Source organism: Venturia canescens, chromosome 2 (assembly GCF_019457755.1).
Source record: "Venturia canescens isolate UGA chromosome 2, ASM1945775v1, whole genome shotgun sequence".
NCBI classification, from domain to species: Eukaryota; Metazoa; Arthropoda; class Insecta; order Hymenoptera; family Ichneumonidae; genus Venturia; species Venturia canescens.
In genome coordinates this window covers 6,044,709-7,130,723 of record NC_057422.1, presented here as the reverse complement: position 1 = coordinate 7,130,723, position 1,086,015 = coordinate 6,044,709, and the positions used below count along the sequence as shown (strand labels likewise).

General features: G+C 41.7%; 63 protein-coding genes, 7 long non-coding RNA genes and 1 other non-coding gene across 158 annotated transcripts; 34 read left to right on the top strand and 37 right to left on the bottom strand.

The window, feature by feature from the left end:
- Positions 1-81,654: 81,654 nt before the first annotated feature.
- On the top strand, positions 81,655-85,328 carry jhamt (juvenile hormone acid methyltransferase). Its single transcript, XM_043410597.1, has 5 exons — positions 81,655-82,072; positions 82,167-82,338; positions 82,449-82,581; positions 84,735-84,882; positions 84,974-85,328. The coding sequence occupies exons 1-5, from the start codon at positions 81,886-81,888 to the stop codon at positions 85,183-85,185; spliced, it is 852 nt and encodes a 283-aa protein (XP_043266532.1). The 5' UTR covers positions 81,655-81,885; the 3' UTR covers positions 85,186-85,328.
- A 32-nt stretch (positions 85,329-85,360) lies between these two features.
- Positions 85,361-108,114, bottom strand: Plc21C (Phospholipase C at 21C). Of its 3 annotated transcripts, XM_043410593.1 has the most exons (19): positions 107,235-108,114; positions 104,872-105,018; positions 103,206-103,477; positions 103,030-103,114; positions 101,382-101,799; positions 101,085-101,205; positions 100,729-100,924; positions 99,395-99,743; positions 98,650-98,841; positions 98,356-98,565; positions 97,736-98,055; positions 97,260-97,580; positions 97,044-97,091; positions 96,749-96,947; positions 96,552-96,667; positions 96,344-96,432; positions 95,979-96,249; positions 95,670-95,861; positions 85,361-95,308 (listed from the first exon to the last, which is right to left on the bottom strand). In XM_043410593.1, exons 1-19 carry the CDS (start codon positions 107,331-107,333, stop codon positions 95,171-95,173), a joined length of 3,783 nt encoding a protein of 1,260 aa, XP_043266528.1. In that variant the 5' UTR covers positions 107,334-108,114; the 3' UTR covers positions 85,361-95,170. The 3 variants fall into 3 exon arrangements, with proteins under 3 accessions (XP_043266528.1, XP_043266529.1, XP_043266531.1); XM_043410594.1 differs by lacking the exon at positions 97,044-97,091 and having other exon boundaries at positions 107,235-108,112; XM_043410596.1 differs by lacking the exons at positions 103,030-103,114; positions 103,206-103,477; positions 104,872-105,018; positions 107,235-108,114 and adding an exon at positions 102,775-102,926.
- Positions 108,115-109,592: 1,478 nt separating this feature from the next.
- On the bottom strand, positions 109,593-117,623 carry Sap-r (Saposin-related). 2 transcript variants are annotated; one of them, XR_006259865.1, is made up of 14 exons: positions 117,337-117,623; positions 114,996-115,098; positions 114,390-114,753; positions 113,584-113,886; positions 113,322-113,510; positions 112,842-112,961; positions 112,392-112,667; positions 112,187-112,321; positions 111,786-111,953; positions 111,460-111,679; positions 111,069-111,374; positions 110,781-110,920; positions 110,472-110,698; positions 109,593-110,152 (listed from the first exon to the last, which is right to left on the bottom strand). XR_006259865.1 is itself a non-coding variant. In XM_043411170.1 (13 exons), the coding sequence occupies exons 1-13, from the start codon at positions 117,374-117,376 to the stop codon at positions 110,522-110,524; spliced, it is 2,541 nt and encodes an 846-aa protein (XP_043267105.1). In that variant the 5' UTR covers positions 117,377-117,623; the 3' UTR covers positions 109,593-110,521. The 2 variants fall into 2 exon arrangements, 1 of the variants encoding a protein (XP_043267105.1); XM_043411170.1 differs by having other exon boundaries at positions 109,593-110,698.
- A 905-nt stretch (positions 117,624-118,528) lies between these two features.
- Cyp4c3 (Cytochrome P450 4c3) lies at positions 118,529-123,409 on the bottom strand. 3 transcript variants are annotated; one of them, XM_043411171.1, is made up of 11 exons: positions 122,570-123,404; positions 121,691-121,897; positions 121,374-121,559; positions 121,214-121,283; positions 120,411-120,537; positions 120,265-120,325; positions 120,052-120,182; positions 119,901-119,969; positions 119,637-119,808; positions 119,290-119,469; positions 118,529-119,079 (listed from the first exon to the last, which is right to left on the bottom strand). In XM_043411171.1, the coding sequence occupies exons 1-11, from the start codon at positions 122,781-122,783 to the stop codon at positions 118,919-118,921; spliced, it is 1,578 nt and encodes a 525-aa protein (XP_043267106.1). In that variant the 5' UTR covers positions 122,784-123,404; the 3' UTR covers positions 118,529-118,918. The 3 variants fall into 3 exon arrangements, 2 of the variants coding, with proteins under 2 accessions (XP_043267106.1, XP_043267107.1); XM_043411172.1 differs by having other exon boundaries at positions 118,955-119,091; positions 122,570-123,407; XR_006259867.1 differs by lacking the exon at positions 118,529-119,079 and having other exon boundaries at positions 119,334-119,469; positions 119,549-119,808; positions 122,570-123,409.
- TRNAV-AAC (transfer RNA valine (anticodon AAC)) lies at positions 122,360-122,432 on the top strand. Its single transcript has one exon. It is a non-coding gene; the product is annotated as a tRNA-Val (tRNA).
- LOC122406021 (uncharacterized) lies at positions 123,300-141,499 on the top strand. Its single transcript, XM_043411173.1, has 5 exons — positions 123,300-123,416; positions 123,699-123,830; positions 139,600-139,868; positions 139,960-140,100; positions 140,741-141,499. Exons 3-5 carry the CDS (start codon positions 139,665-139,667, stop codon positions 141,260-141,262), a joined length of 867 nt encoding a protein of 288 aa, XP_043267108.1. The 5' UTR covers positions 123,300-123,416; positions 123,699-123,830; positions 139,600-139,664; the 3' UTR covers positions 141,263-141,499.
- Positions 141,500-147,684: 6,185 nt separating this feature from the next.
- On the top strand, positions 147,685-148,281 carry LOC122407244 (coiled-coil domain-containing protein 1-like). Its single transcript, XM_043413319.1, has one exon. It carries the CDS (start codon positions 147,685-147,687, stop codon positions 148,279-148,281), a length of 597 nt encoding a protein of 198 aa, XP_043269254.1.
- A 12,789-nt stretch (positions 148,282-161,070) lies between these two features.
- On the top strand, positions 161,071-196,863 carry Ptx1 (pituitary homeobox homolog Ptx1). The gene is made up of 4 exons (XM_043412006.1): positions 161,071-164,713; positions 179,721-179,918; positions 183,233-183,489; positions 195,859-196,863. Exons 1-4 carry the CDS (start codon positions 164,419-164,421, stop codon positions 196,648-196,650), a joined length of 1,542 nt encoding a protein of 513 aa, XP_043267941.1. The 5' UTR covers positions 161,071-164,418; the 3' UTR covers positions 196,651-196,863.
- A 17,859-nt stretch (positions 196,864-214,722) lies between these two features.
- Positions 214,723-225,307, bottom strand: LOC122405830 (progestin and adipoQ receptor family member 3). 2 transcript variants are annotated; one of them, XM_043410838.1, is made up of 8 exons: positions 224,894-225,307; positions 222,883-223,070; positions 217,679-217,863; positions 216,971-217,127; positions 216,723-216,875; positions 216,014-216,293; positions 215,460-215,624; positions 214,723-215,121 (listed from the first exon to the last, which is right to left on the bottom strand). In XM_043410838.1, the coding sequence occupies exons 2-7, from the start codon at positions 223,039-223,041 to the stop codon at positions 215,485-215,487; spliced, it is 1,074 nt and encodes a 357-aa protein (XP_043266773.1). In that variant the 5' UTR covers positions 223,042-223,070; positions 224,894-225,307; the 3' UTR covers positions 214,723-215,121; positions 215,460-215,484. The 2 variants fall into 2 exon arrangements, with proteins under 2 accessions (XP_043266773.1, XP_043266774.1); XM_043410839.1 differs by lacking the exon at positions 224,894-225,307 and adding an exon at positions 224,090-224,292.
- A 1,650-nt stretch (positions 225,308-226,957) lies between these two features.
- eff (ubiquitin-conjugating enzyme E2 eff) lies at positions 226,958-233,441 on the bottom strand. The gene is made up of 6 exons (XM_043410841.1): positions 233,027-233,441; positions 232,013-232,076; positions 230,827-230,858; positions 230,614-230,691; positions 230,361-230,466; positions 226,958-229,769 (listed from the first exon to the last, which is right to left on the bottom strand). The coding sequence occupies exons 1-6, from the start codon at positions 233,048-233,050 to the stop codon at positions 229,630-229,632; spliced, it is 444 nt and encodes a 147-aa protein (XP_043266776.1). The 5' UTR covers positions 233,051-233,441; the 3' UTR covers positions 226,958-229,629.
- Positions 232,594-235,043, top strand: LOC122405831 (uncharacterized). The gene is made up of 2 exons (XM_043410840.1): positions 232,594-232,761; positions 233,699-235,043. Exon 2 carries the CDS (start codon positions 234,246-234,248, stop codon positions 234,948-234,950), a length of 705 nt encoding a protein of 234 aa, XP_043266775.1. The 5' UTR covers positions 232,594-232,761; positions 233,699-234,245; the 3' UTR covers positions 234,951-235,043.
- Positions 235,044-235,675: 632 nt separating this feature from the next.
- On the top strand, positions 235,676-321,661 carry jvl (javelin-like). 5 transcript variants are annotated; one of them, XR_006259891.1, is made up of 5 exons: positions 235,676-236,789; positions 311,107-312,531; positions 312,786-312,884; positions 313,486-315,671; positions 317,674-317,811. XR_006259891.1 is itself a non-coding variant. In XM_043411280.1 (5 exons), exons 1-5 carry the CDS (start codon positions 236,745-236,747, stop codon positions 317,989-317,991), a joined length of 2,661 nt encoding a protein of 886 aa, XP_043267215.1. In that variant the 5' UTR covers positions 235,676-236,744; the 3' UTR covers positions 317,992-321,661. The 5 variants fall into 5 exon arrangements, 4 of the variants coding, with proteins under 4 accessions (XP_043267215.1, XP_043267217.1, XP_043267213.1 ...); XM_043411280.1 differs by having other exon boundaries at positions 311,110-312,531; positions 313,486-314,262; positions 317,674-321,661; XM_043411282.1 differs by having other exon boundaries at positions 313,486-313,959; positions 317,674-321,661.
- Positions 321,662-328,075: 6,414 nt separating this feature from the next.
- On the top strand, positions 328,076-330,093 carry LOC122407243 (proton-coupled amino acid transporter-like protein pathetic). The gene is made up of 4 exons (XM_043413318.1): positions 328,076-328,251; positions 328,719-328,882; positions 328,970-329,166; positions 329,848-330,093. The coding sequence occupies exons 1-4, from the start codon at positions 328,076-328,078 to the stop codon at positions 329,926-329,928; spliced, it is 618 nt and encodes a 205-aa protein (XP_043269253.1). The 3' UTR covers positions 329,929-330,093.
- A 2,567-nt stretch (positions 330,094-332,660) lies between these two features.
- On the top strand, positions 332,661-340,044 carry LOC122406143 (proton-coupled amino acid transporter-like protein pathetic). 4 transcript variants are annotated; one of them, XM_043411399.1, is made up of 8 exons: positions 332,661-333,426; positions 336,079-336,153; positions 337,526-337,618; positions 337,789-338,146; positions 338,576-338,851; positions 338,942-339,120; positions 339,517-339,686; positions 339,783-340,044. In XM_043411399.1, the coding sequence occupies exons 2-8, from the start codon at positions 336,086-336,088 to the stop codon at positions 340,028-340,030; spliced, it is 1,392 nt and encodes a 463-aa protein (XP_043267334.1). In that variant the 5' UTR covers positions 332,661-333,426; positions 336,079-336,085; the 3' UTR covers positions 340,031-340,044. The 4 variants fall into 4 exon arrangements, with proteins under 4 accessions (XP_043267334.1, XP_043267336.1, XP_043267337.1 ...); XM_043411401.1 differs by lacking the exon at positions 332,661-333,426 and adding an exon at positions 334,525-334,580; XM_043411402.1 differs by lacking the exon at positions 332,661-333,426 and adding an exon at positions 334,566-334,597.
- LOC122406140 (sensory neuron membrane protein 2-like) lies at positions 340,038-346,032 on the bottom strand. Of its 4 annotated transcripts, none has more exons than XM_043411393.1 (9): positions 345,521-346,032; positions 343,399-343,996; positions 343,154-343,308; positions 342,481-342,640; positions 342,134-342,382; positions 341,715-341,926; positions 341,463-341,634; positions 341,062-341,307; positions 340,038-340,982 (listed from the first exon to the last, which is right to left on the bottom strand). In XM_043411393.1, exons 2-9 carry the CDS (start codon positions 343,522-343,524, stop codon positions 340,713-340,715), a joined length of 1,590 nt encoding a protein of 529 aa, XP_043267328.1. In that variant the 5' UTR covers positions 343,525-343,996; positions 345,521-346,032; the 3' UTR covers positions 340,038-340,712. The 4 variants fall into 4 exon arrangements, with proteins under 4 accessions (XP_043267328.1, XP_043267327.1, XP_043267329.1 ...); XM_043411392.1 differs by lacking the exon at positions 345,521-346,032 and having other exon boundaries at positions 343,399-343,654; positions 343,858-344,115; XM_043411394.1 differs by lacking the exon at positions 345,521-346,032 and having other exon boundaries at positions 343,399-343,434; positions 343,858-344,115.
- Positions 344,388-356,290, top strand: LOC122406141 (zinc finger protein 467). 3 transcript variants are annotated; one of them, XM_043411396.1, is made up of 6 exons: positions 344,388-344,528; positions 345,329-345,487; positions 352,073-352,314; positions 352,548-352,843; positions 353,124-353,457; positions 353,638-356,290. In XM_043411396.1, exons 1-6 carry the CDS (start codon positions 344,388-344,390, stop codon positions 353,915-353,917), a joined length of 1,452 nt encoding a protein of 483 aa, XP_043267331.1. In that variant the 3' UTR covers positions 353,918-356,290. The 3 variants fall into 3 exon arrangements, with proteins under 3 accessions (XP_043267331.1, XP_043267332.1, XP_043267333.1); XM_043411397.1 differs by lacking the exons at positions 344,388-344,528; positions 345,329-345,487 and adding an exon at positions 346,169-346,605; XM_043411398.1 differs by lacking the exons at positions 344,388-344,528; positions 345,329-345,487 and adding an exon at positions 351,382-351,777.
- Positions 356,291-358,158: 1,868 nt separating this feature from the next.
- Positions 358,159-359,738, bottom strand: LOC122405993 (Cuticular protein 100A). 2 transcript variants are annotated; one of them, XM_043411121.1, is made up of 3 exons: positions 359,662-359,738; positions 359,139-359,411; positions 358,159-358,859 (listed from the first exon to the last, which is right to left on the bottom strand). In XM_043411121.1, exons 1-3 carry the CDS (start codon positions 359,674-359,676, stop codon positions 358,332-358,334), a joined length of 816 nt encoding a protein of 271 aa, XP_043267056.1. In that variant the 5' UTR covers positions 359,677-359,738; the 3' UTR covers positions 358,159-358,331. The 2 variants fall into 2 exon arrangements, with proteins under 2 accessions (XP_043267056.1, XP_043267057.1); XM_043411122.1 differs by having other exon boundaries at positions 359,157-359,411.
- Positions 359,739-363,106: 3,368 nt separating this feature from the next.
- LOC122405915 (uncharacterized) lies at positions 363,107-366,596 on the top strand. Its single transcript, XM_043410991.1, has 3 exons — positions 363,107-363,187; positions 364,012-364,120; positions 365,174-366,596. The coding sequence occupies exons 1-3, from the start codon at positions 363,173-363,175 to the stop codon at positions 366,241-366,243; spliced, it is 1,194 nt and encodes a 397-aa protein (XP_043266926.1). The 5' UTR covers positions 363,107-363,172; the 3' UTR covers positions 366,244-366,596.
- Positions 366,597-369,497: 2,901 nt separating this feature from the next.
- LOC122407236 (mediator of RNA polymerase II transcription subunit 15-like) lies at positions 369,498-376,037 on the top strand. Its single transcript, XM_043413311.1, has 8 exons — positions 369,498-369,503; positions 369,889-369,975; positions 372,861-372,990; positions 373,460-373,798; positions 373,880-374,168; positions 374,319-374,633; positions 374,723-375,052; positions 375,170-376,037. Exons 1-8 carry the CDS (start codon positions 369,498-369,500, stop codon positions 375,654-375,656), a joined length of 1,983 nt encoding a protein of 660 aa, XP_043269246.1. The 3' UTR covers positions 375,657-376,037.
- A 747-nt stretch (positions 376,038-376,784) lies between these two features.
- Positions 376,785-377,820, top strand: LOC122406400 (ATP-dependent RNA helicase DHH1-like). The gene is made up of 3 exons (XM_043411825.1): positions 376,785-376,847; positions 376,963-377,044; positions 377,223-377,820. The coding sequence occupies exons 1-3, from the start codon at positions 376,836-376,838 to the stop codon at positions 377,612-377,614; spliced, it is 486 nt and encodes a 161-aa protein (XP_043267760.1). The 5' UTR covers positions 376,785-376,835; the 3' UTR covers positions 377,615-377,820.
- Positions 377,821-392,392: 14,572 nt separating this feature from the next.
- tll (nuclear receptor subfamily 2 group E member tailless) lies at positions 392,393-401,448 on the bottom strand. The gene is made up of 4 exons (XM_043411261.1): positions 401,388-401,448; positions 395,085-395,321; positions 394,651-394,874; positions 392,393-394,080 (listed from the first exon to the last, which is right to left on the bottom strand). The coding sequence occupies exons 1-4, from the start codon at positions 401,446-401,448 to the stop codon at positions 393,406-393,408; spliced, it is 1,197 nt and encodes a 398-aa protein (XP_043267196.1). The 3' UTR covers positions 392,393-393,405.
- A 31,073-nt stretch (positions 401,449-432,521) lies between these two features.
- Positions 432,522-485,128, bottom strand: LOC122406508 (uncharacterized). Its single transcript, XM_043412002.1, has 2 exons — positions 484,136-485,128; positions 432,522-436,684 (listed from the first exon to the last, which is right to left on the bottom strand). Exons 1-2 carry the CDS (start codon positions 484,190-484,192, stop codon positions 434,723-434,725), a joined length of 2,019 nt encoding a protein of 672 aa, XP_043267937.1. The 5' UTR covers positions 484,193-485,128; the 3' UTR covers positions 432,522-434,722.
- A 4,619-nt stretch (positions 485,129-489,747) lies between these two features.
- LOC122406254 (uncharacterized) lies at positions 489,748-491,689 on the bottom strand. The gene is made up of 4 exons (XM_043411610.1): positions 491,468-491,689; positions 491,211-491,258; positions 490,997-491,134; positions 489,748-490,482 (listed from the first exon to the last, which is right to left on the bottom strand). The coding sequence occupies exons 1-4, from the start codon at positions 491,514-491,516 to the stop codon at positions 490,247-490,249; spliced, it is 471 nt and encodes a 156-aa protein (XP_043267545.1). The 5' UTR covers positions 491,517-491,689; the 3' UTR covers positions 489,748-490,246.
- A 1,526-nt stretch (positions 491,690-493,215) lies between these two features.
- l(2)dtl (lethal-(2)-denticleless) lies at positions 493,216-497,874 on the bottom strand. Its single transcript, XM_043412094.1, has 8 exons — positions 497,736-497,874; positions 497,007-497,251; positions 496,554-496,734; positions 496,241-496,469; positions 495,921-496,126; positions 495,589-495,791; positions 495,259-495,469; positions 493,216-494,836 (listed from the first exon to the last, which is right to left on the bottom strand). The coding sequence occupies exons 1-8, from the start codon at positions 497,776-497,778 to the stop codon at positions 494,124-494,126; spliced, it is 2,031 nt and encodes a 676-aa protein (XP_043268029.1). The 5' UTR covers positions 497,779-497,874; the 3' UTR covers positions 493,216-494,123.
- A 529-nt stretch (positions 497,875-498,403) lies between these two features.
- LOC122406036 (protein CASC3) lies at positions 498,404-505,353 on the top strand. Of its 2 annotated transcripts, XM_043411189.1 has the most exons (9): positions 498,404-498,667; positions 499,851-500,281; positions 500,512-500,656; positions 500,787-500,941; positions 501,028-501,470; positions 501,679-501,972; positions 502,427-502,459; positions 502,726-502,982; positions 503,053-505,353. In XM_043411189.1, the coding sequence occupies exons 1-9, from the start codon at positions 498,578-498,580 to the stop codon at positions 503,947-503,949; spliced, it is 2,745 nt and encodes a 914-aa protein (XP_043267124.1). In that variant the 5' UTR covers positions 498,404-498,577; the 3' UTR covers positions 503,950-505,353. The 2 variants fall into 2 exon arrangements, with proteins under 2 accessions (XP_043267124.1, XP_043267125.1); XM_043411190.1 differs by lacking the exon at positions 502,427-502,459.
- LOC122406037 (orexin receptor type 2-like) lies at positions 505,145-539,841 on the bottom strand. Of its 2 annotated transcripts, none has more exons than XM_043411191.1 (7): positions 539,275-539,841; positions 528,813-530,673; positions 512,946-513,093; positions 509,879-510,100; positions 508,966-509,125; positions 508,733-508,845; positions 505,145-506,680 (listed from the first exon to the last, which is right to left on the bottom strand). In XM_043411191.1, the coding sequence occupies exons 2-7, from the start codon at positions 529,305-529,307 to the stop codon at positions 506,454-506,456; spliced, it is 1,365 nt and encodes a 454-aa protein (XP_043267126.1). In that variant the 5' UTR covers positions 529,308-530,673; positions 539,275-539,841; the 3' UTR covers positions 505,145-506,453. The 2 variants fall into 2 exon arrangements, with proteins under 2 accessions (XP_043267126.1, XP_043267127.1); XM_043411192.1 differs by having other exon boundaries at positions 539,286-539,841.
- A 3,239-nt stretch (positions 539,842-543,080) lies between these two features.
- LOC122407284 (uncharacterized) lies at positions 543,081-544,448 on the top strand. Its single transcript, XR_006260177.1, has 2 exons — positions 543,081-543,546; positions 543,993-544,448. It is a non-coding gene; the product is annotated as an uncharacterized lncRNA (long non-coding RNA).
- On the bottom strand, positions 544,445-546,588 carry IFT43 (intraflagellar transport 43). Of its 6 annotated transcripts, none has more exons than XM_043413405.1 (6): positions 546,358-546,588; positions 545,879-546,060; positions 545,728-545,754; positions 545,616-545,668; positions 545,082-545,154; positions 544,445-544,798 (listed from the first exon to the last, which is right to left on the bottom strand). In XM_043413405.1, the coding sequence occupies exons 1-6, from the start codon at positions 546,445-546,447 to the stop codon at positions 544,576-544,578; spliced, it is 648 nt and encodes a 215-aa protein (XP_043269340.1). In that variant the 5' UTR covers positions 546,448-546,588; the 3' UTR covers positions 544,445-544,575. The 6 variants fall into 6 exon arrangements, with proteins under 6 accessions (XP_043269340.1, XP_043269342.1, XP_043269341.1 ...); XM_043413407.1 differs by having other exon boundaries at positions 546,351-546,474; XM_043413406.1 differs by lacking the exon at positions 546,358-546,588 and adding an exon at positions 546,210-546,351.
- A 417-nt stretch (positions 546,589-547,005) lies between these two features.
- On the bottom strand, positions 547,006-557,847 carry LOC122407280 (bone morphogenetic protein 2-like). Of its 2 annotated transcripts, XM_043413394.1 has the most exons (7): positions 557,495-557,847; positions 555,966-556,568; positions 555,656-555,818; positions 555,318-555,463; positions 554,527-554,637; positions 551,096-554,269; positions 547,006-548,192 (listed from the first exon to the last, which is right to left on the bottom strand). In XM_043413394.1, exons 2-6 carry the CDS (start codon positions 556,197-556,199, stop codon positions 553,076-553,078), a joined length of 1,848 nt encoding a protein of 615 aa, XP_043269329.1. In that variant the 5' UTR covers positions 556,200-556,568; positions 557,495-557,847; the 3' UTR covers positions 547,006-548,192; positions 551,096-553,075. The 2 variants fall into 2 exon arrangements, with proteins under 2 accessions (XP_043269329.1, XP_043269328.1); XM_043413393.1 differs by having other exon boundaries at positions 555,966-557,847.
- On the top strand, positions 554,152-561,436 carry LOC122407285 (uncharacterized). The gene is made up of 2 exons (XR_006260178.1): positions 554,152-554,289; positions 561,249-561,436. It is a non-coding gene; the product is annotated as an uncharacterized lncRNA (long non-coding RNA).
- LOC122407282 (uncharacterized) lies at positions 558,098-564,804 on the bottom strand. Of its 2 annotated transcripts, none has more exons than XM_043413399.1 (8): positions 564,329-564,804; positions 564,048-564,170; positions 562,844-562,947; positions 560,760-560,979; positions 560,076-560,132; positions 559,034-559,182; positions 558,614-558,768; positions 558,098-558,541 (listed from the first exon to the last, which is right to left on the bottom strand). In XM_043413399.1, the coding sequence occupies exons 1-8, from the start codon at positions 564,414-564,416 to the stop codon at positions 558,484-558,486; spliced, it is 954 nt and encodes a 317-aa protein (XP_043269334.1). In that variant the 5' UTR covers positions 564,417-564,804; the 3' UTR covers positions 558,098-558,483. The 2 variants fall into 2 exon arrangements, with proteins under 2 accessions (XP_043269334.1, XP_043269335.1); XM_043413400.1 differs by having other exon boundaries at positions 559,040-559,182; positions 564,329-564,784.
- A 1,793-nt stretch (positions 564,805-566,597) lies between these two features.
- Sra-1 (Cytoplasmic FMR1-interacting protein Sra-1) lies at positions 566,598-575,361 on the top strand. Of its 2 annotated transcripts, XM_043413391.1 has the most exons (18): positions 566,598-566,846; positions 567,589-567,820; positions 568,098-568,277; positions 568,372-568,553; positions 568,643-569,372; positions 569,460-569,674; positions 569,746-569,876; positions 569,967-570,137; positions 570,265-570,347; positions 570,536-570,604; positions 571,391-571,464; positions 571,577-571,982; positions 572,070-572,269; positions 572,486-573,015; positions 573,398-573,492; positions 573,580-573,818; positions 574,085-574,232; positions 574,318-575,361. In XM_043413391.1, exons 2-18 carry the CDS (start codon positions 567,611-567,613, stop codon positions 574,531-574,533), a joined length of 3,879 nt encoding a protein of 1,292 aa, XP_043269326.1. In that variant the 5' UTR covers positions 566,598-566,846; positions 567,589-567,610; the 3' UTR covers positions 574,534-575,361. The 2 variants fall into 2 exon arrangements, with proteins under 2 accessions (XP_043269326.1, XP_043269327.1); XM_043413392.1 differs by lacking the exon at positions 570,536-570,604.
- A 414-nt stretch (positions 575,362-575,775) lies between these two features.
- LOC122407281 (WD repeat-containing protein 55 homolog) lies at positions 575,776-578,085 on the bottom strand. 3 transcript variants are annotated; one of them, XM_043413396.1, is made up of 7 exons: positions 577,934-578,085; positions 577,576-577,717; positions 577,277-577,472; positions 576,872-577,054; positions 576,720-576,793; positions 576,237-576,621; positions 575,776-576,098 (listed from the first exon to the last, which is right to left on the bottom strand). In XM_043413396.1, exons 2-7 carry the CDS (start codon positions 577,691-577,693, stop codon positions 575,840-575,842), a joined length of 1,215 nt encoding a protein of 404 aa, XP_043269331.1. In that variant the 5' UTR covers positions 577,694-577,717; positions 577,934-578,085; the 3' UTR covers positions 575,776-575,839. The 3 variants fall into 3 exon arrangements, with proteins under 3 accessions (XP_043269331.1, XP_043269332.1, XP_043269333.1); XM_043413397.1 differs by lacking the exon at positions 577,934-578,085 and adding an exon at positions 577,794-577,931; XM_043413398.1 differs by lacking the exon at positions 577,934-578,085 and having other exon boundaries at positions 577,277-577,503; positions 577,576-577,692.
- A 223-nt stretch (positions 578,086-578,308) lies between these two features.
- LOC122405957 (structural maintenance of chromosomes protein 1A-like) lies at positions 578,309-584,833 on the bottom strand. Its single transcript, XM_043411055.1, has 19 exons — positions 584,526-584,833; positions 584,282-584,402; positions 584,042-584,147; positions 583,775-583,953; positions 583,545-583,683; positions 583,016-583,480; positions 582,293-582,721; positions 581,833-582,207; positions 581,539-581,661; positions 581,325-581,456; positions 581,182-581,247; positions 580,943-581,100; positions 580,772-580,869; positions 580,382-580,686; positions 580,081-580,263; positions 579,815-579,994; positions 579,426-579,604; positions 579,160-579,337; positions 578,309-578,998 (listed from the first exon to the last, which is right to left on the bottom strand). Exons 1-19 carry the CDS (start codon positions 584,635-584,637, stop codon positions 578,939-578,941), a joined length of 3,588 nt encoding a protein of 1,195 aa, XP_043266990.1. The 5' UTR covers positions 584,638-584,833; the 3' UTR covers positions 578,309-578,938.
- Positions 584,834-585,212: 379 nt separating this feature from the next.
- Positions 585,213-592,668, top strand: LOC122406407 (structural maintenance of chromosomes protein 1A-like). Its single transcript, XM_043411835.1, has 19 exons — positions 585,213-585,422; positions 585,808-585,919; positions 585,989-586,103; positions 586,177-586,355; positions 586,610-586,748; positions 586,844-587,299; positions 587,516-587,938; positions 588,142-588,353; positions 588,439-588,598; positions 588,686-588,808; positions 588,890-589,021; positions 589,242-589,307; positions 589,405-589,559; positions 589,635-589,723; positions 589,807-590,111; positions 590,315-590,743; positions 590,834-591,012; positions 591,080-591,260; positions 591,375-592,668. Exons 1-19 carry the CDS (start codon positions 585,314-585,316, stop codon positions 591,456-591,458), a joined length of 3,648 nt encoding a protein of 1,215 aa, XP_043267770.1. The 5' UTR covers positions 585,213-585,313; the 3' UTR covers positions 591,459-592,668.
- Positions 592,115-595,098, bottom strand: LOC122406408 (lipid droplet-regulating VLDL assembly factor AUP1-like). Its single transcript, XM_043411836.1, has 3 exons — positions 594,841-595,098; positions 593,104-594,011; positions 592,115-592,884 (listed from the first exon to the last, which is right to left on the bottom strand). Exons 1-3 carry the CDS (start codon positions 594,879-594,881, stop codon positions 592,655-592,657), a joined length of 1,179 nt encoding a protein of 392 aa, XP_043267771.1. The 5' UTR covers positions 594,882-595,098; the 3' UTR covers positions 592,115-592,654.
- Positions 595,099-595,945: 847 nt separating this feature from the next.
- On the bottom strand, positions 595,946-598,513 carry LOC122405862 (uncharacterized). 2 transcript variants are annotated; one of them, XM_043410905.1, is made up of 6 exons: positions 598,332-598,513; positions 597,924-598,172; positions 597,443-597,598; positions 597,103-597,364; positions 596,362-596,823; positions 595,946-596,265 (listed from the first exon to the last, which is right to left on the bottom strand). In XM_043410905.1, exons 2-6 carry the CDS (start codon positions 598,101-598,103, stop codon positions 596,027-596,029), a joined length of 1,299 nt encoding a protein of 432 aa, XP_043266840.1. In that variant the 5' UTR covers positions 598,104-598,172; positions 598,332-598,513; the 3' UTR covers positions 595,946-596,026. The 2 variants fall into 2 exon arrangements, with proteins under 2 accessions (XP_043266840.1, XP_043266838.1); XM_043410903.1 differs by having other exon boundaries at positions 598,281-598,512.
- A 490-nt stretch (positions 598,514-599,003) lies between these two features.
- Positions 599,004-599,973, bottom strand: LOC122405864 (60S ribosomal protein L21-like). 2 transcript variants are annotated; one of them, XM_043410908.1, is made up of 2 exons: positions 599,835-599,973; positions 599,004-599,526 (listed from the first exon to the last, which is right to left on the bottom strand). In XM_043410908.1, the coding sequence occupies exon 2, from the start codon at positions 599,510-599,512 to the stop codon at positions 599,033-599,035; it is 480 nt and encodes a 159-aa protein (XP_043266843.1). In that variant the 5' UTR covers positions 599,513-599,526; positions 599,835-599,973; the 3' UTR covers positions 599,004-599,032. The 2 variants fall into 2 exon arrangements, with proteins under 2 accessions (XP_043266843.1, XP_043266844.1); XM_043410909.1 differs by lacking the exon at positions 599,835-599,973 and adding an exon at positions 599,725-599,748.
- Positions 599,974-600,219: 246 nt separating this feature from the next.
- cN-IIIB (cytosolic 5'-nucleotidase IIIB) lies at positions 600,220-602,467 on the top strand. Of its 2 annotated transcripts, XM_043410906.1 has the most exons (5): positions 600,220-600,450; positions 600,730-600,828; positions 600,908-600,977; positions 601,102-601,685; positions 602,078-602,467. In XM_043410906.1, the coding sequence occupies exons 1-5, from the start codon at positions 600,424-600,426 to the stop codon at positions 602,177-602,179; spliced, it is 882 nt and encodes a 293-aa protein (XP_043266841.1). In that variant the 5' UTR covers positions 600,220-600,423; the 3' UTR covers positions 602,180-602,467. The 2 variants fall into 2 exon arrangements, with proteins under 2 accessions (XP_043266841.1, XP_043266842.1); XM_043410907.1 differs by lacking the exon at positions 600,220-600,450 and having other exon boundaries at positions 600,607-600,828.
- On the bottom strand, positions 602,177-607,681 carry LOC122405865 (uncharacterized). The gene is made up of 2 exons (XR_006259841.1): positions 606,205-607,681; positions 602,177-606,053 (listed from the first exon to the last, which is right to left on the bottom strand). It is a non-coding gene; the product is annotated as an uncharacterized lncRNA (long non-coding RNA).
- On the top strand, positions 604,045-625,675 carry LOC122405861 (uncharacterized). 10 transcript variants are annotated; one of them, XM_043410895.1, is made up of 25 exons: positions 604,047-604,181; positions 604,533-604,677; positions 604,927-605,091; positions 606,962-607,077; positions 607,491-607,548; positions 607,898-608,110; positions 608,535-608,700; positions 608,804-608,998; positions 609,137-609,220; positions 609,341-609,445; positions 609,530-609,627; positions 609,727-609,856; positions 610,310-610,440; positions 614,832-615,152; positions 615,443-616,713; positions 617,179-617,636; positions 621,418-621,614; positions 622,130-622,157; positions 622,490-622,630; positions 622,850-623,079; positions 623,510-623,618; positions 624,110-624,178; positions 624,592-624,698; positions 624,853-625,077; positions 625,170-625,675. In XM_043410895.1, exons 1-25 carry the CDS (start codon positions 604,136-604,138, stop codon positions 625,366-625,368), a joined length of 5,007 nt encoding a protein of 1,668 aa, XP_043266830.1. In that variant the 5' UTR covers positions 604,047-604,135; the 3' UTR covers positions 625,369-625,675. The 10 variants fall into 10 exon arrangements, 9 of the variants coding, with proteins under 9 accessions (XP_043266835.1, XP_043266830.1, XP_043266828.1 ...); XM_043410893.1 differs by having other exon boundaries at positions 624,850-625,077; XM_043410899.1 differs by lacking the exon at positions 604,927-605,091 and having other exon boundaries at positions 624,850-625,077.
- Positions 625,676-626,631: 956 nt separating this feature from the next.
- RpS2 (ribosomal protein S2) lies at positions 626,632-628,279 on the top strand. The gene is made up of 3 exons (XM_043413111.1): positions 626,632-626,775; positions 627,009-627,363; positions 627,744-628,279. The coding sequence occupies exons 2-3, from the start codon at positions 627,010-627,012 to the stop codon at positions 628,236-628,238; spliced, it is 849 nt and encodes a 282-aa protein (XP_043269046.1). The 5' UTR covers positions 626,632-626,775; position 627,009; the 3' UTR covers positions 628,239-628,279.
- On the bottom strand, positions 628,269-629,490 carry l(2)37Cg (RNA polymerases I and III subunit AC2 l(2)37Cg). Its single transcript, XM_043413112.1, has 3 exons — positions 629,356-629,490; positions 628,804-628,904; positions 628,269-628,598 (listed from the first exon to the last, which is right to left on the bottom strand). The coding sequence occupies exons 1-3, from the start codon at positions 629,371-629,373 to the stop codon at positions 628,391-628,393; spliced, it is 327 nt and encodes a 108-aa protein (XP_043269047.1). The 5' UTR covers positions 629,374-629,490; the 3' UTR covers positions 628,269-628,390.
- Nagk (N-acetylglucosamine kinase) lies at positions 629,420-633,763 on the top strand. Its single transcript, XM_043413104.1, has 7 exons — positions 629,420-629,506; positions 630,299-630,526; positions 631,905-631,989; positions 632,074-632,172; positions 632,329-632,581; positions 632,711-633,009; positions 633,147-633,763. Exons 2-7 carry the CDS (start codon positions 630,324-630,326, stop codon positions 633,399-633,401), a joined length of 1,194 nt encoding a protein of 397 aa, XP_043269039.1. The 5' UTR covers positions 629,420-629,506; positions 630,299-630,323; the 3' UTR covers positions 633,402-633,763.
- Positions 633,764-634,022: 259 nt separating this feature from the next.
- Hr96 (Nuclear hormone receptor HR96) lies at positions 634,023-639,008 on the bottom strand. The gene is made up of 4 exons (XM_043413102.1): positions 638,212-639,008; positions 636,522-638,006; positions 635,968-636,387; positions 634,023-635,658 (listed from the first exon to the last, which is right to left on the bottom strand). The coding sequence occupies exons 1-4, from the start codon at positions 638,356-638,358 to the stop codon at positions 635,461-635,463; spliced, it is 2,250 nt and encodes a 749-aa protein (XP_043269037.1). The 5' UTR covers positions 638,359-639,008; the 3' UTR covers positions 634,023-635,460.
- Positions 638,992-641,795, top strand: LOC122407113 (uncharacterized). The gene is made up of 2 exons (XR_006260146.1): positions 638,992-639,260; positions 641,360-641,795. It is a non-coding gene; the product is annotated as an uncharacterized lncRNA (long non-coding RNA).
- Positions 639,898-647,843, bottom strand: LOC122407108 (lymphocyte cytosolic protein 2-like). The gene is made up of 8 exons (XM_043413103.1): positions 647,619-647,843; positions 646,376-646,438; positions 645,764-645,822; positions 644,429-645,482; positions 644,053-644,191; positions 641,783-641,959; positions 641,488-641,623; positions 639,898-641,132 (listed from the first exon to the last, which is right to left on the bottom strand). The coding sequence occupies exons 1-8, from the start codon at positions 647,700-647,702 to the stop codon at positions 640,985-640,987; spliced, it is 1,860 nt and encodes a 619-aa protein (XP_043269038.1). The 5' UTR covers positions 647,703-647,843; the 3' UTR covers positions 639,898-640,984.
- Grx3 (Glutaredoxin 3) lies at positions 647,174-651,133 on the top strand. 5 transcript variants are annotated; one of them, XM_043413106.1, is made up of 4 exons: positions 647,282-647,331; positions 648,805-648,897; positions 649,401-650,027; positions 650,341-651,133. In XM_043413106.1, the coding sequence occupies exons 1-4, from the start codon at positions 647,297-647,299 to the stop codon at positions 650,345-650,347; spliced, it is 762 nt and encodes a 253-aa protein (XP_043269041.1). In that variant the 5' UTR covers positions 647,282-647,296; the 3' UTR covers positions 650,348-651,133. The 5 variants fall into 5 exon arrangements, with proteins under 5 accessions (XP_043269042.1, XP_043269041.1, XP_043269044.1 ...); XM_043413109.1 differs by lacking the exon at positions 647,282-647,331 and adding an exon at positions 647,815-647,833; XM_043413105.1 differs by lacking the exon at positions 647,282-647,331 and adding an exon at positions 647,861-648,108.
- On the bottom strand, positions 650,875-656,626 carry LOC122407106 (RRP12-like protein). 2 transcript variants are annotated; one of them, XM_043413099.1, is made up of 12 exons: positions 656,427-656,626; positions 656,037-656,173; positions 655,657-655,828; positions 655,328-655,454; positions 654,928-655,110; positions 654,683-654,842; positions 654,200-654,614; positions 651,907-654,062; positions 651,650-651,835; positions 651,361-651,471; positions 651,122-651,281; positions 650,875-651,039 (listed from the first exon to the last, which is right to left on the bottom strand). In XM_043413099.1, exons 2-12 carry the CDS (start codon positions 656,170-656,172, stop codon positions 650,943-650,945), a joined length of 3,903 nt encoding a protein of 1,300 aa, XP_043269034.1. In that variant the 5' UTR covers position 656,173; positions 656,427-656,626; the 3' UTR covers positions 650,875-650,942. The 2 variants fall into 2 exon arrangements, with proteins under 2 accessions (XP_043269034.1, XP_043269035.1); XM_043413100.1 differs by having other exon boundaries at positions 656,449-656,626.
- A 976-nt stretch (positions 656,627-657,602) lies between these two features.
- AP-2mu (adaptor protein complex 2, mu subunit) lies at positions 657,603-662,614 on the top strand. Its single transcript, XM_043413528.1, has 5 exons — positions 657,603-657,758; positions 658,505-658,886; positions 659,097-659,347; positions 659,461-659,720; positions 660,195-662,614. Exons 2-5 carry the CDS (start codon positions 658,547-658,549, stop codon positions 660,673-660,675), a joined length of 1,332 nt encoding a protein of 443 aa, XP_043269463.1. The 5' UTR covers positions 657,603-657,758; positions 658,505-658,546; the 3' UTR covers positions 660,676-662,614.
- Positions 662,100-755,200, bottom strand: LOC122407363 (uncharacterized). 3 transcript variants are annotated; one of them, XM_043413526.1, is made up of 16 exons: positions 755,021-755,200; positions 753,428-754,134; positions 751,717-751,940; positions 694,000-694,164; positions 683,026-683,162; positions 679,366-679,654; positions 678,727-678,995; positions 678,022-678,174; positions 677,448-677,642; positions 676,501-676,892; positions 675,792-676,028; positions 674,414-674,593; positions 673,831-673,978; positions 672,137-672,406; positions 671,733-672,067; positions 662,100-670,728 (listed from the first exon to the last, which is right to left on the bottom strand). In XM_043413526.1, exons 3-16 carry the CDS (start codon positions 751,721-751,723, stop codon positions 670,386-670,388), a joined length of 3,120 nt encoding a protein of 1,039 aa, XP_043269461.1. In that variant the 5' UTR covers positions 751,724-751,940; positions 753,428-754,134; positions 755,021-755,200; the 3' UTR covers positions 662,100-670,385. The 3 variants fall into 3 exon arrangements, with proteins under 3 accessions (XP_043269461.1, XP_043269460.1, XP_043269462.1); XM_043413525.1 differs by having other exon boundaries at positions 755,029-755,200; XM_043413527.1 differs by lacking the exons at positions 751,717-751,940; positions 753,428-754,134; positions 755,021-755,200 and adding an exon at positions 737,548-737,586.
- Positions 755,201-755,396: 196 nt separating this feature from the next.
- On the top strand, positions 755,397-760,177 carry LOC122407335 (uncharacterized). The gene is made up of 2 exons (XR_006260185.1): positions 755,397-756,195; positions 759,796-760,177. It is a non-coding gene; the product is annotated as an uncharacterized lncRNA (long non-coding RNA).
- Positions 760,178-760,931: 754 nt separating this feature from the next.
- fng (Fringe glycosyltransferase) lies at positions 760,932-817,178 on the bottom strand. 2 transcript variants are annotated; one of them, XM_043413479.1, is made up of 9 exons: positions 816,143-817,178; positions 811,941-812,180; positions 810,051-810,099; positions 808,674-808,776; positions 790,771-790,930; positions 771,961-772,046; positions 764,176-764,341; positions 763,809-763,894; positions 760,932-763,370 (listed from the first exon to the last, which is right to left on the bottom strand). In XM_043413479.1, the coding sequence occupies exons 1-9, from the start codon at positions 816,452-816,454 to the stop codon at positions 763,313-763,315; spliced, it is 1,260 nt and encodes a 419-aa protein (XP_043269414.1). In that variant the 5' UTR covers positions 816,455-817,178; the 3' UTR covers positions 760,932-763,312. The 2 variants fall into 2 exon arrangements, with proteins under 2 accessions (XP_043269414.1, XP_043269415.1); XM_043413480.1 differs by having other exon boundaries at positions 771,961-772,043.
- A 1,504-nt stretch (positions 817,179-818,682) lies between these two features.
- Positions 818,683-832,982, bottom strand: l(3)mbt (lethal (3) malignant brain tumor). 7 transcript variants are annotated; one of them, XM_043413461.1, is made up of 18 exons: positions 832,577-832,969; positions 827,928-828,135; positions 827,153-827,447; positions 826,756-826,992; positions 825,635-826,323; positions 824,673-824,826; positions 824,413-824,584; positions 823,954-824,137; positions 823,103-823,301; positions 822,800-823,017; positions 822,373-822,601; positions 821,881-822,070; positions 821,466-821,587; positions 820,751-821,138; positions 820,491-820,565; positions 819,798-820,110; positions 819,352-819,526; positions 818,683-818,924 (listed from the first exon to the last, which is right to left on the bottom strand). In XM_043413461.1, exons 1-17 carry the CDS (start codon positions 832,600-832,602, stop codon positions 819,401-819,403), a joined length of 3,825 nt encoding a protein of 1,274 aa, XP_043269396.1. In that variant the 5' UTR covers positions 832,603-832,969; the 3' UTR covers positions 818,683-818,924; positions 819,352-819,400. The 7 variants fall into 7 exon arrangements, with proteins under 7 accessions (XP_043269396.1, XP_043269394.1, XP_043269400.1 ...); XM_043413459.1 differs by having other exon boundaries at positions 818,683-819,526; XM_043413465.1 differs by having other exon boundaries at positions 818,683-819,526; positions 824,673-824,718.
- Positions 832,983-834,280: 1,298 nt separating this feature from the next.
- Positions 834,281-841,752, top strand: LOC122407328 (uncharacterized). 3 transcript variants are annotated; one of them, XM_043413469.1, is made up of 7 exons: positions 834,281-834,332; positions 834,670-834,732; positions 836,646-836,986; positions 837,351-837,485; positions 837,646-837,900; positions 838,035-838,226; positions 839,058-841,752. In XM_043413469.1, exons 3-7 carry the CDS (start codon positions 836,680-836,682, stop codon positions 840,362-840,364), a joined length of 2,196 nt encoding a protein of 731 aa, XP_043269404.1. In that variant the 5' UTR covers positions 834,281-834,332; positions 834,670-834,732; positions 836,646-836,679; the 3' UTR covers positions 840,365-841,752. The 3 variants fall into 3 exon arrangements, with proteins under 3 accessions (XP_043269404.1, XP_043269403.1, XP_043269406.1); XM_043413468.1 differs by lacking the exons at positions 834,281-834,332; positions 834,670-834,732 and adding an exon at positions 835,163-835,648; XM_043413471.1 differs by lacking the exons at positions 834,281-834,332; positions 834,670-834,732 and adding an exon at positions 836,223-836,390.
- Positions 841,753-842,564: 812 nt separating this feature from the next.
- Positions 842,565-869,821, top strand: LOC122407325 (uncharacterized). The gene is made up of 21 exons (XM_043413458.1): positions 842,565-844,307; positions 846,440-847,034; positions 848,061-848,171; positions 848,405-848,496; positions 848,753-848,845; positions 849,246-849,349; positions 863,553-863,617; positions 863,846-864,005; positions 864,098-864,240; positions 864,486-864,690; positions 864,996-865,157; positions 865,266-865,547; positions 865,684-865,935; positions 866,167-866,342; positions 866,428-866,574; positions 866,758-867,037; positions 867,114-867,323; positions 867,403-867,553; positions 867,629-867,851; positions 867,957-868,204; positions 868,400-869,821. Exons 2-21 carry the CDS (start codon positions 846,472-846,474, stop codon positions 869,158-869,160), a joined length of 4,428 nt encoding a protein of 1,475 aa, XP_043269393.1. The 5' UTR covers positions 842,565-844,307; positions 846,440-846,471; the 3' UTR covers positions 869,161-869,821.
- Positions 848,987-860,367, bottom strand: LOC122407333 (electron transfer flavoprotein beta subunit lysine methyltransferase-like). 10 transcript variants are annotated; one of them, XM_043413483.1, is made up of 4 exons: positions 860,253-860,367; positions 853,813-853,955; positions 853,188-853,724; positions 848,987-850,166 (listed from the first exon to the last, which is right to left on the bottom strand). In XM_043413483.1, exons 3-4 carry the CDS (start codon positions 853,711-853,713, stop codon positions 849,814-849,816), a joined length of 879 nt encoding a protein of 292 aa, XP_043269418.1. In that variant the 5' UTR covers positions 853,714-853,724; positions 853,813-853,955; positions 860,253-860,367; the 3' UTR covers positions 848,987-849,813. The 10 variants fall into 10 exon arrangements, with proteins under 10 accessions (XP_043269418.1, XP_043269423.1, XP_043269417.1 ...); XM_043413488.1 differs by lacking the exon at positions 860,253-860,367 and adding an exon at positions 858,797-859,388; XM_043413482.1 differs by lacking the exon at positions 860,253-860,367 and adding an exon at positions 857,351-857,552 and having other exon boundaries at positions 853,813-854,325.
- On the top strand, positions 860,556-862,891 carry Gadd45 (Growth arrest and DNA damage-inducible 45). Its single transcript, XM_043413492.1, has 2 exons — positions 860,556-861,019; positions 861,702-862,891. The coding sequence occupies exons 1-2, from the start codon at positions 860,973-860,975 to the stop codon at positions 862,036-862,038; spliced, it is 384 nt and encodes a 127-aa protein (XP_043269427.1). The 5' UTR covers positions 860,556-860,972; the 3' UTR covers positions 862,039-862,891.
- Positions 869,822-870,240: 419 nt separating the features above from the next.
- Madm (MLF1-adaptor molecule) lies at positions 870,241-880,006 on the bottom strand. The gene is made up of 10 exons (XM_043413472.1): positions 879,432-880,006; positions 877,721-877,810; positions 876,085-876,309; positions 875,618-875,748; positions 875,189-875,283; positions 873,650-873,949; positions 873,404-873,563; positions 873,074-873,260; positions 872,861-872,980; positions 870,241-872,537 (listed from the first exon to the last, which is right to left on the bottom strand). The coding sequence occupies exons 1-10, from the start codon at positions 879,558-879,560 to the stop codon at positions 872,223-872,225; spliced, it is 1,752 nt and encodes a 583-aa protein (XP_043269407.1). The 5' UTR covers positions 879,561-880,006; the 3' UTR covers positions 870,241-872,222.
- Positions 880,007-881,545: 1,539 nt separating this feature from the next.
- Positions 881,546-899,714, bottom strand: Vps13D (vacuolar protein sorting 13D). Of its 3 annotated transcripts, none has more exons than XM_043413457.1 (17): positions 899,366-899,714; positions 898,282-898,472; positions 897,835-898,066; positions 889,077-897,598; positions 888,739-888,927; positions 888,298-888,621; positions 887,900-888,092; positions 887,544-887,726; positions 887,108-887,338; positions 886,668-886,694; positions 886,045-886,205; positions 885,325-885,939; positions 884,832-885,014; positions 884,235-884,606; positions 884,038-884,150; positions 883,502-883,931; positions 881,546-883,418 (listed from the first exon to the last, which is right to left on the bottom strand). In XM_043413457.1, the coding sequence occupies exons 1-17, from the start codon at positions 899,460-899,462 to the stop codon at positions 883,380-883,382; spliced, it is 12,102 nt and encodes a 4,033-aa protein (XP_043269392.1). In that variant the 5' UTR covers positions 899,463-899,714; the 3' UTR covers positions 881,546-883,379. The 3 variants fall into 3 exon arrangements, with proteins under 3 accessions (XP_043269392.1, XP_043269390.1, XP_043269391.1); XM_043413455.1 differs by having other exon boundaries at positions 881,546-883,395; positions 899,366-899,711; XM_043413456.1 differs by lacking the exon at positions 886,668-886,694 and having other exon boundaries at positions 881,546-883,395; positions 899,366-899,711.
- Positions 899,379-903,902, top strand: LOC122407330 (C1GALT1-specific chaperone 1-like protein). Of its 5 annotated transcripts, none has more exons than XM_043413478.1 (4): positions 899,379-899,394; positions 900,729-901,684; positions 901,978-902,279; positions 902,457-903,902. In XM_043413478.1, the coding sequence occupies exons 2-4, from the start codon at positions 900,793-900,795 to the stop codon at positions 902,649-902,651; spliced, it is 1,389 nt and encodes a 462-aa protein (XP_043269413.1). In that variant the 5' UTR covers positions 899,379-899,394; positions 900,729-900,792; the 3' UTR covers positions 902,652-903,902. The 5 variants fall into 5 exon arrangements, with proteins under 5 accessions (XP_043269413.1, XP_043269412.1, XP_043269408.1 ...); XM_043413477.1 differs by lacking the exon at positions 899,379-899,394 and adding an exon at positions 899,650-899,752; XM_043413473.1 differs by lacking the exon at positions 899,379-899,394 and adding an exon at positions 899,831-900,029.
- Positions 903,903-904,258: 356 nt separating this feature from the next.
- Positions 904,259-909,438, bottom strand: SREBP (Sterol regulatory element binding protein). The gene is made up of 8 exons (XM_043413467.1): positions 909,155-909,438; positions 908,403-908,945; positions 907,728-907,959; positions 907,210-907,610; positions 906,058-906,990; positions 905,604-905,908; positions 905,079-905,234; positions 904,259-904,908 (listed from the first exon to the last, which is right to left on the bottom strand). The coding sequence occupies exons 1-8, from the start codon at positions 909,252-909,254 to the stop codon at positions 904,555-904,557; spliced, it is 3,024 nt and encodes a 1,007-aa protein (XP_043269402.1). The 5' UTR covers positions 909,255-909,438; the 3' UTR covers positions 904,259-904,554.
- Positions 909,439-910,331: 893 nt separating this feature from the next.
- On the top strand, positions 910,332-912,143 carry Dhod (dihydroorotate dehydrogenase 2). 3 transcript variants are annotated; one of them, XM_043411211.1, is made up of 4 exons: positions 910,332-910,435; positions 910,536-910,643; positions 910,780-911,018; positions 911,144-912,143. In XM_043411211.1, the coding sequence occupies exons 3-4, from the start codon at positions 910,790-910,792 to the stop codon at positions 911,959-911,961; spliced, it is 1,047 nt and encodes a 348-aa protein (XP_043267146.1). In that variant the 5' UTR covers positions 910,332-910,435; positions 910,536-910,643; positions 910,780-910,789; the 3' UTR covers positions 911,962-912,143. The 3 variants fall into 3 exon arrangements, with proteins under 3 accessions (XP_043267146.1, XP_043267144.1, XP_043267145.1); XM_043411209.1 differs by having other exon boundaries at positions 910,536-911,018; XM_043411210.1 differs by having other exon boundaries at positions 910,370-911,018.
- A 151-nt stretch (positions 912,144-912,294) lies between these two features.
- Positions 912,295-918,430, top strand: LOC122406046 (uncharacterized). Of its 7 annotated transcripts, XR_006259884.1 has the most exons (4): positions 912,295-913,095; positions 913,303-913,414; positions 913,839-917,461; positions 917,581-918,430. XR_006259884.1 is itself a non-coding variant. In XM_043411203.1 (3 exons), exons 1-3 carry the CDS (start codon positions 913,022-913,024, stop codon positions 917,334-917,336), a joined length of 3,684 nt encoding a protein of 1,227 aa, XP_043267138.1. In that variant the 5' UTR covers positions 912,295-913,021; the 3' UTR covers positions 917,337-918,430. The 7 variants fall into 7 exon arrangements, 6 of the variants coding, with proteins under 6 accessions (XP_043267138.1, XP_043267139.1, XP_043267140.1 ...); XM_043411203.1 differs by having other exon boundaries at positions 913,839-918,430; XM_043411204.1 differs by having other exon boundaries at positions 913,179-913,414; positions 913,839-918,430.
- LOC122406049 (methyltransferase-like protein 7A) lies at positions 917,531-919,783 on the bottom strand. The gene is made up of 3 exons (XM_043411213.1): positions 919,350-919,783; positions 918,871-919,130; positions 917,531-918,624 (listed from the first exon to the last, which is right to left on the bottom strand). Exons 1-3 carry the CDS (start codon positions 919,624-919,626, stop codon positions 918,364-918,366), a joined length of 798 nt encoding a protein of 265 aa, XP_043267148.1. The 5' UTR covers positions 919,627-919,783; the 3' UTR covers positions 917,531-918,363.
- Positions 919,784-1,026,766: 106,983 nt separating this feature from the next.
- LOC122406565 (fork head domain transcription factor slp2-like) lies at positions 1,026,767-1,029,459 on the bottom strand. The gene has a single exon (XM_043412093.1). It carries the CDS (start codon positions 1,029,111-1,029,113, stop codon positions 1,027,815-1,027,817), a length of 1,299 nt encoding a protein of 432 aa, XP_043268028.1. The 5' UTR covers positions 1,029,114-1,029,459; the 3' UTR covers positions 1,026,767-1,027,814.
- Positions 1,029,460-1,049,914: 20,455 nt separating this feature from the next.
- LOC122406640 (uncharacterized) lies at positions 1,049,915-1,055,054 on the bottom strand. Its single transcript, XR_006260031.1, has 3 exons — positions 1,054,194-1,055,054; positions 1,052,839-1,053,588; positions 1,049,915-1,050,494 (listed from the first exon to the last, which is right to left on the bottom strand). It is a non-coding gene; the product is annotated as an uncharacterized lncRNA (long non-coding RNA).
- A 3,814-nt stretch (positions 1,055,055-1,058,868) lies between these two features.
- On the bottom strand, positions 1,058,869-1,061,710 carry LOC122406515 (uncharacterized). 2 transcript variants are annotated; one of them, XM_043412014.1, is made up of 4 exons: positions 1,061,545-1,061,710; positions 1,059,920-1,060,593; positions 1,059,476-1,059,778; positions 1,058,869-1,059,380 (listed from the first exon to the last, which is right to left on the bottom strand). In XM_043412014.1, the coding sequence occupies exons 2-4, from the start codon at positions 1,060,484-1,060,486 to the stop codon at positions 1,058,988-1,058,990; spliced, it is 1,263 nt and encodes a 420-aa protein (XP_043267949.1). In that variant the 5' UTR covers positions 1,060,487-1,060,593; positions 1,061,545-1,061,710; the 3' UTR covers positions 1,058,869-1,058,987. The 2 variants fall into 2 exon arrangements, with proteins under 2 accessions (XP_043267949.1, XP_043267948.1); XM_043412013.1 differs by lacking the exon at positions 1,061,545-1,061,710 and adding an exon at positions 1,061,164-1,061,419.
- Positions 1,061,711-1,072,369: 10,659 nt separating this feature from the next.
- On the top strand, positions 1,072,370-1,074,730 carry Prx5 (Peroxiredoxin 5). Of its 2 annotated transcripts, XM_043410683.1 has the most exons (5): positions 1,072,370-1,072,385; positions 1,072,721-1,072,886; positions 1,072,992-1,073,126; positions 1,073,877-1,074,008; positions 1,074,219-1,074,730. In XM_043410683.1, the coding sequence occupies exons 2-5, from the start codon at positions 1,072,764-1,072,766 to the stop codon at positions 1,074,408-1,074,410; spliced, it is 582 nt and encodes a 193-aa protein (XP_043266618.1). In that variant the 5' UTR covers positions 1,072,370-1,072,385; positions 1,072,721-1,072,763; the 3' UTR covers positions 1,074,411-1,074,730. The 2 variants fall into 2 exon arrangements, with proteins under 2 accessions (XP_043266618.1, XP_043266619.1); XM_043410684.1 differs by lacking the exon at positions 1,072,370-1,072,385 and having other exon boundaries at positions 1,072,435-1,072,886.
- An 86-nt stretch (positions 1,074,731-1,074,816) lies between these two features.
- LOC122405741 (kynurenine/alpha-aminoadipate aminotransferase, mitochondrial-like) lies at positions 1,074,817-1,078,085 on the bottom strand. 2 transcript variants are annotated; one of them, XM_043410678.1, is made up of 8 exons: positions 1,077,862-1,078,085; positions 1,077,457-1,077,622; positions 1,077,056-1,077,242; positions 1,076,578-1,076,694; positions 1,076,172-1,076,495; positions 1,075,795-1,075,921; positions 1,075,309-1,075,517; positions 1,074,817-1,075,222 (listed from the first exon to the last, which is right to left on the bottom strand). In XM_043410678.1, the coding sequence occupies exons 1-8, from the start codon at positions 1,077,926-1,077,928 to the stop codon at positions 1,075,169-1,075,171; spliced, it is 1,251 nt and encodes a 416-aa protein (XP_043266613.1). In that variant the 5' UTR covers positions 1,077,929-1,078,085; the 3' UTR covers positions 1,074,817-1,075,168. The 2 variants fall into 2 exon arrangements, with proteins under 2 accessions (XP_043266613.1, XP_043266614.1); XM_043410679.1 differs by having other exon boundaries at positions 1,077,457-1,077,659; positions 1,077,862-1,077,916.
- On the top strand, positions 1,076,278-1,078,399 carry LOC122405745 (uncharacterized). Of its 3 annotated transcripts, XR_006259815.1 has the most exons (4): positions 1,076,278-1,076,416; positions 1,077,046-1,077,186; positions 1,077,532-1,077,643; positions 1,078,079-1,078,399. It is a non-coding gene; the product is annotated as an uncharacterized lncRNA (long non-coding RNA). The 3 variants fall into 3 exon arrangements; XR_006259814.1 differs by lacking the exon at positions 1,076,278-1,076,416 and having other exon boundaries at positions 1,077,151-1,077,246; XR_006259813.1 differs by lacking the exon at positions 1,076,278-1,076,416 and having other exon boundaries at positions 1,077,151-1,077,319.
- The last annotated feature ends 7,616 nt before the right edge of the window (positions 1,078,400-1,086,015 follow it).

The following is a 1,086,015-nucleotide window of genomic DNA, read 5'->3' as shown; positions in this document are numbered from 1 at the left end:
ATAGTTGGTGGATGAGATCACAAAGCCGATATTGTGACAGCTGTGGCTTCTCGCACGTTGATTATAACGGAAATTCGCCAAGGGACAATCCCCCACACCGATAATTCTGTATATCTCATCACAGTAATAAATGACAAAAGCCACTAACTTACAAGGCAAAATGTTTCGAACTTTCTGAACTATTTTCGTTATGGAGACCCGAATCGTCCTGGGCGCCATTTCTGTTTCGTTGGGGAAGAAATCGGCGGAACAAAAACCATCTTCTTTACGTCTCTACTCCAAAACAATTCTGCTTCTAAAATCTTTACTCCGAAATTCATAACAACTCTACGTCTACTCACGAATAATCCACGATCTTCGATATCTCTACTCAAGATGAGATATTATTCCGAAATTATCACGAGTAGAGATATTAGGGTTTAACCAACACACCGGAGTAGATTTGTTAAGGAGGATCTACAGAGCGGAGTTGTCATCGAGAATGGCTGTGTGTACGAAGAGAAACAGATTCGTTTTGTATAGTGAGGAATTCATTATTTTTTAAGAATTTTCAAAGTATTTCAGCACCGATTACAATGAGCATAATATTTTTGAATTTTTACATTTTTCGTCACAGTAATTCTAAACAGCTTTATATGGATAGCTGTTTAGTCATGCACGTGAGAACTATATTTCGTTTTGTTTTCGAGTTTCATTCATTATGTCAGTCTAGCGCTTACTGATGAGTGGAAATATATTGTAAATCACATTTTGACCGTCAGCATAGTTAATTCTATGATAAGTACACGAACACGTGTGACATTTTACCATAAATATGTTTTTTTTTTTCAGGAGCATCCTTTATTGATCACAGTGACTAAAAACATTTTTTACTATGCTTATAGAGAAAAAGTGTAAGTACGTCCCCGAGATACTATATTCCTAGTACTTTCCTCTAGAATTTTCGGCCTCGTTTTCTCAGTTTATCGATAGAGTTGTTAATTAGGAGCTATGTACAACTATACTCGCCACAGCTCTGCACGATAACAACTCTGCTCTTTAAACATGTGTTTAGAGGAGAACTATTGTTGAATACATTTACTGAAAGTAAAATTGTTGACTTGCTGCAACATAATTCGAGTCTTATGAATGTACTCGATAACGTGTCGACTCTAAAGATTTTTATTTTATGCATGAATAGCGTCTTTACTCTTTAACATGTTTAGGCGGATAATACAGATTATTAATAACAAAAGAGGAGACATGTTGGGTTGTATTGATTTTGCAAATTTGAGTTGATGTTTGGAGCAGCGTTGTTTTTGAGTAGAGCCGTAAAAAGGACGGTTGTTATTCTGCCAAGGAAATCCAAAGGTTCTTTTTCGAGTACTTTTTGAAAACTCATTTCGTAGGAGTCGTGAACGACTCCTACGATGTTGCTCGTAACTTAAATATTCTGGTTTCCAAGTATTTTTATTTGAGGAAATTTAGTTTTTGTGACTCGGTCTGTGATAGCGAGGTTGGAGCTGACGAAATGCAGTTCGTAAGTCGTAAAAATGGACTTTTTTCGTTAAAGTTGTTACAGCGACGAAAGTTCTTTCGGTACGGTAAATCATTTTGAAGTCGAAAGTCCTATATATTTCATGTGTTTTTTTGTTTCTCCTGAAGAATTTTCTTGTCCTTCTAATATTTACACCGTCTCCTGTGAATATTCTTGGGAAGATGGGACGGAGAAAAAGATAGAGGATTCTCAGGATCGGCGAATGCAATTACACGACGTCATTGAAAAGTTAATTGATGCAAATGAGTTTCCAATACTGGAGGGCAAAAGCGAGACGAGTCGATGCGAGATTCTCTGGCTTGACGCGACGCAACACGTGTCGACTTGGCGAAAGAGAATGAGAGAGAGAAAGAGAAGCGTCGAGACGGAGACGGAGATGGAGAACAAAGTTGTCCACGTTGCAAAATTTTTCCCACAGGAGCCCAGTCCCACGTTTCTCTTTCTCTGTCTCTCCTTCATTACTGGGACCACAATATGTTTTTCTTCCTTTTCCATCCCAGGGGAAGAAAGTTTCTCTTGTTCTTCATCGTCGATTTATTTTGTTGTGGCCTCTCGTCCGTTCGTCAAGATGTCACCGTAATGAGAACGGTTGGGGGTTGTTCCAACCCCTCGACGCTGCATCGACTGAAGAACCGGAGAGAAAATACTCTCGTTGCGGGGCAAAACAACAGACGATTATGCTAAACGATTTTCCAAACTCAGCGAGTTCGAAAAAGCTCACGAACTCTTTCTCTTTCTCGTTTTTCTCCCTCTTGGGCCAGCATTGTGGAGCATTCAACCCTCGACGGACAACTTTTACGTCTCAACGAACACGAGAGATTTCTTTTTTTTCCAATGGAGAAATTTACATAGGAGAATATCATGCTTCGACTCCACAGAATGGACAAGCAAAATATCCATTAGCAAATGACCGTTGCTTTTTACAACTTTTCATATACTTTTATTAAATGTATGAGTTTTTTTTATCTTTCAAGCTATTTGTAACTCTTCGAACGATTATGTTTGCTTCCAATTACGTCCAACAGTAATTATATCGACTCAAGCCCACCACCGTGCTGTCCTCTTGAATAATCGGTGCGCAGAATAAAAAAAAAATTGGTTTCTCAAAATAAAAGGTTCGGCCGGCGAAAATATTGCGGACCATTTGACGCAGCGTTTGATAACTCTCCAACGGAATATTCCAACTTCGTTACTCTGTTTCTCAGACCGAATTGCCCCACAACACTAAATAGAATAATCCGAATATTTCTCAACAGAAAGACACACTTTGACTGCCTGTCGCAGAGACAAGCTCGGGTCTCCCTGCGGCGCTCCAGCTTGTGCGACGAAGATGCTTCTCCAGGGATGGGACCTGGACGATTTCCTCGTGCCCTGGCATCAAACCGGTAATCAAAGTGTCCAACCGAACGAGATAAATCGCAGCGCGTATGCAAGACGCGTCTCTATATTTCTCGTCACAGTGCGCGCACACACACTCACACGCACAATCACAAAAAGGATCGCTCCTTGGCCATGCGCGATCTTTACTACCTTTGGCCCTCGATTTTCGCTTTTTGCATCTCTCTCTCTCTCTCTCTCTCTCACTCTCTCACCACCGACCACCGCATAACGCGAATTACAAGAAAGAGAGAGAATAGGCAGGAGGATCATCAACAGCGAGTCCTTTTGATGGGAATCGTCGATCCCTCCGGGGTATCTACGTAACCTCTCGACGTAAATGTGTGTATGAATATATACACATCAGTGGATCAGGGGAGTCATTCTCATTCGCATGCCAGTTACGCGTCCACAGGTTTTTTCATGTTGAATCGATATGGACACGCGAGTCTGAATTACTAAACAACAAACTGTTCCGTTTCTAGCTGCGATTTTCACGTTAAAAAAGTCGTGCGGCCTCCAATTTTCATTTTCGAAGCTGAAAGAAAGGGTTTAGTTACGCTAATGCATTCGATTGAAATTTTCATCTTCTCGGGACGACTCGACGAGAGCGAGGAAACGATATATTTTGAGTGAAGAAAAGCAGTTTTTTTTTCAAGTTAGACCGAAGGAGGATTCGAAAAGGATTTTTGTCTTTTTGAACGAAAAACAGCATATAGGATGTGTGTTTGCATTTAGTTTATAGTTGAAATTACGTTCTTATCCTTTGCGAGAGCAGCAGGCGCCTTTACGAGAATGTTCTTTCGTTCTCGCGTGTTTCCCTTGATTGACGTTGAATTCCGCGCGTCTTGGGAGCAAAACGTTCCTGAATCCTCGCGGTGGCAAGAGACGCGCTTCGAGGACCGAGGACGATTACGCGAGCAAAGGCCTTTCTGATACCTTTTCATTTATAATAGTCAGCACTACATGTATATTCCGTGCGCACGCGGACGCTTTGTGCCACCAGCGAGTCTGAATGACAGGTGATTTTAAATCCCGGCATCAATCGATTTTCATCGAAAGTTGTACGAGCGTTTCGAAGGGCTCGAAGAATTATTTCGAAATGTTGAATTCTCAGACTCTGAAAGACTCGAAAATTTCTTAACATCCGAAGCAATTTTTTCGCCCCACTTGCCATCACGATATTCCGTATGAGCCAAACGTTTTTCGCAACTTTCAATTCTCATGATTTTCAAGAAAAATGCGCTCGGCCAATTTCTTCCCCGAATTTCCATGAGGCAGTAAAAAGTGCAGGGGAATAGCCAAAAAATGCTTTTCGTTTTTCCTCGTAAGCACGAAAACCATACCCGCGCGGTCACAGTAAGAAATATTGTAGAGGGATACGGGAGAGCACCGGAAAGATGTGCGTATATAGAGCGAGATGCCCGAGGCCGGGTCTCTCTCGTTTCGGTCCAATAATTACACACCTCGCGAATCTCTGGGCTAAGAAAGTGAACCGCACGTGTATAAATACATATGTATATAGGAATACACGTAGACGGGGGTTCACATACGCACCGAGGCGCGCACTCTGGTCATCTCTAGACCGACGGCAGACGAACAGAAATTTCGGAGTTTGATTTACAGCTGTCTTTTATCTCGCTCTCCTTCTCTTTCCTTCTCTTTCCCTCGTATTAAATAGTGTGTGGCGTTATACGATCATCCCGACGGCGCTTGACTGCCGAGAAAGCGCCATCGAGCGAGCCCGTTTTTTATTGTGTTTCTCCCCGGTCTAATGGAGGGTAAACGCCAGAGCGTTCATGAATTTGTATTAGAGGAATTGGCTCTCAGAAACGATTCGCCTCTCTCGTTTCTCGCGGTTTTGATGCTTTCGTTGTCTCGTATAACCGCACACGTATGGTATATATAGCATGTGTATTTATACAGACGGCTGAGAGTGGAAAGGGCGCCGGTGCGCAAGCGTGTAAATCTTCGGAGCTGTAACATTCGCCCTACCTCTAAAATCAGCAGCGATTACATCCTCGCTCTTAACAATGTTTAAATTCGTGGCGGCGCGATTGGGGGCGAGAACAGCGTTCGCCGAAAGTTCCTGAAAATCTTCAAAGCCAGGTCACGGAATCCTTTCTCCGCGCGGAGACGATACGAGTCAGCGCGGAAGAAGTATTATGAAGAATGAAGCAAAAAATCAGAGGAGCTAAAAAAACTGTACGAGTCACGGTGTGCTCGAGAATGGCCAATCTCCCAGGATTTTCTGACAGGTGCATAAATATTTAACAAATATTACAGTAATCGGGGAAGGCGGTATGGAAACCGGCTTATTAAATCAGCCACAATACAGGCCTTTTGCTCGTCGTTATATTTATATGTATTTATAAGTTTTTATATTTTTTTAAAGGCTTTTGCAATTATTATGTTTTCTTCCGCTTCGCCTGGAGGCATTTTTTTCCCTTCTTCACTCTCCTGCGGCTAGTTCTATATTTTTCAAGGATGAAATCCATCCCTTTTCACCTTCCGATACGCCGTTGAAACTTAATCGATACATCCTTTCCTCGCACACGTCAATTCCACACCAGAACGTCCGATGAAATCCGCAATTTTTATCGTTCTTCTCAGCGTTTCTACCCCCTCGACGTTGCGGAGCAATCCGAGGCAACTTCGAGATTAATTTTCGTGAGAAAACAACGCACATGGAGCGAGAGAAACGAAAATGTTAAGTGTACCCATCGGAAACACATAAGATTCCCCTCCGGCTCGAAGAATCGCTAATCTGTTTAAACAACGAAACATCCCTCACCGAGCCCTGCATACACAAGTATAAGAATGAACCCTCCTCACCGGAAGGGCGAAACAAGAGCGAGTCCCAGGGTGAATTTGGGTAAGCGAAAATCAATGAATTCTACACACTTCACTGACTACTGTGGCCAAAATAAACGCCAATGTCTGCTACATATTCTTCCAAGTTGAGGATACGATAGCTTCGAAACGATGCGCTTATGCCAGTGGAAATTTTGAAAAATTCGCTCAGTTTATCGTTCGAAAAAGTATAACAATTTGATTTGTCTCTATAAAAACTCATCGGCAGAGGTTTCGCTGCCAGAGACTTTCCAGGTCCTTCTCACATCGGCGCTGATTTATTTACTGAGCGAAAAAAGCCAGCTCACACTTTTGGAGTTTCGTGACAACGATTTGTAATCAAAATTCGAGTGAAATTTTCTATTTCGAATGCACTAGGATTGTGTGAAGTTTCCGTCTCAGTGTTCGCACTTCATCTAGTCAAAAAGTGAGCAAAAAGCCATTGAAAAATAGTTTTCTGTCCTAAGGAGCAGAGTGAACGAAACAATGGAAAAGAACTTTCCGATTTTTTCGCGTCAAGAAGCAGAACAATTTGGTTGTATCGTATATGCCATTTCACCTCTGCTGGTACACGTAACAAGTTTTCAACAGCATCGACCATACGAAGCAAGCGAAATTTGTCATGATCTTTCGCACTATAATGTACACAAATTTATTCATACTCCCTGCGGACGCCGAGCAGAGATTAACAGTTTCATTTCGTAAAAAATCGTGTAGAAAAGAAGTTAAAAATTCGTAAGATTTGCGACGACGACGGTGCGTCAAACCTACATTTGTGATTTCGCGTGGCGAGTTTGTCACGCTCGTGCCCTTCTCTTTTCACACTGAAATCACCGTGACGCGTGAATTATAAGTACTCTCGTGGTACACGAATATACGCATGGTGCGCACAGGTGACGAGTCCCACCGAGGGAGATTTATCCGCAGACGAATTCGTCATACTCGGAGACATTTAGCCACAAACTGGCGTTTAGCCACAAACCAAAAAATCTGCCATCAAATCGATTTTTTTCGTGGTATTCACAACTTCGAGTCTCGAGGAAAAAGTTACTGTTTTGTGATCCTCAAAAGTACGCTACAGACTTGAAAAATTATCGCGAAGCTACAATCTGATGGACAATGCGCTGCTTTCAGTCAAAATTTCAAAGCAACGAAATGGATTCGAAACGTAGAAAAACGCTGCACTAAAAACGAATTTTTTAATCGCTATCAATAAAGTTTCGTTTCGATACGAAAAACTTCGTTATACAGTCTTCGAAAATTTTGCTACGAGAAACAAAAAATTTTGTTCTCCAAAAGAATATTAAAGCATTTCAACAGAAAGTCGTTTTCGGTGTAAAACTATAATAGAAAGAAAATAGTTTGTACGCAGTCGAGATATAACCCGGGCGTATTTAATTTCGTTATTTTCGAAAATTTATTATACTCATGAGCGTAAAATAAATTGTATGTAATATTGACGTGTGTTGAGTATTCAACGCTAATTGAATAGCCGCGTGCAGACAGAAGAATTTATCCTGAAAAGAAAAATTTATGTATTTGGTAGAAAGGAGAGAAAGAATGGGAGAGAGAGAGAAAGAGAGAAAGAGAGAGAGAGAGAGAGAGAGAAACTGCATGGAGTAAGGAAGGCGACTTTATCGCCTTGAAATATCGAAAATCTTTGGCGGTCTCAAAGGAAAAGAGCGTATATGTACGGAAGGAGAAAGAAAAGAGATAAAGAAAGGGACAGAGAAAGCCCTGGGGCTCGCCTACTGCAATTTTTGCGGTATGTGAAATGCAAAGTGCACTGCCGCCGAGTGTATTGCACATATACACGGACATTGAGTTGTAAAATGGTGTGTACTCACACAGATGCGCGCAGCACCGAACTAAATATAGGTATGTATACATAATCCGAGAACATGTTTCTATGAGACGATTGCTGACGAACAGAAAGTCAAAAGTGCGACGAATGCCGTTCGCTTGGGCCGATCACTTACGTCCTTTTATTTGCAAGCTCATAATATTCATATAAGCCAGAGAACTGCGTGAGGGATTGAGGGAAGTGGAATTGGGAGGGTCTGGGGGCAGAACTCTCGGCCGTAAGAACGGAAAGAAAGAGAGAAAGAACGAGCAAAGGAAAAGAATATGGCGAAGCAAGACATGGTAGGATTGAAATGTACCTCGTGGAAATTTCGTAGAAACTTCCAGCAATTTCTTCCTCAAAATCCAGCAATTTCTTCCTCAATGTAATCTTCATAGTTTTTTTTCAAAATACTCTTCCCAAAAGACATTGGCGAGATTGCAGTTTCGTGAAAATGAATAAAAAATTTACGAAAAAAACAGTATTTTTGACGGATTTTATTGGCGAACGATAGAATTTCAAAAATGATTTTCACTTCGTACAAAAACAGTAATAAAGAGAAACATTTTCACATGGTAAACCATCGTCACAAGAGTCAGAATCGATTCGAAAAACCGAACCGCTGAAATGATTTGCTACGAATTTTTTTCGCTTCTCCATATCTCGAAGTATCTTTCCTCAACGACTGAACAGTCGTGAGAATTTCGAACATAGAAGCACAGGCGCCATATGGCAAAAGAATTTTCAAAGTTTTCACGGTGCGCTTCGAGTGTTTCATTGATAATTAGACAAAGCAAGCTGTTCATAATAAGCCTGAGGGCTGCGCTGGAATTCGAAGGGAAGAAGCAGCTCCCATTATACGCTCCATGAGTGGAAATACATTGATAATATCCGTGTCGACGATGGCATAAGGTCAACGCGATCGGAGCTCTGTCTTCTCTCGTCTATACTCGAGCGATGGTAGATTATCGATTTCTTGAGCTGCTGCTGGGAAAATCTGGAAGCTAATTCAATCTGTGTAATATATATGCTTTGATAATGGAAATAATGAGAGTAACAAAAAGCTTGAAAGATGTTGTAGTGCAGACAGGAACAAAGCCATTATGTGTGCGTGCATGTGAAAGTTCCTCGTCTGGTCCTGCTCCTCTCTCTACACAGAAACATGTACGGTAAGCCCGTGTAGTCATACGGAGGATATACATATTATAAATAGCGTGATACACATGCACCATCGATACTTGAATGTGTTTCGCGTAAGTCCGCGAAGTATGTTTGGTTCTCACGGAAGAAATTTTTCCGTAAAGTTCCCGATTAAACGTTTGACCACATCCGTTCGATCGCTACACATAAAAGCCGAGTACATATATGTGTAACGCGCTTGCTCACTCCCCACAACTACCGATGTTAATGCATTCTTGCGTGTAACTCGGTCCCCTTATCCTTCTTACTCTCTTTTTCCTCCTTTCCGTCTCGTTACACGATCCTGACGATCCACTGGCCAGAATAAGTCAGAAAATCAAGAAAAAAAAGACGAATCAGAGCGACCTGAGGGAAGGAGATGGGAGTACGGGGGGGGGGGGGGGATCATTCGATTTGCGGAGGCGCCCACATTCATGGCCACCGGTTCACAGCATCCGCGCGTACGTTGCGCGTATAGCTCTGACGTGGATTCTCATTCAGGCGCCATCGTGTGTACACTGCAAGTGAAAAATTTTCGTCTCTGAGCGCGGGAGAGGGAAATCGATAGTTCTGGGTTTAGGCTCTTGGTTTTGAGATAAATATTTCATTTTGTTTTGACTCATCCTACGCAGGCAAGGAATGATTTTTCCGAAAAAAAACACTGTCTTTGGTTTTTTTTATTCAACTTCCGTTTTCGACGAGAAGGGAGTTTGATAAATCACTCGAAAGACGATGAACGGTGGGACACATGTGAGCTCTTTAAATGCGGTTGAAGTTTCTTTCGAATTCAAAATGGCTGATTGAATATGGCGGCCTGCAACCGGAAATAAACCTGCTGTGGAAACTAGTTTTGACGCTAGTAGCTCGCAAAATTCTTACCCAACATGTGGAAAATTTGAATCGAAATTAATTTTGATACTCAATTCATAACGCGATACCGTCACACCACCAGCCGTGCGACATTTACGCTGTTCGTGCGATCCATCGGGTCCATGCGTCCGGCTTTAGGAGGAGGAACTTCTGAACTAACGGAAATTGAGACAAAATTCAGTAGAAAAAGGTTTGCACGTGAATCTCGAATCAAAATACTCGTCGAACTAAAAACATTTCTGTTGCTAGTACGGATCAATCATCGTAATATTTTTCGCGTTCACACTGGCTTTTGAAAACGGAATAAAGGCGATTCGTAGAACGCGAATTTAGTAGAAAAAAATCTGGTTGGCATCAGTTTCAAGCTGATTGCACCGTCGTCGAAAAAGTGCATCAGGTACGAAAAATCTATTGGACATACGTATACGTACCGTGAGGCAAAACGAGAATAACTTTGTTAGTCTTCTAGCAATGAGAAGAGTGTTTTTTGAAAGCTCACTTATTGGCTGTATTTGCCTCTCGAAACACAGTATATTATTCAATTACAGTATATTTTCAGCGTACCTCCGTGTCCGGGTGAAAATCGTTCTCCCCGTCACGTCCAGTGAAATTCAGGTCTTGATATAACCAGCACACCCGAGGATGAATGTAACACTCGCTTTTTTCCGGTACCTGAATTTTCCTGTTTCATGATAAATATCGGCACTGTGTAGGCGAGTTCGGAGCCGATAAAAGCTCGAGGAGCATGTGACGAGGGAGGGCTCTCAGTTCGCATTTTTTTACAAACGCGTAAATTTTCACAAATTGATAGGTCAAGTCAAGAGTCACGGAGAAAAAGGGAAGGAAAAATGTTGATACAAGGATCAGGTGCGTTTCGAAGGGCACTGGAATAATTGAGAAATTCCTGTGGCTTGTGAATTCGCACTTGACACAGTTAAAGACAAAAGAGGAAGCGTTCGATGAAATACTTTCTCAATATATTTAATCGCACGAATTGCTGGCAGCTAGTTAAAAAAATTGAGGATAGCAGAAGCACGTTTTACTTAGAATTCGCGATGGGCATATTGCGGCCAGAAAAAATTCTTGGATACAAATACAAAAATGCCTCTTAATGTTTCAATTTCGAGTAAGATTCGAAAGGATGATTACAGAATGGTGAAAGATTACAGGAATTATTGTTTTCAATGTTGCCAATGTGCCCGGAGGATCGCGGGTGGTCGCCGGGTTGGCAATTTTTTTCCATCAGCACCTGCCATTTATATATATCGTACGTACAACATGAAAATACGAAGGTTTAAGTACCGAGTTTCATCATATTTTTAGTGGAGCTTGGCCAATAATCAGAGATCATGCACTCGGGTATTGTTATAGAGAAAACTATCACGCTCGATCCCGATTGACCCTTGGCGAGTCGCTCCCCCTCCCTGCAACGAGGTCTCGCGCCGAACATATCGCCGGACAAGCTCTCCTCAGAACGATTCGAGTTGAGAAATAAATAAAAGGATAAAAATGAGAATGATCCCGTTCCGGGGCATGAGTCCTCGTTGGTCTTACCCTCTGTCCCCCGAGGGCGAAGCCACAGAATCGATCCTTCTAGTTCCTTCGTGATAGATCGACCACGACGAATTGTGGAATTCGAAAAAACTCTCATCTGCCAAAGCGAAGAAAACGACAGAGAGGGAGGAAAAGGGAGGGGAGGAGAGAAGAAAAGAGCGATGACCATTATATACACGGTAATGGAATAACCACAGGAACGACCGCGGTAATTGTAAGAATTAACTAATAACACATCAGCGAAGTAGGGGTCGTGCGAACCCGGCATCTAACTCTACAACCTGTCATTCTTCGATCCTTCCTATCTCGCTCTATCCCACAACAATATTCTCCTATTTGTACCTGTGGTCGTGTTTCTAGCATGAGTGTGTTCGTGTCTCTCTTCCTATCTGCATCTGTCTCTCGATTTATATCTATATACTGAGAAAAGAACTGAGAGGAGGATCTATCAATTACTCCTTCGCCTGTAAGTGGATCCCCGAGAGATTTCTCTCACGGGACAATAGAATTGAGTGCTCTACGCTCTCGAGAATTCTCATGTACGTGTACATATACTCAAATTAGTAACACTCTATCAATATCAGAGCAACAATATCGTTCGCACACGAGTGCCAATAAAGTCAACGAATTTGCATGTCCAATTAGTCCAATTAAACAAATTACACACCTCCTGTACACCGGGGCAGAATCGACGGAGGTGAAACACCGCGGATTAAGCAGCCACGCGTCGCTTCCTTCCTTTCCATTCTTCAAATTGAATGAGCGAAGAGAAGTGATTAGTTTGCAAAATTTTGGTATTTATTGCCGAATCAAATGTTTTTCGAGGTGCTCCACGCTGTTCGGATTTCATTTTCGAGCAGGATGAGTCGTGGATTTTTGAACGAGATTTTTACAACAAAACGCCTTCGAAAGAATATGGTTGACGCGCAAAAGTCGTTTACGAGAGTCGTCGCGTTGCGCTATTTTTTTTTTGCAATTTCTTTCTCTCTCGAGCCTTGCTCACGAGTATTTTTCACCCCTCCAAACCTATTTCACGGATATGTCATTTAATTTCTACAATAACGTTTTTGTTTGGGTCGAAAAAAGGGATGAAACATTTTGCGCTGTCGCGTTCCGTGTGCTCCGTGTGTAAATAGCATCCGTACTATCTGTCTTTATAGAGCGAAGTCCTCCTGATGGTATTGTACGTCGAACGGTACGGGCGAGCAGGGCGACACCGAGGGATGGACAATGCAAGAGCGTACTGCGGGGGCAGTTCGGAGGACAGACTAACCGGGAGATGGATTGACCAACAGAGAAAGATAAAGGGTGAGAGGGAGAAAGAGGGAGCGAGAGGGGGAGGGAGAGAAAGAGAGATTCAGAACGGTCAGAGCCCTGGTTGGCGGATGGCATTGTTCCGCTCGTTCGGGTGGACCGAGTCCTGTCGCGGCTAAATGCCGTGAAATTGTCATCCTACAGTCACAAAGGGAATTCACTCTCGCAGCCGGTGAAATATAAACGTGTTTTTCCACAGCCATTTTCCAGCCCGATTGTTATTTGGGCCGAATATAGTTTCGGCAAAACATTCCACTGCACTCTCCCCTTAATTAAAGTCTCTATACATATGCATGCATCCATATATGGAATTAAAACACATCCCTGGAATAGGCTGAAACGTTTTCCCACCTACCCCCGAACATGCTATTCCCGATGGCATACGACACATTCTGCTCTGCTTAAGGAAGTTCATCCGGTACTAAAAACAAGTCGAAACAAAAAACACTGACATAATCGATACGGTAAGATTTCAATGCTCAATCTCCGAAGTTTTACCTCCTACTCTAAAACAAATTGATTTTTCCTAAGCCTCGTAAGTATTTAGGTACTTTTCCAGCAATTACGAAAGTTTTTGTTCGTGAACTTTGTGGCTTTGAACCTCTCTGCCATTGCTTATAAATTCCATAAAAATTGACGTAGAAACCACACAAATATGCACAAGGAATCATGTCGAAATCGGAAATCAGTTTTTATCAGATTCCCCTGAACGAGGGGTAAAGTTTTGACAGATTTTGTTGATATCGATAATTGAACTTAAATTCTTTTATCAACATCCCTTTATTTTATTACCAAAGCGGTTGCAAAGTTTTTCGAATGATTCAACGAAAATATTGTGACGATTCGATCTGGTTGAACATTCACGCGGATTTGTAATAACAGAAGAATGCAGATCCGTTTCCGTTTCATTGATATTGATTGAGCGATATTTTCCTTGCACGATGCTTTTTTTGTCTTCCCCCGTTACCTCATCGGTTAGGGATTCGAGAGGCTCCGCTAAGAGTTCCCCAAGGTCCGTTCAGGCCACTCAACTCCCCGAGGGGTTATCCTCGACGACTCATCGCGGAAAATCTGGCGCACGGGTTTCCAACCCCCTGGATTTTTCCAAGTAGTATATTTTCCGTGACCTCGATATCGCGGCCCGTACGCACAATATTTTCTCGTGTTATACATCGACGAGCCCTTCGTATTCGAAAATAATGCACTTGTGTGGATAACTGCACGGTTCTCAAGCGAGATTATCTCCGGGGAGCTCGAGTGGGACGAGAGGAAAAAAGTGCTGGCGTTGCGAATAAAATGGTGGGATATGGAACCGAAATATGCCTATAAACAAAAGCATAAAACTCACGTTTTTGCCTCCGAAAAATCGGAGCGTTCCAGAGTCCTTGAATCTTGTAAAATTCTCAGAGAATAAGTAAAAGAAAAATTGATCGTAAAGAAGTGCAAATGCGAAATCTAACAGGCTAAATCGTCCAAGCGAATTTCTCCGTTTCACTATTCCCAAAATGAGTATTTTCTTTGATGAAAAGTTCTCCGACGACTATATGTAGCGTTGGTGATTCGGAGTGAAAAATGATGAAGAAAGAGAGGCGTCGACGATATCGGTCTTGTATCCAAGTCAGGGCCGATGAAAAGTCGAGGGGCAATTAAACGAGGAGTTAACAAGCCACGAGTAGCTCTATCGTTTCCTCTCGATCTATACCGCAAAAGTGAGTAACTGCCAACAGCGTAATAAGCCAGACAAATATACACACGGAATATACGGTGAGGTCGACGTCGTAGAATATAAGTACACGCATAGGTAACGAGAATTCGCATTCGCAACGCGTAAGTGCGCTCGCCGATACGCAATGTTGCATCGAAACGAGACTCGAGGCTCGCCATCTTTTTCTCTTCTTCTCATTGCCCAAGAAAATGTGCGGTTTATATACGTGCGCGAAATACACTCATAAATAATTAAACCGACAATTAGATCTCGCTTTCGATTCGCATTAATTAATTGAGGAGTGTCTCAAGGCCACCGGAAGGGTAAGGTCTCGGGAGGCTCTCGAGCGAGGCTGAAGAACAAAAGAAAGGAGAGCCGAGTAATGCTTTTTTCTTCTTTCCCTTTGTCGAAAAAGAGGATCCTCGCCTCTCTCTCTCTCTCCCTCTCTCCCCCAATATGCAACGCAAAAGGTCAAAGCTTCTTCCGTCGAAATTCGGCAAAACGCTGTGCTGCGCAACTAAAGGGAAGAAAAAATATCAGACAAAAGCGTTATACGCAACGACCGATCGTCAGTCTGCGCCGAGAAGTGAAAATCGACGTGAAACGATCACCGTGTATTGGTACCAAAAGAAGCAAAAGACTGAAACGAGGAAGACGCCGAGCAGCTGTCGAAAGATTAAGATAACCCTGAAGTTGAGGTGAGCACGTCGGGGTGTGGGTAGCCTGTGGATTTAAGGTGATTAAAGGCACCTGATATCGAGGAATTATTATACAATATATTTTCTATGTGGCGAAACCTTACGCAGACGAATTGAATGAATTTCAATGCTATTTTTAATATTAATACGATTTCGATGTCTTCGGTTAAATTTGCGAGCTTTTGGGACAAAATCGTGCTTCGGCCTGCTCCCGCGTCCGGGGCAATCGAATCAGAAGGTTCGAAATTACGATTCACACAACAAATCCCACATTCGTGAAGCTCAACCGAAAAAAACAACCAGAATTCGTCGCGAGCAACATTTCTACTTCGCATGATTCAAAATCCACCATAAATCTTCGCACCACTCCCATTTCCCCAGCTCTTTCTCCAGTTGAACGACAATTTGTTCGAATAAGAAAAATAAACTTGACTAAAAAGTCTAATGAGAGCCGGAGTGAGAAAAAAGGAGAAAGTGGTACGAGGAGGAGGCCCGGGAGAGTAGAAAATTAATCGCGGACCCCCGCGACGCGAGGGAGATCCGTAAGAGAAAACACGATCACCAGATGACTCTGTCACGAGTCGATATGCCTTTCGTTTCCACCAGGATTTACCTCCAAACATATCTTTCTGCTTTTAACGTTGCTCGCCGTGAATATGTGCTTGTAAGGACATGTAGACACTCTCACGGGATCTTGGTCGAGTCGAGAGGTCAGTTTGCCTCGCGAGAGAGTTCCTCATACCCCGATCTTCACCTAGGCCAGATCAGGGGGGAAAAATGGTGGTTGGTATATGTTTTGCCCGTGTGTATACGGAGCCCTGGGATGAGCGCATCTCTTACTGCGTCGTATCGAGCTGTACGAAGGTAAAAGTGAGCTCGAGTGAACTCTTGGCTATGGAAGAGAAAGAGAGAGAGAGCGAGGGAGGGAGGGAAGCTGAAGAAGAGAAAAGACAGAGAGGGATTCGAGAGAAGCAGCGGGAATTGGTAAACTCCGAGCGCGGCGAGAGAACGCCCGATCAGATGATCCCCTGCATCTCCTCTCTCGCGAACTTCGTGACTTTAGTATTTGCTCAGTGCGATCTCCACGCTTTCGAGAAACTCCATCATATTTTTGTACTTTAATATCTATGTGTGGAGACCCAATGGCATGCGAGGAGGCGCAATCCGTCTGTATGACCGAGCAGAGCGAGCCTGATTGTGGCATTCCGAGGACCAGGAAGACACGAATGTATGAGAACTCACGAATTTTCCGCTCAGATCTCATGTCGATGTACTTTCTTCCCTGGCACTTGACCTGATTGTATTAGAATATGCGGTAACGAAATACAGCCCACAATCGAAATTCTTTTTACAATCGGTCTTAAATATGCGCCTGTTAATGGACAAATTTATAAGACATATAAGAAAGTACTAAATGAAAAAAATTGGATTTTTACTCGTATTGTTATTACTCATAATTATTGTAACTGATGTTCGTAACCACTCGTAATTATTGTGCCATAAAAATACGCTGAATTATCTCCTATAACCTGCAAATTTTTTCACTATGATGATAATCATCGTGACGATATTGGCAATAATAATAACACTGGAAAAAAATTTGAAAGCAGCGCATATAGAAAAGGATAATGGAAGTGTCGTAATCCTTGCTCGGGTGACGGCCAAGAGATAATCGTGGAATTCGAATTTTCCCGAGTCTCTCGACGGCTTTATTATTTTCACATGAGTAAGAACTAATTCTGCCGAAGAATTGCTTCGCGACCACTGTCTTTCTTCCGTTCTTCGTCTTTCTTGTAGTACAACCAGAAAAAATAAACGAGCAAAGTGCTTACGGGAGAGAGACAGAGGGAGCGAGAGTCTAATAAGCGGTTTGCCAGGTCGAAGAGGTGCCGCGGCGTTATCTCGTAATGTTTGCTCGAAGACGAACCAAGAGAAGAAGAAGAAGTTGTGGGAGAAGGAGGGGACGATGAGAGAGGACATAAGATGCTGCAAGCTTTGGATGCATCGGAGGAAAAGACTCAAACCTCTCACCCCCCTCCCCCCCCCCCCCCCCCCCTCGCCCCTCTATCTGTCTTTCGCTTTGAGAGAGAAATAAACACACTGCAAATATCGCAGGCGCAAGGAACGCGGACGTATTGCCAGTGCCCAGAATCTTCGAGTGTCTGTACACACTCGATAGCATCTACATAATAACAAAGTCAGTCTCTGTAAAATCATAAAAAATAGGACAAACACATTTCCACTTGCGAGTACTCTCTCGAAACTCTAGCCGACTGGGGACGAATCGAAAGCCCACGAGAGAGACACTTCGATCTTGGCAAGACTGTTAAGAGCACTCCAAAACTGGATTTTGAGAAATGACAAGAAAAGCATTGTTTTCAGACCCGAGGAAACATCTCGTTCGAGAATGTTTGAAGATCCTGCGAGTAGAGAAACAATAAAAAAAATCGAATGCGACGAGCTCAAAAAGTGATGGAGTTTTGAGCAATTTTCGGATACCGAAATTCGAGTCCTGGAAATAGTTTCAAGGCTTTTTGAAACTGAATTCATCAATCGTCGGCGGGATCCAATTGACGAGACTGTACTAGAGATTTTCTTACGTTTAACACACACACACACACGAATACATGTGAGATATAACTTGTGGATATTGGCGTCCGCGTAAATGGGAATGTATCGAAGGAATAGCCTGAGGGATTCCTGTGCCAATCACTTCTCAGCAGGTCGGAGAGTTATATACCCCGTATATATGGAATCCCGTGTATCGTCTGCACCTCCGATATACACGAGAGACTCGAACTCTGTTTATAACTGCTCTCGGTCTTCGGCTTGCCTCAAAGTTTTCATACGATCTTCATCATCCCAACGATTTTTATTGTCTCGCTCGTACACACACACACACACACACACGAGAGAATGAAAACGCTGGCATTTTTGTTGTACGAAGAAAAGAGCAACGAGATGGATAATAACGAAATGATTGTTGGCGGATTTCGTATCCAGCTTGTGGATGAGAAACGGAAAATACACCGAATCCATGTGGCGCCGAATGACTTGACTCGGCAGGTGAAACTGGCGGAAATCTGAAGACGTCTTTGTGACCTCGCAACGTTCGCCCTTTCGCGAAAACGTTGCGAGGACTCCGCGAGGGGTTGAAATTTCGATTCGACAGAACTGTCGAGAGGATCTAATGAGCTGAGAAGAGTCCTCGTTGACAAAACGGATTAGTTTAAGATGCTCAGGACTCGGAGAGCAGCGAGATGAAGGACGAGCACGAAGAAAGGATAAGACGATGTCGAGCGGGGGATGAAGACGGAGTTGTGCGAAACGACGACCGAGAATTAATGCGGCCAAAGGATGAACGCGAGTCGCCGGACGTCCAATTTAATGTGCTTGGCTTTGTCGAACACGAGAAATAAAAGGGGATTCGAATTTCAGAGAATTACCTTTCACTGCATCTTAATTATTCGAGTGATTTTATAAACCGCGGTCTTTCGCTTCCGAAAAAGGAACGCAACCGCCGAGTTTTCGTGGCATGGAATCCCTGACTTTGCATGTTGTTTCAAACGTCGAATTCAGCTGGAAAAGTTGTACCAGTTTTTTTCCGATTGAAAATATTATTCCTCAAAAGAAATAACAGATTTTTCAGTCGTTCGTAAACAGTGAAAAAAGGATAATGCGAAACTGATCGATTCGTGAAACGAACGACGAAAATTCTACAACGTTTCATTGCTAACTTTGGAAGCGGCTATTCTACGGGGAAAATAATGCCACGTGGAACGGAAGGATACCCTTAATATCTCACAGTTAAAAACATCTGGAAGTGAAGGAACTTTACGATACGGTTAGGTCTCGTAAAAAGCGTTCTCCTCGCTTTTATTTTGAGCTTTATCTTTGATATTTTTCTTATAGATTCTCCGGTCCTGGGATGCCTACACGCGAAAGAACAGGAGAGAGAGTGAGACAGTGGTGGGTTCGATTCGCGGGGACGCGAGCAGTCCGATCATCTTTTGGCTTTTTCCTCTCAGTCTCCCGAGAATCGGGAGAGAAAGAGAAAGAGAGAAGGAAAGTTGACGAGTTCGGTGAACGCGAGGCGACGGTCCGACGTCAAGTTCGATTAATTTTCCGGCCATTATTTTTTACGACTCCTTATCGCGAGCATCCTCGCGCGTTTCTCGATGCTCCGAGTTCCGTCCCTTCGCCCCTAGAAATCTCGTGCCTACTTCGAATTTGACTTAAGGCTTGTCGAAGCGAAAGAAAATATGATGTCTCCATGGGGCATTTTGCACGACCCCAAATGATTTTTGACCCACGTCGATTTTTCGGTGTCATTAATTCTGAAAAACCGGCCAAATTTGTTAGCACCGCAGCCTGTAAACTGTAATTTTATGGGCCCATTTTACCGTTTTCCTTTCCATCCTTTTCCCAGAGCCTCCGACCATTTCCAGGGGCCTCGGTGGATTCTATTTCACGCAGAACGTCCCATATCACACGAATAAACTTTTGACTCGAAAATTTTCGATGTGACGCACCTTCCGAAGTTCTGCCTCGCGATTATCGCCCATCGTACCTCTTCGACCTTTGGCGGCGACCGCTTTACATAAATGTCGCTACGGATGCCTCGAGGTCCTAAAGATGTCCTGGAGATAAGCCAGCCAAATCCACAACCCCGAAAGCTTTTTCTTCCTTCTTTATCACCGAGAACCGAGAGAAACGCCTTTGCCGGAGAACATCCTTAAGAGACTCCGAACCTAAGGGATGAATCGTAGGAACATTTGGAGCTCAGCACTTTCGGATCCGACGAAATTTATATCGAACTGCCAAATGGAAGTACCTTAACTTCTCGCTTTCCTTTATCCTTCATAGAAAAAGGAACCTCGACATTGTTCGTTGAACAATGCTGAGTTCGAATAACTTCGAACGATCGTTATTTATCGTTCAATCACTCAAGTTTTAACAAAACATGCCTCCTTCCGAGATTAATTCGAAATTTTCGTTCGCTGCTTTATTTCACACTTGTGGCTCTTTAAAAACAAATTCCATTATTTTCCATCGACCTTTCAGAGGACCAGCTGTCATTGTGACACTCAGAATCAGCCAAACAAGTCGTCTCATAATTAAAACTTGACTGAACTCTTCCACGAGACGCCAATTGAGTGCAGCGTTATAGCAATAAACGTATCAGAACTGTGGAAAAGCGGTAGCAAAAGTGAAATTTTACGATATGGATCGAAGCCCCCGTATCAACGAACTTAATATGGAAGGAGCTTATTTGAACCACGAAAAGATCGTCAATGAACTATTTTTTCCACGTTATATCCAACCCTCGAAACTGCCCTTGCTGCCGCGGAAATTCGCGAACTCTCTCCCTCTCTCTTTAGCAATGTTTCACCAAGTGCTCACAGGGAGGAGCTCACAGCCGGCCTTCTCGCTGGGCGGAGCCTCGGGGAACCACAAAACACTAGCTGCGAGACAGAGAAAGCAACCGCGGTTCCCCTCACACAGAAAACTAGCTACTATTAATTATTTATATTGCGAGCGTTGCACGCAGTGGTTCAATCGACGAGCCACGATATCTCAACGCCCAAACCCACTCTTATAAATATACAAACGTTCTATATACTCGCCTTGTGTATTAGTTTTCTTAAATAAAAGTTCAGACCGTTTGCTCACCGATTTGAAACCTTCCGGAGAGAGCAAAACTGAAAGTGTTGCAAGCCATGTCTGAGAACGGTTCTTATGACGTTGGCTATTGGACAACTGGGACAAAATATCAGCCGTGAAATGTGCCTGTAAAACGAGCTTTGAAGACTCGTGAACGATTGATATCGTCGAATTTGAGTAAAAAAATATTGTCATTTCGAATTCATCAATTTTTTTAAATTTTGTGGCGGTTCACCTTCGAAAAATTAGACGGAAAAATTGGATTTTTGTACTGATTGGACGTTTATTATCATTGGATAAGTTTTGAGTCAGTAGAAATTTCGTAAATCGAACGATGCGATTTACGTGCGATTCTTTTAGTAAAAGATCGACGCGAATAAACGAGTACGCACGTAAAGCTGCAGGGGCACATGCGAAAAAGTATAAAAGAGGTGAAATCGGTGAGATCGGTGTGCCGTTCGATCGGACCAATCCCATTGAGAGCCGCAATCGATTCAGCCGGATTATTATGATTGGATTTCTTGGGCAAGTCGAGAGGCACGCCTTCCGGGCTCTCGTGATTTTTTGTTCGCTCTCTCTCTCTCTCTCTCTGTCTCGCGCGAAGAACGCACTAAAAGATGAAGAAAAGGAGAATATCGAGTAAGAAAAAGATGAGGCGGAATGCGAAGAAGCAAAGGAAAAAGGGAACAAAAGTGGTGAGGATGATGACGAGGAATACGAAAAGATCGAAACACAAAGGGGGGCGGGGGGGGGGGGGGGGGGGGGGTTGAACGTGAGGTATTAAAATGACTAAAAAAGGCATGGAAAGTCCGAAATTGGACGTTCCTGGAGAAAATGTAGCTCGCAAACTTACGTATTCCCTGAGTGCGATAGAACATAATTTGTCCTTTTGCTCGGTATTTCTCCTCGTATTTAAGGATGCAGTGCATGGAATTGTGCGAGAAGATCGTCCACTCGCCCATCAGAAAGCCCGAAGATCGAAGGAGTGACCGAAGGGATAAATGAGAGAAAAAAGAAAATAGTTGCAAGGATCGAAAGAATAAGCGCGAGAGAGCGATCGGAGCAGACTCAGCAGACAGAACTGCAACATATTTTTCTCTGCGGAGCCGTGTGTGGTTCCAGCCACCGTGTGATTACCCAGGACGATCGAGGGGCATATATGAGTAATTTGTATTCAGCCTGATCATCCGTATCGAAATTCGAATCTACTTAGTTCTGAGAAGCACCAGAAAGACCCACCCTTCTACACATCCATATGTACGATAAATATGTATATATATATTTATAAATATACATATATGTGTGTCTGAAACTGTGCCGATGCTCTCTCAGCATCCCCCGGTCCTCGCGTCGTCCTGTGCTCTTCTCTCATTCCCGAAGTTTTCGATCGAGCAAGCAAGAGAGACCGCGAGCTTCCTCTCACTTCAATTTTATCCTCTCGCCCTCTTGCCCCTTCCCCCTGTTTTCGCTTGCTCTTCCTTTCTCTTTTTCCTCTTTCAACGATACAAAATCACCCTCTCCCTTCCTCACTCTCTTTCTCTTTCTCATCCCTCGTCCTTCTCAGCCGCACTCGATAAACTCGATATAATATTATTCCCGGTTTAGTTTAATGGTTCAGGGCGATTATTACGATGGACCCGAACGCGTCCACATCACGAGGAAAGAGAGAGAGAGAGAGAGAGAGAGATAAAAAGATAGAGAGGGAGAGAAAGGGAGAGATCGGAGAGGGTCCGGCAAATTCGCTCCAGACCGACTCTCCTCCGGGCCCCAGCATCGATGTACATTTTGTATATCCATATATTTACAAAACTATATCCAAATATATGTATATATCGGAGGGGTGTTATAGTTTTCGTATCCATAGTCATATGTGCGATCGAATTTTCGGAGGATCGATTTGAAAAAAAAGTTGATAACATACTCGAAAATTCGGCAAGCCAGAAAGACGTAAGAGAGAAAAGCAAGTAGAATAAAAACAATAAATTATGAAAATTTGACTGCGAACTTTGAGATCTTTGCTGCTCGAGAATGAATTGAGTTTTGAAAAAAAATGCATGATTTCGAGGATGCCAATCGAAAATCCTGCGCCTGTGTCTTTTCCCTTGGCAGCCTCGTGACTGGACACGTCTCTTTGCTGTGTTTTTTTTTTAAATCAACCCGATTTTCTCTGCTCACTCGAATCTCTTCTGTTCTCCAATGCCTCTCATTCAATTCTCATTCTCTCCTCTTCAATTCCCTCGATCTCGAGGCATCCCCCTTCAAACCGCAAGAAATTCTACCGTGAAATACAGTTCAAGGAGCCCTCTCCCTCCCGGTCAAAGTCCATGATCACGAGTAAATGTTCAATAACATCGCGTGAACGACGGGAGAGGAGAGAGCGAGAGGGAACGAGACTGAGAGGGTGGGAGATTCGATCGAGGGAGAAAATCGAGAAATCGTGCGCGAAACACAACACTGTAACAGAAAAACCTCAAATGCTGCGTCTTTTCATCACTGCAACACAATTTTCCTACTAAGATTGAGCGTAAAATGTTGTAAAAATTTGTTACACCATACTTTTTCAAATTTCATTTATTTTTTAGTATTTAAACTCTAAAATAAAACAAAAATCGTTGCTACACGAATTATATCGTGCGGGGGAATAACATTGACGCCAAAAGCAATAGTCAAAAATGGACGTCATCAAAGTCATCGAAATTAGAGGAATTACATCAATTCAATGCTAATAATAATTCCCATTATTGAGCATTAAAGAAAATGCATATAAACTCGCGTACATGGATAAAATATTCAGAGGCACCGAGGCGAAGCTCGAGAACCTGATCTGTCATTAGCATCGCTCGGTGCAAACCATAGAGCTTTTCTCTCTCTCCCTCTGCTCTCTCTTTATCTTTGGGGAGCGGGTGGTGCTTAATTCACTTGTTTCTTCAGTTTTCACTCGGATGAAATTAGAGTAGCACAACGACGGTGGTAGCGGCGGTCCGCGACAGAAGATGGAAAGGACTCTCTTTTCCTCTCCTTTTCTCTCTCACTTTTTTCTCTCTTGTTGCCGTGGATGTCATTAAGAGCCTTTTAAATCGCCCTTAAGACCCACAGGACCATTAGAGAAGCTCTCGCGAGAAAAGGGCAACCCTTGTACGTATCTTTTTTACTCCCACCCCCCACCCTGTTTTTCCTCATTCCTTTGCGCCGCGAACGACCCCGACACCGCGAACCTCTTCCTCCCCATCGCTGAGGCATCTTGCCGTGCTCTGATAACCTGCAACCGCTGTTTTCATTGGAACCCAAAATATTTAACTGTTCCAATTCACACGAAAGATATCCTTGACATTTTTTTTCTTTCCATCGAAATAATTCACTCAAACTCGTCAAGAATAATCGTTCACTGCGCCATCGATTGATCCATAAACTTCAATACCATTGTGAACTAACGATACGAAGAAACTGAAACCGATTTCATGCATGTGTGACCAGAAATTTCACCAAATTTCAGTGTAACGGGAAAAATTGCAATGGAGCTTCGAGGTTGCAACAAGAAAGACAAATTCAATTAATTTTTAAACGTTTTAGAATCTCTTGAAATTTGCAACCCGATGGGCTTCTGAAATAGTTGCTGCAATAACGAAATTCTAAACGAATGAGCGACGATACTCAGATTATGAGCTCTCCATCTCGTTTCTTCTCATTCGACCTTCGCCATTTTCGAATTTTTTCCTTAATTTTCTTTTCAGCTCACTCCTTCCACGGAGGCATATCCACTTTGTGCTTCATCCAGTTAGTTGTCCTAATGACGTTATTTCCTCGTCTTCGGGGGCCCCGCTTTTCGCACTCTTCTGCAAGAGCTAACCAGAAGAAGACGTTGCTTTTTCGGAGTCTCGCTCGAACAACACGCCAGATTCTCAACACTTATGGACCTTTTATCGTATTTTTCCATCGGTGCAGCCACGTGTTTAGAAGTACTTGAGAAAATTACTGAAGCTTCTTCAAGGAAATTTTCACGAGGCCTTTGACACGAAATTTCAAAGGGGTCAATAAGAACCCTTGAAGAAATGTTTTTCAACGTTTCGACTTCTCACCTGCAGTCGAATCCAGCGAATAATTTTGTTGATCAAAAAATTCAATCAGCACCATACAATCGATCGTCTCATGCAAAGAAATTAATGGAAGAATTGGTGAATGGAGATTTTAAATCACTCAGGAATAGCATTAGGATCGAATAGGGCAAGAATATATTTTTGCAAGTCACAAACGGTAGCTAATGTGTAGCCACAACATGCCATATGCTTTGCTCGCAGACCCTCACTCAAGATCTTTGTGGAATTTAATTGGTAGATATATATTCTATACGTGCAGTTGATCATCGTGGTCATCCTGTATTTTTATATGCCACAGTGGAAGAGGTTGGCTGCGAGCCTCGGAGCCTCAGCACCGAAATATCTTTTTGTCCAAAGTCAGGGCTTTCCGATCAATTCGATTCGATACTTCGATTGGATTATGTGTTGGACCATGGAGCGTTGAACGCTCGGGTACAATGACTCAAAGTTTGTCAAGTCACTCTCTTTTGATGAAAATATACCTGACGATGGAAAAAAGTGTAGAGCCCTTTTACCAAAATGTTTAGAGGCACTTTTTACAAGAATCGTGTCTCCTGGTCCCTCGATAAAAGTGCATCGAAACTCGATCCGGACTTTAAGGAATTCCGAGAAAATTCAGCGAATTGCAAAAAATTTGGAGCACAAAAAGTTTCAGCGTTTTATCAATTCGCCCCGACGAAAGTACGTCGCGCTTCGGGAGTACGTGAGCTCACGTCAATCACGCATACGCGGTACAGTTGTTCGGGTCCCCGCGTCACCGGGGCCGAGATACGCTAACGGGTAATTATCACGTGAGTAAATACGTGCGATTCGCGATAGGTCGAAGGAGGGGTAAGAAGCTTGAGAATAGGCGTTCGTGTGGTAACGTAGAGGCAAAGCGGAGCTGAAGATTCGTCCGATAACCCCCCGTATCTCAAAGCCTCGTGGTAAATCATATTTCACGAGCCTCTCTATGGATACGTCTTACGTATAGGTTACACTTTCATAGATTGCGATACATGGACGCACTCCTCGAGGCATTCATTAACTACCCAATTCCCATGGGAATGCCTGTTTACAATCATTCTCTCGTACTTATTCAACGTTTTAACGGTCTTTCCATGAAAAAACCGGTTATTTCTGTCCTTATCATTGAAAATGTTAATTAAATGTTAAACTCTGTGGAGCCAGATTCCATTGAATTTCCTTTCGTTCTTTGTCCTCAGTATTCGGAGCATGACGAGAAAACTAGACGTTCGAATTTCTATCGGTTTAATTGTAATCGTTCAACACTGAAATCTATCGAAAGTATTCGAAATCGATCTGAAAAAAAACTTCTGACTTTGAAATCTCAGGAAAAGTAACGACAGTTTTGTCTTGCCACTGAAATCTGTCAAACGTAGTGAAGAATTTGATGGATAAATGTCGATTTGCGATTTGAAAAAAGAAAAATGAGACTGTACACTTGCAATATAAATGGGAATCGGGGATGAGAGCACAAATGAGAAAAGCTGCAGAGGAGAGTTCGAAATGGTGCACGAAGACAAAGGGACCGCCGCTGAAAATCAACACAGCCAAAGTTATAACAGCAACGAAGAATACGCAGCGGGATACGTTAGGACAAAGAAAAAAACGCGAGCGAGAGAGAAAGACATGGACGAAGAGCTGTGCTCTCCGTATACATCTCTCTTTTGTTTTCAGGCTTTTCGAAGCCCTCGGGCAAACACTCGTTCGCCTATTGTCAGCGATTTACACGCCGACGTCATTAAGCAATCGGGGGATTCTTTCGCGAGCGGGAAATCGCTGGAAATGGTTTCTCCGCGGAAGAACATCGCGGAAGGACAACAGAACCAGCTCCAAAGAGATCAATCATTCGAAGCTTTGCTTTCGAAATTAGCTCGTCCGCAAATTTTCTGTTATTAGATCTACGAGAAACTGAATAAGAATGAGATTCAAGGGGAGAGAATCTTGGAACGTATCAGATTCGTTGCTCGGCGTGAGATAATTGATGGAAAAAAAAAATCGTTTTGCATCAAAAGTCTGATAACTTCATCGACAAATGACGCTTTAATACTGTTTTTAACCAAAGTCCATAAAAACCGAGAATAAATAATGGTGATTGAAGGAAAACCTCGGAAAATTTGGCATTCGGTTAAAAATAAAAACGTCTAAAGAAACTTACGTTGTTTTATCGCCCGGATTTATTACAACGTGTAATTACACCGGAACTGAGAGAATCGGATCGGGCTGGAGAGTCGAATAAAATGTACGGAAAAAGCCCGAATCGCGCGGTATCTCGCGATTGCCCCGGTAAAAAGGAAGCGGCGTACTTAATCGCACCCACTCTATATGCTAAGAAGGGTTGCAGTTGTGGGCGCGTGTGCGATATCTCGGAAAGTCTGTGTCTCGGAACCGCGAGTTATGACTCGGTTGCCGCCTTCGTCATGCGAACTTGCGGCTCAACTCCCTTTCATATATACGCTCATATATATGTATGCATGCCTATTATACACCTACGCTCCGGCGAAAGGTTTTATTTGTGATCTGAATAAGGAACTAATAAAAAAGCCTCAATTATTAAAGCAATTTTCCAAAATGAATTTCTTCGTTACACAAAATGTTTGCTCAACCTCGATTACTATTTATTCACGTCGATTCTCAGTACAATATTTCAACTTTGATTCACTCTGTTGTTAGGAAAGTCCAGCTGGTATCGGAGCAAGTCAAAATCTTTCCTTTTTCTTCTTCGAGAAACTGAATTTTTCAGAACCTCACGAGTATAGAATCAATTTTACGAAGGCATGCAAACGTTTTTTGGATATTTTGTTTATAGCAATGATCGGTGTTTCGTTCGAAAGCGTTTGTCAACGCTTGCGAATTCCGTACAGACGAGAAAAGCAATGAAATGGGTGAGGGTCAGTGTTATGATCGAAAGTCTGCTTTGATTGATTTCTCTCGATCGAGATTCTTCCAACTTTCTTCGATTCGATTCGTTTCGACGATTGGATTATAATTCGAGAGGAAATTATGAGGATTCAAAATTCTGAAAGGTGCTTTTGTTGATATATTTTTTTGAAATCAAGTCATGAAGTAGTAAATGAAAAAAGGTAAAAAGTATGGAAGTGAATGAAATCCAAATTGGATCTTATTGCTTCCAGTAGAGGCTCATCGAGACTGGATATCTTGAAATTTTCGTTCGATCGCACAATTAAAGGTGAGATGCGGGCTTCGCAGGTGGCCCACTGCGAGCAAAAGTGCCAGCAGTCCCTCGCGAAGCTTCCCCATGCGGATACGTCGACGACAAAAGTTTCTGCTCTCGCTTTTGTTCGTTTTTGCACATATAAGGGTAGTATCGAGTGACTCAGTTGTATTCTGTTTCATTGAAATGAGGGAGATCGAGAGAGCGTCACGACCACCTGAGAGAAATTTTATTGAACGATTGCTGCATGGGATATGAAATTAATGTGAGTGAAAAGGGATGAGTTTGTCGAATGTGAAAATAAACAAGCCAGATTTTCCTTCTTTCTTCCCGCAACATCCAAGCATTATATTTCGACTTGAAAATTCGTGTATTCCGACCTCCGATCATCGATTCCAACTGAGGGAATAAGTTTTTTCATTGCCCGAAGAAATTCTTTTGGCTCTCGTAGTTTCTTCAAGGCTAAATAACTGTTCGCACCTGGGTGAATATCAAATACCTTCAATTACTCGCTCCTTCGAGCTTACATTTGCTCCGGGCAACGAAAAAGATCGGAAGATTTTGTTGTGTCCAGTAACAAAAAAAAAACGCTTCGTGTCGAATGTGTCCTGAAATCTCGAAGGATCGTGCGAGACCATCGAATCGAGAAGAAAATAAAGAGAGAAAAACACGAGGATTCGTCGAGTCTCTTTATTTCTGGGGCAAGAGAGGCACGAGACAGGGCAGGAGGGGATAACTATAATGATCGTTTTAATATTTAAAGGGTCGAAATCGCCAGAGCTCTCTTCAAGCCCTGTCTGCCTCGCGTTTGTATACCTGCCAATGCAAAAAGCCCTTTCGATCAAACGGTATTATATTTTTATGTGTATAGACATACACTCGTGTTTGTAGATCCCCACCGTAGCAAAGTTTCGATAAATTTTTTTTTTTCGATGCAAACAATCAAATTATAGCATCCTTAACCGTTCGAAATTCCATAGACCGAGAAAAAAAGCGATTCCGATCCGCCTTAAACTCATTATAAAATCTTCTATGTATTTATACGTAAAACGTTCTCGTTTTTCGTCAGCCTCGATCTTGTTTTGTTAGGGGGTCAATTGTTGCTCGATTTTCTAGCCCCGCGTAGAATGCAATGCGACTGTAAAAACGATTCTAACTCAGTCGAATAAATATTTCAACGATAATTCACAACGAATTCGTTTTCCCTTTTTCGGGTCAGTAGAATTATCAAGTTTCGTTATTTCGCTCATCTCTTTGCTCGATCGAAATTCAGGTGAAAAAATGCGAGCGGGAAAGTAGGAAAGAGTACGCCACTGGCCATCTGTTCCGAATCCTCGTTCTCACTCTTTCTGGCAGCTTGTCTCTCGTTTGGTCGGATCGAAGAACGATTAGAGTTAAAATGAAACGGCAAAAGCGCGTGCTGCTGTCGCCGCGATGTACCTCGGGAGCGAGGCAAGAGGAAAGAAACGAGCGTGACGAGTAACTCGATACAGAATATTGAAAAAAAGAAGATCAACCTCGAGGATCCGCTTCATATTAGCAACGGTATCGAGAGAATTTCCAGGTAGAATAAAAGAAAAAATCTCTCGATATAGTTTTACTCCCGGCCCTACTGTTCCCCAAATGATCGATTTTTTACATTTTTGTTCTGCTCAACAATAACATGAAAACAAGAAAAAATATGAAAACCTCAACCAAGAAAATGCAACGATATTTTTTGTGAATCCCTTTTTTTCAATGCTTCGACTCACTGCTGGATTTCTTTATACATTGGATAAAAATCTTCATAAGCTTTTCTTTTTCCGCCTCGGATCATCGTAGAATTGTCTTTGTGCAGAAATATTATGAGCGACCGCACGAGAAGAAGGTCGCTCCGAAGAATCGACGTCGTTTTGGCAAACAATGAATCGAACTGGCACGCCCGTACCCTTAAAAGTAACGCGATAGTTTATAGTTCCTTCCACTTAGCGATCGTGAGCAAAGTGGCACGAGCTTAGTCCACGTTGAACGAATTAATATTTTTCGATCGCAAATATACATTATAAGTGCGTAAGCTGTCGTATCATTTTACTCCAAAATATAATGCACGTGAGAGTGGCATGAGTGTAACTAGTTATCAGCCGATTTTGAAGACTCGGAAGAGAGCAGATCAATGGAAATTTTCTTTTGCCACGATCTGCATTATTCGATAGGAAAAAAAAGATTTCGATCTCCCCTGAAAGTGCGAAATGGAATATCGCGGTTCGGTTTCTCCGATAAAACGCCGCATGCTGGAATCGAGCGAATAAATTTTCGCGATTTCGCGATTGCAATGCTCACTAAGTAAACGCTAACGCTCGAGTTGCTTTCTTCTCCTTTCGATTCCTCATCATGTACGATGATAATGAATATTTAACTGTTATCCCACTCCCTCAGGAGGTTCGTTCGACAGCGAAAAGGGGGCGCGCGATCCAATCGTAAGCGGCAATAAAAGCCAAATTGCCCTTAAGTATAGCTGTTACGTAATTCCGACATTTCGTAGGTCATTTCATCAAATTTACTCTCCTTTCTTTCCACACCTTCTACCCTCATGGGTCAGCACATATAGCCATAAATATTCATCATCCGCACGCGTATTCGTAGGAATATAACTCATTTGGCTCGCTCTCGAGAGGTGATACCGATCGTATACCAATCCCGAGGCAATATGATTGGAATAAAAGCGAAAATAAATCGTACGACGCAGTGGCTACAGAAAAGTGGATCGACTCTCGTGCGACGTTGAATTTCATTCCGAACTAAGATTTCCCTTAAAATCCATTTGCATAGATTTCACATGAGTTTTTTCATCTCCCAAATCGAGGCGATCGATTGTCAGTCCCTCGGATACTTTGCGCCACCAAAAATGGTTTGGCTGCAACGTAAAGTTGTCAAGTCATCGATAATTCATTGGAGAACAACAAAACGAATTTCTATGGACAAGAACGTCGGTGTCGAACTACCCATATATGTATAATATAAACTTGCATATCAGTGCGGATAGAGAGGCCAATCGGCCGATAATGAACGTCAATATCAGGACGCCCGGTCGGGCGTCATCAATGGCCCAACGAGCTTAACGCATAGAGAGCGCATATGTACGAGAGCGCGCAAGAGCAACGAAACAGAGGACGATGTGCACAAGAGAGAATAGAAGCCCGGCTTTTGATTCGCTCTCTATATCTCACGGGGAAAGGAAATCCCTGTGAACGAGATCACCGCATAAGGGATGATGCGATGACGTGTGGCTGCCATTCTGCATGCTTTACTTGCTCTATAAATTTATATGGGCTAGTCCGCATCAAGTGTGATGTTCTTCGCTCCCAGCGATATTTATGATCCTTTCGAGTGCCCCGTAAATCTCGCAATTCAAACATAAGATAAAGGACTTGGATTTTTATGCCTGGAAACATTTTTTTCCTTGTTTATTCGACGATTTTAAAAAAACATTGAAAATTGATCCAATGTCAAGAAAGTGGAGGTACGGGAAATTACTGTTTCCCTCAAAATTCTAAAAGCACTGTGAATGACAGCGAGAAAATCTTCATTATCCAACCCACAGCTCAACAAATTTCGACTTTAAAGGCGAGCAGTGATTCGTAAAAAGTGGCCTGTTGGCAGGTACATTTACAGCGAACGTATGACAGAATCCATCAGCAATTCGGCTGGCAAATATAAGACAATGGCTCTCGTGAGATATAACGACACGATATAGGAAAGGTTTGAACGTGACGTTGCGATGGAGAGAAGAAGAGCGAGAGAGGCAGAGACGAGAGGGTCCCCTGGTACGCACCTGACGAGTGGTCGAGGCGAGAAGATAATAGAATATATAGATGAAGAAGATAATAGACATGGAAGAGCAACAGAGAATTCTGTAGTGTGTTTATAGGAAGGTGGGGGCTGCCCTCAGTGAAAATGAACGTGTGATAGGCTGCCAGTGTTTTGTGTTTGGTCTCTGCATAGGAAATCCTAATGTAACTATGCATCGTGAAGTCGACTGATCGGCCACGTAAGCCCTGAGCGTTGGAGGTACTTAAACGCACGTATGCATAGGAGACACCGCGCGCGACGTAAACGTCATGCGGTGACGCGCATAAGGGCGCGATTCGGAGGAGCGAATGAGTCGAATCCTCCGGGTTACGACTTTCTGTAAATCAGTCCAAGATACACATGTAAACATTGGTGAGCGAGAGAGAATAAGAGCCGCATTATGTTTTGTCGGAGTGAGGGAGAAACGGGAAAAGCTCGAGAGGAGCCACACCGCCATTGTAATCAATATTAATTACTCAAGACAATGGAATCTCATTGGACTCGATCGTTCGAACGGACCTTACGCTCGCTCCGGGTGGGGTACGCGTCGAGAACCGTCGAGCATGTTCGAAGGGCCGCGGGGGAGGCTGAAACCCCGTAGGACTCGACGGGCTTTACCTCCATACTCGCTCAACTCGCGCAACGAGTGTGCGGCTGCTTTTCCGGGGCGCCCTTCCTCTCCAGCGAAACTACACGAGCGACGAGCACACCGGAATACAACGCGATACGTTCATCCTTGCAATTACCTCGGCGTCATCATCATCATCATCGTCATAGGACAACGAGAGATGTTTCCCGTTCAATAGACTCGAAATTTCGTTACTCAAATGACTCTTCCAATCATCCCACTCGGTGTCACAGCCTCGATCGTTGCTTCCATTCTTCCAAAAATTCTCCAAGTCCTCGCGTGGATCCACGCGGACGCCTTAAGCACTCGTCAGACTAGTCACGTTGAGCTGACGACAAAACGACTGGAAAAATAAGCCCTCAAGCTTTTGCTTTCGCGTGATGAAGTCTCATCAAACTCCCGCGAAATATCGCCTCCATATGCGTGCTGAAAACTTATGTGCACACGAATCCAGAGCTCGTACAATGTTTCGTGTATGCGAGTGCACACATATTCGAGGAAACGGCGAGCTGAGACGCCGTGACATCGAATCTGTGTGTTGAGAATTCGTACAAGAGTTTAAACTCCGTTGCACCTTCGTACACTCACACATGCGTGACTCTCAAACCCCTTTAGGCTTTCCTCCGAGAGATCTTAGAACAGCGAGCCCTTACAACCCAACTATATTAACCCCAGAGTCGAGAACAACACGAAACCAAACAATAAGTAACTCGTTGTACATGTATATATAGATGGGAATGCATATTATCCCATGTATATATACGAAATATAAATTTCATGGTGAGAATGGCAGGAAAGGCCTTTCCTTGTAGTCGGACACCTTCCGGCGTCCTATCGTTTCCGTTTTTAGAGTGAACCTCGGCACTTATTGCACCGTCCCTTGCCCCATCGACCCTTTGACCAGCTCCGAGGCCAGACGGCTCTCGTCACCATCAGGCCCGCACCGCATACCTAGTATATCGGCTGGACAGCATGAGAGCCTCAACCCTCCTCAATCCTTAAGATTCTTCGAGCAATTATAATCATTTCCTTCCAATTATTCAACGCTCGCTCTCCATTCGCCAATGTTATTTATTCATCGCTCGAGGTAACGGGGCCAGAATTTTCTGAGGCATTTCATTTTTTTATGGGTATCGAAGATTTTTCATGGGGCACTGTAGGATTTTTGGGAGGAGAGGGATTTCAAGTCTGCTCTGAAATTCGTCTCGTGATGTTAATTCGATTTCTATTATGGAATAGCCGATTCTTCAGCATCGTGTTTAAAGTGAATGGAAATTTTGCATGTTTTGAAAAAAAAATAGCGCATCAGGAATTCGAGTGAATCCGTAGAGAATGAAAAAGACGGCTCAATTATGAAGCTTCGTATAATTTACAACACAGGAGGTTTTCTCATATTTATGAAATGGGCTCATAAGTTTGAAGGCGCTTGAGATAGTTATGCCAGATTGTTCGACTCGAGAGGCAACTTTGTAGAGGATTTTATGTCTGTTTTAGAGTGTATTTTTTCTGCAATTCATTGTTATGATTTCTCGTGCGGTATACATGAATAGTAACTGCACTGAAAGAGTGTTCAGCTGATTTTCTCGACATTTAAAATATGCTCGAGGAAACGCTCGTTGCGGTGGGTAGCCACTGTTTTCATAATTGGATTTGAATCACTTCGCATAGTTTCTCTGTATTTAGTTTTCCACGTTTTTTCTTCTGCTTTTTGTCCCGTCCTTCGCTCATTCCTTTTCCTTCGCGTTCCAACTTTTTTAACCTTTTTTTCACTCCCCGCCTTTCCTGATAACATTTTTCTCTCCGTTGCCCATTTTTCCTTCGTCTTTTCCTTCCCTTCTGCCTCTCTCCATAATGCTCTTCGTACAGGACGCGTCTACTTACACGATACCTGCGTCCCCTCCCTCCCAACACCACCGCAGCGCACGCTATTCATTCCCAAACTCACGAATGACGTACAAAAGTCCCCTAATTCTTGTTTCTACTCTCAACAACAGGGCAAAATGAAACACTGTGGAAGCTCATCGCCAAGTTGTTAAATATTCCGATCAACTCGGGCAATATCCAGCCTCGATACGAGTTACGTAAATTCGGTGAAAAAATTTCACCCTCTCAAATGCCCTTCAACCGAGAATATATCGACGAAGCAGGTAAACTCCATTTTTCATAATTATTCATTTATTTCAGAACTGCCGATTCAATCTTTTTTCAATCATTTTTGTTTCATTTTTTATCGCAAATTCTAGGCCTCATTTTGTAAGATTAATTTTGAAAAAATTTACGAATTTTTCGTCACTCTCCTCTTATACTAGGCGTGGAAACAAAAGTTGTTACTTTTTTATATCCGAAAATTAAAGAAACTCCTGCTGACAGGTCAACTTGCACATCATACGTATAGAACAGCAGAAACAGACTCGTACAAGAGCCACCCACTTCTTCTTAATTGGCAAACTGCCGGATCAGGTTTCTCCCCCTAATTGCATTAGCCACTGACATGCCATCATTGAAACGCTCGTATATATAACAACTCGCGTGTAATTTACGTATATACGCATCTTATAGCTTTCTCGGCAAAATGCGCGAGCGTGTGAGCATCCGAGTTATCATCGCCCTTTAATATCACATAATAATCATGATAATCTTGATAATTAGAATAATATACCGATAAACTGCAAATGAAGAATTAATGGAAATGAGGAGGGATATTTCAATTGTACTGTGGGGATAATTCACTTCGGAGGCACTTTTATTTTCCATCTTGTTGAGCAAAGTACTTGGTAAACGAGGAGTTATTAGTGGATGGATTTAATGTCAACGATTCTTCGAAAGGTTGTAGACTGTTTCAGAAATGTTTATAATTAATAAAAAATTGAAAGTCATCAAGTTTTGATAAAAAGATTTTGTAACATTCCGGTCGTCGCGACCGGAAGAGTCAAACTGGAAAATGTGTGACCAAGCGACTGATGGAAAACCGGCGGAACCCATTCGAAGTGTCCAGGCCGACAGCTCGTTCGATTAGGAGAACATGCAACCGAGCTTCAGAGAGAGAGAGAGAGAGAGAGCAACTCTCATCGAAACAAACCCAAACACACGAAATAACGGCGTCGTCGCCATTGCCGTGTGTGAAAATCGAGAGGCCGAAACGGCGTTGATGGCCTCAAACCCGGGGGCGAAATATTATCTCGAATAATCGGATCCCGATGGGATTCCATCCGTTTATATAATTATATCCCATCTCCATTAGCTCGCAGCTAAACAGGGAGCGAGGTATGGAATGATCGTAAAAATGAGGCGAATGAAAAAACAGAAACAACCATTTTTATCATTCGTTTCGCTATTTCGTCATTCATTTTTCTCGTACAATGCTGGATAAGAAGAAATAAAAACACTCGATGGACCACACCGTTAATTTGCTGGGTCTCGTTCTCGTTCCTTGAAAATTAATGAAAATTTGTAAAATCTGTCGATACGAGCCACAAAAGTTGCCATTGAGGTCAAATGCTCCGGAACTTCTCAGCCACTTGATCGATAGTATGAAAAGGAGCGAAACGAAAGCAGCACCGCCAGCCACCATCGTTGGAAGCCTCCGCCCCTGCGATTGACAATCCCAAGTGCCAGTACCGAAATTCTGGCAAATTTCGAGCTCTAAACACAGATACAAATGGCACACGCGTGTGTTCGTGCTTTCGTTAGAACGTGACATCGACCTGGAGTGTGAAAGGGGCGGGGAAGGGGAAGGGAGTTCAGGGAATGAAGAGAGGATTGCAACGCGCCCCGAGTCCCTGATTTTGCTCCGTTGGGTAATGAGGTTCGGTTTTGATTAGCACGGAGACTGTTTAACGGTTTGATACCTCGTCCGTAATCGAATCCGGACCTAATCTCTCAAGTTATAACCAGATTATTGCCTCCTCCATGCATTCCCTCTCTATCGCTCTGTGAACTCAAATCCGTCAGCTATGCATACTCTCAACATCTTTCTCTGTCCGAACCCTTTTCTCTTCAATCCACGTCCTTTCTCTTGCTTTCTCTCTCCCACTCCGTTAAAGACGGTCCATACTTTGTCGATGAAGCAAGAAAGAAAGGAACATTTCTCGGGAATTCGCCGGTGGAGGAATCTTCATTTCGTGACTCCCAAAAGCTCTTATTACTCCGGAATGCTTTGAATCCATTCCAAGGACACTTGGTTATCAATCAATGGGAGCGAGGACGCGAGACGAGAAAATGATTGGACGATAAATGTCGAAATTATGCACCAAGGGACGAGGAACTTTAACGTTCTGTGAGGAAAATCGTTCAGCAGTCATCGTTTGGTGAGTTTTTCATTGGTAGGACTTGAAAAGTGCAGAAAAGGATGCGAACGAGTGGGGGTGGAATCGTAAGAAAGATTTTGTGGATATTCTAAATACGTTGTGATGTGTACAATTTGACGTTGATGGTTTTTTAATTGCAGGCTTTAATTGGGCAGCGTCCGACAGGTACTTTTTAATTTGGCAGTCGTTGAAGGGCGGCTTGCGATGCTCGGAAATAATAAAAAGAATATAAAGAAATGTTGTTGAGGACTCGGCGTTGTGTGTAGGACCGCGAGAGACAGGAGGCGAAAGCACTGATTTTAGAGTAGTATTAACGACGAGGCAGTAAAAATGTCGGCAAAAAATTCAAGCGAGAGGAAAAAAGTAGAAAAATTAAGAAGAAAAACGTTAGAGGGGGTCTCTCGTTCAAAAAAGGAGATGGAGAATAGATGGGGGTTTTAAGTCCCGCAGTAATTTTCTGTCGCACTCGAGGCGTCTCTTTTCTTGTACGTATAGCTAGCCTCTCTCTCATTCTCTTTATTTCTCGAGTCGACGTCGTTACTTCGAAAATCGTCGTTGCATTCCTGTCTCAGACTCACTCCCCGTCTCCTCTTCACTCATTCCTCCGTCACTAATTTATATTGCTGCCATGTTGAATCGATAGTTGTCGTAAGAATGTCGAGATACAGAGAAAGAGCGAAGAGAGTCTGCAGTGCGAGGTGAATGTGGTAGTATAGTCGTGTTAGGTTACAGTTTTAAACGTGGCCAAATTATACGTTCTCCCGAGTGAAGCACGTTTAAAATATTCCGACATCGAGCAAAGAGCTCTGTACGTATGTATGTGAGCTATACGAGAATGAGAGAGCGAGAGAGACAAAAAGAGCAAGAGAAATATGTAAAGAGAGAAAGAAAGAAAGATAAGAAAAAGGAAGAGATAAAAAAATCTATATACAGAGAGAGAGAGAGAGAGAGAGAGAGAGGGAATGAGAAAAATATATAGAAAAAGAAAAGAAAAGTAAGAAAGAGAGAGAGAGAGAGAGAAAACTAATGCAGAAGCATGAGAAAGGGAAAAATAAATGTTACGGCATTACGATCGCCAGTGCTCGAGCTCTGTGAGCCCAAGCTACTTCACTTGCTCTTGTATATATTCGTGTACGAGTCGACACGTGCGTGTGAGTACTACTGTATGTTGTAATGCCGTTTAAAGAGGGCTGGAGGTACAAAAACAGAGTCTTCGCGTACACCGCCCCTCGATTGGTCGATCTGTATTCAAAATGGCCGATCGTCCACGGTAAAATGGCGTCGCGAGACTTTAATGCCTGGTTATTATGATAAATTTGACGTTTCTATTCGTATCTTGCCCGCTCCCACGTGTATCACGTTCCTTATTTATCCACTATGATTCACTTCCTGATCACTGATGCAATCAGATCGAAAATTCATCTGCGACCCCCGCTCCAAAGTTCTTTGACATTCTGGCTCGGTCCAAGCAATCGCAATTCAGAGATTCCCTTGCCCCGAAGCCGATGGACTCGAATTAATGGCGAGTTAACGAGAGAGCTAAATTTATTTTGTCAAAGTAACTTACAATTTATTATGACTCGAAATTCACGATAAGTTTCAACATCAAAGACATCACTGAAATCAGAATAATTTCACGATTGCTATTTAATAAATAAAAAAATAACAATTATAACGTAAAATATTAATGTAATCACAGAAAACGTTGAAATTAGCTTAATCGCTCGTTCCAATACTTCAGCTCAACACCAACGTCCACATTTTTAGTGCTACCTATTAAGATTTAGTAAATCCCCTTTGAGCTTCGTGTGGTAGTCAACGTAAAAGTTATTACAAAGTCTCCCTCGCCGTCATCAGTCCCTCAATTGTAACAATCTGAGCGATTTAGTTGTCGAGGATAAGAGGTCTCGCTTGTCGAGTGCACCGGCCTCACGTGCTCGAAGCCTTTTACTTACGTACACACATGCAGACGCGCACAAAGACTTGACGAATGTATAAACAAGTACGCAGAAAGGGTTCGGAGTAAAAATTAAAAAAGGGAAGAAAAAAAAGTAGTATCGCAAGAAATGAAGAGACTCGAGTAGCCCGAGGCCGGGAGTTCGGTTTTCTTCTCCTCTCTCTCTCTCCCTCTCCCCGTCCTTCCTCCCTCTTCCTCTCTTTTCTCTTCTGCCTTATGCACGAAAGAACGGATTCTTAATCGGACCCATTATCTCAGCGCGATCATCATCCCAAAAATTATTTCGTATTTTTTTACTACGAAAACGAAAAGTCATAAATCAAATTTCCGCACCCAAGTGCTTGTCTCTACCTCTCACTTTCTTCTTCCTTTTTCCTCTCTATTTATATATGTATGCGTGGCTTTCTATCTCCTCTCTTCCTAAGCCGTGAGATGGACTCGTCCGAGACAATGCCGCGCGCGCGGTCCATTTAAGGATTCGAATGGACGCAATTTTCTATGGAACTTTGTAATTATGGGTAGTTTGCTCGGTGCAACGCAAACTAAAGATCTTCCGCTCTTTTCTCCCTCTCTCAATAGCTTTTCACGTAGATCCGTCCTTACTCGGGTCCTTTTCTTATTCTTGCCTGACGTCGCCCCTTTTCTCTGCCTCCGAGTTTTTATCTTTTTCTCTATATAATCCTGTATGGGAAGGAAAATTATCTTCTGAGGCTCTTGATCAATCAAAAGTGCATCGAATCAACACCATCTGGGATTTAATGATTAAGCGGACTCTGGTAAATCGAGCATTTGTCAAGTGAAAAGCATCCATGAAGAAATCGATATTTTGAATTGCTAGGAAATTAAAATTCAGGCGAGTGGACTGGTTCACCGAGTTGATGAAATTTTGAAGTTCCCTCGAAGTTGAGCAGTTTTAAAATCACTTGACGAGCCAAATACCAGGAAGTTCGAAGAGAATTTTACTTTCGAAAAAGATGGTTTGGAACGATAAGTTTCTTCAGACAGCGAGGCCGAGGAGTACGACCCTTTTTTCGTTCATCAGTTGAGCGGTGCAGATAAAAAAGCGGAAGGTTTCTCGAAAGAGCTTTAATTTATTTATTTATTTATATATACATTGCTCGTATCTCGCTCTCCCGCGGTTGCTTCCCCAATATTTTATATCCCGAGGCATCGTTGCCAGTTGGGCTTGCTCTCTTTTTGTTTTCCTCTTGACAAGAAGCGCGCAGGGCTCGAAAATATTCGTTCTCACTGAGTTGGTGGACCTCGCGAATTGGCCTCGGTGTGTGCCTCGAGATTTATAACTTGTAATGAGAAATCATTAGCCGCGAGGTGTATTAGGTACGATTTTGGTAATTGCCCCGAAAAATTGGCCTCAAAAATCCTCCTCGCGAGGAGCTAGAACGTCTTAAAACGAACTCCCCCTCCGACCATTCCTCCCTCTCGAAAATATATGCCAGAAGTTTTCTGACCTCGACGAGACCGCAATCACGAATGCAACTTACCTGCTCCTGGCTCCTGGCTCACCGAAAAAGAGTCATAAATCAAAAAAATGTATCTTTCTTTTTCCCAACAAACTTCCAACTGAACCGAGGAAACTTTTTTTACGAGAATTTCTACAAACTCGATGAAAAAAATAATTGCTCCGGTTTCAACGTTTTTGCAAAGCCTTTCCTTCCATTCCCATTTCCATTTTCTCAATTCTTATTTCTAACGAGTAAGCAAAAGCCACGTACAAAAATCGCTCTCGGCTTCGCAAAAAAATGCTCACAATCATTGACGAAGTGAACATTTAAAAAATGTCATCGAATCAACTGAAAAAATGGAATGAACCTTTTTTAAATGACATCCCAATGTGATATCTTTTTTAGAAGAATGAATAGTCTCGTACCATATGTACGATCGCCTGTCGAAAGCTTGCTATAAAGCAACAGTAGCGGTGTGCAAGAGTGTAGAATAAAAATCAATCACGCTACCGTTGACGTCCGGAACTCTCCCGCACTGAGACTCGCCAGAACCACCGTACTTTTTTGATACAACCCTCCAATGTCGATAAAGAAATGAAGCTAAATCCGTTTCACCAAATGATCGATGCTCCCCTCGATCCGTGAGTTTTTTTGTTCTCTTCTACAGAAATATCTCGAGTCGTTTTTCAGAGGGAGCATTTTTTTAGCGTATTTCAAAGAGAACCTTGATATGCTTTTCGATATTTCTTTTTTCATACGATACCACCGAACGGAGTATGAAAAGTGATATTTTCTTAATCGATTTTCCTCGGGAAATGACTCAATTTCTTTTTCCATCGTCGGTATTTTGGTCCAGTGCTCTCCACTGGATTCTTTATCTCATTTTCAAACTTTTTCACAAACGCTTTATTCGCGTCGTCGCAGTCAAACGTTTGAGCTCATCGATCCAAAATGACAAAAGTAAAATTGGCCTGATTTTGACGAAATTAGGATCGGTTCTGCATCCGGGAGCAAGAACTTCAGAAAATTGACTTAAATAAAGCCTGATGAGTAGCAAAGCGAAAGAGAATGGGACGAGGCCATGGGTCAACCGGAAATTGGTGGCACCGAAAAGGCCGGCCATCCTCAAAGTCGAATCCTCCTACGAAAATATTCTCCGAGCTGTTAACACAGTTATACAACTGTATAGAAATACATTCACACGAATACAGGATTGGTACGAGCCGAAAGGGTTGGCCAATCTGATACAGAGCAAGCTCCGTCAGCTTGTATATTTCCGAGTGCTATCCGACGATGATTAATGGCCGAGTTGCTCGCTTTTTTGTTAATTACTCGATCCGAGGGAACCGCCCACTGTGATATGCAGATTTTCCATTCTGATACACACATTCACACACGGTTAAATTCATCCCTGTATTCGCCTTTATCCTCTTTCATTTTCGACGCTTCCCACTTTGACGTCATCGAACTTTACTGATGCGAACACAAAACCCTTTTCAATTCGTTCGCATTATGATTTGAGTGGCTCTCGACTACCGGAAACATCGAAGCGACTTACCCTCATTTACATCGCTATTCTTCATACCAATTTTACAGCACGCTTCTCCCACGAGACTCTCAATATTATTTATTGGTGATCTAATTATATATGGTTACACGCTGAACAGTGTGATTCTCTGAAATAAATCTCAAACCCTTTTTATCCCATTCAATGAGAATTATTATCATGAACCTTTCTCTTTGAATCTGACGAAAATACTGGAATTTCAATTCTGCAAATTCTTTAGATGTTTGGCTACATTTTTAAGTTACGCAATCATACGAACACACAAGTGAATCGTAACGAATGATCTTCCCTTTCAAGACCACTGGAGACACGTCACTGCATCCGTTTGTTGAGATCCAGTTAACGAAAACAGTAATTTGAGCCACAGCTGTGTATTCGCATTTCGCTCATTCGTTTTTGTTTTCATTTGACCACTCGTCACGAATCACTGAAAAGTTCATTTTTCGACTGTTTTTTTTATGCTGTTTTATATTTATTGAGTCTTGTACAATTTTTGTTTATTTTTTTCGTCACGCTCCCTGCTCCCACCGGCTCGTGTGTACGCAGGAACTAAAAATTCACAGTCTAGAATCGATCTTCAGTCTATTTTTTTTCAACGAGCAATCTCTATGGACGATTCGATAACTTGGTGAAAAAAGGGAAAAGGAGGAGAGAGAAAAGGTTTCTCTTTTATATTCTACCCACATATTCATAGCGAAGGTACACACACTTGTGCCTCGCACCCTTAGGATTTCTCCGTTTGTAATAAAGCTGCTCGGAGCCGAAGAGAAGGTAAGCTCGTGTGTGCTGTATCAGCACGTGGTACGCAGAAATTATTGCACTGCATCCTCCAATTATTCCATTGGAAGAGAGCGGAGAAGTGGAGAAAAATAGAGAGGGAAGAGATAAAGAGAGAGAAAGCGAGAGGGCAAGTTCAAAGGGGTTAATTCCGTGGGTTTAATATATTCACCCCTTTTTACTTGAAACCCGGGAGATTTCGTATGTATTGCCAATTTTGCATTTATACCCCCGACTTCGCGCTCGCGTTCACGCCACCCACTTTCACCCACTTCATACTCCCTTCGAGCTCCCACCTCGAATCGCCATACTAGCCGAGCCCCATGAATAAATTCATTTCGAATTCGTCGTTTGCGACACCGTCGTCGTCGTCGTCGTCGTCGTCGCGTCATCGTCGATCGCACCTTGGCATTTCGCACCTTTTTATACGCTTCTAACCCTGAGTTATCCCTCGTGTTACCTCCGGCTCATCACGCGGCTGGTCGAGTATGCTCCGGATCCGGATCAATGTATGTTTCTACCGACGAAATTTGTTCGCTTTCTTGATAAAACAAAAACAACGATTATATTCGTAAGAAATGAAAATGAGAAAGTGTCCAGCTCGTTGGTGATCGCAGACCTTCGAATGTGAATCGATAAATATGATGGAGGCAATTAAAATAAATGGAAAATCCGAAAAATATAATGAAAACAAGATCGTAAGTATAGCAAAAGGTCGAGACCTAGAATAATTTTACGTCTTGAAATAAACGCGGAAAAGAAAGCAAAAGAAGCATCGCTCGAGAGTCGATGGTCCACCGACGAAACGACCCTCTCACGCGGCGTATGTCAACCACGTCGAGAGAAACACGCGCTGATACGTTGACAATCCCCATGGCAGGAGAGCTCTTGAAGCCTGTCGACGATTCCTGCATGACCACGGAATACGACAGAGCCATTTATCAACGAGTGTCGTAAGAGCAGGGGAGGCGAACGATGGGGATAAAAAGTGCTCGTCATCGCGATCGGATTTTGCCACGAGTATTTCGTGCTAAAATTCGAATGACTTTACTCGTACCCGCACTTCTATTCGTCGACTCGCGAATGTTTCTCATTCCTCCCACGTCTTATTGTTTATCTTCATTCGTGCGAAAGCTATCCAATTCGAATGCGTATGGAGCTAATTCCAGAAAACAGATTCACAGTGTTCCATGCAGTCGCAATTTTTGGTGGACCTCCAGGATCCGGATGTGCACGATAAAAAATCATCCGGAAATCCACTTTATTGGAACGACAAAAAGTCTCCGACGCCTGAGCCCAATAAAATTTCCATTGAAATCACTTTTCACGATCATAAATCAAAGTTATCCAATTGCAAGTCTGACAATAATCGGTGATCCATTGAAACGAGGTACGAAGTTGAAGGAAAAAGAACAACCGACAAGATGTGAATGGAGGAAAAAGAGCTGCATCAGAATCTTGAAAGGCAAACACGGATTGAGCTTCTTCCTGGTCGTCGTTCTTCGCGAAAATGCCTGACGGCGACTCAAAGACATTCTCATCTTGTGTGGCAACTATGAAGTTTCAACTATCCGCATCCTCCGAGACGATGCTCTTAAACACGGGAGAGTTAGCTCTCGGTGATGCGGCAGGTTGTGGAATTCTCTGACCATGCTTCCCGTGCCCCGGGGCTGTGTCGCGTTTGCGAATTTCAAACGAAGCCTTTTCCACTCCGCTGTTCCCCTCCCCGGCTCGGTGCTCTTACCAAAACTCCAAAATCCCGCGGATTTTCCGGTCAAGATTCATAGCCGCAAAGGTCCCACGGATGAGTCTATTTATTGAAATAATACTCGCCGTCGTATCGATCAATCGATGTCCGAAGTCCCGAAGCAGATTATCGAAGCTGGCAGCTTTCCAGCCAGAAAACAGATCCGAATCGCTTGGAATTTTTCTCGGCATTGTTGTACAGAGCTGCGCGAGGAGGAGCGGCATCGAAGCAGGCTCATTAAATCAAATGACGATAATTGCGGGTCTCTGAGAAGAAACGCGGGGGAGAGAAAGAGAATAGAGAAGTCGTAAAGTCAAAGTTATGGGCTTTGAGAGAGAGAATCGGACAGAAAGATAAAGCCCGAGAGCCTTAATCCTCCCGCACCTTCTTATCCGTTGTTTCACTCGCGGGTGGATGCTTTCCGAGAGTTCTATAGACGGAGGGGCGGCAAGAGAGGCAAAAATGGGGGAGGCCCGAGCTTGTATCGAGGCCACCCCTAATAATGGATAAAACGATCATAAATTCGACGGGAAGGCTTTTCAGGCTCTTAGGAAATATTAATTAAAATGTAATTGTTCCGTACGGAGTTACAGGACGAAGAAGGGTTATCGTATTCCGTCTATGCCTTGTGCACTAACAATTTATACATCTATAGCTATGCCAAGATAAAGAGATGAGCGCCGCGATGTAGCTCTTGGATCTCCGGAACATCCCCGACCACCTTGAGAAGCGGGAAGAGTTCTCTCTGCCTCATTGCTTTTCACCGGTCTACTCTCACTCTGTTATGACTTATTTCTCGCGGCCCCGAGCCCAACGACCTCGCCATCAGTTTTCCGGAAGACTCATCCATCCTTCCCCGACGAACGGGAGGGTGCGGATCGCGTCATTGTGCGTCCTTCACATTCCCGCTCAAATCATTTTCGTTCCCGGCTATGCCTCCGCCACATTTCTAAATGTAAATATACCCAAAAGCTTATTCAGGGAGTCTCATTTTCACCTTTCGCTATGACTCGCCAATCGCCAATGAGAAACTTCAAATTCTTCCAACGAAAGGTATCATCGACCTGGAGTCGAACAAGAAAAAGCTGGAAAACGCGGTCCACAAAATGTTTGTTACTTCAGCAACGAATCGATCCTTTTATGTCGATCTGCTTCATATTTCCTCGAAGTTAGACACACGATGGGACGAATCGCCGAACGACGACGAACCAGCAATCATTCAGAAACTACAGCAACGTTCGATGACGCCTGCAGGCCTTCAACGAGCTGCTTCCAAGTAAGTTTTTCGAAAGAATCATTCTCGGATGAGTAGCGCCCTTAAAAGACCAGCGTCCTTCCCTTCCACGTAAAACTGTCAATTTTTCCGGATGGTAAATACGAAGCGTAAAGACACGGATGTTTTTGTGACTGCGGAGACTGCTGCTCGCCTGTTATCTCACTCCAAAGTTCAAGTATGAGGCTCGACGAGGACATCAAAGAGAGGCCAAACGAACGGCAGTAAGGCTTTAACCACATATAGACGCTAGCGTACAACGCGCTGCAATTCGGACATGGAACACAAGCTGATGACGTCACGAAAACCGGCTAGAAGCTCACATGCCAAGTCCACATGTATGTGGAGCCGGTGGCGAGAGTGACCGATCCGGAAGAGCCGCCGTTTGCCGTTTGTATGTTCAGCCACTGGTTTACAAGTTCATTGCCCGACACTCTACGAATACACTTCGTGCGCATATCTGTAGATTGTGTACGAACGTATATCGGGGCTTTCAGAAAGCGACAAGGATTCTGCAGAGCGTTGTCCGCATCCGTACGTGTATCTTTTGTCGCGGCTTACTCTTGCGATCCTCTCGATGCCCCCGAATCTCTCTTGCGCTCAAGTTACTGCGAACATCGAATCGAGCCTCGCTCTCCGTGCGAGGTTCATTTCATAAAAAGTATTTTTTAACAACGAGGGGATGCCAAAGGAATTTTGTGCTTTACTCCTTCTGAAAAAACTGAATTTTCTAGTTGCAAAAAATTAATGAAATCTCTTGGTACTTCGTACGCGGAAATGCTGGGCACAAAGGTTCATTTTTAATTAGCGACTTCAGAGAAGTCTAGTGAGTTGACAGAATGGAAAATAATGAACGATTTTACAAATACACCCAGTGCAATACTTACACGTTACACAAAACGCGTCTCGGACCTAATAAAGAACGTGGCGAGTTACCGCGTGGACGCGAGCTGCATATCGCATACAAAATGGCGAGTTGGCACGTTCGCGTTGCGATCGTCTGCTGGATAACTCGTCGACGTCGTCAGGTTCGCGTACTCTATGTACGGTGCGAATTTTTTCTGCTGTTCTTTTCCCTCTCGCTCCTTCCCGTATTCTCTTTTCTCCATTACTCCTCGCCATTTTTCGTTCCCTTTTTTCACTTTTTGTTTAAATATTTTTCCTCCCACTTTTTTCTCTCGCAGTTTTATTCCTTTTTTTCCTCTCCGTATTTCCCTCCGTCTCTCTTTTCACTCACGATTATCGAACCTTTTTTCTCTCTTGCATTGCACCTGCACACATCGGCCCTTCCCTCCTCGCGAGCGGCACACACGACACACAGAATGTCGAGCTGCGTCCGTTATAATATTGCACAATGTATAAGGTAACAAGGATATTACAGTCGCGAAAACCACGAGACTCGTTAAAAAAAAAAAAAAAAAAAAAAAAAAACACGTCGAAGGGCTGTCTTTAAGGGGTACAATGGCTCTCCCAGTTTTCTCATTATTATTTGACAAAATGGCGACTCGCGTTATACCGAGCAGCTTTCGTGTGCAAATGGAAATAAAAATGAGGAAACAAACGCTTTCCTGTTTCTATACATTTTTTAGCATCCTCCATCGCAATGATGCAGAAACTTGCCTCCAAAAAAATTTCGCCACCGTTTTCCTGGGGTGGGACTAGCCTTCTTTGCGTTTTTCACTGATTTGGAAAAATAAGAAAAATAAGCAAAAATAAATTGGACTATTACTAAAAAAACGCAATTCCTACCTATTTTTTTCGCTCGACGAGACAGCAAAGACGAAATTCCATGTGATTGGGGAGTGGATAGAGCTCCGGATAGCTGTTTATATGCACAGTGTCTACGTAGTTGACGTTGGGTCAATTCCGATATTGCGAAATCCGTCGAGCACGTCAGTAGCCATTGAGCGAATATATAGGTGCGCTTACGCACATTGCGAATGGGTGGAGCTCCGCAGAGGGTGGTAAACTGCACGGGAAAGAGAAAGAGCGAGAGAGAGAGAGAGAGAAAGAGGAGAACATTGCTACGAGCAAAAGACAGACAGAGAAACAGTGTAACGCGTGCACGTATAGCGGGACGATACAACGCGATTTCTCCATACATACATGTACACGGAAGAGCTGGGATTGGATAGAGAGCATGGAAGGTTTATGCAGCGAACAACGGACCAACAGAGATAGAAACTGCATATGTGGACTTTGATAGAGGGATGCGCGAGAGAGACGAGGAGAGATTGAAGCGGTACCACCCAATTACACTGCAGTTCAAACACATGCAAATCCGTAGAATAAGCTTTATTTGTTGTGCAAATTAGCCGCATATTGGAACAGGCCGATCGTACCAGAATCGGGGTTTTGTTGGCTCGATGCCGATCCGCAACGACGCGATGCGCATCATCACACATATCTGTCTATAGTTATACCGAATAATATAGAAATACGAATGTGTGTGTGTGTGTGTTTATAACACACGTTCGTATGCACGTATCGGATCACAGGAAGCATATGTGCGTGTATGATTTTCTCGTGGACATTGCACACCAACAGGCCTACACATATCGATGGGTCAATTGCTTATTTTGAGTGGAGAGCATCGGCAACTCTAGTTTTCATCGTCGCTTCCTTTCATCCAAATCATATTCGGTGGAGGAATTTTCGAACCGAGCGAGAGCTTGTTGGAGGCTTCATTTTTTCAGACTCTCGAAATCTGGCAACCGGAAGACGTTTCGAAGAGTTTTCGATGGTTTACCGAACCTGTGGCGACTGTCATTTGGAGAATCACCTCTTCGTGGTCGAGCACTGACTTGGAATTGTTGATGGGAATAAATAAATGGATTGGGAATATTTATCGGGGAATTGGGATTCAAGATTCTTTCGATCTTGCAACTACAGTAAAGAAAAATTGATGATGATTGATTCATAGAAAGAAAAAAAAGACGAAACAGCTCACTCGTGAGGTTATTTATGACGCAGATTTCACGTGTATGGCCTCGTGATTTACGCTCGTATCTTGACCTTTTTGTATACCGATTTTATCAAATATATCTGCGCGATATATCGTCGGTTATATACAGACTGAAATCGGTGCGTCAACCTCCGACGAATTACTGTGTGGGAGGAAAAAATGGCTTTTTGAATCACCGACGAACGGTAGCCCCAACATCTTTCGCTGCCTCTCTTTTTATCCAAGCAAAAAACCTTTTCATCGATCGTTTCATCCCGCAAGGATTATTCATATTTATATGATGGAAAATTCGAGAATTTAAAAATTTTAACGAGACCAAAATAATGATCGAATAGCCTAGCAAATAAATTTTTCGAACAATCCCCCCATTTTTTACGCACCCTCACTATTTCCTTTCGAAGCAAGCAACTTTTCCAATCCTCTTGCTTCGCAGCTGCGAAATATTTCGAAGCATAAATGTTATAAGAAACTGTCCGCTTGATGCAGTCTCTATCCAGAGAGAAAACTGAAACTGCGGACGCCCCAGACAAGGAGGAAAAGAGCGTTTCTCATAAGAGATGGACGAGAGGAAATCTCCCGGAGTTTTAGATAGCCCTCTGACCCCAAGCTATCCTTCAACGGCATCCCACTCTGAGACCTATCCCTTGGGATCTCTTAGCCACAAGATATAGCAGTTTCTGTTAGACAGGTGCCCAACAGAGTGGTGTACAGTAGTTCATTCCTCATGTACCAAGTGCTGGACGAATAACGAGTATTTTTTGAAAGTCACTGATCCTTACACTTCTTTCTATTTTTATAAATCGTTACATTTTTTAATGGGATTCTGTTAAATATGGAGATAGATTCGAATAGTCATTTGTCTTGATTGATGAAAACTGTTTATGATTCCTTCATTTGAAAATATTTATTCAAGTTAATTGTATGTTAAGGGTAAAACCAGAACTCACAATGAATAGTTTTTTTATTTCAAAGAAATCATAGATTCATGACAACGAGTACATCGGAATTATAAATCCAACAGGATCTCACAAAATCGACAAATAAGCTCCAAGTAGAATTTCGTGAAACGACTAACATGAGCAAATGTAATAATCGTCGTTTGATCTTTTCGCATGGGTATATCGCTAAGTAATGACTAAGTAATTAAATCAGACACAATTACCTTATATCTGATCAAACTTGATAAGTGAAATGATTTCAAGGTTAAATCTCCATTTACAGTCAAATCAATGATAAACTAATTGATCTTAAAACCAACGGTTGAATAGGTTGATGTCGTGATCTTGTTTCGTCAAGATTTGTCGACAGAATAATCGTCGTGCAACCAAACAAAAATCGCATCAAAACTATTTTTCACTTATTTCTAGTTTCTTATGTTTTAGTAAATTTTATTAAATTGAAGTTCATTATTGTTCGACTGAAAGGAGGATTTGATGATCCGAGTTTAATGTGTTTTGATATTGAACACGAAATTCGGGTGCCATCGAAATATTTCAGTGTCTTTTGTCATACGAATGAAAAAAAGTCTTTTGTGCTTTGTTGCAGCGGTCTCGTTCCGACCCTCGACATCGGAAGGAAGTATCGAGAACGAGAATCAAAATGAAGGATTCACGTTTTCGAGGCTACACATGCGAACATGCGTTTGTGGAGGAAAAGTAAAACGAGTGGCTACGAATTTGGCTGTGAATTTATTTGACGTCCACTCTCGTGGCTTTTGATCGTTCATCTAAAAAACGGTGCAATATCCAATCGTCTCTGTTGTCCCTTTCAAAAAGTATCGCGAGATTTCCCGCGCCGTCTGTATACCGTTGAGCTTTATTTCATCCCTTAACCCCACAAAATGTATTCACACGCGATTATACAGCTGACTCTGTGTGCGTGCGTGTGTGTGTGTGTGTGTGTGTGTGTGTCTAGTTGTCGTTCGAAAATCAAAATAGCCGCGAGAGGTCGGAGCGTTTTAACAATTCCCGGTCGTTTACCTAGTGACTTGCACTCTATTGTTGTATACAATTTTCTTTTTCTCCCTCTCTCATTTCTTGCTTTCTTTCTCTTTCGCTCTCTCTCTCTCTCTCTCTCTCTCTCTCTCTCTCTCTCTCTCTGTCACCCTCGATATTACGGAAACCACCCTCTACGAGCCAAAAACGTTAATTCCCCGTCTCTCGTCCCTCAACTATCGTTTTTTGCCGTTTTTTATTCTCCTTTTCTCTTTAAATCCGCACCGATTTCAGCCGTCCTGCGTTGAATTTGAATTGAGGAAGAAGAGAGGGCCCCGAGCGCGATTTATCCGCGAAACTGCAAAGTCACCGAACGCTCATATGTTAGCCGTTGGCACGCGCGAGCCCGCGTCTTTCTCTGTCTCTATCTCCCTCCGCGTTTTTCTTTCTCCGTCCATCCACTGACGAGAGAACGAGAACGGAAGGGTGTAGTGGTTTCGACGCGAGCGGGCACCCCCTTCCCGACCGAGTAGCTTCGAGCATTTAAAAGGAGTGTAAAAATTTTTAAAAATCTCAATATTTCAACCGAATAAACAGACCCAGAGGAATTTGTAAGTGACAACCGATCAGAAACGTTTCAATTGAAGCCCACAATTCCTTGAATGACTGCACGATTCTCCTAGCGCGAGGTGAGAGAATAAAAAATTCAAATTTAACGAATTTTTCATGCGAATTTCGAAACTCATTTCTCAAATTCGCTTTCCATTAGAAGTAAATGAGTTTTATCGATTGAAATACCGGCGCGGATGACTCACGCGAAATCACCGTTGCTGGTCATCATTAGTCCCCTTTTTGAATGGATTTCTCCAAGGACTCTCGCGTTGTTTATATTTCATTGGTGTGTCACTTTTAACGATAGTACGCGCGTTCATATATCGGACGATTTACGATCAGCTTACGACTTCAACCTCCACCCGCAGTTATTATATCGCGAAGATATAATTCAAAGTGTCCTACATATTTGCACGAGGCTGCGAGCGCGCGGATCTCGTGCCGAATGATTTCTGATTGAAAACTACTGCGAATTGCATAATAACGTGAGGTTGATGCCGATTGTACGGAAACTGTCGTCACCGTTTAATCACATCTGCAATCTGCCAAGACCTCAATACATGTACTTTGAGTATGTAAAACGAGTGAATAAAAATGCGATAAAATAAAAGGATCGTTGGAGGCTTCGGAACATCCGATTACTCACTTCTCAATATTCTTATTAACACGATTAAATTTTCAATTATTTTTCTACGTACTTTTTTTAAACTTTCGATTGGAGTTTCCTCTCGAATTTGATGATATCTCGCGAGGATTGTTGATATTATCAAGTGGAAAGAGCGAGTGTACGAGAGCGCAGGCGAGTTTCCATGCGTTTGCAAGGATATGCAAGAGATTTTGATCTGATGATGCGCGGCGAGAGCAGTTGTGTATGTCGCGAGGGAGAAGCTTGCTGTGGAAAAAAAAGAGAGCAGCGTGGAGTCGAGTAGTAGCTCCAACCATATATACAGCTGAGAGCTTCTCTCGCTCTGCTACGAGTCGACACGTTCTCTTCAATCAATATGCAAATATGTCTGACACTAATTACACGGAAGCCTCGTGCCCACTTTGATGTCTCGTCGCTCGCGAGAACGACTGCTTCTCTTGCTATCAGTCATACCTCAAAATACTTCACGAATAATGCGTCCTTCGTGCCTCCGAGTTTCCAATTCGAATTGAGCTAAAATATTCAAAAATTCTTCTGTACTTGGATGTTAAATAACTTTGCGGTTTATCGCGATGGAATAACGAAATGGTGGGCGGTTGGAGTTACGTTGAATTATTTGAGAACATTCAAGGTAAATCATGCTCCGTAGGATCATACGGGTGCCTAAATTGAGACGATTTTTACCTCCTAATTAAAGATATTATCACTCTAAATTAATGTCAGAGTTATTTATTCAAAATTGTAAATACATTTTTCCAACTTATTTTTTGGCGAATGAAATTACAAGCCATTAATTGAACAGGGGTCCATCACTGACTGAACCCGAAATTTCATTCGTCCTTGGCTGAAATTCTATAGTTTTTTGTGTAAAACAATCGCTTTAGAGAGCGCAAAGGGAAATGGGCCAAAAAAAAAGTGTTTAAAAAGACAGAAGGCTACGACAGAAATGGGCCAAGTAAAGAAGAAACAAAATGCCGAAATGAACAAATGTGAAGTTACAGAGAACAGAATTTTCTCTGGATTCTTCATTTTTGCAAAATTTTTATTCCACCGACGTTCTTTCGTCATGCAAATGTTCGCTCATTCGTCATTTTTTAAGTGACGCTCTTAAAACAATGGATTCATCACACACACCAGCTTACAAATTGAATAAGACAAGACGAAACGTCTCTCGGATGTAATCCATGCGTACATATGTATGCGGTGTTTTATGGAGAGAAAAAGTGATCCTCGAGGTCTTGTAACCTCAAGGCTTCTATTCGAATACCAAGGGCCTGTTAAATTCCTTATAACCCCGGAAGACCCCGAAGGCATTTACAGGCGAAACGAGAGAGAGACAAAGCATTTCCTTACTACTCTCGATCTTGGGGCGAAGTAAAGGGAAAGAGAGAGAGAATATGGACTCGCGCTCTCTCAGCATGAACTACCCTTACGTTACTTCGGCAGAGTGAATATATTTAAGTGTGCCTGAAAATTATGTGCACTTCCTACATGCATAGCTGCGTGCATAAAAAAAATGGTAAAAACGAACGTGAGCAAAAGGAAGAAATTTTTAGTCCCTTAAAACCTTCAATATTTTATCTGCAAAGATACAAAACTCTGTAAAAAAATTACTGGCTTTCATTATTGTCTGTGATTTTTCATGAACACAGTAATTGAACCGTTGCCAGCGGGTTTGTTCGTCCACAGAAGTCACGGAGCGATAAAATACTTAATCGATGTTCCGTTGAGTCTCATTCAAGGATCAATGATTACAAAACTGGCCGAGCTGATGGAAAATTCTCTCTGGAATCCCCCGTACGTGAGTGTAGAACCATCATCGAAGTAATTGGTGGTATAGTTGCATGAAGGCTGCCACCCTGAGGGCAAACTGTGCCAGGATGCATTTTCATCTCTGTATGTTCCAGCGGTCTATGCATGCTTGTCAGAAGCATGGAAGAAAAAAGTACGTGCACACGTAATTCCCGGTGGTCTTGAAATTCAAGTTATTAAGAAAAATTCTCGTATTTTAAAGACATTGCAAGAAGCTCGAGAAAAACATTTGGGTAATCTAAACATAGGTTGAGAAAAACTCGGCAGAAAAATCTCCTCTCAGTATGAAAAGTTGGGAAAATATGGGCGATAATCGGAACGACCAATATGTGTGCGAACACATAGAAAGTAACAGTGAAAATCAGAGGAAGATTACGAGGCGATGTGTACCTTAATAGTCACGAGAATTCTCGAAAGTTCAGAGGGGTTGAACTTCCCTTGATACATTAACGTACCACCGATACATAGTAGAGACCCCCGCCCTCCTCCGAGCATCGAACCGGGCCAACTCCTTATCTCGGCCGGCCGAGTTTTCTCGGACAGTTTGCCAGCGCTAATGAGCTGGTAAGATAATTAGCATTATGTTAATGTGTGACGTGCTCACCGGGGTTCGGAGCGACGAGAACGACCGTGTATAACCCGAAGCAAGCCAGCTTCCTGGTCAGAGTCTTTCCTGGCTTTTGGGTTCCGACTACGCCTTCTCATCTCTCCTCTTCTTCTCTCCCCCCTCCTCGCTCTCTCTCTTCCATCTCCTTCTCTTCACTTACTTCTCCGAACTTCCGGAACGATCTCTCACCTCATTCAGCCAGCATCAACAGCCAAGCGGAGGTTGTCGTGTTTGTTCCTGATGTTTGGACTATCTTACGCAAGTTCTATAGCCGAGACGTTGGTCCCGGGGAGAAGGGCACCGGCGGAGGTCGAACCGTTCAGCTCCTTCCAGCCCCAACAATCCCAAAACCACCCTCCGAAATCCCAGCATGCATTGAACCGCGCGCCATCCCACACACGTGTATCGCGTAGAAAGCCCCAACTATTACTGCCGAAGCCCCTTTTCTGCGTCCCATCCTCCCTTGAATTAACTCGGGTTACCACCTGAATATCCGCGTGTTTCGCAAAATACTTCCTCCCACGTATAACTATATTCCCATGTACATATACATATGAGCGTATTATACGACTAGTTTTTGGCAGTACGTCATAAGACGTGAATAGTTCCGGCAAGATTTCCGTGAAACCCGCAACGGACAACCAATCTCCCGGTAAGACGCGCCATGTCATAATCCAGACGTGCACATAACGGATGCATGATCGAGGAATGTCTACAGGTATAACTTAGCTTTCGAGGGGGCTATGAATATATCTGTAGTTGCGACAATTTCCTGCTGGATCAGAATTCCTCAACGGTTCTTGGAATTCTACCATCAGAATTCTGCTTTCCAAATTTTTTTTATTTGTTTTACAGTGCTCACGAGAGCTACACAAATTGATGCCGATACCGATGCTGGTCGGATTTGATGAAGGCATTTATTGATAAAACAAGTTTTTTAATCTCGAGCTATGAAAAATTATTTTTAACGTTGTAATCGAATCGACCGTGTAATCGCTGCTCCCTGAATTTTTTATTTTTTTCATTCTCATACGATTCTCATTGAGCCCCTCGTGGGAGTTGCACCGTGAAGGGTGCGAATGAAAGGGGACGATTACAAAGTGCCGATTCCACGTATTCATTCGAAAGCCTTTGTCGTGATTTATCATTAAAGAAAAGACGAAAAAAAGGGAACGGAATACGACTCGCCGGACAGTCCGGCGCATGGTATCTTGTGTAAACGTCCGGGGATCTCGAATTCAAGTGCGCTCCGGAGATAACGCTCATCGAGAATAAGTTTCACATCCAGCTCCCTCGCGCTCCTGCTGATGGTCATTCAGAAACCATATTTGCATTGCGATAGAATCGAACAGATAGGATTGAGACCGAGGCCAAGTCATCTCTTATACTTATCACAATATCTATTCGTACATGTGTAAGGTTACAGGGCAATCCAAAAATTTGATGTCGACGTAGAATCTCGATTATCATTTGAAGCTTGAACGTTATTTCGTCCACTCAGAAATTCGCTGAAATCCCTGGGTCCTTGTTGAAAATAACTGAATGCAAAATCCCTGCGATCGTTGATGGCTTTTCTGAGAAAATAATTCAGCATCCTCACAGGGATGCTGGAGGAAGCATTTATTTTGAAGGATCCTGTACATCCGTAGATCCATGTCCAGCATCCCTGCCACGGTTGTCCAGTTTAATCCTTGATCGTTGTGCAACAGTGACCACTTGACGAGAAGAGAAGCGATTACGTCTGTATGCACAACATCTCATTCTATGTTTGTAACCGACAACATATATCGTTTTCTCTCGACTTCCCATCTCCTTAAATTTTCAAGCTGTGGTCACTTACACTTGAGAAGATCTCCAGTTCCAAGAGTACGAGAGCCACGTACCCTTGTTTTGTATTTTTTCTCTTTGGGATACACGAAATATCTGTTTACAAATACAGACGATCTGAGGCCGAGCAAACAAACAGACAAAACACACAATGCTCACCGTTTTCGATCCAAACGTTTCGCTTAAAAATTCATTCCATTCTCGTCTTTTTCTTCCTCCAATCTCTTCCATCATTCCACGTTTCGAAGAGTTGCCACTGCAGGGAGAAGAAACTTTTTGTTTATCGAAGAAAATCGAAAACAAGACGAAACTCTAGTGAATTAAATGAGATTTTTTTTTTTAATGATTCAGTTTATTCGACAGAAGAAAAATTGAATCCAACGAAATTGACTACGTACGACGCTGGAGTTTTTTTCTCAGTCCGTCGAACAAAATTTGCCTTTGTTTATCAAATTTTCATCAATATTCGTTTTGTTCAAACGCCCCCACGCGTCTCTATGATCAATTTTTCAGCGGACTAAAACTGTGACAGGCTTCATTGGCAAGGCTCGTGTGTGCTGAATAAGGTGGCACAGGTACGTCTAGACGACATACCCACGAGCAACAATCCCTCCCAAGACTCGTCTCGTCAGTTCTGGCATATACGTAGAGCGTCTTTTACAGGCATGTGAGCAGACATCGAGCCGTACAACTAAACTAGCCCCTGCTGCTAATTAATTAATCATACGCCTCGTTCGAGTTTGGCTGCTTATCCGAAAAGCTTTCTCCGTCTACCTCGCTGTCCTCGGTCTCTCGCTTTCGCAGAGGCCCAACCTCGCTGCTGAAGTCGCGTATCTTCGGTATTGTCGGGCGACGGTTCGACCAAGGTGTCGGGTGTCTCGCACAGACGGTGCTCACCGTCCCCTTCATATTACGTATTAAACTCACACGCAGGTACGCGCGCGTGTCCGTGTGTGCTGCGTTCCTCGAGAGCAGGACGCACGTTTGGCGTTGAGTTCGAGTCGCCATTTCCACTGTAACATCACCAGGTGGAAAAGTTTTCTATCACTTTTAAATGAACGACGTTGTCAGGCAGATTTTTGGTTTGCTGAGAGCGAAGCTCACGGGCTGCTGAGCTCTGTGGATCGCTAACATCCGCTTTTCTCTGCCGCGCCCCGCGCAGCAGCCTTTTCCCAACCGATTCGCACTCCCGCTTCATCTTGCTCCTCATTATCTTGATTAATTGACCGATAGCCTCACGCTTTGTCTTTCCTGCTGTATCGCGTCGTTTCTCTTCGCCCTCGGCTATCCGTGCTTTCATTCTTCGATGAACTTTCCGACGAGGCTCTCTCGTCTGCACACTTCCGGGATGAGCGCAGACTCCGCAGACGCTCAAGTTTGTATTCCGCTTTATTTTCTTCCGAATGATACGCTCCGTGTAAATAATCGACTATTCGTTATTGAACGTGAATTTATGAATTCAAGAGAGTCTTACGAGTTGGCCGGGGCTCGCTGAATGACGGTGACACAACATTCCATTCAGGATATGAAAAACAGTCCGATGAACTCCGAGCAGAGTGCAAGTCAACTTCTTAATTATTCAGACTCGATTCTCTCTCCTTTTGCTTCCCTCTTTTCGAAAATATATCAAAGAAAAAGTGGAGGACGAACATTAACGCGCGATGGAGCAGCCGAGAGGGCTCGTTCCTGGTTTCCTGCAGGCTCGTGGTCTGTCGACCTAAAAAAGGGCCGAACGCTCTACTCTTTGCATCATTATCGCGATTTAATTATATCGAGTCTCTTTGAGACTTTTAATTTGGACAACACCCCCGACAGACACTCTGCATCTTCTCAACCTTTTTCCAATCATCTACTAGCTCAACCGGTGGAAGCAAACGGATAAAGGCTTTGGACGGGTAACGAAGACGGCGCTGGGTCGTTAAGAGAAAGGCCAATTTGTTCAATCACATTCTTGTCACAATATTTGGCTTCATTTTCCAGCAGTTTCAACACTGATTTTCAAAGATTTCAATCGATACGAGCACTCCAAATGAGATTCGATCATTTTGATTCCGAACCTGCTCACAGCCTCCTCAAGAAGTCCGTCAATCAGCGCAGCCCAAATCGAGTCGCACAAGAGCGACCTCGACGACACGTGGGCTTCGATATTTACTTTTTTTTACAGTAAAATGTGGCGATTCGAGATTAAGCTGAATGGATTAATGGGAAGAGAGAGAGTCTGAGAGAGACGGTGGTCTTCGATAAATGGGCAAGTTGAGTGAAATCGATAGCGATAGAATGAGAGAGGAAGGGAAAGCAGGGAGAACGAGGGCCTCAGTGATCGACTCGGAAAACTATCGACTAGCTCGCGCAATATGGAAAAGCGATGCAGCGAAGAGCGCGCGACTCACAGCAGGGAGACAGGCTCCGAGAGATGAGAGAGCGAGAGAGCGCCCAACTGTGTTGCCAATCGCAAAACGCTTCGACTCCGAGCCCCTGCCGACGGGCCCCTTCGCTTTTCCCTATTTCCGTATACCTATACAAAGAGCACGGGTAGAAATTAATTTTAACTTTAAATTAAGACTCGGCCGATACCTGGATGGCTCACGCTTTGTTGTCCCGGGACCACTATCACCCCTTCGGCCATCGGGGAAGGAGAGACGGGGCCAAAGTTTTCCTTCTCTTTTGTCTACTGATAAACGAGAGAACACGTTGTTAATATACATACTCTAAGCTCCGACTAGAGCAATGTATCTCTCCGACTCGTACACACTCGCCTCACAATATGCGTGTGCCTCCATCTACAGTGATACACTTTTTTCCGCGAAGCTTATCATGGATTCTAAAACTCGTTCATATTATGCCGAAGCGACGAATGCATTAAATAACTAAACGATGAAAAAAGCTTTGGGAGCACTCCAACTATTCGGAGCTTTTGGGGCGGTGCTGCAAAATAAATTCATACATTTACTTATTGCAGATTGTAGCTTTGACTCAGATCGAGGGTATAAAGTGACTTTGGAAATGATGCAAATAATTCTCCTAGAGCCTTGTTCCCTCAGTAAAAATCCAAATAATATTTCACTCGAAAGTTCGAAAATAGATTTTTAATTACGACTACGAATCCACTGAGAAAATCTTCCCAAGCTCTCGTCCCCGACGCGCATGGTGGATTTCTGTGTCGAGAGAGCATTGCACGAGGACTGCAGATAGTCAACGTGTATGCACACAGTACACATGCACGTTCTTCGACGGCGGCGTACATCTCACAGGGAACAAAAAAAGTCCGATTCCCCGAGATACGACTAAACGACGTAACAAGCTTCCCTCCCTCCCTCCACCTTTCTATGTGCCTATATCGTGTACGAATACGTCGAGTACCGAGCACACAGAAGGCCCTTTCAAATATATAGTCGAAGACCTTTCCAACGAATGAAAAAATCTCGGAGTAATAAGACTGCTCTCACAGGTAGATTAAAACAAAACTTAAGATCCATTCGACCGAACGGAATTGAATTAAATTATGGGGAGCTCAATCAAATCGCACTTAAATTCCATTGCGAATCTTTTCTTACTCGGTCATTGAGACAAAAAAAATGTGGAGCTGCTTCAAAAGATGTTGGCAATCGTATGAAAACATCTCGACGGAATCAGCGATGAATAACAAATACGTCGAGTGACTGAAAAAGTGGAACGAAAATCGGAAAATTCTTCGATAGAACGTGAGGAATGAAATAGACGCAAGAATCGTAGATTTTTCAAAAAAGAAGAAAAAAAGGGGTGCACCGGGATCTGAAAAATGCTCGGAGCCCATAAAATTGAGATTGAAATGCCCCATGTACAGAGTGCATTTACCATCAGTAGTTACATGTATCTGCATAATGCAAATGGTTCGAATCCTAAGCGAAGTCTACATAATCGATCTATAAATCTGTTTATGATCGGGGACAGAGGAGAAAGGGGAATTTAGCGAAAGGGCGTGTATGGGGGGCGCTCTTTGGAGGAGTGAGGGAAGCAGTGGAATGGGTTTTGTCTTCTTGCCTCTTTCTCGCATCGGGAACAAGAACAGGGGGGAGGAGAATAAGCAGAGAGACTCCGAGTGAGCGTGAGTACAGATACGCGATCGAGGCACCAACTCTACTTTACCATAGACAAATGTATCTTGTTAGCATACCATTTGTATGCATGGGGTTTTGCACACCCTGGCATCACTTACTCCACTTTGATATTTCTACGTGTACACACAGAGCCAGACGAACGTAACGTTCGTCTCTCTCTCTCTCTCACTTACGCTCTCTTGGAGTATTGGTAACGCGTATATACGAAACGTTTAACGTTCAACTTCTTCGAGAGCAAATCGAATGGAAATCGTTTCGGTCGGTCCTACGACCGCTCCCGGTTTAATCGTTCGACGAGAGCGGGCTCCAATTTCTCCTCTTCTCTCTCACTCTCCTTTCTTCCTTCCATGCTCGCAGCTTCCTGCAGAGCTCTGCTCCTCTGCATATGTGTGTACAGTCCGAGCGAAACTACCCTTTACGGGCGGGGACCATCGGCACACGTACACCCTCGTCTAACCGTATTCATCGACTATACCTTCGACTTTACACCCTTCGCTCGATCCTCATACATATATGATTTATCTCGATTTGTTTTTTCCTTTGGAAACCCGGAAACTTCGGGAGTCGTCGATGAGCTGTGGGGAACGATTCGTATTTTTGGGTCCCTCCAGGATTTTGGATCCTTGCCATTATTTTCTTACGTTTTTGTCAGTTCCGGAGGATTCCGGAAACCCGTCGGGAGGAAATTCAGTTTGGTGACGAATCGAGGAGCCAGATTTTCGTCAGAACTTCGTTATCTTTTCAAAGTACGATATTTCTCACGGAATTTTTAATTCAAGAAATGAAAGTTGATGAAAAATTTAACTGGAAAATGAAAAACAAGCTGGGATTCGAAACAATTGTTTTCAGAGTTGCTTGAAAAATGGCTCGGACATTTTTACCTTTTTCTCGTAGCTTCTGGTCGATTGTCTCACATTAAATCGCCTACTTTCAAATGAATGGAGTGTAAGAAGCGGATGAGGGTGGTCGCGAAGTCGTCCTTTTTCTTCCCGTCCGCAGGATAAGACGTAGCGCAGCACTTTCTTTCAGGGAAGAAACCGAAAGCAAGTGTATGTAAAAGAAAAAACGGAAAGAGAGCGAGGGAGAAGAGAAAGCTCGTTGCCATCTCGGTATATCCCGTGATTGATTAACTTTTTTCTTCATCTTCTTCTTGACGATGAGGAACGTAATTATAATTTTTATTCATTACCGAGAGCTTGACTGAGAGATTTTTTATCTATACACTCGTGCATACATATATTTCTCATAATATACTTTTGGGTCGCGAATATAGCGAAGGGAAGATCGTCGATTTGATTTTCCATTTGAAGCCGGTCGCTTGTTGCCAAGAGATACGATTCTTTTTCAGCCGCAATGAACTTTACGGGTAATCAATATTCATTTACTGCCACGCGGCTCATCGGAGGGCGAACAAGCATTTCCCCTTCACCCCTTCCCACTTGCTTTTCTTTCGTCGCTTCTCCTTCTTGCTTCGTCTTCCCTCACGTTCAGATTACTCAGTCCAGTTACTTTCGGATTTGAGATTATATTCTCGTGTTTCATATTTATGTCGATGCTCCAAGCCAACCATCGCGTGCTGCTACGTTTACGCAAAATTACGCGAACGAAAGAAATTCGTTGGCTTTCATCCCCTGGCGACAGCTTTTTTTTCGTTTAGTTGAAATAAAAAATGTTTCGATTTTTTTTCAGTTTTAATTTCAACGATATTTTTCTAATATTTTGTATTCCATCGTATTCCAACTCGAGTTAACCTCCGGATTTCTAGGTGATGACAATCCGGACAGATGAACATTCGCGTCGTCAATTATGTGGGAAAATGGCGGGAAAAAGCGTTTTGCGATCGGACCCACGTGTCGCTCGTCAAATCGTCGGCGACGAAGATTCCACTCGACGTTGAGCAATAACTTTGAGACGAATCGAACCCCCGAGATATATCCGGGAGTGGCTTATTTGCATACCGACCTGAAAATCCCGTCGAACCCTCTTCTTTCTGGGTCTTTCGTCTCTCTCGCTCTCGGGACTTTGATGGAGCTTGTCATACGAAGTCACCCACTCGACATAAGGTGGCCTCAACGCGACCCTCTGTCTTCGCTGCTGCTCTCTCTCTCTTCCATTCTCTTCGCAGGCCTTGATTCTCCATCCCCTTGCGAGAAGCAGTTTTTCCCCTCGCACTCTCGTCTCGTCGCGATCGTTTAGCACTTTGCTGTAATTTTTTTTCTACCACCAAACCACCCCCTGATCCAACCACCTCGCTATATTTGCATAGCGACGACGAGCCCCCTTTGCTTATTTTTTTTCTCACGTACAAAAATAGGAAGAAAAGTTGGCGGAAATTTGGACCCCTTAATATCGTGGATCTTGCGTTTAACTCAAATGAAATGGACGAAATTTGGCTCTTTCTCGAATCGAAAGAAGCGGGACGAGTTTCCGTGACTTTTTCGTTCCTTTCGTGCAAAGAATATCGTTGACGGTGTCTATAGACACAAAAAAGGCCTTCGGATGCGAAAAAATAGCCAGCAAAATCTGTGATCACGAAAAAAGTCGCCATCAGCTTCAATTTTTTTAGCACGAGAGGAGATTTTCGAGCGCATAAGTCTCCGTAATGCAGCATCTACTTTAGCCACATTCTATACATTTTTTCGAGCTTCGAAAAGAGAACAATAAAGCTACCGGAAAATATATCCCTCGTCCAAGTAGCTCAGAGTCCTATCGACGAAGGAGAAAAAAAATCACGACACTCCACCGCATAGATCCCATGGGCGTCTGTCTCGATGCTTTACTGCCAACATTACTTTGAGGATAACGCCTAAAGTATAAAGACTTTTACGATCTTACTTCACTTTCCATCCATTTTTATTCTCCTCATCGCGCGCGCATACACAACGTCCACCTTTTGCCTCGTTATTTATTGACATACCCGCTCGTTCCTCATTGCGCCGAGCTGAGAGGATCGTATAACGTTTCTTCGGCCGATATTAATCGAAAATCCAGATTCTTACGACTCTTTTAACTTCGCTGTAATTGCATTTTTTATATCGTTCGCTCCGACGACGGCTTACGATTGGAAATGCACCATGGAGCTCGATACTTCGAGCTCGAATCATCGCGGACATTAGTAAAAAGAGTTGTCGGACGTCAACGAAGGATTGAATATTCTTTCAATATATTTTTTATATTCAAACATAAAGAGAAAACAAATAAATTATTGTAGCAGCTACTCACTGAGAAATTTCCACGTCTCTTCTGTCTCGATGTCTCGTGGTAGCCAAACGGGTCGATCGCGTAGTACGTGGAGACATCTAGGAAGAAACTGCTCAACACGGAATCCAGTAAGCAGCAAGAGGGAACGATACCAACGGAAGAACGGGGGCGATCTTCATTCAGGGGCCAAAGACCTCGATTGGGGCTCCACCCACCTTCGAACTTGTATTTTCTCTTTTTTTATTTCAATGAATAGAATAACGACTCGACGACCAATGGACATAAAATGGATAGGCCGAAAGCGTTCGATTTGAATCTCATTTAAATTAGCCTCCAAAAATGTACAGCGCATCGATCCTCATCCCTTGGTTCAAATAATGATGGAGCGATATTAAACCTAAGAAATTTCAAAGGCGATAGTCGCTACCGAGAGCATCGTCTACGTGACTTTTAAAACGGACAGGCTCAGAACGTATCTCGGATGTTTGAACCAGAAATGCCTCGTACGCGTCGCTTCGCCTGGTAAAACTTGGAAATGGCGAGACATTGCGGGAAGAAAGAAGATTTTAAATGAGGAATTAAAACAGTTCATTCGATCGCGATATTATTAATGACTAATGTTACTTTTTTCGATATTTTTTTCCCCCATTTTCACAATGATCCAAGTTTTGACTCAAGTCGAAAATAACTATTTCCAGTGCTATTGAAAGTTCTTTGTACAAACTCCAAGTCAGTGGGATGGAAAGAATTTTAGAAACATTGGAATTTTGTCCACTATCGATTTTTCGACTTTCTTGTTTCAGTCAGAGCAGAGCGTGGCTCACCCATGATAAAAATGTGTGGACCCATGAAAATGAATATTGCTGAGAATAAAGTACAAAAATTTTCGAAAAAACGAAATAAATTTATATCCATTTTTCTTCAGATTTTTATGTATGATGCAACCAGGATTAGGCATTTCTTGAGCTGCCGAATTTTTCACGAGCCCTTTAATCCTCGATGTTTTAAGAGAAAACGAAACTTTTTTATTCGTATGTGCAGGTAGCCACTGATAAAAAGTTCTTTTCAAGCTTCTTTTTCATCGATCTTGGTAAATTGAACGTAAAATGTGTTATTCTCTTGCAAAATCGGCCGAAGCCGACTCATTGGTGTAAGAAAACTTCAGGCAGATTTCGAGATATGAAACGACTGGATGTCGCCACGTAAAGCTTGTTTGAATCGCGCTCAAGTTTTATTGCAGTAGTCGCCCATGTCTGCGAGGTGTCGCTCAGTTCTGTGTTGAGCTGATGATGATGCGAGCCTGATGCGGCTACATGAAGTGGTTGTCTATATGTATAAACTCGTACCCACACAATTGGGAGGTTACACGAGGCTTGGTTGCCGGTTGGTGCAAAGGCAGACGCCTTTACCACCAGGGGTTTCATTAACCCCACGCATTCATAATCTCGAGTGTGTTGGACGTGCGAATATAGATTGAGATGGGAATGAGATGGGTTTTGTCCTGGGCTATTTGAGGTGTGAGCCGAGCGAGCGTTGCATGGTTAGATTCGCACTGACGCGACTTCGCGCCTTCCCCTTCCTATCTGCCCTCTCGTTCTTTCTTCTCTTTCATGCTTTTTTCTCTCTCGCTTGCTCGTATTTGAAGCTGGTCGAGAGCGCCCGCGGATGTCTCGGGCTGCCCCATGCGACTTTTCTCCTTTTCACTTTCCTTTCTTTTGAGAAGTATTCCGGTGAGAGATTTTCATTAAAGAGGGTTGTCACGCCGCTCATGAGGATGTTTGGTGGCTACTGTACGACAGTCGATTGGACATTCATCCGTGATGTGAATGAGCCAACTCTTGTGACAGGCCTCATTCTTCCTCTCTTCATTTCTCCACTGACTCTCTGGTAACGTCGTCTCGACTGAACCGTATCCAGACCATCTAATTTCAGTTAAACCTATCGGAGGATCTCTCGCCTAATCGTTCTCTCCGTAAGTACGAATGTCGTATCTCAACGCTCGATTGTACCCAATGGTTTGCCATTCTCCTTTTCCGGAGGGTCCTCAATCGTCCCAACCCGATTTCAGAGTGGATATTAATGACGGACTTCTTAAAAAGCTCGATTACTAGCAGACCCTTTATATAGTCTGACAAGTGTCGCGATACTATCATTCTGGAAGAGCTTCTTTGAGCAGCCTTTTGGATTAGCTCAATTAAAGGCCTTCCTGGGAACGCGATGCCCATTGAGATGAAAGAGCCGTGATTTCATTTTCTGTTTTTACCGATGAGACTCGGGCCGCTGGAGCCGAACCGAATTTTCCTCTTTTCGGGCTCTGCAATACCGCAATGTTCCAAGAAAAATAACGTGAATGAATAAAAACGAAGAAACAAGTTAGGCAGGGAGCCTGGAGCTCTGACTCCAGGACGGACGTCTCGGCTCCGTGCAGAAAACCGAAAAACAGAGAGAACAAAAGTTGAAAAAACGTGGAGACTCTCTGCTAGCAGAACATGTAGTTGGGAGTTGCCGCCACGAGAAAATACCGAGGACCCGAGTCGCGTTAGGCAAAAGAAGGAAGTACAGACAAGCTCTAAAGCTCGTACAGCACCACGAGAGAGGCATAGATGTAAAGCCTAGAGAGGAGTAAGAGTAGAAGCAGAATGAGAATTCGAAAGGGAAAGAGAGATAATGTGGAAATTTGAGGGGGGAGGAAGAGAGGGGAAGGAGAAAGGAGGAAATACGAAGAGCAGACGGAAGAGAGGAAGGAAAGAGAAGAGGACACTGTGCGAGAGGAAACAAGCGGAGGGAGCTGGACGCGAAAGAGACGAGACGGAGATAGTAAAGCTACAGAGAGGAGATGGGCTTGGGGGTTGTGCTGTGGCCCGGTCGATTCAGCCCCGGGCACTCGACTCCAAGCCACCTCTATCTGCCATATTCCCTCTATTCGCTCCATCTCTTTCTCTGCTCCTACAGCATTACTACCGGGGGCCACGTTCCTGTGCTGATGTTCTCGTCTCACTAGGGGTTTTCGGCATTGGTGTGCGATTTCGTATCTACACGCTCTCCGTAAGCCTCCATGTACATTCCACCAACAGCAGCAATGAGAGACACACAGTAGTGAGGCTCGCGTGTTCCACTGCAGGAGGGAACCACTTTCAACCACCCTCCAACTGCCACCTCACTCGGATTATCGTGCCTGGTAGCCGTTCGTTCGTCTAACCCCCTCCGGTTTTCGATTATCTACACGTGAGATTGGAGAATGTGCGAGGAGAGCCGCGGGTACATGCGGAACGACGAGAGACGAGTGTGAGAAACAACGTGCACGGAAATGATCGGATTTGTAGGGAAGTAGACGACGAAAGATTCGGAACGATCGGGAGGATGAAAAATTTCTTGCAGTCTCAACCCTGGACGAATTTCGATTCGTTGCAATCGTCTTCAAACATCGTCGATCTGTGGCAACTGTCGAGCCAAATTTGCAAAGTACGGTCGAACGACACTCGGGAACGAGCCTCGAGCTCCGGGCCGGTCGGCTGCCAGTCGTCTCGCTAGTCGCGTCGCCATCTTGAGCAATTCCACTTATTTTCTCAAGCTCGCCCACCCACTCTTTTTCTCAGACTCTTTGCAAAATGCTCCCTCGCCGCGCAGCTCCCTCTCCTCGCCGCGGTTGTTTTTCTTCTCTTGTTCCGTCTTTCTCCCTCTCGCTGTCTTTCCCTTTCGCGTTTGTATCCGCAGTCGCCTCGGGGTCTCCACCCTCGGGTCCGCTACGACTTCCGCTCTCGCCTTGGCGCATTTCCTAGATGGCGGAAATGCTAGTGGCGATGGTTCCCGACGACGGCGTACCCCCGCTCCGTCGGTGGGGCGAAAACAGGGAGGACCACGTGGAAGCCTGGTGAGCCCCTCTCCGGCACGGAGCACTTTGGTGAGTGCGAGCAGTCGAAGAAAGAGACGAAGAGAAAACAGAAGGACCCCGTGGCGGGATGGAAATGGCAAGTGAACTCGAGAGAAAGCGAGCAATGTTAACGGAACAGGGCGTTTCTACGATCTCTCTTTCCCTTGGACTCTCTGTGCTCGCGTTTGCGAGTGTTCTACGCAGACGTCGATTCGCGGGGTTGGTCGTGCCACCTGCTCGCTCCCGTTTCGCATTGGTTTCTACGTCTGGCCCGTTTATGTATCTGTACGTCTGATGACGTAAGCTCCGAGGCTCCACCCAAGGTATATAGCAAGAGCGGCGTCGCCTCGCGTCGCCAGAGAATTCTCCTCAGCGAAAGGTGGAAAGTACCGGAAGACGAAGGTGGCGTATGTAAACGGGAGTTGGCCCGTCTCTCGCTATATACACGCCAAAATACCTCTTTCTCTTTCCAGTATATATGTGCCAAGAGCCTCTTCCAGATAGACGGAGAATGGAAGAGGCGCTTGCGCACCAGACTCCCGGATCGTTTATTTGTATCTGTCATTGCAGCAGCCAGTAGTGCTAAGAGGCTGTGGAAGGAGAAAGGCGAAAGAGGAGAGCCGCGAAAGGCGGTCGCAAGCTCACTCTTTCTCTCCCTTGTACGTGCGCATACACAGTTGAAGAGTAACACACACACACACACGAGCCATGTTCACCTTCGTGCTGCAGTACGTATACTTCGTCTATTTTCTTCTTTCACGTTGCCTCTCTTCTCAGCCAGCAGGCTGCGCTCCTTCTTTCCTTTCCCATACTTTTACCTCCCGCATTACCTTCACCACCTCTTCCGTTTTCTCCCATAAGCCAGCTTGAACCGTCTGCTAGAGCCTTCTCTCTCTCTCTCTCTCTCTCACTCTCTCTCTCTCGTTCTTTCTTTTCCACTCATTCTTTTACTCCTCTTATTTCCGCGCGGCTCTGGCTCTCAACCCTCCCTCACCGGGTACCTCTTTCGCCCGCTGCGACCGAACCGTACTCCAACACCTTCTTTCCCATACCCTCCGAACATTCTTAACTCCCCAGCGCATGCATCCGTATACATATACGAGTGGGACTAGGCACTCGGTTTTCCTTTCTTTTTGTTTTATTTTCGGTCTTAGCGCTCGGAGCAGCTTCCCGTGCCACCGCGGCCGAAAGGCCACCGTCAAATTTATTCTCGCGGTAAAGCGGTGTGCGCGAGCCAACGTTAGGGCGAGTCCGACACAACGAGCGATCCTTCACACCCCGCTAGCCCCCTGAAATAGAAAAGTCTCAGTACGACACGGCTCCACGGTGCCGGACGACGCAATGCTCCCGCGGTCCAGACTAAAGGGTTTTAACGCGGACCCTCTTCACCTCACCCACCTCGAACCCCCGTCACTCCTGCTACCTTTGTGAAGCCACTGTGAGGAACCTCTCCGACCGCGGGGCCACGTCTTTTCCAAACAATCTCTCTTCGCAACGCCCAACTCTCGTTACTTCTTTCAACTCCTTCGCTTTCCCTGTGTGCCACGCCTCGGGAAAAATTGTCATCAAGTTTATTGAAGAATCTCACATTTTTCATAAAAAGGCTGCGCGAATACTCGAAGTATTTGAAGAAAATGCAGCTCTACGCTCACATCGTTTCATTTTTATTGAATCAATTTACAGATTTCAAGTTGCCGAAACGCTTCCCGACCAGCAATCCAAATTCTATTTTACAAAACTCCTTTATGGCTTTTCCTTCCATGAAACGTTCGAGCTAAACGACAGAAAAAACTTCTTGTTTATTAACGTTAAAGAGTCAACAGATTTCCTGTATCGAAGGAATTGGTTTAAGCACTTCCATTTTCTGAATTTCCACGAGCCACTGCACACCGTGTACATAGATATAATAAATATTCGTCTCGTTTCTGTACTACCGGAAGAGTCACCAGTAAAGCGTGTGGACCACGTATACAAAACGGTGTACGCTTTGATGAACCAATTAGCTCGTTTTTAACGACACGTCGTATAGCCTTGCCAGCTGTGCCGAGTTAAATATCAACCCCAAACTGCGCTTAATCCTTTCACCCACGGGCTTTCGCAACGAGCGTGCCCTCGGTATCGCACCCTGCAACCCAACCCTTAAAACGTATATGCACATCCGTGTCGTACATGTTGCTTTGGTCGAGCGATTCTCGATGAAAAACAATTTTGATGGACTGTTTCTTGTTACTTTTTTAGATAGGAAATGAAAAAAAAAATTCAAATGTTGAATTCTATTGAGTTTTCGCATCTTCCGTTGGAACATTTTTCCCTCTCACGGCTCGAGCCTCTCGGAAAATCAAGCTGTCCGATTTGATTTTTGAGAATGTTCAATCAGCACTGGTTACTCAAACTTTTTTTCTGACCAATCAGTCTAATGGCGACGAAAATTGTCGGATGTTTCGTCCACGTTTTCGTTCTGTCTCCATTCTCCATGCCCAAAATAATGAATTTTCACAGAAATAAGCTGGCTTTTGTGCGACTAAAAATACGAAACTTCGAGTCCAAGATACTCGAAGAAAATGCAGCACTTTTTGGTAGCTCCTCAATACCCACCGTATACACGATATATCTATGCAATTCCTCAGACTCGACGTCGTCGTATATCCTTTCGGAATAACATATAGAATCCCGATCAAAACGTATTCCGCATCTCCCCTCTTTGGTTTTCTTCCTCTCGCGAAGTTCAGCATCTGCCTCGTTTTATGAGAGGAGAAAAGGATAAACGGGAAGCAGCGAGTACGAGGGAGGGAAAGAGGAAAACGGAGAGCGAGAGAGAAGAAGGAGGAGGGCGGGGGGAGGATCGAGGAGGAACAAAAAGTCGTCTCGTATTCCCGCAAACCGAGAGAGGGCGAGTGCCCCACCGCCCTTCTTTATGTGCGCGCTATTCGCGGGGTTGCCGGCCTGAGAATGGTGCTGCCATTGCTGCTACTGATGGCCGAGATAGAGAAAGAGAGAGTGCCGAGGGAAGGAGAGAAATATGAAGAAGCGAGGAAAAGAGGGAGGAAAGGGAACTCGGCAGTTCTGCAGATAGAGAGAGAAAGAGCAATATGAAGAGTACAGCGAGAGTATATGCGAGTGGGAGAAAGTCGTAGCAAGGAGACGAAAGAGTACGCGAGAGCAAGCAATAAGACGTAATTCAGCAGTGCGCAGAGCGAGATAACGCCCTTCTGTATTCCCCGCACCGTCCATTCGGATCCGCTTGCTCCAATGGGGGAAAAAAGGCGTAAAAGAGCTTCGGATCTTTGGGGAATGCTTGAGATTACGCCGTTTTGGAGATGAGAATCGTAGATACGATGTCCGTATGCATATGTGTATATATTAATGTACACAGAGGAAAGCAAGTGCTGCAGATGTCGGATGCTGGAGAAGGAAGGAAAAAAGAGTGTTCGAAAAACGGAGTTCGAGGCTCCGTGTGGTGTTGCTCTCAAGAGAGGCCACAGAGAGGAACGGGGGAGAAAGAGAGGAAGAAGCTAGGAGGAGGAGGGCCAAAAAGGGCGCTTGAAAGAGGGACTTGGGAGGGGAAGGAGCAGGGCTTACGTGGAAAGAGGGCTGCCGTGCGCCTCTTGCTCGCTTCGATCCGAGAAAGAGACACGCGATATAACCTCGTCTCTTTTGCCCACTCTGGTAAATAAAGACGGAATGCGAATAAAGCGAGTGGAAGAGAAGCAGAGAGGGAGAGAGCGCAAGGGAGAGGGACGAGAAAGACTTGTAGGTGGAGGAGCAGAGTCCGCACCGGGCTTCGATCCCACAAGGAGCCAGACACTTGGCAGCGAAGCACTTAAACCCTCCTCCCGACACACACACACACACACACACACACACACACACATTAATATACGGGCCGATCTGAAGCAAAAGGACGTATAAACTACAGTTGCTCGGATATAATAAACAGACTTTGGCCCTTCTTGAAGAAAATCTACGTATAATCGAATGGTTATATAAATATACATTCGCGGAGGCAGCGCGACGACTCGCTTTTCCACCTCAGCTCTCGACGTCCCTACTCTCTCCTTCGTCTTTCCATCCACTTCTCCTCTTCTATTCTTCACACACATACAAAGAGTTTCTATCTTTCGCACCCTCCTTCCCGCCGCGCGCTTCCCACCGTCAACTGTATGTATCCGCATTTGTGTGTATCTTCTGTTATCTGTATGTGCAATGTTGTACATACTAATGTATGTACAATGGATATACAGAGCGAGAGAAGAGTGTTATACGCCAGAGTATATTCGACTCTGCATGTATGTACGTTTCTCGCGGGGCGTAACCACCCTCTCTCTCTCTCTCTCTTCCTCTTTCCCTGGAATCGCACAACCCCCGCGAGATCTCACCCGCACATTCGACATCGACTATTTCCATTGGCCCCAGCGACATTCACAGACCAATGAAACGCGCAAATACGCGAAATACCACACTCCGACACAAATCCCTGGGAAATGATTCCACCTCCAGCCCCCCTCGCTACCAACCTAATCCAGTGCTGCTGCTGCTGCTGCTGCTGCTGCTGCTGCTGGTGCTGCTGCTGCTGCTGCTCTCCTCAATTTCCACGAAACGGAAACGAATCCGAGAGCGCAGGACATTCACCCAGGGGCTGGTTCTCCTCCTTAATGTGCTGGAATTATATTTGTATATGCGAACTTTCATATACTCCGTATCCACCCCCCACTTTTCTCTAGTTCTCTCTGCCTAGCATCGATCTGCGACTGTCTTTCTTCTCCGGACCCTTCACCACCACCCCCTTCGTCTTACTCAAATTTATCCTCCGAGTTACACCTGCTCGGCTTATGTACTACGGACAACCCCGCAGCAGCACCAACAGTCACATCGAAATACTGGAAACTCTCCGATTGGTGGCTCCCCGCGCGAACATTTCTCATTGGTTCTCGTCGCCCCGAGTACCACCTTATATAACAAGGGGCTCGATTCTTCGGTTCGGTTTCAAAGAAAATTACTCCTACGAAGAGTCAGAGCAACCTTCCCGTAGTGGAAGGTCGTCCAGGAGCTTGCTGAACGGTCACTTGGCCACTTCCTTAGACCATGAAATTTTTTCATTCGTCCCAAAGTACTCAAGATTTTTTAGTGAATTTTCGCATCGTTTAAATCCGCTTTTCTTCCAATGTATCACGCGCAGTGTCCGTTATTTTCTCGAGCAGCTCCAGCCCGATTAATCGACATTCCACTCGCCCGAGACGGCGTTTCGCAAGTCTGACCAAAACCGTTCTTTACTACTCGGCGTTATACTGCTCGGAGTAGGTTGAATGCTAAATGAAAGTACGAGCGATGGGAAATAGACGGAATACTCGCTTCTCCTTTAAATTCCTTTTTCATCTCGTTCTTTTCAGGCCAGATAAGAGCCGCGAATCCTAAAGGACTACACAGCAACGATCCCCCATTAATTCCAAGTTATATCGGGAATAAAGCTCGAGTTACGAGCGAGTCTCACCGACACGAGACACACCGGAACATTCATGCCCCGGCGAGAGGAATCGACCCGCCGGATCCCTCTCAACCATTATATTATTATTATATATTATGTATCTTACGTGTTTCAGTACAGAAAGAAAAAGAATGAGGCTAAAAGATATTGGGGAACGAAAAAATCGGTGAGAAATGGACGAAATAAAAGTTTTATGAGCTCAGCAATCCTTTTTTTTTCTCTACATTAATAAACTTTGTGTTGCAAGCCGAGAATTCTGACCGTCCATCTAACATCGACTCAGAAGATCGGAATGTCACGGAATGGCTTTTTCTCATTTCGACGAACGCGTGAAACGACACACGACAAAATGTTTTGGTGTTCTATTCGTTCGAGGCTCCGGATTCGATGGCTTTTTATGAAGCCGCAACAAAATGCTTCACTGTCCCGAGTTTATCGGGAATAATGAAAAATACTCCGGTTCACGCGTATTGAGACTCTTTTTATACGTGACCCGTTGAAAAAAAGTGAGTGCGTATGACGAAATCGAAGGAAAATGGATTGAAAATAAATTGATCTAATTACAGGGCGTGTGTACACCGAGTCCGGGGAGCATGCTAAAGACCACAGGATGGAAAGTGGCAGCGAATCCAACGAACCGTACACGAGTGACGTTGGACCTCGTTTTTTTGCTGTCGTAAAATAATAACGGACTTTTTAGTTGCACGGTTTGGGCTCCAGTCTCGATGAGGGCCTGGCCGCGTCGGTGCTGACGAGAAAAGGCAGATCGAAGTGTTGTGAACGGGCTTTCCAAATGCAACACATATGTCTATGTTTTGACGCGGTTGAGCCACGTAGACGAGGTCGACTAGAGAGAAAACCCGTCGACAGAGGGAGCGCGAGGGAGAAAGGAATAAAGAGAACAAAGGAGAACGAAAAAGGGGGCAAAAAGGGGCTATGAAAATAGAAAGAAAGAGAAAAGAGCTGGAACCATCCATTTAAAATGTCTACCTTAAACCCCCGACACCAGGCCAACCGTTAACATCGCGAAAAAGCTGAGCACAGGCCGTCCATGCGGACCACCTCGATTGCTGACGACTCGCTTCTTCTAGTTTCACATCGTTCATTTTCGAAAAATACAAAATGTGTTGAGTTACCGACGTTAGATTATCTAATCGGTGCTCCCGATCGTAGGATTTTCGGTTGTTAGTTCGATGCTACAAAACTTGAGGGAGCTTTTTCGCAGCGTCCTCACCATTGTTCCATACTTTTCTGCTTACTTTTTCAGCGGAAAAACTAGTTAGGTGGAAAATTCGCAAAATTGTTTCGCTCCATGTCAAATTCCACGTAGACCCGAAGTATATTTCGAAGCCTGATATGAAAACCACCGCCCTCGCACCCCCGTCCGTCCGCCCGATGCCTTCTCTCCGACCTTCCAACCAACGTCTCTCAGCATTTTCCCACTCTGACGTTTTTCCCGTCTTTTCTAAAGGTACAACCACGTTAGCCTGTAACTCCCCTCGCACACTTTTATATCCACCTAAATCCATCCATTTTAAATGACGTATATTTTCTCCGACGAGTCGGCGAGTGTGTATAGATTTTTTTTCTTGCCCTTTTTTTTTATCGCGACGCAAAAGGATCGGAATGAAAACAGGAGGAAAGAAATCTTGGCTGGTACAAGACGAAAGAGAGTGCAGGTGAAGAATCAACGTTTCTGGTCACTCGAATCGTTTCGTTTCATTCATTTGGCCCAAAAGATGCAAAAGTCCTGATTCGTGAATTATTTTTCATCAAATTATTTACCAATTATTGATTTTTCGTCTATTTTTCTCATCTCAGTAATGAGACTCTGTCGTCTGGATTTCGAGCAACAATAACACCGCTCGGTTTATAATGCAGAAGAGTTTGATAGGGAAAAAACGTCGTAGAAGATAAAGAGCGAAGAAAAAGAAAGAGAAAAGTGCAAAGTTTGCCTGCTCGTGTGCCAATCGGAGTGATAAACGAGCGGTCGTCCGCAAGCCACGGGGTGGAAAAATTATAGACGCCGGATTATCGAATTCCACCCTTACCCCCGTAGATTTTTCGAAGGCCGACTGGCCACGAATATATTTCGTCAGAAGATTTTAACCAATTCCGTCGTAACATGCGAGCCGCTTAATCCCTATTTTTATCTTCCTTTACATCCGTTCGGGTATGCGGCTAAAAATAAGTTAACGAGACTTCAAATGCTCAAATCGAATGTAACTGAATAATCTATAAAGTGGGAGCAATTTTTCATTGAGGATTGCACGTGAATCACGTGAAAAGCCATATTCCATAAACTCTCTTGCGAATCAACTGACGTAACAGCTCAACAACTTCTGTATAATCAGCTAAATTTAAAGTGTAGCAAATATACATTTGCTGAACTTGAACCGTGCCTTTTATCTGCTCGGTGCAAGGAATGCAAGGTTAAAACCTCGATTCGCCACCAAGTGTTCGATTCTAGTGTTATAATTCGGTCGGCCGTTATTCCGCGTCCACTTCTTTCTTGGCGGGTTCTCTTACCAAGGAAAAGAGATGCCGAGTGAGATGGATTATAATAGAAAAAGGAGTAGGAAAAGTGGGAGAAAAAGGGTCACGTCTCTCGACAAAAGAGTTCTCTCCTGGGCGACAATATAATGCGAGGAACGATACGAAACTCGGTCGGTGGATAGATCAGGGAGGTCACCTACGTCAGAGCCAGTTATAACTTTAAGATGCGATGGAGATATGCCGAGGTGGTGGCTGGGTTCTCTTGATGGAAGCAGCACTCGTGGTGGTGGAAAATGAAGGTGGGGGAAGGTGGAGCAGACGACATGTATTATTGATGTGCCTGTGTCGCCATTCCCTCGGTCTCTTTCCCTCCCCCCCGCCCTCTCGCTCTTCCTCTTCTCCTTCTTCTCTCATTTTCCATTCCGCGTGGCTCTCGCTCTCTTTCTATTTAACCCACCCCTTAAGCTCTATCTCTATGTTTCCGTCTCCTGCTGAAGCCTCGCGCGCGAGCTTTTCTCGCTCCCTCGCATCGCCTTCAACCTCATCCGTCCCTTTTCCGTTCTCACGTTCCATTCCTCCCCGCCTTCTCGGCCCTCCCCCTCTTCCGCTTTCCTCCCTTCCGCCGAACTGCGTCTTCCAGTTTCCGATACATTCCACCACGAATCCCAGTCGACCGCCTATACTTCAGCTCTTATAGAGAGCGGCACACCGTCCTCTCTATAGACGCTCACCTCCACACGGATATTTACCTACGCGAGAGCAGGAGAACTGAAGAAGAGAATCCGACGTTGCCGCGTTGCGATGTCGTCTCTCTCTCTCTCTCTCTCTCTTTCTCTCTCTTCCATTGTACGTGTCGCTGTACTTACATCTCATGACGAAATCGCCCGACGATACATATATTGAGAATATAAAACAAAATGATTATGCTCTGAGAGATGCGCTTGAGCAGAATAGACATTCGAAGGGAATAGCGAATGGGACGAATATTTTTTTAGCTCCTGCCGCGCTCAATAATGCTTCGACGTGAGAATTCCCACGTCAATTGCCGATGCTCTCAACGTCCAAGTGTTTTTTTATAGTACGATTGTGAGAGCAGCACTCAAAGGCGTCTCGCTGATTTTTACGATGTTTTAAATGGATTTTCAAACGGGCCAACTCTCCTCGCGCTCCGTCGCGAAATTTATGTACGAGGGTAATAATGACGGGGCGTAATTGATGCGACTTTGCGCGGTGTAACCAAACGCACAAGCCTGTCGCCCGATTCACAAGCACTTTTATCATTAACGATCAATCAAACCGGCATGATTACACTGAAAATTTTTCCACGAGACCACCTACAACTCATTATGGAGTTTGCTATGTTTTCAGAGGAAATCGACTTGGAATCTTCGGAGAGCAAAGTCGTTTGCATTTATGCACGCTTCGGCAGCTTCTCTCGAACTAGACCGTCACCTTTTCCGCAGCACGATCGGTGCGGGCCTCTCCTCCTGCGGGCGAGAGAACGACAGAGCGACGCGAAGAGAAACGAGAGGACGAGACTCGAGAAAGCAGAATTTTCGATGAATAAAAGGAACAGAGATAGCGAGAGAAAACTCGTCGTCGCGAACGAGACGATGCCTTCTTCCATTAATCTCCGGGCAATCGAATTTAGCATAATTGACGGAGCGTAGAATAGCTCCGTCTCTGAAACGCCATCTCGCATAATCTCATCATACATCTCACTCAGTGTTTTCCAATAGAGCACACACCCGTACACCTTAAAAGTACGAAGTTCCACCGCAAGCCCCGAGGAACGATGATCTACCAATTCTTGAAAAAACCCCAGTATTTTCGAGCCTATTGAACGAAACAGCTTGAAATTCCATGTTTTCTCATTTTCCTCGTCATTCATCAGTGTTTCCAGCCCAACGAGGATCTCTCGAACATCTTTCAACCCCAAATTGCTCACTTTCGGGACCGACAGCTTCTTCCGGAGTTTCAATCGACTACCACGATTTTATTGATCAAAAATATGACCCAAAAGTTAGAGCTTCGTACCGGGAAGATTATAATCTTCATGTAAATTGAAGCATAAATTGAACAGTCGTCACGCTTGCTCTGACTCTGATAAAACATAATTATCATTAGAGTATAATCGAGCAGACCCGCAGCCTGTCAACTGAACAAGGACAAATTTGAGGGTTCACGAATAAATTTATTTTCGTCGTCGTATCCCCGCAGTGACGAATTCTTCAAGCAAACAGGGTCGAGATGAGGAAGAAGCTCTTTCTTCGGGCCTCTGCAAACGTCAAGTCTGACCAAAACAGACTTATCACGTTAAATCGATTAAAAAGATGTTAGCATATACCTCGAGATGTACGACTAAACGTCCTTAATATATATATAATGTATAAAGAGCCAAATTCGTTAACTTATGTGTCTCTATAGATATATTTACGATGGCGGAAGTAGCGGAAGCTCTCTCGCGTATTCGTCATCTATATTCATGACGGGGTGGGGAGAAACTTTAGATTGAAGCGATTAAAGTCGAAATTCCCAAACGACTGAGCCCACCCGCAACATCGTCGAGTGTCCTCACTTCCCTCGGTCTCTCTCTTTTTTTCATTTTCCTCTTTTCTCTCGTGTCCGAAGGGGACAACAGCAACAGCTCATCAGCAGTACATTAACGTTTGAAAAAACCTCACGTCGACGCCTTCGGTCCAATTACCTCGGAAGAGAAAAAATAATTCATTACCCCGAGCAAATTGCAAAATAATCATCCTTAATCCAATTTCACAAGATTTCGTTATACTTTTAACAAAACGCAAATCAATTTTCTACCGCGTTGTGCAAATATGAAAATACGTACACGCAATGTACGAAAATACGACCGCACGTACGAGGAATAGGAAGACGTGAAATTGGTGAAATTCTAAAAAGTTATTATTTATAGAAAATTACGGAAAATCGATTTGAAATTAATGCTGCGGCTCGGAAACCCGACGTTCAATGAATATCGTCGGTAATAAGACGAACGGAATAAAAAATTTTCAGAAGCACATCGAACAGAAGAAAGCTCGAGTGTGCCAATAAACGATATGCGATCGAGCATTTTTGCAAAAGTGCCAATCATCGCCGGCGGCCTGCCCTTTCGGTCGTCTCTTTTCATTCGTTTATTCCGCCTCTCTTTCTCTTTTCTTTTGCGAAGCTTTCTTTACTCGTATTATAAACTACAGCCGAATACATAAACGCGAGGGGAGTTTCGCTTCCATTCCCTTCCAGGCCGTAGCTCTGATCGAGTATCCCATGCTTGCGGTTTTCGCGCGAACGAACGGGCTACCTAAATCCCTCCGGCTCTTCCCTCCCCCTTTTTATCCGGCTCTCTCGCTCTCTACTCTTTCCTCAGGATCGTTTTTCACCCCCTTCACGACTTCGACACTCAACCTCCTTTTTTTAACTCCAGAGAATCATCCCTCGGCTACGAAAAAGATGCCGCGAGCCTCTTCTGAAGGATGAAACGGAGAGAAAGCAGCTCGCGCAAGAGCTTTCTAGTCTCCTGTATACTCTTCATTCTCACGACCATGGGCTTTTGGGCCCGCGGCTCTTTCGCCTCGCTCTTCCCTGCTTTTTTCTTTGTTGCTTTCCTGAAAAGGTAGCTGTCCGGTATGCGCGGTGGGCGATGAGAAGACGAAGAAAGGAAAGCTGCGAGGGAAAAAGATTTTGTTTCGCGGAGAAAAAAGCTACGGAAAATGAAGGGAGGAGCGGAGACCGAGGAAACGAGTTTATTCCGTGTGTAAAAAATGAGTGAAAAAATTCGTTAATTGACCTTTTATTCGGCAAGCATTCATCCGATAATTGCACTCGGGAGACAACATTTTTCACCATTTCTCACGATCTATTTATTAAAGACTGAATTTCATCGGAACTTTTATGATCATTCGTTTCAAATGTGACATTCGAAACCAATCGAAACTCGAGTCAAACTAACGTGGGCTCGAACATCTCGCGCGAGGCTTACAGAAAAAAATGGAAAAAAGGGTTTCCAAGCATCGCGAAGTCTGTTTCGAGCCTGAAATACGTTTATTTAGTTAGGAAAGGGCCGAGAGCAACGGTACGTTATCCGAAGAGACGTGTATGGAGTGTGCCGGCGCATACGTAAATAGGCTGCTGTCCAAAATGCAAATACGTGGGAGCACGAGATAAGGACAAGCGTATAACCTGCCATAAGTATAACTATATGCTCAGGAAGAATTGAAAATCGTACATAGAATCCCACGAACCAAGGATGGATAAGAGTCGAGAAGCTTTCTCTCGCGTTCGTCATCTTCGTGACTTTTTGTGAGGATCAACCAAGTTCGTCAGTCTTCTGGACGTCCGTTGTCGTCCAATAGACGAGGAACTCGTCAAATCATTCGTCGAAAGTAATCAACGAAAATGCTCAATTCCCAGAATTTTTTTAAGCGGCTCAGCCCGTGTGGTAGCCGGATTTTTTCGCGATTTTTTTGAGATCAAAAAACATGGACTTTTGAAATTCGAAGGGTTTTTTTATTGCTATCTCAACCCTATGATAGAATTTTTCAACTCTGATATCTCGTGTCAATTCGTATGTTTCTCCATGGTCTCGACAATTCCGGAGGATCGGTTTATCTGACTGAGATGAAAAAACTGAAGAGTGTGTTTTGATTTGTAAAGCTGAACTAAAATCGAAAATTGTAATGAGCTATTCAAAAGCGTGAAAATCCTTCAATCTTTATCTCGATCCGCTATTTTTCATTATATCGTTATCCAAAGATAAAACCGCCGACGAAAGTTATTCGAAAAATGCTGTGCATCGGGCGAACCCATTATGGACTTATCAAAGTTACTTGTCACACGCATATATGTAATCCGGAACTTTGGTACCACAATTTGTAATGAGATGCTTGGGATCCCTCACAAAATTAGCTTCACAGAGCATCAGAACTTTTTGGTAAAGTTGTGGGATGTGATTGGTAATATGCGTCGAAGGTGTTGCAGATAGGATGCTGTTAGAGTGCAATTATTATTAATCAAGCACGCTGCAGGCAAAACTTCTGTGCTATCGTTCTCGTGCGCGCAAATACATGTGTTTACATATACGTATAGTATATGTGGAGGTGTGAATGTACACAAACTAGGAGAAAAGTTATAATGTGCTTAAGGGGTCAGAACGAGATTAACGCGTGGTCTGACTCGCCGTGCCTCGAGTGAAATACGTGTTCCGAAATAATCCTTCCCATAGGTTTCGATTTTGGTGTGATAATGATGGAGGAAGATGATTTTGCGAAGAGCTCAAAACATATTTGAACTTTGATGAGAATGTGGACGCGAGGAAAAGCTATTTTTCAAGCCCGAGAGCGTTTTTCAAGAGAGACTTTTCTGACCTTTCCATCTAACCGATTGCTCGGTCTTAGGTCAGTTTTTTCCCATCGCTATGATAGAAATAATCAGTGAAGAAGGTTTTAAAATAGCAGCGGGACGAATGGGTTTTTGGGCCCCTTGATTCCGACCTATGCTCGCGGACACTCTTAAATATCATTCGCCCCCTCGGATATCTCTCGTTCTGTAACTATGATAAAGTGCCGGTCATTGGCCTACTCGCCCGAGAATTATTTTCTATGCGTTTCAAAGCTCGGGAGAATATTCTTCCGAGTCTACGCGTCTGGTAAATTCGAGCTAGAGGATCCATGCGTCGACCCGGAGATTTTTTTATTTTCATATTGCGTTTAGGAATTCCTGAAAATTCTCACGAATTCAGTGGTAAAGGAGGATGGAGGAAAAAATCGTATTTTCATCCTTCGCGAAAGCATTCCGAGAGAATAACTGAAGTTGAATTGTTCCAAAAAATGCTCATACTTGGAGCAATTAATGAAAATCTCAAATCCGACGACTCGTACGTGATTTTCCCTGGGCTGTAAAAGCATCGTGGCTACTCCAAGCCGAAGCCTTTTCTCCCTGCTGCGAGTCTCCCCGGCCGTAGGATGCAGGGGTCAATGGCCCTTTAACGAGGCGAAATGAAAGTCCATGGCCTATCCCAAATTCTATCGAGCCTGCATTCTTATGTAACGCTTGAGATTAGTTCTTTGACTTGTATATAATGCAGATTGGTGGGCGTTGGACCGATTATACGAGATGTTTCGAAAGGGCTTTTCGTAGATAGCTTAAAAAGCCCTGAATTCTTGCGATGCCCGAGGGTGCGGGGTATTCGAAAAGAGACTTTTGAGAAAGTGCATTTATGCAGTGAATGCAAATGTATGCAGGATTTTTGGAAAAACTGTTAATCGAGGCTGCGATGGCAATTTTTAATGAAACTTATAGACTCGATGGGGAAAAAAATTCATGCAATATTCGTGTACATCGATGTAAAGAGCTGTGCTGCCGAGGAGCTTAACTTTCGACAGCTTTTCAACGTTTCGCGGTGCAGCATGCAGCTCCGAATATCGTCTCGTCATCTTCCTCGATTTTTTTTCAACAACGTTCCATCGCTCCCCCATTCGAGATCTTATCCTCGCAGTAAGAATTTTCGATAATAGTACTGACCAGAAATACAAGGAGGAAAGGAAGTACCGAAGATCGGCGGGCCACAAAGAAGCCTCGATGAAGAACGTTGGAGGTGGGACTGGCATCGGGACTCGGAGCCGGCGACGTATAAATACTCTGCGACCGTTCAAAATTTGTCTCAGTAAAAGTTTGCGTCTCGAAACGCTTCTCGATTTGACGATCCCCTGACTTCTGGTATACCAACGCGCTTCATTCGAAGAGCACGAACCAGTAGTTTGAAGGAGTGAATAAAAGTGGATCCCGATCGGTTTAAACTGTCATTCGGATACTCAAATCGAACCTCTTGAATAAATAAACAGTGATTCACCACCCTTTTCTTCTCGATACTTCAAGAGCGAATAAACTATTTGTTTTAATCTACGAAATGGAGAACGTAAACGAATACGCGGTATCGAACGATTTGCAGCGACGCGATGCCCTCGACACTATCGAAGAATTTGCCGACGAAATAGCGAGCATGCACGGCCGGTGTCTCGACATTGGTTGCGGTCCAGGAATTGCAACGAAAGACATAATTTTACCGAGACTGCCATCAGACGCTGTGCTCACAGGTAAGCTGGCAATTGAAAACAAAAAAATCTGATTTTCCATGCGTTAGAATTTTTCATTACTTGAATTTTTAAATCCAATGACCGATCGACCTAGGTGCAGACATTTCAAAAGCAATGATAAAAAGCGCGAGATCTTATTGCGCGAACGAACCCCGTTTGTCCTTCGTCGAATTGGATGTCGAGACTGACGAGTTACCGATCCACGAAATCGGCCAATACGACAACGTTCTTTCTTTCTACTGCCTCCACTGGTGTCAAGATACCAAGTAATCCAAACGAATTTATAAACAGTGACGAATAACAATTGAACGCTTCGATCTCAACGATCCGAAACGTTCACCGAAGCGGGTTATTAAAAGTGAGAATTCAATTGCAGACAAACCTATGAAAATATCTACAAACTGCTGCGTCCAGGAGGCACCGGTTTGATTATGTTTCTCTCCTTCAACGATGGATTCGACGCTTACATCAGAATGCGAGATAATTCTCGTTACACTGCTTACATGCAGGTGCGTTTCGATGAGAAATTTAAGGGGTCTACCCTCATTGGAATTTTCAAAAAATCCATTTTTCGAAAGTATACATATTTAAAAGTGTCATAGTACGGGGGGGAGGGGGGGGGGGTCAATAAGTCCTTAGAAGAAACTAGAAAAATAATTTTTTCAGAGCTTTTTTTCATTTTTCAACATAATCTCCTTTTAAGGTATTCCTTTAGCAGGGCCGTATCTTTTGGTGTCGCAAACTAGGGCATTGAAATTTGGACTGATTCCTAACCTCTGAGAAGTCGCTGTTATATGGGAAAAGCTTCTGTTTCTGCCATTTTTCCAACTTCTATCGTTGATATTTTTTTTGAAGATTCGATAACCCTTTATTTTTATCGTTGCTATGGATTCCTTACATTTTTTTCCATCCGTGAGACAGTTTGTATCAGGAAGGTTTAGAGTTATTCAGTGTACGAATTATTGAATGGAAATGTGGTGATGACGGATTCTCCATAAGCTCCCGTAAAAATTTTACGATTTTTAACATTTTAATTCTTCATTAAATGATCGATAGCCTGACCTGAAATTTCGCCAATCTATTTGGATGCAGTTGTACTTTACTGTAAATTAATCGTGAAAGGAATACCTTAATTCGATACAGTTCACCAGACGTCCCTCTAATTTTTTTAAGCCTTCAGAAAAGTATGATTGTGGAAATAAAAAGAAGTCGCTCGGAGGCAAATCTGGTGAATAGGGTGGATGGTCTGTCAATTCAAATTTCAATTCTTCAATTTGAGCCATTGAAACTGCGCATGCGTCCACTCGTGCGTTGTCTTGGAGCAAGAGGATTTTTTATTTTCTTTAAATGAGGACGTTTCTCTTTTATTTTCTCATTCAGCCGGCCAGTGATAGTTTGTCTTTTTGCTAAATAATCGATCAGAATAATTCCACGTGCATTCCAAAATACCGTAGCCATAACCTTTCCAGCTAATTTCACCGTCTTTGCCAGAAGGCTCCAAAGAATTGGAGCCTTTGACAATCCTTTGCTTTGACTGTTCTTTTGTCTCGGGAGTGCAGTGATGTATCCACGTTTCATCTACACTTACGAATCTTCGCAGGAACTCAGCCAGGTTACGACGGATGCGCTCCAAGAGAGCCTTAGAGGTGACTACGCGATTGCGTTTGTTCTCAACTGAGAGCAAGCGCGGCACCCATCATGCAGATATTTTTTTCATGGCCAATTTATCATAAAAAATTGAAACGACGTACCTTTTGACGAGCCTGTGGCCTCGACTATTTAGCGCAATTTTTTTCTTCGCTCACCCAACACCATGTCGTGGATTTTATCAACCATTTCGGGGGTACTCACTTCACCGGACGTCCCGAACGATGTTCGTCTTTTGTAAATTGTAAATCGTTGCAAGCACAGAGGCAGATGTGCCATGAACTGCATCGAATTCGGCTTTAGTTTCTTTCGGTGTTAAGCCTTTTAAATAAAACCGCTCGAAATTCACTTTTTCCATTTTTTAATAATGAAAAAAATTTTTTTTTTTTTCAATTGCCTGAGCGCGCTAATACGCGCCGCCCAATGCGGTACCTGCCAAATCTCAAAATTACGTTTTCGGTCGGCTTGTTGATGAAATCTCCGAAACTATTGAACCGATCCTTACCAAAATTTTACCACGTGGACTTTATGGCTATAGCTATAGCGCATATCATACGAATTTTTCAATTTTCCGTGGAACTGTTTTTTTACTGCAAAAAACGATGGAAAAAAATCTGCTTTTTCGTAGTTTTTGGAAAAATAGCCGGCATTTTGTTGTTTTTGAAAAAATAAAAAATCGTATGATATGCGCTACAGCCATTTACCCGTTGAATCTAAAACCATTTTTTTCGCCGATCATCCATTCCAGAGATTCTATCAACAGCGTACGCACCCACCTGTTTTTTTGGACCTATCTTCTCCCCATTTTTCTGTACGGAAACCGAGTAAAATGGATGTAAAGAAAATTGTTTTGTGTATTTTGAGAGTGTATTTTTTTACGGGTCAAAAAAATGCGTGGAAATGTTCTTTTTTTTGGTCGTTTCATTAGGGTAGACCCCTTAATGCATTGAGATCCGAAGAGTGTAAAAATCGAGTGAAGCATGAAATGTTGTTGTGACGAAGCGTTTTTTTTCAGGATGCCTCAAAGTACGTGCCCGCCTTTCACAACTGTCCGAATCCGCGAGCAAATTTGAAAAAAATATTGGAAGACGTCGGTTTCGAGGTTCTCCACTGCAGCAATCGTGAGAAAAGCTTCATCTACAAGGACATGAAAACGTTGCAAAGTAAGTGAGACTATCGTGCTTGAAAATCTCAACGAGTTTGAACGAATGCAAAGCGACCGAGTGTATTGAAAGAAAAAAATCAACGTTTCAGAGCACGCAATAGCGGTGAACCCATTCTACAATAGAATACCCGACAATCTCAAGGAGGAATACACCGAAGAAATGACGAGAGAAATAGCACGGCGGAAGATTTTGCTCGAGACGAAAAACAACCAAGTTCCAAAGGAGTACAGCGTCCTCGATCGTTATCGAATATTGATTGCGTATTTCAAAAAGCCAGAAAAAGCAGACGAGATCCGATAGCGAATCGGATCTCCACGCAGAGCCTCCTGAAAAACAATTTATTGACCATCCAAAGCAGCTCTTCGAGGCCGATTTTCATTCGCGGGAGCAGGATATATTTGTATTGAGGAATAAATAAAATAAAACGAACAAACACCCCGAAAGAGGCATTTGCTTTTTGCTTTTTACATCGTTATTATACTCGTATAACGGTAGATTTTTATTTTACGCTACTTCTTTGATTTTACATTGTGGTATAGCCATTCATAGAATATCGTTATTCACGGATCGTTCGTAGTACGTACGTATGTATATTAATATGTGTGTGTATATATATATTGTTTCTTCTGTATAATTTACGAGTCTTGTTCTATGTGGTTTTCGGAGAGCAGGTAACAATTTTCTTTCTATTCTATACGTAGTTACTAAAAAATACAGTCGATTCTACAAGTTGTTGTTGTTATTATTTCTCAAATCTCTATTTCTACAACATCGATTTTGGGATCGGCACGAAAATTTAAGCATTTTGGGTCCCTCGCCAATTTCGACACACAGACGTATTGAGTGACGTACGCGTGGCTTTCTATTTGTTCAAATATAATTTACGATTGCTGGGTGAGCATATGGAAGGAGCGAAACTGCGAGAGCCTCAGAACGCACGGGGAATAAGACGTGCGATCTACCACACAAATGGAAGCGATTTAAGCACTTTCTACGGTTGGTGTATGCGTATAATTGCTTACTTATTTAATGGCTACGTTTATACTGATTAATCTCGCCGCGGAAGGAAGTCGGATCGTCGAGACGATATCGAAGTTACCGGGAGAAAATTCGAAAAGTTTCTCGTTAACGGGAGTACAAAAGTACGAGAAAACTTCGAGCGCGATTCAGCGGCTTAGGATCGTTCCCGAGTAACGCGCTTCCGGTGATTCGTGACAGAGGAAATGAGAATACACGATCCTCGAGAAGATGCTGCTTCCGGCTCGTATCCAACGGACGCGAATGGCACGACGAGCCTGCGACAACCGCGCGCATCTTCTCAGGCTCGAGCCTCTTTCTCTGCCCTTTCGATTGTTCTCGATCGAGCCCACGAAGGGCACTTTTAAAATCTAATTTCGATACCGGGCGAGGGAGTCGTGCATGGATTCGACTTGGCGACGAGCGAATCGCGAGTTCTCCGCGCACGTTATCGCGCCACTGTTTTGTCTCCTGTGAATTTGACCTGAAAAAACTTTCGAAAAATAATTCGCTCTTCGTTCGCACCTCACGTCGCGGATTTCTCCTCATCACTGACGTCTCTCGGGACAATTCGGATCGAGTACAAAGAAAAATCGTTTTATTTTTGCCTATTTTTTTCAAACACCGAATCATCGACCGAAACGTCTTCGTAACCGCACGATTCTCGATTCTTTCCTATTTCATTTTGGAGTTCATCTCCCGCCCGAGCGCGATGCACTTTTCATGTTTCGCGCCGAGCGGTCTTCGGGGGTCTCTTTCATCGCGAGCTTCGAGTCATTTTTTTCGCTTGTTCTTTTCCGTATCGAGCTTAAAATAATACACGCTACTCGTACGTACTACTTCTGAGCGTAAAAAATAATTGTGTGTTACACGATTATCGTGATCGCCGTGATGGTTTTTTAGTCGAGCCGAATACACATCGCGGCTCTCCTTAATATCAAGTTACACATTGTGTTTCGCGAAAGAATCGCACAATTGAAGTTTCTTCTCCTTACAATAATAATCCTCGTTACTTTGTTTATCATAATTATTTTTATAAGCGACATCGAACATCGAAGAAAATTTGCCTAAAATATCGAGGGCATTAAGGGGCGGAAGAAGTAATGAAGGACGCGGACTTTCGTGTAGAGAAAACGTGAGGGATGTTCGAGGGCAAGGCACGAGTGAGTCAGAGAGGAAATAATTGGATGATAGACGTTCGTTACAGTCAAAATTCCTCGTCAGTTCTTCTAATACTCATCAATTTTTTTTCTTTCATTCTGCAAACATCGATAAATCGATTGAAACGTTCTCGATTTTCGATAAATACTTTTGGAGCTTGCAGCCAAGAATTATCTTCCAAATTCCCCTCCAATAAAAAGAGATTTCATTGACAAGTGTGGGCTGACAAAAATGCACATCAATCAATTAATGTACGTACACACTCGATCGAAAGTATTCGCCCACCAAATTCATTTTTTCACCTATAGAAACGCATCGACGTATAAAGATCATCGCGTTTTATAAAATAACGAATAGTTACAAGAAAAATACACAATTTTCTGCCAATTTTGGCAAGCAAAATCTCATTCACTAAAGGAAAAACCGCATCGACGATTTTTCCATTTTTTCAATGCTTTAAAAAATGTGTTCCAAGAGTTACAAATATTCGTACACGTGTGCAAAGAGTTGTTATGTAGGAGCAACAATGTTCTAAGCACTTGAAAAAAAATAAACCGAAGCACTTGAGCGAATTTAATGAATAACTCAAGAAATAGTCCCCCATTAAAAATGGGATTCCTAAAAACTAATTTCGTTTCTCTCAGCCGAAATATTCTCTTCGATTGAGGCAACGGAATATTTTTCAAATGAAATACAACAGCAACGAAATCACGGTTCAGTGAATTCTATATTTGAGCTTCGTTAGAGGATCATTTGGCTCCAGGAAGGAAATTAATCTGCAGGAAATTTTTCATTGAGTCGAACAAACCGAATAATGTGCAAATTCACTGTCGAGAGGCCTTCGATTGAAAAATCTCGTTCCGAGTCTCCGCTAGAAAATTTTTCAAACAAAAATTTGAAAAAATACTCCGAACATTCCCTCGAATCCAAATTTACAGCTTCGAGTTTTTCGATCTCAGATCTCTCCCCAAACGAGAACAAAAAATCAATGAACAATTAATAAAGAAAATACTGAAAATAAATGATTGGCGCGGTGTTCCGAATGACACGAACGTCAACGAATATGTTTGTTTTTCAAAACTATATGTACACCTCGACATCAGCGTCAATTGCACGTTCATCATTACCGATTATGTACTTTCATCGTGATATATAGATATATAGATATATTAATAGTATTTATTTATTTAACGAGTTTACGCGTATACGATGTACCGTATAATCATTATAAACTATACACGGTGGGTTGAAAGAGCACGTGGAAAAAGCGTCCTTCGTGTGAACGTATATAACAAACATATAAAGCAGCATCAAAGTAGAATCTCGTATTCGTAAGTGTGTGTGTGTGTAAAAGCAGTTTCATGTATAAATTCATGAGCCAATACAGAATTCCATCGACATTAGAAAATTAGCGTAAACTTATTGTCGCGAGGTTGAAAAAATAGTGGAGAGTGCGAACTTTTGAGAGCAAAATCTTAGCACATGAGAATGATGTTTGTATAGTTGGGGGAGCGAGATTGAATGGTACGTTCATTTTTTCGAATATTAAGTGCCTGCGAATAATTTCGTCTCGAAAATAACGTTTCGCGAAGATTTCTTTATGATGCACGAAAAGAAAAAAAAAGCTCGGACAATGAAAATTTTTCGAGAGTAGAATTATCGTGGACTTTGCTCAAATTCAATCAAATTTTTTCTCATCCTCGTATTCTTTCGAAAAGCAGCCTCGAATGGACAGTTGAAAATCAGTCTGTAATTTTAGAATAAAAAAAAAAACGACGAAAAGTGTGAAAAAAACTGCGGTGACTTGTCGGAAATGAAAAAAATGAGATGAACCACTGAAAATAAACACAACAAAATGGCATTTAATATACAATTGCTGAATCAAAACATACAAAAAAAGTGAAGTAAAACAATAATTTACAATCGAACAACGAGACGACGAAGCAACGACTATCTACATACGGACTCGCCACGCAATTTGCTTCTCGTTCATCGAATTAACATTAACGATAAAAATAATAATAAATAACAAAAAAAATTAAAAACATTCCTTTTGGTAAAGCTCTCTCGCTTAAACCTGTGCGATTCACTTGACGACGCGGAATTAGCTCTGAAAATGCTAATTATTCCAACAGTGATAACAATATCGAGTTACTTGTTCCTTCGGTACAACCACTGATTAACACTGAATAACGAAAATGCTATTCGTAGGAAGACAACAGTTATTTAAACATAAAACACAACGCTGCTCTCAATGGCAATAAATGAGTGAACGTCGTTAGTGTGTCGTGTGATGAGCACGCTTTTACAAGTAACAATTATTCGTATGTTTTTTCCTCTTTGTGTGTATTTATAAAATATAAAAGCTTGGAATATTCGTTGGAAGAGAATATTTTTCGAAATACCGGTTAAATCATTGTCGCAGGAATAAATGAGCAACATTTTGACGAGTAACGTTAGCGACGTGTGTTACCTTCGAACACATTTTCTCGAGAACGTTTTTTTTCATCACGGTTTCAACTAGGATTTGGAAATTTTTGTTTTTAGAAGTTTACTCGGACGAAGGGAAGGAAAACGGTTACTTTCACACGCAGAAATACGTACACGCGATCAGGCACACAATCGCGAGAGCATAGCCAGACAGTATATCGTATTTTTCATTTTGGAATTTTCACTTTTTCATCTCTCTCTCTCTCTCTCTCTCCTCCTCCTCCTTCTGCTTCTCATTTCATCAATTATTCCATTCGTTTGGGTACTCATCGCGTTCATAAAAATAACGTTTACAGTATTTTAGCGTAAATAGAGCTTAGATCACTGACTAATAAAAAAGTATTCGTAGTTTCAATACTATCATAGAGTTTCGCGAGGGTAAACCTTTTTCCATCCCCCTGCCTCTCGAACTCGAAGAGATTACACGTCCCAGAACAGTTTTATTCTCCTTTTCCTCCATCAAATATCAATAAATCCTTATTTTTTCTTCTTTCATATTTTTTTCCTTTACATTATTTTTTCTGTCATTCATTTTGGTTAGCAGAAAACGCGGAGGCTTCGGGGATGCGATACTTTGAACATTGGAACGAGTCGAGTTTTGAAAATTCGTCGTTTATCGACCAGGTATCCAGAGATCGTTGTTAGAAATTGCTTTGGAAGGAGATACAAAGTTAGAGCTTTGTTTGTTCACTTTTTTTTCTTTCATCTTTTTGTTTTTTGTTTTTTTTTTTTTTTTCAGTTCGAGGCAAGGTGAGAGATATTCACGCACATTTTCTCTTTCTCTCTCTCTCTCTCTCTCTCGTTCTCTTTCTCTCTTTTTTTCGACATCATATTTACAATCATCGGATACCAACGCAGGGCACAATTATTCTTAACTAAGATTATCATGTAGGCCGTTTCAACTACACTTATAAAATATAAATCGTGTGAATCGGTAGCTCGGAAAATAAAGATCGAAAACAACGAGAGTAAACTGAGTGTCAACAATACCCGCCGATTGTGACGGTAACTTTGAGTTTTTCATCAAGTATTCCAATACTGGTAAATAACCGTTTGAAAAGAAATGAATGAAAAAGTGTCTGAAATAACATGATAAAACCGTTTAATTGTACGAAAACGTCCTTAAATTCGGCATATTAGTTGTTTTGTACCTTAATGTTGCGAAGAAAAATGACTGAGAGGATCGTCAATCCCATTTTGAGCCATGATCGTTATTTCGATACTTAAGTTGTATCTTATTCAGATAAACTTGACTATTTTGCACAAAAACCACAAAATAAATGTCGTTTCTTATAGATATAAACCAACATTAAATCCAAACAGAACTCCATGAAAGGTCTGTTTCAATGAGTTTCTCCGAAGCATTGTAACATTGAATTACAATTTGAATTGAACTCAATCAATATTACTGGCAAGTTTGTTGCTCAATAAATAAATATTCGCTTACCGAAAATATTCGGTTTTCCTATTTTTGGGGGTACACTCGAGCTTTATTTGACAGAGTGTGCTTCCGGATTTTAATACTGTTCGGAGCTCCGAATAAGATCACCGTGGGATAAAATAATGGAAGCATGAGTGTGAGATTCGAAAAAGTAAAGAAGATCGAATAAGAAATGTTGGTAATAAAAAGGGCGTGTAGAAAAAATGTACACGCGAGCGAATAATTTATCGGAGAGTTGTGTGATGGGAAGACTAATTATTTATTGACCGATTCTTTTCCTTCGCAAATCTCAACTTTTCCTATCTTCCGTATAAGAAAAAAATGGTGATTTTAAGTTGTTGTTCTCTTTTACCTTCGATACAAAATCGGTCGCGTAAATAAGCGCTTTTATGCTAAAAACGTGACTGGAGAACGATCGTTCCCAGTAATCGTTTAATAACCCGAACATTTTAGTTCTGCGATTCCTTTTTTACGGCTATACAATTCCGGAAAATCGTCTTACAGCTAACGTGGTTTTTGTTTTCATTACTTTAGAATTAACAACATCAACAGCAACAACACATAATATATATATCAACATGAATATAATATATGCACTATTTCTTAATATTAAATCGCTTAATAATAATAAATATTATGTATACATAGGACGAATCGACACGGAGGAGCGAACGTGGAAGAAATTTGGTTGTTTTAACATTTAAACTTCGGACGTACAAGTGTGTTTGTTGCTCTTTGTCATTTTAGAAAGCACGTTTTTTGTCATTACTTTTGAACTTGAAATGGAGAAATTACTAATTTCCGGAAGCGCAACAATTGTACTCGATTGTACCAAAATTTAGAGAGAAAATAGTGAGGAAAAATATATTTTGTCAACCTCGTTTTCTTTCTGAATATCTGTTTAAAATGACTGTACGATTTTAAGCAAGTTTCTTTTAGCCACGGACTTGAATTTTCAACCACGTTTGCCACGCATCAGAGATTCTCAATCAATTTATCGTGCACTGCTATCGATCTGAGACAACACAATTTAGAATTAAACATTTTTTCCTCTCCCAAGTTTTTTTTTCTCTCCATTTTTTTCTTTTTCACATCGACGCAAACACACGAATTTGACTTTTTCTTTCAGTTTTTCCGTTACATCATGAGCTCTACGACAAAATGTCTGTTTTGTTTTTACAACGACATCGATTATTACGATACAACCATTTCGCTATTACAAACGTTCGTGAACTTTTCTTACAAATGAACAAACTAATCGAGGTCTAAACACGTTTTTCCTCTAAAAACGTCCCCCTAGTCCCAAAAAATGTTTCTCAAAAGCTCGGAGCATCGCTCAGTTCGTCTACCATCCGAGTCAACGATCGAGACCAATAATTCATAATTAAGACTCTCGATCGATCAGAAAATGACCGAGCGACAACGAAGGACATCGAGGGATTCTAAATAATCGCAATATCGTACGTCCTTTAGACTGGTAACCTCGTTTTTGGACAACACTACTACTCTCTAAATACATTGACTTAACGCAGAGACCTATAGACTACGTGAAAAAAAAACTCGCCTCCTCGTTTCCCCTATGATTTGTTATAATTATTATCGTTATTTATCGTACAATGAGTATCATGGAGAAAATTAAATAACCAAATGCAATCGTTTGCTTAAGTTTGGAAGATGCGAGAAAATCGAGTGAAGGAGATCGATACTGTTTTGACGAATAAATGAATTTGGAATGATCGAAATATTATAGAATATTCAGGATTTTACTGTTGTCCGAAACGTTCGATTTTTAATTCAATGTTTCTGAGCAAAAATGCCAGTGGCAGGATACACCTGGGAAAATGGTTCAAAGATAAAAAATTAAATTCCACAAATACGCTTTTTCGTTTAAGATTCGAAAATCCGAAAATAGAGAATTCAACTATCCATTTTATCTCGATTCGATCGTGTGACAATCCGAACGGGGCGGAGAGAGTCGCGTTTCGACTATTCTGTACGCAAGAGACAGAGATGAGAAAAAACCTTCCGGAGGTCCGTAATTGCGAGAAAAAGGCGAAGAAAACGTGTTTTTTACGCCTGTTCTACTCGATGATACATTAGAGACGCGGGGTGATAAAAATATTGAATTGCTTTTTAATATACCATGAAAGCTAATACGATTTTTCAAAATCAGCCTTAACACTCAAAAAATCGTAGCGAAGTATCGATTATGACTTTTTTCATTCAGCGTTTTGGTTTTTCATTTTGTTTCTCACTCTACCATTGCTTTGAGATTCTTTCTTATTCTTTTTCATTTTTTTCGGGTTATTCTCATCTCAACATGACTTTCAATCACTCTTTTCCAACTTTACAAACCACCGATCGATACCAACGCATTTGAATCAGTATGGAAAATAAATAACGCTTGAATCACTTAACGAGAAAAAAAAGAGATGAATTTAAACAAACATTTGCATCGAGCAACCTCTTTCAGCCCCGATTTTCCTTCTCTCCACGACGTTTTCTTGCCTTTTCTTTTTCCGTTATGACTAATGAGGATTCCATCATAAGTTACATTTAATATTTATACCGTACGATTAGAAACAACAAGGAAAATCTTCATACGCTATATATATTTGCGTCACAAAACGCAAAATTTTTGATTGTCTTCCTCAGAGAGGTGGATTTCGATTAAAAATTTGTCTTTCCATGACTTTATTTTGCCCATGTATAGAAGATATAGTTAAAATCCTTTTTCCCAATTATCCACCCAATACGATCGGGTTTTTCCCTTTTATACAATGGGTACTTTCGTCCTTTCCTTCTGTTTTTTGTCTCGAAATACAAATCCCTAAAAAGCTCGAAAATCATTGATCTTCATCCGAAATAGCAGGTGTTTCTTGTTCGACGTCCGCAGCGATAGTTCTTCAACGTTTTACTTAAACACGCTCGAAATATCTAGGCCAAAGAGATTTCAATCGAAATATCAATACAGCCGAACGCCGAGAACTATGGATGGAATTCAAGTTCTATTTCGAATGAAAATTCAACGAGTGTCGAGTTTTTTTCTTTGCTTACTCGCTTTCCGTGTTCTCTTCATCGATTCGGATATTCAAATTCGAGACGCGATTAAAATTGATCTTTTTGGGCCTTTAATTTCTCCCCTTTCTTTTGTTTTTCGAGTAAATATAACGAGACTTATGTATATAACAACAAGGTCGAAGCGCGATCATTCAAAAAGATTACACGTATTTAGAATTGCATCCTTTTTCAAAATCATCGTAATTTTCATCTGTTTTCAGCATTTAACGCCTCGTGCTTTCAATTTTTCATCAATTGTTATCGTCTTTTTACTCGATCCCTTAACACTGATCTGGTTTTCGACCTTTTTCTGTGCGTTTTTTTCCCTCTGCTAATCCTACACCGACAATCCAATGAAAAAGTTTGTGAACTTTAAATCGAGAAGGAATAATTAAAAAGAAGGCGATTAGAGTCAAAATTACACTGGGCACGTTCGAAGGAGCATTCGAAAATGTGCCGAGTAAATATCACGAATAAATAATTAATTAAGCGAGTGAAAACTCACAAAAATTCAAGGAGATAATTTTTTCAAGGCAACTTTTTTTTACCACATCTCTAAGGGAAATTCGACCCTGCCTCAGAGCTGAATTTTCCCCAGGAAAATAGTAAGAAATTGAACACACAATACGAGAAGAAAAAAAATCGTCTCGAATCGCCTCTCCATCACGTCTAGCATGCAGTTCACAATTTCCTCTTCATTATCGTTTGCTAATTGCGTAAAATACTATTGATTCTCCGATAATTCGACACAGTCGATTCGGCAAAATGCTTCGATCACAACGAACATCAAAGAGAGACGTAAAGACGCTCTCTGGAGTGACATCGTGAAAATAACGAATGCAATATTCGTCAGAGTCTTCCAGAGAAAATCATTCTCAACAAATAAATAATAATGAAAATATAAAGAAAATCGTTCGAACTATTTGACTGTCGAGTTTCATACCGAAAATGAGAATTACATGAACGAGCATCCACAGACTTCCTCTCTCGGTGCTTGGCTCACTTTTTTCGGTCATTTTCAACTTTTAACGATGTTGATCGACTCCTGAGATTCAGACGATACTTCTGGGCTCATTGAAGGCCTCCACGTTATCCGGCTTAAACTTCCGATCCTGATCAACGACGAGACGGACAATGAATCGTGCCACTTAAAGTGTCGGAAATACTCGTTCCGCCTGACGGTGATATTGGCAATTCCCCACTTTCGCACTTGTTATAACGCTTATTGTACTCTGCTTGTAAATCTGCTTTTACCTGTTATCGATAATGAAATATACGAATTAATAATAAATAAAAAAAAAAAAAAAACAACAACACCAAAATTACTGCATTAGAACTTATAATAGATCGTAATGAATCGTCTGTTTAAAAAAATCTTAGAAAAAAAGAATTAGCACAAATCCATGTCCCAAGTTCGTCGCGTTTGAAACAAAAGATAAATATAACTTTTTAAATCTATTAAAATTCCTATAATTTATAAATATCCTAAAATGGTAGGATTACTAAATATTAATAAATAGCAATAAATTGCAGAGAAACTGCATATTGGGCGATGAACTGAATCGATCCATCAACGTTTTTTTATTTTTTATTTTACCGCCTGAGGAATACTTACTTTGACTTTTTCCTCGTCCAACCTCTGTCTCACGTCCTCGTGTTGTCGTTCCAATTCCAACCTCTTCTTGTCGTATATTTGGGTTAATCTCGTGCACTCATTGACACCCTTTTCGATCGATATTTTGTCAACTTCACGTTTCATACGATCCAATTCGGCTTTATCTCTGTGCTCCTTCGATAACTGTTTGACCTGAAGGTAGAAAAAGCAATTGAAGGCAAAATTAATTGAAATATTAAATGGGAAGAAAATGAAATTCGATTCGAACGTCACTTTGATATTATTTTCAGAGGAAATATTCTAACTCACCTCGCCGTGTCTCATTGCTTGAAGTTTCCTCATAACATCAGCCTTTTGTCGTTCCAAAAGTACCCGAAGCGTTTTGAGCTGATCTGACTGCGAAGTTCTCATGACTTTCTCGAGCGTCGTGTACACGCTTTCGTGGTATTTTTCCTCCAATTCCCGTTCTTGCAAAACATGTTCTTTGCACACGGCCAACAAACGTTCGCTCTGACTCCTCGGTAAACCTCGTTGCCCTTCGGAACCTTCGACGTCAGGGCAATCGGAAGTTTCTACGCTGCTAAAAAGTTTAAATTCCAGTCGCCAGTGAATAATGTGTTAGTAATATTGATTTAGTTCGCTGCTTTCTTCCCTTTTATTTCATTGGAACTCACATATTTTTGTTGGAACGCCTCTTGACCAATTTGTTGCTGATGTTGAACTTGGATTTGGGTTTGTCTCCGTCGAGAAGCCTCAACTTCTCCTGAAAAGGAATCATACACAATTAATTATACAAATTGAAATTACAATTGAATTACCACAAATAAACGGTGAAGTTGAAAATTTGAAGAAACTTAACAATATAATCAGCAAACTCTTTACCTTCTCATGCTTTCGTTTCAATGATTCGAGCTTCTTTTCCAACTCGATTTTTTTCTCTTTGACGGCTTTATTTTCCATGAGTTTTTCCAGAGGTTCAGCAACAATGTTATCACCGACTGCAAAAATCAAAATACAAACTCGATGTATTATTCGGCACAATTAAAGGAATGATGACGAAGAATTACAAATATACCAACCACCGAGAGACGGAATTAAGCTTTTCGTTGCTGAAGAATCGAGCACGGAGGCCGTACTTGAACTAACAGTATCTTCAACGTCCGGTGTTTCTGCAGAGCTCAATCCAGTGACCGACGGTCTACCGTGCGGACTTCCTGAAGCAGGTTGAACGCTGGGCGTTTCCGTTGACTGTAATCTTTTCATCTTCGTTGTTTCGTCCTTAAAAATCAAGACAAAACGAATGAATTTACATTCCAAAATATACCGTTGCAACTTGAGAGAATTTTTAAAACATTTTTCGAAAAGCCAACTTACCGTTGGCTTCGAGGAACTTGGTCCACTAACAACGACCGTTTCCTTAATCTACGAAATGTTAGTAACGAATAAAGCGAGTTAGTTAGGAAACGGAAGAGAAAAGAAGGCCAAGGGAAAAATTGAATTATGACAAAAAGGAGCTGTCATTCAGAAATGTGACGATTCATAGTCCGACCGAGTAAACTATTTTACAAAAATATCGAAAGTCAAACTCACCTCAACTTCCCCCTCCATCGGAGCGTCCGTATCGTCACCGTAAACCGCCAATTGTTTACCTCTCTTTTCTTTCTCGCTCTGATACTTGATGGGGTTGGCAAGAGCATCGGCAAAGTCGCTCATCCCGTGCGGCACGTAATCCTTGACGACAACCTTCAAAAATAGACTCGCCATTGGAAGCGGCTGCCCGCATTCGGTCCTCAATGCTACGTGACGATATCCTGGACAAAGACCAACCACTGGCAAAACTCGATGTCCGATAAAACGTCCGGATTCCTCATAAACCGCTAGGCGAATTGAAGCAAGCTCGGGCAAAACGACCTGCATGTAAGAAAATAATACATCATTAATCTCTGAATAATTAATAGTGCGAAGCACGAGATGTTGACAAACGATTGAATCGATCTTAAAAAAAAATCTGGAAATATTAAAGTTGGAAAATTATTGAATGCAAGTACAGAAAATTAAGTTCATACCTTTTTGAATATAAAGGGTTCGTCATCGTAAATAGGATTAATGCCATTGTTAGGTACGATTTTGGTTTTGAACTTCTTTCTGACTGTATCAGCTGGCAAACCGTACATATCGACCTCAACATACGTTCCGACTCTCTTGTCAGACAAGAATTGCCCAGAAATGACATGAATGTGGACAGTCCCTGCTATAATACCGTCGACCGTAGATTCTGCGAATGGATCCAGCCGACGATCTTTGCGTCGCATGAATTCCGGCTTCAAAATATATCCGCAACGATTGTTGTACTCAAATATTCCAAGATTGAGTTGCATCGCGAGATCTGAAAAGAGAAATGTGGGCGACTCGGATTTATTGGGGCTTTGAAGCGAGAAAAGTCGTGATATTTTTTATAAAAAATCACATTACGATTGTCGATTGTCCTGAAAACGTTTCTCATTTTAATTTCATTGAGTGCTTTGGGGATTTGATGGAAGAGAAGATTCCTAGAAACACCATGACTATCAAAAGACTGTTAATCGAGCGTCTGATTGAGGCGTGGCCTAGGCGTGGCACGAATAAAATGAAAATTGTAAAAAAGGCAATCCGAGTGAGGAGCATAGAGAAAAAGAGACAAACTTACCCGGTGTTTGATAATTCAGAGCGACTAATTGACAGCCGGCGTTCCAAAATACTTGGGGCATAAAATTGCTCGAATCAAATCGCGTTCCAGCCGGATAAACTCGGGACAATTGATGCTTGTTGTAATTAACAAATTCCAGCGGTCTCTCCTTCAACAAAGTCGTTGCTTGTTTCTCATCGAACGAGGACATTTCGTAAGTACGATTTTTTTCTGTAAAATACAACAAAAACAAATGTTTTACTTTGTCCAAGTTTATCACGAAAAAGAAAAGCAGTTGCTTGAATTATTAATTACTCTCAGCGCTCTCAAAACTGTTGAAATGAACCGGCTGAACGTAATTCACTAGAGCTGAAATTTCTGCTCCGGCTTCAGTTTCCTTTGCGGTTGAGGCAACCTTGTCCGGTGCTGGTACCTTGTCACCCATTCGCAATTTCATGTCTTCGACATTCGACTCTTCTTCTTCCGTGCTCGATTCATCCTCGTCATCTGCCAAATTTATTCACTATCAATTTTTCATAGAGAAATTATGTTAAGCTTTTCAGAGCTCTATTAAACCTTTCGCATATTTTATAGCTACGAATTGTCAAAAATAATGAACATTTTTTAACACTACGAACTTCGCTATAAATTCTCAGATTTATAGAAATCTTTAGGAATAATCGATCTGAAACTTTTCACTGTTATACAGAAAGTTCTTAAATGATTCTGAGAATCTACGGTATGATCGAAAAAATGTAGCATTATTTAACAAATAATTTTCCCTTTCGAAAACCGTTTGGAATAACGTGAAAAAAATCTCAAATTTCTTTACCACAATCACTAAATTAATAAATTTTTTACTGAATTCTTCATGAAATATGAATGTTCGACTTGGACTTGAACTTGGTAAATGGCATAATTCAATTTTTTAATCACATGAAATTTGATATCAATCATCATAACGATTTTTCCAAGAGTTCAATTCATGAGAGCGACAACTTGATCGTTCAACAAATCGGAATTTGGACGAGGAAATTGACCGTATTTGGAAATTACGTACCATCGTCTTCCTGAGTACTATCTTTGCTGCCCTGACGTTGCTGGAGCAAGGGAGCGTGAGGTCCATTACCATTTCCGATTTGTTGTTCCGCTGCAGCTGTTTCACCACCTTCCGGAACTTCATTTTGTGGAATAATATCAGGAGGGGGTCCATTTTCACCGGCAGCGGTTGAATTTGAGGCTGGATCGTCTTCGACGTCTTGCGAATCTTCGGCAGCTTCGTGCAACGTCGCTTGAGGCTTTTTCTGATGTTTCTTATGATGGTGATGATGGTGATGCTTCTTTTTGTTCTTTATTATGATTTTACGTTTCAACAACGAGGGCGGTGGTAGTTCTTGACCTGCTTCGAGCTACGGAAATTTACGAATGAATCGTTTTTATATGCCACGTAGAGTAATAATTCAATTTTCAGTGTTTGAAAAAAATTTTTCATAAAAATCTGCTATCGTTCTGAAAAAAAAACTGTGTTTTCTTTGACTAAGAGAAAACAACGAAAAAGGATTACAAGGGAAACGGACACGTGCCAAAGTTTGACCTCAAAAGCTGCACACTATCAGGAACTTTTTTAAATCACTTTTTTCGCTTTCCTGGTAGTCTATTTTAAGGGGAAACATACGTCGAGCATTAAAAAAATAGTATTTTTCACAGGAATTTCATTTTCAAGCTCGGTCTAAAAAATACAACGGAATATCGACTAGCCATTATCTATGGATTCCGACGGTACGAAAAAAATCTGAATATTGGGAAAATTAATATAAACGCAATGTTTGATGTCGCTTATAAAACGATAATAAAAAATCCTGACGGTGGGTGCGATCCAGAACATAATAGGTTTAGGAAAAATTGAAAAAATCTTCGTAACAACATTTTCGTTGTTGTCTGTCGAGTAAATTTTTCAAGTTTCCATAAATCAAACAATTTTTCATACTACCAAATGGTTTTAACAATCGTTTGTATCAATAATTCCTTACGAGTAATACGATTCATAGAGTTCACAACGTTTTCGAAAAAATAGACTCCCCAATTGGTTGATTAAAAATTCTTTATATGATTTGGGAAAATGGCTTGATCAACTCTTCAGTGTACGATTTCGAAAATAAAAATAAAAGTTATGAAAAAGTGTTGAAAGCTTTTCGTGGATATTTACATAGCGTAGAATTAACAAAAGATTCTCGACATTTCAAGGAAAATTATCCTATTTTTATTCACAAGGGAAAACTTGTTAGAACAATAGTCGTGAGTCCGTTTAAAAAAAAGTACTTGAATAATATGAAAACGAGAGCTCATCTACGCAAATGAACGAGCGTATAACTCTATGAATATTCAAGCAAATACCTTATGAGATTCGAGAGGGGCATCAAGCAGCATTTCACCAAAGTACTCCCTACAATACTGAGCGATCTTAGCCTGCTGTCTTGGATTGCAGTGATTCTCGAAACTGAGCACGACTGGATAATCCGATGTTTTAAAGGCACTCTCTGCTATCGCCTCGATCACATCTCGAGCGTATATTTCAGGCACAAACGTATATCTGCTCATACAGATTCGTGTGATTTTATCTTTTTCATATGATATTATACTTTGGTAACGGAATAAACTACGAGTGAGCTAATTTATAATACGAGCATAATTGTACATCGAACTAAGCGCGCTATTTTCTATCTCCATTCATTTCTATCAGTTTCCTTTACCCGTGAACGATGACAGGCTCGTCGAGCTTCCCGTTCCAAAAATCCAACTCGACGCAACGACAACCTGCCAGCAAGCACTGCCGGTAGATCTCCACTGAACTCTTTCCGGTTAGTTGATGACCTGAACAGATATTGAAAAATTTTATTAAACAACGACAACGAAAAATCGGAAAGTTATTTTTGAAACTTGCATTGCTCGCCTTCTGCATTTATTCAATTCACTAGACGGAGGAAAAGTTTTCAGATGGAAAAAATGTCCGGTTTTTTGGTTTGATCAAACTTGATGTTCTGATTTACCTGTCAGATACGTGTTGTGACTAGAATTGATGAAATAATGCGCGAGCGGTTGATCCATGTCGTCTGACAATTCGAATTTGGTAGCAGCCATAATGGGATTGTCCTCGCTCATCAAATACCTGAGAAAACCATCGGAACTGAGCTGTCCACGGCTTGCGTTATATTTGTTAGGTTCGTACTGGTTAATCAAGTCTTTTGCACGTGCCGTGTTAGCGTACGGATACAATATCTCATTTAGACGAGGATCTCTCTGTGTCTGATTGAGAAAGTCCACAAGCTGCGGTACCGACATTAATCGACGTTTCGTATTACCAACGATTTCCTCGAATACTTTTTCAACTTCGCTCCGTTGAGTCAACGCTTTGTAGAAAGTGAAGAAATCTTCGAATTGAAATTTTTGCAATGAAACAGCATCGTTCTGTGAAAGAGGAAACAAAATAATAAAAAATGATGAAACACAAATCAATAAATAGTACTAATAAAAATGAGTAAAACCAAGGGGAAAAAAAGTCAGGAAAAATGAACGTTGGAAAGTTTCCCAAGATTTTAATTAATCACAGGGTAAATGTCATCGAGGCTTTTCCGTCGGAAATTCAACAAATCATTCATTTTTTCGTCTGTTTTTTCTTAACTGACGTTGAGTAGAAATATCGTTTCCTTTTGGCATTGTTGGCTGTAAGCCAGGAATGAAAGAATAAGAAACAGCGAATTGTGGTTAAAGTACAGTCAACCATCGCAGGGCACCTGCACCTTGGAATCTGGCAGTGCCAGTAATTCAATGAAACAACGGAGACAACTAGTGAGCGTATCCGTTTCCTCTTGTTTTTCCTATTTGGGCACAACCGTGTGAGGAAGCGACGGAAATTTATCCCGGAACCAAAGCCCCGTGAATTTATCGATTTTTTTCCACCGACAATATTTATTTTCAATCGAACGTTTTTTTCGAAAATGGAAACTGCAATGAACAAGATAATCGAACAAAATAACAAATTAATCAGTCTCCAAGAGAATTATTTCATTTCTCAATGAAAATCTCATGCAACTCTTCGTAATTTATGCGATTTTCATAAATCTCATAAACATTTTTTCCCCTTCATAAATTGGGAAAATATGAGACGAAAATCAGCGAAAAACCCTGCGAATAATTGCCTTGTTAGTCACGATGATTGTACATTTCAGAATACGTATTACGAGCTGCATTTATCATCGAGGATTCGTAGAGTCGTTTTATGTTAGACCACTAAGCGCGTAGCCACTGGTAATTGATGGCTCGAGAGTTACACAACGTTATCGATGTTTCGCGCGATATCCAATAAAAAAATATTATAAAACAAATTTTCACATATTATTTTTACGCTGCTATCTGTAAGTGCAACGTGCGTAATGTACGTACATTCATTGAGACGGAGGAAGTGGAAAAACGTAATGCATGTATTGGTTTTGCCGTGAATCTCGTGACCATGGCCGAGCAATTATCGCCAGAACGGATGCCGAACGACTTAATGGGCGTTTTGGCCGTATGCCACCGTAATACGTAACGGATGAAATAAAAATGAAAAAGGAAAAGAATAAAAAGGCAGAAGCAAACGAAGCTCTTCTTTCGACGGACACAAACGACAACGGGAGACAAACGATTTACTTTTTTTACCTTTCCCGACGGTAGTGAGGCGCTGTCGAGAGCTTTCTCGACCCGCTTGCGATCCTCCTTGTTCTGAGTGAACATCTTGATTATACTGAAATGAAAATAATTCGAAATCTCAGTCTTTTCGTGGCTCGTTCTTCGCCGACTAAAATGCTTCTTGAAAAGTAGCCTTTTCCACTCACTTCTTCGTCGAAATTTTGCCCGACTTGTCAGCCGTGAGGGTCAGTTTCGTATGTGCTTTTTGCAAGAACAACATTGTACTCGTATTCAACAAGGTCAAATTGTAAGCGAGCTGGAACAACTGATCGGTCCAGTGTCGCGCTATTTCGGCTCGTGTCGCACAAAAATTTATGAACGTCACGTTCACAAAGTCCGAACCGTAACACACCGTCACGGTTTTGTCCTCGAGGCTGTCCTGCGAGCCCAATGTTACCAGCGATTTCAATTTTGGATCCTGAAACAAAAAGAAACGTCATTTCAAGCTAAATTTCGTTTATTCTCTCCACGATCTTCAATTTTTTTCATAAAGGAGTGCAATTCGAATTTCAAAAACGATCGAACGCAATGCAATTTATAAATTTTACTGTCTTCAGAATATCGAATATCTCACAACGAAAACCGAGGAAATAATAATCCATACTCCAGAGCTCTGTTTCCAGCAAATAATTCACCCCTTCGATCGATTAGCATGGAACACTAATTTATTAATGGGAAGAAAGTATTTAATCGTAGCAAATTATACGTTCGATAAAATTGAAGAATTCATCACCCCTGAGAAACAAACAGCCGATAAAATATTCAAATTCACAACATTTTGGAATATTCATGCTGACAAAATATTCACGTCTTCGACGATGATTGCTTAGTGAAATCGAAGGGGTACTTTCCGACGTCGAGCAGCCAAGGAAAACAAATAGTTCGGAAAATTACCAAAATTTGTGAGCAAAAAAAGCGAATTTATATAAAGACAAAAATTCGAGATTGATACTTGACACTAAATTGTTTATGATCGTAAAAATGTCTTTAAACACGAAGAAACGAAGGTCCACGAGAATACGATTCAGTTGTTCGAAGCAAAGTGTTGGCCTGCTCCCATAATCCACATTTTCATTGTAGGCTGGACACGTGGTCGTAAACGTCAAGAGTTCCGTGACGTGTCGCATTGTCTCTAAAAATACGAGACTGCACCAAGGACTGTGAATGAATAGGAGAAACTTTGAGATATTTGAGAAAGTTTGGAAAATGAATAATGCTGCGGTCGGATGTTGGATGGAAAGCTCATTCGATCGATTTATCGGAGAGAATAAACAGCAGGATGAGGACGAGAAAAAATATTCTTCTGTCTTCCGTGTACAAGCGATTATTACACGTCGTGGACAAGAGGCGATCTAAGGGGAAGAAATGGGGGGGAAAAATAATGTTTAAAAAAGGCTGATAATAATGATGAGAATTAGCGGAGCCTCGTGTGCTGGAAAAGTAGGTGTTCTATTTATAATTTTATCAATAATTATTAAGCCCCCCTCCCCCTGAAGATGCGCGTCACGAGTACACAACGAAAGGTGAATGTAATTATAGAGAAATATATTTTCTTGAATAGAGCCAATGACTGCTGCTGCTGCTGCTGCTGCATCGAATAGAAATATTGAGAGCATTTGCGCCTGCCTCCTCCTTCTCCTCTCAAAGATTACAGAGAGTTAAAATAAGAAGGAAAATTTATGAATTACAGCTGAAATATCAATCTCTTCCTTTTCATGTCCTTTCAAAGGAAGCCATTGATAGATTTTTCACTTTTCGATCGTCGTTCCTCCTTCCCAATCTCAACGTTGTTCTCTTTCCTCCCCACCATACCTTTGGTATTTTTGCGTATTTCCCAGTCCGCGTGTCCCTTATTACGGCTATGTCGAGCATATCGACTTCGTTATTTTGGTCTATCCAGTGCAAATAAAAACCGTATTTGTCGACCCTCAGAGTAACCGGAGTCGCGACACCCGAATCCTGCAAAAAAGAACGTAAAAATTTTACTGACAATCGAACAATCGTTTTTTCACTTTCTTATTCAAATTGTTCTCATTTTCACTTTGGGGGTTAATAATTCCAACGTCACATGGGGCACTGAGCTAACGAAGCTCGTGGAAGACAAACGATATTCACTCAAATACAATCAGGAACGATGATCCTGTCCGTGTGCTAATTATCTGTGAATTTTCAAATTTTCATCTTTTGTTTTTTTTTTTTTATTTTTAAATACTTCGAGTTAAAAAATTGTTTATTGAAAATTTTGAAACGTTTGAGTAAATAAGTGAGTAAATTTTCCCGATTTCTCCAGATTATCGTATTTCAAATGGTATTCGTGTTTCGATTTCTTCAAATTTTCATGTTCTCTGATAAAAGAATTTGATACAATCTGCAGACACAGGTGAGCAAAAATGTAGTTCAGAAATAGTTCGTATCGAAATGCCATTTGCATGTTGGAGGTGGAAAAAACAAGAATTTTTATGGAATATATTGAATTCAGAACTGTCTGGCAAGACGCATTGAACCAGCAAATCACTGACTAAAACGAACGTCGTATCAAAGACCGATTTTGTAGGAATTACGTGCTAATGTCGAGAAAAAAGCACGTAATTTATATGCTAATGGTGTTTCGATATATTCGTATCTTGAACTCGTGCTCTGTTATCGTGATGAGCGTTCTCATAACGTTTGGTAATTCATATTTCTGCAAGAAAAAAAATGCAAATTTTGAGTGCGGTAAACAATTAGCATTCGTGTGCTGATTATGCTGGAAATAAAAATTCTTATTTTTTAGAAGAGAATTATCGCGTTATCAATATTGAAAGCATTGAAAGAACTATAATTCACTCTGAAAACGTAAAAAAACGGTGGAGAAATGTAAAAAATAATCGCAATGTTTTGTTGGTTAGAATTACTTTTTTCAACTAGACGCATAAACTAATTACAGCCTTTGTCAATATTAAAAAAAAGTTAAATCGTTTTTCGACCTACAAAGACAAAAATAAAATAGTTTCAAATTCTGGATTATTCACGAATTGAACACATTTTCTTAACAAGTCATAATTTACATGAAACCCGACGTCAAACTATTGTAAGAAATACATTCCAATTCCCATATGAGTTTGATGTTTCTGACATTAGTATAAATTGTTAAAACATAATTTAAACTGTTTTTCGTACTAAGAATTCATGAATATAATTTTCTATAAACTTCATCTTTGATGCCACAAAATTTTTCTCTCATAATTTCCCTGCCATTACACATAATATTTCATCTCAATGTTTTTTGTGCAGCTCAAACCGAATGAAAATATTTATGATCTGATTTTCAGAGTCTAATTATATTTCTGACTAACACAATTGAAAATCCAAACATGCTAAATTTGAATTGTACTCTGATGCTGAGAGCGCTTTGAGAGAATAGTTTGAAAAAAATGTTCAATTTTACGCACATAGTCATTGCAAAATAGTATAAATTTGTATAAATTTTTGACAATGGATCAAGAAAAAATATGAACAAAGAATCAATACCAAATGAAAATATTTCAATAGAATAATGAAAAAGTAAACACTCTGCTTCATTTATAATTCACCATTCATTAGTCAAGCCATGTCCATTTGATTTTATTGAATCTAATAATATAATAACGTTGAATTATTATAAGATGTTTCAACACTTAACTCACACATACATGAAACAAGACATTGGAAAAAAATCACTTTTCCAAAAGTATTATCGAACATGAAACACAAAAATCTACGTTAAGAGAAACTTTGCAAAATAGATTGCTTACTTTCTATCATTCTCGCAAATGCTTTCTCATTATTTACCAACAAGACTTAATCAATGAAGAAAAATATCTAATGAGCATTATAAACATTGCGAAATTTAGAAAAATGCTGAAAAGTTGTATTGCAAATTCAAAAGAGCGACGATGCATTCAAAAATAGATTTAAATATTCAAACTAAAAACTTACAAGTAGTCAAAGCACGTATTGGTAACCTTTAACTCTAATGATGGATATAAGAGCATGAATACGTGTGTGGGTATAGAAAAGCTCAAAGCAAATCCAAGCGATAACATTTAAATGATGAAAAAAGAAATTGTTGTGCAATGGGAGTAGATAGATAAGATCTGGTGGTACAGGAGTTAGTGATAAGATCATTAGAATTTGAACAGAAAAAAAATACTGACCTCGTCCCACTTGACAAACTTTTCGCCATCCTGAAGTTGCTGGGACACTTCAACGGCCTTGGTTTGAACGGCGTTGCTAGGAGCCTTGTTATTAGCCATACTGAACGCAAAATGTATATTATTTTGCGAGAAAAAGTTTGGAAATGAATAAAAAAAAGAAAGAAGAAAAAACAAATAATACTGGAAGAAACACAAATAGAGAAAAGCCTCGAGGTTTTTTCTGGATATCTGCGTGAATGACGTTTTCAGAGCTCGTGCATACACATTGTATTAATTCGAAGAAATTCGCATGAAAATAAAGATGAAAACGAGAAAAAAACAAATATTAACGAATCACAGAAAAATCCGCGCAGTGAACTTCACAGGAGGAATCACAGGAGAAACGAGTTTTGACGTTTCACTGGCGGAGCGCCGTGTCCCTGTGCTGCTCCAGCGATTGTTGACAGTCGAGCGTCAACGTGAACGTTAATTCTTCGTTTCTAATCACGCTTAACATTGACGTCTCGATAAAGCACAGATCGAGCAGCAACCCAGGTCGCGCGTGATTGTAATGATTTTTTTTTTCACTTATTTTTCACTTGTCCTCGCGCGATATATTGTTGGAATTTTCGGGAACGGAATTGTGCGTAATGGTGCGGTGGAAGCGGTTTTATTTCTTTTGCTGTTTCACTGTGTCCTTTTTAATGTCAGGCAAGCTTTTGATAAATCAAGCGCGTTTTTATTCCCAAGGAGAGCCCAGAGAGATGATATTTCCAGGCCACTCCACCTAGCCCGACGTCCACTCTCGCTCGTAGCAGGTAGCAGACGATACGCTTCATCAACGCGAAACGTCGCGCACTCTCCAACACCGCACTCGCTCGCGGGGCTCGATCTTCAACTTCCCCTCACCTCCCTCGTTGCCCCACTCTATTACCACCCGCCCCTCTTCGACGCTGCGCTCCTCTTAACCAATTCACGATTTTATTTACACTTCTGCGCGTCAATCGAAACGTTCACGACCAAACAATCGAATGATCTGAGATTTTTTACCTTAAATCGAATGAATATAACAAATCTTTTCTTCGAAGTTTTGGAATAGTCCATTTCTTAGTACACATGGTACTATCGAGCCACGTGGCCGTCGATAAGTAAGAAAAGTCACGTTTACGTTATCTAACAAGTCCACGCGAGTATGTTAACCTTTGTTTATCATTTGCCGGTAAATAATTTCATTTTTCGTTCGCATTTTTCATATACTTTTTCATTTAATGTAAATTCATCACTCGTCATTATCTGTATAGCAGTACATATAACCTTAATATACTCATTATAATGGTTCTTTTCTCCAAGTGTTTAACAGAATATTATTCCCCATCTTTTGATTTGTTTTCTTTCTATATTTACTTTTTGTTTTATTTTCTCTGTTATGCCGAAATTTTCGGTTGGTTTTTGTTGGTTTCCACGCGGAGCTGGCTCCGCATCCCAAATCAAGCCACTGCTCTTCTCGAAGGTTGGAGAAGAACTATATACACGCTCAATAAAATTAAACTTTTTCTTGGAAAAGTTTGTTACGAGTTCTTTGGAAAATCAATACATTACAGTAGCTGGAAAAATTCAAACCAATTGTTTTCAGAGATAAAAATACATTCTGAATGAGTGCTGGAAATAAGTGACTACATAAAATGTTCCTTTTTTCAATCTTCGAGTAATGAAACGACGTTTTTTATAAAACTACCAACATAAATTTCGAAGAAAATAATTGAATACGTTCAAAAAATATTTAGTACAACATAGAAGATTTCGAGAAAAATTCTTGTCTAACCAAGTGACGGTATAAACAAAAAGGGCATCAACTTATTGCGATAGAAAATTGTAGTTTTTTTTGTCACAAACGCATGAAAAAAGTCTCGATTTGAATTTGAATTTATAAAAAAAAGGTTGTGCCTCCCTTACAGCTCTCCCGCGTGTAAATGTCCCCTGAGAAAAAACTAAATATACAAAACCTTAGCCATTTCGTTTGCACAAATGTTGTGTACTGATCTGTCTCGTTCTTCATAGTCCGCTCTACTCTATAAAAATGTTACGACATTCGTTTATGTTTGCTTATGACGCTGTTCTATCTGAGAACGAAATCTCGGGGTTATCGTGAAAAGATTGTAGAGGAAATCTAATTTCGTGCTGCTCAAAACGCATAACCTTACTTCCTGTTTACTGTTCACAAAATAACTTGAGGTTAGAAGTTCATTAAAAAATCACAATTTCTCATAAAATCTTTTAATCATTCAATTTTGCTAAAAGATTTTGAAATTCTATTCAAATATAAAAATAGATGTAAATACGTGTGGTGTTAGGACGTTAGGAAAATTGATAGAAACGTGGTAGAATTTCAGAACTTTATTTTCCCATTATCACAGGTAACTTACAATTTCGTACAAATGAAAGAGAAAAGTAGTTTTGACCGTGAATTAATTTAAGAAATACGATTTCACGGTGCGAGTGTCGAACTACATGTGAATTCAATATTGTTGCAAAAATGATGGAGCTCGTGTGTTGGAATAGTTTGAAGCGTTCGTGAACTACTCGAGTGTTGCTCCAAATTCACATGTACTCATAAGGAAACTCATATTATTTGGTCGCAAATCATAGCTACGGAAGATATAAAGACGTTCGTCCGCACAGCATGAAACGTCGCTACAGCCGCTGAATCATTAAGTTCAAATATTATATTTATGTCATGTTATTATTATTTTTGACTCTTTTATTCTAGTGAATAATGTAAAAAACGTCAATTTAGAAAAAAAAAGAGAAAATAAAAAATTGCCATCTATTCTTGTGAAAGAATTTCTTTAGAAAAGTTTCACTGAGATTTAGTAACTTCGTGAAGAAGCGAACGATACGAAATTAACGTTTTATGCGATCTTTACGCATTCATTTTAAACCTAAAAGCAAAAAAGATATTGTAACTCAAAATCCAAATAATTTTAGCATTAAACCTTGATTGCGTTATTACGACAAGGTGAAAGATCTTTCTCCGGCTCAACACAGGAGCACTAATTTCAAGTACAACTTCAAAGAAAAAAAAGAAATCCTGCGCAAATCTACGAACGCGACATTATTTGACGCGTCATTTCCATGTTTATGCTTGCGAGCACAAATGCTCTCTAAAAACATTAATTATCGATTCGGCAAAATACTTTTTTCTTCGTTTATTATATAAAACTTTATTTGAAGAAGAATCAATGAATAAAAAAGAATTACATCGAAATGTAGAGTCCTCGTCGATGAATCAGTCGCTGAGGATCTTTTACTTAGTAACGCTTCGTTCCTTTGATCGAAGTCATGGCCATGCTCTTGTGTCGAGTCATCATGGCAAAATAATCGCCAGCAGAGCACAGAGCAAGTCGACTGCAAATCTTTGTTCTGTCACCGTGCTCGCGTAAAATATTTATGATACTTTGCTCATAAACTTCCATCATCATGACGCACTGCAAAAGGAAACATCGGTTTTTTATGTCACGCCGTTTTCTTCTGCGTTATTCCAGTTGGAAATAACGAATATCTTCTCACCTTGCCGCGCTTCGCTGGAGCTATGTATTTACAAACTCGAGATACAACCTCCTCGATTTCCTGATCGACTTTAGCGTTCGCCAGCAGACCGTCGATCGTCGAAATTACTCCTTGACAGAGAGCACACTCAGCAATGGATTCTAGAAAAAGAATAACTCGATAGTTTAGGCATATTTTTCGGTACGAATTTTTTATATTTGTTAACGAAGAAAAAATACTCGTAACTTGATCAAAAATGTTGTTATGGGAGAATGAGACTAATAACAAAACTAGAAAAAATTATATTACCGTGCAAACGTTGCATATTATCCTCGCAGATATTGAGAATAGTGCAGATTTCCCGTGGTGTAACTTCTTGTGAAAGGAGTTCGATCACAAGATCGGCATATTGATCAACGAAACCGTTGCACTCTTTCGAGACCGAATTCGGAAGATGATCGCATACTCCATGAACGATTTTTTCTATTTCATCTTTAGTAGATTTATTCCTCATTGCTTTTTCGAGATATTGCATAATAAATTCACAAATAACGCATTTTGTAGTCTCTTTGACCGGCTTTATAGCGACCGAATTATCTGGGATTTCGTTCGACACTGAAAACACAAAATCATTAATGTCATTCGCGAGACTATGAAAGAAAATCTGTTAAAATAATGAAAAGGAAAAGAAATTCCTTACGTATTTCTCCGTCCTTGCCAACTGGAGTGAGATATTGCGTTCCGGGATTTTTCTTAGGATCGCACAATTTCAAGGCAACGCAAACCTCCTGAGGTGAAAAATCGGCAACCAACATTTCAATGACTTGTTGGCTATACTGTTGAACGAGACCATTACAGTCAGTTATGAGACTCTTGGGCAGATGCATGCATAACTTCTCCAAAGCTTTCTCGATGTTCTCCTGGAACGTCAAAAAAATGGCGTTCATTCAAATTCGTCGTCCGTTCAAGAAGCATGATATGATTGGGACAGCCGAATGCAGGGAAAAAAACATTTTCGTGAATCACCTCGGTTTTTTCATTTTTTACCATCTCCTCCAATTGAGTGACGGCGAGCAGGCACAGAGGACAGCTTTGCTTCTCCTCTACTTCACTCTTAATCATCAGATCTTTTGGAATTTTTTCCCAGGCTTCCATGAATTCATTCGATGGACAAACATAAATCATGGGACAAATCTGTTGCAATAAAACATTAAAAAAATTGTCAAACAGTTTGTTCTGACTCATCCACCGTATCAATATTTTTTTCTCCTCAAACCAAGTTTCAATCGTCTTTATTGTTATTACATCAAAATTACTTTTAATCAGGTACGTTAATGATCATTTAGATTTGAAAATATTTTTTCTCAGAAATTATCATCTTAGTTTAAAACGATTGGTCGCGCGTAAAATCACGAAAATGTACTTACGACGGAAGGATCAATTTCCTGAACGAAAAGAGCAATTATCGCATCGCTGTAGGTGTTGAGGAATTCGGTACACGTGTTTTGCACGCTCTTCGGCAGTTTCTTACACACTTTACCCATCACTTGTTTCAATTCGTCCTGAAAAAAATATAAACATTTGTCAATTTAAATCTCGCAGTGAAAAGAGTTTTTTCAAACGGTTACTCACTTCGGTGACTGGGTACGAAAAAACTTGTTGCATATAATGCAAAAAGTATTCGCAAAATGCGCACTCTTTCTTTCCCTGAAGGTCCATTTGAGGTGCACCCATGATTACTGATGGTCCCATGATCCTTTCGATCGGCAATTGCATCTCGTCAGCCTCAGTCTTTTTAGCCTCCTGTCTCGTTCCAGCTCCGTGCTCGCCAACGTTTTTACGTTCGAGAGCAATTTCGGTTGCAATCTTGAGAGATTTCTCCGGAAGTAACGGCCAGATTGGTCCATCCTGAATAAATATTTGATGTAAGGTCAGAAAAATATAACCAAGTTTAAATAAATATGGAAAGATTAGAGAATTACACGATAGTGAAGTTCATATCCTTTGAGTGAACGATCGAGATTGAATGCCATTCAAACTTTTCCTATTTCGTATTTATTTTTATGGATATTTGCCACTTACGTGAGTTTTCTTGTCAGGGGATGGGCATATGCCAGCCATCATGCAAACGCCATTGTTATCCAACCCTTTCACAAGGTAATCATAAATTTGGGGATAGTACTCATCGACAATTGATTTGCACTGTAATGAACATATTTTTCAATTCATGTTACAGTAAATTAGTTACAGTTGTTTGAACAGTGATTGTCATGGCTAGATCCGTGCATGGGAATCATTTCATTTTCATTTTTACATTCGAACCAATTCCCTGACGACATCGAAAAAATGAATCGTGGGATCTTTAATTTATAACGTGCGAGACAACATTTTTTAAGAGAATTCATCAAATGCAATGTCTAATGTCACTTTTATCATTTTTTTCGTTACTGGGAAACAAACATTTTTTTTGTTCATTCGACAGGTTGGTTTATCTAGCAAAAACTGTGGACGAAATTTTGCACATAACATTTTACTATAACATGTAACAATGAATGAACGTACTTGAGGAGCGAATGATTTTGTTTGTTTGCACAGTCCCTCGAGCACGTGTTCAAATTCTTGTTCCGTTGTATTAGCGACTAACAAATCGCGAAGATGCCCAACGAGTTGTTCGCACAATTCGCAGGGTAAATCGTCGCCAACATCGACCATTCCAACGCTCGACAACGGACGTATTTCGACTTCAAGATCCTGAGAAAAAACCACCATCAAATTATACAGTTTTCAGTTTTGATTCGAACGTGTTTCGAACTCAGTTTCGTACCTTGGTGGAGTTCTCGTGTCTGTGGAACATACCGGCGCACTGACCCGATAAGTGACAGATATTCTTGGCGTGGAAATTGCTTCTGAGGTGAGTGTAAATCATCGAGAAATATTCGAGGACTATCGAGGCGCAAGCGTCACTGAATGAACTCATTTCGCCACATACTTTCAACATCGAATCAAGCACCTGATCTCGCGATGCCGAATTAAACTTCTCTTCCATGTGAGTAGCGATCGTGAAGCATTTTGAGCATTCGTCGGGCTCGAGCTCGTCGTCGCTCAACGATGATATTTTACCGGAATTCTAAATGAATAATAAAGAAAAGAACCAAATAAAAACATTAAGCTACAGATTTTTTTACATTTTTATCGATAAATTTAAAGAAACGCTATTTTTGTTCATTTGCTGCAGAAATAAGCCGAACTGAATGAAATTCGCAGCATCAACGAATTAGGCTGATTGTGAGATTCGGAATTGATGAAGAAACAACACAAACGTGTTTCGTCTCGACGAGATGAATTTTTGTAGCGTCACAGGCTTCGCACACCTGATGAAAAATTAGCTGATTTACCTGGAATCTCAGTCGGAAAGAGACAGAGAGTGGAAGAGAAGGGATTTTGAGCAACGGGCATAAAATAGTAACAGAGGAAAAGATTCAAAGAGAAAAAGAGTCACCGATGCGTGATATTTCGTCTGAAAATTAGTCATGGCACTTTCTTTTTCATTCAATTAATCCTGTTGGAATGTGAGAACCAGAAATAAGCTAAAAAGAGAAAATGACTTTCTTTTCTTTATTCGTATCGTACCTTCCGCAATAATTTGTTGTGATTCTCGATCATGCGATCGATGCGAGCCGAATTGCAAAGACCAGCTACAGAACACACGACTGAAGGATCCATTTGCGATGCCAAAGTCTCGACGAGTTGAGGAATAAATTCATCGACCAATTTATCGCACTCTCGAACGATTGGTTTGATCTGCATCAGCGCGCAACTTCCCTCGAAAACTTCCTTCAAATCTTCCTGGGTTTCGTTACTCTCCAATTGATCTCGTGCTTGACGAACCATGTCTTTACAGATGCCACACACGCTGTCCTTGTCATCCTCCACCTTCATGGACTCCCATACTTTTTTTATGCAGTGCTGAGTACTTTTGCATTTTGCTGCGTTCCTGCAAAATTTTGTATTTTTCGTATTATTTTTTGTAAGTGAACGTTCATGAAAATCAACAAACTCACTTCTTAGTTTTTAAAACTTATTGTTAAAGAAAATAGATTGAGAAATTTTAACGAATGCCCTAATATTTTTTGGTTGTAGAAATTCGAAATTGTCATTTGATCAAATTTTTGGGCTAAGCAAATATTTGATCTTTGAACCAACAATTTTACTATTGTTATTTGAAAAGATTCTTACGTTATATTCTGACACCAGTAAGACGGTCCCCACGTGCATTCTTTTGCGCCCAACAAATGGGGAGCTTGGTTTTCCGAGTTGATGACTACTCTGGCTGTCGCAACTGTAAACAGACAAGAAGTTCAGAGGTGAATGATCTGGATTGGAGTCAATGATTTTATCTTGTGAGATTTTTATGATGTTAAAATCTTAATCGTTAAAATGTGACAAAACTAATTTCTTCATTTGGCAGATTGAACAATGCATTTTCGAAGCTCAAATCTGCAGTAAAATTTGGTGATTTACAAAAATATTTATATGTAAAATGAAACACTGAGTAACCAATCGCAAAAAGAAAAGTTTCTTTTAAACCTAATGAATTTGAAGAGCTTCAGAAGACTTTCTTTCAAAATTTCTGCCCTGCTATGAGATGAAAATTCTTAAGTTTCAATGTGAGTTTGTAAAATCAATATCACATGATCCATTTTATTATTAGTATTGAAAGAATTTTGTTTTCCTTATACACAGAGTGATAACGTTATTAGCAAAGAGGGAGATTATTCGGAGCTACAATCTCGAAATACATTTCACTGGGGAGAGAAGAGTGGGAGATGTGATAACAGTTGTCTTCATTTTTTCTTAGTTTTTTTACTCTGTTCCTGGCTACCAGAGGACAAGGTCCATGCTCTTAATCAAAGAGCGTCATGGAGTATCTTATTTTCTGTTTCAGCAGACATTGTCTATTCAGGAATGTGGGACAAATCTTGTTTTCTTCTAAAGAATTTAATTTCCATCGGAGGAATTGCTAGTGAATAAAAAAGAGAAGCGATGCTGCATGTCTCGAGTGAGGAATGTTGCAGATGTTTGAAAAACTGAAATTACTACTCAATAAAATATTTCCTGCAGTAATCAAGATAAATCTTGTATTTCAAATTTTTTTGGTATTTTTCCGGCAGCATGTTAAACATCACAAAGCACTGTCATTTTGAAAGTGCTTCAAAAATAAAGTCCATTTTATTATTTAAAACTTTTAGTTCAAATTTCAATTACTATGTAAAAGAGATTGTGCTCTTGACAGCTCAAAAGGACATTCAATGTTACGAAATTCTTGAACCACCATTATTATTACTCTATTCTCGTGTTATCTAAATTTTGGAAGATTCAAAGGAAAAACAAATAGAGATTGAAAGTTTTCAATATGATCCAAGGAGCATATACATTTGACATATTCCAGATATTTATATTTTTTTTATCACAGTCAATGCGTGGTAAACTAAATGGAACAAGAACAGTTCTTCAGTACAAAAAATTATTGAAAATCTAGCTAACAACTCAGTCTTAGTATTGCATTTCTACTCATATTTTACTTCAGCAATAGAAATTTTTGAAACATGAGGCACAATTTGAAAAGAGTTTATTCGAATGAGTTCAAGCCAGGTTTGAACTAATATCGCAGTCAAAATGATGTGTGGTTTGCCTTGGGATGTAACTTTTCTTTTCCTCAAAATATCGGGCATTTCTGGAAAGAATGAAAGTTAAAAATCTTATCTTCAGTGACGTCCTATGCTCAGAGTAAGATGTAGGTAATCACAACTCAATATCATTTTATAGCTTTTAATGCATTTGTAAATTTTTTTATACACATATTTTAAAAAAACTATAGTGGCAGAGGTTTAAATGTAACAGGATATAAATGTAAAAAAAACTGAGTGGGATATATCTAGGAAAAAGTATGAGCAAGGTATTCAGCATTTGCCGGATAAATTAACTGGTCAGTTTCGAGAAATCCCCTATTCAAGGTTTGCAATGTTCAAGTATGTTTGACTCATCGCTTATGTCCAGTTTGCACCAATGGAGAGGAAAAAAAACGATAGAGGGAGAGAGAAGAGCAGGATGGATGATAGCAGTAGTGACATGACTATTAAAGAGATCTGAGAATCTCCACTAAAACGGAAACAGAATCGTTGTAATAAAAAACGAATGCGAAATGAAGGACCTCCAACGTTCGAAATTACTGAAAAAAATGAGGAAAAATTCACAAGAATGAATTCTGTAATAATTCTCAATGTTATTGAAATTAAAATGTAAAATTAGTCAAAAATTAGACGAGTCACGCGAATGTCGAGATACGGTCAAGTCGATATTAAATTTCGACGCAGTTTACATTAGTCGCATGTGTAGCTTTTTCTGACCGTCGTGTACACAAATATATACATAGCGCCCGTCGAAGAATTTATACTCCGTTGAAATATCATTGCGAAATGAAATAGTGGCTTTGGGCAAAAGATAATCCGGTATCCACTCGTGTCAATTTACGGGAACTTGCTACGATATAAAGAATAATGATAATCGAGTAACTTACCAGCAAGAATAGCGCATAGCGCGAACAATACCTCCCTCATTTTTCCTCTCCCAATGACCCTCGGACCTTTGTTGGTTTTTCCTCCTTGCAATCGATACACAGTTAGTTCCTTCACTTAGATTTAACGTTATTTTTTAATTATCTCTTGTCCGAACTTTAGCACGCCAAGAATGACGTACGAATGACGAAAAAAATGTTTGAAGTAAATAAGGATCGCGTTCACAAAGCCCAAATGATCGAGCACGTACTGATTGTCATTTCCTTTCTGGTTTCCGCTATGTATGCATCGTGACGAATGCAGCGACTCAATTCACGCTCTTCTCTCTCTTTACTCTTAAAGTAACCAATGAACGGTCTCCGATGGGTCACGTGACGCAAACTTTCTCATGACGAATTTCTCAGTCCTCGAGACGGATTACACTTTTCCCTTTCCCCTTCTCATGGCAGCGGCGATTGTTCGGCTGTTTGTTTGATTTTAAAGGACATTTTTTTATTGAGAAATTTATCTACTCAATAAACATCGGAGGATTCTTTGATACCTTCGATTTGTGATTCCTGAAAGTGAGAATGAAAATGATCTTTTCATTTCCACTAAAATGAGTGGTCAAGTGTGAAAACGCCTTCGATACGACTGCAGTGCCTTCTCGTGGATTTGTGTGCAACACCCGAGAGACGTTGAATTGAATTGCCAATGTTTTGATTTTTCGAAGTCGACCACAATAAAGCAGAAAAAATCTTCCGATACATTGCGTGACGATGATACGAGCATGAAACAAAATAAACTTTGCTATTTTAACGTTGGCGTGTGTATTGTTGTTGCTTTAAGCATTTACCACACGTACACACTTATTTTAAAACCAACATGGAATGCAATGTGCATTATTGCGCTTATCGGACATATTCCAATTTGAGTGTACACTTTCCTGGGAGATACGTTTGCGTTTCAGCTTGAAACCGAGTTTTGAAAATTGGATTTTTAAATTTCCTCCTACAAGAAGTTTTTTATTTTCGGTGATTTGGATGAATATTCTAATGCGAATTGCTCACTAGTATCGATATTTATACATAAGTCAAGAAATTATTCTATCGAATGACATAAGCAGAGATGAAAGAATATATTTCTCATTTATTCATTACGAGCAATTGATTTTTTTAACCGGAGGCGAGTGAATAAATGAACACTGTAAAAATATAATGGAGGAATAAAAATCGTGTCATTTTATTAAATTTATGGTTTTCTAATAAAACATTTTCTTTTGTAGTGATGAATTTATGAGAAAAAAAAACAAAAAAAAACAAAATTCCTTTTAAATTACAGCTTCTTCGATAATTTCGGGAAACTTCCATGCATTAATTAACTAGTATAAGTGCTCGTTTCTATTTCGCAGTTACACTGTGAGAGAGCAGTGAAAGGAAAACATGATTGCACATAAAATTCTTGCGGTGAACACGAACTAACACAGCTTAACACGATCTAAAAAGTTGTCGCGCAAAACACTCATAACAATACACTAGAGAGATAAATATGAGCTAATGTAGGGTACCAAGATTTTTTGAAAACACAATTGCTCACTAAATAACACTACTTTCGCCGAGTTAGCGTCAATTTGAGGCCATTCGTTGGTCGTATAACAAGCTCAGCTGCGATTCTCACATCTTCACGACGCTCAGCTGCCGTTATTTTGTATTTTCGTAGAACTCCCGATATCATCACTTTTTCCTCCATCATAGCGAATTTCTGACCTGTGATTCATACTTTTAGTTTTTTTTTTTTTTTCTTTTCGTTCGACGAAACGTTTTCAGGTCGCATAATATTCGAAGAGATTTCGCAAGGAATATAATAATGAATCACGAATAGATTCAGTGAAAAATGAACGAGAATGATTTAAAAAATTATATTCCAACAGTAATCGATGATTCATTGGAAATGGGAAAATCCATTATTCAATTTACCGATACAATTTCGTGGCCCAGCGCTGAAAGGAATGTAAGCATAAGGGTGGCGCCCCGTTGAGTTTTCTGGTGAAAAACGCTCGGGATCAAATTTGTCGGGATTCCGATAAACTTTGGCATCCCGATGCAAAATTGGCACGGTTATTATGGCGGTCGTTCCTTCAGGCACTACGTGTTTACCTGCAGATAGTAGTTGTGAGAATTAAATTTAAACGTCGCGTTCATCGTTTTTCTCTTATTTTATGAACTTTTAACGTACAAAGTGGCAAGCAATAATACTGCGAGGATATTTTGGAGGTTATGTCCGAGCTATTTTCGGGCATAAATCGGAGACATAAAATAATAACCTATTTTCACTCGCTCGGAGATTCTCCGCGCAATGAAAGGAACACTGGGATACAAACGCAGAGCTTCTTTGATACATTTTTCGAGATATTTCATGTTTTTCAAGTCTCTCATGGTGGGACGACGCTCACGATCGCCCTCGAAAATTTCATCGAGCTCTTCGACGATTTTTTCCTGCGGCGGAAATAGCGATAGTGAATATAAATAGAACACCAGCACAAAGACTCGCTCATTGTGTCATTACTGCGTCTCGCGAAGTGTGTTACCTGATATTCCGGGTGACATCCGAGCAGATATAGCGTCCAAGAAACTGCGGACGACGTCGTATCGTGACCCTTCGCATTATTATTATTATTATTTCGTTGATATTATTTGAGAACTGATTAATCCCATTATAACAAGTGTTTTTTGTTATACCTCGAACATGAAAGTGTCAACTTCCTCTCGTATGTCATCGTTCGACAATACCGTACCATTTTTTGACGCCTCAATTAGAAGATCCAAAAATGCAAGACGATTTTTCGTGCCCGTTGCTTCATCCACTAATTCTGTCAATTACGTTTTTCTTTTTTTTTAATTTTTTCGATAGAAACTTAAACGTTAAATTTTGCTAATCATTGCTACACTTACGACCGTCCGCGTGCAAGTTTGTTTTTTCCCTTTCTATTTCCACTCGTCTCTCAGCAATGACCTTACGTAACATAATGAATGGAAATATTAAAACCTCATTTTTAGAGCCCCGTAACGAAAATAAATCGTCGAAAATGTTTTCTTACCTTGTAGGAAAAGTTGTGCAGAACCTTAACGCACTCTTGATGTCTTTTGTAGAGGGATGTCAAACGGAACAAGCAGTCGGGACGATACAAAAATATCGCTTGTCTCGTGTGAATTATGTTTCCGATTCTGTTCAACACATTTTCGGTGAGAAAGCATTTTTTGTTCGAAACTTGGTGTGAATGGGGATATTTAAATATTTTTAGCGAGAGGAAAAAATTGGCGATGTTTTTGGAAAATGCGTTGCGTTCTTATCTAAAATATTTCATCTTTCTGTGCTACGTGACTTATAAAATGAAAGTTATAACAGAAAATAAATACACATTCTCACGATCTCACTGACTAATGTTTATAAACAAAGACAACGTTCGTGACTTATCAACTTCGGAACAAAATAATTCTGTGCGCTATTCGAGAAGTTTAATACAAACGGCGTAAAACAATTGAAATAATAAACGAGAAAAGTGTATAAAAAATTTCGAAAATAAACATTCCTCCTTATTCTCATAAACGTACAAAGCGAGTCGATTCTTTGAAATGTAGAAATTTCTTTACACTCGAACGCTCGTGGAGATTTCGAGGTCAATTTTGTTTTTATTTATTTTCTTCGCAAGGCAATCTTCCCTTTCGTAGAAACGAACTGCATCAAAAAGTCTTTGTACGAGGGAGAAAGCTTTGGACACGAAGTCGAATACGAAGAGGAATCAGAGGACTTTGAACGATGCGAATTGAGGAAAAATGGACGGATAATATTTCGTCAGAATTTAGGTTGAGACGGTGTGACAAAACACGGGACGTGACTTACTCGTAAACAGCTCGAACGTATTCGCTATCGCTGTGTTTTTGTGCGTGAATTGGTCGTCCCATTGCTGTTTCTGTAAACATCGATAGGAATTTTGATCGGACGTGTTTTCGATTAATATTCTTTCTATTTACGAACAAAGACGTTGAATTGTGATCTTTACCGCAGATTATGTCAAGTGTACACAGCGTCACGTACGGGAAAATGTTGAAAGCACCTTGATCGACCTCCGAAGACAGTCTCTCGATTAACGTCTCCGTTTGTTCGCAAAAAACATCGAGAAAATCGTCCAAAATACTGAAGTGGAAGCTCGGGGTTAGGATCTTTCGTCGATGGTACCACTTTTTTCCTGTATTTTTTTCTCATTATTGAAATTGTGCTAATACAACAGTTTCGAAGCGATTCCGCGAACAAGTGCACCAAAAACCGTTGCGACAATCAAGTGCTTCCCTCTTGCGGCCGTTTCGTTCTAATTCTTACCAGAAGATGTCAAGAGTCCTGTACCCAACCATGGATGCAAAAATTTGTAATCTGAACTTTTATCGATGTGACGACTGTTGTTCAAAACGGCTTCAACGGTTTCGGCTTTACTCAGAAATACGTAGGGAGTCCAGCCGCCCCATGCTTTGTTTATCCCTTCCCGGTACCCCCACAGCATTATCAGGCCAAAAAGTCGCTGGTAGAGCTCTAGAACGAGTCGAAATTGTACGATTTACTAAAAGAACGATGTCAAATTTAACCCATAATAATTCATTCGAAAACTGGAATATTTGCATATCGAAAATTCCCCGAAACATTGAATGAGAAAAAAGCACATTTCGCAGTGCTAATTGGAGTGTTGATAATCCTAGAGAGCCAAAAATAACGAAGTTTTCGCTCTGCGATCATTTTATTGGTACATTTTTTTTCACCGGATTGTACACGTGCCCAAAACTCGTGTAAAGTGGATTTCGAGTCAGAAATTAAGGAATGAATTTGAGGAGCTTGCGAAGAATTTATAGATTTCGACTGAAAATTCATGTAATTTAAAGTCCTGGATCGAAAGTATTGAAAAACAGCATTTTTTCGACAACAACAAATTATTTTAGAGTAAAAGGGCTGATGCTAAAGACCTTATGACGAAAATTGAATTAAATTCTGTCACGCAACGTTTCCGTGGTGTAGTGGTTATCACATCCGCCTAACACGCGGAAGGCCCCCGGTTCGATCCCGGGCGGAAACATTATTTTTTTTCCCCGAACGTTTATTAATTTTTTCTCATTAAAAAAATGTACAAATGAAAAACACAGTTTCGATTAATCGAAAACTTGATTTTGTATTATTTAAATAATCGGAAAAAAATAAATTAATCGAACTTACCGTCATGATCAACGTTCAGTTCGACGATATTACCGATCAATGGTAAGCCGAGTGGTCCAGGAATATCGTCAAAATATTTCCAATACTTTTTCTTTGTATGCCACCATCGCAGTATTGTCCACAAGACGTAACTCAAGAGCAGGAAAGCAAGAAAATTCGTCGCGTCTAATAATCTGCTCTCACCCCATTTTTTCTCTACAGCAAGGTCGATCATGACTTTTTTTATCGTCGATTTATCGATCAGGAGAGTTACCGGAGAGTTCAAAAAAGTTAAGTCGCCTGGAAAAGTCTCAACGGATTCGACCCCTGCACAATTAAAACTGAGATGTTTCGTTCCATTTTTCTCGAACTTTAACTGCCCATTAACTTGCCCCACCTTTGATTACCGAAAAAACGTAAATACGATGAACGTGCTCTTAATCTAATCATCGAAGGTGATCGTTGCATCGCGATTTTAAATTCGGAATATTGTCAAATTATTTCCCTTCCAAATTAGTATTCGAGCGGATCGCATGATAAACATTATCGCGCGTGTTGACAGAATTTTCACGAACAAGGTAGCGTTCGAATCCAGGAAGTCAAAGAAATGTGTCGCAACGTTGAGCTTCGTTTCCGTGGTTTTCAGAGCTTCTTCAAGTAGTTTTTGTCGTTTCCAGGAATGTGCGTACGTCACACGTAAGGAAACGAATGAATAAATTCGTCGCATATATTTCAAAGCAGAAAGTAAATTTATCAAATCCGAAGATTCGCGGCGATTCAATTCGATCATTTTTACGTTGAGAACGACCATCGACCGAGGAATTTTTGTCAACACTCTTTCGACTTGGACCGTTTCGTTCAAGGCCAAGTAAATAAGTAAACTAATCAATAACCGCGAAGACCGAAACAAATTCGATACACAATAATACCCAAATGCCCTTCTCCGGTTCGAGCTCGTCGTCGCTCAACCGTCAGTCGGTAACGTAGAAATCGCTCATACCGACGTACCAAGTGTCGGTAGTTAACTACGGTCGGTATACCCTCGAATGACTTTTTTTTCCGTTAAATCGTAGATGGCGCTTCCAAGTTCCAATTTCTCTCAATTATAGGGCTGTAATATTGACATAACGCGGTTTTGACCTCTGTTTAGGTACGAACGCCCGGTCTCCTCGAGTTACCAAGGAAACGAAACTTCCCTCCGAATTTCAGGGTCCCACATGTATCCGAAACAAGCAAGCGAACCCTTTCGCATTCGGAATTCAACGGTCGACACTCGAAACAGGTATTTTAGATTAATAAGTGTTTAACTCTAAGCGACAATCGATCGAAACGACACGAGGTTTTTGTGGAAATCGAACACGCACGATTACGCCGCGTTATTTCGTCGTCCCGAACAATTTTCATTCTAAGAAACAGTTTCTTCGCACCCTAATACAGATAAGAGGATCAAAGCTTCTGCAGGCACCGGAATTGCTCGTGTTTGCTGTCGATTCAGATTTCCGGGTAATACGTCAGTGCCCCGAGGTAGAAGCCGTCCCCGCGCTCGCTGCTTTGATCCTCCAGCAAATTTCATGTTCTCCTTCCCGCAACACATCGCGCCAACTTTTCCAAAAATTCTATTGCCCCTGCACGCGTAATCGCGACTGACGACGGACGTCCCGACGGACGAGGGTCGAACAAATCCCATTCCAACTTGTTTTCCACTCTCCCCGAGTGTCTCGATTACTCGCCCAAACGTTGATTATTATCAGACAACTGCCTCCACGTACGTTCCTTCAGGGATCAAGCAGCTCGCCTTTCTCGTCGAGTTCAAATAAAAAATAATAAAAATCCAACGTGGCTGCAGCGTCACGAGAATATTCGAGTCTCGAGTAGCGAATTCGACATTCCCGAATCGACGCGTCGGAAGCTTCTACAAAATCGTACAATTCACGCTGCGGCATTCCGAGTAAATATTCGGGGATGCCGATCTTTCAAAAAAATCTTCCGAGTTTGAATACTTCGGAGGAATCGTGACGAGGCACGAACGACGACCGAGACAAACTCTCGACATTGACGAGGCACACATTTTTTCGGAAAGCAGCAAAAAAAACGTCAACATTTCAATAATTCCCCGAATTCACGAGCCTGTCAAAACTCTCCGAAGCGCTTCGAAGCACCAAAAACCGTCGTAAAATAAAAAATAATAAAAACGAAATCCACAAACGCCTCTTCGAAATTGAGCACGTCGAAAAATTTTAAAAAAACCGAGAAAACCAGCGCAAATATTCCGTGCAGTGTCAAATTTTTTTCAACTCAACCAACCCTCCGAAGAAAGACTGGGGACGAAAGGCACGAGGAACGATTTGAGTGCGGTCGGATCGATCGATGTTTCACGAGCCATAGATCATTTCATTGTGCAAAAGTGGGAGTGTACAAACATAATATGATCTCGCGTGCAGGATAATACCGGCGGAGGAAATGTCCGCAGAGGTCTCCGGGTGTGTACACACTCTGGGGACAAGTCTGGGTGCGGGACGACAGACAAAATGTGCGGTGTTTGGTCTCCATTAATATCGGATCGACGGGATGGTGTTACTGCAGTAACCCGGGGGTCGTACTCTCTTGTATCTCTTTTTTATGGGGCCATATGTCTTCCGATGGGATGCATAGGACGCGCGCGCGTTATCCCTGCGGGTTGGCCGCTCATTTGTCACCGCGCAATCTGCCGGTGTTGCGATTTGATGGTTCGCAGTCAAAACACATGGACCATTCGATTGGATACCTGTGACGCCGAATGTACGTGCTTTTTATGGGGATCGAGCGTTCGATGTGAGAGAGTTGGGCGCGGGTAGCGAAGTGTTTTTCTCAGTACTCGAAGTTTTAACGAATTCGATGGATTTTCGATGATCGTTTGGTCGTTGGGCTCGAGTGAGTTTTCGAAGGGACGGCCCTCGGGTCGGCGGAGAAAAACTGAGTTATTTTCCATCCCCAGCGTTTTCGTACGCGTCAAGCGTCGCGAGTAACGAAAATGAATCGAACAAGTTTCCGGATTTTATTACAACCGCGCGGGCAGATCGTAGCGTCGTCTCGAAAACTTGAAGCGCCGCCGCGGAGAGCACGAGGAGGAGAGATAATGACTAAATTTATTGCCGCGCCTCATAAACCGGCAGCAGACTTATTTTACGCATGACTCGACTCGCAACATTTTCTTTACGACACCCAAACGTCACTTCGCGTCTCGACGCTATATAATGCGATGAAAAAAAATGAAAATAAATAAACGCGACGTTCTACGGCGTACAGAAAAGTCAAGTTTGCCCCCGTAAGCATAATGCATACATTCGAAGTACAGATAAAAAAAAGAGGAGGAAAATACGAACGACAAAAAACAGCGAAGAGCCCCTCCGGGGGCATTTAGACGGTTTGCCAACACCTACTGTGTTGACGCGAAGGGTGACTCGAGTCTCTCTCCCACTATAAACGACTCGCGACCGGACCCCCCGCATCTGTCCTGTTCCTGGTCCACATTAGGGTTGCTCTTTTCTCCTCTCTACTTTTCTACATTATCTTCCTACCTCCGTATCTTCCTCCTTGTGGGCGTCGGACGTTCTTTGTACACAAAATAAAACGACGAAGAAAGGAAAGCTTCTGCGAACAAGGGAGAGCGGCTCGTTCCTTTAAGGGCGGGGTACAACGTCTATCCGGTGGAAAAAAGGCCCAATTTTAAGAATTTCTTTAGACGCCGCAGGCAATGGCAAATTTATTTATTGGTTGTCACATAATGTTATAATATTTGAACAATATTTCCTCTATTTTTTAAAAGCGAACATCAGTAATTAAGGAGGGTCGATCGCGACGATGCAATGTTGCCACGCTAAAGCGTGTTAAAAATATTAAGAATTTCAAAATAATGAGAATTTCATAAAATTTGGTAAATGTATTGTCTAAAAATATATAAGACTAAATATATTTTTTAGATTTCTAAAGACTCGAGTAATTGAACGCACTAAAGTTCACGTGTATAAGCATAGAGTTTACATACATACAGTTATGCATCTCGTGCATAAGGAGTTCGATTTAACGCTCAATCATTCGATAACCATGTGGTAAAAAAATTTGTAAAAAATTGTATTTGTATACTTGATGCCAGAAAATGTTATTACCAAATTTAATCAAATTCTTATTATTTTTATTTCGTTATCCACCCTCTTTAACTCGATGGTAGCAAATCTTGAGAAGCACTTCGGAAATAAGTTGTCGATCGCGGTGGAACAATGTGTAATGTTTTGTTTTTTTTTTATTTTTTATTTTAGGGTTGTTACAAGAAAAAATTCAATTGTTTTAAAAGATCGAACGAAATTTATTTACATGTTTTGTTCTGGTATAGTTCGCAATAATTATCAGGAGGAAGAAGACTTATCTTTCGTTTGTCTTTTGCCTCGAATGGTCCTTTTCCCTAATATCGGACCTATTCGTTCAAGCGTTCGATTCCAACTGCCTTGATTGAAACACCTCTCTCGACACTTCAAAATCTTGAGAGGGGAAAATGTGTCGTAGAAAAACACTTTATCCGAATTACTCACTAAACTTACTCTTAGGCCAGAACTCTTGTTTCAATTTCTCGTTACAAATGTAAATCGAAATCTGCTCGACCGATCCTTACACAATGCCTTAAACAATTGACAAATGAGAGGATGTTTTTTTTCAATTTTTTGCATTATTATTTGTGACACTTGGAAGTGAAAAGACTGATTTCCGTCTTGGAAATGAACCTGTAAAATTAATAGTTATGAGAAATTGTAAAAAAGCTCTCGCGGACACCTGCCAAATTTCAAAATTTGGATTCACGCTGTTCGCGGGTGGACAACTTTTTTTCCGAAGTGCTTCTGCTACCGTCGAGTATTGATATCAGAGTTATAAAAATTCAGGAAATCTTGATCACGTATTCTATATTAACAATCAATAAAACAAATTTGTATGATCTGTAACGTCTAAAAGAATTCTTAAATTTTTTTTACCGAATCAACGTAACCCCGCCCTTAAAATGCGCGAGCTCGAATTCGATGCGGAGTCGGAATTTAAAGCTCCCTGTTAAAATTCCTTCGAAATAATCGCAAAGGTTCATTCCGCAAGGCCCGAGTCTTAAAAAAATTAGTGTGAAAAAGAAAGAATGTTGATTGCCTCAAAATTTTGAATGAAAATAGAGTTTCTGGGAATTCGATCTTCCGTCCACCTTCCATCCACGTGTCCAGCACTCACCTTGAATACTTTCGTCGCGTAACGACCTGACGAATAATCGGCGCGGAAAAGGGTCAATGTAAAATAAGTTTACCCTGGATGCGGATCGCGCAGCGAGGCAAATGTAAAATGAGCACGGAATATGAAATCTAAACCCCCTTATTTTACCACCCCATTTGGTCGTTGTATAATATCAATGGACGATGGGGTGGCGATGATCGCATCGCATTACCAGTGAAGCGTTCTATGAGCGAGTGTTTGCCACCACTGCGTGTCGCTATCCCTCGCCCTTTTCTCTACTCCGCGAAACAGAGACGGAGAAAGTATCTCGATTAAGGGGCGAGGGGAGAGAGAAAGAGGGAAAACGAGCCGGTCTCAAACGACCCGGGGCTCTGGACGAAAAGAAAGGAGGGAGAGCACGAGAGAGAGAGAGAGAGAGAGAGTCGAAAACCCCTGTGGTGAGCATTACGAGGCTGGCCGAGTCCCGCGTCACCCCTAAGCGGCTTGGGTGTAAAATAAACGATACCTAATTATACGCTTCTCTCCTCTCCGTATATTTGCGCTTGTGTGAAACTTGGAGGGCGAGAGCAAGTGCTTCGATCTCTTTCGTTCGCGAAGGTGCGATTCACGGGCCCCGAAGTTTCTTTGACTCGACAAATCGGATTACGCACAATTACGATTCGAACCCGGGAGGCATTTTTGGCATATTTTCATGCACGAGCTTAACGAAGCAAACCTCTTCCATTTGGACGATTTTTTGTCCACGGGTCGTCGAAAAATTGGGAGTTGCTCACTAATTCGGAGGTTTTCGAACAACAACGAAATGTCAAAATCTTAGAGTACTGCTCCGATCAGAAGGAACGACGAGGTCCCTCGATCCATGCTGTGGCGTTCCGGACCGACTTTGCACGGAACGGTCTCATGGCTCCTTGCTCCGGACGCTCCGGAGAGAATTTGTACATTTTTCGAGCTCGAGCTCGAGTGAGAGAAGGCTAAGAAGAGAGAGGGAGAGAGCAAGAGAGAGATTTCGTGTGCCTTGCTGCTGTTCCTGGAGGGTGGAGCGCTTCTCTACGGCTTCGCTGGCGATGATTAATTAGCGTTTGATGAATATGTATGAGGGAGAGAGAGGGCGCGCGAGAAACATTCGTTGCAAGGGGGTGGATCGCGAGGCAGCCAAAATTCGCCGTATTCTCTGACTCTCTTCGTGTGCACGGTCCTCCAGCGCGAACAAAAACACGAGCGTGTATTCCCTTTACACTCGGAATTGTACAACGCGCTCGTACTCCGAGGATTGGGAAGCAAAAGGTCGTAATTCCTCCGATTCGCATGCCCGATTTCGACGGTCCGACCTTTTTCATTGTCAGCTCAAATACGAAACGCGAATCCGAATGTGTCCGTAGGTCACCCACGTATTTGGTCTACGGGGCGCTCCACGCGAGGCGTAACCTCTTTTAATCAAGAAATAGTTCGTTTTATATTACGGGGTAAACTCAAGTTTCCTTGTCAGGAAATGCAGAAGTGCGTTTAAAAACTTTTAGGATACTCCGGTCGAGACAAACCTGCGTCACGACGCGATTCTACCGTCGTTTATCAAAGAACCCACGACGCTGAAGTTCCCAACGTTCGAGTCCAACGAAATGAAGGAAAAAAGATTTGTAGAATTGCTGGAATTCGGCAGAGAACGAAATTGGAGAATTGCTGGAATTATTTGAGGCCTTTTTTTAGATCATTTCGTTGGACTCCGACGTTGCAAACTTCGCAGCGTCACAAAGAATCCCAGGTTAGCGTATTTTTATGTTTGTGCGAGAATAAGTACTTCCGTTTGAACTGGTTCAATGAATTAAAGAAATAACGTTCCTCGGAGGAGTTGACATCGGCGTTTCTCCTCTCGATGCCTCGGGAACGCTTCTCTGATTTTCTCGTCTGCATGTACACGAAACTCCCGAACATTGACAAAAAGTTTTGAAAGGATTTGTTAGCAAAATACTGAAAGAACGTTTGTTATTTTGAGTTTCCCGACAGTCGTTCCACGAAATTTGAGAACTTTTCGAAACTTTGGTGAATTATTGTGAGGACATTGATCGAGAGACTCGCCATGTAAAAAATGACTCAACTCGATCAATTGATTTCATTTCGTTATTAAAAAAACGCGAATTCGCTATCGAAAAAATGATTTTCATCGCGGTTGATTGATAACGAAATATAAATCGACGATGAAAGTTTGACTCCACATGGAATTCACGTTGTGCGTGTAAAGTTTATGGGCGAGGGCTGCGAAAATCATTCCCTCTGTGGAATAGTACGGTTGAAAGCCCAACGGCAAACGTATTTGGTGTACGGGAGGCGAGGAGAGAAGGAGAGCGGCCACAAGCCGGCTCGCGCGGTGTTTCAACTCGACTGAACGACTCTCTCCTCAGCAGCATCGTGCAATGTTTAACAATGCGTTTCACGAACCGAAAACCAAACTCGGAGGGAAAAGCCTCTTACCCTTCGTTGAATTTCCCACCTATAATTACCCTCGCGACTTAGGGGTTTTATTCCGTAATGAATTATTGTGCTCAAGACGTTCTCTGTGGACTGGTGGAAACTCGAGAGGGCTTGTTTTTGACTCAGTCATTACTGAGCAATGAAGAAATTAATATTAATTGTTATTCGCGATGGTCGTTGCGTCAGCGACGAGGGAAAGTCTCGCCGTAGCAGCGCTCCAGGCTGCGAGTGAAAAGCTTATTCGCCCGGTTATCGCCGATCGTTTTTGGCTTTTTCAATTCCGGAGTTGCCCCCTTTCGAGAGGTTCGAAAAACTCGAAAACCCTGAAAAATTCGAGGCCTCGACGTTTCCCATGATTTTTAATAAACAATACGAATTACGGTGCGTCGCGCGGAGCTCGAAACCTCAGATTTTCGGGGCCACCGACGAGCGAGTGTGGAAATAGCTGAAACACTGGTGCCGAGAGGATTGCTCGAACTGGGCTCGGCAGCGCAGAACAATGGCGAACAATAGCGAGATCTTCTCTCTTTGGAAGGGATGGAGAGAGGATAAAAAGAGACGGAGAGATCCGGCGCCGGAGCCAAACCCGGCTTACGTGCAAATACAATTATATCTCGTGAACTCGATTACCATTTAAATGGAAACAAACGGAAAACGCTAAAATAGACCAACCGCATGCCCTTTTCGTGGGCGTGCTGACGCGGCCATTTTCGTTCTGTGAAGAATCACGCTTCTATCGCGTTTTCCTCGATCCTCTTCATTAATACTTTACCATCGATGGGCTTCGCATTTCTCATTGTATTTTACGCGCATTGGAATTAATCAAGGATGCATAGCAGTGGGAATTACACTTTCGGAATTTTCCACGCAAAATTTCGATGTTCTCCGCGCTGCACGGACCGAAAGTTACCCACTTTTGTGTCCAAAACGGCGCGGAAGCTTTTCGTTTTGCAAATCTTGGGCGACGATTACAGATTTGCCAGCGTTCGCTCTCCGAGACACGATTTATTTGCAGATTTCGACTCTTTTTCGACGAAATTTCAAAAACTTCACTTTTTTTAAAGAAAAATTAGATTTTCGTGGGTATTGCCAGCACGAGGCCGTGGGAAGGACCGAAAAATCTCGTCAACGCCGATTTTCAACACCCCAGTGGAGCAACGACAGCGCCAGTGGCTCCCATATTATTATACACTTAATTTCGTAATGAACCACATCGCTCGAGGGTCGCGCCGCCGCTCGATCAGTTACGAGAGAAAAAAAGAGAGAGAGAGAGAGAGCAAGGAAGAATCTTGCACTGATTTCACGGGCCACCTGTCGCACTACAAAAACGAGAGAATTGCCTCTGGCCAAACACGAAGACAACCCTCCACTCGTTTTGTTTCGCTTTGAAAATTGGTCACGCAGGGTGCAGGGCACGTTATTTTACATCGAGGGTCAGAAACGTCACTTTTATACGCAGACCCAGCGAGACACGATTGCCATTCGACGATTAGTTCGAATTCATTAGGCAAGATAACCAGCCAGATTTTATGGCTTTCGTTCCCTCTCGATTCAGTCTCGATCTTCGTTTTACTTACTGGCCATTGAACCTCGACGTTATTTTACTCCAAACCATTCCTGCAAATGACAAATGTATTTCGGTCTTACCATTTTCGTGAAACTTCGAGTTAAAATCGAGCTTGACACGAGCTCGAAAACATCGAATCACGACCAAAAGAATTTTTCAACTAAAAGAAAACCCTAAACTCGATGAAAATTATTCGCATTCTTGTGAAAACCGAATCAAAAGTATTTTTGCGATATGTAACAAACACCCAGTGACGAAAGTTTCCACCCAAAGATTTTCCTGCAATTTGCCATTTGCGATCAATGAGTTTCGTGTCATCCACATAAATTCGGAGTAAATTGGGTTAATCAAACTCAACGTGGAGTCACCACTGTCGATGTACAGAAAAGTTAATAAAAGTTACAAGCGAATGTTTGTTTTCGACAGTGTCGCCTCACCTGGTGATTCTTGACCTCTCTCGTCTCGTTGGGGTGAGTTGACTCCGCACCCCAATTCCGTTCGATTCTGCAGCGTGTACGAGCCGCCAAAAAATGTCGGATTCGTCACTTCGTGAGTGATCCGCTATCCACAATGATTCAAATATACACAAACATGAGTCTCCACATGGCCATTTCGTGTTTCCCTGTTTGAGCGTTTTCACGTAAAGCTGAACCAATATTTCCGTCCATTGTCAATGAACTTTCATGGCTTTATGTTCCTCGACCACAATGAAAATCGTTTCCAATAAAAGCATCGATGCCACGCGTCTAAACTCCTCTACAAAGCCCCAGACATTTCTCGTATACGAGAGATCTCATTGTTTCACATCGCAACGTCAAAATGTTGAACCAATTTTGGCCTATTTCCCAATAATGCGATCCCTCGGACGTCGCGAATCTTTCAATGGGACCGACGATCTTCGCTGACAAAAAAATCAGGCTGAGTTCGAATCTCTCCAATTTTTCTGACTGAAACTAAGTTTTTTTTATTAAAAAAAAAACCACCTTTTCCTCAGTCGAATAGAAAATTTCATCGGAACTCTAAATAATCGTAGCTTGCCACGAATTTGTCGAGCGTCGAGTACCAAAAAGCCACAAATAGTATTTGAACCGTAAAAATATTCGATTGAGTGTCCACTCATCGAGATTTTGGCGACGCTTATCCTCTCGGCGTGGTGAATCGCGTAAAATTATTCTCAAAAACAAAGCGTGGGCCTCGGCAGTTTAGAATGTTTCATCAAGCAAACGAGCGAAGTCTGTAACTAGCTTCGAGGGAGTGTACAGCGACGATGATATTTAACGAGGCCAGACGCTCTTGCGGGTCGGCTGTAGCGAGAGGGGTTTCGACGAGAGTCGAGAAGGCACGTGGTGGCGGGCGGGGAGGGGCAGGGAGAATCGTAGATTATGCGGGGAAGGTTCGTGCATTGAAATGGTAATAAGAGCGCGTCTAATATAGTGGAGCGGGAGTTTGCACGCGCGGAGGAGGAGCAGGCTGACCGGCACATGGGAAGTTTGTTATTGTGTTGAGATTTTCACGCGGCGTAGAAGTCCGCGGAAAATGGTGAATTTGGATGGCGAGGCCGGTCAGCCGGTGGAGTTTTCGGGCGAGCGAAGGGCCGCGTGATGCTTGTGGGGGGATCGGTCGCTCTCGGACGAGTTATGCTCGACGAGAACGAAGCCAAATATTGGCAATATCATCCCTCGTATTGTTCGCTTCAAGACCTGCCAGTTTTGGATCTTGTCTGCGACCCTAAATAACCGATGCTCTCTGGTTTGTACGAGAATTCCGCGTTCCAGGCTCGCTGTGTGTGTTTCGTGCTCGGCGAATTTACAGAAACGTATACGAGCCGCTGCGCTCTATTTCCTGGGTGTGAGAACGATGTCCATTTGAATGCTCTCGCCCGATTTCGGTGTCAATGCCTATACACTCCCTCCAGGATATTATGGGATTAGGTTTGAGAGGGCTTATCCCCGCGGCCGCGAGCGCCAGCCAGAGGCAAAAGCAGCATCGAAGCCCAACATGCCTTCTCTGTTCGCGATCTGCTCTTTTCCTCTTTCTCTCTCCCTCGCCTCTTACTCGAATTTGTGTTAGCTCGTCCTCTCTCTCCCTCTTGATTCTCGCTCGATTTGTGCATGTGTATTTCACTCTCTCAGCCGCGGCTTTCACCCCGGCAAATGTCTACTGTTCGAGACAGGGTCCAGCCACTGTACGCGCGGCTTACCAGGGCATCAATACTGAACTAGTGTAATCTGAATCACTCCAACTTCGTTCGAGTAATTCCAGCACTCTGCTGTTACCAACTGCGAGCAAACGAGCGACCCACGGTCCAAGGGTACCGCGAAGGCGTCTCATATTTTCGCACTCTTGCATCTTCCCCTGTCCGTATTGCTCCCCGAATCTGTGACTGAAAAATACACGGATTTGGGGACGAACTCGAGTCGAGCGTCGTCGATCGGTCGAACGACGAACGTCCAATGAATCTTCCTCCCAAACTTCGGTCCCTCTCAGCTACCGGAGCACCGAATCCCCGAGGGTTAATAATCGAATTACACAAACATCGTCTTAAGATCGTCCCGAATTCTCGATTTAGTTGTCCACTTGCCAACAGATCGAATCGCAATCATCCGTAATAAATGATCAGAGATATTATAACCGATGTAGATAGATATGGAGGCCGAGAGGAAGGGAAACAACGTCGGAGATCGTCGTACGATCGGGCTGTTGATTCAGGGCGTGCAACACCCGGGATAGCGCACATCACGTGCTCAGCCGTGTGTGCACGGAGGCCCAAAGCTCCCTCGATCGGAACTCCAGCACGCGCCACGATTACGCGATTACGCGTGTCATCTCCTGCGCTCCTCTCGCTGTTTCAACGTACACCGATATTATATAGCTCAGTGGAATGGGGCTGGCTCCTGTCATCTCGTAGGGGCACAGTCCGCGAAGGGAGCCCGCGCCAGGAACCCCGCTCTCTTGCTTCGTGATGATTCTATAGCGAGAGGGCGAGCAATGACGCAGAAGATATTCGCCCTTACGACGTTCGTATTGTGCCTACATCGGAGCTCGCGAAACCCTCGGCAAACTTCCCTTCGTCTCTGGCGCTCCCATCTGGCGGAGAAAATATTCGGGATCCTTCTCCTCCCCCTGACGTCTTTACCAGTTTCCTTCGATCTCGCATTCGCTCTCTCGATCGACCGGGAATCCAACATCGGGACGAAGCCAGGGACGATGAGCGGAAACTGGAAACCCGGAACGCATCGACTCGTGCTCGGGAACACGAAAACGCGTTGCAGACCGAAATTCCTTCGCTGATCGCGTCACATGCAATTTCTTCGAAACGTTTATTCGCAATGTTACTTCACTCTTACGATTTTCCACATTTTTTCCAGCCGTGCATTTTAGATTTTGGGAAAAAAACTCGTGTTCGTGGCATTTCCGGTCGATCCTTTTCCCCCGGACTGTCTCCTCGAGAGCTGGAAGTCCTCGACTCCGAAATTCGATTGCGGATAAACCAAATGCTCGATCCGACGAGTTCCTTTAGATAACGAAATACGTTCGAGGCCGAGTCTTCGATTTGAGCCGATGACCGTATATCCTCAAGCGACAAAAGCATTGAAAAGATCGATGAAAACGGTGCTTATTCAACTTTCTCATGACCCACTGATACCTCGAGCAGTGAATCGTCGAAAAAGGACTCATCATTTTCTCGTTACGGAGAAATCGAACGGTATTCGAGCCGGTGGGATCGAATCGCAAATGCATGAACATCGAATGGGCGAATAGAAACTGGGGCGTTTTGCCAATGAAGATCTCCCACGCATAAACCACGCTTCGCCTATATGTTTGTCCGGATAAACGCGCATAAATACATGCCCGTCGAAGGTGGCTACGAAATCGAATCGCCGTCGTCTGTCCCGTGTATATTGTCGAGGAAACGACGAGGCACACCGCAAGCTTTCGAAACGCATGTGTATCCTCCGCAGTTCAATATACACCGGTAAAGTAACAGCGCACCAGCAGTGAGAAGCGACGCTCCGAATTAAGGGCGACCGGGATACGCCACGTGCCGCCACGTGACACCGACGCTTTTGTACAAACAGCATTATGCACGACCGTGCTAACATAAATTACTGCGGGTTTAATATCGGACGTTACATCGTTGTTATTCCGTCACTCCTCGCTCCAAATCGCATTACCTTCATGTTTTCTCGTGTGTGGTCGCACCGACCCCCCGCAACTAGCCTCTGGACCCGAAGCCTCGGTCAACGGTACTTGGCTAGCAAAATCATTGATTGATGGAACGCTCCGTCAGGCCAATTTCAAGGAATTTCTTTAGAAAAAACTCAACAAATTTTGTCGTTTTGTCGATCGTTGGTTTGTTGATAAAAATATTTGAGTTCTTGGACTCCCTGAAGTTGGCTGTTTATTTAAAGTAGTTCGGCCGTCCGATAAAGTGCGGCGAAGGTCCACTTGTTTTGTGGCAAATGGTATAGTTTAAGACGACAAGCACGAATCTTGAATTGGGCAATCAGAATTCTTGTGATCTTTTGAGAAACTTGAAAATTTTTGGTAATTTACTGCTGCTGAAACAAAAGTGGGGAACAGTTTTGGGGTCGTTGCCTAAAATGTGAAACTTTCCGGCTTCCTCCATTTTGGAAGGCAAAAACTCAAAGTCCGCAATTTCTCTTGCCTAATAACTCTGGATCGGAGCAGTCAATTATTTTTCGAATTATGCAGCACGTTACTAAATTTTGTAAAAAATTTTACAAACTTTCTCGCTGAAAGACTGGATCGTTGATTGTTCGAGTATAACGATTTTTATGAGCGAGGGAGGTGCCAATAGGAACGTCATAAATTACTGCTGCTGAGTGTCAGAGTAGAAGAGCTTCATTAATCTTGAGATCCGAGGCTCAGAGGGATTTTTTAGTTCTTTTACTCATCGAGAAACCAGACATCCTTCGAGATCAATGATTCATTCATAATTTTCTATCGTCCACTTCGCATGAATGAAAGAGCAAAGAAGAGGCGATACTAAGCAGCTTTTATAGTAAAGCGTTACGGGCTTTGCGCGGCTGAGATGAAAGGCTATAACTATACGTCGACATTATAGTGTAAACGAGTGGAAACCCCGGAGCGATTGAAGCGTTCCAGCATCCGGTACACAGAGCTCTCCTTTCTGTTTTCTCTTCCTCTTCCTCTGCTCCTCGAAAGTGAATGAAAAATTTTATGAATGAAAGCCACACTGCACCGGAGTGGCTTTTCTTCGGATCAAGAAATGTCCGTTCGACCCTTTGGCCCGAGTTGAAGGGACCGTCTCGAGTTTTCTGCGAGTCCTCATCGATTTCCCGAAGCCCAGCAATGTTTTTTTTTCACTCCTTCTCACGATCACGAAGCTTCAACGAGCTCTTGAGAAAATTATAGCGAAAATGAAAATCTCTGTCGAGTCGTCGAGGATCGTTGAAAAATCACGTAACCTCTAATTCGATTCTCGAGCCAATCGAGTGTCACCGAAATGAACAAATGCATTGCGTCAATCAAGCGACAACGGTCCAGCTCCACGGGAGAATGCAAACTCCGCATTCCGCATCGGGGCAACTTAAAATATCGCTCGCGAATAAAAAATAACGATCGAAATCACTCGGGAGATTAGATCGATTCGTAAGACATTTGCATGACTCAGTTGAACGAACCGAAGCGCCGCCCTAGCCGTGCGGGGGTTTATTCGACGAGTTTTTTCAATCTCCGAGTTTTTATAATTCCCGGTTGGTCGACGCTGAACAAAGTACATACATATGCGTTTAACGCGGATACAGCCTCTTGATATACGATCGCAGGAGCGGGTTCGGTTCGCCTCATTACGGTTTACCGATTATACAGCGAGCCATTGTAGTTTCTCGGTTAACGTGTTAATTATGCCGGCTCGCGGACGCTCACACCGTTCTGTATATGGTTTACTACTGATGCTCGTAATTATGTATGCACGCACAGAGTACATCGGTGAATATATATGCGCAGTCCACGGGACGGGGGGAGAGTTAAATCGTCTCCCGGTCGGGGCTATAACTGCGGATTCGAACTGCCAGGTTTATACGCCCGCGACACAATCCCCCGGAGCTTTTCGATAATTTATATTAGCTATTTGAAAAATAAAAATATCAGTTTGTAATATGGAAACAATTACGTTCGTTTCGGGTGTGTATTAACTCGCAATTACACGGAGTTGCTCGTCGGTCCGGAATCGTGGGAGAGCTCAATTGAGCAGTGGAAAAAATCACTCGTCAAAAGTGAGCATTGATAGGGGGGATGAGAAAATTTGTTTAGGATAACGATGATCGATCAGGGGTTCGTGTTTCGTGAAGGAATTTGTAGCCCGGTTTAGGGGAATCGGTGTGAAAAAATCATTCGGTATATTTACGAAGGGTTTCGATCGTTGTAAAGTTTGTTTGATAAATTCGTAAAAATACGCGATAAATTTTCGTCACACGCGAGCGTATTTTCATTTGCGTTCTTTGCGCCGAGCTGACTTTGAAAGATTGCTTATATTCAGAGTGGAAAGAGCGAGGTCCAACCGATGCGAGGATTCGAGAACATAATTTAGAGCAAACAAACACTGTCTCGGTAAAGTCGAGCATAAAATTATAGCCATAAATCAGTGCGGCTGAGGAGGAGAAGCAAAGTATCAAATGGCGGTGCGGCCTACCCGCGAGGTGCGTATGTGCGCGAATGTATAGAGAGACTCGTATTTATGTGGCATGAGAACGTACTTTGTTACGCAATTATTTAGGGAGCCTGTTTCAAGACAATGTCGGATCTTATCGTCGAACAATTGCAGTCCAAATTTTGACATGCTCGTAGTCTTAATTCCTCGGTTTCAGTTAACGCACATTTTCAATTTTCTCTTTTCATTGGTTGGATCAAATGTCCAGAGGTTTTTCATGCACTTTTCAATTCATTACAGAATTGCTGAGGAGAATGTTCGAATAGATTTTTTGTTGCTGAAAATCATTCAACCTGGGACCTGAAATATTCGATTTTTTTCTTCCTTCGATTGATCTGTTGGTGCAATTTTTTTTTATTAAGGTAGATCATGCCGTAGGATCGTATTTTATGGGTGTCTAAATTGGCTCGATATTTACTTCCTAATTAAAGATATGATCACTCTAAATTAATGTTAGAGCCGTTAATCAATCGGAGATCCATATCACTGACTGAACCCCAAATTTCACTAGTCCCTGGCTAAAATACTGTAGTTTTTTATGTAAAAAATCGCTTCAGAAAGCGCAATGGGAAAGCACAGAGGAAAATGGATCAAGAAAAACGTTTTAATAAAAAGACAGAAGGCTATTACAGGAATGAGCCAAGCCAAGGAGAAACGAAATCCCGAGATAAGCAAATGTGGGGTTACGAGTGCTCGCATTTTACCAATTTCGATGAATCTTTAAATATATCTTTATTACTAGTAAGACAATCGTCTCGAATTTTTTTCCAGACCTTCCTTATATACTTTATTCTTATTGTGTACGTTTTTCATAAACTTCGTAAGAAGCGTTCATTCGTTATAAGGAAAGATAAGCAATTTTTAACGCATAGTCCTTGTACCCCTGTGTATTTTTCTGCCTTTATTAATTTCTTTGAACGAAGTTAACGATCGTTTTATCATTTTCGATTTCGTTGTTTTTTTCTCTATTTCAGTTGGTTTTTCGATTGTCGAAGGACTTTCGATCGCTCGATTCTCCATTTCCGGCGTGGAATTCAGCGCGTTTGATAATTGATTGATGTTTTGTGGTTATATTTATAGAACCGCCGGGATTTGAGTGGTCCGTTTGGAAGATCGAGGCGAAGTGAAAACAAGCGCGATTGCGGATGCCCGAAAAAGTACCGTTCCGTAATCCCTATCCGATACCGGATGTTTCGAGCGAGGGCGCTTGGAAGCGTGGTCCGGTGCTCGGCAAAAAGGTCACGGTCACTGACAGACGTTGGAAAACGAAAGTGGACACCCACGAGCGGCTCTTCGCTCATCACACTCTCAACAGTATTCGGAACGATCAACGTCTCGTTAGGAAAAAAGTATGAAAATTATTGAATGATTTAATAATCGAGCTTAAAATCGATTTTGCAACGAAATTTGGAGTACTTTTGATCCTTCCATTGATTAAAGGCGCCGAACGATGCTCTCGACTTCGCCCTCGCCTCCGTCTACACCCACAGCGAGGACACTTTCGTACCGAAAATGTACGTCAGCATGCAGCCCGAGACACTCCGAATGGAGACTTGGAGAGTCCTCCGCAACGAGCTCAAGGTACGATCGCGGTCGGAGGAAAGAAAATGTTGAACTTGAAATAGTTCGCCCAAATTCATTGAGATCCCGGTCAGAAAGCTTCGACTCGTTTGACTCAATATTCGCTTTTGATAGTTCATCAATTGAAGGGTTCGTGTACTCGGTCAAATATCCAGTACATTATTGTGGCTCGCACGTTAATTCAGAAATAACACGAAATACTTTCCGACAGTGATGACGTTCTCATGTACGAGCTAATTTGAATTCGCGTCTCGCTAGTTGAAGGGTGGATTAAGCTCACTCCGGAGAGGAAAGAGCGCGAGGGAATGAGGGATTTTCGTGTAAGCTAAGAGAAAAGAGAGAGAGAGGGAGATGGAGAGGGAGAGAGAAAGCCTTGCATATTGTACACAGTGATTTACATTAGGTGCGACAGCTGTTTGTATTCTCACTTGTAAAGTCCCGTTCTCGCGGACATGCCGTAAGCCATTTAAATCGTGGGTATATACATGTTCGTACAAAAGGCTTCGTCAAAATCAAAATTTCAGATTGCAAGTTGCACAATCGCGGCATGCGAGTTGCGAAGCGTTCGCCGGCTGTCTCGTGCCGATGAATTCCTTTAAATGTATAATTCAGAGCCTGAAATATTTATTTTTCTGTATAGACAGAAACCCCGGAGTTTGGGATACCGACGATTCCCGAAGACGTCGAAGACTCGTCGTCGTCGTCTCCCGAGGCCAGCAAACACGAGAAGAGCGAAAGAAAACGCGGGCATCCCAATAAGAAGGCTTTGCCGAACGTCAAGACCGCAGCTAGAGCGAAGCTCGCGGCCAGGGCGAAGGCAGCAGCATCCGGTGGAAAAACGGGGCCTGGTTCTAAGGCGCCAGGGGGCTCTCATAGAGCGGTTGGATCTAAGGGCCGAACCGGACCGAAAGGAGGAGCAGCGACGGGTCCTAAAAAGCCGACTGAGTATTCGATGTCGATGACGAGACCGACTTCCACAGCGCTACGGATGCGTCAGGGGGCTCAATTACATCAGTACGCTGGGGGAGGCCAGCACGGAATCCCGGACAGAATGGAAAGGATTCACCCGAGCACGTTGAAACTGGCGATCGACGGTCCTCACTCGGATCAAACGAAATCTGGATACAGTCGAAAAGAGAATGGAACTTTCTACGGCATTTAAGCTCAAACGTGAGCTCTGCTTCCACGATCATTGCAAAGATGGAAACTCACGAGAATTCCGTTGCGAATGTCTCCTCGTAAGCGAGCTTCAACCAAAATGTCCGCTTCCCTGACAATTCATTTTTCAACCTCTACAGTTTCTTCCATTTTTTTCCCGTCCATCTTTCGTATATCTTATAATTGTATTTTTATTTTTAACCTTTGTAGTTTGAAGAATTACAATATACACTCAAAATCATCTCGGTTTTAGAGCTTTCCTATGAATTCGTGCTCCTAAAGCACTTCAAGCTTCGGTATATGAACGAAGCCGCTCGCACGAGCTCAAATTTTCAACAATATCATCACTCCTCCAAGCTACCAATCGTTCTCATGCAAATACTATGAGCTCAAGCTTTTTTGCGACGTGCTGCAAGCTTTTTTCAAGTTTTGTTTACGCAATCTCTTCTTTACATCGAATCTGTCTCATCTCTCCGAAGGATTATGCGCATTGGCGTTTGTCTTGCTCACTTTCCTCGCTCTGTCGCTTGATCTCTCTCTCTCGAATAAACGTTATCGAGAGCTACCAATGCAACTGGCGCATTGTTGCTGCTGGCTAAACTCACATCACATATAATTCACGAGAGATGTAAATCGAGGCTAACGTATATTCGAATCCAGAATTGTCAACAAACGTGTGGCGAGAGAGAGAGAGAGAGAGAGAGAGAGAGAGAGAGAGAGGAGGGGGGGATAGAGATAGAGAGATCTATTGAATTATTGGCTGATGGGAAACCAAGTGCACCGTACAGAGAGTGTGGCGTCGAGAGATACCCGTTCGCCGGATCCGTTGATGCAGCAGCCGAGTTATATCTGATCTTGTTGACAAATTGGCACGGGCGATGTTATCTCACGATTGGGAACGAAGCCCTGCAGAGCACACACAATTCTCGGCATCAACATCCCGGCGCTGCGGATAGGCGATGATACACCACCGGGGAAGGGTCATCATCGCTCGGGAATATGTCACGAGACTCCCTTGAGATGAGATCTTTCGTGATAAAGTTCTTCTCGATGCTGCCCCACGAGAATGGAGAAAAAAAGAAAATGTTTGCGGAGTCACTGAACGACGTCGATGAGCGAAATAATAATTTGAAAAAATTCAATTAATATTCAGGCTCGTTGACGGAATCCGTTACGTCAGAGTTGCTGTTTTCATTTAGCCTTTAATTCAGCCATTTCGACAGGGAGTTCCAAGTCCATTCATTTTCACTTTTGAGTTGGACTGAATTATTTTTCGGTTTTTTCCCCGACCAAAGGTCGCTTTCACATCGGTGAAGTTTCAAACGAACCCATTAAAATGGGCTTCGATCAATTTTCCTTCCTCATAGAGGAAGCTTCGTGACGATGAAAATTTTTTTTTTCCAGTTTTCAATGTCAATGTGCTCAAAGTGTTCCAAAACATCGAAAAATCATATCTAGAAAAAATGTCCGGATGTGCGCGTGTTTGTGTGTGTGTGTATGTTATGGCACTGCAAAATTCAAACGTTTATAACTCGGAAACGGTTTGAGATATACAGGGCCACTGTTTTGCACAGATGTTAATCTATACAAGCTTTTCATTATCTGATAATTTTATAAGAATGTGAAAAAAAATACGAATATGACGACGTTTTGAAATTTTCATAAAAATGGTGTCGACGCTCTAACTTTCGAAAATTTAGAGATTTATTAATAATTTTTTTTTTACAAATAGACTATCACAATAGGAAGGTTGGTACTGAATTTGGGGAATATCGGTTGAGCGGTTTAAATTTTATGACATTTTGAATTTTACGAAAATATGAGTTTTTCAAAAAATCGTCTAACCGCTTCAATTTTTTGAAATTTTGTAAGATATTGCGCATAAGTCTGTACTTCCTCTATACTTTCCAGCAAAGTTGTCGGAATTATTTAATTTCAATGTAAATAGAAAAACGATGAAAATTGAAAGTTGAAAACTGTTTTTTCTGATGGCTCGTAATTCGGTTTTTTTTTACGGATTTAAACAAAGAGATGAATCAAAGTTCGTAAAAAAAGGTAGAGAAAATACATTATTTCCTCGTATAAAAAAAACATGCTGCAAATGAAAATTTGCAAATTGCTTCCTCAAGATGGTCAAGATGCACGATGCTCAAAGCTTACTGCATGAGTAAGCCAAAATGAAAAATGTAGCACCTCGTAGAGTAAGCTTTGAGCATCGTGCATCTTGAGCACCATGCATCTTGATCATCTTGAGGAAGCAATTTGCAAATTTTAATTTGCAGCATTTTTTTAGTCTCTCCTAACAATCTTGGAACGAAAGTTTCGTGAGTGAGGGTTTCCTCCTCGGAGACGAAGCCTTCAACTTTATACTCGCCACATAAACTCACATGCTTAATACATGGACACTTTTGTCCCAGATAGCCGACAGAAAAGGTCCCATTACCCAGTAATCCGTGTTTGTAATAAACCAGCGCCCTGCTATGTCAGAACACAAACTCTCACACACAGACACACATACGCACGGCCACGCGTACACGACTTTCGGGATGCTCCCTTCAACTACTCCGGGGCGAGGCCTATCACGGTCGCATATGTTCCTCATGGAATATCATTTATGTCTCCACACCCCACAACCTTCGGCTATATATTTTGGTCTTCAACCGAAAAGGGCGGATTTCACGAGGTTCTGGGGGCTCTTACGTTTCGCCGATTCTCAGCCTACGAAAGCCCGTACGCGTTCGTATTATACGCGTTGATGGCTATACGTATGCGTATAGAAACTCAGTTTTCTCGACTCCGTTTGACCCCCCCGTAGAAAAATATCCTCACACCCTACCTAACCACGTTCCATCCTCGTACACAGCCCTTAATCCGTCCATGATTGCGCGGGGTGCCGGAGCCCCGCTCCCCGCCCCTCGGGCAAGAATCTTCGCTCCACTTTTTCGGCCTACTCGACAACCCCTTTGGACCCTTTCCTCTGCGAGCTCACCGAATTATTTATTTATACGACCCTGTCTGCATTTTTTGACGAGCTTTCTGCGGGATCCTGCTACTCTCAAGTCCATTTGGTGGGATGAAAATTGACGTTTCGTTTCTGATTTCCATGACGGATTGGAAAATCGATGTCTCGACGAAGTTTGTCCCAGCTCGTCAGGTACTTTCATCGGAACTGAACTGACTTTCGTTTGATCCGATAAACGGAGAAATTCGAAGGTAAAATTTCACGAAATTATCTTTAATGATTTATCTTTAATGTGAAAAATTATTACCCATTTGAAGGAGAGTTATCGACAATCGTACGTTTGCCGCTCCGTCGTGAAATGTCGTTGGATAGCTCCTCGTGAAAAATATCGAGAGGGAGAGAAAAGAGGCAGAGTTTGACGAGGAGGAGGATGAAGAAAAAGGCGGAATCTCGTTCGCAGAAGGCAACAAGCTCCGAGCCAATTACTTGGCTGAACAGTTTTATTTGTATTTAATTCTTATTTAATTTACTTTTTTACGATCCCCGGCGCTTCGGAGCGGCCTAGCTCTCGGTCGCGTTAACGAAATCGAGCAAGATTTCTTCGTCTCGGCACAGATATGCACGAGATACGTTCTCTCGCGTGTACATATACATGTATCGAATAGAGAAAGCTCTGAGAGAAACATAAGCTCCCGTCACTTTAACCCGATTAAACGAGGCCGCGAGTGAGACGCGGCAAAATTGGATCCACGCGGATAACGATGGAACGAATTAGCAAATGGCTCGTGGATCGTTTGCCTTTCCAGGATTCGACCTCATCAGCATATTATCCATCCAAGGCCAGTCCAACTGCGTTTCATAAAAAGGAAAATTGACTGAGTTCATCGCAGATACGGAACGGAGCAGTGGACTTGGCCGAAGCTAAATCATTTTGGCTCCTTGATTCGCGCTTGTCTCTGACGTTCTCAAAAACGCAAAACCGACGATTTTCGTATATCAATTCTTCGGAGCGAACCAAAACTTCTCATCCCCAAATTCCGCAAATGTTTATACCTCCGCCTCGATCTTCGCTGCCACTTTTCGTCGCTTTATTCCCAACGAAATAGAGTGTAAGAAAAGGAGGTCGCAGAAACGTCAATCCCCGAGGTAGCGTCAGAGTCTCCGGAAGAGGAATTCGGCCGCGCGATAGGTTCGACGTTATTTTTCTATTACGTTCTTCATACGAGAATTTTTCCGCGTCTCTGCGTCCGGTCCCGTGGCACCGACGGCGCCGAAGAGACTCGGTGCTTCGGAGAACGGGGGAATTTCTGATTCCTCGACGTATATTTCGTCGTGTATTTCGCCGCCACAGTCGGCAAAGAGAAAAACAAGCGGGAGGGCCGGGGAAGAGAGAGGAATCGGAGAAAATACCGTTAGAAAAGGAGCGAGGGAGAGTCGAGAAGGGAACTTCCACGGGAGGAGAGAAAAGGGCGAGGTAGCTCGTAGAGAAAAGACGCGTTGATCCCTTCGGGATGAAGTTGCTATTCCACTGAACTTGTTACGTTATATTTATCAGTGCGGAGCAGCACGCCACCGAGCGTTCACCCGAAGGGCTTTCCTTTCCGGCTCCGCGGGTCTCGACGAAGAGATGCTCCGTTCTCGCACATTTCGCGTCGCTGCACGTCCTATTTACTGTATATCAAGAGGTTGTTGCGGCTCTGGAACTATACGAGGCCTCCTGAGTCCACGACTAACTAAACTGAGATGACAAATCATTCACAATTTCCTGGATTTCAAAATTTCCCTTAAAATTCGTGAAAAAATTGTATTTTCCTGTAGAAAAGTCCCTGTACGTGGACTCCCGTTGAAAAGATCGAAACATATTTTCCCTCCTTCCAATTCTATGAGCACGAACTTGCTCGCGAGCGTATCTCGTTTGCCCAGAAAAGCGAACGATCGCGGCCGACGAGAGCGGCGTCGTTGGAGCGCACATTTTCTCGTCTTCGTGTACCATTTATTAATACCAAGTTTCGATCAATTACGTTTGGCGCGAGGTCGAGCATCTGATGGGGGGAAAAAGGAACATGAAATTGACGAAGCTCTACGTTTTGTTAGCGTTCGGAGTGGAAACTCGGCGCGGTAACTTGCCAGCGCAAAATCCTAGCAATCACAATTTCGACTCAACGCCTGCGCACTTCAAGACTGTTTCGTCGAATTGAGAACGAAGCAAATTTCGGAGGACGGATATCAACTTGCGATTCGTCGTGGCTCTCACGGAAATTCAATTCAGTTTTTAAGCATCGAAATTTGGAGAAAATTCTCGTGCACCCTCGGCGGCGTCACTCGGTTCGTTGTCTGTGTGTGCAACTTCAATGACGGACGATCGAAAGAACTTTTATTTCGCACTGAAAATTCGACGCGTTCCTACCTCAAAAAACATTTTTTTCTCTCACTCCGCGACAACAAGTTTCGAGACCGTTGTCGATCGACTCGTTATCGTAATTGGTTTCGTGCTACCATCGAGACCGACGCTTCGAATGGTATTTTCAACATTGTTGATCAAGTTTCAAATCGAGGAGGCGATCAAAACGCGAACTCCGAGGGCAACGACTTCTTGCCAGACGTCGGTTCGCACGATCGAACATCAAGATATGGGCACCGTTAGAAGAATCAGAAAAAACATGATTTCTCGGGCTTCGATCGAGTTAGGAACTTGCATTTTCGAGAATTCATTGAGAAGAATTTTCCCTCGTCATTGTTTTTCCCTAATCGCAGCTCGTCGAGAGCGCATCTGAGTCGTCACAAAGACACGAAGGACCAGCTGCTCCTGTGACATTTGAGAGGAGGCAGAATAACTTCGGAGTCATAGTCCGAGTTAAGCTCCCTTGGGCTACGAGTAAAGTCACAGCGAACCGATCGGAATCTCTATACAAAGCAATGAAAATGAACAGCCAAATCGTGTGTCACGACTCTCCTTCGTAAAACGGAAAATGGGGATTAATTTCGAAAGAAAGTTTTTTGGGAATTCGACTTTTGGCAAGGCTCACTCGCGGATCGCATTTTTTATCCACTCCGGGAGAGCTTCGCTCCGAAAAATGCTGGCTCGAGTTTCGATGAAGAATGTAACATAAATTGGAGATAAAACGAAGATCAAGATAAGCTTGTGTATTGAATTTAATACGGTCGTGAGAAACGAGTTGGAAAAATTGAGAAGAATTAAGACGTTGAAGGTTACCGGAAAGGTGGGAAGCGCCGTTCTCGATGTTTGATCGAAACACGTGTGGTTAATTTATCGAGTCGCAGAGGCACATTCGTCACGCATTTCGGTGATAGATTAATTTTGAATATTTACACATTCTGTTCTTATCTGAGTTCGGGGCTGATGGAGATCGAAGAGTATATAAAGCTCGATCCCGTTCTCGAGCTTTCACAAAAATTATTTCCTTTCGCTCGTTAGAGACTGTCAAAGATAAAAGATCGTGAAAATGCGGGCCGTTTTACTGTTCGTTTCGTTGGCGATCCTCGCTTTCCTCGCCGTTCCATCGACGCGTGCACACGCGATCTTCCGCGACTCGCCAGAAGGCTTCGAACAGTACGAATATCGTCCGGAAGTCAGAGCGCGAAGAGGCATCGATCCCATAGACGAAAACATCGATCCCGTCTACGGGGACGACGACGACGATTGCGATGACGATGATTCGGACTGTTTGAGAAATAGACAGCGAAGAGGCATCGATCCCATGGAGGAAAACATCGATCCCGTCTACGGGGACGACGACGACGATTGCGATGACGATGATTCGGACTGTTTGAGAAATAGACAGCGAAGAGGCATCGATCCCATGGAGGAAAACATCGATCCCGTCTACGGGGACGACGACGATTGCGATGACGATGATTCGGACTGTTTGAGAAATAGACAGCGAAGAGGTGTCGATCCCACGGAAGAAAACTTCGATTCGCTCGACCAGGAGGAGGAGCAGGAGGAAGATCCAGATGCGGAAGCACGCGACGTATCGTCGGCTCATGTTGCGATTACACCCGGCTACAAAGTTCGTCCTTGGCAAAGGTACACCGATTGAAATGTATGGAAACTTAGAATTCTCGTTCAACAATTACTAACGACCAATTCTTCTGCGAGTGAGCACGACGCGAGGACGAGTTCAGAGATTTTGGAGTGAAAATAATATTTTGGAGTGAGACTATTTTACTCTGGCATGTAAGAAAAAATGATAATTGTAAAAATGATTGATAATAAATGAATATTAGGAATAAGTATTTTAAAAAATTCCTTACTTTACAAAATTGGTGAAGCTTTTATTTAAATTTCATTGGTCCTTCGCATCGATAAAAAACAATGCTTCGATTCGAGTATTCGGTGGGTTATTTTAACGTTTGGAGTGGAGAGAAACGATTTGGAAGAGGGAAAGTAAAAAATATCGGTCCTCGTGGAGGGAAAGGCTTCGTGGTTTTCTCACAGCTCGCGACGCCGTCGATCTTTTGTTTCGCTAACAATTTGTGAATAAGTAGAGCGCACACGCTCTCGCAATATGTTCGCACACTCCCGATTTGTCTCGAGTGTTGATGCAACATTTTGAAAAGTTATTTTAAAACAAGTCTCGAGAATTTTCAGCGTAGCGACGAAAAGTTTTGGGAGAGCCAGCGGGAATGAATTGTAAAAAATAGAGGGCGTCACCGCGCATCGGGAGGTACGCGCGGGAAGCGTCAAAAAGGGGGATGTGCCAGGGCGTGAGAGAACGAGCTAACCGAACGACGTTATTTATCTTTCGATTGTAAATCACGACTGGTGTGTATAGCGAGACTCTGCGATCGAGGGGCCATCATCGGATGAACGACTGTTGCGTGTGTTGTTTTTCTCTTTCTTCTCACCGCGCGTTCAACACTTTTCAACCGGTTCGCTATACACGACGATCGACAGCACTGCTGTTACAGTTTTTAATTTCGTGTACGACGAACACTCATTTTTATTGAAGTTTACCGATCCCACGGTCTAACGATAGAAGCGGGACTGATGCGATCGACATTCGAATTCATGGCCAAGAAAATAACTGAAAAGTCGATGGAAAATGAGGCTTTTATCGAGACCCGATGTTTGCTCGTCCTGAAAAAGCGAACTTCCGGTCCCGAAGCTAACGCTTTTTCGCTCCTCCGGACTATCGTCTCCGGTCGTTCATTAAGCTTTTCTTATTATAGAAAAATGCATGATTTCCAATGTCATCCTCTCCTCGGAGCGTGCCACGACACAAGCCCCGAGGATCAAAATGCAACCCTCGCGCTCGAGAAAGAACCGAGATTACCTTCGAGGGCTCTCGACGTCCCTACTGTGTCGCGTCGCACCCCCCGCCCGCCGTTTCCTCTTCGTTCGAACATCACTTAAAATAACATCGGCTCTTTCTCTCCTTTCTCTCTTGGCCTCGTCATAATTCTCCCGTTTTTTCCTCGCACTCGTCCTCCGATTTCTCGAATCCTCCCGGTGCCAGCGCCCAACGTTTTTCTCATCCGCATTGACAGATCCGCTCAAGTATTTTCGGCTAACACGACTCTAATCCCTGTTTGCTGCTCCAATAATCCACCTTAAATTCGTATTTCTATTTTGATTACGCGCATAGTTTATTGATGTGCGAGCACAACTGTCGCGACTCAGCTGAATAAATCCTCAGTCTCAACTCGCGTACTCGCGAGCGCGGAAAATAAAAAGCGTGACCAACTAAAAATTCAGGCCGTTTCCACTCGCTCCAAATTTTGAGGGGGTTCTTTCGAAAAATCCAAAGTCTTACTCAACCAAAAGAACAGCTGAGTTTTCACGTATTTTCCAACAATCGATTTTATAGTATTTAAAAATATCAAGAAATTTAAGAATCTTGAAAAAAAAATCGACTTGCCATTGGAATTATTATTTACAAGCGCGCGCTTTCTGTATTTCAATCTGTAACGCGTTAGAACAAGCGCGGAATAAAAGACGAAGGGCATACAGTATTCTGTTTGGTCTCGCGGCGATATGTCAGTCCCTGCACGCGTGGGAACGTTGCCACGCGGCTCATTCTTTTCCCGCATTTTCTCGTAACTTGATCATTGCTTCCGTACAGCGAGGTTTCACGAGAAAAGCCGATGAATGTGCGACTGTCTGAGCGAATTCGAGAGATTTCCAATTGGCGAGAGGAATCGTAGATTTATTGAAAACGCGTTGGACGAAAATTGCTTTTAAAAGATGCACCGGAGCTTCCGTGCCGCGAGTTTTTCGAGATTTTTTTCCACCAGGATTCTGTTTGGCGAAGCAATGAACGCGGGAGCTGGAAAACGCTGCTGCCAATCGAGCTCGTAATCACCCGTTGGTAAAAAGCATTCGCAGACACGAGGATCTCACATGAGACTTCCTTGCGCTCCGGTCAGCCGTGAAATTTCACTCGGATATATCGCGTCCCGGCCATACGTCACAATTATGAAGGGAACGTGGACGCTGTGGATTTGACGTATGTCTGACGTTCGGTGGTAGATCGGCCTGAAAAAAGCGCATGGTTGGGCGTCATTCAGCGATTGCTCGCTCCGTTGAACGGAATCATATGAGCCGAGACGATTTGAGCCTCGTTGCTACATTAAAACTTGGCGTACACGCTTCGACGATTATTTGACTGAAATGATTCTAGGGAGGAATGAAAAAAAATGCTCGAGGGGAGCATTTCGGTGGTGCTAATTGTGCAAACGGTGATAAGAAAATGCAAATTTATGAGGGCTCAGGTGGATTGTGGGCCCGCGAAAAATCGCGTTTTTCTTCAAATTCAAAAATTTCTTCAAAGAAATGCGAATAAAAATTTCATTTTTTTCCAAAATTTTGCAGCATATTATCGACGGCGCAGGATTATTGGGGAACAAAAACCTTCAAATATGCTCTGATAACTCAATGGAAAGAAGAAAAATAAATGAGACGTGTACGCAGTTAAGAAAAATGCCAATGAGAATGACGATCGTAAAGTCGAGACTGTCGGAAAGTGGCTTCAGACACACAATCATTTCTCGTATTTGCGCGGCCTATAGAGGAGCGCGGTCGTGCCGCAGCGAAAAATGAAAAAGATAGGAGCGGACCGTTTACTCGTCTCGACGTCTCAACACTCGAAATTTTTTTTTGATAACGTTTTATGGCCCGCCAATCACGGGTCGGCTTCGTCGGGTCCGCGCCATGCGCGGGAACGATCTTTGCGCCGTTCCATCGTCCTCCGTATCGTTTATTTAACGCGCAATATCAGCTAGCAGGAAACGAGTTCGATTAGAAAGAGAAAAAAAACGAAATTTGGGACGATTCGTTTCTCGTTCTTGAGTACTTGCGGCAACATTTTATTTTCGTTTTAACACTTCTCGAATCGATTGAACGCGCACCGCGTTTCCCTAAACCACAGGAAAAGCCTGATTGGCTGCATGATTCCTTCGAATTTTCTGGCCACTCACGATCTCGCATTCGGTTTCGTAGATGAGACATTTCTCATAAAAAATATTGCGTCTCATGAAATCTTGTGATTCGCATGAATTTCAGTTGAATAAAGATTAAACTGTTTTCGTTGCAGTATGCACTCGCATAATCTTCCGTAAAGACACGTGAGTGATAAAAAAAATTTTGTTTTTAAGAAATCTCATTCAGCAATCGCGTCTCTGTTTGCCAAGAAAATATCGTATATATTAAAGTGATTAGGAGTGTAATACCGCTAATTAGTTTGCTCAATGACTCAAGATTCCAAGATTTTTTTGCACTCGATACGATCGAGTAGGAAAATACGTTGGAAGATGGAGGAAATACGCGTCAAACGGCACTGCGTCGTGAAGAAATTATGGAAAACTTTGCTATCTAGAGTCAAATTCAAATTCCCTCGAGTTCCGACTCATAAAGCTGTTTGTACTGTAGCATGAGAAGGGCTTCGGGATTCAAGGGTTGGCCCTTCAGGCCTTCGAGCGGAATTAGAGCTCGTAAAGCCTCAATCATATTTTATACAAGAATGTGATAATCGGAGGATCTTTTGGACCATTCATCATTTCATTCCTAGTCGCAGAGAGAGAGAGAGAGAGAGGGAGAATATTCGAGTATTTAAAAAGATGGTCTTCGCACCTTATGCGGCTGCTCGAGTCCCGTAATATTTTAAAGCGAGAGTAAAAGCGGAGATCTTGATAAATGACGAGGAGCATGTGATTCTATTCACACTTTTTTATCGACTCGCCTATTTGAGGCCTCGCGGATTCCAGGCTCTCGAATTTTCGAGGCGATTACGAGAATGTGAAATTCTGAATATATTCGGTTTCGATCGTTCCTTTCTGACGAATGAGTGAAATTGGAAAAGTGGATTTTTCGTTTCGTCGTTGCTTCTGACTTGACGATGCGGAAGTACAATGTCAAGGGATTCTTGGTCCATTCGCATTTTGCCGATTCAAAAGCGAAGGATTTGAATAGCACGCGGAGGTGAGAGCAAGTCGAGAATTTTATTTTCCGCAAGGATCGTTAGGGCTGGAAGGTACCGTGAGGGAAAGGTCGGAGAGAAAAGTCCGAAAAGCACGCACGTCGAGGCTTCCTCCGAAGCTCGTTCTCCGCTGTCCTTCGTTAAGGAAGTTCCTGGGAAGTGATCATGAGAAGTGAGCGCGGAGTGGGAATAAAGAGATGGCGAGAAAATCTTCGAGAAAAACGAAAACGACGTCGACGGCGTTGGCGTCGCTCGGAGGGTTGCCATGTTGGACGGAGAACAGTGGGGGCGCCGCCCCGTAGCAGCGCCTCTATTGAGGATGGCGCGTCATCGCCGAGAGATCGCGGAAATTCTGAAGGTGGATTTCAGGAACTGGAATTCCGTGTCTCTTTCTCCCGGCGTCGGACCTTCCCTGTCAATTCGAGCACTCGCGTTTCAATTTTTCTCGCATATCGTCACAATAAAGTTTGAACAACTCCCTCAGAGTGGGGGAGCCAGAGATGCGTGAAAACGCGAGTTGGAACGAATCGTTGAAAAAATCTTTCGTTTCTTCTCGCGGCTGCGAAACCTCAAGAATTTTTGCAATTTCGAGCGTCGGCTTTCCTCGGGATTTATCACACGTTAAATATTTTAAACAATCGTTGAAATTCGTTAGTTTCGATTCATCAGGCGAAAGCTTATCTCCTCTTAATTCTATAACGCGCTATGATTATAACTGCGCAGTTATATTCAAATGCTGCTTCTTCGGCTATATATATTTATTAAAATTAATCTCTCAAATAGAGTCCTCTATGTACACATGCAGCATTTATCAGCCATAAAAATGCTTATCGCCTGGTGGGTTTATATCCTTAATCCGTATTATCCAGCTGCACGCACGTCGATGTTCTCTCTTTCTTTTGCCCCCTCTCTCTCGCTCTTCCGCGCGCAGTGCTGCTACGAAAGGACGAGAGGGAAAAGCTTGTAAAATCCTCATAAGACCGAGTGCAGATCCAAAGTACACCCATACCGGTTATTACATTATTCTATCGCATCCAAACGCGCACACAACCGACGAATGTGTTTTTCATTCACATAAAAAACGGTGTTCAACAATGAAATTTTAATTGGTATGAAAATAGACTGAAAATTATTGAAATGCCGACTATTTGAATAATCTTTTGACGAATTGAAGGAAAAATGTTGAATAAAAACGTGGATTGGAAGAAGCATTGCGAGGGCCGGAATCGAATCGTTAAAAAGAGTTGAAAATTCGTGAATTTGTCGAAAGATCCATTGCATAGTATTTTTAAAGGATTTTTATTTTTTCCTGCCTGCTTGAACATTTCTGTGAACGTCCCGAGTGAAATGGAAGCCCCCGGAACAGCCGTGTCAAAACACTCGTTTATTTTTATAAGCCCATAAACGTTTCAATGTGCTTCTGATCGATTCTTCCACTCTCTCAGACAATCGCACAGGTCGGAACTTCCTCATACTGCAAACTTTCGGGCACACAATTGATCTGTCAGCCCTCGAAATTGTGTATCTTTTCGTTTATATACGCGCGTGCGTCGGCGTTTGCGAGATTCCCTCCGCAAGTCAAACGGACGGGAGCTCTCGATGAAATAGAGGAATCCGCCGAAGCGAATAACAGCAAAGAAACACACACGCACAAAATCTACGCACATTGGCCTTTCCATTCCGAGTCGACGCAAAATTTGTTCGAGCGTCGAGCGACAAATCCAATCGAGGATTTCGTGGAATCATGTTTTCATGATTCACATCGAATAATCCAGAAATTTCAATTTTCAAACTATTCACTCGAGTTTTGTAATAACAACGAGTTCGTCAAAAATTCCGTTGCGTATTCCATTCGCAGAAAAGGAGGCGGGAATTCCATTTTTCTCCAAAACTCAAGCCTCTCAGAAATTATTACATCATTTTCGGAAATGTTGCAGCGAAATGTCTAATTTGACAGAGAATTCGATAACTGTTCGTGCGAATTCCAATATATTCGTATCAAGTCCACAACTATGATGTTCGTAAAAAAGCTTCGGAAGAACTGAAAGTCCGAAGGATTATCGAGTTTATAAAAATCCAGGAAATCCTACTAATTTTGCTGGAAAATACAGCTGAAGAATACAATAAATAAGAGTCGTTGAAAGCCGATCGATTCGGTATGAAAAGCTTCGTACGAGAGGAAGCACCCGCGTCCGTGTGTGTTTTTATGTATTGAGCGAAGAACGTATAAATACCTGAGAAAGAGGCGAGCTATAACGTTATAACACGAAGTAGAGACTTCTTTGTGATTGAAAATTGATGGACCGGAATCACGGAGGGGTTGTGGGGAAGCGGCAGCATCGAAGAAGGAGGAGGAGGTACGAGCCTCGCTGCTTTTCCTCCTTCGGCAGAAGGATCGGAGGCTGCGCGAGAGCAGATCTTGCCCGATGGAGTTCGGGGAGACTCATTTATCAAAAAACACGCGAAAGGGCGACCCTCGCGATTCGCATATACAGTTTTATTTTCCCTTTCGATACATAGGTTTAAAGTTCCGTAGTCTGAATGTAGTGGGGCGCTGCGCCACACGAGGGGTTTGACGGGGGGGTCGGGGATGCTGGAGCCAGAGTACGCGTAGAAAGGATTCTTCGCGACTCAACGTTTCTCACTTGCGCGTCCGCGTAAATGCACGCTTTATGGGAGTTTTCATGTTCTCCGAGAATTATCCATTATTTTCCAACTGCTCAAAGACGAGTGCGAATTAATCCTCCGAGGATCGTTGTCGCGACGGTTTTTTTCCATTCCTTTTCGATATGCAACTGAATCCTCTGATTCGGCACGAATCTCCGTTGATCGACGACTCAGGAGACCAGAATTTGTCAACCTTTCCAATCCAGGAGTATCCGCCCTTCAACGAAGCTCTTGCCTCCCCCCACCCCCCCCCCCCTCCCGCCCGCGCCGCAGCGATTTTCTATTTTTTCTTCCTGCGCGCTGTGAAAAAGTACAATAAATTAAAAATGTACAACGTTTATGGAGGTAAATGTTGGGACTTGGCTCACGTATTATATGGAGTATATATAATCGCCGGAAACACCCCGTGCGACAGGAATAAATCTCGGGCGAGTCGAAGACTCGTTGACATCGTTAACTCTAATGCCGCGCTAAGCCACCGCGATATCACCGCACGAGCCGACCGTCGAGTGCTACTATAGAGTACTACACAGGCCAAGTTTTCGTCCGTTCCTCCCTCTGCATCTCTCTCTCTCTCTCTTTCTCTCTCTCTCTTTCTTGCTCCTTCTCTCTATCTTACTTCGGTGGTCCATCTTAAATAGGATTAGCGTTAAACTGAGAATAATCTGGGATGAGGTCGAGTCGGTGTGCTCTGCTTCTCGTGAGGAGACACTATCGACTTTGTAGCGCTTCTGCGCCGATTCCACCTTCTGTGGATAAACCTGTACGACCTCGACCCTTGCCTCGTATTAGTATCAATTCCGATCATCGCGATAAGAATCTCGAAGCGGTGATCGTATTATGAATCGCGAAGCGCGATTCAAGGGGCGTCGAAGTATCGCGGTACCTTGGTGTTTGGCTGGGTGCAGAGTCGCTCACCGCGGAAGGGTGACCAAGGAAGGAGCGCGCGGATCAAGGAAAATCGTGCTTGAACGTTCGTCAAAATGACTGTGACGAAGGTGGCTGGAAATACGTTGATAAAATGGATAATCGATTTGTCATCGATGAGAAAAAAATTGAGGATGGACTCCCCGGGTAATTGGCCTGGTCGAGAGCATCCAAAAGGTGTGCGGTAGAAAATTTCACTTCCGCAACCTCGAAAGATTGGAGTATCGAGAGAAAGAAGAAATTCGATTGAAAATAACAGTAAAGCCCTCGGGATACTCGATTTTTTTCCGCTGACTACCAAATTTTTTAATCAAACCCGAGCGTTTTTTGATGGTGCGAAGAGAGGGAGACCGCTGTTATATAGCAGACAGCAGCCCCTCCGAGAGACAATGGAGTCTTCACCAACACAAGGGACCAGCATCCCCTCCAGAATGAAAGCCTCCCTCGCGCGTCCTACCGCACCTCCGGCTTTCCTTTCTCTTTCTCAGGGGCTGAAAATGTGCTCCGCCCACCCACGTGACCGGGAACCACCACTTTCGTCCCTTCAAGTTCCAGCTCTTCTCTCCGTTGCTCGTCTCGATCTTATTTTACTTCTCATCGTCTCCCTTTTTTCTCTCTGTCTCGATTCCAACAGCCAGAAACGAAGACCTCTCGCAGTCCCTCCTTTTCCTCATTCCCTTTTATTCATTTTTTCTCTCTCCTATACTCACAGGACTGTCACTTCAAAATCTTCTTCCCTCTCTCTCCCCCTTTCTGCTTGCCTCTTTGTTTTCCATTCTGCAAGACGAGGCGGAGGCGAAGGTTTTCGTGACGACTTTATGCCTCATAAAAATGATATAAAATTTGTAAAGACGTAGCCCCGTAACGACCGAGCCGTTCGCTCGTATGGAGTGTGTGTATACGAGAGACGAGAGTTTTAGGCTCTTCGCCTAAGAAAATGGAGCAAACTTTGACAACACGCGTATATACATGTATGTATGGAAATGTCGAAGGAAGTTACGAAAAACAAGGGAAGGAGCAACAAAAAGTTTGCAAAAGCCTCATGCAGCATGACGAGAGTGCGAGAGCTTGTCAAAATGAAGTATCCATGCGTGGATAGTGCGCGTAGAAAAGAAATATCGAAAAAAAGCTTTTCTTCTCTCCGTGCTCGCAGCGAAACGCTTTTTCCAACGTCCGACGGCGGGCAAGCAGCAGTCCGATGCAGAATTGTCGCACGAAAATGAAGTACGCTGAATTCTCGCAAATTTTTTCTCAAATTCAGTGCACGACTCTTCGAATTTTCCAGATTAAACAACGCGCTTCGAGCTGAATGTGTCAGATCTAAACTCTTCCTTTTCGTTCCCCAATTAATCCCCAATTTTGAGAGACGATCGTAGCTGATTGTATGTCGGAATCTGTCGATTGAACACCACGAAACAGCGTCACTGCAGTAAATTTAATGAGGAAAATGAGTTGATGATCAAAAGATTGAACATTTTTACTGCTTCTACCCGCGGTCAAGTCTTTCAGGTGGTTTTTCAAAGGTGACTCACCCTGTAGAATCATCTGTCTGGTACTGAATCTCTCGTGCTATACGATTTTGTCGCAAAGAGCTGGAAAAGGGTATTTTTATTCGAACGCGTTATGCGCTTTATCGCCGTGTCTGATCGTAAAGATCAGTCGAGGTACCTCCCTCTCTCTCTCTCTTCCTCTTTCTTTCGCACTTTCGAATTTTGAATTACGGAATAGACGTGATTTTTATGTATATTCTATGCGTTATATAGCCTCCCACTATTTTATACGAGACTGCAAAAGTTTAAAAATGATGAGATTCACGAGGAAATAGGTTTAGACAGAGCCCTGAGGGCTGCCGTCGTTTCCGCCATTCGATGATAAATCGTTGAAAGATCATTCGGAATTGACTGTTGCTGAGAATCACCTGTCAAAAATTTAGTCGCTTCCCGTCCGAAAAGCAAACAAAAAGCAGACCAATATACGAAAAATAAAGTGAAAAAAGTTTCAACGAATTCGCAAAAAGAAATTTTCCAGGTTTTTTCAAACTTGAAGTTCATCCGGAATTTTTCTTCTTCAGAAAATCCACAGAACCGTCAGAAAAAATCGTCAATAATTGAAAAAAAAAAAAAAAAAAAAAAAATTATTCGAGTACGAGTAGAAAAAAATCTGAATGTTCGTAACCGCAAAAGCAGTCAAAGCGAAGAGCAGCTTATCTCAAAATACGTGGGAGATATGAATCTTGAAAAAAATGTATGTTTGAATCGTTCTTTTCTCATCGGCATTGTACAACGTGTACTATCGCTAATAAAACACGATCGAGCAGCACCACGCGCTCGTCGGCAACAATTGATGTTCAGGTATACAACCTTCGACGAGAACGATAGAACTGATAGATATCCTTTATGACAATCGCCGCTTTTGCTTGTCTTGTTTGTCTTGACTTGACACAAAAAAAAAGAGAAGAAAAAAAAATACGGGAGAGAAGAAAAAACCTGGAAATCAACAGTGTACAATAGGACAAGTAAAAATTCGATGACATCGATAAAATAACGAGGATAATCATCGAAAAGGTTTATTATTGTATTGCGCTATACATGCACACTGAAAAAGACGTCTTTAATCAAGCTTGACGGTTTCAGTATTATGTTCGACCCGAATTTTATCGCGATTTTCGAATTTATCAAAAAAAGAACTTTTCGTTCTTCTTCAATCAACGATTTTTCTCCACCCGGCAATTGATTCTGATAATTTTATTATGTATAAAAGCACGCGTTTGTCCTTCGAAATTGAATTTGAAAGATTAAGAAATTTTCGCTCGCAAATGAACTGGGAGCGGTTAAAAATCGATGGTTCCGCGACTATTTCGTCGAGCACAATCGACGAAAAAATAAAAATGCTGATTCGCGCAGGAGAAAATGAAAAAATGGATATTAATGTCGGGGGCAGCTCGTAAGTTCGAAGATTTAAAAAAGTCGTGGATCACATCGTGGAGAGTCTTATTGCGATGGTCCATTTTATGCCGGTGTATATCTGCTCTGTCTCTATCTCTGCATTAACGCAGAATCTCGGGCTCATCGTTAAACGCGTTACCGTTCGTAGCTGATAAATGTCTATCTTATCCCTTTATAGCGGACCGGGCGAGCTGGCAATAACTTAGTTTATGGGTTGTTTCTTCTCCGATAGCTCTCTACGAGCAAATGGCATGTCATAAATAATAATTGTATATACCTGTCAGGATGTAACCAATTAGAATGCTACGAGCTCTAAAATGAACAGTTATTAACGAGTATTTCTTAGGACCTTGCTTAAAAAAAGTGGGGAAAGCAAACTTTTTCTGCATTACAAGAGCAAATGGATCGAAATAATCGAAGAGGAAGGTTGAAAACTTTTTTCCCAATCCCTCCGAAAATTGTTACAAAACGAATCGAATACGAACCTGGATCGTTCGTCCGTCGTCGATACGATGTAATCGAGAATTTCGGCAGTATTCAAATAAATTCATTCGATTGTAATGAAATGGAGTTTCTGGAGCCCCGTTGAAAGGCTTAATCGCGCCATTGATCCGTCGAATCCTGAGCGCAACGAAGGATGTGACCATTAGCTGAAAAGTAGAAATATCCGTTGGACCAATTGCGAGAAAATATTTTCGAACGGTGTCGCTTGATCCAATCGGTACGGAGGCGATCGCGCTATTACGTTTATTGAACATCAAACATTCATCGCTGGCAGAGGTCGCATTAACGATCGATCCCTGGGAATTCATGAGCCCAGAGGATAGCGTAGGACAGCAATATATGCAGTGAGCGATTATAATGGCACATGGAACGTATCCTCTCTCGGTCTCTTTCTCGGTGGAGTATAGTGGCGGCGGCAATCAAAGAGCCAATAATAATCAGTGACCGCGAAAAGCCGATGGCCATAGGTAATCCATAATCCTTCAATTATCAAATTACAATACTCGAATATACATACGCGAATAACACATCGGAACACACATTTGAGAGGAGAGCCATGCGAATATTCGCAACTCGAGCTTCCTCACAGACGATTGTACTCACACAGCTTCCAACATACTGTAACAATCCATTCTAGCTTTCTCTGTTGCCGTCTCCCTCTACGAGAACGACGGAGAGTGTTATATGTACTCTCGACGTTCATCGTTGACGAGCACGTCGCTCGTTCGCTCTCAAAAATCAACGTTTCCCCTCGATTCATCCCTGCGCGGCGTGGAGCGTGCGCCCCTCCTGACAATCACCGCGGTGTCACCCACACGAGAGTTTCTCCGACGCTGCAGCCAAGCGTCGCTTCGTTCGCCTCGCTCGGTTCACCACGCCTCCAGCTTCGCGGGCGTGGCCGCAGTGTCATTTGTCCGCTTGCTTGTGTCCGTAGAGCGGCTATCCCATATTTTCTCTCTCTTTTCGCTCTTCCCTCTTCGCTCCTGTTTTTCCCCTCCTGGATACTCTTCTCCCCGCCGGCCTCTTTCCGCCTTGTCTCTCTTCCACATTTGCTTCCATTCGATCTTCGTGTGTGGTAACTTTGTGCTTACTCTTCTCCACGTCCGGGAGCAGGCTTGACGTATGTACTGCTCGACTCTCTTCTGTGCGATCTCCAGGCCTCCCCGCATGCGAGTACTTCTCTTCGGCTCAGCACGAGATGACGGGGACGTTGCACACTTTCCTTTTCGTTTTCAAAGCTCTACGTCGTGCGCAGCTCCAACTTTGTCTCTACTTCGATCCTAGTAAATTCGAACCCTCACTTTTTAGGACGCGCAAGCCCTAATGATCCTCATCCGAGAGCCAGCGCCGTGATAAAACAGTCCTAGAATCCTCCGCTATCACTTTCGTCCCTTGCAGTCTCTCGTTCGTGTGGCGAGAACGTCAGAAGTTGAAAGCTCGAGTAACTCTGTGATGTTGTCACCCCACCAGCGGATATGGCGAGGATTTCTATCCGTGAACAGTCGAATAAGCTGTTCCTGTTGCGCATCTTTTAAGCGGGCCAGCGAGCTGATTTTTGACGAAAAATAAACAGAAGAGCGAGTCTCGGTGTACGGAGCTTTCGATAATTTAGAATAGCGACGATTCGCAGAGTAATTCGATCAATCTGGACTCCCGGCATAAATTAAAGAATCTTTGAAGAATCGGGTCCTCTTTTCTCAGAGCATGAATACGATTTAGCAGAAAAGTCGCATGAGCAGCCGCACCGTCGTGGGTGCTCCCGGAACAACGATCCTTTCGGTGCGACCATCGACAAATGAGCTTCCTAAAATGTGGTCGGCCATGCCCAAGTCCCATTCCGACCTCCAGACCCATAAAAGCGTAGGCCTGAAAGCAGCGAAGAGCTGCCGGAGCAACGTTTCTCGGAGTCTTCATTGTTCGCTCGGCGATAACGCGGAGTGATGGAAAACGGAAAGGAATAAAGTTGGCTAAGAGCGGAAACTCGGTGTCTGTTGAATAAAATGTCTACACATATATAACAGTATCGTGCCGGTTTGGCAGTAGTAACAGCTCGACGTGTCAGCATGGGCATACAGTACGGAGCAGCAGACATTGCGGGCTCGTGGGCTGTGGAGAAAGCAGTGTGTGTTAGTAGTATCAGTTGAAAGAGTCAGCCGCAAAGGGGATTGGGTGGGGATGATTGTACGAGCAGGAGTGGCGTCGTGCTCGAAGGCGGGGGTATCGGCTGGCCGGTGGGGAAACGGGCAGCTTTGAACAGGATCATTGGATGAACGTGGGAGCTCCGGTAGCCTCGTTAGTGGGAGGGGCGTTTCAAGGGGCGAAGTGGGAGCGCGCTATCTCCTCGGAAGTCGCACACATTGAATCGGTCTCCGGTGTTCCTCGTGTAGGATTTTCCATGGAGCCGGAGTGCACGTTGTCCGTCGATGCGGAGCTCGTCGCCTCGATTCGAGTGCGTGCTCGTGGGCGCTAGAAAGTGGGGTGCGAGCCGGTCCATGTGTGGGTGCAGATTCCCCCGCGTGGACTAGCGCCCTCCGCACACCAGTCGGAGGCTCGGTGCTCGGGAGAGGGGCGTGCGGAGCACGCGACTCGCCTCAGGGTGGGGTGAAAGCACAGGTTCGCCGGGGGCTGAAAAGCATGTGAACAGCAGGGGCGCAGGCCGCGGGGTGAGCGGCAGCGAAGCCAGGAGAGAGAGAGAGAGAGAGAGAGAAGAGAAAGCAGAGAAATCCGCTAGGGCCCCGGGACCGGAGAGCGGTCGCGCAGCAGTCAGACAGTCAAGGAAGCCAGGGCCGCCCGTCAAACGTAGAGCGCAAGGCACGGGACGACACATTGAACATAGCACAGCCCAGAGGGGGGCCACAAGCCACGAAAGAGCGAGCCCGCGAGAGTCTGCCACAAGCAGAGAGGAATCCGACGACGAGTAGGTGGATAGAGGCCAGTGTGTGTGGAGCGAGCAAGCAGCAGCAAGCAGCCAAGACCACTAGATCCGTGGCGGCTTACCCGACTTAGAGACTTAAGCCGGCCAGCCAGTCCGAAAGGCTCAACCGGCTAAGCCTTGGACCCACGCGCAGCACCACCCGCACCTCCGAACGCTGCACACCTATCTATACGAGAAAACATCGGAGCGTAGCATTTGTGCGAATCAGGGAAAGACGACTCTGTACGATACGTCGAACATCGAGCCCCTTTCTTCTTCTTTTATTTCCTGTCCCTTTCACCACTCTCCTCTTGTGTCTCATCTCACTTCTGCTCATCCAACGTACACCGAGATTCGAAACGAACTCTCGCCAGTCCCGGAGCCAAAGCGACATCTACGACCTCCGACTTACGATACGATCGAACAGTTACCGCCGCGTGTTTACCTTACCGGACGTAACTTAACGCGTCGGCGGTGCGTTCCTCTCTACGGAGTGAAAAAAACACTCCCTTTTTCCACGGATACTTGTGCCACGACACTTTTATCTCTTCTTTGGATTGTGTTATCCCTGCGTACTTTGTGAATGAGTTGAGCTTACGAACTTCGGGATAATTTCGTATGTCGAGATCCGAGTGAACAACCCGGGAAAAATAGTGAATAAACGAGTGTGCCGCGTTCAGTGAAGCTTCGTGTCCGAAAAAACTTCGAGCGCAGCAGTGTTGTTTTCATTCGGACTTGACGTTTACGTCCCGCGCAGCTTCCGACTATCCATATCGTCTCGTCTCTAGGGGATTCTCTCGAGTCACTGGAAACACATAAAACTCTAAATATACACGAACCGATGGTGGCACGCGGCCGAAATCTGAAATTCCACGAGACTCGATGCGGCCGCTAAGCTTAGGCAAGAATCGACGAAACTCTCCAACAGTCGCGATACTCCGGGAGCTGAAGGTGGGAAAAAACATTAACGAGGTTATAAAACTTCTTGCGCAACACGTTTCCGGCTAGATAGACTCTCCTGCGAAGCGGCGTTTGCGAGATCAGCGTTATCAGTGAGCAACCGCCTCGCAACGGGATCGGATCGTTTCCCTATAATCGACTCCGTAATCACGATGATTGAGAACCGTCGAGAGCTTCGCGCCTAAATGTTCGATGTAAAGATTCCCGAGAAGTCAAAGTGCGTAGTGAGTCAAATAAGTTTTCCGACAACCCGTAACTTCATCGAGCGAGTTGCAAGTCTCTTGATCCCGTCGTCCTGAAGCATCGCTAAATGTTCGAGAGTTGAGCGCGACGCGCGTGCCACCGACCGCGAGAAGCTTCCCGTCGGAGAACGCTCGAACCTTTGTCCAAAGGCCTGCAACTCGGGAGCCGTCCACCATCCAACCTACTGAATTTTGTTCCAAGCTTTCTGTCAAGTGAACCAAAAGGACGAGAAAAGTCGAAAAAAGCCGAAAAAAGGCCCGTCGACTGGTTCACGCCTCAACCAATCTTTGAGAGCATTTTCCACGTATATTTAAACCGCGAGCTCCCAAGCGCCCAATTCTGCCTCGAGCTTGCATAGAACCGTTGCTAAAATAGCGGAACGTGAAGAGACGAAGTTGGTACGACGTCGAAATCACTGTCAAGCGTTCGCCCGAACGCGGAGCAGTTTTTTCGATCGACGCAGCCGGACGAAGCGGAGTGAAGTGCGAGACATAAATCGTGAATCTTCGGGGGGCGAAGGTGGAGGAGGAGTTGGCGGAAGTAAGTTTCGTCGCTCCGCAGGTGTGATAAACAGTCAGCACGACGTTAACCTTCTATAGCATGGAGCGCGGCGGGGGCGGGGGAGGCCTCGAACTCGCCGGCGGCGGAGCAGGTGGAGGCGGAAACTCCGAACTTTGCTTACAAGATCTTGTGACCGGCTCGGCAACCGGCTTGTCTGTGCAACATTATCAACATGCCGCCGCCGCCGCCTCGATGGCTGGTCTACACGCCAGTGATCATTTTCAGGGCGCGATGCATCATCATGACATGCACGGAAATTCGCATCACGACACCTCGATGCTTCACAATCCGAGTCATCAGCTCCATCACGAACCGCTGGAAAAACTCAAAAGTAGTGAGTCGTTTACAATGTTTTTTCGAAATATTCTGAAAATCTGGAATTCAATGCGAATTGAGAATCGTTGCTCGATCGTTAGATTCAATTAGCTGGCTTCTTTTTCTTAACTTGAGATCGCATTGTTTGTTATTGAAGTTTGCGTGACGTCGGGGTCCAACGAAATGAAGGAAAAAAGATTCGCAACTTACCAATTATTTATTTCGCGAAGCATCGATGCAGCTTGGAAAACTACGAATTGCAAATTCGGCAGGGAACAAATTGGGAGATCGACTGGAATAATTCGAGAGCTTTTTCACGTCGTTTCGTTGGACGTTGCAAACTTCAGTGTAATTTTTACCGCCGTGCGGAGTCCTGACAGAAAAATCAATAGCGATCTTCCCCATTGGAAAAAAAAAAAATGATAGAGACACGAGCGACGCTGAAATGATGAAATATAGTGAGCGACGTAGTACGACCGCGTCTGTCCTCTTCCGAGGATTTTCTTATCGCAAAACATAAAGTTTTATTCGCGCACGAGCCACACTGCATTATCTTCTTGGGAGAGAGAAAGAGCGAGAGACAATGACGGTATTAGTGAAATCCTCTTGAGTCGAAGCTCGCTATTTATTGCACGTGGATTATCTTTTATACAGTGCACGAGTCTGGAAATAAATGCTCGCATGTGACACGAGGTTTTATTTCCAAGAGCACTTTTTTCATCGCAATCGTCAGACTTTTGAAGGTCACGCCGAAGAAATTGCTTTCGCTGATTGCCGGCGCAGAACAATTGAATAAAAAACAGCTGTAACGGGGCGCTCGCCAACAATTCACTGGAGCATTGTTTCCTCGGAGGAGAGGAAAAAATAACGGAAAACATTACAGTGTCTCGCGTCTCGTTATAAAATCCAAGAGCACCATGTTTTTGTCAGGTGCCCAGACAGGTACCGATAAAGTTTCGAGATAAGCACCACTGCGCCCATCACTTTTATTACACTGTTTCATTCGCCTCCTTCCCTCTCTTTCCCATTGCTTTCTCACAAACGAGCTACGCAGATAAAACTTTGAGTTTTACTGCTCGTCACAGATTCGAGCTTAACCCACCGCCATGTTCTTGCGTTGTTCGACAAAAACCGAGCTCGCTTCTTGATGCATGTGCATTATTTCTGGTGGCTCAAAATAAACGTTCGATCCCAACGAGAACACATTCACCGATGGATTTTGCAGTCCCTCATATTTTTCCATGCTTTTCGTCTTAATCCATTGGCAGAAAAAACAATCCACTGCATTGTCCGAATCTCGATTTACGGATTGAAACTCGTGGCTACTGAATCTCATCGACAATCGTTGAAACTCTTACAATAAAAACGAAATCACGGAATTAAAATGACAAACGGATTCACTCCACGATCACGATTTTCCACTGAATCGTTTCCTTCAAAGAAGCTTCGATCCCCGGAGCAGATCGTGCTTCCAATGCACTCCGATATCCAAAGTGAAGTACTCGAAGTCCGAATGAAATATTATCTCGCGTAAAGTTCCAACGGAAATCGCGCTCCCGCTGACGGACGCGGCCCATTGCATTTCTTTGTCCAAAGCACACTAATTATCGAGCATCTTCTGATAATGATTATTTGTTCACACGTCTGGCGATAGTCGGACAGCCGGAATGTGGTTTCGTAAAGTCCGCGAAAAAAATGTGTACGTTTCGTCTGGTAAGAGACGAAATTCGTATTTCTCTCGCTTCCTCTCTCTTTTTATTCTTGTGCGCAAGAAAAGACGTTACAGAGGAGGATGCCCTGCCACCTGTTTTGTGATTCATTAACTCACCGGCTTATCGGGATAAGGCCGGGACTTATCCGGGGCTCGAACCCGACACCGCACTGCTAAACCCGATCTTATTCCAATGCTATCCGATTCGCTCGCACTGCGCATGCAGCGGTATTATTATACCGGGCGATTCCGTCCTCGAATCGCTTCAGTTCAGTGTGCCACATTCTCCGTACGCCCAATTCGCCTCTTAACCGTTTAAACTGATACGTTCTCCAAATCCAACCGACCCTGCTGCTCTGTTCACGACTTTTTCTCGATATTAATCGCAAAAAGTTAGCTTTCTGCCAATCCAAGGAGATTCTCGTTGAACGCTGTTGCCGAAATTCCAAACTCGAGTCGTCTCGTATGGAAAATAAATACGAAGCGACAGGGACCTTGCTGATAATCAAAAAAGTGCCAACTCGTCGAGGATAAACAAACCCCGCTCAGCCTTGTTTTGGTAGCCATAAAACGTTCGTACTTTTTTACTCGTCAGATATAAACGCTGCTCGACAGTATTTTCATAACCAAAACTCATACTCTTCGTCGCTTTACATTTTGAATTTTTTTTTTTCGAGAGTTTGACGAATTCAATTACGAATTAGCGCGACAATGATTTTTCACAGTAATATTGACATAAAATTTAACAATTTTGACTAATGCAACGAAAGATGGTCGCTGATGAGTCTGCTTAAGTATTGACCGTTGAAAAAAATGACTCGTATGGACTTTTCGACCATGTTCGAACGTTCTTTCCAGAGGGAATGTTAATTATTCGAAGAGCGTGTAATTAATTGGGGCTTCGAGTGCTCTACGGTAGTGAACGATCTTTGGTTTTCTCCCCCCAGTCGCACCTTTGCCGCGTTCGCGATCAACTACGATGTCGTAAAGTAACGATAAGGACTGCGTGAAATTGAATGTCTCTGGTTCGGCAACGACGTGAACTGAATTTTCCAAGGAATTGAATTTTCCGAACGATAAAATTGTGATTAAAAGTAGGCAGAAAACACGCTTAAATCCTCCCTCGAATCGCTCTCTCTCCCTCTTTCATTCATCTTTTCTCTTCTTTACTGCAGGCAAAGATTCAGCGCATCGTACAGTCTCACCGATCCCGGTCGATCCCCACTCAAAAGAATCGCGACCGAAAATATTCATCGAAATCGTTGATCACAATCACTCTCTCCAACTGTCAAATACATTTTTTCATGCCACTGAGAATAGAAGAAACAGAAAATGATCGATTGGGAGAGCCCAAGAAAAAAATTCATTTCCCATGCACGAATTCCCCTCCAAAGAATTAACAATTTTCACCAAATTATCCACTCGATAAACTTTTGATCGTTTCATCAAATATTTTTCTGCATTTTGAGTTCAAGTCCAGTTGAGAGCTTAACTATCGAATATCCAGGACCGATGTCGACGAGGACGAGAAAATCCTGCAACGAGGAATACCCTCGAATATTTATCGAATAATTATTTGTATTTCGAGAATTGCAGGGTCCCTGTTCGATCGTAAACAAATTAGAATATAGAATGATGCATCGCCAGGGCCAGTTTTAATGATCTTCGTCCCCTTCCGAAAATCGGTTGGTCCATTCAGTCAGTGGGTATCCCAATATTTAGCCAGCAAAGTAATAGTCGTGGCATACGGTGACTCGAGCTATCTCCTCCACGTTGTATATAATCGGAGTAATACATTTTTAGTTGGAGCCCCCGAAGCAACCGAGTCATGTGGCCAACCCCTTTATTATCGGGTCTGGGAGGACGTCGCAGTGTGCGCCCCGGCAGATGCGACGTGGAAGTCAACCCTTGTGCGGATCCCGGACTCGGTCCTAACGGTGTTGACAAATAGCTCGGCTAGTCGAGTCTCTCTGGGGAAAAGTGCCACGAGTTGACGATCTTTTGTGGCTTCTTGTACGAGCAGCGAAATTATCTGTGCTCGCCACGTTCCACCAGGGCAGATATTCTCCGGCTCTGGCATTTCGCTGAATGTATTATTTATTCCTCGAGCCGTCCAGCCTCTACAAAGGAATGAGTTATTGCAGCGTTCGCTGCAAGTTTATTTCGTTCGTTTTGGGAAATTAATCGACTCTGAATCCCTTCCAATCTCGACGATCAGTTGCTACTGGTTTTAGAGGAAAATTATTTCACGTTGTCTTCGAATAAATCTCGACGCATTTTTTGCGGAATTTCCATTTTTCTCTCTTTCTTGGATCATCCCGATTCGATCGCTTCCACTTCGTGTGCGGCCGAAACGCTTCATGCGTTCAAAATCTTTGGACACACGCGCGCCCTTCCGAAATGTTTCTTCCCACACGCTCTCACTTCCTGTCACGCCTAATTACTTCTTCCCGGGTCGAGAGGAGTGGCAAACTCACCCGTGAGCCGGTCAAAACGCCAAAGCACAACCGGACGCCGAACTCGATTTTCCGGTTCGATTTTTTTCGGCACTGATCGAAGGGTGGGATCCAATCACCGGCTTATCGACGGGGAGCGACGAGCATCCCTTCGGCGCCTCTCCCTTTCTCTCTGCAGCGAGGAACCGAGCCGAGATGCGGCTCTCGGTTACTGATGGGTGCACGCGGGCTCGTCCGCAGGATCAACATAGAAATGAACTGATTTCCTTCCCATTATCTCAGCTGCTTCTGGTGTCACTGTTTGCTCCAAATAGGCAGCAGGTTCACGTCTCGGATACACACGTCCACGTGAATCTGTGTGTGCGAGAGTGCTGGAGTTTGTGGACTCTTCGCCGTCACAGGAACACACGGAGAGGCGAAACGTGACGCAGACGAAAATGCTTTTTACGCCTTTGTCGTTCCAACCGCTCCGACGAGCACGTGTGTATGTGCGAGAAAATTTCTGAGCCCGAGAAAAAGGGGCTCACAACTTTCCACCGTATCGGAAGCTCAGAAAGTTCGTGACGATCCGTGTGAACTTCGAGTAACGAGGGCCCAGATTTTTGTGAGAAGTCGCCTCTCGGATTCTTCCCTCGAAATTTTGGAGCGCTGGCGTTGTTTTCACGAATTTTTCAAAAGCGCGGACAGGCAATTAGACGAGGAATGTTTTCGTGGAGTTGAAATAAACACTCGCGATCGGAATTTCGGAAAAACAATTTCGCGAGCGGTCGTACTCGACTCAGCTTTTACTCCAATTCTTCCAATTTTCTCCAAAAAGTGTAAAAGTAGTAGGACGACGTGTATTCTCTGTATTCTGGAGATTCCCGAGTACTTTTCGGAAACGTTGCAAGGACCCTCGTCAAAATTGTGGCGTCTTCTCCGGATCCGAACCGAGAGACATTCGTGCCCTTCTCGAATTACATATCGCTGCGAAGCTTCCATTCCGTCCGGGCGCGCGTCAAGTTGAAACTAAACAAATTGCTGCTTTCGAGCTAAAGGGCGCGGGAGGAAAAGGGAAGAAAATGAAAAGAAAGCCAACCATCGAGCGGGTTTTTGGTCGCGCGAACCCCATCCGTGGGGGCTCGCATTTCACACTCATCTCAACTCATCTCTCTGCAGTCTCTCAGAGCAAATCTGAAGCTTCCCACGATCGTGGGTCGATTGGACTTGCGGTGCTAACGGTCGAATCAATTTCTCGAAAATTTCTCCCCAATATTAATGTCGAGATTTTGTTCGTACCTCTTTTGCTTCCATTTTCGTCGCGCGTTTCCTCGTCCAGAGGAAAATCGATTCTGTCTTCACTTCGTTTATGGTCCGTTAGTTCCGCAGATGCGTCGATTTCGATGAAACCGTCCGATTTTTGTTGCTTGGATAATCGTTGTCCGACGGAGCCCGGAATGCCAGACGCAACCGAAAAATCTCTGTGGATTCGAGAGCTGCGAACCGCAATGCGATAAATTGAGGCGCGTTGCATGAAACGATTAACATTTTCTCGAGGAAATATCTTCATATTTATCTTTAAAATGCACTCGCCCATTCTTTTTATCACATGCGTCACCTTTTTTATTCATCTCCCGAAATTTATCGGGGTCTGGGAGAAAAGGAATGAGAAATACGGACGGAACCACCACGTGCGATTCGCTGGGAGCTTTATTACGGTGAAACGTGGGACAAAGATTCACTGCCGAAGAACTGGGACAAGGAACGATAATAACGTAGAAAAAGCTTGCTGAAAACCGAGCAATGTCGCTTCTGATCCAGTCCGCATGAAATACACACAAGCTGAGCCTACAAACATAATCATCGGTGATTAATTTCCTCCGAAGATTAGCGGTCCGTTGTACGTTCGTCCGTGCCTCGCTTTGACAGGCTCGAAAGCCTTCCGATGCCTCATTCAAAAGCCCGGCCGAGAAAAACCTGGTTGAGCATCTCGAGAGAAAACTCGGTATTACCTCGTCTCTGAATTCGTTTGGAATCGTTGAATTTCTGAACGCAAAACAAGTGAAAAAAGGGCTCGAGCCGCTCGTAATTTTCGATCGAGTTTCACGAGAAGAATGGCTCACCGAATCTCGATGGTATCAGGACTGCTGAGTAAGCTTTCAGCGACTCGTCGACGCGATCAGCGAATACGAAGATCGCGAGCAATGTTTTCTCCGAAAAGCGCGAGGAGGTCGCCCAAAAATACCGGGTCCCAGTGACCTTTAATGAGCAAATAATCTCGAAGAATATCAAGCGTTTAATTCCGCATGCGAGTGAAATTTTCTCGACGTCGCGACTCCCCAAGTGTGTGCGTCTCATGCCAATGCGTTCGGGCTTGTCGCGGTTGGAAGGACGGACGGAGGAGCGGCGGGGTGCGATCAAGTACGTGCTTTTAATGATCGTGGTGGGAGAAGCGAAACGTTTGCGCTCGGGTTTGCGTTACGAGTTTCCCGAAGACCGGTAGGCTCTCGTCTCGAAAACGACGTTTAGCGCACACATAGCCCAAGTTCACAGTGGCAGCTCTTCAAGCTCTGACTAACAAACGACTTCCTAAGGAAGCCAAGGATTAGGAGATTAGGGAACGTCTCCGTGTAGCGAGAAGAAGAGAGAGAGAGAGAGAGAGACGCTGTGTAGCGACTTGTCTCGCTCGCTTCTTTCACTCTCTCGTGCTCAGCATCGCGCTCGAGAGCATTTGTACGTGTACGCACAGAGGATGCTTGTGTGGATGGCATATGTAGAAGAAGTTTGGGCCGCACACAGGTGCTCTGCGCCATCGTAATTTTTATCCCCAGCCCGCGTCCTTCTTTTTTTTTCGATCGTTTTTTCACCCTAACATCCCCTTGATGCATCATTCACTCGACGGGACGCTGTTTTCCGAGGGATCATCGACTGCCTCATCGACCCTAACCACCTCGTCGCGAGCTATTCTATTCTCGTACTTAAAAAGTATTTGGAAATAGGTACAAAAAATCTCTTCGCAGGCTGTAAATTTCAAAAAAATTGTCCCCGGCTAAGCGCACTTTTTTCCTGGATGTCGACAAATTTCGGTGGCAATAAATCAACGAGTTTTGAAGCGAAGGACTGGAAGGAGCTTTGTTCTGGTGTTTCAATTTGTGATCGCGTTGGTTTGGGACTCGCGCCCGATTTGATATCGTTTCGACTCAATTTCGTTATTCGACGACTTCGATCGACCAATTGCCGAAAGAAGAATATAGAAAAAGTCGATTTTTTGACAAGCTGTTTTGAAACGACGCGTGTCCGAATGACAAATTTCGAATAATTTCAGCCTTAGAAACGGTCGTCTCGTTTCGATAATTTCCTGTTTGAAAACGCAGATTGAGATTTTGTTTGGATGAATTTATTAAAAACTGATCGAGCGATATCGCATCGTACTGTTTCGGGCAGAAAAAATAAGTTTATCGCTCGTTCAGGCTCTCCGGTGTCGATTTCCGATATTCAACACACGTTTCAGCACTTTTACGGCTGACGTATCACGGTGAGACTTGCTCGTGCACGGTGCAGCTGCTCTTGCCGCTCGCAATACGCGCTCTAGTACGACGGCCGAATATGTATATGAGCATGTACGCGTATGCGTGAATCGAACCCCATGCGAACCTCCCCATCCTCGATGTACAAAGTTCGCGCTGACAACGATACGCCCCACTAACCACCCACGAGAAAAAAAAATTGCGTCACGTGTCATTTTATTCATGAATGACGGACGAGTTCTCATTGGGGCCAGTTGACTCTCTTCGCGCTCTCCGACTCACGATCCAAGAGTCTTTTTCAGCCAATCTATTACGCCTCTCACCAAAAATTTTCCAATTTACATCCTGCTGCAATACTACGAAATTAATGATCACCGGAGAGATGAACTATTACATCGAACGGAGTATAATGGGATATTTTACACCATGCGAGAAGAAATATATAAAGGCTTGTTCGTAAAAAGTAAAAGAGTTAATATTTCCGTTTTTATGAAGTAAGGTTGTGACGCGTGAATTAGCTGTTCATTTTCATCGCTATTTTCCGCGATTCCCATTGGTTCTTCAAACACGACCAAATTCATTCGGAAAAAACAACAACATTCGTCCCGTCAAAATGCTCGACTCGATTTCTCGGAAATTCTTCGAATTCGACATTCTTTCAATAGTTACTCAATAGTTATTATAATGAGTTGAATTATTAATCCCGGTAAAAATAAATGAAAAATTACGCTGTGCAAGAAGATGACGTGCGCGGAGCGCGCGTCTAAATGCAGTGTAAATTTGATGACTCGCTTTTAAAAATCGTCTTTTTTCATCTATTTTTCATGACGACGACGTGCGACCTCACTCCGATAGTAGACAATCTAGATTTTAATCGTGCGCTCTGTGTTATTTTGAAATTTTACAAGCTACCATCACGTGGACTTTTATCATTTATTTTATTAAAATCGCATCACGGAAGACGGTTTTGTGAAAGCAGAAAGTACAAATCTGCCAATTATAAATACGTTTATGGTGGCGATGAATCCACAATTTTTTTGGCGTTTTTACACTCGTATTATATTGCATTCAGGCACAAGAAATCTTTCACAAATCTTGTTACTTGGTTTTTCGCACTCGTATTGTTTACTAACGGAGTGACGTCACGTACCGAAAGAGCATGGCGGCTAGCGTTTCCTAAAATTCAAAATCATAAATAAAAAATAGTTTTTAAAACACTTTTCGATTTTATAAAATAAAAATAAAAATTCTACTGGTTGAAAATTTTAGTCGCTCTGACTTCTGATCCCCACCCAATTCAGAATTTTCTCTCAATTTCAATTAATTCTACACTTTTTGGAGGTAAAATCGTCTTTTTTTGTTAAACCGTAACTAAACTCGCAGGATCAGTCACAGATTTTTGAGTCGTTTTCAAAAAATCACGTGAAGATCTCTCAACGTTACTGATTTATCGGGTTTTTAGCTTCGCCCGTGATCGTTTGCCACCACAAATAATAATAGCAGCTCGGATTATGACTCGGCGATTAGGAGAAATATATTAAACGTTTCATTCCAATTGTAAAATTTTTCGAGTCGAGATACGAAGAGGCAGAAAATTTTTAGAAATTGTGCAAATGGCGAGGGAAAGAAAAGCCAGAGTTTTGGATCGCGCAGCGCACACATAATGTGTGGGGATGTATATCTATAGGTAATAAAGCGTCGCATGCACAGCCGCCCGTAAAATCCGTAGGGATTAGCGGCCGCTAATATATCCCGCGGGTAAAAACGCTTCGAGCAGCTGAGGTATTCGTTCGTCTACTTGACTCTCTTCTCTCATCTCCCTCCACGTTTTTCCTGCTGGTGCTGCACCAGCTCGACGTTACGATTTGTCTTTGGCATAAAATAACTTCAAGTAGCGAGAAGAAAAGTCATAAATTCGTGAGTTAGAGCCTCCGTTGTACAACGCTGCAGCTCTTTTATCCTCCTCCATTCACCACCTCGCTCTTCGGAACTCCGTCGTAAAAAAAAGTTTTTCCGAATACTGCAGTCACTCGAAAGAGCGTCTGGAATTCGAGAAATTCGATTTGATTATTCAGACTCTTCGATTTTTTCTTTCAACGATTACGAGAATTCTTTTCGTTTTTCAATATTTCAGAAGTTTGTTCTTTAAACGAGAAACGACAGACTTCGAAAAGGCTTTTGTCAAGTATTCGAAATCTTTCGATACACAAATGATAATCGAGGTTCGTGGGGAAGCTTTTTCCAAAATTGTATCTTTTTCTCACTCCAATTCTTCTGTTCATGAAATGTGAGAATAGTCAATTACGAGAACTGTCGAAATGCACAGCAATTATCGTTTGACAAATGGCTCATGAATTTCCATTTATTAGCTCGGGGATTTGCTAAACGTGTTGTCCCACTGAAAGGCATCTTCGGCAAGACTTTCGTTTCTCCAATTTTCTTCGGCGAAAGGTCGGCAAATGAAACGGGATAGCGTGAAAACACGTGTTAACGAGGAACGACAGTGTAATCGGAAACCTCTGACCTATATCGTGTCCGCACGAGCGAGCGCCGAGGGACCAAAAGTCACTTTCTTCTTTTCTTCCTTACCAACGCGAATGAAAAGTTCTCACTAATTAGCTCGACCGTAGAATTCATTTTCTCATATTCACACGTCGAGTCTCGACGGATCTCTGAAACTCGAAAATCCTCAATGACTCGGCAAAATTAATGGAGAAATTGGATTTCCAATGATGCGACAAAAACCTTCGAGTCCGTAAAACCACGCTGACGAAAACGAGGGCATTTCTTCGTGTGATTCGAAGTGAAAGTAAAAGTTCCACACGATCTTCGTTCAGTCTTTTCCCCGTAAAACTCCGAGGTCCAGCGAATCGATAGGGACGCACTCGGTCGCATCTCTTGTTCCAGGATCTCGAAGTAAAGCTTCGAATATCAGAGCAGCGGAGCCATACACATATAATGGGATCCCGAGTTGCAGGGGGTCTGTTGGAGTGTGAAATGTTTGTCAGGAAGGGTGGAGAACGTCCGACCGCATTTCGCCCCTTATACGAGTTCTACGACCTTCCGAACGTCCCAAGTTTTCTCCGTTGTCAAGTTGGCTCTTTCTCCGTTTCCTTGGAAGAAATAAACATTGTTGGAGTGCAGCAGTAACATGATTCTGTCAATCGAAATGGCTTTTTCGAGCATCGAGGTTCCTGCGTTTCAACGGATCTTTTCCTCGGAGGATTAGGGAAAAAGCGTTCCGTGTGCGGTCACGGAAGATTTGCTGATCGGGAAGCCTCGCTCTGTAATCGACGGAGATAACGAGACTGAAGTATCTCGCGAAGCGTTGAAAAATGAGAATGCTTATGGCCGCCGAATTGATCATCGAATCGCTAAAAACCAAAGAAATTTTGCTTCGACTTTCCTCTTGGTAAAATCAACTCCAAAAATATTTTTATTCCCCGTGATCGCACCGGATCCCGTGAAAAAACATTCGACGAGACCGAGTGAGAAGCGAAATGTCAGGCCAGAAAATTTCATGGCTATAGATCGAGTGTGTGAGTTTTCCGGGTGTGCGACCGCGCGCGGACAAACACGCCGCGGTCGTTCGTGTTCAAACACAAAATGTGACCCCTCGAAGTTTTATGCCTCGATACGGGCTGGCTTCGAACATGAGTTTACACGTGTTTTTCGTGTCTCTCTTGGAGCACCGAAAAATGCCTGCAAATACGAGAAACCGATCTGTTTGTTCCCAAATGATTACAAACTCGCACCGCACCTTCGAGCATTCTTTTACGATCCTCCCGATGCTTTCTGCGTCTCCACACACGTGTACCGATAAGACGAAATCGACAGGACATTTCATTAGAGTGTACAGCCATAAATTTCTGTCAATTTTTATCGCCACATTCCACCTTCGTTCCACGACGAGACTGAACAACATTTTTATCTGATAATTCGATAACAACAATAAAAAAGTCACGAAAAACCTTCGACTTTAAATCGCAGTGGGAAGTTGATGAAAGGGCTGGACCGCAGTCATTTTGCTCTCGCAATAGAATCGCGGATCGATTAAAATTTTCCTCTTCGTCGAGACTCCAGCACACGAACGGGACGTCGAATTTTCCAACGGGTCGTCGATTCGTGGCAAAGTCACAAGATAAACAAACAAACAAACAAACTTCCTAAACGAAAATATAACTCTGGAGTTAGGATATTTGGTAGGATTAGAGCAGGATTAAAATTAGGATTTGGAAAATGAATTGGGGGAGATGCGAGCACGCGATACTTTGAATAAGATCAACAAAGATGCGAGTTATTCGATGATCCTCAGTGCGTGAAAGCTGTCTCCCCCGTTAAATTTCTCTCACAACAGTTTATCAGTTCGCCAAGTGAGAATTCACAGAAACAATCGCTTTTCATCCAAATCGTCGAAATGATTTTTCAACGATTTTTTAGAGTCGCCGGCCCAACGTTCCATTCCTTTTTGCGAAAAGTCCTCGATCATTCTCACGGTATTTGGGAGACCTTCGGCCCCAAAAGGACGAATAAAGGTACAACGATTCGGTCTCCTCTCTGTGTGGCATCGGAGATGTGACACGCGCTAAGAAAGCTCTCTCGAGGCGCAGCTTATCCCGGGGCTGGTGAATGCCTCTTGGCCCTAAATCAGGGGGAGTTATGCGACGACTAATTGTGAACCACGTCGTCTCTATCCCTCTGTTCATCCCGTAAGCAGTGGAGCGCGATATAGGAATAAAAAAAGAGTGGAATGAGAAGAAGAAGTGAGAAAAACAAAACGAAGAGCTGTTAGTCCTCGCGGTCTCGTCGACCAAATATAACTAACGAAAGTAAACGACCGAGCCGATTAACTCCTCAAACCACAGCAGAGCTCAGTGTGAATCGGTGTGCGTGAAAGAAGCGGTACAGCGGCTGCTGCTGCTGCTGCTGCTGCTGCCCTATTCTTGACATCTCCGCTTCTTCCTAAAAACAAAAAAAGCTTTTTACTTCATTGTAGACGCGTACGAATATTCGAATCTAACGTTCGGGGAGACGACGAAGAGTTATTGGCCATCCTAATTCATTAAAATTGCCAGCTTACTCGAACCAAAGGAACTCCGAACTATTTATTCACGTCGGATTCATTCAACACTTTGACTCCGGCGCAAAATTCGTCATCGTTTTAGAACTTGTTACTAAAAGTTGCTAATAATCCGGCGATGCTTCTTCGAACTGTCTCAACAAAAGTTCGTTCGTTGTTTGCGTTAAACAGTTGATTGTAAAAAAACATTTGCCAGAAAATCGACTCGGTCTGTTTGCCCGATGGTTGTGCACTGTTAACCAATGATTGGCAATCTTCGATGTGACTCGATAATCCAAATTTTCCCTTACTTTTCTATGAGCTCTCAATCAAATGGTTTTTCGTTTCCTCGATTTGGTTCGCCCATGATTATATACTGTTTATTCAGTTCTTTCCCTCTCGCGAGAGAAAGAAATAAAGAAAATATGTTTTTTTGAGATTTCCATCTGCCCGACGTACTCCGCGACTAGTATTAGCAGCTTGACAAATATCCAGGAGGCAGTGGTGAACGAGCGTCGATTAATGTCTTTCTCGTATACAAAGCTACTCGAATTTCTCTTATGCCAGGCTCACAAAAAATGGAGAAATTCGCCGAAATTCGAGAAGACGGTAGACGACACAATGAATTATATTTTTGTTCTAAATTAGTGATTAAAATTAGTACTCAATCCGGTTGAGAAATGTTGAGAAAAAATGTGGATTCGCAGCGAATTCTTTTGCGGGAGAGAAACATTTTTTTAATCAAACAAACTTTTTTTTTGTTAAACCAACTCAATTAACTGGTATTTTGAAAAAAGTTTGGCTAAATCCACTAAATTCATGACCAACTAAATGGATTTTGTGCCATAAACAAAATCTTCTTTCTCACTATGCACGAAAGTTTGTGACAAACTAAAAATGAGCTCAAGAACAACTGAATTGATTCTTGACTTTGATTTTTTGATCCTTGAAATTGTCGGGCGTCACTCCAAATTAGTTCACACTGTTTAATATTTGGATAGCTTTCTTTGGTGTATGGCGAAAAGTGTGATATTTATGGGGACCAAATTTTCAATTGTCGTCATCGCTGGTTAATGATTTTTCTTATCAATTAGAAGGTATTCTTGAGTTCCTCTATTTCTGGTCCTATTATCGCACAGTAACGGAGCTCGAGGGCGGCGGCGGCGGCGGCGGGACGATTACGTTTGTTGACAGACGGAAGGTTGACACGTGTGAATTTCGGGCCCACATTACCGAGAATATATGAGAGGCGTTATCACTCTTCTTGGCTCCACTCGCTCAGGGCTGTTGCTATACGAGAGAGGAAAATACGATGACCGAAGATCGTAAAGTTGTTCTCGTGGGCGTATTTATCTTTCCCGAATAATAGGAACTGGCAGAAGACAAAAAGGCGCGCTACTCACGGTTTATCCAAACGAGCGGCGTTCACGCACTCGCGGTATTTCCGGTAAACGAATCCGAGCACCCATCCGAGTCTCTGAAAGTAATAAAAAACTGTGATTTCGGAGTGAACTTATTCGTGTTGCTACCGAAAGGGTTTTCGTTCGTGAAAACTCGATGCTAATGAACGAAGGAGCGAAGCGCCTCGCGCTTCGTCACAATCCATTCTCAATTATCACATCACTTTCCATTCCATGAACGTTCGTTTGCGTTTTCAGTCTCATCGACACATTTTCTATGGACTACTGACGTTTGCGCGTGAACGAGGCTCTCGGGGAAATGAAACACCGAAAAATATATCTCACGCAAATATATCCGAGCGTTTCCATCCCCGAATATTCCTCGCGTCAAAACCTCTTTGATGCTGCGAATTGCTTTTGACGTTTTATCGACCCGAGACCCCTAAATTTTCTTTGAGGAGCGTACGAACGAGATGTATCGGCACTCAAGTGCTTTCAATGTCTGCCCAAATGCCTAATAACTCCAATATACTCCGCATCAACTCCGTCAATGTACGTCTCGATATTAACTCTGTCGAAGAACATAATGCCGGTGACTCACTCGCGAGCAATCTCGATACGAGGAAGAGCCAATTGAAACGCGATTTTGAAGTTTGTCAGAGCGAATGAACGTCAGTCACTGGGATTCCGAACGAACTTGTCACTGTGGAAATATGACGAATAAATTCCGGAAAATAACAGCCAAGTATCGCTGAATTGATGTTAAATTATTCGAACGTATCTGCACGTGACAAAGTGCACGAATTCTCAAAGTTTCTTCACTCATTCCAGAGTTTATTGATCCCCCTGCTGATACTAAATAGAGAAATTGCAAGAAATTCAATTGCTTTGCAGTGTGGGCGCAGAGCGACTTCAGAGACGAAACGAACGGCGGCCTCGGGCGCCTCGACTCCTCCGGTCACGGGGCTCATACCCCCGGCGGAAGCACACCGAGCACACCAGGCGCCACGCCGGCTACACCATCCGGAGGATTCTCCACAGCCCAAGCGAGAAATTGCACGAACAATGGCCACAGATCGAACGTACGAAAAGGTAAAATCGCCGTAACGTTTGAAAATTTACAATTCAAAAAGGCTCGTGTTCGTCACACATTTTCAGATGAAGGTGGACAGTAAATTTTTGAATTCGTCTTTTTGCTGCGATAATTATTGCAAATCGTGAATCCGCCCTTGGCACCTTCCTCCGTCATGATTCGCGTAAAGCAATTAATTTTTCGACCCTCGTAAAGAGCACGAGCTCGCGAAACGTCAGGAACATTGGCCGAGATTGAGAAAGAGGGTGGTTCGAAGATCTCTGGCAAATTGTCTTTCGTAAGGAGAGCAACGGCAGAGAAAGAGAGAGCAAGAGAGTGTGGGCGAGACCAGCAAAGGAACTATACACAAGGCCCCTACAGTCTCTCGTTTTGCTCTGTTTACATGTTTGTTCGGCACTTAGCTCTTCGGCTTTTTCTGCTCTCTCGGTCTCTCTCGGTCTCGCTTCCTCTCGCAAAACAGTGTTAACAAAGTGTGCGAGTCGAAGAGAGAAAAGCACAGAAAAGCGTCTCGTCCCAAATCCCCGCAAATTGAAATATCCCCGGAGTCTTAGGCTCCTCTGGTTAACAACAACCAGGACAGATCTCACTTCACTCCGGTAATCCCACAACGCGGGGATGAGGGTCTCTAAGTCTTCTAGCAATTTCTTGGCCAAGTCAGAAGCACGTTTTCCTATAACGCCTCCAGACTCACTCGCTTCCTCGAGAAAGTCTGTGATAAACACTTATATAGCATTGCATATTACATTATACACGCGAACACTTGCAACCTTAAAATATACGCAAACTTCCGAAACACGCACGCGGTCCGAGCGCTGTGCAACGAGATAATGAACCGAGGCTTTTCCATTCCTGAGTATCCGCGTCCCACTGGTGATCGAAATAAAGTTTGGATATTCGTGAATTGCACTTCGATAAAAACATTAGAACTGGAATAATGATTTTAATTTTGAAATGAGGACAAAAAATGTCGAAAGTCGAAAGTGAATGAAGATCGATCGAGTGCTGATTCAAAAATACGCAAATCAATACTCATTTTCTCTGGCAAATTTTTTGCTCGCTTATCCGCACAGAAAAAGCCATAAAAATCAAACACTTTCCGGTGTACTGGAAAAATCATGGTGAAGGTAAATAAATTTGTTGGTTCCCCAAAACTTTGATCGCGGTCCAACAGCACGTGTTCGTCATGAGCAAATTTGTGCTAGCCCACCAAGGGGTTGAATCAACCGAATTTTCGTTGAGTTGACAAACGTCATTTCGTGTCGGACCAGCATCGACAAATTGCTTTCTCCCGAGTTTTTCAACTCAAAAAAATCCTCAACACGCGGAGATTCGATTAAAAAGTTATTAGACAGTTGCCAGAGCAGCGGGACGCAGATTAGGATAATTCCCGTTCCAATAGAAGCCTCGAGTTCCGGATCGGAAAGCATTTAAACAGATGGCTTCGAGCAATTCGAGGAGAAGAAACACAGCGATTTATATCGCGCGGTAGCCGATAGGTATCGATAGTAACGAGGGTTTTTCCTCAACATAAAAAATAAAGAAGAGCAACGCTATGGTGCATCGTAAGCGTCGAATAAAAATTTAAGCACACAACGTCGTTAGGAGGGCGCGCATACAGCGCTGATAGCGGCGCCCTTTGAGAGCAGCCAATCAATCAAGCGACTGTCAGAAGAAGCGAGCTCGCGCTATGCCCGCCTGTTTTTATATCTATAACTCTTCGTCACGCGTGTCTGCGTGCGTATTCATGAACGATACAACGTCAACTTTGGTGAGGACGTTCGGGATGCACGGGAACAATGCATTCGCGCGCTCCCGTCCCCGCACACATTCTCACCTGTCGCGGTCACAATCCGCTCAAATACGACATTTCTATCGATTCTTAATAACGGATATAAACACATATGCGCGCCGAGGAAATCAACAGATGGATGTGCAGCGCGTGGACAAATATGCCACTAAACGGTATAACTGTCGACCTTTTCACACAAGGATGTACAAGCGCGAGAGCTGTTCTTAGTATTTTTAAAAAATTTGCATGTCTCACAACCCAAGATTTCACTCTACGCATGCGAAATTTCAAGACCCTTTATCGACTGCTTGGTTTAAATGTTAACAGTCGGAAAGTACAGAGGGATTAACATGTCGCTTGTGGCCACGATGACTCACGGGCCCCTTCAACCATCTTCGACTCAAAATTTGATATATTTTTAAATTAGATGTCGAAGGTTAAAAGCATTTCTTGTATGAATTGAATCGCATTACGTATTCATCACGAGAAAAGAGAAAATAGCAAAACACAAATTTCACCACCTAAATTTTCGACTTTTTCGATCCATATCTCAATAACCATGAACGACAGGTCAAAAATGTATAGGACCTAAATTGTAGAGCGTGAAAAAATCAACAAGAAAGTAATCAGTCAAAATTTTCGTATCTCAACGGAGAATCGAGTTATTGTAAAAAAAAAAAAAAAAAAAAAACTGAATTTAACCCTTTTTTCAAGATGGCGGGAAAACGCATAGGAATTCTTGGCCGACAATTTGAACTTGAGCTTTTCTAAGCATCCCCCACAACATATCCAAAATTCAGCCTGACGCGTTCACATGCATTTCCAAATGTATATAATGACTGGACTCTACAAAATTTTGAAATTCTGCAGGCCCATACGTCACTTGTCATGTCAGCGCAACCTATGTCGTATCGTCAATAAAAGTGACAGCTGTACTTTTTCAGATTATGGAGATCTCTGATCTAATCTGTCAACTGACTACGTTCAACTTTGGCAAACGTTGCTCAATGTAATATTGAGTCACGTGAAAGACTCGGAATTAAATATTTTTTGCAATTAACTCAACTCAAACATTATTTACGATTAAAAGATGAAGATAACGCTCTTTTACTAACATTGTGCTATATATGAATGACCGGGCTAATTCCTTTGAAAAAATATGGAAAGACTGTCAACTGACTAGTACGACGGAGGCTCTTGTTATCGCAAAAAGGTTTTTGGGTATTCAACCAAATGGAATTTTGCCTTTCGCTGTCCTCGACCAGCAATTTCTTTTTTGCCCTCACTTTTTTACGAAGTAGAGTTTCAACGTGGAAATTAGCTGAACGTTGTCTTCGATACTCGGATTGATTCTCGAAAATCCTTCAATAGGGAATAACGATAATGAAGGAAAATTTATTTCGTAAATTTTCATTTTCCTGTTGGATATTTTCCGAAGTTTTTCTCTTTGCAGTCCCAAAGTTTCTTTTAAGTAATTGAGCTTCTTGGAGCAATCCTCACTGGATATTCGCTTTGGCGTTTCAGGCCCAAGATCGCCGACCCAATCGAAGCACGAGCTTCGAGGTGGCGGTGGTGTAGTCTCACCTAGCAATGTGATCGGTGTCAACGACGCGACGGACAAAGACGAGCCGAAGAGCAAACGGCAGAGACGTCAAAGAACGCATTTCACTTCGCACCAGCTTCAAGAATTGGAAGCAACGTTTGCGAAAAATCGTTATCCCGACATGACGATAAGAGAGGAAATAGCCATGTGGACACAGCTCACCGAACCACGCGTCAGGGTGAGTAAACACATTTTTTTACCTCTTTTCGCACGCATTATATTGTACGTAACGCATTGATAAAAAATGCGACAAGGGATTAGGAAATGTTGTTAGTTCGAAGGCAAATTCAGGAGTCGATGAAACTGTGATCGAGCTTTCGAAATATGCAAAATGCTTTTTCAATGAAACTTCGCTTACGACATTCGTCGAATCGGATGTCAAACACCGGATTCGTATGACTGTAGATATGGACAGTCGTCAGTGATAATGGCCGTTCCCCACTCGAGGAACTTATCCATATCTGAGCACGGTGCTTTGGACATTCGTATGATTCACATGGAGAAGAACGATCCGCCATTTTGGATAAGAATATATGATAACGCGTCAGGAAGTATCGAGAAGCCATTCGCTGGTTCGATCTCCCATCGAATTACCTCAAGATTTCGTGGAACGTTTTGATTCAAAAACTTAATAATTTTCATTGATTGCGGAGCCTTGAAATTCCTGGTAAATGATGATGAAGTTCGAGATTCATTCGACGTGGAGCTCGTACTAAAATAATGGACGCAGACACAGCTCATGATCGGGAGTGAGCATGAATGATCGTTGCGATGAAGATGTTCCTCGGACACTCGTACGTCAGAGCCTTGAAAACCGACGAGATTTACGGACCCTTGGGCGGCGAGAAGCCTCAAGAATAACAATCTCGCGTGGCGTCGTCTCCGTCGCACAATGACCGCATTCACGGCGTATCCGTTACAGAAGCAACATTTCTTCAAACATGCTTTCGAGTCCCTTCGACAGACACGACCAATTTCAACTTGTAAGGGGATCTGATAACGATCATCCTCATTTTTTTTCAAGTATGGTCAACAACGAGCCACTGATGATGACTTTTTGCAGTGAGGATTTCTTCCTCGAGTCTTCCATCCAAGACTGCTCGATAATTTTCTCTCAATCTCGAAACTTTCCGAGGATCCATCGATAGGGAAATCTTCGAGGTGATGACGATTCCCACGAGCCTCGTAAGCAGTCCAGGCCGCTCAAGCGAAGATGCTGGTACCCATCGCGATAGCAATGAAATTGAGGAGTCCGAGAGTCGAGCCTGTAAAGGTGAAAAAATGAATGAGAAGTGAGTAGCAACGGTGTGTCTAGGGAGGCGAAATATTGGGAGAAACGCGCGGCGGATTCGTGGCAGTTTGTTCATCCGTTAGTGAGGAGGCAGCGCGGTTGCTTTTTCGGCGAGGGTCGTGCTTGTATAGGAAAGTGGACGAGGAGGACGAGAAGGAGGAAGGAGAGGATTGGGTGCGGGAGGCTGCGCAAGGGAAGCTTTGCGCCGGTAAGCTCCCATGGATTTATAGAACCGCACACACAACGGGATCGCAGCAGAGCTATCCAACCCTCTCCGAATCTTTCTCCGTCTCCCTTTCTTTCTCGCACTCGCGATGCCAGCCGGCTCGTTTTCTCTCTCGGTTAAATTCGCGGTCGAACGTAAACTCGATGTCGCGACCACACTGTCGGCCACCACGGCGTTATATGCCATGTACCAAAACTCTAGCTGCGCTAGGCGAGAGAGAAAACAGAGCGAGCTGATGGTTCTGTGGACCGGGCGAGAGAGTTGGGTCGCCTCCAGCTCTCGGTTGCGCATCTCTCGTCGCTGAGGCGCGCGCGAATTGTAACACACCGACGGTCGAACGTTCTTCATTCTGCCAAGCTCTACCGGTGGCTTTCGTTACGAGAGCGCCACTCCGTTCAACGGATTACCCACCGCTTATACGCCGTTCGTTCGCCACGACCATCTTCTCCTCTTGTCCCTCTTCCAACTACACTCCGTGCCGAATACACACGTATGACTATAGAAGTATAGCGATCCAAACATCTCACATTCGCACTGTATTGCTCCTCGATTTATGGAACATCCGAACTCTCAACCGGACCGGCCGTATAACTATTATTTATGTCTTTTGCGCCTCTCCCTGGAGCCTGAGCCATTTGATCTTGTTTTTCGTCGCCCAAACTCGAGCTCGAAGCCTTCCAGCGGGTCTCGATCTGCAACAAAGATGGAATATGAACAGGCTACATAATTTTGTGTCCAAGAAAATAAGCACGGAGTCGAGAAAGTCTGGGTTTCGGGCAGTTCAACAGAAGTTTGAAAAACCCACGAATTGTTGGTCTCAAATCGGAGGAAGTTTGAATCTGCACGACGAAAAGTAATCGAGTTTAAAAACCGGGCAACAGAGCTCGGGAAATCGAGTATTTAAAATTGAATGAAAAGAATCGAGAGCCCGAAACAAAAGCAAAGATCGATGAGGCCCCCGGAAAAACGTATATTTTATCTTCGCAGATCGTTTTGAGAGCAAACGCGATATTCGTTGATCTCAAAACGCTTTTCGATAGGCGAGTGAGATTAAAAAAGGGAACGCAGTGCGCCGCTCGCGCGGGCTGTGTATGAGATACACGCGTTTATCTGCAAAGAGGCAGACGCGTATGCATGTTTCCGTGAGTTCGCGTGGGAGTGAAAGCAGGAGCAAGAGAGAAGAGAATTGCTCGCTCGCTCGCTGTGCGGCTGTCCGAGATAATCCGTCGGTGATTAAGACCATAAATCCATCGGCGGATTAGTATGGTCGCAGCAGCAGCGCCACCACTACTATCAACTTGAATCAGTATCGTGGTTCTCCACCAAGAGGATACACCCCTCGTATAGCCAACCTCAACCCGCTCGCACGGCAATGGCACGATGTCGAGGACGACACCGACCTCCTGCTCCTTCCTACTTTCCAGCTTATATACTCTATAACATATACTATGTATATCCTGTTACCTGAATCCAGCATACGACGGCGACACCACGAACCGACAGGCAAATGGAATAGATGGTGTTGCTGAGCTCAAAGAGAGACAGAGAGAGAGGGAGAGTAACGTAATCGAAACGGCGGAAGGGACGTTTCGAGAGAATGGGAAATAGCAGCGGAATATAGGCTGAAACACACAGTTATATATGGAAGCTCCGGTATATGAGAGTCAGGATTACCCAACGTCATTTGTATTCGGCAGGCTAGCTCTGCTGTCAACGCTCGAAATGCGTACCTCCTGCATATATTTCGATGCATAACACTCCTCTTCTTCCATGCTGTACAAAACATTCATAGTTGGACAGAAATACCTTGGGAATCGGGGCTGCTTTAATTCAGAGGATTCTGTGCTTTCTGGCCCTCACTTTTGGTGGTTGTCACAGAAGATCTTGAACTTTGATGACGCTCTCGTTACTTTGACTTCATTCGTTGCGTTTGCTGTCATTTTTTGAGATTTTAACAAGGAAAGATCGATGCCGCACTCCGCCACCGGGCGAAGAGCCTTTTCACGTTGAGACTCAACGGCCATATTTCTCGCTCGAAGGTTCAAGATCCGAGAATCACCGGAATCAGGAGTCATAAAAGGAGATACGGAGATCGTTTCACGATTCATCGGTGCTCATTTTGTATTCAGGCTCCTCTGGAGTTAGCCGGAAAATATTCCACCCCCCGCACTAAAGTCTCTCTTTAGGGCCGGATGAAAAATAGTTGTAATAGTGTGAACGCGTGACCGTCGCAGGGGCACGACAAAAGTCATGGGGTGAGAGAACCACCGATGGATTCTCCGGACCCAGACGTTGCTATCGGTATGAAAATCTCCCGCGGTGACCATCAATAGGGGAGATTCGCATTACTGCGTGAAAGAAGCTTCACACGAGCGTACGTTTCGTGTCAGACACCTATTTATGGAGGCTTCTGAACCTCGTGAGGGCGTATCCAGTGTGATTTCACGTGCGGAAGAGCACGACTCGGCTCTTGATAATTTCAATGCTGAAAACAGACACGTTAACTTTTTAGGAAGCGTGAATAATCTTTGATTATGAAGATACCAAAATTATTAGATACTTTCATCGAAGTAAGAGTATTTCGGATGGATCGACACTCAAAACTGTTTCAATTCCTTAAGAACTGTTGCGGATCACGATGAATGGAGTTGAAGGCCCAAAATGGGTTTCCACCATCCCCTGAACAGGTACTCATTGGAAATTCGTCAAAGCATCATTGAAAATCCCTCCGACGATAAGATTCCCAGGTTTATCTGGATCAGCCGGAATACCGTTGTGCTCTCGTTGCGTCGAGTTCGTGAAACATACAAAAAGCAAAAGTCATTTTAGCCAATATTCGCGAAGGAGAAACCTCGTGGTGTTTTAGCCGGGTGCTGTGATTGCGGCATGCGAATCGATGCTCCGGAGGAAAGTTCCGAGAGAATATGAAGTTTCATCGCAATTAAACAAACTCCCAAATGGCCGCAGGAGAGGAAAAAAGGAATGGAGAATGCGGGGCCAGCGCGTGGTAGGCTGCGCTCGCGGGATGGTATAAAGAGAGTACAAGAGTAAAATGGGACGAGCTTGCTCGCGAGAGAGGGAACATTAAAAATCACGTGTTTCGCTTGAGCTCATAATCTCGTATAATCTTTTGCAAAGTTGTTAATACTCGCGGGGCTTACGGGTGTTAATTTAATATCCATACAGGTACGCCAACATTGAATATCCGAATCCCACTGGCGCTGCCAGGCCACAGCACAGTCGATTTTCGTATGTGTCTGCGTCTGTGTGTCTTTCATAGAACGAATACACCGCGAACGAGGCCATATAACCGTTCTCCACCCCTCTCCCCATCGGGAAACTACCACAACGATAAAAAAAATCCATAAAACTGCACGCCCTCTCACCTTCCACAGGCTTGTTCCACCTTTCCCCACCATTTTCCCTTGCACCGTATGCATATGCATGGAAAATCGGCGACGGTATCCACGAGTTTGTATTCAGCTACTTTCGGCATCGACCTTCCTGTGTTTGCACACACTTTTACACGTGAAATGTTAACTTTTAGAGTTTACCATAATCATTCTCCTTTCGTCTGATTGGACTTTTGAACTCCGGATTCGTCCGATTGGATCGAGGAGGACTTTGACCCGTGATTTCGAAGGGTCGAGCCGGAAATCCGCATTTTCGTCGGTTCGTCCACGCGGGGAAAGTCTGAAAAGTGTTTGAAAAAATGTAGTAAAGCACGAAGAAAATGAAACTGCGTTCGCAGAAAAATTCGATCCGCAAATCGTTTCCCCCCTCCCGCCGTGAGGCGGCGGTTGCGCCATTAGAATCGCGGCTGGAAATAAAGAGTCGTGTGTGCAAGGTCGTTTATACGAGAGCCGTAAACGATTCTCACGTGCCGACGTTCACGGTCAATTACAAATAAGGGGTCGCCCGAACACGGGATGCTCTGACCAAATCCCACAGGATCATTCGGGATCAGAGGCTCCATGCTTACCGGTCACCTGACCCACTGAGAGACGCTGCAAGAGAGAACAACCTGCGTGGCGGGGTGGAAATTTATTGGAATTCCGAAGGGAGATGAGTCGCAGAAAGAATTGGCACAGAGTGGAAAAAAATGTGCTGCTAATTGAGGAGAATTCGAAGAATTTGGAGGATGCTGCGAGTACCGAGACCCCGAGAAAACGAACTTTGACGCAACGAAAATCAATCGAAAAATGTGAAAAATCCGGTTTAAATGGATCTTCGAAGGAACCTCTAGCTCCAAATCGCTCACAGAAATGTGACCAAATTTTTCGATCGAGGCGGCAAGACGCCTCGATCGAGCTTTGGAATAAAAATGCGAAAAAACAGGTTCTCATCCACTTTTTCGCAGGCGAGTTATCGTTGATCCCGCTCCGCGATGTACTTTACTCAAAACGATATCTTCAATGCTCCATCGCCTCGCGGCCACTCTCCCCATCTCGCTCTTTTCCCTCTCGCCCTGTCCTCCTTCTCCTTCGCTCCCTCAATCGTTCACGTGCGAGACGAATTTGCTGAGGAATCCACTACGAATGGGATCCCAATATGATGTCGCTTTCCAGACGATTCTACATAGCGACACAGCGACGAGAGGCAACTCAGTGGGCGAGTGTTTGCTAACGTATGATCTATGTGTATGCGCATTGCGCACATTTCGCTCTCCACGTAACTCTATTCCCTTCTTGCGGATGACACATATATAATGTATATAAAAAAAAAATTTTATGTATATAAATATAGCCCTGGAGGTCGGTGGTAAAGGGTGAAGAGTAAAGGAACGACGATGAAGAAGAAAGCAGGAGGAAAAAAAATGGAGGAAGGCTTGACGCTTCCTTGGCACACCCTCGTGAGACGTGGTCGCTTTCAGCTTGATCCATCTCGACGCTACAGTGAGATTTATGGAGACGCCGAGCGCGGTTCGCTGCCGTCTCTCTACTCACACGTTTTTTTATCCTTATTTTTATATACGTACGTACTTGTATATAAATATACTGTTTTTTTCCTCCAACTTTTTCTCCTTTCTTATTTCGTTCCATCTCTCTTCTCCTCTTTATCGCGAATGCCAGCTGGAAATTTAGAGATTATCTCCCTATATCTATACACAGAAATGCCCTTGCCAATGTATCGCACTAAATGGATAGACGGATGCAAAAAAACAACACGGTTAAACCCCCCGCAAAAAAACCTCGCGAAATCCCACCAACGAAAGCATCCTCGCAGACAAATCTCTCGTGCATTTTCGATCGCTCGCTCTCCTACCGAATATTCACGTTCTCTCATTTCTTTATCAAGTTTCAGTACTTTTCGGTGCAACTATTATTTATGAAGAGGCTCGATCAAAGCTCCGATAGATTACAATCAGATTTATCAGTGAATCGTTAACAATGAGTTCGCAAATTTAGACACTTTACGAAAAGAAACAAGAACGAATGTGAATTTGTTCTCGACTTTAGCAAATTTTATGCAAATTTGCGTTCTTTCAATTTCATCGAAGAATGAAATTTGATTCATTATTCGAAACTCTATTCGGTGGTGAGACGAGAAGTTTGATGGTTTCACGGGCGAAGATAGAAAATTTGAACTTTAAGCAGCAACTTTGAAAATTTCTAACAATTTTTTTCCGGTCTATCTTGTAGTAGATCGAGACGATGATAGAAAAATGTCGAGAATTCAGAGCTCACGGTTTCGGGTGCTTAGGGATTCGAAGGCGGTTGCTTCGGAAACTTTGAATTTCACTTTTCCCGAAATTTTATCGACGTTTTTTGCTGAAACTTCTCACATTTTTCGGGCTCCTCTGCGGTGTGGAGGTTGCACTCATCAGGTTGAATTACCAGTTATATCAAAAGTGCTAAGTTTCGACTGGAGAGTTGACCCTCGAGCGTGACCGATTCGAGTACAAAATGACGGTCGGCGCATCAATTTTCACGACGGGATTCAGCGTAGCCGTGATCTGGAATGAAAAAAGTGGCACTTTATCTCAGAGGCAATATTTCGGGAAGCGCAATAATTTTCGGGAAGAAAAGGCACGTACGAGAAGCCGTGACTGGCTTCTCGTTGTCGTCAGAAAATATTCATGCGTGTGCATAACAAGTAAGAAGGAGCGATCTGAGGGACAAATGGGAGGGAAAACAGAAAATAAATATCCGAAGGGGTTCAAGCCGAGCGCTACTCTCGTTTGCGCTCCGAAAGACCGAAACGAGTACGCTCGCAGCGGTGTGCGTTCGCTGTAGCCTGCGGGGGTTGAAGCCCAGAGTTATGGATACTGCCGCGCGAATTTTTGTCTTTCTCTCTTCCTCTCACGGTCCGTGCTCCCGGGCAAACTGAACGTGCTTCAAAATCCTCGTGAAGCCACGGCTACCCGGTGGCTCCTTCACGAAAATTTATTTTTAATGAAGTGCTTTCGGTCCTTTGTTCGATGCACTTTATATCTGGGCACGAATATGTGACGAAACACCTGTGAGCTCCTCAGCAATGTAGCCTACTCGGGACTCGTGACATTGGATTTTCTACGAGGCTCTGTATCCAGAGATCGTCCCACAATCGCTCTCTTCGCTTGAGAAAAATCTTTTTTCACATCGTCCGTAAATGTGCGCCTTCTGAAAAATGAAAATCAGACGTTCAAATATTTTATAATGGAATGGAAAATTCTTTGATATTCTATCGAAACTTCAATTTTTCATATCCCAAGAATTGATGTTTATTGAAAAGTGTGAAACTGTTGGTTGCATTTTATATTTTTTTCTCTAAAACGAAAAATACAAAATTCACAAATAAAATTGTGTTTTTTGGAAGTACCGGGATGCAATATCATCGGGGAAAAATACAAAATATTTTGAACCGATGAGACACAGAACCTAACGACGAGGTTCGAATCGATGCAGAATTAATGACAGTTTTCGTTATAGAGCCACAAAAAATTACGATCCATAACGCGGACTAAGGAAATTTCCATAATTGGGCCGTGCATTGTTTCTGAAAAAGCATGAAAATTCGGAGAGTGAATCAATTTTGCGGGGAGTTGAGCGCGCGGATAGAAAAGTTGGAAGAAGTCATCAACATTTGTGAATTTTACGAAAAACTTTTCGATGATGGAGAGAGAGAGAGAGAGAGAGAGAGAGAGAGAGAGAGAGAGAGAGATCGTCGATAGAGTGCTGCCGGTCGTTCTCGTTGGAGGAGTGAAAGAAGAGGGAGGTTGAAAGACCAAGAGAGAGACGGTTACGTGTCTACGTATATTTATAAAAGTGTGCACACAGCGATGTGTGTTAGATAGAGATTGGAAGGGGTGGTGGATAATATAATGATGGCGTCGCCAGGGAAGGAGGGGCGGGGCTACGAGGGGATCAATATTATCCTCCTCCACCTCCTGCGCGTTGCCTGCCACGAGTGTTCCGCGACCCTCTCGCATCCCTCGCGGTCCCCGTTATCATCCCTCGCTGTCTCTTGTCCGCTCAGCCCCTTTCTTTTGTCTCGGTTTTTCTCTCTCCTTACTGTGCTTTCTCTCTCGACGTGGGTTTCTGTATTTTCGTCTCTTTTCCCTCTCTCACTCTCTTTCTATCTCTCCGAAAGCCTCGCGCCCTTTTCCAATTTCTTTCTCGTTCGCTACGTGTCCTTCGTCCATTTTTTGCCGTTTCCCCGCAGCCCGAGTTCCCTGCACCACTCTTTTTTCCCTCGTGCACGTTTTTTATCTCCATTTTTCTGGGCTAGCCAGCCTTTTTCGTCGTATTCGTAAGCGTGTGCTCGCACCTAAACCGCAGAAATACTCTCCCTCGCACGCATCGATATCTCATTGCTTTGTTCAAAGATACATGCACAGACTTTTCTGCGAGTGAAAATATTTTCAGGATATCGATTCACTCCCGCGCCTTGCCCATAAACCCTCCCGGCGAGAGTGACATTCATATACATGAAAGCTAAACGATCGCGTGATCGCAATAAATCCAGTCAAGAAAAAGTACGATGAAGAATCCTTCGGCCAAAGATTCCTCTATGAAGAGATCGCGAAAATGAGAGAGAACTCGCGTCAGAGCTCGAAAGCATTCGCAAAAAAACATTTTCGGCCTCCCTCGATCAATATTTGTCGAAAATGTGGCGACGAACATTTCCTTTCCAACGAAAGAAAACATTCTTGTCTCAGATTCCGACAGAAACTTCTTCATTCACTCGATCATAATTCATGGTCATGCAGACACGAAAATATGGCGAATCAAATAGCGTTCAACGCCCGTACGATTGTCCAAGCTGTTTTAGCGACGCATACACACGGAAGGTTAAGTCCACGGATCAGGACTGATGGGCCACAGGCCTTCAAACATCCCATAACGCATCCGTACCAACTCTGCAACGTAGCAATTCACGTGCATGTGTGCGTCCACGCGTACATCGGTGTGTACGGAATAGAACAATGGGCGACGGTGTCGGTCCGCACAGGGGATGCTCCGGGCCGAGTGATCGTGCGCCCACGCGGGGGTGGAGTGATTGATGAGACACGAGGCCACGGGTCTCATTACAGTTATATAAGCTTCCGTAGATTGAGCTGTGCAGAGGCTTATGCGAGCGACCACCTCCAGGGGAAGGGGGGTCGTGATTTGATGAGGTTTTATTGCTCGCATGACGCTTTACCACACATCACATATGGAATCTCTACCTTTTGTTCGTGTCGTTATTTTTTCTTCTGTCAAAGACGCACAGGATGAGATTTATATCTGCAACAGGCGTTTTTTCGCTTCGTCTTCCCTGGTTCCTCGTGCGAGGGGTGAAGGATGAACGGAGAAAGAGAGTCGAGACTTTTTTGGGAGCTTCCATCCAGATTTGGTGGGTTCGATTAAAATGCTTGTGAAATATAATTTTTTCCGGAATTTCATCGAAAATAGATTCCGCGCCCAAAGTCTTTTGGTGTTTTACGAGCGGGAGTGAATTCCAAATTTCACGATGACGAATCACGCGGCCGGAGCTCCTCGTTGTTGTAACGGTACAATGGATGGGAGCGTGGAATATTCCGTCTTTCGAAACTACTTTTAAGGATAAATTGCGGTAAATGCAAGTACGAGTCATTCGTTTTCTCGGCGAGTCCATTTTCGACTTGTAGCTTAAGCTCTTACCGCCTAAACCGGAAGCTCCTCTCACCGGAAGACATAGAACCGAAATATCCTCTGGTTGAGGCACTCTCTCTCTCTCTCTCTCTCTTTCTCCCTCTGCCTCGTATATGTACGGACATGTAGCATCGATTCGAAAGTTCATTCATCAACTTTACGACCCACGGACGGCCATCGCTCGGAGTTCTCCTCTCCTTGTGCAGCATCCACACAGGAGCCAACGACGACGAGATTTTGCGATGCTGTTAAGGTTTATGGGCGCGGCCTTGTGTACAAGGATTCACCGCCTCCTCCGCTCTCGCTCTCCTCGCTGCTCTTCCTCGCGCTCTCGCTTTCACTCCTTGTGTGCCGAGGGTTTATTGATTCTCGAGTCTCTCGTACAATCTTCCTCCGTATCCTCGCTTTTCTCTCTCGTATAAACTTCTCCGTACGAGAAAACTTAAATTTTCTATATTTATCAATCCCCCTCGTAAAGAGTTTCGACCGTGAGTGAGCAGGTACAACATAATCAAGCCGAAAGTCCATCTGAAACATTTGAAAAGAAGAGCTTGCATGATCGGACCACTAAACTTTAATGTAACATCGCACGATGCTGCCTTTTGCTTAATCGCCCGAAATAAAAAATAACGCGAAATAAATTAACGTCGTATGAATGATTAATTTATTACATTAATCATGCGAATGGTTGATCCTGCCAACGGCTGCTGAATCCAGCCCGCGCGTATCATAACGAAACTTTGAATCTTTACTCTTCCACATGTAACATTCCTGCTCCTTTTTTCTTACTTTTAAGACTTAGAGTAGAGACGAAGGGAGGGAGGGAGGGAGAAAAAAAATTTGCCAAGTTTGCCTCGCTCGTAGGAGAAACGTGCGTTACTGCGGAAGTCGATGCGGAGCATAGAGCGTATAAAGGAGACGGTAAGAGAGAAGCAAGAGTCGCATTACTCTTCATTAGCCCCTTCTTGCTCGGCGCCCCCTGCTTTCAATGACTCGTCGCGCCTCTTAGCGTTTCTGCGACGCGAGATCGTAAGGTCCATCCATCTTGGAAGAGGCTTCCGAGTTCACGAGCTTTCTTTCCCTCGGTTTTTCCCATCAGTGAAGAAAAGCGAGGTGAGCACGAAGCTGTCCCTCTTTCCCTCGCTGCCTTCCGAGCCGTCAGACTTCCTCCGTCTCCTCCGCCCCGGTCTCCGCTCACATTCCACCCTCCGTTCGTCCCCGAGCTCTCGAAGCTTCGGGGTAGCAACCCTGCCGAGGAGAGTGAACCAAAACTCGCTCTTTATGGCTGCGTATAAATATATTTAGGCTTGCAACGTTTTCCCGCTGCTTGCCCGAACAGTTACGCCAGAGTGACGTGTATATCTGAGGCCAACCACCCGTATAATTGTCGACGGGAGGCTCGGAGCTCTACAGCTACTTGGGGGGGCTTGAGAGCTCCACGGATACGGGATGAGGTTGAACCTGGGGGATGAAACCCCTGACAAAATTGTAGAGGGACGAGAGGGGCTGGGAGAGTGAGCCAAGGAGAGAAATTCTGAGGAAATTCGCGACGGAAAACGGACGGGATCCTTAGAACAGTCGGAGAGATCAAAGGGCGGGTTGAGAAAAAAGCTGACGAGGGCCCCTTTTACTCGCAGCAGCACTTGGAAGTGGTGCAACCGCCGCTTTGAATTAACGCTGTCGTATTTCAGGAAGAAAAAGGTTGATGGTTAAATAGGAAAATACTTTATGCCTGTCGCGAGAGCTCGAGGGTTCCACGTGCAATTTGTCCCCGGAAAACAGCCCCTTCGCCGTACCTAATACACGAGAGTCCCCGTTTGACTTGTGCCTGAAATTACGGCTTTGAGACTGCGAGCTCGAATGATTGAGAAATTGAATGAAACCAATTGGTGGAAACATCATTAATGACGGGGTCCATTGAATCTTGTGTTTCAGGTTTGGTTCAAGAACCGACGGGCAAAGTTCCGAAAACGTGAGCGCAATGCAGCGAACGTGGCAGCAGCGGCAGCAGCGGAGTTCAAATCGGGTTTTGGGACAGCGGGTCTGAATAGTTTCATAACGGGACGCGCCGACGTCGATATGATGTACAGTTCGTACAGTTCGTACAACAACTGGGCAGCGAAGGTGCCTTCGCCGTTGAGCAGTAAGAATTTTGCGTGGGTGAATCCCCTGGGCTCGGTGGTACCGAGTGCCTCGCATCATCATCATCACGCGCAGGTTACATCGGTAAATTGCTTCAATCCTGGTGGAAGTTCAGTGGGTGGAGGTCACGTCGGTGGCATGTCGATGTCAGTTGGACAAGCCGCAACTTCGATGTTACCGGGCATGGGCTCGGGTCTCGGGGTCGCCGGTTCCCCGGTCACGGCTTCCGGTGCAACGTGTCCGTACGCAGCTCCGGCTGCGCCTCATCCTTACGGTCCTCCGGTTTACAGTACGCACCACCGGGCCACGGGGCCACCGGAAACTTGCGCCGTTATGAGCAGCAGCATCGCTTCTTTGCGCCTCAAGGCGAAGCAGCACAGCAGCGAATACGGTTCCGCGAGTTCTTTCAGCACGGGGGGCGCCGTTACGAGCGGTGGAGCTGGGAGCATCAGTCCTGTGAGTCCGCGCACTTCTTCCGGTGGCGGCCTCAGCGCTTGCCAATACGCTTTAACCTCTTCCTCCGGCAACCCTCACTCTCCCGGGTCCGAACAACACGCCAACGGGACCGCGAGGTCTCAAGTTTGAAGCGAGGCGGGGGCTGCTTCCAGCCCCCACCAAACGGTTACTTCGGCCAATGTCTCGGGCTCCGGGATCGGCATGACTAACCAACAGCAGCAGCAACAAAACGTTTGCTCCACCGGCCAGGCACCCAGCTGTGATAGCAATCAGAACACCGCTGACTCCTCCCAACAGCAACAACAAATCGGCCCGCAACAGCCCGAGTGACCCAGGCCAACGTCCGCCGCGTCACCGATGTTGTCCTCGACACCCTCCTCGACAACGTCACACCCGAATTATCTCGTATACGACGAGGAATCCGGCGCGGCGGATCAAAAACTAAACGACGAAGAATCAAGGTTGATCCTCGGACCTGCCGCCCCGAACAGCACCGACAGCCTCTCCGGCGTACCCACCTCTGGCTTGGGACCAACTGGCGTCGTTGGGGCTTCCACCAGTTCGAACAATGCTGTTACTGCTGCTGGCAGACTCGCCGGTTACTGGCAACGTGGACCCACCACAGCTGCTGGCTACTGGTCTTCCTTGTTCGATCCATGGACGACGAACTCCATTGCAACGAGTTCGGCACAATCACTCTCCCTTGCTGCCTGGGACGAAAATCGGGGCCAGTGATACCCGGACCTCGATCAGCCTACGGAAATCAATTCAATCATGAGAGCATCATCATCACCGAATTAATGAAAACAAATGAAATTCTATGTCTTCGCGGATCCCAAATCGACGTTTTTGCCATTCAAACCCGTTGCAAATGCTGCTTTCTCAAATTTATTTCTACTTCTATTGATTAAATGAAACACGTGCGAAGACGAGCGAAGATGAATGACATCGAACAGACAAAAGTCAATCCTGGAGCACGAGCAAAACTTCAATTTCTCATTCGACAAAAATTCCTTCGAAAAACATAAATGAAAGCTTCTATCGAAATACTTTTAACGACGTTACTATTCAAGTTAATTCATCTCTGATATCGTTGACTAAACGTTTTCTGGTACCAAATATTGTAAAAAAAATCATGTGAATTTGCCAAAGTTTCGTGCAATACTTGTGCCGAGGTACAAACTTTTTTTTTTTTCTTTTTTTTCAATTAAATCATCAGGGCGTTCGATCAGGATCTTGTATAAGCGGATAATGTACTCATTACCCTGTAGATATTTGTATAGTAGAGATTAATTTAAATGAAAGAAAAAAACAAATAAGCGCAAATCTAATCCAAATAATAAAAAGCCAAGAAAAATTATTATTACGTTTCAATGACGATAAATAATAAATAATGAATTATTCAGCAGATACCAAAAATCGGGGAAAATTATTGAAAACATTTGAAATGATTACTCAACTGCAGGCTCCTCAAACGAGTGCTCAAATTTTAACAATGTTTTTATGCCGACGTTACTGCACTAATCAAACGCTGCAATGTCTAAAGATACGAAATGAGACGTTTTGCATAAAATCGAATGAAAATGACAGGTTATCTGTGTAAAAATCACAATGAAAACTTCCCATCGGCCTACATTTCATTAATTAATTGTTGTAACAATCAAATGCATTAATCAATCAACATTTTCGAAAATCCATCACAATCGACACTTTGACGTTTATGTTCCAATACAAGACTATTTGCCCTGCGTTCAATGATTCAGTAACATTGATATAGAAACTGTAAAAATTGATCAGTTATTTGATGAGCGTACAGCTCAATTGTCACTTCAAATCGTAGGTAGGGAACATGCGAGTGGTTGAGTGGCGTGAATGCGAGTCTGGATGAGCGAGTGCCTGATCTGTACAGTGTATCGAGCACGAATATCGTTATACCGATTAGCGTATGTACGTTACAATTATAAATATTATCGATATTAGTTGATAGTTTTCAAATATTATAAATATATATATATATAAAAAAATATAAAGAAAAAACCATCGGTACAGGATACAAATGAGATGAAAAAATGGTTGAAGAGCAAGACATTAGCGTGTTATCCATCAGGAGCCTACAGAACACGAGATGAAGTGAGAAAAATTTCTGATAACGAGTAAAAAAAGAGGCTCAAAGAGTTGATCGAGAAAATATGAAAATTCTAGAATTAAGGAGCTCGATTAAAACCCTTCGATCTTAATGAAAAATCTTGCTGATCCGATCAGGCTTTCTTCCTTCCCTCCCTGATGGCAATTATCCGTTAAATTGACGAGAGGGCTAAACCGCGAATGTAGTGTACGAGAAAAGAAAATCCTAGATTTGTATAGTCACTAAGTAAAAAATAACAATTTAAGGAAACCGAACGCTATTTTATATGAATTCCGATATCGTACGAACGTACGACGTATACGTCACTCGGTTCACATATTTCGGAATAAAAAAAGAGAATGAGATAAGACAAAGCAATTCATAAAACGAGATAAATACAACGGAAAAGTCTATCGAAAACCAAAGGAAAAAAGCAAGTCGCGATTTAATCGAATAAAGGAAAAGCGCGACGAGCGAGACAGTGTGTGCTATTCGAAGGATAAAAAGAAAGAAATTTCACGTGTATGTGTGTGTGAGAGAGAAAGAGAGAGCGAGTGTTTCTCGTCGTCGCTAGCAAATCGCCACCATCTCGTCATTCACGTTTATGTGTACACGTTCCTAATCGGCGTTCTCGCGCGTCGAGAGGCACCGTTTGTAATCTAGTCACAATAAAAATCAATTCTATTCTACTCCGAAGCGTATACAGAAGATTTATTAATCCTTCTTCCTTATCGAAGCTTTCAGTCCTGAATTCAGCAGCATTGCACTTCCAGTGTGACTCGGTGATGGTCCACGAAAGTAACTCAGGTCGCTTGAGATCTTCAAAGAACTTGGCAAACGTACTGATCTGAGATCGAGTCAAATTTTTGACGAGAAGATTGAATCGCTGGAAGCGTTCGCTCACTTTGGCTACTTCGAGAAAACTCGATTCGAGCAAACAGTTGCGACAAATCATCAAGAAATTTGTATGCATATCAAGTGCGTTCTCGATGCAATCTCATTCTTCTTCATATACGTGACGAGTATCGTCGTCGCTCGCACGAATCTGGATGAGGATTTAGCCACACGGAAAAGGACAGTCGCGAATAACGATAAATTATGCACCCTGTCGTAGGCGCGAGAAGGGTCCTTTCTGCTTCGCTTCACTGGCATCCCACATTATGTACCCATGCACCACGCTCCTCCCCCTTCCTCTCTTCTCCCCTTACCGACGCGAACAACCCCTAAAACTGAACGTATACATTACAATATCAAGCCAACACTAATGTTATTACTATTACGAGTTATTACGATACGTATGTTTGCCATTACGACGAAACAGTCCAATACATACGAAAGTATGCATGATCGTTGAAGGGGGAAACGCTGCGGCCCATTCCCATCCTTGGACTCGGAGATCCCCTGGACCAGCTGAATAATTTTTCATCGAAACTCGTTTCTCTCAGTCAGGCTTGGAAAGTCATTGGTGATGTGTCTGATAATCGAATTAACAAACAGATATTAATCAAATAATTTTCATATTTTTATCAGTATTGAGGAAATTACGTTTCATTATCTCAAACCATTAGAATACTTTGCTTGGGAGAAATCAGTAAAAACGGATTTCTAAATTTAACACGATTCCTTTTGAGTTCATGTGATTTTACTATCTGTACACGTAAAATTCCCGAGTATTGACGCAACAGTTTTTTTGACTTACAACCGGATTAACTTTTTTGAGTTAAAACAAAATTTGGGTCATTGTATATATACAATAAAAAATAATGCCGGCTAGAACGTTGACACATTTAATTCTTCTCTTTTTCTTCCAAGTCTATGGGGTAAAACAAAACGCTGCTCGTTCTGGTGAATGAGTTAAACAGAAAAGTCTTTCTTCGTTCAAAACCAATAACGTTTCTCCGTCATCGAAAACTAATCAATGGCTTATTCGTGTATAATCCGATTTTGATGTGACAAAGTACTTTTCACCGACAGCTTACACATCCCCAGTCTCAACTCCATGTTGTATACATGTGCAGAGTTGCTCGTGACCGTGGAAAATCATCAAAGAGAAAAAAAGGCTCAATGTGTTCGAACACATTTGAATAAGCATTGCCGAAAATTTGCTTCGGTAAATCCAATGTTGTTCCCCAGCGAAATGACTTAGGTCACATACAGTGTAAAAATATATGAAAACACACTCGCACACACGCACATATTTATAGCTGTTTCTATGGGTAAACGTAACGAAGGGAGGGACACGAATGTCGTTTGAGCTTATGAGAATAAGACGTCGTAAGGCAAGCAGAGCTGCTTTCCTCCTCCCTCTATACTTTTCTCTTCCAGTTTTCCGTTCGTGTCTCTCCACTGTTTGTTATCCGAAACCTTCCCACTGGCATTTTCTTTCGACGTGTGTTGTCCCGACTCGAGAATGCCTCGGCAGATCACCCGGATTTATCCAACGAATAAAATCCGTCGAGGTGTCATGAATATGCCAGGCTCGCTGACTTCCAGAACAAAACTTTGCTCCTTTGCTCTCTCATCTTTTCCTTATTTCCTGCTTGGATCGAAGCTCCTCTTGTGAGTATCCAAATTTCCTAACTCAACTGGAAATCCTTTACGATCTTTGGTTGAAAAGATGCTCACAGACTGGCAGCTTGATTCTGTCGGTTCTTCATTTTCGACGAAGAACTTTTTCGTTCTTTTTAAAATGCCAACTTCGTCAGCTTCGTTCGTACAGAATTGGATGAACCTTCGAAATCTTCATAAAACGCCAAATCTTTCAGGAACTTCTCCCTCAACGAGAGCCTTCTTAAATCGCGATTGATTGGCACCAGTTTTTTTCACTTGCGTGAATTTTCTCCTCGTTGTTTTGACTGAAAGCTGATTTTTGTCAAGATGGGATTGAAAAATCGAGTCTCCCAATGTACACAAGCGAAAGAGCTATTGCTTTCGAAGTTGTTTTCCCTCGGACAAGTGATTTACAATGGGAAGCCTGTGAGGAAAACGTGATCTGCGATGGCGGAGCTAATCTGAGACTCGGAAGGGCGACTGAGCATCGCGTGAAAGAGAAAAAGACGTAGAGCATCGTGAAAGAGAAAGAGGAATAGGGGGGCGTGCGTGGCAGAATGGAAAATTGAAAAGACCACCCCGAGAGAGTGATACAAGACTCCGGGGTATAGAGCTACAAAACGAGCAAGAGGTCACGATCGGCACCTGATCACACAGAAAATTTATTATCGTTGAAATAACAAACGAATAAGTTTCGGCCGAGATATCCGGTGTACCAATTTCCGTTAGATTTTCTCAAAACAACGAAAAAGAAGACCAAAAATGCTCACACGACTTTTGACTTGGTGGAGCAGATGAAGAAAAATCAACTTACAAATTCCAAAGTTCACATTCTCAGCGTTGTTCATTCTTCAAGAGAATTTTTACGGTTGATCGAAAGTCAATGAAACGGATACAAATGAGGATCGAAGCCTGAAAAAGTTGCTCATAAAACCGATCATTCGATTCATTCAATCTCATTTCCATTCAGCGATTCTTCAAAGCGGAGTCCTGGAAACAGATTACAAGAGTTCATTAAAAATTCTACGAGAAAGCGCAAGTAAAATATGTGACGTACACTTTCAATTTGACACAAAGACCGATCCGCACGCGCTCAATAACGTGATCGTGTTAATAATTGAAACAAAAAAATCTCGCGGGAGAGCAACGTGTCATAGAAACAATGTGAGTGCGAGATAACGTTCTATTTGAAGATACAACCAGCACGTTTGAATGTGATAAAATGGCAATTAACATGAATGTGTGTCGTGGCACAGTAAGAAGATGAGCGTCCCTCTCTCCGCTCGCTTACTTTTTCTCTTTTTCTATATCTTTGACGTCTCGGTAACCACAAAAAGAGGTAATAAAGATACGCTACGAGCTAGTATGCGAGCCTCGAGACTCTCTTCTCCGCTCTCTCTGATATCAACGACAACATCTTTCCATCTTATCTCTCATTGCTCTGCCGCAGAGATAAAAAAAAAGCAACGAGAGACGTGAAAAAAGAGCTTCGACGAAATGAAACTGTCCTTTTTTTCGTTTCCTCTTTATCTTCGACTAACGAGAACAATTATTCCAAACCTTCGCAAAAATAATGAACGTGAAAAATTCATTGTTTTTACAAAAAAAACCTTCATTATTCTCACAGTCGTTTCTTTACTTTCGGACCTTTGAATATAAATCAAGAAAAGCGGTAGCAGCTCCGTGCAGAGTATTAAAAAAAAAATCAGATTCTGCTCAAAAATCTGTCATCTTACGGTGACTTGTTCTTTCCCTGCGCACAGTTACGATCTGCAAAAACGAAGTGAATCTGTCGTGAACTCATCAATGTTCGACGCTCCTATAAACACAAATCGTTTGAAATATCCCAAACAATTGATGTTTACGCCCGAAAAAAGGGCTACTAAAGTACGAAAATGTACACTTGAATCTAAAAAAAGCCCAGTCGATTCAGTCCCCTGGGCGGTCACTCAGTTTAAGAGGATTGGAAAAATCTTAACAAAAAACTATCGATACTGATTGAGACGTACGTTTCACAGGTGTGTGAAAAATGCCGAGTTTCCCTCAATTATCTGCTGGCAGAATGTTTGCCAGGGCGTCATATATCGTGCGACACAGAGCTCCTTCCATTAGCCTTGTTCCAGGGTTGGAACAGGCTGCGTATAGATATATTTTGGAGTGATAGTTGGTACTGTATGAGAAAATTCGGTGTGTAGTAAGTACAGAGAGCCTCGTGTGGTGTACCCTTCCGCGATGTACAGTGTACCATTGTATGGAGTGGATCTCTGGGCCCGGAGCGTTATTTATTGGTGGTACGAGCATTACCACTGGAGCCAGGTCGAAGCGAGAGCGAGGAGCCGAGCCAGAAACGACGAAGACGACGGTGTGGCGAGCCAGCGCCACAGGCACCACCGATACACTCCTAAACACGTATGGGTGGCCCCACGGGCTGTATCTGTATTTACAAAAAACATATACGTGCCCTATGTATGAGTCCGTCGAGAGAATACTTCACGACGCTCTACTTCTTCGCGAAAACCGACGACGAAGGCCAAGGTATTAAGGACTGCTCGGTTCGTCGTCTCCTGAAAAAAAAAGAAAACGGAAATAAAAAAGAAATTTGACGCCCATCAGGAACGAAAAACGATCCGACTGCGAGTAATATATCTCAAGAAAATATATCCTACCATAATTGGTGTTAAAGTCCGACCGTTTGTACCAGCCTTCTCTGGCTCACGCTCTTCACTTTCTTACGTGTCGATACTCATTTTTGAAAATCTTTCTCTCGATGATGGAGACGATGCTTTCGAAAATCGACGGGGGCAGGCGAACCGGAAATTCGGGCTGAAATTTAACAAATTCGTTTACTGTATTTCGATTGAGTTGACTATTTTATTGGATGTTTTCGAAATTTTATTTTTCAACAAATGAAATAAGTTGATACACTCTTTTTGGGGTTTTTGAAATTTTGTTTTTGTCATTTCGATCGTTACGTTAGCAATTTCGGGGTTAAATTATGACGAGTTCGTCTGTGTAGATTCCTTCGTTGTGAAATTTTCCATTTTGGTTTAGAGAAAAAAAGCAAATTAATTGCATAAAAAGGTGATCGAGCAAGATTAACCTCGTTAATCCCGCTCGAGTATATATCGGGGCAGAGAAATTTGATGCTCCCATCCTGGATTCTCACTATGCAAATTTTAATCAGCCAGAGTGGCGAGAGCGTTCTTCTACCGATATCCCACGCATAACCCCTAACATTGATGAGGCTTGTGAAGTGCAGCCTGCACTTTCACGTTGAATTACAAAATTGAACAAACAATTAACAAAACATTATTTGCAGTGTGGAATTCTAAAATAGGGAGAAAGTATCATTTCATCGTAACGTCAATCGCTATAATTGAGCACCGAGAATTACTCAACCGACATTTTCAGGAATCTCGGTAACATCTGACCTTCCACATTTTTAATGGAACGTACTACACTGCCAAATATTGTTGAATGTGCACGTGTTTAGCTCGAGAAAATTCGTTTGGTAATCGAATTAACCAACGAATATTGACAAAATCTCGAATAAAGTTATCAATATCAACAAAATCATGAACAATCGACAAACAATTTTGAAAGGGGTGGGGTTCAATATGTCGAATAACTGAATTGTAGAACGGTCGATATTTCGAAATTTTAAAAGTTGTGATATCAGTTTGGAGAAAAATAAGTTATTCGAAATTCTTATTCCCGATCAACTATTCAGCAGATTGCGCGTTTAATCAAAAATTCCTTCTTTGAATTCATATTTACCCGAAAATATATATTTCGATAGTTTTCATTTCGAATGCAATTTTAACAGACCATCCGAATGTCAAAAGTTCATATTTTCGAATTCAAAATGGAGAGTAATTGTTTTACAGACAGACCAGAATATAGAGTAGCAAAAAGTCGAAAGTGAATTTTTCGAGCCTATAAAACTTGGATATGCAGAATAGCGATGGCTCGAAAAGGCGAAAGTCAAAATGGCGATGTTTAAAACGGGAGATCACCGGTCTGAGTAAGTGAGTGAGTGAGACGCGTGTATTTGGAGCTCCGCTGCATTTCTTTATTTTGATCGATCGACTTTCTAACGTTTCGCTATTTTGACTGTTCGACTTTTTCGTGTTTCAGTATTTCGACCTCAGTAATATTTCGTATTTCGTTATTATATTTTCAAAATTGTGAATTTTCACAGTATCGCTGACTGTAGTAATTTATGAATCGAAAGAGTGATGTGACGAATTTTCGAAAAATCGATATTTTAATCATCGTCCCATGGGCGATTGTTACATTCTATTTTTGATGTAAACGTTCTTCGAACCTTGCAGTTTCTGCTTTATTTATTTTCGGCATTCAAAGCTCTAGTCGAATCTATCCGTCTCCATATTACCATTCGAAGTTTATAAATTCGAGATTTTAGCTGTTCGAAATTTTAGTCATTCAACATTTGATCCCCGCCCTTTTGAAAGAACCTTAAATAATTCCTAAAAATGTCCAAGCAACGTTTTTACGACTTCGTAAAATCCTTTCACCGCTTCTAAAGTTCGGAACGAATGAATTTGTCCAAAGAACTTGAATTTAGAGGCTGAACATTCTAATCATACTCGACGAACTTGGTGAGTCACGAAAATTCATTGTTTTGACTTTCCAGACATCAGATGAGCTCCCCTGAGGAATGTTTGTAATTCGAATCTGTAGAAGCACTTTGATTAATTCATTGACCAGTAAAATCATAAGCCCCATGACGTTTCATATTTATCGTATCGTAAAAGCGACAGGTAGAAAGAGCGAATGAAATATAACCGAAGACGAATGATGCCGGAAAAGTTAGTATTATATACGTAAAATGTATGACCACGTGAATCCATGCATACATGCATTACACGGATCAGGATGGTTGCTCCATAATGCATCGAGTCTCCGATTTACTTTTCCCCCATGGAGAAGGTGCTGCCTCTCATCGACGTTCAACTGTCCGTCCGGCTTGTAGAATATGCTTGTGTATAGTTATAGAAAATAGGTGAAAGTATTCGGGGTTCGGGCGCGAGAGCGCATCTCTACTAACGTCTTTCAAATGGAGTAAGACCCTTTGTGCCTATACGCGAGCGAGGCTATCCACGCTCTTTTCTACCCCGCGATTGAATATAAACGCGAGAATAAGAAGCCATTTTATCACGCTTCCGTTGAGCTTTTTTACTCTAGTGAAATTGAGGGATCAGCCACGCGGGCTTAGAGAATTGGGACGATACGAGTCCTCCTCATGCTCTGCTTTCGCTTGCTCTTACCCCGCGTGGCTCCTCTGTGCGCCAAACTAATGTCTCGTGTCACTTATACACGGAGACCTTTTGTGTCGTCACTCGAGCACCAGGCACTAATTTATTTCCTGTCACAATCATCTGGTTTTGCAGTATCGCACGAAAGTGCTGCAGATGAGACACGAGGCTCGAGCTTTTTCGGGGTGTTTTCATATTTTCTTGCTGTTCGAGAGATAATAATATGATTTTGACGAGTGCGGGCTTCCTTCTGATATTTAAATAAACGAAAAGCGATATTTTTCGAAATTCTTATCCACCGGGGAGACTCTTCGAATGTTTTATTCATCGAAATGAATATATGGTCGAGTAAACCGAGGACAAATGTACTCGAGTTTGAAAAAGTTGGAGCTGAGGAAGCAAAGAATGAAAAATGTGCCAACACACGGGGATTATTTATCACGAAACGTCGCACTCCTCATAGAGAAGGAAGAAATCTTCATGAGGATCAAAGAGAACCTCGGATTTGACCAATTGTTCGTCCCAAGCGAACTCGATGTTACCGAACTTCCCTTTTTATCGGCGCACACATTTTCACATGCTCCAGTAATACTCTGAGAATTATTCTTAAAGAATAGTTGGAGCATTGCTGACGATGAGTCTTCGTTTCTCCAATGACGCTCACTCCGAGAAGACAGAGGGTGAAAAAGATAGTTTTGGACTCAAAGCGTTAACATTAGCCGTATGGTATCATAGGCTGCACCTGCAGGGCACTTTGAAGTGAGGTACGTAATCCCTGCTCGCACGAGACGTGCGCCACTCGGCTAAGCCTTCATGATTTAGATGCTCTTGCGAGTATTTTAAGAATCCCCTTTGCTCTCGTTTGCCACTCACTTTCCTCCTTCCTCTCTCTCTCTCTCTCTTGCTCTCCCTTCCTCTTCAGCCACCCCCGAATCATCTATACGCCATGATGAAAATTCACGCATGTAACAAACGATCGTTCCCTCGCGCATAAATACACTGGAAGAATTTTCTCCGCTATTTTTACAGCAGCAATTCATAAATCATACAAAGAATTCACTTACGTTTGTGAATCTTATTTTCTTCGGAAATCAGTCTAAAAAGAAGAAAAAAACTTAATCAAGATACGAGAAATACAAGACCAGAGCGAATTGGAAGCGATAATTATTGGATCGGATTTGTGACGACGAGCATTTGAATTTTCAATTGAATAGTCGTTTTGGTGTAGCGAACGATCGTATAACGATTTGCGACCATTTTTTCCGGGGTTGAGAGATAAAACTTCATGTCGAATAATCTCATTTACCATTTTTATTGTTTCCTACGTGCGATAGCAATTTGCAAAGATACAAACTGAAAAATCGAATTCTGTTGTGCTGATTCAATTCTGAAATTCAATTTTTTCATTCCTAACAATCCACTCCGCGATCGATCTACGAAATTTCCTTTTTTCAGTCCAACCTGGTTTCACAAGAAAGAAAACGCTGATTTGTCAACTCCCGGTTGACTTTTCTCATGGAAAGCCAGCGGTTAACTGGCCCCGGATCATTATTTCCGGCCGAGTCACGAATGAAATGACAAAAGAGAGCGCTTACGCAACGAGATGGCGTCAAACATGAAAGGATATTTATGAAATTAATGAAAATCTAATAAATTTGGAGGGCGAGTCGCTGGAGATATCTCGAAATATATGCATCTTCGTTTATACGAGGATGCGAACGGACTTTGGTTGCTCTTGAGGTTGGCGCGGTATTATATGGACCTCGAGGAGAAAAGCTAAAGGATCTGTACGTATATAGAGAGAATGAGAGAGCGAGGAGTATACAGCAGAGGGAAAAGCAGCTTGGTTCCTTGAGGCGAAAGAGGGGGTGGGTGCGATCTGTGTCTCCTCTCGACCCTCGCAATAACTACGTGCCTATATCTGTAGAGATATAAATATATATAACCACGACATCGCCTATATTCCTCGAGCTTCCCTTCTCTCGCGTGGGTTCCCTCGTTGAATCTAATTACACGCCAAGACCCACCCCCGCTTGGCCAGGACGGGCAACCCCAGCGGTTGCCAAGCGACGGAAGCCATCTTGGAGGGTTGCAGCCACTAATGGCCTAATGAATTTAATGGAGGCTCCACCGAGCAGCACACCGAGTGTGTCGCCTCTCGGCGCTTTCGAATAAGACACACACTTGGAGGAGAACCAAAGAGGGAAGCAAAAAAAGGAGACAAATGAAGAGGCAGAGGCTCCAAAACGCGTACAAAATAAGTGAAAAAACGGCGAGTTACCGAGCAAGTATTCCAAATGGATTTACAAACCGAAGACTCAACTCGAGTAGGATGACGGAACGATCACTCAATGAGGCTAGAACCAATTGAGTTTGTTTCTTCCCAGGAAGATTCGATGTCCAAACCCCTCGAAGCCAAACCCTGCAAGGGAACTTCACAGATCTTCGTAAAGAAAATCTTCCCTCATTTGGTATTTTGCATTTTTCCATGATGAAATCCAACGAAATAATGATCGATACGAGTACACCGGGCTTGCGAGATCCCCAAGGGAAAAGTGCTCGGGGAAAAATCACGCTGGACGAGCTACGAAAAGGGTTGGTCCATTGCTTGCTTGACAAAACAGTCGACCACGTTTTGCCAAGATCCCAGGGATTCTGTGAGCCTGCGACGAAGAAAAAGAAGCGGAAAGTGGGAAGAGGCAATGGCAAGGGAGGAAGTAAGCTGTGATACAGACATACAGTGGCAAGCCTCGGTTCGCCTGTGGCGTGGCAGTTCTCTCGCTAACCAAACCCGCTCCCCTGCTCCCTCTATACGTATACGGTCTTACGGGATTTTCACAATTAAGTAAAGTGTAAGTGGCTGTGGTGCTGCTCGCTTCGTTCTTGCCCGATGGGATACCAGCATCTACACCAAAAGGGTGGAAAAGTCGTACTCCCTCCGTGCGGCTAACGAGATTTAGAGACGTTTACGTACACGCGTCCGAGCCTGACTACCCACACACGAGGGAGATTCTTCATCGGGTACGTCCTTCGGAGTCATGCTCGGTAAACTGCATTTCTTCGTCCCGAACGTTGACGGAGCTTTCGAAGAAAATCTGAAAATATGAAGAAAACTTTTAGTACGAAATCCCTTCATCCATTTTTGCCGCGTCAGAGCAACGCTGCGCGGCAACATTTTTTCGTTTCGTCGCTTCCAGAACGTGAGAAAACTGTCATAAGCACACGCTCCAAAAGGTTTTTCCTGCTACAACCGAGAGTTCGTGTGTTTCGACAGCATTTTAACTGATTTTATGTTGATTACTTTACGGATTATAAATATAAGTAGGGACTCGAGAGGACGAGACGAAGTTCCAAGGGCTGAAGTTCCTGATGAAAACCTCAAAATGATCGTTTCATCTTCGGCTTCATCTTCAGCTCGAGCGTTGCGACGTTCGACGAGAAAAAACTTTGATGAAATGTTACAGTTAATGAGACCCGAGCTACGAATCCTCGTGATAAATTAAGCGCGGCCTTTTTTCTGACGAGTGTGTATTTTTACGAATGGAAATAGAAAAAGACGAAAGTACGCTGAGAGAGAGAATACGAGCTTTGAAAAGAGCGCGGAAAGACGCGAGGAAAAAACGTGGGGCGGACGGTCGCTCTTGAGAGGGTTGTTTGCGCAGCGAGATAACGAGAGCGAGCACACGATACGAGATTATTGTAAAGATAGCACCGCGTGTATTTACCCTCGGGCGTAAGCTGGCAACGTTGCTGAGAAAGAGAGTACGAAATAGGAGAAAAAACGAGGGAGCGCGAAAGAAAATGAGTAGGTTTGAAAAAGAGGAGGAAAAAACCGAGCGACACATATGTAAAACGTGAAATTAGCTCGGAAAAGCAAAAGTGTGATAGGGGACATTTGTGTCTTCAATTAGAACGAGTTATTGGTGTTTGCACAGCACTCGCGGACAACTGCAACTTGAGGGAAATAAAACAAAGAAATCTGCTCTCGAACGAAAGAAAAAGCGGTGCGCGCGAGCGATGATGCAATGTTGACATGCGACAGAGCGCTGCGGAGGGAGCTCTGAAAAAAATGGAGACTCGATGTACTTACGCGATCACGAAATTGTCCGGCGACGAAAATTATTCGATTCCGATCCCGAGCGCCACGCAGACACGAGCGCGCTTCCCCCTCCTCTCTGCCTTTGTCCTCTTTCTTGGAGCTTAGCGAACGAGTTTTAATGGCGGAGGCAAAGTACCTGAAAACGAAAGTGTTAAATTGTAATGGCTGTGAGAGATAACTCACAGATCATAACGCTGTCTGAGCACACAGGCGATTTACGGTTTTATTGCATCAGTCATTATTCGTCCACGATATTCTGACATCTCTTAAACGCACTGGTTTTTTCGTTGCACCGTGCAAAACGAGCCACTCGTCCTCGTTTTTCCTGCTGCCTCGAGGCACGCTCTGTTCTCGTGCGAATCGTTCACTACGAACGACAATAAACGCGCGTGTGTGTGTGTGTGTGTTAAAGAGGAGGAGAGAAAAATCTGTGTGTGTGTGTTAGTCTGGTAAAATCGTCGTTACGTACCACCTGTAGCCTTTTTTAATTCCCGCTCGTTCTCGCCTTCGTCTTTCTAGATATACGTATACAAATAATGTTAACACTGACGTGAACGTCGAAGACTAAAATATTCCTAATGATTCCGATAAATTTCACGAAATCTTCACCAAGTCTATTGAATTTCGTTACTTTTTATGTCGCGACGATGAGGAAACGAGTCGTCGTGAGACGGCAGGAGTGAATTTTTTGCATGAAATATCTGTCGGCTGCTTGATAAAAACTTTTCGAAATTGTGAAATAAACGTAAACAAGTCTTGTTGAATAACGACGGAGACAACAGACGTGGAACGTCGATGGCTGCAAGTCACCATAAATTTACTAAAACTTGGGCCAAGTATTGGAACAAATGAAAAATAAAATAATATGAGAAAAAGGAAGAATATTTGAGGGGACAACGGGAACATCGAGTACAAAAACTGAACAAAAAACATGGACTGCATTGCGAACGACAGAGAGATAAAGTCTCGAGAAGATGAGATCTGCTCTCGGCTTCTCATATCGTCATCTCGTCTTGCTTGGGTTCTCACTTTTGTTGTGCTATTTACACACAGGTGTTTCCGAGCGAAATATTTTGAGCGGATCGTGGCAGAGAAAAGGCTTCATCATTGTGGGGAAAGCAAACTAACGTTCTTTGCTTTCCCCAATGGGTACGTTTCATCAGTAATCCGCAGATAAAATTCTTTGATGCAACTAATGTTTTGTTGTACAACGCCGAAAAAATGATTTTTCGGTTGAAATCTAGTCTTTGTGCGTGAAATAACCTCTGTACGTACTCTTTCTCTTTCTCTCGTTTCTCGCTGACGTTGCCAAGGGGGTTGAAGCGCGTGCGCGTTTCGACTCAATAAACATCTAGAGAAGCCCTCGGTAAGCCCCTCTGGGCCCAGAGGTTTCTGGATTACGGCTCGCTATACTTTTCCTCTATTTTCCGGATGTCTCTCCCTTACAATCGCGTTGCTCTCACTCTTCAACGACTCACCCACGTTCCTACTTTCTCTTCCTCTCATTTTTTCGTTCGCCATCTCGCTCCCTCTCTCTCACTCTGTAGGAACTCTGCTGGCCGCGGAGGGGCGCCACTGCCAAGAGTTTTCTCCCTCCCTAATACGGTATATGTACCGTACAAAACTACTAAAGGTTTTCCCCAACCGTCATGGACACGCCACACACGTAACACTCGGATGGAACTTTTGTCACACTTCATACGTTAGTGGGTTAGATTTGCTACTCCTCGGATGCTTATCCTACGAGAATTCCACATTTCACATAAGTTATAAATCTCGTCGAGTGTTTTAACAAAATGGTGCACTTGACAAAAATATATCGCTCGAATGTGAATTGCCGTTCGAAATTTCCAGCAAACAGGCCATTTTTTTTTAAATTTCATATTGAAATACATACCCATTTAGGAATAGATAAATGAATTTAATAATCAGAGAAATGTATTTATTATTTTATCCGTTCAATTGTATCTAAATTTTATGGACACTGAACGTGTGATTGATTGCCAATTTCGCGGAGGTCAGGCTGGCTTTCGTCGTTAGCCGAGGCAATTCCAATGGGATTTTCTGCTATCTTTATTAACTGTCGAACTGAGATCTATCAACGTGGATTTTATTTTGTTTTGATCGCAGCTTTTCAAAAATTGGATACTCCTGGCGAGGAATTTTCATGGTGATTTCAGATTTCATGATGAAATCTCCACAAAGTACATTTTCGCTACACCATTTAAAAATTTCATTCTTTTTTGTCATAATTTTTGTGATAAAACAGTCCTTGTCGACACTATTACGAAAACTAATTGGCTCGAGACAGCGTACGGCCAATGAGTCGGGCCAGCAAGATTTTCCTGTGAAGTAACCAAGTGGTTGGTGAGTGGACACGATTTTCTACTTGAGTTATTGTGGTACAAGCTTCGTACAACGTAAACGAAGGTAAAACATGCAAAAGAAGTTTTACGGTTTGTGAGATTAGATGGGGATCTTGCAAGCGCAATCGTGGCTATTATACGGGTTATAATATTTTAGTACTTGCGATTAAAGGATTGGAACGTGTTCGCCCAGTCGGCCATTTGTGTCTGTTCTAGCTGGCAAGCAGCACGCGAGAAAGACACGAAACATTTTTGCTCGTGATTCGATATTACCGCGTCTCGACGAATAATAATTAATGCTCTTGGACTACGACAAGGAATTAAGCAAATTTGAACGCGAGTTTCATAAATTACAAAATAACAAAAGAAACTCAATCGATATTTCGAAAAAAGTGACAACAGAAAAATGCAAAGGGGCCTCGTTGTGTCCGGTACTCTCGCGATAGAAATCGTCGCATTCAAACTCAATTTCTAATCGAGTTAGCAACTGTCGAAATTGAAACAAAAAAATATCAATCCTGTGAGCGATCCTAAAAATTTGAAGAGAACCAATCGTCGTTGCTTTTTTTATCAGGCAGCGTTCGGAATGCTCGCTTTTACGGTGGAATAATCATGTCAATAATAGAAAACGATTCTTTCGAGTGTTTTACAGAATAAATAAGTGCGTGTACTGGCGAATAATTTGAGTTATTGGAGAGGCAGCCGAGTCGGTGGATCTATGATGAGTGGACGCCCTTGAAAGAAACGGAATGAATGGTGAATAGAAAATAATGAGAATAAGGCGAGAGAAGGAGAAAGTGTGAAGAAAAGAAATAAGGGACGAACCGAGAGATTTTATATCCGAGAATGTAGAGGGCCAGGCCATGTGATATTGCTATGGCCTCTAAGCGGTGGGATTAAGTGCTACGTAAATTTTCTTGTGCTCGGGTCTCGCTCAGCTTCCTGGATAAATAATCGTCTACTCGGTTAAACGTATCGTTCTCGGTCGAGGGAAAACCAGGAGCCTGAGCATCACCCCCTCGTCGAGAGGGAAACTCGTGAGGGTTTTCCTTTTCCTTTCCTTTTTTTTTTATTCTTACCTCGCGAGATATTCGCCCTTGCAACGTGCCAACGATAAACCGTGAAATGAACACGGGACGGGGCTCGCCCATGATAACTCGGAGGGATACAAAAAAATGAGGCTGCCCACTAATTTCCATTAATATTTTCACCGGCTTACCTTGAAACTCGGAATCATCGGACTTCATTTTTTCGTCGACCGACCAATAAGTTTCTGTATTTTTCTTCAGCGTCATTAAATTTAAAAAAATCAATGTTCGAGGGCTTTTCGTTAACAATTTTTGACTTTTTTTTATTATAAATTCCATCTTCCCGGTGGTAAACAAAAGTATCCCGAAAAATGACATTCTTGTTTTCAGAACAAAAACGGAACGAGCTCTATCTCGTGAGAAAAGAAAAAACGACGAATCGACTCCAGCATCGCTGAAAATCGACTGACGGGCTTCCACGGCCCTCGATAAAGCGTCTCGGTCGAGTATTACAGCAATCTGCATTGACGACCGTTGTAAACGCTTTTCCGTGCGTAGGCAATGAAGAAACCGAGCAAAAAAATTCCAAAATAAGCACGCATCAGTTTATTTGCAGGAAAAATTTTGTTTTTTTACCATGAAAATACGGTTTTGAAAAATTTCGTTCTCGGAACCGGACGATGAAACATTTTGCTCGAGATTCGACGTAAATTTGTTTTTCCCCGATGAATAAAGCGGTGCGAAATAATACCAATTATTTCTTGTATAAATATATTTTTTATTAAACAACTTTCAACTGAAATACCCGAGCAGTTTGAACGCCCAGTTGGCCGAAGGTATTCGTCGGAAAAAGATAAAAGCATGAGCGCAGTTTTGGTCCAGTATTCCAAGACGAATGGAAGAGCCATGGATTCTCTCAAAATTCGAGCTCCGCGTCGCGAGTGTCGCTGCTGCTTCCTCGTTTACCGATCCGTTGGCAGACTCGACTGATCGACGAGCTGAAACATTTCTCATCACCTTTCTCGCATGTAAACCCTCAAAGGATTATTTATAACACAGAAGTGCTTGTTCGTCGTTGCATAAAACGGTATTTCCTCGTACCATTTCCCGGTACTCTGACCCATCGATTCGCAAATGCAGTCAGCAGGAGGTACTGAAAATACAGTGAAAGAAAAAATGGAAATTATTCAATTACGACGATCACCACAAATCGCATGTTATCAGTGGTGAAATTTGAAATACTCGAAAACCAAGTAAAATTGCGATTCTGCATCGAAGACCTTCGTTATTTTATCGATTATCTTTTTCCAAACTTTCAATCCAACTCGCCGTATTGAGAGATGCGAAAAATATTTTCAACGAATTAGAATAATTTTCTGTTGCTTAATGACGTTCGAATGAAAATCTAAGACGTTTTGGAAACGATTTTTTCCTCGGTTCGCTCGATCGAATTCTTCGACTGCATTTATTCTGTTTTCTCTTTTTAAATACCTATTGGGGTGTCCCCCTCCAAGTGTCACAACGTCATTTGACTCGGACAGCCGTGGTTCATTCTGTACTCGACATAGATCATGCCGGTATTGTGCCAGTAATAGAGAGCGAGTACAACCAGGGCGTGCCACCATTGATGAGAAGAACCGATGTAATCAACGGAGCCTGAAGATGAAATGTCAAAATTTCGTTTTCCCTCAAGGCACAATATTTGCGACGCTGAAGTTTCCAACGTTGAAGTTCAACGAAATGAACGAAAAAAACGTATTTAATTCACCAATTTTTTATTTCACGAATCGTTGGTGCAGTTTGAAAAACTACGAATCGCCAATTTGGCAGGAAACAAAATAGGAGAATTACTGGAATTATTTAAGAGTTTTTTTCGATCATTTCGTTGGACTGCAACGTTGGAAACTTCAGCGTCATCAATATTTCATGAGTCTCATTCTTTGCGTGATGAAAATTAATGAAAATTTCTCGATCCGCTTCCGAGAATCCTCACAAATTTTTCGAGCTTACTTTCCTTGCTAAATGGGAAAATAAATAATATTCACCTGGAAACAAACGCTCGGGAAGTTTGCTGACATAAATGGCAAATGCCAAGCCACTTATAACGTACATTCCGAGTACCCTTGGCACGAGCATGCTGACCATTGGATTGTCCATTCCTCCCATAGCTACGCCCCAGTGAAACGTCGGTAGCACACCGTAGATAGCCCAGGCAACGAAAACCATGAGTTTTATGTTGCCATCGACTTCGAGCTTTGGTATTTGGAGCACCATCGCTAATATGAATATCATCAGGACTGTTATCAAATAGAACCGTTGGAGTTCCTGGAAAAGTTCAAAAATTTACTTCGGTTCGTTATCGACGTCGTGGGATCGGAGCGAAAACGAATTAATTTCCATTATTGTTGTTTTTTTGGCTCTGCCCCATGGCAGGGGCAATTTCAAAATGTTGCTGAAGTTTTTGCTCGCTTCAAGTTGCACATTGAGCAAAAAATTTATGAAAATTCCTCGAAATTATGGGACATTTTTGAACTACGATTCTGTCACGCAATTTTCGCTTTCTGTTCAATTCCGAAAAAGAATCTGATGATTTTGTAGTTTTCAATTATTCATTATTTACTTCCTGGCTCACAAAAATTAGACGTTTCAACATTCTCTACTCGTACGAATGAATTTCTTCGAAAAAATGGCTTTACAGTCGTTTTATGAAACTGAACGTTTGAATAGCAGGTGAAAAAAAAACTCGTCGATTACTTTGTGACACCAGAAAGCGTAATAAACTCCGGACATGTAAATTGCCAGGAGACTCAACGCTATGCCGAAAAGATCGAAGGACAGGAAGCACCAATAATCCTTTTCGCTCCTGCAGGAGAACGTGTGATAGACCGACGACAGTATCATGCACGCCTGAAATCAAGTGGAAAGAACAATTTAGTTCACTCGTGAGTCTGAATTCTTGACAAAATCATGTGAAAAATAAAATTGCACTGTTTCGGGCTAACCTGAAAGCACACTAGGAGCAGTGTGACCAAAACTTTGTCGCCGAACGGAGCGTGGATGTTTAGTAAACAAATGTCATAGAGTGTCAGCCCCAGGAACAACATCCATCCGAATACGTGGCTCCATATATTAATCGTCTCGTTTGTCCACCAGAATACGCTGACGAAGAGATCGAATAAAATTGTGTGAATAAGTGAAAAAGCGAATTATTCAGTGGCCTTTGGTTCTTTTTGATCTCGTTCGACGATTCGATCTTTTAGAAACTTCTGTCACTTGGTGCTCACGAAATAACGAATTCAGATATTTTTAGAACGAATAATCAACGAATCTTTTGAGAAAAAATGATCATTTAATAATCAGACTAAATTCTTCTGGCGTTGGAAACTAGCTCGACGACTTTTTGAGGAAAACTTTCGATATTGTTACAAAAATGTGTACTAAATTCGGGATTTAAGATTTTCTGGCGAGAATTTGTGGAAAAATTTAAATTAATTTCAGATCCCCTTTGCTGACGAATGATATTTTGGTTAAACTTTTGATGTTTCGGGAATTACAATTGCTCAAAATCAGCGTTCGTAAGGCTCCGAAAAAATGGCTGAATTTTCGACGGTTTTTTTTCTGTTTAGAATAATAATTCGGCTGGAAAGCACAAGCCATTGATTTTTAATGATGGAAATAATTGAGAGACTCTTTCTCCTGCCGTAACTGACCTTTCCAGGCATAATTTCGTGGTGAGGTATCCCCGATAACCATGAAAAATGAAAGGGTTGTGCTGCAGGTATTCAGGCGCTTCCTCGTAGGGCAGCAGACGCCTCATCTTTTCTTCATCTTCGGGCGTAATGACTTTTCCCTCGAGAGGCGACGAGGCCGGTTCTCTCGGGCGTACGTAAGCTGCCTGAAAAAATAATCAGCTGGTCAAACCGCGCCGGAAATAATTTTGAGAGACAAACGACAAAGTTCAACGTCGTGAAAAGACACGTCGAATCTCAACAAAAGCATGAATGGACGAGGGAAGAAAGAGATGAAAAAGAGAAAGAGCTAAGAAAGCTCGCGAGTCCTCGCACCGGACTGATTAAATGATTTACGAGCAAAATAAACATTGATTAAACGACGAATTCACGAGTCGTTGAACCAGCACGGGTCGTTGACGAGTCTTAACACTACAAAGCATTCCAAATGGAGCATTTCGGTATTTCAACACTCGGAATCGTTCAGTGACATTTTGTCTGAACTACAATTCGATGTTGTGCACATTTGGAAAAGTTTTAGGCGCATGAAAAATTGGTGAGGAGAGTTTTTGCCAATCGAGAATTCATTCGAGCCTGAATTCGAGTGGCAACGAGTCGAATTTACTGAAAATTTATTTTTTTACTGAGAGACACTGGTCTCGAGTGGGGAAACTTGAGAAAATTCGCCACCGGGATTGCGTCAATTTTTTGGGGCGTTTAAGGAACTATTAAATGGGAAAATATTTCATATTCCTATGACGTTTGCAATTCCTCGGAGATGGAAAAATATAAAAATCTCGAATTCGGTTACCTCGAGGAAAATTCGATTGGCCTGTCGCCGTCAATCGAACCGGCGTTCTCGAAACGTGGAAAAAAATGAGGAAAAACGAGAAAATCGTGGAGCAACTCTCGAGAATTTCGTTTGAGATTGTGATTGAAAAAAGGAGATGAAAAAATCGGATAATTCTAAGAGTGCGTGTCGACCTCGAGGAAACAGAGAGTTGAAAAAAGCAATGAAAATATCAGAGCGCAGCTCGAGGCTCGACGTGCTGACATAACATCGCGATACGAACGATTTCGAGGATGCGATTCTCGGATTTTCTAAGCAAGAAAAAAGCCTGCGAGTATCGAAAGAGACTCGCCAGCGCGCGAAAGCGAAGATGAACTTTTCGAACTTTGTGAGAAGGATTCTCGAGCAGATCGGACTCCGGATCGATCGCTAATTTATCTCCTTAAGAGGGTCAAGGTAGTTAAAGAATTTCACTGCCACGAAGTAGGCCGTTCTCCCCGCATCGTCGAGTCGTAGGCGAAGAGCGCGATCTCAAGCACGCGCATATATTTCGAGACCGAGACGCGATTTCAAACGAATGTAAACACGAGCGTCTAAAGTGCTCCTGAAGTATTCAGAGTTTTTAGAAACATTGTCCGATGACGGGCGCGTGCGAGCTGCCCCTGGGAAGGCCAACGCCGCAAGTTCGCATCGATCGAACGTTACGCCGGGCGGCGTGCGAACGAAAAAGAACTCGAAATAAATAAAGAAACGATGCGCCGCGAGTAGGTCACGATCGCTGCTGTGTATACGGACTGCAGTGTTACTGCGGCGAGCCAAGTCAACCTCGAGCGGGCGAAGCGTTTGAAAATTCTGCTGAAATAGATTCGTGGCCCCAGTCGATGTATCCTTCGCTGCCGTTTCGCTGGCTCTTCGAGTCTCAAAAGGCCTTCCGTTTCCTCGTCCATCCGAAAATTCGTGGCTCACGGAACAAGTTTCGTTTTTGAATGTTCGCCAAGTGCGACTCGGTCGTACGCCGCATTATTTTCGTTACGAAAAAACGATGCGAATGAAGATTCGACGACGGCGAGATAATCGCGATCGTTTTCAGAGATTTTCGACACGAGATGAAATCTTGAGAAAATTTCATTGCCCCCCGATGCCAGCGCCTGGAACTTTTGCCCGAGTTTGTCCGGTGAGGAAAGAACGGAGAGAGAATTATCGGTTTCGTGAGCTCGCTGCACTCGCGTGCTGGAATATCGTCGGCAAATTATGCCGTTGAACGAGATTAGCGAGTGTCTCGAGTTTGCGTTACTAACGAAGTTGACATTTGTCTACGAGTGCTTGCTTTTCTAACCACACACCCGATACAGCTCCGAAATAACCATTTTTTCGTAGCACTTTTCGGCCTCGTCCTCTCTACGAAAGGGAACGTAGAGGCGCGAGCGTTCGAGAACCGGAAATCGACGCGGAACGCTGCAAAACTTGCGATAATCTGTCCTCGTACACGTGACCTTTCCCGACGCAATATCATCGATTAAAATCAGAAAAAATGCGATTTCGCATGCGAGGCTTCGCGCAGCTCACGAGTGTTCGGAAAAATTCTTCGAACGTCAATAATCGATGATTCTGTTGCAACCTCGTCGTTCCAAGTTGCCCAACGATATTATCAAAAGATAAGAAATTTCTTGTCGAGTTGAGAGCGGACGGGAGTCCAACGAGGGGGCGAGGTCGCTTCAGAAACGACGAAAAATTCTCTGTTCGATTCTCACCTCCCCAAACAATGTTTTCCAACCTGTCAAATCTTCCTGAAACCACCGTCAACAGCCCCAGTTTCATTCAAGCTCGACATTCTTCGTATCGTTGCACTTTCGATAAACTACAAATAAACTAATTAAAATAACTACTTGCAGAGTCAAGGGACGCAGCAAAGATGCTCGTTGACGTTAATGCGTTGAAATTGACGACGGAGCTGACAGCGATGCCCACGAACGCGAGGTTTTATTTATTACCTCGCGATGCAGAAATTCTATTCCAGTGAATTTCGGCTCGGATAACGCGACAAATAGCGTTGCACGAAACAATACGACGCTGAAGTTTCCAACGTTGGAGTCCAACGAAATCAACGAAAAAAACGTTTTTAATTCACCAATTTTTTATTTCACGAATCGTTGGTGCAGCTTGAAAAACTACGAATCGCAAATTTGGCAGGGAACAAAATAGGAGAATTACGTGAATTATTGGAGAGTTTTTTTCGATCATTTCGTTGGACTCCAACGTTGGAAACTTCAGCGTCATGAAACAATCCAAGGTACGAACAAATGCTTCTCGTTAATTTAGCGAATTTAAATTCAATGCGAAATTCATTTAGTTACAGTTTCTCGGGCGAGCATATACTTTTCAATTCGACTCCGAAAAAGTGAACGTTGCAAAAATTTGCATTGAAATTTGTTCCCAGTTTGACGAAAAACTGGAGAATTTTCATCCGATTTAATTTTGACGTTGAATTCAAACGTTTTTTTAATTTGAGGAATTGAAAGGATACAAACATCGTAAATCCGCATTTCCTTTTCGATTTTTCCAAATATATTATTACTCGTAGGTTAAATTCTCACTGAAAATTGAGTCCGCTCGGATGCGACACGCTCAAGGAGCGCGCCTCGCTTTCGAGGCGTCCTCTCGAACATAATTCCGTCAGAACTGGAAGAAATGAGACACTAGCGACAGAGAGAGAGAGAGAGAAAGAGACGAGGCGAGAAAAAAGGGAGGCAGAGTGATCGGAAGAGGACTGAATCTCAAACAGGTATTACGCCGGTAAGTCTAACTAAGAGATAGGAAAGCAGCGATACAAGTAGGTCGAAGCAACGGGACCTGCTTTTCATCTCAGCACACTGTGTCAAGCCCGTGCCGCAGGCTCCTCTCTTCGTCCATTAAATCGTCCTCTCTCTTTCGCTCGTTCAAACTCGACCGAGAGGAGTTTCGAAGGAGAAAAAACAGGAAATTTCGCTCATTCGAGGAAGAGTCGTTTTTCTCGGTGTTCTCTTTCGTTGTTATGGGATAAAGCGGCGCCCGTTGGGGACGCCTGTGCGCCGAGCGCTTCCGCGAAACTATCGACGCGTTGCTAGAGGAGCTCTCGCACGTTCGAGTTCGCAGTATTTAACTGACGGCGTCGAAAGCGACGCGGGATATGCACGAGTGTTACGTACCGAGTTTTTCTCCGCTTTTTCTCAACGAAAATGAATCGGAGCACACGAAATTGGGCGCTGATCTTCACGGTTTCGTCAATGCTCGTTTTTGTGCTGGCAACGAAGACGATTTTTCGAAAAATGCACTTTTACGGTTACGAAAATGAACACACAGAAATACGACGACACAATAACACTCGAGTGAACTGCGGAAAAATAAGTTCGAAAATCACAGGCATTTATAGGTAACCCAGAAAATAATGGAAGCGTGTCTACGCACATGGAACAATCGCTGAGCAAGTGTATAATAAGGTAAATAATAACTGATCCGAGGTTAACGCTGCTGGTTGTAAAATTTGATATGAAGAAAGTATGACCGAGGAAAGCGTCGCGTCCACTTGGCCTGGTCGTTGTGAAATCACTGGTTGGTGTTTCGTCGTACGAGGAATGATAAAAAACCGATAAATCGATGGCGACGATCGGAAGAAAATGCTTCGATCGTCGATCGAAGAGCCGCTGACTTTTTTATGGCGAATCCATTTTCGAAGACGAGCTTACGCTCGAGACAGCAACACAATCTGGCACTTCGGAATCTCCGGATCGTCTTTTTCGTAGGTTAGAAAAACAAGTGGACGAATTCATGATAATTGGGTTGACCGGGGGCACTCGAATTTGGGATTGAAACGAACCCGATGAAAAATTAGTGAGCCACAAAAATAGAGAAAACTTGACTGACCGGGTGCGAATATATTCGTCCGAGTTCGCGAACGGCTTCGAACTCGATCCGCCGCCGCGATCACGCACTCAACATTTCGGCAAACTAAAACGGTGTGACTATCTGTGAATTCCGAGACACGCGAACTTGAACTTCTTATCATTCACAGTTTACGATTAATGCAAAATTATTGTTCCAGCCAACATTTATTCGACAGTGCAATTGCCCACTGGCAGCTAAGACGACGATTAGACAAAGAAACTTGGAGAGATACTGCACGAATTATAGCTTAAAATTCAACGTGACAATGAACAAACTGCACTTGTCAAGCGAACGCGAAAAAAATGACACGAATACAAAAAAAAAAAACATTTTTAACCTTGAAATTCTGATATTCGATATTTCAGGAACGACGAATCAAAACGTTATAAATACTCGGAAGTACACAAACGATAACGCTATTCCGAAGAATCGTTCGAAAAGCATCGTCTTCCAATGAAGTTGACATTGAACTTGCCTTATTGTTAGAAGCTTTGTTGATTTCGGTTTTCCTAACCGACTGGACGGAGTTGAGCTTCTCGCTCGATTTGTTGTTGTTGTTGCTCGACTCATTCTTTGTTTCCTCCGTTTCGATTTTTTCGCTCTCCTCTTCGACACCTGCCAGTAATTTCATCATCGATAAACGCGCGTTACTCCGCGCTCTCACTGTAAAGTCAATTATTTATGCACATAAATAGATGAACGAAGCACCACGTGAAGTTTTTTTCTTGTCGACGAGGTTATGTTGTGTGCGGTGAGCCCTAAAATCGACGCTCCCATAAACACAGTGTTTTGAAGGAATGGAAGGTTTTCGTCCTGCTATTCTTTTGGGAACGAATCATCAAAAATCCGGAACAGTTGCGCGAATGTATAAAATGTTTTTTTTTCGTCTTTTTTGCTGGATTTCTTCACTCGAAATCTCAACAGCACAACTCTTTTTCACTTGCGGGAGAGAAAAAAAAACTTTCACGAGTCATTCCTACTAGATGAGAACTTTCTCTCGTCGAATAACCACAGTGATCGTGCTCATTCTTTGCCATTATTACGGAGAGCGCAGAGCATTTGTCCGATGTAAAGCCTCCGAAATAAATACGCGCGACCGAATAAGTATTTGACGACATTTCTAAACAAAAAGAAATCAGGTTAATCGGCGTTTTGCTCCGCTCGAAGACGAACTTTTTGTTTAAAAAAAACCTCGAAACTTTTTATTTTTATTTCAATAATACTGTTGGCTCTCTCATCCGAACGGGGAATCGCGGTATCATGACGAGGGTCTAACCCGACACCCGATGCGTGAAAGGGTGAAAGTCGAGAGGAAACGACCGAAGCGCCACTCTTTTCAAACACGCGCGGATTCGATTTTAACGGACTTTTGGAACGTTATTTCATAAGCCGAATTTTAACCGATTCAATTTTCCCATTCCGACGTAATCGAGAAAACGAGAGTATTCCTGGAGTAATGACAGACAAAGAAATTTTTCATTTTTACAACATCCAACGATCTTTTTTTATCGTTTTTACAAATTTTAATCAAAGTTTATTAACAATAAATTTGTTTTCCGAATCCCGCGAGTCGTTAACCTGTTAATCAATCTTAAAAAAAAACAACGAAAATTCTGCACCAACGTCGAATGGATGAATTTTTTTTACAAGCTTTTTATCGAGCCCAATTATCGAAAAATTACCGGTCGATCGATCGACGAACACTTTGTTCGGGTTCGGAGAGGTCTCTTTCCCATGACGTCATCACAATCGTTTCCAATTACAATTTTGAGACAATACTATTACTCGTTTGGGCATGATAATTGTATCCGCTTATCACCTCACACGAACACCTCTACCGGTCTCTTCCTCATTCTTACGTCTGTGACACCAACGACTGCATGTCTACGAAAACACTGTTTAAATTCACACGTCTGTTCGCGCATATTATACCTCCGACGAACGAGTCATTTGGCCTCACCGGGGAGCATTTTAATACATACACGGTATGTACATACATTTGTAAAAATAATACACGACAATAGTGTACATTTCCGTGAATACAAAATGTTAATCGCGTATTCATTTATTCATAATTGCAGCTCTAGATGAATAGTAATGGTCCATGGTAAAAAATCATAACTATATATTTAAAAATAAATTCTGTTCTGATATTTTCAATAGGAGTTTGACGTTTTTGAAATCCGGTGTGCCATGAAGTGAAATAAAAAGTTTACCCATTAAAAAATTGAGTTGCGGAACTCTCGTTTTTCCGCAAATAATCGGATTGAAAAATGATTTTGACAAATTCACGAATTCGGTTTTTTATCGCGATATGATTTTTGACAACGTGACTTAAATTTTTGGTCTATTTCGTTATTGCGACAGGATCTGTGGATTCTCGTTTCAAAATATTGAAGCTTTCGGCAAAATGTCTGAGTGAACAACGATCGAAAAAACGGTTTTAAAAAATCGTCGGTTAAAAAGAAAATAAATACACAACTCACCTCGAAATATGAAGTAGATTGTTATAAGAAAATACAACTTTGCACACTGAGAGCTTTTAAGGAGATTGAGAATGCCGATGAATACTAAACATTTGAGAATACAGTGCCACGAGACTTTTTCAAATCTCCGTCAAAAAGAACGCAGGGCGCGCGTTACAGTGGGAAAACGAAGGAGGGAAAAGAACGAGACAACGACGCTCGACGGGACGAGAGAGTAAATCCGACAAGTCCGATGGACGAGACGTCGTTGTACTGACCACTAGCGCGGCGAAAGACCCGAACATTCTCCTGCTGGTGTGTATGCCAGTAGTAATGCGAAGATACCCCACCAAAACAGCAGCACACATATTTCACAACGTCGATTCGCCGACTCTCTTGCCAACGATCGTTCACGTGCGTGGCCGATTCGCGAGGCAACGAGAAATACGAGATACCCGTGCACTGCACGTTTGTAACCCGCACGATAACGAGGCACACTAGTCTGATATTTTTCGTTCGCTTGCATCTTACGTCACTTGGCACTCTCTCCGTATTCGAATACCCGTAAAAAATAATGCCACATAACATTATTTCGACCGGTTTATCAGTTGAACAATTAGTTGAATAATATTGCCTGAATAAAATGCCGAATCGATTAAACCGAATTTTTGGTCGGAAACGTACATTTTTGTGAAGGCTCAATCGTGTTTGTGTTATAATGCGGAAAAATCGACCGGTCCGTCCAAGTTATATAAAAAAATTGGCTCAATTCCTTCAAAATATTGTCCATCCATTGTTTTCTTTGTGGTGTCCAGTTGCGGAGAGTCGCCGAAACGCTGATTCAAAAATCACGTGACTGACAGACCCGCTGTGAATTTTTCGGAATGCCGTACGGATTGAGAAGTTACAAAAATATCCTCGGTTCCTGTTTGTTCTGTAATTGAGCCCAATTATTTCGTTTGCTTTGTATCTTTTTGAGAGAGAGAGAGAAATAGAACGGTGATTTTAAGATTCCGAAACAAAGGACACAATCGTTTCGAAAGGGCGGCAAAAGATTAAGGTTATGTAAGAGTTTTCACGTACGAAAAAAGTTCGTTCCAGCAACTGCACAATTCACATAATATTCGGCATAATGGAAACCAACGAAATGCACCGGCGGTACAAAAAAAATGTCTTATTGGAACAAATTATATTACACTAGTTCATACAGTACGACTATGCGGTGCATACCAGCGCACATGATAAAACCTGTCACCCACGTCGTTGCTTCCAAACCTTCCAAAGTATCGTTGGCGTGTCCTCCTCAACCTAGGAAAATCAATTGTGTCCCTCTCCGTTTTTGCCGCATTGCCGAATCCAAGTACGTTACGTATGAAGTATGCAAATATGAGAGTTGCGGCATAATGAATGCAATTATGTTCACAATTTTGTAGATTTCAGTTCGAAATTAAAAATTATGTATAAACGTCAAAATAATATTGTTTCGGCTTTTTTTCATTTCTCTACATTGCACGATTCTGAACTTTTTCGTAATATCGAGCTCGGAAAACCCCAGCCACTGAATATTGATTCGAGACAAAAGAACTATGCAAAGACGATTATAAAATCATCCACAAAAATGAACCATCGGAAAGCCGGACGATTTTTTTTTTTATCGCGGATTGAATAAATTCGATTGCACACTACTTGACTTAAGTTTTGTGACTGCAATTTTTTCATTTTTTTATCTTCAAAAAATGTTCGAAAAAGTGCAACGAAATTAAATTTTTCAAATACTTGTTTCGTTCGATTGATATAAAATTGTTTTTGTACCTGCAGCGAAGAATATTTCATAAAAAACATTTCAACAATATTGGAGAATAACTGTGATAAAAAATGTAAGTTTGCTGTATATTTTGTTCGATTGCTAAGGTTCGAAATTCTAATCGTGTACGAATCATGGAGAATTATAAAAATAGAATGAAATATATTCGAAAAACACGATTGGTCAATGAGGAATTTTATCGAGAGAGTGAAACAAAAAAAGGGAACGAAAATAATTGTATGTGTGCAATAGGAAAAAGAAAAGAAAATCGAAAAAACGAGTCCGAGCTAGAGGAAACTTTATCATACAAAGTCTATTACAGTTACACAACACGCGTTGAAGCGTGGGGCGCGTTGCGTTTGCAAATAATATACAACAGTCTTTCCGGTGGATCGACCATTTCGAATAACACAAACGGTCGACGAGTTCATTGATTTTTCTTATTCGTTTGTTATTATTTACTTTTTATCCTTTTTGTCCCTTATTTACCTCCATTATTAACGGTTCGTCGTTACGTGGATTTTTATTATATAAAGGGCTAATCGCTAAAATGTACACATTGCATGACAGATTATTGAAAATGTTCGTCACTGCGTCGCTAGAAAAAAAAAACAACGATTACACATGAGTCAATTTGATACGTTTTTTCTGATGAGTTTTTTTCTTCGTTACTCGATTTTTCAGCATTGAAATTTTAAACGATGATCGATTGAATGCGTTTTTTTCCATTATTTTCATTATTTTTAAATACCGAAGCGTGCCGCGGATGCCGATCAATTTCTTACATTTTTTTCATAATTTATCATTGCTTTTCCCCATTAGGAAAATAAACCACGAGTTCCTTTCCACAATAATTTCATGCGATCCTAATAAATTCATGCAAAATATCGACTAAAAAGTTTTGAACAAATTCAACACGACGTTTTCGTACAATTTCAAATTTTCACTTACAGCACACGCTGAGATCACTTCGCAACGCGGACGCCTGTGATAAGAATTCTCAACGATCGAAAAGTTGCTCTCCTCCCGTGTGGCAAATATTTGAAATATCGTAAACGCACTCGTTCGCTAGAAAAACCGCTGTTTTGTATTTTCGACCGTTCGAGATTCGACCCTTAAAAAAACCGTCGTTCTGCTCCCTCCCGGAGAGACGTTTAGCAGCTTCGGCGTGTGAGAAGATTGATTTTTTCTTTCAATTTAAAAACGCTTAACAATATCTTTCTTTTTATCTTGCTATGTTTCTTTTCTTTTCTTTTCTTTTTCTTGACTTTACTGTTTTAACGACAAACACGTGTACGCACACTTTTCTCCGAGGCGAGAGGCGCGAGGATTGAGCTCGTTCATGATCCTTCGTACCCACAATAGTTTTATAATATTAGTCAATAATAATTATACGTAATGCATATAATTATTATCGTGAATTGACGAGCAATTACGTTCGTTCGGGTGAAACGTCAAGGGTAAAAAGTAAGGGAAATACTGTCATTCGAAACGAGAGAATGGAGTAAAAGAACAAAAAAAAAAAAACGTGTAAACATTGCTGATTCGTGAGGAATAGAACTGTCATTGATACCGCAGCTTGAGAATAATTGCAGACTAAAAGGCTGAAGAACGATGAACGGTCTTGGGCGAAGTAAAAAAATACAAGAAACGATGGTAATTTGATTCAAGCCAGTGTCAATCGAAGTGACACGAGGGGATGGAGAAATACGTAAAACGAAAATTCAGACCGAAAAGTGAAATCCCTCCCCTTCCCGAGCCGTGAAACTCCAGGCCACCGAAGATTAATGCACGAAATTTGACAAATTTACTCGAAAATAATAACGAGATGGAGGAAGAGGGGAAAAATTAAAACCACTTTGAGAGCCCGTGACACGAAAACGCGAGGTACAGATTTTACTTTCTCATTTCTTTTCGTTTAATTAATCAAACAAAACTTGACGATTACAGTTTCAATAGTCATTTATATAGAGCCCAGTCTTACAAAAAAGTTACCGCAATGTTTCAACGGACGGGCAAAAATCGCTCAATTGCATTTTCATTCGTTTTCAACTAACATTCGGTGTGCTGTCAGTTACGAGGGAACCGTCTGTTTTTTTCTTTTATTCAGCTTTTCCATCATTTGTTTTCGTTTTCGTATTCTTTTTCCGCACGTTCTTCACTGAGAAAGTAGGTATACGATATTACAGTATTATAAGCACAATTATTAAAAATTAAACTATCGAGTTCAAATACAAATCCTACTTCCCACTTTCCTATGATTTTCTTTTTTTTGTTCGCTTTTTCATTTTGATCCTGTGTGTACATGTCTGTGTCTGTGTCTGTGTCTGTGTGTGTGTGTGTGTCTGTATGTTTTCGTGTACGTGTAAATACGTGTAAGAATTTATCCACGCTCACGTTTAATCTTCTCTTTCGTATCTTTTTTATTGTTTTCTTTTTATTCATGAAAAATCAAAAGCTGACAATGACTTCTTTTTCGTTAAATATGTTATTTTTTTTTGCCTTTTTTTCTTTTCTTGTTTTCGGATATATAATTGTTTCGACCACCGTTACAATTGCCTCGGTAACCGACGCGCGCGGCTGGATTGAGAAGGAAAAAATAGAATAAAACAACCTCGCAGGCTACCTAGGACGGAGGAAATTCGTGTGAAGGAAAAAAAAATAATAATTGTTCACTGCTTGCCTGGAGAACGCACTGCTGTGGCCGGGGAGAGTTGAGAAGAGCCTGAATTGCGCGGCATATTTTGTTGGTTTGTTCTTTTTTTTTGGCTTACAAATAACAGACTTAGCCAGAGCTAGTTTTGAGATGTTTGTGTTTTTTCTTTTTTTTTTCTTTTAGATCAACGTTTGGAAATAAATCAGTGCTGAACGATAAGTGGCTTGTTTAGGCTGGGGGAGGGGGCTTCTCTCGTCGGTGGCTTTCGGATGTTTGATGTAAGCGAATATTGGCTCATCACATGGCATATTTGCGCGACCATTCGCGCGCCAATTCGTTGTATTTCTCCCTGTCGGTTTTGTATATCCTTGCTATTTCCGGTACGAGCGGATCGTCGGGATTTGGATCACACAATAGAGAGCATATTGAGAGTAACACTGCGAACAAATAATTCAAGATTCATTAACTATGAGCCGACAGAAGTGAAAATAATTAAGAGTGATTATTCTTTGATTTCGTATGAAATAATTGTTAACGTATAATATTTTCATTGTTAAGTAGAAACTTGTGTAAAAGCTGGTTTCTCATTCCTTTCGAAAGAGACGCGGTTTTTGGCCGTACGACAGTTTGCACTGTGACATTTGGACAAAATTTGTTTTTTTTTTTTCAATTTTTAAAAATGAAATTCAAAGATTTGAAAATGGAAAAAATCTTTTCTACAAGTGGTACGAGTGAAAATATCTCTTTTTATTTTTAAACTACGTTTTAGAAGTTCGAATTGCAGAAAGAAAAGTACTGTATGCAACAATTACTGAGTTCAGAATCCATGAGAATAATCTCTCTACAATCTTTCAAGGAAATGTTTGATGATAACTGTGAAAATACTCCAGGTCTGTAAAGTTTAGCGAATTTTGCTATCGCAATTGATTAAATACTTATTCAAACAGAACTTGAAAATCTTTTTACTTATAAACTTTGAAATTATATTTAGGCAAATGGAAAAAGGTGTATAATCATTCTAGACATACCCTTTGAAATAGTAAGTGCAGGAGACCATTGCGATCTCAATATATCCAAGCAGATACTTCCATTACTGTTTATGTTAGGGTGATAAATTCTGGTTGTGAAAGCAACCTGCAAAGAATAAATAAAAAAGGTATTAAATCATACGAATTTATTGATTTTCGTATTTCCACGAATGTATACATTTTTCGTAATGTTTCCATTTCTGTGTATATTTGCATCTCGATGTTAAATATGTATATCGGTTATGTAACGTACCTTGGGAGGTTTGAAAGGATAGTCTGTGGGGAAGTGAATTGTGAGGAAAAATACCCCTCCTTGATACGGACTGTCAGGCTGGAAAAGAAAATTTTTCACATTAGCTTCTCTTGATCAAAGGAACTTTTATAATTTATAACGATTTAATTTTATTTTATGTCAACCAATGATACTTTCAAACTATGCGGAAAAAGAACTTTTCTTGTTACTTACTGGTCCCATAATAGTGGCCTGCCAGTGGAATACTGAAATGAAAAAATAAAAAAACATTAAAATTTCAAGGTTTACTCTCCAATTTCATTTTGTTTGGCGACTTTCTCACATTTTTTTCTATCTGTGAGACACTTTGTATCAGGAATTTAGAACTATTTGGTATATGAATAATTGAAAAGAAATGTGGCGATGATGGAATCTCCATAAGCTTCCGTATAAATTTTACCATTGTTCAAGTTTTAATTCTTTATTAAATGTTCGATAACCTGATCTGAAATTTGGTCAATCTATTCGTATGCACTTTTACTTTACTGTTATTTAAAGTCAGTTATTTGTAGAATATTCGAGTTCGTGAAAAGAATACCTTAATGACATTGAATTTTGCATAGTAGGGAACGATTCTTTTATTTGTTAAAATTAGCTCAATGATTTTTGCAGATTCAATTAGAAGTTTCTCAAAAAAATTGTGCAATTATCATGGATGAACACGGCACTGGAATTTGGGGCAGGGAAAAAAAAATTAATTTCATCACACTTCGACAATATAAACTTCAATACCATAAATTTGGAAGATTTTCTAATTTCATGAAATCTTTTTTGAAATTTGTAGCACTGAAATGTGATGGAATGTATACGACTTTTTAAACTCAAGCTGCTGATGCGGCATTAATGTTGCACAAAAGATCTTTTCGATTATTTTGAAAACTTCAGGAGTCGAACAAAATTGCTTGTAGTTTGGATCCCAAAATGTCAAAAGGACGTAAGTATTTCAACTGCTTCCCAATTACCTAAATTCTACTGTGATTTCATTAAAATTGTGGCTTGATATGAAAATGCGATATATAGCATACCTCAATTGAAACAAAATTTGTATTTCATTATTCAACACGTTAATAAATTTATCATTGAACATATTGTCACAGAAAAATTCATAAACTCGTATTATGATTTACTTTGTTTGTAGTATGAATGTGCAAAACGAAACTAGCTGATATCGAAAAGAAGGTAAATTCAGTATCTCAAGGACACAAACTTGTCGGCATCATGAAAAAATATGTATTTAAATATCCACCTCTCCTCAATCATATCCAGCAAAAATTCTTGGCATCTTGGCAGATGTCCAGAAAAAACTTTTCAATCTAAGAGGAGAGGATTCGTTGAGGCAGAATTAAAAAAACAAACTCACAATCGTCTCCTACAGGTCCAGCGGAGCATTGTGCAGGTGGATCTCTTCCAAGGTCCTGAAGTTCCTGCAAAACAAACAGACATTTGTGAAAAAAAGGATCATAGAACCGAATTGACATTAATTAAAACACGGCAAAATTCAATGGCCCTTGGCCCAACAAAAGTGTACATACAAGAAATGTTGATCAAAGTAAATAAAAAGTTTGCAGAATAAAAAAATGTTTGTAACGTTCGTTGCTTTCTTTGCGTAGCAAAAATGAAAATTTTACCGCAGCCGATGAAACATTTGGATTGCACAGAAAGATAGAAAAATGGGATGACGGTATGGAAGAGAAATTGGAATTTCATCATTCTCGTACAATATAGAACAGAAAAAACGTAAAAAGAAAGTGTGCAGGGAGTTTTTGGAGAGTTATCTATAGAATAGTGTCCTAGCACATATGTACGCATATACATGTATGTGGCTATACGAATATAGATATAGATGTTATATATATAGATATGAACATATACGTATGCATGTATATATATACACATTGAATCAGCTTTACGTTACTTCCGGCAATTTCTTGGCCAGGCACTTGAAAAATTTTCCATATTTTCTGATTCCCACTGTCACCTCGTTCGTAGGTGAAAAAGTATAACGTCGAAACGATGTAACGACGGGTACGGGAGATGAGCTCGTTCTCGCGGCGATTCTTGTGTGAAAAACGGCGAATAACCCCGAAAAAAAGCTTATCACGGAGCGCGGTGAGGATTGTAGGAAATAAAAAAATAAGGGTTAGAAAAAAAGATGGAATAGCGACCGGAAGGAGAGACAAAATCAAAGAAAACAGCATGATTTTTACCAAATGCTACGAGATATCACACATTGCTCGTTTGGCCAAACTGCGAAAAAAAATCGTTAAGGGCGTTCGGGGACACACGTTTGACGATGCACACGAACGAAAAACACGAAATAAAACAATATCCCAATCGGTATAAGGTTCAAAGCAGCCGTTCTTGTCACACGTACCTTGTTAATTCGTTTTAAAGCCATTTTTTTTTATGAAGAACTGTGTGTTGATATTATAACTGGCCGAAGAACCCAGGGACAACGAAACCCGCTAGCCACAAGATCTTTGATTAGGGATTGCAAGATGGCTGCCCACGGTCTAAACGTCGTTCGACTACGCGAATCAAGCTCGAGCTCGCATTCTCTGTTTCGTTTTTTTTTTCTTTCTTGTTGTGTTTCCCAATGATTCTCGTCGTCTTCCAACGATACAATTTTATGTCGCCTTCCCCTTGATATTGTGACTTATTTTATCTTTTCTCACTAAACTCCTTTATTTTTTGATTAACCTTCGAACGTGTTCAATGTTACGTGCCAATTTTGGATTCTTTTGTCGAAAAACTTTCTTCGATATTGGATTATACGCGCTGACTTCTCACGGATTTCCTTTTATCGGCAACCTAGTTGGATTTTTGACGTCGTACACCAGTCTCACAGTAGATGGCGAATGTGACGTTTCACCGTAAAGCGGCGGGATCTTTGAAATGAGCTTTCGTTAAATTTCGTACCGCATAACGTTCATCGTTCAATAATTGTGTTCCGTTACACTTCAAACTATTCATATTTATTATAATTTCTTTTGTTATTTCGTATTTTCAACGATTCCTTGAAATTACAATCAATTTTACGATTTAGATATTTCCGCAGACATCTTTATTGGAGAGGAATCAAAAAAGCCGTCATGTTACCAGAGAAATAGTGTCACGTCATCGTTCGATGATTCGTGTACGAATGGACAGATGATCAACTGTACGATGTCATCGAAAACTCCGAACACACCAGAACATAACTTTTTTATTTTCTTGTATAACCTCGACCGATCTAATAAAAATTCATTAAATCGTAAATAACGGAAAAATAACTGTTTTTATTAATATAAGAATTTGTGAAAAATCATTTATTCTTTATCATCATTTATTTGTCATCATTTATTCTTGATCGTTGGAGCTGTGTTTGGTGCGCGCAATTCACTGCAATATATACAAACGAAGTAATAAAACAACTGACACACATATGTGGAACACACGTATAAGGTTTTGAGGTTAGGAACTTCTTTCAGAGCGGAATCGTGTCGCTTCAACAAACATGTATTTCGGTTTAATGAGAACAAATAAATATAAATAAGAAATTCAACATTGTACCGGGATCACCATCAAAATATGTGACATTCTGTACATTTAAAATGCAAAATTCAAAAAAATCGAAAGGTACAAGTTGTCGCATAGATTGTGTCGGTCGTAAGGCAAAATTTAGCGATGCCAATAACTCGAATAAATGTCGTGCCAAGAGAAATAAGAAATACCGAATAAAACGCCAATATCTCGTTTACGAGCCGGAAGAGGAGATATGGCACGAGCCTTACATGCAATCTTTGAAAAATCAATTTTCACCGACATCCGTACAATGTGACTCAAATATTGAATTTCCCTGGCAAGATATTGCGGTTATGGTCGTTGACGATAAGAAGACACGAGACAGTAAAAAATGCGATGAATCAGGGCTGCTCGATGGCGAAGCCTCGAAACTAAGAAAAGCAGGTTCAACAGGACTCATGAAATTACCTTGGGAGGATTTGGTGATCGGGGAGGGGATTTCGAACGTCCGAGACCGTAAAATTAATGAAATTGCTACCTGTGACTCGTCCTTGGAAATTCCCTGGAGCGATTTGATTCTGGAGGGGACTTTAAAAATCGAGTCATCGTCGGAAGTCGAATCCTGTAGGGGAAATCAGTTCGAAGTACCATGGGACGCCATTTTGGTACCGAAAAACCTTATTATCGAGCCCCTCGCCACTAAAAAACATCCGTCTTCGAAAATACCCTCGAAAAAATATAGAAAAAGAACGGAACATCGACGCTGCCCTCCGGAGTGTTCCAAAAATAAATAATTGCTTAATTTTTCAGATTTTTTCAAAATAACCAAATTTTTTGTGTACTCATTAAAAAAAAAAAACCAAACTCGATTTTGCCAAAAATTCCCTAAAACGTTACAATACGATTGAATTATTATTTATCGAATGTTCGAACGTCAATTTTTCGTGTTATTCGCGTACAGCTTTGAACTTATCGACCTCATTAAATATTCTTTGCATACGAAATATATCGACCTGCAGCTTTTGTGCTTTGTCGTTAAAATTCACATGCTCATAGAACGTGCCTCGTACATGGTTTCAAAAAAAGCCATCAACGTGTGTTACACATTTGGAGGAGTGGGGTTTTCTCCGATCGTTTATGCTGCGTAATGGCGCTTTTCCGTAGCAGTGGTGGTTGACGTGGTTATTATTTAAAACGAGTAGCGTCCTTCGATTAAAAGAGTTGCTATACTGAAGCAGGTTTTGATGATTCGATCGAATATTTTTGGACGGAATCTGTTAGGCCGGCGGAGGCGGAGTAACTCCGATTCAAAGTTGTCGAAATCGACCGTGACGAAAAGCGCTACGTGAATAAAATAATCATAAAATCCCATCTCGCATATCGGGTTTATTCGGTTTATTCTAATCGACGAGGAGCGCCACGCTATGAAAGCGACGGTGCGCTGTACTAGTTGGAAAGAACTCGTCTGCTCGCTCGCGGTGTCGTACCTTGTACGATCAGTCGGCAGTCGGCAGTCGGCACTTGCCATCGAACGGAGTCGGAGTGTGCTGTTTCTATACGGAGGAGAGAGCGTGCGCGCGGGTGTGAGTCACACGACAGGGACAGCCCGGATATCTATATATACATATATTCGTGTACAAAAAACAACATACATACAGTCACGCGCGCTGGAGTTTCACAGTGAAAATGGCGTAGCCATTCCGAGATTGAGAATGTTGCAATAAAAACACGATAGTTATTGGCGTTTTAATGATAATGAAACGTAATAACGCTTCGATATCGTGTGTGACAAGTGCCGGTTTACCTTAACGTCCAAAACATTGCGGGTTCGTCGATAAGATTTATAAGCTCGGAGTGGGGGCACCGATTGTCAAATATTGTTCGGGCGATTATTGCACAAAGTCATTGCGAGTTAAGTGCGTGTTCTCGATGCTTGATATTTGCATATACGTTTATACTATCGGGTATGAAGTGTAGTGGTTCACGAGCCTCGGAGCCTCGGGAGAATTCTATTTGTTAAATTTGAGAGTGGCTGGTTGCAGGCACTGATCTACATTGAAAATAAAGCAGCGAGATGATTGCGTCAAAAATCCATTCATTCGCTCGGTTATTATTACGTACTCTGACTGTTGAAAGTCGTGGTAATCGTTGAAAACGAGTGGGGTGACTCAACGAGTGTTTACCGTGTTGTGCCAGTGTAAATATTGGTGTCGCATGAAGGAAATACGATAAAAAAATAAAAATAAGGGAAAATACGTGAGGGAAAGAGATTAAGAAAAGCGAGACGATGCTCCGTTCGTTGAAGCGTCGAAAAATCATCCTCGTGACAGCTTAAGCACGATCAACAAACGGTCGCAAGATGGCGCCACTGGAGTTTTGACACAAACTTCCCCCTTCCTCCCCCCTCTCCTGCCCCACCGTCGTTCCTCTCGGCCACGCTATCAGCTGGAATATTTCACGGGCGTTATCGCCTCAATTCAATAACGTTGCTCGGTGCAATTTTTTTCCTTTCTTTTTTACGCTTTTATTTTCCCTTCATTATATTTTACTTCTTGTTTATCTTCTCTCTTCGACGCATACTTCGTATTATGAGCAGAGAATTCTACGTGCCCTGCGCCCAATACGCATATCCGGTGAGTACTTTTTTATTATCATTGTATATAACTCGTCCTTGTGTTTGTGTCTATATATCGATTGAAACAGTCTTTCTCATTCTCCCAATTTACGGACATTATTCAGTCTGGTTAATGCCATGAATTACGACGATTATTCGTGCGCCGATAAGCACAAGAATCACCCGGCTCAGTGTTAACGTTTTTTTTATCAAGTCCCATCGTGATTTCTCCGTGAAATATAGTTTTTTCAGTGACGAATTTATTTCAATATTAACCTTATGATACAAGAATAAATTTGAAACGCCTGAATTTTTTCTATCCCCGAGATAAAATCGTCTTCGTAAATGTCAAACGTTTTTTTTCTCAAGGTTTCGTTTTGACTGTCGCACCACACTGTTTATATTTGGTGTTAAAAAATTGACATTTCTATACTACTACAGGTAAAAGCGTTCCACGGTTAAGTGGAGCCTTATTATAGTTTGTTTTATCAGCTTTTTCACAACAATTCTTCAAATGCTTTTTTTCTTACGTCAATTGTTTTAAAGAAACGTCAATGGAAAGTTACCGGTGAAACGAAAAATTCGGTGACGTGAATACGAAAAACGAGCGCTCGCTTTGAAATTGTGATGAGCATTCCACGCGACGTTATTCCGTGTACAAAATGTGAGATAACCACGAGGAAAAAAATGTTTTTACATATGCCGAGCTTCGATATTTTTCTTCCTAACTTTTGACGCGTCGTTGACTTTTCAATTTCTTTGGGCCCTCGAGGACTCGGTGCAACAAAATAACCCGCGTCTTTACCATTGTTCGAGTCATCGTAGATTTCGTCCACGTTTTTCCCGGCCCTTCGACCCTTCGCTCCTTTGTTTTCTTCCTCGATCCTTCGCCTTTCATTGTTGTTTATAATTTGAACATTTTTCTCTCTCTTTTTTTACACCGCCGTCATTCTCGACTCGTCATTGTTGTCTCGTATCCGTGCTCACCGATCGTGGGCGAACTGGCATCGCCCTTTTTCACCCTCCACTCCGATTAATCCCACAAACGTGTGACGTACGAGGGGGTACGAGGTTTATCGACCCCTCAGGCCCGCGTTTTTTTTCTTTCTCTTTTTTTTCGTCATCAAACTTCGCCTTGAAATCGACGACTCTCGAGAGTCCCCCCAACAGTGCCTATTGAATTTTCGTGTAGCTTGGAAATGAGACTCGTCAGCGGTGCGGTCGTCGTTAAAAAATTCTTTGATTGCATTTTAATCGCGATTGAATGAACAATCGAAACTTCGGGCTCGAAGGCTCCACTGAAAATCGTAAATGCAGCGCAGCAGCTCCGCTCACGAACCCTGCAATCGAGCTTTTTTCCTCCGGTGCTTTCCAAGCTTGATTCCAAGCGCGTGGAGAGACCCCGTGCGAGCGCTAATTGCAATCGATTTTTTCTCCTCGGTTTTATTCATTCGACGCGCCCTCTCGGAAACTCGTTTTCCTACTCGCACTTTAATGTGTGAAAAGGCCCACGTGGATTACGAATTATGACAGATTAGCGCATCATTTTTCGTCAGCGCACGTAATTGCCTCGGACCGTGAATGCGCCGAAGTGTTTCGACCGAATGTGACGAGTCAATCGTTTTCGAGTTATTCTTCGTAGCTGCGCGCGTTCGAAACCGTCGCTTTGGGAATTAATTGTTTTTGGTGATTCTCCAAATGTTCGAGGCAAAAAATCAGTTGCCAAGGCATTTTTGAGCCGAAATTTTTGAGCCTGGAATCCGAGTTCACGTCGTCGTGAGAATTTCGTCGTTAAATCATTGGGAAAAATGGTTTTTTTCCGGATCGACTAAATCGTCTGGGATTTCTCGGGGTAAGAAAATCGGTTTTTCGCCATCGAACGAGCGCCGTTCCCTGCGTCGCATTCCCAACCGATCTTTATTAGCAGGAGCAGCAGCAGCCTGACAAATTTATTACATCAGCCATTTACTCATTGTCAGCTCCGCGTGTTCCCCGAAAGGAAAACAATCGCAATATTCTTCGAGTCTCCGAATTCCTCCGCTCCTCTGCGAACACGCTTCGCTCGAGTCTGCCTTCAATTTACTTCTGCGATCTCGAGCGATCGAAGGCACCGCGCGTGGAAAAGTCTTTTATTTTTTCTCGGCCCTCGGGACGAGCTCGCCCTCGGCTTCGATTAATCTTTCCTTTGCCTTACAATGTTGCATCCCGTTCCGAATCTCCGTGACAGTTACCAGCTTGACCGGTTATCTCGTGATTAATCACCTTCCAACTTCTCGAGTGCTCAAATTTATCGTCAAATTCTTGATTCTCCTGCTCGCAAACCCGGTACCAATACGCATTTCACGGGTTTAAGGTAACTCCTGTACTGCACGCTGGTCAAACGAGTGCTAAATTTTCAAAACGCTTTTAGACCAAGTTCAACGTACCGATTAAACTTATTGTTAGTAGATATGTATTCAAGCATATTTTATTTACGTGGAAAAATATTTAAAATGATAGTTTTGCAAAACTATCAACTGACAGATGCAAATTTCCATGACGACACATTTTCACAGCTATTTTTCAAATAATCATCTCTATTTTTTAACCGATTTCATTGGCGAGGCTGAAGTTTGCAACGTTGGAGTCCAACGAAATGATGTAAAAAAATTCTCGAAAAATTTCAGTAATTCTCCAATAATTTCGTTTCCTGTCTAATTTCCAATTCGTAGTTTTTCAAGCTGCACTGATATTTTGTGAAATAAAAAATTGGTGAATTAAAAATGTTTTTTCCCCCATTTCGTTGGACTCCAACGTTGCAAACTTCAGCATTGTTCTCATTGCACCAAGTCTCATTTTGTTCCTCGACTGATCCTCTACGAATTCACCACGTAGATTTTCCTTTGAACTCATTCCTCAGAGAAATTATGAATGAAAAAGTTTTTTCACTCAATGAACGATTAGCTGCAACAGTGAAACGATCAAGTTTAAAAAAACAACTACATAGTGGATTCATAGAGGACCGGTTGACGAACAAAATGAGACTTGTTGGAATAAAATCGATGAAAAAAGGCAGATAATTCTTTGAAAAATACCAGTGAAAATGTGTCAGCGTGGAAATTTGCATTTATCAGTTGATGCTTTTGCAAAACTAGCGTTTTTTATATTTTTAAATGTTAATAAGATACGCTGTAATACAAATCCACTAACAATATATTTAATCGGTACGTTAAACTTGGTCTAAATGCGTTTTGAATATTTAGCACTCATTTGACTAGCACGCGGTACAGGAGTTACTTTAAATCGTCGCTGTTTATGATTTAATACTCTGCATTTGCGTGAAAAATGATAAATCATAAGTCACGAAAAAAAGAACAAAAATTTTCGCACGCACGCTTGTGTACTTTGTTTTAATGGCCGAATTAATATTTGCATGCCTGCGTCGAAGATCGAACTCGTTTTTCAATTCATTTAAGGTAGTTCGTCCCCGAAACGATTTTCTTAAGAAAATCTTGAAGTTTACACAGAATTTTTGGCTAATTTAATTTCTTAATTTCCTAATTTAACTGTCTCCCGGAGGAATTTATTTTAGGAAGTTGAAATCGGCCCAATTTGGACACTCGTAAAATACGATCCTTCGAGCATAATCTACCTTAAGGGGTGTCTCCCCTAATTAGAATTTTCAAAAATTTCTTTCTTGTTTCATCACATTTTTCGAAAGTATACAATACTTCAAAGTATCATACTAAAATTTTCTAAAGATCCGGGCAGTCCAAGTGTACTTTTGAACGACGTTTACTCGGCTGTCCGAGCGCGCTAATACGCACCGCCCACTGCGGTACCGCGTACCAGCCTTTGTTTAAGCGCATTGTTCTCAAAATTACGGTTTTGGGGGGCTCGTTAATCTCTCCCCGAAACTATTCGACCGATCCTTACCAAAATTTTACCAGGAGCTCTATTTTTTTTGCAAAAAACGATGAAAAAAACGTGCTTTCTCGTAGTTTTTGGAAAAATGGCCGCCGTTACGTCATTTTTGAAAAAATCAAAAATCGTACGCGCTATACCAGTTTACCCATTGATCTAAAACCATTTTAAGTTTTTTCTCCGATCGTCCGATACAGCGATTTATCGACAGTGCGGATATAACCAATTTTTTTTGTGTATTTCAAAAGCGTATTTTTTAGGCCTGACACTTTTTATAACCATATTTATAATTCGTACCGGTCAAAAAAATTCGTGAAAATAGTTTTTTTGCCCGTCTTATTAGGTAAAAAGTTTGTCGATCGTTCATGATCCGAAGGATTTTCGTGGGTTTAAATAATTCCGAAATTTCGTCGGAGACGAATTTTGTTTATGGGAGGGGACACAAAAAGCACGGAAAAATGAGTTTCTCGTGGGATGGTTTCGGTGTGCGGACTTCACGACCGAGTAAAAGGCATATGCACGCGAGTCGTCGCTGCTATTGGTGCTCCAGCGGCTCCAGCACGCACACGGTTTCTATACAATTTGAATTGCAGATCCCCCAAGTGAAATGAGAGAGCCCGAAAGCGCTGCGACATTGCACAATCTTTATTACCTGCACAAATCGCGCTGCTTGTTCTCAACTTGTGCGAATACGTGCAGCTGCTGCTCCCCGAGACCCATGAAACAGATCAAATTTAACTCGACGCGGTGTCCTCTCCAAAAGAATTTTCATGCCGTTCCTTCATCGTCGTTGTTGTGTTACGAATTCCCAGAGTTTAAACGCTCTTGGAAATTCGCTTTTTTCAACGATTCAATAATTATTCTATTCGCGCCACTTTTTCCACGATTTCAAATGACGCTGAAGTTTCCAACGTTGGAGTCCAACGAAATGATCGAAAAAAACTCTTAAATAATTCCAGTAATTCTCCTATTTTGTTCCCTGCCAAATTGGCGATTCGTAATTTTTCAAACTGCACCAACGATTCGTGAAATAAAAAATTGGTGAATTAAATACGTTTTTTTCGTTCATTTCGTTGAACTCCAACGTTGGAAACTTCAGCGTCGCGATTTCAAACGGTTTTCCCTGCTCCAAAAATTCGCTCGCTTCCACTTATCAAAATGATCATTTTTCTTTTCAAATATTCTCGAAAGCCAGAAACGAGTATCGATTTTTTCGAACCAAAATCCGGAATTTTCGGTGCTGGAACTTGCTCTCCGGCTGCCTTGCTTCTGAGCTGCCAAACAATTTCTTTTTATTCTTTCTTGAGGTGAGTTAACAGAACCCTTCAAGCACCGGAGGTCCATATATCAAAAGCTCTTTTTGGGAATGTTTATCGCGCGATGAAGTTTTTTATTTGCTGCTTTACATTGAGGCAGCGGAGCAGCCTCCCCGGGCTGGGAAATGGTGGCGACCGGAGTGTCCATATAACGAGGCTCCTTCTGGGAATCTTTACGACCCATTAATCTTCTCCGCCCTTCGAATTTCCCTCGGAACTATGAAGTTAGCGTTGGACGATCCCTCATGCATGGGAGTTCGAGGATTACCGTCGTTTCTCGGTTTGTCGTCGCCATCGTCGTCATCGGTTTCGATGATCGGCGCTCATGGACGAATAAACAAAAAAGTAAGGACGAAACGCTCGTTGAGTGAACGAGGAAACGAGCATTTTCTGTTGGACCAACTGATTGTTTCGTTTCTTCAAGTTTTTCGTTTGAAAAAGGCCAAATGTTTGAGCGAAAACACGAAGTTGTCGGGACACGAAAACAAAAAGAGATCTCGAGGCTCAGTGGGCTGTGGGAATTCGGGAAAATGGTTTGGCACGATCGAAAAAAACTTGAGGAAAATGAAGGTTGAGTGGTGAGACCGAGTCGATGTGACCTCCGATCATGGCTCTGTTAATCGATCCTCAAAAGTACGAAAAATAACAAAAAATATAATAAAAATCGATGGAAATGGGCGACAAGGTTGCGGACGAATCGCCCCGGGGGGAAATGACTCCTTCGATGAACTCACAGAACTCAAAGGAGCGGCAGCAGCCCGGCTTTTTAAAAACCCCGTCCATGCGAAGCGGCGCCTTTTCCGGAAGTTTCGTCGAGAGCGAGCAGCTCGGAAAAACTTCATCGCTGTCACGATCCATCGGCGAAAAGGTCCCGACACATTTTTTCATTTTCTCTCTCCCCCCTCGATCGATGGGCTTTCAAATCAATCGATTATTCACGCGTAGCCTCAATCGACAGATAAGATCGAGTCTGCCCAACTTTGCACAGCATCTTAAACGCTTCGTCAAATTCAAACGTCGCCGAGGAATGGAAAATGAGGAAAGTCCACCGGATCTCACACTCGCTAGGTCCTCGTCCAACGACGATGATCTCACCATTGTTCGACGCGGTGATGAAGGTTCGATTTGAATCCTCTATCGAATTTACTTTTTCAGGGGAATTCTGCTCCAGAAAGACAAAAAATCCATGTTTTCGGGAATATTTTTACGATAGGAAATAACTCAGCACAGCCAACTTTTCGGTACAGTTTCAAGGATCTCTCAAAAGTACAAAAACACTTTTTTCATGTGCGAGAAATACTAATTCGTACGTGGTTTATGCTCCAAGTCTGATTGTCAGAGTTTTTTAGCTACGTACAATGTGGTGATCGTAATTATTGTTTGTAACGAAAATTCCAATTTTTTCCCCCATTTTCATATATTTTTCTTCCATATGAAATTATAAAAACCGGAAAAAATTGCGAAATTCTATATTTACAGCACGTCGAACTGACATTCTTCTTCTTTGGAAGTGTTTTCTTTTCAAACTCCCTAAAAATATACAATTTCGCTATTTTTTCGGGTTTTCATAGATTCGGATGGAAAGAAAATATATGAAAATAGAAAAAATAATGGAATTTTCGTTGCACACAACGATCCACATTGTACGGAGCTGAGAAATTGCGACAATCAGACTTCGCGCATAAACTATGTACAAATGAGTATTTCTCACATTAAAAAAATGTTTTCGTACTCTTGAAATATCCTTGAAACTATACCGAATAGTTCGCTATGCTGAGTTATTTCCTATCCTAAAAATATTCCCGAAAACAATAGATTTTTTTGACTTCCTAAAGCAGGACCCCCTTAAACTGAAATATTTGATTGAATTTTTTTTAAAATTGTTCCGGGGACCAAGTCGAGGGGAAAGTAACGTTTTTGAGCTCCTTTCTCGGTGCTTTTTGCACGCCGGAAGGTAAAATGCTGCAACGGATTTGAAAAGAGGAGCAAAAACGATTCAAATTTTTCTTGTCTTTTGATTCGGATCCAAAAACTCATGTTCGAGGAATCAGAGTCTTGGAATTTTTGTCTTCAGCTCACAATTACCGTGAGAGCATTATTCTCCCGTCTTTTTATTCTCATAGACGAGGATGAGGCTGCAAGGACGTCAGGATCATTGGACGACGATGGCCAGAAGCCTCGATCGAATTTCGACGAGCTCGCAGCCGCTCCGGGGACCCCGCCAGCTTGCGACTTCCTGTCCGATCCCCAAACGAGTAAATTCATCGAAAATCACTCCCCGAGTCAACACGAATCCGCTGTTTTCGATGAACGAAAATGCGTTATTAAACGCTCACTTAATTTCGTCTCGTTAGGCCAATTTTCCGTGGAAAACGAGGCGACGATTTCAGGCGTTTTGGACGAATCCTCTGCACCGGTGAGTCCTACGAGCATTACGAATGCTGTGGAAACTCCTCTCGATGCCTCGTTCGATCAGTTGAGCTTGGGAAGCTTTGTGAACGAAGACGGCGCCATCATAGCCGAGGATCCTCTCGCTTTCGCTGCTGCTCTCAACGCCCAGCTCGGCTACGATAGAATTCGGTCAGCCAAAATTCCACTCACCTTTGTCCTTTGCCCCAAACGTTTCATTTCGAAGCGATATTTCCTCTGTTTTTTTTTCTCGGGAATATTTTGTTTCAATTCGAAGCGAAAACGTTTCGAATTGAATCGGGTAAACTCCCCATCAAAGTTGCGCTTTCGCGAAAGAATTATTCGGATTGTTTTTTCTTCGAAATTCTGAAAATTTATTCAGAACGCTCTCATCCAACAACGTGCAAAATTTGAAAAGAATTTATGGCTCCACATTCGAGATATTCGAAATGAAAAAATTCACAATTTTACGCGCACGCTTCGACGCTCGAAATTCCAAGATTTTTTATTTTCTGTTAGAATTTCGACCGCTCAGTTTTGCATGCACACCGACAAATGAAATTCTTCCGAACACTCGAAAATTTTCTGTCCAACATCATTGCCGGAAGTGTACAGAAAGTCGTGGAATTTCGACCTGAGCCGTTAACTCTCGAACGTGATTGCACCGAGACCGTGAACTTTGATGTGGTTTTCCCAGGAAACGAAAGAAAGTCGAAATGAGCAGAAAAGTTGAGAAAAAGAGAGCCTGTTCGGGGTAACGGGCTGCTTGGAAAAGGCTCGTAAAATATGTGGGTTTTGAGAGAATTGAATTACACAGATAACGACCGCGATCGATGACTAATGCAATAACTGAGACGCGAGAGAGACTCGCGCGGAAGTGAAGAGAAGCGAAAAAATGCTCTCTGGTTTGGCGGCCCGTCCGTTTCTCGTTTACCACAAGTAAAGCTCGTGTCCCCGTTTCCCGTTGAGGGTTTACGGGCTCGATAATTTAGTGCTGGGATAGAGAAAAGCGCTGCGGCGTCACTTGAGAGAAAGACCGAGAGAAAATTGTCTCCATTTTATAATAAACCCGGCGGAGATCGGGGGTGTTTTTTCGAGGCTTCCCATTCCCGAGAGTCTCCTCCGGCGGGGCTCGCGTGAGAAAAACGTCGATAAGTCGAGCCGAGAAATGATGAGATAATCGTATCCGAGCGAGGGCTCATTTCGACTTGAATTCCGGTACGAAAATATCCGACTTTCGATGCGCGCGCGGCCCGAAACGCTCAACGAGTGTTATTAATCGTAGAACGTACGCCGAATTGGAAGCTCGAAGAGAAAACGAGCCCGGAGGTATACCTTTGCTATTTTTTCAAGAGGCGAGCAGCGACTCTTTCCTCGGGAGCTCGACTTCCGCTGTAAACGGATCTAGCGTTTCCGGGTGAGCTTTTCCTCGGATCTCGCCCCGCTCTTGCGCCCTTTCCTTTTGGCACGCCGGTTACTTTTAAACGGAAAGATACTTTGATACTCGAATTGCGACACGCCGACGCAGCGGGTCTCGGTATCGGCGACATTCGATCTCGTCGAAGCTCGCACCAGTGAATAAATCAAATGGAACACATAGAAGCGACGAAAGAAACAGTTGGAAACGCGGCCCGGGAGCGGTGACCAATGCGCGGGGTTGACCGCGCAAAAAGCCGCTCTGAAAAATGTCTCCAACGCGGTTTTGACTTCGGTATTAAGCGCGCCCGCGCGTTGACCGCGCTGAAAAAATTGGTAACGGTATCGCATTGCGGTCGGTTTACATTCACTCAACGATCCGTGCTCCGATGCGACGCTCTGCGAACGTTCGTGCCACGATGCACGCGTGCTAATGTGAAACGTCGAATCCGCGCGCCGCGGCAGCGACAAAGCGCCGTCCGAAAGCTCGCGCAGCGTCGCCGATGCGCGCGGGCTCGGAACCCGCACCGCGGCGAGAGAAAACTCGCTGTTCGCGTCTTCCAATCGCTTCTGCATCGCGTTCGATTGATTTGATTGATTTGTTCGAGGGGCACGCGTCCTGATGAAAATCGCTTTCGATTAGTCAGCTTCCTCGGGAGTTTCGGTGAAAAATCTTTTGAAAATTCCTCTCAAATTTCTACAGAATTTCCTCCCCGATCCGCCGCAGCGATGACACACATCCGTAAACGCAACGCAAGTGGCAAATTCCTGCGCGGGAGATCGTCGTTCGACTCTTTTGCCCCGGCGTCTCCGGTCCAGACTTTCTTTGTCTTTATCTCCCTGCTCGTATCGCTCGCCAACCGACGGAGCTGCAGATATCTGAGCTACATTCGTAGATCGCGGACGAAAGAGACGCCGATTGCAATTCACGACGGAATCGACCATGGAAAACATAGTTTGCTTCGAACTCGCTCGTCAAGAGTTTTCTCCAGTGACGAAACTGAGTTTCGACTGTTTTCAAATATTTTCGAAAGCACGCGGGCTTTTCTTTCGTTCTCAGGCATAAAACAGCGTTGGAATGTTGCTAATGAGACTAAATGACTGGAAAATATCGTTAATTTGTTGTAACAGCCGATAAAAGAGCCGAATTAATTTTCATTTTTTCCCAATTCGTATTTTGGTCTCTCGACTCGTCCGAACCCTGACCACGTGACTTGCTCCACCGCAGAAAGAGAAAATCCCTCGAATAATCAGTCGAAGCCTCTTGTCCTTCCACTCGACATTACCCGGCGACGTGGGATCGAGCTATCCAGCCAATTATTACTACTTTCCTGGAAGAATTCCTCTCGCAGTCCCCGAATATCAAAAATTCACATTCGACGATTCCACTTTTGTAAAAAATTCCATTTTTGTAGGCGAGTGCTCGAAAAAACGTCCTGCACAACGTCCAGGACTCGAGTGCCCTCGACTTTCGACCAATTACCGATCACAACTGATCAAGTCAATGGACCGAGTGCGATCACGAAGTCGATGTAAATATGAGCTCCCAAATCGCTTCGGAACTCGATGGGGCAGCTATTTGTGAAAAATAAAAGAAACGCAAAAGTTCCGGCGTGTGCGCCACGCCAAGAACCAGATTATTTTTCTCCTTCAATTCTGTATCGCAAATTGTACGAGAAGCTGTGACACTTGAGAGAAAAAATGTTCTACTGCGCTCAACGATTTTTGAGCTCGACTTCATTCACTCAACTTGGCTCGTTTTATCCTGCCGTTTTGTTTGGCAGTGCGACGATTACGTGAATCCATGGCTGGAGCAGTGCTCGGAAGCCCGCAAATTCGATAGATTTTATCGCGAGGAAGTTGAACTTGGAAAGTTTTCAATTCTGCTGAATTTACACATTCAAATGGCCTGCCACAATCTCGTAAATGTAAAACAAAGTAATAACCCAATTAGAGCACAAGGTTGCCATATTCTCTATATTTCGAAATACTCACTCACCGCGCTATTGTTCATGATCGTTGGTTGCGTCGGCTATTCAAACGAGTCATCTGCGTGTCTTCGTGTGCCACCGAAAATTCGTGCCACCGGATCGAATCCTGTGATCACGAGCCCATGAATCCGACTTCGCCCTCCGCCTTTCCTTCCCTCCCTGCTCTCTCTCTCTCTCTCTCTCCAGCCGCCCCAAACCAACGGAATCCATCAACAGAAGCGTGGCGATCCTCCGTGCATGTGCCTCCGCGTCTTTATTCGCGTTTGTGCCTCTATTCGCGGTGACTCTTTGCTCCTGGTACAGGATATGGATTTTTCGTTCTTGTATTCGTGCACTCGACCGTGGCGCCACTATCGTTTACCCAAACCACGCTGTTCATTACGCGGTGGATCAAAGGGCCGTGAAATTTGTTGGGAAATTTTCTTTGGCGTTGAAAACGATCGTGTTGGCTTAAAAAATCGGTTTTTGGACGGAAAGCACGTTTGTATGGTGAGTTTTCAATCGATTTTCCGGAGACAGGTCCAGGCTGGGACTCGTGACCTATTTTTGGCCTGTCGATGCACGACCGGAGGCAGAGACCAGCAAGAATTTTCTCAATGGTACGACCCTCCCTGCGTGCGGATAATAATGCTCGTTTTTTCGGAATCGTTGTTTTCAGATTGATCGAATAACGAGAATAAAATGGGAAAAACCGATTCATTTTTTCTAATCACACTTTTTCGCAGTTTTCTCTCTTGAAATAGTGAACTAAACTCGGTATCGATGAGTTAACGTCTAAAACTGAATGATCTAGTTGATCCTGAACCAGAAAAACCTCTGCCTGACCAAAAACGACTTAAAAATCTGCGTGAACTTGAAATTTAAGTGACTCACAAGTTTTCGGCGTAAGGCCTTATATGCACTTGCAGCAGGTGAAAAAACGTGATTTTCTTGATTTTTTTTTCGTCCAGGAAATAAATGTTTATTGAAAGACTGTGAACGATGTTCATTAGTACGTGTGTTCATGTGCTTGTACAATTTTTTTCATCAAAAAATTTCTCAAAATGTGCGCCACTCCAGCTGTATTCCAGTAGCACCTTTTTTGAGCATCAGTTGCGCTCGACATGGTGACTAAAAAACTATTAATCCGATCCATACGAAATTTATACCACTTATTTATTATAATAATATCTTGAGCCTGGACGAAGGATTTGTAAAGATTTTGATTAAAAAAAAATGGCGACAGTTTTAACAAAAAATTCATTTTTCGAGGTGCAAAATTTTCGGTTTTTGTTACAATTTTTTTTTCCAACCAAATACGAAATCCTTCGTCCAGGCCCTAGCTGTTGTTATAATAAATAAGTGGTATAAATTTCGTATGGATCGGATTAATAGTTTTTAGTAATCGTGGCCACCGCGAAAGTATTTTTAAAAAAAGACGAAGCATTTGACGACCGAGCGCATCGAGCGGTCGGTCGAAATACCCACAGCTACGAATCTTTATGAAATTTGGTGAGAATATTCTTCAGACATTGTACTTGAAGAATAATATTTAATTAAAAAAATATCGATTTTTCCGCCCATCACAAGTGCATATAACGCCTTAAAAACACTCCCTCAAATGCGGTTTAAATTTATGACTTTTGGCCAGCTCCATTTCCAGTAGAGTCGCACGCCCGCAGGATTTTTTTTCAAATTTCAATTCTCGTGAGCTTTCCTTATGCTCAGAATCCCATTAACGAAATTCGTTTGTACAGCGTCGTTCATTACCGTGGGCTTGGGCGAAGATTGCGAAATGCTGACGTCATGTGCCGAGTCTTGGAGTGGATATTCATAGGGTTCGAAGCGAGGAGGAATATTTTTGGTCTCTTCCGGTCACGAGAGGGGATATTCGTAGCGAAAATCATCGGTTTCGACACCGGAGGCAACTTCTTTGTTTAGAACACACACACGCGCACACAAACAGCTACTTTGGGCACAGAAACTTTCACTAATAAATATTATTAGTGTCGAAGATTATGAATACAATAAAAACAAAGGGAGATGATTGCGGTGGCCGCGGTCGGTACTTCGCATCTTTTACGAGCTCGTGCAACCTATTTCGATTGTTAGCCTTTTCTCGGCGTGACGCAAACCTCAAATTAATAGGGCGATTAACAATTTTTAATGTCTCGCTCGTTTACGGTCGTAACGCCAAAATTCCGATCGCGGATGTCGGTGAGCTCCAATGAATGCTCTCGAAGCGCACCGATGATTTTGAATAACCCAATTTTTTCAGGACCTTTGTGCAAGTTTATTATCTGGCATTGAAATTCTGATGGAAATGAAATTTAATTAAGGCGATCGTCACTTTTACTTTCGTCTCAGAGGCCTCCCGATTCGTCAGATTTTCCAGTCGGAGTTTGGTCTGCTGGACCAAGGAGGGGAGCAGGCGTGAGCTCTCTCGTGTCCCTACGCCGGCCTCTCACGTCGCAGCGACTTTTCGTCCTCACGTTCGTCTTTATTTGCCTCTCTCCAACGCGAGGTTTCGTCTAGTCGTCCTTAGGCCTCTCGTTCACCGTCGATTCGCCCGCCGCTCGCTTTCTTCACTCGATGAATCATCCCGAGCTTTCGCAACTGTTCCACGCCACAGAAGCCTCTTCACGGAGGGAAAATCAATTTTTCCTTTCGTCAATTTGCTTCCTCTCTGAAAAAAATGTTCTGTAACGCTCCTGGCAAACGATGGCACGAGTGGCTGAGTTTGCTCTCTTGCTCTTCGTGTGAAAATCTCGTTGGATCTCAACCAACGAGTGAGTCGGCGAGCGATTGCTGAACTAATGAGTTCAGTCATCTGGGCAGACACTGTACAACCGTAAAAATCAATTGCTCGGCTAATTTCGTTTGTCTCTTCGTCGATAATTCATTTCGACACTCACAAATTATTTCAGTAGATCTCAAAAAAGATTTTTATGGTCCCCGGCTCTATTATTTCTCTGATATTTCTACTGTAAGAAACGAAACTCGCTTCGGTGAAAAAAAGTTGCTTCCAGTGACAATTGAGTGCCCCGCGCAGGGAACGTCGCTCCCGAAGTCAGTCGAAGACGCGTGAACGTATACGTACGTAATAAAAATAATTGCGCGGACTGAAACCCGTGGCAGGGCACACAATGAGGGTGTTTAAAATTTCTTTTTAATTACTTGGCATCAAGAAACCGTTCTTTGCAGCGTATTTCAGCAAATAAATAACTTGAAAAAGGCATACATATACGCGAGTGCTTTTTGTCCCGGCCGCGTATTGAATTGGAGAACGTACTTGCAAAAAGTATTAACGTATGTTATAATTATACACGTGTGTTTATGATTCGTGCACATACATATAAAACATTGTACTTGAGCACGCGTCGGTTCGATGCACGCGAGTACGCTCACGCAGCCTTCGCTTATTATTTTAGAAAGCAAGAGTCTCCCGGTGTTGCTCGCTCTTCGTCGATTCTGTCTATGCACCGTGTTAAAAAGCGACCAACGTCTTCGGGACGACACACGATGGGCATGCTGTACGCAAACACTGAGACCAAGAAAGGAAATTATCCGACCGGATCCCTTCGTTGGACGATCGTCCAACGAAGGGATTCGTAGTGGTTGAAAAACTACGAATTGCAAATTCGACGGGGAACAAAATTGGGGATGGCTGGAATTATTTGAGTTTTTTTGCATCATTTCGTTGGACTCTAACGTTGCAAACTTCGGCGTCATCCAAATCATTCAGTTTGTACAATCAAATTTTGATAATTCCCTGGAGAAGAATCAACGAAATGGCTGGAGCGAAAAGTGGCTGCTGCGAAGCAACTGCGATCATGGGTTTGATCATGCAAACTTGAAGTTGTTGCTTCGATCAATATTTGTTTGAATCTCAATGATGAAAGTGATGATCATTCGTTCGGATGCACGAAGGTTCGTTTTCATCAATGACTTTGCTCCTCGAACTGAAACTTTTCACTTAGAAAAACGAAGTTTATCGACAAAATTTCTTGCTGGATGAGTTCATACGTTCGTACACCGATGGCTCCTGGTGCACTTTTTTATTTGTACGACGATCGTGGTAGCGATCGACTTTGAGCTCGGACACAAGTCCTGGGCGTTCGTACCGCTCGTCGTCATGATTTTTCCACCTTTTAGTGCGTTCGAACGTTCATCTACTTTTGCTTCGCTTTCGAAAGCCAGAATTTCCTTGGGAATTCGTGTTCCTTTGACTGTGGCTTGTGCCCGTTACTTCGCTATTCGTGAAAGGCAAGCTTATGCTTTTTCTTTTCCGACTTTGGACCACTCGAATTGGATAATGTGATCGAGCAACTTTCTTCAATAATTTGACGTTTTCAAAGGTTTCACACCTTTCGTTTCTGTCCATGGGATTCGGGCCAATTCGACGTCACGTCACAATTGCTGTTTGTATTGAAAGCCACGATTCGTCCTCGTCACAATAAATCATTGTGGCTAAGCGATGAAAAAATATCTGCACCGTTACGAGATTTCAAGGGAACGGCTGACAAATGCAAGCGTCATTCTCGTCCTTCGTCCTCCCGACCGGTTTCAATTCGAGAAATCGAAAAATAGGGAGAATCCGAGCCGGTTTATTGCTCGCTATTTCGAAAGGAAAAGGAGCTTTTTCCTCGAACGAAAGGAAAACCGGGACAAAAACAGCGCTCGCGAAACGGCTCGAGTCGCTGTTTTTCTGTTTTTGTTTTACAAGCGAGCCGGCTTAATCGTCGTTAGACGAAACCGAAGCGTCGAAGGACGCGGGTGCGAGGCGACGAGATTTCGTCTGTTTTTTCCTAATATTTGCCAGAAGGGAGGGGCGAGCGCGGCGTATTATTTATTTCTACAAAAGCGTAAAAATCGTCACGGCAAGTTTGTCTAATCGCAGGAGCGAGAACAGCAGTGTGAGCGGCGTGTCGGAGCTCGGGGAAGATGAGAACGAGGAGAGCTCGTCCGCGGGGGGACGACGTCCGGACGAACGCGACGAGGCTCGACAGTACTACGACGCCGCGCTGCGAGCAACTCTTAGGAAACAATTTCGCCATTTCGACGACGAGCCACCCATTTACTGAATTTTTATCACTTTTTTCCAGTTTTTTCTCTCAGTTTTTTCTCGCGCTCCTTTTTTCCTATGAAGATTTCCCCGGTTGGCTTCTCTCGGCCTCGACTCGAAGCTCGCTCGATCGTACGCGACCCCGGAGCCTCATCGTTCCAGAAAAAATGTAATTTTTTCGTTCGATTACTCCACAAATAAAATGGCTGCGACTATGAATTGTTTTTCATTCAAAATTTCGCCGAATTTTTTCTTTCTGTTCGCGTACGAGACACAAAAATCAATAAAAAGTTGGAGGTTCTTTTATCAATTTTTTTACAAATCAGGCACAAATTCGTTTTTCTTTTTTATTCAAAAATGGACAATAAAATTGCAGTAAAACCTTGTTCCTCGTACGAAAAACTGGCTTTTGCTCGGTATATTAATCTGTCGATTATTGCGCGTAGCTTGGAGTACTAATAGGCGAATAAAATCACAAGAGAAACGATGGAATCTCAACCCCATGGTTGTTCAACCCTCGGACCAACCCCTTTTCCAAACACCGCGACGAGGAAACACCGCCCGATGGAAACTGCTCGAAGCCACTCGAAGTTCAACGAGCCTGCTGTGACGACACGTGACTTTACACTTTCTCCGCGCGACGCGCCCCTCCGTATCTCTCCCCTCGGGATTGAATTTCCATCCCTTAAGGAGTTTCGGTACAGGCGATACAATGTTGCCATGCTAATCCGTGCTAAAAAAATTAAAAAATTCAAAAAGTTCAGAATTTTATAAAATTTGGTGAACATATTCTTTAGTGCCAAATTTGACGACACAAATTTTTTAAGATTTTTCTTCTACACAGTTATCGAATAATCGATCACTAAAGTTTACGTGTATAAGCATAGCGTTTCCATATATATAGGTATACATTCCAGGCATGAGAAATCTGCTTTAATGCGTAATTACTCGATAACTAAGTAGAAGAAAATTTTGAAAAAATTTGAGTTTTCGCACTCGATGTTGAAGAACATTATCACCAAATTTGATCAATTTCTTAATATTTTGACTTCGGTACCGAAACTCCTTAAAAACTTGGTGGCTTCTGGAAGGGAAAAAAACGGAGCAAAATGTTGGAATTACCGTTACAACGGAAATCTGAATTTCAGTGATTTTGCTCAACGAATGTTATTAAAAAAAAGTTATTAAAAATTCCGCAGCAAACGAATTTACTTCTGTTTTATCGAATCGATTGTTCACAAAGGACGAAACTTGCGTGGAACGCGGAGCAGCTTCGTTTAATTGAATTTTTCATACGAAAATTACGAATTGAATTTAATTAAATTCGATTTAATTTGAGTGAAAGAAATAATTAATAAGCTCATTTTTCTCGGTGAAATATTCCTCGAGTGGATCGCCTCCGCTCACCCGCATGGATTTTTTCGGCTGCAAGCTACGCCCGAGATCGGAGTCCGGTCTCTTGTTACGCGGGACCTAATCGCTCCTCAATTGTTCATTAATCATTCGCCTCTTGACTTTGCGATCGATTGCGAAGGCATCGTGCCGCCACTTTCATGGGAATCACAACAATTTTTAAACATTAAGGACTCGATAATCGGTCGATTTGAAAATCGCCGTTACAAGTTGATCGGAGTTTTTCAAAAATAGTGTCTCGTGCTCGAATTCGTTCCGTTCTTCGATCAATCATTTTTTTATTGAGTTGATGAGTTCTGACGAAAGCTCTCGGGCCTTTCCCTCGGAAAAGTACGTCGCAACAATGACTTTTTAATTTCTATCAATTCCGTTGGATTTCCAATGCCGAGAGTTTCTTCCAACGAGGCAAAAGTGACGGGAAGCCGCTTCTTTATTTTCATTTTTCATTTTTTTCGTACGCGCGTGCAATCTTGCCGCGCTCCACCCGAAAAATCGAATTTCACGGGATTTTATCGAATTTTCGGTCGCGAAGAGTGAATCGTACGAAGTGAGAATCGGGGACGCGGGTCTCGTGTGTGATATCGCGTTAATTGAGGCTCGGGAGATTAACGCTCGCGTTGAAACGATCTCTCTCGCCCCTGATTAAAAGACCTCAGTCTTGCGAGGCCTCTAACGAGATTTATTGCTCTTACGCGAACGGGGAAGAGAATTTTCGCATGCATCATCCGGTATAGCCGGAACCGTTCACTCCTGCAATTTTTTTTTTCTTTCACGAAGGAAGTCGTATCCGACGAGCCATTGTCGACGACGAGAGCCTCTCAGCTCACTTTCAAACTTGCATCCATACACTCTGCGTATACCGGGTGTCCGGAGTGTAAGTTCGATCGTTGCAACGGTCAAATCTCATTTTGAATTTGCAAAAAAGCCTGAGAATACTCGAGTCTCGTGCCACTCTCAAATTTGTGAACGCACGTCACTTTGAGTGGGGAAATTCGTCGATCGAATTGGTCAAAAATGCAGTTACGGAATGAGCCAAATTTTCGTTGCGTTAACAAATTTAGCTGCGCTCGTCACGATTTTTATATCGAATCAACAAATTTCTCATCCCCTTTCAAAATAAGTTCGATTGCGAGCAAATTCTTTGGTCGAAACTCAAAGAGCAAAGCTCCCGCGATTTGGACACTCGGTATTTCCTGAAGTTGGCAGACTCAGACGAATCAATTTCCCGTTCGAAGCTTCCCGCTCCTCGCCGCACGTACGGGTCGCAGCGCATGTGGTGTTCTGTGCAATTGTGCAGCGAGCATAATGCATCGGAGGTACGCGATAGACGCGCGTACACGTTTATTAGATAATCGCGAGAACTTGGAAGCGCGTATACGAAGAAGATATAAATTTGTGGCGAAAAGTTGAGCGAGTGCCGGGTAATTGTGTCGGGGCGTTCGTCAGAAAAATAACGAAGCGAGTGCTTTTCGTATCCGTATATTTCAATGGAACCTCGTTACGAGCCGTTTTCTGCAGAATTGTCGCTGTTTTATTTTATTTTTATTATTAATTTGTGTAGTTTTTCTTCCGGCGCCGATGGTGCTGCATAGGAACACGGAAGTTCCGATCAACTCTGTGATTCCGCCCGGTAAAAGATGAGCTCAAGATTCATAACGACCTGACTCTTGATTAGAACTTGATTTTCCGCTCTGAAGCGTTCTCCCTCATCGTACGTATCCACAAACACGTTTATTGCGAGCTGTAGAACGCAGCCACATTAATCAAAAGACACGGCAACGAAGCCCGGAATAGAAGCAACAACAAAATTACGACCGCCTGCCACTCTCTATTAAAAAAAAAAAACTGTTACGCGAGAATCGTTTCAATCATTTTTATTCCATTCTTCATTTGCACCTGCGGAAATAATATTGATCATCACTTTTCAACGTCAGTCTTCGGCAGTCCGCGCAGTTTATGACGAAAATTTTTTGGGATTTTCCTTGTAGCAAAACCGCCCCGAAGAAATCGGCGGTCGAGTTTTCGCGCAGGTTCGAACTTTTCGTTAACCCGTGGACACGAGGCTGGTGCAAATTTGCACCCAGGAAAATTTCAAGTGTCTAAAACTTCGGAATTCCTTTCTTCGATTTGCCCATTTTTCTATGGTAAACTTTTATTTTCCACATTTTAAAATGATTGTACTCGATTGCTGAGGAATTTTTACCCCTAAAAAGTCCCGTTGCAAGATCAGTTCCATACACTTATCGATAAAATAAAAAGTTTTGAATGCGCACGAAAAAAGAATTTAGTTTGCACCGAAAAATATGAAAACTTTGAGATTCGTTCGAGCCCAGTTCACCTCATTTCGTTGCTGATTTCCAATCGGTCTCGTCGGTGGGCACGTGCGTTGCCAGAGATATGTCGGACAGGATTTTATTTTACTGCGAGTAATAAGCGGTTTGTTGTATACGAGTAACGCGCGCAATCGGTGTGTCTATTCCTCGCCAAGTACAAACTTTTCATAATTATTGTTTGCGAGGAGAGGACGAGGGAGGGAGCGGGTGGAGAGCAGATCGGACAATCGGAGCGGATGAGTAATCTCGAGGTCCCTCGGGCACACGCGGGCAATTCCAAACCGAATGAGAATTCGTTTCTTCATTTGTTATTGACAAAGAGTTGGTGAATTCGACGACGAATGAGCGAGGAGGAGAAAAATTACCTGGAATTCTTCACAAAAAAAGGCACCGCAGGAAAAATGATTTCGAAAAAAAATGGAATAAAATTTCGTTGAAGGAAAGTCAGTTCCTTCAAACATTTACTCACAAAATCTCAAAGTCCATTAAACGGTAGTTTCGCCCACGTTTTCAGCATCGTTCTTCCGCAAATAACTCGCCGTCGACAAGCAGCGAGTGAGAAACACCGAAAGATTGTTTGCGGGGAGTTTATTGAGACCGTTTCTGCGGCGACTGTTGATACTGGGCTCATAAAGCTCGCTCCGTGCTACTCGAGTTTCTTCGCTCCTTTTCCAGCGCTTCTTTCCACGCGCACGCATGTGCTTCTGCCGTCTTTCGAGACGCACACGCGCATCGATATGCTCACGCGTGCTGCTCGGCGAATATGCTCGAGTTAATTGAGAAATCATTGCGTGTAACGCCTCGACAAATCGGCGGATTGCGAATGCCGAGCCATACGAATAAACAAATTTATTTTTTATACTCAATTAACAAAAATGTACGACTCCCTTAAAGGAGAGTGAGTCGAATCGATTTGCACACGTGATCGCATACCGAGACTAATGGGATGGCTGGAAAATACGAATTTGGAGTTAAGCAGCACCAAACGCGCACAAAGCATTTCGAGGTCAAAGTGCCTCGTGTGGAAATTCTCGTTTCTTCAAACTCGATTCTCGCCCGAATGGTCACAGGTATACGCGAGTCATTGCCTCAAATTTTATGGGCCTCCCGGCGAGCACGGCGGATCACGTTTAAGGAGGTGCACCAAGCTCGATGCCGCGAATATCGAAACGCGTCGAGAGTCGTGCTCGCTTCTCGAGGACAAGAAACTGCTTGCATCGTCAGCTTCGAAGCTGACAGTGAAAATATGATGAATCGAGAATAAACCGGAGGCGCATTAACGACGAAGGATCGTGCATTGTTGGATGCAAAAGTGAAGCGAGTGCGTGGAAGAAATAATAAGTGATTGGGCTCCTGGCCAGAAAGTCGAGGTCACAAATCTCCTCTGAAATATCACACGCTAGAAAGCGAGTTAAGCGATTATATTTCACGCGCAGAGAGAGGTCCCTTAACATCTCCTTCTCTTATTCTCTGGAACAAAGTGATTGTGCGCTCGTCGAGCGAGCGATCGTTGTGTGAAATACGCCGCCACGCTCATTACGATTAGCTCGCTCTGCATCGATGTCGATTATATTCTCCGATAATTTAGTTTCTTGTCTCACCGCGATTACTCCTCATTACGTATACACACGCGTTTGATAGACGCTCGAGGCTATTCGAGCGCGTGTAAATATGTAGACAGCTTCCATATCGAGGCTCCGACACTTTTTGAATCGTTTTGTTATTAGCTGCGCGCGAGATCTCGCTTTCGATTTGCTGCTCGCAACAACGGCTGCTGGTACTTGCGTCTTTACATCCCGGATAACAATAGTTTTCATTTCGCGCAGCGGAGAAACTTCGTGTGTGCACAAAAATATGTTTTTTCTTCTTCTCCCTTCTCTGCAAGCTCTCACTTCGTGTATTAATCGCACACTCATTTCGATCGAAATATTCCTTGCTGCGCGCTGCCGCTTTCTAATGTCTTCATGGAATTATGTACAATTCTGCAGCCAATTCATCAACGCGTTTTTCCCATCCTTTGAAACTCGACGTCCAATCGCATCGAGGCTCGACCTCGAGGGCGACGTGGCAAATCGTCAAGGGACGACTCGCCCATGCTTTGTTTACGAACAGGGCCAAATCCTTTGACCTACTTATTTTCTACGCTCCTTCGAGCTACTTGGCTGCGATGCTCTGAGCTACTTTCCGACCGCGACCTCCTGCGGGCTTGGGTCAGCAATTTGGTTGCCAATTTTTCGGAGGGTTTATAACGTTTAGAAGTTCATGCGAATCTAATGGAAATTGAAAATTCCAACTTTGAGAGTTTACATTTGGAAATATACGGCGTGCATCTACTCTCGGAATTATTGTATAGGATCTACTGTCTAGTTGTCGAGAAAACAATTTACGAAAATCTCATTTTTTGAAAGTTTAGGCTCTCATGCCAGGCACTTTTTCTGTGCGAGCATTTGGACTCAATGAAATAGGATCCTCCCAACTTCAAAGAGCCAAAAACGAGAATAAGAAAATATAATGCTTCCAGATATCAGTGATGTCTTGAGAAAGCCTCGTTACCGGTGAAAATCACTTGGAAATGGAAATAGAAAAACACCTATTTGAGGTTAACGAGTTATGAGGACGTAAACTGCGGGGGAGGTTCGACAAAACCATGAGCCAGCTGGTTTAAAATATAGACGTGCATACGCATATAAACAGAAAATGGCTGTTGTCACATTTAGCTTGACGATTTTACTACGAAAGTATTTTAACCGCTATAAATATATTAAAAAATTATCAATCTCAACAACTAAGTTACACGTAATTTCAATAATTGCGAGAATAAAATTTATCGTTTCTTTGATCATCAAAAGAGCGAAAAAGTTCAGTTGCTTTTTTGAATCACAAGTAACGCATGAATTCAATAATTTTCACGTTTTTTCACGCGAGCTCTTTGAGTATTTTGAACGGTCATTTTACAAGGGAGGTCCGAATTTTCGAGAACTTGCGGCGTTCCATTTATACTTACAAATATTTCGCCCTAGAATTCTCAGAAATCGCGTTGAAATTAAGTGGCAAAAGTTCCTACGAGAGAATAAATAGGGAAGAGTCAAAAATCCGTGAAACATTCTGCGTGGCCCCGAAACAATGAACTTTCGGACTCGAGCGTTCTACAAGCGCGTGCCCCGTAACCGCGACGAAATTCAATGCTCGGGTTCCATCCATCGTTCAATTAGCCAATTAGCCAGGAGAAAATGTGAGTATAAAAACTTGGAAAAAGGCTGCTGCCCCATCTTATGGAGGAAGAATAGCTCACGGAGGAAATAAAAATTAGAAAAATTAGAGAGCAAGGAGAAACGTTAACGAAAATGAGCGAGAGACTCCGAAGAGAAACGAAAAAGAGGATAAAACAACAGCCAATTATTTTGACACACGAATTCGTACGCGTCTCTATCCGCCTTCAAATAACGCGGCTCGTATACTTTCGCTTTTCTTCGAGAGTGTGACAAGCACATCTCGCCCTGGCGGAGAGTGCCCGCCGTAATATCTCGAGACGTCATCGAAAGAGCGGACATTACAGAAGATGCATGAAGACTCGTGTGTGTCCGCACGTACAAATACACGAGCGGAAAACTTTCTTCGGTGGTTTCAATACACCGCAACATGAGACTGGTACAACGACAATAATGACCCCTCGCGGATGACCCGGAGTTCACAGCTCGATACTTGAGCCTTTCCGCTAATGAGAAACACACATGCCGTTCCATTCGTTTTAATCGCTTCGGCCGCGTAGCCAGTGCGGAACTTAAAAAGGTACGGGAGCCAAGTGATCAACAGTCGCGCGAACTTCATACTCGCGTTCAGCGACGAAAAACGCTTTGAAAATGCGGAGTTTACGAGAATCCCGTTAACGGGATAAATGGTCTCGTAATAATGCGAATTACGAGCCTTAAAATGTTGGCGAGTCACTCGTAAGTTGTGGATTTTGAGAAATATGCACACATTTTTCCACTCAACACCATTTTTCGTTGTTATTTTTTTGTAAACTATAAATTCATGGTTCTTTTTTCAAAGCGGGGTGCGCATCTGTGCGCTTCTTTTTCTAACACTATCCAAATGGTCGTTACTATTCCGTTACTTTTGCCGATTTGACGTTTACGGAGAAATCAGATTCGTCCTACTTCCTGCGCTCGCTTCGGTCGCTCTTTTAGCATCGTGGAAACCTTCGCGCCTTGACGATTGTCCTCTTCGATAAAAACTTTGGTAAAAACTAGGGCCAGCCAACGAGGATTAGCTTGTGAAAGCTTTTCCTCCTCGATTTTCGCTCACCAAGCAAAAAACTTGCTTTGCCCGCTTCGCGTTTTCTCACTTTCGTCAATTTAAAATCGCGAGCTGCACGTGCCTCCGGGATTCCAGTCGGTAATCGCCTCGCTCAAGAATCTTCCGGCTCAAAGTCACGGCCCCGACGACGAAGCCAAGAAATCCTCCACGACGATGCTCTTGAAAAGTTAAGAGCAGTGGGGAGACGAGGGAGCAGCGGATCATGGGAAAGAGGATCCTCGCAAAGTCTCGAGTGTCCCTTGATCCGATGGAACAACGAGAATATCGGATCTCGCGTGTCCATATGGCGTTGGCGTTCTTCTCTGGCTCGGAAGAATCGTCGAGTTATTGAGTGAAATTGCAGGAGGAACGCGAAGGCGAATCCACACGGAAGTTAGGATCGATAGGAAAATCGAGAGAGAAAATCATTTTTTCGAGATTGCGGATGAATCGCAACTGCGATTATAAAATTTCTTATCCAGACTTTGAAAAAACAGTGAAAAATCGATGCCCAGAACTCGGTCTCACGTAAAAGCATCTTTTCGCGAGAACGTCAAATTCTTTCGGAAGAAGATTGATGCGTTACTTTTCTGCCCGTTCGCGCCTAGCTCTCAGCCATAAAACGATTCAGATGCATCGCGAGTGCTTGTATACACAGCGTCTCGCGGTATAAGGAAAGTCTCGCTATTTCATCGCGATTGCGAGTGTTGGTGCGCATGAGTTATAATAATCTTGACGCGCGGATACTCCTAATTAAGAAATCGCGAATAATAAAACGCTCTTTAACGAGGTACGAGAAACAAAGTGGTACGTTGAGCACAAGAATATCGGTGTTGGCGTTGGGTGACTCTGCGATGAAAAGACGCGTGCTCGCGTTTATCCTTATGGAAGTACTCGCCGGACTCGGCGCGTCTGTATATAAATATCACATAATATTATGTTGATATTTGCATTTTTTATTCTCATTATATTGAGAGCAACGGTATCTTCAAGATCACCCGCATTTAAATGTGATTCGTTTTTTTCACACTTCTCGCACCTCTTCAATTATTCATTAAGCGACTTTATGATAACGGATTTTAACACAAATAAGTAAGCCAGCGATCGATTAATTCTTCTTCATTACTATCTTTCCCTTATTTGGATACTTGGAGAATTCTGGGACTATCGCGAGCGTTCAAGATCATGCCTGAAGGATTGTATTTTATGGGTGTCCAAATTGAAACGATTTTTACCCCTTAAATTAAAGATATTATCACTTTAAATTAATGTCAGAGTTAATACAGAAAATAATACAGTTTTTTATCTTAAAAATCGCATCAGAGTGCGCAAAGGGAAAACACAATGGGAAATGGAACAGAAAAAAGTATTAACGAAACGACAGAAGGCTATGACGCAGGAACGGGCCAAGCCAAGAAGAAATAAAATGCCAAAATAAACAAATGTGGGGTTACGAGTGCTCATTACCAATTTCGTTCAATCTTTAAGGCAATATATCTTTATTTCTAGTAAGAGAATCGTCTCGAATTTTTTCTCAAACCTTCATTAAATACTTCATTTTCATTGTGCACCTTTTCACAAACCCTTTAAAATTTGACATGCGTTCCAATCGACTACTCTCCTAAACTCTGTGTAAATTTCAAGGCTTTCTTAAGAAAATCGTTTCGTGCATGAACTGCCTTAAAAACGATTTGATTTTTCCGGTGCGCGGTCACCAATTTTGTAGGGTGTCGTTCAACTGTTTTTTTTCCTTAAATGACAACGAATGGAGTGGAAGATGATTATTTTCGAATTTCGTCTCTAAAATGTTAATTTCATGAAAACTCGGTGCGTTTTTTTAAATTCGTCAGTTTTACGATCGTGGATAATTTACGAGTTTATTTCGAATGAGTATTTTATTAGAAAAAGGGACAAGTTTTATTCTCACAAAAATGTTTGGCTATAAAGTTTCTTAGTAATTAGATTTAATGATAGACGCGATCATTTGGAATTAGTACGGTTCCGACGAGTACGAATGAGTGTGTGCATACGTGGAATGTTTTTCCAGCTCCGTTGACGCGCGAGAGAACGCTCACGTACGGGCTCCCGAACTCGCATGCTCTTCTAATTACAATGATTTTTATTTTATTTTCTCGGACGAGTTTTATCGTCAGAGCGAAACTGCCAAGTCTTCTGACACGCACACGCGAGTCCGAAATAATTTAATGTTCTCGGTGATGCCACACACGGACGCGCTGCTTTTCACGCACGTGTGTACACACAGGTGATAATCTAAAATAAAACTTTCCGGGCTCTTTAACAACTCGCGCAACTCTTCGGCGCCCCTCCCGATGGACCGTTAGCTCGCGAGCGCTGGCGAAGCACTCGTTTGTCTCGGGCTCACATGCTAATGAATTCTCATCTCATTCGGATTAATGATTCGTTGGATTATGAGCAGTGCGTACTCGATATTGTGCTCGCCTCGCGATTCCTCCTCCCTCGACTCGACCCTCCGGTTTATTAATCCAATTAACTTTTTACAACTTGTTTTTATTGCTAACGACAAGCTTTCGCCTAATTTTGGACGAGTTTGTGAGAGCTACATTTACAGAATTAAGAGAAGCGATGTGAAAAAGTTTTCTCTTTTTATTAACATTTGATCCGCTCCCGCCGCCCTCTCGGAGTGAGAAAGTTTGCTTCGGTGAAACCTCGACTCCAAACGACGATGATCGAGCAACGAGCTCCCATGGAAATTCGATCCCCGTCAGCTGTCGTATTTCATTGCGAAATGAAATTGAGCCAAATTATCGAATTTATCACGTTATTGAGCGAGCAGCCTGATTAGAAATCCTGTTGAACGTACCGACAGCAAGCAAACCCGATCGCCGCAATTTCATGACCTTTGTTTCCACGTCTCTGAAACAGAGAATGCAGGATAAATCGTATCGACCAATCTAATAGCCGCATTTAACGGCGGAATCAAACTGCGAAATGAGTCATACAAGTGGCGAACGCGTTTCTAGCTGAAAAACCAGCGTTCGCAGTGTGCACGTGCGTACATTACGATGTTTGTAAAACCGCTCAGGGGTCCCGCGCGTATATCGAAAGAAAAATAAAAAACAAGCGTGCACAAATGCAAAGCCGCGTGAGAGTCGTACGCGGAGAAATACTTATAGACTTACAAGCGTATCGTGCGCTATTATAAATTCACTCGGGCACACCGATCTCGCCCGGTCCTTTTCGCTTGACTTATCTCCCCGCGCACGCGGCTTTTCAACTTGCAACTTGCCCGCGCGCGCGCGGGGACGATTTTATGAGGCACTTAACGCTGTAATACCGGCGCACAACGGGCTCACCTCTGTCCTTATGGCCCGTCCATCGTCAAATTTCCTGTACAGGGTGATTCAAAAGGAGGAAGAAACGTTCGAGGAGCTCGATCGTTCGCATCGGGATCGACCGTTTTTTTATTCGGGACGCTGAGCTTTGCAACGTTCGAGTCCGCAACGAAAGGAAGGAAAAAATTGTGATTCACCAATTTGTTATTTCACAAAGTATCGGTGGCTCGAAAATAACGAAAAATCGAAAATAACGGTGCATCGAGATATGAACCAGGAAATTCGGTGGCTCGACGATCGTCCCGACCAGCGAGAAACTTTTCTCCTCTTTCGCCACGACCCAGTTGAACATTCGGCCGAATTTCTTTCCGTTTTCTCCCTAGTTTTTTGTAAATCTGTCAAAAAGACTTGAAATCATCCGAGCTCGCTTGACCCACGCGATTTTGGATCGTCCTATATCGAAATATCGAAAGTGTACTCTTAACACATTTGCAAAGATCGTGGATGCACCGAAGGTAATACTTTAACACAGAGCCCCCGTGCACATACATTTCTGCCCTCTTTGTTTATGATTCGCGTAACATCCGTGTCTCGCGGTGCTATACACGCTGCGGAATATTCCGAAGAACGCTGCCGTAGCCGCTGCACATGCTCCACGTATTACTTCGCAGCCTTGAGAATATCTTGTGCGCTCATAGCAGCACGTTCGGAGTTCGTTGATACACAAAATATTCTCACGATCCGTGCTCAAATCCGTTTCTCAAACGCTCTCTCATATTTATCGCAGACAGAGCCTGACTTCGTTTGCTCAAACTCAGCGAAGAGCACCAACCGATGCTTTTTCTTTCCGCGATTATACAAATTGTTTGCTCACAAGTGATGCTCGAGCGGTTTGTCAGGTAGCGCGTTTTTTCCGAGGTAGTTTTTCATCTAGAAATCATTTGGGGCAATTTTAGTATCGGGAGTCGAAGCACCAGAAACATTTTTAACGAATTTTTTGCTAAAATTATGAGAGTTCTTCGGAATCGTTGACGAAGGAATGAAAAGTTGATCGATTTCTCGACGAAATTGGAGTTCTCGCTTCTTGTGGTTTCGCCCGAAAGCGCCGAGGCCATTTTATCCTAAATGGCCCGAGCCACGGATCGGTTATCGACGCTCGGAGCCCTCGTGGATCGGATTTCATTTGAATCGCATTGGTATCACCTCGAAATCAATAATTTCAGATGAAGTAATAATTCGAGTCAATTAGTATTAGGTTATAACGGTTTCGTGATTGATTAAAACGTCGGGCTTTTGTGTCCGAGCCTCTGAAATTGTCCTGAAAAGGAATTAAGCGAGTCACAGCTGAACAAAAGGTTCGAGGCTGGCATGCAGCGGCTCCATTAATTTTTTACGTCCACGAAAGCGCGATCGTGACCGAATCTAATCGATTTTTAGATCGGCATCCACGCTCAGATGACCGAGGAACCAGGTCGACACGGCCGCCGCCACACTTCGGTTCCGCCATAACTCGATGCAAACGAAGCGTCGATTAATTTCCACTCGCTTTGAACTTATCTGTGCATGCACATCCGTTTAAGGTCGAGGTTCAGACTCCCGCGATCCTCGAATCAATAAAAATCCTCGAATAATGTATTCGAACCCGCGGCGCGGGCCGAAGTACAGCGCCGCGCAGTTTTTATTAACGATTCACTGACTTTACGCTCGCGAATAATGCGAGCACCGAATTACGGAGAGTCCCATGCAAAAAGAAACAACAACGCGAAACATCATTCAAACGACGCTGAAGTTTCCAACGTTGGAGTTCAACGAAATGAACGAAAAAAACGTTTTTAATTCACCAATTTTTTATTTCACGAATCGTTGGTGCAGCTTGCAAAACCACGAATCGCAAATTTGGCAGGGAACAAAATAGGAGAATTACTGGAATTATTGGAGAGTTTTTTTCGATCATTTCGTTGGACTCCAACGTTGGAAACTTCAGGGTCATTCATTCAATAAATAAAACAAACGAATTAGGACTTGATTTATTTTCGCGAAAGACGCTGAAGCTTGCAACGTTCGAGTCCAACGAAATTACCTTAAAAAAGCCTCCAATAATTCCAGCAAACTCCAATTTCGTTCCCTGCCGAATTCGCAATTCGTAGGTTTTTCAACCTGCACCGATGCTTCGTGAAATAAAAAATTGGTCAATTACAAATGCTTTCTTCCTTCATCATTTCGTTGGACTCGAACGTTGCAAACTTCAGCGTCGTTACGAAATAATGAAACGCGAATAATCGACACGAAACCACCCACTCGAGTGATGGGCAACAACTTCGCACATTTTGTTTAGAATTTACGCACACGCTTCTTGGTTCATGCTTCAAAATCACTCGTAAACGATCGCGTCGCGAGCTGCTCGAAACTCGGGGATGAAGAGCCGGGACTCGGAGATTGTGGACGACGATAGACCCCGTTACGATGCTAATTTATGCGTCTCAGGTACACCGGAGTTCCTGTCAACGCCCTGGTATTTTTTTATTTTTTTTCTTCCGAGTATAACGACACTTGGAGAAATGTTTTCTCCTCGATAAACACAACGTGCGTTATTCAATGCAAATTTCTCGTGCTGGGCACGAAATCAACGTCGATGGTCGACGTAAAATGATTTTATATGAAATAATTGATGAAACGATGCGCGCAATATGGGAAAATGGGAATAATGAAAAAAAGGTTTTTTTTTGACGAGACTCTCAGTTAATCGGGAGAAAACACGTCCTCGGTTCGGTCAAGAACTAAAAATATTTTCTCATTTTAACAAACGCCCCTTTTTCTGGGAGCAAGTGTAAAAACAAAATAACAATTTCCCGAGTGACTCCTCGAGAACGATGGAAAAAAACGTTTGTGCTACACGGAAGTCGATCGCGAGGAAGAAGTGAGCCGCGACGTTTTCACGAGCAGTATTTCCAACCGTTTTTTCCCATCCCGCTTCTCTCTTCTTCGCGATCATTGGGCTTCTCGCTTTTATTTACGAGCTCTCGATAATATCCGTTCCTCGATTTTATACACTCGCGACGAGCAGCGATCATTTGACCCTCAACATTCGAGTCTGTGTCTAGCCTCATCGTACCAAGCCCCAAGTTAATTGATTTGGGAATGAAGAAGGCAAAAAAATGATTGTGAGAACAGTGCGAAGTCGATCCTCGCTCCAATATCCTCAGAAAAACGCATCTCCTTTGCCCATCCTCCATTCTCAGTGAGCAAGCTCTTCCAAAACGATTCCTAGAAACAGCGTCCAATCGTTAAATTCTTGCTTCAAAAGACACCGGTAACCTCTCTGCCCGTTTTTAAGGCACTTTCGGTCCTGCGATACTTGAAACCTTCAAAAAGTGCATGCAAAATGCAAACCAAAAGATTTCTATTCCTCTTTCCTGACTCGAGATTTTTTCTCTCGCAAAAAAGATAAAAAAAATTGCTCATCTCCATCACGGAAACGTTGCCTTCGAGATCCGACGATTCTCCTTCCTTCGAATAACGACATTTCGAGAATCATTATCGCCAGGTTTTCGAGAAAAGTGATTCACATTTGGGCCAGCGTTTACACCAGCGAGGAAAGCCGCGCTGGTACTTGGCACGGGGCTCTGGCACACTGGCTTGCGTAAAACCTCGCCTGAGCAACGGGCGTTTTCGTCCAGAGTTAGTATCTCATATCTCAGCATCTTATAGCTTCGGAGAAGTTGTTCCGCGGGCTCCCGATATAGTTTGACAGCTTTCGATACTTTTACATCCCGCGATAGTTCTGTTGAATCGAGCGCGCCGAAAACTGCTGTGGAAATGAGACGCTAACGACCGGAAGTTTCGGCAATGTCAGTGCGAACTTGGCGGATGATTTTTCAACGATTCAAATCCATCGGCCATTGTTTTTATGAGAAATTACACGCGGAGAGATCTTGGATGGTTTTTCACTTTTGTTTATTCAAGATTAACGGCACCGAAAGCGATAATAACAAACTCGATTTGATTGAAGGTGAAATCTCGATGCATATCGTGTCAGCCCGTTTATTTACGGCCCTCAAAACACAGTCGTCGTAATTTAAGAAAGGTCAGGCGTCGCCCTGGGTCGTGTAATCGGTTTCCTCTTGCACGCCCTGCTATATCCAACGCTGATTTACGGAGACGCGAATGAAAAGGCGTGGCGCGATTCGTACGTTTACATCACTCCGCGACGTTATCAATTGAGGTAATGGCTCGAACCGACTCGACTGGAGATTCGAAGATGAGAATGCCTTTGTTTCGTTTCTGAAAAATTGAGCTCGCTGGATTTCTCTGCACTTTTCATCTCGGGAAAGATAAACATTTTAGGAAGTTTCGAAAGTGTTAACCGAGAAAAATTCTGATGATAAATTTATTTCTTTGTGAATTCCAACTTTAAAAGTTGAAATTTGGAAATATGCTAGAAGAATAATACGCGTGCATTTATTCCCGGAATTATTTTGGATCTACGGTGTCTACTTGTCGAGAAAACAATTAACGAAAATTACATTTTTTGGATAAACTTCCCAACTTTAAAGAGCCAAAAATGAGAATAAGAAAATATAACGTTTCTGGATATCAATGATGTCTTTCGAAAGCCTTGTTACCGGTGAAAATCACTTGGGAATGAAAATAGAAAAACACTTATTTGAGATTAACGAGTAATAACGACGTAAACAGTGGAAGGTTCGACAACACGATGAGCCAGCTGGTTTAAGGAAGTTGAGGCTGTACAGTCATTTTTTTTACCCAAAAGTGATGACCTGTACCTTTCAAAAGTTAGGCCAGTTTACAGTTTGGCAATGTTGCATACACTTTAAAGAAAAGTTGGGGAAAAAAAGACGAAAAACTGGTGAAAGCTCAGTCGAAAGCACGAACGGTGACGATCCTAGCCTCAAAAAACTGCACGGGAAACAGATTATTATTAATATAATCTCAGCAAATCTCCTAATAAATCTGAAAAAAATTGACATTATTTAGCAAGCGTTGCTCATGTTGCCCAAAATATTTCATATTTTTAGCATCATTTTTAACGGAGATATCACTGAATGTGTCTTGACTTCCATAAGATTACATGTTATTTGGCCCAAATTGTTATTGATTTTTCTCAGCAACGACGCTCCTAAACTGTCTGAAAATTTAACTGATTTTTTTTTACACTTCACTTTATAAGATGCAATCGGTTTAAAAGCGGTGACATCATTTTCATTCTAATGCCTCAACTTCCTTAAAAAATAGATGTGCATGCGCATATAAACAGAAAATGGCTGTTGTCACATTTTCCTTGACGATTTCTCTACGAAAGTATTTTAACCGCTATAATTATATTAAAAATATATCAATTTCAACAAACAAGTTACACATAATTTCAATAATTGCGAGAATAAATTTTAATCGTTTCCTTCATCATCAAAAGAGCAAAAGAGTTCAGTAGCTTTTTTAAATCACAAGTAACGCGCGATCTTTCAAAATGAGCAGAAACAAATTGGAATCTAAACGATTTCGAATATCTCACGCTTCCGATCCTTTCAAGACTTTAGCCATCGTCGAAATCAACTCGATGAGGGATGAGCTCCGGTTCTCTGGTCTTGCTCATCTTCCTGATAGAATTCAAAATGATTAATCTCTTCTGTATCAGCTTCTTTTGCAGGATTGCGAGAAACCGGGGCATTTTCGTTCCACTGAAATTTCATACGAAGCTTCATGCTATGTTTTGATTGATAAATTGCCATAATCAAGCGCATACTTACGCCGGTAATAATATGGAGGGTAATCACATCGCTCGGCTCACAGTAGCTCTCGCTCAACTTCAATCTCCCACAGGCGAATTTATTTTCATTCGATTTTTCGATGCTCGATGAAACGAGCTTTGAAACTGAATTCTCTTCCTGCTCTCTCTCTCTTTTTTGTGTTTCTCTCGCTTTCCCTCCGCAGATGTATGAACCGTATCGGGAGCTGATTGACCGTAGAGCGTGTCGAAATATATCGCAGGGAGACGAAACGCTCTCCGTTTCTCTCCCGCCACGTCCCTCAATGTCTTTTTCATCGGGACGAATCGAAATTCAACGTTTTTATTTCCCGTCTATAGAGAAAATACTTGAAACATTATTTTTCACATAAAAACCATTATTTCCTGGAGGAAATCGGTCTTTTTATATTTCGGATAAGAATGCGGGTGGGAGTAGTAAAAATGTAGATTGCGCCGGTCCATTTGACGAGTCTCTGCCGTCGATTTATTCTTCGAAGTCAATTATCTTCGTTTTAAATGGAGTGACGAACTCCGCGATCGATTTCCGGGGCCCTGGCTCTCAATCGCCGCCCCAGAGTGCGGAAATTCTCGGTAGTGTCCTTCGATTGACTCCGCACGATTTGATCTTTCGGGAGACCGAGCACGGAAGGAGAGAAAAATCGGAAAAAATTGTCGGCGTCCCTGGTCCACTCGAGGTCCGAGTAGCTCTGCGATCTCGCGCAGCCTCCAAACGAATTTTGGGAACGATTGTTCAGGGCGATTCTCCAGCTCGATGCTTCACTAGCTATTAGTTTAATTGTCCTGTGTGGAGGGGAACAAAAAAGTGAAACGACGGCGACGGGGGGGGCGGGCAAATTTCCCGAGGTTATTTGCGAATTTATGGCGAGCGGGCTCGTGCACCATGGAAAATAGTTACGTAAAAAAGCAATTGAAAAAGAAGAGAGAAGGATGCGATGCGCGAGCGTATATAAAGCCGTTTCGTCATGCATTCTTATTTCACGTGAGGAATATAACGGTATCGTGCTTTATTGGCCTCTCGCGGTGTTCCAACTTGGCGAATCTTCGACGACGACACGTACTTTTCTCGCACACTGCTCTTCTTTCTGCCTCTCGAATCTCCCTCGTTTCTTTTCTCTTTCTCTGTGTGTCTTACGGGCCGAGCACCGCGCAGCCGATGATTACAACTCTCGCGGTGCTTTCACGAGAAATAACGCACCGAAATCAGCCCGGTTTTGACTCTCCAGCCGGCCGAAAACCTCGCGCTGGCTCTTGAGTCCTCTCCCTCCCCCCCAGCGCTTTTATACTCCAATATAATAGCTCGGATCTCGAATGCTTGTATCCGCAATAATATGCATGCTTATAAAAACTGCGGACTCTCTCGTGCGGGTCCGGAGACCGCGCGAGGCTCGTCTTGTTCCTTCCTCGCGCCGCGCACTGCAATCATCCCGCGCGGAGTCTCGCGGGACCACACACTCGCTCTTTCTCGCTCTCTCCCTGGACGGCGGAGGATAATAAAAAATCTCCTGCCGAGGATATTAAGTTGAAAGGAAATTTCGTCTTGTTATTTTTTCTTTTCTTTTGTTTTTCATCTCCGCGTCATTATTAAATTACGTTTAATGCGACGTATAAACGACTTTGCTCTCGAGACGCATGCGTGCACACCGAGCCCGTGTTTCGCTTGATTGAATTGTGTAATTGACACGTACACGATGAGATACGTCAAAACGTGACGGGCTAAGTGAAATTGAACGCTTTGTAGTTGCGCTCAGTTATATTTCTCGTATGAAAATACACACCGCGAATGCTCCGGTACGAATAGTGTGAATTGGAATAACGTCGAGCCGTTTTCATGCGACGCTTTCGAAAGCGAGAACTCTCTCGAGGAATATCGAAGCGGGCGCGCGGGATACTCGGGATTTTTAATCGGTTGGGAATATCTGAAGAAACTTCATAGCGCGAGTTTCACGGAAATAAGAGAGCTCGAGGCATATTTCCCTGGTGCGCAGACGCGCTGTTTGTGCTCATATTTTATTCTCGAGTCGCCTTCATTATCAGGCTCATTTATTCCCACTCTTAATAAACGCAAATTCGAATTTTCCATCGTCTCCCCGCTAGTCGCGATACATCTTCAAAAGGTTCTTCCGCATTTCGCATCGAAGCTTCCTCGATAATGATCGCATTGGCGATTCTCCCAAGAGCTGGGGAAGAAAGAGATCGATAGCGATCGTTTCCCGCGCTCATTGTTCCCCGCGGCCAGCGACTCTGCTCGGCTCCGGCTTATCTTCGTCGAAAAACATTATCGTCCATGATTTTTCCTCGGATTTATGCCTCGGGTACGAAGCCCTCGTCGTTTCGACGTCCGCTGGAAGACGCCGTTGATCATCGTCATCATCGATCGTAATTCAGATCCTCCGCCCTTCCGGTCCGTGTTCTTCCATCCGAATTCCTCGAATTCGTCAATCATTCCAAACTCCCAGGGAGCGGGGCGGACACCGAGGAAAAGTAATGAGCTGCAATTTCGTTTGTTGAGCCGCGACGAGCCACGTTTTGTGAAATCCCCAAAGTTTTTCCACTCCCCCTGCGTCATTGGCGTGCGATTACGCTCAAAATCGTCTCGGGATCCCCCGTCGCTTAAGGATCTCCCCGCGTGTTCATGCCCTTTGCTATTATACGCGCGGAGATATGCGATCTCAAGAGTCCCGTGAGCAAATGAGCAGCTGAGCTCAAAGTGCATTCATTTAGCGGAGGTATGTAGGCCCGCGGAGCGATTGAACGTTGAGAGTGCAGCGTCCGTGACGCGGCGCGTCCACGAGACGGCAGATCGTCTCGTGGCGATCTGCCGCGCATTTTCTCCGCCACATGCAGAGCCTGCTCGCGAATATGTACGCGACTTTTTGTTCGTGTGCACACGCACACCGCGGCATCGCTACCAATCACGACACCGAATAAATGCTTTTAAGGCGCGAGCAAACGCTCGCCCAAGTGGGATCTCTAGGAAGTTGTTGAACGCGCGATCGCGTGAGCCATCGACGTTCGTTACGACTTGCATACGTTTTCACACACACGCGCGCCCGCCTATTCGCGCACCCGCGTGTGCGCGCGGGTTATTAGCGAGTGTGCGGAGCCGCTCTCGCGTACGTGTGTTTATTAGTAGACGCGCGTATGTATGCGAGTGCTCCGAGCATCACTAACTTTTGCGTGTTCGAGACTGAGCCAACGTAATCGACAATACGGAACGAGATTCTTCCCCGTTCCTGCTCCGACACCCACGCATTTCTACCTCGCCATGATTTACTCTCGCGTTATAAATCCCGGCCTCGGAGAGCCCGACGCAGACTCCTCGCAGCAGACCCTTTCGCGAGCGAAACACGAGAGAAGCGAACCCTCCGCCATTCTGCTTTGCTGCTTGCTCTGCCGCGATCCTCCGAGCGGCTTTCGAACGCCGGCGCGTGGGCTTCCACCTCGGACCATCCGCGAACTCGTAGATATGAAACGTGTCAATTTTCGACCCACTCTTCCCATCGCTCCTTTATTCATTGCTTTCGCACACGCGCGTTTATCTACACTCGACCATATTGTTGTCTAATTTAACACCGAGGATCGCACGTCGTAAATTAACAAGATTTATTCCCCCTCGCGAGACACGCTCGTCTGAGAAGAAACGCGCGTGAAATATCGCCGCATCGCGGCGATGCAGTTTTTTCGCGCTCGATAACCCGCGCACGGACGTTGGAAGTTGTTGTTTTTTTTTTTTAAACATTGTCAACTCCTCGAATTCTTTCCTCGTCCGTCTTCCTCAAAGTCGCGGCTGGTCATTTGCGTCCACGACGTTTTCGTATTTGCAAAGGGATCATTCAATTTTTCCCCCTTTCGACTAATCTTTTCCTACTGAACAAAAACGATTTTTGGTTTAAATTTGATTTTTCTTTGTGTTTCAGGTAAGCAGACTTGGTCGACGTCGCTGATTCGGGTTATTGAGGTAGAACGAAATATCTTAGTGTTTTTCATCAATTCAGTATTTCCCGAAGCTTTTTTTCAGTCTCTTTACTGCATGAAGGAGAGAAAAATTGTAGCAGCTTTTTCCTCACGACTGAGTTTCAATTCCAATCACCCCGATCGCTCATTAACCTCCAAAGTGTCGTGAAATCGTAGGAAGCTTTTGGAACCCCGAAAGTCCCATGGCCAGAGGCTGCCCGCGAGTCTTCGAGTTTTCCTCTCAAAAGATCTCGTTTTCCGGCTGCTCGGACAACAAAGACGGTGAAATAGTGTCACGCTAGGAGAGGAAAAGCCAGACGAATTTTCGCTGCATTCCGCGGATGCGAGGCTTCGATAAGACTGCACTCGAGGCTCCGAAGCATCTCGAAGTTTCGAGCTGCGCGCGTGTGATGGTGATCGCTCGGAGCGGATAGCTCCTGGAACGAGTTTCGCAACTAGACGACCTCCACAAGGCGAACGAAGCCAAGAGCCTCGTTTGCATGCCGGGCTGGTGGCGCGAGCCGGTCAGCGAGCTTGTGTACAGCCTGCTAACCGAGAGCACCGGATTATCCGCGGGCTCTCCTTCGCCTTTATTGCTCCTCGCTCTCATGTGACTTTCTGTATGTACGGGCGATCGTTCCCGGGCGCTTTGCGAGGCAGCTTGCACCGAACTTCCTAATAAAGTCGAGCTGCATCGACTCGCGTCTCGAAGCTTTGGCGCTGCTGCTGCTAGAATTTCGACTGCAGTTTCTGCAGTTCCGATGCTTGATCGGTGCACCTAATTTGCCAAAGAAAGCGTCGTTCAATCCTCGTATCTCTGCATGCTCGATGAAAGAGATCATTTCGATTTTCCCGGAACGTGAACGAGCACCGAGAAAATTAGATCAGCAAAAGAATTACAACGGACGTCACAGATGTGTTGACGCAGAGGGCGATCGGGACCGCAGAAAACGAAGCTAATTTTCTACCAAGCTTTCCCGAATCGATGATTCCTCATTCGCTCAATGGCGAAAGAGCCAGAAACGGAGAAAATAGAGGAGGGAGAAAATACTATGTAATATCTCGGAGCAGCGATCACTCATTGTCGAGTCAATTGCTACTCTTTTACCAATCTCTCGTACAGTCAGTCGTACAATTCGTTTTACTTGCGATAGCTCCTCGAATATTCCAATGAATTTGTAATTTCTTACGTGTATCGTCTGTGTGTGTGTGTATGTGTGTGTGTGATCACTGGTCATGACTCTTCAATTTCCACATCGCCGCATTCTAAATGTGTATCTACATCGTAGCGAAGTGAGCAATCCATGCGCGCATTCGCTAATCAATTTCATTCGATTCTATCTCTGTATATTCCGAGCACTCGCGAGGAGAATCTGCTCGATCGTGATTTAATGAAACTTTTATCAGTCCAGCAAGCATTATTTATTGCTCGTTGTTATTCATCGTTCAAGCTTGCGTCCGGAGGCTGTATGCTGAGATAAAAAAATTGGTGATTCAATAACAATCGATGTTACTGGAAGAGTTTTCTTTAATGTTTTTGGAGAAAATCTGGAGAAACTCTTTTGTTCGTTTGAGGCCTTATATACACTTGTGATGGGCGGAAAAATCGAAAAACCGCTCGGTGCGCATGGTCGTCTAATAATACTCGAATCTTCAAACGCGATTACCTCAGAATCGTCTTTTTTTAAAAATACCTTTGCATCAGTCGACACGATTACTAAAAACTATTAATCCGAGCCATACGAAATTTATACCACTTATTTATTATAATAATATCCGGGGCCTGGACGCAGGATTTCGTATTTTGTTGGAAAAAAAATTGTAACAAAAACCGAAAATTTAGCATCTCGAAAAATGAATTATTTGTTAAAACTGGCGGCATTTTTTTAAAATCAAAATCTTTAAAAATCCTTCGTCCAGGCTCAAAATATGATTATAATAAATAAGTGGTATAAATTTGGTATGGATCGGATTAATAGTTTTTTAGTCACCATGTCGAGCGCAACTGATGCTCAAAAAAGGTGCTGCTGGACTACAGCTGGAGTTGCCCCACTTTGAGAAATTTTTTGATGAAAAAAATTGTACAAGTACACGAACATACGTACTAATGAACGTCGTTGGCAGTTTTTCAATAAACATTTATTTCCTTGTCGATAAAAAAATCAAGAAAATCACGTTTTTCCACCTGTTGCGAGTGCACATAAGGCCTTAAGCCGAAAACTTGTGCGAGTGCTGGCTTAGCGTAAAATTTCTATTTTTTGAGAGCTTCCCAAAGCGCCTGCGATTCCGAGCCCAAGATTTGGAAAAATTTCATTTTCCATCGTCGGATTCAACGCGACCCAATTTCGGACATTATCTCCAGACAAATCGTCCGTTACCGGCCAATAGTTTCGAAGAACGCACAGACAACTGCCGTCCTAGATAAACAGTCGATTAAGGCGAGAGAAAGAACCGAAGAAAAAAATGCACAAATCCCCGTTTATCTGGAGCACCTCAAAATCTTCGAGATCCACAAAGAGAATTTTCTCCAAGTGTATTAAGGGCTGAATAGCGCGATGGATTTATTAACCAATCAATTAATTCGTTCCTCATCGTTCCATTAAGTTTTTCTTTCAGCTTTGGGTCAGCTATTGTTACCAAGAAATAGTACCGTTCCGCGATCTTTTGTCCGTCAAAGAGAGTCGGGAATCGTAGCTCCGAAATGTATAGATATATACAAAATAAAATCGTCGAGTACGAAGGTGTACATTGCACTTGGCACAATTTACGAGAGTTCAGACGAACAGGAACACAATTAGCGGGCTCTCGAGGTATGCGTATGGTTTATACTGGAACTCGCTCTGTCCCAGAGACAAAGACGCCACACTTGAATCGTACTGCAGTATAAAAAGCATATATGCGTCTATAAAACGTACAGATACATCGTCTGCGAGACTCGTTTAAGCGAGAACGGTAGCGATTATTTTCAAGAATTCGGGGTCACGTACCACGTCTCGCCGGTCGTTCTCCCAGCGAGTAGTTCTTCTCCTCGTGTGTGTCTTGTTCTTTGAATGGTTTTCGCGGGTGACCGGGGCGCGAGACCGGGGGGCGATTGGTACAGTCAGTGCTTTCAGGGGTTCTTGGCGAAATTCCATTTTTTCGTTCTCGAAATTCCAGTCGATTATCGCGTCTCTGAAAATTGAAGCTGGGGATGCGATTTTATGAATCTGTTTTCGGACTTCCATAAATAAAAATCGAGAGAATGTCAAAAGTTTCAAATCTTTGCGTTTTCTTCGTGAATATTATCGATCGCGAGCTCGCGTTGCGTCACTTTTTTTTGCTTATTCATACGATGCCTCGCGCGGTTTTTTTAGGCCGCAAGAGTAATTATAGACGGCAAGTCAATAAGAGTGTATCGAAAAAAAGGATGAAGCACTCGCGTATGGAGTCGTGTGTGATCAGCGACGAGTATCAACAGCAGCGTGAAGAACACGGCGATATGAAACTGTTCGCGATTCGGTCTCCAGTTTCGTTCCGCGAGAGAACTGGTTCGTATTCTCGATCCCCCCGCTCCCGTCGAGCGCATGCTTATTCCGTGTCATTCAAACGTCGACGTCGTCGTTCTCCTGTCCACGTGGATAAGCTCTCTTTTTCTTTGCTTAAGCTGCACAAACATCGTAACCCAGAAGCCCAGTCTTGGATCGAATATCCACAAAGGTGCGCAGAAGATTCGATTCCGTGAGATTCGTCGCAGGCCGTCAATGGCCAGCAATTTTTTCATTCGGCTTTTCCGTCGAATTATTGTTCTCACCGATCGCCTCAATACTTTTTTCTGTCGGGCGAGTCCATCGAATATTTTATAATGTTCGATCGTTGCGACATTTTCTCCCTCACGATCGTGCGCGCTCGATCGAGCTGCTTTCGTCATCGAATGTTCTCTGATGGCGCCAGTGAGTAACGAATGAGAATATAAATGCAGAATCCTGCATATCGAGGCGCGAATAAAACGCGGCTCGGTAGGTTTTCGCAGGCTGCGAGCAACAGCGAAGAACGATCGTCGATTCTCTCACCTACCGGAGTCGCAGAAAGTGATAACGCAGTTGTACGCGATTGATCAGCGTCTCGAGTCGCGATCGAGATCGGAGCAGGCTTCGTACGCAGGCAAGAATTCGCCGCGAAGGGATTTTCAATCGAAAGATTCGTAATTCGCTAAAATCTAATTTCCCACCGGGAGGATGATAATGCGCGTCGATAAAAATGCAAAGCGATCGTCCCCTCGGTTCTGTGAGCACCGATCGCGACGCTGCTTGTAGCTTCACGAAAGCGAATTCGTTGTTTGGAAATTGTACCCTGCGGTACGTAACTAAAAAAACTTTGATACCGGATACGGTATAAAAAGAAAGAAAATTTTGTTACAACGCATTCATTTGTCCCGGAGCCCTCCCGAGTTCGAGGAAAAAAAAAACGAAAGAAAGAAAAATGACGAATGCACATCCTCCGGAAACGGATGTGCGCGTGCCACGCTCGGCCAAGTCAGCACTCCCCTCGTCTCTTTATGGACTTTATTCGTAGTTGGTAAAACGGTATTGCACGTGGAATGATCCGGAGCTCTGTGCAGCTAAGGTGAACCGATCGGCGGCCGTGACCGAGTTGTGGGAGAAGGCAAATCGAGCAATTTCGATATTTTCAAGCGTCAAACCTGATTTCGATATTCCCGGAATAAATAATCCTCCCGCCCCATTCGACGGTTCAGAATACCCGAAAAATGTTCACTCCCCATCGACAGGCGTATTCGAGAGTCGAACGTTTGACGAATCCGAAACACACAAATGTCGGAGATCGCGCGTGCGTGCTTTCTCGTACGCGTGCCCAACAGCGTAGGCTGCGTACGTGAGGAAGAGCCGAAAGGTCCTCCGCCGTCTTCTAGACGGCTCACATGGGCACGTGACTGGAGGGTAGAGCACGTATAAAATTGGCGTCACTTCCGGTCTACCTCGAAGCCGAAGAGTTCACCGGAGGTCACCGTAATATATAAAGTGCTCGTTAAAAGCAGCTGTTTCGGTCTCTCGGTCACGATTTCCAAAAGATCTCCGCCCCCCCATCGAATTTCGACCCAAATTTGTCGGAGATCGCAATGAAAAGTGTTGGGAGCTCGAACGAGTGTTATCGGCATTCGACATTCGCTGAAACTCCATTTCGTCTAAAAGCTTCGAAGGCTTTTGGGTTGATGAGAATTTAATCTAGGAAACTGGCCGCGCGTTCCCAGCCGCCGGTCCACGCAACCGTTCATTTCTCACGTTCCTCCGAGTTTATATGCTCGTTTATAAATGAAAGTAGAATCATGTTTATTGTAACTGAGAGGATGATTGTAGCTGCATACCAGTGCGCAAGGCTCACAAGAACGCGCATCAGCACGGAGGATTGCGGCTAGTTTTGTTGCATGTGGTCCGGACCGCCCTGCGCGAGCCCGCGGATTGAGGTTGAACGCCCTCGTAACGACGAATTACGACGACTCTTCGGCGTACGCTCTTTCTCTCTCTCTCTCTCTCTCGTATGTAGAAATGATTGAACGAACGTCGTTGAGCAGCCTCAGAGCTGCTGTTCCGCCCTCTCCTTCGCACTCTTTCCATTCTCCTCCTTCTCTTTTTATCTCTCGTAGTTCGCTCGCTGGTCAACGTTTAAACGGATTAGGAAGCCTCCACTTGGAGAAACGAGTGTCGCGGACGTTACTCCACTGCTAAATCCAACTTCACCAGATATAGATTGCAGAAAGAGTTCGCTGTTGCACTTCCAATGAATACTAAAAGGAGAATCCGCCTCATTAAAACCATTTTTACTCACACTAATTACTCTCGTTTATTTGAAGCTGCTTCTGCTAATGAGATGCGATTGGAATGGAAGTTTCACTCCGAACTTTAGTCCTGAATGTAACGTTATTTCAAAAAGTTTTTTAAGCCCAATGATTCTGCACGAGACTCCTTTAATTTCGTTCGTTTTGTAAAGATTCTCGTGAGGCTAGCAAATACTTAATCGATTCTCATGAATTTGCCAATAAATTTTGATCGAATTTCCCATTCCTTTATATCGAAGATAGTATTATTTTTTTTTTTTTAAGTTTTTTAGTTTATGTGTAATCATCGTTTTTGAATGCCCCCAGTACAATTACATTTGTCGTTATACTGAGGATGGAAAAAATTGTGTTTTTAGTATCGACGACGTCCTTGAAACAACTGTTTGAATAATGGACAATGCAGTTTGGAGGTTCAGCAGGACGGACGGTAATTATGTAGGTGTCTAAAAAACTAGTTTATAGGCTTATGTAACGTTTCGTGTCTTTAACTAGTTGAACGATGTGCCGCATGAGTTAGTTTATAGACTTTTGTTCCCCGAGAGTTCTCCGATTCCACTGCAGTTCGTAAAATCGGTTCGACATGCTTAACACGCGCTTAACTCGAAGCGAGTGCCGAATTCGAAGAAAACTCGAAAGTTTTATCTCCCGTCGCTTTTTCCGGAGTGTATTTTGAAAGCAACGACTCGTGTAGGGAACGAGGAAGTCTCTCTCGAGAGATTAAATGCAAAATACGACAATTCCATCGAAGCTCAGAAAATAAAGGGGGCCGAGAAGAGGCAGGATTTCTGGGGAGCGGCGATACGTGACAGGAACGCGGATACGAAGGTGTGGAATAAGCAGCGAACAACGAAAGGATGCGAGCCGCGTGAATTTAGGGATCGAGCGCCGTTCGATCGCGCCTTTCTGCTCCCCAGGCTCCGCTTATCTTATCCTCGTTTCTTCGCCACCAGCGTAAGCGCACGCATCTGTGTCAGAGAACACAGACGAAGTGAGCCCGTGACTTTGAATAAAGTGCTCGTGCAACGCCGACTTCCGCTTTCCGGGTCTCTGAGTCTCTGGCTCTTAGACACCACGTGCGGAGGAAATATATCCCGTAAATGCACGATTTGCTTCTTCCCCTTCGCTGCTCTTTTCAACCGCTTTACCCCGCGCCCCCTTATTTCTTTACCTCTAGAATTCCTCCTGCCCTTCTCCTCTCTCCATTTTGCGTTTTCTTCCTCACTTTTGTTCTGCTTTTTCTCTTTAGCTTAATCTCGGACTCATCATCAAAGAGATTTCATAGCGTCTCGGCGTCCATGCGCTCTCCTCTCCTCGGTCAGTCGTCTCTCGAGACCACTTGATTCATGATACGGGCGAAAAGAAAGAAGAAAAGAAACGGGGCCGCGACTACGAGCCCGCGCTGCGCGCTCCGGTGACTCGTTCCGTTGCTTCCTCAAATGAGATTCTTTTGCACCTACTTGAACATTAATTGACGCCTATTTTTTCAAATCGTTCCAAAGGAATTTCAAATTTCTCGTGATCACGATGCCAATGATCGGTGCAACTGTCAAGTTCTCATTCGGTCATCGAATCCTGCTGGAAAGTTCGGGCCCATTATCATCCGCGCACCCATATCAATTATTTTTTATTTCATTCATCCGCGAAATATTTCTCCCATTTTATTGCTTTCGTAGACACTCGTGTCACTTTCTCCACGCAAATTTCGTACCGCTGCGTTAGATCGATCGTTATAATTCCTGCTGACTTGCGGAATGAATTTTATCTGCTTGAAACGTAAGCAGCGAGCCGAAATATCAACGATAATCACATGAATTTATAACCAAAATCACTTTTAATAATCACAGTGAACTCCCATCGGCCCAAAGGATTTCGAACGATCATTTTCTTCCGCTCTTCGCCTACCACTTTTTACTAGTTCGATGCTCTCTTCCGTAAACTGCTTTGCCCTACTGCCTCTCTATCTAGAAACTTGCGATCTTCGAGGTTTTAGACCAAGAATTTCCCGTTAGTTTATAACAATTATATTACAGAGACACGAGGATACGTGTACGTAAATATGAGTACGAAAACTCTACGAATGCACACTATCGCGATCGTCGGTAGATCGCGGCGCATGCAACTTCGCTGCTCAAGGAGAACACCGAAGTTCGAATTCTGGCACGCGAACCGTGTGATCGTCTTCATTTTCAACCGTCGTTCCATTAATTTACATTTATTTTCTTGATGCTTCATGAGATTTAGCTGAACTTTCTCATCGTACGTTGGAAAAGGATGCCGAAACTGGCTGAGCCACCGCGAATGAGCTCCGGCGAGTGAATCCATCGAGGAAATGGAAGCTTTTCGCGACAATTTTCTAGCGAGATTTCCACTCACGTTCCAGTTCATCACAAAAACTGGAAATTATTTGATTCTCACTTTTGAACAACCAGAGAATTTCATGTGGTCGGAAGAAGAAGAAATTCGCGATGACGTCTCGCCATTTTTTTATGCATTCTCCCCCTTCCTCCCCGTTGCCTCCGCCGCCCCGTACATTAGCCACGTTGCTCGTACAAAAAAGGAGGCAAGTAGCATATGGAAAGAAAAAGTTTCTCTGAGAGGATCGCGAAGCAAAACGAGACTGAACCGCACAATGTGCCTCGACTTTACGTCCCCGGACAACAGAGTCTCGCTTCGCGGAAATACGTACTTCTGATAAAATGATCCATTAAGCTAAATAAATTGTCGGGAAAACGAAGTTTTGGAATCGTTTTGTATTTCTGTGAAGGAACTCGGTCAACGAGAAACATTATTATCCGGTGGATACCAGATGAAAATGATCGCATTTCTCGCGGTGATTAAGCTGTTATTTACGAGGTCGCAGAGCGATTTTGAAATTTTACATAAAGCGGATTAGCGTGGTGAAAAAGTGGCTCAGATCCATATCCAGAGTGGATGCCGTTGATCGAATTAATGCGGCGCACGGAGCATCCCGTATAAATGAACACATTTACTCAAGTCTCTGCGCGCACACTCGCTCATCGTACGTATTTGCCGTTGACCATTGAAAACAACGCTGCTACGCTCTACAAATCAACGGAGAAAATTATTGTTGCGGTCGGAGCTCGGAGTTCGCAGCTCAGCTTCAGACCGTGTCCGACTCGTCTCCTCTCTTTTTCTCCTTCGTCGTCGAGAAAATACTCTCGATTGTCGTTCAAGGGCCTCGGAGAAACGTTTGCTTTTGACCGATTTCCATCGTCACGAAAATTTTCAAGTTTCTATTCGTAAAAGATCGTCCGCAACTAGTCAAGAGACACCCCATCATTTTGAAAACTTTAAATTATAGCTGTAGATGACGGATTTATATTATTTTGTCACAGTATCACGAAAGTCCATCATTTTTCAAGCGTGTGTCGTGACGATTTATGAAACATTATTTACTATTAAGTTTTTTAACGTCATTCTTATTTTTTACTCACATCGTCCAATCAGCCGTACCCCTCATGCATACAGGGAGAGACTTTTGTAGCAAGAATTACTATGTTTTTATAGGAACGTCGGACTATATTGATGTTGTAATAATAATCGCTACAGAGTGTCAAATAATGCAAAAGTTTGGGGAACCATTACCACAGTCCGTAGTAAATAACGCGCTGCACTATATAAAAAATGAACACCGAGTTAATTTTGATTAAAAACATAGTAAATAATGAAATGATTTGATGAAAATTTAGGGATAACATAGCAATCGTTTCTCTGTGCTATACGAAAAATTTCATAGTTTCGTATTTTCCATTTTAACGGACTGAATTTTCCTCAATAACAGCAAAATTCATGCGCCCACCAATTATATGAGGCGTTGCGATTGTAAACACGAAAATTAACTAGTGGCGCACATAGTATTCGAGCAGTCGCTTCGTTCATAAGCGGACTTTGTCAAGTAAAAGTTTGTCGAAAAGAAAATTTACTTATTTTCGGACGGTGCGACTCAACAATACACAAATTTTCGACATTCCACCAATTTGTCCAGTCCAATTCAGATATCGATAGATCTCGTTCGATGTAAGAATGTCACAGACCTAAATTTTGCCTGTCGTGCATAGTAAAATTTGAGAGAACTGCTTTCGGCATCAAAATTACTATGCACTTTGGTGAAATTTAATAGAATGGTGACATCCAACAGCACTGCTACAAAACGTACCGAATTTTTCTATGTATTCATCCGAAATATTCGTATAAAAGTCTCTCCGAGTATGGCAGCGCTGTCTCGTTTGCTTATCATTTACCATCGCTTTGTGCAAGGAGGTTACGTTTGACCACGGACCGACACGATGATCGGCTTGACCAGAAACACTTTCTTCAAACAAATTTATTTTTCCTAGCATTCCGTTTCTCGAATAAGAACCTTCATTCCACTATTCAATTGAAACAGTTTGATAGTTCACATATTCGAATCCGTTCCGTGATCTTCGACTGAATCGAAGATTTTTATTGCAATTGTTCGGCAAACCTCTTTTTTATTCAAAAATGATCCTCATCATTTTTTTAACATCGGAGAAATTTTTTTTTAAATAAGCTCCATAAGCTGTCTGTTAAATTTCTAAATTTGATGGATTATTTATTGTTGTAACTAGTCGCGACGATGCGGCGCGCAAAAATTTTGCGCGCGTTATATCCTGCGCACTTTGACTATCAAATAAAAAACATATAACGTTTGCATCTAACAACTTTTGGAGCTAGTCAAACACGCTTTTTCCACATTTGTCGATCCTACGAATCCGAGATTTCATGGCGGTAAACTCGCACTAAAGATCTTAGACAAAGCCAAGGGAAAGTGGCCGAAAGTCGCGAATTTTCGGTCGACCTGAATTTTTTTACAAAATCGTATAACCGCAGCGCTAAGAACCGTTGCTCCGGAATTCAATTTTGTTTTTTACCGATTCATTATCTTGCTCACCGTGCCGCATGGATTGCTGATGATCGGCGATTCTTCGATCCGCAGTTATTCCGAACGTGACTATTCGCCCAGCGGCGCGTTCTCAATTTTCCTTCGTCCCTTTTCACTCCCTCGAGAGTCATGAGTTTCGAGGCGGCCGCGAATCTCAGGATAGCATTCGCGATTAGAGTCGCTGATAGTGCTTTCGAGCCTCCATTATAATTAGCGCTGCCACAAACGAGCTCGGGAGAGTTTCAAGAGGTTTCAGATGCGTTCAAATCTTTCGGAGTGTCTATAAATACGTGCCGAACGCATGAGCCAACGCGCGATAGTTCGCGCGAAATGATCGAGAAGCAAATCGGTGGGCGAGTCTGCTAACACGAATGAGTAATGAGCCGCGAGAATATAATTGAAGCGGAATACTATCCGGGAGTTTGTCGTTTAGAATCCAAAGTCTCGAGGCGAGGCTCTGCGAAACGACTGAGAAAGACATCGATACAGAAACAAAAGGGGGGCGAGCGATAACACGATAATTTTCTTCTTTTTCCACAGTTTCCTATAAATCTGTAGTTACGCACTCTCCGGCAGTACGCATTTGCAAGATTTAGCAATAACCTCGTGAGTCAGCCTGTTTCGCAATGCGCCGCGAGAATTTAGCGCGCAGCGCCATTCTCTTAACACCCTTGCATTACCATGATTATTCAACTATCGTTGGGTGATTAATTCTTCGAAACACTCGCCTAATCACTGCTCAGGATTGTGATCAAGCAGAATTTCGATCTGCAGTGCCCCGTGGCTGCGGCTATTCGCTATAAATGCCACGCATTTGTACGACGCTGAAGTTTGCGAGGTTCGAGTCGGACGAAATGGAGGAAAAAAACATTTGCAATTAACGAATTTTTCATTCCACGAATCGCTAATTCGGCAGGGAACGGAATTGGAATTATTGGAACTATTTCTGGAACTATTGGAGAGCTTTTTTACACGATTTCGTTGGACTGCAACGTAGCAAACTTCAGCGTCATACATTTGTAACGCTGATTCGTAATTGCCAGAAAAACTTGGAGCCTCGCGGACGCGAGCAGGCGATAAGCTCCGTCGTTTTTATTATCATGTTTGGAGGATCGAAGTGTAAGCACTCGATGATTCTGATTTGTTCGCGCATCGAGCGACCGATCGAGTGCATTAGCCCATTAAATTCGCGCGGAGCTCAACGAGCCAAGACTTTTATCGTCTCTGTTCATCAATAAAGTTTTCTCGCCTGGTGAATACGTGACTCAGAATCTCTCGTGGTTGCGAGTAAAAACGCTTTTGGACGATTTTTTCTGTGGTTTTATGGGCTCTATCGATGCCGGAAAACTTTCGTACTCGGATATAAACTTCTCTCTCGCTGCTATCGGGTTTCCATGCTTATTTTCTTATCGTGTGCAAATTCAAGTAGCAAACGTACTTTTAATGCTTATTCAGAAAATTACTGCTCAGCTCGCACGAGATAGTTGTGACGTAACGAGACTCTGCGATACTCAAACATCAATGAAACGATCCGGTCTCCGGAGATTATCCGAAGCACAATCACGCAGACGTTTGCGCGCATTAAATTCATCGCATGTGCGACTAGCGCAATTCCTCACTCGATTATTCCTTTGCAATCATTTCGCGTTCGATTGTTTGCTCTCGCCTTGAATCGAGTGTTTGAACTTTGATATTTTTCTGTATTTTTCCAGCGGCCTTGCCAGCGGGTTTTCCCGTTTTAATCCAAGACCAAATGGCGCTGGATCGATTGAAAAAAGTTACAAAACTTACATTTTTGGGTTACGGGAAAAGAACGTTTGAAACGTTCACGTAAAAAGGTTTTTCGAGATTTTTTTCACGGCTTGGAACGTTGGAGTTTCCATGGGAGCTTCGGTAATGAATACTCTCAAATAAATCTTGCGAACCTGCTTTGTTCTGAGAAAACAGATTTTGTTGGTGCCCCTTCTCCTTTGCTGCTTCCCACCACCTGCCACCTGTCATCCTTGCCATATAACTCAGCCACGAGGCTACTGAACACCTGTCTGCCGAGGAAGAAACAGCCACACGAGCGTACGAGATTCTCGTATGCGAATTTTTCAGCATCCCGCAGAAAAGTTCAATCAAGGCCTTCGATTGTCTGCTTCGTTTCAAAAATTCGGACGCACTGAATCATCGTAAAAGAATATTCGATTCGTCGCGACTCTGTGAATCGACAACCAATTATTTTTCTCAATTTTTTATCTCAAAAGCCGTATATCAGCACTGAATATTGACGCAAGAAAATAATTCAGAGTCTCGCAATCGATCGACCTGAAAAAACTCGTTTCAATGTCAACCAAAAACAAATACGCGACTCTTGCCGACACTCTTCAGCTCCGATGACGAATACCACGCTTCGCACCTCAAGTTCAAAAATAACCGGAAACCGCCCAATCTCGATCGGAATAAATGCAAAGAATTGACCAATTCTACACTCAAGCCCGCGCCAAAGTACAGTACACAAATCCCGATTTCACGCTCAGGATTTCCCTCAAAAAAGCACGACACATTAGCCGCAATTTTTCACAAATCATTTCCGTGTTTGAAGACTCTGTCTCGTCCTACTGCGCGCGCAGCGGCAATAACATGCTCGCAGAAAACGCCGCGAGGAGTAATTGTACGTGTGATAGTTACAGTAGGTCGTGAGAGAAGCAAAAAATATACAGCGCAGACCTATACTGGCAAGTGCCGCGGAGAGGATCCGGTAACGTTTTCCTCCGACGAGTGATGCATGCACGGTTTACAGTTGCTACTGGTTATATCATTTCCTACGTGGCAGCAGCACATGCACCGCGTCCCGAACCACCCGATCAATTTTTTTGGCAAAACAAACGTTGATTCGCGCGACGCGTCTGCGTTCATCGTGCGAAACCGCTACGCAAAACGTTCTTTGTAGGAGAGTTCAAATGGGGCGTTCAATCATCGAATTTTCGTTCTCCAACGAAAATTCGGCGGTCTGTACGGCTTCCTCATGCACGTCGACGCTGCTTTTCGATCGATCATAATGATGCGCGATAGTAAAAACTCGGAGCGACGATAATCACGGTTTTAATGCGCTACGTAATTTTTTTTATTGCGACTGAACTCGCAGCTCCGTGCAGAATGTTGCAGAGAATTCGTTACAGGCTCAGGCACGGTCGTTAAGTCGTCGCGCGCAGCCGTCGGTCGCGTTTCATTTTTAACAGCATTGAAAAAATAAATTTGTTGACACAACGAGGTATTCGGTAATAAACAGCGGTGAAGAAAATGAAGTTTGTTGATGCAAACGAAGTGAAATTTGTCGACTCAACTAAAAATGGAGTCGAACAAGTCGATCAACAATTCTCATTCTGCTCGCCGCAATTTTTCCGATCGACTTTGTCGAGTCGATAAATTTCTTCTCTCGCCGCACACTCGAACCGATGCTCTTTCTTCCGAGCACCGATTTCTCCGCGGAATAAAACTCCATTGATTTTTCGAAATGATTTATCGTCCACCGGAAACCAAAAAGTTGTTTTCCCCTCCCAGGAACGGGCAGTTTCATACCCCGAGAAATAGGACGGCTTAAAAATAAAATTTTCACAATTTTATAGGCGAAAGTAGGAAACGTTGGGAAGGTGTGGTCCGATGTTAGTCAGTCGGAATAAAATGGAATAATCTTTGCTGAAATTGATGAAATCGTTGGATCATTTAAACGAGCATATTCGGAGGGTCGATATACTTTCACGCGTTTCTCCTGATACGCACACATGATCATTCCAACTGTCGGTATTAAACTGTCACGGTTTCGCTGCTATCCTGATGGCCTTGAGACACCTGTTCGACATTACGTACCTGCACATACACAAGTACATAATCGTTACGTGGATATTTCGAAATGGCGCCTCACTGTCCGGCATCCTTCTCCCTCCTTTCCTCGTTCACGCAAAATTATGCAATTGTCTGTAATCCTATATCGTGCTTGAAACAAATCATTAGAGGCTACGCTGAGCACCGTCCATTGTTGAGCGATCTGCAATTGCGGGCGATTCCGTCAGTTCCCGAACGACTCTTGCGCTCTCAGTTTTTATATTTAAACTCGCGCACGATGTTTTGGACGGAGAAGTGTTGGAGAATAAACTGTCCGAAAGTCCCGGCAAGCAGAGTAGCTCTCGATTGCGCACAATTGATATCGAAGTTTTAGCGAAAAGGCATGCAGCAGAAATTGTTGGGTTTGAGATCCGGTCGTAGGATTTTGCAGAAAAATGGAGTTCAGCATTGCTCGGAGGAGAATTCGAGAATCGATTACACTCTGCGAATGTAATTCGCTCCTCTGGTTTTCTCTGTTGACTCTGTTTTCGCTGTGACCGTAAAATCGCTCGTGGAACGCGTTCGATCGAGCGCCGAATGGCACACATTTCCGTACAGGGATTTTCGCCGTTTTATATGCGACGCTCGCCGAAAGAGAGAGGGCCGAATGATCGCGAAAGAAAGTTTCGCGATCGTCTTTGATTGGGCGTGAAAAAATATGAGTAAGCTCAAAATCGTTGTTGCTTGCGGGTTCACCCAGAAATCGGTGAAGCGGGGGAGCCGATTCGCGAATTCGTTGCTCAAAATTTTTGTTAAAAAAAAATTAACAGGCCCGAAGCACTCGAGTTCGTTCCATTTTCACGTACGCCACAGACTTTTTTGCCCTCTGAATAATGGGCAGACACGAGACTCGATTATTTCTTCCAACTTTTTTGTAATGTTTCCGCATTGTATACGAAAAAGGTCGTCTACGCCTTCGTGATTGAATTAAAGTAGACAATAGCCCAGAATAGAGGAACGATCTGTCGGTGATTATGGGACTCGGAGAGATTGAGAGGCAGCCCGTATACGCGTGTTTTCATTTCTCCTCGCGCGGGTATCATTTTTTTGTCACTTTCTTCTCACTTTTCTTGGCCACACACAAACTCTTGATCTCGATTCAAGAGATGATGCTATCTCCCCGGTGGTATAATTGGAACGAGAGCTCGCAGCGTCTAGGTTGAGTTTCGTGATAAGATGCAACGCGAGGAGCGTATACGAATACGTGAATGTATGTATACGCGTGGAGCCAAGAGCTTGCGGTAGCAACGAGTATAGTGTGCACAATAAAATGGGCGAGAGTAGATTACCTTTCACTACTGTTAGAAAGTATATCTCATGCATTTGCGAGAGTTCATCATTTCATCAAAATCCCATTGATTATCGCAGAAGCAAAATCATCGATGATGGTTCGTGATTGATGGAACGATCGGTGCTTCGGTGTGGTGCGTATAGAAATTGTTTATTTTATCATTTTCCACAATATTATTCTCCAATAAATACCTTTTCGTTTATCGTTTCAATTCCCTATCAATCACGGCGCTGAAGTTTGCAAGGTTCAACGGAATGAAGGAAGAAAATATTTTTAACTCACCAATTATTTATTTCACGAATCATTGGTGCAGGTTGAAAAACTACGAATTGCAAATTCGACAGAAAACAAAATTGGAGATTTACTGGAATAAATCGGGAGATTTTTTACATCACTTCGTTGGACTCCAACGCTGCAAACTTAAGCGTACACGGAGAAAACGAGGCCTAAAATTCTAGACGAAAGGATTAGGAATATTATCTTGGGGACAGTACATACGTACTGGATTGCAGCATGAATTCAAAGAGCAGTAAAATACGAATTGTTCCATCCACCATTATGGAAAGACCAATACCAATACCTTTTATTCAAAAGATTCAAGTGTTTTTCTCTGTAAGCATAGTAAAAATGTTTTCAGTCACTTCAAATGTTTATATTGTTAAGTATGCTCGGGCAATCCTGAAAAAAACTATATGCATGCTAAAATGTCACACGTGTTCGATGTATATTCGTGTATTTATCATAAAATTTATTACGTTGACAGTGAAAATTTGTGATTTACAATACACTTCCACTTGTCAGTAAGTGCTAGTGTGACACGATGAATACCACTCGAGAACAAAACGAAATATAGTTCTCAGGTGCATCACTTTTTGCTATCCGCATAAAGCTGTTTAGAATTGAAGGAACGAAAAATTGCAAAGTTCAAAAAATACTGTTTGCAATTGGTGCTTAAAAGTTTGTTAAATTCTTGAAAAATAGTATATTCCTCACTGCAAAACGAATTCGTTTTCTCCTTGTAATTATAAATTGAGTAAATTTCATTCTCAAGATTTCGACAGGCTTCGTGTCGTCATTTTCATCTCGTTTTTGGTATTTTTGCGTACGCGGTTGGTTTGTATTTCGTTCAGAGACCAACGGTTGAGGACTTTTTTGTCTTATTTTTCAATGGAACATTGAACTGATAGGAAAAGCTGCATTGTTATCGCAACGCAGTTTGTGCGGGTGCGTTACGAATATCTCACTCTCTCTTGTCTGTTTCTCTCTTTCTCTCTCTCGACTCCACATCGTAGTAAAACTCCATCGCGAATGGCCAATCAGCCGCATCCTGCGACCTCGTTCTCGCTCCGGTCTTGTTTGTTGGCTTCTGGTGCGCGCCTTTATTCGCGCTCCAACGTCAATCGTCGTTCCCATGTACCATCAACTGTCAAGAGTAACGCGCGTGTATATAATACCCGATACTGTAAAAACTCCACCGTTTTCGATATAATTGCTTCTGAAGCGATCGTAAATATGTCGAATAGCTTTTTTTTATCATCGCGGCGTTCGCCAATTATTGACTCGCAGCAGCATTCGCGCATGATACATTTAATTAATGAGATCGAATAAAGTCGAACTTTATTTTCGTCTCGTCCATTTTTTACTTTGCTCCGCACAAACTTCCATTCCGGGCACTGTGATGATTAATCGATTATTACGGAAACGCGGACATATTTTTTTCCGGCTTCCTCATTTATACCCGCACGTATGCGATTATGAGCGTGTTGAAAAAAAATGCAAATTGGTGTCAATTAATTGAGTTGATTCGCTGCAATTCATTTGAATGGCAATCCTTGCGGGTAAAGGGGATACTGCGAGCAACGTGGACTGTGATTCCGAGGAGAAAATCTCCGAACGAGAGTTTATCGATCAGAGAAACACTCACTTTTGAATCTCGACTGTTCATTCGTTCGTTCCATCCTCGCAGCTCTTCGATTCAAAAACCGAAGTTCTCTGACTGTTTATCGTGTTATTGACGAGCAATGGATAAGCTGAGAAATAACGCGTTGCAAGCCTAATTGCGTAGTTACGTCCGAACCGTTAGTTCGCTAAACGTGCGTCGCGCTAAACGACCGGAAGCGAGTGAGGCTTCGAGCATAAATGCGGATGCAAAGAAGCATGAAAATGAAATATTCATAGACTCGAGATCCCTCATAAAACGCGGATCTTGTTTCGCCAAGGAGGAAAACGTTTGCGACAAATTATTCTGGTCTGACCCAATATCGAGGCGCATAATTCATTTTTTTCGTATCTCCCGGTACAGCCTCGCGCTCTCGTGCATGCGTGACCTCCAAGAGCACGTCACATCCATTAATCTCTCTCTCTCTCTCTCTTGCCCTCTGTCCTGAAGCTCGAGGATGTTTGGTCGATACGAAAGCTTTGGTGTAGCGAAGAGTGAACGTTGAACTGGCAGGTTCGTGGCCGATGGCATTATTCGGGTTTAGCGTTGTATCCGCCGAGCGCGAATAGGTAGCGCGACGTCATGCGCTTTGACTCGCGAGCTCTCCCAGTATCCAATTTGATCCGTGTGGGGCGTGTTAACACGTTTCTTTCGCGACGTTCATTACTCACTTGACTCGTTAATTATTTCATTCAATTCACATGCATTGATGACTACTGCACGCGCTCGCGTTGCTACAGCGTAGACTCCGCAATGTTTTTTCTCCCCCGGCTCGCGGTGGGGCGACACGTTTCGACAGTGTCCCAACATCGCTGTAATTCCAACCGAGATTTCGACGGAGAACAGTAAATCGTCTCGGAGCCGACGAGCGCAGAAAAACGTGTAACTCGATCCCAATTATTGTAAAAGCAACGATAAAGCTCCGGGAAAGTATGTTGACACCGCGACCCGGTAGACTGACTCCGAAGAACAATTTCGGGCCATCCGAGCCTCGCTTCTGTTTCATGTTTGCTAATCCTTCCTGTGTGTTCTTCGCCAGCTCGTTGACGGCGCCCCTCCATTATTTTCGCTCAGTGGAGCGCATTCTTTCGTCTTCATACGGTAACGAGAGCTCTCTGTAAACATTCTTTAAACATATCCTGTGCGGATGGGAGCAGGAATGGTGCTCGCGCATAAAACCGAGTGCACGATGCATGCACACGCGGTATGCATCCGTGGCATATCTGAGGCGGCAGAGGCGCGGTAAAAGAAATCACAGGCCTCTGGCATAAGTGCATTTGAGCATTTGAATGTGCGGGGCTGCTGTGCGTGCGTGTGCGCGCGCGGTTTTACCTCGATGCGCTTCTTCAATCTTGAAAAGCAACTTTATGAGAATTTTTAACATTTCTAAGATATATTTATAGATTCATGTAGTTGTTTGTTCGAATTAGTCAGCCGGGGACTGCCCGTTTTTGCGATCCTGTACGCCAAATCCCATTCCGCACATTTATCATGCTCTTTTCTAAATAACGACGGCCCCCTTCCATCGCGATTTCCTCAAGGGAGCATTATCGGTTTCTGTATCGAGGGGGAGCATCGAATCGTAACGAGCCTCGGCAAATAGAACGCGATCGGAATCGGTTCGGCTTTGATTCCGGCCGGTGTACTTTTACTCTTGGGTACGCGAGATATTTTCTTATCTTTTACCTTTTTCGACGATTTCGCTGGCTCCGGAGGAGAAAAAAGCGGAGGGAAAGCATTGCTAATACGCACGAGCAAACATCGTCCGAGATTCTTACCCCCCCTTTTATCCACCCTTTTCGTTTATTTAATGAATCCGAGGGGGAAAAGTTTTTACGTCTCCGTGCCTCACTTTCGCATTCCCATCGATTCTTGTGCGATTTCGTAATCGGGGCTCATCGCATGCGGACTCGATCGAGCAGCCTCGATTCGGCTCGTCCGATTTGGAGGTAAGTCTGCGTAAGAAAGTGAACTCCCAAAGCGAATTTCAGCTCCTTCGCAGCTAATTGTTCTTCCCGAAATACTATATACGGTTGCTTCAAATACTTTTTCTCTCGCGGTCAAAACCCGGCAAACACGTGATCAAAGCCACGAGCTTTATCGCCGTTAATGGATCCTCCGCGGGACGCACCGACGCCCAAAAGCGTCCGCGAAAATGTCAGAAAAGGAGGACGAGAGATCAATGGGAGAAGGTGCGGCGAAATTACAACTCACGACTCCACCCTGCTCTTTGCTATCACAATATAAATTTTTCTCCGAATGTTTAACACCGCTCGCCATCTATTTATTGCCAATCCCGCAATGTGTTACTCCCAAAGAAAAATATTCAATCACCTCGATAAGGTTTTTTCAGAGAATTTCCTTAATTGGCTAATCACTGTATCGCTCGATCCAATAACGTACGAATAACTATTAAGTGCGCCCACCTTTCGCGTACAACTTCGAACTCCGCGTCACGAAGCTCTCTCGGGTGTGCATGCACCGCGATAATTAACTCGCGCGGTTCTATGCGCCCGAGCGAATCGTCGCGATCCGCAGTGCAATTTAATTAAAAGCCAAGTCGAATTGGCGAGCGTCCCTGCGGATCTGATCCCGCAATACACGAAATCGTCGCTCGTCACTGGGACGATCAACCCCGGAGGTTTCTGTTCGAACGCCGAAGCCTCGAGCTCGAATTCCTATCTTACAAAGCGATCGGAATTCTTATGTAGAAAACTGAATGAGGAAACTCGACGTTGAACGTGCTCATAACGGATGTGCGAGTAAAACGAGCAAAACGCATGTGGCCGATGCATGGAAGGAAAAGTACGCTCAAGAGGACGCGGTCTGTCGGGCAAACAGCGGGATCGCGCCAGAGGAGAGCCTACTTGACAACTAGTTTATAAGGATCTCCTTATATCGATGCGTTTCGATCGATAATTCCATAACAGGAGGCGCGATTGACGAGGCGCGTATTATGCAAACCCGTGGGGACCGTTCGTCCACCATGAATTTACCATTTTTATATAAAAATAGCTCATTATCTTTTATGCGAAGAGCTGCGAACAAGCGCGAACGTTACGCAAAAATGTGCATCGAAGAGCACGAATAAAGCGCCACTCGCTCGGGGCCTCCGAGCCCGGAATGCACGCAGCCGTTGACGAGCATTAATCGATTTCTGTTTTCGGGATTTTCTGCCTGCAGCACATTTGCTCTTCGACTTTTACGCATATTTTCCTGCTGTTTATAGGCAGCGCGAGATGGAGCTGTGACCTTTAAATGGCAGATCAAATTGTTCAGACTTTGAACTTGAAAGATCCAAAATTGAAGTAAAAATCGTCGGACGTCCATTCGCGTCGCAAGTCTTGCCTCGACCCGTTGGAAATCCGCTTTCAAATGTTTGGTCTCAAGACGCTGCCCCGTCCCCAGACGCCTGATAGTTTAGGAAAATTGCTGCTCGTCGAAATGTCAGTGTGACGCATATTCCGGTTAAAATATTTAGGGAATTCGATCTCGAGGGTCGCGGAGCGTCCCAAACCGTTTTAAATTATCAGAGTTTTTCGAATTGAACAAATTCTTGACGGCGTGCCAACGAATTCGGAATTTCTCGAGCCGCTTCGGTGCCTCTTGTTTGTACATTTTCGTTCGCCGCGCGTTTCAAGCGCAATATTCACACGAGTATTCGTTTTGTGTAGACTCAAAGTGTTATATAAATGAGGATAAATGACTCGACTCATTAATTAAGCATGCACGCAACTTGTAACGCTGCATATACATCACATTAGCGTGAAAGTCCCGACGTAAGGGGTCATCCGATGGAATGTTTGATAGAAAATCGATCCATCGGAATGGAAAGCCTTCGAACAACGATTTCTCGTTCTCCGCGCGCGGTGCACGATCTTCACGCAACTCTTCAACGATCAATCGCAATCGTACGGATCGAAAGCAGGAGGGGGCGGTGACTGGAGAAGAAAATACCTGCGATTCGGCCCATTTCTTACGATTATTCTTCCGGTTTTACAAGCGACTATGCAAAGAGTGGAAAAATTCTTGTCAGACAAAAATATTCGAGATTCCCACGAACCTCTTGACTGATGCAGGAATAATTTTTGAGGTCCTCGAAAACAAAAGCATTTTTCCTCTTTTATTTTCATCACTCCCGAAAATGCAGCTCGGCTCAATTCCGAAAATTTCTCACGTGGACCGAAGTAGAGCGACAAATGTTGCCCACGATGAAGGTTCGCGTGCGAAAAAAACTGCTGGTTTATTTATCGCTCGCGAGTCAAGAAGGCATTACGAGGAACTCTTCAGCGCAGACATCCTGCCCGCAGGTCGTGCCTGAAATGGGGGTACGAGGAGAGGGTGCCTGTATGCCGATAATTTCTCAAGTATCATTGAGTTCTATTTGTGCACGACGAGGCACGAGTTTTCCAGCAGCACCGGACGAAGCTTATCGTCGTCGTCGCGTATTCGAGTCTCTCGAGCCCGTAAAAAAGTATCTAGACTCATCGCACTCGAGAGTTTATGAAAAGAATGGATTTAGCTTTATCAAGATTTGTCAACGATCCTTGATCTTTCCTTGGCTCTCGGTGGTCCCAGCAGCATTAACCTATCTCGGCAAGGATCTCATTGACTTCGTGAGACAGAAATAAAACGGAACGATGTTCTCGGATGGAAAAAGGTCACGTTATTGCATCGATTCGTTTCCAGTTTTGAGACTTCGTTATTTCCTTCGTCGATGCTTTCGCCTCGACGAAGGGCGCGTTCCGAGCGAATTCGTACGCAAGCTCGTATCGCGATTCCCTCTTGGAAGGAGGCCTCGCAGGTAAGCGGGATAGAAAAATCCTTCTCATTTTCCTTTTGCACCACCTCTCGCAGCCGATCTCCACCGATATACAAAGTCTCTCGTAAGTCTACGTGCAACCGGGTTTGAAAAAAGCGTTGGAGAGCGAGTGAAAGGTCGCGGAGGTCTCGTACCCGCGCGGGTCAAGGTCCAGCCTCGGGCAGGATCATCGTCCTCCTTCACGTGGGCGAGCTCCTCGCGAGATACGAATCTCGTTCCTCTCTAGCCACGACAGACGTTCTCCGTCTCTTTTTCTCTCTTTCTCTCTCTCTCTCCTTTCACGCCTCTCCAGCCATCAAATTCTTCAATTTCCTACTCGCACACATCGCCGGCGAGTACGACCGAAGTAGGGCGATCCAATTTAGGTAGCTCGCCTCGCGCCGACTAATCCTCAAACGATTCCGAACCCCCCATCGTATGGGAACGTCAAATCTGTGTCGTTTTGACACTCCACAAAAAGGCTTCTCCAAATTCCTCACTGGAAAATCCAACTCGTTACTTGAACCTTCCATTAACTGCCCAATTTGCTTTTGAACATTCACGAGCATTTTCCAATGTCGATGCTCCGCACCACCGCGGAGGGATTCGATCCAATTAGTTTTCTCTCCCAACTTCGTGTTCTTTGCCATTCAATTTCCATGGCGATGATTCACGAGGATTCTCCGGCGAGTCTTGGATTACCTTCGCACTTATTTTCACTCTGCTGCAGTCTCGATACCTTAATTCGCCGAGCACGTGCCAAACTAGCAGATTCGTAAGATTTTTCAGTCCCCATGGCATCCGATGCCAGGGATTCGAACATTGCACCGTATTTCATGACTTCTCTTCTGACTCGAGGCTTTGCTTCGATGCACGTTATCAATTATATTTGTGCACAAGTGTACGAGCCGTACATAGACGATTTGTATCGTTACGCTGGGTCGTATTAGTGAGTTCAATGCACCATTCTCTCCTGTCCCATGTCGAGTCACATGTCAGAAGTTATTACGCGGGAAGTAATGACTCTCCGGAGCGTCACGTGACCATGAATTCGCCCGGGAGCTCACGAGCCTCGCGAGGGACTCGAAAACGATTGTTTTTTGTTCGCGAAAGTGTGTTGTCGGTGCTGCGTCATTATCGTGGTGAGTGTGAATACGAGCAGAGGAGTGTGAAGCGGCATTTGGAAAGAGCCGGTTTCGTTGGAGTTTCTATTTTTGTTTTTGTTTTCAATCTTCCACTATCGGGTACGCCTCCGCAGCCTGACAACGGGGGACGAAAATGATGAACCGGAAGTCACGAAGGTCGCTGTTGGACAAAACACCTGGCGGAAGCGCCGGCAATTTGGCACACGCGATTCCGTAACGGAGAAAATTGTGTGGAAGTTTATATTTTTCATTAGACGATGCGTATCGGCGTGTCGGCGAGTTAGAGTTTGAAAGTAACCGAAAAACGAGCAGGAGTCTTTAAAAGTGGAGCATCAATGGCGCAATTAAACTTATTCTTTCCGGCGTCAAGTTTCCGCAGCGGCTCCGAAGTTGGATTAACTTCGGCCTTCCCTGTTTTTCGGGTCTGCAGATTTTCAGCGTCGAGCGAAGAAGCTCCCGACGAACGCGAGGTGAGGAGCTAATGATTTTCCCGAAATACGAGAACCGCTCGAAGTGCTGGGATTCCGCTTCCTAGCAACTACGTTTGACCTCGTAGTCACAAACCGGAATGAGGGGATCGAGGTTTCAGGAAATTGTCAATCAGTTTGAGCTCGCACGCGTGCGAGGAAAAAAGGTTTTTCTTCGGTGGGGCGCGCGAGCGAGAGAGCAAACGTAAAAAATACGTTTGACATATTCTATTTTCGCGGTTGGAATAAGCCGCGTTCGCAGATCGATTTCTTCCGATACATCGACCCACTTTTCCGTCCGGGATCGCAGATCGTATCGAGTGTTTCGTAAATATATTTTCCTCCATTGAAAATCATGCCCGAGAGATCGTATCACGCGCGAGCGTGAAGTAAACGCGGATTGTAAAACGAGTATCTCTCGACGCGCGCGTATTTTCTCGGGATCGCAGTAACAACACAATCCTCATTCCGAGGGGAGCACTCGAGGGGTTTTTTATCTTCCCATTTTTAAAATGCAATCTCGCCTTGCCCGCCTCCCCCTCGGCCGTCATGCCCGTGCCCTCATCCGTTTACGAGCTTGTAACGACGATGCATCCGGCGATGGGCGAGACTTCTTGCCACCTTGCGACGAGCTGCTGCTCTCTGTCCATCATCAACAGCGATTTTTCTCCCCTTGCACAGGTGAAAGAAAACGTAGGAGTTCTGAGTAACCTTGGCACGAGGAATCCGAGACGATTAGCATGTACTTTATGCACGTCGCGCAATGAATGGCAGTTTCCCTTCGAATATGGAACGTAATCGTGTGATTTTTTCGCCAGGGAGAAAGACGAGTAGGCAAAAGTGCTGGCAACAAGAATTAATGAAAACGCGAAAGAAAAGCTTGCGCGAAGCCACACGCCGCGGCTTATTTCTGCGTCAGTCAAACTTGTGTAAACCTTTCGTCATTCATCGGCGGAGCGATTCCATCACGCGTCATCCCGCTTACCTGACGCTCGAGGCCTCTAATCTTCGACGAAAGTGAAATATTTAATGATTCTCTTATCTTCGAACCCTCGAAACGTCATCAATCGCGATAAAAACATCCTCTGGATTAAGTTACAGGCACTTAATGATTCACGAGGCGATAACAAACTCGCTGCGTATGCGCTGCAGGAAAACTTAAAAAATATATGAACACTTCTTATCTCCCACCAACGATCGACTTTCCGTGCACATCCGTGGGCGAATACCGGACTCTCTATTCAAGGCGTACAATAATTTCTGCGTCAGACTGCATTAGCGTTGCAGCATTATTTCGCAATGCTTTTATTGCTGCCGTTTCCTAGTAAAACTCACCACAAGTATTTTTCTACTATTTTTCTTCTTCTTGCACCGCGCATTACGAACCCCGTGCTCGACACCGTAATGACCCGTGATTCCAAAAGCCAAATCCAATGGTCTTCGATCCCTCAAACGCGTGGGTTTTCTCAACAATATTGAATGCCCAATCGCCTCTTGGAATAATGTTTTTATGCAACAACGCTCCGGGATTTTGATATTTTCTCAGCGTGACAACGTTCCGTTTATATCAGGAAATTAACGTTTTTTCCTGAATTCCCACATCGAAGTGGCTGCGAGCAAAGGAGAAAGCGACGAGGATGGTTTCATCCAATTATTTGTATTTTTTTTCTCATCAGATTGAGACCCTCAACCGGAAATATGAAGACAAAAAATTATTAATTTACTCAAACTTACTTGGAACCGCGAATCTACCTCCGATTTCGCTTTCCAACAAATTCTAGCTCCGCTGGTGTGACGCAGCGATATTCCTAATCGCTGATCACCAGCCAATATGAATACGCGAAGCTCATCTTACCTTCCGGCTCCATGTCGACGGACTTGGCCTCGTGTGCACTCGGTCACCAACCCATAATCGTGTTTATACTCTCTTCGATAGTACTTTAGCCTTAAGCGCGATTCACAACGCGTGCACGACTTAATTTCGATGGAAAAGCGCCTGCGGGAGCTGCAAAGTTTCTTGAATTTATGCGACACCATTTTTATTCCATTTGCCTAAAATGAACGAATCGATTTGACCCTCGAGATGCACAGAGTTTTGTTATATTTTATGAAGATCAAAATGAATCAACGTTATCAGCCATTTTTCGTCGAAAAATCCAGCAAAGCGAGACTCACTGTGATTTTAAACACGGAATGTCAATAAATCCTCTTCGCGTGTGTAACCCACTTAACTTATTCCCTGCGCAAAGGATAATGCGAAATGACTTTGCTCTACATATGCATCAGGGAATGATACATCGAGCTTGTTCCGAGTCCTTATTCGAGAGTCCTCGTCTGCTTCTTGTCTCGCCCACTCACTGCTTTATTTTCTCTCGTATTCACTTCACTTTGAGTAACTCGATTCTCGTCTACCTTCCATACACGTGGGCTCGCATCGAGATCGGTTCGAGGAACTTGTCGACATACGCGCGCACACTGACGGCTCGATCTTCTTCGTCTGGATTATGATTATTGTTAGATCATGAACTTGGGCTTTCGCGAGAGCGATGCCCGCTTTTGTGGTGCTTTCTACTCATTTCTTCGCCGGAGTTTCATTAGATTTTTCCTGAAATTCGATCTTCCACAGACGCTTGGATCGATTGCAACGAATTGCGACTGTGAATTCGCACTTTCGCTATAAGTTTCCACACCTAAAGACTCCAACGGAATGATCTGAAAAAGCTCTCCAATAATTCCATCTATTCTCGAATTTCGTTCCCCGCCGAATTTGCAATTCGTAGTTTGTCAACCTGCACCGATGCTTCGTGAAACGAAAAATCGGTGAACTACAAGCGTTTTTCCTTCGTTTCGTTGGACTCGGACGCTGCAAACTTCAGCCTCGTACTCGGGTTGTACAACTTTCTCAACGGAAGCCGCGCCTATCCTCAAGATTTTCGCTTCCTATGATCGATTGACCCCGGCTCCGGTCTGTTTACGAATTTATATCCATAGTTATACCCCGCACGGCCGGCGGTGTCTAACTTGAAAATTTTGTAGTATCGCGCTGCTTGTTTACATATCGAGGGCGCCCGCGATTGGGAAATTTAATTAGCGAGATTGTGAAATTGCAGTGATTTTGCGGTCAGCATCCAGCTGCCTCGCCGCGATGAAAGTTTCCGGTGAGGGTGCCACGCCAGCGTTTCTATAGTAGCCCAGTAAAATCTGCATCGATCTTTACGTTTCTTTTGTTTTTAACAAAAACTTGTAAAACTGTCGTTGAACTTGCGATATTATCGCGGCGCAAATAGTCTCGAGAAACTTCTGCGCGCGTTTCCGTGGCAGAAACTTCTTCAGTGGGAAAACTCGATTCACGCGTTTTTCCACTCCCTGGGAACCGCTAACCCGAGAGTTTTTCTCCATTCGTGCGATCGATCCGGGCCAATTGACACCTCGAAACGGTAGCTTTTTGCTGAAAAATTGAGGTTGCAGGCTAGAAAGATCTCCGGAGTGAAAAACATGGAGAGAAAAACAAGCCCACGTACTGTCAACAAGAAACAAAAGAAGTGAGTGAAAAATGAGAATAAAAAAGGTTCGCGCGCGGAGGCGGACAGGATTCTCATCTCCCTCGAACATCCAATCTCTCGTGGGCAACACTCACGTGCATGTATATTAACATACAGTACGCGCGTTTGAGCTATCCTACAAACGCGCGTCGAGCATTTGCCCAATGATGAAGCCCATATAAGCTCAGCACCCTGGAGCTTCGCGAGCCAATCGCAGCGTCATTATCGTCGCGATGCATCATCGATTATTGTCAGCTCGGTAGTTACGAGGACGCGAGTAGAGAAGCGTTAGGAATCATTGCCACATATCTTTTTTCAAAGGCGCGATGACCGTGTCCCCTAAAACGGATGTGCTGTAAGAATCGCGAGTCGGGATAATCGGCGTCACTCGCGTGAATCATCTTTTCTCAGGCGGCAACCTCCAGCCCACGATGCACTTTTCTTTCGCTTCTCTTGTTTTCTCCCCGGAGATGATCCTGGCTGTGAAATCCGAGGCGGGAGAATCGGGGGGCAAAAACATCGGTGGGGTTTTTATTGCTACGATTTTCATGCAAAACGAAATGGAGTTATGCGACGAAATAACGAAAGACTTTTGTCATACGCGCGATTATTCGGAGGTTCGTCACCCCCGGAGATAACTGAAACGAAAAGATTATCAATCCCCGTAACTAACTTGTTTCTGCGCTCGTACTATAGTCGCTTCATTTATCCTCAAATGTTCAACAGTCCCCGTGAAAAATGGTTGAAAGTGAGCAGGAGCGTTGACACACAGACACTTGAGTATTCAGGGTCGAGAGCGCACGCTCTCTCGTCTAAAATCTCGTCACGATTCTTGCAACGGCTCGGCCAGCGATGCTCTCTCACTCCCTGGAAAAGTGTGCTTCTCTCGCGGGAAACGTCAAGTACGCTTGCCTGCTCCGCGTGCTCGCCCTCCACACTGGGCGAACCGCGAGAGGATTTCCTTGCCGAGGGACAGGCTTTGCGATCCAACCTCCGGTAATTATACATTCGAGTCTCTGACTGCTCGTACACTTGATTATTTATTTTTCGAGGCATATAAAAGTGAGTGAGAAAATACTGGAGTGTGTCTGCGCGCGATAAGTGTTGAGGTCATGAGAATCGATAAAAATTCTGATGCGCCGATTCGGCGCTGTGAAAATAGAACAGCGACATTTATTGGCTCAACAATTTGAAGGAGGAGCAGGAATAAATTTGAAAGTTCGCACGTCAATTCGCTTTGGGAAAATAAACACACACACGCGCGCGTTTCCGGAACTCCCTCGGAGCTCCGAAGCTCATCTCGATCCTCGTCGAGTTCATAATTCGAATAAGATTATCCAACGAATCGAGAAAACTTTATAAACGCTGAACGAGTTTTTTTTCTTTTTCGAAGTAACTTGCTCGAGCTCCACCGCAACTTTTTACAACTCGAGTCTCAATTATACGTGTGTCAGGACTTTTTCTCCGAGATTTTATACAAGTTTGAAGCGTTTTTGCCACAAGGCTCGTTGGCTTCCTCTGCCTCGATGCGTATTAGAGGGGCTCCGACGATGCGCGCTTTGGATCGTGCTCTCTTTATCAGTCGCTTTATTTCGCTTCGCCTAAGAAACTCGAGTCCCTCTCGCGGCAGCGTGTCTCTTCATTTTGTGCCTCTTTTACCTCCCTGCCAAGGCAGACCGCGCGCGAGCAAGTGAAACAATGAGAGAGCCCCGAAGCGGATTCAAGAATGTTAAACGCCTCGCAGCGGGACTGCCCTCGTCCTCGCCTTTCCGAGGATCTTCAAGGCTTACTCTCGCTTATTTCGCGCTACGAAAACGCGCTCCTCCACGAGGATCTCTGTACACTGTACGCCCTCGACCGCTCGGCGGCCGCGGGGGATTAAGAAACCAATAAAACCACGGAACAAAAGCAACAAAAATGCCAGACGAAAAATAAAAGTGAACGCGTCGGGCGTCGATACGAAAACGATGACGATCGATTGCTCGCCGTTTCAGCCCGATCGAATCAAATTTGATACTTCAACGAATGCAAACATCTCGCGAAGCAATAAAATTCAAATTCCTCCGCTCACTTTTGAACACTACGCGAGCAACGACTCAGATCTTTTTTCCCCAATACTTTCCATACCAGGAAACTCATTTCTTTGCCAACTGCATGACGTCACAATCAATGAATTATCATTCGATCGAAAAGTTTAATGTTTTCGAAAATAATAGTGTCGGATCGTCACAAAGGCAGAATAAAAACAGTCCTCTTCACGCGGCTCTCCTTAAAAACAACGCGCTGCTCCGCGAACAGCCCTACTCTCAAATTTGCAAAATCAACACAATCCCATGTCTTAGGTGCATAAAATAAAAATCTTGTTATGAATTTCCAAGATTTTAGAAGCAGAGTTGTTTTCGAGTGGGGGCGTAACGACGATGGTTCACTGAGAAAAAAAAGCAGTGGTTACTGCTACTATACACGTATGGTTATCACCTCTATGGTAAAATGTACCAAAAAATATTGTTATGACAATTTTTCCATAGTTAAATGAACTATATCTGTCATGATCATCAAAACATATGATCTCTATGGTCTGGATGACCATGTGTTATTTAAAAGTAACTAACAATCATGGTAAAAATCTTTACAATGATCAGATAATGCATGTAACTTTATAAGTAAGTCGTTTTGGATATGAAAAATATGGTATACCGTATCATATTCATGTTTGGATAAACCTTACTGAATTTTACCATCCATATTGCAATTAATATTTATGATTGAATAGGCATTATCATAATATTTCATGATAGGAACAATTTTTGTAATTTTGCGGAGACTTGTGCTTCCAGGTATTGATGATTATTTGTTATCGTTAAGTCAACCATACCGCAAGGGATATTTATACCTTTCTCCTGAGTAAAAGTACGACGCGACAAAAAAAGTCGATCAGAGGAAGGCTCGACCCCGAGACTTTCGGAATTTGAGTTTGGAACGCAATCCATTACGCTACCACACACTTTATAGCTGAAAAAAAACAAAACTTCTATATAAACCGTGATGACGACTTATATATGCGTTTGCTTGTTTCCTAGTTATAGAACGCAGTGGATAGCGCTCCAGGCTCGAACTCCAAGAGTCCCGGGATCGAGTCGCACTTAGGTCAATCAATGTTCTTCGGTTTGTTGAAATTCTTTCTTTTTGTTAAAATCCTTCCTCTCCGTGGTCTACCTTAAATCTTTGCCAAATGTGCCATGAGCATATAGTCGAGAGTACAATACCTGATTGTAAAAAGTATTACTATTATTTGGTGACATGTACACAATATATTTTTGGCAAGGCCATTGTTGCTGTTAATATATGCGCTTGATGTAAACGACATATAAAATATAGTAAATACAATCATATTTTTTTGAATGAGCGTTACCATAAAAATATTTTTATCACCTCAAGGAAACATGCAAATATGGTACTATGAACCAAAAATGTTTCTCAGTGTTGTTTTATTCTGCCGTGAAAAAATCGTCGGTTTCGCGTTCCAACGCGGGGCTGATAGAAAATAATATTGGGATCGAAGGAGCAAACTTGGAATTATGATTGCGCAGTTGTGCGATTATGCAATACTTACGAAACGGTACACGAGGAGTCACACTCGCATTTTCGTTCCTTTTCATCGTAATATATTTGTACACAAGTATACTCGCGTGAATGTGTCTATAAACACACATTCGAGTCCGGTCGTTCTCGATTCCGCGTGACGAGTGAAACGTGTATACGTGCAGGCTCCTGTATTCTCACCTTTCTTTTATTACCTGTTTCGCTTGTCCCCGCGAGACTTTTGCTGTGCTTGTCTGTACAAAGGGAATTTCAGGTCGATTGGATCGATCGGTGATCAATCATCGCCCGAAATCGTTCCAGCTCCGGATTCGAATTTCGTTGATTTCGGAATGACGAATAAGCTGCCAATAATGAATCGTCGTTTTACTCACTGTCAAATAATTTGACATTGACCAGTACAGATTTTCTGAGCGAGTAGATGCTCGATCTCCGAAAATGAAGAGGAAATAAAGGCTCTCGCGGTGACTCTAGAAATGAAAATGTTTATTTTCTTTGCTGCACCTTCTCTCCCGAACTTGAGATTCGTTAGAAAGTTATTAAAATACGCAGTGAGACGATCGACGTTTGCGTTAAAAGGCCACCATTGTTGGTGTCAAAATGCACTGGAGAAAGTTCGTCTCGTTGATGTACGAGATGAGAAAATCGGGCTACGTAATGAATTTCAATGATTTCGCAACCTCAGAATTTCCTATGATCACTCTTACCGGTATACAAGGCGAGGCTTTTTACATATGTGATCAAAAGAAAAAAGTGAATTGTATACGAGCATGTAAATTGTTGACTCTCGACCAAAAAGTGTCCTACTTCCTGCCCCCCTTAAGACACCTTATTACACGAGCTGCGTCGCTGCGTTCGCCGCGGTAGGCTCATTTATCTCCTAGTGAAACGTATAAAAAAGTACTTTTTTATCGATAATTTATGTTTTTATAAAAAACGTTTATGGAGGCGATTGTTCTTAATTTAGAAAGCTTGAACAAAAAACTCGGACTCGTCGGCAATTGCCAATAATTTACAGCCAGCAACGAAAGCTCAATCAATTCTCCGTTGCTGCAGGGGCTCTTGATTAACATCCAATTAAGATCGATCATTTGCGATCCTCTTCATTGGTTGGTGCGCTTCCGCCTTTTCGACCGTAATCTTCCTAGTTTTTTCCATCAACTTTTTCACCCAGAAAAAACGTCGATCTCATTGGTCAATTCGGCCTGAAATGCCTCGTGCATCGAATCGTCCTCGCGCCTCTGTACAATGCTCTCATTTCTCGCCCGAGCCTCGCTCCATCTCTCGTCAAGTTGTCCAGCATCCAACTGTCTCGCCTCCGGGATCGTGTGTGACTGCGCCACGAGTAGTTTCCAACGGCGAGAGCTTCAACGAGCCCTTTGATATATCTCCTCGTGATCCCCGCCGAGTTTCGGCTCAGCTTACCTTCGCAGCCTCGATGGGAGCCGACGTCTCGAGGGCACCGTTCAACCGCTCTGTCAACAATGATCTTTTCACGAGCCCACCCTTCAAAACGATTTTCGACCGATCGATCTATTCCTCAAGACTCGTATACGTACCACAAAGCGAATTCTCAATGTTTCTCGACTTCGCCACAAATTCTTTCATCGGTCACGACAAAATTCTCGTTCTCGAGTATCCCGCAGTACTTTTCAGGACTTCATTTTTGCTGGAGATAAAAAAAAATACTGTTTCCTCAATCTACCAAATAATCTTTTCGTCTCCTCGGTGAGTATCGATTCTGGAATCTGTGAGTTCCACACCTCGACTCTTACGACGCGGATGACGAGTCTGGGTCGAGAATCTCTAGAAATAACGCGCGATTAGCGATGCTGTTCAAATTCTGTACCGGAAATTAGAAAGCCTGAGCCCGAGATTGGCACAGGATATCACGTAACTTCTCGACACAAAAGTAAACCGTATCCTGTTATATGCAGTGCATAAACACCGGGTGTGTTACGGTACGGATGGCTCTGTGAGAAAATTACACTCGCGGGGACAGCTCGATGTGTGCGGAGAGTGTATTTAGATTTTGAAAAATGCAGGCTCGTCGCAATTAAAAGGCCATTGGATCCGCTCGCTTGGTTTCGCTCTTCTCAGTTTTTCGTCTATTCATTTCGCGCAACGAATGGCCACAGCGCAGCGAGTGAGCTCGCATGGAAGAAAGTTTCATCGCTGTAGCGCGATATTGTGCAGCGTTTTGATTGATGCTGCCAACGCGAAATGCTCGGAGTTGTGCAATTTCGTGAAGTGTGGAGGTGTTGCGTAAAGCGGAAATTTCTTCCCGCTGCGCGCTTTGCACTTTGAGAAATCAGCGAGGATCCTCGATGAGAGAAAAACGAAATCGAACTTCCAAATTTCGAAGAAAACATCCAGCTTTACCGAGTTCTTTTCCTCGCGAGCTGATGAAAAAAAGTCGGTCAATGCTAGGCCAGATGCACCTTTTTCCTCCGGTGGGAGAGAAACGGCGCCGGGAAGTTTGGAGGAAAAGGTGAAACGATGAATTGAGCAGGAAAAATATCGAGGACGTTGCCATTAAGCGGAAATCGGTCGAAACGCGCGTCTCGCGGCTTCGCGGAGAATCGTTTCTAAGTGACGAGGTTCGTATGCGCCACTGAACCGGTGCTTCGTCCGGGGACATTGACGAAGCTAATTATCAGACTCACTATTATTTTCATTATATTCGTAGCGAAGAACAAAGCGTTGATTTTTTTGCCAAACTCTCAATAGTTTCACGATTAATCAACGCTTTGAGTTGTTCGCCCTCGATAAATTGTCAGCCTCGTTGAAAAATGGGTCACGTTTATATATAGATTGCTCTCCGCCAGAGCAGTTTTCTTTTTTCGTAACTTGACGCAAGTTTTCTATTGTTCTCGTTCCCTCGGAGTCTCATTATTTGACGTAGAAGTCGGTTTCGCTACTCATTTTCATCGATTTTTTCACGTTCTCGACGCTCCGCGGACAATTTTCACCGCGATTCTTCGTCGAAACACGACCTTTTACTGACTTTTGATTCCCCGGCTAGAACTCGTTCGAAATTCGTCAAGCAGCTACGCCGCAATCCCCGCCGAAGCCCATTGAACTTGGCCCCCGACGTTTTATCTCGTCTCGTCGCAGAGTAAAAGTTCTTTGCCCGAGTCTTTTGAATGAAAAACGGGAGAGTTTCCCCACCGCGTGACGCGCGGAACACATAAGATTGTTACTCGCGGTGGTGCGCCGCTCGGTGAATTATCGTCGGGCTCTTTGACACGAAAGCCTCGTTTTCTCTACAACTTTCCTGTTTTGCCTTCCTCAAACTAGTCTTTGGTGATGCTTCATGCTGTCCCGCATATACCAGTTTAAATACACGGAATATCAAAGATAATTCCTGCTTATTTAACGCTCCGAAGTACGTGACTGCGTCGAGCCTTGAATATATGTGAACTGAAAAGCATCGAAAAACAAAATATTTTAATCATTGAACCGTCATTTTTAACTGCTCGTAAAATCTCAAATAAAACTTCCGGCGTTCTCGTCTCTACGATCCTTTTTCACCATAAAGAGGGAAAAACTTGACTGCCACATTTTTGAGTGTCCGAACAACTGAATTTTCGTGAAAAACGATTTTTCTGCCAAAAAATCGAGCCTCGCAGCGAAACTCATTCAACGTATCGCTCCATTGGAATTTGAGCACGGGAATGAAGAAAAGTGAGAGAATATTCGGGCTGATTTTCACTGAAAATTTCATTAATCGACGTTGAATAACAGGAGCGTTTATTCGCAAAGGAAATACTTGTTTCTAGCCGAAGGATCGTTACCAAATTGCCTCATACTTTCGTTGGTTTCTCGAGGCGCGCGATTCCCCGTTCGTATATCGCAATAGAGAAATGTTCTCTATTAAATGGTTACATATACGTAATAAGAGAGGGCAACAACAATGGGAGTCGCACAGAGTGCATCGCATTGCATAGGTTTGCCTAAATATACTTATAGGGAAAGGAGCGTGACTCTCGTTGCGACAACGCGCGGCGTGGGTAATTGCCGAGCTTTCGAATGCAATCAATTACAATATAGGCGAGCTCGCAAATTTCGCGCAACTGAAGAATTCGTTGCGAGGGCGTGTGCGTGAAACTTAGCAAGTGGCGTGCAACTGCAGCGTGCAGAAGTGTCGATGGAGCGTTGCGTGACCAGTGCCGAAAGGTCGTTTCGTTTGCGAGTCGAGAATGTTTATTTTCTTTTGATTTTTCGATCGTGCAAGAGAAGAGTCAAAAGGAATTTTGTTTCTCATTCGAAAAGCGAAAGCAACGGCCCCGATCTTTATAATTCCTCAAGTATTTGCTCACTTACAGCCTGTTTCTGTGTCAAAGAGTGTACAATTTATGCTAATTTTCACGCACTACAAACGTCCATCGTGTCTCTCTCTCTCTCTCTCTCTCTCTCTCTCTCTCTCTCTCTCTCTCTCTCTCTCTCTCTCTCTCTCTCTCTCTCCCAATCGTCACAGAGCTACAATGACACCGACCTGTGCATGGGATCGTAAATTATTTCCACGTTTGTGAGACACACTTGTCAACGATTTCACCCATGATGGAAGATGATCAGCATTCACGAGCCGACTCTCACTCGGTCTCGTCTGTGCTGGTCATTATACACGAGAACGCTTGTCCTCGTCGCATCGTCAATTCTCACTCGCCGGCCGTGGTAGTTTGCCCACCGAGTTGATCTACCGTGGATAATTGGCCTGAAAGGAAACCCCAACGGTGTTCGCTTCTATTGCTAAATGAACGTGAAATAGTGCGTTAGAGCTTCCTCCGATTGACGCGGTTTTTAATGGACTTTTCTGCTCGCGCGATTCTTCAAGAACTTCAATCATCCAGAGATAGAACGTGAAAACAAATAGCGAAGCGTTCGAGCTACAAATTTTTGCTTTTCGAACAGAGTTTTTCAATATTTAAGTCTTCTGTGGATTTTGCTACGATAATGCGAGAATTGATCGACTCGAGCGAGAATCCATAATTCCACGCAAATGTTCAACATTTTTGGCTGCGATTATCGACAAATCTCCCGGTCAATTGTCCATCCGCGTGGACGACCGTTTCTCGCGGTCATGTCTGACCTTGCGATGGAGATCGCAACCGGATGCTGGGCTGACTCGACTCACTGACCTCACGCCAACCTGTGCCCACATTTTTCTTCCTCCTTGTTCGCCATTCTCGTTCTTCTCGTCGCGCCATTATTCATCCTGCCAATCGCATTCAATTATCGCGAATATATTCAACTCCAATAAATTACTCATCGTTATGAGTTTAAAGTCGTTCTGTCAGAGTTCGGCGTGACAAATCTCTAAATAATTATTAATCATATTGAAGAAACTATTTTTAGAGTGACCATAAATTTATCTGTATTTCCAGTTCACGAACTGTGCCAAAGTGCCAAAGTTTGTTCGAACACTCTGTTCAGCCTTAAAAATACTCCAAACTCTCACTCAGCATTTGTCTCGAGTATAAATTTCTCTCGCGAACAAAATAAACGTAAAAATTCATTTTTAATGGCATTTTGATCAAAGTTTGATAAGCTCCTGTTCATCGTGCCTCGATTTTTGGAGCTTTGGCAGTTCCTTTCAACATTTCTTTGACCTCCAACGCAATATTACTTCGCATCGACGATTCGTTGAAGGCGTAATCGTAATTTTGAAGAAATGGAAAAAATTGATTTTCGATAACGCTTGAATCGGATTGTTTGTCAAACTCTAACGATAATTTGGGTTTTTTTTGTTACAGCAGTGCGGGAGTGGCTCAACGGATGGTGTGGTCGTATCGAACGAGGTAGTTGGCATGGACTGCATGCCGCTGAGGCCAGGACCGTTTCACTATCTGATAAGCGAGCAGGCCAAATCGTTGGTCGCCCTCCAGGAGCTGCAGAATGAGGTCGGTGCTCTGCTCGAATTTCGGGATCTCGTTATCGAGACATTCCCGAACCTCAGGCACAAGATGGCGACGTCGTCGTCGTCGTCGTCGTCAGCGGTTGTGTCGGTGATGTCACAGTCGCAGGGTTCGTCGCACATACCGCTGCCGCTCTCGAGTCCGTCGTCGCGTCGTATCAGCGAGTGGGAGCCCGGTAAGGTGAGGCGACGAGTTGCACAGCCGGTGAGGGAGGGCGAATCTTCGGGTTCGTCGTTGCCCCGAAGTCGCAGCAACTCCCACAGCGGCGGTAGCAAAAACAGCGCGACGGTACAAGATTCGGGCTTCAGTACGGAAACGTCATCGAAGGACAGCGCGTCGACGGCGATCGCGAGGCCGACGAGCCCGCGACCGGTGCTGGACGAGGCTGAGGATGAGCTGTGGAATTTGTTGGACGTTATTCACAGAAAAGGCATTAGATTGAGAGAAGAAGTTGAGTCGTTGCAGGGTAGATTGGAGAGCGTTGGTCCTGACGAGCTTCGCATCTCGGGCGACGTACTCGAGGCTGTGAGGAACGTGACGAGGACCGAGGAGGACCTCGGGAGGGAGGATTCGGCCGAGGAGGGCAGTAACGACCTGGTGAATGCTCGTCTCACTGACAAGGCGAAAAGACTCGGCGATGGTGCAGACTCGAGTCGAGAAGACGGATCAAAGCTGACCGTTTTGCGAAGAGAGAAGGAACAATTGCTCGATAAAGTCGCTGAGCTCGAAGCCGAGACTTTGTCGAGTCGTGCTCGAGCCCAAGAGCTACAAACCGAGCTGGCAGCTCTGTCTGCCCTCAGAAACGGCCTCGAAGATCGATTGCGCTCTGTCCTCGAGACCAGAAACGAAATAGTTACACCCGGAGCCCAAAGAAAACAAACCTCTGCCGGACAAAATTCTCCTGGCAATATTTCCTCACCGAAACATTGCGGCGTACACCTACGCGGCAACAAACAATCCGCCTTCACCACCATCCTCACCCCCTCCAACAAACCCCATAAAAATCGCTTTCGCACGAGAACCATAGACAAAAGTGTTTTGGCCAACGGAGCTGTGCTTCAACCCGTCGAGGTTGACGCCGATCCTGAAGCCGCCGCTCATGAGAGAAGAATAAGACTTGGCGCCCTTGACTCCGTACTCGTGTCACCCACTCGCGTCGCTCACGTTGCCGACGTCGACGGCGTCAAAATCGCTGCGATACTTCGCGAACGCTCACCGCTAGAACTTCAACGACACCTCATTACCACTACCGTCCATAATCAGGTATCCGAATCTTCATTTTTTCTATCAAAATCGTGCCGCTCCAGTTTCCATCTTTGGATTTTCACGAAAACCTTTTTTTCTTTCCTTCTTCTCACAAAGAAATTGAATTTTTATCGCATTAAAAACTCATTTTCAATGAGTCCTAAACCTACCCAGAAATGTTGTACAACAATAATTCGTAAACGGCACAAAAGCGGTGAGCAAATGCTACAAAATAATTGAATAAATATTAATTGTTATTTCTTTTCGTGCAGTGCCTCCAAAAAAGACTGGACGAAGTGGAAAAAAGTACGGGGACGCTTTCCGAGCGTCTGGACAAAGCCAGGGAGGAGAACGATGACCTTAGATTTCAGGTGAGGTGATTATGACCGGGCTATGAGCGAACCCGTGCACTGTTATGTCGTTCACCAAGCTCTATTCGTTGCTGTATCACTGAGTACGACAGGCAATCTGTAAACGTTGAATTAATGTCTTGCGTTTTCGAGTGCAAACAGTAATTCTGGAGCGACGAAACGGTAGCCGGGCTTGCTCACTGTCATTGGAAAATCCAATAATATTCGATCGTCGAAATTGGCAACTTTGCCCCGCGAAATAATCGACAGCTGTCAGACACAGGATCTCATATTTCTCGAGCCTGTGCGAATACTTGAATAAGATTTTGTCACGTTGTGTTCACGTGGAAACGATTCCTCAATTTCCTTTCATGGAGGAGCTAACAATTGATACGAAAATCAATATGTTGACAAAAAAGAGAAACGAGTCATTGTAATTTGCTGTCATACTTGCACTTAAGAATTTTCTAATTGGGTTTTAAAAATTAATAGAAAATTTGAGATTTTTAGCAATGCAGATTCGTCCTTTTATGGATAATTTAGCACGGCGAATCATAAAATCGAAGAGACTCGGTTGAGTATTACGAATAAATATTAAAAATTGAAATATTGTATTTGACAGTTGGAGGAGAGGAACATCGAGCTCGAAGGTACGAAGGCGAGGGTTCGAGTGCTGGAGAGGTTACAACAAAGGCCGCCAACGGAGACGGAGCCTGATCTTGAATCGGAAACGGAGCCGAGAGGAGGGGAGCTTTGTTGTCCGGAAGCTGGGAGCAGTACGGAATCAGCCCGAGACCATCACCATTCGGCGGAAGTGAAGCCATCGCCTCGGAGACGTCCACCGAGTCGAATACCGTTGTTGGGTTCGGGGACGAAGCCGGCGGCGCCGAAGCCGCCGTCATCGACGAGCAGGAACGACAGTCGTGAATCGTTGAAGTCGTTGAAGTCGTTGAACTCGAGACCGCCAAGGGACTCGAGTCGGGAGAGCAACGCGGGAACAACGAAATCGTCGTTATCTCGAGGCACAGCGAGAGATTCGAGTCGCGAGTCTCTCAACAGGCAGAGCATAACGACGAGCAAAACGTCGGGAAAAGAGGCGAGCAGAGAGTCTCTCAATCGTTCTTTGTCTCGTAACAACAATACCAATCGTGATTCAATTAACAAAATAACAACAACAACAACAACAACAAGCCCAACGATAACAACAGCAACAGCACCAACGACAACATCGTCGACAACGTCCTTGTCACGCGCTCGTGATTCTCTCGAATCAAACAATACCTGTAACAATAACAATATTTCGTTATATCCACCGGGTACACCGCCGAGAAGGCCGCCCGCACCTGCGAGACGTTCGCAGAGCTTAGCACGTCCTAGCGTCGATAACGATAGCGGCAAGGTACGATCATCGAAGCTGTCCTTTTGGATGAGCAATTGGATGAAGTAGCCGTTGTTCAAATGGTATCGTGCCGATAGTCTCGATACCCGACTTGCTCGACGATGCGATTAGCCGATTTTCTTTTCTCCCTTTCGCTCCCCCTCCGCCCCTTTAGATTCGAGCCCTTATTTTTTCCTCCGGTACATTTCAACACCAATATGGTCTCGTAGTTTTTGTTTTTTCGCTCCGGACAAAGCCATCCGTTCGACGGGTTTTTATAGCTCATTGACGACGGAACGTAGCCAAATGGTTACTTTTTTCTACGACTCGCACACAGTAATGTTCAAACGTTACTGCTGGCATTTCTACTTCTTTTTTTAGTCAAAATAATCTCTAACTCACGTTTTTCTGCTCTTAACTTTCGGTAAGACGGATTATGACGAATCGTGGCTGTACGTATTACAATTAGATGAATTTCCAACTATTTATTTTATCGTTTTACCTGGATTTCACAAATATTATGCTTCAATATTGCTATTTCGAAAAATATTTTTTGTTTTCATCTGATTTATGATCTTTCGTTAGAACATTGTGAGAATTATGACTCTGTGATGTCAAAGAGCTTTATAAAAAAGACATTTTTTCGAAAATTTCATTATCACTGCTGAAATCGTTTATTTTAGTTGACTGTAAATTTATTTTCAACTAAAATTACTACGAATCGAAACTTGCTCGTCTAGTTCGCCAGATGTCGTATTAATCTGTTTCGCCAGTACGGAAACTACACGAGTATCGGGTCTCGCATTACATGCTCTGTCTCTTTTTCACCCTCTATCTCATTCTCCCTACCGACATTATACTAGTCCAAAAGTTTTTTACATTACTACTATGATAGTATTAATCGTTCTATAGTTTCGTTCGAACGTCATCGACTGTAGCAAAGTAATACGCGTCTATACTTTGACAGCTCCACTTTCATGAACAAAAAGATGAAAAAAAAAGAAAAATAGAACACGCACGCGAGCACACACATACACACACATACAGAAAACGAAATGTCAATGAATTTTTTTCTATCGCATTGGCGCAGATTCCGTCCTTATCTGACTAATATTACGATTTATAATTCGCACTTTTTCTACTCATTCCGGCCGCTTCGTTCATGGTTATTTTTTGGACTTTAGTTCTCTCGTAATTTGACCGAAATGGCGAGTTTCTCGTTCTCCTCTAATCGTTCGACTCGGTAAATTTTCGACTCGTCTTTCCATCAATCGATCCATCAACCAATACTACTATGACTTTTATCTACTTCTACCACTACTTCTACTACTACTCCTACCGCAAAAGTCTGATCCGGAGTGAGTGCGAGGCTCGTTCCCCTCTGGCCGTCCAATACGAAAATGGCCCCTCCTCGCGTCCGCCGGTTTCTCGTAAGTTATGCTTCTTTTATTATCATTTGCTTCAACGCTTTTTCTTCATCTTTTGCCGTTGGTTTTTCTTATTGGATATTGGTTTGCTGTCAGCTGACATTGTGGCTCGATTGTAGATCGCCTCGCCTGCGCGTCCTTCAACAGCCAGTAGTGCGGTAGTACCCAATCCTGGAATTTTTATCTTCATACTCTTTCTTTCAAAGTATTTTGGTTCGCATGTTTTGCACGCCGTAGAAATTTCATAAAATGCTGGAGATTTCTTGGTTTTCTTTTGAGTTTCTAAAGATTTGTGGTTTTTCAAAGTTACGTTTCAAATTCTATTGATTTCGACCTTTTTTTAAAGGAAAAATTGAGCGTCTGAGTGTGAAAAATTATAATCTGGGATCAAAATATTCAATTCTATTATACGAATCAAAACTCTTTGAAAAGTGTGTCGCAAAAATCATAGAAACGCTATTTCTGAGGCGAGTTCCATGGGACGCTTCAATTCGAAATCAATTTATTGATCTTGAGGGATGATGTTCGAACGAAGAACATAATTGTCAAGGCGTTTATTTTTCTCTGCTGCTGTTGATTTTTTTCCGTCATTGCATCAAATCAACACAGAAAAATCGTTCAATGTGAAAAAAAAATATATATTTTCATGAGGACAGTCTGCTTTTTTTCATTCATTTCCAATATCACAGCACAGACCTTCTCACGTCACGAAGAATGGACGACGTATATTGAAGATAAACAAAAGATCGCGTGAGGAATTGACTTGTGTTTGGAAGTATCATGAATAGCAGAATGTCTTTTACATTTTTTCGCAAGGCAGCGACACGAAATCTCGTAAATCATTTACACGACCATTACGAATGGTTTGCGTTTGCCATAATTTGTTGTTCATTCGTTTTCTCGACGTAAGCTTTAAAATGTGAAACTGCCTGATTATTCGTCTCTTTGCATATTTACGAAGCTAATGTCGAGAATTTTTGATTTCACATACAAACAGCACGCACGCGAATGCTATCGCCATTTTTTTTCACGTGTTGTGTAGACGTAAGAATTCATTTTGTACTGTCAACGATCGATTTCGAGCGATCAGGAATGGGCACGATCCATAAAATTTCATTTTATTTGAACAAAATTTAATCACGTTTATGAATGACGATTTAGAGGATGCATGAATATTTCTCCTGCGTACGTAATCATTCGATCGTTTCAATTTTTCTGCAATCGTCAATTGCATTGAATATTTTATTGTGAAAAAAATTCGAGCGTGCCCATTTTTGCCACCAAGCAGAGTGCATAAGTGTCTGTACGGTTTTATTTCGTTTTCATTATCATTCGATATTTTAAATTATTTGCTCTGTATTATTTGCTGATTTTCATTTTAATTTGCCGGTCCCTTTTAGTCCGACTCATATTTGGAACTTGAAAACGGAAGTAATCGATTTATCAAATTCAATCTTACGAATAATCGAAAAGAAAATGAGCGATCTAATCGACCACACGCTTACCTGCTTGGCCTGCGGACCACCCGCCCGTACTTTCAACATCTAACAACCTTTAATATGACAACTAAACTGTATCATGAGCTCTTGAAAAACTCGAGGAAAAACTCGAGTGAGCGAACTTCGAGTTCATCCAATGATTTGATATCGCTGACACTACTTGACGGCTAATAACAATTAGAATTTATCGGGAAATCTTATCAATCTGAAGCAGGATTATGAGGCTTTGATAGATTCACTGAAGTAGAAATTAATCGAGTCTGCGTCTATTCGAGAAAACAATTCAAATTAACATTTTTTAAAAATTATTATTACAATTTTTGTTATCGTACGTCTTTGTAAAAAGTCATTATTTCAGAGGATTGACAAATATTCCGCTAATCTTCTAATCATTATTAACCGTGAGAAAAAAATTCTCGATTTGTTGGTGGGTAACGAGGAGGGGACATGAAAGTTGAAGCAAAAAGTGTTTTAAATTATTCATTATTCTTTTCCAACCATTCCAGGGCTTCACGACCGATCCACCAAGTTCGTGGTGTTCGTCGAGCAGCAGTTTTCGACACAGCGAGTCTTCGTTATATCCGGACTCGTTGAATCAGGAATCGACATCAGCGACAGGATCAACGCGTGTCGAATTTATTCTGGGCTCACCTACGCGTCACTTCAGGCCAACTTCGGCGTGGCCGTCTCGCTACTTCGACAGCATTAATTCAACAGCAATGGTTGCCGAGAGTCTGATGACCGACGAGTTTCCATTGAGACGAGGCGAGGCACTCGCGGATTGCGATTCGCTCGAGTGTCATCCCATTTCCAGCGAAGGCTAGGAAACAGGAGACATCAATCATGAGCGAAAAAAACGACGAAATTATACGATTAAGTCTCATTAGAATTTATCGCGACTCAATTATTTGTTTTCGATTCACCATTTATCTTATTGTTTTTCTCCATTCTTTTATTTCGAAATTATTATCGTCATTAATATTATAATTATTATTGTTTCTATTATCATTATTATTATTGTCATTTTTATTGTCATGTCAAATGAAACGACACTCGTGAATCCAACGAACGTCAAGAATCAGTTTGTCCCGCAAACTGCGAATTACTTGAATAATGTTATCGATCATGTGTTAAAGAAAGAAGGAATGAGAGGAACGAACGAATGAATTCATATTCGGTCATACGATAATTACCGAAGGTAACATGTCACTGCACACAGAATCGTGTCCTTGTGTTTCGTATTTTAGTTCGACACGTGTATGGTCGTTATATTTTTATTTCTTTAATCATTATTATGACGGTGTTTTTTAAATATCAATCAGGCTGTGTCCATCTGTTGGTTTAATTCAACGATGTTTTCGTCCTAGGGCTAAACGTTTCGTGCGATGACGGAAGAACCTGTCTTTCGTCGCGTTACGACTACTCCTAGACAATGTTTATCTTCAGTGTGTACGAATGCGTGATGTTTTTTTTTTTTTTTTTTTTTAATTCAATGAATTTCATTTCATTTGACTCGTCGATAATTGACGAAAAATGTTGAATGCAAAAAAAATTTAGGGAACAAAATTTAAGAACATGTGTAATCGGTAGCAAACAGATGGAACAGACGCAAATGGATTATTCATTCCATTTTGCACATTTCAGTTGTTTCTGAACCGCATTCCGAAATTAGCATTTTTCTTCTCTATCCTATAGACTCGTGTTGTGATTAAGTTAATTATTTAACTTTGAATGTTTCGTTTTTTGTAAAAATCGTCATTCTTTCGAATGTTACGCTCCTAAGATACTTTTCTTTTAAACAAATTACTTTGAGATTGATGAGACCGACACTTGCTTTCGTTATTCCCTTCAAGATAGCTTTTTTGCTTCGAGGACCAAATCACGTCAAAAAATATTTTATTCCGTTGCTATAAAAGTCGATTATACAATATTTATGCATTCTAATACGCTTTATTCTCATCAAGGGTTTGAGTGATCGAATCTCTAGCATTTGAAAAAACTTTTTTTTTCAAATTCGTGTAGCTTTATTTTTTCGAATATGGTACATATCAACCTTCGAACTGAGCATTTTTTCGCTACAACTTTTTTCTCGTATTATTGGCTGAATCAGACTTTAAAGAATTCGTTTCGAGCATTGTTACACGAATAAGAAAATAACGAAATATCGTTGAAGTCCTTTCATTATTCGGTCACTGATGCTCTCTATCATTTCATACTCAAGAGCACTGGGCTGATTGCAAAGAAAATACATAAGTTCGGCGATGTTTCCTCATTGCAATATTTCTTAAACAATATTATTTTTTTCATTTTATCTTCACGAAATCTCAATAATTGATACCATATGATTGCAATCTTAATGTTCAACTCTATTCACCTATCTGAATCCATGAGTATCGTGAAAATTGAGTTTCGCTAACTCTAACTATCATTTTTATTCATAATTCGGCTGCGAACTAATCGTCGGACGTTCAAGCTGACTCTCAAGAGTGATATACATACATATAACGATTTAAAAATACATGTTCATAATCACGAAAGCGATTCTGTAGAGGTACGAGCACTGGGTTAAAGAGAAACGAGGATAATGGAAAAACGATAATGAAATGATGATAATAGTGGATAAACAACGATATTTGTTAAATACAAAAGAGAGCTTGAGTCCGCGAGACCGAAAGGAAAGAAAAGTGAGAGCGTTGTTATCATTTTCATCATTATTTTTCGAAATTCTCCATGAAATCAAGATAAAAAATATTTTTCAGTAAAACAGTGCCCATCCCTGAATTCTGTACGATTAAAAGTGACTTGAAGAACATTGTACTAAACAGTTCCTTGCTGCAACCAATATATTGTTCATTGCGAAAGAGAATGGAAGCGAAGGGCGAGAGAAAAAGACGTTTATGGACGATTGATGAATTTTATCACAGAGAAATAAATTGTGATTTAGGTGTAAATATGTGAAATCGTGTACGGGTGCGACGTGATCTCATTTCGACGTACGAATTGCTAGTTTTTTTGGCGTTACGAAAGCCCATCTAGGCCAGATGAGAAGGAAATGTATTTGTCAGAGTACAAAAAAGAAAAAAGGTTTTTGTCGCTCATCACTTCGTACTCGAGCATGCTAACGAGTCGTAACTTCGAACTGAGATCACTTTTGCTTCACGCGCTGTCACTAATTTGTGATTAACGTAGATAAGTTAATAGGACTGATGAGACGCGACTTGAGTTAGTGCCTGGTTATTGTAATCGACGGTTTGATGAAGAAGAAAGAAACTGAAAGGAAACTAAAATAACGATTTTATTGAGAATCGAAGAAAAGAAACGAGCAGTTTTTGTGTTACATTTGTTCCCATTTTTTTCTCATCGTGGCCGTTTGTGGCGTGGAAAATTTGAGGCCGATATAGAGAAGCGAGTAAAAATTGGAGTAAGAGCGAGAGAGGCGAGATTCGTTATCGAGAAGATTTCTCCACCTTTTTAAACTAACAAAGAAAAAATTTGTATTGTCAATTCCAAACGACAGCGACGAATCCTATCGAGGAAAACAAATGCGAATGAATTTTGATCGATCAAAAACGAGAATGACCAGCGGATTCGAAGGTAGAATTTTTGCGTATACTTCCAATGAAAGGCTTACTCGAATATCATGAGAAAATCAAATTACCGAAGCAATTTGAACGATCAGAAAATGCATCCCTCGAAACGAATCATTGCTGGAGAATCTTGAGCCGTGAATTTGCAAAAAAGAAAGCACAAATTTTTGTTTGCAAACGACTGCGGACGACGAGATTCTCGTTTGGAATTGCGAAGACCATTTTTTTCAAACTGTCAATAATATAAAGAAGAAGCCTTGACTTTGAAGCGTGGAGGTCAACTCGAGGATAAAAAAAAGTGAGGAAAAACATGCTCAGATATATTATAATTATTCCATGCAGCCCGAGTGGGTTTTCGGCGACCCTGTGACGAGTCTTGCGAGACGCGAAATCGTGTACCGGAGGCTATTATTTTTATACACTGATTGTGGCTAACACAATGCGAGTGAATAAGGCGAAAAAGAGGAACACAATTCTGTATTAAAAAAAAAAAAAAAACACGAAAAAACGAAAAACCGAAGCGTAGTAGACACGAAAATGTCTTTTCCTCCGACGTTCGGACGGCCCGTCGTATTATTTACATGATAGAACGATAAATAAGAAGCATCGTATTGAAACGAAAAATAAAAAATGGTCACTGTGGCGTGACACATTTCATGAATGTATGATTATTATATCAATTTAAAAAAACAAACGTGGAGTACAAAAAGTACTCTCAACGCGGTAAAACTACACATTATATAAACGTGCGAGAATGAAACGAGACGGAAGCTCTTGTACATAGTTGAATGAACTTGTGAAAAAGGAGAAAAAATATTTAAATAGTTGGTAGTGTAAATAAATTATGTATGTTAACGCGAACGCCCGATAACGTCATAGGATTAATAAAGTGGAATTACGTACGATACTATTAGACTTGGCTCCATTCACTCACCGCTGAAAAAGCAAATGTTTCTTTTGGAGATAATCTTTCGTATGTGTTTGCGTGAACACATTAGAAACTCGAGTAAGAATTTTTGGGTGAGTTTAGCGAGGCTGTTTCGAGTCTCCATCACTAAAAAGCTGCCAGAAGCGATTGAGCGATCTTGCGTTTCAACTTTCAATTAGTTTTAATCGTCTTTCCATCGAAAATCCATTAAAATATCTCCGATAATGAACGCTTTGCTTTGAAAATGAAACGACCCGTCGAGATACTCTTTTCGACGCAATTGTTAAATGAATTTCATCATTCATCGATCAGCGACCAAAACATAACAGCTCATTATTCATCGTATTTATCTGTCAACGATTGGGTACAAGCACCTCAATTAGTAACGCGATTGATACATTTTTTTCTACCGCACCAACGTGTCGGGTGTGGTCAACCAAAAGAACGGCCGAATGAATCGACACGAATCGACGTTTTTCACACGATTGGCACTCTGTAGAAAGATCGAAGTTCGGTAATCAAAAATATCGAAATTCAAAGCTTTATCTTATCGACGATACTCTTATTTTATCGACTTGAGAAAAGATTCTTCGATCTCGAGAAGCAATTGGAAAGATCGGTATTTCAAGATCGGAGTAAGCGTGCTTTTTTCTTATCAATTTGTCGGTCGGAAATCAAGCATCGATAATGTGATTCGGCAGTTTTTTGTTGCGCTCCACATTATCGTTGACAACCGTTCATGTTACACCACTTCGAAAGCAGCATTGAAATGGGTTTATTTTGGATTTTTCAGAGCGAACTTCCTCATGAATTTGACAGATATAAATACTAAGATCCTCCATCGGCATGAAAACTGAAAGAAAAAGAAAATTTTCGAATTTTTAATCTCACATTATCCCGCTATTTTTCACAGATTGATCCACCGGATGTGAGATTACCTGGAGAAACGAATGTTCCGCAAGAACATTCGGAAGTGATTTGCATTTTTTCTCTGACTCGTGAAAGTGATCGGAGAGGATTCGATCGAATGATGCGTCAAAAAACGTGTCGAATCACAGTGAATTGCGGTTTATTTATTCGCAATCAATCTCTTTCGGTGTTTGAGCTAACGAAATCGATAAAAACTATGAGATCGAAAGCAAACATGGGAATGGGGAGAGTCCCTGAACAAATAAACGTGCAGAAAATGCGTCAACGACAGTAAAACATTTATCGGAAATTGAATTTAGTTTTTAACGAGGATTTTACAGGTTCGCTGCGTTTCAAATAAACTCCAATGTCACATTATCGAGTCTTCCTCGTCGGAAACTCTTCCGCAATTTCGTCCTTCCATGCGATGGGTCATCGTCGTGAAACATCGCGTCAATCGACGATCGAATTTTGCGACGCTCTCCGTTTTCTTTCCATGCTGCTCTCGCACGGTGATTCGCAAACGTGTCGTGGCCGTTCGTGTCATTTCGATCAAGGTCCTGAAAGCCGTCAGAGTTTCGGGTCAAGTGCGTTTTCATAATTCACGCACACTCTCAGCGGGCCGCGCCTGCTCCTGCCTTATTCGTTATTTTCATACAAAAGGATCGTTCTCGACGGAGGCTTAAAATTTATTCAGTATTTCGACCAACTCCGTTTTCATTTGATTAAAAATGATGACGCCACTCGTAGTTAAAATTATCGTTAGATCCCTTTGTGCCGAGTCACGTCCTAAATTCGTGTTTTGCTCATTTCACTTGACCGATTTTCACGCCACGACTCGGGATCTTCGTTATCCCTGTTCTGGTCGTTGGCTCTCATAATTATTCTGCCCACCGCTGCGCTCCTGCAATGACTCTCATTACGATCATTATTCCACAATTGACAGTCGACTCGTTTCGTCCGCAGTGTCATCCTGTCATCGGTCTCTAACCTTAACCAAGTTTCCAAATAACCATCAAGTTCAAAGACAATTCAAATTGAAAACATTGTCGAGAGATTGCTGGAGATAAAAGAGCCGAAAACCTTCGCTTCGGCTTCGGGCGAGAACGAGAAAAATATAATAAAAATGCATACGAACGATAGCACGCTCGTAATCGTAGCTCTCGTAATCGTGCGTCACCTCTGACACTCCGAGCGTCACAAAAGCGTGCCTAGAGAACGGAAATCGTCGGGAGATCCGGCTTTCAGATCTTCCCCGTAAGATCGAGAGAGGAGAGACCTTGCGGAGGTTTCGCTGTTTGCGATAGTCGCGGTTGCTTCCTTGCAGCGTGACATGGATGAGAAGTATTAGCAAATTATTATCCTCGTACGGTAGAACGCATAGCACGATCATTTGATAGCTCATCGTGACCTTTGCTCGCTCAATTATCATGCAGTGTCCCCTCGGGCAGAGAGAGAAAGGCGGATTTACCGGTAAACTTGAAAAGCCCGAAGGGCGAGGTCGCTACCAACGTCGAGATTGAACGTTCGAGCGACGATTACGATCCCTTTGGTGCTCGCCCACCTGGACAGCGGACCACGTAAATTTTCCCTTCATTCTGTTCATTCTTATGCACCAAAAAAAAAAAAAAAAAAAATTATGCACCAAGGTACGCTCAAACATGGCTCGAAGGTCAGCGAGTATCAAATGCATTGAAAAAAAACATTTTTCCTTCGTCGATCTACGCGATCGTAACGGACCCGAGAGCTCCGAAGTCTTTGAGAATCGAATTAATAAAAAAAACATTTCTCGCTAATCGCTAATCGATTTCCAAGAGTTTTCGTTACAAGGGAAAGCGGCCGTTCGCTCAAATCTGGGAAAATCGACTCGAAATATCGAACAAACTTTCGGGACTGTTTCTCGCTCCGTTGGGGAATACTCCGTCGATGAATTATGCACAAAAACATGTTCTCCGTTGAATTATGCGAGTCGGATAGTGAAACATTTGCCTTACTAGGAGTAACAGTCTGTAAAATATGCATATTAAACATGTAAAAATATTTTCAACATCGAGTAAAACACGAAATTGATAACTTAACGGAGAGCTTTCTAGCATTTGCATAAAGCATTACAACACGAGATTCCATAAATCATTCTCGAAAATTCGATTATTCGATATAATCGTGTACGAAGTTTTTCACCTTAGAATGTTAAATAAAGAGTGGAAACTTACGAAACTTGGTATTTAATTGCTTCGACCCAATATTTTATTTTCCGCTGTAATTCTCGATTACTTATCATTTTCATGAATAGACCTAAAAACCTCATTAAAAGGAGGAGAATTTGGGCTACGATGCAGCCTTCCGTAACAATCATATTCGAAAGGAATTGGGTACAAGCACCAAGCGAATACCAATTTCATTTTTGATCCGTTAATTGGTTCGATGCTGAGTTTGAAGCCTCGACGAATATGTCTCTTGTTTACAATTTACGTGCTCGTACAGACGCGAATAAATATTATCTTTTTTGACGATACACGAGATCGAATTTGTTCTTAAACGTTTTCTCAGAAGGCGCACCAGCAGCGCGCGAGAATGAATACTGAAAAGAGAAGTAAATAAAGTTGGCTGTCTTCGTTTCAATAAACTGAATGCGGTGTCCTTTGTTTCGACAGAGACTTTGCGGTGTTTATGCACTTACTAAAGGCCTCGATCGGTAGCGGCATACTTTTTTTACCTCACGCCTTCAGACGCACAGGATACGTATCTGCTCTTGTCTGCAGTTTCGTCATCGGCCTGATAAGTTGTCACACCGCTGTTATCACCGTAAGTCAAACCGATACGAACAACGGTACGTTATTGTTAAAAATTTACCTTTTCTCCGCCTCTTTCCTTCTCCGCGCGCGCTCCTCGTTCCCTTTCCTTTCTCGCTGCTTTTTAGGCTCGCAGGGGAAGAAGAACGATAATAAGAAGTGTCATCGATTATCTTGAAGAAATTCCAATCGCGCGTTTATCAATATTTATTCGCCTGCTGCGAGACGTTTCGCTTTTCAAATCATTATCACGCGTAGCCTCCGCGCCGTTTTTATTGTTCTGCTACTCGACGGATCTTCGATCAATAGCTCGAGTCGAGTGGACCAACGCGAATCGAGCCGTTTCCCCGGCTCAGACTATAGCTTCGCTACTTTTAACGCTTACAAATATATTTTGGTCGTTAGACGACGAATATTTGACTGCGCACATAACCACGTGTTCGCAGAGTTCGATAATTAATTCATGATGTTTTATAACTGAAAACGAGCTCGAATTTGTATTTATTGAATTCAGTGGACGTTTCGTTGAAAAACTCAACGTTTGGAGTCGAATTCGTATGGAACGGCTCGCGCACATTTACGCACGGACTCGAAGAGCTTTCCTTACTTTTTCGAATCGTTGAATAAGTTTTTTGGGGAACTCCTCGAGCCCCGGGATGACATCATACCGACTCGCTGTTTTTCTTCTCGCGCCGTGCGCCTTTTTGTTTCGTTCCTTCTCCAAACGTTTTTGTTACATTTGATCCGCTGTGTTTGCCAACCGGTCAAACCGTTTCGTAAGCTCATTTCTTCGTCTCTCTTATACCGTAATTTTGCCTCGATTCCGAATTTCACGATATAAATCTTAATCCTCGCGAGTCTGTCCGCTGCTCCCCACATTTGCGTTACGCACTCGGGACATTCATTCATTAAATTCACGTGTTTTTCCACTCCGTTTATTACTTTGCTCGGTGTATATCAATATGAAAGACGCGAACGCAGGCGTTGGGTTACGTAAGAGAGTGTGGACCAAACCGCGTCGAAGCGGGGTCAAATATTCGCGAGAGCATCGACCACGAGACTCGGCGGAGGGCTCTGCATTCCAATGATCGGGGATGCCAAATGAATAAACATTAATTACAGGATCGGTGGGCCGAAACGATCGTTTGAATAAATTAGAAGTAACAAAATCGGTCGATTCGCAGTCCATTTGCATTTGAGTACCGTTTTAGGTGAAGAAATATCTAAAAAGTCATTGAGTGATCGAGTTGAGGTTGCCTCGAGTCAAGTAATCAGTCAAAACGTCATGACGAATGAACTGACAGGGAAAAATCCGTTTTAGAGCCTGCCGAGGACTGTGCCCATGTTTACGTTCCATCGAGCCAGTCTCTGTGCCTCCGTCGCAACTTCAGTATTTAATCTCTTTCTGTGATCGAAGAAAAACGAGTTTCCCTTATACCTGTGGCAGGTGCAGTGTGCCCAGATCCTCTGCAAACGCGTACGTCGACCAATGTTGAATTTCGCCGAGACAGCCGGTGCCTCGTTTCACGTGGGACCCAAGTGGATTCGAAAGTACGCGAGCTCGTTCAACGTCACGACCAATATCTTCGTCTGCTTCGTTCAGTACGAGACTACGATAATATACGCTCTTTACGTCGCCACCTCGAGCCAGCAAGTTAGTCGCTCGCTACCAGCCTTTAATATTTCAATTTATTTTATTTTATTATTTTTTATATTCGAATCGTTTTTTTCCTTCGTCCTCCAGACTCTGGCACTCGAAACGAAGATCCAACGCGTCAGAGACTAGATTTTCGTGATTCTTGGTGGGGGGGGAAAAAAAACGAAAAAACTTTATGTTAATTGAATTAAGATTTTTTAAAAATTTCTTCATTGATTCATTTCCAGTTTATACGTCCACGATTCTTCAGCATATTTCGTTGCGTATCTCATCTCTATATCGTGGCCGCTTCGTCAATATTTTTAGAAACGATCCGATATTTCAAGTTCATAAATACTAGAATTTGCTTCCTTCGGTTGCCCGTTTTTTGCTATCGCTTAGTCCCAGAATCGTTGAATTTCATATGCGAGGAAATATTATGACGGAAAGAAAAGCCTCGCACGGCATTGAGTTTTCATCACTTGCAGGCCAATAACACCGTGACTCAAATCATATCGTTGCTTCATTCATTTTTTTCTCATTTATTATTTGTCTTGGACTCAATATGAAATGGCAATTAAAACATTCTGAGCCTCACGAAAATACTGACTAAGCAGAAATTCCGTGAAAATTATGATTTCAGTTGTTTGTTTAGACGAATCCTCGTTAAATTGAAACGCATTTTTAAACGGTGAGCGACGTTCCGAACGCCGCACACGTCACTGGATAAGAAACTCCATGAAATTCATTAAAATTGTTCTAACTTTGAACTTTAATGGGCACTTGCAGGTGATCGAACACTTTTCAGGACTGTCCCTCGACTTGCGAATCTACATAGTGATATATTTTCCGATCTACTGCGCGCTCTCGATGATTCCCGACTTCAAGCATCTCGTTCCATTTTCCATAATCGGAGCGATATTCCTCGGTTTCGGTTTTTTCGCGACTCTCTATTATTTGTTCATCGATTTTCCCGATCCCGGAAGGCTCGAGACTTATAAGGGAATCAGCGCAATACCGATTTATTGCAGTATCTTTTTATTCGCCGTGCACAACATGACGGTGCTGTTGCCTCTGGAGAATACGATGAAAAATCCAAGCCACATGCCTCTCATACTCGCAACGACTATGATTATAAACATGTTTATCTACGCTGCTTTCGGATTCTTCGGTTACAACAAATACTTGGATGCTTGTGATACAGTCATCAAGAATTTGCCACTCGAGGATGTGTAAGTTGGCCATACATTCGTTAAAACCCCGATTTCTTTCGTTGTAGAAATAAAAGAAACCATCCGGAGTCGTTTGACGACTCGAACTTTATTTCGTCTCGATCTTTACACTCTCACAACAAACCGCCATTGCTAAATTCATCCGAACAATAAAACTCGTTCTCATTCTTCTGACGATCGAATAGCACGTTGTTCTCCAAAAATATTTTTATTTTAAGCACATACGCAATAATCTCGCTTATCCTCTCGTGGCTGTGAGTGAATACTTTCTGGGGGGGAATAACGAAATTGCGCAAACGTAGACACAAAGAGCCTATTAAAAACCGCGGGTACGCAGAGATTACTGTAATCTAAATTTAAAAACGCCTATTCGTTCGATCAGACTTTACTTTTCCGTGAATTTTTTTTTATTATAGGCTCGATCGTTATCTCAATGATAAAACGTTCTTGTAAATTCCTCATTTCAGTTTGGCTCAAATCGTGAAAATCGCAATCACTGCCTCAGTCATATTCACCTACGGGCTTCAATACTACGTTCCCATCACCATTCTGTGGCCTTTCATCGCCAAGAGGATCCAACATGATCATCACTACGAGATATTTTTCAGACTCGGAGGCGTCACTGCTTCGAGTAATGACAATAGTGAAGCTGAGAACGTCGATCCACGATTTTCATTGAACACCGAACTAACTGGACTGTAACCTTCCCACTTATTAGCCCTTCTCGCTGTGGCAGTTCCGCAAATGGCTCCTCTCCTGGGTTTCCTCGCAGCTCTCAGTATAACGACCATCGTTTTATTAATTCCTGTGCTCATTGAGTTCAACACGAAATGGGACATGAGTGAAAGTCGTTTCTTCTTCTGTTGTCGATCAATCAAAAATATCATCATCACCATACTTTGGCTGCTTCTTTTGGTGAGTTACGATATTCGAGCACCAGCGTGGATCTCTCTGCGAACGCAGAGGCACGATAGTCGTTGCTCGCTTCTTCATTCAAGAGCGAAATAATTTGACACAAAAGAGAGATACAAAAACAATAAATCAACACCCAATTGACATTCTGGGAGCATACGTACCTGGAAAGAAAAAGTTTTGGACGTCATTTCCCCCTAAACTGTTGTAACCTTCGTTTCTCAAAAGTTTTCCACTAATAAGAGCATTTATTCTCACGGTTATTCCCAATTTCCCAAAACAATACAAAGATTAACCGATGACATATCAGAAGCATTTCGAAATCCACTAGCTCCATCCGCTTGATTGTTTTCGTGGTCATCAAACTCTCATCTATAGAGTATTTCATTCGATTATTTTATCTCCCTCAGTTGTCACTTTCAGTCAAAGGAATATTAGTCCAAAGACATATATCTCAAGGTTTCTCTCCGTTGATTCTGAAAAAGGAATTTCGGTAGCAACTTTACGAGCATTTTTCATCATTACCGCGACCCTCGATTATTCTCGGCCCGTATGCTCTCCGGTATTTCACCTTTTCGAGTCGTTACAAAAAATCTGTTCGACTTTTTCCTGTCGAGCGTTCAAGGCCCCGACGAGATTTTAGTTCGCCATGACAAAGGACCTGTTCTCGTGTGTTTTCAATAGGTTTTCGGAGCGTCAGAAAATCTGCGAGAAATCATCAAAACATTCGGTGGTAAGGCAGAAGCCGAAGCGGCTATATGCTGAGAGTGGTTCGTCCGAGCGATTTCATCTCTTCCAGAGTCAGCTCATCCGATAGGATCAACACAGGATCTTACGACCCGTGAGATCACCGTGAACGCACAGACAGAAACACACGTATATGGACATATTGATAAAAAGAAAAAAAAAAACGAATTCCTTAAGCTTCGAGATCGGAAAGGATTTTATTCAATGCTCAAAGAATCCTGCACACCGTCGAGACTTTCATCACAACAACTGTGCATATCTGTATACATTGCGTAATGCCTAAGTACTCGACTACGCACGTACGAGCGTTAATATACAGCGTTTCGCGTCTCCGCATGTATAAACACACAAATACGAATGTCGAGCGAACGAGAAGGGCGTAACGAGGCGGAGTTTAGAGTCTCGAGCGTTCGGAGATGCTGCTTTCTGTGAGCGAGCAATCGGGCGACGTACGTCTTACGAGTTGGCCACGTGCCGGCGCAGCTTCGCGCAAACGGTAAATAAGTGAAAGGGTTACCGCGAGTGCTACGTTGTAGCTTCGCTGTATAGCTTGCCAGCCGGTGAACAAACGAAAGAAAAAGGTACGATGAAACACAACGAAAGAAAAAGAACACAAAAACAAGCCGTGGGATTAAAAAATGGAAGAAAAAATAAAGAAAGGAGCTCGCTAGAGAGGAGGAAAGAGGGACGAGAAGAGAAAGGGCGAGACGCAATGAGATCTTTCTCGCGCATTAATGCGTAACGGCTCTCGCAGAGACAATCGTTCAGAGTCTATCGCGTTCGCTCTGTCGCGCGTTATACATCGCGGCGCAAATAGTGCCAAACCAATACCCGCGCACGCTCTTTACTCGGTCAACCGGACAAATGTATGTACTTTAACGCAACTGCACGCGTACTCAGGTATACACTCACGAGTGCGTCGTTACGTCGCGCGGAATCTCCCGGTACGAATGTGATAAATGCCCGTGGAATTTAGTGGATTACGCGCCAGCCAGCCATTCAGTAAACTCACACCGTCGCTCCAACTTTATTTCATTCGGATTTTTGTTACTTTTCATTCTTCGAATCATCATAAATCCCCGATTCGAAGTGACGCGCGCAATTTCGCTTAAGGGTTAACCGACCGTTTGCTATCTTATCGCTGCAAGACACCGTCTAATTGGGTTTTTGATAACCAACTTGCCACTTTATTGTCAGGATCCACCGCGCGAGAACATTCGCTTTCGTTATCCAGTGTTTTTAGTAACTGTTTATTGTGTCAGACATCTCGTGTACACGCGTTCGCCAACTACTCGCACTCGTGATCCAGAGCCACTTGCGGTGCTTCGCACTTGTCAAACGCTTCGTACATTTCTGTCGAGCTCGAATATCTTCACCGTTTTTATTATCTATTTTTAAGCTTTTCGCTCCGAAAACAACGCCTCGAGTATCGAGGACGCGACTGCATGGCAATCGTTGAGTCTCCGTTTTCACAGAATCTTGTGAAGAATATTCGTCAGAAAAAACGACGAAGAGCCACTCGATTTCATTGATCCTCATACGAGCCAATGACCGGGACGAGCATTTCGGGGATGCGAACCGTGTTCGTTCTGCATTTCAGAAATGCCGTTCGCCGCGGAAGTTGCCTCAACTGAGTGAGCCTAGTTGTAAATAATTCGCTGTAAATGGTTTTTCATGTCAGTAGAGCAGTCCCGACCTCCATCGCTGTCAGCTCATAGAACAAGAATTGATAGGAAAAAAGCAAAGATTTCGAAACTCGGCGTTACTTTGAGCCCGAGCGAGGAGAAGCTAGTTTCCGCGAAGTTTTGCGTCGATTGTAGTGAGAGCGATATTGTTCAAGTAGCTCGACCAAAGTATCTGGTTCACTGAGCCAAATAACACGCGTCGCAATTCGCAATGAAGAAAAGAGCGTCCTTCGAGTACAATTTCGTTTGACACGCGAGTGGGAATGAATAATTAAAAGTGCTTACTTTTTTGCACGAATCGTTGTCCCTATCGAAACAAGGGACGCGGCCGCACTCGTGTTTCAAATTCGCCAAGATAAAAGAGTTTCGGATTGCACGATTCCGGAGGAGGCTCTCGGAACTGTAATCGCCGAATAATCCCCGTACGAGTGTGTCGTCTATACGAACAAAGATATTATTGCAACAGAAAATAGACGCGGAGTGTCTGTAAAAAAATGAGGCGAAGCCTTCGTCCTTAGTGCGAATTCTCCGAAGATATCTTCCGGATTGTTCTCCGAGATAAAGAGCTCGATAAATTAATCACGACGCAGTTTTGTAACGGAATTTCACGGCAATAAAAAAAATTGTTTCCGGCATTTTGTAATAGGTGCTAATTCTCCTATTTCATTATCCGTTCGACAAGAGTCTTCCTCATATCCCCTAACTTCGCCCGCTAATCTCAGCGCCTTTGATATCCAGCTCGCCCCCTTGACGGATCATTCGTCGTAACAGCGGTGAACGCGATTATAATCATCTTCCCGAGCGTCACTCACTCCCCAAAGCGCACATTCGAGTGCGTACAAATACGAAGATTAATATCGTGAAATAATATACGCGATTGTGTGGGCACAAGCTTTACGAGGACGCGTGCGACCGATCAGCCCCACCACCGTCCGAAATTCGTCTCCCTCTTGTTTCCACACTCACGTGTGCACTCCCGTTCGTGCGTACCTTCGTATCTCCGCGTTTGTGTACGTGCACGCGTATCCACCACTACCAGCCTCAATACTTGACCAGTGTGGTCTCGTGTCGCGCGCGATCCCACAATTTCGCGCCGGTAACCACCTTCATAATATATATACACGAGGAAAACAGACCGGGGACCAGATCGGAACCAACGTTCCGACAGTCGTTACGTCGGGACGGCACGCACTTTTATTTTTATTTTCTGTCACAATTTCCATCGTTCAAATAGAGCGACCGATTAGTATTAAGCGTATTGAAAAAAATCAATTAATCGAGCTTACAATATTGAAGTAACAAGGAATTTGAAACGTCGGGAATTACGAAATATTTGATGGAATATACGAGAAATTTGTCGAATTTTACGAAACTTTAAGACAATAAAAGAGTTGTGTCACGAGACGAACGAAATACACGGAGTGTCCAAACCGTCGAGCTTCGTTGCACAAACGCACCGGATCGGGGAGTTGTGCATCGAATTACGCGATATTTTTAATAAACTAAGAGAATCGAGGGAAGGAGAGGATCGACGAAGTTTTTATTGTCGAGTCAGTGTTTGACAGGAGCTCCTTTCGTCATCGATAATATTCCATTCTTTTTACCTTTCTAAACCTCTGAGACATTATATTTTTTAACGTGACGGATTGGACTCCGAGAGGTTTGACGCGCTCCTTAAAGGCCATCGTTCTAAGGCCGTCAGTGTATAGAAACTGGGCGAGACGACGATCAAAAGAAAATTTCTTCTCTTCTGTCTGACTCTACACGTGCGATATCTACTTGGCGTTGTTGTGACGAAGTTTTAAACTGTGGTACTCGCGTACATCAGACCGTGAGTATTTGACGTTTTCACTGTTTTTTTCCTCAACTGACAACTTGCGAAACTTGGCGAGTTATCGTTGTGTCCAGTGGACAGTCCATTTCACTCTTGAATCCGCTGGCAAAACTCCTTGCATAGAGCAACATTCGTCAAAGTTTCGTTGACGAAAATAAATGCTCTCAATTAACCTACTTCGTGCTAGCTTCGTTTCTATCCGTGTATTCGAGTCTGAAACTTTTGTTAAAATTCCGAAAATCGAGTTTCCCTCACCGCGTGTTCACGTGTTACAGTGCTTATCTCTCTCCCGAAAGTGACATTATCGAGCATCTTCATTTCCATTCGTAAAGTCGAGAAAGCTTGAAGCTTCGCTCGAGGACTCTAAGTTTACGAGGAATCTAAAAGAGTAGATACCAATTGTCCGGCTCGTTTTTACGGGCTCCCATCGAATTGTCGCTCTAATCGATGTCTTTGAAGTAATGACCAACAGCCTCGATTATCGCTCGCGTATTTCGTAATCTCGAGGCTCATTTTTTCGTTTAAATTTTCGAAGAACAGGCCCATTTGGTTTGTCGCCCCGTTACGTTATTTAGCACTATTTTTCAACGCTCACTACTTTCCCCGGGTCGCGACATTCTCCCGTTCAATCCCGTTTCGATTTTCTACGAAACTGCGTGAAAATTAATGAAAATAAATAGCGTGGGAGTTTGCGCTGGGCTTCGCCGATGAGAATTGGATCGCGCTTACGTAACTTCGCTTCATTTGCATTATTTTTCATAATCCTCAAGAAAAAAGGATAAGAATCGAAGGTAGTCTACTATGTCACGAGCGAGGCGGTGCGTCATTCGAACCACATTTTTTGCTGCCTGTATCCGGGATTTTAATGGCTGAGTACTAAACCCGTTATCTTTTACGAGGAATTACATTGTTAATGAGAATATATTCTTTCGCGTATCGTGATTGGAGCTTCCCTCGTAGAAATAACTCAACCGACATTGAAGCTACCAGACGAAGCGTCGGCGTTTGCACTGTTTGTACAACTGTGACGAAGAAAAACGCGATCTATTAATTTCACTGGCAATTTCAACGTCTGCAATTCCCTGTGAAATATCATTGTTTTTGTTTTCGTTACTTCTTCTCATGGTTCGGTGGGGGGGAGGAGGATTTTGGCGAGTGTTTTATCGAGGTTCATTGAATTCGGGGCTGTAAATCGCGAGTTCCGAATGTCGTCGGATTATTTCGACTGATTAGTGGTGCGAAGCTTCGCTTCCGATCAATGATCCCTCCGGCATCGAGACGGAAAAAAACGAAACGTGTTGAGCGAATGAAACGTAACATAGAAACATTCCGTTTGTATATGTTTTTATTAGATTCGGTGACAGCGGGGACCCGATAATATTGGCAAACTCCGAAAGAATTTTATCACGCGTCGCTCCACTGATTTATTATCTCATCGCCGATACAATTGATTCTTTATTTATTTTGGGCTGGGAGAGACGCTTTCGTGGGGGCTTTTTCAGCCCCGTTCCAACTGCACGAAATGCTCGTTGCAATCGAACTCTTTTAATACAGAAAACAAAAGATCGATGGAAAGTTTCGCGATCGATTTGCTCTCTCCGATCACGAGAGCAGCAGTTCTCGCCGCCGTTTTTCTCGATTCTTTCGAAACCTCATCGCGGCCGCGTCACACCGTCGGGGTCGGTGCGATATCGCGGGGAACATTTTTTCGGGTAGTAATCCCAGCAAGGACGAATTTAGTCTCGAGGTGGTTACACTTGAAGATCGTGCGAGGTTACTTCCGTATTTGAACTGGTTTCGATCGGTTACTCATGCAACGTGTGCAACCCATCGAGGCCTTCGATCGAAGCGATTTTCTTTGAATTTAATTTCACGTCTCCCCGCAGCGTGCCCTGATTCTCGGGCTCGAAAAATTGAAGATTTTCGATTTTGAGCCACGCCAGATCGGCGTTGCTTGATAATGTTAATTAAATTGAGCGTTGTCTTTTCAATTGCACTTGTTGCGCAAAGACGCTTGGAATATATCGGAGAAAAGATCGAAGAGATGTCGAAACTGATTCGCCTCCTCGGGAGCCCAAATTAAGACTCCAGAGACCCGGTTGCAAGATTCCTAAGGAAAAAAATACCGCTCACCAGACCGAAATCACTGCTCGTGAGATCGAGCGATGATAATAAAACTCATTGACGCACGTGTTCGAAAGGAGATGCTCGAACACTATTTTTTCAGGGATTAACATGAATCGGCTGACAGTGTAACAATGTCGATTCGTTGCTTTCATTCTCGTAGCCAAAGATGTTGCTATTGAAAATATTTTAAACATTATTATTGCGTCGCACCATTAAAGTATCGTTGACCCCGCGATAGCATCAGCATTGACTCGCGATTTATGTGCCACGTTTATGATCCATCATCGAGCAGGGCTTAATCATGGAATTTCATCAAAACTCTTTTCACGCGCTTCTTTTTCATCGATCAAACGTCTCGATACGACGGTTCTGGGTTTCCCCGGAACGTTTATCGACTTATCTTCTCGCGGATGCTCATTTCACCGCCCGAACAAAACGCGATTTCTCATTAATACCGTTCACGTCTTATCACGGTGCCCGCCACCTCTTTGTACATGTCTCAATGCTAAAATTCTTGTGCAGATCAATCATGTCGATGAAGAAGAACAAGTCGCCGCCGGAAGTGGTCGGAAACCAGATGAACGAGTTCAGTAGCACGTGAGTAATTCTCAAGATATCTCTCACCGCGTCGCGTGTATGCATGCGGGCTGCTGCGGATCGAGAAAAGCGCTCGGTGCCGATTCGGACCGGCGGTTTAGTTTCCAAACACTTCGAATCGAGCGAAAAGTCCCCAATTACGAAAAAATTATGGGTGAAATCAGTCGAAGGAAAAAAGCAGCTTCCGCACGCACAAGTAGATTTAGAAAAAAGCCTCTCCGCCGTTTCCGCTTCCCCGGAGCCTGTTAAAAGTTCGTTGAATCGAGAATCTACCTAAAACCCCGAATTTCCCAGTCCCGCCTCTCCAGTTTCGCTCCAAACGTAAATTCTCACTGCAAAAAAGTTTTTCCTTCGAGCCAATTTTCGAACAACGGTCGGCTCCGTCGAGTTATTTTCTTCCCTGATAACCAAATGATCGTGCGTGGTCTAACGTATTATTAAAGTGAACCGGTAAGTCCAGTTATAAAAAAAACTCGTCAGTCATTCATTGGGCGGTCAAGATAAGATGGCCATAGATCCGGATACCGGATTATCGTCGAGCTCGCTTTTTCATCAGATTTCTCGGGAGCCTCGTGCGTACTTCACTCGTGAAAATGTTACGTACGTGTTAACCCTCGGTGTTAATCTTGACCCAATATTTTGTAATCGCTCAATGGTGATAAAGACGTTGATTAGAGACACGAGTACATGTGCGGCTGGAAAAAAAAAAAACAAAATAAACAAAACAAATAAAAACTCGAAATTGTAACAAAGAAATCTTTGATCGCGCGGTGTGGCAATCGCCAATAAACAATGCTCGTGGAACAATTTTCGTAACTGGTTTTACGCAACGACTCAATGATTTTTCACTTTCGTCAATGCGCCTCCTCCGGGGAGTTTTATTGCTCTTGTTAATGGGGGAGATCCCGATGAGGAAACATTCTTGATTTTTGGTGAGCCGCGGTGCGAGCGGTCGATCGGTTCGTTCAGCGTAGCGAATAAATTAATGATCTTCGCGGATCGTGAATGTGTTCGCTCAGTCGGAGATCGAGATCGTGATTAATTTAGCGGGGAATTTAGAGCTTAATTAAGGAGATAAACGGACTTGAAATTCGGCGCAAAAGATGCTATTTTAAATACTTTCAATCTGATTGTGCAATCAATCGCGAAATTCATTGACAAGAGTCTCTTGAACCATATTCCAATCCGAGATCACACTTTTTCAATCATCCTTGTCGTTTTCTTCAGATTCTCCGAGATAGAAGATTCACTGATTAGCCCTCAAGACTCGGGAGCCATGAATGGCTCAAGACGCACTTGATTTCTTATCGATTTTTTATTAACTCGTTCGAGTTTACCAACAAAAATGCGCTCTGTTTCATGATCGATGCAGTACAAAAATAAACCCACCCGTTATCGGAGAGTACCACGAGAAGGATGAGCTCTACAATCCTTTCGAACATCGGGACAAGAAAGACTCGAACTCGTAAGTTTTTTTCAAATTCATAAAATATTTATCTGCTCGGGAATAAGTGGGAATTTGTAAAGTTAATTTAATTTTTCGACTCGATAATCATTGCAAGTTCAAATAAAACGTTGAAATTGTTTCGACAGAAATTCTAACGGTTCTCTTTGTTTTTGTTTTCGGCATTGCAGAAACTTTGGGGCGTTCGCACATCTCATTAAATCATCACTCGGCTCAGGCATCCTTGCGATGCCAAACGCTGTCCGAAACGGTGGCTTGATGTTCGGTGGCATCGGAACCATCCTCATTGGCATCGTCTGCGCTCACTGCGTTCACATACTCGTTAAGTCTTCCCACGTTTTATGCAAACGCATAAAAACCCCGTCAATGACGTACGCCGAAACGGCCCAAGCTGCCTTCCAATGCGGTCCACCGAGCCTTCGCAAATACGCCAATTTCGCCAGATTATTCGTCAATGCGGCCCTCTGCGCAACGTACATTGGCGGAGTTTGCGTTTACGTTGTTTTCATTGCCGAATCCATCAAACAGGTGAGATTTCCATCCCAACGATTGAAGAGAAAAACATGAATTTTCAGTCGAACAGTAACATCAGATTTGAAAGACTTTTTTGAACGAGAATCGGTGTCGATCATTTCGATTTTGATTTTTTTCTTCTTGCTATATTATTGCGCATCGTTCATTGGGCTTTCAATTATTTTTTATCACTGGAAATCGAATTTATTCATCGTTACGTTTTCATTTTATTCGACTCAGGCTCGTTACCCTGAACTAAAGATTTACGAAGGCCTCGAAGTTCTTTTTATCTTCGTTCAATCGAACGAGACAAGCGCACAAAGTCCCGATCACTGAAATGAAAACGACGATGACATTTTTTTTTCCCCCTCTCGAATTTGTCACTTGCAATGCGATGATCTCAATGAAAAGTGAAAATTTATGGACAATTTTTGTCGTTCGAAGGTGACGGATTATCGCTTGGATATCGACATAGACCAGCGACTGTACATGGCCGCGCTCCTTCCGGCTGTCATAATACTATCCCAGATCCGGAATCTCAAATACCTCGTGCCGTTTTCCATGGTGGCGAACGTTTCAATTATGATTGGTCTCGCTCTAACCCTGTATTATATAATTATTGACATTCAGCCGATAAGCACCGTGAAAAATTTCTCGAGCATCCCGCAGCTGCCCTTTTTCTTCGCAACTGTGATTTTCGCCATTGAAGGCATCGGCGTGGTGAGTAATCCAGGTTTTCATTTACTCTCGCGTAAGACTTATAGGACGAACGGTAGAAAAATGGCTTTAATCATGGACGTTTTGTCACAGGTCATGCCCGTCGAAAACAGCATGCAAAAACCCCAACACTTCCTCGGCTGCCCGAGTGTCCTCAACTTGACGATGACAGTCGTCATCATGCTTTACGCCACTTTGGGAATTTGTGGTTACTTGGCGTACGGTGAAACGACGTACCCTATCGTCACCTTGAATCTCCCGTTACCAGATACGTAAGTCTCGTTCATTTTCATCGTCTCATTCCCATTTTTTATTCTCCTCCGAGCCTCGAAACAATTGAGAACGTAAATTTATCGTCGCAGCAATGGAAATGAGGGACAGATCCAATGATTCGTGACACAATCGTCAAATGGGAATTGAACGCACGTGATAATATCAAGAAATTACTTGCTTGCGCACATTTCGTTTTCCTTTGGAGAAAATTAGTAATAAACTCTCGTAATAATGCCTTCGCTGTTATCTTTCGCTTCCAACTATCCTCGTGCATTATTCGAACACTGAAAACACATTCTTGTGAAATATATCGATTAACTTTTTGCACGAATTTCCCCAAATTTTGAAGTTCAGGCAACGTCAATATATTGATTAAATTTTTTTCATTATTGCAGGCTCGCTCAAACAGCGAAGCTTCTAATCGCTTTGGCGATTCTCTTCACTTACGGCCTTCAGTTCTACGTGCCATTAGAAATAGTATGCGCGGCAACGAGGCCGTGGTTCAGTCACCGTTTCGCTGGGATTGGCGAGACCGTTATCAGGGTCCTGATGGCTTGTATGACCGGTGAGTTCGCTCGTGGCATGGCCTTTTTGTTTCCCCGGACATTGTTGTTTTGAAACGTTGCAATTAAACGGCTTGCTTATTCGTTGGATATTTCAGTCGCGATTGCCGTCGCCGTTCCAATGCTGGAGCCGTTCATAGCCCTCGTCGGTGCTGTGTTCTTGTCGATCCTCGGCATCACCATACCCGCGGTCGTCGAAACGATATCGTGCTGGGAATGTCATCTGGGCACGTTCAAATGGAGACTCTGGAAAAATTCCTTCCTCGTTTGCTTCTCGATCTTCGCACTTGTTACCGGCACTTTCGTATCGCTTAAGAGCATAGTCGAAAAGTACTCAAATACATGATTCATATAGATTAATCTTCGATTTTCATTTCTCCACAGTCAACTTCCTTCCTGTTAAAATATTTCGAGTCGAATTACTTCTTTCCAACCCCAATTTTGGAGATGCGTCGAAATTTTTTTCCCTCGTACTCGATACGACTGAAGAGCAATTTTATAAAGTGGTGAAACAAATTCCTGAAAAAAAACTGCTGTCAGTACTCCAAAAGTCGAGTTTTCACTTCAATGGCCATTTTTTTCGATCTAGTGAGGCCGCAGTCTCGCAGACATAGAAATTAATCTCTTGCTTTGTTATGATTTGACACTAAAAATTGAGATGCCTCGACGATCCACGTCTAAAAACGGCGTCGACCACTTGACGTGCTCATACAAGCCCTCGAGTGTAGGAATCGCCGATAAAGAAGATTTCTGCTATTCATGTACGCGTGAACTTTAAACTCTTGTTCCCAACATGGGAGCATGGCTGGAAAGAGGTTAACGACACGGAAGCATTTGTTTTGTGAGCTTTTTTTTTATCGAGGCTCGAAAAGAATTGGCGAAGCATAGACGCAATGGTGCTGTTGATGAAAAATTTCACATTTCGAATCTATTTCAATACTAGAAGGTCAAGATCGATCTGCGTCGAGCGAAGTGGTGCGGTTGAAAAATCGATTCTTCGAAATGCCAGGCGTCCGCTGACGAGGTCATTAAAATCGATTAACGCGAGTTCTTATTCTTTGGGATACCGAAACTCTCGGTTTATCGAGCCGTGGGTTTTGCCGGACGAGAACCGAGTCTAAATTTTCGACCGGTTCGAACTTTGGCTTGGATCCTCCGGCATAAGACTGTAAATAGAAGGCCTTGAGGATCACAAAAATTCCAATGACCAGAGGCACGTGGACCATGTATGCGAGCAGTTTGATGATCCTTTCGATTTGAAGGCGCTCACCGAGAGAAGCCAGAGTCGCGTTCTTTCCCTGCTCAACAATGCGATTCATCATCGTCACAATTATTTCGTGAATTTTAATCTTTGCGATGAAAATCGAAGGGACGAACCTCTTCGACCCAGAGAATGGGAAAGTAGCCTTCGGTGACGTTGCTCAATATCTCAACGACCGGCGACTGGATCACTTTGACGTTTAGCTGGGATTTCTTCGAGCCCGAGAGAGGAATACCGCTCAGTGGTTCAATCGTTACGAAAGTCGCATGGAGAGACGGATCCGGTCGAAGCCCTTTGGCATACTCCAGCAGCGCAGGATCCCCGTGCATGAAATGAGGCTCCGAATAAAAAATTGGAGCTTCCTGCAAAGGTTTTTCGAACCGAGTCATTTCAGGAATAACGATTTTTCCTTTTTGAAAGAACGAGTGGAAAACAAAAGTCACCAAAAATGTGCCGTTATAAGAGGACGATCATTTTTTATGGTTCGTACTCTACTTACACACATTTTTCAACGTACCAGACACGGGGTCAGATCTACCAATCCGCTGGGTGGGCAAACCGGCTGTTTTTTAACGACGGGACAGTAGCACAATGATTCTTCGGGGCTCCATGGTTTCTCGTTGAGCTCGTACCGATCTCCCATCAGATTATGTATCGTAACTTCTTCTTTGTAGTCAGTTTTGATCCACCTGAATTGTGCAAGGACGAAATTTCGCTTTCGGTTCAATCGACCACTTCGCAAAGGTGCTTTCTCGCGTCAAGTTCTCACCGACAGATCTGGGGCTCGAAAACGTGAACGTAGTCCAAAGTTTTTTCCATCGGTGGCCAGGTTACCGAGTCTGTGCCAAGCACCGCGTTGCATTCCTCACTCTTCCAAATACTCTGAACGCGTTTTCCTTTGTACGCGGTCGTGTCGCCTAGACGAGTCTTGTTCTTTACTCCCCGATTCACCGTCAGCGGACCCTGCCTAGTCCCGTTCAGCTGCAAGTCAATAAACTCAAGTTCAAACCAAAATTTGCATTTACGAGTCCACTTTTTCATATTTCAGTTCCCCTTTTGCTTATGAAAATCTCAGAGTCGTTTTCGACACCATTGCGAGCAGCTCCACGTTCCGAAGAATGCGTCGCCGGAGGTCAAGGGCTGTCGCCAGGACGCTTTGGACTTTCAGCCGATTATTCGACAACGTACCCTGCGAAAGAAGCTCCATTTGTAGACCCCGGGGACTTCGGTGTCTGTGATGACTGCCGGTTTTTTTCCTGTCAAGAAGCTGCAAATGAGCTTCAGTTCTTTGTACTTGTTCGGGTCACATTCCATTGGCAGACCGCCGAAAAGAACGTCGCTGACTTTGCCACGGGCAAAAATGTCGTACATGCCAGGATAGAGTTTCTGAATGTTGTTTCCCAGTTTTTTCAAGAAGCTCGGGAAAGCTGCAACGATCTGTGGGCAGTGAAAACACACGAGTCGTAAAAATTGTCGAAATCGTTCGGTTTTCGTTGAATTAATCGTGAAATTTAAAAAAAAAAAAAAATCGATACCGTGCCGATGGTGCCCATGTAGGCGGAGTTTATTATCGTAATTTCGTCGTCTTCGCTGCCAAACGATAATTTCTTATTGAAATAATATGTTCGTATCGTGTAAAAATCCATTTCGTCCGCTTCTTCGTCTATTTTGATGACATCTTTTTCCACCTTCATACTAAAAGTAATCAGACATCGGTGGGCGGTTAAAGGGACAAGGAAAATGCGATGGATTTGAAGGAAAAGCGTGTTTCGAGACTTTCGCTGATCGCAAAAATATCAAAAATAAATGGAAAATCGAAGCTCGTGGATTTCGCGAAAAAAAATGCATTTTTCAACGAATTCATGAGGGGAGTCGAACTAGCCACTGTTTGTGATCGAAATCCTCGAAATTCGTGTAATTTTATGCCGAAAAAATGTAATTTTCCGGGAATATATGTGGAGGAAATTGTGATTGCTTCGGAGTAAGTGTTTTGTAAAAAAAAAAAAAAATACAAAAATCATTATTTCAGATTCCATTGAGCAATTCTATTCCTCTGGTAATTTCGAATTTTCGCGTATCGAGGCCAAGGAAGAATAAAGAGAGTTAAAAAAATAAGTCAAACCGTCCTGAAATGGTTCACGTCCTTGGAGGTAATTTTCACACACGCACGCACGCACGTTGTTTATTTTCGAGAACGATGAGACTCACTCGTAAACATAAGGACCTCGCTCGATTAATTCTGGCAACGCTCCATCCATTACCGCGTCCGGATTAGACACGTCGAAGAACCACACGCGAAAGAGCATATCAAGGTCATGCCATATTTGGTCGTATCCTGCTGTGCCTTCGACGAGTTCAAACTCCTGGGTAAATTCCATTATTTCATGAATAACAAGTTACTTGTTTTGTTCTCATTGTAGATTCGAAGTAAGAGGAAAAATAATGTTGCTCACTTTGTACACCAAATCACGCATGAAGGTTGTGTGTGGCTGATTTACCATCAGATAAATCGATATTGAAATGAGAACGATCCCGAAAAAGTAAGGGGTTAAATTAACACACTTTGATTTCGCAGACATGGTTAAAACCTCAAAAAATCGTTGGAAAGAGTTTCCTTGTTTGATGAAATGTTTTCCGGTGACTGCTCGCAACACGAGCCGTGAACTCGACTGACCGAGAACGCGAGCTACAAAACTGAGGCTTTGTTTGCTGTCTCGTTATTTTTTGTAGCACATCAAAAATTAATTGAGAAGAAAATGAATTTTTTATGCATAGAAATATTGCACACGTAATTGCACTTTGTTTTGAATTATTGATGGACTTTCGAACGCTTGACGAAAACGTCAGACACGCTCGCGGGGTCGAATGCGTGAGAATATGATAATGTTTACATTTTTTATTAGCTCGTATACCTTCGTAGTGAAAATGAGCGTTCACGTGCACGTTCTGGGACTCAATTGATTCATCCGGATATTCCATGTTTTAAATATTTTTATTGTAAGCTTTATAATTGCCACAGAAAATATAAACGTTGACAAATGAAAAGAATTCCTGAAATACCGAACGATGGTTAATAATCAATATCTTGATCGTTTTTCTGTAAGATGTCGCTGAATTCGGTGTAAAGAGCGGATAGAAGATCGACGTTGAATTATTTTGTCGTGCTAGTAGAAAAAAATGAGATATGGCGGCGTCCAACAGTTCCGGCTTTCAAGTCCAATGAAACGTCAATAATACGTATAAAGTTAGTATTATGACTAACAATACGTAGTTATAAAACGTTTCGATCAATCATTATATTTCGATAAACAATTAAAGAGTGTTTTCTGTTATTAAAAGTGCAAAAAACCGACTGTACGAAGAGTGTCTCGGTGAAACATAACCTCAAACGAGCGTTCGTGTTATCTTGCCTTCAGTTCTTCACGTGCATTTTTAATATACAATGGCAATGAATGAAGCTTTCAATTTTGCTGAATTGTGCAGACTGTGTTCGTTAAAAAGTAATCATCAGTTACAAATATTCGACAAAGAGGGTGAACAGCGTCAATTACTCTTCAAGATTCGTTCCTGCATTCCTGCTGTTGTGAGTTTTACAATAAATTTATATTCATTCTCATTAATGAAATTTTTCAAACAGCAATTGTTAATAAAATTGGAATTCATAGAACCACTGTTGGAGAATGTGATCGATTGAATTTTTAGGTTGTCAAAATAGAATGATTCAGGATTTAACTTATTGATCGCCACATTAAAGACTCGAGGGGGAAATTAAATTCTCAATGTTTTTGAATATCATTACTCGACTCTGCTCCATTCATTTGAGGTCCACCCATCGTTCTCGCTTACTTTTAGATTCAAGACAATGAATGCCAATAAAATCCTTTCACTCACTGTCACCATTATTCAAAAATAAACATCTACATGCATCAAATATATATACATGTATCTTCACTGCCAACTCCTTTCCAAGTCAATTAATCCAGAGTAATGGGTCAATAAGAATTCTAACGGACAGCTCGCATTCCACTTTATCTGGTATTATACATTCATCGACGCTTTTAATAGACGGCAAGAGAAAAATCACAAGTACTTCTCCTCTGAGACAAGTCTGTTACTTTCGAAACAAATTAATCTTAACAATAAAAATGGTCTGGAACAAGTTTGTAGAGAAAAAACAGAATTTCCAATATTTCAATTTCTAACATAGTTATGGAAAATATAAGTCGGTGGTAACAGAATTTTGAATCATTTTGATTTCTGAAGTTACAAATGTGTTCTTTGAAGATACTTCCGCTACTTCAGAAGCTTTTACTTTTCAAGTAATCCAAGTTTTCTTCAGACTCAATGAAGATGATAGTAAAACAAAAATAATTACTTTTTCAGATCACTAAGGAAGATGCTCTGCCAAAAAACATTTGTCAAAAGTGTGTCTACAAGCTTGACATGTTCTACGAATTTCGAGTAAGCTGTATGACAACAGATACCGTACTGAAGAACTATGCCGATAGCATAAAAAATATTGCAGCCTCGGTGAATAATCAGGTAAGAAATCGAGTAATTCCACATAAATGTCACCTGGAAATATGCTTCGTCGCAATTGAGTTCTGCAGCTTGGAATATTTCATTATCGATAGAATTTTGCATGAAACAGAGCTCATAAAACTTACAACAAAGTGCGATGGGTTAAAAAAAAAAAATATATTTCGACCGGAAGATGAAGTATCTGAAAAAGAATTGTAACAATCGGACGAAAAGACAACTGAAAAAAAAATAGCAATAAAAAGAATTTTTGTCCCACTGCATCGAATCTCGAAAAGAATCATTGAAACTGAAATCCAAGTTCGTGTCTGTCCAGCAAAATTGTGATCGAATAGTGAGCATAACGAAATGACAAATCGTTGGTACGAAGGTCAAAATATAAAGCTTCGTATTCCAGTTAAATGCTTAAAATCCCTTGTCCAACAAAAGCCGAATTCTTTCGAAGAAAAAATAGTAGAAATAGATCCCTGCCGTTCGTCAGCATATGTTTCGAAAGTGTGAATGGTCGGAATGGATTCCGTAGCATTCCTCGAGGGGAATAAAACGACGGAGATGAAGAAAAAAGTATAAAAAGGATTGAAAACGAGTGTATATGAGTCGAGTGGAGGCCAATGGCTGGGTAACGGCCAACGATTGTTGTGTGAGACGAGATGGAGAGCGATGAGCAGGAGCCCGATCTGAATAATGGTCGAGTTGCCCCTACCTCCGAGGCGGCACGAATACTGTGGTCTGTGAATGCATCGAGCAAAGGGAGAGTGTAATCGTAATTCGCGACTGGTTGGTTGTTATTGATCGGCGCGAGTCTGGTGCCGTGGCTGCGTCGCAGACGGAAAGCGAAAGTCACCGGGAGAGTAGTGCTTTCTTCATTGGCGTATAGTTCTCGCCTTGTCTGTCTGGTAAAGGCAGCTCTTAATACGAGTTCGGGTTAGTCCGGCGTTGGGAATTCTCCCTTTCTCCTCCTCCCTGGCATGGTAGATACGCGAGGAGTATCAGCGACAGGAGGAGCGCAGTATCAACATGCAGGATCCGAAAACTACAACGTTACTACACCGAACTCGAGAGTAGCGGATGAGCGATTCGGCCGTTTGACTGGTGGTGGTCCAAGTTGCTCGTACGATAGGGTAAGTGAGACAATTGTTAGTCCCCTTTGCAGTGGGCCTCCTCGGGGGCTTTCTGTTTGGGGCAGTAGATTGGTTTGTCTCCGAGTCGTATGATGTTGAATTGGGAAGTGATTTTTGAGGGGGATTACTCCTAAGTCGTTTCGAGTTGAAAGAGATCGTTGGGTCGTGTCTTGTCCGAAAATCCTTTCGAATTTGAAGACAGTAACTAGGCAAATGAGACGGTAGAGAGGCAAAGATCTCCGAGTCGATTTCTCGCGTCGAGATTACTAGTTGTTTGTAGGCTGCAGCTTCGCGTCTCGGTGTGTCGAGTGAGCGAGTGTGTGTGTGTGTGTTTCCCCAGCAAACAGAACCCGTGCACAGGTGCGCGTCTCCGGCGCCTTAGTGCTGCGGGAAAACCTGTTTACGTCTCGTGTGCAACAGCCACCGCTGGGCCACAGAGGGCCTCGTAGCTTCGGGTCTGAGCCTCGAGAAGAACTCGAGCGACGTCGTGGCTCGAGGCTCTCCGAGAGGAGCCGACACAAAGAGGAAGAGAGCAGCGTGGACGAAGCGAGAGAAAGAGAGAAGAGGAAGGACTCGGAGCAGAAGAGAGACGGAACGACGCTTCTTTTTTCTTTTCGCTCCTCACCCGGGCTCGAGCTTCAATGTAAAACGGTGTGTGGCGGTTAAGAGGCGGAGAAACGAAACGGCCGTACGATCCTGTTGCGTGTGACGGCTGCTGCGAGCCACAACAGCTACCGAGTCCAGCTCCACTGCACGCTTCGCTCGCGTAGCCCATTTTCACCAGTCGGAACATCGCCTCCGGTAACTCCTGCGGACGACCACGTGCACCTCCAAAATGGTGCGTGGTTTTTTCCTGTCGATTTCGATCGACGTTTCGACAACGATTTCAATAAACGAAGCCGCCCCCCGTTACGGCGAATCCCTGAGGCCTCCGGCGTGTTCCATTTTCGAACGTTTTTTCTTCCACTCGCCATCGACTCGTCTCCTGGAGGCTTTCAATTCATATTTCAACCAGCAGTCAATTATGAAAAGGTTTAATAACGTAATCCCGTTGTGAGGAGCCCACTGGGTCAGCTTTTATGCTCTTTCCTCACTGCCCGTAAAGCTAAGAGCCATATTCCCTCTCTAGTCTAGCGTCTAGTCTAGTCTCTCGCCTCCTCTTCCCCCCCGCCCGCCCCCTTGTTCCTCCTCTCTTCCGCAATTCATTCCCTAGCACACTCGTTCTGCCTCCGCCCTCTTTATCGCGGCTGCCCTACCGCCGCATCCTACTCGCTGCCGCAGCAGCCCTTCCTCCTCTCAATGTCAGTGTCAAGGTCAGCGGGCCGACGCACTGCGCTCGCTGTGGCAGACGAACCGAGACAGAGAAACTCTCCGGCATAACGACTCCGGAGGAAGACGAAGATAGGAAGACAGAGCGGGAAGCTCACGCTCGACGTTTCTCTCGCCCCCGACCTTCTCTTCTCACCTTCATTTTTTCCTTCCTCCTCTTATCCTCTTCTGGCATTTGTACAGTGCTCGAGCGGTGGGGCGAACCGTGAGGAAAATACCTCGCTCGACTCACCGATCCTCCGCGTGGACATTTAAAATCCTTATTTATGGCTCGGAAAGCGAGGCTCCAGTTTCGGGCTTTTGGATCAAGTGCAGATAACGGAATCACCTTAATCTCCGAACTCCGGCTCCTCGTACTGGAGAGAATGCTCAAGAAAATTTCTAACAGCACTAAAATGGAATTTGAAGCAACGGAAATCTCTGCAAAGAGACTTTTGATCTTTCGAACATTCCTTTACCCAGCAACCAAATTATCCTTCCTTCGGCGCTGTGCTCTCGAAGCAATCCAGTTTTCGTCGGTTTTAAGGTGCCCCGGAGTCTGGAGAAACTCTGCAGTGCACTCCTCTCGATTCTCCATTATCGGGAGAAGAAAACTGTATAAAATATTCGTGATGTGCACCAACGTCATATTCTAATTAAAGGCTTCGACTTGGCTTCACCGGTATTCGGCTTACTGTTGAAAATTACAAGGGAATGAGAATACGAAGGAGAAGAGAAAGAAGAATAAGATGATGATCGGTGGCAGGACCTTCGCGACGTTCGAGCTTCTCAATCTTTGTCGCCCCCCTCTTTTTCTTCTCTCTTTCACAGCGTTTCGTCCGCCTTCCTCTTATTCTCTCGCCTTCTATCTCCGGCTCTCTCCACCTAGTCAGAGTCTTGGTTCTTTCGTCGTGTCTCTCTTGCACCCTCTCCTCGCAGCTCGCCGTCTCTCTCTCTCTCGTTTTCTCTGTCTCTGGGTTTCGGTGACTCGCTTCGTTCGTTCCAACCGCCAGTCTCTCCTCTCTCGTCGTCTGCCACGCTGCTTGCATTCCGCTCGACGCTGAAAGCCGCGTGTGTCATCCTTTTCTCTCTTTATTCTCCCTGTCACTTATATTCTAACCTCTTTTTAAAGAACGCACTCCTCGTTTCCTGACAATCATTTGGAGACTTTATAACCGACTGGGATCGTGATCGTTCGCGTATGGAATCGCCTTTTTCGACAGTTTTATGCAATTCGACTCTCGTCTCGTCCGTTCGTCCAGTTATTTCGTCATTTCCCGATTTTTTCTCCTCACATTATTCTCGTACTTGATTTTACTGGGTTCTCTCACATTCGCTGGGTGATTCTTCATTCTCCTCGTTCCCTTCGTCGTCTCGGACGAAAGTTCTTCCTTATTTTAAATTCAACGCTCGTCCTGCGCTTCGTTTGGTCAATTTCTCGAGAAGTGTCCCGAGATTCCGGCGCGTTATTTATCTTTTTATTTCTCGGTAAATCACTTGTCAGAAGGAACGACGCGGGGACGTCAACAACGGGGTATCGTCGGACGGTGACGGGTGCCGAGGACGGAAGTGCTCCCGGCGAGGTCTCCCTCGCCAGGTACTCGCATCTCTCTTCTCCTTTCGTCTCCCTCTTCCCTTCCCCTTCTCCGCTTTGCACCTTCCTCCTCTTGGGGTTTGTACCACACGTTCTCGGCCTCTCGGCTTACCGCCTACTACAGTTCAGCTCTCCCTGGAGGCAGCGACTTGCAAAGTGTTCTCATTCCCGCGTCCCTCTCTCTCCCTATTTTCATCGGCGATTATTGCCGAGTTTTCACGAGATACGCGACACTTTCACCTGCGTTTTCACCGCACCGACGATATTGCCTTTGAGTCGACATTTCGGCAAACTTCACGTTCCGTCGTGCACCTTCCGTTCCAGCTAAGCGCGAAAGGATTATTGTGCTCAGTTCCTGGTGAAACGGGGATAAAAAACGTGCAGCGGTTTCATCGATTTCCATCGGAACTCGCGAGAAAGAAAATAAACAATGTCAATCGGAAGTCAAATGACCAGCACCTAAAGCTACAAAAATCGAGTGTTGTTTATTCTTTTTCTCGAGTTCTGCAGCGACTCGAGTGTTTCGTGCTTCAACACGTAGCTCGATTCTTGTTATTGCTACGTTTTGCTTCACACAGTTCTTCCTTCGGTCTCCTCCACGGCTGCGGTGGTCTCTCGTTGCTCGTGGATCGATACACACGAGGAAGAGTAGGCATCAAGCGCATATTTGTGTGTACATGTGTGTGTGGTTAATATCTACGGGTATACAATTCGTGTGCTTTGTGCATGTGTGTGTGTGTGTGCGTGTGTGGTCCGTCGTCTAGACTTCGCAGCGTTCCTGCTTCTTTTTTCTCCGTCTCTCTCTCTCTCTCTCTCTCTCTCTCTCTCTCTCTCTCTCTCTCTCTCTCTCTCTCTCTCTCTCCGACTCGTTTACAAACTACGTTCTTTCTTTGCCTCTTTATGCCCGTTGCCCTTCGATGTAAGAGTCCAAACCTAATGCCTCAGCCCTTGAACGACTCAGAAATCTCCCCCCCTGCCTCCACAACTTTCTCATCTCTCTTTCATCTTTCACGTGACCAGGACAACGCTGGGAACTGGGAATTAATTTTGTAAAACTACGCAAGCCTCCTGTACGAATCCCCCAGTAACGACGAAACCTCGAACGCTGCTGCAGCAACCATAAATATCCAGTCGAATTTTTTTCGTCCCTTTCTCTACACGTCCGCCAACGTTTAATGCACGATAAATGTGGGAGCTCGAAGATAGGGAAAAAACCGTCGGAACGATAACGCACCAACGAACAGACTCGACTTTTAACCGACTCGGACGAAATTATCCGAGACCCTTCGCGCTTCGTCTTACCATTCGTCCGCATATTGCCTTCTCTCTTCATTATACGACAGCTTGTACTCGATGGCTCGGATTCGGTCTTTCATTCGCAACATTTTAACGGATCAATTTTCTCACTTGTTTGTCTCGGGGATTTCCTGCCATGCGTTCGACGAGTCCTTTTTACATCAGCTTTGACAAACGACGTATTGAATTTTATAAAAATCATTATATTTATGTAATTAACGGGAATTCGGTTTCAGACGGTTTTCGAGACAAACGAACGACTTTTCGAGCATGAAAGTAAACGAAAACATTGAAATAGTTGTCATCGAACTTGTGATTAAATCAGTCCGATCCTCGAAAATTTGCATAACATAAAACGATTGCCCGGTTTATCTGTTTGCTGAAAGAAATTTCGTCACCGACTCGTTATCGCGTTCGAAAGTGTTCGTGCGATGGGGATCGAGGACAGTGCGCCTACAACGTTTAAACGTCGATTCGACAATTGAAGCGCCTCTATAATCGTGCCCTCAGGCAGGGTTACGAGCGGACAAACGTCATTCCTCGAAAACGTGTATGATCTCGCGAACGTGTCTGTCGGATTGGATGACAAAAAGATCATTTCTATGCGTGTTTGCACTTTCACATTAGTGTAAACAGCTTTCAGTGCGTCTTTCGTAGCTCCGAGTTGTTGACAAGAAAATGCGTTACGTAAAAGTATCGACGTAGATAACGGAGTGAGAAAATAGACGAGCGAAATAATCGAGTGGCCACGATTTCCTTATGTTTGAAAAAAAAACCGGATTGCTAAACGACTTTATTAACTTTTTCAAGTCCACGAAACAACGATAAGCCACTGAAAAAATGTCGAATGCGAATACAAAGTTGTGTCAGAAACGGATGCACGCATCAACGTTTTCATAGCTTCGGACATGACGCTGAAGTTTCCAACGTTGAAGTCCAACGAAATGATCGAAAAAAACTCTCCAATAATTCCAGTAATTCTCCTATTTTGTTCCCTGCCAAATTTGCGATTCGTAGTTTTTCAAGCTGCACCGACGATTCGTGAAATAAAAAATTGGTGAATGACGAACGTTTTTTTCGTTCATTTCGTTGGACTCCAACGTTGGAAACTTCAGCGTCGTGCTTCGGACGTAAAACATTCGATTGTCGGGCTACACAAATCGCTCATTTTTCTAATTTTCCCATCCTGAGAAACCGAATCGAATTGTCCTTCCAAATTTAGTGCTAATAACTAACGGCACTTGTGTTTTACGCCGTTTTTTATTTTAGGATAAATACAAAATGTCGAGCACCGGTCAGCAGCAACAGCAACAACGCTCCGCATACGTCGAGGCACACGCGTTTGCCCACGCTGCTGTGCAGCAGCACATGGCACAACAAGCCGCCCAAGCAAGGCTCGCCGTCCCCGGACCGCCGTCAGCTCCACATCCGCCTAATCCCACGTTCACTCTACCCGACGATGGCCTCGGTTACGATGATGGAGTTCGCGTACTTCGTTCCATTGGAACGTGGTAAAAATTTATTGTTGTTCACTTATTTCGCCACGGTGAAGGAAAATTTGCAAAAATTTCGCCCATTCCGATTGAAATTTATCCGACAACTATTTATTAACGTTACATTTTACATTATTTTTGGTTACACTGAAACGTATATCGGGAGGGATGTTTAGGCGAAAAAATTTCTAAAACTATTGCTTCAAGGTTTAAAGCTTTTTGTAATTTGAAAATTTTTTTCGATTTTCTAGGTCACCGGACTATTCGGCAGCGATGCGTCCCGGCGGAGGTGTAATGCCCGTATTTCCAGGCGCGACGGAACAACAATTCCCAAGCGCCAGACCACCGACGATAAATCAGCCTGTACGCGCAACGAACAACGTTTCTTCGAGACCAGGCTCTGTATCCAAAGCTACAAATACCGGAGAACCAACGACGAAGGCATTCGCATGCACGGTTTGCGGCAAAGGCCTCGCTCGCAAAGACAAACTCGTTATTCATATGCGAATACACACAGGAGAAAAACCGTATTCCTGCGAAGTTTGTGGTGAGTTTTTTCTTTCGAGTTAACTCACCGTCTCGGTTGATTAGTTGTTGAACAGGCATTTTCAGTTTTTTATTTCCGATGCATTCAAGTTTACACACATTTTGAGAATACTTTTTAAATCTTTCAAATTACAAGTTTTTTTTTTTTTTTTTTTATATATATAAGAATGAAAAAAAAATCTATTGTTTCAAGATGAATTCATTTGTTGAGACTATCCATTGGAGAAATGAAGAGGAGGATGAAAAATTTGCGGACGTAACAGTTCAATTGTGTATTCCAGGGAAAGCCTTCGCACGAAGAGACAAATTGGTTATTCACATGAATAAATTGAGGCATAGACCTGGAGTTATGCCACTTTCAACGCCCACCGCCCCGACGACCGACCCACAGCAAACCCAACAGCAGCAGCAGCAGCAACAACAACAGCAGCAGCAACAACAGCAACAACAGCAGCAACAACAGCAGCAGCAGCAACAACAACAACAACAGCAGCAGCAGCAGCAGCAAGCTAGGCAAGAAGTCATTCACAAGCCAAAAGAAGAACCCGTCAGTTGGGCCTGTGAATTGTGCGGAAGGCAACTCGCAACGAGAGAAGAGTGGATGCAGCACGCACGGTAAATCTTATAATCTTGAAGCTTTTACGATTTTTTTACACTGTGTGCAACGTCAAGAACAAACCTAGCGGCTTTAGTTTTAAAAAATGTAGATTCGCTCACACGAAACGAAATTGGGGTTTTCAATGAATTTTCGAATCGTCAGTTTTATCGTTTAATTGGTGTTCACAATTCCTGCAGATCTCATCTGGAGGCCTCAGCTCCGCCACAGCACGCAGCAGCATATTTCCCAGGGTCTGCGCCACCGCCGCAACCGTACACTTCCGAGATGCTTTTTTGTCTGATGTGTCGTACCGATTTCTCGGATAAAGCCGAGTTCGCATTCCACATACGTTCCCACCTCCAGCCACAAACACAGCAAGGGCAATCCCAGCACGGAGCTGGCAAACAACCTACCGACCCAACGGCCGCGGATTTAATAGCGCGCGGGCCAGTTGATCCTTCGGGATTATGCAGCTAGAACAGCCTGTCGTTCGACCATAATCGTTATCATCGCATACACTCGATTCGTGTCTTACCATAGTGCGACGTCATGACCTCGCGTAACCCGTTGAGAACAAACAAACTGAAACATTCGCATCAAGACACAAGTTTTGCATAAACATCATCGTACGGAATGCATATTGTGATCGTAATTATAGAGTAGTTCCCTTTTTTTCGAATTATTAGATAACCGGACTCGAGTTTGTTCGGTACTCGAACTGAATCGTAAAAACCGAGCAACGAACAACTTTCGCGTATCTATATCATTGACTTTTTATCCATACTCTTTTCACTCATTTTTTAATACTTTTATTTCGTTTTCGCTTCATACGTTCTATAAATACCTTCTGAGGTTTTGTATTATAAATATATTAGAGTAGAGTAGGGAAAAAATGTTTTTTCAACGTCGGTATTTGGTTCAGCTTTTTATATATGAATTCGTGACAAAAGTGAATCTAACCGAAGACTAAATTATAATTGGGAAAAACGAATCCTCGATCTCAGGAGGATAACACAGAGAAACACGCGGACGAATCTTCGTTAAAAGTCGAATGTTTCGAAAAATCAGCGGTTTTGGTGATCAATAGGATCCTTGGAAAGTACCAAATCGTTTTCATCTATCAGAATTCTTTTTTCAACGTTTTTACTTGTTTTCATCAATATTATATATTTCGAAAAATTTACAGTCTCCCGACCCTGCTGGTCGAGGTTGAACAAAACAATCGAGCACATTCTATTCGATTGAAGATCAAAATTTTCATATTATTTGGATCAACGACTTTCGAGATCGATTCCGTATTATCGTTCAGTGAAAAATACAACCATACAATTTTCGTAAACGTTCCTAAAAACTTTGAAATGCATTTCCATCGTGTCAGCTTCACTGTCTTCTACGTTTATTCCTTCATTCGTCGTTCTCGATGTTACATTGAGAATTAACGAGTTTTTTGTCCAAAATCGAAGATGGTTCAGATTGCTCGACGCTTATTTCCTCATTGGCGAGTGAGAAAAGCGTGCTTTTCGAAGCGATTCGTGACGTAGGTTTCTCATTATTTCTCCGAAATTTGAGTCTTCATGAAAAGATCATCATCGACGAAAATGTAACGCGTTTGATTTCGCCAAAAAGTGCAGTTCCAAGCAGTGACGAAAGACAAAAACAACTATTCAAAGCCGTCATGTCTCCTGTCTCATGATATTTCATCACCGGAATAGAAACACGAGTAAACATTTAACTTCGCTTCAAATTTCCAGTGCAATCTGTGCAAGAATAATCTAGAAGAAATCGAGTCGTCGGCACCGACCGGAGCGACGACTGGAAAAGTGATTTGTAGGGCTCTTTTTATTCCTAAACGAAATTTTTACGAATGTAGATATCGCCTTATGTTTTATTTGCAAAAAACAATGTATCACAACGACGTGTACATAAAGCATAAACAAATTTTTCAAAAAGTTAAAACTCTTGGAGACTCGTATCTACGATATTTTTGTAAAAACGACCAAAAAATGAAAAAAAAAAAAAACAAACGAAAAAGCTTTTATAGTTTAGAAACCTCGCTTTCTCGTTTCCCATTCGAATAATTTTCGATCATCAAAAAACAAGCAAAATTATTGACTTCGATGCTATGGATTTCATACAAAGTTCGAGCAATCGTCGAAAAATTTGAAAAATTCCGTTTCGTCCGGGCTGAAAATGCCTCGTAGAGGTCGAGAGAAGCTCCGAAGTTAGTTTAGAATGCTCCTCGGAGTCGATCACACGATCCTTTTTAACTTCGTCTTTCCAAACAATTTCATAAAAAATTTACGATTTTAGAGAATAAGGCTGTATTATTTGTATTATTACGATCGTCGTGTATCTTCGAGCGTTGGCAATGTTGTGAGAACGAGGGAGAAAAAGGAACGAACGTTATTTCATAGATGCATAGTGCCTTCTCTTTGGGACTTATCGAATATTTCTACACTCGTGATTCTTCTTTTTCGATTATTTCCTTTGATCCTGTAACGCATTTTTAGGAGGCACGTCGGCGTGTGACGTAAGATTTCAGATAATATTATTATAAATAAGTGAATAATAAAAATCTAAAATGAAGTAGATATTTCTATATACGTTCGTTTTTCTTTTTGTTGAGTAACGAGGAAAATATGAGGAACAGAGTTAAGGTCGTTGGACTGCCTCCAAACAGCTGTTTTTAACTACTTTTTATACTGTTGATGTGACACGCAGCTAATCAGAGTCAGTATATTACTGCCATAATCATAACGTACTACGTATACCCACAATACCTTTATAAATAATGAAAACAATATATAAATATGTATATATCAATAAATATATACATTAATGACACGAAAACATGAGTTGGATCGAAAAAAACGCCTTTTTTTCACTTTTCCCTCAGAAACTCATCTCAGTCATTGATTAATGCAGTTTCAGGGACTTTGCTACGAAATGAAAGGGAGAAATTTAGTTCACAGACATTCCTACGTACATTTAGATCTGCCAGAAAAGTTTTGATTGGTCATTTATACAATTTGAAAATAATTTTCACGTTGCAGCGAAACTGCATTATTTTTGTCGAGAAACTCGATGTAAATGCTGCTTAAAAATAATGGATTCTGCATTGATTTACATTCTGATGAATCGCTGTGTAAAATATTAGCATATTTTGAAAATTCTCTTGCGCAATCTCAGAGCCTGAGGTTTATATCGAATCTGCATTTTCTGCACGTGGTGGAAATTGCATTGTTGAGACACTTCCTTGTCGCTCGTTCAGGACTGTCGCTTAGACAACAACGGGACAAGGTGGCTCACCTTGCGAACGAATGTAACACACTCCCATTCTGTTGTGCTTCTCGTCACGGATTAACGCCCACGGAAATATTTTCCTTCGTTCGTTTTTTTTCGTCGGAGAATTCCGACGGCCGAACGTCACGAAATTTCAGGTCCGATGCAGCTGCGAGCAAAGTTCAACAGCCGAGAGCTCGACCTCTCGAATCACGAGGTGCAGCTGCGGGCTGAGGCAACTACTGATCATCGCAGATTTTCGGTGACGAATCGCGAGTTCTGCCATGGGATTTTTCCCTCTTGGAAATCCTCGAGTCTACAGCACTCTGTAATTTTCGTTTTTACACCACTCGGAGGACGCTGCTTGGGTTGCATAAGACGAGAGTTGATCCTCAAAGGTTACGAGATGAAAGTGAATCGACCTGAGGCACGAGAGGGATTGGCTTACCATCGAGCACGCTTTTTCCAACGTGCAACTTCTCTCGAGATATGGGAACGGGAATCTGAGAAAATGAATTCAGTTCCTCCGTTCGCGAATCCATCGCCAATGAGCTCCACGCGAATACACTTTTCCATTTCAAAGGAAATCTGGTTTCCATACTCGACTCAAATATCTAATGTCAAAGAGCCTCAAGACGACGTCTTTTAAACCGATTTTTTTAGCTCGCATTCGTCGATCTTATTCCGAAAATTGACTCAAGGTAGGAAAAGCGTCGATGTTCAGGATCGAAGGACAACTACACGTTATAAAATAAATGAATTTTATTACATAAACGGTTGAAATACAAACGTCGATATCTCGTTCCCAATCTTCTCGCTCTCTCTCTCTTTCATTTTTTAATTAAGGAGGGTGGATCACGATGATACAATGTTGCCGTGCTAAACCATGTTAAAAATATTAAGAATTTCAAAATAATAAGAATTTAATAAAATTCGATAAATGTATTTTTTTTAAATATATTATACAATATAAATTTTTTTGGATTTTTCTACCACATAGCTCTCGTGTAATTGAACACTAAAATTCACGTGTATAAGCATAGAGTTTACACATATACAGTTGTACATCTCGTGCATAAGAACTTGGATTTAACGCTCAATTATTCGATAACTATGTGGTAAAAAAATTTGAAAAAAATTGTATTTGTATACTTGATGCCAAAGAATGTTATTACGAAATTTTATCAAATTGTGATTATTTTGATTTCGTTATCCACCCTGCTTAAAGGAATTGATGACACTGAAAAAAATTCCGTGCACCCGAACGAATTCAGTTTTTCTCAACCTATTCAGTTCGGTGGACGACAAAATATTTGCGAAATTAGATCCTCATTTGCAGACGCTCAAACAACTTATTGGTCAAGCCAATAAGACCTTTCTGCATCAAAACAAATGAGGTTAACGCAAGATAATTCCAGGCGATTAAGACACTTGAATTAATTAAGGCAATTCGAGGCTTTTTTTATTTTCGACCAACGTTTTTCTCAATACGTAAATAATAAAATGATCTTAAATCAGAGCAAGAAAATGTTGAATCGACGTTTTTCGAGATCGTCTCATAATTCAACGAATCGACGAAATCTCGAATGAGCTCAATGGCGGAAGAATCTCAGCTTTTGCTAAAAGTGTAGGAAAAGCCATCGGGAGTTCGGTTAAAGTCTAACTTCCCAGGGGGATAAAATCTGCGTGGTGCCGGAGTGGTGAGATCGTTGTAACGAGGTCGGGGAGCTGTCGGAGGTTCGAACTGAGGTCTCGTCGGTGGCGGAGGCTGGTACTGATGAGCTCGATTTTCATAATGGAACTGAGGCTGTGGCTGAGAATAACGAGGTTCCGGTTGAAAAGCTGCGAGAGGTCGATACTGAGGTCGAAAATGTTGTTCCGGTTGGGAAGGATACTGCGGCTGTGGAGGGGGCGGAGGCGGCGGGCGATGTTGAGGTCTCGGATAATAGCGAGGCACTGGTTCCGCTTGATAATACGATTGCTGAGAGTAATGCGATTGAGGTGCAGCCTGAGGCTGATACGGACGCGGAGGCTGCGCGGAAGCTCGATAGTCGGGCGGATTGTACTCGGGCAACGGTTCGTACTCCGGCTGCGGCGCTACGACGGGAGCGGCTGTGGGAATGTGATCTCCGGTTGCCTGGAAATAATGGGTTTTGAGAGTTTCATCGAAAAGACAAGAAACCAGCGTGTGAAAATCTGCTCGATCGATCGAATGGGCGAAAATGTTGCAACTTTTCCGCGGGTTCGAGGTCCGGCAATATTTTTAAAATCACTCAAATACATTGGATCATGAGCGCTGAATAGTCGATGAACTGGCGAGTGATCCGTTTTCAGAGGCACAACGGGAATCGTATCTTCGTTTGATCTAATCGCAGGCTTACTTAAAATTAGGTAATAATGAAAGTGTGATAATGACCTCGAGTTCGTCACGAACCTGGAAACCGTTTTTGCCAGCGGTATAGAAAACGGTTCGCCGATGACCGGTAGGGTCGACGTAGGAGTAAGAACCCTTGCGGTCCCCGTTCGCGTCGCTCTCTTCCTTGAACTCTACGCCGTCTTCCTGGGTGTAAGCAGCACCGAAAGTCCCATCCCCGGCGAGATAACGAGCGTCACTCAATATCGCAGCATCCTGAGACGGTCGATGGTACGATTGGCTCAGGCACGAAGCGGCTAACGACGCCACTATTATCTGATGAAAACGAAATCACGAGTTTTCAAAATCACTCCCCAAAATTGAACTTTTCCGTTAAATTTATTATTAATCAAAGATTCAAGATCGTTGTGTTGGAACGATTTAAAAAATATGATCAAAATTCCAATGATTTTTGTAACTGAAAATCGATTTTTACGACAAAAACGTTCGATCTCTAAAGTCACTCTTCGCGTCTTCACAAATTCGCCATTTCCGTTTGTTGGCAAACAAACAAAAGGTGACTTACAACTACAGCCCGCATGTCGACGAAGCCGAGCGGGATCGCGTTCGAATAATGCACCACGATCGGCCAGGGAGGGGCGTTTTATACCTCGCCTCTCGGACACACTTTTCGTTCTTTCTCAGGATCTTTCTCTGACAGAGTCTCTCCGAAGGTGTGCTCAACGTCCCAAGGATCCTTGGGATCTTGAGCCCCCGTGCAGCTCTCCACTCTCGCGAGCGAGTCGCACGCCTCCCCATTTTCCGGTTGTGACTGCGAGTGCATTTGATTCTCGAGTTGCATCAACGAATCGACGCGGCGAAGATTTCCAAACGTTCTTTCTTCGCGCTATTCTTTAAATTTCAGCCAACGAGTAACCCTCAGCAGCCGCGAGCTTTTCGCTGACGGGGTTACATGGCTGTCGGTTACAAGACATTCGCCATTCCGAGTGATGAGCTCATTGGCTCATGAACTCGTGGGAATCGGAGACGATCGCCAGTGCCATCAATCGCTTCTTCTGGGGAACGTTTCGTTCGGTTCCCGCGGCGACGGGAGACCGGCGAGAGTAAAAGTCGATCATGACGAATCGACTAAAAAGGCGGCTGTCGAATCGACGTTGGGGAGGCACAGAAAATTTTTATTTTTACTCATCCAGAAACGAGAAAAGACAAAAGTCATCGTCACAGAAATTCTTCCACATTTTCTCTGCTATATTCCACGGCAGGCTACCATGCATCGGCCTTTTGTGTGCTGGCACTTCGTGCAGGAAAGTATGAAACTACCACTCCCATCTAAAGTGAATTATTGCACCAATCCGAACAATTTACTTGGGTGCGTGTACAAACAACGAGACATTTCTCCTCATCCGGCACGGATTTTCTAATGCGTTGCAAAAATTTCGCATGTTTGCATCACCGAATGTGCGTGTGTGGGCCTTGAGCACCGATGCAATGACACACGTGCGGCGCTTGGCTGTCGCGATCGCGCGGCGGCAATCAAGTTTTCCCAGAGTTTTGATTGATGCGTTGAAATAAATCTCGATTCACGTGCGAGTTTACTCGAAATATTGGAAAATTTGAACTTTTTCAAATTAAAATAAATATAATTACCGCGGTCGGTAACTAATCTTTCATCGGCAAGACTATAATTTACTTTTTCTCGAGCAGGTAAAAGACAAATTTTATCCACTGTTGATAAATGAATAAGAAAGAAAAAAGGGGACGAAGCTTCGTTTTTACCGATCATGGATCGGTGCGTTTGAACAATTTCTTGTGTAATTAGTCAGTGATAAATCGACGATGAAAGTTGAAATGAGATTTCAACTCGTCCCTGTTCAATCGAATTTTTCAGTCACGTCGATTCACTTACAGTTATCGTTTGATCTATTTTGAAAATCTGTAATGTTCCTTCGTTCGTAAAACATTCCTGAAAACCGAATCGGAGGAATCGAATTATTTCAATTCTGGATGCTCGATGTCACATCGGTGGCTGATGATCATCTGAAAAAGTGATTATCAAACGTAGGAAAAAAAAGAAAACACAGTTTTACGTGCATCCTCGATCCCCCGGCAGAATGAAAAAGAAAAATCGCTGCTCGTGCAAAATCCACGTCGAAATTCCGAATTGACTGTATCATTAGTGCAAATAATTGCATCAAATTTAGAGGAATAAATTTATAACATTTGCCCCAAGACTTGGCGTGTGTTGCCTCATTTTTATTCACGACTAATTCGTTTGAGGACATAAAAATTATTGTTTTCTCAGAAATTATTAAGATTGCAACAATCTGTGGATGCGTTTATTATTTTTTTCTAGAATATGCTAATAATAAATATATCCATAGATATGAGAATTGCCGCAGGAACTTGCAGAACGAATTAGCTAATTTGGAAGAGATTTTCACAACGAAATAACTGCTTCGTCTTAAAAATCCATTTGATTTTTTTGCTCCTTCTTTCCAAAAGAGGCGAACTGACATTCACGAACTTTGCTACACAATAATATTACGACGATATTTCGCTACTGCCGGAGATAATTATTTAATACTCTTTAATGATCCAAAGTTGAAAATTTAATACTTTTACGATACATATCGCCTCGGGAGTACTGTTTTCTTCGAGGAACTTACTTGTTGCACAATTTTAATGTCCACTTTCTATGCTGGCTCGGTGAAAATTGAAAAAATTCTACGTCTTCCATTCACACGGAGCATGAAACAAGAAGCGGTAAAAGAGCGCCCGATGCAGTGCGAACAGCCTAGAATTGTTTGAGTAATCGATCGATCCTCGATCGTGAGAATATCGCTCGAATACGATAAATCGAAGGATCCCAAACCCTAGAAAAGTCAATACGAATATTGAATAAAAAAAAAAATCATAAAAATCCTAATTTCTGCGATATGCAACTGCCACTGCGTAATTGTTGATGGTAAATTTGCAACACTAGGAAATCATAAAGCATGCATGCCATAAATTCTTGGCCGAGTTATTAATTAATGTAGATTTTTTGTTGGAAGTTTGTCAGAACGAGCGTAGTCGAAAATAGTTCTAACTAAAAGAAATTAGAAGTGAAGCTTGGGCGATGGGGACTGGCAAAACGACGTTTTTTCTCAATATTTCGCCGTCATTGTTCACTCGACCTGGGAAAATGGAAGCCAAGGCCGTGCGCTATTCGGACCGCGACGTTCGCGATGTGCACGTAACTGTAAGAACGAAACTGAGAGTCACTAAAATCCATAGGACAAAAGCGAATTTCTACGAGTTTCGTTTGTTTCTGCTCGCAACGTATTATAAGTGAGCCAATTTTTCTTCGCTTTTATTCTTATGAATCGCGCACGATACATTCGTGGCCGTTATTCGCAAGGCGTATAATGACGATTTCACCATCGTTCATCCACAGGTTCCGCGTGTAGCGTTGGAGGGACGATAAAAAAAAGGATATCTGTACTGTGCATTAAACCGATTCGAATGAGGCTCGGACTGGAATATTTGTTCGGTGTATATATATTTTTCGAGATATGTAGGATTGGGCTATTAGGAAAATTGGCGAACTAATACACAGCCATAAATAAAGTTTACAGAGTTGCGGGCTTTTAGTGACTATTTTCGCTGATCCCCGAGGGCAGGGGAATTGCATCCACACAGCTTCCTGGCATTCTATGGAACGGGCGTTACGCCAACGAGAACACATTCCATGGAGCAGTGAGATCTCTTCGCCTGCCTCCCCCTTCGCCCCTCTCGCGCTGCTCTTTCTTCCTCCGTTTCTTCGTCTCCATCGCATTTTCTCCAATTTTCCTCCTCTTTTTGTCTCATTCCGTGTAATAATACCTGCAGGGCCGTGCCCGGTTTGCCTCGTTAGAGAAGGCGAGTGATTCTAAAAGTGGCAAACCACCGACGAGCCGTTTTGCGATACTGCCTTTGGCCAATTACATCGAGCTGACTCGGTGGGGTCTATATAGAAGTCACCGCGTCCTCCGACGGCAGATTTCAACTTAACCCACCAGCACATCCATCGCCGACGAGTACATCGACAGCGAGCTATGACGATATTGACAGTGAGCATTCGCACTTACGATTCTCCATTGTTCCAAGTGCGGTTCTGTTCGTCCTCGGGCTCAGTTTTATCAACGAATTCGTGAAATTTGACTTTTGAGAAACAGTTACCGTGATCCGAAATCCGCGATTTCATTTTCATTCTGTCAACATTTGACGCGGCAAGTTCGATCGCGATTACGCAAGAATCCTCAGATTTTTCTATCCGAAATTCGTGTGCATCGACATTTCTTTTCCATTGTTGTGCGTCGTCAAAATTTCGCTTAGATCGGAATCGAAGTTTCCTCACTTTAAAAAGAAAACTCCCCGATCGAGTGACCAATGCTCAAGACATTCACACATTTTTCGCAATAAATATTACTCAGTGGCCAAAGGAAATTTTCGCGAGATTTTCAATGGGATTTAAATAAAAATAAAAATAAAAATTCTCCATGTTTTCAATTTCATTTTCGTGGAGGAAAATTCTTCAACGATTTCGTAGGAATCTCCTTAGCTGCGATCCACGTTGAGAAGAATCGCAAAATATATTTCGATTTTTTTTTCTAAACGAATGGGAACGGTTACATGAATACCGGTATAACGAGTTCCATGCCATTTTCTCGTGACTAAAAATCCCGCAATCAATCGATAAAAATAATGATTAACTTCGTGCATTCTCGATTTACGAAGCATTCCAAGTCTCGTGCATCGAGTACCCACAATCGTTAATACATCAAATGAGAAGAAGCTCCATCCGAGGATAAACTTTCTAATGTTACATGCAAAGATGTTTGCTCGTTTCAGCATCGATGCAACCTTTACTGTACGACACTTTGTTTGATTCAAGGTTCTACTTCTCACGGTGGTGTCAACGTGCTTGGCGCAACCGGCTGACGAAGCGAAAGATCGGCCGTCACGAGCACCGCAGAGTCAGATCCAGTACAGCAACCCAGAAGGTGAGATTTTTTCGAATTAATTGGCAGACGCAATCGAATCGATGAGAAAATGAACGAATAGTTGTGAAAAAACGTCCTTGTTGCAGTTGAAAAAGGCATAAAATTCTTTCAGGATACTAACCACAAATTATCGTTTCTCATTGAGCTTCACAGAAAATAAGATTAAATCGAAGTGTTTGAGTAAATATCGATCAAATTAAGGTTGTTGCTTAACATTTTCGAGGTCAATAGATCTCTATAAAAATGTTTCTATTCGTTGATGAATATCTCCTGAATGTACCGTTTCAAGGAAAACTGACGTAACCGAACTAATTTTGGAGTAATTAAATGTCGAAGTTGAGTAAAAACGTCATTTCATTGCACCGATTGAACGGAAAGAAATCGTTACCTTCACACTTTTTTGCTCTTCAATGAAGAAATTCATTTGAAAAACGACAGTTCGTATCAGAACGATGCATAGAATGATTTTGCTGAAAAGTGTAGATAGTTTACCGACTTGAAAGACAGGAAACCACCGAAAATATGTGACTGCATCACGATCATATCGGGTTAACTGAGGCCGCGGTGTAGAAATGCGGTAACGTTGCAACTACGAGAGCAACGAGAGAAATTCTTTGACAGGCAGTCGTTGAAATAATAAACTCCAAAAACGCCGGGCGAAACAAGTAACGCGTACACAGAGGCATAGGGCTCACTGCATCCAACCCAGCAGCCGAGTACGAAGAAATTACGCAACGTTGTCAAACTTTGTCTTTATTCCACAACGCAATTTTCAATAACCGAGAATAAATGTTTTATCAAGCTTGAGTGTTTAAAATAAGCGTATTTCTGAATAATAATTCATATTATCATGCACACATTTGAAAATATTCGCATCGTTCATCCGAGTGAATAGTAATCACTCAGTATCTAAAGCTGGCATTGCTGACGTCACCAAGTGTATTAGCATAAGTGCTTCGTCTCTTATCCCCACCCTCTAAAAAGCTTTAGCGACAACCTTAAAAGAAACGAATGCATGAAAAACGCGTGTGAATAATCAATGAATCGACGAAGGTTCAAAGGTCGACTGGAAGCTGTACGCGCCCCAAAACCAGTGGAGATCTCATCTCGAGTCATCGAGGAGACTTGAACGCGCGGAAGCGGGAACGGGCCAGCCGAACTATGGACCGAAGCAGCAGCAGCAAGGCCAAGTGGTCCAAGCTCCGGTGCAAATTGAGCCGCAATATCAGCCGTACTCATCGGTCCCGAGTCACATTAAAAAGCTGATCGTCGAGTCCTACAATCACCAAGGTCCCTACGTCGATCCTGGAGCGTTTTTCTACCAGGCGGTTATTCCAACGGCCGTTTCAGCGTTGGTTCCCCAGGAGAAGAACGGCCAGTACGGGGCCGCGGCGCCGACTCATCAATTGGAACGTGAGTATTTTGCTTCCGCTGTGAACTATCGTGCCGCCGGGCACCAGCCGGACGCCGAGCAATACTACAGCGGCGGCCAGGTCGGCAGAGTCCCGCCAAAGGCTGGAATAAAATACGCGGACGAAGAGAGACTGAGCCAGAGATCGACGGCCCTGCCTTACGGGAGCGTGATCGGGGCGCAGCCTCGCGAAAAGCTCGAATATCAAGCTTACAAGCAAGTCGCACAGCACCAGCAGTTCAACCGAAAGACTTCCGAAGGTCAAGCTCACTTCGCGCAGCATCGAAACCGCGATTTCGACTCGCAATCCCAGTACTCGCAACAGAACAGTCAAAATTCCCAGATCCATTCGCCTTTCGGACAATTCAACAAACAAGCATCCCCAGGCCCTCAACATAACAAACCAATCTCACAGTCCAAGCAGTACAAAGAATTCGACTCGGTCAAACCCACTTCCGAATCCCACTCCGAGCACGACATGCCAATGGCCATCCAACAACTGCTGAGCTACCAAGCTCAGCTCCCCTACAACGTCATCGCCAATCACATTATCTACCGGCCAAAACAACTTTTCATCCCGAAACCTCTGCCGGAGAGCGCCAAACTCGCCAAGCAATACCCCAGCAAAATTTACTTCCTCAAAACCGACGGACAAATTTACGACAGCCCCGAGGTCATTAAGGACCAGAAAAATCACGAGAAAGGCTATTAGAACTCTCGTGGCGAGCGGTATAGATTTTTATAATATGTACATACACTTTTACGAACCAGAGTTCATTATTTACGGCAGTATTATTCGGGTGGTGCTGTTCCAGAGAGTACTTTCATCACAATTATTATTCGAATTCACAAAATAACGACAAATTCATGAATCTTCAGAGTGCAATATTATTTTAGAACGTTTTACTGTTCAGAACGAGTGTTTTTCAGCTCTACGCGCAGTGCTTTTTTTTATTCCAGATACGAAAACCACGATGGCAGTTACTTTGTATCGAGTTTTTTATGCTTCCTTTAAGAATTGTGTAAAATGACGTAATTCATAAACAAATAAACATGTTTCATTGATGTTCGTGTGTTTCAGCGGTTATTTTATCAACTATTAAGGTATTTATCGTTTCAGTTACGCTTCGACGGAAGTGGAAATCGAGCGGTGATTACCAGCTTCAAGAAAAAAGCCATTTCCCCCTTCGTTCTCTTTGCTCTTCTCAACTTTTTATTTTTCATCGAGTTATATTTACATGTGCATTGTGCGTGCAACGTCTCGCGCCATTATTCGATTGGTTTTCACTCCGTTCTCAACAGAATTACTTTCCTCGAGGATCAGGAAGACTTGCAACTTTTACGTTCGCCGCGCGCGGCCGATCCACTCCCGTGGCCTTCGATGAGGTGCACGCCTCGCTGCTTTGCTACGAAGTTTATTTATTCCCGGACATACGCGTGCACTTTTACCGGCATACACCGACATACTTTTATTCCTTTGAGCGCCATACTCCCAGGCGATACCGAAGAAAATCAATCTCCCGGGAGGCCAATCGAATCGGCTCACTGATTTTTAATCGAAATTTAATAAAAGCCACAAACAATTTATCGTTGCACTAATCGGATGGAAACTCCAAAAAAATTCTCATTGGAATCATTAATTCGAACATGCAATTCAACGCAATTGAAAAGAATTTAATGAATTTTCGATTATCGTCGATGAAAAAGCACGCAGAAGGCCGCCACTTCCTCGTTCCATTAATTTTCATAAAAGTCTCTCTGCGAGTACCGGAAAAGCTTCGTCAAAATCAGAGGATAAATTAATTAGCCTAGCTCATCAGGATTACGTTGATTTTTTCCAGCGAATCACGCGCTATCGCCGCTCGTATAATTGAAAAGTAGTTCTCGTTAAGTAGCGAGTTCCCAGGAAGCATTGTAACGAGGCTGACACGGGCAGTGGACTTTCGCGCATGCAGAAAGTGAGAGGACGGATGGAATACGTCTCGTATCGGATACATTCCGCTATCCCGAGAATATACGCACCCGAACACCGCGAATGTTCAACTAACAGACACTTTTTATAGCACTTTAGTCGACGCGGAGGAAAAAAGAGGACGGAAAAGGAGCAATTTTCCGGCTGGAGATAAATTGCAGGTTATGGCAATGTTACTGGTACGAAGACTCTCTCGCCTCCGTACGAATATGATGAATAAAAATAAAGTTTATTTAAGTGCTGCCTCGTTACATGATTCTGATATTCTTATTACTGACTGCGAAAATATTCGTAGGGCGCACGTGACTCTTTGAGCTGTCGAGTATGTGTGTCGATGGGTGTCAAAATGCTATAATTATCTGAGAATGTGCAGCAACGTCGAACGAAAATGAGTTTCGTTAATTTACGAAACTTTGCGAACGATCGAGCTACGATTTTCGTGCGAATTGGTCATTTATCGAAACGGAATTGTCGAATTAGGAAGCGTGCATTTTTGGGAAAAAATCGATGAAATTTTGTGTCCCCGTGCTTCCATTTATGTGGATTCGTTCCAAGGAGTGGGATGCGGGGGAAAAATGATTTCACTTTTCCGTGTCCGCTGCTATTTTATTCACTGACAAATTGTTACTTCTGTTATCTCAGATGAATGAAATTCGTAATTATTTTGCTAGAACAACAACTACCGAGCGATGATTGTTTGCTGCAACGATAAAAGTTACGACACTTTTACCGTAACAGGAATCTGATCGATCTCTCAATGGAATAGATCAGCCTCGTGCGAATCACTCAAAAGGGAACATAAAGAACGGAAAAACGAGCTGGCAGCGACGTTGCGCAATCGAGTCCGTCGAACCCAAAAACATCGGAGAAAAACTCCGTATCGCTACGAATAAGTTTTCCCGGTTTTAACTGATATACGATTACCATATAAATGCTCACCGTATACGGAGCATTTCTCGTTCGGTCAAACTCTCCGAAAACGCAGCGACAGACACCGTCTGGATCGCTCCACGTGTGCTTTAGATCCACTTTGCCAAGTAGGTTATACTCGTTTAATCTACTAACTTCTTTTTTCATCGCTCCGTTAACTGGATCCGTGAACTCAAGCGATCGAGGAAATGAACGAGGTGCGTATCCAACAATCTCATTTATCCAGTCCCGAAAGCCCATTTTTTTATGATGAGCTTTTTCCAACCGCTAGTCTGAATGGAGCTTCGAAGATTCTTTAAGGTAGATTATGCCCGAAGGATCGTATTTTATGGGTGTCTAAATTGGATCGATTTTTACTTCCTAATTGAAGATATTATCACTTTAAATTAATGTCAGAGTTGCTCATTCGAAATTGTGAATACACTTTTTTAACTTATCTTTTAGCGAATAAAATTACAAGCCATCAATTAATCGGGGATCCATCACTGATTGAACCCGAAATTTCATTCGTCCCTGGCGAAAATACTACAGTTTTTTACGTTAAAAATGGCATTAGAGAGAGCAAAGGATAAACACAAGAAGAAGAAATGAAATGCCGAAATAAGCAAATGTGAGGTTATACGAGTGCTCATTAACAATTACGTTCAATCTTTAACAAAATATATCTTTATTTCTAGTAAGAGAATCGTCTCGAATTCTTTTCTAAACCTTCATGATATGCTCGATTGTTATTGTGTACTTTTTCATAGACTTCGTAAGAAGTGTTCATTCGTTGTATGGAAAGATAGACGACTTTTTAAGCATATAGTCTCTGTAACCCTGCACATTTTTCTTCATATTTAAACACGTTTATCTCAATAGTCAATAAGACGAACCCATTAAAATTTGATACGCGTGTCAGTCGAGTACCCATTTAAACTCTGTGCAAATTTCAAGATTTTCTTAATAAAATCGTTTCGTGCATAAACTAACTTAAATGACAGTTTTACCTTGTGTTTTATCGTTGTTTTGAAAATACAACGAATTATCTATTGTATTTTTTCGTTTTTATCATTTATGATGCCATGCAGGTGAAAAGTTGGACTTTGAGTGCACTTGTAAGAAACAAAAAAGATGAAAAAATTCATTTGAAACTTTCATTTGTCCAGCTTTTCGGCAACGTTTTTATAATGCTTTCGCTGACGTAGGATTTTTTTCATAACTCTTTGAAACAGTGTGTTGGCGCGTGTTATTTCTTTCCATGAAATCTTGAAACCTTACGAGTGAGAATGTCATTGAATTCGAATGTTAAAAAGCATCGAGAAATTTCTGGTTCACACTCAACCGGGTGATTGTAAGCGACGTATATGAACATGTATGCGATGAAATAGAGGTGGTGGCTTTTTGCGCGTTGCAACGCGCGAGTTTGGCGAGTTTAATAGAGAGCTGTGAGGTTCGGACTGGCTCACTATAAAGTTGTTCCGAGAGGCGCGCGCCCGCCTCAGAAACACTCAACCCTCGAACATGACAAGGCATTGGCTCGTCGTCATGACGAGATTACAGGTAAGTGATCGAACTCGTTACGGTTCAAGCTAATTTTCACTAATTATTGCAACGTACTATTATCAGCTCAGAGTGGTGAAAAATGGCGACTGACGTACGATTTAATTTCGCATTATTTTCGTTACGAATTCCTGTGGAATTACGATCACTGCGGAAACGTTTATCTCGATACGCATCACGATTTTTCTCCAAAGCAAACACAAGTTCGAGCCTCGAATATCATTGCGTGAGTGTATGTGCGTGTGGAAATAAAAGATCTTTCATTGTCAACTCGGTAAAATTTTTTCTATAATGCAACACAAGCCACAGTTTTAGTGCCGAGTGTGCTTGGGTATTTGGAAAAATATGAATTGCGAGAAAACTGTCAGCTCACCGGTTCGTTAGATTGATTTTTAGGACGTTCATAAAGAAAGCGATTACTGTCGATATTAATTTTCAAAATTCATTTTCTGCGCTCACCATACCAATCGCTGTTCCACTTCCGCTGGGAGATTTATTCGTTTTCATTGAAACGGGCCAATGTTGATTTTTCCATCCATTCGAATCGTAATTTTTCAATTCTTTGATATAAGTAGGAACCTGTTGGATCTTTATTTTTTGGATCACGCGAGAAATAAATTTGTTTTCTATTCGATTTACGGCGTTCCGGGTATTCCGATGGATAACATTTTTTAAGGACTCGCCGGTCTCAGAGGCCAGTGTTGAATTCGTGCCTGACTTTCTATTCCCTCACGTAATTCCAGCAGTAGAGCGCTTCATACGCCGGTTTCCTGTAAACGTCGGTGTTTCGTTCTCGATGCACCGTGTACGAATCCGACATTGTTGCCTTTCCAGTAGCTTAATCTCGATCTCCGGAGCTCGCTACAAGCGCTCCCGTAGAGATGAGACGCTTCATTTTCAAATGTCAGATCCTAGTAACCACCGACATTCACCTCTCCAAGAGGTTCATTCTCAATAACGACACAACACGAACTTGCCGATGAAGAACAAGCCTGCACGGAGAAAACGAGGCCGAAAATTCTAGATTTTATTTGATTTGATTTCATATTTAATTATAATACCTCAGTAAAACTTTTGGGCAATGCGTGATATTACAGAATAAGTATAACTAAATTACTAGGAGAATATAAAAAAATAAATAATATGAAGTACGATGTGCGGTAAAGAGCAAAACAATGCAATTGGTGAGAAGAATGGCATGGAGAAAAAACTATAGCATAAGCAGAGTATCACACATCAAGCCGAATCACACAAAATAAAAAATCATACAAAGTTACGAAATCGTACAAATCATGAAATCGGGAATCATGAATCAGAAAAAAATTATAATAACTTCATACGAAATCATACAAAATAAAAAATCATACAAAATCTATTCCTAGAGGAAAGTACTAGGAATATAATGTCTCGGGGACAGTCGTACTGGATTGCAGCATTAATTCGAAGAGCAGTAATAAGAATTGTTCTATCCACCATAGTAAAAAGACGAATAGCCATACCTTTTATTCAAAATACTCAGGAGCGTTTTTCTCTATAAGCATAGTAAAAAATGTTTTCAGTCACTTGAAATCTTTATATTGTTAAGCCTTTTATTAAAAATACACAGGTTCATTTTTCTCTATAAGCATAGTAAAAAATGTTTTTCAGTCACTTGAAATGTTTATATTGTTAAGTATGTTCGGGCAACCCTAAAAAAAACTATATGCATCGTAAAATGTCACACTTATTCGGTGTATATTCGTGTATTCATCATAGAATTGACTATGCTGGCAGTCAAAATTTGTGATTTTCAATGCATTTCCACTTATCAGTAAGTGCTGGTCTGACATACGACGAATAACACTCGAAAACAAAACTTAATCAATTTCTTACGTGCATCACTTTTTGCTATCGACATAAGGCTGTTTAGAATTTAAGGGACGAAAAATTGTAAAATTCAATAAATACCATGCTGTTTGTAATCGGTGCGTAAATAGTTTGAAAATTTTTGAAAAATAATATATATTCCTCACTATACAAAACGAATTCGTTTTCTCCGTGTAAGACACCTTCATTATTACACGAAGATCGAAATGGGCTGCTACGCCATTTGCAGAAAGAATAATATTCAATCCCAAGCACGATGCACGTCGTCCGCAATCGAACAGTTCGAACATCCATAAAGTTTTGAACAGCCTCGTAAGACTCGCATCGGGCTATTAATTGATTGTAAAGTACCATGAAATTTTCACCTTTCTTGTAAATGCCATCTTGAGTTCGGGATAAGCGAACGATCGATGGATCTTTTACGTCCTACAAACTTCATCGATAAACTTCGAGTGCGCGCATGGAGTAAAAGTAGAATCCAGAAATGGGACTAGACATACATATATATCGCCCACGCTCAGTCACGAACTTGTTGTAGGGGAGTTCGTCCGAGAGCAAAAACTTTCTCTTCCATAAACTTGATCGGTGGTAAATGGTAAATCGTCTGGGAAAACTTACACGCTCGAACGATTAAGTCGTGGAAGCCTATCATAAGATAACGCGTTAATTCATGTGCCTGTCCTGCTACGAGTATCCAACTTGATTTTACAGTCGATAAGCTCATGCTGCTACGAGTTTAATTAACAATCGACCGTGCGTGGCAGAATTGTAAGAAAATTTGGTGTACTCACTGTTGGGACTTTGCTAACTTTGGCTTATCGATCGATCTTTTCCCTCTCAGAAAGTGATCGACTTTTGATTAAAAGCAGTTTCGTGAGCACCGAGCGAATCGACGGAGCTTCAAAAATTCGTTCAATTTGAATGAATGAACTTTGAAAATTCACTAGAAGCTTCAATCTTCCTCGCTCAATCCACAATTCATTTTGCAACCGTTAAATATCCGGTGCATCTATCCACAGATAATATTCTTGGTGTTACTGCCGTTGTGCTCAGCCCAGTTCTCCATCAGTGGACCAACTGACGGTAACCGACGTGCCCAGGGGCTCAAGTACAGTCAGGAGAAAGGCATCGAGTACGAGGACCAGAGAGGTATAAAAAATGTTTGAATAAAAAGGGATAAAGGACAAAATCGGTTGTATGTAGACGTGAAAAATAAAGGTCAAGAAAAACGGCATTGTAGCGACGACCACAGTGATGTTGATGTTGAAAAATAAATTTTTTCATTCGCGTATAACGAGTTTTACAATTGTTTATAGGCTCAGGCCAAAATGTGTTCGTTTGTCAATGAAAAAAGTTGTTTGAAGGGAAGTAATGTCCTTTCGGGCGGGATTTCGTTGTGGAGAGTTGAATTAATACGTTCTTGGCTCAGTGATAAGGATCGCGAGCGCCTTTGCAGGATACTCGTGCACAAAGTTTCCTTTCACGTGAAAGGAAAACGCGAGTTCCATTAAACTTTTTGTTGTATCGGCGCCAATATAATCGTTTGAACGGCGCCAGTCGACGGGACTAATTCAACATTCCGTTGGATAACGCGTGTTCGTTTTTTTCTTTACGCAAGCGTCTCTTGGAGCTGGAGATTTTTCGATCCAAGGTGCTTCGGACGGGAACAGCGACTTCAAGATCGTCGGTGCATCGGACGGGAACGCGGATTTCCAGATTCACGGTGCTTCCGACGGAAATGCCAATTTCCACATCCAGGGTGCGACTGACGGAAACGCCAATTTCCAGATTCAAGGAGCGACCGATTCCAACGCTGATTTCAGGATCCAAGGACCCACTGACGCGAATGCCCGCTATCAGGCTCAAGCGGCAGAAGCAGGACCCCAGTCCGTCATTCAGCGACCCTACGAGGCTGAACAGGGGCGAGGAAGGGCTCTGCAGTACCGTGATCCGAGCGGTGAGTGAGCGATTCGCCACGATTGCCTTATCAGCTTCGATCAGACCCTCGGAAACGCGTTGACCCGATTTATCCCCGCAGGCTTGAGCGTCAATTGGAAGTCTTATCACAGCGCGCCGCAACATCCACCCCAGCATGCCCTTCAACCCACTCACAATGCGTTCGTGCCCCACGACGCCGTCCCCCAACAAGCTCCAGCTCCGCGGCACCGGCAGGCTCAACGTCAGCATGCGCCTGCCGCCCAACCTGCGCAACAACCTCAAGTCCCGCCGAATTACAGGCCCTACGAGAACGCTCCGCCCTCGATCAAACAGTTGCTTCAATTCCAGCAGCAAATACCCTATTTGAACATCATCCCCGAGCAGTACAGGTAACATTTAGTACCGAGTCTGCATGCGGAGAAGTCGGAAAAAGGAGAATTTGCTTAATTGGGGAGGAAAAACGTATTTAGAGGCCCCCAGCTCCGAGAGAGAGTTCCAAAACACTCAGTTTCGATAAATAATGCCGTCACCATTTGCAGATACGATGCCATCAACGCTCAGCCCGCCCCGGCGCCAGCGCCCCAGCAAGAATACGAGCCCAGAGCGCAGAAGGCTCGTCACCAACCGAACGAGCAGAACCAGTACCGCAGCCAGTATCGCGGCAAGTCGAGAGGTCCATCCCGGAGCAAGCGTCAGACTCATCAGCGCCAAGCTCACCAACAGCCGCAACGCGTTGCCCAGGCCCCCGCGGAGCCGCAGCCACACTATTCGACGAGCGTTCCTTCCAGGATTCAGGAGCTTCTGAAGTTCCAGTCTCAGATTCCCTACGTCAATCACATCCCCGAGCAATGGAGGTATGACCATCGAGTTTCTGAGCCTCGAGTAGAGTCCGGCACGTTTGAGCTCATCAAGAATTTACCCAATGGGTGATTATTCCTCGCAGATACGACGCTTTGGCCGCTGGGCAAGAACAAAAGCAGGAAATCACCTACCAAATTCCAAAACAAGCAGAACCGATTCGAAGACAGCCTCATCCGAGGGAAAAAAGGCAGGCGCCACAGCAGCAGTCCCAAATCCGCCAGTACCGACAGCACCCGCAACAACAGCAAGCCCAGCAACAACCAGCCAGACAGCAGCCTCAGTACCAGAGAATCTCGCAACCACCACCGGAGCCTCAACCTCAGTACTCGACCAACCTCCCGTCGCAGTTGCAACAACTTTTGAAGTTCCAGGCTCAAATACCCTACGTCAATAGCATCCCCGAGAAATTTAGGTGAGTCCGCGAGGACGATCTCGACATCAACTGGCTATCGGACAGGAATAATTGGAAGAACATTTCGTCGCACTATCTTGCGAGATCAAGGTCCAAATAATTGTGATTTTGTCTCAGGTACGAAAATTTACTGGCAGCCCAAGGCGGCCAGCCGGGACACGCGCCCTCTAGACAAAAGCGTCAAGCTCCGTATCAGCAACATCAACAGCAACGACAACCGAGTCCACAAGCCCAGCAGCCCCAGTACCAGAGGATATCCCAACCGCCTCCGGAGCCGCAGCCACAATACTCGAGCAGCGTTCCAGCCTCGATACAGAAAATCCTGCAGTTCCAATCCCAAACTCCTTACAACATAATCGCCAATCAGATATCTTATCGTCTTGATAAACCCTACGTTCCTGAACGCGTCCAAGCGCCCCAGGCTCCGCAGTACCAACAGCCTCAAGCTCCCCAGTACCGACAGCCCCAGCAGCCAGCTCCCTATCGAGCTCAGGCTCAGCCCTCGTACCCTCAACCTCAAGGTCAGCCATCCTATGCTCAGCCTCCAGGAGGCTACGCCCAGGCCCAGAACAACGTGCGTCCAGTGACTGAGAATCAGTACTGAGAACGTTCTCAGTGATTTTACGTTGGACGTCCCTTGATGACATCCAACTTCAGCATCAAGATCCAGAGAAGGTCTGATATTTTGGTGACCAGGGAGGGGAGAGATCGGATTGAAGTACCGCGCGAAGGCCACCGGACAGCCGCTGTGACTCAGAACTTCGGAGAGCGAGGTGAACGGAAACTAAATTCAAAGATCACTGACCTCGCGCCATTTCGTGCGGACCCCTCCACCATTTTGTCCAAATCAATAATTCCCAGACCGTCATAGTGATTCGGTTGGTACAGAGGTCGATATGAGCACGCAATGTGATATGTATTGAAAGAAAGTTTATTTTTTATACCACGTAATACGTTTGTAATAAATATATTTCTAAAAAAACAACGCGTCCAGTGTCGAGAATGGTTATTTTCGTTCCTAATTTTCCTACTCGTTTGCGGAGCATGCGAACGAGCGTCGAAGGATTATAACGAGATACGTGTTACGCGGAAGAAAGTGAATCGAGCGTAACGCGTGCATGGATCGATTTCCTGCATATGCAAATGGGCGTGTCAGAAATTCGAGTATATCCCTGCGCTCGGAAGCCTTCTGTTTCTCCGCCCGATGCTTGTTACGCTCTCAACTGATCGTATCTCATTTCTAACACGGTCAGCTCAATACAAACATCGATCGAACGATTTCTATTGATATTTATTGTAACGCGAATGCTGATTGTGTTCGCCACAAGTCTCTGTGGCGAACAGATCGCCTCGGATGAAAATCGAGCATTAAACACGAGAGAAACTTCAACATTTCAAACGAAATTCAATAGCCCCCGACTCACGTGCCTTTTTTCCTAACTTACCCTGACGCAATTTTATTTATTAGCTTTTTTATGCCTTCTCTTCGCGTATCACTTCCTCGCTCGGCAGAAAACAAGGGTAGGGACCTCACGCACACACAATAAACCCCTTCCAATCAATGCTACTGACCCACAATCACGTAACTGTCTGCTTAATACGTATATCCCCATACGCGTATCAATATCCACAGAAAAGGGGTCGCGTGGGGACAAACTGCTAAAAATTTCGTAGCCAGCGAAGCATGAAAGCTGCTCGAACGCACATATAGATGTGAGTCGCGAATTGGGCGCCAGTTCGCGCACATTCATACTGCAAACTCGATCGAGCTTCTCGCATCGCCATGAAATTTTTTGTAAGTTCACTCCGTTTTATTATCGCGGCTTCTCTCTTTTTTTCTGCATATATCTTTTCTTCTCCGAACTGCGAATGTATTTGGGTATTCGATCGAACTTTTGTCCATTCCGCAGATTTTAATGTGCGTCCTTGCACCAATGTGCGCCAGTGATCTCGTCCAGGACTATGACGGATTGCTCCAAGAACATCTATCCGGTGAGCTTTTATCGCTAGTTTTTATCGAAAAATGTGGTTGAACTCTCGAACCCGCAAAGTAAAACGAAAATGTCCCTTTGCTCGATGAATCGAAGAATCGAAGCTCGCCGGCAGTTTGTTTCATCGATAAACGACATTTTCCCACCCTTTGTCGTCAAATAATGGAGAGTTTTTTCAGAACCTCTTCGTGTGAGGAGACAAACGCGCCAACAACAACAACCCCCTCAAGAGCCAGTTCCGCAGTACCGGCCCTATTCTCAAGCCCCGGCCCAGATCAAGCAACTGTTGCAGTTCCAACAGGCCCGCGATCCCGTCGTCAACATCCCAGCTCCACCGCCACCAAACTTCGGTGCAGCACCTCAGGGCAATCCCCAAGTCCAGACCCAGGCCCAGACTCAGGGTGGTGGCTATCGACCTCAAGTGCAGTTCGGGAACCCTCCTCAACAGCCGTCGTACCAAAACCAAGCCGCGGCTCAGTATCGACCTCAGGGACAGCCTCAGGGACAACCTCAGTACCAACAGCCCCAAGGGCAACAGCCTCAGTACAATCAGGGACAGTATCAAGGTTAAGATTTCGTCGTAGGGAAGAGAAAAACAGAGAAAGTTCCTGTCACGAAGCATATGCAAGGAATTTTGATCTGATGGTGAACATTAAGGTAGCTCATGCACGAAATGTTTTTGTTTAAAAAGTCTTGATATTCACACAGAGTTTCAATGGGTAGTCGACCGACGAGCACATCAAATTTTAAAGGCTTCGTCTTATTGGTTATTTAGATAAACGTGTTTGAATATGAAGAAAAATACACAGGGTTTTAGGGACTATGCGCGAAAAAAATCGTTTATCTTTCCGTATAACGAATGAACGCTTCTTACGAAGTTTATAAAAAAAGTACACAGTAACAATGGAGTATATAATGAAGGCCTGGGAAAGAAATTCGAGACGATTGTCTTACTAGTGACAAAAATATGTTGCGTTAAAGATTGAACGAAATTGGTGAAATGAGCACTCGTAACCTCGCATTTGCTCATTTCAGCATTTTGTTTCTTCTTGGCTCGGGCCATTCCTGTCATATGGCCTTCTGTTTTTTTATTGATCATTTTTTCTTGATCCATTTTCCTTTATGTTTATTCTTTGCTAAGGCGATTTTTAACATAAAAAACTGTAGTTTTTTCGCCGGGGACGAATGAAATTTGGGGTTCAGTCAGCGATGGATCCCCGATTAATTGATGGCTTGCAATTTCATTCGCCAAAAAATAAGTTGAAAAAATTTATTTCAAATTTTGAATTAATAACTCTCTGACACTAATTTAGAGTTGTAATATCGTCAATCAGGAAGTGAAATCGACCGAATTTAGACACCCATAAAACACGATCTTACGGGCATGATCTGCCTTAATAAACAAAATGTGAATGGAAAAGTCGAGTGCAAATTCAACGATAATATTCTGTGACATTTGACTTTGGAGGGAGAAAACCAATTCGTTTTTCATCGTTTCGTCTTTTCCTCCAACGTTGTATTGACGTAATAATAATTACACGAACGTGCCCACCGTGAATTCTAAAGTTGCCACTTCGTCGTCAACGATATTCCATCCCCTCACGAATAAGAAATTTTTTTACTGTCCTCGTCCTCACTCCTTTTTCAAAAAAAGTTACGAGTCAAGCTGATTGACGTTTCAACCCAATCCTGCATCAAGATCAAGAATTACCTCGCGAAAAGTCAACTGGATGTGCCTCGATCGCCCTTGACTCAGGCCTGTGCAGGTCCAGTTTTTCAAAACCATATTCCCGTCAATCGCGAATGTCTTATTTGCAATTATTTGAATAAACCATTTAAAAACAAGATTCCCCGTCTCCTGCTTCTCCCACAACGGATTTTCAGCGCTGGCAAACGAGTATTCAGAATTTTTTCGACTCTGCTTTCTCAAATGGTTTTTCTCGCAGGGATCACGATCGCTGCTTTCACGAGTGAATGCTTCTCTCGAGAGGGGAGATCTAGTATGCATTTATCGTGCATGTGCTCCTGATTATACAGCTGTAGCTTAAGGTTCATGCAGGTGGACGAGTCTGCCTTCTCGATACGTGCTTACGTTCTTACGCTTGTTCAGAAAAGCCTCCGTGCGCGTAGATTTATATCGACAAAAATTGCGATCGACTCGTAGCACAACCTGCTTTCCAGCCACTATTTCCGGTAACTCGAACAGTCAGTTTGCCCCATTCAAAGGTATAACGAGGGTCACGAAGCTTATTTATTAACTAGCAAGACTTACAATCATCGAAGAAATTGCTTCGTTACAATTCTAATTTAGATTCATAAACACACGTGATAAAATGAAGTTAAAACGCTCCAATTTTATCAAGATAAAATCGTACCGTCGTCGAGCAGCAATCGAAAGTGTTTCACTCTCCTCTCGCCTTGCTATTTACCAACAATTTGATTATTCCGACCGTTCATCATTCAAGTCCTTTTTCTGCTGGTTTGAAAAAGCACGAGAAGCCCATAAATCCTGTCATATGACACGAGAAAATTTGGAGATTGGCGGGCTGATACAATAATGAGCACACATACGAACACAGAGAAAATACGAGGGGGCGCCCCCCGTAACTCGTCACTTGAGAAATCAAGGTATCATCGCACCAGTGGTTGCACACAAGGGGCGTATCTCAGCCTCGTGCTAAGTCCTGCTCCTACCTATATAGGTATATCGATGCTACGCCCTTTCACAGATACGAATCGTACTGGCATCATCCCTTCCTTTTATGTGTATGCCGAGTCCATGCATAAACATATTTTTATAGGGGGATTTTCGGTTGAAATTCTTCCAGCAATTCAGTCTTCGAGATCTTGATTTTTCAAATTCTTCAAGTTCCGAAGTGACACTTTCTCTGGTCCAGTGCTCGTTGAGCAATATTTCGCTAGTCGAAAAACTTTATTCAGGAAATACGTGAAAATTGTGATATTTAAAAAATATTTGTTGTCATTGATTACTTATTGTTATCGATCGTTATTGATAATTATCGGGTTTCTGTCGAAAGGAAAACGCTCGGGATACTGGATTTGTAAAAAATTTGAAAAATCAGTGTTGGCAAATGAATGGAAAGTGCAGAGGGTCAAACCGAGTACGAAGGCCCCATGTAATCCGAGGATTTCACGTTGTCAGGCTTTCCTCTCTCCCTCAACGTTTCGGTCTGGCTTTCGTTCACCAGGAAACTCGGGCGTTTCATCCCCCAAACTGGCTCTTTGCCGCATAGCAGAGTGCAGTCACCTCCCCCCGTTGCCCTCATGCCAAAACGATTATTTCGTGCACATCAATGTACCTCTAGGTACGCTCCGGAGCACACATGACAGTGACCATAATAAGTATACACGTATATGAGGCTCGGTGCGTGTATGCCTGCGTGGCACATGTATTCGATGTCTTCACCAGCAAACGGGGAAGAGGATTAGCGAGTCCATTAAAGTCGCGGACTCTATTATCCACGAGGGCACGACCACGGTGACATCAACCGCCTTCCATTGGCGGAGGCAAGCAGTTTTCCTCTCGTGCCCTTTCGCGTATTCAGGAGGCATGATTTTTATTATTTTTTCCTCCATTTGGAAATTGATTTATCGGGCTCATTCTCCGCTGCGGATGAGCCTAAAAAAATTTGTCGATTCGATTGTATTGATTGGAGAAACTCGTTCGAATGGGACGTTGAGGGCTCGTTTTAAAATTGTTCGTTTCCTGATTTTTTTGGGACCGAAAAAAAGAAATTTTGGAGAAAATCGCCAAGTGCGAAGGCCAAAAGAGCTTGTTTTCCTGCTTATATTTTCTCCTTCGTTCGCTGCACCCTCAGAATACAAAATTTTTATACATTTTCGTTCATCTGTGACTTTTTCGCTCTGAAAAATGGCCGGGATCGCGCCATTGGCGCATTCGGCGCTCGTGGAAGCAAGTTACAAAGGGAGGATTACCGGCAGCTGGACGGCTACACGATGCAAGCACGCATATACGTCGACGTATTAGAGCGACAAGGAGATCTCTGCTTTCTCGTCCTCGCTCGTCGGAACACACATAGCTGTATGTACGAGTGTGGAGATTCAAGGGCTCTTTGTCCTTCGACGCATTGGTAACATAATTATCGGAGTTATAACAAGCCACCGGTGTGGCTCGGGGTACCGGGACGCCGGTGCGTCCGACCCGTGGACCACATGCGGAAAAAAGGGTGCTCGCGTTTACGCGACAAACATCGAAACCTTTTGGCAATGTTCTCGCCCCGGTCGCGGTGCTTGTCACGTTGCTGCTGTGCACCGTTTTATCGGGAATCGTTCCTTCGTCATGGCTCAAATGATTCGTGGAGTTTTGAGCCTCGATGATTGCGAAAATCTCGCTAATTTCTTATTCATTTTAAAGTAGTTCGCGGCCGTTCGACAAAGTACGGTGGAGGTCCACTTTTTTTGTGGTGAATGATAACTTAAGGTCGCCTGACAGCGATAAACACAGTTCCGGGGGGCTTCTTAGGGGGCAAAATTTTGAATTATTTTCATTACAATTTTGAGTCTTTAACACGGTACCTTGTTGGAGAACTCACAATAATATTTATTGTGAAAAAATTGTACGGTGTTCGAGCATCGGAAAAGTTTGTATCGTGAAGAAAATTTATCACAGATTCCATTTCTTTTAAAAAAAACATTACCTTACGGGGCTTTTAAGGAAGAAAACATGAAAAAACTTTAGTTTTTGACGTGTCGAAAATGGATGTCAGTCATTACGTTGGGCTGCTGCGGTAACAGCTGATTGAACTTCGGGCAAATTCGTGAATCGCGGAAATTTCATCAAATTTATTTTTGAGACTGACTCACGTACTTTCCCTCTAGTAGTTTAGCTTTTTTAAATGAATTGACCTTTTTTTCCTCGGTGCCATTATACCGATATAAACTTTCTTTCGAGCGATAAAAATGTTCCCTAGGTCACGTATATTTAAAATGTTGGACTCAATCATTGACTAGTCAAGTTGAATTTTACCTTTTATGATTTTTTTGAAGCATTTTATTACGTTCTTGCGATAGAAATATTCTCAATGTAAGGGTTTATTAATTTCATTAATAATTTAGACTTCAAATTAATCAACATAAATAGTTGCAAACTTGACTAGTCATCGAACGGCCGAACTTTTTCAAATCCAATTTCATGTTTCTCCAAATTCCTTTTTTCATGTTTAAACAATAGGATTCGAGTCGATGGGAGATGTTGAAAAACGATTCTGCAGGAAGTCATTCCGCCTTGAGGCTGCGATTCTAACGACGAGTACAAAGATTATTATTAACGTGTTTTTAACGCAGTTATACTGACTTAAATTCTGCGAGCTCGATGTACCGGTATAACGACTTTACTTACGAGCCTTTAACAAGTTCGTCTCGCTGTAATAGTTCTCGTAATTCAATTACGATTGAGTGATTAACGAAGAAAGTATGAACTGTTTGAGGAACGGATCAGACATTACGTGCTATTACGTAGCACGAACTCGCTTCTAACGAAACGAGAGGAATTTCTAATAAGCAAGTGCGTGCCTGTAGCGATAGCTCGAACGAGTTTGTACCGAGGTTTGTGTACGTCTCTCGTTACAAACGCCTATCACACGCGTTTCGCAATTGTGATATCGATTGCGACCGGGTCTCTCGTTTCTTTATAGTACGCCACTTGGAAAGACCGGATTCTCCGACGAAAGGCCTCAACGCACGATTCTACTTTATTCTCTTATATAATTTAATTGAACGGTCGTTGAACCATTCGCAGCTGACTACAAACTCTCTAACAATACCGATCGCAATAATACCATGGTTCAGTTGAAATCAGTCGAAAATTCTTGAGCCGCGATGAACATTTCATGGAATAATGCAATTCTTTCCCTTCCTTTTTTTGTTTTATCGATAAATCTCCGTTCAACTGTCTCGAATGTTGAAAAACCAAAACAAAAATGATACTTCCATAGTCAGCGGCCCTTTTTTCATTTTATTTTTTCTAATTCAACGAAATTTCGAGCGACTCCTTCAAAACGGAATTCACAAAGTAAAACTTTTCTCGTGAAAAGTATTCGAAGACCGGGAGTTCACCAAGAGAATGAAGGAAATCGAAACGAATGTTGATCCTCGCCGTTTTACGAGGTCGGAAAATCGCTGACGGATCGAAAGCGTGTGAATCTGGTTGCGGTCTATCGCTGCGATGTCTGATTCCAATAATTGTCCTTAATCCTGAGGGTGGCCCAGCGCACGCGGCGACAGCGGTGCGGTCCAAATCCCCGTAACCCTCTCGTCCCACAGTCACACCGTGCTCCACTGCTGCGTGTGTATATGTAGAGTGATTTGGGTTCGGAGCCATTTATCCCTACCACTCGTGCTGCATCAACAGCAATATACGCCAGGATTTGTTTCAATAACATCGAAAAGCGATGTATATCGTGCTTCTCGGTCGTGGGTTCTGTTTTTCCACGGGTTCTATCCAGCCCTCGTGCTTTTCTTATCGGGATCATCGTGACGAAGTCTCTCGAGAGGATCAGCAAGATTATTTGGTTGTTGGAAACACTGGCGAATGGGTGCGTCGTAAGATTATTCGAAGATCGAGGAAAACTCGGATGCGGTGAAACGGACTGGGAAATTTCGACACCGACGGGTCTTTAGTTTCACTTCCGTTCGCAACAACGAAAACGGATGCGAAGATTTTTTGTGGGGTCATTCGAATGAGTAGAATCGTGCATCCAAGTACAATAAAAAGTTTGATTTTTTTCGGAGCAGATCGAGGAATTTAATGTTAATTTTAATCGAAGCAATTCCATCGATTTATTCAGCATACGAACCGGAGCTCTTTTGTTGAAAGTTTTAAAAGAGATCAATGAAAGATATCACATGGAATATGTCCATTGTGGAAAGAAGTTAGACCGGAAAAATTCAGCATGGCCGACGAGCGTTTACGGCCAATCAGTGCTTGATCCTCGTGACAGCTGCATTGCTCATCCCTCAGGAATCACGGATCGTAAAAGGTCGGTAGCCTCCCCAACCACCCCGAAAGAGGAGCAAACCCGTGAACCCTCGAACGTTGAGCCCGCGAGCGATCTCTATAGCGCGTCCCTAACTTTATGATTTTTGCCTTACGGAGTCAGCCATTGTAAGACGAGAGGCATCGCGCGTTCTTCTTTCAACAAATTCCTGCTTCTTCCATCTACTAAACGCACGCACATGCAGTCAAGTATGCATACGAGGAGTTTGGAGCATTTATGTACTTCCTCATTTATGCTTCACCCGCAAATCGCAAAACCGGTTCAATAACGATCTGGAATTTTTTTCGCTCCGCCACTAAAATACGGCGAAAGAAATCCGAAGCAGTTCAAACCTGCGGCCTGGTTGAATTGCGGATTTTTTCAACTCCATTGTTTTTGGGTACGAAATAATTTGAGTTAAGGAAGATCGTGCGTTACTTGTGACTCAAAAAAGCAACTGGACTTTTTTATTCTTCTCATGATCAAAGAAACGATTAAAATTTATTCTCCCAATTATTAAAATTATGTGTAACTTATTTGACGAGACTGATTAATTTTGAACATAATGACAGCGGTTAAAATACTTTCGTAGTAAAATCGTCAAGCAAAATCTGACAGCAGCCATTTTCTATTTATATGCGTTTGCATATCTATATTTTAAACCAGCTGGCTCATGGTGTTGTCAAACCTCCCACCGTTTGTGCCATTATTACTCGTTAACCTCAAATAAGTGTTTTTCTATTTCCATTCCCAATTGATTTTCACCGGTAACAAGCCTTTCTCGAGACATCATTGATATTTAAAAATATTCTGTTTTCTTATTCTCGTTTTTGGCTCTTTAAGGTTGGGAGGATTCTATTTCATTAAATCCAAATGGTAGAGCACAGGAAATGTGCCTGCCATAAGAGCCTGTGTATGACCCTTAAAAAAATGTGATTTTCGTAAATTGTTTTCTCGACAACTATAGACGGTAGATCCTATAATAATTCGGGGAATTGATGCACGCTGCATGTTTCTAGCATATTTTCAAATTTCATTTCTTAAAGTTGGGATTTTCGATTTTCATTAGATTCGCGTGAACTTCCTTAAAAAATTGACCTGTCGTCGTGCAATATTTGATCTCCCGAATGCTCAAATTTTTCCGAAGAATAACAAAAATTGGATAAAATATTTGAAAGCGCGATTTAAAGTTTCTTCGAAGATGCTCGCGCGATTGTCGATTTTGAAATAAAAAATGGATTTTACAGGGTTGCGCGGCTCTTCTTGAAAAAATGGGAAAACTTCCATGAATACAGCGCTGAAGATTACGAGTCCTAACTCTGCGAAGATGTCTTCGGCATTGTCGAAATCCGATTCGTGGAATAAGAACGAGAAAATGCGAGAATTCCGGACGTCAGGATAGATGCGGACAGGTGTTGCACCTGCGGTTTCGTCCTGACGTTTTAGTATTACTAGACCGAGGATTATCAGCCCTCGTAAGCTGCTAATTAAAACAATTAAAGTCAGTATTATCGGGAAACAGATTATCGCGTGCCCTAATGATCCTCCTACTTTCCGAGCGCCTCCGATCCTATGGATACATACTTATTGACTTATTTCCGAAATGTATTCCAGGTTAAAGCCCATTTTTCGACGAAGGCCATTCGGAGGTTTGAAGTTGACAAAATTATCGTTTTGAACCTGCCAACTTTGCGTGAAAGCGTAGCCGACGTCAATCGTTTTTCAAACGTAAATGAAAAGCCAGCACATTTTCCATCGAACGAATGAAAAAGTTTTTCAAGAGATTCGATCCGAGACGATTTTTATCCGACGACGATTTTGGGCACCGCATTCATCGTTTCCTATTCGCACGCAAATAACGTTTCTCGTGTGCCTCGGCTCCCGATGGGACGGATTGAATAAAAAAAGATCGAAACGAATTGCAAAAGTAGACAATCCTTTTGGCAGTGCCTGCTGCACTCGGAGTTTGCGAATATTACTTGGCAAAAGGAGAAAGCTGATAATCCGTGAGAGATAAAATCTGTTGCTCGAGAGAATGATAATCCGAGTAGATCGGCGACTTCTCTTTCCCTCCTCTGCATCTGGCTTACGCCGCGATCGATTATTCTTTTTGCGAATTATCTTAGTTAAGACCGTGCAAGAGGATCGAGTCTAAATACAGAAAGGTTGAGCTTAAAATAGAGTCCGGTAAATGCGGAGCCGGAGAAGCAGCGTGGAAGCGTGTAAGGTGCGATATTGACGATGACAATTATTCGGCTCACTCCTTTCAACGCTTCGGTAAGTCTAGAAAATACTCGAGGAATATCCTTCGACTTTCAATACACAAATCTCCGAGCGGGCCTCGTGTTCCGGATCACGTGAACTCTCGTTCTTTCGTGTTGTAACCCAAAACCGTTATTCATACCTGATCGCGAGCGATCGATACCGTTTCTCAAGCTCATTATGTCGTTGCGAATTTCGCACAGAACGCCGACTGATTCACGTTTTCTTCTCGAAACTCACAAACTCCGATATAGCGAAAAATTCCACATTTTTGAATTAGGTGATCAATTTTTACCGCACCGGAGAATCGTCCAACGTGCTTAATTGGTGGTTTGCTCCAACACGGTGCGAGGACACTTCGAGGGTCCGCGCTTTTTCAAAGGGCACGCGCACGATGCGAACCCTCCAATCATTTATTCGGACAATGCAGTGGCTTCAATTTCCCGGCCAGTTGCCCCGTCCCGCCCTTTGCTCTCTTTCTGTCTTTCTTAAGCCCTCGCCATTTTACCTTTTACATATGCACACGTAGTTCGCAACGCATAATGGGGATGAGGCATCAGTGTCACGCCACGGAGTGATGAGCCTCTCAATGACAGCGGCCAACATAATCTGTTCCCATCAAGGCAGACGCATAATGGCTGCATCAACGGTGCCCAACAATGAAGAGAATAAAGCGAGGAGCACATTTTTACCGAAGGCATCGTACCGAGCCCAACTCGAGCTACGAAAACGTTCTGTTTTCGCCCCCTTCCCTCGTGCCGAGTGGAAAACTTCTGGCACAGATTCGCGGCGAGCTAGAAAGAGCTCCCCTCTGAATCGCCATCGCGATTCTGCCGCAGGACGGAGTGCCCATCCCCCAACGCTTTTTGACATTTATATCAAACTCATCTCTTTTTCTTTCTCGATCGCACTCCCTCGAAAAATAGCACTAGATTCAATGGAATATTAGCACAGCGAACGATCGCAACGAAACGAGGAATGTTGGGACGATTTTTCTCGCCTGTTGTTCAGGAAAAATCAAAGTAAACGGTGTTTCGAGAGCTCGAAATGGAGAGAGGCAGTCGTAGAAATTTTCGTTTCTCTGTCTTTTTGCACCAGTTTCGAGCAAGTCCCGGAAAGAAAGAATTATTCGGAAGCCTCAACGAACGACGAACGCCGAGATTTTCCCATTTATTTATTCGTTTTTCTATCGAAGCTTTCGGAGGAGAACAATATTTCTGATCCACGCTAATAGAAAGTTGAAAATATGATGAAATGGGGTCGGGATAAGCGTATTCCGAGCGAGGTTTCGCTCGAGTTTTACTTTATTAAATTCCTGACACGAGCCACGATGCAGCACGTGCAAATATTCGCACAAGAGGCAGCGGTGAAATAGCACGAGGAAGCGAGACGAAGCGAGAGCATTCTTGGGGTTACAGCAGTTTGCTACGAGTGACTTGGGGAAACGGCAGAAAAATGTTTTTTGTTTTTTTCATGAAGAATTCAACGCCCTCATTTGGATGAAAATTAGAAAAAAAACAGTGACTCGCTATCAAGTAACTTTGAATCCATAAAATAATTCGAATGATCGAGATTCGTACGAAATTCAATGGAATTTGGTCAAAAGAATTGAAGAAAGATAACGACTCCGATCAACAGATCAATGGATCATCAGCAAATCAATCCAAAAATGCAATAATTCAATGAATTCATCAATCATTCGATATTCACCTGCGGAAGCCCGATAAAAAAAGAGTGATGCAAATGTCGGAAAATTGGTTAAATCGAGCGAAAAATTGATCGCACGCGAGCACAATGGGCCTCTGGAAACGTTTGATCGAGACATGCACGACTCACCCTCCGATCGCAACCGCATGGAAGTTCACAGTAATTATAAATGCGTGTTCAATGTTTCAAAGCTTCGACATATCAGTACATTCTGTCAATAGTGGCGTAACGTTGAGGGAGCGAATGGACGAGTCTGGATCGAGGCGTGCATACGCGGAGACCCCCCCGGTGTTCCGCTAATTGACTACAATGCCAGGCTCGTATGGAGCACTTTTTCTGTTTTGTTACCTCAAAACAATGACGACAATACGCTGATTCTCGAGTGAGCACTCTCGATACCCGGTGACGCTATGAAAAACTCCGGATTTTTATATGGAGGCACATGCGCATGGACACAAGCATATCGAGACACGGATGGAGGAAGTTGAATGAGAAAATGGCGTGGCCCAGTCGAAAGCCTGAGCTAAGTTATGCCCTTTGCCGAGCTTCTCCTCTCGAATATCGATTCGTGCGTACATAGGTACCCATATAAAATGTAATAAGGGATGTGGTGGCGTCGAATCGATGTAACATAGTCGAGGGTCCTTTGTCACTGAGGTGCAATTACATCGGACCCTCCCCTCCATTGTCAGGCCCATCGATAGACCTCGCGTTTTGTTACTGTTACTCTCTCGATTCTCTCCCCTTCCTCTCTTCGACCTAATCTCGATTTGCACACAATGTTTGGCTGTGTGTACTCAGGCCAGGGGGTACGAGGAAACTCGCACTCAGATGAGGGGCTTTTCGACACAACTTTTTGCCTCCGCAGAGCACTGGGAAAAAAGTCCGGATTCCAGTCGCGAGAGCTTCTAGTCTCTTTTTCAGTTTTTTTTCGACCGAATTAACGTCGCTCCTGCTCGTCTGCTCATTGTTAGAATAAACATTTCTGGAGTTTTGCTGATAATTAAACTGATCCGGCTACGAGTGATTGGGTCAGTGAATCGAAACGTTGAATGAAACCCCCAAAACTTTCTCGGTCAAGCACGCCGTTTCCAAGCTTTTTCTCTCGAAGATTTTAGTCATTGTTTCTTTCTGCCTGGATTTAAAATGCTGCAGTTACCAACGAGAAATCCGAAAATCTTCGCCACAGCGAAATATGGCTGCTCGCAATGGGATCGTTTCCTGGCTCGTTGCTCCTCCTCGAGGACTGAACAGGGCAAGGTGCAAGTTTGTAACATCCGCAGCAGCCCCTGGTGGGAACCACTTGTGAAGGACTCGCAGGACTCCTTTGTTCTCCCACTCTCACGTGCTTTGACACACTCGATCAACGTGTACATAGAAATGTATCGAAGCAAATATGTGTACGGATACAATCAATGTGAAGTGATCAAGCAGCCGCCTCGTTTTTCGCGACTCCATTATTTTAAGCGTAGGAATTCCCTCTCATTCTCAGCACGCCCGTCTATCGAGGATCGTAAAATAATTACCGATTTTAAACAATGGACGCGACGTCGGCGACCACCGGGGGGGTGAAAGAGCACTAAAAGTTAGCACCGTGCGAGCGGAGCTTCCGAGGGAAGCAAAACCAGCAACAGGAGAGCGGCCCAGAGGCATGAAAGGCGCGCAGTTTTCGATCCGCAGGATTATTATTCACTCGTCCGGAAACGCAACAGTGTATATTGTTATTCCGCCGTCCTCGAGTGGCCAGCGAATGCGATTCCGAGAGCAGTGCAGAGTTACAAAGCCTTCGTGTCCGTCTTTCCTCAAGTCCAAAGTGCCATCGACTGGTATAAACTCCCAACTCGATTCGATATTGAGACCGAAAAATTGCAACATACGGGGGCTCCTTACGAACCTAAACTCCACTCTCGAGCACTACGAAATCCAAATCACACATTTGTCGCTGATTCGGCCCGGCATTGTTATTCGCGATTCCCAACTTTTTTAGCCGCGTACCGCGCAGACGGCGATCTCGCAGAGGGACAGGATTCGAAGCCTTTTTTTTGAAGTTTGATCAAATTCATTGACTCGCATTCGAATGTCTTTTTGATTGAAACAACACTGAAAAAAGTTGCTGAATTTATTTCGGGAGTCGATTAATTACGATGGACGAAGGAAGTTCAACTTTTCCGATCGCTGGCGAGGCCGCTTTGGCTGATGACTAAAATTCAACGAGTACAAAAAATCCGAGTCCCCAAGATCGACGCTCGGAGGATCAGAGGGTGAAAAAGATTTGGAGGCAAAAGATTCTGCGGCTGCAGTGCGTCCTTTGAGCAGAGATGGTACAGCCGCGCGTCTCTCGTCTCGACAGTGTCGAAGGACACTTTTGGGCGGAATGTTTACCTGAGTAATTTGTCAGCTCGTATAATACCTCCGAAAGCAAATCCATCCGGGAGTGTAAAGACTTACGACCGCGTGACCACATTATTGCTGAATATATTGAGGGTGATTTACCCCAAAATGTCAGAAAACTGAGTAAGCTTTGCGGTGGAAAGAAACTTTTAGAAAATTGTCTTTTCTGCGGATGATTCGATTCTCGCTCCGATCAAATTTTTACAATTAAAATTGCGACTATTCTTGAAAACGCAAACTTTCGAGGGGTCTTTTGGCAACGAATTGCATCGATACGACGAATCAACCTCGCATTAATTCATGTTTTATGTAAACACGTTTAACACGAAAATCCTGTTATTTGTATCCTTGAATACGTGTATACAAACGTGCGCAGAAACGAGGGGAGCGGATGGATCAGCGTGTGACGTCGATGCTCACACGAGTGGACGAATGAACGAGTCGAAACATTCGAAAAATCAGTCATGTGGATTACGAGAGTCACTCGAGCCATTAGAACGAAGCCTGCGCTCGAAGAGCTCTCCTTTTCTCGTTTTCCCTTTTCGTACTACGCTCATCACGTGTAAAAATGTATGTGAACGTGCGATTTTCTAGTGCCCCGCATCACTTTGAATTTCTCACTTTCTTTTTGTACAATAAACTGTTTCACCTTTGAAAGGAATGCCTTGAGAACAAGAGCCAAAAAAAAGTAACCGAAAAATCTGACGAGCTTGAAGTCTTCGAGAGCAACTTCGATCCACCGATCGATCGTTTCGCTCCGAATTTTTTGTCCCGATCTTTCGAAGTCTTCTTAGTTCTCCTTTGAGCCAGGAGGTCCTCTGGTCTCGGAAAATCCACCGATATTTTTGTGCTGTAAGCCAAATGACGTAAAGTTTGTCGATTTCGATAACGCAGTCAGGAGACCCGAGCCTCTTTCGTACACGAGCTCGACGATGGACATTTCATTCTATTTATACATTGTAGCAGGATCATCGTTTAAAATAACAGAACCGATTCGCCGGAAAAGCGAGACAAATTTCGACAAAGGATCGAGCGAGGGAGAGATCGAGATGAGAAGCGAGCGCAACCACGTTCCTTTACCGAGCAATTTCTCGATCCTTTCTTCTCTTTTTTTGTATGGAATAAATTCCCTGACCTCGGCATTTGATCGTTGAGTAGTCGGACTTCTAATGCTCCCTGTCAAATTCTTTAGTCTCGATTGAAAATCGGCTGAAAACACACAATTCAGCACGGTTTTTAGTCACAAAAAAAACATTCTTTTCAGCGTTCAAGAAACAATTGGAGGTTTTCCAATCCACGAATCCACCGTTTTTCTCGTTGCCCACCGCTTCATTTCTCAGTCGAGAAATGACAAAATTTTTATAGTAGAGACTTGAAAACTAAAAATCTCGATTTTTCTCTCATAAAAAAAAAAACATGCAAAAGCCTTTCATGCTCCAAAAGTAGACTGCTTAATCCGAGTTGCTCGTCGATTTGGAGTCTCAAGGTGGACACTTTATACGGGGCCGGAGGGTTCGGAAAGCGATTATTTACCTGCGGAAACCGGATGATTACACGGTGGTGGCCGGCGCAGTTTTTCCTCTCGTTCATTTCAAAAATGCCATTGCATTTTCAAGCTCTTCGTCGTGGCAGTGCGCACCGCGATGTAGAAAGAAGTCCATTGTACCGCGATTACTACTCAAATCACCGTGAAATGCCCGTTAAATTTTGGCCATTGTGCCCCAAGAGTCCTCTACAGCTCCAGGTCAAATCTCCAACGAAACAGCTAAATCTCAAACGATATTTTCAAACGCATAAAAAACTAGAAAAATCGTTGAACGAAGCCTAAATATCATTCGCTCTTTTTGCCATATTTTAATAAGAATAAAGTGAGCAACAAAAATCATAAATTGTGTAACATTTTTATTTAGTTATCTATACAGCTTGAAGCTCTATATTTTTTTATACATTCTACGATCTCACCAGATCTTTTTTCTGATAGTGATAATATTCGTTATAATAATGACAAAATAATAATATTAATAATAAAATAATAAAATAAAATAATAGTAATAATGATGATCTAATGACTTAAACCAAAACCTTATTTTAGTTTTAACGTTATTCACATATTTACATCGTATATCGTAGCGTATTCGATGAAACATCCAAGTGGCACAGATTTCTAGCGCTTGTGTTTTCGAATGGCGTTTTGACCTGATCGAAAAGAACATCGACGACCGTAGTTTTTATTTATTTTATGAAAGAGCTTCGAACGATCTCTTAAAATGTCTCTAATATATCGTTTATATTGCATTGGCGAGCACCTCGTGCACACTTTCGCTTAAATATCGTCCTCTTTGATTTATATATATTTTATCTTTACATATATATATGTGTGTGTATATATATATATATATATATTAATAGAAAAATATCGAATACTTTTACGAAAGGCCAACAAACACAATCTCTCGTGGCGTGTACGACCTTCTTATGCTTCGTGATATGTTAAACATCACAGTTCTCGATAACGCTTCTATTTTCGAAGGTATCAAGTTTTATTTGTCTAATTCTAACGATGCTAAATCTAGAGGTACGTGAGTGTAAATTTACGATTGCAATTATTTCTTCTCTGGCTGCGTCTCGATTTTGCTCCCTGTGAGTTGTTGCGCCAGGGGAACTGATGTGCTTTTTTTTTATCGATTGTCCACAGTTGAGAGGAATGTTGAATCTTCTCTTTTTGCATATCCGTCGACGTTCGATGGTTGAAAAAAGAAAACGAGGATCTTTTTTGAGGGCTTGAACACGAGTCGTACATTCGTAAAGAATATGGAATTGGCAATGATGCTTTTTGAAGAAATTTTGCACTTGATATTACAAAGATTTTCTCGATCCCGTCTGTTCCAAAAGTAAAAGTGAAATAAAACTATTTCTTTCGGGCCTCAATTGCCTTTCTCCGTCCCTCCAGTCGGGCTACGTCGAGGTATTTTTCACTCTTAAATCCTTAAGCAGATTTGTACATGTCGCAAATAATTCTTTCGATCGGTATGACCCCGATGGTTCTCCTGAAGAATAATTCTTCGATCGCGTGAGTCGATACGGAGCGCAGAGTTGGCAGAAGTAACAAAAGTTTGCCGAATCTCAGAGCGCCGAAGGAAGCTCCGCTGAGTCTTTGGCCGAGCGCCAACTGCGCGCCGTCACGTAATCGGGCCACGGACACCGGATCTCGGAGACGATTCGTCGGACCGCTCGGGGAAATGGAACCGCTGCTGCTGCGACTGCTCGGCACGACTTCCGAGTCGAGGCCCGCTTTGAACAAGACGATTGCTCGCAAACAAGCGAACTCGTGGGGGTCGAGATTCATCGAGTGAAAACCGGTGAGTGTCTCGCGAAAACGATTTACCTCAATCGCTAGTGGCAAACCTTGCGGACCCGGTGGCAAGAGCGCCGACGGATCCAGACTCGGCAACATCTGAGCGGCTGCCAACAAAAATAATTCTCGCCACGACGTCTCGAGCAACGTTAATTGATCCTCCATCGCTAAACCCGTACCAGCTGCCAAGTCTCGGGCCCAACGGACGTTCAAAAATAACAAACGTGCAGCCTGCTCGCACACGGACTCCGCACTTATCGTTTGCATCAACGGAATCGTCGGCATTCCTGACACGTTCGATGCAATCTGCAATCAATCAATCAATCAATATTTCAATCGTTTCAAAAAGGGACAAATATATTTCATGATCTACTGAAAAGTATGATTCTGTCAAGCGACGGATTGACAGCGTTGAAGATGGGCAGCAAGAAAAATCGATTGTTCCTCAACAAAAGTCCATTCAGTTGGACGAAAAAATCGAGGACGATCGAGCAACTTTGTGCATTTTTAACTCGTAGAGACACCACACTCCCTTTGAGGACTCACCACACTGGTGCAAATGTGCACATGGACCTTTCAAAGCGTGTTTATTTCATCCATGAATGTATGGAATTGATCTTACAACGAGACTTTTTAGGGGTAACAATTCCTTAGTGATCGATTACGGTCATTAAAAAAATTGAAAAATAAAATTTTACTATAGAAAAATGGCCAAATTGAAGGAAGGAATTTCCAAGTTTTGGACACTTGCAATTTTCGTGGGTGTTAATTTGCACCAGTGTCGTGTCTACGCGGATTAAGAATTTGAATTCGCTACATCCCGAAGGGTATTTTATTCGAATAACTACAGTGACTTTAACGGGAAACAATTCCTACCTTAGTCATGCCAATACTGTTGCAGTAAACCGGATGAGGAATGGGGTGATGAGGTGTTGGAGCAGCCACGGAGACTCTCGGCTCGCTGGGTGGTTTGGGCATCGCAAGATCAAGAACTCCGGCCGGGGGTGGTCCCATGCGCGCCATTATTTCTGGCTCTTTGAAGTAAAGTGCCATTTGCCTGCGCAGCGTGGAATTTCGTGGTCCTCGTTCGTGCTGGACAGCTAAAAATTGAAGAAAATGCACGTCGATATTGAGCTGAATGTTTTTCGACAAAAAAATCATTTGCAAAATCCTTTTTTCATACTCCCTCAAACTTCGCCTTCAACTTTTCACAATTTTCTTTAAAAAAAAACCCCTCGAACTCCAAACCTCATGATTTCGAATCGACTCCCAAGAAAATTAGTTTCCATGTATCGTTAAGCGAAACTTACCATCCTTGTTCATGCCAGCCTGAATGCACTTTGCGAGTCGGCAGGCCCTGCACTGATTGCGATGCGTTTTGTCGACCATGCAGCCACCCTCGGATTTAGCTTTGCAAACGTATTGTCGATTGCGGCGTATCGATCTCTTGAAGAAGCCGGCGCATCCATCGCACGCGAAAATCCCGTAGTGTTTGCCGGACGAATGATCGCGGCACACCTTGCACGGAATGTCGTACAAAATCCGGCCTGAAGCAGAAAAAAAAACAAAAAACCCTTTCAGAGTACGGTATAATGCGCGCGAATGCACCTGGTCGACGACACCTTATAATATAAATCTCTCGTCTCACCCTCGTGACGTTTCGACATAGCTAAACTTCTGTTAATGGCACGAATGAAGAAGAAAAAAAAACATGCTCGTTCGACACCCTCGCACCCTTCCATCTCTTCGTCTCTCCCTTTTTATGCGATTCGATCTTTCCCCTTTCTCAGGCGGGCACTCGCTTAAGAATTCGCGCTCCATTCGGCGGCAATTGCAGGGCGATGTGGAAGCGGAGATCGAGAAATGTCAAACTTTTTTTCTACCTTCGGAACGAACGTTCGCACAATCAAGTACTATCGCGATCCGAAGGATTCATTTTAAAACTGGCGTAAGGAGCGTCGAACCAGGAAATGCTTCAGAAATCTTCGGAAGCCGCACTTTCTTTGAAAATGGAGTAAATTCTTGGGCACGTCTATAATGAAACGAGCCGGGGTTTCGAGAGGTTAATAAACAAATCGGAAAGCACGAGTGGCCATTTTGGCCCACCTATACTCAATACGTAAAGTGCGTGTGCGCGCATTCGAAGCACTCACGCGCCTCTGCAAGGTTGAGCGCAGCACAGAATGGTCCTCTAAATAGAAAATAAAGGACTCTCCTGGCAACGTGGAAAAGAGAATGAGGAATTGATTGGTAGATCGCGATACGATGGAGTGTCGTGTTTCTTCGCTGCTCACTTAAACCGATGAATGCCTCCAGCAGCCACATCCGGTCCATTGAAAGCTGCCCTTTTCATTCATCGCCAGGATCGCCAAGTGTTGGTAGGAACTGTGCATAGGACATAGACGGCTCGCGATCATCCACGAGACCGTTGAGCGCTTCGTGGGCGGAGCTCCGATGAAGAATTCCAACTCACAGTTCCCATAATAACTCTACAGATGAGATGAGCTCCCTCCGCGCCGTTAAGTTTTACGCTCACGTCAACAGAGCTTCGCGGATGTATCGCTGGTCCATATTGCCCCATCGCTGTTTAACTCGCCGGTCGGCAGGTATGCCGGGAGCTCCATACAAATGTATGCGCCTCCAGGTATAGCTGTACACAACGATTCTCTTGTATATTGGATACTAACTTGGCGACAAATCGTTTTTCATTCAAAAATTTTCCTCCATTCACTACTCTTTCGTGTTTTCCCCCGGCGGAGCTCGTAAACGGCTCGTTCGGGGTGCCAAAATATACATTTATTCGTTTCATGGAATAAAAAAATGAGGCGCGCAGTGCGAGTTCTCACTGAAACTCTTTAAACGTCGCTTATTCACGGGGGATTCTTGTCGAACGACCACCCCGACAATGGCGAAGGCTCAAAGCGATTGTGCGCGTTATACTCGTGACTGGAGTGACTGGAAAACGGTCAATATGTCTCAGGCATCTGGGCGAGCACAGATATTTCCTCTTTTGTTGTTTCTTTACGGAGACTCCCCTTTGCTGCTCGGCCTGTCAACGATGCTGTCAAAGCTCTCGCGTACCACAACACCGATGGCTTCAATGCGAATCAACTTGCCCGAGGCGTCATCGATGGGAAGATCTTTGACGAACCGTGTCACGGGCGTGTGGCTCTGGCTCGAGTCACGAGGTCAGGGCCCTCCGAATCGGAAACTTACAAATTTGGCTCGGTTTAAACCGCGCGGTAAAAGTACTTCCGCTCCCCGCGACGAAGAAGCCTCGGTCGAAAAGTCTTCTTCCTCCGAAGCCGCTCAATCTTCCGGAACTCTTTATCTCCGCAATTCGCTCAGTCAATGATCGCACTCGTCTAGGTAAATGATTGTCGAGGGGTTGAAATGATCTGCGCAGGGGTTAACTAACCTCCCGCAGTTGCAATAAGCCACTAAACTTTGAGCGATGAAATTGCACCGGTTAGTTTTAAATTACAACGTGAACTGCGAAAGGGTTCGTAAGGTAGTTATGTTGTTAAACTCGAAAAGAGAATCGGCGCAAGTATTCGAAGGGAAGGGGCTATTTCACCGCGGCGCCTATCGACGTTTACCCTCGGAGAATATAACTTCCCTTCACCGCGAAGTCAAATAATTTTCCAGATTTCATATATACCGTTAGAAAAAACTTGGAGGGAGCGATCTAGAAAAGCGTCGTGTTCGAAAAGAATGTACTTTTGAAAGTTCAACGAATACGACGCGCGAAGAACCTCGGCGCGGGGCGCGAAGAAGGGGCAATTTCGTGCTGCTCTGGACAAAATAAAGTTTCGGAGACGAGATATAAAAATAAGAAGTTCCGCAAAAACTCTATTTCGAGCAGGAAAATTCGTAAATATATACATTTGCATAAATTTATTCGTAGCACACGGGGTCTGCTATTTCAAACATTCCGTATGTATTTTCCCGTGCGCGCATCAACATCGAGAAGTCTGCATGGATGTTTTACTGCACGTAAGTTCGTCAGTAAGTTTAGCGATGCACTGAGGAGATGCAACGTGCAATAGAAGTAATTCTTGAGGGCGTAGTTCAATTGAGTGCGTAGCCACGCGCACGAAAAACGAGAACGAACAAACTTGCAAATGTATACACACAAGTATACGTTTTATATTTCGCTCGAGTATGCACACCCCCGCGAAAGTCCATCGAATGACAGGTTGCATGAACAAATTCATATCGACTATTTCATTTGTCCGCGCGCGATGCAAATGTCCCACGAAATGAGAGAAAGGGAGGAGGAAAAATGACAAGTCGTGTACGGGGACACACTGGCGACGCACGGGTATAGGAAGAATCACGCGAAATAAAAAAAAAACGGAGAAAAAAAGGCATAAGAGACCACCCAAGAACTCGCGGTGAGTTCCGAGGGGTTAGACGAGAACGTTATACCAGGCGTGTCCTGCAACTTATCCCGGTTGAATGTTTTATCATCGCATACATGAAGAGCCATGTCGAAAGTCTGTATTTTAGTTATGAAAGCTCGAGCACAAGCGCTTTTCGCCCTATTTTTCCCTCGTATTTTCCCTCAAATAATGCTCGTTCTTTTTTCCCTCTCGCTTCGCTTCGTCTCCTTTTTCTTCTTCCTTTTTTCCTCTCTCGGGGGCTGTGCAGCTATACCGAGGGAGTATCGTGACATTGAAGGTTGTTCGAAAAGTGAAAGAGCGAGAGAGAGTGCGCGCGCGCTTCGGACATTCCTTTAAAAATTCATACCATTTTTAGTCGTTTTACCGCGACTACCCTTCTGCATTGACCGCGACAATTGCATGAGCTTTACCGTTCCAAATATCCGATATTCGCGTGTTGCTGCTATGCACTCCTCGCCAATGGGGTGTGGGCGCCATCGCAAGAGTGAAACTTTTCGATGATTATGCTCCAACTAAAAGTACTGACATTAGAGGGAGTTCTTTTTACTTTTTTATTTTCGCCGCCGTCGCCGCGGAAGAGACAGGGGCAATGGGTACGAAATATTAAGCAAAGTCCAAAGTGAACGTGAGCCCAAACCCGGTGAAGAGAATTGCCGCAAAACCACTCTCTCGCTCCCTCGTTACACCGACAAAAATCCGTGGGGTTGAAAAGAAAAAACGAGCCCACCGGATGTGATTCACGCCAACGTACGGAGACAAAGAGGACGCTCTCCGGATATACCGATGTTCGATAAGTCCGGACGCAAATCCTCTCTCCGCAGCTCGATTACGAAATTATCCTTAATTTAAATTTTAGCTTCAGCCGACTGAAAGTCGAAGGAACGAAGTCTCGCTGTTATTGTTAAAAATATTTCTACGTTACAGCAAATTAAATATCAACAATTTTGAGTAATTTTTTCTTTGATTTTTAGAAACTCCAAATTTGGATCAACCAGAATTTTACTCGATCAATATTAACGTGATTTTTTGTTAACCGTCAAAAGATTCCTTTTCGTCACTCTAGTGCTGTGTGTTTCATTGGATTTCACATACAGCAATAAAAACGAATCCCCCTTCGCGTCGTGGGCGATATGAAAATCGCAGAAGTTCTAATTACCACAAATTTACGGTTGTAACGAATGCTCAGGTGCGATGACTCGTCTCAACGTCCTCAATCGAGCATGGGAATTTAACGTCATCTGCTTCGAAAGCTCATGCCTCATTTTCGTACAAACGCATTTGGATGATGCGCCGTGTAGGATGTATACACGTATATAAATGTGTGTAACAAACGGAGCGTCATCTGTCCAGTCCGCCATGACACGCCTGCGGGGGGTTAAAAAGTCTCGTACGCCCTATGCACGGAACTACCACGAAGCCGAGTGAATTTTTATCCTTTCCCCACTCGCTTTCTCTCTCTCTCTCTTTTCTCAACCCTCCCGAGCGTTATTTTCGTTTTATTTTGTTATTCCAAACGATTCGTTGCGCGTAGGGGCTTAGCGAAAATTAATCAACAATACCCTTGAGCAAAATAAAACATTGGAGCCACGATAGACTAAATGAAACTTTTCCCTCCGCCGTCCGTCTCATAAATGCGATAAAATTGTTCAAAGTTCGGCTATAAACTTTATCGATCAATGCTCTGGAACTCGAAGAATCACGATCGTCGTGATTCGAAGAAAATTTTATTCACGAACAATCAAAATGGAAAGAAATTTTCATGGAAAAACGCTTTTTTTTGACGAAAAACCGAATACTTGAGAGATTTTTCATAGACGAGGAAAAAGCGAGATTCACGGAGGGGAGTGAGCCTTGATTCGATGCCAAATGACGCCCGCAAGAGCCACCGAGCCACCCCCGCTGCAACCTGTTCGTTTGACCCACGATTTGATTCTCCCCGTGCCCTCTCTCGCTCATCCTCCATTATCTTTCACATCTGGTGGAAGTTTCTCATGGTTTGTACTCGCGTTAGTGCGCGATTCCATCATTTGGAAACCGTGTCGCTACAATGTGCTCTCATTTCAGTGCCACATGCCATTTATTTCACACGATATCGAAATTAGTTTCAGATCGATATTAAAAGTCGCGAAGGGTTATTCGTGTGTGGGAATTGTGATGCGACCCTGTCGCGTGAGCATCATGCAATTTGTCACTTAATTATTAGCGGCCCGCGCGACTAAAACGAGACTGACTCGTTCCAAAAACGCGATCAGATCCGCTCGTAAATTTTTGTTTGTATTACAGAATCGTCAGACGTCGAATAAAGAAATGCTTCGATGTAAAAACCGCTGTTTTATCTTCAAAAAATTGTACGATTCGATTTGACCGTGGATCGATTACGAATTGATAAATTTTCGGCTTTTCATTTTGTCACGAAAATTTTTAGCGTCTGGGAAAATGTGAAAGGCGACCAGCGTCGTGAAAAGGTTTACCTGTACGAATTTTTACGACTGTTGTGGTTTGTAAAGCTAACGAGGGCGTTGGAATCGCAAGGGGTTCAAGTGCACCATTTTATAGAGGGCAGATATCCACGCATCGCTCTTTACGACGAAACACTTCAATTCACCCCTGTTTTCGTACCTCATAAAAATGGTCTTTTCCAGTTTACTTCGAAACGAGGGTTCCTTCTCTATTTTTCCATATTTCCGGAGCGTAATTTCGCTACTGGTGGATTCTTATTGCTTTTTACCGGGCAGACACGTTCGCCACGGGAGACGGGTCCTTTGACGCTGTCTCGCCGTTGTGCCACAAAATGGACAATAAAGAAGCTACGATTTTGGACATTTGCTTCGAAACTTGATGGCAAAAAGACACGATTTTTCTGTAGAAATTCACAAAAAACTTTCTATTTGAAAATCGGATATTCGTCCAAAAATTGTAGTAAAGTTTCCAGTAAAAATTGTGCCGGAAAGTCTAAAAATTCGTAACGCTTTTTCCTAAAAAAACATTAAAATTTTCGTCTCCGTGGGCTCGAAGTTTTTTTTGAAAGAACAACGTTTAACATGTGGATCCGAAATATTGAACGACTAAAAACTACGACTGCGATTCGATCCTCGAAGCAACGAGCTTCCCACACTTTTGGGCACAATTTCGAGGTCCGTAGATAGCGACGTTGGTACTGATAAATATGGAAAGTTTGGAGCGTAAAAACACGTGAAATAAACTTACTCGAGGAAGCTTGCATCTTGGGTTGCGATATGTGGCCCATCTGTGTTTCCTGCGTCTGCATTTTATCTCTCCGACAACCCCGTAGCTTGGCACCGTTAGCACCCTTTGTAAAAAAAGGGAGTAACTTCACCACCGTGTCCAGATTGATAACACTTTTGCACTCAAACGTAAAAGCGGCGAGAAAAGATGAAAAGCTCGGTGATAGTTAGTCGGTCAGATGAGAGACATCGAGATGGAAAAGGTTGAACACTTTATCGGTTTTCTGTCACAAGTTCATCGGAAATATTGAAACGCGAAGCGACAGAAATCGGGAAGGTTTTGGCGTGTTTGTAATTTCGCGAACCGAGAGAACTCGTCCTCTTGACCGGTAGAGCTTCTAGCTCCTCAATGAAATGTGACTGTCAGTCATCGGTAGTCGAGACTTTTTGATGGCTCGATGCCACGATCCTGTTTTCCAAGGGTCAAACACGAGGAGCTCTCATTGGTCGAGGAATTCCCTACCCCTTGGAAGGGGGCAAAAAAATGGGCGGTACCTGGATGAGAGCTCGCAGGAGACTCAATCCGACTCCCTTCGGGGCTCACACCGAGGGGTTGGCAACTGCGTGCTTTACACACGCGCGCACGAGAACGGCCACGCGGTCGTTCTCCTACTTCGTATACATACACCAAAAGTATTTGCCTCTTTTTCTCTGCTTCGACCTTTGGCGCAGGATACACGATCCCCCGGTTCATCCCCAACACCAGCAGCATCGTCAACCTTCGCCGAGAAGTAGAAGGCACTTTCATCCCCCTCCATCGGACAAACCACCCCTTCCATATTATGTACCAAGCCAGCTATTATTCCGTGCGACAAAACGTCACCACCGTCGATTAATTCGACGGCCCCTTTTTCTGTTTTGCCTCATCTCGCCTGCCCATCCGTTATCTCCGTACTTTCCGCTTTCGATAAAAACCCAAAAGAGTGTGTTATTCGCATTTTTCGAATTCAAAATTTGTCTCGCTCAGTCGCCCATTTTTATTGTCACCGAATTTCGGCTCCTTTTAGAGTTCGAAAGAAATAAAAAAATCATTTTATCAACAAAATTTCGTTGGTTTCGAATTCCAGTTTCGAATTCATTGTTCCACACTCAAAATTATCAATCAACTTATCGATGAGAATTTAATCAAGTCTGATTCCCAGAGCCGACTCGTATGTTCAGGAGCATTTATCCAGCGAGTCTGTGAATAAAAAGAAAATTGAGTGGAATATTTGAACTCCGGGTGGCTGAACATTCGGCATCGTTTCCACTGTTCACGCTACCTGAAGTTGAATAAAGATTACAAACTTCGGTGGAGTTTGAAGAAACATCGTTTCGTGGCGATTGTTTCTTGTTTGCTTGGCTCCAAACACGGATTTCATTGACGAGATCAGGTATAAAAGTTTGCATCGAGTTCGAGGTAATAAAAAAGCACTTCTCGACGATGCATTATTTTCTCCGTTGAATCGAACTGCGCCGGGGAGGAAAAAAGGATGAAGAATCCTTCTCACGATCCCAATCAGCGTCTGCTTAACACGTTTGACTCGATGTAAACGTATTGCGTGACTCCAAGACTCGATCTTGAGTTATCCGACGTTCAAACCCCCTCGAGAGCTCGCTCGGAGAGCCACCCCCTTCGTAAATACAGTCGAAGATTCCGGGTCAAGGGTCGCATCCGCTCGAGAGCGGGAGCATCAGAAGCTATATATTTGTAAAAGCTCCGAGCCGAAAGTGTCTCGACCGAAATAACGAAGTCTCACGGGTTCTTGGACAAATGCTAAGAAAGAACAAGCCCATTTTAGGCACGAATTTTCACGGACTTTCTCACTGCTTTTGTGAAATAAAAAAATCCTTAAGAGACTAGAAACTTTATATCTATCCATAGAAATGTTTCGCGTCGATGGAAAACGTCTCTCGATGTATCTCTGCATTGAGATTTGAAAAGATGAAGTTGAATAAAAAACGCGGATGAAGCAGAGAAATGATGGGTGCATGCGGTCGTTCTGGAGGCGGAGGATCGATCTCCGCTCTCTCCCTTTCTCTCCTCGTTTCTCTTTATATACTCTCTTTTTGACTGATGGGTGTACGAGAATAATAGAGATCTATCCGCGCCTCTCTTTTCTACAATAATGGATGCGTTTCCGTGGTTCTCCGAGGACCAAACTTTCGATTTTTCCATCAGGATGAAAGTGAGCGTTTAGTAAGAACGTAGGTGAGTATTTTTCCAGCTTGATATGCAGTATAATCCGGTCAGTTTGACGAGGTTTACTTGGCATGCGTGTACGCATGCAAGGGTAATAGTTACTTCAAAGTGTGTTGTACGACGCGGAGCGACAAGAGATTTCTGGCTGGTTGCAGCGGAGCGACGAATGACGGAGTCCTTAATACGAGACTTCTGGCGGATCTCGATGTCTTAAGAAGGAAAAGCATCGCTGAGCATCTTAACCGCGGTGTTTTTTGTATCGGGGAATAAAAAAGAGAGAAAAGAAGAGAAGGGAAGAAAAATCGAGGGGCGAGAGAGAGAGAGAGAGAAGAAAATGGACTTGTTTCCTGGGAGAAGGTTTGGCGTATGCGTTCGGCGAAGCGTGAGCGCCCCGTTTTTGGCTTTGGCGCAATATGTCGGCAAGATAATCCACGTAACTATCCGTGGAAATCTCTCTGGCTCGACTCTCGGGGCACAAAGGCATACTTCTTCGTCGAGCGAGAGTAGTGAAGTTGTATATAGAAATAGAGAGAGGTCAAAGAGGGGTCTCTCATGCGTTTTTCAGAGTCCCCCGTGCGCACATGGCTCGGCCTCTGCTGGGATGTTGGCTAAAGTCTGCTACCGCCGTCAAATAGACTCGGATCAAGAGAGAAAGAGAGCAAGAGAAAATGCTCGCAGTGAATTGAATTGGGGATGAAAGAGAGGGACGGAGAGAGGACGAAAAAAGAGGGAGATTTCAACGCGTCGAGTCGCTTTGTCAAGAAGGCAAACTCTGCGGCCTAAACGGCTGGTAATAGGGCCCGAATCAAAATACGATTGTCTAGGACATAGACACACGTACAGGCGATGCGAGAGTCGCAGCGAATCTCTTCTCCTCTCTTTCTACAATGCCAACATTCTCGATAATATAATGCTCCGAGGTTATTTTCTATGGAGGTTATTTTTCTGATGCTGCGCCCCGAGGGACTGAAATTCGCTCTTTACTTTCCCTCTGCCTTTCTACTCTTCAGCTCTGGTAAACAAAACTTTTCATCTTGTTGTTTTAGGGCGCGACAATTTTTTCCGGCTGCCATTTTTTTAATTGTACTCTCATGAAAAGCAACTTATTCGCCTAAATGCACTCGCTGAAATCCGATGTTTTTCACCGGTGTACCCAACTCGAATCGTGGAACTTAACAGCGGCAGGCTTGTTTATCTTTTGGTCGGTCAGTCACAAAAAAGCCGCGATGCACTCGGCAAGAGTCTTTTATTATATCACCATTAGAAGACCGGAGTGAAAACTTTTCAAAAATTTCAATCGCTTTTTTGCTAAAGTTATTAACCGATTATTTTGAATGTCAAAAGTGTCATTCTTCGTCTTCAGAGTGATCAATTACAAATTTCAGACAATTTGAGAAGATATTCGATCAATTGAATTTCCTCATTACTGAATCTTTCGATCAATAAATAAAGGGATATCCAGCAGCGGCATAATTATATAGATCTTGACCAGTGAAATGTGGTCCAAAAATCCGAATCCTTTGAACCTCGTATCTCTCGATCTCTCGTCACAAACAGAGATCTTGGCCCTCGGGTTAATTTCGTGAAAACGCGCTCGGAAAAGCGATAAAGCGGATGGCAGGCGTTCGGCGTTGAGTGGGCTGGAGTTGTCGATAATAGGGTCAGAAGTCTAAAGCAGCGTAAAGCCAGTTTGTACCAAAAGCGTCCGATAATCGGAGGCCGAATATCTCTAATTCGGATTTTCGAGAGAGAGAGCCTCTTTTTTCTCGCTTTCCCGTTCCGAAGAGCGAACTCCGCGGAGTTATGTATAACGGAGTAAGATCAACGGGTGGTCCAGTTTCCGCGATCGTCCAACCTCTTTTCACAGTGTCTTCGACGAGAGAGAGAGAAAGAAAGTTGAGAGAGGAGGCTTTTTGCAAGGTTATGGAGAGTCCTCCGCAGCGGAGCAAAGCTTTTCTTTTCGGCTGTGGCAGTTCGAAGCCGGCAACCGAGCGGAGGCTCGTGTTTAGGTCGGTGAAAAAAATTAAATCCAAAACTGGAGGAGCCGAGGCTAAGAAATAGCTCAGGTAAGTTCTGCAAGAACGGAGTGGCAACACAGAAGTATTTATGCGAAGGAAGCCTCCCGTTCTCTCTCTGCGTTTCTCCTCAGCCAGTTGTCTTCTCTCTTGCGTTGACCGCCCGGCCTTATCTTGGTCAGCATCTCCATACACCCTGAAGAGGCTACATATTTATACACGGAGCGCTACACGTTAGAAAAGACTGCGGATTTCCTGAGGCCGAGGAGAGCGAGCGAGAGGTTCGAGGCTTCTCTCGCCAGTTCCTAATCCCGCTGAGCTGCTGACCATTCACTGTTTGCGCCTTGTTTTACTGGTATTGCATTTAACGAGGTTCGACGCAAAAGCGCCTGCTCTGATCGGCCCTCGGTTTCTCCTAGCTCGCGAGCCCCGAGCCCTCGGAAAGCTACCGTCACGAGAAGCAGGAAGAGACGAAGGAATATCGAGCCACACGATTCTCCATCTTCGATGACGACCCCCTGCATTGCCCGTTTCTTTTTCCATCCCTGCCCGCTCCGCGCTGAGGGTTCTCACTAGTTTTTTCTCCCCTTTCTCTTTACCCCCTTAAACCTCCTTTATTAGACTTGCTAATACAGGTTATCCGCAATGTCGCAAAAAAAAAAAAAAAACCACCGACAATTACCGAACTTTCGTCGACCATTGTTGGCCCACGTCGAGCGAACGACGACGAAAATGGTAATGTCATACTTTCCTCGAACCTGCTTTGCAGGGAGCTCGATACATTTGCATCATTTGGCTGATACCTATTGAACTTTTAGCCCGTTCATCCTCTACGTTGCTCGCACTTATGAGGCATCGGAGAATGGGAGAAAAGGATCATCGTATGCGCACAGCTCGTTTTTTTAACTTTCTCCCCCTTTTTTATGCCCCTCTCTCCGCTCACGTCCGAAGGATGGAAATCTCCACGCTGGGAATTTCATGTCCTTCGGGTCTCGGGAAGAAAGAATTTTTGTTCTAAACGTCATTAGAGAACTGCTCGACACAAACAAAAACCTTTCGCATTGTAAGTGATTCAAAATAAATGTTTGAGGGAAGAATTAGGCAGGAAAAAATTGCTGCTCCATTGTCATTGCGGTGCGAAGATTATTTTTTCGATGATCAGCGACGAAAGTAAATCCCTTCAAACCGCAACGTTGATCGCGTTGAAGGATGCAAAAAAAATTGAATCACGAAAAAGATTTTTTTTTATTATAGTAGCGCGAAAGTAAGGGAAAGTTGGCGAGGAAAAATAGTCTAAAAAGGTAAATTTTTTAGCTGCATGGCTCGAGGTAAGAGAAGAATGATCGAAAAGGAGGATCGACGCCATCGCGGATGCTTCGCTCTTGCCGGTCTTGCCGTCCCTTTTCGGCTCGGCTTTCATCGTTCTCGCGCCCTTTGTCGCTGCACGCCAATCGCCACGAGAGATCTTGCAAAATTAGGTTGACATTTTCGTCGGGAAGCGCCTTCGTCGGAATCATTGGAGCGACCGGCGGAAAAAAAGAAAAGGGCGAACGAGGAAGAGCGAGCGAGAGAGGCGAGTCGCTCTAATCCCATGGCTATCATACGCTTGAATTGGCTCGCACTATGAGCTTTGCTCCGTCAAACCGGGGAATTGGAAAATAAGGCCCGCTCGCCTTTCCTCGACCTTTCGCTCCGTACACCCCGCCGGGTCCTCCGGCCAAGTCCCGCGTAATGGAGGATAAGCTTTCTCTCTTTTTCTCTAGTTTCTTCCTCTCCCTTCTACTATGCGGGAAATGACTTCGGCCCAATCCCTCTTCCGTATTCTCGGCTCCTTTGGCTCGCGCATACTTACCTCGGAGCCCACCTCCATCACCTGCCGGCTCGCTCCTCGCGTCCGTCCAAAAGGAGTTACGATTTTCTCGGGACGTTCTACAATACGCTTCTTCCTTCGTCTCCTCAACTCGATCTGATAAAATTAACACCCTCAGCTCTTTTCAATAACGCAGCTTCAAACTCCCCTGGAGTTTACTCATTTTCCCTAATTATTTCTCAATCACGAAATTTTTTGGCAGTCGATCCCAGCGGAAGAATCCATTCGCCAGAGAAGATTCCCAAACTCGAGAAACCTTGGACGATAAAACGAATGAATCCGACGAATCGTTAAATTAATTTATTGACAAAAAATGATCACAAAAATCGAACGAAAAATTAACGTATAAGCGGCTGTTGACAATATTGCTCAAAATAAAAAAATCGTGTATGAGGAATTTGAAAAAAATATTGTAACGAAAGAATTGCCTCGCTCATCGAAAAAAAATAAAATCGTGACAGCTGGCTACGGTTCAACACGAAGATTTGCTATCATAAATTCAGTTGCTGTCGAAAATTCTTTTCTATCGTCTACGAATAATTGGCTTTCGCGTTTGCGCGAACGATTCCCCACTCGACGATAGCAACAATCCATATTCGTGTCTCAGGACAAAGAGCAATGATGCCAAAATTCAACAACGTGCTTGAAAATCGATATTTCAAAGGGCTTTCGCACCTTCCTTCGGAATACGTCGTCGAGTCAGGAAGTTGGTAAAGTGACAGGAAATAGTAGTCGAACAGGTGTTTAACTGTACGTCGTTCATGCGCTGACCGCGCTCACCCTAAATAATCGGTGAGTTGGAGTTAGGGACTGTTGCGGCGTTGAGCAAAACGATATTAGTTATCGATACGGCTGTTTTGTGAGGGTGCTTTTCGTGCTGGTTACCCTTTCGAAATAGTATCGAAATTTGGAGTGTTTTCTATGAATTCCAACTCTCGTAAAGTACCGATATTTCGAGCTGTGCGTCGAGGGGCAATAGGCATCGAAGCACCCTCACTCCCACGTACATATATAAATGTGCTGTTGAAGCATCACCGATGAACTGTGGGAATCCGAAGACATATGGTCGGACGAGTATCATGCAAGTAGCCCCATCGACGTGATCTTCACTCATATTTTTCCATTAGTATGTCTCCGTACCTGGACGCTCGATCGATTTTTCGAGGGGGTGAAAAAACCGATGCTAAGTGAATGTGCGCGCGCTCGGACCGATTCATGATTTCATACCAGATGGGAAATTCGTACGTCATATTAAACTCATGAGAAAGCACTTATCTCACGTTCCAATTGAAATTTGACATGGGAAGTATATGCCGAGTGCCCATCTCGATTTTCGCTCGATTACTTTTTCGTAGGAACGGTTGTTTTGGAGCTCAGTCAGCTCATGGTTTTCTTCAAGATCGTTACAGCTTCCCTCGATTATCTTCATCGTCCATTTTCGATGGTTTTGATTTCGAATTGTTGGGCCAAAAGGTTTTCACTTGGAAAAAAAGCCTGAGATGGCTCTGAAGTTTGCATCGATGCAGGTTTTTTATTTCGGGAATCACTTTCGGAAACTAACAGATGATGATGATGATGATGATAAGTTTATTTGCCTTAGGGACCTGTTAGGCAATTAAGCAGAAAAATAATAATCCAGCCCAGTTACAAAAAAAATTCTGAGCGTGGATAATGCGTAATACAATGTGTAAAACTAAACTAACTTACAATTGAATAAAAAAATATGTATAGACTTATATAATTAGTAATCAATATAACGCGAATAAAAGAAGTACAGCGAGGTTTAAAATAATACAATTTTTCTCACTTATGTATACGAGGATATCTGAATGTTTAATAACGGTAATGAATTGAGAAGAGAATAATTTACCCATTAGAATCAATCGACTCATGTTCGAAAAGGTGATCACGCAGAGCGCGTTTGAAGATTGGAAGAGAGTGGAGAGTAGAAATGGAGGTAGGGAGTGAACAGAAGTATGTAGCCAAAATTTCAAAGTGGTTGAAGTTCCGGAACACACTCTTAGCGGGGGTTGGAATGTTGCAAAAATACTATAATTTTTCCTATGGATATAGGATAAAAGAAGGGTGTGTTCCAGAACTTCAACCATGCACCTCGAAATTTGGCTACATACTTATGTCAGCCTCGAAAAAAGATTCCCGGAATAAAAAACTTCGTTATAGAATCCGTAGGAAAAATTATAGTATTTTCACAACATTCCAGCCCTCCGCTAAGGGTGCGTTCCGGAACTTCAACCACCTTGAAATTTGGCTAAATACTTTTGTTAGCCTCGAAAAGAGATTTCCGGAATAAAAACCTAGTTATATCCATAGTAAAAATTATAGTATTTTTACAGCATTTCAACCCCCGCTAAGAGTGTGTTCCGGAACTTCGACCACCTTGAAATTTGGCTACATACTTTTGTTAGCCTCGAAAAGAGATTTCCGGAATAAAAACCTAGTTATATCCATAGTAAAAATTATAGTATTTTTACAGCATTTCAACCCCCGCTAAGAGTGTGTTCCGGAACTTCGACCACCTTGAAATTTGGCTACATACTTTTGTTAGCCTCGAAATGAGATTTCCGGAATAAAAAACCTCGTTATATCCATAGGGAAAATTATAATACTTTTACAAAATTCCAGCCCCCCGCTAAGAATATGTTCCGGAACTTCAACCACCTTGAAATTTGGGTAAATACTTCTGTTAGCCTCGTAAAGAGATTTCCGGAATAAAAAACCTCGTTATATAAAAAATTATAGTAGAAAAAATTATAGTATTTTTACAACATTCCAACCCCCGCTAAGAATGTGTTTCGGAACTTCAGCTACCTTGAAATTTGGCTAAATACTTCTGTTAGCCTCGAAAAGAGATTCCGGGAATAAAAAACCTAGTTATTTGAAATTTTAATTTTCGTTTTTTTCCATCGATCCAAACTTCAGGATCATAAGCCTGCTTGTGCTCCTTGTTCTGGAGGATGAGCTCAAAATTCTGGAGCGGAAGGCAAAAGTTCATTGTCGATTCGAGCCCGAGGAGAAGGTGAAGGAAAAAAGGGAATTTTCTCTTCCTCGCGGAGAGACGCTCATGAAATATTAAAATAATTGTCATCTGGCTTCGATCCGGTAACGTCTGCGAGTCGAGACGTTATAACGTTGGAAAGCGAAGGGGTTGAGGAAAAAAATCGGTTAACGCGTGTTACCGGTTAATGTCCGTTAGTCGACAGGATGTTCAGTGTTATGAAAATGAGAGAGGGCGAGATAGTCCTCGGGAGGAGAGTTCGAGACGAAGAAACGAGGAAAAGAGAGGAGCGATACTGGCTGCGAAGAATTCTTCGTATACGTACGTAACGAACTTTTGGTTATACGGAGGATAAAAAATGAAAAAAAATCTATCGGAGAAGAAGGACGAGAAGTGGGCGTGGATGCGAAGAAAACGAGTGACAAGTAGCTGCACCGGCTTGCACTTCACTCGCAAAAGGAGATCAGAAATCAGATCCTTCGATACACAGAGGATAGGGGTTGGGTGTGCTCACGTGTAAGGACGAAAACTTCTCTCATAAGGGAGTTCGCCAAGACAGAGGGAAAGAAGGTGTACCTTGCGTAGACATTCATCCTGGGCGTTAACATCCGGCCTCCGGTTACGCGCATTCACCTTTTTTACGTGCCTAAAAAAGGCTCGATATATTCTCGAGCTCCTAGCGTCAAGAAGAAAGGAGACCTTTCAGACGAATAACGGTGGGAACGTCTTCCAAGACTTTCTTACACAACCTTAGGAAAGTCCATCTTCGTTATTTTCGTAAATTGTGCTCCTCTAATATCGATCGCTCGCGAGCCCCTGCTCTTTTTTCGACAAATTCAATTCCCTTGAAGAGACTTAAACTCTAGAAATGACAATCAATAAAATTTCAGTCTCTATCATTTTTTCCACAGCAATCGGAGCTTAGGACAGTTCATGCACGAAACGATGGTCTCAAGAAAGTCTTGAAATTTACACAGAGTTTAAATGGGTAGTCGACTAACACGCATTACAAATTTTAATGGGTTCGTCTTATTGGTTATTCAGATAAATGTGTTTAAATATGGAGAAAAATACACAGGGTTATAGGAAGCATGCATAAAAAATCGTTTATCTTTCCATATAACGAATGAACGCTTCTCATGAAGTTTATGAAACAGTACACAATAACAATGAAAATGAAGGTTTGGGAAAAAATTCGAGACGATTGTCTTACAAGTAATAAAGATATATTAAGTTAGGGATTGAAGGAAATTGGTAACGAGCACTCGTGTAACCTCAGATTTACTTTTATTTCGGCATTTTGTTTCTTCTTGGCTTGGCCCATTTCTGTCACAGCCTTCTGTCTTGTTATTAATACTTTTTTCTTGATCCATTTCCCTTTGTGTGTATTCTTTGCTCTCTCTCTAAAGCGATTTTTAACATAAAAAACTGTAATTTTTTTCACCAGGGACGAATGAAATTTGGGGTTCAGTCAGTAATGAATCCCCGATAAATTAATGGCTTGTAATTTAATTCACCAGAAGATAAGTTGAAAAAATTTATTTACAATCTCAAATGAATTTATTAAAATTTCAAAAATCGAAAAGATGACCTCCAACGATGGTTTCAAAACATGTTTCACGCGATTCTAAGTCGAACGAGACAAAGTTGTAATGACCGAAAAAAAAAAAAAATTCGAAGGCAATAGACTATGAAAAAATTCCAAGGTTCGAAAATTTTGAAAATTTTCGAAAATTTCAAATATCAAAAAATGACCTCCCACGATGGGTTCGACACATGTTTCACGCGATTCTAAGTCGAACGAGACAAAGTTGTAATGACCGAAAAAAAAAAAAAAAATTCGAAGGCAATAGACTATGAAAAAATCCCAAGGTTCGAAAATTTTGAAAATTTTCGAAAATTTCAAATATCAAAAAATGACCTCCCACGATGGGTTCGAAACATGTTTCACGCGATTCTAAGTCGAACGAGACAAAGTCGTAATGACCGAAAAAAAAAAAAAATTTCGAAGGCAATAGACTATGAAAAAATTCCAAGGTTCGAAAATTTTGAAAATTTTCGAAAATTTCAAATATCAAAAAATGACCTCCCACGATGGGTTCGAAACACGTTTCACGCGATTCTAAGTCGAATGAGACTTAGAATCGTTGTAATGACCGAAAACAAAAATTTTTCGAAGGCAATAGACTATGAAAAAATTCCAAAGTTAATTTAAAGTGATTATATCTTTAATTAAGAAGTAAAAATCGATCCAATTTAGACACCTATAAAATAGGATTCTTCGGGCATGATCTACCTTAAAATATCAATGATCATAGAACTAAATTGAGAAGTAAATTGTTGAATCTACGATCTCAGGATTCAACGATGAATTTGAATCTTGAAAAGTGAGCGAATGACGACGAAAGTTTTGTTCCATCGCTAAATCATCGAAAATGGCGTCGAGCTCTCCTCAGTAGCGCGTTCGTCATCCGCAAAGAAGATGTCTCGGTGTCTTCGGGGCGGACCTCTTAGAAAATGAGCGGGCGGTGCTGAGAATGAGAGAAAGAGGATGAGGCAGAACGGGAGAAGCGAAGGATTCTCCCGTGTAGCGTTTGTGTTTGTCGAGGCCGAGCTCTTCACGTGTTCCTCCATCTTTCTCAGCATCGCTAGCCATCGGCGAAGATCCTCTGTGTTTACAAAGACGAAACAGACAAGTAGAAGGGCGTAACTGAGTGATTCCACGTATTCGTTCCTCGGGATTCTGGCTTCTCATTCGCCCTGAGTTCATATACAGATATAGACCGCGGGGAATATCCAGCTGTGTGAATGGTCCACGGCTCGTTGCGCCCTGAAAAAGCACAACAGCCAGTGACGTAACTCGAGCTCTCTCTTTCTCTCTTTCTCCCGCCGTCAGGATCCTCTGACAGGGGCCTTTTTGGCCACGCTCTTCTGCGTCAGTCCGCGCGTTCCTTTGTCGAGCGTTATCCTTCGGCCTCACCCACTACACTCTTTGGCTCGATCTCTGGTCGTCAGTAGCGTTCGACGAGGCCGCTACCGTTGCCTCGCGACGTGAGGATGAAAACAGGGGGAGGGGAATGGCTCAGATTATGCTGGCCCTTTGGTACGCGCTCGGTAAAAGGCCCTCGCGCGTTCATACGGCCACGTTTCGCTCCCATTTGCCTCCTCCGCAGTCTCAAATTTCAAGCCTCCCCTCCGCGCGAACACTCCGTCTCTGTTTCTCTCCGCGTAACCTTGTCCGAACCACCCTGGGTAGAGTTGCGTCGTACGAATTCGACGGGCGAGAGAAGGAGATCAAACGCGATCGTTTGCTCTCTCGCTCCCTCGCTGCCTCGCCAGAGCCTCCATTCATTCGCGTCTTCGCCGGATTCGCCTTTTGACGAAGTGCTTCTTCAGTTTGAAGCGCGCGAGCGTCATTCAATACTCTTCTCTTCCTTTTTTTCATTACTCCCTCTTTCCCCGTCGCTTTCTTTCTCTCTTTCAAACTTTCCCCTCCTCCGTCGCCCTTTCCCCGTCTCTTCTTTTTTCTCCGTTCCCTTTTCGCCCTCCGCTCCCTTGTTCTCTTGGAATTCTCGTGAATAAAGAGCTTCCGGAAGCACACACGAGAGACATTTTTTCATTCGTTCATCGTTTCTTTATCTAGATCGCGAGGCAGGTATACGCCACCGACTCCACTCGTGAAATCAGCTTTTTCTTTCCATTTTTAAAGCCCTCCTTTCTCTCCGTCTCTCATTGCCCTCGTACTTTTGTTTACTTCTCGAAAGGTATTATAATATCGAGTTTACGATTCTCGCGACATACCAACGTGTTTTACACTCCCGGACGAATCCTTGGCTCCTCTCCGTTGTGAATGTCAGTCAAATGCATGCGTAGCCAAACGCCAACGGGGCGCAATGGATTTTCTCGACGCGATCGACGCGTGCGTGCGTCTCGTTTTGTGTGCGCGACCCACGCTTCATCGACTTTTCTCATTCCGGCGAAAGTTCGATGGGAAAAAAAGCAATGATAAAATGAGAGAGCGGCAAAAATGGGGAAATACCGGAATAAAAATTAAACACCTCGCGATATTGATCTCTTCGTCGATTCCCTTTATTGCCTATAAACAAGTCCAGGCGAACACGACGACGATTAGCCGGCCGATCGGCCAAGACGGTCGTTGCATGTACTTTCTTCGAGCAAAGTCTATACCAAACACTCTCTAAATACATACAACTGTGTTGCTTTTTTCGTAACATTCCTAAATCGCGCTGCTGACCAATTTTTTTCCTACCAAGCCATGCTCCTTCCTTTATTACTTTACGACGTCGTCCGTCTACTTGTCGCCGCAAAGTTTTACCGCCATTGATGGATGTTTTATTGCGCGACGCTTCAAGCGCGTTTCGTCGTTGCCCTTTTTTGTGTCTCGCACAATCGATCAGCGAAACAGCAATTGACCAACGGGATACGGTTTTCCCCGTGAACCGGGATCAACGCGAGTCTGTCAACCCAGAGACACTTTCTTCGTTCATGCCGATGCGAACGTTGAATTTTCGTAAAAAGAAACGGACTCGGCACCGTTCCAACTTCTTTTTAATTTATTGACCGAGAAACTTATACCCCGACACTCGACCCTCTCTCCGCCGTACGAGACCCAAATTCTGCGAAATTTTTACGAAAACTCCACCACGAAACTCATCTCTATGGCTTTTCGTCCCGCAACGGCACGTGCCGCTGCATACTCGCAAGTTTCAAAGGCACTCGAGCCCTTTCGGTGATCATTTTCCTTTATGCACTTCCTCAACACAATCCTGACCTCGATGAACCCCCAAAGCGCCAGCATGATGAATTGCTCGTTTTGGCAGGTTCGAAAGTTTGTTTTATGAGACCAACATCGGGCGTGATGAACGGCAGGTAAATAATGGACATCGAAACACCAATAATTCATACAAGCTTCGTTCCAACGCAACAACACTTTCGTTTCTTATTTCAACGGTAAATGAAAAAATCTACGAGAGTCGATCGGGTGAGAAACGGAATGTGGAAGCCAAAGATCACAATTATTCGGATTCTTCATTTCGAATAATCCTTTTCAATTCCACTTTAATCGATGACACGAATATTTGCTATGGTAGCCGCTAATATTGTCCTGAAAGTAAGAACATCCCTCGATCGATCTTCTAAGTAATCGAAGTATCGAATCTCGGCGTTGACCAATAAAAATTGATTTTCGCTCCGTGTCGGGAAAAAAGAAAAAGAAACGACAGCATGAATATTGAGAAGTATTAATTTTGTCTCCTGAAATAAGAATAAGTTTTGGAGATTTCAAAAGCGTTTGAGAAACGTGAAACGGTCGCCAGGAGACATTTATTGTACGGCTGGCGACGTAATAATTGTGCGGAAAACCCACTTTTTCATAGTGTCTTTGGCGTTGAGGTAGGGTTTTGTTGTGCAAATAATCGGCCGAGGGAAATAATGTTTGTAGAAGACGGAAGCAAGCCCGAGTGCAGAATAATATTAACGAGTGTTTAAAAAAATGTTGGGTTTTGTCCCTGGATTTGCGTATTTCTGAGACAATGAAGCAAGGATTTTGGGAGGTTAGTCACAGCCGGTGAGAGTTAGAGGCACAGGAAAAGCGGGGAAGAGAAAAAAATCGTCGAAAGCCCGACGTCGAGAGGCATAAAAGTTGTGAACGAGTATTAAAGGTCGTCGTCGATCCAGCAGAAACTCCTGGCAAAGGTTACCAAGAGTTCAAAGATCCCACTCGCATCATTGAGTTTATTGCAGCGAACGGACACGCCAAAAGCCGTAAACAGAGGCGCCGCGGCGGATCAAAATCAAAGTAAGTACAGACGAGTGAAACGGACAAAAAACCAATCAAGACACCAAAATTTACTGCGGGATAACATAAAACAAGCGACAAATCCACAGAATTGTCGCGCAAACGCGCCCAAGATACAGGTTGGGTTTTTCCCACTTTTTCTCGCCTGTTTTCCTGATTCATTCGCCTCCGAGACAAACAACCGGAAACTCCGCAGTCATTCCACCATTGGCTTAACCCTTTTACTAATTTTTACCATTTTCACTCTCTAGAGCATTCTCAAACTTACAAAGTGCATTTCGATTTTTCCTCGAATAGCATAATTCGCTTTTTTATTCCGACATTGTTAGGTGGATTACAACGGTTTAGTAAAATCCTCATTATTCCTTAATTACAACGCTCGTTTACATTTTTATGAGCTTTTTAACAGGTTGGGTTTTTCACGAATTTTTAGCCAGAACTGTTGAGACAAATAGCCCGGAATTTCACTTGCCTTTGCCTTTCTGCTTTCGGGCCTTCAGTTTAAATCCGTTTTAATTCTCCTTCCCGACAAATCCCAACATTGAATTTTCACATGAGTCATTCGATGTTAAACTTTTTCTTCAAAGCTTTTCCTCCAGCCGTACAGAGTTTAAAAAATCTTTGTTAACCCTCAACCCGAGAACGGGGGTCGTTTTCGTCCGGCGAGTTTGGCACATTGCTCGATATTTGACGAACGAAAAATCATTAAAAATGAGAAAAAATTAAAAATTTATATTCTAGCTTCAAAAGTACAGTCTAATGATTGGTCATAAAGTTTTTCATATTTTTTCATTGATAATTAAGCGGATGTAACAGCGCAAAGCGAGCCCGTTCACGGAATTAGGGTGCTTAAAAAACGTTCACGGATTGAGGGTTAATGCTACAAAATCAGATTGTGCTTTCGTTGGATCCAAGGATCGTGGCAAGCCCCATAAAATTCGATGAGAAAAAAAATCCAGTTGATTAGTGCACTCAACATATTGGCTCCAAATCATGCGTCCCACTACCCCGAAAGCATCGTTGCAGGATCAACAAAAGATCAAAACGTTTTGTCTACTCATGAAATTCCTCTTCTGAACTTTTAACAGAGAGCAGATTGCAAGTCATCGAAATAAACCGAAAAAGAAATCATTTTTTTTCGAGTACATTTTTTTCTGAGACAACTTTTTCACGAATCTTTGATCCGTATTTCAAGAAATTGTCGTGAGAGAAGAATTCGAGCGATAGAAAAGACAATCTTACGTCGTTTGATCAAAAACGATGCTATTATTGGGATTAAATCAGCGTGGCAGAGAGTGCTAAGGGAACGAGCGATGACATACATTATGGAGGGAGCACGTGTTATTTCTATGAGGTAGTTCTCACGGGTGGAAATGCGAGTGCTCGTCACAGGTAATTCTCTCGATCCGCTTCGATCCATTTCACAAACTCGACCAGCACGTTTCAGCGTTCTCGTCCATGATTCGAGAGCGGGAACCCCCGCCGAGAATTCCATTATCGTATACGAGTAATTTCGGCGGAGCTGATAGTCTCTTCGTGTCCGTCCGGAAATGATAGAATCTCTAACTTTTCTGTAGCCTCTTAAACACCGAGATGCCACGTGACGTTCGAAATCTAACGAAAACCAATCGCGTATCGATCATTACGGGTCTCGAATCAGAGAAAACGATCATTAAAAAGAAAGTTTCAAAAACAAAATAAAAAAACAACGATCAAAAATGTTCAACGAATTATATACTAGCCGGAGACCCTTTGAAAACTCCAGAAAAAAATCCCCAACACACACGTGCGCTGCCCAAAGTAAAAGTACCCGCAACCAAAAAAAAAAGAGTTCTATAAATATCAGCGGACGCATGCGAAAGAAAAAAGTGAATCGTAACGTCCCCGCTGCCTCAATTCGAGGGTTAAAAAACAGAGTTATTCGTCATAGCTCTGCAACGCATGAAAATTCAACCTGTGCCCACGAATAACTGAAAATAAAATCGGGCTCAGTGATTGTACTTATAATTCGAGGGTTGCAAAACAATATGCGAGGCGAAAAAAATTCAGGGGATGTGTGCCTCGCGATATAGCGATTAGAGGGTGTGCATCGAGGGTTGCGTTCCAAGGAACGCCCATTTTCGAACTTGTGTACGCCTCGGGACACCCCCGCATGCGTGCCGGACACATTGACACTCTCGCGTGTGTTCGGCTCCTCTACAAATTCGATTTTAGCCCCGCTCAACTTCCTACCCTCAATCTCAATGCCCTTCTCTCTTTCTCGCTCTCTCTCTCTCTCTCGCGTTCGCTTTTTACCCTCGTTGCCTGCTGTTGCTGTCAGATGTGGTGACACGAAACGAAAACCACCACTCGCCTGGACTTTGTGTCCTTTTCGTCACTTATACGCCTGCACGTTCGCTCCTCACTGCGTGTCTACATACATACAGAAACATACTTGTAACGTAATCCTGACAGCCCACACACGTGTGATCTTCGGAGCATCCCCTGGGAAAGCGAACGATTGAAAAACTTTTCCGTGTGCTATATGCTGGTTCGCGTATAGACAGATCAATTTGCTGTCAGATGGTCATCATTAGTCAACGACCTCCGTACCTGCCTTCGTCGCACGACGGTCGTGCGAGATAAGAGAAAACCTATTTTTATCGCGGATCTTCGGGATCGTCACGAATCCTGTAATGGAAAACGAACCGTTGACGATTTGTTGCTCCCAACGCTTCTTCGTTGTCACCGCGCCGCTCTGATCGTGCGATCAAGTTTCATGAAGTAACTTCCGGGACCTTAAAGTGTCTGAGATTTTTCGAAAATTACACTACTCTCTCCGAGTTTTGCCGATCTTTTTCAGAGCGCCGAATGTGGGAAAAGGGAGATTCGAGTGCGAGGTTCTAACCTACATTCACGGATGCTGTGAATACCACGAGCCGATGACGCCACTGGAGGAACCAGCGAAGCATCAAAGTTGTTGCGATTCTCGAAACACAAATACATAAATTCGAGTATTCACGAATGTAGGATAAAGCACGAGAGAGAGAACAATGTCGCAGCGGGTGTTCCTCGGTGATATAAATATTTGTTTCTCCCCCCCTAAGAGCTTGTCTCGCTCACGCCCAAGAAAATATGTTGGCCCGCACTGCGGTGATTGCCGCGTAAGAAAGCCCGGGGGTTGTAATAATATAATGCCGGTGTCGAGAGAGGCTTGAGGAACGCGAAGGGGCGCGAGGCGACACAGAAAACACCTATACACGGCCAGGCTGCGCTCTATATCTGTACGCGTTCGGTGCAAAAGGAGTCTGCGAGTCCTCGAGAGTCGAGGGAGGTCCTCCTCGTCCACTCGAGATATTTACGAAACGGCTCACCTTCGTGCTCGCTCCACCGAGATGCCCGCATATCTCGGCGCTCTCCACCGACCAATCTCTCTCTTTTCTCTCAGCCCCTCTTTTTTCACTAGCCAACTTGTGGGAAAAATATTTCAACGAGAAAATATTTCAATATTCTCGGGATGCCAGCACTCGCAGCCTTCGTCATGCATCATCCTCCGCGAGCATCACCTACGTTATGTAGATTCCCTTCTACATTCGCCCTTTTTATTTTTATTTTTTTTTTTTTTCACTCCGGATTAATAGTCGCGTGCTGAATGAAAGTGTCGTCGGGGGAGATCGGATGGCAGCGACGAATCACTTAACGCTCCTTTCTTCCACCTCCTATTCGTGTACATATTCATCATACTTTTGTACGTGCAGTTGGATGAATTCAGGCACATTTTAACGCGCATGTCGTACAGCACTTTGCGCGAGCGGAACGAAACCTTCCGGTTACGGCACTCGACGAATCACTTAACCCGAGAAAACCGGTGACAAATTATTCCGAGAGTGCCATTTCTCGGGACGTTTCTGATTCCTCGGACGGAATTTTTGAATGAAAATCTTCGATGATTTATCTCGTTTTCTTTCTCATTCTTCGTCTCCCCTGAATACGCTGCTCGCTACATTGTTGAATTTACATTGTTCGACGCAGCATTTTCTGCGAGCCCTGCGAGGATACGAATTTGACGAACGCTGCTACGAATCTTACTTGCAATTTGTGGGAATATAAGACGCTGAAGCTCGACGCTGCTTTCCAATTATTACAAAGTTATCGAATAGTTTTGCAAGTTTTATTGAAGAATTGAAGTTCCTTGAAAAATGATGGAATGCTGCGAACGAAACAGCATCGATCTTCTTTCCACAGAATCTTTTATTTTTATTTTTTCATAGTAAAATTTAAAAGTGACTGAACGACTTGAAAACAACTTTGTTGGGATATTTCTGAAGCGCATGAGAATTTTTCGATTTTTAGGCTGCGTAGAAACTCGGCCCGAAGAGTCTAAATACAGAACGTCGAAATTCACCTTCCTCAAAAACTTCGAGGACTTGAAAGTCCAACAATGAGAGGAAGATCTCTCGCGGCGTGATGACATTTCCAGCTCGTTTCGCAGCCTCGAACTCCTGGAAGATTCAATGGTCCCGATATATTTTGTGTTGTGTTGCCCCGGTGAATGGGAAGTATTCAATGTTTTATCGAGGATCTAAAGTTGGATGAATGCCTCTGCCCTCGTCGTATTGTTCCACCGGGATCTCCCCTCTCGGAAACACGAAAAATACTCCACCAAAAAGTCCCAGATACACACAGTCTACTCGAGCCGCTTACTCGAGTGGGTAAATGAAATCCATGAGGCAGTCGCGGGGTGGGTGTCTGGGAGGGCCCCCGCCGCAATGGAAAATAATCCGTAAGAAGGCTAAAGGAGTGACGAAGGTTCAAGGTTAAAGAAGACGAAGAAATAGGAAAAGAGAATAAGAGTGTGACTGATTTTTTGCTCGGAGAGAAAACGGCTCCTGTGAATAAGGCCGCGAGGATTCGTTGTAGGGTAAAGAGTACAGTTATTGGCTAACCCTCAACAATTGCCCCGCTCCGAGTGTATAAACGTCTTTCGACAGCCAGATATTGAACACTCTTAACACCGACGCCATTCGAAAGTAGTTCGGCCGTTCGATAAAGTACGGTGAAGCTCTACTTTTTATTCTGCGGTAAATGAAAGTTTAAGGTCCTCTGATAAGTCCACAGTTCCTGGGCCTCTTACGGGGCGAAATTTTAAATTATTTTCATTACAATTTTGAGTCTTTAAGACGATACCTTACGGGGGAACTCGCAATAATATTAATTGTGAAAAAATTGTACGGTGTTCGAGTTAAAAAAAAAAAAAAAAAAAAACATTACGTTACGAGGCTTTTGAGAAAGAAAAAATGAAAAAACTTTAGTTTTTGACGTGTCGAAAACGTGGATGTCAGTCATTAAGTTTGGGCTCCTGGTAACAGCGGATTGAACTTCGGGCAAAGTCGAGATTCGCGGGAATTTCACCAAATTTATTTTTGAGGCTGACTCACGTGCTTTGATTCGTCTACTAGCTTCGCTTTTTGTAACGAATTGACTATTTTTTACACCGATGTAAACTTTCTTTCACACAATGTTTATTAATTTAATTAATAATTTAGACTTCAATCAACAACAAGTAGTTGCTTACTTGACTGGTCATAGAACGACCAAGCTACTATCGATCAATATCCACGTTCATTGCATTCTTAAACATTCGTGAACGCAAGTTTAAACGAAAAGCGAAATATGTTGTTTGGAAAATCTTCGTGCGAGAAAAAACTTTGCTGACACATTTTCGGGCATGAAAACGCCTTCTTGGAATATTTGTGCAAAGCGTGCAGTTGAGATTCGTAGACTTTCGTTCCAATCGCGTTTTGATGCATGGCTCCTACAGTCACTTTAGAAACGCGGGAGCCAATGTCGAGAATTCCCGAGAAAAGGTAACAAAAATTCATAAACGAATTTTGTGTGTCGTAAAAGATGGTAAAAAAATATTAGTAAAAAAAATCCCCATCGAAAGAATTCATTTTGACGTGACCGTCAGAAATATCCCAGAAGGGGTATGTTTATCGAAGGGGTTAGAAGGGTTGACTGAAAAAATGGTGGTTTGCCAAATCCGTCGAAAAAGATCGATTTCGTTGCGTGCTATCGTAGAAAATGTGTTTTTGCTTCGGAGGATTGTAACTTGGGAAGAGTTTAGAAGAAACAAAACGTTTTTTTTTCACGTCGAAGTGGACTCTTTACAATTCTGTTACTTTGTACACAGGACGTTGATGTTTTTTACCCAATAAACTGGAAACACGCATACGACTCTGCGACAAATTTTCGTGAAAATACAGTCATTCGTGTCACGAAGAATCGAAACAAAAAACAGTGTCTGGAACCTGAAAAATGCATCGCTGTTATGAAGCAAGCCTTTTTCGAAGCCCCGTTCTGCGATTATCCGCAAAAAACACAATCAATATTCGAACCTAAATTCCTTTGACGTTTCCGATAAGCAGAATATCTTCTCAAGACTCCACTCTTAAGGTAACTCTATGGCCAGGCTCAGCTCATAAGATTAAAAAAAAATGTTGTATGCTGTACTTTAACTTTTAATAAACGACTGTGGAAAATTTCAGGGTCGGTTATCGACCTGATTTCAGAGAAATTAATTATTAAAATTGGTTGGTCTTCGTGAAGGAACTTCAAAACGTCATATATAAAAACCTAAATATTTGCATAGAAATCCATGAAATTCTGGAAAAAAAACTGCAATTCAAATACTTAACACTTATAGTAATCTGACACTCCCAAAAAAACTTGCACTTATCAGCCTATTTTTCATGGCATATTAACTTTAATTTGAACTTCCGGTATTGGATTTCTCCACGACTCGCTACGATAAAGAGACGTGACAGCAAGACAGCAGCTGAGTGTAATCCTAACCTCAACTTGACAGATCAACGGAAAAGAGGTTAAGCACTCACGAGTGGTCGACTAGAAAAAGACGAAGAGAACCGCCCTTGCCAAATTGTGAACTTAGGGATAATACGCGAATCGTTGGACTGACGTTTTTTTTTTCATTTTTATAATTCAATTCGAATCTAAAGCATTACATATAGAAAATTTTAGTAATAAACAATAATTTTTTTCCATACGTCAATAACGTTGATTTCTACAAGGCTCAACTATTAGCGGTTATATGACTCGACTGAAGCGACACCTTAAAATGTTTTCTATCAATTTATCGAGCCGCAGATTCCTCCGAGTGGCCAACAATAACCAGATCGCACTGGAAAGAATCCACGAAGCCGGGCACAGGTGGCCTCCTTTCGTACCTTCACGCACCACTAATTTCTTCCTCATTATCCTCCACTGCCCCCCTCGTCGACTAGTTCATTGTTCACAAAGCGAGCGGCAGAATTCCTCTTGTTCCGTGTTTACCGCAGGGCATTCTTATACCTCTCAATACTCGCCGTACCAATAATACGAGCGAGGCGCGCGAGGCTTTTCCCAACTACCTGATGTTTTTGAGCCCCGGATTTGAGGAACATCCGTTCGAAATCTCGACGCCTTGTTGCGTCTTGCCCATATGGTCACGGAGCCAAGGGGAAGACTATCGATGTTTATCCAGCTCCGACATTGAAGTTGGGCGCACGTTGGAACGTTGCGCAAACTAACGTTTCACTGGTATACGAGTGGAATCTGGATGAAGAAACGGTGAAGCGGCGAGAGAGCGCTTCTCGATTGAACATTCAAAGTTTCGCAGACTCTCAAGCGCAAAGGAGCGAGATTTGGCGCAGTTGAAAAAGGCTCTTCTCATATCTTCGGTCGGATGCAAAGTCACGTGTGGCCCGCCTCGAGGGGCGGGGGTGCGCGTGGCACGCGAGTTTGTACAGCGGTGGATTTGGAGAACGCATCATTCCGGGGTAGCGCCCCCTTTAGCCTTGATAAACATGAGTACGACGAGCGTTAGAGAGGAGAAAGACGATCAAGCGCAGCCGGCTCGATCGGCCGTTTCGACACATCCGAACACGAGCATGTACGACTCATTGTCTGATTCGATTATCGGGACTGTCATTTCGCGTAGAGTTGCTGGATTAGTGTTTCAATTATTTGCACAATGCGAGCACGCCGAAGGCACCAAAAGGAATGAACGTTGAACACGGTGGTGAGCTCTTTGCCACACGGGCCAATATCGAGTGGAGTCACGTGGCGATGTTTACTCCAAATGAAAAAACGCACCTCCGCGTACTTCCCTGCCAGCGCAATCTCTCGGGTTTCGTCCTCTCCTGTTTTATTATTTTTCGTATACGCAAATCGTCCCAGCGAGATTCGTACATCGAGCACGAATTCCCCTCGCATTTAAACGAGCCAAGCCCAAGTGCTGGCAACTCGTCGTCCTGGATTACCGACCGCTTCGCACTCGAGAAGTCCAGAAATCGCTGAGTGGCAGCACCAGTAACGGGGACGAAACTCTCGATCTTCGGCCTACCGATCCTGCCTTCGAAGCTGCACTTTCGGTAATCTACTACCAGGCGTCAGATCGTTTGATCGAGCCTCTTGAATTGGGAACAAATTTACGAATTATTCGATCTTTTCGATTTCAATAAAACCTGACAATCGTGACTGTGACGAAGGACAAACTTTTCTTCAATTCTTTTTCCGAAATCCCGAGTTAAAATTCCTATAAAACTTCCTCGGCGCTTGTTCCGAAAAAATGAGGTTCCTCGGATTGGGAAGCTGCCTGAAATAAATGATTTGTCACAAGCAAAAGGTCGCTCAATCTGCTCCTCGTGAGAACAAAGTTTCTTCATTTCCCCCTGACGAAAGTCCAGTAAAAAAAGTCGCCCCGCAGCTCATAATTTTGCTGAAAAGATGAAGAAATTTTCATGTCAATGAATTCAAAATTCGAATAATTTTATTAATCGTACGCATTTGAAATGTCGAGTCGATTAAACTTCTTCTGGCATGCGAAGTCAACATAATTTCAATTATAAACTCAGGCATTTATGTTGCGTACGGTATTTATACGTACAAGAACGAGTTTGGCGAAGGGACCTTGTGCGAGAAGCAAGGTAAAATTCTTGGCTCTTTACTACCGGGTTATTTTCGATTACTTTTATAGCCGCTCTTTCCCCTCGGACTCCCGGAGCACGCACAATCGAATGCGCATGCGTGATGTCACGGTATTAATAAATTGGTAACCAATGATCGTTTGAAAGTTTAAATACGCGAGATTATTGGAAACATTTGCGCATTCTCATAGCTTCGGATGTATAAATCACGTTATCGACTATTTAACTTTGCATTTTATTACGTTATTTATACGGCCATATTTATATGTTTGTATGTGTATTGTAGAGAGAATTGTAAGGAGCCTGTTGCACGCGAAAGGATTTTCAATTAAAAAATGCATCACTCGCAATTAGCGTCAAATCGGCTTTCAAACACCATCGTGAAATAAAACTTTCCGAGTGAATTTCAAAGCATAGCAGTTACAGGATCCCACGAGGATTGCGCGAGGCGATCATTTTTACTGACTTCAATGAAACAAATTTGGAATCCTGCACGAGTCTTTTGTACTCGAATGCGAGGCAAATTATGAATTTTTTCTCCGCAGAAAAACTCGGAAAAAATGCTCGCCGTCGGTTCTCCTTTCATCGTATCGTTCCCTGAAATAATATCGAAATTAAAAGCCACTTTTGTCTAATAGTTTTTGTGCGTATGCGAGAAAAAATCAGCGCTACCAATGCTCCGGAACTTTCGGCCTGAAATTCCTCGTGCGAATACGCACAGAAGGATACAAAGAAAAAGAATACTCGCTCAATTAATTGCGTGACAAATTGGCCTTCGTTGCGCACTTCTCCCCCCCTTAAAACGTATTTATTTGAAAAAAGTGATGAACGCCTGTAATTAACGTCGACTATAATTCCGGGAGTATTATATGTTTGCACGCATCATTTTGCATATAATACGTGTGTGCTCTCGAAACTCTTTTGTGATTTATCGTCGCCTTTTGCTCGTAATATTCGTAACGCACGCACGTGATGTTACTACTCGGAAAGCTAATTACAAGTAATACGCGAGTGGTTTAAAATCGGATACGAATATCTCATTTCAATGCACGACATATACGCGTGCGGGCTCGGATTTAAAAGGAAGCACGGAAATTTCGAAAATTATTTACTTGGAGTTTTTGAGACAGTGGCTCGAATCTCATCGCGGTTATTGGGCCCATAAAGGAAGTTGCGACAATAAAAATGGTAATATAATAATCGAACAGATTTTATTCATTTATTTTTTTCATTTTGACGCGCGAACTCATCGGTTGAGTTCTATCAGATTTTCCAGCTTTTCGAATTCGATTTAAAAAAGTCAGATTTCGTTTTTTCCCCGCATTTTGACGAATACTCGAACCCTTCACTTTGCAGTTACAGTATCTCGTGTGAAAACGCTCCCGAGCTGACGTCGAGAACAAATAAATCAACTGAATTCGTCATATTTTTGGAATCGGCGATAAAAACAAACGTTTTTTTTTCCCTCGCGAGAACTCCTCGTCGGGGCTATCCAGGAAACACAAGCTCCGAGATAATCGTGCGATGCAACGTGTAGGTATAACCCGAAGAGACAAGCGCAGACTTAATGAGCAAGTATAAAACTGATTACAATCGATGAAAAAAAAGGCAGCAGGCGACTAGCAAAAGAATGCTGTATACCTGTTGTGCGTAACTTTTTTCCTCTTTTCTTTATCAAGGTCGAAGCGATATATTCTGCAGGATTCTCGTTAGACTAATGAAGTGCATTGTGATCGAACGAAAGCGATATGCTATAATTTGTGCACGAGTACGAGGCATGACCAACAGAAGAAACAAAACTCATAAATATACACCTCGAGTTCTCCAACGATCCAATCCCATTTCTGCTTAAATCTTTCTTCATTTTATCACACGTTACGAGTCTCGTGATTGAAGGATTTTTAGTTTTTTTTGTCTTTCAGACTGACCCAGAACAGCCCGAAAAGCTCTGGTGAAGTTTTTGAATTAAACTTTTTGATTGAGGATTCGATCGATTCCGAATTCTCAAAGTTCAAATATTCCTTGGGATGCTTCTAATGATTTAAGGAGTAAATCGTTTGAAGTTTCATTGAAAAAAATGCAGGGCGCATTCCAAAAATAGAATTCGGTCGATGCCGTTTTCGCACGTGAAAGCCCTCTCGCGACGTGGCTGCGACTGCAAAAAAATGTACCCGGCGAAAGATCCTTCCACTTTGCGTGAAATACTTTCCTTGTATAAAGGATCTGAAGACCCATAAGAGCGGTAGTGGTCGTGCACCGGGAATGCCCGTAGGGCTTTAAAAAGCAGATTAACGCGGCGCCGGATCCCCGTCAGGAGGAACCAAGGACGTTCAGTGCCCTCATGATCCGACTGAAACTCGTGCATACCTAACGGATGGCAGCGAGCGCGAGAGATTTTTTCACCCACTCATTTTAGTTTCTCTCTTTTATCCTTTTGCGCCGACCCCTGCGTCCGCAAGACGTCATTTCTTCGCTCGAAACACTCGAAAAAACGTACACGACTATTAAATTGCGGAGAAAAATTAAAAACACGTTCCGATTGTCGTCTTTCATAACACAACGGAGCAGGCGCCTACGGCGAATACTGATATCCTCCGATGTGTCTCTCGACAGGAGAAAAATGATTAATAAAACGAAATGAAAAGGGATCTCCCGTCGAGGATACTCGGCATCACGACATGCGGAAATTTTTTTTTTTTACCGCCATATACACACGCATACTACCTTAAGATATACATGCTCGCATATTGTAACGAATAAAAAAAAAAACGATTCGTACGTGCTGTTTATACGTGCTTTATTTCAATTTTTGCCGTATTAATTCGATGGAGCGAGGGCTATCAACCTGTCGGAAGAAATGAAGAGTTGTGATCTCGCAAAGCTGAATTTCTCCATCTCCGGCCCCTTTTTCTCTCTCTCCCTCTGCCTCCCTTTGATTCTTTTCTCGCTTTGTCTGAATTGCGGTGACTTCAGATTGCCTCTGGCGAAAGAGCCGAAATCGAACGAGAAATTTGGACGAAGAGACGAGAGAAATCACTGGTGATTCTGCGAGCCAAAATTTTTCGATTCGTTCGAAACGAACAAGAAAATCGAATGTCGGCGTCGATGAAAATCTTTCATTTCGCGTCGTTCGATCTTGATTCGAAGTTTCGTTAAACTTGCCGGCTTTTTTGAGTTTTCATTCTTGTAATTGAACATTTGCACTAGCATTAAAATGGTATTTTCTCAGAATATAAAGCTCGAGGCAATAAACCCGATGGAGTGCGACGAAGGTCCGAGGACAGCTCGTCCGGAGGCGCCTTCGAATAGGCAACCGGGGTACTCGAGAGCGTGCCAAGTAACATACACTTTGGAAGGGGTTACGAGTTTTCTACTCTTTTCACAACTATGTCATCGCTTTTTGATCATTGTCGCGAGGAAAATAAAATTTGTTGGTCCCAGCGGAAATTTGATCGGATTCGAACGTTCGACGATATTTGGCTCGAGATAAACGAATTTCGATTGTTCGCGACGATTGGTTGATCCAGAAACAAGATTCGCTGGGTGAACTTCAGTGACGTCGAGTCGATAGTTCAAAAATTTCGTCATTTCATCAAACCGCACCTGCGATTTTTGTGACGATGTGAAACGAAAAAATGATGCTTTGCCCACCAGTCGAAGTAATGGCAGCAATCGATCTTATTTTTTTAAATTTTTATTCGTCTGTTTTTCTCCTTCCATTAAGATGAATGAGCGAATTTGTCGGATCTCCTTGTCATCCGCGTCGAGCAAGCACTTATCCGCATCGGGATCAGAATGATGTCGATTCAGATTGAAAAATAAGAGCACAATAGCGAACCGGGAGAAAATCCGCGAGTGGTCCGACGAAAGGCCTTCCGCAAGGACGAGTAACTCGTAAAAGTAACCGCGATATTAAAACGTTTCGCAAAATGTTCGAAGCAAAAATGAATTGAAACGGGTGAGCGCGCGGAGATCGCCTCGTATACCGAAAAACACAGTCAAAGAGAAACGAGAAACAAAGCAAACAAAGAAAAAAGCAAATAACGAGACAATAAAAAGATATTAGTGTACTAAAAGGTCGCGTCTGAGGGAGAAGAAAAAATGAGAAATGGACCAAGGTGGATCAAGAGGCTGATGCGGGACTGTCAAAAAATGGTGGGAGGCTGGAAATTAAGGATTGCGCCAGTGCGGACGATCCACACGAGGATTTGTGGGCTCGTACGCACTTATGTGCTGGGATTAACGGCTTTGCTTTTAACGAGCTCTCGCGGTCAGACAAAGAATGAGAAAGAGACCGAGAGATTAATAAAACGATTTCTAAGATTATAAAATTGCAAAAAAACAAACAATCGGAGACTCACGCGAGCGAGTACACGCTGCGTGTGAAACACCGTACGCGGAGCAGGCGAATATCCGACTCACTCACAAATTCTGACAATAACTAAACTCCATTTCGTCTTTGTTGCTTCTGTTTTTTTTCCTCGTATTATGAGACTATATTATATTCAACCTGCACTTTACGACTCATGTGTGTCGAATGACCGAGATGTCTACCGCGTAAGAATATAGTCCAGTCGGTAGTCAAGGCCGACCGTAATGGGCGAATCTAAACCATACACCGACCCCCTTAATGCGATCTTTTTCGTGATTTTTCTAGGCTACTCTTTCTCGATTTGCAAACTCTCATAAGTTTTTTAACAAACGCGAAAGAATTGTGGGACAAGTACCTTAATTCGGTTGTTCCGAGCTTCTTATTCACGATGCGGCAAATTCTTCTTCTGTTGTCGATGATTCAACGAAAAAACTTCATTTTCTCAGCAGGAGTCGACTCCGTTCGATGACGACGGTCCACTGAACTTTTCTATAGAAATAAGTTCTCAGTGAAAATGAAAAAAAAAAATAAAATAATTGAAAAAATCAAAATGAAGCTGAAGTTAAAAAAAATATTAAAAACATGCAAACGGAATGAAATGAAAGAATAAATGACAATGAAGTACGATCGAAATAAATGCTTCGAAAAATGAATTGAAATCATTTGTAGTACGAGAGGTCCTTGAACAATGATTTACGTGTGGTTTGTCCGGTTAAAAATGCGAATAATTCTCGTTAATAAATCTGACACTGTCGTGAAAACACGTTCGTGTAAACCCGGCTAATTAAGCGCGACGTATATACAAAAGTTTGGCTGCAACAAGTGCAACGAGTCGCGGCATTATTTTTCCACGTGCGTTGAAAAGTGGTAGAAAACTGAGGGATCCGCGAGCGAGTAAAAAAGCTCCCTCGAAAAATCAAGATAATAAAGTGTACAGCCTTGCGGAAGAGGAATCGCGCGCGCGAAATTGCCACGTCTATCTCTTTTATCTTGCCTCGGCGCACGAGCGTCGCGCAGTAACCGATATTCTCGATGATCATTATAATGGTAAACGATATTCCACGGAATATTCAGATGCTCGCTTATTTCCGACGATAAGGATCGACGATGAAGTGGGTGGGTTGCGTTCCCCTTATAAATAATGGTATTATATTGCCACCCGTGAGAAAAGGTGTTCCCCTCGCGTGAGTTCATCTCCTTTTGTTTTTGCAAAGAGGCTCTCCAACGGCGCCAAGCTTAGCGGACGACAAGCAGCGAAAACCAAGTAAAATTGGGCTCCGACGAACGGACCAAAGAAAAACGACGATCGTCTCGCGTTACTCAAAATCCCATGAAAATTTCGAGCGTTCTCTTCCCAGCACGCACACGCGAAAAGCATCAAAAGAATTCGCTGGACTCGCTCCGTTGGATTTTTCGACTTGGAAACTCGAAAAAAATCTTGTTCACCGAGCTAAGCGCCGTTGTTTTTGTCTCGCAGGGTCATAAATATATGTGACGTAATGGATATACCTGTCACACGATACGTATGCAACTTGCTCGAATCCCGACCTCGCTCGTTGCTGTCGCGCCAATTACCTTCTAGATGAAATTATTATTGTCCCCGTTCCGCTCGGCTCGGTTGGGATCTCTACACATCCGTCCAATACACATAAGATCACGCCCTCGCGCCCAACCTCGCGCGGTGGGTCTATGAACGCACAGGCGGGGTTCGCCATGCGGGAAAGCCAATGCGAAAAAAATGGAGGGAACGATATAAAAAATAAAAAGGAGAAAAGAGATTACTCGGGGAGTGAGCTGCTATTGATACGTTCGACGGGGACCTCCCGTGTGGGTCGAGAGAAAAACGAGAGTTTAAAAGGAAAAAATCAATGATTAATTGCCCCCGGGTCGCATTGCTAAGGGAAAAGGACCTCGTTTAAATATAGTTATCTGCGTGCATCGCCGGCTCGCAGTGCAGTATTTACTGGAGCAGAGTTGCAGCACTTGACATTTTTTCCTCCTTGTGCTCTGCTCTCGAGCAGAGTTTATAATGACCCTCGTTGCGGATAGAGTTCTTAGCCAATTTAATTGAGTGCTCCGCGCGGTGATCGATCGCTCGATCCTGTGAGCGCACCGTTCACGACGCAATTGTTCATATTTTTTGCCCCCCCCCCCCCCCCTCCCTTTTTTTGTACCACACCGCGAAAGATTTGTTGTTCGTTAATCTTCGGCTGCGGAGTGATTCTTTTTTCTCAACGTTTCTTTAAGTGGCGGTTTTTTATTCGCGCAACGCGAATTTCAATTCAACGAGATGGCGCTGAATTTCCGCGATTTAAATTTTTGCCTCCACGCTTTATAAGAAATGCCAATTATCCGTGAAATTGCACTCACCCCCAGGATTTTCGTTCCTCCCTCCCCCGCCCCCCGCTTCCTCGTTTTTTCTTCTTCGATTCATTAAATATTGCCTGACTCATATAAGTGAACAATTCTACGAGCAGGGATTACTCGATGAAGTTGTGCAAAAGTGATCGAATGTCGGAGCCTCTGAGAATTCATCGATCATATCGAATGAACGGTCATTTTCCAGTGCTCCGCAAAATACACGTGCGCGTATGATCATTTCATTGGAGCAACACGCCCTACCTTTGATTCACGACTTCCTGGTGCGATGTATCGATTGAATCCTCTTGCAAAATCCCGCTCGTTCCATCGCCCCTTCTCGCTGTTGATGAAACTCCCGTGCACGTTCGTCGATCGATGAGAAATCGATGAAGAGGGAGCAGGGAAAAATAAGAGTGAGAGAGGAAAATTCATTCGGACGTTTTCATCGAAATCAAATGTGGAAACTCGTGCGACCGAAGGAAGAAAAAATCGAAAATTTCTATGACAATGGATTTATTAAAAAAAATGTTTTCTGACAAAAAAAATGGCGGTGGCACACGAACTCGCATCACGTTACAATCGCATATGCTTTTACAGTAAATATTACCTACATTGCATATATCTTACGTATCCAAAATACACTTACGTGACTAAGCATTGGGCATTCGATAATGTTCATCATGAGTAACGATATGAGAATTAAAAAAAGAACGCTCGATGGTTGAGGATCGTCGGAATATGAGCATAAAGATCCTCGTCTCGTGTCATATTTTCAATAGGAAATATTCCCGTTCGAGAGACCGGAAACGTCGAAAGATTTTGTAAAAATGTAAAAATTACGGCGACATACCGAAACGAGAGTTCCGCTGGCCATTTCCGGTTCCCGAGAAATGGTCACGTATTTCGATTTGCTTGAGGATCGCATCTAAAAAAACGTAAATATACGATTTAATGGAAGAAGAGAATGAGCGAGAGACGAATTTTGGGGAATGTAAGACGATTTACGTCAACGACGAATCTGGCAAGATCCTCGGTAATTAATCCAATATTGCTACGTCAAGGAGCGTGAGGAACTATCTCAATAATTGAGGTAATGAGGACAACGAACTAATTAACATCTACGTACGAATGCGAATAATATTAATAATAATCATATAAAATAATAACAAATAGAGTATTACGAAGCACTGTATATAGTGATAACCCTCCCCCATGCGGGAAAGTTTGTCTCGTCGATTGAGATACACTTTATTAACGCCGCGAGGCGTCTTAGGCACTAAAGTTCTCACCCTGAACCGTGAGTTTTCGTACGCGACGAAGGATCCGCTTCTCATCCGCACTCTAATTTTTACTTTCGTTGTTTAGCACGTAGCGTCAAGAGAGCTGCCGTGACAAGTCGTACGATCGTGGTACACACTTAAATAAAATCATAATTTCTAATTGAATGATCGCAGCAGCGGAGCCTGGGGACGAAAGATTTATTTGATAAATCGATCATCGCCCCGGAACATCGAATTTGTGGGCGTTCTCACTGCCTAACCAAAATCTTTCACTCGTCAAGTTGAGCCATTCGACGAAACTGTTTTGCTCCGCAGCGTTTCCGGTTGGCTCGGGCTGCTGCGATTCACCAAACGTACTTGTTCATCACAGAAGCTGTCACGACACACGAGTACAGGAGATTCGTTTTTTTTTTTTTTTTTTTAATTTTTTATTTTTCATCGTACTTTCATCGAAGCGAAATTATTTTACTCTGCGCTGCGAATCATCGCGATCCATCAAGACGATGGTCGTTTTGTTCCCTGTCCGCTCGTCGTCTCCGCCGATCAAACTGTACATTAAAACGTTACATTGTGTCTCTTATCTTGGGCTAAGATTGATGGGGTAAGCAGCTCGCGCGACTGACACGATTGACTCTTGCTTACTGACTTAATCTCCGGGAGGCAGGCGCTCTCTTCACAACTCGCGTTGGTATATTTGGCGTATCTTTTTTTCTCTCTATCTCTCGCAACCTCTTTTTCTTCGTATTTAATGGAGAAAAAGCACGATCCATTCGTACCATCGCTTATTGCACAAGCGACGAGCCCGTTCGTTCAACGATCTACGGTCCCTGCACCGTTGAACCAAAGACGCAGGCGCACTTCGAGGAGTCAACTCGTCCACGTCGTCGTCGGGGACCCCCCAATGGAAAATCTTTCCTTCTGACTAATCTAGGCCGGTCCCAGGATACGAGAAACAGGAAACGAGGACGAAAGAGCGCGTCGATCCTCCCTGCGACGTTCGAACGTACCCTGGGATTCGCCGCTTAAATATTACGAGTGAGGCAGTTGAGTTGGCAAGAGCAGGGGTACCGAAATTACGAAATGAGGAAAAAATTGGAGTGAGGAGGAAAGGAAAACGAAGAATTCAAGAGTTGAGATTTTGAGGAGGAAAAAGAATAATCAGTCGTTCGGTTAACCGACGTCGCACGGACACCTTCCTGTGCCTAGGCTCTCGTTTCGTTTTAAAATGAACAAACGAATGTGAAATTTGAAATAAAATTTCGTGCCGCTTGGAGCCCTCGAGTGAAAATCTCCACATTCCCATTTTTTCGTATCCGCTGATCATTTAAAAACGAAACTTTAGTACCGCGAGGTCTCTCATCACCGTTCATATGAATCTACGATTAATGAAAAAAACTCCTCCGCCGATTCGGCGATCTCAGAGAGCGAGAAACTTCATGAGGGCGTCGTAAATTAGCCGGGGATCGATAGTACCGTCGGCGGTGTAACGCACGCCTCGAAGGGAGCCGTCGTCGTGGCTGACAACGCCGTATTCCCCGACGATGAATCCATCGGGCGTTCTCTCCTCGACTCTGTACTTTCGATAGTTGCGATCCTCGACGACGTAGCCGACTTTGTGACCGTCGCTGGAGTCCTGCGAGGCGGAGGTTGGAGCTTTCGAGGACGTGATGGGCGAGGATTCGGTGACGATCTGGGGCCCGTGAACGTTGCCGTTGCTCCCGACGCTGACGGCTTCGTCGACTTCGTAGTTCTCCTCTTCCGGCTCCTCCTCGTGATGGATCCTGTGGACGACGGGTCTTCCGTCCGCACCGTAGATCTTGCTCGGTTCGCTGTAGACCTTCGCCGGCTCGCTGTAAACTTTGGCAGGCTCGCTGTAGACCCTCGCCGGTTCCGAGTAAACTTGAGCCGGTTCGCCGTAGACTCTTTCAGGCTCCCCGTAAACCTTGGCCGGCTCGCCGTAAATCTTGGACGGTTCGCTGTAAACCTTCGCCGGTTCCCCGTAAACTTTCGCTGGTTCGGAGTAAACCCTGGCTGGTTCCCCGTAGTTTACTTCCGGTTGGGAATACATGTTCCTGGTACCCTCGCCGTACGATCTCGACGACTTTTCGTACGCCTTGGCCGACTGGGGATAGACTTTGGTAGGATGGTTGTAGATAGAGGCCTCGTAGTGTCTGCCGGCTTTGCGGGCCTGGTGCACTTGCTCCGGTACCTCCGGAGGCTCCTTGTGTATCTCCAGGGGTTCGGAATTCTCCTCGGCCATTTCGTAGCTCTCTTCAACGGGCTCGAGACTGGTGCTCGTTTCTTGAGAATCCGAAGGGTGGTTATGAATTCGGGAAAGAGATGAAGTTGGGGTGAAGCTAAGAGGGGGCGAGGGGGACGCGGAAGCTGGGGAAAGTGTGCTGCTCCGTTCGATGACCGAACTTCCTGTCACCGGGGACTTGTTGCGCCAGCTCGTTTTTGGCAAGCCCTCGTCGACGGAAAATTCGCTTCTGTTCGACTCGGACACGATGTTGCTCAGTTCCTCGGTGACGAGGTGAGCCGGCTGGGGCGTGACGGTCGTCGTCGATCTCGCCGTCGTCGTCGTCCTCGTTGCGGTGCTCGTACTCGGCGTTGTTCCGTGGCTCGTTTTTTCGGATTCTGCGTCGAAGCCCGTGCTCGAGGTCGCTTCCTGGATCGGTGGGCGCGTCAAGAGGCTCGATTTGCCGTTGGAGTCGTGGTGCTCGACCCGGACTCTGTACGGCGTAGCTTCCACGGTCGACGTCACGCTGACGCCGATGACCTTTTGATTGAAATTTCTGCTGTTCGGACGGTGTCTCCCGTTCACAGTGTTGCCGAACGAACTCGAGTGATCGGTGAAGTTCGACTTCGCGATCGTTTCGCGATTGAGCAGCGTCGACGTCTTCTGGCCTTGGTGAGCCTGGTGGATTATCCGTGGCGTCTGGTGCCCTCGGTGCTGATGTTCCTGCTTCAAGTTCGTACCGATTTCCCCCGAATTTCCAGCCTCCCCTGACAGCGTCGCCGGCCCGTTGTGAGCGTCGATTTTACGCTGATGGATCGTCAACAGTCGTGGACTTTCTTCACGGTGACCCGACCTCGTCACGAACGGCCTTGGGCTCGAGGGCGCGCGTGATATTCTGTAGATCGAGGCTTCGTTCTGTCGCGACTCCGCCGCGACATTGTCACTCGTCGAATGCAGACCACCGCCTCGTCGGTAACCACGACGTCGCTGCGACGGCGGGGCCACCGGTACCGGAGCCATTGCTCCGTTTATGAAAACCGAGAGGAACTCGGTACCAGCCAATACGTCGTTGCGCTGCTGCTGCTGCTGAACTGGCGCCCCGTTCACTTGTTCCAGGACCAGTGCCGCCTCGAGCAGTACCTGCGAACAATTCCAACGGAATTATTTAATCAGCAGGTGGATATTTCGAATGATGTCATGAAATCGTGACAAATCTGAGCGGGTGACTCTTGGACGAGTGAACGGACTCTCTCATTAGCCTCTGACTACAAATTCCTCGGATTTTTCAACACAAATCTCGTTACTTCAAGTCGTTCTGCGTGGCGAGCACACTTTTTTTTATAAAAATGGGACTTTGAGGCTCTCCGGCACACATCGGAACGTCAACAAGTGCGCGTGTCGCAGTGAAAAAGCTTGAAAAACGAACGATATTTGACACGTCGGTCTCTAGAATTCTGGTGAGTGATGACGAAGCATTCGAAATAGCAAAATAAGGAGTGTCGCGAGTAACGCGATGAAATAATTAGACGCATTAGAGACAACACAAGAACAGATTTGTGTCCGGAGCGAGTCGAGCTGAAAAACAAACATTCGTATCGGTTGATCGTTGCGAAATGAATCGTGCGATAAAATACTTCTGTTATACTGCAAACGAAATAATTTACAGCATGCGATCGTTTGTGAAGGGGATACGCATTCGAGGGAAATAGCCGAGGAACAATATCGTGTAACAGGTGTTTTATTTTTATTCACTTTTTTCGTTATTCGACGAGATAAATCGAGGCGAGCGACTTGAAAAAGCACAATCCACGCTGATTCTTCGGGATAGAAAGTGAGCGTGGGTCGTTCTTCATCGAAGCGCCTCTTTCACGTCCGTAGGGTCACGAGAGCTGAACCCTTTTTCCACACTCTCTTCGCGGCAACCACTCGAGCCAATCTCTCGAACATAATTTCTCTCTCTCTCTCTCTCGCTCACTTTTAATTGAATACGTCAAAATGTCAACGTTCTCAAATACGCAAAGAATTTCCACGCGCGCGCATATATTATTATTGTTTTCCTCGTAATTGTGTGATGTTATTCGAGCCGGTATTGTGTTACATTGCAGCGAAGCTGAGTCGTGGTTATTGCACTAAAATAAATAATATTTCTTTGCCTGTTAAGGCTCTATTGATATTCTGCGGGAGGTCTTTTAACGCTCGCTCTTATATACATGGAGCATTAGCATATGTCGTTGGTAACTCAATAGTGTAATCGTGGCCACAAAAACGTGGGCTGTTTTTTCCTGCTGGAGGTCGTACGTGCGCTTGCTTTTTACACCAGTTTCACCAGCGTTCTTCGCACTTTTATTGCTACCGTGTTACTCGAACGGGCATATTTTTCACGTACGAAACGAGAGGCTCGCGGTCCCGTGGACCGCGCAAGTGTCTAAAGGTTCAGCGTTCGTAATGCGTACTTAAAAGAGAAAGAGCAGACTCGATCGTTTTATCGTCAACGTGTGCATCGTCGCTTATAAAAGCTTATGCTTTCTCGGGTGCTGGCGGGCCGGGAAAAACCGGAGCAATAAAACGCTTTATGTTTTTCGAGGCACCGCCGCCGCGCGCACCAACATCATTTCTTTTCATCCTGCAAGCTTAACCTCCGCGAGTCGTGAAAAAATTCACGGTTTTATCCGTCCGTACAAATGAATCATTGATCGACCGAACTGTAAATATTTCTCAACGATCTTTCCGTTGCCGTAAGGCCATGCAACTTCAACGCTAATAAATAAAATTTTACATTTCTTCGACTCTAGATTAATAGAACACAAATGGATTAACGAGCTTTCATTTCCGAATCGATTTCATTTCCAAATGATTCACTATCCCCGCCTCAACGCGACTATTTTCACCCGGAGAATTAGAGCGCTACGAAAATTCACTTCCCGGCGAACTCATTTCCGGCTCCGAGCCATTGAACTCTGAATAAAAACGGAATAATTTGCAGTGCGAAATTCGCTCGTCGGTTACCCCGAACGATCAGATGAAAGAGACCGAGCCCCGGACGAGTTAGTAACTCGATGCAATATTGAAAGAAATCTTGGACGTCCGCGCGCGCGTAAGTTCGAGAATTTTTCAAGGATAGTGGAAAAAACTGGGAGCGCGCACGTACGCTGGACACCCGGAGGGTTACAGGGAACTCTCGGCCCTCGTCCGAAGCTCAACGACCTTGAAATCATTGTCGTATGGGATGTCTGTCGTGTGTATACAAAGGCAAAGATAAAAAAATTGTAAAAATATACGCGGCCATGAAATACTGCGTCTTTGGGTAGGACAGAGCGTGTGCATCTCTGGATGACGTTTCTTCGCGAGGAACAACCTCGAAAAGGCGAATTGTCGGTCTTTTTGCGAAACGATGCGAGAAAGAAAGACAAGACGGTATCAAAGAAGCAGGGGGAACGTCGCCTCTCACGAGGGGGTGATCTCCTGTTGGTCTTCTCGTTTTCCTCTTGCACCAACGCACTCTCATCTTTTTAACTCGATCCCGGACATCTCTTTCTTACTCTCTCCTGCTTCGGGATGCCCCTCCCCCCCCCCCCCCCGCTCATTTCATCTCCGACGATCGCGCAAATCGTTCTGGCTTTACGATCGGATTATACTCGCTTCTTCCATCTCTGTATGGCATTACCCGCACGCTAAATCCGAACAAGAAAAACTAATAAAACTTGGGCTCTCTCAACCGAATAAAATTTAATATCTCTATCTAAGCAGCTTTTATGGCCGAAAATGTAACGAGAGAAAGTCCGCTTCGCCACTCGCCAAATTCATTTTGCATTAATCGTCGAGAAATTATTTAATTATCAGCTGAAGAAGTTCTGATTTCAGGGTTCGCTGTTCCATCGACTTCTTTCAACTTTCTGTACGATCTTCGAAACAATTAAAGCTTCAACGGAGCTGTTTTACTTGCAGTTACAAATTCACCATAAAAATGAGAAATTTATGAATTCCAGAGGCGGAAAAGTCCTCGTTGGTTCTTGGAGCGAAAAACACGGACTTTTCGCACGACTCGCTAATTTGCGACAAGAAGAGACGCGTCGTTGATCGAATAAGTTGGCGAGCCTGCTGTAGCTGCAATAAAATGTAACGAAAATCGACTTGTGAATCCTCATTATTGAGAAGCGTAAGAGTCGGAGGCTTAATTATGAGAACTGTTCGATTTTCAAGCGCTCGAAGTTCATTCGATGCATAATTTCCTTCGAAGTGAGTCGGCTTATCTCGGCTTCCTCAGCCAATCGAACGGGAGGAATGATTTTAACAATATTTCCAAGAATTTTTGCGCGCGAAGAATCGCATTCGAGGATTCGTTTTGTTCGCGATTTCGTGGAATGGCGAGACGTTATTCTCGAGAGCGTTCTAATGAGCCAGTTTAATGCCGCCCGAGTACTCGCTCGGCGAAGACGGTGGCGAGAGATTTGGAGGGAAAACGTTGCCAGAGGACGAGAGCTACGCACAAATAATTAAGCCATAGAGCCATCGGGAGTTTACCGGCGGAAAGCTTAATGTACGTGTATCGAGATCGAGCTCGAGTCGTTTCGCGGGCGCGAGGATCGGCCGAGTGTCCGCGAGTGTCGAGAGCTCCGAGTGTTAATTGCACAACGAAAAACAAAAAGACGACACAAACGAATAAGAGAACGGAGTAAAAGTCAAGCACTCCGCTGAGGGTGACTGCGAATGGGAATCGTAAAGAACCAATCAAAAACAATATAAAATAACACACAATTACGTGTACCTACCCGCGGTGTGTACGTGCATACAGCTGTTTACACCCTTTGTGAATCACCGATGTACAGGGTGTCTCGATTCGATGGGGCGGGGAACCTAGCGATTCATGAAATTTTCAGTAGTCGAAGCTCCCATCGAAGTCTCGGTGGTTTCGAGTCCCAAAAATTAAGTTTTATTTATAGTAGAGTGCAGATTCCAATTTCCACTAAAAAATTGCAGTCTTTCGCTGTTGGAGGAAGAACAAACGAATCGCAATTCTGTTGATACGTTTCGCGTGCTAAAAGTCCAGGTTTTTTGGACGTATGACTCGAGCGTCACGTTTTACGTGCTTTTTATCGCGACATGCATGTGTCACGGGATCAAAGGGGTGCGGGCGGACTCGATGTTGGACATTCGTAACGCAGTGAGTTTGAACAAAGTGTATGAGAGCACCGAGACGATAGAGCTTAAGAGAAAGAGAGAAGGAGAGGGAAAAGAAACGGGGATAAAGACGGAAAAGAGAGAGAGAGAGAGAGAGAGAGAATCGCAGTTATATATTGTCTCTGTGGGGCTATGCAAAACGCACCACTGCCTCATGGTCATACGATATGCAGAAGGGTACACGGACATGCGACGCAGGAGACTCTCTTGATGCAACAAAAATTCGCATGCAACGAGAGAAAGAAGGAGAGAATGGGAGAGAGAGAGAGAGCGAGAACGACCTTGATCCAACCGCCTTAACGCGAGTAACTCCGCACTTTTGCACTCGCCACTCTCTCTTTCTCACTTTTCAAGTTTCACTTGCTGTTTTTGCATACTGTACGCACAGAACGAGAAGTCTTTGCGTGTCTTATTGGCACACGGATGCGCGACGATGCGCACGCGAAACGTTGCCAGCCTTTTTTCGCCTCTGCAACGAGATTTTCAAGTGCTCGCTCGTGCGCGAGCCTCGCGGAGCCTTCCTGATTCACCCTTGCTTTCAATCGTGTACGAATAGACGACTTTCCGAGATGCACACGAGCCACGGAGCTTGAAAAATCGAGCGGATTCGAAATTCACTTTCTCGAGCCATCCAATAAAAATAAAATAATCGCCGACGTTGTTTTATATATTCGAAGAATCCTTTCGAATCGAACAGAACGTTAGGAAATAATCGAAGTTCCGGGTCTCAAAGTTTATTAAACAATCATCGAATTCCGTGAAAAACTGCGAAAAAAATGATCGCGCTTCGACCGCCCCTTCCCACAGTTGTTATTCGTTCAAGTGTGGGCTTTTCGTGCCTACCTACTCACGCAACGCCGCGAGAGCAAACGCGTCGAGTAATACCATAATACCGCGCTATTAGAAGTGTTTCCTGTTGAAAGGAGAACAGATTGCCACCGCGTCGACGACGCATGCACGTAAAAGCGACCACCGCCACAAAAGCCGAGCGGGGTCACGCTCCCTTTTGCCCCAATCTCTCTATATCTGTAGAGAATAATCGCGTCGAACGCGTAGGAGATTGCGAGAATATAAAGAGAAAAAGCTAGCGCAGAGTTCCTCGCGTTCACGTGTGCGTGCGCTTGCTCGAGTTCTCGACCCGGCGTTCCTTCTCAATCGCGACCGATTTAATCCCGATCAGCGTCATCGACAACGTCCGCGTGATAATCGATCGCGTGAACGCCTCAATGACGCGACTCTGACAAATTATTAAGTACCTGCCTCGCGGATTCCTCGATCTAATCGTGCACCTTCGCCAAAAATTAACGTACGAACGATCGCATAACTCGCGTTTATCAGTCATTGATAACCGTCCAATTTATTTTAGCCAAAAAACGAGTCCGGCAGGATTTTTTATGAATGAATCATTGAATGGTGATGGAAAACATTTTTTCTCTCAAAGTCCAATCAATTCAACTGGCCACGATCGACAGACTCGACGTTAGTTTTCTTTAATAAGTCCTGCTTTAGAAAGTCGAAAAAATCGATTGTTTTTCGGAATGTTTTTGGATGGACGGAAATAACTCAGCGTGGCGAACTTTTCGGTATAGCTTCAAGGATATTTCAAAAGTATAAAATTGTCAAAGTTTCTCAGCTGGAAATCGAGAAAGCTCAAAAAATCATTCGAGTGCTTTGCATTTTCGTTTTTTCGGATTCGTCAGTTTTTCATCCATCGGATTACGAGCCTCGACGCGACTCCGTCGTTTTTATCGAATAAATTGACTCGTCGAAACTTCTTTTCAAGCATATCCCAAGCCTGTTTACCTTTCATTCGAAACAGTATTCCGGGCATGGATCTCGTGGAATGAACATCAACTCGCGAGCGACAATGTTATCAGCATAGTGATATTAATCACGTATTTCTGAGATTGCCAATCTCGACGGAGTCTGCAGCTATTATTTTTCAATAAATTGAGCCGTCTCAGATCCTCCACAGACAGGCTCCGCATGCTCCATACCATTTACGAAAAAAAATCATTCCACGAATATCAAATACACAGGCTTTTTCGTCTCGAATCATTCGGCCCTGGATCCCGATCACTTCTCACTGAGCTGAGCTATTTTCAGTGAAACTTCCTTGGAAAGGCCTCCAAAAAGCGAACTCATCATTAAAACCGTTGTTTTTTTAGCTCTGTAGAAAAAAGTGCGTGCGATTCCTCTCACGGACCTTCAGGAGCCAAAATTTCAGAGTTTGCAAAATGAAAATTCCTGCTGAAAACTCAAAAATTTGAAAATTTCGGTCAAATCTATGTTTCCAAGGACGGAAAGATCACAATTTGTGAACCAAAACGAATCAGCGCCCGTCGCGCCTCGCGACTCTCCGCGGAAAGTCCCATGCACGCATCGATACGTTTCAACGTCTTATTATAATACGAGAAACGGGGAGGGACGTGTGGCGCCGATGTGGCACCCGCGGTCGCAATGCCCATCACATGCACGAGAGTTAATGACACTTGCGGTATCAGGTTTTCCGTGTGGAATCCCTGCGAGAGATGAAGCCGATGAAGGTTATCGATTGAAGGGCGTGGTCAAAACGTCCCGCGGTTTTCAGGCGTTCGTGGGCTGGAATGAAACGCGCATACCGCTGTAATCTCTCACTCGGTTGCAGGCACGTCGATCGTATATGAGTGCGAATGTGTGTATTACGGCGAGTGCGCGAGGGGCCTTTTGGAGCCCGCAATTTTCCACGATCGTACGTATATCGACAGCGGTTTGAGCGGCGGGCAATGGATACGAGTAAATCCGAACTCCCGCATGTCGGTGTCGCTCCCGCAACATGAATTTTCGAAAAAAGGCGTACTTTTTGCACAAAAGAATGAACAACTCGGCCCCTCGCTCGCGTGTTCTCGCAATCATGTTTTACACCGGAGTATATTTGTACCGAGAAAAAGGAACTTCATTTGCACCGCAATCGTGCTGGAGACGTCATTTCACGCATGTGTGCGGTCTACAAAGGCATAATTTATGCGGAGATTATGCGCGTTTAACAGATTTTTCTTCCTTTTTTCCAAAAACATAATCCAATTGTAGTCCGCGGAGGTATAGCGATTTTTGTAGAGCCTCTCGTAGCCGCGAGGGCTCTTAATTTATGCCGAACATAAATACAAACTTTGTGGCAATAGCCTCGATGTGGATTTACATTAACACTTTCAGTGTAATATGCTTACGCCTCCACTTTAAATGTACCGATTCGAAAATGTATTTATGAGTTTCGTATTTATTCGCGTGCTCATGCGCACAGATCGCGTTTTACTGCGTCTATGTACTCAAACTGGTCCGGAGACTCCCCAGGGAAAATTGCGTTCATAAATACGCGGGAATGCGTGCGCTCGTGGTAGGCAAAAATCCATGCAGGTGTGTGCGCGAGTTCTCAAAACGTTTGTCGTCCGCCAAGTGCTGCAGCTGAGTCTCACGTGTGCCCTTCCACTCTTTCCTTCGTTTCGGAACGATTTTTTAGTCCCATTGTGGACGTGGTTTGTCATGATTTTTAGGAAGTGGTTTCGAGCCTCGATCTCCGGCCTGGAAATCAGCATCGAGAATTTTTCCTCCGTCCGAGGTTCTCACGTAACTAACACGAAAGTTTCAAGAGCGTCTCTGACGCGCTTGACGTGCTCGCTGCCCGGACAACCCGGTGCGTTAAACTCAGAATTTCTCATTCTCATCGACCTCACGTGGATCCAACCAATTAAAATGATTTCGATCAGCCGGGCTCTCTTGATCAAAGTGCCCGCGCGATAAGCGAAGTTTCTTCGAGTGCTCCATCAACGAAGGTAATTAACTATCGAGAGAAAACAAAAGATTTGGAAAAGTAGTTTCACAGCTCGTGCTTTCGCGTCATTGTCGAATCGGCCCTTCGGAAAGTCACGAAATGAGGGGCCTGCAGGGAGATCGATTATCAAAACCCTTTCATCCCTTCAGGCCCTTAACAAAAGCGACTCTCTCCGGGCCTCAATTTCCTCCGATGATTCTCGACTTACGTAAAAACTCGAACGAGCGAAACGGCTCGTTACGGAGCGAGCAATGAAATGAGAGATGACTTGACTTTTAACAGCTCTTTGCGCACAGCCGATCACGAAAGAGTACACACAAAATAATTGCTGTTGAATCCTTGTCGTCCTCAAGCCGATGCTTAGTGTTAAGGTCTTGGTCAAGGAGATATCTCTCCTCCCGTGCTCCGTGGACCTGTCAGCCGAATGCCCGGTGAGAGAGCGAGTTACTCTTCGATGTAGCGTTGCTCATTCGCGCATGTTTTTCGTGCCTGCCTCCAGGCCACTGGCCGCCAGTCACGACCTTGCCCAATACATCTTTTGGGAGCACGAACACGCCATTGAGCTCCTTACTCGCGACGTCATTTTCACCCACTATTTTCTCTCTCGCTCACAGGGAGAGAATTAAATTTGAAAAATTATCGTCCAGTCACGATAGTGCGGTGACGAAGCTGCAATTCATGATATTGTGACGGGAAAAAATTGAATTTTCCTATACATTTTATAAAATTCTGTGGGAATGGAACATGAAAGAAAAGCAATGATAAAGAGAACTTGCTTAAAAAATCAACAGAAATGACAGTTTTGTTCATGAACCTCGAAGAACGAAGTCGTCTTAAAAAAAAATATTGTAAATCGTTTAAAATTGAATTTGAAAATAAAGAATTTCGAATTTATGTTATACGATCCTATAATTCATTGTTCAAAGTAGAAACTTTTACCGGAGTCGGTCTAAAAGTATGTCTAAAAGAAATGTCCGGTCAAAGGTGCCGTACTTTTGAAGATTTATTTCAATATTTATTTCGCAATATTGCATTAGCGTCACGGTGAATTTTACTGCGCTGCACTGTAAAAATTTCCGTACGAATATCTCCCCATTGTTTTTATGTGCTCAGCCCTTTGTTGAATCCGGATTTACCGTAGGGAAACGTACCGTAAATTTCAATATTCACAATATTTGCTATTACAAAACTGAAAATTCTGCAAAATATTAAAAATTTTACAGTGCGTTACAGAAATTAATGTTTCTTCGTCAACTTGTCCCCGGAGTCAAACACCATCCGGTAAATTTTACAGTGAATTTCACGCTAAATATTACCGTCTAATTCTCTCCGTGCACCACATTCAAATTCAATTTTTCACCTCCCGAACTATTACGTAAAATACGAATACCGGATCCCCATTTCGGTTATTACGTTGACCTCGAAAAATTCTTCGACGTCAAATGAAAAGCGAGAAAGAGAGAGCGTTGGGGAAAACGACCGAAAAACGTGACGAAAGAGAACGGAAAACGACGAAAGGAATTTCGTTATTGCGACCTCTGTCGCATGTTACAGTGACCATCCTCTGGCTCTTCCCCTCGCTCTCCGGATCTTTTCCCATCAATACATACGCATATAAAATGCATTGTACACCGCCTCCTGGACGACGCCGAACGCGACTGTGTCTTTTTTCAAGATTTTCAATCCTTCTTTATTCGCTTATATTCCTTCGGAGTGTACGCTTTCGACGTCCTTGTCGACACGCGATCGGAATGGAGAATCGTGTGTCCCGAGGAAAGAGCGAGAATGAAACTCTTGTAGAGACACACACCACGTAAGGAGACACTTTGGAATAAATATCGAGTAGGATCCTCGTCTTTGAACTCGAAAATGGATAGCTGGTCTCTCGAACGACAAAGCGCGCAAAGCTTGTTATTTTCTTATGGGATTGTCGTCGATCATCTTCGGTGATGATCTCTGCACTGCGATATTCCGATAAGAAATTCCCTGGAATCCAATTCTTTGTCAATTGATTCTCGATGAGTTTCAAACGCAACTGCCAATTTGTTCATTTGTGGAGATAAAAATGGTAAAGGAAGAGCGCAACGTGGTGTCTCGTGGTCGAATCTTTCAACAGCATCGAAAGCGCAGCCTATCGATTCGATCGAGTCGCACCGATATGCCAGTAAGTACGCGTGGTGTGAAATATAAAAATCGTCATCGAAGCGTTCCCGATCGCTCCGTGCACCACGTTTCGTAAGAAATCCTTTCGAAAAACGAGTATTTCGGCATAAAACTTTCGCCTTTCGATATCTTCCGCACGCCCCATTAATACGAATGTGTATTGATTTCGTTCGTCGCGAGCGCGCGCGCGATTCCTCGATCTTTTTCGTTGTTCGCGGGCCTTGTTTTACTTTTTGTTGCGCGTTTCGAGTCGGTACCGGGGGTTTTTGCACGCATGGAGCGAAGCCGTCGAAGCGTAATTGAATTCGGAGCGTGTCGCTCGGAGCATCGTGCAAAGAGTAAAATTGTTTGCACTCGTGGGGTTCGGTGGACGAAAATTGGGCCGGAAATTCGCTGAAAATCGATGCAGTTGCCTCGAAACGTTTCTCCGGGAGAGTAGCGCGGCGGTGAATTGGTCGAAAGATTAAAAAATTCCTGGCGATTGACGTGCCTCCATTTTCGTCGCTGAAAAATGAAAGGACGATATGAAATATCAAATCGCGCTTGTTCGTCAAGCGTCCACTTATAGCTTCATTTCGCAAGTCGCGTAACCAGCACGCGGGCAAAAAATTGTGTAAATTTCAGGGCAGGACTTTTCCCTAACGACAGGCTCGCACACGTTTCGTAGTACGTACAAGCACGCGAGAGACGCGAAGGTGTAGCGTGTACAATTTGTGCGAGCGCTGACATGGGAATAGTGCGGGCGGACGCGGTGACGAGAGCTCCGAAAGCAGGCGAGCTCGACGATAAATTCGCCCGTTGGCCGTACCTGCGTATTACATATTTGTAACGAATACACACAGAGAGAGGAGTACACGCGAAGGTAGATTTGTGGAACACTGATATTAATAACGTTCAAGTGCTCGAAAAACTGCGGCGTTGTTGGGGCTCGGGCAGCAACTACTTTCACGGAGAGCCCGCGGATGGACAATGCGCGAGGGCGGCGGAGAGCGATGCGGGGGCGGCGCATGTACGAGTTGAATCTCGAGTATGTAATAAAACGTTAGTCGAGTCCAGACAGACGGCAAAACAGAGTCTGAAGACCTCTCCGTCGCTGAGAACCCGATTATGCGTCTGTGACGGCACGAGAAAAAGACTAAAATATCCTTCGTAGGGGGCGATTGAGGGAAGCAGAAGTCTTGACGAGTGGAAGAAGCGACGAAACTAACGAGCTGCACGAATCGATCCCCGGGCCTCTAATCATAATGAAACGTCTCGCACTCGCTCCGGAATGCACACTCGTCATCGCGCAGCGATGACGAGTTTCCTCAGCCCTTCGCATCCCGTCCGGCTCCGCTCAGGATTGGCCAATCTCTCGCAAGAAGGTAATCGAGCAACGTGAGATAGCTCGCGCGTTTTTCTCGGGCGCATCGAAAAGCACGTATTACATATATTTATGTGTTACATGAGAGCGTTACATGTGCATACATAAAAGAGTTAGCGGTGAAAAAAAGGAGGCGGCGGAGAGGCCCGGAAAAAAAGGAAGTACGCGGAGCGAGAAGTCGGTCACCCATCGAAAACCTGCGACTTACAAAATTCTCCTTATCCCTGGATCTCCGCATATCTCTCACGCCACGCCACGCCGCGCGCTTGTCTCCCGCGACATCTCTCCACGCCGCAATGTCTGTGTGTGTACAAGTCATTTTATTTCTAGATCCCGAGATGTAGATGTCAAAAAGCGATCTTTTCAATCGGTCATGTACCAAACGTTGCTCAATCCGTGGAGTCTTTCAATGTTCCCGTTTGGATTTCGTCACTGAATTTATCAACGATTGCTACTGTACCTATGCCAACGAGGTTATTCGTAATTTCATTTATTTCAGAACTATCGACGTCGCACTTTCAACCTTTTTCCCCATTCGTTTCTTCCAATCGAAACATTCCGCTTTGGACTCATTTCCAAGAAGATTATTTTACCATCAAATAATCTGAAGAATTTTGAACTTGGGTGCGCTCCAATAACCAAAGATCCTTAGTCTAGTAATGAATTGAAAAAAAATGGCAGAGAAAAAAGCGTAATTGGAGGAATAAACTCAAGTTTTATCGCCACATTCGAAGTGCATCTCGTCAAGTCCCTCGCGAAATAAATAAACGAGAGTCGCGGTAGTAGGTGCTGCTCTCGTGTACGAATAATGCGCAAACGAATGCAACTCGTTCCTCGTCGCCACCACGAACACATGTAGGGACGAATATATATAAATACGATGGTTTCACTTTCGAGCGAGTTGGCCTCTGCCCGTGCATTCCACAGCGCCTCATCCTCCCTGATCTCTTGGCTTCGGCAGCAACCTCTGCGCCACCAGAAGCGACAGAAAAGGTTCCTTTTCTCGCTCTCTCTCCTCCTCAATCTCCCCAGCGAAGGGGCACGCAGGGAGAACTTGCTTTTTTTCATCGGAAGGAATAAAAACGTAACGCGGGCGCGTGACGACGAGGCCTCGAAGGCCGCCGCGCGGAAGAGCAAAAATCGTGCCCCCCGCGAGCCAGCGCACTCGAGAATTCCCTCCGATACATTATAAATTACACACATGCATGTATACGAACAGCATCCTCCTCGCTGCCAAAACACATGCAGCTCGCCTCGAAGGCGCCGGACCAGAATGCGCGATTTCGACACCTTCGCCCTCCACACCATTTTCTCGTCTTCGTCCTTTTCATCGTCGCAGGATTACACGCTATTTTTTTCAATGCTTCTCCTCCTCCCACTCTTTTCTCCGCTCACGTAATTTCTTCACTGCGCCCTCCCCCAACGCAATTTGAATTATTCGGTAAGACCTCCTCGTGACGATTGTAAAGCTCGCAAAATTATACGATGACAGAAATTCATTTGGTTTCACCGAACGCTCGTTTACGCGGATTGAATTATTATTTATCCGGATTTTAGCTACCCTCGTCGTTGGCCATGAAAAACTCGTGATTTTTCACGAAATCGCTCGATTCCAGTGGCATTGAAATCTCTGAATCAAAAACTTTCTGGATTTCTCCGTTCATTGCTCATTCGATCGTTATAACGAATTTTCATATTTTCATCATCGTTGTAGAAAAGTAACGTCATTGTCAGGATGGCCACTAACAGGGAAATCATTCGGATTTCATAATCGAGCAACTTCAAAGCGATTGTAAACTTCTACAAAGTGTCTGGTAGAAATCGAATCTTGTTCGAGGAAACATTCCGCAGTAGAATGTTCATTCCGTCACGAGATTTCTCGTGGAAAGCGGCGCATCGCGCGGGGAAGACTGCGGAATACGGCCAGGATAACAATCCGTCATACCTCGATTTCCTTGAGTTTTTAAGGCGTGAGATAAAGAATTAGTGAAATTGTTGGAGGCTCTCGGTAGGTCGGTGATGAAATTCAACAGAGATCGGAGCGCGGTGTTACTCCGCGATTATTCAAAGATACAAAGTACGAGACGTTGAATTTAGCAAGCAAATGATTCTTCCAGGTGCGTATGACGATACGGAATTACGGGGATTGCTCTTCTCTCGGTCGTGAATCATCGCAATAACGTCGCCTGACACAAAACTGTACATACGTACAAATACGTTGTGCTTAACAAAGCGATGGCGGCCTTGCTCTCACGACGAAAGATATGAGCATCGTAGCCGTATACACGTGCATGATGAAGTACACGAATAAATAAATCGTAAAGGAAATGTCATAACTTTCACGAAGCCTTGGGGCCCCGTTATAGGATCGCAAATTTCGTTTCAAATTTGTCTAACCGCTTCGATTGGAACGAATGAATCGAGCCACCTGCTGCCGCTACTGGCGCGGCGACCAATTACACGTTGAAATACTAAGTGCGCTCTGGAAAGAGAATGATTTTTCATTCGGGCGCACGTGTGTCGATATTTTTCCTCGACTCTTTATTCACGGCCGATTGAAAAAATAAAATGAAATAAAGAAATACCAAAGGAATGACAAGTCGGAGCGAATGATTAATTAGCTGTGTGTTACAATATTGATAAATTCACGCTTCGCGAAAGAAACGCGATCGAGAGCCATGTTCGAAGCTCTAAAATCTATATACGTTCACCTTCTCATTCCACTGCGGAATGTCGAAAGTGCTAGGAACTTTACAATCGAAATTTCAGTTATTGGCCAAAAACTACACGAGCGTGCGATTCGTTTTTTTACGATCGCGCGCCGATCAGATTTGACGTACGTCTGCGCTCGGATGAAAAGGGACGCGATGGAGGGGCGAAAGTCGAGAGGCGTTCGCGAGTTAAAATTAAAAGCAGAGTCTCGCTCTCACTCGCGCTCAACCGATCTTACCTCCTGCCCCTTAACAAGGAGAGACACAAACACCGATTTACGAGTGCTCCCAAGCAAGATACGAGGACGGCCGGGAGCCGAGGGTAAAAAAACATGAAAGATTTATTATTACCCACCCCGAGGCTTTGATGGCGCCGAAATTGAGCGATTAACACGCCAGAAATCGCTCTAATAAAGGTCTTCCCGACCCGTTAAACGCAGGCTTTTATATAGTTCGTGAGATCTTTTTCGTCCTCTGCACATCGTGGGTATGCGCGGCTCCGCGGAGCACGAGCGAATTTGCATGTTAATTTCTTTATTAAACGACTCGTACGTGTCATCGGGAGGCGTGTGACGCTGGAAATCACAGGTATTTACGAGGCTCATTTGCCTAACGAGATTCAATGCTTTTTTCTTCTTCGAATATCACAAGCGAAAACTCGGGGAAAGATGATCGAGTGGGAATCTCACGGAACGGTCGATTAACCGCGAATTAGTCTTTCCACGCACGTTCTTCCGTCGCCTCGAGCGCGATCGGTTCGCGAAAAAAAATCCCTTTTTTCCTCTTTCACTCGTTCGCGATCGTTAACGTCCCGAGAATCTCTGTTTATTGCAAGGAAGTCATCAACAGACGTCTGCTCCACACGTTTCTACTCAGGGGTCAGCAATCTTTCCGAAATCGCTTTTGACCCCGGACGGAATATCGCGATGCCTGCTGCGAGAAATATCAATTTATCTCCGATCGATGAATTCGACTCGCCGACAAATCTTTCAGCCGAAGATAAGCGGCCAGCCTGCCCATTTTTATGGCAACTCCTCTCGGAATCTAGGCGTGTTTCACGACGATTTACAACGATCGTTAAATCGGAACCGAAGATCGATATGTTTTATCGGCTTTTAGCGGTGTACGCCCGTCTTGAGAGATTTGTTTTCCAAGCTTATCCGCGATAAAGCCCCCTCCCCAGGGCACATAAAGCCTCGCGAACGAAGCTTGTGCGATAGCACGCGTAGGGGCCCTAGAAACGGCCAGAAACGGTACTTTATGTACAGCGCGGTACCGTTAAACTCCAGTCTCCCTAACGCCCTTGGGGCGTTGACATTTCAGTCACTGTAATACGTGCGAACATTCGAAATTACCGTTCCAACGATACCGCGAATTTGAGCCAATATTTTGCTGCTATTTCCGACTTCGAAGTCTATTTTTTTCGGAATCCTTTGAATTTCTTCTCGATTTCCGAGAAGTCTAGTAGGGATCGAAAACTTTTGAACGCGGCGACTCGCTAAAAAATGTTCAATGCGTTTAATTATAGGCTCGTAATACGCGGTTGTTCATGTAGGTCGTAAATATAGCAGCTCATATCACTTTCGGCTCAAGACTCTGTTGCGATACCCCGAGAATTTCATTCGCGTATTCGAGTCCAGGGCAGTTACACATTTATTCATACTTTTTGAGCTCAAATCCTTCGTCGAGTAGAAATCAATCGCGAAACTCGCCGCGCGTGCTCCGGATCCCGCTGATCACAATCGCACGAATTATTTATTCCGCCGCGCTCCCAGGGAAAACGAGAGAAATGCGGAGAACGCGAGTACCCGCGTGAGGGTGTCCTTGTGCAATCGTGACGGATAGCAAGAGCCCAGATAACGAAAAGACTTTGGTTTTTTCCTGTATTCAGTCAAATCGTGTTTCCTGACGAACGTTTTTTTCAGTAAATCTTCCAAAAAAAAAAAAAAAAACACAATTTCGAAGTGCAACTGCCAATCAAGGAATCTCGTTTCTTTATACTTTTCATTCCCTTCTCCAAAAAAACTCCCCAATTTGGAGCCCCCGTGCGGAAATTGGATCAAAGGACCGCAGAGAATCGCGAGCCCCAAATTTTCATTCATATAGAAAAGTATTTTTAATCGGTTAAACACCAATTTTATCTCACAATAATTTTCATGTTTTGCGTCGCAAATTCTCCATTAATAAGGCTGATTATCCAATATCGTGATTTGCAATAACTTCCAGTTAGATGGAAATAATGGTATCGTTGATTTCTTCGATCTGTAATTTTCCTTCGAACACTATATTCAAGTATTTCAACAATGACGTTGGCTAGTTTCTTGCCGATAGTGAGTCGAGTCCGCGATGTCGCTTTCTTACGGGAGTCCAGCAACGAGACAATACGAGAAGTATATCTGTATACAGTTGAACTAGAGGCTAAGCGAGACGTTCGGCCTTGTGCAATTACGTCAAGAAAAAGAGAGCAGGCGTGGCGAGTTGCAGAAAGTTTCCAGACAATATTTGCCGATCGTGCTCGCCCTCTTTGTTCTTCTATAATCGTTCGTGTGTTTCGTTCGAGCGATGATGAATCCGCGGAAAAAATGAAGGCGTCGATAGCCAAAATTGTAACGCTTTACGAGGCTCGCCAAAGGAGCGTTTCGCAAGCGATGCAAGTTTGGAAAAAGGCAATTTACGTTCGGACATGAAACGATATGCGATCGCGACGATCCCGTCGCGAGCTGGCCCGCGATGAGCACTTCCTCGCTGCAGCATTGCTGCGGTTTAAGCGTGATGGCACGTTCGATTAAATTGAAACCTTATGAATATGGGGCGTAAGGGGAAAAAAAATGCCAGTATGAGTACTTAGTGAATGCAAAAAATGAAATAGCGAGTCCACCTTTCTTGGTGGAAAAAATGATGGGCTCGTAAAAACTCATGAGATGAGTACTTCGATAAGATTTTATGGGCTCGAGTTTTAATGGATTTGCATTTTGGTAATGATTTCTCAGGAGCTTCGCGATCCCGGAACAAGGCTCGTTACCGCGACGCGAAGAGCCGCACATGGGCGACTTACTTTTCGCCTATTTTAGACGAAAATTCATGGATTTCGAGTGAAAATGTAAAGACTAAGTGTACAATTGATGGGCGAGGGTCAAGTGACAAGCGACGCGAGCAAAAAGCTGACTGGGAAGAAAAATATCGAAAGAGCCAATCAAAGCAGAATCCTGTTTGAAAAAAACAAATCTGATAGGCGCGCGCCTCTTCGCATCGGAATTCGATCTTTATCAGCAGTTTCGACGATCGCGCAGGCTCATTTCGACCAACGGCAAATATAAATAAAGCGAAATGAAAAAGATAAGTGTGAGATTCTATCGTCGAGCATTTCGCACTCTCCGCGGCAGCCTGCTCCTCGTGCACGGGACACTACTTTCGTACTTTATAGTACCAAGTAATTAAATAACTTCGTTACGCACGGATCCGCTCGATTATCAAGCAAATCGCTTCAATCTCACGCTCGTAACAGCCGGTTTTCGATAACTCGAAACTACCATCGAGCCCCTCACTGCGCACAGCCAACCGCGCCTTTGAATTATGTACGCATATAAACATAATGACTTCCATATCGATACGATCGCGGAATAAAAAGTGTATTATTTCATATTAAACGAGATTTTCGATAATTGCATATAAATTATGGAAATAAAGTGAATATGAGAGTTGCCATTTTCTCCATCCCAGAAAATTTGTAATTTCGCACCGAAATAACTGCTGGGGTTGTCGACCAAAATCTTTTTAGTTGGACAAAAGTTGAATGGATTCGACTCCATTTTTTAGAAGGGTTCCTCCAATTACATCGATTTTATTTATTTCGAAGGGAACAGTAGTTTTGTTCGTTTTCGAAAGCACTGATGATTGCTCACCCCAAAAATCAGTGTGAAATACGAAAAAAGAGGAGTGAAAACGGTGCTCGCGTGTCGGAGGAAAACGGCAGTCGAAACCGCTGTTTCCAGGTCGTTCAACAATTTCGGTACGATTGTCCCCAAAATGTACGCACATAACGAATGTTATACTTTTTATTCGTACTGCAACATCTTGTAAATTTTTTATTAAACCTTCTGAAATGAACGGAGCAGGATAAAAATCCTGGCAAAAGCTTTTCACACGGGGGAGCAGAGACTCATTAAAAATAATTGTCAATGTATATACTCGGCTGTACATCGACTCAATTCTCGTCGATATAGGCGAAGATTATTTCTCTCGATCGATCTTACGTAATGGGCGATTTCTTGAGCGAGGATTCGAGATCCTTTCCCTTTTTTCCAAACAACTCGATTTTTCGTGTATACTTCGATGCAAGAATAAACGAATAAGAAAGTGACAAAAAAATGGGAGTTTTGACGCCCAGAGAGCAGCAGAAATCTCCAGGAACGAGGTGAACGAGTCTTATTCATCTTCGGCTGCTCCCTCGTTGCTAGATTTCGTCGAATCGTGACAAAATCAAGGATCATTTACGTGGAAGAATTCAATAACGCGACTCGATCAACATCGTAAGGATCCAGAACTCGCGTCAACATAATGATGAAGGAACAAACGTCACTCTCCGGAGAACGATGAAAGGTGTGACTGACGCGATATAGTAAATCGATCGTTAACGCTGATTGACTGTGAAAGATTCCATTTCCCTGTCTCCACATGATTTTTCTCTCGCTCTCTTCTTTCTCCCTCGATCCGGAAAGTATTTTAATGGAAGCAAGATCACGTTTTGTTTTCCATGCAGGAGAGGAAGCGAGCACGTGAGTAGCACGTGTCAAGTATATTTCGATTCGCAGGCGATCGGAGAGGGCTCAGTGGAAAAAACGTGAATAATGATAATGCTGATAAGTGTCTTGAGGCATAAATGTCGTATGTGCTCTTTAATAAGTGCAGATCTCGAGAAGAAGGTCGAGTCTCACGCTGCGCGTTATCACATACCAGAAGCTTAATAACAAATGCCCGCTGTATTTATGTACGTACGTTGGCATAACGGTCATATTATGGATTCATTTAGCATTGTGCGCGCCGCGATTTGTACACTCGCGTGCCACAAGAATATAAGTGTGGCATAATAAAACGTGTATTACAGTTGATCGCGACGGGAGCTCGACAATCCACCGAGAGTTGCGCGCGAGCGCGCGCCTTACCCCGATAAAACGTGCTCGCATGTGTATATCAAAGGAAGAAAATGCGAGAGAGTCCCGATCAATCTGCGTCTGCGCGCCCACCGATCAAAATCCTCTCGCACCCACTGTCTTATTTATATTGTCCTTTGACCCACTGCCCACTCGAAGCTTTTCGCAATCCCGGGAGTTGGCGCGCGCGGCGGCGTCGTCGCGTATATACTTGTATACTGGGAGGAGGAGTGCAATTTTCAGGCTATTCATTTCCAGGGGACCTTGACGATATCTCACCGCGAGGAGCTTAAAACGATCCTCCTTGCCGGAGTCAAGTTTGGCTCCATTTCGCCGTTCTTCATAAATCTTCAATTCCACCGACCCTTTTTGCATTCCCTCTTATTTACTCTTTAACCTCGTACAATCCCAACAATTATACGAAATTTACAGTCTCATTTTTATTACGATACATTCACGCACGGTTCAATGCTCGTGTTTCATTGAATCATTGTTGTAAACACGCTGCTCTCAAGTATTCGTCGATACGAACGCAGATGCCATTCGATCGCATTTATTTACTTCCTTTTCATTTATTCCTCCGGAAATATCGTTTCAGTATTATGATCGAAAGTGGACACTCGAAAGAGATGATGACGACGATTTGTCTGCCTCAAAAAATTCTGTTAGGCATTTTAAAGTGCAACCCAGCACAGTTGCATGTATCTGAGCTGACATATAATTAGCAATGAACAAAAGGTACTTAAAAAACTTCCTCGAAAAGTAAAGTAAATAAGAATAAAAATAAAATAAAATAGAATGGAAGCAAGGAAAAGATAGAAAGTGAGAATTGATTCGATTCGATAATGTGCAATTGCCTCAGTATCGACTTTTAGGCAACTCAGCCATTTACAGTGACAATTTAACTGAATAAAATAAAATACCATAAATTATGACAAAATGTGATAAAATTGAAATGAAAAATAAGCCAAACAAGAATATAAGAAGCGTAATCTCATACGCTTAATACTGCAATCATGCCCCGGAACCGCTGATGATACAAAAATTTGAACAATTAAATATACCAAGAATAATAAAAAAAAAAAAAAAATTACCACAATAAATTAGCGAGTACTTGAACCCAGACAAAACGCAACTGACGCATCACGCAGAACCAAACGCCCCATGGCCAAAATAAGAAAGATGCGTGACACCGCAATTAAGTAGATTAGAAAGAGCGAGGGAGAAAGAGATTGGAAAGAGGCTCGAGAGGATCACGGTGTCCATTTGTTGAATCAAACTGACATATACATGCTGCAAAAATGAAGATGAATCGAGTATTGCGCCAGACGCGCATGACTGATCAATAAGTACTTCATGCATTTCAGAAGTTACAAAATTATTCTGCGCCCTTTAATCCCCTCGCGTCTGTGTTCAATCCGTTGAATCCTACGCGCTCTCGTGTATCCATCAAAATCTGATTAATCTCGGTTTAGGATGACGAATTCGTGGATGCGAGGATCATCGCAGCACATTGGTGAGTTCAGAACAATGGATAATAGTGTACGAAGTACGTGTAGCACACGAAATGTTGCGTAAATCAGTCGAGAGCGATGCTTTGATGCAGCGTGATCGCGACATGATCCAGGACCCATCCCTCCGGGCATTCAGATTCATCGATAATATAATTAGCCAGCAAACGTCTTCGCGTTCTCGCGCAGAGCGTCGTGGCTCATGTGCGTACATAATTACTTGGAAAATATACAGGGGAAACCGAGCTACGAAAGATGCTGGCAGTCGTCGAAAGGAATTTCGTGCGAGGAAAGAATTTGATGAAATTTACCAAAAAATCTGCTGAATTTTGAGATCAATTGGGTACAGAACAACGAAATAGTCGTTAAGGAAGAAACTGTTGAAAGAAGCTGGGATTTGAGCGATCAGGCCACGCTCCTCAGGACCCGTCAATAAGGACTCTTGTGATCCGGACACCCCGTACATGTGAGTCAGATCGAAGCGAGAACATAGTTAGGCAGACAGACAGCATCGGCGCGGCTTTATCTAGTCGCGCGTGCGTCTCTACGAGAGGTGGCCCGTGGATAGTTTGCCGGTAAAGCCAAAGCCCAGAACTCACTGTAGTTGGCTTTGGCATTTACTCTCGCAGTTATGTGAAAGGCAATATCGAGCGACCCTCGTATAATACAACTCGCAGGTACTTTTTCTATATGTATGTGAGCGAGCTGTTCGTCTGTATAATCCGGTGTAAATCTACTCCTACGTACTTTCCGGCTGGCCAACACACACCACTGTATACAAATGTACTTTGATCCTCTGTGCTCACGAATTTGTGTGTATGCGTGTGTATGTGTGCGAGTTTTTTTATTCTGATAGATATAGGTAGATAATAGCCATGTTGAACGTTCCATGCAGAAGCCACGAAAGGCTCCCTCGCACCATTTAATTTATCTCGCGGTGAGATTTCTGCTCTGCTTCTCTCTCTCTCTCTCGGGGGCCAAAAATGGAACTAATTTCATTGTCGAAAGTGCGGATTTCTAGATACGAATTTTTGTTATTTTACAATCACATTCCTCGACAAATATCCGCTGGATAATATTGAATCTCTGACACTTAAAGTTTGAGGTCCCCTGGTAACGATAAGCACAGTTCCGGGGCCTCTTACGGGGCAAAATTTTCAATTATTTCATTTAGAATTTTGAGTTTTTAACACGCTACCCTATGGGAGCGCAATAATATTAATTATGAAAAAATTGAACGGTGTTCGAGCCTCGGAAAAGTTTATATCGTGACGAAAATTTATCACAGATTCCGTTTCTTTGAAAAAAACATTACCTTACGCGGAGCTTTTGAGAAAGAAAACATGAAAAAAATTAGTTTTTGACGTGTCGAAAGCGGATGTCAGTCATCACGTTGGACTGCTGGCAACAGCTGATTGAATTTCGGCTAAATTCGGGAATCGCAGGAATTTCATCAAAATTCTTTTTGAGACTGATTCACGTGCTTTCATTCGTCTAGTAGCTTCGCTTTTTTTCATGAATTAACCAATCCTTTTTCTCAGTGCCATTACACCGATATAAACTTTCTTTCGCACAATAAAAATGTTCCTAAGATTATGTATATTTCAAGTCTCACCGGTACCGACTCAATCATTAACTAGTCAAGTTGATTTTTATCTTTTATGATATTTTTGAGACATTTTATTACAATTCTATAATAAAAATATTCTCAATCCAAGTGTTTATTAATTTTATTAATAATTTAGACTTGAAATTAATCAACATAAAGTAGTTGCAAGCTTGACTGGTCACAGAACGGTCGAACTACTTTAAAATGAAGAATGACTTGTCGATTCAATCAGAAAAATGGTTGGTTAATTGGAAGCTCATCGCATGTAGAAAAATGACGGCCGCACATGATGATTTGTCAACGAGAAATAGCCGCGATCAACGATTATTGATGAGGATATTGAATAAGAATTAACTCCATTCTTGAAAGTGATTTCTTCGGAGGTTCATTGAAACGGTGTGATGGAGGGAACGAGCAAGCAAAGATAGACCGGGGGAATAATCGGATACAATTTTAATTGCCCTGAGGGCATAAAAGCCACGCGATGTTCCATGGTCAAAGAAGCTCGCTATAATATAAAAGGTGAAACATAAAATGATTTCTCGGCGGTTGATGCGACGGCGAAAAGGGGGAGTCGCGCGCGCGATCTCTGCGACGGTCCGTAAGATTGCAGAAGTAATTGTGATTTAATGCCCGAAGCCACGGGTCAAGATCTTGAGAACATTGTACGCTGGTATCTTCTCGCTCCTTAGAAGCTTGCGAGGATCGCGCCAGTGGCTCTTCTATCACGAGATCGGCGGCTTCGGAGACCGTTCGGTATGCTCATTCCTTCGCGAGTACGATCAACACATTTTCAGCATTCTTTCTCTCTCTTTTCTATTTTCCTCTCCCATCGCCTCGCTCTCATTGATCCTCCTCTCGCGTCAGAAGGCACACCGCTTTCGTGTGTAAATCAGGCAACGTGGGAATCTCCTGAATCCTCTTTCATACATCCAAGGAAAAAAGTATCATGCGCATCGCGTGCGCGCGAGATTAAGTTCTTTCTCGTATGCCTCTCGTTGATCGTCGATACGGAATTAATCGTGGTGAAAGCTCGTTTCGCCAAATACGGAGGACTCGAGTACCGAAGATCGGCACAACAATGATCGCGAAAGCACATCAGTTACGCGGTGAGTAATGAACCGATGAAAAGGCGAATGTATTTTTCGTCCAAAGCCAACGAATTGACGGAGCGTAGCGGTTCGACATCCGAAAATTCCGAGACGAATATCTTCCCTTGCGATCGCAAGTCCCACCGTCGAGGCCCCGGAAGATTTCGAGCCTGCCGAAGCTCTCCAAACTTTAATTCGCTCCTCGCTAAGCCGCGAATGAATTTCGTTCGAATTCTGTGTCACTGGGCCAGTGCGCACCGGGAGAAGAAAGAAGCTCGAGGAGAGCCAGAGATGAGCTCACGCGGGCCGGGGCGACCAAAGGAAAGAGAAGAGAGCCGTGGGACAAGTGAAGAGGCATAGAAAACAGAGAGAAAGTTTATCAACGATAAATACGCGTTGCTCCTGACGCCGTATAAAGCAAAGCCGATGATTTAACATCTCAGAGGAATGTCGTTAATGGCACCAGCACGATATCTATGTTACCCACTCTTTTTCCCCTACAGAACTTTCGCGGTTGAAGCGCAGCGCGTTCTCCTCTTCGTATATATACTTTGAGAAATCCAAAGGATGAGATACACTGCACAATATCGTGTGATATACCGATACACATCGTCCATACATCGTCGAGTCTCCCATCTGTAAGTGCATTATTAATGAGAAAATTCGCCCATTCACTGCAAGATTTATAAAGAATGGAGATAAAAAAGCATATTCGCACAGCGCAGGAGATTATACCGTTTAGTCACAGTTTATCATCCTCTCGGAGCTTTTCAGTACGGGCCGCACTATAATGTGGATAAAAACGTATGCTGTAGGGCCGAGAGCTCGAGAGCCTCTGCAGCACCGAGGCGCGCTCGCGCCGGAGGCGAGGCACAAGCAGGTGAGCAGTTATCGTCGTTTCGCCGCTTCGTGGGTCCGTGGCTCGAAAACTCTACGATTCTTCGACTCCTTTCCCGAGGGATCTCAGCAGTCATCAAGGGCCATTTTCCCCGTGACTGGATCCAAGGACGAGGCTTTCGAGGTTCAGCAGGAGTTTCGTGGGGCCGGGCAAAAAGCCGCTGCGGCAATAGGTGCAGGTGCAGAGCCGTGCGCGCACGCGAGCTCTTTCAGAAAAAAACGACTTTTATCACGAGCTTTCTAACGCTCGTTCGCATATTTGCTACGATGTGAAAAGAGCTTCGTTAAGAATGCTCGGGAACACGTGTTTTCTTAGCGGGTGGCCAATAGCACCCTCGAGCATGACAAACAACTTTGTCTTTTGTGTAACAGAGAGGCGTGCGCGCGCGCGCGTATGAATGAGCGTTTGTACACGTGTATTTATGTCTACTTTCGAATACGTATGTGTATATCGATTTACACGTGGATGCATAACGAACGGGACGTTCAACGAGGAGACGTTTGCTCGCGCTCGCGCGCCCGACTAAAAAGACATAAATATGTGCACTCGAGGCACGAGGATACGTGTATAAATACGTGATTGAGAGTCACTCGAGCCGTAAATTCAAGAGCTCACTTGAGACGTTTACTGTTGCGAATTTTTATTCGCATCTACTTTTCGTAAATACTAGCTTTTTCCTCGTTCTTTGGGTTATCAACTGTATTGAGCACATTCGCGTGTGCCTTAACAAATGAGAGTATGGAAAAAGGATCGAGGGATCTGATCGGACGTGGGTGGATTCGTTGACGTTTTTCTGGGACGAAAACGGTCGATCGTTGTAACGAGCACTCTGCCGGGCGCGTATTCCTTGCTTTTATAAATCATTCAAGAGTGGATATTAAAGTCGAGCTCGTTCGGATCTCGCGCTTAAATTATCTGCGAATTTATGGCTAATTAAAAAGCCCCGATCCGCGAGCTGCGTTTTTTCGTTTTTTTCACGGACCCACACTGCTGGGAGACTCGAGTCCGGAGGGCGTGGAAGCTCGCGATCGATTGGAATCAATTGCCGTCAACAGGTGGAGGCGACCATAAAGAAAGCGTCGATCGATTCGTACCGTTAAATCGTACTCGCAGCGCTGTGTGCAACGGTGCTGAGAAATTTGAATTCTATCGAACCTCCCAAGAGGATTCGTCAACGAGATTCCTTTTTTGGACAATCGATCCTGGAGAATAAGAGAGTAACCGATGGAGCCTATGGGAAGAAAATATTTTTACTCCTGCCAGAATATCCGGGGATGAGGACTTTTTGTAGACTCGATTGGGTTTTTCGGATAGCACGTGGGAGCACGTGCACGCGTGTGAAGTGGATGAACGCTGTGGAGGTGGGTAAATATATGGAAACCCGCATATGCATGCCGCAATTGGTAAGATTTCGTAGTAATCTCGCTCCTCCAGTCACGGCCAGCGATTATTTATCTTTATTACCAGGAACGTTAGCAGCTCTCGAGGATTGCTCCAGCTCGGTTATTAAGAACGATCTTACAAGCGAGCCTTTCGCGATATCCGCGTCGCTTTATCGCGAATAATAGATTTTTCGAGAGGAAAAAAGCGCGTTTTTCCGCAGGATCTTTCGCCGTGACGTGTGCATGCAAAAGGGAAAGAGGGCCGCAGAGGGGGGGGGGGGGGGCGAAATACCTTTCAATGCGCTCACTTTCATCCGGGACTCGAAACACCTTCGTTTACTGGCTAATCTAACAAAGATATTGCTTTTGCACTCTCCGCACGAGCGAATCTGCACACTGAATTTTCACATACAAGCGTGCGCTGCTGCACACATTCGTACACGCTCGGAGATCGGCAGCGAGCGCGAGAAGCCTCTCGTTTAGATACGCGAGAGGCGATCCTTCCCTTTGTACAACGCAACCCACTTTGTACTGAAATATGCGCGACACCAAACGCAAATACGAGGCGCGAAAGTGAACAAGCTCCGATAATCGGATCGATCAATCGTGCCCTTTTTTCACGCCCCTCAAACGAAGGGCAGATGCTGCGACTCAACGTTTTCAATTGTTCAATTAAATCGAGGCTCTTCCGCTCGTTCAAAGCACAAAGATTAATGAGCTTTCATCAATTTCGCCGCGAACTCGAAGCGCCTCGGGAGCTTCGTATTCGCACTGACAGCACGCAATATCTCCTCGGAAAGGTTAATGAATGGTATTCAATGTCAAGAACGACGGACGTACACGAATGTATGTAACATTCCGAGGCAGCCTCGCGCCTTTATTTTTATTCTCGTAATGCGATGCGCGCGATTCTACGCAATAAAACATAAAGCGTCGAGTCCGACGACGTCGTTGACGTTGACGTTGCAATAATCCAGACTGCACGGCGCGAACGCTCATCAATTTTTTACACGCGCAGACTGCTGCTGCTGCAGACTCGGCAGCTTTCTCTCTCTCGCTCGCTTGTTCTCTCTCTGTCTTCTTCTCTTTCTACGATGAAGCCCCTAACCAGTTTTCTCGTCTTTCGATGACGATTTTTCGGCTTACTGAGGTTTTATCGTTTTTTTGGATCGTGCTAACGAAGCGCAAATTGATAATGACCATTCGGAGAGATTCAAACAAAGGCGACTGATCGAACCGACGAAAGTGGGGAGACAAAATAATTGATGGTTCACCAGAACAATTGGGAGCCGTGATGCTAAAAATGAATAATGAATTTGAATATATTATTTGAAATATCGTTTATAAATATCCTGGTCGTTTGACGTTTCGAGGAACAACCAAAGAGTATAAAACAACATGGGAAACATGCGTGAGTATATTGAAATGGTGCTGGCTAAATTCAAAGACCCCAAAGAGATCGAGTTCATCGGCCATCTGATCGACCCTCGAGCATCGTCTGTTCTGGGCAATCGAAGAACCCGAAGGAAAAGGAATAAAAATGGAAACGCGCGACGAGTCACGAACGGGCGCGGCGCGAGAGATCGGAATCCCGAAAAATCTGGCGGGCGCGAGTCCAACGTGATACAAAAAATGCTTGCGATGCAGGAATTTATGCGCATTACGTCGATACGATCGTGGCGTGTTTTTATCCCCTCGTTTACTTCGCTCCGATTTCATTCGATCGCGTATCCGAACCACCGGACTGATTGATCGTTCCTATAATATGATCTTCGTTGTTTCCACGGGCGAGGTCGAAAACGGCGTAAAACGATAGAGAAGAAGCGTCAGGAGATGCTGAAACGATTGAAATGATGAATCGCAACGTTTCCGGTGACAGGGACCGAACTGCGATCTACTCGAGTCAATCAGATTCATCACCATTGTCTTTGGGCGTCGTAAAATTCGTCCAATGAGCAACGATCGTCGATCGATCGACGATTTAATCGTTAATTATTACGCGACGAGTAATTGACGAGCAGTAAAAGTAAATCATTCGATGATGGAGTTTCCGCGAGCAACGAATGAGGTTTTGTTCCTCGCGTCCGATCCATTACACGCCCTCTGCGGTAAGGATTTATTTCGATCGGGAGATCGGAGGAGTAATAAGTTTCAAAGAGAAATAACCCAATCATCGTACCGAGTATTATCCCATTGATTTAATGGCGCTACTGACAACGAGCCGCTTGCCAGGAACGTTCTTTCGGTGCCTCTTTTCTTGTGCTCATCAATTCTCCATTTTTTACTTTCGCTCGGGCTCGCCGGATTTTGGAGGCGAGTTTCAAATTGGCCGATCGTGCGAAAAGGTTTATAAACGGCACCAGCACATTTTCAGCGGGCTAATCTAAATTGAGTCGACACTGGCAGAGCATCAGCGAATTAGTTTCAATTTGAAAAACACGAAGTAAATAAAACGATTTATATTCGCATTCGCAATGGGCAAGCAGGAACTTCGTCGAAATTCTCGTTCTCTTCCGAGTCGTAACCGAACGGCGCGAATAATCAAGCGATTTCTTCCTCGTTATAATAAACGCAGCGGCCATAATAACAATGAGATTGAAAAAAGAAAGAAAAATAATGGGAAAGAAAGAAAAAGCTGAATCAGGAAAAAAATCGGGCGAATAATAAGACCGAGCAGTTGTTAAAGTAAAACGATACCTTCTGTCACGAAAAGAAAGAAATTCCAATCCGCCGCGTTCCGCAGCTAATTTGCGATGCGATCCGCAAATATTTATGCATGCGCGCCCCAACGATCAAAAAGGAGATAGAAAAGAATGAGAATAAATAAAAGAGGGAAATAAGCGTGAGGAGGGAAAATAAATGGGGGATCGAAAATAAGGGAAAATCGCGTTTACAATGAGCGCGTCTTTTCGATGTGATCGGAGGTCGCAGAGAAAATAAAGGCAGTTAAATTTGGTGGATTCTTGCGGGATGAGTCGATCGAGGGCGCCAAGAATCGAAGAAACATACTTTTTTTTAGTTTTCATTTCTCGTCGTGGTCCGCGAGGAGAGTTTAGTCCAAAGCGTCCGGGTTTCGGTCGGTCAACTTTTACGACTTTTCTCTTCTCCTTTCTTCTCAAAACGAATACTTCCTTTTTCGTGTATTTTTTATTTTCTCACTCGCCCCCCTCGCCGTCGCGCTGCTTTCTTCTTTTTTTCCTCTTCTTTCTCCTTTCCGGCTCTCCCGGCGCATTCGTCCTTGCCGAGGCCTTCCACCAGTGGGCGTCAATGGCCATGCGAAATATATGACGCAAGCTCCAGCACGCCACGTGTGCCGTAAGATAAGCTCGAGGCATAACGACACGAGAGCAGCAGAGAGCGAGACTCTTTACTGTGGCATGTAATGGCAGCACTCGTTGCCAATTTCTTAAGTACGTCATCGAGAGTCGATGCTGCGCATTCGAGAAGGAAAAAATGCCTCGATAAAACAGAAAAGTGGATGGTACATAATCGTCCGGGCCCAGATCCCTGGTCGGCGAGTGGACCGCAGAAAAAATCCGATATTTCGGAGTAAACCAATGGAATTTTGTTTTTTATCGTTCTTTAAGCGCTCGGGAGATTCGTCAATCGAGTCACTTCACTCGAACTGGGAGAACTAATCGTCTGTGGATCGTGGAAGTCTAAAAAACACTTGCTGGACCATTATTTCAGAAGAATCATCGTAAAACATTAATCCGTAAAAGAATTTTTGGAAGCAACGAAAAATTCTCCATTGAAATCGGTTTCTTCAAGGGTTTCTTCAACAGGAGAAAAGTGATTGGCTGGTGCGATACAAAGATTAACTTGAAACACGTGAATCGTTGAATCCGAACAGGCAAAAACGTAATAGACAATGTGCCACGCTGAACACCTGTGGTCCTGTACGATAAAGGCCTGTACGCGACGGATCGACACGGCAATAAATTTACCTGCATGCGATTCTACGTCTCTTTACGTACGCGAGTCACCACACGGAGGGAAAGAGACTCGCTGAGATTTTGTCACGATATTATCAGCGCCTAAGTCTGGAGAAATCACGACGACGCAACGAGGCAGTGAGACCGTTTTTCTCTCTCTTTCTCTCGTCGAGTGCCCTCCGAGGATCTTCCCTTTGGCTTCTCGTAGCTCATGGACATGGGGATTTTTGTACGGAGAGAGTTTCGAGCTTTCCCGGATTTTTGAAAGCTCATTTTATGCTCCAGTTTTTTTCAAAGTTCGTAATATACTTTGAAAGAAAAAAATTAACGAGAAGGAGCAAGGACGTTCGGGAGATTTGGTACTTCAAACTTTTCCATGAGGAGAGCACCTTAATTCCGATCGCTAGTTCGAGGCATTTTGATGCATTTGTTTTCCACAGACATCGCTCGACGAGGGGACTGCAAACGTCGAGCGAATCTCGTAACTGTTTGGTGCTATCGAGGGAAATAAAATGCAGAGAAAGGAAAGGTAATGAGAGGTAAAAAATGGTCTTTTTCTCACGATCTACAGAATCCGTAATTAACGTCTCTTTCTGTTTATCTACATCGGTCTGGCCACCCGTGAAACGTCGTCTTCGTGCAAAAGACATCGTCCCGTCGACAGACTTGATGTGATGTTTTTCTCTTCTGTATATAGCCCTATCGTACAGATTGAAATCTCGTGTAGAACAGACGAGCGAGTCCCTCTCCCGGTGAGGTCTCCCCTGCAGTATCCCGCAGCATCCCAGAGCGAAACTCTGATTTGTTAAGATTTCTTAGGCGAGCCGAGATATTGGATTTCTCAATGCGAACAACATATTCATTTTTCTAATTAAAATATAATTTTCAACTGTGCTGGAGTGCGGGGACGGGAAGTTTTTTATGCGAGCTATGGCTGCATGTGAAACATTTTGTGTCTTTTAACGCAGCTGACTCCCCGCCGTGAATTCAATCTCAACAGTTTTATTCTCTCGTTTGTCATCTGCAACAAAATATACGACTCGAGATTTAATCTGCAATCATTTCTTTTCAATCACTTCATCCGGGGTGGAAAGAAAAAAACAAAAACAATTGAGACACCAAAATATGCAAATTCATTGAATTGCCGGGACGATATTAAAGTAGTTCAGCCGTCCTATGACTAGTCAAGCTTGCAACTATTTTATGTTGATCAATTTCAAGTCTAAATTATTAATAAAATTAATAAACACTCACATTGAGAATATTTTTATCATGGAATTGTAATAAAATGCCTCAAAAATATCATAAAAGATTAAAATCAACTTGACTAGTTAATGATTGAGTCGGTACCGGTGAGACTTGAAATATACATAATCTTAGGAACACTTTTATTGGGCGAAAGAAAATTTATATCGGTGTAATGGCACCGAGAAAAAGGATTGGTTGATTCATGAAAAAAAAGCAAAGCTACTAGACGAATGAAAGCACGTGAATCAGTCTCAAAAAGAATTTTGATGAAATTCCTGCGATTCCCGAATTTAGCCGAAATTCAATCAGCTGTTACCAGCAGTCGCACGTAATGACTAACATCCGCTTTCGACACGTTAAAAACTAAACTTTTTTTCATGTTTTCTTTCTCAAAAGTTCCGTAAGGTAATGTTTTTTTCAAAGAAACGGAATCTGTGATAAATTTTCGTCACGATATAAACTTTTCCGAGGCTCGAACGCCGTTCAATTTTTTCATAATTAATATTATTGCGCTCCCATAGGGTGTAGCGTGTTAAAAACTCAAAATTCTAAATGAAATAATTGAAAATTTTGCCCCGTAAGAGGCCCCGGAATTGTGCTTATCGTTATCAGGGGACCTTAAACTATCATTTACCGCAAAAAAAGTGGACCTTCACCGTACTTTATAGAACGGCTGAACTACTTTGAGAAAATACTTACATTAGCGTACCAAGTTTTCGGGTGAAGGAACCATTAATTTGAAAGAATTTTTCTAACGCGTGAACCAAAGTAGAGATTCGGAGACTCTCGATCCATTAGATATCCCCCAACGCATTTTATAACCGTTTTCCATTTACAAGCCCATTTTCCCTCAATTGCGATTCATCGAAATATTCAGTTAAAAAAATGTTCATTCCGTCCTCGAATAAATGAACCGCGAAGGTGCATCTTTTCCAATAATTTTTTTTCCCCCGACTCGAATCAACGTTATTTGCACTTAGCCGTCGCAAGATTTTTCAGTGTCTCCCGAAACGACCTTCCCCCTTCCACAGGCGCGAGGACGTTTTCGGTTTTTAAGGTTCAACGAATTCGGCGCCACCGAAGATTCGACAATCTCGACTTACTGGACTCAATATATACATCCATACTTGCGTATACTTACACTGGAGAATACAGGCACTCGATTCAGCCAGCATCTGGGAGGTTCGCGCTGGTCGTATATACCATCATTCCAGAAAACCGGTACGAATACCCACACTCCACGCCCAGCGCTCCTCCGATGCACTTTTTCTCCATTCTGCGTGCATCGTAAGCGCTTCACTCAGCTTTTTTCAGCACTTTTACCTTACACCCACTGCTGCTATATATAGGCCCGAGAGATTCCAGAGAACCAAATTTCTAAAAATAGCACGCCCCGTTTTCGGCATACGTATATATATACAGAGAGACAGAAAAATCCATTAGTTTTAATCGCTGCCCTTCGAAACTGAATACGATCTTAACTTTGTTGCAGTTTGATAAATCGCCTGGGGCATTCCGATCGTTTATTTCGCGAAGAGACTTTCCGCATCAGAGTCCATTTTTCTTGGGTCGAAAGATTCAAATTTTGTTGCTACTTGTTGAGCGCGTAACTGAAGCGATACGAGAGTGCTGGGGGAGGGGGTGATTTTTAGTCAGAAAATAAACTCACAGGCCAAGAAAGTCCCTAGAATGTTACCGTGTCACTGGGAATGGATTGTTCCCTGATATACGCACGCGCATGTGCCCTCCAGCTCTTCTGACTCCGCCCTACAGGCGCCAAGATTTTATCGAACGAGGATCGCCCTCGATATAAATAAAGCATTAATAATACAGCAATCAAGGGGCGCGAGAATGCAGAATCCAGACTGGATAATTACACGGCGTTGAGTTATCGTAACATCATCATCCTTCTGGCTGGTGCCACTATCCATCATCGCATAAATAGTTATCCATTAAGGTACGATGCTTTATGTCGCCATTCAAATTACCGAGTAATGATCCACCTCGTCGCGATGCTCTTTACGAAATTTCCGCAGAAGCTGCATCGCGCGATTCGCCAAGCGATTTTCAAAGTCGGGCAAATTAATTAGAAATTGAAATGAAAATCGAACGGTTTTCATTTCATTTTGAGGGCTTAAAAAACTCCAATAATTGCATCGCGTTCGAACAAATTGTTGCTCGATTGCGAGCCGAATCCTGGTTAGAGGGCTCAAGAAATCGATTTTTTTCGTTGCTTAAATCTATTTCTTATCTATCTAAGAACATGTATCTACAATTATAAAGGCTAATTCGAAATAATTGCGGGCGTAATTGCAAGAAAACTAGACAACCAATGGAAACGAACCAATGCTTGTTAGCTCCAGATTTGTATCCTCTTTTATTTTATCTAAAAATATTCATGAAAAAAATTTTTAAACAACTTTTTTAGTAAGTTGAAATGATGTTTTTTTTTAACCGCGTTTTTTGCAAACCTCGTAAAAATGTTGAATTTTGATGTTTTTTGGGGTTTTTCTTAGTTCATGTAGAAGAAAAATACATAAAAATTAAAATTATATTTGTTTTTTATAATTTCAGATGGAAATTAGGAGCTGCATCTTTGCCGCCGATTGGGCATGGTGCTGTACAAATGTACATAAAAATCGGTTGCGTTCGAATATTTTTCTCTTCGAAATTTTTTTTTACAATCTTCAAATATCTAATAAAACAATCTGAAAGGTTCGCCACACTCGCTTGTTATTTTCTGCCCTAAAAAAATTCCTCTAAAAACACCTTTTTAGGCCTCCTAAAGCAGGACCCGCCCTTAAAAGTTTCCTCGATTTTGTCATTGCGATTCGACCCTGAAAGAAATTTGTCGACGATTCTCCTACGTCTTCCGTGAACTTTTCTTTGAAATTCAATAAATCCATCGAACGTCGTTCTCTGGAGAAGGAATGTAAGTGAAACCTTACGAATCTTCATTCAGCTCTCGGTGTCCTTTTTAGCGAAGCACGGAGGGAGGGCTGGACATCGAATAGCCACTTTTTCACCTCACGGCGATTAACTCGAAGCGGATGGGGTGACGATGCGGGTAAGCAAAAGTCCTTGCCGCGAGTGGAGTGAACTTTCGTTTGTAAAAATTCTGGAAATATATACGCGCGCGCGGTTTGACTCTCGGCAAGCTCCCACTTCCATCCGGATTAACCGGAGAGAGAGAGAGAGAGAGAGAAAAAGGACGAAAAGTCTCGCGAAATCTTATAAGGTGCTTTATGACGTGCGAGTGTGGGACTCCGCCGATTTTATTTGCTCCTCACTCTCGATGCGCCGCTCTACGAATCTTTATTTGCAGTTGTTTTCGCCATTTTTTTCGACGCCGTTTTCTTCTCGCTGCTCCCGCGGAGCATCGAATGATTGCTGCGATAGAGTAAAGGCAAACGCGATGAAAACAACGCTGATAGGCAATAAAGAGAAATGCATCGGCACACACCCAATGATTCAACGTCAAGTTATTACACGACAGAGGTTTTATGAATCACGCTGTTGCAAAACCCGCGCTCGAAGCATGATCCAATCAACGTGGAATATGATTTTCCAATGGCCGGCCCGGATTAACCTTTCAATGTCTCCGTCGGTCCCCCTCTCGGTACCTTTTTTCACGAGAAATGATGTCAGAATTTTTCTAACGTAAAAAATATTCTGACCGTTACGAGGCCTCCTGAAAACCAATATTAAAAGTTTGAAGCACTGTGATCGAGCTTCGCAATGCGGATGGCTATTTTTCGCGAATTCCGTGTGACTATGTATCGCTCGCCTTTCACCCGAGTCATCCGACTCGTTCGTCATGAGGACTCGTTTTCGACCTCGAGTATATATTTTTCGTTTTCTTTTCTTTATTTTCTTTCTTTGTTCCTCTTCATTTTTTCTTCGTTCGATCGATCGCAAGGTCGTTATTTCCCAAGCCAATTACAGTCGTCGCAGACGAGAAAATCGTAGGCACGAAAGTTATACCGGGCAACTGTTATAAGGACGCTAAGTACTCGCCGAGTATCCGGAGCACTTTGCGATCCACTTGCGAGCCGCGACGGGGGAAGGAATTCATTGGAATTCACAACACGAATTTCACGACGGCGAGGGATTCGCTCGTAATTATCGGCACTCGTGTCGCGACTTCGCATCTTTGTTCCGAGGATCAAACTCCCAGGAATGGAGCTCGGTCGAATCGGCTCGAGTCTGCGGGTTCGAGAGGATGAAACGGAAATTAAAAAACGACCGAAAAGACAGTAGAAAAATATTGTTTACATCGACCAACTGACGAAAACCGAGAGGACGATTTTCGAAGAGCAAAAAACATCAGAATCGACCTCCTCGTACGTGACCAACGGCAGGAAGTTTTTTTTCATTTATGATGACCCATCTGTCCGGATGCTCGGCCATTTATCATGGGCAATGCTGATTTCCCAGCATCGACACCGTAATAAATGTGTTCCAAGTGCCACCGGAGTTGCGGGAGAGAGGAAGCTGCTCGTTGAACGAACCGGATATCTGGGTAAGGGTCCGGCCTCGTGATGATCAATTTCACTCGGACATTTGACAAAGTATTCGTACTCAGCGACCTGCATCATCACACGACCCCTCTCGTCTATCCACGCTACCAACGAAACTTAATTTACTCATTGAAATCTAGACCATTGAGGTCGCTAATGGCAAATCGCATGGAAAATATCGTCGAGGCTACGATTCCAGAGCTGCCGGATGCTGAGTCAACGGTCTGAGAATCTTCGTTAAAAATATTCGTGGTGAAAACGCTTGGGAGGGTTTTCCCAATGTTTCTTGGGTTTGAATAAAAAAATAAATAGAAAAATGGTCATTGAAAAAAGTTGATTTTCGGTCCTACGAGTGGAAGGAATTGCAACGAAACGAATTGGAGATTGAACTTTCACGAGCGTTTGAACAGGGCTTTCGAATGACAGAAATCATGTTACATCCACAACCGGGATTCTCCTGTCGGTAAATGAATGCGCGGCTGAGCAACTCCGTGATGACACGAGATTCGTAATCCCAGCGGAAATTCCAACAGGGCCTTTTGACAGAGAGGAAAGGGGGGGAGGGGAGGGACTTCTCGACAGAAATTGGCTCGTCATTCTCGAATGCTCGTTCCCGGTTTAATGTCAGACGTGTTCACCGAAGGCCTCTGCACGCGGAGAGGTTTGCTGGATCCTTTAGAGATTGGCTATGCGATAATAGAACGGTTTGCATGTCTGAGTACAAGCCAAAGAGAGAGAGAGAGACACGTAATGTTGGCAACTTCCGCTTCTCTCACTTGAAAAACATTTAACTTACAGCGTACCCTTGTAGTGGTGTTCGTACGCTTAGGATCGAGCGCCGATGTACGGGCAGATGCGAGTCGAATCGAGCGAGCCCCAGGACCAGCGTCCGTTTCCCCTCCCGGGAAGGTGGCCCAAAAGTTGAATGGCAGCGAGACTCGCCCGGTGATTTTTTCAACGAGAAGAAACTCTGGCGTTGGGAAGAGAGTTCGACGAGGGAAGTGTGGAACCGCGCGTGGGCACCGAGTGCCTCGTCATTCGTCACGGAAGGCCCCGTACCCAGACCCAACACCGATGGATCTTGGGCTACAGAAATACGGATAAAGCTGGATAAGGATCTCTCTAACTCGAGAATAGCTCAAACGCGTGTTTCCTGTATACACGCTCTCACGTGGTTGGCTTATAACGAGAGTGGTGCGGGGGTCAAGGCGATGCATGAAAGGAGGATTAAGCGCGTAGTATTGGAAAGATAAGCGGCGCGAGTGCGGAGAAACAAATGGAGATGCCTGAGGCGTGTTTTTCACATTGCGAGAAACACGAGAGCCGTGAATGCATGTTCGCTGCAACTCCGAGTTTGTTGATCTCGAACAAGCGAGAGACTCGTGCCAATTTTCTGTGACACTGGACCACGGAGCTGGACAACCGGCTTAATGATCCAACAGCTAAAATCTCGGGTTCGAAGCTTTTTCGAAGTGCGACGCTCGCGCGAAAATGTTCATCGTTTGAAGAGCCTCGCCGGCTCGGAGATGAATCACGCGAGACGCCTTATCTGCATGCAACGAATGCTCCGCTATCGTCGACGACGCGAACCGTTATGCTACACGAGACTCGGCGCGCGCGCGCACCGCTACAAGATCACTGCTGCATGTCGCCAACGGGCAAAAAGGACCGTGTACGTTTGCAGTCGCGCGGGTCAAACAATACGTTATAAATAACACGGAGCACGCGTCCCGGGGCAAACCTCGACCGGGACTTTTGTCTTTAACCGCGGCAGAGAAACCGCGCGCGGTACGCGGTCTTGCCGAGTATCGCGCGAAACTCCCGGGAATCCCACATTCTCGAAAGAGCTTTCCGGCTAACGGTTCTTTGCTCTCGTTAGCCCGAATTCTCCGGACGCGATTCTCATTCCATTTATCAAAATTTTTATTTGGCTATTATGGAACGTCGGACTGCCGCTGCACGCGCAAATAATGCAAAAGTTTGGGGAACCATTGCCACAGTCCATAGTAAATAACGCGCTGCGCTACATCAAAAATAAACACCGAGCGAATTTTTATTAAAAACATAATAAATAATGGTAAATTTAGGAGATAACAAATAGCAATCGTTTCTCTGTGCTGTGCGAAGAAATGAAATAGTTTCGTATTTTCCTTTTTACCCCACTGAATTTTGCTCAATAACATAGCAAAATTCGTGAAAAATTAACTTGTGGCACATAGTTAAATTTCAAGCAGTCGCTTCCTTCGTGAGCGACCGTTTCAAATTTTTGTATTACTGAGGTGCACCGTCCGAAAAGAAGTAAATTTTTGTCGAAAAAAAGATTTACTTATTTTCGAACGCGGTGCATCTAGACACTAAAAAAATTTTTAACATTTGACCAATTTATCCAGTCCAATTCGCCAATTTTGAACATTTCGCCAACGGCACGAGTCACATTCGGATATCGCTAAATTTAGCCTGTCCTACACGGAGAGAAAATTCCAGCAAAAACTACTGTGGTGCCATGAGTTCTATATCGTAACATTAATTAATTCCTACGAAAAAACATGGTAATTTTCTGTGAAGCGAGAAATCGATGAAACTTGATGTACAAGCGCGAATGAAATTCTGCTGTGTACCTTGGTAAATTTTCAAACATTTCGGCGGATCGGCAGTACTTGGATTCGAGCTGGAATTTTACTATGCTCAAATGTAAAATAAGCAATTGAGAAATTTTCATTTGGAAATGACACGAAAAGGCATAGTAATTCTCAATATTTTTCTCTCCGTGTACGTAGGAAAATTCGAGAAAACTGCTCTCGGCATCAAAATTACTTTGTACTTTGGTGAAATGTATTTATCCCAAATATTCATATGGGAGAGCGAGCGGGGCAAAACGTAATGGCCGAAAAATTTGGGAAATTTTGTTGACTTTTTTTTCTCAACTTCTATATTTGTCCGAAAATGAACGAAAAATATATTTTTACTTAAACATCATGTTTTTTTTTTAATTTCCACTACTGTCTATGAGAGTACTCGCAGATATAGGGGAACGTGGGGCAAAGTGGACACCATGAGCAATTAAGCTAGACGTGTCGGTTTACATATGTGCTGTCAACAACTGCTGTGTTCGAAAATTGATTTTTCACAGTAACTTTTCATATTCTGTCAAAAAAATGATGGGGCAAAGGGGACTTATTCCCCTCGAACAAAAATTGAACGAAATTTGAATTAAAAAAAAAGGAATAGCCTCTTGTGGCCACTTTGCCCCAGCTGCCTTATTTTGTCGGAGGATCATCTGTGGTCACACCTGCAAACAAATCATGTGCCCACTGCGCACAACTTTAACACTGAATCCAGCATGATTCGGTGCAATGAAGAATCCAAACTTTTATAAAATAAAAACACACCTGAGGTGCGTTGTGTGAAAATTATAAAAAAAAAAATTTCACAAATTTTTGAGGGAAATTGCTCCGGAGATTTTTCTTGTTTTTTGAAAATTGAAAAAAATTTCAGTACGTTTCTTGGTTTTTCGGAGTAAAAAACAGACGGAGACAAACTCCTGAAAAGTTCAATATTTCCTTAAGTTCAATATTCCCTTTTGCCCCGCTCTCCCCTAAAAGTCTCTCCGTGCGTACGAGCCGAATCAACAGTCGCGGAAATGATCGACGAGCCTGAGCATCCTTATCGCGCACTCGAATCCCATTGAATATATTGCTCGTGCGAGTGCGCTTGATGGATCGTCCGGGACCTCCCGCGGCATTGATGACCGATGTATAGAGAAAAGTAGCGAATATCCATCGGCGCGTATGAGTTCGTTCCGAGTCTCCATACCCGCCGCAACGGCTCGGCTCTATTCGAAGCACTTAAACTCGCGTAGAGAATAACGAGAGGATGCCCCCGCTGCGGGGATGAACTCCTCGCTTGTACGGGCGGCGCACCGAGTCTGAGCGATGCCCACCCCCGCGCCCACGCCGCAGAGATGAGTTTGCCTCGGATTTTTGTCGCCGCTGCCCCTGATGCGAGAGCGTGTAAGCGCGCGAGCACGAATGATTTACCGGTCGGTGCATGCGCCGTTCGGGTGTACAAGGAGAGCTCCGACGATGGAGACTCGCGCGTTCTCGGAGCAAAAACATTGCTGTCCGAGAGGTAAGAAGATCGGGATGCTCGGATGCTGAGATACTCACTGGACCGCATTATAAATTACCGATCGTCATTTCCCTCGCAACTTCTTTACAGTATCGCTCTCCCCCTTCAATCTTAACTCGCTTATTTATTCTCTCATTCAAATTTCAAACAAGAAACTCGTTATGCTGCGCATGTTTTAAAATATGAATTGAAAGTCGGGACATTCGCCTTGAGTAAGGTCCAGAACGCCGGCTTTCGGGTCACTGATCTTCCTCTCACTGGCAGCCTCGTTTATATTTAAATGCATCGATAAGAGCTCTCGTTCCGGACAGCCTTAATAAATGAATTATGGATCGTCCCACTCCGCTTCGGTTTTTCGATCGATTTCAGGGAAGAGGCGCTGAGCAATTTTTCTCCCAAATTTTGCCCTCTCGACTACGATCCCACGCGATTGATTCTTCTGCGGGGTTACGAGGCGCGTGACCTTTTCGTTTCGCTCGGATGAATCAATCACTGCGCGATTCATGAATAAACTCTCCGAAAATCCAGGCGAAGATTGATGCCGGGATTCACCAGGACGCCATTTTTTCGATCCTGATCTCGATGCAAAGATCGCGAATTATCGTAGGTACTTAAAAAAACTTATTTGCTCCGAGCAAGGTCGATCCACGAGTCAACGATCTCGGTCCTCGGGATTTCTAATTGTGACGACAGACTCGCTTCGCGGTCTCGTAATAATGCAATTGAATGAGCTGGCAAATTCGAATGGTTGTCAGCGAAGCGATTGAACTGTTCAAAAAAATCGGCATTCGTTTCCCGATGAATGTCATTAAAGGTCATTAACGAATTATGCGCCAATTGAATTCGCGTTGTTAGATTTCCGAGACGAGTTTGACCGGTAATTTGGGGTCGTGAAAGCATATTTTTCTAGGTCCACGAGCGGTTCGGTCAATTGGAATTTCGCAGTCGGTGTCCGAGCGACATTAAAGAGAAAAACGAGCTCCGAGTAGCCAGGAGAGCGCTGACGGAGCGTGCAAACCCCGAGGAATGACGCGTGTGTGAGCCCACGCGTGTAAGTTCGTTCCTCGGAGTTCTGACGGCCGAAAGTACTCGGCCATGTCATGAGGATACCAATTTTTAATTCTCGTCTCCGTCTCTCCTTGATCCGTTAAGAATTTCGAATTGAAAAATGCGAAAAATTGTCCGGAGGATTGACGAACATTGATCGAAGATTCGCGACGATCCTGCCGAAAATGATCGCTATTTTTTTCGGCGCCGAGTTCCTCGACTCGAAGCGTTCAGTTTCCAAGCGACTGACGGCCGGATTGATCGAGGGATGCTGCGTTATTAATATTCGTCGAAGATTTTTTCCTTACTCGGATTCCGCAACGAATATAAAAAGCAGCACGATAAATGAGTCGTTCTATTTTGCAGCTCGGCATCCATCTCGTTTTTTACTAACCAACCGGTAGCCGAGCTCTCATTATCGCAACGGGGGGGGGGGGCGGCTGAGACGCCTGCATGGCGCTGAGGATCAATTTCTCCCTCGCGTTTCTCCCCATCCCCGGCGATCAAACGCGTATCATTTAATTAAGTCACAACCGCTGCAGTTATTCGTGTCGGAGGAAGAAAAAAACTCGGTTTCTTCTGCCCCGTTGAGGAAGTTCAGCGAGCAGTTTTTTCCCTCGAATCTTTCGGGCCGAAATACTCGACGTCAGTCCGCGTTCGAGTTAGTGACAAATTAGTCGTTAATTATTAATAAGCATGACTGGAAACGAGCTTCTGTGTTTTTTCCCGAATTGATTTATGGTAAAAGGAGAACAAATTGCAGCTCAACGATGAGCTAACGTCGCTCGCCCGGATCAGTTAAATATTAAAATCGTTTAATGAACACGTCACTTGAAAAGTGGATCGTTAACGTCCGATACCGGAGTATATTTCGCCTTAATTAGTTATAAGTGGCAAGTTAATTGGGCTCTCCTCTCAACGAACATTGTCTCGGACCGTGCCAAGGGTACTCAAGGCTGCGTGTGTGGCGCTTAACGTTCCAGTCTTTATTTCCAGTGTCTCGCGATTAATCGACGAGATCCAATTACCCACCTGCATCATACGAAGTGGAGCATAATCGCGACGCACCTTTACAATGGAATGGAAACGACTTTTTAATCCGGCTCGCGCTGTACTGATACCGCGAGACACATTTACGAGATCGCTGCCGGAGATAAACGCGATTATCAAGATCGTCCGTTCGGGAATCACACGAATAAAGTTGACCGCGACGCGACGTTTACGAAGCTCGATGAACAGAGGGAACTTTGAATAATTCGAAGCTCCGCGACCAGGTGGCTCGGCTCGTTCGACTCCTTGCGATTCGAGGGCGTTCGAATGCGAGAGAAAAGATGATTTGTCAGGAGCGAGAAGAGCGAGCAGGCGTATAATGAACGCGCTGATAAGAGACGCCGATGACTCTCGCGGTGGCTTCCATGCGCGGTTGGGACCTCTTCGTCATTGCTTGGGGCCAATATCAAGGAGCAATGTTCCCGCGAAAGTGAAATGTTTCTCGACGCAATTAACCGAAGATTGCGCGTATCTCGCGCGTACACGCGGAGATACCGAAGCTTCGTCGTTCCTTTTTTCCTGCGGTTTTTTTCAGCGCGTTTTCTCTCCGAGTTCCTTTTGGAGGAGGCAAAAAGGTACTTGTGGACCGGCGGTTTGAGGCTGTCGGTTTATAACTTCATTGTCACGGTCGAGCGAGATTCCTGTCGAGTCCCTTCTGCTCTGGCACACTCTCAATAAATTTCAGTGCACCTTCGTTCCGCGACAAGATTTATCAGCTTAATTAGTTATTTATTTTCATCCGGGTTCCATCCTGCCAGCTCGTTCATAAATTGCTCTTGACATTAAAGCCCTCATCGCAGGTGTAGCGCGAGAATTATGCGGGAGTATCCTCAGGGCGGTGAGCTAAAAAGTGTTTGATCGACTGCCGCGCGGGAGTCTCTCGATTCATCAATTCCGATGACTCTCGCTTCGCTCCTCTCAACTTCCGGGAACGTTGTTTCAAACTACAGTGGAAAGGTTCGAGGTCGCAGGAATGAATTCTCTGCAAAAAGTCGACCAAACAGAAATTTTGACGCTCGCAGGGGCAGAATCTGATCGAGCGTGCTCGCGCACAGGAAAATTTCGATTATCATAATAATGGAAAGCGTCACGGATCGTTCGGGCCGTAGGATCAACAGAGCGAGTCAAAATATTGCCGCGGATACGCCGACTATTCAGCTTTCTCGCGATCCTTTAGTCTTTTTATCGGTAGATTTGGATTGACACTTCTATTGTCGAAACGTGTGAAATCGCGGTGAGCCCGATACAATTATGTGTGGACGCACAGCGAAGTTGCGCGGGGGAAAATGATCGACACGATTCTCGATTGTGCCCGATTTACGCAACGATTACAAACACAAAAATCTCGGCGATGCTGTATCACGAGAAAAAGTGAGCAAGCATTTTCAGCGGGATTTATTCACGCGGCTCGAACCCAACGCCCCAGCAAGTGCTGGGACGCCGATCGCGATCGGTTCGATCCAAAGAAACACGAATTTCTAGCCGAGCTGGAAAAATGATTATCACGCCCTGCCAAAATGATCGACGACTAAACTTCGAGCGTGATCTCTTCCTACACGCACACGTGATACTTTGCTTTTCTTCATTTGCATATCGAAGCTGCGCGCGGAGTTTATCCAGCATCGATTAAATCGATATTAGAGGCGTCTCGATCGTTCTCTCAATTTGCTCCAGTCTATCCATATGATAATGTCTCCAACGGTACTCGCCCGGCCTAAGACACTTTTTTCTCTTCCTCTTTTAACTTTTTTATTATCCTTTCTGAACGAGTTTGAGCTGTTACTGTTGCTAGCCGGAGATTTCTGCTGCCTCGCCGCACAGCTACTCTCTTAATTATCCGGGAGTGTTGGAACGACACACACGCGATATGCGCGAAATTACTGACTGCACGAGGCGCGCTCTTGCACTACGGCTCGTGATGCATTAGACTCGATCACACCTTTTACGTTGACCGGGCGGATCGATACACTTCTCGTCAATTCCACACGAGATTACTAAACTTAATAACTAACTTTATTTACGCAGTTTAGCGCCCGTGTCACTGGCTTTTGGTACCCAACAAAAGTTTTCTTCCAATTTATTAGTTGTCGTAATAAGAAATATTTGCGGCTAAAAATCGGTCTGCGTATGAACCGAGCCTTGAATTTAGGGGGGGACGGGACTGCTGGTTTGAAAAGCAACTGCGAATCGATGAAATTGGTGAAAATTGTGAGTTTTTTCAAAGTGTCGGACAGCATCGATGGGATTGCAAACCCACGTTTTGCTGCTGCCCGTGAGCTCGACGATAGTTTCGTTGGTTTTCTATTGAAATCGGTACGGTTTTGTCTCTGGTGACTCCAATCAAAAATTCACTTGATTTATAGCGAGGTTGTTGATTTTTGCAAAAAATTTTGTCACGAGCTGACTGGACTTGGAGTATTCGTTGGACTTATGAATAAACATGGACTTCGTGGTACCGAGCGCATAAATAAACAGATACACGAACGTATGAAAAAGACCGATCACTTTCGTTGGTACTGCCAACGCGTTCCGTTATAAAATGTCGATCGCGAAGGCCGGAGCTCTCCCGAAGCAAGGCCGCAAACACGAAACTACGTACGCTCATACTTATTCTTATTTCTGTGTGCTGGATTATATCAGAATCATTATTATTACCATTCAAATCTCAGTCGAATTGGAAGCTCGGTGATTGGTATTTATTTAATGAAAAACTCGTCACGGAGAATACCGGAGCGCTGAATCTGATGAGGAGATTGGAGGAGCAACTTTGACGAGTTATCAACAACGCGATTTTTCGTTTTTTTTTTAACTTCCAGTCGTGTTTCTTACGAAATGACCTTTGGACACAACGAGAGGAAAGTAAATTGAGCTGCGGTGATTTCAGGTCTTTTTACAAAGACGAATTTTCGTGTCGAAAATTCTGTGGAAGTTTCCGAAGTGGGAAATTCTCACCTTCAGGATGCCTGTTTTTGCAACCTGCTCGAGTTTTCACACATGCGCTCAACGAACGAGAAAAATTCAGTTGAAATTCCGAAAGATTTTTTAGGACTTAAAACCCACAAATTTTGTAACTCATGAACGAAGCAATTGCAAGAGATAAATTGTCACTACAGTTCACCTGCCAGCTTCGAGGGTGGTCGGCGATAACGGAGGTTAGAAAAACGTGAAATGATAACGCGAATACGTAATAATACGTGTTTGTCTCAGGGGGCCGGTGCGAGCGAGATCTGAGATCGAAAGGAAACGCACGAAATACGCACTCGCACTCGATTTCAGAAGCAAAAATTCTCATTCACACACCGACGTGTGTATGTGTGTGTGTGTGTGTGTGTGTGTGTGTGTGTGTGTGTGTGTGTGTGTGTGTGTGTGTGTGTGTGTGTGTGTGTGTGTGTGTGTGTGTGTGTGTGTGTGTGTGTGTGTGTGTGTGTGTGTGTGTGTTTATCTGCAGAGCGCATTGGCAGTGTTCCCGTTTCGCGACTTGCACGCGCGTTATCTCGCACCCGCTTGCGAACGTTTTGTAATCAAGAGTCCACTGGGCTTTCACATGAATTAAGGGGACTGTCCTAGTGTCTGGAGGGGCGTTAAATGTCGCATAAAATCGAACGTTCCTGCGGCTCGGAATGCAATCGCTCTTGCAAAGACAATGCGAGTTAATTGCCAACGAATCTGCATCAAAGTCATTCTAGTCAACTTCCAATACGGTTCAATCTGGCACGAAAAACAAAAACAACTTCAATTACAGCAGGAATGAGCTGCTGCAAAATTTCATATGCGGTCAAAATTATTGCAAGATGTCGTTCACACGACGAAATTTCCTCGGCGTTGTAACATATTTTATAAAATTAACAAACTGATTATTGCATATGACTACGATATGAAATAACAAACAATGAACGAACAATTACCAAAGAAGTCAGTTAACTGACTGTACTGAACTTTTTAACAATTTCTCTCTGTTCAGACAAAAGGTTTGCATGTTTTTCACAAAGCACTGTCAAAAAATATTCTGTTTGTCTCTGAGAATGCGACTATAAACATTTTTTTCTTATCTAAGAAAAATCACTGTGTCCAAAATGTGCTTTCGTAAGGAACGACCTTTTCGTTGTTTCAATAGGACGAATAATTTAAATCGGAATATTTGGAGGTACAAAAGCTCAGTCAGCTGATTAAATATCCTGATGAATCACTCAAATATCGATAATTATAACAACAAAATGTTTTATCGAGCCATTTTCTCATGATGCGACCAAAGATCCGTGCACCTCAGCTGCGGGCATATGAGCAACAAATAATCAATCATTGAATCAACAAAATCGATTTTGACCAAACGAATTTTGTTGGCTCAACGAAATTCCGTTTCCGGTGTAGAAATTCCCTCCATTGAGAGACTTTTCCCGTTCGCAGGTTCCAACGACCGAGCACCAGTCGCCCTGCGAGGAGAATTCGAGGCGATTGGCAGCCTCTGAAAAGTGTGGCTCGCACAATCCGCACGTAAACTACTGGGCTCAACTTGCGCCCTTTCGTCTGTCAGGCTTCGCTATAAGCACACGTTTGTGTCTACTCTTTGAAAGTTCATGCACGTAGCAGCACATGCACGCGAGTGCTACGCGTGCCGATACGAAATAATGTCCAAGGAGTCAAGGATACCCTCGCGTCGTGGCGTTATCTCGGCAGCAACGAGCTTCGCCAACTGCGCTATCACTGTGTTTATTACGCTCATGAACGTATACGTATCTCTATTCTGGCATGTACTCGCTACGATCGTAAGGTCTTGCGTATTATATTGTAAGAAAACTCGGGGCAAGATCGCGGATCGAGAGGAGAGCGTGGAGACTGGGGAGCGAGGCGGTCGAACGAGCGTTAAATAAGCGGCGTTGTGTATCGCGTTGGAATAAACCGCGCGCCAACCGTGCTCGGCGCTCGTCCCGGATCATCTTGATTGACATTTTTGGCCGAATGTCAAGAAATATTCGGCCTCGTTGTCGGGAATGCTGCGTGAAAACTTAAATTTCTCGATGTTCTGGCCAAAAATGAGGATTCCTAGGATCGCGGCTCCAAGATTTCCGAGGGTTTATGGCTCCTCAGAGAAGGGTGAGGGGCCAGCTGACTTCGACGAAGAACGAAGGATAAATGGCTGCAAAAAACTGACCAGCTCGCTGGATCGGATGAGAAAAAAGGTTCTTTTGTGCAATCTGATTGACTGAGCCAGAATGTCGAAATCGAGGTTACAGAGCACCTGACCCACTTCGCGGGGCATTAAGAATTTGGAGTATCTTTTGTTTCGATTCGAAGAAAAGACACGAGCGTCCCGGTCGTCGGTGGCCAAAGGTCCGAAGATATTCGGTTCTATCCACTGGCACACTCCCACACGGAGCTTTCGAGGACGAGACACTCTTTCGTCGACGCACTCGCGTGCCTATGATTTTCTTCTGATGCTGAAACCTCGGGGTCGGCGCGCATCGGTGGAATGCGCGAAAGAGCGAGAGCGAGGCGTCGCAATCTCGGTATCTCTCTCCACTTTTGTCTCCCTCTCTTTCATCTCGTAATATACGTTTGAGGGAGAACGCGGGGATTAAATAATCGAGAGAGAAGTTAATATTGTGCAATATGCGCACGCCGGTGCCCCGCGCGTATAATACTGCATGGAGCACGCGCGGAGACGTCACGGAGAGTTGAACGCCGCGCGCTAGAGCAGGTAAAGTCTCTTTGGTACGACACGTTGGACAAGAAAGAGTTAAACGAACATATATAAACATATAGAAGCGGGGGAGATCGCAGAGAAGTCAAAGGATAACTCACCAGCAGGACAAGTATCGTGCTCGTAGCGGTTCTCTCGTACGTTAATCTGCACGCCATCTCTCCTGGGGGGACACACTTGTGTCCTCCTGCTTTAATACGAGAACATCCTTGGCGTCAATCCCGCATGTGATATCGCGGTATATCGCGAGCCACGAGCGTCTTTTTTCTCCCCCTTTTTTCCCGATATTTATCGTTTGCTTCACGATTTTTTCGCCTCCCTCTGCGGCTGTTTCCTCCAAAAGATTAGTACCGATCACTCGCGTCTCTTTCGCACTCGCGATCTCTCCGTTTTTCGGTGTCTTCTCTTCAGTAGGTTCGACTAAATTTTGTGGCTTCCCACCCCGTGCTATCGCGCGTTACCCGGATAAATTCGACCACGGAACTGACAACGATCGCGCCTCGATCTCGACCCTTCCGGTGGCTCCGATCGAACCCTTTTCGACCCGCTTTCCCCGCTCAGACTCCACGATCCTCCGGGCAAAATCAATTTCTATTATTCTCTTTATCTCGCACGTATTTTTCTCCAGATTTGCGTATGCTCCGACGCTCCCGAGCCACGCTCAACCTTCGTCCTTCTCGCGATTCACTCGCTCCGACTAAATCCGAACAATGTGTCTGATCGTAATCAAAGCGATTTATGCCCTGACGCGATACGAAAAATCGGCGGAGACAATGCACTCGCACTTCTCCTATTTCAACGATTTCGAAACTCGCTCAAATCCCCCGATTTGCCGATCACCAATCACTGTCTTCTCGGATCCTGCCACCTCGGTTTCAATTTCTTCTATTTCGCACTGGACTAGATCCCTCACAATCTTTCGAAACAAAAGAAACATCAACAGAAACGTGTCATTATCGATAATTGTCACTCTTCGTTATCCCTCTTTCTCTTTCTCTCTCGGCCGGGAACGCGCACGCGTTTTATTGAATTACTACGTTCGCTCGTTTCCTATCGAGAGTCTGTGTGACGTGACGTGACGCGTCCTAACCGTGGCACAGGGCTCGGGCAACTGACAGCGGGTCACAGTCGCCTCGATCGGGCGCCACGCCGCTCACAGCTGATCCGGCGCTTACCCTCTCTACTTAAACGCAACGATGTTGTATATCTACATACTAACATATATAAACATACACTTGTCAGAGGGAGCACAGCGCGGCACGGCGCGGGCCCTGAGCCATTGAAACGAAAAAATGTCGCCCGCGATTCTTTTTTATTTCCATCAAATTCTTTTGCTCGATTCAATTTTTTTGTAGTTGAACAGTTTCTCATTATTTTCCGGGTTTCCGTGAACCGATTTTTTCGGGAGCTACCGGCGAATTGGACGCGAATGGCAAAAGTGAGTGGGAGCACGCGAGGGACTGGAAAATGCTCCGGAATTGCGAGCGTTTCGCGCCGTTTTCCCACGACCCCAAGGCCTTATGAGTGAAAAATATTTGGGAATTCTCGAAACGGGTGACTCGAAGTTAAGACCGAAAAGGTGCAAGATCGAAGGGCAACGGTCGAGATGAATTTCGGGGCACGAGGCGGCGAGCCGGATCGCGAGGAACAGTCGAGTTTGAAAATGCCCGGTGGCTCCAACGGCCACGAGAATCATCGAGACCGTGTCGTGCGGCGACTCATTTCTCATACCTGGCTCGCGCACGATCTCAGGAGAGACGCGAACGCGTGTGTCTAGGCCACGATCGCGGTGGCGTTTTCGAGCGGCGTTCCAGTTCAGGATACAATCGATTTTTTACTTCGCGTGTACAATTCCACGTAGGTGAATATGCGTTTGCTACGGTCGCTTCGTAGGAAACGTACTTGCACGATCGGTCGGAGACCGATCGATGCAGAGGCGAGCGAGTTGGGCAACTATCTTGGGAGCAAATTGGATTATGAAATTAGACGACATTTGTTGATTTATCGATCGATGAATCGATAGAGATAACAAACTGACAGACTCGGCGTTGCGATCTGCTATCGAGATAACTTCGTAATTATGACGAACGGCGAATCTTTGGCACGACGATAAATTCGCGCGATCAATCGTCACCGATGAATTATTCGCCCGGATCACTCCCGCAGAGCTCCATTGACTCTGAAAGCCGTGAGGGTCGAACCGAGACTCTGCTGGGAAAACGGAGAATCGCCTCGACGCTACAAAAACCTCGTCTGACCCACTGCTGGCCGCTACTACTTCTCGCCCGCGCACACTCTGTTTCCTCTTCGTAGACTCGAAAGTTTTTCTTTTTACGCACTTAATTGCACACTTTTTAAGGTCGATTAATGATTTAAGTGGGTGCTAATGACTCGCGGAAACTGATCGTTAAACGGTCGAGCGAGTGTAGCGGGAGTTTTTATTTGACGATTAGTCAACATTTGTTTCTCTCAGTTTCTTCCATTCTCGAAATGATTCGAGCGCTCGAGCGTGCATTGCGCCATGGCGAAGGTCGGTCGCGTATTTCCGCCGGATTTTATTCAAGCGTCGACTCATCGGAAACGTGTGAAAACGCAGATCCGACGAATCGTGACCTTCGCAACATATTCGGTACGGGCACGCAAGACTCCCGGGAGCTCGCAGTCGCACATCCGAATCGGTGACGAAACGTTTTTTAATCATTCGCCACGTTTCGCAATCCCAAACCGTGCCGCGTGCCACGACCGAACGAAGTTTCTCCGCTTTTACCACAATTTCTTCGTCTTCGTAAAGGACGCGGCGACGACGGGAACGCCGTGCGAATGACTAGCGACCGCGCCGAATCCCGTTGCAGGAATTTCAGTCGAGATGACGTTGCGTTACGCGCAGTGATAAAACGACGAAGAGTGACGGTCAAGAGACTCGTACTGCCTCGAAAATTGAAGGTCGCTCGCGGGATCGATCGATCAGGAACGAGCGATCGATCCTACGCAACATAACTGCCTTGGTTTTTTCCCCTTTCTTCTAAATTCGTTTCACTTTCTGTCGCAACGCTTCGAAGTTGTGGAAAATTGGGCAATTTCTAATCCACTTTTGATAACGCGGATCGAAAGATTTCAGGTGCGAAGTTTGCTCGAGGCTCGCGGGCAACACTCGCGAGCCCCCAGGAAAGAGGAAACGAATTCGCGAGGTCCGTGCGCGATTTTTCAAAGTTATTATGAAAAATGTACAAAACTGGAAGAATTATTCATGCGCGAAGCTCGTTAATGGTTTCTCGTATATCGATGTGCACTTAAGATCGCAAGAAAAAGCTCTTTCGTCGAGTGAGATAGGGAGGATACGTTTATCAGGCGGAAAAGAGTTGAGCGATATTTATTTCCCATCGCGGAGTGAGCTCCCCCGGATCTCGCATTTTATTTGTACACACATATCTCTCGTGTACGCGGCTAAATGCGAGGAGGAGGGGGAGGGGGTGCATTGAAAGCTCCGAAAGATGCGCCGACAACGAGAACACGTTGGATTTAACATTTATTTGCACATTTCTCGGATGCTCGTACAAGCCGAACGCTCCCGAGACTGCATTTGGCTGCAATGTCCAAAGGAATTCCGGACACGACGCGGCGCACCAAGTGCCAGCGGCAATCTCTTTTCACAAAAGACCGGCGAGAGAGATCATCGGCTTCGACCTGAGCGAGCCAATATCTCTGCTGTTCATTGTTTCCTGAGCTTGGGCCAACCATTGTTTCCTGTGAGACGGCGGCTCGCGAGACACCGAACAACGACGGAGGAAGCTCGGCGGACAAAAATCCTCGATCCTGGGGGCGAACGAATCGCAGAAAACTAAGGAATATCAAAAAACTTGGAGAAAATCATGTTTTCTGGATGCTCCTTCGGCGAAGCTGTCTTTAAAATCTTTTTTTTCTCCCGCGTTTTATTATTATTTTACTTTTTACTCAAATTCCTCTCTCCACGCGAGCCTCGTGTATATGATTCCGCGAGTTTTTTTCCACCCTCGCTCGTGTGGCCGTGTTCGTGAACCGCGTTGTACGGAAAACACGAATTCGATGTACGCAGCCTGCGGTTTTGCCCCAGCGGCGAATACACCGCTGCGGGACGATACTCGTCGATTTTTACGAGGAGCGGCGCCCTCGAGAAAATGAATGAACGAAGGAACTATTACGAGCTGTGGCGGAGCCTAACAAAGGGAGGGAGGGGGCGAGAAAATTATGAAAATGCATGAGCGACGAGACAAAAAAGGCATTTAAATACCCGGCGAACAAGAGCGAACGGAAGAAAACAGAGGGAGAGAGATTGAAAGAAAAAGTCCATACGAAGAGAGCGGCTTAAGGTAGAGCATGCCCGAAGGATCGTATTTTATGGACGTCTAAATTGGCCCGATTTTTACTCCCTAATTGAAGATACAATCTCTCTAAATTAATGTCAGAGTTATTAATTCGAAATAGTAAATACGTTTTTTCAACTTATCTTTTGGCGAATGAAATTACAAGCCATTCATTAATCGGGGACCCATCGTTGACTGAACCCCAAATTTCACTCGTCCCTGGCTAAAATACTAGTTTTTTTTTTGTAAAAAATCGCATTAGAGAGCGCAAAGGGAAATGGATCGGGAAAAAATTGTTAATAAAAAGACAGAAGGCTGTGACAGGAATGGGCCAAGCCAAAAAGGAAGAAAATGCCGAAATAAGTGAGATTATACGAGTGCTCGTTACCGATTTCGTTCAATCTTTAAGGTAATATATCTTTATTACTAGTAAGACAATCGTCTCGAATTTTTTCCCAGACCTCCGTTACATACTCGATCGTCACAGTGTACTTTTTCATAAACTTTGTGATAAGCGTTCATTCGTTACGTGGAAAGATGAACGATTTTTTGTGTGTTTTTATTCATTTTTAAAGACGTTCATCTAAATAACCAATAAGACGAACTCTTTAAAATTTTCTTAAGAAAATCGTCTCGTGCATGAACTACCTTAAGAGAAACTAACGTTGAGAAAAGATACGTGCGAAGTACGCGGAGCGCGAGTTGCTATAAACTCTTGAATCACCCACCGACAAACGGTGTGTAATTGCTCTCCATCGAGGCGCACGTTGTATGCGTAATTCATCGGCCCCACACGGCAAAGGAGCTGAGGTCGCCTCGGCGAGGATGAAAAAAACTGAGCAAACAGATTGACGTCGACGAGGCGAACAGTAAATGAGTTTTTGTCCTCAAAACTCGGTTTCTCTCTCGTTCATCCTTTTCCTAGTGTTGAAAGGAGCAACGAGCTGCACTTTCGAGACGGAGAAAGAAGAAAGAGGCAAGGAGTGAGAGGAAAGGAAAGAAAGGTCGGCGCGAAGAACTTTTAACACGATTCGCGAGGAGGCTACTCGACATTTTGCGAATATAAATCGAGAACGAGAGTTTACCTCCGCTCCATCTACTCCTAATAATCCTCTTATTCACCAAACTCCAGCTAGACCAGTCTCGAACCCACAAACTTATGGCTCACGAGCTTTTGATCTTTCAAAACTGTGCAATTATTCGATATTTCAATGCTCACTCCCGCAACTTCGATTGCGATCTCGTTGAGGATTATTTAGAGAAAAAAAGTTCCGGATTGAAACTTTTCTAAAACTTTTTAAAGTCCAAGGGACTCGGAGATCTTTGGAGTCTTTTGAATTTTATTCGAAAACCGAAATAATGTTGAATAACGGAATTCCGACATTGGAGAAGCTTTTAATCGCATTTTCCATTGCCGGGGATTCGACTCGACGAAATATTTTCGCCAGAATGCATTTTATTCGCATTTCTCAAAAGCAGTCAACGTTATACTGGTCAGAACGTCTCGAAACTTACAAACCTGCTTTATTGGCTCGTTTGAAACGTCGTTCGAAAACTGGGAAGCGACAGGCATTGTCACGTCTCACGTGCTCACCCAATAAAAACATAAAACGCTTGTATTTTGCTGAGACATCCGATTCGAAGAGTTATCGAGGTCCCATAAAAACTAATAATGTTCAACTGCACACTCGAACGAGACAAAATATTTAACGAGCGATCTCCGAGGGACGCAGCCGAGTTCTCAATCATAAATTCACTCCAAAACGCTTCCTCCCAGCTCCGCCCCGTTCTCATTCAACAAATTTTATATTTACCATGAACTCGACTCTTCCAAGGAGAAAAATTCCTGCTGCTCGCAATCCCGAAGTATTTTCATTGTGCAAAAATGAAGTTGTTCAAATCGCCTATAGCCAAATCGAAGGGATATTTGTCTAGGTTTTCTATGTACTGGGGCACTGCATCCTCCTTCTCTCGGACAAGGCCATCGAGAATGTCGTCCATACAATGAGAGTTCTTGGCAACGCAGCTGTCAATCAGTCCCGTCGAAGAACACTTGCACAAGTGACATTTCGTCGTGAACCTCAAGGCTGGAGTGCATTCACGGTCTTCTAAATGGATCATAAAATAGAAAATAAATGAGCGCTATGAGAGGAAATTTGAGTACTTGAAAATTTGTTTTCATCGACGTCTAAAGGGGATCCGAATTCAAACTCGCGTAGAGCTTTCTCACAGTGTTTTGTGCACGTACGAGCAGTGCGGAAAGAAACAGAAAGAAATTTATTGAAAAAGTCGTCATACGACGAAGCAACAAGTGGATTGAATAACGAAGGGGCAATACGTAACTTCACGCATGTAAATGACTTCGTTCAACGTCCGTTTTTATGTTCAATGTGCGATAAAGATCTAGACAGAGGATTACGAGCAGCGAATAATCCCGGAGAAATATCAATCGATTGATCGAAGCTTCGTGACGTTGGACGTATGACGTTTGTGGGTAAAAATCACAGAATCATTGCTTTCAAGATGATTGCTCGGTTACATCCCTCGAAAAGTGCTCCATCTTGATTCCCAAATATTCGAATAGGAAACGGTGAACTCGTGGCATGAATTCGTCGTAAATACCTTGCGGTCGTGCCTCGAATTTGTAACAGTTTCTCCGCTTTTCGCAGACGTTTCCGTAGCCATGAAGTCGACAAATGCAATCGGCGCAGCGATGAGGATGGATGAACTTCTTCAGGGGCTCGCAAACCTTCGCCTCATCTGCAAGACACAAGCAAATTCAATGAAGCTGTTAATTGCACAAAATTGTATCGTTGCTTTCGTGCTTAATACTCACATTTCATTACTTTTTGTTCTCTTTCGTACTCCTGGTCATCGATGGCAGCTTAAAAGTTTTTATGAACAGAGAGAAAAGCCGATAATTCTACAACCGACGGTGCGATTTCTCAAAAAAGCAAATTGTTCTGAAGCTAGGAAATGAGCTGACGGAAATTGATAAAAGTGACGAATTGAAACATTTCAAATGCATGGAAGATGTGAACATTTTTTCAATCTCGTCAATTTGATAACCGAAACGATGGTTTGGAAGCTCACCAGCAATAGCGACGAAAGAAAGTCCGTAAATCCAAACCGGTGAATACATGATGCGAAGCGAATGATGCGGCGAGGCTCCGCCGGATTGATTGCTCGCGATGAAGCAGCTTGGCAGAAAATTTATAATTGTTTAAGCAGCTGAACTGGACCGTGAAACGAGCTTGTCTTTGAGCAAGCGAAATTTACGACGGAGCTAAGGAGAAGACGAGAAAAAAACGGATGAAATTTTACAAGATGCAATTACAAATTATAAAATGTTTGTGTTCATGGATCGAGGCGTTGACTATTCGAAATTAATGATCGTGCCGAAGAGAAACGGGGGATTTGAAATTGTCCGGAAGGCTTGTGGAAAGAATCATCGGTCAAAACTTATTCGACAGTGCTGTGACTGCGAGGCTGGAGGATCGAGAGAAAGAGAGGGAGAGAGAAAGAGGCATCGGGCAACGCGAAGCATTGGTTATCCCAGAAGCAACAGGTTATCCTTTGCTTGTGTCTTTACGTACGTACGCGAGCTATCGAACAAGGAGCAACCTGGTGGCATTAATTAGCGTTGCTTTAGCGCAAGATCGCTACTGAAGATTTTCCAACGACTTTAATGTACACACAGTGCGCAACACGAGAAAGACATTTCTTCTTTCTTCCCCTCTCCAATTGACAAAGAAATTCCTTATACCGTGCGAGTAAGAATGATGAGCAGATATGCGATTGAAAAACAAAACGTAAACGCAGCTTCCCTTCGATTTTTTCGACCGATTCTGCGGACCGAATTTTCCGAAAAATATCAACTCACGTTCAGCCGGTTTTGTGTACTTTTTTCACTTGCAGGGAGGTACGTGGCGGGATAAATTAACGTTTGACGTCATCAGCACCGTGGCTCGGTCCACTCAGTGAAACTGGATGCCTCCTCGACGAGATTATCTCTTCTCCAAGATTTTAACTTCTGCATCTCTTCTCACTTGCGAATCTCTGATTTCGAATTTCGTAAGTGTCTTTAATTTCGAATGATTTTGTTGCTTCTCAGGTTCACAGTTTAGTGGATTTTCATTTTGTTTTTCACTTCCAAAATGTCACGTTGTTTGGGAAACACTGTCTATGGAGTGAGACTGAATGAAAAATCATTTTTCTATTCTTTGATCAGCTTCAAGGATCGATAAAGACATTTTAGAAGAGTGCCAAAGAGGAATTTTTTCAGTTTTTTTTCACGAAGAGTGGCCGCAACTGTTGTTGTCCTTTTCGCACATTTTTCCCCGTTTTCGCGAGCCTGAAAATAATAAAAACGCGGGTAAAACAAGATTTTCAAATGTTTGTTGATGAAAAATTTCATACCTTCAAACTATTAATTCCGATCACGTCAAGTTGACGATTTCCTCGTTAACGATTTTATAACGCGAACTAATAAATCAAGCAAGCAAGGTCATACACGGGAAGATTTACGACGCTACAATTTGCTTGCTCGGCTCGCAGTTGAGACAAAAGTCGAGAAGGTGAGGACGAAACACTTCTGTGATTGCTTTCCTCGATCAATTATCGTATCGCTTTATTGCGCCGTACGTCAAATTCGTTTCCCTTCGTTATCCTCTCGACGAGCGTTGACTTGTGTTCATTTTTTATTTGCAAATTTGCCTCATGATGAATCACCTCGAGCTGGAATCTCAAAAAAATTAATGAAAACAAGTAAAATATGAAATTTTTCAAGAGAGGAGAAATTGCTCAATTTTTTGCTTCAAATCAAACATCGTACGATGTCATCCCAGTTTTGTTTTTTTTTTATTAACTCCTCGTACTGTACAAAATCAGACTTTTTTTCGTTACCAGAGCATAGAAAATATTGATTATTGTATGAATCACTTCACTGGTCGTCATTCTCGGGGCGCATTTCGAAAGATGGAAAAATATAGTTGTGCTCCGAGGCAGTTTCAATGGAAAATTGTAATTAATCCTAAATATGTCGGAGTTTAACATTGTTGTCGTATAAAAAAATAATTTATTCGTGTTTGAAAGAACACACTGGTAGACTGGTTCGGTCATCACAACATTCATCAGGACAAAACAGTTTTTATACTTAGCCATGGGTAGGCTCAATATTTTCAATCATTCAACGTTTACGAATAAAAAAATTTAAAAAAAACCTGAACATTCACTCGTGTCTTCAGCAATGCTCTCACACCGCGACTTATAAAAATCTAACAATTGTTTGAGGGTGCTCCTAACTTACGCTTCAGAAATGATGATAAGAATTTCAATGAATCAACGAAAATCTGGGAAGCGAAAAGGACTTTCGATGACAATCGACTTCCCGTTGAATCCGAATGGGAACGAAGGATCATCGACACTTTCTTAGAAGATCATTGAACTTGTGCGAACTTACAGCTATCAACGGTTTTTTTTAATGGAGGGGCAGGGGAGGGCAAGGGCACGTGGACAATGGATAATACTGTGCCTGAAAGGCGATTAAAAAAGCTCGGATGAATAAATTCAATTTTTAGTGTTCTCGTCGAGACGATTTCCCTCGGAGAATATTCGAGATGCGGAAAGGAATTTTGTCTTCGAAACCTCGATTCGAAGGGAGTGGAAGGACGCTGTTGATTTTCGAACGTTTCGACGAAAAACGTACGTCGCTTAATCGATGAGACAATAAATTTTCGTGGCGTTGAAATCACTGTTTGGATTCGGTAGAAGTTTGCGTCATGCTTTCAGCCACTGAGAAATATTCTTTGTCACTATCTTTACTGGAAACACGGAAGAAATTGAGGAGAGAGACCGCTGGGTTTTTAGGCAATTTTCGCGGTTCGGTCGATCTTGATCTGCGCGTTCTTCGCGCGGGTGTGACGTGAGCGTTTGGGCTCGTTATTGATTTCTCTGTGTCAGCTCTTCCCACCCTCAATTCGTACCTCTCACGACGTATTTTGGTCAGCCAATCAATATTTTCTTTGCACTTTTGGGGCGACCGCTGCACGAGATGTGGCGCAGTCCCGTCGATCACGTAATTTGGTAAATTGAGAGTTGGCGAAAATGGCATTTGCCGAGACACTTCGGAGCCGCAGCTCGACGAACTTGGCCCGGGCTCGTCAGATTCGTAGCCACGCTGCAACGAAACTGATGCCGAAGAAGAAACCGACGATTCCTCTTTCTCCTCCCTTATTGGACTGAACAATCGACGAGCGCCACGGTTTTCCACGTGGACTCGCTTCGCTGTCGGTTCAAGATTCTCTACTATTGGCGATAAGACCGATTTAAATTTACCATCGGTCCATGGCCCTCGCGCCATCATTTGCACGTACGTTCGCTTCGATGTACTTCCTCTGCAAACTGGACCCTCCGATTCGTTACTGCGATCTCGCGCGCTACCACTTGCGTCCGGTGTTGTTGCTGTAAATAACCACCAAGAATTTCAGTATAAAACGATTGCAGAGAAAAATTATCTTTCATTTTCACAGTTACATTTCAAAAAATAGATTCTTAAACATAAAGATGTTTATAAAAATTTCATTTGCTCAAATATCAAACATTTTGGCAGAAGATTTATTTTTTTGAAAACGTTCTGACATGCATTCTCACTCGAAAATAGTAAATATTTTGAAATATAGATAAAAATGAATTGAATGTAATTAATTTGACAACGTATGGAATAAAATAATAAAAATTAACTAATTTGTTCAATGGGTTTATTGGAATTTTTCACCCGTTCAATAATTTCGATTGAATTGAATGTGCGATGGATGAACAGCGGACATCAGACGTGAATCCATTGAATGAATTGATAAAATTTGAGGAAATTGGAGAATAATTACTCGGAGTTATATCAGAGCCCGGAGTTCTCTGTTGCTGAGAGACCCATCGTCGTGAAACGGTCGGTGTCGTTTCGAGAGACGCTTGTTCCAAGGGACTGGTCGATTGAACGGTTTGAGCTTGACCACGAATTTCAATATCATCATTTTCACCTTTGTGCTCAAGACCGACCCGCCAAACTCTGTGACAACAATCGTCCGAGCAAGTGACAATCTGTAGAAACGACAATTTTTCAATTAGTTAGTCGATATAAACTTTTTATAAGAAAAATGGCAATAAAATATTCATTCCACCGAGGAATCATTGAATGAAATTAATTGTTAAATTTGTACCTTTGGTTCGCTCATATTGCACCAATCGATGCAAGTCACCTCATCTGTATGGCCCCACAGTTTTATCAAAGGAGAGCCAGGTTTTTTTGTACTCCAAATATAAGCGTACTCGTCGCTCGAGCCACTCGCAAGATATTTGCCATCAGGACTCAAACAGGTTTTTACGTAAAACGTTGAATTGCGGTGACCATAGTATTCAGCAACTGTGAACAAAATGAGATATTTCAGTTTCGGGCACTATGTTAAATTACCATTTGTTTTTATAATAAAAAGTGATAAATTTCTCCGTTTTTGTGTACGGTGCTTTCAATTTATTTTCCTTGTCACTTTACCTGGCTTCGGATTGTACGATGATATGTTATATTCATAGATAATATTGTCCATGCAACTTGCATAAAGTGAAATTCCAGCTGGACAAACGAGCAACATCGTGAAACCGTTTCTCACGCTTCCACCAGTGTAGTTCATAACATGTTTAGGCAGAGGCTCTTTTTTGTGTACCGTATAAATTTTTCTCATGTCCCAAACTTTTATGAACCTAGAAGAATAAAATAAAAATTCAAAAAAAAAGTCACCAAATAGAATTTTACTATTGAAATTTGTGTGTTAGTTTGCACTTCATACATGGGATGTAAAATAATAAATTTCTTACCCATCTCCAGCTCCGCAGGATAACAGAGAAAAATCGTCTTGGAAAGCCAGACCAGTGATGCTTTGAGCTCTTGACGCTGTTGTTACACCTCGTCGATATTTTCTGCTACTCACATTTACGTTCCCATGACCAGTCCAGATACAATTGTCAGGCTTGGCATGCGGAGTGTGCGAAGCTCTGATATCCCATAACATGATGGCACCGTCTCGAGCACCAGTTGCAAACACAGCTATAAGATATTAAAAAACCATGAATATATATGAATGTTTTTAGCTCTTGATCTATTCATTATTGTAATGGAAAAATGCCAAACCTTTATCTTGCGGCCTAAAAACTGCTGTTTTCACACCTCTCGTATGGCCACTATAAGATTCTATCATTCGAACTTCCGGTTGAGTAAGGTTCCATAATCTGGCAGTGTGATCTCCTGATGCCGTTACTAGTTTCATTTCTCCTGGCATCCATGCAATGTCAAAAATTGCGTTGCGATGTGCCTTTCGATATAAGCAAAATTCCCCATCAACATAGTTTATTTATTAAAAATAATCATTATGAATTTTGCTTCGCTTTTATTTCAGTCACGTTAAAAAGGTGTTCAATTATTTTCTTTCAACAAGTCAATTTTTTTTTGCATTATACCTAAATGACATCTGTTGATTACATCTTTACACTGACAAACAATTTTATTCTAGCCTTAATTTTCAGTCCAATCCACAGAGATTGATAAATAATATTTTATCTCATAAACAGAGGATCCTGGACATACCTGTACACCTTTCAATTGTTGATTGGCTTGTCCTTTCTTACTAGTGTCCTGTAGTGCAATCCTTCCATCTTCATTAGCCAAAGCCAAGAATTGATTATATTCAGGTACGTTACAAAAACGACATGCAAATACTGGTCGATCTGGTGCATATTCAGCTTCATTAGAATCAGGAGCGATACCACGATACACATCATCCTCATGACATTTAAGCCTTGACAAAGCTATGTCATAATCGGATATCGATTCTGAAAAATCGAATATTTTAATTTGAGTATGAATTTCTGAATACTTTTATTAATTTGTTTTTTGACTGATCAAAATGTTCCATTGATATGTAATATTTTCCTAAGATAACGATGACACGAAAGCTTTTGAATCACTTTGCAGTTTGTTAGAAAAATCTCTGAATATTGCATTCAACAAGGACGTAGCTGTCGTTCTACTCGATTGACAATCAAATATCGAATATTATAAGAAAAACGTGAAAACAGTAAACATGATGAATGTGGATGGATCGGTTTCGAATTTGGATTCAAGTTTTTAGTCAATTCAAATTTGTAATTCAATGAAAAATTCATACAATTTGTCATCATATTCAAACGATGAATTGTTAAATTGATAGAATACAAAAACCAAATGAATTCCGGAGTTATTGAACATAACCTAATTAGCAAACAAACGGGAGTAACACTCAACACAACACAACAAAAACTTGTAATTTCTCATTACCAAATCCGGCGCAACGCCGTGTCAAGGCGTCGACCACGTTCATTATCTCGAACTCATTAAAGAATTGTGAAAATTATTCTGTTTTCCAAAGATTTAACGTGTTTGTGTACCACGCGACATTATGCGGGAATTTCTGTCATTTTTCCCGCACAAACCGCGAGACGCGCGAACATAATCCTATAATGCTGAATTTCTATGAGAGCATAAAAACATACAGCATACATAATGCAAAATCAGTCGGCCAAGTTCACAAAGGTCTTCCCTGGAAATGAGTTCCCCATTTTTATAGAAAAAAAAAACAGTTCTCTGACATTTGGAAAAAAAAACCCTACTTAAGTTCGAACACTCCTCTGCAGGGGATTTATTTCTATTGTAACGTAGGATATTTTTACAAAGTTTTACTCGAAAACAGAAATCCATTTTTTTTAATTTCAACGCTAATTTCATATCCTGACACTACAGTCTAATGCAGTACCACAGATGAATAATTACAAATGACAAATGATGATGATTTTCAAATAACCGAATAACAACAAGAAATGGAGGAGAAATTTCGAGATATTTCCCCACCGATAAATACTGGAATCTGATTGGTCCTACGGTTACGTCTGAGATTGCCGTTTTTTCAGAGTGTCGCTAGTTTCCGTCTGTTGTCGATTATATGAGGTATGGAGGGGGGGTACCGAAGAACCTAAAAAGATCGCGAGGAACAACGCGCGAGAGCAAGAAAAAGTTTAAGGAAAGGGTGAAACGAAAAAGGAGGAGAAAAACGAGAAAATAAAAGTTTGATTGAATCGTGAATTGCAGTGAACCGAGTTAACCCGTGTGTCAGTTTGGAAAACATGTCCGATACAAGAAGACGTCGCAAGCAATCGGGTGGATCTGACGATCTATCGGACTCTTACGAGCTCAATGCGACAAGAGAGACACAGGTAAGTTGATTCCCGGCTTCTCATACTGTCCTCGAACTTGTACTCACGCAGAAAAATATACGTGCAAGTATTGCGGTCAAGCCGTTTTCGATAAGACATGAAAATAAAAAAACCAAATAATACGAAAGAGAACATATCGTCGGAAGTTGTTTCTGGGTCGACGATTATAGGTGAATGTACGGTATAAAATGGTCCACACTGTGCGCAAGAAACGGGGTCGAGAAAACATTTTTATGTCGCGTTTGTAGAAAATTGGATCACACGATAGAGAGAAAGACTCGAAAGCGATAAAGAATTAAGATCCAACCGCACCTACACACAATCTCTGACCTATCAAAGTATGCTATACTTCCTTTTTTTTTTATCATTTCTCGTTCTTCCCGTTTTAATCGCCTTTCTAGCCTTTTCCTTTTACCCGCGAAATCAGGGTTATGCATCGGGCTTTCTGTCGCTCGAGACGTCTCATCGAGAAATACGCGGAGTACCGCGAAGCCGGCATTGAAACATAATAGAAATCAATTTCCATTGCAACATTTACAAACAGTCAGGATTTTCCCATTGTAAATTTACGTACAATTTACGAGATTGATCATTTAATCATTCTTGGAGCGGATTGCGGATCATAAATTGGAGTGAAATAACGGATCTAATCTTAAATTTGAAAAATGTCAAAAGTAAACTGGCGTGATAACAGGAATTCCTCACCAGTGTCTCAGCTTGGAAAATTGATCGCTCTAAGAAACGCCAACTCTCCTCGCATTCTACTTGTAACATAAATATTCTCAAGTTTAAGTTTCCCTACGTACTTTCCGATATTTGTTAATTGTAATACTTTTTCTTTGCTTTCAATCTGTAACCGATTAACATTTTTTTCTCTTATTCGTGTCAATGGAACTCATACTTTCTCTGCACACTCCAAATATTTCTGAATATCGCATGAAAAAAATAAATGTAAACCAAGAAAGGCTGATCAAATAATGATACTCAAACAGAACATGGAATTTAAAATTCAACAAATAAAACTCAGTCCGTAATTCAATATAATTTCATTGCTATCCGATTGATAATCTTGCAATAAATTTTGGGAAGAACAACGGTATTCGAGTATTCTATACATAATTTACTGGTGAGTTCATTTTTTGCTTAAATTCATAACCCTTAAATTTCTTTGTTAATCTCTCAGAGCAGCGAACAAACTGACGGCCATCGTGATTCGGAATATGATACCGCAGGAAGTGAAGGAGATTCCGATAGGGATTCGCAGGATGGCGGAGAGCGAGAGAGCGGCGATGGTCAAGAGGAAGACAAACCTCAACGAAAATTGGATGATGACGAAGATAGACGAAATCCCCAGTATATACCGAAAAGAGGGACATTTTATGAACACGACGATAGAACAACCGAGGAAATGTCTGAAAGTACTGCCGAACCACCAGTGGAGAGAGAAGTTAAGGAGAAAAAAGTGTGGAAAGATAAAGAGGATAAATGGAATCACGATCGGTACAATGATGACGAACAAGCTCCCAAGAGTCACGAAGAACTCATAGCTGTTTACGGCTACGACATTAGGAATGAGGAAGGTCCACCAAGAGCACGAAGAAGAAGGCGTTATGGGTAAGAAATCCTTTTTGAATTTTTAAAACTTGAGGCCTTACTTGAATACTTTTAAGCGAGCAAGTTGTAGATTATTTCAAAATGAAAATATGGAAAAGCTTTACTCCAACACGGCTTTCATTCAATTGGAACCTTTCAATTAAATGAAATACTCATACAAACCGCATCGATTTTATTTAACCAGAGTTTTCAACTTTCTAATTTATTTTCATCGGATTTGCTTTTGTTAGCCGTGGACCAAACAAGTACACGCGAAATTGGGAGGACGAAGATGCATACGGAAAAACTGCACCAAGCATAACGACCGGTAAAAATTCTGGCAAGAGAACCAACAAGAATGGCGAAGATTTTCCAGCTCTTGGTGGCGTTAACAAGGTAAACTTTTTTTTGACTAAATTTTCATGGCACTTCGATCTTTGTGTAATTCCCCATATCAAATTTGTCATGTCAAATGTTTACTATGCGAACGAGTTGTTTCTTATATTCTTCAATACACGAATTTCAGGATGCATCAACCGAGTCCGTGGATGAGCCGGTGATATCGTCAGCTTGGTACAGTAACAAGAACAAAGCACCGATAAAACAACAAAATTTCCCGCCGCTTCAGTCACAGCAGGATAACAATCAGAAATCAAAATCTGGTAGCTCGAATACTCATACGTAAGTAAAAAGGAAGGATGACAATGAATTTCCGTCTATCGTTCGTTTGCTTCTTTAACTAAAATGTGATAACGCAAAAATTCTAGGAATGAAAACAGAGCTCCGAACGAGCCGACGAATCCTGCGTGGAGAAAGGAGCCGAAAGTCCCAACGCGAAATTTAAGTCCGAACAGAAATGTGGTCAACGTAGTTGGAAGCGCTAATGTCGAGACTGAAAAATTGATGAATGTGAAACCAGTAGCGCGAGACACGAAGGACGTTATGAAGAAACGACAGGTTCAAGAGTCTGTTAGCCTTGCAGCAAGTAAATCACGTGGTCGAGGATTCCGGGCAAATCCAAACAACAATCTGGTTGGCGGCAATAGGACCATAGATTTAAAACCGAAAGGACGAGGCTTTAGCGTCGCTGGTGTTGAATCGAAAAGAAATAATGCAGCGAGTTTACACGAGAATGAGCAACATCAGCATCTTGTCAATGACACGAAACACATGAGTCTCAATGATGGGTCGTTCCATCCAAGACAAACGAGTAAGTAAATTCCAACGGAGCGTCGAAAAATTAAAATATGTGTTGGAAATATTTAAAAATTCTCTTCTGTATCATTTGACTTTAACGTTAGAACCATAAACGGAAAATATTGAATAGTGTACAAAAGTTGTTGTTTCCATTCAAGTTGATTTGCCACGAAGGATTGAATAAAATCGGTAAACTTATCAAAATTGCAATTGTTTTGCAGAAAACTTTTACGTTCAGTCACCGGGACAACAACGACCCAGTACAGTGCCACCGCGAATGCAGCAACAACAGCAACAACAACAACATTCTCAACAGCATCATCAGCAACAACCACTGCAAACTCCGGAACCACAACCGCAACAAGTTCATGCTCAGCAACCCGACGTGGCTGGTAACAGACCAAAACGGTATTCGAGTCTTCGTCAACGACCTGCGATTCCCGAAGGACCGGGACAACAACAACCACCTACTTATTCGACGCAACATCCACAGCATGGATTTTATCCACCACAAGGTAAAGCGGTTGGACAAATTAATGCATATTCGACCGTTTGAAGTATGAAAATGAAAAGATCATACAATTTTAAATATCTTGAATCGTTTTAAAGCAAACCGTTGAATTTTATGCTGAGCTAAATGGAAAAAAGATTCATTTCCATTGTCATATGAGAATTTCCAGTAGTTTTTTTCTGTAGAAGAACCTCGGACATCATTAGTGTATTTCAGTCTCCTAATCAGCGTCTTGGGAATTAAAATTCATTGTCAGAGTATTAAATTGGTACCAAATTTTGAGTAAAAATTATTTTTGGACAACGTAAGTTGAATAGGTAAAGAATATTCTTCACCATGCTTCAAAGGGTTACACGTCGAAGCTACTTATTTCCATTTAACGCGTTTCGTTTTGTCCGTCGTTTATGAAAATATCTGATGAATATCGCCTAATTAACATTCCGATTATTATGGTCTAGCTGGAAATACCCACGGTGTTGTGGAGACGCAAGGTAAGCTCGACGAGCATTAATTTCGTTTGTGTCCCTCCCCTCGTGTCTATCGTGTGCCTCGTCCCTAGTGATATTCGTGGTGTTTGTAATGCACGAAGAATAATGGTGGCCAATGTCGGTTCGAGAGAAGAAAAAGACACGCGGAGTTTCTAGGTCCGATCATTGCCCATATTACATTTTTTATGTTGTCTTTCGTGTGTCGTTTGTTTGATTCTTCTTGGTTTAACTTGACCAAAAAAAATATTAATAAATTGACTTCCCTCCAGGTTTCCCGCAAACTCATTTTGAACAACAAACGCCCGTCGGAAATTCTCCAGCACCGATGGCAGGACAACCGGTTATGCCTTTGACTCCTGGTGGACAACCGTCTGGCTATGCTCCTCCGCCATTTTTAGTTCCACCTCCGCAATTCATACCACCGCAGGCAGCTCCACCGAACATTATCAATTACGTATCAACTCCGGCTGGTCCAGCTTTCCCACCTAATTTCCAAGGCTATCAAGGATACAATCCAACGGTTCAAGTATGATTCAAAGATTGTTGAACGTTCGTGTCAACACAACGTTTGTTATATTTTTCATTTTTTTCAATAGCCACAGGGGCCGCCGCCTCCGCCCGAGCTTTTCCAACCACAGGGCTGTACTTATTACAGCCCAGCGCAGCAACAACAACAGCAAGGTGCACCGATGAGGCGACCCAAAGCCGCAATACCGATACTTCCACCCCCGGATACGAGCGCTCAGTATCAGCATCATAATCATCAACCGACGATGGGACGTACCAAGACGTCGCATCACAGGCTTTCGGCAGGCTCGGGAAATATGTCACCAATGGCACAACCGTTGCAGCCAACGACGTGTCAATTGGCACAGCCAATGATTCCGCAACCGTCACCACCGATAACGTTGCAACCGTCGCAGCCGATAATAGCAGAGATTCCACAACCGGTGATGCCCGAAATTTTGCAATCGTCAGAACAGTCGGAACCAATAACGTCACAAACATTTACACAGCAGGAAGTTCGTGATCGCCAACCGCAGGAGTCAGATCACAAGAATTCGCGTGAAATTCTTGAAAACTTGGGACCCCACGGTGAAGCAACGGAAGACCAACTGAACGTAGAGAAAATGCAGCCTGTCGTCGAACCCGTCGTCGCAATCGAATCAGAAATTTCACAGGCAATGAACGAACCAATTGCCGAAATTAAAGCCACCGTGGAGGCCTCAAATCGGGAGCAGGAGATTAAAAACATTGCCGCCGAGCCCCCCAATGAAACTTCGTCGAATGAAATTAACGTTAAAAATCCTGAAATTGAAACGACGCAGGAAAAAACGTTGAGCGAACCACCACACATGGTCGAAAATACTGAAAAAATTGTCGTGTCTCCGATAAATATCAAAAACGAAATGGTTGTTGAACAAATGGAAGTTAAAAAAACTGAGATTGACGTTCTACCGGATCAACCGGTTATCGAAGAGGCAGCTGCCTAATTCGCGTGTTTACTATGAGTAGTTTTTCCAATTGAATACTCGATATTTTAGATGAGAGCTGAGACACAAACTCGGCTGGAGAATATTCAATTTTCATATTTCGAATGATCTAAAAGTGCACCGTGATGGACGATTGAAAAAAAAAATATTAAACCATTTAAAAACGATTATGAGAAGAAAAGAGACAGTAGGTGAAAGAGGGTTTTTCATATCCTATTAGATATACTTGGAGCTCGTTAATGCCGAGCTTTTATTTCTTTTTAACACATTGCTTACGAAAAAGAAATCGTAGCACGAATAATAGTCGTTGATACTGTTGCATCTGAGCGTGTTTGAGAATGCATTTATCAAATGAATTAATGAAACGCTCACCGCTTTGGAAACCCACAAACAATAACGAAACTATCGAGTTAGTCGCAGTCCTTTGCGAAACCATTTGATTTTTTTTTTTTTTTTTTTTTTTTTTAAATTCATTTTTGGCAAAACAATTTATTTTTTGTTCTTTAAACCAATATATATTTTTTTATTATTGTTAAAAGCTCATTAAAAAAGCGTCTCATTCGCGGAAACTGGATCACAACAAGAAAAATTCTTTAATCGTTCGATAAACGCGTTAGAGCGTTGATAAAAATTTTTAAAAATTGCATAAATTATAATGAAGCGCCTCGGAAATAATTGATAAAATAATAGGAGATGAAGTCTTGCTATTGATTTCCTGCAAATTTGCGTTTTGCAGTGTAAATCATTGTTATCGTCGGGAATAATTATCTGAAGAATTAACGATAAAAGAAAAAGTGAGAGCAAAACTTTCGAGAAAAGTGCAATCGGCACGAGTATACACTGAGGTGAAAAATGAATAAATAACAAGAATTTATTTAAAAGATTGAGGATTAAAATAAATGACGACATTCAAATTAACCGAACGACTAGGATCGGGGGAATGCGCCACGGTAAATCGATTAAATAGAAACAATCTACTCACACAGTAAAAACATATATATCTACATATACAACAAATATATGTACAATTGCTATATATATATATATATTTTTTTTAGCAGAATCAAATAAACGATTCATTGTCATAGCGATTTAATGTAAATACTGGCAATATACGTATATTTAACGAGCGTTATCTTTCGTTTAGAAATAATCGAAAGCAAAACAAATCTCAATTCATTTGAAACGCTTGATCTAAAGTTCCCATTCGGTTTTATTTATCCCTCGATTCTCTCGTACAATTAGTTCGCATCATCTCGGTGTCGAATTAAGCGATGTAGAAGAAAACCAACAGAGAGTATGGCTAATTTTACTCGAACGGAGTCTCAATGCTTTATGTACAAATACATTTGTATCGTAGATAATACTTCATTCGTGTCGACGAATAAACAAACTTAAATTCTACTCGAACAATATATTTCATCAATTGATCTATTTATTTAACAATATTTATTCATTATCGCACTCTTAACATTACTCGCGTCATCAAGATAAACCTTTGTTTCATTTATTTTTCTATTAACTTTCAATCATTTTGTTTGTTTGTTTGTTTTTTTTTTTTTTTCAAATCTATTTTGAAAGTTGTTGAAAAAAATTACGTTTTAGAAGATTCTTTTTGTCATTCTTAAAAATTCTGTTCACCACGGGGACGGAAAGTTAACCACGAAAGTGTGTTAATTAACATTATCAAATGATAAATTTATTCATTAGTTCGAGGAAAAAAATGATTTGTTTTCATTATTAAACTGTAAAAGATGAATAGATTCTTGCAAATGTTTTTTCATTGACAGAGGGAGACTAGAAAACTATAATTACATAATTATATTTCGTATTTTAAATATTCTTTACAAAATTGTTATTACTATTCACAATACACGAGTTACGTCGACCGTCATCCCTCGAAATTCAATACAAACTCACTCGAACCGTGAACTTTGAATTTTAATCAACCGTTCAAAAGTGAATTGATTTTAAATATTCATCGCTTGGGATTCATTTACACACTCAAAAGAATTATTTACATTATTAAGGAAGCCGAGTTAATGCTGAATAAAGAACACGGTGGTTCTTTGTATAAAATCAATAAACAAATTGTAAAAAAATGAAGGAAGAATGATTTTTTTTGTATCAGAGTAAGTAAAATACTCTCGTTTCTCAAATTTGTTTATACAACGTTTGAGAAGTACGTAATGATTTTAACTTTTCAGTATTCGAGCACAAATTTACATTTAGCCATTAATCGTTTTTATTTTATTGGACAAATATTATACTATTTAATTTCTCGATTAAATGTACCGAAACGCATGGGACAGTTGTTGAAAGAATCCCTTGAAAATGTGTCCACTTCGAAGACACTTCCATGAAAAGTGAATAGCTCGATTGCGAGCTTTCGGAATCTGTGTTCGTTCAACGTTTTTCCACGGACACAGCGTGACGTTGAACTCGAAGTCACAATGCGTTCAATCGTTTTTTTCATAATATTATTAACATTGATTCGGATACTTTCAATCGCGCTTGTCGATTTGCTCGACATTCATAATCGAACCCAAAGGAATGAGCTCCACACTCTGACGAAGGTTCTTATTCGTAGTCGTGTTAATCGATCTCGTGAGCATTTGCGAGCGTCGACTCGCCAAATCTGACGTTCCAGTGAATTTGTAAACTCCTCGATGGTCGTTTCGTCGGCTACTGGCACAGCAGAAAGCTCGTTTGAATTCTTTGCGAAATTTACCTGGGAACAAAATCGTTTCGCTGTATTTCAAGATTTTTCACAGAATGTACTTTTATCTCCGTCACTGAAACAATCGTTTTTGCCACAAATTTTCAACTTTGTCAATTCACTACCCCGCTTCTTCCTTTCCCCTTCGAAATTATGGCGCACATCCTCCGACGTGAATTCAATAGAAAGAAACTTTGCAGGAAAAAAGCTCCCGAACTTTTTGGCCCAACTTTTGGCACGAGAAATGAGTTATAGAAATCTCGAATGCACGGTGAATTGCTTTCATACGACTTCCGCATACATCCCTCCATTGCATAAACCGTACAAGCGTTTATTTATTGCCGTACGAAACGTGCGTCTTCATAGCAAACCGATCGCATTATGAACATTTAATGCTCAAATTCAATCGACGAACGTTTCCAATCGCGAAGCTAATGATTTACGAAAAAAACGATTTTTCAGAGCTTCTTTCACGCACAATAAAATCATCCAATTTCATTAGCCAAAATCTGTTTTTGTAAATGTACAAAAAACCAGATACAGCAAGGCAATTAATGAATGATAGTAAAAAAAACTAGCATGCGTTGTGGTCACATTTACAATAAAAGTAGAGAGCGTTTCGTGTTTTCGTAACACGTCAACATGTAGAGAACAAGCGTCGCAAAGTAAAGTTGACCTTCAATGGCAATATATGCTCCCAGAGGAGATGGCCAATAAAACATGAAGGCGTATTATATCTACACTCGTAACACGAGGATCCAGTAAAAAGGCAACGCATTGCCGTAAGGACGTAGATAAATCAAGAAAAGAGCAGTCCCTTTAGTGCTTGAAAAAGTGCATCGAAGGAAAATGCAGCTCTCGTGGCAGCACCGGGTATCGTAAACAAAGAGGAAACTAAGAAATACTTGTGCGTGTACAGCTCGAAGGAAAATCCCTTTAAAAAACATTGCGAACAATGGTAGCGAAAGGAAACATCGGTCGAAACACTTTCCAAAGATTTTAAACAAACTTTCTTGATTATCGCTCGCTGAAGACCATCTCGAATGAACGCAATCGAATAATCGTAACGGATCATGAAAAATATAAAGTTGAAGAGAAAAAATGGCAGTTTCACAGGGTGTCTAACGACCTGAAAAGTCATGAAAATTCTTAAATGTCATGAAATTACACTCGGACCTGAAAAAATCATTAAATGTCATGAAAAATTACCAAACAACCTGATTTTTTAAGATCTCTGCAACGCTCATTGTCATTGTCGATTTTTTGGTTTTCTTCAACATGATTTCAAAATTCGCGGGGTGGCGACAATGTCTGGTTCGTCAATACTCATCATCGATATAAAAACGAATATCGAATGAATAGTTTGTAAGAAAAAAAAGATTCTTTATTTCAAAATAAAATATCATTTCTTTGTTATTTTTATTGAATTTTTTTATAATTAAAAGATGAATAAAAAGTATCAGAACCATAAGAAAAGTCATGAAAAATTCCTGTTCCTTGACTTAAAAAGCCTTAAAGGTCATGAAATTTCTGTTCTGGTCAAAATTAGACACCCTGAAATTCAGGAAGTTTTCCATTCAAAATACTTGAAGCGAATAACTTGAGGTCGCTTACTCTTTATTTACTCTATTTAATAAAAAGTTACTCTGAAAATGAGGGAGGCGAAATTTCTTTTGAAATCTGTTACTCATGAAATGCATCTGGGTTGTACGAAGTTCTTTCTATTCGTCCTTCACGCTTGTTTCTGCAGAGAGAATTTTCATTTTCACATCAAATTCGTTTCTATACCTTGTCGTTTTCGTCGTATTATTTTTACACGTTTATCTTATTCAAAATTAAGTCGAAATGCTTCGATTTTGAGTCACTGAGACGAAACGAACTTTTGCAAGGGTTGCAAAAAGTGGGAATTTTTCACATTCGATTTCATCGTTGATCAAACGCTAATTAAAAAATGCGCACTCACTGGTGAAAATGAAGAGGAAAAAATCTTTTATTGCATTTGAATTATTGCAGTAAATTCAATAGAATCGTATTGAGTCGAATTACTTATTAAAATATAATTACCACTCATAAAGTTGTAGATTACTGGGTTCACTGCGCTGTTCGCATAGCAGAGCCAATGTGCCAGGAGGGAAAACGTTCTCGTCAACTGGCCCGATGGCAAATTCATCACTTGCCTGAAACGATTAATTGGCTTGTGAAAGCGATAATCGATGAAAGGAAATTGGGGAAAACGCATTTTTTTTCAACTCGTAAATTTCGCGTCTCTTTTACTTTTCCTCTCATATATTTCATACCTGAGAATCGAGAGTAGATGAACGGGTAGATAGCAAAACGCGAACATCAGAACGACTGCGCCCAACATTTTAGCAGCTTTTCTTCGTGACCTCAGCTGACCCTCGGGGTTTCCGACTGCTGTGGCCGAGACCTCGTTCGCTTGGTATATTCTTGCTGATACTGTAAATTAATGCTCGAAAAATCATCAAGCATATTCGACGTGCTAATGGAAATATTAAATTTGCAAAAGCTGCAAAAATTGAGGAATAAATTTGTGTGCTCGTGAAACGTCTCTGCGAGGCTTTCTATGCAACAACCATTTTCTGCGTGTTTATTTCCTCCAATTCGCAAAAATTGTAAACCTCTTATTCGAGTTCTCGTCGTCGAGTTGGTGAACTTGTCATTGTGCCTTTTTCCCGCGATGGGCATCGCGGGTCATAAAAAGAGTCAAGAGTGCTGAATAGAGTGACAGGCGTAGAGGTTTTTGTGGAGCGCTTGTATGAGACGGATACATAAAAATCCAGGAGTACGATACGACAGAGAAATTGGAGAAGAGAAAAAAAGGGTATGAATGCTGGTGTTCTCGTGAATGGTTCACGTGAAATGTTTGAAAGGTGCATTTCATGAATCCTCAAGCTCTCTTTTTTACGTTTCTCTACTCTATTTATTCTTGTATCTTTTATTTCTTCACGTGGAATTATGATGCTACGAATTCGTGTAAGAGTTTTGAGAGTCGCAAGATTTTCTAGCTCTTTTCGTCAAACACGATTGATTCTCGCATTTCATTTTATTTCAAGTCCATTAATGCGATGAATCTCACCGGGGACTCTTCCTTTCGGAAAATGAAAGTGAATTTTTCGATGAAGGCATGCTGAGGATAAAGTTTGCTTTGCTTTAAACTTTTCACAAAACGGTAGGGAGACTCATACTAACGGTTGTGTCCTGGTATGTTGCTTCTCCAAAGTACACGAACAATCTGATAGTAGGCGACCGTCATGAAAATCAATGGCCCAAAGTAGAGAAAGACGAGCGTTATGCACGTGAAGATTTTTTGGCTCTCCGGGCTCCAGGAATGGGCGCACTGGGTGTAGAATATTGTTTTTATACGTATTTGCTTCGAAGGGAAAGTTTGCAGGACGATGAGTTCAGGAATATCTAAATTGAGAGAAACAAAAAAAATGGATGTTGAAACGAGATTTCTTCGGGGGAAGGTTTCCCTATGTTTTCACATCGTTGACGGTTTGACGTTTTTTCTAAATTATTTTCACATTGACGGGAAAAGGGAAGAGTGGCTAAACACAATCTTTGCCATTTTGTGCACTTCGTATCTTCAAAGATTGCAAAAAGATCGTGAATTTTTAATGTCACTTTGGAGAAGCTCGAGCCAACTTTAAAGCTGCGGTTTCAGAGAGACTCGAGAGCATGTGCTTCCCGCTGGAGGTGAGCTGGTACAGGCAATTCCATGTGTTAACGAAAAATTGGCAAAAACGATGTTTCGTTGATTGAATTGAATCAGTTGAAGCCTCGGAACACGCAGCTCTCGGTGGTCGTTAATTAAATAAGAGATTTCAAAAGTGCTTCGTTAATAATCCAAGGTAAAAGAAATCGAATCCAAAGTAGGACAAAAAAGTTCAATATTAGACTTTGCTAATTAAATACCGCAGGGACAAGTTTTCAGAAGTGATTTTATCGAGGAATTAAAAGCTCGTGAACTTTCATTCCATCTTGAAACGTGCCCCCACCCCCCGACAGAAGGACGTTCGAATAATTGACAGTCCCCTTGCTCTGCGGTACGCGTAAAAATTCTTGGAGTAAGTATTAATTAAGGCCTTATATACACTTGCGATGGCCAGAAAGATCGAAAATTTTTTTATCAGATGTTCTTCAAGTACAATGTTTGAAGAATGTTCTCACGAAATTTCACAAGTATCGGAGCACTAGGTTCGTAGCTGTGGGTATTTCAACCGACCGCCCGGTGCGCGCGCGCGGTCGTCTAATACTTCAATCTTTGAACGCGATTATCTCAGAATCGTCTTTTTGAAAAATACCTTTGCGGTGGACACGATTACTGAAAAACTATTGATCCGATCCGTACGAAATTTATACCACTTATTTATTACAATAATAGCCTAGGGCCTGGACGAAGGATTTCGTATTTTATTGGGAAACAAAATTGTAACAAAAAACGGAAAATTTAGCACCTCAAAAAATGAATTTTTTGTTAAAACTGTCGCCATTTTTTGTTAAATCAAAATTTTTACAAATCCTTCGTCCAGGCCCAAGCTATTATTATAATAAACTATAAATTTGGTATGGACCGGACTAATAGTTTTTCAGTTATCATGTCCACCGCCACTGGTGCCCAAAAAAAGTTGAAACTGGAATACAGCTGGAGTTGCGCCATTTTGAGAAATTTTTTGATGAAAAAAATTGTACGAGTACACGAACATATGTACACGGAGAAAACGAGGCCAAAAATTCTAGAGAAAAGTACTAAGAATACTGGATTGCAGCATTAATTCGAAGAGCAGTAATAAGAACTGTTCTATCCACCATAGTAAAAAGACGAATACTCATACCTTTTATTCAAAAGACTTAAGAGAGTTGAGTAACGTAAGATTTCGTGCCGACGCTGTAAAAGTTATGCTATCATCCTATAGTTTGGATTATAAAAAAATCAAACAACTTAATGTACTAGCATATGAAAATTATTTGCTACAACACATTCCTTTAGCCCACAAGAGAATCATGGCTCAATGCAGGTTAGCAGGCAAACATTTCTTTTCGTTCAAATTTAAAAATTTTAGATATAGTTTTTCTGGAGAAGATATTTGTTTACTCTGTGATGAAAAGGCTAATGAATCTGTAAGACATATTCTAAATGAATGTAAACTACATAAACCACAACGGGATAAATATTTAACCAATATTTACTTCGAATACCCTGCAGGTTTAGAGATACTTCCCACAGAGTTCATAAAAAATATATACGCCTTCATAACTTGAAGCTGCAAAAATCGAGCTTTTATACTTAGTCAGTAAGATAAACCATAAAATTATATCTGTAAAACATAGCCTGTAAAACAGATAATTTGTAATAGATCTACGATCTTAAACAAATAAATATTATTATGGTTATGGACTTAAGAGAGTTTTTCTCTATAAGCATGGTAAAAAATGTTTTCAGTCACTTCAAATGTTTATATTGTAACGTATGCTCGCGCAACCTTGAAAAAAAACAATATCAATGGTAAAATGTCAGCACGTATTCGATGAATATTCGTGAATTTATCATAGAATGATGCTGATGGTCAAAATTTGTGATTTACAATACATTTCCACTTATCAGCTAGTCTGACATGATGAATAGCATTCGAAAACAAAACGAAATATAGCTCTCGTGCGTGCATCAATTTTTGCTATCCACATAAAGCTGTTTAGAATTCGAGATATGAAAAATTGGAAAATTAAAAAAATACTATGCTGTTTGTAATCGGTGGCTAAATACTTTGAAAATTCTTGAAAAATAATATATTTTTAACAATACAAAACGAATCCGTTTTCTCCGTGTGCTAATGAACGTCGTTCACAGTTTTTCAATAAACATTTATTTTCTTGTCAAAAAAAAAATCAAGAAAATCACGTTTTTTGCCCGCTGCAAGTGTACATAAGGCCTTAATGACAAGTTTCTCGAGCTCGAGTGCAGCCACGTGGGAGTCCTCGAAGCGCCTCGGTGCACCGGAATGATTAAAAGTGCCCAAGATTTACTTATTTCCGAGCATACGTTTTCAGTCGACAAGGAAAAGAGGAAAAAATGAGGAAAATTACGTCTCGAAGGAGTATCAGGAAATACGCAACTTTGTTTCTGACTGACAAAATTATGGATGTTTCGTTACGAAATAGCCTGCAGTGGTATTTCATCCTGTTAGCGTCACTGCGTAGATGAGAAAACGTGCTTTCCCATTGCACCCGACATCCTTGTATCTCGACGACTCCTTACCGTAGAGAAGCGCGAAGAACCAGATGACGAAAATTGCCTTCTTCGCTCGCGTCGTTGTCGATTTGAATCTCAGGGGAAAACATATCGCGTACCATCGATCTACCGATATGAAAGTCAAAGTCGACACGCTCACCGTCACAGAGACCGTCTGAAATCAAATCGAATGTAAATTGTTAGTCCTCGTAGACGCGTGAACTGGAGGGATTGGAGTGAGCAACAAATTTATGAATAAAATTCTTGGCAAATACTTACGATACTTATTTTTGTTAAAAAGCATGCCAAATTATTGTTCGAGCATTATCATTGATAATAAATGATACGGCGATTAATTTTAGGGAGAGGGAAGGTAAAAATTTTATTTAACCCGGTAAAATTATCAACGTACAAAATAACTCTAACATCCCAAAAACGAAAAACACACACCCACAAATATAAACAAACAAACAAACACACGAACGTACCAATGCGAAAGAAGAAAAATTGCAGGGTGGGTGCATGGTGTTCTCGAGACATCTCGAGATCTTAAATGATGTTGAACATGTTAAAAACAATAAACGATAAATTTGTAATGAAGCATTTCGGATCTAGTAATGAAAAGACCCGGATGGGGTTTCATATTTATACGAAATCAATGTTTCAAATGAATATTTCAATTATTCTCCATATATTCCATTGATTAAAAACTTAAAGATTATTTTTTATTTATAGAATGATTTATTTATTATTTTACTTATTTATTTAAATGACGATTATTATTTTCGTGATTATTCTGTTTATGGGTTTTCGGTTTTTTTGTTCATGATTATTGTACGAGGTTATTTTGAGCCTGGTTATTTAGGCCGGACACCGATTACAGTAGCTATAGAAATTGAAATTTCGTTCATAAAAACAAAATTGTGTTTTTTTAGCTTACCCATTCTTAAAATTAATCGTAAAATAATTTTTTATCAAGATTACTCGTCGTGTAAAAATGTTGGGACTACTTTTCATTGATGACAACAGCGAAGAAACTGAAATTTCATTCGGATTCTTTCAAATTTTTGTTTCTGTAGCTTCCCCCTCCCTAAAATGAACCCTCGTACCAATTTTTATTGTTAAAAAAAATGAAGCCCACTTTTAGCAAAAGTAAGTATTTTTTTTATACGACTTCGTTCTTCGAGGTTCACGAACAAAACTGTCACTTCTTTTCATATTTTCTTTTTCCTCACTTTCAATTATCTTTCAAGAGAAAATTCTTCTTTTTATCATTGCTTTTCACAATGTGAACATATCACATTTCGGATACGTCTTCTCTTTCATGTCCCATTCCCACATAAATATTAACCAAATTCCCTTTCAAGGGGATCGAAAAAAGAGGAACTTTGATTCCGCAATCAAGGCCGCGTTATCACTGCACGGAGAGAAAAAAATAGTAAGAATTACTATGCTGCCATCGTATTGGGATTTTATATCACCCATTTTGAAGCTTTTTACCAAAAACATTGTAATTTCCAAGTCAATTCTGAATGAAAATTTTTAAATTGCCTATTTTGCTGTAACAAAGGTTTAAACTGTGCTATTTTTTCCTACATGGTTCACCAAGGAAACGTTGTAAAATTTATGTTGACTCGATGATGAACTGTCAAGTAGAATTATTATACCGTTTGGCTATGCTTAGCACTGTTTTCACAATTGATTGAAATTTACAGTTGAACGTAGTAAAATTTGAGGAGCTCGAACACAAGCATCGATCATACGCCAAAGTGTTTAGAAATTTACTATCGTAAATAACAGAATTCCATGCACGATTGTACGATAACATACCGATATACATGTGTACCGATGTATTTATTTTGGCAACACACATCAATTTTCATCGAGTCGCTACACACAGATTACTGCGTATGTTCGTAATAATTAATAAATATTACAATATAGAACCCTACTCCTATGGCGCCATAGTAGTTTTTAGTGAAATTTTCTCTCCGTGTGCCAATATCAAAGTCGCACGAAGTCATGCGCTCATTACTTTAATTGCTTTTCAATGTTACATCAACACCTTTTGAACAACTGAATATTGTTTTCCATCAAAGGACGATCATCAAGTCCAAACGACATTCAATAAGCCCAGTTTATACCTTCGACGAAATACCAAATGATAACGATGTTAATGAATGAAGTGAGAGAAAAGTAATGTTTCACCATCGTCGTCTTTAATTATCGATATTTTTACGAGGAGTGAAAGCACCGAGTTTTCTTTGATCTCAAATGAATTTGCCGTGATGTTGAGTCGAATGGGGAAACAAGAACTTATTCGATACGAGTTCTCAAGAGAGGGAAGAAAGGTACGAGCTAACCGGTGTCCAATTTCCATTAGCTCCTTAAAAAGATTAATCGCAGTTTGCACTTTTACCTCTGGGCATCCTCATTCAAAATATATATGACAGATTTATCGTTCTCGAACCTCCTGTTCGTGCAGTTCTCGAGGGACCACGAGGTCACAAGCGATAGAAATGCTCGTTAACGGCCTCGTATTTTCATTGGATTATTTTCAAGATGATAATAATGAGTCCAAGCTCGAACGAAAGGTTCGAGTGTAAATTTGAAGGGGCGCCGATCGCTGAGTTCGTCCGAGTTTTTATCGCTCGTTTCCTCAGCAGAACTCATCGTATTTCTTCATCGTAAAATCAAATGCTAATTACGGCGCTTTCTGGCACGTCGCAAGTGTCGCGAGGCTTTCATTCACGGGGGAAAAGTGGAAAATCCACGTTTACGATACACACAAATTCATGGGCTCTTATACCTTGGCGAATGACGTCAGAAAATGGAGTTAACATTCGCCCATGACGGTAACGAGGGACCGCGATCTCCGTGCATTCACTCTTATCTTCGATTCTCGCTTGGCTTGGAATTGATATCGACGATGCTCACGCGCGAGGCATAAAGTCGAGATTCTCGCACCGCCACAGGCAGAAAGCGAGGGAGCAATTAGCCGCGATTTCGTAGCTATTCTACCATCGAATTCGTAAATTATTGCAAGAATTCCAGAATTTGTATCGCATTCGAGAAGCCAACGCGAGCTCTAATGGCTCGAGGGGATCCCCGAGAGAATTCGAATAATTGAAAAGCCTGCGACCGTATTCCAGGCTCCGAGAATGTTTACGTGGAACGAACAGACCGGAAGATGCGAAACTAATAGGGCGTGAAACGCCAGGTGAGCTCACCCACGACATTTCAATCTCGAAACTCGAACGCGCTCCGACGAAGCCTCGCTGCTCCGGGATGGAAATCCTGCCGAGAAAGATAAAGAGGCGAACTTTTGTTTCGACGAGTGACATCGGCACGTTTCAGGATTCCACAACACTGCCGAGCGAGCCCGCAAGACGGGGGACAACTTTGTTAAACTGCGTGTCTATCTAGAGACGCGTCTTCCTAAAAAAGAACAAACTTTCCACCGGCGAAGGCAAGTCGTCCCGCGGATTTGTGCTCGAGATCGGCCGGATCTCACTCTCCGACTTCCTGCATTCGTCGCCATTCAAAAACGCCTCACCTTGTCCAAATTCCAGTCCAATTTTCATCATCCGACCTGCTCCCGATGCGACTTTCATGTTTATCGCATCAAACGGACGCGATGGCTCATTTAAATGCGAAAGATGCTTTTGACGTTGTGGAATCAATGAAATGTTTCCACTCCCTCGTCAAATATTCATGAACAAGATCGCGTTTTCTGCATGAAAGTTTCTTCGTGCGATGCACTTTCGTCAGTACATACACACACATGAATATTTACACGCCTTCGTACATTAATCCGGCCATGTAGTTGAACAGGATCTTCATGTCGGAGAGAAGGACGTTACGATCCCGATTAATAGATCGTGAAGTCCCGTTCGATAAGTCCTTTTGTTGGCCAGGAGTTTAACGGCCTCGGAGCGCGATATAAAAGGGCGAAAGGGTTGGAGCCCCTGGGAAATGGGACAGGCGGATATCCATCGATACCTGACATAACGCAAGCTCGATAAAAAATATGAAACGCTTTTCCTCCCTGTAGCTTTTCTTCCTGGACAGCTATTCATCGATCGACCCGTTCGTGTGCGCGTGTGTGCGGCTCGTCGAACTTAAAGTGTAGTAAAAAGTCCCCTCTACTGGGGAACGTTGCAAACGGTTTATTTTCCTTCAGAACAGCTTTTCCACCTTGCCAAGCCTTTCAACGGTTGGAATGACTTTTCCGGCTAGAACAACGCGAGAACGCACCACTGTTCTCTATCCCCTGAAGAGGGTAAATTGGCCCTGTATTTGAACAGCGTTCGAGCTCGACACTCGACTCCAACGCCATCGCTGTTAGCTCTATAAATTGTGCATAGGACTATCGAAATTGTGTCAAATTTTAACATCGACGAATCTGGCCGATTATTATATTTTTGAAAGCTTTTTACGGAATAATCCTGCAAAATTTTTCGACACTTTAGAACGAGCAAGGTTAGAGATGAAGCTTCTATCGAATGGCGAATCGTTTATTCGGTCGAGGCAGCACATTTTCTTCGATGAATTGGCACCGTTTGCTCGCGCGCGCATTCTCGCTGTTTGCTCTACTAAATTTTCGGTCTTTGTTGCTGACAAACTTTTGTTCGCTGTCGCAGAACGGAGTCGAAATTGAGTTTGACAGAGAACGAAGAAAAATGTATATTTCTCTTGAAATTCGTGTCATTTGGAGAATTATTTATCTCCCTCGGACTGTTTCTTTATCTCGAACATTATTCATCGATCCAACTTCATTTCGCGACATAAAAACGCCGTTTGATCGGGAGGTTTTTCCCTGCGGGGCTCCCGGACGTGGGGACGATTTTAGTTTTTCGCTCAGCCAGCTCGGATCTCTGCAATTTTAATTTTTCAGCCGCACACAAACGAAAGCGGCGTGGCCCACCCCGCGATAGAATACCCGAGCGATTTGACAGTAAACAATAATTGGAGGACGAGATTCTCGCATTTCATTTCCCGGAAAAAACTGACCCGCACCCGGAGAGCGCAAGTGAATTAATAGCTTTTTTCATTTGTATTCAAATGTAGCTCCGATCATTCGATTCGAATATTAATAGAGGAAATCGAAGTAACTCCGACTGCCTAAGGGAAATTTATTAATAACCAATCACATCACGAAATGACAAAATAAATTTTCGACCTATTTTACTCCTTGACATCTTGTTTACGATTTCCGATGTAAATTTCAACAAATTGATGAAATAATTCAAAAACAATAGGCTAAGCCCAAGTTCGGACTGCGTTAATGTTTCTTGCATGGAATAAGGATATTAAATTAATATTTTTAATAACATTGAAACCGTTTATCCCGTAGTTTCATCAATTCAATGCATAGGCAAAAACTAGACGAAAACGTAGGAAATTTTATGATCGGTCTCACCTCGAAGAAAATGAATCGCTTCACGCCTCGAACAACGTGAGTACACTAAACATCGATAGGGCTGAAGCGCGTAAAAGTGGGGGTTTCGGAATATCAAGATACTGCGGTGTCCGTATTTACCCTGCGTCCGAGACTGCCCCACTCTCCGCTGAAGAGAAGAAAAAGTGACTCGATGAAAAAACCGCCGGCCCTGAGACGATTCCACTGGCTTTCGAAGGCAAATGGTGAAAAGCAAAATGTTCCTCTTTATAAATATAAAGTGCAATCCTTTTTTTGGGGCTCCGCACAATGGTGATCGCGACAGCGGTTACCGGGCCCTGGAAACTCGGCCGTCACGTTTTTTTCTCATTTGAACGTGAATTTAATTTAACAAAGTACATTCGGTTGAATAATCCAGGCAAAAGTGTGACTCTCCCCTCGCTGTTGCACGATACGTTCGTTCTTGACGTCGCGAGCGCCTTTTGACGAGCAGCGAATAATTTCTCGATAACAAATCGCGTGTACGTCGACGGAAGTATCGAGGACTCGAGTCGTGACGTGGACGAAGAGCTTAACGAGCGAGACTCGAGCTCAGACTGCACGGCGCACTCCGTAATATCGCGAATGCCTCAAGTTATCCGAGATCTCGATAAATTTCCCTAGCAAAGTCCCAGCAACCCTTCGTCGTAATTACGCTTAATTGGCATTCGTGACTCGTAATTTGACTCAAGCGCGTTCAGCGAACCGAGACACTGAATAAATTGCGCCGGGGAAGGAGAGCCTTCGAATTTGGCGATTGCTTTGAGGATGAAGCAAGTGACAACTGATTCGGGGGGGGATTTTTCCCCACTTTTTTAGTGAGTCGGTCTTCGCGTGGGTTTTTAACTCGTAAAAAGTATTTCGCTAGCCCACTCAAGCGGACTGCAATCTCGGCTAACAATTTCTCCATCTTCTCGCTTTCTCTTTATCGTTTTGTTAACAAGCGAACGTGACGATGTTCGCATTATCAGAATGAAATGAATCTGCATAGCCACACGCGGGTGCTAATGAGAATTAGCATGATCCCCAAGCCCAAAGGCGTTGCTTGCTGCAGGACCTCGCGTCAATCGTCGCAAGGATAATCCCCACAATCGGCCGGACAGGAGCACACATCATATGCATAATTGAATCGATCGATTGCCAGCAAACAAAGCTCGTGTAGCCTCCGAGAATTGACCAATAATATCGAAGCTGCACCCTCGATTTGTCATCGCCCCTAAAACAACAAGCTTTCCCAACGAAAACTCATAAAAACCTTTGACACATGGCTGAACTAGGTTTTAACCGATGAAGCTTGGCCTCTGGCGATTGTGTCTATTTTTCTTGGATGTTGATTCAGGAGAAAGCATGAACTATACTGCTCTTCGATGAAAAGAAATCAACTTGCAGCTTCCATTCCCAATGTCAATCGAGCCGAAGAAAAATGGCGCGATTCCGGGCGATCGACTGCTGGATCGTCTCGAAAGACTTCAACCGTAGACAGTCGGTCTCTGGTTCGGCGCTCAACGAACTTTATGAGCCGAGAGAAGAAAAAACCTGAAATTATTTAAAGCATTCCTCATTCAGGCTCAATCGCAGTGCCTGGATCCAAATATGTGGAAATTAATCGTCTCGATCCCTTTTCCAAACAGTGAAAACGGTATTCGGTTTCGAAGCTTCAAATATTTTGTAGAATACGTTACAACGAAAAGTTTAAACGGCAAAAAAACTTGTGGTAATCACAGTTTTGCCAGCTGAATCGAAGGGATTTCATCGAGCAACAAAATATTCTAATGCTTCGACGAAATTTCGTCGCCGCGGTGAACGCTGCTTGCTCTCTTCCGGTTTTGGTAGCAGCACGGTACTGCATCGATGCAGAATTATTTTCGACTATCAGCCAACATTTTCAGCTCGTCCAATCAGAGAAGCCCGAAATTAGTAAAATTCAATTAAATTTACCATTTTACAAAGCTTCCTGTGACAAACGAGTTGTGAAAAAAACAACGAAGGATCGCAGATGAATTCAAATCTCTGTATAATAGGAACAGAATAATGCAAACACGGATGTAGTCCCGCTAATTCCCTGGTTCGGCTCAATATACCTCAGCATTACGCCAAGAGTCTCTCCGGAGATCTGGCTTTAGGTTGTAACGCCAAGGCTGCATATTCGCTGCATACAATACAGATTCTGATGGTATTAAACGCGGATGAACATTGTCCAGAGCAATGGCGAGTCGCAATAACCCTGCGCGAGTATTTTAATGGACGTGAACGAAGTAGCGATGCTCATCGACTGCGAAGCACTAGCCAAATTCAGCGGAGTTTCTACGTCGCTCCAAAATCATTGAAATACGTTCCAGGAGCCGGCTATTCTGCACGTGCAGTAATTGCACCGGCTGTGAATGAATAACTGAGCATTTTATCGAGAAACGTGATCGCCCTCGAGGGGAAAACAGTCCCAGTACAGAATTTCATCTCGGCGAAGCAATTAGCCAAGATGAGCTTGAGCTTTAACAAAATATCGGCGATACTCGATCTCAAAGTTGGCCAAAATTCTGGCATTTTGTCATCAGGATCTGACCGTTCGTGACGAGCCTGGAGGCTTCGAAAATTGGCATCGTGTCAAAAGAACGAGCTGGTACTGACACTTCGCTAATGGAGCAGACTCAAAACTTCCTACAAAAATTCCTTGCTCGCGGAGAGAAATTAGGAAGATACCGGAGAGCTGTTCACTTGGAAAAAGTAAGCAGGGAAATTGCGACTGACTCGTGTCTGCTACTCGAACCCTTTGCTTGTTATAAATAATGATAAAATAATGAACTTGCAACCGAGTGGACGGGGAACTCGCGCGTCCTCGTAACTTCATTTGTCGATGTCTGCTTACGTGAATGTTGCTAATGGTAGTGCGAATATTGGTACTTGAATATTAAAATAGGCTGTGTTTGGTAGCCCGGAAACTGTACAAATAAGGTTATGTTGCAAATGCGTTATTGTAATTCGAAAGAGCAACTGAACTTTTTTGCTCTTTTCATGATCAAAGATACGAATAAAATTTATTCTCGCAATTATTAAATTTATGTGTAACTTGGTTGTTGAGATTGATCAATTTTTAATACAATGATAGCGGTTAAAATACTTTCCTAGTAAAATCGTCAAGCAAAATGTTGACAACAGTCATTTTCTATTTATGTGCGTATGCATGTCTTTAATTTAAGACTCTCTAAAGTTGGGAGGATCCTATTTCATTAAATCCAAATGGTCGCACAGGAAGTGCCACAAGAGCCTGGGTATAACCCTTCAAAAGATGAGATTTTCGTTAATTTTCTCGACAACTAGACGGTAGATCCTATAATAATTCCAGGAATAGATGGACGCTGTATATTTCAAGCGTATTTCCAAATTTCGACTCTCAAAGTTGGAATTTTCGATTCCCATTAGATTCGCGTGAACTTTTTTAGCAGTTCGGCCGTTCTACGACTTGTCAAGTAAGCAAGTACTTTATGTTGATCAAGTTGAAGTCTAAATTATTAATAAAATTAATAAATACTTACATTGAGAATATTTTTATCGCAAGAATGTAATAGAATGCTTGAAAAATATCATAAAAGATAAAATTTATACTTCAACTTGACTAGTTAATTTATGAAAAAAAACGAAGCTACTATAGAAGAATGAAAGCACGTGCGAGTCAGCCTCAAAAATAAATTTGGTGAAATTCCTGCGATTCCTGACTTTGCCCAAAGTTTGATCAGCTGTTACCAGCAGTCCAACGTAACGACTCACATCCGCTTTCGAGACGTCAAAAATTGAAGTTTTCTCATGTTTTCTTTCTTTAAAGCCCAGTAAGGTAATGTGTTTTTTAAAGAAACAGAATCTCTGATGTTTCTTCACGATATAAACTTTTCCAAAGCTCCAACACCCTACAACTTTTTTACAATAAATATTACTGTGAGCTCTCCCGTAAAGTACCGTGTTAAAAAACCCAAAATTATGATTAGAATCATTCAAAATTTCCCCCGAAAGAGACCCCGGAACTGTGTACTTATCGCTATGAGACGACCTTAAACTTTAATTTACCGCAAAAAAATGGACCTTCGCCATAATTTATCGAACGACTGAACTACTTTAAGATGAAATTGCGTTGACGCAGCGAAAAATTCACCTCGTTAACGGCAACACGAGGGACGATCTTTTCAATGGAGTACCAACCAGCATGTTCCTGCCCTCACAAGGAAGATATCGAGAGATCGTCCTTTTGGCTCTGTCCGGCATGTGCCCATATTATGGGCACACGCATGATTGGAAGAGCGAAATCTCACATACTGTCACGTCCTGTTAGCGTATCTAGCACTCTATACGTGTAGCGTGCACGAAACAGTAGCCACACTGACAAGAGATCGAATGAGCTTTATTGAGTGAACGATAATGGGTGGCCAGCAGAATATAAACAATGGAGGAACGCGCATACGAACAGAGGCTCGGAAAATACTACTTTCAAGATGCTATCTGCTTTAATTATGAAACAGTCCATAAAGCTGGGCAAAGCGAGCGGTCTAACCACTCCCGTAACCCATGCAAAATTCAAGCCTTTTTCAGTGCTCGGGAATTCGTAATCACAAACAGAAGACATTGAAATTTCTACCAAAAGGCACCGAAAGTCTCTCGAGAATCAAGGATCTCTGGTCGCTCGTTTGAATCCAATTTTTCTTGGCCTCTTGGCTGGCTTCGATGAAACTAAAAATCAATGAATTTTCTACTCAATGTTTAACAAATCTGAGCGTACGAACTTTGTAGAAAACCGCCTTTATTACAAAGGTGGAAAATTGGCTGACGCGACGTAAATCTTCTTGTCAATATTTGATTCATACACAAAATGCGATTCCCCATGGCGATCCCTTAACGCAGAGCAAACACCCATTAATCGCTGTAATTGTCAAAGTGACTCCTCGACGGAAACAAACACAAATTTATCAAGCTTCGTGTCAGCTCGATTCTTCAGCTTCCTGCGCAAAGTGGACATAAAACTTGCACTGATAAGCTTCGCGACAAAGAGACCGAGGAAGAATGCCATCTTTATCTGAGACTCAGGCACCGGTCACTTTCGGAGAGCAGAAGCGTCGAGCAATAAGAGTGACGCGGAGGGTGCGGAAAGCGAGGGTGCTGCTCGGAGGGCCGCTATTCAAGGGTCCGCCGGGTTACTGTCGATGGAGCGGCATGGGTTGGCTGCTCCAGCAAATGAAATTACCAATGTGATTGGGTTAGGTGGTATTTGCCATCAACGTTTAGCTCTCTGGCACACGTTTGCCCAAAGTTTCGATACACTATCACGCGTTACGCATGCACCGAGTCAAGCAAGTCTACGAGTGTCGTTGGGCCACGGACGGCGGATCAAACTGCAGGCAAAGCAGCTACGAACGGCCCCCAAGTTTCCTGCGCTCTGTCACGTGTGTGTACCTACGCGAAATTTGAGGCACGAACTTGCGAGCCCGCCGAGCCGTTTAACTTCGACTTGCTACCGTTCGCAAATGCGTGCCTCTCCATTTACAAATGTTCGGAGGGCCATTTCATGTGGACTCGTCGTTCAACGCAGAGTCCTGCGCTTGGAAAAACTTGGATTGATTTCTCGATTTTCTTACAGTTTCAACTCCTCGCGGTAGCGGATTCTTTTGACTCCATTTTTTCGAACGTTACACGTACTCAGGGGAAGTTTACCAGAGCAACTGCGGGGTACCAACGTTGCTGTTGGAGGGGGCCTTTCATCCTTGGGCCTGGAACTTCGCGATCTACTTTCCTAGAGTGTGCAGAAATACGCTTACATCGTGTACTATTCTCTCCACCTTTCATCATGGAAGAGTTCGGTGTGCGATGCAATCACATTTTGTAAATATTTGATGATGCAGAGTCTGCGAAACGGGGGCTTGAAAACATTCGTTTGATGAGAAAATTCAAGCTTTTTATGGGGCAAGTATAACCTGGAAGTTGTGCGAGTCGAATTGATATTTGTTCTCTCGCGTCTTTGTGGTGGAAATTAATAAAAGGATCGCTCGCTTTCAATTTTCTTCTAGTTTTTTTTACTACGTTCAAACACCGCCTGAAATATTTACCGGTTCTATCAAACCTTGTAAGCCGACAGTTCTAATTCGGAATTTGCATTTATGATGATACAGCCATTGATTAAAATGTATAAAAATCGGGCGGAAAATCGAAAATTTTTTTATTAGATATTCTTCAAGTACAATGTCTGAAGAAGGATTCTCACGAAGTTTCATAAATATCGGAGCGCTAGGTCCGTAGCTGTGGGTATTTCAACCGACCGCCCGGTGCGCGCGCGCGGTCGTCTAATACTTCAATCTTTAAACGCGATTATCTCAGAATCGGCTTTTCGAAAAATACCTTTGCGGTGGACACGATTACTGAAAAACTATTAATCCGATCCGTACGAAATTTATACCACTTATTTATTACAATAATAGCCTAGGGCCTGGACGAAGGATTTCGTATTTTATTGGGAAACAAAATTGTACCAAAAAACGAAAAATTTAGCACCTCAAAAAATGAATTTGTTGTTAAAACTGTCGCCATTTTTTGTTAAATCAAAACTTTTGCGCCATTTTGAGAAATTTTTTGATGAAAAAAATTGTACAGTACATGAACATATGTACTAATGAACGTCGTTCACAATCTTTCAATTGAAAGGAACATTTTTCGAGAGTCTTTAAAACAGCCGATGGACACGTGATGGCCAAATGACAGGGCTCTTCATTTTTTCTGTCTCGCGGAGTACGCGGGTTTCAAGGGTTTCTGGGGAAAAAATCCTTGGAATAGACCGAAGGGGTGATCTCATAAAAAACGAGGCCCTCGAGGGGACTCGGGCCTCTGGGGTCACAGGACACGAGCGAAGACGGAAAACGGGCAGTCTTGCTTCACCGGACAAACCCTCGGGACCTTCCAACTTATTTTACTGATCAGAGTCTACTATCGTTTTGCTTCAAGTCATATCTATTTTTGTATTTTCTCATTTACGAATAGAAGAGTGTACTGTTCGTTGACTACATACATTTTCTTTTACTCTGAATAAATATTCTTCCTACACAATAAACATTTATTTTCTTGTCGAAAAAAAAAATCAAGAAAACCACGTTTTTTTGGCCGCTGCAAGTGTTTATAAGGCCTCAAACTCGAGCGCCGGGTAGAAGACTCGACACGTGTTTGGGTCTGTGGATCCTTCGGTGAAGAACGCGCGGAGCCAACTTTCGATAAAAACGTGGCATTGTTTGATAATATCGAATGCACGCTACGTGAGAGCTTCGAAATAAGACAATCGGCTTTATCGCCAACAGAATTGAAACAATTTGGCTTTCCGTGACGAAAGAAAAGTTTCGCAAACTCGTAACTCGATATCCATTAATTTCATGGATATTTAATACCGTAACAGTCGCTTTATCACGGAGGATAATCTACTCGAACGAAATACTGGTACGTGACAAATTTTCGTCAATACGAAGATTACCCGGATAAACGGTGAAGATACTTTGCTATTCGCCGAAGTCGTAACCTTGCTCTGTGACAATATATTTCCAGCTGAAATTACAGAAAACGTGGCTCCTTGTTCGTGGAAAATAATTGTGAGAAACAAATACGACTGCTGCATGGATCCATCGTTTACGAAGGTCTCTGCCAAACGGATAAATAAACAGAGAAATCTCGCAAGTCAACTGCATCAAATGAGCGAAGGAAATCCCTTTTCACAAGTTTCTATATTTACTTTACGAAAATCGCTCCAAATGAAAAGAATTGTTTATCCTCTGGAAAGCTCTTTCGGCACATTATCACAGAATTATCGTGGAAAACCATTCCTGCCTGGAAGCAACACGAACATTGGCTCATGAAACGATTGTTTTTTTTTTGTTAACGTATCAAGTCGAGTCATGCAAGTTTCATTGGACAGAAAAGAAAATACTGGAAAACGTGACTCTGAGGAGAAGCAACGGTCTTATTATTTTTTCATTCTTATCGATATCGTGCAGCAATGACAAAGATTTTTTCAATTGGGGCTTCCTCCGAGGCTTCCGCAGCACCGTCAACTGCTACGGCAAATGTAATTTGGTCTGAATCACACGAGTCGAAGATACGAATTCCTGCTTTTCTGTGGGCTCTACGGCAGACGTTTTTCCATCGGAATTAAATTTTCATACGCTGCGCTTCTTTTCAGTCCCATTGTCAAAAACGTGAGCGCAAGCTCCTCTAACTGGTTTCTTAGAACCTCGTATTTCCTGGGGAAAATCGATCGCCCTGTTTTCCTGCTTCCGGTGCTTCGAGGCTCACAGTAAATTGGAAAAAAAAACGATCGTGAGATCGATTCGTGCGAGCCCCTCGGCAACGAAACCGTTTTTCAAACCACTCGGAGGTCAGTGGCCACCTCACCGGGACAGACAACCCCATCACGATGGCAGACTTTTTTAGACCGCAGAAAAAATAATGCTCGAAATATTTTCACCGCGGTGAGGACCATTCTTCAAAATTAGCATCTCTTTCGGAGAACTTTAGGCAAGAATTGCGTATTTTGATGTATTCGACTCGCTGATTACGAATTTGATAGTTGAATCACAGAAAATTAAATTTTTTAAATCAAAACTACAGAAAAAATTACGAAAAAACTGATTTCTAGAAGGTTTTTCTGCGTTATTTCAATAAATATTGATCTTAGAGAAAAATGTTTGGAACAAGAGTTGTAGATTTTGAGGAAATACACATTTTATGTTCTGCACATTTTTTGTCTAAAACCATTAGTTTTCGAGATAAATTGGATAAAATCTGAGGGAAGTCTTCTGCTTCATCAACGAAAGATTCTGCGATGCCAGACGTTTCGAAAGCCAAACAACTCGATGTTTCATCGAAGTAAATCATACCCGAAGGATCGTGTTTTATGGGTGTCTATAAATTGGACCGATTTTTACTTCCTAATTGAAGATATTATCACTTTAAATTAAAGTCAGTTAAAGTCAGAGTTATTAATTCGAAATTTTAAATAAATTTTTTCAACTCATCTTTCGTGAATGATGCCGTTAACTTATCGAGGGTCCATCGCTGACTCAACCCGAAATTTCATTCGTCCCTGGCTAAAATATTATAGTTTTTTATGTAAAAAATCGCATTAGAGAGCGCAAAGGGAAATGGATCAAGAAAAAAGTGTTAATAAAAAGACAGAAGGCTGTGACAGGAATGACCCAAGCCAGGAAGAAACAAAATGCCGAAATAAGCAAATGTGAGGTTACGAGTGCTCATTACCAATTTCGTTTAATCTTTAACTCAATACATCTTTATTACTAGTAAGACAATCGTCTCGAATTTTTTCCCAGACCTTCATCTTATACTTCATTGTTAACCCTCGACTATTCACACCTCAAGTTTCTGGCGTAATAGTCACACTGGATCCAAAGTACCCCACTCACTTTGAGGGCCGATAAATAATTGAAAAACTCGAAAAAAAAATAAAATAAAAATACTGCAATCTATTTTGAACCTTTAAGAAACGACCATAACGATTTTATCCTACTCGTGTTATTTTTAATATTTAAAAAAATGTGAAAGAAAAGAATGCAGGAAAAATGACTTTTTTCACAAAAATTCATGTAGAAATCGTAATTTTCAATGTAAAAAAAAAAAAAAATCAACTCGTTCTATAAACCTGAGAAATCACGCTTCCAGGTAGTATTAGTTAAATGTGTCACGCTGGGGTGGATCGGACGATCCCAGATCTTCGCACGGTCTGCCTTGATCGACTACCAAAACTAAACTAACGAACCCTTTCAAATAATAACAACGAGGCTCTCTTCTCAAAGGTTCGAACTATTATCGACCGAGGGCACCACAAGTCCCAATTTCTCGAAATTCCTATTTTTGGCTAGATGAGAAATACTCCTCCCAAGGCCTTCCTCTTTATTTTTTGTACTTTTTCTCAATAAAAAAAAAAAATCCTATTTGGTATCGTCGGTCGAAAAACGACTGGGGTCCAATATACCCCGTGTGACTATTAAGGGTTAATGTGTACGTTTTTCATAAACTTCGTAAGAAGCGTTCATTACGACGCTGAAGTTTCTAACGTTGGAGTTCAACGAAATGAACGAAAAAAACGTATTTAATTCACCAATTTTTTATTTCACGAATCGTTGGTGCAGTTTGACAAACTACGAATCGCAAATTTGGCAGGGAACAAAATAGGAGAATTACTAGAATTATTTAAGAGTTTTTTTCGATCATTTCGTTGGACTCCAACGTTGGAAACTTCAGCGTAATGCGTTCATTCGTAATATGAAAAGATAAACGATTATTTACGCATATATACTCGAGTGTATTTTTCTTCATATTTAAACACGTTTTTAATAAAATTGTTTCGTGCACGAACTACGTGAAAACTTCAGTTGAAATAATTCAGAGAAAATGTGCCGAAGCTGTGAACAATCGGAATGACTAACCTGAAAATAGAGAATGGCTTTGCACAGTTTGAGTCCGAGGAACCACGTGTCAGTGATGTCCCAAAGGACCGTTGACGGCAAACAGAAAAGAATAACGAGAAGATCAGCGACGGCGAGGTTGACGATGAAATAATTCGTGACCGTTCTCATAGTGTGATTTCTGTAAACCGCGATGCAAACGAGGGAATTGCCGACGAGGCCGACGGTGAAAACGACCGAGTGCATAGCAATTAGTACAAAATCCAAAAAATGCGGTGATATATGAGCGACGATGAGATTCAGGTAGTCCTCGTCGCTGACGCAGTAATCGTTCGTGCAGTTATTCTCTGCCTCGTACATATCGTTTAAAGAATCATCGTACAATACGACCTCGTGGGTCGAATTTTCCACGTTCCCATGAATCGACGATTCGAGGCTCTCGGCGTATGGTAATTTCAGCAGAAATAACGCGACGAAAAAATCCCTCAACATGTTTGTCTTCGGGTGAAATTTCATTTTCGCATCCCAACTGAGACCCGCTCTTTTTACTGGGCTTTTAGTTATCGCTGTGCAACAGTCTTATCGGTATCAACTGCGCGAACGAGTTCGGCTCGACATCGAGGATCGTCGTCGTTTCGATTTGACGGAGACGAGCTCTGAGCTTCATATTTATTGCACCAAATGGAATCGCGCGTGCTCCGAAACCATTTTCGTTGCTGGGACTAAAATATGCGATTTTTCTCTCCCCTTTTTTTTCATGGAAATTATCGATGGAGTCTTTGATCGAAACGCAAACTCGGATAAAGTCATTGATTTCCGATCCTCGTACTTCGGATCTTCGCCAGAGCCAACGACAGCGAATGATTATTCGAACGCAGAAAAATCCTCGACTCTTTTTCTATTTTTCTCTCCTACGAGGATTCGGTCTTATACGAAATCTCGAGGTTGAATTCTTCGCTGTGCTCGCTCCGCGCACGTTGAATTCGCAGGAGTTTCAACCACTTTCCAGGCCGCGTCTTTCGTTAATTCTGCATCAAAAGTTAGTTAGAGCGATATAAGAAAACTGCGTGTCCCCGATGCCCTCGACGTTCCTTTCCAGCGATTTTACAGCTCTTAATTATCCAGAGACGCGGCAGCGTCTCGACGCCGCGAGTATTAAGAAGAAAATTTGCAACGGGCGCTTCAGCATCAAGTTTGAATCCAAATGCTCGCTTTCGTTCGAGTCTCAAAAATCCTGTAAATGGAATTTCTCCCTGCTGTCTGCTTTCGCTTGATATTTTCACAAAAATGTCTGGATCGTTGTTTCCTCAACCAGCTTTTACAGTCCTGTAAATAGTAAAATGCACAATGTCTTTTAAGGACGTTTCTCGAGAATGGAGACACAGGAGCGTGTGTCAATTAAATTTCCACTCGTATTTCCATCGCTCGGCCCCAGAAGACGCAATTTTGGTTGAAATTAAATAGCACCAAAGAAGCGTTTCGTCGTAGCGATAAATTCGTCCTGTCCGTGAGCTCACGCGATGGACGCTGCTCTTTAAAATCCCTTCATAATTTAACCACCCGCGTAGAGTTTCGTTGAGTGTTCAAAGTGCTAAAAGATCGTTGTGGCGATTGTTTCCACGCGACAGTTGTAACACAACAGTAGGAATCCTTCGTGAATAAAGAATAAAAAGCATTCGAGGGATTCGTCGTTGCAATTGTGTACTCCAACGTTCGAGGTCTCTTCAAAGGCCGCTTATTTCTCGTTGTCTGGCATCGCGCTCGTTCCGGACATTATGCGGAGGCTGATTCGAACGTTCCAAGGGCTGCTCCATCCGCTCATACTTCAATGAGTTTTCACGATTTAATACAGCGCCACGATATTGCTCCGTTTTCAATGAATCTGCAAGCAAAAAGAGGAAAGAGCTTTGTACACCTTTTGCGTTCGTAACGCTTTCTCTTTTTGTGTGTAATTCCTTTATACAAACGAGTTCAATCCAAAAAACGAGTCTTCTATCTCATTCTCATCGACCCATTTCACGCTCTTTTCCCACTGTAATTTATCGCACCTGAAAAAACGTCCCCTTAGATTTTCCATTCGTTTGCCGCAAGCGTGCCTGCTTCCTCGTTCCTGCATTCGATTTCTCTCTCTCTCTCTCTCTTTCTCTCTGTTTCGCCCGCGCGTTTGAAATTTATTGCACAAAACTAATTGGGGAGCTTGCGAGCACGCGCGATTTTCCTACCTCATCGTCACTATAGCTATGCCAAAGGACGACGTGCAAACAGTGCGCGTGCTGGGAGCAATACCAATGTGGTTTATGCCCACAAACGTGTACGCGTGCATCTGTTTCTGTTTATTACATTGACAGTGAGATCAATCGAGTTAGGTTTCATTATCTTGAGTAAATTTCCATCAGAATCGAATGAAATATTAAATCGATGAGTAGAATCGTCGTTCTTGAGAGGGGCGCTGGAACTCGGGAGTTGAAACTTCGAGCACGAATTCGTAGCAAGAAATTCGAATGAGGGGCTCGACCCCGGCACGGATGTAAATGAACAAACATTTCTACGCGCGAGTACCCATTCTTCGTCGTTTTCCATTCATTAAATAATCTGATTCATCCGAGACAGACCCGGGCACAGCGGAGCGAGAATAAATTAACATTCGTCGAGGGATAAAGAAAGAGAGAGGAAGAGAGAAAGTTTTAATTTTGGAAATGATGGATCGAATCGTTAAATCAATGAAGGATTCGACGAGCCATTCGGTTCTCAATGTGTTCTCGATGGAAGGAGATTTCGTCGTAAGAGAGCAAAAACATGAAGGTGCGCGAGGAAAACGAGGCCGAAAATTGGAAAATTCTAGAGGAAAGTATATACGGACGGGATTGCAGCATCAATTGTTCTGTCCACCATAATACAAAAAGACCAATACCCATGCCTTTTATTCAAAAGACTCAAGAATGTTTTTCTCTTTAAGGAAGTCGAGGCCGTACAGTCATTTTTTAGCCTAAAGTTATGACCTGTACCTTTCAACGACACTGAAGTTTCCAACGTTGGAGTCCAACGAAATGAACGAAAAAAACGTTTGTAATTCACCAATTTTTTATTTCACGAATCGTTGGTGCAGCTTGAAAAACTACGAATCGCAAATTTGGCAGAGAACAAAATAGGAGAATTACTGGAATTATTTGAGAGCTTTTTTCGATCATTTCGTTGAACTCCAACGTTGGAAACTTCAGCGTCATTACCTTTCAAAAGTTAGGCCAGTTTACAGTTTGGCAATGTTGCATACACTTTAAAGAAGAGTTGGGAAAAAAAGACGAAAAACTGGTGAAAGCTCAGTCGAAAACACGGACGGTGACGATCCCAGCCTCGAAAAACTGCACGGGAAACAGATTATTATTAATATAATCTCAGCAAATCTCATAATAAATCTGAAAAAAATTGACATTATTCGGCAAGCCTTGCTCACGTTGCCCGAAAAATTTCATATTTTTAGCATCATTTTTAACGGAGATATCACTGAATGTGTCTTGACTTCCAAGATTACATGTTATTTGGCCCAAATTGTTATTGATTTTTTTCAGCAACGACGCTCCTAAATTGTCTGAAAATTTAACTGATTTTTTTTTACACTTCACTTTATAAGATACAATCGGCTCAAAAGCGATGACATCATCTTCACGGAGAGACTTTTATACGAATATTTCGGATGAATTTGCTAAAGAAATTTGCTGTTTTGTAGCAGCGCTGTTCTATTACATTTCACCAAAGTGCATAGTAATTTTGATGCCGAAAATAGTTCTCTCAAATTTTACTATGTACGACAGGCAAAATTTAGGTCTGCGACATTCTTACGTCGAACGATCTATCGATATCCGAATGTGACTCGTGTCTTTGGCGAAATGTTAAAAATTGGTGAATTGAAGTGGACGAATTGCTTGAAATTTTACTATGTGCCACTGGTTAATTTTCATGTTTATATTCGCAACGCCTCATACAATTGGTGGGCGCGTGAATTTTGCTATGTTATTGAGCAAAATTTAGTGCGGTGAAAGGGAAAATACGAAACTGTGCAATCTTTCGTATAGCACAGAGAAACGACTGCTATGTTATCTCCTAAATTTTCATCAAATCGTTTCATTATTTACAATGTGTTTGATCAAAATTCGCTCGGTGTTGATTTTTGATATAGTACAGCGCGTTATTTATTATGAACTGTGGTAATGGGTTCCCAAACTTTTGCATTATTTGGCACACTCTGTAGCGATTATTATTATAGTATCGATGTGGTCCGACGTTACTATAAAAACATACTAATTTTTGCCATAAAAGTATCTCCGTGTTCTCTTTCTAATGCCTCAACTTCCTTGAGCACAGTAACAAAATGTTTTCAGTCACTTCAAATCTTTATATTGTTAAGCATGCTCGAGCAATCCTCAACAAAACTATGTGTATGGTGAAATGTCACACGTATTTCGGTTCATATTCGTGTATTTATCATAGAATTTACTATGCTGACAGAGAAAATTTGGGATTTACAATAAATTTGCGCTTATCGGTAAATGCTAGTTTGACACGACGAATAACACTCGAAAACAAAACGAAATATAGTTCTCACGTGCAAAACTGTTTTGAACTGAAGGGACGAAAAACTGGAGAATTCAAAAAATGCTATACACTGTTTGTAATCGGTGCCTAAAAACTTTGAAAATTCTTGAAAAATAATGTATTCTTCAGTATACGAAACGAATCCGCAACGTTGGGGTCCAACGAAATGATTTATAAAAATCCCTCCAAGAATTCCAGCAATTCTCCAATTTCGTTCCCTGCCGAATTAGCAATTCGTAGTTTTTCAAGCTGCACCTTCGTGAAATAAGAAATTTGTGAATTACACATGTTTTTCCGTTCATTTCGTTGAACGTCGCAAACTTCGGCGTCGCGTATGCCCCAACACGAGTGGATCAGACGAACAAACGTAAATAAATAATGACACTGGATCCAATATAATAAGTTTTCACGAGTAAACTTAAGCGAGGATTATTCCGAGAGTAGAAATTTACCGCCATTAATCATTTTTAGCACGTCGTGCATGTAACACGCGTGCCATTAACAAGGCAAATAACAGAAATAAATTCCAACATCATTTCGCATGAATAATATATCGCAGCATGCGGCTCTTGCACCGTTTTTATACTCACGAGAAACGAGTTTTTGACCAGGAGAGAAAGAGAGAGGAAGTGGAAATACAAGCGTCGTAAAAGGGCGCGTATAAATAAACTGGAGTTTTCATTGCACGTGCTGTCGACTCGCTAATATTAACTTCATTCTCAACATTCTTCAGCGCATTGTTTCCAGTCCTCCATACTTTTCCATCTATGACCTAAACGCGAACCTCGCATCATTCCCTCGAAGCGTTTTTTATCACGCGAGAAGCCTGTTTCTCCAACGAGCGAACGGTCCTACCAGCTTTTTAAATGTTTTCCTCGTCTCTATTGCCCCTCGACCCATTTTCTCGTCTTTCGTTTCTTCCTTTCGCATTTTTCAATCGTACTTCCATCGCAGCACGATTCTTGCAATGAACACCGTGTCAGTTTCATTAAACAAAACGCGCTTTCAACTGACAGTGCTTCACGCTGGCAATGCCTCGCTGGCAAGCCAGCACCGTCGATTTTACGATTTCACCAAAATCTCAGTTTTCCTTTTACATTTTCATAGCCACGGCAAGGATACGTGGCGATCCATGAGCGACTACGAAAAATTGGAAAAAAAGAAAAAACGTCATGGAACATTTGCTTCGTTCGAACATTTCGCCTTCGCTTTCAATCCGATCGTTGGTCGCCTATTTTTTCGAGATGTTTCGATCAAGGATCGAAACATAGAAAATGGAGTAAAACTGCTCGAGTAAACGAATCGATCTGCTCCGGCGTTCGACGCTTTTTATCGTTTTTCCTTTTTTTGGTTACGAAAATATCCGAAAATATTTATTCGACGGAATAAAGAAATGAAGCAAAGTTCAACGATAGTCAAATTCGTGAAACTCCGTCCAACTTAAATTTCGTCCACGCCATACAAAGCCTCGTACATCGTATTCGGGGCTTTGAGCCCGAGACACCCATTGTTGGAAAAGTTTAACGGTCGAAGCCGTTAGTCTGTGCGTATCACAAGTCTGTTTTCGTGACAATTATCCACGTAACTTATGGCGTGGCTCGAGTGCCTCGAATTTCTTCATATTTATTACAAACCGATAAAGTTTGTTTTATCGTCGCCTGAGCGGTGCGAGGGCCTCCGTCCCAGCTGCTTTTCGTCTCGACCTTTTGGACGGCGATTCGAGAGGGACGAACGTCGAAAGTGGGATCGGTGAAATGAACGACTTTCGAGGGCTTTCGTCTGCCAATAACTCGCTTCGTTTAACGTGAGAAAACTCGCAGGAGGCTCGAGAAATGTTCGACAGATTTTTTCTAGTCTCCCGCCACTAGAAGCGTTGCTCAATTTCAGACCCCGAGCATGACAACCGCGATGACAGAGTGTCACGCGCACTGTCTCTCGAGTTTAGGAAAGCAGGAACCGCGAGCTTTTTATAACTCGCGGCAACGAGACGCTTCTTCGCTGCCCACCGTCCCGAGACGGCTTCGAAACTCCTCGCGTGAAATGTCGCTTTTCGTTAAACCTTCGAATTCGTGATCTCGAATCGGTTGAATCAGCGGCGGGGAAAACTTATCGACCTAGTTTCCGACTGCCCTTGGAAGCCCGGTGGGCTTAGCTTCCGAAATACGGGAGCACCGTTTCGTCCTTTCGTCGCTTTTGAGCTTGCAAATTCAGTGTTAACGATACGAACGAGGCATCCGGAATACGAGAAGCACAAACGATGCCCTGCGAACACCGAACTTAGGGAGAAATTAATCGACTGCGAGTACGAACTGATTGCGAGGAAAAAAGCGATTTTTTTCTTCGATCCTGATTCACATTTTGTTGCATGACAATTTTGCGAGCTTCTTTTCTCTTTGAAAATTTCTCGTTCTTTTCGACCTTTTCAATAATTCTTTTCAAATTTCTTACTCATCATTTATTTGCGGACTTTCAAGTCGCTCCGTTAAATATTTGGTTGAATCTCAAAACCCGAATAAACTGAACGTTGATCGTGAGCATAAAACAATTGATTCGTTCACTTTGGTAATATTTTGTCGTATTGAAACGAATTTGTTCAGCGGCAGCTTCGTTGGCTCAACTAATACAGCGAGATCGTCCAGACTTCAAATATTTCTTCAATTTCCAATACCTTTGAAAAACTCTTCAAACAACATTATTTACTCGGTGTAGTTAGCCGAGTATTTCGAACTTTTTTTCGATTTTCATCGGGATTTTTGAAATTATCTTGAACTAGCTTTTTTATTGCATTTTTCGAAAGTATCGTACTTAAATTTTACTAAGATCCGAGCACCCGCGTGTACTTTGAGCGACGTTTACTCGGCTGTCCGAGCCCGCAAATACGCTCCGGCCAGCACACGCGTTTTTCTCAAAATTACGTTTTTGGACGGCTCGTCGATCGAATCTCCGAAACCGTTCGACCGATCCTTGGCGAAATGTTATCACATGTTCTTTGTGACTGTAGCTGGAGCGCGTACCGTAAGAATTTTGAAATTTTTTTGCAGAAATCTAATTTTAAATTTTTTACTAATTTTCTAACTAATATTACTAATTTTTTGGTGATTTTTTGAAAAACTTGCCGCCATTTTGTTATTTTTGAAAAAAATCAAGATACTATGCGCTATGGCCATTCGCCTATCGAATCTAAAACCACTTTTAGTTCTTTTCTCCGATCATCCATTCCAGAAATTTTATCAGCAGGGCTCACCCATTTTTTTCGACCTGTCTTCTCGCCCATTTTTCTGTGCAAAAACTGAGTAAAAAAATATTTAAAAACAACTTTTGTGTATTTTTCAGACCCAACAACGCTTTTTATATCCACACTGTTAAAAAAAAATTCTTTTTCCAAGTAATTCAAATTATTTGAGGGAAATTCATTGGCTACTAAAATATTTTCATTTGGGTTGGATAAAAAAATATTTTACGTCCAATAAATCATTTTTTTGGCACTTATTGATTAGTCGTTATAATAAAGGTTCTTGAAACTAAATACCGTTATTTAAATTAAATACAGAATTGCTGCCAATAGCAAATAATATATTTTCGTGGTAAATAAATAATATTTTTGGTGGCAATATTTTATTTTGATGACATACATGGAAATTACTCATGAAAAATATGCAATATTTTCCATTGGAAACACGCAACGTACTTGAAACAAGTAATTGACTTTTATTCCAGCAATCACATTACTCTTCGGTATAAAAATAAAAAACTTTAATCGAAAAAATTTGTATTCCAGGAAGAAGAAAGAAATTACTTTCTAAATTAAGATTGTACATTTTTTTCATTTCGAACAAAACATACTTTGGCTGCAAAAATTCGAAAGCTCTGTCGAAATTTTTATTTAGTCAGCCGAATTAAATTGACGCATTGTTTGTAGTGAACGTGCAATCTCGTCTATTAACGGTCCATTATTTTTAAGAAATTTATATTTGTTTTCATAAAAATATTAAATTTATGTCAAAAACATATTTACATGGAAACAATAATGAATTACTAGATAATATACAAGTAATTCATTTATTTGCATTAAAAAAAAGTTAGTTGTTTGAAAAAAATTTTTTTAACAGTGCACATTTATCATTTATGCCGGCGAAAAAAAATCGTGAAAATAGTTTTTTTTCCGCCCGTTTAATTAGAGTAAACCCCTTAAAAAATCTTTCACTCGGTGTAGGTTACAAAGGTTTTTCGAACACAAGAAATTTTCTCTTATAAACGGGATCAAAGGAACAAAGCAACGCGAAAAGTCAACGTTGCTCACAGGGATTGCCGGGAAAGAGTTGCGTGTCGTGCGGCTCTAAGGATTTGACCCCTGCCTCGATGTTATTTTGAAAAGTGTGAATTCCCCGCATTCGTGTCGACTCAGCTTTGTGGACAAACACGTCAAAATATATTATTCTCCCTCGACATACGTAATTTTGCATCAGAGAAATATTTATTTGTTTTGTTGTTCTCTCGAGAGCGAATCGAATCGAGAACGCGTCATAGCTGAGGTGTTGTTGGTCTCCTCGCAGTCGAGTATGCGACGCTCGTCAGTGATTAATGAATGTGCCGGCGCTCGCGTGATACACCTCGGCGTAGAGGCTCGACACAGCAGTGTAGAAACTTACGATAATACAGTGACGAGCTCGAGAGGACGGTCAACTGTGATCGTCCTTCCCTCGTACGTAGTTGGATTCACCAATCTGTGAAATCTCTATCACTGCCTCACGATCAAACGCCACTTGGAACACACGCACGTGCCAAACGTCATTCCGATCCTTGTTTGATTCGTTTTATCCCTTAATTGAGTACTTTGTGACTTTTTTTTAATTTGGCATTGAAATTTTACGTTTCTAGAAATATTTGTTCGAATGTTCGGTAGAAATTGTTGTGAGGAAATTTGGAAAATCGTTGGAACGAAATTCTGAAATTTCCGATTATACTTTATCGTGTTTCCAAGATTTCCTCTTATTTTCGCACCTTTGACGCATTAGTGTAGAATTTCGATGAAATGTTCGTTAAATTTCGGATTAAAAGTGCCGTTCTTCTGACGGAATTTTTTTTCCCACTCTTACTGACGGTGCTTCCAAAAATTTAGTCTCTTCCTCGGAATCCTACTCGACTTTTTCACTTGAATTCCCATCTATTCCGATACACTCATGCGGCATCAAAACACAGAACGAAAGCTGGACAATCTTCGAAGTGCACTCTCCTGGCCAATCCTCTAGTTTGACTTTTTTGCTTCGGTTCGAAGCCCTCTTCAAAATTTATAAAATTCTATACTCTGATTCAAAATAGTACAATTTTTCCAAAATTTAAACCACCAAATTATAGCATTCGAGGAGTGTTTGCGGTAAATATTTTTGGGGAAAATGTTAGAAGTAAATATCTCATCAATTCGGAAAAAAATCGATCGAAATAAAAAACACCATTTGTAAGCCTTCTCGATATCGGACACGTGGGCCTCAAAGTTTTAACAGAACGATTTCAACAAGAGCAATATTTTGCAGTTATTACATCCCGTGCAGAATGATTCATGTACAAAATGTTCCGGGTAGTGTGCAACGAAAGTCAGGCCAATAAATAACCTCAAACAAAACATCTCTGAAAGGTCGTTGGCTCGTTGGCATAAAAAGAAACATCGCATTTTTACGTAAAGAAAAAAGTGACTTTTTGTTTTTCAAACTCTAAAATCACGTGTAAATGATCCATCGTTGACAGAGGAAAAGTCACAAAATTCAATGCAAATAACGACAGAGTAGAAACGTCGAATTGCTCGTCGTTGGAAAAGAATAATAACCAAATGATAAAACTATTAATTCGACATAGAAAAGCTCAAACATGAAGCTTCAAATTGACGGTTAAAAATCACCTGAAGCGTACCAGTCGTCCGAGTCGTCGAAAAAAACGTCGTGTTTTGGTAAAAGATCACACACTGCAAAGAAACCAAGGGCACGGAACGAAAATAAAAACACTCAACCACGGCGAATAAGTTTCGATCGTTCTTTTATTCCGAATATCTATTTCATTGGTATATTAAAACGAAACTTCCGAACACCGCTGTGCAGCGTTCGAATGTCATAAATGTTCACTCGCTACAACACTATTCGTCACAATCTGATTTTTGGGTCGGAGTCATTTTGTAGTTGACGAGAGACGCGTTCTCTACAGCGGACCACGCTAAACTGCCAAGAGTGCCAAGTTCCTTGTGTGTTTCGAACGCTCGCGCCACCCGCGACGTTGGGCGAACACTCTGATAAAGATACTCGCACGCATATTCCATCAAATTTTTCATATTTCTCGAATAAAAAACCGAATTTAAAAGCAGTTGAGAAACACTCGAAATGTAGACGTTTCATTAGGAATTTCAAAAGTTTTTCGAAGCGATCGAACAAAAAAGATGGTCAAGTTTTTCTTGACCACAATATCGACACCTTTCCTATAATATTTATCCGCCCGTTCGTCCTTTCCTTTGGAGACACGATCACACCTTTACGAGGTTATGCGTCCGAATTGCTCTTTCGGTACTGTTACCTCTTTCTCCCGCGCTCTCTCTTTCTCACCGCAAAATACGACAATGTCACGCTGATAAGTTCCGATACGTCACGAGCACGCAACACGCATGGCACCACACCGTACGAAGCGCTGAGCCTCCGTTCTCCACCCCTCATCTCCGTTCGTAGTCGCCACGAATTATATGGATCTTTATGTGTTTATATACAGTACGAGTAATTCACAGCTGTATCAAATGTCAGCGTACAGGCAATACCTTCGAACCTTTTACGATCGCACGATAGCAGCGAGGGAGATAAAGATTAGTCTTTCAATTGTTTTTCATATCGTTTGGATAAGAATCACCACTTTCATTCTCATTTATTCCCCAAGTGAACTGTTCTTTCGTGAGATATGACACGTGTCTCATGACACACGTTCGCTGAATCATGAGTTCATTTTAATTAACATAATTATCATCTGATTATTTTTACACGTATAATTCGAGTTGTTATTCGAAAAAGTTGAATTTCAATTTTCATAAAATTTCATGTGTTTTTTAATCTCTTTTGATTATCGTAAAACGGGAATGTTTGACTTCTGTTATATAAACTTATTTCGAAATTCCATGAAACTGCTACGTGTTTTAATTGGTTGACCTCCGAAGTACTTTTGTAACGGTCGATATTTTTGACACGGCAGCAATGCGGCCGTCATTATTCCATTAATCGACCACCCCATCGGCTAATGGACGCACAACGACACCTCCGATTATCTGGAAATTCGATGATCCCAACGGCGGGTCACCCTGTGATGTACACGATGTAAGAAACGGGAGATTGAATCGATTATAATCACATGGCTAAAACACTAGGCTCGACCCTACGGACGCTCTCGGGACCTGACATTTTTTGAATAATCGAACGAGGATACGAAAATCTCGGAAGGGTAGAGAAAAATATTATTCAACGAAAAGAAACTTCGAAATAAAAACATCGAATCAGCAGCGACCATGAGTGAAAAGCTCTGCACGCGGAAACTTTTCTTCGATACAATCATGCAGTAAACTACCGATCGAAAACGCACGTACCGTGTGAACAAAATCTTTGTTCGAACTCAATCCCATTACTCTCCGGTCTTTCGAAAGCGCTAGTCACGCCGTGGATTATTCGAGAACTATGTGCGCCCGTTGAAAAGATCGTGCGTGATTAGTAATTAGTGAAAATCAAGGGAGTGTACAAAAAACCGCGTAACTTTATCAACACCGGAACACTCAGTGAATTAGCATCGAGTCTTATTCGTAATGAAATCCCAAGACGGAAAGAAAAATCGTCGAAAGCAAAAAATTAATCAGGTTAAAACGTTTTAAAAAAAGAACATAACCTCAACCAATTAAAGACAGAGTGCAATATATATTCGAACGTGTGGCTCCACCTAAGATGTCTGCGAAAATCGACAAAAAAGTTTGCTCTCTAATCGAAAAGAATTTGTAAACGAATGTCTATAAATGTGTCAAATCAGATAATAATTGTTGGAAATAAGATCGCGGTGATAGTACAATGTTTACTTTCGTTTCATGTTTTGCGTATGCGAAGCAATCAATGCTTCCATCTATTCTCACTTGGCCATTTGTTTCGTGCTCGCCTCCGCGGTGTGCGGCGACGAGTCTACAAAACGTGACTCTTCGCCCTTTCCATCCCAACGTATCGCGTGAACAAGTTTGTTTGTTATTCCGAGTTGAAATAATATCGAGGAAAAAAACATGTTAAACTGAGGCCGTGTTTCGATATTGACTGTGAGCAGTGTAATCCCTGTACCAAAGCACGTACTCGCAGTACACACAGTCAATATCGGAACACGGCCCGGATTATTTGAGGATCCCCTCTTCGATATTGGTGCTGTTTGTTTTTTCAAATACAATATTTATTATTGGATTTTTTCCCCATTTCTCCCCCCCCCCCCCTCCACCCCAGTGTAACGTATTTTTGTAGGTCTGCACAAATGATTTCTTCAGCGCGAATTACACGGAACAGCTTTCGACCTCCTCGTTCTCCCCTTTGTGTGGAATTTAATATCGTAAGACACAATGAACGAAACCATACTTCCAGTTAGGATTTGTGTCATCTTTTTCAGATGAATATATGATCAGATCAACAGAGGATTGGGGAGGGAAGCTCGTTATTAATAATAAAAATTATGACTCGTGAATTTTTTCTCGTCAAATGTCTTACTCAACCTCATTTTCTTTCGCCGTAAAAACAATTATTGTAATCGATCCTTACCTTAACCCATCTTTAATGACTCTACTTTCCGAGAAAAAAAGTTTTATCATTAGAGACGGGAAACATCCATATTTTTATTGGACAATCGATCGATCCGTGGGCTTCATGTCTTGCGTGTGGAAGAAAGAGCGATTCGGGACGATGTGTTATCTACTTTAATGGACACCGGACACCGGACGGTCTCCATTGAAGTTTCAAAGATGTAATAATCATTTGTGACGAGACTGAGATCGTATGAGGGGGGAAACTCTACTTTATTTTTAGAATGTATTCAAATAGAATAACTCGTAGAAAAAAAACAAACATTGTGTTCGATGTTCTCTTTGTTGCCGCAGTTTTTGGACTCGTCAATCAAGTAAATATAGAATAGTTCGAAATTTGAACTCTACTTCGTAGAATTAAATTTTTGATATTTTGTCTATGATTGATAGGTTTTTAAAAATAATTTGCTGAAAATGTTTGAAATTGAAAGAATTTCACGCAACTCTGATGGTGGGAATGGAATAAAAACAATAAAAATATTTCTGTCATTAGCTCATTTTTCCAGTTCATTTCACACAATTTTTTTCATGCAAATATTGTTTGATAAAACGTAACGAATTTTCATACTGTCGCGCAATACTTGAAAGAAATGTTCTTCTGTCTTATTCACCCACCGTTTGAGCTTTTCTCATACGAAGGATTGACAAGGAGGCTAGAAACTTCGTTTTACTGACTGCAGTATGGCTCTACGAGTTGCGCTATTCGCCGGCAGTGGCGCCACTAATCGGACCGAAAATTGAAGCAGCCTCAGTCCTGAGCTTTGAGCCAAGCTCGTAACGCGTCGTGTTATCGTAAAATTTTGAATGATTCTAGTTCAATACACGCGAATTTTAATGAATTTTTTGAAACTATTTGAAAAACGAAAAATTGGGTGTGTCATTCTGTTCCCTTAAAACGAAAACAATTCGGACGAGCTCGATTATCATCCGAGCATCGATTCATCCTTGGAAGGCAGTCGAAGTTGAATTTTCTCGTGTCAGATGGCAAAAATGATGAAAACCCTGTGTAGTTTCTCGTAAACGGTAGGTTAGGGTATCAGTTCCTTTAAATAGACGCTCAACGAACATCGCCATTGGAAGTGTGTGCTAGTGATGGCACAGCTGAACATTGATCGCTAACGTAGATATATATGGCAGATCTGCTCAGTGGGTGTTGTCACGTGGTCGCTTCAAGTAGCTTGTGTGTTCGGCTCCCGATGCGCGTTTCGAACCTCCATGGTGTCTCGGCACCATGGAAATATTCGAGCGCCTGCACGGTTGAGTCCTCACGTCGCTCCTCGAACTACCGCGATTTCCAAATTGGGGGGCAAATCGAATAGGTCAGACGAGGTAATATGTCGCTTCCATATACAGGCACTGCGGAAAAGCAGTATGCCATTTTTTTTTCGTTATATATTATTATTGTTCTTCCTAATTTTGGTGAATCTTTATTTTTATAGACAACTCTTAAGATAATTCTAATATTATATAATATTTAAATACTCATAATATTTAAAACAAATTTATATTTATATTCTATTAAAATCGGGTCGTTTTTGTGAAGGAATTTCAAACTGCATACAAAAACCTAACTTTCTGACTATAAAAAGGCATATTTGCATAGAAATCAATGAAATGCTGGAAAAAACTGAAATTCCTATACTTGAAACTTGTAGTAATAAAATACTCAAAAAAAAGTTGCACTTATCGATATTTCCTAACTCGCTACGTCGCTACGACGAAGAGACGTGACAGCAAGGCAGCAGCTGAGTGTACTCCTAACTTTAATTTGACAGATCAACGGAAAAGAGGTTAAACACTCCCGAGTGGTCGAGTGGAAAAAGACGGAGAGAACCGGCGTTGCCAAATTGTAAACTTTGAGATGCTCGCGAATCGTTGGACTGACTTTTTTTTCATTTTTATACTTCAATGCGAATTTAAAGGATTGCATAAGGAAAATTTGAGTTATTGGAAATAATTTTTTCCCATGCGTCAATAATATTGGTTACAAGTCTCAAGTTTTAGCAGAATGTTTATTAATGAAATTTTTCTTCGGACTGATTAAAAAAAAAATGTTGGCATTTTAATTCCAGCATCTAAAATTCTTTTTCGCAATAATAAAAATTGTTTCTGAAAAATGTTGAATGAAAAGGATATTTTGACAGCACTGTTATCGAGGACTTGAAGAAAATGATGACACTCGGCAACACGTGTGAACTTTGTTTCGAATAAATGTTATTTCAGTAAATCGATATATTTTATTTATTGAAAACCACGATACAATATATTTGATCAAATTCATAAAAAATTTATCTGACTGATGAAAATACGGACGGAAAAATCGTTTATACGTTGATAAAACGGCTAAATAATTATTGGCTACGAATCAAGGTTGGATTGTGCCTCGCTATTCAGCTCCGAGGATATCTGTGTAAATAAGACATCCCAGCTCCACATTTCGTCCGGCTCTCTGACCAATTTTTCCGGATAAAGTCTGTCGGTCAAGAGTGACAAGTCGATGCCGTCCAGATAAGCGAAAGCTTCGTTCTTCAGTAAATCCTTGTCGAGTTCTTTGTAAGCTGCAACGCGATTGACTCCGACTCTGAAATGTTTCAGTCAAAAACGATAATTGAAATATTCATTTATCTCCATTTCAAATACAGATTTTTGAAAATATTTTGTAAAACGATTTTTCGGTCATCTGAATTTTGGATTTTTTTTCAATTCATCACAGCAATGTTTTACAATTTAATTTCGACGTTCGGTACGCGAGAGTTTGGAATTTTTGTTAAGCATTCCGAACCTCGTTTGATCCCAGAAATCATAAAAGGATGTCGCCACGAAACAAGTGGGGGAGTAAATTCGCGTCGAATTGATATACTCACGATGGAGCGTTTGCGATTTCGGGTATTCCATTGTCCGCCTGGATTTCATCCAGATCCGGTATGATAGGAATTTCTGTGAAAATTTGTATCCTCAATAGAAAATGTGAAAAATTAGCAATAAAGCTTGTTTTAAAAGAAAAAGTGAACTCAGTTCGACTACCGTGAGAATAGCAACGCCAAAAACTTTCTTAAGATGATGGATCAGTCGGTAATCACAACCGTGAGTGCGAAAGAGATAGCTGCAAATTTTGAAAAGGAAATTTTTCCATATCGTTCGTCTGATCGAAAAAATAAAAATGTCATCGGATTTTTGCGATCGTGCTGCGTACAATGACATTTTTATTATTTTAATCGGACGAACGATGTCAAAGAGTTTCAATTTCAAAAATTCGAGGTGTGATTACCGACTGATCCATCATCTTAATTACAAAGCAATTTAAATATTCACGAAATAAACTCGTTTCTCATGACACTTTCGAGTTTTCCGATCCTCATTACCCGAACGCGAATTAATTTGCCTTTTCATATCCTTACCATCGTCCGGTTCCTCGTTTTCCGTGGCCCTGAAGCGTTCTCTGAGGAACAATCTACATTAGTGATAACCGATACCTTGAACCACTTGAAGTTTTTACGTTCTTCTACTTACTGTTCAATGATATTGGAGACTTTCACTCTGAAAAAGATTGTTAAAAAAAAATATAAAATGTCAAACGTGTGTACAACGATCATTTGATAAGTTGAAAAAAAATATAAAAATGAGAAAATGTATCGAAACGACACTGCTGATTTGTACTCACTTGTTACCCTTGAATTCGTCGCCCCATCCGGTTTTTCGGGTACGAGGTGGCGCCACCGGTGCGACTGGCTTGGCCGATTTTGCAGAAGCGAAAGATCCAGGGCTGTCCAACATATCGTCGTCCGATTTGCCTTCCTCAGTTGCATTGCTTTGACCTGCCCTTCTCCCCAATCTCGGGATCAGCTGATTAAAATAAAAAAAATAATTCTCGACCGTTGATAACTGTTAGTTGCAAGGATGAATAGTAAACCAAAGTAAACCGTTGCGACCAAAATACACGCGTTCGTTGAGAAATGGAACGAGAGAATCGACGAGCGGATGCGGAACTTAACCTTCTTCGAAGCGACTTCGAGATCCGAGCCCCAATCCATGACAGCTAAGTTTTTTTTTATTCACCTCTGAATGACACTATGATTTTTCGAATGAAATAAAACTGCGAAAGAACCCGAGCGTCTGCACGATATCGCTTTTACCCTTTACCATGACTCGGTGTTTGCAAGCAGTTTCCATGGTTACTCTGATCAGGTAGTGGGGGAAGTCAGGTGAACGATCTCCGAAGATCAAGGTCATCTCAGGAGCATCGCGATGTATTTTTCGAGAAATTTTCTTAGCTCTCGGTTTTCATCGAACACGAATTGACGTTAGTTTTTTTCAATAGAAAAATAATACATCGAAAAGACGACTGAATCACAACACTGCGTTTAATGCACTCATGTATTTTTCAAAAGATCTCTTACTTACCGGTGGAATGAAGTTTCGAGGCATCACTATAACTTCAGCTTTTTACTGCACTGGCGCCACTGACTGACTAAAAATCCGCGAGCCGAAGACAACCGAAGATACCCCCACTCCGCGTAACTCCGTAATAAAAAAAATACACGAGTTTATGCCAAATTCATAAAAATGGCGGCCAAAAAATCTGGTTGTGGATATAAATAGTAGTGTGAAGAGTTTTGGTCATTGAATTTTGGACTGCGTGCTGGAGGCAAGGACATCTCGGAATTATTGCTAATTTCAAATCGACAGGTGACTCGATATCCGTAAAGTTGTGTTGCAAAAACGGTCGACTTCGCAGAAGTTTTCCTTCGAGATCTCGGGATTTGTATTCAAAAGTAATTCACCCAAACGTGAACGCCGGTGTGAGATATATTTCAACAGTTTACATTCGTTTACTGATATTTGCATCAGGAAAAGTCACACTTCCGGTTACAGAATAAAACAAAAAATAATGGGAAAGGTACACTGTCGAGTCGCAGTTGACATATATTTTGCCTGCAGACCTCGGCGTCATCATTGAACGTCTTTTTCAGTAATTCTTAATGAAAACTTGTGTCGTGTAAAACAAATGAGCATGCTCCGCATTGAACGAATGAAAACGAAAGAAAAAACCGACAGGTTATGACACCAAATGGATCGAGCGTGATTTTCCGCACTTGTTATTTGGTGTCCATACTTTTGGTCCTCGGTACACGTTTTACGACGATTGACTGTGGTTCGTAATCGATTACGTCCGAGCGGCTAGTTTCTTCGACTGAAGAGTTGCGTGGATCTTCCGAGACATTTTTTTCGCTCGAAGTTTCCGGGATGACTGTCACTATTATATCATCGTCGGTTATCTCGTGTTTGTTTTTCGTATTTTTCTCGTGTTTTTTCCCAGATTTGTCTTTGGTTCTCCTGTTTTTGTGTTTTTCGGAGAACTTCAATTTGGTGTTGGAAAAATCGTTGAATTTTTTCGAGCTCGAGTCGATCGAAGGGTCAGCGAGCGTTGAGCTTGATCTTATCGCGTCGGCAGCAGCCGCAGCTGCGAGCTGCTGTCGAAACAGTGCTAAAGGACGATTCCCCACGAGAACTTGGGTTTGGAAATTTCTGTTGGCACGGGATTGATACTGAAACCATTTACGAGGTTCCACCGGTATGATTATCCTAATATCGCCATCGTCGTTTTTCTTCTTTTTATCGCCGTGCTTCCTCTTTCTATTATTGTTGTTACGATGAGCGGGGCGCGGGCAGCCGGAACGTTTTTTGCAGCGACGGTGACGTCTGCGCTTGCCACGCTTCTTGGTCACGTGATCTGCTCGCTTCGATAATTCTCCATCCTCCGAAATCGCGTCGTAAACAGCGAATCCTGGAAGAGTACCTTCGTCGGTTGCGAGGTGCCGCTTTCTTCGTTCGCTTTTCGCGTCCTTCGGTGTAATTATTCGTGAATCGATCGCAGAATCTCTCCCCGTACTGTTTAGCGGCCTTATGAACGCCCCAACCGGCAAAGTTGCCGTCGCTTCACTTGCACCGCTTTCTGCACCCTTTTCGGAATGGAACTGCAAGCAATAAAAATGTAATTTTTAATACGAATTTAGAGTCAGCGGGGTTTGAGAATGATCCAGAATGGCGTCGGTGATTTTTTTTTTCATACGAACGGAAAATTTGCATCGTTTTTTTACCAGGCGATACAATGTTGCCATGCTAAACCATGCTAAAAACATAAAAAATTTCAAAAAGTTTAGAATTTTATAAAATTTGGTGAACATATTCTTTAGTGCCAAACTTGCCAATACAAATTTTTTAAGATTTTTCTTCTACACAGTTATCGAGTAATTGATCACTAAAGTTTACGTGTATAAGCATAGCGTTTCCATATATATAGGTATACATTCCGGGCATAAAAAATCTGCTTTAATGCGTAATTACTCGATAACTAAGTAGAAGAAAATTTTGAAAAAATTTGTGTTTTCGCACTTGATGTTGAAGAACATTATCACCAAATTTCATCAATTTCTTAATATTTTGACTTCTGTACCGAAACTCCTTAAACGGACGTGCACATGGGGTCACTTTGAGCCCAGGTCATTTTTGACATCGAATATCTCGGTAACTATGCACTTCTCGGAATAAAAGGTTTAGTCACATTTTGCAGTGAATTGATCCAACTTTAAGGCTGCAAAGTGGGATTTCCAAAAAATCTTTTTTCATTGTTAAAAAACGTGCTCAGAGTTGATAGTGCGCGTAAAAAGCACTTTTTCGGTTAAACCTCTCGTAAAAAATTAAATTTTGAGTTTTTAAAAAAATCCTTACAGAGTTTTGCAGACAAGGGTCCATGCTTTAAGGGGAAAATAGTCCGCTTTGCAACCCTTCCAAAAAGTGTATTTATTTTGGAGTATGAAGTTGGCTATGCTCCCGACTTTTAGAGAGGGGGTAACGATTTCTTAATATTGGGGGTTTTACTTACGAGATGCTCATCTGTAAATACTATTCGTGTGAGAAAAAAATTCTGGGGTCACCCTAACCTCAAATGCACACTAAGGGTTAAAAAAAAAAATTGAGGTTAGGTCTTCTTCGCGAACGTTCTCGGGGCATCTCCGGAGCGTGTACTTGAAGTTCCGAAGTTAAAGACGACAGACCATAGACAGATCTCGGAAATCTCGAGTGTTTTTGGATTTAGCTCGAAGAGAGCGGTCGCGTTGTGTCGGCGAGCGTGGCGCGGGAAGGCCGCAAGAAATAGAGCGAGCAGAGAGAGGAGAGAAAGAGAAATGAAAAAAGAATTAAAGGAAGACAGAGAAGAGAATATATGCGGCGAGATGAAGGAATTCTTCACACCGGGGATGCGACCTATATGGGTAAAACAGCGTAACGTTTGTTCCTCAAGTTGTTTTGGCCTTGGAGGGGGCTCGCTCGTACGAGCTGAGCGGCAAAACGTTCGGCATCCAATGGTCAAATGGATTTAACGCTGGGTATGCACGCAGGGGAAGATTCGTGTACGGGAGAGGGAAGATATTTTGCCGCTTCTTTTGAAGAACCGCGCATGTATCTCATAACGCACCGCGAATGTCGCCTCGTCATTTTCCATTTCATTGGCGTAGAAACATTGGACAGGCGGGATGGAACGTCGACTCAAAAAAGGGGGGAAATCGTACAGTTTCTGAATAAAATGAACGACAAAATATGGAGGGGTACAAACAAAAACCACAAAATTTCGGCACGAATCGACTATCGATTAACCTAACATTTCCGAAAATCCGATGATGTTTGAGGTTTTTTTTTATGTATTTATTATAAAAATTCAATGAGTCAGAGGGAATCGAATCATTTACAAATACCGTAAATCTGAAGAATCGATGTCAACTCGCGTGCCTGCGCCTGCGAGTCCGCCGAAAACTGACTTTTTAACGGCTGAATTTAAAATGTGGGAATCAATGTCGCTCGCGTAGGGAACACGAGAGGGGAGCCCTCTACAACTCGTACAGCGAATCACGTAGCGCGTTCGCTGGTGCGCTCGAAGAGTAGTGGAAAATTGGGCATGCATCAACGCAGTGGGAGCGAGTGGAGGGAATCCCGGCAATAAAGTGGGCAGAGGTGGTCGTAACGGAGTTTGCACTGTAGACCTTTCGTTCGGAAGCACAACGGAGGAGTCGGCATTCTACAAAGGCTTTCGAATTCATCTCTCTTTCTCCCTCCGTCCCTCGATCTTTCTCGCTCTATTCAAAGTTTGTGTACTAACAATACTGTGAACCTGCGTCGTGGAGAGCGCGGAGGACGCACAGCGCCGAGCTCTCGTTGCGAACGCCGCGTGTTAGTTGTGCGGCTAGACCACATTTATATATTTATATATACGCGTTTACACCGACACACGTGCGTTCGGTATACACAGATATGGTGAAAGAGCGGCTTTGAGAAAATGCCGCCTCGTACGGTCTCGACCCTTTCGACAATAAACTACTTGGAAACTCTCCTTCGCATGTATGGCACCGAGCCTCTGCGCTCCTACCTAACGAGTTTTCTTGGACTCTCATCTGCGGCGAGCGCTCCGAGAAAAAAGAAAACGATATAATACACGAACACACGTTTGTATACGTGAACTCGCTAAGTCTCCGGAGAATATGGATATTTCTCGATGTGTGCGGGTAATGCTCGTCCCTGTAGGGACGAGGCGACTTTTGAGGTGTTAAATTACGAGCTCTGCGCCCTTTTTCATCGCACAGCTTAGTTTGATCGGTACATTGTCTTTTCCGATGCTTCATCGGAGCTTCGAGAAACACGATCGACTAAGTTTGTGCGACTCGACGCGAATCTTCGGCGGAAGTGAACACAAGTTTTGATTACTTTTCTGTCTGAACAGTAGTGCCGCTCATAACCTCGTTTTATCGAGTGTTTCGATCGTTTCGCTGTACGATGAAAAACGCACGAACTTTTCTGGCATGTTTTCAGGGATTTTTTTTTTACTTACGTTTTCATCGATGGTGGCTGCATCACTGAATAATTCGGTGCACAGAAAAGTGCTCAGGACTATGAAAAGTCGAATCGGTCTCATTGTGTCCGCGAAAGTTTATGTCAACTCGAGTTCTAACGCTCTTCACCCAACGATCGATACACTTGTTACAACTCACGAAATCTCAATCGTCCTTTGTCTCCATTTTACAGTGCACTCGCAAATCCGTGTTTCGTCATTTTCACTCATCGACGATCGTTCTGTTCAAACTCGTGATTCCAAGTCCAAAAACACCTCGAGTTGATTTACCTTTTAAAAAATTGTCCTCGTCTCTCGAAAAAGCACAATACTACGCCCGGAAACGAGTGCTCGATCCCGCGAAAATGAGTTTGAAATCGAAGACCCCTCGAGCGACGATGTCGCTCGAAAACTACACGCGAACAAACGCTCGATAATACAGATTCAAACGGCACCGAAAAACAAAAATTTCTGGAGAACACAGTCACGTGCGCTCGAAATAGAGTGTCAAAGAAGAAGAAATCACTGTTGGGATCTTCGGCAGAGTTCCGGCACGCACTGTTCAAAGGCCAAACAGTATATGTATAGCAACTGCGTGTGATCTTGTCAAGTTCCTCCTGCCCCACTATAATTCTGATGCTATAGTCTGTGCGTAAGTATATATAGGTAAGAAAATAATACGAGGAAAGTTAGACGCCGAAAAAAGTAAGTGCTGGCGATAAAGCCATGGTTAGAATCGAAATTAATAGAAACATTCGACAAAGTATCGATGAATTTTAATCGATAAAAAACGTCGCTTCACCTCGTAAAAGCGCGGTGATTAAAATAGTGTCGCAGAAAGAGGTTTTTTTTATTTGATAATGTTTGAAATTCAGAAATAATGTTCAGAGCGTTGTTTCGTGACTTTTCGAGACGACAAACATTTTTTTTCGTAAGCACTGATTTTGAGGAACATTCGTTCGGTTGAGTTATCGACACGTTAGAATCGACGCATCAAAGTTCCTCCCAGCTGTCCATCAACTGGCCAAACAATCGCTTTTTACTCGTCGAATATTCGCAACGTTTATTTGGCACGTGACTCTCTTGCGACGAGGGAATTTTTCCAACAGAAAAAATTTAGTGAGGAAAATACAAAACGTACGGATTCGGAGAAAAACTTGACGAACTTCAGTCGGGCCGAACGCTTTCCGCAGCTGCATTTTACAATCCAAGTGACGTCACAGCTTGTCAACACTCGCGTCGCTACGATAATCTTCCACTTCCAAGCTTTTTCTCGTCTTTATGAGAGCAGAGACGACTCTCGTCACGTGTCAGAGGATTCTCAGCATTGTCACGAAAGACGCGGTTTTTGGAAGAGAGCTTTACAACGAAGATCTCAAAAAATATTTCATTTCAGGCTGTTCAGAATTTTAATATTTCAACTGTTTCGTATAATCATGTATAAATATTCATGTTAATAAAAATAATAGTTTCGCCTACGTCAAATATTTACAATCGGAGAGCCTATTTTTCTTTGCTTCAAATATAACTTGTTCTCATATTCTGTTTCAAAGGTAAGTACCGATCCAAGCCCAGCCTGAAAAAACTCGAGTGTTTGTTTCCGTTTTGTTGGGAAAGAAGCGAGATGTAAAAAATAAAGATGTAAAATTGATTTGTCAAAAACTGAGTGTACTTGAAACTTTTTGTAAATCTGCTGTCACGATATTGTAAAAGAAGTTTGAGTTTTCTCGAAATTCGCGATGTTTCGATTTGTAAAACTGACGTTAAATGGCCTATTTATGAATAAATATTTTTTCACACGATCCACCGAAATATGAAATTTTTCTCGTCCCTGTCAGCAGGAATGTTTTTACGAATATGTATAAGAGTGAAAAGCATTTAATTGTAAGTATTATCGACACATTTTTCACATTCACCACGAGAAACGAGCGTTGGAAAAAAAGGCCAAGTATTTTGACATTTCATTCGAGTAAATAAAAATCAACGGCATCCACAACGATCCGCGACCATGTCTTCGTACACTTTCAACACAACGTTTTCGTTATCATCGAAAAATAGTATCGACGTTCTCAGGAGTTTCGTAGGCACGCAACAGGGCATGTGAACGTCTGTCAAAACGCCCATTTTATGAACGAGGCCTTGGACCGTGGCATGATTCGTGGGTTGTTGATCCTGGCTCAACGGCGAATTGCACATTCCTTGACAATGGTACGCCGAATAACCTTTCGGTGCTATTATCGCGGTCGATAATCCAATTTCTTTAAAATCAACGTACAGCTCGTGCCGCGCGCATTCCGTTGTGCTTCTTTCCGTGTTCGAATAACTTTTGGATTTTTTTTTATTAGTGCTTTCCGTCATTGGGGACGAACGTTTTTCACGTCCACGCGGATTACTTTCTTCCTGCCTTCCCTCGTATTTTCGAACACTCTTCGTCATCATTCGTTCGCGTAACATTGCTCTCTCGTAAATATCCATTGAAGAAAGCATTTGCGGTGTTTTGTTTCGACGATTCGATACTATTTTTCGAGATCTCTTTTTTTCTGGCTCTTGTCGATTACGTTTCGACGCTCCGCGTCTGTGTCTCATGAAATCTTGTGAATTTTCTTCATTCTCATCACTCATGTTATTCGAAGCGGCCATTTTTTCTCCGCGCAACGACAAGTCCGGGATAAATACATCGACGTCGTCAAAATTTTCGGCCCCTTCGATCTTTTCTTCGTTCTTTTTATCCACATCTATTTTTTTCTCCCTTTGAAAATAATCGGCCTCACCGTTTTCAGACTTTTCTTTTCCCAATTGTGTACCGTAACTGTACTCTTTGTTGAGATTCAAAGGGTTAACTGAATTCAACGGTTTCGTTGATGAGTCGCGGTACTGCCGTCGTCTCTGCGAATTTTCGGCAGCACCGTCGATCTCGTCGCTTGTTACCTCGCGCTCTTCGCTGACATTGTCGTACGTGTAATAATGTGGCGTCATTTTTTCCTGTTTTCGGGTTGATTCCTTACCATCGTCGTTGAACAACACTAAAATCGGTTGTTTACTGTTGTGGTACTCGTTTCGACGCGAAAATTCGATAATAACTTTTTCGTTAAAGATATTCGAAACTGTGACCAAAAGCCCGAGATTCGGTGAGCCGGCAACCCAAGCGAGAACAGCTTGCTTCACGTTGAATACCTTTTTCGTAAAAGAAAAATGTAAGTTGATAGAAAAAGTGCATCATCCAAATATTTCAGGGGAAAAACGAATTATCGTGAAAAAAATATAAACAATGGATTATCGATAAACGTGGTGAATTTTCATTTTTTATAATTATAGTGAAGGATTAATTCCTTCTCTAATAGATCGTTAGAAATAAACAATCGAGAATCAAGCAGAGTTTCCGGAGTTTGATAATCAGAAACTTAGTTGAAAGGCAACTCGACAAAATTTACCTGCCAACCAAAAGCGTGAGCTCCGACGTAATGGATGTTGAGTAATTTGTGGAGGTCAGGTTCGGCCGGTTCGGCCAAGCTTTTACCCTCGACAACTTGGTAAACGCTTATCTGAAAAACATTCGCTTTTCAATAATACATCAAGTTTAGTTAAGTTATAATCTAGTTTCATTGCAAATAGAGTTTTAATTGAAAAAGAATGGGAAAGAAATGCATTATCCAGTGAACAGCGCTCCGCCTCAGATACTCGAACGAGCGACCTGTTTGTAAACATCGGAACAAAGTCGAGCGCGCGTTAGTTCCCCCACCACATGCTCTAAGAATGCTCTGCTGGACAGTTGAGCATCGTTTTACGAATTTCGACAAGTTCAACAGTCATAAAAGTGAGTGAGCTTTCAATTGAATTACGGAAATTTTGAGACGTTTGACAATGAAAAATTTGTATCGAGAGAATTTTGGTCTCGTTCAAAAGTGTTGAAATGCTAAATCTTGAAATATCGTCCTCCAACTGCCAACAGGAAAAAAATGAATGGCGGTTCGCAACGAAGTGAGAAAAAGCTTTCGCCTTCAAACCCAGATGCCTCGGATAAGAAACTGATTATTCTAAAGCAAAAATAGTGTTTCGGAAACTAGAAAATCAGCGTAGTGTTTCGGGAATAGATAAATATGCTTCAAAGATAAATAGGAGCGTGACAATCGTAGCTAGAATCTCGCGTTCCATTTCAGGCGGAGCCAAGGGTCGAAAAAATCAGGCGTGCTGCTCGAGAGATAAAAAATTCAATAATAAATACCAGGTATCCGGGTTTCGAGGGAATCGGCGGATGAATTCGTTGGAGGGGCGTGCGCTCGCGGTAGAGATGCAACTCGGCCTCGAGTACCGATTCGTTAATTTCGAGTCCTGACACGTTGAACATATAAACGTGCGAATACGGAGTTTCTGTGCAATTGGATTCGATTAGTGATGGTCAATATTGTCGATTTTGAACGTACATACAAGTGGGGTAGAAAAATCTTTTCGAAAATACTTTTATTTTGATTTCTTTGAAAAATCGTTGACATTTCGTAAGAGAACGAAATAATTGAAACACGATTTGAACGGAGTTCGAAAATCCATTTTTTACAATTCTACCTGCTTCAGTGAAGCTCCGAACGACTTTTGCGTTGTACGGATTTTTGCCGTGCGTAACGCCACTGGAGTCGGCGATCGTGTTGTACAGTTCCATCATAAACTGCGGGGGTATTTTTCGACGGTTCGTTGTTTTTTTATCGGTTTGGCTACGGATGCCGAAAATCTATGAACGTAAAAAAATCACAAACTCGACATTATTTCGATAAATTATATTCATTCGTCATTTTTTTTCCATACGAAAAAATGGTTGAAATTGACAGCTGATTGGCACTTTAATGAACAATACGGGAAAAGCTTGTGAACGACGGACCTTTTGCAAATCTTCGAGACTTTCTTCGAATCGTACGACCTCGTTTTCAGCTTCCTTGTCCAGAAGATCGACGATTCGCCAGGGAGGGATGTCAATCGAGTCCGTTTCGGGATCGATTTCGAGCATTTCGGACGGATAAGCGTCGACCCAATGATAAATCGAGATCGGTCGTAAAATTATCATAACAGTCACAACGACTATTGACATGAATAAATCCAACTTTTGCGATCTCATTTTGAATTTTTTTATTTCCTTATTCTTTGTGCCTGCGATGTCACTCGGTTCTTGAATCACTCAAATAAACAAATTAATCGATGCACTGAAATCGAATCATTCGGCGCGAGCTTTACTGTGACGATTTATTTACTATTTTTCACGCAATTTTATTCGTCAGTTTTCCACCCCATTGAAATCACTTCGGAAGCTGCCTTGGAACAGCTATTTTTTTTGTTACGTTCGTAAGCGTCGGTTACACCGGACGATCTCGACGCGCTGTGTTGACGCTAAGTGGCATGTGGGAGATCTTCGTCGCGGAGAGTCACCTTTATGCTATGCTGAGACGCGTTGCCTCCCCCGCGGTCTTCTCCGCGACATTAACGACGACTACGAAGAGTAAAAAGAGGAAAAGGGAGCTCCGGGGATCACTCGTGGTTGGTTCATCCCCAAACAAATCGTCGCGTTTTCTCAATCTTGTTACACTCGATCATGATCTCATAATTACCTTCGATGCTTTTTTGTTTCAGAAGCAAAATTTCATCAACATTTCTTTTATTCAGTCGAGTATTTTTGCGTTCCTCATTCAATTCTTTTTCGCATGATAATTCAAAAATCTTTTAGTTTCTATTACGAAGTTTCAGTTCAGATTTTTCTAGTCCGAAATCGAATATCTTTGAAAATCGACGCAAGATTCCTTCCATTTCTATACGAGTTCGACTTTAACGAGACAATTTTTATATTCGGCACGTTGCAGAACCTTTACCAAGTGCCATAAATTGAGAGCTCTAAGTCCGATTCGCCGTTGCCTAACCTCAAAAATTCATGATTAAATTATGTCACGACGATTGGAAAACGTGTTTCTTTACATGTTTTTTTTTTCAGTCATATTCATGTCCTCATGAAATGATCTCTTCATGGTGATGAAATCTCAGCATAAATGGTGGTGAATATTCGGTTTTACACACGCGGGGGTTGGCTATGAATTACGCGGGAGCGGAGGACGTGTTACATATATAAAGAACGAGCGGCGCTATCTGTCGTGGTATTTATTGACTGCACCCACGCGAACGCGCGAATAACCGGACGCCATTCCTGCCTCAAGCTCGGCTCCTTGCTCGATCTTTTTCTTTGCATTCCGCACATTTTCCGCGGTGATTTTTTCTCAAAGTGAATAAGAAAATGAGAGACTCGAAAGATGCGTAAAACAAAAGCGTGAAAATGTGAGCAGCGGCGTTGGCGCAATTCTACAAATTTATTCCATTATAACCTCCAAATTATAGAAAACTTCGCATTCGGGGTGGAATTCGACTTACCTTCCGGCTAAGTGACAACAAATATTGCGGATTTTAATCACTTTCCGATAAATACAAATATTTACAAATCCTCGCCAAAATAAGTACCGAAAATCCAACTTTTTATGGCGATTAGAATTTTCGTACGCACACGTGTTCACGGACGAAGTATCAGTTCGAATTACAGCTTGATTCGACATTTCGCGTTTTCCTACGCCCAACAAGAATAACCGTAACGAATGCCTCTCAATTACTTTCAATGATCTCGTTATCTCGGTCTGGAAGGGTACATCACGTCCATCTTTTTCCCCTCTCTTCTCTGCCAATGTTACATGTTTACGTATAGTTGACGATTTGCTCTCCGACCCGAGTCTAACCTATAAATATTCGACGCATTCGGCGTATGTGTGTTCAGTGAAATGAGACGGAAATTACTGACGAGTCGCGACAATCATCTTCACTGTCTGATCGAACGGCGACGAAATAATGTTCGTTGCTGGAAATACGAAGAAAATCAGCTCGCTCGTCTTCGAATTTACGATGGGAATTGCCATAATTCCATGATCACGTCTATTTTACAAAAAAAAATGATAAAACTTGAGGAAAAACTAGCTTTTTCTTTGCTTTCGATGCAAAAAGTCACAAAACTTTATTTAATGAGACTTTACACAAATATTTTCCTCTTTGGAGGTCCGAAGGGTTTTTGGCAGAAAAAGTTTCACTGCAAGTCTTAAATCTACGAAAACAAGTAGAAATTCATAAGCTCCTTATTCAAGCGTAATAAAACCGATACATCGACGTCGTCAACGTACAGTTCAAGAACTGAGATAAATCGTCAATTTACTTCTATTATCAGTGTTAACTAAATTGAAGAATTTGCGACGGTTCGTTAAATTAGTTTTCGTCTCTATCGTTGTGATAATGACAAAACTGTGTCACTTGATATTTCAATAACACGAGTTTCGTGACGGTTTGTCTCGTGCATTCTTCCGATGTCGTCGTGGGCAGTTTTAGATGCAGGCACACTCGGATATCTGTATTATTTCTCGCCTCGATCCTCTCCGTGTTCTAATGAAATAAAAAAAAAATAAAAAACATGAAAAAACATAATTTTCCATTAGAATTTTTCACTCGGCTCACCTGTACTCGTGGACTTTGAAACTCGCGGGCGTGCACGTGTGCTGCTTCGAATACAAGCCCGCCAAGCACCTACTCGGCTTTTTTTTGTCCCGCAACAGGCAAGTTTCCGTCTCGTTTCCGGGACAGGAACCAACGCATTGGCCCACGTTGATTTGCTGTTTTTAATATCGCGTAAAAATTGAAATTTATCCCATTCAATAATCGAGTTTTGTGAGTGAAAAAATAGTGGAAATTTTGAAAATTCTTTCGCGTTACAACTGTCTTGACAAGAGCAAATAGGTTGATCGTTTCCAGAGCTTTTTCAAAGACAATTCAACGCCACCGTTTGAAGCATCTCGTGTTCCAATACGATTGGTTATTCGATCGAAATCTAGGCTCTGATTGAATTTCATTGATGACGCAGGATATTTGTCTACATACACGGACCTTCACTAGTGGCTTTACGTCGGTCGTGTTTGTCCCGTCTTTGATCTCGATTTCACTGAAATCCAATACACTCTCGGTGTGATCCATCCTGTAGCAATTTCCGGCACACCTGCATTCCCCGATAACCTGATAAACTTCGTCACCTTTGCAGACCAAAGGGGACACATGATTCGTCAATTGAAATACTCGCAACGTTCATTTCATTCTCATACGCAGTTATGGGAGCCCTGCTGCCGGAAGTGCTAAAATCTTTGCGACTTTTGCTTCCTCATAGAGGAAGCTGTGCGATGATGAAAAATTTTTTTTTTACAGTTTTCAATGTCAATGTGCTCAAAATGTCCCAAAACATCGAAAAATCATATCTAGAAAAAATGTCCTAGCGTGTGTTGTGTGTGTGTTTTTGTCAGAATTTGTAAAAAATTACGAATCCTACGACGTTTTGAAATTTTCGTAAAAAGGGTGTCGACGCTCTAACTTTCGAAAATTTTAAGATTTATTAATAATTTTTTTTTTATAAATAGACTATCATAATAGGAAGGTTGGTATTGAATTTGGGGAATATCGGTTGAGCGGTTTAAATTTGATGATTTTTTGAATTTTACGAAAATATGAGTTTTTCAAAAAATCGTCTAACCGCTTCAATTTTTGGAAACTTTGTAAGATATCGCGTATAAGTCTGTACTTCCTCTATACTTTCCAGCAAAGTTGTCGGAATTATTTAATTTCAATGTAAATAGAAAAACGATGAAAATTGAAAGTTGCAAACTGTTTTTTCTGATGGCTCGTCATTCAGTTTTTTTTATGGGTTTAAACAAAAAGATAAATTAAGTTCGTAAAAGAAGGTAGAGAAAATACATTATTTCCTTGTATACAAAAAAAAATGCTGGAAATTAAAATTTGCAAATTGCTTCCTCAAGATGGTCAAGATGCACGATGCTCAAAATGAAAAAAATATAGCAGCTCATAGAGTAAGCTTTGAGCATCGTGCATCTTGAGCACACCTTGAGGAAACAATTTGCAGCATTTTTTTCCTTACCATTCGGGCCGGGAACGCTGATCGTGCGATTTCTCAGTGGTTTGCAGCTGCCGAGATCTTGAACAGGGGAAAATCATTGAATTTTCAAACTCACAAATAAAACTTATCATTTCTCAATCGTAAAAATAAACTAAATCGTTAAGGAAATTGAGGCTGTACAGTCATTTTTTTTACCCAAAAGTGATGACCTGTACCTTTCAAAAGTTAGGCCAGTTTACAGTTTGGCAATGTTGCATACACTTTAAAGAAAAGTTGGGGAAAAAAAGACGAAAAACTGGTGAAAGCTCAGTCGAAAACACGAACAGTGACGATCCTAGCCTCAAAAAACTGCACGGAAAACAGATTATTATTAATATAATCTCAGGAAATCTCCTAATAAATCTGAAAAAAATTGACATTATTCGGCAAGCCTTGCTCATGTTGCCCAAAAAATTTCATATTTTTAGCATCATTTTTAACGGAGATATCACTGAATGTGTCTTGACTTCCATAAGATTACACGTTATTTGGCCCAAATTGTTATTGATTTTTCTCAGCAACGACGCTCCTAAACTGTCTGAAAATTTAACTGATTTTTTTTTACACTTCACTTTATAAGATGCAATCGGTTTAAAAGCGGTGACATCATTTTCATTCTAATGCCTCAACTTCCTTAAGAATCCGTGAATATGCGGAAAAACGAACTTGTGCTGCAGAAGCCCATGCAAACCCCGACGTCGATGACGACCTGGTGGGGGGTGCCGGAGTGGACGAGATGCGTCAAAGATTCTCGTCTGCAGTCAATAAAGTTTATCGAGCAGTCACAAGTGTCGACCGCTTCGATGACCTTGACCCCTTGGAGGGTCGAGACTCTTTCGAGACGAGCTGCTCTCGGGTGGCAGTGTGAATTCTGTGCGCTACATGTCTGCGTCAAAAAAAAGAAACAAAAAATCTGTTAACGATCCTTATGGACTTATTTTTGAAAGAATAAAAAAGCGATGCACAAATCTTCGTATTCTTCCGAGGAAGAAAAAAAATGTTCGCAAAACCCTGTGAATCTTGATCGATTGTTATTTTCAATTGCGTTGACATTTTTTTACAGCACGTTAAATTTGTCACGTTAATTAATTTGATTTCTTTTGCACTTTGTTCTCTTTTAATGTCAACTCGCGTGCTGGGCCTATTTATCACGAGGCTGTGCGAGGGGGATCGAGAACCGAGATTCGACCTTCCAAGGACGCGGCATCCTGGTCCATAGCTACATGTAAACTGGTCCAACACGATACTGGAGTCATCCCACACTTCGTTTCTTTTATTTTTTGTTCAACTTATTCGCGTGTACAGAGAGAATAATAAATAAAATACGTTCAACGTTCTCTGCACGAACCACCTTCCTCCTTCTTCCTTTTTTCCGTTGCAATCTACAGCGAAACACACACCCTCGTCTGTTTTAAGAGAGGACATTTCCCGAAGCACCGACCGAGTTGCATCACAGGACGAAAATAACCGCAGGACAAAAATAACCCTTCGTGAGATTAAGCGGCAAAACAGGCTGCCTATCACACACAAAAACTCGTTCTCGAAGTGAAGAAAAAGTAAACAAAGATTTATACACGGTCGATATAACCGCCGCTTTCTAAATATAAACGCGGATTTATTTTTATTCCGTATCGGTGCGAATGGAACATTGAGAAATTCAATATCCTCATGGTTTCTCGATTCCATAGGAGTTTCAGAGCTTTTTATCACTTTTCAAATGCGTGTGCAATGATTTTGTGAAAATATGGACACTGTTTTGTACTACCGCGGTAAAAATGGCGCTTCGTTCGATCAATGTCGAACGTTTGCCCGTTTGACAATGAGCTGTCAAAATGGCCGAGTCTTGGAATTCGTTGTCGAACGCCAACTTTTTAAGTGAAATTTACATATTTTCGTGTTCGATAAACCGTTCCATTTTATCGGGAAACAGAAATGATGAAATCGAGAAAAATCGTGGGTGAAGAGCTGAAAATGATTTTCAGAATAGCGAGAAAAAAAGCGATCGTAGAACATTGAGCTACTAACGGAAGGAGAGAGACCCCCGAATTCGGGACCGACCGATCCGCACTCCACCGCCGCCTATTGGCCAATTCGCCTGCGTACGTTACAGAATTTTGCGGCTCCAATCATCGAACGCTACCCCCCTCCACTCTCGCTCATCACATCACTACCTCACTACCGAGAACTACCGAGTAATTCAAGCAGGTGCGTATGGGTTTTCAATGTCAAAGATCTTTATGGCTATATCGGAAATGCGTTTGATTAAATTCACTAATATTGACAAATAAAAATAAAATCATTCCGCGAACTAAATAGAATTGCAGTGGATGGAAAAATGTGGCACTACTTTTTTGTTACACTGTCATTTGCAGCTACGAAAATTTGCAACGCACGTTTCGATCGTGTTGGCGTCGAAAGTCCAACGTGTTTTCGGTGGCCCTTTTTTTATCAAAAATCTCACTGCCGCGAGTCATCGCCCTACACGGACCGACGCCCTTTTCCCTTCCTTTTTCTACTTCATCATAAATATTCCAGTGATTGTAAATTTGCATCTTATTTACGTTAAAAATAAAAAAAAAAAGAAAAATGTTTGACGCAAATCTAACTTCAATTTAATTTATATTTTGTCTTAAACTTGAGTTTTGCATTCGTCGCCAATAACCTTAAATTTTCATTCGAAACGGGCTCTACGACTTTCAGTGAATTGACAGAATTTCTCTATCCAAGAATCGAAATAAAACTATATTTACCGTAACAGCTGGTCGACTGGCGTCCCCAGGATCGTCGGACACGTGTTTCGGACATTGCATGCGACAGTGCCCAGCATCGATTCGAATTACTTCTCTGGATATGCCTAAACCGATAAGAAACGATGAAAATACGAGAATAAAATTGTGCCCCTCGTGCCATCGGTTCGAAATTCGAAAAATTTACGATTGATTTCACGTCGCTAAAATTGCGAGGATAAAGAAAGCGAAGAAAAATGCTCTGGTCGTATTAAATTAGATCGAGGTGATAACCGGAGCGGAGGGACACGTTTTATTCTCGAAAGAAAGAGTTATTAGCCGCTGTGTCGCCATAGCGGGGGGAGACGGAACTTCGTGGGGACAGAAAGCTCGAACGGCCGGTATTTTCGTCGATTTTGTGTGGGCGATTAGACGATGCGTGGGCACGCACAGATATTTTTGCAAACTTGCTTATGTATAGAAATAAAATATTTCCCAACATTCATCATCTTAATCATTCGTTTTTATAGACTTATTCGTGTAGTTCAGCAAGTTTCACGAATCTGATAAAAATTCGTTGAGTGTGACAAATTTTAGGTTAGAATTGACTTTGCACAATTCGAACGTATGGAAATAAACGGCAGTTTTTCAACACGAGCGTCCACCCTCCCGAAGAATTTTGCAACGTTCATTGTCGTCATCGGTCGACCCACTACTTGGTTCGAACGATCGCCAATTATGCGTACTCGCAAAGGGCGACGTTAGCCGGATGCACGGCAACTCGTATCCTCTATTCGTTGGTCAATTGATTTCGTTAAAAATGAAAATGATCCCATGGCCGTGAGTGAAGCTTCGTCAACGATCGCGCCAATAATTGAAATTGATTAAAACATTCGATGAGGAAACGTGAGCTTTGATCAGCTTCAATTTTCGTAAAAAATTTATAGGTTATTAACGACTTTTCGATATTTTCATAGTTCACTTTTTGTCCGTTGATTTTAAAATCCCATTTTATATCACTAAAGACCTTTTTTAGACAAATTTTACTTCAAATCGATTCATTTCGTCACTTCTTTTCAGAGTCGTTAAAAATTTTGTTCAACGAATCAGATCTCCAAGATTCAGAATTATTCCGTTAATTCATAATTTGTAACTTGCTCTCGAAACAGATTTGGACTAAACGTTTATTTTGAAATAAAATGATGCGATGTAAAAAGTATTGCCTGACCTTCGCCAACGTCAATCATTTTTTCGTGTCTCGCGCAACAGTGATGCTGTCGAACGTCATCGGGATTGTGTCCTTTCTTGGCCCCTTCTGCTGCCACTGTCGTCTCAGAATTCTGAGCATTGACTACGATCAATGAAACAAAATGATCGATTAGACTCCGATGCTAAGAATTCATGAATTGTCGAAAGGTAAGTGTCATGACTTTGAAGCTTTAAACTACAATTTCGTACTCAATTCGTCCTCCATAACGTGTTATAGTATTGTAATATATCTTCGCGTACCTAGTTGAACGTTTTCAAGATGAATAAACAGAAGGAAACTGCCGATGAAAAATTGGGAGTACCAGTTCGATTTTGGCCAGGTTTTCATATCGAATTAATAATGGCAAACGAATGTTTTGCATAAAAAAATTTTCTCGAGGATTTTCCAAAAAAGTAAAATTTAAGGGTGCGTTGTTTACTCCGCAGCCCTCTACTGACTGGCAATAGGTGGCATAATTTAGCTGAGCTATTAATATTTCTAACAAACGTGAATAACCACAGGCTTTTAATAAATTCGAATTTTTACGATGCTTGTTTGAGGTTTATTCGAAAAGAGAACGTAAATAAACGGAACAATATCGCTTTCGCGATCAGTTTAACCGGGTTAAAAATCGATCAATATTTAAGGGCACAGGTTTGCCCTCGCAGGCTGCGATCTGCGGTGAGACTGATGGGCTGGGTCTCTGTGAAACACGATTCCGTCCATCCTGACATTCACCCATCTCTATTAAAATCTGTCCCACTCACTCGCCGGTACACACTTTTTACGAGACAACCGCGTTCATCACCGTTCGTACGTGTTATGGGACGGAGTACGAAAAAATGGAAGTGGACAATCCTCCTTCTCAATCTCCCCTCACAAATCAGAATTCGTTGTAACGAAGCCGAACGAGTACATTTTCGTTCGAAAGGAACAAAGACGACCGTTACCGCGAACGAAGGGGGTACGTATTGGACGTAAACACAACGGCAACGGCGTCAACGTCAATATTTCCGATGTTTTCTTTCCCGCGTAAAATAGCACGGTCGAAATTCAACATTTTTAGATTCCGACTTCTTCGAATCTTTGTGAATCTGTCGAATCATCCGAATTTTCTGAGCTTCAACTCGAGAAGAAATATTCGAAAAAAAACATCGAACAATAAAAAGAATCGAAAAAGATCATAAATCGGCAAACCTCTAATACCAACTTCGTTGTTGTTTAGTTGAAAAAATATACGAAGACGTCGCTGACAGTAATGGGGGCGTGGTCAGTTTGTAGTTCCGGCGTTTCAAGTGGGACAAAAAAATGTCGTGATGTTTCGCTTCCACGCGCTTTCCTCTGCTGTCGTGAACGTGCGATAAAAAAAAACTAAGAAACGTGGCTCAGAGGGCAACACTCTCGGAGGGTCGTGCAGGAATATATATTGGAGGTTAGCAAAGTGGAAAAAAGTTCGGTTTAAGAGTTCAAGCGATGGAAGGATGCATCAGGTAAGAATAAAAATCTATAAATATACATAATAATGCATAGAATTAAGTCGGTGTCAGTGTTCGTAATAAAGTATGCGAAACTCTTTTGTTGATTCATCAAGTATCGGGGGAAAATACAAATGTTTCAAGAATTCGAGTATCGCAGTGTATCCGGGGGTGAAGGGTAAACAACTGAAAATTGTATTTGTTACTAAAACTATTCGAATGTCATGGTAAATTGTATTTTCCAATTGAAACAGTCGAGGAAAAATTACAATCGACTTGAAACAAATATTTGCTAATTCTGTACGAAGTATAAAAAAAAAAATGATTCCTCTGATTAATTTGGGTGGTATCAGGAAAAAATAAACCATGACCTCGCCTGAAAATGCGAAAGCAAGCAATCCGAAACCATGCATGTGCCTTTACAGTAGCACTGATCCGAACGATTCTGAATCATAAACTACAAAAAAAACACCAATGCAACGAGACACGAAGAAATTTTGTTTCTCCATATTTCAAGGTCATTGCTCCGGAGTATTTGGTTAGCGTTTCGTTTCAAGGTCATGCGATTTGGGATAGTTTGCATTGGTGCTTTCGTTCGAGGTCATGGTCATGGGGATTGCTTGGATCGGAGTTTGTGTTCAACTATATACATATGTTTCGATATTGTCTGTATCGAAGACGTTCATGGCTTGGTACTCTTGTATTATGATAAAAAAACTTGATTTTTATCAAGTATCAACATTTTTTCTTCGTTTTCATCTTCATACTTGAAAAAAAATGCAGTCGCAAGAAAATTTTTCATGTACATGACGCACATATTTGTTTGTCATCACACGAAAGTATCAAAGTCAAACATATCTAAAAACGTGCATTTTTTAATTGATAATTTAATATATTTTGTGATAAATAATTGTCGATATTTTGCGAAAGACGTAAAGTTGAAAAAAATATTGGTACGTGTAATCCGAGATGTTATGCTTGTAACTGATGCAACGACACATCGTTGCGGGTGGTCAACATCAGCGTGGGGCCATCGCTCTATCGGCAATCGTGCTTATAAAGCGAGCATGCGAGTGAGGGAGAGAAAGGGAAAATAGAAGTGAGTGAGCAAGAGAGCTCACCGTCTATCGCGCACCCATCAGCCATGTTGAAAAGAGCAAGAGAGAAAGAGAGAGGGATAATTTGACATTTCCAAAGGGTGTGGAGTTTCGGAGCTTCGTCAGCGAAGTGTTTTTCTCCGGATTTTGCGGTCTTTCGTGACCGACGGATTATTCTTATTTCGTGTCAGAAACACTGTTCCAAGGTATATGAATGATTCTTTGTGTACAATATAGTGCTACGGGATAATAAAAACGTTGTTTCGAGATACGCTTAGAGTTCTCTTCCGGTATGAGAAAAGGACTGTAAACATAACCTAAGTTTTTGCCGTCAACAACGGAATTGCCTTATAATAATACGTTTTCTGTCGATTCGGGTTATTGAAGTTATTTCAGCGATAGTTATTTCTGCGGTATATAAATATTCAAAATTCGTAGGAAAAAGAAATGGAACTGATGCATGAAACATTTGTGTGTGGTGTACAGTACATTTCTGTTTCCGTTGATATGAATCATTTTCTCTTTGCTATTTTTCCTTGCGATTAACATCATTGTTTTGCCAGTCATTTTTATCAACTTTTTGAAAATTCAAGATGCAAAGTTATGTGAAAAAAATGCTTGCAAAAGAAACTAGGATCTGGACAGTTTGGTTCTAGGAAAGAGTAGTGAAATGTAAACATTCTCATTACTCAAAATCCAGTTTTCACTTTGGTTATTTATACCATTTCAAAGTTTTCTCATTTCTACAGAATGGAAAGAATTGAATTGTCAGAATATTTGAAGCATTGTCCAAGTTTCCATATGCTGACTTGGGAATGAACTATTTTTATCGTGAGCGTGACCAGAAAACAAAGTGAAAGTAGATTCGAATTGTAGAGGGTCCTCTGATCCATGTTATTGATACGATTTGTGTTAAAAAATTGAAAAATACTATGTATTCCATTTTAGAGTATTTCAAAACGGCATAATTATGACAGCGGACAAAGTAACGTTGGGCGATGCTCTGTCCAACGTTGATGTTTTGGATGAATTTACACTTCCCGATGAACAACCCTGCATCGAAGCACAGCCTTGTTCGGTTGTCTACCAGGCAAATTTTGACACAAATTTTGAAGATAGAAATGGTTTTGTCACTGGCATTGCCAAGTACATCGAAGAAGCAACGGTTCATGCCAGCTTGGTAATTCCTCGTTAAGAAGTACTTTTTTTGTGCTTTGATACAGACAATCATAACAATGATAAATTTTTATCATTTTAATAAGAATGTGATTTTTATTTTTCCATTTTTTCTATATTACTGATTATTTTCTAAAATTTGCATTGTATATAGTATAGAAGCACAATTTTTTAGCAAACAGTATAATCCGTATTGATATCCTCTGTCGAGTATGCTCAGAATGTTATCAATTATTAATAAAAACCATTTCATCTGCATACTATTATGAACTAATTGACAGAATGAGCTACTAGAAGAAGGTTTGGAGCACGCCGTCATGTTATACACTTGGAGATGTTGTTCACGTGCAATACCACAACCAAAATCCAATGAGCAGCCTAACAGGGTGGAAATTTATGAAAAAACTGTTGAAGTATTGGCACCGGAAGTGAACAAATTACTCAACTTTATGTATTTCCAGGTAACGTTTTGGCTCAGGCATGTTTCATAAAATGAAAAATTATTCAGCCGAGATGAAATGAAGATAATTTTCATGAAATGGATTTCTTTTCCAGAGAAAAGCCATTGAACGTTTTTCCGCAGAAGTCAAGCGGCTTTGTCATCATGAGAAAAGGAAAGATTTTGTTTCAGAGGCGTATCTCCTAACACTCGGTAAATTTATAAACATGTTTGCGGTACTCGACGAACTCAAGAACATGAAATCCAGTGTCAAAAACGATTATTCCACATACAGAAGGTACTACTTTTGCAAAAGAAACTGAAAAAATGTTTGAAAGACATGTTTCAAATGAAAATTGTAATAATAAATCCTCAATTGAATTTCAGAGCTGCTCAATTTTTAAAAGTCATGTCAGATTCACAAACTCTTCAAGAGTCTCAAAATCTGTCAATGTTTTTGGCAACTCAGAACAAAATTCGTGACACAGTAAAGGAAAATTTGGAAAAAATCAATGGATACGAAGAGCTTTTGGCTGACGTGGTGAACATTTGCGTGCACATGTTCGAAACAAAAATGTATTTGACACCAAACGAGAAGCACATGCTCGTGAAAGTGATGGGTTTCGGTTTGTTCCTTATGGACAGTGAATTGTGCAATATAAACAAACTCGATCAAAAGAAAAAATTGAAATTGGACAGGATCGATAGGATTTTTAAGAATCTCGAAGTCGTGCCTCTTTTCGGTGACATGCAGATAGCACCGTTCAATTATATCAAAAGATCGAAACATTTTGATGCTTCCCGGTGGCCCTTGTCCGCCTCTTCGAACAGTATGAGCCCGCAGGCAGATCTCATGGTTCATTTGCCACAAATTCGAGAAGATCATGTCAAATATATAAGCGAATTGGCTCGGTATAGCAACGAAGTTAGCACAACTTACAAGGAGTGTGGCAGCGACACGGAAAATCGAGAAACCGCTGAATTGGCGTTGAGAGGATTACAGCTGTTATCACAGTGGACGAGTGTAGTGACGGAACTCTACAGCTGGAAACTCCTTCATCCTACTGATCATCATATGAACAAAGAATGTCCCCAAGAAGCAGAGGAATATGAAAGGGTAAATATTTATTGTCGATCAATGATTCCTCGTTATTCATTTTGTGTCTCTTGTATACTAACGAAAATTCTAACAATTTTTCTCCAGGCAACTCGTTACAATTACACAGACGAAGAGAAATTCGCTCTGATCGAAGTGATCGCCATGATAAAAGGTCTGCAGGTTCTAATGGCTCGAATAGAAACTGTTTTCATCGATGCTATTCGCCGAAATATTTATGCCGAACTTCAAGACTTCGTGCAACTTATTCTTCGTGAACCCTTGAGAAAAGCTATTAAAAACAAGAAAGACTTGATCAGAAGGTATGGAATTATGACTTCAAAATTTATCTCCTACTTGTAACAAAACATTGATTTTTCTTTTTTCTTTACAGCATCATAGTGTCTGTAAGAGAGACTTGTGCAGATTGGCATTTTGGTGTCGAGCCACTTAGCGATCCTGCGCTCAAAGGAAAAAAAGATCCAGATAATGGTTTCGGGATCAAAGTTCCGAGAAGAAACGTCGGTGAGCTTTTTCGACTTGAAAATATCTTTGGACTCAACGTAAACCTTTTGCTCGATTCTATTTTTCAAATGTAATACTGTCTTTCGGTAGGACCGTCCTCAACACAACTCTACATGGTGCGAACGATGTTGGAATCACTCATAGCCGATAAAAGCGGAGGAAAACGTACACTACGAAAAGATATTGATGGCCAATATCTCGTACAAATCGATCAATTCCACAAAACGAGCTTTTACTGGGGTTACCTTCTGAACTTTAGTGGCAAGTCTTAATTTCCATAGTTTTTAAACGAGAATTCTCTTCTTTCATGAGAACCTGAAAAACAGAGTTTCTACTTAGCTTCGATGATTTTCTAACTGATTTTCGTTCAATTTCATGTCGCAAACAGAATCGCTGCAGAATTGTTGCGACCTTTCGCAACTTTGGTACCGCGAGTTTTACCTGGAAATGACGATGGGTCGGAAAATACAGGTGAGCATTATTCCCACAATTGACATCGTCGGAAAATAAGGCTGATTAGAGATCTGTCATATCTCAAAAACTTCCCTGAAACGATTAATCCGCGAACGAAGTAACTAAACACCATTTCGAAAATAATTCATTGTTTTAACATTGGGTACAAGTCTAGCACATATTACGTAAATTGATTTCATGACTAGAAATGCCAAGTGCGCCACCAGCACAACGAGGAGTGCAGCGACTTGATCACCATGGAAAAACGCATTCAGGTACAACGACCTGGCTAATTTCATCAAAAGTATCTATTATTGGCCGTTTACCACTGTGTGTTGTGTTCTGTAGCGCTAACTCGACAATTTGTACATTTTATTTTTATTACATTAAGATTTTATTCACAGCGAATTTCGACTTGGCTTCACGAGGTGCACTCAATCAATATCTGAATCGTAAATTCAATTTTATGAATAATTCAAGTATCGAAATGCAATACAAACCGCGAAAATGATTTTATCGTTGGTCCTTTTATTCAAAATTAACGAATTGGCCATTCAACGATTCAATGTTTATTCTGACGAGTGCGAATCATGAGTTGAAAATAGTCAAATTCGAAAATCATTGCACGTTTGGGTATATTTTGGGGAAAAAATTGCAAAATAGTGTTTGATTACTGGCCAAAGTGAATCGCCTGAATTATTTGTTTTCGTTTCGCCTCCTGTAATGCTTTTGGTCGCACCTTCCGTTCATCGTTCAATGGAATTCTGTGTGTTTAAGTATAAGAGACTGTTTTTGTTTGTTTTTTTTTTTAAATTCAGTTTCGTAGAGGGAATGGGATAAAAGAGAGGATTCCATATCTCAAAAGATTTTTGTTTTGTAGCCCTTGCCGGCTTGGAAGACTATCCATACTCCGCCCTGAACCCAACGCACTTACCCAAGATGAAAAAAAGAAGCAGCAAATGTAAATCCCCACATCGTTCCTCATATTTCCTACTAACGCCTGATTGTAACGTTTTTTTCGTTCGTTTATATACCAATAATTGCTCAATCGGTTGTTCTAGTTCCCCATTGAGATGTCGATGCCCTGGATTCTCACGGATCATATCTTGCGAAGCAAAGAACCATCGATGATGGAGTAAGTAACATTTATCAATGGACATTTAATGTGCAGACTCGATCAAAATGCTCAATTTTTAGTCACTTTGGTATTCATTCTTTTTCATTCCACTGTAAATTTTATTTTTCAGGTACGTTCTCTACCCTCTCGATTTGTACAACGACAGCGCTCTCTACGCCCTCACGATATTCCGGAAACAATTCCTTTATGACGAGGTTGAGGCCGAGGTCAATCTGTGCTTCGATCAATTCGTCTATAAACTGAGCGAGCAGATATTCGCCCACTACAAACAACTAGCAGCAAGTATATTGTTGGACAAAAGATTTCGCGTCGAGTGCGTCGCCCTCGGAGCGTATTTGTTGCCGTATCCTCGCGCCAACAGATACGAGACTCTACTCAAACAGAGACACGTACAACTTTTGGGAAGGAGTATCGACCTCAACAAACTCATAACTCAACGAATAAACGCAGACATGCAAAAATCACTGGATTTAGCGATAAGCAAATTCGAATCTGGCGATATAACTGGTGTCGTGGTGAGTGCGAATTTATCCAATAAATCATAACTTTTCTGTCCTAATAGTTAACAATTTTCTGACTAAATCAATCCTTTCATCGATTAGGAACTCGATGGACTACTGCAAGTCAATCGATTAACTCACAAACTATTGAGCAAGTGGTTAGCTCTTGACGAGTACGACGCAATGTTTCGTGAAGCTAATCACAATGTTCTCGCACCCTATGGTCGCATCACGCTTCATGTATTCTGGGAGCTCAATTACGATTTCCTGCCAAATTATTGCTACAATGCTGCGACGAGCAGGTAATATTCGTTGCAATGAGTAAAAAGCAAATGGAAAAATGGATTCTTCTAGTTTTTATTCTCTAGCTCAAAAAATTGTATTGGGCATTTTTGTCGAGTAAAAAACATGAAAACTGAATCAATGTAACGAAATTTTTTGACGAAATAACCTTCTTTTTAAGTCGAGACTCGGATTTGAGGAATTTTGAGCCATTTTGTCTTTTTGATTTTCGACAGATTCGTCAAATGTCGTGGATTACAGTTCGTGCAGCCGGTACAACGAGACAAACCGCCACAAATGTCGCACCACTATCTGTGGGGAAGCAAACAATTGAATTTGTCATACAGTACGCAATACGGACAGTACACGGGTTTCGTCGGCCCATATCATTTTCGTACAATGTGCAAACTTCTCGGCTACCAAGGAATAGCTGTTGTTATGGAAGAACTTTTGAAAATTGTCAAGTCCTTGATACAAGGGAGTTTGCTGCAATTCACTAAAACTCTTATGGAAGCTATGCCCAAAGTTTGCAAATTGCCTCGTTACGATTATGGCTCGCCCGGTGTTCTGGGTTATTATCATGCTCAACTCAACGATATTGTACAATATCCTGATGCAAAGACGGAGCTGTTCCACAATTTTCGTGAATTTGGAAATACCATACTCTTCTGTTTGCTGATGGAGCAGGCACTCTCGCAAGAAGAAGTTTGCGATCTTATGCACGCGGCACCTTTCCAGAATATACTTCCAAGACCACACTGCAAGGGTATGACAGTTTGATAATCCCAATGCAACAAATTCAACTCATCAAATTTCTTTTTAACTTTTGACGTCAGCAGAATTTCATTTTGAAACTTCATTTTCTCCCCACACGTATTTTTTTGCAGAACTTTTCATGACATTTAGCAATTCCGATTGATCCTTCATCCGTTGAACCTGGTCCAAATTTTACTCAAATAATCAACAAGTTTAACAAATTCAAATTCACACTAACCCTGACTCCAGAGCCATGTCCATGACAGATTGGCCGTGAGGTTTCTTTCTGGATTGGACATTATTTTTCTATTTTCATTTTTAAATAAAATTCATCGATTCCGCGTTATAGTTTTATTGTACTGATTTGCACGTCGGACTTTCTGTCACAATAGAGGGTGAGAAACCTGAGACTAAACAGAAAAGATTAGAGGCCAAGTATGCGGCTCTTCAAATCGTACCGAACGTAGACAAGCTTGGAACAGCGAAGGTAAATCAGAGATCATGATTTTTTTTTAAATTACGAATATTATCAATTTAAGAAGTATAACGAACTCGGATTTACTTCATCTTTCAGCAAGCCATGATTGCCAGAGAAGGAGATCTGTTAACGCGTGAACGATTGTGTTGTGGATTATCGATTTTTGAAGTGGTACTCAGCAGATTACGAAGCTTCCTCGACGATCCGATCTGGGTCGGTCCACCGCCCGCGAATGGAGTAATGAACATTGACGAGTGCACAGAATTTCACCGGCTTTGGAGCGCTTTGCAATTCGTCTATTGCATTCCAGTAGGAGATACCGAGTTCACGGTCGAGTATGTATTAAAATTAATCACGTCGATTGTTGCAAAAATAATTGAAAAAAATTGTAAAATTGAAAACTCATTATTTGAAAAAATTGATAAACATTTTTTTTATTTATTATATGTTCCTAAGAATGTGCTGCAATGAAAATTCACCTTCTGTCGGTTCAATTAGTTCTGTAAACTTAGAAGAGAATTCTTGTAAATTTAGCGACGTGGCCAGGTGTAAATCTCTTTAGTTACCTCAATTAATTTGATATTTTTGTATTGTTTCGCAGAGAATTATTTGGCGAGGGTCTACATTGGGCAGGTTGTGCAATGGTCGTTCTGCTTGGTCAGCAGAGAAGGTTCGAGGCTCTCGATTTTTGTTATCATATTCTGAGAGTACAACGAGTCGATGGGAAAGATGAAAATGTCAAGGGAATCGTGAGTTTTCATTTATCTGGAAGGGTAAAGACTTTTTCGGCATGTCGGAACATAATCGAACTAAAATATTTCTTTTTTTTTCTAGCATTTGAAAAGAATGGTCGATCGAATCAGACGCTTCCAAGTTTTGAACTCACAGATTTTTGCTGTACTGAATAAATACCTAAAAAGTGGTGACAGTGACGCAACGAGTGTGGAGCATGTCCGCTGTTTTCCACCGCCAATCCATCCATCACTCGCGCATTCCCAGCCGCAGCATTATCACGCACCCGAATACCTACGCCAAATCAATCATCAATAAGATACAAGCACGCGTTTCTTTTTTCTGCCTTCACGACGTCTTCGCAATGAGATTTTTTCTGATCGAAGAGCATGAAGGGCATGAAAAAATCGCTCACCTTTTTTTGTACAACTATTTTTTTAATGCAACATTTGTTGATTCTAGACTATCTCAAACTCGTCAATTTTGTTGCGCTTTCGTAGAATTTCTCGCCCGGTATTGCACCAACGATACTTTCCATGTAAAGACAATTATCGATCAAATATGATTATAGTTCAATTACGTTTATCGACGAGCACCAGCATAAATATTTTTCTTAGTGACGCACTACGAGGCTATTTCCTCGTACTCATGGCTTGAGCAAAACTTCCGGTCGATCTGAATTTTGTCATTCCATAAATCGGGAGTTTCTGACTTCTGGTTCATACTCAATTTTTGATTCTTATCATGGAACATCTTTTATTTCATTACGTTACAAGCCACAAAGTAGTTTAAGTCGTTTAAGCTGAAGAGAAACATTGTCGATCGACGATACACAAAACAACGTGTATTTTAATTTATACAAACAAATCGTTATTGTAATAGGATATTTATGCGTAATTTTCGTATCGCTGATTCATTGATAAAAGAATAACGCCGTTCGTACGGAATCGGGCAGACGTTGAACAAAGAGGCAGTGAAAAAATATAATCAAGAACAATGACGTTACAGTATTTATTGAAGGCCAAAAGCAATGAAAGATTCGAGAATTAACGATAAACTCGCGATTCTGGCTTTTGTAAGGAAAACTGAAAAAAAACGGAAAAAAAGAAGAAGAATATAAGTCAGGTTCTTGCGATAAATTCAACAGGTTTTTTTTATCGAAGGATCTTCGGTCTCCACGATCGAACGAAATTTCAGGGTTTGATGTGACAGTCATTTCTGCAATTTTGCAAGAAATTTGAGTCGCTCTATCTTTGAAATGAAATACACGCGAATGAGTGAAGCATCTTATTTGCTTTGATGTGCGATAATGATTAATGAAATTAGTATCGTCCATTTTTTTGTAAATATTATCCAAGGCCGACTAATCAAGAGAGCGAAGGACATAAATTACACTTTTCATATTAATATAATACATCGGCATTTGTATCAGCAAGTAAATATACGTAACAAAGTACAAAAAATGTGTTTCCGTTCATTATTTTTCCTCTGCCAGCTTCCCAAAATTCTATTCTCATAAAACTAGTTCCTTGCGAGTATCAATGAGCTAAATCCAACGGCGGTACTGAACGAGACTTTATTTTAATCCAGTATTTTTAAAAAAATATTATACACATAATTTTATTTACAAATCTGCAAAGAAATCAGAAGCATTGTCCATCTTACTGCTCGGTAGATTGTGCTTCATTTGTTTCCGCTTTCCACCTTTCATGGGACCGTCCATGTTCAAAGTTTCAAAATACTTGACGTTCCAGAATTTAACGTCGTTGTTGTGAGACGAGGAAGCTATAAGAGTTCCGTCGTTTGATATATCCAGCGATTCAATCGAAAAATTGTGTTGACCAACTATTCCAAGATGTTTGTGAGGGAAAATGCTTGTCGCTCTGAAAAAACGCATTTTCAAGTCGAATGAGCGCAACTTATAAGGTTTGATACGACATTAAAAAAAATAATTTGAAGAAATCGAATTTTGCACATTTTTGAATCTCAATAGAGGTTGAATATTATAAACTCTTCTATACCTTAGTATTCCGTCTTCGCCACCAGTTACAACCACGTTTTCAGTGATCGGAACCATACAATTTGTAGCTTTTTTCGTTAAGCTTGGTGATTCGTCCGAGTGCAGTCCAAATTCACCCCAATTGAAAATATACATTTTCCCTTTGCTCGTACCAGCAAGTAACTTCGTTTCTGTCTTGAAAAGACCTAAGCACGTCAGTTCTTCCTCGTATTCTTCAGACTGCACGTGCAACTTTCTGGCTGATAAATTAATCGTTGTTAGCGAACCGTCACCACTGGCACAGACGAGATATTTTTTTTCACTGTTCGTGATCATCGTGCTGACGTAATCTTCCATTTCTTTCATTGAGAAAACTGGATCGTTGCCGGATCTCCGGATGTCCCAAACTTGATATCATTCGAAAAAAATTGAAATTAAAAATCATCTCCAAATGTCCAACTCAAAAAAGATTTATGAGACATGAGAAAAACCAAATTTTTATTACATTTCACGACTCCCTCGTCGTCGCCAGTTGCGAATGTATTTTCACTCAATATTGTCGTTGTATAAATGGGATTTCTGGAATAAATATATGTTTATGAACTTTATAATTCTCATTTAAAAATTAAAACAGCAGATGTCATGGAAGTCACTAACTCATGGGCGTCCTCGTAAACCCTCTTCATTTTCTCAGTTTCAACGTCTGTGAGTATGATACATTTGTCTTTGGATACTGAAAAAAGAGTTTCTCCATTTTCACTGAATTCTATGTCCCGGCAAGCTTTTGTGTGTAACTCCATTGTTGAAACCAGTGTCGATTCTTCATTGCTGTATTTGTACCTTTAAAAAAATACAAATTTATTGTTAAGTGATAGCTCCTACCAAGTTTTGAAGTACAAGATATTTGTAATAACAAAAAGTCAATGATTTGTATGGGGAATTGTAAATTTGCATTCATTGTAGATTTACAGCTAACAAAAACATTTGGTTTAGTTCACATGTAAAAATTTATAATTTCTTTGAATAGACATTTTGTTGTTCACATAATAAAAATATACTTACAAGAGAACGTCACCTGTGATGCTAGCAAGAGCGATAGTATCATGCGTTGGATGGAAACAAACGTCAACTACGTAATCTTCAACAGTTATGGCGGGTGGATGATCTCTGTGAAGTTCTTTAGAACTCATGATAGCTTTTACAACTGGATCATCTTCTTCCTCCATTCCTTCGCCATTTTGAGTTTCTCCACTGCCATCTTCGAAGATATGGAAGATTATGTTTTTTTTCTAATGGGTTCGAAGAGGGCTCAATACCACAAAATAAATCAATGAAAATGCTGTTTATAAAACTATACTTACTGGCTGTATTTACATCTTGTTCATCGGAATCAGAGTCAGAATCGGTACCAAATTCACTTTCATCTTCAGACTCACCACTGCTTTCACTGACGTTCATTAACCCTGTTTCTTGTCTCATTGTAGGGAAAGACTAGACCGTTATCTAGAAAAATTGTAATAAATTAACATGCAATATGAGATTTTGAAAATATGGGAGTGTAAAGGTTATTAATCATAACCTCAAAAAACTTTCAGTGTTGTTTTTACAAGTATTTTTCCTGAGCAGTTATGCCTTATAGAAAAATAACTGATTTTCTTAAATATCGCTTATTTATAATTGTTGTTAATAGTTTAGTTTTGTGATTCGTAAAACACGAACCGCTGTTGTGTTTATTGGGCTAGGAGAATTTCAGCAACGACGGCACCGCTAGATTTACGAGTGACGTCCATCGTCCACGTGTTTTCGTTTTTCGTCCAGCCTACGGTCTTACATACAGGTCTTGAAACGAAAGTAGTGGGGGTGGCTCGGTCCAGCCGCAAGTCGCAGTGCTGATCGCAAGAAGAAACTGAAAATCTGATCACGTTTGGAGATGACACATACAATAGAAAATCCCCCCCATTTCCAAAGTAATGAAAATTTATGTTCGTCGAATTTCTTCATTAAAGCTTCTGGGCAATAAAATTTAGTAGGAAAAATTACCAGAAAGAGTGGATAAACCATGGAGTTTCCTCAGATAATTGAAAAGAAAAAATATAATTGACACTAGTTCGTATATTTCTTATTAAATAAATTGAACGAATTACAGACACGAGATTTTCGATTTCCTTAAATATGCTTACATGACTAATTATAATAATAAACTTTCATAAATAAAGAAAATATAAAGTTTTTGCAAATTTTGTACTCTTGATAATACAAATGCAGAACTTCTGCTATAGCATTTCAATAGTCAGACAAACGTGTTGTGTCTGATAATTTTATAAACTTGCAATTCAATTATAAATATTTTCGTGACTTAAAAAATTCAATTTCGGTAATTCCAACAAATGAAAAGCAAAAAAAAAATTGCTTAATTAAACCTAAATACCGTCATAACAATCTTCGTAAACCATCAATAACGTGAAATAATAATTTTGAAAAAAATAATGAAAAGACAAGTACGATATTTTTGACGACTCCACACGATCATTTTTAATTTTGCATTGTTTTTGCACTCAATACCAGAAAACAAAAAAAAAATTACAAGGCTTTAAGAGTGGAATGATCAGGACCAATCATCGTAGACTTAATGAAAACGGAAATGAAAAAAAATCGTGTTTCTTAACATTCTTATCGGTCCAATCTCAGCAGCAGGGGATACTCAATACTTGGGTTTTGGAATACTCAAGCATCGCAAGTTGTGATGTCGTATGTGAAGACATTGCTTTGAAGACATTCAGCCACCTACGAAAAGATCATTTGTCGAAATTATATTCCAATCACATACGAAAATGTAAAAGAAATTGTTTGCATGTTAGATTTTAATGAAAATGGTTGAAAGAAGATGCTAATTGAATTTTTTTTTCGTCTTTACAGCAGACGAAAGATAACCAGTCGGTACTAACTTCGGAACTGATCCCAATAAGTGCATCCGCATGCGAGAAGAATTCATCCTTGAGAGAAATCATAATGGTTTGTAGTGAATTAATCTTTTCACGAATGTAGCTCGCCAGTTTTCCGATGTTAGTATTATCTAAAGATGCATCAACTTCATCCAAAACGAAAAACGGTGCCGGATGAAAACTAGAATACCGAATTGGCAATTAAACAAAAAACGAATTTCTAGTTCTTTATCATTATTTTTATTGCGGAGCAGTTTTTTCGAATTTACCTATGAATTGCAAACAAAAGAGCAAGTGCTGCAATAGCTTTTTCCCCACCGGAGAGATTATGTATCAATTGGAACCGCTTTCCTGGCGGTACGCAATTATAATTAATTCCACCAATGAAAGGTTCTTCCGGATTTTCAGGCTCCAGAAAAGCTTGCGCCGATAAATTTTTCGTTAGATCCTGTAGAGAAGCCGAAAAGGCTCAATACATTATGTAAATTGTTGAATCCTTTCTACGTTGATAAGACAAATATATAATTGTATATTCATGCACGAGTTAAAAAACACGAAAAATTGGAAACAATTGACCATCGGAATTAGGAGGAAAAATTAATGATTGTTCAGTTTTCCAGTTCGTATTACGGTTTGGATACGTAATCACAATAATTACCTTATAATCGAGATCGATTTGTGTCGAAATATGCTCGAAACACGGCATGAACAAGTCGTAACGCTTTTTCTTTATCTTCTCGAATTGCTTCCTGATTTTTTTCCCCTCGAGTCGTGCCTTTTCGAACGCTGAATTAATCAACTGAAACTTCTCTTTGACCACCATATAGGTTTCAATGGCCTACAATGAAAGTGCACATGTAATGATTAAGAAATTCTGCATAAGAAATCGATAGTAAGTTTCACAGATTCTTCTTTTTCAGTCACCTTTGCATTGGGAACGTGCGTTTTTTCCAGTGCAGCATGCAAATCGCTCTCTGCTTTTTTAAGATTGTTGAAAGCTATTTTCCAGTCTTCGCCTTCCAGTCCTTGTAGGTTTTTTGGTAGTGAATTATAAATTATAGACTCTAGATCTTCTGAATTCATCATTGGAATCGTGATACCTTCCATCTAATAACAGAATAATATCCGAAAAACTGGTAAATTTGTTTTAAAGGGGTATAAGTAACTCGCGATGGTAAATCGGCGTGATAAATGATAGGAATTTTTATAACATTAAATTACGAACCGTGCAGTGCGCCAGAATTGCTTCTTTGTCTTCTATCAGTTTCTCTATTTTCATGCCGATCGCATCAATTTCGTTCGCCAAATGAAAAGCTCGCATTGTCAAGAGCCTGATTTTGCTTCTCCAGTGCTCGATGTCTTGTTCTGTTTTAGTAATTTTCTTTTTCTTTGCGGTTTGTAACAACTCAAGTTGTTTCATCCGAGCCTCATCTTTGGATATTTCTGCAGTCAAATCGATCTCCGACCTTTCCGATAATTGCAGATCTTCTTCGGCCTTCTGCACCAATTCCTTCCATCGGGAAACATTACCTGACGTGGTTAACAATTGAATATCAAATTTTTGTTTCATGATTTTTAAATGTATTTAACTGGGAACTCCTACAATTAAACGTACTTTTCGTATCTCGTTGTTTTTCAAACTCCAATTGGGTTTGAATCCGATTGCATTGGTTCTCAAACTCCATACGCTTTTGAGCTTGTTCTTGGTGCAAGCTGTTTAAAAACTCAAGATAAAAATGGGGTTTCCACGTTCCTTTTCATGCGCTCAAATTCCATTGATACGTACTGTAATTCTCGCTCCTCGTATTGACGAATACTCGAAACGCCGATCCGCTTACAGAAATCTCCGTAAACCTCGTCCTCCACGTTATTCATCTTGTCTTTAATATCTCGAATCTCTCGTTCTCGTTCCGCAATTATCTTCTCAATGGCTTCGACACTCGGCTAAAAATATGATAAATTATTCAGTGGCTATCAAGAAATTTGATAGTGACGGTTCCCTTATTTTTTATAGTTAAAACTTGCCTGAATAGTTTCAAGTTCTTGACAAAGTTCTTGAATTTCTTTGTCCAGTGACGAAAATTCTTTTTGCTATAAAAAAAGATTCGATATTTGTTATATATATATATACGACTATTATCCAAAGCGAACGTCGAATTGGTACTTGCATTTTCAAACAAATCGGCCTTCGTGTATTTCAAGGAATTCTCACAACCACGAATTTGGGACTCTATGGTACTCAGATCCGATTCTTTGCGAGATATCGCTAGTAAATCTCTCAATTCTTCAGTCAATTTTTCCTGGAATATAATAATTAATAACGATTTGTACAAAAAATAAAACTCCATAAACATGTGTTAAGAATTACTTATTTTTTCGAACCTTTCGTAATTTTAATTGATCCATTTCTTTGTCGTCCCAGCGCTTTGCTCTCTTTGCAAGATCTGAACTTCCACCAGACATTATACCAGATTTTTGGTAGCACGTTCCGTCTAGCGCAATGCACTGTAATAAAAACTTATGCAGATTTCGGTTGCAAAACTTCTTTGATACAAGAGATAAACAAATTTGCAAGTCATATATTCATCCTGAGAAAAATTCTGTTTCATCGTTGATTCTAAATATCGATTAGAATTAAATAGTCCAAGAATTTGGCGAAAAGTTTTTTTTACTCACGTCATACCGCGTTTGTTTGTCGTACGCGAGTTTGCGTGCATCTTCGGAAGTTTCGCACACGAGTACATTTTTAGTTGCGAATAAAATGACCGGATCAATTTCTCTGGGCCAAAATTTTAGTACATCGTACAGTAATTTAACGTTCGCAGGTTCTTTGATATCTCTGAGACGTTCTTTGATAGGCCACGATTGGACGTAATCTAGTGCCAAAAATGTCTCGGGCCCGAGATATTGCTCCTTCAAATACTGAACACATTGCCCCGCCGTTTTGGCGGAATCGACGACAATCGCATCCATGTACATGCCGAGAACTTTCGTTAGAGCAACGTTGTAACGTTTGTGAATCGGTTCACACATATTGAATAGCCGAGCATACTGAAAAATTCAGAATTATTCGTTAATTACATGAAATTAAAGTGGAAACAGTGTTCTTATTATTTTCTTTTTTGAGAAATCGTACCACTCCAGAGTAAAGCCTTTTCAAGTTTTCCACGATTTCAGCCTTCCTTTTCGTTCTCGCCAATTCCTGTTGATCAATGTTAGCGTCGCCCAGTTGTCCACTAATATTCTCAAGTTCTCTCTGAACTTCCTGGATCTTCCCTTTGGCCGAATCAACGGCAGACCGCAAATTGTCCCGCAATTGCGTCTGATTAACCAGAGAATCCTCGGTCTTGTTTATTTGCTCTTCCAACTTGCTCGCTCGTCTCAGAATCTCGTTCCTCATATCACGTTTTTGTTTCAATTTATTTTCGATCTTCGTTCTTCGAGTGATCGTGGACTCGAGTCTATCTTGGTCAGATTTGATCTCGCGATTGGCAGAATCGAGGAGTTGAAAGTAGGAGGCAGATTTTTTGTTTGATTCTTCTTTCAAACGATTGTATTCGTGTATCTGGAGGAAATTTATACATTTTATTATAAAAAATGAACTCACTGGTACAACAAAATGCGAGGCTTTAAAAAATTTGCGGATAATCATAGATTTTGCAAAAAATGTTGTAAATAGGTTCAACATTATATTTATGAAGTTCCGAAGGCATTGACGAACAGTTTTCCAAATGTCACTTTGATCAAATTGGAAAGAAGCTATATCGGAAAGAATTTTGATTTTGAAATTAAAATGTTATAGAAAGGAAATGTTACGCAACGAACAAATGCAAGTCATTCGTTAAGGAATACATTTTACCTGCGTTTCTTCTAGCCTAACGTTCTCATTGGATCCCTGAGATTCATTGATGATACCAGCTTCAAAAGAGTCTTTCATTTTCTCAATTTTGTCAAGTTCTTCCTGAAGATCTCGAATGTTTTTTTGGTGCGTTTCATCAGCAAGTTGAGCCCGTTTGTACGATTTCTCTGCAGATTCTAGTTTCTTCCGAAAATGCGCAATCCCTTCGTATATTTTTATGGATTTCGGTTTATTCTTTGATATCGCGACTTCGATTTCTCTTATATCTTGTTCTATTTCCGCCAATTCACGTTGAAGCTGTGCAGATTTTGTTTCTTCTTTTGTCAAGATCTCCTCGATGACTTCTTTCTCTGAATCCATTTTTTCTACTTTGTAAGACTGACCCATTCGATCAATCTTTAGTCCGCAGATTAATGTATCTTTTTGGTGTAAACAAAAGAGCTGAAACTCTAGTCGTTTCAATGCCTGAAATCAAATTCATAAATTCATTGATGCTAGATTTGTTATATGATAAACAAAAAAATCTCACATAATTTTCCTTCAAACGTTGATATTTTTCAGCTTGCTTCATCTCCAAATTTGCTTCTCTCTTCTCAGCAACCATTTCTTTCTTCTTCGAATAAGAGCATTGGATTTCGTTTTCTACTTTTAGTATTTCAGCTTTCAGCCTTCGAACATAGTTTTGCCATTAATTACCTTTGTCTTACTGACTCTAGGAAAATATTTAAAATTACCAAGGCAAATTTTAAACTTCTCAACCTGTCATAATCCGCCTTGAAATTAATTGAGCCACTAATTTCTTCAAACAAAGATGTCAACTCCTCTGCCTTCTTAGTCGCTATAGACTCTACAGCGCCTTGAAACACGAGAAAGTTCTTGGCTCTTACGTTGATGCCCAACTTTTCCAAATCAGCCAGGTACACTGCACTTGTAACAATCTTGCAAAAAAAAACATATTAAATTCAATTGCTGTACTACTTCGAGAATAAAAAATATTGATCAAGTAATTTTATATGAGTTTCGTACATTGTCATTTATTTTGTATTCAGATGTGGATCCAGTAGCTTCAATTGATCTTAAAAAACTCTTTTCAGTTCCATCGGTCAACTGAAATATTGCTTTCACCCATGCCCTAGAAGCAATCCAATAATTATTGTCATTTCTACCGAATTTCCGTTGTCTATATATTTTCAATATTCTGTTTATATTTCCATAGTTGACTCAAAATTGGCTGTAATTGTTGAATTGAAGGGAAAATGAACAAACCTTTCAGCGATCGGTTTTTTTATTGAGGAACCGTGAATGAGTTCGTTCAAGCGTCTGACTCGAAGACTACCGCTTTTTTCACCCATTACAAAACTTATGGCATCCATGAAGTTTGATTTACCTGAAAATTTCGATATTTTCGGTTTTATTTTTTTTTTTTTTTGCGGTCTGAGCGTAATGTAATTCAATTCCAATGGTAAGATGAAAGAATTGAAAATATCGTTAGTAAAACATATTAATGCACCTGATCCATTGGGTCCGATAATGGCAGTGAAAGGTTTTAACGGACCGATTTGGAAATAACCCTTGTAAGACTTGAAGTTTTCAAGCTCAATTAGCTTCAAAAACACTGTCATTATTAATTATCTTTATCGTGACAATTAATAAAAAATTAATGTTCCTCACGGTCTTTGGACGATACAGAGCTACGAAATCGGTGTCGGACGTAATACGCACATTGAACGAGTCAAATCAAAATACGTGTCGATACATGTCAAAACAATCCTCGAAATCTAGTACTCGACCCGGGCGCTTTTTCACTGTTTCCAGCAATCAGCGATCTCCATGAATAACGCGTTGATATCGGTATTGATATGTCGTAGGTTTCCGTTCAAATCTTTTTTTACGTTAACGTCAAATAATGTAATGACAGTAAATCAAAAGTTTCCACAATGAAAATAATTCGTCTTTGTTCAAGGACTCGAATCTAGAAGCCCGCCAATATTCTGAGAAAAGGGGGGTAATTCCCGAAAAACGGTTTGTCGATGCAACTAATAAGAATGCCCGAAATGACTGGCGACAAGTGTCGAGAATTCTGATTGGCTGATACCAGCCGTCTATAATTAGTCTTGCACATTCGAGTTTTGTTGTGAATATGTACGTCATTTTTGTTCGGTTCGCTGTTTGAAAAATTTGCGAGTAGTCAGTCAGTCTAGTGGAGCGAAATTCGTAAACAGACACTGTAACACCTGGGTGTTTACTTATTAGTTCTTATATATTTCCAACGTCGTTTTGACGTTGACAAATCACATCATGGTGATTCTCGTGCAACTGGAGTTGAATTACTTCAAAACATACGTTAGAAATCATATTTTAAAGTTTAATGGAAAATTCATCGTCGTAACGGGACCAAATGGATGTGGTATCAAAATCTTTTGTTCTATACTGTTCATGAGTGTTGATATAATATTTTTCTTCTATTTCTGGTAAAAGTAGAAAGATTGAACAAAACATAAGCAATACAAATGTAAATTGAAGATAAGAACACTGCATGGAATACAACATGAATATAATCTCAGCATGTCGGGCTGCTAAATAAAAATGAAGAATTTCTGCTATCGAGAGCAAGCTGTTCATAACCAGCTGTGAGGAATTTCACATAGTTTTCTAACAGTTACAAAGAAGTTTTGTTAAATCTTCGAAATTTTATTCTTTACAGAAAAAATAGAACTTTTCTAAAAGTATTAAAAATAATATTTAATTCTATATATTTACATTCGAATACAATAGAAATGTTAACTTTATAGGAAAATCCAATCTTCAGGATGCCATTGCTTTTGTAATGGGAGCCAAATTATCAGAGCTGCGAGTATCCAGACTAGCAGAACTTCGCCATCCGTCACAACCCCAAAGTGATAAGTAAATATTTCCAATTTTTTGCCAAATTATTATTCTTTTTTCTTGTTATAACCTTAATTTCCATTTTAGAAATCCGGGAAACAGGACGTTTGTCAAAATTATCCTGCAGTCGAATGACGGAATGGAACTTTGTTTTCAGCGTTCTGTCGTTGATTCTCAAAACAAATACTCTGTGAATGATAATGTAAGAGTCTGCAAAAGTTAATGAAACTGTTTGATTTATTTAAATGATAGAATAAAGAAACAATCTTTTTCAGGAGGTAACTTATGATGATTATGAAGAAGCACTGAAAAAATTAAACATTCATACGAGAGTTAAAAATTTCTTGATACTCCAAGATTCCATCGACTCAATTCTCATGAAAAATCCTATTGAGCGAACATTGATGTTTGAAGAGCTGAGTGGCTCTATAACAGACAAACCTAACTATGATAGGTAATATATTTGTTCATAATTCTGGGATTATTTTATCATTTAGTTCTTAATAAATTTAGAATTGCATTGATTTCTCAGCCCATGAACACAATCTATTTTCCAATGCATGAAAATATAAAAACAGCAAGTAGGGAGATAAAATTTCAATAAATATAAGAATAAAATTTTCTCTTCCGGAATGAATAAAACGTATGTTTTTAAAGAATAATTATTAAATAAAAATACTATAATACTCTCGAAACAACCAATTTCAGATTGAAAAGAACAGTGACAGAACTCACGAACGAGCATCAAATGTTGATGAACACGAAAAAGTCCATTGCTAAAAAAATAAAAGATTTACAGCTTTGCAGACGAGAAACTATAAAGTTTCAACAATTACTTGAGGAGAACGTGAGTATAACATAGTTATGCGAATTGGGCCTTTAAAAATATGAACTAATTTGAGCTCCACTGTACACTCAAATCTTTTTAATTGTTTTTCACAGCGATTTTCAAAACTCCAACTTTTTTTGTTCAATTTGCATCATACTAAACGAGATTTGGACAGTTTGCATTTGGAAGAGAGAAATTTGAAAGACACGATCAAAAAATGTGAGAGGAAAAAAGATAAGGTGGAACATGAGTTGGCGAAATTGAAGGAGGATTTTGCAGAACTTTCAGAAATATGTGAAAAAAAGGATGAAGCTTGTAAGCCAAAAGAACTCGAACTTAAAAAAATGACCGAGGCTCTCGTGGAGATCAGGGCAAGAAAAGAATATTTCCAGAAACAAGTCGACTCTAGTAAAAAAATTTACGAATCAGCAAAAAAAGCAGACGAGGCTCGAAAACAAAATATACAAGAGCTTGAAACTGCGCTGAAAGAAGTTCAGCGCGCAAAAGCCGAATATATTGAACAACATGTCAATGTGTTAGGAAGTAATAAGCAGCTTTCTGAGTCTGAGGTAAGGTGGAATCCATTTTTCCGAAGATGAATCCTACCGCGAGATTGAGTAAGGTCGGATCATTTCAAACCAAAAAGTTTATGAAAAAATAAATTTTTTGATAAAAATTTGACTCACTTTTAGTTGTTTAGGCTTAACAACATAGTTAACGGATAGTAATTTATAAACTACGAAAGAAATCTAACGTCTTCTGATACTCTGGTTAACTCTGGACAGGTTCGGGAATACGAAAGATTGAAAAATGCAGTGAGTGTTGCCTGCATGACCAATAATCACGGATTGTCCGCCCGCGAACGTGAATTGAAAAATCTCGAGGACATTTATAACTATGAAAATACGAAGCTGGTCGAGACGAAAGACACGATTAAGCGTGTCAAAATTCGAAAAGAAAATATCACGGAGCGTATTTCGAAGCTACAGAATTTCGTGGCCCAAGCAGAAGCTGATTTGGATAAAAAGCGCGCAGCGTACGAGCAGTTAACTACAAAATTCACGTTCTCGGAAGGCGAAGTAGTAAGGCTGAGGGAAGAAATTGAAAAAATAAATGAACAAATTGGTGACATGAAAGAAGACGAATTCTGCTCGTTTCGAAGGACACACGAGATTGTGAAGGAATTACAAAAAGAATTTCCAGGCGTAGTAAGTTGAACGTTATTTATTTTTGATAAATCCCTTTGTTGTCATTATTAGAAATCGCTATTGCATTTTTAATGAAATTCTACTGTTGTACGGTAAGGAAACCCATTGAATATCCGTTCAAAGGCTCCAATCCGCATGAAATCGATGATTTCCAATGTAGTTCAAACTCATACTCTCTTCATCATTCATTTTCCTTCTTCTAGTACGGATCTTTAGGTGAGCTGTGCAAACCAATTCACGAACGCTACACCGTTGCCCTGACCAAAGTACTGGGAGCAAATGTGGATGCGATAATTGTAAACGATGCGAAAACTGCTAGACAATGCATCAAATATCTCCGGGATAATAAAATTAAAGTGTTTACTTTTTTGCCGTTGAATCAACTCCGCGAATGCAACCTGTTGGATCATCTCCGGTGAGCTAATTTTCTTGCGTTCAGAATAACGGTTCAAGCCAAATTAAAACTGATAGGCTGAGTGTCCGTTTTTTTTGCATTAAAGGGATATCAATGATCCTCCGAACGTGAAACTTCTCTTCGACATCATCAAATTGTCACCGGAAATTTCCAAAGCCGTTTTTTACGCAACGGGAAATACTCTCGTTTGTGAAACTCAGCAAGACGCGTCGAAAGTCGCATTCGAAATGGCCAGAGGTCATAACGTGAGTAGCGGACAAAATCTCGATAGTAATTGTCAGTTTTCATTGAGCAAATCGTTCCATATTTTCTCCATTTTTTTTTCTTTTTAGTGTGTTTCGCTTGACGGATGCTATTATAAAAAATCGGGTCTCATATCAGGCGGCAATCACGATCTTGTCAGAAGGGCTCAACGTTGGAGCGCGCAGGAGAAACAAGACCTGAAGAATAAAAAGGTTTTCATTGAATTTTCTTTACATGGAACAGTGTAAAACAAGCTCGATTCTAAAATTATATTCAAATGACTAATTCAACAGGAAAATCTCGCTGCAAGACTCAAAGAAATTTTGAAAGAAGCTCCGAAACAATTTGAAATATCTTCGGCTGCTGCAACCATCGAAGCAATAAAAAAGTACTCGCAATTTCCTCGACAAGACTTGAGCACAGCGGTAAATGCCCCTTCTATTCCTATTTTTATTAATCTCAGAGACTCGCAATGCATTCTTCGGAACGTGAACTCCAGATAACGTGTTCGGAAACGATCTCAATTTTCTCCTTAACACAAAATGTTTCTCGTATGCGACAATGACGTTTAATTTTACACCATTTGCTTTGCTGTTGAAAAACATTTATTTTATTATTAAATTTAATGTGTGTTTATACCAACAGTACAGAGAGCTAAGTGAAGTTGAAGGCGAGTTGAAGGCTCTCGAAGCGGAAAGGGCAGTCAGAGAGGTAAGAATGTGATACAGAAAAAATGTTTCATGGTTTATTTGACGAAAATTATCATTTTTCTAAGACGTGAGCTCATTTTCGTTGCAATCTTGACCAGGAAAAAGTAGCCGGGGCTAAACGAAACGTTGATCGAACACTGGAAACATTGACCGAATTGAGATCGGACAATGAAGTCAAAGAACAAAAAATATTCGCTCAATTCTGCATAGAAATGGAAATCCCAAATATTAACGTTTACGAGAACGGCAAAAGGTATGAATAAATAATCGGAAAATCTATAAATTTTATTGTTTTTGGTATTTATTTAAACTTTCCTTTTAATCGCAGGTTGTACGATGAAAAAATAAGCGAGTTTGATCAACAGATTGACCGTATCATGAACCAATTATCGTACGAGGAGGGTCAAGATACGGGCCGTGCGTATTTTTTCCGGGGGTGTTAATCGAGTTTATTCCAGTATTCTTTGAACACCGATAATCTTATTAATTTAACGAAACAGGTAACATTGAGCGATGGAAGAGAAACTTCGAACAGAAACAAAAGGAATTGGAATCTGTGGTTGAAAGTGAGATCGATAGTAAATCCTTGGTTGACAAAGCTAGAACAGAACTTGAACGCTTGAAACTCGAACATCAGGAATCAATGACCGAATCGAACATGATGAAAGAAAACATTTCGGGAGTCAGAAACCAGTTGGCGAAGATGTCGAAAGAACTCCTAGCGCTTTCTAAGGACCTGAATAAACTTCAACAAATAATAGGCAAGAAGAAAGCAAAAATTCACACTCTTCTCACGGAGGCAAAGGTTCGTTATGAGATGAACAAATTCAAAATAAAATAAAATATCAACTTAACAAAAAATGAGGTTGATTTCACTATGGAATATTTTGTTCGCTCAGGAATTGAAAAAATTGCATGGATGTCTTTGTAGAAATAAATGAAATAGGAACCTTTTCATTTTCGTTACTTTCCTCGGTGCTCATTTAAAGATGCTCGTTAACATTATAGATAGATGGCTTCTTGGTTGTGGAAAACGATCAGACAGAAAATTCCTCGCTGAGCCAACTTTCTGGTAGTAACACTACAACCTCGGACACATCTCGGCTAGAAGCGAGTATGGCAGTTGACTATTCGAAATTGCCCGAAGATTTACAAAATTTGGAAGGGGAAGAGGTTGAGGAAACGCTACATAAATTGAAAAAAAAAGTGAACGATCAGCAAAAAGAAATAGATTGCATGAGCGATATGAATATGCCACAATCACAGCAGTTGCTTTTGCTTCAAGAGAAGCTATCGGAAACGAACGAAAAGCTCATTTTTAATCGAGAAGCATTGAATAAAACAAATGCAGAATTTGATCGTATCAAAATCAATAGACTGAACAAGTTCAATCGATTTTTCGATGACGCTTCGGAAAGAATCGATGCTATATACAAAGTAAAATGACATAAAATATTAATTGAATGATAAACACGCATAGAAGAATCAGTGCAATTGACATTCTGTTTTTTTTTCTTTTTTTTTCAGCAACTTATGAGAAATTCAGCGGCTCAAGCGTTTATCTTATCAGAAAATCCGGAGGAACCCTATCTGGCGGGAATTCAATATAATTGTATCGTCCCAGGAAAATCATTTCAATTGAACGACAACCTTTCGGGTGGCGAAAAGACAATGGCAGCTTTACCTCTTCTATTTGCCATCCAGAGGTACAAATTTTGTTGAAAATTGTAATCGCAATAAAAGAAAAAATAATAATCCACGTTTCTTCCGCAGTATAAATAATGGAGAACCACCTTTCGAAATTTTCGATGAAATCGATGCCGCGCTGGATCATTCTAACGCCATGAAAGTTGTGAATTACATGAGAAACATCAAATCGAACCAAACAATCTGCATTAGCCACAAGAACGAATTCACCGCTCAAGCTGACACCCTCATCGGTATAACTAGATGGGTTCGTACACTTGACTCATTAAATTAATATTTTTATTGCTCATCACAATAACAATTTATTTGAAAAACAGAAAGAAGCTTTTCAGAGTAAAATTAAAAAGAAATTTTTTTACAGATTATCGACGCAGAAATGCAAAGCGCAATCTTTGGATTGTCTTTGAGTTGCTATCGCGGTCACATTGGAAAATCAAAACGATAGCGAACAGGGAACTTTTAAAGAGCTTCGTTTTAGCTTTAGTTTTATGTAAAAGAGTAGTTTCTTACGTTAGACGTACGAAGCCAAAATAATCGAATTTTTTTACCGTATTTGACGACTCCAATCACCATTTTTTCCGCGAAGGAAACACCGAATTAAATATGATTCGCAATAACAATTTTTAAATCTTCAACTCGGCAAAGCTGAATATCCGATATTAACGGACAAATTAAAATCATTGAATATTTTATAGTATTTTTCTTTTACTTCATTATATTTTTCTTCAACTCCAATTTTTATACGGTTGGAGCGCCGAAATTTCCATTCTTGCGTTGGATTTGAATGATTATCCCGATCACAAAACCATAGGGGATAGCAAATCAAGAGATTTGAGCTCGGCAAAGCTGAATATCCGATATTTTTAACGTACAAATCAAAATCATTGAATATTTTATTATGTAGAACATCGTTACATTTTCCTTCACTCTCCAACTTCCATACGAATTTTCCATTTTTGCGTTAGATTTTAATCGTTATCCAGATCACAAAACTAGAAAGGATAACTGATGGAGAGATTTGAGAAACAAAACGCTTCACATTCTTTGATTCTGGAAAACCCAATTTCTCAGGTTGAAGGTACTCTAAATCAAATAATTGTATGTATTTCATTTAACTTTATTTAACGCAGATTGTAAATAATAAACAGGAATTTGATTATCGAATATATATGTATCTATATATTCAAGTATATAAGTAAATTTTTTGGCTCTTATCGAGCTAGGTTTATGGGAGCGAACACGTGACACAGTGCTCGAAAAGCTAATGAGAAAAGAATACATGATTTGACTTTGTGCTACGAGAAATCCGTAAAATAAGTGATTTTCAATGAAAATTTAATTCGAGTATTTGCTATACACTTTGAGATAATAAATTGGCACTGAAAGCTACATCAGCGAAAAGGAGTAGGTAGAGCAGGGGTTGATAAGTAACTTAATAATTGGGTTCAAGGACCGAGAATACCAGACGATATTTGATCGTAAAATCACATTGATTTCAATGAACCGAACAATATATGCAAATATACATGTGTCAATTTAAATATTCACATATATATGTACGTAATATTTTTCCTTGTATTTGGGCCTTAATTTCATTTTTTCAACGTACAGTGTGCAAAATGAAAAGAAAATAAAAACGTGTCAGCAATCAGTTATTCCGTGTTTCTTCATATATTTTTCCCTCGCAGTTGCAATCATCTTTGCCTTTCTTTCCTCAAACGAAAGATTCTCCCGTATATTTTCCTCGTTCGAAGACTGCACATTTTCCAATGTACTCGATCCACCACTGCCCGAACTTCTTTGCTCGGGTGTGTACGTGACAATTCCGTCCAGTAAATTTGCAACAGTTATGTCAACGTTGCCGGTTTTCACTGTGGAACAAAAATTCATGGTCTTTTTAAATAAACGAATTTGCAAGACGCAAAAATTTGCATAAAGTAGATAATAAATTCATCGTATTATGAATCAAGGAATTCATTGCAAAATAATTTTATGGAATGAAATTCATTCTTCGATTTGTGAAAAAATGAATATTACAAATTGAAAGAAAAACTGTAATTGTTGGCTTAAGTGATAAAACTTCTACGTACACAAGTCTCGTTGAATAACGTAGCCAGGTACAAATGGAAGAACATCTCGAACTTGTCGGACCATACTTTGCATTTCAATAGTAACGGCAGCGTGATTGGTCGATCGTCTCGGGCGTAATCTGCTCTGTGTAGTTTCGATAATATAACGCTTTTCGTATTCAAATTTGTCAGTAACGGTATAGTTGCTCGTTCTGATACCAAGAACTTCTGCAATGTCACGCTCAACTTCACGAGCCAGAACTTCATGATCGTTATTGCTTTTGACTTTTAAGTATCTCAGTGTGAATATCGTGTATGGAACGAACATGAACCAAAAAATATCAGTCCACCACGTTGACGAGACAGATGTTAGATTAGCTCCCAGAATATGTGGTCTTCGAGCTTCTAAAACCACCGGTTGTACGGATGACTCAATGCTGAAGGGCCAGGAATTGAATTTTAGAAGAGCAACACGACTGTTTGTTGCGCTGAATTCGGGCTGTATGGCTATGACATTGGAGCTTGATGCCAATATGAATTGCTGTATATTTCTGATAAGAACATCTTTGCCGCTCATATCCATTTTGTGCAGTCCCAGGGAATGACTCAGAGTGACTGGCAATTCCCATAAGCTTGGTGTAAAAGCACCTGTCGCTTTGTACAAAGCAAAATGATCCAGAGCCGAAATACTGTTTGCAATTATTATACGTGATCTTTTGTCTCTTGGTTCGGGCTCTGGATTCACGTTAACCAAGATTCCAAGGCACAAGCTAAATCCATAATGAAGGAATTGTCTAGTTGACTCTCTGTCAGGTAATAGAATACCCAAGACCCAGAGATTAAATCCGATGGCCAAACGAGCAAAAAACAATGCAAGACCCAATGGAGCATACAAAATCAAACAGAGAATCCTCCATCCGCCGGATACTCTGAAAACATTTTTCACAATTATTTTTATAATATCCCAAGTTACAAAATAATGCATGGAATTGGTACAGCCCGAGTACATTGTATTACATGCTAATACTAACAGCTTTGATCTATGAGCATGTTTTATTAATTTAATTTCCGATACATTACATCTTTTTATTGTATGTTTTTGACAATTTAATAAAATCAAATACTGGATTAACTTAGTATCATTAAAATAAATAATTGAATAAATAGGTGAATCTTTAAACATAAACACATTTATTTACTTTGCAAATGTAGACCTGAAAAATTGCAAAAATTTTTTCTAGTTTTTTGCAAGAAAAAAGGGAACTTTTAAATAAAGTTATAATTGGGAAGCAGTACTGAAGAAGCAGCAGTCCCTTCAAAGTGAAAGGACGTTTTTTTCACGAGTTTCGAAGTTGAAAGAGTAACCTACATTTTTATTTGCATTAAAAACGAAAAAAACAGCTGTTTCACTGCAAAATGTAAATTCTCAAATAAACATCGATGAAATGACATTGGTTTTGTTGAAGGTTAAGATATTTTGATGAATCCGAGATAGTTTCTAATTAGAAAAAAGAATTGTATTTTTTCTTTTTCATATATTGTAGGGTTATGTTTGGAATTTGGCAGAAGGTCATTATGATGCGATTCGAGAGCACAACCTTATTGATGCTTGCGAAAATGAATTTAATTAAAGGGAAAACACAAATGAAGGTTAAAAAGTTGCAGCTCAAAATTGCGAAATGACGATTTTCATCAGGACCTATGACAAACAACAAGGCAGAGAGAGAAAATCATTATCAATGATTTGCACTTGATTACCTGTTTGTGTCGAATATATCCTTAATATCAATCTCTGACATTTCTCACTGACAAATCACATTTAATCAAAACTGAAAAAAAACCTCCCCGAGACTCCTCTTTGCAGCAAGCACTTTTGGCAATATTTTTTTTTTACGACCGTTTACTTTTCATGCTCAACATATCTCGTCACCAACTCTCCAGTCCAGCTCGAGTACATCCCCACTACCCCCTGAATAAAAAAAAAATCCTTTCGAATGTTTTTTTTCCTGCACTTGGCGCCTCATGCAAAGCTCACAAACGATTGGCTCGCCTTCTCAGCTGGTTTTATCATCACCACCCGAGCTCCTCTCTCCTCTCTGCCCTAATTCGACAAGATATAAAATAATAGTACATCACCAATTATTCATCTTTGATTACGACTTCGATACTTGAAATATCGTTTGACCATTTTTTCTGCCTGTAAAATCTTTATCGTCTTATCGTGTCACGTGATATAGATTCACCAGAGAAAAATAACATATCCTGAAATTAAATTCGAGCCATTCCATCATATTGTATTGTTCACATACTTCATTCGAAAAAATACTACGAATTCGTATCAAGGTACGGAGGGTGTGGAAATAAAAATTATAATTATTAGAACATCGTTGTGAGAGTGTGGAATTTTTGAAACTGCAACACAATCAAAACACTCTATCAGACACCTTCACCAGCCTCACCAGCAGACCAATCTTAAACAAGTAACCGACCAATCAACTCCAACATTCCTTAAGGTAATCCTGTTCGTGGTAGCTAGTCATATTAATAACTGAATTCAAAACTCTTATACCTATCTCAATTATTGACACTCAGAGCAGTTTTTCATCAACGAATTCATCTCTGTTAAAAATTGATTACAATATATTTGTACGTAAAAACTGAAACAATAATTGTTTGAATGAGACTCGTGTAATATTTACAATGAACGATCTCTACCGGAAAATTTTTCATCAAAAGTCAAACTCTATGTCTCTAGTAGAGTTATTCATTGGTGGAGATTGACCCTACATTCGGAGGGAAAAGTTTTGGAGATGAGGAATGATAGTTGATCGGTTGGTTGAGATAACTTTTTTAATCAAGACCATTTTTCTGTCGAAATATTGATATATTTATTATTTTATAATAAATCGTATTGCTAAATTTATGTGGTAAACTACTGTTCGAGTCACAGAGATTGAACTCGGATCAGTTTGTCAATGGCATCGGGGAATTCAGTCGAATATTCCTTAGCTACATCCATTAGACTTTGAATGACGGATTCCTCGCACAATTGAAGCATTTCCAAAATATCGTGTTCCTGACATTCGTGTAGGTTTACAAGCCAATATTTTTCCAAATATTTAGCAAGATCTTTTGTTTCTTCTAATTCAATGAATCCATCCATTTTTGAATCTTCCTTGATAGCTGGAAAAGACAAAAATATTAAAAAATATGTCTAGCTTGTATAAATACGAAGAAAATTGTAGAATATTACAATTTTTGCTATAATTTTATTTTTACCATGACGAAGTTGATGCATTATCGTAACAACAACAGAAGTTATTTTCGAATCCGTGTAATTTTTATTTCGTCGAAACCAAGAAGTCATAACGACGCAATCATGTATGCAAAGTGCGAGTCGCTCATCCAGGGGCAACAAATTACTCGGATTTACGTATGGTTGCAATATTTTCAAAAGGACTTGCATTATATTTACGACTTTATCATCGTCCAATTCTCTCGAGAATATTTCTATCTGCGATTGCATTATATTGGAAAATATAGTGAGCCAATTCTCGATGAATTTCAAATCGAGACGCGAATGTGTCATATCTTTTTTGGGGATAAACTGCATAAAAGATTCTATCAGAGCTGGTACGAGTTGATTTATTTTCGTGAGTTCCATGAGCAAACATCCCTTTTCAGCCGTTTCAATATTCGAAATTGCGTTGAGCAAGTCTACAGCTGCACTCAAAAGATTTTCTGGAAAATAAAGAACGTGATTAGTATTCAAAAGAATATATCATAATCCCAACCTGGTTATAATACTTCGAATCGTTTCAAGACGAATCTCTTTGAACAAGAATGACTATGATTCTGAAATGATTTTTACATTTTTACCAGCACATTTTTCAAGGTGTCTTTCTTTTTTTTCTGGAGAGCATAAAGAATATTAAAATGTTTCAAATCTGTCAAGCTCACGATTCGAATAATTTGAATATCACTCAACTAAGAACTGAATCAATTTTAAAGATGTTTCACCATTTGTTGAACTTTGGAGAATGAAGCAAAGACCATCGCCAAGAAATTGACAATCTAACAAGCGCCTGAGCCACTTTGTTTCTGGATTTTCCTGTATATTCCAAACGACGCTTTGTAGCAATCGAAGAATTTGTAATAGTGTCTCGATGTCATTGGTTGAGAGGAGACCCAACATTATCAACGTTAAATTATCAGAATTTGCCACTGTTTCGAGTATTGCTGGTTGACAACACATGTTGCCAATAATACCGATAATTATTTCCTAGCATGACGAAAAAAAAGTTATAAAATCAACAAGCTAAATCAAAGACATTACGCTACATCCATCTTTTGCCTGTACCGTCAAACGTGGTTCCTTAGATATTTCTAAGGTAAATTCAGCAATTTTCAAAAAATCGTTATCCTTGAGAAAAAATACAACATCTTTTTCAGCAGTCATGTCCCATAGTGTGCAGAGATCGCTTTCAAGACTCCCTGACCACTCATTCTCGTAAACCTGCAATAAAATATCATGGTTTTGATGATTCTACATTTAGTAAAAGATTCTGCTAAATGACTACAAAAAAAATAAAAGTTTTATATTTTTCACAGGGTAGAGTTGCAAATATTCTTCAATGATTCTAATAAGTAAAGTAGGAAACTAGAAAAAAATTAAAAAGTCAAAAAATATTTCTCATGATACTTCCAATCAATGTGTCCATGAGAGAATTATTTTTCAACTGATTAAAAATTGATGAAAAATTATTGTATCAAAGATACTTCAGGTTTACAAAGGTTCAGGAATTAAGCGCTAATTGCAATAATACAAATTGTGACAAAACCTTGGACAGTGCGATGAGAGTTTTTAAAATCCATTTTCCACTATACACTGTGTCACCGATAGTGTCACCTTTCATGGCATCGAGATCAGCCTTGTCCAAATCGATAGAATCCACATTGTTGGATTCATTTATAGTGTCGCTGTGTCCACTGTCGTCAACTTCGATGTCACCAGTATCCATTTTTATTTTTTAGAGTCAATAAAGCCTTCTTTCATGTTTCAATGACAGAGAAAAATCCTGAATTGCAAACTAGAAATAACAAAAGAGTTTTATTCATAAAATTTCTATGAATATATCAGAACTACAATAAAAAGTTATGTATTTTCAGAGATTGTTTTGTTGGAAATTTTATATTACGTTGAAATTGGTTTGTTTACGAAATTTCAACATATTCTCCGTTGCTCGCACCAATATTACATTTTCGGTGATTATTTTTCCCATGAGTTCTGAATTAACTCAAAAATTGAAGTAGAAAAAACATTCACGTATATATTTCTGTTGACAAAGACAAATAATTAACCGGTAAACATAACCTCTATGGAATCCAGTATTGGGGATTTTGGCCGTTAGAACATGTATGGTTACAAGCCTGAACTATACAAGCCCCCTATAAGCGCATTGAGCTGGATGCTTCATGGAGCTTCACAAATATTACATCAAAAACAAACTCTCCACCACCACGGCCGACCTCATTTTCGTAATTCTTTGAAAATGCTGCACCATTTTCATTTTTAATGATTATCAAGTTCTCGAATCAAACTCGAAGACTTGTATGATAAAAAAGAAAAATATAAAGCAATTTCTGTTCAAATTTTGATTAGTTTCATTTTCCAATTTTGTTCTACAAGAGTAGTCTGCACAGTTTGGTTGCAGTATTTCTGAAAATGAGCTATAATCGAGTTTTAATAAATCCTTTGTAGTTGGTAGTCCATCAGCTTTGAATCATTTAAGGAAATATCAAAAAAAAAATATTTTCAACGAGATAACACAAGCCATCCCTAATTAGATTGTAATGCTATGTTCAAATATAGGGTTCATTCGTTTTGTTTTTGTTTGAGAAATAAAAAGACAAAACAGAAATTATAGAATATAATGTTTATTGATTCCACTTAAGCGATGAATTCATAGGGGATTGGCGCAAGAAGCGTGGGTGCTTCACGTCCTGAGACAATATGAGCCTCGCTCGGTTGTGCTGGTTGCCTTTTGAGTTGGACTCTAATGTTCTTTTCCTTGGCTTCTTTTCGGAGCCTCTCATTCTCCTTCACTCGTTTGATGAAATCTTCGCGGCACTTGGAATGAGTCAAATGTTCTATTCGGATGTTGATTCGTTTTGCGATGATTCTTCCCCTGACTCGTTTATTGACAATGACTCCAAGAGCATGTGGAGTTACGTTGAAAACACGGCCAGTTTTTCCATGGTAAACCTTATAGGGCATTCCTTTTTGGACTGCCCCGTTGCCCTTGATATCGACAATATCGCCGACTTTGTACACTTTCATGTACGTCGATAATGGTATCGTGCCATGTTTTCGGAACTTCCGTGAAAACAGGTCTCTGGTTCCTCTACGGTAACCCTTTGAGTTGGTCATTTTGGTGACTCAACCTGGAATTTCATAAAAAAGATTATATTTGTGAATTTTCAATTTGCTGCTTCAAATTTAAAATAGACGATGCACCAAGGAGCAAAGGTTCATGATCGAAAGTGAGGTTATGACTTCGAAAAATGCACGTGGTGAAAGGCCTCGATGTACGGGACAATATTTCTCGTGATTATAATAACTGATAAGGAAAATTTTAGTACCGGAATAAAGCTCAAAGAATGGGTTATTTGAAGAGTTTCAAATTTACTATGTGTACAATTTTCATATGTACGTCAAAATAATTTAATTGTGGAAAAAAATATGTGAATACCTTGAGTCGAATATCGCCGTGAAAAAAGAACTAGCGTCAGCTCTGCGACTACCGACTTGCACATTTCAGTTCTACCACACCATACGACGATATATTCCCAACGAAGAATCAAAAATAACTAGCAGGGGTCTTTGAACCATACAGCGGGAAAGTTGAATTTTTGTTCGAGTACCTTTTACGGTTGATTTTTTAAGATTACACGTCCGTATGCATTTTTCATTGTAAGATTGCCAGTTATCGAAATAGGCGTTTGCATTTTTATCAAATTCATGTTATTTTCTGATTCAATGGTGATAAGGCATACGGAAAAGAACGAATGAAACATTTTTATCAGTCGATGTATCTAGGAATAATAAATGAAGTGAGTTATAAAAGTATATGCTCGAGACAACTGTCTCTTGTCCTATGTGAAAAAAAAAATAACGGGAAAAATCTTGAAGATAGTCGAAAAGTGAGAGAGGGAGAGAGAGAGAGAGAAAAAGACCAATCTGCGAGAGATCTGTCATTTTATTTGGAATTCGGGGTTGGAAGCCCAGAAGTATGCAGAATTACAAGACCGCATGAGATTTTTGTACAGTTATTTCTAGCCATGCCTCTCGAAATGACCATCGACTCTGTAAGTATGCAGTATACGTATGAATACGTACCTCTATCCGTGCATCTGCATTTGCACCCGTAATATGTACAGCAACGTCACGCTCGAGCGCAATTATCTCTGACTTATTTTTATACACAAGATGCCAGGGCTCAATGTCATTGCGGGGATGTATGCTATACTCGAATTCTTTATCGTTTTCACTCTTGTCGGAGATACGCATTGAGATGCGGAGAAATACGACGACGATGAACAATGAAAAATTTTATCATCGAACTTGTTGTTTATTGTGGTTTACAGATTCCCTCCTTGAAGGGAAAACATGTTTACATGAAAAATAAGGATGCCGTTTTGAAGACCATCGACAAAATTCGGGAAGGAGGGGCATCGAAACTACAGGTTTCTATTATTATTATTTTTGATGTTACAACAATTTCACCAAATTTTGTGATCTCTAATTTGCCCTTGATTCAAACAGGTCGTCACCGATTTTGACTTAACGCTCACAAAGCAACATGTGGATGGGAAGCATTGCTTGTCATCTTTTGGTAAGTCTCCATGCACTATCGCTTTAGAAATTCTTTCCAGAATGAAATGGAATAAAATGAAAATTGATACTAATTGATAAAGAAAAACTGTGATTACAAAATTGTCAATTAATGTTTGTCCCAGGAATGTTCACTAAAAGTAAACAACTGCCACAGAACTACAAGGAAGCGTCGGTCAGACTGTATAAAAAATACCGTCCGATAGAAATTGATCCTAATCTTTCGATAGAGAAGAAAATAGAAGCTATGGAAGAATGGATGTCTGCGACTCATGATATACTACGTGATTTTGAATTTGATCCAAAAGAGCTTGATGACATAGTGAAAATACATGGCACGAGTCTGAGAGATGGTACAAAGAGCCTTATCGAGAGGCTGAGCCGTGCCGATGTGCCGATACTGGTTTTCAGTGCTGGTTTGGGTGATGTTGTCGAGGCTGTCCTAAGGCATCACGACGTGTTGTTTGATAACGTTAAAATTATTTCCAATTTCTTGAAGTACGAAGGCAACAAAGTTTTGGGTTTCAAAGGCACAAGACTTATACATGTGTTCAACAAAAACGAACACTCCATTGATCACGATTATTTCAAGTTACTGGAAGGCCGACGAAATATAATTCTTATGGGTGATATGACAGGAGATGCGAACATGGCCGATGGTGTAAAAGATGTTGACTCAATACTCAAAATCGGCTTCCTCTACGAGCACGTAAGAAACCAAATTGTATTCACTCAAAGTTCTTTATACATTTCAAATTATCAGATAAAGTAAAATTATCATTTCCAGTATAACTCAGTATTCGCTGGTATAAAGACTTAATTTACAGCGAATATGAATTTATTCGTTTATTGGTACAGCTGGAAACAAAGATTATTTATCGAATGAATAAAGGTTTTATCTTCAATTGAGGATTCGAAATCCACTTAAGTCAACGTAGTGAAAATTTTTTTGATAGATTTAATACTGCCAGAAATTCCAGATGTTATAAATTATACTTCACAGCATGTAAAAACAATTTTTTCCAAGTCGATCACTCTGGAAGAACGTCAAAATATCTTGAAACTATTTTCAATATTTTCTTTTTGTTTTTCATGTTTCAGATAGAGGAAAATTTACCACTTTATTTGGAGGCGTTCGATATCGTGCTGGTGGACGACCAAACGATGAACGTAACGACCGAAATATTGGAAAGGATTGTATAATAATCATTATTTATTTATTTATTTATTCGTCATTCATTGATTCCTCTTACATCGAATTATCGATTCGCTATGAATTTGCACGAGAGTTTAGCGGGAGCGCTGGTTACGCTTTCACACGTTGTTGTCAAACACGCGGTTTGTACGAAATAACACGTGGTTATATATACACATTAAAATATACGGATCATCTATATATTTATATATTTACATTGCGTTATGGCAAGTAAGCTCGGTCCATTGTATATCTTTTTTTTTGTACAACAATAAATACGTTTATGCGATTTAATACATTTGATATTTTAATACACTCGTGTCTTTAATACGGAGGCTATTGTTATCGAAATAAACGATGATTTTCAAATCCCCAGAGTTGTGAACATATTTTTTCAACGACAACAAATTACATCGAATTCCTTCCATATTAGCTTCGTCGTTTTTACGACTACCAGCGGTCACGTGAAAATGAAGCGTTTCAATGAAAAAGAAGAATCGTTTTCCCGTGTGAAAAAGAAAACGTTGATGACAGACAAAATTTTAAATAAAACATTAACATACTGAAAATCAACTGTCGAGATTGAATAAATTTTTTTTTTTTTTGCGAAAAGTAATTAAATCGAAGGCACACGGATTTGTGAAAGAGCAAGAGGGACTCTGGAGCAAACGAAGGGTGGGCCAACTACCTGCTATGAAGTGACAACAAAAGCCTTTCGAAAGAATAAAACTTTGGACGGGTTTGAATTTCCAGGTAAAACAATATTATGAGTAAATCCCGGGCAAAGTGATATATTCGGTAATAATATGAGTTCTGTTCTTCGAAATACTGTCCCTTGGAAAGTCACGCAGACCCAATCTTTTGTCAATGCGGGATTTAGCCTCGTTCGAACCGCGAGGACTGAAGGGACGACTCGACTATGTGAGAGAGACAATGCGAAGAAATCGCATGATCGTTTGGCTAACAAACTTGAGCCGATTATCGACGTGTCGTAAACGTTTTAATAGTTACCCTACATAAAGGCAGAGGGCTTGAATTTTCTAAAGAAAAATTCAAAACTGATGTACAGTGCTGCTGTGCGTACACAAGAAAAGCGGGCGTAAATACATCGACGGAGCACAACCCAACGAAGCTCGATTTTCGATCACCAGTTTCGATTTGTCTCTCCGGGTTGTCGCTTGGCATTTGTCTTCATTCGTATATTCCTGCTTAATATACCAACCTAAATTCTATTTATTTATTTCATTCAATGAACATATTTGTTGTACTACTGGACAAATGTGAAAAAAAAACTAATTTATTTATAAATCGTAATCAGTATTTAAGTGATGACACGTTTTGTGCTTAAAACCCGTCGAAAAAAAAATGCTTGTGAAAACATCTGTCAAAAATCCAAAATGACCGGTAACGTCAATTATTGAAATAATCTTTTAGTATCCAGCCAAATAATTTTGGCCGCTGCCGCGTTTTTCGTTTCATGCGATTTTTTTCACCTGGATTTGACGAAGGATTACCATCGCAACGCGCGCGACTGGCATTTGCAGTGTACCTCTTTCGTCTGCCTGTCGGCTGAATAGTAAACAAACATTTTGTGTCTTCGAGTTTACACTAGTATATAATAAATAAAAATATTAGATCCAAGTGAATAACAATAAATTGGTCACGTGGCCGCCATATTCACAAACGGATTTATTATCGTACTGGATTATTACGTTAGCCGTAGACGAAAACTATTGTGGAAATTTGTTACAAGTTGGTTATCGTGAAGTTGTAGCCCGCGAAAAGTTTCGATCGGAACTCTTATACGGATATAGAAGGGGTGTTTGTGCTACGTATTTTCCGCTCGATTGTGACATAATTTCGTTAAAGTATTAGCCGGCGATGCCGGTTTTTCCCTACAGTACTTATTACGCGTTCACTATTTCTGATGTAACATAAATATTGGTTGTCAAGAAAAAGGGACGATGAGCAACGAGTTCATCGAGATCGACCAGGTCGAATGGGAAAAGGGTAAGATCGATCAAGTCGCCTATTAATTAACTTTTTCATCGATTTCATCATTTTTTTGTACCCGGAAAGATGATGCACCGTTTCAATAAGCTTTACACCATCAAAATGTCTGGAAGTCTTGTTCTTCGTACGGAGAATATTTATTTTCATTTTTACATCGCGTTATACGTGCTTCATGCTCGGAAGTGGACTATTTCACTACACACGAATTTCATTGAGTTCAAGGATACGTTTTGTAAATAAGGAAAATTCAGGTCGTTTCTAAATTTGCATGAGTTTATACGTATGATAAATATGTGTACAGATAACCGTGTGATATTATATCGACGTATCGACAAATTTCTTACACAGTTGCTCGGAGAGTATTTTACGACTGTCTCGCATCGTCGTCCTCGTCGTCGTTTTCATCGCTTTCGCCATTGTCGTCGAGGACCAGCAATGTTACGGTCAAAACCCTCGTTGATTATATTGAAAGAATCGCTACCGGCAAATATAGGTAACGAAATTACATACGGATCGGTTTTTTATAGTTATACTCACGGAGAAATATTCAGGTGAAATATCCCAAGTTGATTTCTAACAGAAAATATTCTGCGTTTAAATGAACGAATAACACAAAAAATAAATTCATTTGAAATGGAATTCAAGTTTTGCAAAATTTTGGGGGTTGCATGTCGCAAACGATTTCCGTAATACGATCCAAGAAAACACGTGCGGTGTTTACTATCGAACGATAATTCGACAGAGATAAACATCTTCTCGATGAGCTGCAAAAGTCAATCGCGGAATGCTCGGGTGACGGTTGGGTGAATTATGCTTTGTTCAAAAAAGCGTCCAAGCGTTGGGTCACAAAGATACAGCAGCGTCGCGTGCAAGATGGAAATAATAATGTGACCAAGGACGATTCAAGGTGAGAGCACGTTTTCCTCCCACCAAATAAATTCGCCGGGTATTTTTTACGAAACAGTAACTCGGGTGATGTCCTACGTAAACACTTTCGAACCAACGCTTGTCAACGAAATTCGTCGAAATAGATCTTTTTAGAGTTTCAAACTCGCTCATTCAACAAATAAACCAAATTAAGGCATTTTCCCTGAAACTCAATAGAAAACAAACGTTTTAACCTAAAATTCTCGTCAATACACATTAAAATCAATTTTTTTTTTTAATTCCAAGAATCCGAACCGCTTCTACTCAACGAATAACATACTCTACTGAGAATTTTCGGGAACGCGATAAGAAAAAATGTATTTTGCACAATAAAAAGTACTGATTCGTGGAAAATAATAAATCTTACAAAATTCAAGTGAAAAACCGCTTTTCATCGGCTGCTTATAAAGCCCCGTTATTGCACAAGTGTAATCTGAATTTATATATCGTGGGTATAGGTGCAGCCTGTGGACAATTAAACTGACGCGTAGGTATATACAGTGACCTCTAGCAACTCCGGCGCGAGTGCACGCGTTGTTTTTATCAACCGGCGTGGTTTTATTTGTTTCTACGTTTGATCGACGATCGTACACAAAACTAATCCAACTTTTTCTCCTTCGACGTGAACTATACACGGAAATAGCGAACCGAGGAGTGCATATCTCGATGAATCGAGTTTCTATTAATTTTCTTACGCTGTACGTGTCGTACTCAACTTTTAACGTACTTTTTTTTTCTTTTCCCTCTTTTTTTGTACGCATATCGTTGGACGTAGTATATTATTCTGTCGCGCCTTAAGCTATGCACGATAAGCTCACAAAACAGCTATAACTTGGAGCATTGGGGACGCGTATGCCGCCTGTTTAATTTATGTCCCTTGTCGATTCACCAAATCTTCGTTGTATTCTCAGTATTTTCATATTTCCTCACGAAATTCTCCTTCTAAAATGAAAGACGGAAAATAAATACTTTTTTCACTTCAACAAAACTGATACAATCGAAGAAAAAGTTCGCAACGAAGCCGAATTTCTTGGTCGATTTTATTACTGAAGTGGCGAATTAGTGCTTATCTAAACTCGACACAATTAATCACCTTTTTTTCTCGATGTCTCAAGTCCAAACACTTTTTTCGAGTACATTACGATCAACCGAGAACATTAAGGAGATTATTTTGAGTTGTCTTAGCCCCGTCGATTTTCATTTTTTGACACTTTTTCATGAATCGAATAAAAACAAGTTTTCCTGTCACTCGAAAACCTTTTTTTCCATAGAAAAGGTTTTCTCTCGATCTTATTCTCGTGATTTATACAAAGCGTGAACCGCCAGACACGGGGCGTTCTGAAATCGGGGAGGCAATTCGTGAAATTTCACGGTTAAGAGCGAATCATTCGGTTGTTCAAAAGGGTGCAAGACTAGCCGGGAATCGTCTCGTTATCGTGAACTAATTATTTAGTGTGATGCGAGGCTTTCGGATCGTCGATACGTGTGCGCCGAACGCTTGTGTTTTCACCTGGCATCGAAACAGCGTCGATTTAGCCACACTCTTTTATAGCCTCTTGCGGACAACGCGCGCAGCGAACATTTATTCTTTGGCGTATTTTCCGTCCCGAAAGTATTGCGCGAGGAGGTTTTTTTTTCAGTGTAAATAATGCAAACGATTTTTTTCCTGTCGCTTCTTCTCGTCGATTCTAAGACAATAAAATAAATACCCGCGTGCCACGCGCCGTTCAAATTTAACGTCGCATCATAAATTCAACATACGTACGCGCAAATGTGTGTTTTAAGCGTTATAATAGCCCGGCCATGTATCGTTACAAGTCGGTGTGGTACAGTGATGATTTTTCCGGAAGGTCCGACGACGAGAAACAACACTCTGCCGACTCGAGCGACAACGAACGAGATTTCGAGATTTTGTTTGGGGAACGCCGCAGGAAGAACAAAGCCTCACGGAAGTCAGTCACAGTCGGTGAGTTCGAGCCCTTTTTTCCCTCCGTTTAAACGAATTATTGTAGCTGAAATTAACTTTTGGGATCTCGATTCGAGCAAGCTTGGAATAAATTCTCGAAAATATTATTTAAATTTATTTTCTATGAAATTAGCCATTTTTTAATTTTCCAATCGTCCATTTTCATCCGGATCTTTATGGCAGCCTTTTCCGAACCATATTTATCGAAGCACCAGTTCGCAAATATTCCGATTTTCCAATGTAACTTTTATTGTCAATAAAAACTTCGATTCCGAGAACGTGCTAATGGGATTTTTGCAAAAAAATATGAAAGTACTTTTAAAAAGCTTTTTATCGTGCGGCGGGAACGAAAAATCGAGAAACTTGACTCTTCGTGCGCATAACTGACACTACGATTTTTTTCATTTACACAGATTTCGTCGATCTTCTAAATGTGTCGAGTTACAGTCCGAGCAGCGACACGACACACGGGTGAGCAAACAGGTGTCTCGATTCCCGAATAATAAAGAGACGCGACGACGCTGAAGTTTCCAACGTTGGAGTCCAACGAAATGAATGAAAATAAAATGATTTATCCATCAGTTTTTTATTTCACGAATCATAATTGTGTAAATTGAAAAAATACAAAGTACAAATTCACCTGGAGATAAATTGGAGAATTACTGGAATTTTTTACTGGACAGTTTTTTAGATCATTTCGTTGGACTCCAACGTTGGAAACTTCAGCATCGTAGAGACGCGAAAAGTACGGAAGCTACTAAATTCTCTCGCTAAATACATATTGCAAGTTTGGTGAATGACATTCGCTGGTGTTCGTCAGGTGCGCGATGTCCGACACAGCCCCCGAGTCTCCCGACGAGGCCGACAGCGGCTGTGGCGTCGCCGTTGGCATCGGCGATGTACCGGCGCTTGATTTACGAATGCGAATCCGGAGATTCGACGAAGAGAATTCCATGCTCAGGGAAGATCTCGTCAGAGCTGAAGAACTCTCGGCTGGGCTACAGCGACAGCTCGAAAACCTACGAAAAAAGTTGTGAGTCGATTTTTCACTCGTTTCTCCACTCTAAATCAACTCAAATCCCATCTTTTCTCGAAATTTTTTGCTTCGATTCAACAGCCTCCGGTCACAATCTCGATCGATGCAAAGAACGTTTGAGCTCGATTTTAAATTCGAATGGAAATGAATTTTTGTACAAAATTCAAAATTAGTGGAAATTGATACAGTGGGAAAACAAATTTTGTTCGTCGAACCGAATCCACTGGGTTGAACACAAATATTGTGGATTTGACTGAATTTTTTTAAATGCCAAATTGTTTAGTTCATTCGTCAGAAAAAACAGTTGAACTCACTTCATTTTCGCTCACTCAAATTTTCTTGGATGAACAAAATTGGATTTCTCTGAACGAGAGAAAAAAACTCGAAAAAAGCATTGAATTATTGATTTTCGGAATTTCAGCGATCAGACGAAAGAAAAATGTCGCCAGTTAGAACGCGAGAACGACGAGCAGCAAGAGTTACTGCACGAGGCGGAGGAAAAGGAGCGGGACTGTCGATGGGCCTTGCAGAAAATGGAAAAAGAGAAAAATTCACTCGCGAGAAAACTCGACGATGCGGAGGCAGAAGTAAGAAATTCGACACTGGAAGATTCAAGGGCGGAGCAGATTTCAAACGAGTCCTGAAAAATCATCCCCTTTTAAAACTTTCTTCATTTTCATGTTTTTACAGAAACAACAAATAGCTTTGTTGGACTCACACTTGGAGAGACTAAAAAAAGAAAAATATGACTGCATTAGAGAACTGACCTTGTGCAGACAAGAACTTGAGGATAAACAGAGAGAGTGCGAACTGTTGAGAGACCAGCTTGCCCAGATAAGCGAAGTGAACAAAAGTTTACAAGAATCTTACGAGAAAAGTATTCAGGTATGTTTTTTTGGAAAAATGTCAGCCTCGTCGCGATCGCAGGTGAAAAAATCATTGAATTTTGTTGGAAATAGATCAATGAAATGCGACGGTTCTGATTATCATTGAGGATTTATCGAGGCGTTTTTTATGTTTAAGTGCTTACGGGATAAGGTTCAAGAATTAAAAAACGAAAAATTCGTTTTTTGCACACCAGACACTGTCGGAAGTCCTTCCGATGGAGTGAGTGTGTTTTTCATTTAAGTTTCTTTCATTCCGTTCGAAATCGTTGTAAGAAAAATGAGAAATTTTGCAAAATCAATACTCGCGAGCGAGGCAAATAACGAACGAGTTTCTCCGCAGAATGGTCCGGCTACACCAATTGGATTTCTGTACTCTCGCACGCCGAGTCTTTCCTGCAACGATGACGCGCTGCACGATTCCTTGTTCGAGGAATTAAAAGCTTCTGTGAGTAAAACAGCTGATAAAAAATTCCCTGACAGCTTTTCAAGACATTTTTCTTTAATCCACTTTTTGGATTTACTGCTCCAGGGATTTTCGGCGTCTAATGAGTCCAGAGTTCGCGAGCTTGAGGACGAGTTATCTTGGTACGAGGCGAACATCGGTCAAGCCCTGACTGAAATAAACAAGTGAGTTTTCTGCTCATTTATTTTCGCTTGTTTGCTGGATTTCTTACCGCTTTTACAGAATATTTTTACGGCGTTGACTCGTACAATCGAATTTTTCAGGGTGATGCAGAAATTTTCTCATGATATACCAAAATCCCAAGATCCCGACGCCAGAGTTAACGATACGGATGAAGAACAAGGTCCCGAAGTGTCATCGCTCTTGAGGAAAATTTCGGAGTTATCGAATGCGGTAATAAGTTTGTCAAAACTATTATTGAGCGTGCTATTCGAGTTATTGCACAAAACGAGTCTGGACGGAGAGAAAAAAATCTTTTCACGTTTGACAATTCATTGAAATACGGAAAATGTACTTTTCCGGGGTCAAACTTTTGAATTGACTCATTTTTCTGAAAAACTCAAAATTCCGCGGCTAAGATGACCTCGGAGTCGATCGAAATATGAAAAAACCGGATGTTCCGTCATTTTTTTTCGAATACCAAAAGATTCCTTCAAAAAGGCGGTGCAGCCTGTATTTAATGTTTTTAAAAGTTCACGTTGACTAAACGCAAAGAGAAATCTTGAATTTTCATAACAAAAAAGGCGACTCGAGCGTCTTTATCTCATTCTTTCCGGTTGACCTTGCTTCCTCCGCGATTTTATCGTTTCTGGCTTCGTCGCTAAACAGCAATACAACTTATTTCAGGTGAACGAGATCGTACGGAAGCCCGAGGTGAAGGACGCGAGTTCACAGGCGTCTACCGATTCGAGCTACACGAATCAACGACTATCCAGTCAATTGGGAATTCGTTGCTTTCAGGACGAGTTCAATTCTATGTAAGCGGAGAAGATATTTTTTCCATTTTCACTGAAACTCCAATGGAAAGCCATTTGACGCGATGGCCGGGACGAATTTTCTTTCGAATGAATTGAAAGAATCGATTTCCCATCGATTGCCTCATATTTTCGAGTGATCGAAAATCAGTCGTCGACATTTCGTTTGTAAAAAGTTACTTCATTTCCATTGCTCCCTTTTCGCGATTTTTTCCTCAGTAGTTCTCGCGGTGAATTATCATCTAAAACTGGAATAACTCATCCAGCTGAATTCCGGGGGAGTAAATATAGAAACGTCGCTCGTGGAAGGTCTTGGAGGGGAAAAAATGGTAACGAGTGACTGAGAAAGCAGAAAATAGCGATCGACCTTCCGAAGCTTGGGACGGGGTCAATCTCTCATAAACACTCAGGAAATATCGTTTCCAAATGACCTCGCTTTTCTTTCCTAAATTTGATTTCGGTGCCAAAATCATAATTCAAATAAATATTGCTCAAAGTGAAAACGTTCGAGGGAGCCAAGATCCGAAGATTCGCTTTTGGGATTCGAACTGTAGACAGAAATCGATTTGGAAAATCAAACTCAATGAGAATTCACGTGAATTTGATAGAGCATATTTCTTTACGGTTATTTTTGAAAAAAGAGAGAAAACCTAGGACCGGAATGGCATCCGATTCGCGGAAGACCGTCCCTCGTATTATTTTGAATTAAGAAACGAGACAGAACGCACTTTTGAGTCGTTGGCAAGATTACGTGACCGTTTTTAGCGTCGTGGTTTTGCAGCGCAGAACGCAGTGTAAGATGGTCGCACGATGTTTTTGTTCTTCGGACGAGCAGCGAGGGGAACTCAGATTTTGAATTCCGTACGCGCGATTGAGAATAGAAGTCCAGTTTTGAGATTAGCATAAGCAGAAAATAGACTCGGGATTCTCATTGCGGTACGTGATTTGTTCCAACCGTTTTCAATACCCCCGCACTCAGGTAGAAAAAAATTTACCAATTTGGCCTCCGAATGCAATTTCGATTAATAACCAGCTCATAATTCAATGAATGCCTGTAAAAGATGCTTTGACATCGATTAATCATTTTCATTCTTTATCGAGGTCCAGGAAGATTGCTGCGACAACCTTGCCCTGGGGATTGTGGCAATAACCGGGTGTAATCTTTCCTCGAGATATCGTCCCGCCACAACTGGGTTAATTCGAGCTCAATGAGAACCAGATGCAAAACCTACACGATGCAAAAATCCCTCGTGCTCGCATTTTCTCTCTCGGACATTCGCTCCCCATCCCTATTCCTCTCTGCCATATTCGCGGTCCGTTCTCTCTTTATTCGTACAATGCTGCTGATTCCTTTTGCATTAGATTCCAAGTCGAACGTGTATCAAATCGTTTTTTCGCGTTAAACTTTCCACGAGATATCGAGGATTCGTTGCTCCTTTTGTCGAAAACTCGTTTCACGCTTTTTTTCATACTTCCCTCGATCCTTGACGTTCTAATTATTCTTCGGTTTTATTTTTATACTCATTAATCTTGGAAAAATGATTTTTGAAGGTGCGATATTTCGAAGTGTTTAAAATCAATGGAGTTTTTGTTGAGGAGAGAAAAAAAACGAGCAAAATAAATGGTACGCGGAATAATGACCGTGCGGCTCATTAGCCAGTGTCCCTCTTGCTCAATGGCTTCCGAAACCTTGCTTCATTTTCTGCACGCAGCATACTTAGCACTCAGTCGATATTTCCTTCAATGTGCAACTCTATTGAGATTCTGAGAATTTGAATATTCACTCTCTTTATCGATTCGAAAGTCTCAAATCTTTTGTGCCCTTAAAAGAATAAATTGGAGTATTCAATTATTTTTCTTTCATCACGTTTTCCCAAAAAACCTTGACGAACTTCCGGCAATGTTTGAAAGCAGAAATAAGGCAGGATTCTATTGAAATTTAGTCGTAACGTGCTTCTATATTTAAAGACAACACTGATATTAACCCACAACGCCTCTTCCCACCGAATGATAATCCTGTTTAGCTAAATGCTCTTATATTTATCTTGCACCCACCACTTTTGCCTCGCACCACCCCCGCCGTCTCTTCATATCGGAGAAAACTCATTGTCGTACTTACCAAGCTCAGTTCCATCCCTCTCTCTCTCACTCTTTTTCTCGTGCTCGTCCCTCTTCAGTGAGAGTTAAAACAGTTTTGCACATGCCATCAGTCAGCTCTGGGATCTCGAGCGTTTCAACCAACATTCGTTTTTTCGTGTGATTTTTACCGCGCCCCGGTACGATCTGGTTTCATTTATTCAGTGTTATTTTAAATTGCGAAACTTTAGTGAAATTTCAGGTTTTGAACAACGGGATCGGAGGACCTGAGCGTTTTTTTGGAAGATTGAAAAGTTGGTGCGTTTGACACTTGAATTCCCAGTTTTTCGGCGGTCGATCGTGGGCTCCCGGAAAATGGAAATCGCCTAAATTTCATCGCTGAAACTCGTCCATCGCGCACCCGAATTTGGCACTTTATTCCCAAACTTACGAACACGAGGAGAGAGCTTTTTGGAATTTAAATTCATCGTGCTTCGGAGAAAACGCGAATTCTCTTCTGTATAAATATTCCCCAAAGAATTGTTACTTATTCCATCACTTGTACGCCGAACTCGTAGGCAAGACTGGCAAAATATCGCGAGAATAAACCGACTCGGTTCATTTGCACTGGGAATAGTCTCGGAAAAATTCTCGAACGCTTATAAAGTCAATATCGCGAAGCGTATGTGCACCAACTCCGGCGTTCACGTAACTCTCCTCTGTGTCAACAAACATTTTTCTAATCAACAAGCTCGCAACGTTTCTGTCAGTGACGTGATTTTTTCTTATTATTTCAAGTGAACGATGCTCGAGTGATTCTCGAATCGTCGGATTATTCTCAGCGCCTTATTTTCATTCGATTTTCATGATCGTTCGCTCCAACAATTTTTTCAAGCCTCCAATTCTCTCACCCTGTCAAAATTCTCTCGTGCTTCTTCGAGTCACTCGTTGCAGAATAGCGAACACTAGAAAGTGACGATAGTAAAATTCCAATTTCGGAAATGAAAAAAGTTTTAAAGTTTTCATGGAAGCGAAAAAACTCACAAAAATGTTTTTAAAATATTATTCAATAAAAAATTCGTCTTTTCGCCTCACCTGATACCGATTTCCAGAAAACCTGGTAGCTAGCTTCATTGCAATTTTATATTTCGAATTGAATCCTTGCAACGACTCAGAAATTGTACTATCACGTAAAGCATGTAAATACCTTGAGGAATAAAAGAAGTTGGATTTTTTCCTCATTGAAAACTAGTCGAGAATGGTCGCTGCATAACGATTGAAAGAAAATATGTAAAAGTAGTATCAGTGGAGTAGAGAAATTGGGAAAATGATGAATTTATTGAAAATCAATGAAAAAAAGTGAAATTGTTAATTTGTAAACCTCACTAGTCGTGGGAATGTTTTTGCGTGGCCTGCCAAGTACATTTTTATAAACGAGGGGAACGTACGAAAGGTATATAGCAAATTATAGTGACGCTGTGATTCAAGCGACAAGGACGGTTTCATTTCGCCTCTTGATAGCTTGATGGTTTCGCTCAAATCGTGCCTCGTCAATCGCGCGCACCAGCGTTAGGATCGTCAATTACTCTAATTAATACGAGTCGCATGCGCATCTTCGGCGTTTACTTTATTTGCGAATTGGAATTTTCAAGGCCTCGAGCGCTTTTCAATTATCAGCGTTCAATTCCGTTTTAATTTATTCAAATAATCCTGGCGCTTGTGATTATTCAACAAATTAAAAATCTTTCACTCGCTATTCATACTCGTATGAAAAGTGTGAGAATGCGAATTGCTAATGAATTAAAGTCGGTGCAATCGATTCAGCATTTTTCCTTTTTATCTTTGAGAATCGTCATTGCAGAAACGAATTAAGTGCAAATGAGATACTCGGTTATTTGTCGCAATTAGAGAGTTTTCAGGATGATGCCCAGGGTTGACAAACGTTAACTGGCTCTCGTTCGGTTACGTCGCGTTGCGTAAGAATCTGATTAGCGAAGAGAGTCACACTGAGCGATAGGGTGAGGAAAAGCTCGCGCGAGTCCGAGTTCGAACTATCGACTCGAACCGTTTTAACCACTTTTCATCTCCATCGACATTTCTCGTTTATTCCTGAGCTTTATTGTCGCGATGTATTCGCATAAAAAAATGTAAATAGCGGTGAAAAAAAGGGAGAAAAAAATAGTTGCTTTTGGTCTTTCTGTTAATATTTCGAATCGAAAGTACTGAGATTAGTGAGCGTCGGATACGGGACGCGAGTGGTTTCGAAATCCGTTTGTGCAAAACATGTCGCTTGACTTTTCTCATATTTTATTTTCCAGACGTGAAAAAAGGGAGCGTCAATCAGAGAAACAAGAGAATTGGAGTTTTCAACGCGTCAAGGACACTTTTGCGGGAGCTTTCTCGATGAATACGCACTCCCTCGGCGACTGCGGGGACGTCGAAGAAGCCGAAATTGCATGTGAAGCCGTCAAATCTGATAACGATCGCTTCTCAACTTCCTGCTCCATGTCGACTGGCCTCGGGATTCAAGAGCACACCATTATCGAACCCATCGTTCAAGAACTCGAGAGAATAATTCAGTGCACGAACGAACGCGAGGAAAAAAACACGGCTCATACCTCGCCTTCTAAAAACCCCAGGTTATTCATGTTTTCAACAAAAACGACTATAGAAATCAACGTTTTGTAGAAAAAACGTGCATTTTTTATGCGAAATGCATTCCGCATCGCTAAAGACTTTATTCAATTTCCATTTGAAATAAAACAAATGCTGACAGCTATAAAATTCTAAAAAAATCTGATTGCATGATTGAAAACAAAAAATCTGATTGAATAACTCGAAGAAGGAAATCAAGTTTGTTTATCCACCAATTTGACCCATATAACAATGCAAAGTCGCTAACGAACACTTCGAATTATTGATATTACAGGTCCAGATGCATCTATACGACGGTCGACAATTCTGCAGCAGACTTGAATTTAAACCCTCCGAAGAATCTGCAGCCCGATTTTGCATCGACTTACGTTATTTCGTCGGGAGGTGGAGACGGATTGTTACGAGGAATGATAAATAATACAACGTTGAACGACGATTTTACGGTAGAGCCGATCGCTCAACTGGTCAAGACATTATCACTGTCGGAGGATTCAAGTAAATTAGGTGCTAGTTCGTTAACGGAATCAATGATAAAATCGAACACTTTGGAGAGTGAAAAAATCAGCAAGACTGAAGCGATACCCGAGGAGAGGAACGATTCAGATTTCATCGGTACGGAATCTGGCGGAGCAGCGGTCGAAAAGCCATTGGAAAAAAAAGTAGACAAACCGAATGGTAACATCGTAGATTATTGTGAGACGCCAATTAATATAAATTTGCGGAATAGACCGAAACGAAAAATTTCCGTGTTTGATCGTTCTTTCGACATAGATACGCTGAACGACGAGACCGAACCAGGAGTTTGTTCCAACACTTACAGACTGACCGAGCGTTTGATGAGTGCACCGTCCGAGCAAGAAAAGAGCTTGGACGAAGAATCGTTTGATTCAGAAAGTATGAAAAACTCTCAGAGTAGTAAAAACTTTTTATTCAGTTATCGTGAAAAAAACGATGAGAGCGATTCCTCGGATAACGTTTCACCGAGCAAGGGCCACGATTGTTTTGATTCCCTGACAGAAATCGAAACTCCGAATCGATCGAGTCAGCGGCCTGTTATCGCTCCAACTAAATTGAAGCTTCCCTCCGTCATGGAAATACCACCATACGCTCCAGTCGCAACATCAACGAAATTCAACGACGAGGCTAAGAACTCGAATAATTATGAAAAGAGACAAATTTACGAGAAAAATCATTTTCCCTCGGACGTGAGCTCCATCTCGAAGGACATGAACAGCTTTGCCAACGATTTCACACGACCGTCTAACCGAGATATTGGGAAAGGAGTGACTTATCGCAAATCACCTTCTTCCCGACAACTTAATTTTTCTAACTTTCCAGTTCTATCACGAAACGACGATACTGACTCGACCAATCAAATGGCTCAAGAAGAATCGGTCGATCTTTCGAAAAGCGTTTCTCTCCCCGATGTCGAATCAACTTGCAACGATTTCACGTCAAAAATTCCTGCTGCTCAACCCAATGCGAAACCTCCCCTCTCGTTGACATACAACAAGCCACAGACTGACGTCCAAACTACTCATGCACGTAAGGATTGTTATATTTTTCATGCACTTCATAATTGTACTTCATATCGTTCTGGCTAACATCATGCAATTCCTCTACAAGAAACCATAAAACATTACAATTTAATAGAATTTTAAAAACGTTCCGAATATCGGTGATGAATAATTTGAAGGGTGTAATATCGTGAGTTTAAAATAATTATTGCTCGATAAACAACGACACGATTCGTTTGATGATTTTGGAGTTCTCGTCTGACTTTGAATTTCCTTTTTCCCTTTTTTTTTTGTTGACTGTATTTGAGGGTTCGTTCATTGGGTTTATTCGAGGTGTCGTAAACGCGGAGATGGAACGTTCTACTGAAAAAGTATGCGAACAAAATTACTTCCGCTCGAAATTCGCCTCTCCGATTCAATAAGAATCTCACTCGCTGTAGTGCTTCGTAGCTAATTCGATATTTATTTTCTCTTTTCATTTCTGCGGTCACAGGCGATCCTTCAAAGCCCGGAGGTTTGTGGTACGGTCACGTCGAGGAAGCCGTTTGCGGATACGAAACGAGGGACGACAACGAGAGGAACGCTGCGAGTTACGGAGGCGGCGTTACTGGGTCGGCGTGTATCCGTCGCGAGGGTAAAGACGAAAAAGCAAATGTCTCACCGGCGGCAGTAGCGCTCGCGATGTCAAGCGGCGAGGATAGCTCGGACAGTGAGTGCGGTCCAATGGCGATACGAGAAAACGATAACGCACATTGTAACGTTGGGAACGAGACTCGCTCGATATCACCGACCGTTTTGAATTTTGTTGGCGGCGCGTTACTCGGTACCTCAACACCGGCTTCGATAAATAACAACAATGAAAATTGCAACAATAACAATGTGAAGAAACTCGATGACATTCCGGATCATCAGACGAAAAAGTCAATCGTCCCTAAACGAGAAAAGCGTGAGGTAAATAGATTTATTTTTTCTCACTTTTTTCTTTCATCGCTTCCTGAAAATTTCAACACAAATGCTGAATTTTCATTTTTACTATTATTTTGTGAAATTTATCCATTTTTTTCTCTCTTAGGCTTTCATATACTGCTGATTTAATTCGTGATGTAAACTAACAATTTTTGTATGAGTTGTCTTTCAAAGACTCGTAATCGCCAAGCGTGTACTGTCACCGCACGATTCGACCATTGAATTTAATCGAAGGTGCTTATAGACGAAAAACAGAAAAAAAAGGGGATCAATCGTCGTGTACTTTATATTTTCAATCCACTACCTTGACCCTGAGGGGGCCTTGAACTCGAAAACGCATTCACCGAACACACGGTCGAATGAATTTTACACTGCCTTTCGTTATCTACTGCACGATGTCAGAAAAGCTAAAGGTCATGTTTACATGCCCGATCGACATTGACGAACAAACGAATTCGATGAAAACTGTTATGAAAACTTAGCGTAAATAGTATAAAAATGAACGAATGCTGTTTTAGAGTTACCAGTCACAATTTTATTGTTCGTTATGAGAAAGGCTAGAATCTCAAATAGGTCAAATCGGATTGGATTTCTTCGTGCTCGCTCATCAGATTGAAATCGCGTTCTTTGCCAATGGAAGATTGTTTTGTTTTCGTTAATTATAACCGAACCGACTGTCACGCACTGTGCCTCTAAAAACAATCGGCGATAATTAACGACCAATTAAAACGTCGCCATCGTTCAGAGATAGAAACTAGCGACAGGCCATTTGTGCTCCAGATTCAAACGCTAGAATTCTATAAAACGATGTAGCGATGTACGACCAGAAGAGGTCGGAACGAAAATAAAACTCCACAGAAATGTTCAAGATTCCGTAATAATTCTACTGAAAAATCTCGTATCGTTGCCCGAAATAGCCCTTCCCCGGTACTTCGAAATCAAGTTGTTATTATTATTGCTAGCAATTCCAACAGTTTTGGGGAAAACGCTTGAAAAACTCTATTTAATAAAAAAAAATTGTTTTCCTACATTTTCAAGGTTCTACTCGTAGAACTTTTTTTGTTACTCAATACTTACGAAAAGCAAATCATCATCGAGGTGAATTGGAGGGATTGTCAAGTTGAACTGAAAATTTCTCGTTCCAACATTATCACAAAATTTACATTCTTCACGATGGTTTTGAAGATTTTTTCCCGACATATTTGAAAGCTTGTTGAAAAAATAGTGATTTCCTTTTCTGCAATTGATCGATTGATTTGTTCACAACTTAAATCGTGGTCGAAACAATCTCGAGTCAACCAGATATTTCGAATATAAACAAGATATACCTTCAAACGATAGTTCCAAGCGATCTATGATGCGGTATTAAAAAAATCATTGATCAAGTTACCGAGGGGGCTTAGACGTATTTCTGGAGTTGGCGCGAAATCCCTCGTATCCTTTATACATTAGCCATACCTCGTTTAACGGAGCCTCGGGGCAAGGTCGAAAAATCCATTTAGAGAGCAGTTCACTCTTGTAGACTCCATTCTGCGTGTGACAAGATCCAACTATTTATCACTTTGACAATGCAATACTGTAGAATCTCAAATTTTCGAAACAATTCCACAAAATTATCAGATTTACGTTAATTTGAGGATAGGTAAAAAAATGGGGGAAATGTTGATAAATCTTTAGGAAATTCGGGCAAAAAATTTCTGCCGAGTGCCCAGTCGTCTTTAGGGATTTTCCGAGCTTATTATAGACGGAAATTTCTTCAATTGGATTCATTCGATAAAATAATTAGCAAGCAGTATTACGATCACGTTTTAATGCACCGTGCTAATTGGCCTGAAACACGGGGGAGCCCTGGGGCAAGGTCGTCGCGGTTAGCCTTTTACACCGGACGAGAACTTATTCGAGAGTTTCTCCCGTTAAGTCTCTGCACTGTTACGGATATTCTTGTATCGTGTGAGTGCGTGATCGAGTGTGCGTCCGTACGTGATTTGCTCTTTGTTACAGACCTTCGAATTTTCTTGGATCGTTCGGGTGCAGCCTCGGAATCGAGCCGAGGTAAATCCGAGATCCCGGATGTCGGACGAAAGTGTCGAAGAGAAACTTTGCTTTTGGAGACTTACCAACAGCGTCCCCGACTCCTGCGATGATCGAATCTCTTTTGGAAAATCAAACGATCTACTTTGCTTCTCATCTCGAGATTCATTCGCTGTCAATAAATTCGCGAAATTTTGCATTGTGTAGAACGGCACTTAGGGAAAATGGACGAAAAACGACGCTAGCGATGTTAGATTAAATTTTGAAAAAAATGTCGAGTCGAGAGTAAACGGAATTCGCGAATTTAGTCGAAAAATTTCCTTCGGCCATCCGGTTCCGATGTATGAAGCTCCGTAAACTCGGAGACTCTGCGGTAGTCTTTTACAGAGTAAATATTGCATTAACCGTTTGTGGTGAGGCTTCAAACGCGGTGAGAATTTTCCGTCGCTTTAAATCCCAACGTCTGGGGAGCAAAATCGAAATTTGTCTGCCTCCAAAGCGACTCTCAGTCTTAGAAATAATATTTGCTCGCTCACGTACTAAAGACTCCACGAAATTATGGCTCAGAAATATTTAAAGTTGCAGAAATAAATGTATTTCTGCACACACGAGCTTATATTTGTATATTCAATTCATACTTCCGTGATAACTCTCGCCAACACATCCGCATCAACAAAACAGAAACGGTTATCGAGTAGATTCCTCTTTTTGCTCCCTGCAATCACGTTATAAAATGAATAATACAGTTGAAAAGTTTAAACTGTCTCAGAGAAAACTCGTACACCGAGCCTTGAATCTGAGTCGTATTTTTTCTCGATTCTTCTCCCTTCAATCCCTCGAATTCGAATTACTCCAAATTTTTTTGGAGCAATCCCGCGCAGGTTTTTCGCTGTCAAAATTTTACGATTTTTTTTCATTCATAAAAATAAAAATTAAGAATTTTTATTATCTTTGAATGATTTAAAATTGTGTAACAAATAACGAGTTCCGACTTCTTCAAAATTCTTTGGGTATGAAATTTTCGAAAGTCGTTCCTTCCAAAGCCATGGAAATCTTTCATGTCCAATGATTCTCCAACGATTTTTTGAATTTTGCATTCAGAATAAAAATTAGAAATTCTCTATGGTCAGAGGTTCTCGTTTTTTCATATTTCCGCTTGAGCAAAACATGCTGAATAAAGTGCTTAATGGCGAGGAGTCATTTGCGGCAATAACACTTAATCATTTCTGGTTCCTAGATCTTGCTTGTAAATAATGCATAGTGCAGGATTTATGTCGAACAAGTTCGTCTGTAAGCGAGTGGAACGACTCGATAGACTTGCGTCTTGAGAAATTATCAGTTTATATTTAGTTGCAGCGAACCGCGTCCAGTGCTATAAAGTGTTTAGCATTTTACTATAATGGAGGGAAAAACCGTGTTCGAATCCGAGTTATGAATCGTCAAATGACATCGATCGTCGAAAGAGTCGCGTTTTTTAATCACAGATGTAGTCTCCGTCTTTGAGTGTTATGTAGAGCAAATCAGGAACATTCATCATTTTTTTTCTTCGTTTAAACGGTTTTTTTTTAGTCAACAGCATTAGTATTCGCAGCGAATATTAGTAATTTACAAAGAATGAATCTATTACAGCGAATTCAAATGAAAACTTACCGAAGAAACTTTCGTGGCGATAATATCAAGCGAATAAATAAATTCGAGAAATCTTTAAGTTAATTTATCTCATTTATGCTTTCAGAAACCGCACACCATTCGCAGATCTTTATCGGACAGCGGATGTGGGCGTTCCGAATGTCGCTGCCGCTTGACCAACGTTGTTTCATCTCAAGAAGAATTTAATAAAGAAGAAAATCGTCCCGCTGTTTTCCCGAGTCTCACTGATGCAAGACTTCAAGAGTCTGGCATTGCCAAGCTCCCGAACAACGATGAACTTCGGTATACGAGCCTAGTCATTTTACTTTCATTTATTTCTTCAAGCCCATTGCCATGTTTTCACAATTCGAAAGAGGAGAACCTTTCCTCCTTCTTGTTTTATTTTTTTGTTTCATTCAATTTTCAACGCTGCTCCAGGCATGATCGTACTTTAAAACTTACAAATAATTTCTATTCTTGGTAATTATTGATGAGAACAAAGTTTCTCGTTAAACAAAATATGAAAAATTAAAGTGAGAAGTCGACGGGGATTTCTGAGCTTGCAAGAAAAAGCTTTTTCGAAGTTGTTCCTTCTCCGTGGAAAATGATGAATTTCATAGGAATTTTCGGGTGCGAAAAATATCGGTGACTTGCGATCGACCTGCAGCGTTGAGAAAATAAACTTAAGCTACTTGACCAAATATTCCAATGATGATCTATTATTGGCCTCTCGCGATGCAATAGTGAAATAATATTTGCTCAAGAAACTGCGACTTTCCTATGATTACTCATTACTCTTTTTTGTTGTGTATTTTCAGAGAAAATCTTCCCGAGGCTGAACTCGAGGTAATTACAACATTTTTACGATTTTCTTAAATTTTCAAGTCAAATTCATCACTTTTTATCTTGAATTTTTCATTTGCTTGTCATTTTATCGATAGATATTCTGAGAATTTTGTAGAAAAAAATTGTCAAGGTTTCTTCATCAGTGATTTTCATATTTGAGCCAAGTCAGTATTTTTGTCTTAAAAAATAATCATTCGAGTTCCGAGCTACAAAACATGTAGTTTCAGACAAAGTTCTTATGAAATCATGGCCTCGTCAGCTCGAAGTTTTTTAATATCACGTAAATCACGTCAATGAAATCCTGAAATTTGAAATGCATTTGATTTTTGCAGCGAAAATTCATCGCTCTTTCGGTGGGTCTGGTCACTGATCGGGTAACGTTACATCGACGAGTAGCACTCTCTATTCGCCAGAGGGATCAATCGGAGAGGAATCTTAGCTGTGAGATTCAGAAAATGCATCAGGATATACAGGCAAGAAAAACCAACATTATTTCTTCAAAGAATTTAAACTTTGTAGAAAAAAATTTGGCTTTGAAAAATAATATTTTTTGCAGGAGTTTATTTTAATGTTAGAAATTGTCTATTATATTTATCTCATGAAAAAATAGAAGCAGAGGACACAAAAATATGTAAATTTCAGTATAATTGGTTTATGAGAGAAAAAAAAATGAGTGAATTGAACGCGAATAGGATCTAGCGCCACTGTGCATCGATCGAGAATCTGTCGAGAGAGTCGAACGTGTCAGACATCAGCTCGAGATGATAAACCAGTGCGCTCACAGAGTTTCCTGCACAGCCGAGACTCTCGGCGCGGTACATCAGGAAAACAGAATCTCCAGGGCGGTTCTACTCGCCGATCGTTATCTCCTCGTTCTGAGATCCAGATGTGAGAAATTGGCTCATGACCTCTCTGAGACCAAGTGAGGATACTGAATCCTTTGTCAGTCTGTCTCGTGTGGCATTTGTTGTCCTTTCCGCATTTCCTTTTTTCCACATTCGTTGATCCCCAGAGATATTTTGAATAACACGTCCGATGTTTCTCGAATTATTGGGGGAAAAATGTTGACGATCGAAAATAATGTTGACAATTTATCCTAAAATTGTTGGTTCAAGTTCGTTACGAATTCCTTTTCCTATAACGCTGTGATGGCTTGAAAAACGAAAAGTGATAAAAAAAATTTCAAACGATTGATATGCTGGGGCAGTGAAAAGAGAAACGAGAAAATCGCACGTTCAAAGAAAAATCCTACGTCCAAGATCTCCAATCCTGTGAACAAATTGTCTCGAGACAAATTTCGTGCTCGAAGCACGTTATTATTGTTCTACATACGTTGCGCAACAAATTTGCAGGCGTATCCTGACGGAAAATAACATCGTTGTTGAGGATCATAGCGGGGAGCTCGGTGATGATATGCCACGAACCCGGTATCGGGGAGTCCCCATCACTAATCGTACGATGGTTCGAAAATACAGAAAAAAATCGTCCGCTGCTTTTGTTATGCTCGCATTTTCGCTTCTTTTTCGCTTTTATCTTTTCCACAAATTCCTCAAGTTTTTATTTTCCGTGCTTGGTTTTTCATTGCAGGTGCATAGTCGGTTAGCTTAAAAAGTTTTTTTTAACAGAAAATTCTCTTTGGTGCTTTAATAATTTTTGTTTACGAAGAATCTTCGATAAAAAGCTCTCTTGACTCGCTTACTCATATGTTCTCATATTTCAGCTGTCACGTTTGTCCGAAGTTCATGAAAAGACGAAGATAAATCAAGAATACCATAAACAATATTGTTTGGTGATTTTCCTTGGGTGCTAAATATCGAAATCGTTAATTTCACGCAACGCTTGAACGCTATGAGCACTCTTGTTGAAACATTTATTTTCCAGCTTTGAATAGCTTCACAATCGTCCGAACGCTCGTTCGGCTAATGAGATACGTTTTTTGATTTTTTTTCTAGATGGCTAGGAGAAGAGCTAGCATAGCAACGATATTTCGACCGTTGGGCAACTTTCAGGATGGCACAAAGGCAACGAGAATATTTTGTTTGTTTTTTACTCTGTGTTTTGTTCATTAATTCGTCTGTTTGGTTTTATTGTCCACTAATACGTACATTTATTTTGTAATTTTCATTTGCTTCTACTAATGAGCGATCTCCGCAGCATTTGAAAGCTTCAGTTATCAATCTGGGCTCGATGAGTTTTGTTTTTTATCATAAAGAATAGCACGTATCATTTCTTCAATAAGTTTTAGTGCCTGTGGTATTTCTTAAAACTTGAAGCACACGATAAAGACGTCTGGAGACAGCAGTTGGCTCTAACTCGCACGATCATGGCTTCATCGATATTGATATTTATATACAAACGTCACACTCTTGGAAAAATTCACTTTCTACCTTTATTAGAATGTCAATCGTTAACACGAGTTTATTTTCTCATGCAGGACGGCTTGAGGCAACGAAATTCCGTATCAGGAAGAGTTACCCTCAGAAGACCCTCGCTGAGTGCCGAAGTTCAAAAATGGGAGGTGGAAAAACTCGATCGCACGGAGTGAGTTTAATTCTTTATTTTGCAAACGATGAATATTTCAAAATCTATAAAAACGATTGGATGAAATTTTTTTCATAATATTTATCACTAAAATTATTGAACTTGAAACATCAAAGATAAAAAATCTAATATTTAACTTGCTTTTGCCCAGCAGCAGTTCCAGCAGTATAGGGGAATTACGTGAAATATTCGAGCAGGCTGAATCTCGTAGGAATTCACGTGAGGAAAATAACAACGTGTTGCGTTTGCATTCGAGTAATTTGAATATTCGAGCGGACTGCGAGCAAAACAGCGAGATTGAAGTTTGGACGAATGCACGAGAAGAGTCCGTGCCAGAATTACCAGTCACTCCAAACGGATTTCATGAATCGAGACACGGGTGAGAGCACGATTGTTTATTAGCCGTTAACGCCGATTCTAAGGAAGCGAAAATGGCCGAAATTTACAATCGCAATTTTTCTTCTTTTCTAGACGAAGCACCACCGCTTTTGTTCCCTGCTGGAAAACGATGATGTGGTGCATTGTAATCTCATTCTTCTTTGGCTTCTACGTCAAGCACGCTGTTTCATCGTCCAGCGAATGTTCGAGCTCGAATCTCAAATGGTGGTCCATTGAGGAACTCGTCGAACGTTATTTTTCAGCGCAAAGTAATTCACCGAGGCCAATATGAATAAGCGTATTCAGTTTGAAACGTATTTCAATGAAAAACTAAAACTACTTATAATAATGACATAATACAAGTGTGTAACTATCGTTACATGATTACCCCTGTCCCCCCTCCTGTGAATTATGAAGTGTCAATAATTATTACTGTAATACGTGCAATGACACTTCGATCTAAAAAATCGTTGTGGTATTTGAATTGTAAGAGGAATAATTCAATTTTGAATATAAAAAGCAACGATAAGAATATATAATCATTGTGAAAAGAAAAACGAAAGATATTTAAATAAACAGAATAGACTGCTGGTACAGTTCTTTGTGCAGTGTTGAGCTACCGATGTTAAATGCACGTAATTAAGTGAATCAATTTTACGATGATATTTAAGGAGGGTGGATCACGAAATTAAAATAATCGGAATTTGATAAAATTTGGTGGTAACATTCTTTGGCATCAAGTGTACAATAGTACATTATAACACTAGGACGAAAAAGTTTTTCGCACGCGTGTTATACGAAATTTTATATTACGAGGTGCGGGAATGGGGGTATTGTGTACGCGAAGCGTCCATTTACGTACCGCGTGATATAAATACAATTTTTTTCAAATTTTTTTACCACATGGTTATCGAATAATTGAGCGTTAAATCGAACTTCTTATGCACGAGATGTATAACTGTATTTATGTAAACTCTGTGCTTATACACGTGAACTTTAGTGTTCAATTACTCGAAAGCTATGTGGTAGAAAAATCTAAAAAAAATTATATTTATATATTTTTAAAGAATACATTTACCAAATTTTATTAAATTCTTATCATTTTGAATTTTTTAATGTATTTAACATGGTTTAGCAACATTGTATCGTCGCGATCCACCCTCCTTAATAGCAGATCGGATGCAATCAGAGGATCCGAAACGAGCATATTTCGGAGACATGTTTTTACGCGAGAGCATATTCTACTATGGTTTGCTCACGGATTGCTGCTTCGAGAGGAAAGCTGATAGCGACGTAACTTTTCTAACTTTGTTTATTTTTTATAACTTGGAGCATAATTTTTCTTTGAGTCTTGAGGATCCTAGATTCTTGTGGGGAAAGAAGTAAAGATTAGTTTTATTCTGGATTTTGCTTATATCGATGAACGGTGATGAATAATTTTGCTACACGATATGACAGTTGATACCGGAGATAAAATTTCTGTATTTACGAAAAAAAAAAATTTGTAAACGCAGAAAGTTATTGAGCTTCTCCTGTTATCTAATTACTGAATATTTCATATTTCATCTTGATAATTTTTGAAACCCGGAAGTAGACTAATTGAATACTGCCGCTCCCCGGTGGCGCGATCTTGAGGCGATAAAACCGGAAGACGCCATTGCTCTTTCTTTCGTGACCGTATTCACCGAAAAGAAGTAACGTAAGTCGTGTCTTCGAAATTTATAAATTACTTCAATATTTATATATCGTTCAATGCTTAGTTACTTTCTAAATGAATTCTGAAACTCATTGAGACTGAAATAAACAATAAATGCTTTGAAATATTAGTTAATTTCCGTGAATAAGCTTCAGCCACGTGCAATCTTTATTTTGAGGTTATGTCAACGGCGTTGGATTGAGTTCAGAAGAAGTAAATATTTTTTGATTCTATAGAATGGCGGACGCAGCTCCAGCCGCTCGTGGAGGTTTCCGAGGAGGTTTTGGTTCCCGTGGAGCCGGTGGTGGTGATCGCGGAGGTCCGCGAGGTCGTGGCGGTCGCGGACGCGGACGTGGTCGTGGACGCGGTCGTGGCAAGGAAGACCAAAAAGAATGGATCCCTGTCACCAAACTTGGACGTTTGGTTCGTGACGGTAAAATTCGTTCTCTCGAGGACATTTACCTTTTCTCTCTTCCCATCAAGGAGTACGAAATCATTGATCAATTCATTGGACCGTCCCTCAAGGATGAGGTACTCAAAATCATGCCGGTACAGAAGCAGACCCGTGCCGGTCAGCGTACTCGTTTCAAGGTAATGGCCTATTTTTTCTCATTAGTTGCTAAATTTTATAGTTGAAATTATTTTTCTTCATATGAGGAAAATTAATTCTCTTTGTTTATGACCAATTAATTTATTAGTAGTGAAACAAATTGATTCTCTGCTATTGAAATTTGTCAGGTACAAAACTGAATGCCTAAAAGAGTCCATATTCTAATAATGCTAACATTTTTACATATACTCCATTCGAGTCAACCAAGATATTGTGTTTATCATTTTCAACTCGTTTAGTGCTTCCTCATGACAGGTTTCTGGCAGCTGATTGATCATTTAAAAATAATTACTTGAATAAACAATTAAAAAAAAGTGAACGTTATTGAATGTGAGCTAACCAATTGTTTCTTTTTTCTTAGGCATTCGTTGCAATTGGTGACGCGAACGGCCACATTGGTCTTGGAGTCAAGTGCTCCAAGGAAGTAGCAACTGCTATTCGTGGTGCAATCATCCTTGCTAAACTCTCAGTAGTACCCGTACGTCGTGGATATTGGGGTAACAAGATCGGAAAGCCTCACACTGTACCGTGCAAAGTAACTGGCAAGTGTGGTTCAGTTCAGGTGCGTTTGATCCCAGCGCCGAGAGGTACTGGAATTGTGTCTGCCCCTGTCCCTAAAAAGCTGCTCCACATGGCTGGTATCGAGGACTGTTACACTTCGGCGCGTGGTTCAACGTGTACTCTTGGTAATTTTGCTAAGGCAACTTATGCTGCGATCGCCAAGACTTATGCGTACTTGACTCCTGATCTCTGGAAGGATCAACCACTCTCATCGGCTCCTTATCAAGAACATGCCGAATTCCTTTCCAAGAATCATCGCCCTGTGGCTGGCCAAAGAGCTGCCGAAGTAAACTAAAGGATAAAATAAACCTCATCTCCACAGAGATTGAAAAATCATTTCGTTTTATTCATTCTTATACAACCTAAAACCTTTTTCCTGGTTAGGCATTTTCATACAAAAGTTGGAGTATTATTTACAACGGTTTTTCGCACACAATATTCTTTCTGTTAATTAGATTCTTTGGAGTCTTGAGATTTATTGAATTTTTCATACGCCGATGTAAATGTTGCTCCTGTATGATCGCACACTTTCTCCAAATCTTCCAAACCTCGCTTTAGAATATCAACTGCTCTGCCATTTTTTGCCTGTATTCTGAAGTGCATCTTTGTTTCTGCTGGATGTGGTACGGTGTAACCACAAAAACTCACATCTGGGCTGAAATTCAGAAAATGTTATTGAATATTACAAAAAATTCACGATTCATTCACAATATTGAAAATAGTTGGAACATGAGATTTACACAAAAAAATGAAAGATTTCATTTTATTGGCAGATTTATGGCGGTCTATACTTTTCTCAGATCTTGCAAGAAAAACCTCCGATCTTGAAGGGAATTTTTGAGTATGTCAGTTATATTTACTATTGTGCAATTATAGAACGAAGCACATTTCCCAACGTATGACCCTCGTCGTGAAAAACGAAAGTCCTGGATTTTTCTCCTGAAGCGTCGTCACCAGCTAGCTGCAAATATTGAATTTTCACTTCATTAAACCAAAAATATTTAAAAATAATAAAAATAGGGATTAATCGGCAAGACCGATCGAAGTTGTGTATTGATTTTTCTGAGTTGTAAAGTGAGGTTATGAGATGCATTACGCGGTTTTTTCTACGACAGTCAATGCAAAGACGAACTCAATTATTAATCGTTACAAAAAAAAATCACAATAACTGTTCCCAAACACTAAAACGTTTGCTAACACTCGCGACATGTTGTTTAATTGAGTTTACATTGTGACAGTTCTCTGAAAGTTTGACGTATACATTCACAAGGTAACTTTTTTGAGTGTAAGAAAAAATTAGAACACTTTCTAGTCCGATGATTCTGTTGTTCCATTTAATTTTTTGTATGAACAAAAACTGTTAACAATCTGTCATTGTACATGGAAAAAAAACAAACAGTTGACAATTATACCTCCGCGAGCCTACCCATTCTCGAGATGTGCACGTGTTTATAACCTCAAATTCCGAAACGAATACATCACATCAGTGATCAGTGTTGAGATTGAAGATTCAGAAAAGCTGATTCTGCTGCAGCCGGAGGAGTGATGGATAGAAAGGTGAAGGTGAGTTGCGCGGTAGATCCGGTCGAACCTCTAAATTTCCATTTCTTGGAAACACGATAAAGAAAAAAAAAATCCGAGAATTTTAAAAAAATTAAGTCTCGTCTTTCCATGGTTAAACCAAAATGTTTAACAACTCTCATACAAAAAAATTCTGTACTCCTTTTTAAATCGTTTTGATTATAAAAAAAATAAATTCCATTCAAAACATCATTAGAAATTTTGAATATCCCGCTCGTCTCCGAAAATATTGAAAAAAAGACGTTTTTAGCGGCAGATAACGAATATTGCCAAATGTGCGATAATAATGTACAATCATTGATTGAGGCGCACGTGTATGTCCATATCATTAATCAAAAATGCTGTATATACTTTCTCTCTGCTCCCGGTTGAGCATCGATGCGGTGAAAGTGAGCCGTACGTCAAGCGACGCGGTACGCGGTATCTAGTATACATTTAGTAAACGTGTCCAACGTCTGCAGCCGTCAGTGCTCGAGAATATCTTGAGTAGTTAACGAACTTTTGTCTTCAATTTTTTTCAATGACGTCGCCGTGAACTCAGGAAACTGACGTTCTGCTGCATTATTCCCTATTTTTTCGTTTCTTTGTTTTTATATTGGTGTCCGAATAAACGGTAACTGTCACTTGTTACAAACGTCAAAATAAATCGACATTCCGTGGCGTGTGAATGAATATTTAAGAACACGAACTTTCACAGTGAATTAAAAAATTGTGAAATATTCGAGCGATTGAAATTCGATCTTCGTTTTTCTGCGTTTTATTATTATGCGACAGATGAAGGATTTCTAACGAGAATCTTATGCCGAAGAAAAAATCTGCGAAAGTAAAAAAACCGGTGAAAGAGGAAGTGAAGCAACCGCCCATTGACGAGAATCAATTGCGAAGAGATTTGCGAGACATCATAAAATCGAAAGCGGTTGAAAAGCCCACAGAACCGATCGCGATGGCGCTGACAGATAAACCGGAACGTGTTGAAGATCTGCTTATCGGTGGCATCGAGGGGTGAGCTCAACGACTTCTGAAATTTTGACAGCTCATTTACACTTTTTTGCCAGCAACAAAAAGTTGAAAAATTTTGTTTTTAACTGGCTAAAGTCCCGGACGGACGTCCACTTCGGATTAATTATTTTGCCCCCGGACGAAAAAATTTCGTTTTCTCTTAGACTAAAATCACTCATTTTTTTAATTACTCGAACGCCGTATAAACACGGAATCTCAAGTGATAAGAAAACTTTTGGCTTATCAGTGAACTTTTTCTCGATTAAAATTTATCTAAATATAATACAAAGTTGGCAAGTCGTTTTCTCGACAAATGAGTGTGTTGTGTGAACAATTTCATGAAATTCACGATCTAAATTTTACAAAATTTTTCTTATCGCAAACCACTTATCACGAGACAAACACACAAACAGCTTTATAAAGGCAGAATGAGAATGAAGAGTTGTAAAATTTGTGATTCTTGATGAAGTTTAATATCTCAAAACACACCTTCAAGCTCGACCCTCAAGCATTCATTTCACGATGACGATCGTCCTATTGTCGCATTTTCTTATCAAAATGACCATGAATTTGTTTTATACTTTATATTGAATGTAACCGTTCAAACAGGGAGATAACAACTGAACAATGAACTTGCTTCCATTGAGTTTAACTTCCGGGTACGATATTCACGCTACAATAAGATTCATTGACTTTTTATGTTCTTTCAAAATGCTTTTTCATTTGGAAAAAGTTTTTAAGACACGTTGCTTTAGTTACAAATAAAAAATTGTTGTTAAAATGAGATGAAATTCTAATTCTAATGAAATTACACGTCACATAAAATAGACATTTTCGAGGCATTAAAAAAAATAAAACCAGCTAACAATGACAGCTTTTCAAAAACTCAAAAACTCATTTTGAAATTAAGCAAATTTTCTATTCTCGTTTTGTGTTTATCGTTGAATGATTTCCATGATCATTCGACGATGTTTTGACATGCACGAGTTACCAAAAAATTATGAAACGTTACGATAAAGCGAGCGGATATCGTATGCGAATTACTCGATGTTCACAGTTATCGATATGTTATCAGAAAGAGAGAGTCGGGTAGGTCCCCGTTGACGCCGGGAACGTCTGAGATTTCGCTCAATTGTGTCCATTTAGATAGAGAAAAATGTGCAAACGTGCTCGAGGTCGTTGCTCACATTTACGTTTTGTTTTCAATTTTTTTTTTACACGTGGCTCTATACACGTACGATTTTCAAGATTTTTTTGTACTGTGCATTGACGAGACGAATTAGAAATCGAGAATCCGAATAAACTGACGAAATTCTACTCCTTTTTTAATCTCAATTATCGAGCGAATTTCTACATGAAATATGTTATTTAATTTTTGCAGCGGTGGCACACACTCGACCCTCATTATCATGGATGGCAGAGGCAAGCAACTTGCGCAAGTCAAAGGCCCTGGAACGAATCATTGGGTGATTAAAATGAAAAGAAATTCGTTACTTCTTGGTGACTGATAATTGCAAGATTCTCTGGGCACTATAAATTTTTGTTCACAGAGCGTGGGTATGAAGGAAACGGCAAATCGAATAAGCGAAATGATAATGAGAGGAAAAAAAGGTGCCGAGATAGCAGAGAATCGTCCACTGGATTGCGTGGTCAGTTGAGTCGACCGCAGAAAGCAAATTTTCCTTAATTTTCGTAACTCTCATAGAAAAAGGCATTTTTTCAAATATCGTCCTCAAGGCAATAATTGACACGCCCCGTAATATCATATATTTTTCTGAACGTAAACGCGAGATCCGAATTTCCAGGGTCTTTGTCTCAGCGGTTGTGAGGAAGAAGTCACCAACAAACAGCTCGCTGATACTCTCTTGAAGGAATATCCAGCAGCGGGTCGAGAATACGTGGTCGGTTCGGACACGATTGGCAGTATAAGCACTGGAGCTGCAAACGGCGGTGTTGTCCTCATAGCCGGAACGGGCAGCAATGCGCTTCTGGCAAATCCGGATGGCAAAACCCACAGCTGTGGTGGTTGGGGTTACATGATGGGGGATGAAGGCAGTGGTGAGAAAACTGAAAGAGAAAAACGCGAAATTCATCAAGTGAAAAAAGATTGGCTAAACTAGAATTCGAAACGTTTTTTTGTAAAACTACAAAAAAGCAAAAACAATGAAAATTTCTGTACCTTTTCAGCTTACTGGATAGCTCATCGCGCCTGCAAGTACGTTTTCGACGACATCGACGGTTTGGTCTCTTCGCCACATCCGACGTCTTACGTCTGGCCAGCGATGAGGGATTACTTCAAAATTTCCGATCGAATGGCAATGCTTCCTCACTTGTACAGCAATTTCGACAAAAGTGGGATCGCACTTTTTACCAAAGAATTGTTCCTCGGGTGCCAAAAAAAGGACCCACTGTGTCTCCTACTTTTTGAAGACAATGGCAGATATTTGGCAAAACATATCAATGCTGTAGCTAGGAAAGCTCATAACGTGAGTCATCTCAGAATTACTGGTCGAGCTCCATGCATACATTTTCGAATATTTACCATTCTTAGTGATGACAGTTCTACAGAATTTTAATGTTTCAAGAATTATTCACTCGACCTTCGATATTGATTTCGTTTCAGGATGTGAAGCTCTGTCCTGGCGGGCTCAAAGTCGTTTGCGTCGGTTCCGTATGGAAATCTTGGGAGTTTTTGAAAAACGGATTTGTCCAGGAGATCCAGAGTAACAACCTCATTGACGAACTGACGCTTATGAAGTTGACAGTATCATCGGCACTGGGTGCCTGTTACAGAGCTGCAGAAAAAGTCCATTGTTACAGCCTAGAAAAAAATTACGACCGAAACACCGAAAGTTTTTTTCATTACAAACGAGACTGAACACCGACGAGTGTTGCTGCGAGAGTACAAAATTTATTGGAAAAAAAAAAAACAGAAGATTGCAAACGGAATGACTCATTTCACTTGGAGTGTAAGCGAAATTAATGAATAATGAAAAATTATTATTTATTGACGCTCAAAGTGGATTGAAAATTATTTGAAAACAAAAGTGTGAACGTAGAAGAATTGGAGATTGGCTCAATCAGCGATTCAAATGAAAATTCAACTGCTCGTCAACACGAAAGCTGTTTTCAGAATGAACATTTTTTGTAAAAATTTGTATTTTTTCAGAATCGAATTTTCATATGATATTATAAATAACAATGTAATTATTAATAGTAAATAAAAAAAATAGAAGAATACGCGTCATATGTACTAATGTCGAACACCTTCATAGACATTCGGGTTTGTTTTAATTGACAAGTTGTTTTTCTAGAAATTCTGAAAAACTACCAAAAAATAGGCTAATGTGAGGGTGATTGAATAAATGTCTCTACATGACGTGTAAAAACGCTCAGTTTTGTCTTTTCTTCAACGTTGGAAAAATGTTTCATTAATCGTAAAAAGTTGTCGAAGAATTGAACCGTCACTTGATTCAAATAACCTGGGATCTCGCCTAGCGATCGAAAAACAGCAGAATTCTATATTTTCAGCTTTTAGACAGTTTACAAGTGAGAAAAGAACGATTGAGTTTCGTTGGTAACCCTCAAAATTAAAGTTTAAAACGTCAATTATCAATTAAAAAATCAAGATGGGACTGATTGGTTATTTTACGTCAATCTTCAATTGGATTATTTCGACTGGCAAGAGTGTCCTCAAATATTATTTATTTTTCGTTGCATTTTGCATATCGGCGATTTTAACGGTCGCCAGTATTTCTACAATCGCAATGATGATCGCAGCTTCCTACAGATATTATACTCGGAACAATAACCGCGAAATTTGAGGAGGGAATAGAAAATTCGAAAAAATCCCAGGTAATTCGTTGCGTTAATTAAAAATATATATATCTATATATATATATATATTCTTATTTTCGTATCACAATATTCGGGGTACACTGTTGAAGTATTTTTTCCATCGGACGAACCGACGAATCGCATTAAATCATTTGTATTTCAAATACAAGCATTTTTTAAAAACTACTCTGGATTGAAGCTATAGAGCAATCTTAACAAATAACGAAAAACAGTGAATTGTATTTTTCTATATTGCTGTACATACGATGCGACTTTTTCTTACACGAGATAACAAGTTATATATAGAGGCTGTACACGAGTTTTATACTCTTTCTGTCTTCGTCTCTCTTGTCGGACCAGAATTGTACTCATTTTTCCGTCTGTTTTTCTATCCACGCACAGCGTTATTCAAAATATTTAAGAAAGCTTTTTACACAGTTGGCCTTAGAAAATATGTCGTTAATCATACTTTTGATTCGAGTCCCAGTTCCTTAGATTAGCTTTTCCTCAAATCTCTCGTCAACTGTACAGATATAGCTACTCAATTCTACATTATTCCACATACAGCTCTAGGGTAAGCTGCTTAAATAATACCTAAAGAAGGAATTACTATTTTAAAATACTCACAAAACGTGAAAAAAGTTTGTTTTTCAATTTTGTCATCTCATACTTCATTCCACAGAAAATAAAACTTATATCTACGTTGGACATAATGAATTGATTTTATCCATCATTCAGCTCGCTTTTGGCTGGATAAATATTTGTCGTAAAAATGAAAAAAAAAAAAAGAATTTTCCACTGATACGATGATAAATTATATTTTTTCAATGAATCCGTGTCGGTTAGTTGTTTTGCAATGCCAACCGGGTAAAAAACTCACTTATTATAGACTTAGCAACGACTTGACGCCACGATATGCTTCGTACTCACAAAATAGCGTAATTTAATGAAATTTCAAGACTTTTTCCGTGATATCTTTCCCTCGGTAGGGAAGGCAGGATGCACAGAAAAAATGAAGGTTGAACTGCCATTGGCGAAGTCGCGATTAACTCGTCGTATTGGAGTGGTAAATTGCTTGGTACACGATGTAGGAAACACCGCTAATGTTTCAAATCGAAAATTTCTATGAGCAACGGTTCCACGCTGGAAGGATTGACGTTCAAGTAGACTCCAACTACTTCGTCGTTCAGTCTGTGCAGCTCTGATATTTTGTGTATCAACTTCAAAAACGTAGATTTAGCCTCGCAACCCGGATACACACTCTCCAAATATCTTCTGAGTAAGTAAAAATAGGAATTCTGAAAAATGCAATGAATTATTTTGATTTAGTGTCAAAGTCGTTTTCATGAATCTGCACGAAAATAACAAGTATATTTGTCTTTAAAAACACTTTTTATCTTTCATATTTATAGCTTTGGAAATAACAATGTTTGAGGTATATAAATTTTCAGATTCGGAATATTTTGAACCGCCAAAGTATTAATTGCCAACTTTTGTCGAGTTGGAAACTCGTATGCAACAAGGAGTTTGATCGAATTTTGGAAATGAGCAACAAGTCAGAAAAATGAGTATTTTGTGCGTGAATAAAAGAACACTGCAATACCCACTTGTTCGAGTTTGATGACGTCACTATGTACGACTCGTGGTCTATCCGGGCTGAATAATGCGATAGCACTGAGGATAAGAATGATGTTTTCATCGCGCCATCGAGGATCAAAGGTCCTGACGAATCTGGCGTGTTCACTGTACAAATTTCCTTTTGCCTCTTTTAACACATCGACTCTTATCTTCGACATACTTTCTTGACTGTGTGGTATTTGCCATATGTCCTTGTCAGGATCGTAATTCAGGGCTGATCGAAGTATCATCATTTCTGTACAGCCACCTTTCAACAATGCCAATTGATCCTCTTGACACATGTTTTTGAAAGCGTTTATCTTTTTCGACATTTTGATCAATCTTCTTATCGCAATTGCCGTCAAATTTATAACATCTAGTAACATGGGATCGGAATGTCCAACATTGCCCTGAAAAAAAAGATGATGATTAACCGATCGTACAACACTTTGATAAAATAACGAGTGTACATTTTTTCGCCAAAAGGTATTCAACGATGTAAAATTTAATGAATTAAATCATGAAACGTGCTGCTGTTACTCACTTTAAACCGACACTCTTCACCGACTAAATTTGTAATGTCGTCATCAAGAGGTGCCAAAAGAGCTTTATTAGCCACAATCAATTCGTTTAATTTGGCGCGTTCAGCGTCATTCAATTCTCGACTATTTTGATTACAAGAGAGTGACGAGTAAGCCGAAAATTCAAGTTTTATAGCCTCGCACAAAATCGACTCTATCGAATTCGCAGCCATGGGAATTCTCTCAACATCTTGTAGGACGTCTCTCGTTACATCCTCGCTAGTTTTGTTCCATTCCGGATTCGTTGTCGTTGACGTAGCGTCTATTTTATTTTCACTAAATTCACCATTCTTTTTCGATGTTATAAGATTGGTTAAGATCGGATTTTCAACTAGAGGCTGTTCGGCATCGAGCATGTTTCTGATCATATTTCCGGAAATACCGTTGTTGTCGAGTACCTCTGAGTTGGGAGTACACGAACGTTCTTCATCCTTTCTGGCGGTTTCACAATTTGCTTCGAAAAACTCTGAGACTTGTGGATCGTTGGCCAATCTTGCTACGGTATTGGGATCAGACATGATTTTCATCGCAATACTTTTGTCCTCAAATATTTTTGCGATGAAGTTTGGATTGCTGAAGAATTTCATGATCAGTTCAGGATCTTGAAATAATTTATTCACGAGCTGAGTGCCTTTGGGACAAGTTTCTTTAGTGGATTTTTGGCAAATTGTTACAGCATCTTCGTGTCTTCCTTTGAATTTTGACGACAAAACCGTGCTCGTTTCTATCGGCGATTTCGTAATAATTCCTTGTGCATTTTCCACATCCACGAACCTTTGATTATCTGCAATTTCGTGAGTGGATGTTGAGCATGGTTCGATTGAAGAATCGCACGGTGGTGTTACCAACTCGCATGAATTGGAGGCTGATGCGGCAGGTGTATATTTTCTCTTGACTGCAGGCGTTTCCCCAATCTCTAATATTCTTTTGTTTCTGTTCTCAAAATTCGATGTACTCGCAGAGTCTTTGAGCATTTCCAGGCTTTTCGAACCAACTATGTCTCTGTTCTCTGGAGGACTTGACGGACTGGGAACACTCGCCGCTGTAGCAGGACTCATAGTTTCACCACTAGTTATAACAATAGCCTCAGTTTCTGTGTACTCTGTTTCTGAAACTGAGAAGAGTTCTGCACACTCAATGAAGTAACCGTCCGAATGATTTGATCGTGTAGAAATTCCGGATGCTATAGAGACAGAAGTGTCATTGTCATAGTTACAGTCGTCTACGATTTCTTTTTTCATTTTCATGATTTTTGGACTGCCCGAAGGCAGCCTCTTTTTTGCTCTGTTTTGCTCTATTTTGTGACGCTTCAGCACTTTGTCCTCCTCTGTCATAATGTACTCCTTTCTCATGCCTATGAGGAAACATTTGTCTAGCCTGCATTTCTGACAGAAACGCCTTGTTACAGGTGTTACGTTACAGTTTTCCGTAAACGGACATTGGAAATCCTGTAAAAAAAATTCGTGATCTTTACATAAAAAACTTATGAATAGTTCTTGTGAAGAGTGTTTCAACAATTGGTGCTTCACTGAATGAGTGACAGGTCAGAAAGCATGACAATATATGAATTTAAAAAATTGAGAGAAAAAGGATTTTTGTGTATGGTACAAAAAGTTAATATTTTTGTAAACCAGAGTTGAACGATTTATTTACCTTGTTTTTAAGGGCGTTCCTTCGAAAAAATGCTTTACAACTTTCACACGAAACTGCATTGAAATTATAACCAAGGGCTCTATCGCCACAAACACCGCAAATTTTATTCGCTTCTCGCGGCGTTTGTTCATCTTCCATGTCGTCCATGTATTGTTTATTTTCTCATAATCGTTCGATAGGCTTGAATACTCCAACTATACTGTAACACATTTTACGATGTCTACGTAATCTCCTTAGAGTGCCTATAACATCGATAAACTTCCTGTCATGAGAAAATCTGTGATTTCTGACTCATGTTAATGTGCCCGCGCGAGCATGTATCTCGAGATTCGAAAGAGGAAAACAAGTTTTACGAAAAAACATATATACACATGTATCGGTTCGCAGTTTTTGACAGCGCAAGTACGAATTGCTTTTATTCGTGAAAGAACGCCCCGCGCGAATTGTCAATGCGTTTTATTCTTCATGAATGATTCTTTTAAAGTGCCAAGCCATGAATAAAACCTCCAATTGACGGACCACTTATCAACACTTAACGATCAAGTCAAGCTTTTTCACTCTTTGCGACACACTTTTTAGTGTTTAGATTTTAGTCGTATGTATATTCTCTCGAGATCTTCGTCCTTCCCTTCCACCCGATCATCGTCGGTAACTCAACTGAACTTCTCGGCGGAATAGCGCTTCAGTGCTGGCAATTGGCACTCATAGTTCCCAACACATGGACGGAGCCTTAGCCGAGGGGCGGTGAAGCCTGAAGGGTGAGGGGAATGAAAGTCTATTTTCACGGATATGAGCAACCATGATGGCGGCGACGATGTATATTCTCACGGCGAAATCGTATGGTGGGGATAAGCAGTTTTTAAAAAAGTTAACCTCCAATAAATTATGACACGCAAATATTGAGTTCTTCTACTTTTGCAACCTTTTGTATAGCAATCCGACATATAATAAAAACAGAATAAAGTTTCTAGACACGAATCTGACCAACCATGATGGCTACCGCGGCTTTTCTCCTTGCCCCTGAGGCTTCACCCCCTTCGTCTAAAAAGGTACTTAAGGCTCCGTCCTCCGTCCACGTATTTCATATACGTCCATGTCCCAACATCATACGAATGAATCTTACTATAATCCCATTCAAATTGGTTCCCCAAATTTTTTTCCATTTGTTGAGGCATTCGAGTGTCGAGCACCTTTGAGTCATCGCTTTTTTGTATTTCTCATAATTCATAACTCACAAAGAACAAACAGAATCAAGTCAGGCATCCCGACCTAGGGCTGGATCATTGATTATGAGTCGGCTGTGGGATCATTTGTGTGTGATTTTCGTTCATCGCATCGATCGATTATAAATTATAACGATCATGCAAACAAGATTTTTGCATCTACGTGATTACAAATCAGCAATATCACATAAAAATACACAGATTGGGTTGTGCTCTAACAAATTAAATTCTGTTTCTCAACAATGTACCAACAATATAAATATAAATAGATAATCCATTTGGAAGTTTTTTCAAGTCTTTAGTTCTTACCTGTAGATGACAATACTTACAAACTGTCGCTGTATTCGATAATCCCAAACTACAGTAGTTCTCTATGAAGGAATGATTTCAGAAGAAAAAAATATATTGAATCTAATCAAACGTTTTTATAGTTTTCTTCAATGAGTGAATAACGAAACTGATATAAGCGCATGGAAAAATCATTTTCTTCTATTTTTACTCATATAAAAGAGCTTTTTCCACCACAACCACATAAATTCGTGATACTCTGTTATGTTCCCTGTGTATAATAAATCATTTATATATAAAATCGACTTATTTATCAAAGTGACATTAAAAACGAGGTAGAGACGAGTCTCTAGAAAAATAAGATCATAGAAGCGTGGGTACAAAAGTGTTTCTTGATATGCACTTTGACATTAGTGCAGATAAATGCATTTTATCCCTATGAAAATATACGTATAATATTTCTGTGCCATATAATGCTAAAAATTGGGTCATAACATATAATACACGCAAAATTTTTACAAATTAATAGCCTTGGACACACGGCATTTGATATGGCTTAGATATATAAAAATCTAAGGATAATCAGATAAATGAGCGTTTCACGTATCGTTCAGGTACGTTCTAATATGCTGGTCGTAAAAAATATTTTCACCCTAGTCGTACATAGTTATGAAATTTTTTCAGTCATTCAATGGGTCCATAATTTCGGTAGTCGAGCCATCAAAATATCTCAACCTACATCGAAAGCTTCATGAAATTTAGAGAAATGCAGAAAAAAACGTGCAAATACGAAAATAATGATTTTTCTGTCTTAATGCACGAGATTTCTGTCAATAAAAACGTAAAAAAAAATTCAAATCTACTAAAATTAGCTTGTCTATCACTTCAACGCATTTTATCAGAATCCATTTTTAGACATATAGCTGCAGTGCGAAAAGTGTAATATCACACTCACATGTATATTGAATTTTCACATCTCACTCGCACGAATAAATTGAGAAAATAAAAGTTACAAAGTACAGTCATCAATCACCCTTATTACCAAAAGTACACTCAATCACGAGTGAAAAGGCACTGTGCTTAAAATCTTAGTGAACTTTCAGTCCAGAACAAACACTCTGAGCGTATGAACAACGAAAGAACATGACTCGGTCCCAGACAGCTGTGTCGTATCGCATTTTTTTCAGCGTGCAATGCTTTCACGCTAAATATGCCTCATTTGCAAGGTACTTTGGATATGCATGGTTTTTTAAAAATCTTTTTTACTTTGGTGGTGTATCGGTCAATTTGGTGCTGCCTGCTTGTACTCCACCGCTGTGCAACATCAATTCTTCTCTTGAATAAAATCTCACGATTTCTTCAACGCATGAAAACGATTGTTCGTTTATCTTTGCTGAGCCTAGAGCATATCTGTTGAAAAAACAGCGAAACGTTAGTGGAAATATTAGGCGAAGGAACTTTGGTTTCTCACCGATAAAATAATTCAAAAAATCTTTAAAAAACATGCTCAAAAGCTTGCGCTCTCTTATTCTCCAAAGATTTTGCAATTATCGACATTGCTCGGCTATGTTCTAACAAATAATCGTGCAATTACGTTTCGATGTTGAAAACAATAAATTTGTTACTTTTTTTTCTAGGAATTCCTTCGACTTGAGATATTAGAAATATGAAGTTTGTGCTCAAATACTTTTGTACGATCAACTCCATAATTCGTGAGCAATATCACGTACAAGTGAATTTGACATTGAGAAATCATAGAAATTACCTATTATCTGGCCTCTTACGTACTGGAACGTTGTAAACTCTGTCCTTGAACCAAAGCACAAGAGCCAAAGGATTATTTGGGTGTGAGGTCGATGGCCTCAGCAGGAAATATCCATTTTCAGCATTCCCGTAAGCGCCTGCGGAGTAAACAATTTTGATTGTATCCTCAATGAAATTTTGACAGTTTTCAATATTTTTAGTCAAATTGATCCCTTGAAATGTACATCAAGTTTTCCTCTCAGAACACATCAATATTTTTTTTCTCCTGGAAAACCTCTTTTGAGAAATATACTCACGATCTTTGATCAACGCCGTTGCTTGCTCCCTTGTAACATTATGAAACCAGGGTAAATCCATGTAAGATTGTTTGTCAGGAGGTGGTGGCAGCGGTCTTGTAGCTCTCAATTCAGCTGTAAGAGATGTGCTGCTTCCCGAATGGGGCAACGTGGCTGATTTCTTATCCGGTGATCGTTCTAAAATTTCAAAAGATAAAGAAAAATCGTTATCACATCGAATCTACTGAAGTGAACGAATACTAGCAATACACTATTTTTCGTTGGTACTTTTGATGATTCGAAAAATTCAAAGTTTTGAGAAAAATCCTACTTCGAAGTACTTAGGTCCATTTCTTAACGTGAGGAAAAGCTCGTTTTGAGAGTGCTTCGAAACACTTCGAATTTCGAGGTATTTTAATCGTTCTTAAAATTTTTCTTGCTTTTTAGCTTTTTTCAAATTATTTACGATTGAAACTTAGTTTTCGAAAACAGAACTTAAGCAATGAGGGTAAAATTACTAGTTTTCTTGCAAAATTTGAGGTTTACTCGAAAAAAAACCATAAAACTGGAATTGGTTGATTGGAAATAAAATCGAAAAAAGTGAACGATGCTAACTTGATAGATTCAAACGAGCTTGCGTGAGAGCTGCTTGTGTAAGACACTCTGACAAACATGCTTGTCGACGATTAGCAGTGTTCAGAGAAACCAATCTCTTCGGATCGCCAATCAACGTTGCCATGGTCGATGAACAGTTTACGATTTTAATCAATATTAATTGCAATAGTCAGGGGAATAAGAACTCGGAATTTCAGTTCAGCAGAACAGGTAATTTCGTATAAAAAACAATGTCAAAATTTCAAACTCGAAGATTGCACTGATATTTCCCGATCGCCCTCAGGCACTTGTCTCCTGACGACCCGAAGTAAAGAAACTGACTGATGGAACAAGCAATCGGCTCTAGGAATATAAGGCCTCGAATTGAGGGAGGGACGAAAAGAATAGCAACGCGGTGGCCCTTCTCAGCATGGGGCGGGAAAAGATATTCAAAGTCTTTTAAAAATAAAAATCTCTTACACGAAATATCGTAGGATATTTTTATTCTTCGACTGCATGCTTCGGAGTATGCAGTTCCAGAATTTATCTATCACGTCGCACGTCACATTGACAGCTCTGATTTTTTTCTCTCCTTTCCACGAATAAATGATTATTTGTCTATAATTTCATGGAAAATATTTTTCCTTCAGTTATTTAAAGTAATGAAAAAAAAATTCTAATTGAATCTGACAAAATTATCCACTTTCGATGACCAATTAATTCTGAAGGGAAAATGAAGCAGCTTGACTTATTTGGGATACCTGGTGGCTCTGGTGGACCGGAGTAACAACACCGAGACAACCCCCTCTTGATTTTGACAATCATATCGGAAACTTCGTCAGCAAGACGAGTACCAAGACCCCCCAAGAGTTGCGTCACGAGTCTCAGATAAAAGCAGGAACACATACCATCACTAATTTCGTATATTGCACTCTTGAGAGACGAGTAAACAAAAAAAGATAAAGAAAGTGATTCGTCTCAACGAATCGGAATGGTCACTGTTCCATAAATCATTTTTGAGTGTCACAGTCTCTCGGGGGGTATTTAATTTTCGCGGAGGCGAAAAATCATCGTTGCAACTTCCGGCTATTCAAGTCCCTGCTAATTTCAGGGCTCGACGATTTGAATAAATATCACGAATGAGAGATTATTCTGGTACGAAAACCACACGGTTCTGCGATCCTCGACTCGCTCACTGCACCGAGAAAATCAGACTGATGTTCAATGGTTAATGTTACAACTCGTGAGAATGAGAATGCAAAGTGGTATTTTCTCACTTTCTTGCTCTTTCTCTCTTTTTAATACCACCAGTTGCACACCACGTGTTTGCATCGCAAATCCCTTCGAGGCATCCCTGAAAGGGTCCCTCCTCGACCCCCCACTTTTAATTTCAGTTTGCCTCGAAGGTTTTTTACATGTTTTTTCTTTGCTTTCCAGCTTGATTGCCACATTTCTCTTTTTTCATCTCTCTCCCATGAATTTTTGTGTAACGCATTTGTTGGTGTTACGAAATGCGAGAGCATGCATTTTAGTCGTGGAAAAAGGTGTCGCAATCCAGAGAATTACACGTGCCCAATTATGCGCGTGTGGGTGTTCTTTGAAGCGGAAATTTTGTGAGGTGAATTTTGTTGGAAAAGGAGATTCGCAGTCTCTTGGCAAATGCTTTTTATTTCGTTGATTTTGCTCGGATAACTTGCCTCGCTGTTTCTTATCGGATCCTGAGTGCTGAGAATTCGGTGACAACGAAATTGCAGGCTTAGCTGGCAGAGGAGGCGGCCCGTTTCGAATCACTTTATCTCTTTCCATTGGTTGGGGATAATAACCATTCTCTTCAGGCTGAAAGTCGAATTTATTATTAGTATGGTTATAAAATGTATATTATTCGTTATAAACTTTTCAATGAAAATGCTCAGAGACTCGACAAATTTTCAGATTCCAGAGCCAGTGCGCGACCAGAATTTCTCCAAATTTATTTTTAAATCTGACAGATAAATCCATGGAAAAAATATATAAAAAAAAAGTTTTCCTGAGGTACAGTGATAAAAAACGAAAGAATGAAGGGCCAATTATTACCGTTTCCGTGATAGATTCATAAATTTCATACTCCTCGTCCTGTTTGTCCTGGCTGGTGATGCTGGGTGTTTTGTAAACGCTTTCGAGCGAGCCTTGCCTGGCGCTGCCGAGGCTGAGTTTGCTATCGACGCGTGCGAGTGACAATCGTTTGTTCTGTTCGATGATCTGTTCGTCGAAAGGTTCGTACTCGTCTTCGCTTTCCTCGGTCCGGGTCGGTAAGTTAGCGACGAGATCAAAGTTCCGTATAGTGAGGGGTGGTCGTGGCAACTCGGCTTCGCATTTATCAGCGTTAAGGTTTTTCTCGAGTTCCTCGACGTTCGTGGAGCCGACGGGGAGAATATTTTCATGAAATATTTGCTGGCTGAGGCTCGGAGCGACGTCGTGAAGGAACGATTTGACCGGTTTCTTCTCGAGGGACGATTTCTCCAAAATCGGCGGAGCTTTGATTATTTCCTTCTTCATTTCCACCCTCGTTTTTCTCGAGTTTATGAGTCTGAGCTGTTCTTTCAGCTGCTCGGCTAATGTTTTCTCTGCTTTACCGTGGAGATTCGAGACGTTTTTCGATTTCGTCGCAGCGAGGAGCTCCTCCGCTTTTACGCAATTCGCGTAAGTGCTCTCGTCCTGCTCTGCGCCGTCGTCGACCTCCGTCTCGCAGCAATTGGTGTAAGTACTCTCAGCGACTTCTTCATCCACTCTGCGTTTACCCTTGTTCAGCGAAGCCTCTTTCTCTCGTGACAGAATCGAGGTTTTCTCGTTCTCCCGAAAAATCATTAAACTGTTACGAAATTCCGAGTTCCGCGAACACGATTGAACGGTCGACGCCGAACTTTTTCCTCCGCTGTGATTGTTGGTGCTACTGCTCCCGTTCGGGCGCCAGTTTCCGGCTGAATCTTCCTCCTCGGCCTCGTCCTCGTCTACGTCGTCCTCGAAATCCGTTCCCCAAGAGCCGGTATCGCTCATCGACTCTTCGTTCTTCTCTTCTCCGCTTTCCTTCTTCTCCGTTGCATATTTTTCCGGCGTTTTTTTCAAATCCTCCACGAACCTCCATAGACTCCTTCAACAATAACAACAATGGAGATTCGATAATAAATTTTAAGACGAGAATAAGCCCCCCTCGGTAAAAGCAAAGCTTCGAGTTGCTGCACATTTAAAGCTGAGGCAAATAAATCTTCGAAAAAAATCAAAATTGTTTTTGTTCCCTTTTTATCGATTATAAAAAATTGATCATTTTATTTTCATCCAAATATCTCGAGTTTTTCAAGTTTTATGATAATTTTTTTGCTCGTTTTCGGCATAATTTTACTTACGGACGCTCATCGTGAGCAAAAAACGTACCATGTCAAGGGTCGAGTGAGATCGCTCTTCCACAGTGCCAGTTTGCCTTCAGTCAAGTGCTGCAACGATCGTAACATTAATTACACGAAATTAGCATCCATTATACAGCGAGGACGGAAACAAGGGAATGAGAGCGTTGTACCGAAAGTCTAGACGTCACGAGAGCGTAAAAAAATGAAGAAAAAAATAATATTTGTCCGATGAAAAATTCTTGAGCAATGGATTTTTTTTATGTTAATTTTTGATGGGCCAAATAATATTCTTAAATCTCTGTACAATTAAAAATTTTTATTGTACAAAAATTTTAATGCAATTTCGAGAACGAGAGATAATTCGATAAGCAACGATTGAGTCGAACGTTTCAATCGAGAGGTTTCATCTCACTGAACGAATATTTGCATCTCTCAGCCTGCGTATGCTAAATCTCATGAATCATCGAAGAGATAATATTGTTTAATTCGCTCTTTTGTTTTGGAATTATTGTACAAAGAGCAATAACAGCGTTAACGAACGATTTAAAATCACGCACGTTTCATTGTTGTCCGTAAAAGATTGTTTTAAAAACTTTTATTTCGGTATTATTATAGCGATAGCAACGATACGTCGACTCACCAAAAATTCGTCACCATCGATCTGACGTTTGTGAACAGCTTTGCAGCAGTCGCCCAAACCATTCTGAAATCAAATTATCACTTTGCTTTAATTTATCGGGGTTTAGTTTTTCCGAGCTGTCAAAATATTTTTATCGTTATTATTATTATTATTGCTGTGTTATCGTTACAGGAAATAGCGAAAACAATAGCCTTTTTCCGCAAGTTACTCAACCCGGAAGTATCTCGAAGCACATCGACATTTTCTTCAGTGTTCGATCGTTTTTTTCTTTCAAGTTCATTTGCTATATTTACAGCTTTTTCCTGGACCCTCATTTTTTTTCAACTAAAAATATCTAAGTTCGAGAATTATTCTGATTGTTATTTTCATTGAAAAATTTTCACGGAATAAAATGAATTTCGATTTTTCGTACATTTTCCGCCGTTTTTTAGTGTGAAAAAAGACGATGAATTATTTTTTATTCCATTTCGAATTACGATAGTCGAAATATTGAATACTTTCAATAGAAAAAAAATCAATTGTTTGTGATCCGACTTATGACACGATTTTCTATAACCTCGCGGCGACAAAATATCGAACGGTTGAAAGTCTGGTGAGACGTCGAATTCGAAGAATTTGAATGATGAAAAAAGTATTGGGAAGAAAATAAGATTTTTGCGCTCCCCCCCACACACACACACGTTTATGTTGTGTCTATACGTATTCTATAATTAGATGGCTGGATAAAGGGAATTAGACTCGTTTGCAAAAGGAGTGTTGAAGACGCATGGAATAACTGAAAAACCGCGGAAATGTCTAAAACAAAAAAGGAGAGCAACAATAATGGTTTCCGCACGTGTGATATGTGAAAGCAAAAAAAAAAATACGATTCCATCTCTACGTTATATTCGGCCGCATCGCAGATCATTGACCCGTGGATCGATGAATACGTCGATTCTCTCAGCGGTTCTGTTTATGTACGTACGAAGGCGACGATATGTTGTTGAAAGTAATGAAAAATCATGCTGATCGTATGCAAATTGTAAGAAACACGAATTTATGGGCGAAACGCGGGCCGTGGCATTGATTTTTTGCACTCATATATCATACACACGTACGGGAAAAACATAATACAGTTAACAGGGGATTACGAAGAATTCAAGGTGGAGACGGTCACTCAGAGCCTCCAGTAGCAGAAACACGTCACACAAAAATATTGATAAAGCACGCTGATTATTGAACGATATCGAAGTATAGCTCGTACCTTTCGTAAGAGTGACACTACGTCGTTGGTATTCCAATTAGATATTTGTTCGAGAGCGACGATGCGAGATAAAGTTTTTGACATTGTCCGTGGGTACTCCCGGTTAAAAAAAACGAGTGTCGCACGTGACGACGCGATACGCGCATCTGTGCAACCTTTTTTTGTGGGCGAGGTTGTACTTGTGTGTAATAATTTCCCTGCCTGACGGTTCGACGGTACGAACTATGTGTTTTTTTCTGTTTTTCAGTCCCCTTCTCCACACTGCCACCTCCTCTTTTCTTTCGAGTCACGCGTGTCTGTCTTATTTTGCGTTCGGTATTCGTGTGCAAGTACAAGTTGCTAGGAGTGGTTCGCGTTCGTCGCATCGTGTCACCATGGCACCAAGTGGTTTTCTACTATGGCTTCAACACATTCTTCTCTCATATCTTGAACCCCCCCACCACTCTGCTCTTCATATTTGTTTTTTGTCGCTCACAAGAAAACGCCGACAGTCAGTGTGGTAGAAAATTACGACCTTTTCACATGTGCGAATTGTGTGTATATGTAGGTGTCACTGTCCCTTCATTTCAGCTGGAGATAACTCTGGTTTACAGCTGATCGCTCGAAAATTTTACTGAAACAACAAATATACATGCATCTACGAAAATTTTGATTCCATGAGTTTTCATTATTTTTTTCTCGACTGAATTTCCTGAAGTTAATACGTTATTTTAGTCAGTCACGATGCGTGTTATATACGCAAAATTTTTATGTACTACTCCTTATCTCCTGTACGCAAGTGATGTGATATAAATTACAAATTTGAGAACATATAGCGTTATAATTTGCCGACCGATAGGTTTGATTATAATATATTGATTTTAATGGAGTTAGAGTTGGTTTTTTATTTCGAATATTCATGTTTGAATTTTGAGCCCTAAGATTTTTTATTCTTCAAATTTTCGCAGCAGTTTTAATATTGGCGCATTTTGTATTGAGGCTGCGCAAGAAAAATTTCGTTCATTCATTCACGCACAGCGCCATCGCGTTGAGCAGCAAATTTTTTACTCCATAGGCTCAGTGACCAAACTCGCGTAGGCTTGGACACTTACAATTTGAACTCATTTCAAATTTCATTATAAAAAAAGTATCAAAGCCTTTCTCGAATTCTCGATTCTTTTATATTTTATTTTCCATCGGTTTCCAGAGAGATCGATTATTGCGTATTTTCGCAGTTAAAAATTGAAAAAATGACATTGAAGAGTCTCGGTACCGTTGAAGAATTCGATGAATTCGTAAAGTGAGTGAAAAAATTTTTGAAGATACTACACACATTTGCCTTATCCTAACCTCAACATCATTGATTTTTGAAAGGGTGACTTTTCAAGTGTTGTCATTAAAATTTTACCGATCAATTCAATTTTATTTTCAGTACTAATCGGAACTACAGAATTCTGAAATATCTAAGTAAATTTTAGACAAACGTTTTTTTAAACTTTCGTGGAAATCACTAAACTTCGATACAGTAACATTTCTTTTGCATGGAAAAATGAAAAAATTAATTTTTAAATGTTAATAAAATAGTTTATAGAATGTTTCTCATTTATAAAAAAATCATTTGTGAAAAAATTACAAGCATTTTTTAACCTTCAAAATGACAAAATAGCGATTTAATTTCAGAGATATTTTGATTGGATATAATCTGAATTTTTTAATTTATCAGGGTGATATTAAAGTTTGTAATGATTTTTTAGTTTTAAGATGGTACAGAATTAAAAAAAAGAATGCTGAATCTGTTCACAGATCCAAAGATTTGTCTGTTGTGCATTTTTATGCCGAATGGGCAGCGCAGTGTGGTCAAATCAATGACGTGTTGGAAGAAGTAGCAAAATCAAATGAGTACAAGACAGCCAACTGTGCGAAGATTATTGCGGAGGATGTACCAGCAATATCTCTGAAACATGGAGTATCGGCTGTGCCCACGATTCTCTTATTGCGAAATGGAGCAGTTGTTGATAGAGTGGATGGTGCAAATCCTGAAGCATTGGTAGAAAAGATTAAGGAACAATTAGCGGATGAAAGGAGCACGTCAGCTGATAGTCTTAAGCCTCAAATGAGTTTGGAGGAAAGGCTGAAGAAGCTTATAAATCAAGCACCCTGTGTTCTCTTCATGAAAGGCGATCCAGCAAATCCACGATGTGGCTTTTCCAGAACTATTGTTTCTCTTTTGGATGGTTACAATACGGATTACAAAACATTCGACATCCTCCAGGACAACGCAGTGAGGGAGGGTCTAAAGAAATTTAGTAATTGGCCAACTTATCCACAACTATATCTTAACGGAGAATTGTTGGGTGGTTTGGACATTATCAAAGAAATGAGCGAAAGCGGAGAGTTGGATGGAATGCTACCTAAAAAAACAAAAGAGAGGTGAGTGAAAAGGATCAGTCGACTAACCTCACTTGGAATTTTCGAAATCGAAATTCTTTGACACAGTTTGATCGATTAAAAAAAGGCTCTGTCAGCCTACGCAGAACGATGGCAAAAATCGACTGACAGAGCCTTTTTATAATCGGTCAAACATTGTCAAAGGATTTCGATTTCGAAATTTGCAACTATCTCTCTCGCACTCATGGTTGCGATATACCGACTGATCCATCCTCTTAATTTATCTTAAATATATTTTTTTCCACATTGCTTCAAGGCTTAGCCTCGTTAACGATATGAATATTTCTCCTTACAGCAGTTAAAGTTTCCGAGGACCGATACTTTTTCGTCTTTCAAGCTCGTAGCTAAGATGTGTATAATTTGTACGAGAAAGAGACCATCTTCCAAGATTGCGAGGATTAAAAGGGGAAGAAGCGTAAATGTTTTCATTGCAACATACAACTCTTTTGCACATCGTTGCAGTTGAGAATGACCTCATTTTTCTCTTGGCCCATGATTTATCTAAGTCATCCGATAATTTTCCTCCAATGTTTCAAACCAGCAGAAGTTCAAAGATCATTGGAACGAAACGGATGTGCATTCGAGGCTTTGTATTTGACGATATCTAAAATGTGAATGTCGAAAATTTTCGTCGTCAAAGTTGGAACTGTTGCTGATTTTTCAACCCGACCAGCAGACTTTTGCCTATTTTTTTTCCAATACAAGATTTTAACAAATTTCGATATAACTGTAAAACGAAGGATGTTTAATAACGACGAAACGTTTTGGGTTTACTGAAACATGATTTTGTATCGTAATCAACATTCTGAGTGATAAATTATAAACGATGTAACGTGAGAAAAAAAACATTTCTTTTTTATTTTAATTTAAATTAATTGTTATAATCTTATTTAATATCTAATATAATTTTCGCTTTCCTTTGCTACCGATACGAGCTCCTTTCTTCGCTCCAGATATAATGTTTTTGAATCTACCAGCGCTCTTCATCTTTTTCCTGCAAGACAAATGTTTATTTATTGTTTTTAAACGAGTGATGATTTGTGAATGGGGATTCGAGTAATTGAATAAAATAATACCTTTTATTGAGAGCAGCTCGAGTTAAAGGCACATATGCGAACGGATCTGGTTTGCCCTTTTTCTTGACATCGCCTTTGGCCTTCCGCGATCGATAGTCGGCGCCGAAATCCTCATTGGTTTTGGGTGCTTTAACAGGTCGATGGATACCGGTGCCTCCAGCTGTAAAAAAAAAAATGAACATAAATTTCGTTCTTTCATTTTATTTACTTCAATTCATGCTGAATTCCGTCAGAATTACCTCGATATTTGGATGGGGCTTTTGTACTGGCTGCATCTGTGCTTCCGCTCAGTTTCCGCTTTCTCTGTCCCGGTTTTGCAGATACGGTCGACTTAGCATCGTCCTCGTCATCTATAAAAGTTAATTTTTGCTCATTCGATTCAACAAACATTGGAAAAAATTCCAAATAAATTTTTCAATGAAACTCTGCCCGGTTTCAGTTTAGTTTATACGATGCATTGGTAGAAAAAAAACTGAATTTCAAGAAAAAGGAATTGTGATTTGAATAAACGAAAAGATAAAAACTCACTCATGTCGTCGTCAGAATCGCTGCCGAGGAATGGCAATTTCTTTTTCTTCTTTTTGGTGTCTCCGTCACTATCGTCGTCATCGCTTTCGTCTTTGATAATAAGACGACCATCACCGGCAGTTTTGAAACCAAAATCTTTCGCCTTCGCTTGTTGTTTTTTTGCAGTTCCTTGGCCGGGCTTAGTGGCTAAATTGAAAGATAAATGAGTTGAGCTTTGAGTTGTAGAAATAATTAGGTCTCTGAAAAAATCTACGAACCTGTGATGTTTCTCGCAGCTGTGGGATCCACCAAGTCAACGATATTATCGCCAGCTTCTTGAATCCAAGTTTGTTTTTTGTTCGATTTTTTGTGCTTCTTTCCAGAATCTTGTGTTTGTTCGGTGTCCTCGAACTCTTCGTCGCTATCAGCCAAAATTTCTTCGACGCTTTTAGGTCTCCTCTTAACGCTGAATTCTTCGTCGCTCGATTCTTCGTTTTTGGATCCTCGCTCCTCCTTGGATTTTTGCTTTCTCGTTTCGATTTTACGAATATTCTTAAGCCTCTTGTGCATCGTCTCATCGGAGGCTGGTATTAATCCGGCGATCACTTCGGTGCTGTATTTTCTCACTAGCTTGACCAGTATGTCACGAACTTTTTGCCTGAAGTGCCTTTTGCAGTCGTCGGTCATACCGCAAAGGGCTTGCACTATTTGTGGCAAATTTGGACCGATGACGGTCGTTGGAAACGCGGACAAATAAACTTTGATGAAACTGAGAGCCGAGAGAGCGATTTCCCTGGTCGGTCCAGTCAAAAGGGAACACGCGTGCTGGAGAACTTGATGCACCGTTGCGACTCCGATGGCACCGTTGTACCTGTAAGTCAGAGAAGCCAAAGCGAGGAGAGTCGCGCTGCAATAACTGGGCGATCCACCGAGACCGGCAACGAGCATTTCTATGTATTCGCCAAAATCTTCCGGATTTTTCAGCAGTTTATCGGCGAGTGTGTTCAACAATTGGTAAGCATAATTTCGACATTTTTCGTTAATTTCCTTAATACATAGAATGACCTCGGGCACAATAGAGCGCAAGAACTTGGTTTTTTCTATTTGTGGATGTGTCTCGATGAGGTGATTGATGCAACGCAATCGAGCGGCCTTGCTCGAAGGGATAGCCATCGAGGCGGAGTTGGTCAATAGTTTTTGGATTGCCCGACGATTTTCGATGACAAAATCACGGCAAATTTGGCTCTGATTGGCACAAATCTCTTCCAAAAACCTGTAAGCCTTTTTCTGTTCTTTTTGATGTTTGTTGTCCATTAAAATTGGCGCAGATTTGTCATAAAGCGCTTGAATCCTTTCTGTATCTGTATATTGGGTCAAGACGCGAATCAGATCGAAAATGCTCTGTCGGGTAAAATCGTCGTTGTCCGTTTCATCCAGTCGTGCTAAAGCTCGATCGAACAATTCACCGATCAATTCTTTGCTGGTTATCGGCAAATAAACTTTTATCGTGTCGAAGGCTGCGAGACGCTGTCCCTCCTCGTCGGAACCGTTTGGTTTTGTGGTGTAAAGATTGAACAAAAGGGGAAGATAATTTTTGGCGAAACGCGCCAATTCTTCAGTGTCTGTGGTTTTGCCGGCTTCGGTCGACCGAGTTATTAATTTACGCAGCGCAGCCATGACCGATATTCTCAAATCTTTCTTCGAGCTGATCGCCACCCCCAAAATTTTAGCGATATTCTTGAAATTGTCTTGAACGTCGCTCGCGTTGTTGCAAAAGCTCGGAAGCAAAGCCCATATCTGTGAGTAGAGTAATTCGTAACTGTGAGCCCCGATTCCATCGTTCTTCGTCTTCAATTCGGCACTTTTTTTCTCGCACTTTGCCGCCATCGGGAAGAGAAACTCCAAGAAATATCCGATTGAGGCTTGGCTCGTACAATCTTTCAGCACCGGCAAGAGCCAACTGCGTTTCAAATCTATTATTTCCTCGTTTCCTTGCAGCGGTATTTTCCTCAGAACAACCTCCGGACCCATGGACTTCACTGCAGCACCAACGGCGTACTCGACCTCCGCGTTGTACGTGAATTTGTGAGAATCTCGCAGGTCAGCGAGCTCGACGAGAGTCATGGACAATTCGTCTCTGCACGTTTTACCAGCTACTTGGAAAAGTACGGCCTGCAGGTGTAAAACGTGGTGCCATGCACCGTTGTAACGATATTTCATTCCGGATTGTACGAGTTGAAATATCTTGGACAATGTTGTCTTATATTTTTTGGCTAACTCTCTCGTCGCGCAAAGCGGTGCTACGCAAACTTGCAAGAGAGTTTTCATTGTGTGGGATGCAGCGGTCAGTACTTCGCTCTTGTCTGATAGCCACAGCTCCGTTGATTTCTCGATCATCCGGGGAATATTAGCGGCACACAGATGCACGTCGTATCTACACAACAAAAAATCAATTACTTTAACAATAACTGCACGATAGCTTTCAACAACGCGTTGAATTTTAATGCTTGAAGCAGCATTGAAAGTTGACGCCCAGAGGGACGTTGATATTCAGTCGAAAATGAAACTCACGCCACGAGATTGCAGTGCGCTTCTTGCATGACAGCAAGCCAAGCTAAAGTCGGTTGAGTATCGCCCGGTGCTGGTTGATAATCGTACAACGCATTGATGATCTGTGCGTTTAATTGTGATGGAAGTACAGCTTCCAGTGGTCGAGACACGAACAAGCTGTGTAGAGTTTGTAAACAGCATGACGTGACGAGAACATTGTTGAGAGTCATTATCCGAAGAAGAGCTTCGCACACCGATTTAACGTGAGTTTTTGGTAACTGATGAGCGATGTCCTTGAGTAACGTGAGGACGTGGAGTGTCGTTGTGAGGCTGCCAGGCTGTCCGCTATTTTCCAGTTGTGCAAGACAGTGCTTAGCTATTTGGGTCGCAGCTGGATGATAAGCCGGGGCATCGTCGGCTCTCATTATATCGCTTCCTGATCGAAATGATTGAATTAAACGCCATTCTTATACTTAGGACGAAGAATTTTTGCATTGAAATTACCTTTGAGGATTGCGCACACAGCGTGTTGGGCTGCTTTACGAACTTTTGGTTTTGCGTGCACGGTAAACGTTAATATACCGTCGAGAACATGCTGAGTCGAGGCGTTCGACCACACTGCCGCTTCCTGAGCTCTGAGCAAAAAGGACAAGCATCCAATCGACTGTGGACAATAAAAGTTTTCGTTAAGCAACTTCCTGCATTTTACTTGCGATGTGAACAAACGAAACGGCTAAAAATTTACTAACGTGACGTAGAATCAGAAAATTTTCACTGGCAGCATACTTCGTAAGTACTTGAAAGAATGTCTTGCTTGCTTCACTGAACTGAAGCTTGAGGACATTTTTTGGTATGGTCTTAAGACCCATTCCCAACAGAGAAAGTATAGCTGCTACGGACTCCTCAGTTTCTGCAGTTTTTAGCGTTGTCATCTGTAAAAGAAATTCATTAAATCCATTAACATCTGTAATAAATTAAGTTATTGTTCCTAAAGGTATCATTAAAAATTAGTTTTTATTTTTAAAAATTTGATAAAGTCTAGAGATTGTGAACACTCATTAGAAAACTTCTAAGTGGCTTTTCTTGAACACTTGGCTGTTTTGAACATGAAACTTTGATAGAAGAAATATAATTATCAATTCATTTTACCAGTGCAGCATAATACTCGGTGGTAGATTCGGTTCCACCATTTTGTTTGATGACATCGGTGACTGCTGCAAGTATAGCCAACATTTCCTTGTGTATGATAGACGTAGACTGAAAGTGATTTAGAAATCTGAAAAACAAGAAAAAAATCAGAAACAAAAAAAGAGTTTTTGTCACTTACACTCTTATTGCCAAGTTTCTAAAAAACATTGAAAGGATATCTTTGGATATAAAGTTGCATGTTTTTTCCCTCGACCATTGAAAATCTTCGTTTCAATAATTTATAATTTATCTGCCTGTGAAAAAAAACAAAACCATGATTAAAAATTTACCTGCTGAACGACATATTGGAACAGTTGCTGTAGTCGCTGGCAAATGTGTCAAACGTTTTAAACGTGCTTGCTCCCACCGTTCCTTGCTCATCGTCGACTTCAATTTTTTCTGGTGCGGTACCCTGAATAGCGTCATGTTGACGCAGAGCTTGTGTGGTCAGTCCCTTGGAGCCTGGAACAAGATTGGTAAAAGAAAAATTGATTTGCTTACAGAAAATGTGTGATTATGTACTGTTCCGATTCTATCATTTGTTGTACCAAAATCGATTTCAATGAATTCGGTTTGAGGATCGGAAATATGGCTTGAGAATGTTGTGCATTCTGCATGATCGAATTAAATTTGCTATAGACTTGAATATAACTTGTATAATTCAAATTACCGATATTCTCTTGAAAAAATCTTGATCGTGCTTGATCACGATGTTTTTTCGTTTCTGGATTGGAACTCGAACTCTGTCCCTTTACCCAGCGTTTCGCTTTTTTTCGACTGTTCAAACGCGGACCCAGCTTCCCCATCCTGTATCGAAAATAACGACGATTTATTGTCTATCCAATATTATCGGAAACTAAGTTTAATAATAACAGTTGCGAAAAAAACGTTTTCACAAGTCGGTACAGGTTATGCACGATTATCATAAAGTGCGCCACGTGCACGTGGGAAAAATGCAAGCAGCGCTGCGCCAGTGCTCAGTGAAAATGTGGGGGTTTTGATGCAACAATTAACACCACACAATATATATATATAATAAAATATATAATTTTATTCGTACACTTCTATACTTTGGTTATCACCGTAAATGACTGTTTTGTTTTAACACTGATTAATCCGCCGCAGCTTTGGCTGTATTTCTTTTTGACGGGATCACGGGGCGGGATCAATCGTCGACTAAAGCTGCCTTTTCAGTCTGACGCTAGACGCTAGACCTAGACGCTAGCTTCAAGCGTCAAATCGAGTCACGTGATCAATTCGAACGCTGAATTTCTGGAGGGGGAGGTCACGTGACTCCCCCTCTAGATTCGCTGCCGCTTTTTCGTCGGAGCGGTCGGAGCGCTTTCGTCGACCTGTTGATGCTGACGCTCCGCGTCAAACTCCGGAACTTGTGGCGAGGTTGCCTCAAAAAAACGCGGTACAGAAATATTCTCGTCTGCTTGTCAATCAGCAGGCTGAGTGCGAGAGGGATAGCTAAATAGTAGATTCAATTTTTTTCGGAAATAGAGATATAATTAGAAGAAAAAAGTAGTGAATTTTGTTCTCGTTTCATCAGAGGATCTTTGCTTCTAACGAAATATCGAGCGTTCTCAACAATTATATATAAAAACGTGCGCATTATCTTTCTTGCACTCACGCGTTTTGTTTTATCGACCGATGAATATAGAGCGCGATTTGGTATGCGTTTTCATGAGAGTGCAAAAAATCTAAACAATTAATTTTGTTGTTCAAAAAAATTAGTATACAGGGAAAAAATTTGTTTGACGAAAAATATAATGGCTCTTCATTTATTCGCTGAAAATGAAAGTAATCGCGGATGGTCGAGATGTCCCATGAACCACTTTTCACTTATACATTCTTTTTTCCTCTTGAAATCACAATTTTCTGTATATCTATATATTTATATATATAATTTGTTTCTTTATGAAAACAAAAGTAACCATTCAACACATATGTGAAAAGATTGTTCTCGTAGAATTATGGGAATATCAAAAATGCACAACGTTAGAAGTTTCTTGGCGGGCAAATTCATGGAAATGCGCCTTCGCGTGAAAACGGATTAGTCAAATCAAACGCTCGCGGGGAAATATTGCATAAATAAATGGAACGAAGAGAGTTCAGATGTAAATGATAAATCTCAACTTCGACAAAAATGACTTCTAATATACTGCATGAAAAGTTTGTTTTTCAACGGTGATTTAAACTTCAATGCTACTAGCGTAGTTTGAAAAAGTGGGTGTACTTCGTTACTTGGCAGTCAGTGCTGTCGTCGGTGAGATTGAATTGCTCAGAGTTCAGTTCGCCAAGTCGGCACGCACTGCAATAGTTTATCAGTGTAGAAAAGAAAAAAATTAATATCAATTTCGATTAACGTGTGGAGGATAAGAGATGTGTGAGTATTCGAGTCAATTTATGTTGCATATGTTAATAAATGTGCTAAAGTTTAATTCTTGAATTCACACGGCAACGAATATTCCGAATATAGAAAAGATTCTTTCGATCGATACTATTAACCGTTCACAAGACGTTGTAGATGCTGAGTAGAGAAATGTCATCCATGAAAAGGGGCGTTATCGACTATTCGCGTACGCGTCATATAAACTTCAAATAATTACGTATTCATTGGATATATTGATCCTATAATGTATTGTGCAAAATTCGTATAAAATACTGAGCGGGGCAATTAAAAAAAAAAAAAGTTCGTTGGGTTGTAGCATTCTTTTATCTGGTCGAAAGGATCATTCGTGTTTTATTGATGGCGGCATTTTTTGATAACTGAAAAACTGACATTGTGATATAAAAAATTATTTTAATTTATTAATTGCCGAATATGAGAAAGAAAAAACCATTCAGATTTCTTGAATCGTTCACCAAATATTTCATGTTAGAATACAATTATATTGGTCAATTTTCACGTTCACATATATGACAGGGGCATTCGAATTTTATTTGATTCCGAATATTCCGTACACGAATAAAATGATTAGGAAATTATCAAAACAACATACAATTAGTAATTCTTTTGTTACTTATTTTTTGCATCTGATAAAAGTTGAATCTTGTTCACTTTCTGTTTGGAAGTGTTTGTAAATAACAGCATACATGAGTTACTCAAAAAAGGTTTATTTCCTTGTTTAGGCATGGATTAGTGGAGAAAAATTGTCACAATCCTCCATCGCGATGATTGGGGGTCTGTTTGTTTACAACCACAAGGGGGAGGTTCTTATATCTCGTGTCTACCGAGATGACATTGGCAGAAATGCTGTTGATGCATTTCGTGTCAATGTAATCCATGCGCGTCAGCAGGTTCGTTCACCAGTTACGAACATCGCCAGAACTTCTTTCTTCCACATCAAAAGAGCCAACATATGGCTCGCTGCTGTAACAAAACAAAATGTCAACGCCGCAATGGTCTTTGAGTTTTTGCTCAAGATCATCGATGTCATGCAATCTTATTTTGGCAAAATTTCCGAAGAGAACATCAAGAATAACTTTGTGCTCATCTACGAATTGCTGGATGGTAAGAATCTTCAATAATCATTATTCCATTTCTTATGTTTTCGTATATATATTTGCAGCTAGTTATAATTTTATCTCATTATTGGAATTTAACTTTTTCACCTCCTTTGACAACGCTCAAGTTCCTATTGGTGAATCATTTTTATTTAAAATTTCTAACCTCGTATTGACATTCAATATTTAAAATTCATTGATCTATTGTAATTTGCAGAAATCTTGGACTTTGGCTACCCTCAGAACTGCGATACCGGTGTATTGAAAACATTCATTACTCAGCAAGGAGTGAAATCTGCAACAAAGGAAGAACAAGCGCAGATAACATCGCAAGTTACTGGTCAAATTGGCTGGAGAAGAGAAGGCATAAAGTATCGTCGAAATGAACTTTTCCTCGATGTATTGGAATATGTTAATTTGTTGATGAGCCAACAAGGACAAGTTTTGAGCGCACATGTTGCTGGCAAGGTAAAATACATTCCTTTATTTCAGAGTTATCCAGAAAGATATCAAAATAACGAGTTCCACTCTGAATATTTTTTCAGTCGTATAAAAACGTTTTCCATGCATTTTTATTACAGGTGGTGATGAAGTCATATTTATCGGGTATGCCCGAATGTAAGTTTGGAATCAATGATAAAATCGTAATGGATGCTCGGGGCATGAAGGGTGGCGCTGGAACTCTTGGTGGAGTGAATGACGATCCGACAGGAGCCCGTTCAGGAAAACCTGTGGTTGTTATAGACGATTGCCAATTTCATCAATGCGTCAAACTCTCTAAATTCGAGACTGAACATTCCATTAGTTTTATACCACCTGATGGTGAATTCGAATTGATGAGGTAAGTTGCACATTTCATTTCATGATTGCAAATTTACATGGTTACGATACACACCATATAAGTGAGGTATGACCCCCGCATCGGCTTTAACCATGCACCAAATCAATTTTCTCCCCATAATTGTAAAATATGTACCCCAGGAAAATCTTGTCTTGAAAATTTAACAACTGGCGAACAGGAGAGCTATTTCGCGTTGACGTTCACGTGAAATTGAAAGACTTTGGTGGCTCAAAAAGCCCGACTTTGCGATTCAATTGTGAAAATACTAAACTATCAATCGAGCCCAAATTTTAGCAATGGGCACTTCAGTGTTCGTCTAATTTATATAAAAATTGCAAGTCAGGACCTTGGATTTGACTCGATGATCGTACTTCCTTCAATGATATTTTACAATCATATGAAGAAAAATCATTCGTTTTTTTTTTTCGATTTAGCATAGTGACAACGAAATAATTTGGGGTCAAATCTTTTTAGATACCGTACAACGAAAGATATATCACTACCATTTCGCGTAATACCACTGGTACGCGAAGTCGGGCGTACAAAGATGGAGGTGAAAGTAGTTCTAAAGTCGAATTTCAAGCCATCGTTGTTGGGTCAAAAGATCGAGGTGCGAGTACCAACGCCACTGAACACGGCAGGTGTACAATTGATATGTCTTAAGGGCAAAGCCAAATACAAGGCATCGGAGAACGCGATAGTGTGGAAAATAAAGCGTATGGCCGGAATGAAAGAAACACAACTATCAGCGGAAATAGATCTATTGGAGACGGATACGAAGAAAAAATGGACTCGACCCCCCATATCGATGAATTTCGAGGTACCGTTCGCTCCTTCGGGCTTCAAAGTCAGATATTTGAAGGTCTTTGAGTCCAAACTCAATTATTCCGATCATGACGTTATTAAGTGGGTAAGATACATCGGTCGCAGTGGTCTTTACGAGACTAGATGCTAAAATTATAAGACAGGAGTATGAATGCGTAAAAGAAAAGAGAAAAGCAAATGATATAAACCAAAAGACGCGTATAAAGGTCGTTCAACGTTAAGAAAATAATGAAATTAGATGAGAGATGATAAGAAAAAAACAACCAAGACGGCAGCACCAAATTTACCCGAATGCAAATAAAGCCAAACAAAATTAAGTCGGGAAACATTGAAATAGTTTCAAAGGAACGTAATAACGACAGTAAGTTCTGCTTCTTTCCGATCATGTAGAAAAATCATCAAATCGTTTTTATTTTGTATTATACATGGGCCAAAAACTATTGTTTATCAGGAATATGCTGAATCACCATTAGAAGTTCACGTTTTAAGGAAAAGGTGATACTATTTTAACGTTACAACTGCCAAACGGCGTGTTCCACAATGTTTTCTTCCCTACTATAAATACCGTTCACAAGACGTTGTATTTCAATCTTTGCACAATCGATGTATTCGATTGCAGAAAAGTTGAGAATAGTAAAATTCGCGCAAAATGGTTATTTTGTGTTTCACAATGATAATATTCACCATCGAAATATCAATAAAATCAAACATTTTTCATTGCGTTCTTGAGAGACGATTTTCGATATCTCAAAATATAAGAATTTCCAAAAATGGTGGTCAGCCGTTGAGCTCGAAGGGTTTCGATGAATATCTTATACGGTGCAGGTCGAATAGCGTTCAAAGGTTATTTGGTGTGTGTGTATATAGCATGAATAAAATATTAAAGCTCTCTCTTTCTCTGCCCCCCGTTCCTCTCTCAACTATTGAATGATCTATAAAAAGAGAAGCACGAAAGCACGATCGAAAATCGCTTGATTGCTGAATTATTTGGAACAGTCCATTTTGCCTTTAAACGAACGCGAGGATTTTCTTGATGTACGGTCATCTTCTCGAGGTGTGGAATATTGCCAAATTGTTTATCGGCAAATATTTTCTTCAAATGCGCAAAGTCATTGGAGAATCGTGATTTAATTGAACGGATGAAATTCGTGTGAAAATTCTATATATCCTGGCAAACTCAACGAATGAAAAATTATTTCGTTTTTGAACAAGCAGCAGAATGCTACGATTTACTTTAGTTTTAACAGTATAATTTTTCCGAGTTTCTTGAATACTCATTGTAAAAAGTTACGAGTTGACTCTGTAAAGACGACGCTGAATGCAAGATTTTCAATGAAATAATCATGGATAACCATTACCCAGAAACGTTGATTCTTGTAAAATGACGTGGAACGAAACTCGAGCTCGCATAGAGCGGATATACTAAGATTTATCAAAATAGAATAGTTATGCAGCAGAGTTATGGTTTCCACGTGAAAGTCATTGCGAGAATAGTGCATATTAAAAAAAAAAAAAAAAAAAAAAAAAAAAAAAAATCAATTCGAATATTTTTCACACTATTCAGGAGCGACGTACTGTTTTAAGTTTAATTCCAAATTTGTACAATACTCTCGATTATTATAAGGCGATAAAATGAAATGGTCTCATGGGAAAACACATGAAATTGATGAGAAAACAAATTCTCCACTTTTTGGATATGACTGGGCACCAACAGCGCGAAAACCTCGAACCTTATGGCCTCTCTTTGGTATCGAAACGGACTTACCAATAATTGAAGCGCGATTTGTCTGAAAATAATCTCAAGATGCATCGATCCAATATCGTATTTCGTTTAATATGATAAAAGAGGTCGTTTAATACGATTATCGATAAAAATAATATAATGTCGATGTTAATACTCGTTGTATCGCAGAAATATCATGCAGGCTGGAACGATAACGAGAGAGAGAAAAAAAATGTAGACGAACACAAAACACTCGGTGGTTCGACGACTTTGTTTTTAGCCCGTCATGATTTTTTCTGTATGCTTAAACAACAAAAATAAAAAACAATCTATATGAATCTCGAAATACATGTATAAATGATGCAACAAAAAAGTCACTTCTGGTTTGTTACAAAACGATGAAAAAAATGTAACTCCAACGATCGAGTATTCTCTTGTGGAAAGGACCCGCGGAGAAGAGGAAAATTATAGTTTTTACAGAGGAAAAAATCAATGAAACGAGACAACGAGAGCGAATGGTGAAATAATTTTTTGGAAACGTTGCATTTTCGAACAGGTTCATTATTAATGTTTCAATGAGTCACTGCGAGCGGTGTCCCCGGTGTCCATGCTGTTTCGTAATTTCGTCGTTTTTAATTTTTTCACAACTGATACATCGTTTTTTATGTTTGCTCAAGGTACATCGTTTTTATTGTGTGTTTTAACATTTCTTTTGTTGTTGTCTGTAGCTGGAAAACGAAGCGCGCCACAAGATTGACTTTACAAATGTTTACATCCACCCACAACGTTCTGGCTTATCGTTCGCGGGGGAGATGCTAATTCCTACGGTGGAGAACAATCTCGATTCGTTCCGTTTCGTTTTTCCTCTTCGCAGACGTATAACTGACGTTTTTGATAAGTGTTCTGTGCGCTTTCTATTCTCAATCATACACGTCGCAATCGCGTTGCTTTTTCCTCTCGTTCCGCTCATTCGTGTGCGTGGAGCTGTGGCGATTGCAATTATTCTTATTGTCAGAGTACTGGCTTCCTGACCTCACGCACGCTCGCCGAAATTCAACTTAATTTATTCCCCATTGCACTCGAGAACCAACGAGAAATTTCATTTTTTCTCATAATTTGTCAAATTCGTTGAATTCTCAATATTCACTCAAAACACGCAACGATATTACGTACGTTTCTATTTTAAAAATATTGTGGTCGTCGATGAAAACTGTGCCATTGTGGAAGGTGAACGCAGAGAGACGGCGCTATTGAAGTTTAATCGTAAAAACGAAACGAAATATTCGAATCGTGGAAAAAGAAAAGTTTTCGAATACAAAATTTGCTCGCGATCGACATCACACTTTTCGTGTTGCTTTGTATCTTGACGATACGAACTTCAACGCCGCCGTGCAAACGGAAATTCAACTTGGGCGATCGACAAAGAAATGTGGGAAGGTAGACGAGTTCATGGTCAAGCTTACTGAGCAGCTTATTCGTTAAATTATCTCGATAATCCCCGACAAAATCTCATCTCAACCCTTTCCGGGCCGCACTTCTTTCTCTTTCTCTTCGTTTCTTTCTCTCTCTCGTTGTCGCAAGAATACTGGGCGGGCTCGGCAGTATTGAGCAGATTTCCTTGTTTAGTTATTTCTTGTTTAAAGCTATTGGAAACTTGTGAAATTCACAAAAATTGAACATTCACGCTGGTGAATCAGTCAATGAGTTCGAGAACTCTCTTAAAAAGTAAATCAATGCAAAATTTCGTTTCTAAAAATTATATTGAGAAATGAAACCAACGGAGAACATTCGCCCGTCGACCGTTTGTCATCCGGTAAATCGTGCCCTGCATTTTTCGGCGTACACAGTTTAAGCGCGCTGTATCATTGCTCGGACATTCGTCGTGCATCGTTCGAGGCACAATTACGGTGCGCATGAACGAGGGGCGATAAAGAGTTTACGCTCGAAATCATACTCCGTTTGATTAACATTCGAAAGTCCATTGTAACGTTTTTTAACGTATGTACATTTAACGCGCGTTTGGAATTGTCCGATTTCTAATGTAGATTGGAAATAAATATTTGTGAGAAGTCAGACTCGAATTATAAATGAATGAAACCTCATTGAAGTCTAAAAGTACAAATGAAATTTGAAGAAAAAAAACTCGTGCAGAGATGAATGACTCTTGGCTCATCGTCGATAAAAATGCTGTCGGAGTCTCGCGACTTCGAAACCCAACAAACACGGTTTTGTCCTCGTGAATTTATTCTCATATTTTGCCCAGAGCTTAAACGAACTCGGAGAGCTCATTGTGCACATATTTATGTAAAAAATTTTCGATTTTTCTAATATCGCTTTAGCAAAAGTCGAGACAAGAAACGCGGTAGAAAAATGATAAAATTTCAGAAAATTAACGAGTTAATTTGTACGCCGGAACGCTCATAATGGTCCGATCATTTGTTCATTAATCAAATACAATTCTTTCAATCTCGAAAAAAGTAACAAAATCCTTTCGATTCGATGAATTGCTGGAAAAGGACGTAGGATTTTTATAAATTGAGAAACTTTCTTGTACGTTAACCAAATAATTATTGATGAAAAAAAATTGCAAAGTGACGCAAGAATTTTTGGTCCTCCAGCTATTCTTAGGTAGAATAAAAAATGTTGGTTTTTTTGTTCTCGGTTAAGAATAGTTCGAGATCGTTTCCGGTTGTGGACCCCCTCGAAAAAAAGTTTTCACTGGACAAATGCTGTGCAGCGGTAATCCATTGCGCTATCCCCAATAAATTGTTTTTTGGTCCATTAATAGTTCGTTGGAGGATGGTCTACGGAATTTTGATTTATTAAATAACTTCACTGAGCAAAAACGATAAAGCTTATCGATTTTTTCTCGCTCTAGAGTGACCTCGCTTCTTCATAAAATCAATTACAGTCAGCAGTTTTTCTATTCTTCTCAAAATAGTACGAACCTACAATTGGAGACAAAAAGTTTCGGGAACTTTCGATTATTGTGACTCGTGAAATGTGAAATAACGAATGGAAGTAAAAAACACTCAATCAACTCATGCGTAACATTCCTTCGGATCGAGGATGCTCACAGAAACAATGATTTTTCGTCATCCGCGAGGAGAAAACTTGGCGAGAAGCTCGTTTTTTTTTCTCTCTCGTTTATAATGAAACCTTAACGCATCGTAGATATGGTTTACTTATAATATTAACTACTGTTCATCCCACTTTGAATATATAATTTCAAGGGTTTCCTTACTTCTCGATCTACAGTTTTTTGTGGTTTTACTTTTCCTTTTTGAAACGGTAACTCCCATTTAAAATTCATACCATGAGTTTATTTACAATTCGCATTCTCTTCAGTGTCGGGACAATAAATAATCAAATGGGCGAGGCTCGATTTTGAGTTGGCGTCTAAAAAATTCATTTTCGATCAGCTGGCGAATTTATTTTCACGATTTTAAACAATTAGTATGAAAAAAATATGACCATTGTTTTCCTTTTCGCCTTTGAACGAGCAATATTGAACAAAATCAATGAATAGTTTTACGATGGTTAATCCGTAAAAGTCGGAAAATGCATTTTGTCCCGAAAGGCAATCCCGCTCGTCATTTTCAAGCTCTGCTTCGTACTCGTGTCGTACCTAAGAAGAGGGTATTTAGCGAACGCTTTTAACTCTAGATTCCCGAAGGGGGCAACTGGTTATTCCACAAAATCGTTCAATTTTTTTCCCCAATTGAATTACTGAATTTTGCCTTCCATTTGTGCAATTTTTTCTCGTCAAATATTGAAAAAAATGCGACTTTACGATGCTCCATTTTCTCGATTGGAAAAAACACGGACAATCGTGCAATGTCAAACCTCGTTGCCGCTTACGAGGAACATTGTACGCGAAAGAGAAGATTGGACTAATTTTTCACAGGCGAGTGTGAAATTTGTGATGGAAAAAATAAATTGTACGGCTCTAAAGTTGATGAGATTCTACGAGGAAGAATGATTAACGAATCTCAATAAACTGATACTAATTACAAGAATCGTGCTGGTCAGTGAGTCAGTTTGATTGACGAAAAATTAATTCCGTTGGCTTACAAATTGTACTTGGCGATTACGTAATTCTCGCGTTTATAAATCGACGAGATATTTTGGACATCTCAATTCGGGTTTATGCTGGTTTAGTGTGATTTTTGAGGGAGGAATCCAGAAAAAAATCTCGCGCAAGCCAATATGTTGAGGACTTGATATTTTGTAATTTCTCAGACAAATATTCCGTGGCATATAATTTTGCAGGGTCGTTCGCCTCATTGAGGAATTCTTATGGATTTGGTTTCACAGAAATTTGACAAAAAAATAGCAAACCGAAGCCTGTTTGTCAAAATTTTTAAAACTTGTGTCATTGAACACGACCGAGCGATTATAAAATTTGGTAGTTTTGTAATTGCGATTATCGATTGTCGTAGTTGTTCACACATTCGTGAACTCCTTGATTTTCAAAATTTATATATTTCATTTATTCGAAAAGTAAAGAAAACAATGCTGGTAAAATGTCATAATTTTTCATGGCTTTCGTTCGTTTTCTCTTCTTTCATCAACGATTTTATCGTAAATTTTCAGCCCGTCGTTATCCGAAACATCATACGTGCAAAAGAGAACCGTAACGCGGCAATTTTGGCGGTGCGTCCGGCTAGCTCTGAAGTGCAAAAGAAATTTGTATTTACGCTATTTCGAATTTCGTATATTTTTTTTTCTCTCATGACTCGTATAATAATCGCTATTCCTGTTAATATCATTATTCATTTTATCAATATTAATTTACTCGTTACGATTATTATCATTATTATTAATATTTTATTATTGTTGTTATCATCGTCATCATCGTGATCTTCGTTACCCCTCATCGGCACCTCTCCAAATCCACCAAAAAAAGCCTGCGAATAAAGTCACTCCGGACCAATCTCAACCAAGAAACATCAACCAACGAAAAAACACAACGCCCCCTAAAACTTCCGCTGACAAACTCATAGCTAAAGGTTCCTATGGAAATAGATGTTGGTAGTAAAAAATCGCGGTAGTTTTAGACTTGATAGTGATATTTTGTTGGCTCACATTTGTTTGGTACAGACGCAGTTTCCCCTTTTTTTTGGTAGATTCGTAAATCTGTCCGATCATCATCTCCATCGTCATTATCAACGTCATCATCATCATCATCATCATCATCATCGTAGTTATCATCGTCATAATTAATATTTCTTGTTTTTCATAATAACTTATTATTGTTAATATTATAATGATTATTAATATTATTATGTTATCGTTACCGTTATCGTAATTAATATAATTATTATTTTCTCATTATTTTGTGTCTTCGAACTGAAGATATATTCGACTGCCGAAGGTATTTATTTCGTTTGTGGGAATATGCGCTCTTATTTGTCATGAGCGACATGTTCATTCGTATTTTTTGACTTAACGACTAATAGTTAGCAGTATTTCGACGAGCCTTCGTTAGCACCGATGCGACAACCGATCTCGGTTTGTCATTGCGAATCGAAGACTTTTCTGAGACGAGGGTAACTCGAATGCGCGATTACACGTTCGTTCGACCATCGCGAATGAGTTAAAAATTTTTTAAGAATCCCCGGTTCCGGCGTGTCACGTAACGTTCGGATGAATCGGAGGCTGAGAAAATTGTTGGGATCGTCGACCGTCGTGCTAACGAAGGCGAACATTCGAGTCGTACGGATACATAAATTACAATAAAATTCGACTATGTACAAATATGAACAAGGTTTTACAAGCCGGGATGAAACGACGTCGGGGATCGAGTGATCGAATCGTTTCGACGTTCGTTGAACACTTTTTTTAACAGCCAAATTCACGCACGCTCGCATGCGGCAGGAGTTTGTGAAAAAATCGTGATTTTTTCGCGAGAATTCAAGTTCATTGGTTGCCTCCAACGCGTAGCTTTCAGTTTCTTAAATTTTGGTTTCGAGCTCGATTCTGGGAGTACAATTTCTCAGCAACCCTAAACCTGCTCACCGCCACAAAAGTTCATTATTTTTTGTAAATAAATCTTTGACATCCAATCAATTTTTCCACACCCAATGCCACACGGTTTCATCGTCAGCACCGAATCGTCTACTTGAAAAATACCACAGCGCTCAATGCGAATGGAAGAAAAAATAATAGAATAAGAGGAAAGTAAAAATTCGTAGCGCTCCAACGATGCGAACTTGAACAACGTTCTTTTCGGTACACGCTCTCCCGCATAGGTGTACCCCTCCATGCCCACGTATACGCAAGAATTTAGCCACTCTCTGCAGGTATCGATCGTGTATGCGCAATGTCGCTGACGTCAATCCCGGCGTAACAATTCGAAGCACAGCTCCGAGAAAAACAGCATATATCACATGATTCCCGGCACTAATATAATCTACGTCTCATTCGTTTCAATGCTTTTCTCTTGTCCCTTCGGTCGTCATTATTTTATTCATCTTTGCACAAAAAGAATCCAACAATCTCGCCCGTTTCGTTCCTCATTAACATTATCATTAACGTTTTGTTAATTTGGTCATTATCTAGTACGAATTAATGAATTATTAGTTCAATACGTGTCTCGCGTTTGAAATTAATGGATAACGAAACACGAAGAGAAGCGTTACATTCTTCCAGCCGACTTTTCGAGCCGCACACTTCAACCTTATCGTTTAATCGTTTTCAAGCACACTCTTCGATTTAAATTGAATTTTCGAATGGAACATTCGATCTAGAAACTCGCGCGTTCGCTGCGAGACCGCGCGCGCGTTCAACAATCGTACAAGTTTGTACCTTCTAATTCGAAACGAGCGTTTCGAGTTTTCTCTCCTTCTAACGCCGGAGCACGCTCGGGCGAGTTTTCCTTTCGACAGTTGCTCGATGCTTTCCTTTCTTCGAACCTTCCTTTTATTATTTTTCATCATCATTTTGCTACGTTTTTCTAAGTTTCTATAAAATTATTGTCCTCTTCCAAGCAGTTTTGTCGCGGTGTGCTTTATCGTGTTGGCATTTTCAGCGGGAGCTCCGGTCTATGCTTATATCGAGCTATCGCTATACCTACGCGCCGCGAATTCGCCAAGTTGTTTTTCACTATATTTCCTGTAGTTGGGTACTAGCTACTCGCGGTTTGCTTTGTCGATGATAAAATTCTTCCATTCGTACATAGAAACTAATCTGAAAGGAAAACTGGCCTGGTCTGTAAATTCACGCTTCTTCGTAATTCGAAATTATGAATTTCGTTCAATCATTTGACATAACTGAGTGAGAACAATGAAGCCCAAATTGCGTAAAATCATTTGGCCGAGTTCTATAGTCAATCGTTGATGATAACCGGTTCGCTCTGCAGCACGTTTTTTCCGTTTTAAGTCTCGCGGTGATATTCGATCATTTGAGCTCACTATTGCATCCCTTATCTCAAGCGAAAGTGAAATAAAAACGCTGCGACATCGCCATTAGAATCCGTACGGATATCGGAGCAAGAACAGGAGCAAAAGAGTAATAATTGGCTGCGGGAAGCACAAATGGTTGAAGGATGGAGCAAAATGAATGAGTCGGGAGCGAAAGACATCGAGCAACTGTACGGAAATTCGTGAGGTCTCCTTCACAATTAGTAACAATTCCGTTATATCATTATTTCGTTCGACACAAATCCAATGGTCGCTCGAGAAAAATAAAACGAAGGAATCAACGGCGACAACGGGTCGAGAACGTGACGGACGAATCGAACCGTCATTCAGTCTCGATGATTGAAACAAACAATCGTTGGCGTGTATTAAAAGAGGAAAAACGATGTAAAATATTGGAAAAAAGGGAAATTCGGTAATTGATCTGTGTTGCGATAGATTAGGTAAAGAGAGTTCCGCGCGTTACGAGGAAGTGGTTCGAGTTTGCCGCAATTAGCCCGAAGTTGATAAATTAAGCGTAAATGTGAGAAAGAGAAGCGCATCATGATGGCAGTGATTCGTCCAGTCGTCAATGGGTTTTTGACGGGGCAGCGGATATGTCGCTCTACGGTTAACTCGAACCTCGATCAATGGTGACAATTGTCACACGGTAGTGACACGATCGACCTCAACGTACCGCACGGAACTGTCGTTTTGTCAGCATATCACTTCTTTGCCATCGATTATCGCCGTCTCCGAAGAGATACTCTTCAAGCGATGCTGTGAAATCGAACGATTCGTACGCTGACGTAGTAACCGCCAAACGGTAAAACACATTAGGGCTATTATTGCGACGATAACCAACGCCCCTAGAGCCAAATGAAGCGGTGGCAATCTCAAAATGATCGAACAATGGGTCAGTGCCTCGTCGTAACCCGATGGACAGTGCGACACACCGTCGCACCACAGGGAAGCGTTTATACAAGCGTCCAACTCGGGACAACGTTGCTCGCAGTCGCGTGACATCAGAAGACCGGCCGCTGCTGAGCCGCTCGATGGCCTGCAACCAAAATTTTCACTTACACTCACCTCATCGCGTATCGCTTCGCAGATTATACAACCACGTTGGAAAAGCATTTTTCCTTCGAATTTTTACAGCGGACCAAATAGTTAGCAACATAAATGGCTGATGGCTCATTTTACATGGAAAATTAAATGGAGCTATCGACTCTATGCAAAACTATTTTGTAACTGAAAAGACTTGGCCACTTGCCTGCGCCCTAATTATGCAACCATTTAGAAAAAGGTCCATTAATTCGGATGAATTTGCTATGTTTTGTAGCAGTGCTGTTCTATATCGCCATTCTATTACGTTTCACCAAAGTGCATTTTCATGCCGAAAGCGGTTCTCTCAAATTTTACTATGTACGACAGGCAAAATTTAGGTCTGCGAAATTCTCACATCGAACGATTTATCGATATATGAATGTCACTCGTGTCTTTGGCGAAATGTTAAAAATTGGTCAATTGGACTGGACAAATTGCTTGAAATTTTACTATGTGCCGCTGGTTAATTTTCATGTTTATACTCGCAGCGCCTCGTATAATTGGTGGGCGCATGAATTTTGTTATGTTATTGAGTAAAATTCAGTGTGGTAAAAGAGAAAATACGAAACTATGCAATTTTTCGTATAGCACAGAGAAACGACTGCTATCTCTTAAATTTTTATCAAATCATTTCATCATTTACTATGTTTTTGATCAAAATTCGCTCGGTGTTCATTTTTTATATAGTATACAGCGCGTTATTTATTATGAAGTGTGGTAATGGTTCCCCAAACTTTTCCATTATTTGACACACTCTGTAGCGATTATTATTATAATATCGATGTGGTCCGACGTTACTATAAAAACATAGTAATTTTTGCTATAAAAGTCTCTCCGTGTAGGATAGAAAATGGTCGGAATTCGGAAACTTTTGAGAAAAGGCCACTGTAGAACTCTACAAACATGCTCACTTTCTCAAAAGTGTTTTGGTTCCGTGAAAAGTCAAGGGGAAATTACCTCCGCGTCATCTCGAGCCACGTGACCGTGTACGACTCGGGTTCGTTGATGATAAATTCAACAGCAATGGTTCTCGCTGGATCTTCCCCCGGAGCGACGACCATCATTTTGCTGCTCGCGGCCCAACCTTGGCTGAAAACTTCAACGACGTGCTCTCCCGAGTCCGCTGATGATCTTGGACAGACAGCCGCGTGTAGCACGCCGCCGGTGTGGATCACTATGCGATTGCTCGTTGAACATTTGGTCGTGTTGAGTACAATTCTACCCGGCACTTTGACGTAAAGGTACTGGCCGGGGCCCGGATCGATGAGCCACGGTTGGTTGTCACAGTTCTTCTGAAATATTCGTGGTTAAAACGAGTGATTTTGTCGATGATTTTTCCGGGTTATTTTCAATCAACGAACCTCGTTGTCGTCCACGATCGGCGAAATGTATTTTATTTCACCGCTCGGTCCCCTGACTCTCCGTTTTTGGAGACACGGAACCGCTTTCACGAAATCCCAAACGCCCTCGAAAAACAGATTATTGTAGTCGTCGAGGGAAGTCATAAAGTTCACGGTGAAATGCACCTCGACCACGTTCGACATGGATTTCATGTTTATCGGTAATGATCTGTTCGAGCATAAACAATCACGCTGTACCGGCGACGCATTCGACCATGGTACCTCCAAAACCTAGAAAAAACGAAGTTATAATCGTGGGAGTGCTGGACCATTCTCATGGGCATCAATGCTGGCTTTGTTATCATTCGTAGATTTCGGTCGAGACGTTTTTTCGTGGCGCAGCAAGAAGACTATTTTTCATAATTCCTCTGAGGTCAAATTTTCCAGCACTCCAAATGTTAATTATAAAGAATTGAGAGTTTAAACAATTAAAAAATGTTCCATCGGAGTTCTCCACGCTTATTCAATCCAGGCCAATGTACTACGTGCCCAACCAACAATGAGAGTACTTATGAAACAGGCTGTAAAAGCGTGTTCTGAGTAAGCACTGAGTATCGATTTTTCACCCTGCGCTCTCTTTCTCTCTTTCGCTCTCTCCCTTGCGTTTCATCATCAGTATATACAGATGCAGTTGTGTTCTGGCAAGCTTGAAGTTGAATCTTATACCAACAGTCCCACAAAGCACGACGGTACCGACGTTACGTAACCGTCGATGTGCCCAAATTGCAGAGCATCACGGAAATATCGGAGGAAATCGGTCTGGCTTCGTATCGTGGGACTTTTAAATTTTCAAGAAACCGAGATGAACATTTTTCGAATCCATCAACGTTTTGCTTCTCGGACTAGGTGGTTTTACTATTTTTATTGCTTGTTTGTGCCAAAGTCAGTTAAAAGAGGCTCTGGCTCGAGTGCTCTTGTATTGAATGCTTTTTCCGAACAATAATTCCTCCATTCTCTTCACAGTCGTTCACACACTCGTTATCTGCTTTTTTTTTATCGCGCCTGCTTCCGGGAAAATCTATATTTTCATTGCCATTGAAAGTAGTATTGTTTTTTTGGATAAGAGCACGTACAGGGTGTTCTATCGAGTTGAATGAAATTGCTAGCTATTTTCAACACGCAATCGTACGTTAGCTATCAATCGGTGTAGTTCAACCATGTGCCATTTGTCCGTTGGTCAAACTGAACGTCGAGAATCAAGCGGAGCGAATCTCTCTCCCTTTCGTTATTCTTTCGTGTTTTTTTCTCGAGCTTCGGCCCGATGCGATTCACATCCGCATCGAGAGGACGAGGCGATAGCAGTCGGCTAGAAAGGTAATTTTGTTCCGGAAAAAAGAAGCCACTGAGCTTATCACAAAATCGATATTTTCGTGATGTTTTAGAAAAATTTTCAGAGACGGAAAAAGCTTTTTGGATCGTCCCGAAATTAATAGGTTTTTGTAAACGTTGTGAAATTTCCGAATAAATTAACGAATATTTTGAATTTCGGAAGAAAATCCTTTCGTAGACGTAAGCGGGGAGACAAAGTTTCCTTTTTCTTCAAACGTAATACATTATTGAAATTGGACGGCGCTCAAAGGACTGCGCGTAAGACCGTGATTTACCGAGTACCACGATGAACCATGGTCTTCGGTTCGCGGCCGTGCTTGACGTACCTTGACGGAGAAAGTGCTCGAGCCAACGCAAAGTAAACGACTGAAGTCCGCACTTGATACGCTCCGACATGAGCGATTACCATTGAGTAGCTTGTTGAAACGCAGCTTCACCACTTCGTCCTGCTCGCCCTCGAAACGGTAGACGCAGCTGCCAATTATTCCATCAGTTTAACAGATACACTTTTAGTTGAATCGCACGTCTAAATATTCGCTTCGCTTTTCTAGAGATACGAACTGTTTAACAAAATATGAACAAAAAAATGCCACTGCTCTTCAACACAAAACCGCTAAACCGATCAGGATGAATCTCTCGAAATCAAAGTTCGTGATTGCGCTAATTTTTCCAGTCTTTCAAAATTTCCCACGTTTTTCCATATATTTTTAAATATAATTTTCGAACAAGCTTGAATATTTTGTTGAATTTCCGATAATCAGAATAAATAACTCATCATTTTGTGAGTATTTCGAAAAAATTGACGTTCAAATGCACACATTACGTAAAGTACGGAACTCAACTGACTCATCTCGATAGGGTTTCAATGCAAGGCAACCGACGAATCGAGAATAATGTTTTTTCAATAACCTCAGATTTTTCGAGCCACCTCGACCGAAGAGGAATATGTCTCGTGGTGCTTGGAATTGTCGATCGGTATAGTAGTCACGGTTCCGACTATAAAACACACGTGAGCATGGTCCAGTCCCGTACGGATCGCCGTCTTGGTGGAGGTCGACGAATTCGTACAGGGCTCGAAAGTTGACGGGTCTGAAAAGAATTTGGAAGAATACGTAGGTGATTTTTATTATTTTTAAAGCACAATTCGTTATTTTTCAAGGTGCGTCATCATGAATCTTCCGTAGAACAATTTCATTGTGTTCACCAATTGTTAAGGAGGGTGGCTACCGACGATACAATGTTGCCATGCTAAACCATGTTAAATACATTAAAAATTTCAAAATGATAAGAATTTAATAAAATTTGGTGAACATATTCTTTACGGCCAAATTTGACAATACAAATTTTTTAAGATTTTTCTTCTGTACAGTTATCGAGTAATTGATCACTAAAGTTCAAGTGTATAAGCATAGCGTTTCCATATAAATAGGTATACATTCCGGGCATAAGAAATCTGCTTTAATCCGTAATTACTCGATAACTAAGCAGAAGAAAATTTTGAAAAAAATTGTGTCTTCGCACTTGATGTTGAAGAACATCATCACCAAATTTGATCAATTTCTTATCAATTTGACGAACGTAGCCACCCTCCTTAAAGTCTCATGTTCGATTTGAATAGGGCCTCGATAAATTTCCGGATTTGCATCATTAGTTTTGGTGAATATCGGTGAAAAATTCAGCGCCACTTCATAACGGGGCGAAGAAACTTTCACCGTGTTTTTTTGGGTCCAACACAAAAAGGCGAGAACGTTTTTCCGACTTGTGTGTTTACTCCGGTATTGGAAAGCACCGTATTACAGGAGCAAGGTGCCTGAAACTCTCTGAGATATCGAACAGCACGCTTGCGCCGTAAAGAAGCTCGTACCACAGTACCAGATTAAATCGAGCCTTCGAAACTGAGGATATCTGACGGGGGGAGGGAAAAGAGAGAAAAGGGCTGGGGCTATAAAGACGATTACGATCCTGGATGCTCTCTTGATACAGAATCGTTGAGAGAGGGAGGAACCAAAGAAATTATTCATTCGAAGCTCTCTCTACGAACGAAGTTTTTCGCAGTGCGATTGTATCGACGAAATAGATAATTAACGAAGGCATTTTCTCGCGAAACCGCCTCGATAAAAGTAAAACTGATCTTAGGAAAGAACGATTGAAATAAAAATGCTCGTTCATCTGGCAGGCAACACAATTTTGAAAAGGAGTACAGAAAAACAAAAAACTAAACACACGAACAAAAGTGAATTTCGTGCGCGAGGATACGTCGTTCCGTCGAGTATCATAAAAACCTTGCCTCAAAGCCGTAGACTCGATCATTCGCATTTCTATAGTGAGACTGCTACCGGACGAGACGAAACTTTCGATGAGAGAGCATGGCCGGCTTGTATTTTGAAGGATCGCATGGTCACAAGTACGAGGCACTCGATCTTTGCAATATCTGGCCAAAAGCGACGTATTGCTGGCTGGCCGTGCTCCTGACGTCTGTATAGGATTCCCCGATCTTTCGGCATAGCGTTGTCTCTCCTTTTCGCTGCAAAGCAAGATAATTGTCGATTGTATAGACGAAACGTGAGCTCGAAAAAAAGAGCACAAATTGCACAAAAATCCCGATTTAATGTCTCGTTACGTTCGTCATGGGAATCCGAAGAAAAATATTCTACGTGCAAAATGAAGATACGATATTCTTTTCGCACTTTTGCAAAAAAATACAACGAGACCCCACCAGGGGAGCCTCGTTTTCACGATTACGAAAGTTTCCATTTCGTCCATTGTTTCAGGGAATCAATTTGTTTTGACCGATGCTCGGTCGGCTTGTTCTAAAATTAGGGTTCTCAGCCGTCCCCGGAGACGCGGATCCAGTCCGAATTTCTACTTTTTCGAGGGGCACGTTTTGTTCAACTACTTCCGGTACAGAGCGTAACTTTTGAACGATATTGTAGCAGGAGACGGACTCGAATTAAACGGAGTTTGACGCGGTGGCTCGGCGCACAAAACTCTCTCACCATGATATGTCGTTGCATTCGGTAAGTGGCATCATATCGCCGTCCCAAACGAGAAGAGTCGTGCCACACTCGTCGTCATTGTTCGAGGACGCGCTTGTTCCAACGTGAAACTTGAGCACAGAGAGCCACACTCGAAATTGCGGTTGGGACGGTTTGGGCGCTGGTTTACGCCAAACAGTGCCAGGACGTTGCTCTGGAAATTTGGGCAGTGGTCTCGGCGGCGTTGGACTCGGTATCGCTGGGCCAGCTCCTCGAAGGTGATACAAACACGTCGTGTTTCTCGCCAACGTGTGTCTCGGCGACGTTAATACGCCGCCGTCGTTCCCACGCAACCAGAACTCGCAGCGCTTGTTTTTCGCGTATGTCGGCGAATCCGCGTCGACGAATTTCACCTTCAATTTTAAAAGTAACGATTATTAAAATGGCTTTGAACTTGGAGGATTATTCGAATGATGCAATTTCCAATGAAACGACATTTGGCAACCGAATGAATTTTTCCGATTTCAACGACACTTCTCTGATTTTTTAGAGAACAATTTTCGATCGAACAATTCATCGGTCTCCTGTTCGACCGAACTTCTCTTCCACTGACTCGAAAGACTCTCGCGTAACGAACTTTGTCTCTACGAAAATATGTTTTCAGACCTTCTGGAAGAGCGTCGGACGCTGTATTTTAACGTTTATAAAGTTTCGAGTGGAAAAATAACCCGCAAGACACTGAGTACGCGTAAGCTGACATAGTTTTTCAATATTTTTGAAGAGATTAATGCTTCTGCGGAAATTCTGCGGAAATAAATAGTATGCGAAGGTTTGAAAAAAGTATGAGTTTTAACAAAAGGCGTTGTGAAAAAAGTTTTGATTTGTAGATTCCTCGGCCGTAATGTTTACCTCAAAAAATGCTCCTCCCATCCCAACACATCTTTGCTTAACTCGAGAGTTTTACGTACCTGAATTTCCAACTGAAATCCATGCAGGGAATGAGGCGGTGTCGGATGGAGAAAAGTTCCAAACGGCGAAGTGGTGAACTCGACTAGAAGTTCGGGCCCGCTGCTCGTAGCTTCGGGTACTGGTTCACCGCCACCGCAGAATTTAAGGATAACGGGGTCACGTGTCGTATAACCGTCGTACACAGTCACGTAGTCCTTGAAAAGAGCGCAAAAAGTTACGGGCCGCTTAATATTTTGTTCTATATTTTTTGATAGCTCTCTCGAGAGTTCGATTTTCGATTCTCAATTGACATGCAGTTCCGTGGACGGGGAGTGGTTTATTGTTTCCCAAGGATTCGACACCCCCTGATACGCCCGATTGTGAAAGAGCCTTTCATCGACGCTCACTCCACTCCTCTGTTTACCAAGAAGCCAAAATGTGCACGTCCTACATTGGATTTCAACCTGATCTCGGGCACAGATTGACCGGGAAAACCAGCGACAGGATTTTCCATTCGATTCTCAATTTCTGGATGCGATTTGGAAAATAATTCAAATCCAGGGAAGGCGTAATGGAATACGGTGTTTATTGTACCTGAACAACGTCACAATCCTTCCAGAGAAGAAGCTCTCGAGGAGGTGGCTCAGCTTGTGTGGCCGGACGAGCTCTGACCGCAATTAGCTGACCACGAGGCTGTCGGACTGTGATCAAAGCGTGTTTTCCGGGCGGCACTTCATGCTGTCTGACCTGTCGACATGGATTTTCAATTTTTAAGCTCGTCGGTGCATCGCAGCTGTTTAATATTAGCAATGCTCATTCAGAATAACGTCGATTGTGAATTTTGCAGTTTTAAATAAGCAGGCACGTCGAATCGTAACGAAAGTTCTTATTCGCGAATGCCAAAAGGCCGATAAACCGAGAATATTTTTCACCCGCACGACCAACGAATCTACAATTTTGTTCCACATATTTGAATGTTTAAGGAGGTTCGTCGTGGCATCGGTGTCACGGTGTTTCATTATTTCGTGTCAAGATCGGCGAAAGAAATATTTCTATCAAAGAAGAAGTGGAAAAGGTTTTTGCGAAGCATGAACCGAAAGTAGGGCAAAGTATATTCTCACGAAAGATATCTACGAATCGCGATAGCGACTGAAGACAAGTACATTTACATAAACTACAGCGCCGAAGACGATTCTCGATAAAAATATTTCTACGCTCGAGAAGGAGCAAGAAAATGCTTCGTACGAAACAGACGAGAAACTTTCCACACCGCTCCCACACATTCTCTGTCTAACCCACCGCATAATAACAGGTGAGATTCCGTGGATAGAGACCGGGAAAATTCGGCGACTGCAGGCGACACTTTTTCCTATCGCAATCGCTGAATATACGAGAGCAGTAAGTTCCCGAAATCAAATCCCCAAGATATTGCTGATCCGGCGCTGCTCTCGTTGGCTCAAAGTCCTCCGTCTCTTCGACCATGTGCACCGGCATTGCCATCGAGCTGTTCGAATATTCGGGTAATGTTTCCTGGGTTGCGGTCGGCACCATTGTTACTTGGTTCATTCCTGAAATCAAATTGGTCATGCGAGTGGTTTATTCGTTGGTTGAATATTGAAAAAATGAAAAAATATAAATTTTTTCAATTTTTTGAAAATGAAAATGAAAAAATATAAATTATTTCAATTTTTTCAAGTACACTCGGCTACGATTTTGACAGTAGCAATGAATCCACTGAGAATTGACAATTCGTGCATATTTGCAAGGAGCCGTGCAAGCGTGCTTTCATGAGTTTGACATTTTTTGGTTCATTTATCCATTTTAATATCACACAAAAAGCAGTTGCGCATGTTTTTTGTGTTCGATACGAAACTCAAAGCGAGTTTGCCAAACGAAGGAACAAAAGGAGCGATTCTACTAAATTTTTCTGTACTTTACCAACAAATGGATTTCCATATCGTACTACGGCGTCCGATTTCCGTATCATTTTGTACGCCATACGGAAATCAAAATTGAATCCGGTCTGATCTTGGCTCAGTCGTAGAAGCCTCAGCGATATCGTCACACTGGGTGTTTCGCTGTAATAAATCGCTGGACCCCATGATGTCCCGCACCACAGTCCACCGACGTCCGGCCTCTGCACCTCCGAAATCTGGAGTGAACCATCAGGACAACCTTCCGCGGTGAATGACACGAATTTACCGAGCGTGAAGCTATCGAAGGTCAACTGAAACGACATTCGATTGAACGACGATTAATGTTTATTCATTAAATGATTTTTCAAAAGAATACCAAAAGTTGAGGCTGCTGGAGCCAAAAAGAGGTTCCCCTTTGCCCTGTCGAGCGGATCGGATCAATTTTTTCTTTCATCTCGAAATTTTTCATTTTTTTTACCATTCTTTTCGATTTTTTCTGATTTAATTTTGTTTGATCGAATAAAAAAGATAAATCGAGCAGGAGTAGGGATGTCGGATTGTTGAAAGAAAATCGATTCATTAAATCGAATCGAATTGAGGTACAACAAATCAATTCCATAATAAATTGAGCACTCAGAGATCGATTCACCCAGAATCGATTTTGTGAATATCAATAAAAAATGAGAAATAAGTGTGATAAAACTGTAACTGTAAAGTGTGAATGGAAGGGGAGATTGAATAGCTAGCTAGTAGTTAGTAGCGCCACTTCTCTCACAGGCACGGGTCTCGTACTCTCGCGTCTCTTCAATTCACGATTCACGACTCACGGGAAAAATTTTCCGAATCATCAATAAAACAGTATTAAAAAATCGATCTCACAATTGAAAGATCAATTCGAATAATTAATTAGTCGGAGAGAATCGATCTGAAAAATCGATTAATCGTTGGTTAATAATCGATTTTGGGAAAAATCGATCCTTAGATCGGCATCCCTAAGCAGGAGAATCGGCTACATATTGAGATAGACACGAATTTCTGTTTTCTCATCGTAACCAGTTCTCGTTTATGAATTGAAATAAAAAGCAACAGTTTCGAATCAACTGAATTGATAAATCGTGACGGGGGGAGATTGCTTCTGTTTTCGTTCCGTCGACAAAACTGTTGCTGACTTTTCATTTTTTTATCCTCATACAGTGCCAATGGAACGCTCAGGAATATATTTTTTTTTAATTTTTACTTTTTCGTCGGTCAACGATCGAATGTGATGAAAATTCTAATAATTGGATGAGTGATAAAATCGTCGCTGTTATCACCCATCCCCATGGGTGATATTTCTTCATAATACATTGAATCTTGTCGTACGAATGATAAATCGTGAGGTTCTGTTTGAAATGGAACAAAATGATAAAATCGATCATTTTCAGTAATTCAATAATCAGAAAGTTGTTTCAAAAGTTTTTTTTCGTTCTGTGCACGAAACTCTGGAAATTTCCTAAGCCGAAAATAAAAGTAAATGTAACCAATTTTACTATCGATTCCAAGTTTTTCTTCGGGTGGGGAAAGAGAGCGAGCCAGAACACGGCGGAGGGGGAGTAATAAATTAGTCACTCCGAGGGCTTTTTTAGGTATCGCGAAATGCATAGCCACGGTGGAGTGTTTGTGAAAGCTCGCAAACCAAGAGGCATAAATTATGAAGGTATAAGGAAGTGTGCCAAAAATAAAAGTGAAAATTGGAGGGTGGGAATAGTTGGCGGGAGTGCAGAAAAGTTTACAACTCTCCCGAGGTTTTTCTTCGCGAATGGACGAACGTTTCTGAGTAAACTTAGAAACTCGAAAAATTTGTTGGGAATTGGACAATGCGCTATTCCAGTTATATATTCAATATACTTCGAGTTTTAAAAGTGCTTTTTTATTGCACTTTTTTAACACCGGGAAAGTGTTTTCGAGAGAAAATACAATTATATTTATTATCAGGTAGCGTTACAACTTTTTCGTCCTTCCCATAAAAACGACTCATTTTTCTCTTTTTGTCACTACAAATAAGAATTATAAAATATACGAGGCATTTTCCAGTTCGTTCGTTTTTGTAAAACAGCATCAATACGATTATTGATTTTTCGTCTTTTGTTTTTTCAGGCAGATTATGCCCGTTCAACCGTATCTCATGGGTGTCTAAATTAGGTCGATTTTTACTCCCTAATTAAAGATATCACTCTATATTAACGCCAGAGTTATTTATTCAAAATGGTAAATACATTTTTTCAACTAATGAATGAATTTACAAGACATTAATTGAACGGGGATCCATCACTGAGTGAACCCGAAATTTCATTCGTCCTTGGCTAAAATACTACAGTTTTTTATGTAAAACAATCGCTTTAGAGAGCGCAAAGGGAAATGGATTAAGAAAAAAGTATTAATGACAGGAATGGCCCAAGCGAAGAAGAAACGAAATGTCGAAATAAGCAAATGTGAGGTTACGAGTGCTCATTACCAATTTCCTTCAATCTCTAACTTAATATATTTTTATTACTGGTAAGACGATCGTTTCGAATTTTTTCCCAAACCTTCATTATATACTTCATTGTTATTGTCTACGTTTTCATGAACTTCGTAAGAAGCGTTCGTTTGTTATATGAAAAGATAAACGATTTTGTGTATATTTCTTCATATTTAAACACGTTTATTTCAATAACGAATAAGACGAACCCCTTAAAATTTGACATTTGTATCAGTCGACTACCCATTTAAACTCTGTCTAAATTTCAAGAGTTTCTTAATAAAATCGTTTCGTGCATGAACTACCTTAAATCACATTAGTTTTACGTTTTTAACCTCGAAATTTTCGAAAACATTCCAAAGCTCTCAAAGCAATAGATAAACCAACGAATGTCGTTACATTGATGAAGTTTGTAACGGTGCGCTTCCGCTGATACGCTGTAACGTCGTTATTCCCTGGGTCGAGCTTTTTTTTTTCTATTTAACCAGCTTTCATGTTGTAAACGAATAGATTTTAGTTCGAACATTTTACAACGTTGGTGCTTTCATGCTACTACAAATTAAAGCAAAATTCGAGCACTTTTGCTCGAATTTTCGCCACATTTCTGAAATATCGGCAAAGAAAACTGAATAAACGCGAATGAATTCGATTTTGTCCGAAAATTACTGACCTCGATCACACACACGAAATAGTTCGAGATATTTTATGCCTGGGAAAAAAATTTTTGTGGCTCTTTAATAAATGAAAAAATGAATAAACTTTTCTGTGATTCGTGCGACGACGAAAATTCATTTAGAGCAAGTTTATTTGCATACTGGGCATCCGGACTTTGGTTTCTGTCCAAATTGATTTCATAATTTCAATCCTCTCAATCCTCTTTTTATTCCTATTGACTCCACGATGCCATGAGTATCCGGGCGGGGACCACCGTCCGCATCAGGCATCGCAGAAAATTGTTTTCGACATGGATTTATGAACGTTTATCCCAAAGCACTCGAAATTAGCGTTGAAAACTCGAAAAAAGTTGGCGATTTTCATCAGTGGCTGATTCGAATTCGATCAGTGGCCGTCGATTGAACCAGCCACTCTGCTCGGTGGAATCTATTTTGTCGAAATGATCGAGTTTTCATATCAATGATAATATCGATGATCAAGAAATAAGTGAAACTCGCTCTCGCCTACCTGAACTATATCCCCTAAATCGCCCCCGGGTGCACTAAAGGTGAGCTTGCAGAAGTAAGGCACCTTGTCTTCCTTCGGGCGATGCAGTTCCAGATAGTAAGTTTTTCCCACGTCCCCATAATACGTCTTGTTGCAGGCTGCAACAAAAGGAATTTCAAGTGTAAATGAAAATCGTGATGAACGCTCATTCTGTGTATTGGACTCTCGCTGGTAGCGACGATATTCGAATTTGTCACAAGATTTTCGTGTGATTTTTATTCTCATGGTGGGGCACTTCTCACAGAAAGGGTGAAAAAGGTAAAATATTGGAGAACCCATTCAAAAAGAAGCGATTGGATTCATTTGTGCACACGAATGATTGATTCGTTCGATCGACAAACAAAAATTTATTAGGGAAGAAGAAAATCGATGATTTTTCGCATCGTCGACATTGTCACTTCCACGAATTATGGAAAGAAAAAGCCTCGAGTGTTTATCAATTTGCATATCGGAAATTGAATAATTAAAAAGCGAATTTCATCGTGTCTGAATTATAAATAATTCTAAGCAGATTCGAAAAGAAATTCTCCGAGGATAAAATATTCACTATTGTGTTTCGTGGAACAAATCTCGTCACTGTTTTTGTTAAAACTAAACCCTCGCATTTCTCGCTTCCTTTGTTAGCTGCTCCTTCGTTATTGGCAAGTCCCTGTCCATGGTAAAATCGTACCGTTGCAATTCTAGTATTGACAACTAAAATGGGTTTTCAGGATTCCAGTGGACTCGGAAAGGGTTGAATGGCAAGTTTGTCACTTCCGAAGGTTTTGTAAAACAAGCATCGCTGAAAAATCTACCAACGATACACAATTTCGAGATTGTATCGTCCTAAAAGAATCTCTGATTTCTTCACCATCGGAAAAACCGTCTGAAAAAAATCCTTTCGGACAGCTTATCGTTAGAAAGAATTTCAAAATATTTATTTTCATTTTCCACGAAATTTTTTCGATTTCCCAACAATTGACAGTGAATAGTACTCTAGTATTTAGCAACGCTAACGTCAAACCTAATTTCTTTGAATCGTTATGAAATAAATCAGCCAAGTGTCTCGTGTACCTTCGAAGCCGTACAATAGTACAATGAAACGAGCCCTCTTTCTCGATCATTCCCGTTCTATGGATCCGACTTAGAAGCCCACTAAAAGTTCCTCAGTTACAAATGAATTCTTCACTCGTCCGAGTGCGAGTGAAAATTTCTCTTTGATGAAGAAAAAAGAAAAAATCACTGGCACTGGGGAATGTTGAACGCTGATTGGTCAACTTGGTATCCAGGCTATGAGACATTCTGCTTGCTATGCCAACTGGCGTGTTAGCGTTCGGATCGCCGACACGGAAGGTCAGGGAATCAGTGAGGCTCGAAGAGCACTCGTATCCCTTGGAAGTTCTCCACCTCGTTGGAAAGTCACTCCCCTTGGAGGCGCCGCTGGGGGGTGAGTGAACTTTTCCCTCTGGTTTGGGTAACCCTCCACTGGCCATTGTTACATCAGGTTGGTGGAATTTGATACGATTCAGGAACCACCATCGCCCTAACGATTAGTTCGAGACCGAAACCAGCTCTGCTGTCAATGAGCGTTGTCGTATAGCATGGTCTTGGGGTTTGGCTCCACGATCGTCTCTAAAGACCGTCTCTCGCGTGTGCTTATGCAGCAGGAACAATGTCAATTGCGGTTGCTCAGATTCGCTTCATCCAGCCAAGTCATAAATGTTTTCTCGCCGCTGATTTGACCTTTCGATCCAACTCAAATTCATCGTCTAATCGCGGAGGAATTGTTCCACAAGGAAACTTCATTTTCAATGAAATTGAGGGGGTGGAGATCCGAGTTGTCGAAATACGACGATAGCATCTTTTGCTGCGAGCGATGTTTGAAAAAAAAGTGTAAAAAATTTCATCGTACATAGAAATAGCAGAAATATTTTCGCTAGTCGTTTCTAATACTTGAAAAAAGGGAAACAAAAACGAAGAAAGCAAAGTGAAGCTGAAACTGTCCGCTTCGAAAGGTTATTCGTTCAATTGACTTGCGGTTGTTTCTCGTCGAAACATTCGATTTTCCGTCCCTCGAGAAAACTCGCTGGGTGCAAAATGCTTAAGGCCGGATCTGAATATTACTGAGCAAAATTTTGGGAGGGTTGACAGCTCCACATTCGAGACGAAACGAAAAGTTCGAAAGATAAATAAAAAACGGTCCGTTCCACGTGTGTTCTCAGGGACGAGGGTGGAAAATTTCAAGCGTTACGCAATCATTCCGAAACTTTTCCACGCAATTTATCTTTCAGCTGTCATTCACAGAGACGTACGCGATCAGCGGAAAGTTCCCGGTTCCCGGGCAAAAGTTCAATATAGTTTCACAAGCGTTTCCTATGCCGTTTGCCGCTAGTCGAGGGAGCGGCTTCAATGAAGAGAATTTCGAGGCAAATTTTCATTTCACCTTTTCGCCCCCGGAATCATGAATGTCGAAGCCTCACACTTCAAACTCCATTCTTTTGAAACTTCTTCGCAATTCCGTTTTCCAAAGACTTCAAGTTTTTCGAGAAAAAGAGTCCTTAAAACTGTTGCCTGATAACTTTTGAATTTGCCCGTGGCAGCTCAGGGCTCCCTAATAATTCGAACTAATCGTTGGAAGCCTTTTCTCTCCCTCCGATCGTCCCTGACTCTCCACTTTTTGTCGACGAAAGTCCTGTTCCTCAGTTGCAATCAGTCTAGAAGTGCCCGTCACCTTTAGTCATTGGCTCGAAGCACACAATCCGTGTATTCTCCACGTGAAGTTGTTTTTATCCAGGAGAGAGGAGAAATAGACGCTCGGATAATTCTAACGGTTTCCTCCCCTCGCCGCAGATGAGTTCTGACAAGTATTCACTGCGGGTAAAATCTATAGCGTGTGTCTATGTACGGGGTAACATTTGGCGATTGTAAACCGGTGCCAAACCTGTTTATACAATTCCGCGAATATGCCGCAATGCGGGGGAGACCGAAGGATAGGGGTGCACCGTAGAATGTCTACATTATAAACGTGCATGTGCAACGTACATGGAGCAGTACAGCGAGCCGATGTTTGAACGTCGAGCGATATTTGGAACTCGGGAATGATCAACAAAGATTGAGAAACGAGCTGCCTGGTTGTCATAAATCCTACGAGTTATGACAGCACCGGAGCAAGGGATTTCACAGTTCAAGATCATTTATAACAGTACGTAGAGACCCACAGCTGTCTAAAAGTTCCCTATCGTTTGAATTTCTCGTGATAATTTGCATGAAAATTCCTTCGAGTTTAGCAAGCACTGTGACAAAGACGTAAGACATCAGTTTAGAAGGCTTTTCGGTCTTTTTACAATCTTCCATTCACTTTGTGACAAAATTATAAGCAAAATTGTTCGTTGGTATAGTTTGGAACGTTTGGAAGAAAAAATTAAAAGCAGCAGCAGTCGAAGGAGTGCAGGAATGATCGGTTTCTTCAGAAATTCAGTGAGGAGCAGTGTCGCTCTCTCATTCCAATAAATGACAGTTTTTTAAAAAACGAAGCGATTCAGTTTGTAAAAAGCTTTTGCTTGGACGGTGGCGACAGAAATAACAGGGCAGAATGTGGAAAAAAAACGTTGTGAAAGTGAGCCCGTGTGTGTAGCGCGTATAGACGTTTTCAATGGTTTCTGTACGCACTCATGGGGTTGCTATTATACAACCCTTCCAAGGTTCCTCTTTTTTTAATCTTTCATTCTCTCTCGACGACTGCACGAGCAACTTTTTTTCACTCGCCAACCCAATCTCAATGATGCTTCTACGCGCGCCTGGTCACACTCCAGCCGCACATCACTTTTTGTACTTCAGAGTCGGTGGAGTGCTATAGACTTTTAGAAAAAAAAATGTGGTTTCCCTTGAGTCTCATTTAATCTTTTCTTTCTTGCCGAGTGATACTGAGACGAGCATGCGTTACGGGAAGATGATATATAAGCTGGAGTTGAAAATTTTAAACTCACTGCGTTTTTTTCACAAATATTATTCGTGAAAAATTGCTTTCGACGTGTTCTATTGAAAAGAATATGTCCAAAGCAAAAGTAGTGGAATATCGTTTCAATGAATCAAGCATGAATGGGTACGAGGGTCGGGACGTTTCAGAGCGATCTTTGTGTATATTTGTTTTCCTACGCTATTATCCCTTATCCATGGAAATAGCGGGGTCTGTATCAGCCGAGAATCAATAAGATGCATTCTCTGATAGTGAATTATTTCACGTCATAACTTCGGATCACGCTCGTTTCAATACGAAGGTACTCGATCTCGGCTTCTCAGCTGTGCTTCGCTGATTGCATCCTGTATCAATACTTCGATAAATGAGCTGTCGGGGTGCACGACCCATTCATTTAAATTGTGTCATAGAAGGTCATTGAGAAAAATTATCGAAGCATGAAGAAAGTTTTTCGATGCTTTTCTTTACAAATATTATAAAAAAAAGGAAGAGGAGAGTTTGTGATTCGTAAATATTTAAATTTAGTTTCTGACAGAAGACTTTTGGATTTCTCGTGGTACGAAAAAAATCTGAGTTTTCAATTTTGCGACAACCTTAGTGGTCATCGGGTGATAAAACTTTGAATTTTTTTTTAATTTTCAATCCTGAAGAACTGATGTAACTTTAGCTCGTTTTTCGAACCCATTAAGGTAGATCGTTCCCATAGGATCGTATTTCATGGGTTTCCAAATTGGGTCGATTTTTACTCCCTAATTAAAGATATAATCACTTTGAATTAGTGTCAGAGTTATTAATTCCAAATAGTAAATAAACTTTTTCAACTTATCTGTTGGCGAATGAAATTACAAGCCATTAATTAAACGAGGATCCATCACTGACTATCCCTGGCAAAATTACTATAGTTTTTCATGTAAAAAATGACATTAAAGAGCGCAAAGGGAAAACACAACGGGAAACGGATAAAGAAAAAAGTATTAATAAAAAGACAGAAGGCTGTGACAGAAATGGGCCAAGCCAAGAAGAAACGAAATGCCGAAATAAGCAAATGCGTGAGGTTACGAGTGCTCATTACCAATTTCCTTCAATCTCTAACTTAATATATTTTTATTACTAGTAAGATAATCGTCTCGAATTTTTTCCCAAACCTTCTATACATACTTCATTGTTATTATCTACGTTTTCATGAACTTCGTAAGAAGCGTTCATTCGTTATTGGGATCTGACATGGAAGCGTGGCCTAAAATTAAAATGGCGCAGATGAGGGTGCAATCGCATAGGTTAAGCCCGTGTATGGTATAGGCTCACCATGTAAATATAGCATTAGTTATAATTATTTAGGATAAATAATGGTAGTTTTAACATGCAAAAAGTGATATTTATCGATGGTCCGGTTCAATTCATAGTCATTAAAACTTCTTTTTTCTTTTTTTTTCTCTTTTTTTTTCTTTTTCTATTTTATTTTTTCTTTTTTTGGATTATTCGTGAGGTGTAAACACGTCTACTCCCATTTTTGTTTAATTTTGCGCAAAAACACTAATGTTAATTGATATGTATCAATGAGCAATGCACCCCGGTTATAGTTGGAAAATTCAACACTACCAGATGTCTCACGAATTTTGTCAGATCCCAATATGGAAAACTGAACGATTTTTTACGCATAGTCCCCGCGTATTTAAGGAAGTTGAGGCATTAGAATGAAAATGATGTCACCGCTTTTAAACCGATTGCATCTTATAAAGTGAAGTGTAAAAAAAATCAGTTAAATTTTCAGACAGTTTAGGAGCGTCGTTGTTGAGAAAAATCAATAACAATTTGGGCCAAATAACAAGTAATCTTATGGAAGTCAAGACACATTCAGTGATATCTAAGTTAAAAATGATGCTAAAAATATAAAATTTTTTGGGCAACATGAGCAAGGCTTGCCGAATAATTTCAATTTTTTCAGATTTATTAGGAGATTTGCTGAGATTATATTAATAATAATCTGTTTTCCGTGCAGTTTTTTGAGGCTAGGATCGTCACTGTTCGTGTTTTCGACTGAGCTTTCACCAGTTTTTCGTCTTTTTTTCCCCAACTTTTCTTTAAAGTGTTTGCAACATTGCCAAACTGTAAACTGGCCTAACTTTTGAAAGGTACAGGTCATCACTTTTGGGTAAAAAAAATGACTGTACAGCCTCAACTTCCTTAAATTCTGTCCGAATTTCAAAACTTTCTTAAGAAAATCGTTTCGTCCATAAACTACCTTAAGTAGATTTAGCCCTTTAACGAAAGCAGTAGGTTTTCTTCTATTAATCGAGAATTCATCAGCGGCTTCTTGAGTAACGTTACAGTAAGACTGATTGCACTGCCGAGCATTGGCTCTTACAGGAGTACGACGAGGGGGCGAGGGTGGAAGGTATTTGTAACTATTATACAGCTAGATATTCCACAAAATATACAGATATATACCAGCAGAAGTATGACTGTTCAACTCCGAACAATCTACCAGACTCTTCCTCTCCTTCTTTTTCCGCTCTTCATCCATACATGTCTGCATATGTATACACGTATATGTGTATATGGATTTAGGAATGTACGTGACGTTGGTTGTACTGGGTTGACCCAAATTGTGCGGCGGGTTGGCTCAGGGCCAGTTCGCTGTGTCTATCTACACAGCTCGAAGCGAAAACCCACCACGTTACAAGAGGGATCCTTACTTATATTTTTACCCGGGCTCGACGTTTCCATTCAGCCCCTGCCCCCCCGCCCCTACTTCGTTCTACCTTTAGGCTACTATGTAACGCAAGACCGATATCAATTCCAAAAGTCGATAGATTAATCGTTCCCACCCCTTGCCATTCATTTTAGAGATACACGCAGCTACGTCGACTCTTGTCTGCCATCCTGGAACCCTCGCCACACAGCATTTTTGACTCCGTTTCGTCACTTCTTTTCTACATCGCATGTTTCGATAACTCGAGTGTGGAAATGATCACCGTTGTTGTCCTCTTTCGTGTCGAAACAGAATCAGATCTATTTATCGCAGTGTTGAGCAATGAGATTTGTGGGGAAATCTCGAGAAATAATATCGATCATCTCGATCGAAGAAAATGAAGCATTTCAGTTCGATTGTCGTCGAACTGAATGTGGAATCAAGGAAAAAAACTTTTAGCATTAGATCGCGAGTCATGGTCGATTCCCAATTGACTGCTCGAGCAACGTGGAAACGGAGCTCTAATAAAAAAAGCAAAATCAATAATTTCTTATGACTTTCGTCGTTTGAAAGACACTGAGCTATTTTGTATTTTCATAGTTCACGACAGACTCGAATATTTCGGTTCTCTGCCTACTGGAAATTGACATGAGATTTAAAAAATGAATAAAAACACCATGCAAAATTAGGTAAAGATATATGTGAAATATTCTCTATACGAAAAAAATGATTTGCGAATTCGAGTAATGCACAAGTTTAATTGGATAAATTCCTTTGTTATTTTTGTTAAAACAAATACCTCGCGTTCTTGGTTTTTTTTCATAGCTGCTCCTTATTATCAAGTTGCTCGAACACACGCGACCAGGGTGTCCGTATAATCGTAGGGCTACAATACATGCTCGTATGCCTGCCTGTGTGAGGGTGTACAGAGATTGCTTGTGGAGAACGAATGAAGCGCAGGTCTAGGGAAATGAGGTCGCCGAGCATTGTGAGCAAGAGCGAGTAGAAGAAATAGGCATTGCAGGGATATTATACGCTATGTGTATAGCTTTGTGTAAAAGTGATATGCACCCTAGGGCTGTTTGATCCGCACAAAAAGTCGAATAGTATCCCGGTGAAGAAAAAAAATAGAAAAATAATAAGCGAATTTAATAAGCGCCATTTCAGAGCAAAAAAAAATTTAACCCTATTTCGCCTTTTTGAATAATTCATGCCATTTTTTGCGTCCCCGACGTGTCTTTGAATGTGGCCATTTTTCGCGATATTTTCACTCCACGATAGAGGAGAAATCGTAGAAGCGAATGATGAAAAACGTCGGCCCCTCATTTTCGTGCAACAGATAAATAAAATATTCATTTCCACAACATCCCTTAGGCTACAGGGCTCTGATGATCGCGAAAGAAACTCAAAATTCAAGTACCGTATTAGCACCGATCCTGGCCGCACTATAAAATACAAATTTTTCTTCCAATTTTCTTTTCAACCTATTTTTCACTGGAGTTTCTAAAGAAGAATGAGTTGAGAAAAAAAAACTCCGGATTATGAAGTGGAAAACAAATGATAACGAATAAGAGAAAGAAAAATAAGAATATGAAAAAAATGTGATTGCAGAACTCAAGAATTGAATCAGCTTCGTGGACCTGTGGGCTCGTTTATTCGAGCGAATTTTAAGCAACACTTGTAGCCTCACAAAAGTGTCTCCAGACAAGTACGCTTTGTTTCTTAGATTTTTCTCACAAGTTCCCTCAACGCACTATGCCCATAGTCATCCATAGCGTCTGTTTGGTCGAATAGAACGAGCTGCTGTTTCATGGGTCTGCGCACAGTCCAGCAGAGAATGAAGGTACGAGCCTTCAGCTCAGCCAACGTAAACGGGTAAGAGTCGAATGCATGCATGAATGCTTGCACACTCTATTTAAACGTAGCTCATAACTTGGGTTAATTATACGTAGCCAGCTCGCTTACGTATTGTGCTCCATCGTCCGTATCCATAGTGAACAATCAGGCCGTTTATAGTATATCCCACTCCGTAATCGTTGTAATTACACATACATGTGTGCAAACCGTTCCGTCTGGGAGTTTGTGCTATTACATAAATTATGTAAGTTTATCGACAACACAGTATTTATTCCACTGTACATGTCGACGTGTTGACTATCGACGCTTGTTTGCTCACCGCACCTCATAAACAGTGTACTCAATTCGTACCCTGGAGGGGGATATTCAAATTTTTTGAGAAGATCGAAGCATGTTTGACTTTGTTTCACATCAATGGCGGAAATTTGATGGTTCATTAAGGAGGGTGGATCGCGATGATACAATGTTGCCATGCTAAAGCATGTTAAAAATATGAAGAATTTCAAAATGATAAGAATTTCATAAAATTTGGTAAATCTATTCTTTAAAGATACATAAGACAATGTAATTTTTTTTAGATTTTTCTACCACATAGCTCTCGAGTAATTGAACATTTAAGTTCACGTGTATAAGCACAGAGTTTACACATGTACAGTTATACATCTCGTGCATAAGAACTTCGATTTAACGCTCAATTATGCGATAACCATGTGGTAAAAAAATTTGAAAAAAATTGTATTTGTGTGCTTGATGCCAAAGAATGTTATCACGAAATTTGATCAAATTCTGATTATTTTTATTTCGTGATCCACCCTCCTTGAGTCGTACAAGATATTCTTGGAGCAAGTTTAACGAATTTATCATAATCGAGGGTCCCGGTAGCGTTTGAGAACTCTTCAGGTCGGAAAATGGATTTGGAATTATCTGGAGGAAAAAGGTACTGAAAAAACTGTTCAAGTTGTACGAGGATGAAAAATATAGATTTGGTTTGAAATAAAAAAAAAAAAAACGATGAAATTGGGTGTGGATTTTGAGTTTGTCAAACGTTTCGTTTTGTATTCTGGGGACGGTTTTGCCTGTAGCTCATGTAGCTAAAGACTCTCGTAGCCTACATTTGACTGTAGTTGCCGGGGAGCATTTTGTGGGGAAGCAAGTGGGAATTGTCGGAGCGAAAAACAAAGAGAGAGAGAGAGAGAGAGGCAGAAAAGCAAATTCAATGCTACGACGCTGCTCATGAGATCCTGTGGGATCGTCAGTAAATTGTTAGAGACCTTTGGAAAGGAGCCTCGCATTTTGGCAAATCCCCTGTTCCACTCCGGTATTCACCGAGGCGACAGAAAACCCAAGTGCTTTCTCTCGAGAATATTCTCGGTTGAGACGACGCTAAAGACATTTTCACTAAATGGATCTATTTTCACACGTAATAAGGAAAAATTACGAGTTCCTAAATGTCGGTTCCTCCCAACTTACGCTCATTACAATTAACAAGTTTTCAGGCTAATTTCGTCGACTTTTTCTCACAATCAACCGAATCGTAAATCGACTCGAGGCAATTAAATTTGTGCAAGAGAGCTCGCTCCAAGACTCTTCACCGGAAACGCCATGATTCTAACTAAAATTTAAAAAATTTCGAGTCACGTTCGCTTCGGAAAATTGAGTCCTGGACTATGCTCTATTCTCTTTGTTCTTGTTTATGCGGTCGTGTGATAAACATTATCGTTCTAATATAAACTGATTACAGCTGCTCTGATACGAGAGGAGTTTGATCGTACGTAAACGCGATAGGGTTGTTCGCTAACACCTCCACCTTTTGTCGCGGCTCAAGCCAAATTTAATTCAATTCTGACTCAAAAGGAATAATGAAAAAAGTAAACAAAAAGAAGAGAGTCAATAAATAGAATAAAATAAGAATAAAAATAAAAATTAAAAAGTTCGCTGCGAAATCAGATTTTGAAAAAGTTGACCAAACAACGCACTTGGTGGTTCGTAAGAAATCTTAAACAATCATCTGAGATGAGAAAAAAAATTCTTCCGTTCAGAAGGAAAATTTGTTTCATCAAATATTGTTCGGTAATATATTGAAAACTCTCCAAAAGTACGAAACGTAGATTCGATGTCCTTGGACCACATTGTCATTTGCACATAGTTAAACATTGGAAGTAATAAATTTATAATTCATTGAAGCACAGGAGGGTTAGCAACTGTGCAGGAATATAAGTTCTGTCTTAAAATACTGTTTCATTCATCGATGATTAGTTTTGTATCGATTATGTTATCTTTCTGCATTGGTTTCTTTACGCAGAACAAACAGACATGGAGCTTCGGTATCCTTGATCTCAAGACGCCCTTGCCTCCAGTAAAACTACTTGTGAACATTCGTTTGATCTCGGGGAGCTATTGAAAAAAAATGAAGTATCGACAAAGTACTTACGCGAGCATTGACGCTGCTCATCGCTTCCGTCGCCACAATCGTCGACGGTATTACAGACTTTGTTCAGAGTGATGCATCGACCATTTCCGCATTTGAACTCGCTCTGTTTGCAGCATAAAATACCACCGGCCATGAAAATCGATGCGCACACTATCCAACGCATGTCTGAAACATAAAACAAGAGTTTTCATCAATATTAAGGTTGAACAACTGCATATACGGTTATAAAAATAGTTCTAGAGCGTGGTGTGTAATGACGTGACGAATTGTGCTTAAAGTCACTGGTTTTGACAGTACGGAAAATGATTTTTTCATGATTCGTTAGATCCTACCAATCGTAGAGTCGAAAAATGATTCGTCTAGTTTTTGCTCATCTTTTTTCATGTCTTACTCACGATCTCTTATCAGTTAAAAACAAAAGGAAAACCAGAGTGAGGAAAACGCGAAAATCGTCGATTTTCAACGAGTCAATCCGGCGAGGCTAAAAAAGCTTGAGAATTTTCTTAATATTTTGCTGCATTGAGAAAAACATTTGGTTTAAACTCGAAAAATGTTCGATTCAACTAAAATATTTAGTCCCATACGCACGACAAAATATTTGTTACATTTCACAAAATTTTAGATAATGATTCAAATTTGAATTTTGGATTAACAAAATTAAGGGTTATGTCACGATATTTGGGTTAGTCAACGTCATATTTTGTTGCTAGAACTTTCTTTCGAGGTAGACATTTGTATAGACAATTGATTTGGTTCGTCATCGATAAGATTTTGTTATGCTACACGAAGAAAAATTCGAGCATCAAAATTATTTGTTATTTTCCACAAATCATGTTGGCTAAAGTAATAATACATTTCAACGAATTTTGAGTTATATTGAACTGCCCGTACGATTCGAATTCCAGAATATTTATCATTCTCAACAAAAACGTCCAGATACTTCAGTGCTTGATATTCAAATAAATATATCATAAAAGTGTCTGTGAATTAAGTAGAAATAAACAAATGTTTCGAGCTCTTCAAACAAAAGATTTGGTTTCACTCGTTCAGTTAATTCACACAAACAAAAATTTAGTGATTGGCATAAATGAACTTTTATTTATCGCAAGCGGATGTTAGATCAAGCAACAAAAATATCAACTAAGGAAATTTAGTTACAACGATTATTTTTTTCAGTGTGTATATCATCAGTGAAATCCGTTTAAATTACACGTTGGTTTCGTGTGTAAAAAAATCATGCCTGGAGAAGTTTCAACCACACCAGATCCATGCTGAGTTAACGGTTCAGTGTGCTCAAATGTAATTAGCAGATGGGTTGACGTCGTGAATGAAATGTTGCGTACTGTTCGTGATAGGGTGGCAACCAACGTGGTTTTCTTTCAACTAGAAAGGACGAAATTTCATTTACGTACAATCGACGAGTGAAAGGGAAGAGACTTGAGATCGAAGCATCTCACTCAGAAGAACTTTCAGTTTGATTAACGCAGCATGCAACGCCGGTAGATTTTCATCGGGGCAACGTTATCGAAAGGGTGTTCCAAGGGCCTGATTACGTGCTAATTGGCCCTTACAACTGAAACCATTTTCTACCACAGTGAGGGTGTTACTGCGAGGAGGAGAATCAACCACCACGTATGACTTCACATCAAATTAAGATTATTCTCAGCACAATGCAGGTACGTCGGCTGCCCGAAAGCACAAGTAGTTTCACAGCAACATACACACGAACAAAAATCGATATTCTGACGTACGGGAGAGCGAGAACCGGGGGAGCGGGGAGGACTAGAATAGTCTGATTGTTTTGAAACAGAAGCTCGAAAATAATTCCATGTCGAAGAAATAAGTTTTAGGATATTCCACATCAAAATTCAAATAAAAAAAAAAAAAAAAACATCGTTCGGCAACTGTTATGGGATTGCTGCTGCAGTGAAATTGAAAGCGTACTTCCAGACACACGATTATACGTGCCGTGAATTTCAGGTCGAAGATCGGTAAAGCGAAGGTGTTGAAAAAGTACAACTTGCGTTCAGAAACTGGGAATATTACATTATACATTCAGTGGAATAAATACTCGAAATCAAGAGTTCTTAACAGGCACGTTCACGGGATGTGAATAGTTTTGGTCATATTAAAGGAGACCGAGTAGAGTTCGGAAAATTTTGGATGTTTCTCCCGATTTTCATTCATTTTAAAATTTCTTTTTTTATTTCTGTATATTCATTCTTATATTATATTCATTTCACAACATCTGGAAGAATAAAATTTGCACATTGGTGTACTGGATAACTTTTTCATGTGTAACGTAATGTCAACGATAAAGTTAGGTTACATTCTCATCTAATAATGTTTCGAGGAACATACAACTTGGAGTCTTCATAATGGAAAATTCGCAAGTATGAATATTCCATCGTTATGATCTGAAATATTCTGAGCGTAAGCTGCAAGGCGATTCATTTATTTTTGGTTGTTAACGGTGGGATAGATAAATGACGTTGGAGCTGGTTTTCATTTGGTTGGGGTATACACGAATAGTTGGGAGGAAAACGAGTGAGGATGTTATCGTTACATAGAATCCCTGAGGCGTATGGGATGATATTACATTGCATATTCAACCACTCAGTACGAATTCTCTTGTTTCGGATACACAGCGATTCACAAATGGTGCTCGTGAATTTCAATGTAAGTGGATCGTCGATTACCTTAAGGAGGGTGGCTACCGACGATACAATGTTGCCATGCTAAACCATGTTAAATACATTAAAAATTTCAAAATGATAAGAATTTAATAAAATTTGGTGAACATATTCTTTAGGGCCAAATTTGACAATACAAATTTTTTAAGATTTTTCTTCTGTACAGTTATCGAGTAATTGATCACTAAAGTTCAGGTGTGTAAGCATAGCGTTTCCATATATATAGGTATACATTCCGAGCATAAGAAATCTGCTTTAATCCGTAATTACTCGATAACTAAGCAGAAGAAAATTTTGAAAAAAATTGTGTCTTCGCATTTGATGTTGAAGAACATTATCACCAAATTTGATCAATTTCTTATCATTTTGACGAGTGTAGCCACCCTCCTTAATTCATTGAGAACAGTGAAACTCGCTTAAAAGTATTGTCGTCAGAATTTCGGTTTCATGTGTTTAGGAACATCCTGTGCGACTTTTTCAACCTTTAATATTCAGCGTCAAGGACTTTTCCAAGAACTCTAAGTTCACAAACTTTTCATAAAAACCCCACTGACGTGATGGCCTTTGTATTTCTGACCTGGAAATTCTCGTGTTCCACGAAGCCTTGATAACAAACTTCAAACCTTTCAGATCCTACTCTCCTTCGGGCTTTCCTGCGTCCGGAAACACGCTGTCTGCCCGGGCCGAGAAGGAGCTCAAGCAGCTTTCGAATTATACGTCGTCAATGGGATTTTTATGAAGCTTCTCTCCGGCGCCTCAGCCGATCATACACCATCGTAATTCTAAGAGGCACCTTTGTGAGGATTTATATCTCTATTAGTGTCACCTCTTTTTCTGTCCCTTACGGTCGTATCCCCTTAAACATATATTTTGAGAATGGGCAAATATGTGCCTTTTGAAAACCTCTTTCCTAATGGGTTTTTCTTCGTGCTTATTCATTTCGTGTCCTCGAATAAATCTGCACCATTTGAAACTCAATCCGACTAAAGTCGGATTCTGCGTTCGCTTAGGTACGCTGAACCAGTTCCTGAAAATATATTGCTACGTAAAAAATGATTTCCAAAAAATCGGGTTGGGCAAAATTAGAAATTTAATGAGCAGAGGAAAAATAACTTTATCGAAGGAAGCCGACAAACTGAATGAATAGCTACGAAAGTTTCCGGCTTAAGGATGAACGCCATGAATTGTACGCTGCCAAACACGGCCGAGCTACTGCTCCAGAAAACATGAAGAAGATCTAAAGCACCAAAAACACCCGATCAACTTGAACAGAGACGGAAGTTATCAGGCTTATTCGATCTGGGATACCGTCCCCGAGTTTTTTCAGCAGATTAGTTGATCAATGATTCATTCGTACAATCAAACGTCCTTGTCTGGTGGTCTTCGTACAACGCGCTCCAATACTCGTCGGAACAAAGACGCGAGTTTACTCGCAAATCGGGATTCGCTACACGGCTGCGAGTTGCTCTTTAAGGGGTCGAACTCCAGCCCCGTGAACAAACGGTGGTCAAGTTCGAACTGAGAAACAAGACCCGCCACAGGAATGGCGCGAGTTTTAGGAACTGCCATTTCGGTGCACCAGAACCTCGTCGATCAGGCCGCAAACGATCAGCGAATCTTTGAATTTGAAGCGAGACATCTGTTTCCCGACGACCGTCTCACGGTCCCACAGCTTGACTTGTGGAATGGAATCTACAACCAGGGGAATTAAGGAGGGTAGATCGCGACGATACAATGTTGCCATGCTAAACTATGTTAAAAATATTAAGAATTTCAAAATGATAAGAATTTCATAAAATTTGGTAAATGTATTCTTTAAAAACACATAAGACAATATAAATTTTTTAAGATTTTTCTACTGCATAGCTCTCGAGTAATTGAACACCCAAAGTTCATGTGTATAAGCATAGAGTTTACATATGTACAGTTATACATCTCGTGCATAAGAACTTCGATTTAAGGTTGACCTATCGCAAACTTCATTATTAGATACAAACGTGATATTTTTTTATTTCATAGTTAAAATCCGCAGGATTTTAACGCTATGCTTTTGAAAATGCCTGCAAATTTTTTGAGCGCATTATCGACTAGATATAACAATAAATAATCGATAAAATTTCGAAATTTAACACACAGCTTATGAAGACCGCACTCCAACAGAGACTTGAGCGATGAATAACTAATTTTCCCGATTAGATATGTTTTAAAAAAAGAATTCTCAAATGTTAAAAAAATGATGAGGATCATTTTTTAATAAAAAAAAAACGAAGTTTGCCGAGCAAATGAAATAAAAATCTTCGATTTAGTCGAGTAATTACGTGGTGTGTCTTCGTCTTCTGCTACTACCGCTCTGGCTGCGTAAAGGTCCATCGCTGCATAAGCTCGAATAACACGGAACAGATTCGAATATGTGAACTGTCAAACTGTATTCATTGAATAGTCGAATTGAGGGTTCTTATCTGAGAAACAGAATGCTAGGAAAAATAAATTTGTTAGAAGACAATGTTTCTGGTCAAGCCGAACATTGTGTCGATTCATGGTTAAACATAACCTCCTTGCACAAAGGGATAGTACCATGGTAAGCAATAAAGGTGACAGCGTTGTCATATGTATTAGGAGTATGCCTGATTGGACGATGTGAGTCAAATGAGAATGACATTAAAAAACTTCATAATAAATGATGTTCCAAAAATCATCACAACACACACCTGAAAAATCATGAACTTTCGTAATACTAATAAAATAATATATAAATCCATCATCTATAGTTAATTTAAAATTTTCAAAATAATAAGGTGTCCTCTTGACTAGCTGTTGCGATAGGTCAACCTTGCTCAATTATTCAATAACCATGTGGTAAAAAAATTTGAAAAAAATTGTATTTTGTTTACTTGATGCCAAAGAACTTTATCACCAAATTTTATTAAATTCTGATTATTCTGATTTCGTGATCCACCCTCCTTAACGTCGTGGCTAGGACATTGTATTGATTGTATGGAAGTGTGATGATAATTACGAGCAGGGAACGGAAGCTCGTTTAAGGTACCGCATCAACGCACTTTTCGCATGCGTGCAGAAGTGGAAGGAATTATGAACGAGAGTAACGTTTCGTTGAACCAGAAGTGACTTTAGTCGTTTTCCCACTGTTTAAAAAAGTTGTTGGATAATAAATCAAATATACATATTCGCATTGCCCACTGTTTTTAAGTATATTTGACAAATGCACACTCAACTTGAACATCGACACGTTAATAAATAAATTTAGATATATATTATTCTTGGCTACTAAGGAAACCTGTTAAGGTAGTTCGATAGCTAAGTACCGTATAAAAACAGGGTGCAGTCCCCTTCCTGTGTGAACATTACTCGTGAAATCTGTTCCAAAAATCATTCAAATTATCATCAATGATCAGTAAAAAATATATGGTTACGATATTTTACTAAAATTTCATAAATGCTCGTGATTTTGGAATTTTTTTTTTTGCGTACACCCCTGCTAGAGTACATCTTTATACCATATCCACATATACGAGCATCCAAATGAATGCTTACATCGTGGCAACACTACACAGCCAGCTGTATCTCAACGCGAGACCCTCGTCTCGCACTCTTTCAAACTATAGTAAATCTCTCTCAATTATAGAATGAATATGACCAATCGTCATCACTTTTGGTCTGCTGCTCATTACCGTGGCAAATTTAAAAATTCGATTTTTCATTAATTAATAATACAATATTTCTTCCAGGAATTTCCAAATGCAATATTCTTAAATAAGATAAATATTGAAAACCCACCAAGATTTTACAAAATTAATAATAATTGAGTTGTCACAGACGAGAATAGGGGAGATGCAAAATTCATAGGAAGAGTAAGATTTTGTTGAATGATTTATTGTCGATGGTTTTGGATGGGATAGTTTTTTACTTCAATTGATAAAATGAGAGTGTGAAACAAATGATTTTTTTTAACGTCGAAAAAAATAGTATAAATTGCGTTTTCCAGCATACTTTATGACCCTCTGCAAAGAATCTCGAAATTAATGAAACCAGCATGGTTTTTTGAGTTTGAAGTTCGTAAACGAACGTACACGACGTTCTTATCGAATATCTTCAAATCAGAATACATCAGAATATAATAATTTACTTAGTGCAATTCAATGATACGAGTCTCGAAACAGTTCCAACAGAGAAAATTTATCACAGGTGCTTGATTCGTGGGACTGAAGGGCTAGAAAATCGAATGTACTGACTGAGTGCAGTTCAAAGCAAACGAATGTGTGTATCGGTATCAAAGGTACTCCTGATTTTTCTGATGTCTTTGTGGATGTCGTGAGTTTTTCACAGTCACGTTACTTCTCGAATATAAGGAGTAAGGAGCGAAGAGAAGGAGGAGAAAGAAAGGGGACTCAATTGCACTACTTGAAGTTCAAAGGCAAGTTGTTACGAACAGCTTCGGAAAAATATGTATTTTGTAGCGAAAAATTTGTCCACGTATTTCTTCTTTTCTTCTCCTGTTTTGTCTTCTTCCTCTGTCGATGGTCTTTTTGTGATACAGCAATACGTAACCATTTCTATTTCTATGTTTTGAAAAATCTTCGGAGTTCTTGAGTTATGACAATCGATTTGTCAAAGTTCTAATGGAAAATATGAAAATAAAATTGGGACTAAAATTCTGCCGATGACGTGACAAAACTCTTTCCGCACGATGCCTGCAGAAAACGTGCAGTATTTACGTAATATTTTCCTATGGAATTTCGGGATTCATCGTCCTTCTGGTCACGTTGAAATAATCTGAATTTTTTGTTTCGCCTTTTCCTTTCGAATTCCTGAAATTTATTCAAAGGTCAATAATATTTTCGGCTATAAAAAAAAATCGACAGAAATACGATCATAATTTGTATTCTGCAGCACTAAGATTTTTGCAAAGTGAATATTCTGTAACTGGGACCCCGCGATATTCTAAAACTTGGAATGCTTTTAACGTTTTTTAAAGTACTTCGCTATATAAAGCTGGTGAAAAGTAGCGGGAAGTAAAGTTTAAGGTACGTTTACTTTGGGATTTCCAAGTTTCAACAATGGCGGTTGAATGAATTGTCATTAAAAATCTATTCGAGAGAAGAAAACGTCGGGTGTTAAACCCCGCCCTCTTACCAAGGTGCACTTTCGTTTTTTTATATTACGGTTTTCTGAAGAATCACACTCTTACTAGAGAGGAAGAAAAGACAGCGAGGAAGGATCTGTAACAGAAGTAAGGCGACGAAGATCGAGAGAGCAGCGGAAGTGAATGGTGTAACAGGGCTTAGTTGGTTTATTTACCTGGTCGTGAGAAAGTGGGTACTTAAATTTTAAGCTTTCAACTGGCAGTGAGATTCAATTACCGTTTTACGTGCTGTAGTGAACATTAAAGTAGCACTATCAGGCTCCTCTGCCCTCAAAATGCAATATATGCTTTAAGGGGGAACTACATATAAAAAACTTGAAAAAGTGCCTTTTTACACTTACAACATTTGTAGTTTGAAAGCTCCAGAACGCGATGCCTTTCGATTTTCAAAACGAGGTTCCTTTCAAATGAAAACCATTTTTTAATGTTGGGAGACGCGAGTATTCACCGTGCAAAATAGTCCGATCCGATTCTCCCTTTGTGGGCATATTGAAATTGTGATTAGGGTTGCTCATAATTGCATGTCGTTGCATATCGACGAGCCTGATTCCAGCAGACGACAGAACTGTCAATTTACTTGTCCCGAGACTCCACCGAGTCGCTTGATGCGTATCGATCCGTTCATACACCGGATACAGTTGACAAGCGAAATTTTGAAATAATCGAATCGAATTATATAAAATATTTAACTAAATACTGAAATCATTTTACCAGGTTGTTTCGAGCGAGGTTATTTAGACAAGTGGCGTATAGGCCTGCAAAATTTCAAGATTCTGTAACCATTCGTCGTCTTCAATTCAATATTTCTAATTCAGATGACCGTTGACCCCCCTTTTTAAACGTACCATTAGAATCCGCGTGATTTAATAAATATAAGTAATGTTTTTAATCTTCGACGTCTAATTTAGAAGTACATCAAACTTTGATTCGAAGATGGTTGAAGTGAGTCATCGTGGTCATAAGCGACATAATTTCTGTACTTCTCGACTCTTAATATTTCAAGCAAACAGTCGATAAGGGGTCTTGAAATGTCACAATCATAGAAAAGAAATCTTGGATTGTAAGACACGAAAAATTAGAGTGCTATTTAAAAACAGGCCTCGGGCCTGTACATCCTTAATTTTGGAACACTTCTAGCAGGATCCTTCGACGACATTACGCCCACAGCACTGCCAGCAGCTTTTGGAGTACGGCCAATGGACACCCACACGAGTTTGCTACAAAACCAATACAAAAACTTTGTCAAGAAAATGAGATTGGCAAACAAGCCAGTCAATCAAATCTCCTGCATGGATCGAGGACGAGCCAGGCAGAAATTCGGTATCCACAACCGGAAAAGAAGAAATCTTCGCTAGGTGAAGGCATCGATGGGATGAAGGATGATCGATGGAAAAAGCTGCCTGGAAACACAGACGTATTTGAGCAAAGTCGAATGAATGGATGAAGTCGATCGGATTCGTAAAATCGATAAGACGAATTTAAAAACATTTTGAAGTTTTTTAATCATCCGTGATAAATTCAAATTGGACGACGCGGGCTGGAGAAGCGAGCGTTTCAGAGCGAGAGGTGAAAATCGATGTGCAGTCAAAGGGCGGATGCACGAGGGTATTCATGAGACATAACAAAGTTTCCTATTGTCGGTAAACTTCAAAACTATTACAATTTATCGCAGGGACACACGTATCTCAACCCAGTCGTCGGTGCGCTTCATTTTGGAATCTCCATCGCCCTCGTCTCGTCTTGCAACAATGTTCAACCGAGAAAAGCAACAGTTCTATAAGAAAATTGGTCCGAAGAGCCCTTGATATTGGAGCGAAATTGCACAAGAACGAAAAGTCAGAGCCGAGAGAGCCACATTCGAATTCAAATGACATTCGCATTGTGGGACTTGATGATCCCCATTATGCGAGAAAACTGTCACAATGGCTTGTCGTCCTCGGCATCGACGTCTCGCCCTTGTGCGTAGGCAAACTCGATGAACCAAGTTTCGACTTTGTATCTCGGGTCTCTAAGTCGCTCACGCTCTTTCAAGTATATAAAAAGCTCCCACCCAGTGACCTCTCTCTCTGCACTCTACACTTCACACTTTAGAAAACTTGGGGAGCACTCGAGACACTTGTACGGGAAAGCAAGCGCAAGAAACTTTGTTTGATTTTTTTTTCCGAGGCTGAAGAAAATATATTTTATTTTTTGCCTGTTCCTTTTTTAGCAGTGCCTGGAGTACAGATTTATAGTCTTCTCGAACTTGTTCAACCTGAAGGAAAAAAAGGAATTCATTACGTTTTCTCAGTGGGATGTAGATCGACGTGCGCTCCGATTTTATAGTACGATGGCAAAAGACCATTTTCTTCACGGTAGACGAAAACAAAAGTATCTTCTATTCGCAGTATCCCGATTCTCCAACCGCCTTTGAACGCAGCCAAGTGAGATTCGGTACGTTGGCAGACGCACGGACACACGGGCGTGCACGTGGATGCAGCATTTTCTCATGTGTACGTGGCGCCAGGCCGAAAATTTATAATGTCCGAAGAAGAATCTGCGCACAGATTCGTGTGGGTACGTGTCAGTGCTCGCCTTTTTACACCGTTTGTATACTTCCTTACTGTTGTGACGTTTGGTGCACTTTATGCTGTGATGCGGAGTTTTCTTCCCCGCAGAAGTGGAAAAATATGAAACCGTGTATAATGTTCCAAATGCATTAAATTTGTGTTGCTGTGAATCGTAAGTACACGTTTTCCTTTTAGCTACATTGAATAATTGTGATCTTCATTTTTTCGAAAGAGGAACGAAAATCAAGTGAATTTATAATCGAGTGGATTTTCGTTGCTGAAACAGTTCTAAAATCGACTTTCAAACTGATTTTTTCCTTCGAATTGTACTCAAGAATTGGAAAAACTGCGTAACAGAAATGCTCAATTAAATAAATTGGCGTTGAGTCGCTGCCAAGATTCTCGATTTGCGCTTGAATAAAATGGGAAGAAAAGCTTTGGAAGAACTCGAAAAAAACCTTCCCCGTTCGTAGGTTGAAAAGTTTTTTGAAATTGTTCGCAAGCTGGTATTATTGATCGACTTTTTAGCGCGGTGTTGGGGACAAGCTACGTTTTATATTTGTCTGGCGTTCTTCATCGACCTGGGCATGAGTTCGTGCGAGAAATGAAAGAAAAAAATTCACGTGCGTTCAGCAGCCCCACGCTTTTCAATGACAGTGGGTGAGAAAGTCTTCGACGAAATATTTGAACATTCGAATTTTCCGAGGGTTATTCACTATTTCGAAAGGTTTCCTCACCTCCGCACGAGACTGAGAAAAAACGATATTTTCTGACGTTCCTACAATGAGAAAACTTTTTCGTTCTTAAAGTGAATCCCTCGACGTAGGGTCGTCTGCGGGAAAAAACATTCAGAAATGTTTTGATTAGCGGGGCTCTCGTATTTAGAGTTGGAAAAAAGAGCGGAAAATCTATTAATCTAATTGTCGAGGGGGATCTCCACCGTTATCTTTATATTTCGTTCACGTTCCAGAAATAATTTAACCAATGTTCCATTAATGTTACATACGGTTGCTTTCGCTCCTTCGAGGATTCTGCTGAATTTATCTTTCACCGCTCCTCACTCCCTCGGGCTTTCAACTTGTGCGAGCTTCGTTCTTCAACGTCCACCAACGAAGAACAATTCTACCTGTGTTTCTACGTGTCTGGTGGGTAATTGGAAAAGTATTTTTGCGAATAAAAACCAAGAGGATGACTGAAAAAATGATCGGACGAAGGGGAGAGAAAACTTGGTTACTTCGAGTGGGGGAATCATGATTTGAAGGAGATGAGGAAAAGAAGTTTTTTTTCCCATTGGCGATCGAAAGCAGAACGAATTTACGGAACAGAAGACTAGAAGACATTAATGGCAAAGGCGTGTGTATTGGTGATAGAAAAAAAATATAAAAATCTGCCAAAATGGTGTGACAATTTTGATTAGCCTCTGAAGAATTTCTGTCGTAAGCTCCGTCGTTTATTTCATTTGATCCAGCCGCTCTTAAGGTCGTTCCTTCAATGTTTCTTCAGCAACCAGGAAGATTCTCAAATTCTTCGCTTCCGACAGTCTTCGATATCTACCGACTTTGCTTACGCTGTTGGTCCTACGTTTTCTGCTATTCCTCGCCCTGGCGAGTCTCGCTTCGAGGATGACAGGAGTCCTCTTTTTCCCGTGAATTCTTTTCGTTCCAACATCTTCGTGCCAGAACGATTCACTCGGAGGGCAGTCGGGTCAAATGGACCGTACACCTTTACCTCTTGCACGTTTCTCTTCAGACCCGTATCTTATGACATCCCTTGTACACGAGCCTCTCGGGCGATCATCCTTTTCCGACTCCCACCTCCGCCACCTCATATTTTTTGTCTCCGACTTTTCTTTCATCCTCAACAGAGTCCTTTCCCTCCAACGTCTTTTTCATTTTGCCAAATGGCGAACACCGTGCCAACCCCTTCGAGGGCAACTTATCGACTAAATCTTCAAACCCCGAATCGCGGACGGCTCTCTCGGCCGAACACAAATTCTATTTGTCGAGTGACCTGAGATCAGTGAACTGTTCACGAACATGAGTGGAGAGCAGTCCGGCTATCGGGTAAGGTCGAGTATCGGGGCGTTGCACAGACGTCGATCCGACAGTATCGACGCTGTTTCGAGAAACTTTTGACTCTCCATTTAAATATATTTTTTTTCATTTCTTGGTTTACGTTACAACTGAAAATGAATTGCTGACAATGATTACGATGATTTGTGAAATTCGTGTATGATGCTTTGGAGGGAATCAACAAACGCAAGTTTGTGAATTTTTCAAAGCTACTTTTTTGCGACATTTTTTCCTGTTGAATTGAACGGACTTCGAAAAACGGTTTCATCTCCAGATTGCTTTGAAGAGCATTTTTAAGGTAGTTCATGCACGAAACGACTTTCTTAAGAAAGTCTTGAAATTTATACAGTTTCAATGGGTGGTTGTTTGACACACATCAAATTTTGAGGGGTTCGTCTTATTGGTTATTTAGATAAATGTGTTTAAATATGAATAAAAATTCACAGGGTTATTGGGACTATGCGTAAAAAATCGTTTATCTTTCTATATAACGAATGAACGCTTCTCATGAAGTTTATGAAACAGTACACAATAACAATGAAAATGAAGGTTTGGGAAAAAATTCGAGACGATTGTCTTACAAGTAATAAAGATATATTAAGTTAGGGATTGAAGGAAATTGGTAACGAGCACTCGTGTAACCTCAGATTTGCTTATTTCGGCATTTTTTGTTTCTTCTTGGTTTGGGCCATTCCCGTCACAGCCTTCTGTCTTTTTATTATTAATTTTTTCTCGCCTCATTTCCCGTTGTGTTTTCCCTTTGGGCTCTCTAATGTCATTTTTTACATGAAAAACTGTAGTAATTTTGCCAGTGATAGTCAGTGATGGATCCTCGTTTTAATTAATGGCTTGTAATTTCATTCGCCAACAGATAAGTTGAAAAAGTTTATTTACTATTTCGAATTAATAACTCTGACATTAATTCAAAGTGATTATATCTTTAATTAGGGAGTAAAAATCGATCCAATTTGGAAACCCATGAAATACGATCCTATGGGCACGATCTACCTTAATGGCAAACCGAGACAATTGTCTATGGAAGGCCACTGAACATTTGAAGTCTAATATTGATCGCTTATGCGTTGCAATACTGAGTATGGATTATGTAAGAAGAACTTGAAACGACCAGGATCATGGTCATCATTCATTAATAATACTTCTTGACCCTGCCAAGTAAGTATGCTAACACTAAAGGGAAGAAAGTGGTTATTCTCGAGAGGTTTTTTGCTCGACCTCTTTCGCCGACCCTTCTGAGAGTAAACACTGACCATTCAATGAGTCCAGACTTGTATTCCCTCATTCACCTTCACCCTGAGGAGTCTACATCGGCCCAGAATCGTCGTGGCATGTCATGCTCGTTTGTTGACTTCCCCTAGGACTTTGCGCAAAGCACTCCGTTGCATTGGTCGTACATTATTCGTGTGATCATGGCGTTCTTTACGACAGCGTTGCAGCACGGAGGTACAAGTCGGGAAAGTTACCCCATCGTTGAGGGTGCTGCGGGTAGAGAAAACGGTGGGAGAAGTTTCCTTAAGACGACGAAACCGACGCCAAGTCGCTACGGTCATACCGCCTTCTGTTTATATTTTTAAATAGAAAAAACATTTATTCACATTATTTGCATTGCAAATGAAAAATCGCCCTCAGGAAAATCGTCGTCTCTTATGAGAAAGGGCGGGGGAAGAGCGCTCCAGACGATCCTGATAGTGGATGCGGGCGGTCCCCCTCGCCCCTTTCCTTTTAAAATTTGAATAAAAAAAACATTCATTCTCGGTAGAGCAAATTAAGGTCTGACCTCAGGAAAGTCGTCGTTTGCGAATAGAAATTTGTGTATGGAATAACATGTTTTACAAGTGCTCATCCTCGTTGTGTATTTTCTGGAGCAATCTCGTCTGTGAAATTCCTTTTTAAAAAGCTGCGATCCCCAACAAGCGAACAAACGAACGACTGAGCAGACGAACGAATCCAACAAGCAGAAACGAGAGAGAGAAAAATTACTTGGAAGCGTGGAGCCCAACGGTCGTTGTTCTTGGCTTGTGGGCTCGTTTGTTTGTTTGTTCATGCGCTCAGGTTTCGTTTATTTGTTTGTTTTGAGTTAGGATTTTTGATAAGTGAACACGTCCGAAATTACGAGTTTGCAGGTATTGGGCTTGATGCATCCAATCGCAGAAGACGACTTTCCTGAGACGAAATTGTAAATTTCCTTCCTAGATTTATTTTTAACTAGGAAACGGAAGGGGCGAGGAAGGCCGCAATTTCTCACTAGAATCTTGTTGGAGGACTTTCCTTCGCCATTTTACCTTCACTTCCCTCGGACGATAAGGTCATTTTCCCGACATTTACCGCACGATAGTTGCAGAAGCAATTTTCAAACTAATCACCCAAGGGGACTCATGAATGTGTTGATTCGAATTGAAGATTCCCACACGTCATGTACGTTCGAATGTCAAGGAACGTTAACATTCGGTATGTATACATAACATCGAAGCAAGGATCTTATTTCCTGTTCAGGAGAGAGAGAGAGAGAAAGTCACCAACTCAGATTTCATTTAAAGTTGTGAAGAAGCTATCGACAGGTTTCAGGGGAGACCTCAGCTTCAAAAAGGTCGCGTTCTCTCCTACTTACTCAGTTCTCACTCGATCTATAACTATGAAGTTTCTGATTATTCGATAATGGCAACTTGGTTAACTTCGATGGGTTCCGTCCTTGTAATAGTTCATGCGAAGAACTCACATTTTTTAAACACAATTCTGAGACTGCCACAATGACACGAATCCCTATGACGGACTCATTCACCAGATTCAAGACTGAGGAGATCCATATGGCGATCGATAAAGTGGGCCCGTGATCACGTCCATGACCAGGACCATGGGCTTTGATTTGGTTTCCATGGGATATCGAATGATTTAATGGCAAAGGGAAAAAGATTGTTGGAGATAGCACGAGATCCACTTGATCATTAGTTCCTATATTCAGCGAACGACATATGAGAATTCACATCCCGCATCGTGCCAATTCCGAGTCGATTTCATCTTTGAATGCATGTTTCTGTTGTTCAATCATCCAGGAATCTCTACGTGATAGTCCAATCACATGGAAATCAATGAGTCATAACGATGCCAGACTCGAATGGCGAGAAAAAACAAATTTCTCGATTTTTCTTTCAATTTAAATGGGATTTACGAATCGAAAGATTAAACGAAAGTGGGCAATATAAAAAATGAAGAAAAAGATGCTCGCAGCACTCTAACGATCTACCGTTGAACATAATGCTTTTAGTAAGCTTGTTGGTCCAAGGCATCCCCGACGGGTATAAGGTTACGAAAAGAATCCAGTGTCAACATCTTATGGCAGAAGATTCCAGAGGTTCGTGAAGTTGACGGACAGTGTATGGCTGAGAAAATCCACGGGGCTACGGAGCACTCGATATCGATTTCAGCTACCTCGTGCAGAGGTTCTCCGGGTCTTGGCAGGTACGCTCGTCTGGCTGACGATGAAATTGTTTTGTCAGCAAGCGTGGACTCAAAGAGAGAAAGAGAGAGGCATTGCAAAGTTCTCGCTCGTTTTCTTCCTCTCCCTTTTATTTTCTCATCCATGCTCTTCCTCTCGCTCTCAAAGTCTCGCCCTCTGCAGTTTCGCTGGCTTATTAGCTTCTCACCCGAAAGGGCTCCGCGTTTTTATAACCCCCCAAGTAAAAGACGATCGATCCCCTCTCACAGCCATCGACCCTTAATTAGTCCTGGCGTTCCTTGCTTCGCAAGATATCGATCCCTCAACGGGTCTGAAGTACTGTTTCTCCTCGGCTCTTGGCTTCCGGCTTTCGGCTCCTCCATCCGTTTTCTTGCCTCTGCCATCCTCCTCTTCCTCACCCTCCACGACTCACTTCTGAATATAACTTTCGTGGAGTTACGTCAATCATGAAATCTGCTCATCGGACATTGTAGCTCTTCAGTGTACGATTATTCAATAATATTTCTTCAAAAATTTGCTTTCCTTTTTTTTATTTCATTCCTTTTTTGAATGTTGAATTTCGTGGTGATTATGAAGTGGGCAGTTTTTCTTTCTACCTTCCGTACGATCCACTTGGCTTTAAAACAGAAGATGGAAGTTGTTTTCGAACCACTGAATCGCGTCTTTTGTAAAGAGCTCGTTCAGACTTTGCACTGCAGAGCAGTTTCGAATAATTGCCAACCAGACGTGGCCTCGCCGCTTTCGAGGATCTTCGGAAAAATTTATTTTTCTATACCGCACAGCAGGATAGATTCAGCGTATTTTTGCTCTGTGCCTTGAAGTGAAAAAATCTCGATGAAAATCTCCAAAATTCTCATAAAATTCCAATCATTAATTTTCTTTTGAAAATACGATATTAAAGAATTCTTACGCCGAATGAGAACTGGAATATCGTCGAGGAAAGAGTCTCTATTTCTGTTGGTATTAAAAGAGAGTCTAGGAAAATTTATCGACTAATCTCGGAAACAGGATCTCTAGCTTAGCGAGACTTCCGGCAAGAGACATCTCTGAAACAGTCTCGACGCGAGGCTCTCGGAAAAAGTTCGAATACACTTTAGAAATGGTCTCAGCAGGACTCTCGAGAATGCACCGGAAAATCTCGAGGAACGCCTCGAGGAGACTTTCAGAAAAAAATTCGCAATGTCCCGGAAATGTGGTCCAGCAATACTGAATCAATATTTTGACTGGATAGCGAGAGTTAATTGCGGTCCACTACGGCAGGTTCCGAACAAAATGGAGGTTCGCGCACTTCGTTTAAATTTCCCAATATATTCTAATGAATGAAAATATTTTAAGGATACAAGTTCGATCGTTGATGAACTCACAATTTAATTAACCCAACAACATTTTTCGAATACAGCCACCGCAATAAGTAACTTCATCGAAGACATTTTTTTATATATATTCGAACAAATTGTAACTCGTAAGCTCCTCAGTGGTAAACAGCTCTAATCCTTTTATAATAGTTTTGATCCACTGCTCCATATTACTCATCGTGAATTGGAAATTTGCTAAAGCATAATGTGCGAAATTGCTTACTACTCATAAGTTAATGAAATTGAACATTCGATGATGAAGAGAAAAAAAATTGTATCGTCCATGCAGTTGTGCATTTCCACTTGATATTTCCTGGATCTGACACAGCCCAATGAGCGGAGGGCTGCGTTCACGATTGTGCAAGTTCACATCGTGCACTTTTGTTCCAACACTCCACTAAATTTAAACGATTTTTCCTTCAACATCATTGCTTAAAAAATGATTTTTTGTGGAATTGAACTTATTGAATTCGAATTGTGATCTCTTCTGACGATGACGCTATTATTCTCTTGCTTTCATTATGAGATCGCCATAAATAATGTATTTTTATTGGAAAGAGTGGAAAAAAAAATTCAAGATTTAAACAATTTTTACGTGAGAGTCAAAAGTCTATAATGCAAATGCTTTCGACATCGAAATAAAATTTTTTTCCACAACGAGATTTTAACAAACGTTGAAATAAAATTTAGTTAGGCAAATTATTGGTTTGTGAAGTGAATGCTCTTCTTGACTTCCTTAAATTCCCTCCCACCGTTCTCATGCGACAAGACGTCTATTGTCAGGCAAGCCCTAGAGAAAAGATTCGATACAATTTGCTTTACATCTAATGTGTATGTGTTACATCCACGCTACATGCTTCATGGGGGGATGAAACGAAGTCTACATGGAGAGTTTGAAAAATAGAGGAATAGATTCTGGGGTCCTGGACGTGTATACCTGTGAGCGAACCGTCAGCCAAATTGGATTCTCCGCTTGGACGGTACACCGGAGAGATCGATATTTCCCGAGACTCTGATTCAATAATGCTCATAGGTGTTGAATTCAGTGATTGGTACACTCGCATTCCTTTTTACGTCCAAACAAATTATTGGCGTTTGTCAAAATTATGAATTCAGTGAAAAGTCACGTTATTGCAATCAAGATTCATAATGCTTCTATTTCAAAAATATCCGAAACAAATATTTCTTTGTCCTTAAATTTAGTTTCGTTTTTCAACCATTTTTATTCGATTCTTCCTACTTTGTTTCATCAACTATTTTTTGTATTTTTTCTTTTTTTTTTTTTTCAATGATACAGTATGACCAATTTCACGATATTTGACGCTGGCTGAATTGTGCATCTCTTTTTTTAGTATTAAAAAAACCATTTTTATCTAAAATTGCAGTTTTTCACGTGTACCGGATTGCATGAGTATAAGCTGAGTTGTAGAGTGCGATCGAATGGGTACTCTCAGTAAAAATTCCAGTTCCCAACCAGCCCAACGGTCGAGATTTGTAGAAAAAGATTTGGCCCCCAAAAAATTATAGACGTTTTTTCCAAAATTCTCTTACTTTTTTTCTCCAATGGAAATTTTCCATATTCGAGGTTGGTTGAAATTTGAAAAACCTCTTACAATTTCTACTTCGAGCAAAGGCGTATTTTCTTTCAATTACTCAAATTTATTTCCACGAATTTGAAGTTTTTTTCATTAATTTGGCTAATAAAAAAGGCGTTGCGGGTCTAATAATGTCTAGATACTCATACTAATGAGAATTTTCACTGGGTTGAAGCATGCCGATGAGCGGATTGAGGACGCCTCCCAATCCAGTTAATATTTTTATTCGAGGTGCTGAACACGGAATGGCAGAGCAGTTGTAATACAGGGGTGAAAATCGAATGAGTTTATATACCAGTGTAATACTATATTCTGGATTTTGCACGAACCAATTCTGAGTACGTACTATGGGGCTGCGTATAGATATATTTATACTTCGATGGTTGGAAATAAAAGGCCGAAATGGATGAGTTTCTACTTGTAGAAAGAATTGTTTCACTCGCTTCTATTTTTCAACAGTCGATTTGTACCAATATGCATGTTTGTTGTGGTTCGTCACACCAGAGTTTGGTTGTGTAACTACTCAATCGTCGTGTAAATTCTTACGAAAAATAAACCACTATCCATGTCGAAGTGAGTAAAGCTTATTTTTTTTTTTTTATCATGTTTGGTGCGAAGTTAGAGTTCAGGTTAAAAAAGGGGTGAAGCGTGCACAGAAATTAAATTGGTACGAACCGTTTCGACTGTGCACTCTTTTTTTTTATTTCAAGCGTTGTACAATTCGAATATGAAAGCCTTAACAATAAAAATGCTCGTGATATTTAATGTCATAGGGTTAATGGAGCAGCCGGAAAATAAAAAAAAAAAAAACGAGTGGAAAATAGTGAACTAAAATTCCTCAAAGTTTTATGGACTGGCTCACTCGGCAAAGGTTCCATTTTAAAGTTTCCGGAGTACTTAAACTTTTTGTTTCATGTAGATACGAAAATTTGAATCGTCCCTCTCGGGATTCTCATACATATAAAATGATCCTTTCACTGCTTGAAAATTTTTGTATTCTTGTCATTAAAAATCAATGTAGACATTGGGTGAGAAGTTTGAGTGATAAAACGAAACTCCAAGTTTGAAAGTTCAGTTCACACGACGGATGAATTGTGATTATCATGATGGAACTGAAAAATCGAACCATAGGAAACTGATTCGTAGAATTCACGCAATCCTAAACCCTCTTTTGCGAGGCTGCATAGCAGCGAAAAATACTGTTCCGGAACTATGCTCGAACAATCGTCATTTTGAGGTGTGACAATTCGATTTTTTGGGAATAATGAAAAACCTGCAAAGAATAGGATCAATGCTGGTAAAGAAGTTCGAGCTTTTTTCAGGCATCGGGAAATTTACTGATTTAATTTGATCAATTCAACAGAAAATGCCAACCCGAATTTGATCAACTAAACACTGAATAAATTACACGTCTTAGGTTATAATACATTTGAATTTTTTTTTCAATTATAGATTTTAATTAACTTAACATCAAGCCTCCAATTAATCAACTTGAGAGATAAAAACTCGAGGGAATCGTTCGCCAGTGTATTGTGAGTAATGCTCGTCGGTCAGTCATTATTTGCTAGCCAAAAATGATACGAAATCACCTGATCACGAACGGACGGGGGCCGAGAATATGGGGAACTGGGAAACTCGTTTTTTTCTAAAAGCATACGTTCATCTATGAGATGAAAAATCTCTTGACTATCACGAGCGATCGAATAGCGAGAATGCTTTCTATCGGAATTTCGATCAAGCGTGAAAAACGTACTGATGGTGGTAGGTTGGTTCGTTAGCTTTTTCTCGAGGTTAAACGGGCTGGCGTTTGGTATTACTCATCGACGTTTTATTTTATCTGTTATCGGGCTGACCGCACTCTCACAAATTCGTTGGATCCACTCTCTCCAGTATGGTTATTTGGCCCAATCACGCGAGTGCGGAGAGGCCTCTGTGTTTGCTAGAGAGAAATTTTCAAACGCTCGAGTCCCTTTGAGATCAATACTTGGTGGGTCATTCATATTACTATTGCACGTCCCTTGACGCTCACATCGAGGAAATTCCATCCATTAATGATTTCTTGAAACCGATGCGCTGTTTCTTGCAATATTTCTGTCCGAATTCTCATACTTTCTTATTCTTTATGATTTGCAATATTTCTTTTCATCGAACTGCAATTTGTTAAGTTATTCATTTTTATTTCTCAGTGAATGTGAAACAGCATAAAAAATGGAGTTAATTAATAAATGTACTTGTCCAAACTTTTTGACCTCCGGAGGCATTTTTACGATTGACACGGTTCATTTATTCTCGTTCATTCCGCACTATACGCGTAGATTAGAAAGAGTTCGTACTAGACGATTTTCGCTTTTCAATTTCCACTCGAATTCAAATCATACTCGTGAAAATTTAATGAGTTCCGTTGTATCAGTTTCATTACTTTCACAGAAATTTTCATACCCCCAAAGCCAGGGCAACCGAAGAGGACATTTTTAAAACGAATTTTATAATCTACAGCCGAAACCGAGAGAAATAATCGGCGATAATGTTTAAGAGTTTTCATCACAGCGAAAATGAAATTGGAGATTGAAAAGGAATTCCTCCGTTCACTTCTTCCGATATTCTCGTTTCATGCCATGGTGAAATTATCGAATTTGACGAAACCGACAGTCCCAGGAAGAGTCATGATTCAGACACAGAAAAAATGTGATAAGATTCGAGTCGAGTTACTGTTCCTCTCCTGTAGGTCCTCACGAGAAATTGGCATTGAAACAAGCAGCATTGACAGGCGAAGGAACATTACTTCTGCATGTGGTAGCATGGGGAGAGAGACAGAAAAAGAGGCAGAGAGATAGAGAACGAGTGGATGAACCCTCTGGCTGCAGACTAGCGAACCATCGCACAACCATCGTATTTCTCTCTTTTCAAATGCTGTCGACAACATGACGCTTCGTAACGAGAAACCTACGTACACGAAGCATCAATGGAACCCAAATTAGCAACAATGCCTCTCGGCTGTATGACACCATCGAATGGAAAAAAGACCGAAAAAAATCCCTGTCCGAATGAAAGTCTCTTTCGAGAATAATTTAGTGGGACTTTTTTAATCCGCGTGATCGTGACATTAATTATCGATTTCGACGGCCCCGTTAAAACGAAGACTTTTCGATTTTCTCATCGGCATGGATCCAAGTGCTTCTATTCGATGAACAGAATCTTCACCCGTAGGCACAAAGGGACTTCGAAATTCCTTTCTTCAATGTGGCTTTTTTTCTACAATAAAAATTTATTTTTCCATTTTTTTAATGCTCGTAATCGATTACTAAGGAACTGTTCCCCCCAAAAAGTCTCGTAAGAGTAATTCAATGCATTCGTCGATGAAGCAAAAAGTTTTGAAAAGTCCAAGTGCACCAGTTGCACCAGTGTGGTGAATGTGTGACCTCAAAGGGAGTGCTCTACGGGTTAAAAATCATTCCGCTGTACTGATGATTCAGCAACATTTGTGTTGGGCCTGTTCGTTGATAATCATCGATACAGTGATCATCTTCAAACGAAGTGATCACTTCAAACGAATAAATAGACAAAAAAATCGAATGAAAAGAAGAGTTTCATCTTGTTGATCATGTTGGAATCATAATATGATGAAGAAAAAAGCATGTCGTATGTCCGTATCGTTGGAGTTTTTTGAGCTGAAAGTCTTTTTCGTAAAAGCGTTTTAAAAAAACCTTCACAGTGCGATCGCCGACGAGTAAGCTCTGGGATATTGAGTTGAGTCCACACTTATGCGATTACATTTAGGATTCAATATGAATATTTGAAATTCATCCGCGTCGAGCGTATGAATGTGGTCCGGAAGGGAAAAATTTTTACATAAAAACAGTAGCCGCTTGGCGAGGGGAACAAAATACTCGACAAAGAAAACACGACACACGGCGAGTTGTAGCATCGCGTGGAAGGTAGGAGAAGGGTCAGTGTCCATAGTGTTTACACTCAAGTCGGTGAAATACATCATACGCGACTGTTCCACGAGTTTTCACATGCACATGTATATATGGATGTACATTGGGGAATCTAGCTCGAGGGAAAGAGTCGAGAGCGTCATGATGGTTGCTCTTCACCCGGCTGAAAGCAATTTCCGGGCTTTTCCCGTTGTTTGCCAATCGCACACATCCTCCTAACTTGGCTCCTCATGTTCAAAACGAATTTTACCGATTTTGCAATCCGACACTCGCCAACTACCTACCGACCAGGGCTCAGCACTGTATACATCAGTGCGTAACATCGGCGGTGTTACACGTGTCACTCGTCTATAGTCCAACTCTTTTCCCATCCGTTCGAATATTAGTAAATCATTTTTTGTACGTCTTTGCTGGGTAGATCATCAACATCAATTATTGTAATGCAGCGTACGACTGTCTAGACGAACTGAGAATCCGATCGGTTTGATTTTTTCTTGTAACGCCTTCTACTCCGAAAAAATTGAATGGTTTCAAGTGCAGTGTTAAAAACTAAATTTCCTTCACTTGACAGAGGGATTTAAATGATTTTTTTTTCCAGAAGAAAGCAATTGCTGTGGGAAAAGTTTTGTTCGATAATTTTGAGGATTCCTTAGAGTGGAGACTTTGACCTTTATTTCAAGAATATGCCAGCCGACTCGAAGGCGTCCGTTTGAAAAGCTAGGAACCCACGACAGAGAATGGAAACATTAGCTGGGCCAATGGTGGTAAGGAAAACCACAAAAAACTCAGCGTCACTCTTTTTACTGTTGAAGTATGTTTGCCGTCCATTGAACGTACTTTTCTACTTCGACTTGGTTAAGTCTGCGTTCTACTTACAGCTGCTGAGTCCAACAACAGATTTAAACCCCATGGAAGAAGCTTCGTTTCGAGTGGTTCTTTGTACTACACGGAGAAAACGGATTCGTTTCTTATAGTGAGGAATATATTATTTATCAAGAATTCTCAAATTTTCAGTCACCGATTACAAACAGTAATTTTTGAATTTTTCTTCCTTTGAATTCTAAACAGCTTTATGTCCATAGCAAAAAATGATGCACGTCAGAACTATATTTCGTTTTGTTTTCGAGTGTCTTTCATCATGTCAGACTAGCACTTACTGATAAAAGTGGAAATGTATTGTAAATCACTAATTTTCACTGTCAGCATAGTAAATTCTATGATAAATACACGAATACACCGAATACGTGTGACATTTTACCATACAAATAGTTTTTTTCAGGGTTGCCCGAGCATACTTGACAATATAAACATTTGAAGTGACAGATAACACTTTTTGCTATGCTCATAGAGAAAAAAACTCTCGAGTCTTTTGAATAAAAGGTGTGGGTATTGGTCTTTTTATTATGGTGCATAGAACAATTCATATTCGAATGCTCTTCGAATTAATGCTGCAGTCCAGACTGTCCCCGAGATACTATATTCCAAGTGCTTTCCTCTAGAATTTTCGGCCTCGTTTTCTTCGTGTAAAGCTGACAATATTGTTGTTGAACGCACTTGGTGGACGACAAAGAGAATAGAGTTCGCAGTTTTTGAAGTCAGTGATCTTTAGAGCCGTGATGAAGAAGGAAACGTCAAAAAATGTTTTTCAAAGACAATTTTATTCTTCAATAGCTCACGTATCAGGTGGGTAGCGCATTATTTCAATGCACTTGACAATACGCTCGTTTTTGCAGTGCATATAGAGTCCCTCAGGATCGCTTACATGTGAAATAGCAGCGAAAAGCTATCCATTGCCTGGTAAAGCCCTCTTTCACAGCCTCATAATGTATGAAACGTGTATTAGAAGTTAGGTTGAAACACGAGAAAAAAGGATGGATGGGTACGTGGGTTCGCGTAGCAAATTCGACGGGGCATCCATACTCCATTTATCAGGAAAGAACGTCCCGTAACGTCAAGAAGCAACGTCGATGCGAGCACTCAGCCATGACGAGAAACGACAGAGAATAAAGAAAGGAGACTTGAAAACGTATGTCTCAGCCAGTGGAGCGTGCGCACAAGTTTATCGCTTTTCCAAGCCTGAGCCCGGTAAGCTCGAGTGTTCGCACCAAACTTCCAAAACTTTTCTTCAAACTTGGAATCCAAAAAAATACAGCATGGCGCAGGAAAATGAAAAAAAAGGCCTTTTATAACGGAAAATAAGTAAACGCTTCGGTATATTTCTGCTCGACTAACTTTCTGCTGGACAGACGTCGCTTATTAACGACCCATGCCATGAGAAAATCTGCAATGATACTCTCAAAAATCGACCTTGGTCTTTGCATTTTTTCGTCCACGATTTTTTTCCCCTTTTCAGGTTGTAGAGAATAGCTTTTTTCGAAAAATTTTTCTCAACAGATTCATCGAGCAGAATTTTTTGAAAATTTATTAATTTTTTGAATTTACTCAACTACAAAAATCCTTGAAAATTCAAGCATTTTTAATGAGTTTCGCTTTTATTTCGCAATGGAATGTTGTTTCAATTTAATCGGGTTTTTCTTCCATTCTAATCATAAAGTCGTTTTTTCTACGGTCAACGTCTCATCTTCAGCTCTCAAAATAGCGATTGAAATTCTGGAAGACACTGATGGAAATTATCTTCATCAGTGACCCACCCACTACGGAATGCCTCGAGGCCGGTGTCGGTGGATTCGGCCACTACGGCCACCTTGGGATGCTCGCGAGCCGGATGACATTCTAAGTCCCGGAAGCCCGACAAAAATTTGCTATTTGAACGGCAAAAGTCCATGAACCAAGGACTTTATTACGGCGCTGCAAAGGTGGCCTCGGCGTGGTCTCTCATCCAACCCACGGTATCAACCGCGGTCTAGTTGAGATAAAATCTTTCTACCCGCCATGGAAACGGCAAAAGCCCAAAGGGTCTTGGTGAGGTTTTTTAATACACGAACGGAAAATGGTTTTCCAGTAAGCCAGTAAAACTACAGTACAACGACGACCGTTCCCATGGGCTCTCGAAAATCCATCCCGCGGATCGTGTTCTCGACGGACGGTGATCCATATTGGAACGTTGGGAGACGTCTCCCGACATCCCACAAGATCCGTATGACTTGCAATAACTATTGCTTGATCACTTCTATACCAGTTCGAACTCGGGAGTTTATTAGTGTATTTTATGTATTTTATTTTAAACAACTTTTGAGACTTTTGATTTTTCAAGAATTTCGACGATGCTGGTTTTTTGTAAAGAGGATTTTTCGAAAGAAGAGCGTGGACGGACCTGAAATTTTTACAGAATTTGGGTTTTTTACCGCTCTGATAGAGAATATTGAAAGCTTTCTTTCCGACGATTTGTCACGAAGATACTTTTACATTTTTTATTTCCTCTTTCAATCAGAACCCTTCAGTTAGCCAAGTATGGTTTAAGTGGATCAATTACAGAGTGAAAATCAAAGCAGTTATCTTCATTTCCCGAAAAAGTATTCGTTTGATATTCGGAATTTCGACGAGTTAATTAAAGTTCCTTTGTAGCAAGATACGAAAGTTTCGTTATTTGATCGTGATCCGAAGTTAGCCTTTTGTGAAATATTTTCATCTATATATATATTGAGGGGAAGGGGAAAAGTGAGAAAATCTTAATGGAAAACTTGAAAGGGTAGTTCAGAAGTATCTATCGAGAGGGAGAGATTTTAAAGTGGTGAAGCGATTACCGCGTACTACTATTTTCAGCTTAAACTGTCGAGGAGAATTGTGAAATAGACCTAAATTAAAAATTATTGATTTTTCCCATAGCAATTCAAAAAAATGGTAAATATATATACAATCCTTACTTTTGCTAAAAAGCGTGCCAAATTATTTTTCAAGTATTATCTTTAATTTTTAGAGAATTAATTTTAGAGAGAGGGAAGGTCAAAATTTTATTAAAAATTTTCTTTTTAAATCTGAAAAAAAATCACGAAGGGGGAGGTAGGAAAATGAAAATACGAGATAAGGAAGATGTTTCGGACCCACCAGCAATTAATGATTACAGTAGCTAAGAAATAGAAATTTCGTTCATAAAAACAAAATTGTTTTCTTTACCTTTCCCATTCTTGAAACTATTCTTAATATAATTTTTTATCAATATTGCACGTTGCCACAAATTTTAGGACCAAAAGTAAGTATTGTAAATATTTACCAAAAAAAATTATACCGAGCGTTAATCTAGGAAGAAAATGTAACATAAAGTTCAAGATTTTCTTGAAATGATTAATTCCCTAGAAGCTTATTGCTACCTTTCTACTCTTCCACTATATTTTCATCTTGATTGGGAAATTTCGTCATTGACAGACTCGTTGAGCATCACAAATTTTTCAGCATATGTTACGTTCTACATTCTGTTTTTGGGAAAAGTCATTGAGTGGGGACTCGAATGAATTTTATACAATTGAAGTATTGTTCTGCAATACGAGATGTTGATAAGTCTTCCAATTTCCAGTGTTTCAATCCGTTTATCGGTTTCTGTTGTACAGCCACATTGCGAGTCCATCTGTATTCTCGATACTTAAAGCTGACCGTTCGTATTTGCTGAACAAGTTCAACAGCGAGGCCATAACTCTCTTGTATATATGAGGCTTTTCGTATCGAATTGTTTCACGTTAGACCCTCCATTTTGCTCAAAATTCAATGTGCTATAAAGCCCAATTAAACAAGTCAAGAAATGGAACAAACGTTCGACGTGGTCCACTTTTTCAACATTTACTGTCATTTGAAAAGGCAGGAAATATTAACTTTGAGAAAAAAACTGTACCTCATCACAGGATGAAAAAGAAATCAAGTTTTTCTAATGACCTTAACAAACTGAAGGTTTCAAACCAAGCCAATGAATGACAAGGTATAAAGGGATCGATTGATCATGGAATGTCCCGTTTATAATTCGCTGAACGATTTGTTGACCCTCCTCGAATAAAAATCAATCTCCATTCTGATGTAGGCCGACCAAACGTCTGATTTTTCTGCTGATATTATCGTGCGTCAGAAGCTGACTAATGCGAGTTAAAAAAAGAAACGCAAAACTTAAACGAAAGGAGTAGCAGTTACGAAGTATGAGAAAGCATTAGTTTTTTATTCCACGTTAAAGAACGCTGGTAAAAACACACTCATTGATTCTTGCTGAACTCAACTTCAACAGATTTTGCACACTCCTTTTTGTGAAACGATTACCGCAGTTCCCAGGCGGAGGTGCAATGAGAACCGTGGTTAAAAAAACAGTCGGTATCACATCGAAGCGAGTAAGACGTCAAAGTGAAATAAAAGCCAACGAAAATATTATTTCAAGCTCGTTAGTTGATTTTTGTAAGCAATGATCCGCACGGTTAACCGATACAATGAGCATCGGGTTGACTGGCTGAGAAGTAGATGAAGCAAGGAGCCAGAAGAATAGTAGCAAAGTAGAAAAACGAATAATGCAGGATTTGTATAGATAGAAGGAAGAAGAGAGTCTGCAACATCCGCATCTTCTTGGTCCAGTGTACGTGGTTCAATGCTGGAGTATTGATCCACCAGGACAGTAGCAAGCTCGCCACAGTTTCGACTATCCAAGTGGACCCATACACCCCGATCTTCTCCAAGCTTTCGCGCTTAATCGGAATTCGACTCGTCCCTTTCTCTCCCTCTTTCGCCATCCCTGTTTACTCCCTTCTTCTTTTCTCTCCGTTTTACCTCGACTTGCCTAAAAGCTCTTTCAGTTCCTCCACGTTCGACCAATTCCATGTTTCACTGGTGGTACACGCTATACGGATCGACGCCAAATATTTCTGCCCTACTTCGAATCTACGACGAAATCCATAGCTCTCTTTTCGTATGGTCTCCCTCGCGTGAGAGTTCGCCATTTCAGGGTACTTATAAATCTCTCTCTATCAACTTTTCGGCCAATCGAGGTTCCCTCGATCGCTGAAAAGCCCAAGAAAGTCAGTGGGCTGCTAATATGATTTGAGAATAAAAAACAAATTCGACTTTATTCGATTCTTCTGCAAAGGTATCGCTCCCATTTGGGCACAGGAAACATTTTCTGATCAATTATATTCGATGAAATATATCTTGAAATTTTCAGTCTTTTTTCGAATTAATTATTCACACAGATATTTTCTTGGCACTGTTTTATAGCTGCAGTTTAACCGATCCGAAGTAAAATTTTTGCTCGACAGCATGAAAAATTCTGTGCGTTTATTCATTTTTTTGCAACGAACTCACGACCAAGAAATTGAATTAAAAATATGCTGGTAGAGTTCTATAATGGGAATAGAGAGGAGGAACGACAAGAATATTTATCAAAGTATAGCGTTTGCTCACATAGCAGCGAAATATATTTTGTGCAATGGTGGCTTGCAAGTCTGACAATTTGTATGCACTTCTATACTTTACTGAATTTTGAAAGGGGTCTCACGAACGATCTCTGAAAGCTCATGTACTTGGTTCTGCGGTATTCATAGAATAGATCTGAAGTTGTGATATGAGCCGATGGAAAGTGAGAAAACTTGTGAGCAACATGCGGATGAATGCAGGCAACTTATTTTGTTCGTTCACGTATTTCGAGAGAAAAAAGTTGGTGAGGCAGTAAAGGGTGGAAGCTACAATCCCGAATGCACATTTTTTTTTCGATTATTGTTGGGTTTCAGAGCACGATGGAACCGTCGAGAAATTGTGTACACTACCGCTCACGTAGAGAAACATTTTTATTTCAAACGAGCCATGCCATTTACCTTCCTCGTTAACTTTACGTCTCTCGTCCTCCAACTCATTTCTGTGTACGTTAAAACGTAATTTTAAATACAGAGTGTATCATAATCATGTGTCAATTGTATTTCAAATCTTGAAATAAATTTTCGCCGTTTACGTCATAGAAAATGTTGAAATATTGTTTTTATTAGCAAACCTTAATGAAATCCATTTCCTGCCATGCTAAAGATGATCTTTTTGCTCAAATACGACGAAATTGTATAAGCAACGCCAGAGAGACAAAAACTGTCGACTAAAAATGTAATTTACATTAGAAACCTTCTCTTGTTAATTAACGTTTTCAAACTAATTTAATTTCAAAAGTTAGATGAAGCATCGATGTAGTGAAAAACTCGAAAAAATTCCGTTCACCTCCTTGAATTTTGATTTTTTTCCCACTTTCATCGCATGAGAATCCAAAGTTTGGGTCAGTCGGCATCTGAGCAGCGTGCGAGTGCGAGAAAGAAAGCTGCGAACTGTCTAAACCCTGTTACTTCACCGGTGCACTTATGTAAAGTAATTTTTCAAATGATGCGTGGTTCTAGTTGAAATATCAATGTGCAATAATTCGTCTGAAAATAATAAATTAATCCAACGGATTCAAATCGATATATTATCGTGTATCAAAAACGATGGAGACAGCGTGTTGCATATCACGATCCCACTAATTCAAAAGGCGTTGTAAAGGTTCACTCAAATTTTCAAATTATTCAACGCGCAGGGAGCGAGCGCAGGGTCGAATTAATTAATCTACTATACACGACACTCTCTGCGGTGCAGCCTCGTTCTCTCTCTCTCTCTCTCCTCTCTCTGTCCCTCTTTCGTTCTCGCTCTTTCTGCCTAGTTAAATGAGCCTGCAGTAGAAAGATCTCTCTTCGTAACTCTAATTTTCATTAATTATAGCTGCAGGTGGTCATCCGCATTAACTGGAATTGGAGTATCGGAAAGTGATAATGAATTTAGGTTATTTCATTACTAACGTTGCCTACTTTCCATATCGGCACTAACTCCGTAATTATTTTGATACCCGTTCAGGCAACGCGATGGGAAAATCAATATTCAGCTTCAATTTTTCGAGCGTTCAACATTGGGAATTCCTGCTTGCAAAATCTGTATTTTAAAAATGAGCGAAAACAATCGATCTCTGTTCGCCAAAATCCGGTGAAACTCTCGGTGAAACTCGAATACTTTGGAAATAAAAAAACGAATAATTTCCTCAATCGAGATATTTTTTTCCCACCCCATAGTTTTCGGGGGGTACGCGGAAACGACGAAAATTTGAAGCACGAATAGTAGCAAAGGGAATTTAGATGATCATTAAAAAACCAGGGCTTTGAAAATTTTTTAAAAATCGACTAAAACGATTCAAAAGAACTGCTGCGCGATGCCACAGAAAAAGTGTGCAAAATCAACAGTATCAATGTTGTGAAAGGACCCTGCGGAGTGTCTTATATAATCGGGAGATTGGTTGCGACAGAAATTCGAGTTTTTCACGTGAACTTGAGCTTGAACATCAATTAATGAAAAACGAGTGAGTTTGGACGCTCCGATCAGAAGAATCTATTTTAGTAGAAAAATCCAATTTCCTTTGAAAATTGATTGGGGAAAACTGTGAGGTGAAGCGAAATGTAAATATTTGATTGAGTCGATTCAGAAAACTTGGTGAATAGTTTGCCATTCCCCCTGCCCACGAATTCGTTTTCGGACTCGCATTAAAGACACTTAATTTTGAGATGATAATTGGATTTAAAAAATGTTGCCTCGGAATGATACACTCTGGTGTATACTCGAAGCATGGGGATGAAAATAACCAGGGTGAACGAGTATTTTTCCGCACTATCGTTCCATGCATAAAGGATGTGAAAAAAAGTGTACATTTACATACATTTGCCTTGGGAATTTGCTCGTCTATTCACTTTTCGTCGTTATTTTACGTAGATTCAACGCTTGCGGTTTTCACCTTGATGAGCAACGTCTTCAATCAACATTAAAATTTTACCGTTTTTCCCCCGTTCTACGTGCAAGGTTCAACGTCGAAATTCGTCAATCAATACCGTCTAATTCGGTCGATAGGTTCGAATGCCTCTGTCAACTGGCTCATCGGAGGTCGCAAAGAGCTTTGTTCAGCTGACCGGCTGAGCCTCTTTGTTCGATTATGTTTAACCTGTTCGCCGCCCTCTCTTGTTTCCCCTTTGTTACCTGACTGTCGTTAATTACTGGTGATCCCGATATCATCGGATGGAGATCCAGGCAAAATCTTTAATCGAAGGTGCTGTCGAGCTGCGCGCAGTGACAAACCATTCCGTTGGCGAATGTTCATTCTAATGCAGTCGAAATACCCAAATTTCGACCGACTTGAGTCTGGAGGCAAACTCTCTCAAGGTTCGAAGCCAATTTCGTGTTTAAATGTTTGCCTTAAAACGTGGTAGCGACCAATTTTTAGGACGGAAGCACTCGGAGTATGATTTCGCGAGAAATCCTACTTACGAGAGGCAGAATATTTTCAAGCCAACTCTGTGGATTCAAAAGTTTCTTACTATTTGTACGAAGAAAACCGAGTTTTTATTTCTAAGTTTCTATTTCAGTCTTGCGCGCGGGTCAAGGGAAACTGTGGAGAACTCGGCCGATACGGTCGACCGTATTTTTAGCGAGTTGCCACATTGCACCGTTCTAAAAGGCTCAGCAACAACGTTAATCGTTATAACTCTGAAGTGAATCGACCGATAAGTTTTTTTTTCAAACATCGTCAATTGTTCCGTAATAAGCGGGGATTTTTTGATAAAAAATCTGTAGACAAGTTTCGACGTTGTTGTGAGTAACGAGATGCAAAAACGTATCTTAAATTAATATGCAATCTTGAATAAGAAATTTATGTATTCAGGAACGGTGAATCCTTCGAGAACTTTGCTCGTAATCGGCCGCAACGTCGTACCGAAAGTGTCCTCCGAACTTATAATGACTCTATGCAGGTACGCGTTACCGACTGCTACGTTAAGTCTTGTACCAATAAAAGTAGCACCTCGATACTGAAGTACACTTCGATCGGTGACAATTAGACAAAAGTTCGACACTGTATATGTAGAGTAGCAGGAAGTACTAAGCTCTTGAAAACTGCCATTAGCAACGGCTAATTAAATCGCTGTTGTTTCAGCTGTTTACTTTTTTTCCGGTGAAAAGTTTATTTTGAAACGTTTTGTAAATTCGAAGACTTTTGGGTACACTCGTAAGTGGAATCATTTGTTTAAGGGCCTATGAAAATATACTTGTTCCAATTTTTTTACGAAACTGACGAGCCGAGTGCTCCTTTTCACATTTAATTAATGTTAATTCTCAATTTGATTACTTACTGATCAAAGAAATAGTCGCATGATTTTTTCGGAAGTTTAGAGCGCCTGCTGAAGCTTAGATTTCATCAGGGTCGAATTAATAATCATTTATTCGAATGGTTCCGCCGTTGTAGTAGGTCAACATTGAAAAAATCTGAAAAGACATTTTTTCATCGATTAGATTGGTCAAAAAAATAAAAAGTTTGCTTATTCATACCGATATTGGGGTCAATCACAATTCGAGTTGTAAAAAAATGAGGCGAAACATCGCGGCTTCCAAGTTTTCAAGTCTTCGGTCCTTTCTAATCCAACAAATTTATTACAATAGAAAGAAAATATGAAGAATATTCACAGAGAGCTTTATTAATGAAAATGTGAGCAGTGCGAAACTACCGAATTTTCAGAAGGTGACAAGTTTCGTGTCACTCATTAATACCGGCCGAATGGAGTAGCTCAGTTGCCTAGGGACGTTTATTTCTCTTTGTCGCTGTAATTTAATTCTGCCACTGTTCTCGTATTGTCCGACAATTCGCTGAATCTGGAGCATTGTACTCGCTAATGGGTATAATGCAGTTTACTATCACATGGACCTTCGGGGAATCGTCGCTGACAAAGCGAAGAACAGAATGTTTCAAAGGCTCCATGCTTACCAGGATGACGTTCGAATAATTAACTTGCCATGGGCTCAAAATTCTCTGGACTATATCGTTGACGTTTGGGCTCACAATATTCAAATGCTGCACGACTTGAATCGACGAACTTCTCACGCACTCTTATTTTTTCCCATAAATTTGTATCAAGCTAATTCCATCATCATTTAAATGCAACTCGTGAAACGTAGCTTTTAAGTAGCTATTCGTTCAGGAATAAATGAAAATCGTGGAGCCTCTTGTGTCATAAGAATTAACATAATCAACTGGTTTTGTTGTAAAGTCATATTTTCAATGAAACAAGTTACACTATTCTCATAGCGAATAACTGCTGAACAATTTTTTTTCTCTCAGTCGTGTCTATTGAGAACCGCAGCTCAATGCTTGTTGGCAATTTATCTTTCGTTGTTCCGTGATATCGAAAAATTATAGCATTTTTCATATACATTTTTCCACATTTAGACGTCCATGTCCAATGAGACTAGTTGTAACTCGAAACTTATTTTTACACCTGAGTCTTCGTGTTTTGTAAAAACATACCACGTTTTTTTACTCAACGTTTTACTTTCAGAAATATCGTGAATGAGGATTGTAAGTGTAGTTGATATAATGAAAAGTTCAGAAGGTCAAGAGGGAGAGAGGGAGAGAAATTGGTCGTCTCGACCTTCACCTCGTCTCGCAAAAAGGGGAAAATGTTACCAGGTAATTATGTGTGACGTCAAAGGGGTAGACGAATGTAGAATTCTCTTGGAAAAAACGTGTGTTCAATGTGACCAAATGTACCTTTTGTCGTTCATGTATCGCAGCCGGTTAAAAGGGATAGCAGCAAATTTTAAAACTCAGGTTAATTACGAAGTTTCTTTAATTTACTTTTATTTTTTTCGCATCACGTGCAATAAACGGAAATTGAATAAATATCATGTGCTTCCTGCAAATAGAAACGAAGCTGACACTTTTAGGCGACAATGTGAGTCTTCAAGTGTCGCGTACGAATAAAACATGTAACAATGAAAACCAATAAAAAAATATAATCCTAACGTGTATCTCAATGACTATTTACACATGAAATTTTGTTTGGAAGGTGTTCAAAGGAATACATCATTCGATCACATTCAATAATCGTTCCGACACACTGAAGCCACTTTGCATCGGCGAATGGAGCAGGTGTGCTGTAAAGTGACTTAATTAAAAGATTTTTTGTTGCTGGGTTTAAACTGTCAATACTTTTAAAGTTTTTATTTGTGTAGTGTCTCGACCCCATTTCAGGTGGGTCGGAGCTAATGTTTGAGGAGTTAAGATCGAAATGGGATTTTCTGGAGGAATTTTCTGGAGTTCCAGTGCATTTCGTCTTCTTTCGCAAAAGCTTTTTCCAGCTCGGATGACTCGACTCTCGTCTTACGATAATATTGATAATAATTTCTCACTAACTTTTCCCGAGCAAGAATACTTTATTTGATCCCCCAGTGTGGCTAAGCCAATGTACACGTTCTATCAAAGTCTCGTAAAATGCAGGTTGAGAAGGCATCTTAAGGGTGATTAAGAGTTTTGCAAACTTATTTCTTCTGAAATAGAGAAAAGGAGAGGAGATAACCGGAGAGCAACAGAGACACGGAAAGAAAAAGATGGACGGGGGCGAGGAAGGTGAAGGAGCCAGAAGGAGAGTTCAGTGCACTGAATAATTTCCAATACTGGCATGAGAAAGCTAAGCAGAGTCGACAAGTGTTGTGTCAATAATCACGTATAGTGAGCTCAGCGACCTGGCTTCGTTGCAAGGTGGATGCACCAATAAGCATCGCAGCTGAGGCGAATCTCATCCCGGTCTATTAATCTTTCCAACCTTCATGGCGCATTTTTTAATTTTGAAAATATGGATTTTCCAACCGACAACGTCGTTAATATCTGCAGCGCATTCATTATTTCTCAACCATAGCTTATACGGACTTGGGTCAGCAATTTGATGATCGTTTTCTTTCGAGAATGGAGTCTATAAAACTCTGTCGCGGTAGGAATTTGACGGCTAGACGGCTATAAAATGGCTCAGATCGTTCGTCTCGGTGTACGTTCTATCAGCAGACAGGAAATTTCACCACCGGGAAATTCGTCTCTGGAAAATTCACCGTTGAAAAAATTCGTCGCTCGGAAAATACTCCATACGCCCCTCCTTAAAAATCGACCGACCAATTTCTTTATTAAATCAATTTATCGCATTCTGTCCAACAAAACTTTCATTCAAAGAATTAGGAGGATTTTTTATGCATCAGATATCAATGCTTAGGGAACGGTAACCGTAAAAAAAATAGTAAATCTTAAGGAAGTTCATCTGGTATCGAGTTGACCAAAAGAAAAATTGTTGCAACTAGCCTAGTCGGTCCAGCAAGTTTGGCAAAATCTTGTTTTCGAAAAAAACAATTTTTTATTAATTACATCAATATTTTCTCACCCGTTCTTCATATATTTTATTGAAAGTTCATAGCGCGAGTTGCGTCGATCGGAAAACGTAGTCTCCGGTTTAAAAAAGCGCGCGGCTGCAACGCTGCCATCGTGAAAGTAACATGGATTGACCTCCCAATAATCACAATTTTTCGAGAAAAAAATCATTAGTAGCGAACTTTTCAAGTATTGAATGGATTTTACGAAGCTGTCAACATATTCTTCAGACATTTTTCAATCATGGAAGTATCTGCAACAACTGTTTGTCAATGCCTGCAAATGTCATAAAGACAGGAAAACTACTGAAACCCGCAAGAGCTCGTGTTAATTTGGAAAACCCGTTTTAATTTTTTTCTCGCCAACAAAGTATCCTCGGGACTTAAAACTTTAACAGGACATTTTTTATAATTCATCACTGTATTCAAATTTTTAAATCGAAATCTCTTCGTTAATTCGATTACCAGATGAACTTCCTTAAATCTAAGGATTATGGAAAAACTTTGGTCGGAGTTATAAATATAGAATTGCGTTCGTCATAATTCTGCTTTCTCCTGAATGACAGCTTATAACCAACTCTCACGCAACAACATTCGCGATTTTTGCAAAATTGCAATGAGTCTTTGAGTTGGCATGTGTGGAAGACATTTACACTGCCCTTTGGGCATGAGATTCCCAGAGTCGTATAGACGAGCTAGAAATTCAACATGCCATGGGATTTTTGTTTGATGTAAGCCAAGGGGAAATGGTGATGTAACGACGGCGCGGTTCCAATGCTTGCATCCAACGAGCTTTTTCTACTCACTTTTTTTATCTCACAGGGGAAAAAACGAGTGCTCAGTGAACACTAAAGCATGCCGTAGCCGAGAAATAAATTTGCCTCTCTCCCTCGTCTCTGTTGAGCTGGGTGGCAAGTTCAGCCCCTGCCTTCGCTCTCATCTCTTCACTTCGTACACCCCCCTAACAGTAAACAGAAATTGCTGCGTCAACTTGTTGCACGCATTCGAAATATCATCCAGGGATCCCTTTGTCCGTCGTCGTGTCATATTAATTGAAGCGTAAAATCGATATTTTGAAGCCGCATTCTCCGCCTTCATGAATAAATAAGTTGACGTTCGTTGAAGATCCGATGAAATTTCAACTGCATCGCATGAATATGTTCTCCAATGGGTCGTCTGAGTTATGAGGTCGTGCAGAAATGCCCTGAAAACTTGGAGCAATTTCCTTCCAATAGAATAGAGTTACAACGATTGAAAAACAGGTGTCAAAAATCAATTAGCTTTAAGCAGTTATTTATTGAGCGGAACGTGGTAAAATATAAAATTTCGTCGATTAAACTCGGTCGATCAGATCAACGTAAAAACGGCACGTCCTGTTTGGTCTGTGACCATGAAAAACGAGTCAACTTTTCCTCAAAGTGAGCAGCAAAGGTGCAAAGCTAGTCGAGAAATCGGCTACTGACTTGGAAAATGTTCAGCAATAACTTCAATTGGGTTAACGTCCCAAAATATAATTGCCGTAACTTTATGGCAACTGGAAATGAGAATCATAAATCATACTAATGAAGGAATATGTTTTCCAACGTTCCTACGATCGGGGGTTAAGGCACCTTGGTAACTCAAAGCGCAATTTTAAAGGGTTTTGTACCGTGTTTAATGAACGATGACAAACGACGCAATGCACCAAACAAAACTTCACATCCAAATGGATTCCTATATCGCCGCTTTTACACAATAGAAATTCTCTCGGTGCGAACAATTAAACGTGTTTAATCCACTGTCTGGAGAAACATTCTCACCCCCTGTTCTTCAAGTTTTGTCCCACCCTTCATTCTTTCCTTTGTCCTTTCATGCATATTCACTATTTGAATCAAACTGTTTTGCCTACACCAAACTCATACCCAAAGTGGAAACTCAGCACGCTCTACCGAACAAGCTAATTCTCTACTGTGATCACATTTTCCACATGTTTCGATTATATATAATTGTTGTTTTCTGACATTTTAGTTAATTAACATTCTACGCTGTTCGTTACGGTTGTTCCATAAGTTCAAACAACGTGTGCGTGATCAGCGAAGTGGACATTTTATAGCATTGATAATCGATTGCATTTTGATTGTAAATGAGTCAAGAATGGGTACTTTATGGAATGCAAGAAGGCCAATTTTTCAATAATTCAGTATGAGTAATTATACAAATTAATAAGTTGCATGAAAATATAATTCGGGAAAAGGCTGGAGCTTGCAATATAAATTTTGAATCATAAAAAATCAGCCACGAGATAATTTTAAGAGGTTACGATTTGCTTTTCCAAAAGAATTGCAGTTTCTCCGTTGATCTTGAAATTTTTCGTTTTCCATATCCTCCTCTAATCCTCGAGTTTTGTGCCCGAAAGATTTCGGGAAACGTTTTTTGCTCCGCGTCGGTGAGAAATAAGGGAAAAAAGGGAGGGGAGGGTGGGCCAGGAAGCTTTTCTGGTGAGTCTTTTTTGCGCTCTGCTCTTTACCGAAAGAGATAGACTTTCATATTGCTCTTGCAATTATTATCGTAGGAGTGCTCGTAGCTAGATGAAACGTGCCTTCCCTTAGCGCGGTAAAATGCATGTGCCGTTAGGATGTGCTCGACGAGCTGGCCGCTGGGCTAAGAGCGAAAACGCTGCAAAGCCTCGAGGGAAACCAGGAAATCAGAGAGACTCTTTGCACATTTTGCGACGAGAAAATACGCGAGAGAACAGCCCTCAGACTTTATAAAGCTCTCTTCGCCCAAGCAACAAGACAATGAATGGACCGGAGAGCAATTGCGTGTCCCGTGTCCTTTGTACCGAAGTAAAGGTTCGTTAGAGTTGTCCAGGACGACTTCCTGCCATTACAACCGGCATTGTTATTCTCGGTTATTTCTCTCTTCGCTATCAGTTTAAGTTCAGTTTGATTTTTGTTTTGTATACATATTGTTGTTGCTTATACAGATTAAAGAATCAATTGCGTCAACTGCTGGACCAAAGCGAATGGAGAATTGGTCATTTTTCGATTTTTTCCCATCCTTAATTTAATTTCATCAATAGCATCAAATTCAATAATTACGCAAACGGAGGCGATATTTACACGAGAAATCAACCTCTTAGAAAGATTTTCAAAAGGAGACAATTCTCCATTCCTCGTTCGGATGACTTGCAACATTTTTCAATCAGAGTTCGATTCGATCATCCGAAACATACTCGATTCCAGTATTTAATCTTTTTTTATAATTTTGTCAAAATATTACACGCAGAATCAGCTCGTCATGATCCAACGAACGACTTTTTATCGCTCTCACAGCCTGGAGCTGAAAGTGCAGAGATTATCAGGGAATATTATTATTCTCTAAGGGCACGATGGAAGCTCCGAGCTTGAATCAAAAACAGTCATCAGAGTACTCGAATCGATACATACGCACGCACGCACATATTTGTCGCTTGATCCGATTTCGATGTCGGCTGCATAGTTGCATCGAGGTGTGACGTAATTGGGGTAGGACGAAGGGGTGCATTGTAGCACAATGGCCGGTATCTAGGTCGACGTGTCAGTGCCACCACCGTACCTCTGCGTCTAACCAACCCCCTCCCCGCATTTCGGCCCATTCTGAAACCTGGTTGTGAAGCTATTCTCGATATAGCTCAACTCTCGGCTGGATCCGGGCTTCGGCCTCGTTGCAAACCCGACCAGATTCCTCATTCCTATTACCCTGCCTCCAGTGGCTTATCGCAAGTACGTCCTTCCGCAGAATCTCACAGCTACCGTTCATTCCTGACCTTTCGAATGATCAAAAATAATTTATAAACCTTCCAGACAAAAATCTGCCATCGTAAAGGTCCTAGCAATGTTTTATTGTCCAAATAATTAAATTTTCATCGAAAGAAGAAAAAGGATTCGATCCACATCGCATATTACGTTAAAGATTGAACGAAATTGGTAATGAGCACTCGCACAACCTCACATTTGCTTATTTCCTCACTTTGTTTCTTCTTGCTTTGGGTCGCATTTCTGTCACAGTCTTATGTCTTTTTATTAACACTTTTTTCTTTATCCATTTCCCGCTGCGTTTTTCTTTTTGCGCTCTCTAATGCGATTTTTACGTTAAAAAACTGTAGTGTTTTCACCAGGGACGAGTGAAATTTTGGGTTGAGTCAGTGATGGATCCTCGTTCAATTAATGGCTTGTAATTTCATTCGCCAAAAGATAAGTTGAAAAAGTTTATTTACTATTTCGAATTAATAACTCTGACATCAATATTCAAAGTGATCATATTTTTAATTAGGAAGTAAAAATCGATCCAATTTTGGCACCCATTAAATACGATCCTTCGGGCATGATCTACCTTAAACGCGGTGGCGAAGTGAGACGAGTAACGAACCGATGTCACTGTACTAGTCGTTCGAGATAACAAGAACGTGATAACTAAAATGTATTCACATGTGTAGTAGGCACAATCTTTGAAAATTCTGGATTGATCTAAATATTTTGTGTCGTACTAAAAATTGAATGTTGTTGTAGTTATTTTAAGGTTTTTAGTTTCAACTGTTATGCAATGACTTCACGGCAATCGTTAAGTGTGTCACGATCGATTATCCCAGACCTTAATATCCGTCAGTAACCAGCTGAAATTTACTGCCGTTTAGAAGTTTATCAAATGACTCGTGTTTCAATGTTCTGGAAAAGGAATGTGAAATTGTACGGTAATAAAATCGAAAAACAAAATTTTACGTCAGTGATTTTTCTTGAGGATTCTAGAGCCCGCGGCTGAGGTGCAGAGACGAATGGCCACATCACTCAGCGCTTCGAAATAAGGAGCAGGACAAAAAGTTTCGTGCAATTTATTAAGGACTTCTTGTTGGTTCCCTTGCAATAAAGTGTTTCGCTTCTAAGATAACGAGTCGCGAGGATTTTATGGGATCAAGAGCTGCGGTAGCGGCTCGGCGCCAAGAATTCGAAAGATAAAAACAATCGCGAACCTTACCGCACCCTCGCATGCCCGAATACAACGGTTTTGGGACTTTTCTATTTTCTCAAACCGCCTTCGTACGTGGAGCAATAAGTCGCATAAAGAATCTGGATTTTAGGAGGTAATATTTATTTTCATTTTTGTTTTCCTTTCTATTGGTCTTTGTTGCAAGTCCCGGCTCGCCTGGTCGAGTCTCGAGGAAGTTGGGTTGAACAACTCCAGCGGAAAGCTTCCCCCGTTCCGCTGAGTTTCACCTTGGGCAGCGTTCATTGTTCGTTTTGTTCTGCCCGAGTGAAATCGAGGATCTATCGGTTTGACAAATTTATAGTATTCGAGCCAACGCGTCAGTAGGGAAGGAAAAAATTCAGCGATATTTCACCCGAGCATGGTATCCAAGGGTTCGCTAAAGAAGACCATCAATAAACATCACCTCCACACATAAGCAGACAAACTGCACTATTTGCGTCAAAAGTAGTTTCGTTTTGAATGGGGCAGTTCGCGTAACGTTTGAATTGATTGCATCCTTGAGAGCAGCCTTCTGTACCCTTAATGATATTCTTTATTGAGAGCGCTTCTAAATCAAGGCAATCGCGTTGTTAAATCCTGCCCAGGTCGTAGCGTAGCTCCGTTGTGAAAATCCGTGGGAAAAATCCAAATCTAAACCCTAACAGCTCCAATTTTCTTTGCAGTTGCCCTCACAATTTCTCACGCCCGAAAAAGTGTGAAATTCGTCGAATGGTTTCTGCGACTTTTCGCAAGCTGCTGCAAAAAATTGTCGTCTCCTCATATATTCCGTCAAACTATCACTGTACTCGGTTGCTCTCCAACGACTCATTCATTTCAGTCGTAAAATTTCGCGAAGCTTTGTTTTTGGTCATGAAGGAAAGATTTTCAGACACGGTTGGCAGGGTAAAAAAGTTGCTCTGAAATGAATCACCCTAATATATTCGTTTCGCTGACGTGTACAAGCTTTTGCATCTCTTCTCCTCGTCAAATTGCACCGTTTCATGTACAATTTTACCTTACGTGAGGGTCTTATCGTTGGTTAAGAGCCGCGCTTGCGTACCGGTGCTTTTATGACTCGGCCTCAGGGAGCGAAATCGCCTTCGTTTACGACTTCAGGATAATCTTCAAACAGGTCAGAAACATATAGGCATATACGTGTGTGTAAGCAGAGGACGCTCGACATACAACGAACGTTCTGTTACACATATGCAAGCTATGTTTCCTTGCGACATCGTAAAAGCCAGAATTCCGAATTTCCTGCAATGGCAAACATCTGCGGTCATTTTCCATGCCCCTGCATCAATATGCAGCTCAAAATATCGCTTTGCCTTAAATATTTCAGGAATTCGGCATGAGGCTCGGGAAGCTTCGTCGCTTATACCACGTTAGATGAAATTCTTTGTTCAATAATCAATGATTATTTCGCTAATACGATTACATTGGGGCGATGCGTTAAGCGAACCATTCGGAATCGTGGTGAAAGCTCTCGTCGAAAGCAGACTTCGATTTTTCCTCTTTTCTTCTCCTTCTTTTTCTTGGATTCTCCATTGTTCTATCGATAGCCTTTTTCCTGCAACTTGCAGCAGGCTTGTCAATCTACGAGAGAGTGATCGATTGATGTACCAATATGAGAAGAAGCATGCAACCGCGTGCGTTAGTTTTCCAGGACTTGGCTGAATTGGGAACGAAACCTTCTCTTTCTCTTCTGTTTTTCGTTCCCTTTCTCCCCCTTCTCCTCTCCGTACCTTTTCTTCCATTTAGTGACTATTGGAAAGTGTCATTTCCAAGATTGTCAAAACGTGTCTTGCCATGAAAAATGTATTCTCTCTAATCAAATAGTATTTTCGAACACGCGTTGCTCCCGATACATTAAATTTTAATAAAACATAGAAAAATCATTAATCGTTGAACGGGTCTCTAAACTTTGTTCAGACTTCCAACTTATTTTATTAAATGAATACAAATATTATGAATATTCACATGAAAATGAGTCGATGACAAATACAAAGCCTGAGTGCACGCCTCGTGACTCTCAAATTTGGTAACTGACAACGAGGCACAGTCCAGTATTTGATTATCGCCACGCTCAGTCTTGCACTGGTTCGCACTCGATCGCTTTGATCAACAGACAGTTTTTCTCCTGATGGAGCTGACCGACTGGAACTCAATAAAAGTATAGCCGTATCTTCCGCAGTTTGCCTTGGTTCCCGCGGAAATGCTGTGCACCGTGGAGTGCATCGGAAATGAATCGTTGAATAAAACACTTTTAGGAATTCCTATGAATTCGAGAGAAAAAAAGGGGTTCGAGTGGTACGATACGCTGCTATGAATCCACGAGGGCGGAGAGGCCGAGTTTTCTTAGAAAAGGATCAAATCGGAATGGATAGGACGATTTAAAACTAGTGAACGAAGACATTTGTTCCGAGGTTCTGAACGTTTTCACAGTACGTCGAGTAGCGAGACGAATTCGTATTCCTCCATGTTGACTCTGAATAATGGAATCAAAAGAAAAGGCGTTAGATCAACGTACAGAAAATGTCATGTCAGCGATAGTCACAAAGTCCTTGGCTTTACTCACCCATTCGTTTGAACACGATCGTTAGATTTTTTACGAAAGCACGTTTCTTTCCCAAATCCGTATCGAGATCTTTGTTTTTCACGATAGCTCAATTCGGCGACTACACATTGGTGCAATTCTTGGTCGCAGGTACAGCTGCGCCTCTGCCACTTGGGATCTGGATTTGTCAGGCCATATTTCGTTTCGTTTGGTCTAATAAAATCGGGGCATCTTCCACGGTCGTCGCAACACTCAACGGGTGTGGGAACGTACCAGTAAGATTCAATCGACGACTTCTTGCAATAGCTGCTTATACCTTTTAGAAAAAATAGACTCAATCTTGGCTCGACAAACATTTTTTTCACAGCGATTTTTGTGGATGTGAATCAAACGTTATTGAATAATCTTTGATAGAATTGAAAACCGTTTTTATTACAGTTTTGAATCAATTTTAACTTAAACCATCAAAAGTGATCGTTGATATGTTACCCATTGAAACGATAGAATGGAAGTAGTAATTAAATCAATCATAACTTAAGACGATGAATCAGTCGGTAATCACACCTCGAATTTTTGAAATTGAAACTCTTTGACAACGTTCGTCCGATTAAGGTTGATCCTCTGCGACAGCCCCAACCAAAAGTTATGTACTGTCTGCATATTAAAAGGCTTGATAATTCGTTCGGATCGTAATCAATAACTTTGTAAAGACCCTATATACGTACTCGGTGCCAGCAGATATAGTACAAATATCATTTGCTTTCGTAAAATTTATTCTAAAAGTATTTTTGATCCGACATCGTGAGTAAATTTTTTGACGGAACTATCCAGGTTACGCTTCAACACACAGAAAAGGTTGTCTATACAGACGACATTCGCTTGTTCGCTTGCAAAATATATCGTATGCAGCCTAAACCTTCGTACTTCTCGAGGCTATATCTGTCAAACTAGATGGTCAATCACCTTGATTTTTTTTCACAATATCTGTGATATCCTGCTCTAGCTCCTCCTCGTTTTTTATAAACTTCCTAATTTTGGTACTAGCGGTAGAATTAATAATGTGCCGTTTGCTTATGCATGGTCCATATGTTACGTGTTAATTGAGTCAACTTCAATTACATATATCTCGGGTTCGGGATGGTGAAACTTGTTAAAATTTTATAGAGGTGTTGTTCATATGTTAAACAATACGTATGCCAAATTTAAATAATTTCCTAATTTAACTGTCTCGTGGAGGAACCACCTTAAAATAATAAAAATGTCATCGTACGCAGCACGATCGCAAAAATCCGATGACATTTTTATTTTTTCGATCAGACGAACGATGTGGAAAAATTTCCCTTTCAAAATTTGCAACTATCTCTCTCGCACTCACGTTTGTGATTACCGACTGATCCATCATCTTAAATCCAATTGGCTGCAATCGAATAGTTTCATCACGACTTTTGTAAATTTGGTACTCAAACGACAGACGATATTGTTCACAATCAATTGTTGAATCTTACCGTCGTAGTTGAAGGATTTAACTGAAACTGCCAAAAAGGAGAGAACAACGAAAATGAAAGTTGAAGTCGACATTGTTCAACAAAAATTGTGGTGTTCTGTTCCACCAGTCATCTCATCGCACACTTAAATACTCAGCAGCCCGACCAATGACGTCTCATCGAACAATAAATTTCGGTTCGTTATCTATGTCGAATAGCAAATTCACATATTTCATCGGAAAACACACTCGTTCATTTACATATAAAGTCCATCCATATTAAGAGTACACGTGTTGCCTAATTTTTTATCTTGATCATGGAAAAGACGAGGCCGAAAATTCTAGAGAAAAGAACTAAGAAGACTCTCGGAGACAATATATACGTATTGGAGTGTAGCATTAATTCGAAGAGCATATTAAAAATTGTTTTATCGACCATAGTATAAAAAGACCAATAACCATATATTTTATTCAAAAGGCTCAAGAGTATTTTTCTCTATAAGCACAGTAAAAAATGTTTTCAGTCACTTCGAATGTTTATATTGTTAAGTACGCTCGGGCAACCCTGAAAAAAAACTCTGAACTCCCTGAAAAGAAATTCGGTGTATATTCGTGTTATAATCATAGAATTCACTATGCTGACTGTCAAAATTTGTGATTTACATTACATTTCCACTTATCAGTAAGTGTTAGTCTGACATGATGAGTAGCACTCGAAAACAAAACGAAATATAGTTCTGACGTGCATCTTACTTTTTGATATGCACATAAAGCTGTTTAGAATTCAAGGGACTAAAAATTGGAAAATTCAGAAAATACTATGCTGTTTGTAATCGATGGCTAAATATACTTTGAAAATTCTTGAAAAATCATATATTCCTCACTGTACAAAACGAATCCGTTTTCTTCGAGTTGGTGTTAATTCTATCATGACACTCGTCTGATTTTTAAATAGATTTTGAGCAATAGTGTTCAATAATTCTCAGAGCCTGATTAGATGAAGTCAAAAGTTTGAAAAATTACGTTCGAACAGTCGGTAGCACTTTTCACGTTCTTTTTGCTCATAAAAGTACCGTAAATGAAGCAACGAATATCACTCGCACTGAAGTTTAAGCAATAAATTTAATCTACTTTGAAATCAGAAGAGCCGATCCATCAAGCGGACTCCGAGCTATTTATCGACATTTATCTGTCTCTAATTTATGGATATTTGTGGAAACCGATTTGAAAAACTTGATAATTAACTGCCCAGCGAGTGGTCAGCTAATGTTACACGCGATACGCTATATAACCGTACATATATTCAAGTACACGAAACACGTCTCCCAATATTTCACAGTCATAGCATATTTTCCGGCAGCTGGTAGCTATACCCACGATTCTATGAGTGTACAGGTGCGAATTTCAATATTCGATATTGACGCAAGACACTCAATTTGAAAAGGTGGGTTTTTTCCTGTTGCTTTTTTGGTAGAGTATGCTACACATAATAAGGCATCCTAACATGCTGAAAATACATTAATTTTCTGATCGATCTTGATGATAAACTCCATTCAAGTTCGGCAGGCGATACAATGTTGCCATGCTAAACCATGCTAAAAACATAAAAAACTTCACAAAGTTCAGAATTTTATAAAATTTGGTGAACATATTCTTTAGTTCCAAATTTGACAATACAAAATTTTTAAGATTTTTTTTCTACACAGTTATAGGAGTAATTGATCACTAAAGGTCAATAAAGAAGAAAATTTTGAAAAAATTTGTGCTTTCGCACTTGATGTTGAAGAACATTATCACCAAATTTGATCAATTTCTTAATATTTAGACTTCTGTACCGAAACTCCTTAAAACGGGGAATTTTAATTTTTGGAACTGAAGTTCTCGTCGATTAGCCTGCACTTGTAGGTGAAATTTGACTCCTCATCGACGTCGTTGCCCTCGAAATTAGCATTTTTAATTCATCTTCCCGAATTTTGTTCCGCTGGCTCGCCTCCTGGCGACGAATACTTAAAAATTCATACTCATTTTGTGAGCGTTTTAAATTTTGGCTTTGCAATACTTAAATATTCTGAAAATGTTGATCGACAGAAACAAACTTTTAACTATCCTACGTAAATTCTCGAATTGGAATCCCTTTCAAATGGAACTCTATCCGGGATCCCACATCAATTTAAGTGAAAAAGCTTAGCGTCATTCGCTCAAAAATCGATTTTATGACGTGAAAACCCTCAAAAATATCTCAGCAATGCTCTGCGTGACCGTCAAACGCGGGTTGCAACTATAAATTGAAGGCAACTGTACTGGGTCACAGCTGCGGCACTTTTTGCGATCTGAAAAGCTCGTTCGGGAAACGCAGGGTTGGACGCATGCGAGAGAGCTCGATACGTTGGAACGCAATTTTCGCTCTGTTTGTTCTGCTCCCCTGCGTGTTCATCCCTCAACTGGCCCCTGCTATAAAACCTCGATGTATCATTCAGCTATTCTCTCTAGTGTTTCTTCGCTGCGATAACAAACCAGTGATGGACCTGATCCTTGTTCAGGCGTATCTCCGACGGAAAGGCGAAAAGGGGCTTGTGCGGAGAGCATTGTACGTCGAATAGCTCGAGGATGCACCTTTATCCATGAGAAATTTCATGGGCCATATATTTATAGTACGGCTTAACCAATACCAGGGTCTCGTTTGAACTTGAATGAACAGCAATGAACTCAATTCATTGTTGCAATTCTTCAAATTTTCACCTGATGAGGTTTTCGGATTTCTAGTTAAAAGGGTTGACAAATTTTTAAAGACCAAAAAGTAAGTCAGCTTCCTGCGAATATGGAGAAAAATATTTGAATCCAACGCTGAAAATTTTTTAATTTTAATTTTTACGGATTCTGTCAAGCTCAGTACGCATCCTCAAAGTAAGAATAAATTTATTGCAAGAAAGATTATATATAAAAAGTAGGAACGTGACAAAGTTTTTTTCACTCCGAACGAGCGAAGATTTTTCGAGGGATTGAGGACTTCGATAGCACTTCTGATCGATATTTATGGCCGAGCAAATAAGCAGACAGTAATTCGGGGAAATGAGAAGGGGATAAAGCCACGAAGACATTCCCTAATGCAATGACTCGTAATCCTTCTCAACAAGAAAATTACTTTAATAGCTTCGTAAAGCTGCTCTCACGACATTCCTCGAACATTAATACGACGATCCCGGAATCCACAAGTCATTCGAGCGACCGATAGCAGCTGCGTTACGATGAAATGAACTTCGTCTTCTACCTCATATAAAAAAGCATGTCATAGGAAAGAATAAGACTCGTTACGGAGGAAAAATGATGGAGGCGAAAGATTGATAAAATCCTCCAAAATTAATGAGAGACTGGAATCAATTTAATCATGATAATCTCCACGTCAGGGCCTTGCAATCATGACATTCCTGTCAGCGGTCCACAGCCTTGTAGAAGGACGCGCATGTTTTCGATCCTGAACTCACAGGATGGAGTAACTGAGAAAAAAAAACAAGCATCGGATTTTCTGTCAAAATGTTCCTAAGCTTAGAAAATATTTGTGTTTGGGCAGGTACAAATCCTGCCCAACGTAATGTTGGTAAAGGCGAACGGGTGTTAGCAGCTCATTGCATAATTAAATGCGATTTAAACTATGAAAATGAATCAAGTGACGAAATCAGTAACGTGGGAAATTTTTTTTTCCCAGTGGTGCGCGTGAAGAATAATTTGCCGGCTGAATTTTTACAGTTTCATACAAATTTCCTTGTAATTGATAAGAATTTACAGAAGAACACGTATTAACTGTCTACTCTTATGCCTCCTTTTTCTGTTTCCACCCTCGGCCACCAGATGTCATCTCTCTTTATGTTGGATCCCAATATACGCCGGTGTGCCAAATATGAACTTTAGCAATAAAAGCCTGAACAATAATAATTCGCACGTCGTTAATTCAACGATTGAAACTCGCTCCAGCAAGTGAATACGAACCATGCACTCCTCCCAGCAGTGAAGCTGGACGCGTAGTCTCAAGATAAAAATTGGAGACGAGGAAATGATATTTAAGGTAGGAGTCGCGCGACAATCGATATTAGACGAACTCGTGATTTTTAAATTATATAATTTTTACGTGATAAACTTTCATATGGCTAAAGGATTTAATAGGCTACCGAAGATTATATCAAAAAATTTACGATCAAAAATAGAAATAAAACACGGCATCTTACGAGAAACCCATCCCGCCAACACTATGATTGCAGAATTCATTTCCTTATCGATTAGATATAGTTTATGTTAAAATTGCTCCTCATAGATTATATTATAAAGATTCCAATGTGACCATAAAAATATAGGGTCATCGACTCATTCGAAGAGAATTTTTTAAATAATATCGATGAAAACTCAGAAAATGGCAGGAGATCGACTGCCATGAAGTGGCTCGATGTACTTGGCAACGGTAAGAATGTATACATATATGTATACTTTTCGTGATAGCCGGCGAGTTTGGAGGCTAGGATATCTGTCGACTGTCAGGTGAGAAGAGAACCGATATATATATGTATATATTGAAAAACCGAGTCAAATAAGCAATCATAAGATATTTCTAATCATAAATTATTAAATATGATCTTGTATAAATTTATACGAATACAGTTTAAATTGCCCTAAGATTTATTCAATACAAATACCTTTCTTATAACCAATTTTATTTCGACGATTAATAAATAGTCATTTGACCATAGAGTCGCGCGACTCTTACCTTAATAAATCTTTTATCTTTACTCAGCATTCGAACAGAAAAGATGATACAACGACGTGCGTTTCCTTCGGATGGTGGTAGTGAACTGCGCTCGTCTCGCTCTTCATCTACCGCTGTAACGGGATTGGAAAAGCCTACTGAAAAATGTTCGATACGTTCGTCAGATATTTCGTGAACTCTCAGAATGTGTAAGTTCCGAGGGATTATTCAACCGATCTCGAATCATCCACCAGCTTCGCTGATTAATCTGCTCAGAATATGTTCATCGCTGGAAGAGAAGAGAATATTTTGTGCGATAGAAAATATGGTTAAAGGGAAAGAAGCTGCACGATGTGTCGATGAGAATGTCGGCGGGGGTGACGGACTTAACGAACGCTCGCATAGACCCTCGTTATATAATTTCCAATTAAGAGGGAAGCTCGCACTCGAGCCTGTGGCGAGTGTAGCGAAAAAATGAAAAAATACACGGGGCAATAGCATATACGCATGCGCGCGCAGCGCTTCAGACCATTATGCACAAAAGGAAAGCACGTGGAACGAGGAGCGCACGCGCCAAAGTGAAAGCTCAATGTTCCGAATGGCCAAAGCTCAGCTACAAAAGTCTTTGTCGGCCCGTCAGGTTGCACGAGGGAGCGTATCATATTAATTGAATTACGGACACTACAGCGAACGCATCGTTGCCACAAACCTTCGCTCCAAAATATCGTGTTCACCGTCTTACGTTTCATCATTTCACTAATAACATTCAGGATCCATGTTTTTATCCGATTTTCAGATAACGAGCAAATCGATCGGGGTTTTCGTTATCGAGTTACTAATTTTCTTGAGTATTCGTTCGCTTAATTACGAACGAATTTACGTGGGTTTACGCAACAACAGAGGAGCACAGATGATCCTGAGAGCCGACCGGAAATATCTTCGACTTGACGATCAAAAGTCTGACGTTCCCGCACGGGAGAAAAAATAATAAAAATTACCGCGCCCCCATCCTGTTGGGGTTCTATATCGCCCATTTTGGAGATGAAAGTTTCATGAAATACAAGTATCGCCGATCCGCCGGAGCGTTTGAAAATTTACTGCGTCGCGGCAGAATTTCATTCGCGCTTGTACGTTTTGGTATCCAGATGTCAATTTTCATCGAGTTCTCGCTTCACAAAAAATGACTATTTATGTTCGTAAATGGTAAGTAACATCATAGTAGTTTTTACTGGAATTTTCTCTCCGTGTGAGTATGGAGACTGACGTTGTGACTCCACACGAAGTCGAAAAAGAATGTGGCAAAATATAATCGAATTTTTAGCCCCGCCGCGTCTCGTCGTCCCATCGCGAAGCAATGCGAGTTAGGAAGCACTCGAAATATAACGTCAAGTGTATTTGTCCCGGGACACTGAGACGTCTCTAGATATTCTTGCACACGCTCGATATTATGGATTTTACGTCGGACATTACTTGCTGGATGTTCGTGGGGTCAACGAGAACTCTGATCACGTGTCTGACACTTCTGTGCGACTCGAGCAGTCGTCTTACCTTTATACTTTCTCCAATAATGGTGAAGGAACGCAGGAATGAACAATCGAGAACCACCTCCTTAGGATTCATATACTTGAAATTAAAATACACTTTCAGGTCGTAAAAGAGCAGTTGGATCTGTAGCGAAAGAAAATTTTGAAAAGGTTCAATTATCGATTTTGTCGCAGTGGCACGGAGCGTGCACCGGGCTCGATAGTAACCCACGCAGCGTGCTCTCAAACTATTAACGCCTTTTTCTCCAACCACTTTTTCCACAGTTAACAATACAGGGACCGTAATGCGGGTTTTTGTTCGAGATCTCATTTTTTACGAGATAATTGTTGTTGCGTGAAGCTAATTGTGAAAAATCACACGTTTTCCGAGATGAGCTTTGTCCTCGCCGTTTTATATGGAAATTACGATAATTTCTTTTTTACCTACTTTCATACGCGCGGCAAAAGAGAGGGAAATTTATTCTACTGCTTTTTTCAAATTCCCAAAATAACGTGTCGGAGTTGAACTGTGATCGAAAAGCTAGAAAATAAATGTCGATTGTCGCTTTCAAAGATCCAGTGAAAAATAAAATTCCAACAAAATTCCAAAACAGAAGACGAAAGAATTCGAAAAGGCTGTAAAAAAGTGTCAGAGCGATCAGAATGGACCCACGGCTTGACACATGTGCAGTGGCTCACTTCAGGGAAAATTGGACGAGACGAAAACAACGTGGTTTCCATGGACAGCAGCATAGCTTAGTGCGCAGAGGCCGAAGTTGTCTATCGTTATCTCGGACAGTCTCAAAGTCCACTTTGCGACTCAGGGGCTGTCAAAGAGGCACTCGGAAGCGAGTATATCCTGGGTGGCTTTAACTAATACAGAAATCCGACTCGTCCAGGCGCTACAAAGTCGCTGCTACAAACGTACTTGCCGTGGATACTGGCCTCGTCCAAGGCGCAGAGGTTTCGGCGGAGTTGTTCACCGTGAAAAAAGTCCAGAAAATTCAGAGGCTTCGAGAAGGCCAATTTTTACTCGACCCAGTTTCTCATCGGGCAGCAAAACTTCCGGAATTTCTGCGATTGGGAAAGGTACGAACGGCGGAGTGTAAATACTGCGGACACACGCGAGACGACACGAGAGACCCGATTTTCAGTTTGCCATGCGACACGAGGACGATACAGAGACGACGTCTTCTGGAACAGAGGACCGGCGACACTCGACAATATAATCGGACTGATGCCGCACGAGACGAAAACTCCTGGACGGTTATCGCCGCGTACGTTGAGACCGTCCTCGGAGGTAAAATGAGGATGGATGTCTGGGGTCTGTACGAGAGTGCGGAGAGCGAGAAAACGACGCGAGGAGGGAGAGTAACTCGACTGACGATTCGCACGAACGGGACAATGGACGAGTTCTGCAGAGGTGAAGTTATACTTGCGGGTTTCCATTCCGCGGAGACGGGGCTTGAGGCAGTTTCTGAGTGACACGAGAGAGCTCATCGTGGGTCTCCTCGACGATGCTTAACGCATTTTTTTTCTCAAGGAAATAAAAATAATAAATTATCGAAATGGAGCTAAAATGAATCGTGGTTGAGTGGACAATAGACGGTTTTTTTATCGTTCAATTCCACAAGAAATACGGACTTACAGTCGGTGCTGAAGACAGACCGGCGCTCACTCGAATGCAGTGCGGGGACAATGCCCCAGCGTATGCTTTTACCCTCTGCCATAACTCGTACGCAAACGCTGCGACTTCACTCGCTCGCGCATTCCCTGCTGGCCCGCAGGCCAGAAAATAAAACAAATGGAAATACAGATTCAGTAATTAACGGAAACTTTTTTGTCACGAGACGGTACACCTGGTGGGACGAACGATTCTCAGGCTGAGGCAAAATGAGGCTGATCCATGCGCAGGTCCACGTGTTTGCAAGACAGAACTTGATACCTCGCCACGAGTGATGTTCTTTCACAGGAAATTTATCTAATCTCGGAACTGAACCGTGACACGGTGCTGGAGGCAGTCAAAATATAAGTTTGAGGCATCAAAGTATACACTTTTTTAGCACCTTCGTGTGAAATGTTTCTTCAAGTTATGACTTTCCAAAAATCACAAGAAAATTTGGCAAACTTTTCAGCTCCTTTGATTATTATCAGCTGAGAGTAATGTTAGAAATTTTCTCCAGAACCGAGTTGTAAAACATTAATAATTATCGAGCGCTCAAATGAAACCAAAACAACAGGAGTTCGCGTCGAGTCGTTCTCCAATACGCAGAAACTGTCGCGTTCAAGGGAGCTCTCACTTCTGCCATTTCTCATCTACCGTCTTGGAACCCCGAAAAAATTATTAACCCTCAATGAGTCGCAGTCTAAACTCTTATGTTAACGCGCGTGTGATCGACAACGATTAATAAAGTTATGGGCGTTTTCTAAAAATGAAATTGTGTTACCATTTATTATTTTGATTCCTGCGCCAACTCTAAAAACTTCTTTCTCCAAATCTTCTTGCTAATCCCGCGAATAAAATAAAATTAAACATGCTCACGATCGTCTCATAAAAGGGACGACGACTCGCATGTAATCATGATTCCATTCGTAAATTTTCTATGTCCTCGATCACCTAAATTTATAGAAAGAAATTCAAAAAAATTTGTCTTTTGATAAGCCTGTGTAAATGTCAATTTCGCAATGAGGTTCGAAAGAGCCTGTTTTCTCGTAACTCAACACGTTGTGCAAATTATATCGATTATGTTTTTTACTGTGAATATTTGTTAAAGTATGAATAGAAAGTCCTTCGGGGCTGTCTTGTATCGGAGATTTGGAATGGAAAAAGCTAAACCTCTCAATATTCATATTGTAATCGATTGAATTCTGAAGAACGTTGCGCATTGCGTTTTCCCGATCTATTATTGGTATCCTCCATATTCGAATTGAACATCCGAAAAAGATTCGAGTTCTGCAAAGCCAGAAGGATTATTTCACAAGGATTTTGGTGGGTGCGACGAGCATTCAGAGGTAAAAGTTCTGACACGCGGTTCAGAGGTCATAAATAAACGACGAATCGTTATTATCCAAATGTCAAAGAGCCCGGAGCCGAGTCCCTTTTGCTTCGATCCGACAAAAGCTTTTTCCACGGAGTCGGAGGAGAATAGTGGAAATAAAGTTATACCCAGGACGTGCTGGAGGGCTCTGGAAACATTTTATATTTCAACCCAAACCGTAAATATCGCAAAGACGCCCCCTAGAACCATCTGAGCTAGTTTTAGTTTACTCAGCTCGAACGTCATCGACCCACCCCCTTTTTTGGAACACCTGGTTTGTGTTTCTCCTGGCTGATTACTTTCTGGCTTTCTGACATATCCAACAGCACTCTGTTCACTTTTTGTCCACTAGCCTTCCCGTTTCTTTTTACTCGCTTTCATTCACACTTTATGCTCTGGATACGTGACCCCGAATTTTCGCCGCCGACCTGAAACTACTTCTCGGTGCGCATTGTGGGCTGTGACACACGTTTCGCTAACTTTTCCAAAACTCCCTTAACACACGGTAAGGAATCGTTTCTGGGTGTTTCGTATAGCAATGGAACAATGACGAAACAGCAATTAACTTCGAAGACAACATCGAATTTAGAGCTCCCGGAGGCCGACTATTTCTAGCAATTAACAGTTCGTTTTCCACAGCACAAATACGTGCAAATTTGATGGAATAAAAAGAAAGCGTGATGCGACGAACGCTTTCATAATCCGTCTTAATTTAGCGCACTTATGAGTGGAAAAAATCATTAATTCATGCTGGAGTAAAAGCCCGAGGATAGATTAGAGGCAAAGTACAATCAAATATGTGAAAGTTGAGTAAAGCAATGGAAGTATTAATTAGTCGTGTTCGGTGTGTTCCATTGTGAGCAGGTCGGTGAGCAGGCTCAAATACGAGAAGGTTTGTAGCTCTGTACGTACTTGGGGAAGTTCGTTTTACCCGGCGAGGAAAACCAGAAAGGCATTATTAGGCACGAGGACCGGAAGCCTACACACACTTGTACTGCAAATAGTATATCTCGTGGCCTGCTTTTCATCTCCGTCTTCTTCTAATTCTCCCAAGTACTCGAGCTTTTTCTCTGTTACTCGCGCAATCTCATTCTCTCGCTCATTTTTTTTGTCCTCTTTTACGATGCACACGAGTATCTGGCAACTTTTTTCCGTTCCTCGTCCCGCCGCACAGTGCGAAAAAAATCTCAAGAGATTCGTCCATTTTGCCTGCTCGTGAAACTCGTTGCAATATCTCGCTACGTCTATTTTTGTTTATTCAATGTGTCGAGCATCGTGTGGCCAAAAGCCTTATTGCCTCTTCAGTCTGCACAGTTTATGTAACCTAAAGTTTATCAAACGCTATCGCGAGTGTTGACTTGATTTCCACTCAATTCCTGAATAACAGATGTTTTCAAGCACTTTCTCGTGATCGATACTGAGCTCCGTTCGGTTGCCTTGGAGCCGAAAAGGTATCGTAGAGCCCAGCAGTCCACAATCGTTGTAGGAATGGTACGCCATCAATTGTGCTATTTTCGCCATTAGTTTTCGGCGAAAAACTTTGTGAATACGCAAAAAAAACGTTTTTTATTCTCCCTATAAATCGACGATAGTGGAATCGGAGCTACAAAAAAAAACAATGATTCCCTGATCGAAAAACTCGTTTTCACTCTTCTAGGAGCGCAGCTCCCGATTCGAAGAATTAAAAAAACCTGAAAAATAACACCGTGTTCGAGAATCCGTATACCGAGGGCAAAAAGTGTCGGATGAATTGTTAGAAACGACCAAAATGAAGCTGCAATTCTCTGCTTCAAAATGTCAATTATTAAATTGAAGTGTGATCCTTTGTAAAATTTTGGTGTTTATTCAAAGTCAAAATGTGTGTTTTTTTTATTATTGAAATTCAATAGTTGGTGTTCGCAAGAAGAATTTTAATTTAGAAACAAATACCAATTAGTATCCTTTGTCCGAATTCCAAAAGGTTTTCCCAGATTCGAATCGGAACGTAAAACGAATGAACTTTTCGTCCGCGAAGGTTTTTCCGGCCCCTCTCATCCGTAAATCCGGGTCCTTTCACGTCCGTTTATTTTTTCGCCCTGTAAAGTGGTGAGAGCTAGTCAGCGTATTCGCATTTTTAACCGAAACCGTTTTGCCTCGGACATGAAAAAGCCAGGTTCAGAGGGACGAAGAATTAAAACATACAACGACACGGTCAACAATAATTTCCGCTGAAACGAAAGGTTGGGACACAGCTGGTACCGACCCGAGCCTGAAGATTCTTTCTCGTTGAGTGCGAAACGATCAATACGAGGGTTCCGAATTGTGAGGAAAAACAAAGCGCTCAAAATAAGATTAGTTATTTCTCGACACTATTAGGTTTCAAGTTTATACGACGATCAAAATTTATACTCGACGTGATAGTGACGAAGGACTTGCGAAAACATGTTTTCAATTGAACTTCCAATATGAAGCAAACCTTTCGGACGATAAAAGACTGAAAAATAAGGCCACGAAAACGTACTGGAACGGTCATATCTGGAGGGAAATGAAACGACTTTGCACGATATGCCATCGATCACATTCTAAATTGAAAGTCGCCAGCTTTCCAATAATATCGTGAATGCAGAGGCCCGGAGATAAGGTTCGATCAATATAATATAAGGATCGCCTTATAAATATAAACTTCATCGAACGAGTGAGTGATAATGATCCTCTCACATCGTAGAAATGACTATTTTTATTCCTCATGCGTCTTAAATTTTGGAATTTTTAACAAAATATGAGGAGGTGATGAGACAATTTTTTTGCACGTTCCATTAAATCTTTTTTATCCAAAACTAAAAATAAGTCGCATTGAAAAAATTTTAAAATGCCAACACTGCGTCTGTGTTTTTACCTTTTAGAGCAAAAAGAAATATTTCCCTCCCCAGCACGTTTTCGTGATGCAGCCAGAGTCTTTAATTCGAATTAGAAATATTAAATGAGCCCCTAAGGTGTCACATTCAGTTCTGAATGTGATTTGGTAATATTTATGTTTGACAGAAAACTAAAGTTGCGTCTTCAACGTTGGGCTGAAGGACCTGTTCCATTATGAATCGAAATAAATATCGCGTACTCGATAGTCACCAATACAATGATCCATTCATACGTTTTGTAGCGATTGCAGTGTATCGATGTTCAGTACCATGTAAATTGGATCGCGAATATTGGATCGAAGCAGAAATATAGGAAAACGTTAGTGGCTCCTTAACGCGTTGCCACCGAACGGTTAAGTTGACAGAATAAACAGTATAAATACGGCGAGTTTATTTTCTCGAGTTTGCCTGAAAAATAGATTTTAAAAAATTCCAATTGTAAAACTTCGGTTTGGCTTCATCATACAAGCTCAAAGAGGGAACAACAACATAACAATTATTTAAATGAATGCAAGCTCACTTTTCATGCCGGGTCACGATGATCCTCTATCCGAGGACGCAGCAGCAACAACGGTGACAACAAATCCAACGCGTCGCATACACGCGCACTTCAAAGTACCGGGGCTCACTTTAAACAATAATTCACAACGTTCATTTACTTGTTCTCCATAGTTTCCATGTTTGTTTCGGCTGGTAGAAAATACCAGTGTCACCACCAACGTTTTCACTCAAGCAATATTTGACCTGGGATCGAAAGAGAACCTCAATTGAACGATTGCTTGTGTGGGAGCAACAAATTATTACGGAGGGAAATAGAGCAGCGATGAAGAATTAAAAATTTTCGTAATTTTCATTGTTTTATCGAGAGGTTTCATTAGAATTCTCAATTTTCCAGAGTTCACGAATTTATTAGAAAGATAAAAATTGACTGAGGGACTGAGGAGCGCTCAAATAAAATGTAAAAACACTTGGCCGTGAAATATAACACAGTAGTTAAGGGGTTAAACAAAATGTGGAGCATTATAAACACATTCAAAAATATGTTCAAAAATTATCGATAATAACCGTTCAAGGGAATAATTTTTTTTTCACGAAATACTTCATAATTCCAACGCAATTGAAACGAGGAAAATAATGGAGCTCCTTGAAAGATGCGAGAAGCTTTAATGAACGAAGGTGAAAGAAAATCAGTCTCCTTCGCTGATGAAGAGTGAACTGTCACTCTGGTATGAATAATGTGAGAAATTTTTCCAATAATTATTGTCCCTGCACGAAATGAGAAAGAAGATCGATACACAATAAATGAAATGAAAATTATTCACTAGGGAATAGCACGATAATGTTGAGAGAAACCTTCCAGGCTCTCCAAGTGGTCAAACCACAACAATATTAGTCGTTCTCCAAAATCAATTTTTTGATACAGCAAATGGGAAAAAATGTTTAAAAAATCTTTGAACTTTATTTTTATTCATCGCCTAACGACTTTTTACATGGAAAGAGTTTTATGGAAAAAACTTGGAATGACAAAATTACAGTGATCGATATTCTGGGTTTGGATCTTCACACAGCGAATTGTTGCTGGTATTACGATCGAGGTTTGTTTACAATTCTTTTTCCACTTTTACGACCAATCGATGTTGCAGCTGCGTTTTTAATTACTTTCGGTATCCAACGATTTTTCCAACATTCTACAACCGCGTTAAATACCCTCAAGGTACGTTTTTTTCCAAAATCTCTTTTTTTATCGATCATCAATTTTTTTCTTTTCTCCGTTGCCTGTTCGTTCAGTTATTTAACGAAAAAAAAATCGTTACTTTTTCATTTATTCTTGCAAATTATTTTCGCTCCAGTGAGATCGCTCTCGCGCGGTCCATGTACCCGCGGGGATTCTACTACCTGGTAAGGATCTCCTGTATGTTAAACAACCACTTTCGAGGTGACGAAGGTCAAACATACTCGTGGTCTCAAGATCAACGTAGGACCCGGAGTGAAGCAGAGAAGGAAATTCGACTCACTTCTTGCGATTACCATTGACAGTTGAATTTCTCTATGGAAATATTCTACACGGACGAATAATGTTTGCAATGGAATATAATTTGAACGTCGCAGAGCCAGAAAAGCCCAAATTTCACGCCAGTGGAAAAGATTGTCCTTAAAAGAATAGCAAAATCACTACAATCACATAATTACGCACCCTCCATCATTTTATCGTCTCCTAGAAAAAGCCTCACCTATTTCGAGATTACTCGGTTGTTCCGGTTGAGATAAACGCTGAGGATGAACGACGGGGAATTTGGGTCGGCCTAAAATATTGTCCAACAATCGTCCCAAAGTCTCCCAAATTTTTTTGCCGAGTGTATCATCCTAACGCTTCGTATTACGCAAATATTTATCGAGCCAAGATCAGCTCGATTTTACCCATTTTTCAGAAGCCTTTGCTTCCAACTTGTTTCGACGAACTTTCGTCCACTCAGTTGCAATGCTTTAGCGAACAGGGAATTAGGTCTCTTCCATTCCTTAAGGAGGTGCAAACAAGTTCTTGCAATAATTGTACGTTTTTCAAATTCTCTTCACCTTCGAAATTCTCCAACTCAATCTCACAAGCTCTGTCCACCTCAAAGCGGACTTGTCACACACTTGCTGGTTCCTGGTTTTAATTCGTTGATACACCAGTGGAAACTCTCATCGAGTACACTCGTAAAGCACTGCACCAACATTGATGTCGACGACTAATTTCGATCGACAGGAAGACTTTCTTTTTCACTGCTGCACAGCACAAGTAAAATTCGTAGTTCCCGAGTCCCCAGCAGGTGTACTCGTGTATCTGTGTAAATGCACCGCTGCACAACTACCATGAATTGCGTTCGACCTCGACCTCGTTCGAAGGATTTCCGGTGACGCGGCCACCTCGTGGGACCTCGAGTCGTGTTCTCCGTCTCTGGGGATGTGGAAACGTGCAAACGAGACATTTTTTAAGTGCAAGCGGAAACAGGCGAAAAACATTTCGATTAAAACGAGCATATCGCAGCTGTAACATTGCGATAAGTCATTTCCACCAAATATTTCGAATCGAAACAAATTCGAAGGTGCACGATAAAATCCAAACGTTTGAACATGACTTGATAAACTTTGAGGGTTGCTTATCGGGTTTTTGCGAATGAGCCTAAATTCAAATATTCGATTTATCAGTATCAAAAAATCACGTCAACGACATAAGAATCCGGACCGTGCCCAGCCACGGCTAAGAATTTCTCTGACAACAATTTTCCTGGCATAAATTGACCAGAAGGGTCGTACAAGCTCATCGCTTCATCTGCACTTTTCCGAGCTTCAACGCAAAGAGCTCAGCGACGGTGGAGTCAAAATAATTGGCCGTTTCAATTTCGAGTTTATCCGTAACTATTCGATTCCAAGAAAAACAAAACATAAAACATTCTTTACATTAGATTTTTCGGAGCATATCTCAATTATTCAAATGCCAGCACATTTTTTCCCGAAAACAAAAACCATCGATCAGGTGAAGATAAGAAACGACTTAATGTGAATCGGGAAATATAAATTTGCCACAGGACGTTTGGAGAACGTTTGGATAAATAAGCGCTTCGGCGGACCATCAATCACGTGTGCAGGTTAATGTTAAGTGCTTTGGGACAAAGTCCCAACAGACTCGAAGAAATGTACGAAAAAGAGTAGGAAAATTCGGGGAAAACTGGAGTAATTTTAAGCATGGACTCAAGACTATAACGGCTGCGTAAATATATAATTATGGGCCTATCGTTATTCCATATAAATGTCTAAGTGTGTATGTGTATAAGCCCATATACATGTATACATTAGGATGTTTTTTCTCCGGGTTACGAGAAGATGCGAGGCGCGCGGTGGAGAGATTTTCTCGGCGGACAGTTGACCCAGTTCGATAAAATAAAGTGGGTATGGACGCCCGCCGTTTGTAAGGGCAGGATGCGACACAGAGACGAAATGGGGATCCCTGTGCTATTCGTTCGCGAGCGCGACGCGGGACTTACTGAGCGATTCGGTGGTAGCTTTCGACCGGAGGGTTGCAGAGTGCGTATCCCGCGGTGGCGCAGTAGAGAGGCTCTCTCCCTCGCCTACGCGAAGTAATGTAGTGTAAAGCGCGAGCGCGGGCAAGTGGTACGACCGCGCGCGGGCACCGTCGAGCAGTCCGCGCGAATCTACAGCTACGACAGCGCCACCAACGCGATTCTCTCGATTCTCCAGTCCGGAGGTCCAAGTGTGTGGAAATATTGGTTTGTGGGTGTACTCCTGTGCGCTTATATTCGTTCGATCGTTCGCGAGAGGAATGAAGAATTTAAGCAGCAGATGTATGAGAAATGATTATTTCATGGTCGCGATCCTCACAGTCCGCTCCGGCAGCTTCGAGACCCTCCTCGTCGCTGTCCCGCAGCTCCGAGGCCATTTTTGGGCAGCTCGTCGAGCCTAAACTGTGCTCGCGTCCGCCGCACAGCACCCTCGAGCGGACCAAAGGAGCCGAAAAGCATCAGCAGCGATAGCAGTGTCCAAAGTGTGCACCCGGAAGCTCGGAGGTGGAAAGAGAAAGCTCGCTCGGTCTCGACCGTTCAACCCCCAGGACTCATCCCCTCCGTATCAAAGAGGCGTGTGCGGTAGCCCACGGATCACAGAGTTAACACTCAGATTTTCGAGCACTGTACGAGGCTTGTCAACGTTCCTGAACTTAACATCATTTCCCGCTGTACATCGCTGCCTCGAGCCGAACTCTCCCCCTCGAGGATGGGGTTGGGGGACTGAGCCCTCCCCCCCCCCCCCCCCGCGACCCGTTCCTCGCTTTCTCTTTTACTTTTCTCTCTCTCTCTCTCTCTCTTCCTCCCTCGATCCTCACCATTCCCCTGGATCCCGAAAAAATTCCATTCTTCCCTCCTTTTATTATCTCAGCGCTGCTGAAATTGCCGAGTAACACTGCGATAAAAATCCTCGCCCGACTCAAGCATATAGGGGAACGGTAAGAGTCTCACGGAAAAATATTAAAGCGTGAAACGGAGAACGCTTTAAAGCTCGGTGAATCGTCAGTCGCGAAAGCCTCAGGCTGTGCGTCTCTCTCTCTCTCTCTCTCTCTTTCCATCTCTCACTCGCTCTCTTTCATCTCTGACAATCTCGTGACTCTGCCCACTTCCTTTCTTTCTGTGGATATTCCGATGCACGGTGAAAGCTTTCATTTGTACATAGCGGTTCAAACCAATGGAAATTTCAAATCAACTTTTTACAGAAGTATTTTTCTTACCAACTGCCATTTTAATCATCAATTATTATAGGAAAATAGATAGTAGAGACGGCGTTTTTATTGGAGATGAAAAAGCAACAGATGCGAGTGTGACGGAGACGGGGGGGTTCGCGGCAGCAGCATGAATGCACTGTAAAAAAAGTTGGGGCAAGCTCGTTCACTCGTCGGAATAAAAATTCCTGTGAATGTGATCATTTCCTCAAGCCACTGTCAAATTTAATGAGAGCCTCGCAATAATTAACTTGTGAAAATCTGATAAAAACTGATGAAAAAATGTACATTCGATCGACACCAAAAAATCAATCGTTTTGCGGAAAAACAGATATTTTTTATCAACGAGCTTTTAAAATGGAAATAAATATTATACCACTGGGAGAGAACATCGATCTCACTGGGCGAGGAAAGTTTCATCTTTTTCTTCCATATGTCAAAAGCTCTTCAAATGGTGACGACTTCGAGACCGAAAGTGAGAGGAAATCGACCAATCTCGAGCATAGATGATACGCTGCACGTTTTGCTTTGCCGGGTCGAACATTTTCTTTTTATTACTTCAACGCCGAGACGCTGCTGGGTCTGCGGATTCAGCTTTATGCGAAGTGTTTTTTTTTTTTTTTCATTTTTTTCACCATTTCAACTCCATACACGTTTTCGACCATTGTCGTTTTTAGATTTTTTGGCTCTTGCAAATTGGGCACGATAAATGGGAAATTTTTTCTATTTATCTTTCTATAGAAATGAAAGCACGATCTTGGAAAGCCTTCGGCCAACCTCGCTTGGGGTGTTCATCGTTTTCTGTGAAATTCTGTGATTCATGAACAATCTTTTCCATGTTGATTCGGTACAATTAAAAAAAAAAAATCGTTAGTTTTGTTTCAATTTCTTTATAACAACCTATTCAGAAAAAAATAAGCTCAATCAATAGTTGAAAAACTAAAAATTTTCGTTTTCGTAGACTTTGTTTAAAAAATGTGAACAATTGAAAGCAAGTCTCTTTCAGCCAACTCGGCTCCTGTTGTTCTCCTCAATATTTTTCGACAAGATCGTCGTTGGAAAGGGGAATTATCTCTTATCGGAGTGAGTTGTTCCAGTCCTGGGTTGTTTACTGCTCGACACGATTCGAGAGCTTCAAGAGAGTAAAAAAGTCTTGAAGCGAAGGAAAAATGTTTTTGTAGTAGTTTGTTTGCTTGCGGTAGAGATAAAGAAGATTCGAAGATTCTGGTTGTTCGGCAATAATGTGAACGATTTTGAGCTCGTCGTTCCTTCCTCCCTCGATATTTTGCAGGTTTTGTTATCGGTGTTTCCGGAGTTTCCAAAGAGTGCGGAGGATTGAAAAATTCTCACAACTAAGTTTGCAAAAGTCGAAGAAAAAGTTTAATACCGATAAAAAATAATGCCAAATTGGAAGGACTTTTATTCACGAAGTGGCCTCGATCCATGATTTTTTCCTAATTTATGACTCAATGGAAGCCAGACAACCGTTGGGAGAGCAGTTCCTGCTTGTTATCTTACCAGGAAATTTGACGAGCTTACCATGTTCACAAATTTATTTTCTCTATCATGCACGCCAAGTTTAAAAAATTTTTTTTTGCAGTGAATTTGCGTCGATGGGTGTACATTTTAAGTATGTTAATACGTCTTGGCTGTACTGTAACATTTTGATTTTTTGAATTTATCCCAAAACAAAAAATTAGAATATGAATTCGGTAGAGGATTTTCAATGCTCCAATTTAATGTTGAGCGTTTGCATAATTAGTAAAGAGAAATTCAACGAAAGCTTACTTTCTACTGTCAATATATTTTTATTATTATTTTCGCTGTGGTTACAGAGGTTTTGCATGGTCCAAATGCCTTTCGAGTTGATTCGTTATTTGACATGGTACACATTTAAAAATCCAATTATTGTGTTGAAACAAAGCTTTAGTCGTTCGCACGAACGAGCTCATTCATTTCAACCGAGCTTGTCCTCCTCCCCATGCGCGCGTGTTAATTCATCAAAACTGGTTGCACCCGCTCTGGACGGACGGGGTATTTATTTGAAGCAAGCAGGTCTCAATCCCTCGTGGCTTCTGGTTCGCAATATTTTTCCTGGAAGCTACCCTGGAAAATTAATTTTTTTTTTCAATTGCATACACAATTTTTTTTTTTTTTCCAATCCGTTGACAAGAGATACTGTCAAGTGTGGAATAGCGCGAGAAAATAATTGGTGCAATATTAAAAATGCAACTCCAAGTGGAGAAAAAAAGGAGAAAAATATTGGGGGATAAATGACGAGGAGAGGTGAAAAATTATATGTGAAAGACATAAAAGGAGGGATGAGGTTACTACTTTTGAGAGATCGGGTAAGTTCTCTCTCGACAGAATCCCCACAGCAACACCGGAAATTAGTTTTCTGTCTGGTGATCCGGCGGCAAACGTCGTGTATTTTCATACCACGCTTTCCACTTGGCGCAAAATCCTCTCTGTAAATACGTTTCTTTTTTATGTATCTCCGGTATACAACACCGCTGTGCGCGTAATGAGCCACTAAGGCTCGTAAAATAATTAAAAGTCATGCCACTAAGCTTTGACTCCGTACACAAACGGTAATAAAATTAGAACCAAGTAGAATGTACAAAGTTATGGTGAAATAGAAAAACTTGTAGTGGAGGAATGTAATCGGCGAGGAAAAACTCGTCAAAAAGTCGAATAACGAAATACAGTTTTCATTATTTTCCGATTAAAAGTATAATTTACTTTCATAAGTACTACACGCACCCGGAAAAAGAATTTCATGTATTCACAAATGTTGACGAACCTCGAAGCAGGTAATTTCTACGGTGACTCAAAATAACCGACTATTTTGTTTCATGCTCCTGGAATCCAATAGTCGCAGTCAGCTAAAATAAGATTACTCTCAAAATTTGAGCCGTAAAAAAAGCGATTTTCTATTTTTCATTCGTTCAATGATCCCTCATTGTTTTGTGTCAATCAAACATTGGTTAGAACGAATACAAGAAAAAATATGTTTCTTCAAAAAAATGAGCTATCCAGGAAAAAATTTGCTACTACGACGTTGGTAAATATGTCGAACCAATAACTTTTCCATCAAAATTTTCCCCCAAAATTTCAGAACGCACATTCAAACAATTGAGAAAAAAATTGTTAGCTGACGAATCACAGCCCAATATACACTCGATAAAAGTTGCCCGGTCATCCCATGATCTTGCGGAGCGTTAAAATTTTTCATTCCGTACCCCGAAGGCTAAGCTGAAGCTGAATCTACATGAAGCGATTATGATATCAGAGGACACTTTGAATGAGAAGCTTTCACCACCCTTTCAGACAACGACACCTATTGGCCGACTCACCAAACCGGAGGCTAAGCTGCTCTCACTAACGAAAGCCCGGAGGATAGTGGTCCAACCACAACACATGCTACGTCGAACGTCTCTGCTACAATCGTCCGGGCTGAATCGCTCCAATCACAGTGGGTGCAACCAACAGGATTCCAACGAGAAAGGACTAGTCCCGGGTCACCCGCAGTCTCCAGGCGAATCCAATAGTACTTGATGTTTCAAAATCCGGTTAGCAGCTATTGCTCTAGAGTAAAACTAACAGACACTGAATATGCAGACCATCGAAACAGATTGACGAAGTTTCATCTTCGATTTTGGTTTTTTACTGTTTCACAGCAATTCAAAATAAAATTTTGGTAAAATGTCAACGAGTTGATCGCTGAAAATTTCAATTTCAATGAGTCTCTTCATATTCCTGACGAGAAATCGATCATTTTGAACATTAAATTTGCAATAATGCGATTCCGTTTTTCGTATAGCCTTCTACTATTGTGATCTGCGATCGATAAAGCGAGCTGCTGTAATCAATTTCATTTTCGTTATCCACAGAGAACTCCCATTCGATCAAATCATCGGATTAATGGGACGAAACAATCGTCCGATGAAGCTTTAACCTAATAGTTCTTCACATTCCCCCCAAATCAATTATTCTTACCAAGCCCTAATGATTTGATCGAATTAATTACAGAAATATATGTCAGTATTACGGAAATGATAATTATGCAAATAAATCGTCTTCGTGGAAGAAATTTAGTGGATGCTTTCCCCCACGATTATTATAATTACTCTAAAAAACCTACGGCCATACGTAACATTTTTTTGTCTGGCAGAAACCTTCTTTATCGCCAGCGATCGTGCTGATCAAGAATTTCACCCTTACGCTAGCAGATGGTGGTTTATCCACGTTAATCTTCCAATACTTATGGATCATCACTGAAAAAAATCTACGCCCCAAATTATAACCAGGTCTACAGGTTTGATTTTTAACTAAGAAATTATAACCAGCAGATGACAGGGTTGTCCCGTACTTGTCCCAAGACGCTACCGAGTCGCTTGACCAAGGAAGATGTTTTTGGATTTATCGATTTCGGCAGGAACATTTTTTTAGCATGGAACTCAATAAAAATTGTATAAATATGTATTTTTTCTTATTCGATGTATATTACATATAAAACAGTGCAATCACTTTCGTTTTTTTTTTTTTTTTTTTTATTTACGAAATTGCACAGCGATAGTACGAAAGGGTTTAAAAACATATATGGAACAATAATTTATCTTTGACACTATGCGACCCGTCACATACGAAAAAAATTTGTATCGTTATATGTATACACATGTCTATGTACAAAGATCTAAGACGACGTTCGAAAAATCGTCGTTAGTTGAACAAAAATCATTTCCAATTCTGTTTCCATAACACACCACAATTTTTCTATTGCACGCTCTTCGCTCATTACAATCATCCGAGTTCGTTGCATAGTACAGAAAAAAAAATTGTTGCTCATTCGTTTGATACAAATTAACCGATGGGCGCAAATTGTGAAGAAGAAAATTAAATTGCAGTGTTTTGTTGCAACGCAATCACGTATTTGCGTGCGTTACCTATCACATTGTGTTGCCGTCTGTAGTTCCACTTCGGAAGACTAGCTTAGAAAATTTTTTATTAAGAAAAATACTATACGAAAAAGATGGAAAGCTTCATCTGTGAAAATTAGATACAAACGATGATACATACAGGGTTGAACTCTGTCGATTCAGAATTCAACAAAATTTCATCTCTTTGTTTTTTGATATAATGTCATAGTTAAACTTGACTATCAATCCTTTGTAATTTTTTGTTCATATTTTTTTATTACAAAAATAAAACGATTTAATCGGTTGACAACTTTTGATGCTTGATTTTTTTTCATCCTCATCACGGATGATTTACGTGGAAAACATAGTTTCTCAGAGTCACCAACTATGCAATCGAATCAAAGATTCGAAAATTTTTTTAATGTCCTCGGTCCTTGTGAAATGTTTTTATAAGATTTTAAGGACCATGGGAATTCAAACGATCCAGTTACGTTGCGAAAAAGTAATCTAGTTATCGGGAAACAACGAGTAAGAGGAAAGAATACCGAGTAAAATATAAACTCTTAAAAAAAAAAACGATTTTTCGGTACATTCCAACGGTACAAACCTCAAAAGTGTAAATACATTCGTGCATATATTCGATGTATACATCGGGCATTTTACGAAATACGGTAGACTTTTTGACTAATGCCTGCCGATTAAATCCATTTTTCGAAATAATTGCATCCGGTTTGAAAGATGCCCGGTGCTTTTTTCAAGGTCTTTGTCAGCACCAGTCATCAAAAATGAAATCGTGAAAAAATGCAACTTTGAAATATTTTTTCTTCATTTTACAGTGTAATAAGGTTGCGAAAATCGCAAAATATTCAAAACCGCTCTCTTGGAGCTGATTAATAATCCACGAATTGTCAAGAGAATTCGCTTTTTCGACTCTTGGAATCTTTTCCGTTGTTTTTTCGAGTTTTCGTTCTCAATTATGGCTTTCTATGAATATATAAACGAATTTTTAAAGTTTCTTGAAGACTCAATGCAATCAGATGAAAATAAAGAACAAATAGAAGAGGTCAAGGAAGAAGTTCGCTTGGTTGGCATCGAAACCCTCATCACATACGTTTCGTCATTTCCATATGAATACATTTCTTTATGCAACGTGAAAATATGAAATCTTAAGCTCAACATTGCATATAAATATATATATATGACTATTAAATAATCTTATAAATCACTTCTCATTATTGTCGATCTATTATTTACATGTATCACGATTGTTGCAATGAGGCAATTTAAAAAGATCACTTTGTCTTATTTACAGCTATCTACAGACATTCATCCTATTGGAAGAATCTAGCATTGAAGTCTTTTCGAAAGGCAAGCCCTAGAACATGGATTAGAATGACACTGAAGTTTGCAACGTTGGAGTCCAACAAAATGATTTAAAAAAATTCTTCAATAATTCCAGTAAATCTCTAATTTCGTTCCCTGCCGAATTTGAAATTTGTAGTTTTTCAAACCACACCAGTGATTCGTGAAATAAAAAATGAGCAAACTCTAATGTTGCAAACTTCGGCGTCGTGGATTTCCATTTGAATCGAAACACTAACGTTGGTCAAAAATTCGGGAAAAAAAGTTAGATTTGGTTTTTAGTGCTTTGATAACATGAAAAATAAGTAATGCGCGTGTCCTGATAGGACAGGATTGAACGAAAAGAAACGAAACATCTCATGCTGTCCGTAACCGTGATAAAACAAAACGGAATTGTACAAAAAGCGCTTACTTCTAATTGCGGGTTGCCTTCGATTGCCATTCATCCGATTCTAATTTCTTAGAAATTTCTCAGAAAGTTGGTTTTTTCTAAAATTCTTACACCGCAATTCCGGCTTATTATTTTTCAATCTAACGTCGATATAGAATAGGACTGATTGTGACTATCATCTGTGCGGACAGTTTGCCACGTGTGGAAACAGCCGACAGTGGATGGACTTGAACCTGGAACAAGAGAAAATGCGAATTTATTAGGAAACATACCAAATAATAATGTCAAAATTTCGTCGTTCTGATGCAACTGAATTCCTTCTCAATGGATGCAAACTCTTTTCACAATATTTATGGTTTTTCTTAATTCAACGTTAGTTAAGAATTCTTCTTGGTTAATTAAGAATTGATAATATTTCATAAGATAAATAACAAGTAACGAAATTAGACTGATTTCTAGTGTCATTGAGAATCTTATTTTCCCATTTTTTAAGTTTAATCCGTGATTAACATGAAAAAAAATATTCCCCCGATTTTTCAGGAGTCAACTTCGAAACTGGTTTGTCTCATCGGAACCCTTGACGTCGCAGCGTTGTCTCGATGACGACCACCGAAATTGCTGTGGACAGAAATCACAAGAAAAAAACGTAGATAATGATTTGGTGAAATTACCTCTTCGGATCGTCCTTGGGATCGAAACCGTCGATTTTCACCACGTTTAAGTCGTCTCTCGGGCCCTTCGAGTAGCTGAATGATACCTGGAAGCAAAAGTGAATAAAAGAGGTATTGCTTTCAGCAACGAAGGAAAAATATCCCGAGTTTCTTCAAGAATATTCGAACGTCACTAAATATTCGAGATTTCTTTTCGAGAATGAATGTATTATTTTGCACTAGTAACCGTTTATGAATTTTTTCAGATTCTTCACTGTACCGAATATTAAATACTTCAAATGGAACGAAATAAAAGCAAATCATAGCACACAAAAATCTTGAAGTTTTGTCAAAGTTTTCGGAAGCAAGATACTTTTCAAAAACTCACCTGCTCGTGGAGAGTGTCTCTGTTAAGAAACTTCATTGGCTCGAGATGAGAATGAAATTGTTCCACCACCGTAAGTTGTTTCTTGAGTAAATACTCGATAATATATCCCATAGTAACGTCATCAGGGAGTCTTATACGATCGCCTACGGTAATGAACTTGCCGCCCCTATAAAAAAAAATGTGGAAAAACGTTTGTTAGTTATAAGAAATAACTTGGCACCAAAATACAGATTTGTGCGTGGACTTTGCTCATTCATTGTGGAATCTTTATAGGATCTTTCCTACAGAAATGGAGAAAATAAAAAAAATGAATCGAAGAAGGAGTTTTAGAAGCATTTCGATGTGTGGAATTCTCAATTCATTACATACGCAGATATAGCTATAAGAATAACAAAAAACCTTGTGTTCCCTAATTAAGTATGGAATGTAGAGTGGGATCGACGATGCGATAAGGAAATATACGTTAGCATGCTCATGGTCCATCGAAGATGCCGCGACTACTTTCACGCCCGAGAGATTGAACGCACCGAACACAGCGCAGACGGTACCGATAGGGCTTTCTACATCTGTTGGAACTGCGCCGATATACGAAGTATTCGCAAACAAAATTAATTGATACACGAAACGGGAGGTACTGAATGGATGTGGCTATATACGTAGATGAGATGAATAGCAGACGTTGCCTCTGTGGATAATAAACGAAGGGGAAATACATATCATGGACGGACAAAATTATGCACGCATATATATAAATACAATGTACGAAGGGTGTCTCCAAAAGTGAGCCTAAAAAATCGTTTGATAAAATCGTCTTTTGTGAGTTAATTTTTTACTTGAATTGTTCGACGACTAAATACACGTTGGCACAGAAAATAAAAAATGTCAAAATACCATGAAATAAGGTCCAATAAATACAAAAATGGATATAATTTACAGGGAATTCATGAGCAACATTTACCAGGTGATCAAACTCAACGATCACCAATTCAATAATTTTAGAAAAGCTGAGCTTCAGGATAGAATATTCGATAGGAAATTTTTTCTATTTTTAATAACGAAATACGTTTGGTTTTTGTAGCATCCTGTATAGAGTTATGAATGCGTGAATATTTGCATTCACTCTGAAAGTACGGACGAGCTTATTCGTATTGCTTGCACCAGTGTGCCTGGCACGTTCGGTTAACGCGAGATATAAATGCGGACGCGGTCGTTTTAACGACGCTAAAGCGGTTACCGATTCACTATACCGAAAGCTGTTTTGCGGCATTGCCGTACACAGATGAGACGCTCGCGATTCTCTCCCCTTTTATTTTTCCTCACTCTCGCACCAATCAGCTTAACCATTCAACGGCAGGTGTTTCACGCGCGTAATATATTCTATAGCTGTGTCTCGACAGCCAAGGAACGACCCAACAGAAGCGTCTCTAATGCCTCGACTGTTTTGAATCGAGATCGGTATATGATAATATGAAAGAGGGAAACAAGATGAAACGACTGTGTATTTCGCCTGGCTCCCTCTGCCTTATCATCATCTTTTCCTCAAACAATATCGCTCCAAAAATACGCCTGTTCATATAGAGATAGAATCGAAAAAACTTGTTCATTCTTTTATAGTGGGGCAAAATATTTGTCTGCTATTTTGAGCAACAACAAATATTCAATCGTTCCCAGCAATCCAACATTGAAGATCGAAGAAGAAATGAATATATCGAGGTTTCAAGAGTTTTGGTTAAGGTTGTTGCGGGGTCAGGACGAAACGGTGCTGGCACTGAGATGAAATTTTTTGTGACCGTTCATGATCCGTTTACTAATCAACCTGTCAAATTTAGAAACGATCCACAGTAGAGCTGTTTAGAAAAAAAATCGCAAAGTTGGACTATTTTGTGTGCTAATCACATTATGTTTATGGGAATGTTCCAAACATTTTTTAGTATATTATAAAAAATATATTTTTCGAGAAACGGCTACGTGATTTTTGCAGCAACTATATTTATCGAAAATTTCAAAAGACGAAACGTGCTTGGACACATTAATTTTATTATTTTAGAAATATAATTCGTAAAGAACCAACATTTTAATACAATTTTATTATTGAAAGGACGTTTGAAGAGTTTATTTTGACTAGCGTGGTGCAGCAGCTGCCGCTGCTGTTGATGTCACGCTGTCAGGTTTCTTTACAAATTTTATAGGTTATGAAGTGAGTTTACTGTTCAAAGTGGTATTGCAGTGGAGGAAAATGAAAAAATGAACGATCAAAAAGTTTACCGGGATAAAAATCGTCGTTTTGTAAAAATTTACAAACAAACGTGGCGAAGCTAACAAACAACGAAATATGACCGAAAGGTCAAACCGCGAATGTATATATTGAATGCAGCGCTGTCAAACGTTACTGATCCATTTGTCGTATAATCCGAATGATTTTTCAAGAGATGTTTTTTCACATTTCAGCCGATTTTCGACGGTATTCAAACACTAAAATACTCATGTATTCTTGAATATCCACGAAATACAACGATCGATTTTTTTTTGCGAAATCTTGGATATAACTAACGAAAAAATTCAATAACTTTTCATGTGTGTACGGTTTTTATGTGATAAGTGTCAGAGAAAAGTCGATATTCAATAATTAATTTGCTGCTAAACTACACAGTAACTAGCGTCGAAATTTTGCAAATCTATCCAGTACGTATTCATTTTTGCCTACCAAAAATATCATCGCGTAATCTTGGATAGCGAATATTCAAAACCATTTTTTAGAAAATGATTTTTTAGAAATTATTTCATTTCATTATCAATTATTTCAGGCATATTATCATGGGTTATTATTTACGTTGTTGTCAGTTCGTCTTGCAATAATTGATCTCGAACAAATGATCGAAAATAATACCATAAACTAATATAAGTAATTCCCGTAACCATTACTTTGTGAAAAATGCATATTCTTTTAAACTGATGTGGATTTTTTCCTCGAAAAATGACATCAAATACGAAGATTATTTAACGACAAACAGTTGGTAATAATTCATTGGTTCCGTGTATAAGCACAGGGCGCCCCCCTCACGCTTCACCCCCGACGGCTAGACTCGACAACAACCTTAATAAACGGAAATCTTTCTCACCATATTGGGCCAACTCAATTTTCAGGATTACGTAGAAAGAAGAATGGTTGCGGTTTTGATGTGAAATTTTTGGTTTAAACTTTATTTGTTCTAACTTCAATAGAAGTGAGAGAACATAAAAAATGGAGGAATCTCGTGTGTTCATTGTTTTCGTTTGCAGAATAGCAATTCAACTAATATTTCAATATTATTAGAATTTCATAGTACAACGAGTGTACTGACAGTTTTGGGTAAATGTGGTCGTATAACTCCGGCGCTCTCCCAAATCAAGTAGCCCTCTAGTCGAGCCCAATGCTCGGATGGGTGCCCGTTGAGCCGTGCACCAGCTCGCATATCAATTACTGAACGGGATCGAGGCAGTTTCTCTGGGTGTTTCGATGAACTCGGTGAAATCATAACCGCCTGTGTGGATCAGATTTTCCACAATTAACATTGGTCCTCGTGTAAAAGCAATTAATAATGCACCAGAAAATAGAGCTGTGGGCAATAATCTGTAAGGTCTCGTAACAGCACAAACAGAAGCAATTAAGTAATAAAAAAGCGGGGTTGAAGCGAAGGAATGGACTCGTAAAAATACAGACTTTTCGAAAAATTTTGAAGGCTATCCGGAATCGCGATCTTCGCTGTCGCTGAGTTGAACTGTTTTGGGATGATCAAAACTTAATTCATCAACGAATCTGATATCACGAAATTTCGAAAACATTCAAAGTATTTTTGAAATACTAATCAGAAACGTTGGAAATCAATTGAAATTAGACGATAAAATATATTTGTGCCAAGGTAGGAACAATGAATCTCCATAAAAAATCATGGTCCGGTGAATTCTTTCCCACCCTCAGAATAAAGGCAGTTTCAGAAGTTGGAATGCTGACAGACCGGAAAAGGGTTGCGTCCGAATTCGGAGAGGTAAGGGGGCTAGGAGGCTGAGGCTGTACTCTTGTTTCTCTCTTGCGGAGGGTTTCTTCGGGTTGAATAACGTCAAGAAATTTTCATCCTGCCAATTAGAGGTCCGAGGGATAAGAAATAAATAGTCTAGTGCGCTTAATTAACATTTTCAGTTACGATTGGACTCCGTTGTGTCCTCGTTTCGGTCCTTCCCTCATTCGTTCTCGCATCGCGGTTTCCACGCGGCGTTGGACGCACTCATTAGCGAATACCGCAATCGGATTCTCGTTCTCCCGCGCTCCTCTCTCGCACACGTAGACGCACACATAGACACATATAGACAAAGAAGATAAGTTCCTCATCCATATGCCGTGTGGCTTCGTTGAAAGCGAGCCAGACTTTCTGCCGAGCCTGTGTCCCAGCCGAAATCCTCTGATCGAACTCAGCGCGAAGCTCTCTTTTTTCTTCTCTTTCTCTCTCTTCGTCTCTCTCTAGCTCGCTCCCCTTCAGTGACTTTCCTATCACATTTTTAATTGGATGGATTAGTCCCGAAATCGCGTGTCCTTTTCTTGGCCAATCCTCTCGTACACCAACGGGCCGTCAGCCGTTTGGCATCAGGATGGCAGTAATTCCATTGCAGATTTTGTCTCCTGCCGTAGTTTACAATGAACCGTCATCAACAACAAGCAACTTGACATCGACGCACATCCAAAGTCCGTCTCCCAACGCCCCTTCGCGACTTCCCTCCTTTTTTTCCTCGCTGATTCCTCAGCCTCCGATCTTGCTCACGAAAAGAGAGAGGCCCTTTTTCCCTTTGTGAAATCACAATCGACACAACACGAGTGACATCGTCTTCCTCTTTGCTGGCTTTTGGTTTCGTATTTTTACGAGCCCCATGACCGTTTCTCACCCATCAGCGAATTCGTCTTTCGGCTTTTCTAACACGCGGACAACGCACTGACGAGGAGAAAAAGAGTCGGGGTGGGAGCCGCTATTCGGAGCTCCGAATGAGAAAACCCGCACCAAGGAACACCACAAATATCGGTCTCGTTAAAATACCTCGCGACGGAATCGAAATGTCGGGGTTAAGTGGATCGCAGTGTCCTTGTGATCGCGCGTATAAACAATGCCGCCAAAAAGTCGTTTTTTTTCTCTCACTCATTTTCGTTTATCCTTCCTCATTTCTTCAACTTATACAGTCTCGTGCAAAAGTATTGGCTGCGGCTGTTTGATCCACCATTTTTTTCATATCCCAGACAAAAAAGTCAAAAGTGAATTAAATCAGCGCCGTTTTCAAGTTCCAGCTTATCGTCAGTTTTACATCGTGCCGATTAGTGCACGGATACAGACGTCAGAACGTTTCTGAACACTGTGAAATCTGAGCTTTGAGAAAAATGGTAGCTCTCCAACGAGGTGAATGAAAAATTTGAAAATTGGCTTGGATCTTCCTGTCGTTGAGTCCCACTTTATATTATAAATTACAAATTATACTTCATACTTATATACATAAATTACAAATACATACATAAATTACAAATTATACTTTATACTTATATATTACAAATTATGACAGTTCAGAGCTGGGAAACTGTCACGAAACTTGATTAATAAATCAACTTTTCGAGCATTTATTGTAGCCAATATCTGGATTGTAATTGAACTTTATGGCTGGAAATCAAACGAAAATTTTACGAGATGAATTTTCGTTTGATTTCCAGCCATAAAGTTCAATTACAATACAGATATTGGCTACAATAAATGCTCGAAAAGTTTTCCCCTACAAAGCTCTGTAAAAAGCCTTTTTACAGATTTGTTTACAATCAATATACTGCTTCTTTAGCAATATCATAAATCGTCTGGATGAAGAATCATAACGGGCTGTAAAATCATTGTAGATGCCGAGGACCAGCGCGAGCGTCGAGGCTCGTTCTTTCGACTACCTTCCTCCTCTTCTCCTATTAGTCCATTTCTCCGCCTTTCGATTCGGTCGTTGTGCCACGTACAAACGATGCGAAAGAATTCCATAGATCACCCGAACGAATTCCGGAATTGATGGACTCCCTTGTCCCGCTGTCTCTGCGATGAACCCAGAGAAATGCCCAAATTGGTTTTACGAGTTGCAAGCCTGTTATATATATATATATATACATGCGCGCGCATAATCGATGCGGAGAGAGCATCCAATTAGGCGTGAAGTATAGTCGACAAAAATTACGACATCCAATTTTTTTTCATTCTCCTTTCATTTTCGTCATTCCACAACTGCTGGCAATTGTCTTTGTCTTATCAGCAACAAAAGAACACCACGAGTTCGTTGTTTAAAACAAACTTTAAAAAACTCCGGAGAAGAGGACTATTGCGAGGTTGTTCTTCATTTTCCCATACGTCCGGCTTACCTCTACTGAAAAACAGAGAAACCGGATTTCGTTTTTTAATATATGCATATTATTCAACGAGCTTACATTCCACCGTCGAACATTGTACTCTACAGCCTTCATTACCTTAGCACTAGAGCGTTCAACTCCACATGGTACTTGCGTTCTCATTCCGTATGGATGCCGACCAAAATCGGTTAGACTCATCATCGGAAACGTAATGACGTTAATTATAATTATTCCGAGTACATTCTGATGTGCCGTACGTAAGAAAACCACCTGGTTGGTAAGTATCGACGAATAATTTCGGTGCATAGGTTTATGAAAGGTAAAAATTTTATAATTTTTCAACCATTTTGGTTTTCATATCGATACAGTCGAGCCTGTCTTGGAGCTGACGGAAATAAAGTCGTTTTAGACGACTATTAAGGTAGCTCTATCGCTTCATATGGAAAAAAATACGAAAATGGAAAAAATAGGTATGAAGAAAAGTATTTCTAATAACTAAAATTTTCCATGTGCAATCCTTCAGATGAATGTTCGCGTTGAATTATAAAAATGAAAAAACGGTCCAACGATTTGCGCAGTATCCCAAAGTTTTGGCAACACCGGTTTTCTCTGCCTTTTTCTACTCGATCACTCGTGACTGTTCAACCTCTTTTCCGCCGATCTGCCAAACTGAGGTTAGAACTACACTCAGCCGCTGCCTTGCTGTCACGTCTCTTCATCGTAGCGGGTCGTAAGAAATCCAATGCCGGAAGTTCAAATTAAACTTAATATTTCATAAAAAATAGAACGATAAGTGCCACTTTTTTTGGGAGTATTAGATTACTGCAAGTGTTAAGTATATGAATTGCAGTTTTTTTTTTCTAGAATTTCATGGATTTTAATGCAAATATACCCTTTTGTGGCAACCGGAAGTCAAGTTTTTGTATGCCGTTTTGATAATTTTTCACGAAAACCGCCCAATTTCAATAATAATTTTGATTTCTCTGAACTCAGGTCGATAACCGACTCTGAAATTTTACACAGCCCTTTATTAAGGAGGGTGGATCACGAAATCCAAATAATCGGAATTTGATAAAATTTGGTGACGACATTCTTTGGCATCGAGTATACAAATATACAATTTTTTTCAAATTTTTTTACCACATGGTTATCGAATAATTGAGCGCTAAATCGAAATTCTCATGCACTGTCTTATATATTTTTAAAGAATACTTTTATTAAATTTTATTAAATTCTTATCATTTTGAAATTCTTCACATTTTTAACATGGTTTAGCATGGCAAAATTGTATCGTCGCGATCCACCCTCCTCAAAGGTTGAAGTGCAGCATATAATAAAAATTTGTTCTAAATCTTCTGAACTGAGGTTTGACGATGAAAAACAATTGATTTACTCACCCAGCGACGGGTACCATTTTCAGAGCTAGGGCTCGGCTGATGCAGAATCCAGCGCCACCTGTGGCGAACCAAAATTTCACCTTCTGCTGCAACAAACAAACAGACAACGATGTCACGACATTTAAAAGCCGGTTTTCTATGACGCTGAAGTTTCCAACGTTGGAGTCCAACGAAATGATCGAAAAAAACTCTCAAATAATTCCAGTAATTTTCCTATTTTGTTCCCTGCCAAATTTGCGATTCGTAGTTTTTCAAGCTGCACCAACGATTCGTGAAATAAAAAATTGGTGAGTTAAATACGTTTTTTTCGTTCATTTCGTTGAACTCCAACGTTGGAAACTTCAGCGTCGTGGTTTTCTTAAGAAATTCGAGCGAAAAGTAATAAAATACGAGCACTCCGTGGGCTCGCGCTATGAGCGCGCACAAGTAAATTGTAAGTGCCTCGTTATTGGACACGAAGTGTGATTTTTCACCGCTGGTCGCGTACTCAATATGGCGACGGACAAACAGCTGATAGCGTCACAGTATAAGAGCAAGCGAGTTCATTACAATGTATCGGACAGTGGAATTGGAACGAGAAATCGAGTACTCGCTCGAACCTTTCTCTGCCCTGTCCCACCTCCGGGTTGTTCACTTTGATTGACCGTAATTCCTATTGAGCAAGGCAAATCTTTCATATTCTGAGGTAGTACACTATTTTCAGACTTTAAATTTAAAAAAAAAAAAAAAAAAAAACTAAAAGAAATAAATTTTTCAATGTTTAAGGGAATTTTGCAGCAAATTCCGGGTACGCAGTTTCCAATAATCAAACTACAATCCTGTGACAATGAGTCAAAAAAGTGTACAAAACAAAAGCACTTTTACAGTGCAAGTAGGAAGTACGATTCTGGAAAAAAAAATCCTTTATTTTTGCTTCCAAAGCATCGTTAATAAAGCATTCATGTCCCAGTTTGCTATTTTGCCATCTAAAACAAAAATAATAAGTTAATTTCGCTCAGATCAATGCCCACGACCAATATTCGATAAAACTTGAAAGTTTTTCGACAGCAGATTTTTTCAGTCGCCCCATTTTACATTTACAAGCATAACGTGCTACATGGACTGACATGTTGTGAAGGAAAGGAACAAAGTCGAGCGAAATAGAGGGGCCTGATTCATGTATCTCCGGGTAGCTCGCAACGGGCATTTATCAAACTTTAATAAACTAAAAGCCTGAGAGAAATGAAGGCACGACCAGGGGGACCCCGGTATAACGGGCCTGCAATGGACTCCCTGCAGTAGCTGCATAGACGATTCCAGGTCATTTCAAGATATCCATGTTACTGTCCGCCACAAAACATCCGGGATAAATTATCGAAGGTTCAATTATAGTCAGTCCGCTTATTCCGATGAACTGTCAATCGGCGCCTAATTATCGCTTGTACCAGATTTACCACGGGAATTTTCATCTAGGGAGAGAGCAGAAATTCTTGGAAGTTTCTTCCACACTGAACATACGAAATCAAACCAAGTAAGTGTTAGTAAATAATTTTAAATCGCGATATCATTCGTTAATCTGCATCGTTCAACATTAGATAAAATAATGAAAGCCAAAAAAAAATTTCAATCACTATTGGGGGCATGTTTTTTGCTGAAATTCACGGATTTGAGCATTGGAAAAAATCAGAAATATTCGAAAACCACTCGCACATCAGGCTAATTTAACATTTGAAAATTGTCAAAATAATTCATTTTGGGCTCGAAAATACTCAAAGGTCTGCTCAAAAAATGAGCTCTTGAATTTTTTGGAATTTTTCCATCGTTAACAATTCGCAAGACAGAAAAAATACACTCTACTGCAGATGATAGGTTAAAAACTTGTGCATAGAATCTAAGCGTTTTTCCAAATGTTTATTCGCTCACGGGCGTTTGGAAAAATCTCGCGAAATTTCAGGACGTTATTCGAGCTGGATGCAATCGTAGATGAAAATAAAATAAATTGGTCGAGATCAGAGAGAAACGTCCACTGGATTAGCGTGGAATGCCTCATACATGAAGCACTTTGTAGAATATCAGAAATTGCATCTACTGTAAGGAGTCTAAGATTAGTGGCACATTCCCCGCGCTGAGGAAGATGGCCAGAGGAAGAGGAAGAAGAAGAATAAAGAGGAGTCGAAGATTATCCGCCCGTAATCTTGCCTGCACTCTGATCTGGTTTATTAGACTCATGCCAAGACTTTTTTCCAGATTCATGGATTTAGAGATCCGCGTGGCGGAGTGACAGTTGGTGTCAACAAATATAATTTTCTATTGCGAATGATTGAACCATTCGGAATGAATTCCAGCTTCAGGACATTCGTCATGCATCATTATTTTATGTGCTGTGGTAACGATAAAATTCACAAACCCTCCACATGGTAGACCAACAACGATGGGAAATCAGTCACGATGAAAAAATAAGTAATTTTACGTGGTATCGCTTACCAGCCACTTTCCTTCGGACCAATTTCAATCTTTAACACGCTGCTCTCGCAACAGGGTCTTATACCCCGACGAAATGAAATGATTCGTTGTTTAAAAAAACCGAATGAAATTGAAGCCATGAAAATGGTGGAACAAATAATCGGTCAGGCAATCGCACAGATGATACTGCATGACCGCAAGCATTCCAGAGCCAGCGCATAACATGGGTGTATTTGCCGGAGTATAGTGCAATCTTTAAATTAAACCGGCCAACCCATTGAGTAACACGTAATCCTTTGGGTCGTACGGCTAGGAGAGGAGTACCGGAGCGCGTTCCTGTTAACCAGTATAACGAGACCGCCGATATAACGCCGTAGCCTGTAATGATTCTGCTGCGCCGAGAGTTCTCGCTTATATGCACCGCTGTGAGGTACATACAGAATGCATTTTTTACATAGAGGACGAAAGGACCAGTCACGATCGCATGTGACTGCTGGTCTCATCCTGAGAATTGCTACCGCTGTATGGGCGCGGATAGGGAATGCGAGATGAGCTTTGACGGAACGTGTCTTATGTGCTTGCCGTCTGAAAATATTTGCGGGAATAATTTTTTCATTATTTTTGAGCAATCTTCAATAATTTGTGGTTAAATGAGACTTAAAATAGGCATAAACCTCCGAGACATATTGCACCATGTGTACAGACGTATTTGTATCGTTTCGTACAGTTATTACAATTATTGGAATATGAAGAAAAAAAACAAGTAGTTGAGGTTAAATCGAGGAACTCGTCCTTCCATGATTTTAATGCTCGCACGAAGTCAGTGAACTTGGGAATGAAAAAATGATTTGAATTCAAAGAACAAAGAGTTGATTATTTATGTTCATACTTTCATTGGAATATTTACAGTAGGCAATTCAAACTGTCAGTGAAATATTTCAAATTACTTGCTGCAATTTTCAATAAGGAAGAAGACGATATTGTGTAAACAGGACAATAATAATGACAGTGATTGAACCAAAGACAAGGAATTTATACGAAAACAAGGATTATAATCAAAGATTACAGTTTCCAAAAAACGAAGAGCGGAGATTCGAGCGGGAGAGCAAACAGCCTTACTTATCGCAGAGCAAATAATCTGCTCGAGGAGTTTGGAGTGAACCGTTAAGCGCGGTGTAACGGCTCAGTCTTGTACGTATTGCAATAATTGCATTGCAGGGAAAGGCAGCGAAAAACAAAGTACGCTGATGGAATAAAACTAGCTGGGTAATTCGATCGCTTTTTGAAGCACCAACTTAGAAAATAGGCAGACAAGTAATACTCAGCGGAAAATGAGTGTACGATGGAAGTGTAAGCAAGCGGAAGATCTAACAGGAAAGTCAGTTAGTCTGGAAGGAGGAAAAAAATTGATGTCGACGCCGATGATCGTTTCACCTCAGTCTAATGTGAATTAAAAATCCTGCTGCACGTTTTATTCCGAGTAGATTGATATTTGAAAGAAAATATGAGTTACACGCTATTCTCATTTTATTAGAGAACAAGGTGTAACTTTTATTTTTCTCAAAAAGTCAAGGATGTCCGAGTAAAACGTGTAACCATTTTGCAGCCATCTCTCTCGCACTCACGCAAGCACCAAGCAAGTGATAGATCACCTTAAGGGACAGACGATGATATGCTTGCCAAAAATAATATAAACGCGAAAAAAAATTAAGTAAATGGAAATAAAAATAATAGGATAATCCACGTCGATTTGAGATGGAGATGGGACGGTTGTATTACCAGAAGAAACGCGATGCAGGAGGAGAACTCCTTTTTTTGCGATATCTTCATATCACTGGTGTGAGTATCGGATAAAACCGCAAGGCCATTGCATCAGCGGTTAAGAAATAAGAAGAGTGAATATTACATGACTCTTGGATCTCAAATTAACTGACAAATGCCCCCTCCCTTCCAACTTTTTATTTTTCGATCGAGAGTTTGTAGAAGGAAAGATGAAAAGAAAATCGAGATAATATGAGCACATAGAAGCGAAGGATCAGGACTACGAAGGCGAGGCCAGTGCGCCAGCGAGCGAAAACCGCGCACGACGCGTGCAGGAAGTGGAAGAGAAACAAAATTACGTTGATGGGATCACGACTGAAACCAGCTTTAGGAAAAGTAGACGAGAAAATCAGAAAAAAATGCGAGGAGGCAATCAGTTAGTAATTCTAATTATCGCACGTGTATTCACGGACGGTAATCCCGCTTCGATCTCTCAGCCAGATCCGCATGCACAATCTTTCTTACATCTCTTCAGGCTCCTACATTCCACGCCAAATCGACCACGACGCGATACAACTTTGCATTTTTTTTCCATTATTTCTTCTTCCCCTTTTTAGCTAACGGAATGGAACTCAGCTCGATCGCCGATTTTCGAGTTGATTAAAACCGAAAACGAAGAAAACGATCAGCAGCCTCCTACCCGCCGATGCCCATGATTACGGATCTTTTGGAAGCAACATATTCGGAGTGTGAACCCTCGTTTTTTCACGTTTGTGCACATACCGGTATGCAGCAGAGGCTTGTAAACTTCTCATGTCATTCTCCAGAACTTAAAAGTATCAATTTTATATCGGAAATTAAGATTTTTCTTGAAAAAAAAATGTTCGGACGAAATGAACGCATTTTTCATCACAAAATACGAATCCGCAGTAAAAAAGCGTGGTTCTTATGGTAAAAAGCAAAATTCGCTTCCGAACGAGCCTGAGGCAGCCACTAAAAGTCAAAACTGCTCCCACCGATACTCGCTCCCCTCAAAACCGAGTGGAAAAATGAATTTTCGAAAATAGCGACGTGGAAAGCCCCATATTTGTGTGTGCATATTACTCTCATATCTCAACTATCATTTACTACACCTATGATGTATATAAGAGTTCTCGTGAAGAGCCGAGTTCGCAATGGCTAGCTCACCGAACCGTGCATAACAGCTTGCGAAGCTCGAAGGTAAAGAAAAACATCTATACCGATCGAAAGGCGAGATTGTGGCCCCGCCTCTCTGACTAATTACATTCTTGACCCGGTGGGCTCTTCGACGCGGCAGTATGGTGTGCAGAGAACCCCCTGATGATATCCAATTAAGTGTTTCTCTTATTGCCCTCACGCCTTTGGATCTTCCGTACAGAGAAAGTCGATCGTTCCGCCGACTTTGGACATTAAAGTTGCACTTTTGTAATATTATTCTCAACTCTGTTTCACGGGGCGGCGACGTAGCGTGGTGGCGGCTCATATGGTCCGTTGAACCTATAGAAAAACCACGATTATGATTATCAAACGAAAGCAACAATTGTATCGACCATGATGGCTAATTTTTCCGGCACTTTTCAGAGTCGGGCTCAGATTCGAGCTGAACAATTCTGCCCTGGGCCCATCGTGCTCATTCGGTAGGTAGAGACGCGGCAGCGTCTTGACGCCAAGTATTAAGGTAACTCCTGCATTGCATGCTAGTCAAATGAGTGCTAAATTTTCAAAACGCTTTTAGACCAAGTTTAGCTTACCGATTAAAGGTATTGTTAGTGGATTTGTATTACAGCATATCTTATTGAGATGTAAAAATATTAAAAAGGCTAGTTTTGCAAAACCATCAACCGATAAATGAAAATTTCCACGCTGACACATTTTCACTGGTATTTTTCGAAGAATTATCTGCGTTTGATCGATTTTATTGCAACAAGTCTCATTTTGTTCGTCAATTGGTCCACTATGAATCCACCATGTAGTTTTGTTTCTAACTCGATCGTTTCACTGTTGCAGCTAATTGTTCGCTAGGTGAAAAAACTTTTTCATTCATAATTTAATCTACGCGGTGAATTCGTAGAGGGCCAGTTGAGGAACAAAATGAGACTTGGTGCAATAAAATCGGTTAAAAAATACAGATGATTCTTTGAAAAATAGCTGTGAAAATGTGTCATCGTGGAAATTTGCATCTATCAGTTGACAGTTTTGCAAAACTATCATTTTCAATATTTTTTCACGTTAATAAAATATGCTTGAATACATATCTACTAACAATGAGTTTAATCGGTACGTTGAACTTGGTCTAAAAGCGTTTTGAATATTTACCACTCGTTTGAGTAGCATCCAGTACAGGAGTTACCTTAAAAAAGAAAAATTTTGTAGACACAGCGAGTCGAGACGAACCGCGTATTTTTTATTCGAAATTGCTCGATTTCCCCGTACTTGTGAAGTTGAAGTGGCCGCCATTTTGGTCATACTCTGGATTTGGAAAAAAAATGGTGTTATTTTTGAACCTTACAGCCGCGAAGAATGTGTTGAGATGAAAATTTCTTGGCGTAACTGAGATTTTTCGGAAAGTTGAATAAACTGATTAAAAATTAGAGATTTCAAACGCGACTGATTCGACGTGAAAAGTTCCATACAATCCAAATACTCATCACAAACTCCGTTTGTGATGAGGTAGCCGGCATGACTCGCGATAAGGGATATCTGATTATGGGTGTGAGTGACTCGGTTCGTATATTAGGACTAATGAACAGATCGAAACTTCTGATACAACTCGTCCGTAGCAGCATGTAGTGTCTTTGTTACAGATTCTGATAGACGGTCCAGGCTTTGTGATCCCTTAACCGATTGTTGAACGATCGGGCATGGGTTTGTTACCTGGATACTTGCCATTACTTTTCTGCGAGTATCCTGTTGTTTAATGAACCTCCGCGAAGCCACTATCCCTGCGTGATAAAGTTTTAGCACTTGCAGTCATTGCTATCGATATAAACTAGCGTACACAACAGTTTCGTCATTAATATTTGGGGCTTCATCTCCATTTTGTTCTTGGACGTTAAGCCAAGCACCGTTTTTTATGATAAAAATTGTGAAACCACCGAAACTTCCTTTAATTGGTTGGTACCATCTTCATCGGTGATAAAGGCTTAACGAGAGTATTGTTTCGCTACGAATAAATGGCTATCGCTCCTTAACGGGTTCGTGACTACCGCAATAGATCAAAAGCCGCACTGTCATCGTTATATCGGTCCCACAATGTAGCTAGAGAGTGTACACTCGCTGGGAACTTCGCTAATGTCGAGTTCAAGGAAACCCTTAGCGCTGTACATTATTCTCGGTTAATAAAACACAGGGCAACGGAAAGAAATGAATTTTCCTGAGCCAGGATCAGGCTTTTGCATCTTTGTTCTGCAACTCGAAAAGCAACGAAACATACCAATTGCACTATTCAAAGTTTGTTTTCATTTCTGGGATGGCGATATTAAAAAAAAAAAAAAAAATTTTTTTTTTTTTTTACATTTTCGTGACCAAACTTCAGATTTGCTGTTATTCTTCGAAGCTTCAGATGCCAAGATTTTTACAAAAATGTGGTACACATGAAGTTACAATATTAGAGTAGTTCGATCGTTCGAAAAAGTATGGCGAAGGTCCACTTTTTTGTGGTAAATAATAATTTATGAGGCCTCTTAAGGGGTAAAATTTGCAATTATTTCATTTACAATTTTGAGTTTTTAGCACGGTACCCTATGGGAGAACTCACAATGATATTAATTGTGGAAAAATTGTAGGGTGTTCGAGTTTCGGAAAACTTTATTTCGCGAAAAAAATTTATCCCAGATTCCGTTACTTTAAAAAAAAACATTACACCTTACGGGGCTTTTAAGAAAACATGAAAAATCTTGAGTTTTTAACGGGTCGGAAGCGGATGTCAGTCGTTACGTTGGACTGCTGGTAACAGCTGATTGAACTTCGGGCAAATTCGGAAATCGCGGAAATTTCATCAAAGTTTATTTTTGAAACTGACTCACGTGCTTTCACTCGTCTAGTAGGCTTTCATTCACTTTTTTTAAATGAATTAATCATTCCTTTTTCGCGGTGGCATTACACCGAAATAAACTTTCTTCCGCCGAATAAAAATGTTCCCTAAGTCATGTGTATTTATTAAAGTGTCGGACTCAATAATTAACTAATCAAGTTGAAGTATAAATTTCATCTTTTATGATATTTTTAAAGCACTTTATTACATTCTTATGATGAAAATGTTCTCAATGTAAGTATTTATTAATTTTATTTATAATTTAGATTTCAAATAAATCAACACAAAGTAGTTGGAAACTCGATTAGTCATAGAACAGCCGAACCACTTTAAAGGAGAGTGAACAAGCGTTAGGAAGCGTAAAAGAATGCCACAAAGCGTTTCGACACTGAAACCACATTTGCTGTCACTAATCACGATCGAGTGGAGGCACAAAGTGTTTTGGATAACCGTGCGGACACGAGGTTCTCGGTGGCACATACAATGTGTTTGTACATAACATAAAAATCCACTCGAGGCCCTCAGGATGGCCAATTATTTGAGAAATCGTAACCAAAAAGTCATCGATTTTTGGGCCAGTCGGTAATTGGAAGTTGTGTCTTATAACGAGTATTGTAAAGGCAGAACAACAATAATACGTACACATGGAAATTCAAATGTACACATAAAAATACCAATTAGAGAGACGTCCTTTCGATCCCAGTGGACGCATTAATATGAGAACAAATGATCCAATTATGGGGCTATAAAAGTGCGTGTCCGAGATCCGTCGTTCACTTTAGGACCCGACAAGAGAATGATACTTTGAGTATATAAAACACCAACCTCAAGCTTACATGTGCTACGTACGTGTGTGCGTGATATGCGCAACCCGGTGGTGGGTTGTTGGCAGAGACGAGAGTCTCGACAGCAAAGAGGACAGCATATACTTATGAGCCGATGAATTGAACGACTATAGTCAACTCAGAATCAAAAGAGCCAGTTTACCAGTCTTCGTACATACATGGACATTTGTTTGTATAAAAATGCACGGATGTAGAGTGAGCGGTTTGAAACTCTGTTTAAGGTAGTTCCGGTACGCAAAGGAGTCTTAATTTTTAAAAGATTTTTCTTGCTTTCGTTTTCGTCTCATTTTACATTTGAGAAAACTTTCGTTGACGTTACGACGCACCGAAAGTTCGAGGCGTCGGAGAATCCCCGTGTCTTTGCAAATCCTTCCAAAGTTGAGTGACGAAAAACTCGATCGAGTTGCGACGGATATTCGGTTTTAAAGGAGAGAATGAAAAATTAAGCGATATTGAAATTCAGAGGTAAAATCGTTTTGAAAATCTGATAACATAACTTTGTACGTGCTTTTTGACGTTCGAATAATTTACAAAAAATGATTCAGGCTCATACCAAGATCACATCGATTTGTAACAGACTTATTAGTCCGGAATGCTCCCTACACGTGTATAAATATATTGGAGATCGAGTCTCAAGTACTCTCGGACCACCAAACGTTGGGACAAGCTCCTACTGAAGAAATAAACGCGATACACTTGTCGCCCTTGTCGGTTGTTGCTGTAGCCGCTTGTCATCGAACCCTCGGACGACTTGACGGTAGCACAGCGAAAGTAGGGAGAGAATCTGTCTCTCGCTTCACGATAGTTTCGCCGCGTGTCTTGCTTTTCCCAGTTCTCCAACCGCTGTACTTACGAGGGCCCCTCTTTCAGACACGAAGCACCGACGACGGCGCATCCGAGACTCGACAGGGCCACGTGTTACAAGTGAACCTCATGCAAATGCATACTCCGTTAAGTGCGTTAACGGATAACCGAGCCTTGGGCATCAATCGGGTGCAAGACGATTATTTTGCTCAAGGAAAAGAGAATTAGAAAGTGAATAAACACGCGCCCTGTCCTTGACGACGACACGAGACACCCGGCCAGGCCTCGCGATAAGCTAAGCAAACCGGATAAACTTCTGCGCCACGAGGGAAATCGGTTCTGCTAAATATTCTCCAAAACTTTGACGTCTTCGTTGGGATCACTGAGAAATGAAGAACGAGCGGTTGTACGTTCTCGGATTTTGTATCACCTTGACATAAACTACCCTTAATAATTAGGCTGATACGAAGAACTACCGGAAAAAGGGTTAAATAGAAAGTAAAATTGTGAAGGAAAATCGAAAAAATTCAGTTTTGCAAGTGTGAGAAAAATGACCGGACATCGAAAAGCAATTTTTCCCAAAAATGCTCAATATTCCGTGAGAAAAGGAAAGTTAAAACTCATTTTCTAGCGAAAAACTGTGTTTCGACAAAAATACTCAAAACGGTATTCGCCAAAAAAATATTTGTGACGTCCAATCCTCGTTCCAAAATGTTGAATTATTGCTGGAAGCGTGGCAACAGTGCGGTGTCGCTTCCCAGTCGAGCGTCAGACTGACCGAGCTCCAACGTCTCATACCTCAAAGGCTTGCAGTGTTGCCACGAGCCAGGGTTGCAACCGGAGATTTTCTTAGTTTTCGTGGCGTATTCTTCTTGTTTTGAAGCGCTCCGGCAACGATTGAATTTTGACGTGTTAACAGGAAAATTTGGACACTCTCTAATGGCATTTTTTTCGAAAGCAAATGACTATTTGTAAGCCGGATAAATGATACGGGTAATTCGATAAAATCTTCATCAAAGCCCCGCAGAAAGTTGACGAAAAGTCGGCTCTATTTGGGCATTTGAGTGGAAACGAAGCTTTTTTGAGTGGTCAACAAGCATGAAAAATGAATACACTTGGTATTTCTTCTTCCTTTTGCTCCCTCTGCAGCTTATATTTCCGCCAGTGGGGTTAGATAGATCTAGCGTACACGAGATCGTCATGGGTTATGAACGCGTCTTTAGCTACTTCCTCTTTTCGTCGTTCGTGCATTGAACTTTTCGTTCCTCCACATGAGAGTCTTACAGGCTGGTTGGCGTGTCTTCGACTACACTTTTTATCCTTGGATCTCATCCACGGTCGGGACCTCCTTTAGGTTTGTATTTCCTCTTATTCGCTCCCCGTCTTTGTCCGTGCCTTTCTTTGATATCATCGAGAACACAGTCTTGCATGAGTGCTTTCTTCAGCCTCTAGTCTCTCTTTATTTTTCTTCAACTGTTTTCTCGTCGCTTTTTTCTCATCGGCGTACCGATACCACTGTGCGAATCTGTTCTTGGCAGAAAAGAGAATGAGATATAATGCTGGGATTATCTGTATGAAAGTTCAAGAGATTTAAGAGAATGCCCGATAACGAATCGATTCGTCTTATCGCCGACTGCGTCAGAAATATCATTCGGACGAGGACTCATTAGAAGCTTGAATCATAAATTCCGAGAGTTCGAAACTCGATAGAATAATGAAGATGAAATGACCTGTCAACGACTGATCATCGGAGGATTTGAGAGTGTTATAACCAGGCGGGAAAAATTGGTCCTTAATAGGAGAGGTCTCACAAACGTATGGCGAGCGGCGCACTGTAATCGTAGCAGCAGCGAAATTTTAGCAGCGTGAGCAGCGTGGCGTGAGCATTCAAAAAATTTTGCTTCATTGCGATTTTTATAAGTGCCAAGAATGTAATTTGAAATTATATATTTCAAGTTCCGAAAGTTTACGGAGATAAAAAAAATAGTAAGAATTACTATGCCGCCAGTGTCAGCAGGGTCATCGTCCATTTTGGAGGTTTTTACCACAAACATTCCAAGTAATTCCAAGTCAATTCCAAATAAAAGTGTTTAAATTGCCTATTCTGCTCTGACAAAGGTTTAAACTGTGCTATTTTTTCCCCCACGCAGTTCACAGAGGAAACACTGTAAAGTTTATGTCGACTCGATGATGAACTGTAAAGTATAATTATTGATGCCGTTTTGCTGTTGTTAGTACTGTTTTCACGATCGAAATTTACAGTTGAACATGGTCAAATTTGAGGAGCTCGAACACAAGGATCGATGATCCGCCAGTGTTTAAAAATTTGCCATGGTACGCAGCAGAATTTCATTCGCACTTGTACGAGTTGTACGAATTATACGAAAATGAGGATAATCAAAATTGTCAGGGTCGAGCGTTTGGCAAAATGCGGCGTGTAACGCCTTTTATACACGTGCGTTTATACACTCGCACTGTATTAACACTCATATGGGAGGTAAATCATATAAATACGACACTGTACTCGCCTCGTATGATATTTATTTATTATTTTTTCAATCTTCTTCGTCGACGTACCCCACCCTCTCATATTATCTTCTCGTTTACTATTCATGTCTATTTTCTTCTCTCGTCGCATCCTTCTGTTCCAATTTATTCGACCCTCCGCATGCGCGCCTCTTGCTTGACGCTTTTTACACTTTGTACTCTCGAGCTTCACTCAATTCGCTTTTTCCTTTTGCTACCGCCAATTACCCTGCTCTCCATTGTTTTTATGTCTGCGCTTTTTTCTCTATAATTCATCGGAGCAACCCATAATCATCTCGTTAATGTGAATAACTTAGGCACAGCCATGATGAAGGGCCGTTAAATTCTAACGGACGACGACGAATTCCATCGCGTCTTTCGATCATCATTCAATTTTATTTACAGATCGAAGAAATATTTGACAACTTGAAAATCTATTTTGCTTTTAGGAACAAACTCGCACGAAATGCCCATTTCTGCCGGAGCGACGGAAAACCAGTGTTCGAGGGCATGGAACCTCTCACGTGCGAGGGATCTTAAAATTCAATTTTGGTGATTGCAAAATCTGTAGATTGCGGAATTCTGGAGAGAAATCTTGTCGGTTATTTAATTGCGATGCTTTCATAAAAATTTAACGAAAAAGCAATTGGGAAAGCGTTCTAGAGGTCGACGGTATAAAAAAAAGGACTTGGGATTCCTAAAAAGGGTCAAAACAAGGACAAAAGGAATCCACGACATGTGTCACACACCCATGTGTAAACTAAACGTGCCCAAATATATAAAAATATGTGATGACCGGAAGCCAGCGTGTAGAGTGCAGTTAGTTTTTATGCCTCTGCAAGTGCGATTTTCTCAACCGGACTCGTGCGGAAAATATAAGAGAGAAACCAAGCCGACAAACTTCCTTCTTTTCTGTATGGGGATCCTGGAGGAAAATGAAAAACTGGTACAGGACAGTGGACGGAAACAAGACAAGGGAGACCACGACAACAGAATCCCTCGGGAAACTTCGGTGCAGCGGAGCTTATGCTGCGCTGTACTATCAAGAAATGGGTAGCGTCTGCTCGAGGGCGAATATTACGAGATCCCTCGAGCGAAACGAGGATTTTAACGTTCCTCGAAGAACCGGAGATTATATTGTGCACGACGTATACACAAGATAAACGGTCCTCACCCTTATTTAACAATTATGTGTGACTCAAATATAAATTTTGGTTGAATGAACAACTAACCACATTAGATCGACGGAGGGAGTAAAATGAATGGTAAGAAAATTGGAAAAATATTTCTAACATTGCATTTCACATTGACTATTAATTCGAGCTGGAAATCAAATACAAAAATTTTATTGAAAATCCTGGTTCTTTTCGTGTCTTCAACGAAAATGAAAATCTACTGGTCTCTGTTATGGCTGCATTCTGAAACCTGCTGGCAGCGCTGTGGAGGGCTTCCGTCGAGCAAGGAGCGTTCCAAACTGCTGCAATCACTAAAAAAAATGGGCAAAGTCTCGACACATCGAAAGCTGAGAGTCTGAAATTGAATTTTCTGCTCAAGAATTTCAAATGTTTCGACAGAGCTGCATTTTACTGAAACGAAACTGTGTTGGAGCTATAAAATATTTTGTGAATACGGTCAACGAAATATTTCAAGATTTTAAAAAATTTCATCTCATGTGCAATATTAATGTAGCGAGTGCCGGATAATCCAAGACGACACATGGTGCCAGGGAGCTCAACTTTTTCTATCTTCACGTATTCATTCGTCTGAAAAAATCCGGAAAATCTGACGAGTGTGATTAACTAAATTTATGACGCTGCAGTTTGCAACGTTCGAGTCCGCCAAAATAATGTAAAAAACCCTCCAATAATTCCAGAAATAAAAAATTGGTCAATTGCAAATGTTTTTTTCGTTCATTTCGTGCGACTGCAACGTTGCAAACTGCAGCGTCGTCTAAATTTTCGTTCTGCAAAAGTCTACTCGATTCGCCTCTACGTGCAATGATAAAACAAATTGATTCAGCGATTACGTCAGTGTGCACTAATTGCGAAAAGTTGCTTCAAATTTCTTCAGCCCTTTTCCCCTTTCTCTTGCGTTTTTTTCAATTTTCCCACGATAACTTGACTCTCGACAAATGGGTATTAAGGTCAACCCGATTTCTGAATCGTATTAGTATAACCGGACACGGTACCGAATGCGCGGATGCTGCTGCGGAATACTTTTTTCCTTCTCTTTCCGTCTTTCTTTTTCCCTGCATTACTTACAGTAAAAACTACTCTCTCCGTGTTTCTGCTGCAGTTGCCTTGGCACATGATATGCGTGGGACCATCTCACTCTGAATGGGGAAAAGCTCCGAGAGACAGTTACAGATAATTATTAATCTCGAAGAGTTCAAAAGAGAGGAGCTTCAGCGCGTTTTCTTCTGTCTCTTTGCTTTCCACTCATTATATTTTTAAGCTTCTTACGATGTCAAAAAAATAATCATCCCCACATTCGTGATATTAAAATTTTTTTTGTTAAATCGTGACTTTCCTTTTCCTTTTCCGACTTGGAATTACGGTATACAAATTTCAACTTTTCCATGTCGCGACAAACGAAAAATCAGTACTCGATGAAGTGATGATCGCTCTGGAATGTGGATCTTCGGAAAAAACAACTAAAAAAATTCAGAAAAAATCTCGTAAAATTTCGCCTCTGCAAAAGAATGTTGGAAGTTATCAAAGCGTTTTTTTGCTATGAATTCTCGCTGAAATGAATGGCCAGAGTTATACGTCACTGCAAAAAACGATCTCCGTAAGCTGGAAGATGTCTGGGCTTTCACGTTCCTTAAACGCATCCCCCTTTTTAATTAGGAAGCTTGTACACCGAAGCGTAGCAACGTTCAGCGATCGGCGAGATTGAAAAAGCACAAAAATCCCATCTCTAGAGCTCATTGCGCGAGCTTTTCACCGCTACATAATTCCGAAACCGAACAGTTAGAATTCCAATTCGATTTTTGTCAAATATTATCGTCAAATGCTTCGATATAATGAAAAATATATATGTAAGAATCTTTAGCATAAATCCAGAACGGCGACTCGTTCAAAATTTTCCACACGGTCGCACAATCCTCCGAGAATAACGTCGAAAAGTAAGGGAGGCAATAAAAAAGTGTGAGTTTCCTCCGAAGCTTTGAACCTTCGCAAAACCCTTAAGATCATTACAGCAAAGAATCTAGCCTAGGAAGAGCGACGTTAAGTACGATCCAGGATATTTTCTCAAGTTCATTGCATCTCGTACACGTGTACCACTCCGTATTTGCAAAAGTTATATACATACACGGGAGCGTGCTATATGCAGATCCTATGATAGGATAAGAGCAGCACTCGGATGTATTGCTGGCGTCCATATACATACGTAGAGATTCCAGTGAACGGTATATTACAATAAGAGTACGTAGTTCATAATATGATCGTGGCGTGCCGATGCGGAACGAGGTACAGTACCACGCCCATGGGGGGGCCACTCACGAGGAGAACCATATCAACCGCCACGGGTGGTTTAAATCTCTCATGCGATACAGAACGCTCTAGCTGAACTTGTTCCGTTTTACCTCCGTTCAATATCTCTTGGAGCGCGAATATTTCAAATGAAATTATTTTCAATGCTACGTTTCGAGTCCGGCCACTATTTTTTGTCATTTCGGTGCTTCATTTTTTTGTGATCGTAAAACTATCAGTTTATGACGTCTAAACGTTGGGCTGGCCAGGAACAAAGGATTGTTCCATTTTTGTTAGCATTCAGCAAAAAAATTTGAGACCAAGCGCAGGGGTAGGAAAGTGAACGAACGGAAAGTGCATGATTGTCCTCTCGGATTTGATCGATAGTCATGGAAAAGCTTCTTTTGGGATTTTCTTTGCTTCGTTTGGTATCACGCATCAATCGAATGACTCTCGTTTATTCGCCATTCCGAAATGAGGCGTTGGAATGAACTCATCAAGTCTTTTTAATTCGGAATGGACGTTTCTTCGCTTTGGACTTGGGGACTATGAAAATACATTCACCTGTGGAGGGGAATCAGAATACAATGACAAGATAACTCGTTTCCGGAAGTCACAGGATAACAATTGAGCAGCTCTCTGAATTTCACTGAATTAATCTCTTAGAGATAAATTTTGGTAGCTCATCTTGTAATACTTTTGATGAGCTACCACCGGCCAAAAAAGGCTCTATCAGCCTGCGCAGGGTCGTGGCAAAAGTAAGCTGCAGAGCCTTTTATTGATCGGTCAAACTGTGCCAAAGAATTTCGATTTCGAAATTTGCAGTTATTTCTCTCGCACTCACGGTTTTGCGACATACCGACTGATCGATCCTCTCAAATGTTTGAGCTCCGGGAATATTCTTTCTTGACCTCCAGCCGGTTTACCCAACGTATTTTTAGAAAAAAATAACAATTCCCAAAATGCATATGTTTTCTGTTACGTCAAACCAAGTGATTTAGCAGAAAAGCACAGAAAAAGAGACAAATTTTTGCAGATAATCAACAACGCACTAGCCCAGAGAAAATTCCTTTTGTGAGCGCAATCGCAAAATACGACGAAACAAGTGACGAAGCATGAAGTTTCGACTTTTCTGTAAGGCTCAACCATGATCCAAGTAAATCAGCCGTTTAATAGAAGTGGGTTACGAATCAAAGAGCTTACTAATAGCATCATTCGATTGATAGCATTGAAACAGAAGTTGCGCAATATTTGGGTCGATTAAACGAGTTTAATTGCATCGAGGTTGAGCATCAACGTGTAGATTCCAGTTCCAGTGCACAACTCAGCTTGAGATACGAGGAAAGAGGAATGGGAAGATCAAAGAGTGTTCGAGAGTGGTCTGCGTGGTTGAAGAATCGTTGAAAAAAGGAGAGAGAGAGAGATTGAAAAAAGCAAGGATAAGAGGGAAAACAAAAATCTTGATCGACTTTCGCACGTGCACGTTTAATTCTTCTTCAACGATACCGGTTCAACCGGATTAAGTCAAGCTACACAGAGAACGTGCTGAATGAAGCGAGGCTTCCGTTAAACGGAAAAAAATAACAATGAGGCAGATACATTGAAAACCGACAGTCGAAGATGCTCCTGCCATTTTCCTCCTCAACTCACCGGCTCGATCTTCAGTTTTTCGAAATTGTCTCACACCCCCCACGTCTCCCATAAATCTGGTTAGTGAACAATCTTCACGGTTTTTGCAGCAAATGGAATTTTTCGAACTGTTAGAAAATCGAAATTCAACATCGCCATTTTTGAAGTAAAATTTTGTTTGATCGTACCATAAAATCATTTATGGAACGTATGTAAGCAGCTTTGGTTTGTGTACGAGTTCATGAATTTACCGTTATTTCTCGGCATAATGGGCGTTCTCCGAGCAACGTTCAGCCTCATAAAATTGCGGTGAGATGTAAAGATTGAAAATACGAAGTTCAAAAGTATCCAATTCTTGATACGTTTGTTTGCCAGAAATAATAGAAATTATGGATAAATGCAAAAGCGTTTTTGCCTGAGTATTCAAATTTGTATATCCACTTTTCAATCCAATTACTTGCTGAGACATTCATCTTGAATTTAAATGAATTTTTATTACCGTGAGGGGTTGTTTGTTCGAGCACGATATAACCTTGAATACCTTGATATAACGTTGGAACTCAACAGCTGCAGGAGCGAATTTGTTCTCTAAAGAAAAACGCTCGGAAAAATAGATAAGCAAAATGATTATACCCAACATTCGCGTACCGCACGGGCTTCAATGCTTCGCAATTCCTTGAGGGAAAGAACGCTCTTTCACACGTCGATGCATAAATTTGATAAGAGCGTCCGGTGAACTAGCACACGTTATCCAATTGTTTCAATTCTGCGGTAACCTTTTTTTATTTACTTATGCTCTTGCCTTTTGTTCGTTTATTTTTCTCTTCCTTTCCAATTTTCGTCTTTCGTTCATTCTTCTCCTCCGGTGAAAATACAATCTTGTATTTGAAGAAAACACCGTTACGGGATTCTGCTGATTGAACAGCGATATATTGTGTCGGATCATGAAAATTAACCGGTTTCATCAGCCACGCTAATGAGACTCATTCACTCATTTAATTATCACTAACATAATCATTATTTCCCAGTTACATGCTCGTTAATTTTCAAGATCGTATGAATTAGAACGTGGGGAGAGTCACACTCGTCTAGCCACTTAATTTCAGTCATTTACTCATTTTAAAATCATTCGGAATCATAAAAAATGTGTCGTTTTCCACTTTTCGTTGGCATTGCATTTGGCCTTTTTATTTGATCAAAAGTGCAACTGACGGGAGAAACTGAACGAGCGTAGACACGATAAAAAACGAGAAAAAATGCTCTGGAGACTCACCGATCGCTTGGAGAATTTGAAGCCTTGTCGCACGATCTCCAATGGGGCTGGTATCGAAGGCCTTCCGAGATACCAGTCCTCGCGAGGATTGTAATTGTCGAGGAGCTTCAGAAGACGGGGGACGTTTACATAATTGTCGTCGTCGAAGTGGCAAAACCATCTAAGACAGATAAACGTCAAACTTTAGATAAACAAAATCGAAATTTTTCATACGGACAACGTTCATCGTAAGGAAACACAATTATTCGAAAAAAAAAAATGATTTTTCGACCAGAACTGTCACACACTCAATAATGTACTTTCCTGACATTTAAAAAAAGCAACTTGCAGTTCTCTTTCTGCTCGCAATACCGTGCGAGTCCAAGAAAAACGGTTACCATATTTTTACCGACCTCGAGACAGAAGTAACACCTTAAGGATGTAAAAGCGGTTCGTACTAGTCAATGGACAGTCTTTGACCATATTTTTTCAAATAAATTACCACGGGCAATCATATATAGCACAATATTATTAAGAAATCTCGTAATGATTTTTCAATGGTAAATAATATTCAAGTTCATTTCATTACGAAAAGGATTTTATGCAGAGTTATTAACACGACTCGGTAGTGCAGTTTGCATAACGACAAAAAAGTTCCATAGAGCACTATGTGCAAATGTTTACATTTATAGGTTGTGCGACGTTACCACAACTTCACGGGGTTATAAAATCCTCAGGTTCCGTGAGCATTTGTCGTCTTTAACTTTATATTTCTAATTCAGATGACCGTTGACCCCCTTTTTTTAACGAACCGTTAAAATTATCAGGCTTCAATGCATATAATAGACGTTTTTTATGATTAACATCTCATATAAAAATACACCAAATTTTGAGTTATACAGGCTTCGAAGTCATTGCGGCTATACATGACACGTAAAACTGTGTTTTTTTTTTTGACATTTCACAGAGATTAAGTATTAAGCTTGGACTATAATATAACAAAAAAATTAGAGTGCCATCTGAAATGGAGCCTGGTGCTTATACACCCTTAATCATGAACCCCAAGTATTTCCATTTATTATTGCAGTAAACTGGTGTGAATGTGTATCTAGTGAGATTCGATGACGTCTCGAGTAATGAGCTAAATGTACCATTTTGAGTTCAGAATTTTATTTTCAGTCGCAGCAGCAAAAACTCACAGGACGCCTAATAACGGCAGTGTTCTGGAATAAGATAGCGATCAAACCGCTAACGAGTAAGATACCGACGAAATTTTATGCACTCCCAGGTAATATTGGTGAACACCGAAGTGGAATAAATACCTTTGAGGAATTTTTCGCACAACGCTGCGAGTATAAAAAAGGTGGAGGAGTTAAGGCGCTGAGAAAAATAAGAAAAGGGATTCACAGTAGTGCACAAGGTGGCGCCGCCTTTGCCCGCACCTCCGCGCGGCTCCTTCGAGATGGAATCCGAATTAGAAATTCAACTTCGGCCTACATGTACGGTGCATAGTTGAGGGCACGAGGAGAGGCAAAGGGGTATAAAGTAGTGTGCGAGATAACCCGACCACAACGTGAACCTCCCGGCAAAATTACATATTGCGCCGGGGAGAGCCCTTCGCCGCGGTACATATTGTTTCCTCCTGTACAGAAATGGCTCTCAACAGGAGCTAATAGCAATGTAATGTCTCGCGCTCTAGACGGCAAAACGAAATGAAACGAAGTAACAGACGAGAATAAATAGACGCGTGGCACGATTTTATGAATTACTTTTCTCTGGTACCAGAGTTTCAAAATTTAAATACGAAATATTCTAATCTAAATATTCAGTTTAACACGTGCAACAAATAATTTGAAGGTAAAACGAAACAATTCGTGAAGCACGAGCCAAAGCATGACTTTGAAGTTATTCCCGACTTGCTTCAGAATCAGAAATGACAGTCTTTCAAAATATGAAGAATCTCGGTAGAGCTCTGGGACAAGTACATTGTCGCCTGTTGGCCTGGGGCTCGCAGAGTCCATAATCTCTCGCAATAAAAGGACTCGCGGTGATGGAGTAAGATTTTTGACAGATGACATTCAATCTTCTGTAGATAAATGATGTTGAAATGATATTTTTGAAATTTATCTCATCGGTGTTAACCCCTTCACTGCGAGTGACACGCATAGGGGCAGAAAAAAGTCGCGCCACTTTTGTGTCGTGACACGTATAGGGGCATTTGAAAAACAACATATATTTCTACCGCATCGATTCGATTGTAATTTGGTACACCATGGTTTAAATTTAATTATAAACATTTTTTTCCAACACAAAAATGCCACGAAAATCTCATTTTCATCTCGCTGCGAAGAGCGAAAAAATTTATTTATATATTCTTTATTTGACAGAAAATGAAAAGGGCGAAAGAAAATCATTTTCGAAATACGAAAACTTGAATAACAAGTTGGCTCGAGCGTGTTGTAAAGGAGCTAAAAATGTCGTCAAAAGGTCCAAACTTTCTCGAATTCAAACGAGCACATCGCATTATTCCACCGACAGGTATCATTAATGGGAACGATAGACGCGCAATGGGAATATTTCAATTACTTGAGAGCCCGTGAGCAGTTAAACTGGATCAAAAGGATCAAAGGGGAACGCGAAGGAAACCGCACGGGTGTTGAGCAAACTTATGCGAGGAACGACGAAGAGACGAGGAAGCGTCCCAAGGCTTGGGGCTATAGAAGATATCATTCGCGGAGCACAAGAAGATGCGAGAAAAGACCGCATCCTTGCCTCAGAGAAAGAGCATATATCTTGCTCACGTTTATATTTGCGTATCCTGTAGAATGCGCTCCATTTTTCTTTTTCGCTTTCCTTTTTCATGAGCTCTTCTGGGCTCCCTCATCGTCGTCTCAAGCTTTCGAGTCTACCAACCGTCAAGACCGAGGCTCGCGTATGTAAACTTGACACTCGTGACCCTGCTTTACAATTATTATTTTCAAGTTCTTTGATCCAGGAAACTTGATTAATCGTATGCACGTACGTAGTCGTAGCATTTTATTCATTTTCCAAATTTTATTACGAACTTGAATGTTCAGAGTTATTATTCTGGTTTAAAAATATTGGAATATTTTCCACCCTCCAATGAAGGACTATTTGAAGCAATAAAAATTGATTTTCTTATACCAGGATCCGACGGAAATCTATTCAACTTGGACAAATTATGCTTTCGATTTTAATACTTTAATATTGGAGGATTTTACTTCTTGAGATGAGTAAGAACTTGATGAGAGGAAAATAATTATTGCAGAAGATCCGAATTATAATTATAAGAATGATTTGATCATAAGTGAAAAGAACTGTTTACATAGAGAATTACAGTTTTTGAGGAATTCATATATTCAGGAAATTTATGATAATGTCGCTCTTCGAAATCTCGTGCTTCAACTCGTGGACGCCACACTCCCTTTGAGATCAGACCCTCGCCATATCCTGGTGCAAATTTGCACTTCGGTTTTTCAAAACTTTTTATTTCATCCACGAATGCACGGAATTAATCTTACAACGAGACTTTTTAGGGGTAACGATTCCTTAGTAATCGATTACGATGATGAAAAAAATTGAAAAATAAATGTTTTATTATAAAAAAAATGACCGAATTGAAGAAAGGAATTTTGAAGTTTTAGACACTTGAAACTTTCGTTGGCTCTTTCGTGCTCTGGAAACCTCGTACGTGGATAAATGTTGTCCTGTTGAATCCGTTCTCTTCTTGATTTTGTCGCGATTATCGAAACTGGAGAAAAATACATTATTGAGGTGAGAATCGATGATCTGCTTCCTTCGACGGTCCCAGAGCAGAGAGCGATGATGATCCCAATCCTCTACTTTGCGGTAATGAAGAGTGGGTACGAAAGCGGGGATGAGCCTCGAGGTTCGACGAAATATTTGGCGATCTCAGAGATAACGAGGGCGAATGTTTGAATGTACAGGATTTTCTCTTACGATATTTGTCATCAATCAAAAACGCATTTTTTCGATTTTTCATTTTAACAAGTTTCAACAAATTTAACGAACGTGTGACGCTGAAGTTTGCAACGTTGAAGTCCAGCGAAATGAATGGAACAAAAACATTTGTAATTCTCCAATTTTTTCCCCTTTCTAATTAGCAATAGTAGTTTTTCAATCTACGCAAATAGCTCGTGGGCTGGAAAGTTGGATGATTACGGACGTTTTTGTTCCTTCGTTCGGTTGGATTCCAACGTTGCAAACTTCAGCGTCCTACAAATATGCTGTTGAACTGAAAACGATATAATGACACAATTTCTACCAAATTCAGTTTTACCAATACTCAATAATATTTTAGATCGATTGTTACGATCGTTCGAGCAATCTTGAATTTAAAGCTCAATCCAAAACTTTCGAGCATAACTCAACAGATTATTAACCGCAAAATTTAATTGGAGATTATTGCCTGGCATGTGATTCTCATCACGCCTATTAGTTTTCCAATCGTTCAAATCGAGCGCTCGAGTAGGAAAGAAGTAGTGCATCGAGGCAAGAAATAATTCTTGCATGAGGGTCTCTCGAAATAATGGCCCCTTCCAATCTGCTCGTCTCCGGCAAGACAAGACATGGCCGCCGCTATAAAATGAGCAACGAAGTGATCAATCATTGCTCCGCGTCAGGAACATATCGAGTCAGACTGGCCTCAATCGCGTGATACGTTTATTCGATATTTAATGAAATCCGGTTTCTCGTCAAGCTTCGAAAATGTTTTTTCCCAAGATATTTAGCTCGTTTTGCTTTATTTATTTATTTATTTATTTTATTTTTTTTTTTAATTTATGCGTACCGAGGTCAATACCGAAGTTCGTATTCGACGGGGGAAATAAGTTGTGCTGGCACGTCATGAATGTTGAAATCTAGATCTAGACACCTTATCGATCGACGAAAATCAAACTTTTATTATAGCTAAGAAATACTTTGAGGATTTGTTCTCAGGTTTTTTTGCCATTATCGATTATTCGGTTTCTTGTCAGTCGAAGTTTTGATATAAAAAAACTGTAGGCACACTATATGTGGGCAGGTCTAAATTTACAATGTAAAAAAAAAATAACAAAATTTTACAAGACCTCGTTGTTACGATTTCTTCTTTGGAGTGGTAACGATCTTTATAATGTCAACGAGATATTGGCTATGAAGAAAGCCATTGATCGAATCAACGGAATGATCAATCACTTGCCAATGACTCGGGGCCTCGGCCTTAAAAGGTTCCGAATATATGGAACGGATTGTAGAAAAAAAGATAATTATTCATCGCTTGTAATAATGTAAGGGGAATTCCGTGCTGAATTTACCTATTGAAGTTTGCATATACCTGCACGGAGAAAACGGATTCGTTTTGTATAGTGAGAAATATATTATTTTTCAAGAATTTTCAAAGTACTCAGCCACCCATCACAAACAGCTTAGTATTTTTCGAATTTTCCAATTTTTCGTCCCTTCTATTCTAAACAGCTTCAAAAGTGATGTACGTGAAAACTATATTTCGTTTTGCTTTCGAGCGTTATTCATCGTGTCAGACTAGCACTTACTGATGAGTGGAAATTTATTGGAAATCACAAATTTTCACTGTCAGGATTGTAAATTCTATGATAAATACACGAATATACACCGAATACGTGTGACATTTTACCATACGCATAGTTTGTTTTCAGGGTTGCCCGAGCATACTCAACAATATAAACATTTCATGTGACTAAAAACAATTTTTACGATGCTTATAGAGAAAAACATTCTTGAGCCTTTTAAAGGTTGTGGTTGAAGAAAAGAAAAGGAAAAAATACTGGAAATTAAAATTTGCAAATTGCTTCTTCAAGTTGGTCAAGATGCACGGTGCTCAAGATGCACGATGCTCAAAGCTTACTCTGTGAGGTGCTATATTTTTCATTTTGGCTTCCTCATAGAGGAAGCTTTGAGCATGGTGCATCTTGAGTACCGTGCATCTTGACCATCTTGAGGAAGCAATTTGCAAATTTTAATTTGCAACATTTTTTTGTATACAAGGAAATAATGTATTTTCTCTGCCTTCTTTTACGAACTTTAATTTATCTCTTTATTTAAATTCATAAAAAAAAAACTAAATGACGAGCCGTCAGAAAAAACAGTTTGCAACTTTCAATTTTCATCGTTTTTCTATTTACATTGAAATTAAATAATTCCGACAACTTTGCTGGAAAGTATAGAGGAAGTACAGACTTATACGCGATATCTTACAAAATTTCCAAAAATTGAAGCGGTTAGACGATTTTTTGAAAACTCATATTTTCGTAAACTTCAAAATATTATAAAATTTAAACCGCTCAACCGATATTCCCCAAATTCAATACCAACCTTCCTATTATGATAGTCTATTTATAAAAAAAAAAATTATTAATAAATCTTAAAATTTTCGAAAGTTAGAGCGTCGACACCCTTTTAATGAAAATTTCAAAACGCCGTAGGATTCGCAATTTTTTACAAATTCTGACAAAATTATCAGAGAATGAAGAGCTTGTATAGATTAAGGTATAACTGGATGGATAGTTCGACCAAAAATTATATCTGACTGGAATTTTCGTACTAATATTGCCCAAAAGTTAATAACAAATTGTTTAAACAATTCATTATTCACACAATTAAATAATGTGTGTATTTTTCCGAATGCTCATGAATTTTTTCACAATTTTCGTGGATTTTTGAAATTTCTTGAAAAAATTTTGAAAAAAATTTTTAAAAATTTAAATTTTGGATATGTTTCAGAAGACATATTTACCATCAGTTTTGAAAAGTCTCAAGGTTACTGGATCAGAAATGTACAAATAGAGCCACTTAAAAAATTTAAAAAAGGAAATTTCAAAAATCCACGAAAATTCTGAAACAAATCATGAGTATTCAGAAAAATGCGCACATTGGATTCGTAAAAAAAACAAGGGTTTACTGTAAAATTGTTAAAAAATTATTTATTTAAACAATGTATTAATAACTTTTGGGCAATATTATTATTGATTAATTGTAGTTCATAACTTTCCAAATGTCGCTGAATTTTTTCAGATTTTTATTGCATCACGAAGTACGGAAATTCCGATCACGTACAATTTATCGGCTGGGCTGTCCATCCAGTAATACCTTAACATCTGTGCAAAACGGTAGCCGTGTACCTCAAACCGTTTCCGAGTTATAAGCGTTTTAATTTTGCAGTGCCATAACACACACACACACACACACACACACACATGCGCGCGCGCGCATCCGGACATTTTTTCTAGATATAATTTTTCGATGTTTTGGGACATTTTGAGCACATTGACATTCAAAACTGGAAGAAAAAAAAAAATTTCGCCATCACAAAGCTTCCTCTATGAGGAAGCAAAAAAATGAGAAATGTCACTTGAAATTTGGACTTTTAACTCAACACGTTCCTTCGTAAGATTGGTTCAAAGAAATCGAAACGTCTGAAATCGTCGTATTCGAGTAAGTGCAGAAAGTCTCGCCCTGGCTTTTTTTAAATCCTCGGTGGCTAGCTGCTGCTATCACTGTTCTCGGGCCAGTATCCCTCTGTTTCTTAAAGATTTTTTGCGAAAATTGGATACGCGTACAAGAACGAGTCGGTGATATCAACCGCAAAATTTTTCTTCTCGATCACAAAACTCGCCAAAGATATTCGATTACTTCTCGGGGATACGATTGCAACGGTTGCTGCTAGTTTTCTCATCACTCCTGCATCTGATCCTTTAGCGTATATTTTCATTTTTTTCCATTTTCTTTTTCTCGCGCTCACTTCTCGTTCTCTCCTTTTCAGAGCCAGATACAGCGACGCCGTATTTACAAAGTGTGTAATAGTCACTCCACGCCTAATCGTTTATTCCAGTCCTTTTGTGAACTTTTCTGAATTTCTTCGACAATTGACTAACGATTGTGACAGTTTTGTCATGACATCGGTGAGGGAGGGAGAAAATAATTTGGAATTATTGAAGATACTGAAAATTTATGCGAAGAGCTCCAGAAATAGTTTGATAAAACTCAGTGGCACAGACAACAATATTTCGGGGTTATTGTACAGAATAAACGAGAATAAATAATATTTCACTAAAACATTTTATCTCCAAGACGGAGAGGCGAACCAGCCAAATTATTGACATACCCTCGTGTGCTTGGAGGAATTATTAAACGCAGAACAACAATGGACAAATTTCGAGGGCTCAGAATCAATATTTTACGCTATAGGAACAGTGTTCGGTCGCGTGATCTTGTACGTGACCACGCGCCGCCAAACAATGCCGCTCGCACGACTGCGTCGCTGCTAAAAATCACAAAATATGACTAAATATTCCATAGACCGAAAAAGGGCGATTTAATCATAAAACAATTGAAGTGGAGCAAAAAAATGTTGTGACGGTGCTAATTTTTTTGGTATCTGCGTAACGCTGTGGGTTTTGCTGGCAAGGGATAGGGCTTCGAATATTTTTTTATGGCACACAAAGAGTTCTTAAAAAGTTCTTGGAGAGCTCTTCAAAATGGTAACTGGATAACTTGTGTCTCGCAATTTTTTCGTCCACTAACAGAAATACAATTGTTTATGATGATTTCATTTGTGAGAGAAGCTCAAAAATGAATGTAACAGGTTCTGAAACTTTTGTTGATTCGGCAGCTCGCAATCTAACAACGGGGTTTTGTAACAGGCACGCGAAAGGGAGGGGGGAGCGACACTTGTTTACGGAACAAACCACTCAAATTTCTCGCCAAAATACTCGTTGCGAGTTCAATAAATCAAACAGGGAGTTGGGAAAATTCCAAAAGAACGTACAAAAAAAATGGTCACTTTACTGACTCGAGGCGCGAGCTTTTTGGTTACGGATAGAAAGAGAAAAAACAACTTACTTGATCGATAACTCTGTTCAATATTGTCTCGAAATGGTTGCCGAAAGGAATTCGACACGCCAGAGCTGATTTCGTCTTTTCTTGGAATATTTTTACAATCGAACTTCTCGTGTACGTCTCCTCGCCGTTGCTACGCCGGTAGAAAGAATTTTCCTTGCCCGCGCGAGCCCCTTACTCAATCACGTATCACATGCACTTGCTTCACTCATTTTTCGAACGTGAACTCATTCGTCGATGAGAGAAGTCGAGAGAAAAAAAGAGGACTTCGTGACGAAAGTTGTTTCGGACAAAACAGTCCGAGTCCGAGAAAAGAACAAAACACCAAGCCTCCTGAAAAGGACGGTTGGCGCTGTTGCTCGTTCGTCCCGACTGGTGCGGTGCCGACTATCACGCCAGTGTGTCGACGTCCCAAACTGACGAGGGGACTCGGGAGATTTTCGAAGTCCGTGGTGACGTGCTCGCGATTGTTGATAGCTCGGGATACTTCTTGAAAATTGGATTTCTGTTCGTTCCGTGGAATTCGCAAAGAATTTACGAAGTTAGAATTGTGAGAATCGAAAGTCACGACGCAATCGGACTCGCAATGAAGTTCTCCGAGAAGTTATTCAATTTATCCAGATGAAACGCGAAGTTCATTTCAGAGGTAATGCCCCTTCACTCGGCGCTGCTGTGTTCCTACCCTTTTTGTTGATTCCTCTCTGCTGGGGGAGAGATTTCTTTCAGCACCGGTAAGTTTGTTTTTTTCTTGCAAAATTTCATTGCACGAAACAAATAAGGACTTTTCAAAGAATCGAAAAACTCTTGCGAAAGGGGAAAAAGACGTCAATGCCCTTTCGAATCGGATTTTCCATGACTGAAACTATGATTACTTTTCGGCTCGTTCTCCTCGTCACGGACGTTCTCGTATACATAATTTTCAGAGCAAGCAAGCAAAAAAATACTCGAATACCCCGAATTTACTCGCGCAATGTGTCTCGTCCCTTACAACCATCCTGAGTCGAGACAGTCGAATTCGCATTTATAAAGTTAACGCCAAATTATGAGCATCGCATATACACGATTAAATGCCGTCTCTTTCGCATTGTTCTATATTTTCGAGTATATTATCGCGTTATTGTGTGTACGACGAACGAGTATAAGCATCACACCGGATGTAGCAATAAACAGGCCGTCAGTCGAGCAAGAGCTCAACGAGACACTTCCGGGGACGTGTGCTCGTGTACTCGCAATGCAGAATTATTACATTGATAAGAGAAATAACGAGTCTGAATGTTTGAAAGTGAAAATTTCCCTGAACCAATCGGTGTTCCATTATTGAGTCGATCTTTCGATGTGTCATTGAAAAAATCGAAGACGTCAATTGTCGCAGACGTTGACTCGTGTTAGTGGAAAGAAACTGATGAAGAATTGAGAAAATTCTCGTACTTGAAGCAGCAATAAAAAAAAAAAATGGAAAAAATTCGAAATTCTCCATTCGACTCAGCCCCGAGTTGTCAAAGTGTCGAAATTGACTTTCGATAGTTTTCGGAATAAAAAAATCGAGTTCCGAAAACCTGCGAGTGAATTCGGAGAACCCCGGAGAATTGGCGATTCTCCGAATGTGCTGCTCGCTCGAAAAAACTCGAGGAACAAAGGTGAATGACATGAATTGAGACACTTGAAAGTGATACTCGGATCTTTCGAGACAGGGCCAACAACGTCATCACTCATCGATTCAATCCCCTTCGTTTCACTCTGCTATAACTTGGCCATTAGTGTACGCCCACGTCAACCTGAATAGACTCATTCATACGAGACATTCTCCATCACACTCGTGCGTATAATAATCCTGTGGGCCTTCGTCGTCGTCACGGCCACGAGCAGAGATAGAAGATCGCGAGGACAGACGCGACAATGCTCTCCCGAAAGGATGGGAAAACTAACGAAACGTCAAGTGCTTCCACACACCCACCATTTGCTTGTCGTTACAACGGAAAATATTTAGATAGCGTTGATAGCGACGTTTGTTTACAAGACGAGCATGAACTTTTACAAAACTCGAATCTGATGCGTGCGTCAAGTTTTATTTTCCAAGCTTCGTTGAAGTCTATGGATCGTATTTCCAAGCATTTATCCAGTTCCTTTTTTCACTTTTTCCAACGGTCCAGGCCCAAAAAATTAGCTGACGGAACGAAGCAAAGTATTTTTTCTTAGTGATTAAATTCTATTTGAGGGGAACTAATGAAGTTGCCGAAAAAGTCACTTTGATTTGAACCTCGAAAATTAACGACGTCGATATTTTTCCTACTTTCTTAATTAACCCGAAGAAAAATATGTGAAAATTGAAATTTTTGTTGGCTTTCTCTTTTCAGGCAAAATTTATGAACTGCTTCATTTAACTACCGATGGGAGGCTGCAGTGGTAAGAAGCTCCTCGTACAAGTTCGTATGGCTCCTTCACATTATTGTTTCTTATGAGAATTTTGTTTTTGCACACTTCAAATGCGCGTTAAAGCATACCTCGAAGTTCTTCAAAGTTGCTTGTTGCTCTCTTTTCTATATAAATATCCAAAACCTCTTTTTGAGCCCCATAAAGCAGAACATTGGTTTAATGGATGCCACCGGAGGTACAAGATCGGTTGATACGCGAGAGACGAACTAAAATACGGGAGGCTGCTCCTTAGAACAGCAAAATTGTATTGGCCGAGATGCTCTCAGCGTGAAGGAAAAAGTATGTACGAGCAGCGAATTCGTCATGCTCGACGGGCATGAAAGATACAAGATACAAGAAGATGAGTTCAAGATGAGCATCTGCCCGAAGGTATAAACTTATGCGGTTCGGGAACACAGTTCGCAAAACACGGGTAGTTATCGGTGATGATTATGCAATTTGTATACAGGACGTTCCAAAAGCCAAATTCGATTTTCAGGGAGAGCTGCACATTTCTGAGATTGAGGATACCTGTCAAGAAATGTTAAGAAATTGATAAAACTTGGTGATAATGTTCTTTAACATAACGTGCAAGAGCTCAATTTTTTTCGAAATTTTCTTCTCACATGGTTATCGAGTAATAAAGCATTAAGGAGGGTGGATGGCAATGTTGCTATGCTAAATCTTGTTAAATACATAAAAAATTTCAAAATGATAAGAATTTAATAAGATTTGGTGAACACATATTCTTTAGTGCCAAATTTGACAATACAAATTTTTTAAGATTTTTCTTCTGTACAGTTATCGAGTAATTGATCGCTAAAGTTCACGTGTATAAGCAAAGCGTTTCCATATAATTATATTCCGGGCATACGAAATCTGCTTTAATGCGTAATTACTCGATAAGAAAGAGAAGATAAGAAGAGACTCGGAGAAGAAAATTTTGAAAAAAATTGTGCCTTCGCACTTGATGTTGAAGAACATTATCACCAAATTTGATCAATTTCTTATCATTTTGATGAATGGCCCTCCTTAAAGCAAAGTTCTTATGCCCGGAATGTATACTTATATATATTGAAACGCTACGCTCATACACGTGATCTTTCGAGTTCAACTACTCGATAACGGTGTAGAAGAAAGATCTAAAAAAAATATGTATTATCGAATTTGGTAGTAAAGAATATGTTCACCAAATTTTATAAAATTCTGAACTTTTTGAATTTTCTTATGTTCTTGGCATGGCTTAGCATGACAGCACTGTATCGACTGTACCGAAACTCCTTAAGGCCTTAGGCCACTCTAGAGGCCGAAAAAAATAGGCTTTTTGGGAATTTTTTTTCAGAAATACTACAAATTAAATCGAGATAACAGAAACGTGATTTTATTATTCATATCAGTGACTGCTTACAATAATTTTTTTGAAACGATTTAGCGCAAAATGGCGGCTGTGCAGCGTTTTTGCGATGGCTCAACTTTTCAAGTTGGCCGGACTCATAACTCAGGCAATTTTCAACCGATTAACTTGAAATATTGAAAATATCTTGGAAAATACATTGTCTATGGAAGTACGTAGGATTTTTGCGATATATTGATTTTTGGCCAAATGGCGCCCTTCTAAAGTGGAAAGTGAAGATCTTGAGAAACTTGAGAACTGAAGAATTGTCAGATAATTGTTAATAACGAATGAACTACGCAATATAAAAAAAAATCCTACGTACTTCCATAGACAATGTATTTTTCAAGATATTTTGAAAATTTCAAGTTAATCGGTTGAAAATTGCCTGAGTTATGAGTCCGGCCAACTTGAAAAGTTGAGTTAAATCGTTTCAAAAAAATTATTGTAAGCAGTCACTGATATGAATAATAAAATCACGTTTCTGTTATCTCGATTTAATTTGTAGTATTTCTGAAAAAAAATTCCCAAAAAGCCTATTTTTTTCGGCCTCTAGAGTGGCCTAAGGCCTCAAAAGCTTCAACATTTTTTCTCTCCAATCTGTTTTTCATGATATCATTGGATATCAAGTTGCATCAACTCTGTCAAGTTGCATTAAAACTGAAATTAAAATCCTCACAAAGTTGGTGGCAAAAAAATTTGCATTTTTCAGAATTAATGGATATTGACATAATCGTAAACCGAAGCGCTCCTCGCGCACTTTTCTCCGTTACCGATCGACGTAACCATAATTAAATAATATTCCATCATCACCGATCTGCTTCGAGAGAGAAACCCATAAAAACTTGCATCTCCAGGAGATGACGTTCTATTTTCACTATTTAAATACGAAGCCCAACTTATGAGACACCACCGTGAATATTATGATAATGTAACGACTCTTCTTGCCTCCTTTTTACCGTTCCTTCTTCAACGATAACACTTCGAAAATGCATTGCAAATAAGCTCGTATAACTCGAATAACTCGCTCACTCATCTCTGAACAATATAAGCGAAGCTCCTCCGCAGCTGTATACGTGCTGTGGGTTTGTAACTTCACTTGTTTCGAAGCCAATGATCCTTGTCGATACTCTTTCTTACGTAGAGAGCTTAAAACGACTGAGCCTTAGCTTAGTCCCGCTGTATTCGACATGTTTTGCTTTCGTATTTCATACTCTTGCATATCGATATTTTAGATACGCCTTCGCAACGATCTCCGGGGAATTGCAGCTTTGATGATTCCCAGCACACGACGTATTTCCAGGATTCCATCGCATCGATAATCGTCTATGGGGGTTCACAAATGATTCGCCATTTTCTCTCTTCACTCAATTCATAAACGATAGCGAGTATTGAATCTGCAAAAGGCTTATTTCACAGTATGAAAAGTGTCTTATATCCTCTCGTGGGTTTTTCAAAATCCCTTATTCAGTAGTTTCAGTAGAGAAGATACAAAAATATTCTCCCAACAGGAAGAACGCTCTGCTTGTTTCATTTGAATTTCACAACCCTCTGAGGCATGGACGCACAAAAATGTCGAAAAATTATTTCCTCAGTGAATCGACTGCTTTGTGAGAAATATTTTTTCTTCGACTTCTTACACGGCGCTACAAACTCGATGTCGAACAAAGTGGAGCCTTAATTTTATAATTCCTTGTGCAATCACAATGAAAAATGGATAATCGTGACGAGGAGTCTCGAAATATTCGTATCGTCGACTAGAATTTTAACCGACGATTATTTCAAAGTGCCGCGACCATTAAACTGTCACCTTAACACGTACTTATGCATGTTATCGGTTGCAAATGTTCGCAGAGGGGGAGTGGAATTTTTGTAAAAGATTGTTACATGGAGGCAGGTAAACCGAAGGGGGAAGGAGAGAAAAAGTGAGAAAACTCTGTTAAGGAGACGACCTCGAGGCAAGAAATCAATGGTTTATGCATTCAACGAAATAATATTGAACTTTGCTCTGCCAGCTGAGCAGAGAAGTTCGCAAAAATCATGCCCGATAGCGCACTAACGAGGCGAGATAAGAGCGGGGAATTGATAGCCACGGTAAATAGTAAACGCAGCTCGGAAGAATCGCTGCGCGACAAAATACCTCAGAATATAAGATGAAGAAAATGAGAAGGAAATAAAAAGGACGAGGGCCGAGAGAGAAGTAGTGAAGGAACGCATTGAAACGACGTATAGGCGTCATCCGATCGCAAGCCTGGTATCAGGTGGAAACCAGTTTAGCCGTTGCACATAAGAGGGCAAAAAAATGGAAGAGAGAGGCTGCGAGAGCAGAAGAGAGCACCCCACAAATCCGCACAGAGGATCTGCAAATAGCAACAAGCACTCGCACTCACGCGAACCACCTTAAGCCCCTCTCTGTTGCTGACCAAGGCGTGCGAGGAACAGAGAGGACGCTTACGTATATAGCCTGGAATAAAATAAGTAATATGTGCTGCTTCTCAATTGGTCCATGCCACTCCTATATACACATATCTGTATACATGCCCAGATCCACCACTTCTCGAGCGCAGCCTGCGGGCTTGGGTCAGCGATTTGGCTGCCGATATTTTCTAAGAAAGTAGGTTATAAAAACGACGATCCTTCAAATTTGAAGTCTGAATAAAGAAGTTTCATGGCCGTTGAAGACTTTGAAGTTTGCACGTGTCAAAAAAAATTTGAGAAATACGAGCATTGAAAAACCTTCGGAGCTTATGCTGCTTGACAATTATATTGAGCATATTTTCTGGATATTTCAAGCAATTTTATTCGCACAGGAAATAGTTGCAGCTATCTAAAAACAGGGTTTTTTTAATCCATCGGCTTCGATATTCATGAAAAGAAATGCTATATCAAAAAAGTAACGAAGAAGACAGGACGGAAATTTAATATTTGGAAGCATAAGGAATTCCAGCAGAAATATTTAACCACCATTCAGTGACTCCAAATTGATCTTTGGCCCAACAGAAAGTTTTGATTAAGTCGCCGAGACCCCGTTACACGTGATGCAGTGTAAAAATAAAGTATGTTGAAAAATATAAAAGTATGTGACACCACAACATGATTTGAAATTTTATACACTTGGAAACGCGGCCCTCTCAATGAAAAGTCTTTGAACGACCTCTCGAAATTTATTCTCTCCCGACTAACTTTATTTACACGAATGATTCCTTTCTATCTGAAATTTTAATGCAAACTGTAATTTTTTTGAATTTTTCAACAATGCCATCACCCTTTTGTGCCATTTCGATCGATAAATCACTTCTTAATGATCGCTCGCGTGTAGGATCGTGATAACTTCTTTGTTACCGATTCATTACGTAAAAGCAACGGAAGTGTGATTGATATCACTGCAAATTATTACTTTTATTATTATGATCGTCTATCTCTTTATACGAGGAGAATTGTTCTCCGTTGTTTCAACCTCACAGTCGTCGATTTCGTCGGCACAAGTTTTTTAAAAAATTACATTATCGTCGACCATTGAAACTGGACAGAATTGCACAGCGAGATGAACCGATGATCGGGGAAGTGAGACTCTTGCTGTAAAAAAATCACGCGAATGCGTACAAGGAAAATGGAACAAATGGAAAAAAAAATTCAACTGAAATGGCCGGTTACCAACCAAAGAGATCTTGATTCAATGCTGCGGAGAAAAATGTCCGGAATTCACCATTGTTTTGATCGTCAGATGCTCCACACGCGGCTTCGTTTTGAGATATTGTGAGGCTTCCCTCCAGAGTTTTTGCTGTCTCGTATACTTTTCAAAACATGGCATTTGAAAATTTCCTTTTTTGGCATTTCCTCTAACTTTTTACCATTTTACGTTCGATAAATAACTTTTTTTCAATACTTTGAAAAGGACAGCTCGAATCCTCATTAAAAGTGCGATGAACGTACTTTTAGCAATGGAATATAAAATTTTCGAGAAAGATTTTCATGACGCAGAGATCCCGGCGAATCGGACAGAGGCGGAGGGAGGGGCTGGAATTGAATTGTACGGTTCGCGAAGCTTCCAAGAACCGAGAAATCAACGAATTCGCGTCACGTAGAAGCGCTCAAGCGCGGCTGCTCGAGGTACACCTGCTGCTCTTGCTACTGTAGCTTCTTCCCTGAGTTTGTGCATGTATAGCTATAGCCAGCGAAGGAGGCGACAAACTGGACGTTGCACAGTGGAGTATCGATTCGGAAAAGTTTAAAAGAGATGTTTGAAACGTACGAAAGCTGTCTTGGAACGAATAGTGTCGTAATTAGCTGACTCTTCCGTTCCACCTCCCGCCGTCGTTAAACTCCTTCAAGAGAATTCACTGAGAAGAAAAAACGACAAATTGAAATATTCGAAAGGCAAACTCCGACTGTATTTCGCTAAACCTTACAGCATTCCAGAACCAGATTATGCGAATGCAAAAAGAACTGATAACTTTCATCCCCCCCGTCGAGCATGCTGCACATAAAACATTGCGAGTCAACTGGGTGTGAAGAGGAAAGCACGTATGCGAATCAGGAGGGATTTATCGTCCTCGTTTCTCGTCTCCCAAAATAATTTTTCCATCATTTCACTGCCAGTGGCTCGACTACGAACAAATGTCAAAATCCAAAGCCACGAGTTCGAAATTTCCTTCAGGTATTCGGCTAAGATCGTGTGTCAGAAAAGCATTCAAATTTGAGGGGGTCACCCCGTGTGGCAGCCGGATTTTATCGGATTTTTTACCGATTTTTTTCCGGCGAGGAATAAAAACAGAATTTGAAATTTGAAGGGTTTATTTATTGACATTTCAACTCGGTAATAGAATTTTTAACTTTAAAAGTCTACGTTTTTATTCCTCGCCCCAAAAAATTCAGCTGCCACGCGGAGTGACCCCCTTAAGCGAGAATAAAATAGTAAAATAAGTTTCGTCAATAAATTCTACGCTCTGGACCACTGAAACGCACGAGACAAATCAGGGCAGCAGCACTGGATCCGCTCATATCACGTGAGCATTGGAATTCGAAACTTCATTTGTCGTTGGGCTCATAAAATATTGAATAATTGTGCATAATCGTGATGCAGGGAACAATGATTCGTAGCACTGCTAGGACAATCCTTATCGAGCAAGTGAATAATTTGATCTCGTTGAGGACATGAATGCAGGACTTAATGAGATGAGCATTAAAGAAATCATGCTAAATGAATAACCGTGTAATAACTCACTTTCTACCGCTCTCGAGGAACCTGTCGAACTCGACGGACATTTTGCAGCACAGGGCACGTCTGTTGTGAGAGGACGAGCACTTGGTGTTGATCATGTGGCCATCTATGGAGAAAACAACCACTGATTAATTAAGAAGTTAAGTCTCGTGTGTCGTGCAACGCTTCAAGGTTGCCATACAAACTACGTAAAAGCCACGAAGCCCTGATCGATTAAATCGTGTTTGATATTCGATGGTTGCATCGACTATAAAGCTTCATCGAGTGTCTTTATCTACGCTCCTTCGTTTTCCTGCTATTCGTAATTTTTTCAGTGAGATTTATCATTGAGAATCCCGAGCCCGAAATTAAAAAATTCGGAAAAAAAGATAAACGTGGTGAACCTAAATCGAGATTAATTTAATTCTGAGCCATTTAGAAACAATATTACAAGGAAATCAATGCTTTATGCATAAATGAAAACTGCAGTAAAAAAATTCTGATGACATCACAGAAAACAAGCTCGACTGTAACCAATAAATTGTCACTCAGAGAAAAATCATGGCGTCTCAGTGATATTATTTCGAGTGGATCAACCGTCGGACGACGAGTCGAAATCCACACGACTGTTGACGTAGCGAGAATCACCTAACTCGTCGCGTAGACGGCAACACTTTAATTCATTTCGTCTCTTTCTTCTGTCTACCTGCAGCACGCGTCGGAGCTCGAGGAAGGAGGTGAACCGGTGCAGAGGGATCAAAGCGCGTGATCGAGTCAAAGGTCGGACGGTGCCCGAGGGCTCGCGTGCGCCTTCGACCCACGATTTACAGGAGCACTTTCACTTCCTTCCAGACTTCTCTCTCGATGCTTTTTATCGAATCTTTACGAGCTTCGCTCGTTTTTGAAAACTGAAGCAATCGAGCCCCCTCGAATTTTTTTCTCTCCCTCCTCAAGCTCGCCCTCGACGCTGACGTATTGCGGAATCTTCTGAGGATTATTTTGAAAATATGGGGCCATAAAAGGCTGGAGATTCGATGAAAATATCAGCATCGATCGCCGCCCTCGCGCGGATGCCTCACTTTAAATTATTTCCCCTTACAATAGGTCGCTGTACAAGTCACCAAGTCGGATCCTGTGCTACTGCGAACCACCAATTGGCACCCTGACCTTTGGTGGTCAAATATTCAACTGCTTGCTCCCAGTCGCTGCCTGCTGTTTTCTATTACTATTTGCAGCAAGTATGGCCGCTCTGGCCCACTCGATTCGCTAGGCGACGCCTCCGCGTTGATTCCTAATATGGGCTTCCGGTCCTGCCCCTCGATTCGCAACCACCTGGCCATTTTTCACTTTCAATTGCGACTCTAAAGTGCATTTTTTCATCTTCAACTCCGTGATACTTACTCGTTTGATTTTGAAAATACGGGTCCTCCCTGTCCGTGAAAAACCACGTCTGTAACACAAATAAGCAGAGAGAAGATCGTTAGCGTTACATTTCAATGAGGTGGCGAGAGTGCAAATTGAAATATTCACTTTTTCGTTCTTGGCAACGTTTGACGTTAGAAAATAAGCGCTGAAAAATCATGGTATTCAAAGGTGATTAGCATTTCCCATTTTTCCAAAAATATTCTCTAAAATCTTGCGACCTCCCGAATTTTCGAGTCTTTTCGTCCTCCGGAATTTTGAAGCTTTCCAAGCGAATCAGTCGTCGATTAAGCGTCGAGTGGCCCACATATGTATTCCCACTACGAGCATTAAAACGAACAGAACTAATTCTCTCGGGGCTTGTTTAGGGAGGAAAACGGCGCTTATGCAGTTGGCATAAAAATGGGCAAGCAAATTCGGAGAGTTGGCAACGAGAGAGAAGCCACGACTGGGGAGTGACGCAAGCATGTGAGAGCACATTGACGCGAGCCCGTCTCGTATTACATTAAAATTATTGTATTTAATCGTCGCTGATGTCCTCTTCGTCGCGTCCACGTCAATAGGGCCTCGCGCAGCGAGAGAGAGAGGCAGGGAGAAAGAAAGAAATACTTCCATGATGATGCGAATTGTCTCGTTCTCGGATTAAGCACGTTTCAGTCGCGTAATTCAATCCCCTCGATTCTCCCCGTTGCCAGGGATTCGGTGCCCTTTTCTCCTGGTGCGATAGAGACCAGCTATTTTTCTTTCATCACGAAACTCAAGGAATTCTGGTAGAATAACACTTAACGGCTGAACTAATTTTCCTAACGAGTCTAATTGGACGATTACTGCGCCGAAGGCAGAAAAAATACGCTCCGCCAAACTCTACCGATTCCATCGAACACGAAGTGGGACTCGAGGGCACTAAAAAAAATTGGAAAAACTGGAAGAACTCACAAAGCGAATCTACAAAATATTCCTCATCGGAGCGAATGCAAATCTGCGAAAGTAAATATTGAACCGCAGGCACAATTGAAGACCGACGAAGATATTTGAAAAAGGATCGCGTAAGAATGACCGCCGTTCGTAACACTGGGAAATTCAATCGCTCTGTCGTATAGAAATATTTTTCCTTTATCGTACGATACTCGTGTACTGTTACAGGCTCGAGAGGGGTAACTCAATCTCATTATCATGGCGAAGCGCTCGATCATCAAAAAATTTCGACACAAACGCGGCTGGAGGGAAAATATATAAGAATCAGCGAATCGGTGGAAGGATTAAAAACAAAAACGTTGGTTAATCGAATTGGAGAGTGCAATAAAACGCAATTTTCGCGATTGTTGGGATCGGGAGAGATTAGTGGAAATTGGGCATCGTATGAGAATAATCGTCAATTAGGGGAATTTGGACGAGGCGAAAATTGGAAAAAAAAAAGGAATGAAAACAAAGGCAGGATGGGAGTTTGATGATCGCGTAAGACGAGGGGAAAAAGCGTAGCTAGCCGAAACCACAAACATACGGCGGCGAAAAAAGTGCTCTCAATTGGCCAATTATTTTGGTCCAGGGGGGCGAAAGTCGTATTATCGAGAGTGTAATACAAAAGAGAGCATCCGAGGAATAAATTAGAGGTTTGCCATCGCCACTTCAACAACCGAGTCACTCCAAGTAATCGTGCTCAATCTTTGCATTGTTCGATTCTTCCTTTTCGATGGTCTGCGCACGCTGCTCACGTTTTTATAAATCCACCGAGTACGCGGCGAACAATTTTTCTCCACTTTTTCGTTAGCTGCAATGAAAAAAGCTGCAATCCGGCAAAATCAGCATGGGGAAAAACATTCAACTGATAAAAAGTTCAAAAAAATATTCCAAAATGGGCTTTTCACGTACCTGATCTTTGGCGAATTGAAACCATGTTTCTATGATTGCCGGAAGACGAGAATGGTGATAGTGCCTCGTGGTCTTGACACTGACGAAGACGTCGTCGAGATCGGTCGAAAAGGGTACCATGGTCGCGGTCGCGACAGGGGGAGTAAGAGCGAGTTCCTCGCTCACAATGGTCCCCTGAGCCGCTGGAACCTCGATCACAACGCTCGCGCTACTCCCATCCACAACGCTGTTCTCCGGCCACTGTAAATTCGTCAACACCAATTTTTTGACGTTCTTTCAAACATTTTTTTGACATCTCACAAGCATCGTTAGCAATGGAGAAAAATATTGGAAAAATGAAACTTCCACACCCACAATTCTCATGACGCTGAAGTTTCCAACGTTGGAGCCCAACGAAATGATCGAAAAAAACTCTTAAATAATTCCAGTAATTCTCCTATTTTGTTCCCTGCCAAATTTGCGATTCGTAGTTTTTCAAACTGCACCAACGATTCGTGAAATAAAAAATTGGTGAATTAAATACGTTTTTTTCGTTCATTTCGTTGAACTCCAACGTTGGAAACTTCAGCGTCGTCAATTCTCATAAACTAAAAACCAATAAAATATGGAACTTAAAAATGAGCATTTTTTTATGAACAATAAAAAGAATGTCAACTATAGATGAAAGTAAAAAGAGTATCGAGATACCACGGAGAAATGATCGAATACTTTTACAAATTGTCTCAAACGCGCTCCTCACTTTGAAGTTACTTAAGGTAACTCCTGCACTGCATGCTAGTCAAATGAGTGCTAAATTTTCAAAACGCTTTTAGACCAAGTTTAACGTACCGATTAAATGTATTGTTAGGGGATTTGTGTTGCAGCATATCTTGATGTAAAAATATAAAAAACGCTAGTTTTCCAAAACCATCAGCTGATAAATGCAATTTCCACGCTGACACATTTTCACTGGTATTTTTCAAAGAATTATCTGCGTTTTTTCATCTATTTTATTGCAACAAGTCTCATGTAGATGAGGCTGAAGTTTGCTACGTTGGAGTCCAACGAAATGATCTAAAAAAAAATTCTCCAAAAATTCCAGTAATTCTCCAATTTCGTTTCCTGTCGAATTTGCAATTCGTAGTTTTTCAACCTGCACTGATACTTCGTGAAATAAAAAATTGTTTAATTAAAAATGTTTCTTTCCTCCATTTCGTTAAACCCCAACAAACTTAGTTGTTTTTTTAACTCGATCGTTTCACTGTTGCAGCTAATTGTTCATTAAGTGAAAAAACTTTTTCATTCATAATTTCTGAAGGAATGAGTTTAAAGGAAAATCTACGTGGTGAATTCGTAGAGGATCAGTTGAGGAGAACAAAATGAGAGCTGGTGCAATAAAATCGGTCAAAAAATACAGATGATTCTTTGAAAAATAGCTGTGAAAATGTGTCATTATAGAAATTTGCATGTATCAGTTGATAGTTTTGCAAAATTATCATTTTAAGGTATTACTGGATGGATAGCCCAGCCGATAAATTGTACCTGATCGTAATTTCCGTACTTCGTGATGCAATAAAAATCTGAAAAATTCAGCAACATTTGGAAAGTTATGAACTACAATTATCAATAATAATATTGCCCAAAAGTTATTAATAAATTGTTTGAATAAATAATTTTTTAACCATTTTACAGTAAACCCTTGTTTTTTTTTTTTACGAATCGAACGTGCACATTTTTCTGAATGCTCATGATTTTTTTCAGAATTTTCGTGGATTTATGAAATTCCCTTTTTTAAATTTTTTAAGTGGCTCTATTTGTACATTTTTTATCCAGTAACCTTGAGACTTTTCAAAACTGATGGTAAATATGTCTTCTGAAACATGTCCAAAATTCAAATTTTTAAAAATTTTTTTCAAAATTTTTTCAAGAAATTTCAAAAATCCACGAAAATTCTGAAAAAATTCATGAGCATTCGGAAAAATACACACATTTGATTCGTTAAAAAAAAACAATGGGTCACCGCAAAATTATTGAATAGTGAATTGTTTAAACAATTTGTTATTAACTTTTGGGCAATATTATTATTGATAATTGTTGTTCATAGCTTTCCAAATGTTGTTGAATTTTTTCAGATTTTTATTGCATCAGGAAGTACGGAAATTCGAATCAGATATAATTTTTGGTCGAGCTATCCATCCAGTTATACATTAAGGAAGTTGAGGCTGTACAGTCATTTTTTTTACCCAAAAGTAATGACCTGTTCCTTTCAAAAGTTAGGCCAGTTTACAGTTTGGCAATGTTGCATACACTTTAAAGAAAAGTTGGGGAAAAAAAGACGAAAAACTGGTGAAAGCTCAGTCGAAAACACGAACAGTGACGATCCTAGCCTCAAAAAACTGCACGGGAAACAGATTATTATTAATATAATCTCAGAAAATCTCCTAATAAATCTGAAAAAAATTGACATTATTCAGCAAGCCTTGCTCATGTTGCCCAAAAAATTTCATATTTTTAGCATCATTTTTAACGGAGATATCACTGAATGTGTCTTGACTTCCATAAGATTACATGTTATTTGACCCAAATTGTTATTGATTTTTCTCAGCAACGACGCTCCTAAACTGTCTGAAAATTTAACTGATTTTTTTTTTTATACTTCACTTTATAAGATGCAATCGGTTTAAAAGCGGTGACATCATTTTCATTCTAATGCCTCAACTACCTTAAATATCTTTTCGCGTTAATAAAATATGCTCGAATACATATCTACTAACAATAAGTTTAATCGGTACGTTGAACTTGGTCTAAAAGCGTTTTGAAAATTTAGCACTCATTTGACTAGCATGCAGTAAAGGAGTGACCTTAAACTCGATGACGTTTTGAAGTTTCGAACGTTGCAGTTCAACGAAACGATTTCAAAAAACTCTCCAACAATTTCGGTAGTTTTCCAATATTGTTTCCTACCGAATTTGCAATTTGCAGTTTTTCAATCTACGCCAATGATTTCGTGAAATAATAAATTAGTGAATGACAAATGTTTTCTTTATTCGTTGGACCCCCGCAAACTTCAGCGTCGTGAAAACTCGTTCAAGTGTTACTCGAAGACGGCTCCGAGTCGCTACTGTGACTCCAGATTCGTTGCGATTGCTGTTCCCACTAGTCACGTCACCGACGCCATGTTATTGTCATCGAAAATGATTAATAACTGACAGTGAAGAGTTTTTTTTCCACGAATGTTGGCCACTAAATTTCTCGGCATTGTTATTAAGGTTTGTGAGATAGCGGAGGTGGGGGAGTGACGTTGTAGGACTCGCATTCGAGGTGTAATCGACGGTGGAACTATAACGTAACACAAGTGTAGAGAGACGGGCGAGTTAATAACTCGTTCCTCTCTCGGAACTGACAACGGGGACGGCATGTGGTAAGGCATCGGTAATAAGGAGAAAGAAAAATTTGCACGTGGCAATTACCCTGTGGTACAGAATATGAGGGGACAAGGTGAATAAGGTGAAGGAAAATATTGTTCGTGGAATGTTCATGCGTGTATACTTTGGTCGTTTGTACGGGCTGTAATTTCCCAACCAATTTATTCTCGTACGAACTGAGTGTGCTTGTAAGAAAGGCCAATAGAGAGTGGAAAATCGGAAAAAAAATAGGCAACGATGTTCAGATATTTTATTCAAACGCCGGTCAGGACGCTTCAAAAACTCTATGACGTCATGATACCGGCGTATTTGCGTATGTAAGAGGACGCCAGGGATCGCGCTCGTTTTTTTCTCAATACTTGGCATCGAGCCGCTGCCGCTGCTTCTCTTGAACTTTCTTTGTTTTTATTCCCCACGTACCCGAGCTTTATCGTATATTAACAAGTAAAACATTGTGTGCGGATTTATAATTTAACGCTCAATATTGAAAGGGAATTTGAAATAAACATTTTTTCTAGCGATTCCTGAGAGTTGTGTCGAGATTGTTATTTCGTAGGATCAGAAGTGCAACACTTTACAATCAATCGATAAAAGCGTTTTTTACATTCGAGAAAAGGTCGAAAAAATAATGGGGAATCGTGTAAAAAAAGATTTACGAAGAGTATTCAAGATTGTTATGATACATCGACGAAATCATTGGACACAACGAAAGAGCAAAATGTCTGTTGAACAAAAGAGAAGGGGGGACGCCGACTGCTGCAATTTGAGCGGAGGAAATATCAATATTATTGGAATTACCTGTCGTGGTGCGACTGCCTGATAAAGGAGAATAGTGGCATAAGCGGTTGCCAACACAAGAGCGAAGACTTGAAGGCCACGTCTCGTTGGCAAACCCCGTGGCATTTTGGGGTTTGCCGTAACGATAATGGTGGCGGTGGCGGCGGTGTTTGTACCGGGGCCAACCACCGGCACTCGGGAATCGTCCGGTGCCACCGAGTTTTCACAATTTTTATCGAATGGACGATCGCGATTACTGGGTAAATCACGTATCAAAGAGAACCAGACGACATCCTCGTTTCTTCGCTCCTTTGACCAAAAAGCCGGGCTCATAACAACGACGCAGTTTATCGGTGCTTCACTCGCGCGCTTTTTCGCACGAGATACTGCATAAAACTTCACGTCTATTTCGTTAGCATTAAATCACCTGCGCACTTGCGAATTTACGTCCGAAATTGCGAAACTTTCTGATAAACATTGGTCGTTCGTCGAAATAATAGCACTCCTATACGGACTAATACCGATGCACATCACGAAAAGAAAACTCTTTTCCAACCCGTGTCCCGTCTACTTTTTCGCGAAACACTCCGTTTCACAATACATAACAAAATCTCGATTTATCGTACAATAAATCGTTTAGAAAAACAACAAAATAGCAATGTCACACCGCGTTTGTTTATGACCGCACGATCTTAGCAGAGACGACGACGTACGATCCAACGAGTCGAAGCCTCATCGATCACGTCTACGACCATCCCATTCGTTAAAACGATCACAATGTTTTTAAATTTGAGACTCAAAACTTTTGAATCCTTAACGAAATTCAATTGAGTCAAAGAAATTTGGTTATCATACACGATTAAAAAGTATATGATAAAAATATTTTGAAACGTTCGGAATAAAACTTTGAAGCAAAGACGAGCTGTGTACACTCGTACACATGACCTGTTCGGCGCGCGACGGACAACCGACTGAACACATGGGGCCCGTCGCCCGTCACCGTGACTACAGTGTAAACATCGCGCGGTCTAGGCCAGGCTGTAGCAACCGAGAACAGCCAGACCACTGCTCGTGCTGTATATATTCGAACGAATACGATGCGAACAAGAGAGTAGGAGGTAGGAGGAGAGAAAAAAAACACCGGTTGCACGTTGTGAGTACCATCTCCCGTCTCGTGTTGCACACTCGTACTCAAGCCTTCCATCGTTTCATATACCGGCAAACGCCCAAACGAAATGGAGGGATTCAGAAAACCACTTAAAAATTAAAAAACGAGAACGACCCTCCGCATATTCAACACGCTACTACTTTTTTTTACTCCTCTCGCATTGTTTCTTTTTTCTTTCGCTGCTGTTTCTCATTAAGGCGATTTATCAGTCGCTCAACCGTTAAAAATCCTGCTGCACATTTTTCTCTGACACAGTCAAGTTCTCGAAAAAAAACTTAAGTCACACGCCATTCTTCTTTCGTTAGAGAATGAGCTACAGCTTTTCTTTTCGCCTTGAAATATCGAACGTTATGAAAACTTTATGGAGAAACATTTCATTCGCAAACCACCACCTATTACGATATTTACGATCATCGCTCAAATATTTTTTTCAAAAATCAAATAAAGTTTCGATGAATTTTTATTTTCTTCTCATTCGTTCCAGCATGCGGCATTCAAGAAAATTTTCGACAACTTTTAAATTTCGATTCAATAAGAAATTTTTAAAAAATCATTTTTTCTTCAATATTGAGGCAGGAAATTTCACAGAAGATTAAAACTCAAAAATTCGATGTAAAGTCGTTTTATTATCGAAAAACAACTCGAGTTAAAATTTTTCGCCTTTCTCGAACCTGCTCCTCACCGTGATAGATAATAAAATAGCTTCGTACACGCACACGAGAAGAGTAATCGCCAAGTCATGCGATTCCGTGTTTACGGTACTCCACTGTGCAGCGTTTTATTGCGAGTAAAAACGGTTTGGGTGTGGAAAAAATTTGTAGAATTAAATAAACTTGCGAAATAATTGAATCATCGTGTAACGCAGTGTCCGTGTTCTAGTTCACGCTCTGTAGGAACGGATTTGTGCGACACAATGTCGCTCTGCGTATTTATGGGAATCTCGATTGTTATGAAGTTCTGCGAGGGCTCTCAAAAATTTGATTATTACCCTCTGACAATGTGAATATTTCGAAAGATATACTTTTAATCAGAAATCAAAATTTTATGTCACGAGTGTCAAAAAATGCAAATGGCACGTGGTCCAACAAGTTTCCCGGTCGAGATCGTGGAATTCACAGAAGGATGGAAAACCATTGAAAACCGGTGAATTGTTCCATAAAGCGAGAAACATCTACTAAAAATTAGAAAGATCAGTTTATCACCGTTTAACCAGTTGATCAGTTTATGTGCGATGAAAAAGGTCGCAAGCACATTTGGAAGCTAAGCTGGTATGATTTTTCACAAGATTTCACCGCCTCGTTTTTAGGTCGATCGATTCCCATTATTGAACATCAAAATAAGTGAGAAAAGTGATTTTCGAATGGACACGCAACTCGACAAATATTCAAGGGTATCGTGTATACATATATATATATTTATTCATATATATCAAGATAGATAACTATATACATTTGTACATGATTGAACATACTTTGCGTGAAAATATGCGATATCGAAATTTCAATGGTTGGAATGAAACGAAAAACTCTTTGCTTTCATAACAATCGCTCGATTGTTTAAATTGTTCAATGTGTTCCACGTGAATTTTATTTTCAAATAAGATAAAACTTCGATCGCCTTTCGTGGCCCCAAAAACTGAAAAATAAATATTGGCCACGATTAAGAAAAATTAAAAGGACTTCCGTTGTATTCCGATATTGTAAAATTCAATGTAACGAAAAGACTAACACTGCAAAGAAAGACACTTGAGTCATCCTCGATGAAAATGAACATTTTTAATCAGTTGTACGAAATTCTCACGTTTTTTCCATGAGACTTGGAATGAAATTATCGAGCTTGAATTTTTTCAATTTACACCGAACGTTCAATTCTCGAGGAAGATTCGTAAACATCGGATAACAAGCAGGGTTTCCTGATAGCAATTGTCAGCTGCTAACTGTCGGTTATTGACGAGGAAAAATTCCTCTGCAAAGATTGGGTAAAAAGCCCATAACACGCAACGAACTCAAGGGCATTGTTTACAAATTTCTTTCTCTCTCTCTTTTGTGATTATATTAGCTACCCGGTTTCGAGTTTCTCGTGGTGAAACGCCACAATCGCTCATTAGAATCTCAAGTGGCTCGACGACGCAACAAAACTATGCTGTTGTACAATTTGATCGCTGGTCCTAGTCGGAGACCCAGGAGCGTTATCAAATCCTCTTGTGTCAACATCAGGAACGCCTCGCCATCGATACTCTAAACAGAAAATGATAACTGTGAGCCAAGATTCAAGTTCCAACGTTCAAGCCTTCTAATTATCATAAATATCTGCATTGTTGGGGCGAAATGAAAATTCTCTTTCAGAGTAGCCATCGAATCAGGCGCAACTTTTTCGCTGCCCAGAAATTACGTAAACAAATTCAACTGATCAAAGTCGATAGTACTAGAAATAAAAGATTTTTCCTCGCGTCCCAACTGTACAAGTACGAAGTGGAATAGACTGGAAATTGAAAATAATAATACTCACGTGTTTTCTGAATATACTCCCAATTTCCTTGCAGTTCGGTACGCTCTGTATGAATTTGATGACTTCCTCGTTGGACCATCTTCGTGGATTCGTGTGCTGTTTTGCTACAACCCGATTTAGAGCATTACTGTGCTTAGCCCAAATGTGAGGTGCGTCCGGCAGAGGATTGTATCCGGGATCATAAACCGATTGATAAAGTTCTGTACGCAATTGCTTGTCAGGCATATTGATGGCGTAGGGAGCCGAGCCGTGAGCCGGATCGCCGTAGCCCGAGTGTGACAAAGAATACTGAAGTTCCTCCGATGCTTGACGCCTGCAATATGTATTTTTAGAAATGTGTTACGTCCCGAAACCACTTTTCAACGTTGGTATACGCTTTAATACGCCTCTGCATCGCGCGCAACCGTGCATCTCACTTCGCACATTACTGCGCTTCGACATATAAAATATCAATAACTTCGAACTAGCGAAAAAGTAGTGACGTTTTAAAAAATTCAAATTTTACGATATGTAGAAACGTTTTAAATTACTTCCTTCAAATACTTGACGCAGGACTTCAACTTTTCGATTATAACAACTAATAGGTGAGAACAGTGTCTCAGTATTATTTGACCAACGGATCAAACCATGATTTGCGATTTTAGTCCAACTAAATTTCTATTTAATCGAAATTTCATGGGTTAATAAACGAACCTTTTTTTTCGTTTCCTCGATATCTCGTCGTCATCCGTTTGCCCGTCACTGAGATGATGTCGAGATTTGTTCGATCTAAAGAATTCATTGAATTACAAATCGATCATATGAAAAAATCTAACGAAACTTTCTGCCGTTGTTGCTATTTAACGATGGTTATTTTTTCAAATTTTCGGTGGTTTATAAGAACGAATTTACGAAAGTTTTTGAAAGTTATTCTATTTTTTCTAGTAGGTAATAAGAAACATTGGGGAACTAACCTCTCCGAAGTTTCGGATCTTTCGTTCTTATCGGAGGATTCTCCGTCCTCTTGTTTGATGTCTTTTTCAGTTTTTATGAGCTTCTCTTCGATGAGGGCGAATCTATCACTCTTTTCCGTTTTTTCAACCTTCACCTCTGTCTTGTCCATTTTCAATCTGTCAGATCGATCGCTCTTTTGTTTATCGTACGAGTCATCATCGAAATCGGAAGGTTCGTTTTTCGTTATGTTTAATCGATCCGACAGTAGACGAGCTTTATGCAAATTTTGCAACGAATACGGGCAACCCGAAGCTGAATTGTGACCCGCAAATTTCGGGCCTTTCACGTGACCGATTCCACGACATCCGTAAGATCCACATTCGGAGCGTTCTACTGCACTTTCCGGAGCTGTAGGATACGTTTTTTCATTATTTTATTTGTTTATTCCTTTTCCCGAATGACTTTACTGTATTTTTCTCATTTCTAAATAAATACGATTAATTTTGTCTCTTTAATGTGCTGATTCAGGTTTTTTCTTTGAATGGTGGGTATAAAACTTTTCGATCAATAACTTGAGAACTTCCCCCCCTCGTCTTGAACCCTCCCACAAAAAATCTCTCTGCTTCATTTTCTTTCACGAACTCTGACTATTTTCGTAACATGCACGTTTTTTTTTGTTAAAAACGAAAAATTTATTACAAACTACGTGACTAATATTTTAAAAATTTCACTAACTCAAAGGTCCTTCCAAAGGATGCCCAGTCTTTAGGCACCAGCCCATTGGATGAATATCTGGATGATCATTGTCCACCCAGTAAGCGTGATTTTCTGGCCATCCATCGAATCGTATTTTGATCCTGTTCCATCATAAAAAACTCCATTTGTACTAAATCATGATCAGGATATATAACAAAAAGAGGCATCCAAGGAAAAGATTTGAAAAAAAACTAATAAATAATGAAAATTAGTTATCTAACTTGCTACGTAAGCAAAAATAGTTAACATCAGTTGACTCTGCATTATAGTGTAACTCTGAATTTTAAAAAGTCATCTCATCATTTTGATGTAGTAAAATAAACAACGGATGAAGAAACTAAAAATATAACAGGTGTCATGAACAAGCAAAAAGACTTCATTATCGTGTACGAACATGTGATCTTTGACATCCTCGACGGTGGCGACTCGGATTAATTGTGGAATTCTCTTGTCAACGGCTTCCAATTTCATGCCCCTTTTGAAACCGCAAGGTGGCCTCTGTTTGAAAGCTCTTGCTGGTGCGGCAACTGATCGAGTCTCCCGTAGATAAGAGTCCCAGGTGAACGATTTCAAATCTTTGTAATCTAAAAAAAACAATTTTCATTAACTCACTCATTGATTTCGTATCACCATGTTTCCAATAAAATTATAGTTTTTCCCGAGTAAATGGCGAAATATTTATCGGTACAATACCAGGATGGTAGCAACAGTTTGATACGAAAAAAAATATAAAAGATGCGAAAAACTAGAGCGTACATTATTTTGAATATTTCTGGGTAAAAATGAGCGATGAAGAAACACTGGCTTACGAAGCGACACCAAATGCATGGGCGTATACATCGTAATCCTTTAGAAACGAAAAAATAGAGATCAATATTGTGCTTACTGTTGGGTGGCGTTAGACTGTGTCCGTTGTGATGACACCAACCAACCGGATGTATGTACGGCGAACTAGCGTCCGCCCAATAGTCGTAAACCTCGTCCCACGAGTCGAAATGCACGAGTATCCTCGAATCCATGAGACCGGCTATACTTGCGACGCAAACTAATGATGAATGCTTCCTATCGACCGCCTCCAGCTTCATTCCAGTTCGGAATCCAGTTGGGAAAACCGTCTGGATATCAAGTTACAAAATATAAATTGAGAAGTTAATTTGCAATGAGCAAATCGGGTCATTATCAACATTACTATTTTTACCGTACTTTCAAAATATAAATGCAATTCGTTAATATACGTGAGAGCCATTATCAGACCGAAAATTCATTTCACGTTTTTTTGCAATAATATTGAACTTGAAATTAAGAGTACTCACATTCTTATTGGCAAAACAAGTTTTAGGTGCAGCGGTAGCTTTACAAATTTTCAAATACGCGTTCCAGTTGAAATTGCTCTGAACGTAGCCTTTCGGTGGGTCCAACCGATGGCCATTTTTGTCAGACCAACCGACGGGGAAAATGTCCATACTGTCGGCATTTACCCAGAAATCATAATTCTCTGGATATCCATCGAAGTGCAGTCGTAATCGATAGCCTTGTGTGACACAAATTGATAAAATGATAAGTAAGCAGTTAAGACACTTAACATTTTACGAAAACGATGAAAAAAAAGTACTAACCCACTACTTCGACAACGGTGAGAACACAGTAACGTGATGGGTGTTCGGGATCGATGCCCTCGAGCTTCATACCAACTTTGAACTGATTTTTTCCATAGGGAAATGGATCCTTGAACAACTTGACCGGTGCAGCCTTTGCTTTGCAGTGCTCGAGATATTTCGCCCATGAAAAGCCCAGCTTTCCCGTTTGCCACGGATACTGTAGTCATAAAAAATTTTTTGGATCTTGTAAATATGAAGAACAGTACCATCAAAAATTTTTAAAGTCGCCCCTTATTTTATTCCAGACATTATACCCATTTTATTCTCTCGAACTATTGTGTCGACATGAATAATAACAATACGTTCTGGCCGCTTTCAAAGCTGATCTCAAGGATTAATTTCAATGGGTTTTCTCTCTACTGTGATAAGAGAAAAAACTCCTCATTCATATTATTTGAGGAACTTTTATTGATAGTATTTGTGATTATATCTTACAGCCCTTCATCTAAAATGAGACTGTCTTTATTCAGAGTGTGTTTAACAATAAAAATTCATTCTCGAATGCTGAAAAAAGGTTTTTTTCAGTCATTTTTACTGCACTTTATACTCTACCATATTTACTACAATTATCAATATCATTTATGACTTGCATTCTAAATACTTATAGAAAATACAAAAAATTTGTTGACTTCCAATATTTTCAATCTTTTTCATTTAATTGTTCAATTTTTTTTACCGATGTCCTGAGAATTCCGCGCGTCAATGTTGATAAACCACGTGTTTTTCATTTTTCAATGAAAATTCAAATTAGACATTCATAAGCATGCATAACTGTAAATTGAAAAATAAAGAATTATTTGAAGTTTTACTTTGGATTCAACAGACTCGCTGAGACTCTCTTCGTCCATCGCAGTTATCGTGTCTTTCGTATCCTCATCAGTTTCCGATTTTGGCTTGTCTTGTGATTTCTCCTCGATTTTATCATCCGCGTCCTTCGACTGTTGTTGTTCTTGCAGTAATCTTTTTCGTTTTCTCTTCGCCCGTAAATCTCTGCTGAATCAATCACAATTTATCTCGTGTAATGATCGACATATAATTTCAAAATGCTCGATTTTTTCATCAATTTTGTAAATGAAATTTTCGACGAAACATCGTTGATAGAAGCTGCATTTTTCAACGAGTTTCGAGACACATCAAGTTATTCGTCGACGAGAATTACATGTTTAAAAAAAAAAATAGAAGTTGCATCTTTCATTGAAAAATGTTGAGCTCGTAGAAGTCAACTAGAAGATTATTTCCGAGGTTAGTTTTGCCATGAAGTTACTCACTTGAGATCTCGTTCTTTTCGCATCATGTGTTGTTTTTTGGCTTCTATGACTTCGGTACAAGAGGGACTGCAGGAGATCGGGCTCTCGAATTCAGCTGCGAGACCGTAACATCCGCAACTTTCACAACGATACAACGTATCGGCCGAGACAGCGCGGGCTTTTTTTTCCTCATCTATAACATAATTCACCGTTAAGTGACCAAGCAAAGTTCAAGTAATTTATTATCTAATATTATATTAACATTAATAGAATTCACTTACTCTTCTTCTCAGGGCAAACCGTGACTGGACTCGACTTTGAGGAATTCTGCGATAAACACACATTTTCCTTATCACCGATGCTGATGTGTTTGTCCTGCTTGTTATTCTCGTCGTCATCTACCACTTCCATCAGCCCAAACTCGTTTATGCAAAACTGCGTGATGACACGCGTTCATATATTTGTTTTTTTTTGTACTTTTTTTTGTTCAACAAGTTCATTATTTTCTTCGTACATTGATTTTGTCTCAAATAACATTATATTTGCATGTTTATCAGAGTAAAAGTCAAATTTTCAAATGTCTTTATTCCAACGTCGTTTACTCTTAACGAATTTTTTAATAGAGCGAAACTGAAGCCTTTCAATTCATTTCTGTTATAAGAATATAAGCTCAAACTATACTGTTTCTCACTTTTTTTGTTTATTTTCGTTTTTCTTTAAAATAACTCTCGCTTCGTCGTCTTATCGTTCATACTACCCTCATAGTGCTTCACAAATATATATTCCCTGTCCGTATGTAACGGCGATTCAAAAAATTTCGGGGTTAAATGAAAAATAAAAAGGATTTTGCACCATTTCCACAATTTTGTGAAATAAACTTGAGCCATTGTCATTTCTATAATCATGTATTATTTGACTTTCAATTCGATAATTTAAGCTTTCTTTTCATTTGTTAAGTAAATAAACTTTCGAGTAAGAAATAATACGTCGCACGATGGGCGACTGAGAAATTCAAAATTTTTTCCACCTTTCAATATTGGCAATTAGTAATATCCACACGGCAAGAACTGTTTTCGTTATTGGAAATATCAAATTTTGGTGAACTTGTTGTGGAAAGAGAAATCTGAAGCTATTCATTTACTTATGAATGATTTTCAAAGGCTAAATTCGAACAACGATTCAAAGCAAAAATAATACGATAGAAATAGAACATATTTGGAGAAAGAATATTGTACAGCCTTACCTTCAAGGTGCTACCGGGCAACGTTCCAACGCCATCTTTCCATTCCAACATTTTAGCAGCGTCGAAATTAGGCTCTCTTGGATTAATGCTAGTGGAGATTTCTTTGGAATCATCACGATTTTTAGTCCTGGTATCGGGATTCTTGGTGTCTTTAACCATTTTCGAATCATTGGTTTTAGCCTCTTTCGCTTTCATGTCATTTTTATTATCCACATCGGTATATTCATTTTTAGATGGTGATTTGATCATTTCGATTTTAATATCGTCGTCGATCGTCGAATTACGTTTATTGGATATTTTTTCATCGTTTTGAACGACTTTTATCAACGTAATATCGTCGTCATTGTGAGACTTTTTTTCTTTGTCGTGTTCAGAATCTGGACTGCTTAATGAATAACTGACGTCAATAACATTATCCTGCGGAGCTTTTCCACCGCTTAAATTTCTTCTTTTCTCGCTCGAACCACGAAGTATATTGCTTCGGGTTTTTTTTCTCTTCTCTGGTTGACCATTGACCTCATCCTTTTTCGGTATCGGTGTTATAACAGCCGAATCAGGATTCTCTGTTATTTTTATGCTGTCCGACGACGTATTGTTCACACCTTTCCCTCCCATCAGTGTCATTTTTGTTATCGGATGCAGTGGAGGCGGATGTATCGAGGAATTAGCGGTTTTCGATTCTCGCAAAACTACCAACAGAAAATCACATGCATTGCCTTTTTTTACCAATTTTCATCATTTTTTTTACTACTCAACACGACCGATGTTTTTGCTTTTGCTCTTTTTTTTCTTCAAATTAACATTCAAATTATTCAACACCGAATCGAAATACGGAATTTTTATATCTAATTTGCAAGTGTTTCAATCGGGCAGTTTTTAAACTAATCTCTAAAATACGTATCCCGTCATTTGCTAAAAAAAAATTACCAAAAGCTCCTTTCTGGAGAATAGGCAATTGTCAAGGACAAAACTATTGAATACTAAAATGTTTCCAAAATGAAAATGCTGACAGAAAAGACCGAATAAATCCATGAAGAACTGAAGATCCGATCGAGATTAATTTTCTCAACAATAGAGAAATTATCGAATATATTATCATCCATTTTTCATCCGTTACTGACCTGTGATAGTTCCTTTGTTGTCAGGATTAATCTGTCCATTGTTGATCTTAACGTTAAGCATACTAGACTTAGATACTGTTTGTTGCGGTATATTAACGGGCAGTAATAAATTCGTCATGTGTTTCGACGATTGCGTTGAATTTCCCGGCGTCGAGGTCGTCGAACTTTGAGCCAATTGTGACAGCACCGGAGCTATCACAAGCTTCGATTTGTTCATTTGTGTGCTGCCCAATGTTGCTAAGGAATCATCGAATATGTACGTCAATTTTTTTTAAATCTTAACAATAGTGGCATTTTCTAAAAATATCAAAATTCTAAGGGAATGATGTTAACGAAAAAGCTATGCAGTATAATCAATGTCCAGTTTCATTCTTAAAAATTAATTATTATAATTCACCTGTGGGAAATACAACGGAGTCTCGTTGTTTGTTCGGCTTGATAATTGTTCCGAGATACGCAAATGTATGTTTTCCTGTCTGCGCATGTGACGAATTTCCTTGAGGCGAATTTAAAGGAACTATTTGAGCCGTTGAAGCATTTGATTTTCTTAGTAATATGTGCTTTTGTCCCTGCGACGTTGTTGTGCCACCCACTCCGCTTAACGGACGATGGATCACAATGTGTTGCTTACTCTGAGCAGTATTAGCCGAATTTGTTCCCTGAATAAAGACCTTGTTCTGCCCAGCAACAATCTGCAACATGAAAATCATCCATTAAAAAAGCTTTGACTAATATGTGTTCAGCATCGTACATGATTGTTTGAACATAATATTTTTTATGATACTCCAGAGTCATTTAGTTCACCGCATACTGGAATAGCAACAAAGAATTTCTTAAAATCTAGCCTCTAGTCGCTTAATTCTATTCATTAAATGTTGAAAAACTTATTCTCAGTTTTGTACATTATGAAAAAATGAATTTGTATCAATGAAACAATAAGTACGAAATGATTGATTCGCTGCTTCGTCGTACGATTGAATTGCAATGTTCGTACTTGTGCCAAAATGAGAAAAAAAATTGCCAAATTATTTACATTCTAGAAAACTAGAAAGATTGATAAACTAATGCTCTCCGATCAACTTTTACTATAATCAACAATTATCGGATGTTTTGTGAAAGAATAAAAACATCCATTCGCTTAAATAGATGTAGGGAAAAAACTTAAAATTTACCGAATTGTGGGTTGGATTGATAATAGCTGCAAGTTGAGTGGTGCTAGGAGAAACGATTGTTTGACTGGGAGCACCGCTTTGTGCAGAGCGTAATTTTCCTTTTTGGATGTATAACAGAGGCATAACACGGGTGGATGGATCATCCGATGATTGAGGATCCACAACGTTGCTGTCTTCCACATCGTCAACTACTATTTCGTCGTCCATCCTATTCAACAAATTCAAAAACTCATTCACTCTCCATTATTACTATATTATTCATAACTTCTTTGGGAAAATCTTATTCCTAGGCTATCTAAGAAATATTTCAAATTGGTTAGTCAAGGACAGAAATTCTTAGTTTTCTCTTCGAGGCTTCAACACGTTTAACGATTATTTATATTTGAAAAATGAGCCTTACCATATTTTCATTTCTTTCCTAGCTTATTCTTTACCATCTTTGTATTAACCAGAAACAAACAGCCTGAATCAACTCTAGGAAAAAACCTGTGGTTCAGGGTTTTTCATTTTGAATACCAGCAACATGGAAAAATTCATGAATTTTGTATATTTTTGACTGACTCTTTAGATCCTGTCTCTATATCAACAAACGAATAATAGTAGGTATTTATTTATATTTTATTCTGCAATCGAGTGGACATTAGAATAGAATTTTCTTTTCTATGTAAAATATAGATCATTGTAACTTAATTTAAAATATATTTTCTAACACCAATTAAACTGTTGACTATTGGCAAAGAGACATTCCAATCGCAACTGTTCACTGTTTACTTTGGCTTTGTTTTTTGGTATTTTCCCAGAACTGACAGAACATTCTATTGTGAAACAAAAAAAAACTATGTATTATTTGCATATTTTTAATACTGAGAATTCCCTTTGTAGTTTGCTAAGACTCCAGAAATGCACATTCTTCTTATAATTTTAGAAATAAGTATTTGATGTAAAACGATTTCCAGAAATAATATTTACATTGTAAAATATAAATTGAATGATCTGTCAAAAGGAAAGAGTTGCATTGAAGCTTCATATGAGAGAAACAATAAAAAAGTACGACTTGCAATTCGTTTCGTTATGAAAGCAAATATAAAAGGAGGGGAAATTTTTATTGTAGCAAAAAAGCGTGTAAAATCGAAAGTTGAGATTCTTGAAACAGATGAAAGAAAAAAATGATACAATGGCTTATCTTGAAGTTTACCGATTATAGGACGATTAATTACCAAAAGTTCCCCCCACAGAATTGGCGAATGTGTACGAGACGATAAATGATTATAGATCGAGCGCAAATCCAAAGGCGTTAAACAAAACACAAACAAGAAACTTAGGGGAAAATAAAAATCAGAGCATTCAATATATGAAAAAAGTACGAACCTCGTACGAAAAAATGCGTCAGCGCAGATTTAAGTTTTAAAAAACACACACTTGACACAAGTTACATAATTTTTTTTTTTATTCTAATCTTTTTCTGTCATTCTAATACGAACGATAACGCGTGTCTCCGCAAAATTTTGGTCGATCGCAGGTGAAATATGTAGCGCACGGCAAACGCACACACACTACCACAAACGCGGAGGACGCGCGCGCACGAATGTCGAATATTTCAAAGTACTGAAAAATCGTTTGTTATTGACAAGTTCTACATTTAGATCACTCGAGTCTAATCGATCTACTTCAATTTTGAAATTACAATTTTCATTTTTGTTTAAAAAACCCGCCTATACAGTCTGTTTGAACCAAATTCGATTTTCCAGTGCGCGATGTACGTGCTGTTGCACTTTTACTGAAAATCCCGGCGAAAAAAAACAGCAAACAGCGGTTTACCATCGACTCTTATGCACATCAAGTATAGATCGTAAGCAAAATTCGTTGAATCGTATAAAAAATCACCAAATACGAAGAGAATAATTGATTGTTGAACAAAGACAACGAGAAATATGATGATTCTGTTTTTATTCACGACTATATATCGACCTATGTCACTTATATATAGGAAAGAATCACCACTGAGAGCTTATTCGTTCGAGCAAATTTATAAATCGTTCTTCGCGCATCCCAACAATCTCCCCTTATAATTTTTACGCAAACAGGCGCACGCACGCGCGCACACATAAAACAGCACACGATATAATCGGACACTATTTTTCCATCCCTTCTGGAAAATGCATTCGAAACTTTTTCACGAATTCTCAAACTACACTTCCTTCCAGTGTAATTTCACGAAATAACATTCCCCCACTTGACCAAATCATTTTTACACCGTTCAAGTTTGTTGAACTTCTATATTTTTTGAACAATAAAATCGCTCATACTTCGGAGAACGCTTTTGAGCATTCGATGATGTTATACTTGCACACATACGCGCACGCTCAAAGGCGCGTTTCCAATGCAAAAGGCACCGTAACCCGCGGCGGTTGGGTTTGAAATTCTTTCGAGTGGATTGACAAACGACTTTCCCACAATCAGTCATTAATCATCGTAGTTATGAAGTATTTTATTTGACTATAAGATCGTGGGCCTAATCTTCGGAGTCAAGCGAAATCGGCGCGTGTGGGCGATGTCACATGTTCTAAACGCATGAGACTATCGAGTAGTATTACTCGTATGATCTCGTATTCTTGAAATCATCCATCTTTAGGCACGTCCGAGCTGCGCGGAGTTGCCACGTTTTGCGAACTCGGAGCCCGGAGTTGCCACGTTCTGCTGCAACGTCCGAGCCAATAGTAGGAGAGTTCGAAGAGAAACATCGTGAAAAAAAATACGGCTCTTGTTTTTAACCTTTTAAAACAGCTCGCGAAGTTCTGATTAAAAAAACCATAGGAAATATTTTTGTCTTCAATCATAGATTGCTCAAAATAATGATAAATTCGATTTGAATATCAGCAGACTTGAATAGCAAACTTTCATGTTGGATGTTAACTTTACACTGTCGGGAGAACAGAGATGAATTGCCAATACTGACGCAAGTCCTATAAAAGTATTCTAGATATTCATTTGTGAATGTTAAATTCAATAAAAATATGGTACAATTTCATTCAATGTGTTTATATATAGAAACACGATGAACAAACTCGTTCAATTTGTAATTTTTCCAACTCATTCGACTGACGTTAATTTGTATAACCTTACTTTTGTCAAAATTTTATAGATATATCGCACCTATCGCACACAGCATTCATCTCATGCAGATTATGTTGAATCACAATTTCGACAAAATCATCATATAAAAATGAAGATTGAATATGTTGAAGCCTGAATGAAAAGTATTTGAAAAACTAAATGATTATAAATGATTATAATTTTGAGGTTTCCAAATTGGGGTATCTGAGCTATTCCAGTATATAATGGAGGCGATGAAGATTTTTGTTTGTGTAATGTGATATTGGAATGAATTCTAATATGAAAAGAATGATGGTTAATTTTTGACAGGCGTCGATGTTGATCCGACAACCATCGACAAAAAGCCGACAAACGATATTTACCTTGAAGAAAATTCAGAATCCAAAATTTAGTTGTAGTTCTTTGTAATGAGTCGGAGGGCACTGAAGTCAATATCCGGATCCGTTGGATATCAGGTTTTAGGATTCGAACGATGATCACTTCAAAATTTGATATATTTCGGAACGCATTTTGATCTACCTGTTTTTTTTTCTCAAACGTCAATAAAAATACTACGTTCGAATAATAAAAAACTCGAGTGAAAAATCTTTCAGCTGGCGTTACTGCTGTTCTGCTGCTGTTCGATCGATGAGTACAGGATCGTATCTAATACTAATACCGTGTTATTAGTTTCGAAAACGCTCGTTAATGGCGCGCATATCAGTCCATCTGATTGTATAACGTAAATAAATCTGAATACACATGCACAAGAAACCTTTCTAAAAGTATATTTTCGCTTGGAATGGAAGTTAGGAGAAAACAAAAAAGTTTTTCAAACAAGATATAAATAATCAATGAAGATTTATAAAACAAAACGCGCACATCATCGATTTAAGAATCAATAAATTTTACGTTCGAGCATTTCGGCCGTGAAGGAAGCGAATTTTTATATATTTTTAGGCTATGCGATAAATAAAGTGTGCATGGCGATAGTTGGTTTTTTTAATTGGACCGAATTTGTCGAAAAGAAAGGCATGAACAAGGAATTTCGAAAAATATATTTTCACCGATACCAATTCATTGGTTCAGTAATGTACGCACGAGTCTGATAAAATACGTTTCATGATGATTAGACTCGAAAATAAAAAGTCGCGTATATAGGAAAGGGGATTAACTGAGCATAAAGAAACGATGAATTAGGAAATAAAAATACACTTCATGAATTTAACGACGTTTGGTTCAAAGAGAAATCACGAATACGCAAAATAGAAGTTTGTTCAAATACACACGCATGCACACGGACACATCAACGCGACTCATGCATCGTGCACTTGTAAACGGACACAAATGTATCGTAGGATGTCAGTTGTATAAATGAATTTTTGAGTCCAACGTACTTTCTCAGCGGGCTTTATAATAATATCAAAAGTAAAGTAAATCGTTATCAAAGTGGCATGTGATCGGGTGTTCAAAATATTATTTTTTTACGCTGATGATACGTCATAAAGAGTAATAAATCGGTATATACCGTAGCGATAATGTCATAAGAAACTCACGTTTCAAAGTTGTCAGTCGCCATCATCCGAGAGGTAGAGATGGACGATAAATTTTATCGCGCATGCGCCTTTATACTTTACGTTTTCTTTTTTATTGTTTTCCTGCGGGCACCATTCACGTGTGTACAAGTCCTCAGTCACGTTCGATCCGAAAAATATATTGCCGTCGTTTATATGTGTTGACCTTTCCTTTTTATTATTTTGTTTGAATACTCAGATATTTAATAACATCGAAATACACGCTCTTCGTAACGCTCGAATTAGACAAAACAAAACGAATGACGCTGAAACGCGGCGTGCTTATATATACGTGTACGATTTCGCACTTGCGATTATATGCACGAAAAATGAATCTTGTTAAAAATCTTGATATCTTAGATCGCGAGATTCGCCAAATTTGACAACGTGAAACTACCATGTACATTGGATTGATCATTCATCCTTATATACGTTTTCTTTTTAGTCCGATCTTCCAAGGTAAACGAACTGCTCCAAAGACAAATTCCGTTCAAAACAATGTTGTCTTTTCTCGTGAAATCAAGTGGAGAGGAGGCAGGATAGCGCAATGGTTGGAAGCAGTTTCGTACGAGAACCGCCAGGTGTCATTACGCTTGCGCTACGCTAAACACTTGGCACGAATCAATTGTTAAAAAACTTTTGTTATTTTTTCCATTTCCTTCCCTAAATCTCGATATAGTTTTTTCATTTTTTGTTTTGCGTCTTGAACAATCTCATTTTCTGATGCTTTTTGAAATATTTTTTACGAACTTTTTTATTTTTTAATTTAACACCCGAAGGCGTGTTAAAAAATATAAAAGAGATTTCGGACTTTGCCCGCGCGAGCCCTTTCCTATCAACTAAAAAAAGTAAGCTCCAGCTTTTTCCGAACATTTTTTAAATCATTCGCAGTGCCACCTCAAAAGTGAATATGCGACAAAAAATTTCAATTCCAATCCTAAAGGTAAGACTCACAGCTACTTGAGGTGGATATCAGAATATCGAAGACACCTCGCTATAATAACGCTTTATCAAGTCAACCATATTAGTTTTTTTTCTTTTCAATCCCTAGAGGCTTGTACCTTGGGTACACAACGTCCTATCCCTACTCTTATTGAAAGCCAATAGAAAAAAGGATCGGAATCAATGACGTTATTCGTCCAGAACATAACCTATTCAAATGCCCTTCCGATGAAGGTTTGATATGAGAAAGTCTCCATTCAACGGCTAAAATGCCATAGTTTTTCTCAACGATCATAAAATGAAAATTATCGAATTACTTTCGAATAAATAATTGGTCTTGTCTTATTAGAATAATGTACGGGGAGCAAGGGGAAAATTCCACCTTCGTTTCGGCCCCTTCAATACAAAGTGCGAACAATGTTTTTGAGATAGAACCTGTATCCTGACTAGGTATTATTGCAATGTACACCAGATCAATAGGAGCGAATGAGTTTTCTTCGTAAGGAATCCGATTCGTTAATAAAAATCCATCGGAATATATAGTACCTGCGAATGACGCCGCCGCTTCTCATTTCATTTCCAGGGGTACGTTCGATTTGGGCGCCCACAACAGCGCGTTGAAAGCGTTTGTACCGATTGTGAAAATTTGCAAAACGTGCACTGAACTGAACTATAACGATGAGTTCAGTGGCTAAAAGCAAGTAGTGAGTAATGGCTTCAACCGCTACGAGCGCTCCAGTCGAATCTCGAATCCATCCTGATCCTGGACTCCTGGCTCCTGGACATTATAAAAATCGTATCACACACGGAATATTTCTATTGCAACCGATTCGATCTTTTTATTATTAAAATCACTTTCGAGTTCATTATTAATAAAAAATACGCACACACACATTTGACCCCGTAGAAAGTCAATTAAATGCTGTGTTCAGTACAAAATATTTCTTTAGATGCGCTTCTATTTATTCTAATTTGTTTGTTTGGGTTTCGATTGATCATTCGAATAATGAAGTCTCGATGAGCTGGAATCCCTTTTTCATTTGATATCTCATAAAAATTCAATTGCAGAATTTTGCACATTGTAACCGATTCGGAATTTGAATTTCGTCAATCAATCAGAATGTTCTTTTCAGAGAACTCATAATTACCATCGACACGAAAAATAGTGTTGTGTGTGTGCAACGGGCTTTAGTAAGGTGAGTATAGGGCTCTAGTATATATGGACAGAGATCAACCATTAGCTTTGCCATTAGTATACATTGACTGACGTATTTGTAGATATTTCACCCTGTTATATATGTGTGATTCTCTCATTCAAAACTTGATATTTTCACAATATTTATATTTGATAACCTTCAGATCCGTATATTCATATAGACCTGTTGATCGTTCGTAAAAAATGCGAATTTGCGTTGTAGCAAAAAAATTAATAAATTATTACAGAAAATAAACATAAGAATTATTGAACTCTGATAATGAATAATCTAGAATTCCGTTCTAAAAATACATATCGTCGTTTGGATATTCTTTTGTTGACATAGTTGCGAGTAACAATTTTCGAGGACTTTATCCATAATGAAAATTATTTAAATTTGAGAAAAAGTATTGTGAAATTCCTTGATTACGCTAAAAAATTAAGGTCCAAATTTTATTTCTTGACTTTATATATTTACATAAATAGATGACTAACACGTATAACAGTTTAATCTTCGCTGGTATATTTTCTTCCTTCGCCCCTATCAGCTGATGCTCTCGTCCGTGTTCCCTACTTGCCGTTATTATTATGATTATGAAAACAAAAAGAATCTCTCACGAGAAGCGTCGTTGTTGCCATTGTCGTTGAAATCGTTGCCAGTTGCGTTCAAACATGTCAACAACGTAGCGTCGAAATTAGAAACGTGATAATTTCGCTCTTTCTGTTCGAAACGTTGTTATTTTGATTCTTTCCTAAAATTGGGAAACATGTCACGGACAAAATGAATAAAAAAATATCTTTGTGATTGCGTTAGTGTCGCTCGACTGTGGTCGTTTATTTTTCTCATTTTCGTTCGAAATAATCAATATTTTGCGTTGTACATCTATCAACGAAGAACCCTTCGTTGCATCTACAAAGTAAGCTACTTTAATAAATAAATGAGTTTAAAAAAAATTGTAAAATCGTCAGAATCCGTTTCGTTTGCATACACTTTTCCGTCACAGTTGTTGATCACCTTAAATTCTCCTTGGCGTGTAACAATGATATACACTTTTCATCTCTATATATTAGTATTTCACTTTTTCCTTGCCAAATACCTGTTCGCTAACTTGCTTATGACTATGAAACTTTTCGTAGCCCTGCATTATTTTTTTGGAGAAAATAGTTCACGAGGGAATAATATTAGATTTTTTTGTCCAGCACACGTATTTTTATTTTTCTCGATTTTGTTATCTCGTATTTATAGTTTTTCTAAGAATTAATTATACAGTTTTTTGACTGAAACTCATTTTTGCTATGACTTCAGCAACGCTTAATTCAAATTCTTTATAATTGTTTTTCCCTCTATATTCCTAGCAAACTCCCATTATGTTGGTTTTTTCTGTGAAAAAATTAAAATATCCGTGAGGTTGTGCTTACGGTCCTGTTCTTTGAACCCTCACAACGATTATCATTTTTCTCTCTTTTATTATTTTAATCATTGACATGTATTTTCCCCCTAATGAAAGATAACGCTCGAGAAAAGTCAGTCTCTTGGCTGCTTATCTTTGCATTACATTGAAGTTTGCATCGTTCGCGACTGCAATGGAATTTCTGTTTGAACGGATTTTCAGAATTTTCTTTTTTTTTTGAGAGACAAACCTCTAATTATCTTCTGCTGTATGTAATAAAAAAAATTCTTTTAACTTTTAGCCAAGCTAAATAAATGATTGAGAAAATTACGTTGAGTTTCTCTTACATGTCCATTTATAATTTCCAATGTATTGATTGCCACACCATCAGTTATAGGATGGCTATAATAATGGTAGAGAATTCAACCGAGTCTCTTGATACATTAGAAGCAATAAATTTTCTTTGTTCATTGGGCTTTTTGCAAAAAGGACGTTGAACAAAAGTGTGTTTTCTGTTCCACAGTTGAACAGAGCAAAAGGAAATATTTATCAATACAATGGGGTCTGTATTGAGCGCCTGCAAGGACAATGACGAACTTGTCAATCGACTTGTGTATCACAACCACATAAGTAGCAGAAGAGTGGAAAGAGCATTCAGGGCGGTAGACAGAGGAGATTACATATCACCGTCGGATCTTGAATCTGCTTACCGGGATATGACCTCTAAAGTTGACAATATCCACTTGTCTGCTCCCTGCGTTTATGGTAAAGTTATGGAAAGGTTGTCCCTCAAGCCAGGTTTGAGCTTTCTCAATATTGGATCTGGTACTGGATATCTCAGCACTATCGCCGCATTCATTTTAGGTAAAGACTTCATTATTAATCATGTGTTATTAAGAAAAAATTTACCGGGGCTTCCTATAAGCTGTCTCGGAGGTTTTACTGCATAAATATTCCTTATTGTCAAATATTCCATTTTTATTCATGTACAGCGAGAAAACGGTTGAGGACGAACCTTGTCTAATAAGACAAGATTTTTCCATGTGGTTGAAGGAAACTTTTTCATTGTTTTTCTTGCAAACTGCCAATAAGCGCAGAATTTTGGTCAAAAAGAAATGATCAATCCTAGTACCTGAGTTTTATATTATTCGCTATGTATTGAATTTCTCAATCGGAACAGCAGGGAACAGCGATGATGAATTATGACGTTTTTGTGTTAATTTTCCAGGTGACAATGGGACCAATCACGGCATAGAGATGCACGAGGACTGTTTCACATACGCTCAAGAGCACCTCGAAGAATTTAAGCGGAAGTCTCTGGATGTGGACGTTTTTGAATTCTGTGAGCCAGTCTTCACTCATGGTAGGATCCGTTCGCTGTTGTTCTTACTGCTACATCAAGAGTTATATGATGTTGAAAATCGCACTGTTGAATAAAAAAGAATAAAACGAGAATAAAATACTTTTCGGATTCAGTGATTGTACTTCCGGACGTTTCAAAGAAAACTATTTTTGTTTTTCAGGAAATTTTTTGAACGTTATACCAAACAGACAGTACGACAGAGTTTATTGTGGCGCTGCCTGTCCTGAAATCCACGAAAAGTTTGTAAAACAATTTGTTAAAATCGGTGGAATTCTCGTTATGCCAAAGGAGGATCTGCTGGTCAGAGCCAAAAAAACAGGAGAAGACACGTGGCAAAATAATGGAATGATTCCGGTCTCGTTTGCGAGTCTAATGTCACCGGAAGACGGAAATGATCAATGTCTCCTCCAACTACGTAAAAACAAAATTCATTCTATTTACAATCAACAAAATTTGAGCAAATCTCAAATTTATTTTCAAAACTTAATCAAATAATCCATTTTCATTACTCCGTATCTGTTTGTCTATGAAAATTCATTTGTTTTGCAGCTTTATGTACACCGAAGAGTCTTCAAGAATTGTGTCGTAGCTTAATAAGGCGCCATTTACGGGCAATAGTGTGGGCCGAGAATAAAGATTTTGAAGAAAAACAGCCGGTAGTACCTCCACCGAGCATGCCCATGTTCCCAGCTTTGTCAGCGTGGAATTCTAGCTTGGTCATCCCAATAGTCGACAATGATCGTAAGAATACATTTTTATTTACTTAATAAATAATATCTCGTTCCTTACTGCGGTCAATTTACCCTCATTAGTTTGTTTCTCAACAAAGGAACGAGAAGTCTTAAAAAATCGATCACAGTTCCTGTTCGATTCGGGTGGGGTTCATTCAATATGTCGAATAACTGAATTGTAGAATGATCGATATTTCGAAATTTTAAAAGTTGTGATATCAGTTTGTAGAAAAATAAGTAATTCGAAATTCTTATTCCCGATCGACTATTCTGCAGATGGCGTGTTTAATAAAAAATTCCTTCTTTGAATTCGTATTCCCGATCTCCGAATTCGTATTCCGAGCTCCACTGCATTTCTTTATTTTGATTGATCGACTTTCTAACGTTTCGCTATTTTGATTGTTCGACTTTTTGGTGTTTCAGTATTTCAACCTCAGTAATATTTGGTCTTTCGTTATTATATTTTCAGAATTGTGAATTTTCACAGCATCGCTGACTGTAGTAATTTATGAATCGAAAGAGTGATAGTCGAATATTTAAAAAATCGATATTTTAGTCATCGTCCTATGGGCGATTGTTACATTCTATTTTCGATGTAAACGTCCTTCGAACCTTGCAGTTTCTGCTTTATTTATTTTCCGCATTCGATTCGTTCCAACTTATCAAAGTCCATTTGTAACTATTCATTTCTTCAATCGATTCTTATCATTTGAGTAATGAATTTATATCAGCACTTGAAAGTATCATCAGTTCACTCCGCCGTTATCGGCGAAAGTGAATCTGCTAGAAAACTAAACAATTTCTTTCGTTAATTTGTTTGTTTTTTTTCTCATCGTAACAGTGCCCCTACAGGGGGAAGGTATTCCGGAGTCTGTGCAGATTGCCATGAATTCCTCGATGCGTTCGATACTCACGGAATGTCTTCGACCTTTCGTATCGTTGGAATCAGATGATTCTTCGGATGATTTGGAATCGGACGATTTGTTCGCTCCGCGCCGTGCCATGCGTCCATATTCGATGAGGGAACAATCGAATTCAGAAACTCGGGAGAGAGATACATCCGAAAGAGACGAATATGGATTCGATGGGGAGCTGGAGGAGGATCAGGATGGTGAAGAGGAGGAAGACGAGGATATACTGGGTTATGCGGTCCCTCATTGCGAAGAAAGCGAAGAAACTCAAAACGTAACTACGGAAGAGGAAACAGAAAAAGGTTGCGACAAGAAAGAGAATGCGAGAGACGTAAAGGTCGTCGAGGAAGGGGAAAAGAATGATGAGCCGAGTGGAAGTAATCGCGGTCAATCGACGAGTTGTAGCATAAAACGTAACGCATCCGAAAAATCGAGTAGTAGCTCGGAGGAGGATTTGGATTCCGCTGATGAAGATATGAGCGACGGCACTATTGAGGCGCTGCTTCAAGGAGATATGCTTAAAAAAAGGCGAATGTTAAATATTATGGAAAATTCGAATAGCATCGTGTCCTTCAGCGACGACGATAACGATGATGAATCTTCGGCGCCGTTCATGGTGTCTTCTGTGCTAAAGAATTTGCAATATGTATCAAACAAAGTGCGGAGTTTAGTGAGAGGTAACGGTGATGCTTGTCCTGCTTGTTCCGTTGTCGAACCCGAAAAGGTCGAAGATAAAAAGGATCGGATAATCAACGTAGATTCTTCGGACGCATCGTCCAACGAGGATGAATACGATGAGACGAATAAAGCGAATAATCGCCGCGACCATCGAGCCGGCCTCAAAAGACGCTTCGAAAGAAAAGCACTGTCTTCGGGAAGCGACGGAGGTTCGAATTTCGGCAAGAAACTCAATCTTTCAGAGTCCAACGACTTGGGCGAAATTTCACCTTCCACAGTAAATAGTTCTCCTTCGAGTTCAGCTAAAAAATCATCAACCTCGGGCTACAGCTTTTTGACGGGCCCCAATTCTTCCAATGACGATGTACAGTCTGATTCTGATAGTGATACCTACTTCAGTCATCGTGAATCGAATCTCTTCGTTGAAGGCGTATCCTACAAGAAGACTCACGTTATAAAAAAAGACGTATTTGCTAGTTGTATGAAACAAAAAGTTTCGCAGCTTCCTATACCACCGCCCCTTCGCTTGTACATTAATTACAATCGGGAATTCGTTTAATCGGTGTCCCGAACATTTCATTCAAATTTATTTTATTTATTCCAGTTACTCTAATTCTTGTTGAACCATGTTCCTTCGCCTTTTCAAAGTCTGTTTTCTGGTCGGTCATCACTTCATATACTTTAAGGAAATAGAAAGGAACAATTCGATCAGAAATCATTATTTTTATCTTATGGAATAATCTACGATTCTTCATCTTCAAAATGATCGGTCTCAACATTTTTGTTTGTTTTTTTTTTTTTTTTTTTCCAATGCTGTATCAACTGCGAAATCATAGAAACGTAACCGCACACGAATGAACTCATTCGATCAATTTCGTTTCAATTTTCAGTTTATTTAAAAAAATGATTTCGGTTCTAGGGTCGACATTGTTATATTATCAAATCGTCAGTCACTGTTCGATCGATGCTTTCGATGTTCAAACACAAATTCGTCTTCATTTTAAACATTACATCATTTTATGTAGTTTTATTTTTTGCATAAATACTTATCAAAAGTAAGAATCGGTACGAATTTTGTATTCCAAAGTTACGAGTTTCGGGTTTTTCTATGAGAATTTAACACATGAGAATTGTATTGAAAAAAAAAAAAAAAATTCATTGTGATCTGAAATAGGAATTTTGGTTTTCATACAGCATCCCCGATTTTTTTTATTAATTGGCAACACTTCTTGCTCAACCCAAATGTTACGCTAATATCACTATTATTTTTGTAACTATTTATTTTCACTTATTTATAACGTTTAAAGACTGCCCTGAGGAACTTTGATGTGCAACTCTCTGTCAAATCTAAAAATAAATGTAGCGATATATTTGAGTGTAAAAAGTTTGCTCTGTCGGGATTGTGGTATTTAGTGGTTTCAACAAAATTTGAAACTTAACCCGGTCAATAAAGTGTTAGAAAATAAAAATTTTTAAATGTAACCTTTCATTCAAAAATACTGAAACAACAAAATGTTTTTCGTTGTGATTAAAATTTGAATTGATTTTACAAACCTCATTTCTTTATTTTCGATTTTGGATCACGAACGAAATCCGATTATTTCGAAAACTGCGTTATTTTCGGGAACTGAAAAAAAGTAAAATAATATGTTGCGCTCGAGAAATGTGAGCACGAAGATGGAAGAAAAAACAATCTGATCCGTCTTCATGTAATGTTGAGAATCGACATCACAATCGTGGAGGAATTGAAGACGGAGAGAAAAAAAATAAGGGATTTTAGAATAAAGCCAATTATACGATGTAAATAACTCAGTTGATAGAGATGTACACTTTCAAGGAAGTAAAAACTGTCCCCTCTCGTCGAAGAGGCGACCTTATTATATTATATCCACAAGATTCGAAACTTTTATTTTGTGATCTAATAAAAACTTCGATTTAAAAAAAAAATGGTCTTGGACATTTTCATATGGGTAATTGACAGATTGTTCAGAATTCAACGAACACTGTCATTGAAAATTATTTTCCCCTCATTTTTCACGTATATTCATCTCGTAAAAATTGGAATGCAAGAATGCCGCTGAAGGTGCCACAGGGCGCTGCGAGCAATTATGGAACGTCGCTCCGTTCGGTGCTGACAGTCTGACAACGCTCGCAGTCAAAAACACAGCTGGATTGTAACATTATTACAACGCAATTTTACATGATTCAAAGTCCTAAGGTAATCCAATATTGATCATGTATAAAGTTTTTTGAACACGGACATTATCCGAAGGTAGAGTTCGATGACGACCAACGTTTGGCAGGAATGGCCGTTAATCTTGTTCCTTTTCCTTGCGTTTTCGACGACGATACTAGCGCCGGAAGCCTGTTTTTTGCGTTATTCGTCGGTGGTGGAGGGGTGCCAACCGGAGAATAAATTCAAATTGCAACGGTTAAAAAACACGTGTATTTGAATTTTACGGACGAAAAATAGACATTTTTGTGATTAACGAGAAGAATTTACAAATACGCTCGCAGTGCTCAATCGTGAATGATTCTAGTGACGATTATGTAAATAATGTTTTATCAGAATAAAGAGAAATCAGTAGAAAAAGGTGCTTTTTCAACATTCCATTATTGCAAAATAACCAAAAATGAAATGATTAACTTTGATTTCATAATTTTGCTGATACGGCAGTGACCCTTGGAGCGTCAAGGAGCTGAACGGTTAGTGACGAGGCGTCTCCAGTTACATTCCATACTGTAATTTCCTCAAGTTTCGCTCTCTTCTTTTTCCCCCTTCAAGTATTGTCCGCATAATCCCGAAATCCCAGAGTCCCGGATTTCTTTGTCGCCACAGCACCCCTCTCGACGGGTATAACGAAATATCTTTTCTCCCATTGGACAGAGAGATTGACGAGAATTGGAGGGTGCGCGGTGAAAGATTTTCTCTAGTGGAAGAAGCTAACGCCCAACCCTACCAGCGTTTCGCACACTGACCGTGTGCAAGCCTGGCGGAGGTTTTCGAAAAGAGCGGTGGGGTAGAAGCTGAAGGTGATCTCTTACACCCCCGAGAGACACGGAAAATCTCTATTCGTTCTTGTATAGTACTACGGGCAAAAGTGGTTCGGGGCTCGGGTCCAGTGACTCCCAGTCTCGGGGCGGTGAAAAACTCGTGTGGCATTTTTTTTTCTCTATAGAAAATCCTCGTACAAATACAAGTGTCGTAAACACAAATATGTAAATACGAGTTAATATCGGTAAACATATGGACACTAATCAAAATCTTCAGATTCGTACTGTTTATTTTTTATTTTTTCCATACATTTTTCCACCTGCGCTCGTTTTCTCTACACCGGGTCGTTGTGAAGTTTCGCGATCGTGTGATATTGCAAACCTATAAGAAATTCGATGTCTCAAGATTGTAGTATTCATTTTTCCCAATCTGAGTTACATTATTTTTGTTTTCATTGCATCTAATTGAGTGGCGTGATTGGTGGTCGTCGATGGACACTCGAGACACCCGTCAAGTGTAACTTGCCACCCAAACGACTACGTTGAATCTCCCAGTTAATTAACGCAAAGTGTGTTGAGTACGGGCGGTTGGCCACGATAACTCTAGACTCGAGAGCGCGGATTCGTTAACGAATCTACAAAAGATGAGCCTCGAGTAATGCTTGGCGTTCTTGGAGCCTGAGTGCGGTTTTAATATGTGTACTTTACGCGTAAATTGTCAGCAGTGTTCCATATCGTAAAAAGTAAAGTGTTTGTTTTACGGTTCGGTTGAAAAATCGAGCTGCAGTGATATTAAGAAAAGAAAACGAATAAACTCTTTAGCAGTTCGGAAAATAAAAGTCTCTGTCATTCCAACATCGAATGAAATGTTTCTCACTGTTTAGAATAAGATTCTTAGCAGATTGTGATGTCACGGACTTTTTTGGTTATATTTTCCTTTTCTTTTATTAGTTCGGGACAGTTTTGGGCTTGTGATCGTGAATCGTGAGACTTCGTACGAAAGGAATAAAAACAAGTGGTTAGTGTCAGAGTCGCGAGGATGTCTCTTTGACCTTGTGTCGCTGTAGTCAGGTCACAATTGTTTCCCCCGTTGTTTCATTGTTTCGTGCGTGGATCGCGGGCTGAACGTAAACATACGCGGTATAGATGACGCTTTAAAACTACGATTCTGCAGCCATAGGTGTCATGCGAACCCAAGATAAAACACCTCACCGAATCACGAGTACGAGCCGAATATCGTAAAATAATTGAAGAAATGTAAAAGTAACGTGACATATTCGATCACAACTTATTGTTTCATCTGGGGCCTCTCAAGTTTTTGCTTTCATACGAGAGCCAACGAATGCCACCGAACGAGAGCCACCGCATAAGAACGTGCTTAGTGAATATAATTTGCAAAATCGGAAGCGTGCTGAATTTTTTTGCACAGCATAAATGAATGTCTCTTCAATAAGTTCTGAGCAACGAAAACTACTGCTGAGATCTTCGTTAGACCACAAAATATCAAGGTATTTTCTTAAGCTATTCAACCCCTTTTTTTACGGTTTTACAAAAATTTAAATGACATGGAAAATTCCATCAATTCTTTCGAAGAAGAATATGACACCATTAATTCGCTGAAAAAATGTGACACATTATTATTAACATTTTTGTACTTATGACAATCTTTTTACGAAGAATTCTTTCGTATTTCCTCTTCGAAAGACTTTCTGATGACGATTTACGAACAATAAGAGGCTTTCGAATCTTTTGTGCACTCTGCAAAGTTTTGCTCTATTTCAAAATAATAATATTTCGTGATTCCGTGATTCGATTTCAACTCAGCGTTTTATTATTGATTATTGCACTTGCCCTTGTCATTGTTAACAAACAATTCATCGCCATTGAACAGCAATATTCGAGCCCTCTAAAGTTGAAACGAATTGATGCTCGCTTTTTCGTAAATATGAAAACATCAGAATATACCTGGCACTATTCCGTATGTTATCAGCGTTCGGACTCTAACCTATTCGAATCAACGCAAACTTTATTTTCGCCCTCTATGAAAAAAGCTAATTTGATTCTTTTACATATATTTTTTTTATTTTAACCAAATATATCATTCGACGCGTTTCGAAGAACATCGAAAAAATTACGATTGAATAATATTTAAAAATGGTGACCAAAATCATTTCCGAATCCCTTGTTTCGAGGCACTCTGCAGCACGCCACGTAACCGATTCAATTGTTGATCCAGAATAAAAATGAAAATACTTCGCCTGGACACCCAGGGCTAGTGGAGAGCGTAGAGGATTTTGAAAATATACATTTTCGTAGTACTGCCTGGCGTTTGAATAGAGCATTTCAATTTTCGACATAAAAAAGTGGTGATTCTTTGTCAAAAAAAATGTTTAAATAAACTCATCGAAAAATCCGTAGGAACTTCACTTCAAAATATTATTACAAAACATAATAATCAAAAATTCAAGTGAAAAAAAATGAAAATAATTGGAATTATGTCAAAAAACGTTGTCAGTGCAGACGTGCTCGAGAAGGAGCCTCGAATTCCCGACTTTTTTTTTTAAACAGGGTGAATCGCGACGATCCAATGTTGCCATGCTTAACCATGTTAAAAATATGAAGAATTTCAAAATGATAAGAATTTCATAAAATTCGGTAAATGTATTCTTTAAAAATATACAAGATAATATACATTTTTTTAGATTTTTCTACCACTCTTGAGTAATGAACATATAGCTCTACTCTTGAGTAATTGAACACTAAAGTTTACGTGTATAAGCATAGAGTTTACACATATAATACATGGAGGGTGGATAACGAAATCAAAATAATCAGAATTTGATAAAATTTCGTGATAAGTCTTTGGCATCAAGTATACAAATAAAATTTTTTTCAAATTTTTCTACCACATGGTTATCGAATAATTGAGCATTAAATCGAAGTTCTTATGCACGAGATGTATAATTGTATGTATGCTCGTATACGTGAACTTTAGTGTTTAATTATATTCGAGAGCTATGTGGTAGAAAAATACGACACTGACGTTTGCAACGTTAGAGTCCAATGAGGTGTACGAAAAAAAATGTGTAATTAACTCATTTTTTATTTCACGAATCATTGGTGTGGTTTGAAAAACGACAAATTTCAAAATCGGCAGGGAACAAAATTAGAGATTTAGTGGAAATATTAGAGAATTTTTTAAAATCATTTCGTTGGACTCCAACGTTGCAAACTTCAGTGTCACAGAAAAATCTAAAAAACTTTATATTGTCTTATGTATTTTTGAAGAATGCATTTACCAAATTTTATGAAATGCTTATCATTTCGAAATTCTTTATATTTTTAACATGATTTAGCATGGCAACATTGTATCGTCGCGATCCAGCCTCCTTAACACTCAATTATTCGATAACCGTGCGGTAAAAAAATTTGAAAAAAAAAGTATTTGTATAATTGACGCCAAAGAATGTTTATGACCAAATTCTATAAAATTCTCATTATTTTTATCTCGTGATCCACCCTCCTTAAGGTACAAAGCTCATTCTGGAAGGTTCAAAGTATATTTGGAGCCAATAAAAAAACTCGTTCTTTCGAAAATTCTACTGATTTTTGTCGCTAATAGAAAAAAATGATTCAACAGGTTGTCGACGTAATTTGCGGTCGAAAAAAACGATGGATCAACGATTCGTGGGGCTAACATTCGTGGGACTTTACTGTCTCATAAGTATTTCGGACACATCGAAAATGGGAGCTGGCAGGGAAAATTGCGGTGGTCATTTGATCAGCTCAAGAGGTGTTATTTCGACGCCGAATTTCCCAAATTCGTTTCAAGTTCCGATAAGGTGTCGCTGGGTCATCGACTCCTCGATGGTCAGCCATCCCAACAGCTCGATCATCGTTTACCTCACTCAGCTTTACGTCTACAAGGGATTGACCTTCACCGAGTACGCTTATTACGAGTCCGAAACAACGAATTTCGGCGGTACTGAGATCAAAGAAATCACCGAAGGCAACGTCTTCGAACACAGATGGTTCAAATCGTACAGGCCTTTTCTCGTCATCGAATTTTTATTGGACAGACTCGAAGGCAATCACGTTCGCGTACTTCACGACCTATTGAACGTCTACGGGTTCAACGTCACGTACGAGATCACCGAGGCCGATGCGAACCCAAATTCTTGCACGGTTCGGGATTGCTCTTATACCGGAAACTGCATCCTCGCTGCCGATTACACGTGAGACTATGGATTCTCCCAAATCCCATCGTTTTAATGCAGCAACAAAAAATTCATTTTCACTCAATCTGTTCGTTTCAAATTACATATTTTCAAGATTAAGGAGTTTCGGTACAGGCGATACAATGTTGCCATGCTAAACCATACTAAAAACATAAAAAATTTCAAAAAGTTTAGAATTTTATAAAATTTGGTGAACATATTCTTTAGTGCCAAATTTGACAATACAAATTTTTTAAGATTTTTCTTCTACACAGTTATCGAGTAATTGATCACTAAAGTTTACGTGTATAAGCATAGCGTTTCCATATATATAGGTATACATTCCGGGCATAAGAAATCTGCTTTAATGCGTAATTACTCGATAACTAAGTAGAAGAAAATTTTGAAAAAATTTGTGTTTTCGCACTTGATGTTGAAGAACATTATCACCAAATTTGATCAATTTCTTAATATTTTGACTTTTGTACCGAAACTCCTTAATTCGCTGCTTTGACGTTTTGTTTTTATCGAATGTTTCGCCCTCTTAAAACCGGAGGTAGGAATTCACTTTGCAGGGAGGTTTGCAAATAAAATTTCATCGTGAGTCAACATTTTTTCATTCGCTTCCTCGCTGCTGCGCACGTGGCGCTTCTTTGACAGATTGGCCTTTGAATAATGACGCTGAAGTTCGCAACGTTCGAGTCGAACGAAATGGCCTTAAAAAAGCCTCCAATAATTTCAGTAATTCTCCAATTTCGTTCCCTGCCGAATTCACAATTCGTAGGTTTTTCAACCTGCACCGATACTTCGTTAAATAAAAAATTGGTCAATTACAAATGCTTTTTTCCTTCATTTCGTTGGATTCGAACGTTGCAAACTTCAGCGTCGTTTTTGAAAAGTAGATTCTACATATTCTTTTCCGAAGTGCTATTCGAAATTTAGTGACCGAATGCGCCAAAATAGGTCGATAAATTTAGACTGAATTTTCAAAGATTTGGAGCACTGCAAATTGGGAGGAGTTCGTGAATTGTTTTTTATCCGCAGCTCTTTTCGATGCCACTGTTTCGAAGACTTCAGTGGCGACAAATGCGCCAACGGGCCACTCTGCATCAACGATCAACGAAACGCTGTTTGTCGCAATGGTGGCACGTGCAAGTATGAATTTTCAAATAAAACTATCTAAAAGTCGAAATTAGTAAAATTTGAGTAAATTATCGTTCGAGTAACTCGCTCAATGTTCAAATTACCAAGAAAGTCATTTATTCGACTCTAATAACAAAAATATTGATTTTTTTTTTGATCAATAAATATTAACGATTTATTTGTAAGGAGGTTTCGGGTGGCCGATACGGGCTTGAAAAATTAATCGAACGAATGAAATATTACAGGCACGTCGGGGCGGAAGCTGTGAGATGCCAATGTTCCGCTGGTTACACCGGACACAGCTGTGAAATCGAGCAAACCGATATTCTCAATGCAGGTGAACACAACACTTTTTTGCTTGACGATTATTTCTCGTTGGACACGAGAAATAAAATTTCGGTCCGCAAAAACGCAATAGCAGAAGAAAATGGAGGTTTGGAATGAGCGTGAATGCGATAAACATTTTCGTGAAATTTCATTTTTCATGAAATATCAACACGGACATTCGATGTTTTTTTTTTTCATTATTTTGGGAGTTTCATGGGTTCGTCTGATGACTTTGTGCCACGTACTCAATTTTTTTTCTTTTATAGATTGTACAGGAGAGTCCTGCATTCTTCAGTGTCCCTTTTCGACCAAGGACAGCCATCCTTGCGACTGCAAAAACCCTAGTCGAATCTACAAGAGTGAGTTACCTTCCATTCGATTCAATTTTTGACTGCTGGATTTACTGGTCGATATTTCGACCAGATCCGTCCTTTAAAGGTTAATGCAAAAGTATCTATAAACTGATTTTTGAAAAAAAGTCAATGATGTAGCTGCAAAGATTTAATCGTAGGAGTCATGCCTTTGTACTATTTATTTATTTATTTTCTTAATCTTTGACCGTATCGATTGACGGAAAATATTTTCGTGATTCCACTACTAAACTATCGATAATTTCACCAAAGTATATTTCTCCATTCTCGTATAAATGAAAATTCAAGTATTCCATAAGTAGAAAGTGTTGAAAACAAGGAGAAAAAAATACCCCTCAATATTTATTCGATGGCATCGTACTCGTAATGTGAACTTTTCTGTTGTCAGATCGTGCCAGATACGAGTGCCGGATAAAACTGTCCAACGTGACATCAATACGGACCAGAAGTAGTGTTCCGACCGGAAGCGTAGAATCAATTCTCAGCAAGCAGGTGAGTTGCAGAGTATAAAAAGACTATGAATATATTTTTATACAATTCATCAGTTTACAACGATGAAATATCTTATCGATTTTCACACGGATAAAATGACCAAGGACGAGCGAGGATCGTGATAATTTTCAACATTCTTGCTGTACAGTCTCCACGTTTCTTCCACTCGATTAGTTTCCAGATTCTCTGGATATCGAGTCCACACAGATGGCTGTGATTCCACGGATAAGTTACAATTGGTAGGAACAACGAGAAACTGGAAGTTAATAAAATAACTTCTGACTGAACTATCAATGGGCGGAGGCTGGGGTGCATCCGAGCGCTTTGGATCGGTCACCACTCGGAACCTCTTGCTTGAAGCTTCTTCACCAAAGCTATCACGATATACTGGCAATAAAAACTGAGTAATTGTCCCTTAAACTTGTTTCGAAAATTCGGCAAACACACGCTCGTCACTTCTCTTATCAATCGATTTTGAATTGCCACACAGCGGCGGAGTCGTAACCGTAATTTTCTCGTCTCACGTTTCCAGGCAGTGAATACTCTTGTTTGAATTCCATGCGTCTTTTCAACGTGTCGGTGAGAGCGTGTCTGCCTGGATCTCCGAGATAAACTCTCGATCGATTTTCCCGTACAGTTTCCTCGAGCCAGGGGATCAGAGACTCGGCCATTTCGTCATCGTATAGTAAATCCCCGAGCAATATAACGTCGAAACTACATCCGTAGTTACGAGCAGGATTTTCCAGGAGATTTTTCGAGGTTGTCTCGATTTCAACACCGTTTAATGAGGCATTCAGATTCGCAGCTACACACGCAACTGAAACGTATTACGAAGAAAACAAAAAATATTCGTTATTCGACGAAAAATCAGTTTTAAATATCAAACGAACGAATAATTTTATATTCAATGTGAAGAACAATTGATACTTCTACAAAAGACGAAAATCCTCACAATATTCCTCTAGATTTTCAATAAACGTATCGAGGCAATAAGAATTCGTGGATTTTCGCCCCTGCACATTCGCTTTTTCCACTCCAAGCTTTCGCTCCGAGGCAATTACTTTGGCACAAAAATAATCGTTTTATTCAATAACTCGTTAAAGCCAAAAATTGTTCGAACCTTGGCTAATTGGGATCTGTTATTTCCCTGGGAATAAAGCTGACCCAATTTCCATTTCTTTATCCACTGTTGGACGTTAAAAAAGTAATTCTTGCGAATTTAAAGCCGACGTGCTCCTCGTCGCATAGGCTATGTAACGAGCTTGAACACATGTTAAGCAACATTGCCCATGAGATACTTTTTGGTACGACGGTCAACCTCTAATTGCGCATAGAGAAAGTGAAACGGTGACGCGACACTATTAATGTACTGCGGTAGGTCCAGCCTCGCGACTTCTAATTTTATAACTTTCTTGTGTTCCGTAACACTTCTCCTGTCCCGGTCATGATCACTGTCCAAGGAATTCATATTAAAAAGGAATTGCAATGTTAGGTTGCTTCTGATCGCTCAGGAAATTGTGCTCGCCAGGGATTTCCTCCGTCGCGTCTCTTCCGTTTTAAAATTCGAGTTACGACGAACAGAGCTTCAATCTATCTAATTAAAGAAACGACGAAACAATACTTTTGGTGAATATTCTTCTGAAGCGAGACATGGTTTTATCCACGTCCGAACGTTCAATGGAAATATCAATGGTAATTAAAAATGTTTTTCGAGGTTCGTTAACGACCATCGTTTCGAAATTCCACGATACTTTTGATAAACCCAACATCGTTTTCCGTGAATAGCTTCGGATTTATCCTTGTTTCGTTTCTATAAAAAGGTTCTCTTTCAAGAGAAAGAGACAAAAAAATATCCCTTCGGCTAACCAATGAGATTTTTTTCTGAGAAGCAGGCTCTGAAGAAGATCCATGTTAAGTATCAATTCCAATGCCTTTCACTGACGCACGAGCGCACGTCCGCCGGAGTCTTAATTCTCTGTCGTGTTGTGAAATACACCTGAAGGTAGGGAAAACCCTGACTGAGATTGTAGCAGGTGGTCGAGGAATGCATTCTAAAAAGGGGGCAAGGAAATTCCGGATTCTCTTGAAACTTATTTTTTGGGATTATTTTAATGGGAATTTATACTCTCTCCATCGAACCTCAACTAATCACGAATTTTCAGTTTTTTTATAGGTTGAACTAGAATGAATCTCATTCGCGGATCGATGCAAAAAATATTGCTTCAGAACAGTTACACGGTTTTTTCGTATGCGTTTGTGATATTTCAAGAAAAGCTGGAGCTAGAGCGCGTTTCCTGACGAAAGGACAACGACTTTGTGACTCGTGTTTTTCCTGGAAATTGGACTGTGGAGAAGAAAAATATGCAGCAAGGCTGCTGTCACCAATCGCGGAACTGGCCCACCTCTACAGTCATTCGCTTAACACAACTTTGGAAAAGTAAAGAAACAACGCCGAGTACCAAAACTCGTTGCTCCATTCAACAATTTGCATTTTTTTCTTTCTGAGTTTAAAGAAAATTGGAATTACGATTCCGGGGTGTATGCTTGAGAAAAAAAACGTTCACCGAAGTGAGCATTCCTCCGATGCACGCGGGGAAAGTAGAAACAGTCATTCTTATGTGAAGAGAACAGGCCAATAGACCAGGCTGTATGACCAGATCCACTGCTTTTCGATCGCAGCCGCTGCGGACTTGAGTCAGCAATTTCGCTGGCGATTTTTTCTAAAGAAAGAAAAAATCGAAAAAAGATTATAAACAGAAAAGTCTTCCAAATTCCAACTCAAAATAAACGAATCTGGTAGCAGTGAAAACCCTTCGAGAATTCAAAAGGCCAGTTTTTTGCGGAAATTTCATGCAGCTCAAGTTCATGCAGGAAACGATTTTCTTAAGAAAGTCTTGAAATTTGTACAGAGTTTATTAAATGGATAGTCGATTGACACGGACATCAAATTTTAAAGGGGACTATGGGAAAAAATCGCTTATCTTTCCACGTATCGAAATTGATAAACTGAGCACTCGCAACCTCACATTTGCTTAATTCGACATTTTGTTGTTTCTTGGTTTGAGCCATTCCTGTCATTTTATCAATACTTTTTTCTTCATCCATTTCCCTCTGTGCGTTCTCTACAGCGATTTTTTCCATAAAAAACTATAATATTTTAGCCAAGGACGAATGAAATTTTGGGTTCAGTCAGTGATGGATCCCCGATTAATTAATGGCTTGTAATTTCATTCGCCAAAAAATAAGTTGAAAACATTTATTTACAATTTTGAGGTGATGATTCATTTAATTGGGAAGTAAAAATCTACTCAATTCAGACACCCATAAAATACGATTCTACGGACATGATCTACCTTAAAGACTCGTGTGACGCCGGAGTTTCTTTTTCTCATTCTTATATTGCCGAGAAAAGTAAAAGGTTTTCGATTACAAACGAAAAGCCGATTAAATCAGCGCCCTTTTCGTGGATCCCTATTTGTACGAAATTTCGTGAATTTTTGAACTACTGCCAAATCAACGAATCTTGAAGCAGATAATTCAACTTTTAATCTCAAAATTAGTACATTCCACCACTAACGACTCAGAATTTTATACAATACATTGATTTTTTTGCTCGAAGCTAATTGATTTTGAAAAGTGTAACTAAAAGCTGTGATTTTAGAAGGGAAATGCTTGAAATTCGATTAAATTGAAAACGATGAAAGTGTGAAGAAAAAAGTAACAAAATCAAGCAGCATTCGATCACTTTTTCTGAAACCACGCGAGCGAGGCGGTGGGTAAAAGCTATAGTGACATAAATACATAAAAATGATAAATTTCTTTTTTTTCCTGTACGAACCTTGATCAATGTCATTCGCAACTGCTCTGGAAGCTCCGATCATTTTAGCAGCGATAGCGGATGCCCCACATCCGGATCCAATGTCCAAAAAGGACGTCCCTCCATGAGATTTATTCAGCAAATTTATTCCCTGATCGAGAATGAATCTGGTGAGTGCTTGGCCCCCTGGCCAATAGATGGACCAAAATGGCTCGTGAAATATTCGCTCCTCATAATTTTTCCCTGAGGATGGATGAGCGAATGTTTCTTGGGTAATTGGTTCGTTGTAAAGTCTACAATTGGGTGTCAGAAGATGCAATTTTAATTCCGGAGTCAAATGACATCTCGAAATTTCTGTATTGGCCACAATAACTTTCTCCACGACTCGAATTTGTCGTTCGCTGAATATTAGCTTGCAGCTTTTCGTAACTCGTTTTTCCTCGACGTTCAGGATCGCAGAATTTCGTAATTTCCTACTCTCACAGAGCACCCTTATTCTCTCCAAGATCCCATTGGCTTTGAACACTTTTTGGCATTCCCTTGACATTTTAAAGCCTTCTGAAAATAGCGTGAAGCGTCGATCATTCGCGATAATTCAAAGCAGGATTCAAATGATGTACCATCGGTCAATGAGGGAATTACGCACATGTAGATTTCCTGCTATACGAACTCGTGCGCTCGTTGCCAGTCCCACAACGATTTTTCCTCTCGTCGACGTCACACCGCTCGTTTTTTTGTCGTCATCACAGCGACCAAGCGTTGGCAAATAATGCTCGCAGCCCACGATCTCTATCGAGGAAACGAACCGTTCTGTGTGTACTCAAAGAATCAATAATTTTATTTATTTGCATTCCTCATTCGAAGAGACTCGCACTTTCGAAATATTGGTATCATTTTATTACTCCGTCATCGCACTGCAGGCATGGAACAACAATTTTGTTTTCATAGCTTTTCGGGTTTTCAGTCCAAACATGTTTTTTCGCTTTAATTCTTCCAATGTCGTTTGTCGGTTGAAAACAAATACGTGGACTTGATAGAATTCAGGAGACTTAGAATTAAACTCGAATTTTCGAAAGATTCATTTTTCAACTGCGCACGAGCATCGTCCGTTGTGAATCAGAGGCAAAGGTGTTCCTGCTGATTATCAGTGGGGAAAAACCTGTCGGAACGTTCTCGGTGTCCTTAAAATAGTTTTCAGAAGATTGTGGCTCCGGGGAATAAACCGTTTTCTCGAACCGATAACCCATTTAATCGCAAACGATAACGAGCAGATTTGAATCGACTTTTTCTCAATCCCCGAGTCGGAAACTGGGGATTTTCCATCGAATTTGATCATCTACTTTTTACTGAAATCCCCTGGAAAGAGAAGCTCGAAAAAATACCACCGTCCGGAGGGAAGACATGCAAAATAATTTTAACCGAAAATAGTTTTGTTTCCAGCGTCACGAAATTCAATCCGTCAATGTTTGCAATTATAAAATCTGGTCTGATGAACCTCCCTCGTATTCAAGGGATGGGATGAAGAGAACGAGCATAATGTAAAAGTCGTGCTCGAGTGCAACAAGTGGAAATGCACAGTGGCCGAGAAAATGACAGCACAAATTACCGTCGCTGTTAATTTTCAACGTGGCTGCAAAGACATTTGCATATTCGACTAGAATGCCTCTCCCCCTCCCTCCCCCCCTGCCTTAACTCTTACTCTATTTCTCTTTCGTTAGTAAATACAATGGACGGCGCTTTAAGGTAACTCCTGTACCGCATGCTAGTCAAATGAGTGCTAAATTTTCAAAACGCTTTTAAACCAGGTTTAACGTACCGATTAAATGTATTGTTAGTGGATTTGTATTACAGAATATCTCATTAAGATGTAAAAGTATTAAAAACGCTAGTTTTGCAAAAGCATCAACAGATAAATGCAAATTTCCACGCTGACACATTTTCACTGGTATTTTTCAAAGAATTATCTGCGTTTTTTCATCGATTTTGTTGCAACAAGTCTCATTTTGTTCGTCAACCGGTCCTCTATGAATCCACCATGTAGTTGGTTTTTTAACTCGATCGTTTCACTGCTGCAGCTAATTGTTCATTAAGTGAAAAAACTTTTTCATTCATAATTTCTGAAGGAATGAGCTTAAAGGAAAATCTACGTGGTGAATTTGTAGAGGATCGGTTGAGGAACAAAATGAGAGGTGGTGCAATAAAATCGGTTAAAAAATGCAGATGATTCTTTGAAAAATAGCTGTGAAAATGTGTCATCATGGAAATTTGCATCTATCAGTTGATAGTTTTGCAAAACGGTAATTTTAAATATTTCTTCACGTTAATAAGTTTAATCGGTACGTTGAACTTGGTCTAAAAGGGTTTTGAAAATTTAGCACTCATTTGACTAGCATGCAGTACTGGAGTTACCTTAAACTCGATGACGTTTAGCGACCGCAGAGCTCTTGCCACGTTCTACACTGCAATGCACTCGCCACCTAATGTACACAATTTTTTGATGGGGTAGTGCGCAGTTTAAACGACAATGAATCCAACTGCCAGAGTCGCTTTCAAGTTTCTATCTTCATTGGAGCATCGGAATGAATTCGAGTCTGTGCTTTAATTTTGGAATGAAAGTTCAAAAATGCCTTTCACCCTGATAATGTTGAGTTACGCAGAGCAAAAGCGAGCCCGAACGCTGCCGCACTCTTTCGTACTCGCATCCGACGGTTTTGGAACTAATTTTTTTAATATTTATTTGACGGTCCATTGCATTGCACTTTATTCTTAATTTCGAAGGTAAAATCGATGTGAAAAAGTAAGATTCGGATACGCGAACCAGTGGGATATGTTTTGTCAAAGGTTTATGGTTTTAATGCTCAATTGAAGCTTCACAAAGTGCGGAAACCAGTTGGCAAAATAGTGGAAAATATCGTCCCAACTAATCGTGAAATAATCTTTTCCGTTTATAGGGGCGATTAAGAAAAATCATGTGTTAAATGACTCAAAAAAGCAGCTGAACTTTTTTGCTCCTTTCATGATCAAAGAAACGATTAAAATTTATTCTCGTTATTTTTAAAATAATGTGTAACTTATTTGATGAGATTGATAGATTTTAATATAATAATTGCGGTTAAAATACTTTCGTAGTAAAATCGTCGAGCAAAATCTGACAGCAGCCATTCTCTATTTATATGCGTATGCATATCTATTGATTTTAAGGTATTCCTTTCACGAACCCGAACTCTACAAAAAATTGATTTTAATTTACAATAAAGTACAAGTGCATGCGAATAGATGGGCGAAATTTCAGGTCAGGTTATCGAACATTTAATGAAGAATTAAAATTTCAAAAATCATAAAATTTATACGGAAGCTACGGAGATTCCATCATCACCACATTTCTATTCAACAATTCGTACACTGAATATCTCTAAATTCCTGATACAAACTGTCTCACGGATAGAAGAAAATTTAAGGAAACCATAACGATGATAAAAATAAAGGGTTATCGAATGTTGAAAAAAGATATTGACGATAAAAGTTGGAAAAATGGCAGAAGCAGAAGCTTTTCCCATATAACATCGACTTCTCAGAGGTTAGGAATCAGTCCAAATTTCGAGTGCCCTAGTTTGCGACACTAAAAATACGGTCCTGCGAAAGGAATCCACCGTTCGGTCGTTGTCGTTATTACTCGCTAACCTCAAATGAGTGTTTTTCTTTTTCCATATTCCCAAGTGATTTTCACCGGTAACAAGGCTTCCTCTTTTCTTATTCCAGTTTTTGGCTCTTTGTAGTTAGGATTCGATTTCAATAAATCCAAATCGTCGCACGGGAAGTGCGCCTGCCATAGAGCCTGTGTATAACCCTTAAAAAAATGTGATATTCGTTAATTGTTTTCTCGACAACTGAACCTATTATAATTCCGGGAATATATGCTGTACATTTCTAGCATATTTCCAAATTTCAACTCTCAAAGTTGGAACTTTCGATTTCCATTTCGATCCAACTCATAAAGTTGGAATTTCGATTTCTGGTGCGTCGAAGACGCACGTGTGGCTCCTCGCCGGTCAGGAGTATAGAACGCGGCATGGACTGTAGCAAAGTACAACAAATAAACGGGTACGTGGCACCTCAAGCGAGGGCAAAGATGATGCAAGTTTTTCTGCACTCCGGTCAATTTCGTCAGCCATTTGGCCGTTTACCTCCGCGACACTCTACCGTCGAATTATCTTTATTAATAAAGCACACATAGGTTTGATTTAACTCGATTTATCTCCACTGCCATGCAACGCGAGCTTCGTTTTTTTTCAAACAAAGCCATCGCATATGCGACCCGATGGATGGAGCGACAATCGAAAACGAACGAGTGTCTCCGTGCACACTCATTCAGACTTCTTTCGAAACGGCGATTCTGCATTTTACTTTGCTGTGTCATTTAAGGTAACTCCTGTACTGCGTGCTAGTCAAATGAGTGCTAAATTTTCAAAACGCTTTTAGACCAAGTTCAACGTACCGATTAAACTTATTGTTAGTAGACATGTATTCAAGCATATTTTATTAATGTGAAAAAATATTGAAATGATAGTTTTGAAAAACTATCAACTGATAGATGCAAATTTCCATGATGACACATTTTCGCAGGTATTTTTCAAAGAATCATCTGCATTTTTTAACCGATTTTATTGCACCAAGTCTCATTTTGTTCCTCAACCGATCCTCTACGAATTCACCACGTAGATTTTCCTTTAAACTCATTCCTTCAGAAATTATGAATGAAAAAGTTTTTTCACTTAAGGATATATTGCACAGGCGATACAATGTTGCCATGCTAAACCATGCTAAAAACATAAAAAAATTCAAAATGATCAGAATTTTATAAAATTTGGTGAACATATTCTTTAGTGCCACATTTGACAACACAAATTTTTTAAGATTTTTCTTCTGTACAGTTATCGAGTAATTGATCACTAAAGTTCACGTGTATAAGCATAGCGTTTCCATATATATAGGTATACATTCCAGGCATAAGAAATCTGCTTTAATGCGTAATTACTCGATAACTAAACAGAAGAAAATTTTGAAAAAATTTGTGTTTTCGCACTTGATGTTGAAGAACATTATCACCAAATTTGATCAATTTCTAATTATTTCGACTTTTGTATCATTCACCCTTAATGAACAATTAGCTGCAACAGTGAAACGATCGAGTTAAAAAAACAACGACATGGTGGATTCATAGAGGACCGGTTGACGAGCAAAATGAGACTTGTTGCAATAAACTCGATGAAAAAACGCAGATAATTCTTTGAAAAATACGAGTGAAAATGTGTCAGCATGGAAATTTGCATTTATCGGTTGAAGGTTTTGCAAAACTAGCGTTTTTAATATTTTTACATCTTAATAAGACATGCTGTAATACAAATCCACTAACAATACATTTAATCGGTACGTTAAACTTGGTTTAAAAGCGTTTTGAAAATTTAGCACTCATTTGACTAGCATGCAGTACAGGAGTTACCTTAATGTTGGAGGGAAAAGTTGCCAAACTGGGAATCTAATTTTCTAGAGCGTCCAGAAAGCACTGACGATGCAGATGACGAATCATTCACGCTACGCATTCGCAAGTTTCTTCACTCTATATTTCTTACGTGTGAAAAAAGATTTTCGTAGTTTTGACGTTTTTATTATATTTTACGCCTCTGTCGCTTCTTTTTTGACTTTCAATTATCGAATTGTTGGCCTTGGAAATTTAACTGAAATCTTAATTATTTGTGGATTAGTGCGTAGACATTTTTTTTCCGCGCGTGATGACGCGTAAAGAAAAAAATGGGCGGGATTGAATTCCTTTCGAAGCTGTGAGAATCTTGTTTCGAAATTCAGCGGCTAGGTCGAACGACAAAACAAATTAACGAAAGATTGATCAATCGATTATTCTATGAACTGCACGAGGCAGGATTCGAGATGCCCGACAAACGTATCGAGCTCGAGACGACGAGGCGTTTGAAATTGTTTTCGGGCAAAATATAAACAAGGTTGTTATGATTTCTCATTCCTTGTATTATCCGAGGGGCCGAACGATGGAAAAATAAGTAAAGTGGTTAAAACCGGAACGCTTGCCGTTCGCACAAGTTTCGACGCGTTTGAAAAACCCCCTTAATCGAATTCGGAAGATAACGCGGGTCGACCTGTTGTCAGGCGACAGGCACACGACCGCGCAGTGAAGCTGAGCTCCCAATGGATTCGGTTGCATGACATGGCGAAATCGTTAAAACGCCGCGCCGCTTTCAAAACGACCGGAAATTCCAATATTTTTCGTCCGTTTAAACGCACAACAAAAAACAATAATTTCTCACTCTTATCGCACATGCTCGACGAGTACTCGCACCCATTATCGCGACCAGATAAAAATAGAGATCGCTCGATCACGTGGCAAATGTTCTCGAGATATTTTGCACTCGAGAACGTGATCGAGGCTGTAGAAATAGTGCATAGATTCACCGGAAAAGATAATGAGCAATAATGAGAGTGAAGCTTCGACAATGAATATTGCGATAATTTTATACTCGATCGGTGGATGCACTCAACTTTATTTCATGTCAGTAATAAATCCGCTGGGGCGTGAAGCGGCTTTACAGGAAAAGGGCATTTGTATCGGACACAAAAAATAAAAACAGTCCGCCTCGATGTATCGTTGAGTCGACAATCCTTTCGGTGAAATCGGTGTCATTACCAAGAATACCACGAATAAAATTATGACTGGGATAGCATCGATTTTTCCACGCGCAGCTGGCCCAAATACGTTTATGTAACTCGGAATACCACATTTTTTTTCGTGGAAAATCCCTTCCGAGAGGATTGATTAATTGGATTATTTTTCGAGAATAGCGCAATATTATTATTCAAAAAATTGATATCTGTCGACGAAAAGCATTTTGAGAATTCATCGAAAGGGGGAAAAAAATTGTAAACTCACTCGAATGCTTTTGTACAATTCCAAAAATTTCGTTCCCTTCTCAAAACTCTGAGACAATAATAATTCGATTGGCAAACGAAAAAAACGCTCGAATGAAGAGTTTGGAGAAAAATAATACGTTGGGGAATTACAGTTTAATCGGAGTTGTCGGAATATCCACAATAATCCAACGATCTGTGACGCCATGTGCGTAGAAAAAAAAACGAGCGCCCCGCTTTTGCGTGTCTGGACTCGCCGTACTGAAATCGAACACGATGACTGTTCGTCTCGTCGCGTTTGGTATGTGAAGTCGAAGTGCGACACATAAGTGTATGCTCGTAGGGGAGCAAGAGAGACGAGAAAAGTCAAGTTGTAACTGGTAACTGCCTCGCGAAGTAGTGGGGGAAGGAATCGAGGAATCGATAAAAGCCACGAGTCCTCGTGGCTGATGACATATTCCGTGCGAACGGTTATTGCAGAGCGTCTCGGGGCTAACCTAGTTTTGTCTCGGAACAGTTGTATATTTGTACCCGTGATTATTCGCCGATATTTACAAGTGCACGTTCAGTCGTGTCGACGATTTGAAAAACTCACATCGCCGTGACAAAAATAAATACACTAAAAAGTGACTCTCGAACAGTCTTCGATCGTTTTGTGTTTGTTTTCCGTCGGTTTTTACCTTCGAAAAAGTACCGTGCTGTACTGCGTCTTCAATACGTGAAGAAAACAACCTCCCTATACCGACAGCAGCGTGTTCTGTCGAACTGTGCTTTCAAAGCAAGAAAATTAATCCCACATTTAGAGACGTGTGCCGAGGAGCGACGAGACACAAAAGTTATCAGGAAGCGGATACAGAAAAATTGAGTGACAGTATGACTTGCCAAGGCCTGCAATCTTTTTCAGCAGCATCGAACGACAGGTGAGAATCTATCTACTATCTGCATTACTCTACACACTTCACGTGTCAAAGTGTCGACTCTTGTTGACGATGAAGAGACAAACCCGTCAAATTTTTTTTCCATTATTATTTCGTGATCAAAAAATTTAATAACTGTAGTGAACACTGTGAACGAATAAAAATTCGGTAAATCACATTTTTATCACACAAACCTCCCATTTGAGTTTTTTGAATAATCGTCGCTTTAATGACCGCTGCCGGGTTCACGTCTGAATTCCGATCTGTTTTTTAAATCGGTAAATTGTTATTTCTATTTCACTCTGTAATCGTTTTATTGATTGGAAAAATAATCCAATATTTTCTATCATTTTTCATGACAAAATTTTTTCGATCGATTTTTTCATTTTTCGATAACGAAGCAGCGTGCGTTGAATTAATTTTTTTTATGCAGGAAATATTTGATAGTTTTTTTTATTACTCTTGAGTTGGAAAAAATCTTGAATCTCACATTTTCAGTTTAAAATCGATAAATACTCGCAAGCTTCTCATGGAAATTTTTTCAACAGTCCTGAAAAGCATAATCAGTAAATTGATGAAAATGTTATTTCTTTGGATACAAGCTTCAATATTACACTCAGGAATTGGTAAAAATTTTGCAAACTATTGAACAGCGATGATTTATCTGTTTTTTTAAATTTTGCAGTGGCCTGTACGCATGGAAAGTTCAAGCGAAGGATCTCCGTCGACAATGGAAAAACAGCAACAAAATAACTTGCGGCATGCTGCCGACTTTGAGAGTCCTTGCGTCGCAAGGCTGTGAAAATCAAGGGAGCATATGTTTCGTCCCTCTGGAAGACAAAATGGATTCGGGGAGCCACATGCAAATGACACTCCTGGAGGCTTATTGTCGTGAAAGCGGGATAGAAGTGATAAGAATATCCGAAACGTCGTTAAGATCCGCACTCGGGCCTGAGCATAGTGATTTATCGTGCGTTCTCGTTTCCAATGATTCATCATTCTTTCTCGAAACACCGGAATGACTGAGCGATACCCAAGCTCACGAGTAATCTTGAACGAATTATCAAACGTGATATGAGAAGATAATCAAAGAAAAATCGATCTCCCTTGCTGAACCGTCACGAAGGGGAGAGAGTAAAAACGTGAAAACGTTCAATTGCGGAAGCTCACGATTCAATTGCGTAGCTTCGATGCTGCAAAACTCAAACTATTTTTCATGGAAATTGCACTAAAGCAAAAAGGGCGAAAATTCTGCAGTTTTGATGTTACAAAACTTCGTCAACAATTCTTCATGAAAATTACTAAGTTTTCCATAATTCAGTCTCGAAGAGAAGAGAGAAAAATTGTCGTTTTTTAATAACGTATCGTAAGGCAAAAAAAAACCATCCTGGAAGTCCAATATAAAAATGATTGAAGACCGAAAGAACCTTCGAGGGACACGGATTCGAGAGCTTTTTTCCAAGGAATTGTCCCATCGATCGAGACATCTTCCGACAGACTTTGATTGATTGCACACAATGCTGACTGCCTTCAACTTTATTGGATTCCACATCCGTCAATAAATTTGTGTTGATACTGCGTCTCATATACGTTCCGAAAAAGTACAAATTTTCAATATTCCATAAGAAGTATTCTGAATACGTCGAATAAATAATCTGTGCTTCGGTCGAAATCCGAATGGATTTTCACAAAATTTATTTTTATGTATTGCTTTTTCGGAGACGTGCTATTTTTCATTATGCGTATATAAAAATAGGGTAAGAAATTTTGAAAATAATAAATACTCTTCATCTATTTTATTTGTAATTTTTGGAAAATGTCGCATTATCAGAAAATCATTGATTGGACCACGAAAATAAAAATTGTATTACTACATTTGTTGTAATTGAAAATATTTTTTTTACCAACGAGATTGAAAAATATTTTCAGAGAAATATATTTCGTTGTATTTTTAAGACATAAACGATTTTGTAAAATATGTAACGCGTGAAAAAAAACAATACTGTCATGTTATATTTGCATAACAATAAATAATATGAAAAAAAAGGTTTATTTAACGACGAGCCATTTGAATAATTTCTATTTTCTGCATCCCACGTCTACCGAGAGCGAACTTTTTCCTGACCTCAGTCAATTTGATTCATTTTCCATCTATAATTGCATCGAGCTACAAAGACACGTGTTATTACATGTAGAAAATTAAATGCTCTCGTCTAGGGTTAAAGTTTCATCTTATCAAGCCAATAGTAAAATGCATCGAAACCCAATTTGGAAAAATCTTTCAATTTTCTGTTCATCTGGACAGTTCAGTTGCTTCGTTCAACAAAAATTAGAATGAAAACTAAACCGATACAGGAATAATTCCTTCCAAGAAAAATAGAATTATTGAAAACAAAAATTCGACCAGAACGCTTGGCGAGCTCTCGCTCAATTTTCAACATTTCTTTTTATTCATTTTTGACCCACTTTTGATACACCGACGCACGAATAATTTCCTCGACATATTTCGTAACAAAATCAATCATTTTCTGCGTAGCTTGCCAAGTACTTGAAGAACTCGAATATCTCGACGATGGAGGACTTGAAAATCCTGAATGTTACGTGAGTAGGTATATCGAAGCACTAAGGGATGTTATCCTCCTTGAATGAATATGAAAATCTATTGTTTTCCTGTGGCGAAAAGGGTTGACATAGCAAAATAAAAAATGCTGTTGGATCATGATTATTTGTGTGGTTTATTAAGCAGTTGATTGGCAAGTGAAGTAGTTTTTCTGGAATTTCCGTTTCTTCATCGGTACTAAAATTTGGATTTTTCTGTCCCTTAAACAGGCAAACAGCGGAGGTAACGTTTCATTTTTTCGGGAATTCGAACGACGGTGATAAAATTCGGGAAGCTCTCAATCGCCTTGTGCAACGCAGACGACTCAGTGATTTTGCTCTGGAGTCGACGCACTTCACATTCCAACAAAAGCCAGCGCTCAGATTACAGGTTCGTTTGGAGTATTTTGAGAAATCGTACGATTGTATTTCCTGCTGGTTATATTCGCTTGGGGAAGCAATGAAAATCTGTAACGTTCACAGAGTCTTCACATAAATCACGTCAACGAACGAGAAGTTCGGTTGGGCGACCAGTTCATCCTATCGTGTGTCGCACAAGGGAGTTACGGCATCAAATTTATTTGGTACAAAGACAATATGCTTGTCGACATGAGCAAAGCAACGAGGTGAGATTTTCGCAGCCTCGAAAACTCAAAATTTTCACTCAGTCGAACGACTCTTTAATTCAGCGATCGACTCGGTCAAATTTTCTTCAAGTGACTTGTTGTCTTATTTTTCATGATTGAAGAAAAACGTTTTTTTGGGAAAGCGATTATTCAACGCAGAATTTTGCAAAATCGTTCGAACGAGAAATAAAATGATTCAATATTTCTGTCAACATTCCTGGGAATAAACTTGTGCAATTATTCAGGGAAATCTGGTATCGAGATCTACCAAATGATGGCTCGGACACCCACACCTCGTTGTTGACCATTGACAAAGCAACTCTGTTGGATACCGGTCGTTACACCTGCCAGGCAATCGATTGGGGCGCCCAGCAATGCAAGAGCATCTACATAGACGTCAGAGATGAACCCGAAGTTAAAGTCGTGCCGATGAGTGCAACGATAGACAAGGTACTCATTTTCTCAGAGTTTTTTTTACGAATATTTCGATTTGGACGAATTTTTTGTTGTCTGTGCAAGGAGTAATGGGACACGTGAATGATGAGGCTTTTTCATTAATTCACTAATAATTTTGCAACATCTTACAGCCAGTTGAATATTTGACAAAACCTCATAAAAGTATCACAATTATTGAAAATGAAAGTGTCATTGAAAATGATAAAATTTGAGTTTCCCAAAAAAACAACGACCTCGAGTTCATTGGAATCGAGTGTAAATAGATATTCAACGTGTAATAATAATTTTCTTGATTTCAGGGCAGTGACATTCAACTGATGTGCACGACACCGAACATGCGGAGTTTAGGAATAGGATTTGGTTGGACGAAGAACCGCGCCCTAATCAAATTGGAGCCAGGGAAGCAAGTCTGGGAAGATTTGTACCCAGCTGGGAGTATTTTAAAAATAACGAATGCTCAAGTAATCAATACCACGAATGTTCTCCAAGCGTACAAAAAATCGCAAATACTTGATTTTTTTAATTATCGTCAACTTGTAGTCTTCAATGTTTTGACTTTATTTTTCTAGAAATCTGTTATTTACGCCTGTAACGTGGCGCACAGATCGATGTCGGTACGCGTGGAAGTCGTGAATCGTACTTTGGTACCGATATGTTTGAGGGAAACAGCATGGGGCTTGCGTTGGCCCGATACTGGTCCAGGCTCTGAGGCACTTTTGGATTGTCCTCGTCATTTCGTTGGTCGTCGAGTTTCGAGATTGTGCGCTATGAAAGATGCGACTACACCGGAATGGCAATTGCCCGATTTCTCAGCTTGTCTATACGAACCTTTGATACTTCCCTACAGCAGTGTGAGTACGAAAGCTCTTGGAATACTTTTTCTTCGTGTATAATCGAGAGCTTTTTTCTTATTGAAAAAAGATTTTCTCGATGCTCGTAATACTGCACTTTTTCATATTTAAATATTCTAATTGTTCATTTCTACAGTTCCGAAGCTTGACGCTAGGTTATCAAAATACAACTGGTTCAGCGACGATTTTAGCGTTCTGGGATGTTTTACGAACACGTCAGGCTCCACTGTATCCTGGGGAGGGCGATCGTATCGTGAATATTCTCGCTGAAATCGAACACTATCAGTACAACATAGATGATCTCGACAATCTGTATACTTCAGCGGAAGCCCTGACGAGAATAATTAGTCGTATACTGGACGACGAGCACTCCATTTTAACACAGCAGGTAATGACTAAAAATAGCATTGATCATCATTACAAATTTTACGACTCAAATCAGAACTGTTCATCTAAATACGTTTTTCTATGATGACGAGCTTCGACATTCTTCCTCGCCCTCGCCCTTGTCCAAAAGACCAGCCTCTCTTCATTCGGTTTATAAAGACTTTTTTATTTGTTGATAAAAAACATTGGAAAAATCGAGTTAATTTTATCATCTATTATTCATTTTTTTCAGAAACAGTTATTACTGCAACAGCTGACTCAGAGAAATTTTGAATACTGGGTCAAACAATTTATATATCCCTATAAACATCTCGTTCTGTCCTCGATAGTCGTGGATATACAGGCTCTTCACGCTCATGAAACCGACAGTACAAAATATTCCTTGCAAATTCCGGTTGACGATTATATGTGAGTACGAAGGTCGAAACGAAAGTATATGTTTTTCCATTAATTTTAGATTACGGCTTGTTTAACCTTTTCTTTTTCATCACAGGTATCCTCATTGGTATACTGATAAAATAGGTATACGCGTGCAGAGAAACGATGTCGATTTGAATGCAAACAAGACAGTCAGTGGGATCGTTATTGTATACAAAAATTTAACTCGATTCTTGCCCAGTGCGTACGTCAAAGAACTCGAGTACGTATTTAACTCGAGATTGAGAACGTTACAAATTCTGTTGAGAATTTAAGTATAAAAACAAAAGTAATTGGATAACAAAAAAACTAGCAACTCTGGAAAAATTTATATTGTGTTAGAGAAAAAATACAAATCCCCTGAACAAATTATTTTTGCTTTTCGTGGAACCTTTGGAACCTTCAGCGATGGCACGGACCTCGAATACCGCTTCAATTCCCGAGTCATCACCGTTGCGGTGGCGCCTTCCAGTGACAAGTATTCAAGAGTTCAAATCGAATTGCGAATGAGACATTTGCACAATTTGTCAGGCAATTGGAATGTTTCGTGTGGCGTCATTAATTCCGCTGGCGCCTGGGATCTCGAAAGTTGCATCGGCACATTGATCCCTGATGGAAGTGCCACTGATTGCGTTTGTTCGTCACCCGGAACCTTCGTAGTTTTCCTCACATCAAGAGCAGCCCGAGTTAGTGATATTGATGTTTCATTTTGTAATGGGCTGTAAAACGACACTTGAATTATTTAAATCCAATATCCCGCAGGTTACACTCGCCGAGAAAGAACGAACGACATTCGTCGTAGCTCTTGGTTGCGGTATTTGTGTTTTACAATGCGCTATAACTGCCATAATCCTGGGGATGTGTTTGATAAAAAATCGCACGTGGCTGAATTTTTTGAAACTCCAATGTTCGACCGCTGTCATGGGAGCCATGAGTACTTTTATTTACGCTGTTTATACGGATCTGCCGGAGGTAAAAATGAAGATGATCAAAGTGAATAATTGTTATTTTCATTGAAATATAAATGAAATGTTAAAATGGTGTGTTTCAGTCGTCGTACTCCGTTATTGCAATAAGTTTGGAATCTTTGTTGCTCATTGGTTTGTCAGCCCCAATATCACAAGCTCTTATCATCTACGCAGACCTAACGCAAATCCGTCCGAGTAAACATTTTCAACCAACGGTCATCGCTGTCATTACAGGTATCATTTTCAACGTGCAACATTTTTTCCGGTTTTGATAAAAGATCTCAAGTTCATGGAAAATTTTGTCGAAAGGTGTTCCAATATTGGCGGTATTGTCGACCGAACTGACTCATAAGAGTACCGGCTGGAGACACGAATCGTGGTGGTTAATTTACGGCAGCGGCGTTTACAACATTTTTGTGAGCTGCGTCGCAACGATGCTTGCCGTTTTCATGCTGTTGTACACCGGCGTATTATGGAAAGCTCACGCCCTAGTCGAGGAAAACGTCGTCAAACGGGAAACTTTGGAAAGGAGGTAGTCATTTTTACAGCATCGTTCCTTCTTCGTATTCGATAACAATCATTTTCGACAGTAATAGTGCGTTTATTTTTCTGAATTCGTGTCGTTTCTTTTTTACAGAATTCGTATGCTCCACTGTGCTGCGATCGTAGTTTGTAGTTTGATAATTACCGAAGCCGCTTCCGTCTTTTACATGAACACACATTCGATGATGTTCCATTATATATTTGCTTCTCTGTCGTCTTTACTCGGATTGGTTATTTTGATGACGCATTTGGCCAACGGTGAATTTAAATGGTTGGAGCCAATTTTACGGAAGTTTAAATGCAAACCGAAAAATGGAGAAATCACCTCGGAGCCGATAAAAGGTTAATAGCTTCGAGACCTTCGATCTAGGCTTTGGTACAAATAATTGTAGATAGTGATGGAACGTTGAAGTTGCAAAGATTGAAAATCCCCAATATTCTTAAAAGAAAGATCGTATCAAAGCTGATGCTTAAAATTACATGTATCATGTAATATTGATAATTGGAAGATTAATCAACGTGTCCGACACTTTGCAGTTTGTTCGAAAGCTTCCGGCGAGGTTGAAAACGAGAGCGCACCGCCACCGCGTTCACAAGCAATCCTCAGCGGCCCTGTTTACTTAGAGGCGCGTGGAGTCGCAGCTGGAAGTATAGACATCCGCGATTACATGAACGAGACGTCGACGAATTATTCAACGAACCATTCATCAGTGGCAACGAGCGCTCGCTACTTGCCTGAGATACGGGTTGATCATAGCGACGATATAAATCTTGAAAATTACAGTACGAGTCCCCGAAAGTATCAAGAAGCAATGAAATTTGATACGTCCTTCACGAAGAGAAAATCACATTCACAAAGTTACGGCCCAGATTTTTATGGGCTTCCGGAACAACGACGAGGAAGTTTCAGAGAGCCGGTGGCTAGTAAATTTGGAATAATGAGAGAGGTACAGACACAGGCTTGCTCGTCCGCCGTCACTCCTGGATGTTCGTCAAAGTTATTGTGCAGCGCCGAAATCGAATCTCGTTTGAGTATAAGCGCAATGCCCGATGTGACATTAGCTACGAAAACCGAGGTCACCGAGCACTCGAAAACCGTTGAATCAGCGAGCCGCGATCACGCGAGTGCGATTCCGGACATAGCCAATACGAATGAACGTAAACAACCTGACGGCGAGGAAAAAACACCTGAAATAACAGTGACCGATTGTGAAAACACGAGCACCGGTATGCTCGACCGTATTTCCCACGACCTCGATTATCTCCTTAATCGAACGCAAACCAAAGAAGAGGTATAAATCCGGATGCCTGTGAGCAAATGCTCATTTCGATCCAATGACCGCCATTCCATTCATCCTTATGAACGATATTATATTTTTATTTTCGTGCGTTCCAATCAAACGTATCTCAGTAGCCCGTCGATAGTCGAAAAACAGTGGTTGAATCACCCTTTTGACAAGTGGCTGCGAAAATAATACGTTGCCATTTTTTTCTATCGTTTTTTCGTGATGCAGTCACATCTACCGTGACGAAATTGTCAGAACTGCTTCATAATTTCTGGAGAAATTAATTCTTTTTTACATACTTGATAAGTGCTGGAACGAAGAAAACTGAGGGATTATTACCAAGCTAGTTCATGATAAAGTGATAAATAACGGTGTAACGATTACCCGACTACTTCTAGTCCGTTGTTCAAGGATCCGGGACACTGGTGACATTTTCTAATCGTAATTCATAAGCCCAAAGATTTATATACTTACGTATGTTACTTTATACAATTAGGATAATGGAAAAAAAAAAAAACAATAACAAGTAAGAAAAATACGATTAACTTTTTCTGGGTATTATTCTGTATAACGAAGTTTCTGATACGTAACGGTAGTATATAATTGTTAACCGTAACGATAATGCTCTCTTGCTGTGAATCGATATACAAATAAATTTTGTATAGGAACTATATCTCATCGTACCAATGAGCCTGAATCATATTGTCTTTAATGCAATTTAACAAAAATCAAGAGTACTTGAAAATGAACGGATGTAAATTTGAAAACTCAAAAATAACTACGGTGGTGCTATGCGTGCAATAGTCAAACTGGTGCTTCCTTATTTTCGTATGCATTTTTCTAAGTACGACGATCCATTAATGCTCGAAAAACAAAGATCGCAATTTCGAGCATCTGTGTTTGTAACTCTCCCCCAGATCGTCGCAGTTCCTGTAGGAAGATCACATTGGATATTTCTTTCGATCAAAGATCTGATGTTTTCATCGTCCAACATTTTTTTCAATATCTCAACATCGAAGATTAAGAAAAAATATTGGGTACGAATGCCTGGAAAGTATCTTCGATTGTGGAAAAAATGATTTCATTATAATATCTGGGAGAATTACAGTATTTATTTATCACCGACATTGTACAGCCCTTTTATTATAATATCAACGAATCAGTCGTCGCCGCACTCTTTATGTTTTTCTGTTCATTTTCATTTGCATCTTGAAAATTTCCGTTATCATAAAGCTATTACATTGACTTGTTAAATGTCATATTCTAGTTACATACTTAAGATCAAAAACTATGTTGTTGGTAAAATGGATTACCGCTAATGTGGATTAGTCATTCGATTAGTCAAATGCGTCATTGAAGTTGTTGAATTCGCGTATCTTTTCTCATTTCTTATATTTCCATTTCTTCAATCGAGGTATGAAATTGGAGCAGTTTTGTTGTCTTGCTCAAGCACGCGTTATAAATGCAATAGATGTAACAAGATCGGTGTTAGTTCGTTAGCACTCGAATATACCTATGACTAGTGTTTTTATTTATTTATTTTTTTTTTCATTGTTTTATTTTTCATTTCACATCAGAAACGACGTGTTTATTCTCTTAAAAATATAAATTATTTACAATGATTTCGGCTAATTTCATTGAGATTTGATAACCTTGGTTTCGATCACATCAATAATACCCAAGAACAGGGCCGTGGCTGTGTCACATTCTCGAAATTTACTGCCACTAAAATTATTCCAGGCGAGTATTCTTTATTGGCAATCATGCATTCCATATTTATGAAAGGAAAAGCAAAAATAGTATTAACGAACGGGAACATGATTGAATGTTTACTTTTTCCCTCTGTATTTCCTTTATTTTTTGTCACTTCATTCCAATCATCTATCTCATTTCTCGAAATAAATACGCACTTTTTCGTTTGTCTCGTCGATAAAATCACGTTTGCCGGTCGCAACTTGCAGCAGGCGCTGTGGAATTTCACTCAGGATTCTCATACAACAATAGCCAAACTATGTATTCATTCAAACTGCTAGACAAAAATTTTACAATTCGTTTTTTTTGACGTACAGAGGTTAAAACATCCGGTGTTCTCGCAGATGCAAGAAGCTTTTACAATTTTTTTCATTTGCTTTTTGTTCTCAGGCCGTATTCGAGTTACCAGTCGAGCTGTACACTAGAGAAAATAATTTTATACAAAATAGCTAAGAAAAAAAAAAAAATAGTTGTATAGTAATCAATAAATGATTTTCGTCCAGTTGTAATATGCGTCAAATAAACAATTGATACTCATCGACAATGTATACATCACATCGTTATTAATCATTACGTCGATAACGTGGTGTGCAATGGGAATATTTAATAGCAATGCGAATTCGTGGCTGTCCGCTACTGATAATTTTGAATTCGCGCCTTCGTCGTAGTATGGAAATTGTAATGTTGGTACGTCTATAACGTTGTTACAATATTATCTTTCCAATTGAGCTGATAATTCCCGACAAAGTCTAATTAAATAAGCTGTTCCGTTGACTCGCGCGATATTTTATCTATTATAATTCCATTAAACGAAAAATTTTAAATAACCAACATTATAATTCAATAAATTGGTGCGAGTTTGATTTGATGACTTTGGTTGAGACGTGCGGTCCTAAATGGTTAAACTGAAAAGTTTGCTTCCTCTCTTTTGTTTCATTCACTCGTTCGTCACTCTTTCTTTAATAATCAGCTTTTCCATTGAAGAAAAAAAAGAGAGAGCATAGTCCAGAAATTCTTTTAGCAACGTTCTAATTAATATTGGAGCCAACAAAAGTTATCGTTACAATTTTATCAAGATAAAAAATAGGATAGCCACGGCACCCCACCATTTCCGTCTTCTTTTGTTTCTGTTTTCTTCTTCCCCCCCCCCCTTTTTTTCTCGATCATTCTTTTTTCGCATTCTTTCTTCTCCGTCGTTGTCATAGTCTTCCCTTCAGTCCTTCCGTCCCTCGCATTTACATAAATATAAAAATACATAGCCAGTCTATACATCGAGCGTGCAAAGTGGCACAGTGAAGTGAGTAACCAAGTATCCAGGATGGTTAACTGACACTGTCTGTTATTGTCGGAGGATCGCCCTCCCCGTAATTTGCGCCTGTTCGATTATACGAATTGGAAAGACCGGACATTTTTGGCGGAAGGCTAGATACGCTATCGTTACTCGATGCCGTGGTATTGGAACCACTAATGGAATTATTACGATTTTGGAGGCACGAATGTCCAGGTGCTGCTTGCCCAGACCCCGTTGTCTGACTCGGTAAACTCGGCAGCGACGTCGAACCCGGACTCATCAACTGCTTGTTGAAACAACTATGCAATGCTTCTTCTATTAAATTCCCTATTTTATCACGGTCATTCTGAAACACCAAATGATTAATTATTCATTATTATTAATGTTCATCATTCCACTCGTTATGAGTGAATTCATTTTAATTTTATTAACGGTTACATTATTGAGGATTATCGGGCAGTTTTAATTTTGACGATGCCATTGGACTCGTTTTTTGGATTTGTCGAAATACAAATTATATCGTACGTCAATTCGCAAAAAAGTAGAAGCGATTGAAGCAATTCAAACGAACAAATATTCATTTCGTTAAAGGCTCGTTACGAAGGCAGTAATCCTCATTAATGTGCAAATTTTAATTATAGTCAAGAAACTATCTTTGCAAAATCATACCTCATTAATAAATCCGAAATGTACAAGTTCCTGGGCGAGGAGCATCGACGTATCTATTTGAGATATGGGACAAGTCAACTGTCTATTCATTTTGTCGTCCATTCGCAACAGTATTGTCATCTGAAAGAATGCAATGAAACACATTACTCGATCTTAATTCACGAAACTCGACATTTTTGCGTCAAATTAATTCCTATTTGTAATAGTACTCACAAGCAATTCGCAGCTTTCTTCCCTAGGCTTAACGTTACACATCATATTAACTACTCTACGGGACTCCACATCGACTGGTTCGGGTGTCACGGATTTAACGGACTCTGTAACCTCAGGCGATATTGCCCTCGTACGAACTGGCGGAGGAGATTTTGGTATGAATGCTGTCAATGGATATATTCCGTACCTAGGATGAGTACAAGTGACGGTGAATACAAATATTTCAAACAAACACAAACCAATTCTGATAAATCCTTCTAACGCGACCGCTTTCATAGTTTCATTAAAAACTATCAACTTACTATTTTACTTCTAAATTTTTATACTTACTTCACGTCTTCAACGAACTTTTCCAACTTTTCAGCAACAGGTATATCGCTCAAGCGAAACTGTTGGGGTGGTCGACCTTGGTACTTAACTTCGGCAAGAACAGTATCCGGACTGTATAGCCTTTGCAGCACCTCGTCAGTTATGGTCTCCGATGTATTTGCTGAAAATATATGACAATCAATGACAAATAGGGCAACGTTTATACTTGATTCAGTGAGACTGAGCTAGCACCGGTATAAGTCTTACTTGTTGAGTTGATTAACGTGTGTGCGGCGAGCAATTTCAGGGCATGCACTTCGAAAAGTACAGGATGAAACAAAAGTTCTCTAGCGCTCGGTCTTTTCTGTGGATCGGCCTCGAGACATTTACGAATAAAATCTTTTTGCTGTCTCTCGTCAAGTGAATCGACCGTTTTCCTTATGTGTTCTTCGGTCACCATTGTACCACTGTCACCGTTACCCTGGATTTCTAGTGCTGCCATCTCAAGCGCACAAATTCCAAACGCATATATATCGATTGCGGGCGACGATAGTTGCGTCGCCGAATCTGAAATAAATTACAATTTTCAGGCATGTTTTCTATTTCGTTCAAGGTTTTCATCGTCGTTTTCAAGGGGTTTGAAAAACTACGCTCGCTATTATTCTAGCCCGTTAATGATTGTTGTTCGACGCATTCTCTTCGTACAGCTGAGCAAGCGTGGGGCAGGGGCGGGGGTGGGGATATATTTTTGTTATATTTGGCAAAAACGGCAATGTATGAATCGTGGAAAATAATGAAAACGAGCCTAGAGAAGCGACCTACGATTTGTAACACACACTCAATATCTTTGAAAAAATCGATGCGCGCTCTCGATTGATTTTCAATCATTTTTACGTAACTTTTACGTAGCTTTGCAGTTTTTCACGTGACGGGGAACCGCATTTGGAGCCACTATAGACAAATCAACGTAGAAATTCCGTCATTAACGTAACTTGAGACAGAGAAGAAGTATCGGAAGTCAAGCATCTTCGATTGTGTTCGATTGGAAACGTCGTTTATCTTTTCTCGTTTGTTTAACTTGGCATAGTGGCTTGGTTAAATGCCAAATATATTTTCCTTCAAATTCGTTACAGACTGTGTAAACTAGAGATTTTTCGCGATAATTTTCAGAGTTTATGCTTATTCGTTCGAACTCTATGTATTAATATCAGAGTGTTTATAACGCGAAGTTCTCATGAGGACATACTGCTAAAACGTGTTGCTCTCGGGTATATTTAGAATGACGGGTATATTTAGAATCTTGTAGAGAAAATTTTCAACAAAACGCAGCAGTCTTCAACCAAGAGAAAACTTCAAGCCAAACTGAGCCATTTTGTAAATTATTTTCTTTCGATTCTCTTCTCTTACTATCGTATACGATATCAAACTAATTCCAAGTCTCAAAACTCGGGTCAGAGCTCGATCCTTATTATAATACGGAGTCACGGTAGTTCTGTCTCTTTTTTTCGCTGTGTTGTTGTCTCGATGCGCTAACGCGAGCCTTAAATTTCTAAAGTGGTCAGATTTTCCAGCTCGAATCGTGAAACATTCGATGTTGCTCACGGGATTCGCTACTAGCTTATGCGACGCAATGAGGGGTAAAAATGACGAACAATGCAGCACCGATAAATCCATTCGAATCACCCACCAATGTCCTACACAATGTCCGTATCAGCCGGCTTCTCGCTTTACGTAAATGATTTTTTACGAATTCTCGCCGATCGATTTGTTACATAATGGTGAACAAAGAAAGAAATTAAAACAAACCTGAACCAATTTTAACCAGACCGTTGTGTTGAATGAATATTGTGTCACAGGTCAAATTTCCATGAATTATTGGTGGCGAACAGGAATGCAAATAGCTGAAAATAACAGAATGGTACAGTAATCAATTGTTGCTATATTGTACGTAACGAAAAGTGCTTTTCGATTAAAATCATTCTTTTTACTGATCTACATAGAAAAATTACGATAGAATTATCCATAAGAATGGAACTCAAGGAATCCACCTTTCAGTTTTTTCAACTACGAATCGTACTTATTCGTTAAGTCTCTTCAATAATGATCAACAAACGTTGAGATAATTCTTTTTTCTCATGACCCCAGAAATGGAAGAAAAGAAACATGAAAATTTCGAAGCGTTCGCTTGATCTTTATTGTGTACCTAGTAAAATGCAGGAAACAACGAATCATTACCTTAATGCCGAAAGGATTTGCGTGCACCAACGTTTCCACGCTTGGAGAGGCAATTTCTTAACGTTCCGCTTGGTGCGTTTCAGGAACTGTTTGAGAGATCCGGACGACATATATTCCGTTATGTATATGACCTGGGAAAGTAAAAACTCACTAATTGTTGTCCATACTACAATGACCATAACTTTGATGTAATTTGTCGACGAAAAAATAATCCAAGTTCTCGGATAACGAAGCCACAGCTTTACCTTGATTTTTATGATATTTGAAAATAAATATGTGTCATAGACCAGTCATTTATTGATGCTTCATGACGCATCAGCTAATAAAAGGAACGAAGGTCGCTTCAGAATAAATGTAGATATATAAATATGTACATTTTGTTTCACGAGGTTCATGAACCGCAATTATTTTGCCGAATGCTCCGCAAACTGTAGTGAAAACGGTAACTCTGGACGGTTGTGACTCACCCGTGGTTTATCGTTATGCGTGTCCGTCCAATACCTATGGAATTTTACGATATTCGGATGTTCCAGTTGAGTAAGATTCTCAAATACCATTTGTATCCTCTCTTCCTGCGCTTTGAAATTTTTACGCTCAGAAAATTGGACCTCGTTCCATACGACCTCAACTCCTTCTTCAGTGTCCATCGCCAAATAGGCGCAATTCATTTCGGGCACATCTCTCTGTATGACCTATGAAAGTAACAATGTTTAAAAGTCATGTCACGTAAATATAACCTAATAGAAAAACGACGACAATCGAAATGAAGATTTCATTGTCTTCTACAAAGTACGCTTTAAGAGGATGGATCATTCGGTATATCGCAACCATGAGTGCGAGAGAGATAGTTGCAAATTTCGAAATCGAAATTCTTTGACACAGTTTGACCGATTAAAAGAAGGCTCCGTCAGTCGATTTTTGCCATCGTTCTGCGTAGGCTGACAGAGCCTTTTTTTAATCGGTCAAACTGTGTCAAAGAATTTCGATTTCGAATATTCCAAGTGAGATTAGTCGACTGATCCATACTCTTAAAATCGTAAAATGCGATACGAATAAACGAAAACTTTTTTTTCATTACAAATCAAAAGAATTTTGTTTCCGATCGACATTGTGTCATGATGAAGACAAAAATAGAGTTTGCACCAGGGAAATGAAAGTTTCTGAGAAAAGGCAATATCCCTTGGACGCTTAGATACTGATTCAAAGATAATAATCGAAATTTATGAGTAAGATAATAACGGAAATGTTCATGAATCATAGGAAGATATAACATTGAAGTGAAACGTATTTGAACATGTTGTAAACTCTGTTAATACTGAGCTTCCGAAACTTGAGTTCATGAATTCAAATTGGTGTGCACAATAGTTCTATTCAAGACGTATTATGTGACTCGGGTCAGAAAAATACACTGTACATTCTAAAAATTACGAATGATTATTATGTCCGACAATGATGTCATTTCCTGACGTGAAACTAAGTTTAGTTTTTCTAATTGAATGCATGAAATTAGGGAATGAATTTTTCCATGAGAAAATAAGAAACGTCGATATTAAACGTTATTCGGTATATACGAAAGTATCTTGCATGAAATTATGACAAACGATCGAGAATGTAAAGTTTGCAACGCAGTTGGAACGATTTCATGCCTGTCTGCCATTACATGGATGTGACCTTGCCAAGATTTTAAAGAAGAGGGTGATGGAGGACTCGACAAAACGCTCACTGTTACATACATTCGCTTCAAGTGTGTATTAAAATATGAGTCCAATGTGATACGACACGTGGATTTTCCGAGATCATTATTATTATCACTGTTCCTGTTATTGGTATTGTTATTACTTTCGTTGTTATTATTATTTTTCAACGTTTCATTCGTTAATGACCTTGACATTTTACTTTGATACAACTATTGATTTTCTATCGACTTTTTACTATAAATGTCTCTTCAATTATGAGGCATTGTTGAGTGAAGATTTTTTCAATGTACCTGCATTTTGCAGAAAATTACTAACGAAGATTGAAGATGGAATTTGTTTCATCAGTGTAAATTGTTGATGGAATGGAATACAGAAATTATGAATTTGTTTTTTCTTATGTTATTACCTGCATTTCACCATTCTCGTTTTCGCCACTTCTTGTCAGTAATGCAAAGTTTCCACCCTCGATTAGTGCAGACTTGGTGCCTACGTATACCTGTAAAGCAGGAAAAAAGGAATATTTTTGTTCGAATGATCATTTTTTCCTTGTAGAATGTCGCATCCATTTCGAAATCATATTTGCTGAACATACGATGAATAATTTCTGTCTGTGCGTGGAACATGTCAAAGAATTATGCTTCTCAATCTTATATCAATCCAAATTTCAAATCTATAATTCCCTAGGTCGAAGGCATTGAGCGTTAATGACAAGTTTGAAAACGCATGAAATCACTCATAAGGAGAAAACTTTGAACGTTTATGAGCAACGACAAATTCTATTCCAGTTCAATCTATGTAGTCGATGTTCTTTTTAGGAATATTGCTCGTGACGTCATCAAAGCAGTTTAATCATGATATTCATTCATCTTGGAATAATGAAAAGCGCTGCTTTGTGATAGATAGTGATTATAGTTCCGACTGCATAAACTCAATGACATTTATTTCATAATTACTTTTTCTCAACTAATTTTTTTTTGTGTCACCGAATAAATGGTAAATAACATTGTGAATCGAGTCGTTGCGTTTACATAAATGTAAGTAATGTAAATTTTCCTCGTCAAAATGCATTTTTTTTTCCTCAAAAGATGAAAAACTTCATGATTTATAACAAAAATTTAAAAAAATGGATCTTCAAAAGAGAAATCGGATTGACTTTTCCAGAGTATCAGTCTGCACATCATTCGGATTAGACAAACAAATAAAAATAAAGTAAATCATTTTTTCATATCAAATTGTCATGATCATTTTGAAATGAATTTGTGTTATCAATTTTTTTCATTATTTTTTTATATCAGCCACATTTATGCGGACACGACTAATAAATCGGTTTACCAAAAGTTAGACCAAAGAGTAATAAAAATCTAGGGACGTGGTGATAAAAAAATGGGAACACAATAACAAGTCTCCTATAACAGTCTGTGCAAAGAAAATTGAAACGCTGAGCAAAGACGCATATACCAAGAATGTAAGCTGAGTTGAAAAAAATTGTTTCAATGGTAAAGTCCAGTAATGGGTTACCGTATATGGCAGTGTTTCTTAATTTGTGGTTAACCACAGTGGAGTACAGACAGGGGCCAGTATATATATTATACATGAATATGCATGTGTGTTATCTGCTGAGTCGATATTCGATATTCTTTGGCAAATGGGGGGTCAGATATTGTGATACAAAACACCGTGCGATAAGCTCTGTAAGTATGTAACTCGCGTATTTTTATTATGACGCGATGAGTATCTCAACAGTCTTGCTTGAGTGCAAAACTGTAAAAACAATTGAGCAACAGAATGGTAATTGGAGAGCTTTGAAAATCATTTTCGGGCGACGAATCCAAAGAACGAATAATGAGGCATTTCTGTGATTTCGCAAATAAAACAAGTTAGTTTTTATTCTCCTAACTAGAGATAAAAAAAATGAGCAATAGAAACGCCGCTTTTAACATCGTTGACGACCCTGACCCTGACAATGCATCAGAACTTATCATGTCGGTTTCAATATTTCAATACCAAACAAGCAACGTTTCACATCGTACACTACAGTAGTCATCGATATACATATATATACAATTACATGTGTATATACTTGTTTGACCAAATTTACGAATGCTAACGGTAATCACCTCTTCGCGCCGTTTGAGCCACCGCCCGCAGGGGCTCTCTTCCAAAATTTCGCTTTCATCCTCCGAATCTTCACCACTTTCCCGCGGTGACTTGTGCTCGGGGTCCGTGCTTGAGCGACTCCCGGGCATCACACACACACGCGTGTTGAATTTTTCTTCCGAAATGTATGTGGAAATATATAGATTTATATGTACGTAATTGTATTTATGTGTGTGGGCGCAATTGTGTCTGTCCTAGTGTGTGTCTAGTTAAGTCAATATATATATTTATTCAATGTTGGGTGTGTGTACGTAGGCGTACGAAAAGATCACCGCATAAAATCGTTCACTGACAATCTGAACATTTATTGAGTCGAGAGACCTTGATTAACGGGTCTCAAGGGTCCGAGAACTTTTTTTTTATCGTTCTTTCCTTTTTTCTCTGCTGACTCTATACATATATATACCTATGCATATATAGATATATATTTATAGATGTACATGTATATGCAGGTATATATATATATATATATATATTCGTGCGACAAGCGACAAATCGTATTGACAATCGTAACGACTTGTAATCGGCGTACGTGAACTTCACCGGGAACTTCACGAGCGAGAAATATATAAAAGGGCACAATTCAATTGTGACACATGCAGTGAAACATGTAAAAAAAAAAGTTCTTTGCGGTGAAAACGGGTGGCCGTACACTTGTATATTATCACTGATGTTACCGTTTCCCCGGTCTCTGATTACACTTTTAGATATATAGTTATTCTTAAAGCGTTGTCGGTTATTAAGATATTCCACGAAATAAGACGTTGATCGTATTTTTATACTGTCAAAAATTAAAAAAAATCACGTCCCCAACGTCGCTAACGCTCGAGGTACGTGGTAATGAAAGAATTTTTTTTATCGGAGACTCGACGACAACGACGACGATGTGACACACACTCCGCGGCTGGCAATCATTCTCGCTATGTCTTCGGTCACGTTCGCCCAGTATGGGCAAGCACCGAAATACCGCACCCACTTGACTCATTGCCAGCGACACCTCGTGACGTTTTCTATAAATTTTCATTCTTCCGTTCCCCTTCTCTTACTGATGATATTGGAAAGACGTATTCCAATATGCCGACGGAGAATTGGACAAAAAAGTTATTTCGGAAAGATGTCAATAGGCCAACGCAAATAAGGTTTTTGTTTTTGATAAAAATAGTAATAATATAACGACCGGTGCCATTGCATACGAAATAACCTTTAAAAATTGACGTTTTATAGCTGATCTCTTCTACTTTCCAAATCCGCTTGATAAATTTTAATCGGACTGCCTCCAGAGCATTCAAATATGGTACAAAAAAACTTCTCACTGAAATTATGCAAAAACTAATTGTAATTATCCAACAGCATGTCTAGGTTTTCCACACAGAAAGTACTTATCAATATCAACTTCCTCGCGAAAAGCCTATGCTACAGCTCGAAAAATGGCTGAGTTACGAATTTTTGAAAAAATGCTATTTTTTTAGGTTTTTTTTGGGTTTTCTTCCCTAATAATTGACCGATCGACCTCTTTCAGGGCTCATTTTCTTCGTATTTTACTTAGTTCTCTACATTTCGTCCATTGAAACTTTACATTACTCCATGGATTTTCCTTTTATAAACAGAAAACAAAAAAAAATGCGATTTTTCGCATTAAATTGTTAATAAAAAATATGCATATGGAAATCTCGAGTATGTTTTTGTGTAGTTAGGTTTTGGGGGCTATTCCGCGTGTAATGGCACCTGTTACTATTTTTGTCAAAATCTGGTGGTTTTGATGCTCTATTGTTTTACCTATATGTGCTTGTAGTTCGAACGAGTTTTTATTTTTATGAAAACATGAATGAAACTGCAGTCTTGTTAGCATTTTTCCATCTCCCAGTGGATAATTAGGAAATTTGAGCACTTCTTCTTAGTCAACGTCTCAAAAATCACACATTCTTGGATGAGCTGATACGTCCGTGCAGTGAAGGATAATTCCGAAAAAAAAAACAGGTAAACTTTGAAGTACTATGTTAGGAATAGTGGTGCAGGGATAAAAAAATTAGCTCTCATATTTTTCATCAATAAAAAATATCATTTTTTTCAATAATTCAACGCAATGCTATTCGCTTCATTTTAATTTCAAACGATGAGAAACAAAAATATAATTTCAGTTCGGTTCAACCGCATAATTTGTGTTTTCACAACAAAAAGATGCATGACTGTTGCTGGCTTTTTCAAATTATTAACATTGTATTCTATCACATTTTTTGCAACTCAAGGTAATATCAACTACTTTTTAACCATCCTTTGAATTGTACACTATATCTAAAAGCGTGCTATGGTACATTTATTCACATTATTCGGTATATGCATTTACTCCATGTCCTTTTTCTGGTTAACAAGTTTTACATTTACGTATATTGGGGTGATTTATGTGGCTTATGCAACTTTTTTTCTACTCATCGACTCTTCAATTTTGTCAGAGTCGTCAGTGATTACTGCGATACCTCACAGAGAAATAATCCTCTTACAAATTAGATTTTCCAACAAAATTTCAAGACGTTGCTAGCACATGGATGTCCAACACCGAGGAAATGCTTTTTTTTTTCTTTTTTTTTCATGCGACACCGTTCATAAGCAACTGAGAGAATTTTTACAAATTTCGGTAGAATGAGTTTCTTAAATATGAAATTTTTTTTTTAGGAAGCTCAAATTGTGAGAGATACTTCTCCGTGAAGTATTTGCATAATTGCTTACGAGTGTGTAAACCAAATAAAATTGATGTTTTCATCACCCATATATACAGCTAATGCGAGAGAAGTAATTTTTTACTTCATTGCCTCTACTCGTGCTTCTTTTGGCAATCTATGGAGGAAATTTAACGTAATGAATAAATGAGTCGGATTTATCGATATTAAGAGGTATTTCTTCCGGCTCTCATTAATTTTTCAATTTCTTGACAATGTTTGCTATTCAAAGGCATCATTTTTTCATGTATTCCTGCATCATTTTCCTCGCATGTCAAAACAATATGAGAAACAGAGATTCCCTTCAGATATTTCATCTCCGGAGAATAGAAAAGTTTGAATATTCATTTTTTAAATCTCGTTAAATTTGAAAAAAAATTAATGATCCATCGGTTACTCGCCTCTAAGAATTGAGGAATTGAATCGAGGACACGAGTCAGAGCAAGAAGAAAAATAAAAAATTTTACTTCAGTCGCGCGCGACACACACACACACACACACACACACACACACACACATCACTCACCCACGAGTATGCGCACCCGCGTATGCATAGGAACAAGACATTTTTTTTGTTTCCGGGAGCTTCTCCAACGGGGGTAACAAGGTATTCACGTTTTCTATTGTATTGTGCCCCTTGCAATAGCGCAGACTTATCGTAATATCCTTCGTACTAACGCTTCTAAGGAATAAATATCCGAAAAAATATATTTGTTTGGTATTTTTTTTTCGTTTTTTTTTTACAAAATTTGGTGGACTTTCTTTCTCTCTTTTCACTTTGTCTTTTTTAACATGCAACACAATTTCCTTATCAATGATAATTTGTGAAATTTAACCAACGTAAATCGATCATCACGAAATCATATTGAGATTACGTAGACAATATAGTATGAAGGGAACAAAATACAAATAAATTTTGTGCTCAATTGAACCGTCAGCATTTCATTCAGTCCACTAGAATTCCAACGATTCGTGATGGCGATTCTGCTTTGACTATTTTGTTATTTGGTTTTTCGAATATAGGAGATCAATGCTCGTAACGTATTTATCTATTCAGCAAACTCACATCGTTCGACGCTTTTCTCCCCTTTATCTCAATGTCTTTTGTCTAATTGTACGAACGGATGTTATCCAATAAGTTGTCCGATGACATCAGAGTCAGACTTCGTTCTCCGTGCATTCCTTTTGCATAATTTATTTGCTGTGACACCTGGAAAATGAATGTGAGCCGTACTTCAAATTTATTGTGATTTTTATTTTTTTTTAAATTTCAATAAAAAATAAAAGCACTCAAATATTTGAAAAACATGTTTTACCCATTTAGCAACGTCTGCACTGTCACAACGAACTTTTGGTCTTCTCAGAAGTTCAGTTCCGTCGACATGGAGAGCTGTTGCCGTATCAGTTCTGGATGTCAGCTCGATATAATGCAGAGTCGTACCGTCGCTCTCAATTTTATGAATCGGTTGGCAGTGCAATAAATCAGCGAGACTGACTTCCGTAACAACGCTCTTGGTTCCTCCTGATATTACACGAACCCGTACATTCGAGACCAAAACGCGAAGATTTTCCGTTCCACTGCAAAGACACTCGTATGCCACGAATAATTCGGAATAGTCACGTTCGTTAATAATGTACAAAAATTCTTGGCCCTCGGCTTGTTGCGAACTGTAAGGCGGCAAGAGGCCCGCAGGTCCACTCGCTACACGAGGCAAGCGGTCTCTTTTTGGTATTGTGCGATGGGCGCTAAATTTTGGAGAGCAAAATTATTCATTTTTACAAATATTCGTTGAAATCGAGTAAGCATTGATTCTATTCGTTTTACCGTATCGATAGTAATCAATGTTTTTACCTTCTGCTCGTTTCCCGAACTGCCGTTGCTGTTTCAGTCGCGAGGTCCAAAACTCCTACAACTGGTTTAGTTATTGTCCCCACAACGCCTTTACCAAAACCGGCGAAAAATCCCTGAAACGAAGCGTTTTCTTTTTCAAGTTACTCTTCAGATTGCGATTATCTTTATGAAAAAAATTAATTGCAAACGATTCTTACAGGGAAACCTTCATTGGCAGCACCGTCATACGTTTGTTTAAAAATACTTGTCATTCCACCCAACAGTCCAAATCCAAGTCCTTTCAATCCAGCGACCAAATGGTCGCTGCTTCCAGCATTATTAGCGCGTATTTTTTGTCTTGCTTCTTCGTGACGTTCGTCCATAATTACACGTCCGAGCCCATCGGACAATGATTCCGTTACTTTCGCAGCCGAATTCGATAAGCCGTGAGTCACATTTTTTACTAATGTTTTGACACTTCCTTCGTAAATTAATCCTGAAACACCTTCGGACACGTCGTTCACGAACCCGAGAGGGTTGCCCAAAAAGTCTACGGAGCCTAATATCACAGCTGCTTGCCATTTTAATTCCTGTGCGAACATTTCGAATGGTTGTTGTTCAAAACATTTTTTAATGCACGATCACATGCCATGAAAACCTTAATATTACTAAAAGTAAATCAAACCGAAATGAAAATAAGAAAACGTATTCAGTGCATTTCTCGGTTTTAACGAACTTGAGATGATCCTTCAGACGTTACTACAGTTACGCACTAAAATTTACACTGAATATTCCAAATTTTATTTAAAGCTTACGTCTTTGTAGTGTCTAATGATAGAATGAATAAGAAATTGGCTGCTTTCGAAGGGGTGTTTTTTGATGAATGGTTCCAATTCTATCGTCGCATCTTCGAATTTTATCAGAGTCAGTCCTAATTTTCGTTTGATCGATTGAAGATGAGGTGGCAATTTCGTCGTCGTAAGAACACTCAATTTAACCTGGAACATAATTCGATGTTGAATCACAAAATTTGCTTTGTAGACAATGAAATTCAAAAAACACATTCGTCGAGAGATGGCTAGGCGTCGTCAAAATTATTTGTTCCCATTCTGAAATGATTATGATTTAGGCGGCTGTGATATGCCTCGTTCGAGAACTCGATTTTTTCGAAAATTTTAACGGTTGTTTCATGCACAATGACCCGTTAAATGCACGTGCGAGGGGGATAGCAGCGAACTTCGAAAGTAAATTTTATCGTTCGCAATCTTATCGATCATGTTCACAGTGAAATTAAATAATTTGCATCACCTGACTGGGCACAAGTTTTAAAGCTCCGAAATAGTAACGTTTGGCATGAGCAGCTGATACTTCAGATATGAATCGTTGTGCTTTGAAATCGTTTTCATCGACCGGTACATCCAATTCAGAACGTCCAGTACCGACGAAAGCTGCGAGTTTCAATATCAGTCTCTCCTCCAAATGGACGCACAGCGGTTTTATGCTCATGACGAGATGTTTGTATATCTCAGCGTTTTGATTCTTGGACGCTAATTTTTCCGCAGCAACTTCGATCGCTGGTCTCTCGTCTGCGTCCGGTTTCGATGTTTTCGCAATATACAAAACTGAAGAACACTGAGCCTCAAAAAGTTGATTATCGATTTGTACGTTATTTACACTAAGATTCAACGTCGTGTTCAAACTCGATTGAATCAGCTCGAAATTAATTCCTGCTAATCTTGCGAATAACAATTCCTCCGCAGGCTTCCGCGATACGATCGACAGTCCTAAGCCAGCAGTGAGATTCACGTTCAATTGTAACTCTCGCGAACCTGAACTTTTTTCGTACGTTTCGATTTGAGTTGGACGTTGCGTCCCTGCGATGTGAGACCAGTCACGCTCTTCCAACAAGGCAAAAGTTCTTTTCTGAAATACCAAATTTATCTCGACAAAATTTCTTTTTGTTTTCCACAAATCAATTTTTATCGTCATAAGGACATGGGAGAAACCAGTCACTTCATTGACACTCACTCTTTCTTTGATATCAAGTATTTGCAGAACTCTCGTTGGTCCATCAGTCGTAACTCTGACTGATAAGAATCCGGAACCGGGTCTGAGTCTTTGCCTGCCAACTCGTTGCTCGACGGGTGGAGGACTGCTGTGAATTTGTGGACCCAAAACGGCTTCGCTCCCTGAATACAAAGATATAGATTTAAAACTAAATGAATTTGTATCGTTGAGCTATTTTGTTCTTTTTTTGAAGCTCGACACCGGATCACGAAGCGAATTTTCCAAGCGCTCAAGCTAATTGCCTCGCTACGTTCATGTAGAAAAATAAACTTTCTGAAAAATTTATGAAATCTTGCATTTAAATACTAAAAAAAAAAACGGCCTCTCGGTTTCTACGCGAATAAAAAAATCAACTACTAATCACGAGTACTGCCGTAGAATTTCAAGTTTTTCCAAGTTTTCCGAAAAATGTATCGACAAACGGTCGATTATAATCTAATAAATCGATTTTGAAGAAATATTGGCTTCGAGATCCGTGAATAAGCTAGTGTAAAGCGAAGCGCTAAGCATGGTGCAAAAAAAAGCTTGTACATGAGAAAATGATATTAGTGATTGCGTAGCATCTTTTCCGGATCTATACGTACACATTTGCCAACGGGCGACACTGCCGCCTGTAAAATTCATTACCAATTGAGAACGATTCTTCGGGTGTAAATATAGATATGACTGAAAAATAATTGGTTTCTCGAAATATGAACGCAGCGGAAGCCACTAGATCGATTTGATAAAAATAACGAAATTAAATGGATTATATATATTTTTTTAAATCTTGTAAACCATGCTCAACTGCTATAGCTCAGAGAAAAAAAATGATTGCGTTTTCATGGCCGAAAGAAAGCCGATGCGTTGATCTTACGAATTCACTATCAACCGAATGAACCTAATAGCAACACGTGATAACATATCTCGAAAAAAGGAACAATGCTTTCTGTGGGATTCGAGATAAATGACTCTAATTCTATGACTCGATGTGATATAAAATCAACAAACATAAGATGAACAGAAAGTAAAACGTTCGTCGAACCTTCGTGCAGACCCATAAAACCATCTTTGGATTGAACACACATGTTTTGATGAGCGCAACACAATCTCCCGTCGTCTGTAAATCGCCAAGTTTGCGTGGATCTTCTACGAGGATCGGGTCGCCTCAATGCTAGAGCACAGTACGTGAAGGGTTGCGGAGCCGTTCCTGCTATATCCAATACCAGTACCGTGTCCGGAGTTCTTGAGTGTTTGTCACGCGGTGGACTCGAGCCTGTTGTGTCAAAAATTTCCATCAACTCAATTTTCATTAAGCTTTTATTGTCTAATATTGTTGGGCGGGTTTCGTACTCCTGAAATTTTGGTGAGTTCGAATTTCGTATTATACGTGCTTGACGAATACGCCTCTGAAGTATCTGCACATACAGTTCGTGGAAAATTGAAATTGCTCATATCAAGGTATTTGGCAGACAACAAACCTTCGTGTTGTAATTGACCATCACCGGTCATTCTCCACAATTGGGATCGGGCACCGTATTGTTTTCGACGCAGAGCTACCCATCCTCCGGGACCGGCTTCCAACACTAATCTTTGTGTTTCAACATCCAGTGGATCCAAGTTCCTTTCACCTGTTCCCAGATCACCCTCGTCTTTGAAAGTTCCTTTTAATCGAAAAAAAATTATGTATAAAAATAACAGGAATGAAATTTCATTGAAACGATTGCGTCACCAGATCCATTCAACAAAAAAACGTTCCACCGGCATTTATTATTCACATGATTTGATGAAAGTTAGATAAATGAAGCGTTCTAAAAAATCATGAAAATTTATGTACCCGTAAATGCTATGTAGATAAAGTTTTCGTAGGTCAATCCACGATTTTCACCCAATATATTCAAGTCGTAAGACAGAGTGACACCACCCGGTGCAGTTACAGTTAAATTTGCTTGTTCGGTTGGTTCGTCAAGAGCATAAGGGACGGAACAATGAGGCCTCACGGTCCATTGGAGGCTTTCCAAAACTGAGGTCTGTGGAAATCGCAAGAACCGTTAGATCGAATTTAATGGAAACAATGACGTAAGAAATCATCACGAATCCCGGCGGGCTGTGACCCTTACAGACGGATATGAAGTTTTTTTTTTTTTTTAATTTCAATCTGCTCTCACAATGATAAGAGTCGAGGAGCACAAATTTGGCGATGTAACTCCATATACAAAACGCCATAAATCGTACCTGGTTAATGACCAAAGGTACTTCTGAAAAATTATCAACTCTTATTGGAGGTGGCATCGTCTCAGCATCGGTGAACACGATGAAATATGTACTTTCCTGAAGAACCACGTCCACTCGGAGGAAATGCATTTTGCTTGCTGAGTCTCGTATGTTTATAGTCAACGAGTGATTGCCATCTAATATTATACCTCCGGACCACATACAATTCGGTACATCGAGTATTCGTACGCAGAGCAATTGGTCCTTGTCGAGACGTGGCCAATGGAACGGCATATGACAATCGGGCATCGCGGTAATGTAGGTTGCTTGGGCATCAGGATGGCTCTGTTGAAGATATTTATCAGTGAACAGAACAAAGTTAAACATTATAAACAGCGAACGTCTCCAACGTTAAGGTAGTTAATGGCTAACATATTTCCATTATTCACCATTGAAACTTACAACGGTAGTGGTAAAACTCTTTTGTGCTAGTTCCAGTGTGTACGAGGATCTGTTATGCAGTTGATATCGTGGCGACAAAGTGATGACCGTCGTTGGTCTGTATTTCCCTCTGGCTGCACGGGTAGCAACGCCAATCAAATATACAACGTCTGGCCTGCCATCGCGAAGAGTGACTCGTAGTCGATGCACCTGAATACGCATTATACAAACGGTTAATGAAAAAAACGTTTGACTTTCAAACCCTGAGAAAATGGTCGCATAATTTATTCATGATTTTTTTGTTCTTGCATTGAAATTCCGAGTTTTAATGAAATTATGGCAAGAGCACCGTGGTATACCTGGACACCGAGCTGCAAATGAAAATGTTGTGACCATTGTGCAACGCCGTTAGGATGAACACCAGTTCCAACACGAACAGCGAGGGTTCTGCTGGCTTCTTCGTCGCTGAAGGAGAAGAGCAAGGGTGCGACCATCCGTGCTTTTTCGTGTTCCTCAAATTGTCCAGCTGCTTCCAAGCCAACGCCTTCTTGACGAAAAACCAGTGGTAAACCAGTCTTGTTGATGATCCAATAGGGCGCGGTGATGTTGATTCTGATGGCAAATCCTTTCTCGACGACGATCGAGGCGTACAAGAACAATATTCTGCCTGCTGAGTCGGACAAGCGCATACGGCCGACGAACGAATTGCTCATTTGTCCAAGCAGCAAAGTTCCAGTTCCTGGGTAGCCGTCGAGTTGTACGACGATTTCGAGCTGCTCTCTGACATCGACGTTATGCAAGTCGGCACTGTTACCCGGAGGAATTCTGCCCTTTTCGGGGCCAACTTCGTAGAGCAATTCGTGTGGCAAGAGATTGGTCAAGGTGACCGGAGGCAACAGAGATATCGTGTGCGCAGGCAGCATTTGGTTAGCGTCAACCGGATAATTGTCGCGTCTAACGGCGACGCAAATGCGAAAAATGTCGTTTTGGTTGGTCCGACACGTGGTGTGGGTCTCGACGATTTCCGATGGTTTCCTCACCGCGGTCCATTCGATGGGCTCGAGGCAATATTGGAAAGCTTTGGCAGGCGTCAGCGGCCTCACGGTCATTTGTACCCCCGTATGCATCAACGGCACCGAAGTAATCGACTGAGCCGGAACCTGAAGATTCTTGCCGCTCAAATAAGCGTAAGGTACCTGATAGCCAACGTGGTTTTGCGGCAATTTTTCGAGTTTCACATCAACGGGGTATGACAATTTATTGCAAACCTGGAGAGCCGATCTGATCGTCACTAATTTCCTGGCCGATCCTTCGAGCTCAACGGCGAATACGAGTCTCGTTTTTATCGGATTCGTACGATCCCCGCTCGTATCAGCGATCGCGTGCCTGAAATAAATGCCAACTCTATCGATCGTAACGGGTTCAACGGGTTTCCATCCCTCGACGAGAACAGCAACTTGATGCCTTCGGACAACGTGGCTCGAATGATGACGAAGTTTGCCGCGTTCCTCGAACGTGAACGGCACGGTACCACCGGGCGACACTTCGGACCAACTTTCGTCACGTTTCACAGGAATCGGGGTCTTGGCGCGCAAGCTCGTGTCCCTCATGTCATCCGCGACGGCGATGTACGTTTTGAACCAGAGCCTCGAGCCCGTCTCGTTTTTCAGAGCGAACGGCACGAACGGCGAGCGCCTCCGATAACCTTGAAGACTCTCCCTGGGAGCTCTGAAGGAAGAATCTTTATTTAAAAAATAATAATCTTGGGTCCAATTTTGCTTGACGAGAGTTACAAGCTCGACGAAGGTCGAGGTCACATTGAGGTCAACGGAGTGGTTCGACTGAACGTTTATCTGGAGCCTTCTGGAGGTAACGGAATTGGACAAAGTGTGCTCCCATTCGATACTCGCTTTCCAAGGCTCGATAAAAGGCTCCCATCCACTGAGGACTCGGTTGTAATAATCGATACCGAAGGTCGCGCGCAGAGTGCCCGGTCCTTCGAGCGCTTGGCCCAACGACAAATCTATGAGGACTATTTCCAACAAGGGCACGTCAGCGTCCCGGCAATCGTCGATGATGCACACTTTTAAGCAGGAAGCGTCGACCTCGACGGTGTGAAAAAAGAGGCCGTTCGTCGTCGAGGTATCCATGCTCGGGATGGCATTTTGTGTCAGCCACAGTGCCGCGTCGTCCAGTTGTCCGTTGCAACGGTCCAGCGCTGCCTCGCAGTCGGTTTCAGCGAACCCCAACGCCAGAAGCTTCATAACGTGGCTCTTGGCGTTCGCCGGTGGCCCGTGCGAGCGCTGCTTCGCCAGAAGCGTTTGCTTCGGCAACGACCTCAGCATCCGCGCGAACATTGTCACGTCGTGATAACTCAGTTTAACGCTCAACGGTTGCAACTGTATTTCCAGACACCGCTCGTTGTTCAATTCCAAACTGGCGCCAACCGGGTCGATTATCGACAAAGCCGTCTCCTCTTCCATCCCAAGAATACAGGAGAAGAGTTCACAATGCGACAAATTACAGGACAACGGTTTTTCGCCGTCCAGGGGAACCGAACGGTAAGCCAATATCGCGGTGCACTTCAGTATAACAGCGTTTGTGTCCCACAGCGATGTGTCCTCGACTACGACCAACTCCGAATCCGTGATATTCAACTTGAGCTCGAATGGAGCCAGTGCACAGTCGATCTGTGAAGTATTCTCGTTGTCCTGCGCAATAAGAGCTCGAACGATTCCGGAAATGGGCTCGGGTTCGGGCGCGTTCAGGATCAAAAAGTCTCTGACTGCTTCCCACCAATCGAGAATAGCCGTCAATCTCATGCTGTGCAGCAATATCGTCGTAGCTGAATTGCTTCTCCGTCTCCGGTGATGAACCTCAGCCTGTACGCGATCGTCGACTCCGTCGAAGTGTTTCAATGGCTGGAGAATGTTGGTGAAAACGTTGGAACGTTTGTTCACTGGCTCGTCTTGGAATCGGGTATCGGTGACCAGTATCTCTTGGGATACCAGATCGATGTCCTGCGATCCGTCGCTCAGGGAGTCCAGGGTTAACCGTGATTTTATAAAGTTAACGCACGCCAAGGCGGCTATACCGTGATTGGGGTGGAGCTTCAACGTCACGTTTACGATGTCCAAAATTATACAAGATTTCGTCCACACGCTCGTCGTTGTTTCGATCGTCGTTGCTACAGGCCGCTCCCTCGTGTCCGCTGAATCCTCGACGAAAAATCTTATGTCGTCCAAATTTTCGCCTACATTGTAAGACAAGAAGCCACGTATGAGCATGTACTGAGCAGGATCGAGGGCACAATTCATCGTCGATAATGTTCCATGAACGCTCAAATCGGGAATACGCCGACTGACGTAAGTGTCGAGGTTTCTCTCAATGCGAAGCTTCAAGTGACACATTTCCGTGAGCAACGACGGCCCCAGCTTCTTCAGTAGAAAACCACCGACCACGAGTGTATCGACGTTTTCGCTCTGATCCTCGTATCTCAATCGCTTCGCTGTGTAAACGTCCATGTTCACGAGCTCCAGGCTTATCGTGTCCAAAAGACACTTTTCGTCAAGCGCCGATTCGCTGAATGAATTGTGGGCCGTCAATTCGCCTAAATCCAGCAATATCAACTCGTCCGACCTGGAACTAACTGGCAGTAAAATGACCGGTGCACCAGCGTGCAATTCCAATGACAATCTCGTGTTTCTCTCATTGGTAACTATGACGGTTCCATCGTTGCGTAGATTCGCCATGACGGCTCGTAATTGTGAAAAATGCCGAAAAAAGGATTGCAATTCGGCGACGAATCTTTGTGTGTGAACGTAATGAACAGCGGACATGTGGAGCTTGAGTTGAGCGTCGTATGGCATTTTTCTTGAATCTGTGTAACTGGAATACTGAAAATTAAATGCTTTCCTACCGGAGGAGGAGAATCTCTCGCGATAAAATCTCCCATGCGGTGTCAGGTCCAGTAGCGACATGGATCCCAACGAACCTGAGACTTTTGTCCTTCGACTGTCTTTGAGGATGTGCATGCTGGCGTTTGAAACGTTGGCTTTGGCGATTTCACGATCGGATTGTGTCAGCACCAGAGTCAAGGATCTCACTTCGATGTCAGTTTCCGATTGAATATCTCGATTGTCCTCTTGCTCGGTAGCGGATGTCGCGCTCGTCGTTGTCGTTGTCGTCGTCGTCGTCGTCGTCGTCGTCGTCGTCGCCGTCGTCGTCGTCGTCGTCGCCGCTGCCGTCGTTGTTTTCGTCTGGTGTAGAGTCGTTCGTGGATGAGCGCTCGTCGGGGTTCCAATGCTGAAAAAATCCAACACGATCATCCAAGATTCAACGCTTATGACGAGGTCGAGGCAATTGAAGTCAATGCCGATCAATTGTTTGTAAACGATTCGCCCGTCCGCAGCAGGCTCCTTTTCCGTCATAGTGAAACTCAGGAGTACGAGATTTTCCTCGGTCGTGACGGCTCCCGGTGATGGTGGCGGAGTATTCGGAGTGTCTGCCATCGAGGGTGCTTTTCTCCAATGCGGTGGGATCGTCCCGTACAGCGTATCGGTCTCCAATCTGTCGGGTAAACTACCCCGAAGACTTTTCCAACGACGATTAAGCGCCAGGTCGGGACAGGACTTGGATACGCCGACCGGCAACTTGGCCGCTCTCGTTGGTGCCGATGATTGCATCATGTAACGATGCCTCGATCCAATCGGACACAGCAGATCCTCGACCAGCAACGAACGCAACGAAACCTGCATCGTTGATTCTTTTTTCTGTAGTTTTTCGTACTTTGCGACGAAATCGCACATCGACATTGCGACGAGAGGCTGCTCCGAACGATCCTGCTTCAATTCGACGCTCAACGTAGGAAGTTCGAAGAGCGCCTTTATCGAAAGGTCAAACTTATCGGAATAGTAAGGCCCTCCTGCTGACCTGTAAAGATTTTGTGGCTCCTTCGGCTCCGCGGCTCTCGGCACTGAAAACAACCGATTAATCGTGTCCAAAAGTTGTTCGTATTGGCCACGCGACAACGATACCTGAAGGGGAGTTATGACGATTCCATGAATATGTAAAATCGGATTTTCTACAGCTTCTTGCTCCAGTAGAATATCCTGGTCGACGAAACTTTTAGGCAACTCCCGTTCGATCGTAACTTTGATCATGGTATCATGCAACACGGGTTTCCCGGACTCCTTACATGAGTACAAATCCTCTGCTCGGATCGGCAAACTCGTGACTCGATTGATTTTGCTTGCAACATCCAACGAATACAGATTCATGTCTCTTACTTCGAGGGACAATTTATGTTTGTGCGTCGTCTCGTTGGATGGCTCGTGCTGCAGAGACATCGTGCCAAGATGAGCGACGAATACCTGCGGACTGGCGGATGCGCGAGGCACAACGAGGACCGGGCTGTCGAGGACGAGGTCGAGTTTCAGTCGCAGAACGCTCGGATTCTCGTTTCCATCGATCGATACGCTCGGCAAACGTCTTCGCTGCGGCACCGTCCAATCTTCGGCGTGCACCAAACCTATCGCCATATCGGTAGCTGCGGCACTGATGTGTCGCGCGAGATTGCTCAGGTATTGCTTGAACTCGTCGGCGCAAGATCGCAGTTCTGAGATCAAGTGTGGAGCGTGGGTGTACCAAACGCTACCGACTCTTATCGATATTACCGCGCTGGTTTCAACGCCCTCGAGACTCTCGGAATGGCTCGAACTTCTGGACGCCGAAAATCTAAAGGCTTCCGGTTGATCGGACAAATTGGAGAAGTGCTCGATCCGATTATCCGATGGATCAGCAATTGGGTCGCGTCCGACGCTTATTATTCTTTGATGAGTTTTACCGATGAGGGTTTGATCCAAAACTTGGAGACCTCCGAGGGAGCCAAGGATCGATGTGTCATTGGCGAGCGTTGCTTGAATCCTGGCGTCGGACATGGTCGCCGTTGCTATTTTCCGTCCCACCAAATGGCTGTCCTGCATTATCGCTCGCAAGAGAAGAACGTTTAGTCGGTGAAAATCGAAAGTAATTTCCGTTCTCGTTGAAACTTTTGTTTCGCTCGGCAAGCTCGCGATCGAATCGGTTCTCTCGACTCGTTTGGAACGTGATTTGCCCGTTGGAAAGATTCTCCTGGCAAAACCCATCAGCTCGACGATCGTTTCTTGGTTCGCGATTATATCGAGGTTGTTGAATTGTATGTTGGCCACTCGCAGCTTTTCGTTTGGATCGTCCTCGACGAGGATTACTTCGATGACGATCAGAGCTTCCGAGTCCAATTGGTCGAGTCCAACGAGAGAATTGTTTTTCGGTGATGCAGGATTTTTCACGTCGCGAGCTAAACTGGAGAGCGCTCGTGTGAGAGCGACCGGTGAGGTGAGCTTGCGAGACACGGTCGGGTCGGGCGAGCCCGGAGAAATCGGTGAAACCGGTGACGTTGGCTCGGAATCTCTTAAACTCCCGGAAACGCTGTCCATGCCAACGTGCTTGTGACTAGCTACGAGCAACTCGAAATCCGGCCCGAATTCTTGCATAGCATCGACCAATAACAAACCGTGGACCGACAGAGAAGCGCTCATGTCGGCCGGTCGTTTGCTCAAGGCAGTTTTAACTCCTGAGACTTGCAACTCAGCGACGCTTCGTCCTCGGGATTGAAGCTCGAAGGTCATTTGATCGACTATGAATTGAACCATCATAGCGTGGCTCGAGTTCCGATCGTGAATTTTCTTCGGGCTCTCGGGCTCGTAATTCAAGCTCGTTACTTCCGTTCGCGATCCGTTTCTACTCGCCTCACCGAATCTCGACAATCTCTCGTACATCGTTCTCATTGCTTCGACTTTTTGCTCGTTAACGTGAACAACGAGCCTCGGTAAGTTGCCGGAAATGGTGATCGATGGGAACTGCGGATCTGTCGTACTGATCACTCGTCTCTCGATCTGCAACGTTATGTTGAAACGTTCGAGCACGTGGAGCGATGACATTCCACGCGTACGGGCGTGCTTCCAATTGTCCTTTACCTTGGCAACGAGTACCTGGAGATCGGAAAGATCGACGGAATACTGATCGTACAGTTTGTGATGAAACGCGGTTTCGGTGAAACCTTGGAAATCGTCGATCGAACCGTTTTCTTGACTTCCCGGAGGTGTCGAGCACGGCGTTTCGAATCTCTCGTCTTCCTCATCGTCGTCCTCCTCACCCTCTCCATACTTTTTTCTTTCCTCCTCCTCTTCACTGCCCGGGGAACCGGGACGAAAGACGACTGGCCCGTTGCTTTTTATGCTATTCGTTAGATGCAATCTTCCAAAATCAACGACGACCACCGCCGCGTTGCAATCTGTAAAACTCTCGACGAGCAATATTTGTGGCGCTGATATTTTGAACTGCAAGTCCCACGAGGACCGATAGACGACCTCACCCTCGAGTATTTGTTCCCAATTTTTCATTATTTGACGTCGCGTTCTTCGTTTCATCGCTTGTATACGGCGACTGGATGAGTTTCTGTGTGGTCTGCTTATGAAACTTTTGAGCCATTGGACTGCTTGAGGATTCCAAACAACGTCGAGGGATCGTGAATTTACGTGGAGCAAATGATCGACCGCGATGTGCAGCGGTTTCTTTTCGTATATCATCTCGAACAGGGGCTCCGAAGGTTGGGTTACCAGTTTTTCCGACGACGCTCGTAAACGAGACGAAGAGCCCGGTGCTGTTTGCGGTTGTATTAAGATCGGAAACATTGACTTATCAGTGAGAAAATCGTGGAGATAAAGGGCTCCGAGGCTTATGGAAAATTTGTGGGAACCCGAACGCGGCCGAGACTCGTAGGTCAAATCGACTCGTTCGAATTGTAATTCCATCACCTTTTTCGGTACACAATTATTGTCGGTGGTGTTGCCGGCGGTACATACGGAAATTGCGCCTTTCGCAAGGGTGAAATTGAATTGGCCAAAAACAGTGTCACGTCGTAGCAGCGTATTGTCGTCAATTGTATCGGCCAAAACGTCGAGAAGTTCACCGTCGAAAGTCGAGGATGAAGATTGCGTACTTGGTTGAGAATTTTTCGAGTGCCAACCCCACCACTGGGGAAACCATTGAACGAGGATACCTCGAGCAGGTGGAACCTTCGCTGCAGATGTTTCTTGAGCCATCGATTTCCAACTTGGTGCTACTTTCGCCATTGCTAATTCCCGTAACAATCGTAAATCGTCGTACGTCCGTTCTTGCTCAATTTTGTCTTTCATTTGCTTCGTTTCCGGTGGTAATATCGATGTGGGACTTTCTAATAATTTTGTATACGCCTCGACGTAAGCAACGTTCTCGTTGCCACGTCGTATAACGTCGTCCCATGTGATTTTTTTATTCAAGGTGTCTTTCCCGATGTGACAACGTGCCGCATATTTCCACCACTCTTTTGCCGCCTCCGATATCGAAACGTTCGGTCGACATCGCCTCTGCCTTCTACGACGATCTATTTCTTCCAACTCTCTTATGCACTTCACTATTTGATCGTATTGCTCGTCCGTAATTGACATCGGTACTTGATCCAACTGAAGGTCGAGGACTATCCTCGGACGTATTGTCGATCGCAACGGATTTTCTGAGCGATCTCTTTTTATGTGAGCTTTCGCGCTCACCGGCAATAATAAATGTTTCCATGATGTTTTCCCCGTGTCGCTCATTGCCATTGCTAGATCACCCAAATTCAAACGACCAAAATAATCCTTCTCGCTCTTCAAATGATTCCAATAAATCGATAAGCCATCTAGCTCCATCAGCTTGTAAGATGCGTCGGTCAAGTTCCATGATGTTGATCCCGGCAACCAACTTGCGTCGCAACTTTGTGCCGTTAAACCTTTTATCGTCACACCCAATGCTATCCCGGTACCTGATCAAACATTTTTATCCAGAAATATATTCCCAATTATTTCAGAGTTCACGCACTTATTTATGTTTGCTTGCTCAACGAGCAGAGAGCAGAAGATTTTATTATCAATTTAATCATTCAAAAAAGTCGATGATTAAAATTGAATAAAAGCGGATGAGGGAAAAAATTTGAAATTTTGAAAAACGGATTATTTCGTGAATGCGTGTGCATTAAAAATCGAATGCGTCGTATTTTACCATCTGTAAACGTGACATCATCCTCATATCGTAGATGCACGTCCTTTATGTTTAGCTGCAGATTCTCGATTATATTCGTAACCAACGATGTACCGTAATTGAGCCACGAACTGTAACTGGTTGCATAATAACCGGGATCTGCTTCCTTATGTGCTCGCCATCTGGCTTCGAGGGAATCCAAACGACCGAGTTTGTACTCCTGGAGAGCTTGCTCCTCAACTTCTGAATCATACTGAAATCATTGTACGAATCAACTTTATTACCTCCGATGGCAGAATTTGTTTTTTTTCATCTCCAGGGTATTTTTGCACGCAGACTACATGTCTATGGTTGAACAACTTCGATGACCGATTTGTTAATATTAAAAGGTGAAGGCTGAATCACCCAAGAAACAAGGAGGGCTACTGTTATTATTGAATTTGAAACCAGACATGAATTTAGAATTACCTCATCTAAACAAATTGGTCCTGATACGAGATAAAGTTGTTCTATCGCAATCACCCAAGATGCTGTCCTTATCTGCCGTACCGGAACTTGCAATCTCACTTTACCTATGAATCCTGCTTTAACCTCTATCGGTAATCCAATGTGTCTCAGTGCTTCTCGCTTTAGAGGCAAATTTTCGAGCTCTACTTCTCCTAAAATGTTGGAAAAATGGTTAATACCATACAGCATGAATGGAGTTTCTTACATAACGTGGTCCAAAAATTGAAGCTTTCAAATTATCCTTTGCAAGAATAACGATAGAAAATACTTTTGAACTTATATTATTTTCCAGCAATGAATATAATTCTCAACAATGTATAATCGTGCTTGTAATTGGCACGATTTCTTTTAATTTTTTGTGATGGCAAAATGACATTCTTCTTGGGATCAGCAAAACATTACTATATGCATATTCCAAAAACAACTTATCACTGTGCTTTTACACAGCACTTGTGTTTAGAATCAAAATCTCTGGTTGGGTTTTGGATAGTGTCATATCCTTTGAAATTATGGGAAAAGTCCTAATTCAAAGGTTGAAAATTCAGAAATAACAAAGTTTTTTGCAATGGCAAAGTTATATGCAAAACATAAATTCACAGTTCTATCGTTACATTTCCAAACCTGAATGGTTAGAATCTTGGTTTATCTACCATGGGTGAGATAGTGTAAAAAGAAATTTTTGACAAGTACCAGAGTTACTGAAAAAATGAAATTGTTCAGTACTTCTCATGAGAATAAGATCACATTTTTTATTTATTCAAAGATTCATCTTGAATCAGGAATTCCATCAAGAGTATTTGAAATTTGATGGTTTGTGGATATTTCTGTTCTATTTTGGTTAACAATGGGATGAAATTACGCATGAAATTTCCAACTATATTCATTTCTTTATTGACAAAATTCTCAAAATGCTAATTCAAGAACTCCATGATTCATCAAAAAAAAAAAAAAAATTACGTGATTCGTGAAAACGTCAGGTAAAGAACTCTCTCTAAAAAGTGATCAAATTCAAATGAATAATAAATAATATTAAAGATGATCTCACCTGACAGCAATGCAATGCTCAACTGATCGGTATTTAAATTTTCCACGTATTTCCCCAAATAATTATTGAGTACCCAAGCGACAAGTCCTTCCAACATCGTTTTGAATTGTTCATATCATCGAACACTCGATCTATCAAAAGTTTACGAGAAATTGTAAATATTCCTTGGAGGTTATGTTTTCCGCACAACATAAATATTTATCTGATCTTGTCGATAAACAATGACAACATTTGTATCGATGGACTAGCTACAGAATGTGTTAGTGCGATTGATTTTCAAGTATCATGAGTACAATTTACTTCTTTGATTGAAATTTAAACGCGCATTGTTGTCAAGTACGTTGTTACGCTCGGTGTTTCGTCAATTTGTAACGTCACTAATGTCAGGTATATAGGTATAGTATAGTAATGGACACATATATATCACCGCCATTTCAATAATACATATATTTACGCAGCAGTATATATAGCATTTGGCCGCGAACACTGCTCTCACAGGCATCTTAGGATAAAATTTTCTCAGTTTATTTTTATTGTAACTTTTATGGTGAAAAATAACTGTATGAAGAAATCAAAAAGAGCATTTCGAAACTTGTCGTTTTTAATTTCAAGAAGTTTTCATAGAATTAATTGATATATATGTTGTGCAACGCGCAATATGATGGTGCGTCGGTAAAAAAATTAAAAATATATATCTTGAATTTCAGAAACTAATATATATATAATGGGAGAGTGCGCATTTATATTTCAACGCAAAATTCGGTTTTGGGCTTTCGGAAGTTTATCCTTTCAGTATATTACCAAATTACTTCAACTCAATGTGTAGTCAGCTGTCGACTCTGAAAAAACTTTATAACAAAACATCACAGAAATTTATACGAGATATATAGAGACAAGAATGTATATATGTGATAACGTTTATACTTACCAAGACGGTAATTTACAGTTTTCATAAACATTTCTCATCAACAATGCGATCGTGACTTTTTTTAAATTCGTGAAAATGCGATTAATTGTTGATTTATACACAATATTTTCCGGGTTTCCACTTTTACATTTTTTTCGATTAATCCTTATTCCCGCTGTCGCATGCCTCTGCAGAGATTGGTAAAAGTTGGTGGTGATATATAATCGGAAATCATAAATCATTCACCCGGTTAAAAAGCAAAATGCAGAACAAAATATTCAACAACTTAAATTCATGTATCATAACCTCACTACAGAGTAATCATAGAGTAATCGATTTCATCGTATTTCATTCGTAAGAATTAAAGTTCCAAATGCTTAATTATCTATCTAAGGTTTTTTCATATGTACATAGCATTTGATAAATTAACAATCAAATCATTATTATCATTTACAGACTTTCTAACGAAGACCATTGGTGCCATATTCAATGACAGCAATTTCATCAACGTCAGTCGACAATGTTGCCATGTTCACCAAAACGAAAATGTGTTTTTGTTATTGGCTTTATGATAGGCTTCGCTACAGCTCTACTCATATTTTCTGTGGATGATGAGCATCATGACAGCGGAATCTGCGAACCTCATTATTCTTGGTTATGCAATGACCGCCGATATTTGTTGATGCAGAAGCAATTGTTGTCAAAGCCTGGAAAAAGTATACAAGAAGAGATAACGGGTTTTGGTTCACAGATGAATGGAGCCCAATTAAATGTGAAAGCCAACTCGACCTATGACAGCTGGTTGAAAGCTCAAAATGTTACAACAACGAATATAGATATGGATCTTAAACAATATGGGCCCAAAGGAAAGGCTCAAATGGCCAAAAAAGTTCTTGAGTCAGAATGGCTCAAGTCTAAAATTCACGTTACGTGTATTGTTTTCGTTGAAAAATTAAAAAGAGCTGAGTCAATAGTTGACTCCTGGGGATCGAGTTGCAATAAATTGTACTTTTTTAGTGACCGCCTCAACGACACAAAGTTATCTGTACTACAATTTCCCATAAAGTTGGTGTCCTCATGGCAAATGTTATGTGAAACCATGAAATATATCTGGAAATTCACAAAAAACTCCGATTCTTCAGATAGTGACAAAATCTTAGAATGGGCTATTTTTGTAAAAGATGATACTATGGTGATACCTGAAAATTTGAGATATCTCGTCGCCTCTTTGGATTACAACCAAGGACATTATCTTGGACATCCTGTTGTTTTATGGGGACAGGCTTACAACGTTGCTCAAGCTGGTTTCGTACTTAGTAAACTTGCGTTCCGCAAAATTGTTGAAAATTTTAATACTAGCCAAAAGTGTATGACAGGAGGAAAATATTGGAAAAAGGAAGATTATTATCTTGGTAAGCTTTGTTCGCTAGCTAAGAGGGTTGTCTCAGAACTCTTACACAATTGTGCTTGAGTATTGCTGTTGTTCCGTGACATTCAAATTACTACTGTGAGACAATGCAACAAAAACATTTCAGATGCTTTGGAGGTGTATGAAGGTGGGACTTTTACTGGGAAAAAGAGACATCTTGAAAAAACATTGGGGTGACAGCAAATTGTTAATCAATGCTATTCGAAATTGTAGAACTGAACAAACTTATTTATATATAATATAATCATATCTTAGGTTTATTAATCATGTTTCCAGGTAAACATTTAGCATTATTGGGTATTCATCCGTCGGATACTCGAGATCACCGTCTCAGGGGTGTGTTCCATGGTTACGCATTGCAGACTCTATTGTGGGGAATTGCCCGCCCTGGAAGCTATTTCACAAGGGCTTTATATCCACCGGGTCACAATTGTTGTTCACCTCGATCGATAAGCTTCAGTACCTCAGACCCAGATAAAATGTACACGGTTAATTACATGCTGTATCATTTACATGTATATGCAAGACCAGGAATCTATGGTAATGACCCAGCTCCGACACCGATGCCAGAAGAAGAGGTATTGAACAATATTTTTCTTTTTTTCCTAAACACAGTCCTAACGGCTCTCTCTACCCAAATTTTGGGTTGCTCTACTAAAATTTCCTAATACTTAACGAGAATTTTAGCTCTCGTGCGCGTAGTTATTTTGTGTTTTTCTTTCAACGATTATTGACAACCGTCTACTTCGATACAGGTGTGGAAATCAGCGCTTCGTGAAGAATTCAACATTACAGATTTTAGTCACGTTGATAGTGATCGGTACTACGAAATTTGGAGTTCGCGATACTCCGGACCTGAACAGCTGATCCGTAAAAACATCTGGAATCTGAAAAATCGTAGACGACTTTCATCGTCTGACCATAGAACCAAAAGCGTAAATGATAATTGATAGTCTGCATTCCCAAAATGCAATAATAACCGAAAAGAGCATTTACCAGCCTGAAGCCTTCATGAATTGGTATCATATGATGTGAGCTACTGCGAACTCTCCAAGAAAGCAGTATGATTAGATCGTAAAATGTGATTTGATCACAACACAATCCAGAAATCAGAGAAAAAGTGTCGATAAAATGCTGGAAACTGTTTTTACGGAGTTAATTGACTGCGTTGGCAAGGCTGATTAACTAAAAACCTTGGCCTATGCTGAATAGGTAACTCAATACGTTTTCGTTCAATATGCTTCCCTGGGCTAACTTCACTTTTGCGATCCATAATCTTCTCCTAACTAAAAACAAGTGGTGTGCAATCATCGAACTTCGAGATTTTTATTGTTATTTTATTTTCATGGTAATACTGGACGTTCATTTAGGTGAAGTTCAGATATACAGTGAACAACTTTCGATACCTTATACAGATTATAGGGTAGCCTGGCAATAGTCAGATAAGACTGAATAACTCAAGAAACTCTTATGAGCACGTGCCTAAACTAGAGAATATGAAAGATCGGTGTACTTAAGCCGTTACCGTTTATACGCGTCATTCTCTTATTTCGGTTAACTCGTCCTACATCCATTTTCTTCAAGCTTAATCTAAGTTTCAATTCAGTTCTTATGGCGAAGCTATATGGACAAAATCAAACCGAGTTTAGACCGCGTTGAAGGAAACGGCCTTAAGAGATTTAGAAGAATTCAGTAGTTTTGATTATTATGATCATGAAGTAACGTTTACGCGCAGGCAAACGCTAGTTTTAATTATATTGCGTGTGTGTGAAAAAATCGAACTCCGTCCAGTGTTTATGAAAATGTATTTTTACTCGGACATTATTCTGTAACTTGAGAGAGATAATCTTTCAAATGTTCTGATAATTACTCGAATAGTACAATTTTTATCACAAGCGGGCACCGTCTATGATTAATTTTGTTAACATTTGTGGTATTGTTTGTTATTATTTTACCACAAGTTGTACGATTTTTGTACAATTTACAATTCTAGAGATCCTTCACTCTTGTTTGGGATTACATTCATTGCATTTTTACATTTGATGTATATTTTATTAATATAAATTATTGTAACTACTATCGTCACCGTCTTCGAACTCCAAAATTAGGTAAAATGGCTCAGATATTTTTTATTCTGCGTACGAGCATTACTGTTATAAAATTTTATCCTTTAAATAAAGAAAAGTTATATTTTACTCTTATATGAAATCAACTTCGATAAACCAGTCAAGTTCTTTCCATGATTTAATGCCAAGACTGTCAAGACGATTACTAATAAAATAGGTAGTACCGGTGAGGGATCAGTAACTGGAAAGTCGATATATGTTTTCCCCGAAATATCAAAAGCGTGTCCGCGTTATCGCAGCGAGCGTATCAATAGCCTTAGCTCATCAAAATTTTTGAATATCCTCATCAACGCGAAAGGTACTAAATCCTCTCATAACAATATTTTGGACGATGTTTGACGAGGCTAGATACGTATTTTGGAATAAGTCGATTATTCGATAACGCGTCGTATTTGCTTCGGGAAATTGTGACAAAATAAAAAACAGCGGAGTATGGTAATATTTAGACAATATTTTCAAGGTTTCGTTCAAGTTACATAAGATCAGATAAGATTCTTCACATCATCTTGATACAAAATATAAATTATATTAATAATAACTGAAACTAATACTAAAGAAACGAAAAAAAAACATGTGCCGAATTCATTCAAGTACACTAAACTCGACCCTGATTGTTAATCGGTTTATCTTTTTTTTCTACGGGATGAAGTGTCTATGTACAATGGGATTATGTTATAGTTGAGAGTACAGACTCCAGGGGATGAGCACAGAAAAACATAGTCTAAACTCAATTAACTGAAATGGCGGGGCTCAATTGTCGCATGAGTTCGTAGCATTCCTGAAGGCGTTTTCTATCCCCGATCCTCTCGAGAGTTTTAGCTGCTTCGGCGAGCATGCCAGCACGTTCACCAGGTGATGTTAGCAATACCGTCGGTAAGTGACGACAAGCCAGGCACAAGGCAGCAGCGTGTTCGCGTTCACCGTTACCGTGTTCCTGCGATCGATCTTTGCCACATATCAACGAGGTACGGGAATTTCGATGATGAAGACTTCGATCCAAGAGTATTTGTGTCTTGACCGGCGCAGCTCCTGCCATGATACGAGCTGTAGCTTCGTAAAGGAACACTCGTTGCATCACAGACTGTAACAAAAGATCAATTAGGAACGGAAATCACATTTCTCCACTCAATTTGTACATATTCAATAATGGCTGTTAGGTTCAGCAATTATTCGCTCAAGGGTTTCAAGGAGTTCTGACTTCATTCGTGGAGAAAAAATCTGGATGGTATAAAATTTTTTTCGAAAACGTACCGGAATGTGTTGACACAGTTGTCGAAGTCGGGCAAGATCTCGTTGGAATCCAACCAAAAATGAACTGGGTGTTGATTTCACATCCTCTCCGCCAATGTCCTGCCACATAGTCGTGCGAAGTTCCAACAGCCAATCACACACCCAAAGTTGAGCGAGCTGAAAATCAGATTCAATTACACAAGTAAATCGGTGCACAAACACGTTTTTGTAGTGTTTTTTCTTGCTGATCCAAGTTCCACGCAAAGATGAAGTTTATCCACCAAATGATTGATTTCTTTTATTAATGCTGCCACTGACCAGCCACGAGAGTTGCACTGTAGAAGAATTGCACAGTCTTGAGAAACATGCAATGCAACTACAATGCACACTCGTAACAGGAGATCGAATCGTTCACGAGGAAAAATAATATGAAAGGCATTTGGAACACCATCAAAAATTGTACATTTTCAAATAAATTAACCGAAGCAACAATAATGGAGATGATGCGTTAAAACGCAATGTCCAATTGAATAATTTCCAACTCACTTGAACATTGTAAGAGGATTGTTGTTTACAGTTGGAATAAACCATAGAATTTTCGAGAAATGTGCCAGCTTGTTCGATTAAACGCATCGAACCTCTGCAAGTTGGACTTTGTGCTGCTTGAAGTACCGACAGTACGGCGTGGGGTAATGGATAACAATTTCCTGTACTTCCGCATTGCTGATTTTTGTCATAGGGAAAACGTGATTCCACGATTGTCCATGATGACGGATCGCTTTCACCAAGTCTCCAGCTTGCAGCAACGCACATCACCGCACCCCACCATACACCAATTTCATCTTCGCAATCTGTAAATACATATTGTAAGAGTTCATTTCACACATTGTATTTAAACTGGAAAATATTTGTTGATATTCAATATCTACCGAAATGTTTCGATATTTGGAAAAGGTTGCCAACAATTATACAAAAGTGAATAAAAAAAATTGCTACTGACTGTCCGTGTTGATGGCATCATCACCGGAAAAGCGAGTCTCGACGTCAGCGGTGGAGACGATAGTTTTTGCCAGTTCAAGAGTTGCCGATGCATGTGAATCGCCAACGGTACCGGTAAGTAATCTTAAACACTGCCCGATCAGATGTTCACGATAGGCTCTGGCCGCGTAAGAGAGTGGATCTGTTTTGCTCTTCTGTGAGGTGAATTCGCTGGATTCGCGATTTCCGTATTGCCATTTTTGTGAGGTAATAAAACGAGCGCCTTCTTCGGTCATAATCCATTTGAGCCTGGAGGGCATAACGCACGTTGACAAAATTGATCTCGCTTTGCCAAGATAATATTTGTGGATGAAGGGAAAAAGTGATTGTTTGAAGCACAGAGCAGCATTCACGTAAATTTCGACGAGGCAATGTTTCGGCATAACGTCCAACGCAGCTTCGGCATAATTGACAGAAGAAAGAGCGAGAAAAAGAGTAGCATCGGTTGAACCTTCAGACAATCGTAGACTTAAAATTCTTTCGTAAACGAGTGAAAGTTCCATTGCTGATGTTTCCATTTGTCCGCGTTCCGATTTTTCAGTGAGCCATTTACCAACGTGCAATACCCAACGCCCGATCCACAATTTGTGTAATATTTGTCTCACTATTTGCCATAACGTAGCCATAGCTATTTCCGCTCGTGATATCGGCAATGTACGGTCGAAATAACGAAGACAGTGCCGAAGATCAGCGTAAGCTTTCTCGTATTCGTTCAGTGACATATTGAATTCAGCCTGACGTCTCCAACGACGGAGCTCCAAAAAAGCTTTGCTCGCAGAATGTATTATTGGATCTCCATATAATAACAGACGACACAAACCACCCGCCAACAGTATCGCATTTGTTAACCACAGTATCGCGCTACTCCAAATCCGGGAATCCGATTCTGCGGGCTCTGTTGGAAGAAAATTAATCATTTTTAAAAAATACAACCTAATCGATATAGTAAACTTAATTTGAGAGAATTTTCATGTTTCATTTAATATGTTTGAATTTTTAAAATGTTTTATATTTTTCTTTCAATGCATACGCGACCAATTTGTTAGTGAATATTCTATGAAAATTTTATTCACTTATTCTCTATAGATTTGAGTAAAAGTGAGAATAAAATCACCTGGAAAATCAAGTATGGTTCTGCCCTCGAGTCGCGTATTTCCATAATCGTGACTAAACTTTCCCATGTTGTTGATCAATATGCCGAGCGGATTGAATGCAAGAAACATAAACATTATGCCGCACAGTGTGAGCCTTGTGTGATCACGCAATCCGCCGGTAGCAGCCGCAGCTGTGCGATGAGGACTATGAACGAGATCGGAAACTGGCTCGTCTTTTATCGATATTGGTGAAGCAGGTGAAAGAGGTGCTGGAGCTGGTGACAACGAAGGTTCACTGATGTCCGAGCGTGGTGGAGTTAATTCACCACAGGATAACAAATCTCGCAAATTTTGCCGTTGTGCCGTCATTTTCAATGACATGTTCTCAGCTTTTAATTTGGCGTTCGAGTTTTGCAAGAATCTGACAGAGAAATAAACTTGACTTTAAAATCGGCATGAATTTCTCATCAATAATGGAAATTGTTCGATTTTATAAGTTTTCAAAGTGGTTACAAACTAAAGATTTTGATCCATTTACCTTACGTAATCTATGGTTTTACGAAGTATAGCTGATTTATTGAGTTTAGCATCCACTCCCACTATAATGTTCTTTAGTTCGATTATTTTGTCATTTATCGAAGTTCTGTACCGCCTCTCAATTGCGTTATGAGCGCTTCGCTTGACCTCTCGAACTTTCGGCACACCAACGTGAGCGTTTGTGCTTATACGATTTATCTGCACTTTGTCGGTCTCCAGTACTACAGGAATTCCTAGAAATAAATATTCCAATTTATCGTAAATTACTTCAACATTTGTTAACTTTCAAATGAAAACTTTTTATACGGACGATTCTTCGTGACATGTACCGGAGGTTCGACAATTGGATATAATGTTTCTTCAAAATTTTCAGAATACAAATTCAGTCAATCGGTATTGGAATAAAAAAATGAATGACTATGGATTATTTTTTCTGAAATTGCAACAATTCTAACACTATAAGCCTTTCATCTCTGTCTACGAAAGAGTTGATATTTAGAATTTTGGAATTTGGAAATGTTAGCCATTCATCGAGTGATTCTGGACACTGATTGTCGATTGTAATACCAATAAAAATGATCAAATCATTTAAATGCTATAACTAAACAATCCATCAATAATTCCTTTTTTGTTTTTCTAATCGTCTCATCTTTCAGTCAGCCAAAACAATGCATACCAGTTGTCAAGACAGTTCCGTTGGAAGTATTGACGAGTGTGTGTATCTGATGAGGTACTGGAGTGGAGTTAATAGCTTGAGAGCCACGTGAGTAAACTATAGACTCAGACTTGATTAATTTAGCAGGTAAAATGATTTGGCCTTGCTGAGCAGTAAGAGGGGCCAGTGTTACAACTGGTGATTGAATATTGAAGTTCATAGTTCTTGGGACTGTGTACTGCGAGCCAAAAACTGTCGGAGAAACAGGAGCAACTGCAATTCTTTGTGGAGCATTTGGAGTTGGGTTTTGAGGGGAACTTTTAATTTCTTGTGGTGTATGATTTATCGTTTGTTGAGTCGTAGTGGGCTGCATCATAATATCATTGGGATTTTGCACTGGTTCCATCAAATGGGATGTGTCAAAGTCACTATTCGGTGACATGGTCAAAAAATCAAAGGAATCTCCATCCATGGGTATAGGCTCATCCAAATCCGATAGAAGAGTGTCATCGCTGAACAGATTCTCTGTTTTCATCAATTCTGTTTCACAGTTCTTCAATAAATCTGTAGAAAATACAATATTTACTATGAGAATGTAAAAGAAAGTATGCAATAACTGATGTATCATGAATATTTGATTTGAATAAATTAAAGAGATGCATCAACATTCCAAGAGTTTCAAATTATGAGGTAATTTATTAATAGAGAATGATTATAAGATAAAATTGAGTGATAGGCATGGTGAAATGCAAATATATTCAATTAGTACTTGCCATCGATACCAGTCACTTCATTTAGATTAAAACTGTCGCTCGCGGCAAAATTAGTGAATTCACTGTCATGGACCGGAGCCCAGCCTCCCGGGTCCGTCATTTTGTTTCCTTTGTTTATTTATTTTTCGTTTCTACAATTTATTTTAACAAATTAATTGCCAATAGTGGCATAAATACGCACAAAGTGTCAAAAGCAATGGTCTAAACTGAGATAAAGAAAAGGGAGAGAAAAAATTACAAATGATCGTCCGACATCTGCGTCAGCCAATCGTAGCGTGTATACCGATCAGACGATATTGCGTCACTAAACGACGTGTTCATAAGAACATCTCTTTTGTGTTTTGTGTCTTCCGAAGAGAATTTCTCCTCCTCTGTGGTAAGCACTGACTAGTTGCGACGAGAAGTAACTAGGAAAATTGAGAAATGAAAAAATACTAGGTTCTCGGAGGATGAAAGTGTACACTGGTGTACACCAATTTTCGAATTATTTATTTATTTATTTTTTTAAAGTATAAAGAGGAGGCTATTTTTTGATGTAAATACATACTGTAACTTCTGTGCTTACATCTAGAACTATCTGACTGCAGTTATTTCGGCTAGTGACTTTCGGCCGACCGGAAATAGTGAAATTTCGACCAATGTATACCCTACCCTGCCCCCTATCTGCTGCCGGTAGCCGGTAAGGGTCCCACCACTGACCACACCACCATGTCCTCCCTCATCTGAGGCCCGCTACACACGGTCAATATTGCGCAATATAGGTAATTGCACAATATTATTGAACGTGTAGATGTAGTATTGAAACATTGCGCAATTATTGAACAGAAGTTTGAGCTATCTTAAATTTATGGCGCACTACACACCATACAAACTTATTGTGCAATATTATTGACCGTGTGTAGCGGGCCTAAGATTATTGCGTCTAGTCCACCAACCAATCACGAGGCTCTAATTATTCCCGCTAGAATTTTAAAATCACACGAATAATTTTAACGAAATTTATAAAACGGAGTGTAAAACAAAAAAGCCGAAATTTTATTTGATCATCAGAATGAGTACAAAAAACATTTAAATGAAATATTCAAACAGTTCGAATTCATTAATTAAAAATTTTGAAATCAAACCCATATTTATCGATGAACATTTTATTGAATGAATATTGAACAATATGAAAAAATTCGTTTGATGTCACACAAATGGCCGTTTTCTCCGACGCAGTTCAAACTCGGTTCAATTTTTTTTATATAGTTTCGAGATAGGATAAACCAAGTTTAAACTCAGGTCAGTCATAAAGTCATTCTAAAATAAAGTCAATCTAAAATCTATCAGCCAAGTTCATGGAGGTGTTATTGCTGAACAATTGATTGATGATTATTCGCAGTCGGCGGTGGGCCGGTGCCGGTATGGTTATTCATATCATATCTCGCCGCCAAGGCTCACCGGCACCTTTGATAGCACTGGAGATTTCGGATTGTTGATTTCTGGAGACGTAAGCATAACCTAGCGACAATGTCACGACGTTTAACAGACAGCGAAAAATTACGTTCGTTTCTAATCGTAACGTCGAGTGGAGTGGCGATATTCGCGGGTATAAATCTTTATCAAGGAAATGAGCGATTTTATAGGGAAGTGGCGATGCCATTAGCGCGTTTTGTAGATCCAGAAAAAGCTCATAATCTTGCTGTCACCGCACTCAAATGGGATTTGATACCAAGGCAAAGTAATTTAGAAGATGGAAAACTGCTGCGTACGACGGTATGGGGTTTAAAATTCGAAAATCCCTTGGGAATGGCTGCTGGTTTTGACAAACAAGGAGAAGTTGTGAAAGGTCTCACCAAAACAGGTTTTGGCTTCGTTGAAATAGGTATGTCATGTTCTTTGGCGGTCCTAAAAGCAAAGAATTCACTAGCACAATCTTGTTTTCGAATAATGTAATATTCGAAAGTTGACCAGCAAAGGTACTGTTTTAAAAAACGAGTTGTATTGCAGGTTCTGTAACACCGAAGCCACAGTTTGGCAACCCAAAACCAAGGGTTTTCAGACTTGTGAATGACAATGCAATAATAAACAGATATGGTTTCAACAGCGAAGGTCACGAGGCAGTGTGGGAACGTTTGAAAGCGCTAAGAGAGGATCCGACTTTTGATGGAATAATTGGAGTCAATTTAGGAAAGAACAAGATATCAGAAGATTCCTCAGAGGATTATATTGAAGGGATAAAGAAATTTTCAGATGTGGCAGATTATTTGGTGATCAATGTTTCAAGTCCCAATACTGCTGGATTAAGGAACTTGCAGAATAAGAAGAACCTTGAAGATTTATTGTGCAGAGTCAATGAAGCACGCAAACACATGGAAAGGAAACCCCCCTTGCTCCTAAAATTGGCTCCTGACTTGAGTAAAGAAGAGCGTAAAGATATCGTGGAAATAGTTTTAAAAACCAAGTGTAAAGTCGATGGTCTTGTTTTGTCAAATACTACAGTGTCGAGGGAAAATTTAGTTGATTCAAAAAAAGATGAAACTGGTGGTCTGAGTGGCGCACCGTTGACCGACATATCAACAGCGATGATTTCAGAAATGTACAAAGCAACAAAAGGAAAAATACCAATAATCGGTGTTGGTGGCATATTCTCTGGCCAAGATGCATATGAGAAAATCAAAGCAGGTGCTTCGCTTATACAAATTTACACTTCTTACACTTATCACGGGCCACCCATTGTATCAAAAATCAAAAGAGAGTTGATCGATTTGCTCAAAGCTAATGGTCATTCTTCCCTTGACGATGCTGTTGGAAAGTCTTCTCTTTAAGAAACTCTGCTATTTGCTAACTTGTACATAATTATTCACCTAAGGATTTTGTTATCAAGACAATTATTGATATTGTTTTGAAAACTTGTACATTGAATACAGCTTTTGTATTAGAATTTCTCTGTTCTAAAGGTTATTCATTGTACTAACACGGAATTAAAGAACCACACAGCTGTTTTATACGTTGCACTGAGAAAATTTCAATTGTTGGAAAATAGCAGTAAAAACGTATCTTTTGTCATGTAAATTTCATGAGGAATGCTAATTGATCAAATTTTCTATTTTGATCGTTAAAGGAAGGACATTCCCTTAAAATTAAATATTCATTAAATTTTTATTAAGAAACTGCAGGATTGCTTCAGAATGCCTTTTGCAATAACTAAGTTTCCACCCATTCTTTGCCGAAATTTAGATACCCAAATACTTGATTTTTGTGGAAATTTGAGCGATTTTTAAATTTCAGTAATGGATAACACTGAACAAAATTATTAACTTGATGTGTCCGACGGAATATTTAATTAGGAGTTGAGGATTTATCGTTGCGCTGCTTAGGCATTGTACATTTTCGCGGGAAATCAATGATGTTTTGCTTTGCGCGCGAATTCAAACGTATCAGCTGAGAAATGTGATCGGTCGATAAATTCTCATAATAATTTACGAAATAAAACCATATTTTTCATAATTTGAAAAATTTTAATTAAAATAAAAATTATTTTGGAGTGTAAAGTGGACTCCTATTTCCGGTTGTGACAAGAAAAACCAAGGGCAAAACTATGAATCATCTGGTTGACGTAAATGGTAAAAGGCGCTGTTCCCAGGTGGTGGAATTTAGAATCACGAATCGCAATGACCGCGTTCCTTCTTTATTCGTATCGTAGCGTCGTGCGTCGTATATCACAAAAGGTTGTGGGTATATTTCGTATGTTTGTATGTTTGTAAACTCAAACGAACTTGGAAATCGCGCGAATTCTATGAATACGCAAAGGTTTTTTTTCATCATTTTTTGGTAATACGTAGTGGAGATTTACTGGATTAAAAAGCTTTCCATGCAATTCTGAGCATGGCGAGTGACGGAGAGGACAGTGGGAGACAAAAGGATGCTCTCATGCAGTCTTACATTCAAGGAGTCAAGAGGTAAAGTAAGGAAATGGATATTCTTCATGTAGTCAAGCTTGAAGGTTATGTACGTACTACTCCCGATCTTTCCCTTATTCCAGGATGCTGTCCTGTTTTTTTAGCCGCTGAATTATTTAAAAAAAAATAAAACAAGAAAACGAAAAAAATGTAAGATTCTATGATTGATAACGAGTCTAGCATGGGTTCTTTATTTTCGCACGGCAGGACTGCCCAGCAGGATAACCGAGACCCTGGGGTCGGTTTTAATCTACCGAGGGAGGTTATCCAGCGGAGGGAGAATGTGTGGAATAATTTTTTTGACAAATATAATAATAAGGTAAAGAACAGCACATTACTTTGAACCCTTAACATTTCCCACTCTTTTTTCCCCCTTAACATGGTATTGTAGTCATATAGACAATATGAAAATGATAAATGTCAAAATGGTTTGACAAAATTGAGAATAAGTGGTGTTTGAATTGTGAGGAAAATTAATTGATTGAACTTTCATTTTGAATGAATTTTTGAAGCGTTTTTTTTTATTCAACCTTTTTCTCGGTTATTCAGCAATATTGGCAGTAAATTTCGTTATCGTTGCTGACAAAAAAATACTGAATAAAGGTGTAGCGAGCAGATAGAAAAACTATTGGAAAAATGTGGACGAATAACAAGCATGAAAAATGTATAGTAAGATTGTGTAACGATTTCTATCGCATTTTTTTGATTCCTCGAATCATCAATTACGTGTGAATTTTCTACAGGTACCGAATGACGTCGTACTGAATATGTTAACGATGGAGCCTGTGGAAAGTGTGTCGAATGAGAACAACAATGAAGAGGAAGAGGGGGATGATGAGGACAATGATGAAGACGATGATGAAGACAACGATGAGGACAATAAGGAATATTATTCCAAGTGTAGGGCTCCGATACGCAAGCTTCCAGCGCTCATACAATATTGGGTAGACACCGGGAATCCTCCGTATCAGTTGACAGGAGATGAGAATCATTCCGACACAGGGTCGTCATTGAGCGAGGGTGAATATTCGAGATCAAATCAGTCTGCAGCGTTGCGAAAGTCCATAGAAGAACCCAAATTCGACGAGAATTCGCCGTACAGTTCGGTCGATACAGCCGCATATGTGTTGTCGAATACAAACGTAACGGAAAAGGCAAAAACCCAAGAAATCGTTGAAGGTGCTAAAAAATCAAACGAACATTTGTGTCCCAAGGTTGCGGCACCGACCCAAGAAGATCGCAATGCATCCAAGGTTGCTGACGAAGCTTCGAAATTGAATGAAAATCGTTCCAGTAATGAAATTTTGAAAACTCCACAGAAAAGCGCCCCGTTAAATTGCATGATAAGTCCTGGCGGCAGTGTTATGCTCTGTGAAGTACTTCCGGCGCTACAGCAATTCGATGATCTTCTGGAAAAGTCAGAACAACTGAAAAAGCCGAGTTCAACGTTTTCGATGGTTCGTCGAACAAGAAAACCCCCCACCGCTAAAAGCACACTTGAAACAAATTTGAAAAGCCTCTTTGAGTCACAGCCCAAAGAAAAATCTAGCGAATCCTTTAACGATTCCAAAGGAACTGCAAATTTCAGGAAACTCTACAAAGGAAGAGATTCTCCTTGCGATCTGATAATGCTAGAAAATACGAGCAAACTTTCAACATCAAGGCCAGTTTTGCATCCAGCCCTAGAACCCGTTACTACGACCGCAACTCTACCCCTCGTTTATCGTGCTCGAACAAGGAGAAAAAGAAAAAAACCGTCATTACCATCATCTGCCACATTATCGGATGTTGTGCTGCGCCAGGGTGTACCTAACAGCTCGCAAGAGAGCCCCGAACTCGTTCAAGATGACAAAAACAATAATAACGACATCGAGAAAGAAGGACATGAAAGATACTCCGAGTTTTTTGAATCTCTAGGACTAACTCCGAAAACATCCTTGATTGATAAAGAAGATAACAAAATCGTAAGACGACGGTACACGAGAAGAAACTATCGACAGTTAATGGGCACTAAAACAGGCTGTACAACTTCGCAAACTACGTCTCCAGAATCTCTAGAATCGATAGAAAAGACATGCGGCTCGAGCGAGAAACGCGAACGTTCGGCAGTAATCGCTTCTAATTCTATCGAAAAATTGAGGGAAAATTTAGGAAAGAAAATTTTGACTGTACGAATAACGAGGCTGCCTGATCAAGTTTTGGCTCGTTATCAACAACAAAAAAGCAAATCATCTCTCAGGTTCAACGACGTATCGCATCACGATAATTCCAACATCGAAGTTCTTACGACTGTGACTAATGACAGTGATTCCAGCACTATTCTCATTTATTCCTGCGGCCATGATAATGTCGATCCATCTTACGAGAGCGACTATTCGACGAAAATGTTAAGCCTCTCGTCGCGCTCTGTAGAAAAAGCCATTGAAAATGGAGGGAAAAATGAAAAATCGAAGTTGCCGGCTGATCGAACTTTCGCCACGGACCCTGCGGAGCCTTTATTCGTTGAGTCTTCTTCAAAAATATCAGACAAACTGAAGAATGATGAACCGCGCGATCTCGTTGTTACGTTCCCAAAATTGCCTTCAAATCAGGGAGCAAACGTTACGCGAACGGAAGAGCAATACAAAAATAAACCGCGAGATTTGAGGGTGAAAAATTTGAACTTAACGACATCGACGACCGTGTCGAGCGTTCAACCAGAATCGCAGGATTCGAAGGCCAAAAATTTGACGAAATCTCTGTCACGTCCTTCAATTCAGATGGAAAATGGGATTGGGGGCGGCGAACTCGATTCTCGGGGATGTAAAAAGTCAAGAAAATTGGAAAATCTCGATCGAGACGAAAGTGATCGATTTTCTTTTGGTTTCAGTATCAAAACTACCTCGGAACCTGATGAAGATTGTTTGAATAGTCTCATACGAGAAAAATCTTTGGAACCGCACAAAAACAGGAAGAAAAGTAAAAATTCAAGAACCGTAACAAAACGGGAAATGAGGAATGGAGAAATGAACGGTGGGCCGGAAACTAACGCGAAGAATGCTCACAAACCTCATTCGCGGATCGTGATATCATCTGACGAGGAAGAAGACCATCCGGTCACGTTTTCACGGACACTGAGATCGATAAGGAGTCCGAAAAAAATCGATACAAAGCTCACAGCTTCGAAACGCTCGAAAAACACACGAAAAGTAATCGACGAGGTTGTAAACGATTTAAACGGTGAGAAAGTCTCAGACGGATCAGGAAATTCCAATAAATCTGGAGACGGCGAAGTGACGAGTCCGTCGACGAAAAACAGGGAGAACAGTGATCCCAGAAGATCTAAAAGAAAAAGATTAGCGACGACTTGGTTGAACGAAGCAGTCGAGTCGAAAAATCCATCAGGAGAATCGAGCGATGGTCTCAAAACAGTTGAATCTCTAAAGAACAACAAATTCGGAAATTTGACGGACATCAACTCGAACTTTCGTCAAGAAAAGAGAAAACGTCTCGAAAACGAGGTGCCTCGAGACGTTAAAAAATCGAAAACAACGCATGCACTCAAGTTTTGCACGCGTCTCAGTTCCGATTCGGACTCTAATTTTGGTTTCGAGTCAGAAAAATCTGTCGCTGCTGATGATAAATCTGTGAGAGCTCAGTCGACTGGACCAAAAGTCAGTTATTCAGAAAAAACCTTGAAAAAACGGAAAAATGTGAAGGAAAGTGAGAAAAAATCGTTGCACCTTCCCGACGAGAAATCCCCTAATACTGCGAGCAAAGATTTAAGAGAAAAAACGAGAATTCCGCCTGTCCGAAGTAAAACCAACGCAAGAATCCGAGCGAGAGAAACAGCGACGAAAAAAGTGCGAAGAACGAGAATTCTCGGGACTGCGATTCGGGAAGAAAGTGACGACGACGATAGCAAATACGTGAAAACTCTTGCGAACAAGTCTACCAAGTCTAAGTTAACGATAAACGAGAAAGCTTGCGTGCATCCAAAAGACGCGAACGTCGACAGCCCTGCGCCCGAAAAACTTCAAGATTATTTGCGAACTTTTTCCCCTGATATTTTGGACAATTCTATTTTGGAAATTGACAACATATTCAAAGCGAACGGTCATTATCAGAATAGAAACAGCGATGAAATCTCAACGAAACTTGTCAAACCGATTGTTAATAAAAATTTGATAAATACGCGAAAATCTACGAGAACTTTTCGGACCAAGTTGACCAGTGATTCTGAGAATAACGACGATTTATAAAGACCGTAAAAAGTCGTGCTTCTTGACGCTGCACGTTGCCAACATTTCATCTTCGAACCGACGTTGAATCTTCGTCTTATTTTTTTAAGAAAATAGTGAAATTAATTATCGTAGCAATCAACCAGGTGATTTAGGTCTTTCAATTTACAGTGTGTTAACAATAACAGCAAAATATCGGTGTGATAGTCCACGCCGTTGTAATCAAGGATTTTTATTTTTTGCACATGATGTTTTTTTTTTCCAGAATCTATCGTATTCATAACTTTGAAGCTAGCAGCGTTTGAGAGCAGCCAAACATAAATTTCTACTTTACTGAATTTTTTCACTGGACTCATTCGTGGGCTTGAAAGATCGAGAATTTTCTATACCTCGAAACTGAAGATGGATGTTGGAGAGAAAAACAAATCTGGCTGCGTTTGAACGCTGCTGAAACTTCGGTACCAATTTTATACAATAATTCCTAGTTGTCAAATAACTCGTTAAGAAACACTAGTTGAAGGGGTTTCTGAATTGACACTCTTGCTCACTTTCGTGGATGAGCCTTCGGTTTTTCGAATGCGAATAGTTTAATAATCAAAAGTAAAAACACCGAAAAACTGAGGCATCCGGGGTCATACATATGCATAGATTACGAATGAAAATCTATGTAGGAAAAAAGGAATGAAAAGTGAAGAAGAAATATATACGAAGAAGGTGACGAGCCTCTACGAAAATACGAGAAAAAAAAACGATTTTTTTACGAATATTATAACTCGGTTCTTCCAAATATTTATCTGTAAGTTTGATTACAATTGTATATATGAAAAGTATATAAACATTATTAAATTGTATCATCAGTCATGTCAAAAATCAACAGCAAAAGCCATGGTTTATGTAAATAATAAAACAGCACAAATATTTTTTAAAAAATTTCGAGTTTATCGGGAGAAAGTGTGATTTATAGATGTCTTGTTTAATTGCTCAGCAGTTGACACGACTTTGCGTATGACGATTGTAAAAAAATTTTGCACGAAGAAAAGAAATGACTTCACCTCGTGGCTGTGCCTATAACGTGGTGACGATTCAGAAATAAATGGTTTGGCTGAGAAACGTAACCCTCCAGAGTTAGAGACTTCCACACGAGATCCTTGAATCCGGCTCTGTTTATGTGTTCGATAGGATTCATGTCCAGATGACAATTCCCGAAGAGCGAGGGCCAAATTTTGCTTTTCGTCAAGAACTTTTGCATTTTGTGAACAAATCCTCCAGTTGGGTCAGGCACGTGCTCGAGGAAGAGATATTTGCCGCCCTGTAAATTTATTATAGTTCGATTTTTATTTTTAATAAACTTCACTTACTTGTTAACTTGTCAAAAATTGGCATATTTGTTATCTATGAAAATAATCAAAAAAAGCTCCGAAAAAGAGATTTGTGAGTTGTTTGATGAAGAAAAATTGACCAGTTACGATTCGACAATAAACATTAAAAGAAAAAAATGATGCAAAAGGTAAATTGATGAATTAATCGACTTTAGAGTGAAGATGAATTTTCATACAGGAGCAAGAACGCGTCTGATTTCACGAAGAGTTTTCTCGACCGAGTCTTCCGAGCACAAAGATCTTGTGCTGACGACAGCGTCCACGCAATCGCTTGGTATCAACCGCAATGAATTTCCATCGCCCACGATCAGGCGTTCGAAGTAAACGTGAGAAAATTGCCACGCACGTTCGCTGTTGATCAAGTAATCGGCGAGTTTTGTGTTCCAATCGATTCCGATAAAGCAAGCACCGTCGGGATAAAACGGAATGTTTTCACCTGTGTACAGGCGAAATCACGTTTTTTTTTTTCATTTTTGCATTCGTTTCGCTATTTTCGAGGGAACGAATGATCGAAGAAATCGAATTTATCCTAAGAAATAACGAATAATTGGGACGATATGTGAGAAGCAGGAACTTCTAACGAAACGAAATTGATTTTCATTGACATCAAATGTTTTTTGACAGAAAAATAATTAAATTCGAAACTGAATAAAACCTGTTTTCACTCCAACTTCGAGGATTCTGATCCGGCCAAGAGATCGCAAAATCTCATCGTTCGATTCCAAATATTTCAACTGCTCGAACAATTTCTTTTTGTATGGCGCTACGAGATCAGCGCATTCGGTCTCGAACCCGAGGAGATGAGATCGATACACGTTTTCCGCAAACTTGCGCCATCGACGAGCGACCAACCAGCTGATGATTAAAAATCCCAACAATATGTAACCGTAGTACGAAACGATGTCTCGAATCCACAAGTCGCTGGTGCTCATTGCAAGCCAAGTCTCTTATTTACGTTGCGATTTTTTTCTCACTATTTTTTATCACTATTTCCACCCGCAATGCCCTCCCGTTGAGTTTTAATTGCGCGTATATTTTTCCCGAATTGTATACGAAGAATAAACACGAGTACTCGCCGAGTTTGACGCAAATAATATCGTCGCATTGATAAGATAACTCTGCGTTGACTTTGGAGTTGTGTACAAAATTCCTGTGCTACGATTCCATTTCTCCATGTGCACAGTGCGTAGAGCAGAGCAAAGCGGGGTACTTGAAAAACTGGGATTTCTTTTGTCATTTCAATTTTTCATTTTTCATTAAAAAAAAAACTTTTTTCTACTTTCTTTTTGTATGCTTTTTATTCGAAGAAGATATTAAAAGAAGCATTGGATTGACAATGGTAAATTTTTCAATATTTAATAAAACAATTTTCTTTTTAAATGTTGAAAAATGTGCACTCTCGATCGTCCAACGCGCGACGAGAGCTTTTGCACCGAGGAAAAACGTTATTTTTTGGAAATTGTACAAAAAATTCCAATACATTTTTGATTATTTCAGAACCTTTATATTTAGTATAATTTTATAAAAATTTACCGGAACATCCACTGCTCGGAAGGCACGTTTCCGAGTATATTTTCAACCCCATCAATGATGATCGATCAAACGACACGAAACTGTTGAAAACGATGAAAGTCTAGACTTTCCAACGAAATACATTCCGCGCCAATTTCTGCAACTCGACGATGGAGCGAGATGTTCGGAGGCCAATAAATTCGCAAATTGAGGCCGAGTGTGCCACTGCAAAGGAGAACGTCCGGAAGCGACAAGCATCAGGACCGAAGACCGTTCCGATCTCACGAGACTGGCTGACGATGGTTGAAATGATCATTTGGCCAGAAATAATCGTTGGCATCGGTGGTCGAAGAAACGAGGGTGGCTGCGGCCTGAGAACAATGTTCGTTGCTTTCCCAAGCAGGAATTAAAAGCCGTACAATAATAACTTGGATAAAAATAATAACGAAGTATGCGGAGAATATATACATAAAAATGTACGTGGAAGAGAGGGTGCAGAAATGAGACTCGAATTGGCGTTGTATAGTCTGGAATGAGAGGGCAAAATGGAGAGACCGGGGCGCTAATTCTTTGTCGTCGTATTTTCAAGAGTGACCACAAACAACGGGATCAACGATTACGCATGAGCGAGTGGTAACCGGTGGGCCCAGCACGAGTTATCCCGGAGGAGCTGCTCTTGGGATCGGTGTGGGTACCGAATGCAGCCGCAAATGTTGGCAAGCGCGCATAGGAGTTTGCTCGAGTGAAGGAAAAGCTCGGTGAGCCTGATATTTCATGGGATAGAGGCGCGTCTGTAACGCCGATTCGGAGGCGTTTTGTTTTCGACATCAGGGCGGAGAGGAGGTTGAACCGGCGCCCCTGGTGACTCGTTGATTCGAGAGAATCGTTAATGAAACAGGAGGCCCTTTCGCGAGCAAGCTCTCGCGACTGATACGCGCTCTGCTTTTGCGCATACGTTTCATATTCTTTCTATTTTTTTTTCGGACACCACCGAGCACCCGGGCTGTTTCTTTCTCCACTTTTCCCTTTTTTCAAGCACTCGCGCAGCGGCGCACTCGGAGAATGATTCCTTTGAAAAGACTTTCCGTGAGCGAACGATCGATAATCTCAACGAAGCCAGCCGTCGTTTGTAATACCACCGAGATCACTTGCTGTGATTCACAGCTCTTTTTGTAATCCCGTTGTTGGGTAACCGCATAGAGTTATTGAAATAGAGTTGACCAGGCTGCACGATAAGGCTTCTTCAATTCGTTTGCGCGCGCGGCGAACGTTGCCACGCAGCGCTCCAACCGCACGCTCCTTTTCGACTAATTCTCCCTCACTTTGCCTGCGCTCGAGCAGAGATCAATGCGCCATCGCAGTTTGCGGCGATCGAGCGACAATAATTTGGTGCATTATAGGCTCAAAATTCCAGTTTTTTTTTTTTTTCATCATCAGCGCAGCGAAGAGATTCCTCGAATGGAGAAAAAAATTGGAGGGTTCGTAAGAATTTGACGAGTCGTGAGGACCGTGTACTGGTTAAAATTTGCTTTGTCGAAACTCCGAATGCGAAGTAGCGGGTATAGAAAAGGAGAGCCCGAAGCAAAGTTTGACGCGGAGATAAGATTCCTTTTGCATTTCTTCCTTCAGTTTCGATGCACGAATAACGTACGCGTGACAAAAGGCTCGAGTCGGGATATAAAAATATTAGAAACACTGGGAAGGGCGAAACGGTGGGGAAATACGAGATCGGGGTGATAGACGCGTAGTCTGCTTCGTGACCGGCAATAAGCCGATGCCCTCGCCTCAAAATTCTGAGGCACTTGAAGCATGCCGCGACCCTGTAACTCTTGGGATCGAGAGATCCGAACTCGGCCCTCTCCGCGTTTCTCTACTGCGGATCGTAGGTGTTTGTATGTGTGCGAGTGGCAAAACTCGATGGACTTTACATCGGTTACGTGTACATCGCGAGAAACTCGAATTTGCTGACGAGAGGTTGATGCCGGAGGCGTTCAGCGTTGTCCTCGTTCTCATCTCTCTTTTCTCCTTTTCTTTCTCCCTCTCTTCGTATTTGCTTTTACAATAGCACACTAACAAGATGGAAAGAGAGAAAGGGAGAGGGCGGGAGGAAAACGTGACGACGATGCATCGATGCACGAGCCAACACGGTGCACTTGGCTCCCGCGAAGCATATACGAGTGAACAAACGCTTATTCCCGAGACTCCTCGCAGGCGGCAATAAAATTTCAGCAATTTAAGCGATTCTCAACGATACGTACATATACACGTTATAACGATGCGGTGTCTGTGCTCGCTCCCGCGCGCTCGAGTCTGCAGTTCGATCAATTCCCAGCATCGAGATTTGGTGCTGCGGCTTAAAAATGATGATAAGTGGCCCCGGAAAGGAGGAGCTCGCGCGAGTTCCAATTAAGATTTTTGAGGCAGGGAAGCGGTGCGTCGTTTGGGAGCACGAAGAAAGTCTGGGCAGTGGTCACGGGTCGAATTTTCTGGAAAGTCGAGTCCATTTTGTGTCGGAATGGAGCTGGTTATCGTGAGCTACTTCAGCAAGTCGTTCATCCCTAGGACGAAGGCGTTTCGCTTTTTCTTCGATTCGATTATGCAAATCGAGGCTCAAATGTTTCGAAGCGATGCGCATTTTCACTGCATGCTGAATTCTCGAGTTAAGAAACGATATTGTTGTCAGAACAGGAAATTTGGTGCGGAAAAATGATGAATTATTGCGATCGTATCGGCGCTCGAAGTAATGAAAAACCGAGGTAAATATCTTGCGATCACCTCGCACCTGCCATCCCACCATACAAGCTTATTCACGATCACGGTGAACGCTCTTCCAGCACGAATTCATCGTACAGAAACATCCTCTTATCGCACTGATCGCAAACGATGCGAAGACACAAAAGAGAAGAGGGAGTCGGAGAGCGAGAGAGAGACCAGTCAAAAAGGTCCGATGCTTTTCGATCACTCGATTATTTCTATAGTCAAATGTGGCCCCCGATGTAGCTGACGTATGCACCAGATGGCTGCATCGTTAGGGTCAGGTTTTTTCTTTGTTTTACACCCCCTTCCACCGATTAAAAAAAACACACACAGCGCTTACGCGCTGTTTTCATATTCACGCATGCATAATTCATGTGTTTACGAATATGAATTTTCAATTTATGTAATTTATCGTATTTTATGGGTGTCCAAGTTGAGTCGATTTTTATACTTCCTCATTAAAGGTATTATCACTCTAAATTAATGTCAGAGTTATTAATTCGAAATTGTAAATATATTTGTTCAACTTATCTCTTGGCGAATGAGATTATAAGCCATTAGTTAATCCGAAACTTTATTTGTTCCTGGAGAAAATATTATATAGTCTTTTTATGTAAAAAAACGCTTCAGAGAGCGCAAAGGGAAATGGATCAAGAACAAAATGTTAATAAAAAGACGGAAGGCTTTGACGAGAATGGGCCAAGACAAGAAGAAATGAAACGCCGAAATAAGCAAATGTTGTGAGGTTATTCGAGTGCTCGTTACCAATTTCGTTTAATCTTTAACGTAACATATTTTTACTATACTAGTAAAACAATCGTCTCGGATTTTTTCCCAGACCTGCATTGTATAGCTCATTGTTATTGTGTACTTTTTCATAAATTTCGTGAGAAACGTTCATTCGTTATATGAAAAGATGATTTCTTACGCATAGTCCCTGAGCCCCTGTGTATTTTTCTTCATTATTTAAACACGTTTATTTAATTTAAACTCAAGACTTTCTTAAGAAAATCGTTTCGTGCACGAACTACCTTAAGCTATTCAACCATAACGGAAAAACTCTCCGTTCTCCTTCCTCTTATTGTATTATTGTATTCCTCCAAAGAAGTGTCAAAAACATTGACTAAAATAAATCTCTTGGGTAATTCGATTTGAGAATAAATGAAAAAACCTGCTCGCCCATTATTCTGAAAATATGTTGCAAGGGAGACCGTGGCAAAAGGGGACGATTTAAAAAATAATGAATTTTGAGAAATTTAAGAAACTTTCTTCACGACCCGAACACTGATGAACGTACTGTCATTTTTTGCTCGTACTATAAAAAAAAAAAAAAAAAAAAAAAAACGTTTGTGGTTACAAGAAAATATTCTGTTGGACGAAAAAATCGTGAGTCGAATTTGAAACTGTTTTCGTTCGTCTCTCGAACAGTAGCTCATACATTCAGCGCTGCGTTAGCACACGATAGAGAAACGATTATGTAAAGTGTCGAGGCATTTAGTAGGGCTAATTGCATCCGAACAGTCCAAGTTCCGGCAGTTTCGCTTTTTTTTTTCTCTGACCAACGATGCGAGGGGTGCGTTCGAGCTCCTGCTGTCGTAGCGCGGGCGACGTCTCCTGACACGCGACACCAACTTATCGGTAACATATACTCGTTACGTGTGAGATGACATATGTCGTAGGAGGAAACGACACCGGGCGCTTATTCGCTTCGGAAAGTGCCTTCCCCGAATAGCTACACGCAACTCCCTCGATTTGATGTTGTACACGAAAATAAAAATGATTAATTCATCGGGATATCAGGTTTTTGTGCTCTGGCTCTGCTCGCGGGCAGCAACGTATAAACAAAGTTGGTCGACGCGCGATCAAAGAGATGGAAAAATATTTGTCGAAGAAACGTCGCATCGGCTGCAAGATGCCGAAGCTTCTTGAGCACGCGGAGAAGCTAGAAAAAAGTGAGGGATAAAAAGACGAAAATAAGAGTGCAGCACACTCGAGAATCCTCTTTTTCGAGTGCTCGCCGCACGATGACAACGGACTTTGCGGGAGTAAAAGACTCGGGAGGTTGCATTGTCTCTCCATTGTCAATCAATATTTTCACAATATGCCACGGCATTGTCCGAGGCACGAGCGAGCCGCGGTAAGAGTGCTCGGTGAATCGAGTTTGCGACTCCACGAGGAACTGCTCGTCCCGCAGCAGCTCCGCGGCTCCGTACTCACCGTTTTCACTCTAATATCGACCAACTGCTCGCGATTCTCTATCCCCTTTCGGTGTTCTTCACATTCCTCTCCCTCCTCCGCGACGCTTCGTATAAAACTCTCCAGCATTGCTCGTCCTTGTAAAACAATGAAGAGGGAGGAGACCTCCGATCTTGGCTCATCGGTGCCCACCCGCTCAAAGCCTTCATCGCACTATTTCTCGGCTTTTCACACTCGGTTCCACCCTCTCAGCGCTGACGCCTCGTTAACAATGTACAGCAGGCAAATTTCAAAAATAACGATCCTGCCCAACTTTTGTGCTTTCAAAAAACTGCAGCGTGAATTTCGTTATTGAGAAATAATCGAAAGCTTGCCTGGGAGAGATTTTTTTCTCGGTTCTTCAGTTCTTGGATCTTCCGACGAGAGGTCAGGAACGAAGATTCGGAGTGTAAATCAGGCTGACCGATCTGGAAAGCGTTTATATGGTTTAAAATATAAATTGTTCCAAAAATGAGGCACAAAGCGGCCACAAATGCCACGAGGATTTTTCGATTACTGTTTCGCTTTACAATTTTACTTGCAGCTCAGTGAATGACGCAATGACACTCGATTGTTCTGCGTCAGCCACGGAAATGTTTCACTGTCAAAATTGCCTGCTGGCTGGCAGGCGAGAAAAAACATTTCCGAAGGATTTTCGATCGTGAAGGAACATTTACTTCCAACCTGGATTTTTGGATCAACGCAAACACGAAGAAGGCTCACTCCCTTAATACGCAACGAAGCTTTTCTTTTTGAGCAGTTAAACTCAACGCCACCGCCGATTTTGACATTTTTTTGGCACCCTTTGCACAGGAGAATTCCAGGCGAAGGTACACCTTCGGGGAATATTGTTTTACGACTACAAGCGCCCAAGAACATTCTTTTTTCTATCTCAGCATTCGTCGTAGTATCGGCAAAAACAAACCGAAATGAAGGCGGCGAGGCGGAGAAAAACCTGATGGAAATGGAGCTCCGACGAGGTCCACATTTCGGTAAAAAAAACTCTGATAAATGGACCCTCGAAAAAGTGCATGAATCGAAAAAATGGATGGCGACTTTGATCCAATACTCGAAGGATCAAAAATCAAGCTCCCTGAATTTGAAAAGTTTGCTGGTTTCCCCGAACAATTGTCAGCAAATCGGACGGAAAAGAGGGCGTGAAATTCGATATTAACCCGCTCGAAATTATGAATAATAAACGAATCAGCGAACAATGAAAAGAAATTTATGGGCAAATGTAAATATTCATTTTATTGGATAAGCGCACCAACCATGAAAGCTACTCAATTTTATTTTTTTCATAACGTATAAGCGTGGCAGAAGATTGGCACGATGAGGGGATGAGAACCGAGGCCATTGGCTCTTTTCACGCAACAATTATAACGTGCGTACAGTCCAAGGAGATAATGTCAGGGAGAATAACGACTCGAGTAACGAGCTTGTATATTACGCTTTGGAATAAGAGTCGAGGCGAAGGACCTCGACTCGGTTTACGACTGCGGAAACCCTGGAATTTCGAGACAGAAATCCGTAAGAAAATTTGATCCTTCGGGAGGGCATTTATCGCCAGCTCGTCCTCGCGTGCCGCAGCGGGTGCTGGTGTCCTCGCTCAATCACAAAACTTCAGTCTCCGAAGCTTTACAGTCTCCTCAAAAAACCTAAAATTTTCCCAAATTGTCAAATTCTATTTTCCAATAGCGTTTCTCCGTTTCGATTTATTTCCAGTTCCACTCTCCGGTTCTTCGCACTCTTCGACAACAATTTGAGTAAACGATCCCGATTCCGCGCCGGACGGATGCTCACATTGTTTTTGAATTGAAGCGAAAATTTGGTACCCAAAACATGAAATATCGATTCTCGCGTCTCCAAAAATATTGAAAGGTCCGAACGAAGGGAGAAACGGAACGAAATTCGTTGTTTTTGAGCTCGACTGTACGCTGGAATGAACTCAAATGAAGTGAAGAGTCGATATTTTGCGCTCCATTACCGTAAATCAGACTTTCCGTAACTTTCATGCTCTGTTTGTACATATTTGTTGGCTCATTGTGCTCGAGAAGATTATTGCCCCGGAAGGACGTCAGGGCAGCGTGCGAAGTTAGTACAGGATCGGGCTTTCTGACTCTCAGACGTCGATTTATCCGTGTACAGAGATATTTAAGCATCGGTTCGAGGAATCGGCGCTGGTTGAGTGGCACACACACGTATACATGGGTTATGACTTGTTGACGGGCCTCGTACCGCCACCTATTTAATGCCTTTATTATTTTATGGTCGGCGCGCGAGGCCCCCGATCCCCGAATATTCTTCTTCGTCAGGGCGTCGCTGAGGCTCCGATTTTTCGGCCGCGCGACTCTGAGAAGTCCCATAAACGGACCACGCGACACGTACATGCTCTTCTTTCACGCGAAACATTTTCTGAATACTCGAAAAATATATTGCACCTTCCGCCCTTAAAATATGGCGTGTCATTTCTCCAGCTCAACGGTCAGAGGTCACGCGACAATGAGACGCAAATATTTCACGTCCCCTCTCCGCATCTGGGGACCGAAAGGATTTAACAAGCTTCCCAGCTTCGCCTCCGGTGCGCGTAAATTTGCCTGCGATTTTTGGAGACTGTCAAGAAACTCGGTGGTTCAGGCTCGTAGCAGGAGAATTTTCAAACGTTTCAAATCGAGATGGATTCTCCGGCTGAAAGTTCGAGTCGAGAAATGATCTCTGGCTTCGAGTTTATTTTTCCAGAATCGTGTACGCGCCACTGTTGTTTTTCCCCCACTTTTTTGCCCCGTAACCCGCAGGAGCAAGTTTTCTCGAAACCTTCCTTCGCGTTCTTGAAGAAAAGATAACTTTTTCTTCTTCTTTTTCCTCGATTTTTCTCCCCGCTGCGGAAGATTTTTTCAGTGAAACCTTTTCGGGCCCTCGTTGCGTTTCGTAACGGGCAACCTGACACTATTTGGCAAACAATGCCCCACGCCGGAGAGTACTAAGTGGCAGTGTTACGCATTTTACGAAGAAACCCCCGTCGAGAATCGAAGCTAAAGTTCTCTCTCGCTCCTCTACCTCGCGCCGCGTTCCCTTCGCCTGCCCTTCTGCCCCCTCCGTTAGCCCCGCTCCGCCGCCGCCGTTCCCGGAAATAAAGAAAATGCATCCTATTGTAAAAATTAAAAAGTTGATGAAGCATGCAGAATGATGAAGAATCGAGGGGCCGAAAATATACGAAACGAGCAAAAAAGATCACAGTTTCACTGCCTTCCAAAATCTTCAGGCTCGGAGAAAAAAATCGGCTGATTGATAGCCGCATTATATTAAGCGATGTAAATGTACGATGTAAGATTGAATCTCAAATGACGAAAATTTCAAAGTTTACCAAAACGTCCATAAACTCAGATCATAAAATCGAAAAAAGAAAAGAAGAGATCAAAATTCTGGAGCTCGTATACACACGGAGAGAAGTAAACGGTAATATTTAGAGTGAATTTTACTGTAAAATTTCCCAGTGACAGTAAAATTTTCAATATTTTGCCCAATTTTCAGTTTTATAATAGTTAATATTGCAGATAGTAAAATTTATGGTACGTATACTAAAATTAAAAAAACGCTTAGTCAGTGAATTTTAAGATGCATCACGTTAAAATGTCTTTGCCCCAACGTAAGTATCGATCACTCCTTTCCGAATTTCGTAGCACACACCGAAACGGTGATTTACACACTCCAACAACTGAGCATATAAAAACAATGGGGAAATAGGCCGATATGAAGTGACAAGATATCCCTACCATAGCGCCGTAAAATTAGCAGTGACGTCAAAATTTACTAAATACTCCATTAAAAGTTCCTGTGACCAATGAATTTTTTTAGAGGAAAATTTAATTTCTTTCCCATAATAATGTCGTGAATTGCACCGCTCATCACCGCACTATCGTAACTGGACGGTAATTATTAAAATTTAATTCTCTCCGAGTAGAGACGCGAGTCGGACTGACTCGATTTTCCCGCGAAATCAGCAGTGGCTGGTGGTTCTCCGAGCGGCAACAGCAGGTCGAGCGTGTCGGAGTCGAAACGTTTTTCGAAAAATGACGATTCGTCGTTTCGTGGGAGAGAAAGAGAAAGAGGCTTGGAGAGCAGACAGAAAAGCCCCGAGTTTATGACGGCTATAAAACAATTACGTTAGAAGAGACGTGTATCTTCGTTCTGAGCTACATATAGCCATATACAATGCAAGTTTTTCTCGTATACATGCAAAGATATTGTGCGTAGTGGAGGGTGTGTCCGGATGGGGATGATCGGGCGGTCGAGGTCCATGGCCAAAACGCTTCACTTCTCGCTCGGACGCGTGCGTGTCTCAATGATTTACCGCGCTTCTTCTGTCCTCAGACGGCCACGAAAACTTGCTTCGTCCCTCCATTTTTCGCAGTCGCATTCTTTCCAGCTATAGAAAAAAGATTTACTCCTTTCGATACCACGCAGCTTTAACTGCACGCGTGTGCACCTTCGAGGGCGCGCGCACACGCACGTACAGCGACGAGGCTCGCGCTCCAAGACTCCGATCTTTTGTGCAGCTTTTTCCGAATTATTATTTTTCTGATTTCCTTTTTGTCAGTTGGGATCGTCGGGGTTCGGAGCTGAGATTTCCGAGATTTTACTCGAGCCATTTTCCAGTGAAATTCGTTTGAGAAATTGGGATCGAGAGAATGAAAAAACGAAACGATTAATTAGAAATGAGATTAGAAAAAAATGTCCATTTCGATCATTCCATTACAGTCAACAGAACCGAAGCCGTGTAATCTCGTAATTATACGGTGCAAGATCAAGGAAAGCGGGGCTAATAATGTTAGAGAAAAATAAAAGTTGGAACACTCGGATCTTTCGTGACTCCGGGAAACGAGATAATACACGCGGGGCATAAAGACGTCAACTTCGTAATTCAAAAGTGAGCTCCACCGAAGGAAAGAGCCGTGCGTATCCGTGGAGATATTTATCGGGCAACACCCTCTTATTATAGTGATTTCCAGGACGTGGAAGCCGACAAATATTTGTAAACTTCCCTCAGCGCTGTATAGCGACATTTCAATCTGGCACAGGTCCGTTCCCCTCCGAATGGTCGGTTGTACACACATAACTTCATATGGAGTATAATGACGACGGGGTGCCTCGAATTTTAAGGAAAAACTTATTTCGACGGGCTCTCGTTGCTCGCTGTCTCCGCCCACGACACACTCAAACTTACGAGGCGCTCTCTCTCTCTCTCTCGCTCTTCCGTTCTCCGTCTCTTTGACGTGAAAATTTTCTTGAAAATGCCGACACTCTGCTCGTGTATACCGAAGAAATAGAAATGGGCCCGGGGACCAGATGCCGCTAATTTCTCTGATTTGCCGTGACGAGCGGTGAAAAAGCTGAAGAAAACCCAACGGCCTCAGAGCAGCCTGTACCTTTTCTTATACACTGAGATCGCGAGAATCGAGCTGATTCTTATACACGGACATTAATACACACATACGTATATAATGCACACGGAGAAGGCCGTATGGCATAGAAAATACAAGCGCAGGGATGAGCAGCTCTACATGGGAATAGAGAGAAAAAAACGACCGCCATGAGCCGTGGCAAATTCGAGCTCGCATTCACCCGAGATTCGTCACTCACTGCGGGGGTGGCCCCGGACGATAATCTATTTATTGCGTGCATAATCGTTCACTCGACGTCTCTATTCGTTCGTGTGTTCCCGCAACACACACCGAAAGAGTCTTCTGTTTAAAATGTTGTTATCGAGCTTGAGACAGCGCGGAAACAAATTCGGCGCTGATTCTGCTTTTTTTTCACAACAGACCGAGCTCGGTGGCAGCAACGAATGGCTTCGGGAGATAGAAATGAGAAGAGAAAATCGAGGAGAAACTTCTTAAAAAATGTCTCAAAGAAAATGACGAATGAAGATTCCGCGATTACTTTTCGCCCTATAAATAATGCTCGATGTTCAGTGTTTATGCCAATGAATATCGTAGCTTTCACAAAGAGTTTCACGTGCGTTCAGTCACGCCGGCGAATTGCTCGGGAATTAAGGCGGCCAGCGAGACACATGCATGTGGAACTTTCAGCCCGTCTCGATGCATCTCTTTCCTCGCGTCACCCGCTGTACCACAATAAAGTATAATATAGCCACTACATACAGCTATTTATTTCTGGCCCGAATATCGTTCCGGGCTTTATATTTCCATGTATACAGATAAAGGTAGTACGAACGCATGTGTGCTCGATTCAACAATGGCAGGCATTGACGGAACTGCTTCATACATGACGCCGTACACCGCGACGCTCCGCCCATGAGAGATCGAACTACAGAGGATCGAGTGCCGCGAGCGAGGACGCCGACGCTCAAGAGACTCGTGTTCCCCGTTGCCGGGATCTTTTGCTTCTTCGTCTTCTCCAGGAACGAGTTTTTCATTTGGGACTGAAGAAAAGCAGCTCTCGAGAGTGCATTGTTTTTCCTCTTGTTTCTGAGTCAAAATCGTTCCTTTTGGGGGCCCCCGGATCGGGGAAGTTTCGGTCGAGAAATGGGAGAGTCAGGGAAGAAGCGTGTGACGAAGCAACAGAAAATGAGCGCGGATAAAGTTTGCTATGAAGAAAAAAATATTCCCCGAGCGACGTTGGCTCGCGCGAGTTCGATTTTTTGGCTGCCCCACGAGACTATAAATTCCGGACGTTAGAAAATCATTGACGGAACACGCTCATCTGCGTATTGAGGCAACTCTGCTCGGTGCATTAGCCGAGAGCGCAAGAATCGCGTGACGACTGGTTTCCGCGATGGGCGTTTCGGGCTTTTTCATTGTGTACTAATGCCACGTCGAAAGGTCCGGATTACTCGAATCGAAGTGTCGGGAGACGATTCGTGCCGCAAAGAGGAGCCAAACGAGATTAATGCATTTTCAGTCGTTCGGAAACAATGAAACGCGTCGTTCGTACACACCCGTTCAGATGAATTCTGCGACGGCACTGCGCGCCGACTCGGACTCCTCGAGGAGCTTCCTAATGTCCGCGAGTCAAACGACTCCCCAGAGTCCAATATTCGCTCTCTCATCTTCCTATGCAACTTTCAATGCGCCGCCGATACACACTACAATAACATTCTCCACAATAAAAACGCGCGGGGATCATTTTCCCATTTTCACAACAGCGTTCTGCTGGGGCGTTGCTACTTTTTGTCGGACGACGCTAATGACTCGACTGGTCGGCGCGTATGTGCTTAGCGCTCACAAAATGTCCACTTCATTCCGCACTTTTGCTGTCGTCACACTCGCTGTAAACTTTACCGTTAGGCGACGCCTTTCGTTTCGGGCAGCTCGTGTCAGCACTTATTCGATCAAAGTTGAAGAAGTTTCCGTGGCTTCCGCAACGTTCTCAGTGGAAATGAGTTATTTACTCAACGAATTGACGAAATATTTTCTTCTCAAAATCCACCAGCGAGCCCAAGAGCTTCGTTACCAGGCGTGACATTATCGTTCGAACGTATCGAAAGCTCCCTGCGAGGAAAGGAGCACGATAAAAAGTTGCCGCGCACCGAAATGCAGGATGCGGAGAGCCGAAGCGTGAAAACAGCAAAATGAGGTCTCACACGAAGAAAAAGCGCGCTGGGCCTGAGAGAATAGAGTTGCACAGGGGGGTATATAAAGTAATAGGAATTTAGACGTGAAAATGAAGTTATCCGGTGAGAAACAATGGCGAGGTCCATGACGAGGGTGACCACCCCTACTGGCCACCGGCGAGCGGAGCTGGTGAGCAGAGGTTGGTCCCAATATCGCTTCGGCATCGGGAGATTTCACAAAACTTCTTTTATTATAATAAAAAGTATACCTGCTCGTTCGAAAAGATGTTTCCTCGAGCAGGCAGCTGTCCTCTAATTGAATTATCTAGTTTCCAATTCGACGCGGAGATTTCGCTCGGGAAGGCGCTCCGCGCGTCGAAAAGTCATGATGGCTAAATGTTGAAAAACATGCCAGAGCTAAAGGGAGGCTGCGGAGGGCGCAGTTCGGAGAAAAAACTATGGAAAAAAGAATCTGACACACACGCGTGTTGAACGACGACGAGGGGGAACCGGGCGCGTTCTCGTTTCGAATCGCCGATTTCATCCCTCCCTTTTGTGTTGCTGTGTGCGTAAACGTTTTTTTCTCCCAATCATTGTTTGTTGCTTTCGGATTTTTATGCCGGAGGAACTGTTTGGACCGCATTTTATTGTGACATTATTCCATGCGCGGAACAACTTGAGAGCTGAAACGAAAATTGCTATTTATGCGGAATTATCATCAGGACTCTGGATTCGACAGTTTTTTTTCTATATTTTTTGCACTTTGGTGCAAATTTCCCTTTTCGAAACACATCGTGACGAAATCTAGCATCAGAGGACAAACGCTCGAGATAAAAACGCAACGCTCGCACCGCTTTGATCTCCGGAGCAATTGGACTCCCAGGACAAATATAAACAATCGAAAATTACGGAGAAAACGGATTCGTTTTGTATAGTGAGGGATATATTATTTTTCAAGGATTTTCAAAGCATTCAGCCACTGATTACAAACGGTATAGTATTTTTTTAATTTTCCAATTATTCGTCCCTTCAATTCTCAACAGTTTTATGCAGACAGAAAAAGTGATGCACTTGAGAACTATATTTCGTTTTGTTTTCGAGTGTTATTCATCATGTCAGACCAGCATTTACTGATAAGTGGAAATGCATTGAAAATCACAAATTTTGACTGGCAGCATAGTAAGTTCTATGATAAATACACGAATACACCGAATACGTGTGACATTTTACCACCGAAAATAGTTTTTTTTCAGGTTTGCCCGAGCGTACTTGACAATACAAACATTTGAAGTGACTGAAAACGTTTTTTACGATTCTTATAGAGAAAAAGACTCTCGAGTCTTTTGAATAAAAGGTATGGGTATTGGTCTTTTTACTATGATGGATAGAACAATTATTCTTATTGAAGCTCTTCGAATTAAGGCTGCAATCCAGTACGTATGTACTGTCTCCGAGATACTACGTTTCTAGTACTTTCCTCTGAATGTTCTGCCTCGTTTTCTCCGGGTGCGATAAATTTGAAAATTTTGTCGTAAAAATGCGTTATGAGAATTCAACGAAAGGAGGATACAGTAACAACAGAAGGAGAAGAAAAAACACAACATTTGCTGGAAATTGGAGTCGGAATTTCTCACAGTTGGGATATTGGAAGTGAAGGGAGGTGTCACGCCCCTAGAGAACGCCCAGTATCCTGGAAAACACGAAGGGATGATCGAGGAGGGTCGCTTAGTTCAGCAGCGTGCAAAAGTTGATGTTTTTTCGGTACTTTTTGGGTTGTAAATTAGCGATGTTCATTGCGTCACGGATAGACGGGAAGATGAGTGCGAGGATGAGCGGAACAGTTTTTTTTCTACCTCCGAGTGGATATTTCGGTTGAAAAAAATTGGTTCCGAGATGCCCTGGGATCCCCTGCGCTGTACAACGATCAAAGTGTCACACCCTGGGGGACTGCCGAGTGGTTTTCCTCGAGGAATTTCGCTCCGAGGTAAAAATTGTTATTCGCATTTGGAAGAAAACTGTGAAGAAGCCTCCTCCTTTTTGTCCGTATCGGGAGACTTTCGGCAGCGTGCCCTTGCGCAGCGTTTCTCGACTGCGGGGGGCCTCGACACCGCGTGTACGCATATTTTCGTACAACGAGATCTAATGCGGAGCTAAGTGCACTCGCGCTCACGCTCACGTACCATGACCGCGTGTCTCCTCCGAAAAAGAAGATCCGCAGAGGAAAAAGGAAAGAGGAAGAGAGAGGGGGAGAGAAAAGGAAAGAATGAATGTAGAAAAAAGGACGAGCGAGCCTCAAGCTCTGTGAGTAACTGAGTGACGCGCGTGACGATCTCGATAATGCCTGACGTCGTAAAACACTAATGCCCGATCATGAGAAGAAGTCTCCCAGCTCCGTGAATACCAGCACATTGTCCTCATTGTGAGCACTCCGGACTCCGTAGCTAATTCGATGGACGACCAAGTCCGGTCGGCTGACTCTTTCCCTCTCTTTCTTTCCTCCTTTTTGTCCGTTTGTCCGCCGCGTGTCGACAATAATGCGTGTACATGAGCACACGTACATATATATACGAGCGCACTTTTCACCGAATGGCTCAATCAAGACCGGGCTTGAGATTAAACCGACGAGCTTAATGTACCTACGAGAACGAATCGAGATCCGGAGCAATCCGATCGACGCGGATTGACCTTTGGAGGACCGGCTTGAAAATTTTCTGACAAAATCCAATTACGATTTATCCAGGAGTAACGTATTCAATGGATCAAAAGAATTTTCTCTGCTCTAGAAAACCCGAGGGGAACACGAAATGGATCCTTTCGCGTTTCCTCGAAACTTGTGAAAATGAAGAAAAGGGTTTTCGAACAAAGACGGATACTTTAACGTTGAGAAATCTCTTGGCTGTCATTGCGCACATATTCAGATATTTTTATGAATAAGATCGCGGTATTCTTGACGATACACGCCTTTCATAGTCACAAAATACAGACTCCACCTGCCCTGATTGTGAGTCGTGTCCCAATGCATTGTTTTACAATGACGAAATTCGCTGGAGATGAATTTGTAGTGATAAGCTCCGAAAGCTCGCCATTTACCGTTTAAGATTAAAATTTCCCATGAAAATAATGACTGAAGAGTTTTTTCATACCCCGATTACATCGCTGCTTTTCTTTCAGTTCATTGAATCGTTCGAAATTCGTAAAAAACTTTGTTCCTCGCGATATTTTTTCGTTTACATCAAAATTGGATCTGCACCAGCCACAAAGATCTCTTCGAAGATCCTGAGCTGAGATGACGCACATAAAAAACTGTATTCAAGCCCACGGAGCCAGACCGTGAATCTCAGATGTTATTTTTTCTCGTTGAAAACCCTCCCCAAAGTTCCTCAAAGTCCTCTTGAGGGAGGAGAGCGCGTCCACGCCGGTCCCGTGAGTGCTCGCACGTACGGAAGCCGAAAATCCGAAGCCATCAGCGACTCATTATCAGCTTGTTGGAGTGAAATTTATCGAGGACTGTTTATCCGGGCGAGCAATAACGAGCTTTTCTTCTCGTGGCTCATTCGGTGGTCGTGCTACTGTCGCTAGCTCGTTGAAACGCTCTCAGGGTGGCCTGCACATCGGTGTCCTTTCATCTGTTCTCAAGATCTTTGTCTCTTGCGCTCTCGTCGGGAGATCTGGCTTCGAATGATCGAGAAAACCAGCCACGTCCTTCCCCGAACTCGCGTCAGGTTTAGTTGACACCCGCCTCCGACCTTATTGAGCAATCATTTTTTCCTCCCGATGTATTTTCTTGTAGCTCAATAAATTCTGACGCCAAGTCCCACTCCGAAAATCTCGGATTCCTCATTTTATTGTTTCTGGAATCGCGACGATTTTACGATGTTTCCCTCCTGCCTGTTTCTTCCCTCCGAATAATTAAAAGCCTGCAGTCGCGAGAGCTGCAGTACAATGTCACGATTCGTTTTTTTTTTTTAAATGAGAAAACCGGCCGTTCAGACGTGGCCGAGAACCGAAGGGATGTTCACAACAACCGCGCGACGTCGAGCCCGTCACAAGTAAAAACAAAAACCAACCGAGCTCCTCATGGGCCGGGGTAACGAAGCAATTTTCGAAAACTCAGTTTCCCCTTCCCCGCTCGGAGTCGCGGTGCACCGCAGTTCCATGTTCAGCGAATTTCTCGATGTGAGATTTCGCCTCGCAGGAGCTTTCGTAAACGGAGCAGCGACGAGAAACGAGGAAAGAATAAGTAATGCGGATTTATCGAGTGTGTTATACCGCGTTTGGTGCGAGCTCCGGGACGCGAAGAGGATGCCAGAAGGGCTTAGTACACACGGACCAGCCAGGTGCGTTGCAACGCATCGGGAGAATGACGAGTCCAGAACTAATGGAGCTACAAATCAATGGTGTCGGGATGGGCGATCATTACTTTTGCCAATAGACGGGGTGTTTACCGCAGGCGGAAAACGTCGAGGATTGGTGACGTGTAAATATACGCAGGGACGTGTATATGCGTGCGTGGATATGCAGAGAGAAAACACGTAGAAACATTCATAAAGACGTATTAGATACAGATACAGTTGGAAGTTGAGAGAGAATGCTGTTGGTCGTAGATTTTACAGGGGAGGAAACGATCATCCCCTTACGCTCGATCGATCATATTGTATCGAGCTGTTGTGTGTGTATTACCAGCAATGTGTGTAAGCACAAAAGCTGAGTAGGTTCGTCCATGTTCTGGTCCAGTGATGCCGCGACGTCGCTCCTCTCCGTGTAAAAGTGATTTAGTATCTTGTATGTTGTGTTTCTGATGGTCTTTCTCTCCCATAATCGCTGCTTCATCCATGTGTGAGCTCGTACGATCTCTCCTTCGCCCTCTCCCTTATTATAAAACTCGCTCTCTCTCTCTCTCTCTTTTGCTCGTTCACACTCCGTGGATTAGCCACGAGAACGAGAGATCCCCCGCTCTTTATTATACATCCTCGTAAAGTTGTAACCACACACGTGCGTTGAGGTACCCGAGAGCCACAACAATGAGCACAGGGAAACGAGCAGTCGACACCGCTTTCTCATATTTATTATATTATGTTGACGTATATATCCGAACGTACGTGTTATATCTGTATCGGGTGGTCCCTGCGGGGTACGGTCTGCTGTTTATTTTGTACAAGGAAACTTTCGTATTGCCTACACGCGGATTGCACTCGGATCGCCCTTCGTTTCAATATTTTTATAGAAAACTTTCAATCTTGTTGAATAAATACGCAAAGTTTGCACTTTTTCAGAGAATCCTCTGGAGCGTCGTTATAATTGGCACGAAGTGAAGAGTCGTTGAGATAAGATCATGCCTGAAGGATCGTATTTTATGGGTGTCTAACTTGGGTCGATTTTTACTTCCTAATTAAAGATATTATCACTTTAAATTAATGTCAGAGTTATTAATTCGAAATTGTAAATCAATTTTTTCGTTCAATCGTCTCGAATTTTTTCCCAGGCTTTCACTGTTATTGTATACGTTATTTTTCATAAACTTTGGAAGAAGCGTTCATTCGCTATATGGAAAGATAAACGTTTTTTTACGGATAGTCCCTATAAGCCCGTGTATTTTTCTTCATATTTAAGCACTTTTATCTCAATAATCACTAAGACGAACCCTTTAAAATTTGACATTTAAACTTTGTATAAGGTTTCAAGACTTTCTTAAGAAAATCGTTTGGTGGATGAACTACCTTAATTCATTGCTCGCGTTTGAACGATCGGTGGGCACGAATGCGGTGTGAGTTCGTAATGACGATGAGAGTTCGGCGCTACCGTAAAGGAGCCGGGAAGGAAGCAGGAAGATTGAAAAATCATGTGAGCAGTACAAGAGAGAGAGAGAGAGAGAGCACGCGAAGCAGGAACAATTCGGAGGCTGAGCCGTGCGTTGGAGTCCGAAGGTGCGGGCTCCTCGACCAGGTTCTTCCGGATCACCGTTTGACAAATGGGAGGATCGATGAACGCGCGTGAACCGTCTGGAAACCGCGCTTCTATCCACGCATCTCAATAGGATCTTCCTCCTTCTTCCTCCCGTCTACGGACGCGGTTTTTCGTGTCAGTTAAAACCCGAAGTTCTTCCTTCTTTCTTCCGCACCAACCAGCAGTTCGGGCTCCCTTTCAACTCCTGGCGAACACCGCGAGCGTTCTTGTGCATGCCTTCTCGTATTGACACATTCGAAAGCTCCGCTGCTCCAGCTCTCATGTTATTTGTATTATTTGCCGCTCCGCGATCTTTTCCACCACCACAATCAGCACCGTTGGCCCCCGACGTTACGACTCTATTCCAGGACCCGCACCAACAGCAAAAGAGAAAAGGGACCGATCCCTCCTCTCCCTCTAGCCCCTTCGCATCGGCAAGCGACGCTCTCGCTCACTGCCTCTTTCGCCTCATCTTTATGCTCTCAGTCAGCCTACCTATATCTACTATTGTGTACACACTCCCGAGATACATCCCGCCAAAGGCAACACCGATTCGGGCAACGCGCCACGCTCGTGATTAATGACTCGCTCGAGGATTGAAATACATCGGGAGCGATGGGCACGATTCACCGTTGGCACGCACGTGAACAAATCTCGACGTTGCACTTCCTTGCTCGAGCCTCGTGAACTCCTCGCAACTTTTCGACTCTCGTGCGAATATTTCGATCCAATCCGATATGAGAAAATATCTGTAAAGGCGTTCGTTCGTTCGTCGAAATTTAACTTGCTCGATGAATCAGGATCGTCAGGTGAGTTTAACCGAAAATTTGTTAACTCGGAAGTGTCCGTGCAACTCGAACCCATCGCTATAGATGCTCGTGTAACTTCTGGTCCTTTAGCGCGCGCGGCTCTTTTTTTCGCTCCTTTAGCCCGGACGCTTTGTCGACGTGTTGTCACCAATTGTCGTTTGTCGTTAGTCCACGCACGTACACACGCACACGCCGCCACAGAAAAAAGGGATTTTATGTATATACATAAAATTTTCCCTTCTTTGCGCCCCCACGAGTTTACACACAACAGGGTGACATGCAGTTTATGCGATTTCATTGTCGGCATACACTCCGCGCGATACTCCTCGTATATACAGAGCGCCTGCTTTTCTCTCGATCCTGTTGCCCAAAAAAGCGGTTCGGGTTTTTGATCTCTTCATTCTCAGCAGCGTGCCCAATTCTCTTGGCAATGGATTTTGCGGTTATATCGACTGTCGCTTTCTTCGGGTTCACGCACCTCGGTAATGAATGCATTTTCGCCCTTTCACCGTCGCATTCCCTATTTATCTTCTTCGACAAAAAATGTCTTACTCAATGAGGGATCGTAGGTTACTTTTGCTCTTCTCAGAGTTTGACGTTCCGAAGCCCCTACTGGGAAATGGAAAACACATTTTTTTGGAGTCAAAAAAACGTGAATGAGTGCATTATTGCGGTAATATTTTTGCACGCGAGGGACTTTGAAATCAATCAACTTTTTCCTGCCCTGGAAACTCGCTGGTAGTTTGATCACCATTTTGAATAGCGTGCAATGAAGATTCAACTTGATTTCTCGAATTTCATTTCGGGGGAGGAGAGTGGGGTAATTCCGGACGCGGAATAAATTTGGACACTGCAATCTTTATATTCCGAAACCCCCACGTTCGCGCACTTGGACTCATGCGATAGTCCTATCGATGTTTAATAAACCCGTATTGTACGAGACGTAAATCGATATATTTTCGTCGGGATAAACGGTTTCAATGTCATTGAGAAAATAAATTTAATATCCGAACAGCTCTTTGGGGGAATTCCCGTATCTATTGATTTTTTCAAATTTCAGATATACCTCGAAAATACATGTGAAAGGAAAGGCCAACTTGTGATATCGAGTGCTCAAATAAAACAGTGGGCGATGTGAAAAGAAAAAAGTTATTTTTCTTCTAAGAATTATGAAAATCCATCCGAAGATTGGATTATGTAAATCGAGTGTGAAATGTGGACTCTCGAAGTTGCACAAGCGAGAGCAGGAGTCGAGAATTTGTTTGCGGTATGTGTAGTCATGTGTACGAGTTAAAATTTACATCGGAAATCGTGAACAAGGTATCGAAGAGTACATCTAAAATTCATTTTGTTATTTCATCACACGAATTACCCCAATTTCCCCTAATTGATTTATGGTGAAGCGATTTCCCGAAAATCCAACGCTCAAATAAAACAGTTGCAATTCACGAACAACGAATTTCACGTTGAACGGCCCTTCGAAATGCTGGTGAATAAAGAACAGTAAAATTGGGAATAGAAAAGATGATTTTGAAAATGGCGAGCATAATAATCTCGTTTCCCATGGCGTCATTGTCATCCTATAACCGAAAATGACGGCCTCGCACGTCCCACAGGATGTGTCACGTGACCCGACAGGACTAATTTAGAGGTGCCGCGGAGGAAGGAGCCCCGGAAAGACGAGAACGAGGCCGGGTGTTGGATAACTAAAAGTGAGAGTCGAGAAACATCGATGGTTACAATGTTGCTCGAGTTTCTCGCCTTTTATTATGACACGACAATCGAGATGCGTGTCCTTATTGTTAGCTTGTTTGCGGCTCCCCGCAGGGTAGCGCATCCCCCTCGCATACAACGGTCACCTCGTCATACCTCGACTCTTTCAAATTTCTAATGCTTTTTGTGCGCTTTGAATTTACTTTGGAGTTTCAGAGGTGAAATTACTTAGAAGTTTACTCCTGGAGGTTGTTGCGACGTTTTGTAAAATGGATTTTCCTCGTTACAAAAGTATTTTTTTATTCGATGAAACGGGAACGAGCGCGGGGCTCCAAAGGATTCTTTGCGGACTTCGAATTCGCTGTTTTCTGCACCGGGAGTTCGTAATTTGCGGTGGATCGTAACTCGAGTTGATAAAAATATGCGATTGACGTTCAGTTTAAACGAATTTCGTTCGGGGAGAAATCCTCCCCTCCAGAGAATCGAAAAATCGTGGTGGAGACGGAGACGCGTTGAAAGCAGTAATGTTACAGCGATCGGGATAATCTCCGGTGAATGGACGATTATTTAAGGCGAGAATGGTCCACTTAGAGAGCTGAATGGGAGCTCTTACGTCGTCGCATTGTTAAAAACGCACCATTGGCGTGAAGATTGTCCGAGGACGCGTAAGATGGCGAGAATGCGATCGAGCTCAGCTCGTACCTTAACGCGTTAACGCGGATTTGTCTCCCATTCGTGGTTTCCCATTCACACGAAGAAGAAAACATGCGAGACCTCCAGGATGGCCTTCCGTAAGAGTGAATCTTAGACCTCGCTCCTCTCGTTATTTCCACCCACTTGAATCTCTCGAATTACTGTTGTCATTGTCGTCCTCCGATGGCGTTGGATTTCCGGACGAATCTCGGTATAAAGGCGCGAAGAAGGTCGCAAATATTCAGCCATTTTTCGAGTCCCTCAGTCCTGGCGATTCTTCATTCGAAGATACACGCAAAGTTCGTTACAAAATGATTGAATTTCAAGATTTTATTCCATTCGAAATTCGACTTGTGATCATCGCATCGCCTCGCTATTTCAGTAGGAAAAATCCTTTCAGCCCCAAACGATCGATTCCTACCGAACTCGTTTGAAACATTTTACAAGGATTCTCGCCAGTTTTTTCTTCCTCTGCAAACGTATGAAATAGGAAGAGAGACGAAGAAGGGCAGGAAACTAAAATGGCCTCGGGCCCGGGACAGGAAAAGGTAAAAAAAGTATCCCGCGCGATGTTATGATTGTTAGGAAGATTTGGCCGTGCGCGATGGCGCAGAGACGTCATGATCAGATACGAGAATTATATGCTCTCCCGTAGAAACACTAATACGGGCTTGTTGCAAACGCCATGTAACTCGATACGTCGCTCGCTACCGTGCAGGGTAGATTCGCAGCCCCAAAATAATTTACAATGGAGAAAGATGCAACGCGCGATCTTCTCGTCCCCGGTAAAAGCAACATCCCCGTAAGGATCCTCGCGACGACCCTAGCTCTCCCATTTACTCACAAATCTCGACTCGGACCTATATTCAGTGTTACAATTCACGTACCGATCTAAAGCAACCGTTGTATTTGCTCAATTTACAGTTACGTAATTCCGTAATGAAGGGCTTGCGCCCTTTCTTCTCCTGAGATTTTTGCAAACAGCCTCTCTCTGCCAGTCTGACCTTTTCGTAACAATGAATGCGTCCGGCTGACTTGCTCGGATTCGAAATACCTCGACTGGCTGATTTACCGATCGAGCGATTTCGCACAATGGAGACTCTTGGAGATCGTTGCAGCGGATGATCTACATTCATATACCGGGTGTCGGCGCTGTAAGATGGAAAATTATACGATCGTGAAATTTCGATTTCTGTGGGGAGGATGACTTCCCAATAAATTGACCCAAAGGTTTTCATACGCAGTACAGAGTCTCACGATTACAAAATAGTTTTACAAAAACTGTGCCAACCACTCGACTCTTTTGGATCATCCTGGCTTTGGGACGAACGAAATATTCGATGTTACGATCGAGTCTGCAATGGAGCTGTCAAAAATTCGGCCCCTTCGATTCCGGGCCACCTCGATGTTTCTCCCCATTGTTCAAGAACCATTTTACCACATGAAAGCCTGAAACAACAAGAGAACTTTTTGCACTATTGCTCCCTCATTTTCGCAAAAAATCCACGTTCCTGTCGAGCGTTACTTAGAAATGCAGATTCTGAGTTTTGCTTCTCGCGTGTGCGTGAGTGAATATATATTGAATTGAGAAGCTGATTGAACTTGAATCAGAGTTTTTCTTGCCGAACGAGAGGATCGGCGATTCAACGAGACAATTCCTGCCCTAATAAGCTTCCTTGTGTTTTTCTCTGTTGCTCCCTCGTTGTTGTTCTTTTTCGAGGATAATCCCGCGCCCGGTAAATCCTCCGTTCTCTCGGTGCAACCCGACGAGGCATTTAAGCCAAAACATATTAAGAGCCCCGGAAGACTCGTGGGCAAGGGAGAATAATAGTCTGTTTATTTTATTAGCGGCAAACGGTAGTTGAGCGGGCAAGCAACCGCGGGCGAATCATATCCACTGGCACATACGTGGGTACGATAAACACACGAATTTTGTTGTGGGGAGCGGAAGATGTGCGTACGCACGTTCCGTCTAGCGTTTGAAGCGTCTGGTCGAGCCGCCATTTTTCTTGTGCTCTCGTACGTCAGTTCCAATGTATCACGAAAAGGGACAAGAAAGTTTTGACGGAGCTGTTTTCCCTTCGGTTTCAATGAAATCCCGTCAATTTAGCAGTGTCCGAATTGCTTAGAGAAGAAACTGCTCATTCTTGGGATGAAAGTAAAGAAATCGAGATTCCGAGGTCGTTTTATTTTGCAATCCGACTCCGAGGGTGTGCATCTTCGTCAAGGATCCGTTGCCAAAAGGGGCGAGGGCGGCTGCACAAATTTCCGAGAAACCATCGACTCGCACTCGCGTTTTGAAGATCTGCTTCCATCGTGTAACCTCGTGTAGGGTTCCGAGGTCTCGATGTCGTTAGGAAGCGTGTCGCTAAAGCTGCGAATCCAGTGGACGCGCTCCCCGCGTATCATCTTGAGCCCCGGAGTTGGCTAATTCCCCAAATTTTTGTTTCCCGATACTGTCCTGAGCAAATACTTTTGTTTTTCATCTTGTACGAGTGTCAGTCATCTCTCTTGGAGCTGGCCAGAGGACCGACGCACCCCTTTCCCGGGCCTGACGATGTTTTGAACTTCAACCGATGCCACTGCGAGTCTCGTGTTTGTTCACGTGCCTCCGCGGCGTCCTCCAGAAACATCTTCTCCAGCATCTGCCAATTTGTGCGCGCATATGCGTTTACATACACGTAAAGGGTTTCCTACCCATTTTCGTGGGCATGCGAGCATCGGAGACTGCGGGACAAAGTCCAAGACCAGCAGCTCGATCGAGTCGCAATCTCATCGAATGGCTCTCCGAGGGGTTCACGCTCATCTTGAGACAATCCTGAGACAAAATATCCCGTGCCAAAATATCCTGGTGTAAATTATCTTAATATCCTCGATTTGAGAATATCCAACTTGCAAGACTGAATGTTTTGGATATTTTTATCTCTATTAATCAAGGAAATCATTATTAGCATGATCAACGAAACTAGGTTGGAGCCATGTTTGAATGCGTGCGTGCATATGCGCGTGTGTGTTCTCCCTGCCAGGCATAAACAAACAAATAAAAGCAAGAAAATAACAAATAATCATAAGACAAGATTTTAGAGGATATTGTGGTTCAGGATATTTCCTTCCGGGATATTTTGTCCTGGGACAGTCCGATGAAATTTTTCACTAAAAAATCCAGCGAGCCCACCTGTTTGAATATCAGTTCGTCATCGGCCATAAATCATGAGGCAGCACGTACGATTTTCCACGTGCACGTGAACAGCAGGGAAATTAGCCTTGCCGAGTTCTCATTATGGGTCTGAAAGCATAGAAAACTCAATAATCGTACAACAAGAGTGAAACGAGTATGCCAACTGTGTGGTTCATTGCTTCGTTGATGCTCCGGATGGGAAGTTGACAAAGAGCAAAGTGTTGGACATACACAAGGGACATAACAGAGGCTCCGAGCCAGACGCACACATTTACATGTTCGACGTGTGAGCTACAATGGCAAGGGGTCGCGATCCCCGTCTCTGCAAGTTGCTCGATCATGATGTTGTCCCCTCCCTCGTTATTGGCAACTCTTCGTCGAGCTTATTCGCCAATCTAATGTGTTTTCCGAGCACGGTATTACGATTGATACACCCAGTTGTAACATTCTCGTCGCTGCGGAGTGGCTGAAACGCTGCCTTGGAAATACGAAATTGAGGTCCAGTGGCCAACGGACAGATATATCGGGGTCTCCTTTGCCCCGGGGATATGGCATATGGCCCAGTATCGGATTACGTGACGTTTGTCATCATCAGAGCTCTCATTGTTCCATCCTTTCTTCACTGAGGGCTCAATTTTCGTTCACTCGTCTGTCCTCCAACAGATTCAGTTGGACTCCAATTTTCTCACCTTTGACGTCTGCGTGAACTTTGTATCCCCCCCCCCCGCCCCCCCCCCCCCCTCTTTTTTACTTCTTGGCTCGAGGTGAAACAAGTTTTTTGAGGATAAGCCGGAGCTTGTGAGACTGGAAACGAGGATTCGAGATATTCGGTTCGTTGATTTTGTTGTTTGAATCGATAGAGTTATCCATCGATTAATTCGTTGTTTGCTCCTCAAGCGAATCGTTTTAAGGTAGTTTTATTCTAGTCTCTTTTCTCGAACGCGCCGCTACGAATCTGTGGCTCGAAATGAAAAGGTTTGAAAAAGTTTTCGGACGGAGGATGAAAGAGCGTCCGGAGAAAATTGGAAAAATTATGGGAAAAGGACGCCTCGTGTGTAAGATTGGATGCAAGGGAAATGGACGTGGCGAAGAGCCCGAGCTAATTGAAGTTTATACTGGAAAATGAGAGCTTTTAAATTTCTCATCGAGACCTTTGGCTCTTGCACACATACAAATTGGAGGATCCGTCGATAAATCAGAGCGTAAGCGCGGGAAAAGGAGGAAGATGATAGAGAGAATGGTTCCCCGTCGTTCCCGGGGCGTTTTACGAGCTCCGGTGGAAGCATAATGGATATACGCACGTGTGAATCGATGTGTACGTATGCGAGCGCGAAGGGGGCAAAGGGGCGAAGGGATACCTGGGAAGGTGGTAACGCGATACGGGTTTCGCTCGCTCTAAATCAAATCGATCATTACGCGTAATCAAGCGGGGTAACCGGTTAAAAAGCATTACTTCCTCCGTGTGCTCTTTTCGTGAGCCGCGAGCGTGTGCGTGCGACGGCGATATGCGCGTTCTTCGCTCGATTTTCATGTCCGCGGGTGAGCCCCGCAGGCCCGTTTACAGCTGCGAACCACCCCAATAACCAACCCTCGACCTATCGGCGCAAATTTTCACGTGAATTAGAGAGTTTTTTTGAGGTTTTCTCTTAACCTTTTTTCACGAGAACTTGAGACGTTTTTAATCCCAATTTCGTAACCCATTCATCGATGCGATATATAAATAATCTGGCTTCCCTCACGGATGTACCTACCTCCGTCGCTATTATGGCAACCCTCGGTCCATTGGACGTTAATGGGCTGACGGGGGCCCGTCGCGAATGAATACTCCACCTTCCGCGAGCACTTTTACGTCGTCGCAGGTACCTCATCCGCGGCTCGCAAACTTCTGACCCTGCTTCAAAGGGGAACGAAAACCACTTTTTTCCAACCCCCTTCACATCCCCATTGTATTGATCCACCTCTGTTTCCTCTTTTCGCATTTTTTTCGACCCACTTTTTCCGCTCGTTACGAAAGGCTCGAAAGGCTCGGGGCCAATGTACTTTGTGGCTCGTTAGTCATTGATTCATGGCACAACCGATTTTCTAATATCCAGGTAACCTCTCGTCACGATCGCGACGATCCGGATACGACGACTAAAATTCGTACTATTTTTGACCCAACTTCGCGAATCACTTCATCACTTTTTCATCCTAGCCCACTCCCCGGATTTCAATCTCAATTATTTACCAGTGATGGGAACAGGGACGGAAAAACGTTGAAAAAGGTTCATAAAAATCAGTCCCGATTACAGAGCCCACCGACGATAATGGGAATGAGATTGAACCGAGTTGGCGTGATTTATTCCCCATCGTTTTCCGAGTCTAGGAAGATTTTTTAGTAATTCGAATGTTTCGGTCGGAATGCGCGTGCCGATAAATCCTTTTCCGGGGCCGAGTACGGGGAAGGGTTACCGAGAATCGGTGCCGCCGATAATTTATCAGCGGACTCAGCCCCGCGACGTTTTTCTTCCGCAGAATCTTCCCATTTCCAAAGATTCGAAATGCGCGCACGATTTTCTGATAAATTAACACGCATACGTTACTTTTTATAGGCTTTTTTCGAGCCCCTCCCCCCTCCTTTGTCCAATTTCGATACATCGAGCCTCGATACCAGAAACGAGTGTGCGAGAAAGGTCAAAGCCGAAAAATCGGGGCGAAAGAAACTGCTGCGATTCGGGATGCAACCGCGGGAGAAGAAATGTTCCTTCGTGCACGTAGCAGCACGCATCATTCGTGCGAGCATGGGGCAAGAAACAATTTCGCACGTTCGGGTATGGGGCCGTTGAAATGAGTACACACACGCGCGCGCAGATGTAAGGAGTGCGCGCGTATACCTTCCGCGTCCAGGGCGCAGCACTCCGTACCTTTTCCCTCGGCAATAAATTCGGCGGCATTAACGTACGAGGGGCGTTCACCGACTACATCGTAATCGTGTTTCACGCGCATTCGTATTATGCACACCTCAACCATTTATATTTATATCTGTATGAGAGTTTTAACGTGCGTGCGCGCACGTACGGCCCCCGTTTTTGGGACTTTCAATCTGCTCCTGTACGGGGCCCAATAAAGTCGATGAGCAGAGAGAAATATTTACGACTCTGAGAAGTTTTCGACGTTGGAACGGTTCATCTTTCGATTGAGACGTTGATGGCGAGGGCCGAGCTCGATTCGCCGCTTCGGGAAACATTGCGTCGAGGCTCCGGTGAATTGGTCGGTACGATCGAATGAAATTTCTCCGTCCCGTCATCTCCGATCACAGAAGTTTCGTGTGCCAACTCAGTGAATCGGGATCGTACAAAAAGATACTGGAGACACTCTTGCCACGTTTAAAATCGAATTTCCCAATCCGAGACTAACGAATCAATCGTCGCGCGAGTCTTCAGGGAAAAGGAGGGAAAAAAGGCTCCGAAGAAATGTGTACAAAAAGAGAAGAGCGAGACGCGATACTGGGTGCAGCGTGGATCGCGCTCCGAGAGGAAGGAAAAGTCACGAAGTCGAAGTACGGAACGTGACGGGATCGCGTGGCTCTTGACTCAAAGTCTGCGATCTCTTATAGGTGCTAGAGAAAAAAATAAAAGGCAAAGATTTATTTTGGTGATGAATGAACGATACATCACTCTCGATCACTGCCACGATCCGAGGAGGGCGCTGCACACGTCGGAATCCATTCAGACGATAACTGCAAGTCTTCACGGCGTTTTCACGCAAAAATTTCGCGAGCCAATAGCAACAATGCAGCGTTTTCGGCACAAAGAGCAGCGCCTCCTCTCCGACCTGCCTTCCAACTCGCTAAACTCGCATATTGTTCATTGAGAAATAATATTCGCATCGAGTTTTCCTCCGACCCCTGCCTCCAGGGCCCGTTTAGGGGGACCCACTTTTCTCCTCCGTTCTGCTCGCTCCGAAGGAAAGAGGCTGGACGACGACTGCCGCTGAACGTGTGCACAATCGAGAACGAACATCCCCGGGGATGGAGCCTCGAAACTCGTAGACGTACGCTCAGGGCGCGAGCAGAAAAGTCTCGCCCACTGATTTTCCCGCGAGAGTTCACCGATAGTGACCCGCCGAGCACCAGAAGCCGAGACCTCGCCCTCTCTCTGTCTTGCTTTCTCTGCTGCCCTCCCGGCCGAGCAGCCGAGTAAACAACATCCAAGTCCACGTCCCTGGAGCCCGAGTCTGCGGTACGTGCTCGCATATTTTGCGAACAGAGAGGCATTCTTGTAAATATATGCTGCGAAGAAGAGTGCTGCGCGGTGCGGACCGCGTCCTGGGACGCTATTCAATAATCATTTATCATATTTTCTTCAAGACTTTGAAAAATATCGAAATCCCTGGACATCGATACTTTAATTGCTGATAATTCTCGGCCACGATATTTCTGAGTGCGTTCGATCGCCTGTCACAGCTAACGTCGTAAAATATGATCATGCGACCGAGGTCGATTTGAAATCTCGATGAATCGAGGATCAAACGTGACGACGATTCTGGGAACCAGAATTGCTAACAAGGTCGCGGTATTTTGGCATCGCCTCGATTGGTTTTTTGGGATTCTGGTCACTCGAGCACGATATTTTTCACCGTTTGAATGACGCGTCCCGTCATTCAACGCAGCGAGGCCTCGGCTGAGGTTCAATTTTTCGTCACTGATCTTTCACTTCTTCGGACTCCAGCCAGAACTTGAGAAAAGTTTTGGACAAAGAAGTCAACAAATCGGTAGAGCACTGCACAAGTGAAGCTCGATCGATCCTCAATTTACCGATTTTCGTTATTCTCGATCCTTCGCTTTCTGGGTGCCGTTGAGGGGCCGATTCACCGGATGAATGTATTGAAAAGTTGTTTTTCGATTGTGCATAGGCTTGTCCCGAACCTCCGTCCACGAAAGCCGCGATCCTGCTAACTTTTCGTGAGCCCAAAAATCTCTGCTTTCACACCCAGAAAAAATGCGTGTACGAATACGAATTTGGTGAGCGTTTTCATCCGATCGACAAATTTTCACGACAACAACGGCCGGCAAATGGGAAAATTCGGGAGAGTCACACGCGCTTGTCTTATTTCGAGTCGCTCGTTTCCTAACAAACTTTTCCCCCCGTCGATATCCCTCGGGCAAGTCACACGAGACACCATCGATCATGAATCCTGAATAGTTGCCGTGTGACACGAGAGTGAGGCTTGTTTTGGCATCGACGCCGTAGGCGGGTTCCGGAAGTCAATAGACACCCGCGAATCGGAGGTTGGAAGTTGAGCCTAAAAGAATGAGGAGCTGCCCGGCCCCGCGTCACATCGGACAAGCGAGATCAGCCCCTATTTAACTCCCCGTTGGAATGTCCCCGAAGATGTATTTTTACGAGTGCATAACGCATTGCAATCGCGAAGGAGGATCTCGGAGACTTTCAGCGCAGCTCCGATCCATTCTCCCAGTTCCCATTCTCCGCGCTCGTTCTCGCCATGTCCCTTTTTTCTCTCGAGTTCTATCGATCTCTGCTGTGCCTCCGGAGCGAATGTCAGCTGAGCATGAAACTTGATGGATCAGCTATCGAGAATCTCGACTCGCGACGTCTTGAATCAGACCCAAGGGAAGTGGTTTCGCTCGTTGTGAGCAAGGGAGAAAAGGGGTGACGACTTTTTCTCGATTCTCTCGAGCTTTCGTCGCTCCGACGCGAATCCCTCCGATCCCCCGCGATCTATTCGAGCCTCGCGATCGCGGGGCTGAACGCTTCTTTTCACTTTTTAACCCGGCAGGACACTTGGAAATGCCAAAAAGTGTAGCAAACCTGAAAAACTTCGAGCCAGTGCTTTTGACCGCGTCACAAAGTTTGCTTCGCACGCAGAGCCGAGTCGTCGGAGATGGTTGGCCAGCAGGTGCGATCGTGAGCCGCCTCCGCCTGCGTTCACAATAGAGTCACCTTTTTTTCTCTCCCTCTTCCGCCCTCTTCCACTCGTCCATTTGATTCTTACGTATGCGCTTGCTCACGCGGCGGTCCCTTGACGTGCCAAAACAATGAGGCTCTGCATCCTGGCAGTGTACATTAAACACAATGATTCACGGACGTAGGACGAGGCTCTGCCAGAATCCCATCGTCGCCTATTAATTACGGTGAATCCGCGCCCGCGCGCAGGTCCAATTCGAGCACAAAAGAGTTGAAAGCGCCGATCGCACAGCTCGGAGGTGCTTCTTTCATCGTTTTCCGATTCGATTCATTCCTCTTCCACCGATAAATATCAATATGAGGCTTAATCAATGTGTCGATGACGATGAATTTTTTTTATTCAATTTATACGATTGGTCCCTGGACAATTAACAATTACCGAGTGGAAGATAATCCGCCCGTTCGTTGCAGTCACGCCGCGACGACCAATTTCGCTCTGACGAAGTTTGACGACATTCCCGCATCTGATTTTTTGACGAAGGTTGTCGTGAAGTGAGAACCGATGCCAAACAGGATTAACTTTGTTACTTTTTTTTTGTAATCGAAAACTTCAAACGAGTCAAGCATCAAATCGGGTTTCGTGGACAGGAATCCGTGCGATACGGTTTTCTCGGCGTATTTCGAATGTACCGTTAAAGCATCTTTGATCGGACGGCCGCGGTACGAGCCGGAAGATTTCACAACGCGAGAAACTTATCATTGATGTTTCTCATGTTCCTTCGATGCTCGCTCCTCAGTCCGAGTGCTCACCGCGCACAGACCGAGAGATTCGACGAAAATTTCATTCGTGTTTGACAGCTCCGGGGATATTATCCGACGGTATAATCCCCCGCTGGATGACAATATTTTTAATTCCGAGCCAGAGTGTAACAGGATGAAGCGGGAAGACTCGCCGCGTTATACCAAAGGCCTTTCGCACAGGCCACGCCGGGCTAATCTACTTTGAGCTACTCTTCCTTTCAATGTGAATATATATATATTTGTTACTTATTTTTCTTTCCCCAGCATCGAGCTATGTGTACGCGTTTCACAGGGTTAACGTTTAATCTCCTTAAGTTTTAGGCTTTGGCCTCGATCTCCTCCTCGCCTTCTCTCTTATTAACCGCGAGAAGCCATTTTCTTTCTTGCATTCATTTATCCTCGTGTATGTGTCTGTTTACGAGACGATGCGTCGTAAGCCTCTTAAAGCGTCGCCTTCCCATCCGGTACGTCGTGAAAATACGCGATTAACATGTTTATGCCTTATTTTTGGTTGGTAGTTGAAAAACTAACGTCTCTTTCGCCGGCGTTACTGGCTCATTGGTTTTAACTATTTTTTCTTGTAAAAAGCCAGAATCGAAGCAAATCGTGAGCAAGTACACGGAGAATATTAAATTTGAAAAATCACCGTCCAGCTACGATAGTGCGGTGACGAGCTGCAATTCGTGGTGTTATTGTCGGTAAGAAATTGAATTTTCCTGTAAAAAAATAATACTCATTGTTCACAGGAGGAACTTTTAATGGAGTGTTTAGTTAATTTTGACGTCACGGTGAATTCTAAGGCGCTGCACTGTAGAAATTTCCGTACGAATGTTTATTCTACGATGCGGCTATACTGGGAACACCTTTTATAGGCTCAGTTCTTTGTTGAAGTGTGTAAATCATCGTTTCAGTGCGTGCTACGAAATTCGGAAACGAGTGATCGATGTCTACGTTAGAGCAAAGACATTTTACCGTGATGCATTATAAAAATCACTAAACGTTTTGTAAATTTTAGTAATATAATATTAGTAACATAATAATAAAATTTTACAGTGCGTTCTGGAATAAATATTTTTCCTTAACTCGTCCCTGGAGTCAAATATATCTGGTAAATTTTATGGTGAATTTCACACTAAATATTACCGTTTGATTCTCTCCGTGTAGCAAAAGTATCGATTTTCTTTGGAGCAATGAATCCATGAAATCAGTCAGTCCCCGCATCTCAGCGTTTGACGATTACGTTACAATTATTCGAGAAGTGCGTTACGCGAATCGACATCAATGCGATATTCCGGAAGAATGAGATGCCGCAAATAAATTGTCTGAACGAGGCGCCAGGTGTCGACCGGGTTGGAAATTCGTGGCGAAAACGGTCTAGTCCCACGATCAAATGACTCGACGTTATCCATTGGCGCTGAAAATAATTTGTGCATGCATTTTAATTAGAGAGTAAAGTAGTTTCGAGGAATTGAATATCCAAATTTTGTGGGGTTGTCTGACGGCGCCTTGCCATTTCCGCGCAATATATTTCGCTGCCGAATAGCATTTGGTTTGGATGAGGAAATTAAAGGTTCAAAGTGGTCACATAATTATGGGGTGAACAGAAAAATCCGACGTGCTTCGTGGCAGTTATACTCGCGAGTAAGAAACGACGTACGCGTGCTGGCTGCAGTAACGAAAGCGATGCTCGAAAATGTCAAGTTTACACGTCGAATGCGGATTTGAAATGCCTCAAAGAACAAAATAGTTTTGAATTCATTGAGAAAATGAATGAAGAAATTCAGGCCGAGTTTCCTGGTCACGCAGGACTCCGTTGAATTTTCAAGCAAAATGGCGACCGTCTACTCGCTGTCAGACATTTTTAAAAGGAGACCCATTGTGCGAGGCCCTTTTCGCGTTTGTTCTCTCCGTAATTAAGGAGAGAGGGAGGGAGAGAGAGAAAAAAGGAAACGGACGAGATAATACCACGCTGTCGACACGTCCGCCCGTCTATCAAGAAGAGCAGGCACCAAATGCGCATTTTCCACGTTTCTAAGTCACTTATATACAAGCGAACGTGAATCCATCGGTCATGGAAGGTGACTCTGCCTTGCCAGAACTTGAGGATTCACCCTCCCCTCCATTCCACTCACGCTGATTGAGTGTACGCGTTTGCGATCATGTGTCGACTCACTTAAGTCTCATTTTTTAATACTCTGCGTGCCCTCTGCCACTCGCTCCTCGTTCTCCAATCAACATTCAAGATGTTTGCAACGTCCTTACTTCGTTGCATCAACTCCCCGTGACATCGTCCTCCACCTTCAAGCGTGGGAGCGTCACGCGAATTGGTGGGAGCTCCTTGATCTCTGAAATTCGAAAAACTCGAATAAACTTGGAGATTTCCCACTTTTAGCGCGTCGAAGATATCTGTTTTTTATTCGAACCCGAAACAGAAAACCCATCGACAAAAAAAATCCAAATATCTTCGGATATTCGGTCCTCATACGTTTTCGTGTGCCCGAAAAAATGCTTTTGTATCCGGCGCGATGAAACCGACTGTGAAAAGCGTAAGGTTCGCGCCGAGGGTACAGCATCGGGGTCTGAGTTTCGGCGATGAAACAAACGTTAGATGCGATCAGGCACCCGGAAGTGATGGACGGGTCGATGTTCGCAGGACGAAAAAAAGGGTGACGAGTCTCCTGTATATGAGATTGTTGAGTTAGCCCAGTAGAATCGCGCACAACATAATCGAAGCTGTCTCGTAAACCAAAAGGCAACAATGGCCCCGACAATGTGAGCATCGCCGCGAATAATGCCCCAGGTTCGCATTGGGTTTCGAATGCGGAGCAGGGAAAGAGAGATAAGAGGAGAAAACGCGATGTTTAACGATGTCTTTGCACTCGTAAAGTGTGTCTCGATGTTCATTCGGTTCGGTTTTAACTTTTTTCCTGACCCTCCATTGTATCGGCAGGTACAACGTGGTTTTTTTCTTCTATTTCTCCATCCTCCTTCCTCTCGTCTCCCTGGTCTGAGTTGGTCCTATGCTCCTCCGATATCTCGGTTATTTCAATAAATTCTTATTTCCGTACGGATCGTTTCACGACGAACGAGAGGATCGCGTCTTAATTGGAAAGTTTACGATCGTGCTCAACACCAACGGGGATGTAACAAAAACGTACGTTTTACGATTTGTTTTCGGTGCTATTCTTTGTAGGATAATAGTCTATAAGTGTCCATACGGGGGGGGGGGGGGGGGGCTGACAGGGGAGGGATTGATACACTAAATGTTGCTGGTAATAAAGTCTTCGTTCCAACGGAATACAAACTTTTTCGGAGCTTCATCGTGACAGGAACGAGATACAGACACGTAGCCATGCGTTTTTTTAGTACATTCTCCCAGCGGATGGAGAAATCGTCGTCGCACCACCTGACGCTCCTCGTCATCTCATCCTCTTATTTTCATACGTTTGTGAAGCTTCTTTCTCCCCGATCGGACAATTAGTCACGTTCGCACAATATTTGGATAACCCCCAAATGTCTTTTCGCTTCTTGATAAACGTCCCATTCTCAACGGAAATAGACGCTCCCAACTTTTGCATCGGTTGTTCAGAGCCCGAAATAATGCATCGCGTGTGTCGGACGATCGGATTCCGGAATCCGGAATCTCGGTCTGACGAAATTTTGCTAAAGTCTGTATTGATTCTCTCTGCACCATCGCACTTTTGGTAGACGCGAGCAACGGAGATCTTTGCACTAAACTTTATTTTGGCTGGACAATGATCCTCAAGGTCGCGCGTAACAACGGACCCTTTTTACGACAGAAAATTCGTAAACTTTTTCCTAGACACTCTTTCGCTAGGAAAAAAATTTGATTGGGAGTAAAAAAGCAAATAAATAGAATCTGTGCGAAGATTCACCGGAACGATGTTGAAAAGCCATGTGTGTCTCGTTCCATCATCCACTTTTGATACCAAGGGGGAAACAAGAGCCCTGCGAGGGCTGAAGCACTAGCCCGCACGTGCGAGAGTCCACTCTCGATCTCGTTGGGTTTTTACAGCGGTGGTGGCCAGTGCGTGCGTCGAGGGTCCCGGGGCATTATCCTTCACCGAGCTGTAACACCATCATGAAATCCAAAACTGTGTGTGCCCTATCACCTCGTTATCTGCGCGAAACCATAAGCACTGGCTAAGCGACCCCACGATCGCGTTAACGCCGATACGTCGAGGACTCGTTATTATTAGTACGTTACATTTTTGCGGTCTTGTCGAGGACCCCAAATTTTGTTTTTTTCCACTCCCATTCATGGATGGAAACAGTCGTTCCAGGGCTTTGCCTTTCGGTGAGTTTCGGGGACTGCTTTTTTATTTTTTATTTTCGTTCTGCAGCCTTTCGTTTTGCGAATTTCGTTGCATCAGAATTTTTGAATTTATTAGCAAAATTCACCTCCGTTCGTGCTATTCTCCGACGCAATGGCTCGGTGGAATATCGTTGAAATAAAGTGGAAGAACGCACGCGGTGAGATCGTACAGTTTTTCGAAGGAAGAAAAGTTCTGCTCGGCCGTCTCCTTTCTTAGGGCAGTGTGCTCGAGTTTCGAATCAAATTTCCTTTCATCCGCGCGCGAGCATCGAGGTCCTAATGAGATTCGAATAGAGAGCAAACAGAGCATTCTGGACGTTGGTCATTTTTCAGACTGTACAGATATAGACGAGTAGATGAAATCCGTGTTTGTAGATATGCTTATTGTGCGCAGACTTCTGCGATGGCAATCTTTTATCTCCTCCAGTTGGATCAACGCGAGGTGGACAATAGTTGTAACAATACGCGGATGCTGTTGCCCGATTCTCCCGTTTGGGCTTCGATGCCAGTGGTTTTTCTTTCATTCTTACAATGCTGCAAGAAAATTCGTGAGAAAATAGATAAATCTTACGTAAATCCAACTACGTTTCATTGTCCTCGCATTACTCTGGCATTTTCTCGATGCGTCTTCGTAACTTTCGCCATTTCTCTCGTTTCTCATTCTTCTTCGTCAATGAATGAACCATTAAATTTTGACCAAGTAAAATGAGAGTTCCGTCGTCAGAATGAGGTCTTTCACTCGATTTACGAGCGAAGATCGCAGCCCCTTTGCAGTCTCTGGCTTCTTCGAATATTCGGGCGATCGGATCGACAGATATTGGCCCGAATTGCAGGTATAATGTGCCGTAACACAATGGAAACACAAGCCAATTGCTCGGGACCCTTGAGAAGGACTTTGATACGTTTCTTTGAGCTTCCGCGCACTCGTCTTTTCCAGTCTCTTTACATTCGCTATGAACAAAACTCGGGAGAAGTGTGCTTTATTGTTCTATCGCGAATTACCGGGGAGGATCGCAATCGAAAAAACACTCGATTCCGTTGAAATTTTATTGCAAAAACTTGCACGAGATGTTCGAGTAAGTAAACCAAGTTGTAATTAAGGCGTGCCAAGGAATGAAGAAAAGTCGAACAAACAGGGGATTCATCCTTGAAAAAGTGAATGCTGGCGCACGGGCTTTGTGAAGTTTCGTGATGAATAACGAGAGCGAACTAATTTCAACGAATCGCACATAATTACATCGCGATCCGAATGTTTGTGCGCGTGTGCAACGCGAGCAGGAGAAGGCACATGCTGGGACGAGGCGAGATACTAATATCTCGTAATATCCAATGTCATCCGGCAATCGTCTCGCTGTTCCGATCGAATTATAAAAGCCCTCGTGATGCATCGTTCTCGGCCGGTTAAGCCGAGCCATAACAGGAGAGGCTGCGGACTCTGGTCGAGGAGGGGACTGACGTCCTTCTCTCGCCTTTTTCACTTTTTTCTATCTCTCCTCCTCACGCTCTTCGCCTTTGCCGATTTTTATTTTTTCCTCACTCGCTCTTTCTCTCTCTTTAGTGATTCGTATGGCAAAACGAAAGAAAGACCAGCGAGTAATAATATATTGTCATTGGGTAACGTCTTGATGCAGCGCTTTCTCTCTTTCTCTCTCTCTCGCTGCATAATATATTAACGTGAGCATGCGCACGCTTCGTTCGCTCTTTTTCTCTCGCGTGGTCTCAAGCTCGCGGTATCGCCTTCTCGGCTCGGATCCCTCGGACACGGGACCACGGGTCCGAGGACCTTTCGTGCAAACGATAATGCCCCTCGTAAGTCAAAATGATGTATGGGCTCGTTCACGCTTTTCTCGCGAGACTTTCCTTCTCTTTCTCTCTCCACATGACCAGGCCTGCTCGCGTCCTCACCTCTCGTTCATATCCACTGTACAAATATACGCGCAATTTTTATGCGCGAAATACTTTCTTGGATATATCAACGCACATGCATAGAGTTGAGCGTTCTTGCGAGACGCTTAGATTCATGGAATATATACTTTTTCAAGAATTTTCAAAGTTTTCAAGCACCCATTACAAACAGCGTAGTATTTTTTGAATTTTGCTATTTTTTGTCCTCTGAATTCTAAACAGTTTTATATGTAGATAGAAATAAAAAGTGATGCACGTCAGAACTATATTTCGTTTTGTTTTCGAGTGTTAAAAGTCGTGTCAGACTAGCACTTACTATGCATAAGTGGAAATGAATCGTAAATCACAAATTTTCACTGTCAGCATAATAAATTCCATGATAAATACATAAATGCACCGAATACGTGCTATTACTATGCAAATAGTTTTTTTTTCAGGGTTACCCGAGCATACTTAACAATATAAACATTTGAAGTGACTGAAAGCATTTTTTACGATGCTTATATAGAGAAAAAGACTCTCGAGTCTTTTGAGTAAAAGGTATGAGTATTGGTATTTTTACTATGCGGTGCGGATAAAACGATTCTTATTACTGCTTTTCCAATTAATGCTGCAATCCAGTATGTATGTACTGTCCCCGAGGTACCATATTTCTAGTAATTTTCCCCTAGAATTTTCGGCCTCGTTTTCTTCGTGTGGATTTTACCATTGAAAGAACCGGCCGGATAGCCCAGTTTGTTTTCGCAGTATCGCGGGCGAGTGCCGAGAGTGAGAAACGGAAATTGGATTGAATAAACGTGTATCACGAAAATTCGATCCCACACATTAATTTAATAGAGACCGGAAGTGGGTCTAGGCAGAGTTTAGGTCGATCTGACGGAGACGAAGAGAGCGAGGAATATGGAAGGGGATTGAAAGAGTAGGAGAACTATAGAGCGACCAAGAGAGAAGGAGGAACGAAGGAAGGTCTTTAATAAGTGAGAGCATGTGTGGATAAGCATCAGGGGTGTCGACAATGGGCTTATAACTAGATCTAGAGCGCGTACATTTAACAGTGTAGAAAGGGTTGAAAGGCTCGACTACGCTCGTAATGGTATAAAGTATAGGAGAAAAGGAAAGAGAGAGAGAGAGAGAGCGAGAGAGAAAAAGAGTAATGTTGTTGCGATCTTGGGCGCATATATAGACACGCGGGAAATAAAGGGGTGGTCTCGCACCACGGGGTGAACGAGTGCGCGCGTAGCAACGTCGTAAATCATCGGTTAACGCACTGTTTAGGCGGGGCGGTTTCACGGTGGGTACTGCACCAAGTCTATCCTCTCTCCCATGTATACCTACACCGGTAAAACCCTTGGCAACAATACATCCGCACATTTGCTTGTCTATCGTACATGCTAAATTCCGCTGTGACGATTTCATTTCGTGTATATACACACGCACTAAATAAATCGACGATTCGGAGAAGCGGAGGGGCGCAAGACAACCCCTTAAAGCATATCTCGTTGAGAGAGAAACTGGGGAGAACTGACGTTCGTACGGGCAGCGCATCTACCTGCGTGAATATCTTCATTCGTGGCATGCATAAGCATAACAAAGTAGACCGTAACAAATTGCAGACTCTATGAAACTAATGTTGATTTTAGTCAACGATTCTCTTGCTTCGAAACATGTGCGCGCACTTTAACGTTGCTTTTATTAAGGGCCCGTCGTTAATCAACTCGACAATAGCGATTAATTGATTCACCAATTATGCTGCATCAAATCGTGCTGCACCGTCGGCTTTCGGAATCACAGCACTTCCGTATCGAACTGAAATTTCTTCGTCTTTGTGTAACCGAACAGATTCAATTGTCTTATAAAAATTATTCGCACCTGCGTGCGAGCAACGCTCCATGTGAAAATCGACAAAGGGGCATTTCTGTTTACAAGAACGCTTCCTTCGAGCCTGCCCACTATTTTTTCTCACTCCAAGCAAAAAACGAGGAGCGAAGATCTACGTGCTCTTGTGTCAAGGGCTCATAGTGCGGACCAGATCTTTGATACGAGATAAGATGTCGCTCTGAAGAGGCGGGCCCGAGGGTGGGGGCAGCATCGGGCTACCAACTCGTTTTATATGTTACATATTTGTACCCTTGATATCCAGCAGGGGCGTGGCTACGACAAAACTGTTTTTAAAACGAGCGAGTTACTCGCTCGTACGTTTGCGCGGTGCGTTATCTCGATCATATCCGGTCTGACTGGTTCTCCATTAAACGCGATCGAGCGAGCCGGGCCGAGAGGGAAAAGGAGCGAGAAAGAGTTTACCCGATTCATCAAGTTTCCTCCTCGCTACTGGAACTTACGTTCCATCCTCAGTCCACGAATTCTCAACTCTATGTACGCACGCATTAAAGCCCTCTTGTAAATGTGTTTTCTCCACAAAACATCGCCTGACAACACGCACGATAATCCCACGTGATCGAGCTATTAAGCCGGTACATAAATACGGACGGGGGGCCTCGAGGCAAATTGGCCACCGTAGCTCAAATATTTCCTCGATTCAAGTCAAACTCTCCGTCCTCGATTTCCTGAAAACTCATTTTCCTCTGATGTCGTTTGCCCCTTTTCCGATGGTTACTCATCCTGCAGAGTCGTGCAGATCGTGTCGAGTTATTTGCGACTGGACGATGATTGAGCTGTGCAAAAAAAATATGGAAATACGATCATTAATCCCAATCGTAATTTACTCAGCGATTTTGTTTTTGCTCCAATTTTTCGCTCACGTCGAGCCTCGTTCATCGAAATATCGACGATACGCGACGCGCATGAGCGCCTGCAACGCTTGTGTGAAACCCTCGGAATAGTTCGCCTTATATTTCAGTATTCAGGGAGCTCGAAATATAATTTCATTATTAACCGCGAGCTTCAGTTAAATACACATACGCGGACATTCATTACCTCGAGATTCAACGGAAAAGCGGCTCGTTCGTGCATTAAGCGCATGACTAATATCGAGGGAATAAGGAGCTGCTCGTAATTGAACTTTCAAAGTCGAGCCATTAAACTACCGTCGTCCGCGAAAACGTAAATAGTTTATCAGTCATTGCTCTCTTTTTATGTCTGATCGTATATTTTTATTAATTGATATATAATCATGAGAGTTTTCATTAATTCTTATCTCCCCGCAGCACATATTACCGCATAAATATTCTTCTGTGTGTAATAAACTGCGCACGCATTAGATTCCAATTTAAATGCTATTAACTCCTGTCTCGTATATGGATACGTGCTGCTGTAGCATAAACTTTAAGTATCGAGAAAAACTCGCTTTCGAGTGGTTTATTCTCAGTCGTTCGAATTTGCACGTATTTTCTCGTAGGAGCAGCACACTTTTGGCAATTTCGTATGCAAACGATCGGCGCAGCACGCGATGAGCTTGAATCCTGGACGCTCTCGCACTTCCCCCCTTGCATCAATGCTTTTGAGGATGCTTCGTCGAGTTTCAGTTTTGATAATTTGGGAAGGAAATCGTGTTGCGGGTTGCCTGTGCGAATAAATTCTCGTGCGAACGTGTGCGCGTGTTGAAATGTACGTATAAATGTATTCAGCGAGGATGAGCTCCGCACGTACAGCTCAATTTATGTCGTGTATGCTCGTAAATAAAAGATCCAAGAGTTTTGCTACCAATTTTGACTCTGAAAAATCTTGTTGAGACTCGGGACTTTGGTTGGTTTAAAATGAATATATATAAATGCGAGATAATACGAATAGCGAGAGACGAAAGACGAAATACAAGCGTTTGGTCCTCGCTTTTTGTCTCGCTCTTGCGCCTCGGAAGTCTCACTCGCTCGGCGACGATGCGCGATATCATTAACACCTTAACGTTTCAACATAGCATCCGTCTTGCTTTTGAGAAGCCGCGCTAATCCGCGGCTACACCGCTCGCATTTTAAGCGGGACAGCACGCGAATCGACATATTTATCGCTTGTTTTTAAATATTAAATGATACAAAGGTGCCGCACTGTAGGATATAGTGGCATCATCGAGAAAAAAAGAAATATAGAGAGAGCGAGAGAGCCGAACAACTCGTTCGTAGCTTTCACGAACTCGCGAGCGAGCTCGCCTCTCGCTTTTTCCACCTTCTCCTTTCCTCTCGTTCTACTCCTCCGCGCCCTCAACTTCGTTGCCGCGGATAAACGTGGATTGAGACGTTTTGATATTAGTTATCCTTCCCGATCCCGCGCACACGTATATATTTATATATCGCAAAGCTTTTATATTGTAGCCGTTACGATGGAACTCAACGGGGTAGCGTGACGAATCTCTTAAACGTAAATTTATGAGCCACTACAGCCAGAGACAGCAATGAAATAACGTCCAAGCTTTTTTATTTCAACCGATTTTCGCGCCTTTCGTAATCCCCCAAGAATAAATATATCCTACTCGATACACGTGAAACCACTAAAAAATTTATTTACGCAGGCTCCGAACGATCGAACTTTCCGCAGAGAAACTTCAACAGTTGTCGAAAATGTTCTCAATCGAGACTGCGCTTTGCTCTAAATCATGAAAATCATCATCCAGAGGTCCAGCTACAATTGCAAACCCTCGATAATCGAAGGCTCCCTCGAACCATGGAAAAATTTGCATCTACTCAGCGAAAAGTGAATCGCCCAGAGAAAGTTGACGTTTCAATCGAAAGGTATTAAGACCCTTCGAGTTAAGGGGTCTGCCCCAATTGGACGGGCAAAGAAAACTTTTTCACGAATTTCTTTGACTGGTATAAATTATAAATACGGACATAAAAAGTGTCAGGCCTAAAAAATACACTCTGAAAATACACAAGAATTTTTTTTTATATTTATTTTACTCAGTTTTCGTATAGAAAAATGGGGAAGAAGACGGGTCCAAAAAAAAAGATGGGTGTGCGCTGTTGATAAAGTCTCTGGAATGGATGCGATCGGAGAAAAAACTAAAAATGCTTTCAGATTCCATAGGTTCAATAGGCACATATAGCACATATCACGTGATTTTTGATTTTTTAAAAAATGACAAAATGCCGGTCATTTTTCCAAAAACTAAGAAAAAGCACGTTTTTTTCATTGTTTTTTGCAAAAAAAGTTTCGTTGGAAATTCCAAAATTCGTATGATATGCGCCATAGGATTGGTAGAATAGTTTCGGAAATTTTATCAACGAGCCGTCGAAAAACGTAATTTTGAGAAAAACGTGTTCAACGTCGCTCAAAAGTACACTTAAATTGCTCAGATCTTTATAAATTTTAAGTATGACACTTTTAAATACTACCGAAAACTGCAATAAAAAAATGGTTTTTTTGAAAATTCTAATCAGACTAAACCCCTGAAATAAACGTGTGCAAAGTGGTGAAACCCCAACGAAAATATGTTGATTCCCTCCAAGCAAAGTCCATTCGGTTTCCCCAATGAGGATCAATACTCATTTAAATTCTGAGTGTTTGTCGAAACTATGTAAAGCTCATAAGTTATCCAACGATCAATTTAAACAGTAGGTTGTCTCGTAACAAGAAACGAAGAAGACAAAAAACAGGAAAAAAGTGGTGTTGGGAAACAGACAATTGTCCAGCGACACTTGATCGCTGAGTCGAGTCTATATTTATAATCTACGGAATTCCAAATGAAGGAATAGAAGTCATAAGCAGTATCCACACGGTGCTGGGCTCTCGCACGTGCAGGTGTATTCGACGCGTACAAATGTGGACGTTATAGGATACAACTGTGTGCTTATGGACACACGTTTGTTCGAGACCAATTGAATAATTAATCGGTTATTGATAGTCGTGTAAACGACGAATGCTCGTTCGCACGCTACTGCAGTCGGGGTTGTTGTCGGCTTTCCGTTCCTCCACGTCGAGCTCTCCTCGCATGCATCTACAGGTCAGGGCAGGTGGACGAGCTCCCACCGCAGCTAAAGCATGGACTTTTCCAGCGGCTGGTCGTGCGATCACTGGCTTTCTCCCTCGGATGAAAGTACGTACCTACAGGGAGGAGGTCTAATTTTACAAGAAAAAAGGAAAAAAAAAAAAACAAGCGACCACCCCGTACGCAATGATAGTGAGAAAATGATACGTTCTGTTGTACGATGGACGTTGGGGAGCGTCGCGATATAACGGTTTTGCAGACACGCGAGTTGTATTAATTGGAAAAAATACTTGGGAAATTGATTGTTTGACATTCCGACACTTTTATGTTGGCTGAAAGTGTGCGCAGGTCCGGAACGATCGTACGCTGGAAACTGGAGACGAATGGAAGAAGTTTTGAAGGAGGAAAGCTGCGAGGGAGTCGAAAGAACACGTTTGATGACAGTGATAAAACGAGGGTGATAAGGGAGTTTATTACTCGAGCTAATTTCACTGTGATATTTGGGAAGGAAATGAAATAATTTGCTCATGGCCTCTCTACTCCCATGGCAATTTTGATGGATTCAAAATTGTATGCCGGAGCTCGAATACCCTCACCTGAACAAGACCTTTACACCCGCCTCGCGCAGGGGCTTATTTCCTCGGTATTGAAAGCTGCAATTGAAGGCGAGCCCTCACATCGAACTTTGCAAAGGGAAGGAGAGACTGTACAATTTTCGTATCGTTCGAAGCGGAGTTTTCTAACGGAGACTTTTTCTTCGGTGCTATCCTTCGATCCCTCGCATTTCGCTGACGACCCATCAATAAGTGGAGAACTTTTGTCGTTCGAGAGCTCGTCGAACGAGAATCTTGTTATCGTAATGCATATGATTAAGGACAAATTCGTGGTTGAGCGATCCTTTGAAAATGGCTTTTTTTCAGAGCCCCGTCCTGTTTGACTCTATTTTGAAGTGATTCTCTGGAAAATTTCGAAACATTCAAATTTTCAGTGGTACGTTTCGCTTTCTGAAACACACGACACAATGAACCGATGAAATTCGATAAATTATTTAGCCATACGTCAGATAAACGTCAAGGCTCCACGCGCACTCCGCTTTATTGTACCGGAGGCCTTTTCCTATCGGAATTCAAGCTTCATTGTCGCCTCTGTCGGGAAGGATAAACGGATAAACCCGACGTCATAAATATCGGTGGAACATTGGATTGTCAGTTGTTCGAAACACCGCTAATAGGATCGATCCTACTTAGAAATCCTGCGGTTCCCTTCCGTACAAATTTCCCCTACTCGATTTGAGCTAATGTGAGATTAAGCATCATCGAAGCAACGACGAAAATTATTATTTCTTTTGATACGTTATTGTATTCAAAGGTTTGTGCAACTTTACAATGTAAATTTAGATTAAGAACGGGGTAACGTCAATTCGCGCGGTGAAAACATTTTAAGAATTTTTTCATACGCTACAGACAATACAAATCTATTTTCTCGATTGTGACATCATAATACAATATATGAACGAGATATCCTGAATTTTTAAATCTCGAATATCAATAATTAAATCGACGGTAGCAAAAGCACTTTGGAAAAGAGTTGTTCACCGGTGCACAGTGTAAATCGAAATCTACTCGACCGATCCTTCTGAAATTTGGCATGTTACTTCCTCACACAATTGGCCAGGTAACTACGCCAGCTTTTTTTCCAATTTTTCATAATTATTAATTTTACATTAACAAATAGACTCATTTTTTAGGCGAAAATCAGCGTTTTCACTTCCAAGTGTCACAAAAAATGTAAAAAATAAAAAAAAATCTTCTCTCGTTTGGCCAATTGCGTAAGAAAGTACCATGCCAAATTTTGAAAGGATCGGTCGAGTAGATTTCGATTTATACTGTTCACCGATGGACAACATTTTTCTGAAATGCCTCCAAAGCGATTAGCTGCCATCGAGTTAATAATCGATGTTCGGGTTTTCAAAATTCCAAAAATATTATTCATACATTGTAATATGATGTTACAATCAATAAAATTGATTTACCCATTGCCTGTAGCGTCCAAAATTCATAAAATTGGGCCTTTTCTCAACTGAATAGACCGCCCTCAAAGATCTCTCGATCCTCAGTATTATTAGAATGAGTTGGAGGAGCTCGAGCCCCTTCTGGATCGAGTTTCGTCGCGATCGAAGCAGTAAATTCGCGTACATCAAGCCCGCTGATAAATTTGTAACGACGGAGTTGTCCGAGTCCATTTAACTGCTTTCGTAATAAATTTACTAATTGAGCACTCGAAGCATTAACTTTACCAGTCCGCAGGTATAAAAAGGTGGCTCATGGAACGGGGACAGGGGCTCCTCAGAAAGAAGGGCAAAAGGGCCTTCTAGATGTGTAGAATCGTGACATGTCTTCGCCGCGGATCGTCGCGTCATTGTCTCGAGAGTCCAAAGCAATTTTTCCTCAAGGTTTTGCGCGTCACCCGAGAGGCTTTTTCTCCTCTCCCGTTGGAGCTGATGCCCTAGCTTTTGAGTATTTTCAGTCCCACAGGAATGAAATATGATAAAAGAGAAGAGGAGCAAGGGCTCTGCGGACATTCATGGCCTAATTTTGTGAATGCGAGTGATGTTATTGTAACTAAGCCCTTATTGGAGCACTTTTGACTTCACGGTAACCATCTGCCGCACAGTTCCTCTCTCTTTATCGCAACTCTCAGTTCTGGGTTACCGCGTGCATGCGAATCGCCGAGTACATCCATTGTCGACTATATACACAGAGGAGAAGAAACGCGTCGCAGCAAAAACACACATGAAAAGAAAAAATATGCGATAGTCACCGAGCGCAGACACTCGCACGTGTATTTATGCGCGTATGTGTATGAATACGAATCGAAACATAATCGTGACGTCTCCATGTACGCACCCCGCGGTTCTCCAATGTGCAGGGACATCGAGGAAAGGCACAACAACGTTGTACAAAGTACACGTTTTGTTTCGGCGAGGTAGGTGTTGCTTTGGTTAGAATGTTGGCCCTCGAATCATTCAATATTTCGCTCCGTATGTGCACATACATGCAAGCAAGCCCTCGCCCTTCTCCAGCTCCCGGTTCCCCGGAGTTGCCCGTAGGGGATCCTGCCCCGAATAACTATTACGGTGCCGATATCCCGTCCCCGAAGACAAAAAGACTTGGCCCCGTCATTACCCTGTAGGCTAAGTCGTACCGGGTACGCCCTTCTAGACTTCCGCTGTTCGTTTGTCCGTGGCTGTGCGTGTGTGTTTTATGCTCGAGCGAGAAATGGACGAACCACCGAGACTAACATTGTGTTCCAGTTACATATTTATCGTGTAACAAATAGGCGTTTGGTGTTGTGATATCGCACGGGGTGAGAGCTTCGACGGGGATGAAGAGACCAACGTCGAACTCGACTGGTTCTGCTTCGTCCCCGCGCACAGGGGAGGAATCATCCCAGAAGTTGCTCCCTCTCTCTCTCTCTCTCTCTCTTGTTTCGTCGTGCCTCGGGCGCACGAGATCTTTTTTCGAGCCTCAACGGAGGGGGGGACAGCTGTTGCATCCCTCATTCGTATATTCTCCACCGCCACCATCTTTTAAGTTGAAAAAAAAAACATTTGCGGTGACGACTCCCTGACCAGGCTTACACAGAGAGCCCCGCACTCGTTCTGTGCTCGGAAAGCAGGATAAAAACATCGCTCCGCAATCGCGGGAGCAGCACTAGCCAATCTTCTCTCCCTTCTGTAAGGTGATTCCGGAATACGATCGATCTCGCTTCACTCTCGAGAGACCTTTTTTAACGTCTATTGGATTTAGTACTTTTGTGACGGTTCGCTTCACGAGCCGTGTTCTGACTTCATCGCCAATTATGACTTCGGCCCTCGATGATTTTTCTCAGAATGAGTTACGAAACTCTTACGAGCATCCGAAAAATCTCCAATCGATGAGTCAACTCGTTCAGGTCTAACAGGTCCTTGGACTGCGAGACAAAAGTTTGATGATTGAAAGAAATTGGTTTTTTTTGAACTACTAAAGTAGTAAATTCGATGCCTGGAAGAGGAAATTTTTTTGGCATGCGGGGCAAAATAATTTGTAGGTACTGATACAAGTTTTTGGTTGCACCGCAACAAAGCTTTAGTGCAGCTAAACAAATTCGTGTTTTGAAGCATCAAAATATCACCGAATCCATTTGGTTAACTGTGCGATCACCGTTCAGTTGAATAGAAAATTGATACTCGATGAAATCGTCATTGGAGCAGCTGAAAAATGTGCGTGAGCAGATAATTGGTGACAATTTTTTGAAAAAAAGATTTTCATCATTCAGTTGAATAAGGAAAATGTCGTTCGACAAAGAATGCTCGATGAACGAATTTTCTTTTCAGTGCAATAAAAAGAGTTTTGGAGCTACAAAAAATCGAGGTGGAGCCCAGTTTCGATCGAGCTTCTCATTGGATAACGAAGTCCGTTGGTTGTAAACTAGTGTAAATGCACCCTTCTGTATACCTCGTGCATCGACGTGAAGGCAGGTGCAGCTTATTTCCGAGCTCGGTTACCTCGCGGCCCTCGTGTTTTCGTTCTCGCGATCGACCTTCCAAATGAAGAAAACCCGGAAACGATGAGGAAGAAAAATATTTATGGTCCGCTCCTAAAAACTTCATTGAACCCGCGATGAAAACGTTCGTTTCGAAAAATACGAGCGGCCTGTTTCTGCAAACGCTGTTCCAGTCGTTCACGGACCGAGCGAGAGTCTTCGACGCTTTCGTCCGAAGAGGAAGCGAGGGCAAAAAAGCGTTCTCACAATGTACGAGTCGCGATTGAAGTCCAACTGTGGTGAAGGAAAAAAAAGCAGTCGAGGATCCCTGACGGTGACATTCTTCGTTGATCGTAGGATTACAACGTGAAAGGTCTTTGGTTATTATATTTGTAGAAAAGCCTGTACAAATCGCTTATAATAAGATTTCTCATATAGAGTCGGCACGGATTTCGGTGAATCGGATTCTCAACCGTGAAAGGGTTGACACTGAGCATACAACCTGTTTGCTTGGCTCTTTCATTCCCGCTGCTTCCTGGCTCGACATGATCACATTTTTGTCTCGAACTTCCATAAGAATAATATTCATAAGTGTCGATATTTTTCTGGGGAAGGAAAACTCTTAATTCATCTGCGATTAAGAAAATCCAAGGAGTGATTAAGGCGAATGGTATTGGCTGATAGATGAACCTACGAGGGGGTGAGAATTTCAATTTTTTTTCTCGAGGCCTTCGTAGCTGTTGAGAAGCACGAACGATCGTCTCAGTTTTTTGCTCCAGATCGGATCGCTCTAGAGATTTTTTCTCCATTTATCAGAGCTCGTTGCGCAGCACGCATTTCACCCCCGTATGCATTGACAAAGAGGTGCGTTTCTCGCTGAGGTTTGCGCCCTTTGCTTGCTCGCGGTGTCGCAGCGAAGCGACTTACTATGGAATGGGAATGCGCACGGATAATGGGGCGTCTCTCGCGGGCTTTGTACGTGTCGAAAAATCGTCTGAAAGGGTCCGCAGTACGTTTTTTTGTAGGAGCTCGCGTCGAATGACAATCTCACCAATCCCGTACGCTCCATGCGTCGTAGCACGATCCAATAATTCCTCAAAGCCTGAGAGTGCACCCTCTCCGGGAGCGTGTAAAAGGGATGAAGCGCGAGAGTGACCCTTAAAGAGTCTCTCGTAAGATTCGAGACAGTGGCACTCCGACCACACGAATACACTTTTTTCCACCTTCTTTTACAGCTTCTTTCCCTTCTGTCTTTCTCGTGGTTTTCCGCAAAGCCACCTCGCGTCAATATAATTTTTTTATCCAGTTTCCACGGCACCTTGGCTCTCGAGAAGCGAAGCAAAAAATCGGAGTAATCCTCCGGCGCTGTATTGAGAAGCTTCTGCGGAGCCGTAAAATTATCTGACCATCTCCCGAGCCAAACCCTGGCCATTCAGGCAGCGTTTTTTCTGTCGCTCAATCCCCAGCTGTAAAGGGTTTTCGGGTTGCGGAACACGCAATTTCGAATCAACATTTTTTTCATTCGATTTCTTGTTATTGCTGTTCCTCGGAATCACACGAGAGCCGCAAACCTCTCTTCGAACACTCAGTTCCATCGGACGGAGGCTTCACTATCCAGCAATTCCCCGGAACGTTCCCACAAATCCACTCAACGATTAGTCAACCTGCAGAATCGAAGGACTCGCAGAAACATTAGTAAACGTTGCAGCAATTGAGTCTCGGCGAAGCTTCAAGGGCTGAAACGAAGATTTTCTCCGGACACAAATATATAAATGTATTCGAACACGGTTGAGGCGCGATTCGGTATGAAAGAACAATTTACTTCCGCTTTGGTAGCCTGGACGGTGACGAAGTAACGCTTCGTTTAATATCGCGTTAGAAGTGGCTGCGATATGAAAAAGCTATACCGGCTCATTGGTGTATAACGATGAGTTAAGCGGTGTAACTAAACGGAACAAGTTTCACGAGAGTTGCGTTTTCGATTGGAGTACGAGGCGGAGGATCGGGAGTGAGATCTCACGGGTTCCCTGGCTCAATTCCGTGTGCCATTCTCCCTACGCGTACTCGAAAAGACCTGGGACACGCTCTTACAGCTTCATCCCTCGGCTTTTCAGACTCTTGCTCCCTCCAGAGTTCTTTACGAGCAGTACACAGAGCTGGTGGGCTCTCGCACCCCAGGGACGTTCGCCCTCTTGGCTGCTCGAGATCCAGCTAACAGGATTACGACGTGCAATTGCTCGCAATTACCAATTATCTGCTTCCTTACCAGCTCTCATAAAGTCTCGATGCAACACTATTTTTTCAACAAGTTTGCGCGCCCTTCGTGCGACGATTTTTATTCGAGTGTGACTCTTAACGTGAAAATTCTACTGCGTTTTGGAAAAATGTTTTTCTATGTTTGCTCATTCGTAATACGATTGTGGCTCGGATGAAAAAAATCGAAGATCTGATGAAAAGCAGATGCTTTTTTCATACGAGTCTCCATCGTTTCTTTATCCTTTTCGTTCATTGTCGAATCGTCACATCAATTTCGTCCCGAATGCACTCGCCTTCGGGATCGACTCTCCATCAAAAGTTGGTCTGGAAAGCACGCACTTTTCGGTCTCCGGGATCGCATCGTCTCAAAATTGCGGCAGCCATCAATGTTTGAATCATCATTCGATTTACGTTTTTCATTAAACAAATTTCGTTCACAAAATTATGGATTTTATTTCCAACGATTTTCATTCCTATTCAACGTTATTCTGAAATTAGATAATTTTCCATCAGTTCCATAGCAAAAGCAAGACAAACCGACGACAAGATTTCATCGAAGTTTTATTTCGTGACAACGGCGAATGAGATTTAGCGCTCGATCGCATTGGATGAAAGCAGTCATCGAGACATCGTAAAATATTTCGCAGAGCGCCACAAACGTATGCAGCAACGTGCGAAAATTCAGTGGTTCCGAATGACCGTTGATGGAGCGGACGATCGAAAAATTCGAAGAGCGACTGCCGGGGAACAAAGCGACGTAATACGAGGAACGGTATAACGAGACTAGAAGCCGAAGGGATTATAGTTTGGTGCAGTGGGCGGCAAATAGGCCTAAAGTATGTATACAAGTTGAAAGAAATAGAGGAAAACACGAGGAGAGGAGTGGGAGGAATGGGAGGAGAAAGTTGGGAAGAGGAAGGCCTGGACGTCACCACGGTAGCTTACGATTACGAGAGTGGCAAAATTTCAGTCATACCCATTAAGTTATTCACTGATTTGGGTATATTGAGAAAGAGGCAAAGAGCTGGGGAACGAGCGAAAGGAAAATACGCATGCGTTGGGTATTCTGCCCCGCGTTCAGGCCCCGATTACCGTCGCTTGCGGTATTACTTGGCTTTGCTACGAAAACCGCAAACATAATTTACGACTCGTTTTCTTGGCTCGTCGTTGATCGAGTGTGATGGACGTCGTGCACGCCGATACACAGAGTTCTGCTGATGCTATAATCTCCAAAGGTGCATTCAACAAACGGTACATCTTTGCCAGCAGAATTGATCCGTTTGGCCCTGCTCGAGCACAATTTGCTATGTAACCCATTAGCGAGCCAGCATACACCAGTTGAAAGGACACGCCGATTAACTCGATTCAATATGAAGGATTACGAGTGCGTATTCTCCATCCGTTCTCTGTATCCTTTCCTCCCCCGAGCTCTCCTCTCCGACGAATCCGTCCAACTGCGTGCGCTAAGACAAGAAGGTAAATATAACCGCAAGTTTCTTTCGATCCCTGTGCCGGGTCGAAACAAAACTTTTCATCGCTATTCCAAACAAGTGTGACTCGCAAAACCGCACGAAGATTTATGGCTCGTGTCTCTCGAGGCTCATCATCTTTGGGGAACGATGCCCAACACAAAATTATCCATGTTTTAGGTTCTTTTTTATATGTACGATTATATCATTCGTAGGTTCAATTTACAGTGGTATTTTGACATTGATTATTCATGATGGTCGTTTATTCTAAATCCATCGAGTTTAACGAGCTGATTGAAACAAAAAACCCACAAAAAACATGGCTCATTAAGGAGAATCAACGACTTCATTAATTATTTGAGTTTTTATTTCCTCGCAGAAATTCGAGACACGAAAAGCAATCACCATTCGAACAAACTCGGCAAGCGATTCAACTCACTGACGAGTTTAAGTCGAAAAATGATAAAAACACGATGAAACGTGGAAGAAGTAACCAACGGATTGTTCAACGGGAGATTTTGGGTGTACGTGTCAATCGCAATTGAATCGCGGTTATAAGGGGAAGAGACAGTGAAACGAGAAGAGAGATTGATCGATAAACTTACTGATAAAAATGGCCGTTCGATTTGGACAGAACACGAGAGAAAAAGAGAGAGAAATTTCGGTGCTTCTGTACGCACCGATGAACGTGTGTATAGACAATATTATTTATTACTCAGTTGCACAGGCTCTATGTGCGTTGGAGGCACGGAGAGTGGGCGTGCCGAGCAGACAATACCCGACTGAGGGATTTAGCAGGAAAACGGGCAATAAATCCACTAATGAGTGTTGTACGCGCAGGCGCTAATCTATGCAACCGCAACGCTGCTCCGCCCCCGATTTTGCTCCTTCTCCCTTTGCGCGAGAAAGCCTTCCTTACTCTTCTATCCAATTATGCGGCAGGGAATTATCACTTTGGTTATTTCATTCCGAGATTCATCGAAGCGACATCAACATTCTCGATGTTATTTACATTCGTTCGTTACTACATTTGTAACGAGAATTTTCAGGTTTTTCTCGCATTTACCAAGAAATTCACACTTTTTCACCATAAAAAACTGTATTTCGAGGATGAATTCACAATTTTTTTTGTGACGAATATTCTTAACTTGAACTGTCCCATCCGCATATCTTGTTGGGGTATTCAAATCGAATGGACATTTTCGGAATACCTAAAAATTGATGATTTTTGTAAAATTTTGAAAATTCTGAACACGAAGCAGAGAAATTTCGATTTTTAAGGCTCCTTCAAAGTTCTTTTTACTTCTCAACCACATTTTCTCCACCTTTGTACATCCGTACAGCGCTTTTTGTACGCTGCGAGTGTGCTGTAAGATATCGAGTTGAGGTCTCGCGTTGTCGCGAGTCCCGATACGAAATATAAGAGGGAAAGGCGCGAGTTCGTTAAAGCGCGAAGCAACGAGTCGAGTCTCGCGAGAGCCCAGCCCAAACCGGATATGGGTACCTGTATGCAACGCCCCCGTCAATTGAGAGGGACGAATCAGCCGCGGATGCCCGAAGGAGGTGCACGAATCCGGTTCTGCGACACCAACGCCGATCACCGTCACAGTAATATCATCGGCTCTCTCGTCCCTTCGTGCCTTTCCCAACGGCTCACCACCATTGCGAATTCGCACAATTTCACCGGCGATTTATCTGAGTTTAGTAAATAAATTGAGAGAGTGAGCAATTTTTAAGAGCATTCCTGCATCGAGACTCTATATTTCCACGTTTGAGTGTGTCTCCGTTCGTTTCCAGTGGGGAAAATTCTTTTCGTCCCAATTGAAGCAGATCCAATTTTTGAGTGTACACGTAGAAAACGGATTCGTTTTGTATAGTGAGAAATACATTATTTTCCAATAATTTTTAAAGTATTCGGACACTGATTGCAAACGGCACAGTATTTTTTGAATTTTACAATTTTTCGTCCCTTCAATTCTAAACAGTTAAACAGCTTTGTGTGATGGCAAAAAGTGATGCGCGTGAAAACTATATTTCGTTTTGTTTTCGAGTGTTCTCAATCACAAATTTTCACTGTCAGCACAGAAATCTCTATGACAAATACACGAATATGCACCGAATACGTATATGTGACATTTAACCTTACAAATAGTTTTTTTTCAGGGTTGCCCGAGTGTACTTAACAATATAAACATTTGAAGTGACTGTAAACATTTTTAACTATGCTTATAGAGAAAAAGATTCTCGAGTCTTTTGAATAAAAGGTATGGATATTGGTCCTTTTACTAAGGTGGATAGAACAATTCTTATTACTGCTTTCGAATTAAGGTTGAAATCCGGTACGTATATACTGTCTCCAAGAGTATTTTTCGTGCTTTCCTCCAGAATTTTCGGCCTCGTTTTCTCCGTGTACACGTCGAGGGTACTCGCACGTTTCATTCTGTCAACATTTTCGTGCGACCGACAAGCGACACGTTTTTTTTCCAGTTATTTATTAATCGTGTCTAATGATCGTTTTAATTTATAATTTGTTTGTTAGCTGTAAGAAAATGAGTTATGGGAGACACGATACGCGGTACGTGCGGCGTGTTTCGTTCCGTCAATTGCATGCGTTGTCGAGTTCACGTGACCCATTTTTTTTTCTCGGACATATCACATCACGGTTTTAATGTTTCATTCCGTCTTTCTTCTTCTCCTCGGTCTCGAGGAGACCAGAAAAGTTTAACGCGAGTGTGAAGATGCTGCATGCGGAAGGAGATGCATCCGAATTTCTGTCAGCACGAAGCCAGAGACACGCTCGCGCGTTGTTCTTTCCCGGCTCATTTTACAATGAGATAACAAGCTCTTTGGTGTATTTCGAGAGGTCACGTTGCCAGCAGGAACGACGGAAATATGGTGACTGGTATGAATTATAAGCAGGGCGTATGAAAACGCCTCGCATTCTCAATTCTTCGTAGTTCGGTTTGGCTCAACAATCGAGCTACTCCGAGTGCGTAGGCGTTGAATGAAATTCTGTGCGAATTCAGAACAACGAGAAGCAGCGACGAAGCGACAAAAATATGGAGCGAAGCATCGCTGGGATATGAGGACGAGCGCAGAAATGCGCGCGAGCATCTCGGAAAACGGGAGAAAAAACGCAACGAAAAAGCACCACGAATTTCGCCGTGAATGCGAACGACGAAGACGAGAGCACGAGATGGAGGGACGAGGAACGAGGAAAAGACGAAAGACGAACGCGTGGGTGGAGAGGCCGAAAAAACTCTGAATTGCGAAGCAGAATGATGATAGAGCGAGAGACAAAGCTCATTGGAGGAGAGAATCGCGCGCGGGAGCGGCAGAGAAGCGATCATATTTGACCCCCAGGTCCGTTGCGCGCCCGGTTATATCAGCGGACAGTCGCGATCACTCGGGGTCACGCGAGTCACCACCCCAATTCGACTAATGGGGACAAATATCATAATTGTCGAGTCTTCGCTAAGCATCCTAATAGATTGATGCTCCGCGTGTCCCTCATCACCGTCCTCTTACAAATATTTTTCTTTTTCTCTGTTCCGTCTTCAGCCTCGCGACCATCAACAATCATTTGGCTCAACCCTCTCAACGAGAACGGCAGTTTCTTCCTCTTTCTGCTTATGAGATAATGATTCTGGTTTACGGAGTCAGATTCGACGTTGTCGGACAATCAAAGGATGGGGATTTCTGTGTCCACTCGCGACGAAGGAGGCTTCGAGACATTCTCATTCCCACCCTTCCCTTGGGCCTAAAATGCCAAGATTTTTGACCCCGAGAAGGAAATAGCTCTGAGATTGTTCCCGAGTCCCTTTCGTTGGTTCATTCGTTGCCAAATGTCTCTTGTCAGACCTCTGATGAAGGGGAGATCAACATTTTTTGTCGTGGGAGATTTAAATGGAAGAAAAAAGTTGCTGCAAAGCTTGTGAGCGACCAAGTTTTTTCGCCTCCCACCCCCCACGAATTACGTAACATTTGCCTCACTCATTGCACCAGATGATCCTCGCGTGTCTCTCGTTAATGGGTGCGATGCTGCAGAAATCTCGTAGCATCGCAATGCGAGCGCGGAGCAGCAGGCAGGAATAACGAGCGATGGAGCAGGAAAGTTAATAACGAGCGGTGCCAGGCCGGATTCCGCAACCTGGCGTGGGCGCGTAACGTGCATTTATCCATCAAACTAAGGTCTGCGGTGTCAACACGAGTCAACAGTGGTCAATAAGCAATCAAGTGGTCCACGAGGCGCCCACTCTGTGACCCGCTATATGGCTATTCATCTACCGCTTCGTCATTGAATGAGAAGCTCGGCGCAACGTGCGGAAAGCCGATGCAAGGAATTCGTGCGACTCAAATCGAGTTAGTGAATTCTCTGGGCTCGTCATTTTTTCATGGGCTCACTTCGTTTCATCGTTCGTATAGCCATTGCGGATTTTGAAAATTCCCGATCTTTGGGAGGAACAAAAAATCTGAACGAGCCGACGATTCGTGCGATTATAATCAGTTCAGAATCATTAAGATGATGCGTTACTTGTGATTCAAAAAAGCAACTGAAATTTTTTGCTTCTTTCATGATCAAAGAAACGAATAAAATTTATTCTCACGATTATTAAAATTATGTGTAATTTGTTTGCTGAGATTGGTCAATTTTTGATGCAACGATAGCGGTTAAAATACTTTCGTAGTAAAATCGTCAGGCAAAATGTCACAGCAGCCATTTTCTATTTATATGCGTATACATATCTATATTTTAAATCAGCTGGCCCATGGTGTTGTCAAACCTTCCACCGTTTGTGTCATTATTACTCGTTAATCTCAAATAAGTGTTTTTCTTTTCCATTCCCAAGTCATTTTCATCGGTACCAAGGCTTTCTCAAAACATCATTGATATCTAAAAACATTATATCTTCTTATTCTCGTTTCTTTAAATTTGGGAGGATCCTATTTCATTAAATCCGAACCGTCGCACAGGAAGTGTGTCTACCATAAGAGCTTGTGTATAACCCTTAAAAAATGGTGATTTTCTTCAATTGTTTTTTCGACAACTGGACGGTAGATCCTATAATAATACCGGGAATAGATCCTCGCTGTATATTTCTAGCATATTTCTAAATTTCAACTCTGAAAATTGGAATTTTCGATTTCCGTTAGATTCGCGTGAACTTCCCTAAAACATTCTTTCCGATGTTTCGTGCGTAGAAATCCGGACTGATCTAGATTTTAGGCAACCGAAAAAAGCCTGAGACCTTCGAAGCTCGTCAATTTCCGCAAAATAATTTCAAAGAGCTTCCTGCATCCCGTCATGGAATCTTTCCTCAAGAGAATCCTCGATCTGGCTTGGAAAATTGGGAACTTTCAAAGCTTCATGAGCTCGATTATCTCAAGCTTCCCCCCATGAATTGGGCTCGAGCTCTATTTTCCTTGCCTAGTCACATTTGTTACTCGCAATAGCGAGAGATCGAGCGAAAAAGTGATGAGAAAAGAAAAGGCTCGCACGGATGACGTCGGGTGAATATAGATATATGTAGAAAGTCGGGTCAACAGTAGGTTCACATTAATTTATTCGAATTAATGGAACGCGCGAGAGCGAAGTGGTTCGGCATCGAGAGCTGAGAGTGTCGGGCGCAACCCTGATGCTCTCCCTCTTGGAACGCGCACGGATTTATTGAATCAGCCGATTAAACGAATAACCCGCTGCCCGCTTTACTTTGTATCTCCGCCGGTTTGTGTGACATTTGCCGTTATACGGAGCGGCGCACCGAGAGTGTACAAATGCGTGTACTTTACGGAGCCGGGGGTCGCCCGATGCCCCGATATATCGTCGCTTCGATCAGTTACTGGGGCATCCGAGAGTCTGTTGGGAACACGACGTGATTACTGATTAATATTCATCAACGATAGTAAGCGATAGCAAGCAGGATTCTCCTCTGTCGCACACAGAGACACTTTATTAACGGATTATATCCAATAATTCAATGACTTTTATTACTGGAATTTATCTTAAGCCCGGAATGCCATGAACTTTGATCACGTTGAGTGATCGAGAGTGGCTGATCAAGGGGGACTGAGGGCATTGAATAAATAGTGGGAATTCTTCGCACCTATTCTCTATACCTCGCATCGTAAACGGCAACTGTAAAAGCTCTTCTTGTTGAAGAAAATTGTTGAAATTGCTCTGCCAATAATCGCTCGAATTCATTCCGATCGATATACTCGTGTACGATGATAACTTCCTCTCCCAACCGAGAAAATATACTCTTCCTTGTGCAATCGTATCGGCATCGCTCGATATAGTTTCCGTGAACAGTCGTTGCGTTGTCGTATATGTTTGCCCTCGCTGTACAACCGCGTATAAGCTACCTGACGCCAGCCGTGAACTCTTGAATTATGCACATTCCGATACTGCGGAAACGACTAGCCTTGCACGGGGTTCTTCATCGGCTCGGCGACCATGCGAAGGAATATCGCGGAGCATATTTTTGTGGGGAATACTCGAATAAGGAGTATTGGACGTTGGCTCGCTAAGTTTTTTCAGTCGATAAAAAACGGGGGAACAATTAGTCGCTTCTTACGAGAAAACTAAGTACTTGTGTGATATATTTCGATGGGAAAATCTCCCGAGAGTTGCTACGTACAAAGTTCCTGCAAGTCAAAAATGATGCTTTGAGCCAATCGCTGCCCGAGTCGATTGCACGGATCTTCGCGTCGGAAGAATTACACAAGTCGTAAGGTGCTTGTTTCCCTTCGATATAAATGCCGGAGGGAAAGACCGCTCGTGCATAATTCACTTGAGCCCGTACACACGCGTGGCTATCGATGAAGCCTGGATACATGAGAATCGAAAGAGAATCGCGTCACGGGAATAGGAAAGGGACCGCGAGTAGCACGCGAGGTTCTGATCGCGAAGCACCTTCGAGGAGCGAGCGTCGACGGTCTCGGTAGCTATCACAGCTGTGACGTCCCACGACCCCATCGTCGATCCATTAATGATTCACTGGAGAGGAACGCTCGATGTTATGAACGTCACGAAATCGCCACTTGGCCTTCTCGCGATCGTAGAATGCCCCGAGTGACCGGACGGACGAGCGATGAGCTAACACGCGGACTCCCCGACGGGGCCCCCGAGGGATGGAAAGCCTCGTGTTTGAGGTAAAAAAAACAACAACACACACGAGAGTATACAAATATAGGTGAAATTATCCGCCATGATTCGGCCCCTTTCCGTTTCATGTCCACCCACAAATAATCTTATTGGGCTTAATACATGCACTCTGGTTATTGAAATATTCATACTCTCTTTTGCTCCTAGACCACGTTCACCTGCAAGTGTGCTTAACGGTTACGCGAAACGTGGAGCTTCCTTCTCCACGCGAATGAATTATCCGCGGTATAAAGTTCGTGCAAAGACCTTTTTGTTTTGGCCTCGGAATTCCGCTCAGTTACCATCGTGCTCGGGCATAAATTACTCGAACATCGGATGTTAAGGATAATCACCAATGGAGCAATTATGGAGCAATTATAATGTTGCTCCATAACGTCTAGGCGTTTTCGGCTTCCCCGTCACCCGAGGAACACTCGGGCTGCTCATCAGCTGTCAATAACGAATCATTCGTCATGCATTATTGATACTCCTCGAGGGAAAGTAGTTTGCTGTACTTCTGTATCCGCGTACAACATTGCGATTAGTCAACCCAGCGATTAAGGTTCGTCGGGGATTAGCCCCGTTTGACCAACCTCTGCCTGCTCCTGCGAGCGAAGAGGGATCATCGCGTGCGCTTATATTTACCGGTTCGATGTCACATTACCGTCGACTTAGGATCTCGCCGTTCAGCCGCAAATTCGAGGCCCCCTATCAAAGAGGTTTTATCGGTCAGAAAAACACTTTGATGTTGTCCTTTGATTATATCTGGAAACGGGGGAGTGGCAAGTGTGCTGCGTGGCGTACGAGACGAAACATTGGGCAGCTTCCGGGTACGTTGAAACTGGGAGGAAGATTTTTCTGGTTTGTCATATCGAGCGGGAGAAAACTCGCGATGAAAAGATCCATTTTTGCCGTCTTCCAGGCCAAGTTTGTGGGAAATTTCGTTCTTTTTCCAAGTGACGTTCGCGTCTTTCCGGTTTCCGGGCGACTGCGCTCATCCAATTTTCAATCGCGGCCCCGAGCGAACGACCCCGGCTATTCGCGCTCAACAAAGAACAACAAAACGTAAATGCAGTCCAACACAGACGTCACTTGAGTTTATCCAAAGACTATTGGAGGAAAACGTCATATTCCGTGGACCCTCTCAGGACACTGTCTCTCCTTCGCGCTCTCGCATCCGTGTTTCGTCATCCGATCGTCCAAACTCGGACTAACCAGATTAGCGTCGCTCTCCAAGCAGGAGGGGGGGGGGGGACGATCTCAAATTCTCTCGGACATACCGAAGCAAGGAATCAGAGGATCGTTAACTGGTCGAGATCTGCGTAGGGCGGACTCGGACGAAGGAGAGATCGAGAATGCTGACGATGACGACGGCGAGCACCGAGGATCGAATGTGCTAAGCTAAGCCTATTTGGTTAAGAAGCTATAATCTTTCTTCTCTCTCTCTCTCCTTCCTTAGTTCTTATATTCGTATGAGAATTTAGCCGCAGACTCTGTCGTGTGGAGTACAAGAATGGGAATTAAGAGAAGAGTTGAGACCTTCTTTGGAGAGGCTCTCTTGACAGCTCCGGGATACCGTGGCTTGTGCCTCTCTCTCGCTCTCTTTTTCTCTTATTCTCAGTTGCTTTTCATCATCGTCATCATCATCATCATTCCCATACCTCTTCCTCGTTTTTCTTTCATCAAGCGTGAAGAGACACCGCGATCGAGTCGAAACGAGAGGGAATCTCGAACAGCGAGAGTCCCGCCGGATATATGTTAAGCAGATCGGTGCTCGCCGGGCCGCGATGATCCCATTGTGACACCAGGTCTTACCGGAGTGCCGCTTAATCGCCCCGACCCCTCTCGCTCCCTCTTCGCTTCTTCTTCCTCGCGTGGATTTACAGTTTTAAACGTAAACTTCGGAAATAGATACAGAAACAAGTCCCATCCCTTTTGTACGCGAGTCCCTGCGACGAGAGTCTCTCGGACTCGTGGACGAATCCAAAAGCGACGAATGAGAGTCTCTCGAGCGTAGGAGATGGCGAGCGAAGAAAAAACGGGCGCGTTTCACAAACGGGAGGATTCGGTCCGATCATATTTCAAACGAAACCTCGCCAGAAATCGGTTCTTCAATTCTCTCGTAAATTCCGGATCAATTGAAAGCCTCATTGAGACATTTCCGAAAGTTTGCACTACGATCAAGATATTTTTCCTTCGTTCCCTCGCAAACTTCCCGTATCCTTTCTCACCAATCTCACGAGTTTCTCATGCGGGAGTGAGCCTCGGCGTGAATGTGAACGAATTCAGAGTCGCCCCCCGTATTCATCTCGAAAGTGGAATGTCATAATGCTCGTTTACGGAGCGTGTGTACGAACCGGTGAATGTGGCAATCCAAATATTTGCCAGGCAGATTAGCCGCCCTTCTTGCACAGCGATGGGTCTCTGCCTCTCTTTCTCAATGCTCCTGAATCAACCTACAGCCCTTCGGCTTCCTGTTACAGTTTTTCTTTCCCCGTACAATTTGCTCTCCCATCTTCCTGCGCGTCCACGAGAATTCGTTTCATCCGACACATCCGAAAGTACCTCCGTGTTGTTGTCGATTCTCCATAATTCTATTGAACATCGCGCACCGCGGCATCTGCCCCTCCGGATATTTTTCCCTTCACGGTCGCCCTCTGCCGTCGCAAGCGTTTCAGCCGACCACCGAGATCGAACTCTTTCCGATTAGCCGGAGATAATGATCCGTAATCTCGAGGAGTGATCTTATTTCGCGTGAAAGCGGAACCTCGCGTTCTCCTTGGTGGCCAGGTGTCTCGAACGCCCTGCGATGCTCTCCTCGCTCTCTCCCTCGTTCTTCCTTCTTCCCTGCGCTCATTTTTCTCCTTCTCCTTCGCCTCATCCTTCGTACCGCGAATCCGGGGGATCGTGTGTGCGCGAGATGCTTAAAACCCTGATAAAAGCGTCTTAGCTTCGCTATTGTTTGTTTGCAAGATCGTTATTGGCTCTCGATGATTCCCAATTACGTATACCTTAACGTAAGTTATTCGCAGGCTTATCGAGATGACTCTCCGCCACCGCGAGCACCGATTCGTCGGTACCGTTATTCCGATCTTTCAATCTCCACCATTCACCCGCTGCTTTTTTGCACGGCCTAAACCTCGACGAACGATTCGACTGATTCAACGAACAAAAAAATGATTTGCTGTAGCTTCGGATTAAAGAATAAAAGCATTAGTTACACTCAGTTTGTAGCGAGTGAGGATCGGAGATCTTGACCGAGTTTTTGGTCCAGCAGAGTCCCGTCTATTTGCGGATAATTTGAAAAACTTGCGGATCTCTGTGAGGAAAGCAAGAGAATTTGTACTTTTGTCGTGATCGTGGCATCAGAGCGTTTGTGAATTATTCCGCTTTCTTTGCAGCGTTTGTAATACTCGGATTTTTCGATGCTCAGCGACGCAGTGCTTGCCCAATATAAAAATGTCGGGTTCGCTACGCAACGCAAGGTTAACAGCTGTCCCTGTTTGTTGGTTTGCACCAGGGATTATATACTCGAAATAGATTCGGAGGAATATGAGACAGAGCGACGCTATCGCGTACACAGATCATACAGCGTAACTCCCCTTGATATATAAACCGTATTAATGAATTGTATTTTATTGCAACAGCGACAATCCTGGCTCGGAATACACCGCAGGATTACAAACGCGCAAACACTCTTTATAAGAAAATTGTATGTCACTGTTTGATTGATAATCATCAGCGGACGAATACGAAAATAAATCAATCAGATAAAAAGTTATTCAAGTGTCGGAACAATAACGGTTTTTCTACACTTTCAAAGCATTTCAGAATTTAGTGAATTTTATGAAAATTTTTTCGGATTCGATTATTTATCCTATCCAACGATCATTGTTTGGACTTTGCTCGACCTAGCCAAATCTGTTGACGTCGTGTTAACATCACTAGATGGGAAAATGGGGTCCGGGTCTCCAGTATACTTTTTCTTTGATGAAGTACGTCAAAAAAGAGCCTCGAGATAAAACATGCAGCAGCATTCTGGTTGAACGAGAAAAGTTATCGTTTGCTTAAATTTAAAGTCCCTCGCTTCGAATCTGCAAGTCGCGTGAATCTGTTTTCGTTCGAGGATTCGTTTTTCAGCTCACCAACGTGGAGAGTACATTGGGATATCGAATTTCTTACGGGTTCAGGTTCTCGAAGGGTTAAGTACCTTTTAGATGGTTCCCTCTAGTACGAGTTCGTGCTGCTGCTGGTGACGGCGATGGTGTGGCTGCATTGCGGCGCGCAAAGGGGTGGTTTCCGTTTCCGGATTGAGGCGCGAGCCTACCCGGAGGACTTTGAAGGGCATATCGAGGGAGGCAGACACATCTGAAGAGGGTATTCGCTGCTGTAGTCCGTAACACTTGGGCACGTGGTGAGCCAATGAAGGTCCTCGGCCGATCCTCTTAATTCTCATTTTACGGGGTGAGAGATGGGTTATATTCATGCCAAGGACAAAGATGGAGTAAGTTGCGTACAATGGCTCATTTCCGCAGGCTTATCTCGAAACAGGATCGGCCTGAAGGACGCGCCTCCCACACTTTCAGGGCTCGGATTCAAGAGGAATAAAAAGAAAAATAATAGCGAGACCGAACTCGATATTTATTGGACATATTTATTCGAATTAATTTATAACTTTAAATAGAGAAATAAATTTGAGGTACGAACGAAAATAGAAAGTTTTACTCACGAGAACGTTGGGAAGAAATAAAATGAACCGGGGGTCGAGTGGAAGAGAGACGGGAGCCAATAAAACTGCTCCAAAATGAAGACCCAAAGAAGCTTCATTCGTTCTTGTTTTCCCTGCGCACGTGTCGCGGAAATCTCTCCGGCTGCGTACGTAACGAAACTACTGCTGGCCTCGAGAGCTGAAAAAATATCAAAGATCTAATTATATGTAAATCCCAATAGCAGAGACACTCGACATCCGACAATGTCCATTAAACGATGAGAAAAACGACAAATGGAGACACCAGAGAACGATTATGAAAATACGACGGTGGAAAAGGAAAACGTACGGCAGGCACGTTCTACCAACATAATATTGACATTATAAATAATTTTGTTTTTTATGATTTGTTGTCTTACCGCATCGCCGATTGCTCGTTTCCGATCGGTGTGACCACATTGCTTAAAATGAACATTCGGTTTCACCTTTTCATCGAATTATAATAAATATATGCTATTCTAATAAATTCTAATAAATATCCCCGTAGAATCGTATTTTGTATTAATTCGAAATTGCGTAAATAAATTTTTTCAACTTATTTTTTGACCAATAAAATTACAAGCCATTGATTGAACGAGGATTCATCACTGACTGAACCCGAAATTTCGTAGATCCCTGGTTAAAATACTACCGTTTTTTATGTAAAAAATCGGATTAGAGAGTGCAACGGGAAATGGATCAAGAAAAAAGTATTAATAAAAAGACAGAAGGCTATGACAGGAATGAGCCAAACCAAGAAGAAACAAAACGTCGAAATAAGCAAATGTGAGGTTACAAGTGCTCATTACCAATTTCGTTCAATCTTTAACGTAATATATTTTTATTACTAGTAAAATAATCGTCTTGAATTTTTTCCCATACCTTCATTGTATGCTTCATTCTTACTGTGTACGTTTTTCATAAACTTCGTAAGGAGCGTTCATTCGTTAAATGGAAAGATTATCGATTTTTTACGCACAGTCACTATAATCCTGTGTATTTTTCATCATATTTAAACACACGTTTATCTAAATAACCAATGAGACGAACCCTTTAAAAATTGATATGCGTGTCAGTCGACTGTCCATTTTTAAACTCTGTGTAAATTTCAAAACTTTCTTAATAAAATCGTTTCGTGCATGATCTATACCTTCGAAATTCTACTTCAAGTAACTGTTGAGTAAAAAAATGGAATTATTTTGATAAAAATAACGAATAATCATGAAAATCGTTTCCTCTCAACTTAAATCTCGATATCTAAGATTAAAATTATTCACATTCAGGTTCGATCGAACGACTGTAATAATTTATCACGACAAACACGACAAATACATATTCCTATAATCACTGTTCGTTAAATCGAGCCGAGAGACTCCGCATTTCCGTAGATCTTTGTAATAATGATGTCTCGGTTGTTGCCGCAGCACGATGATAATGTCCAAGTCCCCCGTTGCTCGGTAACTACCACCTGGTTTCCGTGTATAAGAGCTTTTCAGCATAGAGCGATCAATGCAAAGTGCTCAATGGGCGGTTGTACATAAACTTTGATATACTCGACCACGTTGTTTGTCCGAACTGGTGTTATAATCTCTCTCTTTCTCGGTAGAATCGAATATGTAGCACTTCCTCGATCATTCTATAAAAAAACCCTCGAGCCATTTGAGGTCGATCAGGTTAAACAAGTTTCTCGCACTGTTTGTAACTCCTGCAACAACTGCGTGAAATCTACGACGTTCTCTGACGTTTTATACATTAAAGTTTCCTCGTTTTTTTCAGGATATCGTTTGCAACAAATTCATTGCTCATCGTTGATCAAGTTTATATACAGCGAATCTTATTTCTCTTCCTCTTTTCATTCGAGCATAAAAGGGTGCAGCAAAACCATTCGTTGGAACTGAAATTTTATCAAAATGTGATCGTCCTTTATTTTGTGTAACAAAAAAAATAAATTAACGCTTATCCTGAAATAATGAAAATAATCAGAAAAACAATCAACCAAAAAAGCGTGGAGCAGCCTCACCACCGTGAGTCGCACCGTCATCAGCGATATTTTCAACGCTGCTGTGTGTTATTGAATTAGAGAACACAAATTACTCCCTCGATTATGATATTTGGTCCGATGATGTTGACGATGCTGCTGGTTTCGGGAGCCGATCTCGTAGTAACTGCGCATTAACGAGTAGCCGCGCATATTAGAGTCATCCATCTGTTATGGCGAGCGAAGAAGGTGCGAGGGGTTGGAGAAAATGCAAGTCAGCCATTTGGTATAATAATGAGAGAGCTCGAAACTAACGCACGCGATTATCCTTACAAATGAATCTTCGTTCTCGTTATAATTAACACACATGAATCGGTTCGTTGAGTTTGTTACGCTTGAAATACCATCGCGATTGGGGAATAAACGTGAAAAATCTACTGTCAAATAGTTGAAGGAGAAAAAAGTTCTTTGGAGAGGGACGCGCAAAGAATATGTTGTACTTTCAGTAACTTTTTAATCGAAAGTGTGAGATTTCTCGGAACGTTTTAACATTTTGTTGCAAAACTCCGAGAAATTATTTAACTAGAAAATTCGCTTTTCCTGTTGACGTCGAAGTATTGGTGCGAGAGCAACCAATTACGAGAGGTCCTGGCGCGCAGGGGGCAATCGTATTTGCATAAAGCTGGATCGCACCGGTGGTTTTGAGTGTGAGAATACGAGGATATGTAGAGGCGGTGCAATTTATCGAGCGGTGAGAAACAAAGGGGCGTAAGAGAGCCGCGATTGGCCGTTGGATCTCGCGGATCGCGTCGAGTCGTTTTGCACCGGGCGATGGAAACATTCATCGGAGAGAAGCGACGCGAGCCGGAGAGCTCACCTACACTCGGATATCTCCATTACCAACGCCTAGCGAGGTCCTCGGTGCCCGCGAGGCTGCAAGACCCTCGGGATATTTATGAAAGTCCGCGCTCGCGCGCGGCCGCAGCTTCGCGTTCGATGAGCCGAGGTTCGAGGATGGAGCTTCGGGATTGAGAGACTCGCGGGGAAGAAGCAGAAGAGCGGTGCTCGCCTCGGCGGCCGTCTTCCCCGCGGGCGGTCGTCCAGCTTCGTTCCTTATGACGTCATTTATTCTCGCATTCGAGAAACTCTCGGCAGCATCATGAGCGTCGCGTGCAGAGTTCGCTAATTGCAAACAGATTTATTGGGTGAGAGAGAAAAGTTCTCGCGGCAAGGCCCCCGAACTTCTCCATTCACTTGTACGATTACTAATACCTTTACGGGCTTCCTTTCCCCGTGGATGTACGAGCTGTAGGAAGAACCAGAAGGGAGAACGAGGGAGAAACGTTGAGCCGGAGTGGAACAGAAGTTAATGAAGAAGCGGCAAGAACCTCTGCGTTTCTCTTTTCCTCAGTACTTTTGCCGAGGACAGTGTCGATTTGCGCGGCCTTCTCTCGATACGGGCCATCGAAGATCGATGCTATTTATAGATAATTGAACCGGATCGTATCACGACGATTACGATGGTGCCTCGTCCGTTTGAAGCCGCGCACACAACTCGTGTCTGCCCAATATTCTTCTTTGTGCTGTTTGCATTGTAGAACAAGCGTCGTTTCGCTCGAGTCATTCGGTGCATGTTTGAGGCTCTCGAAGGTGGCTAGCGATTCGACAGAAGCGATTTTCCCCCGTTTCTCGTGTCCGAGATCCACGAGTCCGCGAATTTCAATATTAACCGAAGTGCTTCTGCGACAAACGTGTTTAGAAGAAATAAGAGTTATTAACGCCTGCACGCGTCGGTGGATTCGAGCTTATTTGTGCGCAGGGCGGGGGGTGAGAGAATAAAAGCGCCTATTAGATCGACGTAGGATATTCGTCATCGGGGAGATAAGAGAAAGAGACTGAAGAGAGAAGCATGGAGAGGGCGAGTGCGCGCATTAACTCGATGCTGTTGGCTTTGATGTGCCGCCGGAGGACTATCCTTTCTCATGTGCCGTCTTAAGGCTCTCGCGGTCGGAGCTTGTCACTCGGGATTCTCGTGGATCGGGCGCGCGAGCATCGAACTACGTTACCGTCGATGTCTCACCCTTTTATGTACGCGAGTAAGGTATGCGTTAGCGAACCGATTGGGGATCGAACTGGCATGCGCCAAATGAATATTCATTCGAAGCATATTGAGCCGTGATCTCGATCGATTGACGTGCGTGGAGGAACGAGTGACAAATCATTGAAGTGCTTCGGCAAACAAACGTTTCGAGCAAAGCATCGAACGGACGCACGTACAAATTGCTGCGTTTAAATAGTTTATGGATTTTGGAGTGTGCTAAAGGAATATAAAAAAATTTAAAAAAAAAAACAAAAAACAAAAAACAAACAAAAAATGCCGAGGTATGGGAACAGCAGAGAAGCAAAGCAAACAACAGGTAACGCGCTCCTATAATTGGACCGTAATAAATTAATGGGCCAACAATGGCAGCTGCTGGGCCAAAACAACGAAGCAAAACAGAAAGAGAGAGGCCCAGCAGGACTGAATGGAGTCTGCGATCGAGGCGAAGAATCCACTGGGAAGAGAAAGACAAATCGGGGAATGAAGGAGTGCGAGTTCCTCTTGCAAGTGGTTTTTTACTTTCGTTGAATTCCCCTCTCGTGGGAGGACTGCGTATGGAAGACAAACTCGCCTCCAGAAACAGCAGTCAATGTGCCGAGAACTTTTTTCACCGAGTGACGAGCCAATCGGGCTTAAAGGGAGAGAAGCAACGAAGAGAAACGAAGAGAAAAGGGAAAGAGTTAGGTAACGGGTAAAAAAGGATAAACAAATGGAGGAAAGAGAAATAAAGAGTGTGGGGGAGTTTTAGCTGGCTGAAAGCTGAAAGACGCTTGGACTCGCAGGGTCCAGGCGAGCTGCTCTCTCTCTCTCTCAGCTCGGCGCGCCACGACACAGGGATATAAGGTTACTTGTGGGAAAGACGTGCCTGCGTCTTATTATGGCTTGTTTTGAGCCCTACCAACTCTTTAGTACTATAATTACACGGTTATTGATAAGTCGATCAGGTTTCATCCCGGCGTAGCAGGAGCTGGAGCAACTTGCGAGCAGCCCTAACAGCAGCTCCTTCCCTTTTCTTCGCTCCCATTTTCTTCCTTTCTTTCCGTTTTCGTTCTCTTTTCTACTCCGCGAACTGGAAGGATTAAATAATGCCCCTCGACCTTGTCTTAGCAAGCGTCCTCCTTCTCCTACTTTTACCAGACTTACGTGACCCCTTTTCCTCCCTTTTTTCTCCCTTCCGCGCCACGGTCCTCTAGCCCTCCTTACGGAACGAATTCGCGGCGATACAATGCGAGAATTCCGTCACAACAGCTTTGCTCTCATCCGCCCATTCTAAATTAAAAATTATACCTTTCCCTCCTGAATTTATATCAACGTAAACGTACCTCTCGAACCGCATCCACGTATTTAACGGATCAAAGAAAACTTTTGTGGTCTCCGCGACTCTGAGCACACACAGCGAATTCGAGAAACGAGAGCGGAAAATCCTTACGACAATCATCCAACTACTGACATCGCATTAACAAAAGGGTCAAGAATCACCGGTTCGATTACAGAATAAACGTCGTCACAATGGAACACCGAAGGCTGATCTTACTAATGATTCGGATACTAACAGATTTGTACGTTTTCACGTCACTAACGCTATTGTCCGCTAAAAGGGTTCCGACTGACATATCCACGAGATCAAAATCCTCAACGTATGATAAAAGCGCCTTTCGATGTGCCACTACCACGAAGCTTCGAATCTCCTTTGTTTCTCTGGCTCCTCTCTTGATGTACATCCATCTCGATAAATCGATAGTGCTATTAACAAATTGAATTGTACACGTCTGCGTGTGTATATTATAACAGGGTCCGAAGGGCTTAGTCTGACGGGAGGAGATCCCCTGGTTGGCTACTCCCTCAACGAGCTCACCTTTCTTTTCCTTTCCAAGTATCTTCATCCTCTGCTCTCTCGCTTCTCATTCTCCCATGCTGATTCTCTCACTTGAGAATGAGCTGTAGCTCGTGTATATGTCGTAAGTATGTTGTGCAGACAATCTTATCGAGGATCGAGGATCGACGCACGCTTTTAATATGGTACATGCTCACACACACACACATACAGGCTGTGCCACGATGTAGGTACGGGACTGGGCTTGGAAAAAAAGATAATAAAATTCGAGGGGGCTACTCAGCCTCTGTATACAGACGGTGTGCTGCTCTTTCTTAGCGAGTATCATCCTTATGATGGATGGATCGAGATATCGAAAACGATATGAAACATCGCGTGGAAATTTTATTCTCTACTTTGTTTTTGTTTCATCTACAATTGCTAGCTCAATTTTGTCATATTTTTTATCGAGCACGTAGCCGGAGCGTTGTTTCAATGAGGCTTTAACTTGAGCCACGTGGCATTACAACATTGTAAATACATTTTTTCAAGTTATTTTTTGGCGGATGAAATTACAAGCCATTCATTGAACGGGGCCGAACCCGAAATTTCAAAGGTCCTTGGCTAAAATACCACCGTTTTTTATGTAAAAAATCGCTTTAGAGAGCGCAAAGGGAAATGAATCAAGAGAAAAGTGGTAACAAAAAGACAGAAGGCCAAGCCAAGAATGTTGAACGACAGGAATGGGCCAAGCGAAGAAGAAAGAAAATTCCGAAATAAGCAAATGCGAGGTTACGAGTGCTCATTTTACCAATTTCGTTCAATCTTTAACTCAATATTTTTTCCCAGACCTTCGTTGTATACTTCATTGTTATTGTGCACGTTTTTCATAAACTTCGTAAAAAGCGTTCGTTCGTTCTGTGGAAAGATAAACGATTTTTTACACCCCTGTGTATTTTTAAAATATTAAAACAAGAAAATCGTCTTGTGCGTGAACTACCTTAAGAGTATGAGGGAATGAGTAAAATCGTTCCGCGATAAGGTCGCTAAATGAAATTTGTACGAGACTTTTTGAAGTCTGTTCACCTCTCGGAATTATTCACGGTTACAAACATAATCGTTTGGGATCGCTCGAGCAGTCGACGGAGCATGAAAAAATCAAGGTTTTTAGTCTACACGATTAATAATCCGATCGCGGAGGTTACCGAGGTGTCGGTATTCATCGAGCCGTCAAAAATCCTGTCGCTTTCTCTCTTTCTCACAATTCAGAGTTATTTTTTCCAAGCAAACTACCGTCTAACGGATCCACGACGCATTGTTCTTCGGGTTCTGGTTGATTGGCCGAACCTTCGTGGAATGTTTGCTGCATACATTGTCGGATTGTCGACACTCATATCGTTCGAGACTTCTCTAGACGAGAATATCATTTGTTTGTCCCAAGAGTGAATTGTCAAAAAAAGGAGGAGTGCGATGGAGAAGAAGATCGAGAAAAAAGCGGAGAGTGCAGCGCGCTGTGCCTGCTCCTCTCTATCGCCTGATGCCCGGGCGGTGTTGGGGTCCACTCTCCGTTCCACGGTGACTCGATAAAAATGTGGGAATGCGCGAAATGATGGATGCCCCGCCAGATCGGCCACCGTACTCACTACCACGTTCCTCTACTCGCGCGTATCTCGAACAGTGTCTGCTTCGCTATACCGCGAGCATCGTTGTATTGGCTCAGACTCGCGCGCTCGCGACGAGATTCCTAAACTCGGTTTGCTTATCTGATCGGTGAGTACCTGTACCGCTATACGTCCAGGGTATAGTGCGAGATGAAGAAACCAGAGACAGAAATCTTGTGCGCTTGTTCTCGTGTCGAGACGTTTCGTTAGTAGATGGAGAAAGAAAGGAATTGAAAGTATTCAATGGTGAAAGCTTAGAGGAGGGAGTAACGACTCTTATTTTCCCATGAGGATAGAACAAACCGCATCGATTGGCCGAAGGCTCGAGTGCTGTGAGTATCATTGAAGCAGCTTGAAACTCTGTCAAAAAGGAGAAGCCACCGGAGCACGTTGACCTTGCAATTATAGGACTTCTGCTGCATCTTCTGCATTTGCTGCAACTAATTCTCTCGTTTCATAGATGTTCTATATGTTCCGAGAGATATTCCTATAAATTCTCCGTGCTCTTGGGAATGAAATGAGAATTCCGTAACGCGTGTGTACGCTGGAACCCTTGGGAATGAATTTCCTATCGAAGATCTTGGCCCCACCGGTACGACAGGAAAGCTCAAACTACCGGATAATTAATGAGCTAGCACAGCTCGGGGAAAATTACCACCCGCAGGGAGAAGCTGAAGATCGAAAGTCATTGTTTAAAAGTAGCGCCTCCAGGGAGCGATAGCCACTCCACCTTCTAGCCATTACAGTCGCCTCGAATAAGCCAAATGCAGATGGACAGCTGGTTTCGGATCCTCGACCATTTATCACGGCCTTTTCGACCCACAGATACGTTTTTAAGGCGTGTGTGCATCAGGACTCGTGGAATAAATATTATGACGCGAATTTTTAAACGTTGGGGATGAAGTCGAACAAAAGGTGGGTGAAAAACGATCCATTGCTCGTGGATCCCGTGTGGTAACTTCACTTACTAATCAAACCAAGTTGTCCCACTGGAGAGGACAAAATTCTCTTCCATTCGGGGATCCTGAGCACACGCAGAACGAAGATGGAGAATTGGAGAGACTTAAATGATGGAATTGCAGCCAAACTATCATTGGATCATTGGCCATCGTACGAAAGCGATGGCCTTTCTTCCTTTTTCAACTCGAGTACAAATATCGTTTCTGTCAAGAAATATTTTCTGAATTGGGCTCATTTCTCTTTGTGTCAACACGGAGCAGGTTAAAATAAGAATATTTCTGATCAATTGAACACGAATGGACGTCGCGAAAGATGAAATTTCATATTTTTTATAATCCTCTTACAGCACACACGTCTCCGCCGATCTCTGTGTCACTGGTTCCGACAAAACTCTTCAAGTGCTTGCTTCCCCCGTTGAAATTCACCCCGAGCAGTTTCTCAATACATTCTATACGTCGAGTTCACGCGATCACGGTTTTTTGGATGCGGCAAAAGGGAACGGGAGGAGGGAAAAATGTTGGACGTTGAGTGATCAGGTGTCGGTACGTTTGACACCCAGAGTTCAAAGAAAAGTTCATTCATGCGGGCTCCGTATATGAAACGTTTTATGGCAACTTTAGCTGAGAACCACTCCTCTTCGAGTCGGGTGGATACAGATTTTTCTAGCTTCCATTTCATCAGCTAATGAAAAATTTTTCGACTCGTTTGTACGTTTTCATTTGACCAATGACGTTATTCCGTTGACTGTCGTTCAGCGAGCCTTCGACTGGCACACAGCAAATTAGTGAGTCCGTTAATTGGAGCAAGCTCGCGATAGAAGAAATTGGAAAAGTGAGAAACGCTTTTTAGCGCTGGTGACGACCTGCGGGCCCGACGAGTTTCTGCTTCCTCTCGAAACTTCACGTGCCGCTGCACATTGTGATTTCGGTCCCTTTTCCCGTAGTTTGCTCTTCCTCCTTAACAAAAGTCTTTATAATTCTATGTATTCGTGTAACAGTAGTTAGATCCGTTCGTCAAAGCCGAAAAGATGATTGTGCACCGGTAGCTTTTGGCTTCAACTAACACGCGACGAAGGAGTGTTCCTAGCAGAGACGATGTCGCGCAGGTAGGTTGCGAGGTGAGAATTGAAGGAGCGAGGAGCTTTCATGCGGGGACGTCACACCGCGGAGGTGTCAACGTCACAATGAGCCGGCGTGTGGAAGTTGCAAAATAGACGAGGAGGATGTAAGCACGCGGAGAAAATAAACAGGCACATCGGGCTGCTGCAGCACAGAATTGTGGACACGCAACGATGGACACAGAGATGTTTTGAAGAAGAAAAAACGAAAGGGAGGAGGCGTCGAGAGAAAAGTAAGACGAGAAAGGAATGAAATAGATTGGAGAGACGATGATGAGGGAGAGAGAAAGAGAGGGTAGTGCAGGGGGGTTGAAAGAGGAGATGAAAGGAGCCGACTCGTTTTGCTCCCACGCCTCTAGCCCTCGTGTTCCCGCGACAATGGAACCTCGTGATCTGTCTTTTACTCCGCTTTCACGTTGATGTCTCGATGTCCGCGTGTAAGTGTGTGTGTGTATCTCCATAACGTTTCTCCGTGCCCTTCCACGGCGTACGGCCCGAAGCGGCGTGTACAAAAATCTTTGGGCCACCCGCTGTCCGAGTTGTGACTCGATTTGGCGCAACCCCGCGCTAGCTCCTTCGCCCCAATACGTTCTCTCACTTCTCCTTAAATCCTTCTCGAGATTTAACCCTCAATTTTTCTCTCACCCGGATCATTTTGGTGGCCGGTTCCCTTTTATCACCTCGGGACACCAACACCTCCGCGCCCCGGCGACCTGCCGCTGCTCTGCTCTGCGGTAATCGAGTCATTTTCTTCAGACGTTAACACCGAGCGCATCGCTCGATTGCTCCCGAGACCGACGCTCACGCCGAACGTATATTCAAACCACTCGATTATTTGTCCAACTCCCATTGTCAACGAAAGAATCGACTGACTTACCTTGATAGATCGTTCCGAGAAGCCTCGTTACCCCGCGCGACCATTATTTTGTAATGTCATCACGGGCCAGAAAGAAAAGAGAGATTTCACGATCCGGCGCGCACATACCGCGACGAACCATACGACATAGCACGCATACTTACGAATAATAGTCATCCTAGCGAGGGAAATAAAAGGAAGAGCGCACGAAAGCAGTCGCTGCGACGCTTTGTGCGTCGCCTTGTCACAGAGCATCCCGTCCACTGTCCGCGATCATCACTGTCCAAAGAACGAGAGCCGGATAAACCACATGAAATTCGAGACTACGAAAAACCAAGAGACTGGGAAGATTTCTGACTCTGACCTCTGACAGCTGACTCAACCCCGCAGCTTTAATTATCGACCGGGAAATATAACGCAGTTTGAGAAAAAAAAAAGACCGTTATACAAAAATCGTTTACGATGTTCAGCATGCGGAGAAGGAAGAATTCGCGGATGGGAACAATTCCTGAGATTAATTGGCCAACGATCGTGGAGAAACTGCGCTCTCGAAGGGCCGTTAAAAAACAAACGTTTCTCCTCGGGTCGGCACATTTGTTTTTTTACACCTTTCGAACTCGATGTCACGGAGCACGTGTCAGCAAACTCTCGCGTAGCTGTATTGTCCACATGCGTCTCTTCATTGGAGACCTCAATCGAAAGTACGGCTATTATACGCTCGAGTGTATCTCGACGGTCCGATAAATCCATTAGATGACTAGTATCGCGATACAAACTGCTCGAGAGAGCAGGTCACTCGATCTTTCGGCTTTTGACGTAGCGTGACGTTTGAAAGTCAGAAGAGAGAAAAGAATTCTGTTGACGAGGAGTCTATAAAGTCTGTAACGACGAGAGGGAGCGAGAGGGAGCTAGCAAGCGATCGAGCGGAGAAAGGAGCTTGTGCGATGACCTCGGGGCAAGGCGAATCAGCGATACACCAACGTACGGTCGCGATGTCCAGCTTGAAGATTCGAGGCAAGAATGCTCCGGAATGTGACTCTTCCAGGTATCGGATTATTTAATCCTTTTGGTTAATGAGTTTTACTTATTAATCAGCAGAGATGTAAACACGAACCTGTCACAGTGGCGTATTCCCTCGGTATCGAACCCGATGACAGCGAATTTCACGAGGTTGAGAAAAAGAACAAGAGAGACGGAGAGAGAGAGGGAAAGGAGGGCCGATTATTTATTCGGATGCGGGGGGAGGAGATGAGAGCCGAAGATCCGAGAATTTCACGGGCACCGCGGGACTCTAGGATCCCAGCAGCTTTATCCGAGCCTGCCGATGATGACGTGGTCGAGCGGGCAAAGCACACATGAGGATGATCAACTGGTGTGAGAGAATTCTCATCCGCGTCGTGTCAAGAGGCCTCCAGGATAATCCTTGAACGATACCGGAGCGCAGATTTCTCTCCTGGTCTCTTTCTATCTTCGCGATCGTGTCGTCGTCTTGACCTCGTCTTTCTTAAGAAAATAAAGATAAACCGGGGTGTACCCGAACGACTCTGGTCTCACTTGAACGTTCATCATCCCAGCGACGGCCTCCTCTTTGGGGCTTCTCCCGCTTCGTCCTCCTCCCGTACTCTCTCTCTCTCTCGCTCCCCCTCGTTCTTCATCTTCACTCCTCTGTGAATCTTAATCCTCCGTGTGATTGCATGCCCGATACCAGCTGGACGCTCACGTGGAAGGAAAGAAGAGAGATGAGAAAAAGACGCCCGTCGCGCGCGTATGCGAGTCTGACGGACCGTGAACCCTTTACCAGCTGCGCGGGGGGTTCCCCTCTCACTCATTCTCGCGCTCTTTCTCCCCCTTTATTTCTCCTCTTCTTCTTACTCTATTTGCCCGACGTGCCATGATCACAAGAGTTATTTCGACGTTTTGTTCATGCATGCGAATGAAACGATTGAGGATCGATATGCACGGAATCTCGAAACTCTTTTAAACGACCGGCACATGCAGGTGCCGCATTTTTAAATCAATTTTTTCTCTTCGTGTGCATTACATTCATTCAAAGTTATCGGAAATCCAACTTTTTTGCGGCCTCCGGCTTCGAAGATGAGGGGACTTTGCTAGAAAACGAAGCAGTAACAAAGTTTCGAAAGCACATCAGTACCTTTTAATCGAATCGATTCCATTCCAACAGAACGACATCTTCGTAACATCAGCCATGGCTAAGGAGACCCAATCGCGTTGCTAATTTGGCTCGCGCATCCACCGACTTAAAGCCTTCAAATGCAACGAGCCATCACGAATGCGATTGCCACGTCGATGATACTCGTGTAGATTGCTCGAACGATCGCGGAGATCTTATAATGATGAAGTAAGTTCGAACGGATCAACGAAGAGATGCGACTTTGGAAGGCAGTCATTAGCGGGTTATGACGGGTTTTACTAATAAGCAGCGGACAAGTGAAGATGTCGGGGACTCTTCGCGCGGCCTCCTTCTATGCTCGCTCGCTGCTACGATGATATGACGTGCCAGCAGCGGGGCGGCTCCTTTGAGGACCGGCATGACGATCCCTCCATCCGTTCGAGCTGCTCGCACAGACAACCACCATCGGTAAATTCTACGGAGGAGAGAGAGTGAGAGCGAGAGAGAGGAAGAGTGAGCGAGAGTGGGTGAAATCTGAAGAAAGGTGGAGACGCATTTTCCCTTGTCTTTTTTTTCTCGTAGCTCCGCGTCTCTCGCGCAAGCATCATTGTCACTGAAGCCGGCCCGAAATCCTATCCGCCGATACCTGCGGGTCACATCGCCTCGACCATATCGTAGGATATTGACTCTCGCGTGTATGAAACGATGCAAGTCACGCGAATTATCTTATGCTGCGAGCAAAATAATACATCCGTCAATTGATCGAGCCTGCTGCGTCCTTCTTACTCATCCGCTCATTTAGTCCCACAACGATGATCGAACGCGATAGCAACAATGCTGAAAATCCTTGCGGGGTTTAATCGAACCACTAGGAAACCGATAACAAGCTCAATCTCTGCTCAAATATTCAATCGAATGTCAGTTGATGTCATTAAACAGTGATAATAATAATAAATCGACGATTAATTCGATCGAATTTGATGGAGCCGAAATCACGTTTTCCATTGGACCATTTAAACTCGATCCGTTTTTATTGGCTGAACGCAAGATCTAATAGAGCAATCGATATCGCACTTTGCACTAATGACGTATTTTTTTTATATTTTACATTACAAAAATACCGAAATTTCGTCATTTTCGATTCAGCTCCGATCGGCCATTGTCTAAGGACCACAAAAATGGGGCAGAGTTGTTTTCGACTACAGGCGTAAAGAGGACGGTTGTTATTCTGTCCAAAAACGACGTTCTACTAACAACTTGAAAAATTAAAGCGTGCAATATTATAAAAAATCCTCGCATTGTGCTTTAGAATTCGACGCAAAGAAATGAGAGATTCTCTCTCGCGTTAGCCGTGCCATGCGAGAGATCGTTGCACACAAACAATTTTCCCCACGCGGAGAGACTTTATACGAATATTTCGGATGAATTTGGTAGAACAATTTGCTATGTTTTGTAGCAGCACTATTCTATATCGTCATTCTATTACATTTCACCAAAGTGCATAGTAATTTTGATGCCGAGAGCAGTTCTCTCAAATTTTACTATATGTACGACAGGCAAAATTTAGGTCTGCGACGTTCTTACATCGAACGATGTATCGATATCCGAATGTCACTCGTGTCTTTGGCGAAATGTTAAAAATTGGTCAATTGGACTGGACAAATTGCTTGAAATTTAGTTATGGGGAAAATACGAAACTGTGCAATTTTTCGTACAGCACAGAGAAACGACTGCTGTGTTATCTCCTAAATTTTCATCAAACCATTTCATTATTTACTATGTTTTTGATCAAAATTCGCTCGGTCTTCATTTTTTATATAGTACAGCGCGTTATTTACTATGAACTGTGGTAATGGTTCCCCAAACTTTTGCATTATTTGACACACTCTGTAGCGATTATTATTATAATATCGATGTGGTCCGACGTTACTATAAAAACATAGTAATTTTTGCTCTAAGAGTCTCTCCGTCCACTTAGCCCGCTCACAACATGCGGTTTTCTATCGGTTTTTCATAACCCTCACACTTCTTATGGCCGAAAGAGTAAAAAAAGGAGAAACTAGAAACGCGATGACAAATGAACTGTTTACCCGAAATCCCGGCAGCCACAGCACCATATTACGGGTTATCTGGTACCTTGTCGTCCATTAGCTCGTGTTTTTTTTCCCCCTCGACTACTTATACGACATCGCTCGACTTCCTATCTCGCACTACCGATCTTCTTCCCGACTCTTTCGTCTCTCGTTCCCTGCATGCTCGCGTCTATAACTCCAGCGTAGGTATACTTTTTTGTGTACACAAATATAGATACTGGGAGGTTCTAATACAAACGCTATTTTGCCCGTATATCATCTCCGCGCATCTCTCATGTCGGGCTCTCACGCCGCCGTCGAGGCTGGTCGAGGGATTTTCATGATACAGCGCGCGCGCCATACGATACTGAAACAGATATACGCTCGGTTCTTTCGCGCTGTTTAGTCGTCGCGGCGACCGAAGCCTTTTCCCCCGTCAAATTCATTATGGATTCGTTCATCTGATCGCGAAAAAAATTCTTTTAGTATCAATAAAAGGTTCGTCTTAATTCAGAAGCTCTATTTCGGGGGCCGAAGGAATTCGAGTCCAGCGATGTTGAAACGGGAAAAGGATTGTGAGAGTGAATTTTTTTCCTGTCGCAATGCTCGTCGAATAGTTCCTTCGAAGGCTCTCTTAGCAAAAAATCATTTTCATATCGAATTTAAAACGCTTTTTTTAACTTTATTTTGCAGTAAATTGAAATGAAGTATTTTTGGCAATGCGGAAGGTAAAAAAAATTGACGAGCCTCGATACTTGCTTATGAAAATAAAGAAAACTCGGTCAACTGAGCCGGATCCATTGTACACGAAATCGTGTATTCAGTAGATGGCTTCAACCCGCCGTTTCGGTTCGTTGGAACTGGCGACGTTTCCGGGTGCAATTGCAAACAAGAACGAATGTTTTCGAAGGATCGAGCAAAGGCCATTTCTGTTGCAGAGAAGTAATGCTCTCCGTAGATCTCGCCGGGTGTTGTATTCCCGCGGCGGCCAAAGCTTCGGCATTCTTGTCAGAAGCGAGAGGGTCGCGCCGGTGAAGCGTGCTGAATACTCTGTTTTCGATAATATTAGGAAAAATATTTATAGGATTAAATACCAGAGGGGCGAATGCGGTGAAAGAGCCGATATTTAGCGTGTGCAGAAAGGCTTGTTAGGCCACGGCTTAGTGGGTAGGGTTGATATTGTTCGCGTGCCCGGCAGAAACGTTTCACCAGGAGCAATCGGATTTTCCTAAGCAATTTTAAACTCTCTACCCATCTCGTTTACTCTCGCAGAATAAGCATCGATTTCGTTCCCTCCTCACTTGGCTCCCTCTCTCCCTCGCTCTCTTCAGCTCGCCCGGTATTCCTCGCCTTCGTTTTCCGCTCTTGTAGACAACTCATCCACTTATTTTCGGGTTTCTTTACTCTTCCGCTATTTCTCTCTTAACTGGTCCTCCCGGTTCTTGTTCATGATCCGCAGGACTTGGAGGCCGCGGGGCGAGGCTCATGCGCGCGCGGGGCTTGCACGAACCTTTTTTTCTTCTCTTCTTTTTCAATCTGCTTAACTCGCGCGACTGCTCGCACACCACAAGCAACATAGGAGCCGGAGGATCAAGCTGAGGACGAGAAGGGTTGCGGGCGGCTGGCCAAATATTTATCGTAATTAGCCCCCAGCGCTCATTCTTCCCTCGCAACCGGACATGCGTGACACAGAAGCCTTTCACGATCAACGCATACAATGTTTCCACTCTGCACGAGCGTTTCCCTTCTCCTCATCTCCATCGGCAAATCGACGACGAAAGCGGATTTTCCGCGTCGAGGAAAGCAGCCAACCGGAAGCTCCATTTTTCCGCGCACCCTGTGCTCGCCTTCTTTTATCTGATTTTCAAGCTCCGAATCGCTCGATCCAGATGCGGCGACCTTGTTGCTCATCTGCGTCTCCGAAATCTTGCTAGATGCGGTTTTATTGCACGCGCGTATACAAGCACCACGAACACACTTGCATCGCTCGAGCGTCTTTTACTTCGGACTCACTCGCTCGGAATAACATTGTCGGTCGCGTACCGGGCCTCATTTTTAGCAAGTACATTCACGAGAAAAGACCCGCTGCGTTCATTGCTTCGGACTCTGACGAAGACGACGGGAAACGGAGTTTTTTCGAAGGGTAAAATCGTGGGAAACCGGAATTTTCGCAATGCAACGAATGCATTTGCAACTCTGAATTTTCCGATGAAATTTTTCGAGCGGCGTAATCGAGGGAGCTGCTTATTTTTCACTTTTTGCTTTTGACCGACTCTTACGCGCGCCTAAGCGCACGGGGATGGAGGAATAACAGTTTGAATGCGCATGTCTACTGCACACAGCGTGCAGGATTGTGCAATTAAACGGGCGGTCTGCGTGGCACAATTACCCGCTCACGAAAAAGGACGGCGGTTCGATCGCGGGTGTCTTTGCACATCTGTTGATATTGCCGATAAAGTATAGGGTATGGCGCGAGTACGTCCGGACGATGCGCTCGCCGCGCGTAACGATATCAAACCCACATTCGGCCCCGCGCCCCTTTCAGCACTCACATTTTTGCACGCACATCCGTCATACGTAGAAAAATTTCTACGACACTTTCGCCATCCAATTTACTCGAGACCGTTTCACCCTTTTATTCGGACATGATATCCTCTCGCTAATCGCTTACAGACATCGAACCTTTTTTTATTTTTCAAGTCGATTCTAAAACGTGTCGCGTTATAAACGAAAGGGAAATAAAAAGTGCAAGGAAGTGACTTTTACACATATTTCCTTTGGGATTTTTATCGTCTTTTGAGAATGCTTGAAACAAACGAATATGCTTGCATAACATTTTTTATATATTGGCAATGTTGAAAGAACAAAAGAAAATTGAAATGAGATTCGTTTTAAGGAGTTTCGGTACAGAAGTCTAAATATTAAGAAATTTATCAAATTTGCTGATAATGTTCTTCAACATCAAGTGCGAAAACACAAATTTTTTCAAAATTTTCTTCTACTTATAGTTATCGAGTAATCACGCATTAAAGCAGATTTCTTATGCCCGGAATGTGGAAACGCTATGCTTATACACGTGAACTTTAGTGATCGATTACTCGATAACTGTGTAGAAGAAAAATCTTAAAAAATTTGTATTGTCAAATTTAGCACTAAAGACCAAATTTGATAAAATTCGCCTGTACCGAAACTCCTTAATAAATTGTTTTTTTTTTTTTTTATTGTTGGTTTTGTGTGTGTTTTGTTATCCTCAAGAGAAGAAATATCTGTGTTAGTTCTGATGAACCGAAGAAATAAAATAATTGTTGTTTCATCTTGAAGTTTCGAATTTATACTTCATTAAGGTAGATCATGCCCGAAGGATCGTATTTTATGGGTGTCTTTATTTTTTGTTCTCGTGTTATCTTTTCCATATTATCTGTCTCGAGGATAAATGAATTATTGTAGCTTCCTAAAGAAGAATTAGAATTGAAAGAACGTGATAAATGTAAAATGTTTGGCGTCATTTCCACACGAAACAGCGATCCAGGACACGAAGACACATTCGAAGCAGATTTTTTCGGACTTCCAAAACAGAGTGTCCTTCAAGGAAGATGATGCGAATCTAATGGAAATTGAAAATTCCAACTTTAAGAGTTGAAATTTGAAAATATGATAGAAATATACAGCGTATGTTCCCGGAATTATAACAGGATCTATCGTCTAGTTGTCGAGAAAACAATTAACGAAAATCACATTTTTTGAAGGGTTATACACAGGCTCTTATGGCTGGCACACTTCCTGTGCGACGATTCGGATTTAATGAAATAGGATCCTCCCAAATTTAAAGAAACGAGAATAAGAAGATATAATGTTTTTAGATATCAATTATGTTTTGAGGAAGCCTTGGTACCGATGAAAATGACTTGGGAATGCAAAAGAAAAACACTTATTTGAGATTAACGAGTAATAACGACACAAAAGGCGGAAGGTTTGACAACACCATGAGCCAGCTGGTTTAAAATATATAAATAGAAAATGGCTGCTGTGACATTTTGCCTGACGATTTTACTACGAAAGTATTTTAACCGTTATCATTGCATCAAAAATTGACCAATTTCAACAAACAAATTACACATAATTTTAATAATCGGGAGAATAAATTTTATTCGTTTCTTTGATCATGAAAGGAGCAAAAAAGTTCAGTTGCTTTTTTGAATCACAATTAACGCATGATCTTAATTTCTAGACCCATAAAAATTCTTTAAATTCAAATCGACGTGCAAAGCGAATTAGTGTTTAATTGAGAAACGACGCGGGCAAAAAGATTCGAATCAAAGTATGGTCAAACACCTATGAATTTGATTAATAGTAAACGGCCATGCTACAGTATTTCATGTAGCACCGAACGAATGATGTATTAGAATGAAAGTAAAGCCGGAGGCGTACTCGTATTGTCAACAGCCGGCTAATTTGTGCAGCGTGCCAGAGTGAAAAAAGAGGCGGCAATAATAAGGCCGAAGGTGTTATTATAGTAGTTGGTACACACGTTGCGAACGGGGGAGAGTTGATAATAGTGGAAGAGGGCGCAGCTCCGATAATTGGTGTAATGAGGACGTTTCACACCCCAGGCTCGAACTCTATCCATTCTGACGATCTATCGCGATCGCGTATGGCACATTTGCTGAAGGGTTTCTTTGCGCGTCGATGCTGTATATTTATAAAGGAGCAACCTCCTAACACCTTTCGCTCGACACTGGCATTATTGGCCGCACGAATTAGTCCTGGAATATTAGCTGCGGTGTTAGGCGTCGCAATGATCAGACGCTTGTCTCGGCCCCCGGATAATCGCGGGCGTGCACGCGAGCACGCGATTTCAATAGATCCCGACTTTGGACGAGAGTTTTGTAATTCCTGCTCAAGCCACATTGTTGTGCCGATCAATCTGCGCGGATTTCGTTACTTCAAGCCGTTTTTTCTTCTCGCAAACACGTGCGCAGATTCGGGGAAGTTTCTTTCCAGCCTGTTGCTCGACTCCGTTTAGGCTAATTTTCAAGAGAATATTGTTCGTCTACGCGATTGAGCGAAGCTGTCCGCAACGCGTTTGTTCGACTGTTTTTTCCTCCCGAGTCTTTCCCTCTGCTCCCAAAAGTCCCCTTTCCTCATCGCCACTTTCTCTGTCCACTCCATTTTCTCTTTCACTTTTTCAGTTTCCTCTTCCCCAGACTTTCTCTTTACGATTCTGCACATACAGGGCTGCTGCTCCAAGAGTCACAATTGAATGGCCGAATGAATGGAAGGAAAGAAGGAAGGGTGTGTTGACCGACTGTTCGCGCGACAACGCCGCAACATATGTAACCTCCGCAAATACCTCGTCCGCAAAACCCTTCTGTTCCTCGTCCGAGAACTGCTATCCGGCAACTTAACACACCGAGCATAACCCTGCTGTAACTCGCTGCGCTCTGTTTACCGCTCTCGGTACACGTGCGCGCACCTCGAAACTTTTCTCGTACGCAGCGTCGTAAACATGCTAACGGACGTCGCTCGAGGCTCACCTTTCGTTCCGTCTGTTCGCATCCCAAATCGGTTTTGTCCTTGCGCATGAAAATTCCTCGAGTTACAATTATTCCTGTTTTCGATCATGGCTTCGCATTCGAATTTCGCGAAATTCGACCAAAAACTTTTGCAGCATTACGAAAAATGCAGTTATTCATTGACGTTATCGACGACGAATTGAAATTCGTCGGCTCCTCGCCAAGAGCGAAGTACTCGAGATCAAGTGCTCCAGGAAATCGGGGCCCGATGCACTCGAGGCCGCTGCTCTATAGAAAAGGACTTGAAAATGGAGACGCATCGATATAGCGGAGCCTCGAGCTATTGGTTTCGGAGCAGTTGCCTCAGCTGCGGGGACATTGATACTCGATCGACCATTCACTAAATTGCGCTCCGATTCATTGCGCTTTCCCAATGAATCGGCTATCGAAATCGAGGCTTTTCTCACCGCGGCGGCGCTTATATGCGCGGTATCTTGAAAATTCGCTGGTTCAAGACAGTTTAATGACGAGCGTATGAATTTCATGAATTTTTCATGAGAGTACTTCCAATGAGGGTGATTCGAGAGATTCTTATAGTTCGGAATCTCGCGGGATCGTGTGAAAAACTTTTTTTCATTCTCCTTCCGTGAGGTCCGTTCGACGGATTTTTATGTGGGAACCCATGACGTTTCTGACTCAACTCCGAGTCGAGCGGCGTCCTTAAATATCTTCAAGTCTCTCCTTTCTGTGTATAGATATAAATGACAAGCCGTGTGACATCTTCACCGATCGTGTCCCATTAAACAACCGCCTCGTTCGTTATTAATGCGGTAACCAAATTAAATTAAATCAAGCCGACGGATTGCCCTGGTACTAATCGCATGAAATCGTTACTATTTTCTTAGAGCTCCCGCTCCTTCGCTCCCTCACTCAATAAATACTGAGGTCGTATATACTCCTCTGTTAGCTTTCCTCACGTCAATTTAAGGCGGCCCCCGAAGCTGCGGGGTGCGCCGGCACCCGATGACAGGCGTTTTCGAATCATGGATACATTTCCCCGCTCATTTGGACGGAAAATTCATATATCAAGGACGGAGATGCTGTAATTGAGATTTTGTCTTCCCGCCCACATTTGGTACGCGAGACGAAGCGAAGAGTTACAACTTTTTACGATTATTTTCACGGCTGCAACATTTACGAAAAAATGATTTTTTTTTTTTTTTCACGTTTCGATGTATTTATTCAACGATTGAACAATTACGGAGGATCGACCACAATAAGTAATTTTTAGCGCATAAAAATAGAATCGCTGACCTATGAACGGGGAGGAAAGACTTTGGAGTACTTTGGAGGCGGTTCGGTCAGGGAGTCGGTTTGCCCGGGCTTTCGAGTTCGATGGAGCAGATCGAGTCCTGCCGGGTTCAGTCAGCAGGAAGTTTGTTCCGTAGTGAGCAACAAGTGGCTCCCAGGCCAGCAATGTATACCTTACACAAAATCCACCGAGTCAAGATCGTGCCTTCCCGAAGCCGGAGCGATTCACATCGAGGAAAATCTGGACGATGGTTCAAAATCAATTTTTTTTGCTTGAGGTATTCTTTTCTGTTGGTCTTGTAGTTTTTTCGTGGGGCTGTAAATTCCCATGGGTCTTGTGAGTGCGAAATCTCAAAGTTTCGTCAACTTTTTTCATTACTTCTTCAAATTTAATGATTTTTTCGATGATATTGAAAGAAATGATTTTTCAAATCGTTGCAAATTCTCCTCGACAAATCATTCATTCCTACCGTCTAAAAAGCAAAGTGAATTCTCCGTCGAATACGTGCTCGGCCGAAAGCATGAAAAGAGACTAACACCGAAAAGTCTGATGATGTTTTTACATTTCTATAGATCAACGTCGAGCGTGTCGAAAGTTTATTTTACCTGAATACTCTTCTTATTTGGACTGAAATGAAATTTCGGACAAATGCTCGGCTACACATAATCAAAGGATTATGAGCGTTCACGAACACGCGAGTTGTCACTCTGTCAACGCAATTTCAACTAGAAATTACAACGTTGAATACATTTCGAACGACAATACGGACTCATTAACATTTCTGAGCGTGTATAGTCAGTTTCAAAGTATTAATCACAAAATTTCGTGTTTTTAAGCAATGCAGTCCAACCTCAATAAATCAAATTCATTATTATTCGTGACAAAAAACGAGCATTGAAACTGAACAACATTTTAAATAGGACAAAAAAATGTCCAGTCCACAATTTGCAAAGAGTACGAAAAACATTTCGAAGTTTTCTCATATAAGATTTCAAAAAATCCTCAAAAATCTCGCGAATCCAAACGTTATTCTTTGCACAAAATAATTGATCGAGTCCTGCGAGAAATAGCGAGAAAATCGTCTCAAGTTTTTCTCCTCTGCGCCGTTGAAGAAGCTCGCATCTTTGAAAGACCCATAAATACATTTCTGTATGTCGAATTCCTTGCTTCTGGCTTTCACCGAAGTTACATAATGAAACAAGCGTACGCAGAGAATCGAAAAAGGGAGGACACGTGTGAGAAACCGATCGAACTTATTGGTCGTCGGACAGACGTCGAAGCGCGTGATTGCATCGTTTCGTTTCAGCGGCGGATGAGTAACGAGAGAAGACGTGAGGAAACTCGGCGTTGAGCGAATCGTTGGACGTTGCAAATTCCAAGTCGGTATCGCGCGGTCGTCTCATCATCGTGGAAGCAAGCGCATTTACGCATGTACAAAAGAGGAAGAGACAGAAAGAGCCACACTCGCGAGCAAACACATCTTCAAACTCGCAAATAAATCGAGTTCTCTCGGACGAGCGATATTTTTCTGTTCTTTGCGGGGAGAGTCGTCAGCATAGCAGGAGTGGCGTGTCTCGCGCTGAAAGCTCGCTTGTCCATCTTTCTTTATTGGCGAGAGACGGCTGCGAACTTTTCAAGAGTAGGACGAGCCGAGTTTTTTTATTTTCTTTTTCTTCCTTCTCATTTGTGTTTTCAGCCGAGCAGTGGGTTTAACAAAACTATAAATGCGAATACTCGCTCCGGTCTGTCGCTAAGAGCGACTCGCTCGGCCCAAAGAGAGAGAGAGAGAGAGAGCGAAAAAGAGAGAAAGAAAAATTAGTTACACGCGACATTCAACTTGGTCGTCATCCGCGTTGCTACCCATTCGTATGTAAATGGCCACGCGAGGCTTACCTCTTTACTCCAACACGACAAAATACTCTTTTCACTCCTGCTACTGTGTGTCTACGTGTACGCGTATGTGTGCGTGTGTGCGCGCGCGCGCGCGCGTTCAACCAAGTGGAATATTAGATTTTTAAGGAAAGACGCACCGTAACGCGAATCCTCGGGCGAGAAATCGCAATACCAAATGCGAAAGTCATTCAACGCGAACCGTTTTTCTCGAGGCTGTATATCCTACGCATACGTCATTTGTATGGCACATAGATTTTCAAAGGAATGGCATTGCTGTTACGAGAGGAGATTTCAACGGAACTGAAAGAGAAATAGAGCCCCCGGGGCTCGCCGCGGTGTTTTGATTCGTAATTGAAGTACTAGCAAACACACCTGTCAGCCTTCCGTGTATACTAATTCACGCGAACATTTGATTTTCTGCCCACGTAAGCTTCGGGCCAGAATACACAGCAGTGCTGTGATAGCACTGCGCGTTCTTCGTCTGAGAAGAAAGAAACTCCGCGTTAGTTATCACCCAGCGTCGCTGTTGCCTCCTTTTCTCTATAAAGACATTTTTCCCCCCGTCGATGAGACAGGAAAAACGATCTTCGACGGGGTACACTCGTCCGAGAAGTCTTTTTGGATCTCGCGTCGAAACGAAGCGCAATAAAGCACCAGCCGAAAGACAATGTGGCGAAGAAGCACGCGCTCGTGAGCATTCTCAAACTAGCAAATTAATATATCCGCTTTTTAATCCCAATGTATGAGGTTAATTTGAGACGAGGGAGACGAGATGAAGAACGAGAAACGCGGAGAGGGGGGGGGGGGGGGGCAGAAGATGAAGCGCGCGATGGCCACGCGACAGGAAGACGCTCTTGACTGCCGACGAGAGAACAGGACGAAGGGCAGAGTTGAAGAATACGTCAGCATGGAAGACAGAAAACGACAAACGGGAGGAAGAAAAAAACGACGAAAATACTCAGTTTTCTTCTCCAAGCGCTCCGAGCGACTCGTACCGCGATAGTGTTAACCCTCGGCACGTTCAGGCCTCGTAAATGAACCCAATAAACACGTAATGATGCGACGGAGCTGGACTGATACGAGGGTGGCTTCGTCGCTGCGAGAGAAACGATTGTAATTATAATCATGCAGTCTCGAAACTTCGTGATCTGCTCTCGCCCAATACTCTTTTCCATTTCGATGAATTATTTTGAAATAAATAACTCGAAATGTGAAGCCTGAATTTAGCCATTCAACAATCTTTGCCAGACATTTCTTCTTGCAGTTATAAAATCCTCTCCAAAAACGAGCGAGAGATAAACTTGCAGGGGGCGTTCGAAAAAAACTGCAACCTAAGACCCGAACTTCATTGCGTTTCGACCTTCCCATAAAAATATGGAAAATCTAACAAATTAGAACTTCAACGTTGTCTCAATTCATCTCAATTCATCTTCCTCCCATTTTTCCCCGTTATGAACCCATACAATTTGCAATTTTGATCAGCCAGACTCGCAATCGCGTAGAAAAATAGTGCTCAAGAACGAGAGAATACAGCAGATCAAAATTCGTAGCAAAGAAGGTGCGGTAATGCCCGGATTTAGCCAGAATTACAAAGAAGTAAGCGTGGGTCACGTATACACTCAATTCTCACAGCTCTCGCTCCTGTCTGAGACTTTAAATGCATTAAATAGCCACTTGTTCCAGACTCTCTCGATTTCTCTCGAGGCTTGTGTGCGCAGACGGAGGGCAACTGTTACATACGCCAATGCAATATATAAATGAGGAGCGAGGTACGTAACGTATGTACACGCGATAACACGGCTGCGTACGTTCTTCGTACACGCGCCCTACGTACGTGTGTACATCGACACGCCTCGCGTGTGCCTCTTGTCCGGCGTGTCTTTCCTAAAGATTCGTGCGAGTGGGCGCCCCCTCAGCGCGCGTGTACCATCGACCATCATATTTTATTATCACTGTGTATTGTACACTCTGTGAAACTTGTTGGATCTACATGAGCTTGCAAACAATACTCGCACTTAAGTATACACAAGTTGTTTGTTATTTTTCAACATAATTAAGGTAGATCATACCTGAAGGATGCTATTTTATGGGTCTCTAAATTCAATCAACTTTATTCCCTGATTAAAGATATGATTTAAATTAATGGCAGAGTTACTCATTCGAAATTGCAAATAAATTTTTTCAAATTTTTTTTTGGCGAATGAAATTACGAGCCATTCATTAATCGGGATTCCATCGATGGCGAAAATACTGGAGTTTTTTATGAAAGTAATCGCATTAGAGAGGGCAAAGGGAAAACACAAAGGAAAATGGATCAAGAAAAAAGTGTTAATAAAAAGACAGAAGGCTATGACAGGAATGGGCCAAGTCAAGAAGAAACAAAATGCCGAAATAAGCAAATGTGAGTTTATACGAGGGCTCATTACCAATTTCGCTCAATCTTTAAGGTAATATATCTTTATTACTAGTAAGACAATAGTCTCGAATTTCTTCTCATCCTCATTATTTTTACTTCATTTTTTTCACAAACTTTGTAAGAAGCGTTCATTTGTTATATGGAAAAATAAACAATTTTTTACGCATAGTCCCTATGGGCCTGGGTATTTTTATTCATATTCAAACACGTTTATCTCAAGTACCGATAAGACGAAGCTTTTAAAATTTGATATGCGTGTCAGTCGACTACCCATTTAAACTCTGTCTAAATTTCAAGATTTTCTTAAGAAAGTTGTTTCGTGCATAAACTACCTTAACAGTTAAATCTGAAGGAACCGAATAATAATAATTTTCAATGTTTTATAAAAAATCTTATTTATACGAAGTAATTCGAGTCTTTAATTAACAATATTACTGCGGAGAACTTTGGTCGTGGTTGTGTCGTTGAAAGCAGAAATCGACCAACTCTTTTTGCCAACTCTCATGAAACTCAATTTGTTTAATCGTAACCTAATCCTGAAAAAATATAGATTTCTGTAAAATGTTCTTTTAACGAATGAATCGATGTATTCCAACGACTGGATCAATGCTTCGCCGAACAGTTGGCGAAAAGTTAGGTCTTTTGGGCTGAATATATATAATTAGCTTCCGGATTCGAATTGTCAACGAGCGATTAAAAATTTCTACGCAGTCGTATCCGTAGATGAATTTGCTTCATTCGCTCTCCAAAGTATTTTTCATCAGTTGTTTTGAAGCTTAGAGCAGAATTTGTAATCAACGAATAGGGTGAGTTTGAACTCGAGTTAATACAGAAAAACTGTGGGCAATAAATAAGTAGAACGATGCGGCATTAGGAGGAAGGGCAGGAAGCGTAAACGCGACTACACAATCGTCGGAATATAAAGTCACCCTCGGTCGGTCCGGGTAGCGTGACTAATCAATGAGCACACGGTTGGTCTGCTTCGATCAAAACGAATTCACCACCGAGTCGCAAGCTTTTCCTTCACGAGACAAGGACTATTGTTAAAACACGCTATCCAAATACGATCAGGAAGAACGAAAGAGTCGAAAACGAAGCATCGAGAGCGCGAGGCTTTTCGTATGAGATTCGAGGATGGCCGCAGGTCCAGGCAAGTCGCGAGCGCTGGAGCCACGAGGAAGTTTCGTCCGATCGGATCCACTCGATTTTGTTCAATGAAAATCCTGGAATTTAAAAGTGCGAAGCGATTTACATTTGCGGAGGAAGATCGTGCTTGAATACTTGGGGGGAATCTCGTTCAACGCTAAACTGTTTACGAGTCACGTGACTCGGGGTTTGCAGAGCATCGACGGTGAAGTATCGCTCGGAATAATGAAGAGAAGAGCCGCTCGATTGTGTGGCGCGTTTAAACGATCGCCAAGTGCGGTGAACCGTAAGGAGTCGGGGTTTCCCATGACGACTTTAATTTGCCCTCGCACAGGAACGTCATACGCATATGTACGGCTCTCTATTGGGCACACAGCACACGCGAACATCGCTCTCGATCGGGTTCTCCCTTTCGAAAATCATTTACGCTCTTGCAACGATACACACGTACGCGACGAATCTTCTTGAATAAACATGTCATCGATATCGAGAGACAATGTACCCTTTTTTGCCTGCGGGACTCGAGGCGGGGGGAGGAGTCCGCAGTTTCGACTCCGGAACGTCGGAGCCCCCAAAAAATTGATCATTTGTGTGCAGTCATGAGTGAGAGGATAGAACGTGACGAAAAAACAGGTCCCCGTTCCCACGCCGGTTCCAATTAATCGCGACGATTCCCTCCCGCCCTGGATGACTTCTCTATGAAATGTTTTTGTCACTTGCCATCGATTCCCCTTAATCGCAGTAGTCGCCAAGTCATTTTTTATCCACAAATGAGATAATTGCTTCCGCCGCGATATTAACGACTCGGTTCAATAAGTCATTCGACACTCGACGCACTTGCCGAACCCGAGGCTCAACCGCAGCGTTTTTTTTCTTGCTACGACAAAAAACGGCTCCTCTGTCCAGGATGATCGATGACGGCGAAAAGATGCTCGCGTAGGAGAGGAGAAAAAGAAGCGATCCGTGGCGAAAAAAATTACGACCTTGCCCGCACTCCTGCGCCCTGCAACACTTTCGTTTTCATTACACGCAGTCGTCGTCATCACCGTTGCAATAACCATCGTCGCAGTTTTGACCGAAAACGATTGAAAGCTTTTTTGCGCGCGAGCAGGCCTTTAAACGCGTACTCGCGACACTTTCAATTGGGTTCGGTCAATTCTGGTAGAAAAATTGTGGCATCCGGCGCGCGCCGCGAGGTCAATCCGGACGACCTCGTATCCTGGGTCTTGGACCCTTTCCTCTTTCTTCATTCGACTTCCATCCAAGACTGTATTACTGCGCGCGCAACGCGGGTCAAACTCTTGACTCGATCTCCCGACCGTAAACAGCTGCCCTCCGAGCATCTTCTCTCCCCCCCCCCTCACTCTTTGCTCTCTGACTCTTTTATTCATCAATTCCTCCTTTTCTCGGGTTACTCTTCATTCTTACGAGTCGTGCACACACTCCCATCGAGCTCGTACTACGCACACTGCTAGATCGTCCTCTATGTAACACCACCCGTAGAAATTAGTTTCATTCATGGATCTCATTCACTCGCGCGCGCTTCGTCTTCCTCTTTCTTCTATTTTTCCCCTCGCGGCCGATCTCCTCGAACGCGGCAAAGACGATCGCCTCATTCGCTCCGGCGCAACTATCTCGGAGAGGATGGTTCGTGACCTCGGAAATTCTGAAGACAACTGTTGGAGAATTTCACTCGAAATGAGCGGTCGAGCCGAAATTTCGGGCCCGAAAATTGTGTGGTTTTCAGATTGATGCAAGTCGGAGTCAAAGTCACGGGGAAGATCCGCTGAGCTCGATCGTCAACTGAGAAAAGTTCTCACCGATTTTCGTAGGCGAATTTCGCTTCTACGGTTTCAACGATTTTTGCATTGAACTCAATTCTTTTTTTACGTCTTTTTTTTACGCACTCGAGTTTCATTGTAGGTTAATTCATCATCTTCGTACATGTATGGATTATGCCGATGACGAATAGCGACTCGAATCGAGAGTGATGCATAGATCCAGCGTGAATTAAAGCGTGTCAAGGCTGCTATCGCTCGCTCGTAGTACACGCCGTTATTATTGGTCTGCCTCAGCATCCATATCCTCATTTATCAATAAAGAGGCAGGGATCTGATTGTAATGGGATTTGGAAAAATTGACATTGATTCGTATGTCTGGAGCTGGGTGGTACGATTCGCGAGCTTGGAGAAACGAACTTTCCTTGTTGTTTACCACAGCGACGATTCGAAACTTCTATTTTCGCGATTGCTTATCGATTTGACACATTCTCAAACCCTTTTTGTCTCGTGTCAATGAATTATCGAATTTCCAAAAAATCGTTGTTTCAATATTCATGGAAATTTTTGATTTTGTCTTTTGTGGCAACGTGTGGAGAAACAAAATTCGAAGAATGGACTCAACGAGCTTTGGTTATTGGTAATAGATGGAAGAATTCTTTACGAAGCTCGTCGATGAAACACACATAAAAGAATATTAGGGAGCGATTTGGCAGGAGGGCCGTCGTACGAAACTCATCGGCATTTTTGCATGCCTTCATGTATGGGGTGTCCTCGCGGATGAATCTTGGTTCCTCATTCAATCTCCAAATTTACGTGACTAATTTCTCGACCTCTAGTCGAATCTTTGTTCAAAGCATTACCAAAATTTTACTGCTCCGTAACTCCGTTGCATAACGAAACGATGCACTCTGATTACGTCCTTTAAAAATGTTGAATTATCGATTCTGCTTTGTGGCATTGGGAAGAATTCACCACATTAAGGTATTCCTTTTTTGGTGGCGCAAATTTGGGGCACTCGAAACTTGGATTGATTCCTAACCTCTGAGAAGTCGCGGTACGAAAAGCTTCTGCTTCCGCCATTTTTCCAAACTCTGTCGTTAATATCGTTTTCAAACATTCGGTAACCCTTCATTATTATCGTCGCTATGGATCCCTTACATTTTTTCCCATCCGTGAATTATTGAATAGAAATGTTGCAACGACGGAATATCTCTAAGCTCCCGTATAAATTACGATTTTTCAAGTTTTAATTCTTCATCATTAAACGTTCCATAACCTGACCTGAAATTTCGCCAATCTATTCCCACGCACATTTACTTTACTGTTATTTAGAATCATATGTTCGTCGAATATTCGAGTTCGTGAAAGGAATACCTTAAATTCAAACAAAAAATGAATGTTCAGCTCGTTCAGGATTCTCGCAGGCAGTTTCGGAATCTTTCGAAACTGCTGAGACACCCTTTATACGTAACTCTTTATCCCGGCATATATGCCTAAATAGGTATGTACAAATTCGTATGTACCAGTTGTTGAGAACACAAGCAAGAACCCTCATGCTCTGTGTAGCTAAACAATATAGTCGTCTGGTTCGAGTCGATGAAAAACGTGATGTATTGCGTGTAAACCCGTTGGCCATTTCAACAGCACTTATGAGCTGTGAGCCTTTAAAACAAATATGTAAAAGGCTCGCGCACAAATAGAGCACAAAGATTCGAGTGAGAACAAATACGTCGGTGGTTTAGCGAGGGAAAAATGGAGGTTGCGATGTCGAAGTGTGCACCGAAACGGTATTAATTCGAGCGATCGAGAGAGAGATTCATCGATTGATCCACCCGTACGAGAGTGCCTCGATGCAATAGGCCCAATGGATTTACGAGAGTCCACGTACAACGAGCATCGAGTGGCAAAGCCCAGCTTCCAAGGGCGAAAGGGCCAGCTGTTCGACGATGAGCGCTCTTTTTTTATGTTCGCATGCAGTAGACGAAACATCTCGTTAATCTCTCCATCTTGGATTTCCATCCGCGTTTCGGTAATCGCTTCTCCTCTGCGCTCCCGCGCCCCTCGATAATTGCTCTCGATGAAGAAGTTTGCGGGGCTGTTTTCTAACGATTCTTTTCAATCGCATGTCTGCATTGTTTCTCTACATTGAATCAGTGTTTTGAAGCAAAATCAATCTCCCGAGGAATAAAAATCAGTTTTGTCCTCAGATTTGTCGCTTCGACTTTCATGCACTTTGATTTTACTAGGACCTTTCCAGCATTCGAGTTCCAGAGCTCTGACGAATCGCACCGTCCAATCCCCGAGATTTTCCTCCCCGCACGCCGGTCCGAGTACGTTCAAAATTTTGGTTTCTGCGAACAAAGCAATTTGCCGGTCATCTCACGAAATTCTATCCGGATAAATGTGCAGCGACACACGAACGCAAATCAAATGCATGTCGAAATAAAAAAAATGAGTTTAACCCTCGAGTCTTTTGACGAGCGCTCTCGGGGCACTGCTGCAGGCAACTTGTGGCGTGTAACGAGGACAAACGAAATCTGCTTGGATATACACACGCGGTGGTGGGTGGCACGCGCCCGATGCCGTAACTTTAAAGATATAAACGGTTGACGGGCGACGGTGTAACACGAGACAGACCGGAAGGGACGTCTGCCGAGTGTCACCCGGTCTCGTACAGTCATACTTCGCGTGTACTCCCGCCGAATAATGCTGTATATTGGGATGAGTTCCCCACCGCAATGTCCCTGCGATATTTCTGCACACGTATTCGGCGTCACAGATATACATGACGCGATACATGCGTGCAGCAGCAGCAGCAGCAGCAGCAGCAGGGAAGGACGACGATAAGCCATCGAGGCTCGAAAGTAAGGCCACGTGCGACTCCCGGGGGGGTTCTCTTATCATTCGATTCGGAGATGAGAAACGCAGATTATCCGTGCGTTCTATTGGAGGCGAAAAAATCAAAATATTCGTAGGGCTGCGTTGGTAAGAAAAAAGTCAAAGATTTTGACGGATTTTGGAAATTCGAGTAGGCGTCTCGAAAGGTCTTTGCTGCCTTGGAAATTCCGGTTGGCGTTGGGAGAGTTCTTGTGCGACTGCTCGACGAATTCAGAGCTGGACATACTCGGGTACGATTCGACACAGGGAAGTAATGATTTCCTAGCAGACGAGGCCCTTCATCTTCGTCTCTCCCACACTCAAAGTCTACCAAAACTCGCTTGAGTAATCGCTGCCTGTTTACTTCCCCCACTTCGCAACTGGATCGACGCGGTGGAAGAGCGTATGATAGCTAAGTAGGAAGTGTCCCTCAATGCGAACCCCGCGGTGGGTCCTCGTTCTGAGAAAGAGCTGGAGCAGCTTGAAAAAAGGAGCCCAATCGAGATGCTGGACACTCGTAACAATCGAGCGGAGAGTTTAGTGTACAAGACAGCGTAATCACCTCGGTAAACTGTTCAACCACATGATGGAGCTTTCGCAGGGAAGATGAATCTTTGTACACCTTCGAAGATGGACCAAAAGTCATTTTATTTAAGAATGCTCCTAATGAAATATCCGGAAATTGGAAAAACTCCGAGAGTCGCGAGTAGCAACTCGCGCGGTACTCGTGAAAGAGAGTTTGCCCCAAGACTGCTCACCGGAAGCCAGCAGTTTCCAACTGTTTACGAAAACTTAAAAAAATTGAATCTCCAATAAAGACTTAATTACAGCAGGTTCGAGGTGGTTGGGGATTCACGATTTAAAAGAAAAAAAAATTCTTTCAATTGACCATTTGATTCCTTCGTTGGATAAAAAAATAATGGTGGATCGAATGAACTGAATGACGGAGATTGCATTGCCATGAAGAGTGACAATTTTCCACTTTTCTTCAGAATCTTGAACCGACGAAACTTTGACAAAGTTATTGCATTATTTTAATACATTTTTTCTCCATTTTAGTTCCAAAAAATGTATCGACGACTTTACCCAAATTTTTTGTCCCCTCCCCGTTTTTTATCAAATTCTCATTCAACTGAACTGAGGCACGTTCATGAGTGACTGCGAATAAAAAATAATTCGATCGGTTTTCCAAATCGATTGTACTTCAATCCTGCGACTAAGTACGCGGATGAAGGAGCAAGTGGCGTCTGTTCCGAGAGACGTCGAAAGCCTAACAGCGATGACTCGCACGCGTCTTGATCATGTGCTGGCTCTCTCTCTCTCATCCCGTGGTCATCATAGCGTTTCGTTAAGCAGGAAGTTGACGCTAACCTCCGGTTTATTAGTGAGGAAATTTTTTATCAAGACGCTTGCCACACGTTTAAATAGCTCGAACCAAATGACGAGTCCAATGTGGAGGGTATTGTAGATCAAACTTTTTCATGTATTAATATGGATGTGTATATAATTATATGTCTGCGGGGATACCTACGACGAGAAATTATTCAGTTATGTGCGTCAAAGTCCCTCGTTAGCGAAGATGCCACCCACTCACGTGTTTATATCCCGCCCACAATTACCGTTCCTCTTTACGACTCTACTCAAAAACAAAACACGCTGTTCCAAACAGCCCTATTCTCAAATTTGCAAAATCAATGAATCGCAATACGTCTTCTCTTCTGTCATTAATAATCTGTGTTATCCGCCTAGACACGTTAAAGAGTACAGCCGTTATTGATGCACAAAATAAAAATCTTTAGAGTGGAAATTTTATCGAGTTGCGATTTATAAGAATCGAGTTATGTTGCAGCAAGACAACAATTCTACTCTCAGTAAATGTATTCAACAACGGTTCTCCTCCAAATATATGCTTAAAGAGCGGAGTTGTTGTCGAGTAGAACTAAGTATAATTATATACATGGCTGCTAGTTAACAACTCTACCGGTAGCCATTCTCGATAACAACTTCGCTCCTTAACAAAAACTGATGCGGATCCACGTAGAGAACGTCTATCCTCTTTAACACATCTACTCCGCGGTGTGATATTTAATCCCCAAAATCTCTACTCACGATAATTTCAGAACACATCTCATCGTGAACACACGAAGAAAACGAGGCCGAAAATTCTAGAGGAAAGCACTAAAAATATAGTATCTTGGGGACAGTATATTCGTACTGGATTGCAGCCTTAATTCGAAGAGCATTAATCATAAGAATTGTTCGATCCGTCGTAGTAAAAAGACCAATACTCGAGAGTCTTTTTCTCTATGAGCATAGTAAAAAATGTTTTAAGTCACTTCAAATGTTTATATTGTTAAGTATGCTCGGACAACCCTGAAAAAAAACTATTTGTAAGGTAAAATGTCACACGTATTCGGTGTATTCGTGTATTTATCATAGAATTTACTATGCTGACAGTGAAAATTTGTGATTTACGATTCATTTCCACTTATCAGTAAGTGTTAGTCTGACATGATGGATAACACTCGAAAACAAAACGAAATATAGTTCTCATTTTGATGTCCACATAAAACTGTTTAGAATTCAAGGGACGAAAAATTGGAAAATTCAAAAAATACTATGCTGTTTGTAATCGGTGGCTAAATACTTCAAAAATTGTTGAAAAATAATGTATTCCTCACTATACAGAACGAATCCGTTTTCTCCCTGCAGAAATATTGAAGATTATGGATTACACATGAGTAGACGTAGAAATGTTATGAATTTTGGAGTAAAGATTTTAGAAGCAGAGCTATTTTCGAGAAGGGCTTAAAGAGGATGGTTGTTATTCTGTCCTCTAGACGACTGCTGTTCGTCTCCCCTTTTTATAATGAGAAAAATACTTTACAATTATTCGCAATGACGAAGGAAGGAGCCACACGAATAATTTTTTTTTTAGTTACGAAGCATTCGATAGAATTTTAACATTGAACAGCAGTTATTTAAACAAAATCAAAAAAATGGCTCCATTTTTTTTTATCGATTCATCGATAGAAAACTTTGCTGTTTTAGTTGAACTGAACAAAGCAATTGTCTTCGGAACAGAAAAAATAATGTCGGATGCCTCGAATTTTGGTCTAACAAACTGGATCTGAGTCAATAAACAATTTTTTATTCTCACAGAATGACAAAGAATAATCATGAAAATCGTTTGTAAATGTTTTGTTTTCCAATTCCTTACGTGCGTGAGGCGGGAACGCGGATGAGCCACAAATACCAAAATTCAACAGCCATGGCGATACTTGACGAGAGAAAAATCGTCGAACGGCTGGAAGACCCACGAACAAGGTCTGGAAACGGTGGGTAAACAAGTTGAAACTTAGCGACTGTGATCACCGGGGAGAATTGCGGGTCCGAATATCAGTCGCGCGAACCAATTGACCCGAGTGATTATTTTCACAGGGTTTCGTCGACAGGGGTTCTCGGTGATTGCATTACGACGAGGGGGAGACTGGCCCTCGAAAGACCCAAGTTCCCTGATCCGAAGGGACTGCATCGGGCGCGTAGTTGTAGTTTCGTTATTGGTTAAACAACTTGTGAATTTGTAGCACCATTTTCAAACTTTTTGTCCACGTGAGCAGTCACTCCGTCATAAAAAAATGACTCGCGCCGATCTTTCACCTCTTACAACGAAGAGCGTTTGATCAATTTTAATGAAACATACGACTGACGACTCGCTGAACGATTTTTCGGAAAGACACTCATCCGCTCATCCGTTTAAGCTCGTACAAATTCGACTCAAATTTATTGGAACGAAATTCGTGAATCACAGCCCCAAACTGTGCATCGCCAAAAACTACAGAAATTCTTGCCCTCCATTGAAACGTTCACCTAAAAGTGATTCATTTATTTCGCACGGATGAGAAGCATTGGCGGCTGGAAGCCGGAGCAGAGAAGCTGAAATCGCACTTAATGTGTATATATCAACACCGTCTTCGTCCGGTATAATTCTCGAGAAACAATTACACGAGTCCAACGAACGTTAATTGAAGCCATTCAAGATCGTGGTGAGTGCGTGCAGTGATGAGGCAGAGTGTGCTGGCGAATCGAGACAAAGTTTCTTTCTTTCATCTCCGTCGATATTCGTGCCCTTATTTGAGGTGATCGTCGCTCCCCGCGCACGTCGATATATTTCCAGAAAATATATAAGAGAATAAAAACCATTTGAGAATCGGCGCAAAAGGCGAAAACTGTTGCGGAGATCCCCGGATCCGAATCCCTCTGTTTTCTCGCAACGATCGTATTTCAAGACGGTTTATTCGCGGTCTTCAATTATGACCGGAACGCGCAAACTTTTTGAGTTTTCTTCCGCCTTACGGTAATGCGACAAACACAAATAAGATCGTACAAAGCCTGACGCTCTTTTTTCCCCCGCTCGCGTTCTCTGTCCCGGGGCGACGGGAGGCGCGTATACATAAGCGAGTGGCCCCGGCTCATTCATCCGTTCATTTGGTCCACGGTGGAGCGTCGTCGGTTCATTCATTCGTTTAACACTTTTGTGCGAGCCAGAGATACGGGTCGTCCATTGCGATCGGAGCAGGCTTTCATGCACCAACGTATATCCGCAGACGAGTATGTTTACGTGTGTGTATACGAATTAGACATGGCGGCAGAGCTCGTACACTCGAAACGGCTAATATAATATCCAGCGCGGTGTATTGACGCTCGCGCACCGCGCTTGGGAAACGCCGTCAGCTACCATCATCTCTTGAGCGTTTTGTGTGACGTTATTAGAGTGTAATATCTCGCACCCTTATACGATTTGAAAGAGGCTGAAGGACTCGGAGGAAGTTCGGTTTATGGGAAAGCAGATGAAAATTGAGTGCCATTGCTGTCATTGCTGTCATGAAAATGGACAGGGCGAAGTACGCGAGTGGATTTTTATCGAAAATTTGTGCTCCTGCGAGGGCTTTATCTGTTCAATGAGATCTCACGAGTGCGTCGAGGTCGATTAGAGTCGCTCAGCGACGTTGAGGGCTGGGCGAGCGCTCTGCTCGCGAGCTGGGCGATTTCGCGTGGAGTATTCTCAACTCGGAGACTTTGGTTGGCCGTGATCCGGGAGCGCAACGCGATTAACTGCGTCCGAAGCGTACTAACAGCTAAATCGGTTTGCCCCGTAGCCGAAAGATGAGCCTCGTTGGGTTTTCGAGCGTCAAACGTAGCCCACATGGGAGTTAATTAAACCTCGCGGGCGGAGAGACGCGCGCTCGCACGTGTGTTCGTGCGGCGCAGTTTTGCGGAGCAAAGGCTCGCGAAGCAGTTCGTACCAGAGAGTGAGGATAACGAGAAGCGAACGGAGCAGATTCTGCGGGGGTTGGAGCCTCGAGAAGCTCGGTGTCGCGTCTCCGTGCCCGCGAGGACGTTCTCTTGTTGCCAAGACCCAAAGCCCCTCGAGACGACGGGGCCTCTCGCGTGTCTGTAAATACAAGTCCGTGTTTGCACGAGGATGATGCTGATGCCTCGGAGACAAAATCGTCGCGAGCGAACCGCTCCACTTGCGCGTCCCCGCGACTAAATGAACGACTCATCGCCGCACTCTCGTGTCACCGCGCCAATGATAAGCTCTCGCCTACGTCTTCTCGTTACCCGACGCTACATCACACACGACTTGCGTCATTTTGTGCTTGGTGCGCGCCGCGCCGTATCGGTTTTGCCGCGAAAGGATGCTTCGACACAGGAGAAACGTGAGGGAAATTTTGTTCTTTCGATGGAGCGAGAGCTACGATCCTCAAGACCGATATTCGTCGTCGACAGAAAGGTTTCGATACATAAATATCTTGTTATTATAAATGTCGAAAAGAAACGTTGCGCTTGGGCAAAATACAAAATGCTACACGGGTTATTCGTGCTCACCGAGTTTGTTGCATATCCGGTTTGGAAAATCTTGATCTCGCCATGCGTTATTTGGATGAGTGAACTCACGAAAGGAATTCGCTCCGTGCACTTGTTACAGATAGTTTTATACACACATAACATAAATTATCGTGGATTGAGGAAGTTGTAAATTCACTCGTTGCACGCCACGTAATTGTGAACAGTGCCAGCTCTGATGATTCACTGTCGCTCCTCGATTAACTACAATATCTTCCGCGTTAGGTGATTCGCGGCCTGATTAATCTACCATTTTGTAACGCGTGCGTTCGAATCCTCGTCGTGTATTACACGCTCCACTTCTTTCGTCCCGTGTTCTCACTCAGCTCACAGGCAATTTCTATGAAAACTGCGTCGATGCTCGCGACCATTTTGAACGGTCCAGCATCGAGTGGATGAATTTCAAAAGTAGAAAGTGCCGCCCAGAAAATTGGCTTCGAAATTGTTTTTTCCATTGAAACACGCTCCTCCCGCGAGCTCCTTGAGTGTCGAAAACGCTCCAAAAATCGGAACGATCTCGCGTCGCTTTGAACTCGAACAAATGCGCAAAATGGGGTGTTCGCGTCAAGGGAGACCGAAACGTCGATTTTCAATGAAGCGCCCTGTACTCTTACCCTTCGCGTTAATGCATACAGCGATGCGCAAGGAGGGTAGACAAGATTGACCGCGTCCCGACCACCATTGCCATTAATCGGAGCCCATAGGACAAAAATCTGTTGGCACATTCCCTTCCACAAGGGTATATTGAGATTCACCGCCCCTTCGATGGAAGAGAGCTGCGCATGGATAGACGGAAGGAAGCAGCTCGCGGAGCCCCCCCAATGTAGAAACGACACAGCAGCCGTTTCGGGATGTGCGAGGGTTCGTTCCGCCTGTATTCGATGATGAGTTACAAAACTTCTCGTTCTTCGCTGCACGTGTAAGAGCGCGGATCGGAAATGAGAGCCGAACGGGCCACGATTCGTCTCTCGATGCCTATCAAGATCTCCGGTGCAAAGGATTTCATAATAAATTTGGCAAACCAGGAAACAGAATGAAATACGATGAGCACCGAGAAATCCAGAAAAATTGGTGCCGTTATCGCCGTCGGTTTCCAATATTCACAGCGATTCTTGTGACCTCGAATAATCCTCAAAATTCTCACAATCATTTTCAATGGACTTCGTGAGCGAAGGTAAATCAATCTTAACCGAGGTGCACTCAATCGCCTTTGTCAATCGTATTGCCGGCAGTCGTAAGCCTGCAAATTGAAATCAACCCTTTCGACATAATCCTGCTTATAATTCCAACCCTAATGAAAGAGGTTTGTCGGAATGACCAGTCGGTTTTTCCTGCGTCGCTTTGGATCGCCGTACTTTCCGTTCGTGCGCTCATTTCCAATGGAGGAGCTCGAGCTATCGGTTAATCCGCTATAATCCGATGTGACTTTGAAGTCACATGACAATGCATTATTTACTGAGTTCTTAGACTCGGCGTCGCATCTACTGCAACACAATCGGAAGCGTCTATCTGTGCAGAAATTTTCGTATAATTTGGTTGTTCTTCCGTATAGAATAATCGTGGATAAGCTTCCCTGCGATTCTTATTCAGCTTTCAATAAAACCTGCGAGAATAAAGAATAGCAAGGAGATATTTTTGGAATTCTCGAGAGTTCTCGAGGTCGCTACGAGGCGTTGACGTTTCGCGGCGTCAGCGGCGTTGGACACGTCGCAAACTCGGGATTCCAGGCACAACGAAGCTCTAAAAGCACCCCCCGAGACACCCTCGTTTTATCCAAACGCAGGAAACATCTCGTGGATCGCCGAGCTGCGCGTGTGTCCAGAAAACAATGTTTGAACGAGCGACGCACATGCGCCAGAAAAGCGGGCGACAGCGCGGAGGCACGCACACAGAAGGCACAGAGGGCTCGAGTATTGCCGCTGTGCTCGCACCACTTGGTGCAATTGGCCACGCAAGTGTTTACCGTCCCCCTCAGCGCGCTCTCTTCGCTCTCCTCGTACAGCAAGAGCCATCTCTGCTCTGCCTAATACGCGATGCTATGCGCCAACCTTCGCGAGTGCCTCGTCTCTCGGCGAGCTAGGCGTCGGAGGGTCGCGCCTGTCTTAACGCATGGGAATGATCGCGCCTCGCTATACCGCTCTGCGCTTCGTGCGGCTCCGTTGGGACCTGCGAGTGGAACGAAATTTTTCGTCAGCATCTTGGACTCGCGTTCTCGAAACTCCAAAATCGGTGGAAGCAGGAAGAAAAGACCTCGGACTTTGGGAGGGCGAAGGGGCTTTCGATTCTGCAGTATTCTTTCCGATGCTCTTGGACTGGGCGCAGCGATCCGAGCATCCAATTTGTATCTTAGTAAACAGAAATGCACATTTCGTACAGGACGATTAGGGTACGAGGTTTGAGACGAATTTAGACTCGGGCTCTGTCCATTTAATCGACGGCAAAGTGGACTCGAATGAAAGTTCTATGGGAGTTTAATCAGCAGGAATGCTGCGATAAAGCATCGAGTAGCCGAGCCCGCGTTTTCTAAACGTAGTTACTGTCGCAACTCTCCTGTCGAGTTCTTACTAATCGAGTTCTTACCATAATATACGTGTATATACATTTATACGTGCACGTGTGTGCGTGCGTAATGATGGCTTCTATACACGTGCATTCAGAGCGTGTGTGTAAAGATGCTGAGCACGTATGTCGGTGGGCAGGCTGCGCGGGTCACAATCCCATTTGCCGATCCGAACCGGTCAGCGCAGACTCATATTATCTTCCTCTTTCTCTTCGCTCTCTCTCTCTCTCTCTCTCTTGCACACGGACTTTGTCATTTTTCCGGATAATCAGTCCGTTTGAACCAGTGCGAGAGCTAGTGCGACTTGTTTTCAAGATTCATCGCATTTCGTGTGCCACCGAAGTTCGGTGTGCTTCTGTTCAAACGCTGTGAGCTCGACTGTTGTAAATTTTGCATGAGGACTCGATTATAATTGTACAACTGTTCAGTTGATGTTTTTTTTTGGAACTGACGTACCGTTGCTCCACTCTTCGGGTATGCTTGCGACATTTTAACTATGCATATGGGTACCGAAAGACTTTACGTTTCAATAAGCAACCTTGTTCGAATGCAGTTTGCAGAGAAGCCGAACGCGTTGACAGCAAAGCAAAAATCAATATTTCATTTGCAATAATTAAAAGCGTTGACGTTCGCTCGCCGCCGAACCGCTGGAGCCCATTACTACTCGACCCATTTGTGTCATCTGACTCACGGTCTCATATCCATCATCGCATTTATATTTCACTCGAACGAAAAGAACGATCGAGATGACTTATGGAATTCAGTAACGAAGAAAGAAGCTTCTATGGATACCGTAGCGAATGTTGCGTGAAGAATCATTTTAAGAAAATGAAAACTTATTGATTATTCGATCCTCACGCGTTCTCCGAAGAACTTTCGACATTGCGAGCTGTTTTTCTCTCCCCCTCGCTCGCTCTCTCACTCCCTTAATTTACGTCGAGTGTCTGTCACCGTAGTTAGAGCTCTGCAAAACTCTTCAGCATCTCGTGGTGGACGTATACGGTACGCGGGACGAGCGTGACCCATTATCTTATTTACGACTCATTGTCTCAATGTATCATACCAATATCGCGCGGGGCTGGTGCTCCTCGTGTACGTCGCGCCCGCACCGCCACCGCGTAATGGTATAACTCGCGCAAACGGCGTGTTTGCCCTCTTTCCTCCTGCCGTTCGTTCATCCTCGCCACTCAATTGTCTTTCTTTCTCTCTTGCTCCGAAGTAAATCGCTCGTGGATACATGGACGCGTATTACTTCGTCGGAGCGTACGTGCTCTTCTTCGACGCACGCACGCACCCACCCTCGCCCCTCATTACGCAAAAGCTCAATTAACCCTATATATGCGCGTGTCTATGCGTACATTCCGTATCGCAAATCATTAAAAACAGCAAAATACACTAAATCAATGAAACGGAAAAAGTGCGTCGATCATTATATTTCAGCGTTAGAAAAACAAGCATGAATTTTAACGAAAATTATGTGAACCTGCAGTGAGGAAATTTCAGTCGCGCGGATCAATCGAGGCTTCGTAGAATGGAGGAAAAAAAATATTTTGTGGCTTTGAAAAATATCGTTTAGTTACACAAATTATTCATATATAATTTCATTGAACGAAGATAGTTGTGTCGCGAATCGACTGTGTTCCCTTGAATTGTGTTGGATCAAAAATTGTCTCATTTGATGAGCTAAATATTCGGCGTAATGAATATTACATTCGACGTACTTCACGAAACCGTTTGATCGATTAAACTATTTTTTATCTCAGTGTATTTTGTCCAGCCTCGACATTTTTTTCTCCATGATTATCCAAAGTCGTTTCTCGTGTGCGTCTTTTTTGAGTTATTACCGGCTGTTGATTCCGAATACGATTGTCGATTTTCGGGTTGTGTCGGAAGCCAAAAAACTTGTGGATGAATTATACGCGTGTGACGAAAAAATGAGCTGTTTTAATGTTTGCATGGAAAATGTTATGACAAACTGAGACTCGGGCGTGCTGTGATTAATCTCCATTTCTTGAGAATTATGAGCCCACGTGGGGCGCGATTACCATTGAAAAAAGCCGTCGTTCAAAGACTCCTGTTTCAAAGATAATTTGTAAGTTGTGGCAAAAACGTTGTGATTAGATACCGAAAGTGGATAACGAGGCGCTGTCTTTTTTGCCTTCGCTCGTGTTTTCCACGGCTCGTTGCTCTTTCCACTGGAGGAAAAAAGGTCGAAAAATGACTTTAGCTTTGTACGGAGACGAAAGCTACGAGAGAGGCAATTTTGCAAGGCCACTATGAAAATATGGTTTATGGCAGTCGTATACACACGGGAGAAGGACGGTAAGCCATCGGGATTTTGCCTTCAACGTTATTGTCTCGTGGCACACTGTTTTGACAGTCGGCGGGTTCTGCCTTTTAGTTTTACGATCGACTCGAATCGCGATTGTCCCAAAAGGCATCGAGAGAATTGTTATATCAAAAAGTGCCCTTCCCATATTTCCAAATTCATAAGTTTCACAATTCCCAGCCTTGAAATATTAATTATTTGCTCATTTTTTCAACGTCGTTCTTAAATCCACAGGAAAGGTCTTTCGATTAAATAAACATAAGATTCGACTTAAATTATAAAAAAATTCTTCAACATTTATTTTTCACATTTATACAGACATGTGTCTTTCCGCCCACTCTGTTCCTCTCATATATGCATTTATATGTACATTTATTTATATATATATATTTATATAATATATTCAAAGCATCGAATATATCGATCGTTCTTCAGCATTAATCGTATTTACAATAATTTATCATTTCCGTTTAGTCCATCGAAATTTGTATGTACACAACAATCTTACTTATGCTGATAATTACGAGTACAATTTGTTTCAATTTTTCTCTACTTCGCGATGGGACTCGTGACGATTCTCTCAATCGAGGAGAGATCGCAGTATTCGAAGGCGCTACGCAGATTTATTTCTACTGCAAATCTATAATATTATCGTTCACAATATTTATAGATATCGGTAGAAGTCAGAAGAGAAAAAATCAATCGATCAGATTTGTCTTTATGTACAATATATTACTCTACTATGAAATAACGTACATCACTCGGGAGGCGTCAATAATGATAATATATTTAATAATAATGACACAGTAAGATGCCTCGTATTTTGGTAATGGGCACTGGATAAAGTGCCATGCAGCCCCGACATCAGACACAAGCGTCGCGATGGGAGCGACCGGACACGAATAATTGGTCTGTGAAGAAGAGCCGTATGGAATATAAAACGCGAGAGTGAATTGAAAGAAAAGAGGGAAGAAATTTGATGAAAACAATGGTCCATCGGACGCGTCCTCGGTAACGAAACGATGCAAGATAAGTCGATCGGTTCGTGCCCAACTGATCGGAGTAATGGAGAAAATTTGTTGTTTTCCCGTACGAATGTATATCGCGATAGACAAAATGAGCGGCGGTGCGGGCACTGTTGATGGGACGCGGTATTACAGCCGCGTCTCTGGCACAAACACCGGAGTCGATTAACCACGGTGCTGGCGTTGCCTTCGACTGAGATTCTCGGGTTCCAACTCGAGGATCTTTAACAACTGGATGCGATTGCTCGTCCGTGATTGAAGATACCAGTTCAGGGGGTGAGAGAAGAGGCGCTTCAACTTTGCCTGCCGGTGAGAACGGTGATGGGCTTGAGAAAGAGTTGAGGCGGGCTGTGCGGATGGTGCTGTCTCTGTTGTTGTCCGCCGGGATTGCAGATCGTCACGGAGTTCGGGGAGTGCGGGCTCATGGGTTCGGGGCTGCTGCCAGGCGAGGCGGTCGTCGAGGTCGGTTGACTTGGAACGTGGTGAGGTTGCTGCTGTTGGCTCATGAGGTAGCGTTGCTGCTGTCCGAACATCGCTTGGTGATGGTGATGCTGCTGCTGCTGTTGATGCTGCTGCTGCTGCTGTTGCTGTTGGTGGGCCGCGATATTCCTCAGAGTGGTGTAGACGTCGTAGGGGATCGCGGGTGCCGGGAGTCCCGGTGCACCGATGCCGCTGGGATAGCCACTGGGCGCCTGCAGGAGTCTCTCCATGGAGAATCCTCCGTGGCTCGGCGGAGCGGTGCTCGCCGGAAGAGGCTGCGGCTTGCAGGGCATCCCAGCGGTCGTTGTGGTCGCGGCGCCGGGTAAAAGACTCGCCGGATATCCAGCCGGTGTCGCGTAAGGTCCGGGAGCCGTTGGATAACAGGCTGTCGCCCGGTGGAGGTACGGCAGAGTGTAGAGCGAGGCTGGCCACCCGGGCGGCGGGTACGGGGTCGGATAAAGACCGCCTAATACGACGCTCCTCTTGAAGGCGGCGAGACGCGATCTCGAAGCCGCGGTCGTTCTTCTGCGCAGCTTCCCGGTCGTGCCGCCGATCACGACGTCCTCCGAGCTCGGGTCCAACATCCAGTAGTTTCCTTTGCCAGGATCTTCGTAGTGACGGGGCACTTTGACGAAGCACTTGTTCAAGGATAAATTGTGCCTAATTGAATTTTGCCATCCTTGCTTGTTGTTCTCGTAGTAAGGAAAATTTCTCATAATGTACTCGTAGATGCCGTTCAGAGTCAAACGCTTCTCGGGACTCTGGCGAATCGCCATCATTATGAGAGCGTTGTAACTGTACGGGGGCTTCTTCGATTTCTTGTCATCCTCCGACTGCTGATCTCGGCCACTCGTGTCCCTCGATTGATTGGTCGGACTCGCGGACGAGCCGTTTCGCGAACAATCCAACGGCGGTGTCTCAGCACCGTCACCCGTCACATCGAGATCGCTCGATTCGTCGCTGTCCTCAACGTGCGACACGTCCGGACTGCTTACCGCGCAAGCCTCCGGGACGATGCAGCGTATGCTGAAATCACTTTTTCCGAGCGACGCACGGATCGGCGGTGAAACGGTTACCGTTTGCTGCTCACCCGAACTCTCCATGTTCACCATTTCTTTGAAATCGTTCAACTTTTCACTTGGGATTATAACACCTCCGAATACTCCCTCCTCGAATCGCGATCGAACTCTTACTGTGTCTTTTTATTCACGAACTTGAGATCATCCACAAATAACACTTGTTCTTCGAAACACTCGAAAAACACACCAAAACTCTGCGTCTTTATTGTTTTAATGCTTAAACTCAGTTTGCACTTCGACATGTACTTTCTTCGATGATGCTTCTTTATCGGTCAACTTTGAACCGCGCGCAGAGCGAACAACGCGAGAATCCCGAATGACGCCGCGGAACTACCAGAAGAAGCTGACGAAGTGCACCGTCCAAACGGTCACGCGTATCTGCCGGCTCCCCACCGCCGCTCATTCTTTTATTCCTCCTCCACGGCCACGCCCACTCGAAATCCGGACGCGCCCGGAGGATCTTTCACCCAATGGCCTTCGTCCTCGTGCCGACGGATACCCCTCGTCCCAGAGCTACCCCACTCTCTGTTTGCTCTCAATGTTTGACAGCAAACAATGCAAACAGAAGGGGGCACGGGCTTTAGCAAGCTCGGCTTCGTACGTGTGGCTCTGTGTGAGAACGCTTCCAGCACCTCGGCTGGCCAGGGAAAATACGCGTTTTGTCCGTAGTGGGGAGCGCAGCCGCAACGCACTGGGGAATACAAACAAATCCAAACGAGGAGAGAAGGGGGCTTCTTCTACTTCCGTCCTACTCCAATATTTCTATCTTTCTCTCTCACTCTCTCTTTCGCCTCCTCCTGAAAGAGACGCTCGTTCGAGACCGTTTTTAATCAACCAACCTCCATAACTTCGTGAATTCGTGCTCATTCCCGACAATACCCTTTTCTATACAGCTTTTTCTTTTGAATAATGACACATTTTTAAAGGATGTTACACCAAATGTTGTGAACTGTCAAACCCTCTTTTGAGAAGTTTCTATTACACGAAGAATACGAGGCCGAATATTCTACAGGAATAAACACTAGAAATATTGTATCTCGCGGGGACACGTACTGGATTCCAGCGTTTATTCGAAGAGCGGTAATAAGAATTGTTCTATCCACCATAGTAAAAAGACCAATGCTCATACTTTTTGTTCAAAAGTCTCGAGAGTCTTTTTCTCTATGGGCACAGTAAAAAATGTTTTCAGTCACACTTCAAATGTTTATATTGCTAAGAATGCTCGGGCAACCCTGAAAAAAACTATTTGTAAGGTAAAATGTCACACGTATTCGGTGCATATTCGTGTATTTGTCATAGAATTTACTGCTGACAGTGAAAACTTGTAATTTACAATACATTTCCACTCATCAGTAAGTGCTAGTCTGACACGATGAATAACACTCGAAAACAAAACGAAATATAGTTCTCATTTTGCGATCCACATAAAACTGTTTAGAATTCAAGGTACGAAAAATTGGAAAATTCAAAAAATACTGTGCTGTTTGTAATCGGTGCCTGATACTTTGAAAATTTATGAAAAATAATATATTTCCAACTATACAAAACGAATCCGTTTTCTCCGTGTAACGATGAGAAATCATCTCAAGTCAAGTTGATGCGAAACAGAAAAACATTGATTCGATAAACATCGGTTTATATTTCGATTAATTAATCCATTTCAATTATATTTGGTTGTATAAACATTAATTTTTTGAGGTGGACAAAACTTTTGATGTTTCTACCAATGACTTTAATTGTTTCAGTATATATGGAACAGTCATTTGATTCGATTTGAATAAAATTTTGTTATCCGTATCGAAATGAGTATTTCGGTTGTCAGAAGTGAAGTTTCTTCCCATCAAGAAAATATTTTCACAATTTTGAATGAATTGTTCTTCAGACGTGCTTTGTAACAGGGAGAATTTGGTTAACGTTTAAATCTCGTATTGAGAATATTTGACGAATATATTACCGCGGGAAACAACGTTGAATCGAAGCTTTAAAAACGGAGTAGTTTACAAAGATTTGGTAAATGTAATGCCCCTTAATATCTCGGTTTCTCGGTATCAGTATCGAAGGCAGGCACGTTTTCCATTTACCTCATAGGGATCATAAAGAGTGTTGCAAGAACGTCGTGAATTAGAAATTGGATTAATTCTCGGGACGTATATTGTTTCGAGTCGTATTGTAGGCCCTAACAGGATTAGCTCGAGGACAAAACGACGGTCAAAAGGGGGTGGGCAGTATGACGGGAGCTGTCGCGTTTGAATTCCGCACCAGCAAGTGCATCAGCGCTCAACGGCCTCGACCGAGGCTCTCTCTATAAATATAAAACTTGACCAGGTCTCGAGTCGGAAAGTGACGCGATGCTCTCCGTCCCTAATATCCTTTCCTCCGACGATATTATACGTCGATATACCTGAATATTTCAAACTTCGAATGCTGCTTGCCTTTGTTGTTACAACATAGTTATAAATATGCGCTCTTTTCTAGACACAGCTTTCCAATTACGCTCAAAGAACGCGCCGCAGCAATTCGAGCCCGGAATATTTCACCACTACGAAATCCTCGGAGCCAAATTCATTGGAGCATTGCTAGCTCGGAGTCAATTGGCACGGGGCGGAACCAAAATTGATCGTAAACATAAATGTCATCCAGCAGATTGGATAATAAGGGTTACACTTTAGTTCATTTATTGCACTTTTTATTAATACAACTGTGGAACCGACATCACGATGTTTGACCCGAGTAACGATATATCTTTTGCCCGGCTACTCATTAACTCTGCCAAAACTAGATCAACTCGTTTCCTCAGTTCTTCACAATGAAAATAAGGTAAATATTTGGAAGTGTGGCTTTTCTGAAAACCGATACGAGGTTTTTTTTGGCATGAACTGCTTCGATTGGTCACCGTTAGTGTGATCTCGTCGGGGCAGGCTGACATTTTTCATGAAGACCATAAATTATGGGGTTTTGAAGTTGTTGGAAAAATGTAATGAAATAAGGTATATTTGAATATTTTGGAGTTCGCATTAGGGCTCTAAATATTTATAAATATTTACTGAAAATAATAAATTCAATCACAACATCGTTGTCAAATTTGGACAAAAACTGCGTGACAGTTTTTTATGCAATGCGAAAAGAAATTCACTCGAATGCATTTTGTTGAACTAACTTTTGGCGGAGGCGACAATTTTTGTGTCGAATGAAAAGTGATTTAGTTCGTGCGCGTTTCGTTTATTTGCTAACGCACACTTTTCGGTTGTTTCAATAAACATAGGTTTGAGACTCCATTAGTGAACTGACTGAACGGTAATTGTTTCGAAAAAATAAATAAATCTGGTCCATTTCGATGAAATTTAGTAGTACGAACATGAGTTTTTTTAGCTGCACCGCGACGCTCTGTTGCCCAATGGTTTGTTTAAGCATTTACAAATGATTTTGTCGTATCCCAGAAATATTTTGTTGCCCGCACCAGTCAAATTAGTTGGTTCGAAAGAAAAAGAATTTTCCTCAACACTTTTATAGAGCGAGTAAAAACTAATTCGAGGAACGGAAATAATGTTGCTCGGACGAGAATTAGACAAAAAAGCACGAATTCCGTCTCGCGACGCGTGTGTCCACTCTGTAAGTTTGTGTGGCATCGACGAAAGTTTTCATGACTCAAGGAGCCGAGGTCGTAAGATATGTTCGGGGTCGACAAAAGATTTAGGGATAAAATCTCTATCACGTATTTCCAACTGTGATGACAGAGTCATGATGATTTGTTTTCTCGAGAAGCTGTTGCTCGGCGTTTGGCCAAAAAAGGTTGAAAGAGAGCCGCCCTTATGTGGGTCCCTCGGTCGCGTCTACGCGCCGATGATTATCGAGTTCTTCGTTCCTCTGCCACACGTTGGGCCACCGCAAGGTTGATACATGATGGGACGTGGTGCGGGCGGTGCTGGTGGTCAAACTGCATCCGCCGCGTTACGTTTACTCCCCCAGCTATTGGACATTGTCGGTAGGATTCCGTTTAAGGGCGGCGGTGCATCTAAAAACATCCCCCGGCGGGCGAAGCGGCTCTCCTGCTCCAATTCTTTGTCGCGCGTCGGGAGGCGAGAATGAGAAAGAGCGCGAGTGAACGCTGATGCGAATGGGATGGACGGTCCGACTCGAGGAGGCTTTTTTCCGAAAAACTCCCAACGAACTTGTTCCCCAAAAGAGCGCAGCCAAGAAAAATAGCTGCATCGGTAACGCAGCATTCGGAGGGGCGAGAGCGGGTCTTTTGACCGCCGGAATGACGTCTCTATACGCGCGAACTCGGGCCCGGCCTCTCCCGCCGCGAAAATGTCGTCGCCCCGTGGCGATCCATAGATTTAGTCGTAGCCCACTCTGTTCCGCTCTATTCTGGCCCTGGACTTCGCCGCGCGCTTTCTCAGCCCCTCTACTCGCTCTGCCCTCGTCCACATCCTGGAAAAAGGTGACGAAAGCTCCGAGCTGGAGCAAGGCTCGAACAAATTCCAACTGAAAAAACAATTTTCTTTTTTTGGCTGCGAATGTCACTTGCGACGTTCGTTGAATCCTTTCACAAACGATCGCATGTCTCTCGACTTTTCCGATGAAATTCAACACCGCGGGATTGGATTCTCAGATCGACGTGACCCTTCGAAGTCAGGCTTCAGAATTTTGCTCTCTTCCAATCGCTTCGTCTTAAAAAAAAACGAGTTTTTGTGCTTAAAATCAATACGCAACTAAAGTCCAAGTTTCAGGAATCGATTTGTTCCCGCTCGAGGTCCGTTCGAACCCGTCGCTTTTTCGTGAAGAAGAGTGAGACTCGGAGCAGGCGTAGCCAATCGGAGACCCAGGTCACTCATTACATCATTATCGCGTAGGAGCGCGCCGCTTTCGCCACACCCCTGCTGAAAACTCCGGGACATTGTGTCGTCACTCTCTTCGTCGTGTCCTTACCACCCGCGCCCCGTGGCGGATATGCACCGGTTCATTCCTTATGTACGGGAATATTCGTGACACAAGAAAAAGACGTTTTCCGCTGCTGATGAGAGTCCCGAATTTTTCGGGCACTAAAATCCGAGCCGGTTTTACTCGCACGCACTCTTTCGGGACGAGAGAACGAACATTTTCGGTCAATTCTCCTCGTTCTACGCTGCGTTATTCCATTGGTCCTGCTCGTTCCCTTTTACGACTAGGCCACAGCCTCTTATTGCGGACTTGGACCAACGAATCGGGATTCAGGTATTTACGAGGGACGCGCACACGAATGCGAGTTTATTTACTCAGCAGAGCGACGAAGCTTCTGTGCACAATGATCGTATTCTTGGTCTCAGCACTCCGGAGATCGCGCCAAAGGTAGCAGAAATCGTGATCGAACTCGGAATTATGCCGAAACGTTTGATCCCCTGTCAGAGATCGTTTCACACTCGATTCGCACAATCGAGTCTTCGGATGGTGAATTTTCATATTTTTCAAAACAAAAATAACTTTTTCCTTCTCACATCATTCACTCCTACGCACTTGTGCACTCAATATCATACGTTGGTGTTTGCTTTCACGTGTGTATATTTACGACGTTACTAAAATTCGAAAAAAATCAATCGATATATGGGATAAGAACAGAACGTCCGCGGAATCCCCTCGAGCGAGCCTTCCGAAATTTCACAAATTAATAAATAATTTAAAAACATGCAGTAGGGTAAGCCCGCGAGTTTGATCTGCGTGGATGATTCTTACATGGAATGAGGATATTGAATGAATTTTTTCAATAACATTGAAACCGTTTGTCCCGTGGTTTCATCCATTTAATGCATACGCAAAAATTAGATGAAAATATGTACGAAATTTTATGATCGGTCTTGACTCGAAGAGAATAAACACCGAAAGGGCTAAAAGTACGGAATAAAAAGATATTGCGGTGTCCGAAATTGCCCCAGTCTCCTCTACTCGAGAAATTCGACACCGCGACGAAAAGCCTTTTTTTTCTTAGGAGTATAAAGTTCGAAACATTTGAAAGAACTCGTGAGGAGCGTCGCCGATATCCCCGAAGATCGAGCTCAAGGAGTCGAGTCAAAAAGAGAAGAAAAGAAAATTCGCGGGGCACTTTGACTTTGTGTCCGAGAGTCGGTGAGGCGTAGAAGGGTGCAGTCTGCGATCGTGAAGGTCCAGAAGTCGAGTCAGTGCAGATCGGGATTGTTGGCTGCAGAAACTTTTTTCCGGATGATCCTCTGGCGAGAGAGAGAGAGAGAGTTAAGCTTCGCACGGGGGCGAATGGAAATCGCGGAAAAACGATGAATAAAGTTTGAGCCTCTTGTCCGGGCGCTCCTTCATCGAGGGGAACGAAGTCAAGCGTTCTACACGTTTTTCCACGCTGTGCCTGACACGTAGGAATGTAGTGCGAATCCGTCTCCTCGTGACCAAAGATGCCCTCTGCCACGGGGCATCGCTCAGCCAAACAGAATATCATCGAAAGCCAAAATTCGTCGTCGCCTAATGCGATTTTCAAACTTAAAAAGTTAAGCAGGTTAACCTGTCGACGTAAACGGCTAATCTGCTGGAATCTCCCGGTCACTCGGCGTCGTCGTACCCGCGAGAGACGACGGTCGAGGCCCTCGCACACTCACCCTCGCATGTTCGCTTGTGTGTGCCTATAAACATATCAAATATTGTATTCGTCCGAATTCTGGTCACGCAGCTACGTGGACCCAGATGCGAGCCAGGTGCGAACGTCTCATTGCTCCGAGCCAGAATCTCAAGCTTCTCGGGTGTGCGCAGCGGAAACGAAATCGTGCAGAAAAAGTAAACATTTTCGTTACGGATTTCATCGTCGTTCGTCCTCCCTCTCTTGACGAGTAACCAAATATTTCGACATCTGTTGCATCGAACGAGGTATCGAAGGGAGACGACGATGCACGTGAAAACCATCGAATCCCATCGGGTTCAGCGACGTCGACAGCGAAGTACGCATTCGGCGAAGGCTCCCAGGTAAATCGAGTTCTCAAATGCAATTCGAACGTCCGCGAGTGGGGGGAGATTAAAATCTGCGATCTCGTGAGTCCCGAGATAATCCTGCGGTCAAACTCCAAGTCTGGGGCCGATTGTCAGCATTCGACGTACCTGCGGCACAGCGAGAGCGTAAACGGAGACACAAACGAGAATGTTGGAAGTAAAAATAATGAAGATACAACGAGGAGAGAGGAGAGGTCGCGCGCTATGAATACTTCAGGGGTGGTCTGTTGTCCGAGACGAGAACTAAACACTGGGCGTTTCGGACTTTGTTGGAATTATAAAAGTTTTATGCATTTTCAACGAGAGACTTGGGACTTGGTCATGAGACTGACGAGCTCGTCACGGATTCGAGCGTTCACTTGCGTTCCTGTCTTCGAGTCCGAAACACGTCTCTATGCACGGACGAGTCGAGAATTCGTGTGAACCCGCTCGAAAACATTGCTCGCCCGGGGAGCAACGAGATCGCTCGTACAAAGTGCCCGCGATTTTCGGGGATAAACCTCTTTGACACGAGCGCCTTAATCCTGCCATTTCTTCCGGCTGATCCTTAGCCTCGAGTCAGACGACGGGATAATAGAAACGAACTTTGTCGCGATATCTTCCGACCAGCGACAATGACACTCATCCTTCGGGTGTAGAAACATATCCGCGCCGTTACAATTCCCCTTTTTTTTTATTTTCACGACGAATTATTCGTCGAATTATATAAAAGCACAAAATCGCCCCATCGAATCACTTGGTTCAAATTGCCTTCGGTCGATCGAAAACGCAGTTCGCGAGGCTCCAAATCCGGGGCAACGAATCACGGATTTTCTTGCTCTAAAAAATCGCGCGATACTCCGTCGAGTTTCCTTCGCTCCGTTTCTAAACACGCGTACCGATGACAGACGACTCGCAGGAACTTCCGAAACCTCGGAATGAAAATTATTAACAGGACGCTATAAATATTGATGCGTGCGCGCCTGTGCTTTCCAGCGTCGAATGCCACCGTGGCATTTATTACGCTTCGGTATCGTTAAAGGAGCCAGCAATACTTTTTTTTATGCGCATACTTAACGGTTCGTAACCAAACGCCAATTATCGACGAGCCCGGAGAGAAATATGCTGCTCGGAAAGAAGAAACCTTACGAGGGATCGATCTTATCACTCTCGCTCCCTGGGGATTCATTTGCACGAGTATTTTCGTAGCGTATCGTGACCTCAAAAATACGCAGGGATTCTAACGTTTCGTTGGAATCGTGACGCCGAATGCGCCTCGGACGAAAACACTGCTCGATGGAGCTGCGGAATGAAAACTCTCGATGGAACATCAATTACGAAAGTTGCTTCCAGTAGAAATCTTTCGAGTGTACTTTAAGCTCAATCGACTGTTTTCACGACTGTTTTCACGAACGAAAATGTAAACTTTTGTGACGAATTTTCGGATGCTTTTTTCAAATGTCAAAAGTTAAGGGTTCGCTTTTGTGAACTCAACGTCGTATTCATCAGCGAGCCACCTTCTAACCCTAAAAATAAAACTCCTCTGGATTCTACTTTTTATTAGAGGGTAAAAAATAATAAAAGTGAGAGTCTTCCCGGCCAGCGAGGAGAACTTGCTCTTATATATTTACTGTTGTTGGTTGACGTCTGGTTTCACATCACTCGGGAATTTTTGTGGCCAAGCGACCATTCCTCCGTACCGCGTTTCACGAGGCTGCTCAGGTAACGCTGTAAAAACTCCGCGATTTCTATTGCGGTCGCCATCAGCAGCACCCACATTATTTATTGGAGTCCGCAGTCTCTCTCTCTCTCTCTCGAACTCTCGGACTCGTTCAATACCACACTGCACATCGTATAACCCCATGCATTCTGTGGAAATTCGTCGACTATCTTGGCACGTCTTCTCCTGAGAAAAAAGATGCATAGAACGGGCTCTCGAGATCCAATCGGCCTCGGAAAATCGTCGACCACTTGACGAAATTCGTGTTTTCTTCGATACAATGCTCGCTGCCTGACAGTGACTGCCTCCGCCTGGAGCTTGCACACTTCAATGGGAGCGTGGGATCGATGGAATTTGCAGGCTTTGAAAAGTGCTATCGAAATAAATTGGAGCTTCGTGCGCCAGCGTCTCGGTCGCGGTCAGTTTGAAAAGGATTTAATTGGCAGGCAAACTCGCGAGGTTCAGTGTCGTGCCTCGCACCCTTCTTTCGGAGATAAAAAACATCTTTGCGGCGCTATCTTTCCGGGTGAGGAAAACGCGGTATGGGAATTCTCGAAGGAAATCGGGCGTGGGACGTTTCTTAGAAAATAGGGGGGAAACGGATTTCAGGATTTTTGAGTAAATTACGAAGATTCGAAATGTATAACGAAAGACTTCTCGAATGAGAAGCAAACAGAAAAGAAGGAATTCCCTGAAAACAGTGGCCGAATCGTAAAGGGAGAAAGAACGCGAGCCGAGAATAGGAGCCAAGTAACTCCACGAGTCTCCGTGCGAAAATACTTTGATGAAATTTCGAGTGGTCCGTCCGATGCAATTTGGCTGTGAAGTACTTGTCAGAAGGAGTGAGTGGCTGAGCTCTCAAATGAAGAAGTTGCCGGACGTTGAGCGAATTGAATGAGTCGGTCGGACGACATTCCATGATCCGTCTTTTGTCCGCACAGATATCATCCATTTATTACTCGCACGAAGTTCACCGAGCGAATGGCTTACATTAGATTTAAACGCGCTTTATGCTCTCTCATTCTCTCTCAACGAGACTCCTCGCTCGGAGCTTTGTCCATCGATAATCGAGCTTGTCAGAGCCGTCAACGATAAGCGTACGGATCTGGCTGGAACGAGAGAACAAAATAGAGACTCGGAGCTGACTTTTTAAGAGCGACGATAACGACGATCATTTCCTTCGCTTCGATCCAACGCCTTTTCTCCTCTATTATCGAAGAAAAATATCCTCCATTGCGGACTAATTCTCATTAGTCGAGACTCGTTACGGCGAACTCCCTCGGAGTGGGACGGACCTGACCTCGTTCCCAACCACCTCTCAGGGGTCGTTGACCTCTCGAAACACTTCTGAAAATTCAATAATACTTATTACGTTGCAACAACATGTATACACAAGCTAATACTTAAAGGATGTTGTTTCAAAGACACGACACGACGCGATCTCGGCCCACAGCACACACGCAGCCACGCGACGACTCCGCTCCTATGTGTTTTCGTAATATTCTCCACTCGACGTACACCAACGAACGAACCAACCCTGTAATCCGATACGAGTGTACACCCGAGAGAAATGAGATACATGAGATTTATACTTGTCCTCCTTCCGACGAGGAACGACTATGCTGAAGAAGCAAAAGCCCTCTGCCATCGAGTTTCATCTGCTTAACTTCATTCTCGTTGCTGATGAACATACAATAACCTGCTTTGTCCATGAGGCCTCTGCAAACGCGCTGGTTTTCCTTGGCTGTTTTATACTTCGATGTTCAGAGACTCGACGATGCGTTTGCACGTGCCTTTCAGGTGGTTCGTGCATTTTTATCGGCTGAGGAAAACGAGTTGAAGAAGGAAACAGAGTTTTTGAGCTGCACGAGAAGATTCTCGGCGCGGGCGTGATTGAACGGCCTCGGAATGGATTGAATCGTGATGAAAATCCACTCCGGGTGGTGGTTCGTTTGTTTCGTAGGCTCCGGAGGGATGTTTTATGTCAATTTTCAGGGATTGAAACTCTCCGGAAAGTTCCGCGAAGAGCCTTTCGGTCGAAACGAAATTGGGATTGACGCGGTGCTAAAATCCTCGTTGATTCCGAAAATTATGTCATCGCATTTATTGACGTTGCGCGGAGCTAGCTCCACGCATCTGGAGGCTCGGATCATCGTTTCGAGGAACGTGTGCCCCTTGAAACACGATCCGTCTTACGCCGCACATTTTTCTTCGAAATTTCAACCTAATCCCGCTAAGTAATAACAGCTTTTATGCACAGGCATTGAGCGTCGATTGCGTTTAACCGAGGCAACAAAACCGCGAAGATAAGACTCGCGAGTAAATAAACAGGAGGATTTTCAAAGTGTGTGCGTCGAACCGCGATTTGTTGGCGAGCTTCCGAGTCGATCTTGAGCCCGGATGTATATACGTACGACTGAGAGGCTGAGAAAAAAGGACGAAAAAGAGTGAGCGGAATCGAGCATTTATTTTGGCTGCTGTTGATTTGTTTCTGGACCGCAGGCATTTAATTTCGGGGCTGGCAGAATAAATCGGAGCGTGCGATTCGCCTTCGGATATTTTATTCGAAACTGCGAAGTTCCCAACGCTCGATCTCGAAATAACTATTCGAATAATTTAAATCGCGAAAAAAAATATGTCTTTTCTCATAAAAATTGCTCGAACGGGCGTGACGTTTGGGCAACACAAATTTCCCGACGTCGCGTGTTCCTCGTCTACGTTCTCCCACGAAAGGGAAACGGGGGAGCTGCGCTTTTCGATTCCGGTATACGAAACATTGTGTTCCATTATGCGGCGAGTGTGTACATTTCCGCAAGTCACGCGACCAGCAGGAACATCGGGGCAGAAAAATTGACGCGGCGATGAATAGCCGAGCTGCTTCATGCCGCGTGAATGTAGGGGCGACTGGACGGTGTGATTATTCGTCGCTTATGCTCCGCTGCAGGCAGACAGCAATGAGCTTCACACCCCAATTGAAACTGACTTTTCAACAATGACGTACCAAATGAGTTCCTACGGAGAGATCGTTGCATTGAGAGGAGAGAGGCAAGCAAATCCGAGACAACAAACACGCATTGCATGACGAGGAGCAAGACGCGAGCCACCCCCGTAATAAGCTCTGCAGTGCTTTCCGCACCGGTTCGATGACTCGCTGTCTTTTGTGGGGTCCTTTCCCCTCTCTTTGCCTCGCGACGGGCAAAGCTTTTGCGGGAGCGAGCCTGAGGTCTCGCGTCAAAGAATCAAAGAGTCGTCGCAACTGTTTTTGCCGAAATTCAGCGAACTCTTAGACGAGCAAGAGCCGTGAATGGAGGAGAAAATCGAATGTGAGAAATACTTGACTCCTGTGAATGCAGATGTGGCCGCCAGTTTTTTGTTGGCTGCAGCAGGAAGTGCTCTCTTCATTCTGCGACTTATTTGTTGTTCGAAATAAGTGATGATTTCGCAGCCAGTGTGCCCAATAAAACGGACGCGTTGTCCTCGCCGCAATCTCTTGAGAATAAGGGCCCAGAATACGGGAAGGAGGAAATGGCCGAAAGCTTTCCAAAAATTGCTCCGTTTCTATCCGCTTTATTCAATCATCGAGCCATTCACGCCCCCTTTTTCTTTCCTCTTGTCGTGGCTCGCTCTCTCTCTCTCTCTCTCTCTCTCTCACCTGCTTTTTCGTCTTTCCCCATCTCATTCCGCGTCCCCTTTCTTCAGGAACTCTTGTCCGACTTGTTCCTCCTGGTTATTCGAAGCAGATCCATCACCCTGGGCTCATCGCGCTTTACGAGCTCGAGCCGTGCACCACTTTTCAGATTCATCGTCCTCTATTGGCATTCCAGTGCCACGGAGATCCTTTTATTCGGCGCACGATCGGCTCCTCCTTTCTGGAGTTCGTCCGGATCATCCCTCCGGGCAATTTGCTTCAAAAATGCCCTACAAAGTGGGCTGCTGCTAAAATTATTGTGTCGATATTCCCCGCTGGCAATGATCGCCTTCCAACGATCTTCGAGTGACTCCGACCCATGACATTGGTTCGACGGAGTGTATCGAAACTCAGGATTTTCGACGGAGCGGTCTCGATCGATCAATCTCGGAGTCCCGACTGAGGAGATCTGATATTCACGAGAAATCGATTGAAAAATAATCCCCTCGAGAGGCCAGACATGAAATGTTTGGTGATTCAATCGACTCGGGATCCAAGCGGTCAATATTTTCCCACTCCCCCTCCGCAGTGCTCTCAAAGGCATTTCTAAGCTCCTACTCGAGTCTCGTATCTGCGATAACTCGAACGATGAGCTCGTATATATATTTGTGGAGAGAGGAATAATCAGCGGAGCCAGAGACCGTCAGTGAGGCGTCGGCACTCGACGACTCCCTCAAAGGAGCCCCGAAGCTCCGATGTTTAGCTAACATCTCCGAGACAAAGTGTAAACTAACTGGCTGTCCACTGCTTCTGTTTGTACAAGCTAGCCCCAGGCGTTCGGCTCGCCATGCTCTTCCTTTCCTCCGAAAATCCAAAATTTTCTCCTCCGGGCTTTCGCATTTTGCGAAAAGTATTTTCTCGCAAACGAACGAGCGAAAATTTGAATTTTTCAATGTTTTCGAATACCGGAAACGCGGCTTCTCCGGTAATTTTTCTTGGAGCGGACGCTTTTTCGCCAACTCACTCGCCTTCTGTGCGAGTCTTTGAACAACTTGAAGGCGAAATTTACAAATTTTTGGATCCCGAGGATCGCAATTTCGAGGGCTAACATATTCTGAATGATGGCAAAAAAGTTTTGAACAATATTTCGTTGGCCTTCCATAAAACTTCGGACCTGTGATGACATTCTAAAAAAAATATTTATCGAGTTTCAATGTGTTTGAACTGTTTCCGAAGGTTCGGAAGAATTCAAAAAAATATAAAATAGCGAAAAGTTGTAATTTTTCCAATTTTTACGATTTCTCTCTCTCTCTCTTCATTGAAAACTGGCGAGTAGAAATTGTTCGTTTACTCGGGGAATTTGGATGAAGTGCCGAGTACTCATTCATTTTTCCCGGAAGCCTTGTACATTTTTCCAAACGAGTATTTTCGTGTAAATTATTGGAGCGAAGTATGCCGATTGTCTCGTTTCTAGATCAGTAAACTGGTTGGATTCTTGGCGGAACAGACGATAAACAAACTTTCGGGCTCGTGGTTTACCGACCTTTGATGCCGTGGCGTTGATTAATTTCAGCGTGAGAGATGATCCGCCGGAGCTGTGGATTCTTGCTTCTTTACTTTTACCTCTCCCTCTTTCCTCGTCTCTCTCACAACCTCGATTCCTCTGTTTCTCCCTAGTTCTTCCTTTCTCCAAAGTATCAGTCGCCAACGAGAGTATTCGCAGGTTGAGTGTCTTGAATGAAGCGTTCGCTTTGGCTCAGGCCCGGGGACAGGAGCCATGGACCACTGTAAAAAAAAAATGCAGGGAATTCAATATTTTTACCACCAAATCCTCCCACGTTTTTCTCCCTGAAAATAATGAATCAAGAGAAAATTGTCATGAAACATTGATTTACAGCGGAAATCATTTAATAACGAAAAATGTAAAAAAAAAAAATTTCACAAAAAAAATTATAATACCAAGTGCAAATAATTTCAACGGAACAATTCGAAGAAAATTTCACAAATCATGAAAAAGCAGTATATTTAAAAAATATAAATCTGTAATTATTTTTTAGTCTCAAAAAAATCAAGTAACATGTAAGAAATAAAAAACCGAAAAATCACGCTTGAAATCGTTTTGGAAATCCATGCCCCGTTGTTCTTATCTTATTCTAACAGTTGAATCAATTGAAAAAAAATTCGATCCAAGTTACGTGCAGCATTAAAATTTATGATTTCAATCGGAGAACAAGTGTTTTAATAATAATTCCGAGTTTTAACATTATGAAATTGTTCTAAGAAGCGTTTAAATCCAAAAAAATCACATCAAGGTAAACTCATTCGTTACTCTATCTGGTGGCAGAGACTTGGAAGAAAATCGATTCTTCTCAGACTTTCAGGATCCCCTGGTGTTATTCACAATATTCGACGTCGATTTTGGATCGGTACAAATTATGTTGAAATACGTGTTAAAAATACTTGTCCGGCCCATCACTTGTCATTTAAATGTTTCATTCAAATAAAAATCAGTCATAAAAAAACGAAATTTTTTAGTGTTCCAAAGTCCAAGCGTGGATTCGCATTTTCAGCAATTTATTTAACATTTTTTCGCCACGTCCGATGGCTGCATTGAACGAGCAGCGATCCCTTTACACGTGCGTAAACATGCATCCAGATGATTGCGGTAATTCCGGCGCGCGTGATCGCCCGGAATAACGAGATGAAACCATTTTTTCCGTTCATTCTCGTACAGCGATAAACGCGTCACGGTGCATAATCGAGGAACGCGGGATGCACCGAGGGCGATGGAGGGTATAAATGGTGTGTCCCGGGCAGCGTAAAGAGTGGTCGAAATCCGTGACTAAAGCGACGCGAATCGTCACATTCTGACAAGGCGGGCAGAGACGAGCCAGCGCACAGATGAGTCAAAAAGATGCGAGAGCTGTCAGAAAGGAAGCTGCGTTTGTACACACATTTATCACGGCAAGATTCATGACGAGCGTTCATCCTCGTATTATTCAAGTCGAGCTGCTACGGCCTTAAAAACTTTTCAAAACAAAAACTATATTCCGCCAACTGCTGCACGCTCTTTGGGCCGAAAACAGGAAAATATTTACTGATAATTATCATGAAGATCGATGAGGAAATAACGCAAATTTATTCACTCGCCATTCGAGTACAAAGTGCCCTCAAATACTCTTGAAAACTGAGGAACTCCAGGAAAACTGCTGGTATCCAAAAATCGCAATATTAATCAGCGCCCGCACGCCGATTTATTCCGAATCCTCGAGCCATCGATCCCAAAAATGTTTCTCGAATGGCCCCAAATATTTGTTCCCTCTTTATTCTCGCTCCTCGCTCTCTGCAAGAAGACCTGGCACCGAGCACGCCAGAATAACAGATGAAGATGGAGCTCGTCCGGTCCTTTTTTCGTATATAATTTAGGACATTTTGGATCTTCCTCTAGTCCGCATTGTTCTCCAACCGTAACGAAACATATTGCGTTCGCGACGTCGCCGTTCCACGAGCTTTTGTTGCTCTTTCGTTGGAGACACGCGTTCTCTTGCTCTACCTTTCGATTCTTCGGGACTCGTTACACGCCAACGAGAGAGGGAGAGAGCGAGACAGAGGCGGAAGCTAAATTTCCGGACGCACTTACACAAGTTGTTGTTTGTGTGCGTGCCTCAGATCGGCGTACCGTTCGCGCCGTCCTCAACCGCTCACCGGGACATCCATTTTCGGCGAGCCGAGATCATCGGATTCCTGCTCATTGTCGCGCGGAGAGCCCCGCGAAGGGCGCACGCTCTCGCCAACAACCCCCTGCGCTCGGACATTGCTCCGACTCAGCGGGGTGACTTTTCTTACCTCCTTTCGCCCTCTGTGCGCTTAGACCAGTTTATATATATGACTTTTGCCTCTTTCCTTCGTCTCTCGCTCTCTCTCTCTCTCTCTCGCACTCGCAAACGCTTAGAATTCGGAAAGGAACGCTCCTTTCGCGGAGACAGAAAAGATGCGGCGAAAAAAGGCGCACGAGACCTTGGTTCGCGCGACCAAAGTTTAGCGGTAATTGTTTTGTCCGTGTGTATACATATATACAGGGGCTACCCAGCTGTACTCGGTGCCTGAAAGCCTCGTGCTGAGGCACGGGCCTCGAACCTCCCGCCGCGAGCCGTTCATGTATCTCGAAATTGCGCTTTAACAATTTTCTCCGGGCCCGTGTCGAGGGTCCGACGCACACGGCGAGCCTCACTTTTTCAGTGGATTTTAGTCACCGCGAAAATAACGAGAGATCGAACCAAAACGTTTTTTTTACATTCGGAGATGGAGCGACAGTTATTTTGCCCGGGGAATCGCGACAAAGTTTCTATGAATATTGAATGAAACTTTTGTCTTTTCGTCTCGAGTTGCACGGCGAGTCCAAAAACGATGTTTTTTCACTGTTTCTCTCTCCGATGCTACATTTTCGGGGGAAAGGACGCGATCTCGTGGGAGATCGGACAAGACTGTAATAAAAACGAAATGGAAGCTTCCCGAAAGCGAACGGGTTTCATTCAGAGAAGTGAATACAAGAAAGGAGCGGGCCGGCGGTTTTGTCAACGTGAAATTCGAAGTCACAAGCCCCATACGAGTTCTTCTGTGTGTCTCTCAATACACGAGAGAAGTACGGAGAGAAAAAAACGATTCGAGCGCGTCCGAGAACCTCGGAGGCCCCGCGGGCTTTTGAGCCAGGTTCGAGTCTCGCAACCGGGAGCCAAAGAGGTGTCGTGTTCCAAGCAAAGACTCGCGCGCCCAGCTGAGCGATCACGGGAAGGACGAAAGCACCCTGCGCTCTCGTGCCCTTCCACGATCTATGGGATTTCAGTATCATCGAGCACATGGCACCGGATCTCGTGGGAGATTTTTCCTCGTCGTCCACGGCTTTTTGCTCGAGCAGAAAAAAATACTCCGCTACGATTCATCGGCAATCAGCGCTCGTATTCAAAACTACTCGAGAATGCAAATCTCACTGCTGGTTCTACATTCAAACCTCGCCTGGCTTCTCTCAATAATTATCATTTTTTGTGTCATCGTTGTATAAGAATACACCCAAAAACAACTTTCCTCAAGAACTGTGCGATGATCCATCAACGTGTCGAGCTTCCCGGGCCCCATCGAAATTCTAAAGTTTCCTGAAAACTGCGCTCGTTTTATTTCGATCGAGAAAACCTGCCGACGTGTTTCGGAGCCCTCGAAACAAAGTCGAAGCTTCAATCGCGAGTAGACGGAGAGACTTTTATAGCAAAAATTACTATGTTTTTATAATAACGTCGGACGACATCGATATTATAATAATAATCGCTCCAGAGTGTGTCAAATAATGCAAAAGATTTGATGAAAATTTAGGAGATAACATAGCAGTCGTTTCTCTGTGCTATATGAAAAATTACATAGTTTCCTATTTTCCCTTTTACCGCATAAAATTAACCAGTGCCACATAGTAAAATTTCAAGCAATTTGTTAAGTCCGATTCACCAATTTTTAATATTTCGTCAAAGACACGAGTGACATTCGGATATCGACACATCGTTCGATGTAAGAATGTGTCGCAGACCTAAATTTTGCCTGTCGTATACATAGTAAAATTTGAGAGAACTGCTTTCGGCATCAAAATTACTATGCACTTTCGTGAAATGTAATAGAATGGCGATATAGAACAGCGCTGCTACAAAGCATAGCAAATTTTTTTACCAAATTCATTCGAAATATTCGTATAAAAGTTTCTCCGTGTAGCAAATTCGGAGTAGCAAAGTTTAAAAAAACATTTCCACCATTTTTTTGTAAGAGGCAAAAGTTTGGGTGAAAACACTACTCGATTTACAAAATGCATGCGCGCAGAGAGGAGACGAAAAAAGGGAGAAGCGTCAGCTAAGCCCGGGGCTTATGCGTGCTCGTAAATACACCTTAACGCGATTCCCATTTTCTCGTTAACGCCATCATAATTCTTCTCCCAAACGTTTAAACACCCGTGATCGTACAAATCCGAGTTTATATTCTCCCAACGAGAAGAGTTGAATGGGTTTTTGTTTCACACTTGGAGAGGCGAAACGATCGCTGAGGAGGAAGCGCGGGTGCGAAGACGCTTTCGATACCAGTTGGTTCGACGATCGAGGAAGTCTCGCCCTGCCTCGCACCGGAACCGATTCATAATCTTTGCTCGAGGACGTCGCCCGTTTTATATATTTCCTTGACGACGCGCTTAATCCCTTTAATCCTCGACACGTACCCTCCGCCTTAACGACGTGAGCCACCTTGCGTGCCTATTTCATTCACGCACCGATCCTTCCTCGTTCCCATCTTTTTACAAGCTCTAGTTTTTTCTTACATTATGAGCGACGAACCTGGATATAGTTTCGGTTGAAAAATCTTTCGGAATAATCTTCAAGGAGGACGCTTGTCTCGAGGTTTCTACTAATTTCTTACGCGCCTAAATGAAATACGAAATTTTGGAAATTTCCATAAATTCTATCGCTCAATTATCGGCATTATTATCGTTCTTGATTTCATTTGATCGCGGTTTCGAGCGAGTTTCAACGTAACGATGAGAAGAAATTTACCAACCGAGAAATTGCGATGATATTTTCAGAAACAATTTTTCTTTTCAGCAAACGTGATTTTTAAATGGACTCAATTCGCATGGCTATCGATTTATGAACAAAATTGAGGTGTGAATTTCTCGATATGCTTTCAGAGACAATTTCGATTCCGTAATGGAGCAAATGAAATAAAAAATATTGAGAGCAGGCAAAAAATGGTGTGACGTTGAATTCACAAACGAGGCTTTTGTAATGAAATACAGAATGTATATAAACATAAAATGGGCTGTGAAAATGAGCCGTCATATGGTTAGCCATCAATTAATAAATCAAGTTTTGAGAGGCAGGATCGGTGGCGCTCGTAAGCCAAATGTTTACGTATGTCGAGCGTGGGCGTCTGAACCCAAAATTAAAAAGATTGGGAAGAGGGAGAGAGAGAGAGAAAAAGAGCGAGAACGAGCGTTGGCTTAGGCAAGACTACCGAAGCGAGAGCCTCGAAAGTCTTTTTGAATAAACACTCTCTATTTCCGTACGCATACGAATCAGTACTCGTCGCGAGCTTCTGTTTCCCTCGGTGCTAATTAGTTTGTACAAGAACCTGCTCAAACGAGTGTACTCAAGATCTGAAAAAGTGAAGTCGATTGGGGCCGAGACTGCGAGCCACACGTTTTTCGTTAATTCAATTTTTCATCCCAATTATTCCTGCAAATTCGTCTCAACTAAATTGAACTTTAGAATGTGACGAACGTTCGCAGACTTTCGAACGATTCCAGCGTATTCGAGTCACGAAAACGACAATTTTTATTTTTTTCCATTAAACTCCGAAGATTTCAATCCCATTTTCAAAGTTTAAAAAATCGAGAAACAAGCTCCCAAAGATTTTCAGAAAAAACAAGCATTTTTATTCATCGTTTCCCACGTTAAGTTTTAGAAGCTTCCATACATTAAGATCATAAAAAACTAAACAATTTCGACGAATCTTCTTCCATGTAAATTACGAAATATTTACACGAAATACAACGAAACGCGTGTAACTCGAACCTTTGAATCGTGTGACGTGACATCGCCTCGGACTAATTGCAGTTCAGTGTACCCACATCGGGGAAATGATAAAGGTGGAGTTCGTTTTTTTTTGTTGCTACAGTATGTCGGCCGACAGAGCGAGAAAACTGGGAACAAACTGTCCGTGGGCTCGGAGGTGGTGCTCGTTAAGAGGATCAGCTGCGGCACGCTGCGAGGACTAACAAGCGCTAAATAGAGCGCGCACACTTTCGTGCCAGCATGAGATGAGCGTTTGTCCGGGCGCATCTCAGTGTAGGTGTGCATGTGTGGGGGTGAATACAGAGATATATTTTGTTCTGTAATATCGCAGATATAGGCACACAAAGAGAGCAGAAATTCAAGAGAATCCTTTGAACGTGGCTAAAGCAAAGTCTCCCAACAGAGTGAATAACATAAAAGAAACTCGCAACGTTCCACAAATAGACGAATCTGTCATACGAGAAATTCGTTCGGGAATAGCTCCAATTGGGAGTCGGAAAAAAGCCTTGGAATCTCGGAATTTAATGATTTGGAAGCTTCCTCGTATCGTGCGAATCGTTCGATGAGCTTCGAACCTTCGTGATATTTCTACTGCGCCAAAACTCCGCTCGACGAACGGCGAGACTCGATGGCGAAGAAGTTTAAGCGACTAAACGATGAATAAGGGACAAATTGACGGAAAAAAGAGGCAGAGGAGCAACGATTCGAATGGAGGGGGAACGCTGTGTAAAAATTGGAAGTCGATGGGCTAAAAAGTTGAGTGAAAATAGAGTGGCGGAGGCGAAATGAGCGAATGATGGGTCGGACAAGCAGAAGAGCGAGAGAGAGAGAAAGGGAGGGGGGAAGGTGAGAAAAGGGCGAAGAAGTGTGTGAAAGAAGCAAAGGGCCTCAAAAAACTTTGACTGGGGCCCTGGGGCTCCGAAACAGGATGTCCTAACCACCCCGCAGGGCGTGTACACATTTATACACAAACTTTTTTCTACACGTGAGTATACACGGGTGTCTATAGATATACAAAGAAAAGGGACACTTGATCGTACTACTGTAGTTCGGCTCAATCGCGGAATGACTAAGCCCGAAGGCTCCTTTTGCCTCGCTCGAGCTCGTGCTCCGTTGCTAGTTGGATATGGGAATCGAAAAGCGGCCGTTAAGTTGTTCGACAGATGTATCGCCGCGTGAAGCCAACATCTAAATAACCGAGCTCTGGTCACTGACTCGCTCACATAATACTCATTTTTGGGTACAATTTTCAACAATCTTCCTCTCTCTCTCGCTTTATTCTCCTCCTTCTACGAATCTGGAGCACACTTTTTGGCCGAGGGTGCGTTTAACTTTTCGAGCGATAGCTGTGCCTTTGTCTCAGTGCGGCAGCATCCATTTTGGGGAGGTTCGAAGCTCCTGAATCTTCCTGCTCCGATGCCCGTACGTCCTCGAGCTGGTCTGGATCCGGTGGATGAAAAAGCCCAGAACTCCGCAGCCCGATAAAAGGTTGATCGGAAGATGGAAGGGTTCTGAAAAATTTCGAAAGAAAATTAGAATTTTCGATCGACCGGAAGTCCGAACGACGTTCAAAGCCAATGAATTCCTCGTGGCTGACGGAGTACGAAGGAACGTTGATTGATTTATCACAAGGTAAAACGACCCCTCATGCTTTTGTGGGAGCGCGTTATTTACGTGTTTCCTGGACCACTCTGCGAGCGGTCAACCAAAAGGGAGCGCTCGTCTCGATCACCTGGTTTTCATTCATTCATCGAGATCACGTGGATTTCGTATTAGGAGAAATCTTAGTTTGGTCGAGCTACAAATGGTGGAAGTGTTTGGTAGACACGGCGGGGTGTGATCGTCTCAAGGCGCGCGGGGGGGTTCGACCTGCTGCTGTAAAAATGGACGCGTGTGCCCCGGAGGAGCGAGCATACGCGAGGAAGAGGAAAAAGACGACGGGGACCCGCGATTGTGTGTATAAAACGTGTCGTTTCTGTATTATTCGTCCGAGTGGGCGCGATAGAGTGAGGACGCGTGGGCGTATATATGCCCCATTATGGCGCAATTCAACGAGGAACTCGGACAACGGGCGGGTATGGTGTTAATGGGAGCCTGAGGGTTGCTCCGCACGCGTTATATTGCGGGTTCGTGCTTATTCGACGTGCGAGAAACCGTCTACTTTTTCTCTGATACGCGAGAACCGACTCGGACCCATTTTTTCGTCTCTTTCGACTTTTACTATAGCGAACGACCTTAACACTGTTCGAGTCTTTGAATCCAGCTCCATTCGGATCCAACTGCATCGAGGACGTGCAATTGGAAGATTTGACAAAGCCCTGAGTGCCTCGAGTTGGAAGGATGAAAATTAACGTGTAAATCGAACGAGCGATCGTCGAGGAACTTTCCTTTTTAGGGCCTCAAGAACCAGCCGATACGCTTTTCCTTCGAGTTTTATTGAATCCTGTAAAGCAAATATTATCGAATAGCCGGCTTCCCGCAGCTCTCGCCTCACATATCCGATTTGTAACGAGTTGAAAAGAGGACGAGTGGATGACGGGAGTCGCGTGGCCTTCCTTTTTATTTAAACCACGGGATATCGGTGCCGCGAGTGAGCGAAAACAGCCACGTGGCTGTACATTAACATCGCCACGTGCGCACCGGGCATCTCGGTGTCGTCCGAGTGCACCCCTGCGACGAGATTCTCTCTCTCTCATCTTCACTCCCTCCGTAATGATACAAGCATCTATTACTTCACGCGTAATCGACTGGTATTCCGAATACACAAAATACAAGCGATGACGAGTCACCGAAAACTACCCGCTCGGCCAAATCCGATGAGAGTTTAATAATAATGTCTCTCTCGTTCGTTCCACTTGATCGCACTTCATCAAAGTGCTTTAACGCGCTTTTTTTTGCTAATTACAAACTCATGTGTTTTACCGGTTTTTACGGTGACAGCGCAGCCCGCGTGCACTCGGCACACGTGTCCCCCCCTCGCTCTTCGTCCTCCGACGCACGCCGCATTTCGTAAAAATAATGTTTAACTAGACTAATTTGTTCGCGAATAATCCAACAACGAGATCTTCTCTTACAGCAAATCTTTTTTACCCGGAGCGAAAAAATAACGGCGTCATTATACAGACTAAGTTTCCCGACAGTTTCGCTCTCCTAATTGTCTCAGTTTTCAGAAAATACTTTTGTGGCGAGCAACCTCATCAGGAAAGCCGAGTTCGGGGGGAATTAAATTCGAATCTTAAAATAGCTGGATTCAACAAAGTCGATTCGTCGACCCAACGGGAAACTCCCCCAAATTTTGTTGCCCCGTCGAAATTGCGAAACATCCAAAAAAAGTTTCAAAGCCCCAACAAAATTTCGTTTTCACAAACTTTTCGTTCAAGACTGCTCTGTTTGCGTTCGAGCGTATCGTTCCCCGCATCGAAGTGTTGGACTCCGAATCGAGGTGGATGACAGTCGAAGGATGAGCTCCCGATGAAATGCATGAAACACCCACACACAGTTTCCCGTGCAGCGGACGTCGCAACTCTGTCGTTAAACTCCTCGTTACATAACGGAGCCCGGAGGATCGCGGGGAGGGCGAGCAGGAAGCCTGCCGAGGGCGGGGACTGAGAGGAAAAATGAGTCGCGGGAAGGCGAGCGTGCGAGCCCACCACCCACAGGCCGACAGGCTCCGTGAGCGTTATTCGCCGTAGAGCATGAAACCAGCAAGCGATAGGATTCTGCGCCACCGGTTATACTATATACGGAGGTGTTGCGTATATAGTTGATCCGCCGCAGTCGGGCGTCCCAGGAGTGTCGAGGAGTCGGGGGGGCCCTCCGGGTTTCACCATGAAATCCGGTGATTGGTTACATTACCGTAACGCGCGTCCCGTGTCACGTAGTCTCTCGTGCTGTTACTGCAATCGCGGTAAATCGCGGCCCTTCTCTTGCCCTCTCACTTGACGGGGAAAACAAGCGCGGCGACCAGACGAGAGATGAGCGTTGAAACATGCACGCACCCAAACCCACTCTTGTTCCAAACCGCTCTTATCCATCATATCGGAGCTCTTTCTCTCCTCTTCCGACCTCCGCGAATCTCTTGCGATATACGACATCGCGAACAGCTCAAAACCACCCAACTTCGGAGCTCTGTTTCTCGAATCACTGTCAGCCTCGTTTCCTCGGGCTCAACACCCTCTTTTGCTTTCTCCGTCCTTGCCGGATCAACGTAACGTGGAAAATACAACTTTCGTATCGATTCCTCATTCCCATGTTTTGAACGGCTCTCAACGTATTTCGTGAGTCGTCAATTTGGTACTTCGAAAGTACTCACGCCTGCCTCTGATCTTCGATCTTCTTACAGTTCGACTTTATCGAATGGTCGAAATTTGCTTTCCTCGCCGCTGCGCAGAGTCGACGCGGTGAAGAAATAATCGCACTCCGACCAGCCCAGATTCACGGTTTCTCAGTCAATAAGCATCTGTTTGGGGCCTCGGACCGAAGTTGTGCAAAAACATCCGCCCGAATCCCTCGTGGTCGTTGAATAAACTCCGCGAAAGTCCACGTTCGCACACAGACGCGGGTGTGAGGAAACTCCGGTGCCTCGGTCGCGGACCACCTCGACCCCTGAAACAAGAAGCTCGTGTCAAAGGAAATCGTTGTAGGGGAGATGAGAGCACACGAACAGCGAAGAAAAAGCGTATTGAGAAAACGAATTACTCTCTTTTTCACAATACTTCTCATATCAGCGTTCAAACAGATTTTCGAATGTCTTTCACCGCTTTGTGTTTCAACCCCGAACCCCCGCGATTTCATCTTCCGAACGTGGACCTCGAAACGCAGTATTTTCATAACGAAGAGTAAAAATCACTGGAATGCGTAAAATTTCACGGGGATCGAAGAATCTTTATCGTTGAGAAAAAAAACTACAACAATGGGAATGGAATTGATCTAAATTTCACCGAGTTTGCGGGACTTTGAATTGTGCTCGAAAGAATAAAATGCGTCCGAAGAAAAACAATATGGTTACCGAATTTGCTTTGATCCTTCGATACCACAAGGTCGGTTCTTTTATTATTCGAATTTAAGGCAATATCAACATCGTATACCGCGCCCACCGTATACAAAAACGGCCAAGGAAACAATATCGTTACACCGGTGGGGGAGGCATAAATATTTGAAAATTTATGACACCGATCGTCGTGGTTTTACCCGCTACTCCCTCAACTTACTCAAACAACTCTCGCCTCGATCTATTATTCCTCCAAGGCCAACGATACTCGCTCTTTTCGGACCAGCACCGACCATCCCACGTATTTTGCCAGTCCATCCTCCGAGGCTTCTGTGAAATATTTTATTGCACTTATTTATACGCCGAACTTTTGGAGCCCTTGACCCAAAGCTATGGCCACAAAATGGTATAAACGTGGCGGTCTTCGTTGTGCAATTTTATTGGTACGTCAACCCTCCATCGCAGGATATTGAGATGAAGCGGGAATTTGGAATGATCACTGCCCATTTCACGACTGCAATTTTCCTCGTGCTAACGCAACCTGTCTGTCGGTAGATTCCTCCTGAAAATAAAAGTTTTTTGGATTATTGGCCTCGTACACATAACAGAGAAAAAAAAGTGTATTTGAACGAGTAAGTCACAGCACTCCGTTTCGTTGATTTTCATTAGCGATTTTTCGTAAAGCAGAAAACGGGATCGAAAAAGATTTGGAAAATCTAAAAAATCACGTTTTTCGACCCTCCCGCGATCTTTCCCATCGGACTTTGCGACCCTTGCGGAAAGTTAGAGCTCCGGGTTTGAAAGAGGAACCAGAAAACAATGAGAAAAACCATTCTTTAATATCGATCTCAGAGGCGGAGAATGAGCAGGCAAATTGTGACGAGAGTTTTCTGGACCAGAAGATAAATGGTAGGAAAAGTGATTGTTGAATCCTTTTGCAAAGTGTGCCACAACAGAACGCAGTCCCCACGCAACCATTCATGTCCAGAAATACAAACAGGAGCGTTTATAGCACACGGAGGAGGCTCCAAAATTCACGTGGGAAGTAGCATGCAATGTCGGAATGGTGCAAATAATGTGAGGCAACCGAAAAGTTGGGAAAGTCATGTTAAATGGACTTTTACTGGGGAAGCGTGTTTTTACGACGCAGCCCGAGGGAAAGGGCGAAATATTGTCGCTCGGGGGAAAGTGTCTCGAGAAGTGAGGATCCTACATTTAGTGTGGTGCACCTCGACCAGTCAGGGCAGTCAAATTGCCTCGTAAATTCATCCTCAAACCTCTCAATTTCTCCATTTTTACAGATATTCAAATTAAACCTTCATTCATCGGCGTCAAAAGTCGTAACGAGCCGATTCATTGCCCAAGTTTCGAAAAAATCATCCAAAAAGTCACCAGAACCCGAGACTTCGAAAAAAAAACTCCTCGAAACTGCCCTTGGAACTAAAAAAACAAGCATTTGAAAATTCAATCGAATTCCCAATTGCACAATCGCAGATTCAACAAATTCGAGTTCCCTTGGAGAGAAAACAAATTTGGATAAATCCCACGACATTCGTTGTGCCCTGGGAGCGTCGACCCGCATCCCAACAACATCCGCTCGCGTTTCAGCCTCGATACGCGTTTCTTTCTCTCATTTCCTTTCTTCTGGTCCCCCGGTGCCGCGTATTTAGCGATAATTTACTCAATTGCGTCGGAATTACGATAAAGTCATCGCACAATGACCAATACAAAAACACACATAAACGCAGCGGTTTAGAAGAGCGTTGTCAGCACGTACGAGGGTATATTGTTGTCCGATACTGTCGCTCTCCGCGGAGGCTTTGTACCGGATATTCTTCTGAGATTAGGCGAGTAATGCTAGCATTATGTGTGAAAAGTGGCATATCAATGCAACTGCAGCGTAAATACGCCCCTATGCAAGTGCTTTCATCCGTTGCGTGTGCGCTCGTCTCGCTCCGTTTTTCATCTCTCACAACCCCGATGCCCCGATAAAAAGGATTTCAATTTTTCCTCCGTTCGTTTACGTCGAATCAGCCCAATTGTTCGACGTTTAGTACCGATGTCGGTAATCGATGGGAACAACATTTTCGGAGCAAATACCCTCGAGGAAAAATGGAACGCACGAGAAGAATTGGCCCATATGAGGGACCTGGGACTCTCCTTTTGGAACGGACTGAAAATATTACTCGTTTTTTGTACAAGCTCTTTCGAGTACCTGATAAAAAGGTCTGATGGTTGTTGACCGAGTGAGAAGAATTGAGTGAAAATTTGCAGTTATTTGAGGCTTTTCGACCGAATTGTTGAAATTTCAGGCAGCTGACAAAGCCCACGAAAGTTGATGCTTCTTTTCTAGTTTCTGGAATTGAGACTTCGGCTGGGGTGTTAAAGCATTTCGAGAGGATTCCCAGCGCTCGGGGCGTCGTCGAAAGTTGGGTTTCTTTTTTGTAATGCAAACTACTCGACATGAAAATGGAAGTATGAAAATATGGAAGGACAATAACTAAAAAAAAATGTGGAATCGAGTCCTGTGAAAAGGTTGACACGAGTGAATTCTGGAATTCAGACAAATTAATATCCCAAGGGTCTTGTCAGGTCTTTTGATGCCCCGAGGCTTGTAAGCCAGGAGGAGAAAAAGCGAGGAGAGTTTATAGATTGTTGATGTCGATTTAGCGTCCGTGAGAGAATATCATTCCTTGTTAAAAGACGCGCCGAATTTATCACTCGTAAGAATCCCTAATCCTGAATGGGACGAAGCAGAGGAATGAAGAAAATTCATTGAAAGCGTCGAGCGTGATGGATTTTTCGAGGTGGGGGACGACGCGTCGTCGTATCAGACCGACGCACCTGACAAATGTCCGGGGGATTAAGAAACACCCTTCACCTCGAAGCTCTCGTCTTTCTCAAAAGTTCCGACGTTTCGGAGTGTGGATCGCCCGCACCATTTACCGGGGTAATACAATGCCAGCGTCTCATGTCTCTTCTTTTGCGATCGTTAAATGCCCCCATCATCCCTTCGATATTTTGTGTCGAAGTTCTCTACAAATTGTCCCTCCTGCTGTCGCATCTAGCGATTTTTCCACCCCTTTATCCCCCTTTGAGTCCATCGCCAGGAAAAATGGCCTCGTTTTTCTCTCCTCTGTTCCGTCACAATGCGTGAAAAAGTAGAAACCGGCTTGGACGATCCTTGGAACCGATTTTTTTGCCGTGAAAATGATATCGGAGGAGCTCGACAAGAAAAAACTGGTTCCCAACAACGTCAGGCTGAATCGAGGTTTTTACACGATATTTTTCGTAAGCCCTCGAGAACCCGCTGGTAACGAGCGGAATCTTCGTTGGCTTTGGGCAATCGAAGATCCTCAAAATGCGGGAATGAAACGTGCCTCGAAAGTTTAAGTGAAAAGGGAGCGAGTTGTGAAATTGAAGGAAAGCGGAGTGAGAAAGTGCGCTGTGCTCGGTACGGGGGGGAATTATTCTCGTCTTATTTACCGAGGCGGGTGTGTAAAACTCGTTTCGTTTCTCGTAGGTCGCGATGTCTCGTTCGCGCGTGACTAATCGTCGCCGGGCTACCGGAATTTGTGGGCATTGACGACCGAGTAACCCGGATCCGTGAAACGGAGGAAGAACAGTGGCAGACAACTGTGCCGAGGGGTTTCTTCGTGGGGCATTTATCTCGCAGTTTTCTCGAGTGCATTGCGGAGGTGAAATAGTGCGTTCGAGGGAACGCTCAGGGGAGGGGGAGGGGGGGGGGGGGTGAAGGAAAGTTTCGCAGGGTTTTTGCTCGAGCAGCCGCAAGAGCCATCACCAGTGGCAAGCCAAAAGGAAGAGGAGAGATCGGGCTAACGAATTTTCACTGATTTCTATTTTTCCGGCTCGAGATTTTACGACTCTCGGTGCGAACGCCGCGCGGAAACCATCAACAGTCTTCTCTTCCAGCTTCCTCCATTTTGACCGAAAATTTTTGATTTACTGCGCGTGCGGCCACCCGCGCCATCTTTTCTGCTACTGTGCGTGGTTTCTCTACTTTACTCCCCTCTCGCCTACCCCCGAACAGACTCTTTTCCTGAGTGACCGACTGACTGACTGACACGGCTCTCTGCGTGAGATTTACTCTCCATATGAACTCACTCTCTCTCCCTCCCTCGTTTGCCCTCCATCATTCCTTTCGACGGTTCTCTGCCCGGCATAAATTTTCTCTTCCTTCTCCCACCGACTCCTGGTCCATCTAGCCTGGACGAGGAGAAATTTCCCTTTCTTTCTCTTCCTTCCTCCAATCCTCGTGCACAATCTTTCACCTCCGAGAGGGATGAAGCGACAACGAGCCTCCATCCGTTTTCGTCTCTCTCCCTCTTCAGAGGCTCCTGCAGAAATACTCGATGAAAACTACGGAAAAAACTTGTGCGCCACCCATCGAGGCTTGCCACAACAATTTCCATGTTCACGATGTAGGTTACCGAGGTCAACTCCACAGGAACGCTTTACCCACTGCTTTACTGCCCCACGATAAATCATACATTCGACGTTCTCGATTCAACCAGCAGCATTCTCAAACGTGTCAGCCGGAAAGTGACCGAGAAAGAGGAGCTGCTTCTGTTTAACCTCCGACTCTCGCTACTGTGCGCCCATTGTTTATGCCAGCATTTTTCGAAAGTTACTCGCCTCGCCCCCCGACCCCGATTCTTCCAAAAGGAGGATTCTCTCACGAAACGAGGATGCTTCGGGGTGCCAAACCAAATCGCAATTATTCTCACTCCTTTCCTTCAACCTCCGAATCATCTTTTTATAGATTACCGAACAATTCGGACTCCAGAACACCGTCGTACGTCATCTTTTCAAAGAAACTTCAAATTATAACTTTTCTACTGTCAAAAAGTCAAGTTTGGAAAGGAAATCGAGAGTTTCGAATTTTCCGTTTATTACGATAGGACGATCAACGATAAAGTGATGCCAAAGAGTACGGAAACCTTCGCAGAATCCTACGAAATCAACTGAATTTCGTAATTGAGCAGAATTCCGATCAGTCGAGGTACCCAGTCTTGTGCATAAAGAGCAGTGACCTTTGGACAGCAATCGTGGCGGCTGGATTCTTGAAGATATTCATTCGGGTCTGACCGCTCGTGATGAGCTGATCAAAACTTTCGATTTCCGATACATCCGCGAGCATTCGAGGATAGAGCATGAGTCCGGCCATCACTCTGTACATGCGTCTCTTGATGGCAGCTCGACGGAGCTCCTCGATCGTTGGTGGCTGCGTTCTGCATCCTAAAGTTTCCATTCTGAGCCTCAGCCTCTCGAGATACACGTTGAAAAAGACTTCGAAATCATCCTGGATTTCGAGGGAGAGACAAGTGCTGAGAAAGTAGACGAGATCGATGACCGGGGACGAGTAGACTGACAGCTGGAAATCGACCTGTAAATTTATCATGAAATATTGATAAATCGAACGAGTTTATAGTAATTCGACGTTTCAATGAAAAAGGCTCTCGTGACAGGCCTCAGTCTCACCAGCCTAACTTCGAGAGGCTCGCCGTTTTCGTCCTCGCGAAACATGATGTTATTGACCCAACAATCCCCGTGGTTGAGCACGCAGAATTCAGAGCCTTCGTACTTCTTGGCGTCGAGAATTTCGGCGGCGAACTTAGCCTCGATCGCCCGTAACTTTTCGCTTATTATTCGATACTCGGGCTCCGGCCAGTCTCGACACTTTTCGGTGACCATTCGAAGACTCTGCTCCATTGCGCGGAACATATTTTTCGGGGTTTTGTCCATCCACAGTCCGTCGGTGAAGGATTCCACGAGTTCAGGATTCTGCAAACGTAATTACTGTTATTTTTCATCGATTTTGTGACTAGGATTTTGAAATTTTTAGCTGAAAATTGGCGCACGTTGGTCATTCGAGCAACGAATGAACTCGGGAATGGCCAGCGGATCGCCAGCCAAGCCACGTACTTGCTCGCGCTGCCGGACCGAAGCGGCGTGAAAACTGGCGAGAGCTTCGAGCACCATGCTAACGTGAGATCGGGACAAACCACTCTGGCGGTCTTTAGTAGCGAAACCGAGAGGTTTGAGGTCCTCGAGGACGATGAAACTTCGCTTGTCCTTCGTTTGGTGCGCGTAGAAACACTTCGGAGCCAACGATCGTTTCAGCAGCTTTTCCATCTCGGGCATCATCGCTTTAAAAACTTTTGTCTCTGTGACGAAGCATTTTTGATCACGGATCATTTCCAAACAGAAACCCTTCGTTTCAGGCTCGATTTTGACGATCAAGCTTATTTCTTTCCTGAGCGAATTCCCCATCGATTTATCCGGTTTACGATTTACGCCATTTTGCCCCTCGCGCGAGTATGTCAGAGTCAATCTCCACATTTGACTCATAAAATTTTCGCCTTTTCCAACAGCTGGAGTTTGACTCTTTATCCTCACATTGGAAATAGTTTCGTCGTTTAAACCGCGACGCAAAACTTCCTCGAACGATTTATCGTCGAAAGTCACGTTTTTCTCCTGGTCGTTCGTCATCGCTCGAAAATTCTTCGATTCTATTGTCCCCTCGCGATAGTTTTCTGCCGAGAAAATCCTTATCGAACAATCCAAGTTGACTTCCGTTCTCGATTCCTCGTCGCTCCCTGTGGAAAGAGAATTAGAGAAAAAAAAACAAATTACTCAAAGCTCGACCTTCAATCGTGAAATGAACGATTCGCTCTGCGTTTCAGTCGGACGAAAACTCCGAGATGATTGAACGAAACTTCCATCGAACGAGCACAGAACAGAAAGTCATTCTACTCCGAGACACAATTATTATCAATTTCAAAGGCACTTTTTTCTCCTCGTATTGACTTTCAGCAAACAAAGCGATGCAACTACGAGACTTGTCAGTGTCGACGGTCCCTGGATCGAGGCTTCACGATTATTATTCGATCGACGTTTCGTTGTGGTTCTGCACTGAGTGAGAAAATGAATTTCTGGGTTTGTTCAGAGGGTCGACAAACCCTGGCAAGCGAAAGTGGATTCGCTGCTCAATTTGCTGGCTCGAATGAATATTTCTCATTACGACGAAAACATCGTTGAATCAACGATGTCAAATCAACAATTTTATTGCGTTAGCGACGATTCAACGAAAAGTTACGTCGAATCAACCAAAGTTTTTTCTTCCTCATGGGACACCGTTAAAACGACGATTTTCTCTGAAAATTTACTTGGTTCGTGATCAAATTCCGAGTCAAATTCAGCAGCGTACATCTTCGTATCTCCCTCCGAAAAATTAACTTTGAACTGAAAAGATAAAGAAGACACCATCGAGGCTCACTTTTCGTCTCGAATCTCTGCAGACTATCAAATTTTTGTCCAATTCTCAATCACATCGCGACTAAAAGTACAAAGTCGATTCGATCACAAGAAAAACTGGATCCAGGCTCATTTTTCGGAGCTGTCAGAAGGTGGGCCGATTCATTGCAAAATAGCCAACAGCCGCTGCGTTAAGGTCGATTTTTGGTTGATTTCCAGTTCGTTTTCGTGCACGCTGATCATGCAGCGACAGTTATCACGCGATAGTGTACGATTGAGTGATCAATACTTACGATTTTCCCTGAATTAACGCACCGTTCGAATCGAATGATTTTTTTGTGTGCAGTTTTTCTAGTGTGCAGAAAATGTTTATTATTTCGAGTGTTTTCGACGACGCGAACGTTGAGTGCGTTGTTTCTCAGCCTGCAATGCAAGCCTGACTGAATGCATCTCGCGACGTGCACTATCAGAAGTGCATTCGTAATGCACAGAGTACATCAGTAAATGAATCACGTCTCCAGATCATTTATCATGTACAGTGGCGAGAGCGTGTCATGCATTCAAGCGACAACTTCTGTGCTCGGATTCCATCAACGTTTCAATATCTGTCGAGGTTTTTTCTCGTCATCGCGATTCGCGATAAAGAAACTCGTTATTTGCTAATTGCGCGTACTCTGACGCGAGGGCACTGAAACAAACTGAATTTTCCGTCTCGTTGGCACTTCGCGCTGGGCCCGAGAAAAGACACGACGCTGAAGTTTCCAACGTCGGAGTCCAACGAAATGAACGAAAAAAACGTTTCTAATTCACCAAATTTTTTATTTCACGAATCGTTGGTGCAGCTTGAAAAACTACGAATCGCAAATTTGGCGGGGAACAAAATAGGAGAATTACTAATTATATTGGAGAGTTTTTTTCGATCATTACGTTGGACTCCAACGTTGGAAACTTCAGCGTCGCGAAAAGACAGCAAAGAATTTGTGAGACGCGAGACGAAAAAGAATTTGCAAATGCTGAAAAAAATCGTTGAACCTACCGAGTGCAGCTCAATGTTAAGAATTTTTTTTATACCCTACAGACAATACGAATCCATTTCGTTGATTGTGACATCGTAATACAATATATGAACAAGATTTCCTGAATTTTTGAAACTCCAATATCAATAATTAACTCGATGAGAGTGCAGACACTTTGGGAAAAAGTTGTCCATTGGTGAACAGTGCAAATCGACATCTACTCGACCGATCCTTTTGAAATTTGGCGTGTTGCTTCCTCACACAATCGACCAGGTATCCACGACATTTTTTCCAAATTTTCATAACTATTCATTTCCCATCAACGAATAGGCACATTTTTTAGGCGAAAATCAGTGTTTTCACTTCCAAGTGTCACAAAAAATGTAAAAAATTGAAAAAAAAGAAACCTTCTCGTCCGGACGATTACGTAAGGAAGTGCGATGCCAAATTGCGAAAGGATCGGTCGATTTTGCAATTTGCAATTTTGCAACGTTGGAATCCAAAGAACTGAAGGAAAAAAAACATTTGTGATTCACCAACTTTTTATTTCCCGAAGTAACGACGCCGAAGTTTCCAACGTTGGAGTTCAACGAAATGAACGAAAAAAACGTATTTAATTAACCAATTTTTTATTTCACGAATCGTTGGTGCAGTTTGAAAAACTACGAATCGCAAATTTGGCAGGGAACAAAATAGGAGAATTACTGGAATTATTTAACAGTTTTTTTCGATCATTTCGTTGGGCTCCAACGTTGGAAACTTCAGCGTCATCCCGAAGTATCGGTGCAGGCTTCGAAAACTACGAATATTTCAAGTTCGACAGGGAACGAAATTGGAGAATTACTGGAATTATTGGAGGCTCTTTTGTCATCATTTCGTTGGACTCCAACGTTGCAAACTTGGGGGTCATTCGGTCGAGTAGATTTCGATTTATACTGTTCACCGATGGACAACTTTTTTCTGAAGTGCCTCCGAAGATGAGCTGCCGTCGAGTCAATCATCGATGTTCGGGTTTTCAAAATTCCGAAAATATTGTTCAAATATTTTAATGTGATGTAACAATCAATAAAATTGATGTAGCTTATAAAAAAATTCTCAAAATTGGGCCTTTTTCCACTGAATCGACGTGTTTTACCTTGGCCTTGATACAACAAAATATCGGGAAATAAAATAGTTCGTTTATCCATGCGAACGATCACGGTTTAGTCGATTGGATGATCGATGTTCGTTGAAAAATCACTGGAAGCTTCCAAAAGTAGGAAATCACGAAGTTTCGATCAAGTGTTAATTGACGTTTGAAAATTTTGATGATTCGCTAGAATCAACAAAAGCGTTTGCTATCAAACGGAAGAATTTCTGGATCCACCAATTTGTCGGCCAAAGTGAAGAATGAAATTGCAATAATCGAGTGAAATAATTGGAACTCTTTTGTCGATTGAATTCGAATGTTTCACGTCGCTTCGCGTCGAGGCCAAAGATGTAAATAAAAAAGGGAAGAGTGAAAAATTGCTTGCGGAATGATGCAGAGGAAAGAAAAGCGAGGTCGAGAAAAAAGTAAATAAACAAAAATTTTCTGCGGCTACGAGAAATCGGTCAACAAGGCATAAACCAATAAACATAAAAAAATGAATTGAGAGTGCGCTCGCCGAGGGGAAAAATGATTTAGGACGTTCCTCGAAGCAATTGCGTGGCGGTGGCGAAATTGCGGCTGCACCGAGAGGAATATTTTTCTTAAGCAACAAGTATAACCTCAGGAAAACTGAAAATAAAAGTGAGTTTTCGCGGGGGAGTAAATACACCTATATTTACAATAGGTACGGAGCCTTACTGCGGTAGCTTCTGAAACGATTTTTGGTTTACCGCATGCACGCGGATAATAAAGTACGTTGTACATTTTCCACGTTGGACCTCGAGGCGAGCACTAAAGTTTAGTGTTTTTCGAATATTCGCCCCGACAACTCTCCCTCGGCTTGTTTTCTTCCTCTGCGCTTGAAAAACGCACCTCGGAGACCACCGTTTCTCGCGGGTCGTAGTTGGCCCTCTATAAAATTATACGACCCCGCATACACCGATCTTTTGCCTACTCTTACCGTGCAACTCCCTCCTTCTCTCTCTTTCTCGCTGCTCTTTCCACCGAAAACTGTAATTCTCGAGTCTCCTCCGCCTACTTTGTAACTGCGAGTCTGAAAAGTCGCGGTCTCCATTTTTCCGAACGTCGCAGGCAAAAACGATTCGTAATCGAACGTGGCCAGGGGCCCGGAGCAGTTCGAATTGTCTCCGAGACTGCTTAAATTCGAATGTTTCGAATAAAGAACGTTTCAGTCGGTGGCAGAATTCGTCCGAGGCAGGAAACGACGATCGTTACTGCGTCAACGCGGTTTCTCGTTCGACTCTTGTGAAGGGATTGAGACTCTTTGGCGGGTTGTCGAGTAACCCATTTCTTTTTGTTTTGCCTGGGTTTTCCTCGTATTTACGTATTTTTTGTACTTCGATGTCGATGGTTATCGATTTTCTGAATTTATGGGATCACCGATTCTAGCGGTTGGCACGAGGTTTGGAGAAATATTGTGGAAGAACGTGTCGAAGTACGCGATGCGAGACGAAAAAATGGACGGGCTTGTTCTTTCCACGCGATTCGTTTGAATCGAACGTAAATATGCATTGGCGGACTCGAATCGCACTGCAGGGAGTCGACGTAACACTCAAAGCTCGAAACAAACACATTCAGCGAATCGTTGACCGAAACTCGATGTTTTGAATAAGCAAACGGGTTCGTAAAATTGACTCGAGGTTTCGGAAAGAAAGAGAAATTTCGACGGGCTGCACGCGGTCGCAACGGCCGAAGGATTTTGCCAGGGGGAGGGGGTGAAAGCGAACAGCAAAGCACCGAGGGCGCACGCGCAGTGGGAACGCGGAGTTGAGGTTAGGTTCGCTGAGGCAGGCTCGAGTCTGCTCCCCGTGGTCTGCCTGCGTGTTTTTCGCATCAACTCTCCAGTCAAACAGGCACACTTATATTCGTGTAAATATACAACAAGAGGGTGGTTCTTTCGGCGGACGAATGTAGGTATATTTCATTATTTTCGTCAAAACCTTTCCCGGCGTATCTTTACAGCCGAACACGGGCCGCGTCCAAATTTACGGGCTTTCTTCTTTCTCACGCGCTCTCTTCCTTCTTGCTCTCTCGCCATCCTTTTTCTTTTCTCTTTAAATCCATATAATACAAACACCATTTGAAATGGAAAGTCGAATAATGGCACCCGAAAATTAACGCCGTACCAGTGGAATGAAGAACGATTAAATGAATACACGAATTGAAATAAAAGTCTAAGAACAGTTTCTTGAAAATGAGAAATTCTTTTTCCTCGTTCTTTTGCAAATTTTCAGCGCTCGAAACAATTGAAAAATGGTTTCGATGAATTTCGAAGCTTTTAGCACTTCACTACATATGGACTGGACCGAAAAAGATCGAAGTTTGCGAAATGACTTACGTTTTTTTAAAACTCTGCGAAAATCTTTACGCATCGCTAAATCTCCGCACACGATTTTCCTCGCAGAGAAAGAAAGTGAAGAAAAAAAATGTTAAAAGTGAAAAATGAACTGGTGAAAGCTCATCTCAGAAAATGAAAGGCCGCCGCACTTTCCAATTGATTGTTTGGCATGTCCCAACGATCCGCTGTCATAGTCGTATTTCTCACTCAATTATGTACTATGGATATACGTGCTTCTAGACGAGGGCTTATAATGGCGAATTCTCCGCTTCCATTCTGCCTCAAACAGCATGCGGTCAGTGGGTCAGAAAACAGAGCTGTGTAATTATGTGAAAGAGTCAAACCAGAAAAGAAAGCACCAAATTTTATGAATTTTATTGCAATTTCACTGCTATTTGAGGACATATATATGCGAGCTGACAATATAAAAGGAGAGGGGGGCAAAACGGGATACATGAAAAATGACGAAATTTACTGTGTGCCCTGTATGAATTTACAAATTTTCAAGTTTGCGCCGAGGAACATTTTTTTTCTGAAAATTACAAAAAAAAAAACACGTGACGGAGCCATGCATTCCTCGGTTGTTAAGGATAAGAAAGAGTCTAGCTTATGGTTCTTTTTGACAGTTCAAATCCTTGGAAAATTCGAAATACATATTTAGTTTGAAGATTAAAAAATTTTTTTTTTGCACTACACTTTTCGACACATAAACAGAAAAAAGTTAAAACGTCCATATTTTTTTCCTTGCCGAGGAGCTTTGTTAATACCACCCTGCACGTTTGGCCGTAATAAACAGAAAAAATGAGCGATATCCCTGTCGATTAGTTCCAGCGCGTCCACACATTTTCTCTGTACGAAGCAACGATAAAAACTTGAACAAAAAACGTAAGCAGCGTGTATTTTTTTTAAAGAGAAAAAAGTACGGTTAGTTTTTTGCTCTCTTTTTCGTGGCTGCCGAGTGAAAACTGTGAGCATGTTTTGCAGGAAATGTTTTTTTTTCTACGCGCGGTAACGTCCTTCCTCTAACTGCGTAAAAATCCGAGAGTTTCGTTTGAATGAGAAAAACGGAATAGGAAACGGGGAAAAAACCGTAAAAACGGGTAGTGAGCCGAAAAAAGTGCAAAAAAAGCGGGAGGTGACAGCGTCTTGTGGAAAAAAGGGTTAAAACGCTAAAAGTCAAAATTGTCGGCGCATAACGGCGAGGCTGAGAATTTATTACGTTCCGCAATTTCATCGAACAAAAAATAGAGAGAAAAAAACAACAGAGAAATTGACGCACCTTCGATGGCACACGAGCAACGGCTTCCCCGTAGACAACCAAACGTTCTCATTTTTTGTTCTTTTTTTGCCACGCTCCATAACGGACACGAAGTACCAGTGCCGCCCGCTACACCGTGGACCGTCGTCAGCCGAACGCGCACCCAATGGCCGATTCGGTCGCTTTTTTTGCCGAAAAATTGTTCAGGGACAAAGATTTTTTAACGGATCCATCGTCGCGAAAAAAAGGAGGTAAAAAGCAGCAAAAAATGTCTTCACTCTCCCGTTAAAAGGACACACGTTTTACACTCTTTCGTTCCTGTCGCGTCGAATGACCAACACCAATATATAATACCGCCAAAAAAATAGCGTTACCCTTTTTCCAACGGTGACAAAGAACGCAAAAAAGTAGTGCCGTGGACAGAAAAGGAAGGAAAATTCAAGCGATGAAAAAGGGGCAAAAAGATCGAAGCTTTGTGAAATGTATGCACGCTGGCAACTCTCGCAAAGAGTCGAAGCGAGTTGAGTGTTTTTCTCTACACCTAAAAGCACGGAAAAAACAAAAAATACGGTCTTCCGCATACACACATGGACGTTTCAGCAAAACTTTGCGTCCGTACACAAGGAGAAAAACGCATTCGAGCGCCACGCTACGGCGGTCCATGGTACACAAACGGCGCATGCGCGTTTCGCGCACGAAAAGAATGCAATGGGACAATCTACTCTGCCGAAATGGATAATAACGGAAGGATCTTGATTTCGAATAAAAAATACAATTAATTCACCAAAATTCTTTAACTCAAAAATCATTCGCAAATATCAGTGACATTTTTTACGACGCAATGACGCGTTTTTCTACACCGAACGTGTGAAGATTGAAGTGTCCGAAAAATGGCCGCCATTTGTTTCGCATCGTGAATAAAATCGTCCATTTTTCGATATAAGTTTTAATATTCCAATTTAATTAATGAAGATAAAGAAATCGGCTGATTAGCGAGGTCGAATTTTCGTGACATTTTCGCTGAATCTTTTGATACACAGAATTTACGAAATACAAAAAAAAACATTTTAATGTGAAGTTGAAATATTGTTCTTCGGACACGCACGGTTTGTTTCAAACGGTAATGGTGTTTTTGGTGATTTATACACACATGTAGCACGTTGAATGAGACGAAGGGAGGGGAACTCGACTAACTGGACTGCCGGGGGGTTCTTATCCACGATTTTATCCCAGGGTTGATTCTCCTGCTCTCTCTCTCTCTCTCCCTCTCCCTCTTGTTTAGGCTCTTCGCTCATTACACCCAGCGGTCGGGAATCCGTGCAGTGCGAACGTGCTGCGGACCATCAGAAACATTCTTTCGGGCCGAACGAGGAAGAGAGAAGGAACAAGAGAAATGGCGGCGTAAGCAGGGAAAGAGAAAAACAGAAAGGGAGAGAAAAAGCGCCCGTGGGGGTCACCCGTCTTCGTGTTTTTCACCGATTGAATCAATTAAAGTGCAGAATAACAAACACAAAAAAATCTGTTACTCGGAACGATTCCCAACGCTTCGATACTCCCCGGAACAACGTGTGTATACGGAGAATCGTACGTATACGGGGCTCTTTCCTACATCGCGGTTTTTAAGGGTCGAAAGTCCGAAAAAATAATTCCAAACTTTACGATCCAGCAACGTTTGACGGTTTGCGCTCTCCCGCTTCATTGTTTGTTTACCATCCCCTTTTTTCGGAGTCTCCATTTTCTAACGGTTAGTCGAAAAAATTTGATTTTTCAAAGCTTTCTTTGCTCGAAAAATTGCTTAACTAACCTCACTTTGAGTAATCGAGAACGAAACGCCTCGGAATGGCTTCACTCCGAGTGACGTGTTTCGTCGAAAAGCTTTTACAGCGAGAGGTTCGTTATACAGCGTTGAAAGCATTGCGCATCGTGTATAGAACCACGGGAATACTTATCAATACACTCGCATTCGGATTCAACGTTTCAAATACTTTGAAAACTTTCAACAAAAGTGTTTTTATGTAATAATAAAAACGAAAAATTGACGGTGTGAAAATTTTTCTCGTGTTTTTTAAAAATTATTATTATTGAAACCTATGACAACTCGATGAATCCAAGCAGAATTCAACAAGCATTTTCTCAATTTTCACATACTTCACGTTCACCTTTATGACATGGACGAGATTAAAATGTCACGTTCACTCTACACGAAATATAATGATTTTTCCCATTATGTTTTATTTGTCAATCCATTCGCAGTGACGATAACAATTGCGTTGATAGTTTCGAAAAAAATAACGGCTTTTTTTAAACCGCTTCGTCGCGGAATTATTTTCAAGTTTCTATGCATCGAGCTAAGCAGTTATATGCTGTGCGGTGAGAAAATCTCCCACCGCGCGGTGAGTGTTTACAAAACAAGTAGTGCGACCGTTGACGTGTTGAATGGATTTCTTATCGTTGCCTTGAAATTGTAATCAAACTCACATAATGAGTTGACGTTTTGACATAATTTCCTACTTCTCAGTGAGATACCAAGAAAATAAGTAGCTTCGAAACAACACAGGGAACTGAATATAAAAAGTTATCGCGTTGTTATCCAACGGTCATCCCCGAACGCATAACCTCCAAACGGTAACTCGCATTGTTGTCTTTCGGAGGTTGGTGCTCGCTGAGGAAATCCGTTATTCGCGTCTCGGCTCTACTTGATGCAGAACGACACTTCAGGACTCGATTTTATAGTAATAAACTCGTAACGCGATAGCACTAAGCAGGAGCAGCGACGGAGAAAGAGTAAGTGAGAAAGAAAGAGGAGGAAACGAACCCTGCCCCGAGACGCGGCAGTGTGTGTCAGGCAATAAAGTTTAATCTCTTAATTACCGCCAACCGCCACGACTTTTATCGTAGGGCTCAACTTGGTTTACTCCGGAGATTCTTCTATGTGTGCCTGCTCGCGTAGTACATCGAGAAAGACGAAAACCGAGCACCGCAGAGTCTGCAAAAAGTCGGCGATTAGCGGTAACAGTAGTCGCTTAAGTGCCCCTCGCATCCGGCTTGTTCGATAAATAATATCGTCTCATCACTACCCCGTCTTGTTTTTTTTTTCCGTTCTCATTTATTTTCATAAATTTTCCATTTTTTTGACTTTCGTGCAGCTAAATTTGTTGATTCGTTCGAATACGTTGGGGAATGAAAATAAATGGAAAACGATAATTTATCGAAGACATTTTTTCAGTAAATTAGGTTAGCTTAAGGGCACGAGAGACTACAAAATTATCGTCCACTGCAACATGATTCGAAACTTGGTTCGTGCGAATTTTGAGGTCGTTGGAATTTTCGATTGGTAAAGTTTGCCGTCAGCGCGTCAGCGAGACATTTCTAGCTTATTGACGGTTTATTATTATCGGTCGATCGAGCGAGAGCGTGCCCGGATCGCCGATTCAGCAGATTCAAAACTTTCCTACTCTCGCGAATTTCTGCCTGTAATTGACAGGTCTCCCTCGCTGCTATAATGGGGAGAGGCGCGAGGCGAAATAGAGGAAGAGCGTAATTTTCGGGAATTCTCTCAACGCATTTGATAAAAATTCAAAAACGCAAAGAAACGTAACGAAGTCCTAAAATTCTTGATTTCGTGTTCATACATTTACGATTCCGTTTTTTTCGTATTTTTAAATCGTCGCAATAAAAAAAATGCTCATTGACTGTTCGCGTATCGATTGAAAAAGTTTCGTCCGATCAATTTTTGTGCTCACAGTTTTTTTATTCTACGAATATAGAACGAAACGTTTATCACACGAAAATCCATCGGTTGAGTGTAGTTTTCCTCATAAATTTGTCCGTGTACACACCCAGGCGTGGGACACGAGGGAACAACATCAGAATTAATTTGGTGCGGCAGAGGAGACCTCGCAGGTGCGAGCGTTTCTTTGCGTAATCGAGTTAAAAATTAATAGCAAACAGAGCGAGGCGATCTCGTATAGGTAGAGATAGATATTAAAAATACGTGGTAGCGCGCGCGTGTCACAGACACGAGTCGCGTCGCGGTGACACAAACGAGGTTATATAAAATACACGGACATTGGGTACGTATACGAAGCCTTTGCGCGCTCACTCGGTCTCCCGCGTACGCAGTGCTACGAAGCCCTTTTCGTTTTCTTTACATATGCATGGACCGCCCTTTTATGGAGGCCTGATGCCATAAAAGCTCGCGCGCACTTGACTCTTTCTTTTCACTATGTTATATCTCGATCACACTAAATTTCATCATTGCTCATTGAATTTCTAAAAATTCCGAGCCCATCAACGGTGTCAAGAAAAACTGATGCTTCGGACGAGAAATTAAACGACGTTGCGTCGTGACAGCTGCGGAAACGATAAGGCAATAAAAATCCACGGCCATTCTTATTTTCCTTTTTTGCAACTATACAAAATCGCGAGGAAACGGAATGTTTTGTCGTTTTCAAGACGATGATGTCATGAATTTTATGTATGGAAGAGAAAGGTATTTTTTACCTTTTCACATTGTTTTTTTCGTGACACATGAGAAGTGATAAGAATCGAGAAAATAATTGTGGTGTAAATAATGTTGTTCGATTTAGCCTAATAGAATGAAAAAAACCAAAAGTTTACTTGCCTGGAGGCTGCAACCGAATGGGAGCGATACGTGTTCGTCGAAAGCAATAAAAGGCTGTAGTAAATGATTTTAATATTCTCGCGCGGTATGACTGATTAACGATAAGAAAATCTCTTTTGTAATATCGCCCCCGACCTTTTTGCCCGAGGCAAAGGAACACCTCTAGTTCACATTCGGCCGATATATCTATATCAAAATGTATACCCTGTTACATTACTATATTGAATCACTAGAAACTCCGCGCATTCTTTTTTCTTCATCTCTTTAATCTTATCATTTACAGATGCACAAGTTTTCCCTAAAAATGTGCAGCAGCCGGACGCTGAATCTTCGTAGAGCATATATACGATGGATGTAAACAGTTTTGTTTATTTTGATCCACCGAGTTGCGATGCAAGCGTGACTCAATCGGTACAAAGCTTGAAATCTCGAAGCGTTGCGATTATTTTGCTCGGGCAGCTGCTCAGTCGGTAATTTTAGTTCTAAGATGCTGGCGCTCATAGCGGATGATACCGTAAACGAGACAACGTAAATCAGGCGTCGGTTAGTCCGAAATTTGCTTAGTTGAAAAAATGGAAAATCTGTTAGATCCTCTCATCATATCGTACTCTGCCGTTACGATTCGGAATAACAATAACCCAATACGCACGCTCACAGCACACACGTGTCCAAATCCATGTGTAAAGCAAGTACATAACATATCGCATGCGTTGTACAAATGGTCATGGTTCATAATAAATAATAAATGGTAAGAAATATTTGATGAATTGTTACTACGTGGGACGAAACGTACACGTGTATGCAAGCTATAGGTCTCGTGTCCGTATAGTGAATTTAGTGAACTAACGAATATGAGTGAGATACGAAGGAGTGATAAATGTATTATTTTTATATAACGGATCTAGAGAGAGAGAGAGAGAGAGAGATAGAAAGAAGTTGCGCAATGCATGCCAGCACAGTAGCAGGCGAAATCACGCCGGTTAGATACAATTATCTTTCGCTCTTGAACTTATGATTACATTTCAATCACGATAAAGTATAAAGGGAAAGGAAAACACACACATTCAGAGATAATAACAACAGGTTATTTGGTTCACCGAGTTGTTTCGATCGAAACACGCTAAAAATGAACCAACCGGTCGCTCGCGCCATTTATTCCGCGGCCGCCGCAGTTGCTGGACGACGATCGAACGCGTTCACTTGTCCTGTTCGTCGAATTCAATTATCATCCAGAAACATGGTTATCGCAGTAAGTTCATTTTTTTTCGCTCTCCTCCATTCTCCGCTCGTTAATCTTCATTCACGAATCATTATCAACGATATTGAGATTTTGTTTTTTACCTAATGCCTGCAGCTCGGAGACAACCTTCCGGCAATCGATCTCTACGAGAACACACCAGCAACCAAAGTCAATCTCGCTAGCGAAGCTGCTGGAAAAAAAATTATTATCTTCGCAGTTCCCGGTGCGTTCACACCAGGATGCTCCAAGGTTATTATGTTCTCATGAAACATTCTTTATTTGTTTTTCCCTCTGCAATCGATGTTTTCAATGTCAGTCTCTTGGGGGCTGATCTAAATCATATTTTTTGCTAGTTCTCATGATGTTTCTTTGCACCCAATTTTATTGTAGTCTGTATCATGAACAATTCAAAAATATCTCGCAAACATGAAATATTTATGTGTAAAAGTTTTGTAGCGTCATTTCTGCTCAATCATTTTTGTTCAAGCATATTTTCCATGAATAAAAAATTAGTACAGTTGTACCGAGCAAGAAATTGTGTCGGTAGATGAAATTTTCTCTGTGATCAATTCACCTGCTGTTCTAGTTTACCTTGGAAGTGAATATGAGATTGAAACAAAATTATTTAATGTTTCGCTATAGTCATGGTGGTAGTAAAACTATTGAGAGCATGTGCTTTCATAAACAACTGCATTGTGAATATCTTGATTCAGAAATATTTATGATCATGAAATTCCCATGTTTATAGATAATTTTGAAGAAATATCCCCATCGTGCAGTTGTTTAGTTGTTTACAAATACACATTTGTTTGGGTTTGTTTGGATTGTTGACAGTTGTTGAACATGTCGTCGTACTGTCTACATTAAAAATTTAACACTCTGGTAGAGTACTAAAAGTTAGGTCGAGGCTGTAGCTAAAAAAAGTTTTGTATCGACATTGTGTATTATTCAAATGCCTGTTTGGCAGGAACGTTGTTCATAGCAGTTTTCCATTTGTAGACTCATTTACCTGGCTTCGTTCAGAAAGCTGATGAGCTCAAATCCAAGGGAGTGTCAGAAATTTACTGCGTCAGTATCAACGATCCGTTTGTGATGGCTGCGTGGGGCAAAGATCAAAATGCTGATGGAAAAGTATGATGAAAATGTTTCATTTTTTAAATGCAAAATCAATGCACTTTTTATTTGAACAATTACTTCTGACGTTACGTTGTATTTCAGAAAAATTTTTTTAGTTTTGGATAATTAGAGGAACGATAAAGTTATTTATCGAGTTCGGCACAGGGAGTGTAGGAAAGCTATTTTGAAGTTTTGTTCCAAAACTTAATAGCGAATAATTTGCAGGTGCGAATGCTCGCAGACCCAACTGGAGAGTTTACAGATGCTCTGGAACTGTCGGTGGATTTGCCTGTACTTGGAGGCAAACGCAGTAAACGTTATTCCATGGTTGTTGAAGACGGAGTTGTTCAAGAACTCAACGTTGAGCCAGACAATACCGGCCTAAGTTGTTCTCTGGCCGATCATATCAATGTTTAAACAAAAACAAAATATTGCTTCGTTGCATGAGTATCTTATGGGATGATTGGATTCGTTTGGGCACTTTACATATAGAGCCAGTATCATCATAGAAATAATGACAATGTGACACGGAATCAGTGTATTTTTCGATAATTTCAATTTACACTGAAAAAAAGTAAGAAAATATTGAAAAAATTCATTCGCAAGCGAAAACCAAAAAGACATACGTGCGTACTATGAATCACGATGGGTAGAAACTGCAAACTCTTGTGTACTCCACGCTGTACTATAAACGTTTGTAATAAATAGAATTTGTGCTTGCACGATAAAATACCAAAGTTCGACGTGAACCTTCGTGCCGAATCCTGCATATTGCATTTTTCGGAAGTAACTGATGAGAAAGAAAAATAGAAAAAACTCGTGATTTTTTAGAAACGCTCACTTTAATCAAACATCGAAGCTACCAGGATTCTTTCACTTCGTTCAGACAGCGTATCCCTCAAAAATTGGTCATTTTTTTTCTTTACAATTTAAATTTATTAATAAAATATTCAACGGGGTGGCTAATGAAATGCAGTGTTAAGTCAAAGTTTAATGTGCACTTTGTCGGCTCCTCTTCATACACAGTCGAGGAATGCATCGCGTTTTTTTCTCAATTTTGAAAAACAACTAATCTGCAATATCAATAAAATCAGTGGAAATGCTAGTGAAAATGTACAGTCCATTTTTACCGAATGCAGAGCAACTAATTTCGGAAGGTTTCAGTCGTGATTGGTCTACTTTGCCGACTGAGCTCCTTCCCGTATGATTTTTGAAATAACTGAAAGTGCCTGAAAAAAAGTTGAAAAATGTATGAAATGCAAGATTATCTTCGAGTCATAAATCATTAAAAAAGCTCTTCAGATTCGTTCGTTACCTCATCAATTTCTTCGACCGTTGCAAAACTGTACGAAAGTCGTAAGTGCTGGTCTGGCTGGTCGGTATCCCAGTTGAAGGCATTTCCGGGGATAACGAAAATCCCTTTCGGCGCTAACTGCTCCATGGCTAATTCAAAAGCACTCTGAATACTTGGGACTTTAATCCATAGGAACATACCAGCTTTCGGTACAGACCATTCGGCGATCCCTTAAAAAAAAATTCTCTTTATACTTTTTGTTCGATTTCAACGATTGATCGTGCAGGAATTAATCATTTCGAGTGTTTTCAGATACGATGGAATATGAATTTAAAACTGAGTACTTCGTTACAATTGTAAAGATAAAATGAAGTGAAGAACTCTCAGGAAAAAGTGAAAATCGTTGATAAATGAAATTTTTAAATTAAATAAATATCGCAAAATGATTGCAGTTTATGCACTATTGAGGATGTGAATGAAAAATAACGTCTTGAGTAGTTAACTCACCTGTCAAGTGTTTTTCTAGAGCAGTCACCATGAGATCCCGTCGTTCCCTATAAAGGGTTTGGATCTCTTTAAAGTGTTTTTCGAATCTGTCGGGGCTCCAGGTATCGAAGAATTGTAATAAAAGCATCTGCATTAAAAAAATGACGTTTTGTCGAAAATGCAATGAATTGAATGAAAGAAAATACTCTCAAAAAAATTGAATAGACACATTTCTTTCATATTTTCGAACGAAAATTCATAAATAAATGAAGTTTAAAAAATATGAATAAAAGACATAGAAGGTTCGTGCAAGATGTCGGCCAAACCCCCAGAAGTGTGGGAGAGATAATTTTTTCCAAATTTCCTTCTCTAAAGAAGTTTGATTTATTTGAACTAACCTGAGAAAGACTGGAAGATTGTAAAACTGAATTTTCGACATGAATAATGAGTTTTTTTATGATTTCCTCATGAGCTGTAACAGCACCAACCCGAATACCAGCGCTCATGATTTTGCTGAAAGAATCGAGGCGCACGACTCGACCTTGGGTATCGATCGATAGAAACGAAGCTGGCTGCTTGTCCTCGAGGTGCAAAAAATAATAAGGGTCGTCTTCGATTATGATGAAATCGTATTGTTTCGCAAGTTCGTAAACTCGCAGTTTTCGTTCGTACGTCAATACCGTGCCTGTCGGATTTGCGCCAGTTGGATTCACGTAGAGCAGCTACGCATGAATTATTCACCAATTTTAACCACTTTTATTCAACCTTTAGTTTCCTCTTCTTTCAATTTTCAACCTTCCTCACCTTTGGTAACGCTTTGTTGGATCGAATTCGGTCTTCGCAGACTTTCGCTATTTCTTCCGGAATTATACCATCCTTGTCTTGGCGAATACCTAGAAAGTCAGGTGCCAATGGACGGATCTGAAAAAATAATCCATTCACAGTTGCCTTCCTCATTTTCCAACTCGACGGTACCAAATTTCTTCCTCCGAGTCAATTTACCCTCCAACTTCCATCCTCACTCCAGCCGGAAAAATCGACTATGGCAAAAAAATACGAAAAGTTGACGTCATTTTGCTGACAGTATAAAAAATCAAGTCATTTGACTGTGTAAATAAAAACGTTCCCTTTTCGAATGCACTTTATTAAATTCGTTTACGCTTCAGTTTGCGAAATAACGTCAAAACTGATTCCCAAAGTTTTCGGGGTTTTGTTCCTCAATATTTGATTGTTCGTGCCCAAAAAATAATTGATTTTGTTACCAAATTATAGATGAACTCACCGCACCAAGAGTCGCCGTGTAAGCCGGTGTTTGAACCATGATGGGTTCGCCCTCGTTCAAGAAGAGATCGAGAAGTTTGCAGAAACCTTCTTGCGAGCCAGGCATGAAGATGACGTCGAGCTCTTTGACAGGTGGATTATGCCATTTTTGTTGGAACCCTCGATACTTCGTGAGGAGCGGTGGATGTCTGCGTAATTGAAATTGTTTTATTTCAAGCGATAAGTTATTACCATTCGCATATGAAGCAAAAAAAAATTGATGCTGGTCAGTGCATTCAAGTTTTGTATTTTTTGGGATTTATCTAATTGCACATTTTCATCAAAGTTTGTTATCGTGGAAGAACGAATTAGAACGAGTTGCCATTCGCATCGTTAAAAGTCTGGAAAATTCATGAATCGTACCCTTGCGAAGGTCCATATTGCAGAGAACTATTTAATTCAAGTCCAGTAAAGTTCTTAACTATGTTATCTTTATAGCTGACTGACATTGCTGTGATGGGAAACGACGCAGGATTGGGCATTCCGGCAGCGAGGGAAATGGCTTCTGGATTAATCGACCGCATTTCCGCTGAAGAGAAACAACACCGAAGTACTTATTTTTCATGCTAATGAAAATAGGCACATGAGACATGAAATTAGAGTCTACACGAAAATTTTTTAATTAAGTAATGAAAGATAATTTCGGAATCAGGGCATCGGGTTAAAATGTTATTCGATGCGAAGTTCTCTCCTCGAAAACCGCATTCGAAATTCTCATTGAAAACATTCGATTTTAGATTCAAATGAAAAAATATCGGAAAAACTCACTAAATTTTCGGATTAAATTCCCTCGTCGTCTGGCTGCTCTTCTGGCAAAAAATCTCGTGTAATCCATGTTCCAACGATCTTATAACGTCTCCGCAAAGGTTTCAATTCATTCGATTGAATTTCGAATCTCAATTATCCTCCAATTTTGTCTGTTTCACGATGCTCTCGACGTTCTCCCAGCCTCGACCGATCATGTGCTACAAACTTTTCTTTACAGTTTCAGACTACGTTCGTCGGAACCGTTTGGTGAAAGCGTCGCGAATACGAGAGGGTCAAACGCGATGGAGACCTTTCTTCGTGAGCACCGGCCAACACAATATTAAAATTGATGGATTCAATGGCAGCCGCAGCGTCGAGTATCTCAAAGAGTTTTGAGATCGTGTTGTACGAGGAGATTAATATCACAACACACGCCTCGTATCGAGTCTTGGCGTCTCGGAGATAACGTTATCTCGTCACATTTCCACGAGCGTCGAGCAGCATCTCATTCGAAAAGTCACGCGAACCCGAAACGTCAAAATATATTCATTGAGACTTTTTCCCTGTTCGTCAAGTCTTTGGGTGCAATTGAAGAAAAAAAAAACAAATTTCTAGACATTTGCAAAGAATTTAACGAATTTCTCACTCCGTGCTGTCGTCGGTGGTGGCATTCCATTCGAATATTGATACGAAGTAATCGGGATCTGACCGGGAGGCGTGGCCAATCTGTAAACTTACGTCACAAGGGTGCAGTGACCCATTCATGAATCGGATCTATAAGTGATCGTGAGTGCATTGCTTGTCGGTGCGCACCAACAGTTCGGTTCAAAATTAAACACCGAAAGTGTCAAAATATCATCGTTTGTTAGATCCCAATAACGAAGCAATTTATCAGTCGTGAAAGAGGATTTTGTGAATGAATATTTTGAAGCTTGAATTATATTTTATCTCGAAACTCCGAAAATCCCAGACTCAAATCCATCTTCACTTTGTATTAAAAAACCATAACCGCAATCTTGGCAAACGTTTTTACAGCGGTTTTTTATTGAATCTTGAAACGTTAAGCTTCTTCGAATACCCGATAAAAGTTATTCGATCGTAATCAATTGAATTGAGATTAGAGGCTCGATCACCCTCGTGTTTGCGTGCACGAGAACGTGACAGGAGTCGTGCTGGCTTTCAATACTTGGCATCCAGCCACTACCGTGACTTGCGACGTAAAACGTTTTTGAAGACGAGAAAAAAATGGAATTCATTTTTGTAGCTCTCTGAAGAAATGAGCATCAATAATATGACAGAGTTTCGGACAAGGTTGTTGGCAAAGCACGAGACACGATGATTTAAATATATTTGTAACATTTATTCCAATTTATTAACACCTTGTGTCTGTGAGAATGTATTTGGCTTGTATTTTAAACTCATTTCTCTTTCTCTCTCTTTGTCGCTATGATTTAATATCCAAACGTCGCACGCAATGACCGCAGTCAATATTGTTCGTCTTCCGCTCTTTTTTGTGTGTTATTATATGCATGTATGAGTGGGAACTGTTGTTGCTTTATTGTTGTTGTTGTTCTGGTTTCTTTCAACATTAGTCAATCTCTTTCAACATTTTAGATAACATTGGATAACTTAACGTAGTTATTGCGCGACAAACGTCCCGTTCGAGAGTGATTTATTTGCTGTAGTTTCTCGCTGTTGATTTTCAACTTTCCACAGTGATTGTTGAAACCTCGTCAGAGAGGCAAATAATGAGTTTCGATAGTTCAAATAATTGTACACGTTTGGAGAGAGTGAGAACGCGAACGGGACCCTCGTCTGTCGGAACACTCAACAATCGAGAGGACGAATGACCGTTTTTTATTGGAGTCGAATATATTATGAAGTACGAGAATAACAAAATCCTACCTCACAAAAAAAGAGCGAGAGATACGAGAAAATGAATAAACGAGGAATGAAAAAAATATACGTTTCTTTCCTATAACTCCATAGTTTTGCGTTTCAACTATTTTGTAAAAATGGAAACATTCGATAGAATCAAATTTTTCATGTACAAGTTTTACGAGCATTACCGTAACTTCCGTAAACACGTACGGTTAGATTTCTATTTGAAAGTCAGTGGTCGTTCCTTCCTCCATATGAAACTAAACTCCCACCCTCGACTCTTGAGGCCGCTGTCACTTACTATAATCATCGTCTCCTCGTTTCTTTCTTTCTTTTTTCTTTTTTTTTTTTGCGTTATCAGTATATGTGTCCCCGAGCTCCACTCGAGTCGCAGCGTTTTCTTTTATTTATTTTTCCACCCTCTGCTATCTCTCTATTATTTAATAGTATTTATTTGCTCTCCCTCTCATAATCTCTTATTCGTTGATTCCCACTCGATATTATTTACAAAACGGGATCTCAACGAGTCTACTTATTATACACCATTTTAACGGATTTGCATTATTTTCGCATTGTTTATTCTCTGCCTTTGTTTCGTTCGATTGAGTTCCATTCTTCACAACGCATTCGGTGGCATTTTGTGCAAACTCGTATCCAGCAAGAGGCCCAGCTGAATGAGCATCCCGATATTGATTCGATAAGTTTTGTAATGACGTTCAGCTCGTTACATCTTCACAGTGGAGAATAAATTTTCCAAAAGTTCGAGTTTTTCAAACAAACTTTTTTCAAGTAACGAAAAATTGTAATTTTCACTTTTTACAGATTTACCGAGAAAAATGAGAAGTAAGTTCATGTTTTTCTCATCACTTGAAAAAAGGGGGCTACACTGCTGGAATTTTCGATTTTTTTTTGCACAATCCATTTAGAGTGGTTCGAGTGTCATGAAAAAACTTATCGGAAGCAGTTTCAGCGTGCTCATTCCGCTGGGCCCTTTTTCTAGACCATTTTCCGCACTCTCTCATTCGATTCTTTTGCACACTGAAACATTCGCACGCAATTATCAAGAGCGTACTCCAAAATTGCTCGTGTCGCCTCTGCTCATTCCCCAAATATTGCGCCCCAACGGTACGCTCGCTGATTTAATTATGTAACTCAACGATTAAAGTGTTTTTTTAAGACCGTTGATTCAGACGTACGCGGCGCGTTTAACTCCAAAGATTGTCGCGGGATTACCACTCGTGTGCAAGCATTTTTCACCCCCCAAGAAGAGGCAGGCTTTTTGTTACACGAATCTGAAAAATGTTTTAGAATGGATTTGACAGTATCCTGAGATTGATTATCTGGGTCCGGCACATTAATATTAAAAAAAAATTGACACAAAACGATTTAATTGTCAGGCTGTTCAAATCAGTTAGAAACATACTGGTGGAAACCCTAGAAACGTAGGGACGAAATGACACCCTTAATCATGGTCGTAATTCGATTTTACTCAAATGAAGCTTTTCGATCAAATTTCAAAAATTCAATTTCGTTGAAAATCAATCTATTACGATAAAAAGTGAATTTTTATCATTTTTTACGACAATTGATCGATTCGTAAGCATTGCTTGGTACGAGCAAGCCCTACTGAGGTAGACGGTGGAAAATCCTGCGCATTAATATTCATGCCAACTGCAAGCATAACACGGAGGAGGATAAAAAGAAAAGGCACCGTTACAGCTAACCGCGTAGAAATTTGTGGGTTCGGGAGTTTCCCTCCGTACGGATTTTCACGAGCGTGCAATGAAATATTTTGTGTACTGTTTTTATTTCCTTTCCATGAGAATTAACTTGTTGCATTGCAGCTGGTCCAAAGGCTCACGATTTTCATACGCTTCTGGTGCCTCAACGGTACTCTTCCACTTTATATTTTCTCCGTGCATTACTCACTGTTGGACTCGAACGTCACTTTAACCGAAAAATCATAATGTCACTCTTCCGAGTCTTTTCGCTCCGGTGCAACAAAAACTGAAGAAACGAGCCAGCAAATAATGGGAATTCGGGTGAGCTTTGAGAGACCGGAAAAAAGGGCTGAAAATGGGATCTTTGAGTAACGCATAAAACCCAATCCCCCGTACAAGTGCGCGTCCTGCCTTGGCCGTTTGAAAAATATTTTTCCAATACTCCCGACGTCAACACGCTGCTCGGTCTACATGAAAAAACCGTTTACATATAACGTATAGATTCAAAGTGTTGACGTAGTACTAACAATGCTGTGACGTCCCTAATCGAAAGATTCTTATTACTTTTAAAGTCCTAGCATCGAAGAGTAGAAAAATTATAAAAGTACGAAGGTCTATAGATTAGAGCTCACGCGAGAGTTCATAACGCGACACGAAGGCCCGTGACGAAATTTTCTCATGTTGCTTCTTCGTCCAACGAATTTTTCCACAATCGACGAACACTCGCACAATCGCGTATGCACAAATCTCCCCCTTCCTTCGTTTTACAATTCCCAGGATTTCATTGGCGGTTGACCCTTTTCGGCGAGGTAAGTTATGACCGACGATAGAAAATTAACGATTTGGAGTCGTGCCATGTGAGCATGCTCGTTTGCAAGAATTTTTCTTGGTCCACTACGAAATAAATTCTGCTCCTTTTTGACTGGACACTCGTTTTACTGCTTCCGGAATCAAGTGTCAGGCGCATGAAATTCAATCACGAGATCACCGATTGTTCATCGTAATTGATAATAAACTTGCTTCCGGACACGGAGAAAAGGAATTTGACGATCAACTACGCATTTCATGATCCAACGAGCGATTTTGTTGCTTGAAAAAAAACCGTTTCTTTTTTCACTGTAGGCGGTTTCTCTGGATCCTGAATTGATAAAATTCATTTTGAATTTCAGAAAACGAAAGGCCGCCCATGAATTTTAGGAGCTTTCACATTGAATGAATAATCGAGTGAAAAAAATGATGTTTTTCAAATTCTTGTTTTAGAAGTTCATTTTTGTGAATTTTATAAACAGAAAACACGAGGTTAGGTCGGTTATGCAAATTATTAAAAAATCAGAAGCGGGAAAATCAATTGAAGGATGAATTTTCGAAATTTTCGTTATTTTTGCTAGCATTTGATTCTGTATGCGTATCGATCCATAAAAATGAAAAAATTTCTCTGACAAGCTCCAACTGGGATGTCAACTCTGAGGATCCAGAGCCCGCGTATCAGTTAATCGGGTCTCATTTTTTTTGGTAAAGTTTGATAAAAAAAAAATACAAAATTTGTAATTCACGTACAAATATCGAAGCCCTTACTCTCGCGCGAGCATAACAGTGACGCGAGAGGACAATTACGTGTATTTTGATGGCATTGAAATTTGCATCCTCGTGGTACAAACATCAGTTACACTTTGACAGCATTCAATGAACGGGGATTAAAAAAAAAATCGAAAAATCATTATTTCGTAAGATTATCATGGATAAATCGAAAATCAAGGATGCAAATTTCAATACGACACTCACGTGTGGAAAAAGTGAGACTATTAGGAAGGCACCGGAAATAAGTAATTGTTTCACCTACTGATGACTGATTGTCCTGAGAGAGTGAGAGAATGGAAATTTGACTGAGAGTCGAGAGGATTGGATCGAGTATCAAAAATTAAATTTTCGAACCAGTCAAACCGAGGAAATCTTCTAAAAACTTTGGAAACGTTCGTGGTTTAGGATCAGAAATGAAAAATATAAAAATACTTGATCCAATCGGTTACTAAGTTATATCCAGCACGAGTAAAATGAGTAACGAGGAAGTGCGCGTATGAGTAAGACGAGTAAAGAATAATAGCAGTATTTCCAAGTCGATAAAAAATCAACGAAACGACGAAAATTTACAAATTTTACTTCGCATTTTCTCGTAAACATTGGAAGCGAGCTTTCCTCAACTCTTGGTTAAACCGTAAAAATAAACACGTCGACTGCGGCGTTCGACTTTATGTCAGCACGTCCATCAAGTCTTACTTTTCAAAATATTAGTCGCACACATGCATTCTCGCTCCTTCTCTCATTCTCCCTTCCTTCCTCTTGTATTTCTGTGTTTTTCCGATACCTGTACAACGAGCGTTTTACAATTTCTTCATATAAATTCGTATATCATTTCCAATGACTTTTCCTTGAACCGAGGAAAATTCGTTCCTCGGTTTTTCTAATAATTCACGAAATCAACGCTTTGACCAGGCGAAACGCTCTCCGTTATGAATTTTTTTTTATTTCAATTTTACTGTATCAATAATATTTATTGGACAGATGCTCGAAGAGATTTCAATTTTTTTGCGCATTCACGTGCTACTATTGGCCATTGAAAAAACCACTTATTCGAAGCTCTCGATTTTACTTCTCGCGATTCTGTAGAGCGATAAACTTCTTTTTTATACGCAGATTTCCCTTTGCAGATGCACGATGAAATTTGATGCCACGATCTACAGTGACGAGGCAGCATCTTCCTGCCAAATCCGAAAAGGAAAATTTTCAGGCTCTGAAGGCGCAGCGTTATCTGTACTCGAGATGGGGCGATTTTCACTCGCTTTCAAACCTTTATTTTTACTCGAAATAAAATGAATGAAAAATTTTAAATGCAGCGAAGTCGGTATAGCGACCCCTCGGCAGATTGAGCTCGAATTTCACCAGAAAATTCATTTGATTAGTGCCTAACAATAGGACGCGAATGTGCAATGGATAAAAATTGTAACTGTTTTTTTGCATCAGTCCAATATATATACACGTATATTTATAAATGTATAATTTACAGAACTCCGACTAGACACAGTTTGATTGTTTCATTTGGCAATTCGGCAGCACTTATGAATTCAAGCTCCTTTACTTTTCAATTAGAAGTCAAAGGCGACCGTTCGAGAGAGCAACGGAATGTTCCAGCCCGTAATTCCCGCGATTTTTCTCGCCGTTATTTTTCCAATTTTATATTCTTTTCACTTCTCTCTTGTTACTTCGTTATTTTATGTAGATTTTCCTCCCTTTTGCTCTCTTTTTTTCCTCCTGTCTTCCTTAGGTAGCAACCTCGAACTCTTTGACGATCGATTTCTTCAACCATATTTATTATATACACCTAGCTATAGTACAATTTGTTTTGGTACAGAGAGGTCACCTCACTAAAACGCGTGGTACTAATCCATGTTATTCAATGTTCAAGAAATCTTGACTTTTCCATTTTTTCGAGAAGTTACGAAATATTTGAGTGCTTTACGGAAAAGTACGAGGCAATTTTTTTTCAAAGTTTCTCCACGAGCAGGGAGCGTTACAATCTGATACGAAATGTCGACATCGTGATTTTCAACAGAAAAATTTTTTTTTTAGAAATTACACGAGGTTTGTCTGAAAAAAGAAAATTCAGGTGCCTAAATATTATTTTTCCAAAGAGTACCAACATTTTTCGTTCTCGTCTGGAAGAATAGAGAAGCCAAGTTTAGAGAACCACCTTAATATATGTGTGGGCCATTCCACGCCGTTTCATTTTTCAGGCAATCACTTTTCCAAACTTTTGATTCGGAACTGTTGAAAAAAACTCTTTTTTTTCGAAAGCACACAGTCAACTTGGCAACAAAAGGCGCACAAAAGTTAAAAAAAACAATTTAACGCACGAGCTGCTCCCTTTTTTCCTATGATTCAATGCGACAAAAAAATCAGAAAAATAAGAAACGTTCGAGGTCATAGGTCACGTGAAATGGCGTGAATTGTCTCGTACACAATAGGCTGCCCCATGAGTAATACTCATTTTCAATGAGTCCACGTTCAGAACAGAATTTCGAGTGAAAAAGCTTCTTTTACTATCCCAGCCTTAGTCTTGATGAGATTTCCTCGATAAAAGTTATCAGACGAAATCATCAGGCAAAAGTCTAAGGAAAAACAATGTTAGAAACTCTGACTCGAAATGCATTCTGAGCTCGTATTCACGGGGACGATTATGCGTTGATGGGACGTCCTGCGGATATTTTCGTCCATCGTTATTTCTTCTTCAATTTTTTCGACTCTACATTCATGTATTATTTCTGGGGGACACCCTTGCCAGCAAGGGTGATGCACAATTTAACTTTTCCCACTTACTTCCTCGTCACCACCTGACCTAATATTGTCTACATATATACATGTACATGAGCATGCATGCAGTATACTGATTAGAATGGATCGAAAAGAATCGAAGTTTTTTTCAGCCTTCACAGCCACCTTTATATGCCAAATATGGAACTGGTCGAAAAGATGGAAGACATTGGATAAGTTGGGCCTTGCCAAGTGATGCCTGGATTTT

Bases quoted from the DNA above. Each gene is read 5' to 3' on its own strand.
- LOC122405915 (XM_043410991.1), top strand. The intron at 364,121-365,173 runs GTGAGATTTTTT...GAATCGACGAAG, and splicing joins CCAGTACAGCAACCCAGAAG to GTTCAAAGGTCGACTGGAAG.
- LOC122406037 (XM_043411191.1), bottom strand. From the start codon at position 529,307: ATGAAATTTCACCCGAAGACAAACATGTTGAGGGATTTTTTCGTCGCG. The intron at 513,094-528,812 runs GTTAGTCATTCC...ATTTGATTTCAG, and splicing joins AAGCCATTCTCTATTTTCAG to ACGGTCTCTGTGACGGTGAG. The intron at 510,101-512,945 runs GTAAGGAGTCGT...CTCTCAATTTAG, and splicing joins GTTCTTCGCGCTTCTCTACG to ATATTCCTGAACTCATCGTC.
- LOC122407328 (XM_043413469.1), top strand. From the start codon at position 836,680: ATGGGGTCTGTATTGAGCGCCTGCAAGGACAATGACGAACTTGTCAAT. The intron at 836,987-837,350 runs GTAAAGACTTCA...TTAATTTTCCAG, and splicing joins TATCGCCGCATTCATTTTAG to GTGACAATGGGACCAATCAC. The intron at 837,901-838,034 runs GTAAAAACAAAA...TTTGTTTTGCAG, and splicing joins TCAATGTCTCCTCCAACTAC to CTTTATGTACACCGAAGAGT.
- Grx3 (XM_043413105.1), top strand. From the start codon at position 647,993: ATGGCACCAAGTGGTTTTCTACTATGGCTTCAACACATTCTTCTCTCA. The intron at 648,109-648,804 runs GTCAGTGTGGTA...ATCGGTTTCCAG, and splicing joins CTCACAAGAAAACGCCGACA to AGAGATCGATTATTGCGTAT. The intron at 648,898-649,400 runs GTGAGTGAAAAA...ATCTGTTCACAG, and splicing joins GAATTCGATGAATTCGTAAA to ATCCAAAGATTTGTCTGTTG.
- LOC122406046 (XM_043411203.1), top strand. From the start codon at position 913,022: ATGGCGAGTGACGGAGAGGACAGTGGGAGACAAAAGGATGCTCTCATG. The intron at 913,096-913,302 runs GTAAAGTAAGGA...TTCGCACGGCAG, and splicing joins TACATTCAAGGAGTCAAGAG to GACTGCCCAGCAGGATAACC. The intron at 913,415-913,838 runs GTAAAGAACAGC...AATTTTCTACAG, and splicing joins TTGACAAATATAATAATAAG to GTACCGAATGACGTCGTACT.
- eff (XM_043410841.1), bottom strand. From the start codon at position 233,050: ATGGCTTTAAAACGAATTAACAAG. The intron at 230,692-230,826 runs GTAAGTAACAAG...TTTCTTTTCCAG, and splicing joins AGGCCACTATTATGGGACCA to CCTGACAGTCCGTATCAAGG. The intron at 229,770-230,360 runs GTATGTCTAGAA...ATTTGTTCGCAG, and splicing joins TGCACTTACTATTTCAAAGG to TGTTACTCTCAATATGCTCT.
- LOC122407333 (XM_043413483.1), bottom strand. From the start codon at position 853,713: ATGTCAAGGGAATGCCAAAAAGTGTTCAAAGCCAATGGGATCTTGGAG. The intron at 850,167-853,187 runs GTTCGTACAGGA...AATACGTTTCAG, and splicing joins TGCGAATGACATTGATCAAG to TTGCGTGTGTAGCTGCGAAT.
- LOC122405741 (XM_043410678.1), bottom strand. From the start codon at position 1,077,928: ATGGATTACACGAGATTTTTTGCCAGAAGAGCAGCCAGACGACGAGGG. The intron at 1,076,695-1,077,055 runs GTGAGTTCATCT...TTATTTTTTCAG, and splicing joins ACACGGCGACTCTTGGTGCG to ATCCGTCCATTGGCACCTGA. The intron at 1,075,223-1,075,308 runs GTAACGAACGAA...ACTTTTTTTCAG, and splicing joins CGGTCGAAGAAATTGATGAG to GCACTTTCAGTTATTTCAAA.
- Ptx1 (XM_043412006.1), top strand. From the start codon at position 164,419: ATGGAGCGCGGCGGGGGCGGGGGAGGCCTCGAACTCGCCGGCGGCGGA. The intron at 164,714-179,720 runs GTGAGTCGTTTA...ATTGCTTTGCAG, and splicing joins GCTGGAAAAACTCAAAAGTA to TGTGGGCGCAGAGCGACTTC. The intron at 179,919-183,232 runs GTAAAATCGCCG...TTGGCGTTTCAG, and splicing joins CAGATCGAACGTACGAAAAG to GCCCAAGATCGCCGACCCAA.
- LOC122406565 (XM_043412093.1), bottom strand. From the start codon at position 1,029,113: ATGGTGAACATGGAGAGTTCGGGTGAGCAGCAAACGGTAACCGTTTCA.
- Prx5 (XM_043410683.1), top strand. From the start codon at position 1,072,764: ATGAACCAACCGGTCGCTCGCGCCATTTATTCCGCGGCCGCCGCAGTT. The intron at 1,072,887-1,072,991 runs GTAAGTTCATTT...TAATGCCTGCAG, and splicing joins CCAGAAACATGGTTATCGCA to CTCGGAGACAACCTTCCGGC. The intron at 1,074,009-1,074,218 runs GTATGATGAAAA...AATAATTTGCAG, and splicing joins ATCAAAATGCTGATGGAAAA to GTGCGAATGCTCGCAGACCC.
- LOC122407281 (XM_043413396.1), bottom strand. From the start codon at position 577,693: ATGAGACAAGAAACAGGGTTAATGAACGTCAGTGAAAGCAGTGGTGAG. The intron at 577,473-577,575 runs GTAAGTATAGTT...ATATCTTCGAAG, and splicing joins ACAAGATGTAAATACAGCCA to ATGGCAGTGGAGAAACTCAA. The intron at 576,794-576,871 runs GTTAGTGACTTC...TATTTATTCCAG, and splicing joins GTTTACGAGGACGCCCATGA to AAATCCCATTTATACAACGA.
- AP-2mu (XM_043413528.1), top strand. From the start codon at position 658,547: ATGATTGGGGGTCTGTTTGTTTACAACCACAAGGGGGAGGTTCTTATA. The intron at 658,887-659,096 runs GTAAGAATCTTC...TGTAATTTGCAG, and splicing joins CATCTACGAATTGCTGGATG to AAATCTTGGACTTTGGCTAC. The intron at 659,721-660,194 runs GTAAGTTGCACA...AAATCTTTTTAG, and splicing joins GGTGAATTCGAATTGATGAG to ATACCGTACAACGAAAGATA.
- Sra-1 (XM_043413391.1), top strand. From the start codon at position 567,611: ATGACAGCGGACAAAGTAACGTTGGGCGATGCTCTGTCCAACGTTGAT. The intron at 568,554-568,642 runs GTACTACTTTTG...ATTGAATTTCAG, and splicing joins GATTATTCCACATACAGAAG to AGCTGCTCAATTTTTAAAAG. The intron at 571,983-572,069 runs GTGAGTGCGAAT...TTCATCGATTAG, and splicing joins GCGATATAACTGGTGTCGTG to GAACTCGATGGACTACTGCA.
- LOC122405830 (XM_043410838.1), bottom strand. From the start codon at position 223,041: ATGATGAAATTACTGGCAGGTGTCGAAGAGGAGAGCGAAAAAATCGAA. The intron at 217,864-222,882 runs GCAAGTTCAATG...TTATTTTTTCAG, and splicing joins ACAAAGCTTCTAACAATAAG to GCAGCTTACGTACGCCCGAG. The intron at 216,876-216,970 runs GTTAGCCCGAAA...ACTTGATTTCAG, and splicing joins TGCTCCTAGTGTGCTTTCAG to GCGTGCATGATACTGTCGTC.
- LOC122407106 (XM_043413099.1), bottom strand. From the start codon at position 656,172: ATGGGGAAGCTGGGTCCGCGTTTGAACAGTCGAAAAAAAGCGAAACGC. The intron at 655,111-655,327 runs GTAAAATGAATT...TTTCTTTTACAG, and splicing joins CCGAGTATTATGCTGCACTG to ATGACAACGCTAAAAACTGC. The intron at 651,472-651,649 runs GTGAGTTTTTAT...TAACTTTTATAG, and splicing joins CGATTCTGACGACGACATGA to ATGACGAGGACGATGCTAAG.
- Gadd45 (XM_043413492.1), top strand. From the start codon at position 860,973: ATGACTTGCCAAGGCCTGCAATCTTTTTCAGCAGCATCGAACGACAG. The intron at 861,020-861,701 runs GTGAGAATCTAT...TAAATTTTGCAG, and splicing joins TCAGCAGCATCGAACGACAG to TGGCCTGTACGCATGGAAAG.
- LOC122405864 (XM_043410908.1), bottom strand. From the start codon at position 599,512: ATGACCAACTCAAAGGGTTACCGTAGAGGAACCAGAGACCTGTTTTCA.
- LOC122405861 (XM_043410893.1), top strand. From the start codon at position 604,136: ATGAGCAACGAGTTCATCGAGATCGACCAGGTCGAATGGGAAAAGG. The intron at 609,446-609,529 runs GTGAGTAAAACA...TTACTGCTCCAG, and splicing joins TCGAGGAATTAAAAGCTTCT to GGATTTTCGGCGTCTAATGA. The intron at 621,615-622,129 runs GTATACGAGCCT...GTGTATTTTCAG, and splicing joins CCGAACAACGATGAACTTCG to AGAAAATCTTCCCGAGGCTG.
- LOC122405831 (XM_043410840.1), top strand. From the start codon at position 234,246: ATGCAAAATTCAAAAAAATCGAAAGGTACAAGTTGTCGCATAGATTGT.
- Sap-r (XM_043411170.1), bottom strand. From the start codon at position 117,376: ATGAGGGAGGTATTGTTCGCGCTATGCGCTATTCTTGCTG. The intron at 111,680-111,785 runs GTGATTCACGAA...TTGACGTTCCAG, and splicing joins TAAAAAATGAAAAAACCGAG to GAGAACATCGAGAAAGCTTT. The intron at 110,921-111,068 runs GTAATATAATTT...TTCTTTTTCTAG, and splicing joins TAATATGCAACGTTTGCACG to AATCCATTGCTGAGTGTGCT.
- Dhod (XM_043411209.1), top strand. From the start codon at position 910,664: ATGTCACGACGTTTAACAGACAGCGAAAAATTACGTTCGTTTCTAATC. The intron at 911,019-911,143 runs GTATGTCATGTT...GTTGTATTGCAG, and splicing joins TTTTGGCTTCGTTGAAATAG to GTTCTGTAACACCGAAGCCA.
- Plc21C (XM_043410593.1), bottom strand. From the start codon at position 107,333: ATGGCTAATAACAAGGCTCCTAGCAACGCCGTTCAAACCAAGGCCGTT. The intron at 96,948-97,043 runs GTAAGTTGGCTT...TTGATTTTTAAG, and splicing joins CAAGTTCCTCGAAGCCAACG to GACGAAACAACGAAGATGAA. The intron at 95,309-95,669 runs GTAAGTATTCCT...TATCGATAACAG, and splicing joins TGGACGAGGAAAAAGTCAAA to GTAAAAGCAGATTTACAAGC.
- RpS2 (XM_043413111.1), top strand. From the start codon at position 627,010: ATGGCGGACGCAGCTCCAGCCGCTCGTGGAGGTTTCCGAGGAGGTTTT. The intron at 627,364-627,743 runs GTAATGGCCTAT...CTTTTTTCTTAG, and splicing joins GTCAGCGTACTCGTTTCAAG to GCATTCGTTGCAATTGGTGA.
- LOC122406141 (XM_043411396.1), top strand. From the start codon at position 344,388: ATGGCAATGAATGAAGCTTTCAATTTTGCTGAATTGTGCAGACTGTGT. The intron at 345,488-352,072 runs GTAAGAAATCGA...TTTTTATTTTAG, and splicing joins CAGCCTCGGTGAATAATCAG to GATAAATACAAAATGTCGAG. The intron at 352,315-352,547 runs GTAAAAATTTAT...TCGATTTTCTAG, and splicing joins CTTCGTTCCATTGGAACGTG to GTCACCGGACTATTCGGCAG.
- LOC122406036 (XM_043411189.1), top strand. From the start codon at position 498,578: ATGTCCGATACAAGAAGACGTCGCAAGCAATCGGGTGGATCTGACGAT. The intron at 501,471-501,678 runs GTAAGTAAATTC...ATTGTTTTGCAG, and splicing joins GTTCCATCCAAGACAAACGA to AAAACTTTTACGTTCAGTCA. The intron at 502,460-502,725 runs GTAAGCTCGACG...ACTTCCCTCCAG, and splicing joins CGGTGTTGTGGAGACGCAAG to GTTTCCCGCAAACTCATTTT.
- Madm (XM_043413472.1), bottom strand. From the start codon at position 879,560: ATGCCCGGGAGTCGCTCAAGCACGGACCCCGAGCACAAGTCACCGCGG. The intron at 873,564-873,649 runs GTAAGACTTATA...ATATATTTTCAG, and splicing joins CACGTTAATCAACTCAACAA to CAAATACATCGGAGACCATA. The intron at 873,261-873,403 runs GTAAGTATAAAA...TACTCATCCTAG, and splicing joins AAGTTCGTTGAAGACGTGAA to GTACGGAATATATCCATTGA.
- LOC122407244 (XM_043413319.1), top strand. From the start codon at position 147,685: ATGCGGGCCGTTTTACTGTTCGTTTCGTTGGCGATCCTCGCTTTCCTC.
- IFT43 (XM_043413401.1), bottom strand. From the start codon at position 546,248: ATGGATTGGGGCTCGGATCTCGAAGTCGCTTCGAAGAAGGTTAAGTTC. The intron at 546,061-546,137 runs GTTTACTTTGGT...TATTTTAATCAG, and splicing joins CGTGTATTTTGGTCGCAACG to CTGATCCCGAGATTGGGGAG. The intron at 545,755-545,878 runs GTGAGTACAAAT...AATCTTTTTCAG, and splicing joins GACGAATTCAAGGGTAACAA to AGTGAAAGTCTCCAATATCA.
- jvl (XM_043411278.1), top strand. From the start codon at position 236,745: ATGAGCAGAGAATTCTACGTGCCCTGCGCCCAATACGCATATCCG. The intron at 312,532-312,785 runs GTATCCGAATCT...CTTTTCGTGCAG, and splicing joins CCACTACCGTCCATAATCAG to TGCCTCCAAAAAAGACTGGA. The intron at 314,263-317,673 runs GTACGATCATCG...CAACCATTCCAG, and splicing joins TCGATAACGATAGCGGCAAG to GGCTTCACGACCGATCCACC.
- LOC122406254 (XM_043411610.1), bottom strand. From the start codon at position 491,516: ATGTATTCACCGGTTTGGATTTACGGACTTTCTTTCGTCGCTATTGCT. The intron at 491,135-491,210 runs GTGAGTATTAAG...TGTGTCTTGCAG, and splicing joins AGAACAAAAAGTAATGAAAT to ATGAGGCGAAGGTTTGCGAG. The intron at 490,483-490,996 runs GTATTTACGACG...TGATCCATTTAG, and splicing joins ATTCGAGGCACGACCGCAAG to AAGACCGTGAATGCACTCCA.
- LOC122406508 (XM_043412002.1), bottom strand. From the start codon at position 484,192: ATGGCGTGCAGATTAACGTACGAGAGAACCGCTACGAGCACGATACTT. The intron at 436,685-484,135 runs GTGAGTTATCCT...AATTGTTCGCAG, and splicing joins GCACGATACTTGTCCTGCTG to GTACTGCTCGAGGCGGCACT.
- LOC122407236 (XM_043413311.1), top strand. The intron at 374,634-374,722 runs GTATGACCATCG...TATTCCTCGCAG, and splicing joins CACATCCCCGAGCAATGGAG to ATACGACGCTTTGGCCGCTG. The intron at 375,053-375,169 runs GTGAGTCCGCGA...ATTTTGTCTCAG, and splicing joins AGCATCCCCGAGAAATTTAG to GTACGAAAATTTACTGGCAG.
- LOC122407363 (XM_043413526.1), bottom strand. The intron at 678,996-679,365 runs GTAAAGTACAGA...ATTTGATTTCAG, and splicing joins ATATGGAAATCCATTTGTTG to GAATGAACCAAGTAACAATG. The intron at 673,979-674,413 runs GTTATTGAAAAA...AATAATTGGCAG, and splicing joins GGTGGCTCGAAAAATCTGAG to CTGCGTCTACCGTTTCGAGG.
- LOC122406021 (XM_043411173.1), top strand. From the start codon at position 139,665: ATGCCCGAAAAAGTACCGTTCCGTAATCCCTATCCGATACCGGATGTT. The intron at 139,869-139,959 runs GTATGAAAATTA...CATTGATTAAAG, and splicing joins AACGTCTCGTTAGGAAAAAA to GCGCCGAACGATGCTCTCGA. The intron at 140,101-140,740 runs GTACGATCGCGG...TTTTCTGTATAG, and splicing joins TCCTCCGCAACGAGCTCAAG to ACAGAAACCCCGGAGTTTGG.
- LOC122407282 (XM_043413399.1), bottom strand. From the start codon at position 564,416: ATGAAAACCTGGCCAAAATCGAACTGGTACTCCCAATTTTTCATCGGC. The intron at 560,980-562,843 runs GTAAATATAGTT...TTTTTGACGCAG, and splicing joins CCAGTCGACCAGCTGTTACG to ACATGTAGCGCACAGAATTC. The intron at 558,769-559,033 runs GTATGTAGACAA...TATTAAAAACAG, and splicing joins AGCCACTAGTGAAGGTCCGT to CAAATCAACGTGGGCCAATG.
- LOC122406400 (XM_043411825.1), top strand. The intron at 377,045-377,222 runs GTGAGCTTTTAT...GAGTTTTTTCAG, and splicing joins GCTCCAAGAACATCTATCCG to AACCTCTTCGTGTGAGGAGA.
- LOC122405993 (XM_043411121.1), bottom strand. The intron at 358,860-359,138 runs GTCATTATCACA...CATTATTTCCAG, and splicing joins AGGTTCGTGACGAACTCGAG to GCAACCGGAGATCACATTCC.
- Hr96 (XM_043413102.1), bottom strand. From the start codon at position 638,358: ATGGACGACATGGAAGATGAACAAACGCCGCGAGAAGCGAATAAAATT. The intron at 638,007-638,211 runs GTAAATAAATCG...TTTTTTTTACAG, and splicing joins GGAACGCCCTTAAAAACAAG to GATTTCCAATGTCCGTTTAC. The intron at 635,659-635,967 runs GTGGGTATTGCA...TGCATTTTTCAG, and splicing joins ACGTCATCAAACTCGAACAA to AATTCCTATTTTTACTTACT.
- Nagk (XM_043413104.1), top strand. From the start codon at position 630,324: ATGCCGAAGAAAAAATCTGCGAAAGTAAAAAAACCGGTGAAAGAGGAA. The intron at 630,527-631,904 runs GTGAGCTCAACG...TAATTTTTGCAG, and splicing joins CTTATCGGTGGCATCGAGGG to CGGTGGCACACACTCGACCC. The intron at 632,582-632,710 runs GTGAGAAAACTG...GTACCTTTTCAG, and splicing joins GATGGGGGATGAAGGCAGTG to CTTACTGGATAGCTCATCGC.
- LOC122406515 (XM_043412013.1), bottom strand. From the start codon at position 1,061,263: ATGGTGTCTTCTTTATCTTTTCAGTTCAAAGTTAATTTTTCGGAGGGA. The intron at 1,059,779-1,059,919 runs GTACGTGGCTTG...TTACGTTTGCAG, and splicing joins CGGTCCGGCAGCGCGAGCAA to AATCCTGAACTCGTGGAATC. The intron at 1,059,381-1,059,475 runs GTGAGACTGAGG...ATAAATTTACAG, and splicing joins AGCCTCTCGAAGTTAGGCTG to GTCGATTTCCAGCTGTCAGT.
- Vps13D (XM_043413455.1), bottom strand. From the start codon at position 899,462: ATGTTGGAAGGACTTGTCGCTTGGGTACTCAATAATTATTTGGGGAAA. The intron at 884,607-884,831 runs GTAAGCTTTAAA...ATGTTCGCACAG, and splicing joins TCATTAGACACTACAAAGAC to GAATTAAAATGGCAAGCAGC. The intron at 883,396-883,501 runs GTAAAACATGTT...TTCATTTTCCAG, and splicing joins GTGCAGACGTTGCTAAATGG to GTGTCACAGCAAATAAATTA.
- LOC122407330 (XM_043413478.1), top strand. From the start codon at position 900,793: ATGTTGCCATGTTCACCAAAACGAAAATGTGTTTTTGTTATTGGCTTT. The intron at 901,685-901,977 runs GTAAGCTTTGTT...TCATGTTTCCAG, and splicing joins AAAGGAAGATTATTATCTTG to GTAAACATTTAGCATTATTG. The intron at 902,280-902,456 runs GTATTGAACAAT...ACTTCGATACAG, and splicing joins CACCGATGCCAGAAGAAGAG to GTGTGGAAATCAGCGCTTCG.
- LOC122407325 (XM_043413458.1), top strand. From the start codon at position 846,472: ATGGATCAACGATTCGTGGGGCTAACATTCGTGGGACTTTACTGTCTC. The intron at 848,172-848,404 runs GTATGAATTTTC...GAAATATTACAG, and splicing joins CGCAATGGTGGCACGTGCAA to GCACGTCGGGGCGGAAGCTG. The intron at 865,936-866,166 runs GTAATGACTAAA...CATTTTTTTCAG, and splicing joins ACTCCATTTTAACACAGCAG to AAACAGTTATTACTGCAACA.
- tll (XM_043411261.1), bottom strand. From the start codon at position 401,448: ATGCAGACGCAGGAAACACAGATGGGCCACATATCGCAACCCAAGATG. The intron at 395,322-401,387 runs GTAAGTTTATTT...TTTCTGCTTCAG, and splicing joins CAAGATGCAAGCTTCCTCGA to GCCGGATTTTGTACGACATT. The intron at 394,081-394,650 runs GTAGGAATTGTT...GATTGATTGCAG, and splicing joins ACAGTATTGGCATGACTAAG to ATTGCATCGAACGTGTCAGG.
- LOC122406143 (XM_043411399.1), top strand. From the start codon at position 336,086: ATGTCGATGAAGAAGAACAAGTCGCCGCCGGAAGTGGTCGGAAACCAG. The intron at 339,121-339,516 runs GTAAGTCTCGTT...TCATTATTGCAG, and splicing joins AATCTCCCGTTACCAGATAC to GCTCGCTCAAACAGCGAAGC. The intron at 339,687-339,782 runs GTGAGTTCGCTC...TGGATATTTCAG, and splicing joins CCTGATGGCTTGTATGACCG to TCGCGATTGCCGTCGCCGTT.
- LOC122407280 (XM_043413393.1), bottom strand. From the start codon at position 556,199: ATGAGATCGCAAAAGTTGGATTTATTCATGTCAATAGTCGTTGTGACT. The intron at 555,464-555,655 runs GTAGAATTGTAA...CCAATTGCACAG, and splicing joins TCGGAGCTTCACTGAAGCAG to AAACTCCGTATTCGCACGTT. The intron at 554,270-554,526 runs GTAAATTTTGTC...TTTACGAAAAAG, and splicing joins CTCACGCTTTTGGTTGGCAG to GTATTCAACGTGAAGCAAGC.
- LOC122407243 (XM_043413318.1), top strand. From the start codon at position 328,076: ATGACGGTGCTGTTGCCTCTGGAGAATACGATGAAAAATCCAAGCCAC. The intron at 328,252-328,718 runs GTAAGTTGGCCA...TCCTCATTTCAG, and splicing joins AATTTGCCACTCGAGGATGT to TTTGGCTCAAATCGTGAAAA. The intron at 329,167-329,847 runs GTGAGTTACGAT...TGTTTTCAATAG, and splicing joins TACTTTGGCTGCTTCTTTTG to GTTTTCGGAGCGTCAGAAAA.
- LOC122405957 (XM_043411055.1), bottom strand. From the start codon at position 584,637: ATGACAGTGTTTTTGAAGCTAATTGAGCTTGAAAACTTCAAGTCTTAC. The intron at 583,481-583,544 runs GTGAGATTTTTT...ATTTGATTTCAG, and splicing joins AACGTTTGAAGGAAAATTAT to GCATTGAAACGACTAGAGTT. The intron at 579,605-579,814 runs GTAATTATTGTG...GCTTCTCTACAG, and splicing joins AAATCGATCTCGATTATAAG to GATCTAACGAAAAATTTATC.
- LOC122407108 (XM_043413103.1), bottom strand. From the start codon at position 647,702: ATGTCAAAAACTTTATCTCGCATCGTCGCTCTCGAACAAATATCTAAT. The intron at 646,439-647,618 runs GTACGAGCTATA...ATTTGATTTCAG, and splicing joins TAGTGTCACTCTTACGAAAG to AATGGTTTGGGCGACTGCTG. The intron at 641,133-641,487 runs GTAATTTCTATG...TTTTTTCAACAG, and splicing joins CGTAAGAGGCCAGATAATAG to ATATGCTCTAGGCTCAGCAA.
- LOC122405862 (XM_043410905.1), bottom strand. From the start codon at position 598,103: ATGGATACTGGTGACATCGAAGTTGACGACAGTGGACACAGCGACACT. The intron at 597,599-597,923 runs GTTTTGTCACAA...ATTTTATTGCAG, and splicing joins CTCTCATCGCACTGTCCAAG to GTTTACGAGAATGAGTGGTC. The intron at 596,266-596,361 runs GTAAAAATAAAA...TGTCTTTTCCAG, and splicing joins AATGCATCAACTTCGTCATG to CTATCAAGGAAGATTCAAAA.
- SREBP (XM_043413467.1), bottom strand. From the start codon at position 909,254: ATGACGGACCCGGGAGGCTGGGCTCCGGTCCATGACAGTGAATTCACT. The intron at 905,235-905,603 runs GTGAGTTGGAAA...TCTGATTTTCAG, and splicing joins AATCCTCTTACAATGTTCAA to CTCGCTCAACTTTGGGTGTG. The intron at 904,909-905,078 runs GTACGTTTTCGA...CTTTTGTTACAG, and splicing joins AACTGTGTCAACACATTCCG to TCTGTGATGCAACGAGTGTT.
- LOC122406407 (XM_043411835.1), top strand. From the start codon at position 585,314: ATGGTGATTCTCGTGCAACTGGAGTTGAATTACTTCAAAACATACGTT. The intron at 588,599-588,685 runs GTGAGTAGCGGA...TTTTCTTTTTAG, and splicing joins AAATGGCCAGAGGTCATAAC to TGTGTTTCGCTTGACGGATG. The intron at 588,809-588,889 runs GTTTTCATTGAA...CTAATTCAACAG, and splicing joins AAGACCTGAAGAATAAAAAG to GAAAATCTCGCTGCAAGACT.
- jhamt (XM_043410597.1), top strand. From the start codon at position 81,886: ATGGAGAACGTAAACGAATACGCGGTATCGAACGATTTGCAGCGACGC. The intron at 82,582-84,734 runs GTGCGTTTCGAT...GTTTTTTTTCAG, and splicing joins GTTACACTGCTTACATGCAG to GATGCCTCAAAGTACGTGCC. The intron at 84,883-84,973 runs GTAAGTGAGACT...TCAACGTTTCAG, and splicing joins GGACATGAAAACGTTGCAAA to AGCACGCAATAGCGGTGAAC.
- LOC122406408 (XM_043411836.1), bottom strand. From the start codon at position 594,881: ATGTCAGAGATTGATATTAAGGATATATTCGACACAAACAG. The intron at 594,012-594,840 runs GTAATCAAGTGC...AAATGTTTTCAG, and splicing joins GATATATTCGACACAAACAG to AGTATCCGGCGGATGGAGGA. The intron at 592,885-593,103 runs GTACGTAGAAGT...TTTGTTCCACAG, and splicing joins CGTTATTCAACGAGACTTGT to TGAAAACCGGCAACGTTGAC.
- cN-IIIB (XM_043410907.1), top strand. From the start codon at position 600,685: ATGAAAAATTTTATCATCGAACTTGTTGTTTATTGTGGTTTACAGATT. The intron at 600,829-600,907 runs GTTTCTATTATT...TGATTCAAACAG, and splicing joins GAGGGGCATCGAAACTACAG to GTCGTCACCGATTTTGACTT. The intron at 601,686-602,077 runs GTAAGAAACCAA...TTCATGTTTCAG, and splicing joins TCGGCTTCCTCTACGAGCAC to ATAGAGGAAAATTTACCACT.
- Cyp4c3 (XM_043411171.1), bottom strand. From the start codon at position 122,783: ATGATCGACCTTGCTGTAGAGAAAAAATGGGGTGAGAGCAGATTATTA. The intron at 121,898-122,569 runs GTAAGTTCGATT...GACTCGTTCTAG, and splicing joins ACTGAACGTTGATCATGACG to AGCTCTACCAGCGACTTTTT. The intron at 119,809-119,900 runs GTAACACACTTC...TTTCCGCCGCAG, and splicing joins GATGTCACCCGGAATATCAG to GAAAAAATCGTCGAAGAGCT.
- LOC122406049 (XM_043411213.1), bottom strand. From the start codon at position 919,626: ATGAGCACCAGCGACTTGTGGATTCGAGACATCGTTTCGTACTACGGT. The intron at 919,131-919,349 runs GTTTTATTCAGT...GCCTGTACACAG, and splicing joins CGAAGTTGGAGTGAAAACAG to GTGAAAACATTCCGTTTTAT. The intron at 918,625-918,870 runs GTATGAAAATTC...ATAAATTTACAG, and splicing joins TCAGACGCGTTCTTGCTCCT to GGCGGCAAATATCTCTTCCT.
- fng (XM_043413479.1), bottom strand. From the start codon at position 816,454: ATGAGCCCGGCTTTTTGGTCAAAGGAGCGAAGAAACGAGGATGTCGTC. The intron at 810,100-811,940 runs GTACGTGAAAAG...TTTGTGTTACAG, and splicing joins TTCAATTCGCCAAAGATCAG to ACGTGGTTTTTCACGGACAG. The intron at 763,371-763,808 runs GTAATTTCACCA...CTCTTGTTCCAG, and splicing joins CCCAAGGACGATCCGAAGAG to GTTCAAGTCCATCCACTGTC.
- LOC122406140 (XM_043411393.1), bottom strand. From the start codon at position 343,524: ATGTCTGCGAAATCAAAGTGTGTTAATTTAACCCCTTACTTTTTCGGG. The intron at 343,309-343,398 runs GTGAGCAACATT...GAATTTACCCAG, and splicing joins TGCGTGATTTGGTGTACAAA to GAGTTTGAACTCGTCGAAGG. The intron at 341,635-341,714 runs GTGAGAACTTGA...TGCACAATTCAG, and splicing joins TTCGAGCCCCAGATCTGTCG to GTGGATCAAAACTGACTACA.